Consider the following 1,066,359-nt stretch of genomic DNA (forward strand, 5'->3'; position numbering starts at 1 on the left):
TTTAGCTTTGTGAAGAGACCGTTTTTGCTTAATTAATCTAGGTAATTGTTAATTGCCGAGAGAATTTGATATTTATAATTTCATGTTGAATGGCAGTTTACGCTTTCGATATTATTTAGCCAAAAAATTAAATCGTCATTCAATGGTATGCATGGTCTGTGTTGTATCATGTATGGACGGAAGCACGAAATTTCACGGTTTAGTTTCGTAATACATGTTGTAGGTACATAGTCTTACTAATTAATTATTATTATATAATATAATATGATAAAAAAAGAATTCTCGAAATCGGGCCGCCGCGCCCCTTCACACATGATGCCGCGGCCGTGACAACGCGAAACGGGTTTCATTTTTATATAAATAGATTTAGACCAAAGGCAGGTAAAACTCAGTATTCAGGATTTTTCATTCTTTAACATAATAATTAAAGGAACGTTTGTCGATTACTAATTCAATAAAGGGTCCTGATTCCTAGAAGAGTACTTCTTAGGTTTTAAAGAAACTAGAATGTTCCTAAAGTTGAACCGTTGCTCATCAAGGTTGAAGCCCATTAGGCTTTATACAATTTTCCACAGATAGCGCTAAAGTTAAGTAAAGAAGTATTCATGAAAATCAGATAATCTTTGACGTCAAAAGATGGCGCAACTAGTACCAAATGGAAAAGGTTTACAGTATTCCACGCTTAATTATTAATTATCTACTATCAAACAATTACTTAAAGCAAATTTTATAAAGAGTCATTCCCTAGAAATAAATACCAATAATAAAAATTAGCAAATAGATTTTCAGTATTATTTGCGCGGCTACCTACTTATTATAATTTCATTTTTCTGTGATATACCTACACATTATACTTAGGTACACAATTCTTAGACTAAGAGTTAGACAAATCTTAATCGTGAGAGCTAAGCTAAGAATCTTAACCCTCACGATTTTAGGTAGATACCTACCTACTACTAGAGTCTTAATAGGTATGTATAATGTGTAATTCATACGAAAGTTTTATTATAATGTCCTAAGACGTAAATATTAGTATTGTCGTAACATTACAATCTCTTATAATTATTTTTTGTCTCGTGGAATATCATCATCAGCCCATATACGTTCCCACTGCTGGGACACGGGCCTCCTATGAGGGTACAGGCCATAATCCACCACGCTGGCCAAGTGCGGGTTGGCGGATGACACATGTCGTCGAACTTTTTTAATTCTTCGACATGTCGGTTTCCTCACGATGTTTTCCTTCACCGTTCGAGCAGTGGTGATGTTACAACATGCGCAGATAAATTGAAAAATCAATTTATTTCCTGCGCGCTCGCCTGGTCTCGAACCACGGACTTATCGATTCGAAGTCCGAGGTCTCACCACTGAGCCACCACTGCTCGTGGAATATACAGAATAGTAATAGGTATTTTATTATGACTACCTACTCAAAAATTACTGTATACGTTTATTATTTTTGAGTATATAGTAATTACCACTTACAAATTAATTAAGGCTCAACTCTCTACATACCTAACTCATTTAGGAAGATAATTAAATTAGCCGCATATTTTAATGTCTTATAATAATTAATTCTTTGCATGTTAATTAACTGGTCCAGTAGCATTTGCATTTGCTCGTACAAGAATTTGACAGTGTAAGTTTTCAAATTCTTGTACGACTGTTTTCCAATAAGATGCTTCTCTAATATCGAGTGGGGCTGACGTTTGAGGAATTTAATTTTTTGCCTTTTCCAACCGTCAGAATCGGCTGGGATTGAACTTTTAGAAAGTGTGATTTAAAAAGATAAGGAATGAAACATAGGAGGTGGCATCATGGATTACTAGATACTTACTTAAAAAGAAACGTATATTTTCCTAGGTGAAATAATTGCCGGAGTGTTATAATTCGTTCTGAAGTCTCTAAGCTGCTCCTACAAAAATTATTAACTAAGTATAGGTAATATAATAGAATAAAAATGCATCATATCGCTTTACGTAAATTGGTGCCGGCGCGGCGCCTAAGCCGATAGGATTTAAAAAATGTAGTAAGAAGAAGAAATATTATGGTCTAAGATCCGAATATAAGTCGAAATGCAACGGCGTGATAATAGAATGAGACCAATTTTATAATAAATTTAGTGTAAGTATTAAAAAATGTATTAAAAATGGGTTGACTGGGAAAATCCTGGACAGGACATTTTTAATGAATTAAAAAAAAACATTTTTTTTAACTAATTGCAGTACCAACATAATAAAAAAAAAATTATAATAGACTTAAAAGTATGAAACCCACAGAATTTGCAGCTACTTCATAGTCGTTTTCTTATATTTACTACCGGGACAAACGGCTAGGTTGGCAGGTATAAACAGGTATGTCGATACCAGTTACTTTCACTTGATAGGATGATGAAAAAAAAAATATGTCAGCGCTGTTTTATTACAAAATTGTTTTATTATCTCGAAACTGCAATTAATAAAAAATGAAAATAAAAGATTTTTTAATAATTAATAAAAAATATCCTGTCCAGGATTTTCCCAGCCAACCCATTTTTAATACATTTTTAATACACTAAATTTATTATAAAATTGGTCTCATTCTATTATCACGCCGCGGCCGTTGCATTTCGACTTATATTCGGATCTTAGACCATTAGGTATTATCTCCAATTATTTTGAAACTTTTACTTGTATTTAAGTCATATCACAGGTTAATATATCTATATTTTTTTTTATTTACGTGTATGCACACAGCTGACAGCACACTGTCCTAAATGATTTTAGATTAAATTTATCATGTGATCTCCGCAAATAGTTATTTCACTTTAAAATATGCATCCCTCATAAAAAAACTCAGCTAATCCAATAAAAAATATGATTCCAGTATAATAGGTTGCAAACGTATTTTTGCGAGATCGAAACATATTAGGCGAGCATTTTCGTCACCGCGGGCGGCGCTCAAATTATTTTATACGCATTAAATGTTTTAATAACACGTTAGGGTTCTGAGGAGCACGCCCTGCGGTCTACGCAAGGGTCTATCACATCACAACTGTTCAATTACATCCACGGCGCTGTGGGGTGTCGCGAACATCTACACGTTAAGAAGTGAGGCATGGAGTGCGTTTCACAGCACGGATTACACTAAACGGATAACTGAGTATTATATATATAGCAAGCTTGGTTTACCTGATTCCTAGATCTTGTGTTATCAAGACTTTTGGTCAATGAGTGTGGTACGTAGTGTGGATTATTGAAATCCACACTACCTACCACACATGTGTTAAAATTATTACGAATTTATGAGGCTACAAATAATTATATATTTAAAATACCTGGGATTTTACTAAAGTACAAATAGTGTTGTTCATGAAACTAGTAAATACCTTCTGAAACGATAAAGTTGCGTAGTCTCGACACGTGACGGCAATTCATCGCTACACGTGTGAAGATACCTCAATTCAATATATTATATGAGACTTGATTTCACGGTGGTTTTCGGGCGTGTTAGGCAGAAGTACCCACTGCGGGCTATATTCAAGTGCTTAGGTAATATTTTAGATTATAGTAACTATATTCCTATACCATCTCGTTCGTATTTAAGAAAAATTAACTAGGTAAGTTAATATTCAATAAACTGCATAAAATAGTATGAACATGTGCCCATATAATATGAAATTACCTGTAATTGGATGCTTACAATTTATCGCTGCTCAGTTAATTTTTATGTACAAATAACAACGTAATAAGTAGGTATTGTTTGATGAAAAATCTTTATCTGGTTTAATGAATAAAATTATCAAAAGTAGATGTAGATTGTTGGAACTTGGAAGGTTGTCATAATAATGGTAACCAACTATAAATTGTTATTGTAATTCCAGGATGATAAACGTATTTTTAAATTCAATTTCTCTTAACATTTCAGATTCAATGCCTTCAGAAGATGAGTGAAGGTGTTTGCAGGTGGGTACATACGTCAGTTCAAACTAGGACTAGAAATACAAAGACGAAAAAGATTTTTCAATTGGGGTTTTACATTCGCACTAGGTAACTACTAATAACTAATAAGTACAATCTAAAACTAAAGATTGCCGATGTTCCTCTTATTTTATTTTTATTTTTCATGTGATGGGAGTTAATACCTACATAGGTATTTTTTAAATATATTGCTTCATTTAATTATTATCTACCCTTCAATAATTTTATTGGCTATTAAGAATTTCATTAAATGATGACTTCAAACAATTTTCGAAAAATTTTGAACTGGAAAGGTGTTTCTATTCGAAACACTTCCTTTAAGATAAATGCTGCTCAGTATAAATATGGCACTTGGCATAAATAAATGGAAAAAAAATACAGGACGTAACGTTGACATTCAAATATTATGAGGTCGCTCAAATATTAGGATGCTTCTCATTTTGTATTGTAACTTCAAATTAATGTTTGTAAGTTGCTATTCTACAGATTTCTAGTCAGTCGCAGTCAGGCACTCACTTAGTAATTCTTTGCCCTGAATAAATCATTATTATCACAAAAACCTTTTATTTCGAACTCTTTCATTTAATCGCTTAAATACTAAGTATATAGCCGTAGGTATATAATCGAGTCATCCCAATCATTTAAACGTAACAATACGTATTTCAGTGATCACATAACTAAAGGTACCCATCTGGCATCTTCACTATAATATCACAGAATATATACAGAGTATCTATAATATAACCTAAAATGGTAAAGTAACTGATATTGATTAACTCAAAAGATTGAGATTAAAAACTATTTTTAAATCTCATCAACTTTATACCTACGTAGATAGATTGCATTGTGCCTAACTGCTGACCTTCTCAATATATTACATACCTTTCATTTTCTAGTTTATAAACTTTCTACAAATATTAAAAAATACCGGAACAAAAACATTCGACGCGATGAAATAACAAAACTCTCATTGAACGCCCCACGTAAAATGTTAGTGTATATTTCTGAAACGTTTCGCCAAAAACACGAAACACGCCTAGTCTTATAAGCATAACCTACGACTTGACATCAATCAGAATGCGATACCCAGAGAATATGTATTATTTGAGGCAGAAATTTATGAGTTAGAATTATACGTTCGGGACTCGAACCGCATTCCCTCAGTATATACAACCAACATACAATTACGTACCTATACGAACAGACAGTCGTGCGTTTGTTGTGAATATTTATTAAGATTGGATGATTTTTATATAATTTTCTCTCAATTATCTCCGAAGTTTATAGTTGCTGTTTTTAGCGCGAAATTATAGGGTATGTGCTAAAATGTAATTGTTGCTTTTAAATGTTATTAATGACAGTAAAATCCTGTGAAGATACACGATACTTAATTTAGCTCTCTGCCTGGCTTTATTTCGAGTAGAATGTTCAAATAGAAAGTTCGCAATGTGATGTCCACTCTTGCCGAGGAAAAAAGACACGAATAATAAGTTCAAACTTCAAATGTTGAATGTCTACCAACTTATCTTTTGTGGCAAGATATTTTGGTAGTTTTAAATTCGTTCACGAAATGTAGAACTATCTAAATTCTAATGTAGAACTATATAATGATGATTTTCGATTCGTTTGACCGATCGACAATCGATCAACGATTGAACAATGACATCACATACATACACATGGCATAACTAAGACAGAACTTTGTATTTTAGTAAGTGCAAAAAAAGAGCGTATGCGTAGAGCACATGTGTCAGAAGTTAAACTTTGTTTGCAAGTTTCAAAGGTACGTAAATTGTGCCTAAATCGTCGCCTTATGCCCATGACGTGACGATATTGTCATGCCGCGATCTTGAAATTCTCTCAGCGCACCTAAATAAGTTTCAACTTTCACTCCAAAAAATAGTTAAAAAAGCTTTAAAACTGAAAGGTTCATTAATTAGGTACATGTAAAGCGTTCGCGTTGTGGCTAGTGGTTCCTTATTTCAATCTTACTTAGAGTATGAAGAAAGCTTTAGCATCTTCTGTACAATTTTCAGAAAAAATCATTATTTTATATATACTTAACATTTGAAAAGTTATAGGTAAATTAAATTTAAGTGATTTTATGACATTCCAAGCTTCTGGCGATTGTTTTAGTTCATTACAAAAATTATAAAATATATAAAAGGCAATAAAAGGTAACCTGTCACCAATTGTAAAAGGATTACATGCGTGAAAACTTTAAAAATTCGACCTAATCGGAGTTTCGGGAATGGACAAATTTGATTTTATGGCTTTATTGTCAGACAGCTCACACGCATCGGCTCAACTAAATAAAATCCGGCAGATCGTGTTACCGCGCAAACTATTGCCTTTTTAAAAACATCACCAAGGATTTTTTTTAAAGGAACCCGCTATCACAGAGTCTTCGCGCCACCTGTGGATTATAGTCCAGAGACATTTTTTTTTAACATTGTAAAATACATAATAATAATTTAATAATTTTATTACAAATAAAATTATAAATACTATCAAAATTATTATAACATAAAACAAAATAAAAATTATTATGTTAAAATTCAATAAAACACAACACAAAAACATTCAACTTAATCCCATAACACAGTTAAACTAATATCACACACTAGGTATTTCTACCGCCTACTGTACATAACAATACATTTTATAAACTTAAATAATGTAACAACATTATTTAAGTTTATAAAATGTATTCTATAAGGTGTACAATGAAGTATTTTTTATTCATTCATTCATTATTTCTTTGGTTAAATACGACTACAATATGCCTACAATATTGTAGGAACGCATCCCTACACTTGTCCCCCAGGGCGGAAGGCAGATTCTCACCCATCATCGCCATGCCCAATTTTTGCTCAGTAGCATATCCATTGCTTGCAAAAATTGGGCACGAGTTACAGGTGAGGAACCGTCTCCTCTACTCCGGCTGACATAGACACGAAGGATTCTCCTTCAGCTTGAATCTGTTCAAATAGAAGGCGAATCCGCCGTGACCAGTCAGTACTTGTGTGGTGTGGTGTGTAATGTCTATTTTCTAGACTACCTTGTATGCAGCAGCAGCGCTTGGGAAAAAGAGCTTTGTGACTCCGGTCGTTCCTCCTGCATCGTATGTCCTATCCCATTCGCTGATCGTATCCTGTCTCAAGATACGCTTGACCATCATCAAGGGTATATAAGGGTAGGTATAATACGCACGTTATACGTAGGTATAGACCGAATTCAGATTCATTTTTAACTTCATATTTAAAGTTTAAACGATACTATTATCTCTAATTTATCGTATTTTATAGAAACACAATCATTTTAGGAGCTCCAGTAATTATCTCTGAAGCACGCTCAGTGTGGTGAACTGGTGACCCACGTCAACACTGACTGAGCGTGGAAAAGCCTGGGTCACATACCTATTAAATAATAGATATAATATATATAGGTACCTGCTTGTCATTTGCATGTTCTTTTGAACCAGTGAAATTTACTATAATTTATTTTTTTACATTGACATTATTGCTAAAGCACTAATGAGGCTTTTTAATAGATCGATTTCTCTGCATTAGCATGCGCTTTTGTATTAGTATATTAAAATAAACAATGTAAGCATAATGAAAGCGTACGGGTAGGCGAGCGAGTAGCCCGCAGTCAGTCATTAGAAATTATAAAAATATAACAAATAACCTCTTTCGTGGTCTTAAGCGAGGCAATGCGCTTCAAGTTATGATTATTGTATGGAGCCAGTGAGAGAGTCTAAGAAAATATTTAAACATTATATTATACTTTTCACACATTGCGGCAAAATAATCGTTCAAGCCTTTGTTCGTTGACAATGGCCCAGTGAAAAATATTCTAATTTTTAACCTCAAACATAAATTTCATAAATTCGCGATGTTAGAAAATTCATAATTGAAATGATGGGGTATAAGGGGGGAATAAGGTTTTGTTATCATATTATTTTAATTGTTGCTATTTTTATTTTCTGAAATGTCTTCGATATTCATGTGTAAACATAGAGATATTTACTACGTAGTACATATATCTCGATGTGTGTAAATTATATATTAATTAGTAGCTATCTTTACATAGGTACGTTAGTAAAAAATGTTATTAGTGTATTTTATTAAAAACTGAGATTGTTTAACTATACTATAATATAACATACCTACATTTACACTACCATAGAGCAAACACGTAATTTCAATTCATTCAGTCAACTGAATAAGTAACCTCTGTTCGTAAGTATTAAAAACTAGCTGCGCTTCGCAGTTTCACCCGCAAGGCTCCGCTCCTGTTGGCCTTAGCGTGATTTCATATAGCTTATAGCTCATATAAAGCCTTCCTTCCTCGATAAATGGGCTATCTAACACCGAAAGAATTTTTCAAATCGGACCAGTAGTTACTGAGATTAGTGCGTTCAAACAAACAAACTCTTCAGCTTTATAATATTAAGTATAGATTAAAATTCCCCGCTATAAATACGCCTCCACCTCGCAAGCAAAAGGGATAGCCAATATAGGCTTTTCAAGTGCTACTGTATGAGATTTTTTCTTTGTCTTTTTGCGTTCTGCATTTTACTGATCGGCTAAATGCGGCTTATTTGCATCGAAAATTAATATGTTTCGATATTTTATCAAAAGCTAAAATGCTTTATAATGTAATACCTGTAAGCTGATACTTATGTTGAATAAACTTAATTTGATCTTTCTCATGGTTTTAACTTTTAAACGAATGATTGTTCTCTTGCAAAGTTTTATTGTATTATTAGGTAAATAGGTAGGTAGGTAGTCATTGAAGAAAATGGAAATTGTGGTACCTACAACTAGGTAATTGTAATTTGTATTACATAAATGTATTTCATGATGTTAATAATAAGTATACCTCATTCATAAGTAGGTACTTATGAATTAGGTATACTTAATTATATTTTTAAAAGAAGAACTGTGATTTGCCCTTTGTACTGTTAATATAAAATATTTCATGAATGTCTTTCAATAACTTTTGGGGTTTCAATAAGGAGAAATAATCATCTCTTTTCATTAACCTCACTGAACTGGGAATATTTTTATATCAAATAGAAAGCTTATCGGGTCATATTGAAATTAATTGATTTGTTCTATAAATTATTTTGATTGAGGTTATTTTTTTAGTGACCATTTAATGATTAACACATTGAAATAAATCTTTTATCTCCACCGTAGAACAAACCCCAGGTAGTAGTAGGGTATAAACCACGAAACAATGTTCTGTGGCCAGCGAATCTACATGTAAACCGTCTAATCTAACCGTTTCAAACAAAAACCTGGCTTAATTTTAAGGTAAGGGGAGCTACCGGCTTGCAGCCACTCATTACTGTCTACAATCAAAAGTAATTTCAATAAATATGGACGCCGTGCTCTCCGCTATCCCTTATATTCCTACTAATAAACAGTTCAGAATCACGAGAAAGCTGATCGATGTTCAAATTGATGTATTTATTATGACTTTCTCACGATCTTGAATAGCTACGATTTTTACATTATAGTTGCGAATAAATTAACTTTATGGAATGTTTAATGTTTAGTATCGGCTGCAGCGTGCCTCCCGTATACAAATCTCGTAGAGCAGTAAGTACCTATCAGTTGTGATTTAATCGATTTGCGTTCAATATCTTACCTTGAACCTATTTATTGTTATTGAGTTCGCCATTTTTCACAAGTAAACCAATATTTTGTCGGGATAGGATTATATTACCAAATACCGATCGCAAAGACTTCACTAATCATAAAGGGTCAATGATTGACCGGTCAAGGTTATAGGTATTCCAAACGAATTTCCTCTACAATATAAATAAACATCCCAATATAATACGTATTTATTTAAAAGTAGACAGATGTATAGGTACATACAGTGTTTGTATAATAAAGTACATTTCAATTTCACAGCTTTTTGGCAAATTGTTTTCCAATTTTTTCTGTTGAAATAGAATAATAGATATTTTAAATATTCATAAAAATTATACTGTTTAAAACAACAGCATTAACGAAATAGATTCAATCGATTTCTCTCAACGAATGGCCGAAAATGAATATGTATTTTTTTTTAACATTTCAACTAACATCATAATGCTCGATCACACCACAATTTAGCATGAAAAGCTCACATTAACAAAAGTCCCAAAGACAAACGTACCACGTACGGAAAGCAGGGAAACCACCAACAATTATTCAAAGAAGTCCCATATGGAAACTAGTTAACAAATTGCAAATTATAATACAAACATTGCGGCATATAACGCAGTGTCCGTTGAAAGCAAGCACGGTTGTACAAGGCATAATTAATCACATAGATAAACTCGGCCAATGAAGGAAGGAAGCCAGCCACATTTATATTTTGTGTGACAAAATAGCCCGCCGTTTGATCCGGACGTAAAAACTGAGGCGGAGTAGTGTAGTGCTGTTCGATCTTGTCGATAGCATTTTCCAACCGTAGTCACTATAATTTAATATCTATTTCAATGTGTATATTTGTCTCAGGATGAAGTTAGGTTCAATTACGTATAGGAGTAAAGGGAGTTTGCTGTGGAAGAATTATATCAGAAGAGTTGCAGCTAACATCTTCTTAAATATATTTTTTAAGGTATTCAAGTAAGTATCTTACAGAATAGAATATATTTGACGCACGTACAATTTTAAATGACAATGCATTTTCCAAAAGTGGACCCCAATGAATTTCCCTATCTGTATTACTGAATCTATCAGTCTAAGGTCTAAGCTAACTAAGTAGTAGAGCATACTAGTATACTCTAATAAATTTGAACAGTATATATTATCGATAGTCGATAAAATTCAGCCACCACTACGGTTTAACATTCGAGCCCTTAGCGCTGCCGCTTATCGGGGCGTTTTACATTTTTATTGCTAGCGGATACGGACCGCGCTGCACAGACTTTATTATTTCTCCCTTGCAATTATTGTTTAGAAAACTTCCCCGCTAATGAAACTAACATGAGTTAACAAAAATGCACGATTAATAAGTTGCGCTCGAATACTATCGATCAACAACTGGGTATGTACGAAATATTATCACTATCTCTTAAATCTCTGCTCTTACTTTCTACCAAGTACCTATCGTTAAACAACTGTTAGGAACTCTGAAGCGCAGATTAAACCGTTTCCACAGTTTTTTATATGGCACTTGATACGGATACCCATTATTTCACAAGCTAATTGCCTACCCGTTCCGGCTTTCGAAGATTGTTAAAACTTCATCCAGGAAATTGTTAAACTGGTTTAATCCGTCAATCAAAAATACTGTTGAGTGTGTTGAATATATTAAAAAAATATAAACCCTCTTTTCGAAGAACGTGATCCTCGTTGGGCGGGGCTTACACTATCTCTCATGTTTGAGCCTGTTATAGACTAACAAGCTCCTTCTGTCATTATATAGTCTTTCCCTTTCGACGGAAACGAGAGGCCAGACCGTGATTTCCGCGCGGAAACCTGACCGACTCGTTAACATCTTAGATTACCTGTTCACAGATTTGCCAAGCCAACTTATTCGAATTGGCTTTAACTAAAATGTTTTAAATGCCAGTATAATTTGTTCTAATTTAATTTGCTAATAGATTAGGTATCAAGAAAGAAACTTTGGGTACGTACAATTATTCCAATAGAAATAAGTAAGCAGAAATTGAATGTTGTTTTAAAATGATTGTTGACTGTTGTAAGCCTCTACTTAGAACTTGTATTAATATTGAAAAGGTCAGAGTTTATTTTATTCTTTGACCATTATTTCATGAAGAGAAAAGAAGCAAGTTTTAATACTTTAGCTAGTAAAAATAATGTCAAACATGAACGGTTTTTAGTGGAATAATATTCGGTGAGGGAGCGGCGCGCGGTGCACGGCGCGTCGGAAGATTCAATTGCGTACGCTCGATGTCCCTAAACTGTAAACCCTCAATATATATAATTTATTATTAAACGGCAAGGTGAGAGAAAATTGAATAATGCTCCCCATGAAAATAAATTGCCGTAAGTTTACCGTCTCGGGGATGGTAATATTTGAATTATATCAATTTATAAACGACCAATAGAAGAGATTTTTCTAATCCGAACGCGACACATGCGACCAATCATTTCACCGTATTCGGATTTGAAATTTTACGTTTTGGTAACATTTTAGAGCTATCGCTGAGCCTTGGGGCAAATCAAATCGTTAGTCAATGGGGAGAAACGGCTGTATCGAGCCGTATGCCTCGCTTCTGCTTCTGCGGTATTTCATATTCAAATATTTTGGTTAAATCTGACGTTGTTACATCGCATTCGTCGGGAATCAATTGTTGGCCTGTAAAATCAGCATCTTTCATACAAAGATATCGTTTACGAGTTCCGAGCATGACGGGAACTTACAAGCGAATTCAAGCTTATCATGTTTATATTTCAATAGGTACTAAGAAAATACCTAGTACTTAATTAATTTTCATATGGTTCTGACTTCTGATCTAACATTGTAACTAGAAATATATGTTTAAGTATTTTTAATTCTAAGTAAAGTAGAAGGATCTTATCATCTTGAAGATAAGATATAAGTATTTGTTACATTTCTATCAGAAGTTTACCAACTTTTCAATTTAAAAAAAAAAAACAAATGTTTAAGTTTCCTTAAGTGTAAAAATATATTAACTAATATTCTACTCAAAAATTCAAAATACGATACATTTTCCTAAGATCAAAATTTGTCTTAAACTGATCACTTATGAACTTAAGACTTATCTAGGTAAATTATCTTCGGGATTTGCTACCTACAGATATCGTCTTTATGGACACACCCAACGTCTACCATTGAAGCATGGCGTTTTCGATTTCCTTTGAAATTCTATTATAATATCCTCTTGTCGTTTGCAGTTCCGGCTTAGGCTTTTACAAGATTCAGGCGTTGCTTCAGTCTGTTATTGAACTGTGAACTAAGACGGTAGGTATTTAACATTTAAATAAATCTGGTGGTCTTGTTGTTCAATATTTTACTTTTATTTTATGTGGTGGTCTTGTTGTGGATAGCTGTTCAATATTTTGCTTTTATTTTATGTATGAATACTTTATTTATATCCTGTGGGGACCTAGAGTTGATGGAGGTTAAGAATATGGAAGCTATCTACTGATCTTCAAATACTATTACATATTTGAAGATCAGTAGCTTCCATATTTAAGTGTATAAGTATACTTAAGCGTGTCTATAAGAATCGGTGTTTTGTTTTCAATTACCTACCTAGATAAAAAACTATTGAATATAGAATAGAACAGAATATAAAATGTTAGCCATAACAAGATATTCGTCTCTTTTTAAACTTTATGGTTAAAAATTTGCCACTACTATAGGTATAGATTATAGAATGAACATTATTTTGATAGTACAATAACATTTCATTCACGACGGCTATTAACGTATAGTGCCGGTTAAGAAACGTTATAAATGCTTATAGTTAGTAGTAAATAAAGGTAAAGTTGTATGTTTGTCGATGCCTAATGACCTTAGAGGGTGGTGCCATAATAAAGTTATACTTTATAGTATGTTTGTCAGTCTGTGCGTCATGGGCGCGCCTCTGCTGTGCTTCTCGACACATCGACGTTCGACTTATATGTTAAAAAGTTATTACGTCATTTGTTCGCCACGGTAGTAAATTAACTACACAAATGGTATGTTTGCCTATTTAGCCTATGGTTTATAGGTATGAACTTGGGGACATTTATATACTAATCCACGAGGCCTAAAGCATAAAATTGCTTACAATTGTTGGTAGGTATTTAGAACGGGTAAAAATGTAATAAATACAATCCTTTATTGTATTTAACCAATTATCAACTAACACAATAAAGATATTTCAATAAACTAAATAACTGTTTAAAATACAAGGTAAGTGCATACATAATATTTAAAACTTAAAAGCAATAAACTTCTGAATTAAAATTCAGTACAATTTTTGATCACGCGTTGCTGACGCTGATGCCGTGCTTTCTTTATTCATACATTTTCACTAATAAATGGCATCGTAAATGAAGCTATTGTTTACGAAATGTAAATAATGTAAGTGTAACAATAAATAATTGAATTGCAATGTCGGTTCGGACATCACGCCTGTGAGTCGTGGTCGATGGACATGTTATGTGGGACACTGGAGGGACACGACCATATTACATTACCGGAATTAATAATTAACCGACAATTTAAATAAGAGTTCAATATGACTCCGTAGGTTTTAATTTATAATAATATCTAGTGATTAGGTCCGGTGTGTGGATGGATGTGAAGATGTTTGTTGATCTTGCGTTGAAAAAGAACTGAACTGATTATGATAACATTTCGTATAGTGGTGGATTACTTTATTACAATCTGGTTTACTATATTATACCTACTTATTACATTGTACTACATATTTTTGTGGTACTAAGTAGTAGTGTTCATAAATACTTATTTATTTTCAATATAAATTATTGTAGTCCAGATAGATAAGATAGTCTTGCAATCTAGTAGGTAGCTTTTAACAATTATTATTTGACTAGTGGTCCGCCCCGGCTTCGCCCGTGGTATCTACATATTTCGCAATAAAAGGTAGCCGTTCCCGTGGGATTTCTGGGATAAAACCTATCCTATGTCCTTTCTCGGGTATCAAAATATCTCAATACCAAATTTCATGAAAATTGGTTCAGTATAGTTTAGGCGCGATTGAGTAACAGACAGACAGACAGACAGAGTTACTTTCGCATTTATAATATTAGTATGGATTTGATTAGAACTACTACATCACATTGTTCTAAAAGATCTCGTTCTAATATCTAGACTATCTATAGGTAGATGTAATGAGGAAATTTTATTTTTTCATTATTGCGATATAGGTAGTCCTTCTTCACGTCCATTTGTTCCAATATTTATCCACCTCATAGGTAAGTATCTAATAAACTATCAATGGAAATAACTCTATGCTCCTGTTACCGCCAAATCATAAATCGGGATATACAGAAATTTCTAGTTTTAAAAATGTTTGTTGATTTTTCTTGATAAGATAGAGTAGTAAAAATTAACAGTAGATACATAATAAAATATTCATCATAAAAATCGGGCAGATTTTAATTTTTATTCCTACTGCACAAAAAATTGTAACAGTCATAGTATGAAACTACACAAATAAATAGGTATCTATAGGTAGTTAATAGTTACGTACTATCCCTTGCGCCTGGTTAATAATTAATTCGCGTTAATGTCCATTGACATTGGCCACATTAGCATGAAATTGACTAGACATCACATTAAGATTTATCTAATATAATTAACAAAACATGTATTTCAATTTTCATTATAATTTATTATATTAATTATTACTAATAGATATTTTTGCTCATTATTACAAAATAATAAATATAGTCTTAAACTCCTCGAATGTGGTAGTTATTCAACCAACAATTGAATATGCTAATTTAGTCATTTACCACGCATCAATTGGCTTCATTAGTCACCGTAAATAGGTATTATAATTTCTTTAAATATAAAAAAAAACCATATGAAAGGAAAAAAATAGAAATTCCAGCAAAGACCGAATACAATAATGAGCTGCTACATTGTGGCCGTATGTTCCATCGATAGCCACCCCTGCGAGTCTAGACCGAAGTAGGCCACGCGATGGGGTTCCGATCGGCTAGATTATATGCACGCATTGCAAACGATATTATTACTGTTTCTTTTATCATATTCAACATCTGCTCGGCTCTTACAAATAACTAAACTCAAACTTCGCCAGTATATATTATGTAGCTACTTACTGTTGAGTATGAAGTTAGTAGTATTTTGACCGCCTCCTTGGTACAGAGGGTGGCGCGTAATCGTAAACCGATGGGTCCCGGGTTCGATTCCCGGTGGCGACGAAGAAAAAATGTCTCGGCCTGGCAGGACACAGAAGGCAGATCACCTACTTTTCCCTAAAGAAAATCGATCAGTGAAACATATGTAGGTATGCATAATGCATCTGCCCCTTACCCCTGCACTTGGGGACACGGGACTTCTATTATGAAGTTATTGTTTGGCTAATGAAAGATGAGACTGGCTTTTTATTTCGAAAATTTATACATAGCAACACTAAATTGTCATTAAAACCTGAGTTGTTGATGTGTCATAGTGAAAATTATTTCTGCGTTTTAAGTGATTACCTACTAATTGAAAACATGACGAAAACATTGAAAAGTGACTTACAAAAGGTTCTTTTTACTATGATTAGTAAATTTGAAAAGAAATAATTTGAAATAGATGTAGTTTTCAAGGAAAAACAAGAGTGTTTACGTAAAATATCTCAATACATCGTTAAGTGTGACCGTTGATCGTTGATATTTTGATACTTTTCATATTGATTGCATTGTTTAATATTTATTATTTCCCAGGTAACATGGATTATACTAGTAATCCAAGTTATAAACTATTTAAGCAACAATTACAAAAAAAATGTGTGCGTGTCCAGTGTACACACATAAGAAGTGAAACTTCTTTATTTAATTTCTTCTTTATATAATTTCTTCCTTATTTTTCAAAAAATGATTTACTATATGCAATTATACAGAAATACGTCGAATCACGTGGTAGGGACAAGAAAAAGATGGCGCGTAACGGAAAAATGTCACGCGTAACGAAAAAATGTTACACTAAATTTTTTTTCCAACCCCGATAAAGAAGAAGTTTCACTTTAAAAAAAGATTAATGATCTGTACCGTTCAAAATGTTTAAAGACACAAAATCAGTATCTTAACGAGATTACTTCTATGACCAGACCATGTTATTCATGGTGAAGAGCAGTACAAAAAAGGAGATGGTATAACTGCTAAAATGGAAGAGTCCATTATCTTAATCATCATTCGCGGCTGAATTTTTAGATTTAATATGATATCATTATATTGATTAAACAAAATTTAATTGTAATTTTATTATATTTTTTCTTGCTTTCATTCGGTGTTCTTTTTTATCTGTATCGCTTAACTGCACTGTATTACTTTAAACATAATATTATAAAGAGACTGTTGTTTTTTTTTGCTCGTAAGAGTAAATCATCATCATCATCAATCAATACATATAATAAAATTCTAGAAAAGCGGTGTCTGTACAATGAAAATATGGAAAAAAAAATTAGCAGGTGTTATTACTAAATCGATCCCAAACCCAAAACTGTAGTTAAAAAAATTTTTGTCTGTTTGTCTGTATGTTCGTGCACGCTAATCTCAGAAACGGCTTATCCGATTTAGATGCGGTTTTCACTAATATATTGGAGTAATCTTCATTTAACATTTAGTGTTTATTTCATGTCAATCGGTTCGTAAACAAAAAAGTTATGACCATTTAAGTATTCACGGCGAACATTTGCTAAGGCATTCTATTTATTGTACACTGTACAGTGTACGATATAAGTTATCTGTTACAGTTATTCCTATAAATGTCCAGGTGATCATATCGAAAGTCCCCAAGGGTGGGGAGGAGAGGGGTAAGCTGAAGTAGTAGGGGGGAAGGGGTCAAATTAGAATTATGTTTTTTCTAGGTAAATTTTATACATAAAATGTCCTTTAAATTATGTCGATTGTCGTATTATATTTTTAACTCCCGACGCAAAAAGATGGGTGATGAGTGTTTGACAACTATATGTGTATAATACATGTTTGTGCTACCGTAGCTCGCTAACAGGTAATCCGAATTTGATGCGGTTTTTTTTGTTAGGCAGCATATTTTCAGACGCTGGTTCTTAGATAAAGTGTACTTATCAAAATAGGTTCATCCATTTATTATATCTAGGTATATAGGGGTAAAAGTGAAATGAAAGTGAACGACCAAATGAAAGTAACAATAAGTCAAATTTTATCAAAATGGGTTCATCCATTTATTTGATATAGGTATAAAAGTGGTAATAAAAAAATGAATTTTGTCAAATATACTCAAGTGACATATCAAATGAAAGGGCATGACGTGTAAAGTATAATTAGACATATTTAATCAAAATCGGTTCATCCATTTATTATACCTATATATGGGTATAAGTGGGAATGAAAAAAACGAATATTGTCAAATATGAAAGTGCATAACGGGTGAAGTACAGTTAGTTATATTTTTATCCAATTCGGTTAATCCATTTATTAGATTACAGCGGAAAAAGTGGAAATGAACAATAATCGAATGTGGTCAAATAATATACTCAAGCGGGGCATATGAAAGGGCAAAGTGTGAATTACAATTAGTCATATTTTATCGAAATCGGTTCATCCGTTTATTACATTTAGGGCACTTTAGGGGCGACAGTGGGTATAAATAAACCAAATGGAGCATCAAACGACAGGATATGACGTGTACAATGTACATATAGGTACAATTACGTATAGATATGGTTTAGATCAAAATCGGTTCTGCCATTTACTAGGGGTGGAAAGGAAAGGGTTAAAAATCTGTGAAAGAAGAGGAGATATGGGAGCGAGAGGATAGCCACACCCTGGAAATTTTGAACTCTACTCAAAGCCACATAGGCCTGGCCCTTGGAATTTTTTTTTCCTAAATATACCACTTCTTTTGCCACTGTGGTCCATTACAATTTGGGCACGGTTACGGCCCAAATCAATATGATGTAGGAATGTAATATGGAGGTACATTTGATAGTTCGGTCTCGCTCACTTGAAAATATTACATGAAAATAAGAAACAGAAGTTTAAAAATTTAAAAATTAAAAAAAAATCCCAAAGCAACGAAGATAAAGGAATAAATCATTTTTCAAACTTCCCGACGATCTTAAAAATTAAGTACCATTCTAAAAACAAATATTTATAGAGGTATATATGATATTACTTATATTATGATAATGTTGGCATGGCAGCCCCTACGACTTTGTTTTTTTTATAAATATTTAAAATGGTATTTATTTTTAAAGATCGTCGGGAAGTTTGTGAAATTATTTATTCCTTTTTCTATGCACTTTTCTTCGTTGCGTTGGGTTTTTTTTTTATTTAATTTTTATTGCACGGTCTAAACGGTTTAGTTACTACAGGCGTGAGACAGGAAAGATCTGATTTGGATTTGGTGCTGGATTTGATAAGAACTGAGTATCGATTAAGCTGATCAGTTGCTGCACGATACATCTATCTATACATATAATAAATCTGTAGAAGGGTCAATTCTGTACATTGAAAATATTGAAAAAATAAATAGCAGGGGGTGTTACTGGATCGATACCAAACCCAAATATGTGATTAAAAAAAATTTTGTCTGTCTGTCTGTCTGTCTGTCTGTCTGTCTGTCTGTATGTGAAGGCATCACGTGAAAACTAACGGTTCGATTTCGATGAAACTTGGTATAATTATACCTTATTATCCTGGGCGTAAAATAGGATACTTTTTATCCTGGAAAAATACGTAGAAAAAAATTAATCTTAATTTTTCAGTTTTATCCATAGACGTTGTTCTGTAGAACCGCGAACACACGTTGCGTATTATTATAGGCCTAGCCGTATTTGGGTCCAATAGATATTTTTAAGATGTAATTGTCAGAGTTACTCAAAATGGAGAAATAAACCATCCACGCGAAGACCGACATCAGCGCGGACGCAGTCGCGGGCGGAAGCTAGTTGTTAATAACATCCATACAAGGAAGGAAGAAATTTGCTCGCCTCCCCCCTGGTGCTTAAAAATAATATGACATAATGTAAAAGAAATACATAGAAAATTAAGAAGGCATTTATTTTTTTTATTTTTTAGCACAGCTCGGTAATAAATTTTACTATCAGTTCTTTTAATTATTTATGGTAGTACGTGTTTACTCAATAATTAAGTTAATTAGTAACTACTATGCAGTCACTATTCCACGCGGACGAAGTCGCGGGCACAGCTAGTAATAAATAAAAGTATCAAAACTGTATTTCCATCTATAACCTAAGTTGCCATAATATGTTTTTGAATTTGCCGCCTTTTTCCAGTCTCATTAATTTTCATTAGCCAGACTGTATTTACTGATGTTGCTTTCGAAATCGTATAGTTACGCGAAAAGTCTATGTTGATTGTTGAAAGTAAAAACTTTAAGTTATATAATTGAAATATAATCAACACACAATAGAAATAGAATAATAAATATGTATTGTACTATAGGTACAAAATGTTTAAATCAAAGCATAACGCTGATTCTCTTAAAGTTTTCCGAGCATGCGCCGTTGACGAGATAATAGGTAAACTTTTTCTGGTTATATAAATTAATAAAAAAGTATAACTAAAGCGAAAACACCTATCTTACAATATTTGAAGGAAAAAAAAAACAATCTCGGCAATCGCTAATTGTTGCTTGACCACAAGTTAAACAATTGTATATTGTTCAATATTTTCGAGAACTCGTTTTGAAACTTCTTTGGCACATTTCGCAGGATTCTCCTTAGAAAACAACCAAAGGTTTTCAATGATGAAAACACGTATACACAATGATGAAAATTTACAGGTGAATAGGTACTATACTAAGGCTCAACTTGGTCGTGGTTCTACCCAATCTATTTGTGGCTTCTTGAATGGGTTAGCTTAATTCAACCATATTAGTACTACAAAGAGGTACTTTTAATGGGATTGCTTCATGTACACTGGATTGACAGCATGCCGTCTAAAGGCGTCCATCTTGCTCCATAGACATGGGAATTCGATTAGGCGGAGAATAATTGGAGTGGCCACCTTCCGCCTAGTCCTGATGTCCGCTAGATTTGAGCCTGACGTGACCACAGGCAAACCAGGATATATTGCTATATTATGTCTATTAAAAATACTTTCAATGTACCTATTCACTTGCATATAATATTGGACTCATGAATGGTCAGGGATGGCACTGTAAGTACCTATATGTGTAAATTAGTACGAGTAATATGAGTGCATAATTGAATCGAATTGTGGGCGTACTAGTGCAACTAGTTAACTACCCTCTTTATAAGTAACTGTTGTAATGGTTTGCAAAAAATAAAAACCATTTCAATGAAATATCTTAATCTGAATCATAAAGAATTTATAGGTACAAGTTTTATTGACCTGAGCATGACCTGAGTAATAATCTGAAATAAAATTAAATAAGACGTAGGTATGTAAGTTTCGTCTACAAAGCTTGAAGAAATAATACAATGGTATAGAGTTGCGCTTACAAAGTTACAGAGTAGTTCGGTTATATTCATAACATTAATAGCCTTACACCAATGCACTTGGTTCTAGTAACAGGACAATAATCCAATATTGAAGATCGGAGTGCTAGATCTATAGCGGTTTGGCTAACACAGGACACAGTTAAGTCAATTATTCTGTATATTAAACCTTCACTCTGTCTATTTTTCACATATATTCGGGTGTAAGATACGTCATACATCTGAATTCGAAACTAGAGAGCTAACATCTGAAATATAATGCTGCGATTTATTACACGACGTGGCCGCGGGAAATGATCTAGCAAATTCCATACAGCGCATGCAACGACGATTCTTGCTGGGCGGGAATCAGACCGATGCACAAATATTACACAAACGGCCTATAATTAATTCTGTTCCGTACTCCGTCTCTCGCATTTGAACGAGAGATTTCAGATTGGCCGTCAGTCGTGGCGGCTCATAATTGATGTCATTGATTATACATTTGCATGAGGACGTTACATTCGCCGCTAAATTTGGTGTGTTTTGATGGCAAAAACAGAACACGTAAGGCGCTTGAGATTAGATTACCAGCATGTAGGTAGCTGAAACGAAACATCCTGTATATATATCACAGTAATGCACTACTTACGTAGGCTTCAATTTAAGAACAGACAGACACTTTACAGGTTCATGTTCTGTATAGTGATAGGTTTGTGCGAATATTTTATTTTAAATGAATTAATTATTATTGAAAAGATCAGTCTTGAGGTCAAACGTCGCCCCGGAACGCGGGTTTGAATCCCACCTCCTCAGATCCAATTTTTTCTATCCTGTAAAAAATTAATTTACATTTGTTTATTTCTTATATGTATGCTTAAAACTCTTTGGGTACACCCCTAACTGGCGACCTGCATTTGCCACCTTTGCTTGCTGCAAGATTATATTGTTTTCATAGACATGTTGCCCACATTAGCGTAGCTGATGATCCGGCAGAAAATGATGTGCGAAGCTAGGGATGAAACCTTGAAATTTAAGAAAAACTTTACAAAAAATTTTGATGTCGTTTTGTTGTAATCAGCATATGCAAAAATAAAAGTTATTACGGACTTAGTACACCGACGCGACGGTGGGAGACCTTTTATATATTTATGAATTTCGTTGTTTTAATTTTATAAGGTGTCAGTTGATAAGGGTTTATCCTATGATTCATAATATTTAATAGCTTTCCAATTACCAACGGTCTACGTAACCAATTTTCAGAAGATGTATATTATAGGATGATGAAGTATTCCTTTAAGTATAGACATAACTACCTGAAATGCCTATTAACTGTTATGTAGATCTAATAAGATTCAGTCTTCAATTCATTCTATTCTTGCTATTCTTCAATGAATTGTTTTTATATTTCAAAGGTGTCTATTACAGAGCGTCTTCTATAAAACCTGTGATAAAACCTCTCAGTTGCTTTGACATTTTCCAATACCTTCAATTAAATACTTTTTCCATTTCTATTGTGAAAATAACTGTCTCTATTTGTACACTACAATTCTCTCTCTCAATGCGTCAAGTAAACTGACGGAAATAATATTATAAGCCCAAGTTAGCTTATTATAAGAGGGTCTATCAATAATTAAAGGTAGGAAGGTACACTTTTTTTCAAAAGTAACCTCTTTACGACATTAATACCGTTTCGATTGAATAACAAGTTAATAAACAGAGAATTGTCCGTATCATGTATGAGGCTAATAGTATTAGCCCCTTCGGAAACCTTCCGATATCCTGCCAACATTGATTGTTTGACCATCAAGAGATAGTAACCCATCCTTTGGAATGCTAATTGTAACTTTAAAGCTTGTAATTAATTTAATATTTTGCTATTGATATACATATATTTATATTCATAAAGTTTATAATTAGAGTGTTTTATTTAACACTATACCTATTGTATTGCCAACAAGTCACCAACATAACTAAATGTGACTCCATTTTTTGGGGATTTCAAATAAATATATCGATTATGACTCTGTTACTTCATATTCACAGTTATCATGAAAATGAGTAATAATAATGATTATACATTAAAAATTAATTAGGTGACATATCAAGTTAAATAAGAAGACTGCAATTGAGCGATGTCTGCCTTGTTTTCACTTATCTACATCTGTCAGGAGTAGACCTTCGTAATGCTTCAATATATTCAATGTTCTTACTACGTATACCTAATCATTGAATTAGTGCACATAACCAGTCAACCATACCGTATATTGATAGTTGATGTACATTATCCACGTATTACCATGCATAAACTTTGATAGGAAATTCTAGGAGCTACTCTGTTAATTAGTTTTGACTGATGACTGTTCTGGATGTAATCTATTGTCTAAATGCGGGTACGGCATCACTGTCACATAAAGCAGACACTAAGTTAAACAGCGAGGTCTAAGGAGGAATTACAGGCAGTGGTGCCATAACTAGTGATTACATTTAATTAGCGGAATCGATATTAATACTGGGACTGTTGCTACTTTTAGGGCATTTCGTAGAACATGAGAAAACTTCCCAGTTCATTAGTATAAAGAATGAAAAAGCAGTAGTATTTATTATACACAAATAAAAAAGACATAGAAATACAAAAAAGAGATATGCACAAATGGCGGCCTTATTGCTTTAGTAGCTATCTCTTCCATTCTTAAACTTCTCGAGGTATTTCTTCATTTTTTACGTTGTAGAAATTTTTGTGCGAAGCGTGCGCAAAATGCCCAGATTTTTATTTTACAGAGATAAGCAAAAGAAAACTATGAATATAGACAATAGTTGAATGTCTATAGGAAAAATATAGCCATAGATTCATATACTTTAATTAACGTATCACCATGTATTTAATGCGACATGCTTTGAGCTCAAATATGGTTCAGTTCATCAAACCACATAATAAAAACGTTTCATTACACTTTCATTGAGTTCTTACAAATGATGTCCATCCACACATGAAACCTGTAATCCTTACGTGCGTGCAAACAATGTATGCAATTAGAAATTAATTACAATTCAATTGTTGACCACAATTCTTAATTGCACGTAAACAAGAATACATTTATTACATATTCAATCGATTCTTATAAACTTACATTTTAATTTGCGTTTTAATTTTAAACATATCTCAATTTTCTGAATATAAACGAATCTAAAGCGCCGATATCCGACTAGATTTCTATTAAACGTCAATACGAGAAAAATCAACAACGCCTTACAAAAGTTTAAAATATACAAAGCCTGCAAAATAATTGTTTGTAAAAAGGATCCATCATCGATGATCGAATATACCTTCTTCTGAATAGACAATAACAAATCAGGAGCTGGCACCGCACCGAATATTTCCCAATTTAAAGGTAGGTATCCAATATCCCAAGTGACCTTTGACAAGTCATCAAAACTTCGTATCCGTTGGTTGCACAAAGCATATTCTTGTAATAGACAAGCGCGGGTTTATTGAAGTATGAAACTAATCTCTCGTGACCCATCGATTTGCTGTTTTAAAATTGTTTCACTTTAATAACAAACGGGGAGGGTGGCGGTGTGGGCTGGGAAGTGAAAGCGAAGCAATAGTGGTAGGTGGCGCCCTCAGCGATTTATTGTTTTTAATAATAACGTGAAGCCGTCACAAAGAGAACAAAAGTCTACGTTGGAACGGAGCGCGGATGTCCGGGATTAGGGCCGCGGCCCGTGCCATGGATGCGGCACTGGATAGTCTGTATAGCTGCAGAGGGATGGTAGGACATATCATGTCATACGTGTCCAAGTGTTAGAAATTTGAATGGGATTGCCTGGTATTGTAGAAATTATCCATAAGTTGATTGGATTGGAAAAAGGTTCCAGGCATCAAGCAGTGGCAACCTATTCTCACTTTATAGGAAGATTTTTTGATAACCTAACACTTAACAGTAACAGGGTTAGCTACATAGGAGTAGAATAATGGTTTGCTTTAATATCAAAATTACAGATGATGTGTATGTACATAATCATTGTGTATTCTGGATTTTTTTCTTATGATTAGGAAAAGTGTTTATGATAAAAAATTACATTGCAAAATATTAAATTATATTATACCTTCAAAAATTGTTCTATGGATAGTTATAAGTAAGTAATTATAATAAATTACGTCAAGACTAGCTACTAGTTATTATTCATAGTCAAGATAAAATGGTTGACACTTTCGCATAATACTTATGCTAGGTATATTTAGATATGAAATATTGTAATATGCGCTAACGCTGTTTCCACAATACTTAAAATATAGGTGATGGCTAGAATTTCTATACAGAAGAACCATAACATCTGTTTGCTAATTGCCATATCCAATCAAATATAGCAAGTTCGTAGATCGACGTGGCACCTGCTCGAAGTCCCACTGGAGCGGTCCGTGGTCGCAATATTAACATTTGTACGCCGCACTTTACCACTTTCAAATAACTGAACACCATAGACCCTATGTTCATAGCACAAAAGCCATTTCCGCGTGGCACGGAGGGATGCGTTTCAGAACGATGACGTCACCATTATAATGTCAAAGTTAATTTTGATTGTCTTGATTGAAAAAATTAATACAATATGGACAATAGAATTGAAAGAGTGAAAAATTGTTTTGTATTGGCTGTAAGCCACGGAACGTGACGAAACTTTTTATTTATTTCAAATAATGTTATTATTGCGGTTTACACAATTAATAATTACATATAAACCTCGTCTTATTTGAAATATTAGTTAGGTATATCAGTTGCGGCATTTCTCGTGACGATATTTCTATACTGACATTAACAACAAACAATTTTTTATTATCATAAACAAAGATTTGTAAACAAAAGATGCGTTATTTTCACAGATTATAGCCGAATTGAAAAACTTATTTCCAATACAAATTATAAAGGACTAGCTATAAATAAAAAGCCGAAAAGTTTGCAGCGGTATTTTCGATTCTCTCTTTGCTTATGATGAGGCTTATGATTGTGAAAAATTGAAAAGCGAGAGAGCTTTTTCATTAGAACATTGTTATGTGATGAAAGACTATTCGAACTTTAGCTTACAGAAATATTGATTGATTGCATTTTCAGTAATATAGTTTTTATTTTAATCTATATTTATTATCTATGTTACCGGAAATGTATAAAATCAAGGAATTGTATACAAATCCTAGGAAATATGTACAATTCTGATACCATTTAGGAAATGTATAAAATATTGTTTAATAAACTATTTAATGCATAGATATCCTAGGAAATGTATAATCTTCCTAGGAATTGTATACAATTCCAATATCGTATTATGAAATTTATAAAATAAATGATTAAACACAGTATCGGGTAACAGTCTTACCGTAAAATAATAATAATATGTTCATATTATCTTACTAATTAACATTTCTTAAATCAACTTATATTCAATCAAATCAAATTTTCATTTGGTTAGTAATCAGTCCCCTCGTCCCGCTGTCCTCTTGTACACGTCCCAGTCGGATTGTATAATCCGCCGAAATACAAACGGCCGGCATTTTGTAATATGCCGAAATTCGTCTTTTTCCAAAATTCTACAAAAAGAGGTCGTGAGCCGACGGAGCCCCACTTCGTGGGTCTCCTATTTCTATCTAGTTTTAAAAAACACGAACCTAACGTAACCCACCCCCTTATCCAAACCAAAAATTCTGATTACGAATTTTTGGCCCTCCCCCCATCGACCCTCGTACCTTCTAATATCTTAGATGTTTTACATTTCCGATTGCTATTTAGGAAATGTATAGAGTTCCTAGGCAATGTGTATAAAATAATTTATTTCACACATTTCCGTGTGATTTTAGGAATTACATACATTTCCTAGGAATTGTATACAATGACGGATTACATACATTTCCGGTAACATCTATAGATACTAATATTATAAAGTTTAGAGTTTGTTTGTTTGAACGCGCTAATCTCAGGAACTACTGGTAAGATTTGAAAAATTCTTTCGGTGTTAGATAGCCAATTTATCGAGGAAGGAAGGCTTTATATCATCTTACGTTATATAATAAGGATATATGGATGTTTTATATACAATTGAATGAAGTGCTGTGAGAGCATTAAAATAATTTAAAGGAAGCATGATAAGCTGAATATTGTATTTTTATTTTTACTGTATATTATTACTAGTCATCTTATAATTAGGTACTTATGCGTACCTAGATCTTAAACAATTTTGTTATTCTATCTGGCCTTTTGTATGCAAAAGTAAAAAATTTATGCAATTTTTTTAACATATTATTATAAAAACAATACCACAAAATTGTATCACAATCTAGCATACTCATTAACCTTTTAATATGCATAAAACCGAAATCTAATAAAAATGAAAAAGCGCAAGCGCTCAGCACGATTAGAGAACGCAAAGGAGACAATAATTGACAATCGAAACACATTCATTTTATTTCGTTCAGTTTTTACTTACATCGCTTGGTCAATATATTAATAATAATTGAACTCTTTTGTGTCTCAGAGTGTTTTTTTGACCAATAAAGGTGATCGCATTCCTGCATCTTGAATAAATATGACATTCCCTTTTTAATCTCGCTTTACTCTATGCAGACTTCAATATACGGCTAGATTTTTTATTTTTATTAGCCAGGTTTTTTGCTATGCAGAAAATTAATAACCTGCTTCATTACAACATTAATTATTCAGTTAAATTTTACAAAGTGAAATGGTATTTATTTAATTAGATATTTTTTATAACAGTACAATTAGGTAAATCGGAAAGTGTTCAAACTTCTGATTAGATTTCTAATTGTTAAACACCGCACTTATTTAATAATTATGAAGCGTATTTGCTAAAGTAGCCAAGTAGGTATACAATATTGAAACTAATGTAATATTTATATTTATTATTTTTGATAGCATATCGATAGACTTTCTTTTTTAAGGCGTTAATAGGGGCTAGCGACCTTGGCGACGATTTACTAGGCGGAATCGGGGGACCGGCGCGAATCTATCGTAGTAAAAGTACGTATAAAAATTATTTAAAAAGATATTTGGATATTGAATCAAAATTTAAAACAACCATGCCCTGTGTTTCAATTTCATAAACACACTGTAAAAACACTACAATAATTGACATTATATATTGACTTAGCGTTTTGGTTTAAAGTACAAAAATCGACCTCAGTTCATGATTTTTTTCCAAAAAACCTGATTGTAAAATAAACAAATTAAAACAACCATGCCCTTTATCATATTCGAAACTATAATATACATTTTTTAGATATGTACATAAAGAATATAAGAAGAAAAACGGTTATAACTAGAGTTAATTTTCGGTATCAAAAGGGGATTCTACCCGATTCAGGCCTTAAAGAATCATCATTATATTATATGCATTAGATAAGTACCTACAAATATACCTATTATTTAATATCAAGTAAAATCCAAGGGCCCGGCTTAGTGCAATCGAAAAAAAATATATCACAAGTCTAAAGATATACCGCAAAACAAGATATGAAAATAAAATTTGTCATTTTTTTAGATTTATAGAATTTATTTTTGTCAAAGCACAAGCTTAATTTTAAACATTAATAATTATAATCTCTATTATATAACCAACAACACAAGAACTCTTTCTTGTGTTGTTGGTTACATAAGGCTAATATAATTCTTTTGTACAGTGCAAGTCAAGGTTATTCCAACATATTGGTTATATGGATGCGTCATGCGATAGCCCTCTGGCCTTAACATAACCAAATATTAGGTACTGACCTATTACGTAGCCTACGTGTGCGATATTAGTACGAAACGTTGCTCTGATTACATTTATCTGTTCTGTGGACACATGGCTGTATGTATTTTGAGGTGAATGCAAACACAATTCGCACTTGTAATGATTTCCGTTTAAACTCAAACTGTATTAATATTTACTAATGTGTGTCAAAGCGTCTCTCCCTCTCATATATTTCGGCTTTGAGCATATTTACAATATTATATTAGGCATACTAGTTGTTCCGGGAAACGTTCTACCTAACTCATTATCATTTTAGAGGTATAAATTATAATAGATAGATGATGTACGATTCTCAAAGCTACCCTATATGCACACAAAATTTCATGAAAAACGGTCAAGCCGATTGGGAGGAGTTTAACTTGCATATATAGATTAGAAGATATTTATAGATATATTAAATTTATATATTAGCAGCCTTACTTATAAAAACTGACTGATCTGTTGCTTAAAACTGCAACTCTCAGTTAAATAACTCTCAACGCCTTAAACAATGGTTAAAATAATCATACTTACCTATACTGTATACCTACCTATCTCAACAGTCTCTCAACTGAGTAACGACAAATATCTTTTTCTAGTAACATTATATACCTAGAAGTTTTTGTTAAGTTTTAAAAACCTAATAAAGAATTCTAATTCGACGTACAATTTTTTTCTTAGTATGGGATTACTATGGAAGTTGATCAATCCTCGTGTAAGGGGAAAACGCCCATTCCTTCTCCAATAAACTCGATAAATACATTCGTAGGAAAAGCTAACAACACGAGATAAGATAGATTTTTAGCAATAAGTTCCAATGAATTTATTCCTATTATTAAATTTCTAGACCTGTGATATAGACATAAAAGTGGGTTTATATCAAATCACAAATTTAAACATAATATACATATACCTAGTATGCTCAACATAAGAAAGATACAAAAAATAAGACATACTAAAATCAGACAAACAACAAAAGCTACTGACGCACTAAACCAGTCTCTAAAACTCAAATGGAAGTGGGCGGGACATGTAGCGCGACTTCAAGACCAGAGATGGACAAGGAGAGTAACGACATGGACCGGCCCTCTGGGCAAGCGCTGAAGAGGAAGGCCGCTTACGCGATGGCAAGACGAGATTGTCAGGACGGCTGGCCATGACTGGATTCATAAAGCCCTGAACAGGGAAAAATGCAAAACGTTGGAGGAGGCCTTCACCCGAGGAGGGGTTCTGGAAAACAAACCAAAATACTGAACAAAACATTAAAAACTACAAATATATTTAAATTAATATAATCAAGACAAGTAAAGGTTAAGTTTAGTAAAAAACAAATGTTATTTAAGTTTCTTGTTTCCTGGAAATATAAGGCTTTTTTTTTAATTTTTTTTTTATTTTATTATACATATACCTAGTATTTTAATTTATGGTAGTTAGGAGTTTAACCTATCATAAATTAAAAGAGCATGTGAGGTCTATAAAAGTTATAGATAGGTATATACTACTACTAAATACTATGAAAAAAGAAACGACATGGAAGAAATAATTTATAGAACTTTAAGAGACTTTAACTTTTTGTATTTAGACTAAAAAATATAAAATGCTTTCTATGAATTTATACACATCGCATATGCACTTATAATTGCAGGTTTTAAAGGTTGCGAACTATTAGATATTCATATATTCAAGACTTATATTATGAAAAAGAAAAGTTGTATAAAGAAATTGAAACATAATTATCGTAAGTTATTAAATAGTAAATATCACAGCCAATTAAATATTATAAACGATTAATTACAATAAGTAATTGACATTTAACAAACGTAGGTACAACTATAATTTTATTAGGTATATGTCTAGAATACTTCCCAACGCAACTATCTTCAACTAATCTCTCTTAAAACTTTATAAAAATCTGAAAAAATATTTATTAATATACACAATTAATAATAGCCAATAGGTACATTAACAGTTTCAAAATATGGAGAGTATATACTTATTCCTATTACATATAAATTTAATTTGAGATAGGATACAATAAATGTGTATACTTTTTAAAAAGCACAATCCACATAAAGTAAAAATTTAACCAACTAGCTTTTATTATGAAAATTGTCGTCATCAGCAACAGGTTGGAAGTCCCAGGAGTGGTTTCAACATTTAAAAGTAACGATAGTATCTACCTGTGGAATGGCGATAAGTGCCTACCGATGGAATGGCAGATTGTGGAACTTTCTATCTTAGTGCTTAAGAGTGAATAGTTTTATATCTAATATTTGATGTTGTAATTATTATATGTGTTACAGTCAAAACCCTGAACCAGTCAATAACGTTATTGACCGGTAAAATCAGTTAATAAGGATATTGACTAAGGGCGTCGGTTAATATCCTTATTAACTGATTTTATCTGATTAAACCAGTTAATAACGTTATTGACTAAGGGCATCGGTCAATATCCTTATTAACTGATTTTAAGTCGAGACATCTAGTCAATATAGGTTTTAACCGACGTGCCCAGTCAAAACTCATAAAAAGTTAAGGACGTTAGTGAAATTATACTATAAAATCATTTAAAAAGGTTTATAAAACTTTTTAAAGTGCAATATTTAAGAGTTTTATGTTTTATTAATTAATTCGGGGTATTGTTTGTAAACTGCAACCTCGCGAGAATACGTGCCCCAAAATATTTTTGAAGATGGCAATTGTGTTTTAATAACAACTAGGTTTCCGCCCGCAGCTTCACCCGCGCAGTCAAAGCAAAACCGCATAGTTCCCGTTCCCGTGGGATTTCCAGGATTGCGTTAGTTTCTGATTTGATGTAGTGACCTGCAGGTGTACTTCAAAGACTGCTACTGGAACTAATAGACGAGTAGAGCTAGGTGTGCCGAGTTTGGGCTCGTTTTGTTAGTTATGTTGAGACCTTACCTCCGGACTTGATGGAGTGACCTGCAGGTGTACTTCAAAGACTGCTACTGGAACTAATAGACGAGTAGAGCAAGGTGTGCCGAGTTTTGGATCGTAGGATCGAGATCGATCGTAGTTTACAAACAATACCCCGAATTAATTAATAAAACATAAAACTCTTAAATATTGCACTTTAAAAAGTTTTATGAACCTTTTTAAATGATTTTCTAGTATAATTTCACTAACGTCCTTAACTTTTTATGAGTTTTGACTGGGCACGTCGGTTAAAACCTATATTGACTAGATGTCTCAACTTAAAATCAGTTAATAAGGATATTGACCGATGCCCTTAGTCAATAACGTTATTAACTGGTTTAATCAGATAAAATCAGTTAATAAGGATATTAACCGACGCCCTTAGTCAATATCCTTATTATCTGATTTTACCGGTCAATAACGTTATTGACTGGTTCAGGGTTTTGACTGTAACATATACATTAATCTTTTTAACGATGCAATGTTGCCAGACGATTCAATTCCTGATTTAGTAGAAATTAGTTTTGTGAAGATTATTTGTATTGTTTTATCGTGCATTGATATTTTTTTAAACTATGATGCGCAAAATGTATTTTTGGCTTTTCTGCTGCTACTGCAAGTACCTACACATCAGTCACTAATATTGCGATGATTTTGGTATTGGTTTGGTTATGAATTATACGTTTGTTTACTAATCTATTGCATAAGCCATGAATCAAATTAGTGTCATGAAATGAATATGAATATCGGAACTATTTGACCCACGAATCTGATATGATCAGTAACAAATGCCAAACAATCAAAGTCCAATATCTTCGTAATTCGTCAAAGCTTGCTTCACAATGACTGAAGCTTTGATAGAATTGTTATGAAAATAGCATCATAGTTATAATTTCAGAGTTATTGCCATCGAGGTATGCTTTCAATATAGCATTAGAATTTGTCCATTTATACAGCTATACCTACCAGCTTTTAGACTAATGAAGTAAATTTACTTTAGTATAGAATTATTCGTAACATACCTCTCTGTAAGCGTAATTCGTAGCTTTATTAGTTTAAATACGGTTTAATTAAATAAATAACGTCGACGCCGTACAGAAGGCAATGAAAGGGGATCTAGAAAAAATATCTTCTTACACCAGGAGGTATAATAAAGATGCAATTTTCTTATGTTTATCTAAAACTTTGAAATAAGAGACTATAAGGCACGGCATGGAGTTAAGTTAATATAACGAATCTCTCTGAGAAAGTGGATAATAATAAAATAAATTTTCAATAATAGTTGATAGGTTAGCGTTCTAAGCTATATTGAAAGACTGAGCGCAGCAGATTAATTAATTATCGAGCAAGAACCATTCAAGAAGAAAGATTATTAAAAAGAGATTAAAGTGGTTTAATTACCTTCGCAAGATCAATAAAATTTTCTTAGTAAAAGGCTACAGAAGAATATTAGTTAACCTCTTTAGCAAATGACTCGTTGAAATATGATTACCGTGCTTCTTTATTTCCCAAGAAAACGACATTGTTTTGTGTTTAAAAGAAAAAGGAATGGATTTGTAGCGCTCCCGTGCCGCCAAGTAATTGAATTATATCATCGATTTTCCATTAAAATGCTTTATGGAATGAAATGTTTAAGTCGAGGTGGAGCGACTGCGGATGGTGCAATGCTAGTGACCACGGTGATACAATTAAAATTTCCTTTAATTAATGTTAACAAACAAATGTATTTAAGTAACCATGCATATTTTTATTAATTAACCATGCAAAAGTGAATAAGAAGAAGGGCAGGAATACCTTTGTGTAGGTACCTGTATGTGTGAAACCGTGTTATTAGGAAATCCAAAATTCTTAGTTTTGGAAACGTGCATATTCTTTTGAACTTATGCTTAGTGCTTTCTTTGAAGAATTACTTTTTCGATTAAGAATTTACAGAATTAGAGGGTATAAGTTATTTCGATCCGAGCCAAACTAGGCCGTGACCTAGTAGGTACCTACTTCAAGTTATTCGACATACAAAGAAAATATGGCCATATTTGACAGAAGTTTATAATCGTTAAAAAAATTATTGACCACATCAGATTCTCAACGTTATATTGAGAATCTGATGTGGTCAATATTTTTTTTTAACTTCTGTCAAATATGGCCATATTAAAGAAAAGAAGTTTATATTATTTAAAGAAAATTATTGACCACAATATTTTTTTTTAACTTCTGTCAAATATGGCCATATTTTCTTTGTATGTCGAATAACTTGAAGTACCTACTAGGTCACGGCTTAGTTTGGCTCGGATCGAAAGAGTACAATAATTTGAAATAACTCAATTAAAACGCTCTCAGTGTGGCGGCGCATGCTAGTGTCCAGCGCATGACAAACTGATAGATGGCTAATAGCGTTTATGCCCTAACTTTTAGGTTATCATATTTTTATTAGATACTGTTTTCAATTCGATAGAACTTTAATTAAACTCGCCCCAGACTATATAATTAACTGTTTGCAGAACACCAATTATAGACGGGTATATAAAAGTACAATGCACCTCGTTTAAAGTTTGGAATGAATTTAAAAATGATTTGGTTATTGTTATAGTGATTATATTGTGTTGCAATACCGATTTATGAATTCAAAAATAGTTAGCTAAGTAAGATGATGTTGTTCTGAAGTATTTTAAAGTTATTACGTTTTCTGGGGCATTCAGTGTTAGAGGTCCATGATAATAAATGCCCAGAAATTATTTTTAGAGGTAAAGTATTAATGCCTTGCGGGTGAAGTTAAAGTCGGAGCAGATAAGTAAATTGTAAATTTCGTTCTTGTTTCTTGAATATTTTCTACTCTATATTGAAGAATTTTTTGTTGATGGAGCGCCAAAAGAACAATGCAATGCCTTCGGTAAAGAATTTTCTTAGTATAAACTATAATGGTGAAGAAAATAGAAAGGACGATGACAAAGCATACTTATAATATCAAAAGAAATGCTTTTTCGTTGAAATAATATAATATCTACCAATAAAAATTTATTAGAAATTTTTCTTTTGAAGAAAAGCCAGAGAGACTTGCATTGGGCTTTACCCAATTAATGTTGGTGGACAATTAATGTTGACGAAATCAGATTTTAAAATCAGAAAACGTAAAAAAAAATCCAGGAATAACAACCAATTTTGGCGCCGTCTTACGCAGATAGAAGTGAAAAGTGAATTGACAACATACCACCCACCACTTACTAACAAACGACAATTCTGGCACGTGCAAATTTAGCGTTTCGTCCGCGACTCTAGAGCTCATATTTCCGTCCTCGTTTTTGACCACGATTTATAATGGTTGATGAGTGTATACGTCATCGAGTCTGTCCATCGCCCTTTCCAATTAACTACATGTCAGATCGACACTTGCACAAATCGGTAGGTATGAAATATACAAAGCTCTCTATACAAGCTCAGTTTGTACAGGTTTTGGAAAGAATCCAGTTCTTCTATTTTTGTCTATACTGAATCAAATGCGTGATTGAAAATCAATTTTCAGTATGGTTTCAAATTTAAAAGCGCGCGGTTTCACTATATTGCACATGCATTGCGTATCAAAAATATTCCCGTAACGGGGTAAGGGCCGAGGAAACGGGGGAATATTTTTATATTTTTTGGCAGATGGGTATAAACCGTATAATGTACATTTATATTAAACATGCTTTCAATTACATTACAAAATTATATGAAAATAGAAACTGTGTATTTTTGTAATTTATGATTAATTATTAGAACAGCTATTTACATAATGGCTCATTGGAAGAGTGCACAAATAACACGAATATAATATTAATACCACCGTCTGGCTGCCATTCCACAAATAGAAATAAGATTGTTCCTTCAGGTATATTGGATTGGAATTTTTAATAATTTATAGTTACTTAATCTGTTCTTAAAGAAAAAATTTATTATCTAAACAGTGGGTTAGTTGGTACATTCTCTCACTATGCCAGCTTTAGCAAATTAGTCCATAAAACATTGAGAAATACTCATGTTTCTTAAAAAGTTATCATGAATTCGTGTTAAATAATGAAAAGAAGTAATATAAATAAAATTTAATTCGTACAAGTAAAATAATAGTTAACACAACCGCATCACACAATTATGTATTTAGGACATGCTATTAGGGTTTGGACACACTGTAACGTTAACCGTCTCGCCTATAAAATATCAAACGTTTGCACAATTCCAAACTGTAATATGTAATTGTAACTATCATATTTACATCAGTATTTATTATTATACGTTATGTGTATCGGTGTATGGTAAAAAATGATTCTTTATTTCTAATGAAACTAATGCATTTAGAATATTGGAAACACTATTTCCTTATTACGAGTACATATTATGCTTAAATAGGTGGTTATATAGGTTATTTATGTACACGGTACACAGTTTCTATACTGGTATTGATAGACTAAAACATTATACTAGTTCCAGACTACATTTCAATTTTCTTTTTCTTGCATTGGAGCTTTAACATTTATTTAATAATTCCAGAAATTAAAAGTTATAACATAGTTCGCACAGCGTTCGAGGTTTGCTCGGTTACTATGTTTTTTGTTCAACCCAATGTGGCAATCCCCTTACAGGTGACTCACGAACAATGAACATTATCTGTGTATTTAATTTATTACACGGGGCCGTCATATTTTTGAACTGCAATTTCAAGTTTATGGTACGATAATATGTATTTTTCCTTGTTTTTGTAAGTAATTTCGTTTAGACTAGTTGTTTTGTTAGGTGGAGATTCTAGATGGAATTTCATGTAGGTACTTAGTAAAATTAAGTAATAAGATAAGGTTCTTTATGTATTTTGAAGAATATTTGAAAGCATCTATTCTGATAACCAGTCAGACAAAAAAAAAAGAATACCTCCTTGAGAACTAACATTGTCGATTTGCTAAAGTGTGTGGATCATTAATGTTATTATATTAACAATTATATGACCGTGTGTAAAACACAAGAAAATAAGACGAAGATGGACGAGTGGGTGGTTCTCGCTTCAACAAATACCTATGACAACTTTAAACGGTGTGATTGAAGAACAATTCAATAATATCAATTTGACAATATCAGGCTCATAGCTTCACTAACATTCTTGTTGTGTTGAAACATTTTCATGTTTTTCAAGTATATTCTTTATTTACACACACGATACGTATATATATACGTACTTATAACATTTGTATATTATGTTTCCTTGACACTAGCACGCAGTTTCCGTTTCAGAAACTTAAAAATTCTTTAAATAAGATGATTTCGAAGACAAAGTGGTGGGATGTTTATTTTTCAAAGCGTGTCCGTTAGCGGCACACTTTATGTGGGTATGTACCCGCGATACTAGGAAACAACTCGGCCGAGCAATTAAAAACTCCTTTATGCCCTCCACAAATATTAGTTTTGCATGTTAACTGTACGTATAATTTATAAAAGTTTACTTACTCTATATGAAAATTCCTTTACCTAGAAAAGTTGATTATTATAATTATGTGGTAAGTAAAGGTTATTGCTCTTTGGATGGGTTATTATTGAAAAACTAAGGGCATAGAGTACCTATTTGACTTTTATTTCTAAGTTCAGATGAATAGATTTTTTTTGTGGGTGGGTGTCTAAGAAGTATTTTATGTTATATGAAAATCTGTCTTTGGCAATTGGTACAGGAACGTAACTTGCATGATTAATAACCAACAATTTGGTACTCTCTCTGTTAGAATATTATAACTAAAAAATTAAAACCAAAAAAGAACAAACTTTATAAGCGCGTCAATCGCTAGATGGCGCTGTTAACAAAACTAATCAAGGCAAATTGTGCAGTTTCATAAACACGTTAATTCAGTGACGACTTTTTTATAACTTAATTAATAACGTATGGCGAGTGGGTACAATGTTACGATTTAAAGCTTTTTATAGGTATGCTACAATTTAATTTGATGACCCTCGCGTGAGCTGGCATGTCGTCACATACTTTTATGACTGATGTAAAATAATGAAAAATACCAAACGAACTATTTTATGCGGCGGGTTTGATTTAGGTGTTTATGGTGTTGTGTATGGCATTGTAATCATTGGATTTGTATCTTGCGTGATACACATGTAACATTTGATTAATGAAAATTAGAATGTTTATACTTACTTACTGTTTACATTTGAATCCTGTTGGTAGGTACCACATTAGTTATACGATTTAATTATATATGTCATAGATATAATATTGTCATGCTTAATTGATATACCCACCTTGATATGCCTTGTAGGTAAAGGAGGTAGATGTTACAATAGGTAGGTACCAACTGTAACATCTATCTACACTACGAGTTTATCTTCAACATAATCCCGCCACACTATTTAGGTAGGTAGGTACTACGCCACAGATAAAATAATAGTCACTATTCTACGCCAAGTACCGAAAACAGAGATTCCTCGTAAGATTTCCTCCATTAAAACAACTGCCCATATGAAGAACCTGCATTAAGATCACCTGTCTCGTCTTAATAAAAAACTCGTCAAACCGATTGCATTCAATGTATGAATTGACCCGTTCATTCTAAAACAGGCACTATTATAAGGCACGCGCCTATCGCCGGCTGTTCAGCACCCTTGTGTATTTTATATAACCCTACACAAACACACACAACTGGATACCAAGAAATTTGTTACAAATACAGTCCTCCCCGGCTATGGGATTTTGTTGGAATAATTAAGTTGTATAATGTTACGTTCATAAATTCCGTAGTAACATTACTTATAAATGAGAATGTAATATCTACAGTCAGCCTGTATGTTTGTTTATCCGTCAGCTTGTATGTTTTTTTATTTTATTTTTATTTAACAGTTTTATGTACCATTACAAATTTTACATAATATTAAAAGAAAAGGAAACATTCATAGCACATAAGGCAACCTTATCGCTTATCAGCTATCTCTTCCAGGCTGCCCAAGATGTTCCAGGGAGCCTACACTCAGCAAAAAATTGACTAGAAAATGTCTGGGTTTGGCAAAACACAGAAGACTAATCATCAACCTACGTAAGAAAATCGATCTGAATAACAGATACATTATATGCCTCCGCCCATACCCCACAATGGGTCGTGGGATTCACTTCGAGGCAAACGAGTACCAATCGATACGAAAATAATAAAAATAGCTCAATGTATGAAAACATAAAAATAAACGCAACGAATAACTTTCCGCCTTTAGGGCCTTGACCGCCGCCTGGTACAGTGGTTGATGCGTGAGCGTAGAACCGAGGGGTCCTGAGTTCGATTCCCGGTGGAGACGAAGAAAACAAAATGTCTCGGTCTGGCAAGACACAGAAGGCTGATCACCTACTTGTCCCTAAAGAAAATCGATCAGTGAAACAGATGTATAATGCAACTGCCGCTTACCCCACTTGGGGACATGGGACTTCACTTTTTTAGGGCCTTTTCTCAAAACAAGCAAATCATAACCAACACGTTTCCACAAGATTCTAACAACATAAACACTTAAAAGAAACATCACAATTAAAACACGTGCCGTTGTCAGCGCATAACATAAAAACAGTAAAATTATTCACATATTGCCTGACTCTTATCAAACTTAACTAGGTACTATAATCTGATGTCAGTCATGTTCACAACTCAACAACCATTTCACGTCGTTAATTTGTAGGTACCTATCAAGTTACCAACAGTTTATAAAATTTATTTCTTAACATTATTTTCCTAGCCATTCATTCATGGTAGCATCAACATTGTAAAACACATTTTTCTATAAATATCTAATTTTATAGCGAATGAGATTTCTATTCAAAATGGTGCATGTCTATTCCTTTGAAATTGCAACCCAGTTATACATTGAAGGTATAAAAATAGCTAGGAACTCCTATAGAATACAATGAAGTTATCAACTTTTAACATCGTCACATTTTCTTATGATATAAGATGTCTATTAGCTGGGTCCACACCGGACGATCCACCGCGATCCGATCGCGCGCGGCAGGCGCGCGATCCAAAGATGCGGGCGGTGTGGACGTGCCGCGCGCGATCCATGCACGCGTTTTGCCGCGCGCGATCCCTACCTCGTGCGATCCGTTAGCGGGCGGTTTTTGTACCCGCTTCAAAGGTGCCTCAGTTGCGTGATGCGCGCGGTGTGGACGCTTGTGTTTTGGTTCGCGCGATCCACCTCACCTCAGAAAGTCATGGATATCTCGGGAAGTCGCCGTCTGATATCGTTGTACAAAAAATTTCCATGTTTATGGGATCCCAAGGATTCGAATTAGACAAATAGAGGTGTCAGGGATGATGCATGGCGTCATATTTCTTGCGAAATGGGGAAGTCGGTCGAAAATCTGAAGAAAATATAATTTGTATCATTCTTTCTTAGCTTGTTATCCAATAATGAACACAATATCTCAAATTGATTAGCATTCATTCTTGCAAAATTGTGTTCCACTTCATCTGAAACTAACTCTGCGTACAGCTGAGTCCCAGATTCCAATCGATTTTTGTAAAGTTGTTTCACCCAAAACCGTCGATTTCTTTTTTTTTGATTTTTTTCGCAAACATTTCAGTATAATAAAAGTTTGTGTCGTGTGACTCCATATCGTACAAGAGTTAGACTGGCTGAATCACGGATCGCCTTAGGATCACTTGGAGCGCATATTTTGGATCGCAAGTTTTTAAAGTGGATCGGCCTAACATGATCCACGATCCATGCTCCGCGATCCTGGATCGCGGATCGCGGGATCACTGGATCGTCCGGTGTGGACCCAGCTATTGAAAGTAGCGCACATTTCCTTTAAAAATGTAACCACGTCCATTAAAGGGACAGAAATAGGGACTCCCACCTTAAAAGGTACAAAGGGATGTTTCTGAAAGTAGAAACCAGGTTAAGCTGTATCCAATATCCTTCCTACGCAAATATCTATAATTGTGTGTGCAAACGCCCACTGCATCGGGCTATTTCTGCAGAATTCACAAATTAGGTAATAAAGAAATGAAATGGGGAAAATTTAAAAATCACAATAGGTATTATACGTAACAAAGTCTTGAATTTCTAAATTTTTTATCAGATTTGTGTCTATTTTTAAGATTATCGCAAATTAATTACCTTTACGTAGTGAATTTACTAGCTGACTAATTATTTTTAACCGACTTAATTAAGCCAGGCTTTAACGCAGCTAATACCTACAATGTTGAATGAAATCTTCATTGTGACGATTGTTGATGCGAAATAATTTGTACTAATTGGAAAGTAAACGCAAAAGTTACCGCATAATATAGACATGTGTGTGTAACATTGTATAATAATTGTATCAAACTCTAGTTTAAAAAAGTAAAGAATATCTGTAAATTGTCAATTAGGTACCTACATACTTACATAGATCCTATCCTAATATTATAAATGCGTAAGTTTGTGGGGATGTGTGTGTGTGTGTGTTTGATACTTTTTCACGCAAATTCTACTGAACCGATTACAATGAAAATTAGCACACATATAGAGGGTAACTTGGATTAACACATAGGATAGGTTTTATCCCGGAAATCCCACGGGAACGGGAACAATGCGGGTTTTCCTTTGAAAACGCGGTCGAAGCCGTTGGCGGAAATCTAGAGATATTAAAATAAATACTATAAGTACTAGTACCTACATACTTAACCGTCTATACATTGAAAGATTTTGGTACCAATTAGTGCAAGTAGTAAGCTAATGAAAGATACGTATAATGTAGGTAGGGGGTTGCTTCAAAATGTTTGAAATGAAAACTTTTTATTGCTTTGATTTTCTAGCTACGAGCGCAACGTGTTATTTCATAGTTTTCACATATTGGCAGAAACAAACTTTACTTATGACGATGGGAGAGGCCGCGACCTTCTATTCTTATTTTTCCATTAATCCCTTTTAGAGCCTGCAGACTTTAGCTTATGGCTGGAATTTTTTGCAACACATTCACGACTATTGTGTTTATTCTGTTTGCCATCAGGCATCGCATCCCCCGCATGCCAATCAATAATATAAAAATAACCCGTGACAAATGCGTATATAACTCTATGAAGTCATTTAATTATATCATCAACAAGGTAATATTAATTAATAATGCATGGATCACTCGAAACGAACGGTACAGCAGGCAGCCAGCACTCCTTATTCGTTCGACTCATATGGGGGACGTTTATAAGTAGATTCGCGCTTTGCGAAATTGTCTCGATTCCTAAGAGAGCAATGTTGAAATTTAAAATACTTAATTAAACATGCTAAAATTATAGTTATTAATTAACAGAGTAAAGCTTTGTTCTCTGAGGAATTATGATAACTTATTGCTACTCAATTAAAATTCAATTTATTAACGTCGCGGTCGTCGGACTTCGCTGAGATAGTAGGTAGGTAGGTACTTAGTTTTTAAACCGCTTATTGAATGTTCCGAAGGTTTCTTCCATAAAATATTAATTAAAAGGAACACTTTATTATTACATCATTCTTAGTGCTTAGTTTTAAAGTTTTTATAGAAGTGAATTTATTATTCTTTAAACGTGGCTTATAAAAAGTGATACAATGAGGGTATTATTACAATAATTAAAGTGATTAGGTATATATCTTGTATGTAATTTTTGATGAATCAATAAAAAAACAATAGAAAATAGACACTTATGTACATTGATAATAAACAATTAAATATTATTATGTTAATCAAGGAGTCATTATTTAAACAACGCGGCAACTGGCGTTTTCTGTAGAATTATTATTTAGGTATATGAACATTCTTACACAATCATGTTATCAGCACTCATAACTTGTTGTACCTATAAATAAATAAATATTTCATAAATAATTCTAAATAAATACTTATAATTTATATAGATAATTAACACCCAGACAGAGCAAACATCTGTGTTCATCACACAAATATTTGACCCGGGTGGGAATCGAACCCACGACCGCTGGCTTGGAACTTGGTCAGTCAAAAGAATCTCCAGTTTTGATAGATCCGCTAATTAGATAATAAAAATGTGTGCGTGTACTAGTGCACACACGTAAGAAGTGAAACTTCTTTATGACCTTACCTATTTAAAAAAAATAATTTACTGAGTATATGAAAATTAACAGAAATACGTCGAATCACGCGTGGTAGGGCTAAGAAAAAATGTGATACCTTACCTTCTAAATTTTTTTCCAACCCCGATAAAGAAGTTTCACTTCAAAAAAAATAGATTCTGCACCAGCCGTCAAGTAAGTACCTACTACCTATAACTATCACTATTAACTACCTATGTAGATTTAGGTACCTATATTATGTTTATCAAAGCAATGGGGAACTACTTAAACGCAAATGTAGTACGTATGTAGGTATACCTAGTATGATTTTTTTAACCGACTTCAAAAAAAAGGAGGAGGTTATCAATTCGGCCGGTATATTTTTTTTTTTTTTTTTTTATGTATGTACACCGATTACTCCGAGGTTTCTGAACCGATTTACGTGATTCTTTTTTTGTTCGATGCGGGATGGTGTCGAATTGGTCCCATAAAAATTTTATTCGGCTAGGCCTAGTAGTTTTTATTTTATGAGCATTTTTGTCTGTACTCGATGACTTAATTGGAATGTAGCAAGTAACTTTGATTCACTTCCCGGTAACCGATTGAGCTGAAATTTTGTATAAGTGTGTAAATTGGATAGCGATGAAACATTATCATGACATAGAGCTGATTTGATGATGGAATCGGAAGGTGGCCATAGGAACTCAGTAATATATTGACTCAACTTTATCGAGTTTGGGCTCGTTTGATTCGTGTTGAAAATTACACTAAAAAGTATTAAATAAAATTAACTGCGTTAAAAACAACCGACTTCAAAAACGGAAAAGTAAAAAATAAAAAAGATTTGATATTATTAATTGCTACATATTATTTAGATGTGTTATTTATTAAATAGGTTTGAAGTCGGTGCCAAACACTAAGCACTTAGTATTAAGCCCATGCACCGACATCAAACCTTTTTAGTAAATAGCACATAAAAATAATATGTAGTAATTAATAATATCAAATCTTTTTTATTTTTTACTTTTCCGTTTTTGAAGTCGGTTGTTTTTAACGCAGTTAATTTTATTGTTACAATTACTTCAAGTTAGATATAAAATATATTAATCTAGTTAAAAAACTAAAGCAACACGCTTAAACTTATTAGATAATTTTATTTACCGCCCTTCTATAAGTGTACAAAGTTGGAATTAAATCCAGCTCTTTTAAAGTGGATCAAAAATCAAAATCGAGTTTTAAAATACAAACATGCGAGTTACATATATGTTACCGGAAATGTATGAAATCAAGGAATTGTATACAATTCCTAGGAAATGTGTACAATTCCGATACCATTTAGGAAATGTATAAAATATTGTTTAAAAAACTATTTATTGCATGCATATCCTAGGAAATGTATAATCTTCCTAGGAATTGTATCGTCGTCGTCAGCCATTGGACGTCCACTGTTGGACATAGGCCTCCCCCAAAGACTTCCAGAACGGCCGATCACCAGCGGCCTGCATCCAGCGGCTCCCCGCCACCTTGATCAGGTCGTCTGTCCATCTAGTTTGAGGCCGTCCTACGCTGCGTCGTCCTGTACGTGGTCTCCATTCAAGAACCTTTCTGCCCCAACGGCCATCGGTTCTACGGGCTATGTGCCCAGCCCAGCTCCACTTCAACTTGCTAATCCGGTGGGCTATGTCGGTGACTTTAGTTCTTTTGCGGATCTCCTCATTTCTGATTCGATCACGCAATGAAACCCCGAGCATAGCCCTTTCCATAGCTCGTTGAGCGACGCGGAGCTTGTGCACAATGCTTGCGGTTAGGGACCACGTCTCAGATCCGTAGGTCGACACTGGCAACACACACTGCTCGAAGACTTTTGTCTTCAGGCACTGCGGGATCTTGGACGAAAAGATGTATTAAAAGAATGTATTGATAGAAAAGATTGTATACAATTCCTATATCGTATTAGGAAATGTGTAAAGTAAATGCTTTCTGTAATAAAACACGTTGTTATTTTTTTTTATTATAGCTCTTATTGATTCAATCGGGTAACAGTCATACCGTAAAATTGTAATAATATTATGTCCATATTATTATCTTCGATCGTTCGATCTTCGTCGACGGAGCCCCGCTTCGCGGGGCTCCTATTTCTGTGTAGTTTTTTTTTAAAAAACCTAACCTAACCTAACCTAACGGCTAACCTAACCTAAACCTAACCTAACTTTGAGGGCGAATATCTCGGCTATTTTTGATTTTAGAGAAAAGTTGTTCCTATAAAACATGCTTATATAAGCGTAGGTAATCTTTACGATAAAACAATAATAAATAGGTGTTATAATGACACTAACTCCATCAAAAATTTTTTAAGTCCTGCGCCCCCTTTGCTTTAGTCCAACCCTTGCCTGCGACATAGCAATATGTTAAATGTTTTACATTTCCGATAGCTATTTAGGAAATGTATAGATTTCCTAGGAAATGTGTATAAAATAATTTATTTCTCACATTTCTGTACGATTTTAGGAATTGTATACATTTCCTAGGAATTGTATACAATGACGGATTACATACATTTCCTGTAACATATACATACCTACAGGTGAAGGTAATAGAAGCGTGTTATTTAAAACTAGCTGTTCCCCGCGGTTTCACCCGCCTTGCTCCGCTCCTGTTGGTCTAAGCGTAATGATATAGGTATAGGTATACCTAGGCTTCCTCGATAAATGGGCTTTCTAAAACCGAAATAATTTTTCAAATCGGACCAGTAGTTCCCGATATTAGCGCGTTCAAACAAACAAACAAACTCTTCAGCTTTATAATATTAGTATAAACGAGTCGACGTGGTAGTTGAGGCACCAAATCAATATTTTCTTCCTCAATCGGATTAATAAATATCTATATATCTTCCTACAGCACTTCTTGTGATTTAAGAATCATCCTACTCAGTGATACTTGAAATTAATACTTCGTTTACGCAAATAGTAGGTACCTAGGTAATTTTCGTGATATTAATATCTACCTATCTATTTTCAACGTGGGTAGTTAATTACCTACGCCAACTAAGACTAAAATATTATGTTGTTACACTAAAATCAATACGTTTAATATCTGACGTCAAGCAACATTTCTAATAAAATCTTTCTACCTTCGTTTTATTTTCTTTATCAATCTACAACGAAAGTTTGCAAATACCCTCACTTGGAAAAGTTACAATATAGTGTACCTACTAAATATATTTTATCTGTGCATTCACTCAGTACAACTTGTAAACTCAAGTTGGTTATTATTCTGTGCTCAAGTATGAAAGACAGACAATATCCAGACAATATTTCCCTATTAAGAAAACTTAGTAAGAAAATTTCCTCGAAATTTTATTTTTCTCAGAGCTACTGAGAGCTAATTTGCATGAAATTTGGTATGGATATATTTTGATACCCGAGAAAAGACATAGGCTACTTTTTGTTGTGAAATATCTACCACGGACGAAGCCGGGGCGGACCACTAGTTTATTATACCTAATGTAACACTAATTGACATAAATCTAAACATACCTAAACGTAATTAAGTGTAGACGATCTGTGCAAATATGTTGGCAAAGAATAAGAATAAGAATAAGTTTAAAAGAATTCTTTAAAACAGCTACCAATTAAATTCAATTAGCCAGGTAATAAATAATACAAAGAACTACCTTTTATCACGAATAAATGACTAAACATTCTGTGAGACCTATGTACGCTATGCTTTGCTTTCTAGAAATTTATACCAAATGAAAACAAAAACTGTCGTCTGTCTGTGAAATATATCATAATTATAGAAATTGTAGATAAAAACCTTTTCAGTAAAAACACAAAAAATAATATTAGGTATCTAACATTAGGTACACTCATGACAATAGATGAGTCTTTACTAAATATACCTAAGTATCTAGGTAGGTAGGTATTATAAATAAATAAATAAAGGCCTTTTTGATTGTTTTGAATCAGCTATATCTTTAAATGATTACTTTTGACTAATATTGTTATCTACTCTGTTAGCATTAACAAGAATTCAAAAGTTTTTAAAGTTTTTTTTTATAACTTTGTGAAAAAAAAAATTATCTGTATCTTGATAATTAATAACTTATTTGTCTGAAAATACTTAGAAATAATCTACCCAAATAATACTTACCTACTTACAAAGTAATATAAAAGTTTTGAAATAAAAATTCCCTGTGAAGAAAAATGAAAATCATACCTACCTACCTACTTTTTCCTAATAAACTGAATACCCAATATAAAATAAATCTCTAAATAGATTTTGAATTACCTAGGTATAATTTATAGGTAGGTCGATAACTTAGAAATAAGTTTAGTTTAAATAAGTAATTTGTAACGCTGGAAAGTCAGCATATTTTTTCGAAAATACCTAGATACTAAATAGGTAGAAGAGAATATTCAAGCATATCGACTAGGTTGAACCTACCTACTTTTCGTATTAATGCTAATAATGAGTTTAATTTGCATTGTTACAATCAGAATTATTATTATCCCATTACCTACCTCAATTTTTCTATTAAAAAATGTAAAGGTACAATTCATGGTAAATGAGCGTGAACGCTATTTAAATTATGATATAGAAGTGGTGCAATATGTAGTTTACAATTGGTATATTTTTTAATATTTTCAAGCGCTAGAATAGACGTATGGTAAGTGTAGATGAAATAATAAAAATATGTAATTGGTGAAAGCATAACGCGGTCTTGCGGCGGTCATGCGGCGGTCGCGGCGGTCACGGCGGTCGCAGCGATCGCGGCTGATGCGGCGGTCGTGTTGCGCGGGCGCCTCGCGATCGATGCGGGCGCTCGCGGGGCAGGCGAGCGGGGCGCGGGGGCGTGGCGAGAGGCGGCACGCGGCGGCCATTCGCTTGCCGGCCGCCCCGCCCCCGCCCCCCGCCCGCGCGTCCCGCAAACACGCGCCGCTCAGTGCTTCGCGAGCCGTCGTCGGTGCCGCTTGCGTAGTGCACGTTCTTATCGTTCGCGTTCCGTTGCAGATGCGAGTCTGTTACAACTGAAGCGATGCCGGCCGAGGAAGAACCCGTGGCTATGGACACACGGGACCCACCCGGCTCGCCCCAACAGTTCTGCCTGCGCTGGAACAATTACCAATCGAACTTGACGAGTTGTTTCGACCAGCTGTTCCAAACGGAGACCCTCGTGGACGTCACGCTCGCCTGCGACGGGAGGAAGCTCAAGGCTCACAAGGTGGTGCTGTCGGCGTGCAGCCCGTACTTCCAGAGCCTGTTCATGGACAACCCGAGCGAGCACCCGATCGTGATCCTGCGGGACATAATGTACAGCGACCTGAAGGCTGTGGTCGAGTTCATGTACCGCGGCGAGATCAACGTGTCGCAGGCGCAGATCACGGGGCTGCTGAAGGTGGCCGAGACGCTGAAGGTGCGCGGGCTGACGGACGTGAACGGCGAGCAGGCCGTGCTGCGCGCGGAGAGCGGGCGCGAGGGGCGCGAGAGCCGCGAGGAGCCGGGCCCGCCAAAGCGCGGCTCGGAGGAGGACGGCCCGGCGCCGGCGCCCAAGGTGCGGCGGCGCGGCTCGGACGGCGAGCGCAGCCCGCGCGCCTCGCCCGCCACGCCGGCCGACCTGCTGCCGCCGCCCGACGTCACCGTGCCGCTGCCCATCCACGGCGACGACGCCGACATCCGCCCCGGCATCGCAGAGATGATCCGCGAGGAAGAGAGGGTGAGTGCCGCTTTCCAACTCAACTTTTTCCCGCCGTTTTCGCTCCGCCCCGCCGCGACACACCCCTGAAAACTTTTCCGATTTTTCTTGTTCGCTTCCAATTTTTAATTTTTTTTCGTTGCCCCCGCACGTTTGTCTTTCCCGCTTTTATTTATATCGGTTGGAAATTATTTAAAATAGTTACGCAAAAGATCAGTAATTATGATATTAGTTTATAATTACGCATGTATTGCTTTTTTGCAATAAATAATTTGCTTTCGTAACCGTAACAATGTATTGTTCCCGTTATATTTATTTATAATTAATAAAACAATCATCTGTTATTTTCGTTCGCGTGTAAACGTAATAATACAAATTAAGTTGCAAGTAATAACTTGTTAACTTAGTTTAATTGTTGCAACTGCTACTTCAGTTTGCATATTTATTGTATAACAACTTTATCGCATATTGGTTCTTATGTCACAAGAAATACAGTCCAATTTCGGTTATAAAATCGTGCCGAAGAGTTCAGCTGTTGCAAGACTAGGGATCGTCTCGGCCTGAGTGTCAAGGAACTGTTAAATGAAGTTCGCTCGTATTTTTATGGAGGCGCTGCTGTTTTCAGTAGCGAGTTAATAGTCTACGCAATGTTTACTTCATTCAGTTTCGTCTGAAGCGATAATTTTAGCATTTCAGATAAATACTTTAATCTGACTAAAAATAAAAGAAATATTTGGATATAAAATAAAAATAAAACTCGTAATATGTATTATGTTATATTATAATATTTCCTAAATAATATTATACCCCGGGACGATAACTACCAGAAGAAAACGGTACAAATAAAAGTAAGAAATAAAATTGTACGAATCTAATAATTTTATACTTGTGTCCCCAAACGCGTGTAATTTGTCAGTTTCCGTATAAAAACAGGCGGGCCGTATTAGGTTAACCGCATCCATAACAAGAGCGGCATTCGCAGCTCCGCGGGTCTCAACTTTGTTGCGCTACTTTATGTTAAAGAGCACATTTTTATTTCCACTACATTTTTTATAGATTTCCTTTTTCGAACCAATTACGTTATTTTTTTAAGTTATATTTAAAATTGTCTTAATTATATGTAAATACATGTAAGCAATTATCGTATTCTTTATTACAGATTGATTAATTATTAGTTTTGTTTATTACTTCCAATATTTTTACCTTATATGAAACAATTGATGTTTAATTATGACCAATAAAAGGATATCTAGAGAAAATTTGTAACTAATTACTGGCATGTTTGTTTAATAGGTACTGTTCGGTCCAAAATGGACTGGTAGTTTAGGCAATTGATTGGTTTTACTTTTTTTTGAGGTATAGTAAACTACTTTTATATATGTTTGTAATTATAGGTGTTGCTTGGTGTACATTATCTTAAAACTTCTTACAAATAAAACAATTATATTTATATTAAATAGGTAAATAAATTAAGTTTTATTTAATCTCGGGATATATGAATTCCTCTTCGGCACAGAGATAAAAGCAAGAGACAGAAACCAAATGAGTCGACGTTCTGTTCAAAGGAAAAAAAAAACTAATAAGAATTATTTTTTCTTATACAAATTTTAATTTAGTAAATTTTATTTATTATAAATTACAACTTCAAGTATTTGAAACGTTATATTTTAAATTTTTTAATTAAAAATTAACATAATATGATTTCTATAGATAGGAAGGTAGGTACGAGCTTTTTTAATAGGTATTACATAGGTAGGTATTGTAATATTTTCTATGAAACATTTATGATAATTGACAACACAAGTGTGTGTCTATTGCATATTTGTATTGTATGCATTTGCAAAGTAGGATAATAACGCATGTAAAATAAGTAGAAATAGGTAGGCAATTTCCTTTTAACGATAATTATTAAAAATGTATTCCATTGTTCTAAAAACTTTTAATAAAGATTCGTTTATACTGGCACAAATAAAATAAAGCCAATTTAAATCTATCCGATGTTTATAATTATCATTTAACATTTCTATTTAAAAAAAAGTAACGAAATGCAATATAAATTGGTAGATAATAATTTTAGAATAATTCCGTCGTTTTTAAATAAGTATGCCACGTTTTTATACTATTCAAATATCAATTCAAACAGTATTAAAAAAACTTGAAGAATGCTGCTTGCCTTACACATATTTGCTGTCACTTTTACGCATACCTGGCTACGGCCAGGTGTGACAAAGACACATCTTTGTGTTTGAACGTTTATTTGTTTAGAATCGGCCCTCTGCATTGAATCAACATTTAAGAACTGGGGCTAACGATTCTTTGAAACTTCCTTCGAATTGTTTTAACAGAGTATTGACTTGTGATCTCTATTTTTATCAACTACTGCATTTTGTGAAGCTTGCCGCTTATGAGAAATTAATAATTATCAAATCGTAAGAATTTAATCAAATATTAGTACCTTTTTATTGATGTCAGATTGCAACGGTTCTTTTATAGACATGTATTTGAATAATGCAATAGTACATAGTTGCATTTATGATTTAGGAAATTTCTTTCAATACCTAGTAAAAGGCACGTAAAAATTTAAAGCAGTGTGAGCGAATCCTTAGTAGGTACGCAACTCGCAAGTACATCGAACGCTTACTTATCTATGCTGATTGTATTGCTAATTGTAGCGAACAATGTGCTTTTGTTACACTTAATTTTAGGGCGTTCAATTTATGAAGGTACCCGTTAAATGCATTTGTTTTGTGTACTGATGTCTGATGCATCGAACTATGCTAGTATATTAAAATGATTACACAAGATAATGTCGTCGCGCCAATTAAATAAATTAATTGCATAATTATAACTGGCATTCAAAATGGCGGAAATGTATCAATAATACAACAAACTTTTTAGTGGTGAACATTTTTTATTACCATGCTGTTGGAAGTGCGGGTTTGAGCGTTATGGAATGATGCGAATAGGTTCAGAATGAATGCAAAAATATAATATGAAGACATTATTAAATAATGCATAAATTTAATAATATTGAACTCTAATTTGATATTACATACATATTTGAGCATTTAACAATTATTATTCTAGCTATTTTCGGATATTATTGACTGATTACCCGTCAAAAAAATCATTACATTATTGAATGCAAGCCGGTAATTAATCGATATGCATTATGCATTATTGTATATAAATTCGTAAGTTCAGTAGGCGCTGTTAATCGTTTGAGTTTATTTGAACAGGTGCACAAGGTTGTGTGGTCCCTTACTAATGTTTCGTGTAACAGAATGTAATCCGTAATAGTAAATTTGATACTCGGCTGGAGTGTGATATATGCGTTTATAAGTATATAAGTTTTTCCTTAAAAATATTACTACCCAAAGTAAGGAAAACTTGCTTAATTTGAATTTAATTATGGAAATATACCTATATTATTACACTAGCTGCTCCGCGCGGTTTCACCCCCGTGGCTCCACTCCTGTTGGTCGTAGCGTGATGATATTTGTTGTCTATAGCCTTCCTCGATAAATGAGCTATCTAACACCGAAACAATTTTTCAAATCGGACCAGTAGTTCCCGAGATAAGCGCGTTCAAACAACTAAACTCTTCAGCTTTATAATATTAGTATAAAAGTATAATTTGAAAGATAACGTCATCGGCTAAGGTCCCGGGTTGTACGAACCGAACGCACTGAGACAAATGTAAATATTTTGTATCATTTCATCACGCACGACGCAAATCTATTCGGATTTCATGATAAATTAATTATTAATTAATATTGAATGTTGTTTGCAATAATTAATTTACATTTAAATCACTTAATTGTTCGCGTTTTATAATGTCATGTAAAAACGTCATTGTATTATATAAATATTGGTAAGAATTGTATGTTAATACATATTTGGTGTTGAAAAAAGAAAATCCATACGGAATTCTGATTAGGTGTGTGTAGACATTTTTTGGATTACTTCTAATAGTTAATCGTAAATAATAATTGTGATTTGAAATTAAAATTTATTCGAAAATAAAGTCATAGGTCAGGGTCTGCTACCAAATTATATTTAATTTTTTTTTAATAGTTTGATATTAAATTTTAATTAACTGGGTTAGTGATTACCAGACAAAAGCAGTGAGTAACCCAAATCTATCTGGATTGAACCAGACCATAGTTGTAAGCAAATTCTATGAATTTTTTATACTTATATTATAAACGATATTAATCATAAATAATTAAATAGTGTAATCAGACTATCAGACCTATGCGTAAAAATAATGACGTGATTTTAATATTTTTTTTAAACTGATTAAATGAAAAATAATAGGAAACGAAGAATTACATTTTGAATAAATTTAATATTTAATTCAAGATTATATTTTTAAATTAGTAGGTAAGTACGTGTGTAGAAATGTATTTAGAACAAAAATAATGAATAAATTATAACAGTCTTAATTTAATTGAAATCGATAAAAACTACTGCTGTCGGTAAAAATAACTTGTTACGCACAAATGAGCAATACATACTAAGAAGTTAAGAACTAAATCAATTAAACATTTTTTATAGATTTTCTGTTATTAATTTTATAAGTACATGAAATACAATGTTTTTTATTTAATTGTAATAGTATTTAATATTTTTAACTAATATTTCGAAGAACAATGAGTCACTTATAGAAATTTCCATGTGAAGGTCAAAGATTCGAGAATGGACTAAAATATTTATATTGGATTAAAATATGATTTTTACCAACCAACGAAGAACAGTAGTTAGCTCACTATAATATTACAACGCATTCATTAACTAAATCCAACATTTCAATATTTTCAATAGAATCTATTAAAACGCAACTTGTATTAAAATAAATACAATTGTATTTCCATTACTTCCAATAAAACATAAGAACCTTATCAGTAACGGGTTAACTGAGAGAATTAATCGTACAAGAACGGTATTAAATACTGAGATTGATAAGCATAAATTAATCTAAGCTAATACTTTATTTTACTTACAATTTTAATTAACCGCGTTAATGGAAACGCACGTGTTGCGTCACGGATATAAAATCTTTGCTAATGAACTATTGTTTTTTACTAAAATATTATTTTGAGTGGAGCGATTTACTATGGAAGTTTGATTTGAGAAGGGTGTTGTTTTACCACCGTATTTATATACGTATATATAGCTCCCTAACATCTGTAGGCATTAAAAAATGAGGTTGATTTGTACTGGCATGTGCAGAGTTTCTTGTTTCAATTATTTAATATCAAACTCAAACTTTTATTTATTCAATTAGACTTCTTCTAGAAACACTTTTGAATCGTCATTACATAATATTTATAACATTTACCACTCATTCTTGAGTTAAATCAAGAATCTATAGGTAGGTCTGTCAAGATATTGCTTCACTTGGAAGTACCTAACTATTATTTCGATTTGGAGGCTGAGTTAGGAATAACAAGCGATTGTTATCTTTACGTATTTTCACCATAAGAGCCAAAGTAGCTTAGCTAAAAGAGTCGAAGTTGTAATCCAGTTCGCATCTTGAATGATTCCTTAATATCTCCATAATATTATTATAATACACTAGTATTTTTATAATTATTAGCGTAACTTTTTGAGGGATTGTACATAAATAAATATAAAAAACGTTAACGTTTATTAGCAAGCATATCAAGCATTTGATGGCAGATTATACGGATTTTGCACGTTGAAATTCTCATTAGGTCACTAATCTTACGTTTATGGCATATGTTAGGACTCCATTTACGATATTAAAAGCGGAAACTCTTTTTTACAAAACGTGTTTGATAAAACCTATGAAAGAGTGCGCACGTTATATTAAAGTTCGTAGGTGTTTACTACCTACTTATAGTCATTTATTGAATGATGAAACTCATTTAGAAACAAATATCGTGTGCTTCTTATACGTTCGAATACCTTTATCAATTTTCTATTTCAAGCCATATCGGCTTGAATACATTTATTGTTTTTGGCTAGGATTAAAATTGTATTCTTACCTCTATTCTTTTCTCTATTTGTCTTTGTAGGTAAGTAGGTAAGTCATATTGACTAGGAATAAATAGGGTCTTCAAGCGTAGAGTGAACAGGTACCTTCTAGGGAAGCGCGTACCATCTTAGACCACATCTCAGCTTAACATCAGGCGAGATTGTGGTCAAGCTCTTCCCTATCGACATTAAAAAAAAGGTTCTTTCAAATTATTATATTTAATTTTAATTTAAATACAGACTTAGATCAGACGTAATAAAATTCTTTCATGAATTCATTCACAGAAGAAATTATAAAAGAACTAACAAAGTGGAACTTTCGCTTGCACATTTGGAGTGTGAAAACTTAAAAAGTCAAAAAGATCTCATCATTCCAGCGCTGGCTCTTATATTAAAAGTATTGACGTAAGAAAATAGTGAAATTGTTTAGTGGAATTATGCCCGGTTCCTATATTCAACGGATCGTCATAGTATCAAAGCTACTATCCGTTTTTCTAGAACTAACTACGAGTCGTTATTACCGTTCCACAATTTTATTTCTTGACGTGCTATCGACGGACATCCGTTGGTCATAAAAATACCGAGCCCTCTTCACTCACAGATGTGCGTTTCGTTATAAGCCAAATTGAAATTAAAATAACACAAAATTCAGGACAAAATAAGTTAAATATACAGCCGAATTATAAACTTTAAGAATAAAGTTTCTTATTAATAAAGAACTAATACTAAAGAACTATATATTTGTAGACATCTGCGTGATAATTTTCCTACTAAACAACCTAATGCGTTACACAGAAAGCAAAAACGGAACGTTTTTCTCGCGCACGCGTGCCTTGCTTGTCAGTTGTCAAATTATTGTCATTCATTGTTGATTGATGATTCATTGTCAAGTTTTATAATTAAAGAATAACAATACAACGACCACTGTTTATATATTTATTAAAAATGGATATTACGCCGGTAAGTACGCCTTTATATTTCTTCTTTAAAATCGTCTGCCGCTTACTTTTTGCTTCGGACACTTTTAAAGTCAAACATATATTTCTGTTACAGAAATCGAAGAAGGCTATGAGTAAAGACGAGATTGCTCAATTATTATACCTAACCAGTAAGGAGACTAATGCTTCTACGAATAAATTAAAGGATGAATGTTGGACTTCGTTGACCAACACATTTAATGCAAAAATTGGTCAAATACCTACCAGGAAAACTTTTTATTTTCAGCCAAAAAATTCAAACATAATAAGGATGATGGACAAATATTATGAAGAAATAATTGAAATACTGAACACACAATAATTGAAATACTGAACACACAATAACTAATTAATTTTTGTATATTATTAAGCAATATATCTAGACATACGGTAGAAAAAGAATTTGTTAGGTAGTGCTAAATGTAAATCTTATGTAAAAAATGTATTTAGTTCAGAGAGCCTATTACAGCGTTAAGGAATATAATATAGAAGATGATAATCGATGGAGGGTTGTCGTGTAAGAATCACAGGACAGTTCTTTGGCATATATTATGTAGTTACATATTACTATGTAAAATTAAACTGTAATAAAGAAATAAAACTTTTATTCCATTTTATTATGTACTTTTATTTATTTTTTATTATTTACAATACAATGTTTAAAAAATTGATTTCTACATTGCAAACATAGACATACATATAAATATACTAGTGGTCCGCCCCGGCTTCGCCCTTGAAATACTGAACACACATTAACTAATTAATTTTTGTATATTATTAAGCAATATATCTAGACACACGGTAGAAAAAGAATTTGTTAGTGCTAAATGTAAATCTTATGTAAAAAATGTATTTAGTTCAGAGAGCCTATTACAGCGTTAAGGAATATAATATAGAAGATGATAATCAATGGAGGGTTGTCGCGTAAGAATCACAGGACAGTTCTTTGGCATATATTATGTAGTTACATATTACTATGTAAAATTAAACATAGTTATAAAGAAATAAAACTTTTATTCCATTTTATTATGTACTTTTATTTATTTTTTATTACTTACAATACAATGTTTAAAAAATTGATTTCTACATTGCAAACATAGACACATATATATACTAGTGGTCCGCCCCGGCTTCGCCCTTGGTACATGTTTATGTTTTCTTTCCATAATAACCATCCTCGTACTTCAAGGAACATTATAAAAAAATAATTATCGAAATCGGTCCACCCGTTCACGCGTGATGCCGTGACCAAGGGTCTGCCACTGATATCGATATTGTGCCTAAAGCATAGAACCTCAGCATCAACAGTAATTGATGTTATGGAGATACCCCATGATTCCTGAAATGACAACATAAATTAGGTATGTAATAAGGTTAGACGTGTTTGGTATAATATTAATGCCTCCATTAAACTAACCTGGCTCCTTTTATTCGTACGTCTGGATAAATTTCAAGAAGTAATTGTTCAACAGATTCTTTATCAAGTCGAAATCTCAATTGAAATTCGTGAGAATCCAGGGTCGCAAAAAAATCCACTCCTTCTCTATAATATATACTCTTTCACGCCCACTATCTTCTTCCGAAATTCGATATAATATTAAACACTTCTCTATCACTATCTGAACTCCACATTTCGATATTGAAGCTGAAACAATGAAATAGTAAGAATTTAACCGCCCGAAATCGACGGGTAAACAAAATGCTATACGAATAGTAACTTTGACAGCATAATGACATTAAAAATATTTATAGGAACGCGATAAACTGTCTTCTCCATACAATATGCTTACCGTTCGTTAATAGTAACCCTCCCATCCGTCAGTAGGAAGCCGTCGGTAAGTTGCTTGACGAGACGTTTTTTATAGGAACGATTTTCGCTTACGCTTGGTTAATTATACTACTATTCGTAACTAAAACGGATCGTTTTTCAAATATAGGAACCGGGCATTAGAGCACCTACATTAAGTCTTCCGAACGCATGCGTAATGCGATTGAATAATTCAATTATTCATATCTATACGCGTTGAGATGTTTTTGAATTTTTAGTAACCAATGTCTAATATTTGTATCTATAGACTTACTTTTCTAGAACGTGGTGTAGAAAGATCGAGACATGCCAAAGAATAAATAAAATGCGTTTCAAAATGTCACTACTGCGTCTCCCGAGAAAGCAGTTAGGCATAATTCTGCTACAGAATCATGCAATTCCATGGGAAAAGAAAAACTATATTAGATAGTTAGTACCTACATTAGATAGTTGAACTTAAAAAGTGTCCACCTGAAGATGTAGTTAGTAGTACATAGATATTGAGTTGACACGAGTTTAGCGTTTACGTTTGACGCAGCGTTTAGTCTTAGATTGAGATGGAAATCCTATTCATATGCAATTTAAGTTTTGTTATTTGCGACTTATGATACTCAGAAAACTTTGCCTGAAAACGTTCTCTCGATTTAAACGTGTATGCATAAGTCTTCATTTGAATTAAGGTTCATTCGTTTAGCAATAATACATTGCTACACATTTTAGCTTGTAATGTTAAAGAAATTCGTAATAAATAACATTATACAATGTCTATGAGCTATAAACGGTTTAATTGTAATAATATAAATTTCTTGGAAAACTAAACAAATCCTTGTTGAGATCACAGAGCCCCTTGAGAGTTGTTTTTATTTATGTATCTACTTACTGGCGTTCGCTCTTAGACAGAATCATAGTATTAGATATAATAGTTAGAATATAATAGTTAGCTTGCTTGTGTTTCTACTAACTCATTTGTAGTTTTAAGGGGATGTCTGTTTTAGATGCTTATGTCTTTACGGTCATGGTCATATTAAACTGTTTTTTATTTCCATATACCAAAAATATTAAGAGATAATCCAAATAACCTAATAAAATTTGTATGAACCTCTATAATAACTTCTAGAATATAAATCATAGCTACGTAATTTTCTTGAGATTGTAGGTATCATCTTGTCATATCAAACTAGGTCCGGATGACCTTAAAAACTGTTTAATATAGATCATAGGTCGATATATTATTATTATTAAATCCTGTTCAGTGCACGATAGACGTTGAAACCTCTGAAAGTAATAAATAACAAGATGGGACTGCAGGATACGAAATGAAGTTGGATCTCCGGCAATCTTACAATTTGATGACATTTGTATTGAAAATGCGGCAATATTTTCCGCCACTTTCACTGTATGCTCGTATATTTTAAATTTGAATTTGAAAACACTTCTTGACAATACATATTAAAAAAAAACTCATAATTTGGATTCAACAAGTGAATAATTGAAATTGATTTCGCGCTCGAGTGTAATTTCCAAAATATTAAAATCTTTCAAAAAAGCAATTCTTTTTTAACCTACGTCATCGTCATCAAAAAAGAACACAAAGCTATCAAAAAATATATTGAGGACAAATATTGATTTCATAAATCAATTAACTAATTTTGTGTGGGTACCTACCCACTCCATTTATAAATAAAAATATGACATTGAAAATGATATATAATTAGAAAGGCTCTTTGAAGTGGAGAAGGTTTACCTTATGGACATATGGTTTCATTTCAATCGTTCAATACTCATGTTTGAAACTTGAAAGTAGCAAAAATTGTAATTGAAATTACAGAGGTGAAGCTAGAGCAGTATAAATACAAATACTAATTAGATTCCTAGGCGGCCTGCTTACTGCTATCGGCTGTACAAACAGAAGTTTGTTTTAAACAATAGAATTTCATTGCTCGTAAAGATAACGTTAATAACATTTGTTACGCTGTGATTCATTTTTCGATTTCGTGAATAAGCCCTAATGACCTAACTTATGACGTCATAAATATAAACACTCGATAATTTAAAATAGGTCGGTACATTTTGAGTTGCATGTTTATTTCTTTTAGTTAAGGTAGTGTTAAAACAACGTACCTAATTTCGTTGTGATTTGTAAGTTTTTCTACTAAACAACTTATGGAAGTTTTATGTTAGTTGAAAGAATAATATTATATTATTCTAGGAGGTAGCAACGTTGACAAGTGAGCATTTTAGTATAGTTGGTTCTTTGATATGCTGTTCCTCTTGCTATTTCGGTTACAGTCCGGGCTGTCTGGCTGGTCGCAGTGGTTGCGTTTATTAGTGCGCATCTTATCTGCACAGGAAAATATCCTTAATTTAAAGTCATTTTTTAACGCGTAATTTTTAATCGTTTGCCTTTAGATAGATCCATTAGACATACATTTTTTATTGCAAGACGTTTTTTTCGTTGTTAAATAGGTGCCAGACGCAATTTTTATTTCAAAATAATTAAAATATCATCGAAATAAGTGAAATTCCATCAACATGAGTCCCAGTGAAGGATAAGTAATCACTATGTTACTTATACTACCTATATATAATATTCATTTTACTATTTACAGTTTTTTTGCAACAATCTACCATATCGCCTCCTTTTTCCCAACGAACCTCAAATAGGACGTTAATGTAAACTTGATAAAAACCAAATATCATCAAGAAATTAAAGACTTTTTAACGGATTTTAAACGCGATTTATTCATTGTATTATTTTCCCAAGTCTTTAATTTCAAAATGTATAATACTCGCGTAAAATCAAGCACTAGAAAATACAAATATCATCAAATTTATATTTATACCCAAAAGTGTAATAAATATGAAACCATCTATTAAAAATATTAGTTTACTAATTATTCAATATAAGTATTAAAAAAGGATAATATAATATAAATAATAAAGTTATTACTTACCTTTTAAGCGGACTCATGTTGATGTAATTTCCCTTATTTCGATGACATTTTAGTTATTTTGAAATAAAAATTGCGTATGGCACCTATTTTACAACGAAAGAAACGTCTTGCAATAAAAAAATTATGTCTGATGGATCTATCTAAAGGCAAAAGATTAAAAATTACGCGTTAAAAAATGACTTTAAATTAAGGATATTTTCCTGTGCAGATAAGATGCGCACTAATAAACGCAACCACTGCGGCCAGCCAGACAGCCCGGACTCTAACCGAAATAGCAAGAGAAACAGTATATCAAAAACCCAACTATACTAAAATGACTTTTTTTTTAACGTTGCTAGCTCCCGTACTATATATTATGCTTTCGGCCTTGCCATATATGTATGTAAAGAAAAAGAAGATTAACTGAGAAAGTTTCAAGTAGTCAAGTACAATTCAACCTTTAGATTGTAATTTTAAAGTTGATTGTTGACTCAGTAAAACACCCATGTGTACGCCGTTTTGCATCTGTTTCATAAAATTTATTATATTCGCCAATTAATATTTATTTGCGCATGAAATTAAAAAATATATGTTGGAACGAGGTGTTATTAAATTCACGCTGCTTGAGAAACTTAATTTATGTGGAGATTAATATTGTTCATGCTCGATATATTTACATATTTCTACAACGTATATTAATTATAAACGGTTGGAAAATACATTTTTTATTTAAATCTACGAAACTTGCCTGAATATAATAGACATTTATTTCGGTGTTTGGTAACAAGATTATTGGCTAACTTATTGCTTTCTTTGGATTCAGATGAATGAAAAATATAATGGGAATAATACTTCTTTAAATGCACGCAAATAGTTATTTTGTACGTAGGCATGTGATGAAAGGGGTTTTTATTTCGTTTATTATTTTTCGAAAAAATAACTTATACGGTAGTAAATATTGTTTATTTTCAGTGGTCTGACAGAAAAAGGGTTCCCTCACTATATCGGAGCCCAAAGAGACCATTGGCAAAATGTAATGTAACATGGTCAATATTCTAAACGTCTGGTATATGTCTAGTAATAATAATTATTATAGACACTTATAGTCGTTGCTTTTTCTATACCTAGTATTTTCATTGCTATACTTCAAGAACACAAAAATTTTAACATGAAGTTATCTTATAGATTAGATAAAATATATTCTTATTCCAGACTCTGGATGATCCGATTTTTTAGGCGAGATAAGGAAAAGACTAAGACAGGAACAATGATAAGTAGGTAGGCATAATATAAAAAAGTATTGAGCGGGCGAAAAATGGACGCGTTGGTAGTTTAAAAAAAATCTCCTCCATAATAAAATTAATCCACTTATGATGATAATTAGAAAACAGTCTGATTGGTTTAATTTAATATGATATATTGAGAATGTTTATTACTGCAAGTTTACTAATATAAATAATTGACCTCAATATGCATCACGCTATCTACCAAATCAAATCCAAAACAGAAAATCTGATTGACATCGCGTTTCACTATTTTCAGTTTTCACGAATACAAACGTTTTAACAATTACCTCAGTCATATTTAATGAATTCTAAAGATTCGAGTTGCGGCTCCTGAAATTCTGTCGTTCTGGCTAATTGGAAGAATTGGACGAATGAAGACTTTTAGCGAGCGTCGCATGAATGGGTAAGTAATGCGCTGGATCTGTGTGCTCGAAAATTTAGATCCATAGTGTCACCGTCGGTCAATGATCGCGCGCGCTGCTTCGATCAATATTAATGTATCTAAAGTCTGATGGTGAAATCAAACATGGAACTCTGAATATTACCTGCTCTCAAGTTCAAAGGTATTCGTTCGCGAGACGAAGTAGATCCAGTAGCTATGAGCTATCGCGGTTGCTTCGAATATAATACCGGGTATCTCATCTAATGGATATAAAATGCCGTTAACGGATTGAAAATATATAAATTGTCCACTTATTGAATACGCCATTATAACTGTACCGTAATATTATGCTTCGTTGCACTCGTTCTCAGAATTCTCGCATTTTTCCATGGCAAACTTAGATGAACTGTATTCAAGAAGGAATCCTCAAGATATATGATTATGTGGAGCGCATTAGGTACATGTGTTGAACCGGAACGTCGTATTAGATTCAGTGTGATTTTTCATCTAATCCAGACGTATATTTGCAATTTAGAGGGATATAAAGTGATTGTTATAATATATATGTACGCATGTATTACGCGTATATTAAATAATTATTATTATTAATACTGGAAATGTACCTTTATCTATGGCAATTTTTATATTATTACCGTCAATATCAAGTTGGCACGACACATCACACATTAATACATTAGGTAACGCTAGTAACTTTCAATGTCCGGTATTGTTAAAATAAACCTAGTGACACAATTAAGAAATTAAGAGAAAATAACAAAACGTGTGTGAAATGAAAAAAAAAAAGCTTGAAGCAAAGTCAATATTACACAATACAATGATACGCCCGTTATCTAACGCCTTTCACAATTTGCCCATTACAAACACCGGCTTTTCGTGTTATTAAGCTTATGTACACAAGTTATCTTCTTTATAGTTTTAATTTAAAACAACAGAGATAACAAGATAGTGCTATTTCGTATGAATTAAGGCTGTGTTGTTTGAACGTCAATTCTTGGCCGCTGCAGTGTCAACAATCGGCACTTCATACGGCGTACGTAGGGCCGGTACCAAGTAGCCCGTGTTCCCACACTCAAATGTTAATTCTGTGTGACTGCTCATTAAATTAAGTCCTGCTTCCCCAATGAGGATTTAACATGGACAAATGACAACCAAAATTTTAATTTAAACTTTAAGCTAAACTAAGTTACGAATGAATCTACAAGTATTTTATAAACGTCTCGATTTTATAATGTTAATCTATACATATAATAAAATCGTAGGAAAGTCAAAACTGTACATTGAATATTTTTTTAAAAGAATACATAATCCATGATCTATAATCGATATAGAAGCCAAAAACATAGTTTTTAGAATTTTTGTCTGTTTGTCTGTTTGTCGGTTTGTCTGTTTGTCTGTTTGTCTGTATATTTGTCCGAGCTAATCTCGAAAAGTACCGCATAGATTGACTTCAAATTTTGCATGAATATTACTAACAGGTCGGGTGAGGCTTTTATATACACATTATCATGCTATCACCTCCGGGGGAGGAGCTGTGAACCTTTATTTTTCTAACGTATTCCGTGTATTACACAGCGTACAATCTAAAGACTCATGTTTAAATGTTGTTTTTGGGTAAGCCACGCTATTATCTAGCTTTACACTATAAAAACTACGTCATTTACGTAATTTTGGCTGAGAAACAGTTTAATGAATCTTAGTAGTATAAAGACAAATTTGAAACAGCGCCATCTATGAGACTTCATTAAAATCAAATCAATTTACATGTTTAACGCTTCTTGCAAATTTATAATTAAAAATTAAATAATATGATGTTGGTGGGGTTTTTAATTGTACTTATTTATTTAACTTTTTAACCCATGTCTTCCCAGAGTCCACTTCAGGTGCTTATATTTTATGTGAATATACTAAATAAAATTTTACAAGTGAGGGTAGATGTTTATTATTTGATGTCAAACAAGACACTATTAACAGTTAATTGTGACATTTTAAAAAATACTTCTTGCGTTCCCACAAAAGGTAAGTTGTAGCTTTTATAATTAATTATTACTTTATTAATTAATTATATAGTTAGACTCATGTTTTTAATTAGAATTGAAGTTACGACAAAATAAGAAAATGATGAAATTTTATTTTTATGTATAACTTTTACAAGACTATATTAAACGCCCAAAGAAGGTCACTTTAGTTCTTGATAGAATTTTATTTGTTAGTAGCTTTTTAATAAAATTAGGTAAAGTAATCTTTTCATTTTTTTTATTTACAGATTCAATGTTCATAAAAATTAACGATTTGCATGAGGATGTAGTAGAAATAAGTATCCTGGCGCGTGGTCAATTGTTGACTAAAGTTAATTTCCAACGTATGGTACAATCATTGGAAGAATCTTGGGTAATTTTAGAGGATATTTTTCGGGAATGAGAAAAGGGACAGCCAACCACGTATCAGCGTGCGTGCGTGAGAATCTACCTACGTTTTAGTACCAAAAAAAATGTTATTTTGAAACGTAAATATTGCACTCACAACTACTGTACAAGTATGATTTTTAATCGTGCTTTACTGTCATCTGATTGTTTTATTATCGTTATGGCTATCGCGGTACAGATCGTACTCGGATCAGAGTACATATTATTTATCAATTGGTTGGTACGTACCACACCAAGTAAAATATTTACAATCATACCAAATGGATTAACACGGTATGTACATAAGGCGGTCTTAACGCTTACTAGCGATCTCTTCCAGACTGCCCAAGGTAAGGGATAAAGAATTATACTCATGATCCAGCAATTTTCAACCGAAAAAGAAGTTTATCTGTAATTGGTAGTTGTTTCATTTATTTATTTTAAATACCTAATTTTACTTTTATATTTGCCCATTTGCATTACATTCAGCTTCCATAAAACTTATAAAAATTTTATGTTTATTTCTGTCTAATATAAATACTCTTTTTTAGATATAAATAACAAAAAAAACTTTTTTATTAAAATTTAGTACCTTGGGAAGATATTATCTATGTGTTAATAGAACAATACATAAAGGAAATTATGTTACGATTTTATACAATGAAAATATGTAAAAAAATATTAGCAGGTGTAATTATTAAATTGATCCCGAACCCAAAACTGTAGTTAATTTTTTTTGTCATTTAGTGTTTAATTCATGTCAATTAAAAAAAAAATTTTTTTTTTGTCATTAATAAAAAAAATTATTATGATCATTTAAATAATCACGGCGAACATTTGCTAAGGCGTTCATGTAAAAGGTGTAATCGTTCAGTGTGCACAGGCGATTTTTTGTAAGTATTACAGATAACAAAAAACTTTAAACTGATATCGAAAGTACTTAACCTAATAATGGCCGTAATCATTTTTTTTAAATAAATCGAGAAATATCAAAAAAAATATCTTTAAACCCTCCCATACATTAAGTACAAAATATGAAATATGAATATCCCATATAGGTACATTTAATATGAAAGATTTTAGCTTTCTTTTTCTTTTTTTGGTTGTCTGCTTTAATTACTTCGCAAATTTGAAGTGGCATTTTCGACGCTTTTTCCGGACATTTTCACGCATTTTCCGGATATTTTCCGGGCATTTTCCGGGCAATTCCTCACGCATTTTCCGGGGATTTTCCAGGCATTTTCCACGCCTTTTCCGGACCATTTCACGCATTTTCCGGATATTTTCCAGATATTTTCCAGGCATTTCCCAGGCATTTTCCTGACATTTCCCTGGCATTTTCCGGAGATTTTTCAGGCATTTTCCACGCTTTTCCCGAACATTTTCACGCATTTTCCGGATATTTTCCGGGTATTTCCCGGACATTTTCACACATTTTCCGGGGGATTTTCCAGATATTTTACAGGCATTTTCCGGATATCCCCGGAAAATGCCCCGGATTTCCGGAAAGTACGTAAGTTTTTTAGCTTAGATTAGTAATAAATTCTATTAACAATTCTATGAATTGTTTATGGTAGTACGTGTTTACTAAATAATTTTATGTAAAGTAGTAACTACTATGCAGTCGCTATTCCACGCGGACGAAGTCGCGGGCACAGCTAGTTTAAAATATGAGAATGTTAAACTACATAATTCTCTGTTTATCAAAGGATATGGTATCTAATTGAATGCAGTGCAATTAAATACAGACCAGCAAAGCTTATTACATACTTCTATTACCGACTACAAATAAATGATATCATAATTAACCCGCAACTAAATCAACATTATAATATATTTAACTACGGTTCAGTGAGAATATAATCATTCTTTGCAAGGGATCTGTTTGCATAAACAGTGAAAGAACCGGCAGAATAACATTATTTATTGTTTATTCGAAAGAATAGAAAACATTGCCGAGTTTTATAAGTTTAATATACTTTACAAAGGAAGAATTTTATATTGAAGGGAAGATAGCAAATACTTCTTGTTTAGTTCAAGAGTGTATAGATAAAAGCTTTTTCTATGCAAATAGTTCCATTTATATTTTATGTTTGATGTTTACTCTGAATCGAATCAGCGAAGAACTTTCAATTGATTCAGTTTTTAAACGTGAGAGTTGTACTTTCAGTAGGTACTATTTTTAATTAAGTGTTCAATTTGATTCGAGACAAATTTATGAATTATTGAAAATCTCGACCGGCATTTAAATAAAGTATTAATATATTTTATCGCACCATCATAAATGAATCTTTGTTTTACGTCGCCCAATTTTTTTGGTCTTGTGGAGTTATTTCTGTATCTACGTTTGCGTTTTTCTTGTAACTATTTGGACGGGAAAAATAGCAGTCATATGCTATCTTGTTTGCTTCTAAAATGCTTTTGCTGTTGGTGTGTGGTACCTAGCCTAGCAATCCCAATTCGAGTAGCATGCCGTAGTGCCAAATTAAGTAGATAATAAACTGCTACTCAAGATCTGTTGTACGTATTATTAAAATTACTATAAAGCTTTAATTTCAAATAAATAACCACAGCGGAAACAATTATTTCATTACAACTAAATAATTCTCTGCTGTAACATATAAATAATGTTCCTTTTGAAATTTTCCGTATTGTTTGAATACCAAGGCTAGCGTATTAAGCATAGAATTATCATTGTTAAACATAAGATAATTATCATTTTGGTGTTTAATCTTATCTTAACGCTTTGTGCGCATCGCCGCCTTTAAAAATATAATAAACTAATGAAATGAGATTGTATTATTTACATACATATTGCAGGCAGAAATAAATTAGATCACGCCTTTTTAACGATTTAGATAATCGCCTGCGCAAAACGTTTTTATTTACTTATTTACTGTAGATACGTGTAGTATATTTGTTAAAAAATACTGGAAATTCTGACCATCAAATTGTAAAATATCAAGAGACTATCGTAACAAATTAAATATCTGAAGAAATCTTATACTTAGTGTATGCAGAGTGTAAAAATAAAAAAGTTCATACATGCATTTATCTCAACTTTCAGAGATTCTTAAATTCCTATTTATTTTAGATGTTGTGCTGAATATGTGATAGCGATTTAGGTACCTCCACAGTCTTTAAATTTATAACTTTTAAAGACCTTTTGCTTTCCATAAGAATCTATATAATTTGTCAAAATATATGTATCTATATTAGATAGGTATCATATTTCTACTCCATCGAACCTTACTCAACTAGTCTTTCAAAATGTGTTCATGTTTGTTTATATCCTATTAATGTTCCGAAAACTTGTAAAATAAAAATAAACAAATTTATAATCAATGCATGGGCGTCGATAAAATATTTAGTCTGCTGCCAATTCTTATGAATCGTTAAGAGAACTCCATTAGATTACTGACATTCACTATAAACATTTTAAAATTAATACCTAAATAAATAAATAATAATTTTACTGAAGTCGGTAACAAAAGTCTATACAGTTTATCTAATACGAAACTCACGAAAGCATCTAGTTCACTCAGACATCGATACTCAAAACGGGTCTACACTAACAATTGAATAAATACAACACAATCTAAATCAAGCTCCCGTCCCCACATCTAATTAGGTAACTCAAAGCATCACGTCATTAAAGCGTTGTTTTGTTAAAATAACGTAATACATGATCAGTCATTGAGTGGCACCCATTAACCGATTCCGAATTTGCCTCTAATACGCTAACTCCAATATTCAAATAGCGATACAGCCAACAAAGCGATATAATTGGCTGATCCGCAAAGTTGTTGTTACATCGACCGCAAAGTATTGTAGGTAAGTGCGGCCGATCACAAATAATCATCGCGATCAAATTGAAATGCACTATTCATAATGGCCATACGTGTTTTGAGTGCACAACTTGCCAATCATATCATTTTTGATGCTAGCTAGTGATAGGGCTCATTGTTTGATAGGTGTTACCCGAACTTTATTAGGTCATATTTATCTTAGACTTTCTGTGTTACAGGTTCTAATTGAATGTCTTGTTTCTAAAATTCTTAGAATCTTCTTACAATTGTTATCCAAAATTCTTAGGAAAACATGGTGAGTTGAAGAAAATTTGTCTGTAAACTCGTGTAGAATTGTCGTCCTTCATGTAGAAATTAAATAGGAATCCCTATTACTTTTTCTATCTATAAAGTGAATGAAGATTATTTATTATCTTATTAAGAGTGAATCTTATTTTAAATTTGAGGAATAAAATAAGAAATTCATCAAGTATAGTTCTAATGAATTCTTCATAAACAATTCAGGGATAAACTTACCTAAAACTTGGATGTTGGCTATCCCGATATTTGTAACTTTTATTGTACTAAAAATACACCGTCTTTGTAAATTGAAACTGAGCTGTCAACCAGGAAGGACGATAATTGTTGTATAGGTATATAACGGCATAGCTGGAGAAGCTTACACCAATCTGACTCCACCTGTTGATCTAAGGCACGCCACCCACTATCTCCCCATCTTAAACCATAGGTACTACAAGCAAACACAATACAAAATAACCAAAAAAAAAAACAACAGCTAACAATATAATAAGATCTAAACTCCGATAAACATATCATGGAAAGATCGCATATAAATATATTCAATACAAGAACAATTAATGAGAAAGTTATCAGTTAGAGAACTTAATTAATATATTATGCACATGAAAAGAGAAAAAGGACGAAGGTTGTTGGATTATGTTTCCAATCCAGTTATTGTAATTAAAATATCGCGTATTAATTTATTGTTATTATAGCGAGACTTACAATTTAAGCTTTAGCTTTTATGGTTACGTATCGAATTAACAAAATCCACGTATTTGTTGTTGTAACATTTCTTATTTTATTTTAAAGGGATGATTTAAAACACATTTGTCTCAATGCAAATAGCATAATATGGATAACGTACATTACTTTTATGTACAATCTACATGTTTAGTGAATATTTGATTCACTTTATTCATTTGATTTGATGAAACACCATTTAACGAGTATTAATCAATTGAAATTTAAAATGTACGGAACAATTGTAGCGTGGAAGAGGTTCACCCTTAGCCTTGCCATTTTTATCGAAAATGCATCTTATGTTTAAATGTTAAGTCGACGATAATTTAAGCTATAAAATGCTAAAATTAATTGCGCGGGAATTCTTATTTACATTACTTGCAATGTAAATATTAATTTATTCACAGTCTACATTCATTCGACAATATTTTTCGCTGAGATGCAAATATAAAACGATCACGTTTTCACTGCAGATAATACGTATTATTTTAGGAGCGTTATCACATAATTGTGTGATGACAAGACATCTAATAAAGTTGTTATCACAGATATAAAATCGAATCGAGCCTTCAACGGTTACGCCGCATTAAGGTTTTAATCGGCGTAATACGAGCGTGGCGTCGCTATTAAAGTAAAGTAAGGTAGCGAGTCTGTAAAGCGCTTTACATAAAAAGTTGAGACAAGTTACACGTGTTTTGATAAGATCTACAATAGAATCACGGCTAGAACGCCAGCGCCGCCGGCACGCAACCCGACGCACGAAACGCTCTGCTCGCTCTACGCAACTCGTACGAACTATGAACTTGCAAACGGGAGATTTTTAATCTTTACATTTTTGAATATTTATTGGTAATACTTAATTATGTCATTTATGATAACTAGTCCATAATACAAGTACTAATAAATGAAGATATGATAATATATGTATTACACAGTGTACAGTTGTCAGTTACTTACATATTTTATAAAATTAAATTGTAATACTGAAATGATTTAAAAGAGCAACTATGGAGTTTCTTGCCGATTCTTCTCCATAGATACTGCTTTCCGAATCGGTGGTAAATGTTAAAAATATGTATTGACGTTTCAAAAGTGCTTCTCGGAGAAGTCTAATTGAATAAATAAATGTTTGAGTTTGAGTTTGATAATTATACAGACTATAGCTATCGCTTTAAATGCCCACGTCATATTATACAAACATGATATAAAATGTGAAATTATGATAGAATAGCAGACCATAATAAAGCAGTTATAAAGAAAACAAACAATATTCACTATCAAACTATTGCACCGTAAGTAATAATCATTGTGAAAACTTTCAAACCCTTTTGTATATAAAAGTTGATATTTAAAAGTTTTACCCTATTGGAAAGCAGTAATAAAAACTTGCCCTTTACAAATAAAATTCAATAGTTTACAATGAAAATTATTTCCAATAGTTCGCAAGCAATACATTTTTCTATTCTGTAAAAACTGGATTGTTATAATTGGTTAAATAAAGAGAAACGTGTAGGTACTTCGTTGAGATTGAAAGGAAAGAATACACATCTATTTCAACAGTAAAATGATTTTTAGTTTTCCAATAATTTGCAGTATAGAATCATACCTACAATTATTTCTTAATATATATAAATCTCGTGTCACAATGTTTGTCCTCAATGGACTCCTAAACCACTTAACCGATTATAATAAAATTCGCACACCATGTGCAGTTCGATTCAACTTGAGAGATAGGATAGTTTAAATCTCAAATCGTTTTAGACAAAGCGGGCGAAGCCGCGGGCGGTAAGCTAGTTGTTATTATATATTCAAATGTAAATAGTGTACCGACTACCGATGGAGATGTTTGTTGTTCTATATAATAATAATCAACACTCATTGAATTGTTTTCAATTGTCATTATATTGTTTTAAATCGATATAAATTTGTTGCGATATTTTTCTACGCAACATTTTGCTACTTACCTACTGATTAAATAAGTTTACGGTTCGATTATGAGAAAATTTTTTGTTCAGATGAAAAAAACTCGCAATTATTTTTTATAGAAATCCTTAGGTAAGCAAGTAATAGTTTTATAGTATTCTTCCTGATTCCAAATTGATTGTGAGGATCACAAATGACCGAGAAACATTTTATGAAAATATTGTAAACAGATGTCCACGAAAAACAGTAAAATTCACTGAATTGTTTTTATCTTTGTGTTCTCTACTTTTTCCACGAAACAAAATCAGCTATAAACAAAGCTAGCTAGAAAATATAAATTGTACTTGCATTGTTTTATATGATGAATGATATGTCGAGCCTAACGATCACTGGACCATAACAAACGCAGTACGACCCACCGTGGCCTGTGATTATTGTGACACAAAATAATTAAATGTAATAGAGATCTAGTTATATAGACTAATAGCCTATCCAGGGCTTCGCTTAGTGACATAATTATTGGCCAATTATGTGGGATGCGCCGGTGCGTGACGAACCAACGGATGGAATATAAATATAATTGTTAACTTGCTCTTGCATGTTCTATACTCGCTTTTTATACGTCGCCGCAGTAAAAGATACTATTTGATGGGAAAAAGTGGAACGGATTTATGAAGGAATTACGTAAATGGATTAAATTAACTCTCATTTAAACATCACTTTTATTTCTTATTGTTTTTCTTAATTGGCAGGGTTAAAAAGGTTTATGCCATATACTAATACGTAATTAGTGCTAGACGTATATTTTATCACATCCAACGTATTACTTGCATTTCTATCATCTATACTAGTATTATAAAGCTGAAGAGTTTGTTTGCTAATCTCGGGAACTACTGGATAGCTCATTTATCGAGGAAGGCTATAGGGTATATATCATCACTTTACGACCAACAGGAGTGGAGCCACGGGGGTGAAACCGCGCGGAGCAGCTAGTCATGAATAAAACAATACTTTTCGTATTTGATATTCGGAGAAAATGTAACACCGAATAGTCAGTAATACAAAACAAGTACAATATTTGACTGAATTCACTAGTATATCAAATGGCAGTTCTAGGTGAGGGATTAGTCATTAGCGAGATGTTGTTAGAGTTTTGTATCGTGTTCCTAAAAGCGTAGTACGGAGTACCTGGAACATCGGCGCTTCCCATGCCTCGGGCCTGCAGTCAAAGAGTGTAGCATATACGTTACTAGCACCCAATTAATAGGATATACAGACAAAGCTTATTATCAATAAAAACCAGAAACATTTTCTTGACATCCTCTTCTTATATTATATGTAATAAAATTGTAATGCAAAACCACTGGATGATGATGAGGAACATTGATAATTGGACAAAGAATCAACATTCTGTATATGGTCAGATTGCTTTTATATCACAGCCAATCTCCCAACTCAGTGATAAAATACCGTAAACATGTATAACTTTCGTATAACATTCTCTAATGTAGTTAAGTAGTACACAGACAATAGTTGGTGTATACGGCCGACTATTTATTAATTAACACGCATCCTTGAAAATTTCCGTCGCTTGTTCTTATTGTAATAATAAAATTTCTTTCATCCGACAAGCGGCACAAAGACGTAGTTTCCTGTTATTTCTTCATATTTAAATCCAAAGTTAATTGTTTTTCGTAAGTCTCGACGAATCCAGCCGTTACACCGCCTTAATAGAGCTTTTTGTAAAACTAGAAATTAAGACGTTTTTACGACATTAGCACACGGAGTGCTTCAGCTCTGGAAAGTACACAGTATGGCGAGTTTAATCCGCTCCTTCATTATTATGCCAATGCGGTTCACATGTACCGTTTGAATAATAATTTCATAAAATTACTTGAGTAGCCATAATTGTTTCACTTATATGTAAACCATGAAAAACTTAACATTGTAGTTAGGCAATAACCATTTATTTTTATAGTTTAGTTTATCCCTTTTAGTAATTAAATGTTCCGAGCGAACTTGACTTATAGGTACGGTTGCGTAGTGAAATAATTCCCTACCAAACGTGTCTCGAAGGTATGTATTAAAGTATAAATAATGGCCGCATCCGCCATATATTTTATAACATTAACGGAATAAAATATAGCTTCGAAAACTCTTTTTGTTGTTGTTTCTGTGTATACGTGTATAATTTTGCACCTTTTTAATGACGTTAATGGCACTTTGTTCTTTCGATTGCAACTCGCTCGTTCGTAAGGTGAACTATCGAGTGTATAATTCCAGTTATGAACAAACTTGGTGTTTAATGCTTTACGATATATTAACACGATTATATTTAGTTCGGTGTGAGGAAGGGTGGGTTAGTCGGTTGCTGGTTGGAGCTGTGAGCTGCCTTAAGAATCAGCGGAGGATGTTTAGATAAGCTTTCATTCCTGATGATTTAATTTCTGATGATGATACAGATATCGACCATATAGAAAAGACAAACGTAATAGATGTAATACTTATATACGGTGAAATAAGGTATAAGGACAATAATAAACGCAGTATCATAAGCCCATAATGTTGATTCTATATTTTATGAAGAAAGTCCGAACTCCCGCTATCGAAGCTTAAATCAAACCAAGTAATAGTCGCACGCGCAATTTATTTATTATTTATAATAATATAATTACAATATCGATGTAATTACACTAGAATGTATTCCGCCGGAGCTGAGTGCAGTTAAATTACTGGTTACTTTGCTTATCCATAAATTAAATCGGTCGTTAGTCGCGGGCTTAAGCTAAGTAGGCTAAAAGAATTTAAGTTTAATAGGAAAAACCAACAAAATACAGTCGGAGTAGTGGAAAATGTACATACGATGACGTGGCTCACAAGATGCGGTGCGACGGAGCAACGAGCGGGGCGATGAGCGATTTATGACCGTGACGTATAAATTATACCTTTTAGCCGATTTCACTGCGCGATTTATACTAAATGTATACGACTAACATGGCAACAAATTCGTGTAACGACGTGGAATATTCTCCTTTAAGAATAGTATTGAACGAACAAGGTATCGTTTTGATACGATCCGCTCAGCTTCCCAAAAAGCCCAATCGCGGCGCCGCGGTGAGTCACGCTCGGGAGATGCGCGCGCTCTCATAATGTGCGTTAATTTGATCTAAAAATAACACTATTCTTTGTTTGTTAGATTTTTACGAAATCTGCCTGTATTCATTACGAGAATAATTCTGTATTGTCTGCTCGTTCTAGTTTTTTAATGTAATTATCTTGAAATAAGTTAGTTTACTCTTCATTCAAGCGAAACATTTAAGCGTTTCATCGGGGCTTAATATTCATTTATCTTTTCGCATTATAATTATTTATTGACAATAATTATACTTAGGTATGTCTATAGGTGTTTAATTGTCATACATTTGGTATGAAAATGTTAGTTATTAACGAAGTGGTGTATTTTTTGTTCCAGGTACGTATCTAATTATTTAAATTCTTCAACGTAAGGTAAGTAATTAGAAGGCGAGCGAGGGATATAATATAATGTCCTCCACAATAACGAGGTATTCTGCATATTTATATGAAACTAGCTATGCTCTTGGGTTTTACTCGCAGTGCTCCGCTCCTGTTGGTCTTAGTGTGATGGTTTATAGCATAGCCTTCCTTGATAAAATGGGCTATCGGGGCTAAATGAGAACTTTTCAAATCGGACCGAGTAGTTCCTGAGATTCGCGCGTTCAAACTAACAAACTCTTCAGCTTTATAATATAAAAGTATACATTATTATTTAAATTCCATCTCTCTGTTCAATTCCTAAAGGTGAGTAACATCCGTGTCTAATTGTAACAATTTAGCTTATCGTTTGTAAGTCATGAGCAATAATCATACTAGCTATCTACGCTTATGATGTAACAGCTATAAATAAATAATTTATACATCGCATACATACATAAAAAATTATGTGCCCTTATGGCATCTTTATATGTAACTATGCTATTATAATATAGCTTAGGGTCTAGGATTTACTTTGGAAGAAACTAAAAGCATCTCATGAATCTTCTATTCCAGATTAGTATTATTTTATTCGTATAGCCGGAATATAATTTAGGACCCTTTGATATTTTGCTGTAACAAGAAAACGGTTATAACAATTAAGCATATAAAAGTTAATTTATTGCAAGCCAATTAAAATATATCACTGAAAAATATTTTCTAATAAAACACACACCACTTTACAGGAAATAAAAAGCGATATAAATTTCCTTTTCGATTTGTCATCAATTTCACTACACGCCCAATTCGTTCGATCAATCTATTACTCCCAAATAGGGTACTTCCTTTAAAAATTTCGAATTAAAATAATTTCCTATCGAAATTTTCATATAACTCGTATAAATTTATATCAAACTGATTATGTTATTGAACAGGATAAACGTTTTTGTTTTACTAGCTTTCGCACTGATTATTAATTGAGTGTAAAGAACTAAGGTCAGTGCCTCAATTTCACCCAAAAAAACTAGTTAGTCAAATTTTAAAGCACTATAGATCCTGAAACAAGTTTTTTATCTGTAAATTAACTTATTTATATATTGTTCTAGAAATAACAATATAAGAGTATATAAATTATTTAAATGAACGCTTTTTGCGGTGCACAAAAACTGTGTTCCGCGTCCAACATAATATTATATTCATCTATCATTTTAATTCGGCACGTATGTTCTCTAATTAATATTTATTTTGTTGTTCTCCTTATCTCGTTACAGTGCACACGGCATAAGTTTTCTACTCGAAAATTATTTACGGCAAATTCGCCTCTGCTATTGTATATTGAGCGCCTTAATTGCTAGTCTCATTGAGTAATTACTAAGTTTAATTCACTTACAAGTAATGTAAATTCGGTTTTCCCCAGAACGCCTCGAGAGTTTTATAATAATGTTATATCTACTACTGTTATTTAAAAAATTACATTAAAAATGTATAATCTGATGTTATTATTCATGTATGTGTCGGAACACGGCGAATATCTTGTAATAACTGTTATCTGTGGACGGATCAAACATATTTAACAAAACGGTAACGTCACGGACTTAACTGTTACGGAGGGGACATCGTATTTTTATTGTTTCTTTTTTTATAAATGTAGAAGTAGCCTTTTTAGTATGTATATGTATTATTCATATTTATGTTGATAATGATTTACAATATGTTTTTTGTTTTTTGCGTTCGATTTCAATATTGTTTGATGCACGCAAAATTATACATTTATACAATAAATTAGAATTAGGTACCTACAGACCTGTCACTGTCAGGCCATTTATTTTGAATAATTGATAAAATTATATTTAAAATTATATTTTATTGATTTCTCCTAATGATATACGACGTTATGTTTAGAAAAAAAAAACAAATTTCAGAACTAAGGTCTAACCTATGCTATGCCCTATGGTTCCAGTATTGCTGTGTATCTTGTACCTTCCACGGCAGCGTAGTTCGGTGTCACAGATACAAAAGAGATAGCACTATTGTGTTGTCAGCACATCACTTAAAACAGAAAACATAAAACTTAACGGCCGTCTATACGAATATATTAATTTCGTCTTGTTTATTACGGCCCGAATTAATTATAACAGTTAAATGAGCGTGCGATAATAAAAAATATGGAACGCTCTGTTTCTTAAATAATATGCATTATATTTTTATTGACGTTGTCTGATGTAAATATGAAATAGTTAGTACGTGTAGCTATAAATGTACTGAAATTTAACGCTTCGTCTGCTTCGTGCTGTTTTTGTTAATAAGTTTTGTATGACCGCTAATTCTTAGTCGTATTTCTAAATAACTTTAATTGCACTTTGATTGTAAGTGCCTCGAGTTTCATAGGAAGGTTAAAACACGAATCTTAAAAGGATTAATTAAATAATTGCATATGAAAATTATGATTTACATAAGGTTTAATTTGGGTTTTAATACTTTTTAAAGGACATACATACCTACGAGTAAGTTCCTAGGAGTCCGTTAATACAAAGAAATGAGTTCACTTTCTATTGATTATTGTTTGTAGATACCTATATATTAAAAATAGCAGCAAAGTCTGTTACCTACATACTATATCTATCAAATGAAAAAATCGACGCATTCTATATCTTATACCTACATGGCGTAATACATGTCTTATTCTATTTATTTATTCCTCTATACCTCGAGACCAGCTCATAAATTTCATATTAATAATGTCATACAATATCCCCGTCATATAATATATTACGAGTACACATTGAAGGCATTAAAATGCACTTTCTATGCTATATTATGTCATTCGTATATTATACTCGTGCCCTTTTGTTCAAATGTTACTAAAAATGGTATAATTTAACCTCCTAACATGCATTTATGCATAACTAATTATCTTATGGACAATATAATAACTCTGTTGCGGTTACTTCTAACAAAGGCTTAGACTTTTTATCTTTTTTTGGTAAACAGTTCTTGCTTCAAAGGAAACCTAATTAAATAAAAACCGTGTAACAATGCGCTTTCAAGGGTATTAACTGTACATTTTGTATTATGCCTCAAAATTTCTTACGTTTTAATTTTTGTGATTGTCTCGTATTATCTTTTATTAAATTAAAGCAAAATTAACGTATAAAGGAGTGCAATATTTTGAAGAAAAGTTTCAAAATACGATAGTCGTGTAGAATAGATAGTTATTTGTACCAAAAAAGCAATACTATATCTAACAGGCATGTAAGAATATGAGTGTGTGTAATGTGTATGTATGGTGATAATGCAAACAGTCGGTTTAGTCTACATTGATAAATGATAGGTCTAGTTAAACAGAGTTTGAATTACATGAGATCGCCTCAATCGACTAACTACCGATATCCTCTTTATTTTGATGGACTAATAAGACAAACAATTCAAAGGTATTTATCAGAGTACAATGTTTACGCACATTACTAAGACCGCAGATAATCTAAGACACAGGCATGAATTTTAAATTGAAATTTGCTATAGCAAATCGGATACCTTTCCTCGATCACTTAAAATATATATTTGATATAGTGAAACTAATAAATACTTCTTAGATAAACCATACATTAAAAACATGTACTGAAGTAATTTATAAATTTAAATTTTCGATCTAAAAATTTTAAGTTAACTTAAAAATGAAAAATGGAGTTAAATTATAACCGTTCCAACGTACCAAAAATGTACAAACCCGAAGTAAAGAAGACATAAATTACATTGTTTTCGCAATTCATTACAACAAAAAGTTTTAAATAAGTTTAAAATATTTTGGCAAAGCGTCGCGACCTTCACACCACATTAGATTACAATCCATCAAACAATCGCAGACATCGCTATAAAATAAGAACTATTTCAAAACTACACCCGAGAGATAATTTATTGAATTTCAAGACGTAATTTATTAAATCAGCGACGAGATCGTATTGACTGAAGAGTAAAATCGAGCTACGTTGCAGGGAACTTTAAATTATACTGTAAATGCATTGAATATTAAATTGAGAAATGATACAAATTTTGTTTGCGCACTCGTTCATACATATTTTAAGTATTCTACTAACAATAAATGTATATCTACGTATATAACTGGAATGCTATTTATTTTATTTCTAAACAATTATATGTTTATAATTTGACACGGAACTAAACGAACATAATAAGTTTCATAAAATTTCAATAAATGTTTTGTCTACGAACAATTTGTGCTATGTGTGCTGTTTGACTTTGACCGAACAAAAGAACTTAGGCTTCGTTCGGAATGGCTGATCTTGGAGCTAATAAATAACTGATCACTTTAACGCGACAAATGAACGATTGTAAAGTAATTGAAACCTACATTGAGCAGGCTAGGAATTGCTTTATTATGATCGTTTTATTACTTGGAATAAATTAAAAAGTAACTACGAGATAATTGTTCAATCGTGTTTCCTGTTTATGTCGCGTTTGTTTTGCATCGCATCTGTGTACAAATTTAGACAATTCTTTAAATTTACATTCACACTTTTCGGTTTCATTCTCCCAAAAATATTTTTGTGTACAAGACGTCCATTCAACTTGTGAATTACAGTGGCCGTATTGTTTGTGACATTTTAACATTTCTATGCCGACGTTTTAAAGTAATGTTTTGACGAATTTTCTTTATCGTGTGATGCTTTTTGCCTACGTTATTTGGTAAATTTTCCCCGCAATAACTTATACAAATCGAATCAGACTGTTCTATTCAGTTATCTGCTCGGAGATGATGTTATGGCGTTACAATATTATGGATGAACACTTTATTGTTTACGTTCGCATGTCAAGCTCTCAATCGAAACTGAATTACAGACTCAATAAGTCCTTAATTTAAACTAGCGAGTCGTCGATGTGGATATAATAGCGAATCTGATGCAAGTTGCCCCATAATTTAAGCATAACAGAGGGTGCTGTTAGATCGTGAGGTATAGAATGCCCTTAGTTCATATTTAATTGATGTTTCATCATCTAGGCTATTTATTTTTAGGCCCTGCGGAAAAAAGAGGGCTGTTTTTAATTTCGGTGCCTATGCCTGTCTAGTCTGTCTGTCCGTTATTGCTAATCGTGCAGAATCAAATTAGAAGGGTACTAAGCTTAAAGAGTGGCTAATCGGCTCCTAACTTTGTTTCATTAGTCTTAATAGCATTTTCATTAGCTTTAGTGATTTGTACATATGTATGTGTAAAAGGGGGATTATATGTTGACTTTAATGACTTTTAGGGCCGATTTTTCAATGCCCAGATAAACAGCTAGATAGACTTTATTCTTCAGTTAACAAAATATTCAATTTTTCAATAGACGAATAGGACTTATCTATCGAATAACTACGTTATTTGAGGAATAAATCTATCTGCTGCTCCAACGGCCAGATAGCGTGCTATTCGACGATTAGACGTTTGAGTTGACAACTGACGCGTCAAATTTGGGATATTTTCGTATGTAATAACATAGAGCGTAGAATTTTTACAATAAAGCCTCTTTCTATAAAATAATTATCAATTAAAATCATATTGAAATTGATGTTTTTGATAGTACCTACTGATGATCATGCCATTGAAAATTTGCCGGACGCTGCCTTTATGTCGTTTCCATCGTAAAATATATACATTTTAACACAAATTTAATCAAAACTCTTTACTCGAATCAAAACAATAATCAACAATCATAGAACACAAGATAAACTTAAAATACACTCCTGACGTGAGTCATAATGACGGTTGTTGACATATTGCAAGTTGACTCTATCCCGCTCTAACCTGACTAATTTAATATGTTTGTTTCGCCACTCCAAGAGCAGAGCTGCCAATATGGAAATATTTGGTCAGATAGTTATTCATCAAATAAATCACGATTGAAAAATAGGCGAGCCGTTATGAGTTAGATAAGCAATTGAATAAATCTATTCGAGGGGTAGTTATTAGACTGTTTATCTGGGCATTGAAAAATCGGCCCTTAGTCATCTAGTCATTCGTTGCATTCGTTGAGTACACATTAGCTATGCTACAAAATACAATAACATTGTTTTTGTTAAGTTATACTGCGTAAATTTTTTCCTTGGTCCTTATCTACTGATTTAGTATTATTAAACTGATAAAAAATTAATTGCCTTATAAGTTAGTTTTTAAAGGGTTACTTACATATATTCTATATCTCATGCTAATACTCTATTATCAATCACGTTTTTAAATTTAGTGATGATTAACTAAATCTTATGTATACAAGAACATGCAACTGTTATTATACCGATGAAAGTCTTATGCCCTAGCGGAATCTAAAAGTTAGAAAATTAGCTTTAAAAGTGTTCGACAAACTTCGTCACGAATTGGTTCACGCTCACACCCAAAGTTACCACAAGCGGTAAAGTTATCACGCTCACTGAAGATACAAATTAAGTGCTTATTTCTTACTTTATAGGCACTAAATCGTCTTATACTGTCTATAATGGATATTCTGCAGTTCTTCATATTTATAATTATTTAACTAAACAATCAACAACAATCGTCATTGTTTGAACCTCTAGTAGTCTCTTTTAGTATCTCCTATCTAGTAAAATGAGCACCAAATCCGTCTGCAGTAAGGAAGGATCACGAGTTCGATTCCCAACAATAATAAGAGCAATATTTAACCTTTTGATGCATGTATACCAGTCCATTTTACAAGCTACTTGTTAAATAAAGTTAACAAAAGGTTAGGCATTGAAAAGACCCAGCGGCGTTCTGTCCTTCAATCACGGCGATAAACATATTCTTATGTTTTTTGTTTCGACGGCTAATAGCTGTGTTCGCTCAAACAAAAACATAAATATATATAAAATCTTTTGCTGTTTCGTTGTATGAATAATTCTTGGTTATTTTAATATGCTACAATTTAACCATGAAAAGTTGCGCTCATTTGACTCGATGTTTTATACATTCAATGGCGTTGAAGGCAACATAATTGGAAGAATATTTAAAAATAATTTTAAATATAGAACATTATCTCTCAGTACAAATTGGATTAGTGAAACAGATGCAGGAATGGAATCGCTTCATATTAGATATTGGACCGACTACATATCATATGAACTTTATAACAATGCAAATGCGATGCAGATTACATTTGAATCCACGTGGTAATATCCTAGAGCCGTTTCAGGGTGGCAACAAAAACTAAAAAGGACAGTACTCATAAATTATTACGTGTGTCCAAATATTGGTGTTGGTGTGTTTATTTTTTAAAACCGGACGCATCGAACCTACGGCGTAGTATTTAAATGTATTCACAAACAAAGGGCGAGCAGGACCCGCTCAAGGGAGCTCACTCACTACTATGTACCTAATTGAAACCAACTTTACTTTGAACGCTTCTACTTGATACTTTGTTTCTCCAACTATTTCACCCGTTTCGTGGGTTATTCTTGATATTGTCAAGTTTCCGAGTTTCTTAATCTGCGTTTTAATTCTTATTTATTACAATGGTGTTCGTATTGTTTTATTGAAGGTAAATGTAACAGTTTATTCTTATTTGTTAGTTATTTTCATTCTTATATAGGTATAATAAAAGCGAATCGCTAAATGTTGGTAAGCGCAAAACTCGAGAACAGCGCCTGAACCAATTTCGTTAATACTTTTTTTTTATAATAAACATGTACCACGGGCGAAGCCGGAGCTGACCGCTAGTTTATTTATAGATTTTTAAAATTTTAGTTGATTCCGTGATGAATTTTTTATTTATTTATAGCTGTATAAATAAAAAAAATCACATCATTATTTTCTTTTTATATAAATAAACTAAATAATATTTATTATGTCAAAGTAGTTAAAATAAATAAATAGATTTATTTAATTAAGTATTATCAACTGGTATATGTACCTATATGTGTGTGTGTATGATATAGATAGATGTGAAAGCATCAAAAGTAGTGGATCGCAGTACACGGCGAAGGGCCGGCCAGACTTTAAGTTTACTTATAATATTAAGATAAATATTTCACAGACCCATGTGAAACTGCTTTATGGTTTGAGAATATCACTTTTAAATCGTACTGTGTTCGACGCTCGAATGTTTTCAATGCAATTAGATACGTTTTAACCCTTATTGTATGTATCTTGAGCATTGATGCGCGTCTGTTCCTATTGTGTTACGTTTCGGGTTTACTCGTTAAAAATCTTGGTGGACTACTTTATTTTGGGGGGCAAATAGACTACCTCAAGTTAAGAGGTAATGCTAACACGTTATGCCTGCGGTGGGCAGTCGCGGTGGTCGTGTTTGACACCTAATTTGTTTGTTATTACCGTCCTAAGTCGATGCTGATCAGCCCGGGTGTGAGCAGTGACACCCAAAAGGGCCGCATTAGCGCGGGTTAGAGCACGCTTCTAACTAAGCGCTTTCATTTTGGCTTCCTTTTACGTTCTCGGCTGTTTATTAGCGAGTCGGGCCGTACATAATCGTGTTTGTCCTTATATCAAAAGATACCGAGTGCAAAACCATGGTTCTTCTGGCATTATGAGGCGTTTTATTAAAAACAAAAACAATACTTTAAAAACATTACCCGTAGATGTTTAATATTTCTGTTACGGGGCGAAGTGGAAAGCTCGGGTAAAAAATTAGATGTTGTTTTTAATATGAAAAGTAATATCGAGTTAGCTGTAAGGCGCATCGTAACAAAGCATTAAGTGTAGGGATATTAAATCGAGATCGGAAGTCGACGGCGTATAATAATACCGGCACAACTTTTCTCATTTTAATGTTGTTCCCTGGCAAAGTTTAAATATAAAAATATAATGATGCGACACGCATTAGTGAGTCATTGAGTGCGTGCGTGCGCCCTGCCATACAACTTTCAGCCCTCACATCGCGAATATAGAAGTTAAAACAAATGGAAAATAAACTTTTCGAATAAAATAAAAATAACCCTCTTGGCGGTGAGGGTGGCGGCCCTCCCCAATAAAAAATATAATAACTTTTCTTTTTATTCGACGTAATGGCAACGTTTCGTTTACTAATGTTGCCGTCCCTTTCGCTCGCGGATTATTGTTATGGGGTACGCGGCGAGCGCCGCTCGAGCTCAAAATTTTACATATTAAAAAACACAAAAAATATTTTAAATTCAATTCCAGCAAAACATATAAAGCTAGAAAAATAAACAGAAGAAAACAGTTACAATAAAATATTCCTTAATTAGATGCTATTGATTATAGAAAAACAATTGGAATAAAATTAATTAATTTATAGCGTAACAAAACTTCTTACAACTTATAAATATTTAATAAAAGTATCTTAACAAGTAAGCTGTGCGTAACATAGGAAATATAACTATAACAAAAACATAAGATTTAATTCGAAAAACGAGTCGTGCTTCACTGCACAGGACTTCTGATAGAACTTATTATCTTTGGTATACATGTTTATTATAAAATACCTTTACAGTTATAAAATGTTCTCCTTTTCGATTTGCTTACTTTTTGTTCAATATGTATCGTTAAGGTTTTTGTTTGTGAATATGCGTATAACGTCCTCCCCATAATCCAGGGACTAGGGTCCTATAGTTGTCTGTTTGATTTAGCTAATCAGATAAGTGAAGATGCAACGATTTAAGGGTCGTTATTGAGTGGGTAATGGATCCTATATAATGACAGCGACCGCGACGGAGCTGAGGGCCCTCACGCCCTAATATATGCGCCTTCTTGTAAACGGCAGGGCTCTCGCAGATCACAATATTACCTGTTTTAAGACTGTTTAGCATATTTTAATGCGAGGATGCCACGAAAATGTTCCAGTATGCTACCGTGTCAGGAGACTGCTTTTGCTAAAAACTACTTACTCCGTATTTCGTTTTTTATTTAAGGAAATCACTTGACACTAGAATCTTCCCTTTGTTGTATGGTTCTAATTCCTAAAGAAATTTTAATGATTTCTTAAGTTAAATAAAAAAGTAAACTCTAATGTTTTTTTTTTGTCGTACAAGGGTGTACACTGAACAATAACTGTTATGTTAAAATGCCAAAGTTTTTACACAAACACGTCATCGTACTCATTTCTTGTCATATGTTTTCTTATCTACTCAAGGAATGTTTTCCGTGAGTGTAAAGCTGTAAGATTTTGTAGGTGTATCAAAGACCTTTCCTTTGATACAAGAAAAATAAACACTTTTGTTACGCACTCGTAGTCCGCGCGGAAAGGTCTTAAGTGTTCAGAGAAACGCTAATATACTTTCCGAGTATTGAGTATTAGGGTCATTTTATGGGGCGATTCGAAAAATAAAATGTTGGAAAACGGACACGTTTGAAGAGCCGTACGGGGTCTATAAGAACGATATTCGCGTATACACTCGAAAAGTTTTGCATACAATGCGCTTGTAATAAGCTTACTAATCTTTGTGTATCAATAGTAACATTGTGCTGTAATGGCCTATGTGTTGTGCTCTACAAATTATGTGGGTAGTGTATTGTTTCAAAATGTTACTGACGTAAAGCGATAATACTATATTTCTTATTTGTATTGTATTGAATTATCTTTTGTGCAAGGGAAACATTGTCTTGCTGGATGTTGTTTATTTGATTTAAATCAAACAGGTCGCTGCCAAATAGGTAGGAAAATTGAATTTGTACGCCCTGTAATGGGACGACTAGCAAAACCGAATATCGTGCTCAAATCATTTGAGATTCCTAATTAAATTCGCCTTTGGATTGGTTAGCGTAAATCAGAGGTAGATTATATTCATTTAATTATTTCATCCACGCTGCGTAACGCTGATTGAATGGCTATTTTATAACTGAAATTCAGTAAGTAAATATTAATTAAAATACTCATGCATTCATGTTTTGTATTCATAACGCAAATTACAAAAAAATCACTGTTCTTACTTAAAATTAGGTGTATTATGATGGTGGACGAATAAGTGAATTATGATTAAAATGTATCAATCATATTTCAATGTCACAAATCGCGTAATCAAATATGTCATTTATTACCTTAATAATAGCGGCTATTATGGAATAGCACTGCGCGTACGCATCGGACACAATTGAGGACGAAATGAAAAATCTGTTCAGAATAACATTCTCTTGTTTGAACTGTCCGTATGTTTGTTTAGTTGGGAACTAAAAAATTTACCAGCAGAATGTCTCAGCTAAATTTATACAAACGTACAAACATACATATAAAATGTTTTTGACGTTTCTAGACATTATACAAGCGATGCCAGTTTTTACGAGTATGGCCGGGAGAGAGCCGCGATTGTGTGCTATATTTTTGTGGCCGATATATTTTTATCTCGTGTTTGATAAATGATTATAGTATTGTATGAATATTTAATGATTAAAAATTGTAACGAAAATGTGACGCTGTAAGTATATTTCATAAAAGTGGCCAATAATTGGTACCTACATATATGTATAAATTTAGGTATGTATTTTTTATATTCGTAGTGTGCATCAGCGTTTTGCAGTTTGGTTTCATTTTGTGGTCTCTTGTAATAACAAAAGTGGCCGCGCCGTAACATTATCTTTATCGCCGTAGCATAGTATTTGCTTAGTTAAACGTTTTTGCAGACTGTACTTACATATGCAATTTATCATTTACGACAAATAAATTACACGCCTCACGATGTTATAACTTTATTTGTTGAAAGTATTTTAAAACTACTTCAAAGCGCGCGCCATATGTTTCGTCACAATTCTCTTTGAAATTAAATTATAGTGTTTAAGACTCGCGGTGATCACTAATAGTTTATTACATTGTCCGCCATATTGAATTCACTATGACGTCATTAAAGAAAAAAAATATTAATACCAATCTTTTATTAGAAAAAGAATATTGGTACATGTGTTGATTAAATAAATTAAAATAAACTAGCTATAGATAATAAATAATAACCTTAATTTTCTTAATCACAATTTAAATTAACGTAGGTACCTATCTCAATATTATTCATAGTTACAACACTCGCAAATCAATTCGTGGGATTTCAAATTCCATAACGTATACTTTAAATAATTTAATATTATAATCATATTGTATATAATAATGTGGTATTTTGATTCAGGTAAGTATGAGAAATATCTATAATACCATGGTATCATTTAGAGCAGGGGTTCTCAACTTATTGCTTCAATAATTTTAACTAATTATAATTTGATTTTTAACCTGATTTCTAGAAAACGTATAATGGACTGTATTTAAATAATAGGGTTCACAATAAAAAAAAAATAATAAGAAAACAAATGGTATTTAATTAAATTTTGTTTAAAAATTTATGATCTTAAAAGAAATGTTAGAAATTTTTTAACGAGAGGTAGATATGCTTATATTGTATTATCTGCCTTTGGAAGTAATTACATACCTATGAACTATATCTATATCTATACTTATAATAAATCTGTAGAAGGGTCAATTCTGTACATTGAAAATATTCAAAAAATAAATAGCAAATAGTGTTACTGGATCGATACCAAACCCAAATATGTGATTAAAAAAATTTTTGTCTGTCTGTCCGTCTGTCTGTATATTCAGGCATCACGTGAAAACTAACGGTTCGATTTCGATGAAACTTGGTATAATTATACCTTACTATCCTGGGCATAAAATAGGATACTTTTTATCCTGGAAAAATACGTATAAAAAAATAAATCTTAATTTTTCAGTTTTATCCATAGACGTTGTTCTGTGGAACCGCGAACACACGTTGCGTTAGAAACGTCTTCCCAGTTCAAAATGGAGAAATAAACCATGCGAAGACCGAAGTCCGCGCGGACGGAGACGCGGGTGGAAGCTAGTACAAAATAAAGTACCTAATAATTATTATACTCATATAATGTGAATTAGCAACATATTTCTTTACAATATAAATAATATTTTGCATATGAATACATTACAAACAACGTCTTCTATGATAAATTGGAACACAAAATAATGTTGACAATCCATGATTTAGATATATGTAATTTGGTTGCGTGTATCATGGCTAAATAATATGTTTGTAATGCTCGCAGTCATCGTGTTATTGCTATAACTAACCGTATTATTTCTGTGCTTATTTTTATTTCTTATATTTTTATATAAATAACGTCTGGATAAGGCCGAATGATTATAATGTAGTTTGTAATGCGTTTTGTCTTTTAACTACATAATATGTAGTTATGTATGTTTTTGTGTTTCACACAAAATCCAGATACAGATCTTATACCTATTTAAGAAATAAGAGATTAAGCCAGTTATCTATAATTACCTAAACTACTTAGGTGAGAATGCTCTTGGGTATAAAGTTGAATATCTGGACATATTTTTTAAATGAAATACTCAAAAAGTTTTTACTGTAGTACAATCATACAATCAAATACTTAAATATGGTTTGTAACCTTTGGAACAAGAAATAACAAGAAAAGGAGAGCAATAATAATTTTTCAATATAATTTAAATAATAAAAAACACCGCACCGCATTACGATACGGTCAGTTATAACTTATAAGTATACTTATATCATAATTCAAAATACAATTCTAGTCACGTCCTCAATGATACATTCGTATTGTTATTAAGTTTATTATTTTTTTGTGAGTCCAAAAATATGTTAATAACACCCAAAAAAGGCTTATATCGATCATAATTACAGTATTTCGTCCCCGCTTCGATGGTCTCGGGGTTCATTGAGGGGTATACGTCTGTTGTTTTGATGTCCGTTCGCGCCAAAACTAACCTCACTTTCAATATTTAAAAAATCTTTGTTACAGATAATTAAATATAACTTATATTATTGTTATATTCATTGACACTAACAATACACAAAACCACTTAACCGATTATAATAAAATTCGCACACCATGTGCAGTTCGATCCAACTTGAGAGATAGGATAGTTTTTATGAAAAAAAACGTAAACATGTAGGTACCACGGGCAAAGCCGGGGCGGACCGCTAGTATACTATAAATATATATATTATACATGTTTAAAAATCAGAAGCCCTAATTAGAAATTCGTTGAATCACCTGATGCGCTTGTAGCTATCTGTTATACCTAATATATGTAATTATTTGCAATAAATTCTTCTCATTTATGATTTAGATTGGATTGTTTGTTAGTTGGATTGTTGATACAATAATAATATGTACATTTATTTTATCAAAAGAACATGACCTGACATAGAACAATTAATACTGTGCATTATCATTGTGCATTTTAAGTAGATACTTTTTATTAGTTGTCTTTAATAAATATTCATAAACTGAAGTTATTTTTTTAACTGCAGTAGTTGGCATTATTTGAAGGCTTTCTTTATTATATTTTTTTGTCGTAAAAATAGAAGGAAAATATTTTTTTAAGTTTTTATAATAAGCTCACATACATTTATAAGTTCTTTTACCAGCAAATGTACTCCATTACACAATTCCTAGTAATTATTTGTACAAAGTGCAGATTAGAATTTCATAAATTTCCAAAAACCATATGAAAAATCTTCCTTAAAGCTACCGGAGGGTAAACTCTTCCATCATCCCTTCATTTCTTCGAAACATAATAGTTAATGAAGTTTATTGTAATAAGCTGACAATAAGAAGAAAAATTGTCTAAAGCTCTTGAACGCATTATAACACAATTTGCAACAATTTGTTAATAATATTTTATTTGTTATTGCGTCTGTCGGTCAGTACATTGGCCCTGTGTGGACCAAAGAGTATCATCAATAAATTGTAATGGATACAACTTGTTTTTTTGTTGAATTATCCGTTTTAATAATTTAATCTGAAATGGAATTTCGCTCCTAACTTTTACATTTTTTATCACATCCTGTTACATGCAATTACTTTTGCTTTTGTGGTTTATAATAAACTATTCTGATTCTAAGTTCCTACTTTTTTATTTTTTCCAGATCAAAAAACAGATTTGATCCACGTTTCTTCTATTCCCATACAAGTTTCATTATAAGAAGATTTCCAAGCATTTGTTGTATTCCTTTGTGAGGCACGCGACCAAACAGAACAGAAACCGGTAAAATGTATCGCATCTGCGGTCCTTGTTCTCTGATAATATTATACATGAATCAATTTATTCGAGCAGTGAGCGCGAGCGACTGCATATTTTTCAATTACGTCAATTTAAAATAATACTTAATTCGCTATTGTGACTCATTGAGAGCATTGTGTCAGTCGGCGGACAAATAAAGCGGATTTTACATTGTGAGGTTGTCGAGTACTGACAATGTAGATGAGTTGTCCGCAGAAGGATACACCCGTGCTGGCATTCGAGTGGAATGATTTCGTGCCATTAATGACATATTAGCGCGCGATCCCACATGCGATTGCTGGAATGCTGAAATAGAAATAATTGTTATGTGCCACTAAATTAATATACATAAATTAACTCAACGACGTTCCTATGAACGCTTTTTTAATATTATATGTTTGCAACTTATAGGCAACAAATGCATCTGTCCTACAATATTAACACGCGTATTTGTAAATAAAATTCCTTGCATCGTTTGAAAACATGCACAGGTAAAAAGTAAGGATAGTTTGCTTCTTTTTACTAGTCACTTCGTAAATTTTCTGTTACCGTGTACTAATATGTCAATTATTCGCTTCCAATCGACAATGATGCAATTTATGGTGTTATAAAAATTTTTATATTTATCAGCTGCGACAGCACGTTATGTAAATAATAATATGGGGATATTCGATGAGTACTTACATATGTTTAATAAATACATTTATCATCAATTTGGACATTACATTTCGTTATTTATAGGATCTCTATTCTATTCCTATCATGGAACTCCACTGCGTTGATTGAAATCACGTCAGTGGCTAATTGTAGCGAATGATTATTATTGACGGATTTTTTTAATGTATATTCTGATTTGTATTCATTTTATTGTAAATGCATAACCCTATCGACTTTTCGTGTATTTCTTTACATTGAAGTAGTAATTAAGTATGATAACAAAGTGTGGGCCGGGCGGTGAGTGCGGTCAGCGGTGTTTGTTCGGAAAATTTTGCATATAATGCGTAGATCGAATGACGAAATAGTCTTAAAATTCATTAAGATCGGATTCCTGTTAGAAATACGGCATAAGACATTCTTCCAACCTAACATTAATCTTACAGTCCAATAACGTGAATATTTTTTATAAGAATTTAAATAATATATAAAATCTACTTGGCAATTTAAAGGCTATTCTCGTGATAATGTAATGAGAATGTAATGAATAAATGCTCAATTATAATATAATAACAAAGAAAGAAGGATAAAGTTATTAGTGTAACATAGATTTTTCCTCAAGTAATCCGTATTAGGTACCTTCGCTTCCTCTAACTACGGAAGCGTCAATATCTATCGCAAAAAGAATAAAAAAAATGTTGAAAGTTCTAAGCCTATATTTCGTAATAGTTTTAGTGACTCCGAGATAGAAGGCTGCATGTAGTTCCACTGGTTTCACTCTCAGCTTTCATAAAAGTTTTTAACGTCGGTGTTGTCTTTTTTAGGCTTTTAGGGACCACGAATTTCACTGTGAGACTCAAACGTTTTGGTAAGATTATTATATTTTTATAAAAATGTTCTTTTCACGTTCCCTCAGTTATTATAATTTAAATGCGGCATGTGTATGTTAAAATGAAATAAATATTTGGATGTTGAAGTTACCTATTTTTTTTTATTAAATTATCATAGTTTTTAAATGCATTGTAAGTATATTTATAAATGAGTAGTTGTAGCATTTTTAAACCAAATGTAGAAAAACTAATTTATTTTCGTATAATATTTCAAATTAAATTTATCTAAGCATGCATTAATTAACACAGGTTTTATCAATGTTTTATTTTGTTATAATAATTTAATACTCGCAATGAAATGTAATATAATAATATTATAATGAAATTAGCGTTTCATTATAATATATAATATAAACTAGTTACAATGTTGTTTCCCGCGGCTCTATTTGGTTAATATTCTAGCGTTTAACATTAATTAGTCAATTTATATTCAAGTTGCAGTGAAGAGTCGGTTCTATATAATTTACCGTATGAATTAAGGTCGTGCCAACTGTGTATATAAAACACAAAAACGCTACTGATCATTTATTTAGAAACGCAATTTTATAAAATATAACCGGCCAATCACTATGCCCAAGTATATAATTTTGTAAAATAAATCGAGCCACTATTTATCTTTATTACAACAAACCAGTGTGTAAAACATGTATTATGAATATTCTATAAGTTAAACAGCAAAAAGAAGAATATAATATTCATTTGAGTTCTGATACTTTAATCTTTGTTAAGCACGCATTGCGTAGGCAATGAATAAATTACCACATTATCTGCTATACGTTTAAACTTTTAAGGGGAGACAATATATTATTCGCTTCATTGCAATGGAAATTGTTAGTTTTATAATTGACTTATTCATTATTTTAATTGTATGCCTAATGCCTATTCTAAATCTTAAATACTTATAAGCTTATAAAAAACAAATATTAAAAAGTCATTCTAACATTTATAAGTAGGTATATTATTATATTTATTATAAGTATATTAATTATTATTATTAAACCAATAGTAAGCGATCAGTTGATGAACCGGTCTCACGATAAATCGCAAAACAAGTCTCGCATTTTCTTTCCCATAGTTCCATTCTAAACATGCCTCCCATAGATTTAAAAGCGTCTATTAGCCATGAATCATTTCACATCACTGGTGTTGATTGAAGATTATTACCTTTGTCAATATTTATAATACCTATTGTTACGAACGCGATATGCTCCTTATTGTTATTGGCTTAAGGTTAAAAATATAAAGTTTTTATTCTCAAAATGTCAATGCACTCATACATATTAATATCTATTCGCAGTCGTCTGTTGCACTCAGTTTTATTAAATGTATGAGTTTTCTTCGTGTACTTGGAGCTTCTTTAACGTTTGTATTAAAATGTACTGAGCACAGATTAATTCCAATTTAACGTCGCTTTGAGGAAAGCGTTGATACTTTTATCTGTGAATGGACAAATTAGGAACAAAGCTTTTTATCCGTAGAAAAATGTGAATGACAATGAATGCGTTTCGTTCGCTATTATTATTTATAACTTGTAAGTGTCGTCTTAAAAAGCAAGGAACCTAACTGGTATACCTAAAGTTGGAAATTTTGAAAAAACTTCATTTTGGCGGCAAGAGATGAAACATGTGCCAATCGATAGTACATCAAAATACAAATAGGAAATACTCTTTGGTAAAATGTCGTAATTGATACGGTTTCGGAATAAATAAGGGTTAAAAAAAATATTTTTTTTTTCAGTTTTTTGAATTATTTGTTACTTCTTACACTTAAAGGTTAAAACAAAGCATATAAAACTTCTAATTTGTAAAAAAAGGGTTATAAAATGTTGCATTACTATCTAAACCAAAGTAATAAACCAACTTTGGGCTAGGGATACGCACGTGCGGTGCGTCACTTATTACAAATTAGAAGTTGTATATGCTTTGTATTAACGTTTAAGTGTAAGAAGTAACAAATAATTCAAAAAACTAAAAAGAAAAAATTTTTTTTAAACTCTTATTTATTCCGAAACCGTATCAATTACGACATTTTACCAAAGAGTATTTCCTATTTGTATTTTGATGTACTATCGATTGGCACATGTTTCATCTCTTGCCGCCAAAATGACTTTTTTTTTTATCGCAAATTGGTAGGTATACCAGGCTTCATACTAAAATGTCCCATGCTCTTTAATATTGTTTTCAAAAAGCAATATTGTAGTCTACCTATACAGTATACATCTTTATAGCCTGTAGGTATAGGTACTATTTAAAATTCATAACAATTGTAATAAGAAACGCGATTTCTTGTCTTGTTATATTCAAATAATATCCTACTAATATGCATTCATTACTGAGGATGTGGGGATGTTTATTACTTAATTGAGTAACACTAATTAACCAATGTCTTTGAAATGTAGAAGGGGGATAGCATCGAGCGTGTGTGCAAAAGGGGTCTATGCAATTCAATAAAGAAAAATATATTATTTATCTCACACTTCAATATTTTTATTACAATTTGTTTTTAAATAGATGTATGAAAACAATTTATTCGAATTAAAACTTATAGTTATAATTAGCGTATAAATTTAATAAAAAGCAATCAAAGAAGTACACATAATTAAATCAATAAATAATCGATCGAAGAATCTATGAGAAAGTCTTACAACAGAAGCACCAGACCGTGAAATTTTTTTACTGGCAATATTATCATTTCGCGTATATTTTGTTATCACTATTCATTGCTTCTGACATTGTAACAGTGATATATTTTTCTGGTTAATACAATTATAACATTTATCTCTTTATATAAATCTAATTTTAAACATGAAGTAGGTAGGTTCTGGGATTGTAAAAGCAATACGAATATATAATTTAATATTGAATGTACAATATCTTTTCATAATTTATTGAACACTCGTATTTTCAACGTGAAACCGCATTCGAATCCCGAAATTGTCTTGACGATCTTTTTTAATTAACCGCAACCATTGTCTTACATACTTATATTTTTATTCGTGAAAGTATGAAATTAATTACATTGTTAAACTTAATATATCAAGGGTTATATATTGATTATTATTTATTTGAATAGGTTGTATAAATGAATCTCTTTGTATTTGCATTTGACGAGATCTGTATTGTAGGTTGGTAGAGCTTTTACGTACACTATCACTACATAGTAATCATAGTTTAAAACAAAGTCGCTTTCTCTGTCCCTATGTCCCTTTGTATACTTAAATCTTTAAAACTACGCAATGGATTTTGATGCGGTACTTCTTAATTGATAGAGTGATTCAAGAGGAAGGTTTTAGTATATAATTCATTAGGTTTTAGACAAAGCGGACGGGAAGCTAGTCTAAATACAAACTAAATATATTCTTATTTGACTGGAGAATATAAGTTATTTATTTATATAATATTTTTATCAGGATAATGTAAAATAAAATGAAAATGACCAAATTAATTAAATCAGTTTATTCATTTAACTTTTTCATTTACTCTATACGTTGTCATTTTCTGATAGGCATTTGTATTTGTTCCAAAATAACAAAATTCACTCTAATTCCAATTTATAACAAATGGAAGGTTAACTTTCAATAATTTACCTGTTATAAAAACCCAATTATCACACAAATTTCAAAAAAACATGTTTTGTTGTCACTTTTTATTAGTCCATTGAAATAATTCTTTTTTTTTATCGTTCACGTGCCTCCTTCAGAGGACGCGATTTAATTTGATTGAATAGGGTTTTAGTAGGTTTATTAGACTCAAAGTTTGTGGGGTAACTTGAAAGGTTTCACTTTATCTCTTAAACTGGAAATCGTACAAAAAAAATTTACAAGGCATCATTTATAGCAGATCGAATTGTCTACTACTTTAGAAGACCCTTAAATTTGAATTTAAGCATTTAATATTCCCCCCTACAATCCAACAAAAAAACTGCAATCACAAAGTAACATTCAATGGACTATTGTACCCATATTGTACCTATTGATGACTTGTGACTTTAAACAGATTTAAATACATAATATGAATTTCCCTACATTACGGTAGCAAACGTAATATTATTAAAATATTATGCTGTAAGATATTCTATAATTGATTTAAATTTATTTTCTTTGTTATATTGTATTTTTTTATTCAATCGGTGTCGCAATAGTAGATAATATTTATAAATTTACATATAATTATTAAGTACCTATTTATAAATTTTATATGTCTTAAATTCGTAATTAATTGAGTGAATAGTTTTAAGTTTACACCTTATAAGTTATACACAATATGAAAAAGGAATTGTCAGGAAAAACTGAGCCCCTGCAGTAAAAGCCAAGCAAAGAAAAAACCGACAAAAGGTCTTAATACTTGTGTTTTGTAACATGGTTGCCAATTGCCATACACGGGATTATTAATATTTGCATAACTTTTGTACTTTAAAAGATACGGGGCCCGTATAACGCATACATAATTATTGCAAATTAATTAAATGGAACACGTCTAGAAAACATACAATATGTCGAATTCGTATTATGATGATCGACTAATTCAGCAACTGTTTACTTCACGCTTGACACATTTTCTTACAAATTCGGTTTATGCAAATATAGGTGTAATTTATAAAATCGTATAATAATTAGTAATTACCTCCCGTTAAACAATACAATCGATCGCCGGTCACGTACTTCCGTTACTGCATAAAACTTGTTTCCTATTATTTATTTAAATGATTTCCAAAATAAACAAGTTCACGAATTGATAACGTTAAGAGTAAATAACAATAAAGTTATTGATCCACAAACTTAATCAAGTGTGTCTCTACGCATGATCGGGTGCCGCAATTGCATATCTAACGCGCGATGAATATATTATAAACAAAATGTGAAAAATCATCACACTTCACTTGAGTTTTTTTCCTCGCGAAGCCGGAACGAGACAGACGACTTCGTTAAAATTTTATCACACGTTTTACACGTCTGCTTGTGTGTATGTAGCCGTGAGTAGCAGTGAGTAGCGCCGATATCAATGCGATTGGCGACTCATTTACCACTACATGCTCGTGCACCGCTACGTAGTAATAACTAACTTTTTTATCAAGTATAAATAGTCGCATGCAACATAGTATTGTTTTATTAAGACGAATGCCTGTTATTCTATTTTTTATATGCCTTTTCCTTATCAACATTTAAATAGTTTCCTGTTTTCTTAAGTTGTGGCGCAGCGTCCAGCAACTTAAATAATAAAAGCACTTCGATTTTGATTGCTTTTATATTCATTGCTGGAAATATCGTTTAATAAATTGCCTCGCTCAGGTTATTAACATTGTACAAATGAAAATATTATTAAAGCTTGTTTTCAAGAAAGAAAATTATGCAGTGCATTTGTCAACATTTGATTGAGGTATGAATATTGAATATCTAGAAATTAGTAAGTGAATAATTATATTCCATTTCCTTTATATGTATTATTATATTTATTTAAGAATAAATATATTTATATTTATTATAACATTAAAATTTAAAACCTTAACCTACTGTGCTATAGAGAACGTGCTGTGTTTAATTTACGAATATTGAAGGAGTGAAAATACATTTTCAATTGCATGCTCGTTTGTGATTTGCTTGAAGAAATAAAAATGGTGAGCTGGTTATGAAAGCTTGTTAAATATACATATATATATAAATACCGAATTACCGATATAACCTAATGACGGAATCGGTCCTGAATATATAAATAATATTTTTATGATGTTAAGAAATTGTTTCAATTAGTTAAAAAAAAGTAGTAATAAAATATACCTATGCTATTTTAAGATTAATTACTATTCATTAAAATGTCATATATTTAATACAATCGAATAAATGCTTCTGAAATTACAGACTCCTCTATGTAATATAATATGCAATAATGGACAATGGAAGGCCTGTGTTCAGCTTGCATTGAATAATGTTATTTTTTTCGGAAACCTAAACCAACGGACTTTCTGAAGCTTGATGCGCAATCATAAACTTTAATGAAAAGTTGACGAAGTGTTCCGAGATCATTATTACTTCAAACCTGAAATGTCTCAAGCAATCATAATTATTAAGGTAACATAAACCATATTAGTTAATATAATCACCATTTTTTCATTCACTCAAAAAACGCTAACCGTACGAGGAAAACGCGCAAATAAAATGAACGCGAAAATATATACTTCTAATGAATTCACTTGCATTTTAAATTAATAATTGTTATGTTTTAATATTGAATATATTATCATTATTTTATTTCAAGTACCTATTCATTATTACGGTTGCGGTAGGTCCACAGAGCGTGTGCCAAAATATTATATTTTCCCCAAACATTAGGCTAAGCTAGATGACAACGTGTTATTTCAAGTTGTAAAGCAAACAATGTTTTACCGCTATTATATGGCTAGCACATGAAATGTTAACCATATAGATATATAATATAAAGCAATGTTATTATTTATCATTGTTTTACAAACACAATAGATAGTATCATTTGAATAATTTTATCTGATACAAGTATACCGTGCGGGGATGCGTACGCTCGCAGCCAGTAGACATTTTGAATAATACATTATAATATATTATTATGCTTATTACTTCGATCGCGAAACGTTTTCCTTTCCAACATTTTTCAAATTTAACATATAAAATCTATTATTCCGATGCTAAGTATAAAAATGAGAGCTGATTTATAAGCGACGAAAATATTTTATTTCCTAATTATTGAAGGTATTTCGCCTTTTCTTTTACGTACTCCACCTACCTCGTTAAAGCTAGTCTCTTTGAGCAATTTTGCTACAGATTTTATAGCTATATAATTTAAGTAAACTATTTATTTGAAATTTAATCGAGTTATGAGCAATTTTTACGAACAATTTAGTAGCTTTCCGTTCGTTGATTAATGAAGAACGGTAGCTTGTAAGTCTTTCTAGCGTCCTTTTTAAAAAATACAAATAAAGATCCACAAAAGTTCATTGCAATGTAAGCACTATTGCACTTTTCCAAATTGCATTATAACAAAACGGAATTTTCTTCAAACCTGTACAAGATATCAGAAAATCGCGATTTCCCATTTCGATAACAATTTACAACTCTGTTCCACCGTGAGAGAGATCAGTATTGAATAACATAAAGTCGTTACGATCGTAATGGTCTCAGTCGCCATTTAGTTGAGATGGATTAAAAAATTTAACTGTTACAATAGATGGAGACCTTGAGAACTGTACTCAGGTTTTATTGTGTTTCGCGTGTCCGTTTTGTACCTCGATGTGTGTAAATAATTTATTACTGTTTTATTATAAGACTTACGCATGTGTGTAACAGATCGCAGTTGTGTGGTCATTTGGGCTTTTTTTGGAGTATTAATATGCAAACAGTAGTGTATATTATATCGGAATTAACCGCGAATTCTTTGTATATTTGTGGATATGATAGAGAAAAACAAACAAGAATTCATGTAGTAATGTAAAACATCGAAATGTGAGAAGTTATTTAATATTTTTTAACATATCTTGAGTTTATTGCTTTTGGAAGGCAACTCGGGATTCTTATTAGATTTCTTATATGAATAGCCAATGGAAGTTTATCTGCCAAAGATGACAAACAAAGATTCATACATAGCGAGTTAAACCCAACTCAATTCCAAAGTTCCAAACCACCATAATTTACATCAATTTTACAAATGATGTCAATTAATGCGTCATAAAGCGAATACAGCCGACCTAATTTGACCTACAAAAATGTACTTTAGACATGCTGTGAAATCAAACTGTGACCTTTACAGTCTTCAAGTAGTGAGCCGAATTATTCATACGATATACGATTTTAAATTGAAACAATTTTCTTATCACTCTCCAGTCTCCACCAATACAATAAAGTGAACGGTGATATTTTATATTAAATTATTTAGGTACGAAGTAACATGAATTGTGCGTAATATATTCGTTTTCCTATTCTCGTGTTAACTAATTAGTATAAAATTGTATGTATTGCATAGACATGTGCAAATTGCAATAAATATTACGATACTAAGAAATAGATGTTCAGTGCACGTTGTTTTATTTTGAAAGTGCTCTACTAAATTTGAGTAATAGTTATTGATGGTTAATGAGTAGATTTGCATGTGATTTCGGCGAGTAGAGGGAAGCAAGCCGCGCGCTGGGCGGCCGCGAGGCGAGCGCACGAAAGGTCGCGCGGCGTTGCGCCGGGCGCTGTTAATTTATTAGATGTAATGCGCGGTGGCTGCGAGACGCATGCGTCGCCGCCGCAGCGAACGATCTGGATATATTTTATGTGTTTATATAATCTAATTTTATTGTTTTCTTTATTTGCGTCCCACTTTTGTTCGGTCCGGAGCCCGGCATTGTTCTCCGTCGTAAACGCCGATTTAGATGATATATAAAAGGTTGTAATAATAAAAATTTGCCGTATGAAATTTTTTATTTAGTGTACGTATTTTTTATCACGCTCGTTGCGTACGTTCGCTTGTGTTGTATTAACAAATTACATTTGTTTGTCACGGTTTAGGTGTGGGTGTGCGACGGATGTAATTTGTTTGAAGCGTTCGAATCAGCTGATTAAAAGTCAATTAGTATCGTTTGGTTAATAATCATTAATGATTTTAGCTGTCTTGTTTCATGCGTCGAATGTTTATTGCGCAGCTTAGATTACGCTTTCAAGACGTGAGCTATAAAATAAATTTGGTTTTCAGGTTTTAACGAGCTAATATTTATAAAGATTACATATTATATTAATGTGGTTGCACTGGAGGGCCCCGAGTTTTCCGCTCTCCCTTCTTGTCATGTATTAATTTAATATTTCTTCCTCCTCGGAGTCAAAGATAAATAGATAGCAGAATAGATAAATTGAATAATAAATCCGTGTTTAGATGTAATGCGATTGTATGATATTAGGTCAAGTCTTCAGTTACTTTTAAGCGTACGTATAGTCTATACTACTATAAACTATATATATATGTACTGTTATAAACGCACTCATTCGTTTTGTATGGCATAAAAATGGGTGTGTGGAACGGCCGCATCTGTTATGCCTCATTGTTATTAATTACAAGTTATATTGTCGGAGACATTGCATCGACGTTAAACTTAGTCTGCTTACTCACTGCACGAAGTATGTATTTTCAAATCAATATACTTACAGTATTTTTAAGTGCCGTGCCATGCGCATTTGTCTCATATAAATCACATCTGGACACATAAATAATGGTAAAAATACTGATATAAACGTATTAATTTCGATGTAATAAATGTGAGGTAAACGATAGCTTTATATTTTGCATTGTTTCTTTTGTCTTTAGACTATTCGCTGTCGAAAGTTTCATGAAATTAATAAACTACATTAAATGAATATTAGCTGATTAACAACATAAAGCGAGTGTTCGTATTTTATACTGTGATGTCTATGAAATTCAAGAAAGCATATGATAGTTTAGCAGTGACCTTCTAAGGTTATCGTTTTGGTAGTTATAGATAAAAAGCGTGTTGTAGTATTTGTTCATTGCATACGCAGTATGACATGCATCCTGAGGCTTATATTGTAAAGCAATGCAATTTAAACAGGGTGTGGACTTGGCCAGAACACCAGAGTATTGCCGAAACCTGTTTTTATTTCGTATTAATATTAATAATGAATATTTCAAACGGGCGCGACTACGCTGTTTAGTTGTAATTAAGCACGGCATTTGTAATTACAGACGGACAATGTTTTTGACTTTATGTAATTCTTGGCATTTCAATTCAATGCTGCCGCTTTCGAATGAAATATTATTTTTCTTTAAATTTCACGACTTCTTGTGCTGTGCAGGCGCCCGCTTATATAAAAATTGTTTTAATTGTTTTAATCATAAGGTCGCTTGTTGGACTCAATTGTTAATTTAATTTATGAAATACCGATGGCGACCTTTTAGTTTTAAAATTTAAATACATTGTGCGCTACAAAAACGTACGTTCGTTAAGCACACATAATTAAGACATAATTTGTTTCTAAATGCACTTCTTCGGTGCATCTCAAGAGAGACCGGTAGCGAACATTGTTATAACTGTTTATTTTTCTACAAAAAGTTGCCGTAAAATATGCGCTCCGCTCTTAAAACGCTTTTTGAGAACTTTTCAAATTTTCGGCAAGATTAAATTATTGTGGGGGTATTTTATAAAACACGGGGACACTTTGACATCAATCTAAAAACGGACTTGTGCGCTGTTAATAAGAGTGATAATTGTATAATGACATATGGCGGTGACCATTCGAACCGGTCTGGAGCGTTATGTCAACGTAATGAGGGTGTAATGACATTACAATCGGCTGTCGATTCCGCGACGATTTCTGGGGACACCCTGTAGTGTAAACATATGAACTTACACACGTACCGTTCGATAATTACTGTATCGGTAATTAGATGCAACACTAATAAAAACATAAATATCATATTATATTATGAGCATACGGCGTGCATAATATTTTCCCGTTTTGTATCGCTAATACATTCAAACAAGGCTTATATCTTGAATATTAAAAGTATATATTATGCAAGTTTGCCGGAATGTAGTCAGAACGCGCTCTCACAGAATGGAAAAGCTACTTTTTCATTTGGCAGTATTTCAATACATTTGGAAATATTATGTTTACATAATTTATGCGATAGTCTTAGTTTGGTAAAGTAAATGAGGGAAACGACAATTTTGGATATAATTATGACGCCTGTAATATTACTGATAAAGTTATATAACTCAATACTCATTCAAAGCATTTTCTTGATTGGATAAATAGTCGATGTACCTACCACGGTTGACGGTTACTCAATAGGCAAAGTTATTATGGAACAACAAATATAAAACCTATACCCATAGTCTATATTAGAACGAAAAACCATAGGTACACACAAACGCTCACAAAACTTTTGAATTCGTCAATGTCGTTGAATCGAATAACGACCGTTCCTCATAGACTCGTTAATTTAGAACTAAAACATAAAATATTTATGTAGCGTTCCGCTGGAACAACAAAAGCGGCGCAAACAAATGAATTTTTGTAATTTAATAAATTTATTGCGAGGCGCGTTTACATTCTATTTCCGAAGAATCGCGAAACCGACACGGGCATCAGCTATAATAAATTTCTTGTCTTATAAAAATAAAAGTTTTCTTTTTGCCCGTGCCGCGCGGGGCGACTACAGACTAACTGATAACAGAGCTATCCATTTTTTAACCGACAAATAATAAGTAACGATGCATATCTTGACTTTTATTAACTTAATCGTTTTTGTAGCTCTCTGTTACATCATTAATCGGCAGACTTATCGGTTCAGTAAAAAGTATTATTGTGCAGGAACTAGAGCTTCGAATGCTTCGTGTGACTGTTAATAAATAGGTAAGTCGATTTTTGGGTTGAGTTATAAAAATATACGTGAAAACAGAATGCACGGTTCCCAGTTCCCACATCTGAATCGAGTCGCTCCAAGTTTGAGTAGTCTGTGCAGGGGTAAGCTGGCGGGGGCGGGGGTAGACCCTACCTCGGCAAAGTTGTGAATTGGCCGCGCAGCCCGCTCGCATTATCGTGATTCATGCCGCTTATAATTTTATATTATGTTAAAACTGGGGTGAGCGGGGGGATATTAAAAATACAAGAGGCCAGAGCACTTTGCACCGTCTGCATGGTAACCAAGTTTGTTTGTACCAAAACTATTGATCCGAAAATCCGGCCGAGTTTTAAGCGTTATAATCGCTTCCTGAAGCGTTTACTCGCGATTTGTGGTTTTCGAGTTTTGTATGTACGGTCGATGTTGTGCCATTTTGGGTGATGTTTTTTAAGACTAGTAGATACTTTTGAAATATATTAGAGGTTCGGTAAAGGATACTATAATGTCACTATAGTATGAATTCCGTTCTGAATAAATAGAAATTAAAAAATGACGCATTTTGTAATTTCGTGTTATGAAATTCGAGTAAATAAAAATTTTAACGTATCAATATAGGTAGGTACTTTACCATGGTACAATTTCAATAACATACCAATAATAAATATAATTAACATATTGCCATACATATCGGCTTATTCTCTTTATTTCCATCGTTTCTTTATCCTCAATCCCCTATAAACGATGTAAAGATGCTTAAGCATGCACGCTATACAGGTTGTTTTGCTTCATTTTGTCGAATGAATAGGAAAAACGTGTGCAATTCATTTGCTCTGAGGCCAAGATTACTTTAAACGACAATAGTCAGGTCAGCGGGAGTGTACGCGGAAGGAACCATATTAAATTAGCCAAGCCAACGATTAAACGGTCCGGCGAACCGCGAAGCGTACAACGCACAAACGTATATTTATTATACACAATACAATTTCGTTATTAGACATCTATTTGTGACTAGTTATTTCTATTGTCGCTTTTTCTATTTATTATCGTCTACAATGCGTGATTATAATGTAGCTTATAATAAATGAGTTATGTGGGTGGCGGTCGTTCTACACGGGTGGTTTGCGTTTAGATATTTACTCATTATTATACAGTTCTGGGATCTTTCACAATTTGCTTTTTTTTGTATATAAATATTACAATACTGTAGCACATAATGTCAAAATTATTCTACAGAATAGAGTTTTTCTTCTTTATGAATTTGAATTTTCTTTTAGGTAATTGTCCTATTCGTGGAGTATTTTATATATCTTTGTGTGCCTATGACCTATATTTAATCTAAAAAATAGGAATGAAAATGCTAGATCCAAAAGTATAATATAATGTAGCGATAATTCAACTAGTGTTTAACCGATCGATTTCTTCTAAGTATATTATCTAAGGAGATATGAGATGGTTTTTGCTCAGATTTTCTCGAATTCTATTTTTGGTCCATTGAGTGTGGCTGACCACAGGATTAAATAAGATTAAAGTGAAAATAAACTTGCCAGAGCAAGAAATTCTCGAATAATCCAAATAGCCACCGAATTATTAAGTTGATCCAATAATATTTTAATCACCAGTAATAAATTAACGCCGATAAATTTCCATCATTACGTTATCATAATAATAGTGTAAATTTTCGATCGTAATTACAACACTATTGGTTATAATAATTTGTAATTGGCCGGCGATACTCAGGCAGTATATTCAAATAAAATTGTTTATGTATGAATTTAAATTATTTAATCGGTGTGAATGGAAAACAACATTTGAAACCAATACATACCTCTATAATGCCAGCAACACACATATTCTTTCATATTCTCTTTTTCACTTATTCGTCCAGAGTGCTTTTAAAAAGTATAAAAATATTGCATTCCCATAAAATAATATAAAATACATGCCTAATGTGTCCCGATTCCATTCGAAAATTAACATCCTTAGCACTGCTTCTCATCGAGAAAGGTTAGACCTGCTGAACAAAAGTAACAGATAATGCACTTTCTTGCAAACATTTAAAGTATTTTATTGCCTGCAACCACAGAATCCGTTTAAACACTTTTGAATTTCGTTGTCGATTGCGCGTATCATTGTATGAATAATATCGCGAATTGCACTTCGTTCAAAATTGTACTCTAACCATTTGACATAGGGTTTATTATTGATCAAAGTAGTGGGAACGTATAAATCGCTATAATCATAATCAGCTGAGGAAACTTTTCAAGTCTACGTCTATAGCGACTTTGGTTATGATAATCTAAAATTTACACATTACGTTAAAAGTTACGGAAAAATGTCAACTACTGTAATTATTGCTCTTATTCTTTTTTCTTATTTTTTAATTTAAGGAGTAGAGTTTCTATGTACCACCGTCTATTTCTAATAAGCCGCCATTGCGCATACAATAGTTGTATCACAATATATTTCGATACGTAGGGTGAATAATTTATGAAACAAATCGCTTTTTAATAACATCATTAAGTAATTTATATATATTTATTGTCTGCATTTATTTATAAGTAGATACGATGAATAATTGTACCTTCGCAGTAAGTAGATATATTTATAAACGCAGTATCGCATAGTTAAAGCTCGTCGGACGGAGGGGATTTTTAACGTTAAATTGTTTTCGAATTTTCTCTTTATTAGTTTGGAAAGTTTCACGTTCAACTTCGTAAATAATACGAAAGCTCATTGCGAACATTTTTTTATTCGATGTTTTTTGATTGAACTCGTGCACCTGCTAAATACTATACTTATTTTCATTAAAAGTACATCTATCAGTATCTTTTGTTTCAACGCGAAAACGTCAATGACCCCATTTTTAGTTTTTGTGTACAATTATAATAAGATTATGATTTGTAATAACATAGGCTTAACTTTAAATTTAATTACATATACCTACCTACCTATCTTTTAATAGATGTCTAATTTTCTTTGCGACGCGACGCCCAAATAAATATACCTTTGAACTTAGTATACCTACTTACTATACTAACGCAAATATTTTTTCCCATATTTGTAATTAAAATTATTATTTTTTTGTATTAATCAACAAACCTGTTTAATAAATTAGCCTTCAATATTGTATAGGTATTTAAATATGAAAGGCGAGTAAAGGTATTTTATTTTTAAACAACAATAATTTTGATTTAATCAAAACCTTAATTTAAAACGCAAAAAAATATTTTCATTTGTAATGCTTCTTAGGTCGTGTCATTTAGGGTATTCGGATGCGCGTACCGATGGCAAAAAAAATATTTAATAAAATATGTTTCTGAGTTGTATGCAATGTAACATTATATTTTTATGAATAAAATAACATTCTATGATTGTAGTGGATTAGGTTGACTTTACTATACATATAGCAAGGTCAAAATTTGTAATCAGAACATACTTTATATGACCGGAAGGAAGTTAGCGCGGAAAGTTTTTTTTTTATTATTATTAATATCTCAAAAAATTGCTCCTTAAATGCTCCATCAGAATCTGTAATTGCTCCACTTCTATAATTATTAGTTTATTTATAATTAATTTTTAAAAAAATCCAAATACTGAAAACTTGATTTCCCTATAGAATGAAAAATATTCACTTTTCATAAAAAATTTTTTTGCAAAAAAATTGCTCCCGATTTGCTCTATCAATTACAAAAAAAATTATTAAATTTTGATAATTTTTACAATAATTTACTGAAAAACTATGTTTGCATAGTAAACTACTGCGCTGTGACGTCATCAATTATTGTCGTTGCGACGCATAAGGGCCTTTACATGTATCAGAACTGCAGCGATATGTATAGACCTTAATGTTTGTGTTTTCTTATTTATATTACTCACTAGATTTCCGCCCGCGGCTTCGCCCGCGTTTTCATAGGAAAACCCGCATAGTTCCCGTTCCCGTGGGATTACCGGGATAAAACCTATCCTATGTGTTAATCCAAGTTACGGTCTATATGTGTGCTAAATTTCATTGTAATCGGTTCAGTAGTATTTGCGTGAATGAGTAACAAACACACACACATCCTCACAAACTTTCGCATTTATTATATTACTAGCGGTCCGCCCCGGCTTCGCCCGTGGTACATATTTCGCAATAAAAGGTAGCCTATGTTCTTTCTCAGGGTCTAAAGATTGTCTGTGCCAAATTTCATCAAAATCGGTATAGTAGTTTATGCGTGAAAACCATACATACATACATACAAACCTTTCCTCTTTATAATATTAGTATAGAAGTATAGATTAGATAGTAGGTGGTACTTAAAAGGTTATTAATTATTATCATGTAATTATTTGGTTCTGATCACAGATCACAGAAACTAAAGGGTTCTGATCATAAGAATAATAAGAAATAATTATAATTTTTGTTTTATTGAGTCTTCAAGTTAGGATTGCAGGTTCGAATGATAATAATTTTTGTATACCATCGTATATATTACATACTAGCTTCCGCCCGCGACTCCGTCCGCGCGGATGTCGGTCTTTGCGTGGATGGTTTATTTCTCCATTTTGAGTAACTCGGACAATGACATCTTATAAATATCTATTGGACCCAAATACGGCTAGGTCTATAATAATACGCAACGTGTGTTCGCGGTACCTACTACAGAACAACGTCTATGGATAACTGAAAAATTGAGATTAATTTTTTTTCTACGTATTTTTCCAGGATAAAAAGTATCCTATTTTACGCCCCGGATAATAAGGTATAATTATACCAAGTTTCATCGAAATCGAACCGGTAGTTTTCACGTGATGTCTTCACATACAGACAGACAGACAGACAGACAGACAGACAGACAGACAAAAATTTTTTTAATCACATATTTGGGTTTGGTATCGATCCAGTAACACCCCCTGCTAGTTATTTTTTAAATATTTTCAATGTACAGAATTGACCCTTCTACAGATTTATTATATGTATAGATAACATAATATGGAGACATTTCATCATGTCCACAACAATTTATAGTAATAAATATTTCTACTATCAATTATCATCAAAGTATTAAATCGGTAATAAGTATTTTTATAATTGAATTTGAATTTCTGTTTACTATAAGAAAAATTAATAGGCACTTTTTATTTTAGGGTGTGAAGGGATTCAGTCAAGGAGTTTTAAATTATTGAAGAGTGGTAATTATTTAGAAGTAGGGTTCGCGAAAAAATTGAGCCCTACTTTTATATAATCACCTGAAAATTTTTCACTAGAGTATAAATAATAAAATATGTGCTAATTATAAAGTATTTTATTTTTGACAAAAGGTTTTACATACAAGACATAACTGCGTTAAAAACAACCGACTTCAAACTTGCACTTGCAACATTTACAAATACAGACAAAAATGCTCATAAAATAAAATACTGGGCCTATCCTAATAAAATTTTTATGGGACCAATTCGACACCATCCCGCATCGAACAAAAAAAGAATCACGTAAATGATTTATTAAATAATTCACAAAACACGAAGATTGAATTTGATATTTTTGGTTTTATGACATTCAAATGCTTTATAAATATAAATATATAAATATAAAGAATATAAACATTTGAATTATGAATTTTTTCTATTCTTTATAAATTTATAAAACACGAAGATTTTAAAAATGTAACCAATGAACACAATCAATATTAGATTAATTGTAATGGTGTATAAAAAGTATTATGTCCTATGGAATTCTACTATGGGGCAGGGCAGCAGATATAGAAACTATATTTATCTTACAGAAAAGAGCCATTCGCTCTATATATAATTTACGTGCTCGGGACTCGCTAAGAGATCTCTTTAAGAATACTGGTATCCTTACTGTACCATCACAGTATATATTTAATAATATTTTGCATGTACACAAAAACGCCGACTTACACACAAGAGTAGGAGATAAACACTGTTATGGCACAAGGAACAGAAATAAAATTGAAATGCCATTTTACCGGTTAGCCAAAGTGAAAAAATTCATTTATGGGTCTAGGTATACGCTTTTACAACAGAATTCCACATTGTATTAAAGAGTTTGGTAGTGCTAAATTCAGGTAAAACTCATGTAAAAAATATATTAGTTCAGAGAGCCTATTATAGCATTAAGGAATATATGGAAGATGAAAATGATATATTATGAAGTTAGATATAAGTTACAGATTATGTAATATTGACATGATTTTAAAAGAGCGACTATTTAATATGATTAATTACCTTAAAATGACATTAATAAGTTTTATGCTGGGAATAATAATATTATTATTTAATACTTAGTACTTACCTTATGTTGCTATTAATTATAAGTACTCTATGAATATCTAGGCGCCATATTTTAATTATTGAGTTTTTATCTAGCAAAATTTCAAGGAACAGATATTATTATGTACCTATTTAAATCATTCTTTTTATGGGTTTTTTTATAAACATTTCCCTACCCATCCCTAAACTCGTACGTTTATTCGTATTATTAAAACTTCAAGTAATTATCAATTAATTTGTGTTTCAGTCGTTTGTTTCATCTTTCGGTGTCAAGTTGCTATCGTTTGCGTTAGCGGGAACTACCTATGCGGGTTTTCCTTTGAAAACGCGGGCGAAGCCGCGGGCGGAAATCTAGTGAATAATATAAATAAGAAAACATAAACATTAAGGTCTATACATATCGCTGCAGTGCTGATACATGTAAATATGGCCCTTATGCGTCGCACCGACAATAATTGATGACGTCACAGCGCAGTAGTTTACTATGCAAACATAGTTTTTCAGTTAATTATTGTAAAAATTATCAAAATTAAATATTTTTTTTTTGTAATTGATAGAGCAAATCGGGAGCAATTTTTTTGGAAAAAAATTTTTTATGAAAAGTGAATATTTTTCATTCTATAGGGAAATCAAGTTTTCAGTATTTGGATTTTTTTTTAAATTAATTATAAATAAACTAATAATTATAGAAGTGGAGCAATTACTGATTCTGATGGAGCATTTAAGGAGCAATTTTTTTGCAAAAAAATTTTTTATGAGAAGTGAATATTTTTCATTCTATAGAGAAATCAAGTTTTCAGTATTTGGATTTTTTTTTAAATTAATTATAAATAAACTAATAATTATAGAAGTGGAGCAATTACTGATTCTGATGGAGCATTTAAGGAGCAATTTTTTTGCAAAAAAATTTTTTATGAAAAGTGAATATTTTTCATTCTATAGGGAAATCAAGTTTTCAGTATTTGGATTTTTTTTTAAATTAATTATAAATAAACTAATAATTATAGAAGTGGAGCAATTACTGATTCTGATGGAGCATTTAAGGAGCAAATTTTTTGCAAAAAAATTTTTTATGAAAAGTGAATATTTTTCATTCTATAGGGAAATAAAGTTTTCAGTATTTGGATTTTTTTTAAAATTAATTATAAATAAACTAATAATTATAGAAGTGGAGCAATTACTGATTCTGATAGAGCATTTAAGGAGCAATTTTTTTGCAAAAAAATTTTTTATGAAAAGTGAATATTTTTCATTCTATAGGGAAATCAAGTTTTCAGTATTTGGATTTTTTTTAAAATTAATTATAAATAAACTAATAATTATAGAAGTGGAGCAATTACTGATTCTGATGGAGCATTTAAGGAGCAATTTTTTTGCAAAAAAATTTTTTATGAAAAGTGTATATTTTTCATTCTATAGGGAAATCAAGTTTTCAGTATTTGGATTTTTTTTTAAATTAATTATAAATAAACTAATAATTATAGAAGTGGAGCAATTACTGATTCTGATGGAGCATTTAAGGAGCAATTTTTTTGAGATATTAATAATTAAAAAAAAAAACTTTCCGCGCTAACTTCCTTCCGGTCTTTATATGGCTTTGAATTAATAATAGTTGTAAAAATTATACATAACGTTATAAAAAATCCATAAGCAAACCGCAAATATTTAAAAGTCACTCAGAATGTTTTATACAAATGTAAACATTACATTTTATATAATATTATGCATAATTCCATGGTATAAATTGTGATCAACATTGTTGTAAATATGCAATTTATAAACGCATTCCATTATTTATAGTAATAATAGCTGTAATTAAAATAAAATAACAAATACTCATAATATTACGATAATATTCGTAACATAAATACGTATCGTTGCCGACTGTACTTGTACCATAACACTTATAAATGCAATTTTCCAAAATTGGTTCATTACAGTGGTGATAAATAATTATTTATAAATATGGAAGTGTCAGCGCTGTCAGGTGTCGTAATGAAGAATAACATTTTATTAAACATTGTAAGGTCAATGAAAACAAATTATCCAATATTAATATACTTGATATTTTCTGATAATTATCGATGTACGTATTCGCTTGTAGTTTTTTAACATAATGAACATATTTTAAATTGTTAATTCAGAAACGAGTTTGCCGCGCTGCACCGCGGCCGAGTTCAACTAAAAAACACTATGGCACTTACTTGTAATATTTATATGTTATTTTGAATTATATTGTACCGTAAATAATTTCGCATTTATAAATACTCAGTGGCGCATAAACAGTACAAAATGTGTGTCGTTTTGAACTTAGGAATATTTTTTAATATGATTAACATACTTTAATGTTATAATAAACAACTGGGTGTTATAATGAAATTGAAAACAATATTATGGCAAGCGTATAATCGGTACGATTATAACATAGGCCTCATTTTCCGTATTCGAATAATAGCTCAATACTTTGATATTGTTAACTTATTTCATGAAGTTTTTTGACGTCTATTGGACTGTTTTTTCTTGGAAAATTTGAGGGGAGCGTTCTGTCTTAGACGATGCATTGCCTAAATATACGAACTTGAAATATGAGCTAGTATATTTAACTTAGTACTTTTTTCCTAAACACACATTTTGGTCTAATATTTATAAAAACCGGCCAAGTGCGAGTCGGGCTCGCGCACAAAGGGTTCCGTAGCAGCAAATATAATAAATTACAGTTAAATCAACCTATCTCAAAAACTATAAGAGATACTTTGATCAAACCAAAAATCGTTGAAAGAGTTAATTAGCATGCATCACCTCTATTTTTTTTAGAATTTTATACCCCGTAGTTATAAAAATAGAGGGGGGGGGACATACTTTTTACGACTTTGAGAGCTGATATCTCAAAAACCGTTCACTTTAAGAAAAATGTTTTTTAGAAAACTTTATATCATTTTAAAAGACCTTTCCATTGATACCCCACACGGGTATGTACATCGAAAAAAAAAATTTCATCCCTCAGTTACATGTATGGGGGGCCCCACCCCCAATTCTTTTTTTTACTATTTAGTGTCATATTTTTGTAGCGGTTCATACAACACATATTCCCATCAAATTTCATCACTGTAGTACTTATAGTTTCCGAGTAAATCGGCTGTGACAGACGGACAGACGGACAGACGGACAGACGGACAGACGGACAGACGGACATGACGAAACTATAAGGGTTCCGTTTTTGCCATTTTGGCTACGGAACCCTAAAAACGCATCTATAGCTTTATTAAAGAAAACTCCTCGTAGCAAAATCTGTAGGTAATTTATACTTATTAGTAAGTATAATTATGTATGTCAAGGATTGAAAAAAATTATGAACATAAATTCTAATAAACCAAATCCGATAATTTTAATTATAACTCTCTGATACTTTAAAAACTTTTCTATACCTATGGCTTCGAAACTTCGGGTGTTATTTATCAAAGGCTAAGTCGGGACAATTGTTCCTTGTTTTGCTATCAGTACTCATACTTGTTTCAATACTGGTAATTTAGTATCAATTTTTTCGGAAAATATTGTATTCTATAAGCCGGTTTCACGGGAACAAAGACACGGGCGGTCGCCAGTATATATTAATTATTTATTAAAATGTATGCGTAATTCCTGTAATTATTTAACGTTCCATTCAAATTGAGTTTTTATCACAACATTACCGGTTTTGTTGCAACCCTTTTTGTTCATCTTACCACATTTTGTAATACCTACCTACGCATCATGTTGTATTGTTTTATTGATTAAAATTCCTTTCCAACTAGACACTTATTTTTTATTTGTACTGTTTTTGAATACATAATATATGAAAATGATAACAAGAGAAACATCTGCTTATTCAATAAACAACTAAAATTTATTAATTAATGCTGGGACTACGATATACATCGCTTCATAATTGGACATATCACAAGAGAGTTTCGCTTCATATAGCGCAATGTATACTAATCTTAGAGATGTTGCCGGCATTTTGAGAGCGTGGATGGAGTACCTACCCACTGATTGATATGCAGCTTTTTACATCAGAATACTGACTTCGTACCTTTCGTCTAAGAAGTTTTGTGTACCTAAAGTTACACTACACATTTTATTGTAAAGAGGATGATTTGGTAATTTGTTTGAACAGAATAGGCTCCTGAACTACTAAACCGATTTCAAAATATCTTACACCAGCAGAAATCTACATTATTCCTGGATGACATAAGCTGTATGAAACATAAATCCGGGCAAAGCCGGGACAAGCAGGTAGTTTGATAGTTAAAGATTTGCTTAACAAAACTGTACCTTATACATTGTTAAAATAACAAGATTAGAAATAAACATCCACGAATAATATATTTCATTGTACCAAGTATATTTAATTTATATTATAGTATCAGCTTGTTTCGCTATAATTAGTATCATGATATACAATTTACTGTATATGATCCAATATCTTTTTAACGACGACAATGACTCTGTACATTATATTTTCGACGAAGTGACTACGCATAAATTTTAAGAGCTTTCCTCCATAGATTTCGATAATTAGTTTTTATCATAGTATAATAGATCGTTATTTCGATACAACTTTTTATACAACATTTTAACATTTATCGCATAAATACTTTTCGCTATATTTTCCATTAATAACACCGATACGCAATATTAAAATATCAGCCGCCTCCTATTTTATTTTTACAAGAATTTCGTAAATTCGACACACGAGCTTGGTGTTCACAAAAATTAAAATCGAATTATAACGTTAAAATTCAAGTAATTTAAAGCGGAGCGTGGCTTAATAATTTCAAAGTATCACAACTGCGTATTACGCGAAAAATGATCGATAGATGGTATCCTAATGTACAATAGGGGTCAACGTCCCGCCGAACACCGACCGTTTCTAATTAAAGTATATTTTATTGTTCCCCTCACTTATACCATCGATACGCCGCCAGCTCTCGCCCCCACTAATAAACAATTATTATTATTTTATTTATTCTATATTATTAATAGCGGCACGATACATTGTTTCACCGATACGAGTTTCCCTTATATATACGCAAGACTATGGTCGTTTTTTGTCACGTGTTTTATATTAAAACTCGATATCTATTCATCGCGAACAATAGACTAATTAACATCAAAGGTATCTAATATAGCGTGTTATTATAATTATTTATCTGTATATTTTTATTGTGTTGTAAACTTGAATGCGTCTCGCGCTCTCTAACTTTCTTGTTATGATTTCTTTGATTGTTATAACACGTAATAGGAGCTTTAAGCAGAAGAGATCGTATTATAGAAGCAATATATAATTTATAGAGTTTGAAATAAGTTCTTATTGTATTAATTACTGTTGCATTATAATTTATAAATCATTAGAATAACATTACAAATCAACAAATATGCACTTTGTAATTAAAGGTTTATAGCTTCCGTTTATGGTCATAGTCATTTACAATTTAAATTATTACAAACGGACATTATCGAATTGAAAAATAATAAACTTTTCCAATAAAAGCAAATCAAGACGACCTAAAATATTTATATTAACTGCACCAAAACGGATATACCAGGTGCATTATTTTACATATTATTATTAAGTGATTTTATATTTTCATTAATAAATAACACAACAATAACTTATACTAAGGCCACAATGGTTCACGCTCGATCAGCTTCGTACCACCCGGTACACTCATCAAAACTTACTTTTGCGCGCAGACGATTTTAAAACTTATTACGAAGTTATTAAATGTTATTGTTTTAAATGCTTTTGTAATATAAAGTTATAGCACTATTCGCACCGGATAAGAAATGATGAATTTGAAAACCCATGACTTTTTAATTTTCAACAAACGTACTGTTTTAGGCTTCTATTGCAGGCAGTTTTAAGATGTCAGTTTTTAAACGTATGATCGATGTTCGGGGACTGTACGTGCTGCGCGAACTTGAGCTTTTCAAGATTAAAGATACGAATCAAACTCCTGTACATGGATGGGTTTGTAGTTGTTCCTTCGTTTGAGTATATTTCAGGAATATATCATCGACTACTCTTTATTTAAAACATACGTAACTACAAAATTATATTATTATCTTCAAATAAAGTAAGAATTCAAATGGAAGTTTAGCACTCCAAGGTGCATGTGCAATAAGAAAATTCTTTCAGCTTATTTGCAAAATTTTCCCTTCCTAGTACCTTTAAATCTGACATTGGTTGATGCAAACAAACGAGTATACTTAGCATTTACAATATCAGTGTGGGTTAGTAATCACTAATTACTTTGGATGTCTTAACCGGATTGTTGGCAGAATGGCCAATTTACTAAACAGCCACGACACAGATATGTAAATATTTGTCAGGATGCAGGCCGGTATAATATTATAATGTCTGTTTCTCTGATTTCCCCTGCCGGACTATTTTCTCGGCTCGTTACGGCCGCGGCCGCGGCCGGGGCGTATCGAACGCGTGCCACTTCGCCCGTCTTTCGTATTTAACTGCAACATTTTATTCTCGACTACTTTTTTTAATTATTATAATTAAAGCTTTCACTGTGTGCCGTGTGAATGCCGCGCCGTTAGGGCTCTTATACAATTAAAGCGCAAATAGTTATAGCATTTTTTAACTTTTTGCAGGACCAAAACGTTACATTTAATTGTCGTTGAAAAGCTGGGGCTGTTAATACTCGGTATTGATGTAAAAAATAATTGAAATAACTATTTCTAATAATTAAGTAGGTATAATAAAAGTTTTTTTTTAAAAGCTTGCGTGTCGGTGGTTGGTGTGGGCGCTGTTTCTATATTTTTACTTAAACACTAGTCGGATGTACCCTTAGCGCCATTGAGCCGCCGTGTGTGTGTGTGTGTGTGTGCGTGCATTGTCCTCGTTGCTTATGTTGTGCTGTTGTGATGAAAACGACATCTGTCATCTATTGAGGAACATTTTTGTAGAAATTAATGTATTATTACAGCTACTTTTAAATAACATAGTTATGCTGTTTTATCTGGAAATAATTTGTAACATGTTTTTTCGAATATCTTGACGGAATATTTTTTTTATCCTTTACTAAGCTGTACAGTGATTTAAGAGAAATAAGTAAAACATAGCAAACATAATCTATGGTTGAGCTAGAGACTGCCTTATTTATTCGCCAAAATTAAATCAATAAGTAAGTATTTCTTCCTTCAAAAGGCAGTTTAAGGTAATACACTTTCGCTGGCATAATCTATATGGTCATCCTATGACAAGTCGTTTACAACAAGTTTTTACGAACGCTGTTAGTCTTTACTTTGTAACATATGGACTAATTAAGCTCCATACATAATCTAGATTTTTTATATATTTAAATACTATTTATAACACCTGCTTCGTAGAGAATTTTACATTTCGACGTTTATGTCCATTTCTGTTACAAAATGTTGCTTGTAACTAATTTACGATGACATGTGCATAAATATTTTTAAGAATTTGCACAATTTTACTTTATACTAAATTTGGAGGCGTATTCTTTAAACAATTTGTTCATAATTAAGTTAAATGCAATAATTTACGGCACGAGAAATAAAATTAAAATGGAATATGAAAAATGTCACATTAATTTCATCGTATTCGTATGTGAACACTTTAAATAAACTTCATTCTTCAAAAACATTTACTAGCTCCGTGGGACCGTGTATCAAAGCATTGTTGCAGTATCTACGGATTTTATTTTCAATATAGGAACTTTGTGATGGTGCCTAGGTAGAGGGTGGAGGATAATCTCTCTAGTTTTAGGAAGAACTACAAATACAGATGAAAACGTGTAGATATTTGAATTTTTTCATATTGCACACGTATATTCTGTTAATCCGGGGTTCGGGTTCAAACTGACTTATTTTTTTACGTAATACCTTGCTTACAACAGATTGGTCTTAGTATTTTTTCTGTGTGTTAGCGTTGGTTGCGATTTACGAAAAAGCTCTTTGCGTCCAAGGTCCGACAATTTTTTAAAATACAGCTTAGATTTAAAATTTAAATTTTTTTTTCGTCTACCTTTTATCTGGGCTTTCATATATAATATACTATTTATATAATATAATACTTATCCACTTTTGTTTACACTTCTATAAATAAGGAACGTATTCTTAAGTTACAATAAAAATATTGATATATGTTTTGTGCTGGCGTTACACTTTTTTACGATGAAGTTATTTATTTATTTGAAGCATTTTGAATATAATATAAAAAAACGACACACAAAATATTTTGAGTTTCATAGAGTGACCCATATAACGCAAAGGGTTTAGCAATGTATAGTAGGTAGACATTAGGGGATTCAATCCACCCAGTTTGACCGTGTGATATTGACCTATATCCACAATAAGCGACAATAATACTACCCTACTACGGCGTACCTATAAGCTTAAAGATTTGAAACAGTATTACAATTTACAATGTGTTGACAACTGATGCAGGTTGATGGAATGATGGAATCGGCCGATCAGCTCATTTAATACGCCATAAAAATATGGTGAAAATTATTATATAAATAGTTGATGGGTTTTGAATAACATATAAGTAGGTACATAATAACACACCCGTTGGCCTACAAAGAATGCTGTCCGCAATAACAAAGCAATTAAGAGGATACTATTTTAATACATTGTATGGCGGTATTACTTCGTTCATTTATTACTGTAAAAATAAACTCAATAGCATTTTTATTTTTTCGATTTTAGGGATCCGTATTGAACTATTGAGGTTTGTTATTGTATTATTCTTAGCGGAAAATCGAGAGACGTAAACTGTATTGATTTTACTGTATTTGATAGGTATGTTTGCGATTTAACGCCAAATTAATTAATATTCAAATCATATTCATAACACACGTCGTGACCTATTTTGTCATATATCACAAATTTTACTAATAGTAACTAACCCGTAAATAAATAATTCTAATCGATACAATAGACTTTAATTTTATACACATAAATTATCAATGAGCAAATAATAAATAATGCAAAATATTCAAAAATTCACACCAATTGCATCGAACGGACTCACTTCGCCTATGGATCCTTGGATATTGACATACCTATGGATCCGCATTTATCCGTATTTAACAAAAAAATCCGTTCACTTTTTATGAAAAATAAAATAGTATCGAAAAGTTTACAATAAATAATATTCGTTTGCCGACACTGCGGACATTTACATTATGCGGAATAATCTCATTAATATTTATGACGAAATAAAAATAAATTATCCTCGTGTACCGTCCGTCGTGCAAGTGAACGACACCTGCTTAACTTTCAACCAAAAAAATTCCTTATTTTTATCACGGTTGGTATTATAATCGCATCTCCTAATTTGTCTAATGAATTTTCGTAGTATGCTTTGTTGCGTACATAAACCTCTTGTTTTTATATAAAGATCAATATGCAGGTGTCCTTTATCAATATTGCAAGTAGGTAATTGAACTATCGATGATTTCATATTTAGAATACCTAATTATTTAATTACCGGCCGTACCAATATTAGAGCTTTTTCCATTCGCCGAAAGTGAGATATCGAGTAATAGCTACTAGAAAAGTAGGCCAATATTATTAAACGAGTGCGGAAAATAGAAATTGATTTCATTTCGTATTAGTACTCAATATACGTCTCATACATTATATTACACACAAATACAGCGGTGGTATAAGGATAAGCGGTACATTAAAATGACTAAGTAATGTAATAGAATAATAAATGATAACATCCGTATTAAGAGAACTTACGGGGCATCATTTTATATTGTAGCGACAACAATGGGCCCGGCAAGTACAGAGGCACGTATTATATCACCGTACACTCGCGTGAAAAAGTCTTGAGAACAAAGTATTTTTCGCTCGAGCGTTGTGTGTGCACTCGAGAACGCTTCGGGTTCGCAAAGGCGCCGCTCGTCGAGAGTCAACCGTTCCAAATTCAACGTTCACGAATTTTCGCCAGCCGTTTAATTCTGTTAACTTAATATAATGTTGCGAGTCCATTAGTACTTTTTTACGCGATTGTCTTTTTACAGATTCGTTCCGACGTCGGACAATTAATATTAATTAAGATTTAAATTGGTCTAATTACATAGAGCCCGGCCCATCTTCCAGCAGGCGAGTCTTTGAATATACAAAGTAATACGATATATTTTTAATTTAGTGTGATTATTATTATATTTATAAAATTACTTTTGTTTAGAGTTCGTAACGAAGAAAAAGGTCAGTGACTGGCAGCCCATTATTATCACGCATGATTTATAATAATTGCGGTTTATTTATGTCATTCTAATAAAATGATGCCAGCGAGATTGTATCGCGGTGATCATCTCGGCCGAATATACAAACGTTGATTAAAATTTGAAGCTCGTGCGGATTAAAATGCTTTTTATGGTTTGGGTTTTCTTTATTTTGGAGAAAAATCTAATAGAATACTGAGTGACAAACAAAACGTTTAACCGGGAATGGACGATATTTAAATTAGATATCCCGAGACGTGTGTGATGTGTTTGATTTATAAACTTTGATTCAAGTTTTTAATAAGTTTTTTTTTTCTTTTCAGGTAAGTAATTTTAAATGCTTTTGAGCAAGCCGGGCACGCGCGACGCAGCAAAGGTAAGTAAATTACCTAATGACTGAAATTTCTTGGTACCTTTTACAGATTTTATTTAACTAAAGGTGGATGGTGATTTGTGATATGGCTATGGATAAGGATCAGGTATTCGAATGATCAAGCATTAAAAAAAATATCCAGCTTCAAAATCTTTGGCTATGCTAGGCTATTCTAGGCAGCTAAAATCAACATACTACGTACCTCATACTACGTTTCTCACTGCTGTAAATATAGACGACCGTTTTGAAAATGCAAACACAGACTTTAAAATATGAACGAGAAATTTCCTCCGCACACCGTGGACAGTTCCCTCTTTGAATAAATACATCCCTCCCTTCGCTCGAAGCCTCTCAAATTGTTTCACGACTTAAACCTAACAGCTTCTTTTAGTTTACAGCACTGGCTTTTTTGTGTCCGCAGCCGCAATTACCCCTTTCATTTACATCGTGTGAGAAGGCTTTTATTTTATCCAGCAGCTTCTACGATACTTTTTTTATATTCGCAGTATGTTTAATAGAGGCGGCGTCAACCCTTTCACCGCGCGACAATGTACACTCCGGTACGCGAGCGTAAAAATTACACGCTCACGAAGCAGTGTGAATTGTCCGTTAATTCGTGTTTTCACTATTGCAGCGTCAGTCGCATGTTAGTGGATGATTGAGGGCGGCAAAGCTTTGCGTTTCAATTTTTAACGGATAATGGCCCTTTGAAGATGTGACGCAGACGTGTCGCGGTAGATGTTGATAATTTGTTCGGAAATGTTGCTTTAACGACGCGCTATGATACATCCACAAAGATGTGAACTCCAAACCGATTTTTACATTTGCATACAATTATGTGCGACGTGAAACGCTTTTAAAATCACCAACACTATAAGCTGAAGCTACACGACGTCGCGAAAATGAATAAACAAAAACTAGAAATTGACAAGTATAACAAATTAATCTGGCATGTAGTCATAGTACAGTATTTCCAACGTTAAAACAAATGATAAAGTGAAAAAGGTTCGTAATTTACTAAATTCCCTCATTACATCGCAGTTTAAAAAGGTGACAATAATTAGGCGGTGTTCACAACGGCTTTTCATCGGCAACGATGGCGGCAGGGTGTAGTGCCTTAATTATGACATTTCAGTGTTAAATCTCATTTTAATGCAGTGTATGGTGCTCTCGAGGCGCGGCCCGGTGAAAAGGCCCTCTCATTAAATTAGTCCGGCGGTTGGAGCACTATGAATTTACTTAGTTCACGCACTGATTCACGTAAGTGTGAAACTCGCGCTCTCAACCCCTTCTATGAATTAGCGAAACACTACCTGAATACTTTCTATGGGGGTAATGAAGACTGTTAGTATTTTTTTACAGTGGCTAATTTTTGCCGCTTTCTGCTGGCACACGTGCGTTAAAGTTCAAAAGTGGGGTCATAGATAAATAATGCGTCTATAAAAGAAATGCTAAGAGTGCTAATATTTTCACGGTTGAAAACCTAATTTTACTTTTAACGCTATAAATTCATTTTTAAGCTGATGTGGTACTCACATGATATTGGTTAACAACTTCGTGTAGATGTAGGTATAGATGAGAAGATCTAGTCTCCAGTATATTACCTATGATCGTTTATTGTTTAAATAGATAAGAGGTAGGTTTAGTTTACTGGGATTCGTTCGCGAAAATTACGAATAAATTTAATTTTTTTCTGATACTTTCTGTTTCAAAATAGAATCCATGCAGTAATTTTCTTGAAAAAGCAAAACTACTTCACATCTATACCTACATATAATAAATCTGTAGAAGGGTCAATTCTGTACATTGAAAATATTGAAAAAATAAATAGCAAGGGGTGTTACTGGATCGATACCAAGCCCAAATATGTGATAAAAAAAATTTTTGTCTGTCTGTCTGTCTGTCTGTATGTTCAGGCATCACGTGAAAACTAACGGTTCGAGATCGATGAAACTTGGTATAATTATACCTTATTACCCTGGGCATAAAATAGGATACTTTTTATCCCGGAAAAATACGTAGAAAAAAAATAAATCTTAATTTATTTTCTTAATTTTTCGCGCGGACGGAGTCGCGGGCGGAAGCTAGTAAATAATAAATAAACTCTTTGCTGAAACTTACTGACCAAAGTGAATCATACTTATTTCTACAGAAGATAGATACCAGCATTAAATTAATTAATACCTACTTAATATCCAGAAATTCAACTAAAACGCTCAATTCAAACTGTTTTTATTATACTAAAAATAAACGTCGTTTAATGTGCATTGCAAATATAAATTGCGAATTAGCTTCATCTATGCACTTTAATATAATTTATGAGTCGAACGCTTTCTGATATGAACTTAGTTGTTAATTAATGTTTATAACTCTAACAAATTGACACAGTGCAGTTAAGAACGCCTTAATATTTAACACCGGTCGGAAAACTATGCCATTTTCATGCGACGCTTAAATAAGTTATTAACGGCACTCCAGCTACGTAACCTGTGCACCGACATAGTTTATTCAATATTATTCTGATCAAATTATGTTTTCAACATAAATACCTCCCGTAATACGTCGTACGGCAACATCGTGGCCATTTTATTTTTGTAAATCAAAATGCAGCGAATGCTGAATTCAAATATAGCTGTACTTATAAACATATTGGGCGCATCTGCATATCACTTGTTTTTATCGCGTTCCAAATTATAATAATGGGTGCGAATGAACAATGGGGTGTGGAATGTGAAATATAGTTTTAGGGTCCCTTGGTTAAAAGAGACCCGGGTGCGCAGAGCGTGGGTTTTGTGGCACTGCGCAAGCCTCGACTTCTGCCGATCTGCAACTCACAGCTGACAATTTTGGGGTTATTTTTTTAAGTATCGATTGAGTGGCTTCGCGTGGCAAAGGACGGTTCAATGTGAGAAGTAATTTAACTCAACAATACATCGACTGACCTTGCTATTTGATCTGCGGAATAGAATTAAGAATAGTGTACGCTTCGCTCGTTCGAATGCAATGTATTTTTAAAAATATATACAGAAAATTACGTAAACCTTACAGCGCTTTGCCCATACTTTGCAGAAAACATCGATTGTAAACTATTATATAAATTGTCGTTGTCAATAAATTATCTTACCATAACAAGCACGGCATCAATGCTTCGGTATCGATTGCTGACTAATCGAGTTTTTTAATCTACTTTGTCATTATACTCGGCCAGTTAAGTAAGTCGTCATTTCAAACCCCGGTTATTTTTTAGACGCGGCGATGACAAGTGGAAATGCTGTTTTGTAATTGGTTTGATTTGCTGGATATTTACGTGAATATTTTATGTAATAATCGGTAATCATGTTGAACGTCTTCGGTTCCATAATTATAGCTTTTGAATAAAAATTCTTGATTCAATTATACTTAAATCGTTAAATAATTGTATCGATTAAATAAATTTAAGTTTTCATTGGCGGAAAAGAAAATACACACAAAATTTATATCGTGAAACTGAACAAAATGCAGTCAGGAGTCGGACTATTTTTACTTTACACTTTAAAACCTAATATTTTATTTATGGCTGTCGGTGTCCTGAGTCCAATCCAGTTCTTTAGACAGTTAAAGAGAACTGCATTAAATATAACATTGTTGTCGTTAGAAGCAACTTATTTATTGCTTGAAGTAGTATTTTGTGGCAGAATATGGACAGATAAATGTTGGAATCATTGGTATTATGAACAAAAAATGTATGTAACTTTGCCAATAGTAATTACAGTACTAGAGTAGCCCAATAGGAATATGTCTCATGATAATAGATATTTTGTAACCACCACAATCGACAGTACTAACAGTGTAGCCAATATTCAATTTAATTCAAGACATTATATGATATTTAATATGGGGTATTTTTTATTTCGCGACATTTATCTATACATATAATAAAATCGTAGGAAAGTCAAAACTGTACATTGAATATTTTTTTAAAAGAATACATAATCCATGATCTATAATCGATATAGAAGCCAAAAACATAGTTTTTAGAATTTTTGTCTGTTTGTCTGTTTGTCGGTTTGTCTGTTTGTCTGTTTGTCTGTATGTTTGTCCGAGCTAATCTCGAAAAGTACCGCATAGATTGACTTCAAATTTTTCATGAATATTACTAACAGGTCGGGTGAGGCTTTTATATACACATTATCATGCTATCACCTCCGGGGGAGGAGCTGTGAACCTTTATTTTTCTAACGTATTCCGTGTATTACACAGCGTACAATCTAAAGACTCATGTTTAAATGTTGTTTTTGGGTAAGCCACGCTATTATCTAGCTTTACACTATAAAAACTACGTCATTTACGTAATTTTGGCAGAGAAACAGTTTAATGAATCTTAGTAGTATAAAGACAAATTTGAAACAGCGCCATCTATGAGACTTCATTAAAATCAAATCAATTTACATATTTAACGCTTCTTGCAAATTTATAATTAAGAATTAAATAATATGATGTTGGTGGGGTTTTTAATTGTACTTATTTATTTAACTTTTTAACCCATGTCTTCCCAGAGTCCACTTCAGGTGCTTATATTTTATGTGAATATACTAAATAAAATTTTACAAGTGAGGGTAGATGTTTATTATTTGATGTCAAACAAGACACCATTAACAGTTAATTGTGACATTTTAAAAAATCCTTCTTGCGTTCCCACAAAAGGTAAAATGTGGCTTTTATATTTATTCTTTATACATAATTAATTATATAGTTAGACTCATGTTTTTAATTAGAATTGAAGTTACGACAAAATAAGAAAATGATGAAATTTTATTTTTATGTATAACTTTTACAAGACTATATTATACGCCCAAAGAAGGTCACTTAAGTTCTTGATAGAATTTTATTTGTTAGTAGCTTTTTAATAAAATAAGGTAAAGTAATCTTTTCATTTTTTTTATTTACAGATTCAATGTTCATAAAAAATTAACGATTTGCGTGAGGATGTAGTAGAAATAAGTATCCTGGCGCGTGGTCAATTGTTGACTAAAGTTAATTTCCAACGTATGGTACAATCATTGGAAGAATCTTGGTTAATTTTAGAGGATATTTTTCGGGAATGAGAAAAGGGGCAGCCAACCACGTATCAGCGTGCGTACGTGAGAATCTACGTTTTAGTACCAAAAAAAATGTTATTTTGAAACGTAAATATTGCACTCACAACTACTGTACAAGTATGATTTTTATTCGTGCTTTACTGTTGTTTTATTATCGTTATGGCTTTCGCGGTACAGATAGTACTGGGATCAGAGTACATATTATTTATCAATTTAATATACGTACCACACCAAGTAAAATATTTACAATCATACCAAATGGATTAACACGGTATGTACAGAAGGCGGTCTTATCGCTTACTAGCGATCTCTTCCAGACTGCCCAAGGTAAGAGATAAAGAATTATACTCATGATCCAGCAATTTTCAACCGAAAAAGAAGTTTTTCTGTAATTGGTAGTTGTTTCATTTATTTATTTTAAAAACCTAATTTTACTTTTACATTTGCCCATTTGCATTACATTCAGCTTCCATAAAACTTATAAAAATTTTATGTTTATTTCTGTCTAATATAACTACTCTTTTAGATATAAATAACAAAAACAACTTTTTTATTAAAATTTAGTACCTTGGGAAGATATTATCTATGTGTTAATAGAACAATACATAAAGGAAGATGTTACGATTTTATACAATGAAAATATGTAAAAAAATATTAGCAGGTGTAATTATTAAATTGATCCCGAACCCAAAACTGTAGTTAATTTTTTTGTCATTTAGTGTTTAATTCATGTCAATTGGTTCATTAATAAAAAAAATTATGATCATTATTTACTACTGTACAGTATCTGATCAGTACTTAACCTAATAATGGCCGTAATCATTTTTTTTAAATAAATCGAGAAATATCAAAAAAAATATCTTTAAACCCTTACATTAAGTACATATGAAATATGAATATCCCATATACATATTTTAATATGAAAGATTTTAGCTTTCTTTTTCTTTTTTTGGTTGTCTGCTTTAATTACTTCGCAAATTTGAAGTGGCATTTTCCACGCTTTTCCCGGACATTTTCACGCATTTTCCGGATATTTTCCGGGCATTTTCCGGGCAATTCCTCACGCATTTTCCAGACATTTCCCAGACATTTTCCGGAGATTTTCCAGGCACTTTCCACGCTTTTCCCAGACATTTTTACGCATTTTCCGGATATTTTCTGGACATTTTCATGCATTTTCCGGATATTTTCCATATATTTCTCAGGCATTTCCCAGTCATTTTCCAGACATTTCCCTGACATTCCGGGAATTTTCCAGGCATTTTCCACGCCTTTTCCGGACATTTTCACGCATTTTTTGAATATTTTCCGGGCATTTTCTGGGCATCTCTCAGGCATTTTCCGGGGATTTTCCAGGCATTTTCCACGCTTTTTCCGGATATTTTCCAGACATTTCCCTGGCATTTTCCGGAGATTTTTCAGGCATTTTCCACGCTTTTCCCAAACATTTTCACGCATTTTCCGGATATTTTCCGCATATTTTCCGGGTATTTCCCGGACATTTTCACACATTTTCCGGGGGATTTCCCAGATATTTTACAGGCATTTTCCGGATATCCCCGGAAAATGCCCCAGATTTCCGGAAAGTACGTAAGTTTTTTAGCTTAGATTAGTAATAAATTCTATGAACAATTCTATGAATTGTTTATGGTAGTACGTGTTTACTAAATAATTGTATGTAAAGTAGTAACTACTATGCAGTCGCTATTCCACGCGGACGAAGTCGCGGGCACAGCTAGTACACCATAAAGTTTCAACAAATTTATTGGGAAAATGTATAATGTATGAACCAGCTACATTCATAATGAATGGCTTTGCTTATTCTTTGAAATGTAACCTTGTCATGTTCTTTACACGTATTCCCATTCCTACCCATTCATAGCACAGCATGAGACATTAAACATGTAATTATGAATGAGCAGCAAGAATTATGGCTTGTAGGTTAAAGTCTGGACTGTATACATAAGTAAATGAACAATAATAAAAATAGGAGCATGCTATATGTAATTCATATTTTTCTATCGTAGTTTATCGCGAAGAGGGCGGAACGTGATAAGCGATCGTGCAGTTATAAATAGATGTCCCCGCCTAAACACGCAAATAGTAAAAATTAGCATATTTTAGAACTGTAGCAATAAAAATATAGAAGCGTCGCTACAGAGACACCGATTGTTGACTGACTTTTAATAGATTAACAATTCCGTCGCTACCTACAGCTTTATATTTTTTTCATTCGCATTTGTAGTATAAAACAAAAACTTAAAAATACGGCGCAAGCGAACAATAACTTAACAAAGCAGTGATATTTCAAAATTTACGTCGACTTAATCCTTTGATGTTATATCGGGATCTCTGTTGTGGAAATTTTGGCAAGTAACCGTTTCCTTTCATAGTAAATTTTATTTATTTCCTTGTATGAAACCTAGTTTCACGAACAAGTGCATCGCAGCGATGAAAATAAAGCTCCATATTTTGTTTTCCATATAGTTATTAATGCGAACAGTATATTTAGGAATGACTATATTTTTGAAAGGTTCAAGGTGTAATTTAGTGTATTTTCCGGGTGTCGGTCTAGGGGCTGAAGTATATTTCGGTAGAGTTTAAGTCGGATGTAGCGAAGCATTAAAATTTGAGCCATTCTATTACCATAGAAAATTGAATCGTGGCTTGACCACTCTCTGCAGAGTGTAACAACATAGCGTCGACGTAGTTGAGAGATTGTTGCGAAATTGCTTTAACATTATGTGAAAAGTATAATAATGTTATATTTAATGAAGCTAGTGAGGGATAAAATGCAATTTAGAACTCAAAGGTGGGGGCTTGTGATGTCGTAAATTGTTACTAGTTAAGTACCTAACGTAATATACGTAATGGCTCATTTTTGTATGTTGAATTGCGTTTAAAAGTTATTATTTATGTTTCTTAATGTTCCTCGCCATTTTTTAGTTTTGTTTTGTATAATACGTTTTAAAACTCGCATGTTGTTGAGATATAAGTAGATAGTTATTAGAAGATTAAATTCATTTTCCATGCTCACTTATTTTGTACCACGTTTAGACATTTTACCCAGGTTTAACAAACTTTGTTTCACGGACCTAAAACAAACGCATGTGGCAATTTCGATTATTGCGACGCTATTTACATTATACGATCACCATTGATTTATAACCGGGCGGACTATGAAGTCGCATACGTGATTATCTTTATAAAATTGCCCTTAATAGCCCGCCAAGTTTACCTTAGGCACGGACGTGGGAAGCGTCGATATCGGTGATTTATGAATACTAGTCCGTTTTCGTTATTTATACCGTAATCGTATTGTTGCAATAATAGTGCCATTTCCTATTTTAGCAAATAAACAGCCAATCGCAACGAGCCGTATTGATTTTTAAATACTCGATTCCATTTTTTAAAACGACAACGACAAATTATTGGAACCCCAGATACAAATGCAAACGATCTATTAAAATTCTCGCCTCATTTAAATTCTTATAAGAGCACAAACGAAGCTAATTCGAAAAAACTTCCCGTTTATAAACATATTTTGTGAAATTCTTGACATTCCCATGGGATTAATTTAAACGAATCAATCGGTTCGCATTACAGAAATGAAATGAATCTCGCTCGCCGATTTCATAATTTACTATATTATAATGAATGAATGTTCCATCTGTACTAAAGTGCTCTTTAATAAATAATAAGCTTGCGATATTACTTGTTTTATAACATTGGCGGCTTATCCGATGCTCTTATTTATTTCACTTCATTGGACATTACACTAATAAGAATTTATTTATGATGAGCTGTAAATAATATACCACTGCAATATTTTAAACTATTGTAAAATAGTTATGCTTTTAAATGAAGCATTAATATATTTAAGTGGATTTTGTGGGACAATAGGTACTTTAATAGTAAGGGTAGTTTTTGCTGTGTATAGAATTTGAGTTTAACATTGATTTGTTCTTATGAATTGTTTGTATAAATACAAATTATTAACTAAAAAATATGGATCAGACTAAATAATAACACAGAAGTGAAATTCGGTGTATAAGTGCTTTAATTCTGCTTCACATCTCATTGAAGTGTGTTGTTTTCTACTACAGCTCTTGTGTATGTTGAGCGTTATAAACGGCTCAGTAATGGATCAAGCGAAATGAATGGGGGAATAGGTATAAAATAATTATCGTTTTAAATAATCTAATGATGTCGTATTATTTAATGATAACCTTGATTATTGTAATGGGAACAAAGGTCTTGATTTCACATTCGTGACGGGAAAGAGGATGTAACCATTGACGGCACTTACTTAATTCTTGAATATATAGGTGCGGAACTCGCGATCATTACCTCACTTCACAATTGCTAGATTTCGCAAGCAACATTTACTAATTGAGAAGACATTTAACTTATTAGCTTTTATCGGAAAGTTCACTGCGACCACTACGATACCCTGACATGTGGATATCCAAACCTTTTATTCTATTTTGTTGCTTTCGTCGATAGAAATCAATTTCGAGTAATAAAATTGCCGGTTTAAAATCTTTCACGTGATATTTTCGGATGAATCGCAGAGTAAAAGGTTTTTATAGCGAAGCTAGCCTCCAAAATTAATACCTACTGTAATTGAATGAATGGAGCGCGAATTTTTGAGCGCCGCGACTTTTGAAAAGCTTCGGACCTCTGCTGTCAAAGCAACGCTCAAAGCGGATTATTAATACCTTAAAAGTCTAGTGTCATAATCCAGACACCTAACGTGAGTTAAAAAATGAGTGCAAAATGACGACGTGGAGCGCAACGAGCTGATTGCATAACGCGGCTTCCATTAGAGTCATACGTACTGTGGTACTAAGGTGCCGCTCGCCCCATGCTCCCAAAGAGAGAAACGGAACAGCTCGCCGGTATTGATTTAATACAGGCATACAGTCGCCACGCGCGGGGGGTTCGACAAAATAGAATTAAAAATATGCATAATCAAAATTTGGTCGATGAATCCCTCATGCAGGTCGAGCTAATGCAGTAGGGCGCTCGATCGATTATTTTTTGGGATTACGTCCGTGGAATTACATAGCACGACGATTTACCCCTCCGTGTTGGCTTTGCGTGCTATTAATGACTGTTTTTGAATTAACTTTCGGTTTTGAACTGTTCGCTTTGTAAATATGTTTTACTTACGACACATGGCAGGGTTGTACGCAAGGTTGTACGTTATTTATTTAATATCTAACTTGAAACTAAAAACTATCGAAAAAGCTCCATACAATTTGTTAGAAATAATTTAATAATAGAGCTTTCTGAAGCTATGAAAGTGTAACAATTGGTATCATTGTATGGTATTATTAAGCACTTGAAAGCATTTATATTGAATGTGCTGTGAATTCGCTATAAGCCTGTCGCCTTGCGACGCCGGCCTGGGGTTGCGTGCCTCGCTCGATCACTTGCGATCAACAGCTGATATTATAATTGTTACTCCGCCTTCGTTTAACACTCAATTTTATATGAAGCTTCTTTCTCTTTTTGTCCTTGTTGACAAATCACTCTATCAAGATAAGTGCGCAGAATTATTGGACATGTTTGTTTCGCCTGATTCTTATCTGTTTGATTGAAGTATAACTCACAAATAAAAAAGATAAATATTCACACAACTAACCAAGCTTTTAGCAATCAATAATTAAAACAAACAAATTACGTACTCAACTAACTAAATCTTTAAATAAAAACAGTTTGTACTTAAAACAGAGAATACATCGAAAGCGGTTATACAGAAAATCGTAAATACCCTTTAATTGAAAATCAATCGGAATATCGAATACGATCCTCATTTTGAAGTTCCGATCATGTAACATGGCTCCTTGGTGGACAATCCAGTAACGTGCGCGTATGACGTCAAGTGTCAGCCGGACATGATTTCCGACTTAATGAAATTCCAATTGCGTAACTTAATTCTGATTGACGGTGTTCCTGAGGTGTCGTCTGCTCCAGTGTTCAGAATGTTTAGAGCGGTGCACGACGACGTGGTTATTACTTTACCTGTATATACGAATAGACACATTGCTACTGCTCAAATTTATACCCAAGAACATCGAGTGTCTTGATTTATTCTCATGTCACTGAAGCATTAGTCAGTTAATATTTTAAATGATAAAAAAATATCAATAGCGTGAAGTAAAAAAAGTAACCCCTCTGTTATCCCTACACTGATTTAAATAAATCGCAACAAAATACCGCGAACGCAAATGTTACACTAAACATCAATCAGCCGCTATCGCATGGAAAAATTTGACAGAAACATACAATAGCGGGCTAGTGCAAAATAGGGGTAATATTGACGCGGATCACCCTTTGATGGGGCGCGCAAAGTCGGATCGGTGTTAACAATTCAGTGTGAGGTAGGAATAAAGTTTGTCCGCTAAAGTTGCGGCCGTGGCCGGCCCGTCATCGGCTCGCACTAACAGGTTGCCAAATGCTGCACTATTTTTACGTGTCCCGCGCGATCCAAAGCAGTGATGTGATAGAACACCTGTTGTTTGTCGAATTAAAAAAAGCCTTTTTGATCCATTGCATTGTAGTGTTGTCCTATATGGTCCGCGACGTTACGGGCAGTTTTCGAGTACCTAAGATAGAAGTAAACAGAAGATGTATAATATGAATGTCACTCGGCAGATACGGTCTACGGTCTATTTTAAATTTTCGATATATGAAAAACCTTGGCCTGTATTCGTTGTTTATCCCAATAATAAGCTCAATAACATCGATGACCATGACATTGACGTTAACGTATTTACTCAGTGAGCCATTATCTCTGATTGACACGCTCATCGGAAGCTCATCAGGTACGCATATAGTATAAGAGCATACATTTTAAAATGTAATACGTAATACGTCATCGGAGTCATCGTGAAAGCGTCACAACACTAGCTGTCGAGCGTCAGTGATTGCGATGATCCGTGGTGAGGCAATTAAACGGTTTTTACGCGGCCACACATCTGAATGGCATAATGCGTTCACGCGGCGTGGTTTGCGCGGTCCCACTTTTTAGTTTTGTGTTGTGGTACAGGTGCTCAATTTGCGATAGCTTTTAACTTTCATTAATTAATCGGAAATGATGGATTGCTTTAGGAGAATTGCGCGCTATTATTGCTCGGTTTGCACTGCGATTGGGATTCCTAATCACGTTCTTGTCTTTTATTGATCAGATTGAAAAATGCTGTGTTACTTTTATGCGATGCGATATTGTTATGTTTAGTGTTTAATTACATTTCATGATACTTTATTCAAAATTTAGTTCGTATTTAAAAACCTACAATTTAGCTTTGATTAAAACTTGCCCTAAAAATCATAATTGTTTTTTTTTTAATATCGTAAAATCATGATTTATGATTATGAAATATTGCCAACACATGATACAGTTACATATCATAAGAACACGGGTGGCTTGTCTACAAAGCCTGTCGCAGAATATTCGATTAAGTCGGTTGACCATGTCAATGACTCGAATTTCAATTAGAACAAATTATCAAGGGATGCACCGCAGTAAACTTGATTTGCTCACGCAAGCGCACCGCCTGCGGACGAGACACATATTACTATCTCCGTCTATGGTGGTTCCATTCTAATAATTCCCTATTTATTGCTATCGGAAATCGCGTCGGCTAGTTAATAAAATCAAAATATCGGATATGAGGGTGTAATGGCTTTGCAGAAGACTTTCGCGATATAGATGTGGGGAGATGTACGTTATTTACGGTGTACAGTACGTTGAACTGATGAGGGATATGTTTGCATAAGTTTTTGTTTCTCTTCCGCATGGTTTTCTATAAATTAATTGTATTCATTAAGAGTAACTTCATTCAAATTTTGAATATAATTTTTGTAGTGCCACACTACAAAAACCTCACAATAGTGTGTCCTTATGAATAAAAGACAATCTTAGTGACTCTTGTCGAATATTTGTTACCAATTAAATTTTTAAGTTAAAAAAAATCCTCAATTGAATACAAATAAATGTTCTCATCCCGACTTCACCGTTTAAAATGAATTAAATCATGTACGATTCAAGCTTCAGGCTCAGTCCAATTCCATTATGGCAATACTAGTCCCGCTCTGGATTGATGAAATCGTTGCCAGCTTTTGTATCAGTATCTTAGGGTATCCCGCACGCAGGGACGAATTCGAAAACCATTTCTCTATTTCAGCCTAGCCACTCAGTAATTCCCTACACGATATATCGCTGTAGCATTACATTTCAACTGGCGACTGACTAATCGATTACATACCACATAGAACTCGATTTCGATTTACGTAGAGTCGACGTAAAGCCAACTTCAATAGAGAAACGGTGACCTCAGAGAGACACTAATATATAGAAACGTTCAGGAACCGGCCTTCCTGTTGATTGTGTTCAACTTGTCCCACAAAGGTATTCCGTCTAAATTGTATCTCGCCCTGCAGTAAAACACTATTATTGGTAATTGATTAAATCTATGTGGAACAATCGCAGCGAGCTCCGACTTGTAAGACAATACAGTAGTCGGAAAGTTTTAATCTTACAACTTTCCCCTTATTAGTTCTAATGTCCAGGTTAAAGCTAGTATTGTTATTGGTCTCATTGAGGTAATTCCACTGATTATTACTTTCGTAAAAAGTAATTTTATATAAGATCTTGATATTTTTACTACTAAATATTCTGCTAACCAATAAATATACCTAATTCATATTCAAGACTATAAAGTTTTTAAACATCAATTTGAATGGCCGACTTTAATTATTCTCAAATTTTATCAATAATTACTTATTCTACATTGAAACAATAAACTCAAAACTAACTAAATAATAAAATAATATAGAGTAACTAATGCTTGAACTCTACTATCTATCTAGGTCTGTCTATCTAACTATCTGTCTAGGTCAATCTAATTTCCTGAAGTTGTATAATAATCAATATGCTGAACATTCTTCGTTAATAATATAATTAATTATGTAATATGCAAGCAAGTAATTTGATATTCCCGCCCACGGCACATTCCAATAATTTGTCGGTAATTACACTATGACTTATAAATATAATATTCTTTGACTTAAGTACTTGACAAATAAACAGTTTGGAGGATTTTTTATTCATAATAAATTGTTTGTTTGAGAAATAGGTTTTTAGTATATTCTTATCGATTGTTATGTTTTTCATCGTTTATATATTAACATATTCATGCGAGAAACTTATTTCGCTATAATCATTACCAATCTTCTATTAGTCATAAGATGATACGTGTATATTTAGGACCAAATCTAAAAAATAAAATATGCTTGAACAAAAATATAAAATATTAATATTGACTCGATAAAAAAACTCGAAATTACCTCTAATTTTCACACTTTTACGTTTTCTACTTGACGTCACAATACCTATTATGGTTTTTTTTCAATAAACAATTATAAAACTGTTTATTCCTTCCTTTCAAAGTCCAATGATAATTATGTAATTGGAATTGATTTAATAAAGATATCTAATGCACACGATTATTAAATAAATACATATTTATAAGTTTAATACATTACATTTTATACAATAATATAAATACTTGTATATAATAATGTATGAATGCAATTATAATACGAATATTACAATGTTGCTTATAAACTAGAATTATAATAAGAATTCTTATTGTATTAAATATATTATAAGATACTTAATTGTGATTACCCTTAGCACATAAATATGTCCTGGCCTTCGATATCAACTATATTATTTAATAAGATTAATAATTATAATTTAGATACATTGCTTTATGTTACACGTGTATTAGGTACGAATAAAATGAAAAGCCATTTATTTATACTTTACTAGCTTCCGCCCACGACTTTGTACGTGCATCTCCGTTTTTCCCCGTTCCCGCAAGAATTTCGGGAAATCCTTTCGTAGGGGACGCCTACGTTATGACATCTACCTGCATGCCAATTTTCATACCGATACGTCCAGCAGTTTGGGCTGTGCGTTGATAGATCACTATATCAGTTACCTTTGAGTTTTATATATATAGATTACTTCCAATATTGCTATTGGAAAGAGCTATTTTTTTCTTCTTTCTCAACAGCCAATATACAAACAAGCCTCTTGAGATTATTTCTAAACATATTTGTTTTAAATACCACTTGTGTTGAATTTTTACTTCCTAACGTAAAAAAGTTGAACAGAGATATTACCTTGAACGGGGAGGTATTGCATCCTACTGAGTCTACTGTATTTCTAGGGTTAACATTGGACGAGAAACTACAGTGGGGAGCCCATGTCAACACCGCTGCAGGTAAGCTCAGTTCAGCTGCATATGCAGTCCGAAAAATAAGGCAACTCACCGATGAAGATACGGCTAGACTGGTTTATTTCAGCTACTTTCATAGCATTATGTCCTATGGAATTCTACTGTGGGGCAGGGCTGCAGATATAGAAACTATATTTATCTTACAGAAAAGAGCCATTCGCTCTATATATAATTTACGTGCTCGGGATTCACTAAGAGATCATTTTAAGAATACTGGTATCCTTACTGTACCATCACAGTATATATTTAATAATATTTTGCATGTACACAAAAGCTCCGACTTACACACAAGAGTAGGAGATAGACACGATTATGGCACAAGGAACAGGAATAGAATTGAAATGCCATTTTTCCGATTAGCTAAAGTTAAAAATTCATTTATGGGTCAAGGTATACGCTTTTACAATAGAATTCCTCACAATATTAAAGAGTTTAGTAGTTCTAAATTTAAAACTTATATAAAAAATGTATTAGTTCAGAGAGCGTACTACAATATTCAGGAATATATGGACGATAAAAACCCATGGAGGGTTGTCGCGTAAAACCACAAGACAGTTCATTGGCATATTATGATATATTATGTAGTTAGATATAAGTTTCATATATTGTAATATTTACATGATTTTAAAAGAGCAACTATGGAGTTTCTTGCCGATTCTTCTCCATAGATCACTGCTTTCCGAATCGGTGGTAAATGTTAAAATAATTATGTAATGACGATTCGAAAGTGCTACTAAATAGTAGTCTAATTGAATAAATGAATGTTTGAGTTTGAGTTTGAGTTTGAAGTTTGAATTGGTGGTTTTCAACCTACCTTGGAGACTATTGCATTTATTTAATTTATTAAAGTAAAGAATATCTTATTTGCTTGTAAAAAAATCGATCAGGGAAGCAGTCGCAGATGAGAAACGCACACTATATCTCAAGGCGATTAAGAAAATGTATTTTATAAATAAACTGACACGGTTTTGCATACTGTGCCTTGTTGCGCAGATTTTGGTTATAAAGTTTTTGTATCAAGACCGAATTCTAAGCTATTCAATAAAAGTTTAAATATTATAATTAGGCTTTTATTTTCATACGATGTTCAACAAAAAATATTAAGTGTATTCAGTAACTATAAACTAGAGTTGTGTTAAACTTCTGTACAATATGGAAGTTGTACAAAACTCTGAGCAAAGTGAAGCCGTTCGTTTGTGGTGTACCTAGATTGGTCGCTTCATTTTGTATAACATTGTGTTAAATATATTAATATACATAAGTAAATAACATGAAAGCTAGTAAATTTCAAATACATTTTTCTTTAAGATTTAGGATTCTAAATTAATAACACTTATATAATAACTATAAAATAAATTTATAGCAGGATTATGAATTCCTGGTGCACTTTAATAAATTCTGATGCACACGAGTTTGTGAAAGAATTTCGGAACATTCAAATACGGCATGCAATCATGTTTCTGTTTACTTGATCTGTGAGTTTGATGTTCCGCAGCCAGCAATATTGTAATTAAAACACATATTCAACTGTGCTTGCAATGACGATATTAACCCTCAAATATAAACAAACCTGATGCAGCTTTGCTTTGGCTTGTAATATTACGTCTGTAAAAAGTGATCACAGTCCGTGAAGGGCTGCCGATTAATGTCCTATTTCATATGCCTCTGTTTGTCTGTTTTTGATTCAAGAAAATACATGTATAACTGACGAATTTACACCGCGCTCATCTTGAAAGAAAACACATTATGTGTACATATATACTAATATATAGTATATATACTAATTTATAAAGTTGAAGAGTTTGTTTGTTTGAACGCGCTAATCTTAGGAACTACTTGTCCGATTTGTAAAATTCTTTCGGTGTTTGATAGCCCAATTATCGAGGAAGGCTATAGGCTATATATAATGATATAATATATGCCACGCGGGGGAAACAGCGCGGCGCGGCTAGTGCTTAATATAAAGACGTCACAATACATGGTTTAAACAACCACGAAATTAAATTCAAAATTCACAGAAAACTTTCCGAAACACGTCTTAATTTGTGTTCCATGCATTCTCCATTGCTAATCAAATCGCCGGTATTGTTTCCGTGCAATCTAACACAAAAGCTGTAAATATGCTTCCAATCATGTCATGATTAAGTGCAAAGCGGAGGTCCAACAGATTCTTAATTGGGAGTGTGTACTCTAAATAGGTATGGGGTATTCGTGAAATTCAGTACACGATCAGGCAAGCTTACATCGAAATTTGATTACGCGTTGTCAAGCCTGAACATCAAAATCTACGCTGGAATTAGTAGGTAATATGAAGTATTTAGATTATAGCGTTATGACGTGACACAGGCTTGTGTACGCTGCTTTACTGTGAAGATAGTTTACGCACATTATTGCACATGATATATTGGTACATTTTTTATTTCACGTGGAACAATTAGATGTTACTTATATGTAGGTCTTGTACCTATATACGCTGTATATGTCAGAAATATCAAGATGAGATGTTTTAGCAACAATATTGCAATGCATCGTTTTTATTAATTCTTGGTTTCTCTCAAAAGAGTTTATAAAATATCTAAGTATGGATTCTTGTAGCGAATCGTAGGTTATTTTCTGAAGTATTCATTAAGAACATTATAAAATAAAGTTTGGAAAATCCAAAGTGCACGCCTCATAATCTCATCCTTTACAATAAAATTGATTATTTATAAAGGTGTATATAATATAAGTATGTAGATACACTTGTTCTCATGTGCCAATGCTCTTGTACTGTCTCAAAACAGTTGGAAAAGTAAAGAAAGCGGTACCGTAATAATTGAGCTATTTTTCTTGTGGCCCCACCTAGATGTGAAACTGCGCAGGTTTAAGGGACTGACTACCAACTTATTTTTTTAAACCTTGGCTTATAGTATAAAGAATCGAGTTTATAATGGTGAATTTTGAGTACACTATAAATATTAAAAAAAAAAAGTTGATATTTTTTTTGTATATTTAATAACAATTAAACCACATCGAATCAGACCCTGAAAAATGAAAGGGTTCTATTCCTGAGCATACTCAAGCGTAAAAGAAAAAAAAAGACTCGATTAGTAAAGTATTTCCGTCGCTATCGTGTTAACAAGAAAATCCTCCGCACATACAGATTACAGACACACGGACGTCCAAGACAGAACTTTTTTAAACTGTTTTTTAACTAGTTTAAATATAACAAAAATGACATCAAAAATATCATGAATGTTAAAAATAGTGTTTTTTCTTAATATGTGTGTGTATGTATTATCTTACAAGTGCAATGTATGATACATAAAGACATTTTAAGTTTGAAAAATCAGATGTTTTGCGCGAAGTGACAGTAGTACCCACCTCAACGCTTCGCTTATGAGGCGTGCAATAATAATTAGCTATAAATACGTGTTCAAGGAGAATGTCTTTATTGGCTAATGAATTCAACGGTGTGCTGAATGCATATTGCATACTGTCGAATTCTTATAAATTTCAAATCTTTATAAATTTCTCTAGAAGAAAAAAAAGAATAAGACTTTATGAAAGAAGAATAAATCTTTCAGAATAAGACTTTATGAAAAGAAAATTTAAACATATTTTTTTCAACTCAACCATTATAATGTAATAAATATGAAACCAATACGCAGATAATATACACTAAAGATTCGCCGAAGCATACGCATTACCGAAACACGACACCAAACACGCCTCATTAATCGAGTTAAAACATCACAATAGTCGATAATAAGGAGATAATCGAAATGCAGAAGATGCAACGTGCGCCGCGCCCGCAGCTACATAATGGATCAGAATTGCAAAACGCACCCCGCTTTGTTTACGTGTCCATATACATAATACTTCCTATGTCCGTTGTTTAGAGTGCGCTGGGCCGGTGTCGCATTGACTGGATGCTCGCGAACTTTGTTCTTCACCATACCCTTTTGTAACTCAAAACTCACAGTCAATGCAAGCTGTACTTATTTTTTGTAAAGCGCTAAAGACACCACATGCTATAACGGTAGCAAGATAATTATCTTGGCTCGCGTCATTTCAACCAATATACACGTCATTAGTTATTTATTTTAATAGCAAGTCTATTCATTTTTCACAATAACAATAAGCGGAATCAATTAGTTCTTACACGTGTACTAAAGTAAATAAGACAAATTGTATGTCCATTCTCCATAGCGGCATGTATGACACCGATAGATATACCAAGAAGGTGGAGCAGAGACGGTGTGCCACATATTCACGAATGAAGGTCCCTCTGTTGTGCAATGCCCCCAACACCATTGATCGACGTATGCGTGGATTAGAAATCCCGTGCGAGATATTGTACGCCGACGAAAGTACACATTAGTTACGGCCCGATTTTCGTCCACTTCTCTATGAGTGTGATGCCGTACGTGCGCCAGTGTGTATGCGGCCCTAATTTGAAATTGGTTAATGAAAACGTAACAAGGATTGATTTAATTCAAACGCTTTGTATTCGTATCGCATTAGTCTTGGTCTTGGTAGAAGATAATTGAGGGTGAAAAAAAATTAAAATAAACAAAAAACAATCAACCGAACGTCCATCTTTATTTTTCGCGAAATTAAATAGTAAAAACTAACTAACTACTATATTAACATTTAAAAACAGAAGTATAATATATTTATAATAAGTTATGACATACCCTATAACATATATAATTTGTTTTAAATGTATCTGTATAACATGTTATAATTATTGTCTTTAAACAAACAATCCACTAAAAACGTTTGTAAAAACCTCACGTGTTTCGTATCGATTTGTTTGTAGGGAAATGCTACGAAAACCACTAATAAAAAAAAACATTATAGGTCATATTGAACTATCATAATCACCCATTTATATTAATTTCGCCCGGTCAATTTTCTAAGAAGCGTTTTGCATTTGCAGTTTAAAGCGTGCTTTGGTTCACGTAAACTAAATTCAATTTTATTGCCGCGTTTTTACATTTAGCCGATTTGATTTTGTAAATGAGTGTGGTGGTATTCGGAGGTGGGGGATCCCCCCGGGGCTTTGAGTCACGGTGGTGTGATACCAAGCGATCGAATGTAACGTATTGTCCTGCACTTCATGAAGATCCTACTCTCGATTAGATACACACATTTAACTACCAATTCATACAGTCATCCGATACTAAGGTAAGTCAACTTCAAATCGAATCGATACACCTTCACAAAAGCAACGATACAATTTCTTTATAGAGCAAAGATCTAGAAATTGGTATCGATAGGGCTAAGGCAGTTTCACAAAGCAAGGCTAATCAGCTGCATTTGTTCGACAAACGCGCTCCTCCCACCCGCCTCCCTGACGTCCCGTTGATGCGGATAATTAACAGATACCGCTGTGGCCTCTTGCTAAAGGCTATACTAACTTTAAAGTCTTCTTATTTTGTCCAATATTCGCCCTTTGAAAGCTTTCAAGTCGTACTGCAGGTCGACTCGTCAACACCTATTAAAAATGTTTTTAATTTCTAGACTAACAGTCGCAAATGAGCATCTATAAGGCATATTTGCATTGTTCCTAAACGTTATACTTTTTAAACTCACGTTCACAATTATTCTCCGTCTTAATATCCGAGAAAATAAGAGAGGTGGGAAGTTTTCTAAGAAATGTAAGGCATTATTTGTTTAAGGAGAGCTGACGAGACGTAACATAAAATCCGCATAAATAATTGAGCGGCACCATTACGCATCTCGTTCGGATCGGGTGAGAAACAAGGTGCGCTCCGACACATGCGAGCTCCTCATCTCTTGTTTGATTAATACTAAGACTATTTACTTACCTAATCCTCGTATTCCGAATTAACGTTGAATGGAATTCCAGCGATAAACCCGTAGCTTTGTAATGCTTATTAGGTCTGCACAGGTCTGACACTATAGCGTCAGCATTACCGAATGCCCCGGCCGACGGAACCCGTGTTGTTGATTTATTACAAAAGGCACTTTGAGTTCCAGAAAGCGTGCAAGCATGTTGGCAGTCAGACGCCATATCCTTTGAGATTACACCGGTGCATTTCGTGAGACGAAATTGGACCTGTATTTGCTCGGATGTTAGCAATGGCCGCGACGTGGTAAATGATTTCGCAATCACTTGAGTCTAAATTAATATTGCGTTTGCGGGGATCCCAACCTGGCCGTAAATATTTGATCGTGGGCGTTATATGTATTGTAATTTTCATTAATGATTAACGAATTCAGGTTCGGACAAACTTTCATACATAAGTTACGTCACCGGAGCCTCTACGGCTAATCTGGGGGATGGGGGTTGTCGGTACGTATTGTACACGGCGGGCAGACGTTTATTGGCCTTTTACATTATGTATGATCTTCAAGGATAATACAATAGCAATTTCGCTACAATAAGAAATAAGAAATGTAACATATATCAAGAGTTCTTCCGAGCTTTTCCGATATACGTTTACACATATATATTTGAGGAGCTTACGAGATATGCTGCCAATGCAAACGTGAATTTACTTAGTTCATAAGATCGAACGCTCATATAACTTATAGTTGAAGGGAGGGTGAATTTAATTATATATTCAGTTTCAAACATAAATAACAAAGCGTCTATTTACACACACATTCACATATTTCGGTACAAATTAATGTTACGTTTGAACACAAATTCCTTCTCACTTTATGGTCCTGGAGAATTTATGATGACGTCATAACACGTGTGCCTCACGTTTCGATCACGTTAATGTTTTATTTATGTAGCAAATAGATAAAACTGTCGGATGTGAGAGATTGCATAGGAAATAAAGGTAAAATTTATAATTTCGCAAAACGTTCAATTGACGAATTGCTATGTTGAATAGGTATAGATTCGCAAGCTAAAGTAAAGCTTGTGCGTGTAGACAGGTAGCACGGCAATCTATCACGTGGTCAATCGTTTCGAGGCTCGGCCCGTCTATTAAATACAGTCGTCATAGAGGTCCTTTGAACAAACCTGCCTTTATCAACCTGTCGATACCTCCAACTTTACAAACCACAATGGCGAACTTCGCTTAAATGACTACTTTATTTCACGTGGAACAATTAGATGTTACTTATATGTAGGTCTTGTACCTATATACGCTGTATATGTCAGAAATATCAAGATGAGATGTTTTAGCAACAATATTGCAATGCATCGTTTTTATTAATTCTTGGTTTCTCTCAAAAGAGTTTATAAAATATCTAAGTATGGATTCTTGTAGCGAATCGTAGGTTATTTTCTGAAGTATTCATTAAGAACATTATAAAATAAAGTTTGGAAAATCCAAAGTGCACGCCTCATAATCTCATCCTTTACAATAAAATTGATTATTTATAAAGGTGTATATAATATAAGTATGTAGATACACTTGTTCTCATGTGCCAATGCTCTTGTACTGTCTCAAAACAGTTGGAAAAGTAAAGAAAGCGGTACCGTAATAATTGAGCTATTTTTCTTGTGGCCCCACCTAGATGTGAAACTGCGCAGGTTTAAGGGACTGACTACCAACTTATTTTTTTAAACCTTGGCTTATAGTATAAAGAATCGAGTTTATAATGGTGAATTTTGAGTACACTATAAATATTAAAAAAAAAAAGTTGATATTTTTTTTGTATATTTAATAACAATTAAACCACATCGAATCAGACCCTGAAAAATGAAAGGGTTCTATTCCTGAGCATACTCAAGCGTAAAAGAAAAAAAAAGACTCGATTAGTAAAGTATTTCCGTCGCTATCGTGTTAACAAGAAAATCCTCCGCACATACAGATTACAGACACACGGACGTCCAAGACAGAACTTTTTTAAACTGTTTTTTAACTAGTTTAAATATAACAAAAATGACATCAAAAATATCATGAATGTTAAAAATAGTGTTTTTTCTTAATATGTGTGTGTATGTATTATCTTACAAGTGCAATGTATGATACATAAAGACATTTTAAGTTTGAAAAATCAGATGTTTTGCGCGAAGTGACAGTAGTACCCACCTCAACGCTTCGCTTATGAGGCGTGCAATAATAATTAGCTATAAATACGTGTTCAAGGAGAATGTCTTTATTGGCTAATGAATTCAACGGTGTGCTGAATGCATATTGCATACTGTCGAATTCTTATAAATTTCAAATCTTTATAAATTTCTCTAGAAGAAAAAAAAGAATAAGACTTTATGAAAGAAGAATAAATCTTTCAGAATAAGACTTTATGAAAAGAAAATTTAAACATATTTTTTTCAACTCAACCATTATAATGTAATAAATATGAAACCAATACGCAGATAATATACACTAAAGATTCGCCGAAGCATACGCATTACCGAAACACGACACCAAACACGCCTCATTAATCGAGTTAAAACATCACAATAGTCGATAATAAGGAGATAATCGAAATGCAGAAGATGCAACGTGCGCCGCGCCCGCAGCTACATAATGGATCAGAATTGCAAAACGCACCCCGCTTTGTTTACGTGTCCATATACATAATACTTCCTATGTCCGTTGTTTAGAGTGCGCTGGGCCGGTGTCGCATTGACTGGATGCTCGCGAACTTTGTTCTTCACCATACCCTTTTGTAACTCAAAACTCACAGTCAATGCAAGCTGTACTTATTTTTTGTAAAGCGCTAAAGACACCACATGCTATAACGGTAGCAAGATAATTATCTTGGCTCGCGTCATTTCAACCAATATACACGTCATTAGTTATTTATTTTAATAGCAAGTCTATTCATTTTTCACAATAACAATAAGCGGAATCAATTAGTTCTTACACGTGTACTAAAGTAAATAAGACAAATTGTATGTCCATTCTCCATAGCGGCATGTATGACACCGATAGATATACCAAGAAGGTGGAGCAGAGACGGTGTGCCACATATTCACGAATGAAGGTCCCTCTGTTGTGCAATGCCCCCAACACCATTGATCGACGTATGCGTGGATTAGAAATCCCGTGCGAGATATTGTACGCCGACGAAAGTACACATTAGTTACGGCCCGATTTTCGTCCACTTCTCTATGAGTGTGATGCCGTACGTGCGCCAGTGTGTATGCGGCCCTAATTTGAAATTGGTTAATGAAAACGTAACAAGGATTGATTTAATTCAAACGCTTTGTATTCGTATCGCATTAGTCTTGGTCTTGGTAGAAGATAATTGAGGGTGAAAAAAAATTAAAATAAACAAAAAACAATCAACCGAACGTCCATCTTTATTTTTCGCGAAATTAAATAGTAAAAACTAACTAACTACTATATTAACATTTAAAAACAGAAGTATAATATATTTATAATAAGTTATGACATACCCTATAACATATATAATTTGTTTTAAATGTATCTGTATAACATGTTATAATTATTGTCTTTAAACAAACAATCCACTAAAAACGTTTGTAAAAACCTCACGTGTTTCGTATCGATTTGTTTGTAGGGAAATGCTACGAAAACCACTAATAAAAAAAAACATTATAGGTCATATTGAACTATCATAATCACCCATTTATATTAATTTCGCCCGGTCAATTTTCTAAGAAGCGTTTTGCATTTGCAGTTTAAAGCGTGCTTTGGTTCACGTAAACTAAATTCAATTTTATTGCCGCGTTTTTACATTTAGCCGATTTGATTTTGTAAATGAGTGTGGTGGTATTCGGAGGTGGGGGATCCCCCCGGGGCTTTGAGTCACGGTGGTGTGATACCAAGCGATCGAATGTAACGTATTGTCCTGCACTTCATGAAGATCCTACTCTCGATTAGATACAAACATTCGGTACAAATTAATGTTACGTTTGAACACAAATTCCTTCTCACTTTATGGTCCTGGAGAATTTATGATGACGTCATAACACGTGTGCCTCACGTTTCGATCACGTTAATGTTTTATTTATGTAGCAAATAGATAAAACTGTCGGATGTGAGAGATTGCATAGGAAATAAAGGTAAAATTTATAATTTCGCAAAACGTTCAATTGACGAATTGCTATGTTGAATAGGTATAGATTCGCAAGCTAAAGTAAAGCTTGTGCGTGTAGACAGGTAGCACGGCAATCTATCACGTGGTCAATCGTTTCGAGGCTCGGCCCGTCTATTAAATACAGTCGTCATAGAGGTCCTTTGAACAAACCTGCCTTTATCAACCTGTCGATACCTCCAACTTTACAAACCACAATGGCGAACTTCGCTTAAATGACTACAATGCTCGTTGAGGCTATTGTAAAAAGGCATCTATCTGATGTGTGCCTCAAAACGCTACCTTTGAATGGCCGTTGATGGATAATGATATTGTGCGGAACCACAAGGCTTTTGTTTTAATGAGCGTCTGACCCATCGCTTTGTTCTGTGACTTTTCTAATTCAATGAAAACTCTGTTTGTTATGTGATACATATGTGAATGTGTGTGTAAATAGACGCTTTGTTATTTATGTTTGAAACTGAATATATAATTAAATTCACCCTCCCTTCAACTATAAGTTATATGAGCGTTCGATCTTATGAACTAAGTAAATTCACGTTTGCATTGGCAGCATATCTCGTAAGCTCCTCAAATATATATGTGTAAACGTATATCGGAAAAGCTCGGAAGAACTCTTGATATATGTTACATTTCTTATTTCTTATTGTAGCGAAATTGCTATTGTATTATCCTTGAAGATCATACATAATGTAAAAGGCCAATAAACGTCTGCCCGCCGTGTACAATACGTACCGACAACCCCCATCCCCCAGATTAGCCGTAGAGGCTCCGGTGACGTAACTTATGTATGAAAGTTTGTCCGAACCTGAATTCGTTAATCATTAATGAAAATTACAATACATATAACGCCCACGATCAAATATTTACGGCCAGGTTGGGATCCCCGCAAACGCAATATTAATTTAGACTCAAGTGATTGCGAAATCATTTACCACGTCGCGGCCATTGCTAACATCCGAGCAAATACAGGTCCAATTTCGTCTCACGAAATGCACCGGTGTAATCTCAAAGGATATGGCGTCTGACTGCCAACATGCTTGCACGCTTTCTGGAACTCAAAGTGCCTTTTGTAATAAATCAACAACACGGGTTCCGTCGGCCGGGGCATTCGGTAATGCTGACGCTATAGTGTCAGACCTGTGCAGACCTAATAAGCATTACAAAGCTACGGGTTTATCGCTGGAATTCCATTCAACGTTAATTCGGAATACGAGGATTAGGTAAGTAAATAGTCTTAGTATTAATCAAACAAGAGATGAGGAGCTCGCATGTGTCGGAGCGCACCTTGTTTCTCACCCGATCCGAACGAGATGCGTAATGGTGCCGCTCAATTATTTATGCGGATTTTATGTTACGTCTCGTCAGCTCTCCTTAAACAAATAATGCCTTACATTTCTTAGAAAACTTCCCACCTCTCTTATTTTCTCGGATATTAAGACGGAGAATAATTGTGAACGTGAGTTTAAAAAGTATAACGTTTAGGAACAATGCAAATATGCCTTATAGATGCTCATTTGCGACTGTTAGTCTAGAAATTAAAAACATTTTTAATAGGTGTTGACGAGTCGACCTGCAGTACGACTTGAAAGCTTTCAAAGGGCGAATATTGGACAAAATAAGAAGACTTTAAAGTTAGTATAGCCTTTAGCAAGAGGCCACAGCGGTATCTGTTAATTATCCGCATCAACGGGACGTCAGGGAGGCGGGTGGGAGGAGCGCGTTTGTCGAACAAATGCAGCTGATTAGCCTTGCTTTGTGAAACTGCCTTAGCCCTATCGATACCAATTTCTAGATCTTTGCTCTATAAAGAAATTGTATCGTTGCTTTTGTGAAGGTGTATCGATTCGATTTGAAGTTGACTTACCTTAGTATCGGATGACTGTATGAATTGGTAGTTAAATGTGTTCTAGTGTAACATGAACTTAAATAGTGATATTAAGAAGCAAGTAAAGAAATATAAAAGTGAAGAATGGGGTCGTACAACCTCGTTATCTATGAATTTAAACCCTGATATAAATTCATGATTAGGTACAGAATATTATCTAAAGTTCGGTCGAGTCCAATGCACATGAAAAGCAAGGTCGCCATTAAATAAATCGCACATTAAGTCAGACGAAACCAAAGGCGAGCTATACAAAACCGCTGCATCATTGCTATCGGATGCGGCGCCATTGTTCCCCAGCAGGTGCGGGCAGGCCACCTGACTTGCTCCTAATTCACTTTTAGTCGGCCATACAACGCAATCGCATGTGGGCATCGATATCGATGAGTTCACGATAACGTTCACATCACTGTTTGTTTGCGATATTTCGTCTGTGCTTAGACTCGGTGACCGTTAATTGGAAAGCGCGGGAAATTTTACCAATCACCGCTATAGACTATTGCAGAGCTTTATTTGAATGTTTGAATACTAAAGGGTTTCAATAGTATCATTCGAACGTAATATCTTAGTTACTATAGGTAGCTTTAGGTGGAGCGATGTAGATGTTTATCGATGAATTTTGAAATTTTCATGAATAAATTATAATTTCTGAAATATTGATTGATTTCATTAATTTTTTTAATAAAACCGCTAAATAATATTTGGGAAAACTTATCTAATAAACAATTCATTTTAGGGCGATAAATGATAATATGATTCAATGATGAACTGTGCGTGTGAAAGTGCATGATATTTTCATATAAATATTTAATATAAATTTGCATTTAATAAAATCTTTAAAATTGACACCTTTACCAAATGTTTCATAAACGTCATTCATAAACATCTATATTTTAAAACGTTTTTTATAGAAGAGCATATTTAATTTCGACATATTAATTCGCCTTGAAAATTCTAGCAAGACATATGGTCCATCGCGTCGAGCAATAGCCGGTGGAGTTGATCAATGTTTAATTAACACTAGTAGTTACTCACACTATATTGAATAACCATTTAGGGGACAGTAGCACTAATTTCAATCACATGAACGACGCTCCACTATTACATGCAAGACGTTTAATAAACTTTAAGTGCTATACAAATAGTATATCGGTATTCATAATTGCTTTCAATTTGCGTATTGCATTTTCCATTCTTTTATATCAAAAAAAGTTTAAGTGGAAGCGTATACATCATACAATCGATCGACATTGACCGTTGTTAAAAGAATTGAGCCCCATAATGAGCTTACAGCTGTTATTGATGTGAAATTTCCTAAGGCGAGTTGAGAATATCATTTCAAGGCCGCGTCATGGCAATAACGTCACCTTATGGAGTAAGGTATTTTGGTGTCTTTGGATCTTGCCAAAGAAGTTTCACTTTTGACAGGTGCACTCGACACACCCTTTTTTTTCTTTAGCTATTACTTGGTATTCAAGTTGTGCAAATAAACGCTTATTAATTACACAGGATATATTGCTATGAGCAAACAAACGAATAATTTTGTGTAAACAGGCAGATGAATTAATGTGTATCTAATATAATATTGTTATTTAGATTATTACACAATCATGGTGTGAGCACTAATTTGACGGACGTTTACATCCAACCAATATGTTATGGCTTCACATTTAGTATGAATGCTTTGAATTGAGTCAGGCACATTAATAGTTAGTTAAGAAATTATTTGATGAACTAATATTTCACATATGCGGTTGCAAAATTTAGATACAAATATGCCAGTATAGGGTTCTAGGCAAAGTACTTATTACTTACTTCTTTCACTCCTGCAATTATCATTGACCCTCACTGTGAAGTCAGTTTAAATAATAAATGAATAAGTGGTTTAAACCGTACAATCATAATCTAGTTTTAAAAGTGTTGATGTTTCACGCTCTTTCCAATAGAGTTCGAATACAATGTTTTAATTCTTAATGTATTGTAGCTTATATATTCATAAAGTAGGGAAATTACCGACGTTTCCGACGCGCGGAAAGTTAGAATTAAATTAATCACGAATTCGAGCTGTAAAATATTCGTTTATAATTTATGTTAACGTGATATATTTGTACATATATTTGTTTGCAATAACGGTAATTACAACTAATATAATAATTACATTGAATGATTATTAAACCTAACATATATATATAGAGTTTTAAACACAATTTGAATATAATTCGCTCCCACAATTGTATGCAAACAAACCCATTTATTAAATTAAAAATGTCTCCATTTCAATCATCTATTCCTTTACAATCGAACCACCCATCTGTGACTATTGTATTGTAGTTTTTGTTATATATAACCATACATATAACACCATAGACTGGGTATTGTATCGTCGACCTGTCACTATCAGGTGTCGACAGAGCCCTATTTCATATAGCGACAATTAACTTATAATTAACTAGCGGTCCGCCCCGGCTTCGCCCGTGGTACATATTAACGTTTTCTCTACATAAGAACCATCCTCGTACTTCAAGGAATATAATAAAAAAAGAATTATCGAAATCGGTTCAGCCGTTCTCGAGTTATGGAATTACAACGAAAAGTGGCATTGATTTTTATATATTAGATTAAGTGAATTTCGCTGAATTTACATAACATATAAACTAGTCTGTAATATAAATTTATAAAGAGTAGAAAAAATTCGATCACGTAATGTTCTGGGTTTTACAGAATTATACCTCACTTAAATAGGTTCGAAGGATTGTTTTAACGATTTCGTAATAAAAATTTTCGGTACCAAAGTACATCCTAAATTTAAGTATTATATCATCGTATGTTTAAATTAAATAAGCTGAAATTTAAAAGTAGATACACAGCTGATAGCTAGTAATTTATTTTGCAATAAGTACGCTCAATATAAATGTCCATTAAATTTTATAGACAACACAAAGTTCACACTTTTTTATACAACATATTTACCTATAGTGAAGATCATAGTTCTCGCGAGAGGTTATTTAGTTACTGACATTTATGACATAAATTAGCCGTTGCTCGTTCATTATAATTGGCATAGAAAATAATTATATGAAACCGCTGGCTCAGTTTCTTTCCGCGAAAAGCAACAAAGATTACAGGAACACAATAACCGTGTCGCATATTCGAATCTCGAAATGTAATAAATAGAGAACATCACTCGTATTTTAGACAAAGGGTTGAAGCACCATTTCCAATGATATTGGGACTATTATACATCGACGTTAGTGGACGTTAATATGATTCGCTTAAAACATTTACACGGATTCTCGAAATGATAATTCAGGATTCAAAGCTTTGCGCTTGCCTTTTCAGAACATTATACGATGATTCTTGCAAACAATAATGAATATCATTGAACCATTATTAGAATGGTGGCAAAGCTATAATGCGTTGTTAATAAATTTTAATCACATTTGGAATTATATCAACTATATTTCGTCGTAGCATTTAATCATTGTAAACGGATTAGGTATAAAACAAAATAACAACTAAGCGGTTTATTAAAACTTGCTTATGTTAAGTTGATTTTTCAATTATAATTTATAATTTGAACTTAAAAAGAGTCGTAGCTGCATGCTACGCCGGAGACGGTGGACAATTCCGTAGAGGTACGCGTAGACAAGCCGCTGAGAGAATTAACGATTTCTTTGAACTTCGTTATAAACTTATTCGCTGATACGTTAAAAATGACAATGATTTTACGTAAATTTAAATATACAGATACTAAAAAGAAATAATACTAGAGTTCGATAAACTCATTTAATAATTTTTAGACAGAATGGTGTATCTATAGTTTTTAAAATATTGCAGTGAAGTCTTATTGAAGCTCAGCTTATCTCCAATTGTCATCTTTCCATCTGAATAGGGCTGATAATTGAAAAAGAAACCTTGAATCATTGAATGAACGTCCGAGCATTGAATTAATACATCAGTCGACTTGTACAATTCTACAGAATTTCCTTTTCTTACAATAAAACGTATATACAAATTGGATAGTTAGTTACTTATCGTTTAGTTCCATTATCAAAAATTCCCATTTTGAAATCGGTGAGATTACAGCGCACCATATATGAAATCAATTCATAACGACGTTAATTCCCAGTGATTAGAATAATTATTGTTTCGCTATTGAAAGTACATATTATATTAATTGGATGAACGGTTATTTTAGCTGGAGATGTGAATAATTAACAAATTCACCAGCAATTTACGGCTTAAACTCGTGTTACGTAGGCCCAGGTTAATAACAGACTTCCTACATAATATCCCTAGTATTAGCTTCACATCCGTGAATGCTGTTAAGGTATTTATTCATGATTGCCTGCCAATAACTGTAACACCAAAATCTAAATGTATTCGTAATTTATTTCAGATATTAATCACCAATAATATTAACTGTATCGCATTGAGGGTTTTACTAAATTTCCAATGTTAGGCTTATTGGATTATAACATATAGTTACAGTTGCATTTCATTTGATTATTAGGATAGCTACGTGATTCGTATAAATATCTAAGGTGTCCAGTACTTATATTGAAACTTGAGAATTTCTTTTACGAAGAATAGTTTTCAACATTCACAAACATATTCGAACGTGCATAACAAAAGTTGTACAACTAAATTACCTTAATGAAATAACGATAAACACGTCATAATGAAGTCCATTTAAACATTCGCATTCAAAGCGTTTCGATTTTGTGACAGATGAATAAAGTGTATCCAACGTGTCAGCACAATGTATGCAACTCATGGGCCTATCCTCAGGCCCAAGAGCTTTCAACAATTTCCGCCCGATAGTGGTCGGGACGAAAATTGAATCGCGTTTATTTGTGGTCCAAATACGCGCTCGGAGCGAGGGTCACGGCTTAAGAGATATTATTCCTAAGTACGAATACTCGGATCGCCGTCGTACACGTATTGTAACATGTGTCGATATTCTGTAATACACACCGATACTGTATACGGGTGAGGAACAATGAAAGGGATTTTCGTCTACATGTCTATCATCTGTCTTACTGTATAGAGCGCACCGAGTTACTGTAATCCTCGGTTACAACATTAATGTATAACACTAAATTAATACCACATTTATTAGCTAATAGTTTCCATGTATTTCTATGATTTTATTGCACGACTAGCTTTCCGTCTGCGGTTTCGCCCGCGATTTCAAAGAAAAACCCGCATAGTTCCCGTTCCCGTGGGATTTCCTGGATAAAACCTTCTTTTAACCTTCTTCTAGAATTTTTAAAATCGGTCCAGTAGTTTATGAGCCTATTCATTACAATCAAACAAGTTTTCCTGTTTATAATATTAGTGTAGATAAAATATTTTATGTATTTATTGAAAAGCGAAAGAAAGCTTATTCTCTGGGCTAGATCATAAGTTAGAATTTTAATTTATACGAAGGGCTGCAACCCTTAAATAAACGCGGATTGCGAGTTCATTGACATTTGTACAGTTCATATATTTGGTAAATAATACAAGTAAAATATTGAATTGAGCATTTTGCTTTCTAAAAAATTCGAAAAATCAATTAAATATTTACTATTACCTACGATAATAAATTACAATTCCTCCTTCATCCTTAAAGATACGACTATACAATTTCTACAAAATTTTATTTAAAACGTTAAATAAGTCTTGAAAACTTAACCTTAAACTCTATTATAATCATAAATCGATATGCACTCATCCGCATTTTTTTTCAAACATATTCGTGTCATAGATGTATAAAACTTTGTATGTGGCATTTTACACCGTCTGTATATAAGGTTCCTGAGGGCCTCATGTATTCGGTATAATATAATCACGATCCGCGTTGACTGATATCATGACAGACATACTAAACGATGCGTGTCTGCACGAAAATTTAATAGCATTGTGGTACAAGCACCTTAAAACTGGCGGGAATTTATTGTTTTTGAACGTTAACACTATTCTGTTTATTCATCTATATAGTAGTATAGGTACCTAATTGATTGTAACTACCCTTGTAAGACCTGTGAAGAAAACTCAGGTAGGTATATATTCCTATCCTTCCTTCTTAACCATATAGCTAGTCAAAACTGGGAATTTAAAAAAAATAATAAAATAGTATTTTTAAGCAACAATTATTATTGACCTAAGTTGCTCTAACAAGTGCAATAGATCATACTATAGATTATTCCAAAAATTTTAACATATAGCTTTTCATTAAATACGAGTTTCGTGTAGATTATAAAACTTTTGCCGTAGTACGGAAAGAAATTCAATTTTACATTGTTTAAAGTAAATATGCCCTTAGGTCTGACTACATTTTTATATTTCTAACGCAGTTTTTAATCAAGGAGCATGAGAAATGTTAATTAAATTTGGTTGTAGCTACGAGCTTGTTTTAAAAATATATTCTATTTTATAATTACTCGTGTACCACATTCGTTCATTGCTCAGGTATTGTAACAAATCTAAAAACATTTATAAAAAATCACTAAAAATTCTAGTAATTTCTTTCGATTGTTTGCAATATAAGCCAATGTTATTTAGAGAACATAACTTGCGACTCTGTTGTTTTTAAAATCAAATTGTTTGTTGTAAGATTTCGAAGTTGTATATGTAATGACATTTTCTGATAAAACGTATAAACTCTCTTTGTTCTCTGTTGTTGATTTTCTGTAACGCGAACACAATTGTTTTGTAGCACTCACTTGTTTCTACGTAAATCGTTGTAAAAGTTGTTAATAACTTGCTACAGAGAAAACGTTTGCAAAATAAACATTAAACAGTCACATTTGCGGGCCGTATTCACCAATATTATTGTTTGAATATATTATTCACTTATTACCATTTCATTGAAACGTATTTACACAAATTAAATCATAAATAATTCGTGCGTCGTGAGGACATTTATGCGATTTGACCGACGCCGATGTTATAGCCATTATCTAGCTCATAATAATTCATGCTAATAACATAGAACAGAAGTCAAGCATTGGAAGGAAGTCATTGTGGATTGCTAGTTTAAACGATGTGTTATCGGTTTTTATGCAACGAGCGAGGGTGCCGACTTAACCATATCACACCCTAATTCTTTGATTGGCTCTGGCTATCCACGGCTTATTTGTATGAATTCGTTTGCTACGCTGCGAACTTTCGTGGATGTAAAAAAATCTAAGTGTCGCAAAATGCATTTGTAATATGAATACGCATCAATATACCTACGAGCTTTGTCCAATATTGAAAGAGATCCCGAAAGGTTTTCTCACGGCACAGTTGCAGGACAAACGTGCGCGTGCAAATGCATTAGTTTTAATCCTGCACGTTTCGCACCTCGGACGGATGGATTCAGTTTTTATGCGTAATTGCCCACGGATCGTTTTATGTCGAGCCGTGAGGAAATATTGAGCCTTCACGTCTGATTGGAGTAATTGGAGCTCGCGGTTGGGCTCTTCATTTCGTTATTCTGGCCCTTGGGTTGATCACTTCAAATGAACCGTAAAACTGTTAAACAGCTGTCGTTTTGCGAACGCTGTTTACAGCTGGTCGGTGTGAGCTTGTTTATGTTGCGGTGAATTATGTGTCATTAGATTTTGTTAATTTTTATACATTGCTTCATGTTGGTTGAATCCGGCACTAATTAAGATTTTAGGCGTAACTATAAATATATATTAAAATCTTGCTTAGATTTATAAATAAAAAAATGTGTGCGTGTACTAGTACACACGTAAGAAGTGAAACTTCTTTATGACCTTATTTTTAAAAAATAATTTACTATACTTATGCAACTTCAACATAAATACGTCAATCACGCGTGGTAGGGATAAGAAAAAGATGGGGCGTAACGGAAAAATCTCACGCGTAACGAAAAAATGTTACACTAAATTTTTTTCCGACCCCGATAAAGAAGTATCACTTCAAAAAAAACTTTCTAAAATCCAATCAAATTTAATATCAAATAAGAAAATAGTTACAATAACATCACATATCTAATCAATAGCTACATCGGCGTTAGTCAACACGCAATCAAACGCCCCACTTGAACGCGTTGCCTTATAGCAAAACGTTATCTAAAATACAGTAAATAGTATCACTGGAGCACCGTATCGGTTGATTGGCTGGAGGGCTTCTCTCGCGGGATAGTGTGAAAAAAACCGACGGTACGCGAAATGTTCCATTCATACTGGCGTGCCTCCATTGTCTATAAACTAAAACGGTCCAACACCTCCATACACGGGTCGAATGGCGTGCAGAATTTGAACGCGAATTTCTGCCAAGTTCAAAATGCGCGAATTATATTGTCAATTAGACATCGAACGTTACAGCTCTCATTAATATATTTGCGATATTAAGAGCGGAACGTAATGCACACGAAATTAACGCCATTTATGATATGGGTACGTGCTAGTTATTTACTTATATTAGCGTTAATTAACATAACTTTGTGACATTTGCGGCTTATCATTGCCATTTAAATTAGTACGTAATTATTGTAAACGTTTATAAATAATATTAAATGTACATATCGTTGAATTTTTTTTAGGTGACATTCAAAAAGGTTTTTATATAAGAATAAATAATCTAAGAACGCCTGAAAAGTCCAATAAAAGAACGACCGTTCAAAAACGCATTACCTGTTCAATGAATCAACGCAAACCCAGTCGAAAATAGGACAATTAAAGTCGAACGAAAAAGGAAAACGGGGCATGAACGTGAGGAGCATAGAGTGATAGTGCCCACGGTTAGCACAAATAGCATTAATATAAACTAGAATCGAACGTTGCGCTATCGATTAGGAGCTGGCGTTTACAACAATTAATGACCTCCATGTCCCTCGCTCGACAAAGCTATGGCTAAACAAATAGATGCATGCCGCGCCTCCCCGATATATAGTGTGTTTACGAATTGCTAATTTACGAGTGCTTCGAAAATTTCAAGCGGTTCTTCGAAAATTTTCTATGTCTCTTTCCTTGTTCAACGCAATATAACCATTTATTGTGTACATATTATGCATCTTTTTTATATGGCACTTACCTGATATTGCTGACAAAGCAAAATCTATTTGTTACTTTATGTATGGTTATTTTTGCGTCCTTAAAACTAAGTCCTGATGAAATATGCTTTTCAATTGGCACCATAATAGCACACAAATCGAACCTATGTGCAATTAAATTGCAACCACAACTGTGCTCAAGCTCGGGTACTAAACGTAAATCTTGGGTGTTATACTAGCTTTACCACAGCGCTATGGGATATTGAATAGATGCGCGTTGCATTCGAGAATAAGAAATTATTATCAAATAAAAAACATACCACAGATACAAAATCCTAAACATGTCAACGAAAACAAATTATGCAGTTTCATCTTTTGTCATATTCTTATTTCAAATTAAAAAACATAATAAAATTGGAAAAGAAGAACACGCTGTGTTTACAAGCGATATGGGGTGCAAGTATTGTGTTTTAGTGTGCGTGAGCTCAGTCAATGTGTGCATTAGTTTAGGTAGGGGTGCCGTGCTTAGACAATTTTAGTATCACATATTGCAAAATAATGCACGGGGGTCATATCGCATGAACGGCCTCTGTTACCGCACCTTGTTTATGGCATTTGGCTGGACTCAAAAATATTACCCACATAATTCTATTGGCTATTGAAATGCAAGTCGATTTAATAAATTTTAATCGTCTACATTGACGTTAGCGCTGTACAAGTTTAAAACAAAATATTTTATACGAAAATCATACACGATATGGCTATTTTCAAATATCATTTCAGGGTTTTAGAAGTGTATTCGAAGCACTGTGTGAGACGTATTCACGTTTGTCCTTTATAGGATGAGTCCGTCAACTGAAAGCAAATTCATGAATTGAGCGCATCAAAACGATCCATTTCGTCTGCTTTCTCTGTGACTGAAGATCGTGACAGACACGTTATTTCCGTACAACAGGTCTACATCATCAGCACACTGAAGATACCGCCGCCCTATTGTACAGATATAAAAGCGAACCACTTTTGTTATGGAATATAGGGAAGAATGCAAGTTTTTTTTTGTCCGCTGTTTTTATTCGCGCGTGCGGTATTAATCCATACTTTGATTTCGAGCGCACTTTTATCGACGCCGTTTGCAACGGAATGTCAAATTGTTATTTCTGAACATTTCGCACATGTACATTGTGCGAACACCGCCCACACCTATCGGATTCAGACGGTTAGATTAAGTATGCGCCGTGAAACCGTATCCAAATAAATTGATAACGGACAAGTTGAAAGCGCTCTACAAACGAAATAGTATCGACGTTATGTCAGTTAATGAAGTATCACAAATGATCGCCGACGCTCGCATACCTCGCGCTCGGAGATAACCGACGGAAATTCAAATTCATATTGGCCAGTGGGATTCTTAACAAGGCCTCGGGCTGTCGAGAGCTGTAAAATCTCGAAAATTCCGCCACAGATCGCACGAGAATCGGAATATGCGATGAGGTATTTAGCAAAATGGATCCGTGCGACTCCCCTAAGCGTCGTGCGTTGCCCGATGACATTCCTCGCTTTTGAGCGCGGGAAAAATATCTTTTCACGTTGCATCCATTCACTTTAATTCTTAATTACTTTAACTTTCGTGAAAATGTAAACACGGAAGATCTCATGTTAATTTATTACTTTAATTAAGAGCTTCATTGATTTTGCTTTCCTTAAGTTTTCACAAGTAGTTTATGCAACATTTACTCACGAGATGTTAGCGATGCTTGTTTTAATTTCTCGTTTGATTATTATTAACGATTTTTTTTTTGTTTCAGGTAAGTGTACGTTAAATTAATTTGGAGTTACGCTGGACTACTGCAGGTTACAGGTAAGTTATACACGTTGCTGTGCGCGCCCATTAAAAGGTAAGTTATGTGCCTCTTTTCAAGGCTTTATCTAAATGCAATTTATTCTACTTACATTTAGCATGTCAACAAACATTCATTTCAACTAATATAATAATATTATACAGGTATAAATTATTTGCAACTACATTTATAATCAAAAAGTAATGAGTAAATTGCATTAAATGATTGCAGCAGCTGCTTTCTTCCAAATAGTTCTCATGAAATTAAACACATTTTAATTATATCACAAAGGCTCACAATAAAACACATTGTCAAAGTAAAATACACCTTAATGATTTAGTATTAAATTCTACAATAAAGTTCTATTTTTATGCCGATAATTTATTTTTAATTATTAGGTACATTTGTTGACGCGGTGGATTAATTAAGACTTACGATAACACGGATTTACGAAGTTTTCGTTAATACTGCAAACAATTTTAAATTTAACAAACAAAAAAGCATGTCATAAAGTCTAGAATAAAATAATACTTTTATTTTCAAACCAGCTTCATAAGGTTTAGCATAATTTAGTTCTCATTAAATCAGGAAAAAAGTTGGCAGTTATTATTTAGGCGCGAAAGTCGCTAATGTACATGAGACGAGAGAGGGCACTGCCTTGCGAGTAGCGAGGGAAGCAGGCCTTTGTCGCTCCGAGTGGCAACGTGCGGGATAAATGATTCGCACGTCTAACCCTCTGTCATCTACAGTTCTGTAATTGGAAATGTTTCTACATAAAATTCGTGGCAATTGCTTTTCACACTGCACAGCTAGTGGTTGTTTTGTTAGGAAAGAGCGCGCGCAATGAGTCGAGACGAAATCCGTTGTTGTTGATAAACAAGATACTTATGTATCTCGTGTAAGATTATATACAATAGGTAATGATAGATTATACGTAATGCTGTCTGTGTCTTCTTAGTAAAAAAATTGAAGCTTCAGCGATGTGACAAATTAGTTTAATAAACTGTTTAGGTATGAGGTAATAAATAGGCAGGCATAATAAATACAATTGTCTATTTGTCTTATCAGTTAAAACATAATAATAAAATACTTAAGAACGACATCACGCTTTTATTTACAGTACCTTAAAATACGTTTAAATGGCCGTCGTACGGAACCAGCGGATCGGATTAAGCGAACGTATTGAGACCGATTTGTACGATCAGGCGTTCAGTTGAACAGAATAAAACAAGAAAAAGTGTGGAGAAAATTACTTAGCAAAGGTATCTGAGAGCCGCAATTAATTAACGAGATAAGCCTTACAATATCCAATGCTGGAAATGGTACTTTTGCATTGGTTTTCATTTCGAAATTATGCGAATGGAAAATTAATATGTTGAGTATTAGCGGGAAGATGTTTTATTGTATATTACCGGGAGTCCTTAACGGTGTGAAGCGAAAGGAAACGATGCTGCTGCCAATCGGTATCAGATTAATTGTTAGCACGGACGATCCTTACATGCAAGTGTTTATTTTTTATTTTTTGCGGAGTAGAGAACATTTCATCAATGTCATATATAAGCTTTATATTTGACAGATTAGTTTACTTTATACTGAAAGATTTCAATTCAATACATATGAAATTTAAACATAACAAAAATAAATAAATTTTGCATCGCCATGTTTGTTCAACACTTTCATGAAATATTTCAAAATCCTTTTGGTTTCGATTAGACAGAAGGTTACATCTCGCTCGTAGAAAAACATCAAAAGTTGATAGCGATCGCCATAGCGTTACAAACAAGTTGGTTTTATTCCATTTCAGCTGTATTTTGAAGATTAGCTTCGCGCATTTTTGAACGTGTGATTCGTTGACACATAAACATTTTTGTTTAAGCACTTCCTCCAAAACTTTATAAAAATGGGGATTGTATTTTTAAAGCGCGAGACAATTTGCCATAGTTGTGTGAATTTTTCACTAACTTTCCCGGCTTGAGCTACGTACAAACGAATATATTGTTTGCATGTTTCAAACCTGCGCTTTGTAAAATAACTTTGACAGAAGGTCGGGGGACGGGCCGAGGAAGGGAGGGGTTTCAGCACAAATTATAAATAATAGGCGAACGTTATTTTTCGAATACATTTTTCATTTTATATTGTACGGGGTTGGCGGGTGTCGCGGAGGAGGCGAGGGAGTTAAAATAAAGAGAAGCGCAATTGAATTTTTAATATTTCATGAAGAGGGATGGGCGGTGGGCCCGAAGCTGCTTTAATGGGGTTACGACGTTCTATTCCGTCACACGCTCCCGCGCCCGCGCTCGCTTCCGCGCCCGCTCCCGCTCTGCTTATCAGTCTCATGCTTCTTTTCATCCTTTTATGTTCATCGGAACAGACGTCTGATATAGCACACTACTTGACTTGATTGAATATATTTCTATGGAAAAACTTTAATCACATTGACACGCCACACGATGGTTCGATATTCATGTTATAATAACTCCGTATTGAGGCTTTTTAGTTGTACCTATATCTGTTGATTTATAAATGTTGTAAATTCGAGAAGCGTGTTGAATTGAATATTTAATATTTTATTTAGGTTTGGTGTCACGTTTAACCACGGTCGGTTATTTAATTAACTACGTTAAATTTCATAATAATAACTTATTTTTATATGTGTACTTTAAAATATTTATAAGACTATTTTTATCATCTTACGAAAATAAATACATAAATAACTGTTATTTATCTTGCTTCTCGTTGTTATTTTTATTGTATTGTACCTACGTTTTAACTGTATTTGGCACAATATGACTTGCCCGTATATATTTCGACGGTTAACCTTATGAAACATAAGTGTTTAAATGAATGACCCAGTTGCAGAAGTAAACAAAACATTTGTACGACTAAATATTACAATTTCGATTCAGAACCATTATAGGTTGAACATTTTAATTGCTAAAAACTCACGACTTGAAATTGAAATGAAAATTCAGACTTCAATAAGTCGTTTCAACTTTTTTAATCAACGCTTTTTTATACCTGTGTATGTTTTTCGAGAACACCGTTCTGCAATAGGAAGTTATACTTAGCAATGCGAGAAAACCATTCGTCAAACTTGGGGATATAAAAACTTTATTATATTGGAAAAAAAATTAAACTTGTATCAATAAAATAAATGTTAACCTTTATGTGATTTCTTGCAAAAAAAAAGTTACGATATTATTCGTGGCAGGTATTTTGATACGGAAAATAAAATTTCTTAAAACTTAATTTGTTAGTGGCAAATACATGGCTTAATAAAACACCACAATTACCTAAACTAGAATAAAAAAGCAAACATTATATTTTATTACAGTTAATAAAGTATTAATAATTAAGTTAATTAAGTATTGAAATCGCTCACGTAAGTTGTTGTTGTAAGTTGATACATACAAATATTAATCATATTAAATGTAATTTAAAGATTGTAAACGTCCAGAGGATTTAGGCGTGCATTATGCACTAATTAATTAATATTCTAACTCGATTTCGTACTTCTATTAGAGATATAACAAGGGATTTGTTTATGGCAAGTTGGAGCAGTAGACGATATTGAAGTGTAGTTACAAACTTCACAGCACTATTCCCCGTAAACGTACAATATTTCAGGCAATATATTATCTGTACTGCGGATAAAGTTTATTCATTATACTATCAACAAATTTATTAAATATATTATAATGCGTTAAACCGTGACAAGCCTGTCTTTGATATATTCATTATTCAACCAGTATATAAATGGACCATTAATTGTGCTTCTTTGTTTTCTTACATGTTCTCTACCTTTTAACTGAGAATATTAGAGCTTTTGTTTGGATTTGTGAATCTATGTTAATCAAATACGCATAAACGTAACGTTTTTGAAACTTGAAAGGCTTGAAACCTAAAGAAAAATAGGCTACGTCACAAGTACGTTGACTCTAACTTAATGTTCATGATACAGATGATTGTTGGTAGATAATATTTTACGCTTGTTAATAGAATGTTATATTGATTTGAAACGAAAATCAATAAAATTTTTCTTATGAAATTGTTGCCTAAACGTTGTTTTTTTAAAGGACGTTTTAGGTTATACTGTAATATTAGTAGGTAGTTTAGTTTAGTTAAAGGATTCGTGTGCCAGAAAATCTTTGTTTACTGAGCAACAAGTGTATTTTATTTACATGTTAACTTTGGTTATTTCAGATTAGGTACATAATTTTATAATGATTTGAGCCTCATTCAACAATAATATCCATTTCAATATTTTCTATACCCAATAAATAATAATAAAATAATTAATTGAAACTTCCACTGCCGGGTCTTTTAAACACCCCCAAAACGGACGTGCATTTCGTGAATAAATTTTCATCACAATCACCAGCATGGAATTTGCATGCTATTTACGTCAATTTATATACTTAGTTAGAGTTAGACGATCATGCACGCATGACAGCACAACACACGTCACAAAGCATGACCGCTCCGGTTTGCGTAAGGCGCGGTATGACTATGACGCGGCTTTACAGTAATTTATTTACATTTTTTACGCTAAATAAACATAAATTCATACGACACTTCATTGGTGATCTCAGAACTCAATGTTGCTAAACAATAAGTTCATTTATCGTAGTCGTATCGTTTTTATCATAGAACCTATTTGTTAGAATAATAAACCTATTAGATGAATATTGTTCTGCTACATCTACCTGCCTATGTTCATCACAAAACATATATTGAATTATATTAATTCCGCACAACAAGACAATAACATTTAAAAATATCTGTATCGGCTTATGATACATACATATTTATGTGTTTCATACAATGAACGCATAAGCATAATTTATTTATTCAAATTGTATTGTATCAAACCACGCTTTGCAACATTGTAGAATGTAATGGTTTGCTCAAAACAACATGGTTTGCGCATAAAAAAAAGATCGGTGAAAGGTCAAGTTCTTGTACCATCGCTTTGTTAAACTTAAAATAGTTCAGTCAGGTTCGGAAGCCCAGGTAGTTTCCATGCTCCTTTGACGTCACTCGGTAATAGCGACATCAAAGCAAAACATAAAAACTTCTAAACTAGCAGCGGATTTTACCAACCCGTTACATATTATGTCGTTTTACTATAAAATAACAATATATGCCTACGTTTTCTGTTTATTAATACGGTTAAAAACGTGTTAATTATTTAAAATATTATTTAATTATTTATACATAATTAATCTTTAACACTCACTCACACTTAATTATTCGAGCGCCAACAATAATCCAACGCATAAAATAATTCACAAACAGTTGCTTATATTTTATTGAAACGTAATGTTATGACTTGCACACACGAACTCCAAAAATGGCAGTAGATTAATGAAGACGAGTTTCTTATTAACGTTATAATAAAAATGTGCATTGTTTAATATAAATGGGGTGGCGTTTTTATTGCGTTTTTACGTTTAGAAATATTGTTATCATTTTATGTGCATATTGATTGGAGTGAGGGGAATCAATTAAATTAATTAACAATGCAAGATACTAAGTCATCTACTACCATATTGATGTGTTGAAATTTCATTGCCGTATAATAACTTATTGTAACGATAATATTAATCTCTCGAATACATTATGCATCATAAATATTGTATTTAAAATAAATCAATCTCTATCGATCCGTTTCATAGTGATCTATGGAAAAATTTATTTGTAATACATATAGGTATTGTTAGTGTATGTGATACCACACTATGTGAATCTGAGGCCCAAATTACTTGTTAACAAGAAAGTCAATACAGTTCCATTCATTGGAATTTCGCTAAAATTAAAATTATTATGATTGTCGCGATCGTGATTGCCCGGAACGAAGACAGCTCGAGCAATCTATTGGTCTCACATTGCCTGTCCCATTCACTGCAAATAGTTTTGATACGCGATCGCAATATCCTGGTATTATGTCTTCTTTTAAGTGAAAACACAACATAATGCTACTTGTTCCGTCAATTTGTATGCGATTCAGGGTTAGGTTGCACTTACAATAACATCGGGTACAGTTGAGCTGTGGCATAATGTAAACATTTCTGTAATAATAGCTAATAAACATCTAATTTCATAATAATATTGATCAGTTTCGATCTTTAAATAGGTGTTCTCGATTTTGTGTATATTAACCGTAACTTGAGCGGTGCTTGGAGTGTTGTTTAATATTTATGTGATTTATTTTGAACTACGTATTAGTACGTAAAAAGTTTGTTCGGGCTTCGTTGGTTCTTTATTGGCATATTAGGCACTGGGTATGTAACGTAGCGTTGTGGATGCGCTTTGGTTGACAGATCAATTACCTTCATTATCCCAATTTTGAAGATAAACATCGATTAGGTAGATACTAAACGTTAAAACGTTGAACGTTAAATGTCTGATATCTATATTCTCAATCATCATTACGCTTTGAGCTAGGTACATTAAATTTGTCTTACACACAAATGGGATAGTGAAAGGGCAAGTCTCGGTAGCTTGCAGGAGGCGCTAGTCACACCCGAGTCGAGATGAAGACGTTCATACATTAACTGCCTGACGTTAACGAAGCGGCGCACTAACTTCGTGTTGACAAATGAAGCATAGAATCTATCATATAGCAATTTCCGCGACGTTAACCTTATTACGAAATGGGTCAGTATTTCCACATTCATTAATTGTAACTGTCTGTTAGTGACTATGATGAGCTGCAGGTTGCAAGGTAAGCGGGTCACGCCTGTCGTCTAGGCGTCTGACCCATATAGCCACAATAAGTTTCCGCAAACCACCACGCAATTAAGCGAAACAGCAGACATAAAAAATTACCGAAACAAAAGGGGACCGGGCGGGCCCCACCACCCACCTCAGCTACAATTTATCATAGCAAATAAAAATACGCCGAATTAAAAAGAAAAGGACGAAGAAAGTTAAGCGAGAGGGAGCGACAAACGCTTCACTGCCGAACGTCCAAAATATAAAGTCGTTTATTTTTTTTATGGCCGGCCAGGGCGAGAGCTTCAGAGGGGTGATTTCACAAAATCGATACTTGAACGTGACCAATTAAAACGGTAGCCTTAGTCCGATTAGTGTTTGATATTTTAAAATTGTTTGTTCTCCAAATTATCTCCGAAAATGTTTGTTGCCACGATTACCCACATTCCCATAACAGGCGCAATGGATACGGTCGCACTCACCCTCTCTACCATTACCTTATTATATACACGTTATAATCTTTTATTTTTAATAATTTTAAACAGTTGAGTAGGTACCTAGTATAAAGATTTAATATACAGTGTTTTAATAAGTAGATATCGTAAAAGTGGATAATTAATTAAAAAATAATAATTACGTCTATACCATATTAGGACCACAAATAATTGATGCGTTAAGAATTATCGGTAATTGCATTGATTTATAATTCAATATTATTTCATTGTTATAAAGTACTAGCTGTTGCCCGCAGCTTCGCTTGCGTGGAAAAGATAAATTTTCATAGTATAAGTTTTCATCCCCTATTTTACCCCTTTAGGGGATGAATTTTCTAAAATTCTTTGTTATGACATCTACCTGCATGCCAAATTTCAGCCCGATACGTCTAGTGATTTGGGCTCTGCGTTGATATGTACGTATTTATTCAGTTTAATTTCTTTGTATTTTATCTAAAGGTTTTTGTATTGCAAGCTCGTACGTACTTCTAGATTCCATTTATTCAGACGCAAAGCAATAACAAGGAACAAATCTTGAAGTTCCCTCATAAAAACCCACTCAATACCGCACTACAGTTAATAAATCCACTGAGACTATCATTTGGTATATATGAATACAAAATAGTTTACACGTCACAAGTCAAAAATGAATGGACTACAAGTGTAGTGCTTAATCTCAAAACCAGGATCAATGAGTTTTTTTCTAATGAGTCCCGACTCAATCGCTTCCTCGATTCAGAATTGGTAATCAATTGACGTCAAAGAATCATACTATCGGCTTAGCCAATTAATTTATTTGCTTTAACCGTCTGCTAGCAATTAGCGGGGACGTGCTGTTAGAGATGCAATCTCAAGTTTGTTACGGATTTTAAACTAGTTTAGACGCGTTGATTCGGTCGATAAAAATACGCTTGCCAATGCGCAAAGTGTATGACAATTTGTATTGGATGAACTTTTTATGAGTAAAATTTGCATGTATGCATGTATGCATGTATGCATGTATGCATTTGCATGTATGCATGTGCAAGTATAATGATTAAAAAAAACGTTTGATCGAATATATAGATATACTGGGAAAAACAATGGGAGAGTCGCGTTTTTTTGTGACTTATATAAGACGGTGACATTGTTTTACCTAAAATCTGCAGCAATATGCATTGAAAAACAAAAACTACGACTATTAGAATTAAATTTATCACTCATTTACCAAGAAGATCATCCAAAAAAAAATTTTTTTTTTATCCAAATTTACCCAACAAAGCCACTCAGTCGCAAATCGACAGCGCATATATTTATCTCCTTTACCGGCTTAATAAGTGCTTCAAACGAAATAGTCAATGAGCTAAAGTTAATTATCGCGATCTTGTCTCGAGTGGGAACTAGGGGCAATTGGAAAATGATTTGTAGATTCGCTCCTAATTACCCCAGCCTCGTATTCGTGTATATTACTTTTAGATCATAGTTGGGATTATTTTTTTGGTAGACATCTTCACTTAATAGAATCCGAAACAATTCCTGAACGAATGAACCTTTATTGTACACATACAATAGGTATACATAGAAATAAAGAGATAACTTTTGCTAGAAGTACATTGGACAGCTTTATCGCTTGTGAGCAATTTGCGTGATAACGATACAAAATGAGCAAAAATTACAGTCGGTAGTAGTAAGTAGTACAAGAAAAAAAAAGGAAGAAGATACATAGAAAAGTAGTTTGTTCATGTTCTGGCTTTTGCTCCATACCGACTTGATATTGTGCGTATGTCGTCCAGATCAGGTGGTTGTGTATTCCGTCACACGTCCATATCCTCTCCAATGGACCAATCGTAAAACCGAAGAGAGTTCGATATTGTTAATATACATACAACAACAAATTCTAGCCAACAGAACGCATAGCCAGCATAAACAGAAAATCATTTCCCATATTAAATGCTTGATTTCGTATCATGATGTGATGAGTGCGACTCAGGCACGGGTTTTGTCTCCAAGTGGCAGGGAGCTCAGTATGGGAGGGGAACATAATTCCGTGTAACGTGAACAATACCTTATCACAACTAAGGTACTGATGTATATAGAATCGGGGGTGAAAGCACGCGCCAGTCTACGAATATATAAAAAGGTTATAAACGTTCTATTCAAGCATGCTCTGTGCGCTGCGCTCTGCTTTAACTACCTGTAAAGTTTGATTTGAGTAAGCGTGTAGCGTTGGTTTTAATTGCATAGTCTAGGGACTAAATGAGATGATATAAATATACATAGTTAATAATTGTCGTATAAGTTATTTAGTATAGCATTTGTTCAAATAAGAATACAATTATCATAATAAATGAAGTTATATTTTCCAATCATCGTTACGGAAAAATGCAACATTTTTCTTCCTATATTCTAAAATATAATTTACACAGTTATTTTATTAAAAGAGCATAATTTTTCTCCAATATACAATATTGGTAAATTACATTCACCCTTTTGCAAATCAAATTCATCCTTTTCAATTCAATTTAACTTGCTAAAGGATAAAATTGTATCCTTCATTCCTTGCAAAGGTGTCTGAAAAATATAAGTATCTAAAAATGTCTAATAAGTTCAACTTTTCCGCAGAATTAATATTGCTGCAAAAAAAAAACAAATCTAATTCAACACGATCAATAAAATTAGAATTTTAGAACTATTCAATATACATAAAATAAAAATCATTTAATTATAAATAGCCTAATCACAAAAGTGCATTAAAACAACGCACAGAAACGTTATTTAAAGATTAAAACAAACAGACACGTTACAATATCAAACGAAAGATTACAGTAGCAAAGTTGCGAGCGTGTAAAACGCGCCAGCACCTTTGATCCCTACACGCCGCAAGCCTCTGAGAGGCTACTACCCCCATTAGTGTATGCAGATTATACTTTGTGTCATTTTTGTCTCCACCCTAGCCTCCCTGCACCTAGCGGGGGTTTTTACTTAGCTGATGACTTATTAAGAGCGCATTCTTTAGAGGTGTCTGCCGTCGCGGCGGATTTAATGACGTGGGGCGTTGTTACTTTTCGATTTCGTTCCACACTCAATGGCATACTTTCCGGTACAATGATACGTTCGATCATTCATTATTGCTTTCTTGCAAGGCGCTAGCTTGCGTTTTACAAGGGGTCTGCTGTAATTCAGTTTCATGGCTTATTTGTTTAGGTATTTATAATTGAACTGTTAAATATCGTAAATTCAAATATAAATATTATTTAACAGAAAGTTGCATATAACAGTTTTATGTAAAAATCATACCTATGAACATTTCAAAATTAAAGCTCTCGTAATTCTTTTTTTGGAAAAATGTATGAAGATAAATTGTAAATTTAATAAGAGATGAAATTTACACATCGCTATATAAAATAAATTCATATAAAAACATTAACAATAGCTATTCACACAAACTTTTCATTTATTGAGCTTTAAATAAAATATCACAAGTCTTATTTATTTACAAACTGCTAGCTGAATATAAAATTGCGAAAGTTGGATTAAAATGTTATCTGTTGTTCGCATTCAATATCTTGAAAAGTAATTCAAAGTTGTGCAGCATCCAGTGACACTGGTTATTTTATGACAGACCAATAAGCTGGGAATAAGATTACCTACACTCGTCCCTGTAAGCAATTTGAGCTAAGCGAGTAATGTATGTCACGTGGGTCGTGGCTGGCCGTTGATTTTGTTTGCAGCGGGGGAGATTCACAAAATGTGTTGGTGTGATGTTGAGAACTATGTTCGTGTATTTTAACGTGTATTTCAGGGATTTTACTACACCCCCTAATTGTAATCTAATATCCTACGTCCGCTACGTGCCCGGTAAAAAGTGATGTAACGATGTTTGTGTATTATCGGCTGATACGCTTGCTCGTTTCTGCTATTAACATGTTTTTAAAATAATATCGAAAAATACCTACAATTTTTTTTATCTTAGCTGAATTTATACTAACTGTCTCATGAACTCATAAGAATTTAATAAATAATACATTTCTATATTCACAATAGTTAAATATATCAATTATGTATAGATTTGAGTCAAAAGTAACGATACAATTATTATCGTGAAGTAATAACACAAGTAATTTATTAAAATGCATGATAAGAAAAAGGCTTGCTATTCTTAAATGCAAATAAGGTTATATGTAATTATCTATAACGTTCTGTAATTAAATCAAGTAATGAATATTATAATTGTGTGACCGTTAATATTATTCTGCAAGAAATAATTAAGAGGTATGTTAAAAAACCATCACGTCTTAGCACGATAATTTTAATTACTTATACATCATGTTTTGTCCAACTTTCTCGGCACCCATTCAACGAATATATTACAATCATTAAAATTACTTCAAGATATTTTAACATTTGATATATTTTGATTTTTGACTTAATGAAAGAAATTGTATCAGAGAAACTTGTGAAACTTTTAGTTGTGACACATTTTTAATGTTAGTACGTAGGTACTTAAGTATTACAGTAAATCGCAATACATTTTAAGAAAATAATATACATATCTACTAATATGAATAAAAGTACAACCAAATGTATGTTTTCACCTTTTACAAAAGACAAGTTTGGCCGTCTAAAAGTTTGCTATACAAATCGTGTTCTGTCAGATTGTAATATAAACTATCAAGGACTTTCAATAGAAAAATTAAAAGGGTCGGAGTTTGTACAAGGTTTGAGGGAATCCCGAAACACGCAACGTTGCTCGGCAAATATTAACGAACATACAAATTAACTACTTATTTTATTCAAAATGAAAACAAAACAGGCACGGCGGAAACTTGAACTAAGTTTATTTTTACTTCATGGAATATTATCTGTTACCATAACAACGTATTTTTAATGTATTTACAGGTATATCAACTTCTAAAATCCTGTTACCAACATTTTACATGCTGAAAATATCGGGGAATATTTTCACCAGACTAGTAATTTTGCGCAAAATTGATCCGGCGTAACAGTTTTTTTCCTTCATGGCTAATACGATAGAAGTCATCGAACCAGTCATAAATTGCCTTACGCGATACCAAAAAGGAACGCGACTATTTCGGAATTAACTCAGCCTGCGACCCGCTGGCGTTACGCCATGATATTTAATCACTTTATTAAACCCATAAAACGGGCAACCCATACCGACCAGAACAATGGGCCACATGCGATTGAAGTAAAACAAATCTTAACCCTGATACAATTAATGCGAAGAGACGACTGATTCCGACACACCAAAGCACAATACTTAATTAAAACTTTTATTGAAGTTTAGCGAAGGCTATGTGAACATTAACGTGTTCGGATTCATTTGTGTATTAAATAACTCCTTAGTTGCACTTACGAAATTAATGTTTGCTTCAATCCACGAGTTTGCGTGGATGTATTCACATCGAAAATATTTTCTATTTTCGTACAGATTTATATCTATCGCTGAAAAATAAGTCTTATTGGAAAAAAAAAATGATTGATATTTGTATCCGCTGCATAGAAATATTTTTCGTTTAATTAAAAATACGTAAAAGAGTTTCGCTCAACGATTGCGCTCTGCACTAAAATAATAACTTTATTTGTTTTGTACGAAACGTTGTTGTTTGAAAGACCATCTATTGCGTAACGAGCTATCGCTTGGTCTTTGGAGCTAGCAGACCCAAATAAATTTCGTCCACGACAAACTGTAGCGAGTATGTAGTAAAGAAAAAACTAAAGCTGTATTTTTATCTCGCGTCGTCTCATTCAGTACCCGTACCCTTGTTGAATATTAGAATTGCAATTCTTTTGATGTCCTTTGATGAACGTACATAGATTTAAGCGATATTACTCGCTGTTGAAAATTGAAGCTTGCAATATATGACTGTCCCATATTGTCGGATTTATTCAAACAGCGCCTATCGGATTAATATTCCGTATTTACTTTTAGATTTCTGGATTATTTTAAGCGTTATTTTTTGGAAAGATTGCTTTGGAATTAATGTGTTATCATTAACGATGTGAATAGTGAAAACTTTAAAGGTAAATATGATTTATATTTCACATATTAATCGAAGAAAAGGGATTCGAAAAATACAGTTTAAAAAAATGGAATTGCTCTTAGATCCTTACTAAACTTTAAAAAATAGAAAATATTCAGAAATTTAATAGACTCAACAGCTCTTCAATAATTTCACGGATAGTATTCTTGAATTTAAAAATAACAGATGAAAAGCTTTTTCGTTTCATTCTATAAACGTTTCGATCAGGAATAAATTTAGAAAGAAAGAAGAAAGAAAGAAACATTTATTTATCAAGGACAGCACAACACACACACACACACGTACATCGACATTAAAACAAAAAAACATAAAAATTAAATAAGAAAACACCACAACAAGAAATAGTAACAACAAAAGAGACAAACACTAAAATTAATAACATAAAAACACGAACAAAAACAAATAAAATGATAACTAACTATGTTATTTTATTAAGGTGTGTCATACGACCCTGACAAAAAGGAGACAGCTCAGCATATGCTGCAACGTTAAGGAACATTGGCAGCGCTGTTTTTCAGTGCCCCCTTTATAATTAAGGCTTCTAGTTGAGACGAAAGGAGTGACACAGGACTACATAATATATACATAAATACATAAAAATAAATAAATGAGTTATAATAAACTTATAAGAAATATTATATTAACTTATATATAACTTATTTAGACAAAATTTTGAGTATTTCTATTATAAATTGAAAGAAGAAACTCTATACAAAATAGTGTTTAATCAGCCATTGTTTCCGGAGCCAGATTACCTTTTCACACAATTTTCTGTTGAGCTTTTTCTTACGTATAAGTCTGTTAAAGAGAAAAGGCAATCTTCATGGAAATTACACAACCGGTGAGGAGTATTAAAGGGCGTCGGTGAGACCGTGAAATCCTCGAGCCAACAAGTGTAGGAGTCGCCTGCATTGTGGGCCGTAGCGGGAGCGGAAAATTAACCAAAGTATACCCACGCTTGCTCCTTCGCGCCTTAACAACGCGTTTGTTGTGGCAGCGTAGGAACCTAATGCGCTTAAGGAAATTCCGCTTTGATATCATTTCTCCTTGAGAACTTTATAACATTCATACACGGTACAAGTAGGATGTTCACTTTCGATATGATAATAATTAGGTAATTTTATTTTTAGGTTTGATCATTTTTTTTATTATACTTTTTAGATTAGGTGTTCCTTCATTCTTGTAACGTATTGTGATTGTTTCCATATATAATTGTCTTGAAAATTACATGTGTAAATAAATCGATATTACTTATTGATTCAGCTTCGACTGCAGTCGCTAATTATTATGAGCGTTATTGTCTGAGCACGTCGTCCGTTCACGCTAGCGCGCCCCGCCCCGCCTCTCAGCCGAGCCGAACCCTTAGGTCACAGTGTACTTCCCTCTTCGCGCCTGCCTCACGCGATCCGTGTAGGACAACATTAAGTGCATTAGCGTCGCCGACAGCCTTTTTTAAACCTAACAACCTTAATAGACTTGTTTAGTATAAGCCACGTTAACACTTTTTTAATGTTTTCCATTCTGTCCGCAGTTTCCCTATCAATTTTATCGCTTTATTTATCTGCATTTGAATTACGCCAGCGCCGTTTTTTTGTGTATTGTTATTTTGATCTGTGCTTTCCTTCTATTTGTGGGAATGCATTCGTGTAATTAAGCTTTAGTTAGTTTATTCATAGAAGCGGCCCCACAAATCAAAGAGGTATTGTTTAGAACGGACACACTGATTTTGGCTATTTTTTGACCAAAATACGCCGGTCTTTCAGATTTCTGAAGTCGATTGGTATTTCGATGTTACGAAATTTGAGGCATGCATATGCATATGTAGTGAGCGCTAGTGTTTGCGTTTACTTTGTTCCACTTGTATTGGTTGAAGTTTGATTTATATACAGTCGGGCGTTGAAAAACGGCCGCCGTCGAGTTGTGTTTTTTCTCAGTAGACGTCATTTATGAAACGCTGCCAAAATGACAATGGAAATTGACTATGGCGTTTCTTTACGATGGTGTATAACTTTTTCATTCTTTCGAATATTGGCAAATCTTTTGAGCATGTTGTAGTCGAATAGTGTGAAAATGAATATTTATTCTAAGTTAAAATTTGAATCTTGTTTTAATTTGGAAAATGCCTTTGATTAAACTTAAAACTATTTAGTGAATACAAGTAGGAACTTGCGAGCAGTCATAGTTTCGGTTGCTGAATGTGAATGAATGCCGTGGCGTCTAGTTAAAAATGTGCGAGCGTGGATAAGATCGTCGCATGGAATAGATTTGCGCTAGTTATTAGAGAGGCACCGCAGGATTTGGCTCGGGCGGCTGAGGTGCATCCCGCCGGCCCCTTGCATCCCCACACGCCCCGTTTTTATTTTTGTTGCCTTATTTTTCTATATGAAGGTCCACTCACTTATTCATGCGAGCGGGATTGTAGTTTTTTATACTTTTTGCATGCACCGTATATAGATATTTTTGGCTACCTCCTATTTTTCCCCGGACTATAAAACTCGAGCGGGTCGTGTACTTTTTTCGCGGTGCCCCAACTGGGGCGTTAGGGGGCGCGGGGTGTTAGCAGTTAGAGAATTATTCATTGCCTACCCGCGCCGAACCAACTTCCCGTTATTTCTGTTTGTTATGAATTATGTCCAATGACTTTTCCGACGCCCGGCTTTCTTTCGCTTTCGCTAATTACTTTCTCTACCGACTAACTATAAATCTTTTCGGGCTACAACTTATCGATTTGTTAATTAAATGATTCTGATTACAACTTTGCACTTACAGGTAATTATAGAAGATGTTATGACTACGAATGTGTTAGGTTCATTTTAATTAAAGCTCTTTTATACTGAGTGGATCACCAATCGTTTTGTGGCGTCAGATCTTATTCAAATTCAAATTCAAATTATTTATTTCTTCCTTTTACAATATGTTCTTAACTAATTTGTGATTGGAACACTCCTAGTAAGCAAACAAAATGCTTGTGTCAGGAGGTTCCGCTCTTCCTTAACACTATTCGATACAGAAACAGAAAGAATGAATACAATGCGAATTATTATATTATTATATTTACCTGTTGTTATTATATATTAAAAAATAAGTGTATATTGAATAAAACAATTTCATTAAAACCACCCATGAACCCATCATCTTTTAGTATAGATTCCTGCTATAAATTTACCGGCTTAATTTTGCGTAGAAATTCATAAACAATGCACCTACAATATAGGTATTGTCGAAGTTCAGGCATCCAAAACTGTAGGTATAGTTGACACAAGGTGGTTAGGCTCCGAAACTTAGTAGTGCTAAAATTAGGCAAGGCGTTAAGCTTATATCTACTGAGATCCTATTTCCATCTCCTATGTCTGGGAACAATTACATAATAAGACAGTAATAAATCCTTCATCAATTTGTATATTAATAATAATGATTTGATTTTTAGATTCATTACATATCACTACATAGTATAAAAAATATTAGGTTTTAGACAAAGCGGGCGAATAACCCGCGGCTTCGCCCGCTTTGTCTAAAGCCTAATAAATTATATTATACTAAAACTTTCCTCTTGAATCACTCTATCTATTAAAAAAAAACCGCATCAAAAATATCGGGACATAGGGACATAGAGAGCGACTTTGTTTTATACTATGTAGTGATGAAACTTTACAGGAAACAGTTCTAAATCTAAGTTAAAGTACAACTTCCATTGTATCCCGACACATAACAGCTGACATCGATTTATCAGTATGAACATTTCGTCTATTTCGCTCATAATATGTGAGACAATAGACATCAAATACGCACATAGACAATAACATACATTAAGATCCGATTTAACATTGTTTTCCAACACTGACGCTCTAAATGCTAACAAAAGACTCTAATTCACACTCTGCTGCCTACTAAAATATGGAGAAGAGCTGGCTCCGACCCGCGATACAAATTTGAATTTCATATCAATGTTTCGCCTATTACGGATGCACTCATTAATATCTTAAGTGATGTGTGTAGTGACGAACACCGCGATTTTCTACTTTACGACTCTTACATTAGGGGCGTTAGTGGCGAGCGCTCTCACAAAGCGCAGGTTAAGATGGTTGATGAAAAATGCTGCAAATTGTATGACCCTTCCATGAAAAAACATTATCGTTACATATCCGTGATATCGTTTTGCATGTAAATCTTGAGGACGCTTCGCTCCGGCCCTCAGATACTACGCAATTAACGACTCGCTAGTTTTGTTACACGCTATTCCGTCTAGGAAAGTGCTCTCATAAATAATAATAATTGTTCTGAACGTTAATAGTTAAACGAAATGAATCTATTTGAATATAGAACGTGTTAATTGCAAAGAAAATTTTAATTAATTATTGTTCGGGAGAAATCATTTACATTCACTTGTAACACAAGGAATTTTAATTGTTACCAGCGAATCGATAAAGTATCAAACATATTAATTTTTCTTGTTAAGTATTTTCTCTTCATTCTAAATTGCTTTACAATTTCGTGCTAATATTGATAAAAAGCTGTAAATATTTCGTAATAATTTGCATAGCTATTTTTTTCCTAGACAGGCTACAAAAACGGTGACATATTACTATAAAAAACGATTTGACCTTAAAATCAATCTATTCATAAAAATGGCGCGGTAAATTTGTATAAAACAAGTCGTAGTTACATGAATTAACTCTGTAGGATAAAAAAATGTCTTTGCCAATGACACCGTAATAATTCTAGTGCGTATGAATGAAAGAAAATTGTGTTGGTTTTCATTCAAGAATTATGTTTGCAAAGAAGATTATGAAAATCGGCGTACTTAGTTTAGATTATTTTAAATGTGGTAAAATGTGTTGCTCAGTAGCCAAAAAAGGGAACCTACCTACATAAACTACCTACAATGACCGAATTAACAAAAAAAAAATTCCGCCTACAATCCAAAAAATAACATTAATTCAAAGTTATAGTAATATCCTACGATACAAAAAAAATTGTTTATCTAGAAAAATTTTGTCATAATAGTTGGAGGCTGAGTATAATATTCGCAAGGCGAGAGTGCAAATGTCGCAATATTCGCGATGCTTTGGCTCCGCGAAAGGATCTTAGGTGTGTGTTGGGTCCATTCATTCGTGTCACACAGAAATAGTGACGAGGTGCGCTCGACGCGTTCGCACAGAGCCGAAATTTTAAATAAAAACTTTCTGCAGTTCCTTTTTTATTGCTTAGGTTTTAACTTTCGGTTACGCTTGAGTTTGTTGCCAATTGTGCAAATGTTTGGTCATTGGAGGTTGCAACTTTACAGGATTAGGACGTTAGAGTATTTTTTTATCGTTCGATTTTGCTTATACACATTTATTATGCTGTATATATATATTTCAAACAAAACCCTTATAAATATGAAATAAAATAAAACAAAAACTTGCAGCATCCCCAATTTATATCCGCAAAATATAGGAACAGTGCCCATTCCTGGCTACCAGCAACATATCAAACACAATAAGTGATCTGGCTCAATATGCGCGCCAATTAAATTGTTACCTCTGCATAGATCAGGAATATTTATGATAATGAATTGCACTGGAGGAAAGCTAGTTAATAATAGGCGTGAGTACGTCCCTGCACGTCTTGGAGGCAGGCCTCATATTAATAGAGGTATGGTACAAGCTCCTCTGATGTTCTGACAAAGGGTTGCGCGAGACGACTATTTTTATTAAAACCTACGGCAAAGGCACACTTTTTTTAATAACTTATGTACGTAGGTGCGGGTCGAGCCATTTGAATTGCTCTCGGGGTGCAGTTTGCGCTCGCGCGCGGTTTTTTTTAGAGAAATGTGTAGTACGAGCCTTTGTGAACGAGGACTTTGCCGCCTTGACTTGTGCGTTTGTTAAATGTTTTGCTTTCATATCGCTTCTGTATCTGTTTAGCGCGGACTGGCGCTTTTAGAGAAGTGGTCAATAAATATTCATGACGAGTTCATGAATTGAATTACAGCTAAATAGGTACTTAAGCTATGAGTAATGTTTTTGATAAAAAGAAAATCGTTAACTCTGGTAAAATATTAAAAGAAAAAATAGATCAGCCTCAAAATACATTTAGCGTATACAAAAGAATTGTTAAGCTTATATAATCACAATAGAGAATGAAAATTGTAAAAAATTAAAGGCCTTAATTCACGGCACGTCACGAATGAATAAAACAATAGCTAATAGACAAAGAGCGAAAGGTAGTCGAAATTTAAACTACATAAAAGTCAAAGAGTTTGGAGCATTAACGTATTCATAAGAGCGACGTGCCCTACACGTGTTCGCTAAATGAAACGTCACCAACGAGTACCCAGACGAAAGACGGCTGGAATTAAAAGGAATCAAATATGAATGGTGTATGCATGAAGCATGAATAAGTCGGTTCGCTCCTGGCAGCCCGGCGCGCCGGTACTCCCCAACAACTAAAATAGATACATTAATAATGCGCTTGCTTACAATGCGCTTTAAATGTAGATCCACAGGGCGTCCCTCTCGGGCGCTCTCTCTCGCTCACCGGCGTGGGCTCATACAAAATGCACGCCATCACGACTAACACTCCTTCACTCTCAAGATAATACCCTTGTCGTTATCGGACGTATCGGCCGCAGATCCGCCGAATCTGCGATCGAGCCCGCCCGGATTGAGCCCTGAGAGGAGCCTGCAGCGCTAATTTCTGTCTCTTTGACGCGGCGCTTGCATTATGGAGCGATCTCTAAACGGCCTCCTTTCTGTCCTCCTCCCCTTTGAACTTTGTGAAAATATTATATGGGTGACCACTTTTTACGTGGAACGCTAATCTGAAATGCCTTAGGTGTGTTTTATGAATTTAAAATGGAACGAGGTTACTGCGAGAGGTTAACGCGAATGTTGTACAACTTTTTAGTTTTTATAATGTATAGTTGTATATCATAACAATGTAATTAATTGTTTTTATCAGCGCCATTGTTACATCGTGTAATGAATCCATTATAACGGTAACGTTTAACTGTTTATGTTTTGCTCATATATATATATATGCATTTAGTTAAGTATTATTTTTTATCACAAAGGCACAATAAAGACCTTAAAAATTGAAGCTGGTAGATATATTGAAATACAATTTGTACAGTTCGTTCAATATTTATTACGAAGGAAGTTGCTCGCATCAATAAATTATACGATAACGTAAAGGTCATTCCGTACAATGTACGCAGAACGTGTTCCGTACTGGATTTAAAAACTTAAATTAATATTATAAAAGCTGCCAATTAATATTATATAGGTCTATAATAATCATGTCTGTATAAAAATGTCATGTACCTACTTGAGGATATACTAAAAGAATCGTTTAACTTTGTGGAAAATACCTACAATGTGCAAAGTAATAAATTCGATCGGGAGAGCACTGCATAGTTTTGTATACTCTCAACAAATTTTTAAAGTTAATTATATAAAGATAAAACTGAAGTTTGTAGGTCTTCTTTTGAAAATAATTTTGAATGGTTTGTGTATTGCGTATGTAGGTAATCTCTTCAATTTTGATGTTATCTGAAGGTAAAAATAACTATAAAAAGCGATTGAGTTTAGTTGATCAAATTAAGACTTGGCTAAGCCACTAAATATTGTATATGGAAATCTAAAAAAAAATGTTGTAAAAATTCACACAGATGACTTTTGTAAAGTATTTATAAAATAATTGATAAACATAAAATTATTTTTACGTTTAAATTGATATTAATTAATGTGCACTGGTGTAATTTGCTCCACTTCAATAAACGTCTTTTCTTGTCGTGTCTTTTTGTTCATTGACACCTGTTTATTTTATCAATAATATTATTACCGCAAGCTGCATTGTAAATACCAAGCGATAACAGATTATAAGGCTGGTTGCAGAGCTTGACCGACCGTCAGTGCGTATCGTCGGTCCTGACGATACGCAATAACAATTGTATGACTATGACACTAATACGCATGACAATACGCGTGCGTATTGTAGGTCTAGCTATGAACGGTTTTATGAATTTCCATACATAATTATGACAAGCGCGACTGACGTACGCACTGATGGTCGGTCAAGCTCTGCAACCAGCCTAAGTATTTGATTTTAAATTGAATTCATATTTCATAAAAAAGAAATCCATAAAGATTAAATGTTAATTAAAATTGTAATAACTATGTGACATATGAATGCAATATTTAATTACCATGTGGAAGAATTGTGATTTTTATTGAAATTTAAATATTTTATTGCTACATTGATACGGTAAATCTGTTACTGTTTATTTGGACTTTTAAACCTTGGTCTGAAAATTTTAATTCAATTTTGCCTATAATTTTATCAAAAAATAGCACTTTTTAGGTAGATACTTATGTATGTTATAGTCAAAACTCAAAGCCGGTCAAAATCGCTTTCGACTATAAAATATACATGTAACTCTTAACTCAAAATGGGTCGAAAATTCCAGCTTAGGTATATGAATAGCATAGTGCTAGCTACATGGCCTTATATACATTATGTACACTCAATACCTCTAGCCGAGACTTCGCAATGTAAATCTGAATAAATCATTAGACATGGCGCGTAAACTAAAATATGCATAGGTTTTATGTAACTTGCCCACCTCTAGGCGTCCGCCGACTAAACTAACTATATTTTATATATTACCGCTCGCCCCGTCTTCGTATATTCGGATGTATAATCAAGAGTAGGACTATATGGGTGCCAACGTTTCATGGAAATCTTTAGTTCTTATAGTAGCATAATAAGGTAACAAACTTCTTATCTATACTTAATATTATAAAGAGGAAAGGTTTGTTTTTATGTAAGGTTTTCACGCATAAACTACTGAACCGATTATAATGAAATTTAGAAAACTTAAAGAGGGTAACTTGTGTAACACATAGGATAGGTTTTACCTATCCCGGATCCCACGGGAACGGGAACTATGTAGGTTTTCCATTGAAAACGCGGGCGAAGACGCGGGCGAAAAGCTAGTATCTAATAAAGGTGCGCATCGTTATAACATCAATATAAATTAAATTGAAGAGATATCAACAAAATTGAAGAAATTTACATTTAAAAGTGGTGTTGGGTGCAGTGTAGGTAGTGAATTATCAGAAAACACTTTGTAAAATGGAAATACGAACATACTGACGAAAACAATAATCATTAATCATAATCATTACAATAATCCTTTCTAGTCTAAATATTGTCAAAATAATAAGAAAGTCGATTTTAATTGGGCTTAAAACCCACTTGGAATCTTCACCCTTTGTAACATTCAATAACAATTACCAATATTTATCACTAGCGGTCCGCCCCGGCTTCGCCCGTGATACATATTTACGTTTTCTTTATATAAGAACCATCCTCGTACTTCAAGGAATATAATAAAAAAAGAATTATCGAAATCGGTTCAGCCGCTCACACGTGATGCCAGGACAACGCGAAACGGGTTTAATTTTTATATATATAGATAAAATATAATATTGTAATAAATGGAAAACAATTATTACATGCACACCTACAAAAACTATGAATGTCAAGTATCCACCTTGTTTTGAATTACCTACTTGTTTACTTCGGTGCTTCGAACAATAAAAATTGCTCGATAAATACCTACATACGTAATACCTGTCATAAAAATAATAACCTATATTTAAATGTCGTTTGAGCAGCAAAAAACCTAATAAACTAGATAATTCTTCTTCATCATTCAACCTTGTTAAAAATTTCCCCTACGATAAGAAATTGTCTCTACAATAGGTACACGTTTAATATGTGTAATATGAATTCAATACTTATTTTCGCAAATTAAAACATGCATTTTTAATAAAGTTTCATATTAATTTCCCCTTTTCTTGTTGAATACTGCATTTTCTTTTTACAGGAACAGACTTTAATATAGCTATAACTTTTATATATAAAGTTCAAAGTAAAATTTAATATTGTTCCGCTAACAATTTTGTATTTATAATTTCCGTTAATAATTTTTCAATAAAATTGAAGAACAAACAAAAAACTTTAATAAATTGTTCATATTATACTTTAGTTAATATACCCCTATATTTCTTTGTAAGAAATTTTATTGATGAAGTAATGGCAGAACCTACCTATGTACCTTCGATAGGAACCAGGAACCTCACTTACGCTATACCTCACTTTGCGGTTTCATAAGTCCTAAATGTATTAACTGCAAGGATTTACCAATGTTTATCAGCATAACCCAGATCTTGAAGAAAAACGAACGAACCTTATGCATTATAACTTTATAACACTAGCTTTTTGCCCGCAGCTTCGCCCGCGTAGGCCGTAGTCAAAAGAAAACCCGCATTGTTCCTGTTACAATGTTTTATTGTAATTTAATATCCTATGTGTTAGTGTTTTTATTATACTTATCATAAAATACAATAGATAATAATAACTTAATAGATCATAATAACTTCATCAATCGTAGAAATAAAAACTTTCATTTTCATATTATGATTAAGGAAACGATGATTAGAAATTTTCACAATACAATGCTGCTCTACCAAGCAATATAACACAGAATGTACCGTCAAATGTAGCGATGTAGCTAACATATTTTTTTTAAACTCCACTGATTAGTATCGCATTGGCACGAACAATAATTTAAATACCTTTTCAATTCAGTAAAGAAAACGCTTTTTAACAAGATTTATAGTCTAAAACTATTTTAAAGTTTAATCATAAATTAATCCTCTTAAATGAGTTATTAGAAAAGAGAATCTTTTTTAAAATAAAGTTATAAAAAAATAAAACTTTTTAATGATAATTAATTACAGTTTTAAACAATAAATTTTAACTGTGGCTTTTGTATATCATACCAAAATAAGAATGCGGATTAGAAGAGCATGCAACGGACATTGGATAAATATAAAATTTTAATGAACTTGCAAGTGTTCGTTCGTAGTTTCACACGGATTAATATTATATTGTGTGATATTTATTCGGTTTATCTTCACTTAAAAATTTTATTTATCACATACCAAAAATTTAAATTATCACTATTCTATTTCAAACAACAGTTTTTAACACTAAAGTACATAGGTTACCTTCATACAAAATTAAGTATATAAATTATAATAAACCTTAAAACAAAAACCATAAGACCTGATTTAGATTCCCAACCTTTCAGTTTCATAGGATCAGCTCGTCTTACGTCTAGCCCAGTAAATAATACTTTGATGGGCTTTAAGCCTGCTGCGGCTATAGCAAATACATCCAGGCTTAACTATTACGTGATATTACTCTGAATGTGCTTATAAACTGTAGGCGCTATTCATTATTAGATGTACATATTTCGTAACTAACTATAAATATTATTCTCACACATCATTGTAGTAAAAAATCGACAGAAATAAGATTCGGGGAATAAGGTATAAGGGTAATTAAATAATGTTAGGTAATTAATTAATACGTAACTAGTGATTGATTTATGTAGTACGAGCGCTTTTTTTATGAAACCCGTTTATTTTCATGCGATACCTTCAAAACACACAATAAAAAGATGCTCTGAAGTAGTATTCACAATTTTCCGAAATTCTCCGAATGCGCTTTAGTCTATACACTTAACGTAACCCAAGAAAAGTTGTTTAACCCAATTCGGAACATGATACAACAGCAGCTCGAGTGATGCGATTTCATTTCTATAAATAAAGGTAATTGTAAAGTGAAAATGCATTCGAATATTTGCGCAAAGATAATAATAGACGGCAAAAGAAATGAATCACGTATCTATCAAGTGGTGCACTGTGAGGCAATCAAGGCGACGGTTCCGCTCCGAAATTGGAATCATAGCGACATAGACGTAACAAGTTTCTTTCAATTGAAACGATAACTCGGCGGTAACGAACTTTAGCTTTTAATTTCGTGTCCCGTACGCGTCCGACCTGTTTTAATTGATCTACGACATTTACTCCTGGATTCCGGATACATCTCCTTCCTACATTATATAACACGTTCTACAAAGCGCCGTATTAAAGTACGGTGTTATCGTTATTTGAAATTAAACTTTGCATGTATGCTTATTATTTCTGATGACATGTAAATTAATTAAAGAGTTTTGGTAATAATTGAGGATTAAAATATAGAGCTTTTTTGACCCAGAAATATTTGAGCTATAATATTCACCAAACAAATAACATTCCTAAAATATGTCAACGTAATTACTGCGTGTACCTAATAGGTACTGTAATAAACACATGTCAGTTTAAACGCACAATCCTCTTAACAAGTAAGTATAACGTTTATTATTTACAGAAATTTAGTATCGAAGGCATATCGTTTGGCCTACGGGCATCGAAATAAGCCGATTATCCAATGTCTATCAAAGGAAGGCGAACCACTCGATAGTTGGATTTCAAATTCGTTATTACAAGAGCTGTTATTCACTTTTGACACAGAGATTTTTTCCTAGCGGACGATTTTAAGCCAGTCCTTATATTGCGTTTCGGTTTTCCCGCTCAATGGTATATGGATTTTGCAATAACGGTGCTCACTATTCGGTGCTATTGTTAAACTCGCAATTATCAACTTCACTAAATTTTAGTCTTTAATTCGAGGCCTGTTAAGGTGGTTTTCTTTTGTGCTATTTATATAACTGTGACCGTACTTTATGGAAATTATTATTTAATTATATATTACATTACCAAAGGTATGGGTATTCCTTAATATTCATAAATATAAAATATGTCACATATAATTGAATTATTCGGAATTATTAATAGACTTACCTAATAAGTAGACGCTTCTCATATCTAATTAATATCACGACATGTTTAAATACGTATTAAAATTGAACTTTTTTTTACTTTTCTACAACCTAACGGTATTCAACCGCTAATTGCTTAACAATAAATAGCTAAAACGTTTTATAGTATACATATACAAGTTTGTTTCATACATAAGATATAAAAATGGTACAGAGCGTAGATAGGTACTCCAATCGGCACAGCACGGCGCTCCCAAACGGTAAGTACTTCGGAAAATTTGTCACGTTACAATAGTGCTCGATTCAAACGCACATCGAATACATATAAATTACATAACATGTAGTGCTTGCAGTACAAAACTGTGAAAAATGCAAAAGTCGTACCATAGCAAAGTTACGTCGTTGCAAACGTAAAAAATACACGAGGCTCCATCGGGGGGTAACTGCCTTTTTTTCAACTTGACGTGCATAAATTCAGGCCAAACGCCTATTCACTGGAGTCTAGATTGAGATGTCATACAAGTAGCCGATCGATGTTTATGAAGTGTAATTTATAACGTTTGTAAATTGTACGATTGGTTCACGCTTTCCATAATCATGTTGGGAATATTAATCATCGTAAGTAATGTCGGATGTGTTGATTTGGAATTTATTTTAAATTTGTTTACATCGTATGAGGGATATATCGAATGTTTTTGATATTAGAGGCTGTCGGTTTGTTATTCAAGAATATATTATAGTAATTAACTACGATACACGTCTGCTGTATAAGTTTCTGAGCTCGGGTTGGTGTGGAAACTACAAGTTTATTTAAACTAATTAGAATATGAAAACTTTGTCATATATTTTAATTGCTATATATCGCATTTAAATTTCTTTCACGATCCCTGTATCGTTTGGGCTTGATACACTGTATATTGGGCTGTATAGAAGTACATATAGGACTCTATCCTTATATAGGTACCTATGCATAAGAAAAAGTTAACGATCAAATAAATCACACATTCCACAATAGGAAAAATGTAACGCCAATAACCTTACAAGAAATTCATGAAAACAATTCTTAAAAACGAAAACAAGCTTATCAAAATGTGAATATGAAATATGCTGGAAAGGGAGCCACGTGTGCGGTCAGGAGCGCGGAACACGCAATCGCATTTGTCGGTTATCTAGGATTAGACAGCTAAAGCGTCCTTTAAACGCCTCATTTAATTACGACTACAATTATATTATTATCCACAATATCCGTGTTAAATACACGTGCCATGTATATTTTGTTATCAGATCGTGCGAATCGCTTTGCTTCGTTTGTACAGCCGACCTTAAATTGTAATGTAATTATGAGTCCAATTATATACAATGTGTGCATTATAATTAACATTAATGATGTATGTTTTTTTTTTTAATAAAGGCTCATTCGGATGTACCGGTCGTGTGATACTGTAGCATCATTAATTTGCTAACATGGCCCTCGAGTATATATGATATCTAAAGAAGTGCATCTTATGAATTATTATAATTATAAAATAAGCATGATCATAATCTAATAAGATAATAGCTAATAATAACGTAACTTTATTACATAATTATACGCCTTCGTCAATCTTAAACTAAAAGCATTTCCATTTAAATTAATTAAGTTTTTTCTACACTTATTATTCGTTAAAATACCGATAACTCAAATGTAAGTAACAGTTAAATTATAAAGATAAGTGTACCATCCGAATATTTCCAAAAGTCCATTCATTAATATTATTCGTATAAATGCACTATAAAGGAAACTCGATTCATTTTCCTAATTATTATCGAGTAACAAAAACGGCGTCCTCTGGAAAATATCTGGAATCATATCAAGCGTAAAAGCCGTTAATCTTCGACAATTCCCACTTTATTTTATTGAAACAAATATACGCTGAAAATAAAGTACAATAAATTAAAGTCTCGACGCTGCATAATTTATCGAGAATAATTTCGTATCGATCAAGCTGCGTACCGGACGCAAACGCACCGTTTTTATTACAAATTAAAAAAGGCTACGGCCATTAATAAAAGTTTCGCTACCGATTAGCGGCCGTTTTAATAATACGAATATTGTTCGGGTAAAAAATTCGCGGTGCAAAATAACGCCGCGGGCGATGTCAGTGTTATCTTTAATTTGTAAGGCAATAAATATTAATACATCACGGCGCTCGGCATCGGAATCATTCAATGAAATTTTTGCGCTGCCAAACTAATTTGTGAACTATATTGTCTGCGCTTCGGTCCCGGTTCGACCGGAGCGTAATTATTTTGTTTGTGAATGTTTTTCGCGGTGAAATTCAACGTGTTGAACGCCGGTCAATATTTGGTGCCGATGTTGCCTTGACTCCGGCCCGCTCTCCACCGAACCATTGTTTCAATTTGATTTTGTCACTTACTGTGCAGTGTGCACTGTGCACCGTGTACCAAACATTATCATTGTTTAAACATTTGTTTTCTTGATAAAGACGCTCGAGCGTTAATAGATCATTTGTAAAAAAAAACACGCAGAGTTAAAATTAATCACGAATGTTAACAAAAAACCTATTCAAACATTAGTATTGTATTAAATAAACTTCATATCCTATTAGCTTAATGACTTATAGACAAATGCAATACGCCGAACGGGATCTTCCAATTAAGACAATAGCACGCAAGTATTTATTGTATTATTCGTGGAATATCACATATTATCACGAGTTCTAGCATGTTTCTTTATAATAATAAATTTTAATGGCGATGTTAAATGGTTTATATTAAATACACTTTACTGTACACTATAGATAATTTAGATCAATCGTATTCGAAAGTTACAATTTTTCAAACATAAAAAAAGAAACAGCATCAGTAACAAATTGACGTAAAATGCGAGCAGACGGTATTCACAGCAATACAAAACACCTATATTATATCCAACGAGTTAATGAAATAAGCCGCGCGTGGCCGAAAACAATTTTGTCGGCAGGCGGTGATAATGTAAATTTATTATATCATTTAAATGTCGAAAAGTTAACAGAACGATAGTTGTGATATAAAAGCTATTTATTCAATCGCTCGATCGTTACGTCTGTTGAACGCTTGATCAATGTGTTAATTGTGCGGTCAAACTGCGCTTTTCTTGTCCTGCCTTTTAGAAGTGGCTACGTTGGCGCTTCTTTAAGATAAGTGACATATAATTCACGGCGCTCTATCTCAGTTGTAGGTCCGTTGTGAGTCCGCACACATAGCACAGAACAATAATATGTACTTTACAGAATGAAATGTCTTCAAGGTAATATTAATATAGGTACGTACAATTTTTCAGTGACTCTACAAAAACTAAAGATGTAAGATTATATAGAACGATCGCTTTACTGTTATTCTTCATAATATTATATATACATAATAAATGTATAATTTCAAATATAGCTAATATAATATATTCTTAATATCGCAAATAAAAGGACTGAATATTTTATGTTCAAGTTTTCGGCAATGCCGATATTGCCAAAAATAGCGCCATTACAAGAATTTTTATGCGTATTGTTTGCTATTAAATACATACGAAGTGCCCTGTTTTACTTGCCTTTTTAATGTGAAGTGAGTTATAAAAATATAAGAAAAAATATATTTATGAGCTCAGTTTTATTACTGCGGGAATGGAAATAAATGCTAAGAGAGTCATAACTTATTTAGTTTTCACGTAAAGGATCTCGGAGATATATAACTTTGAATTATATTTTTATTCTTACGTAAATATTAATTTCGTTGTTGGCGTTTAAAATGATAATAGTAGTTTATCGCAACAGTAAATTCGTTATAGTTAAAGGGGGACTTATCTTGTTTTTTTTTTTTTGTTTTTTTTTTAATTTAACCAGTGACGAATATATGTAGTTGTCTTAGCATTACTTCTACACGACCCGTATAATAACTAGTTGTAACTCATAGCTAAATGATAAAGAACGTCTGTCAATGGCCGGCGCTGAGACACGCAAAATAAACCCCATTATCGTCGTCTACAATAATAATATTACAAGGAATTTTATTGCAGACTGTTTAAGCTTTTAAAAGAATTAAGCGAGCACAATACCGCTCAAGAGCCGGAACGGAGCATCTGGAAGCACTCAATTTCACCCGAGATCTTTTCTGAGGCACTTCTTTTTTCCGTAAACTCTTTATACACCGCAATTGAAAATCCAATATTTCTGGACGCGCCGGTCCGGACGTAAACGCTCTGAATTTCGTTTTAATAACTGGATAGATAGATCGAAGGGCAAACATTGGACAGATTTCGGTCGAACCAAAAAAGGCACACGGTTCATAGTAAACTAACAGTGATGCTGGCGTAATAATTGCTCCGAGCAATTAACGCGTGCCTGGTGAGTCGCTTTAATCCGAACCCAGTTTTTAGCCACAATTGTACGATCGCGCGGGATACGTGTCAGCGCCGCTCCCAAACTTGTCCTTTTTGCCATATTCATATCGATCAAATATAACTTGCTTATATTTGAGTAGTGGCCGGCCCATTCGAGGGATCGCTTTAAAACTGCAACAAATTTAAATACGCAGTACCGAAGTCTGAAGATGCGTATTATAAATTAAACTTTAATATGCACATTATTAATATGCGTAACATCTTAACTTACAATGCAATTATCTTAGATTTGTTTCCTATGGAAAAGAAAAAGAAACAACATAAACAATAAAGTATCCATATCGTGTTTAATGAAATAAAAAGTCCACTTACATGACAAGTCGCACTCGCACGCATCAGCCGCTCCGTAGCGCATCGCTACGCGCGTAGATAGCTACACTCGGCGAAAACATGAAACAAATTAGCCCCGTCTACTATAACATGAATGTAGTCATTAAATTAGCAAATTACTTCCAAACTATCGCCCCATCACTCATCACGGCATGTTAACGCATATTTGAAGATGAAAACAAATGGAAAATTGTGCCTCGCTAAAATAATTAGGGGTGTGGACGCGGCGAGCGTCGAATAAAATCGGACACTTAAAATTCGTATTGTTGATAAATGCTTTAATTGTTTTGGCAATTAACCGCGGCCGGGGCGTTGGCGAGCAGCCGTAAATGGAGCATCAACTATCACTTTGATACCTCCCAACTTATATTTTACACGTTCCGATATTGACCAGCATGCCGAATTGCGGTTCGGTTTCATATTTAATAGAGCTTTGGCTCACACATAAGTGAATAATGGCACGGATGGCTATTTACGTCCATCACTGCTTTCCTTCTTCAAGAATTGTATAGCAGTTCTGGCCTAGATGGCCGATATTTATATGTGTTCATTTCTAAGAACAATGATAATCATTACATAGAAGTTAGTTTATAACTAATAATGTATGTTTATACATTTAAAGATGCTTTATAGGTCAATCTAGTTTATTCAAACTTTTCTAAGTACCTATGCCAAAATAAAGCAATTTCATTAAAACTAGAGCATAATTCAAACTATAAATAAAATTTACTGAATAATATAGGAAATAATAAAATTCCAAAACACTACATCAACCTCGTATTTCTCGGCCATGAGCTGATATTTGGAAAATGAATAACACATGAAGAAATTGCTTAACATTGCTCTCTTTGGTAAGAAATCGTGCCAACGTCCTCAATTCCTACGAATAATTATAATGAAGCATTTACGAAGCAGTACAGAATAAATAAAGTCAAATTCAAGTAAACAATTCTAAAGGCAGCGACGATTAGAAGCATATAAGTATGTTTTATAAAACTGATTTAATTCAACGCTAATCTTAGTATATTTTGTATAGACTTCTCCAACCTTTCATGCAAACTATAAACAGCGACTCGCGCATAACACTCAAGTTAAAAAGTATTCATAGGTCGAAATATGAACCCACACAGAGGTTACATTAAAAATGATTTCCCCGCCAATGCGCCAGAACAATACCGAAGATAAATTCACTATTCCATAATGTTATACGGTTTTACTGTAATTAGTTGCGAGATGGTATTAAACAATGCTTGTGGAAATGTATTACAATACAGAATCTCCCGGTAGGCAGACTCGGCACAAACTTTCGACTGAATGGTTACAAAGATCTAACTGATTAAACACGCGTGCATTGTTTTTGCAGCGTCGAAATTCTCGCTTTTTTGTACTAGTCAGTAATTAAGGGTTCACACAGGAAGCTCTTGTGGGGACATTTTATTACCAATTATTTTTTACACTTTACCGCCTTACATGGACTAAGTTCGTTTATAAAAATTAGAATTTTTAAAAGTTAATTTTTAATGAAACTCTATTGAACCATAAAAATCAATATAAAATTTACACCTCGAAGAGAATATTCTTTATTATGTGCTCCAGTCGCTTAGAAAATATTAAATGTCCTGACTACAGAATGTGCGTTCAATATTAATATTTATTCAAATAGAACGATCGTATTAGCCAATATTAAATTTTACACTGCGCATTGAACTGGAGCATCGCTCTATGAATAATTCGAAATTATGTGTATTAGAAGAAATTTAGATTTAATATCTAGGAAATTCATGACGTAATATTAAATTTGAAACATATTATTCACGCACTCTATTGGTGCTCGATTAGTATATTCGAATGGTTAAGAGGAATTTCAGTTGAATCACAAACATGTATTCAATCAATAATTAATAAGCATAGAGCGCACTAAAGGACCACCAAAGTACGCTATAAAATAATTTTGGATTAAATTCGGAATTAGATTCAGAATAAAAACTAGAAGAAACAGAAGTATAATTAAAATGCAAGTATAAAACCACAAAACAAACATCGAACCGATCGCTTTATAACAGATTGAGGAATGTTGTGGCAAGAGTTGTAAAAGTAAATGATTTTTATTCTCAGATGCAAACTACTATTCGTTTAGATCCAATATCAATATGGGTATTTTTTGTTTTTGATTCTTTTGGCGGAATCCCATCACCCACTGCAGATGTTTGCGCGGAGATGAAATTGAGATTGGGCGAAATTTGGGATGTATTTCAATCTGTATATTTATAAAAGGAGGATTATTAAAGTTGTTCATCGGCTGGGAAGTACTCACTTCCTTGGGCTCGTGTCACTTTATATCTAATGGCTGAAATATGAGTAAACGGTGATCCACTTCAATTATAAGTTGGATGAGTTTAGTGGGAGTTTGTAGTGTCGACCAGTCCCTACATAGTTCCATACTAGCATGGGTTTGTCGTGCTTCTTGTTTTATAAGTACTTAATTGTATTTGTGTTATATTTTCAACTATTAATTGTGATTTCAATTTATTACAGGTAAGTTGGCAGTTACAGATGAATTGTTTCAGAAAAAGTTGCTGTTAGAGGAAGGAGTATTCTCAAGTAAGTGGTGGTTGTACTCAATGTTTAGTAAAATCGCGACATTAAAAAGAAAAAAAATGATGTACTTGGCGAATAAAAATAAATAAAAAAAATAAATCACACGACTTGTTATCCATCGGTACGATTACGAATACTTTTTAATTCGATTTCATTTCGCTCACTTTTGTCGATGTTCACGAACACTAATCTCGATATGAGCGCCCGTCCGGGATACACGGGCGGCTCGTCTTCACGTGCAATTCCGCAAATCTCGGTTTTCTTTTCTATTTTCTAATCGAAATGCTAGGGGTGCCCAATTAGCCTACCACGTGTGAAGTAACAGTGCCCGCTCACGCCGGACAGATAAAACTCGCTCCTTCACCGAAACGATCGATCGTGGACATAAAAGGAACAATTCGAAGTGCATCGCCTTTTTTCGAACTCGGTCGGGGTGGCAACCCCTCCCCTTTCCGTTCTAGAGGCGCGCTTGACGCGCCTGAAAGTGCTTTTTGGGTGGGTGACGGAAAGCGTCAACGACGATGTACCTACCCCACGAGAATTAGCTTTGAGAGCAGAACGTTTAACGCAATTGAGATGGCAGACGCTAATCTTATTCTATACGCTACGTTTGCTGAATAGACACAGATTCGCACGCCGCCACTCGCTGCATTCATACCTCGCACTTATCGCAAGCAATTATTTCCCAATCCACTACAGAACAATCTGTTTGATACAGATTTCAACAATAACATCCAAAACGACGTTTTGAAAGATCGATTGCATCCTATTCCCAACGTGATAGGTAGGTACCTATGATAAAGGAAAATGCAAAGTTGTGATTTAAAAAGCCAGTTTCAGAGGGTGGGATTAACCAGAACGAACCGTCTATAAGTCCTGCGGGCGTGTGTGACATAACCCCAGCTGGAATATCATCAGTTAATACAATTTCCATTTTTAACTTAACCAGCTATAATTCCGCAACATTTTGGTCGACGTTTTATTACCTTGATGATGTTAAATATTTAAAAATGTTTTCTACTTTATATCTTAGTAGATGTATGTGTCAGATGACGCTTGAAAACGACAATTAAATTAGATTTATGAATGCTTAATTTCCACCATAATTCGTCAAGATAAATCTAATCATTATCGAAACAATAAACTCTTTGTTTTCATAGTCTGCTCACATACTTTCACATATAACTAACATAAAACAATATAGTAAATATTTCTCACGCGGTGCCTACATAGTTTAGAGTTTGTATGATATTTTATACTCTAAAGTGTAAATTGTGAGCATCACAGTCGCGTGTGTTACTTTAATAATTATATAATAGTTGCGATAGCGGCCATTCATATTATTATATGTGCGAAAATCAAGTCACGCACCATACTATGATATGTTTTTGCTTCGGACCTCTCACTCATCATATCCACGAAAGAAGGAGTTAGAAAACTAATTGGACGATCATTCATGCGATACGATATTTTATCGTATTGTTTATAGTTGCATTAAATCGTGTAGTAGACCGTAAATAATGTTTTTCATAGTAACCACATTAATAAAACTCATGAGTTCATTTATAATTAATTAGTTGCTAACAACAAAACTTTTTAACTAGAGCATAAGAAAATATCAATATATTCCACTGGACGATTTTTAAACGATTTCAGATACTTTACATAATTGCAAGGGAATTTCACATGACAATTAAGTTATATTAACGAGAACATTATTTTAGCGATGCGGGTGATTATTAAGTACAGACAAGATTTATTATCTGAAAAGTCTAAAGTTCAAATAAAAGTTAAAATGAAACGTTTTTATACACTACTATTAAAGACAAGCTTTTTTCAGTAAATTGCGACCTCGCTTTGTCTTCAGCTTAAGCTCTCAGTACACAGATTTGATTTTCTCATTAACTTTTACGGACAATATTGTTTCTTAGATTCAAAGCATTCATTTATTTGCGCGATTCGTAGGTAGTTATAAAGAAAGACATCAAACCACATGAAAGCGATTACGCTCAAGAGCTTATGTTATTTTTATAACGACCTATCATCGTTATAGAAAACCCACATGCAAAGCAGATAATAGAAGCGAGAGAAGAACGATCAAAACAACGTGGTAGGTAGGTATAAAGAATGTGGTATACATTGGGCGGTCAATTAATTTATTCCGAATTTTTCCTCAGATTTTCCATTCGCCCCTGAAGACTTAAGACCCCGTGGGACGTGTAATACCAAAATAACTTTATCGATAACAAGTTAACGTTTTCATGAGATAAATTTCTTATCAATCATTATGTTCTCGATAAGGAAGAAGTGCCGTTGCTATTTGTACCGTAGCGATTACTCAGGCGTTGAAAGCAAATGCCCATTAAAGACAAAGTCGCAGTCAACCATGTTTGCAATGGTTCACTTGCTGATTTAAAAAAAATATGTTGTACACGTATTTTACATAAAGATTAAATAAATAATACTTATTTTATAAAAGCTTTGTACTGCTTTGTAGTCTCAAAGATAATGATCTATCTGATCATTATCTTCATTTATCAATCGTATGACATCTTAATAGTGTCATAAAAATTGTGGTTGTTTGTGAATGATAGCATTATGAAACCAATAATAACACAATACGTTTAAAAACCTAAGGTTTAAGGTTTAAAGACATTTATTCCCATTAAGACATTAAGTCACTTACATGAGAAACTTAAATTTTAAACATAGGTATTTATAAAAAATATCATTCGTTAGTTAAAATTTAGAGTAAGTTACATACTATAAACATAAGTTTAGGTTAGGTACTCATTCATTGCATTCAAAGTTTGAGCGTGTGGTCTTCCAGGATGTGTTTCGCTAATTGTTTTTTGAATACAATGAATGAGTTTACACTTTTTAATTTGCTTGGCAATCCGTTATAGAAACGTGCTCCCTCGTATGTTGCCGTTCGCCTTCCATAATTCGTTCGGATCTTCGGGAGGGCAAGATAGCTAGCTCGTCTATTAGGATAGTGGCGATTTGATGTTGAGAATATTATATTTGTATTTATGTTTTTATGTAGCGCTTTGTGGATGAACATACACGTATTATAAAAGTATAATTGTTTTAAATTCATTATTTTAGTATCGTCGTAGATTTTATTTGTAGAAGTTAAAAAAGGATATTTAAAAATGGTTTTAATAATTTTATTTTGTAAAATTTGTAGTGGCGCTAATTTATTTTTGTAAGCGCTACCCCATACTTCTATTAAATACATTAGGTGAGGTTTGACTAACGTGTTGTAGATGGTGTGGCGTAATTTATGAGGAATGCAAGAAGTGATATTACGCAGAGATCTAAGAAGTGCTGATAATTTATTTTTTAGGTGGTCGATGTGATAATTCCATTTTAGAGAGCTGTCGATTCGCAAACCTAGGTATTTCTCGTGGGTTTTATGTTCTAATACAACACCGTTAATTTTAAGTGGAGCGTGTGGTGGAATAATTTTGTTCTGAGCTTTGAATTTAATATAACACGTTTTAGATATATTTATTGTTAGTAGATTGTATTGAAACCATTTATTTAATTTATTTAAATCGTTTTGTGCTTGCTTTATCATGTCATGTATAGAGGGACCAAAATAAAACAGACAGGTGTCATCCGCATAAAGTGTTAGATGACCATTTAGTTTTAAATCTTGTAAATTATTAATATAAATTAAAAAAAGCAATGGGCCTAAAATCGAACCTTGTGGTATGCCACACGTAATTGGTAAGGGAATGCTATTGTAGTTATCTATTTTAACGATTTGTGATCGATTTTTTAAATATGATTTCAGCATGTCTAGTGCTTTACCAGTAATGTTAATGGATGCTAATTTCTTTATTAAAAGTTCGTGAGAAACGGTATCGAAGGCCTTTTGTAGGTCAATAAATACTCCCAAAACTAAATTTTTTGCGTCAATGTTCTGTTTTATTTTAGTAGTCAGGTCTATAGTCGCTGACAGAGTGTTACTTTTTGGCTTAAAACCGTATTGACGCACTGAAATAAAATTAAATGAGTCTAAATATTTTTCTAATCTCGTGTGTAAAATTTTCTCTAATATTTTTGACAACACTGGCAACACCGAAATTGGCCTATAGTTACCAGGTTCAAATTTTGAACCACTCTTATAGATAGGAGTTACTTTGCTATTTTTAACGAATCCGGAAAACGTCCTTGACTTATAGCTTGGTTGAAACAATCGCTTAAGGTATGATTCAATTTTTCTTTAATGCATTTAATTGCTTTTGTGGTAATACCATCAAGACCTGTACTACAGTTTGAATTAAGGTTATTTATAATTTTTAAAATTTCATTAGGTGTACACGGATCAAAAGTGGATAATTCGTACTTTTTTGATGGTGATTTAGGTAAGGTTGAGGAAGAGTTGGTTTGATATTGTAGGGGTATTAAATTTGCTAGACGAGATCCTATTGTAGAAAAATATTGATTAAATATCTGGCATATTTCATTTGGCTCGGTAATATATTCAGAATTTATAAGTAATTTAGTAGGTAAAGTACATTTTACAGTTTTGTTATTAGCTAATTTATTTACTAAAGTCCATAATTTCTTGGGTTTATTTATATTCCTTGTAAATTCTTGGTAATAGTAAGAATCTTTTGTGTCTTGAATAAATTTTTTTACCTTTATTTTTTGAGTGTTAAATTTTATTTGAAGGTTTTTATTTTTAGGGTTGTTTTTTAGTTGAGACCATAATAAATTTCTTTCGTTAATTTCTGTTAAAATTGCTTTGTTTATCCAGTCTTTTCGGGGCAGATTTAGAAATTTAGTTTTAGTAATCTTACTTTTATCTATAATAGATTTAATTTTATTTTCTAATATTGTATAATCTTTGTTTATTTCAGTATCAACTATGGAGTCAGACAGGGATGATAATCTTTCGTAATTAATTGCTTTATATTGAGTTTTAATACTTTTTGGGGGTAAATATTTTTTTAATTCTACGTATATGTGCTTATGGTCGGAAATACATGAGTTTATTATTGCGAAATGAAAATTATCATTTTGAAGGTTCGAACTTACATGGTCAATGATAGATTTTTTTGAAGAGTCTCTTGTGCTGTATTTTTTAGTTAGTTTATTGAGTAATATATGTCCATTACACTTAAGAGTATATTTGTATAGTTTGGTATTTTTATCTTTTGTTAACAAGTCGATATTAAAATCTCCAAAAATAATAGCTCTGTGCCTTTGTTGTAATTGCGATTCATACATTTCAAGGAATTTTTGACAGTTAGTATAGCCCGGTTTATAGATAACGCCTACATCAATTTTACATCGTTCTAAACTTATCCATAAGTAATTGTTCCCTTCCTCGTATCGTGATTCAATAAGATTGTGTTTTAAATCGTTGTGGATGTATGCTGAGACTCCACCTCCTCTTGCGTCAGTCCGGTAGTTAAAATAATGTGTGTAATTATCAATATTTAATTCTGAAGCTTGCGCATCAGAATTTATCCAAGTTTCAGTAATTAGAATTACGTGGATAGGTTTTAGTAATGAGCTCAGGATACATTTTACTTCATCTAGTTTACCTTTTTTTCTTATGCTTCGCGCATTGAAGTATATAAATCTAAGCCTGGATCGGGAGAGTTGCAAATTTTCATAGCTGTCTAGTATTTCATAGGAGTTGATATTTTGGTTGTTTGTCTTTAAATTTATTTCTAGTTTTTTGACACAATTTTCTTTATAGTAGGCATTCCGTTAACGTATTTTATTGTGAGATCTGTTTCTCCTTCACCAATGCGACGGTTTAGTTCATCCTGTAAACTTTTAAGATATTTTTCCTGAGCTGGCGTTTGATCACTAAAAGCTTTAATATTGTTGGGTAGTTTATTTTTGTTACGTAGGATTATTTTAGCAGATTCAATTGTGTCATAGCAAACCTTTATTCTACGATTTTTCCCCGGTGAATACTTGCCAATTCTATATATCTTTACTGGCTTCGGTAGGTCTGAACTTATTAGCGAGGTAATTTTTAAAATTTCGTAGTTGTCTTTAGATATCCTCTCCTCTGAGTTATAAGATGTCGATTCTGGGAAACCAGCAAAAATTACATTTTTTTCGCGGCTTTTTCTGTCTCGTAGTTCCTTGATTAAGTGTTCATTTATATGTAGTTGATTTTTAGACGTAAAACCCGATGGATTGGATGACTGATTTATTGATTGAAGATTTAACTCCAGTGATTTTATTTTACTCTCACCCTGGTTGATCTGGGATTCTAATTGAGAAATAGTACTCTTCAATATGTTTTGTTCAGTAATTATCATACATGCTGATGACTTAATTTCATTGATTTGATTCGTATTTTGGCGAATTAAATTCAAGGATTGTTCGTTGGACGATTTAATTTCGGTAATTTGTGTTTTTACCTCAGAAATGTTTTCATGAATTTTGTTTATTATGTGTTCGTTTGAGCAAACATATTTTTCAAGTAATGTACTAATACGGCTCAACTCCGAGCGAATATCCTTCATATCATCACTACATCTGCAATCTTGTTCTAGCGGTTGTTTCCGTTTTCTGTAAGTGATTTGAGTATCAGTTGGCGTAGAACTCGTTGAAAACGAACTTAGCTTCGATAGATCGGGATGCGATCCACCGGCAGTACCCACTGCACCATTGCTGGTTAAACGTGTTGGCGATCGGCGTACACTCATATTTACTCCGCAATGGATAATTTGTGCACGAATATGAGTCGTTCTACGGTGCGTGCAGGACAAAAAATTGCAATTGTCTTGCTCCCGCTTGAAACGCTCGCTGTGTTTCGAACGTAAATTGAAATGATATAAATACCAAACACTAATTATGCAACTTGAATTCTTATTATCATGTAAATAATTATTAAAATCGCAAAGCACTTTATAGTAAAAAGTAATACACGTCTATTCTGATTCACTAACGAACGATGACTGAAAAACCTAAATAAATACGATGTTTAAAAAACTCATACATCAAGAAATACATTGAGTTATGAGTACCTACCAACATCCAAAAGTCAGTCTATTAACTCCTATTAAGAACGGGACCTCTTAAGACTCGCACACATTATTATAAGCAATACATTATAAGGATCAGGCAAACTCGTCAGGTCGATTTAAAGGACGGATGCAGATATTATCATGTTAGATAGGACGTCCTACTTGTCAACTTCCCGGCCTTAATCCATACGCGCCGGTCACCACTTTGATGTACCATTTGGGACTTGTAAATGGTCATTTAACACCTACGCCAGAATGAACGAATTTCGCAATTGCCTCGAAAAATAGGAACTCATTTTATTCGGTTAAGGAGGTTGCTAATTTGTTAAGTATTTGGTGATTTGCGGATGACGTAGCGTATTGTTAAACTCTATCTAGCAAGGTCAATTGATAAGACATCTAAGAATATCTCCTTTCCCTGAAAGATCTTAAAAAATGGATAGATAAATAATAATAAAATACAAAATAAAATTTATGTCTTTTACTACAACTTGTAATTAAAGTACAAAGAAATATTGTTAAACAGAATATTTAATTCAACAAGTAACTTGACGAGAAGCCATTTTCGTTTCCGCGAGACCATAAGAGAAACGTAAAATATAAACAGCAAGTGTTTGTATTGACGCCTATTAATGTGACAGACCCAAAACATTGCGAGGGACGGGTTAACCCTACAAATCCAACGCTATACTATCGTACGTCTCAAGGTGAATGCCCTGAGCATGCCTCCCCCCGCGTGACCCGCCCAGCACTTGGGTTAGGTCAGGGTCGAAGCTTCCACGCCACCTTACGAAGAACTCTCCCATCTATTTGTCTAATGTAATTCAAGGGCCATACTTATTGGGCGGATTTAACCTTACGTCAAGCGATTTTTCCGTTCGACTAGTTACCGATCTGTCCGCCTACTACTGATCCTTTAACGAGGTCAAGGTCTGTTTGCGAGAGATTTGACACTTGACAAATATTTAAGCAGAATTGCCGTGCATTGCGTGCATATTTTATTTGTGATACATGCACCGTCATCGCTTTTGAGAGCTCCGTTTCCTTTGCGAAATTGTCTCTTTATTTATTTATTTTACACTCACGGGATTTGCACATACTAGCTTTATGTGTAAAGCAAGTTTATGTATACAATATTTCAAGTGTGAAATTTATTTCTTTGAGTTTTTTATTTTCCTCTTAGTCTGTCTTATTTACATGTATTTCATGCAGACAACAATTATAATTAACAAATGACACTTCATTTGTTAATTATAATTGTTGTCACTACATTGGTCAATAAATTGCTACGAAATCATCCAACTCAATTATGAAAAAAAAAATATATTAAGACTTCACCCCGGCCCCAGGTTTTAAATGATTACCACAGGCTGACCTCAACATCGTGGAAAATTAAAATATCTCTGAATATTTCCCTCATTTCTTTCCAACGCAATTGTTTTCAAAAATTTCAAAGACAAAATAAATAGCATCCGAGCCACTCTTCCGTTCGTTTAAAGCGAGAACAACAAAAAAACTGCCTTTCCAAGCATTTTATCGAGCATTGCTATTGTTGCATTTAATACCGAGCCACCGATCTGTGTGATTAGTTGTAAAAGTGAACGAAACGCAAAAAAAAAGCGTACAAAGATGTGTACGAGGATCATAAGAAATCCAATACAGCTACTTGCTTTACATTCCATATAGTCTTAGCAAATACTTTCTTGTGGAAAATAATTGTTTACGTTAACTCGCATCAAGAAAATTGTAGCACAGATGCTTATATATTGTATGGTCTAATCAATTTGATAATAAGCATTTTGTTTTAATTTAATTGTGTTCTACTTCGGAATATATCGAAATGTACACTTTTACAAAAACAATTTAAAGTTTATTTATTTAAGTCTGGCAGAAGTCTTGAATATTTATGGTCGAATCACTTTTCCATTATGAGACACTGCATCTAATAGAAATTTAATACCCTATTCGCGGAAAAATATTAAGAGGAATTATTTCAGTTAGTTGATAATATTTCTTCGTAATTAATCGACAGCTGTCCAATAAAAGAAACCAGGCAACCGGCAAACAACTTTGCAATTTTCCGCGAACACTTTTACGCGCCCAACAACGTTCTCTCCGTCCTGAGATCTGAGAATAAAAACGATTCCGTTTAAAAGATTGCATTAGATATTATGTTCTCTTTAATATATTTATGAAGAACATTCCGAATCATTTTTAAATTATTCAAAACAAAATGCGCCTCGAGAAAAACCTTATTATCATAGAGATGGCGGCGCGTATCACATGCATGATTTGTGTAACATTATGATTTTATTATTAATTTAAATATCGCGTACGAAGCTACGGAGTGTGCCGTAGCAATTTCATTATTATTTCAATCAACTGAATGTAAATTTATTCAACAATCTCACGAGGTAATTGCGATATTGGCGTCTCGCTTTTGCGTATCTTGGCTCTCTTTCTAACGCGTGGTGTTACCAGCCGAACCCCACATTCTTATGCGTTCAATCAAACATAAGCTCGCTTATGTTATTTTGCGACTCTGCCTGTCTCGGCAGGCATTGTTTGTTCCTTTTGTTCTATTATAAAATTCAAATGTCAACGACCGGTCGCGTAAACACTTGACGCGGGAAATTCAAAATTTTCATCACCCTTCGTGAAACGTATAATATGGCAAAAGAGTAATTTTGTTAGGGCATTACAAAAAGCTAGCAGACTTTACATTAAAATTACCAATATTAAATAAAAAAATTCTGTTATAATATAGTTTCCATAATATACATTAATAGCGGATAATTGTTAATCATAATGCATATGATCATGTTATAATAATTAATATACTAATCATTTAAAGGAATACATTGCTACCGCATTATAAAACATACACAACGTCCGGACTAAAACGTACAATTTCCCCACATAGGTACTCATATTATATTTCCCAAAATAAAGTTGATATCATTAATAATTCCATTTTCCCTTCACTCAGAATGAATGGAATTCGTACAGCTCAAAAGCTTACCTGCATATTTTACTTAAAATAAAATATTTTATAATTCGTCCGAAATACTTAGGGTCGCCATATTAAAAAAAGATATGAATTTTTAACTAGCGACCGGCAAATTAAAATCGTAGATGTTACCGTTTGACAGGCCACTGAGCGTGAACTAGTCTTTTAATATCAACTTATATTAACTTTTGACCATTTTCTCGTTAAAATTTTAGCCGGCTGTCGTCGGTAACTCTGCACGTATTACACTTTTAATTTTGAGTATCCGTAGCGCTCTATACGTTTTATAGGTTGAAACATTTAAGAGGAATGTTTCATATTTTATGAGGCTGTTTCCGACGAGAACAAACCGTATTGCTATTTAAATAGGGGCGTTAATAATATAATATTTGATGCATACGCGCTTATCCGCGACTCGTCTCTCGTTGAATATTCAACAATAATTCGCTTACGGCAAGATATAGCTTTAAATTGTAATGTAATTACTTTTGACTTGTATTTTTACACTTATGAGTGCATAAGTACCTAGGGTTTATTGAGCTGAGTTCTTTGAAATGAGCCATTCTCTTTCTTAATTCAATTTCGTCTGCCATTTCCCATTTATAATTGTTAATTGTACGACAAACATGATGATTTTAGTGCAATGTACAAAAGAAGAGATACACTGAAACAAAATAATTGCTAACAATTGGCTGACAGTCGAAGCTTTTACATTTAGCCTTTCAGTCAATTACCTGGCGTGTCAGCGTAGCCGGTGCGCCTCAAAAATTGAAAACACTTCGAAAACATTCCGCAGCAACATTGAAGATTTTAGAAATTTATGCGTTTTAAATTGACTTCTGACCTAGTAGTTATTGCACGTGGATAAATTTGTTTTTGTAACTTTAATTTTTTTATAATCATATCTATAATTAATAAAATAAGTAGAAGTAGTATAGTTGTTGTAGAGGCCTTCGAATAGCAGTGGACTATCAAAGACAAAATCTACTATTAGATGACTGATGTTGATAATTAATAATGCCTGTCCTTTCCGAATCAAAATTCACAAAGTGCCTTCTTCTTACATTAGAGAAGTAAAATTTACTTATCTAGTAGAATATTTACCTAACGAAATATATTAAACAAAACTAGCTGTCTAAGCTCAAGGAACTAATCGTTCGAGGAGTAGCGAACAAGGGAATATAATATATACCACGAATATTCTACAAATTACTTCTGCTCTATTAAACTTGAGAAAATAACATATTTCCACAGCTACAATTTGATGCTACGAACCCAACTATTGTACGGAGATTATGCGGTGTAAATTTTGAATGTAGCAATATTTATTTTGATAATAATTGTATTACTATGTAGTGGCCGTAGGAGGCAGACGCACAGAGCTCACCTGGCGTCAAACGCCGCCCACTGTGATCCGCCACAATTAGTTGCGGATGTGTCGCCTACCATAAGGAAATTGTGTACAAGATTGCAGGATAGGAACAGGAAGGGTTAGGATAAGCTTCTCCGACCACTCCCTGCCAAACACGATACCAGTCAAACCCTTCCCCTTAAAGACGATCATCTGCCAATCAAACTGACCGCATGCCTCACAACATCGTCAATCAATTATTTACCATTCATTATTCTCACCATACAAATAACGTAGTTACTGATACGAGTATTAATTTATAACTGAACTGGTAAATTCGATTTTTATAAGCATCAAACGGCAGAGTTCACACGGTTGATTTGAGCGCGCGTCATCCATGCTTTGAAAAACGCGTGTACACAATTGCACTGGATGCACTACAATATTCCTAGGGACGAATAAACTGCAATCTATTTTTTAAATATACTTATTTTATTATTGAAATTAAAATTTAACTAAAAAACAGTATTATGCAATTATAGGTAGACAGACATTTTAAAGAAATTTCGTAGGTAAGTAAAAATTATTTAAATTAATAAAAACTTATTATTAAATTATTATAATGTAATATCCAATACATACATTATGCACGAAAATTTCTTGAATATTTCGTACACATATTATGTACAAAATGTTTTGCTTACTTCGCATGATAGGTAATTAATGCTGTTATCTTACAATTTCCAATCGATTATACATATTATATCAATGTTGTGTTATTACAGAAGTTAAATGGAGAATAAACATGTGTTAGTTATTATCGAGACATGTTGTTCACAAAAAATAAGAATCAAAATTAGATATTTTCTTAACGGTCCTTTCTTTTCAGCTTATATTTGGTCGGTGTATTCACTCAGCTCCCTATTTCATCCGACTTCGTCAAATAGAAGCACTTACCTTTAGAGTATTCTTTCCATAAATATAAAGAGCTAGTCCTATTGATGGTGCTCTCTTGATACGCTTGAATTCACAATTGTTAACGATAGACCGATTCTTTCACCCCAATAATTAATAAACGAATGGCTTGCTATTAATTTTCTAATCAAATACGAAAGATAAAAATAATTAATGTTAAGTAAGGCAACATGCACACTGTTAATAAATTTACTTCTGTTTTTATAAAATAAATACTTTACTTCTTTTATTTAACGTGAAAAGTTTACCTTGTCAAAGTTTACCAGAGAGACCGTGGGCATGTAAATATGAAATGAATAAAATATCGGAAGAAGATTTTCAAAGAAATTCGCATTCTACGATTACAGAATTTCAGATATGATTGCAAAGCTCTCGGTCAACGTGAAAGTTATTGGGCGTTTCGTGGAAGGGAAAACTATCCAAGTGACAGTAATATTTTCGTAGGCGGACGAGCAATTTATTAGACTTTCTCCGCGCTTCGCTAGTTCGAAAATCACGAGAAGAAATATTGGACTGGGTCCACTCTTGAACGGAAAATTAAACAGCCACAAAGGTAAATATGAAACAAATCGAACCGTTTTAAGTTTTTGTCAAAGGGACGAGCGGGGACCGAGTTCCTTTTCCATTTGTCTAAAAATGTTGCAATTGAATGCAATTCGGTATGGAATATTGAAACCTCAGAGTGGGTGAGTTTTCCTCATCCGTTCACGCATTGGGGGCGGGCAGGCACAAAGGGGCGAGCCTCCACGGGCGCTCCCCTGCGCCCCCGCGTCTGCTTTCTAAACCTCCACGCAAATAGTACACGTTTGCTTGGCAACATTTCATGCTTAGTGTATACAAATAATGTACGGCACCGCTACAAACTGCGCAAAGGGAATACTAATGCGAGCGAACAGAGGCCTCAACTTAAACATTCGCCCAATAATCGTTCGTATTGTAATGACCGTTTTGACGCCCTCCATTTTAGCGGCTACGTTTTATTGCGCTAATAATTCACGTGACTTCTACCGATATTCTTCGTCACTATCGCTCCATTATTCAATACTGGGAACAAACAAAAACCTTGAATTATCCCGGCATTCGCGGAGACCTCGCAATCTCTAATCTACATACCGTACAGACATCTGAAAATAATTACTCAAGGCGTCCACAAAGGATTGTATGAATAGACTCGCGCCACAGAAAGCTATGATTTCTTAAGAAGTTTTTTCCGGGAAGAATACGAAGAGTATACGCTTAATTGAATATCTAGCCAACTTTAGAGTTGAATCTTATTATCAGCGGGAGATGGCCCAGTTTTTAAAGAATGGTAATTCGATAGAGAAGTGTCTACAACGTTATGGCCATTGCAATTCCCAAGTGCAGAGAGTTGAGCAAAAGGCCGGCACAATCTGCCGGTGAGGGCGTATAAACACGGCTCCCTAGCCGCTGCTCTACAAAGTCCGACTAATTCACAATGCAAAACGCATCGGCCGGCCTACCTATCTAATATTGCCTGATGTATTTTGAATAATTGCCGAGCACGCCGGCGGCTGATTGCGCGTACAAAGAGACCAGTTGGTGCAGCACGGAAAATGTCTTGCCGAGGATTTGTGGACGCTCTTTGTGTGGATTAACCTAGACAAAAGTGGCTCCTTGTCACGAAAGAGCGAAGCGGGCTTACTGCGTTGATTGTCACGAGTATCACGTCATACGCTTTGATCAGCGTATTACTTTTTTAAAGCAGTGATATATTAATTTTTTTCCGATACCGTTCTCGTATTATGAACTGAAAATTGGGAAACTAAGGGTTGTACACATGAGCGTTAAAGCTGCATTGGCAAACTAATACGGTAAACTAATTTATACAAAACGTGATACTGCGTTAACGCGACCACAGCGTAGCGCAATCATTGCCCTGTGTACGCACCCTAATGTATCACGTTTGTTCTAATTTGAACTCGTACGAATTGTATTGATGAACCCTTGGAATATTTTTCAGTTCTCATGCTCTACAATCGGACCCTTTCGTCGTTATCGTAGGCCAATATAAACATATGAACTTTATAATTCCAAGAACTTTGAAAACCATTATGATATTATGTAGGTATTTTATGTAACAAATCACTTTTATTTATATTCTATCGAAACCATCTGCTCCGCGTACATTTACCAACTGGAAACATATCCCACAAACGCATAATTATAATTGTATTAGTTTTTAATACAAATTAACAATGAACAGTTACGAATAATATTACGGATGCGGGTTATAAGTTTCTAATATTGCATGACTGTAATTAAAGTAAAAAAAGAATGAATTAACTATTCAATGTGCTAATGATTACACCAGTTCGCAGAAACAAAAATTTTCTCTGTCTGTTTTTCAATTAATAGCGTCGTTTCAAAAGTAAGCCGCGATCGTTTATTTCTATAATGATGTTACGTTATATTATTTTACACTAATAAAACATATGTTTTTGACTAATGTATAATGTTATGTTTATTAAGGGCCCTTAGTAGGTGAAAACGGCAAAATGGACTGTTTTCTATGAGCTATAATTGAAAATATTGAAGTTTTTTCGCACTGAAATTTCTAATACGTATTACAGAACGTATGTGTGATGGGATGACTGTTTCCAAAACACGATTGGAAAAATTTTGCTCGATAAAAAAAAATCCTGAAGTTACCTCTAAAATATCATATAAATGCTCAATACAACTGTAATTTACGATAATAATTCGTATAAAATCACAAATACATAGGTATTTACCTTCCCGATTTCTTGACTGTTTTAGATTTCGAAAATACTAAATATTTTCATTCACTTTTTGATAAAAATGTGAATGGCGCTTACGATTTTTAGTTTCGAGCACGTTGATTCCATACTAAACGCGGACCCCCTCACCGCTTACCTCAGGCCCGAATAGCTGAATTTTCGCTGACCGCCTAACCCCCCTTAAAGTGAAACTTCTTTATCGGGGTTGGAAAAAAATTTAGTGTAACATTTTTTAGGGTACGCGTGACATTTTTCCGTTACGCGCCATCTTTTTTTTATCCCTACCACGCGTGATTCGACCGACGTATTTCTGTAAAGTTGCATAAAGTAAATTATTTCTTGAAAAATAAGGTCATAAAGAAGTTTCACTTCTTACGTGTCTAAACTAGTCCACGCACACATTTTTTAAATATTATTAAACATTAAAAATATATCAAAATTCTCTGAATTATATAAGGTTTTCGAAACAATCTTTAACATAAGAATTCTTTCAATCAGTTTATATATTTTATTATTGGGTATTTATTTAATATCATACCTACTATTAAACAATTTGAGATACATTACTATATAATTAAATAAAAATTACTTTTAAAAAAATATAATGATTTTACAAGCGCTTCAGGAAGTTTCATAGATAAAAAGAGCATTATACAGCCCTACAGCCTTCAATATGAAACTGAAATCCGTCAGCGTCACGTATTGTGCACCATGTACAGACAATAGACTTCATTTGTAATTAGGTAATGAAACAATGTTCGACTGATTGGTTGAATTTTGCACCTGGCCCGTGTTAATTAGCTGGTCCTCAACAGAGATCATCCTTAAATGACGGCATATCGCGTTTCGTACGTGACAGGACTGAAGCAAAGTCCTAATCTCTTTGTCTTTCTGTGGTAATCCCATACAAGCCTCAATTTTGAGCAGATGTCATAGAATGCTCGGAATTTCAAATCAAAATGTCAAATAGTTTGATCTCTAGAAATTTAGATATATTTGCATAGATATTTCATTATTCGATCGCTCATGAAACAATTCTTATCAATAAAAATCAACTAATATAAATCTATTACATAAGTAGCACTGATAACATTTAAAAATCTATTTTATACCGTTTTGTTTAATAAGTACCTAGGTACCACTATCCTATGCTATGCTGTGAAGCATACATTTCATGAGATAGGTACATAATGCTTTTAAAAAATCACATGAAAGAATAATTAAACGCATAACGTAACTTCAACACGTTTTTATAATATAGGTATTCATTTAGTTTTAAAGAAATATTTCATCGCAAACCAGTTTTATCTTTAATCGGGCGTTTTTATAATTTTCATAATAATTAGCAATTTTAAATAAATTGTAAGTATTCCATTGTTAAACCATTTGATTTATTGTATTAGAATTCATACAGTAAAAAATTATACTTTAATATTTCGTTCGATATTTATTCACGAGAATCAAATAACCATGAAGCCGTTACATTTATATTTTACAAAATGTTATGTAAGCACGCGATTAAAGAATATAAAACAAGTAAAAGAAACAAAATTCAGCGATGGTTTTATAATAATTTATTTTAATTAACAGAAAATCTATTGATAGCTATGAAGCCTTGTCTTTCAATTATTTTTTTTTATTTTAAGAAAAAATAATTGTTCTATGAGGTAGAGAATATTTGTCTTTCAGATAAATCATAACTTTTAAAATTTTATAAGCCATCTTAAACTACATAAGTTAACACATATTAATAACGAAATACGTGAAAAATATTTTATCAATGCGTATTCAAAATCATATTATAATATCCCAAACATTCCTACCTAAATAACGTCCATTTCTCAAATGAACTATGATAAAATCAAATCAACTGACCGTTTATATTAATAATATAAACTTTCAAAGGCTTTGATGTTAAATAGTCGTTTAAACTGTTGACACGCGCGACAGGTTGTTAAGCTTTTCAATCCCTTTTATACGATATCGGTTAATTTTATGTGTAACTTGGTATCGCGGCGTCCGCGCGTCAAAATTTAATTTAACACCCGTATTAGAGCACCAACTACCATACAACCTGATCATTCATATTACGTTAAGTGGCTTATTATGCTTTGGAACATCCCACGACATGAATGGTCAAAAACAGAAGATGACAAATGCCAATTCTTCTGACGAAGTGTCTGCTGGATCGAACAAACGCATTTGCTATAGAAAATTGAGGTCGTGTTACAAATATAATTTCTTATTCATTCAATACAAAAGTCCAGTCCCATGTAGCACTTCTAGAGACAGTCTCTTTGCCAAAAATCATAACCTAATGTCAATACTTTGGTTAAAATCGCGGACGTTCCATCTGTACACAAAATATTATATACTTAATTCATGGTTTAATATCTATTATGAAAAACCCGACGATAACAGGACATTAAATATTTATCCTTTTTAATTCAATTGAGTATATTTGCATAGTTGTCTGTTTGCAGAGCTTAGTTGACAATCTATTTCGTTTATCTTTCACGGACAAATAGGATTACTTATCGTTTTCATTCGCTCGCTTTAAATATAATTGCTAAATAGCGTACAATTCCGCTCTAGAGTAGGAATCACGGCCGAAATTCATTAAATTATAAGTCGAACCAAACGTGGATTTCTAATTACTAGAGAATAATATTAGTGGTAGGAATCGATCTAACAAGCGCCCCCACCCCGAGCGGGCGCAGTGCAAGGCAACGGCGAACAAAATTGTTGATTCATCATTTTGCAACTGCGCCATAACTGATTTTCGGTATCCGTTGGCCCCGGTGTGTGTGTGAGCGCGTGTATTGTCGCTGTACGCGGAATGATTCACACTTAGAATACAAATAGATGTCTGGGGTGCTGCAGTTATAGTGTCGCTTCAAGTTTTTAATACCTCGGGCACTAGTTTAGCACTGTTATCTTCGCATTAAGCTTCTTCAACCGGGATTAGTCAAAGTATAATAATATGCGAAGTAAACTCATTATGAGACGGAAATTCAAATTCAGCACGATTAGGATGTGGTTTAGCTGCTTGATAGTTGTATGCTTATAATCGTCGCTCCGGCATCTGTTGTTACAACCTAATCGAATTATCGAATTACGTGGATGACTACATACGTACCACCGTAATTGATTCGGTTACTTACATTATGTTAACTTGAGTCGGGCTGACGAGATACATTGAGAGGACGACCTATGAATTACTAATGAGATCAAATTATTATTGATTTATAAATCATACATAAACCAACTGAAAATATAAGATAATACATGAACACTTGTTTCCAAAGAGGATTGGTCACCTGATCCTGTGCTGAATTAATGGCGATAATTTGTATTAGCTAAGGTTCGAAAAGCTTCGATGAGTAACAAAATTTGCGAAGGTGCACGGCTGGAGTAATTAAAACCTTTGGGTCAAAAATTACGCTCACACCGTGCGACTTCCATTAGGGGCCTTAGTGCTGCAACCAAAACGACTTCCTCGACCTCCCTTATACGAATTTATGTCCCCTATATTTAGTGACGTACATTTTTGTAAGTAACAGCCTCTATTATTGAAGTGAACTTAAAAATTCTCCGTTCATTTATTCACATTTATACCTACCTTTCCTCTCCTCGATATTTCGTTAACAAAGGCAGCCTCTGTCAGCAACTTCGAACAAGACTTTTTGTCTAAAAATTGGTGTCCATTAAAAATTTTAACACAAATTTTTAAATTTGAAACTGTTGTTAGTTTTTCGTGCAGCTTCACATAAAGACGAAGTGTATAATATTACTACTATACGTGGTCCGTTTTTACTTTTTAGTCTATTATTTGTTATGGAAAGTTTGAAACAAATTTTGCACGTATCCATTGGATAAACCAATGTTTTCTTTTAAAAATTTCGTTGGACTGGCGTTATTTCTGCTTAAAATTTTTAAATTTCACATATATATTAGGTACTTAATTATTGTCACATGCATGCGAACCCTAAAACTAAAGCAAGCATTCAATCGAAATATAAAGCCTCCACAAAGGCACGCGCACTACTTTTATTTCGACTGGCAAGTCGCAGGAGGTACTAAAAGTGTAATACACCTACGTATGCCATTTCAGCATTGCAGTACAAAAGTGCTAAGAAAATGCGTTCACGCGTCAAACATTAACCCGGCCCATTTGACTTTGCAAAAAGCGAAAACAATAAGTATAAGCAAAGTGGCAAGTCGCGTTCACCCTTTCCGAGCGACTTCACACATGGCTTTGTTCGGACTAACGATAGCAGAGCCGGCAAAGAAGTGTACTCCTGTTCGGGACGGCGACGTAAAGTTCATTAAAGGCGGGTGAGCGTGTTGGAGTGGCCACCGGCGCGAAGGGCCGATATCCCCCGCCTCCACAACCACCCGCCTAATATTTTCTATATGAATATTAACGCCGTGACGTCAGCTAAATTCACGCCCGCGACACACGCTGGCGACTTTGACATTTAAAAATGCATGCTTATGCTTAACCCAGCGTTAGTGACTTACCGGCAGAACGCTGCACAAACATGATCGGCAGCGCGGCACAGAGCTCCACTGTTAGCCTTCTATGTGTAACATCGACTGCTTAAAAACCACCAATGTTGCAGCTGCTTTTAGGTTACACCTTTGTGTCTCGTGTGCACATTAACATTTGAAATATTCATCGCAGCCCCCGTTCAATATTTAAATTAAACAAATTAATTATAGATATGAGAATATTTAGCAATTAATGCTATTAGAACTGCCTCATCAGCATTAATTATTATCGATGGCAAAAAAATGGGTTTAATTGAAACATCCTTTCTCAAAAGCATTAATTCGCGTTTGAGAAGGTATTAAACATTCGTCACGGCTCATAATATGTACATCATAGTTTTTTTAATTAACATATTTATATGTCAACGCTCTTTAACAACTTTCAATGAAATGTGCAACTTTGGAATAATTGCTTGATTGCCGTATTAATTACGATGATTAAAAAAAAATGTAATAGTAAACAAGTCAAAGTTAACAGTTTCGTTTTTTGCTATTATCACCTTAGTGGGTAATGGATACTCCATGATCCAGGTTGTCAGACAACATTATTTTGCAAATGTGCCAGTTCCCTGGTTAGGCATTGTTAGCTCAAGGTGCATTCATATTTTTAGAAGAATGTGGGTTTGATCATAACCCTGTTGATTGTGTTTTTATATCATGAGGGTGGACAATGTAGGTAATGTGACGCCACAGAGGTATGCCTATCATCTAATAATAGAACCACCATCGGATCGATACCTATTTAATCTCAAGATTGTTCTTTTTTTATATAGTACACTAAAAATATTTCAGCCAAACAATTGTTTTTCATTATTTTGCATAAGTAAAGTCCTCTATATAGGTAAATAATTAAGTAATTAAAAATTGTCCGTAGCTGATTGGAAACCTTCATATAATTTCCAATTTATTTAATATTGTCATAAATAATGGTGTAAAAACGTTTAACCTTGCATTAAGTCAGATTAATTGTGTTCTAAAACCGTTTAAATAATAATAATTAATTACTAAGTTAATCTTGTTATAGAATTAATTTAAAAACGTAATAGAATACAATACAATGCAGACGTAGATAATAACACCGCGCCCGTTTCTCGATAGCTTTAATTATCGTCGAGTTTATTATAATTCAATGAATAAATCCATTTTATTACAAGAAAGTTTAAGTGAAGTACTAATTATCATAAAGATAAATATACCTACCTCTCACATGAAAACAATGCCAATATCCATACTAATATTATAAATGCGAAAGTAACTCTGTCTGTCTGTCTTTTACTCAATCACGCCTAAACTACTGAACCAATTTTCATGGAATTTGGTATGGAATTATTTTGATACCCGAGAAAGGACGTAGGCTACTTTTTATCCCGGGAAAACGACGCAATCCCGGAAATTCCACGGGAACAGGAACTATGCGGGTTTTTCTTTAACTGCGCGGGCAAAGCCGCGGGCGGAAATCTAGTTATTGATAGATACAGATTTTAGAAGCTAAATATAATAGTAGTTTAAACTCCTTTTATATAACAAACTGAGATATCCACGAACCAATAGGAAACAAAAAGCCTTTTCAGTTGTGCATTCATTTGAAGTACTTAGTACATTAAAGAATTCATTCAAAGCACACGAACCACAGTAATGACAATAAAAATTCCGATACAGTTATTTAAAACACTATTCGCCTGTTAAATGCAAAAAATGTACAATATGAGAAAGCATGCTGTCGACAACGCTTTCATTCTACACGAGGAACCCCGCGGGATTCGCTTTACTCACGTAATAAATACTACACTAAATCGAACCAGACAGGCGACCTTCTACAATGTTATTTAGTCGTCATTGTTATAATATATTGTCGTAGCTTATCCGCCTGACTGCGCCTATAATCTGCCGAGAAAACAAAATGTATAGGTATGTCAATCAAGAATAAATTAATATGTAGTTGTGTAGGGGAAAACGAATTTCAAAGACGATTAAGTAATTGCCAAGATGAGTGTGATGAACCAAACACTTATAATATTCAACAACTAACAATATAAACCAAAATAATATTAAGTGTTCCTATGTAACTAAACTTAAGAGATGCACTGCTTTTTTGTTAAATAAAGAATTTTATTATTTTTTTTTTTTTATTTTTAGCTATCATTAAAGTTAAGGAATGTCAATTAAAATAAAAAATAAAATAAAAATAGTTTATTTACCCTTCTCAATTTCATACAATATGGAGTAGTAGGGCCCTCCTAGTAAGTTTAATATAAAACCTGTGTCAGGAGGACCCGCTCTTCCTTAACTTAAAACTTAAAATAGTAATTAAATCTGAATAACATTTTTATGTAAACAGGATTTAAACGTACCTACCTATATCTCGCCACGCCGCGCCGGTCGGACGCGGACGCCGTAATTGACTGTACCATCTACTTCCTTCGTCACTTGCATTTTCTAAATATAGTTAACGGTATTTTAAAGGATGAATAATAAATCAATACTGTTCATTCGATGTCGTCCCATTGCGAGGAAACGATAAAAGCGTCGAATTTAACAGCATCCTTCAAATATTCGAAGTTCCCGGTTCATTTAGCGCTGACGACCTTCTTATTTTTTGATAAGATCTGCATGACAAAGCTGTGCCGGGAGCACGTAAGCAATTAACCAACAAAAATGGAGCAACAGCCGGCCGGTGCACACGCTCACGGCTCACCCTAGCGCATTCCGCAGCATATTCAGAATCCACCGCCCTACGCTTCGATTCGCTACCAATTTAAAATCCACTTAAAGACAACCACAGACTAATCGAAAAGTTTGCGATGGTACGCGATCCAGTAGGAACCTTTAATTGCCTGTATTAAAATAACTGACTGATGTCAAACATATCTAGGGCGCGCGCCCGTACCTGGCACGGGCCTCACATGTTAATAATCATTATGATAATATCTTCTAGTATGCGATAGCGGCTTTTATTCCCCTCCACAGGGCTGCCCGTTTTCGCTTACACAATCAAATTTATTTGTATAAAAATCGCTCCTCCAGTTCCGTTTTAAACGGTCATTAATCATATAAATATTTTACGATAGCGAGGTACAAGGTTTTTTACGATAAATTTTGGTATAAACACAACGCGATTAGCGCTATTACAACTTAATTGCTCGTGTACAAAATTCTCGTAATTAAAATTTGTTATATTTTATGATTAACACAATTGCGTTGTATAATTAATATACGAATAGAAGTGATTAATATTCATATCTATAACATTAATTATATGTAAGTTAGTAGATAACAATAAAATAAAATATTTTAATATAATTATATTGTAGCGACCTTAATCTGGTTTAATTATTTTAAAACGTATTTTTATCTAGACGTTGCGTGTTGGGATGATTACTCATTGGTTATATTATAGTAATAAAATAAAATACTTTTCTTTACGATTCCAATGCAGATAATGAGGATTAGATGAAGATTAAAATACGTCCTTGCATTACTCGCTGTTTTTACGCTATTAATTAAGATCTGGATATTGAAATGAATTAAAATGTACATAATTGTTTCATTTTCTTCTTTATTATCAATCTAGCTTGATTGATTTATTAACTGAGATTCTCTGTATTTGGATTAATGATTTAGGTAAAATTTCCACGGTTACATAGTTTTTATATTTTATTCATACTTTAGACCATTACAAAGATTTTATTACGGTTAAATAAATATCGTTGAAGCGTCAGCCGTCAAGGTAATGTAAATAAAAGTATCCACTATTCGAATTTCGCCCAATCTTGATGTTACCCGAGCCTCCAGCCGACTTTCATCTCATTCCGAGATAAAACCAATTTAACTTTTTCTATTTCTTTTCTTCACTTAAAGACTCGTGTCTTATCATCGGGATTAAAAAAACAGATAATATATATTTTTAGTTATAAATAGATTATGCGGTTTATTTAAAGAGACGATTAATGCATAATACTTTGAGATAATCATCGTCTCAATATAGAATCTTGAAAGGAAAAATATTCTCGCCAAAAGATTTGAGGAATTAAGCTGAATTGGGGTAGATTATGATGTCAACAATTCTTTATCTATTATTTTATCTATTTGTAACAGAATATATCGCTAGTGTGTTTTTTCATAAAACATAATAAGTATTCATCACAATAAACAATGTGTTCCACTATCAAACGTAAATACATCGTTCCTATCAATTCTTACAACCGTCCAAACTTATTACACATGTCATGCAATACTTTGTTTCCCCCGGCATGTATTTGATTATAACCTGGATAATTCCCGAGCTTTGGACAGCCCTACATGGCAAACAAACGTGGAGAATGTAACCACTTGCGATTAACGTGTTCCAACTATTACGATATTCCTACTAAGAATTCGTTAATAAACACTCCATAAAAACCCCAGGAATTAGCAACATAATACGATCGATGTTTTATCGCGTATACGTTGTTAAATATCTTGTAATTCCTGAATATCTAACGAGGCTAGGTATGTTGCAAACGGCGCCGTCGATGGTGTATGGAATAAGCGATGAAATAAAAATTATTTACTTACAATTATTGTACGAACACTCGACTGCTTAAATACCTTTTTTAAGTTTTCGAAACTACAACAAAATGGGTAATTGAATTCTCTGTTAGAAGAAAAAAGTAGTTATGAAAAATCTATCTCTAAGTATTTTTTAAAAATATATCTAAAAATTTACAGCGGTTAACAATGTACATATTTTTGCGGATAAAATAGACAAATTAAAGAAAAGAAAGAAATAGAGCATCTTAATAAGTTTCCTAATAGTTTCGTAAGAATATAGTGCATGTAAAATGTTCCAGATATTACGCAATAGAGTATCAGTTAAATATCAACAAATGTAAACGTTATGGATACCGGCGTTTAATCACTCCCTAATGTATGCGGCTGATGGATATATTGTATTTACTAATTATTCATTACAGGATGTATAGCCAATACCGACTTCGGCTAATTGATAGTAATATAAGTGATTAGAGAATTATTCGGAGAATATCCAATGTGATACGTGGTGTGCATTCGTAATCGCATGAACAGCATGAACTAGACTGTCCTTATCTTTAGTGATGTAGAGTTGTTTAGTATAGATATTTTTTACAATGTAGATAGTTCCGTATTAAATTTCATTCTACAATTCATTTCATTCATTTTTAGTAAGTATTTAAGTAAGTATTTAGTGTACCTACCAACAACACACCACGTGTATTACACTATTTTCCGAGACCATTTATTTCTATGCAGCAATAACAAAATATAAACAACCTTACAAATTTAAAACAATTATTAACAAATACACGTGTACCGTATTGGATATTTAAAATATGTGAATGAAGGTAATTTCCCTGATTTGGTGAACGTCCGATCCCCGACCGATTCCGACTGCAAACTCGATTTGCTTGCATTTTACTAATAAGCTGACAACGCGTGCAGTATCGAAATTAACTTGTTTACGGTATTCTAAATTCTTTAACAATGGCGAAATGCCATTATTTTGTTTAGGTGATACGTGTTATATTTATTAAGTCTTGTAGTTTATTCTATAGGACAAGATATCTACCTAAATACGATAAGAATCTGTAAATTTTAGGTTTCATCCGAAAAATACAATCATGATGGTACTAAAATTCAAGTGTTCGACTTTAACTTTAATAAGAATACCCAAAAAATGTGTTAATACCGAAAATTTAAACTAATTGTGCAATAAATCTATTACCCACGCCTATAATTATGTAGGTCAAGTATACGTCTTTATTGTACAACTTGTTTTTTTCTTATTCTTCAGTTTTTTGTTCACGCTTACAAAAAAAATGTTTGGTGTTTTTAAAAATATTATGTTCAGTAAAATTTTGCTCATATAAATAAAATATGTCACGAATAATGTTACCGCTAATAGCAATCAACTTTCGTTTTATTTCAATTATCCTAATCTTGGTATATTATCTAGACCGTTCGTATGTAATTAAAGCTAATTAAGTGAGTGAAGTATGCAAAACTGTGCCATAAATATGTAAAAATATTTTCAACGATCCGTTCCCTCGGATTGTTTAACATACCTACAATTTTTTGTATGTGTACAATCGTCGAAACTGTATAATAATTACATTCGAGTGATGTATCTGCTGTCTGTTATTTGACAGGCGTCCGTGTTACCACGTAATAAAATTAAGTGCAGTGGAATTTAATTCGCAGTCCGTGTTATAGATATCATAAATTGTATTGTTCGTATCGCATTCCGTTATTGAATTACGGATACAACGAAGATTATATTGTAATACAATCAAATGCGATTTGTACGCGACATTACCTGCGTTTGGTGGTGAGACCGTTAAAGGCTTTTCGGCTTTGGCTTAATAGTTCTACTACTTTTACGCCTGCAATGTTGCTTGTAGGATGTTAAAATACAGTTCTATTTTTCGAAATTTTCTCGTTTCGCGTTTTGAGCGCATACTGATATGCAACACAAAAATTTCATAGCCTTTAGAATTCCTCTAGGAATCTATGGATCCACGAAATAAAAAGCGCGAACCATCCGGCCTATCTGACCTGCTCCGCCCCACACTACTTTTTCATCTGTTTGCCACTAGGCAGGATATTAATGAATTTCCTCGGCGTAGTGGCGCGGGATTAGTTCGTTAATATGATTAGCTTGCTGCTCCGGAACCTAAAGCGTTATTGTTGCGTAATGCGCGCGCGGCGATGGAACTTGTTCGCTTATTTTGTCACAAGCTTGTTAGTTTCGCGCTCACGGGGTGCGACTAATTAGTATTGCGCTTGAGATAGACAACGGCCAGCTTAAATGTGCTTATTGTGCACGTAAATCAGAAGACGGTTATTAATTTATGTGTATCGCGCACACTCATAATATATTTCCATGTATATTATATTGTTATTAATGAGGCACGTACATGCTAATGGGCACACATTCATTCTCATTTATAATTTTTCTTACGTATGCATCCACGTTTCTTAACAATTTCTAATTGATAAAAGAGTATGATTTATGTATCTTCTGTTTCACATATCATATGCAGCATCAAGATCATTCATCAGTTCATACTATAACATTAGTTATGATTAAACTGTTTTTTCATACTTAAGTATTTAAAAAGGTGTTTAAAACCGAATGTTATTTTATAAACTTTCCCGAATGAAACAAATATTGAATGTGCATTACAGTTTAATTTACTTTTAACGTGGATAAATAAGCAATATTCGATCGACTAACAAAAGAGGTCGCCCATAAAAATAACACATTATAAATTTAAAACACGATGCATATACCAGCACGTTCTTATAAATCGTACTCAATTTAACAGAGCAATAAAATCGCGAATAATAACTGATTTAATACCGATTATGCGTAATGAGTCAAAATCGTTTTTAGCTTTACGGCCTTCTTCCGTCTCAGATTACGCGTTGCGGCGTTACGCAGTGAAATCTCTTGAATTACGCGTTCCTTTACGCCGGTAAGTGACCAATTAAGGAATGGACACCCCGCCACGTAAACGCTGCACCGCGCTCGCGTAATTCTCCTCCCAATTTCGATATAAATACGGTTGTTTTTGCTTATTTCGCATAAATTATATGCGAAGTAAAGTTTCGTACACCGGCTGCTTTTTGGTTGAATTTTTATGGCCCTCCCATGAAGGCAGTAAGCGGACCGTTGAGATATAAATCAACCTCATATTGTGATTTAGCAAGCCTCGTTATTGCAACAATACCTCGTATTTACATATAAAACATTATTTTAGAGTCTTTATTTATCGTTCGCTGTAATTCAATCTGCTCTGATTCGTTGTAAGTCGTGAGCTAATACGCGATCCGATTACTGCTGTAGTATTAATTTATAACGGTTAAGATTCCCTTTTGTTCGCTTGTTAGTTTCCTGTGCTGTTTTTCTTGTGCAATAAGTAGGTAGTAAAAAATCTGCGTATTATTTGAGAAGAGGTACAATGTAGTCACCAAACATATTGTCAAATGCCAGCACTATGCGGAGTACCTATAGTGTTTTTTTAATAGATATTTTTTTTACCTGTTATAACTCAGTTCTCTTTGTATTAAGAAAGCATCTGAGGAAACTTTCTTGAATTACTGACATTTTGTTATAATATTTGCTATCATAACAATTACAGTTTGTGGTATCCACCGAAGAATATTCTTATATATATATTCTTATTTACATAAAAAGTGTTATTCAATTCGTACTTCCTTGTTCCAAATAAAGAACCGACCATAATTATAGCGAGTACCATCGAAAAAGTTTAATTTTAGCTAATAAAGAACATACGACCACCTGCCGTCTTCAACTAATCATTATTTCATTCATTCGATTTTAATGTAATTGAGATATTCCTTACATTATTCATTTTTAATATATTATTAAATTCGATGAAAACAGTAATAATTTATAGCTACAATAGTTACAATAACGTCATTTAGGGTTGTGGACTTTCTTCTATATAATTATCTATCGTAATGTCTTTTTTATATTTTCTGTTTGATTCGATATCATACGAAGTTTCGATAACTGGTAATAAGTAATAACATTGTTATAAATATGGAATTGATATCTATCATTCGTTTCATTTGTTTGAGTTCATTTTTTACGATTGTAATTTGATTGAGTACCTACCTTTAGTTAGAACAATAGATATTGTACTTAGTATCTGCCTTTAGTTTGAACAATACTGAAGATATAAAAGATTTAAACAAATTTGTATTTTTTCTACTTTTCTTTGGACAAAGCCAGGCCAGATGGTCTAGTTATTATTAGCCTTATTTAGTTGGTGCAGTGACTTAATTATTGGATGTTAAGTATTTTTTGTATTTGTCCTCATATTATGCCGGCGACACGAGTCGACCTCTGAGTCTTAAATATAAATAACGGTGATGTGAGTGTGTGCGTGTCCGATTTGTGTGTTTACAATGCACGAATCGCACTAACACTGCTAAGGAACAATACGGACATAATATTAATCTGGGCATTCACTGTAAGCGAACCTTTAACTATTTTTATTAGTGCAGTTTGGTACTATAATTTTACATTTTCAAAGGAGCTTATTACTACAATGGAGTCTCAAGCAGACATCGGAAGCCCGAGAAATTCTCAATATTTAAATTTAATAATATATAAGTGTCTTTGACATTCTGCTGCTGCGCTCACAAAGACTTGCAGCAGATTAGTTTTTAAATTGCTTTGCGGCTACCTATTACCTTTCATAAAAACGTTCATCAAAGAACTAATATAATCAATCGAGAAATTATTAGTTCATAAAATACCTAAACACTATTCACATTCATTTTTTGCAAACACATTTCCATTCGCTTTAATTGATATTTTCTCAGAAATCTAAACTGTATAACGTGAAATTAAATTTAAACGTACCGTTTCAATTTTTGCAAATGCAAGGTACGAATATATTTTCAAAGGAATATTTAACGCTTTACTATTGTGTGACACATACTAATGGCTCGATGCAATGGCGCATCGTGTAAAGCGAAGTGTGATCTATTATTTATTTGATCTATCAGTTATCAAAGAGAGTGCTGTCAGTTTCCCCATACATCGAATATATTTGAAATGTTAAACACTGCAACCAGAACGTCACTGCATCCGTTCCATGCATGATGTGTCCCGATTTTAATTTCAAATTAATGCAATAAATTTCAATAATGTCTAGATATAAATATATTCCAGAGAGTAAATTCTACATCATATAGTTTATACATTCGGTCGATTATACGCTGGCGGAAATGGCTGTAGATCGATACTATTGGTGTAAAGTGGAGCAGACGAGCTTGTGGTGACTGATCTCGTGTCCAGTTGCGTGCGATATTCGTTGTTCTCCAAAGTCCCAACCGCTGATATACTGCGCTCATAGCGCCGCGCTCGCACTGGGTTCGTTCCTTAAACATTAAATGCATAAAATATGCTCTGATTTGAAACAATGGGAAAATATACATATAATAACATCAATGAATAACAATGGAGTATAAATTATCATTTAAACTGTTGTATATTTTATAAAATATTACAGCCCTTGTGTTTGGTACGAAATGTAACGCAACCATATAATTTGTTTCGTTGTAAGCTGTTCGCAAAGCTACGTTTAGCCTGCCTTATTACGAGCGAATGATTTTATTCTTATATGAAAGTTTTATTGCAGTTACAACAATGAAATATTGTGACAAATGCATTTTAAGAGCTACATGTATTGCGATATGGAAATAAGATATTCTAATCTTACAATATAATATTTTACACTTTGAATGGTAACATTTAAAATAATTCTTTATTCCAACAAAGGAAGAAACAAGAGTTTGTTGGTCGTTTATAATGGTTGCATTACGCGAAACAAGAGGTGGTATAAAGTTTTAATGATATCGCACTCACAGATAGGTATTGTCAACTGCGAATTAATAAGCGTTTGAAGCTCGGCTATCAATTGGTTGCCGCGCGTCACTAGAGTTATATAACCGGAAATTTTTGGGAAAAATAGCGAATCATTAAACTACCTGTTGATTCTACGGACAGCCTCCCGTCCCGTGATGGAAGTTTCGCGCTAAATGATTGGTCGGCCAATGATAGCTATATAACGATTTAGTGCACCCAGATAGAACCTATTGCTGATATGGGCGGGTATAACTAACGAGTTTCAGCCGTCTTTGTAAGGTTGCCACTAATATTTATTTTTCAATTCTCGATGCGTACACTTAACTATTCAATAGTTTCGAAAACATTTTCAATGAATTAGTTTAGATACCGATAATTAACCAACACGACTGAATCACGTACATTCTCGTGTGTAACCAATAAGCATCCAATTCTCTGAATTAACTGAAACCTAATTACAAATACAATCACTTGAACAATTAGTGACACGATAGGGCTTTAATGAATAGTCTACTAGAAGAGTATCTGCCTAGACGTGTAATTATGCACTTCATCTTCATTATCCGATCACGTGGTATTTTAGGCTAATATATAAAACGAGAGGTAATCGCTCTAATCCATGTCTAATCACAATTTGGATAGCACCGAAATTGGATCATTTGAGTCAATAGCATTCCGTCTATAAAAACAACGAACAAAATGAGACATTTAAAAAATATAGGTACAAATGGTGCTTTGTACATTTGCCCCATATCATGGAAGCCACATAAAATGAGAGAAATTAACAAGCATTAAGGCAGTTAAAATATAAAGAAAGCCCTTGACATCCCTGATAGCGACACGACTACCGTATTCGTGAAGGAGCGGAGCACGATCAGCTTGTAGATGATTTTTTCGTGATCGGGCCGTTCATTGTTCGGTAGCATTCATTGGATAGAAATTGTTTACAACAACCTCCGTGCGGTCAATGCAGGTTTTCCTCACGTCTCCTCATGATGTATTAGTACAATGATCCGTACGTATCAACGGGCTGTCTTCGTGTACACGAATCTGCTATCTACTTGCAGGATATAGGGGCCACTATAGCCTGTATTATTTTATTCATACAGTCTGTGGTCGGTGTACGTAACATGGTAGACGTGATTCCACTTTCGTGTTTTGGACGATATTTTAATATGTGGTTTATTTGGTACGAATTAGGAGGTCGTTATGAGTCTATTGTTATAGGGTATCGATGCTATGTGGCTTCGATGATTGCTCTTAAAAATACTTCAGCAAAATATATGTAGAGATATTTTTCTTGGTCATAGTCTAAAGTAATTAATTTTGCAATATGCGTTGTATATATCTTTTTGTTGCTAGGTCGTTATTAAAAAATACAGAATTTCCATGGCTCTGATTGATTTTTGAAAGCAATCACATTTTATTAGCGGAAAATTATTTCGATCAGCTTCAAGACTTAACTAATATAACATTTTTCTTCAGAATTGATATATCTTCGAGATGTTTTACTCCTTTACAATTGAATTGATGGAACACATTTAATTTAGTAATATTATAAATCTTCTAGAGTAATTTTAATATAATATCTTCTGTATCATTTTCGTTACAAAGTCATTTGAATACGAGATTTTTCAAAGACATAATATTTTTAATTGGTTAAATTAATTATAAAATGCATTCATCCTTGTAGTTCTGTTCAAGAAAAGTATACATAAAAAAAAGTATACATAATACTCGTAAATAGCAGTTTCATATCATGTAAGCTTTTGCAGGAGCCACTATAATTACAATATTTTGAGTCACTGTCTTGCCTTCTTCGCTCGTAATTCCCCATTATTGTACTACTAGTCACGCCGACGAGGTTGTGATCTAAATTCTATTTAATGAATGCAAACCACTAATATTCTTATTTACATAAAATTTTAACAGTAATTTAAAATGTATAAATTTACTCTATATTCACATAGAGAATTGTTTTAACAAATAAAGTTAAACTGGTGTCAATAAACAAACACAAACATCACGAATCGAATTGAAATAAATTGTTAAACATTCAATCAGTTTACAAAACTACTATTTCTATCTAACGCCACGCCGAAGTGAATACAAGCCGAACTCTGACATTATTTTTATTAACAACTGTGTAACTACCCTCGACAAATGAAAGTTTGTAAAACTGTTCCGTTATTGCCCTAGGTTTGCAAACATACATTTATGAGTGCCGAATTAGATTATTCGATGGATAAAAACGATTAAATTGAAAATAAAACTCCGTATTTGAGGATTATATTGTCCTTACAGAAATACAAATACTTGTTCAGAACTTTTAAAACTACAGCTCGCATTTCCTGTGAATTTAGAATGCTATTCTTGAATAAAAGCAAAAATATGCGCGTGCGAAGTTGATGGCCGCGTCGGTAAAACTAAAAGATAAAAATCAAACGCTCTATAGTCAATTGAAGGTAGGAATAAAAACTCTGGGATCTAAATAAAACACTCATTGCAATGGCCCGAAAACTTTGTGAAGTGCATTAATGTCCAGTCGAATTACAAAGTTTGTGATTGAACAGATTGTGATCAAAACGTAGACTTTTACGTAGTATGCTCAATTGGAAAATTCGTCACACTTTATTATGATTTACAACATAAAATATATTTACTCGGAAAAGTATTGTTTATTTACTTAAACACAATATTTACTGAGTACGCATACATGATTTCTTATTTATGCATATTTCAAGCATATTTCCTTATCCCATTTTTTTTACTTACTAATTATTGAATTAGTAATTTTATTTCACTATCAACTTAACATACAAATGGATCAAACAATTGACTTGCCGGTAAAACGTAAGGCATATAAAAATAGCCAAAGACAAAGAAACTATTGCATCTAAGCGGCGACGATATAAAAATAGAACATAGTTTCTTTTAACTCGAGTTTCAAAGCAGTGGATCCAAACATGCGCGTCGTTAGGCGCCACACTGAAGTATTATTATAAGTGAAAAGCTAATCTGTATTTTACAAGCTCGTCATTGTTGTGGAGAATGCTCGATGCGTCTAGCTCGCGGGCTCGACTCTCTTGGACCGGCGCCCGCCTTTGACGAGGTCCGCTAAAGACGCTCAAGTGGGACTTCTGCCTCTAAGCGCATCTATGCTACATTTACTTTATTACTGTGCCTTTATGCTGTTATATTGCGCTAATTGCGGCGCGAAAAGTGTGAAGGGGTAATTCATGTGAACCCTTAGGGAGACTTACAAGGAATAGAGGTGGTGGTAATTATCCTCTATTATAGTGTGGTAGGCTTTGAAACTTCAAATATTGTTGGATATATTACAACCATACCCATATGTACAAAAATATATAATATGACTATAGGTTTATGTTTAACAAAATTGATTAAAATGTTGTAATATTACGTGAATAAGATTTTAATCAAAAATACTAAGCAAAAGATAAACATGTAACCTAAAATATGTTTAATATACCATACATCAAAACAACAATATTATTATAAAAGTGGCTTTGTGTATCTAATAAATTAAAAGAGGGAAGAAGTAAACAATACTTTTAAATATTTTCTAACCGTAAAAAACGCATTTGTTTCCTTTGAACCTTTTGTTTCAGAAATGACAGTAGGTATTTGTACGTTCATGTTATGAAATGGTATAATTTTCGATAGCCTGTAGGGAAATGCATAATCCCTGAATAAGATCGTTCACGGCAATTTCACACGCAGACTAACAGACACGATATAATGGTGTTCACCACCACGGATGGTAGCTCCATTCAAACGGTTTGAATAAACGAGGAATTTTTAAGCCTTACGTACCTCTAAAAGGCCATGCTTGAAAGCTTCAGCGTGGTTATGACAATAGATTCCGACGTCGATATTTTATGTTATCTCGTCTATACTTGTTTTAATTGGGGATTTAAGAGGATTTTGCAGTTGTTAAACGAAACGGACCACTCTAGTAGCTTGAGTATTAAGGGTGTAAGTGCTTTTCTAACTGCAATTTTATTTTCATACGCATCTAACGGCCTTTGATTGTAACGATGTTCTATTGTTTTATTTGCGTGGCCACGTAGGTATATTGTAACGAAATAAATCACTACATAGTTTTAGAATTGTCCTTTTATCAATAATTCATCTATTAAATCTTCATTCAGAAAATCGATTAATTAGTGATATTCCATTCCTTATCCAAAAAAGATAGAATATGTTTAAATTTTTTATCCGCAGTTTGCGCAATAATAACTTCGAGTGCATAAAAAGTCCAGTAGCGCATAATTTTACAAATCTTATATCGCGAATCAAGTCAGCTGCAATAACTAACATTCAACAGTCCCATACGAGCGTTGCGGAATTTCAAACTATGGAAACAACTGGTGTTCTCATTCTGCGCTTCCTGCCTTTGTTTCAACATTTTTTAATAAAAAAGTAATAACCTAATGCTAATGTTGCTATGTTATCATAAGTCGTTTAGTGTTCCCTTTTCAATAGAGCCAAGTATTTTATCATAGAATTATATCTACCCGCCGACAATAAGATATGCATTTATTTAAATTAGTTTATGTTCGGTTAAACGATACGTAAATAAAGAACACCGCTACGATTACAGGCGGTGAATTTTCTTGATATTACACATCGATTTTTCAATTTCATAGACAAATTGACAGGCTAATAGTTGAATAAGTGAACGTAATCACCTATTATGCTAAATAGTTAAACTTTCGATATTGTTTACACGGAAAAGTAAAAATGTTACAAACATGGTTATACGTATGTGTAATTACCATGTTGTTGCTTCAGCGTACGAAATAAATAATAATGTATTTTATAAAATGGGTCAAGGTTAATTATATTATTTCCATCGCTTGCGTTCAGTACGGTTTCCGAACTTTAAATCCTCCATAACATATTTTCACGTTTAAAATTTCCAATAAAACTTGCCACATCAGCTTCGCAACAATGACCGCACTAATCAACAGATTTATCAAATGTGATAAGAATTTTACAAACTGAACATTCTATATTATAATTAGAAAGCAATATTAAAATAAAATCTTGTTTATATGACGTTAAAAGGATTCGTCCAAGTGGGACGTTCTCAAATTAATTTTCCCGTGTGTTCACATTTTCATTGCGCCGCCTAACAGTAATATGTTAAACAAAATTTATTATTAGCGGACATTAAAGATCCGAGGCGCCACGTCTGACGGCCGCCGACGCATCACGCTATACGTATATTACATTATTCTATTGTTCGCTGTGGCAACACACAACGGCATAAAAGTCCCAGTGACAACGTATTTCAAAGGATTTTCTTAGAAAATGGATTGCACTTTGTGAGTGCTCCCGTGGACGTTAAGTAACACTTTACACTGTTGTCTCTTTAAAAACTGACCATTCAAGGATAAACCTCCCACGTTGTTTGACTAACTTGGTTAGCTCATAGCTGTAGCTTTTTCATATGAAACGAAATGAAAGAAATCTGTTTTAAAGTTGTCATTGAAAATTCCACGTCAAAGTGTAAACTAACTGAATTTTCGTTAATAAGGTTGCAATGTTACGATGAAAGGAATTACAATCGAGTTTGTTTAGTCTATTAAAAGCATCATTAATTAAGAATAACCTTATTTAGTAGGAAAAATACGTCAGGAATTCCTTTATCTGCATCATTGCAACGTTATTTACAAAAATTGAGTTTGTTCGATGTCCATTTTAAAAGCAGAGGGCAAATGAAGTGAGCATCCAAAGTAGTTCATAAGCTTTAAGCCGCTTACGCCTTTGTCAGATTGGCAAAAATGTAGCAAACAGGAATAAATTGGACTATCTCGTTACGTTGTTGTGAGTTTCACGTGTGTTTTAAATTACCTGATCGTTTAGAGTTTTTAGAGCTAAAATAATTTTGTTACAAGAAGCTTTGATAAGTTTATGTTTTTTCAATTATGCCTAGTAATTACTAAAATGATTGTCTTTGATGTAGACTAACATTCTTCTGAATAAAATTTAAAATTAATAATAATTCATATATGTCACACATAAAAGTTCACAGTAAAAAGTTCTTTCTGAACCAATAACTTCTGTAATATTTTATTCAGCACTCAGTTGATGTTTCAGATTTATTTCGAACGTTGTTTTAAATGTAATTGCTTTAATTTCAGCTGCACAATATGTTTATGTCAGGTCAGGCCTGTTCATTACACATTCTTGCGGTGTAAGCTCCTAAAATCTAAATATAGGTAATCGTAACGGTCTCCTTCTGATGCGAATACATTGCTGCATTATATACTCGCACAATACAGTAAAAATTGAATCTTTAAATAAAACCACGCTAAGAAATGTTTATATAAAATTTACTTTAAACCATACGTCCAAACTGACATTGAACCATCATTGGGAGAGCTTTTATCATAGTACATCAATCTAATCAAAATTATTCACAACTATACCTGTATTTTACTCAACATACATTTCCAGCGTAGAAGCGAAATGTTTAAGTAAATATCTCTAAACGTCTACATTCCACGCCGCTCAAACGGTAATGAAATAAGTTTAAATGTAAACAATAAAAAGATAATACAATTGACAAGTCCGGCGTTGCGCGCCGGCGCCGCGGGTACAATCGAGAGTGCGAGATCAAAGCGAGACGTGTTTATCGCTCGTGGACCATCGACTAATCAACCAACTGATTAATTTAATTAAACATTACGAGAAAGTTCTGTTTACTGCACGTTTCCTCGGGCCCACATGCGCGTTCAAAGGAAGTAGGCCGGACTATAAACAAGAGGGTATTGTCGAGACGGTCGCAGTGCTGTGCCGACACTACGGCCGCTTTCATACGGGACTCTACTTTCCTCTTGCTATCTATTTATTTTATTAATTCAATTAAATCAACTCTTTTGATCTACAGTAAAGAAATATTGATTGCGAGCTGCACTTAAGGAAAGCTCTCTCAAAGCTCATGCTTTTTCTAGAAGGGCATCTAATTTAATTTTAAATTATGTTTGGCTGAGGTTAATTGTTTATTGAATAACTAAAATACAATTGAGAGTTGTTTAGAATATTTTATTTTAAAGAATAATTTTCATTTTGACCCGGAGTCAAATATAGCTCATAAACCTCTATAATTTTATTTATATTTGAGACATACAGAGCACATTATTGCTCAATTAATGCTCATGAATAATGATTATTATTTATCATTGGTGTATTTAGTGGTTACTCTTAAACTTACACATGAATTGTATTAAAATAAAAGGAATAATGGGTTCACATAACTCAAGATACGCTCATAAAAACTGCCAGCTGCTCAAATTATAATCAATTAACGGGTATCGATGAAAAAAATTATTACAATGTTATTTTACTTCTATTGTTTTAATTGCAAACTTTTTATTTGTTATACATATTTACTTTGTTATTTCTCAAAGACATTTAAATTATTTCTATTTTTTATTAATTAAGAGCGGTCTTAAGAATTTTAATAGCGTCCATGAGAATGAGCCCTTAGGTCGGCTGAGACGCGAGAGGCGCGATTGTGTACTTTGAAAATAAAGTAACGGACAAAAAGCAAATGTGCATTCTACATTTTTTACAACTAAAACATTAATTTAAAGCGCGCTAAGAAATGGTAGTCTTCTGAGAATATAAAGACGTTCCGATCTCGAGACCTTAAGTGGTACTGTGTTTTATAGAAAATTGTGATATATTTATGTCCACCTGCTGTTAGTTGTTACAAAATATTCGAAGCTTTCACAAAATATTTTTTCATGTAGATGTAGGTACAATTCTACCTCAGATCTTAAATTCTAAATTTTATAACTAACTATAGCTGTTGCCCGCAGCTTCGCTTGCGTGGAAAATATAAATTTTCATGGTATAATTTTACCCCCTATTTTACCCCTTTAGGGGATGAATTTTTTAAAATCCTTTCTTAGGGAACGCCTACGTTATGACATCTACCTGCATGCCAAATTTCAGCCCGATACGTCCAGTGGTTTGGGCTGTACGTTGATAGATCACTATATCAGTCACCTTTGAGTTTTATATATACGTATAGATTATGTTATAGGTAATAAACTTAATTTATTCTCTCTCGTCACTCTGGCCATCAGAATACATGTCGTATTATAGACGTAGCAAATTCAAAGTACCTCATTATAATATAAATAAAAAAATTACAAAGAGCAAGTGTCGTGTTATTATTTCGCGTCGACTTAACGTCCTTTAAAAGCGACATTACGGGGACAAATTTGTAAATAGAACAATATGGCGTCAGCGGGTACACACGAAGGTCCTTAACCCTCATTAGCTGGACGAAAGGGAAAGCGCGCGAAAAAGAACGAGTTAATTCGGGAAAGCCAGTTTCCGCGCGCTCAAGTGAGCCTCTTTTTTTCATTTTGTTTTTAATTAGTTGCCGCTTAAACTTTTTCGCGTTCCGTTGTTCACTTTTAAATCCTATTTTTATTTTTAACCCCTTTCAATTACGTTCTGAAGGACAGCTCGCGTTATAAGCTGACGACGCGAAGTTATAAAACAATTTGATAAGTGTTTAATTAAATATTCTATCCCGTTGTGAACTTTTAAAATATAAATAAAAAACCAACATGTTACGTACACTGCATCGAAATAATCCGTGCCGTATCCGCATTCGAAAACTTTGAGAAGTATTCCCGAACTTTTCCGATAAGCCCCGAGTGAGCTTGCAATAAAAATTATATTTTACTATTTGTAAAATGTTTTTAAAACATTCCAGGTGCTCACATTTTGAACTGCAATTGAAAATTCAATTAAGTGTTAACTGCATTAAAAGTTTTAACGATTTTATTCTAGAGTGAATTTATATTTTTCTTTTTATTGGAATATAGGTTCGTGACGTGAAATTCGAGAACTATTGAAATAAATGTTAAAAACATTTCCCACTATGCTTATTAAAAACAATTACGTTAAACAAATAAAATAATGCTTGGCAATTTGATTAAATATACATTCTAAGATTGTACTTAAATATTTAATTAGGTTTGTGTTATATTCACTTCATCATTTCTTAAGAAAAACAAGAGATGTACGCTGATTTTAGATTAAAACAACATAACACAGCGAGACGCGAGCGCTTTATATGAAAACATAACAATAGACATCCATTTGTACAATACAGAATTAATGTTCTAAATTAATTATAAACAGATGCGGGCGAAAATTTCCTTGTCTGTGTGAATAGAGACCAGATACATCATGAGCAATGGTGAGGCCCGGGGCCCTAATGTCGTATTCTATTTAATGAACTCTTAGAATAAACAAATAATATTTATAATATAAATATAATATTATAATTAATAACGATTAGATATGTAATTCATATAATATTATATAATTCATATTATATATTATATTTCATAATTCATACATTTTATCGTCGTTATTTTTTTATATTAGTTAGGTACGGGGAAGCTTCCACCAACTAAAATATCACCTAAAAGTTTAACACAAAATCTACGTTACAAGTCCCTTTAACACTGACCTTTTCGGATACTTTTTTCCCAGTCATGTCTAAAGTCAACCTGACACTCAACATCATATTTTTAATAAATTATTTGCCTCATTTAATAATACAAAAACGTAGTATAAGTATTAAACTATAACAAATATATATATATATATATATAGTATATACCGGTATATGTGTAGTCAAAGATCACAACTTTTGACTAATGTCATAAAAAAATATCAATTCTCCCTATGAATTATATATAAACTCATACAGAGAGATAAATCCACTTGACCGTTTTCATAAATCACTAATGCCGAGGTCCCAGGGGGATCGTGTATAACCGGTGGTGCGATTTGGTACAACCCTATCTAATGCATTATGAGTTAATGTTGCCGTACGGACTGCAATACTGCACTATGGAGAAGAAATTTTACAGTATAGTTTTACTCTTAGTACGTTTGACGTTTGATAATGTTAAGCACGGGTTGGTTATGAACATTATGAAGCTTGTTTTGGGAGTGTATAGATTTGCTTTAATACTCAAGTATGTACCTATAAGATGAGATTATAAGTATTGAGTAGAATGAAATTAATTAGTTATTGATTTCAATAAGTTTAGCATTCGCGATGTTTTCAAGAACACAAAAAGAAACGATAAGAAAATATTTGACAAGTTTTAATTATTAATATGATTTATACTAATTCTATTCACGGTTCATTTTAATAAATGAAAATATAATAATTTTCCACGAAAATATAGTGCCAATTAAAATATAAAAAAGCTTTATTTTTATCGGCTCGACTTTTCCTCGTAAAGCTCGAATAAGAATAATCTGTTAGATTTCCTGCTAAGTTTAAATTCCACAAAGTTGTGCTTTAATGAGCTGCCGTAAATATTTTTCTGTGAATAATAGGTAGGTATAAATGGTACGAGTAGTAAAATTCAAAATTCTATAGCATAGATATTAAAAATAAAAAAATATATCTTCTATAATATAAAAATGAATCGCTAAATGTGTTGGTAAGCGCATAACTCGAGAACAACTGAACCGATTTCGTTAATTCTTTTTTTATTACATTTCTTGAAGTACGAGGATGGTTCTTATGGAAAGAAAACGTAAAAATGTACCACGGGCGAAGCCGGGGCGGGCCGGTAGTATTATATAAATTCCATTTATAGCTATTTTTAGGAAGTTGGTGATATAATTTCCATGTCCATATTATTTAATATAATTATATTGTGTTGTTTTTTTTTCATTTAATTATAAACAAATCAAACTAAATAATTATATAATTTAATTAAAAACAAAAAATATTTATTAGCAAATTATACATATTCGGTTCACAATAATTTTGCTCTGTCTTCTGAACTAGGTTACCTGTGTCTCAGAAATCAGTGCCTTCCCTTATGAGTTCATACAAATATTATTAAATACGTAAACAGAATAGTAAAGTTTTAGATTAATAACAATTAAAGAATAAAAATTACTAGTTAATTATAAATATATAAACAAATAATTCACAACTTAGCACATACCGAACTGAACTGTTATTGTCTAAATAACAAAGGATTTACTGAAGTTACCAAGTTTAGTGGAAGCGTTAGTAAAATTTAGTTGTATATATTCACAGGACGAAGTACGCAGGAAACGTGGAAAACTTCTTGTTACACTATGAATAAATATAAATAAATTAAACACGAAACTGACGGTTCTCGACGTAAATAATAAATTAAGCGGAGTTTGTTCGTAAGCGCGATGAAATAAGCACGGACGCATTAAATATTTTAACCGATACGTAATACGAAACTATACTCGTATTTTATTCACTGAGGACCATCTACACCAGTTACCTGTTCCGTCCGGCGCTGAATTATATATAAGTGTTATAATTCCAGCGGATGTATAGGTCGCTTTAAATTAAAAACAAATGTTCGTCAAAGTTCGCCCTAAATAATTCAGGCATTGCGCCTTCCCGCTCGCCGTCGTAATTGGGAGCCAGAGGGGTGAGGCGGGCGCGAGGTGACGGGGGGTGGGGGTGGGGTGATAATTAACATGTTTGTCTTGCTTACATCGTCGCCAGCGCCGAAACTACGCCGAAGTCAAATAAAATCTTACTCGTTTTGCATAAGTGCCGACTCACTAATATTTAACTTTACAGATACGACAGTGCCTGTAATTAATGCGATGTATTAAAACTTCCGAATGTGTGCGTTGAACTACAGTTATGAGGACGTTTGCATACTTCTTAATTCACATGAATCATGTGCGACTTTACTGCCGCTTTAATATTTGAAGTGTCTGTAAATTGAAGAAAAGTAAATAGGAGAGTAAACAGAAGAAAATTAATAATATATTATGCAGCATATTCACGACTTGACAGCTTTCATTTGGTTGGCTTTAAATACGTAACTTAGTATTCATGATAGACCGAATATCATACGACCTGAAATTTAAATGTTTACCCACTGCTGTTCTAACGAAGACATTATTAAGGCTGTAACAATATTATAATGTAGGTACGACATAATTCCATACAGTACACTAGTTCACCATATCATTACTGCCACGTTATTAACTCTACCTCAGAATTGGTAAAACAACGTATTTAAACGTAAACTTCATAAACACACACGTTGTGTCGAAATTATTTAATAATATATCCATGAAATAATAGCTCTCGGACAATACGAATGGCAGAAAATTGTATACACAAATGAGACAGTGTAATTGAAGTAACAACGAATAAAAGATTGTAAACGGTACTAACTTCATAAACGGTACGTTGTGAATCGAGTGTGATCTTCCGACTTAAACAGTTCCGCTTATATTTCATTTAAATTCTCTTTCGCTTTGCCATCATCGTCAGATGCGTTTGTGTATTACATTTTATTTTAATTTGCACTGCGGTCAAAGGGTAAAGATGTTGTACATTTGTCGTTTAATTGTGGTTGGAACTATAAAGAACTTTGACACTGACAGCTTAAATCGTTACTTTGATTATGTCCCCAAAAAATAATTATTCAATAAAACCAGCTATACGGAACAACGTAAGTAGCAATTTAATTACCGATCATCAAACTGAAACGAACTTATAAATTTACTGCTACATTTCATTGGATGCTTGAAAACAATAACAAGACTAATAATACGAAGCAAATCACAATTAATCCCAACATTGCAACTCAGTTGCCGACATGATATTTTAATATCGCGGAGCTGTTAAATTACTGCATTGTATGGTGAAGTAGTATACTATTCCCATGGGATGATCAATCCCCGTTGTCTAATCACTCGACTAGTCCGCAATAGAAAATAGAACAATAAATAACATAAATAAAACCGGCCAAGTGCGAGTCGGGCTCGCGCACAAAGGGTTCCGTAGCAGCAAATATAATAAATTACAGTTAAATCAACCTATCTCAAAAACTATAAGAGATACTTTGATCAAACCAAAAATCGTTGAAAGAGTTAATTAGCATGCATCACCTCTATTTTTTTTAGAATTTTATACCCCGTAGTTATAAAAATAGAGGGGGGGGGGACATACTTTTTACGACTTTGAGAGCTGATATCTCAAAAACCGTTCACTTTAAGAAAAATGTTTTTTAGAAAACTTTATATCATTTTAAAAGACCTTTCCATTGATACCCCACACGGGTATGTACATCGAAAAAAAAAATTTCATCCCTCAGTTACATGTATGGGGGGCCCCACCCCCAATTCTTTTTTTTACTATTTAGTGTCATATTTTTGTAGCGGTTCATACAACACATATTCCCATCAAATTTCATCACTGTAGTACTTATAGTTTCCGAGTAAATCGGCTGTGACAGACGGACAGACGGACAGACGGACAGACGGACATGACGAAACTATAAGGGTTCCGTTTTTGCCATTTTGGCTACGGAACCCTAAAAATGAAATAGAGACAAACTCGAATACACGAATAGATCTAGACACAATAACAACAACGGCAGATGCGTGCAATAGACGCAAAGTGCCTATTAAGCCTTCAGACGCTGTAAACATATAAAATGAAGGTTATTGTTCTTCTGAAACAATAAGACCAACATATTCCACAATTGACTGAAGCCATTTCAAGTGAAAGCTCTATAGAAAAAAATAACCATTGGATACCACATCGACGCACGCTTAAACAATCAAACGGGGAACAAAAAGACAGTAATGTGAAAATGGATAATGGTTCGGCCTGAGAGAAGCGCGCACGGCGCGGCAGCGGGCGAGCGTACGTAGCTGCCCGCCTGGTCAGGGCCTCGCTGCCTCGCGAACAATGCCCACAGAGACAATACCACTATCATCTATATCGCAGCCTACATATTTATTAATTAAATTGACAAGTTTTCTTCCTATTCTTTTCTAGTTGCGTGCATTGACTGTATTCAAACGAGATATTAAATAGAAACGTAGTTTTACTGCTTTGTAAGGAGCGGTTCAAAATAAAAATTTGTGAAGATTTTTTGTTAATATTTTATTGGCAGTAATGTAACCGCACCCGTACCGCCGTGGAGAGGATGTGTGATTAGTTATCCTTCGCCTCTCGGCGGATTCCATCCCCATTCTTCGCTAACTCTCCTATCACAAATGAATCATACGTATTTACTGAAACCTAACTCACACACGTGAATCTCGCGACTGCAGTAGGGCGTTCGAGCAGGATATTTTTAAGAAGCCTTTTTCTTTTCAGCGGTAGCATTAGTTCAGGTTAAGTGTAAGATATTTTGATAGAGTTGGATAGAAATACGTTTAGGTGCTCTATAAGAAAATAAAGCTTACATTTTAGGCAGGATTATTTTAATTAAAAAAATTACGCAATTTGATCCAATTAAAAAAAACAAAGATAATTTCGTGTACAATATTAGGTACGCCGGACGATATTGTAGTAAACCAAACAAAGCATACCTATCTTAATCTTAATATCTTATGCGCCGAAGCTATCGTCACGGCTAGATTGTCATGACGAACCTGTGAAAGCATGTAACCGGCGACATTGGGCGGCCGTTGTTTCTGACGCCACTGAATGACGTTATCAAGATTCCATACAGGCGTGACCGGCGGATGGCGGATGTGCAGCCCATCCATCTGACAGGCGGTATGGAGCAGGAACCAATATTATTGTCGTAACGAGGCACACACGTGCGCGCCTCTTCAATCGCTCGCCCTGTCTCGCATTATCCGTCAAAACTCAAAGCTCAAAAGCCGCACAAATTCACTCAGATTCAAACGATCCGACCTTCAATAACAGCTCTTTAATTTTATCATATAACCACTTCCCGCTAGCCGATATTATACAATTCGGAAAACTTTTTCGATCCATTTTGTAGTCGCTCATTAACAAATGGTAGAAAAGTTTTAATTAATTTTTTACATCTCGTAGTTTCGAAACATATAATTTTGAGTTGAGCGTAAACTCGCTTTTAAAGTTAAATAGAAAAATGCAATGTATTAAAACTACGTAACAAAGTTCTGAATTCATAAAAGCAAATTCATGGCTCCTTATTATACCAACGTGTGGCTTTCGAGTGTTATAGTATAAAATAAGAATTTTAAATGCGACATTTTTTTACACAGACCGGCTTTGTTACCGGCGTTTATGGAAATTATATCTTAATGTCGAACAAAGTTTTAAAACACGTCGTATGTTCGTAACGAGCAGGTCTGATTTTTTCATTACAATACACGTACGCGATGTTTCCATATTAAAATACATTTGAAAAAATAATGAAATTGTATTAAATTCTTGTTGTACAATTTTATGCGCTACGGAGCCGCTGAGTTTTTCTCATACAATCGCGAATGTGGGAAAGAGTATTGTACCCATTCGTATATGAATATTATTTTAATAGAATAATGTTAGCGTAATTTAGCTGGCGTAACTTATTATGCACATTCTCCATGATGTGCAGTGTAATTGCGTAATACGGAAGCTTATTATAGTGTTCTTGAGCTATACACCACTATGACCGAATTACGATGAAATAATGACTTATTTTGAAATTATTGAAGTTCATTGTGAAGCATTTCACCACTGCAGGATCGGATCCTGGAGTTAACAAAAAAAGTTTTATGAAAATTGTCAGTGTATGCATACAGAAAAAACTTTTTAAAAATTGTATCATTAACATTGATAAAATATACATTTATAATTTTTAAAATTTATAAAACTAAAAACTTTGATAGACAATGATTTTTTTATGAAAACGTATTAGTTTCATTTCAATGTTTCAATGATAAATTTAACTGTAAAAATGTTTGGAGCTTATTAAACATTCTAATTGATTGTAAGACTTCAAAAAAAGTAATTATAATAACCTTGGTAAGTAGTTATATTTATTTGAACAAACTAAAATACAAAAGGAGTCATTGAACATTTAAATGTCGGTCGAGTGTACGCACAATTTAATGGTAATCAAGGTATATTAATAATTCTAATTGAGATCAATTGAACTAACTCGTCTCACCCTTGACCCTAATAAAAAGTATAAAGAGACCGATCTTCCAGGCTCTGCATATATCTGTGCCATCTTAATGTTGTATTATTATAAATTAAATAAAAAATAATTTTAATGAATGTTTTTATTCTGAAAATTAACATGAAACTATGCGATCCCAAGCGATCTTATTATATTTTTATTAAATAACCGACGTGTAAATTATGATTTTAAAAATGTATTATTCTCGTATAAAATAAAACTATCGCGCTCTACATCGCCTAAGGCTATTTTCTATAAAATCTTGCACGATATTCCTGAGCTTTCTTTTGTAACTAATTACATAATGTTGCACGTTTTATAATACTTAATAGGTAAATGTACCAGTGAGGCTGACAGAGACAAGTGAAGCAATAGATCGCGCTCCACCAAGCAAGAGATCGTTGAAAGCAGTTCAAGACCGGTCAGTTTTCAAGCTCCGGAACCTTCGGCACTAACCTTACTCAATAGCTTTTATTTCACTGCGCGCGTCAATGTCCTGCAATCTATACATATCGCCGCTAACAACCACAAGGATTAAGCCGTTATTCTTATCTTTCCACCCAATCAAACCTTAATTTTTACATTCAGTTTACTTCTAGTAGGTTCTCACATCCGGCTGACGTATAAGAACGTCCAAAATATATTGTTACATTTAACAGTTAGTCCAGTTCAAAGGAATCTCTTCGCTTTTGTTGTAGCTCCTACTGTTTTTCATTTTAATTCACGATAGCAATTGTAACGGTCAGATGAAAAAATCGATTCATGTTTTAATTTACACCTACCGATCTCGAGCAGGAAGTTTACGACCGGTCGCTACGGAGTCGCCCCGTGCGCGTATACTGCACTTTATTTACATTGGGCCAGTAATCGCTCGGGCAAAGAGCGGCATTCTTTGTAGCGAGCTACAAAACTTTATCGAACTTTTAATTGTGAACGCAGACAAAAGCGCCGTGTAATGTTCAGCTGTAAATTAGTAAGAAAGGTTTTTACAAATAAAAATTTTATGAAGCGCGCGACGCCGCACCGCTTCACTAGTCGTATTTACGTTGCGCGCACGTGCCCTAAGTACCGTTTCAAACGTTCCGATGTATTGTTTGTTTATCCAAATAAAACACTAAAATCCAATTCAATAACAAAGAATTAAAGATCCCGAAATAAAATTTATTGCTCGCGTACGATAAAATAGATTTATGAATGCGCCGCGCGAGCGACTTGCCCATAATATTATTAGGTACACTCGGAAAAACAATTTATACATATGTATACGTAGAACACGTGTTTGTTCCAAATCGAAAATATACACGACATAAGTGAATGAAACATTTGATAGAATTCAGTGCTGGGTTTGTTTTATTGAAAAATGTTTCCATTCAAACTGCAACCAGCAGCCTGGTACCTAAATTACCTATTAATTCTAATGATTAGGTAGAGACTGCCTAAAAACAAATGTTATCTATAATGCGTATATTGCTTATTAAGTTCTTTATCAACTCTTTACAACTCGGTACCCGCTCCTTTCATAAAGCAAGTATCTATACTTTTTCTTGTCTCTATATGAGTACTATGAATGAATGAATGAAAAATTCTTTATTGCACACAAAAAAACAGGATTACGAAATACGTGCGATACAAGTTAAAATATGTACAGGGGGCGGTCTTATCGCTGTAAGCGATTTCTGCCAGACAACCCGCAAAACCATAAGGGTTACATAATATTTTATGGTGATGGTGCATTACATTTATGTACATTTTGTTTTAAAAATTGAATAAAATTTCTAAAGAATTACTACATTATGTTATATATATTATGTACTATATTATGTTGATATGATTAGACTGATAGGTGCATAATTCATAACCTATAAAAATTATATAATGTAATCACACATGTATTAATACTACTATATTTTTTTCGTCTTATTTTATATCGAAAGAGTTTGCTCCATTTTGTAAATATTCAATTAAGACCACAATTATGTAAGACACACATTAATATCACAAAGAGATAGCCGAAGTCACATGCAGAAGTGACATGCATCTGCAATAAATGCGACGCCTAGAGCACAACTGTTTATAGACCCACCCCACGTCATGCCGAATATGTCAAACAAAAAAACATTGCGGTATTTTACACGTTGAAAATCACGGTGAAATGGTGAAATACTTTGATTCAAAAAAGTCCACGGGTTTTGTTGTGGACGTGTCTGACGCGGAACGCTCGGGGCGTTTGCTATTGTTTATTACGTATTTTAAAAGTGGTTACATCATTTTTTATCCTCACCTATGTGAATAAAATAACTTATTTTCCGTTTACCGCTCATGGGATTATTGTTCTGGATTATTGCCGTGCTGTGAATCGTTTTTGTTTCGTCGTTTGCTGAATGCACTTTTATGGGACTAAATCTCAGAAGCGAATATTATAAACATACTGCTATAACTTATTGTAATGTACAATTTTGTTGTTAACTTGGGTCTACAATTTCGTTCAGCACCCATACAATTTGCATAAATTATAAATATTGTAATTATATTTCCTGTATGAATATTTGATTAACCTCTATAGATAAACGTAAAATATGTATCGTTGACATGGTAAAAATGCAATATTTGAAATAATAAGAGCTTCCGGTAAAAGCTAAAGTTACCTTTACAAATAAATGTCATTTGTGGTTATTTAAGTAGTACCTGCGCATGATTGAAAACATGTGCAAGCGCAATTGCGCGACGTAATTTGACCAACGACTTTAACATATTGAGCCATATTACAATATTAATTGCGTTTACATTATGTTGTTATAGAATAGACATTTAGTTCTTATATGCATTAAAAACGACGTAACTAACTTTGCTCTATTGTTCACAGGCTAAGATACTTGAAAACTCCCACGCCTGGCTTGGAGCATCCACATCGTCTTTGGCAGGTCAGTCGATGCTTTTAAAATGAATTTTATACTACTTTGTATTCTAAAATTTTGATTTGAGACGCATTCATAAGAAAAATAAGAATTCTGATAAAACATGAATGTATTTAGAACGTCTAGACTAGAAAAACACATTAAAAAGCTTTATAGTTTTCTTTAATATAATGGCATTCCGCCATCCTGACATTGACTGTAAAACAAATAATTAGCTATAACTATTGGAACAATAAAGCTTCTGTTGCCACCTGTCTGTTTATTAATGGATATTTGCAATGTTTTGTAACATAATTATTAGAAGAAAATACTTTGTCGTTTAATCTAATATATCAAACTGTTCTGGAATGTATCATATCCAACCATTTATACATAGCTTTTTTTTAATCTTAGTTTACTGATATATTGAGAAAATACAATCTCTAGGTAATTTACTTTTTTCATTTCTTCAACGCGTCCGAATAAGCCAATGCATTAATACAACAATTTTTTCAATTTCAGTAGATAGCTACCAGTACCAGCTGCAATCCATGTGGCAGAAATGCTGGAACACCAACCAGAGCTTGGTGCATAATCTGCGGTTCCGCGAGCGTGGACCGCTCAAGTCCTGGCGCCCAGAGACCATGGCAGAGGCTATATTCTCCGTGCTCAAAGAGGGCCTGTCTCTGTCGCAAGCTGCACGGAAATACGACATACCATACCCGACGTTTGTTCTCTATGCCAACCGGGTCCACAACATGCTAGGGCCCAGCGCCGACGGTGGTACAGGTATGTGACGAACCTCTGCTAATCTTACTTCCATGAGAGTGGCAAATCAAAAGTTACTACTATTGTGTCAGAACTTCGCGGTTGAAATTGACTTAACGTAGTTGAATCATTGCTTGTATTATAAAAATACAATATACACAAACATCGACCTTCCCATCTAGCGAATCTCATTTGAGTTCTATCGCACGTAGTATACTGTTGTGACATATGTACTATACATATATCGCATTTGATCGCATCAGTAAATTATGTACCAACGCGATACGTGGACGGAACACACTATAATGACCAATAGAAAACTGTTTATTCTGTATATAAATACGTAGATACTATTAGCAAAATTTATAATTGTTCTTCGTTTTTAAAATACGGTCTGGCAGAACACAGAAGGCTAATCACATATGATCACATATTAAATATTTTTAAATACAAATTTAATAATTATGAAAGGCACCTTTGCTTTTAACGAAGAATACCTACTTTTTATTTGCCACTACTATCTACTTTATTATTCATTACTCCATGATAGTGGATGTCGTTTTTTAGTTTTCCAAGTATTATTTATACGTTATAAAACCGCAATATTCTCTAATGAGATGTTGTTAGTTACACAATATTACGTATACACTATATTTGTTATGCGTTGCGAATTGTTTTGTTGCGAATTTTTCTCATGTCAATTTTATTGTCTAGTTGTGTAAGACTCAGAACGACAGTAATACTATTTATTTAAATGATCAATGCGACTGTAATATTTTTTATTCATTAAAAGCATGATGTGTTAGTTACGTATTATTTTAAGGTGTATGTAAGTTTTCTTCTGGAAACTTTCTCTGCACTTGCACCCAAGAGCGAATCTCACCGTAATTTAGATGGTTGTGGGCGCAACATTTGTTCCGCAACATGTTGAGGTATGGGTCGCTAAATGTTGCACAATATATATAGAAAAAATTGTGATCGAATGCTACTCAATGTGTCGGGCAAATGTTGAATCGCCTCGATGACAGAGGCGGTCCACATCTCACTCCCGCGACAGAATGATGTTCGCGGTCGCTCGTGGAAAAGCGCACAGACGTTTTCAAGAAAACTTCGACCGAATCAACAAAAGATATTTACATAATATCATTTGTTGTATCGTCCGCCACCCAGGGAAACAGTAATTGTGCGTTGCCTGTTCACGCTTTACTGTTGTGTGTCGTTGCAGATTTGAGGCCGAAAGGTCGAGGCCGGCCACAGCGCATCTTGCTAGGAGTGTGGCCGGACGACCACATCCGTGGCGTGATCCGGGCGGTCGTGTTCCGCGACTCGCAGGCTTCGCACACCGCCCACCACATCAAGGAGGAGGTGCTCCCGGTCTATCCACAGATCACGGTCAGTATACACACTCCACTAATGAGGGCAATTTCTCTTCATCGATAAAACCCACACATCCGAAAGAAACGGAATTGCACCTTTTATTGTTCATGCGTTTGATTCATTGCTCACAATGACCCTCCCTTTGCTCTGCTAATGCGAATATGCCTTTGCGAACTTCAATTATTGTAATTGGCTGGCGATTACCATCGCGTTAGATTTAATTAAGATTTCTTGGAATTCCGTTCGGCTCTCGACCGTTTGCATGAAATAATTATGTTATTGTGTTTTATTGTTTTATATAATAATACTTTGTACCTACACCGACTGAATGTAAATGTCGATGAGCCCAATGGATTAATGTTAAGTAGTTTCTTACTGTATTATACAAGGGTTTTGGTAAGGAATTGCTTTTTTGTACTGCATCTTGTACATAAAAGTGTATAATACGGTCGGCGTGTGCGTTTTCAGGACGTAATGACGGTGGGGCAAAGTCCATATCCGGTCCCCTGCGGCAACGGGCGTGAGGGCGGCGTGTCACCCAACGCGGCCGCCGCCGCCGCCGTGGCCGCCGTGGCGCACGGCCTGCGCCGCCAGATGTGCAACATGGTGGTGGCCGCCCAGCGGCCGCCCGACCACCCGCCGCACCTGGGCCTGCCGCCGCTGCCGCTGCAGTCGCCGCGCCTGCCGTCACCTATGTCCACCGGCCTGGAGTCGCCACTGTGCTCGCCGCCGCCGCCGGGCCACGCCCTGGAGCCGCCGAAGCCTACCGACCCGTTCCGCCCCTTCGTCTCGCCGCGCCCAGACAGCCGCTACGGCGAGCGCGACGTGGTGGCCGAGATCACCGAGATGGGCCCGCCCAAGACGCCAGTATCGCTTGGCAAGAACGGCAAGGACATGTCGTCGCCGCTGCCCGTGAAGATGGAGGCGGCGCAAGCGGAGGCTCGTGCGGAGAACATCTGAAGCCAGGCCGCGGGCCCGGTGGTGTCGCAGACGCCGGTCGGCCTGCCCCCACCGATGCCCGCTTACCCTTATTTCGTTCCGAACCGCAACTCCATCGGTTTCTTCTAAATGGCTTCTCGTACCGCTAGAGCATACGAACGCTATCTCCATGTTTAACGTTAATTTGTCAGCATTACTTTCATATTTAATTGTTTAAAGTGGACTCACTGTGCAATAAATTGCTCGTTGTTTAGTTACAAATTTTGTATAACTACGGAACTTTATTTTTAGTTTAATTATAATATATAATTATTATTTTACTATACATATTATAGACATTTATGTAAGTATCCCAGTGGGATGATCATATTATTATTATTTGTTAGAAAACGCGGGCGACGGGTGGCCCGCTCGCGACCCGCCCGTCGCCCTGTTTGAATATACCTATCGTGTACGTGTAAGCTTAAGAATATAACCTAGATCCATCTATAAACGTAAGGATATCAAAATTTTAAACATTTGGCCCGATTCAAAAGACTGTTTGGTATACCTAATCATTACCTATATTTCAGCAGAATGCATGCATATGTCTAAGACAAAATTATAAATTAGCTCTAGATATAACCCGTAATTAAATGTATATCACTTGCATGTCGTCGTCAGTCGTCGCCCGTCAGATGGATGTCGATGTCTATAGTAGTAGTGAGTGTTGCTTGCGGCTTCCCCCGAGCCAACTCCTCGTCACTCGTCGTGCAGCCAATCACCCATACATATTTGTAGAATTAGTGATCGCCAAATGTATTATAGATGTATCTTTAGCCAGTAGTGATTGTTCCAAATGTTAGGCTAAATTAGATGTGTGGGGCTCGACCGACCTCTCTGCATTAACTATTTCTCGCTCGGTGTGTCGTACAGCTTTGCATGTTCCCTATTCAATAAAATTGCCATTCCAGTTTGTCCGTATTAGAAGACTCTGCGGATTTGTGTCTATCTACACGTTTAACATTATGTCGAAAGATCACAAATATTATATTACAAAAATTACAAAAAAAAAATTGTATTCGTTGTATAATTCGTTAATGTAAGGAGGAAAATCGGCTTGCCCACGTTAGGTTTAGAAGCACTAAACACTCGCCGAGCGTTTGAATGTCATCTCTCGAACGGCTGTTAATGATCTATCTCGTAGCTAGAATATACATTTTCAATTTCCTTAGAATAGCTGTGTAACTAGGTGTAGCATCGCGCCGGCGACACTGCGCGCCCTCCGCGGCGCCTGGCGTCCACCGCTCGGGGCTCTCACATTCCCTTCAGTGTTGCTAGCGTGAAAATAAATTAAAAACATATAATAAGGTGTATATGTACAAATTTATTTTATCAGCACCTTTCATACACAGATACAAATTTATTTTTATTAATAGTTTCGGCGGGAAAAAAAATATTAGTATACGGACCTTCTTGCCGCAAGGGTATACCATGATTTAGATATTGTTGGCGGGTATTCGTTGGCGTTTACACAATATATATAATGAAAGGAGGGGGGGCGAAGCGCCGGCGCTCATGGGCTTCGGCGCTTCGGCCGCGCGAGTCTCGTCGCAGAATGTTCGAAACGGTGTATAAGTAAGTCTCTAAGTGGCCTTGATATCTCACTATTGTTTGGAATTTGGAGTAACTCATTCGGTTTAAGTTTGAAAATGTTGTAGGTATAAAAAAAGACCAAATTATGAAAAGAATTCATTCACAATCAAATTTAGTGTTGAAACTTTTGGCTATCTTTTGGAAATGGTTAACCTAGGGAAAAATTAAATTAAAAAATGTTATATAAATGGCCTATACGTTTCAGGTGTATTGCGTAAATTTTGGTAAATGTTACTACGCATATTTTCTATTGTATAAGTCTAGGCTAATGTGTTCAAAAACTAAATTAAAATTTTTGAAAAAAGTAGAAAGTGCCTTCCAAATTTTTTGACCACAGTTAGTGTTGGAACGGGTGCGGCGATGATCGGATGGGAGCGGCCCGTGGCAGTGGGCCGGGCCGCGGGTCTCTTTGTGCGGAGCGCGGTGCCCAACGGGCGCACTCGCCTTGCCGAGCGCGTTGCGTGCGCTCAGAGTGCGCTGCGGTAATCACCTCCATCTGCCCATCTGCAACGATCCAAATGAAGATTTTATAAGAATCTCGTAGATGCGGCTCGTCTCACTGCCATTCGACCGTACTGAACGTTACTATAAAATTTTAGAATAATGAAAATTCAAAATTATTATATAAAATTAAATACATATGACTATTATATAGTAAAAAATATACAAAAAATTATATATTTGGCCGATGTGGTTATACCCTGACTGGCAAGCGTTAGATCACTATTCGGCATCAAAATTAATTCTATGTTTATTTTAAATCAGTCTTACAATGCAGACATGCAAAGTGCCATTCGTTTGAACTTGAATTGTTCGTTTAACATCACATTCGGTGTTTTGTAGTTATATTTAATAAAAATTTAACTTATTTATTGTTCTGGGTGAAAAATACGATTCGATTGCATACGATATACCTAAGTGAAATGTGTTAACTTTCGTGATAGTTAAGTGAAAGATTACTTGTAATTGTGTGTACTGAGGCCCTGTGGCCGCCGGTACCGGGAACTCGTATCTGCATCTTATTTATGAGTTTATAGTAGATAATGTTTGACACACGAACGGTGTGCTTGTAGCATGACAACATTCTTATTAAAAATATTATTTCATTATTTTGTGATACTTACTATTAAAAATAGATGAATTGTAAAGAACAAAATCTTACACAATTTATTGTACCTACTGCTATACCTGTTTAATAATGTTATTTATTTTTAGTTAAAAGATTATTCCTACCGCCGTTATGGGCTCAAAGTATTTTGTTGATTGATCTTACATATAGTTTCACCAAAAAATCTTTAATATTATTTCAGTCGATGTATTGTACCTATTTAATGTGACTGTTTAGTTGTAAGTAGTGATGCGCAATGTGTCAATCGATGTCAACTAACGATATGTAATATTTTTTTGTTTCCTTAACATATTCTTTAAATGTCAATATTATTTAATGTGTCACTCCTGTTTGTTGTGTCCATTTGATAAGCATGTTTTGAGGAAGCTATTAATGTTCTACATTTTCAACTAAGTGTGGTTATTTTATATTATCATTTTTGTAGTCATAATGCTTGTTTATGACGTTTATCACTGTTGATATTGCATTACATTCGCGTACGTGTGCTTTTAGGAGACGCAACGGAACAGGAGGCAAAGACATCAATCAGATATAATATAAATGTAACTAGTTATACGTTAAAATCATCGTGTAGCGTATTAGTCATAACAATTATGTTATACTTATTCAACTATTTTTGTTATTATTTTTTTATTTTAATGTGCATACTTGTCTAAATCTAACTAAATGTGACACATTTTCGAGATCAAAGATATTAAGTTACTATAAGTAGGTACGCTGATATATGGATGTTTAGATGTTGTAATCAATGTCCGAATAAAATTAAATGTATTCTTTACTTCAGTATAATACATACTTAATCTACAACTTCAGTCACAATATATTTATGATTTATTATAATTGTGTAAGTTTAAATTAATTTTAATATTTTTACATCCATGATTATAATTAATCAGTTTCTTTTCGGACAATAATATTGTACTAACTTATAAATTGCTATACATTCGTCTGTCATCAAGTACAATCTGAAATTTGATGTAATTCTTGAATGTTTTTAATTTTAATGTGACACCAGTAGTTGACAGTACCCAAATAAATATTTCGTTTAGAAACAGTTCACCTGATAAATTATTATTATTATGTAGTATTGTATAACGGTTCAGTAAATTTAAGTTCGTTATTGTCACAGTGTACCGTTGTCTGAATAAATATATAAAATAGAGCATAATGTCGTTTTATTTGAGTCCTTCAGTCCATTCCCTTATATTATACAGGGTGTCCCACTTTCGATATACTATCGATATAATATAATAAATACTAATAATATTTTTTACGTACTCAGCGTATGCAAAGCTATAACCGAGCTTAGAATACCAACAGTGGGACACCTGTAGATAAATTGTAATTAAGTAGGTACATATATGTTTTTTTATTAAACATATTTGAATCACACTGGATCCTCTACTTGCACATAAATTAAAATTATTGAATTACACACTAATAGTTGCCCTTATTAATAGAGTAAAAGAAATGTAAATATTACTAAAATAAGCCGAGGATTTTGCTGCTGAATACGATCGCCATAACTTCTAGAGTCTAGTGTTTACTTGTGTAGCAAACTGCTAAAAGAGCGATGGTAGTTACTTATGTACTTTAATATTGATGCTTTTTTGAATTTAATTTCTACAACTTGGCAAAAAGAGTTGCGATAAATTGAAAGCTCCACTATGAAGCCAATATACTGAGAACTAATAGGTATTAGCTTAGGGTATTAGGTAGTAACTAGACCAAGAGAGAAAACTTTTTATAAATTATATTAATCTTTAATATGCCTGAAAAAACTACCCACTACGATTAAATATATATTATTACGTCTATAAGACAATAATATTATTATTGTATATGTAGTTATTATGAATATCCATAATATATTTAATATTATAAATGCGAAAGTAACTCTGTCTGTCTGTTACTCAATTACGCCTTAACTACTGAACCAATTTGCATGAAATTTGGTATAGTGATATTTTGATACCCGAGAAAGGACATAGGATAGGTTTTATCCCGGAAATCCCACGGGAACGGGAAGTATGCGAGTTTTTCTTTGACTGCGCGGGCGATGCAGCTAATTATCCATAAAAAGTCGCAAGAAATCAGACACTTCAAAATAATCATGTAGATCTGTTGTGAAACCACAGAACTATCTACTAACCTGTTAGTTTCATGAGTTCGTTAAAGTATTCGTTAATCATAGATGGTGATGTTTTAGAATTATAAGTGACTGAATTTTAGAGCTCTTTTTAGGTTATTATTATTTATAAAGGGAAGTGATTTTATTTATCGCTAGTTGTTAAGATAATGCGATAGTTAAACATGGGTAATGACTAAAAATTAATTCCGAAAGCTCAAAGCAGCAATACATGAATAATAAAAAAAAGATAGCGGTTGATAAATGGCGAATTAAAATGAGATGAGATTTTTCTAGCTGTGGTCTTTTGTTATAGTTCTGCTCTTTCAATTTCATTAGAATATCTCAAGCTTATATTTTTTTTTATAAGCGCCATCTATTGCTACGTTTTGTAACCAATAAGTACCTACCAACTGTGTACCTACTCAAGCTATTGCAAAAATTTAAGCTAGCGCAAGCACGAAAAGTGAAAACTATCGTCAGTTGTATCGTATCAATTAGTTCAAATTCCTCACAGCAGGGGCGCTTTCCAAATTCCCATAGAAATGCTCTCGGCGACGATATGAGAATTTGACTATAATCTTATCTATACTTAATTACTTAATATACTTAGTTTGTTTGTTTGAACGCGCTAATCTCGGGAAATACTGGACCGATTTGAAAAATTCTTTTGGTGTTAGATAGCTCATTTATCGAGGAAGGCAAGGAGGAAGGAAGGAATCATCACGCTAAGATCAACAGGACCGGAGCAATACGAGTGAAACCGCGGGGAACAGCTAGTTTAATATACATATATAAATCTCGTGTCATAATGTTTGTCCTCAATGGACTCCTAAACCACTTAACCGATTATAATAAAATTCGCACACCATATGCAGTTCGCTCCAACTTGAGAGATAGGATAGTTTAAATCTCAAATCGTTTTAGAGAAAGCGGGCGATATAATAATCTATATACATATAATAAAATCGTAGGAAAGTCAAAACTGAACAATGAACATAGAATATTTTTTTTAAAAGAATACATAATCCATGATCTACAATCGATATAGAAGCCAAAAACATAGTTTTTAGAATTTTTGTCTGTTTGTCTGTATTGTTGTCCGGGCTAATCTCAGAAAGTACTGCATAGATTTACTTCAAATTGCATGAATATTACTAAGGTCGGGTGAGGCTTTTATATACATATTATCATGCTATCACCTCCGGGGGAGGAGCTGTGAACCTTTATTATTCTTACGTATTCCGTGTATTACACAGCGTACAATCTAAAGACTCATGTTTAAATGTTGTTTTTGGGTAAGCCACGCCACACATTATCTAGCTTTACACTATAAAAACTACGTCATTTACGTAATTTTGGCAGAGAAACAGTTTAATGAATTTAGTAGTATAAAGACAAATTTGATACAGCGCCATCTATGAAATGTTATAAAAATCAAATCAATTTACACGTTAACTATAAGAAATTAATACTGAAATTTTCCGGGGATTTTCCAGGCATTTTCCACGATTTTTCCGGACATTTTCACGCATTTTCCGGATGTTTTCCGGGAATTCCCCAGACATTTTCCGGTTATTTTCCGGGAATTTCCCAGGCATTTACCGGGGATTTTATAAGCATTTTCCGGATATTTTCCGGACATTTTCCAGGCATTTTCCACGCCTTAACCGGACATTTTCACGCATTTTCCGGATATTTTTCGGGAATTTTCCAGGGCCTTTCCGGTTATTTTCCCAGGCATTTTCCGGATATTTTATGGGCATTTCCCAGACATTTTCCGAACATTTCTTCCCTGGCATTTTCCGGGGATTTTCCGAATATTTTCCAAATATTATCCAGGCATTTTCCAAGCATTTTCCAGGCATTTTCCCGGACATTTTCACGCATTTTCCGGATATTTTTCGGGAATTTTCCCGGGCATTTCCCAGGCATTTTCCGGATATTTTACAGGCATATTTCGGATATCCTCGGAAAATGCCCCGGATAACCCTGGAAAATGCTTGGGAAATACCAGGGAAATGTTCGTAAAATGCCTGGAAAATTCCCGGAAAATATCCGGAAAATGCCTGGGAAATGTCTGGAAAATGCCAGGGAAATGTCCAGAAAATGTCTGGGAAATGCCTGTTAAATATCCGGAAAATGCCTGGGAAATGCTTGGAAAATCCCCGGAAAATAACTGGTAAATTCCCGGAAAATAACCAGAAAATGCCTGGAAAATTCCCGGGAAATATCCGGAAAATGTGTGATAATACAGTGAGGCAAATGCTGAGTAGTTCACCTAATCACGAATACGATATTAAGATATTTGTATGTATTTATTGTATTTTAAGATTTAATTTTTTTTTCCATGTAAAGTGTTTAGTTATAAGTCAAAAATTTGTAAAATCTTTCTTTCTTTCTTTCAAAATGTCCGGGAAAAGCGTGGAAAATGCCACTCCAAATTTGCGAAGTAATTAAAGCAGAAAACCAAAAAAATAAAAATAAAGCTAAAATCTTTCATATTAAATGTATATGGGATATTCATATTTCATACAAGTCATGTATACTTGTATAAATAGTCCATTGAATGAGTCCCTCCAAGGGGGGTCTAGAGTGCGTGAGTTAGTAACGTAAGATGTTTCTTCGGAAACATGTCAAGAGTCCCTAGGTAATAAACATACTAAAACCCCGGGACACTAGGAGGAGCCCCGGAGTGGGGGGAGGGGGGAAAAGGTTCATTTTTTTTTTCATTTTTCGCTTAAATCCTTAAAACGGTACATGTTAGAGAAAAACTTTCAAGGAAAAGTTGAAAGGCCATAAAATTATCTACAAGTTGTACCTAAATCATTTTTTTCTATTCGCAGCCGTTTTCGAGCTACATCCCATGAAATGTGAAAAATTCGAAAGCTTTTTATTTTACCTAACTACTCTAATAAATTCAATACCTCCTAAACGCCTCCATGGTGGAATCTGTTTTTTTTATCAATGATAGACCTAATTATGAGCAATGTATCTGTACCGTACAAGTTGCACTTTTGAGTTTTTTGGAAGATAAAAATAAAAAGATCAAGTTCAGTAACTCAAACTACCCTAATATAATATTTTGACAATCGATTCCTCTTAAAGGCTTCCATGGAGGAATGTGTTTATTTTACCAATTATAGACCTAATTAAGAGCAATCTATCAGTACCGGTCACAAGTTGCACATTTGAGTTTTTTGGAAGAAAAAAAATAAAAAGATCAAGTTCAGTAATTCAAACTACCCTAATATAATATTTTGACAATCAATTCCTCCTAAAGGCTTCCATGGAGGAATGTGTTTATTTTACCAATTACAGACCTAATTAAGAGCAATCTATCAGTAACGGTCACAAGTTGCACATTTGAGTTTTTTGGAAGAAAAAAAATAAAAAGATCAAGTTCAGTAACTCAAACTACCCTAATATAATATTTTGACAATCGATTCCTCCTAAAGGCTTCCATGGAGGAATGTGTTTATTTTACCAATTATAGACCTAATTAAGAGCAATCTATCAGTACCGGTCACAAGTTGCACATTTGAGTTTTTTGGAAGAAAAAAAATAAAAAGTTCAAGTATCGTAACTACCTTAATAAAATTCAATTCCCCGTAAAGGCCTCCGTGGTGGATTCTGGTATTTTTATCAATGATAGACCTAATTATGAGCAATCTATCTGTACCAGTCAAAAGTTGCACTTTTGAGTTTTTTGGAAGATAAAAATAAAAAGATCAAGTTCAGTAACTCAAACTACCCTAATATAATATTTTGACAATCGATTCCTCCTAAAGGCTTCCATGGAGGAATGTGTTTATTTTACCAATTATAGACCTAATTAAGAGCAATCTATCAGTACCGGTCACAAGTTGCACATTTGAGTTTTTTTGGAAGAAAGAAATATTTTTTGATCGTATGGGGAAATTGTTTGAGCCAAAATAATTTTTTTACTGCGTGTAACTCAGAAACTTTAGGATATAGGAAAAAATTTCCTTGAAAGTTTTTGAGATTTAAGCGAAAAATGAAAAAAATGGACCTTTTCCCGCCTCCCCCCACTCCGGGGCTCCCCCTAGTGTTCCGGGGTTTTAGTATGTTTATTACCTAGGGACTCTTGACATGTTTCCGAAGAAACATCTTACGTTACTAACTCACGCACTCTAGAACTTTTTATTCAATGGACTATGTATGGGAGGGTTTAAAGATAATTTTTTTGATATTTCTTGATTTATTTTTAAAAATTTATTACGGCCATTTTACTCATTAGGTTTAGTACTTTCGATATCAGTTTAAAGTTGTTTGTTATCTGTAATACTTACTTACGGAAAAATCGTATGTGCTTAAGAATAAGAATAAGAAGGTAATGTTTATTTTTTACACCATATGAAAGTAGAGATTTCAATGAACAAAAGGCTCCCCAAGTTTTTGAAAAAGCTGATATTTTGACGGGTGAGTTATCGTTTGAAAATTAGGTTGTTTTTTTGGTATTAATTCAAAATAAGGCGATAAAATAAATACTTTAAATCAAATAAATTACAGTGTATTTGGGACATAATAAAGTAAGTTGCCACCAAATTTTAAAATAAAAAAAGACGGGTTGCACTCCGGGAGTGCCGGCAGAAGTGAAAACTTGATTACCTATTAACGTTCAGCATGTTTGATATTTTGGAATGGTATCCGTCTTACGCATGGAATCTAAGTGCTAAAAAAAATCCGTCTTACGCTTTTTCGATCAGGCCACGTGTCCTGGCGCGAGTTTAAGATTTTATACCCAACGCCGCTAAAGAAGTTTTCACTTCAAAAATTTAATAAAAAACTTATTAAAATAAAAAACCAAAAACTTGGTTTTTTTTTCAATTTTTAACCTAAATTTTGAGGTTATGTGAAAAAATTGTAAATTTTATTACCTACAACTTTGCCATTGAACTTTTTTCCGTAGGACTTGTAGTTTTGTCGGAAATCGCGAGAAACCATTTTTTCTCGAGAACTCGGATTGACTGTAATTTATTTTTCCTTTTATTTTTATCATATTCACCTCCTTTTCTAATGATTTAAACTGCGATTTTTTTTTGTTTCAAAAATTATCTACTCTGGTCTAATAGGGTACTTTTTACCGTGGGAAAACTATCCAAAGTCAATTTTCCACGCGGACGAAGTCGCGGGCTCAGCTAGTCATAGTATATTAAAATAATTTTCATGCTCGCGCTTCTTAAAAGTATTGCAAATATTGTGGATTAATATAGATGAAAAATCCATCTAATAAATATACTAAAAGGTGTATTTTTCTAACAGTACATACATATTCTGATTTCCAAAATCGGTCGTGTTTTACAGGAAAATTGTAATGTAAACTTCTAAGAGTAAACTATAGATCTTTTTTTTTCTATATATTAGCACAGATAACATACTAGTCTTAGAACTTTTACTACAGAAACTGTTAATCATAATACACCTGATTTTTATACAGAACATAACTATGTATTTTTTTAGATAAGTATGAGGTTTCAGTCTTGTATGGCCAAAGCGTTTAGCTGCTATGTAATATGTGGCCAAAGTAAATTTTAAAACGTTCTTATACATGTCTTAAATAGAAATGCGTCAATTCAAGATCCAACTATTGATGTAATAAAACAAAACCTTAAAAACAACTGATTTTATTCAAAGGTAATTATTACATAAAAAGCGCAAAGGAAATACAGTTTAGGAAAAGTTTCAACAGGAAGTATCGCCGCGCGTCGATATTTACATGATCATCCAAACATAAACTAAACCCCGTGACGAATAAAATTAAACGAATTATATATAATGACACTTCATGACACTTCAGTTTATACGGCAGTCACATGCGGGACTCGCCGTCGTCATAGATACGCACCTAATGAACACGATAAGATAATCCAATTATTCGCCGTGGCCACACTGGGCCACTCTTACCACCTAAACATTACTTACAAAGAAACTTAGTAACGACAATCGCGTTGCAAACCATTTAAAAATCAAGTAAGAAATGGTTAAAATTAAACAAAGACAGGAGTGGTGGTGGGTAGCGTGGAGTGAACGAGGCCGACTGTTACAACGTGTCGATCGCCAAAAATACTCGTTGGATACATTTTAACAGCCGACATTACTAAATACTATAATTATTACACTATACCTATACCTCAGTCTTCGTTTAAAATATTCAGCCATAGAAATGAGTAACACTATCGGCCGCGTCGCTTGACTTGCAGCCAAAATATCATAACAGATGACGCGCCTCGGCTCACATCTCTGCACTGAATCCCTAACTTTACGTTATCATATTGTTATATACATAATTATTAGAAATTATTAGCTATATTGCTATGTGCACGTTTCGATATATAGCCACTTACACTACAGTTATTCGTTACATTCGGTTTACGCTAAACACCAAATACGTTAAATTTAATTCGGTATTATTCATTATTAAAAGTCTGAAATATTTATAACATATTGATTAGGCATTAATGAAAACTTACACTACAGTGAATATTATAGATAACTTGCTGGCCTTTGAACGATATCGATTATTACACAATATAAAGGGACATCACAATGTGGATTTATAATAAATAACACATTCATTCATATAACTAATTAAAATTTAAGAAGAATTAAAATAATTAAAATGATTTCAAATTAGATTAAATTAACATAAAAAAAATAATGTCAGACAAATTAAAAGCGATAAAACTACAATAAATATTTTGTATTTGGAGAGATCTCAAGGAATAAAAAAATAATTGAATTAAACGTCGGTAGAAAATAATTAAAATGTCGAATATTATCGAATACATATACATTGCAATCGAATTATTATGCAGCTATATATAACATATTATATTGCAATCAAATTATTATGCAGAAACAAAAAACATAAAAAATAACAATACACAATGGAAACTAATGAGACTAAATCATTAAATGTTAACAAATTCGTTTAAACTAATTTTAACCTAAAATTCAACCACATGGCCAGTGAGACAGTATTGCAATAACTCGCTAACATAATATGATAAATGTCGCATTACATTGGACTCACTAATATTATATATAATATATTCACTGGTAAATACGGTTGCATATTGCTTAAACAAATTAATTGACATGTCAAGGTAAATTATTATGCATATAAATTAATAACACTCACAATTATAATATATAACGGGTCATACAAAATTTAAAATTAAATTACGTTTACAATTAAATGACACAATAATATTATTCACTGGACAAATTTCCAAAAATTTATCCAAAATTAAAACGAAACTTTTAAAATTCAAAAATTAAATTAAAATATTAAATAAACGCACACATTGTAATTTCTATATCTCCAATCGTTAAAGTTCACGTGATATGAATAATGCTATAGCATATTATGGAATGAAAAACCAATGTAAAATGAAATGTCGATCAGCTACACTGACCAGTGCGAACATCATTACTCTAAACTAAAGCTAAAATCCGATATCCTCGTACTCTTTGGAACAATGAAGCATACCACTCAGAACCTAAATTTGGTAATGCACGATGGCAGCCATCATTTTAAACCAACTGAAATTCAATTCTTAGGACTAAGTATAATATGTAATGGTATCATATTGGTATTGAATGTATGCAGGTAATCAGATAGTGTGAATTATCGTGCAGAGCACGTCGAGCCCCGCACGGCCCGGGAGGCACTTCGCCGACTACATCTAGCTTTGATATGGACCTAGTGATTACTTAGAACAATATATCAAATGTTACAGTTAAAATTAAACAAAATAATACATAATTATAAATTACAAAAATAAATTAATTGCGTGATCAGATTGATTGTGATACATTATTAGATTTAAATTTTAAAAATGTCATTTCGCCCGTTTGGTACTTTCATATAGTGGCCTAATTAATCACTCAATCGATGCGTTTTTATCGACAATAGCAGTTTTGTCAGTAGGTTCTCACATTGGAAGACGGGGAGTGGACGAATGAAAGCTATGGTCACGTATATAGGGTACGATACAAAACGGTGAGTATTATCGGTATGCCGCGGGACCGTAGGGGTGTGTCCACTCCCGCGCGAGTCGGCTACTAGCAGTGCCAGGGCGCGTACAGGTTGGCGTATCGGCGCATGAGGCGCCGGTTGAGTCTATGCTATTCGTCGCACTTGCGGCAGGCGCCGGGCACGTCGAAGTCGAGCACGAGCAGCTTGGTCTCCTCGGTGCCGTTGCGCGAGCCGACGGCGCAGATGAGCTTGGTGGCGGAGGCCCGGATGCGCCACACGACGCCGCCCGACCCGCCCGAGCTCAGCTCCACGAGGTTGCGGATGAACTCGCCCGTGCGCACGTCCCACAGCTTCACCGTGCCGTCGTCCGACGACGTGATCACGAACCGGTTGCTCGACTGCAGGCACGTCACCGCCGACTGGTGCTTGTTTGGACCTACGGGATTGTAAAACATCAGTAACTAAACATAATATCCAAATTTATATTTTGAGTGAACCGGTATCTACTAAGTACTATATTCTAGGAGGTAGCAACGTTGACAAGTGAGCATTTTAGTATAGTTGGTTCTTTGATATGCTGTTCCTCTTGCTATTTCGGTTACAGTCCGGGCTGTCTGGCTGGCCGCAGTGGTTGCGTTTATTAGTGCGCATCTTATCTGCACAGGAAAATATCCTTAATTTAAAGTCATTTTTTAACGCGTAATTTTTAATCGTTTGCCTTTAGATAGATCCATTAGACATACATTTTTTATTGCAAGACGTTTTTTTCGTTGTTAAATAGGTGCCAGACGCAATTTTTATTTCAAAATAATTAAAATATCATCGAAATAAGTGAAATTCCATCAACATGAGTCCCAGTGAAGGATAAGTAATCACTATGTTACTTATACTATATATAATATTCATTTTACTATTTACAGTTTTATTGCAACAATCTACCATATCGCCTCCTTTTTCCCAACGAACCTCAAATAGGACGTTAATGTAAACTTGATAAAAACCAAATATCATCAAGAAATTAAAGACTTTTTAACGGATTTTAAACGCGATTTATTCATTGTATTATTTTCCCAAGTCTTTAATTTCAAAATGTATAATACTCGCGTAAAATCAAGCACTAGAAAATACAAATATCATCAAATTCATATTTATACCCAAAAGTTTAATAAATATGAAACCATCTATTAAAAATATTAGTTTACTAATTATTCAATATAAGTATTAAAAAAGGATAATATAATATAAATAATAAAGTTATTACTTACCTTTTAAGCGGACTCATGTTGATGTAATTTCACTTATTTCGATGACATTTTAGTTATTTTGAAATAAAAATTGCGTATGGCACCTATTTTACAACGAAAGAAACGTCTTGCAATAAAAAAATTATGTCTGATGGATCTATCTAAAGGCAAAAGATTAAAAATTACGCGTTAAAAAATGACTTTAAATTAAGGATATTTTCCTGTGCAGATAAGATGCGCACTAATAAACGCAACCACTGCGGCCAGCCAGACAGCCCGGACTCTAACCGAAATAGCAAGAGAAACAGTATATCAAAAACCCAACTATACTAAAATGACTTTTTTTTTAACGTTGCTAGCTCCCGTACTACTAGGGCACGGCCACAGAACAGTAAGAACATAATAGAAGTGCTATAATGTCATCATTAGTATGAAAACCAGTGTCGCCAAACCCACACATTTAAACCGATAGTTATACAGTACACTACAAGTAAACTATGCCTTTGATTGGACAGCTTAATTTGAGTAAAAACTGACTTAGGTTATAAATTCAGCATTTCAATATGTACCCTAACGAACCAAGTTACGGTTTATTTTAGTATAACATCCCTAGGTATATTAGCTGTTTTGTTTCTCTTTGCTCAGAAATTCCAAATTCGAAAACATTCAGCTATTCCACAACAGATGGCGTTGGTTTTCAATACATATAACTTTGAACCTCTACACATAAAGATAAGGTTGAAATTTGTGTCACTCTAAATTAATGACATTAACTTGACATTAACCTGATGCTATGCTCTAAGGGATGTCAGCCTTGTTATCGATAATTCACAAATAAATATATTTTTGTGCATTTTTTTTTTCTTTCTATTATATGAGTATAGGATAATGTGTCACATTTTGGAGTATGTTTATTACTACTAAGTACGTCTTTTCATATTATTATATTTAAATAAAAAACGGAATAGAATAGTATAAATCTATATTTACAAAACAAACAGAAAATATGCATTATTTTAAATCTTGGAACTGCCGTAGGTTTGATGTATCGGTGGCCTTTGTTAGACTGCTTATTGCTGTTCGGCATCCAGTTAACTCGTCACGTTGCATTTATTATCCATTTCTCTTTTAAATTAGGCTCTTTCGAAAATCTATAAATAAATAGGACAAATGAAAGCTAAGGAAAAATAGAATAAAATTTAATATTTAAAATGTTTGTCTTTTCTAAAGTATCGATACTGTCGATATGCGCCACATGCATCACTAATCCGACATTCGTTTGTTTATTTCAATAATATTCCAGAAAGTCTTGTTTGCTGTTCAATCTATATTAGTACTTATTTCTTATAGATTAAGGTTCATTTTGACTTAATATTTTTATAAATTTTTGACAAATTACGACAAGCGAAGTTGTAACATAAAATATATTTAAAATAAATTAAAATAAGACTTACCGATGGTATGAAATGCCTTGATTGCTGATATTATTTCGTCTGCTATCATTTTTCCACTCTAATACCGAACAACACGCTCTAAATAATGAATAAATATGGAAATAAGGTTTGACAGTTGACAACCGACTCGAATATTTTTCTGCGCACAACTGAGAGCGAGTTAGGTGATCTTACCTTACTAGTGACACGTGGGCCACGCCCACATCGCACTTCTATTATGTTTTTACTGTTCTGTGGGCACGGCTATTCAAATAAAATCGAAACCAAAACGCACTTACGCACATCAAAACTTATTTACCTCGTAAAAAGTTATGAAGTTACAAAAATACACCAAATTGAGAACCTGCTATTATTTTGAAGTCGGCTCAACATTCTTTTAATGATCTTGATATTTTTGGACACCCTGTGTTTTTTAGGATTTCTGATCTTGTGATAATAGTCTTATTCATTAAAACAAATATACAAACACAATAAGTGTTAAAACTAGCCATAAGTAACTAGCAATATTAAGGGCGGCCGTACACGGATCGCTTCAAGCAGTAGAGACCGACAGCTAGAAGCCGCGACCGCGCGGTGAACTATGGACATTCACTGCCGTGTACGACCGACCGCTGGAGCAGTCTGAGTACGTCGCTCAGCCGATAATTGCTCGAGCCGTCCGTGTACGGCCGCTCTAAATACACATTTGGCTTGCATTAATTACAATTACTTACCAGACAGCGTATGCAAGCAGTGGCCCGTGGTGATGTCCCAGACCTTGACCGTCGAATCAGCGTTCCCAGAGACGAGTATGTTCGAGTGCAGCTCCATACCAGACGTAAGCGACTGGTGGCCCGTGAGCGTGTGCTTCAGCTGGCCAGACTCCACGTCCCACACGCGTATCGAGGTGTCCAGCGAACCGCTTACCACGTGGATACCGTCGAACTGCAATTTAGAGCATTTATGTATAGTTATCACTGTAGTGTATAAAGTCGTGTCTCGCGTCTGTATGCATTTATAAAATCTTTAAAAGTACCCAACGGATTGTGATGCGAGATTTTAATAGACAGTGATTCTCGAGGGAGATAATATGTAATTTAATAGGTAATAGATAAAGCGAGTGAAGCCGCGGGCGGTAATCTGGTAATAACTAAATCCGTTAAATATAAATCCGTTAAAAAGTCTTTAATTTCTAAATGATAATACTCGCGTAAAATCAAACACTAGAAAATACTATGGTAATAACTAAGTTGAAAAGTCAGACGCTTCAATTTTCATATACCCCCACCCACCTCCCATGACTGCCTCCTTAGTACAGTGGTTGGTCCGTAACACCGAGGGGTTCTGGGTTCGATTCCTGGTGGAGACGAAAAAAAAAAATATCTCGGTCTGGTAGGACACAGAAGTCTGATCACCTACTTGTTCCTAAAGAAAATCGATCAGTGAAACGCATCTGCCCCTTACCCCTTACTAGGGGACATGGAACTTTACTTATGAATTAAATAGATATCACTGCATAGTATAAAAAGTCACTTCCTGCATCTGTTCTTACATCTGTATGCATGTATGATTAGAACTTTAAAACTACCCAATGGATTTTGATGCAATTTTTTAAAAGACAGTGATTCTCAAGGAAGGTTTTGGTATATAATTCATTGGGTAATTGTAACAGATAAAGCGAATGAAGCTGCGAGCGGTAATCTGGTAATAACTAAGTTGAAAAGTAGACGCTTTAATTTTCCATATACACTCTTTAACAGTTCCTTCTCAGAACCCAGATATTTAATTCCTATATTAGCGGACCGGTAGATATATATAAAATTTCATAATCGGACAAGCTATTTTTTTTTATATATTTAAGCGGGCAAGCGAGCAGGCGGGTCACCTGATGGAAAGTGAAGCCCGCCGCCCATTAGCATTCGCGTTGTCAGGGGCAACGCGAATGTGTTGCCGGCCTTTAAGATGTTTATATGCCCTTTTTTGAAGATTTTCTTGTCAAAGACGCTTGGAAACACTTCAGATGGTAGTTCGTTCCACAACGATGTTGTTCTTGGCAAAAAATGCCGGGTGAATCGCACTGTACTAGATCGCCATGCATCTAGATGATGAGGATGGTACTTAAGTTTGAGACGGGATGTGCGGTTGTGGAAATCGGCAGCTGGAATCAGATCGAAGAGTTCCTCGGAACATTCCCCATTATAGATTTTATAGAAAACACAGAGAGACGAGATGTCTCTCCGCAGCGACAAAGGATCAAGCGGTTTGGCAATCTCGGTGTCGTCAACATAGGAACAACATAGGCGACGACACACAGCCTTGTGGGACACCAGCGCTAATAGGCATAGATTCAGAGCATGCTCCGTCGACGACGACTTGGATGCTACGTGCCTGGAGAAAGCTAGCTACCCAATTGCATAACCTCTCCGGTAGTCCATACGATGGAAGTTTGGAAAGGAGCCCCCTGTGCCACACCCGATCAAAGGCCTGAAGATTGTAGAAACACCGTATTTTAACGTAATAAGAAAACTGAAGTGTTGTTGAAACATGAAAAGCAGACTTACGGACCAGAAGACTATACCAAACCGAAATAACAACCGAAATATCGTACTAAACAGTCCCTTTTTTGTGTGGTGTCTATCGATTTTAGCCAGAAGGGCTTCTACGCACACGCGTGGGTAAACTGAAGGATGACTCTGGTAGCGACATGCGCAAGGGCATCCCCCCTTGACGGGGATCTCGAACCTCGTCTTGGGCTGTCGCTTGAGTGGAGCAAGCCGGAAGGGCTCTAGTCGGACGGGAAAACAGTCCCAAATCTCACCTGCAAGCTGTACACCCTATTCGTGTGTCCGGCTAGGGTGTGCAGGCACTCCCCGGTCTCGGGATTCCACACTTTCACGAAGTAATCGTACGCGCCGGAGACCACGACCTTGCCGTCGTACTGCACGCACCGTACTGCCGCCAAGTGGCCGACGAGCACGCGTAAGCAACGCCCATCGGGTATGGACCAGACGCGGAGTGTTGCGTCCCGTGAACCAGATACCACCCTGGTGACAAAACATTATATTATGTAGTTTTTCGCCGCTTAAGTCTTCCCTGGACTACCACAAACATTTCAAAATTTCATTTAGCGAGACAAACAAAAAGCAATTGATTTTGATTATTTATATATTTAATTTTGCACAATATTATTTTTCAGAATTCGTTTTGATGCTATCCCGTTTATTTAAATTATTAAAAGAGACATAATAAAGGGCATAACAAAAAACAGCTGATTTAATATTATTATGACCTAACGACACATAAAATATACAACAGAAATAATGCACAACTAAAGAACCTTGATATGTCTCAATGATGTGATGGTATAATCAGAATGTTTGGTTCATAGAAAAGGTTATCAGTTTGCGTGATATTGCATCCGGAGAAAATTGCAGATATTGCATATATTCTTATATTAAATAATAAAAATACACAGCAAAATAGCAAATAATTATTTACAAGTTAATAAAATGTAAAATTTTCATAATTTTTTAAATTGGCAATGCTACATTGAAAACAGCAGAGCTAAATATATAAAATCGCATATTAACATCGCACAGCAGTTTAAAAATATACAGTCTATGATCAAATATATTCTATATTCTACGTTATAACATTTCTATACTTCGCCGTTATGCAATAAATAACAAAATTCTCAAAAACACGTTCAAAATCTGTATTCATACAAAATAAACCGTATGGCAATATTATTAAGATACAATCCACAGATCACTGTAAAAACCTCTTTATTCCCATTCTAGTCTAGTCTGGAGTATCCATTATATTCTAAAAGTTTATTTATTCTGGCGAAACTTCCCTGCAAGAACTAGAAGCAACCTATTCCAGAAAATCCACTACATCAATCAAAATCTACCTAATCTAGATTCCCCATCAACCAACTCCCTACTCTAGAAACCTTCACCAGAATAGGGATTCTGCGGTTTGACACATTTAGTGCACATCACATGCTTCACACTTCAACTTCTTCTTTTTGCATCACACGCTCAAATAGTCAACTGTTGCACTTCTCATACGGTACATTTCGCAACTAATGCCTTTGGTATTACATTCCTACATCGCTGTATTAGCGATAAGGCCGCCGTTTGTTGGTATTATTTTGCAAATAATATATTTTCATTCATTTCTTTCATACCTATTCTGGTGCAAGTGCATACACCGCACGGTGGACGTGTGCCCGGCTAGCACCTTCAGGCACTGGCCGGTCTTCGCGTTCCAAACGCGCAGGGTGCGGTCCGTTGACCCACTGATCACGAGGTCGCCGATCATTTGGGACGACCACACGCCGCCAGAGTGCCCGACCAGTGTGCGGAGGCACTAGAAATAATAAAAATATATAATATAATCGAGGTGTATAATATTGTCTAAACGGTTTTGGTGTACGTCAGACAGAAATACTTATATGAATAGGAGATGAATAAGGAAAATATAAGAAACTTCAATGGAGATGTTTTGCTAGTGAGAAAGTTTTGAAAGTCATAAAAACTTATTGTAGCATATTTAGTAAACAATAAACAATTATTAAAATATATTGTTTAGTTTCATCTGTATGTAACTATGCATAATAACATTAAAATACGCATAAACCAAATACATGAAATGTTTCCATGTTGTAAAACTAAGAAAAAAATTGTTTTGTTTTCACATCAAGGAATATAACCTTACCAAGACATTTATATGAAAAAATCAATTAAAATACATTCTATAGCCTTTAATACTAACCTTCCCCGTAATAGCCGACCACACCTTCAGCGTGGTATCGTCGCTGCCGCTCAATATGCGATTTCCATAGAACTGCAAGCATGTGATCACGTGGTCATCGTGCCCCCTCATCACTATGGGACTGTTCACGGGTTTGTGGAGCCAATTGTCTTGTATCAGTGACTGTCGCATGTACGCCGCCTTCCAAGGGCTGGCACATCTGGGCAGAGATCGCGGCATCTTCTTGAGGGTCGTGAGACCTATGCGCCGACACTGCTCCTTCCATAGTAGGTTATCGTCAGCGAGGAATCTGTAATTTGACCATTTTAATGGTGACTCATAGATGAATGAACACGATTTGCGATAAACAAATTTAAGGTTAAAGTGTATACTTGTTTTGAAATTGTACTTTTGACTGTTGAGATACACAATCGGTGTTCTTTGTGACTTATGTTATTTGCACAACAAAAGATTTTGGTTGGGTTGGTTAAAAATGGAAATAGATATGGTCACATTGTTACAATCACATTAATATAAGCAAAACTTTTAAATAAGAAAAAATAAGACATAATTCTGCTTGTTGTTTCACACAGATAGTGGAAAGTAGGTAACAAGCAAATAAATACATACATATTGTGGAAAGTTCATTTAGTACAAATTTCAAAGTCACGTATTGTCTCTCATGATATTTACATTGACTTATTTAAATAAAATAATTCAACACGTTTATAGAAATACATAATTAACGACTGCTAAAGAACCGTAACATATTGTTTTAAGAGTATATAAAGAAAATACTAAACGCATTGTCTAGTACATATTATATACTCATTTTACACGAACTAAAATCCCTATTTCTTCCTGGAATAAAAATGTAATCTCACCTAATTCTACTTTTAAATGCTACACAAATATACATGTACAACATTTATTTATTATGCGTTTACTTTTTAGCATTGTAGCTGATATCTAAAATGGTCTTATCACACCACCTTTCATAACAACGCATAAAGCAAGATTTTTTTAATGCACATTCTAATCAAAACGGGATTCCCCATTCATATCGTCTAAAGTCCAATACCATTTCACCGACATGACTTACCTCCAATACCGGCAAGTCTGCGCGGCCCTCAGCAGGTCCTTCGGAGACAAGTACCCTAGCACCGTGAGGGCAAGCTCCTTGGGCAGCAGCGATATAAAGTCCCTTTGGAACAGCGGCTCGATCGCCTTCATCATGTGACGCACGTGGCCAGCTGCGCAGCGGCTTATCAAAGCGTCTATCGCTTGGATCTTTTCGCTATTCGACCATGACTGGAATCTAAGAAAATACGGGGTTTAGAAATGGAAAAAGGCCCTAAACGTCCTATTCCTGAAACTAACTTAAAACTACATTCTAAGATAGCTCATCCATACAAACTATTGAAGATAAAAACAATGTTGATAAGATGCAAACAATATGTAGGTATAAAGATGGCCGTTTTTCGATCTGGATTTACATTATTGTCTATTCTCTATTCTGCGTTATATACCGCGCACTATTCGCACGACTCTTATCTATACTAATATTATAAAGCTGAAGAGTTTGTTTGTTTGTATGTTTGTTTGTTTGAACTCGTTTATCTCAGGAGCTTTACAGGACTCTATTGGTCCGATTTGAAAAATTCTTTCGATGTTAGATAGCCCATTTATCGAGGAAGAATATATATTATCATCACGCTAAGACCAACAGGAGCGGAGCACTGCGGGTAAAACCGCAGGGCACAGCTACTTTTTAATATAAGTATCATATTAGCAGAAATGTAACACGAGATCAGATGATTGCTGCGCATATCATACCAACGACTTTTAGCTGTGCGCAGTAATAGGTGGTAATAGAATCTTATGGACATTAAGCGTTATTATTATCTAGTTGCAAAATTACACATGGTGTCATAGTACCTACGCTTAATAGGACATGGATTATAGTATAACCAACTGGAGTACCTAGTCAACAATATAGATTGTCTGTTGCTATGCTAATTTTACGTTTTGGAATGATATAGATTCGAATACGAATAAATGTCTATATGTATTTTATGATATCATAGCTTATTTCTACGCACAAAAAAATCATATAAAAAAGGCCATTCATCCTTTTTAAATGTATTCCTTCAGCGAATCATGCGTAATAACGATCATACGATCAGACTAAGTAAGTTTCTTAGTTTCTTATTGAATTTAAGGACATGATGATCACTTCGTAATGACGAATATAATAAAAAAATGATGCAATGCTTTAATAGCATGTCAAAGGTCATTTTATATAAAATGACTGCATAGAAAAATAATGAGCACAAATAACATGTTTCATCTTAAATGCAGAATTTATTTCACATTAATGAAAGTTAAATACGTGAAATCGTATCATAATTCATGTGAATAAGATGTACACTTTTAAGCAATAAAAATAAAAATCACGGCCTTAAAACCATTATTTAAACCTAAATTCCATTCTATAGTCGAAATGTGGAAAACGGTCCTCTTTTATGTATAATACAAAGAGATCCAAAGCCATTGTGTCTGCACATTTAACTGCTGAACGTTCAAGATTTTGAATGGAGGCGCAATAAATTATACAATTATATAAGTCCAAAGGTGGCCCGATAGAATACAACTGCAAGGAACACAATGTCTTGGGTAAATTCAAAATAATAGATACGTTTTTCAGTCGTGTTCGATATAATGTTTATACGTATAGAGATAGTTGTGAGATATTGATACGTCCGATCCCATAACCAGAAAAATTATTTACAATTCATTTGTGACGAGTCATATATTTGCACAGCGTATCAAATGTATTCGAATACCAAATGCGAAATTTAAACAGATCGATTTAAATAACAAATGCTTCTGGGAAGTTTGCGTTCCATTTTCATTTATAATAAACATATCGTAACAGGGATTTGCCACATACTTTTCCATGTTTGCTGCCCAAGTGTTATATAATTGAAGCACGTCTTTCATAAAATAAAAAACCTATTTTAACTTATCAGAGTTCGAAACAAAAACATTGTTACTGTACATGTATTATTAGCTGTAGGTATTAAATGTATTTTTATCTTCTTTAGCGAAATAAAATTTCAAGGCATTAATTAGTATCTCACTATGAGTAAACACGTGTACATATTAACTAAAAATAAACAAAGCTCGGAGGCGTCTTTATGCGGTCTTAAATATGCAAACATTAAACAATTTGCACACCTGACATTTACGTTTTGTAAGTCGACTTGCGACCCCCCGCGACTATGTCTGCGTCTCTGACAACTTTTATTGGAATTCCAACTATTCGTAACAAGAAAATTACAAGGAGCGTGATACATGATCGATTATTTCCGTCATTGTAATTTACTGGTCATAGAAATTAATTGAAATGTATTGAAATTAATTGGTTCTCAAAATTTAAGAAAATATGCTTTGAACAGATTAAAATAAACCCTGGGGAAAATACTTTAAGCAAATTTGGCGAACTACCTGGAGTGAAATCTGGACCCGCAACTATTATATAATTATACGTGAATAAAACGAATTAATCTAGATTCGCATATTATGACGGGAAAACAGCCTACGCTTATCACTATGTATACATTTTCACAGAAAACATTTGCATACGCGCTGAAAAGAACAATCTAAGTACATTGAAACGTAATAGAATAGATGTATGGATGTATGGATGTTTGTTACTCTTTCACGTAAAAACTACTGAACCGATTACAATGAAATTTAGCACACATATAGAGGGTAACTTGGATTAACACATAGGATCTTTAGTTTTTATCTTCTATTTTCTTAGTTTTTATCCCGGAAATCCCACGGGAACGGGAACTATGCGGGTTTTCCTTTGCAAACGCGGGCGAAGTCGCGGGCGGAAATCTAGTATTAAATAATTATAAAAATGTGTAATTTATCACTCGCTCTAACTTGGTAAAATGTCTGTATGTCTGTACCTACAATGCGGTTTCTTACCGATTGAGCCACTGTTTAAGTTCCGGCGGTCCTTGGAGCATACTGTTCTGCTGCAGACCCTGCAGTCCCGGGCTCCACTCCCCCGTACAGGGCAGCATGCTGCCGTCGGGACAGAACTTCTTAGCTGACTGCGGCGGCGGAGGCTCGAGACGTCTTTTCCTCTGCACAAACAAATACAATAGATACACACACATCGTACAATCTGGTATCAACCTGTCTCATTGGTGGAGTATCGCGAGATGGAAGCCACATGTTATCAATTCTATTAAGGCAATATTTCAATACAAATCTTTACATATATTATCAGTACTCTCGATGAATGCGTGAATATAATTTACAATCGTTTAATTACGTTGCACTCAGAACAGTGTGGAATACAATTGACGGGAGCGAAACGTAGAGTTGAAACGGCCACACTGAATTTGCTAAAGAAAATAATAATAAACATACTAAAGCCCACCCTGGTACTTGAATATAATTCCAAATAGCTTAGTCATAAGATCACTAATACGACACAGATTCGGTTTACACATAGAACACGAAGCTAAAGAAAACATTAAAATATGAGATGCAATTTATTGTATGTTTGACTTACCCATAGTCTGTCATCAGGCTCCGGTTCATCATCATCCTCATCATCCTAAAAATAATCCACATTAGAACATTCACAAAAGAGACTAAGTGATGAGTAAATGAAAAGCGAAGTTAATTTAAATAAAAAAAAAATTATAATACACAAAACTTGCAAATAAAACATGTGAGAAGTATAATTTTGTACAGAAAGGTTACACAATAATGATGATACTATTGAAGGTTTGGAAATAAACAGTTGTTTGTGTAGAAGGCGGTTACCTCATGGGAGCTCAGGCAAGTGCACCATGACTCCTCGTTGATTTCCTCTTCAGAATCATCATCTGGATCGCAGTACTGATAGCTCTAAAATTAACACAGTAAAATAGTTCATTCATACATGAAAACAATTCCCTCTTTACCTTGCATTCAACATATAAAGATATTACATAAACAATTTCATAAAAATGAAACATGAACAAGTACATTTTATCTCGAAACATTAACCCATGAAGGCAATGTATGATCGATCATATCAATTCAATGTTTTATTAACTCTTCATTATTGAAGCAATTGAACCACATCACAACATAATATTATATCGTACCATTTTGCAATATTAATAAGAAAAATAGTTGTGTAGATTAATCTCTGAATATGTATGATAAATAATTGACAATACACATTATTATATAAATAAAATAATAACACTGTTATCTGCAACACAAGTTCAGCAAATGATAGTTATACTTATATATATGAATTGTATATTAACAATATTTAATTAAGTTATATGTAGACCTTCACAATATGATTAATCAGATAATTTAAAGAATTTTATTATATTAATACAACTAGATAGAATCTTAGCTTATTTTTTATGAATCATAATTTTAGAATAATGGGTGATATGTATGCAAAATATCATATTTAACCTTTAATTGTAAAAATTAACACGTAAGGCATAAATACTTTGCATTGCTGTAATCATTTGATGTGGAATATGGAAATTGTCAATTTAAAAAACAATTAATTAACTTACTGAGGATTTGGAACTCCGTTCCCCGTTTTTACTACTATCATCCAGTCCTAATAGTTTTTCAGCATTTGACGTTGAAGGCACTGTGAACTCTTTACTGTCTGGGCTAGTACTTGCAATACTTGAGGCATTTGAATTAGTTCTTCCAGATGGACCACTTATAGCATCAATTTCCATTGTAGTTTCAGTACTATTACCATCTAAATCACCTTTATACAGTTTCCCTTTTGGGAATTCTTTTTTTTCTTGTGTCCCGCTATTCAATAACTTTTGCATAAAGTCTTCTTTTGGCGATGTCTCTTTTGTTGCAGTATATAATGTTGTCCTAGAATGAATCATATTTTTTATTGTTGCATTACTACCCTCACAATCATCTTTACTACATCCAGGTAAGCTGAAGTCATTGGCCATAAGATTTGAGAGAGTTGAAATTGTTTCAGAACTAGAAGCTAGGCTTGAGTTTGCACTAGATAGGGTCCCAGAATAGTGGGCAGTGGCTGCCATTTCTTCATCCACTATCATGCTAGAGCAGTGCTTTAATAGTCTATTTTCTTCTTCAAAATCTTCTCTCTCGATGTCATCAATTTGTTGTCTTCCATTACAGTTGTTTGACTTTTCTACAACAATGGCTTCAGTATCAGTCTTATTCTCTAAATTATTTTCAAAAGAACTTTTCTCGAAGATGTCACATTTGGAATGCGAACATGATGGTTCCATTCTAGAGATTTTCTGTAAAGAACTCGTTTATCAGTACCTAAAAATGGTATTATAAATACTTGACAGATATTTGAGTTTACTTACATTTACTGATTCTGCAATTAGCCCTGCATGTATAAGATGACACCTAAAGACAATCAAACAGGTATATCAGCATATTGCATGAAGCATAGATAATTAAAACAAGTCGCTCAAAATATTTTGCTATTTGACTGACAGGTAAAAGTAAACAAAACCTCACACTTTAATAATACTTATGTGCACAAGTATACTTGTTTTGTTATTAATTTAAAAGAAGGAAATGATTGACAATATAAAAGTGTATGCCATGAGGCATTATTTTAAGCATAAAGTAATTTAATAAAGATTAAAAAAGTTACCTATGAAGTACAAATTGGTCCAACTTTTACAAAATTTGAGACTACACTAACTTCTGAATCATGTGAGTGTTGTTATATTATTATGTCCACCTATTCAAACAAAAGAAATATAATGATATAGGTTAAATATAAATATATAACATACATATAAATAGTTTTTTGAAACTGAATCATATGGTATTTGATATTTTGATATAAATAAGCCAAAATGAAGCAGTATAAGATTCATAAAAATGATTAAAGCAAGCCTATGTAGCATGCTTTCTGTACAATTTATAATAGTTAATTCTTCGTCAAATCATTCTCAAACAAGAACTAAATAGTTAAATTATCAATTACCAAAAGCTATAATACATATACTAATTCATCACAGTATACAAATAATTTTTAATACTCTTTACATATAAATCAAAAAGATATAAATAAACATAATACCATTAAAGCAATAATTTTTTTATTCATTCTTTTTGAATGACTTCAACGTAAATCACTTCTAAAAATATAATAATTAATAAAAAAAAAAAAAAAATTATCTAGCGAGTAAAACCTTATCTTGAAACATTTTCTATGAAAGGAATATGGAAAGTCAACTAGTAGATATACTAACTAGAGCCAAACAATTACAAAAAGTATTTACAATTTACATCATATTGACACTTTTTAATTAGTTCTACTCAGAGAATCAGTTGTGTAGACAATAATTTATATTTTAAGCAAAAAAAACTATATCATGCTATCAATCACATCATACAATGAATACAGAGTACATATCACTATGTGATTGAACATATAAAATTATACATAATAATTGTAATTAATTTGTGGGAATAACCTACAGGATAGTTATGAAAAGCCAAAAGGTAAATGATTATTAGCAAGGTGCAAATGGGTACCACTATAAACAACAAATCATCACGACGACGTAATTGCTTCGCAATCAGAGTCCCACAAGGCCACCACTCAATGCATATTCTACCACTGTCACAATCAAGGCCAATTTAATCATATTATGTTCACTATTCCTGCCCTGTTTATAACACAAACTTATTTTATAATAAAGCACATAACTAAAACAATGCACAAACAACTTCGTTCCATTCTACAATTTCTTAATAGCGTATTTTGCCCATCGCCAATACAGGAAGTCTAACCATGTGTCCTTATTTGAGAAAAAAATGAGTGCGAGATAAAGGACTCCGACCGTGAGAATATTTTTTTAACTGAACACAAAATTCACATGCATCCGTGCTAACAAAAAAAACGTATGGTCGTATGGACAAACAGTCCGTGGCGAAATGTTATAAGTTATGCCTTTAGGTGCAGCCGTTCGATGGAGCCTATAATATAATCTAGGGTTCTTTGCATGCGCAGAAAAGCATTTCCTCCCTAAAAGCTCATAACAAGGATACTAAAGAATATATTGTAAAAACATAAAAAGTGTAATGAGAAACTAACACCACGTCCGCTACAAATACTTCCTTATCACTCACCTGTTCTCAAATTAAACCAAAGTTTACTTCATTTGGAGGATACCGTGTTTGTTATTGCAACATTTTTCTTGTTAAATAAAACCTATAAAATAGGTGCAGTGTGCAGCATTATAGGTAGTATACCTATCAGCTACTTTACGACAAACACCCGTGGTCGGCCATCAGCCATAATAAATAGAAGCATGTGAATTAATTGCCATAACCTAAAATTGCCCGGTTGCTATATTGTCTATTATTCTCTGAGAGGGCAACTTTTTTTTACCATAAACACATTGTTTGTCTATGACGATGGTAAACATTTTATTACCTATTGAATGAAGACAAGAAGAAGACCAATGGTCTAAGATCCGAACGATCCGAATATAAGTCGAAATGCAACGGCGTGATAATAGAATGAGACCAATTTTATAATAAATTTATTGTATTAAAAAATCTTTTATTTTCATTTTTTATTAATTGCACGGGAAAAAAATTAAAAACTTCTCTAAAAAAATGGGTTGTATCTAAGGGTTGTATAGGTTGTATACCGGTGACACAGATAATAAAATAATAGACTGCCTACAACGACCAGTCAACGTGTTCGAATGTGCAGCGACGGTGAATAGACAACTTTATTTACAAGACGCCAAGAACATATGCCAAGAGCTCAAATAGTTTATAACAAGTTAGAAGAATGCTTTAACAAGCTCTTACAATAATATTGGGTAGCAATTTTAAATCCTTTCCAATCTGAATATTGAATTAATGAAAAGGAGCTTTTAAATATAATATATGTATAAAGAATCATCAATCTGCAAAACGGAAAAGGGTTTTTTTTATAATAAAATACCTACCCAAATAAATTCTTTTCTTAGATTTGAAATCTCATTCTCAATTTCATTTCATTTTTTTTTATATCACATACTCGCCCAACGCTGTCGATTTTGGCACCGCGCGCGCACCGTTAGCAAAGACGTTCTAAATTTGAATGCCGCTAGGGACCTAATGACAATATCACATTCAATAGTTAGGTACAAAAAAATATTATTATCAGTTTTGGAACATTTAATGCTGTTGATTTATATTATTTTATGCCTCAAAACATGGATAAACATGGATACTATCTTCAGTATCTTGAATTTTGGCGCCCCATCATGAAACGCTTGGTTATAATATTATTAATAAAGACGTGAAACTTTTATTACATCGTCTCAAACTTTTTGGTCTGTGTAGCGCATGTCGCGTGACGCACGATACGTACGATAATAATTTTTAGTTAAATGTCTATAGTGTGAAAAAAAGTTTCACTTTTACCGTGGTTTCATAAAACCACACAACATTTTTTTGTTTTTTATTGTAGTATCTCGTCTTGCCTTGCCATTTCCTTTTGGCTTTGTATATTTTATTCTTATTAATTTATTAAAGTGAAACTTTTATTACATCGTCTCAACCTTTTTGGTCTGTGTAGCGCATGTCGCGTGACGCACGATACGTACGATAATTATCGTACAAATACGATAATTTTTAGTTAAATGTCTATAGTGTGAAAAAAAGTTTCACTTTTACCGTGGTTTCATAAAACCACACAACATTTTATTATAGGATTATCAAGAAGAGGCAATATCGTAACCAATGAGGTTAATCCGAGGTGCGATTATTGCTAGTTGAAGATCCCTCCCAGAAAGAGTGAGAGAAGCCAAGCGTTCTTCAAAATGTCAAATGAATGTAACAGCTGTTTTTAACCGTTGACGGCCGCGGCGTGGAGTGCGCAAAGTTTGAAATTTCATGTAAGGTAGGTGTAAAAACATTTAATTCAATTTACTACCTAAATACCTATTGGAAGTGCTTTAAGTGGCTATAATAATTACTATATTGCATCATAATGTGATTTTGCGTAGGATGTGATAATGGAGTAGGTACCAGCTTTATCGACCTAATTTATTGCCGTAATTTCAATTTTTAATAATAACACTGGTCTGCAAAAAAAAATTTTTTTCGCGCTCCTTCTTATTTTTGCAAAAGATTATTATAGAAGTGATACTTCTGACCAGAAATTAAGTTTTAAAAAATTTGTATCACGTCTAGATTTTTTGTGGTTTAATTTGAAAGAAACCCATTTTTTGTTCTAAGAATACATCGTTATTTTAAAAATTAGGTTTAAATATTACAAAAAATGGCAAGAAAACGATTAAAAACTATAAGATAATATTACCTATTACACATTATTTACATTGTTTCAATTAGTAGTTTTCTTTTCTTTTAATATTTTATAAGGAGTTTCGTGACGAATCAATCAAGTAAAATCAGCAAGCTTTGCTGCCAACTTATTATCTATATTTTACTATATTTTCAGTTAGCTTTTCCTTATCTCCTATAAAACTTCAGGTGAAATGTTTCATAGTGGTCACCAGATACTCTTTTTACAACTTTAGTCTGCTTAATTTCATAATTTAAGTCTAAGCTAAGCTCCCGCATTTGCAGTCCCTAGAGACCACACTAAAGACTCGCGCTTTCGATGTTGCGTCGTTTAAAAATCCATAACACGTGATTCGATTTTGCTTTGTGGTTGAAATTATATACAAATTTTCATCAATATATCAGTACAATATAAAAATTTTACCAAATTAAAAATAAAATAAATAAACCGTCCCCTTAAAACTTTACTTTGAACTGAGCGCAGCGGAGTCATGATGAGAACTACGGAAGCCCATAAATTCCCTACAAATTAGTGTAAAAATAATGTCTTCAGTAGATACCGTTCTAGTTTTATAAATTTAAGTCGTTTTTGTGATGAAAAATATCATAAAGACCGAATAAAATAGCATTATTGCAAGAGAGACTACCAAACAATACAGAATTTTGAGGTATTTAAAAACGACAATAAAAAAAAATTTAGACGTGATACAAAAAAACTGAAAGCAGATCTAGATTCAGCATGTTAAGATCTACATGTTTATCATATTTTTATTCAAAGGAGGATTTCTTTGCAGACCAGTGTAATTATTGTAAACGACACTAAGTAGTATAATATATTTCAGATAGAAGACTTCAAGTAGAGGACTAACTAACTAGTTACTTACCGACTTTTTTTAGGTTTGTGTAAGTAATTTTTGATGAAGGGAAAGAAATAGGTAAATGAAGATAAAATAATGTTTCGGACGCAAAAAACATTTTTATTATTATGATGTACTTATTTACTTACATTAATATTTCAAGTGTGTGATGTCGATGTGTCATTGATTTTAGAGCGAACAACGTCTATAAAATATATTTGATACAAACTGGGTCCTTCTGCAAACTGCATTTTATAATTTTATTATTATGTCTGCGCTTTATACCTACCTAAGGTACCTATTAATTGGATTGCACAATTGCATAATATTTTCCTTGCAGTCACAATTATATATTCATATTGCAATAACATAAATAATCTTGGCCAAGAAGTCCCTTATACATATTTCATTACTTTACTCGTTATAATTAGTCATATTTCCATGAATGATTAGTGATTTAGTAATAAATTGTTTTGTTCGGGACGCAATCTGCATCTGGCACAAAATCTTTAAGGTGTTTAAGATTGGGGAGATAAACATTTGTAACATTACAAGTTGTTGATGCTACGTCGTAGTGAATGAAATGCCTACCTAACTAGGTGTAGGTAACTACTTAGTAGGTATTGTTTATTTTTTATACTTTTATGTGAAAGTTCGTCATTTCTAATAAAACCATTTTGTTTAATATTTTTAACGCTTCCACAACACTATTTTATTACTCATCAACATCACTTTTTTGCTACAGTTGCTGTTTTTGACATTAGTTTTGCTCTACACAATCACGAGCAGCAGTAGATAATAGGTTTTCTGTGATCACGAGTCTTCAAAAACTTGTTATAGGTACCTACTACCATTGAGAAAGTAAATCGAAGTCCGTTAACCGTTGTAAAACAAATCCTCGCTTTTTAGTTTTTTTCTTATCTTTATCCTTTTCGGATTCTTTTTCTAATTGTTGAACTTTTTCTTTCTTTGTTGGTTTCGTACCACTTTCCGCTTCTTTCATTTTTTTTATCTCACAGTCCAAATCAAATGGACATTCGTCTGCGGAATATATAGGCATCATAATTACAGGTACGTAATTGGATTTACCACCGGAATCTCTCTGCAAGAACAACGATCATTTCCATCACTATGATGCTATGCTATTTCAATTAGGTATGTAGGGGAGGATGCTATCTTACTTGGTTTTCTGAGGCACACTGGCAGCAGTAGCTCTGTGCTGCGGAAATCGCTTTCGATTTCACTAAATGTTGAACAATACTCTTGAGCCGCTCTTCATCGAGGTCCCCTGGCTTACAATTTTCCCATTTGCCATTTGGATTCATCTGCACTAACACTGGTGCAGAAACATCTAAAGCGTCAAAGCCTGGTTGCTTTAGAGGACTGGAAAATGACAATTCAACAATCTCAATCAGCTCAATGTACGTTTCGTGAAAATATATTTCTTTATAGATTACGTAAGTACTTATTAAGTAAACTTACATGTTAGCAACTTTTGACAAAATATTTTTATCATTACCCATTATTTAAGATTTTTAAAGGATTTTGAAATAAATATACAGAAACTTAGAATTTTGTACTTACAAACTTTCACAATGTCGTAGTGACAGCAGTTTTTTTCTTAATAGGTATGCCACTTGTATGCCACCAATGTTTATTTTCACAATTGAGATTTTTTAAAGTTTATATAGGTTACACAGATCTAATAGGTTAGGACCAACGTAGGGACTATGGTAGGGACCGTTAGGTACAAATAGTATTAATCCATAGGTAGGTACTAATATTAGAAATGCGAAAGTAATTCTGTCTGTCTGTTACTCTGCAATCACGCCTTAACTACTGTTACCAATTTGCATGAAATTTGGTATAGAGATAAATATTTTGATACCCGAGAAAGGACATAGGCTACTTTTTATCCCGTAAATCCCCCGGGAACGGGAACTATGCGGGTTTTTCTTTGACTGCGCGGGCGAAGCCGCGCGGAAATACACATATCCCTTATCAATAACATTATCCCCAAGTTATCCCCCATCGACGTCTTGATCGATAATTCATCGTTATTGTAGGCTATACGATACGATACGTTTATCTACAACTTATGTCAATCTCATACATTCATAATCTATTCTATCAAACTTTACGCTATTAAAAAGCCACTTGTCTAGATGGGCTGAAAAAGGCCGCTTTGTTCTACGAATATAGTCGGTGTCCCTCGAATATCAGGAGTCTACGAATGTGGGCGGAGATATTATATTCTTTATTTTATCCTTCGTTTAAACGCTCTTCCCTACTTCAAAAAACACATAGGTTACATGTCTTTTATTAGGTACCTACATTAGTCATTACCATTATTCAGTACAATTTTTCAACTAGGTATACCCAATTACCCAATTAGAATCATGTTCCATACATTTTGATCAAAAAAAAAACACTTCAACCATATGTACCAAGCTAACTTTTGCACAGGTAACCGGTACAAAAAGTTTGGTGGTACAAATGGTTGAATTGTTTTTTTGTAATCAAGGCATTCGCGTCGCCGGAAAAGTATGGCATGACACTACCGCCTACATATTTTTTATGGGCTATCGGTAAATTCTAAAATTTTTGTGTTATAAATCGTTTGACTTTCGCTATTTATCCGACGAGTTCGACTAACGCACCACGCGACTAGTTCTACCATCACTTTTATTTTTGTCATTGCATACTAGTTAACCCCTGTAATTTGTGTCAGTATCTCCCGGCCTAAAATAAACAGACATGAAAGCAATAATATTATGTATAATGGAACTTTCATTCTTAATGTTGTTAGGTAGGTACTGATAGTATATTTTTAAAAGCTCCCAAATATGTATATTTCTTTTATCTAGTTTCTATGGTATTTTAAGGGTTTGCTAAACTTACAACAATTCATCTATAAATCAGATTATTCCTACTAAAATGTATTGTTATCACTTATCTATCTACCAGTCATTAATCTCATTTAAATAAAACATAAGATAAGATTCGATCAACAAATTTATTACATCTTTCCATGCTTGTGCCACGTTCAATTTGATTTCCATATATATAGGTAATTTACCACTGAGATAAAAGATCGAAGTCAGTGTGTCTACTGAGAAGCCACGGCTTTGGTTTGTTGAGTGGTCCACCTCCCCGTTTCAGTTCTGCTGATTTACCCTTTGGTGTCTTCTTACATGAATGCCAAATAAACCTGAATACAAAACAATAATTATTTATTATATTACTAGTTTATAATATTTCTTTTTGCGGTGAGCATGCAGCGTCGTTTTTTTTTAATTTAATACAGTGCCATCTATCGCTTAGTGTTGAAACTATGAACAGATTACAATTACTACAGTATTATAAAAATGATTTATTACAGCGCTACCTAGCGTATTCATAATGTAACATTACTATTCGGTATTTAAACGATATTTCTGTTAATAGATGGCGCCACTCGTCTGTCGTAGGATTGATCAATATATTTTGGACGTTTTATTTTGTACAGCCAAAGATAGGGAGATCGAAAAGTTGATTGCTACATGAAATGCTAAAAGCACTAACCAATAATTATGATAATTAATTAACAATAATTGATTATTAATATGTAACCTATTATATTTGTAATCAAAGTCTTAATTTTTATTTCACGTGTACCTATTTAAGATTTGATTGTTTTTCATAAAATACTATGTATTATAATTTATAATAGAGATTGTATTATAGGAACCACTTTTGACAGGATAGGTACATATTAACCCCTTATTGCATGAATTATTAAGGAGATGAAATAAAAATTATTTTTTTGCAAAAAAGCGTATATTAGACCTTACATTATGAGATCAAATTGAGAAAAAAAAATATTTACTTATATAATAGAAAATATATAACGGCGCCATATATGGACTCGTATGCAGTGTTTGTTGTATTTTTTCTGTCATATATGGCTTCGTATGCAATTAGAAAAAAGTAACTAATTAATAAAATAAAAACATATTCCGGACTAATTTCACACACACGGTTGCTAAGCCCCAAACTAAACTTAGTCTTGTATCCTGAATGCTAAGTCAACTGATATGCTACATATACTTTACATAAATCCTATCCTACTAATATTATAAATGCGAAAGTTTGTGAGGGTGGATGTATGTGTATGTGTTTGTTTGTTACTTTTTCACGCAAATACTACTGAACCGACTTCTATGAAATTTAGCACACATAATATAGAGGGTAACTTGAACTAACACATAGGATAGGTTTTATCCCGAAAATCCCACGGGAACGGGAACTATGCGGGGTTTTCTTTGAAAACGCGGGCGAGGCCGCGGGCGAAATGTTAGCACTTTATGTGGATACCTAAATAACACCCGGGATCACAGCCAACTTAGGTATACTTCGTGAAGTTGCTTAAAACAATTACGTTTGTCATTATAACATAAATACACGTTATATTTTTCACATAACGTGAAGGAACGAAATTGGAACAATATAGGCATAGCTGACGGGCGTTCTTCTTCCAAATTCGGTAATGACTAATCCCATCAGATCGTACAGAATCAAAGTGAAAATCTAGATGTCCTGCAGGAGTTTTTCGTAGCTTTTTTGCGGCAATTGGCGAGTCAGAAATACTGAGGAGACTCCAGAGATGCCGATGTTTCTAAGTTTTTGAGAGACGACCACGACTTTTGGTAATAAAAGCTTTCCCTGACTTTCGCATTTGCTCTGAAACGGCTAATTAAAAATCATACAGTGGCATATAGCATGAGTCTGTATTTATTGATGATGATATGATATTTACATGCTTAGCAGTGAGATAAAAGTGTCCAGGATCGAAACTGGAACAATCAGTGGAAGTATCATTGAATGCATACCAAGCCACATATGACATAATATATTTTGGACGGAATGCATACGAAGCCAAATATGACAGATTTGGAAAAGTACAAAAAAACATGATTAAAGCAAAAAAAACAACCTAACCAAATGTTTTACCTTATTTTAGAAAGACTAAAGAATGAAGTAATATTTTTTTTCATGGCTTTACTCACCTTTTTGATATTGAAATCTTAATTTGAAAATCACGGTTTTTTCCGACCACCCAAACCGTCGCACGCGCTAGACTAAATCTATAATATATCTGATGGATAATATTTACACTGTATAAATTAATTACACTCCAATTCTCGATGAAATGCTGTTTAAGATGTAAGGTAGTTTTTTTAGATATTGTTTATAGTTAGCCTTTAAAAAATTCATAAACTTCGTCGTCCATATATGGCTTTGTATGCGGTAAGGGGTTAAAAAATAATTTTACCTAGGCGTCTTTATGGTCTGATTATGGACTGGACATTTGAACTCCCAATCTGGTAGTTGCAGAATGTAGATGATTTCCTCCTCCTCTTCAGAATCTTTCTTCTTATCTGATTCCGTTTTCGCATATGGCTAAAACACATAATCCATTAATATTTATAACCAATCATTAAAATAAAAAAGTAACTACTTATATATCAACATTTTTATCAGTGCTTATGTCTTCCAATAAACCCTTCAAGTTAGAACCCTAAAAGATTTAAAAATATTAAATAATTATTAATCGAACTATTAAAACAACGACAAAATATGAGGATATATCACAGAGCAGTAAGAACATATTATATCGTTGGTATACATACAACAGTGTAAGTCACTGAAACGTGAAACTGGGCGCATAAAAGCTATAACTAAGTATAGGTATATAAATAAAGAAAAGCATATAGTAAAGTCCTCCAAATTAGTAGATCGCTACATGTCGGATTGTTGCCTATATGAAAAATATCATATTATGGACTAGTCCATCGACCTTTATCTATCCACTGCAAGATGGACTATGGACACTGGATATGTGGGGTTAAATTCAATTTCACATTAAAAAAATACCACCCCATAATGAAACGAAAAGCGTCGTGTTTGTTAAACCACTTATAACTCAATAATGGCTGAATGATTTTTGATGACTTTCGTTTGTTCGCTTAGTATAATACAATAATACGTAATTATTAGAAAATTAGATTTCCGCCCGCGGCTTTGTCCGCCAAATCCCGATAGTTCCCATTCCTGACTCCTGAGGGTTTTATGAAAACCAAATTTCAATGTAATCGGCTCAGTAGTTTTTACGTCAAAGAATAACAAACATCAATCTATCGACACAAACTTTCGCGTTTATAATATTACTAGCGGTCCGCCCCGGCTTCGCCCGTGGTACATATTCACGTTTTCATTACATAAGAACCATCCTCGTACTTCAAGAAATGTAATAAAAAAAGAATTAACGAAATCGGTTCAGTTGTTCTCGAGTTATGCGCTTACCAACACATTTTGCGATTCATTTTTATATGAAAGAGAGAAGAGATAGGTAGATAAATATATTATAATAGATTTCATGCTGACAAAAAGTAATTCATTATAGGCGGATCGGTGGCGTGCAACTAGCTGATAATTTAATAAACTTACAAAGACACTAGGCGCAGAAATAGCCTCGCCGGGATCCAGAAATCCGTCAAGTATCTGCTGGTTGATTTTGTACTTCCTCGCCAAGTTGAAGTGTTTCACATCTTCTTGAGTCATAGGAAAGGTGATCAGAGGTCGTCTGCGAAGCAACAATGAAATTTTTTCCAAATAATTTCGACCAAAAGGAGGTAGGTACTTAGTGAAATAATTCGGAAGAAAATAATTCAAAATAATTGTCACAACTCATGAAACTGCATGTTTGACTTTCTTGCTCTATCAAAATTTGAGTAGGTATATCAGCAGCATATTGTATTTAACTTTTGCAGCGAAAATAAAAGGGGAACAGAAAGGTCCATTATCATATTAATTATTATTGTGATTCATCATTTTGTTTTGTCATACGTTTATTACGAGAGCTAGCCGCGGGCAAATAATATATGTAAGCTATGAGCATAATTTATTAGCATAATACTCGATATATCGAAGAAATATTATTTATAACCAAAGCGCAATTGAATTGAATTAAATGCACTCAAAGCATCCTTCATATCCCAATATCTACGCAATAAACCATTGTTTATTTATTCTGCAAAACCCTTTGTTTGAAGAAAATTTGCAAAATAACGTTGCTTATTATGATTAAGAATTATTAATATTAATAATGGCGTGGTTCTTATGTTTTTCTATGAAACAATTAGCTTTCGGCCTGCAGCTTCCTTTGCGTAGGTTTAAGTTCGTGAATTTTCGTAAATATGATACGAACTCTGCGACATTTTTTACTATTTTATGTGCGTTTATCCCAAGTGTATCCCATCAAGTATTTATTTCTGGAAAACCCTTTATGTAGGTAGAAACCTTTATTTAATTTTTAAAGACCTATAGAGTGACTTTGTCGTTTAATTACATATTCGTGATTTTTACCCTGTTTAGGTCAATTTGATTAAATTCTGTTCCATTTTGATGACTTATCTATACATATAATAAATCTGTAGAAGGGTCAATTCTGTACATTGAAAATATTGAAAAAATAAATAGCAGGGGGTGTTACTGGATCGATACCAAACCCAAATATGTGATTAAAAAAATTTTTGTCTGTCAGCTGTCTGTCTGTCTGTCTGTCTGTCTGTCTGTCTGTCTGTATGTGAAGGCATCACGTGAAAACTAGCGGTTCGATTTCGATGAAACTTGGTATAATTATACCTTATTATCCTGGGCGTAAAATAGGATACTTTTATCCTGGAAAAATACGTAGAAAAAAATTAATCTTAATTTTTCAGTTTTATCCATAGACGTTGTTCCGTAGAACCGCGAACACACGTTGCGTATTATTATAGGCCTAGCCGTATTTGGGAATTGGGTCCAATAGATATTTATAAGATGTTATTGACAGAGGTACTCAAAATGGAGAAATAACCATCCACGCGAAGACCGACATCCGCGCGGACGGAGTCGCGGGCGGAAGCTAGTGGTAAATATATTTCGTTTTGCATCAATAGATCGACTTAGTAATGGGCGATAATATCTCTGGGAACTTTAAATAAATGTTGTTATCGGTTATCATCTACTTTTCTGCATGCCTTTATCAACTCTGCAACATGCAGTGTTTGTTGCTAGAATTTAGAAAACCTTGATAAGTTTGCTGTTTGAAAAATTTATAGATGCCATGAATGTCTCGTCATTATTTACTATGATATGTACCTGAATGGATCTAGATACAGTGCCCGTTGTGGCAGCTTGAAATGTTTCTTGATATAGTCTTCATCTAGAAGCTGGAAGCCCGAGTCGGGCGCGGTGGCTGGGCGGGGTCTCGTCGAGCTCTCGGGGCGCGAGTCGTCGCGTGGCACCAAGCAGATCAGAGGCAGGCCGGACTTGGCCGCGCTGCTCCCGGCAGCGCCAGTGCACGCGCAACAACTGGGCAATGCAGACCTTTATTATAACACTAGCGGTCCGCTACGGCTTCGCCTGAGGTACACATTTACGTTTTCTCTCCATAAGAACCATCCTCGTACCTACTTCAAGGAATATTTAAAAAAAATAATTATCTAAATCGGTCCAGCTGTTCACGCTGAATTTCGTGACCAAGGGAGACAGGAATTCGTACATACGTATATATACAGATTTCAGGAAAAAACTAGTAGTACGTAAACGTTTACGCAGCACATGCAACGGAAGCTTTAAGAAGGATTTTTTTCCGCTTTCACAACGTTTTTTATTAACGCTCCTAGTGATCGTAGCGTGATATTTATACGAGTACATTGCCTATAACCTTCCACAATAAATGTTTTTTCCACGAAAAATTCGAACCAGTAGCTCCTGAGATGAACGTTTTTAACCAAATAAACGAACACAATAAATTGAAAAATTTAACTAAGTATATATTATTATAACTACTATAGATTTATTATTATTAGGAGGTATTTTAATTTTAATACGTAGGTACTCTGCGCTGTTGGGTAGAGATATATTAAATATTAATAAATATCAATAAATTGGTTTATTTAGTAAGATGGATTTGATATATCATAGATATTTAATACAAGTTAGGTATAAAGCTAACAGACTTAAAACTAACTCTATATCCGCCCTATGTAGCTAACTGCTACGTCATTGTGATACATTTTTGACTACCTAACTACTTTAATCTTCACGATTTCTTCGATGCTTTTTTTTCTTTAACATAAGGATGGACTGCTTCTTAACCTAAGGTAAACTTAAATATAATGTATGGTTTCTTACCTGGCCATTTTTGCAGTGTCTTTTTTTTCTATGAAAAAAATTTAAACACTCTAAAGTAATATCATTTTTTAATGTATTTTTAAAAATATTTTGGTCATATTTACATTTTTAATTTTTAACTGACGGACCGATAAAATTCTGGTAATGACACCATGATTAGTTTTTTATGTCATATTTTTTAAATTTAGGTAAACATAAAAAAGGTTCCACATGATTGAAAGAAATTTAGAAAAGGTGATTTTCTGTAATTATTAGTATAGGTAAACCAGAATCTGATGGCAATTGGGGAAATCAAAATTTTGAGTGTGCAACCCTAGGGAAAATGGACTGACCGATCTTGATACTGCTTATTTTTTATTTTGTCCTCAACATCATTAGTCACATTACATAAGTGAACAATACTGTACCAAATAATGAGATATCCACTTAATATTTTGTAGGTACTACTTACTTGTTTAATATACATATTACTTTTATCTATGTAATACATATTTATATATACACATACCTATATTTGTATATTCATTATAATTAAGCCATGTAAAAATATGGATGTAATGATAATGCAGATCAAAACTAGATAATGCTAATATTTTTTTTATAAAATAAAATCAAAATAAAATAAAATAAAACTATGTTTATTTTCGTAAGTATTAACAGATACACAAATAATTATAAAATTGACTTGGACAGCTTGGACTTGACGCATAGCCGTATTGGAAACTCCTGTAATAAGTTTTCATAAAATTATATTGTAATCAAAAAACAATATTATTTATTTATTTATTTTATTTATATTTATATACTCTTTATTGCACACACAAAGTTTGACAAAATCAGGATATTATACTAAGCAATTGGCGGCTTTATTGCTTAACAGCAATTTCTTCCAAGCAACCAAAAAATAAAAGCAGAAAGTTAATACAATTACAAAATTGGGAAGATAGTGTACACAGAAACAAAAAAAAGAAGATCAGCGTAATAGGTTAAAAGGAAAAAAGATAACAATAATTACAAAAAAAAAAACACACATAAATTGAGGCAAAGATAATAAAAACAAAACACACACACACACACACACACACACACACAATTATAAAGGTGAGTGCATTTAAAAGAAAAATAAAAGCAGATAAAAACAAAAACAAAACAAAGAAAAAAAAAAATAATAATAACAGTGAAGATTAGCAGCTTTGCAAATAATGATCCTTTACCAATTTTTTAAAAGACTCCAGCGTTTGTGCTTTCCGAATACTAGTGGGTAAAGCATTCCAAAGTTGCACAGCTTTTACACTGAAAGAGGCGTTGTAAAATTTGGAAGAGTGAATTGGAATAGTTAGCATTAGGTTCTCATTAGATCGCAGGTTCAAACTCCTAGCAGATAAAAATTCAAAGTTATTTTTTAAGTAGCAAGGGATACGGGGATCAAATAGTATCGAGTACAGGAGCGAAAGGACATGGGCATTACGGCGGTGGCGGATGGGTAACCATATTATAGTTAGTTACCTACTTATAATATTTTTAATTTTAAGTATCAAAACGGGTAAGTCCAATTTACCAATAAAATATTCAAAATTGAAAATTGTGATGTGTTTGACCCTTCTTCATCGAATGTTTTTCTATACACATTATAAACAACACCTCTTGCTTGTGATCGCAGCGGCTTTTTCGACATCTTCGAAGATTTTTTAGACAAAATCCTAAAAATTATTCAAGAATTGCAAAGAAGACAAATAATTTGACAACCATTTTGATAGTTGTCAAATAACATTGCCATATGAAAATCTTTTATTTCTTAAATATAAATATGCCATCAGATTCTGGTAGACCTTTATGTACCTGTGGTATACAGTACGTATTTAATATTTATTCGTTTATCCATCGCATATATAACTATGTTTAATATCAACTCATTATTAGGTATTTTCGAATACTATATTAGAAATCAACAGTCATATCCCTCTACATAATGTTGTGCTACGCTCGTAGTACCTACGTAGGCGTAAATAATGTGCACATAAACCTCGTTAGGCATTTAAACATATTTTAAGTTTAGTATACAAAATTTAAGAAATCTCATGTATCTTTATAAAACATAATGTCTGCATGTGGAGACAATCCACAAATTTAATCAACATTAAAGTTGTAACCTATCCGATTCCTATTTAAACAAGTATTAAGCAATTGAGCTCAGTGTTGCGTATTGTTTGATAACTTTCAGTTGACTTAAACGGAGGGAACAAACGTGCAATACTACGTAGTACGTACAATATTACTTTCATCCTACGGACTACGGAGTACAGACGATGAATTTTATCCGCCGCATGAACGCCGCGAGCTGCGAACAAACATCGGAAAGTTTCGCGCGCACGCCGATATTAATACAAGCTAATCTGAAGCCTGATGAAACGTGATTGGGCACCAAATAGCGTACAGAAATAAAGAGAGGTGGCGCGGTACAGGCGGGCGTGCGCTCTGCAAACGATACACTATTTATCGCTCCCGGCTACGACTTTATTGCTGTGTGAGGTTTCCTCTTTCTTACTATTTATTACCGATCTTTTCTGTTTACTGAACGACATTTTATTAACGTTTATTGATATAGATTTTATTGAAACTCGTTTATTAATTCATACAGTGTAGGTCGATTAGAAATGGCCACATAAATGGTTAGAACAATAAAAATAATATAGGTAATTGAACATCGTAGTAAAGTATGAGTTTTCATTTACATACGAAAGTTTTGTAGATTATAATATTAAGTAATATATTTTCATAATTTAATTTTAGATATATATTGAGAAAATAACTTGAGAATAGGTACTTATAGTATAAAGTAACCAGCTTAATGTCTAGATAAGCTAAATTGTCAGCATTTATAAAGCTCTCTAAAACTTGTCGAGCATTTCCCCAAAAAGCGCTCAAAAGCTCGTCACAAACATTACCTATATTTCTCTTGGTGTTTTTCTTCACACCCCTTTTTGTTTGAGTGCCTTTGTCTATTGAAATTCGTTTAATGTTATTTTGAAGAATACTTTGTATCGATTGCTTTACCATTATGATAATGTGATTTTTTATCGTTCTTCTTTAATATAACGCAACAGGCGTTTATTTTTTATGAGATCGAGTAATGATACAAAATAGCTGTTTGCTTCGTGTTATCTTTAAACTTATTTCAGTTTGGTCGACATTCATATAATACATAACGAATACATAACTACATTTATAGAATACATACCGAGTATATTTTCTCATATTTTCAAGAGAAATTTCTTTATACGCGGTAATATTTCAAGGTCGTGTGGAAATACCGTCACGTCATGGAGTAAAGAACGATTTTGGTATCCAAGGTAATCTTGGAACTTGGAACCTAAAAAGTTTCACTTCTAACATCATTGTATCATATAGTTGAGATCGCTTGTGCCAAAGCTACATTTTTTACTCCATTTAAATATAGGTAAGATTTTAAAATCTGTGTAGTTCATTCGTTCGTTCGAATTATTAGCGCTGAATGAAGAATGTGAATGTCACATTCGTGGTAGAGCCAAGGTAGAGCTAACGATCACATTAATAGATAGGTTATATTTGAAGTGGCATCAAAATACGCGGAATAAGTTTCACTTACATCTTGAAATAGACTTTTTGCATTAGTTACCCAATGAATACTGTTATCTACAGTTATATGTTTCTGTAGAAAATTGATACGTTAGCGAAATATATGTTGACAGGACGACAGTTTAATTTGTTTTTCATGTCGTCGAATATTTGTTCAGATCAGAGAGGGTTATTGGACAGCGGTAATGCTGTCGTTTAGATCGTTTGTCGCACGTCCCATGGCGATACTTTTACGGTGTTAGTTAAACTGGTTGTTTATTTTAAAAGATAAATGACTTACCTGTGTGTAACTAATAACATTTGTTTGTTAAATGGCTGTAAAAGTATGTAGTTTTAGTTTAAGAGATTGCGAAATTGCGAACGACAAAAGTTCTTAAAGTCTCATTATAATTAAGTATTCGTAAAATAAATCTTGGAAAATTAGAAGTTAGCTCCATGCTCATATAAGTTAATATTAAATATATTGCATGAAGTTAATATTACTTCTGTTTATTTTGACGAATATATTGCTTACTTAAGTAATACTTATTCATCTAAACCAATTATTTAAATCAGTTAAAGTATGGGCACATATAATATAGTCATTATATATGACTTAAGCAGAATATTAAAATGCGTAGTTCAATACAATGAGAAAAATTAGAAAGGTCGGAAAAATCAATTGGACCGATTTTATCGCGATTATTTCTCGAGTGCTGATAGCTATGATAAATTGCGCTATCTACTCGTTGATACCGAAGCTTCAATATATTCAATTGTACTTACGCAAGTGATACTACACGCTAAACTTATTTTTATTGCATTAGAATAAAGTAGGTTTTGCTATAAATTAAATGAGATATGCGCTTTATGTGTCACCAAGCCTTCAATGATATGGTAAAGCCGAATAAATAGGGATTTCGTTGTTCAGTTTATATCATCAGAAAACTATTGCTTATCTGTGGTTAATTAAAAATGTCGGTGTAGAAAGTTATTGGTAGGTCTATTTATAAAAGTAAAGAAAGGTCTAGACGATTAGTGTACACGGACAAGTTAGGTCTGCTATTAATAAGTTCTGTTCGAGCGTGCAACTCAAATACAGACTGAAAGGGGACATTTGAAACTGTATTAGAGTACCCACGTCAAAGGTTTATTTGAAATTTGTAGTAGGTATCATGAACATGGTAAATGTTTGCTTATTGGAAGACGCAGCGTGCACTCCGTCATACAAAAGCCAGGAATATATTGCGGTACACCACTTCAACGATTTATATTGCTTCTCTATATCTTTATTAAGGCCTCTGTCTTGGTAGAAATGTTCTTAGAATTTAATACCTGGTGAGATACCTTTGAAATTTCATATGCAATATTCGCGATTTAATATCGTTACTGTAAGACAACTTGTCTATAACTTGAATGAAAGTTGTAAAGAAATTTCCAGGTAAAGAAAATTTACAAATTTTCATATGAATTTTCGCTACTCTATGAATAACTATATGTATAAAATTAAACAAAATGAATAACATTATTTTGACTTTACAAAAAAGCAATAGCTAATTAAGGTCTAACTATATAATTAATAACTCGTGTTATTTATTTTTTATAATATTCTATTTGAAGTCTCCTCCTTGGTAAAGTGAATATTCAATATTGCCACATATTGCACAGTCACATTCCAATGACTTGGGCCTAGACTATGTATCTATGAATACTATGAAACAAAATATGGTTTTGGCAGAGCAAGGCTTATCACTAGACATCGGATTATATGCACTAACAAAATGCCAAAATATGCATGCAAATATGCACTAAAAAAGGCCGAAATATGCACTAAAAACGGCCGATATGCCTAAAATATGCACAATACAAAATCAAAAAACAGCGAAGTTTTCTTAAAATTAAGTATAGTTTTTGTGGCAATATACAATTAAGCTTTTTTAGCAAATTTTCGAGCGCAAATTTGTGACGTTTTTCACCCGCGAGCCCAGTGTTGCCACCTTTCGGGGTAAATCTAGGCCTTTTTTGTAATTCAACCCGTGTTTTAAGTTTTTAGCCCCAAAAGGGTAATCTAGCCCTACTTTCAATGGCTCAAAATTTACTTAAATGGAGCCCATTTCGTAATTTTTTGCCATTTTACCATGCCAAAGTAGTGTTTGTTTACTCGCTGAGCGTTCTGATTGGCTAATAAAGGTTTGTCAACCAATTAAAACTCCCGCTACTTAACGAAATATGCACGATTGGAGGAAATAGGCTAAAATATGCACTAACGGCGTAATTAGAGAGTTATATGCATTTGCATATGCAAACATGCAAATGCATATAATCCGATGTCTACTTATCACCATTCACCTACTTGTCAATCGATCAGGGAAACAGATGTGAAATGCATTTATTTCCTACCCTACTAGGGACACTGGATTTCATTTTAATAGAAAATATTTAATCAAAAAATTATTTAGCGAAATTATGATATACTTGCTCCTTTATGTAACAATACTCATAATATGCATTTGAATATTATAGGATAGACGGTATTCAGGATACGGCAGGTATTATGAAATGAAGGAAGGATATGTTAACAAATGAAAGGTCAGTTATCAGGCATATATGTAATTAAAAAAATATTACAAACCTATGAGAATTTTCCATACTATCTTAAGTTTCCTATTGAAATTGCTTTATATTCTGCTTGCTAATTCAATATCTTATATCAGTAAGAGTCAGGTCCTCTATTTTGTGGAGCTGTGGTACAAAGCGAGTTGAGAATATTCTGTCAAATCACGTCAAACACTCAAACTTTTTTTTCTTGATTATAACAATGCAAATACAAACTATCGAATGTAGCCCGTAAAAACGTGTGCCATAAGAACCATTTTCGAGATTCTTCTTTTCTAGGTATCTCCACAATGTTGGTACGCATTGCCAGCAATATGTTGCCGAGGGACGTCGCATCAGAGGACAATACCTAGTCGTAATTTATACGTCTGGAGGGGAACACACGTGTGCTGTGGGTAGCCACACTTCACTCATTTTGTGGACAACTTGGTTTGTATAAATCAATATAAATGTTGAATAAACGAGACTGTAAATATAACTAGACAGAAAATTTTGCTAGTAAGCAGCAAACTTAATTATGTTTTATGTTCCTCGTTATGTTTGTACTTCACACAAGAGCTAATAGTGCTAGAGACTTTAGGTAAAATAGTAGTATAGTATAGTAGGCTCCACTGGGTACATAATACACGTTTTACCCTAGACATGTACGATATCTCGGACAAAAGCTTGTCTATTAGATAAAACGGGAATACAACTTAGTTCTTACTTGTTTGCAAGTTTATTTTCGTATTATGTAATATGTATTTATAAGCCTAGATAGCATTGTGATGTAATATTAATAATATGTAAACTGCTGTGGGACAGTCTTAATATTTTACACGAAAAACAAATTCTTTATCTATTAGAATATAAATTACATATACTCATTTGTCTATGTATTCCAAATTGCCTTTCAAAAATATGAAACAATCTCATGAATTTCTTGTCACCCTATCACCATCCACCTGTCGCCTCTTGTAGTGCCACAGATTCCTAAGGCACAAGGCTATAACTATGTATTAACATTGTTATTGTATTTAGTCTTGGCAATATTAAAATACTTTCTTAATTAAAAAAGTAAAAAGTAGTTAACAATTTCTTCACCTTTCTCGTTGATACAAAGGAACTTTTTAAAGAGGCGGTACTTACAACGTTTTATGGTTATTTTTTGCATAACTTGTCTTATTTGTAGAGGTAGTGACTCCTACACTACTATTCGCGAATTTTTTTTATTGATATTAAAGCGTTCATATATGAATGAAAAATTGTCTTGAATATTATATTCAAGACAATTTATTATATTGATGTGGATGTTTTTGAATCAATTAATCGTTTTTAATTAAACTATATTAGAAACAGTTGCCATGAAAATATAGTTCCGCAGTTTAACCATTAAAATGCGCACTGCGTCATAAATAGCAGCCGAGCGAATAACGCATATCAGCATTCCCGTCTCCTGTGTCCCGAAGCGAGTGCGCGTTGAAAATCGTTTGTCAAGCCGTGATATTGCGTAAAGCGACGCGCCTTGTTAACTGCCCTCCCCACACCATGACCGATCAACCTTGACCAATTGGGAGGCACCGTGACAACTGACGCGAATCAAAGGTAACAAAACATCCAATGTTTGTTTGTTGCAAACAAGTGTCACTTGCAAAGCTGCCAAGTTGACAGTTGACAAGGGCGCGCTTATTGTATTCGATTTTCCAAAATTTCGCGCTTTTTTTTTCTTTCGATGATGCTGCTAAGTCTTGTGCTTGAAGAGTTGATAGATTGAATTTAAATATTGTTCTAACTAGCCTTAATTATTTATTTAAGTCATTTTGTCTCGTATCCTCAGTTTTTGTTTAGCTCAATGAAAAACAAAAACTGTTAACGAAACGTAATATTGACAAAAGGGAATTGGAATTGTTTATACATCAGCTAATTTGAATATGAAAACGGGTACTTAAGACAGTCATATCAATTAATATAGCCTTGGCATTTGTCTACTCTGGCAACACGTGATAAGATAGCATGCCCACTTAATTAAATATGGTCTGCGCATAGTCTGGACTCTGGATTTTAGTATATTTCACCTCTAAATCATATTTATTGGAAACGATGTATATATAATATTATGTCAATTAATTACAAATGTTCAAATATCTGCAAATTGCAATATTAATTTATGACCTCCTCAATTTCATAATATCATGCCTTGTTTAACGGTTACCATAAGGCATAATATAAAGAACTTCGCTGTTCTCAAGTTTAATGCGAAAATACATTGTCACAGGAAATATTTAAATAGGAAATCCGTATTTACTTCTCCCTTACTTCGGCTGATTTCATATTCTCCAAGAAGTTTACGTTCAGGAATAAATTTTACGAACCTGCTTTAAAACTGTTTTTATGATCGTCTTATGTTAAAACTAATACTAAAGTTTTATTAAAACGTACATCTAAATGTAATATCTTGGTATTGAACTAGGAATACAAATACTTTTTTATTTCCTTATCCTATTAAATTGTCCTGAAGACTCTATAACGGAATAAACTCAAACATATACAAAATATATTGCTCTATAGTAAAGCGATATAGAAATGAAGAAACATGTTAACAAAAAAAATCTGTTGAACACTCATAAAGTATAATCATTAACAACAACAATTTCAACCATCATTAGGGATTAAGCCACCTGATAAACAACATTTTTATTGTCATCGATACGGTATTATATAATTATTTTTGTCCCCGCAAAATTGAATTATTATTAGGAATCGCAATATGTTGGGTCGTATTGTTATGCACCCCCAAAGTTCACCCCAGTGCATTCCTCGATCCACGTGTGACGTAAAGTGAGGGTAGTTAGACGCATAATTAATTGTTTATGTTAATGTAAACTAATTATGATAAATATATCACATTCAAAGGTCACGCGCATGAATGGCTTGGTTAGATGTAGATTACGTTTTTATTTAGTTCGTTAGATTATCGGGTATAGGTTGATTTTATTTTAATCTTTTTATCAAATACCATACTAATTGTAAAAAGCGACCGTAAATGTTTGTGAAGATGAATGTATGAAAGTTTGTCTCTTTCACGCAAAAAGTACCTTCAATTTAGCATAGAGACAAATTATATTATAGTCTGGACTGGATTAGCATATACCTACGCTCCACGTTCCAGGCGTCACTAAGTCTTATGAGTGACTAAATAAAAAGTATAGTAACGATAAATAACGCAACGTTGAAGCGGTAAAATAAAAATCGAAGAAGAGTTTAATTAGGTACTATATACTAAATTATCACTTTTTCGTCTCAGCCGTCTCAGCCATTGGACGTCCACTGCTGGAAAATTATCACTTTACCTATGTGACAGAAATTAAATCGTGCCGAAACTTTTAACAGTGAGACGATATTAAACGCCCACTAATCAGAAGCCCTAATATAGATATTTGTATTACATTTATTTTTAAAATTTCAAAATGAATGTTTGTAGTTTCAATACATTGGAAATACAAAGGCATATTCGTGGAACTCCATGCGATCTGCAATTTCTCCTACAACAGCGCGAAATGTACATCATAACCACCATTCCAGAATTCATTTCTGCATTGATGCTTCAAAATTATTTTGAATATTTCATAATACTATGCTTCGCATACCGGCCTCGAACTTTTCGTGAATGCAAGAATAGTGGAATTTTTCGTTGGATCACTGAAAATAATAAGCACCTTTGCTTTGTATTTGCACCTATTGATTTATGACGTATTTCCAATTCGTTGTTTTAGAGGGGAAATATATTATATTGAATTAAATTTTCGATTCAATTAAACCTGTGTTATGTAAAAGTAATAAACTAGTAATCACAAAACAATGTAATATTGTTCATTTGATCGCCCAAATCAAAATACTGAAACTAAATATATTGTGCGTTACTACGGACTTTGAGTAAAGCTACGACGCGCTTACGTAAAAGGCCGCCTTGAAGAAAGGAAAAGTAGAATTTTTTAAGGGGACCCTAAAAAACTAGTGGCACGCCTACCTCTGGAATGATTTTCGGCTACAGGGGTGTGTGGGGGAGGGTGGTCGTATTTCACAATTAAATTTTTCTGGCGCGATCTCGCTATGTATACGTTGAGCAACGCCGCACGCTTGGGGTGAGACGTAGGGATGCTCAAACTGTTCATATTTGTACGTTTCTGAAATTGTTCTTTCAAGAGTTCGTGTTTCTTGTAGAACAAAGAATGAGATAATATTATTATTATACTCGTAGCTCACAGGTGACATTATTATTTGTGACTTTTATATCTAAACTTAATAATTTAACAATCTGTGTTCAGTAAAAGCACGTAAAAGCTACCCAAATGAATTCTGTGTGACAGTGTTAGAAATTTGCCCATGTTTTCTGCGTATAAAGTTTAATGTCTAAGGAGGTAGGTATGTGCTAGCTATACATAAATAAATCTACATAATATATATTCGTGCCTCTGTGATCATACACACATCTAAAACAGGCCTCTCCAAAGTAAATGCCGGAAAATATTGGACAGGGCACGTGAATGTTGACAAGCACTGTCCCTCGGTTTAATATCGCAACGGCGACGACACGGCGGCGTCACGTGCGCTCAAAGATATACTAACACAAGCACACAATTACACAGATGCTTGTCTGTGTGACCTGGATGCCAGCCTGATGAAATCTTCGACATGTTACTTGATAGCCTGAAGAGGATTGTACTAAATTACGTTATATTCTTGAGCTACTATTATTCTCGGAAGTTCCAAGTATTTTTGTTAGATCGTAGGCAGGTACAGGTAATGAGATGTTATGCAGTGTAATTGAATTATTTCCTTTATTATGAAATGTCCTTTGATGAAAATTCCTAATTTGATTTGAAATTAATTCAGGGACGATATAATAAGGAAAATGTAAGTTTATGAAATGTCTTTTGCTTTTGGCGAGTATATTGAAATAAAATTTAATTCATGTTTTTGCTATGCATAATATTACAGTATATTTTTCCGGACACACCTTTTAAATTAAATGACTTTTTGAATTATTTTATAATGGGCAATGAGACTCTTGTCTAATTAAAAAGTTTCTTTAAATTTATCATTTTTAACAGCTTAACATAATCAAACTCAAATTCGATTCGATCCTAATAAAATTATAATACCAACTCAACTAACTCATACTATTTGTTCAACAAACATATTATTACGTCTTACCTTTTAAATCCTTAATCCGATTTTTACAACCGGAACGTAGCGGAGCGATGCAAAAATGAACTTTACTGCAGTTGTTTATAGTGCAGTTTTGTATAGAAGGTTGATAGGATATAATTTATTACATTAAAAGCAAAGGGGAAATCCCGCGGGCTTTGTAACAGGTGCTGGGATGCTGTCCGCAACTGATCGCTAAACGCAGGGGCTGATTTCGAAGATTGCGGCCTTTTGGAGAATAAATGGTGCACTTTTTGGACTGTGAGGAATTAATTTCTTTCAAAGTCATTGAGCAACATATAATTTGACTTTGATATTGATACGCTGTTATGTTTTCACGCGGTAAAATTGTTAAGTTTTTAGTCGTACCTATATTCAATAATTTTCCATGTTTTCAAACTTAAGATATATTTAATGGGTTGAAATATATAAACTATAAATATATCGCTATAAAATAAAAAAAACGCTTCAAGAAATTGATATGCATTCAATCAAAGTACAAAGGTATGTCCTCAATAATATACATAATTAATAGTTCCTTAGTGCTTGTTTGTGTGCACTCAATATTCCAATCCAAAAGGATTATCCATACTTCCTGAAACTTTAGTTTATGATAAAAAAAGAATACAGTATAAAAACAAGAAGCACAAAACATTTTATTTAATTTTTTCCGAAATTTTGTTTCGCGAATGATCCTTCTGAACTTATCAAGCATTTCCTAGTGATAAAATATTTTACTCGAATTAACCAATAACTACGTTAAATTTAAATTGATGCATTTATATGCAAATATTAGGAAAAAAAATAATTGGAGTCAGTATCCCTATTTTCACATCGTTTGGCAATTTAATACATCATAATCTAACTAAGAACACATTGGGAGTAAAGTGATGATTTTTTTTTACATATTTTGAATTTTTACTTTATGAAATCCGCTCTTCAAGTGATTTTAATTAGTCTTCACAAACAGGATAATGCGCCAAGGAATGTCTTTGAAATAGATGCAGTTATGATCTGTTGGACACAACATTTCTTTGTTTTGTATTTGTATTTTTTAACCTTATAATACTGATTTCTGTAGAGCTTTCGCAGAAAATTAAACAGCATAATAAAATATCTAAGTAATATCTAACGTAGGCCCTTAAATATTGATTTTATTTCCTTAAAACTTCCCCAGAACTATATAACTATTACTTATTGTCACGTGGTTCTGATTGAACCATTTTTCGTAGTCGTTCGTAGTCGACATGACAGTAATTTTGTAACAAAAAAATGACTTTGATAGTATTTAATCCTCACAGTCCAAAAAGTGCAACATTTGTTCTCCATATGTATTTCAGGTTTGGTTAAACATTGAATTAGGTCTTTGTTTTAGATATTCCTACACCTCTAATATTCGTCAGCAGTATCGGGATAGCTTCTATTTCCATTTAGCCACCTGTTTCGTAATTTAGTTTGATATCATGAATAACGTTTTTGTCACTCAAAATGAACGAAACCGAGTCCCGAAGCATTTACATTTTAACCTTCTTAAATATATTCGTTTGCTGCAGTGTCCAATACATCAGTTTCGTTGAAACCTTGTCTTACTGGGTTGAACTTCGCATGCTACATTTATAACAAGTGTGACAGCAAATTAATTATCTAACCCTTGCACTGATCAAGTGCACAGAACGTGCCCGCGAATGTGTTACATGTCATCAATTACACCGATGCGTATTACTGTCATGCTCTTTTGTGTGGTACCCTTTTTGACCCGATTACAATGACGCGCCCGGTGTATATGGCAGTATGAAAAAAAAAACAATAATTACTCCCGCTTTAAGATATTGGAGCACGCAATGATTAGTGATTACTCTGCAACTAAAAAGAAAATAAAAGGACTGAAATTTAATACTAACTATAACGAAAGCTTTTACTTCTATGTTATAAACCGTCGTTTAGTCGTAAAAATTATTAATAAATAATACTCACTCTAATATTGAAAAAAGTAAACTAAATAGCCCTTGAATCAACGAAGTAAATGAATGACTCATAAAAGCAAATATTTGTAAAGTTACAACCAACACATATTGAAGTCAGAATTTCATACATATTTAAAATTGGATAACGTTGTAAAAACATCGCTATATTGCTTGCTAAAATGTTTGAATATTTGTAAAAGTGTTTGCCTTTTAATTCCCATCTGATAAATGCAGTTAATGCATTCGGTTTGTAACGGTAAAATTCCGACCATTTATTAACAGCACTTTTAATATTCGGTAAGCTCTTAATCGGGCAGTGCAATACTCACAATATATTAAACCATTATTGATTACGTCGGATTCAATTTGATTACTTCCACTTAGTTACGTTCGGTAATCAAATGTAAATAATATTAGTTTGCTTGTTTCGCAGAATTGAGTTGAGTGGATTTGTTGAGATGGCTTTATTGAGATGTTTTAAAAAATATGTTTTTGTGGGTGCATCGTTTAGCTCTGTAACAAATAACAATCCATTGAATTTTATGCAATTTTATTTGAGATTCAACTACGTATATTTTGAAAAGAACTATGTCCCTATGTTAAAAGTTGAAATCCTATAACCTTTACATGCTTCTTTATATTGAAAATACTATATAATAATATAATAAATGTGTATTTTTTAACTAAAGAATCTGTAACCATTGCGATACGAGTATATGTGCAAAATAAAGTATAAATCAGTGTCATGACTCATGCCTTTGTAGACATGTGTTACGTTATTCGTAGCAAGTTCTACGTTGTAGACATGAAATGTGTTGTTCGTTCATTTCAATTATTATTATAATATTTTCTAGTGAAGTATATTGTAATTCAATTGTATTCTACATAATATTATGTAATTTATAAAGTTGAATTTTCGATGTTTGTATGTTATACTATATACTAAGTATAAGGAAAATATTCAGCATTCACTGTCAACCTTCATGTACGTAGGAACCAATTTTGTGCAATTAAATTGTTTGCATTGTTGTATTAATTAAACTATTTATTATTTATTTATTTATTTATGTATAGAATATGACTAAAAACTTTATAAATAACTCCAGTCTATTTAACATTTCTTAACCCTTGAACTACTTACTACCTTATTTTAGAGGCTTTAATTAAAGTTTAAACCAATCAGCTAAAAACTGATCATCAATTAATAAGTGGAAGCCATATGTCAAATTTGCTTCCAGGCTATGAGATCACGAAAAGGGCATTGAAAATATCAACTTAATTACTATAAGACTATAATTCGTATGCGATGGTAGTATGTGTGTCCCTTTAATCCGATTAGCGACATCTGCCGTCCTTTGGTTCACTCGAGCTATTTTATTATCTTTGTATTGATTTTGAATGTGCATGCATTTTAGATATACTAAAAGACTATAATTTTTATCACCTTTTGTTTCTGACAAGTCTAATAAGTGGTTTCGTTTTACTAATAGGTACCGCTGATAATTTCAATATGTTCTAGTATGTTATAATATTAGTAGGGTATAATATATATTTAACAAATACTTATAATGTTTATGGTAAAATCAAAAAATAAAGATCATCTTCACATTATTATGATTTTTAGGTATTTTAACTCTCAGACTCTATCGATTTTTTTGAGCTATTTAAATAATAATTGATATAAGAAAGGTAAGAAGGCTATTAATTAGTTTTAGACACGTTTTAGATGATTCATTATATATTATAAATAATTCTATCTTATCGTATAATAATGGGATATATCAGGTTTTTAATTTAATATTTCACAAAGTTTTTGTGTAAGTATTTTAACGGATTTTTTGACAAAAAAGACAAACTTAGTACAAATTACACCTTCTACAATCCAATTCCCCGAATCCCAATCTACAACTTAATTAAGAATTAGTTATTATTATTAATGAGTAAAAATTCCACCGTGGCCATTATCATTTCATTATAGCGAAGTCATTTGACTTTATTTCAATAAAATTAACATCTGAGATTAATAAAATGGTAATAAGCCACTTGTTGCAGTGACAGCGGAGTAGTCGGATTATTTCTTTGTCTGCCCTTCGCCGCCGGTGGTCTTCTGTTTATTCGAGCTTTATATTAAACTAGACTTTGCATGCGACTTCGACTATGAGGGGGAAAAATGCATTTTCAACCGTCTTCAATAAAAAGAGGAAGTTCAGTTCGACTGTTCTTCATTGGGTACGTGACCTAAGGACTTACAGAAACACCTCAATTTGGTGAACTTGTGCTTTCCGGTTGGGTCCATCCAAGTCAGTTCCTACCATTTGAAACAGGTTAAGTTTTTTGTTAAGAAATTATTATTTACAACATTGATTCTATAAAGAACAAAGATTTGATTCTGTTGTTATATTTTTTTAGTAAAAAATGTTTATGATGTTTTATTTATTGTTATGTATGTTGTATAGAAAAGCCTAAATCTACTTAACGGATTTTGAATTTCACCATTAAAAACTGCATTATTCCTGAGTGATATAAGCTAGATTTTATTTTTAATTTTATTCGGAGACAACCTAGCCAGAGAGATTAGCGTAGGATGGTAAAGTATGTTAGGGTGCCTTTTTTGTCATTTTACAGACAACGTACCGCCGGCGAAAAGATCAGCTTAACATTATAATTCGGTAGTTTATAGGGATATTTACCACGTTAAATAAAAGGTTTAGAAAACTTGTTCGGTTTTATAATAAATGTTTTATTAGTATCCATAATTAATATACTGTTTAAATGAAATCTCTATGTTATATATCTAGTTATGGTAGCTTATATAAGTGAGTATATTATTACAATTATTATTCAAATTGTGCACTAAATGTTTGCAAAAGTTGCATATAATAATTGTAGAAGCCACCTTGGTGGAAAGCAAATTGCTTTAATAATTTACGTTATATACTAAGCTCTGAAATTATGAAGGAGTTTCATGAATTTCTCCGTAAATTATGGCTTATGTGGAGTGGACTATATTTATCGACTATGGCGAACTGGTAAAATCTTTTAATGTTATCTAATTTCATTTTAATTGAAGTATATACCTATATCACAACATCTATTCTTTGTAAAATAAGCACTGAAATAGCGTACTTTTATTACAATAATAAACGCAGGTCGTGGGAAAATCGTTCCATACAACTAAATTCGTATAAGTCGTTCAATAAAAGTAATGAATATATCATGTGTGCATTACGCGTTTCCCACCAACTACTAACTTCATAAATAATACATAGCCTCCCGCAGTTTGACACAAGTAAGCCAAGGCGACCGCAGATAATCCCGGCACGATATGAAACTATATTTTATATCACTAAATGCTGGTATCGACCCGTATTGGCTTAAAACCTAAAAGCCAACTAAGCCACCCGCTCACTAAAAATTTCTCCATAGTAATATCGCACGATTTTGAACTCTGTGACATCTATTACAGCTCAATTATAAATAATTTTATTAAAATGCTACGCTCGCGCAATCCAGCTTTTATGGTCATCTCATAAAGTTCAATTTCGTGTAAGTTATGTAGGGAATGATGACTTGTAAAGCAGGCGTTAGCCCCGGGTTGTTAAATTACAGTATCCATGAATAAGCTGTACCGTGGAAATAATTTATTAAATGTGAAGCGTATGAAATAAGTTAACTGTAAAATCAATTGATCTTCATTTGTTTAAAAAGGTGCCATTAAAACATCGCAAAAATATTCAAAATTTATTTGATAGGTTACATATTCGTTTTGTGTTTTTCCTTTTTACAGTGAGTATAAACGATCTCGGTTATTATTTCAATCTAGCGGATCTTTTAGTGCTTTAAATAAAGCAAAAGAATTATACCTTATGGATTGATAGCTGTGAAATCGTGCAAAGTCGTCGCAAAGAGCTGAGGTGGGGCGGGCGTACGGCACGTGGCGGCCCGGGGCGCACGCGGCGCTAAGCCGGCGCACGCCGCGCCGTCTAGCGGCAAGTTTAGCCGATTGATAAGCGACTGCCCGGTGTTTGCACACGAACATCCACGCTTTATTGCCTCGTGGGATGTACCCCATTGTTGCCTTCACAATAACACTATAACACTGCCGTGTCACCCGTTACGATGGGAAAAACAATATTTTTTCCCGTTTCGCGATATTTGTACTGTGCTCGCTAAATATTTACAGAATTCAGGCGATAAATTGCGGCGACATTTCGAATGGCACGTGAGAAATGTGATTGGTTACTCGTATTACATTTTTTTCGATATCTATATACCTATTATCTATTTTGATATTGAATTAAAACGACTTAATCGTCAACTGGCGAGCGCGAATCTCGCGAGCGCGCGCGAGTTGGCACTTTTCGATTTTGCCTACTTTTTTTGTCGTCAACTCGCGCGTCTATATAATTTGATGTTTTAATGTATAGTCAGCTACAAAAACGTTATAACAAATTTAATTTAGTTAGGTACTTACCTACTATAAATGTATAAGAAACTTTATGAAATTTGATTTTTAAAATAAAACAAAATATACATCGTTTTGAAATCAGTTTATTATAAATCAACAGGACAAAATATAAATTATTAGTAGTATTTCCCTTACTAATTATCAACAATATCACATTGATTTGAGAATTTGGCTTATTATCTTATTATCTAGTATGTAAATTGTAAAAAACTAAGTAAATAAAATAGAAACAACGAAAACACTCCCCTCACATACTCGTATACTGAATATTGGTAAGTATAAAATAGTAAAACTAAACATAGTAATTGACAACAAACTGACTTATTATTGCTCCCTAATAAAATCAATCTTAGGAACCATAGAAAGAGTCTTAGAAACTATAAAATCACAGATCACATATGGTTGTAAATGATTTTTACAAAAAACGCTAAACACTATCAATAAGTAGATTCATCAATTGGCTAAGTTATTACTGACGACCTACTAATAAAACTAATCACAGACTATACAATCACAGATCATGGTTTGTTATACCTAAATGATTTTTATAGCAAACGTTAAAATAAACAGACTATGCTAAATCATAAGTCAATATTTATAACCCCATGGATAAATTCGTTAACAGTGTTGGTAATGTGCTCGTCAATAGCACAAGTTTCTTTACATTTTGTAGTTATATTAGACTTCTTTAAGTATAAAGTCTGATAATAATTATCTTCTTCTTTTAAGATGGTCAAAAAATGTGCAATACTTTTGGGTTTGCTATTGATTTTTTTATTTACCGTAGAATGCCAGCAAACGTTAAAATAAACAGACTATGCTAAATTAAATCAAAAATCACAAGATCAAAAGTTCGATACATAAGTCAATATTTATAACCCCATGGATAAATTCGTTAACAGTGTTGGTAATGTGCTCGTCAATAGCACAAGTTTCTTTACATTTTGTAGTTATATTAGACTTCTTTCTTTAAGTATAAAGTCTGATAATAATTATCTTCTTCTTTTAAGATGGTCAAAAAATGTGCAATACTTTTGGGTTTGCTATTGATTTTTTTATTTACCGTAGAATGCCAGCTCTCAACCATGTTCGTAGTGCGGTGTTGGCTAAAATTACAATACCATTTGTCTGCGAAAATGGAAGTCTCATTCAACCAAGTTCTTACAAAATAATCATTAAATTTTACAATATTTTTATCATTCGGACATTGAGACATAATATACAACCAACCATTCTCAACAGCTTCTTTGGGCAAATGTGCCAAAACAACGCACCTCTTTATATGTTTTCTAAATAGTACAGATTTTGTTATGCCTATTTCGTCAGCTTTCCGCCACAAACTTCGCGAAAAATGAAAGAAACACCCTCTAACGCTTGTTTCAGGGAATATGTCTTTGACTGCTAACATTGCAGCCTTCTCGACAGGTACTGAGGTACATCGTTTGTAACTAAGTGCATAAGGAGTAGGCACTCAGTTTGCAAAATGAATTAGAAAGAGATAGCGCTATGACAGCTATACTGTTGTGCGCATGCGCGTTAGACGAGATAGTATGTGTCATTGGATGCGTTCCCCAGGCCTTCTCATTTCGGCCCTCTAAATCGTAATCTAAGTCAGTACTTCACAGAATCAGCTAACGCGGTCAATAAATAATTATTAATAGTTTTTGTTTTCAATCTCTTTTTATTTGACTGTACTTTACATAGACGCGCGAGTTGACGACAAAAAAAGTAGGTAAAATCGAAAAGTGCCAACTCGCGCGCGCTCGCGAGATTCGCGCTCGCCAGATGACGATTAAGTCATTAAAACGACTATTAAAACAAGTGAAGCGGCTCGTTTAAACAACATTTTGCATTTATATATGTTATTGAAATATTTAATTAAAGAAGCATATTTTTTAATAAAAGATTTGAAGAAAGAAGAAGAGAATTTATAAATATCGACCTCTCATAATTGCTGAAGCTAGCTCTCAAAATAAGAGTTAATACAAGGAGCTTAATTACCTACACATTTTATCATTGAGATTTGAGACTTCTTGAAGAAAAAAATCAATTATAAGGTCTTTTGACCCGCGGTTTTCATTTCATTTACACTTATTATTCTAACAACATTCACATCAAAAAGTAAAACAGTTATAATAAACGGTAATACAAAAATGCTTCAAAAAAATTATTAACCGGAAGACTGACAACTCACATACAATATGCGATAAAATTGAATCTAAACTAATCAGTTCAATAACTTGTACAACAAGTGAATTTTATCATGACAAGATCTTATGAAAAGGTTACAGTTCCCAATCATATAAAAACACCTGTATAAATAGGTGAATTACACAAACAATAAAACTTGTGCTATAAAACTAATGCACGGTATTTTGGCCAGAATCACGTGTTAATAGAGGTGATTATTGTTTCAACAATTTTGAATAAAAGATTCCATTGCGCACGCGGTACAGTCGTTATCTGCCGCCCTATAGTAAACATGGAAGGTAATTTCGCAGCGAATACAATGATACTCGGCATACAAGATAACGGTTCGGTTACAATTTATCGCCAAATGTCCAGTTCTCACAAATACACGCTCTAGTGCGACACAATTAATTTTATTATTTGTTTACCTAGACTAGATAAAGACAACATCAATGGCATACCTATAAATCTTAATTCATTTATACTTAGTCTACAAAAAAGTTTTCAAGTTACGCTTTTATCGTTAAAATTCACTCAAGTATTTTAATGATAAAAGCGTAACTTCAAAACTGTATGGCTTGAGCCATAGCTTTATATTAGCTATATACCTATGTGATACTTACAGATTTACACGATATAGGTTAACAAATGGCTACCTACAAGGCCCGTGCAATGTGCATACCAAAAACTATTGAACTTTTCCAGAACATCCTTCTGATACCTAATCAAAAGTTTCAGTGCGTGCACAAAGAGCCAGCCAATACAATTGATATGCGCGATGTCCAACACAGATAATCTAGTTCAAGCGCTTGTGAAATAGCCGGCGCGTCTCATTAGGTTCAGTCAAAAGCGTTTAACTTCAGATGTGATCGCATTCAAAGAGACAAGTGCCAATATAGATGTTATCAGCATACGTTCTCACGCGTGCCGGGAGCGTGCCGTACCTGTGTAGACTAAGCTTGCAGATGTGGCAATTTTTTTTTTGTAAATATTTAAATTTTAATCATATTATTTTATAATAATATATAATATTGATCGAGATGATTTATCTTTTGCTTTATCAAACTAAGGAAATATTTTTGGTAGAAATTTAATTTAGAAGCAAAGTACGTATTCAAGGTTCATTCGGAACAATGTTGAAATTAAAATTAGGTATGTAAATATTTTCGTAACCATCAAGGTTAGTCTTCAGAATACCAGGTAATAAAGAGTATTTCAGGTGAATGTAAGTTGTGATTTTTGATAAATACTTACTAAAAAGAAACACCTATTTCATGGAAGTTGGCTATATTATCTATCCATAGGTACTTAAGGTCCTTAAGGACATAAGTATTAAGTATTTTGGAAGAGCTGGTAAAATTAGCAAATTCCGTATAAGAAGTACGTTTTATAGATAGCTCTAAATTTATATTTATTATTTTTTTACATTTTCGACACATAAAATATATTTTTTAGAAGTTCGCCACTGTCCATTTAATGACTGCCATATCTGTGTATCTCACACTACTCTATGACAACCGCGCCCCCCGATTGGCGATATCTGCTACAATTAATCTTTGCATGGGAAAATAGCCCACTTGTGATGGCACCAGCGATTTGCTAGTCATTTGTTGTAACCATTTGATTGACATGTTCAATTTTATTGAATTGTATATTGAATAATATTGAATATTATTTTTACACTCCCAAACAATTGACTGTAACCAAAGTTAATAATATAATACTAAAGCTGAAACGTTTTATACTCATTACTCACGTATATTTTAAATGTGTTATTGGGAATGTTCGCGGAAAAATAATAAAGATTAATATGATATTGTTAAAACAAATTCCGTCAACTACGAAATAATAAAAAGCGTTCTCAATGGAGCATTTTGATAAAAATTATAAATCATAAGTGTTGAAAGGCGTCTCAAAAATGTGGCTGTATCTCTACGGAATAATGCAGATTTCACGAATAAAACAATTATTAAGTTTATTCATTTAAAATATGAAAAAAATTCCTTTCCTTCTTGTTTTATTACTGTAAGTAAATAATATAAATTCTTCCTAACTAGTTAACTAGATGACCGTGACTTTTTTATTTAGTCCATTTATGAGGTATTCCGTATTATGAAAAATGTGATTATAAAACTATTCTCTTATTGCAATATCTTTGTATCCTATACAAAGGTCTAGGAGCGAGCTTTATGAAGTCTCCGAGCGCTCCTTCTGCCGTAGTAATTTATTCCGCTCCAAGTCATTTTATTCTTATTATGGCTTTTTATGATGTAACGTTGTGAAGTGTGATAATATTTTAAAGCAATATTTTCCAACAAACAAATTACTAAAAACTGGTGTTTCACTTTTTGACTTGGCTTTAAAGATGTTTAAAATTCAATGAACTCTTTCAAAATGTAAGGTCTTTATATTGTTTGTATACTAATTAGGTCCTTATGGGGTTTTGAACCATTTTGTGCATAATTATGAATATTTTGTGCATAAATATGCATAATTCATATTTAACTTTGGTTTAAGTATTGATTAATGTTTAATTTTTTAATATAGAGAAAAAAAATAATAAAGCTTTAGAGAAACTTATCTTTGCTAAATTTAAAAAAAAACATATCAATTCAGCCTGTTAGCGGGATATCATACAAGCACACAGACAAACGAGAATTTTTTAAATAGTCAACTGGGTTCCATTTCGATTTTAAAGCTACCGCCTATTTTAAATAATTCGCCCTGACATGACATAACAATAAGAATAACTTTTATTTACGGGTATCGTTATCATCATCCACTCTCCAATAAGGATAACTACTTACATAACATCCTTCCTATAAATAGCACACACAAACACCCAAAATACAATAAAAGAAAACAGTGCGTTGCCTTTTGGCAAGTATGAGTTCTCGAATTTTTAATTTCGGCTCACATGTTTGCGTAGCTGTCATCTCGGCGAAATTGACCATTCGGTCGGTGTTGAGCAGTACTCAAAATAGGACGGTCACTTGGCGCACTAGGCGGTCCTTGGCTGGCCCCTGCTGCGCTCTCAAGGGCCAGTATGAACTATGAACCATAAAAATGGGCTCCACTTTCATTAGGCTAATATTACTGTGATAATTACTATTTATTTCTTTCGGTCTGGAAACTAGGAGGCGTGCAAGTTCCACTACGGACTAATAAGTTGTTTATTAAGCTATTAAATGATAAATGCACAAAATATTATTGAGGTCTAGATAAAGACAAATCTTAAATTCGCGGGACCACTTATTAGGGCGGGCAACAAAATTTACATCTTTCGGTAGACTAATAATAATAATAGAATAATAGATCAGCAGACCGGCTTAAAAATAAAATATATAAAACCATCGTATTTGACATAGTTCTAATAAGAAATGTTCGAGGATTTCCTAGCCCCATGGATAAAAGGTATAATGAGAAAGTTTAGGTTTAACTTTTTATAAATATTGCAAAAACAAAATTTCATAGCTCTGAAGTATATTATTTGAGCATTAGGAAAGGCAAGGGTGATTTGCAATGATACCCGACGGGGTGATCGTTTAATGCCCCAATAAAAAATCTAAGCTCTTTTCAATGAAACTTTTTCATCCCACCGGGAGATATATTAAAAATCTAGTGTTTATTTATATGTTCACTGATACTTTTCGATTGAAATTTAATATTATGCCCACGACGGCCAGGCCTACGTTATTTTATAAAAGTTGAAAGTTTCTCTGTATGTGTCCTACCTATACACTTATACATGTAAGAACATCCAGCGACTATCAAGTTTGGGTTGTGGTTACTTGGGCAGGAAACAGGTAGTAAAGGTGTATAAAATAGTACCTAACTTTCAGTAGGTAAGTATAGTTTAAAAGCTAAATTTTATATTACCTATATAAAATTTAGCTTTTAAACTATACCTACGTACCTACTTGAAGACGTATAAAAAGATGTTACCTCAAGAGCCGGACAGTTTTCATGCTTTTTACATCTTGCCAGACACATTGAAGAAATAACTGACATAATATCATCAAATTCACATTTATTAGTTAAAAGTGTAAAACATTAGTTTACTGTAAGTATTAAAAAATAATGGTAAAATATAAGAAATAAAGGTATTACTTATCTTTTAAGGGGACTCATGGTGATGGAATTCCACGTATGCCGACTTTTTAATTATTTTCGTACTTTTTTATTTAAATCCAATAAATTTCATGTCTTTCAAATTTAGTTATTTCAAATAAAGAGAGCAATTATTAAAAAAAAATCAAGCATCGTTTCCTTACATAATTCGAACCCAAATAATTCTTTATAGGGTATGGTTCGAATTCCGCCTCGTGATCGAATTTTTTCTATTCTTAAAAAATCTCATCTATTTCATGCATATTCGTGCGAATTGAGTGACCGGCCGCAATCGAAAACCACAATCGAATTCTTCAAAAAATGAAAACAAAGGCCGTCCTTTGAAGAGGAAATAAAAATGAATTCGGGATATCCACGGTTTTGCTCATCATCGACAATTCCCTCGATACCAATAAACGCAGTTACTTCCCCAAAGCAGTTAAAGCACAAATCGGCTGGATGAAAATAAAACGGATCGCCATATAAACGATAGGGGTGGGACGCCATCAATTCGTTGATAAATTTAATAATATGCATTCCGGAACGCGCTAAGGATTGCGCGATTTAACTTTTAATTCGGAATTACTGAACGAAAATATTGCCTGTATGATTTTTTCGTGTGTGAATGTATACTGTGTCCAGATATAGTAATCTGGAAACAGTATATAGTTCTATATATTTATACTGTATATAGAAATATTGGAAGTTTGAGAATTACAGATAGGTACAGGACAAAATGTTATTTTTCATAGTATGAACTAAAATAACGACGCAGCGGTATGGTTTCTCATGTCATCAATTGAAATAATATGACTATTGTTTCAAGAATATGAATTTTCAATAAAACGAGTTCAATATTTTTTTTTTTTATATTTCTCGATTCTATGAAATAATATACAATTATACAGGTAAATTTTATGCGAAATACCTGCAATTGTTACATATAAATTAAAATTTAAAATCAATTCGTTCGGAAATATTTAATCATCGTGTGATGAAGATTAACTTTAGGGGTCGCTTTTTCCGTTATAATCCGCGACAGAGGGTCGCAGCATGACTCTTCGTATCTAAAAATCATAAAATGACATGGGGATTAGACACATTTCGAACATTAAAACATTTTTGCATGCAAAGCTTTAAATGAAGAAGCATTTGTATTTTTTGGCTTGTATGGTATTCTCGTATTATTATTATTTATCTACTCATATTGAAGTATGGTATAGGAAATTTATTTATTTCGTAAATTATAGATATATGTATTCTAGTTACATAAAATGTACCTATTATGAGTTTTGATATAAGAAGACTATTACAAAAAGCTCTTTTTAAGCATCTAAACCTTCAATAAACAGGTTATCGTAATAGAATCTTTGTCAAATAATGTGAGAATATGTTGTTCATCAAACATAAAAAGTGAGGGGACAGGAGTTAGTATTAAATGTTAATTTTGTACTAGCTGTTCGCCCCAGTTTCACTTTTATACTCAATTTTTACAATACATAATTAGAAATTATTATCCTTGACTGAGCGACAGAAATAGAGATAAAGAGAGCAAACCCTTCTTATTCCAGAATAAGTGATAAAATATGGGCAAACCTTTATTAATTCGACGTTGAAATACATTTGCTCTACATCATTCAATGAAACTACAAAATCATCCCATCAAAGATTTTATTTACAAACAAATTTGAAAGCTCAAACAATTCAAATCTACACATCAAACAAAAAAGTAGTATCAAATTCGCACCCTTCCCTGGCAGGTGAATCGAAAAATGTATTGACAGGAAGAGTCGTTGAATGTTTTAAATAAAAGCTAATAAATTTTTGGTTAAATCGCAACGCGTGGCAGACACGCGCAAGCCAATAGGCTGCTCGCAAACAGCGATGGCTATTTGAACACCGTCGGCTACTATGGATTTAAACTACCCTGAATGCGAAAGTGCCTCTTTGGCTATTTATGCGCGTTTGCTCCGAAATGTAGCGCGGTCTGCCTGCAGTTGTTCGACGTGATTCGCGATTAGGCGTTGGTCGATACCTATTTAGGTGTTTAGCCGCTTAGTGTCTGCTTATATGTCCATGTCCTAAATGTGTAATCAACATTAAACAAGATATATTATTTGATAATTGAATTATTGCATTTCTAAAACATATTTGATTGAGCCTAAATATATTTAAATCTACCTACTTATTTAAATAATATTTTTTAACGCAACATAAACTAAAATATTTTTCTTCATTATATAGATTTTGATTAATTACTTTCTAGTTAATGACATAGTATCCACGTGTAAATAATCCAAATTTAAACTATATTGACCATGATACACAAAACTAAATCCCTTATAGGTATATCCGGTCCTTCGCTTTTCTCTTTTGATCTGCTACAGAACACGACCCTTTTTATTGTAAACATAGGGGAAAATCGTCCCTTTACGTAATATTTTTCTTTATCCATTGAAAATCAGCTCTATTTTTAGAGGAACAAGCTTCGTTTTTGTCTGGGAAATATCTGGAAGGATTTTCAGTACTAACACGTGTGAGTTCGGCTATTGACGCTATATTTCTTACCCGCCCAGGATACTCATGTAACGTTTCCAGAAAGATCTTTGCCTATAATATTGATTATAACATTTTTAATATTGAAATCAAATTAAGGTTGCTTCATTGATTCAGTTTCATTCGTTTGTAAAAAAATAGAATTGAATTTCATAGACTACTATGTAAATCAATTCTATTTGTGTGGACCTTTACAATTTGAGGCCTAACGAAAAAAATATACGGAGTGCAATTTGTTAGATCAATTTTGTTATCTATTCCAATATTTATGAAAATAAAGTTGGCAAAATCTAACGCTTTGAGAGTTCCGTGATTGGTGTTTCTTTTTAGTTTAATTATTGTTAGATTAAAAGAAAAAAATTGCACTTTATTAATATCTTGTCTTAATCTCTTACTTGTTCGCAATTGTGCTTATTAATTAAAATAAATCATAGTTCAGTAAATATCGATTAACTCAATAGGTACATTCCCATACATAACGATGTTCTTCTATTTCACAATATTTTTTTATATAAACTTTCTAACTCATTAACACGTATTCAAGGATATAAAATATACAAACGTGAAGTTGTTCAGTAATGAAACTTCTTTCACTGTCTCATATCTTCAACGTAACAGTTATGTTACACGTGTTTTATACTCTTGTATTCAGGAAAATAAGTAGAAGTACCTACATCCATACTAATATTATAAGTGCGAAAGTAACTCTGTCTGTCTGTCTGTCTGTTACTCAATCACGCCTAAACTACTGAACCAATTTGCGTGAAATTTGGTATGAAGATATTTTGATACCCGAGAAAGGACATAGGCTACCTTTTATTGCGAAACATATACCACGGGCGAAGCCGGGGCGGACCTCTAGTCTAAAATAAAGTTATATTCTAATATAGTCCGGAATTCTTACTTTCAAACTCCGATTCGGTTTTCAGTTATGTTTCAAAAAATTCGTTTGTTTTTCAACCAATCGCCTGATTGCTGTGCCCGATGGATCCAATTGGATCCAATATTGGCGGAAAAATTCTCGCATTTTTTTAACAATTTTGATAGAAAGATGGTTTTTCAAAGGCACGCCATACCGATGGGCTTTGTTTCACAGAATTCTAGGAAAACTAAAAATTTTAAAGTCATTTTTGATTGGTTTTTGAAAACTATCTATTGACTATGCTATGCAGCAACGATTTTTGTTCATAGTTTTATTTCACAATTTTTTTTAAGTAAAGCGTTACCAGACAAAGGCATGACTTTTTAATCGAATTCGTATGGAATGCTGACACTAGATGTAAAGGCATAAGTAATGGCTGATATAAAAAATAATCACATTATATAGGTACCTACCTAAGTACAAAATTAATCGCCCACTTACAGACACAAAAATGAATTGAATTAAAAACCTATACTTGGTGCAGCTTGTACAAAATTTACAAATACTTAAAGTTAAGGATAATATAAACCGATCAAAGCTACAATATAATAAAAACCTTTTAATTTCAATATTAGTGCAGTCTCTCTTATAAAACTTAGATAAAAGAAAACAAAAACGTTCAATGCTATTTAAAAACGGTATCTCAAACAAATAATAAATATTTTTAAAGAGGCGCATATTAAAATCAAAATATCCAATAAGCTATCGCAGGAATAAGTCATTAACATTAATTCGATGAAATTGTTGCAATTGCTACGAAAAATAAAGCAGTCATTTCGTTCCACGTAAAATATTACTCTCGGAAATTGTAATTGAATGTAATACAGTGCTTTTTCATTTATTCACGATTCGTTTAAGCCACGCGAGTACGTTAATGTACCTATCGAGATAATTTAATTCAATTAAGTGTAAAATTTGTAAACGGTAAGATGAAATTGGCGTAAACATGTTTTTTATATGTTGAGAAAGTACATAATATAGTGCAGTAGAATGGTTTTGATTCAAAGCATTGATTGTGTGGTTTCGATTGTATTTTGCCTTGGTTTTTAAGTGTTTGTTTTCCTTTTAAACCATTTCGCACTTGATAAAAAGAAAAACGCCTCTCATATGGCACGTCGTTTAGCCCGATTGTTGGTCACATGGCACATTCATATTTTCATTTCTATTTGTGATCTTTATGTGTTCATATTAATTCTCTGTGCATAATAACAGCTACATGAAAACATTTAGCGCGATCGAAGTATCGCATTAAGAATTCTGTAGAGTTGTGAACAAGACCGTTTTAAATTCTGATGCTTTGCATTTTATCTGGATTAGAAATAGATAAATAATTGAAATCCGCCATCCGCCAACCCGCACTTGGCCAGCGTGGTGGATTATGGCCTGTACCCTCATAGGAGGCCCGTGTCCCAGCAGTGGGAACGTATATGGGCTGATGATGATGATGATGATGAAATAATTGAAAAACTTTCAAAAATGTCTTCCCAGGCAGAGCATTATTAAATAAAAAATACAACTTTAAGGGAACTTTAGAAATATAACACATAAAATAAAATGATTTCTCCATAAAACATTAAACGTGAAATAAATATAGAAGGGTCCGTTGATATTTATATCTCTGTTCAAACTATGCAAAAGTTACTCGAGCGGCTCAAGCTTTAGGTGCCAAGTTTGTTTACGCGTTTCAGGTTTTAATATTACTTTTATTTTGAATACTATCATTATAACTGAGGGTATTTTTGTATGTTTATTATTCAATCATGCAAATATGGTTGACGTAAATTGGTCACATAGCCATTCAAGCTTAATTTTTTTATCGGTGCGGAAGCGTGGTACGCTTAAAATATGATTTGCCAACAAACAATATTCTTTTTCTTCCGTACAAAAACTATCTTTCAATACGCAATCTACTTGTCATTTTAGAAACGTCCAGAAAAAAACGTATGAACCGTCAATAATCACGGGTAACTGGGCATTGCACAAATTGTAGTCGCATTAAAAACGAGTTGCGGTAACCCGTTTCGTATTTTTCTTGTTCATCCCACCATTGCACTTGAAGTGGTGAGGTGAATTCACAATGGGACCAGCGCACGCAGAGCCATTCATTGCTACTGATAAATGAAAACATAATAATAATTCCATGTAAATTTTATAAAAGTACGAAATGTGGATGTGGCATCTGGTGTACGGTATATGGTCTACACGTAATTGATGACGGTTCAAGAATTTTCGTTAATTTAATAATATCTATGTGTTAAGTTTTGTTATTATTTGAATTGTAAAGTACGTATCAACGATGTTTAGTATAACTTAATAGTCATAGCTTATAATATTTTTTTTTATATATTCATGCTTTTATATTCATGTCAATTAATGATTTCAATATTCTAGTCATATAAGATAAAGTATAGAATTTTATTTTCGCGTTTGACCCGCAGTCAACTTGCAATTTTACCTGTTCCCAATGCCACATCCAACAAATTTCGTAATCCCACGTGTGTTTATAGACGGATGGTGTAAGTAGTTGTTCAATGGCAGAATTGGCCCACTCGAACACAATGCGCATAGTATATATAAGTGCCCTAACCGAGATACCTCTCCAGCTGTTTTTTGGCATAAAAAACTAGGGATTTCTCTTCAATATATTTATAATAAATTCAACCGTCGCGTCGTTACTAAGTATTTAGTATTTACGTCCCTCTGTACGAGGTTGTTCAGATTTGTGGATTGTAGAATAAGTATATGAGCACGATAGGGTAACCGGTAGGTACATAATATTTGCAAGGTTATAAAGATGTTAGTAGAGTTTGGATATTTCTTTTAATCCATTGTTAAATTTCTGGAGTATATTCGTGAATATAGATAATTTTCTAATTTTTATAATAATATAAAGTCATAAAATCAGTGTTTAAGATATAGGTACCTAAAACGATTTTAAGTAAATCCTAAGTTTCATTTTCATGTACGTTCTTCTTTAAACATGGTTGTGTGATAAATGAAGATAATTCTTAACGACGTGTATACAAAATGCGATCACGTAATTTATCTTCTGATATTATGTATATTATGTTATTTTTGTTATTTATATATCACTAGCTTTCCGCCCGCGGCTTCGCCCGCTTTTTCAAAGAAAAACCCGTTCCCGTAGGATTTCCGGGATAAAACCTATCCTATGTCCTTTCTCGGGTATCAAAATATCTCTAGCAAATTTCATGCAAATTGGTTCAGTAGTTAAGGCGTGATTGAGTAACAGACAGACAGACAGACAGATTTACTTTCGCATTTATAATATTAGTATGGATTTATACTACTACTTTTATTTATATTATTTATTTATTCCTTTCTTATTCATTTAGGTACGGCAAACGTGATCACAGATAGTCGAACCAACAAAAATAAAATAGATTCAGAATGAAGTAGGTAATTACGCAGTATATCAACTGCATATGAATGTAAATCATGAACACAAGCACCACATTATGCGTCCTAAATTGTTCCAGAAACTTCTATTTAGATCCAAGCCGAAACCTTGCTCGATCAAACACAAGATGCAAATAGCGCAACTCAAGAATGTTAAACTTAAGCTTAGGTCGTCAAACTTGAAAGCACTGGGACGAAATGTTCTATCTTGTTTGTACTTTGCTCATATAATATTGTTTCCCTCAGCTGTGTCTTATATGACGTCTACGAGGTATACCTTATATAGGCAAGCTTACATATTGTTACGTACCATTTCCATTTTTCGGTACCTACAACAAAAATGAAAAAATGATTTCTACTTATCCCATAGAATCTCAATTACACAATGATTTCTGTTAGCATTGTTAGTTATTTTTAACATCGTTAGTTTCTGAATAACCTTTACAAATTGTATGATGAAGATGTTTCAGATCATATTAAAAGCAGACCTTGACTACGCTTTTAAAATCTAAACTTTTACTTATTCACAATCAATTATTTTCAGCCCAATTCACGATGCAAAATTCAGCTATGAAGAGAATTCCATTCACCATTCCCAATAAAAAGTACCTACAGCAAAATATTTCGAAACGGTGAAAGTTAACTGAACAATTTTAAATGCAAAACTTAAAGGGTTTTTCGTTTGAAGAGTGGATGAGAATAATAATTCAAATGTATCATAATTATGAAAGTGAAGTAACTTTTATTTATACCCAGTTTATCTGTGGCTTAGTTCCTGGTAATCATGCAGTAAACTTGAACTCGAATTTCCACTAGTTTCCTTTCACAGCGCTTTTAAAATACTATTTTACTTAGAAATTAATACGCAACGAAACTAGATAAACTTCCCAACTCTCAGTTTCATCCCTTATGTTATATTAATTTCCTCTGTCTATGAATTTTTCAGTTTTTGTAACATTTGAATGCTGTAATACTAAATTGACCTCTCTTGACTAAAACGGTCAGCCTTTTATAGAAATCAATAAAAAAAAAATCATCTGAAGAGTTTGTTTGTTTGTTTGTTTGAACGCGCTAATCTCGGGAACTACTGGTCCGATTTGAAAAATTCTTTCGGTGTCAAATAGCCTATTTATCGAGGAGGGCTATATATCATCTCGCTAAGACCAACAGGAGCGGAGCACTGCGGGTAAAATCGCGGAGCATCAGCTAGTGTTAAATAAAATACACATCACTTAGCTCATTTGCTGATCAATAGCGTACTAATACATCATTGAACAATCAACAAACTGAATACTGATTACGATAATGTTAAACTTTGTCACCCGTAAATGCCTTTGATCATTATTACACTAGTGACTATTGGGCAGTGTTATAGCTTTACTATTATTATCTATGTAGCTGAACAGCAAATGTTTATACACAGGGCCATAAACAAACATAGACCTGTTAATTAAATTTACATTTGGTGTAGTCTGTTAATAGCGTTGCCTACATTTTGTATTTAGGAAGTAATTATCGAAATTGCAGAACGTTTCTATGAATTTGTCATATTCTCTATTTTTTATATTGTATACATTGAATAGTTTATCTTTAATCTCTTCAGACTGCTCGGTTTACTTTCTACAGAGCCTGACTTCACAGTAACTCTCTTCAAGCTTCCTTTCATCGATAATTGCGTGTAACTATTATTTTAGCAAATTGTAAAATCAATCACAGCGTAGAATCAATAAATGTGTAGACAATGTTAGAATCTCAGAATCAATTGTAGAGTAAACTAATTTTGTCTTACAACGGAAGTCAGCTGAATGCGTCTAGGCTGAGAGGCTGTTTGTTCATTATCTATTTAAACTTAATCAGTTAGACTAATAGATAGGGAGGCGAGGTAGCTAAATGGCGTAATTAAACGGCGCCATCGAGACTTATCAAAATCGATAGATAAAATAATTTCGAAAAGAAAAGCTTCTATGGTAAAAACCATTTTAGCGGTGGGTTTGGCGTGTACGGATTTTCAAAAATGTAAAAAAAAAATAGTTACTTGGGCATTCTCGAGCGCGTCAGATATTCATACTACGTATGCCCCAAGTGCCTCTGATAACAACGGTATACTAATCTGCCGGTTTGCGTGGTGGGGCTAGGCATATTAATTCGTCAAAAATGCACAAAAAAAAAATTTACTCGAGCGCGTCAGATTTTCGGAAGGGGTGTTAAGTAGGCCCCAAGGAAGCTCCCCTTAAAAAAACTGCCGATTTCGGCGTGACAATAAGTTACGATGAATTTTTGAAAATGCAGAAAAAAAAAGTCCTTTTGAAATACTCGAGCGCGTCAGATTTTCATAGGGGAGGTTTATCTCGGTCTCCTGAAAGCATATTTTCTTAATCTGACAAAAATGTTGGTGGGTTCTCTTAATCTGACCGAAAAAGGTTTGAGAGTTTCTTTTTTTTAATCATCGTTATTTCATATCAATTTTTCTTAACACCCTCAGTTTTCGAGATATACTCAAAAAACCGGGAAATTGAGTTTTTATGATGCTTCAAGTAAAAAAAAAATTAAACTTTGGACAAAAATGAAAAGAGACCTTTTTTTGTAAAATAAAATTACCTTTTTTGTTTATTTAAACTTTTTTTTTTTTGAAAAAGTAAAGTCCGCGACTTATATGCTGCAACGCGTTTTTCGGAAGACGAAATGGCTCCTCCAGACTTCCGGTCATGCGGAAACCGGCAGATTTTGTGTTTTTAGTAAGTTTTAGATTATATTCTTCAAAATAAAAATAAAAAAAATCGCGCTCGAGAATGCCGGGTTAACGTTTTTTTTTTACAAGTTCGCGACCCTATAACTCGGCGGCGTCAAGGACTTATGGTCAGATTAATTAAATTTAGTCTTAAAACACTAAAATCAACCCCCAATATCTTAATCTGACGCGCTCGAGTATTTCAGACTATCGATTTTTTTTTACTAATCTGATCGTCTATCCTAGGCGCGCGTCACTACATATAGAGCTAAATAGTGAAAAAGTTTGTTCTATTAGGTCTAAGGTATCTCTCATATCTTAAACTGCCACGCTCGAGTATTGCAGAAAATTCCCCTCTTCGCCTCCCTATCTATAATTACAATGTGGTTGGTAAGGAACAATTTGCCTATTTTGCTTATTGTCTAATTTTGTGACATAGGTCTATATGTCAATTAACTAATATGACAATAACGTAGGACAATAATAATTAATTAATAACCAAATGATGCGTTTATAATCAGATTGAAGCGTTAACATGGAAAAATTAATTAATAACGCAATATTGTTGGCCACTATGGGGTTAGGGAAAGAATGCCCAAATAACACCAGCATTTCAACATACCGGTAGTACCTACAAATATATTATAATAACCACAGTATTATTGTCAAATACACCTTTTTATAGTCGTTATATTTGTGATAATTTGGTTTGTTAACTTACATTTAAGTAATAAAATTTGTATGTCATTTTGTTGAGATGTTTAGCAGATATAAATAGTGCTAAGCATACAAAGATACAAATTCTACACGAGGAAAACCGGGACGATCAACTAGTATTTCATATTGACTTGCAGGTATATTGAAGACAATAGGTTCTATAAATGTATGGGCTAAATTGCTTTAAAGTTTCAATGATTTTCCTTAAGCATTCGTATCTTGTGTTGGAATATAAAACTTTATAACCGATGAAAGTACGAACACAATAGAAGTCAGGTATTGGCAATAAATTTCGCTATTTCCAACCGAACGATCCGAAGGCTAAGGTATAAATAAAATAAGATGCATTGAAATTACGACCAGGTAGAATGAAGAATAAAAAAACTGAAGCGCTTAATGTGTTAGAAAGTAAAAGGACAACATAATTTTTCTTTCATTCAACAGCAGCGCCATTGCTAAAATAAATTGAATACCTACAGAACATTTCCTTTCCTCTTCTTATACAACAATTCATAAGAATATTTGTGTCTCTCATGATATTACCGGAATAAATACGTGGAAACATTTTAAGCATCTGAAAAAGTCTGAATAATTGAAATTGTTAAAACAAACTTTTACTTTCTTATAATATTTTTAAGTGTATGGATATTTTCTTGTACTATCTCTGCAATTCAAAATTATATTAATTATTTTTATTGAACCATGCTAACGTTATGTACAAAAAAGAAGTGAAGTTCCCGCAAGTTCGTTCGCAAATCCTAAATGTAGAGTCTTGATATAATCGGTCGGCCTATAAACCGATTTAATTTAATCTTTAGTCAAACCTGCTATACCTATTAAAAAACCTGTTTCGACACTGATTATTAAAATTTGCTCTTTATTTAAAGAAAAATTTACTAATATTTTGTTATAATTAAAAATCTGTTTCGCTATAAAATGTTCCATAAAATACTAGAGTCGCTCATATCGTGCATCCCCGTTCCGAAATTCGCGGTCGTAATCAGAGCAACACTGCCGAATTTTCCTTTGGTCGAAAAAAAAACATTTAGTCGCCGTATCGCAACGGGAAAATATAATAGCTTTCTGTATAATAGGTAGGTTGGGTTAGAGTATTGGGCGGAGTCGCACGAAGGGGTCCTGATTGGCGGGATAAGAATGGAGCCGAAGCGGCGAGCATGAGGGTGCCGACTGCCGACTGCCGCTCGACGTCACTGTTCGCTCAGCCGGCGCGGAGCGAGTGCTGTGTCACACGACATTTATATGAAAAAAATGTTAGAGTTTTACACGAATATTAATTCGGGATTGATGCAGGAGGGCATGCAGCCGCCGCTCTCCTGTGCAGGGAGGACAGGTCAGTGGAAGTGACTTTTATTTTGATCTTGCGAATTTTTCTTTTATATTGTGTACATGTTATGTTAACTTTCGGACTTTTGTAGAGGTCTTGTTAAGCTCTATAATATTTTTTTGTATCAATACAGCGCAAAATTTGTTTCAAATGTGTTTATTGTGTAAAAGTCTCAGTGTAAAAGTGTCTTAAGAGTCATATTGATTTTTTTATGAGTATATAATTTAATTTTCAAGAATATATTTGAAAAAAAAGTGCCAGCAATATTTTCAGTAGTGAATCTTGAATCAAAAGATTTTAATTTACTTACAGCTTTTGCAACGTAGTTACTATTTAATAATTATAGGGCTAAAAAGCAAAATTAGGCAAGAAAAATTACTGTGTATTTAGCGAAAATTACTGTGTCTTTAATAAGTTAATTTGAACCTTGGACTAAATTAATTACTTAGATTACGTGTGACTTTCCGTCACGTTGCCGACGGTAACTTTCTTTGTTAAAGTTTTTATAGTATTATTAGATGATTGTAGTAAATTGTGTTTGATATAAAAAAAAAACTAAAAAACAATTAAATTACACTTTATTCCAATTTATTTCAAACTTATTTGATGAATCCAAGGATGAATCAAAAGTATTTAAAACTAACACGAAGAAGGTAGAGGCCTTACTATAGGGTAGAGTACAATATTACAGGCTATACTATAATGTTAAAACTTGAATGAAACCGTATTTTATTTGTAAAACCATGTGTAAATAAACGCAATCAAAATAATATCGGTCGGATATTTGAGTTATTTATATAAATCGACGAATGGAACAGTCAACTCGAAATTATTTGCTTTTCAATCGGACAATCTGAATTTCCTTTTGATAGATACTATTAAGGGGAAATTATTTCGGTTGTTTGTTTTTATTTTACAATTATTTTTATTCGGCATTCCAGGATTGTTTTTTTGGGGATAACATAACTAAAAATTCTGTGAATTCCTATAGAATTACTGTTAACAATAATGAATCAGCAATCTTTTATAATTTATATATCTACGTTCACATGATATAGTACCAAAGTATTAATGAGTAATTAAGTGATTTAACCATTATAATTGATAAGATTTAATAATCTTTTTTTACAACTTTCTCTAAAACGCAGTTGCTGAATAATTATTATCTTTTTAGTTTTACAAAGAAAAGTGTGATTGGTACTCTATGTATTCTTTTCCATACTTAACATATTGTTAATTAATTTATTTTTTATTAGTTTCATTCATTCGAACATGTATGTTAAAAGAATTACGAATAGAGTTAATATTTAATACGGGCTGAAATTTTTATACTACGATACCTTTGTGAGTCTTTTCGGTCTTCATATGACGCGGCCGACTGAAAACTTAAAAAAGTTTTTTTAATAGGTAAATATAGGCTGTATAAGTGTATAACGTACTAAGGTAAATAATACGAAAGATACCTAAGAGTACTGAGTATTAAGCATTAGACTTTAAAAATACATCATTCGTAAGTACTCTACTTCTTGCTAATTTAAAATTTTGTTATCGTGGTACCTATCCTGTTATGAAAATAAATTTTCTTCCTTTTCTTTTTCATAGGAACTATCTATGTCTGATGATTCCAGGCACTTAGTTTCAACTAAATAGAAAATGAGGGTAATAAAAAATTTTTTTTTGCATACTTTTGTATTCTTTTATTCGAAACTTTAACATCTTCTGTTATAAGATAAATATATATTGTATAGTTAAATATGTATAAAATGTTTCAGTTTAAAGATTATTATCTAATATCCTTTTGATCTGATTAAAAATTAACTACATTCAAAATATAGTATTAAACATAGGTATAGTACCTTTTAAACTATTAAATTCAAATAAATATGTAAAGTTTGAGCTTAAGCATATAAAAATAAAACACGATTTACTTCAATCTGAGACGTGGGAAGTATAGCTCCCAGCGTTTTAATAAGGGTTAACCGTTTCAAAAAGTCATATTACTTAGCTAAGTTTCTCTCGCTTCACTCAGCTGTTAAAAAAGCACAACAAAAAAAGAAAAACTTAAATGAAAGTAATTTGGTATGTTTTGATTTAAACAAAAAGAAAATCAAAATGTTATAGATAACAAATCATGAAATTTATAAAGAGAAAAACAACAAAAATGAAGTAGATATCAATAACTTTTCAATACATACCTTAATATACTACTTAGTTAATTCGCTATTATTTTGTCACCTTTAATTTTATTGTTAAGTTAATACAAACTAGCTACCGCCCGCGACTCCGTCCGCGCGGAAAAATTAAGATTTTTTTTTTCTACGTATTTTTCCGGGATAAAAAGTATCCTATTTTATGCCCAGGATAATAAGGTATAATTATACCAAGTTTCATCGAAATCGCACCGTTAGTTTTTACGTGTTGCCTTCACATACAGACAGACAGACAGACATACAGACAGACAGACAAAAATTTTTTTAATCACATATTTGGGTTTGGTATCGATCCAGTAACACCCCCTGATATTTATTTTTTCAATATTTTCAATGTACAGAATTGACCCTTCTACAGATTTATTATTCTATTAATTAATTAATACAAATACGCGCAAGTTTTCGTCAAACATAATGGTGATAGATTCATAATGCATATTTAGAATTCAATATAATATTGTTGCAAATTTTAGATATATATACCTAATGAAAACTGAAATGCAAAACAATAAGAAGCTTTGGTTGTTAAGAGTTTGATTTTGTACTGAATGTTCCTTGAATTAAGATTCATATGTTTTTGTTAGACAAGATATTTTTGTATATGTAGTTATACATACCTACTAGCGGTGAGCCCGGCTTTACCCATGGTACATATCATCATCATCATCAGCCCATATACGTTCCCACTGCTGGGACACGGGCCTCCTATGAGGGTACAGGCCATAATCCACCACGCTGGCCAAGTGCGTGTTGGCGGATGACACATGTCGTCGAACTTTTTAATTCATCGATATGTCGGTTTCCTCACGATGTTTTCCTTCACCGTTCGAGCAGTGGTGATGTTACAACATGCGCAGATAAATTGAAAAATCAATTTATTTCCTGCGCGCTCGCCTGGTCTCGAACCACGGACTTATCGATTCGAAGTCTAAGGTCTCACCACTGAGCCACCACTGCTCTTATGGTACATATACAGCCTACAATATTACTCAGGGATCACATACCATCATAATATATCCAATATTGAAAGTATTTTTGAAATGAGTCTAATAATTTCTGAGTAAAACGCGATAAAACAAATAAACTTTATGAATTATTTAAACAAGCTTTGTAGCCTTATATTATTAAAATTATATTTATGTAGAAATTACTAGGTATAGATTTGCAAAATTTTCTACGTTCTTTTTACAAAGAGAATAAGCAGTTTTAAATAAATACCCATTTATAGTACCTACGTAAAATATTTGTCTGATACTATTTTAATCGACGTTATAAATTATAATAACATATTTAAATCAAATAGATCATCAAATAATATTAAATTTGTTTATTCGTTCAATCATCAATTTTAGTACCTAAATATGAATTTGTATCAGTAATATTCGTATTCAAAACCAATATTGTGTAATTGGAAACTGTTTCCATTTCATATCAATTACGCGACATAATTCGCATTTTGAATTACTCTTGATAATTTGTATTGAATCATTCATTTTATTATATAATTTATTGAAATTTGTTTTTGACGTGCTTTATTTTTAACTTGCTTACCGCCCGCGGCTTCGCCCGCTTGGTCTAAAACCTAAGGGTATCATTTAAGCTATCACCAATTTAATTAGTTTTGTGTTTCTTAAATAATAGGGTTTGTCCTCAAAATAGTAGATCTGTCACCAAAATGTAGTCACCAAACAATGCAAAATCAGTTCCACAATAAATCACCTAAAATCCTGAGATATAAGGTCTAGTACCAAATAAATGTTTTTGTATGTATTATAATAGGTGTGTCCTAATAAGTATTTAAGCAAATTAATATAAAGAGATCACCAATAAATCATTTTATGTTACTAGAAAACAATTAAAGTTAAAATAATCAATATTTATTCTTAAAAATAATAACCACTGAATAATCAGCTCTGGTTTAATAGCTGGCTTATGGCTAGCATAATAATTTGTAGATAAAACACTTACCTAATTAAAGTTAAAATAATCAATATTTATTGTTAAAAAACAATAATCACTGAATAATCAGCCAGCTTTAAGCGTATGGCTAATCCAAGGCTAATCCAATAATATGTTTTCACATAAAAAGGAGCCGCAGTCAGGGATCGATAATCGATTTATTTGGTGACAGATCTACCATTCTGAGCACAGAGCTATTATTTAAGTAACAAAACTGTTATTATAAGAACGAAGTTTATATTCATGTAATGCAATATAATTTTATTGGTTATCGATCTCTTATTTTACACACATATTAACATTTATTTGATAATTCATACCTGGGAACAATTTTTGTTTATCTGAGAACGAAAATATTTCGTGGTGATAGATCTATTTATTAGGTGATACAACTTGATGACAAATATAAATTTTGGTGATAGAAAATATAGTTCCCAAAACCTAATAATTTATATACTAAAACCTTCCTCTATCTATTAAAAAAACCGTATTAAAATGGGAACTATATTTTCTATCACCAAAATTTATATTTGTCATCAAGTTGTATCACCTAAAAAATTGATCTATCACCACGAAATATTTTTGTTCTCAGATAAACAAAAATTGTTCCCAGGTATGAATTATCAAATTAATGTTAATATGTGTGTAAAATAAGAGATCGATAACCAATAAAATTATATTGCATTACATGAATATAAACTTCGTTCTTATAATAACAGTTTTGTTACTTAAATAATAGCTCTGTGCTCAGAATGGTAGATCTGTCACCAAATAAATCGATTATCGATCCCTGACTGCGACTCATTTTTATGTGCAAACATATTATTGGATTAGCCTTGGATTAGCCATACGCTTAAAGCTGGCCAACCCCCCACCAGAAGCAAAAAATCCAAACCAGCGCTGATTATTCAGTGATTATTGTTGTTTAACAATAAATATTGATTATTTTAACTTTAATTGAGTGTTTTATCTATAAATTATTATGCTAGCCATAAGCCAGCTATTAAACCAGAGCTGATTATTCAGTGGTTATTATTTTTAAGAATAAATATTGATTATTTTAACTTTAATTGTTTTCTAGTAACATAAAATGATTTATTGGTGATCTCTTTATATTAATTTGCTTAAATACTTATTAGGACACACCTATTATAATACATACAAAAACATTTATTTGGTACTAGACCTTATATCTCAGGATTTTAGGTGATTTATTGTGGAACTGATTTTGCATTGTTTGGTGACTACATTTTGGTGACAGATCTACTATTTTGAGGACAAACCCTATTATTTAAGAAACACAAAACTAATTAAATTAGTGATAGCTTAAATGATACCCTATTAAAATCCGTTGCGTAGTTTTAAAGATTTAAGCATAAGTACAATGGGACATAGGGACAGAGAAAGCGACTTTGTAAATAAGAACTATGTAGGTAGTGATGATGTTACCTATATACATTTTTTTTGCTATTTGTAGATACCTACTTATTTGTTATTGATTTTTTTATAGTTTTAAATTGCATATAAATTTTAATTGATTTTTGATTTTATTTAAATTTTCACTGATTTCTTTGTATCGTGTAACTGTAAATCTTCTGTAAATGGAAGACGCAGGCTCCTTAAAAACAGTTTTTAATATCTTAGGTGCCTGGGTCACTTTAATTTGTAAAAATTTTTATGTGAAATAAATGATTTATGATTTTGATCTTATTTTTGTTATAGGTATCTATTAATTGTTTTATAAAATATTCACATTTTGACGCTACGTAGGCAAATAATAGGTATTAATATTAATCATTTATTATATTAATCATTTATTATCTCCAACTTAGATCTCCAATTTTTACATTATAGATTAAATTTTGCATACCTATATTATCATCACAGATATTCATAAGGGCTGATTTTTCAATCCTTGGTTAAAACTTATTCATCGAATAACGTATTAAACTACCATTCCAAAAATGTATTCTAACTGTCCGTATATATGACAGTTTACACTTTACAGGTGACATTTTAAAATGTTCGTGTAATACTTTATTGGACGAATAGATTTTAACCTAGGATTGAAAAATCGTCCCTAAAAAGAATGAATAATTGTTTAACTGATGTTTTAATTTCAAATAAATCATCCTAATGTTGGTAACTTTTAATAAATTCAAACAAGTTCACGAGATAGTTTCATTCTAAGGTTTCATTTATGAGAAGTTATTTAATTCTCATAAGATCCAGGCGATGTTTCATTCATTTAGTTTTTCTAAAAGAGAAAAGTTCAAATGTTGTTTTATGCACACATTTAATGTTCAGTTAGTAAAGATGCAGTTAGCATCACATTCTATAAAACGAGGCAAGAATTCATCGAAAATTCTTGCAGTGAAATGATAGATATCATATTTTTTTTTTTTATATTATGAAGTAGGTAGGTATGTCAATGTAAAACGCTTAAAAAATTTTGTTTGTTGTCTTTAGACCACAACGAGAGTTCTTTTTTACTGTTTTTTTTTAAACGTCTACTCAGTTACTTTTTCCGAGTTCTTACATGTAAAACCAACTCTTTTCAATCGGCTGGTTGCAGAGCTTGAGTCTTGACCGACCGTCAGTGCGTACCGTCGGTCCTGACGATACGCATCAACAATTGTATGACTATGACACCTGCGCATGACAATACGCGTGCGTATGGTCGGTCTAGCTATGAACGGTTTTATGAATTTCCATACATATGACAAGCGCGACTGACGTAGGTACGCACTGATGGTCGGTCAAACTCTGCAACCAGCCTTAAATTTTGAAAACTCAACTAAGGAAGCAAATAATTTAAGATTTTTAGAACACTTCTCTGCATATATATGTCGGAGACGGTCAATAGCGCGGATGTAAAACGACTCGAAGCACGAGTTCCGGGAGGTGGCAGCACAGTGAAGTTGGCGGTTTACTTCATGCTTGTACCGGGTCGAGCCGGTGAAGGCTCGCCCTCGGGACGGCACTTCACATTCGAACGTAGAAGAGTTCGGACCTTCCACTACTAGGAACTGTTAACCTTTTCTTTGCTAGTGTTTAATTTAAATGTGTAACGTAACGGTTATTAAAAGTGATTGTATTTAAAGTGATTGTATTAAAATGACTGTATTGTAAAACTGACATGATTAAAAAGAGCAACTATGGAGTTTCTTGCCGGTTCTTTTCTGTAGATACTGCTTTCCGAATCGGTGGTAAATAAAGAAATGATTAGTTTGAGGTGTTTCTTTGCTCGATTACCCAACGCAACGCCCACAGCTTGAAAATAGATCCACATTCTACACTTTGCTCCGTCATCAGAATTGGGATCAAATCGAGCAAATGAGAAAACACGTGGCGATAACCTGGATACAATTAATGCGTGCGCTGATTAAAAGACAAAGCGCCGCAACCACGTGGCACTTCGATCCAGTTTCAACGGGAAGAGGCATCCTACTGATCTACGAGCATACGTGTCACTGAGCAGCCGGTGACAAAGGGAGAGCTCGTTATGTGCGGGCAGGGTAGCAACTTCACCTCGCGCTGCGCGGAATCCACTGCCGCTCGCAACACCGCGTCGGACCCCGTATCATCGAGAGCAGCGCCGTGTCATCACGTCTTGCACCATGCCACCGCGTTGAGCGAACGGCTTCGAGCATCGTGCGTCGAGCGTCATGCGTCGCGCCATGTGGTGCATTACGCATCCATAGTGAGCGCCGCAGCACCAAGCTGGGCTCCGCGACACCACGCCAGGCGTTGCGCATCCACGCCAGGCGCCGCAATACCACGCCGGGCGTCGCGCTACCATCACTACCATCAACACGTCGAGCTTGAGATCACCGGAACGAGAGCGACGTGTCGACGTGTCGTGCAACTATCCTTCAATCCTATACCAAACCGGTCAGTAGATAACATTCCACTTTGAGTGTACAGTTAGATAGAGAAAGTAGGTTTTCAAAATGTAGTAACTTATTCGAAAGAAAAAGAAATTTACTGCCAAAAACATTAATTACAAAATTTATCTTAAAATTAATTAAGGAAAATCATCACAGACTCGGCTAAATGCTGCATAAAAACAGCGCTGATTTAAAGGCCGTACAGATTTTGTTAAAAGTTGTAACCTACAAGACCAGTGTTTAGTTAAATCTTATTGCATTACATTTGTTAAAATTTATTTACGCATTATGTTATTATTAGGTCGTGCGATATTGCTTTACGGTTTTGTAGTTAGTTAAAACTTATTCCATTACATTCAGCCCATCTTAGTTATGCAGTGATATATTATCAGTACCTATTTCACTATTCAGGGACGGGTTTACTTTAATTCACGTTATTTTAAAAAATAATCTACGGCGTAAGCACTGCCTTCAAGATAAATTAAGTAACGAATTGCTTTAATGTTTGTTATTTTGTGAGCTACCACTAAAGAAAGAAAGCACATTAATTTATACACTGCATCCAGATTCTTCAATCGAACGTAAATAATAAACATTCACTTGTCCGTGTACCAGAACAAAAACAGTGTGCGAATTACTTTTAAATTAGTTTCTTAACTACCCGCGTTAGTTTCCTGACTACCCGCATTAATTTCTTGAACTACCTGCGTTAGTTTTTATTTAGGCTATACCTTTGACAAATAGCAATTAATAACTACACAAAGACAGCCTTATAGCTATTCGATTAAAAAAAAAACGAAAAGCAATGCGTTAACTAGTGCTTAGAGGTTTAATAAACTTTTCGTAGGTTTTATTTAAGGTGATATTTGAGATAATTTCTTAAAATAAAGTTGTGAACAATTCACAGTATACAGTTTTTACGATGAAGTTTTATGAAATGTTGCAGATTTAGTTTTATCGAATAAAAGGTAAATAGAGGCATTTAGTTTTGAATTTTTAATTGGAGAATTTATTAGGTCCTTATTTTAGGCAGTTCATAATACAATGTCACAGATAATTAGCGTGTTCAAATAAACAGCTGGCCTTAGATAAATGTTAAGATATTAAGACTGTTTATTATAAAAAAAACTAGCTGCAGTTGATATCAATTAGGTAGTTGTACAGCTGTAGTTGTTGAGCAGTACATTCTTATTACGTTGAAACTAAAATTTAGCTCAACCCTTTTGCCATTCGATATTAGATTCACAGATGAGTTTAAGCCTACACTTATTAATTGTTTTAAGTTGAGTTTTCAAAAGTAAACATACCGTTAAGGAATTTAGCCATATGCAAATTTTCCGATAAAATAAAAGTTTTGAAGGGTTTCTCGCGATTTTTTTTTGTAGGCAGATATGTTATCACATGATTACATTAAATTCAAGTTGGTAAATATTCAGTTGAGGATAAGCTTTCACCACTTCTGCGGCTCAGTTACGAATTATTCGTTTTTAAACTTTTTAAGATGTTATTTTTGTGCTGTTGTTACGTTTGTTTGTAACTAAATCATCAAAATAAAACTGCTGTTAACATTTGAGCAAGCTGCACAGGCTATCACTATGATAGACTTGGGAGGTATAGTTCAGTAGAGTTGAGTTGTAGCATACTGATGGTTGTGTTGTCTCGTACGTTGTGAAGTAAATGGTGTTGCGTGAAATAATATTGTGATGGTAATGTAGTTCATCGAAGGATGGTGATGGTGTTCTATCTGGCACGAGGTCCAGGATAGTAGATGTGTGTTCTGACCGGTCAGGAGGACCGGGGCAGTATGGTAACCCTGTAAGGTCAGTGTGGGCCGAGGCAGGATAGTAGTTATTTTGGTATCCCGAGATGAATTACCGTAGTAATGTAGTGTGAGAAATGGCGTACGGGGACGCACGATTGTCAGTATGGCTGTATAGGAGATAACTTGAGTTTTAATATTCTGTTGGATGAGTAATATTCAGTAACATTTAGTCACACATTTAGTCACACATTCAGTCACACATTCAGTCACACATTCAGTCACACATTCAGTCACACATTCAGTCACACATTCAGTCACACATTCAGTCACACATTCAGTCACACATTCAGTCACACATTCAGTCACACATTCAGTCACACATTCAGTCACACATTCAGTCACACATTCAGTCACACATTCAGTCACACATTCAGTCACACATTGGTTCAGATAAGATTTCACATTTTTTTTTAACTGTTGAGCTATTGAATCCTATGATCACCAATAATCACTTTGAAAAGACAGATGTTGTTTATACAATGTTCGGGTAACTTTACCTTGTTAATATATTGAGGATGCCTGAGGGCCAAGTACCACTTGAAGTTGATTAATGTTTGAAACTTGAGTTTGAGTTGAGTGATAGCGGTGAATCTTAGTTCGATTGGTCAGGGTGTGCCAGTAGTCATTTCGTAGCCGTAGTCCGTTGAAGTCGGTGTCTGCTATAAGGGGTTATGGCTGCTTATAGTAAACCGTGGATGCGCGGTATTACCGTAGTCCGTTGAAGCCGGCGTCTGCTATTAGGAGAACAGATAGCTGCTTATAGTAAACCGTGGATGCGCGGTGCGCGGGTGACGCTGGCGGAGGTTGGGTCTTGTAGAGACCATTGGAATATGGGAGTCCGTGGGACTCGGCATTCGGAGGAATGCATGTGGAACAAACATGAGGTTTGTTGTGGGGCTTAGTGAAAAGCCAGAGTTGGCATTCGGTGGAATGCGTGTGTGTTGATGGGCTTAGTGAAAAGCCAAAGGCCTCGGATAAGATTCATGCTCTAGTTTTTTTGTGATACTTTAATAATGATCTGCCGATGACAATAGCAGTGAAAGTGGTATTTGGTTGCTTAAGCGTTATTTTCTTTTAGTAGTTCATAAATTTAATTGAAATGATCAGAATTCAATGTTTCATTATTTTAATCAAAATGGTTAATTTCAAAGGGTTGAAGTTGGAAATTATTTTAGGATATTCAAATTAAGAAAAAAACCTGTTTTCATATGAACTTAAATTTTGTTTTATGAGATTCTTTGCTATAGGACGTTTCTTGTACAAATTTCATGATTCTGTGTTCACAAGAAATATCCTGAAGGTATTGATTCCTTGTGTCCCCTTTTGATCGACTGTTATTTTTTTACTTCTTTTCAAAGCTATGAACTTCAAAGGTTTTGATAAATAGACTGATAGACGTACGGACAACTTAGTGATCTTAAGGGTTTAGTTTTTTTGGTTTTGTGGTTTAAAAGCCTAAAAATTAAATATCAGAGTTTAATTGTAAAAAAAAAATTGTCAGGATTGGCCGAAGAGCATGTACTGTGCGAGATGTTTTCTATGTTACAGCACACGCAAACACGAGGACGTGTTCAGCGCAGGATGGCCGTGTCGGAGACGGTCAATAGCGCGGATGTAAAACGACTCGAAGCACGAGTTCCGGGAGGTGGCAGCACAGTGAAGTTGGCGGTTTACTTCATGCTTGTACCGGGTCGAGCCGGTGAAGGCTCGCCCTCGGGACGGCACTTCACATTCGAACGTAGAAGAGTTCGGACCTTCCACTACTAGGAACTGTTAACCTTTTCTTTGCTAGTGTTTAATTTAAATGTGTAACGTAACGGTTATTAAAAGTGATTGTATTTAAAGTGATTGTATTAAAATGACTGTATTGTAAAACTGACATGATTAAAAAGAGCAACTATGGAGTTTCTTGCCGGTTCTTTTCTGTAGATACTGCTTTCCGAATCGGTGGTAAATAAAGAAATGATTAGTTTGAGGTGTTTCTTTGCTCGATTACCCAACGCAACGCCCACAGCTTGAAAATAGATCCACATTCTACACTTTGCTCCGTCATATATATTTTGTACAATTCATGTTGAGTACAATACTAAACTTTATTGAATAACTTTACGCAGCATTCAGCAAGCTGGTAAAAATCGATACGCGAAGATCTCAGCACGGTTAGGCATTATACGCATGTGTGTTACTGCATACCTACGCATATATAAATGGGATGATAAATTATGCTTTTAGACTTACTTTTATTAGTTTAAAGCAGACTAGAATTAAACGTAGATAGTTCACTCGCTGTAGCCCCGTAAAACAAATGTACAAATAAAAAGGCAATATTATTTTCTAAGTCTCTGTCTGTAAATGGTAGGTATTTTCAAAGTATAAAAAACGTTTTTAGCAGGTAATGTTATTAGTTTAAAACCGGTTTTATTTTCCAAAGACTGCATCTTTACTTACTACACTTGTCTGTGGTAGGCAGTCTGACGTGACAGTGATTTCACAATAAGTTTGAATTAAGCTTAAAGACAATTGAATACAATTGAATTGCATCGACGGCAACATCGCTATTTGCCAATGCTATTCCAAAACAATTAGAATTTTCATCTACGCGTCATGCTGTCTAATACATTTCAGGCACGCACTGCTCATCGATTAACCGGTAGGGATGTTTTACGCCGTCGTTTTGTGCCCCGTTTGATCCGTGACCCGGGTGACCGAGGCCCCTCCCCCTGGGGCGTGTATCCCCACCCCAAGGAATGACTTGAGACGCCGACTATGTCTTACCAACTTAACTATACAGCTAGGTATACACGGTATACCAGCCGTTCATGAAAGAGAAATGATGGCATTCAATTCTCCCGTTCAAACGAGCATAAAAGAATCGCGGTTATTATTACTTGGTTTTTGATCGTCTTATTCTTAAATATTGGGACGTTTCATGTTTAACTACTTAAGTATAGATTCTCTAAAGTTTTATTTTTAAAGAAATGTATAGGTGAAAATCTACTTTGCGCTAAACAAAATCAACGAGTTCTTATTTCAACTTAACGCTGATGTTATTCTTATATTACTCTTAGAACTTTCAGTATCGTTAAAATTAATGATGAAAAATTATTAATATTGAAGATAGGTAATTACGCCTTATAGATAAAAAGAGGTAGAGTCGATGAATACCTAGAGCTATAATTGAATTCTCTTAAAATATAGAGTTAGATATTAATTATGTTTATATTCTTAAATTGGTGCTGAAACTAACTACATAGATGAACGTTATAGGATATTGTGATTTATTGAATGTAGGTACTCTATTTTTCTATTACTTACCATTTTTTGTTGCCATTGCGATTTTAGAAAATGTGTACCTATATTTATGATTTGTATCTACTACATTATGTTGTATTTTGTTTTTATGTGAGCGTATCATTGGCATGGCTAAATTTTCCTTTGTTTCTATAATATAATCTTTCCTAATAACACAACGTGTAAATGGCAAACGTAATTACGTCTTTGTAATTATCAGGTTTCATTATAATTGTTATGTTGCTTTTAAAGTTTCATAGTTGAACTCAAATAAATCTTATAATATAACTCGCCTCTCTTACTGAATGTTACTTAAAATGATATAGTTACAAGTTATAAATATCTTATAAACTGTTCGATGTTGCGAGTTATACATTATCTTTTTATTTATTTGCAAAAATTATTATAGATTTTGGGGTATGGGCCTAGATAGATAAGTTATCACGTTGTGTTTAACACTCAGGATACCTACATCTTTAAATAAAACAAATGTTTCACTGCAAAGACCTAATTACAATTAAAAATAAAAATAGTAGGTAGGTATGTTAACGACGTAGTTAACCACTTTCTATACAACAAGATTTTTTTTTATTCCAGAGCTCAGTGCCAGCATCAAACGGGAGAAAATAGTAGAAATATGTGAAGGGTGCGGTCAGAAGATCCAAGATCGCTACCTGATGCGGGTCGGCGAGCTCTCCTGGCACGAGCACTGCCTCAGCTGCTGCGTGTGCGGCTGCCCGCTCGCGCACACCTGCTACACGCGAAACGCCAAGCTTTACTGCAAACCCGACTATGATAGGTAAATATCACCTAGAGCATTATAATATGCCCCTTGCGAATACCTACCCACTGCTCGCGTACGCTAGCGATGCGCCCAGCGAATTTGCTGTGCGCCTTCTATTTTTGTATATCCATTACTTCTGTTTGTCTCAGGTTATTCGGAGTTAAATGCACCAGATGCGGCGACCGACTCCTCCCCCAAGAAATGGTCATGAGAGCGCAGCAGTACGTGTTCCACATACAATGCTTTGTGTGCGTTATGTGCTGTCAGCCGTTACAAAAGGGGGAGCAATATGTCATCAGGGCAGGCCAGATCTTCTGCAGGCAAGACTTCGAAAAGGAAATGTACCTGATGCAACATGCCGAAGACGACATGATTATTGACGATTCCGAGAGACCTCGCGATGGCCGACGAGGCCCAAAACGTCCGCGGACAATACTTACCTCAGCTCAACGGAGACAGTTCAAAGCTTCCTTCGAAGTCAGTCCGAAACCTTGTCGCAAAGTTCGTGAAGCATTAGCTAAAGACACTGGCTTGAGCGTGCGAGTCGTGCAGGTCTGGTTCCAAAATCAGAGGGCTAAAATGAAAAAGATACAACGCAAAGCCAAACAAGAGGGAGACAAAAACGCGGAAAAGGAAAAGGACAAAGATGAAAAGAGTATTAAACAAGAATCACCATCGAGTGAACACGGAAATTACTTAGGCCTTGATGCGTCTTACTCGGCGTCTAGTCAGCCTCTAAATCCCAACTTACCTTACTCTCCAGATGGTAAGTTATCATATATTCTTATTAGTTTTTATGAGTCAAGCTCGTTTTATTACACAAACAAAAGTTCAATTTCGGCCGATCTAATAAAACTATTTATTCAATAGATTATCCTGCTCACTCCGGAGACAGCTTCTGCAGCTCAGATATATCGCTGGATGGAAGCAACTTCGATCAACTCGATGAGGGCGCATCGGACACAATGAGCTTACAGAACCTAGAAGTAACGCATCACGCACACAACCATTCCAATCACGGAAACCACGAACCCCTTAGCCTCGGCTCCGGTGCTGTTGTCAATCCAATTGATAAGCTTTACCTAATGCAGAATTCTTACTTTAGTACGGAACATTGATTAAGCCAGAACCGCGCAAATCGTAGTAAGGGCGGTTTGCGCATGGGGCCCTATAACGGAGACCTTACTGTTAAGTCCACGGCGACGGCAACTAGTCACACAGTCACCGAAACTAATTCTATAAACTCGTATTTTGATTTGAATGCGTTTTCCATGTCTTAATATGTTGGTAACATTTTATTATATTCCTGTTCAATTTCCGGATTTACGGGTAGCGCGTTTATAAAACAAACCGTGTGTTCGCATTTCCCAGTCATCCTATAGAAAGAACAATTAGCAATCAAAGCCTATAGTAATTTAGAACATACAGATTCGGTTTTGTATTTCAGTTGCCACGTTTATTTAGTTGGTGCGTAAACAGATGGTCGAGTAAAATGTTTTGCGTTTGTTGTTTCAATAATTCGATGTCGAACGTTTTATTTCACTCCCTTTGGTTGGTAGCAACATGGCAGAGTAGGTACTTAATCCATATTGTTTCAAATAGCATAGGTCATAGTTTACTATAACTACTCATAATAATGTAATAGTAATCAGTACTTATTCAAATTTACAATAGATATACTTTACTTCTTGTTAAATAGGTAGGTAAATATACATTTAGAATAGATGTCAAGTCAATGAATTTTCCTTTTTTTGATGTATATAAAAAGGTAGCACGATGCCATTTTTATTTGATTTTCAAATTGGCTTTTTCACCAAGACTGAAAAAACGGGTCATTTTATTAACTTGATTAGTTAATTTCAATAAAACTGCAATTGTTATTAAATAATTCCAAAATATGTAGTTACATCATTTTTAGAATAATTATTATTTGCGCGGTGAAATACACTTTTCCTAGATAATTTATTTACAATACCCACAATACCAAAAGATAATACCAAATAGTTAAATTAGTTATTATCTGTAATGCACGAGTAGTTCGTTGAAGTTATTATAAATAAAGGATAACTGAATCAACTGTGGACTTAACGACTAAAATATGTAAAAGTAATAGGAATATTTGAAATTGCATATAAGTAGAGGTTGTATATGTCTATATTAATCTTGTAAAGATGATCATCATGGTAAAATTATATTCTAGTCATTTGGTTTAAAATTGAAATGTTAAGGTACTTGTGTAAATATTATCTAATGTTTAAGTATTTTCAGAATGTGGCTTCAAAATTATTTATTCGTAGTTTACGAAATAGATTTGTAACCGAGTTTGTAATTGACGTTTAAAATGTTACAAAGCATTGTCCAAGTACATGACTTCATATTTTATAAGTTTAGATAAATCTCAGTGTTTACCAGATACTTAGAAGTATAATATTATAAATCAAATAATTTATGTCTAAATGTCTCTAGTCAAAATTATACGGTTAGACGTAAGTATGTAACAAAATTATCTTATACGACGTTCGGTTATTTTATAATACGATGTACAATATAGTATCAATAAGTTATGTGGCATTTTTATTTATAATGTTAAACGCTTGCTTACGTTTCTTAAAGCCGAAAGCTTCACTATTGGCAATACCTTGGCGATACCGTCACGTCATGGAGTAAGGCGAAGATTTTGGTATCTTTAAATCTTACAAAAGAAGTTTCACTTCTGACTCGTGTGCTTTTTGTATATGTATTTAAAAAAATTAAATATTTTATTAAATTAAATATTTAGTAGTTACCTAATAGTTCAATATAGAGTTAGGTAAATTATATTGCAGAGAGTTGCAAAAAGAGTACATTTTAAACACAGACAATCAATAATATCAATATTTTTTGTAGTACCTACACCTCACCATTATCTCAATAAATAATCACCAGCATACATTCTGTATCCATGCTGTAGATTCTGTGATAAAAATTGTGTCGAAACATATAAGAATTCATCCTTATTACCATTAGTGAATTTCTGAACTGAACTGTTTATAAGTACTTTAAAGTGTATGGATTTAGATTTAGATTAGATAATATAGCACCGTGTATGGATTTATTCTTTTGATCGTTTCATTAATAAGTAGATAAATTTGTAGGAATGATTAGAACAATAAGCACTTTTTATATCTTTTAAAGAGTTATGCAAAAGTGAAAATACTTATGTATACAGTTCCTAATATTTTATGAAATACATATATTATGAAATATCATTAATTATGTGCTCTTTGTATGAAGAATTAGTACCTTATTTAAAAATACCTTATCGGTTATCCGATCACGAGAAAGGTGTAGGTATAATATTATTACCTACTTATTTGGTTATAATTTATAACATAACCTTTTTACTTTGACGGGGAATTTGCAAGCCTAGGGCGGCATATTTTGGGAGAGTAAATTAAAAAAGGTGCATAGTGCATATTCATATTTTTGTGTTTAAGAGAAATAATAACATCCATACATATATATATATCTTAATTTGTAAAAACAATACCGACTCTACGAAATACGAATATTGGGTACCTATATATTAAGTATATCGTTTGCTTCAGCTTCGAGCCTGCGTCTTCGATAACCTTCATTGGAATGAAAATCCGTAAAGTTTAAGATGATCACGCACAGACAAACAGAGAGACAGTATTTAAGTATTTATTTCTGCAATATTTGCATAAACATAGGTACTACAACTATTATTTTATCTGTGATATAACTCTATTAAATATATTAATATATTTTTAATGTGTTCATCGTTTTCATAAGACAGAAAGTTCCAGAATGTGCATAAATCTTTGACATTATAGGTATAAAATATACATATCAACCTTGATATCAACAGTAGAAAACTATAAAATGACTGAATTCTTAATCTCAATATAATTTCAATACCTATTTACCTAAATCTTTTTTTGGTCCAGGAACAATCAGATAATGCAGGTTCACGCAGCGCCAGGTCTTTACCTACTTAAAAATGAAGAAATGCTTCTTAACAAACTTTATATGTGACTAGCTGTTGCCCGCAGCTTCACTTGCGTGGAAAAGATAAATTTTTATGGTATAAGTTTTCATACCCTATTTTACCCCTTTAGGGGATGAATTTTCTAAAATTCTTACGTTATGACATCTACCTGCATGCCAAATTTCAGCCCGAAACGTCCAGTGGTTTGGGCTGTGCGTTGATAGATCACTATATCAGTCACCTTGAATTTTATATGAGGTATAACCTATATAGATTAATCTCCTATAACCCTGAGGGAGGCCTTTGTCCAGCAGTGGACGTACCACGGCTGAAACGACGAATCTCCTATACTACTGCAAAGTTTCATCCTCATCCGTCCAGATTTTTGTTAAAGAGTAACGAACATACATACATCCATCCTCACAAACTTTCACATTTATAATAGGTATTAGATAAAGATTAGGTAGTAACTAGATAGGTTTAGTTTTTTTCTAATTATCCAGATTCTTCAATTAATAGCCGTTTATTCATAACGGGAGTTCAAATCTGCATGTGACACATTATGATAACGTTGGGAAAATAAAACACATAGTTGGGGGAGGGGGACAGTTTAATTGGGACAAATCATACATAACTTTGGAAAGTACAACATATAAAAAATCGCCAAATATTATCGAAACTTTGTTAGTGGTAACATAACATTCCAGAAACTATTGTTAAAAAATACAAAAGAAATTTCGAGTACAGAATTTTACAATTACAAATTTATAGAAGGATTAAATTAACAATGACATTAAGATTTACACATGTTTTGAACGCATTATCTGACTCAATGTGTTAAAGAACTTAACCTTACAAAATACAATGTGACTGAAAATTATATAATAATTGTTATTAATTAACAAAACCCATTCTATATCATACTTATAGATGCCTAAACATTGTATAATTGAATATAGTTTTTAATTTTGCTATGAAATAATAACCTGATCTGAAAACTTTAGTCTTCTTTATAGCTGTTTAACCACGAATAAATCACAGATAATCGAACTATTTTGATGGTATTGAATGGGTATACAAATACAAATAAAGGATAACATTTATGTGAAAACAATAACAAGGAAAATAATGGGTTACAATTAAATGAAAAGATGATTCGGAATTACATAATAATAGAAGAAGAGAAAAATTATTTAAAACACTACAAACGTCAACTGTACAAGCTACTCATACTAACTAATTTAGTAATAATAGTAATCATGTGTATTCATCAAATTGTATGTACATTTAATGCTACGAGTATTATACGCTTATAATTAATATATAAAATAATTAACATTATAAATGTAATAACAACTTACATATTTAGTAATCAACAATCTAATAATCTAGGATCTATAGAGTCGTAACAATTGCATCATGGAACAACCAGTGTTCCAGTCAAACAAAGTCGTCTCGTTTATAGAACCGCTATGCTATCGTAATTCTATTAGCTTTTTGTAAGTACATGGAACGCCCCGATACCGAACATATAGTTCTGGTAATAATTAAAATTAAAAGTTTAAGAAACAATAACCTACGTCTAATATGATGATATGAGATGAGATTTTGAAGTGATTGATGTAAAATCTGCTAGCTAAATTAAGTAAGGATTATTTATTATTATTCAGAATTTTCTGTTGTCACCTCATTTTGGTTCAACTGCTTAAAACCGATTAACGTGATTTTTTTGAAATCAACGTGAACAAAGATTCAATAAGAACAATCTCCACACACGTTTATTGCAAAAAAGTTCATCTTAAATCGATTTTAAATTGAACTAAACGAGTGTAATAGGTTATTATTAAAAAAAAAAGAGATTTACGTCCGGTGCATGTCGTTGAAGAATAGTGAATATGGATTGTACTATAAATAAAATAATCCTGGATCACTTAAAGATGAATATGTTCAAGTGAATTAGTGATATTCTTACCTAGCGAATACTACTAACGATTACATACTAAGTAGATACTTAAAAATATTTATGATAGTATGCGCCATTTATACCATAGTTCAAACCGTCGCTCTACACTTAAGAACCCATCGTGGTATCAACTTCAACGAGAATTGGATAAGAATTCTTCAATTTACATTCCTTCTTTGATATTAATGAACAGGCTGAGTGAAATCAGTATGTCAAAATGATGATTTATTTTAATGTAAGACCCATGAGTGTCGAATGTTCTCAATTTTATTTCTGATTTTCGAATTGCTACAGTTGCAGTAATGACTGGAAGTGCGTTAATGCACAGGTTAATGGCTGATTAAATTAATGACAATTTTGATATTTATATGGAAAGAAAATAATTGATAGGTTTTATAAATGTTTAATGCAATGTAGCCTCTGTCAACAAGGACGCGTCCTTAGCATGTGTGAAGCCGCTAAGTACGCGTTCTATCTGGGAAAGAAGTTTTCAAACAAAGATAAATCGGAAACATAATAATTTCATAACGAAGTAAATTAATTATTAATCAAAGCGCTAAGCTGACGACGGGCTATGACGCTGGTCGTCGAATTGTGTTGTAATAAGCGGTAATGTACCGTCGAATACAGCGACAACGCTTTAGCCAACGCTGTATTACCGCTTAGTACCACATAATTCAGTGTCACTGTGCGCCGTCAGCTTAGCGCTCTGACGCGCGGTAGGTACGCGTTCTATTTGGAAAAAAGTTATTTATAGTTATACTGAATACACTATACACTAATTTCCAGGCATTGTGCACGCAATAGATCTAAATGTAATATTAATGAACTCTTATCCTACTTAGTCGTATGTAAAAATAAATACTACATCTGTTTTTTTTGTATTTTTTATTATTTTATGTTTTTTTTATAACGTATCTAAGTAACTAATTATTTTTATTTTTGTAATTTTTTTGTATTTTTATTATTTTATGTTTTTTTTATAACTTACATAAACATAAACAAGTAACTAGTTACTTAGATCTAAGTAAGTACCTGTTTTTGTTTTTGTAAATTTTTTTGTGTGTTTTTATTATTTTGTGTCATATTTTAAAACTTATCTAGGTGTTTTTTAAAATCTATCTCTATACAACTTATCTTCTTACTTACTAACTAATATCTTTATATTTTTTTTTTTGTAATTTTTGTTTTTATGTTTTTTTTTTGTAATTTTCGTTTTTTTTTTTCTTAATAGTAATAACCTGTATTATCTAGGTCTATTAAAATATAAGAAAATGTAGAGCCAGATCGTGATAATTGGAAAACAGAATGAGGTCGAATTAAGATGGTTGGTTTGTGGGGTATTTAGACAAACATTTATTTATACTTTTCACGGACGATGATAGTCCCGATGCCGTGACTTTGAGGTTGATGATTTATCCGCAATTATAGAATTGAGCCGTTCAGACTTTACAATTCTCTTGTCGCAAGTGAACAAACCGCCACAGTCAGTTTGAGTTTTGTCCGAGAATAATTAACAAGTAACTCGTAAAATAATTGAGTGAGATTGAATAAAATTAGTATAATGTCATTTATTTTAAACGATTTGAAAACTCCAAAATATTCTATAGACAGATCTGTTCTACAGAATAATTAAAAAGAAAACTACCTAGGAATGAATTTGCCAACTTATTCCGCGAATAAGATCAGATCTTCTTAAAAGATGTAAAATTAATAGAAAAAATGTCATGTCAGGCCAATGAGACGAACTAAGTACGTCTCGATAACTAACATACTTACCATAGGTAGTACCCCTGGAATGAAGTATCTGAACGGAGCTACTTCACCCCACGAAGTGGTCATATTGCGTTAAAAGTTATAAAATACACCTATTATATTCGAGCATAGATTTATTTATAACTGATACCAATATGAATGTCAAATCCATTGCATCGTTCACAACTCAAGTTCCGACAAAAATATTTTCGCTTCACTCACTCGAAAATTCTAATTCTAGCATTTACTAACATTCTACTCGAGTGAGTATATGGGCGACAAACAAGATTGTTCTCAAGAACGAATTAAATGGACGATGCGCGTCGTAGAGATTGATTAGGAACCGTGCAGCTTTAAGTTAGCCTTATGGACCTTTAAGGTCCCAGTGCGCCTTGGAGCCATCGCTGCCGGCCACCAAACGGGCCACCCGCTCACGATTCACTCTAATCTAAATCTCTTAGCAATGTGAAGTCTATATGGGAGGTAGTCTCACCTAGACTTGTAGCAAACTGGCAGCAGGTAGGCTTTATCCGCAACCGCGAATACAGCCTCTTGATACTGAAATAACTCTAGCCTCGCCAGTGAGGTACCTAAAGTCGTATCGTAATATATTTCATATCCGTGACTTAATTTTGAAGAGAACATAATATTATTTCGAAATTCGTTCTCATTGGTGCCAATATTTTGTATTCATAGGTATTTCATTTTGCGCGAGTCACTTAGAATGCGATGTGTTGATGTTGTATCGTATCGTTCGGTGACTGCGTCTTGATTCATTTCATAGTGTCGATTGCTCGGTGATGAAATCCTAAATATTAGTAAAATTGAAAAAAACAATCTGAATAAATCTTATAACTCGAGCAGATAGCTCGCATATTTAGAGCTGTGAACACAATCTGTTAAATGGAAATATTTGGGTAAACAATAACAGCAATAGGAAGCAAAAATGAATTTGGATTTTTTTTTATCAATTCGAAGTTAGGTATATCTTGCTGCGTATATAATAAAAGAACACTATAAACGCAGGAATCATCACCGGCATAACGTTTCGCTAGTGCTATCACTTATTACTAGCACGTTTTTAATCGAGTCAGGGTATTTCTTTCTGTGGGCGGTTGTAATCCTAACTATTCTAAACGTTCAGAACTTGCTCCTAAAACAACTAAATAACCCCTTGTACTCTCCTGATAAACTAATATATCTCATGACTATATAGGTAGTCCAAGTAATTTCCAAAGAAACAGAAACAGAAACACAAAGATGAAGAAAGAAATGTATTATAGAAGAGACACAACATCAATATGTACAGGCTACTCAGATTTTATATTGCTACTCGGTTCGCATCGCTCCCTATTCTAATAAACTACTTCTAATAAACTACCTATAATTCTTACAAACTAAATAACGTGTTATAGACTCTTTTATCTGCAAAAGGGATACAAAGGCATTGCCTATTCTGTGTAATTATAAATCCACGGTTTGGTGCTGAAGAGCGAATCATATGTCTGATAAATAAACAAATAAGTATATTTACTGCCGGTTTAAAATTTTAATGATTTTGAAGAAAAATAAATCCAATTTCAAATAAGTAACTACATAGTGAAACTAAAACAACAAAAATGCCAATGCCGATACCAACCAGATTTTAATAAATACTTAAACAGAATCTCTAAAAAAATATAATTTTGCTCTTGTTGCACCGTACCGCAGTTAGTAGCCTATATCTAGTCTTTCGGAAACTGACCTCTATGTGTTAGCTAATTATGGCACTCGACGGCGAAAACTCTGTGAAATCTGATTACACTATTTACCTACTTAATCTACGTTGAGCAATGCAATGTATTTATACCGATTATAAAACGGTGCAAGTAAACCGACTCAAACTAATATGTGCAATATAATAAATAAGCTGAAATAATGTACAAATTCAATCATCAATGCTTCTATAGACTGCTGTGGTTCAGAGGTAGACATTTTGTATTGAAAATTCTGTAGCAGGCTAAAGGTGGTTCACGTACCTAATGCTACTGTGGGATACTTTAGAGGTAGAAACGCCTATCGTTTCTACGTGACTACCAAATGTTGTTAGTAACCACATTCAGGTAACACATAAGAGAGGAGGAAAAGGTGCTCGTCGTCATTGCAGTGACGGAAGCCTGCCAACCTAATGAATACGGATAACTAACCTATCTCATCGATCACTGACGATCGGAATTTTTCCTAACTATTACGGACTTTCCATATTTACCTTGAGAAAACAACCATAAATATTCGCTCAAAAGACTAAACTTAATGCTACAATCTAAAATTCTACGTTATATAAATAATTATAATAATAAAGCGACATTAAAATAATATGTACAGGCTACTCGTGTTTTAGATGTTATGATCGTTCCTTGATTTGAGTTAAACAACTTGCTTGCGCGTAAAATCCAATAATCTCATTAGATGTTATAATGAATGACGATAGTTTACGCCTTACGCGCGGTTTTATGCGTGGATGAGAAGTAAGTATAGTTTAAACCAGTCTGCAAACTTTGATGTTAGATTAAGCTCTGCTATTTTTACTCGTCTGGAAAAATTAATTATTATTATATACGAAAAAGCCAAAACATTGCAAATAAACTAACATATTTTTTATTTTAGATTTTTTTTTTTTACTAAAAATATATGATTTTAATTATAATCCAAAAAAAGATAAGTAATAATTTAAGTGCAATAAAGTAGAATTTATTAAATTAAGTGCTCTAATGTAAAGAAAAACTATTTTTTTTTTCTTTTTTTTCGTTTTTTAACTTTTTTTAATATGTTTTATAATTTTATTAATACAACTAACAAGCCAACTTTTCCTGATGTTAATGCGCTCCTATGTGGTCAGCTAACTGTGTTGTTACGTAAACGTAACAACCCAGTGCTGAACCCACTACCTTCGTGTCAGATGTTATGGACCCGCCCAAACACAAGGGAACTCATTAACAAAAGCAATGTTATACTTTGAAAAACAGTTGGTATTATGTGCGTTTATTTCAAAATGTGGTTGATAAATGTTTAAGGATCGCGTTTTGCCTAACCATGAAATGATAACCCAAACAAACCCACTTCCAAAAAAAAAAACAATAGTTGTAATATCTTTTTTGTGAGCAGATTGAAGCTGAATTGTGATTTTGAGTGTGAACTCAAAATGACTGGAAGTAAGTTTAAAATAAACATAAACCCTGGTACGTGTAATGAGCTTTTATCTGTAACATATGTAACAAAAAAATTAAATCAATCCAATTCATCAACCATAAAGCGTAATTAATTGGGCTACATTTTTTTGTATTTATGTTTTTTGTTTATTTTTTTTTTAATTTTATTTTTTTATAAACTTACATCAATTTTACGATAATTATACTGTTTTATTTATTTTAACAATATAAGTCATCTTTGTCAAATAAATACTTACCAATCTATTTTATATTAATAATTATTAACTACCATCGAGCGGTCGCGTCTACCACGCCGCCCGTTGTCTTAAATTAATTATCAGGTATCTTTAAAGGCAGTATCCGTAAGGATAATTTCTTCGATACGTTAATAATACTCTCAATATCTAATCATCTACTCAAATGCTATATTGGCTACAGACCTTCAAACGCCGCAGTGACAGCTTGAACAAAAACAGCTAAATGCATTAGGTACCTATTGAAGTCGCTACCGAGTAGGGAATTTAACTCTACCCTAGATAAAAAATCATAAAAGAAAACTACCATATAGTTTCTGGAAGACCGTCTGGAATGATCTATGTTGTTATAATACTCATAATTTTATAATGATTTACGATTGAATAAGGCCAATATTAATTAAGATTAGATATGAACCAACCCACCTAGTGGTAGAGTCAGTTAGGTACATGTTTGTTCCAGATACAGAAAACAATCCATCCTCTTAACCTACAGTACAAAAATAAAATTTAAAAATTCAAATTTATATAATTAATAAATGATTTTCGCCAATTACATCTAAGAAGAGATTGAGAAACAGATAATAAAATGCCTGATATTGTAAAATTTTAAATAAGATTTGTAAATGAAAAAGGTTAAAAAAATAATAAAAACATCACAAGAAATATTTTGTGTTTTGGTTGTATTAAATGAAATAGTTAAGTAATTTTCGGAGAGAAAGCAAAAGGCAAGTAATGTTTAAATATAATCTTAAATAAATTAAGTCCTAATCCTATACTTATTTTCTAATACTCGATTGATTAAACTTATAACGAAAATATAACGATCGATAACGGTATTATGATGTTATATACCTACTAGCCTAACATTTTTTTTTTTATATTTTTTGTATTTTTAATTTTTTTTGTGTTTTTATTTTTTTAATATATTAACTGTGCTGCGTTGATATCGATACGCAGCACTTGAGTAACGACTTATAACTTTGCCCTAAAAAAATCAAACTAATTAAAAAAATTTATCTAGCGTTTCGAACAAATCATAAATTAATTTCTTTCCGATTCCAACTATAATATTTCATGATTCCGGAAGACTTCTATGTATCGCACGTACTGCTTCACGTGATGTTAAAATTTTCAGCATTTCGAGCGCAGCACGTTGTTGGGCCGAATTTGACCTACATCTAACACCGATGACGAACTTCTAATAAGAGACACTAGTAACAAAAACAATCGCATACTTTTGTGAACTCAAGGCAACGTCAGATTCAAATTAGCAATGTTATAGGTTATAATATAAAATTATCTTAGCAAAGTAATTAAGTACGAGTCTGTGAAACTCAATAGCACCAATAGAATATATTAAATGATATGTAATCTTGCAGAAGTGGAATATAACGTAATACATATTTGAATTGTACTTTAATATGGAATTTAGAAATTTTGAAAAGGGATTTAATATTACCGAGTGATTAAGTAAATATTGGCAATAAATGCTGAAATTTAATTTTGAAAATAAATAAAAATCGATGCTTTCTTATAGAGTCCAAAAAAATCCGGTAATAAGAACAAAACCGTCCTGAGAACGAACTTTAAAAAATCAGAGCAGTTACTAGTGTCTCGTATTTCCGTATCGGATCTCAAGGCTCCATATTGGCATCAATAACGTTTAACAGACATTTAACAGGACTATAAATATATATTGTAATCATTTCATATCGGTATTCATATCGTTTTGCAGGCACGTTGAACACATCGCGATCCACCACGTAGCTAAACCTTTCACGGCTAAACAATAGCACGTTCCTCCAATGTGTGTGAATAAAGTTGACGTTCGAGAGGCATTCAGCTTGCGGGTGACAATGCATTATAATGAGGTAACTTACTCCACTTCAATTTATTCACACACATCGTATACCTAAAACGATAGCCAATAATATAATAAACGGTACGTTTGTGACTCTGTACTTTAAATCAAATAGAATGTATTTTAAAGAAAAATATAGAATCAACGAATACTGAGGATATTTTAAACTGTTTGAGGGCGAAAGTAATTAAACTGATGAAATGTTTACCCTACGACCTAACTTAATCCGATGTTTGAGCAATTAATGAGTTCAATATAAAAATATACCTCGTAATACAAAGTATATAATAAAAAATTATTTAGGGCACAAGGTGTAACGATGCCCCTATAGCTAGGATTCAAGGCGTGTTAATATTATCTTACCTTTACGATGAGGTAGTCCGAATCCAATCTACAATGATGAGGCCACAGTGGTTTTATTGCTTTTTAAACTTTAAGAGGTATTCGGAACGCGGCTATCAAACTAACGATGTTTACATAAAATTTAACCTATGAGGTAAAGATTTATTTCCATTTCCTTACAACTACGAAGATAGCTTAAAAGAAGAAAGAGGTAAGAAAGAGGATTCGAACTTGCCGACGAAATTTTAAGAAGAGAAGAATGACCTAATAGAAATTTGGAACTACAGGAAAGCTTGACTTGCGCCAGCTCTAGGAGAAGACATGGAATAGCGAAACATTAAAATATCCTACACTTTAAGGCAGTAAAGGTTTTCTATGCAACTTGTAATTATTGCTTACGAACTATTCGAGAACTTGGCAGCTCATGTTAGACGCTGATATATAAAATAGGAGAAAAAAACTATAAACTATGATAACCTAAGTAAAAATACGGAAAAAACTAATGCTTTTTCTCTGTTTTTTTTTTTTTTGTAAATCATCTATAAAAAGAATAATAAAAATAATTTATACTAACGAAATTGGGCCGAATATATCCCGAATTATTTGCACGTTTGGGGAAAAAATAGTTTACGAAATATAAAATTTTCGATTGTATTGCTTATCAATAAATAACGTTAAGTATAAAATACTACCACCTTTAATTCAACAATCTTTTAGCGATGTCTATTTTCAATAAAAACTAATAAAAACCAAACGAAACTGAATAAAATTTTTAACTTATACAAATGAAACAAAAAATAAAAAAGTATTGTCACGTAAGTCGAAAATAATGTCTGTAATAATATCTATAAAAGGAAAATAAAAACAAATAAAATCGGAAACATAATATTTACTTATCTCAACTTAACAATAAAAAACTAATTATATTAATATTGTTGAGTCATAAGATGGATATATCAAAAATACTATCATCTTTACAACATTGTCAATAACGAACCTTGCGAAATAACGAGTAGCGCACGGTCGATTGTAATAATAATAATTGTATATTGTAATATATTCCGAGGAGACCATCGGTTGCCAAAATAACGCTTAACAAACTAAATCTCGACAGATTATACAACTGATTTACACGTAAACATAGAAAATATAATATTATGTATTTTTAATAAACTAAAATCAATCATCCCACTAAATTAACTTAACTCATTTTTGGAATTAAAATAATGAATTGACATAATAATTAAATATCTAAATGAAGTAAATATCAACCGATGATCTCCTCTTTGTAAACAGTTAGCAAATGAAATATATAAAAGCGGTAACATAACGTAACTTAACACTAAGGCCTTTAAGCTTCGTCAAACAGTCATAAAATGATCCTAATAATTGTTTTATTATTAAATCAGTAAATTAATAATAATTTCAAAAAATTATTCATACAAAGCAGTTTTAAAATTAAATTTAATTTAATTCAAAGAAAAGTTAATGTAAGAAAATAATTCCTTAAAATAAATGTCCAGAGATTAACTTAACGATGAATTTTTTTTTTGCTAATAGAACCAAGACGTTAGGAGCAAATCATATATAGTACAGAATTACTTCCCCAATGATAACCGAATAATAATCCAAAAGCAAGGTAAGAAGGCAGTACAAACATCAAACCCAATTAAACAAAAACCGTTGACTATGCAATTTTTTTGAAAAATCTTTGAAGTGAAATTTATAAAAATTAATTAATTTATAATAATTTCAGAGTAATAACACACGTCCTGGCCGTATTAGCAAATAAAAAAGAACCGAACAAACGAAAAAACAAACAAAAAAAACTCGTGAACGCGACCTATGCACCCATCAATCAATCCCTGGCAGTCTGGTGCGTGTATCTGTTTGACGAAGCCCCCCCCCGCGACAACACGGGCGCTACCAATCCACGGCGATCCTACGTGAAGCAAAGCATGTCTCAGGTGGCCACCTCCTCGCTGCCCGCCTCGAACTCCAGCTTAACGTCGTTGCTGAGCCCCTCCACGTCCACCTCGGTCTCAGAGGCGTTTAACATGTTCAGCGTTACCTGCGAGTTGGTAACTGTTAGAACACTTCACTTGATGTATTTTCCTTAGTATGGTACTTTTTTTGTGGGGATATGAATTTATGTAACAAACTTGGTATTTCAAACCATGAAACTAGAAATGTCTTAGAAACAAGACAGTCTTATGTTTAGGCAAATTACTCGAGTGAAATATTTTGCATTTCGGAAAATTTGAAACATGTAAGTAATTTACTTTCAGATTGAGTTTCGTGAACACAATTTTGGGAGTTGTGAACCAAAAATTGGTATTACTGAACATGCAAAAGGATAAATGATATCTTATAATTCATTATATCTAATACTTTTAGGCAATTCGGCCTTATACTAAAAGAGCATAATTTCATATTAATTAGAATTATAATCTTCTTCACACCGTACAACGTCTAACATAGTGGCATGATCATTTCTGTTTTGCTTTCAGCTATTGTTTATACTAATGTTACTCGTTGTACAGTTCAAAGCTTCAAATTTCGAGAAGCGTGATCATTGCATCCCTTTTCTCCAAAATGTCTAACTACTTCTAAAATACTACAAAAAGTATCTTCCAACTTCTCTCATACTCTGTCGAAATACTATAATTCATTCCATGATGTATGAAATTTTTAAATAGTGTTACCAATTTTTTTGCCAACAGTCAAATATAAGAGAAATTGAGCGAAATCTAGCACTTACCACCACCATTCAATATTCTGTTCAAACTTTGAAAAAAATTCCTACTAGAGCAAACCTAATTAGCTTACCGTGATTCGTCAAGCTCAAATCAACATTACCCCTTACAGCGCATGCACCAGCCGTGAGGCTAACAAAAAATTCAAACTTCACTAACTGAAAACTAAAAAAGATCACACAAATAATAATTATAGGAGATACTTTTAAGAAAAAATAAAAAATAAATAAATAAAAAAATCCAAAAAATTTTAACTAAAAAAATCAGCGTGTTCAATTAGTTAGTGAAGGTTTGAACCTCGGCGTTCTTTCCTAATACGTTCGGTTGGAGGAGGCTCAGTGACGAGACTACCTGCTGTGTGGGCGGCGGGGCGGTGTTCAGCGTGCTGTTAACCTGACGGACCGGTATACCTGCGTCTTCGAATGCTTTCTTTTTTAATGTTGTACGAATTTGCGACCTGGAATGGGGGAAACGAGCTTCATTGAATTGGTGCTTGATAAAAAGATTTCTGAGACGGTTTAAAGAATCATAGTAATCATTTATTTTAATACATTTGGAAAATACGTCAAATTAGAACCTAATAGTATTTAATTAACTATTCGTTAATATAAATAACGTTATTGAAAATATGAAAAATCATACTTACACTGTTCGGTTCTTGATGTGCTGGCTAAGCTTGTTCAGGTCGACGGCAAAACGATGGACGCAAGACCTGAGCATTTCAATCTCTTCTTCCGTCCATTTGCCGCTGAAATATATAAGTATTTAAATTAAAAAAAAAAAAAAGAAAAAAAAAACAAATTAAATTTAATGAATCTGCAAGTGTATGCTACTCTATTCGTTCGTCTTCTTTACTGATTAAATATACAATACCCACAAGATACAATAAATTAAATTTAAATGTTTATTAGAAATGAGACTCACCCGGGCTGTGAGTCGCCAACGGGATGTAACAACATGGTCATTTCGGATAGTTTGTTGAAAGCGCTGCCTGCTTCACGAAAGATCTCCCCAACCTGAAAAGAATAGAAATACATGTTATTTTAAATTCTAATTTCAAATAGTTGGTAGAAAAATAATGTAGATAAAATCACATTTAAATATTTGTTTTAAATTTAATATAAAATCTGTAATCATAATAATATCCAATAAATACAACACTCACAGCCTAACAAAAACATAATAATTTAGAATAAAATCTATTAAGTTGTTTGAATGGTCAACATGACGATCGCGCTGCTACGAAAATGATAACTCGGGCGGTCGGATCGGGGGTGTTCGCGCATGCGCCATGGAGATACTCCTAAAGAGCATGTGCAGAATCCCAGACGGCGAGCTCTATCGATCCACTCGACAGAATATAACTCCCACGTGGAAATAAATACATGAATATAACTCCCACATATATATTTTAAGGGAAGAAACGTTGGGAAATTAAAAACGCACGCTGGGTTTCAAAAATATGTGATTTAAAGAACACCACATAGCCAAGTAAGTAGCAAAGTCTTAACAACGTTTAAAGAAATATCTTAATTGCACAACAACCATACTGCGAACGAACAAGCTCTAGTAAACCTGAGTAAAATCTTAACGAGTTGTCCTGGTAAAAGACTAACACAGTAGTTCAACAGTGCACTATGTATCATCATACGTATATGCTATCTTTCCGGATAATTTATTCATTTGAAAAGAAAAAACATTCACAATACTATTTTTACGTGTATGAAATATGATTTAAAACGAAGCCCAGTCAGGACCTTGGCAACACCCTACTTAATCCCAAGAATGCGTATTAAAGATTAGTGCATGTCGATTGCACATCGAACTATATTTTTTGTACCTATAACTATCAAGCACCACTAGCCACTTATATAAAAGCAATATTTTAACGTACTTTATATTCCATGGCATGTCACTAAAAGGCCGTGCGTTCACTTCGACGAAAAAGAAATAACTGCGATCAATCTGTCACACCAGGAAAAAGGTACACCAAATTCGCGCATGCGTACTACCCAACCTCACCTAAGCGCATGTCTGCAGATTCCCACGCTACGTACAAATCTTGACTAGATTTGATAGGTTTATTAAAATTATACTTATCAAATCTAGTCATGATAAGATGATGAAGATGCAATACCTAGGTATTGCACAGGCGCAACAGGCCCTACACATAACCTGGGCAAGCTCGATCGATCGACGAAAAGTTCCAGAAAACAAGAACAATTTCGATAATTTCCCCTATAGCATTTACTAAACCTGTCACTTTTTTAAATATCTCCAATGCAACGCTTTCAAATAAAGAACCATCTATTCAACTATATAACCGACAACAAAAGTAGTGAAAACGGAGTGTGATTAAAACTGCAGAGGGCTTACTCTAATATAGATAAAATCACTATATCCACCTCTTGCACTAAATTTGAATGTACTTTGTATTCCATAATTTCTCACTGAAAGGCCGTGCGTTCACTGCGAAAAAAAAAGAACTATAATCAATATGAAACTGTAGGAAAGGTACAACGAAATAGCGCATGCGTACAACACAACTGCACTAAAGCCTACAGATCCCCAGGTCACAAACATAATATACTCTATCTAATCTAGCTTAGGTAAGGGATGCAAGACCTAGACGTAGCACATGCGCAACAGGTCTTACAATAACCCGGGCAAGCTCGGTCGATCGACGAAAAGTTCCAGAAAATAGGAGCAATTCCGAAATAGATTTTATCGATGGCCTTTACAAATCTTCTTTTACTGCGTTGCTATATCGCCCTCGAATGCAACGCTATCAAAATAATGTTATCTATAGAACCATCTCTCAAACTATACAATAGACTAGAAAAATATTTATTATGAATCACGATTAAAACTTTAAAGGGATAACTATAATCGAAATAGAAATAATCACTGTCCACTTCTGTAAGAAAATTTGAACCTACTTTGCATTTCATAAGTTCCCACTAAAAGGCCGTGCGTTCACTTCGACACAAAATAAACACCTGCAATCAAAATTCCACTGCAGGACAGGTATAATAAATTCGCGCATGCGTAATAGACTACTGCACCTGAGCGCTTGTCTGCATATTTAATAAACCAATCAAATCTAGCTAGAGTAAGGGATGCAAGACAGGCATTGCACATGAGCAACATGACCTACAGTAACCCACCCGGGCAAGCTCGATCGATCGACGAAAACTTCCAGAAAACATAAACCATTCACCTATGGAACTCACGAAATCTGTCAATTTTTTGATAGTACATCACCCTCATATTTAATTCTATCAAAATATTCTTCTTATCTGCCGAACCATCTCTAAAACTGAATTCAATCACTCCCTATTTTAATACACCCAGAATACACCTATCAAATCTAGTTAAGGTAAGGGATGCAAGACCTAGGCATTGCATATGCGCAATAGGTCCTACAGTAACCCGGGCAAGTTCGATCGATCGGCGAAAGCTTACAGAAAACAAGAACTATTCCGAAATAGATTTCATCGATTTGCGACATGCCTTTACAAAACCTTTCAATTACTTAGACGATATATTATCGCCCTCAAATGCAACGCAATCATCTCGAACTATGTAATAGACTAGTAAAATATTCACAATTAAAACTGAAGAGAGTAAAACTATAGTCGATATAGGAATAATCACTGTCCACTTCTGTAAGAAAATTGGAACCTACTTTGTTTCCATAAGTTCTCACTAAAAGGCCGTGCGTTCACTTCCACACAAAATAAACAACTGCAATCAATCTGCCACTGCAGGAGAGGTAGATAAATTCGCGCATGCGTTATAGACTACTGGACCTGAGCACTTGTCTGCAGATTTAAGAAACCAATCAAATCTAGCTAAGGAAAGGGATGCAAGACTTGGGCATTGCACATGCGCAATAAATCCTACAGTAACCCGGACAAGCTCCATCGATCCACAAAAAGCTTCCAAAAAAACAAGAACTAATCCGAAATAGATTTTATCGATTGCCTTTACAAAATCTCTCAATTTCTGAGATAGTATATCAAAATATTTATTATCTGTAAAAACATCTCTCGAACTATGTTAACCATCAAAATGGTGATTATGAATCGCGACCAGAAGTATCGAGAGCTAACTATAATCGAATTATCAAAAAGCACTATATCCACTTTTGTCACAATATAAACGTACCTACTTTGTATTCCATAAATTTGCACTAAAGGGCCGTGCGTTCACTTCGACGAAAAAGAAACAACAGTCAGGAAAGGCGTAAGAAATTCACACATGCGTAATACAAAACTGCACCGAAGCGCATGTCTGCAGATTCCCAGGCTTCATATTCTAATACACCTATCAAATCTAGCTAAGATAAGAGATGCAAGACAAGGCAAGGCAAGACATGGAGGACCTGTTGCGCATGTGCAATGCTAGGCATTGCACATGCGCAACAGGTCCTACTGCCTACAGTAACCCGGACAAGCTCGATCGATGGACGAAATGTTCCAGAAAACATAAACCATTCCGATATTAATTTGACCTATGCCACTAACAAAACTTGTCAATTTTGAGATAGTATATTGCCCTCAAATTAAACTATCAAAATGTTTATTATCTGAAGAACCATGTCTCGAACTATATACAATCAACAACTATCAAATTAGTGATAAAGAATTGTGATCTAAACTTTTGAGATCTAATTATTATCAGACTATCAACCACCTCTGTACACTTCCGTAAGAAAATTTAAACCTACTTTATATTCTATTGCAAGTCACTAAAGGGCCGTGTGTTCACATGGGTGATAAAGAAACAACTGCAATCAATCTGCCACTGCCGGAAAGGTACAACAAAGTCGCGCATGCGTTATGTACAATTGCAACTGAGCGCATGTCTGCAGATTCCCAGGCTCCATATTTTAATACACCTATCAAATCTAGCTAAAGGGATGCTATAGACCTAGGCATTGCACATGCGCAACAGCCAACAGGTCCTACAGTAACCCGGGCAAGCTCGATCGATTGACGAAAAGTTCCAGAAGACCAGAACAAGTCCGTAATTATTTCTTTTTTGTTTGATGGCCTTTACAAAACCGTTCAATTTGTGAAATCGTATATATTGCCCAAAAATACAACCCTATCAAAATATTCTTATCTACAGAATTGCCTCTCGAACAACAAAATAGACCTTCAAAGTACTCAAAGTGAATTTCGATTAAAATTATCGTGAGCGAACTATAATCGAACTATCAATCACCACTGTCCATTTCTGTAAGAAAATGTAAACCTACTTTGTATTCCATAGCATTTCACTGAAAGGCCGTGCGTTCACTACGATGGAAAAGAAACAACTGGCAAATCTAGCTTTGGTAAGGGATGCAAGACCTAGGCATTGCACATGCGCAACAGGTCCTGCTTTAACCCGGGCAAGCTCGATCGATCGACGAAAAGTTCCAGAAAACAAGAACAATTCCGAAATATATTATATCGATGTCCTTAAGAAACCTTTCAATTTCTGAGATGTTATGACCCTAAATACAACGCTATCAAAATATCCTCATCTACAGAGCCATCTCTCGAGTCTGGAATAGTGAATCGCAATTAAAAATATCGAGAGCAAACTATAATTGAACTATCAAGCACCACTGTCCACTTCCGTAAGAAAATGTTAACCTACTTTATATTCCATATCATTTCACCGAAAGGCCGTGCGTTCACTTCGACACAAAAGAAACAACTGCCATAAATCTTGCACTGAAGAAAAGGTACAAGAAATTCGCGCATGCGTAATACACCTAAGCGCATGTCTGTAGATTTTTAGGCACCATATTTTAATATACCTATCAAATCTAGCATAAGTAAGGGCAAGTTGCAATACCTAGGTGTTGCACAGCGCAATAGGGCGTATACCGAAGCGAAGACCTGCAGAAACCTTGGCAAGCCCAATCGATCTATGAAAATAAGCATTCGTAAAATCAGTCTATTGTAGAAGAACCCTGTCAACATATTCTTATCTAGATAAGTGAACATAACTATATGTGTAATAATACAATTATACAATCCACTAAACAAAAATGACATACTTAGCGTTTAAAACTATCGAGAGCTACCTAATCGACCAGTCAAGCACCACTGCCTGCACTACTTCTCTAAGAAAATTTGAACGCACTTTTTATTTAATAGGTCAATAGGATGTCACATAAAGGCCGTACGTTTATTTCGACAAAAAATTAACAACTGCACTGCATTCAGGAAAGGCATAAAAATTCGCACATGCTTAACATACAATTGCACTTAATCGCATGCCTGCAGGCCCCAGGCATTATTTTAATATACCTGTTATATTTATGAGGCGGGTACCTAAATCGTTACAGCTACGTGAAAACGTTCCTAGGAGACAATCCATAAGTCATTAAATATTCTGAAAGGCATTCACAATTTTTGGAAAAAATTGGGTCAGAAAAAAAAAGATAAATTACCGGAAAAAATATTGTTGCCATCGATCCTAATTTATGTAGGGCTCAAAAGACAATAACGGACCATTTTGGGTTTGAATATTAGAAATGACAGAAATTGACAAAAAACTTTTCTCATACATTTCGTACGGAAAAACTATAATCTTTAAAAGTTAAGGTGCTTGCAGCTTGCTCTTATTGACCCGTCTCAAAAAATCACTCTGTATATCATTTAAATATGGTAAGTATATAAGACGTAGGACGCGAACATGCGCAATTGCTTGTTGACCAAAAGGAAGACCTTCTATTCACCGGACTAGCTCAATCGATCGATGAAAAGTTCCAGAAAGCAAAGACGTTACCATTTATTTTTATTGTGGTAACAGGCCACACCAGGTCGACACATGCCGTGGGAAAGCTCAGTACAGATCGCGACAAGCCTACACAGGCGGCGCAGTACCTGGCGCGGCTCGTCGCATAGCGGGCCGTGGGAATCCGCCTTAAGGGATGCCAGACCTAGGCATTGCACATGCGCAACAGGTCCTACAACACCCGGGCAAGCTCGATCGATCGACGAAAAGTTCCGGAAAACAACAACAATTTCGAATTTATTTTACCGATGGCCCTTATAAAACTTGATGATTTGTGAGATATCTGGCAACGCTACGAAGATATTGTTCTATAATAATCGAACTAGCAAGCACCAGTCCACTTCTGTAAGAAAATGTTAACCTACTTTGCATGCGCAACAGCCGACAGGTCCTACAGTAACCCGGGAAAGCTCGAAAAGTTCCAGAAAACCATAACGAGTCCGAAATAATTTGTTTGTTTGATGGCCTTTACAAAACCGTTCAATTTGTGAGATCGTATATATCGCCCAGAAATACAACCCTATCAAAATATTCTTATCTACAGAAATGTCTCTCAAATAACAAAATAGACTTTCAAAATACTAAAAGTGAATCGCGATTAAAACTATCGTGAGCTACCACTGTCCACTTCTGTAATAAAATGTTAACCTACTTTGTATTCCATAGCATGTCACTGAAAGGCCGTGCGTTCACTTCGACGAAAAAGAAACAACTGCCATAAATTTGGCACTGAAGGAAAGGTACAAGAAATTCGCGCATGCGTAATATGTACATAACTGCACCAAGCGCATGTCTGTAGATTTTTAGGCTATTTTAATATACCTATCAATTCTAACTAAGGTTCTTACCTGATGAAGAAAGACCTAAGAACATGCGCAATATTTCGTACAAAAGCGAAGACCTACCCGAACAGGCTAGTTAGTTCGATTCCCGGTCGATGCAAGTAAATTTTCGAAAATTTTTAAATGCATCAATTTCTTTTTAAAAATAAAGGAATGTTTCCTTTCAGCAAAATTTGCTATCTTCAATATTTCAAGTACTTTCCCTCCAGGGCGCATCGAAAATGTCCACAGTGTATTTTGTTATCAGTAAGATGACCCAAAATACGTTAAAAACGCTCCCAGTATTCCTCACTACTACCATAGTATAAAGAGAGAAGTATGTTATCTTCGAACAAAGGTACATCGCGCCGTTTGTGTGTAAGCGGAGCGCTTGGCCACGCTCCCGGTTCATGCACGTACGGATGCACACAACGCCGCTCGGTTCCTACTCTGGGGCCGGCCTCGTGAGGCCCGCGCCATTGCGTTAGCGCTCGGTGTTTGTTTTACAATTAATATTTAAAATATCAATGTGACTAGTGACAACCTTGCGGCTCGCAATTTTTAGGTATAACCCGAGCAGATAGAGAATAGACCTGAAGATGGCGTCCGCTCGCAAGCGTTATCGCTCACTCTATATCGTTGTCTATACTCACACAGTGAAGTTGCAAAAAAATAATCAGGCGGGTTTCGATTTGTAAGTACTTGACGCCCTCCGAGTTATAATTGCTTTTATTGATATTGTTGTTTTGTTGAGTTTGATTGTTATATTGTTTGCGTTACATTTGATTGTTATTTATATTCGTTAAGTTTTTGTTACAAACTTTAAAAGGAAATGGATGAACCAAAAAAACTGTTAGAGAACTTAATTTGCCAACTCTACCATAAGTACCCGTCGCCATTTTCAGATCTATTCTCTATCTGCTCGGGTCTCGCCGTGCACTCGTAAACGCTGGGAGTTGGCCTACTTCCCTCTTTTTACTATGCTACTGCTACGACTGATCTAGCCGAGACCTAATTGAAAAACCGAGACAAATAAAAAAAATGCTTTTCGATAGACCAGATATGATTTGATATATAATATTACTTGAAAGACCCAGAAATCCATCGGAAAGTTTTAACTGCAATGAGACACAGCTTAACTAAAGACAATTAAAAATCTTGCTGTTAACTTAAAAATTCTCTAGCCAAAGACACATTTAAAGATACCATGCGCTACCTATGTAACTTCAATAACGAAAAATGATAACACCAGATTTAGTGTGTCTTTTGTTATAATTTCTATATTTCCAATTCCCATCTTAAAATAAAATAAATCGAAACACATATCAAGTATTAAAGTAAGCCTACGCATAGACATCGCGCATGCGCTTTAGATATTTTACTAAAAAGACGACCAGCTGTAACATCCCGACAAATTCTATCTATCGACGAAATGTTGCAGAAAGCGCAATTTCCCACACTTATCTAGCCGAGTCCATGTCGTTCGCGGAAAGAAGCTTCTTCTAAAGCGTGTAGTTGTGGACTGCCCCGAATCAAATCCCTGCAGTAAAGGTGTGACAGATTCGCGCAAGCGTAATACACAAATTAACAATTGCGCATGTATGGAGATTCGCCCACGCACTGTCTTTATTATCTGCATGGAAAAAAACCGGATACTCAAATCACCAGATATTGTATGTCGAAAATATCGAACCTCGCTCAAAAGTCAATAAGTGGGAATGGGTACAGCCTTCAGAATAATATATGGACATGCGCATTAGGTTATATTGCAGGAGAGATATCTAGAATATCCCAGGCAAATTCGATCGATTGGGAGTTGGGACACGATTAAAAAATTTATCAATATTTATTCCAAACACTAACAAACAAATCAAGGATGCTAAAATACCGCCATCAGAATTCTGAAAGTTGTAAATAATTAAAAGATCTACAACTTTTGCAACATTCAATTTCATTTGAAACATTCAATTACCAAGGTTTTAGTTATTTTTATTTCTAACTAAGTTCTTTTTTCTACAAATTTTGGTGAAAACTTGTCTTTAGTTTACAAACTTTTTTTATTATGACATTTTTTATCGTTATTTTCCCCAAATATCGAAAATCTAGCCTAATATTCAATAAATAAAAAACATGTCACGCCAAAAAATGAGTCACATACTGAAGTAATAACACGACAAATTCGCACCAGCGTCATATCCCTGAATAATCAAACCTTCGCACAGACTAATCCTACTTCTGAATCTTTTTAACCCTAGACAGCCGACCTTCCGAAACGGTGACCGATTAAGCTTACCATCCGTCGAAATGACGAGTATATAAAAATAACTTTATTCTCCATAAATAAAAACATAAACTTCTTGTTTTCAGGTAAATAAAAATGCACATGCTTAATTTTATTTTACTATGGAATACGGAATGCAAAAGAAAAATAGTTTTTTTTATATATTTTATTTATCATTCAAACATATAATTATCAGTTATTATAACATAAAACAATAAAAACTTTTTTGTCGCACTTCCCCATGTCTTCTTTTTAAGGCTTTCTCCTCCCAAGGAAGCTGAGAGGGCCCCTTTTCATATTCTGATCATTGATATTAAGCCTGATTGGTCTTATGTCTGCAGGCCTTGAGTGGTGGACGATTACTCTTAAAGCACGTTCTTGATTTTATTTTTCACCTGGCGAACCAATGGTGTGATTCTGCATTTATCATACTTCTACATGAACTTGTAGGTCATCTAGAAGCACACACGTTATTTATTTCTTGTAGAGATTCTAGTCGAAGGCTTATAATAGCTATCGTCAGCATCCACTTTCACTTCACTTCACTTCACTCTCATTAGTTCAAGTGTTATCAAAACAATATAGGTTTATAAAGTTCGAAACAGCACTGTCATTCAACAAATAAATTATAAGTCTAGAACAAACACATTTCTATTAACAAAAAATATTGTAACAATAATAACGTTTAAGCTAATCACCCGTTGAAACGACGTGCAATGCTGAATAGTTATAGTACTTTCCTGAGCTTGTGCCACTATACCTCCCTGGCGACTTAGTTGGCTAGCCGAGATTAATAAACATTTGGGTGCACTGTTTAAAATAGGCAACTATGTATGGGATTTCCTTTGATTCGTCGGAGGTTAGCTATCTAGGGTTAAATATATTATGATCGTATTATTTATAATTTTACTCGAACTACTGAAGACACATAAATTCCAAGTAATTCGCATTTTTCAAGTTAATTTAAATCGCAAATATGTGATAAATGAATATCATTTTTCTCTTTTGGTATTTTGTCCTTTTAGTTGGAAAAAAACAGCTTTCAATTTTCAATTATTTTTTAAAACATAATTTTAACTAACACATACAACACATCCAAAAAATAAAATTTCGTCATCTGAGAAATATAACTATCTATGTAACTTTTCAATGGATTTATTTTCCCCAATTTGACTAAGACCGGTAATAAATATTCACGCGAAAGGAATACATTGCAATAATATACTTCATATAGGTAGATACGAATTTGCACATGCGTCACACAGTTCTTTTTCATGGAGCATGTCTGCAGATTTTTGGGCAAATATTAATATATAAATAAAATAAAATAACGCGAAATTAAACATAAAATGGAGCCAATTAACATATCACTAGAAACGACGCATGCACATATCTAGCGGTGTTGACATTGTTTAAGCTAACCAACCTAATACATTAACTTAAGATACAATCAAATGCTACGATAACTCAAAATTACAGTAAGGAAATTTAAAAGCCTTCCCAACTAAAACATATATCAAATTTTTTTTTTTTAATTTTTTGATCTGTATAGCAAAGATAAATAAAAAATGTATAAATTTTATGATACAACATACAAAAAAAGGTTTATTTTATCAAAGGCTTAATTTCATTTCATTTCTTTTAATTTCATGTACATAATAAACAAGACCTCCATCGTTCTCTAATAAAGATCTGCGCCCACGGTAAAGCCCGCCTCCTAGTATATTCGAGAACATTACGCATGCTCATTGGCATAGTGCTCCAAGGCGCATGAACCAAATCAATGCAGACAATACTTCCAGGAAAAAACAATTAACCATAATAATTATTTTAAAACAATTTCGGTTGTATCTATTGACGCCTAGTTACATGAAAATTAGGCCATATTTATGAGAGATTTTACTCGAACTAATAATGTTTAGGGAAAAAATTAATGGTTGTTGTAATTTGCGATTTTCTTTATTATAATTTACGACAAAAAACTGTATGATAATTCAAAATTGTCTGTCCCCCATTAGATAAGTTTAATTTTTCTTATGATCATAAAATTTTTCTCGTGCTTGGGTGGGTGCAGATTCTTGGGTAAAACGTTGCCCTCAAAATCCCCTACAATGTGCTTGATACAAATGCAATCACGTCAAAAAACGATACAAAAAGTGAAGTTTTTTGAAGTTATACTTCTTTTGGCGCGATGGAGAAAAATGATGAGAGTGAATTTTTACGATGCGCGCGCACACCGACACCTAAATTTAACAGCATGAAGTTAGTTCTAGGTGGTATGAAAATTGATAACTATGTTCAAGTTGTATAATGTAATATATTCTAGTATTTTTTCCATACGCCAAAGAAGTATAACTTCTAACGCGTGTACATAAGTACACACACTCTTTTTTTTGTACAAAATACCTATATAACAAGAAGGAAATAAATAGCTGATGAATTGAAATTAGACTTACGCGATTTTTCCACCAAGAACGCAGTTTCACAAAAATATAAAAAAATCAACTAATTTTTCTCGAAAAACTCGAAATTTAACAAACTGGGATATGAAGAAAATTTACAAGTACACAAGACTACCGGAAACTCATTTCAAATAAATCATAAAATTATAAAAAAAATGATGATTGGTTAGGGAGGAAACTGCAATCTGTTACCACACCCAGAAAAAATGGCGGACAAAATTCGCGCATGCGCTGTTCAAATTGCTCTATAGAGCATGTCTGCAGATTCCCGGGCAAATAGATAATCAATAAAGCTCAAAAATAGCATATTATCGCGAAAAACCTTTTTTTTTCACATTTTATATCCGTTACTAAAAAAACGAATATTACCTCAAATGTGGAATTCAATTAGAATAAAAAATGGGTTTACAAAACACTCAAAACCTAAAACGAATTTTGAAATATCGTCATCAAAGTATGTCATTTTGTATCGATTGTAATATAATATATTGCAACGCAATTAAAGATGCACAAAGCGCATGCGTCATTTACTGCAGTCAAATTATATTCGCCCGGGGTAAAATTTATAATTCTTTTTTCATTTGTAAAATAAACTTAACCGCTTTAAAACATTATTCTTAAAAAAATTTTCAACACCAAATCTGTTGCACCCACCCAACATTCCATAATTATATAAATCACTGCCTTGATAATCAAATTCGAAACTATGGAACCCGAATCTTAGTCAAATCGCCAATTTGAAGCACAAAGTATAAATTAAAAACTTAATTAGTGCCTACTTACAAGAGGTTATACAGCTCAACAGGTCGTGTTGTCGCCGCCAGCCGGAAAAGACTGAATAATGCATTTTACCGGAGGGGCAGCTAATTCGCGCATGCGCAGTATGACTGTGCACTAAAGAGCATGTCTGCAGTTGCCCGGGCAACTAGCTCTGGAAGATACTAGATAGCATAGATATGCATACTGATATTATAAGGCTGAAGAGTTAGTATGTTTGGTTAAACGTGCTAAACTCAGGAACTAAGGGTCCTACTTCAAAAATTCGTTCACCATTGGATATGCAAGTGCATATCCAGTACCATTGTTTCTCTGAATATTTCAAGCATCTACGTGCTGTCGTTATCAATATCAAACAAAAAAAATCATTTCATTAAATTTTTTTTTTGTTACAGTGGCAACAGAAACAGAAATACATATATTCGAAATTTTCAACAGTTCCATCGCGTGTAGCTGTAGAAATGATAAAATTCATTCTCAATTTTAGGAAATATTATTATGATATTACAAAAATAAGCACAGATAACTATACGACTTTCCGTAGTTATATCTTCGGAAAAAATGGTATCAATGTTGAATTTGACTATCCAAGAACGGCTTTTATTATATTTTGCATGCAGACTGTGCCGTGCAGTTTTCCGAGGAGACTAGATATTATTCTCAACTCTTCGATTCATATTTTCTAGAAAAAAAATAGTGAAGATTTTCATTTCTCACATTAAACGGATTGATAAACAGTTAACGTCAATAATAGCAAGATCTATATTAGATTATTTAAAAAATCCCGTAATATAGAGAGCAAGGCAGTTACCGAAAGCTTTTATTTATGAATCATTTTAGGCATTGAAAGAATTAAATGTGAAAACACTTTATTCAGATTTAAATTATATTAATTCAAAATTAATTAAATTTAATTTATATTTTAAATTATATATATTATTTCTTATTTTACATGTCAATTGTCATATTAATAATAGTTATCTTCTTGATAAGCAAGACCCCTTAGTAGTGAAACCTGAAAAATGCTGAAAAATGTATCTTATTCTTCACTTCTATTCTTCCCTCAGACTGTTTTGATGGACTTTAGAATTGGATTCGGGCAAATCTTTTCATTTGCTCCTAAAATTTTGATGTCCAGGTGAACGCGTGTTGAGAATATACATTTATATTTCACTCGTTGTTTGTTTGATATCCTGTAAAATCACAATTTCTTAGAGTTCAAATAAGAAAATATTTATAGGCCAAAGGGGTTTCCAATAGCAACGGGTAATTGGCACAAGAATATCAATAACAAAATACTTTTTGACAAATATGCCCACATATATATGTCACCCACATGTCGCCATAATCTACCCGCTCTAATTGAAAACACCTTGATATGGTAAATTGGCATAAGTGCTGATTTACACAGGGTCAGTAGACAAGTCAGTCGCGGCGCCGAAAATCGGCGCCGCGACTGACTTTAACTGTTTACTTAGACTTCAAGCCTCTGTACTGACTTCAAATCTGTTTACACAGGGTTTTTTTTCGGGTCAGCACTGATTTGCCTCGAATTTGTAGTCAGTTACTGACCCTGTGTAAATCAGCACTAAGAAGCTAAATAATAAAATATTTTTTTATTGATAAGCCCACATGGAAATGTCGCCCACGTGTCAGAATAATCTACCCGGGCTTTTTAATAAGCGCGGGTAGATTATAGATAGATATAGAGATAAAGCCCATATAACCAAGAAATCAAATTATCGTTAATTATTGTACTTACTTTGCTGTTTACCTCACTGCTGTCTATAATACGTGTTTAAACTTTTTTAATTCATGATATTATACGTAGGTAAAGGTTATCTATTTTCTTTAAACAACAAGAGCTCGGTAATAAAATCAATTTGAACGTGTGTAGGCGTGTTAGAACAGTGGCAAAATGGTAAAGAACAGGGTTGCCACATGTACATTCAGTAGGAAAACACGTGCGAATGTTGACAGTAATGTAGCATCGTAAAGATAGATCAATAGTCGCAACTACTAAATATAGAGTCAATGTTTATAATGCCATTGTTCTTGCCACTTGGTGGTTAACACCTACCATAATCAAGACAATTATTTTATATCATATTTCAAGTACTTTTCAATAGCCAACACTCAACGCGTAACGCATGCGTCCTGATTGTCCGCTACATAAATCGATTATGCTCTATATTAAATGTTTTTTTAAGCAGAAATAATCAAATAAATAAATATATAAAAGTTATATTATAAATTTTGCATATTGTTGCACAAATTTTTGGTATTTTAGAAAGGCATTGCATAAATTAAGAATAAAACAATTGCATCGCACATGATAAAGCACACAATAAATAACTTCGCAAAATAAAATTAACCATTGCATTGACTTATTAAAATAATTGTTATTTGCGCATTTCAAAACATTTATTAACTAATTTAAAATTATAACATATACAGACTGAGAATAAATAAGCCCTAATTAAATTACTTACCATCTCACTCTCATTTAGTCTCAGTTTATTGTAAACTTAAAATACGGGCAAATTATATATTTAAAAAAATAAGCATGGGTGAATTTCACAACACAAGTGGTCACAAATAAAGGCACGGCGTAACTGTCAATTGAATTTGAAACATATACCAAACCGCCTACTATATTTGCTTTGGCACGTGATAAAGAAAATCAATAATGTTGCTATGCAAACACCAATAGGGTGACTCTAAGGCTCCCCCACGTAATATTTTTACTGTTTTTCAGAATTATTTCTGAATATAGCGGCAATTTTGTATAAAACGTATCATATAGTTCTTGATAGGTTTTTTACGTATAACATAGGATAAACAAATATCGAAAAAAAAAAATATTAAATTTACGAATAGTTAATGATAGAAGATATATTGTAATGGGTTCATTTTTCATAAAAAATATCTTTAAAAATGAACATTGTAACTTAAAAAAGCGCCACCTTTCGAACCTTATACGAACCATTCACCTGAAATTACTATGAAACCGTAAAAAAGAAAGATGCCATCAATGGGAACCTCCAATAACTGTTAGAGGTTTCCATAGATGGCACCTTTCTTTGTTCTACTATTTACTATAATCTTAGCAAAACATGTTGATTGTAGGAATAGGTATGTTTTTCAAAAATGAGATACCTAATGAATGAATTGCATTATAGTTGTATAAAATAATTTAATAAAACAAATCAGAGACTATGGGAACAATAATTATAACATTTTATGGATAATAATTGAAGAAAGAAGTTAAGATCCATATTTTTATCTACACTAATATTATAAAGACGAAAACTTTGTTTGTTTGTTTGATTGTAATGAATAGGCTCATAAACTACTGGACCGAGTTTGATGAAATTTGGTACAATCTTTGGACCCTGAGAAAGAAAACAGCGGCGCCATCCTTGGAAATGTTTATGAATTATCAAGTTGTAATAGTTCCTAAATAATTACTGGAAGTTTCCACAGATGGAGTTGGTCTATTTAAGTACATACAAATATTGATTTTTTGTATGAAAATAAGTTTTACGGGAGGATGGCGAGAATACATGCATTTTCGGACACACCGATAGAATAGCATACATCTTCGAAATTTATTAAGAGACTTTGTAGATTATTACCAAGATTAATTATTTAGAAATTTAATAATAACCTACATACCTACTGGAATTGCTCATTTGTAGTTGAATATTATTAATTGTAGTCAGGGTATACGGTATACCTTACCCTGAAGAGCATAGCTCAAATATCAGCAAGTCAATATCCAAAGGAAAAATAAGTTGTCTGGTTTAGTTGGTAGAGTCAGTCCAGTAGCTAGGCAAAGAGTATTCACAAACTTAAAATCAAATGCAATGAAATACTAAATATGATAATAAGTAATAACCTAGAAAACAAAATAAAAAAATAACAAGGCAAATATTACTACTTATTCCACTTGTACGTATTTTGTGTGGCTAAGATATTGATCATTAGTCATTATGTACCATAATTAATACAGCCTTATGTACCTTGATTCCAAGACATTATCAAAAACATACATTATTCTTCCCTTGCAAAATAATCAAACTATTGTTATTGATGTAATTTAAAGAGTGGATGCATTTTTTTTCTTTGTAAGTATTAGTAAATTTAAGTATGTAAATGTTTGATTTGCAGTCAATGTAGGCAAAGATTCATTAAATTTTTTGTATATTCATTGCTGTAGCTGCTATGTATAATATATATATATATACATTATAAAAACTATGAAAATGTTCATCCATCTTACTATCACGGTTACGCAACCACCAGGCTGGCATATAGACCGACAGGTAAACAGGAAGTCAGAGATTTAGCTATTACACAGTATAGAGATAAAATAGTTTATGTAGGCACATCTTTTGTCTTCCTTGCTAATAACAAACCGTTTTTATGTGACTGTGAGCGTTGCCACAAACCTTGTAAAGTTTCGCATTGCAAAATTATGTTTGAAATAAATGTGAAATTTTGTTTTCTAAATAAATAAATAGTAAATGTCTAAACAATGTTGCCGTTGTTACGTTTTAATATTTAAATATTAGTTGGTAATTTTGTAACTTACTAAACTAACTAAATGTGTCAATTCCTAAAAAAAAATCGAGCTGCTAATAACATGGCATATGTACCTTGGATATATTTTGCCTGTGCTCACCTTTTGCCCCTGTATAGTTGATATATCAAAATAAATGTATGGTTTATTAGAATGTGTGGTTGATTGGACTGTGTATTTAATCCCATTTTTACTTTTTGGGTACATAACACTAATGATAGATGGCTATATTGAACAACATTATATCACACAACCAATTCAATGGAGAAATTACTTACTTTTAGCTCATAAACGCTTTATGGCTTATTTTCAGTATACTATGAAGATATACTTAAATATTTAGGAAACCACTTCATAGTAAGAATATACAGTTATATACTGTAAATAAACATGTTAATTCATTTATTAAAGAATATGTCAATATTCAAACAAACAAAATATAGAATAAATCATTACCATCAAAATCGAAAATACAATATAAAAATCAATACCATAGAGTACATACATATTATTGTACCTATCTACTTAAAATTTTTACACTCATTATGTTGCAATTTTATATACATTTTACAGGTAAATTAACAAGAAGCTTACAAACTCTCGGTAGAGAGTAGTATATTCTTTGCTTACAAAGAATGCGTCGCAATGGTCTTTAAGTCATATTCTGTATAAAAATAGCGTTAGAAACTTGTGTCTATTAGGTACCTTTGAAGCGGAGTTGTTCATGTTGGTTGTTTTTTTCAGTCAAGTCCCATTGATCAAGAAACAAAGATTAAATTTTCGATACTAACACTGTAATAAGTTAACAGAAAATAAATAAGGCAACAAAACCAAGAAACTAGCGGGAATCTATGATAAACGTGGATAAACCGAAAACCGAATTACAACAAAATCATAAATGACGTTTGTCAAAATTTTCAAACGGACGCAAACGAAACTTGTATATTCTGTAATCACAGAATACAGATTAAATAGGCACAGTATTTCCGTGAAACAATCCACAAAATAAGTCCCCTCTAAGTGGCTATTGGCACCAAAAAAATGCTGCCAGTATATTTTAATCAAAATGTCTCCAGATTTGGGGTAGACGGATATGAAAAGGGTTGTAGAAAAATTAATATGGATTCATCGTTGGTGATAAAAATAAGAATGTGACATTTTTCCGTAACTGGCCATCTTTTTCTTATCCCTACCACGCGTGATTCGATGTATTTGTAAAGTTGCATATATATAGGTAAACCAGAATCTGATGGCAATTAGGGAAATCAAAATTTTGAGTGTGCAACCCTAGGGAAAATGGACTGAACGATCTTGATAGGTACTGCTTATTTTTTTATTTTGTCCTCAATATCATTAGTCGCATTACATATGTGAACAATACTGTATTTAATATCCACTTAATATTATGTAGTATACTTTACATGTTATATAATATACATATTACTTTATATAGATAATACGTATATTATTTACACATGTGTATATTGGTATAATTCTTATCATTATGCCATGTAAAAATATGGATGTAATGATAAAATAAAACTGTTTATTTTCGTAAGTATTAACAGATACACACATTATAAAATTTACTTGGACAGCTTTATAGACTTGACGAATAGCCGCATTGGAAACTCCTGTAGGTAATAAGTTTTCATAAAATTATATTGTAAACAACAAACAATATTATAGTTACCTACATATAATATTTTTAATTTAAAGTATCAAAACGGGTAAGTCCAATTTACCAATAAAATATTCAAAATTGAAAATTGTGATGTGTTTGACCCTTCTTCATCGAATGTTTTTATATACCTACACATTATAAACAACACCTCTTGCTTGTGATCGCAGCGGCTTTTTCGACATTTTCGAAGATTTTTTAAACAAAATCCTAAAAATTATTCATCAATTGCAAAGAAGACAAATAATTTGACAACCATGAATTTGATAGTTGTCAAATAAAGTTGCCACATGAAAATCTCTAATTTCTTAAATATAAATATGCCATCAGATTCTGGTAGACCTATATTATACTATTTTTTAAAAAATAAGGTCATAAAGAAGTTTCACTTCTTACGTGTGTACACTAGTACACGGATACATTTTTTTTATTAACGATTACCTATAGGTTTTCTTTCAATTATTAATTCACTTCTTGTAGACCTAACTTGTAGTTGTTAAAATTAACTGAGAAGTATGTATTGTCCAGATACATTTCATAAAAGTATTTCAGTGCAAACATTCATTTCACCAGACCAATATTTTAGTATAGGGTTCAAATCGTAATTTGAGGGGGCAACTCCTTACCTTTTTCTAAAAAAAAAAAACTGACGTGTCAAATATAGTTCCTATTTTCTACGTGGAACTTCTTTCGTGGCGATTTCTCTATATCCGATTCGTCCTTAAAATCGATACTTTCTATAATTTTGTGATTGTAATCGATTTTGTATCTATATTCGGGGCGATAAAACGTAATTATTTATTACTTATGTTGCTTAATTATTTTCATAAACATAAAAACCGATTTCAAAGAACTGTTACCAAAATCAAAAGTTTGTAGTATTTATTTTTATAATGTGTCATGTTATAGTTATTACATAATCACTCCAATACTGGGGTGCCTTCGTATCATAGTATTTTTCTCAAACTTTAATCACTCACAAAGCTTAAAGACAACATAAAACGTTTAATAATTGTTAATTTTTTTAATACTTTTTCGTACAAAAAGTGTTATAAAATACATACCTACATAAAAGTTAGAACACTAAATTGCAAGCTTAAAAATGACAAGGAATTAATAATTTTAAAAAGGTTTATTTTCAGAGAATGTATTTTTTATTTTTATTTTATTTACTTTTCGTTTTGTTCAGTTTTTAGAAGGTTTTTAGGATACTGCCATCTACTAAATATATTTGTAATGCGATATTTTTTTTCAATTAATATAGGAACTGCGGCGCTGCTTGTGCTAACTTCACACAGTTTCAGCCAAAATTAATCGGCAATCGTGCGTATCGTACGTCCGCGGGTTGCGTCCCAAATTTAGTCGATTTGTCGTATTGTTTAGATGGTCTGTGCATAGGTTCTAGCCAAGAAGCTTATATCCTCTAATACACTGGAGATTGCACTATGACCATTAACTTGAAACAAGAAACTATGACATTCAATGACGTCAGTCATGTTATTTGTCTCTTTCTGTCGAGTGACCACGCTGGTTTGTAAATTCAGGATTTTTCAAAATAGAAAAAACTAAAAATCATGGTCTATAAATAATAACGACATATATTTTTAACAGTATTTATATTATAATATTATGGTCATACTTTATAGGTAGGTACATACAATTTTAATTGGTATAGAGTGATAGTTATAAATAACTTTTGGCTACAAAGCTTGGATATGAACCGATATATAGCATTAACATCCTTTGTAAATAGAGGAAAGTTGTGTTTTGCATCAGATGCTGTTTACCAAATTGTTAGCTACTCAGATCTTCTTTTTAAACGCGTTGCTTCGTGGGTCAATTTCAAGCCAAAATCATCAAAGAAAAACTGTTTATAGCAGCCTTGCACAAATTTCAGCTAACTTTACAAAGTTTATTTTTCAAAAGGTATGTTTTGCTGGGTCGTAATCCTCATTAACCTTGATGGGCACATATATTTCTTTTTATTTTACTTTTTGGAAAGTTAAAAAAGTACATATAAATTTCAATTTAAAAACGAACAATCATAAAACTACATGTGAGTGCAATACCGATGTCGTGTGTTGTTTCATTACTAGTAACAATCTTTAAAATAGTGTTCTAAATTTTCATCATAATATTGTTATTACAATATTATAATCTCTTCGCTATCCAAAAAAACTTGTCATCATGGTTACCTTACTTGTTAAATTTGTTTATTGAAAACTTGTTGAAAAATGATAAAGTATTAGAGAAATAACAAATTTAACATGACTGCTTACTAAAATGATGCTAAATTAGACAATTTTTGCCTTTGAAATTATTCTAAACAGGTAAATGCATGAGTATTGAGGAATATTGTAAATAACGTAAATATACACTTGCCTGTGAAATTTTATGCCAGAATTTGGTGTCCAAACACTTCTGCAATTTTGCACAATACAATGCATTCTTTATATTCGGAAAATATTCATTAAATAAGCAACAATATTAACTTAAATATTCGAAGCGACGCAATTTTTTTGACACTTATGCCATATTGTCAAAGTGAGAGTTGCTACAATTTTATTATGGTAACTACACATAATCAGGGAGTATCGCTTTTTAATAATTGGTTCAGATACTTATTTCATTTAGCATAAATAATAATTGTCTCATCCAACAATGCTTCTGAATGATGTTGTTGGCAATTTATCAACATACTCATGTACAAAAACTAACCTTTTGCACAGAATATTACAGCATACATAGTAGCCTTGGGAAAACTTCGTATTAACAGTGGCAATACCAAGTTAGGTGTGAAAGTGATAAAAAACATGAACTGGGCAAAATTTTCTTGTTACACGTCAAATGTTCATACCGAAATCTCCAGTGTATTAGATATAAGCTTCTTGGTTCTAGCCTATGTTCATTGCCTCGTTTACTCTTTGGTCATTTAGTGTATTGTCAATTTATATTTTGTCAGCCATGTTATTGCTGTAGAGGTGGTTTTGTGATCGAGTAACAATTCAGTTTCTTGTATAAAAAAAGTTATCAACGCGTTTCAAATGTAGTGAACATATTTACTTAAGTGGTAATATTATTGTGAACATGAGTTAAAACTGAGTTTTGTGATATTCTGCTTTGTTTGAAAGATGCATCTATACTTTTTTGTTGAGACAGTTTTAAAAATAAATTCTGTTTCATTTAGATACCCTTTCGGATTATAATTAATCTCAATCGAGAGTACACTTACGTTACTATGTGTTAATGTTTACTATTTACTTTCTAATTGAATTGTTAAAATGGAAATTTTACTTATTTTGTGTATTATTCCTATTAGTTTGGCTTACGATAAAGGTAAATATCTGTTGAAATGTGAGTGTATTTTTATATGATTGTATATAGTTACTTAATAAATCTCGGTTTTTAGCATCTTTCTTTGGTGCCAGTTATATTTCATACCCACTACAAGAAGCTAAAGGGACAACAGATATAAGTTTTAGGTTTCGAACGCATTTATCAGATGCCCTACTTCTTCTCGCCGCTGGAAAGACAGATTATTGCATGGTAAGTTTATAAAATAATATATTTAATACTTCTAAGATACTTTTTTTACTTTGTTTTTATATATGGCAACTAATCATGATAGTTCAATGTTTTAAAAGAAATGTTAGTTTACTATTGAATATCTAAATTACAATATAAAAGTTTGTTTGTGAACATGCATAGGTTGGTCTACCAAATTCTTGTTAAGATAATATAAAATGTTGGGTATCTTCACCATTATTTGTTTTAAACTCTTAGATTCGCCTTGAAAGTGGGAGATTAAAGTTGCACATAAATTTGGGTGCTGGAGAAAGTGAACTATCATCTCCAAAGGGTTTACATTTAAATGATAGCCAGTGGCATCATGTCAGCATCATAAGAAGGGAAGCCAATCTCACTCTAAAGGTAGGAAATATTAATAACTAAAAATAATATTACTTCATTGCTACATTTTTTTAAGTTGTCCCTATCTTGTTCATTTTATTCTGTTTTTTGCATTAAATAGAAATAGCTTTCAATTTAATTAAGATTGAGTAATGTAATCGTCACTTAAAAATAATTTCTAATGACTTGGAAATCTCAGTGTACAAAATAGTTAAATTATGTTTAAAATTTTATATTTCAATGATTAAAAGTTTTATATAAATTAATTGAATTAAGTTCCTGATCAACTATGTTAAAGTTAGATTTGTGTTTCAAACTAACATTTTATAATATAAACTGTGTGAATTAGATGATAATATTGAAGTTAATCCTATTAATAACTTCTTACAAATTCCTATGGAAATGTACACTTAAATTGACCCGTGCACACAAACAACATAAAACTTGTAAATAAATAAAAACATGTGAACATTTCTCATACAATGTTATTACAATGACATAAACCTCAAAAGCTCATGCTACAGATTTCCACTGCAACAAAAAGCATTATAGAGTTGATTACTTAGATAGATGCTGCAGCATAATGTGGGGCAGGAATTAATTGATTTCATACGCAAAGTATCTATGCACAGTCTTGTCACCTGTCAGAGATTTAATCCCCTCACTTATTACATTAGCTCTGAGAGCGTATGAATAAAATATGTGTTATATCAATAGGGGTTGATATAATGAAATGCAATTAACATATTCTATGACTCATAACTATGAACTATAATCTTATCTCATGATCTGACTTTTAATAGAATCAAATAATAGAAATCACAAACGTATTTCGGCGCCAATTAAATGTTAATGGATTAAAAGAAAAATAAATCGCATGGGTTATAATTTTTTTACCGTATTTGGCGTATTTTACAGAAAAAAACTCATACTCAAAAAAAAAATCACATCATTATCCCGGTATAATATAATAGCTTGCACATTTCGAAAACGGTGTAATAAATACGTATTCCCTCTCTACACTAATAATATAAAGTTAAACTGCTTAAACGAGAATTGATAAATTGAGCGCTTTGTTGAAAGCATAAATTAACTGAGTACAGAAAAATACCTTAGTTGAAAATTAGAATCTGATTAATTGCCGATTTGTAGCCACGCCCGCTTAAATCACAACAATTTAATTATCACCTTTATCGAATTACAATTAATTAGAGTATTTTCCTTAACTTCCTTTTATTTATGAAATAAAAATAGCAAAAGGAAGGAAATAAACGTTTTCTTTAAAAACACCTGATGATATATGTGTATATTTTACTCATGCGACATTTCTATGAAAAATGTAAATAAAACGTTTTGAACATTTTCAATATACCTAGGTACCTATAAAACAAAGAAATCACTTCTCCAAGATTATCATGTTACGAAAACGTGATTGTTCGGAAAACTGATACGATCGATCTCGTATTTTGTTTTTATTCAGGTGTTAGCTGAATGATTTTTTAAGGTATTTTAAACAAACATAAAATTGCAATCAATAAACACACGTTACAACATCAAAGCCATCGAGATCAAAGGCATGGAGCGCGAATTTTCATCGTCCCATAGTTTACGTTTACAGCACTTAGCAAACAACTGCCATAACTAAATGAAATACTTTACTTCATAAAGCGTTTCGTGATTGCAATTAATATTCTTCACATGAAAGCCTCATCCCTTCTCCGAGGACACACGACGGTTCGTTTTAACCGTGGTAAGGCGAACAGATTAATGTAAATGAGGCACAAGGGTTCAGATAATAAGAGTATCGGTTTCTTTCAGTTAAATATGCACATAACTTTTTGTGACTCCGTAAAGTGGGTCTTGTGACAAGTATGGCGTACTTCGTGTGTGCTGCATATCATTACATCATGATAAATCAGTTCCACGTCTATATAAATCGATATGTGTTGCAATCTTCCTTTGATTAAGTAAAACTTGCAATTAACTAACTACATTTCAGATTTCACTCTTTTTGTCGTTACTTCTCTACTAGGTATGTAGTCGATTTTATTAATCAATGGAAGCAAAAATCAAGACACCAATCCTAAATAAAATTCACGATCGATAAACTAGTCACTAAATATTATATTATATTAAATGAATCGCGACAAAACTACGTAGTAGATGCATAAATCTATAAATAAAAAAAATCAAACAAAACTTTACTACCTAACTAATTGATAATCCCCTTTTATATGTAGAAGTCTTTGAATGCGTTGTGGTGGGATTTTTGTTAAGCTTTTGCTAAAATAAAAATAGTTGTACATTATTGAGAAACTAATTCCATGTTGTTTGTACAACATTCGTATTAAATAGGATTATCGGATTATTAAGAGAAACAAGTGAAAGAGAAAAACCTATTTAATTAATGGACTCCTAGAACCTACCTAGCCACTACGAAGCTTCCGCCTCCCGGTTCATATTTAGTTTCCGTTCAATTCATTTTTGCAATGCAATAACTTGATTATAATTTACTATTTTCCCCGGGAAACTCGATCTTTCATTGTGCCTTGTATAAAATAAGGAAAATTTTTCATATAAAATTTAATATAGTCGAGAAAATAGTAAACAAGGAACGACGGAAATACTGAAAACTTATATTAGCAATATCCAGTTTCATCTAGCTGAAATCTATATTGTACTTTGCTGTGAGCTCAAAAAGAACATCGGCAGAGTGTTTTCTACATTATTTACTTGATAAACGTATGTTGAGTCACGCAACTGAAGCGCCTGATTATGCCATTGACATCGTTTATTATTTTTAGGTCGACGACAGTACAGTGAAGAAGAGATTGCCAGGACGATTCTTTGAACTAAATATACATTTTGGTGTATTTCTCGGTGGTCAAGGAGACTTCTCTGAGTTGTTCCTTGGTCACATGGAGAATTTTCGCGGTTGTATGGAAGATGTAGGTTCAGTGAAAGATTTTTATTAAATTTGTACATTATCAATATTTTTGTATCAATCTACCGCAGCTCTTTATCGAGTTTTATTAGTATTGTAATTATTAATTAATTCCGTCAGGTATTTTATAATGGCGTGAAAATATTAGAAAAAGCGCGAAGCCGTAGTGCTTCAGTGCAGCTCGAAGGTGTGACGTGGAACTGTGCGCCAGAGTTTGACGCCGATTTGAACTCTGATATAAGCTTCGTCGACGAAGGAGCATATATGATCCTTCCTAAAATAAACTCTAGAGCGGGAGGCAGGTGAGTTTCGATACATGGGAAGCGGATTACGGGCTCGTTAATATATACGAGTTCGAACATCTGATAGACGATCAAATTGATAACTTTATTAATTGAATGTCTTTACTAGGTGGCAAATCGAGTTCAAGACGATTACGCCGAACGCTATAATCCTGTACAATCCAGGCGGCGGCAGAGGATCTGATTTCTTGGCTGTAGAAATCTTAGAGGGGATCGTTCGCGTGAAAATGTCGCGTGGACAAATAGCGCACACTGTGAGGGTGAACGATGGACAATGGCATAAGCTGCACCTCCTATTCAACCCTTCCTTGATCGAGGTAAGTGGACAAAGGAAAATGCAAATTTTAATCAACATTTTACAGCCTTTTATTTTTTTAAATACACGATTCATTGAACACTTGTGCGATAAAGCTTTTTGACATAATATGCGATGTTAATTTTACTGAAACCATTTACATTTTGTATTTTGTCAACCGTTAAGCTTCAGATCGCCGGTCGACTCTCCTTGTTTACCCGTCATATTCCGTGAAAAGGCTGTGAAACGAGTCTAGGAAACCATTTGCGCACTCAATTACAAAAACAAAAATGACCGGATAATTTTAAATTGTTTCGAACTTTGTTTAATTAACTTTTTCATTGTACACAAAGTAAATATATTTACTTTTCGATCGTGTGAAATCCAGCAATTGTTTTATTTTCATGGTTTGATTTTAATATTTTTGTTATTATTCGTATTTCGTATAGGTTTCGACAAACCTGTTTTAAGTAAACAAGCGAAATGGATTGTAAATAAATAACAGTTGTATAATTTATGTATAGGATCGACTCGTAACGAATTATTTGGAAGGTGCTCAATTCCAACTACTATCTATTCTAGGTATATATATGTAAATATAACGTAGATCAAGATCTACGTTAAAATTGTGTTGTAGACCAAGGTCTACAACACAATTTCACCGTCACAAAACTAATGCCGCTTTGAATGTCAGCTGGATATCCGCATAATGTAAAATGCAATGCAGCATTTGCCTTTAAAATCGGAGGTACGAAGCTATCCCCGGCTTTAGACAGCTATTGTCTACCTATTCTTGAACGTTTGATAACAATCTTTTGTGAGAGGATAGCCGTGCGGCAAAACTGCAACTTTATTATAATGAAAAGCATACCTTTTCGTTTCTATTGACGTATTCGTATCGATCATAATATTTTGACCCCCTTTTTAAATTACATCTGCAAAATTGTGCCCTAATTACGTTGTTTATGTTTAGGTAACGAAAACGTAAATAAAGTTATTAAAATTATACTGATTTTCCAATAGTTGATGAGTATTTAAATTGAATATACTGCTCATGTTTATACAAATACCGGTCTACCGCAATTAATGTAGAAATTAATTTCACAATTTGGCAGGCCCTTTCATATACCAATGAATGCAATTTATGGTCATTATCCGACGCAATTAGCTTTTATGTGCGATTAATTTTTAATTAGCGTACTACAACACACTAACGCGTTTGAAGCACATCTCAGTGTAGACCGTACATGTGGCATCATACTATAATTGCAGCGTTCAAGCTCAAAGGCTGTGTTGCGATCCGTCTTAGAAGCAACGATTAATGTAATATAATTGGTCTCGCTAATAAACAGTCTTATCCTGTGTGAACTAGTCAGTGATTTATCAATTATCTATTAGATTCTCGTTTTGCTCGCAATTAGGTATTTAATTGAGTACGGTACCTAATTAATAACACCTGGAGAGATTCCCGACTTCGAATACAAGTATTATTTATAGAATACTAGCTTACCACCCGCGGCTTCGCCCGCTTTGTCTAAAACGTAATAAATTATATACTTAAACCTTCCTCTTTAATCACTCTATCTATTAAAAAAAAACCACATTCAAATCCGTTGCGTAGTTTTAAAGATTTAAGCATACAAAGGGACATAGGGACAGAGAAAACGACTTTGTTTTACTATGTAGTGATGATTCCACTATTTTATTAAATCTATAGATACTATCTACTCATACTGTTACTAATATCATAAACGTGAAAGTTTGTGAGAATTTTTACTTACCTATGTATGTTCAATTCCTGTGAATTATAACAAACGCAAGTGTTTGTTAGAAAAGTGAGAAAGTTTTACAGAATTTTTTTTGTCTAATAAAAACAATTTAAAAAACACCCAAGCCCTCTGAATTACTGTTCGAGTAAAACAGCTAGAATAGGATAGTTTTCCGCCGCTACCGAGGCACGCTCGCTTCGCTCGCTCGGATCGTGCGTTTTGTATTCAACGTGCAAAAATAATCCATCCCAAATCTAGCCAATGCAAGTAAAACATATTATATTATTTTTCTATGTCAATCGGGTAATAATCATAATTTCGTCCAGACTTCAGTATTGACAGAGTCATCATCATCTTTGGTAACAGTAATTGGGCGTTTTTCCATTACCCGGCCCGGCTCCGGCACGGCAACGGCATGGTCGGGGACCGGTACCGGCACCGGGACTTCGTTTTTCCATTGCGCCGGTGTTGATGCCGGTTTACGCCCGGTCCCTCCGCTCCGCTCCCTCCTACCCGCCCCGCGCAGTTACACACTCACACGGCTACAATTCAAATAAATATGTAATACATATGCAATTTTGCCGGCCGGCACAAGTGGGAAGCTTGCTACCCCGGCGACGGCGACGGCGCCGGCAGGACTCAATGCCGTGCCGGCGCCGGCGCCGGTAAGTGAAAAAGCGAGCCATACATTTTCATACATTTTTGCTTCCGCGGCAACGGCACGGCGCCGGCGCCGGCGCCGGTGCCGGGCCGGGTAATGGAAAAACGCCCAATGGCAAAGAAACGAATTCGCAATGAAAAGGATAAACTGTTATCAACCAAGTACCTTGGTGAATGTTAACACTCCGTTCACAAGGAAATATTAATATAGGTACACTGGCCATTGCATTTCGGTAAACAGGAATCAGACCATTCATGTGCATTAAATATTTAAATAATAAAATCGGTGCGAGCTCTATTAAACATTAAAAACCCATTTTTGTAATTTACATCTTAGGGGGCGTCCATAAATTACGTGAGGCGTATTTTTTAATTTTCTGTGACGCGTAAAATTTGATGAGATTGGACACCCCTCTTGTATATCTCATGTAATTGACGTGGTGTGTGTGTGTACATATTATAGAACCTTATTTCACATACACAACACAAAACAACTTATTTCATATTAAATCTAAATTAAAGTTACGAATTAATAGAGTCCAGTCCACTTGCTTATTCGTTAGGTACCCACAAAATTAGATTACAATTTTATTATGATACTAGCTTCCGCCCGCGACTCCGTCCGCGCGGAAAAATTAAGAAAAATTAAGATTTTTTTCTACGTATTTTCCCGGGATAAAAGGTATCCTATTTTATGCCCAGGATCATAAGGTATAATTTTATTATTGTTTCATCGAAATCGAACCGTTATTTTTCACGTGATGCCTTCACATAAAGATAGACAAACAGACAAAATTTTTTTTAATCACATATTTGGGTTCGGTATCGATCCAGTTACACCCCCTGCTATCTATATTTTCAATGTACAGATTTGACCCTTCTACAGATTTATTATATTATCTATGTATAGATTTACGACTCGGTTTTCTCCTAACTAAAAACTATGTTTAACTTTATATTTTTAAACTATCATCGAGGTAATGTATAGATATATAAATGTTAAATTGGTTTATGCACCTAAAATTGTATATTCCATTATTAATTGGTATGTTAATTATTCAAACCGCTTTTCAATAAACAAACACAAAATGAAAAACTAATACTTTCAAAAAAAAAAAAAAAAACACTGAATATGTATCAATTTTTTCAGTTCTATTTTGTGTTATGACTTACGGACGGTATTCAAAAATCAAACATAAAAATTCGGTTCAGTTAAAATATTCCCTTATAAATGCGTTCAAATTTCCCGGAGCGAAAATAAATCATTGATTCCCGAAACTGTATCAATTAACAGTATCCGCATTTTCCAGTTTTAATTAACCTGCACGTATCTACAAAAAATTATATTTGTAATATCGAACCGCGCTTCATTCCGCGAAACAGCGTTCATTACCTAGTTATTTGACAGAATACGGGAATATAAGGAACCTAGACGCTTTATACCAACATTTTAATGACTTTCAGAAATTCAACATGATATATTTTTATTGCTCTCGCAAAAGAAAAATTCAGTCGCAATTCAAGGAAAATTGTAATATTATAAAATAAACGAAAACAAAAATGATTTTAAAAACAACAAGCTTAACAATATTTGCCGGAACAATAATAATTTTGGGATATAATTTGGTTTAATACCCTGCTGGAAAATTTATCGAATAGGGTACTTATACTTATTAAAGAAATATCCCAGCTTAAACTCTATTTTTACGATATAATTGGCATAATTCTTAGATGGAATATTTCGTCGGAAAATTCTTACACAAAAATATCATACTTCAGATTGTATTGGTAATCCTTTCATAATTGATGTAGGTGTCAAAATGTCTGTTTATAAGTCTGTTTATTTCTTGCTTTAAAATGAAGAACGTCGTTATTGCAATAATGAAGGGTTTTTAATATTAATTATACCTAAGATTTATACTATGTAGTTTTTCATTTCAAAGACGACACTAGCTTATAATTTTATCACACGGAATCGCTCAGCCCATTCGAAGACGTTTCGGAAGGTCAATAATTCAATGGACATCTTTTTCTTTTTTAGTTCCATTTATATATGACATCTTTAACGATGGGCTCGAGACCAGTAATAAAAGGTAGCGACTGAGGCTTTCATGATATTCCTTTATGAATTCGTTTCATATAGAAGTCAGTGAAATTAACAGAAGCTTACATGAACTGGCTCACTGATGCAGCGATCTTTTGTTCCACGCTAACATTGATGTATAGTGTAGACAATAACTACGTACCAAGTCCGTGACTTAGAATGACTACTAAGTAGCCATACAATAGGATTGAGCTCACCCTCCAGTTTAAGGTATAATTTTAGTCGTTAGTCGTTACGTAGCGTAGCCATATTATATCGTATATGCGCCGTAGACGTTAAATGAGTTGAATTCAAACGCAATTTACTTTACGTAAGATTATCTGTTATCAAGTCTACTGTGTATGATATAAACAATAAAAATTCGTATTTGAACGTAAAATACAAACAATTTAAAGCGACTACACGAGTGTAGCATATTGCGCTTGTGAAATGCACTTTACTCGCCCCGATGCACGGGAGTCATATTATGAAAAGACTGTAACGAGCAGATAATATGGTTGTACAGTAGCTTTTATAATGCACCAATGAGTCTTTACCGTCCTTGTCGTTCCTACGGATGTTTTACCAATTATTGCATTTGTTTCGCGCAGGCATGTTCGCATCCATTCGGATGAACATTTTTAATTCAAATATCCTTTTTGCGTGCCGTAGTGAAATTTTAAGCCAATAAATTCGTGTCACATTCTAATAAATTAAATTATTCACAGCGTGTAGTCGTTCGACACTGCATGAATTTAATATGTTCACACGGGTAATTAATACATATTGACATATCCTATTGAAGGTTTTACTATTTCACGAAATGTTGATATTCAAAGCTTTGATGCTGGATACGTAAATTTCTGTGAAAATTTCACATATAGGTACCTAATATTATGATATCGAATGTTACGTCGAGTATTTTAAATTAGGTATGATTTTCGAGAACTTAATAGCTAGTTTGTAAAGTAGGTATTATACTGGGAAATTTACTAAACCTGTTGTTTACTTTGTAGTTTGTATTAATGACGTTCGGGAAAGAGTATGTTTAGCAAATTGCAAATGTTAATTTTTTGTTCATTTTTGGATTCGAAATTAAATGGACATTGTCTCGTCATATTTTACGATGGAGATGAAAAGCGACGCGCGTTATCCGATGGTGTCTGATACATACTATATAAGAAGTATGCATTAAGCTTTGGTATTTTAGTTAATTATCGTGTCCCAGCTTATTTAGATATTGTAGCAAGCGTGGTAACATACCTTGAAGTTGCTATCACTTATTACTATGGTATCGAGCTGTGAGGATGCACACCCGGTATTAGCGCAACTCAATCCGTGCAGGGTCTCATTCCAAAACTAATTATAATTTAACGAGGAATCTACCTAAGGATTAATTAATTAATGCTGTAGTTTAATTCACTACATTCGGAATGTTCTTCGTTTCATAGTAGCAGTACACCACTAATACTCTATTACGTTGATGGGATACGAAGTTTGTATGTTGAATATTCACTTTATAGACAGGTATTACCGTATCCTCTCATGCCCCATTGATAGATTTGTAATAAGGTAGATAAGAGGATCATGCGATAAATTATTGTATTATCGCTCCAAGGTAACTAATATTAAAGTCATATTTCTTTTAAGATTTTTACTTAGATATACATAGGTTTTTTTTTTTACATGTATAATTTTTTTTTAAATGTAAGTATGAGATTTCGATTTTTTAACCGACTTCAAAAAAAAAGGAGGAGGTTATCAATTCGGCCGGTATGTTTTTTTTTATGTATGTACACCGATTACTCCGAGGTTTCTGAACCGATTTACGTGATTCTTATTTGTTCGATGCGGGATGGTGTCGAATTGGTCCCATAAAAATTTTATTCGGATAGGCCCAGTAGTTTTTATTTTATGAGCATTTTTGTCTGTATTTGTAAATGTTGCAAGTGCAAGTTTGAAGTCGGTTGTTTTTACGCAGTTATCTACTTGTGTAACTGTGATTATCACAAATATTTCCTCGACTCTTATTTTTTATGCTATAGTCGGTAAGAGAGGTGGAGTGAGAGGTATAACGGTGATTGGTAGATAGGAGGGTAGTTGGATGGTAAGCGCGTGAAATCGCGATCATTCATGATTCGCCATCATGATCATTTGCAGAGTCAAAAAGTGGATTGCATACTTTAAAAGATACATCCCTTTCTTTTGATAAAAAATATTTGATGATAACAATAAGAGAAAGAATTGGGAAGGGTAAGAGAGAGGACATGGCCATGGGTCTTCTGCTACCTATTCGTTCAATGAAACCCGGACCCCGATCGTCTGTTGGAGTGTTGTTCCCCAGTAACAGTACTAACTGGCCCAATTTGTGCCGAAACTCCCATATTATATGTATTTTAGGGTTTATACAAAGAATATTAATAAACTATCAGACCGCCTCATTGGTATAGTGGTTAACGCGTGAGCCTAGAACCTGGTCCTGGGTTCGATTCCCAGTGGAGATGAAGAAAAAAAAATCTCTGAATGGCAGAACTAACGGCCAGCGCAGATATGACAAAGCGCAACGCATTGTTCATTGTTAAACTATTATTGATATTGTTTTCATTGAAATAAAATTCAAAATCACACAACAGTTTATTTCGGAGGAGCGTTGAAGCGTCACAAGCGAAAAATAGCGCGTTGCGCTTTTTTGAATGTTATTTTAACTAGGACAATGTCGATAATAGTGACTGTAAAATGCGCTGCTCTTCGTCATATCTGCACCGGCCCTTAGTAGACTATAATCACCTACTTGTCCCTAAAGAAAATCGAACAGTGAAACAGATGAATGAATCTGCCCCATGCCGTGAAGTGCCGTGTTCCCTTGTATTATAAATGTAATCATCTTTCTATCTATTAAAATAAGAGTAGATATTTTTTTAGATATTGAATTAGTCTTAAATATAAGAAATTAAAATCTTGTTCAAAAACATTATTTTTATGTTGTTACTGGCTAGCATCTCAACATGGTCTTTCTCTGGTACAGAATATAATCAAACTATTCATGTAGGGCACCTCTATAAAGCACATTTTCGGAATTACCCGCCGCCCACAATGGCCCCAGTGCACCTCACATTGAATTAGTGTAGCTGAAGCAACAATTTCATTTATGTAATGACGAGGTTAGAGGCTTCGTTATATGAACAATATACATATATATAGCTATCATGCGTATTGCATGCTTTTATTTTCTACGCTGTGGGATGCGAAATGTAGCGATCATTTTTTATGATATTCATTATGGTCCCAGAATAATATACATTTATTTTCATTTGTTTTGTGCACGGTCACTCAATTTAGATATTGGAACTAAAAGCCGTATAAAAAGAGTATAACGAAGTGTGTGGCCATCGACTTGATTTTAATACAGCCTTGAACTGAACGCTTGGCTTTGTCACAAAAGTAAACTACAGACCAAACAGTGCTTTATATATAACTTTGAAGCATCGGCCGAGTTCCGTTCAATTATTCAATTAAGTTATATAATGGATTATGTTTTTGCATTTTAATATGGCGATACTGCGCTTTTAAATAAGTTTTTACTTGAGCTTGTAGTTTGCACTTAAGTATTTAAAGCTTAAATGGGACCATTTTATGTGGGACTTTCGGTGTACGAAAAATAGTTTACTGCATGTAATAACTTTCTGATAATTATGCCGTTCTCGACGACACCATTATGCAATTTATTGTTCCATTTCTTTTATTAACACGGCAAATGGCGTAAAAGAACACGCGTGAACAGGTGTAGTAACATTTTTATTAAATTTAATATGGAAATCGTACCATTATATTTAATTAAGGGAAATTTTTTATTCTGTGCAAACGTAAATTTCATTAATAATTAAGTTTCCACAATTAGGTTATACGCAAAATGTCGACTATCATGCTACGAGCCTGAATATTAATATAATAGCAAGTTTCCAACCGATGCTATTCCGATGTAGAGTGTACTGTGTAATCTGTCAATGCTGTATAGTGTATATCAACAATGATGTTTCTCAGATTTCAAAGGACGAGCTTGCTCAAGGTTCCATTTCAAACGTTCAACGTGTCATGATACGAAACGCATCGTGTACAATGTACATGAAGGGTTTCACTCTGTCAATGTGTGTTCACTTCGATATGCAGAACTATGCGATCAATTATGTGTATTATGTGAAATATGTTTTACGTATAATATTATGTGTTATGAACATCTAATGGTATGAGGATGAAATGGTAATAAACGAGATCTGGGTTCGATCCCCAATTGAAAATAATGATAAAAAAAGTCTCGGTTTGGCAAGGCACAGATATCAGTCACCTACTTACATGTAAAGCAAAATGCTCAGTTTAATATGTCTGCCCCATCATAAGGGACGATGGGATTTCATTTTGAAAACATTTCAGCCAAAATGATGTATGTCGATGTCAATGTGAAACCAACGGTTATGTTGAAAATCAAATGTTGCGAAACATAACGTGTAAACTGTTTCCGATAGGTCGCTCACGCAAACTTTGTGTGTCCCGGCGTTTCAACTTGTTTCCGCTATTCAAACTTGTACATGTAGTATGTACTTTGCAGAGATACTTAAACGTATCAAAGCGGATTCGATAATAATTTAACCGATTGCAATGAGTCCATACTAATTCGATCTGTTAACTAGTCTCATAGCGACTTGAAAACTACCGAACCTACAATCCAGGAAAAGATATATGACGTCATAAACCGTAGAAGAAACAGTAGCCCATAGCTACATTTATTACATTGTAAAACTTTATAGCTATGACGAATTCATGCTTGCAGTTTTCAGTGCCTTTTATTGCTGTGCGAATGCATTTTAAAAGTTTCCTTAATTCTTATATAAGTGACGCAAGGCAAATGTTAGAAATAATCTTATGAGACCTTCTAGAATTGTAATAATATTCTTTGTACTTTATTTACTCTGTGCATTTCATGTGAAGCAAAAGCGATAATGATTCAGCACTGTTTGTCGGCATGCGAATTAATTATTTTAACATTGCGAAAGTTGCGATGTTCATTAAAATGTCATGGTTTTGAAATTTAACAGTTTATAATTGATTGAAAATGCAATTTATTCGTAATGATTTAATCTGTAAAATAAATAACGTTTAAATTTGTTATTAAAATTTCTGGTAAAACATTTTAAGCTCGTGATTAAGGATCATTGTTATGGTTAACGGTTTGGTATATTAAAAATTTAATATGCTGAGGATAAAAAATGTCAACGTATGGTTTTTCTTTTCTAGTTGTCAGTGGATAATATAGCGATGAGTACTCGCATAGAGAGTAGTGGCACGAGATATCTAGACCTGTCTGATACTTTCTATCTCGGTGGCATAGAGAGCGATAAGCGTCAAAGGGCTTTCGCTAAAGGAGTCAAAGCAGCTGATTCTAGTATTATGGTATGTCTTCATTTATTTGTATGGCGCATCGATTTATCGCACTTGCATAAAATTATATGCATTTTGTATTGAAGCTCTTTAAATATGTAAATTGTTTTCGTACCGATATCCAATCGATCTGTTGTTCGCTCAAGTATAATGGATGCTTTTCAAAGGTCACGTGTTTTGTTACAACGAGAATTGAATTATTTAAATTTTCCGCCCAAATTTTATTTTGATGTGTCCAAATTTAAACGAATTTAACGAAATGACCAGATTTTGCAGATATAATTTTAAAATAATTGGCATCTTAGCCTTTTCTCGGTTACATAGCCACTTATGTATCGAGAATTTTAAATGGGCGTTAAATATTATACTTTTTTTGTAACTTCTGTACACTGTTTAATAACATGTCAGTCATGTCACGTTGGAAATAAAATTGTTTGGTGCTCAGTGAAATATAAAAGAAATGTCTAGATTTTCTTATCATAAGTATTATGTTAAAGTGTCGCTCGTGACTACGTGAAGCGAGAAGGTCTTACGAGCAACAGTACTTCCTTTTTTTAATAAATGTAGTCTTATTTACTCCTTTTACATTCAGTTATTTTTAATGCACAGTGTATCGAAACATAAGCGAAATATACAATATTTTTTAATAATTACTTTCACTACTACTACCATTAGTGTTATGTTCCCTCGGGCAGTTATAAAAATATTTGAAATTTCAATTCGACTCCAATTTAGTAAATGTTATTACAGTGTACACAATGGAAAAAGTTTCCAGAAATAATTGTCATCGCACCAATTTCAGGGCTGCATAAAACCGATAGAAGTGGAGGACAAAATATTCGGTTTGCCGAACGCGGTGGTGACGTGCGGTGTCACCCCTAAGTGCGTGTGGTGGTACCCGTGCCATTCCAGCCCCAGCCCGCCTTGCTTGCCCAAAGCCATTTGTGGCCAACACGGCGTCGACCATTTCACCTGCAAATGCGATAGTGACCTGTGCATCAACCCGGATTACGCTGAGAAATATAAGGTACTAATTAAATGCGAAAGTTTGTAAGGTTGGATGTATGGATGTTTGTTATTCTGTTTCGCAAATATTACTGAACCGGTTACAGTAAAATTTGGTATGGAGGTAGCTGAAGACCCAAGATAAGACATAGACATTAAGACATACTTTTTATCCCGGAAATCCCACAGGAACGGGTCAGAGCGAGACTTTCTTTCAAAACGCGAGTGAAGCTACGGGTGAAAATCTAGTACTAGTATAAGTGACTAATAATATGTTTGCATCGAGAATCGGAGTTGATAGCGAACGGGAAATCTCGCTCAAATCAAGCAGATAACAACGCGCTCGATTTTGTTCTAGCCGGAATAGACTTAAATCATACGGTTGCGTGAATAATGAATGTGCGAGTACTTACATCGACGTATAAAATGTCTGGGTAAAATGCGCAATTTTACAGCTATTTGTATGGAGTTTTTAAGAGTTTACGAAGTGTTACTGATAAATGATAACAGGAACTTTTTTATTGACAAAAGCACTAAGTGCAAATTTAGTTTAATTCCATAAATGTTGTTATTCCCCAATTTAATGCACGACATTATTAATCTTTTCATTTTTAGCAATTTGTTTATGATTTATTTTTTTAACAATAAACTTAACACAAAACGAAACTGTGCCAGTGATCCGTGAAACTGTGAAAAATATTTACTGAGAAATAGATATTCATTTTTATGTTTAAATAGATATACTTTCTGCATGAACACTCAGTTAGCAAAGTTTCTTAACGCCAGGAATGTTTGCATTTAAAACTTTGCCATGTTTCATTTCAAACGCTTTGAGAAATGTAACTGTTGGACGGAGGAATTAAAAGTGTAATTCTCGGCGCATTACTCTAGTTGGAAGTTTACATTGTTTATAAATTAAACTTGAAGCATTTGCCGTTTTCTCACTTCAATCATAAATGGGAAAGTTTCAAACGCGTACCGAGAATTTGCAAGCGATACTTGGGAAAAATATTATAGATATAGTTCTAGAAGTTTCCTTCCATATTTAGACTGTTTATTTAAAACTATTATATTAATAATGATTAATATTGCGCGGCAGTTCGATGAAATCTATTCAATATTCTACTGTTCAAGGGCTGTCATTTTCCTTACAAGCTAAATTTATAGTTCAGGATATATCGCCCATTTTTGCAAGTGACTACTATCAAGCTGATTTTCCGTTTGTAGCTTTATTTTGATGAGACACCGAATAATTTCGTGTACGAAACTCTCGATTGTGGTAGCTAACAGAGATAACAAGGATAAAATTTTTTGATTTGATGGTTCTCAAATATTTATTACGCAATTTGTAGGACAATATGTCTGTTGAATTATATAAACATTAACTAAGTGAAAACAAAAAAATCAGCTTGTTAGTAATCATTTATGATGACCTCGTTATCGATACACTTTGGAAAGGGGGACTCTTTGAACAAACCATAAATTTTGTAAGACAAATATTTTTTCGAATAATTTAGGTAATTTATCTTGAGATTGAACAAAAAAAAATTCAGTTAGTAATAAATATTTGAGAACCATCAAATCAAAAATTTTTATCCTTGTTATCTCTGTTAGCTACCACAATCGAGACTTTCGTACACGAAATTATTGGGCGTCTCATCAAAATAAAGCTACAAACGGAAAATTAGCTTGATAGTAGTCACTTGCAAAAATGGGCGATGTATCCTGAACTATTACGTAATTTTCGTTAAAAATTTTGACTAAGAATTATTTTTATTTGCCAATTGTGTTACGTTAATTACTTTATTTTTACGTTTACGCTTAAAGTTGGCTCTTATTACCTTGATAACTTATTAAAATATCAATATATCCTGTATATTATAACTCCTATTTTTTTCTAGGTGTTCTCAAAATCGAGCAGTGAATTGGAACTAGTGGCTTTATACCCTTTGACGGTACAAGAGGGAGGTGTGGCGGTTATAACAACCCAGAACATTGACGTTATCCTCGATCACCACAAGTATGGAGTCAGACCGTCTGGTGTTCTGCTCCACGTGGCTCAGAAACCGCAGCACGGAAGGATCGCGGTCGATCTGACGTCACAGAGGAACTCACCGCAGTACACCAATTATATAGATGGCGATAAGTCCAGGCAGTTCTTTTCACTATTGGATCTGTCGAGGGATAAGGTATTTTAGAAGAAAAGGATAAAAAATAAAAATAAAAAACACGTTGATTCTATTATTTCTCCATTGTGTCTTAAAATGAGAAAGAACTAATCGATTTTTATTTCGTTTATGAAAAATGAACTGCCCAATTTTATATTTTGTATTCATTAGTATAGTAATATTTTTACAAACTGAATTAATAGCACGAACATAATAGTTCATTTGTTAAAATTATATATGTATAGCATACTGGGAAATGTGAGAATCATAATTGGATCAAAATCTTGATAAAAGCTTACTTCAAATATATATTTATTTTCCTTTCAATTAACACGAACGATTAAACGGTCAATTGCGCGAATAAAAATGAAAATACAATCTATAAACAGGTGCGCTACGTCCACGACGGTTCCGAGAATCACCAAGATGCTATAGTACTGGAAATGGAACTAATACCGGAGACCAAGTTCACTTTACCGAGTTACCTTCAAGGAAGGAACACTTTCGTTCTACACGTGAACGTTACACCCGTCAACGATCCTCCTGTACTTAATCTTTTACCCGGAAAAGTGCTAAGGTTAACTCAGGTATGACAGCAGTAATAAAAATAAAATAACGCTTCGTGATTTATTTTAGTCATATAGAAATACCTTTTTTTTGGCCTGACCTGTTTTATTCAATCGAATATAACATTCGATTGAGAATTCGAAAACTATTGGAAAATCGTCCCGCAATTGTATCCCAGTTTTATTTAATATACTCATGGAAAAATGGACGAAAGTCGAAATGCTTTTTCGTTTAAAAGTAATATGAATAAAAATTTTATGTTCGTAGAAACAATATTTTTAAACACTCAAAAATATATCGCGTTACATTGTTAAATTTTTTGACATGTTTGCTTTTGTGATAAACCAATGTAAATAAAGTGTACACGCGTTAGAAAAATTAACTCTGAACCCAACTATTTCGCCGAAACATGCCGATATAAATCCATAAAGGATTTATTGCACTTGTTATAAAATAAAACCGTGTTGATTGGTTTACATAAGGGTTTTACTGGCAACACTTTTACAATATTATTGATATTGAATTGGATTAAAACACAAAATTAACTTTGTTTAAAGAACTAACATTATTTAACTGCATACAAATATAGAAATATAATACATGCAGTATCGAGCATGTATGTACATTAAAACGCACCACGCATCGCAAATGCATGAAATAATTTGATAAAAATTATAAAAAAAGCACGAAAAAATTGATGCAGTGGAAACTTTATTAACCATCAATTTAACAAAGCCAATGATGTCACCGATAAAAACGGAATGTTAAAATGTTTTTCATGTATTTCAAACGAGCCGGTATAAAAAGCTCTCGTTTATGCGACGGGCCCTTAGTTTTGTTGCAAGTTTGGAGTTTTATCAAAAATATGTTTGTTATTTTCAGAATGTTCCATGTGCTTCAATTAGTTTGTATCAGTTGCTTTTGAGTAGTTGCATGTTTTATTTTGACACGTGACTCCAATAATAGTGTTATGCAGTGAGTATGATAACTAAAACAATAATTATAATCATTAACTGTAACAATTAAAACTAGAATGTATCATTAGTTGAAGAGTAATTTTTAGTTGTTACTCAGTAGTAGATATAACGCATGAATTTGAAAGTGCTTTGATTAATATATATTTTTTTAATTTCTTATTTTCCTATAGTTTTTATAGTTAATTCGTTTTTGATTATATTTGCATTTTTTATTACTTGATATTATATCGACTTTTTCACTTTATTCCAAAACAAAATAATTATATTGTAGGGCACAAGGAAAGTGATCACTTCGGAAATATTAAAAGCTGAAGATCCGGACACAGCACCCGTAGATTTATTATACACCATTATTCATGGCAAGAATGAAGCCAGCAGGTAAGTTAATACATCATATTATAATATTATGTTTTATAAGCTGAACTGTTTGTTCGTAAAACCGTATTAAAAAAGTTTTCAAAAAGTACGAACTTGTGTGTAGCTTTTTAAGTCTCACATTGTGCCGTAAAGTGGCATCTGAAACTTTAACCGGAAACTATCATAGGTTCTGCATACAATTTAGGAAAATTTTCATAGATCTTTATTTATTATATCTAAAGGAAAAAAAAACTTCTTTATGACCTTATTTTTCAAAAAAATAATTTACTACATGCAACTTTAGAGAAATACGTCGAATCACGCGTGGTAGGGATAAGAAAAAGATGGCGCGTAACGGAAAAATGTCACGCGTAACGAAAAAATGTTATACCAAATTTTTTTCCAACCCGATAAGAAGTTTCACTTCAAAAAGTTTACAAAATTTGTGTGCAGCTTTTTAAGTCTCACATTGTGCCGTTAAGTGGCAGCTGAAACTTAAACCCGAAACTATCATAGGTTCAGGTATCATAAGTTCTGCATACAATTTAGGAAAATTTTCATAGATCTTTATTTATTATGTCTATAGATAAAAATTAAAAAAAAAGTTTAATAACTGTAAAAAAGACCTTGTGTGCCGAGCCTACGTGTCAGATGTGAAACGTCTTTGGTAAGATTCAAAGATACCAAAATCGTTTCCTTACTCCATGATGTGACGGTATTGCCATGACGCAACCTTGAAGTTTAACTCTCAACGCGCATAAAGAAGTTTCACTTCAAAAAAAATTTTAGAAATCGGACTTACGTACATAATTTCGTGCATTTCAATAATACATACTTATTAATTTATCTTCTACAAGTCTATATAACTGCGTTAAAAACAACCGACTTCAAACTTGCACTTGCAACATTTACAAATACAGACAAAAATGCTCATAAAATAAAAACTACTGGGCCTATCCGAATAAAATTTTTATGGGACCAATTCGACACCATCCCGCATCGAACAAAAAAAGAATCACGTAAATCGGTTCGAAAACCTCGGAGTGATCGGTGTACATACATAAAAAAAAACATACCGGCCGAATTGATAACCTCCTCCTTTATTTGAAGTCGGTTAAAAAATATTATTTTGTTTGTTTCAGCGGTCATATCGAAATGTCGGGCCAACCAGTGGATTCGTTCACACAGCAGGACATAGACTCTGGTGTTATTTCATTCGTACACGGAACATCTAGTGACAAGCAACTGAATAAAACTTCGCTAAGACTCACGCTACAAGTAAGTTACTTTTATAACTATTGCATTTGCAATTTTCCGATACTTCCCTTACTATCTTACTGATTTATATTTTATAACCGACGTTACACAAATTAAAGACTATTTTTAAAATATAATACTCCCTTAAAATCAAATAGAAGTAAATACTTCAATTACACGAAAATAAACAAGTAAAAAATTCACTAAATCAAAAATTATAACCTTGATATAACGAAATAAAATATTTCTTAATGAAATACTCCCCTAAAATCAAACATAAGAAAATACTACAAAGGAAAAGAAAGTTAATTAAAATATTAACAAAATCAAAAGTTACGTGTTTTAATATTGGATATTAATTAAGCAATATCCTTCTGAATTAAAAACAGAGAAAACATTTTTAAAACTAATCCTGCCACCTTCATGTACCTCAAGAAGGTTAATAACATCTTGACAGAATTTTTGCCCGTACCCTATTCAATACAATATTATTTTCGTAAAACATATTTAATTTCAATTACAAATCGTAGCTTAATTATAACATTTGAAAGGATTTCGCGTTGTTCGGTCAAATTAAATGGATTTTTATAGTACAATTCTATAAATGATGCGTATTTATATTCGATACGCGTATCATAGAACTTATTTCGCAAATTGAAGAGCAATTGAGACGTCCTTCCGCCTGTAACAAGCGAACACTACTAGCTATTTGCTAGACAAACCTATGCCATTTAGCCATCTGTTGGATCGTTTTGGAAATACAAACATAGCGCGTTACTGAAATATCTCGTATGGTATTGCACTTGATGTCCTGTAAGCTTAATGATAGTACGCACTCCAGGATTACGATAGATGGCAGTCCATTTATTACTAACTTCAATTTGTAAGTCATATTTGTAAATAAGTATTACGAAAATATAATCAGTTATTAAATAATCGTATGTTCAGTATTTTACAATTAAAACGATTATTGTTAAACTACTATTAAAGAAGAAATCGCTTTTAAGCGATAATTGTACATTTATTGTAAGTTCCTTATCATTTCTGTAAATGTTATTTTTGTATGGCTTGTAGAATAAAGTGTTTTCTATTCTATTTTATATTTGCAAATAAATTAAGGAAACAACTAAGAACTAACGCGTCGAATAAAGAGGAATTTAAATTATTTAGTTTCTCCACTATTCAAAGTTTTGAAAAACATATTCATTGATCTTTTTGTTTTCAGGTATCAGATGGCATCGAAACGAGCGGGCCGGGTGTACTTCGTATATCGATAGTGCCGTTGCAAGTGCGACTCGTTAACAACACGGGTCTACAATTGGTGCACAATTCCTATGCGATTATCACGGCTGACAATCTCACGTTCACGACCAACGCTGATGAGACCAACGTACAAGTAAAGTAAGATTCGATTTTTATTGTTTCATTATTTATTTAATTTTATTATGTATCATCTATACATATAATAAAATCGTAGGAAAGTCAAAACTGTACATTGAATATTTTTTTAAAAGAATACCTGGGCCGTGATCTATAATCGATATAGAAGCCAAAAACATAGTTTTTAGAATTTTTGTCTGTTTGTCTGTTTGTCTGTTTGTCTGTTTGTCTGTTTGTCTGTATGTTTGTCCGAGCTAATCTCGAAAAGTACTGCATAGATTGACTTCAAATTTTGCATGAATATTACTAACAGGTCGGGTGAGGCTATAGGATACATATTATCAAGCTATCATCTACGGGGGAGGAGCTGTGAACCTTTATTTTTCTTACGTATTCCGTGTATTACGACAGCGTTCAATCTAAAGACTCATGTTTAAATGTTGGTTTCGAGTAAGCCATGCTATTATCTAGCTTTACAAAATAAAAACTATGTCATTTACGTAATTTGGGCAGAGAAACAGTTTAATGAATTTAGTAGTATAAAGACAAATTAGAAACAGCGCCATCTATTAAATGTTAATTTACACGTTAACTATTGGAAATTAATAATCAAATGACGCATATATAAATGTTGTTTGACAATATCTAGATTGACACTATAAAAATTATGCCATTTAAGTAACTTGGGAAGAGAAACATAGCTTAAAGAATGTAAGTTGTATAATGTTAATTTTGTAACAGCGCCATCTATGAGATTTCGTAAAAATCAAATCAATTTACATGTTAACACTACTGAACACAATGTTAAAAATTAATAATTTAAATATAATTATGTTATTTATTTATTTAACTCTTTAACCCATATCTTCCGTTCCCTATATTATAGGTGCTTATAGGGCCTATAAGATATATTTCGTGTAAATAATAAACTACATTTTTTTTTAAAGTGAGTGTACCTACTTAGATGTTTATTATTTTAAGTAAAAATAGACACCATTATCTACAGTTAATCTAATGATTGTGTTCCAAAGAGTATAATAATATATTGTTGTGTTCATTAGTTACAATTTTTAAAATCTTCGTGTTTTATAAATTTACTAGCTTACCGCCCGCGGCTTCGTCCGCTTTGTCTAAAACCTAATAAATTATGTACTAAAACCTTCCTCTTGAATCAGTCTATCTATTAAAAAAACCGCATCAAAATCTGTTGCGAAGTTTTAAAGATTTAAGCATACAAAGGGACATAGGGACACAGAAAGCGACTTTTTTATACTATGTAGTGATATTTATAAAGCAATTGAATGCCATAAAACCAAAAATATCAAATGCAATCTTCGTGTTTTGTGAATTTTCACCATCATGCGTTCCCACAAAAGGTAAGTTGTTACTTACAGGTATTTATTGAAATGAAATGAAATGAATGATTCTTTTATTATTTTGAGGTGCATTGGGAACAGAAGTTTTTGATAAAATTTTATTTGTAAGTAGCTTTTTTTATAGATTTACAGTTAACTTTTGATTTTTTTATTCAATGCTAATAAAATTATATCGCCTTTGGAAGACGATTTCTGCTGATATTTTTACTACACCACTTGAAAATTAATGATTTGATGATAAAGACAGTAGCAGCGAGGATTAAGTGGAAATTAGTAATCATCCGCTTCGTCAATTTTTGACTGAAGTTAATGTCCAACGTCCAATGGTTCAATCATTGGAAGTATCTCGGGAAATTTTGGAGGATATTTTTCAGGAAGGAGAGGAGGGGCAGCCAACCACATATCAAACTACTACGTTTTAGTACCGAAAAAAATGTTATTGCCAAATGAAACGTAAATTTTGCACTCACAACTTTACAAGTAATGTTTTTATTTTGACTTTGAGGTTATCTGATTATAATATTTATCGTTATGGCTATCGACGTACCGACCGTACTGGGATCAGAGTAGGTACATGATATACAGTTCATCATCCCGGATTGCTTAGAGCATTTTCACACTGAAAAAGATGTTTTCTTTGAATCGTAGTTGCTTCATTTATTTATTTTTAATCATTTTAAATAATATGTTTCATATTTTATAAATATATCATTTTCATTATTTAAGTAGATAAAATAAATTATGTAACGGTTTTATAAGAAAACACATTATATTTGTTAGGCGACGGTGATTTCTTCCAGGCAAAAGAAATCATCTTCAGGATGGAATCATCCTGGATCATCTTCAGAATCATCTTCTGAATCATCTTCAGAATCATCTTCAGGATGGAATCATCATCATGGATCCAGATGGGGGTCAAGTGACGCGGGCCACGTACCTACCACAAACATGCTTAGTTTGTGGTATCGAGCGCGAAAGATAGTCATCGTGTTTTTAGTAAAGTTACTATGTAAACTAACGTAATTTAATACTTAGGTACATATTCTATAATGGTGTGCTCAAACTGTTAATCTACATTTAATTTAGATTATTATTTGATACTAAGTAATGTAGAATTTAAACCACATTCATGTTTTCTTCAGATTTTAAGATTTTATTATCAGAGTGTTCAATTTTAATGTAGTTAAATTTTATAAGAGACAATAATTAAGAAAATTTTAAAATAAAGTGTCACGTATTTTTTTTAAACAACGAATGACGAAAAACGACCTAATCGCGGACGAAGTCGCGGGCAACAGCTAGTTATTTTATAATTTTAAAATGTTAGAAACCCCCAATTTTAATGTACAGAAATCCAAAATTAATAATGCACATGCAAATCTTCGCTAATTGTCGTATTTCCGAAGACACTCGAATCATTGAATCGTAAGAGCCCTAAACAACGAACTTGCATTTTACACCTTGTTCAAAAGAAATAGAAGTCAATTCATGGTCATACACAATCAAAAACAAATCGGGCGGTAGGTGACGGTAGCCTGTCAGTCAAAAAACTAAAAAATCCGTCAGTTGTCTTTAAATATTGGTGGTGACTGCACGTGTTCTCTCTGTGTGGAATTATATAGAGCTGCTATTACGTACCCTTCTTGGTTTTGTTTTTAAAGGTGAATTGAATTAATCGATGAAATGATTTACACAGGTGATGGCAGTAGGGAAAGTGAAAATGAAGAAGAGTTCCGATGTATCTAAAATGTCAGAAATAAAGATAATCCCTGATTTTGATTGTTTTTATTTTTTTTGTAATTGTCATAATATTGAAGAATGATCAGTAGGTACTGTAAATACTTTTGAACTGAGATTTTAATGATAAGATTTACATATATGGTTTAAATATAAACCTGTGTTTGAAAACCATACTTTATCTACACTAATATTATAAAGAGGAAAACTTTGTTTGTTTGTTTGATTGTGATTAATAGGCTCATTAACTACTGGACTGATTTTAAAAATTCTTTCACCATTCGAAAGCTACATTATCCACGAGTAACATAGGCTAGGTTTTATCCCGGAAATCGCACGGGAACGGGAACTATGCGGGTTTTGCTTCGAAAACGCGGGCGAAGCCGCAGGCGGAAAGCTAGTACAATATAAATTTTGTATTATTTTAACCTTCTTTTCTTCCATCATTACACCAGCTTCAGTAAGACACTTTAAAAGTACTATACATTTTCCAAGTAAATCAATCCAACAAAGATAATATATTCGCAATCATGGGGTTATTTACTTACTCGCTATTTCATCATCATCATCATCATCATCAGCCCATATACGTTCCCACTGCTGGGACACGGGCCTCCTATGAGGGTACTCGCTATTTACTTACAAGGAATTATCGAAACAAAATCGTTACTTACCTACAAATACATATTTAATCTCTTTTAGCACAAAACATATAATTTGACTAAATTATGCATGAAGAAAATGCATTTAACCGCTCTATATAGATATCATCTTCGGACTCCGAGAATATGACAGTTGCCGAACAGTGACTAAGATTTCTATGCGCATTATTACTTTTGGATAACTGTACATTTATTATTTATTGATGTCGGTGGTAAATGTTAAAAATATGTATTGACGTTTCAAAAGTGCTTCTCGGTGAAGTCTAATTGAATAAATAAATGTTTGAGTTTGAGTTTATTGTTTTGAAGTTTCTAATTCAATGATCAGTTTTTAATATACAAATGATTTTTATTGCTTCAATTTCGCTCCATAAAAATCCTACTCACATAGTTAAAAGCCATGGACTACATATACATTTTTGAATGTAAAAATAATTATTGTTATTTGTTTTAGGTACGATATAGTAAAACCACCGCAGTTTGGCGTAGTGGAACGGCTAAGGGTTCTAGATGGAACTTGGCAGACTGTGGACTCGTTTACTAGTGAAATGTTGGCGTTTGGTCGTGTCAGATATATGCATTTACTTGGGACTCCGACCCATGACGAATTCAAGGTAAATTCACTGCATTGGTACTTCAATTATGGAATAATTTGGCTTTGCGAAATAATAAAATTAATATGAAGCTCTAAGCTCTATAGTTATAATGTAGAAAACATTTTTTTTGGGCAAATGCAATGTCGTTATGAACTTGTATTGTGTTTTTGTTTTCAGTTTAAAGCTTCTGTTGGAACGATCCGAACGAATACATTATACGATTTTCGATTAACATTTATAAAGTTAGAGTTGTATCAAACGATCAATGAAGAGTTACTTCTAAATAATACTCGAGAAGCGTTCATATCTTCGCAGCATTTAAAGTTTCAGACAAGGCCTTTACAGTTAGCGGGCGATAAAATTACATTTACGATACTTAAAACACCAAAGTATGGAATATTGCATTTATCTTCCGGAAATCATCATTTGCAAGTATACAGCTCATTTACTCAAGAAAACATTGATACTGATCAATTGTGGTATAGACTGCACAGAAGGGCCTATTCTCATATTCAAGATGAGTTCACATTTATGGTAGGGGCAGCCGAGTGTGAGAATATTACTGGGGTTATGACAATACGTCATATTCCCAGCCCTTCGCCCACTGACCATAGTTCTAGTAGATTCCATACGACATTAGAGAGACTGCAAGTTATGGAAGGTGCTAGGATGACGATACCGGCCACACATCTAAACTTCCGTACTGATTCTGTGACTAACTTAGTGTTTAATATCACGCATTTACCCAAACACGGGAAAATTGAAGTGATAGGTGACAATCTGAAGATACAGAGAGATAATACGACTTATTTTACGCTGAAAGAGTTGAATTCGGATAGAGTTTATTATGCTCACGATGATTCCGAAAGTAGACACGATTCCTTCCATTTTATGGCTCTAAGTCCTGAACCAGAGGACTTCCAATATGTCGGCGTGTTTCACATTGACATTATACTAAAGAATGACAATAGCCCAACAAGAACGAGTGAGAGCGTCTTCCATATAGTGCATGGAGGAGCGAGACTAATTACAGCTAGAGATTTGAGCTACACAGACTTAGATCTAGATACCAAACCTTCGGATATAACTTACACTGTCCAAAGATTCACCAAAGACCCGCCTAACGGAGGCATATTCAGAGCCGATAATCCTTCTGAACAGATTGCGCAGTTCACCCAGGACGATATTAATAAGAATCTTGTGTTGTTCAAACATCAAGGAAAAGAGAATGGGAAGTTATCGTTTTGGGTATCTGATGGTTTATTTGATGTGAACGGTAATTTGGAAGTGCAGGCATCTCCTCCGTTTATTAGAATGTTCCCATCAAACGGTTCTATTGTTGAAAATGGTAAAGCAGTTGTAATTACCACTAGGGATATGCAAGTAAGTAAAAATTAAACATGATAAATTCCTGTCTTGGAATGTGACATCTGTATTTTTTAAAGAAACGTTTAGAGCTAGCGCGCAAGAGCAACTTTTGTCTCCGCAACTATTTTGTCTCCCCCATCAACTCTATGGGGAGTTGCGTCACTACGTGCGCGCACTTTCATACTAGCCCTAGAGTTGATGCGAAAGACAAAATAGTTGCGGAGACAAAAGTTGCTCTTGCGCGCTAGCTCTTAATTAAAAAAAATAACATCTTATTATACACTTCTTAATTAAACATTGAATGAATGCAAAGTTAAAATAATATATGAAAGATAAAATTATAAAGAAGTATGAAGTATTTTCTTATCTTCTCAATTCAACCTGTATCTAACATTAAGTCTTTTCACCAGGTGGACACAAACATGAATTGCTTAGAAGAGGATATTCGTTACGAAATAATTCAACAGCCAAAACACGGTTCTATCGAGGTTGGGGAAGGTCAAGGTGTGATCACATTCACGCAATTAGATGTAGCAGCGGGAAGAGTGTCATATAGACACAGGGAACCGAAGATGCTTACTGATGCTTTTAGGTCTGGTGGCAAAATAAAATCATGTTATTGCTGTTGTAAAGTTAATAAAGTTAATAAAATAAATATATTATTGTTAAAATCTCAAAACATATTATTAATATTATATTATTATGTGACATTAATAACAAAATGTGATTTACATTTAGCAGAATACTAATAGCAATTTAAGTAAACACAAAGCTTATGTTCTGTATCTTAAAATGTAATATTAAATTATAAACTACGTGTTTTTAGACCAGATTTCGGTTATCTACACTAATATTATAAAGAGGAAAACTTTGTTTGTTTGATTGTAATGAATAGGCTCATAAATTACTGGTCCGATTTTAAAAATTCTTTCACCATTCGAAAGCTACATTATCCACGATATATATTATCACGCTAAGACCAACAGGAGCGGAGCCACGCGGGTGAAACCGCTCGGCACAGCTAGTGTATTATTAAAATGGAATTATTAATTCCTTGCAGGTTCAAAGTAATGTGCCTAGAAGCGTGGGGCGAAGGAATATATCCTATTCGAATATATCCGTCCAGTTTTTGGGAACCTTTAGTAGTAACGACTAATAAAGCACTTATTGTTGAAGAATCTACTAGTGTCAATATAACTAAGGAAATATTAGAGGTAATTAATCAATTAGTTCAGGATACATCGCCCATTTTTGCAAGTGACTACTATCAAGCTAATTTTCCGTTTGTAGCTTTATTTTGATGAGACGCCCAATAATTTCGTGTATGAAACTCTCGATTGTGGTAGCTAACAGAGATAACAAGGATAAAAATTTTTGATTTGATGGTTCTCAAATATTTATTACTAACTGAATTTTTTTTTGTACAATCTCAAGATAATTACCTAAATTATTCGAAAAAATATTTGTCCTACAAAATCTATGGTTGGTTGAAAGAGTCCCCCTTTCCAAAGTGTATCGATAACGAGGTCATCATAAATGATTACTAACAAGCTGATTTTTTTGTTTTCACTTAGTTAATGTTTATATAATTCAACAGACATATTGTCCTACAAATTGCGTAATAAATATTTGAGAACCATCAAATCAAAAATTTTTATCCTTGTTATCTCTGTTAGCTACCACAATCGAGAGTTTCATACACGAAATTATTCGGTGTCTCATCAAAATAAAGCTACAAACGGAAAATCAGCTTGATAGTAGTCACTTGCAAAAATGGGCGATGTATCCTGAACTAAATCTTGTAATTGGAAAAGATGCGCTTACAGTTAAATATTTTGCATTTACTTTCTTGAAATACTAATGATATTATGTTTTATGTAGGTAATGCATCCACAAATAGAACCTTCAAATATTGTATACAAAGTCGTGGAAGGTCCTTACTATGGTTGGCTCGAAATCTCGACCAATTTAGGCTCATTGGAACTAGAGAACTATAACGAAGAGCCAGTGCATACTAGAATGTTCGATCAGTCGATTATAAACGCAAATCGGCTGGTTTACGTCCAATCCGGAGTTAACAGAACAAGAGACAAGATAAAAATGGATGTCACCAACGGAATAGTTTGGCTCAGGTCTTTGGAACTTATGGTCGTTATAATACCTGAGCATTTTTACATTCAAGCCTCAAATATAACAGCCGTTGAAGGAGATGCCGTGAGTATCAAACAGGATATGTTCAAGACGGTCACAGAGTATTATAGAGGAAAGGTAGTGTCGTACAAAGTTGTGGAAAAGCCGAAGTTTGGAAAAATATCATTGGGTGATCAAGAGTTAGGATTGCTGCCGGTTTTGAAGCTCAATACTGGGAATATTCAGGTAATTATTCTACAGAATATTAATATTTTGTTTACTTTGAAATGTATAGCGTCGCTTTGAATGGATAAATTCGATCATATTATGTTTCATACAATATGTGCAATGTGCATTACGTGTGGTGTTAATATTTTAATTTTATAAAAAAAATGTGTGCGTGTACTAGTGTACACACGTAAGAAGTGAAACTTCTTTGTGACCTTATTAAAAAAAAATAAGTTACTATACATGCAACTTTACAGAAAGAACTTTACAGAAATACGTCGAATCACGCGTGGTAGGGATAAGAAAAAGATGGCGCGTAAGGAAAAAATGTTACACTAAATTTTTTTGCAACCCCGATAAAGAAGTTTCACTTCAAAAAAAAATTTAAATAACACAATTATGTTAAATAAATGATGTTTGAATAAAAACTTATTTATAAAACCATTCATTTACAGTACGTCAACGACGGTTCGGAAGAGTCGTTAGATTCTCTAAAACTCGTGGCCATAACAGAGAACGGTAAAGAGAGTGAACCGTTCCTTGTGATCATCAATATCGTGCCAGTGAACGATGAGACGCCCATAGTAGCTGCTAATACGGGATTGTGCGTGTGGGAGGGGGGCACTTTTACGTTCACTAGGAATGAACTATGTAAGTGAGAAATGAGAGATATGGTAATTATGTACCAAATATTTTCGAGGCTATTGAATGTTACTAGAACTGTTAAACATTTTCTAGTGATATTATTAAAGCGTCGTACTAATTTCAAGTTAATTTTTCCATTGCTAGTCGAAAAGTATCACTGCTTTATTTATAAAATACTTATTTAGATGCATATCTTATAATATTTAAAATTAACTGAGCGTAATTATTGTGAATTTTTAAATATTAAAATATTACATTTTTCTTTGTTTTTTTTTTTCATTTTGACACCTAAAAAATAAAATGAAAAATTGAAAAAATTAATCTGATGAAATCTTTTTATTTCAGATGTGAATGACATAGACACGCCATTAGAAAACGTAACCATACGTGTTGTGGATATTGTTTCTGGATATATTGCAATGCGAGGGGATCTCGAAACTCCTGTGTATCACTTCAGTCAAGCTGATATCGACAAACGAAGAGTGATCTTTGTTCATACAAGTAAGTACAACATAATAAACTTCGTAATATAAATATGCGATATGAAATTTAATAAAAATATAATTCATGTATTTAAGCTGAAATTAGTCATGTTTATTGTCTGTCTGAAATATTTGTTCTTATTTTTATAGATGGTACGAAGGGAAAAATGATATTCAATGTGACGGATGGACTTCACGAACTCTCTAAGATCACATTTTTAATAACAACCAAATCCGTATCTCTGAAACTTGCTCGAAAGCACACATTGCGCGTATTTCCCTTGATGAGGGAACCGCTAAATAATTACCATTTGATGGCGAAATGCTCGGATGCGACGCGAAATATTATATACAAAATAGAAAGAGCACCAACTCTCGGTAGACTTATCATGTTAAATGGTGACAATCATCACAGGTCTATAAAGCAGTTCACTCAACAAGATATAAATAACACTGTAGTGTACTATGAACACACACATCCTTTCTCCGATCTATATACGAACGATTCATTCATCTTTTCCGTCGAATCTGCGTTGGCCAAACCAGTAACTGATCAAGTCTTTAACATCGACATATCTGTTTCGTCCGGTGGTCTGGCCAAGTACGTAAATATTCCGCAGATAAAATGCCAGGAAGGTGGAAACACAGCTATAGTCGTTAATGTTACGAATGTCATAGTTTATTTAGAAACTCAAGCGGGATTAAGACAGCCTCAAGTAGAAGCGCAATGGTCGCAACCCACTTATGGGGAGTTGGAACCTTCTCTGTCTTCTCTTACTCAGCAACAGCTAGAAAGTGGTGTCGTTACTTACAAACATGACGACTCTGATACTTTGCAAGATAAAATCGACATGGCTCTATATTTATTACCGGATTATATGCTCCTCTGTAATGTCACCATTAATATACAAATTTTGCCAGTCAATGACCAGCCTTTCCGACTTTTGAGTGACTCGCCGCAAATACAAGTGGTGCATGGCGAAAATTATACAATCACCAAAAATGATTTGCTTACTGAAGACGCTGATACTAAGCCGTCTGAAATTTTATACGATATTATAAGCGGCCCCACACAAGGCAGAATTGTCATGTTAGACAAGAATCAAACTATTGATGAAGCGCAATCTATTAATAAATTCACTCAAGAAGATATAAATAACGGCAAGATTATATATGAACATTCTGGAATGTTGCAAACTGCTACATTCTATTTTAGAGTATGGGATGGTCAATTTAAACCTACTTATACTGTTTTCACGATAGACGTAATTCCTGTAATATTAAACGCGACATCATCGCATCCTATATATTTGCAACAAGGTTCTAATGTTGCTACCGTTACGACTGATCAAATATACATTGAGACGAATGCAAAACAATCTAAAGTATGGTACAACATCACGAGACAACCTTTGCATGGCATGATTTACGTCGGTCGTAATCCGGTAACATATTTTTCACAAAAAGATTTGATGGACAAAGTTGTTATTTACATGCAAAATGACATGACCGTAGCTAACGATAGTTTTGAATTGATAGCTTACGTTCATAATAGCAATGCAACACCACCATTTAGCATAGAAGTGACAGTTCAGCCTTTGATGATACTAACAGACCTTAAAGTAGACAAAGATAAGACCAAACTCACTATCCATAATTTGGATGCAACTGAACTCGCTAAGTTAACAGCTAGTGATCCAGTGTATACTTTGATAAGGAAGCCCAAGTATGGTGTGCTGAAAAAGATAATTCGCAGTTCTGGTGAGAAAACCAGTGCAAGGGTACGCGAGGTGGCTTACTTCACACATGAAGATGTGAAGGCTGGAGTAATTTATTATGTAACTAAGAAAAAAGCATATGAACTTAATGGCCTTGAGGATGGCTTTAGTTTTCTGCTTGCGGCCACAATATTCCAACCAGCCGCTGGTGATGTCAGAATAATCATTGGTAATGGGTTGAAAAAGAATTTGCCCGGACCTAATGATCCTGAAAGCCACGAAGGTGTTCCGGTAAGTGAATTGAGTATTTTAAATTTAAACCAATATATGCATTTTTAAAGTTTGTATTCAAAGTTACTAATATCTCGGCTATTGAAGTAATTTTTGAAGCAATGTGTCGCAAGTGATTTATGAATTATTAATGATTATTATTTTCAGGTGGCAAATGGCAATAACGGGCCGTACTACATGATGATTTTGATGGCGCTCTTAGGAGTGGTCCTGGCAATCATTGTCATTATTGGTATATTGAAATGTCGTCGATATCTGATGAGAGATCAGAATGCCATGGTCAAGATACATGGACAGAATCAAGGGACAGTCGCTCCTATACCTTTACCGCGACCACCAGACCATTTGATGCCATCACCAACACAAGCTACGCCTTCTATTAAAAGGTAAAATTTAGGAGGTTTTACTGCCAAATTATTATATTATGATGACGTTATTGAAAAACCAGCCATCGTATCTATGGGTTAATAGTATTTTGTTTAGATTACAAACAAATACCATAATGATCTCAATTACGTTTTTACGTACATTTATTTCAAAGACAACGTATTTTCTAGTGTTTGATCTCAGTCTCCCTGTGACCACGTTCGCTGAAAAGTGTGCGAAACGTCAGGAAAATAAAATAATGAATTAATCGCATTTAAAATGTTTAATTTCTAAACATGTCATGTTCTGACGAACTTTCTAGATTAATAAAACTGGACTAAAATAAATAATATGAAATTTTCAGATACGTATCATCCGAGCAATCGGTGACGGGCACGAGCACGCCCTTGCCGTCCGGGGGCAGCGTTGCGTGCAAGGTGACGCCGCTCGCTGACGCAGTACTACCTGACCTGAACGCAAGATACCCGTACGGCACGGACGACCATACTGATGTGAGTATGTTTGTGGTTAGTGTGATATTGATTTTTGGTAAAGATGTTTTTTTAGGGCGATAATTGTAGGTAGAATGTTATAGTGAAACATTTCTGAGGAGTTTTCATTCAAAATGTTTGCTTAGATTTAAATAATATAATTTTATTAGGGGAAGTACCTTGCATTGGTTAGTCAGTGATAAGATTAAACGTATAATGCCAAAAAGGCTTACTCTTATAAGTATCTTTTGAACTATTGAAATACCAAACTAAACAAAAATAAATGAAAACATTGTACCAAAAGGTATTTTGACTACTGCAAAGTAATTTTTTTTGAGTAACCAAGAGCAAATTGACCTTCGTAATGACAAATAATGACTAATAACTAATAAATTATGAACTAAATAACTTGGATTCACCAAATGGCACACATTTTAACAAATTATAAACAGGCGGAAGACTGGAGCAGCTACGAGGCTAGCGAGTCGGCGTACCCGATCCGCACGCCCGGCGTCGCGCCCTCCAACCCGATGTTACGTCGCAACCAGTACTGGGTCTGACCCCGGAACACCCACTCGTTGCCGAGACCAGGTATACCGTCTATACTAATATTATAATCCTGTAGAGTTTGTTTGTTTGAACGCGCTAATCTCAGGAACTACTGGTCCGATTTGAAAAAAAATATTTCGGTGTTAGATAGCCCATTTATCGAAGAAGGCATATATATTATATAATATATTATAACTCTAAGACCAACAGGAACGGAGCAATGGGGGTAAAACCGCGGGGCACAGCTATATAATGAAATCGTAGGAAAGTCAAAACTTTAAATTGATTATTTTTTTAAATAATAGTTGGGGCGTGATCTTCTATAGATACCGAAGCGTAAAATATAGTTTTTAGAATATTAGAGATAAGGAAAAAATAACATGATCAATGATAAAAATAATACAAATATATCAATAACAATGATGAAGGTCTCTGACTAGGAATACTTGTATATGGGTTCTTTGTATTGTTCTTTAGGTAAAAAATATTTGTTGTTACTTTTGTTATTTTGAACTAATTACGCCAAGTGGGCCATTTTTGGACACTTTCTACTACGTATTGGCGACAAAAGTATTAAAAAATCACATTTAATCATATAGATGAATAGCGGAAGTTTATACGACAATAATTATCACTGGCTATTAAAGCCTATGTATGTTCTAAAGTAAGTACTTGAATTAATAATTGTCACTCCAAATATCAATTTCATCCATAGATACAATTGAATCTATATTTTGTAGTACACTTTATGAATAAAACTTATCAAATATTTTATTACATATGTACATGTTTATGAAAGTTCCCTAACACAATTTTGGAAATTTAAAATTTTTTAATTCTTTAAAATAGTGACTCAAGCATTTGAAATGGAGGAGGAGGAAGAGTTTGAATGCGTGACACTGAACCGCAAGACGCAGTCTCGGCGCGGCATAGAATTAGTTCCTACGCCTTTTCTACTCAGCAACTACAAGGTGGACAAGTATCCGAGCTGTGAAATTACTCTCTGAACGGAATCCTTTTAGATCGTAAGATATACATAATATAGTTAATAGGCCCTCTTCACAATGGGCAACTTTGGGCGAGTATAGGCAATCAAGATAGAGGGCCTAGATGTTGATGTTTATTCATAATCACCGTAATGGCGGCAAATATGGACGATCGTTTGTTGGGCCAACGCTCTCAATTGTGAAGAGGGCCCATAACGTTCACTCGTCTATCGAGCGAACCATAGAGAATAATCAATGAATGGAACCAAAGTATCGTTCTGTGCCAAATACAACATATTTTGTTATTTTTTGAATAAACACGGTAGATGTTTTCGGTATGGTTGTTGTGTTTTACGAGGACATGACTTAGTTGCCTTTATTTATATGCATAGATTATAACAGTATTAGTTTTGGACGTATAGTGGATGTTGTTTTTGGTTGGCGCGTCACGCTAGCGGCATTTACATTACCATACTGTAAATTGAATGTAATTAATGTATACAGAAAGTAGACAGTTAATTTATCTTTGTATTTTCAGTACTAACATGATTTTTAAATTGTTTCTACTAATAATTTAAATGTCATTTTTGGATCTGGGATCTGCATTTAACATCATCTTTTTTAATAATAATTAAATTATTATAACATGTATTCTGATTTGCCCATAAAATAACAACATAGAATACAGTGCCAACCGAAAAATGTATTACATTTCAGCCAAAGTACGTTGCCAAATATATATATATATATATATATAAAGAGTGTTAATATTACACAGATGAAATAAATCATTTTATTGTTTTATATATTATGTTTATTTAGTTAATATAGATCGAAATTATTATATCGGCTACTAAAGACTTATAGTGTAGATAAACACTAATTGTATTAATTATTATACACAGGCTACTTAATTTTAAGCGCAGGAAATAGCTGTAGTGTTATTTAATTAGAGAATTTTATTACATAATAATATGTATTTTGAGTAAATATGAGAGTTATATTTGAAGGGATACTGAATTTTATCAATGTTCCACGTCAAATATTATTTAACTTTTTACTTAGCCATTCCCAATCTGATTCAGCAGAAAATGTGTTTGTTAATCAATCATACTTTTGTAAGAAAACTAGCTTTTCGCCCGCGTTTTCAAAGGAAAACCCGCATAGTTCCCGTTCCCGTGGGATTTCCGGGAAAAATCCTATGTGTTAATCCAAGTTACCCTCTATATGTGTGCTAAATTTCATTATAATCGGTTCAGTAGTTTATGCGTGAAAACCATACATACAAACCTTTCCTCTTTATAAGATTACTATAATTTTTATACAGGTTCTTAAAAATCGGTCTACTATTACCACAACTTTTACTCATTATGATTGAATAACAAATTCATTACAGGAATATTTATATACGTTACTCATATAATAGTACTTACATTTTAATGTAGAAAATATCAAATTTTATTCTACAATGTATCAATATTATTTATACAAAATTAGTTAGATTAATATAATTTTATGTACTTACAGTATCTTAGTACTTATTACAAATATTATTTACAAATTACACACAAAACGTAACTAGTAACCCATATTGTTAATTTTAATTATATTTTGAAGTAGTTATATAAATATTGTTAGTTGATTAGTTTTTTACTAATTTTGTAAAACCAAGAACTTGGATAGACATTTATAGATAAAGTTTTTAGACTTTCGTCGTGTAACATATGAATTTATCCAAATAGTTTTAAAGACACCAGATCCATTACCAGTTTTATAAGTAAATAATTATTGTTAAATGTAATGTTAAATATTAGTATCTGCAGAAGTACAAAATTGATTTAAACTTTTGCGTCCTAAAATTAATTATTGTTATTCTTAATAATTGTATTTCATTAAATAATAACTATTAATAATACTAATAAATCAAATTTTAAACTGTTTTTAAAAATTCAAGTGTCAACGGATTTTAGTGGTGGTATATAGACTAAATAATCGACTGATTTACTTTCCAAACCTTCATGAAATTGTGTAAAAATATTATCAATGAAACATACTGTTTGAACTATTCTGTATTTAATAAAATTCCAAGTTCAGATTTAAGAAGCGTAAACTGAAGCTCCGATTTGTATGTTCCTAAAATTTTACATTCACTGAAAGCGCCTAAATAAATAATAATAATATTTTCAATTCCAAATATATACCAAAATTGAATATTTAAAGTTGTGTTCCTCATTTCTAAAGTACACTTGTTAATTAAATCAAGTTTAGTGGTTTTTATGTAATATGAAGATGGAATATCGATATATTTCATTTTAATTGTTAGATATTTTAGGCTGATTGCAGAGCTTGACCGACCATCATTGCGTACGTCAGTCGCGCTTGTCATATATGTATGGAAATTCATAAAACCGTTCATAGCTAGACCGACCATACGCACGCGTATTGTCATGCGTATGTCATAGTCATACACATTGTTGATGCGTATCGTCAGGACCGACGGTACGCACATCAGTGCGTACCGTCGGTCCTGACGATCAAGCTCTGCAACCAGCCTAACGATGCATTTAAATGTTTATGCATGTAACAGTGATATCGTGCCAAAATTATTATTGGTTCAATTGTCAGATGTATCAAATTAAATGTTTGATTCTTTATACTAAAGTTAAATTATCTTTTGTCATTGAATCAAATTGTATTTATGGCATGTTTATTAAACTATTTTGCATAAAACTCTATTTGACGTTACAAGGAGTGACTAGAATAAAGTAACAATTATATTCTAGACGATGTGCAATACACTTGCTGGAACAAGATTTGAAAATGTACCGACAAAAAGTTTATGTCAAACTTTCTATCGAAGACGAGATACTTCTCTTTCAATTGACTCATACGAAATATGTGATTTAATAAATTAATATTGATAGACTACAACACGCCACAATGAATTCAAAAGTAGAATTTTTAATGTGCGTAGAGTACTCTATAGTTTGTAATTGTAAAGCTACACGTACTTGTTTAAGCCCAGTTCACATTGCCAAGATTGTAAAGTAATATTTGTTAACATACACAATAAATAATAATAGTGTACATAACTCAACAGAACTGGTATAATTATGTAACATAGTTTATACGGATAAATTTAGGAATATTGAAATAATTGCGTTTTGTCTGAGAGCTTGGTAAAGTGTGACATTGGTAAAGTAATAAAGAGTTTTCAATAAATAACACAAAATACTTGAAGGTTTTTATTTCTTAGACATTTAAGGATCCTTATTTGTACATATTTTCTTAACAACATACTTATATTTCCTAAGTATACCAAAAATTTTAGGCAAGATGTAATTAAAGGTACATCATCATACGCAATTAAAATATTGCGTATTTCCAATTATACGCATTATAGTAATACTTAAACATAGGGGAGACCGGGTACAAAAGTAACACTTTGTACTTTTGCCTTGATTTCTCACTGGGTGTTACTGTTATCATTAAATTAATATAACCATATATAAATTTATTTTATATTCTTTACACTAGCGACTCAATTTATTACATTATGTAGTGTTTTATATTAATAAACGAAATTTAAAAAAAAAATCGTCAGTTGTTACTTTCGACCCCGTAAGCAGGTCGAAAGTAACACGTCGTGGGTCGAAAGTAACAAGATAAAGGGGTTGGTAATTAATACAATATTATGATGGTAAATCAACAAATTATTTGTTTAAAGACTTTGTATTAATAACACATATCAACTTTTGTATTTTAAATGTAATACTTACAAATATAATATAAAACAAATCGAAAAAAATATTCATAGTTTAAGTAATGAGATTAGGGAATCATTCCTTTATGATTAAAAACTCTACATCCTGCGTCCATCCACTAGCATTCCCAGCTCCAGCACAACCAACATGACCCTCGGCAATACGAAAAAAGCGGGATGTGTTCTCCTAGAGCATTAATGGCAACAGCAACAGTTACTAATTTTTCTGGCTTTGTCAAGGCACCTACTTGTTTAATCCCTTTTTAATCTACAATTTTGTTAGGTTTTTGGATAGTGGTCATATTCATATAATATGTCTCGTCCATATTCCAAATATCTTTTGGCTCACATTGGTATCTTTCCCAATTCAGCAAGGCTATCAAAAAATTATTCACATTATGCTCGTTGATGGAGATAACCGAAAATAAACTGCAGAGCACTTGATTAAATAGTCGCGTAGATTACTTTACTTGTTTTAGTAAATCTCGATCGACAGAAGGTAGCTGCCCTAGTATTACCGGCTTTTTTTTTTATTAAATCTATATAATGTTACATGGGAAATATTAAATTTTTTTGCAAGCCCTCTAATTGTTGCACTATCTTGTCGGTAACTCCTCGATCAGTAGTTCTAATGCGTTGTCGCGGCATTCTGTTGAAGTAAAGAGGTACATAAAACTATACATAATCATAATGGGACAAAAATAACATGTTACTTTTGTACCCATAGGGCTATGTTACTTTTGTACCCGTCCATATTTTTGCTAAGATGTGCAACAAAACTTTAAAAGGGAAAGTGCTACATAAAAATGATTACGAGCAATGTACAATTACTCTAATCAAGAATGGATATGCAAACATTCAGATTTCTATCATCCTTTTAAGACTACATAAACGTTTAATAAAAAAATGTCGAAAATCTTACTTTTGGTTCGTGAAAACACGTTGCGTCCTGTCACACAGCCTAACAGCGCGTGGCGCACGCGGCGAATGAATATAATTAAGGGGGGCGCTCTCGGCTATCGCCTGACAGAGGCTAAGCGGTGTGCGCCCATTGGATAAATCTAGAGAGCATTTGTTACTTTCGACCCACCGTTACTTTTGTACCCGGTCTCCCCTATCTAAAAATACTTAATCTATGGATGTAGTAGTCTTCTTTTCCTTATATTTAATCGACTTCGAGCTTTCTGAAATTGCCCGTGAGTCCTCTCATTGCGTCACCGACTGTGTCTGCGCCCGCACACGTGTTCGCGCCGGCGCGTAATGCGGAGATGGCGCCCTCTCGCGCCGCTTCGCTGTACATTTCTAATCGCACCGCCATCTTGTCGTTTAGCAGGAGGATGTCCCGTTTGCTGGCTAGTTCTTCTTTCCATAGTTCTGAAAAATCATGCAAATATATAGACTTATAGTATAAACATTTCCTTAAAAAAAATACATAGATTGCTACATAAACATAGGTAATTAAAATATGCTCACCAATCATTTCTTTCATGGGCATGGTACCGCCGTATTCCAAAGGCAATAGTTGCTTGTCGATCTCAACATCTTCAACAGCGGTGTATAATTTTACACGCTTCCTTATTTTTTCCGAGATAAGAGCCATTCCGAAATCCAGGGCAAATTTAATTGTAGGATGCACATTTACGCCGTATATTTCTTTGTGTCGCAACGGTATTGTTTTCTGCAATGAATAATTACACGATGAAACCGCTGTTTGAAAGTTTAATGAGGCTGTCTGTGTATCAGATTCAATTAAGTTTTACAATGAAGTGAAAGGCAAATGAGAATCTATTAAATGTCTCAATTAGTTCTGTTGAGACCCGTGAACCAATAAAATTATATAGATCAAAGATAAATATGTACTTGAAGCGTACGTCATAAAATTTTCCTCCACAACAACTAAGTATTGCGTCTTAACCATATTATTGTGGTGACTACATACTAATGACAACAATTCCGCAAATTGCTCTAACAAACGTATAATTTAGAGAACCGGACTAAGTGGCTCGTTAGATTACCTCGCCGTTCTTCACAATCCGAACAGCCTCTTTTGGTGTGAACAGGGTGAGGTGAGGGAAGCTGACCCCAGCTCCATCAGCATAGTGGACAATACCTCGCACTTGGCACTCCTCGTCCTCCATGAGAGTTTCATAGCAAGTTGCCATGACTCTGCACATATCTTGATTCGTATATTTGTAGGGATCGAATACACCTGAGGCAATATTACGGGGTCAGAAAAGGTCTCGCAAATTATACATCTCTTGGCTATTATATTCTAGTGTATTGCCACAGTAATTAGTAAGGTTAACTCTTGTTTAACTATAACACACTAAAATTATAGTTTGAGCTACAGGACATAACATCATAGCAATTTGATTTTCTTTATAAAACAAAAATAAATTCATAATTACCAGGACGATAAATGACGACTCGACGACCACGCTTGTCTTTGAAGGGGCTCACGAAGATGTACCTGTAAAACGTTATTTATTTTAAACTAACGTTTATACTTAATTATATGGTAATGTAAACCAAAAACTACAGAAACAATACATATAGAGGTCCATTGTGTCGTCAATGAAATAAATTGAATTAAATTAAATTATCTCTCACATAATTTCCCGATTTCCTGGAAAACATTGCTGTTTAGGAATAAGCCATGTTTTTGTTAGATTGTTAGATATTTATTACCTGTTTCCTATAATCAAGCATTATAAATTAATGAATAGCATTGTGTGATAGGAACCCGGAATAATTTCTCTTTTGCTCCTAGCCGCAAACGACAACCATTATAATTTATGATTAAAGGCGTAGGTGTGTTATATCACTTCTATTAAAACATACAGCGATTGCCTTTAAAATGAAATTATATTTTTTTTATGTTACCAGCCAATAGGTCACTCATTCAAGGACTAGTTAAAGGGATCCAATTAATTTCTACTAGTCATAGTTATTTTTATAAGCACTGGCATATAACTGTTATTAACCTATAAGTTTAAAGAAATGTCTCTCAAAGTATCACCGTGCTTACCCAAGGTTAATAATTTCCATCATAACTGGTAGCTTGTAGTCCAGCTGGTTGAAGGCAATTCCCCAGGATTGTCTGAGCAGTATGTAGCGTTCAATGGCCTCTTGGACCATCGGTACACTGAATTTCTTCGTACGGAGGAACCGTAACAGGAAGTTTGAATCTGAAAGTATTTTAAAAATAAGTTTTAAAGTACTTTAGGGTCCTTTGAACTACATAATGATATGAAGATAGTATCGATATCTGAATTAATAATGTGATTTAATTAAAGCTCTAGGTATAGAACAGTTTTCCATAAATATCTTCATCTTAAGATTTAACAGTTCTAAGTAAGTATTTAGTTTGTAAATATTAAATATGTAAGTATTTATAAATATACCGCGTTTTCAGCTTTCTAGGAAAGGTAGGCAACCTTACTACCTTTTATGCTTTTAATATGAAACTCCTCAACGAATTTTGACATAATTCTGCATATTATGATGCCATTTATCTTTAACTAAAGTAACTAGGTAGGTAAATATATCCTAGTAGCAAGGTATATCCCACGCTTCGAAATTAGTCAGCACGTAGTAAATTTCGGGGAAAAGATCGATTCATACGGCTTTGACACGTAATTGATATACTCTAGTGGGCAAAGTATATCGTGTTGCTTTCCGATCCTATACGTTGCTAATTGCTATTAAGATCATAGTATGATACCTTAAGAGTTCATATACTAACCCATTCGTACAGCCATGAATTTGGGATGTTGCTCGATCCAGTTCCGCAGAGCTTCCAGGGCTTGAGACCTGGAATTCTCAGTTTCCCGCAGCTCCTCTTCAGCGATCGCCTGGATCTCCTCCGAGAGAGTACATTTGTACTCGTCGGCGGGAGTCAGGTGACGCTTTGTCTGACTGCGCGACATTTTGCTTCTGTAAAGATGAGGACAGCGTGAGTAATTTGTTGAAGTAATTGTATTAAAACTATATGTATATAAGTATGTAATATGTTATTTACCTAGGTAGAGTTGGACTTTTAGTTTTACTTTTTCTAAGGAAACATATTAATCATCTATTACACGAAAACACAATATATTGGAATACTAAATTCTGACCTAACTAAATTTAGAACAAAGAACAACAATTTAACTAAATTTAAAACAAAGTTAAACTAAAAAAAAATCAAAAGTTTGGAACAAAAACCTTGAACCTTACAAGGCAAAGTCACGTATTTCAGCCAGTCATAACCAGCTTTGTCTTAAGAAATAATTATGGCACATTATGATGACCATTTCTGTGGACTGCAGATATTATGTAAAAAGCTCATCCGCTGATAAATGCTCTTCAATTTCATAAGTCACTTGCAAAATTATTTACTCACAATCTGTATGGAGCAAGATCATATTTGCGCCCCGCCCCCCTCACTCTTAGGCAAGCGGCTACATTCGATTCTTAGGCAACGATATAATTTTTCGTGGTTACATAAGCGTTGATATTTAATGTCTAGTGAAGTAGATACAATCTCATGTAAATGCAAATAAGTGTAAGGGCATTTCTTTCGTGTTGGTACTTAAATGATTAATCGTCTTTGTCGTTTGCTATAGTTGTAGTACGTTGCGTTTCGTTTTTTGTCGATTTCTCCTAAACCGGTGGGATGATTTTTACAAATTTGGTATCAAATGAAAAGTCTTTTTGGGCCGCGTCTCTGGACACTAAATTGAATGGGGTGCATAGCCCAGTTCAATAGATATGAGAGGTGGTTTCCAACGTGACTTATACTACGGTTTTTGTATGAACGGCCTAAAAATCTTAAATTTTTTGGAGATAAAGTTATCATGAAACAATATACAAATAAAGTTTTAAATGAAGTAGTAGCCAAATTATAGGAAATAACCTATTATTCCCAATGTCAAATATTTAATCAAAGAACCACCTCCTTTTTTGACGTCGGTTAATAAATTAGAACAGAAAAATTAGTACAAATATCTAAGTTCCTCTATAGGTCCATAATCTCTTTTACCATTGACCTAATTGACGTAATATCTATCAGCTCAGCTGATTCAACGCGATTTACCGGCTGAAATTAAGTAACTATAGGTACCTACTTACTGTTTGACTATACTTCCTCAAATTACCTACTGAGCAAAGATTTCGATCTATAAATCTTTATGAATTACTCATTTATGATCCATTAGTAAAGCAAGAATTCAACCTAAATAATGTAAAGCTCATAAGAAATTGAAAAACTATAAAATTGACTTGCCAGTTTATGATTTTTTAATAAAATACTTGATATATTGTTTAAGATTAGTCATTATGCTTTTATTATACTTTTAGTGCCGATTGCAACCGGGTAGTTTTTAACTTATTGGTTACCGTTCAGAAGCTTTTTCAAACTTTTCTTGTAAAAGCGCTTTTGAATCGTCATAACATATTTTTAACATTTAGGTACCACCGATTCGGAAAGCAGTATAGCTATGGACTATGGAGAAGAACGGGTAGAAACTCTACAGCTGCTCTTTTAAAATCATGACTTTTGGCTTGATTATTATTATTATTTAGCACAACAACTTCGAAATAATACCTATGAATTTGTAACTGTTGGCTAAAAATATATCCATGCATATTTTAATACAAAAATGCTCAAAAATGTATTTAAAAACACAATTTGAAGTATCAAAATATTCAATCAGGACACATAAATTTGAAGTCTTTATCAAATTAAATGAGGAAATAAAATAATATAAGTTAACTAGTTACTTACCAAAAGGTTAGCAAAAATTTAGCTTTAATTTCCAAAAAAAGCTAGTTAACAAAAATTAAGGTTAAATCGGTAAAAATGCATAAAAGAAATAAAATCCTAAAGCCCTTTTGATTTTTTTGTCTCAAAAAAAAAGTGGTAGGTAATTAATTTATTCTCCTCAAGAATATATGACAAAAAATGTTTCAGGTTAAAAAAAATGATAACTGAAAATTAAAATAAATTATTTAACAATGAATAATAAAAATATTTGTCAAAAAGAGATAAAATTTGTATTTTGAGGAAATTTGGAAAAACCAGAAACTCGCACACAAAAATTAGATAAATCGCTTAGCATAAACGCACTGCAATGGAAATGAAACTTACCTAAATTATTATAGGGTATCCACAAATGTTCCAGAAAATGTTGTGATTTTAAATCACGTCCGCTCTCGGCGGGTTTTGGCGGACACTGGCCGTTGCTGCAACCCGGTGCGTTGTTTTGCTTTTTGATGATGAAGTCTTTCTGGTACCGTGAGTTTGTGGTTTGCTAGGGTTGTCAACAAGTATTACGACAAAAGGTTTAATCAATTTTGTTATAGTATTAATTTTTTCAAAACTATTTGGTTCTAAAGTCTGGCTGGCACTGGCTAAGGTCTCAGATTAATTTAAGTAATTAACTGATCGCATCCTTCATCCAAAATGTTATCTCATTTTGTCTATTTTTCCTCATTAAAATTACCTATGTTTTTCAAAACTTTTACTAGACAGTCTTGTATGACACTAGAAAGTTTTGTATTATTTAAAATTAGATAAGTAGGTACCTACTTTATAAATCACTAATCGTAAAAGTATTAGAAGTAATATGTGCCTACGCTATTGTAACATGTTGAGAGTTGAGACAGAATAGAAACACCGAGGTAAGTTTTTAAAATGATCATGAATCTTATTATATTGCGGGGAGGAGCTAAGTACGAATAAGTAATGTAAGTAAGTACCCAGTTAGAAGTTGCACTTATTATTACACTTACTTATCATAAGAAAATATTATACTTGCTCCTAGGTACTCATAACGTTCTTATTACCAACAAGCGGTCCGCCCCGGCTTCGCCCGTGGTACATATTCACGTTTTCTCTACATAAGAACCATCCTCGAACTTGACTGAATATTATAAAAAAAGAATTAACGAAATCGGTTAAGCCGTTCTCAAGTTATGCGCTTACCAACACATTTTGGGATTCATTTTTATATTATAGAAGATTATAGTGACCGAATTATTTCTAGCGTCGGTGGCAGCCCTATTTTCAGTCATTACATTACGTACTTAACTCGGTTATCACGGTATAGAAAATCTATTTTTTATTAGAGCTTTTTTTGAAGTTTTTTTAATAGAGATTAATAATAAAAAAATGGAAACAGTATTTTTATCATAAACGACGAGCCAATTTTAATTTACTGCGGTGGCTTTCCATGCACACTTTCAGGTATAGGTATTTAGGGATTGAAGGTAGGTATAGTAGGTACCTACCTAGTTTTTATTATACTGAAAATATAATCATCATCTTTTGTATCCACTTCGCACTAAAAATTGCATAAAGTAATCTTATAAAGACCAAAAATTGCATGCAAAATCTAAGTTCTCATAGCCAAAATGTTATATAATTGTTTGAAATTATACCGCGGACATTGCGTCGATTAAGGCCATTAGATTTGTTTTGTTGTAGCCACATCTCGGAAAATGAGACATGCAACCTTTAATTACATTGTTGCTTCGTGCTAATAAAAATTTGGTCAGTTTGTGCGTTTGTGCAATATTCTATGGTGTATGTGTAAGATATAATGAGAGTAGTATTGCATTATATACACAGTAGATACATAATATTCGTAATATCGTATATCAATGTTTTTGTAAGTGTGTTACCTATATCACATTACTAAATAATAAATATCCTTATCTCATTCGCAGGCTCGATGAAAATTACATATTTATTAGTCTCATAAAGTACCTATATACATATGTATGTATATACTTCATCAAAATATTGCATAGTGAGCTATTAAGTAAAGATACATTAGTTTCGATTTCCATCTTAGAAGTATGGTTACCAAAATGAACTTGCAAAATGCATTGTGCGAAAGTGACAGCTATCGAAGTTTACTGAAGAGAGAAGGGGATAAATTATACGGCTTTCTTACGTCATTCATTGTGACATAAGCTTGGAGTTACTGACCCACATTGAACCGATGATTTTATAAATAACGTATTAGGTCATTTTAGCGCCTTACTCTTTAGATTTTCTGTCATAACTTGTAATTTTATGAAACTTTGTTTAAGTTGATGGATGTATCTGTAATCACAGTGAATTAGTCTATTTCATCAATGTTGTTAAGATGCCCATAATATGTTTTTATCCATGAAGTAGGTGCCGTTAGCTCTGTTACTTATAAGTCTAAACTAGCTACTAACATATTGTTAATAAGCCTTAATTAGTTATTATGGTTACATATTAACAATGAGCTTCGAACAAAGTATGTATTCTTATGTCATGTTCACATAATAATATTTTCAAATGAAGCATTAGTTATTTAGGTACATAACCATGCACATGCTGACGCTAACTGCCTAAGCTAAAATATGATTTGAGTCCGATTAATTCAATCTAGTTACCAATCTATATACCTAGACTTAATAAATATTTTGTAGTATCTAATTATGAAATGAGCACCCCTTCTCTATAAAAAGTGATTGGTCCCAACTTTCATCATGAGCGATGTAAATCTTATTATCTTTTACCTACAAGGATCTACTGTGAAGTTCCTTGTTTTCCCGCACCAACTAAGTGGGCACAACTTCTCTAACTTCACTATATTATTCTACTCATTAACTTGTAATCCATATATTTCTCATTACAATTAAATAACGAATTGTCATTAGAAGTGTCCCATTATGGTCCCTTAGCTCGTGCTGTCGCAAGTGCGCCAGCGCAATAAGCGAGTCAACGACACAAGATGTGAGCACTGGGCCAAGGTTGGCTGAGAAAGGCCGCATTCTCATAATATTTTGTACCTTTGATTTATGAGCATTTTTATGTATTGACGTTTTTGATAGCACCATGTTTGGCCAGATGAGTGTTTTCTTGCTATTTCTAGTTTTTGCTAAATTAATAAGTACATAGGTACCTAGCAAAAAAAGCGCATAGGTTTGCACAACAACTAAAACTTTATGTCACCTATACCTATCTATTTAAAAATGAATATCACTTGAATTGGTACTGGCTTTCCACCCGCGGCTTCGCTGTCGTACCTAGTCAAATGAAAACTCGCGTAGCTCTAGTTCACCGTGGATGAAAATCCTGTATCCATTTACAGGATTCAAACTATTTTTATACCAAAATTAATCCAAATCAGATTTATTGTTTAGACCTGAAGACAATACAGACAGACTTATACTTTCGAACTATAAAATATATAAGTACCTAAGTGCATAATTCCATAGGTACCAATTATTTTTAAAAAGATCGTACCTACACAGCCAACTGTGAACAGATTCCAAAATCTGGCTACCGATTCTCTGGACAACGTTTTGTTTAAAAAAATGCTATACAACATATCTTGGCGTTTACAACGAAAACGAGTATTCGAGAAAGGTTACATCAGTTATGAAATTTCAAGTGTCAGCTGCTCAATTAAGTTAACCTTCACACAGTGACCGCTATTGCGGGGAGGTGAAAAATAAGAAATCTATCAATACCAAAAGTATAAATATTTAAAAGTCCGTTTGTCACAATTTTATATGAAATAAGAATGGGTCAGAGAAATTGAAGAGCCGAGGTCCAATATGGTCAAAGATTTCTTCAACGACCATATCCGAACGGATGTAAATAATAAATCTTCTATATTCTCCGGTGTGGAGTACTGCTCTCATCTTTGGGCAGGTGCAGCTAAATACCAACTCAACGCTTTGGACTCCATCGAAAAACGAGCTATTAGACTCATTGGAAATGAATCCTTAACCGCATGCAAACTGCAAAGTCTAGAACATCGTCGGAACGTAGCTAGTTTGGCGGTTTTTTACAGAATCTTTCACGGCGAATGTGCTGAAGAACTGCATAACCTGTTGCCAGCTTCTCCTTTTTATCATAGAGCGACTTGACGCCGGGCCGGTCTCCACCCTTATGTCATCGACATTCCACCCATACGCACTAAGCGTTTCGCTTCTTCCTTTTTTATGCGTACTAGTAAGGAGTGGAACAATCTTCCGGCTTCCGTTTTTCCCAGAAACTACAATCTGGATTTATTCAAGAGAAATGTGAATAGACACTTATTAGGCAAACATGCTCCATCCTAGACCACGCTTGTCGCTTTCCATCAGGCGAAGCGATGGTCAAATGCTTGCCTAATCCTAACTTAAAAAAAAACCAAAAAAAAATCTAATATATCTATTATCTAATATTTTTTCCTATAAGAATATTTTTATGTACCATCATTTTAATTCTTCTTGTGTAATTACCGTAAAGTCATACATGTTACTTAATAATAGGTTTGTAGTAAGTACAGTGTAAGAGAAATTGTTCTTGATTATACTAAATAAAAAATAATAGTATTGTCCTTATATTAAATTATTTATAATTAACAACAAGGGTTATTGATTACTTTTAAATCTAAAAAAAACAATTGAACAACTAGAGGTTTATGAAAAGACTTAGTTTTTTCTTAGTTCAACTTCCTTCTTTGGTTTTGAGATGAATATCATGAACATGATAAATAATATCGCAGATTTTAAAATATTCAAATTTATATGTTCACAATCTGTACATGATACACGCAGGCATAGATACCTTCAGACCGGCATTAACTTAAGAGACTGTTTAATTGTTTATATTTCAGTTTATTTATGGTTCATTAAATATATGCCGTATATTTAGTATGCAGTTTAATAATTAATTATTTAGAATTACTGTATGTTATAATCACTATGTAAGTATGTATTCGAATTATTTTACGATAAATCATCAGGCAGGACCCTGCTGAGGGCAAAAAATCTTTTGGTGATATAAGAGATGTAATAAGAGATTAAATAACGTCTCTATAATTATTAACAAAGGAAAAAAAGAAAACCATACATGAATTCAATAAATATTAATTCAACACTGTCAATTGAAGTGAAAGTATTTCTTACAAGTGTCGTTACATGCTATGAACAAAAGGGTGACACAGACTAGAAGAATTAAGAAATATTCCAAATAAGTTCCACCATTCCTCCAGCTGGGCGTCGGAAACTTTTGCATGACATTAATTAATACCTGAAAAAATTGTAAGCACAGTTAATTACAGTCTTTTCATCAATCTGTATGACCCATTTTTCTGTGCGTAGAAAAAAGCTAACAATAGATAACGATTGTCTTGAAAGAAAGCATTTTAGTAGACCGCTGCGGTTACGACACTAGTTGCCAAACAGTTAAAAACGCCTAGTGCCGAGCGGCGATGTTTCTCAATTTGTAAATTGTAACATTATGTAAGGCAGGTACAGCTCGTAATAAAGAATGTAACGCTACCGAAATGTCTTATGTATGATAATGTGTTAACATTAGCGATTTGTGACCGGCCATTAATCATTTCATGTATTCTGTATGTAACTTTTAAGAATATGCAAACGAGTTTCATCCCATTGTAACAACACATGGGCATGGGAAATTCACGAATCACAAATAAAGAAACAGATAGGAGTCAGGACGAAGAGGAAGGATGTATTACGTTATTTCGCATACATAATTTTATGACTCACGATTCACGTTATGCACAATATTATGTTACTATGAAATAATATTACCGAATTGAATGATATATTCAAATAAGAAATATTTAGTGCAGAAAAATGCAATAATTGATTATTTATTAAGACGTTGCTTCATTGCGACGGTTACATCATCAAACGATAAAGTTGATACAGATCTTTATTACGCTTCACTTTGTTAAAACATTGAAGTTGAAGATAACTGGTAACATATATTCAAAAGACTAGTTGTGTATCTTTTATTATCTCATTTACCAAACTCAATATAATGTTTAGGCTCTAGAAATCACTACCATGTCTTAAAAAAGTCGTCCGACGTGTCTGTCCCTTATCCCATGTCTGTATTTTCAGGATAAGCTCGAAAACCACTACAGCGATTTTCATTCTGTGTACACTAGTGCATATTATGGTGGTGCTCGACGAAGATTCAAGTAATATGTTGTAGTAATTGAGTTTTAGAATACTGCAAACTGCAAGGGGTGGGTCGAAAGTTCTTTTAAATTAGTATTCATATATGTAATTCAAGCTTACGTCGTTATGAAGCCGGATGATATAATCCTGCTAGCTTGAGTTAAAACTATGAGAATCAGAGTGAATGCGATGCAAATAAAAACAATTTCTGCCAGTTCGAAGTGAGTGGTGGTCTTCAGAGGGAATTCAGCACCCATTTTGATATCTAGAAACAAAAGTAATTCACAATATATTTTAGTGCAATTTATGGCGCCTGCTCGGAATTATGAGCAAAAAGTTTGTTTATAAAATTTTATTTTTAAAGATTTCACACACCATTCAGTGAATCACGGACAAGCCGGGAAGAGCGGCTAGTTAATTAATAAGTTAATAAAAAAATAAATAATACATGAAAACCAATTAGCTGCAGTCTCATTAAGTAGTAGTAATAAGACGAGTTCCGCTTTAAAATGGTTGGATCGTTGTTCGGCTAAATGATCTTTTTTTTTTTTTTTTTTTTTGTAAGGTGTTTCTCAATGTTAGCCAGAAGGGCTTCTACATTTTAACGCGGACGCGGGGGTGAACTGAAGGTTCACCCTGGTAGCGACATGCACAAGGGCGTCCCCCCTTGACGGGGACCACGAACCTCGGCTTGAGCTGTCGCTTGAGTGGAGGAGGCCAGAAGGGCCCTAATCGGACGGGGGCTAAATGATCTATACGGATGCATCTCATAGGTTGAACAATGGACCAAAAAATAGTGTTTTGGTCCATGGTTGAACGTCAGAAAATGTTCATTATTCTCAGAAAAATTGTCATGTTTTTTTCTTTTATAAAGTCACCTTTCTGAGCGAAGCTTTCCAGATAGCTTTTATTATAATATGGAATATCTGCTAGTTTTGTTATATTTACTATTGAGACTTGCACTCACCTAGTATTGATTTTCAGGCTGTAATTAGTAAAGTAAGTGTTTTAATATACCTACATTCGGCATTGCGTAACTAGGTATTCAAAGCAGTTACTTCTTTTTCCTATCACTGAAATCTGTATAATTGGAATTAGTTGTAATTTTTACTTTAATACATGTTTAAAGCATGTTTATTTCATTAGCAGAGGCTTTCTTTAGTCATAGTTTCTTGCTAGAGACACAGATTTAAATTAAATGAAAGTAAATGATGAACTATTTGCTGTTTAATAAAAATGGTGTTTGTGTGACATTGTCATACCTAGGTATTTTTTAATCCACTTAAATCAGAGAGCACAAGTTGAGCGTTAAAAATGAAACAGTTTTTATATTCTTTAATATAAACTTGGGCTTTAAAATATTACGTTTAGTTGTTTTAAGGTTATGTGGTTATGGGTACTTAATATCTTTAAAGTAAAGGAAGGTAATGACTAATGCTACTAAGGTAAGGTACTGATTTACTGACCATTCTCAGTTCTACTACCTAAACTCTAAAGAAATATGGCAACTGACCGTCAGGAATTTTTTTTCTTCCACTAAATAAATAATTTAAAATAGTTTGGAAAATCCAAAAGTGCACGCCTCATAATCTCATCCTTAACAATCAAATTGATTATTTATAAAGAGTACACTATAAATATAAAAAAGAAATAAAATAAAACAGTTGGAAAAGTAAAGAAAGCGGTACCGTAATAATTGAGCTATTTTTCTTGTGGCCCCACCTAGATGTGAAACTGCGCAGGTTTAAGGGACTGACTACCAACTTATTTTTTTAAACCTTGGCTTATAGTATAAAGAATCGAGTTTATAATGGTGAATTTTGAGTACACTATAAATATAAATAAAAAAAAATAAAGAATATAATTATATAGATATACTAAAATTATGGAGAACAGTCGATATTTTTTTTTGTTTATTTAATAACAATTAAACCACATCGAATCAGACCCTGAAAAATGAAAGGGTTCTATTCCTGAGCATACTCAAGCGTAAGAGAAAAAAAAAGACTGGATTAGTAAAGTATTTCGGTCGCTATCGTGTTAACAAGAAAATCCTCCGCACATACAGACACACGGACGTCCAAGACAGAACTTTTTTAAACTGTTTTTTAACTAGTTTAAATAACAAAAATGACATCAAAAATATCATGAATGTTAAAAGTAGTGTTTTTTCTTAATATGTATGTGTATGTATTATCTTACAAGTGCAATGTATGATACATAAAGACATTTTAAGTTTGAAAAATCATATGTTTTGCGCGAAGTGACAGTAGTACCCACCTCAACGCTTCGCAGAGGCGTGCAATAACAGTTAATTTTTATTCATAAGTTCCTCAAAACGACACCACAGCGACATCTTTACATCTCTTCTAGCATTGCCACAGACACCACTTTGGTACAGTACTGCATTTTTCAAATATGGAAAGTCAAGTCAGTTACGTGTTTATCAGCAAGATGGCGGTGTGAGCAAGAATGGAATTTTATTTTGATTTTTTTTAAATTTAACCGCTGTTGATCAAATAAGATGCATTAAAGATTTGTTATTACACTATGTCAGTCAGGGATTATAAGTATTATTTTTTAAATTCAAAATAATATGTTGTTTATATGACACAAACATTGGCCAGGTTAATTCAGTTCAAATGTAACCTTGGCAGGTAACGGTCGTGTTGACGCGAGCGTTATTCATTTCAACGGATGGTCTAGCGCCGGTTATGAAAATGCTCGCGCAACCGCATCCTTCAAACGATAGTTTTGAAGATGAATTTAATAAACCAGTGGAATCGATAATGCGTTGTGAGGACTTTAAGAGCAATTTTGCGAGGAAACTATCGAATAGATATATCTCCTGGTCACCTGCTGTCAAACCAAAGCGGGATCCTGCGCTGAAGTTATGCCAAACAGACAAACAAGACACCCCAAATATTGTAAGTGAATTTTTATTGTTTATAAATGATGCGAATTTGTTTATTTTTTTGGTGTTGAATTGTTATGTTTACTGCAAATGTGGATGCCAGGGAATTAATCATATATCGATGATATAATGTTTACGAATTTTCCACACTTCACCAATTAACATTTAACGTTGAAATGAAAGTGTTAATTAGAATAAGAATAAGATTGATAAGAAAGTACTGCAGTTATATTATATTTACGGTTGTTAATTTTTCATTTTTTTTTTGTAACCATAACATGTAACAGCTATTGTGTTGTATATTTTGAACAAAAAAGAAAAAGAAAATGCTAGCACAATCCAAAAGTATTATACAATGTTATTTATATAATAATATAAGTTATTACTTAAACGTATTTAATCATGCTTGTAATAATTATTTCATAAGGATATGATGAGAGAAAATGGAAAACATTCTTTTCACAAAAACTCATTTTGAAGACTGACTATTATTATCGTTTCTAGGTCGTTAATTCTTGCAGCGACGATAATACAATGAATAATTAATAAATAGCTACCAGACGACACATTTTAACTTAAATACACTTATTCGAAACTTAGCATTAAATTATACAAAACGGCAAGCAAAACCGCTAAAAGTAATAAATTAATAATCACTTAGCCTACTTTATAGCTCCAAGATAACGGTTTTTCTCTTTTGAGATTTAAATGTTCGCAAAGATGCGTTTTTCATTAGCAAAGAAGGGTTAAAGGTCAGAAAAATTATTAAACCTAAGAAATCAGTTAACTGTGAAAATATCGATTCTTAAAGTATCACTAATCCCAGTTGTATTATTCTTTTTTTTCACTCCATGCAATCATTCAAAAAAAATAAAAGTTATAATGTTACTACTTCTAACAGAATATAACCTACCTACGTAATAAATGTAAAGGAGAATGGCAAACTCCCATAAGATCTGGGCCTGATCGTTACACTGATGATTTATAGAGGATTAAACAGATAAAAATATACAGATTCTATAAATATATTAATTATAGATCTGATCTATGGGATAGCAGAGATATTGGGGTGTGAAGTAACAAAAATAAAAGTTAGTTTGCTTGAGTTAAATGAATAGCATTGCCTTTTTCTAGGTCCAGGTACCTAATTTCGAATCATGAATTCAAATTTCAAAGAGTAAGGTACTTGACTCAAAGCTAAATTTAAAAGCTCTAATAACAGATTATCTTAATTGCATTAAAATTAAAAGCGTATCTTTTTAAAATTTAATAAACAACTGTTTCCATAAAATTTTTGCTAACCCTCTTTTGCCCCGAAAATATGTAAATTATTATAAACTGTCTTAGATCAAATAATTGTAGGAAATGGAAGTATTTAACTTCACTGTTGGTTTCTAAATATGTAACAAAGGCTTATTAATGTCATACTTGTAGCGGATTTCCACATTGCCATCGGTCATCAGTAGAGTACGACAAAAATAAATTACCGTCAATATATTAACTTTGAAGGAAGGAAGCTTACTGAGGTCACTTGAGAGAAAATAATTAATATTTCTGTTGTATTAATGTACCCTATATACACATTGTAGTTGTGCTTTGCTTATGTACCCTATAATACTGTCATATACCTGACTATAGGCCTAGGGTACATGTAGCACAAATGGTGTACAGATAGGGAAGTATAACACCAATAAGTACCTTATATTGTCTCACTATAATAGGTAATTCTAATCTGCAGGATTTTCTGTAAGACTGTACACACAAATTGAAAATCTTTCTGCTCCTCCAACAGAGATGGTAAATCCGGCATTCAACTGGCACATAATTGCTTACTACATGTAGCAAAGTACCCCAAGATCCTGGGTGCAATCAGTGCTCATTCACCGTGATATACAGGGTGTGAATTGAACCAAGCGTTGATTGTGGCGGAAGCGTATAAGTAATCTGCAATACAATTGTTCGTAAGAAACGTTCGCGCGATATGAAAGGAAGATAAGGAGCAGGCATTGTTTCTTGGGCCTCATATCTCCTTGTTAACTTGATGTGGGAATCATAAAATCAATTAAAAAGAACTCTTAGAAATTTTCTTAGACAACTCCGTTCAGTTCCCTATAGATTGTGGATGACAGTGGTATTTAGTTGCTTGAGAAAGAATACAATTTCTTTATTTCAAAAAGTGTTTCTGAATCGGAAAAAACTTAAATAAATGCCATAAAGTGAATAGGTATCTAAAATCGAAATATGAAGCATGGGCCGAGCTTGAAGGACATCCAGCTCTTATAAACTCTTGTTCCTACGTAAGGCGGGTAGAGATACGAGCGATTTAATTTCTATTACCATTCATATATAAATGAATAAGCTTATTTATAAATAAGGATCAAATACGAGTAGAATAAATCATAACACATTTTTATGGTCCACTCGAAAAAACCATCAAAAATTGAAAGTAGGACTGTGCCATAAACAAAAAGGAAGGATGTATCACTGTCTAATAATCGTTAATTAATTTATTAGGTTACTTTAGAATCAAAACTGTTGTCCATTAAAGATATAGAATGAACTATTCTTAACAAAGCGAATGTTACTTGAACTCCAATACCTATTTTTTATAACACAGGTGAACAGTTGGAAAGAGGGGTCGATCGCTCCCACGTTTAGTTGGACGCAGTCATCCGTAGCCTAACATCCGGGAGCAAAATATCAGTTTAACAAAGAACCTCCACGTATCTGATAGATATATAACACACTTGTTATTTATTGAAAAAAAAAACGCTTTCTTTAACTTGCTTAAATAAGCTTATTTTCAGAAAAAGGGAATTCTTAAATATGTAGGTAGGTACCTACCTACCTATAATGACTTCTAGAAACACGAGGTTTAATAATAATTTAAACTAGACTTTTCACCATCGGAACGGTAATACGATAAATGCTACAAAGCAGCGGATAGCCTACATCTCAATAAATATTAAATTGTAACTAGAATAAAATGGAATTTCATCACAGATTCCAAAGCGGACATTCCTGAATGCCGATTAAAAATAAACAGTAAATCTAAAATTGCATTGATTTAACGCATTAACATTACATGTAAGCTAAATATATTCGCCTTATTGCTATAATTTATAAATTGGACAAATTGCGGAAACAAAATACATGGCGTGAGTTGAATTGAATGCATCAGTAAGCAGTAATAGTTGATTTACATATTAAATAAAAGTATGTTGGATCATTTGCGAAGTAATAGTCGTGTAACGAGTAACACATAAATGGCTTTAATTAATTGGCAGACAACACGATCCTGCTAAGTCTATGAATAAAAACTGTACTGTCGAAGTTGCGCTGAGGATTTGAACTGATAAAGAAAGCTTATTTAACAAATATTATGTTTTTTTTTTTTGTAATTATCAAGGGTAAAATATGATTTATTTCTGAATAATTATAAACTTCTCACTAAGTGACCCAGTCACACGATTTAGTTTAAAGCATCTTATTTTTCCATATATACAATGTCGACGATCATGACACACATACTATGCACACACTGTTCACATTAAACCAGGCTTCGTGATTATCATGTACGAAAGATGACTTGCTATTTGCCATATCTTCACAATTTGTGCTTTAAAATAAATGTTTCTTGACAGTTATTTTTTGCTAACAAGTGGTTTAATAGGAATTTTCTTATAAAACCAGTTATGTTCCATTTTTATGAAGAGTCGTTTAGCCATACCGAATTGTAATGTAAAACAGACTGAGCTAAAATTGTTTTAGCGATCGGCCGCCATCGATGAGGCCGTTACTGGATAAAATAATTAGTTTACTTTTTGTTAATAATTACTATAATTATAGCTTCACAATAGTTATATATGAATAGTGATCCTACGCTACTGGAAATTATAGTATTTTTTTTGTATATCTATAATTAGACTAGGTACACGGAACAAAAAATCAAAAACTTGAATACATGAAAAGGAATGACCTGAGAATGGTTCCAGTTATCAAGGCTTTATATTTTTTGCGTGTTTAATGTTTACTCTTCTTTAACACGTACAAGCATTGAGAATTTAAATATGTGCATATAAACTTCGGAATGTATTTATTTTTAACACAAATTCGTATTTATTATTAAAATCGTTCCTGCCTGGTTAAAATAAAAAGTACTAAACATTTATCATTTTTACGTTACAAGGAAATATCTTTCTTTCTTTCTTTCAAATAAAATAAATTAACTATAAATTAATAATTATCTTTTCTAGTAATGAGGTATTTCGTTATAGTTTTTTTAATTGTTTTGTTAAAACAAAATATAAAGATTCTATCAACAGTTAGGATTGATCGAAGATTAAAATGGTGTTTTGTATTATTTGTGGCGTCCAATAAAATAGGTATTGATACAGAAAGCTAGTTATTCCGATGAATGATTTCTACTTTTATTTCTTGGAACTTGTTCTAACTTAACTATTGAACCCGCTGTCCTTGAGAGCTTTAGATCCCAAACTTTTTATTCGCTACATCTTGTTTTTTGTACAAATTATAAAATTGTAGGTATTTCTATTGATTTCGTAGTTACAATCAATTTGTTGCCCTTGCGGGAATTTTTTATAGCTCACAAATCTAAAACATTGAAACCTTTGAAAATAATTGAGTTATTTTGAATTAAATATACTACATATACTTTAATTCAAAATAACTCAATTATTTTGCAGTCATTGCTTGCAATAGAACAAATATTTAATATTGTTAAAAGTATATAAGAACGCTGTACATCGAACAACCATGTTCCAAACTTTATCTCGCTTCTCACGGATGATCCCTGATAAATTTCAAAGTAAATGATAAGTAACTTATGATACTATACACATATCTACTATATCTGACTGTATGTGTATAGATAATTCAAATAGCATTGCATAATATCTCATGGTATTAGGATAAGGCATTTTTGACAAGCACTTCTGTCGGATATATCTCCATGCATTTTTTTAATTCACAATTTGTCTTATAGATTAGATATTAAGATATTAATAACTAGCTTTCCGCCTGCGGCTTCGCCCGCGTTTTCAAAGAAAAACCCGCATAGTTCCCGTTCCAGTGGGATTTCCGGGATAAGACCTAGCCTATGTTACTCGTGGATAATGTAGCTTTCGAATGGTGTAAGAATTTTTAAAATCGGTCCAGTAGTTTATGAGCCTATTCATTACAATCTAACAAACAAACAAAGTTTTTCTCTTTATTATATTAGTGTAGATAAAGTTCTAAATTTAACAAGTGTAAGTAAATTACTATCTAATGTCAAAAATAATATAAATGTATATTACAGTGTTATGATATTTTTGTCTGTTTATCCATAACACATTGTCGTCAACATAACAATAACACATCGACCATTCAAATGAATTAAGTAATCTTTATTACAAACGTAACGCATTCATTGCTTTTCCAATTCAACTATCGGTTTTATTACGATCCAAAGCTCTGGTTGCTATGCAATTAATCGCAATACCTGCATTAGCTAGGTTTCATCACGTTACATGCGCGGTGCACCCTAAACTAGTCTCTAAATCACAAAGGTTAAGTCGCACGATTTCACATATTACCCAACACTGCACTTTCTCTTCAATATAAAGGAGATACATATAATTAATTAAGTTGTTTGCGAATGTTACGAATTTGACAATTCACTAGCATCCTGTAATGCATCAGTACTTCCCGTAGTTATTGATAGGGTAATATTTCCTATTGCCTTGAATTTTATAAGAGGTTGATAATTATGTACTATGCTGTTATCATTAACTTATTATTTAATAATATTTTAACTTATACTTACTTAATACTTAGTTATTTGAGCAATGAACTATCCAAAACTAGTCTCACTTTAAAAGCAGTGATGCTGAGACTTGAGAGGAAAGAGAAAATAAAATTACCCCATATTTTTTCAATAAGATCACAGTTTTATTGTAACGTATCATTCCTCAAATATCTGTATACTAGCTGTTCCCCGCGGTTTCACCCGCATAACTCCGCTCCTGTTGGTCTAAGCGTGATGATATAATATAGCCTTCCTCGATAAATGGGCTATCTAACACCGAAATAATTTTTCAAATCGGACCAGTAGTTCCCGAGATAAGTGCGTTCAAACAAACAAACAAACTCTTCAGCTTTTTAAATTACAGGCTACAGCTTGAAGTAAATATTACGCACCTTATAATTACCCTATTATTGAATAATACAGTAATTACAAACGATTGTTCAGAACTAGGAATATGTGACACGGTCATAGAAGGATTGTTACATGTATGTAAATAACAATAAGACACAATGGTGAGCGGTATCTACCGTTGATAGGTGGGCGTATAAAACTGTTTTACAAACAACCCAGTATTACGGTATATATATGACGTGTTCTAGGTCCATTCTAGCCAGTTTAATTGTTTATTTTATTTAGTGCATGAGTTTGAAAACACTCTCAGCCAGGAATAGCGTGTTTGCGCAATAAGAAACGTACAGTCAATTTAATGATCACTTACCCACATTTGTGAAATAAAGACTCATAATTATAATTTATAGGAGAGTAGGTCAAATGAGTTGTGAGAAGAAATTAACGTTATTCTTAAGAATAAACGCGTTCTTTTGTAGACGTGTACTCGTAACAAAGTACAATTGAACCAGAAAAGTGAGTAAGAGTTAAACCATGGATATGAAATATAGAACATTCAGTCCTCAGGTTCAGTAGGTCAAAAGCGTGAAATAATTTAGAGATCTATTTGAATATTGTATATTATACTAGTTTACTGCCCGCGGCTTCGCCCGCTTTCTCTAAAACGATTTGAAATTTAAACTATCCTATCTCTCAAGTTGGATCGAACTGCACATGGTGTGCGAATTTTATTATAATCGGTTATGTGGTTTAGGAGTCCATTGAAGACAAACATTGTGACACGAGATTTATATATATTAAAAGAATATGTCTTATCTAATGAAATAATGTGACGACGACATGACGAAGGACTACACCTAGGAGCACCCTACTGACCCCGGAAATATAAGCCAGATATTTAATTTTTGTGCAGTGTCACGTAGTGACTTTAATATAGAAAACTGGCGAACATTGTTCAAAAATTTTAAACAAACGAGATCAAACCCACACCCTCCGCGCATCTGGGTCACTAACCTCAGCGCCACTGGGTCGTCAGCTGATTGATATCATATCATGCGAATTAAATCGTACGGCATATGGCACTTAGCATAGTATTCAAATGCCATAAGGCTTCCACTGTAGGTTGACAATCTGGCGGTCTTTATTACTATAAATGTGGAGCTTCGGAAAGGAATTTCTCATGAGAGTTGGTTTAATAGTTGCTTTATATCAGTCCTTTTGCTATTATGGACTTATCACTTAACTGTATTGTGTTGTATAATGTTAACCTGATGTTATAAACACCAAATTCTAATTATATTTTTGAAGAATTTACAGCTGTAAATTCAAAGTAATTGAAAATATGACGTCGATCTTTTGAGATAAGTTACAAAATCAAGGTTGCCTGGAAGAAATCGCTTCAAAGCAATAAGGCCGCCAAAATGTACGGTGTTAATTTCTGTTTTTTTTTCTGTATGTAAATGTATCTGTGCATTTTGCTATAAAGTGTTTTTTTATGTTTTTATAACAATGAGAAAAAAATAAAGAATTGAAAAGGTAAAACTATGTAGCGTCTTCGTAATAATTGTATAAAATTTTGGATTATTGAAGCAACGTGGCTATTTCAAATGTATTATCAGTAGTTGTTATCAATGGAAAGGAATCGTGGCATTGACTCAGTTCACGAAACCGCAAACTTGTGGTTGCAGTGTTAAGTATTATGTTATCGACTTAGTTTTCATTTCACACGGCTTCTGTATTTATTACAAAATTTTGATATCAAAGTTAATTTTATTATTAAACTAGCTTCCGCCCGCGACTCCGTCCGCGCGGATGTCGGTCTTTGCGTGGATGGTTTATTTCTCCATTTTGAGTAACTCGGACAATGACATCTTATAAATATCTATTGGACCCAAATACGGCTAGGTCTATAATAATACGCAACGTGTGTTCGCGGTACCTACTACAGAACAACGTCTATGGATAACTGAAAAATTGAGATTAATTTTTTTTCTACGTATTTTTCCAGGATAAAAAGTATCCTATTTTACGCCCAGGATAATAAGGTATAATTATACCAAGTTTCATCGAAATCGAACCGGTAGTTTTCACGTGATGTCTTCACATACAGACAGACAGACAGACAGACAGACAGACAGACAAAAATTTTTTTAATCACATATTTGGGTTTGGTATCGATTCAGTAACACCCCCTGCTAGTTATTTTTTCAATATTTTCAATGTACAGAATCGACCCTTCTACAGATTTATTATATGTATAGATCAAAACTAGATATACTGCTATGTAAAAAGTAATTTCAGTTTTTTCACGTCTTATTAATAATATCAAACCTTTAAATATAATTCTAGATTACAACACGTTTATATCTCAATTCCTTTACATAGTTAATGAGAAATATTTATTTGTTTATTTATTTTTTGAAGTGAAACTTCTTTATCGCGGTTGGAAAAAAATTTAGTGTAACATTTTTTCGTTACGCGTGACATTTTTCCGTTACGCGACATCTTTTTCTTATACCTACCACGCGTGATTCGACGTATTTCTGTAAAGTTGCATATAATAATATGTAGTAAATTATTTTTTGAAAAATAAGGTCATAAAGAAGTTTCACTTCTTACGTGTGTACTGTGTACACTAGTACACGCACACATTTTTATTTATCTTTATTGTACATAATATACCAAACATATACCTGTATATTGTATAAGCTTTAAATAGCTCAAGATAATTAGATACAATGAAAACACACGGCACATACGTACTAAAAGGCGGCCTTATTGGTCAAAAGCAATCTCTTCCAGGCAACCCTGATTGGTGAGGAATGTATGCTAGAACGCGACTTAGGTTATACGTAATCCATGTTATTTTAGAAATCGAATCTATCTTTATTATAGTGGCAATAAATAGGAGTTAATTTCTTAGTATAATTAGAATATTCCAATATTGATAGGATAGGATACACACTAATTTCCATACGTTTACATAATATGAATAAATTTTCTGTAATTATTATGTAAAGACTGTTATGCTTGTATGATTATTTATCTCTATATGTATCCTTTTAAAATTACTTGTTTTGTTGTTCATTTCCTTATGTATTATTTATTTATTATCATTATGTATACTTGCTGTACTTCGCGGTTTCACTCGCATTTCTCCACTCTTATTGGTCTTAGCGTGATCAGTGTTGACATAAAGCCTATAAGCCTTCATCGATAAATAGGCTATCTAACACCGTAAGAATTTTTCAAATCGGTCCAGCAGTTCCCGAGACATAATATTAGAATAGATTTATAGCCCAGACTAAAAATAACTTAGGTATTTCTACTTAAAACATAAATATTTACCACCTTCATGAGTTTGTTTGTATCTTTGCATACACGTAACACTATGAATTATTCTTGCTTGATTATCTAGATTAGAAATTTAAATGTTTGGAGCTTTGCCATGACTCCAAGGAAATACCACAAGCTCAAGATAATTCAGTTTCGTAACTATATTGCAGATTGATTGAGACAATTAAGTTTACATTTTAGGTTATATTCATAAAAATTGTTTAACGTTGTTTATTTACGTTGTAAATTATTTAGATGATTTCGTAATTATTGAATCAATTAAAGAATAAGGATGAGGTAAATAGGATATCTATCATCCCAAATAGTTGTTGATTTCGTCGATTTTGAGTCATCTTTACATCGGCTTTTCTGAAACGTTTCTCGCTATTATTAAGATTTAAGCCACATGTAGATAAGGAGTTGTTCAGATATTCATATACATAAAATGACACAATGTCTTATACTTAATTAATAAATATATTTCTGTAAGAAGTCGCTAAAATTTAATTCGTGGCCTAACTAATTGCGCCCGTCCTAATTAATCAGGTCGATAGTTAGTTTTTAGATACCTACAATCTACATGTATGAAATGTATGTTATTCGGAAACTTCCTACAAAATGTCGAAATATATAAAAAAACAGCGTAGTAATTTTCTAATAGATAATCGAGGATAGTAAAACAAATATATTTCGCAATCTAAAAATCACAACTCAGGTGTGGATCTAATCATAATAAAACCCATTTTAAGCAAATTTTCTGTCCCCTTCACATTTATTGGCCATTGTATTTAAATATGCTAAACATTGCAAATATTTAAATATACATGATAAAATGTTATCTCGTATTATTAACCAATTTACATGATGATCGCACTTTTATTTAAAGTGTTCTAATTTGCGTAACATAAGGACGTTTTTATACTTTTCACATATGAGAAAGTGGCTGTAGGTAAGTGCCATCTTTAATTTTATTTAATTACTAGCTTCCGCTCGCGACTCCGTCCGCGCGGATGTCGGTCTTCGCGTGGATGGTTTATTTCTTCATTTTGAGACTCTAACAATGACATCTTATAAATATCTATTGGACCCAAACACGGCTAGGTCTATAATAATACGCAACGTGTGTTCGCGGTTCTACAGAACAACGCGTCTATAGATAAATCTGAAAAATTAAGATTAATTTTTTTCTACGTATTTTTCCAGGATAAAAAGTATCCTATTTTACGCCCAGGATAATAAGGTATAATTATACCAAGTTTCATCGAAATCGAACCGCTAGTTTTCACGTGATGTCTTCACATACAGACAGACAGACAGACAGACAGACAGACAAACAGACAAAAATTTTTTTAATCACATATTTGGGTTTGGTATCAATCCAGTAACACCCCCTGCTATTAATTTTTTCAATATTTTCAATGTACAGAATTGACCCTTCTACAGATTTATTATATGTATAGATTAAAAGTTATAGGTAGCATATAGATATATATACATTTTACGTAAGATATGAAAATATAATTTCTAATTTCATTGGTTATAGCGTTAATAATCGATAAACAAAAAATGTACATAGAACAAAATTGATTAGGTATATCATGATTTATGGCATGTAATTAATTTTAATAAGGTATCGAGCATTTTAAATGTATGGTTAACTTTTCATGACTACAATACATAAATGACTAACATTATTTTATTGATAACTGTTGAAAATACAATGAAATATAGTTACGTTAGTTGTCACGGAAATTGGCTTTATAATTAACTAGCTGTTCCCCGCGGTTTCACCCGCATTGCTCCGCTCCTGTTGGTCTTAGCGTGAAGATATATATAGCCTTCCTCGATAAATGGGCTATCTAACACTGAAATAATTTTTCAAATCGGACCGTACTTCCTGAGATTAGCGCGTTCAAAACAAACAAACAAACAAACTCTTCAGCTTTATAATATTAGTAAGTACTTATAGATAATAATATTAAAACACATAACTTCGATATTACAAAATATTGTCGAAAGAAATTAGCAACACATTTTAACCATACATGGTTACCGGTGTTACATGATTGGATGTCGTGTGAACTTTTGAAGAGTGTAATTTTTGTCAGTTATTTCAATTCGCGTAAAGATTCTGCTACCAGTAATTTGGTAAACATTTTACCATGATAATTAAAATTTTTCGGAACCACATAAGTTGAGTTAAGTTAGTAAGTTGTAGATACTGTAATAATGTCTATTATCTTCGAACTAAGAACTAACTAGGTACCTACTAATATTATGAAGGACGTCATGAGCGACGAAAATAGGTACCTAAATGAGAACATTTTAGCATCGGGGTTCAATCGATAATGAAGTAACATTTGATACTGTTGTCAGTGGGTACTGGGCCTAAATTCGTGTATGTTTGTCACGTCTGATGTTCGTGTCGGTCGTTTTATTTACATTGGATCCGGTAACGCATTCGTATTAAAAATGCGTCGCCGACGACGTCACCGCACTGTCGTGAGCATTGGATATTATGCCACCGCGCTTCGTGTGCACGGCTAAAACAATACCCTCATTTTTACGTGACAGTCAATGCTTCGGGTTTGTTTGTATTAGTAGATAGGCCTGTATCGGTCGTATTGCAATAGGCGCAGTATTCAAGGTTTACAATGAAATCTATCCTAATATTATAAAGCTGAAGAGTTTGTTTGTTTATTTGAACGCGCTAATCTCGGGAACTACTGGTCCGATTTGAAAAACTCTTTCGGTGTTAGATAGCTCATTTATCGAGGAAGACTATAAGCTACATATTATCATGCTACGACCAACAGGAGTGGAGCCAGGGGGGTGAACCCGCGTGGAGTATCTAGTAAGTAAATAAAGAAACTTGCTAGGTGCTAAATTATGGCAAAACTGGTCTCAACTGACGTAGAGACGCATTTGTTTGATCAGAATTGTTTTTTCTTATAGGATACCTATAACGAGAATAAAATATACATTTAACTTTACTTCGTACCTAACGTTCGTAACCTATTACCCGTTAAAGTCAATAAATAAATAAATAGGTAGAATAAGTAAAAGTATGAATAGATTTGAAATGCATGAATATTAGTAAATAATTTATTTTCTTTTCTCGTTAAATATACATATTAAAAGTAACATTCAAACTCAACTTCAAACATTTATTTATTCAATTAGACTTCTTCGAGAAGCACTTTTGAAACGTCAATACATATTTTTAACATTTACCACCGATTCGGAAAGCAGTATCTATGGGGAAGAATCGGCAAGAAACTCCATAGTTGCTCTTTTAAATCATTTCAGTATTACAATTTAATTTTACAAAATATGTAAGTAACTGTACGTATATATTATTATAATATGCCAAAGAACTGTCCTGTGGTTTTTACGCGACAACCCTCCATGGGTTTTTATCTTCCATATATTCCTTAATGCTGTAAGTAATAGGCTCTCTGAACTAATACGTTTTTTACATAATTCTTAAATTTAGCATTACTAAACTCTTTAATACTATGAGGAATTTTGTTGTAAAAAGTATACCTTGGCCCATAAATAAATAAATAAATAAATAAATAAATAAATGAATTTTTAACTTTAGCTAACCGGTAAAATGGCATTTCAATTTTATTTCTGTTCCTTGTGCCATAATTAATTTTAAATATATATCAAAATTCGCATATTCGCATATATATTTGTGTTATTTACATAACTTATTTTTAACTAATCCGCTTGTAATATTATTAAAACGTAATATATGCAGTCCATATAATATTATTAATATGATAGTGAAATCTGAAGTGGAAAGTTTGGCAAAAAATTTCATTATTGTTAGTTTTTTAATGAAAATAAAAGTAACCTGGTATTCATAAAAATAAAAGAGCCGTTAGTTCAATGGAGCGTTTGATATCGAATTACAACACAACGGGTGTCGATTTCAACCTGTGATGTCAACTTATTATATATTTTATACATGAAGGTGTATTAGTTAGTTTTATAACGCCACTCTTATTTGTAAAATTTGATTGAGATTTATACGTAAACTATATACCTTTTATTTTTATGAAAATCATATATTTCAAATAACTCTGTTTTCTTGCAAGGATGTTGTAATAATAGCGAAGCCATTTTGTTTACAAGGAATAATATATTCGCATAACCAATTGCTCCACTGCTAAATTTGAGTTAGAGAAAGTTGTATTTTGTTTGTTAAATTAACATATATCTATAAAAGTCAAACACATGCAAAATACTGTGAAATCGTGATATATTGTTACATTTGATTATGCTTGGATCAAGTTGTTATGTAAGGCAACATTGCCATTTTGCGACTGTGTTTTCGGAATTTTACGAGCACCATGGAGGATTGAGATCGACTAATATAAAGAGAAATACACAAAAAAATGGATACATCCGTCAAATACTACTTTCGAATAGTACATTCATTTGAACGGAACTGCAATAGCTATCCACTTTCATTGCAACCAATCTTATAAGGTTTATTTTTTCCTATATTAATATATAATTAAACAGCGGTAATATACCTTTTATTTATCGGTTTTATAACGCGTTTGTATTTATAACTTATTACATTACATAGAAAAACTATGTATTCGGTAGCAATTTTATTTTACGGATGAATATCAAAGACCTTTGGAATAACTAATAAGTAAAAACGGCATGCATACATTTATATTGATATATAAAAAAAACGCAACAATAGAAATACAATGTATGGATAATGAACATAAACTATGAACATAAACTATGCACGAAAGATGGTCATATCACACCAAAGAAGGAAATATTCCCTTAGAGGATGACCGTAGTCCGTGACCTAATCTTAAAAAATTCTATCAAACCTGTAGTATTATAGTAACTACTAACTATAATAGACGTCTTATTTTTTAACTATATGAAGTTGATGAACGGTATTTAATTGTTGATATGTGGTACTTTTTATTGACCCGGAATTTTTGCCCTGGCGAAATAAAAAAATAATTATCGAACTCTTTTGATAGTTGCAAATTGTTTGTGTCCAACGTTTGCAAAACAATGAGATTTCTGAATTACTCTTTTTTCTTTTTCATTGATGATCATATCTTGGAAACATTAAATAATATAGGTAATATTTTGAAAGAAATCTATTATTTTGGAAGGAAATTTATGTGTGAATTAGCGAAAAGTATAAAATAGAGGTGATGTTTTTAAATATTGTTGCAATACTTACTTTTTCCGTGGAGTTCATACACCATTTCAAGCATCATTAACATTTTGACATTAAGTAAAGATAGGTTGAGGTGGAAGTTTTTAATTTATTCACCCTAAAACTATGTTTTTGTGTAATTTCGCCAGTATAGCAAACAATGAGTCATGCCATACAATTGAAGTCAATTTAAGAAAACATTTATGTGGTGCAGCCGAGTGGAACGCGCCGTACGCAGTCTAGGGAATAATGATTAAATAGTACACTAACCTTTGGTTACCATAGTTCACTAATGGTAATGACTAATTAGTACAACGGTATGCCATTAAAATTGTTTTATTTTTAATAGACCATCTTAACAAACACGAGGCGACTTTCATCATCGAGGCGATCATTGAGGTCGCAAGTTTGATTTATTGATTTGCCCTAATCGATCGGAAAATTAAAGCGTAAATTGGAAAAGGTACTCCAGACCGTACTCCACTAATAAACTCAAACTCAAACATTTATTTATTCAATTAGACTTCTTCTAGAAGCACTTTTCAATCATCATTACATATTATTCTTTACATTTACCACCGATTCGGAAAGCAGTAGCTACGGAGAAGAACCGGCAGACTCCTTGCCCTTTTAAATCATGTCAGTATTAGAATTTAATTTTACCTTTTTATTCTTATTTATATAAGAATTTCTAATCAATTTAATAACGTGATGCCATCGAAGCTATTAAGTCGTTTATGTTCCAATCAAACCTTTAAAACCTATTGACGTAATGGTATGTGATTAAATCAGCAGTGCACTTGCCAGGGACGGGACGTGAGGGTTGGGCCTTATTACTTCCGAGGGTCTGCGCCGGATGCCACCGTCACGCGTCGCCGCTTGCGCATGACGAGTTTGCCTCACAGCACTAACCGACCATTTTGTATAATCATTTCCCACCTGACGAATACCAGAGCCAAACGACCACCAAAATACACCGCCTAGCTGGAAACAATGACTCACAGTTGCGTAACAACAGTGAAAATAATTCGGTCTGAACTTACGACTCAATTTCTCGTTATCATTGACCGATTTAATGGCAATGTGCGTAATACAAGGCACCGCGCCAGCCTTCGTGCGTGGTTCCAGCCTGCTGCTTCGGACATGTGAGATGGTTGTAACTGGAGATCGCAACTCGATACACGTAACTGATATCGAATGAAACTAGTTAAATATGCCATTTTCATGCGTTTTCAATTTCATCTCGCGGGTCGTTTCTTCGTTTCTTTTCTACAGTTTTCTATAAATTCATTGACATGCATGGTCTAATGTTACCGATGTCGCATTTTAGAACTAATAAATTATTTTGTTTTATAGCTGTGGTACTATTATATCATCGTCATAGCAATCTTGTACTTTACTAATACTAACTACACAGTACTCACTCGCATGGCTCCCTAGACTAATTACATTAATTTTAATTAAAAAGAAGACTACACAAGTAAATATTATTCAAAAAACGGGTCAGGTCACGAACATAAAACTTTGAAAATTAGATTAATAGCAGAGATTATAGTTGGATACAATTATTTGAAGGGGTCTTTGTACCATTGTGTACGGTTCTTTCGGCACTAATATTCCATACGCAACACATCTGCGGAAATTGGTTGCTTGCTCGAATTTATATAAGGCATGACCGGAACGACCTTTGATACTTTTAAGACCCTCACTCATGTGTTTATTTCTTTATATCTTCACTTTTCTTCACTTTTTATACGTTCTTATTTGTAATGCGTAAAAATAGAAACCTCTCCGCGAAGTATTAAGTACTCACACACGAGAAATACGTGCAGCGAGTAATGCGCTTATTATTCATACGTTAACCTAAATCTCGTCATTTCACTGATGTTCATTATTTGATTCTTCATTGTAACTGTCGGTCTGATAAATGTAACGGGTGTCGGCAGGTTTTTTGCATTGTTCGCATACAGGTCAATAAGCAACCGACTGAAGCAAAAGCGTGGGATTACCATGACACTGCCAATCACAATCGACAATCCATACTTTTTGCCACTCGTTCACAAGGAGCCGCAAGAAGAATTCCGCTACACTGTTTGTTTTTATATAATTTAAACTTATATAAGGCACCTGTTCTATCTCACGACTAATAATGACGCCGACTAGAGGCGTCTCTGTCTCATTACGTAACATTTGTTTTGGCCCATATTTTACCGTTTAAACGCCTGTACCGGTGTTTTCATTTTCTGAATAAATTACATTATTCTATTCAAAAGACGTTCCCATAGTTATTTAAAATAGAAATAAAACTGCAGTAATTTATGTGAAATCACTGTCAGGTTGTGCATGATTTCTCGGAATCTCAGTTCAATTGTAGTGTAATGATCGATGATAGTAAAATGGCACAGTTCCGCAGTGTAATGAAGTCTCACTTGTTACAGGTTCCAGAAAGAATTGAGCAGTGTTCTCAACTTTCGACGACGAGCAATTTAGTCCAAAACGGAGAAGTGGTGAAGCCTCCAGACAAAACTATTTTTAAGAAATCTGACATCCGACACACTGAAGTAAACGCTTTAAACATGGAAGTCGATACATTGAGGTGGCAGCTCGCTCAGGTATAAATCAAAATCTCTAATTTTCATCATTTATCATTGGTGCACCAATAACTGTTTATTTTAAGTGCATTGCGAATGCTGAAATATTGCGAATTTTTTAATTGAATTGTATATTTGACTTGGTTTGTATATTATTTTCTTAATTTTCATATTTGCAAATGTGACTCCGTTACTTTCAGACTGAATCCAACAGGCAAATGCATATAGCTTTACTACAACAAATAGTCACTTTCCTTAACAGAGTTAAGGAGCATATTGAATGCCAGAAAAGTGAGCCGTCGCCTCGAAGCGAGAAGGGGTCCCCGAGAATTGTACAAAGATCTCTCAACATGACTGACTTGCCACGTTCACGTTCCGTTGTACACGTGAATAAGAATATCGAATACTCCATAAGTCCCACCAAGAAAATTAGTACAAGAAAAATCAGCAAATCGATTAGTAATGTTAACGGATATAAAGATTGCAACAACGTTTGGTAAGTTACAATCGTTCTTAAGTGGTAATTAACAAGTTGTGAAATAATATAATCATTACTTTAAAACCATATGATGAAGCATGTTATTTGAAGTTAATAGTTTTATTTAGCGCCCATTAATTATAATTTATACATATGTGATATCTTAATGGCTCTGACCTATATTTACAGTACCGATGCGAAAGTTATTCTGAAGAATATATTGTATTGTGTATTTTCTTCTTTTATAACATTATTTATATTACAATTTGTTTATTATTTAATTTTCAGGAGCCGTTCAAAATTATCTTTAGTTCCCGAAAATGAAACCGCCAACAAGCTCAGTGAGGAGATGACGCGGCTGATCACTCTTGCCAACACTGTACTAAGTACTAAGATACCTGACCTTGCATGTGCATTTACAGACAATGGTACTGAAAATTCCCTGCAAAACTGTGAAGAAAATAAAACTAAAGAATCTGGAAAAACTGAAACACAAGACTCTTTGAACTTTGTTGAACAAAGCGCAGTTGATCCAACGAACTTACCTATTGAGAGTAATGACGTAAAGTACAAAGCCGTAACACATTCTTTAGAAATAGAAAAAGATGCACTCTTAGACGTTCTTAACACTTCCCAAGCATCATTCAATTCCGACTTGAGAAACGATTCCATTGAATTGAAGTGTGACAATGATGACTCGCAGAGTAGGCTCGACGCAACAGACGTAAAAGTATTTCCAATGTACAAGAAAAGTGAATTCAATCCGGTGTCTAATTTTATAGAAGATGAAAGCGGCTTTTCCTCTATGAATTCGTTTCAAGAAATCGGCATACCCATCATAAGCATTATTCCACCGTCGCCCTGTAAAGATTTGACCTATATGGAGGATATCCCAGACATTATCCATGAGACCGAAAAGTGGAAAAACGACTCTATTGAACTAGACAAGCAAAGCGTAAAGGTGTTTTGGGTATAAATTTAAAATGTACAAAGTTATTATACCTTAAAAATTTTAAGTATACACTTAGGAATGTAGATTATCAGTGCGATCTTAACTTTTATATAATATAATTTATATTTTATACTGCCGTAGTGATAATGATAAAATATGTACTAATTCAATGATGCCGTTTTTATTTATGATAAATAAATGTTTAAAATTTAGAAATGTTGTTTGTATTTGGAGGGTTTACGCATTGCATTGTAAAAAAACTTAACCTTGAAATACATGTCGAAAGCAGAGACGGCCTCGTAACAACGTAAAAGGCCTTGAATTTTGTGTTGATTCGCAAAATAAGACAGAGTAAGAGACCATGACAATGACACGGTAAAATATGAAAATGAATACTTTGAACTACTTTGAAAATGAGCTGCATTCCTTAATTTGTGTAAATAAATGGCCTACACTCCTACAGACCTTATTCAAAGACAAACATGCCTACTAAGCTTAAGAGTATTTCTAAATGTAGTTATTTATGTTTTATATAAAACTGTTTTCTTATTCCTATAACTAAATTTTAGTACCACAGTCTTAGTAAGGACGCCTAGGAATCGGTTTGACTAATTTAATAACTGCACATTACTGACAAAATTAAAAATATTGTCAGTAATATGCAGTAATATAAATACTTTTTATTCCCTTTAGACCTACACAGTTTAATTGTGGTTTAATTAAAATTTAAAAAGTAACTTGTCATTCAAAAGCATTTTTCAAAATTATCGTTTTATAAATACATGTAAAAGTTATCAATTTTATAATTTTTTTATACAAACTTTACTAAATTCCTGTAAAAATGGCAGACACTGAGGCAGATGATAAAGCAAGTGGCGATGGGGCATCGGAACAGAAACAGGAAGAGCAACCGGCCTCTGAACCTCAGCCACCGGCCAAAATTCCCGATGTAGAACTTATTGTAGATGGGTTTGGTTTCATGCCTAAAGACTATCCTCGGGCCGCTAAAAGCACATCTTCAAATGTATTCACAAAGTCTTCCAAAATATTGAAAGAAATTAAAGGTCCAGAAGGTGAACATAGTCCTTGTGCGTCGAGTACTAACATTGATATTGTTAGAAGGTACACTTGGAAGACTAAAAATAGAATGACTGTCCAGGTAAACGCATTGGTAGAATACAGCGAATACCCTTTGTGCTTTGTGTGTAATTTTGTAGTATGAAATGGAATTGTTTAAAATATGTCTTAAAATAATCTCTAGATCATCACATATGGCGCTACTATTACAATGATTCAAGTACCGGATCGCAAGGGAGTCCCAGATGATGTTGTTGCAGGGTTTGATACCTTAGAAGGTATTTATGATTTTAATGGTTATTCAGAATGTGATATTGGATTATTTAAACTAGTGAGTCAGTAGAGTTAAATCTTTTCGATTTCTTAGAATACTTCCAGACAAGAAATCCTTACTTTGGTGCGACTATAGGGCGGTATGCAAATTACATTAGAGAAGGTACAATGGTTGTAAAACCATCAGGGCGGATGTACATGCTATCTACGAACAGAGGTCATAATCATTATAATGGTGGCTATATGGGATTCGATAAGGTAAAGAATGCTTAACCAAAAAATTAAATAATTTACTAAACTGTTAAAATGTTGGTTGAACATTACCAGCTTTATGAATTTGTTAAAAAATGAAGAGGTTTATGCGAATGGAGACACCATCAAGAATATTTTTGATCGAACATATTTTGGTTAGCTTAGCATGTAGTAGAGAAATAGACCGGTTAAGCAGTATACTGTAGCTTTAAAAAACGAAACTCTACAATAACAGAACATCTTCCAAATTACAGGTTAACTGGCGTTCATATGTGGTTGGGAACAAAGTGATAATGAGCCATGTATCTGAGAGATTTCACGAAGGTTACCCTGGGACACTGATGGCTCAAGTCGCTTTCGAAGTCACTTGCGAGAACACCCTGAAAATAGAAATGAAGTGCACTACCAGTGAACCTACTATTGTCAACTTGAGCAACGCACCATACTTCAATCTGGCTGGTCACGTATGTTATGTTTCATATTTATTTCTTTACTTCAATAATTTTATAGACAGGAATTATTTGTTTGTGTTTATAGTACCTATTTACTACGCTGACTGAATAGATGTGATAGATTTTTTGATTTATTCCAGTATCTACATCCAGCAACATAAGGATATAAAAAGATTTGCATATCACAAATAATGCTCGGATCGATTTTCTTTATTTTGTCAAGTAGATGGTCATGTTTCTTGTCCTACTAGAGCACAACTTTTTTGTTTTCCCAAGGAAATAAAGCTAGAACATATTTTTTACACTTACGCTCTAAGCATTGCAAGGAGCACAAAAGTCACAAATAGTGCTTATATACATTTTCTGTCACATATAAACTAAATTTCCAGTAAATAGCTATTACGATATACAATAATTCAATTTAAAGTGATTTTGGGTGTGCCAAATACCAGATGGTGTTTGGCACGTCTAAAATAACGATTTCTCTAATGTCTGCTATTCACGTAGAATTTAGTAATTTGCGGGAGCAAAAAATTAAACTCAAACTAACCGTTTTCTATATCGTCAATAGGTTGAAAATTTCGGTTTTATTTTATTAATTTCTTACCTTGAATTGTATCGTTATATATAATAAACGAATCTGATTTCCTATATTATTTTTTAATTGAAAAGTAATAGACATTACGTGATATCACGCTATTGAGTATATCCGGGTTTAAGATTTGAGATTAATGAATCAATTGTTTCTAATGGAAACCAACAAAGTTTAATCTCGGTGGATTAAATACGCCATTATTTTGGTTTCAGCATGCGGGCTGCGAAACAATGTATGACCATATATTTACTATCAATGCGGACAAGTACACAGCTGTAGACGAAGAAGGTCTCGTAACAGGTAAATTAATAATAATGTTATTAAAATTAATGCTCTGTACACGCATAATCGCTCTTGTATGTAAACAGGATTTCTCGCGGAGGTAGGAAACATTAAGTATAGGAAGTTGTTGATGCAACTAGTTGTAAGCTTTGGTGTATTCTTTGAAATATCGGTTCAGTGTACTTTTAAAATAATGGGTTACTATTTTTGAAGTGAAACTTGTTTAGGCGCGTTGAGAATAAAATTTCAAGGTCGCACCATGGCAATATCGTCACATCATGGAGCGACTATTTAGGTATCTTTGAATCTTGCCAAATAAGTTTCACTTCTGACACATGTGCTCGGCATACACGCTCTTTTTTAATTTAGGTATCTTTGAATCTTGCCAAATCAGTTTCACTTCTGACACATGTGCTCGGCATACACGCTCTTTTTTAATTTAGGTATCTTTGAATCTTGCTAAATCAGTTTCACTTCTGACACATGTGCTCGGCATACACGCTCTTTTTTAATTTAGGTATCTCTGAATCTTACCAAATCAGTTTCACTTCTGACACATGTGCTCGGCATACACGCTCTTTTTTAATTTAGGTATCTTTGAATCTTGCCAAATCAGTTTCACTTCTGACACATGTGCTCGGCATACACGCTCTTTTTTAAATAATAACTTTTATTAGAACCTAATAGATCTTACTTTATCTAGAAAGTGTAAAATACCTCTAAATTTAAACAAAAGTAGAGTATTACACTATACACTTAGGAATTATGGAAATGGATCCCAAAACTTGTACTAAAATAAGTTAATAATTTTATCCGTATTAATTTTTTCTTCGGGAACTTTTGGAAGATGATAAAAAACCTTGTATTTCAGGGGAAAAGAAAATAGTTGGCGGTACAGCATACGACTTCAGAGTGCCTCGAGTCCTCAGGACCATGTTACCTCGCATACCCTTGGGAGGCTATGATGTCAACTTTTGCATCTCTCAAGGCACCGAACAGGACCTGACGTTTCAATCTCGGTATGTACTACGTACGGATCACAGTAATTGGTGGCCAGCGACAGCCATTTAACACCTTCTATCATATATTTTGTATAGACGCACCGCGTTGAAGTTGTATCAAGTGTCTGTGGTCGGTGGCCCGTTTGCACCGACCCTTATAGTAAACTAGCTGTGGACCCTAGCTTCGCCTAAGTAGAGTTATCGAATTTTTAACACAGTCAATGTCCAAGTGCTGACAAATTCATTAAACTGAAAATCATTGAAATCCATTCAAACATTTGTTAGTTAGTTGTAACTAAAACGATTTTATTTCATGTTAAGAGATTGCATCAAAATATGGAAGACGTTTTTTGTAGTTGTAGTAATAAATGACATCTGTATGTAATCATTTCATAACGCTAAGTTGCGCATAATATGATGCCAATGTAAAACAATTATTTTAAACTAAATTCGTAGTGTAGAAGCGATTTTAAAATTGAGGATTATAAACACGACGACGATAAAATTTCAGCAAAATAGATATTATTGGAAAATACAAAAGCCATTCATTATTTATATAACTTTATTTATTTGGTTTGAAGTCGCATCACTTATCGACTCAATGTATTGCGAGTTTCTATAGAAGGAAATCTTCTACCCGCCAATACATGGTTCGATTTTTGTATATTATTATCAATTTACTGGTTCATCGAAAGATGCGGCCACCTTTCATGAACCATTGACCAATTCACATAATGGTTGGAAGACGCATCGTCGATGCAGTTACTTACTTGTCTTCTATCTATTTTTAGCGTACTCCACCCTGGGTCCGGGAGAGTATTGGAGGTATATAGCAGTCAACCTGGTATGCAATTTTACACGGGCAATTTGCTTCCTGATCCTGATAAGATCGTTGAGGTACTTACAGTTCAATTTTATAGCAATTGGAGTCACATACAAGTGAATGCAATTTTATGTTCATCTTTTCGACTAGATATAATTCGAAAATTCTTAGATATTTATACCTTATTTACTTATTTTAATAATGGATGGCGTAAAAGGTCCAATTATATTAAGTGGTACGCGCTTTGGTAGCGTAAGACATCATCTGATATATTTTAAAATAAACAATATTTTATTTTTAAATATTTATCATCGTCACCTCAGTGCCCTTGTCCCACATTCAATTGCATGTTTATCAAATTATACATTATACACATGTTATATAATAACTGTAAAATTGGCTAAAAACTATGTTTGTTAGATTCCTTAATGTTCCTATACGGCGTACTTTGTACTTCGCTCAGCAGTTTTTATCATAGGATATTGGGAAATATTTGCATTCTGCAAAAAATGGTGAAAAAAAAATATAATTTTAGATATTGATAAATATTTAGTCACTCATGGTTATTATATTGTCGAAAACATGTTCATTTTTATCCAAACACTGATTCAAATGACCAATTTCCGTGATCTTCCGGAGAAATAAGTATTGCCTTTAAGCCGATGCATTCAGATATCAATTGATCGATTTTTATCGAGCCAGTTATTAATTGTTAGTTAATGTGTGGGTCATCAGTCAAAACGATTTATATATAATTTTTTTGCGATATAGGAAGCTGAGGTGGCCGGTGAGGAACACAAGTCTGAGAGTGAAGCAAGCAGTAAATCGAGTGCGAATGGCGAGGAGGCGAATGAAGAGGAAAGTGAGGTGAATATCTCAGTGTTCTAGAAAATTCTAGTAAAACCTACACCTACACTTCATGTAATCTATTAAGGTTGTGTAAAATTAATACATTCCATAGTAAGAATCATTTTCGAACGTAAATCAAATCCTTCTGGAATTTCTTTGTACTTCTAACATTTATTTTAAGATATTATGTATGCGTAATAAACGTATATTTTTGTTTCAGGGGAAGAAGAGTTTTGGATACGTGCCCCTTATGGGCAAACAGGGCACTCACTACAAAAAGCATGGATTGTTCTGTTTGATGCCCCAAAACTACCCTGATGCAGTCAACAATGTGAGTAGAGAGTCTTGATGATAGTTGATAGTTTAAAATTGATAGTTGAAAATTTGTATTTAAACAGAATAGATTAGTGGACGTGATTAAATTCTGTCCGATTAAAAACTGGTTATCGTCATCATCAGTTGATACATGCTTCCATTGCAAAAATAGATATCCTCTCAGGTTTAAGTAGCTTTAGCTACTAACTATTAAGTGATTTTAGGCCATAATCCAACCCGCTGGCCAAAGTGCGAGTTAACAGACCACTTTCATTCCATAGATTCTGTAAGTGGTAATAATTAACATGGATAATAATGTGCAGATAAATATTTATAATCATTATTTAATTCTTGCTCGTCTGGTTTCGAACCCCGAATTTATGATTTGAGTAATTTTTTGAGGTCTGCACCTGCACTGATCCACCAGTAGTCCAATAAATTAGCTACTTATACGCAACTTTATCATTACTAGTTTATTATACTTTGATCAAACATACAGCTGTGTATATGGATTTATTATTTTAATATCGGTTGGGAAGATGTATTTCACTTCTGTCCGATTTCTATTCTGTGCCAGTTATTTTTTTGTTGGTTTGTCACTTTGAAGCCTCCCCGGTATCAAAACCAGTGCACACACACTGAACACTTGAACAGGCACCTAACGATATTTTCAATTTTACGGTGGCATATAATCATATAAAGCCATATTAAACAGGGTTTCTCACTATTGGTATACTAAGCGCGAAGGGACTTGTAGTTTTGCGTACGTCGATTACGTAAAAAATATTGAAACAACAAAATTACGTCACAAATTTCTTGCTAAATTTTTCCTGAAAATCCATGTTTTCTTCTCTAGCTTCGCGCAGCCAGCAAAACATAATCTTAAACGATAGCTCACGTGCTAGTAGCAAAGTTGGGCGGGTTGCTTGTTATGGGTGTACAACATAGAGTTTTAAGAATTCATCTATTTGAAAAAATATGTGTCTGAAATTTTATAAGTATTTTTTACGTACTCAGCGTATTGAAAACTATAAGCTCCTTTGAGCTTAGTATACCAACAGTGGGACATCCTGTATAAGCCGTGCATATTAAATTATAACGTTGTGATGTAACTACTACAATAAAAACTGTCAAAACACACAATTGTGTACAAGACAGCTGTCATTCAGAAGAGCATGCTTTTAGTGCAATTACGTGAAAACCGTAGATTTTTTTTACTGAAACATCTGTTTCGAAACTGGGAAAGGTAATTTTATGGTAAAATAAATTAAGTAGCTAACTTCATGATTAGCAGTGACTCGATCGAAAGGTTAGAGTTTAGAAATTAGATGAATGTACAAAAATTAAGTTATAGATATTTCAATTTATCTGCAAATATTGATGATAATGAAATGATAATAAAAATCCAAACAAAAAATTCGACAATATTTAATATCTACTAGCATGTACTTGACAACTAGATCTTCGTAGGAGATGCTTATATGTGTATATGCGTATATGTGTCTATATTCTATATTATGTGCATATAGTGGCTGCAGTGGGATCAAATAATAATGCTGATGATGACAATGAATTTATAAAAAAAAAATTGATGATGAAAAGTTTATATTACTGTGTATTTTTTATATTACTATTTATAAATTTTATTTTAAATTTTCAGAAAAACTTTCCGAACTCTGTATTAAATCCCGGAGAAGTCTACGTTCATCGAATACAGTACAAGTTTGGTATATTACTGGGAAAATATATTTAACAAGTAAAAATCGTATATGGTTCAAGGAAATGTTGTGGTGAATAAACAATTGTGAAATCGTTTTTAATTTCTTTCATTTAACCTATTTATTTACTAGCTGCGACCCACCTTTTCAGCCGCGCAAATGATTTTTTCTTTTTCATCCTAATGTTCCTGTGGAGATACCCATATAAATAATAGCTTCAGTGACAGTGAAGGTATCATCAAAATCGGTTTAGCCCTTCCAGAGCTTAACAGACATTAAAAGATTGTAATAAACTTATAATGAATGCATTTATAAAAAAGGTTACCAATTTGCAAATTTATTTTATTTTTACAAACAGACTTTTATTATTTGTAAAGATAACAAGCTGGTCAAATATATGTCTGAATTCGAAATAATCGATGCTAAAACTATATTGTTTGGTGTTGTATGTCTGAATAATTAATAACTTCCTACCGGTGTTACCTGTATTTGTTTTAGCTACATGACTTAAAGGTATAAAAAAATCTGATTTAGCATGTTCGACCTCATCCACCATTATTGACGATGTGTTTAAAAATGTGTGCGTGTACACACGTAAGAAGTGAAAATTCTATAAGACCTTATTTTTCAAAAAATAATTAACTATATGCAACTTTACAGAAAACGTCGAATCACGCGTGGTAGGGATAAGTAAAAGATGACGCGTAACGGAAAAATGTCACGCGTAACGAAAAAATGTTACACTAATTTTTTTTTCAACCCCGATAAAGAAGTTTCACTTCAAAATGTATCTAAGTTAATGTTTGGTGGAAATAAATATCACCGATTATAGACACGATCTTTTCGTGAATTACAAAAATGTAAATAATATAATTCTCAAAAGTAAAATTCAAGAAAGGAAAACCACACCACACCAGCGCAAAACTCGAGAAAGGATGAACCGATTTTGTGAATTCTTTTTTTATATAATATTCCTTGAGGTATGAGTATGGTTATTTTGGAGAGAAAACGTAAACATGTACCACGGGCGAAGCCAGGGCGAAGCGGAACTATACAGATGTTTATAATATTTGACATATTTATTGCATTTATCATATTATTGTAGAGTATGTAAAGAAATAACTCCTTTCAATTTTGTACTAGCAAGTATGAAGAAAGCATAGAGATTGTAACAGAAAGAATCTAATCTTCAGAGCTTAATTTTTAAAAGCCAGTTTTATCGAATAAAGTATTATGTAAATATATATTTTTTATTTAAAACATAGAACACATTTTTGGACGAAAAGTACATTTCAGTTATCACTAAACGCATAGAATAAGCATTACTAGCAATTAATATTAAAATTCAGAACTTTATTCCTAAACTACGATTTTTATCAATGATTACACTTTGTATTAAAATATCAATTTTCCCAGAATGAGGAACCGCCTCTCTGACCGTGACCTATTCTGTACACAGCCATTCTCGATCTACAATAATACGAACTATGCGAATACAAACAAATCAATTATTTGACATCAGACATGTTATACAGTCATGTTTTGCGTGAAAGCCTTTTGTAACGACTAGCATCTCATATCCTATCCATACTTTAATATTATAAATGCGAAAGTAACTCTGTCTGTCTGTCTGTTACTCAATCACGCCTTAACTACTGAAACAATTTGCATGAAATTTGGTAAAGATATATTTTGATACCCGAGAAAGGACATAGGATAGGTTTTATCCCGGAAATCCCACGGGAACGGGAACTATGCGGGTTTTTCTTTGACTGCGCGGGCGATGCCGCGGGCGGAAAGCTAATATTTCTATAAAATGTTTCATGGCAGAGAGGATTGTACTAAGGTGTTTGCTGGACTGCCGTGCAAACTAAATTAAAAGGTGTAGGTACTTAAATTATGTCGAATAAATAAAAATAAAAAGCTTATAGATAATTGATAACTTGATAAGCATATCTTATTTGGTTTAATAAGTGAGTCAAAGTACGTGAAAAGTATCTACTTTATAAAAATGGCACTATAACAGTGTACTGTTATGTCTAGGTATAGTTCTATACACAAATTACATAATTATGTTATTCACTATGCTTGTTTCCTTCGATAATTATATTGGTCCTATTTTTATGCATTACATTAGTGACTCCAAATAAGCATACAAAAATCGACAAAGGTATGGTACATCAGGCCTCAAAGAGCCATAGGCTTTGCGATAAATTTATTTTTACAAGGTCTCGTAATGCAATTTCCGTATTTATTAATTGCCAAAACCACACCATAATGGAAAACACGGATGGTTTACTCTTTGAGTTTAAAATAGACTATAAGTTTCAGTAAATACGGTTACCAGCATTTCCGTAGGTGTGATTGAATAAAAACCTGTGGGTTCAATTCCCTATTGGACTAAAAACGTGTGGTAAGGTACAAAGCGATCAGGTATTTGTATGGGTTTTCAGGTTCATTAAGATCATATTTTAGTGGAAATAAATACTAAATACGCAAAGAAATACGCAATCTTACGTTTTCAACAAAATAGAAGAGTAACATAATTAACATAATTTAGTGACTATTCTTTTAATAATTTATCTATATTAGAGTCCCAAAATAATTGTTATTCTGTTTCTAAATTTATTAATAAGGTAGATAATGATGTGTTAGTGACACGGAATTGTTGTAGTTTCAGCTAGATATCAGTGTGTGATTTTATAACATAATCATTATCATTACAAGCAAATTATAAACAAAACTATCGCGCTTCTTTATTTAAATTATATTTAATACTTAATTATCAACACTGTTTTGAATTTTTATTCAAAATCGCATAAAATTAATTGAACGTAAGTAGTATAAGTACTCCCGTACTATGTGGCTATGCAAAACTGGGTTATCTGCCTTAAAATAGCTCTTAAAAAACCTCTAGGAAACGCAGTGAGGGTGTGTACAAACATTCATTCACATATTTGTTTATTTTCAATGGTTTTGTTCAAAAGGTTTTTGAATCAACGTTACAACGCGGGGTAGCTTAGTGGGAGGAAAAGTGTTTCTTATGTAGATATTTGAACTACATATTGATTGTAATTATTATCATCTCTACACAAGCATACGCTCTGGTTTTCCTCGAGACGAATGTTCAAGAAAATTATGTTTAGTCAAAGTGTGAGAATTTTCATTAAAATTCGTTCATTGTTGATGATAACCGTAAAAAACAATCTCTACTCTCCTATATAAAATTAATGTACGTTATTTTAAGATTTATTATTAATCAAAACACGTCATAAAATATGTGTTTATTGAACTAAAATAAATAATATTATATTTCAAAATCTTTTCTTCAATTAAAGAATAGGATCGCCCACGGAACAGCTTTGGAATCAAGTGGGAACGTGACTACAATATTAGATACCAATTAATTGATACTTAGCATGTTTATTTTTAACGTTGTGTAATGTTGTGGCAATTACTCTCTGAACAAATTTTCCTTTGAGAAAATGTTTCACACCTACTTGCTTGACATGGTATTATATTCATTGGATGTATTATATTTATTTATTTTTTTGCAAGGATATGAGAAAATATACTTTTATTGTACAGAAAACACACAAAATGCCGTGAAAAATTATTTTAAGTTTCAAGACGTTCATAGATTTTTGGGAGGTAAGATTGAAAATAAACATTAATATCGTTAGGTCGGTTGTGTAGTTTATTCTATTTCAAATAAATAAAAGGTATACAACTATACAGGTAGAAACAGATTAAAAAACATATTTAAACATTTCCCCCTATTTTATGATTCAATCAATCATATATTCACAAGACGTGAATAGAATATTCCAGCAATAGCCATTTTATTAAATAAATGTTATTGCTATTAAAACAAAAAGTACCTCCTGCAATACAATGCATTATTTGCGCAACACAAACGTTAGAGAAACGAATATTTGCTATATTTGTATATCCAAACCGCTGTATTATTATTTACTACAAACAATGGGCTTTAATAAGAGCTAGAAATCTCCTGAGTACCTCACTATTGGTATTTCTTTTAAATTACGTTAGTCGGGGTTAAAAACGATTTTTCATTTATTTGTAACTAGCTTCCGCCCGCGACTCCGTCCGCGCGGATGTCGGTCTTCGCGTGGATGGTTATTTCTCCATTTTGAGTACCTCATTCAATAACATCTTATAAATATCTATTGGACCCAATTCCCAAATACGGCTAGGCCTATAATAATACGCAACGTGTGTTCGCGGTTCTACGGAACAACGTCTTTGGATAAAACTGAAAAATTAAGATTAATTTTTTTCTACTTATTTTTCCAGGATAAAAAGTATCCTATTTTACGCCCAGGATAATAAGGTATAATTATACCAAGTTTCATCGAAATCGATCCGCTAGTTTTCACGTGATGCCTTCACATACAGACAGACAGACAGACAGGCAGACAGACAGACAGACAGACAGACAGACAAAAATTTTTTTAATCACATATTTGGGTTTGGTATCGATCCAGTAACACCCCCTGCTATTTATTTTTTCAATATTTTCAATGTACAGAATTGACCCTTCTACAGATTTATTATATGTATAGATGTGTACGTATCTGTTTGGTAAACATGAGCTGGATTACAATCAGTTATTATATATTCGTTTAATTTGAATGCTAGTCGTAAAATATAAAGAAACGATTAAAGTTTACGTGTGAGACTCGTGAGCTATATTGTGGTCAAAACAGTGATGCCACAACACCTTGTGGTTTGTTATCGCTTTTTTAAAGTCTTTAAGAATGTTCCCGCTTAAAAAAGTAAAGTTTTTAAGAATTTATTTAATTAGGTAGTTTAGTTCGGATAATGTCATTCTCTTTGTATGATAATTTATCTTAATTTTTTGCAAGAACCATAAAGAAAAATTACGAGGAATTTAATGACTGTTAGCACTGGCAAGGAATTGGGCGCGACGAGTAGGTAAATAATGTTTATCAACTCTGTGAATCACTAGCGGCCCAAAGCATCAATTGAGATTTTATTAACAAGAAATAAACATCAGTATTGTTAAAACGATAAGCGCATTTGTGTCGTTTCGCTTTTCTGCTAACCGTCTGTGATAAGCGCAGGAGAGAGGTCATGGAACTCTACAGGATTGAGTCTTGAGGGAGGGAAAGAGATGCAACGCTTACCTTACGCCTACCTATATCCTTGCAGCCTACTTGGGTACTTCACATTGGTATGTGGGATTATGCATGCTAAAAATACATTTTAGCTACTCCTTTTTTAACCGGTCTGGAATACCTATTATCAGGGTGAGCCTGATAAAAGATACTGAAGGAAGTCGTAGTTTTGTAGGTCATTTTGTGAGACGAAACGTCGGTCTCCGTTTCAGCGATTTCTTTTTGTTTATATTCGTGAGTCTCTACATAGAGCCCCTGAAGACTGACATTTTTGTTCTATAAATATTTCTTACAATTTGGAATATCTGGGGCAAAGACATCGTTAATAGTATATTAATTTATAAATGTGTCTATAATAATAGCTCTATAATAACGCCCTCGCTTATTATTTAAGATTCGGATTAAAGTTCGTCGAAAGTCGAGAGCGTGTAGAAAAAGAACATAACTTAAGAGAAAAGGGCACGGCGAAATATGAGGCTGTATTAATGGCACACAAGGTTCGATTCGCGCGGGCCGATGCAAGATGTAACCGATGCGTGCAGTTTAAGTTGGTCGAAAAGTTGATACGGGCGCGCGTTGTACATCGCACCATTCGCGGTCTGACGCTAGCGAGGCACGGTCGGTGCCTACGCTGTTGCCGCCTTCGGTCCAAGTTTACACAATACCAGTTCATCAGCCGCAAGGATGAGGGTCCGTCCGCTCTCGGCGGCCCTGCTACTCGTCCTCCTCTCCCTGCTATCCGAGGTGAGTCCTAATCTCTCCAGCCCCTCTGTGAATTTACCGGCGATGTCGGCTTTTCGAGATGCAAACTTTTAAACAACTTCCAACTTTTCAGTGGCAGAATACTGATTTTGTAATTCTATTATGTTATAAATATGTTTTCTAGTCCGTTAACGTAAAGACGATAACTACATAAATTATAAAGTTTAAACTCGTGACGATGAGAGCCGGTTTCTGCAAAAAGAAACAACTAAACTCAGTTTAATGTTTTCTGGTATATTATGGTTTTTTGCGTTATTCTAACGCTTCATTCTTATTAAATTTTGATGTTGTTATTTATGATCGTTTTAAAATGTTATTTTAATATGATTTTGTACTACGACTCTATTTTAATAAAATATAAAAATATGAAACTTCAATTATATATATTTATTAATCATGTTTAAAAATAATATTTATGTTTTAAGTAAGTATTAAATTTTAATTGTATTTGAAGTAAATGTATAATATTTTACAATAATGACAAAAGAAAAAAAAATTGTTTCCGTAAAATTATGAAAACTTCTGAAGTCAATAACTATTTGTCCAATTCATTATTTTATGTTGCAATCCGAAATTAAAGCGTCAGTCAGCTTCGTTGCGAGTAATTTAATATAAATTTGTATTTACTTGAAAAATATTGAAAAATCGGAATGATCATGATTGTTTGTTAAAACAAAGTAATTCAAGAGCAAAATGATCTGTTCATGAAACTCCTCATTTAATTAGAGATCGTATATCGTGACTTCGATGCTAACAGACTATTGGAAATTTCTTAATAAAGTCTATTAGTTGCATAGTTTGCATATAACTAAAGTTCCGATTCTCTGAACTTGGCTAAATATGAAGTACAAATTATGATACTTGAAAAGTTTTAACTGTATTTAACGTAATTGAAAATAGCAGGCGGTTTATTTTGCAAGTTCCTTATTGGAAATAACTTCAAAATTTTTGCGACGACAAATTGTTTATTCTTTTGAAGTTTTAAACAATTAGGAAAATTAATGTAAAAGTTTCCTAGTAATACGTCTAATCATGTTCAAAATGATCCGGGATATTCCTACGCTTACCTTTTTACCTAGTGTGTTATTTACGGTAGTAAACTTATTAAGGCTGTATAAATAAAATTGCTTCAGCTATAAGCGGTGACAAAATTAGTTTATACGCGTAGTTCTATTAAATTACTTTCCAACTTATCGTAGGTATATTTTTACTTGTTCGTTTAAATACTGCTTACAAAAATTGTCGATGCTAGATTTGAATGCAAGTTTCGTGTTACTTTAGTACCTACGTCTATTATGAGAATATTATTTAAATTAGGTACATAATTAATGATCTGAGGATATGCTTTTATATTATCATTTTTGAACTCTAGAGGAAAATATATGTTAAAATGTAATATAAATTAGTGCGCCAGTCTATCACAGATTTGATGACGGAGTAACTTTTTTTGATTGATATTCGTTTCAGAGCGTCACAGGGCTGAAATTTTTTAAATAGTTTTTAGTTAAAATCGCAGGTTTATCTCTTGGAGATATGCAAGCCTAACGAATATCCTTCTGCAATCGGATCATCAATGTCGTATCAGAAGGCGCCGCTCCGGTCCTTATTCAATTTTCTGTCTGGAAAAGGCACATTCTTAAAAGCTTTTCAATTTACACATAAACAAGTATGTGCATTAGCTCCACGTGTAAATAACACATAGTGACGTTGCATTCTTACGGCGGAAGGTATTAAGTAATATGAAATTAATCACGATGAACAAATAAGCGTATTTCTTTTCTTGAAGGTCAATATAAAGTTATGTTACATTTGTGTTTTTTTTTTATAATCGATTCTTATTTAAGTACTAGCGGTCCGCCCCGGCTTCGCCCGTGGTACTTACATGTTTAAACTATCCTATCTCTCAAGTTGGATCGAACTGCACATGGTGTGCGAATTTTATTATAATCGGTTAAGTGGTTTAGGAGTCCATTGAGGACAAACATTGTGACACGAGATTTATATATATATATTATAAGATGACACTAGTTATATATACGAAAAATCGAGGAAGATTTATTATTATTTATATAGACTATATGAAAAAAACACAGCTCAATATCGAATCAGTCGATACAATAATTTAAATGATCAGAGATTATAATAGAGCCGATTTCAAAGAATATTCCATCACTCCATACTTTATGTATAAATAGTACCTATGAACAATTTGGAAAGCTAATAAATTCAAAACGAGAAACATAATTTCATAATCATATACCTATGTCTTAATTTATAACAAATCAATTAGATCGTTCTAAATTAATTGAATGCAAAAACTGAAACTAAAAATTGTTAAATGTCAGGTTATGATATTTTGTTTTCTTCATAATTTTTAAGATAAATAATTTTTGCTAATTAAAAATAAAGGATGTCTGGAAATACTAAAACAATTTTTATTGATGTAGATAAAAACCTAACAATATACTCAAAATTAATTAAATTTATTTACTGTGCAAATCAGTTATACACTAAATCTTGAAAAATGGATAGTGATTCGACGAATAAGGTTTAATATTTTATTTAAAACTAGCGGTCCGCCCCGGCTTCGCCCGTGGTATATATTCACGTTTTCTCTACATAAGAACCATCCTCGAACTTCAAGGAATATAATAAAAAAAGAATTATCGAAATCGGTTCAGCCGTTCTCGAGTTATGCGCTTACCAACACATTTTGGGATTCATTTTTAAATTATAGATATATAATATTCTGCATCTCAACAGTGAAAATGTTGCAGAGTAAAGACAATAAATTTATCGTTGAGTACTTACATCTTTATTGTTAGTTAATAATTTATTATTATAAATTATTATACACAGAGATAATAGTTCTAGATCCGCCAAACTTCGTTCGCGGACCAACTCTATTATTACAGTTTTTTCTGCGAAGATTTGATTACATTTTAAGTTTTGTATAAACAAGCTAATGAGTATTCTATAGCTAACATAAATCAGTGTAGTTAAAAATAGTTTAATTATACTTTAAAGTCTGCCAGTATGCGAAACTAGAGTCTCTTAGCTAACTCTTAGCATACTTTTGACAAAATATTCAAAGACATAAGAGGTCTTAGCGTTTTTGTGCGTCACACATAGTTTTGCTGTGAATTGTATTATTCCAAGCGGAGTTTAATAAAACTATGTCGAACCACGGATTCGTCCTACAGTTCCCCAGTAAAGTTTCCTCGGTGTCATGTAAGCTTGGAATAGAATTACTGGCAAGTTTTAGTTGAACAATACAGCATTGAGCACTGTAAGCCTCCGTGTGGCGACCATCTTCGCAAATCACTGTATTACTTGACTTTGTATTTAGAAATAACTTGGCCGTGTTCTGCAAATTGGCTCGATATAGAATAGAATTCATATCGAGAATATAGAAATTTAGTGGACAGATAAATTGACATTTAACAATGATATACATTTTCTAGAAATAGGCAGATCAAAACGAATATTGAATAACTCAAAAGTTTCTCATTTGAAATTGTTAGATGAAACTTTTCTTTCGTACCACATATTAAACTCCTGTTTTTAATCTCTATTATATATTTTAATCGTGCACGTTAGTGGTGTTTATTTAGCTCCTTCACATCAGCTTACATGTACAGTAACTAGGCTAAAGTTAAAAAGTGCTGCCTAATTAATACTTCAATATTATGTTAAAAATTGACTATTTGTCTTTAATTAAACAGATGGATGAAAATACGGAATATAAGTAAGATACAGTGAAATTTAGAACCTACCAAAGTAAGTACCTTCAAGAAACGTTAAAGACGGCTTCCTATCATTTTCATAACATTACGAAATGTTTAAACAACTAACAGTATACGATATAAATGAAATTTAAATAGATATATGGACCCGAAACGTGTGTTTGACCCTGTCAAATCCGCAACGGGTATCACTATCAGGGGTTATCTTTTGCTTCCTGACAACTAGATACCGCCACGTCTATATTTAAAATCGCGTTCTTACAATATGGTTCTGTGAACGTATTATGTGCGTAAAAAACTGAGTCTAATTCTTTTAAAATACTACTAAAAAAACACTAAGGAGATTAATTAATTTTAGGAAAGTTCTCTCTCTCTGTAAAACGGGTTGTCTGAAGAAATCGCTATTTAACGATAAGGCTGCCGTTTGTAACATTTGTATGTATAATTTGTAATTTATCTTGAGTAACAAACATATCAACGCGAATGTTGTTTTGGTGTGTTGATGTTTGGATCTAATCCCATGTGATATCGTTATAGTGTCCCATATTACGGAACCCCAAAAATGCACACCGACACTTGTGTAAACATTTAATTGATAAAGATTTCTTATAGAGATAATGATTATCTTGAACGTATGTAGGTAATCGTATTACCGCAAAATTTGGCCTCTTTAAACGTAAGGATGATTTGCTATAACTCCTATATACATAATTGGAAGTTTAAATCAATATAAATAGTATGTGAAACTGGATACACTTTTATAAGAGAAACTTTTATAAGTTCTTAAAAATTAATGCTAGAGACGATAATATGATATCATACAATTTTCATGGTAAATTAATCACAAAAAAACAAAAATGTAAAGCACATTTTAGTTTCACCAACAATTTATTATCCACAACAAAAAACTATTTTATTAGTAATCGTTAATTAGTAACGTTGGTATATATAAAATCTGAAAATTGCAATTTTCATCAGAAGTCAGGCTTACAATTTCGATTTGCTATAATATTGCATTCTGCATGGACCTAAATAGCTTGATACGATACTAGGTCGACACGAATTAGTTACAAGTTCCAGGGTATTGATATACTACATTATAAAATATGTCATCATTGTAACTGTCTATTCCATATTCTGATCAACAAGAGACGATTTCAGTACAAGGAAGGCCAGAAGTGTGAAAAGATTGATGTCTCTGTTATCTTTTAATGAGTATTAACCGCATTTAACTTATTTTATGTAGGACACTTCCCGGCGCAAACATCGTTACTTATTGCCTATCAGTAACAGGTCAATATAAAAATAAATGTTTTCTCTTAACCTTATCGTTAATTTGCTTAATAAAACATATATTCATTATTTATATGTTTATGGGTTACTGACTATTCAATCAAAAATGATAAAGCTTTATGCTCGTGTGAACTTTAAACTAATTTTTTTTTTATATAAATATTGGCAATTCTTATAAATTTAAATGAAAGGTACTGAGGTCTGAGCCAGCAGAGACATAGTATTTTTTTGAAAGATAATTATAGTGCCTACATAGTTTAAATACAATTTCATTATTTTTATAATATTATGTTGTTAAGGAAATAAAACAAAAATATTCATAAAAAATTTATACGAATGTAGGCAAAATTAAAAATGACCGTTTGTAAGATTGTCCAGCGGAGGTTATCCTCCATGTTATCGGCGTATTGTGTCAATCTCCCAGTTTCAGTAGCAGCCGATAATTAAACTTAATATATTTTTTTCTGATTTTTGGGCACACTTATCTGGGCAGTTTATCGTAAGTGACCCAACCCGTGACGCCTTGCACAATACACATGATAACGCCAATTTGCTTATTATATGCGATACATCCGTTAATTATGAATTATACTTATTTTTTTGTAGTTATCACTCTTGGCTTAAAAATGTGGTGAAATAATCTTTTGGAGAACGCTCCACTCACTTCTGATCTTATCGTTCGACATACAATTGTAATGTTTAGGTTAAATCTTGTAATGTGTGTTTGCTAGCAATCTCTAACGCGAAGAAGATTAGTTCGTTAGCCCTACCATTTATCAGATAAATAGAGAAATTGTTGTGTTATTTCATACTTAATATTATCTATACTTTCGGAAAAACTTTAAAAGAAAAAAAAAACATCAGCGCAAGCACTATCAATCCGCGATAACTTGCGAGTCTCATGTATTATCTATTTCTATTCGAGAGTTATTTGTCTCACATTTAGTGAATAATTTTACAAAGTACAAAGGAGTTATGTGCATTAAATGGAAGGTGATTAAACTATTATGTGATCGTCACACTGGTGTAGAAGCAAGATAACCGGCGATAATGTGGTGGCCCACTTTATTATCAGCATTGCTTAATCTAGATGCAACGGATGCTTCATGCATGTTGCATTTTATAGACACTTGTTGCGCGATATTAAAAGTTTTTAATCCCAATTTCGTCTCACAGACACGTTTGAGAATCAGTTAAATTCTCAAATACAATGACGTTAGTGAATTACATTTTCATACATATGACGCTTTATTTTCCGCACACATAATCTGAAACGTGCATCATATTCTTTGTTATAATTATCTTGTATCTAGTTTTGCAAACGTAACGTATACTCGTATAAGATTTTTATTAACTAGAATCGCGATAAGACATTCGCAAAACTACACACTCGATGTTTGTATAAACTATAAACCTTCGTGGTGCTTGATAAAGATGTAATGAATTGAAATATTATGATGGTCACTGTAATATGAAACTGTAAGATAGCCATAGTTCAAACACACGCTTATTAAGAATACCCATAATTTATAAATCGGGAAACCCCCAAATATAATATTATGTATGAAGTATGAACGTTGCCTTTAACTTACATCTGTTAACCATGTTAAAATTTCCTTCAACTTGAGTTATTTGTGTAGAAAAAATAACAAACAATATACTTAGGTAAATTTGCTTTATTTATTTCTTATAATGCAGCGAATATACTTGAATAACAGTTCACAATATAAAATAATTGTGTATGTACTTGAGATTAGTGCATCATGTTATCGTTTTATGACATCATAATTCCTGAAATTAATCGTATCATAAATGGAACAGTTTGCTAAATTCACATTTAAAAGTTTAAACAAATATTATATTCTCTAACTTTAAGTGATGATGCGTGAATAATATAGACGACAATCGGTATATTCTTTAAATATTATACTGTGCATTATTGTGCAAGAATCTTCAAAAATAATTTAATTATCCTACAAAACATAAACGGTCTCTGAATGTAGGTTTAATAAATTCTCTGCTTTCGTTCAAATTAATTGAAGCATCACATAAAACTGTTTTGTTACGTAGCATTTAAAACTAAACAATGTACTTCTAAATAGTTCTCCTCGTGTCGCTTGTTACGGAATATTAAAGTAAAAACGTCCAAAATTGTCTGATTTTCAAAGTGATACACGACCTGACGGTCACATCGCGACTAATTGTTTTCAAACTTTGACACTTACGTAAGCATTTTTTATATTTTCGATTAGAGTTTGTGAAGTCACGTGGCCTTGGCGAGCGTAGGATCTATTCAAATAAGAGCCGAGACGCGTCTCGTCAATGAGTCGAACAAATACGTCGATATTATCCATAATTATAATCTATTTTTAAGCATCATAGTAACTGTTCTATGTAAAAACTATCGAATTTAAATGCGGATTATGTTTCTCCAAAATAAAATAAGGATTTTCAGGAAGAAAACATATTATAAAATGAATTTTTACATCTAAATGGAAGCGGATTTAATAAAGCAGATTACAACGTACTTATTTGATCGAAAATTTTAGCGAAAATACGAAATACCTAATGCACTACTTTATCAGTTTTTGTTATGCTTTTGGCGCTATAGTTTAAGTCTTGGCTAACGAATTAGTCTCTTATTTGTATTTATAATAACTTTGTTGTGAATTTTAAAGGTAGAGCTAAAACCTCGTAACAATGAAAAATAGCAAACCTTTATTTTTTATATTTTTCACTGTTTCTGTTCTTTTAGGAAAATACGCGTTAAGGATTTGACTGAATATAAGAATAAATTATTGAAGTGAAACTTCTTTATCGGGGTTGGAAAAAAATGTAGTGTAACATTTTTTCGTTACGCGTGACATTTTTCCGTTACGCGCCATCTTTTTCTTATCCCTACCACGCGTGATTCGACGTATTTCTGTAAAGTTGCATATAGTACCTAATTTTTTGAAAGATAAGGTCATAAAGAAGTTTCACTTCTTACGTGTGTACACTAGTACACGCACATATTTTTTTTTTACATTTATATCTACTTTTATTTTGATGAGTGGATCCGTGGTTTAAAGTCAATTTATTATGTACTTGTAATCATGATTAGGTGTGAACTTCCCTATATCGGTTATTTACTTATTACTCGTATTGTATAAAGCCATAAAATTGGTTATAAAGTATAATAAGCCATACACTTGTAGTAGTACAGGGTAATACTCGTGTTAGTAATACTTCAGTACTGTAAGAGGTCTTTAGTTGCTCATTAAGTGTTATTATGCATTTTTTTTCTTTTATTTCAATCTCTCTTATTTATAAGGGTATAATACCTTGTAAGTGGAACGTGCGAGAAGCTATAAGTATTTATTTATTGAAAAAAGAGATCGTTTAATGTTATTATGCGTTATAAATACGTAAATACGAACCTTTAATGTATTTGTGCGTGTGTGACATATTACGTTCACGCTTTATATCAAAACTTAATTGGTGCTGGCCTGAAATCTCTGTCCGACACGACGTCTGCGTTAAAAGATACAGCGACTGTATGACAATTATTTTATATTATAAAAGCGAAAGTAACTATGTCTGTCTGTCTGTTACTCAATCACGCCTTACCTACTGAACCAATTTGCATGAAATTTGGTATAGAGATATTTTGATACCCGAGAAAAGACATAGGCTACTTTTTACCCCGGTAAATAGGATAGGTTTTATTCCGGAAATCCCACAAGGACGCCAACTATGCGGGTTTTTCTTTGACTGCCCGGGCGAAGCTGCGGGTGGAAAGCTAGTGGGATATAACATATAAGGCCGCACAATAATATAGAAAAAATCAACAATATTAATTATTACGGTACAAGAATAACTCTATTTAAGATAATTCAACATTCTCGTAAACAATGAAGATAATTGTTTTTATATTATCCTTTTCGGTTTTATTTCATTATTATTACCTATTGAAATTACGGAAATTGATTTATTGAAAAGCATAACGAATGTTGATCTTCGAATCTAACTAAATATATTTTTGAAATTCATACCGTTATTTGTTATTTATGTTACTTATATGTATAAGGTTAAATGTTCCCTATGTGCTATAAATACCTAGTCAAATCGTAAATAGTCAAATCCTAGCCATTTCAAGTTCTAGAAAGAAACAAAGCTTTTATAACAAAAAGCAACAAACAAGCAGACATTGTTTAATATGCTTAAAAAGTTTCCAATAAAAGCTCGTATTCATAACATTAATTAGATTTTTATTCAAATAATATGTCTAATCTAGGTCAATTAATCTTTGTTTTTATACGTCCATCTGAATTAATTTGAACGACACAGATTAATCAGGGTATAATATGCGTGGGAGTTCATCTAGGAACCTACATACAGTCACTTTAGACATAGTGTGACATCAAATCTGTATGAACCTCCTCCTTTTTTGTTAAGTCGGTTAACAAAGCTTTTATTTTTTTCAAAAGTTATTCAATGTTTATCTATAGATTAAGGAAATGTTGTGCAAATAAAACCACACACAATCCATTTGGTCCAAGACAAATACAATATTCTCGTTTCAGGATGAGCCTTTGTTAATATGAAGCAAGCCTTAAGTTAATATGCACTTACTTATATGCTAATGTGCACGCACTCTCTTAAAAATAGGCCAAGGATATGCCCCTTAGGGCTTAAAAATAAATCGATTGAACTCACAATGGTCGGTAAAGAATCGTAGATTCACTTAAAAAATAATTATTACATCTGCATCGAAGTTGTAACCGATAATTATATTTTACGATTGAATTAGTTCTTTTTTCCCCCCGGCTTCGCCCGCTTTGTCTAATAAATAAATAAAAACTAACTTAATAAATTATATACTAAAACCTCTTCTCTTGAATCACTCTATCTTTAAAAAAAAACCGTTTCAAAATCCGTTGCTTAGTTTTAAATATTTAAACATGCAAAGGGACATAGGGAAAGAGAAAGCGACTTTGTTTTATAATACGTGATAAATTGTTGAAGCCTTGCTTCTTTAAAATAGTCTGCATTAAATTTCACTCAAAGAATAAGGCATGCACACACAAAATACATGTTAATAATAATACATACCTTTCAACCTTCAGGTTGAAAGGTCATGTGTAATATAAGGCAAGTAAATACACAAAGAGTTGCCAGACGATTATCAGATTGGAATGACGAATGTCTCATTGTTTGCAGACGTCGCATATAATGCAGAGTTCATCACGTTTCTTGGTAACAAAGCCTATATTATACGATCTTAAGCTCGCTTGTGGCTTCAATTTTACCTGTGAAGTGAATAAAGCTTATAATACACAATCTGTAGAAAAAATAGTTGAGGAGTTTTTAATGAAATCTATCGACTAAATACGTTACTTGGTTTTTTTTTGGGATGCAAAGTCTATAAGATCGTGAACTTAATATGATATCAATTGAATGAATAGCTTTGAGCTGTGAGAATTGTAATTATCCATCATATATGCTACACGTCTCAGCTACAAATAAGAATCAATTAATCAGATAGGCATAAAGCAGTCACGTGTAACAATAATTTGACGAATGAATTAAACGCCTACAATGTTTCACATTACAAAAATGAGATATCAATAAAAATAATCACTTTGTCATTTTATAACAATAACAATGTTAATTCGTTCTGTAGTAACTTTAACTTCTGCTTCCTAGGTCAAAGCTGTTATAAAAGTTCCTTAGAAATATGTTTCTGAACTCCTTTTAGCATAAGGTACAGTGACGCTGAATGAAATCTCAGTTACAAACGAATTGTTTTGAAAGTTGAGATTAAAAATAAAGTTTCACTGCATAGATTTTACAACTGTTCTACAAAATTTGAAATGATGCTACATTCTGCTGTAGGAAAATAAAGTGATATAGGTATTTATACTGTATCGTCACCAGTTATCTCTAATTTCGTAGTATTCACGTATAATTGAATGGGTTATATGCGATCTGACTTTGCAGTATAGTTATGGAGACGTATAACGGTTTAAAGCCAGAGCTTTTTAAAGAGCTCTCTTATTATAAAACTCTGTTGCCAAACATATTACACTTAGTCTCCATTTGACAATAAAAACAAATAAATAAACAAAAATACCAAATTAGTTAAACCTCATCAATTATATTGATTATAGGTTTATGTTAATTAAATTTATCGGAATTTAGATTCTAATGATACACCAGATAATTTATAATGCCCAAAACTGAGTCCATTATATTTCTCGGAAGCACAATAAAGACAAAGCGATTCCAAACGTGTTTTGTTTATTCACCCATAGGAAAGAAATCGTGGAGTCGATTCTATTAAAATGCACTTATAGCCATGGAGTAGTCGCAAAGATTAAAACTTAAATTTTAAAGTTTTGTTATGTACCTATTATATATATATATATAATGGTCACAAAAAATTACCTAAAATAAATAAGTATGTAAAGCTTGTGAAAAAAAGTTTTGAAAAATTTTCTTACGTTATGTCTTATATAGTATTTTAGGTAGGCAATTGAAATTATTTAATATAACCTCAGAAATAGTCATGGAAAAATCAGATACATATTACACTTAAAAATAAAATTATGTACATCGTGGAAGAACATTTAACATCATGAAAATGACAATATTTCGTTGTCGCACAGCCAATGTCAATCGAATGTTTAATACAAGTTTGATTGAACTTATTTATTCCGTAGATGACGAATCATCGAGTCATTGCATCGGACATGTGCTAATTTTTTAACGATTTAAATAAGATTTATGAGGCGCCGTCGTTTAACACAACTCATCTGCTGAAGGCCGTAATTGAAAGTTTGAGTTTAACTCAATTGGGATAAGTTAAGAGATATTTAATTCTAATTTAGTTGTTATGATCGATGTACCATGGGACTGGCAGGATCAAATGTCGTCACGTTAAATATAACGTTGAATTAATGAAGCTATTAGGTACAATTAATGTGATTTTAAGACGCCCTTACTATAAATTAAATGTATTATTAGTAAAATTATATTTATAGACCTTCCCACAGGTAATATTTCATATACCTTATATTTTTATATTTTATGTGCCCATATCGAGCAACTTTATATAAAAAAAACAGTTAATTTTTCAAGGAAATTTCTCTAAAGCTTTGCACATTGCGGTATATTAGGGATTGTTAATTGTTAGCATTGGTAATGTCAGACGTCAACAATCTAGGAGCTGAGACGTATAATTATAGTGCTAGTGAAAAATGAGCCCTGTTTATTGCATTCCACGAGATATCGTAGACCTCACAGGCGCAGCTAGAGCAGGCGATGATAGTCGGCTGGCTTCGTAAACAATATCACATTTGCACTCACGTCTACATTGTCTGCCAGACTCACTATTTCACTCTTTGGTGAAGAAAGACATCTTATCGACCTTTAATTTTGTTACACACTAATAAATTATTATACAGATAAATTACGTCTTTCTAACTGTGAAAAATTTTAATACTCTCCTCCTGTCGCATTACACTCGCGCCTCGTTGTTTTTATATTAGTTTTACTATTGTTTTACAGGGCGATTGTTGTCGCCTTCAAAAGGCTTTGCTAATTAGCCGTGCTTAATGACTGACTGTTTCCATGAAACAGGCTTTCCTCACAATTAGATATTTAAACGCTACGATTTCGCCCCTTTAAAGCGCTTAGTATTTAAAATAAAATCAGCAGACGAACAAAAAGTTATTTATGAAAATATACGCTACGCGAAGTTTTATAAAACATATTTTATAACAGTACAAGCACAGAACCGGTCTAATGCGCAGGAAGCCGCGGTGAGACAATAAAAAGTTAGGTCCCAAGTATTTCCAAAACGAAGCGACATTAAGCGCTCGTCCCCATTCGCGCCGAAAAGGCTTCTACTTAACGTTCATTGCGATACTTTGATCGGAGGGCTTACATGAAAAATATGACGTTAATTTGGTATGCGACGAAGTGTCGAGAAGGCATCGTGGAGGGTGCCCGAGACAAAACCCGGTCGGATCGGGGCTAATTGAGCGAGGAATGGCCGCCAGCCTCTTAGTATTCTGTCCGAGCGGGTTCTGGAGCGAGCGTTCGGAACATCAATCTCAATAGGGCGCGATGACGGCGGAGCGGAAAGCGCCCGCGCTGACAAGGAACCCCTCTTAGCGCCTTGACCGCTGCTTTGTTAACACTCGCGACACATTGATTGATCCTGCTAAATGCCGATACGCCTTTTAGTTGCACGTTAATCCTTCCACGTCATAGACAAATAACTGTCAGCTAAGCTGTTAACCAAAATTAAATAAACGTCCATCTATAATGATTTGTTTGAGCAAAAAATTTACATCACTTCCGTAAAAACCGCGAAAAAAATCACGCTCTTATGTCATAACTGTCGATATTATTAGCATGTGATTGTCAAACGAGGGCGAGATAGAAATGAATATCATTATATTTATGGGATCAGTTATAGTGATAAAATATTTGAACCGCGACTGTCCATTGAATAACAATAGAAAAGCAATTCTGGTAAAGATTTCATATGACACGGACAGGCCATTAACGTATGAATTTATGTATTACACGCGACACTCAGCTCTGGTTTGTGATATTCTGACCTTTTTTGTTTTTTTACTTTACTATCGGGCCAAAGATCTAGAATATTGTCAATTATTTGTCGCGCTCTACTTATACCCTTATAATTTATGCTATATAGATTATTCGTCCTGGTCGTATAGCAAGATTAAATGACAGAAGAATGTGTAGATTAAATAATATATTCCATCAAAATTTAAAATTTCGCGCACAATATTTCCAGGAACAATTTTCTATATTTATTTCCGAAAACAATATCCCAGCATTTCCAAATCAGGAGGTCTGTATCAATAATAAGTTTGCTCACAGCTTCGACCATTGTCCTGTGCACAGTAAAGTATTTTTTCCGATATAAAATTCGTAACTTTATAACGTACGCCGATCAACAAGGGATTACCGGCTCGTTACGATGCACGTGCCTGTGCAAAAACAAACGCGCAACCATCGACGCTGCCGTAATGAGGATCTTTTATATTTTAAGGAGATTAAAATGTACACAATAATTACACTGTTCTAGCAGAGACCGTGTTGCGAGTGTGACATTTGGAATTACCTTTGATTCGTGTTTGTTTATATAAGCTTTTTTGAACGCTTCACTTGAACGTGGAAAACAGAGGCAATAAAACATCCATATAATAATCAGTATCATTTCAATGTTCTGCAATGTCTGTATGTTTAAATATCCAGAAGCACTGAAACGTGTTGTTAATTAAATAAAGGGCCGCCCGGCCTTCCCTACGTCAGTATTGAAAACAGCATGTTATGTTTACTTGCATCCAGTTGGAGTAACACGACAGAGATTTACACGTTTAATTACGAAAAACGTAAACAAATCAAGCATCAACATGAAATTTATTTTTAATTCTGTTTTTGTTTACGTTATTGGCGGTATGAGTATTCACGTAAAGATTGAGATGAAGGCGATAGAGAATAAACAATAAACAAACAATTCAAAATAGTTGAATAATGAAAAAACCAGTATCATGTTACGATAACTTTTTTAAAAAACACATGAAAAATTGTAACCAGGTGATATTACATATTGGTTACCTCATATATTCGCTAATGATGAAGGAAACGACATCAAAATGCCTCCTTCCTCTTCAGGAGATTACGGACTATTTAACATAAAAGTCCAAGCGTTGCGAGACAATAGCTTATGTTTATCGAGATGCCTTCCTCTACGAAAAATGACTTGTGTCGCGAGTCAAAAAGGGATTACTGGAGAGTTAACAATGAGTGTCGGGGCTATAGGTATAAGGTTGGTATCTATTTGCCTTCGCCGGTCTCACTCAAGTGGCAGTCTTCGCTTACATATATTTCATGAGCTATTAAACTCAACCCCAGTAACAGATGTAATCAGACACAGAGTTGGAATTTCATTTAACATATTTTTCGGTATATATCTATGCATTTTGTTGTATTTGATCCGCGTCTTGTGGTAATTACTGCACTTTCTAATTAGAAACAACTATAAATAAAATTGAATTGACAAGGTTTTAGTTAAGTTTTATTAAATAAACGAATGCTGGAAAATATTAAATATCTTCGTTTTAATAATAATTGCGAGAGGTGTAGTTATAATAGTTGAGAGTTATTGAACTAAATAATAGGTATATTTATTTTCATATGAGCAACATAATAATTATTGTATACATTGCATTTTCCTAAAGAAAAGACGGAAAATAGGTGAAATCTATATATTTCATTTCTACGTGCAAGCCAGCCTTGACTAACTGTTGAACTGGAGCCATCAAATGATAAGTGTCTCAAGTAGCCCGCATTAGAGAGTGTTAGAGATTTGCTCACACGTCACAAAGGACTGCAGGTACCGCATGTACCGTCTCGCCCCTACATCTACTAGCTCTATGTGAATCTAAGTATTAATATTCACTCTCAACTATTATGAATAACCGTTCGTGGGAAGTATAGATGCCTTATTCACGTGGTGTACAGGTATTTAGGTTGAAACATTTACTTAATTTAATTTTTATTCGACATTGTGCATTGTACTTGTTATTTGTACTGGTTTCAGCATTATAATAAAGTCAATATCATATAACTTTTTTGCTATTAAATGTGATACTTGAACTTCCGTGAATCCATTAATACAATACTAATCGTTCATTAAAACAGACCGGTAACTTTTAACATTTCATCAAAATTAAACAAAATCACCCTTTTAATATTAAATAGATGATGGGTTACTTAGTACGAACCGCGATGCTATCGGTTACAAATATTGAAGTAGAATTTTATCATACCATTAATCAGTGTTAGAAAACACGACAATCATTTGAAGTGCAATGCCGACGCGCTGAAATTTAAGTAATGCTCATTTCGATTCGTCATCGAAACGATACCGCCTCGTCAGACAACCTCTACATAAAATATGCCTTAGAGTGTGCAATATGCATTATAAATATAATACTCGAAGTAGACCAAACAGTCCACGTTGCATAACTTAGACATACATTTGTGTATCTACGTTTTTGTTCGCTTATTGTGCGTTAAACAAATTCCGTGTAACATCTGCAATTTGCATACAAATAAACGAACGCCTTCAATATCTTCAGTGGCAATAAATATTTCAATATATTTCAAGTTTATTTCTCTAAAAAATACGACTATTTTGTGAACTTCATTTCCTGAAAACTGATGCTGCACGTTGCAATAAACAACGATTCGTTGAATACAGCTTTTGAGCGTAAATTACTTTTAACTGAACTGTTTGCATTTACACAAAATTTATTATTAGAATGATTATTATACTGGGTTACGCAAGCAATGCTTGCTGTTATTTTTTTCATGAATTATAAAAAAAATTATACATAATATGTTGTATCTAATAAAATAAGTCATTATTAAAGCCCTTGTAATGCACAAAGAAAGTTGTAAAACATATTCAATTAAAAACGCATAGTTTTAATTGAGTTCTTAGCTTCAAATCGCATGTAGTGGCGTCTTTCAGCTGTGCATGCAAAGAGATGTATGCCGGAGAACATTTAACAATTGCTTGGTGGCTGAGCGCGGTGACAAAGGACTCTCAGGTGATGACGCTACGAGATGCTGAGATACATTTAAAAAATGTTTACGTTTCGCTTTGCTAGCGCGGTCCAAATTCCGAGACGCTTCTCTTGTGCATATGAACTTTGTAGCGGACCGTTTAATTGGATCGAAAATATCTGTGTCTGATAAAGCGGTGATCATTATTATTGCAGATTAGATGAAAATAAATATAATGAAAATAAATTGAGATGCAGTTAGAATATGGTATTTTCTATAGACCAATAGCAATACGGTGTATGAGGGCATAAATAATTTATTCATCAACGGCGATGCAACTATCGTAGGTATCAATAGGTACGCTCAATATTGTTAACTTCCATGTCGAAATGTTTCTGATATTGCACTCTGCTCGTCTGAGCGTATTCTTTTATAAATCGGTAGTAAAATACACGATTAATAAATTGTTACCAATTGTGGCTTTATACAAAGATATTTCCCAAACGATACACTTTACTCCTCATTAAAAACTAGCCGGTTCACGGGAAATTTCATTCTCATTAATAAGTTAAATGTTCAACTGCGTTTTCGTTATTTCGGAAATAATTAATTAACAAATGGGTTTAAAAATATTTCTTCCTTTATTAAAATAACCGACGTATTGTCGGTTAACGCTCTGCTAAAATATATATGTAATGGATGTTCCAATTTAATTTCGGTACTATCATTGTAATATGAGTAGGTAAGTTAATATAGGACGAAGTGAGTACTGTATTTATGATTTGTATACTTTTAGATAAATAAACGTTGCATATTTTTTGATATGTTGACTTTAGATATGACTTCAAGGTCATCACGGTCGGCTGTGTTAGTTTTATGACATCATGACTGAAGATTCACAGAGAAGTCATAGAATTTTCGTGTTTACGTAAACCAGTATAAGCGCATTTGGTAACGATAACCAACAGATAATGTAGTGAACAAAAAACTGTCGGATACTGCTCGTAAATAAATCCACAGTTTACATTTTGATTACGCCGATGATTTTGCATTATATAACGTTCTTGAGGATACTATTAGATTAAGCTTCGTAAATACATTTTTATAATCGTGAATGACGCGATAATCTTCTGCCGTACAATGAAAATGTACAAAGTGTTGCAATTCATTATTGGATTGAGAAAGGATAAACCCAAAATTACAGTAAGCTGTATTAAAATTCCATTCCATTTATCCACTTCCTCCGAAATACAACATTGAAAGAAAGTTGCCTCAACAAGTACTGATGTTACTTACGGTTCAATACTTTTTTAACTCGCGGCACACTTTGCTAAATTTATACGACAAAGGGTGAATGGGCACTAATACATGCATAATAAAGCACGAAATTTTCATTGCAACCTCTTAAACAGTATTGAAGCTTGTAATATGCTTATTAGTTTCTCAACAAGTTTGTGTCAACAACATTTTAACAGTTGAACGAATTCCGATGAAATTGTTAGTATAGATAGGCTGTATATAGTCAGTTAATAAATCTATGAATAGGTATCTCGTTTGAAAAGTACGACGTTGGAATTAATTACACGTAGAAAATAGTACATGATTACAATTATCTACAAAGTATCTACAATTATATTTAAGTTGATTTATTTATCTTGACCAAATTATCATAATGTGTGTTATTATTTTGTCATCAAATACAATATCGTCATACACACATTATGTCATTCGCGTCACTCAGTATATTTTCTCTTTTAATACGAAAGTAACAATGCTTATTGAATTTTCATAAGCTCATTTCCTCCGGTATTGAATCGGGAATCACTAGTCTAGCTGCTACATATTATGTCTAATGCATGCATACGTTTGTAAACGACGTATCTTGATTTGATTCCTGTATAGTATATGTACATATATTATTGAATATCATAACATGGAGAGATTACTTGGAAATTCTAGGAATTGGAACGGATTGACATTTTCTTATAATGTACCAAATAGCCATTTATAGCCATATATTGTCTAAAATTAACTATTCGTGAAAATATGTATATGTTTGTTGTAAAATATATCCACGGGCTCTTCATGAATTCAGAGAATTTGGCGATCGTATTTTTGTCAATTCACTTTAAAAAAATTTAAATACTTTAAATTTTTTAATATATTCGATTTTGTCTAGCGCGCCATTTAATTCGTATAAAACAGTTTTTGGTTGCTAACAAACTTCAGTTCATTTAATAAATCGTTCTAAAGTCTCTCATTGTAATCGAATATTTCCGAGAATATTGCGCAGTGTTTCATCCAAATATTAGATTTTGTTATTTGTTAAAAATTGAACTACAATTTAAATAACTGGTGATTGGTTTCTCCGAACAATACTTTGATTTTAAGTTGAAATATAAACTGAAATTTTATTATTTAGTTAATAAATCAATTTGTAGCTTTGTATCCTATTTGACGTTTTATTTTTTAAGTTTTTCCGCGAAATATCCTTATAGAACAAAATAAATACTTATCCTTGTAGTTTGCAATAAACACTGCGGTTTGCAGTATAAAATAATTTAATGCGACCCATAAATTCACGAGAGACTATCTACATAACGTCATCGCGGACCAATTCTTAGAACGCTGTAAATCGCCTAATCTGTTTAACAAGTAAATATTATTAAGACTACTTTACTATTTGTTGACAGAATTATACGAGGTGCGATCGCATAGAGTCGCTACCCTACTGTGAAATTGTTACTTAGTAAAGTTCCGAATTAGAAATTATTATTTAGTTGGTCAAGTTAGATTAGGTATTGTTATAATAGATAAGCTATTAGTAGCTAATCAATTGGATCTGCCACGTGCTGTCTGTGGCATTGATTAAACCAGTATTAGCGCATAACAGAAGAGATTATTAACTAAGGAGAGCTAACTCAGTAATCCCGAAAGTAAACTAAATTTAATCGCGCTCTATCAGTTTGTGAGATATAATTAAAATCTCATAAATTGTGAAAAGGTATTGAGTATACTAATAAAATTAGTAACAAATTGAATTCTTATGAATCTTTATTATATTTCTGAGTTACTTTGATACAGCTTTAAATATTATCCCGAGAAGAACATTTTCTATGGACCTGGATTCTTTAAATTAATTTTTTATCTAATTCTGAACTGAAAAAATTTCTCGTTATGTCCTAGTTCAGTAAGTAGTAAGAAAGTATATTAATGCTTTCATATATCTATCGTAATAAATGGGTAAATAAGAAAGGATGTTTCGTCCCCTCACGAATGTCAACATTGTATCGAGATCTAAAATGGAAACAATAGTAGGGGTCCACATTGTATAGGAGCAGGCAAATTTAGCAAAGTGCTAAGTGATGCGAGACTTGAACGTTACTCGGAAAATATGATCTTTTGTTCAAACATACTGGAACTCTAGACGTTGGTTTCTCTTTTTGGTATTTAAGTTCTTACAATTAATACCTTGGGGTTTGTCGTTTTTTCATATAGTTTTGTTATAGCTATTAAAGTAACAGGGTTGACTATTAGATTATTTATATGTGTATAAATATTGCTGTTAAATATACAAATATTAAAGCATTGCATAATGCCTGCATACATTTAATTTTAATTGTAATTGATACATATTATATGTCCTATTAAATAGCCTAACATTATTTCGTAAAACTTTAAGTATTTTTAGTTACATGTTTACACATTTTTTTTTTATTTTAACCAAATGTTTTTAATAGAATAAGTCATATGTTTAAAATCCCAGATCGATATCGTGGACGGAAATAAAACCGCCAATCAGTGGAAAAAAGTATAAAAGGTTTGATTGATCTGTTCACTAATTCCTAAAAGTGGCAACCCTATTTTTAGCAAACGTTTCTAACCTAATTGCAAGTCCATTACGGTGGTGGCGTATTCGCAACTCCGTCTATATTTTGCTCCAAGATGTTTCCCGCTAAAATTCAATATGTCAAATATTAATTTTCTCCATTCACAGATATTCGCTATCTATAGGCCAGGCTGTTCATTGTTCAACCCTTATAATTTAGTTTTATTAACATCGTTTTCACAATATATTCCTATACTATATTAAACTTCTAAGCTAATTAACGGACTTTAAAAATTCCCATAGCAGTGGAAAGCTACAGTATTCCTATTTTTGAAACGGATGATCACGGACGAAGCCAATAAATTTCATGTAACTTCAGTGCTATGTAGAGGAAATTGACAGAAATTTAAGGGAATTTCGATGGCGTGGCCTCATTTTAAAAACATCAAACTCATACACTGTTGCACACTTGAGTACCTAATTATTCTTTTAGAATTATTGTGAAGATGAATACTTAAGTGGATTATTAAGCACAGCTTAAAGTTTAATTTATTACGTTGTTATAAATTAATATTAATTTGTAAAAATTGTATTTTTCTTAATAATCCAAGAAAAAAACCAATCAACAGTAAAACCCATCACACATTGCCTTAAAGTGTATTAACAAATTGGTAATTAACCTATCGATTGTCACAAAATCTTCTGAAATTTACAAAATATTTCCTTTCAACAAAATTACGTTTGATTATTTATAGTGAGTTCGATCGAAGTATCGGTTGTTAGCGTAATTATTGTCATGCAACAAGTTTGTTGCCGTAATTGTTCAATCAAAAACGTTATTTACTGTGATATATGTAGCTTTTTATTGTTCAAGGACATTTTGGTATTTACTTGAAAGAAATTTGATTGCAATTTGTTATTTTTGTCTTAAGTATCTAATTGTTAAGATTTTACTTTGATGGAAGATTCAATTCATAAGTAATAATTTAAATAAAATAGGAATTTACTTTAAGTGAATAATATGAAAAAATTACCTTACCACTCTACATTGTTGCAATTACTCGGCCATCAATCGCCCCGTGCCTTATCTATGAAATATATACGATTTTATATACTTTTTTACGTGGCTCTACACACACTGTAAATATTTATTATTTTCTAAATAACATAGATAGCTCCTACTAAGTATTATCTTGAAACAATTCACGAACCATGCATTGATACTCAGAATCTGAGTCACCTTGTTATATCTGAAATTATTCATTGATAATACGATATCGACCTTAATGCTATGAAATATTGAATCTAAATTTAGTTATCTATAGCTTTCAATATAACACGAAAATTAATTGTTATTGAAGTGATGTCTATGTTATTGTCTAGTTATTATTTCAATGGCAAATGCAGTCAATGACAAATGTTCGAGCGAATTAGTATTGGTATCTTTGTATGTAGGTATATCGACTTATACGCTTACAGAGCTTTGTAATGCCGTCTGTCTTTTGTTCAAAATAATTCATCATGCGGTCGTCATCCCACTGAGTGGGATCGGCACAACGTCTCAATACACACCTTTCATATTCGTATTATTTCTCATTCGTACTTTTTCTCGTACTTGTGTAGATGATAAGGGATTATAAAACGGAGTTTCTTGTAATTATATTATTTTAAACTGTATTGTATAAAACTTTGTAATGAGTTTTAGTATGTACATGTTTAATTATTAAATGATAACTGCAACTATCGTTTTATCTTTTATACGCATTAACAAAATAATAATTGTCATTGAGTTAAAAATACGATAAAATACGATTCTTCAGAATATTCTTCTAATTAGTTCTCGATTTCTATTAAAATTCAATGGGGTGATTTTAATTACTCGAAGATCTTCATAGGTACAGCTCGCCTAACTGGCACTTCAGATCTTGATTTCTTTTTGTAAAAGGTGGTTAATTGAGGCTAGTGGCTACGTGTACCTGATTGTTGGATAGGCATCTGCAAGCTTTTAATTAGGAAACGTAACTTGATAATGAACAGAAAAATAAAAAATCTCCGAATGTATTCATATATATGACATTATACATGAATACATTCGGGGATTTTTTATATTGTTAGTTGGTTAGTTTAGTTGGTTGCCTGGAAGAGATTACTCTTAAGTGATAAGGCCGCCTTCTATGCTGTTTTTTTCTTTTAGAATAAGTTTTGTTTGTATTTTTTGTATTTTGGCAGCACAATAAAGGGTTTAAATAAATAAATTAATAATGTGTATATGCAAATACGAGGTAAGACTAAGAAATTTCTGATTTCTATAGTGACCCCTTAAAGCTTTGAAGGAGGCATCAAAGTCAAGTTTTGCCCCAGTTTGAAAAATTGTAGACTAGATACTGCTACGCAATTAATCCTATTAGCATATAGATTCATACATCTATCTTAGAAAAACTTCGTCTATAAGATACCTGTGTAATATAGTGTAATTTAATAAGTAATTTTATGTTTAGTTGGCAATATTTGAAAGATATATAAAGTTAAATTAATTAATATATAGATGAAGGATATTGCAATTCAACTACTTTCAGAAAGTTAGTTCAGTGCAAAGGTTTAAATTTTCATACACTATTTGGATTTAAGACGTTCTAAAATACAAGGAAACTTGTTTATCCTAAGCGATTTTCAGCAAAGTATACTCTAGATATAAAATCACAACGCCGGTGTCTAATTGTTTTCTCAATTAGAGCCGCTCCTTCATTATAGTAGGTAGTAATGAGGTAAGCTATCCTTCCGACCCCTTGCATTTTGATGTAGAATTATAACACAATTTCAACCTTCATACCACTTAATATATGATTTAAATTTATCTGACAAGTTTTACACTGGCCACGTTTCTTATTGTAATCGGAAACTTTAAAGGGTTATTGCTTTTTAATTTTCTTCAGTACAAATTGCAGGACGCATTTTTTCTATTTCGTTCCACCATCATGGCTTAAATTCCTGATTGGGGATTACGTTATTTTTTAACTATGTATATCCTAAATTTTAAGGATTAGTGTTAAATTAAGATAGTATGTTCCCAGAATTGCACAAAAGCATTAAAAAACACAACTGCACCATGGACCCAATACAAACTTGGTGTCGCTCTGACAACATTTGTACTTTAAGAATTATTTTTTAAATATGAGGAAAATATGTGCAATTTCGATATGTATAAAATTGAACTAGAATCTCAATATGTATAATATTAACCCCTGCGAACGGGTTGTATTCATTTGTATCAAATGAATGTTCTTACGGTACCTTTCTAATTGAAGTATGTCTGCATCGGACGCTCACCAAAGGTTGGCCTACATAAAGCTTAGGTCTCGGTTTCGGATCGATAATTAAAATATTTACAGTGGTCAAGAAAATATAATGCACGTTTTAAATATCGTTTTAAATTTTAATGATCTCCCATTTTTTTAATATTTCGTACGTACTACGTATGTAATATTATCAAAAGTCATCAATTATAACTCTAAATTGGGATTGAATAGCGTTAGATTTCGTACATTATAGCAGAGACATTCTAGAAACTAATGTTTACAACAATAAATCACGGTATATTGACGTAATGAATATATTCCGGCTTTGTGATTGACGCATCATTATATTTGTAACCATCCGGCCGCATAGTGCACGAGTAATAAGTAGGATGAATTTATTTAATTAGGTTAGATCAATATTAGTTTCTGATTAAGATGTTGGAGAGGCGGCGTAAACGGGCGGACATCGCAAAGGTTTTACCATGAAAGAAAATTATTATTCCCAATTTGAGATGTTAGAACTCTACAACCTTTCAATGTAGAATAGAGTTGTTCAAAAAAATAACAATACATCTAAACTTGATACAGAAGGATTAGACATGATTAAACTCGAGGGTCATTTTCTTGCCAAAAGTTTAGAGTTGACTGGAAAAAAAACAAAAAAAAAATTATTAAATCCTTGTGAATACGGTATACATTGTGAAAGATTGTGAATAAATTATTAGGTATTTATTTGTCTACGTAATAAAAATAAACAAAGAACGAATCCAAAAAAAAATTTTGTTTTGATGTTCAAACGACCGACGTAGAGACGAAGGAGGTCGTATTTTCCACACAATTTACAAAACAGATCTTTCTACCACGATTACAACGAAAGCCACTCATACTTTGTAGCGATCCAGATTTTTGGGTCATTTTGCACAATATCCTATTCCATCACACACTATAAGGAACTGTTTTAGATCCCGCGACTCAACATCAACAGCTTACTATTTAAACACGTGTATGTATATAATAATCTTAACACGTTCTGCTCATGACCTATTTTTGTTAAGTATTTGTTTTAAAATATATAACATATACATTTGAATGATTTGGTAACAATAAATACAGTGACGTAAGCCCATTATGTTGTTTCAATTAAATTATTGATACACGCGTAAAACGATAGCTTTTATCGGAAAGCAAATTGTAACAGTTTAGGTGTCAAAATTAGGTCTCGGAAGTCGGATATGATCATTAACAGCAAAACAACGAACAAAAAATTTGAGAGCATATTATTAGATGTAGGTACCTATGCTTTCACGTTTATCTACATATTTCATAATATTATGTATTTCTTCTCTTTAGTCGTTCCCTCATTAGTGAGGATCGAGACTCCTATCACCAGGGTTGTTAATTAATTGACACCATCGAGTCCGGTCTGTGGCCAGTAGTCATGTGTGCACAGTGGCCATGTAGCGCCGTATTCATAGGTAGGTTCATGTGTTCCAAAATCTGTTCAGACCACCAATATTATGTATAAATGATTAATAAACATACGAAAAGTTGTATGAAGTACACTATTGATAATGAACAACATACTACTGCTATATCTATACTAATAGGAAAGGTTTGTAATTATGTATGTATGGTTTTCACGCATAAACTACTAGACCGATTTTGATGAAAATTGGCACAGACAATCTTTAGACCCTGAGAAAGAACATATGCTACCTTTTATTGCAAAATATGTACCACGGGCGAAGCCGGGGCGGACCGCTAGTTGCCAACATAAATATTTATAAATATGCTCAAAAATAGATATATTTTAATAATACCTAATTCAAAATTATAAAAAAATTACAATGTCCAAATTATCCAGATATAGAAATTATTAATAAAATGCACGGCAAATAAAATAAATATATACAATCATACCAAATAGTAAATAAACAAATCAAATCCGATTCAATGCAAATCCGTAATACTGTATTCTGCTAATAAATTCAGTTTAATCAATTCCAAAAGCTGTGTGATATATTTCGTTAGCATTAATAACATCCAATTTGTCTTATCCATTTCACTGCATCCGAGAAAGGTTTGGAAACGCGCGCGATAATTTTATTACCATCAATACGCGTCATTGGATATTATGAAAAATCATTGAAAATACACATGATATAATGACCTTCGTTGTAACCGTAAAAATGAAGGCGTGAGTCACTGACCATATGTACACAGTATATAAATGTGTCCTTCTCTATTTTAGTTCGGAAGCAATAAACTCTAAAATTAACTAATTGTTTAGGTAACGCGGTAAACCACGAACGTTACGTGTCGATCAGTTTCCAACAAACATTCCTATACCATGCTATATTTTACCTATTGCCCATAATTTTGTTATGGGCTTAATGCACTTCTCAAGCACTTCCTTAATAGCTTTGCCTTTTCAAAACTTAATAAGATCGATCGATCAAATAGTTTGTGAAAAAATACAATGATACATTTAAGAATCTATACTAATATTATAATGATGAAGAGTTTGTTTGTTTGAACTCTCTAATCTCAAGAACTACTGGTCCTATTTGTAAAATTCTTTCGTTGTTGGATAGCCCATTTATCGATAAAGGCATACCTATCATCACGCTAAGACCAACAGAAGCGGAGCCACGCGCGTGAAACTGCGATGCGCAGCTAGTAAAGAATATACGTAAAAAATGTATTTTATTTAATCCAATATGTTTAATAATAATTAATAACTCCCGGGTGTAAATGAAAGACTTAAATATAAATATATTAATGTTGCAGTTGTAGATAACATACCGATGTTCTCAGAATTTTGTTGTGCCCACCCATTATAATTAAGCAACGCTTGAAAATTCTAAAAAAATTGTTCTCTTATCGAGAACGAAGTATAAAATATTGCTTCCTATATTTATTTTGTAAACAGACTTATGTTTTTAATGTAAACGATAATGATTTGGAAACGCTTTCCCGTTGCATCAGACTCCAATTATGTAACATGTACGTCAGTTCTTATTGAAAATAATGAAAACAACTATGTCCCATTGAAATTTAAACTGTACTTGACCGAGTTTTTTAATCAAAGGGTCTGTTTTAGTTAAATTGAGCCACAGACATCTTCAAATATATTTGTTTTATGAAGCGTCCAATTTGTATGTGATTGGCTTAATAACTGTGTCGCAATCAACAACACTCCTTTTGTAGGTTTACGATCTTATGCTAATGTAAACCGAGTAGGTTTACAGTATTTATTGGATATAATTCAAAACAATAATAAATTGTCTTTTAAACCTCAAGACATTAACAACTTAGAATCATACAACGTGCCTTTTAAATGAGCTTTTCATTGTCCCATTTAATATTTGTACAAGCAACGAACTATATTGATTATAGTTATACGAATTACTATTATGTAGAGTCACTATTATTATCGAAATACTTACTTTTAGTATTAAACTTCTTAAACTAATTCAACCTTCAATATATTATATAATCAATAAGAAGAGTTTTTGTTTTATAGTTTCATATAAAATTCAACACTTAGGGCAATAAACGACACAACCACTTTAAATAGACCACGAACTTCTTAACTCGTAGATGCTATAAATTTTATTTTAGCCTTCTAAGTAGATCTGAACAAGACATTACAGATTTAAACGCAAAGCACACTTCCACATTTTAAATGAAACTAATAATTATTATGAACAGATTATTACCAAGCCCCGTTTTATATGAGTAAATGTAGTCGGTAATTATAATATTAATTTGGTAAATATTGTATCGGAGCTGATACTTCCTCGCAGAAACTTTCGAGATTAGCAAAGCTTGTAAGCTTAAACTTAAAACTTTACAAAACAAACTTACTCGAAAGCTTTAACAAAATTGTTATTTTTGTTTAATATTTTCATCTAACATAATTTGAATTGTGTATGCAACTCTGAGACGTTCCAAATCTGGTCAGATTTATTGACTGAAGAATCTTGCAGTCTAAATTCCTCCATAAAGCTAGAACAAATATCTAAGTATATTTAGGTCCATTATCTTGCAAGTCGCGTTTTCCACACTTGTCTACGGATCATGTTGGACTATATAAAATTGCAAGGGGATCTCTCGATAGCGTGAACGTCCCGCTCTCTAATTGCGGCTTCCAAGTCGATTTATTTGCGAATCGCGGAATGATGTAGGCGGCTAATGATGCATTTAAATACTAAGATTTACACGACCTTGAATCAAACTAAATTTTTCGAATCTTTAAAATAAACATTACGTAAGTAAATGGACTAAGTATATATTTCATTGTAGTATTTCTTTGTAATGCTGAACATCATAATTACATCAATAAGTATGCATTTTAACATTCTTTCATGTAAATTTTAATTTAAAAACGTACTAGATTTATATTATTTTTAACCGACTTCAAAAAAAAGGAGGAGGTTATCAATTCGGCCGGTATATTTTTTTTTTTTTTTTATGTATGTACATCGATTACTCCGAGGTTTCTGAACCGATTTACGTGATTCTTTTTTTGTTCGATGCGGGATGGTGTCGAATTGGTCCCATAAAAATTTTATTCGGATAGGCCCAGTAGTTTTTATTTTAAAAGCATTTTTGTCTGTAGGTATTTGTAAATTTTGCAAGTGCAAGTTTGAAGTCGGTTGTTTTTAACGCAGTTATCACTTGTGTAGGTGTTTGTTTGATCGTTCTTTAAATTAAGTTGTAATAATGGAAGGTGATTAAAATATCCTTTTCATTTTATTTTAAACATTGTATATTACAGGCTTTAATACCTATTAATTTCATAGAAGTAGCTATTAATAACTTTTCGACATAAACATGCACATGCGGTTACGACGCCAACACTTGTAAAAACCATTTAATATTTAAATAATAACTATCCATTAATATTAAAATTACCTATTTATATTTAAATTAAAATTGAATACTTCTTTAGATCCTAAATCTTATCTTACTCAAAATTGATAATTTTTCCGACCATGGGTACCATAAATAATCAATTTAGTCACGCAGAGGTCGCGGTTTCATGCCGAAGATCCCTGTAGGATTAGCATTATTGTTATCTGATTGGGATAAGGTGACAGTAGAAATATTTAGCCACCCAGCGGGCTGCCAAATCGAAATCGTTAGTAGGGCGGGGCGAGTGCGCGCCGACCAATCCAAACTGCGTCGTACTTGCCTATTCTTGGAGACATCCCAGAAGCATCTATATTTTAATTATATTGTACACTGGGTATATACTTTCGTTGTATTTAATTAATGATAATTATGCACAGATCTTGGACAATGTTCATACCGCTGCGCTATGTAGGGTACATAAAATAACAGAGGTTTATAATACTCATTAATAATATACATCTACATAATATATCTTGATTCAAATAGTCGCTTTAGAAACGAAGAAAGTATACAGAATAATTCGGAGATAAAAATAATCCTATAAAAATGAAATATTGGACATTGTATAATAAAGTACCATCAAATTTAGATCTAGATTTTCATACAATTTATTTGATTGCAGGTTTCAAAAGCGGAGGATATATACTGGGAAGGAGAGGATGACGCTTCAAACGAATTTTTGGAAGTAGACGACTCGGACAAAGGTCTCGGCATCGGGGGCCATTTACAGCGGCTTAAACGAGACTTTATGTGTAAGTATATACTTTATTTATACCGCCTCCATGGTACAGTGACGAAGGGAGGGGTCCTGGAGAAGAAAAAGAAATGTCCTGGTCTGGCAGGACACAGAATGCTGATCACTGTCCTTAAAGAATATCGATCAGTGAAACAGATATGAAAAATACATTTGCCCTCGTACCCCACTAAGGGACACGGGGCTTCTGCGTTGTTTAAGCACCCATACTAATATTGCTTTGCCATATTTCTATTTACGTCTAAAGGTTTATGAGGACAAAACACTGTAAGTACAAGTAAATTGTAACTTTTATTTCTATTGGTCCCAGAGAAGCCTTACCAACACCACAACAACATACAACCTTACTCTAAAGAACGCAGCGTGGGGCTTCAAGTAGTTTACACGTGTACCTATTGAAAGCTCGTTTCTGAAGTTAGTTACACGGTCAATTTGTAGTACGTTTAACTTGACTTACATTCTAGTGGTTTATTTTTATAATACATAACGTGAAACCTGTAATTATAAAATAATATATAAGCTACCATAAGCTCCGACAAACTCTTGAAAGCTCCCAAAAAAATGTTTCATATGAATTTTTTATTTGATTTCTAATGACGGACTTTTATAGAATACTAGCTACTCCGCGCGGTTTCACCCCCGTGGCTCATCCCCTGTTGGTCGTACCGTGGTGATATAACCTTCCTCGATAAATGAGCTATCTCATAAAAATATTTTTTTAAATCGGACCAGTAGTTCCCGAGATTAGCGCGTTCAAACAAACAAACTCTTCAGCTTTATAATATTAGTATAGATATGTATGTTATTATAAGGGTTGAATAAGTATATGTTTAGAATAGTTCCATAAAATATAACAGATCAAATTTAACTGCTATTTGTAGAATTAGTTGATCATTTCTAATACATGATTTTTCTAATTTCCAGCTTTTTTCTCATCCACGCCAGTTCCTGAATACGACGAAAATGTCACGGAGGACGACGAAGACATCGGGTAAATTTAAATATTTACCTACTTATTATTTTTTTTATTTACAAAGTTTTTTATCTGGCGGAATTTGACAATATCTACTTTTTATGAAAGTCTATAATCAAATAATAATATTTTTTATTTTTTATATAAATATTTTCTGCTTTGTAAATAAATTCGTCTTCATTATCTATTATTATATTAATTTTTTTTTCTTAAAATTAATTTGTTCATAGAAACTCTAACTTATTATAAAATTTGTTGAATTCTTCTGCTATTTGCTCAAAATTCGAAATACTTTTGTTTACTTGCAGTTGAAACGTATTCTAAATACATCACTAAAATAAAAAATAAAAAACTACTGTTTCTACTACTTCCACTACTACAACTGACTACTTTGCCTAAATATTTATTCCGTTTACTTTCAGAGACAAAAACTTCGATAGTCTTAACGAAGTCGACGGCGGCTCGGGATTCCCCGATCGAGTCGAACCGGAGCTTAAAGAAAGTAAGTTTATTATATCAATAACATAACAAACACAATACAATTTATACTACTGTTAATGTTGCGAACTTTAATTTTATAATATCAAAACATTTTTGTACATATTATAGGTTCTAAATTGATTGTATTAACAATCGGGATATATGTTAGAAAATTACATTTAGAAAACATTATTTCTGGTAGACAACACTCTGGCTCTGGGCGACGCACTCGGCTTACTGAGCGGTGCACTTGAGCAGTGCGCCTGCTCATTTGTCTCCCTATGCCATGAAAATAATGAAAACAGTACAACAAATAATATTTTACAAAACCTAACTTATTTAATTCACGAGTATTACAGAAAAAATTACAGAAGCACCTCACATTACAGAGACGCTCCGTGTAACGTTCGTGGTGATGGAGCCGTACCAAATGAACTACTCGAATCGGGACTCACTGGCCTTCCAGAACTTCTCCAAGTCCCTCGCTGAAGCTGTCAATGCAGTGTTCCGGGATCTTCCTGGAACTCATAGAGCGAACCTTGTGAGAATACAGTAAGTATTTAGACGACTTAATTTTTTATTATTAACAAGCTTGTCCAGCGTGGTGGATTATGGCCTAACCGTTAGGCTCTAATGGAAGGGCCGTGTCCCGGTAGTGGGAACATAATATATGGGCTGATGATGATGATAATTATAATGAACTAGCTTACAGTCCGTCCGTGTATTCAAATGGAATTCCCATAGCAATGAGATATTTCATCCCGGTAAAAAGAAGCCTACGTCACTTTAGAGACACCTGGAGATAGTTATCCAGACACAAAAATCATATCATAAACGATCTGTTAAACGCACTTTCGTAATTTTGTATTAGTAAGGACTAGCCCCGGATTGTAATTATCAAGGTTTTTCCTCGTGAAAATGAGTCGTTTGGAAGATATGCGGGTACAATCATTTCAGAAATCCATTTTTATTTATATAGGTATCTAACCGTTTGAATGGAAGTATGTCAATCACAGTATTACAAGTAATAGAATTAATAGACAAGGTTATTACAATAGGGTTTATAGCTATAATCCGCTAAAAGCTGATCGGAAAACAGTATTGAATTGTGATTTTATTTCATTCTAATATTTTCGAAATTAGCGTCGTAATAAGTCCCTATGTTTCCATAATTCAATTACGTAGTTCAAAATTATTCCTGCCAATACGTGATTCTAAAAAAAATGTGTGTTTTACAAATGTAATATATTATTATAAATTTTTAAACCCATTCCATATGATTCGTGAGTGCGATGAAGGTACATAGCAACATACAAGCTGCCTTTTAATATAATCCCACCCGGATCCAATATCTTTCCGGAAATTTACATTTGAACTTATTTATACGAATGCTGACTCATTGTGAAGCAAATGTGGTGTTTACTTATAATAATAAATCCGTCTCATTTTATAACATGTTTATATTTATGTTTATTTGTAACGGTGTATTTACATAAAACGAGAGAATTCTCAATCTAACCTCACTGTCAAATTCATTCTTTCGTTGTTCTTAGTGCGTTTGAAAAATTTATATGCAATGTTCAAAAACTACGAGTTTTCGTTTACACTAAAAGATCACGAAAGAAAGCTCTTGCTCTAGCTCTAGCTCTCTGTTCGTTTGATGTAAATGCACATTAATATGTTGTTATGTCATATAATAAAGCTGATATAAATTACAATTATTATTAAAAATTTAGACTAGTCACACTGCTCAGTTTCACACAAGAAGGTTTCACATATAATATGACAGATATATCAATATGTTACCATATGCTACTTAATCGTAGATAATAATATCCTAATAGATTCTGTAACGGGACTAGTTATTTCTCAATTTCTTAACTTTTCATTACAATCTTTTCTTAATAATTTATTTTATTTGTTTTCTTCAGATCACGCGCGACCGACGAGTTCTCTTGTAAGGTTACGCTGGAGATAGTCACAATCGGCTACGAAGATACGGACAAAATTGTTGAAATACTTCGCGAGCACATCAGGAAGAAGAGACATCTTGGTGACGTCACGGTTACTGATGAAGATTTTAGTGCTACTGTCATTGATCCAGGTTATTTTTTATATCTATCTTTTTTATACGTACTTTTTTAATAAGAAATATTACTATCCTCTTATAAGTTTTCCTTCGGAATTTGTAAGCAATTAGATGCATATGACTAGATTCATTGACACAGAGTGGAAGGATCGGATTAAAACGTAGCCTGGAAGGAATAAGGAACCTCATAAACAAAATTAACATAACCATCGCAATATATGCCTTACTGGGAACAGATTGAACTAAAACAGAAACTGAAGTATCTTTTAATTAACCACAATTGTAATAGCTTAGCTTAACATTAATGTAACATAACAGACGAATCACTGGAATAAGCTTATTTATCTGACGGTTAATGCGCAAAAAGTAGAACTTATTATCACATACTTTGAAGTAAATTCATGGCATATTAATCCATAGCATACAACACACCCCTTGACACCTGTGCTGCGGACGAATCCAGATGTAACGACGGTCGCTGTATCCCTTCATCCGCCTTGTGCAATGGAAACAGGGATTGCTCTGACGGCTCCGATGAGATTGGTTGCCCATATGGTATTTTATTTTTATTTTATTTTTTATTTCTGTTATTTTTTTGTTTATATTTTTTGATTTTTAATTTTTTACCAAGCCGAAGAAGATCAAAGTATATACGACGACGAGGATCCAAAATACGAGGACAGGAACGTACAGTCCGCTACGCCCGAAAGCTTCCCTGATGCGCAGAATCGGGACAGTGAGAATAACGTAAACAACGGAGTGAACAGCGAAACAACAACATCGTCACCCCCTGAGTCTGACCTTGGCGAGGGATCAGGGGAGTGTGAGAAGATCACGTGTGAAGGGTCGACCCTCACGATATGCGTGTCACAACGCTGCGACGGCATTAGAGACTGTCCGAATGGCTTTGACGAGGATAACTGTGAAATTCCCCCTACACGTATGTAATCCTTATTTCAAAATTTTTGTTCCTTTTTGTTTTTTTTTTTGAAGTGAAACTTCTTTAGGCTCGTGGTGAGTAAAATTTCAAGGCCGCATCATGGCATGGAGTAAGGCGACAATTTTGGTATCTTTGAACCTTGCCAAAGAAGTTTCACTTATAACACGTGTGCTCAACATACACGCTTTTTTTATTAAGTTATTTATTATTTTTGTTTTTCCTAAAGAACGTGGGGATACTCCTGAACAAACGGACGAGGAATATAACCCAGAATCTGTGCAACCTCAACAGCCGGAACAGCCACAATGTTAGTATTGTATGCAGAATTAAATAAATAAAGCAATATTATGTTTAAAGAGTGTAAACGCAAAAGTAATTTATAAGTTTATATGAACTGTGGTTATATGACAGCAAACATGCACTGCGAAGATTTTAAATCTTATCTATACCAATAATAATATCATTAAGCCTTTAAAAAAAATAAAAAAAGCTTGTTTAAGTATCTCAACTTTGTACTTGCGTGGTTTCCTTAATAAAAGCCTTTTTCGATTAAGCAATAGCTTTAAATATAAAGCGTTTTGTGACATTTTATTTTTGTTTTTCCTCTTCAAACTACATAAGCAATTTTAAAATATTATGCATATTATACTTGTTGTATTTAAAGTTTAAATACCCTATATTTTATTTTATATATTATGTAAGTATTTATAATGTTATAACCATTAACATGTAAGTATTATAAAGAAAATTCTGAATTGAGAAGTGCTAAAAGTATCCATAGTAAGTATTCGATGATTACAGATTTGAAGATTTACTAGTGTTTAATTTAATGGTTGTATAGTAATAATACAAATACGGAAATAAATAATATTCTAGCTTTTACAAAACTTTAGGAAATCTTTCTGTAATTTTGTCTATTTTTTGTTTTTTAAACATTTTATAGTTAGTTAGTTAAACATTTTATAATTAGGGAGGTCCACACAGCGAGTACCCTTGTGAAGCAATTGCTGTTTAAAGCCCTGTGTGGATTCACCTATTCATTAAAACAAAACCCATGCCTTACATTAATTAAATATTTATCCTTTAGCATGTCCGGAAGGCGAGATGCGATGCGACGAAACCCGTTGCGTGGCTAACTCCAAGCGTTGTGATGGCTACCACGACTGCGACGACTGGACTGATGAAGAAGGTTGCCCTGAACGTAAGTACACGTTTGCAGGTTTATCGTCATATTACCTTGGTGATTTTAGGGTCCTGTACAGAACACAACAGCCACTAGGTTTATACAAACCTTTAAATCCACTCCAACCACGAGGAACCGCCTACTAGGTACACTAATGTCTAGTGTAATGGAAGAAACGAGAAGAAGTCTTGAGTTAGATACCCGGTGGGAACTTACGAAAATAAATCCCAGGCTAGCAAGACATTGAAAGAAAATCGGTCAGTGAAACAGATGCACAATGCATTGCAAATAAGAACACGGGAATTCACTTATATCAGTGAAAATCAGTTACTTCGTGCAAACGTACTAAGTGCTAAGTAGCAGTACTTTCGTATATACCTAAATAAGTAAAGTGGGATTTATTGGATCATAAATTTGTATATATTTATATGTTAGATATAAATTATTATTCTCATACAAGCAATCCAAGGAGCCAATCAATTAGGTACCTAGGTATAAGGTAATAGCCACCACAATGAGTTCCGTGTTATTATACTAATATTAAACAAACTGTTTTATTTGAATTTAAAACTAAAAAATATCAAAGTTTGTAGGTATGTTTCGTTCTGTAAAAAATATAAATTTAAAGCAGCGAATCTAATACGACTGATAGTCTACGGAATAGTCACACAAAATGTTTATTTCTTTCCGTGATTCCACTGTAATAAAACCGTTTAGTTACAATTGTGTTTTGGTTAGCATTAAATTATTTTATTGCAATTATTTTAATCGATTGGTCACGTTTCAAACGTACTGCGAGCATGGATTGATTTAGTTCAACTAGTTGACGCTAGATGTCGCCCCTAAGCTTATATTAAGAGAGCTAATATTATAGAATATTATATTAAACCAACAATATACAATAACATATAGCATAAAACCTTCACTTATAATATTTTAAACGAATAATTTTACTATAATGAACACTAAGTCGTAATACGCAATAAATTTCATTTTTATTATTGAACTGTGAATTCATGTTTCGGAGATACATTACATAAAATGTTGTTTTTATAAAAATTGTAATACATACTTAAATTTTAGCACGAGTTAATATTTTTTTAACAAATTTAACAAACACATATATATTTAATCCCGTGAACCAGGTCACATTGAAAAATCTTAAATCTGGTTTGTAGGTCCGTTTATTTAATGCATTCGCGACATACTATATGCCATACATATAGCAGCGCAAGTTCAAACGTGGTACAGCTACAATTAGTATCTTAATCATAATTCAAATAGCGATAAAAATAAATTAACCTCTCGAGGAATGAGCGTCATAATTTAAATCAAAATACGGAAATGACCTATATGAAAACGGCAATGTGCAACTCCTTGTATTTACACAGATGGGCTAAATAACGCACGCATGCTGGCAATTAACATTGGCGAAAGAGCTATTGGCTATTAGTAAAAAGGAAAAAAAAAAGTACTTAAAATTGTATATGCTAACATGTAGGTACATTAAATTACGACTAATCAACTTTAAGGATCAAAGCTAAATCAATTAATGTACTGGCCAAAATATATAATATGAACATTTTATTGCATCAAATTATTTTTGTAATTGACCAATAATTTATACTTATTACAAACAAGTGATCAACATGCAATCCGTAAATTTTTATCGTGAGAAGCTTTTTCTTAGTTTAAATTGTTAATTACCTAGTTATTTTTAAACAATAATTCCCATTCTATATATAAGCCAGATGGAGTTTTAATATCAGCAAGTCTAATTTCTCTACGTAGGTAGATGCTTGTTTCATAATTCTTAACAACCAAACGATATTAAACTAAACAGCATAATGCTCTTATTCAAAAGGAATCTCGAGTGCATCTCAAGTATTGAAACATTATATTATTTTATAAGCAGTCTCTGAATATTAAATTTCCCGCTTAATAGCGTGGGATTGAATTTACCAGGTTGATTTTAACCTAATATTTATGTTAAGCATCAACACTTCATAAGTTTTTCGTGGTGCAGCTATAAATAATGTAAATAAGTTTATAAGAACGATTAAGTATTTAGGAGAAATATTTTTTCTTCATATTAACTCTTGTAATTATATTAAAATAAAAAACGAATCGTACATAATCGACTTATTAATATGGCAAAATAATGAGCCTTTTCATAAAGCCCAAGCCAAGTTCAAAGAAGTTAAAATTTTATGTGTAGAATCTTAATATTTTTATTTTTTGTAATTTGTATCGCAGCGCTTTTATAAAATAAAACGAAGAATATTATAGTCAAACTAAAAAAAAAATTATGCGAAATACTTAACAATGGATACACTGCCAGAGATACGAGTACCTTTGAATATTAATCCAGAAAATATATTATCATTAAGGGTGATTCACAATTATGATTTGCAACATGACTGTCGACAACAGTATCAAAAGTACGTGATTGCTAAAACGGCACCGTCTTTATGATGATTACATTTTCAGTTGTTGTCCATATTACTGCTAACGATTTGTAATCGTTAGTTAAACCGCATCTAGACGGACAAATACATCGGCTATTCGTGTGATTGACCGACGTCAATATTACACGTCACGTATTATATTTGAAAATGGACAAATTAACTATATAATATCGACATATTATATAGTTAATTTGTCCATTTTCAAATATAATAATGGTTGTTTTTTTTTAATTTGTTTAGTAAGTAATTATTAAAAATAGTGTTGTTAATCAACAGTTCATTGTGCTTTTCGGCACTTTTACTTTACCCCTTATTAAAGAAAGTATAGAGTATTATAAAAATAAAAGAATAATTCTTTAGAAATTAAATTATAGAGTTTTTTCTAATTATTTTAGGGACTGAACTATTTTACAATAGCACAAACAAACAACATGCTACTGGTATTATTCCAATCGTCCTGTTACACTACACTATTTCATTAACTCTCGTTAAAAACCACACAGATTATTTAAAGAACCGAACACGTAACACTATTTAAGCCACTTTATGCCAATCAACACCAAGGCGCCTGCGTTGTTAGGCCTATCCTTAATTAATCGTACGCAATCATTTATTCATTTGATCACTTAACATACCATAGTCATTTGATTTAAATCTCGAATCATCGTCTATTTTTGGCACTTATTGGATATGTTTTTTTTTACTCATTCGTTTCAATAATTGAAAGAGTAATTTAAGTCTATTATAATGTTTGCCCAAACAAATTGGTCTCGTGTAATTTATTATTCTCTTTTAGCTTTGGTTTTTAATACGCAATACATTGTTAATTAAATCTATACAAATGTATCTCATTTTGTTATTTTTCAAATGAATACCTACTTACTTCCATATAAAGGAAACGAATAAGACTCTACCTAGACTCTACATTTTTCAAAGTTTCAATTTGAATGAATTGTTAATTTGATTTTTGTTTATATTTATTCAGGAATTTCAATTCATTTTAATCTTTATTTAAAGTAAATTTTTATTAAAAATATTATTCTTAATGTAATAATGTAGAGTAACCGGTGAAGATTACCATAACTTAAATAAAAATACGAGTATAAATATATCAGTAGTTTTTAAAGAATATATGGTAACTAAGGAGCAGGGCGAAACGTTTTCTTTTGAGGATCACATGACATTTACGACGACACAAGTCTCTTTGTTAACATGATATTATGTTGAGATTGACTACGATAGACTAGGGCTACCAATCGATACATGCTTTATCTTCACACAAATTCAAGACTTAAGCTATTATTTAAGCTTTTAAATTTACCACTCCGTTTCAACGCATATTATACGAAAAATTATAGTCTTTAGTATGTGCGAATTCAAATAATACACAGAGAATTCACAAGCAAAGTTTAAAGCTAGCCCTAAGTGAAAGCAAGGTCGAGAGATCGCAAGCTTCTCGTATGATGCTTCACAGTTCATACATAAGTGGTGCTGAATTCACCATAAATCGCGGTAAGGGTTGCTGTTGCCCGTTTATTATAAGACTTTGTGGCGCTTAAGCTATTATATAAATAGCTAACACCTACACGGAAATTAGATAATGAATACACGGTTTCACACATTTAAAAACAAATTCGCGTGATGTTATGAATCGATTTTTTAATTCAGAACTATTGATACACATCAAGCCTTCTATATTGTATTAATTATTAATGGTCATATATAATTGCATGTTTTAAAATATTTTAGCTAGACACGTAGTGAATTTAGCGTTCGTGCATCGTAGCGTGGTGACATACAGTGAGCGGCAACAATCAGTAAATTCAATTTTGTACCAATTTTTTGTTTCCATTTAGATATTTTAATCAACACGCGCCGTCTGATTCAATAGACACAAACATTCAAAATTTACAAATCAATGTTTAATCTAAACACGTTATTTAATTATATTCCAACAGCATTGATTTATATATTGAATTTATTAAAAAGTCAAATATTACAAAAAATTTAAATTTTGCGATGTAATTCATCCATTGTATTTTTTAATTTAATAAAATATAAAGAATAATATAAGATTTATTTTTTTGGTACCAAATTTCCCAAAATCGGCATAGCTCAATAAAGTATAAATACTAGAATCCCCATAAATATTACAATTTAACTCGCAACAATCGATATAAAAAGTGAGAATCTGAAACAGACATAGTTCTATGAAAAGTACCGTTGTTCGGCAATGCTAAGTCCCCTCAACTAAGCCGCCCTCGACCAGCAAACGAAAGGATGTTGTGCTCAATCAGTCTGCATTATTTGCCACCATTCTTTTAATCACTACTAGCTTACCGCCCGCGGCTTCCCTAACCTAACCTAATAACCTAATAAATTATATACTAAACCCTTCCTCTTGAATCACTCTATCTATTAAAAAAAACCGCATCAAATCCGTTGCGCAGTTTTAAAGATTTAACCATACAAAGGGACATAAGGACAGAGAAAGCGACTTTGTTTTATATTATGTAGTGATTGCACATAATTATATTATACCTTAACAAATAGAATATAATTCTTACTAATATAATAATATTATAAAGGTATATTATAAATGCGAAATTGGGGTTCTTTGTCTTTTTTCACATCGCAACGGCCCTATTTTATGATGTCTTTTTTGTTTAGATATAGGAGTGCTATTTAGTAACATGTGCTACTTTTTTCCGCAATGAAACATCTTATTCTCACGGGAATTTCCTTGACTACTTGGACGAAGCCGGGGTAGAAATCTAGTATATTATATATTCTGCTGATCAAAATTAGATATGAAAATTTATGGCCTGATAATTTCCTCATAGTCGTGTTCTTACCATAAAAGGGATATGGTAAACAATCATTAACTATTTATTTCTGCTTCTTTATAAAGACTTGGCTTTAATTATCATGGATTATGAAGCTATGTCACAAAGACGCCGAGATCAAATTTATTTGCTATTGAGTATAAATCACTTGCTCTATAAACAATTTAAATTGCAATGTTATAATTCATTTTAGTCAAAAAATAAGTAAGATTCATCCCTAAACGCTTTCAAGACTGCGCTTAGAGTTTAAAAATAAATTAGTTACAATTCTACATTTAAGGGAATTCACAATATACTATAAAGTTTATGATATTCATTAATAATACAAGAACAACAAAGACCCACAACCACAAAAATGTCTTTGAATATTTATGAACTTGTCCTATAAAAATAATAAACTATTACCGAATAAAAAAGTACAACATCGTTGATCAATTGGATGCTATTCGTGAGTAAGTAACCCCAGTAAAATAAGTTTTTCTATGAAATTGAAAATATACCAAGAGCGATCGCGTGCTTACGATCATTTTCCGATACACAGCCGATGTCTTTCTTAGCCCTAATAGCATATATTAAATTGCTCCCCGATTAACGACCCGTAAGTAGCTGAATGAACTCCTTATTTGAAGCTTGAGGCCTTTTAACAGATTGAAATTGATAAAAAAATGTTATGCATATTTTTACAGATACAGTTCAAACGATACAAAACACACATTTAAAAGAATATACCGAGGAGTAAAATACTTTGAAACTCACAAGTATTATTAATATAAACACTCCACACTATTATTATCCGTGTAAAATAATTTTCATTCGCATATTATCATAACAAGCGAATTTTGTTGCGTTATTTATTTTAAACAAAATAATAACTGTTGTCAATATTTTGACAAACCAATAAATATATTCGTAAATCAATAAATGCGTGAATAGAAGAGTAGTTTAAATAATATTATTGTCAACATAATTTTCTCCACGCAAAATTGAAACTACCTACTTGTGTACTTAAATAGTTATAAGCAAAGTTCAATATGTCAAACATAAGTGGATACTATTTGTGATTATGTAATCTACAACATAATATTGATAACCCAAGTTTGGCGGCCGAATATTATTGTGAAATAATCTAAATAGATAGTACTATAATAAATAATAGATATTATTTAATAGGTTTAGGTTAACATCGTTTTCTATACGCGGAAATTAGGTTTTGTTTGTTTGAGATTACAATTAGTCAATTAATGTTAGAAATTAAATTAAACAATTACCTCATCCTAGATTATAAGTATAGTAAGAATCACGATTCCAAAATCTTAAACGAAAGCTTTATCACATACGATACTTAGCTTGAATGCTTGTTGCAAAAAAAATAGCAGCTTTTGCGTTGATAATTCTCTTACTGGACAAACTACTTAGGCGTTGTTATAGAGTGCTTACATGGATTGAGTGTAATTACAGATTTGTTGAGATAAAATATTTATATAACCTTTTGTACTAAAACTCAAATTAACGAGTAACATAAGAATGGATGTCACTCGGTTCTTCTTCCGAGTTTCTAAATTGTAGAACGGAGTAAATCACACGTAACAACCCTGAATGTTTAGTGTAGTGTAGTGTAGTTCTAATGTAGTCCCTAGACGGTAATGCAGCATGGCAAGCGTTAAATGCTGTCATGCATGAATGATCGTGTAGATTGCAGATTAAAATATATTCAAACTATGTGTTGGTATCTGATTGATAAATCTTACTCTTAAATAACCTGCAAGTTAGACTGACAAGCATGCATGACTGTCGATGTAATCGTTCCGTCATGTGCTTAGTGTTTCATGCACTACCTACTACACTAGTACAATCATGAAACAAGGCTGAACGTGAACTGTATAAAAATGAATGAGCTTTTTCACTCATGCTGCATGACACTACACGCTCTCATGCTTGCATCACCGTGTAGTACCTTCTTAAGTGTTGGTGCATAAATCAGGTGCAAGTGACACGCGGCCGATAGTGTCGACAGAATGACGCGGCCGCGACGGAAGGATTGTCGCGGTGCGTCGCCGGCTCCGCTTGAGTGCGGATTGCAACCTCAGATATCTTTAATGAATATTTTGTTAACAAAGTAGGCGCCTAATTTCGTGAATGCATAATAATAATAGTTAGCTTAGTGAATAAGGATCGTCATCTTTAAACAAAACATAAAGATTCACAGTTAATAATCTAAATTAACAAATAAAACTCTTTACGCTGGTATATTATATGTTTCCCCTTATTAGAGATCAATATGTATGTGTAATATTCGCTCGTAATTGGGATAGTGACTTTAATAGTTGTAAATAAACAAATAAACGCAGCGTATGACATAATTATGATTGAGATGTTTATAAATGCATTGATAGCACGAATGCATCGATTGTAAAGTAGGCGTCAATCACGGCAGCTATTACTAAGACTGAGAGACTGATGCGATAAATGAAAACCCTCCACTTATTTTAAAGTATCTTGGCATTCATTTTTAATCGAATCATTTAATTTTTTACGAATTTAATAATAACAAAAATATATATAACGTCAGTGTAAATAAGATCTCTACATTCTGTTATCAAACTAAAATGGCATACATTTTTATCTTTATGATCTTTATCTTGCAACAATCACAATATTATTATATTTCAGGCTATATTTAGTATTCATTCGACATAAATACGGCCTTATAATTAAATCTCACTTGAAGGATGCACGCAGAGAAACATTATATTTTAAATTAAATATTATATTTTAAAAAAATTCCCAATGCACTGGTCTTTCGATTTCGTGTCTAGCGACTGATCACTTACATTTTACTTTACAGTCATGTACTAAGGATTGTGTTCAAAACGCGTCTCTAGCGTTTGACTATTCTGTTGTAAACCTTCCAAATCTGTAACCTACAGGTTGATTTTATTTAACACTGGAAGGCTTTGAAGTTTTTGGGTATTAACGCAATAGCACTAATTTTTTTATTTTTACAATTTATTCAAACAGTGGTTGATATTAATTTTGAACAGGATATAAAAGTTTCAGGGCAAAGTGTCAACAAGCACTATTAGTACATATTGTTTAGAGGCGCTATGCTCGTTCTTGTCACTGATTTATTACACACATCTCATTGTATAGTAATTAGTCTGAATGATACATCAATTACGTAAGTACAATGACATCAACGGCTATATGGGCAGTGTATTCTAATTATTAGATCACATATTTTGCTAAACAAAACTCTGTGGTTATGTTGTGTTCCTTATTGAATATGTGATAAAGAGCTTTTGTTTCCTAGTAAATATAAGAGGTAGAAGGATCCTTATTCTTTAAGGTCACCAGGATTTACTGATTTAAAAATAAACTGTCTCAGCACAAAAAACTTTAGACAGGGTTTATCTTTAAGCGCGGGTTCTCTTTAATCTGGTTTTGTCGTATTTCACATAGACACATAGTTAGACTGTGTCTAAATTGTTTTGTGGCAATACCAAATATGTCTAATTTAAATCACACGTTATCATACATATAAAGCTTTGAGTCATTAGATCAAGTTTAAACCACAAAGCTCAATGACAATCAACGTAAAAGAATATTCCGCATTCGATCAAACTATAAACAACGAAAAAGGCCAAATGCAAAGCGAATGGCTTCGTTTTTGAAGCGAGTCTACACGTGCATTCAGATTATTTTTTTTCCTAGAATTCAACACAACGGATGGTCCGAACAAGGGATTAAATTACCTTTAAATTACAATAGCTTTTTTTCATCTTATTAAGTTTGATGTACTTGTAAAGTTTTCGGGTTGGTGATGTAACATTGTTAGGCTCAAATTTAATCTACTGCAGGCGTTTTATAAATTTATTAGATTGTAGAGCAGATATATGCAAATGAATATACAAAACATGAATAGTAATGAGTATACATACAAATATAATATTTATATTGCCATAATATAGTGATATTTAATATTGCCATAATATAGTGATATTTAATCCTAAATTAAGGCTCTGACATTGATTTTTAAAACGCCTGGAACTTATAGCGTTTGTAAATAAACAGACAAAAAGTTTTTAGTATTTTACTTAAACGTAATATTAAAAGTAATAATGCCTGAATAAATCAGAATTACAGCTTTAGTCTATTTTACAATATTAATGATGAGACAAAATAATATACAGCTTTGACTGAAAAAGTGTGTGAAGTCCCATGTCCCGAAGTGGGGTAAGGGGCAGATGCATTACTTCTGTGTCCTGCCAGACCGAGACATTTTTTTTTCATCGCCTCCACCGGTTATCGAACCCAGGACCCCTCGATTCTACGCTCACGCGTCAACCACTGTACCAAAAAGGCGGACAGCTTTGACTGACATGTACGTTAATTCTATAATTATACTATATCTGTATATTTTCCATGATAGGTTCATGTATTTATATGTATTGCATTTACAATTATTCGCTAACGTAATATCCAATTAGTCATGGATTTATTAAGCGCAAATTATTTTCCAATATTTTTTCATAAACACTTGAGATGAACTGCTTATTATCCGTTATTGTTATTGATATCCAGATCGGATACACCGAAGATATTAGGTACAAAACAATTCTAAAAAAGGCATCGCAATTTGTGCTGGCGAATTCGTTCGCGGAATTTATTAACTACGTCTATATTCAACAGCTGAAATCGTATATTTTGTGTTAATTGTTATGAAACTTTCGTTCCTCTGCTTTCTACATATAACATAATAAAGGTGTCATGTTATTTTTAGCGAATCAGTTGAGGCGGGTTGGTCGCATGCATGGCTCCCATTCAACACATTTTATGACATAGTTCCGAGTCAGTATTTCTCTTTTTGTTTAAACGCCGTATGTCAGACCGTCGGTGATCATATCCTGCAGCAAGAAGCAGCATTGTACATATTCATGCGATGGTAGTTTTAACTGATCGTTTTTGTCAGAACTTTGCGCTCTGAGCCCTGCCGTTTCTAACGAACGTATTATTAAGTCGGCGGACGATAACGCTACGTGTTTGTCTAACTTTTTGCCGCGTCAAATATGTAATTGCCATAAATGGAATCCTTCTGATGCTCGGAGATATTTCGGCTACTCTAGATAAAATACTTTATCAGAGTGCACAGTCGTAAACAATGTCGCGTCACGCTTATAATCTTTTTAATTAGAGCGCGGCTGTTTGGTATGTTCAGGAATGTGCACTGTGTGCGCTATCTTGGATGACGTCACGTGTTGGCTCAGATGAGTAGCGCCGCGGCTTTAACACCATGCCTCCATATCTGGAGCGAGCACTGGGATGTTGGTCATCGTGTCAACAATAAGTATGGACAAAATGCGTGTTTATCTGTACCAAATTAACATTCAGTTTGTACATAAGACCCAAATAGTACTTCAGCTATTCTTTCATTTGTAGACACTAGACGATAAAAAGTCGCGAGCCATTGTTGTGCATTCATTTTCTAAATTGGAAACCACGCAAATTGTATAGGTAACATTCAATATACTAATGCGGTATAAATAAATTCAATACACGCATTAGAATTACAGCATAACCAGTTTAAACCTCAACAACAATGTGTTGATAATGATTGATGGAAAGCCCCATCAGACATTCCAATTTCGCTTTTAATATTTATAATCAAGGCTCAATTTTCATTAGTTGGGTTATGTCATTTAATCAAGCTAACGGGTGGTTATTTGGTAACATCGTTTAAGGCTGACCGAGGGCAAATCCATGTAATACAAAGAAATCGAAAATAAGTCAAATATGAATTTCATTTTTGTACTCTAAACTAACTATTAAATTCTCGTGTGCTTCATAGAAACAATGCCACTTATTATAGTGTTATATTTCGTAGAGTTAAAAAATCATTTTAATAGACGAGCACTTCTGTTAGTGGATATATTTTCGTGTGTAAAATTTCAATATTTGAGTAAAAATACAATACAACGGAAAACTTGTAGCTGAAATAAATTGGGTTTTTCCTATGAAAGTATTCAGTATTCATGTTATAATAATCTGTAACTATTTCGTAGATAATTGTTTTACATAGATTGTGGGGACAATACATGACATACGAACCTACTTATTAATTACTAAAATATCTACTTATTAAAATAACTTATATTTAAGTATATTGTGAGCGAAAATAACCTGCGTTTGAATATTAAAAATATCGAAATAAACGGAAAAGTTGTATTTAAGAACCGGAAAATCGTTATTCGATATTTGCATTAAATCGAAATGATTATTTCCAATCCAAGAAGAGATAACAACAAGCATTTATAAAAGTTATCTATAAAATTGATTGTATCTTAAGATGAGATATATAAGGTGTTTCTTTCTTAAAAGGATGATACGTCGTTTAGCAGCGCTGTAGTGGACGGAGACGATGAAACCCGATTAATGTTACTCAAAGACATCCTTGAGGTTGTCTCCTCAGATAGGTTACACTTTTTGTTACTTAGCCCCATATATTTCACGGGTCTTGTTGAAGGGTGGAAATTTATTTTCATGTAACGCGACGTTTTAAAATTTTCGAGAACGCTAATTGCTGATTTAGCTTGTTATATTTTGAACTTAGGCCGTTTTATGTTGAAGCTTGAAATAATAAAGTAAAGATATTGAAGACTAGCATTAAGCTATTGAATAAAGTTCTCCTGTTCGTATAAAATTGTGGACAATTAAAATTAACTCTTAAATATGAGCACGTTTATTATTTACAAAAATAAAGGCTCGAGCTCGTACATGTTGATAGTTACAACCCTTAAAAATATATTTACTTTAAAATAAATAAAAAATTTGGTAATTTTAAATCTTAAGGCCAATCTACTCTTACATATGCATTGTAAAACTATATAAAAAGTATAATAGTTGGTAAAGCAGGAAAAACTTTGTGCTCCCCTCTTAACTATGTAATACTTTCTTCTCACTTCAGTTCATTGCTAATCCGTTTAAATGTAATAAGTTGTAAGAGGAAGACTCTAAAATATAATGTACAGTGAACGTATAAAATGGCTAAGATTTTTCTCCTACATTTCGATAAATAATAAGAACGAAACAACGTGCTCAATTTTTTCAAGATAGTTAAAATAAGCGTTTTGTCTATCTAAATAGTCTTATGGCATTAAAGAAAAAAAAGAAAGTCCAATAATTATAATAAGGATAGACTAATCATGTATCCACCTATGCACAAAGGGAAAACACGGGATTTTCCTTCGTTTTCGTCCAGTTTGTAAGTTTTTTAATAACCTTACTTCATAACTTACACACTAACTTCCTAGTTATATATAGATTAAGTTTGAGTTGCAGTCACGTCGAGGTATATAACCTTTTCAGGTTCGCATTACGGCACTGAATCTATTTATGCAATATTTGATACGTCGCCACATAATTCGGCTTCAGGCTGGTGGTCACAAGTAGCAGAACTCAGAACTCTCCAACTATTCATAGTACAGTCATCCCCACGACCCAATTGAGGTGCTTAGAATTTACAAAGTGCCACGTCAGTCACACGTTTTCGATGACAAAGTTTTCTGTAGGTTACACTTTACAAGGTAACACTCGGCGGTCGCACTTCCAAGTTTCAAACGACACTAGCCTACATTACTTCGAATGTTACCCTTCTTACAAGTGTTACTCAGTAATGAAACTGGACTTGAGTTACCTCATTAGGCGACTAAGTATTCCCATTGTTTGTATTCAAAGAGGAAAATGAACTGAAAATAATTAGTTACGCTATTTTACTTATTAATTATTATTCTCGCTGATTTTAGAAAGAAGATATATGTCAAGCTCGGATGGGATTATATAATCCAGATGTGAACTAATTTAAAATTTTCACTCCAACTATATTCAGAATTTATGCAACACCCACTGGTTTTAATTCTTTATAATGATTGTATCTTTTTACGCGATGAAAGAGATCTAACCTTGTTCAATTTACGATAAACAAAATAGAGGACGGGGGAGGTACGTTATAGTTACAACTAGTCAATAAATTCAGCCATTACATTTTTGAGAGTACAACAAGTTATAACCGGATTGGGGAGTTGGAAAACAGATTAGCTAAGTTTGTCAATGGGCTGCCGGTTGATGGGCTGATGTATTGAGAGGTTCGACATCCCCTTGCATGCACTCGACGTCACACGGGCGCTTAATGCGTCGCGTGGACCGAGAGCGGAGGCGGCCCGCGGCCGGCGAGCGGCGAGCGCTAGACGCTTCACGCTAGTCGCATACCGCTCACCCGGCCGTCCGGACGCTCCCATAGCGCGCGGTTCGCACCCACTCATCCGTAAGTTTTGTGACAGTATCCCAAACTTGACTCGACACAACTTTTCTGCTCCTTTCCTAGCCACTCACAGATGTGCACCAATTTAAGAGAACCTGCGCCGAAACTTATTCTAACGTTTCCGCACTTGCATTAGAAGTTTGAAAACTTAAAATTGGCGTTCGGCTGATTTGTTGCAAAGTTGAATGGTGAAAAATCGCTTTGGCCCTAAGTTTTAGCGGTTAATTTGTCTCAATTTATCCCATTTGTGCAACACTCAAAAACAGCATCATTTTATGATTTTAAATTAATATTAAAAGGGTCTACTCTATCAACATTCAACACAGTATCATATACTTATTTATCGTGTCAGAAAATATTAATTGAAAATGTTAAAAGGCTTTTTAAAGAATTTAAAAAATAATAAGATTAAAATTCACTCGTGAATATATTGTTACGTTAATAAGAGAGTTTTTTGAAGGCTTCGCGCGTAATCTTGTTATCAATGCAAACAGAAGTCGATGTTATAATTATTGATAGCATCATCATATTATGTGGACGCGTTTTTAAAAAGCGTTAAACATGTAATCTAAATTATTATTATAATTGAAAAACATTTTTAAAGAAAATCCAATTTTAATTATTGTATCAATGTATATAGTATGTTTTCCAAAACAATGAGAGACTTTTCAAGTAATCTGATTGATTTTATATATTATGTCACCACCGTAAGTTTTGAAAACCCGTTAAATTATAATAATTAATTATTTCGTTCATTTGTGAGATCGTATTCTGTCGAATAATTGTAATCGATGCGATTGAACGCATTCTTTTTCGATAGTACATATACAATTTAAATTTGAATACTTCATAGTTAATTTTGTGATAAAATAAATAAACTACCGAAAAATAATACGTTCATTTGAAAATCAGTACTACGATTTTTCGACAGTTTACCCGCTGGCGAAAGATATCCCGCAAGATTGTAATTTAACAGTGTTTAAGATTCTACGGTGACATAATACCTATAATATGTTGAGTTCAGTTTTTTAAAGGAAAAGAGCGAAATTATAAATACACATAACTAAAAACAATTTTTAAGCATAGCATGCATAGTAAGTACAAAGACTCAAATAATTGGAAAATATCGCAAAAACTAATTAAAATAGGTTTCAAACCAAAGAAAATAATCCAATTGATTGCAATCCCATGTTATATTTTTCTCTATCTCCAATCATACCTATTATGAATAGACATCATAATTGGACGAATATTTTATTACATTTATATGTTTACAAACATTCATTCTCAGAACTGCATTTGATTGCAGATATAACTATATCATTTGAAATAACATAATAGCAACTAATTAAGGTCGAACTCGATTCGTTTTTGTTTACTTTAAAATTGTATCTGCTAACATTTGATTTGTTCACAGAACGCAATTATTACGTGCTCGTTTAGTTTTATTCTTACCGTTAGCAAAATGTATATTCCCTTCAACGAATTATTTTCAATGGCATGTACTCAGCAGCGATTCGCTAAAATATCGAACAATCGCATTAACCTATAGACAGAAAGCGCAATTCGCCGCCGTAATCTAATATTATTCGTGCTAAAGTTACATCGCTCACCGGATAAACATATCACTGTAAAAAGCTATGATAATGGAAGGAGCTTTGCTGTTATTTTGTAGTTTTAAGTGACGTGAGAACATGTAGGACAGGTAATTAAATAAATCTATTTTGCACAGTACCCTTTATAGTTCATATTAGCCAACAATACAAATTGTATTTGGATAAATCACGTGACATTTCATACGATTTGAATATACAAAAATATTGCTATTTTTATAGAATTTTATGGAGAAGAAATATGCATTGTTTTCTTTCTTCATTATGTGTGGATGCTAATTTGTTAGTTCTATGGCATGGAATATTAGGATCTAATTTTGATTGTGATAGTTTTGTCTGACTTATTGAGCGAATACAAAATATGTCAAATATAATTCGTACTTTTGCTTTGAATTATCTTTTAGACTAGCATATATTTAGATAATTATTAAACAAGTCTACTCAGAATGTATTATACGAAAGTAATGAGCGTATGTCCCAGAAACATAATGCGTTAGAAACTGCGTTAGCGCTGAAAACTATAGTTTTTTAAGCAACCATAAAACATGAGCGCAAATAAGATTCCTCGAAACAGTTAACCGACGTTAGTTATGAATATACGCTTACCGTCTATTTAGGTTTATGTACTAGCAAGTAAATAATTAACCTATATAATAACGGATATGTTTGATGTGTCCCGTATTGTTCGGTTCAAACAAATCGAACTTATGAAAGCTCCAAAGCTTTGGTTCTAATAAAATCAGTGCTCTCACTTGCGTTGACAGGAAATAAACAAACTACCTTTTAACACGCTCTTAAAGGTTTTGTAATATCAAAAGAAATATTAGTACTTTATACATAGAGTCTATCCCTCTACCATTCCAAATAAAATTATTTTGAATCTTGTTTAGTTTTATATACACGCTTTGAATACATCAAGCAATATATTGTCATTGATATTTCGCTAACCTACAATATAAAGTGGTAGATGTGATATTTAGTTGCGTTATAAATCTAGAACAATGTTGTAAAGGGTAATTCAAATGTGAAGTTATTCAACGTATTAGCTACAGCACTTAGAGTTGATCGTCATACGAGTTACGCGTCTGGTTGCTGCGCGGTTATGGAGGTACTGATGCGAAAGGACCCTAAAACAAATGTCAGTACGCTCAGGCATTCGCGCTGCGGTCGTATCAAGTTTATACAAATCTACTCTTACCTAGAAATATCCACATTGACTCTCAGCCAAAGTATAAACAATAGTAACAGTACTTCAGTTGAATCCGATAACCTTTACAGCGTAAGTTCACGCATAAAGCATATATCTTTTATCAAAAGGTGTAACATACGTGGTTGAGTTTACAGAGTGGCAATTATTTACAAGACGATAATTTTGAGTCCGGTCTCCTTCGTTTCCTGCTAATGTTTTATGTTAACAATTTAGAGAGCGACTGGCAAAGAATGTTTTTACTCGGAACCGAGTTATCGATTTAATAAAAAAGTAATAGAGACATTGCAGTTGTAATTACTTCTGTAGATGCCACTGACAAAATGAAGGTTTTATTAAATTACTTTATTATGGTACAATTATTATGTAAAATTAATTCGGTTCCAAACTGAAAAATGCATGTAAATAAATATGTACATGAGCTGCGAGATAAAACAAATAAATCCTCTTCTTAGAAATGTAAATAGTATAGAATTCAAAGGAAAGAATTGTGCAGTATAGGGTTACCAATATCCCTAGCAAGGAATCGCATAGCGGGAGGAACGAGCTTAAAAGTTAAAAGCAAACATTTTCCGAGCGTTTTTATTATGCATAGACTACCAATAGATCAAAATAAAGTTATTACCTGTCTACTTGATTAATTAAAATATACAGCAGATTAATGAGAATTACTGAGACCTTCTATCTTATAGTGAAGCCTTTTATATGGCGAATGAATTTATATTCTTATGTATTTAAACGACTAGATCAAAGGTTCGCAATCCCGACATTAAAGCATCAAATGCGCGTGAGTTCAGTCCTGTAACGGTATCATGGCGGGTTAACAACCCTGATTCAAACGCCCATTCAATCGCTTCCAGTATGCATAACAACGGCTCTCATTTCATTATACAATGTCTGTGAAGTTAAATGTTCCTGTGGCTGCATGCCCATTACACTCTCGTGTATCATTATAGGTCACACTAATAACGTATAAGGTTTTCGTTCGTTGCGTGTAAATAATCTTTCATTAAATGTTTTCCTCTCAAAAAGTATCTATGTTATTAAAATACCCAGCAGTCCCGAGTAATAATAAACATCTTTAACCCGACCTTTATTTTTAATAATAAAACTGATAATGAAATCATTCGCTCGTGAATGCCTTATGAGTTATGACATAACAAGATTGTATTATTTGTTAGTTTTTAAATATCATTTGATTACATACAAGGCATGTTCGAGTAGCATTCTCTATTTTGTATATTCTGGTCAAGATCTAATTAATTCAGTGAATGCCCCACGCATTTTATGTGCTTTTGTAAGTCGAGCTTTAACAATTACTTGTCAAGTAAATGTAACATTATACCTGTACAATCAACATAGTTAAAATTTAAGACGCGATATGTGAACCCGTAATACAGAACTGTCTAGTTAACATACCTTGTTAGTTGTTACCTATTTTTTCTTCTAGATGAAACATCTATATATCTATATATTGTTTTCGCTATACAATTAAATGAATTGAATTTGTTTATAACTTTAAAAAATGCGTTGATAAGCCATTAACAGCCAACAGATGGACAACAGAGTCTCGATTTAAAATTACAATGTAATGATTTCGCTATATCATTTTAGAAGGAGAAATAATTATAAAAGTTTGTACGATGTTATACATACGTATATATAGAATAAACATATTACCACTGTGAGCGTTTATTTAACAAAACGACATCTTAAGAGCCTCACAAATTGTTATTTTGCTATTTTCGCCATTTAAATACTTACTCTTTGATGTAAGATCGTCGTGTTTGTGATACGATATGTGTACCTACTTGTATTTCACTTGGAATAACACTTATATTGTCTCCAACTTTCCAACCACATAGACGTTTAATAGTTTTCGCATATAACTATTTTTGAAGTGAAACTTCTTTATCGGGGTTGGAAAAAAATATACTGTAACATTTTTTCGTTACGCGTGACATTTTTCCGTTACGCGCCATCTTTTTCTTATCCCTACCACGCGTGATTCGACGTATTTCTGAAGTTGCATATAGTAAATTATTTTTTGAAAAATAAGGTCATAACGAAGTTTCACTTCTTACGTGTGTACGCACACATTTTTTATCTAAATAAAACACCTACAAAGATAAATAATACTTAACCAAGTTTATAATTACAGGATTATATTATTCCGTTATGAATTGCTAGAAAATTCGTGAAAATGAAATTCACCGTAGCTTATTCTAGTAATTTAACATCGCAATAATGGATGTATGTAGTTATCCCGGGAATCGTTTATTTTTAAATGCATGTACATTGAAGGAATGTTCGATTACAAAACAAATTTAAAAAAAATAAACCTCAAAATTTCGAGCCAATTAATCCATACTAATATTATAAATGCGAAAGTAACTCTGTCTGTCTGTTACTCAATCACGCCTTAACTACTGAACTAATTTGCATGAAATTTGGTATAGAGATATTTTGATACCCGAGAAAGGACAAAGGATAGGTTTTATCCCGGAAATCCCACGGGAACGGGAACTATGCGGGTTTTTCTTTGACTGCGCGGGCGATGCCGCGGGTGGAAAGCTAGTTGTTATATAAATAACTACTTATGTATTTTTACATAGCAGGTTATCAGTAATGGCTTATTATTTATTTTATGTTCATAGAGACGTAAGGTCGCATTGGCAATTATTTTTCAAGATCTCTTTACACTTGTGTGGCATATATATAGTTATCGGCTGACATAATAGCCCTACAAGACCCTTAAGATAAACCCAGGTCATACGTTGTGTAAATAACTTATCGAACATATGCCTATTCAATGTATTCCAGTTAATAAATTTGCAGATAAACGTTTATGTTTTAAATTGAAGAAATAATATTCTAACAAGAACAAATTTAGTTCATACTTTATCTTGTTAGAAAACATTCTAATTCATTATTTATTATTATCATTCATTAATATGCAATGATTAAATAACAATTTCATCATTGCATAATAATAAAAACATAATATGTGTGGCCCTCGGGGACTGCCGCGGTAAAGCTATTGCATGCCTTCAAGCCACACCTCCGTGCCCTTCGGAGTGGGGAGCGTGAGGTTTTTCGTTACGCAATTTCTGGATTCGGTCCCTGCGCTCAAGGCCAGCGATAGAAGCTATGCAATAGATTAAAAATAAAATATTAGGGTATGTTCGCAAAATATAAATTTATGTAATATTTGGTGTAGCAATGCAAACAATGGTAGCAGGAAAGTATATACGAGTTATGTATATTCTTTAATTCCATGAAATGATTATCATTATGTGTTTATATTATAGTTCATTGGTTTAAATATAGCGATTACATTACATGTAAGCACTTAAAAGCGGGGAGACGATTTAATAATCTCGTCCAATTTTATGTGGTATTGTAGGTATAATAATAATATTCCTTATAAATATGACTTATTTTATATTAATACATAGCTAACAATATAAGCTCTTTTTTAATTTATATAAATAATTATTTAAGTAATAAAAAAACTCATGACTGAAACATAGCACTGCAACTTATAATACATATATATAAAATTAACTATTAGCTATTTACCTAGCTCAAATGTACACGTATCTTATAAGACGATATCTTTAAAACGTTAAATTGACCGATTTTCAAGAAACCTTTTATCTTGCCTTCCCCACGTACCGAACTCTCGAAAGAATTGTCACGGAATAGATTCTTATCTTAACAGTATTGTAAAGACAGTTTATAATGTAAAACTAGAGCTTTAAAACTTAAATTAAATCATATTTTATGTATCAGAAAAAAAGTTAAATAAAAATAAATAATAAATAAATATTATAGGACATTATTACACAAATCGACCTAGTCCCACAGTAAGCTCAATTAAGGGTTGTGGGTACTAGGCGACGATAAATATAATATTTAATAAATACATATATATAGATAATAACACCGTAAAATAAACGTAAATAAACGAGGAAATTGTAATTTTTGCCACAAAAATAAAATATTACAAAGCAAAAAGTATAACTTAATTTAGATAAAAACAGCCTAATAAAAATGTGCGACTATATACGTTATCTGACATATGTCTCTAGAATGAATATATTTAGTTCAATATCATTGTAAATTATTCTTAAAAGTTGAATGATTTATGGATATCCAATAAATAATAGTTATTTGTTAAGCAGAATTCATAGTAGGTGTACCATAAAATTGATATCTGCGTAGGTCTCTACGGAACGGGCAAGGTAAACAGTAAACTATGCATTTGTAAATAACCTGATTTAGGCAACACAAACCTTCATATTTGCATCGTTTGAAAGTTGAAGTTCAAAAGATAACATAGTGTTTATTATAATAAATTGTTAAAAAACAAAAAATGTTAATAATGTCGCCTAAAATGTATTGTAGACCCACTCTAATCTCATTATTTTTTGTAATGGTAGTCACTATTACTTCGGTTACAATGAACATAATATATAAAACAAAAATCAAAATAAAAAGAGCAGAAACATTTTCTGTGGAAAATTGTCAAGTTACTTATGGTGTAGAATCGGGAGTGCCCCTTATATTAATTCTCTATCGGGAGTTATATTCTCAGGTATCGAAACCTAAAAATTTGTTAACAACAAGTGATAACTGCGTTAAAAACAACCGACTTCAAACTTGCACTTGCAAAATTTACAAATACCTACAGACAAAAATGCTCATAAAATAAAAACTACTGGGCCTATCCGAATAAAATTTTTATGGGACCAATTCGACACCATCCCGCATCGAACAAAAAAAGAATCACGTAAATCGGTTCAGAAACCTCGGAGTAATCGGTGTACATACATAAAAAAAAAAAAAAAAAAAAATATACCGGCCGAATTGATAACCTCCTCCTTTTTTTTGAAGTCGGTTAAAGAAGCAAAGTAATATTTAAAGTGCATACAACATTTTAATTAATCGCTGTCAGTAATGCTTATTGTTTATCAATTTGTCGGTTCGGTTGTATGTGTTAACGTCAAAGACTAAAGAGCCGCTCGTATTAAAAATCTTGACTGGCTAGTAATTACAAATGATCAGTCAATCTTCATATGAATATAGAGACGTGTTTCCACTAATCATGAACGATGTGCTGATAGGCGAGTCTAATTAATAAAGCCATGGACAGATTATATTTATTCCAATTGAACTTTATATTTGTTGAATTGTTCTCGTTAGTGTTTTGTACGATAATATTATTTACGGTACAAGAAGAAACATCGAAACGCGTTGTAGGTAAAAAAATCAGAAAGATATACTACTTGTAAATTTTTGATTTAATGTAACAAAGGCACTTATAACTAACCAGAGGCGGCTCGTGACAAAATTTTATGGGTGTTCACTTGAAATAAAACACTGAAAATACCTACCTACATGGTGTAAAGCAGTACAATTTAATTAAAAAATTACTTATAAAGGAAAATCTATTAACCTTCGTAAAATATGTCTGTTTTCATCGACACGGTCATTGAACTCGCGTATTGACTTTCGGTGCGCGGAATCTAATGATTTACGAATGTCTTGTCGTTCGATAGGCGCCAATTGCAGTTCATTCAACAAATGGTACCTACCGAGATTGTGAATGTTTTTTCATCTTGATTGAAAGATGAGCTAAGTCGTCAACGCCCGTTTCAGTCCAAGCACTCTCACCTCCGCCGGCTCGCCCGCTTCAAATAAAAGACACGGAAAACAAAATATTTTGTTGCTTTCATGTTCATCACAATCACACAACCACGGTATTTTCACATATTGTTCGGATTTAAACACACGCGTATATGTTTTCGTTTCTGTCGTACATTTTTGCGTAAATCAAGTTCAGGCCGTGGCGGTCCCTTAGCTTTCAATTCATGCCGAATTTGTAACGTTTTAACACACTGTTTAATGAACGCCACATTATAATTGTCCCTTTTAACACTCACAAGTAATACTGAAAACTACAGGCTATTTCAACAGTCAACACGTATCTTATGATTTTAATTAGAAAATTCCCGAATATACATTCGCGCGCGTGTAAGTTGACTAGAGTGTTTGTTTATGTACGCGCGACGTTGCCACTCAACGTCGCGCGCAAGCCGCAATCGCTGTCTTGTTTACGGGCGCCCGGGCACGCGGTAAAAACGAACCGGCAACGTTTGCGGGAGCGGCGCTCCGAATTTTGCTATATTTTCATAGAAAATCTTCTGTTTCACGCGCAGGACTCTGACAAAACTATCTCTTTCACTCCTATTGGATTTCGTATTAGAAAATGTACTAAATATTTTTTCATTGGAGCGCAATCGTGAGCGCTCCGCTACGCGCGTTTTATAATACAGTATTATACCTACAGGTGTATGGAATGATGGAATGATGGATATATTCATTGGTATTGCCAGTAGTTTTTTACGATTACGATTGATTTTAAATAGTAATAATTAATATTAATAATGAAATTAAGGAGTATGATTTTATTATAATTATTTATGGGAGTTCACTGCACCAGCGCTCCTTAGGGCGAGCCGCCTCTGTAACTAACGCAATTGACTACAGAAACACGTCTTTTACTTTCAAATTTAAAGCCTTTAAACCTTGAACATTTTGAATTGAAATTCCTGAATTAATTTGAATGACAGATCATTTGATTATATAATATTATCGAGAACGTATGAAGACCATACTGAACGTCAAATTTAATTACATTTTTAATGTAAATCCTGAGTTTCAATCGAATAGAGAGAACAATACTCGTTAATAAGGTCGCGGGTAAGTAAAGTTGGATAGACTTAGTTTTAAAGAATAGATTCTATTGTGAATACTGTGTCATCACTTCTTAAATCTTCATGTATGTGTCAATACGTTCTTCATTGTATAAATTAATTTTAGTTTTACGATAGAATTACGAAATATAGACGTTGTATTTTTAAATAAAATGCAAGTAAAGTTATTTCGATACGTTAAAAGTTTTATTAATTTAAGTTGACCGATTTTCCAGGAGTGTAGAGTTACTATAACTTAAAGATTGCAATCCATGCGTTGCTCCAAACTTTGAGCACGTGCAAAGTGATGTTTAGTTGCGACATTGATACGAAAATAAGTTTAAAAATATAATATTAGGGTTAAACGAGCAAATATAAAAACGTTTTTAGAGCATCTAAAAACTTAATTACATTTTCTGGACTAAGTTACTTAAAATGAATAAATAAAATAACTTCAAAAAAAATTATCCATAAAACTTTTAAATAACGTAAGTAGTCATGATATATGTAAAATAAAGGGCCAACATTAATTCAATTACCTACTGTTCATTTGACCTACGATAAGTCTTAGATAAATATTTTCCTACGAAGCTTCTATATCCCACTTCCTATAATCGCTTCCTACTCATACTATTATGATACAATTTACATTTATTAATTAATTGATACCATTACCAATAATAATAATAAAACAACAAAACAAGTAATTTGAATATTAGTAAGCTATATAAGTACAAAATGTTTCTGCTACATATTAGTATACATTGTAAATAAAAGAGTGTAACTTTTAATCCGTATATATTTACTATCCCTATTTACTTATTGGATTATAATATAAAATAATAAAACAACAACGTTATTTTTGTTTTTGTTCAACTGTTTTAATACAAAATCGATACTATGTTTATGAAACGATAGACTAAAGAAATACTTAGATAATTAAAATCGTTTTTATGCACAACGTTACCCCGCTATTTATAATATACTATTTGCATTATGCAAAATGTATATCTTCACTCAATCAAAATTACCCCGAGAATTGAAGATTACCTTATATAACGTATTAAAACTAAACTATCGATCTATTTGTATGAAGAAATTCAGATTAAAAACAATTGAAATACGTACGTATTTACAAAACAAAAGCTTGTCGTCATGGTAATACATGTATCATGCTACTGATGATGTGTTCGTTTGTTTATCACAACACTATGAGGTCTCAGAGGAGCCACTTGGACAATAAAACGATCTGTACATATTATGGAACGTAACAATTGATAATTCGACGCAATGAATATTGTTCGTATCGTTGATTCGTAATTATATGTAAAGAATTATTTTGTATTTTATGAAATAACTTATTTTTGGGGATAGTTTTAGTTTTAATGGTTAACTTTAGTTATCAGTCAACCAGGTTTCACATCAGTAAAAAAATCAATGAATATCGGACCTATTTATCCTGAAATAATGAAATAAGTTGTCTTGAAATAATCAAAAGTATCTATTCAGTTACAACACTACAGTCCTTCATACTTTTTTGGGTGTAGGGAACTTACTACTTACTTACCTAACTAACTAACTAGTTAATGGCATGAAATAATGTAAACCGAGTATTAAACCAAACATCAAATTACCTAGTTTAAATAGCAAGCCAGCTACTATTTTATGTCCTGATACTATCTTAGTAAATAAATAAAAAATAAGAAGCGCAACCCATAATTCAATACTGCAAATTATAACTGTTCATAAGAATTAAATGCTATAAATTTGGACCAAAAAGGTAGAACAAACAGTTGTCGTGACGACGCACGGATTTGCATAAAGAGCAACTATTTACCGATTACCGCTGACTTTTTATAAGTTATGGGCTCTAGCGTTTATTAATTATTGTAATAGATAGCTAACTTACACGGAAGATAAGATAACATAATAACATAAGTTTCATATAAAATATTTTTTTATATCTTTAGATTTTTATGGTCCTAAAATATAGAGAACTGGAAATAAGAAAAACAATATTTTTCCTATTCGGGTTTTAAACACATAGTTGTATTTTTATTTTTTGTCAAAATTATAGATCTTAATTTTATAAGTAATATTCATTCTCTAGAACAATATTTGCGGTCAGTGTCTAGGTAATAAATAATTGCACCAACCACATATTTTGATATTTAATACCAACTGAACAAAACACAAATAGGCATATAATAATTTTTGTGTACTCAAACGATAAATAAGAATTTTGACTCTGTGAAAGAAATTCATTACCTAGTTACTTAAAAGTTTTATTTAATGGTTACTCACGACTCTAGTCTGAATCTCTAGTCATGCAATTGATAAACTAGATTTAAAGATAAAAAAAGCTCATAATTTTAATAATAAATAAACTAAATAACTCATAGTGATCGCTCGTAAATTGTACCGCACAAGCAATCCCAATGGCATGCGCACGCGATGGTAGCTCTTCGTGAAATTAATATCAGTTTCTAAATAAGTGTCCCACAATAAACATTTTTGTCGAAACAAATTTGATAATGCTTTAGCAATTTGCGAACCGTACCAAATGTCACCGGTTATTTTTTGCCATTCCATGTGATTGGATTGCTAGACGATTATGTTAATCACTGTTATAATACGCTTTTCTGATATATTTTTACACAGACTATTGCCCGTTTTACAAAACTTTGATTGTACTACATTAGACGGATATTTAATTATACATTTTTGTAGATTTTAATTTTTATACGGAAAAAGTAGCAGCTTTTGAAATTCAACAACATAATCTTAGAAAGAATACGCTTTGTGTAACTGAGATTATACTTTTAATTATCCACTCCTTCAAATGATTAAATGTACATAGTGTCTATTTACATAAATTACGAATAATAGGTATATAAACTTTTAACATTAGCTATATTTTGAGTCGTATCATATGACCTAGTGCTCTACAAATTTCTTTTGATTTATTATTTATATAGTACACATCTATATGTTACGAAATATCATGCATGATTCAAAAAAATAGTTCTCATATTCTCATAATAATGTTGCACAAAGTAGCAAACAAGAGACTTGTCTCACCGTGAGTCTGAGAGTTCTCGTTCATTAGGGAGACTCTTTGTCTTATTGACACGGGAACACACTTTTACGTCATTTACATTCCATTCCACGATGGTGTTTTTTAATCATTATCTAGACTAATGTTCTGGAAGTAAATAAGGATACAAGATATAAAAACGTGTTATCAATATGGTAATCTGTTTGCGAAAAACACAAAAACTTCACTGATTTTGCCCACGGCGAAAACAGAAAATATCTGTTTTAGGATGAGTTGCATTAAAATGCAAAAAATAACTGCGTTAAAAACAACCGACTTCAAAAACGGAAAAGTAAGAAATAAAAAAGATTTGATATTATTAATTACTACATATTATTTTTATGTGCTATTTACTAAAAAGGTTTGATGTCGGTGCATGGGCTTAATACTAAGTGCTTAGTGTTTGGCACCGACTTCAAACCTATTTAATAAATAGCACATAAAAATAATATGTAGTAATTAATAATATCAAATCTTTTTTATTTCTTACTTTTCCGTTTTTGAAGTCGGTTGTTTTTAACGCAGTTATTTTTATTTAATACTTTTTAGTGTATTTTTCAACACGAATCAAACGAGCCCAAACTCGATAAAGTTGAGTCAATATATTACTGAGTTCCTATGGCCACCTTCCGATTCCATCATCAGATCAGCTCCATGTCATGATAATGTTTCATCGCTATCCAATTTACATTCGTATACAAAATTTCAGCTCAATCGGTTACCGGGAAGTGAATCAAAGTTACTTGCTACATTGAAATTAAGTCATCGAGTACAGACAAAAATGCTCATAAAATAAAAACTACTAGGCCTAGCCGAATAAAATTTTTATGGGACCAATTCGACACCATTCCGCATCGAACAAAAAAAGAATCACGTAAATCGGTTCAGAATCCTCGGAGTAATCGGTGTACATACATAAAAAAAAAAAAAAAAAAAAAATATACCGGCCGAATTGATAACCTCCTCCTTTTTTTTGAAGTCGGTTAAAAATACAGTAATTTGTTTGGTTTTACCATTATAGTAAAGTCCCTACCTGATTAAGTTTTACTAGAATCGTAATAATCGTTGCGTCGGCAATTTCCTACGACAATTTATATGACATTAGCTAGCCTGTGACTAAACGATAAGCTTCGCTTTTAAGGGTTTTTATCATCATCAAACCTTTTTGTCTGATATAAGGTTTGAATGAAATCACAGCGGGAGTTATAACAACCAAAATATGTTTATGATCACTAGCAATATTATTGTAATTCTCATTTGTCAACCAAATATCAAGATATAGATATGTTTTACCACAACAAGCACTGATTGGTATGAGCTTTTTGTCACCTGCACTGAAAATGGATGGCATACTTTCACTAGGCAAATTCTTGCTAACACAGGCTTATGCAAAAAGTACCTTATGACGTCACGTGTAAATTAAAAATGTTTTTGGCATTCAGACGATAGTCAATTGATTGAGAACCTCGTCATTGAGTTCAATGTCATATTTGAAGTATTGTATGTCATCTTCATCTAATTCATGAGATGTTTACTTCAGTAAAGACTTATAAGTAAATTTGTAGGTAGGTACCTTTTTTACCTAGAACAATTTATACATGTTCCAAATATTTCATATCTACTAAACGATCCACATAACCTTTCTTAAGTGACTTTGATTATAAAAATAGAAATAATATGATATTATATTTCCGTATTTTCACGAGTCAATTAAATTATCGAGATGAGTTCCTTTTACATCGACAGCTCACAACACTAGATAATAACGACATCAATAATAATGTGTGAGCTTGAAAGAAAAAACATTTAACACATGTCCACTGAATGTATTGCGAATTAAATTTTATTTTTATTCCCACGCCGTGAGTAACACGACTCCTGTGATCTTTGTTTTATTTATTTAAGCGTCGGGGACATTTTCTTGTATTTTTTTTTATTTCTCTATAAATCAAAATGACGATAGATTTTTCAGATATGGTCTTGAAAACTAGGTATACTGAGCCAGGTAGGTAGGCGAGGGTAGGTAGTTAGGTAGTGGAATAAGTAGCATAAGATATTTATTTCATTTAGGCCAACAAATATTTGTAAAACGGAAAATACATAATTAAAATTTACATCGGTTCGTGTGTAATACGTTTTTATTTTAATACACTATTTTTATACCTCCATCATTTTTAGTAAACATGTCCATTATGACTTGCGAAATGAACACCAGATGTTACAGATTCAAGGGCTTCGTTTTATTTTAAAACATTATATGTGAATGTCTTATATTTACAGTGTGTTTGATGTTTATCACGTCATCGTCTCATTAGCATAAATATAACATCCTATATAATTTGACTAATATCCTCCAACAGGCACATTATCAAATATTGTAGTCAGATTGTAATAATAAACTAAATTGACTTGTTACTTCAAGTTCTTAAGCTCTATAATATTCATTTAAAACAAAACAATACCAATATCCTGCCAACTACAAGTCTGTCTATAATAATATGATAAAAAATCAAAAACCTCAAAAATACATTTAACTAAGTACTTCTTCAAGCATTCATTTTATGTATAATTGCAACAATGTGTTTAGGAAGTGTTCGCCCCACACCGAAACATCTTGGCTTAGTGGACCACTTGGTTTTTATCTTTTTGATAACACTAAAATGCTCATCAACCTTGACTGAGTGTACTCTAATGATACCTTTATCTAGTATGATTATGACGTGATCGTTTTTCTTAGGTTTAAAATGTGATGCAATAATGTTGCCCTAATACGTCTATTTGATTTGATGTTGTATGGGTAAACATTTGTTTGTCTGCTCTTATTCGACCAAAACCCAAATCATATTAGAATTTCTCATAAATGTAGTAACGTACTTAAAATAAAAATGACTAAGTATAAAATACGATACACTTTTTAAAACAAACAACAAAACGATATCTATACGAACTCTATATCTAAAGCTCTACGTTTGTTGTTTAAAAAACTCCAAAGTTCACCATGATATGTTTTTGAGTGTAGCATCCGTAAGACACGATAAATATTAAAAGGAATTCATTTCACCACCAATTGTCATATTAAAATTGGGATACTTTCATAATTCTCATCAGATTCCGTTATAGTGAAAACTAAATAAATGCGATAACAAGTGTTTAAAATGATTATAAGTAAAGGGGCAATATTGTCCCTCTGCCTGCTAGTTTCGTTCGAGTCACTCCGTGCGCAGAACATCATCAGACGTGAGTATACAATATTATTATTTAACAAAACCTTAACACTACACGAGAAAGTACATATATAGCATATCTAAATGAAAATTGATTCTTAAAATTGTATTTGAGTTTATATTCTAGTGATACTTTTGCCTATCTATGAAGATGCTATATTTTGCGCATACACAAGCTATCAATGTCTTCGCTACCTTTTCAGAGAGATATAACAATCAGTTTTACTATGTATGGGTATAGATAACCTAATACCCAGCTAATACCCACCTACAAAAAGGAACAAATTAACATAGAGTTTTATAAGCTCTACTTTTTTCTACTCTATTTTTAATCAGGTATTACTACGAACACACGTAACTTGCTATCTACCATATGGTATATTTAGTTACTAATGAAAGTATGATTGTAATTCTAGGTATGATATAATAACACAGTCATTGTATCATTTAATAAAATATTTTTATTAAGAAGAGTACAAGGACAAGGTCATATCTATTACGCTTATTGATATCATTTTCATAACATCATCAATTAATTGTTTTAATTCGTGTTGCTACGGACCTGAAACAACCTATTGTATTATTCTCTAGACGTGTTCAGGATGATTCCTGTTAGTGACTAAACAGTGTAATTTATTAGTATTTAGGATATTATTTGATATGACTCAAATATATATAAGTTTCGAATTACAATACGATGGAAATAACCGAATGTAGGTACGTAGGTACATTAAAATTAAAGAGAACAACAGCTATGTGGGTCACTGAATTTACGAACGTGCTGTAAAGTAAGATGTTTAATTTTTATTATCCCAAAACTAAATCTGTTTTATGTGTTAATATTAATATGTGCTAATTTTATTGCTTCGCAGGGCAAAACGTTTGAATCAATCGATTATTATAATTCAATAGCAAACAATGGACAATTTGCGATTATTGTGTAAAAGTTCCAAACTTCTGCACTAATGTCATCATAGTCTAATGAATCGGTAGGTAGGTACCTAGTTGACAAAACATATGATTTGTAAAATTGAGTTCATTATTTAAAAAAGGACTGAGCACTTTAATTAGATTACTTATGATTTATTTCATCCTAACATACAGGACGAAATATATAAAAAAACCTTAAAGCTATTGACTATTTTATTACACACTTTATATCCATGTTTTATATTTTATAATCAAGTCTAACAGCAATTTATTTCTATGGCTGGGACTTGGGGGCGTGGTATAATCAGATTGCGGACCGCATAACAATTCGTCCGCAAAACATAATTGTTTCTACAACTGTTTATTGTGTATCATCTGTTATAGGGGTAAAATTAATAAATACATATATCAAGCGTTGCACTTAAGTAAAATGAAAGAACTCAGCAAAATTTTTAAGAGTACTCAAGAGTAAAGGAACTCTTTGTGATTTTGTAGCCAGGTGGCTATCGAACAATAGGTTTGTCTTCGATTAATGCACTCGGCCTGCAATTCCTTGAATCGTATTGAACTGGTCAGTGGGTGCTAACAAATAAATAAATCATCTAGTGCTGTAAAGAGTGCTGTCGGATGCATGATCGTGACAGTTGATATGAATTGCCTCGCGCCCTCACCCGGCACCCCGTCCACATACAACTTGTATACGAATATACCATCTGTCATTGTATTATCAATATTATCGTCCAACAACGGCTCTTTAATTCAACGGACAAACTTATCTATATAATATAACATAATATCACTTTCCCCGACATGCAGACGAGAACTCGACAATGTACTTAATCTAATTATATTCTGATGTAAATTCCACGCATAAAGTTGTATTATTCAATCAATTTAAAGTGTACTACTTAGTATTTGAGTTAACGATTTTATTCAACTAGGTCTAGGATAGTTTTGAAAATTGACCGATAGTTTGCAGCGCGTTTACGATAGACATTGTAGACAAGGTTTGAGCAATGTAGGGCGGATGTTTAGGGAGATGCTAACGTGAATATTCGGTATTCAATTAAGATCTAAGCATTATAAAACTGACCTTCTTTTATTTGGTATCAAGACTTGGTCACGAGGTAATTGATCTGATGAGACGGAGCTGTTTAATATTCATGGCCCCTTTGTGTCACACTCGTTGTTTGCCACAAAGAGGTAGGTTTTTCAATAAGGCTAACGCTAAGATACTATTATATAGTTAATAGACGGATTATGTTAGCGTCGACGTGTCTACAGCCTGTATCGATTCTAAAGAATTAGATAATGGACGGTCTGAAAACAACAAAACACACGTGTTCTAGACACACGCTTTAGGTACCTAATTCTACAAAAGTCCAATGTCAATACACTTTGACTAAATAATATATTCATGTTGATCACGACCAAAATATATGAGTATCAGCGAAATGGCTAATGCCAGTATTATGATGGTAATAGATGCATTTAAAGGCATTCTATTTTTTGCGAAACGACCCGCCGTAGTCACGAGAGATTAACCACCGATTTACTTGATGTTATTAACATGATAGAAGCGTACTTTTACGATGTGAATGTAAATGCTAAATATACATGACGTAGGCAGGTACATATATAATCAGGTACCTACGTCTAGGCTTTTTAATCTGGTCTATAGATCTATAATAGAGGAAAGTTCTACTTGTTTACGACATGCATGTTCAGGAAATATAACACAGTTCTTGTTTCCCATACAAATTTAACTGTCATCATGTATTGTACGTATTCCAGATGTCCGTCAATCTGTCCGGCACAGCGGCTATTCTTAAACAGAACAACTGCAACAGTTATCGGCAATCATATGCGTTTCAATTAAATTATTTCACTGTAAATTGCGAGTATCAAAGCAAAGTTATATCATATAAAATTAGACTTAATTAGAAGTAAATATATATAAAAGTTCATCGTTCACAAATATACAGAGAATAATGTCAAGCAGATGCCAAACAAAGCGCTTTTAAATCGCAAAACCATAATACGCTTGTTTTGCATATTTTATCAATTACTATTGTGTCGGGTCTTTTCTCTAACGATGTACAAATAGGTTGGTTTTATTATGGACCCGTTATATTTTGGCATCCAGCGACTATGAATATTGAACATAGTTCAATTTAATTAAACTTTGGGAAGTTCTTGGACGTAGATTTTAATAATCTAAATTGTTTTTTTAATATTCATTACATAAATATATTCATTACTGATTAAAGGTATTGTTTAGCATTCACTAACTCCACGCTTCATTTAGCACAACGTTAGGAAATATATCAAACAGTAGGTATCCGATGATAAAACACCTAAATACAAGAAAATTATAATAATTATCGTATTTCATGCCTACTATCCACACTAGCCAATAATCATCCATAATCTAATATTAGTTGTTGTCATTAACTATTAACTCAATTAGTCTATCCATCAGTGATCACAACTTACTGTATTATGTTATAATGTATGTGAAACGACAAGGTCCATTAGTATGGAATCAAGTTAGATGCAATTGAAAAGTGTTAGTTCGTTAACCTAGTCGCATGGTTAGAATATTGAAATGAGATTTTTTGTGAAGGACCGCACAATAGAGTCAGTCAGCGCGGTGGAGAAAAGAATTCATACGTTAAATATATTTAAGACTTAACAACCTGAATGTTTATTCATTTGGTAGGTGTAACTACTAACTAGTGTTTTAGTCTGCGAATTTATTGTGTGGGTATGAAATGAATTTATAATACCTATGTAGATACATATTCACAATTGAACTGCATACCTAATCACTCTCAAGTCTAAGTCACTTTCTCTGTCCCTGTGCCCCTTTGTATGCTTAAATCTTTCCAAATACGCAACGGATTTTGATGCGGCTTTTTTTTAATAGATAGAGTGATTTAAGAGGAAAATTTTAGTATATAAATTATTAGGTTTAAGTCAAAGTGGGCGAAGCTGCGGGCGGTAAGCTAGTAATTCATATAAGAACCGAGAACGTCTCTACATCTCGTAAACAAATTATCTTGAACTATTTCTAGGATCTATTATAATACACGCAATTGCAATATAGTTCAAGAAATGAATCGTAAATCAAGTGGGATTTATACAAATCGTCGTGTTGACTTTTATAGAGGGATGTCAAGAATCTGTGGTACACTACGCATACAAATAAGAAATACAGATATATAAAAAACACTTCCTTTATTTATATTAATTTCAGGTTTAAGTTCAGCTTCGGGAATATTTATACAAATTGTTCAAAACAAATCAATTTTATACGAATTACTAGTTACATAATAAATGTTTTTTATGTGACTAATAATAATGTTATATGTATTTTAATGACGATGGTTTTAATTTGAACCATACCATAAGGTTATTTATTTCAAATACTTATAAAACTAAAATACTGCATTGCCCAAAGTTTAGATCTAATAACTTAGTAGCGATCAGTTCTAGATATTAAGTAATGTTTGCAGCGCATGTTAAGTTGTAATAACTTACGTCCAATAATCAATCCGAAGTTCGCTGTAACTGTCCTAGTTAAAGTACTAAGCGACTAAAGAAGTGGGCTCACGTAAAACGTCGGGGACAATTTGGTAATAAGGGGAAGCCTGTGCCTGGTGCAGGCCGACTACTTATAACACAGTTTAATTTATTTGCGGATTCCGCCTTGTTTGGAAGCCATTTCGTTAGTGCCATTGATGTGATCAAAATTGGATGCGCCTTTTTAATCTTTGCACGTAGTGATATATTTATTTATTTGACGGAACATGTATTATTCGTATTTCGATGAAAATATTATAATCATATTTTAAATACAGACTAGGTAGTATAATTTACATAAATGTTCGATAATACAATATTGAATTCTTATCTTGCATTTGGATAATTGCATAAAGCAATGATTAATTTTCCTTAATTATATCAAACGAATTTGCAAATATGAAATATTTCTGCAAGCGCAGTCAGAAAATTCATTCCAATTTCAGAAATAACTTTCAATTTATGCGCTTTATACACTAATTATTTCAATTAAAGAAGATTCATTTATATGAAATACTTGCGCTTCAGGCTCGTTGCTCGTAATCGTAATATTGACAAATGATTTTACCTACTTACTACTAATTTACTAATAAATCCCTTAAAAACTCCTGTTAAATTATTTCTAATGTTTTAAGTTTCACTTAAATAGTCTTAAACCTGTAAATAGTATATCCAAGCACTATTCAAAGTAAATGAATTACTAATTTTGTTTTGGTTCTGTTTTCGTTACAATGGTAAAAAATAAAACTTTCTGTCAAATAATTTTCACAGACAGCTAAATTATTATTCCATGAATAGTTGGTATAAATAAAAATACGCAAGGATTGAAAACCTCCGCCGATTTTGGTAACGTCGACTAATAAATCTTTCCACCCCTATTTTATAAGAATATTCATATACCGTAGCATATTACCATAATATTGTCTAAACATAAATATATATAATATCGAAAATAGTAGAGGTAATAATATCATGTGCATTACAAAGCTATAAGACCATTTGTAATACAATTGCAGATCAATTAATCAAAGCACATTGAAAATACGTTAACCTTAAATCTTAGAAGCAATACCTATGTCCTAAATTGTTGAATACCTGCGTCATCCAATCCAGCCCAGAGTAGATACTATCTTGAACCTAATGTACGCATAATAGCTACAGGTGCTTAAGTGTTATTTACATATTTACTAGGTTTATTATGCAGGTATCCTTTTGTCATAAATTTACAGTCTTTATAAAATACTTAGAATATCGTAAAAACATAGGCTCATAACCACATTTTCACATATTTGTATATTGGTATATCAAATAATCAAACAAATAAAATTTGACTACGATAGATCTGTATAACAGCTCTTTAGTATTAAAGACATTATTATAATCTCGAGTCTTTAGAGGCTAAAGTCCAACGTCTAAGTTTTTAATGTTGACAGGTATTTTAACTGGAAACTTGGACCTATTTAGAATACGGTGATAAGTATATCACGTAGGCCGACTGCGTCCGCAGAATGTTAACGATACAAAGGTGCTCCTGAAAATGTTATACGGGGAAAAAAATTGGCGAAGAATCTCCGCGTTAAGGCGCGTTTTACTTACATTTTGCCGTAGATTTATGCAAACATGTTTGTATGACTGTTACGTGATCGCGGAGCGTTGACAGCCCGCGGATTTGTGGGTTGTAAATTTCAATCATTTGGCATTTTGTTTGAGCTTCCATGATTCGATATTCGATGTTTGTGATCTTGTTTAGAATCGTATTAGACGGTCATTGATATTAATAAACAGTTACATATGGAATTATTGTACAATTTAAGGCGAAACATAAACTTTATAAGCAGTTATTAAAAGACAAACCAATTAGCTTCAGAAGTACGACGTATAGCTTGAAAGTTTCACACAGTTTGTACAAATATTCGTATCACTAAGCACACTCAAAGCTGTATTTGTGACGGATTCAGCCTCAGTAACGCCATCTAGTCTATTTGAGTAGGATTTAATGCGTATAACTTTTAAAGTATCTCATAGTGCAAATAAGCGCCGAGATACAGTTTCCAGTGAACTTTGAACAGTTTTCTTATGAATAAAAGCATTTTTCCTTACAAATAAGATTATAGTTATAGGTATATATTTTTATAATTAATAATAACAAGTATACACTTGTTATTATCTGTGTCTCTGAATGCGTGTTTTTAACGATCCATTTTCCTATTGTTCACAGAATCATGTGGTAACGACGACTTCCGCTGTGGCAATGGAAAGTGCATTGAAGGAGCCCGCCGTTGTGACCGCGTGGTGGACTGTCCATCTGGAGAAGACGAGTTAGCCTGCGGTAAGTTAACAAAAAGGATCTTTTAGAACTTAATTATATATTCCTGATACACTTTTGACTATTTTTTTCCACACTGTTCGTTCGTCATTTTAACGGAAAAGTAAGCTTATCAGGTATTTTCCGAATTTGTGGAGATGGTCATCATTGTGTACTTATAATAACAACCAGGTGCTTATAATGACAAATATATAATTATTAAGTGATTCATTTCTAATTTTAAACAGGATTATTTCAATATTTTAATGACCTAATTAATAAGTTAATGCCCAGTAAATAAATTCGGTTCTATACAAATATGCAGTTATTTGAGAATAATAACATTCTTATAGTTAGTTGATTTATTGTCTACAGAATGTAGTGAGGATGAATTCCGCTGCCAAGATGACGGCTCCTGCATAGAAAGCAGGAAACGGTGCGACAATGTCAGGCACTGTGCTGATGGCTCTGATGAATACGACTGTGGTGAGTCTACAAATCCGACCAAAAATTACCAGGATTATATCCCTCGAATTATATTTAATAACACACAACTTTCTCGCACGCTGCGCTATGTTTTGGAAACGGTAAGTTCATCGATTGCTAGTCTGGTCCGGTCATCATGTATGCAAGGATAGAGGCAAGTTTCATTGCCACGATGGATCTTGCATATCTATCCTACTTCGCTGTGATGGCTTTAGAGATTGTCGGGACGGCAGCGACGAAATTGACTGTCGTAAGTACCTCTATGCTATCAAGAAATGATACATATATGAATTGTTTACTGAACAATATGCTTATACAAATATTTTAAAGCATGCCGCTCTAATCAATGGCAATGTGACCACGGAAGTTGCATCAAACGCAGTCAGCGTTGTGATGGTCGCGTCGATTGTCCAACAGATAGATCTGATGAGAGGAATTGTGTCGGTAAGCATGAAATGCTTGATTTTAATAAAATATTATTCTATGCTTAAAAGGCACAAAGCACGATAGCACTACTAATAAATTTACTTTTACTACATACATTTTCTGATATTTACATAGTACGACTACAGAGTACCAGTTAATAGAATGATATTTTCACAGCATGTGATAATTAGGAACATTTTCGAAAATTTTATTCACGGGTATAAATTTCCATTTTACATTTTGCGAAATGTTTTTGAAGTATTACGGATAATTGTGCATGTATTAATAACAATCAAAATTTTGAAGGATCATTTGATTAGCTTCGCATGTATTTACAGCAAAGGGATACTTTAGATGCAGAGGTGGCAAGTTAATACCAGAAAAAGGACGATGCAATCGTCGATACGATTGTGATCCTGGAGATTATTCCGATGAACAGAATTGTCGTAAGTGTCGATCATTCGGTAACTTGTACTTTCCGTTTCATCTCTAACTACTCATTGTTTCGATCTCAGTTATCATCAATTTGTTATCCTTCGTCTCTTTTTTCTCCCCATCATTATTTTTGGTTATCTTATTTTACCTGTTCGAAACTCCATCTTCATCGGTACTTCAACTTCCACATACTTGTTCAAACATTATTCGTTTATGTTGTCTGTTTTCAAATTTCCTCTGAAATGGTTAGTTCAGGTTTTGCCTTTTCTTTTACCGGTAGCGTGTGGTGAAGACGACTTCAAATGCGACAATGGCTACTGCATTCCCAGGTCTAAACAGTGTGACAGAACACGTGATTGTCAGGATGGTTCTGATGAACGACACTGTGTTTACGGTTTGCACCTTTTTCAAAATTTGTATCCTGACCGTATATTTTTTTTTTAATATAAATGTTCTAGTAGTTTACCGTTATTTTCAAAGGTAACGGTTATATTGACGTATAGTCCCTTTCATATATTTAGTATGATATTTCATATATTTAGTTAATTTGCTTGATTGCATTTTGTTTACCTATATTACAACTGACATGATGTACCAAACATGCAACTCCCAAACGAATGATCTCTACTCCATTTCGACCTACGATTTCGACAGACAAATTATACCTACCCATTTTTTAAAATTACAATCTTTTGTATTTGCAACATTAATATCTTATTAATTAATTTTCATCGAAATTTAGTCATGTGACCAAATTATTATGAGTTGAAATTTTACACGACATTTAGATTTTTATTTTATTGTTGCGTTTTTGGTAAAATTGATAACACACTTCATATATGTAATATTATTACAAAATGCATACATGACACTTAGAAACTGCAAATAAAAATATCACTGATCCACTCACTGATAATATTTTAAACTGTAGTTATAATTATATTGGTTATGGTTTACGCATTATATTATGACAGGCACAATATGCATGGCTTATCAATATAAATGTTCGAGCGGACAATGCGTTAAGGCTGATTCTTGGTGCAATGGGACTGTGGAATGTGACGATGGTTCAGACGAAAAGAATTGCCCTTGCAAAAGGGACCAATTCCAATGCCGAGATGGCTCTTGTATTAATATTGCTCAGAGGTGTAACGGTCACAAAGATTGTCATCCCCAAGGCGAAGACGAACACAATTGCGGTAAGTAATCGGGAACAAAAGGCTCCGGTTGTGAATAACGTTTGAAGAATTACAACTCTTATAACAACATGCTGCTAAACAATATTTTTGGATACATGTCCAACCTTAACCAACCCACGATTACTTTTTCTATAAACTTTACAACTAAGCATGTGTATGTTTTGATTGTTTGCATGACTGTTTGTAAGTCTCGCACCATAGACATTCTACCAATGTAAGTATACACAGAGTTTTTATTATACGTATTAGTCTAGATTTGTAATCAGTATATAATAAGTGTAGCACTTGATGTGTGTAAACCTTTTGAAATTAATTGTATTTAAAGGTTGTGTGCTTGTACCAAAATTTCAGAGAACGTAACCATGCTTTTTAGCGGGATTCTTTTAACGCAGATGGATCGCATTCTCTGTTCCTTTTCTTTGTATTAGCATCTTAGAGTGTTTGGTTTTTTGAAGTGTGCTTCTAATTTTGTAAGGTGGACCATAAGTGATAGTTGAACAAAATTACAGATGCCGAGTCTTGTCCACCAGCCAGCTTTACATGCGACCCTGGTTCGAGCGTCCGCTGTGCGAAGCGATGCGATCGTAACCCAGAGTGCGACGGCGGGGAAGATGAAGAAGGCTGCTCTGGTAAATAACAATTATTCTAGATATTGTTTGTAGTGTACAATAAAGAGTTCGTTATTATTATATTTGGTGCTGTGCTTGACGATAGTCAAATATTTTAAAATAAGACGTTTTAATTTTTTATGATACTGAATTAATTTTTATTATTCCTAAATATAGGACCATAAAATTATATCTTTTATTTGCCTATAATATGTATGATTTAATATTCTAAATGCAATGTGGATTCTTGAGAATTGAATGCTTTAAAAAAAATCTTTGCAACAACGTTAGTGGTGGCCACCGTGACGAAAAATGAAATTTTATTTAAGTTAGTTTAAAGAAATGTTCAATTTATAATACCTGTATGTATATTGTATAATCTATTGGCGAAAATTATACTATGTAATATATGCACTGCAAATTGTTTAGCAAATGGCGATTTTTTTGAACATACTGTTTTCCAACAATTTTGTTGACGTTATGTTTATTATATAATTTTACGTGTTTCCTTCAAGACTGTCACGAGTGCGACGGACGATGTATCGAGGACTATCGCATCTGCGATAGAGTGCCCGATTGCTCCGACGGCTCTGATGAGTTGGGCTGTAACGATTGCGATGGACCCGACGATTTCAGGTAACTTTACAAAATGACATTATTGTTAACACTTGCGGTGAGTCGCTTGCGAATCTTTACACTTGTGCTGCGAATGTTTGTACTGAAGCGAATGATGATTGCGAACATTTATTGGTTCCATTGTGGTTAAACATAACCTGTATTGTCCACAGATGTACGAACGGCGAATGTATCAAGATTTCCCAACAATGCAACAACGTCGCTGAGTGCTCTGACATGTCTGATGAGTTGCATTGCAATTCAACCATCATAGCCGAATCTCGTAAGTGTCTAGTGTCTTTACTAATCAATGTGATGGTACCAATAAATAAAAAATGCTCGTATGATTTTAAACATTATTTCACCATACGAAATTTATTTTAAACCAAAATGATTTTTAAATTATTTCACCTTATCCTATCGATAGTAGGTAATCCTTTTGATAGGCCTATTCTAATTTGAAGTTCGTTATCTGAACCTTACAATTCTCCAAATGTTTATAGGCGTTGGGAGCCCTTACTATGCGACCCACCAATTCCTTTGCTGAGTGTAACATAAAAAGCTCTACTTTTGGATCATTCAATAGTATTTTTCATGCGGCTATATTTCATGAGAGTTATACCATATTACATATGATTAGGTATTTCCCGTATTTTTAACTATTAAAATATGTCATGAAAACGTTATACATAAGTAATAGAATTCTCGGCGACTAAAGTCGAGCAATACCTTTCTAACTTCACGATACCATACTTGTTTGAGATTTAATTAACGATGTTACTCATATGTTGGCAAATCAATAAAATCCTTTTACGCTAGGAAAGTGAATTTACCTAAATTACAAGACAGATACTTTTACAATTATTTCCAATGCTAAAAAACTATAATACTTAAATACTGCTATTGCAACAGTTTTGCAAATATGTATGTATATTGCAGTAGGTATAATAAACTACTATTTCTTGTTTTGTAGCTGAATGTAGTGACAACCAATTCCGCTGTCGAAATGGTGCGTGCATCGATAACCAGTTCTTCTGCGACAAACACATTGACTGCCTTGACAAATCCGATGAAGAAAATTGTGGTAAGTATTTTAATTAGAATTTTCTAATATGGAATTTCACTAACACAAAATATATTCACTATATAAATCTAGAATAAAAAGAGCACCAATGATTCTGCGTGTCACTGTGTCTATGTGGCACTAAGCACTGATTCGCTTAAGCTCACTTAAAAAAAGCACTATATCACGCCTCTTCGTTGTCTTCTATACTATACGGCACGCATTAGATCTACTCACACTTATTTGAACTTATTTTTAATTTCCGTGTGATTTCTAAAAATTCATAGGACTGTTAGCGTCAGGATGAGGGTGATTTGTTTAGTACAATTGTTTGTTAGCTGAATGTCTAAATGAGACTAATATTTAGCATGGTACATGATGAGGCCGTCCCGCTCACCGATACAGACGACGACGTGCCACGAATCTGAATTTACGTGTTACGATGGCAAGTGCATACCACATATGCGACGATGCGACAATATCTATGATTGTATGGACTTCTCTGACGAACAAAACTGTCACAACTCTGGTATACTCACGTTAAATACCCCCGTTGTTATGGAATGCTCAATTTTTATTTTTATTTTACCGAGCCTTTAGACGGGAGGAGATTTCGTACCTATTTTGTGTTTCTTTGTCTCGCATGTTGTGTCTTAGGTTTTAATTGTTTTACAGCTTATTTCTCGTAGAAATTCAGAACTTGAACCTAAATGCTTACTTATAGATGTAAGTGCATGAAATAGAAAATTATATTTTTAAGAAATGACAGAATACTCGAATTTAGATTGGCTGAAAAATAATAGATTCATTCCATGTCCAAGCTCTTAGTTTGTCATTCGACGTGAATTCATCGTAAAGCCGCGTATCCTATCTCATTAGTGACCTTTTTAACATTAGCCTGATATTTCCATCTTTTAAAATTGATATTAATTTTAGCATGCGACGAGGGCTACTGGCAATGTATATCTGGCCAGTGCATCTTGGAATCGGATCGTTGCAATGGCCTGGTCGACTGCAGCGACGCTTCAGACGAAAACGACTGTCCTACTACGTACAGACCTTTCGTCACCTACCCACCGCTACCTGAGACTACTCAGCGACCATACTACACGACCACCTCAGCACCGTTCATACCACAATATCAACCGAGCAACCGCGGTAATATACTTTTATGTTTCTTTCCTTCTAAATATATATACCAATATTTAGAAACTTATAAAATATTTCTAAATATTGGTTGTAGTCTGTTATTTTAAATTATTAAATTACCATTTCATTGTTTAGATTCGTAGCTATGTGTTAAGTACTTTGAATTATTGAGGATTTCTTGACACGAAAGGAAGATTGATCATTGCCATCTTATCATGTTATTTGTAACCATCAACTCATTCAGTATTTTATAAATCATCTTTACATTTTTTCGTGTTGTATGTATCTTAAACTAGATAATCAATTCAACACGATTATATAACAAATGTAGGGACATGAATCTAAGTTAAGATTAATCAACAGTAGAATGCCAAAGAAATCAATGGCGTTGCGAGAACGGGCCATGTATAGAGTCGTATCAGCGGTGTGACGGTCACGTGGACTGTCCGCGCGACGGCAGCGACGAGTTCGATTGTCCAGCTGGCAGTAAGAATCCAATAAATGACCTAACAACCCGGAGCTTGAGAGAACATCACCATTTAACACCAGTAGACATAGACACTAATGTTCCCGTCTCAACCAATAATCAACGAGGACTTGGGAGGTATAACTGTGTTAAAAATGACCTCCAAGGTACCTCCTATGGATGGGTCTGTAAATAAATCTAAAATGTGTTGGGATTGTTAATAAAATGTAAATCTAATTATTGTATCTAACAGGGTTAAGCGATACTTGTAATTTGTAAATATTTATAATTGACCACTAATAGCATACAGGAAAACGAATGAACAAACAAATTTTGAATGTGCATAAGAAATGGATTATTCAATGTAAATTTTAATTATTTTACTAAAAACATAAATGCTTGTTTCTACATTTATTGAAAATATAAGATTACCTAATGTGAGGAATCCATTTCTGTCTAACATTGGAGGTGACTTAACAGACACTTTAAACATTGTTTTGAATGTCGAGGTAACAATAATAAATAATAATGTAAATAAATGTGTTTGTAAGTGCAAAAGAGAAAATTTTTATAAATTATCAGTACGTTATTTATGAAATAACTTATAACATTAATTTCAAGAAACGATAAATACATAACAACAAATACCTAAAAACAAATATACCTACCTACCTATTTTAAGCCAAAAATAATGTAAATGGTTTCATGTATCTAATTGATAATATAAAAATTTTCACTTTTGATAAGAAAACTAATTCATAAATTTAGCGCTAGCTCGGAACACTTAATAAAAAATTAATCATAGAATTACGTTTAATAATAGTAACTATGTTGCGGTTGCTAATATTCTAAATAGATTATAAGATCGTACAATAATTGTATTTGAGACTAATTGTAAATAACATAGAATAGCTAAAATAACGCAAATGCAAATATTATAGTTTATAATTAACACTTACTGATTTGTACCGGTGTTTGATACTAAATGTACCTAACTATATTTTAAGTAACGTTCAACAAATTCCTATATTTAATTTTTATTTATACCGTATTATTTTTCAAATAGTTATTCTCTTATTGGTAAAGTTTTTAAATAGTCACTCGCCCTCTGTGATTAACCTAACCTAATCGTTGAAAAATTCTTTAGAGCATATAATAATTTAGACTTCTTTACAGGTCCAGTCGCCCTTGATTTGAAGACTTATCCCTCAGAGCAGACTGTGAGAAACGGTAAGATAATTGCTAAAAGTAATTTAAAATTATATAAAATATGTAATAATGATCTTTTATTATGAACAATGTTGAACAGGTCTTTAGCCGAAGATATTTATAAATGAAATATGTCTCCAAAAAGTATATGACTATCTATAAGTGCAGGTTCTGGGAAATTCGAAAACCCGATTCAAATTACTGTTAAGATATCTTAACTGAAAACAAATCACGAAAGTACTTATTTACTTTAACTCATTGTCTTTTTATTATGTGACAATTTGAAACACTTTTTAATATTCGTCTTTTTAATTTATCTCACATTGTGATAGCGGACACGGTGGATTATTAGGTATTATTAATAGATGAGGTTCTATTATTAACTAATTTTAGCGCTTTAATATATATTATTTTAAAAGACAAGATATTAATTTATTTGTTTCTTTCATGGTGGTGGTACAGCCAATTCTGGTGAGTCAGGGTACCTCTAAATATGGGTGCAACTTGGTTTACCTAACGTTTGAAAATAACAGAATAACTCTGGGTTTTATTTGAAGTTTTTTTTAATAGAAATGGTTTTCCAATTATATATTTATTATTTAATTATTTATCTATATACAAATAGTCAGGCGTCGTTGTTCTTGAGCTGAGTTTTGTATATAACTAAAAAGAACGCTACAAAATATGGTGATTTATAACCGAATTTAACAAGAACAATTACGCTGCATGACTATTTTCATTTTTGCACTTTTATTATGTATATAATTAATGGGTTTATATATATTTTAATACAGCACTTGTTTGAGTTTTAGTGTGAACAATTTTTAATCTTATTCATTTTGATTTTAATCGTTTACTCGGGTGGTATTATATCGGTTATCAATTATTATAATTAAATTTATTAATATATATATATATTATATTATATTAAATAAACCAGCATACAACACAGAAAATTCCTAATACCTATATTATGAAATTTAATTGGATTTAATAAAATATTTTATATGGCATGCTGAAACCTTAAATTGTAAAGAAATGTTTCGCAATTTGTATAACAGTTTTTAAAGGGTTTCTCATATTATAATTTACACTGAATACAAAGACTTCTCATTTAACATTTTATATAATAATCTCTTTAATGGGCAGATCATACCAATGTAAGGGACTCATTACCAATGTTAAGGTCATATAAGTAGTTCCTTAACAATACATACACATAAAACATAATCATTTCAAAAGCAACCTTATAACGGAAGAGTAAGTATTTTACTTTATTCTTAATGATTTCTTCATGATTTTTTTAAACAAACCGTCTATTGCTGAAGGAAAGGGGGTGATAGGTATACAGGATAAACTAAGTCAGCATAATTGAAGAACGAGACAAGATAACAAAAATGTTATTTACCTATCATCAATCACGTTGGGACTAAAATAAGCCTGTTTTATAAAATAGTTACCTTCATATCGCACTATTAACATAAGCACACATACCTAGTTATAATTAAAATGTCCTCCTCAATTGACACTTTTCAGCTGAACTTGGAAGATTTCATTGTGGACTTCATACATTTTAGAAAATGTCATTTTTTTCTAATAAACAATGGAATGCTGCAAATGAATGCTGGGATTGGGTGCACGGTACAGCATTTGTGTTAGTACTATACAAACCGGTATATTTTAGGAGGTGATGTGGTATTCTCCTGCCGTGACGAAGGACCAGTAAGAGCGGCTGTGAGATGGGTCAGAGAAGGCGGCAGGCCTTTAAAACCTGGCTCCGTAGACCGGAATGGACGTCTCGAAATGAACCAAGTTACAGTAAGTTTTCTGAGCAGTCAAAATAAATTAGTGCATTTTATTGTATTAATTGTACATGTCACGTGACGCATATATATTAGAAAGAAAAAAAAGAAGAAAGGTACAAAAAATAATTTCATCATTAAAGAACACAAAAACACATTTCAACGTTATATTTATTTTCAACTTCACTCTTAGTAGCTCTTAGTCATAAAATGTATTTATAAATAACGGTCTTAACCACAGTTTCATTAAATGGAAACTGAATTAATGTTTACCTTATCAGACGGGAGACAGCGGTGTCTACATCTGTCAAGCTCCTAGATATTTGGGTACCAGAGGCGCTGAAATCAGGGTTGTCCTGAATGTTGAAAATGCACGTAAGTATAACTTACTTAAGCGATTAATGCATTCCTTTAACATTCTTATTTTTCAATTTAATTATTAGTGATAATTTTATGATAATATACTATTTATTTCACAGCGGCAACCTCTAGCCCACCCTTCGCTGCTTGTCAATCTTACCAAGCCACATGTGGTAACGGACAATGTATTCCTAAGACTGCTGTATGCGATGGCAGACTCGATTGTTCCGATGGATCCGACGAAGACGCTTGCAGTAAGTAAAATTGTTATTTATTAATGTAACTATCAATATCATTACAGCTAATAAAATATAAACAATCGAGTTATAGAATGAACATTATGTAAACTAATATTAATTTTATGCAGACCAAAACGGCATGTGTGAGCCCAACCAATATCAGTGCGCAAACCACAAATGTGTACTCAAAACATGGCTCTGTGACTCTGAAGACGATTGTGGTGACGGTTCCGATGAACAGAACTGTGGCCCCTCAGATCCCTACCAGCAATGTAGCCGAGTGGAGTTCGCATGTGCAACCCAAAACCAATGTATCCCCAGGAGTTTCCACTGCGATGGACAGAGCGATTGCTTTGATAAATCAGATGAACTTGGATGTGGTAAGTTATACATGCCTTTGTTTAGGACTGACTGATTGCAAAATGCAGTTTCAGATCTTTGTTCCTTTCTAGTCACCTGCTTTATAACAGGATATTTTTAGTTATATTCTAATTTCTTTGTAGCTCCCGTCCACGTCACTCGTCCTCCAGCACCGGCTAATGTCAGACTAAACCCTGGTGACACGCTCACCCTTGTATGCGAAGCTGTTGGTGTTCCCACGCCGCTTATTTCTTGGAGATTGAACTGGGGCCATGTTCCCGAAAAGTGTACATCGACAAGTGAAAACGGTATCGGAACCCTTACTTGTCCAGACATGCAGGTGAGATGTTATTTTGGTTGGACTTGGTAATGAGGCTTTAAATAAATACAGATAATATTATAGAATTGAATTATTTATAAATTGTGTTATTTTATTGCTTATTTCAATTTCAGACTGAAAATAGCGGTGCGTACTCATGTGAGGCCATCAACAACAGAGGTACTGTGTTTGCCGCACCTGATTCTATTGTCTACGTGAACAGATCAGAAGCCTTGTGTCCAGCTGGATATTTCAACAGGTACAAACACATATAACACTTTATATCTTTTAAGTAGTTAAGTTTTCCTAACATTTTTCATTAATTTAATATTCACATCATTTTAGCGAGGCGCGTTCACAAAACGAATGCATCCGTTGCTTCTGCTTCGGTGAATCAACAACTTGTAAGAGTGCTGACCTCTTCACATACAATATGCCCACTCCTCTCGGAGAAGGTGGCACTAGACTCGTTGGTGTCAAACAAACATACAACGGTGACGTACAAATCGACAAACAGCAACCCATTTTCGACCAATTTTACTATCAGCCACTCAGAAATGGAGCTACCGTATGTTTTTCAATATTTTTATTTTCGTATGATTATTTTAGGAATATATTAAATTAAAAAAGAATAATCTTCTTTAACAGGTCACACAAGTGTCAAATTTCAATGATGTTTGGTCAAGGAACACTGGCACTCACCCGTACTTAACTTTGCCCGAAACTTATAACGGCAACCAACTGACATCATATGGTGGTCACATTAAATACAGATTACTGCCACATAACCCACAACCTTATGGTAGCGACGACAAAGTTCCCGATATTATAATCATGGTATGTATCTACTATTTAATAAATTTATCACAATAATATTACCAACAACTTTATTCAAATTCCGGTACTAAAAGAATACTTACGTTTCATCATCGTATAACTTATTTTTATTATTTCAGGGTAAATATCAAAACCTGGTGCACCAAAACCGTGGCGACCGCTACTATGTAAACGCACGTTTAACTCCTGACAATTGGCTGAAACCCAGTCCCCGAGGCTTGGTACCAGCTACCAGAGAAGATATTATGATGGCGTAAGTATTATGTACTTAAATGCATTCACATATTTTGATTTTGGGACGGGCATTATCACGTATATAAAATATAAATATTTTTTAAATAATTAGCTTGGACGACGTCGACATGATTCTTCTCCGTGCCGATCTCAACAACGCCGGTGTTAACATTACCGAATTCACAATGGAATCTGCTCAGCATATAAACGTTGGTCTTGGAGCTGCTAGCTTGGTCGAAGAATGTTCTTGCCCACCGGGATATGAAGGCCTTTCTTGCCAGGTAATATAATTATTTTCTAAATACTTCAAACTTATGCAATTCTGTTTCGTCAATATTAAACATAATTTGTTGTTCCTCAAGAAATGCGCATCTGGATACGCCCGTGAAAGCTCTGGACCATGGCTCGGATCGTGTGTTCCCAAGCGATCTTGCCCACCGGGTACATACGGCGACCCCAACAGTGGAGGTGACTGTAGACCGTGCCCTTGCCCACTTACCAACAGGGAGAACCAATTTGCCAGAACTTGCTCACTTGGACCCAGCGGAGTGGTCATCTGCGATTGTAACCCAGGGTATGTAATATTTAATATTTTACTCCTTGAAAATAAATACAAAACAAAACCACATTAGAATATCGTTTATAAATTAATAATTAAATATTGGTAACAGCTACTTACAATTTCCACAAAAACGAATATTTATGATAATTATTTTGATTCACAGTTACGAAGGAAACGACTGCAGCCGTTGCGCTCCCAATTATTATGGCAACCCATTGATACCCGGAGATTCATGCAAGCCCAAACCATCAGACAACTGCAACGCTTTAGGAACAGCGCAAGTACGACTACCTGACGAGTGTGTGTGCAAAGACAACGTACAAGGAAGATACTGTGACCAGTGCAAGTCTGGCACATTCTTCCTTTCTAACGATTTCAGGTATGGTGAAGTTTTTAAAAATATTATTTGCGATGAAATTTCATAAATATAATTTTCTTCTTCGGTATGGTATATTATAATATACCGTAAAACTAATAAAACTTTTTTTCAGATACGGATGTGCCTCATGTTTCTGTTCAGGCGTTTCCCAACAGTGTATGAGCAGCAATTTGCGTAGGAAAACAACCACAGTACGTTTCAATGTGCCACAAATCGTCGGTCAAGTGAAATTATACAAGAGTGCGCCTTTCGGTTCCGGAGGCTCAGTGCGGTATAATGCTCCCATCGAAACCGACATTCAACCAGAATTATACGGAGGGGAAATTACTCTCAACAGCTACGATAGAGCTCAGCCTTCCATTTACTACTGGAGTCTTCCAATCAGGTATAGCTAAAAGATAGTGCATACTTATGAATATTTATGACATACTAGCTTTCCACCCGCAGCTTCGCCCGCGCAGTCAAAGAAAAACCCGCATAGTTCCCGTTCCCGTGGGATTTCCGGGATAAAACATATGCTATTTCCCTGGGTAAAAAGTAGTCTATGTCCTTTCTCGGGTATCAAAATATCTCTATACCAAATTTCATGCAAATTGGTTCAGTAGTTAAGGCGTGATTGAGTAACAGACAGACAGACAGAGTTACATTCGCATTTATAATATTAGTATGGATTTTAGTAATGAATTATATTGCTAATTGTTTTTTCTTTCTATTATAGTTTCGCTGGTGATAAAGTAACAGCGTATGGTGGCTTCCTAAATTACGAACTACACCATGTACCAATTGCCAGTGGACAAAGCTCAAGGAATAATGCCGCTGACGTGCAACTTATCAGCGTAAGTATTAGTGCAGTAATGGAAGAAAATAAAAAGCGTTTGCCATTAAATTGTGAAGATTTTGATTTTCTTTCAAATATTATTATATCTTTAATGTGGACACAAAATATGTTTAGTAACTTTTCTTAAATAAGTTTCATAAATCTTTACAGGATAACAGTTTGACATTCAACTACTTCGGTAACTTTGCACCTGACAGTGAAGGTTACTTGAATGCAAGTGTACAATTCTTGGAGAGAGGTTGGCAAAGGTAGATCATCATTTTTATATTATTAACAAGTCAAAAAACAAAATTTCTTGTAACTTTAAATATTAACTTTAAATATTAAGATATAGTGTCTTCATTTTCATTTTTTTTATTTCCTCAGGCCCGATGGTAAAGAAGTGTCCCGCGAACATTTCCTTCTCGCTTTAGCCGACGTGAAAACAATTTTGATAAAGGCAACATACACAACAGACACAGAGGTCGCTTCTATTGCTAGCGCTAGCATTGAAACCGCAGAAGCTGGTGGCACTGGACCCTTGGCGCAGCATGTAGAACAGTGCGTTTGCCCAGGAGGTTATGTAGGAACATCTTGTGAGGATTGTGCCCCTGGTTATACAAGGTCAGTTGATGTGAACTTTACACTTTCTCTTTGTAAGATATTTCAACGTCTTTCATCGTCGTCGTCAACGTCGCCATTGGATCGCAATTTACTAAACTGGTGATAATATTTTTGTACAAAATATTCGTTTTCATGATCTCAATTTAAAAAATACAAAATATTGGTTTTCAATTTGAAAATGGAAATACTTTAGAAATTTCTGTTGTATTCAATATGTAGTACTTTGTTAAATTAAAAATTAAATTGCCTTTCAGGATCTCAAGTGGACTCTATCTGGAACATTGTGGTCCTTGTGATTGCAATGGACACTCCAACATGTGCCACCCAGAATCTGGTGTCTGTTATGTAAGTAAATTGTTCTCTATCAATATTTTTCTTATAAATAAATAGAACTTCAAATATAAAAATATCTAAAAACAAAACATTCAATTAACATTTCTAAATATTTTCTAGGACTGCGCTCACAACACCGCTGGAGCGAACTGTGAATTGTGTAAGGAAGGATACGAAAGAGACCTTTACAATAACTGTGTCCAACGTTCACCCAGTACACAAACACCTTGCAAGTTAGTATATTTATCTATTATAACGTCCAAAATATACCTCTCTCTTCTTTACTTATAAAAATAACATCAGATTGCAATTATAGAAACTTTGGCTAAAATATTATATTTCTTCACAGCTGCGACCCACGTGGAGAAGAAATTCCGTGTGACTCAAACGGCTACTGCTCATGCAAACAAAACGTTGAGGGCGAATCTTGTGACCGTTGTCGACCTGGAACCTTTGGTCTGGAGGCATCAAACCCTCTTGGATGCTTGAACTGCTATTGCTCTGGAGTAACTAGCAATTGCCATGAGGTAAGTCATCTTTATTCACGTCTATAGGTCACTCATTGAAATTTTTTTGGAGCCCCTCTATTAAATAATTTATTTTTGTCTTATTTGCAGGCCAGCCACTACACACGTATTCCAATTGCTGCACCTATCTTTGGAGAGAACTACGGAGGATACACTCTTACAGATCTGAATGGAGAACAAGTTATCAACGACCACTTCGTACCGGCTCCAGATGAAAGTGAACTGATGTACATCTTCTCGTTCTTACCTGAAGGAGAATTATACTGGTCCTTACCTGTATTCCCAGGTAAATATTTATAAAGATTTTTAAATATAGTAAAACCCATACAAAAATTTTAACACGACGATAGTTCGTATGTTTCGTAGTAATTTTATATATTCACTATTTTTTATTTTTTTTCCCTACAGGTAACAGAGTGTTATCATACGGCGGTGTTCTTTCAATGACACAAAAGTTCCAAACCGGAGGCTACCCCGGTGAATCTTCACCTGGAACTGACGTTGTACTTATTGGTGATCAAATATCAGTTTACTGGATGAATCCAACACCTATTAAATCTGGTGAAGCTTTCGTAAGTCTTTTACTTGGATTTTTGGCTGGAAGTTCCATTGGTGCTCTTTATTTTAATATACTACAATAATAATATTTTTTTAGACCTACCAAGTACCGCTCCGCGAAAATAACTGGTTCGTCCTTAACTCAGCGCAACCTGCAAGTCGCCACGACTTTATGGGGGTTTTGAAGAATCTCCGCAGAGTTTTAGTGCGCGCCACACTCTCGGATAGAATTACCTCAACAGCTATTGCCGACGTTTCTATGGACACTGCTGCGGAAAGCTATGACACCACATCACCAGTCGCTAAAGGCGTCGAGGCAAGTTAACTTTGATTTGAATTAATTACGATTTGATAGTACATACATGTTATTTCTTCTTTTGTATGTTCCTATATGCGTATGCATATTTTTCAGCAATTCATTTTATTTTTAACTTCCAGATGTGCATGTGTCCAGAAGGCTACAGTGGAACAAGTTGTGAGAGTTGCAACACAGGTTATTACAAAGACCAGAATGGTTACTGCAAACAATGCAACTGTAATGGTCACGATTGTCAATTGAACGCCTATGATGAAGTCGTCTGCAACTGTAGACCTCCTTTCACTGGACCAGATTGTTCAACTGTTGGTACGTTAAAAATAGATTTTACGTTAAATCCCACATGCTGACTCCCTAATAATTTCTGAAATTGTTTTGAGTAGGCTGAACAATATCATTATCAGATAAAGTACACAATATAGTATTTTGAAAACTTATTCTACACTAATTCTTTCTCTCAAAACATTTTTCATATTAATGACATTTTATATGCATGCTAAAATGTAATAATGACCTAGGCCTGATTATGGAACTCCATCCAACTATACACGACGACCACCACAACTCTATCCTTGTTGGAGTTACGTTTACGTGCAAATATAGAGCTCCAGAACCATTGACAATTCGATTTTTCCACGACGGAACTGAAGTAGGAACGCCAAAACTATATAACGAATCGACACTTCAGAAAGACGGCTGGCGATCTGAACATAGTTGGCATACTATGTGGAATACAATGCAACAAGGCGATACTTATGAGTGCCGAACGTTTACTAAAGGGGGATTTACTCTCGGGGTTCTTACCACTACCCTCCCCGAGAAAGGTAGACCGAAAGATGTGCCGTGTCTGTCTTGTACAATATGCTTCGATAATGTTCACAAATTATAACTCATTTCCATCAAATAATAACAACAAAATGTTGTCAAAACGTCCAGCCGTGTTTTGTTTTTGTTGCCACGTTCACAATTTTTAATATTTAAATTCATGTTTATGGTTTTATTACTCGAACTGTTGATTCTATAAGTTTTGTTTTGTCTTCATTTGTTAATTACATTTCGCTAGGATAGTTTTGTGTAAAAGTATATTAACATTCGATTCGTCTTTAGATCATATAAAAATAGGTATAAATGATCTAAATGATATATGAGTAATATAAAAACTCATTAGAGTACATGTGTTTTTCAACGATGCAACGGTTTCTTCCACAGAAGGTGATTCAAGCGTAGACCAGACGACACGTCCACCACTTCCACAAAGTACCGTAGTTGTCAGAATTACGAGCCCAACCATTAAGATCCAAGAATTGGGAAGCACAGTCAACTTCACTTGCCAAGCCAGAAGCCGTATGGTTCAGAGACCACTACAAATATCTTGGTCTAAGGCTGATGGATATTTACCTCAGGACAGAATTCAAATAGACCAGACTAATGGAATACTTCTTATTACCAACCTCCAAATCTCCGACAGTGGTAAATACATTTGTCAGACAAGTGATGGAATATCAACTGCCCAAGCCATTGCCACCCTTAAAGTACCTGGTAAGTTTATATAATACTCTCTTCATTAATTTGATCAATAATATAATTTGGTGAATAGTAACAATATTCTGATGATATTAAAATCCCAACATATTATAAAATATTTTGTATTATGCTTTCGTACGGAATAGTTGTCCCGGAAAGAGTTTTCTACGCTAAAGGTAAATTGATATTATTATTATATTGAGATGAAGTCTTTTAAAACTTCAATAAATGTTAAATGCAAACTCTTTGTATTAATTCAATTATTTTATCATCAGGCAACGACATGACCCTTCCGACGGTATCAATAAGCCCATCAATAAAGGAGTACTACGAGGGAGACAGGATTGAACTCGTCTGCAGCACAACTGGTAACCCTGCTCCAAGGATCACTTGGCAGAGGGGAAGCAATCGGCCATTACCGAGATCAACTGAAGTTTATGACGCTCTTCTGGTGATTGAAAGTGCACGACTTGAAGATTCTGGTGAATACAGGTACGACATCATCCATCACGTGTGAATAAAATAAGCGAAAGTATTAATCTTATATTGCTTTCATTATGTTTTATGAAAATATAAGAAAACTCTATCAGTTATGAATGACTTTATAAACAAAAAATATCATTTTTATGATATCATACTTGAAGCTGTGCAATATACAGAAATGTACTATATAAAAAGGAGACGCCTTGAATAAAAATTAACAAACATTTTTAACAATATTATTTTTTCACAAATTAAAATGCGCATAACCTTTTCAGATGTATTGCATCGAACGCTGCTGGTTCAACAGACAGGACGGCAGTAGTCACCGTACGTTCAAGACCTTCATGGCCTTCTACTCAAGACAAATTGACTGTATCATCGGCTTCGCCTACCATCGATGAAGGACAAAGCACCAGAATTGTGTGTACCGGAACAAGTAACGTACCTGCTGGAGCTATTGACTGGGTTAGGTAAGAAATCCCACGTGGTCTTGGTTTCAACCGTAATTTTGTCAACAAGTACATTATACTTACATTCATGTCTTATTTACAGACAAGACGGTACCGCATTCTTGCCGAACGTGCGTTCCGACAATGGTGTTTTGTACGTTGATTACGCTCGTCTGGAGAACGAAGGAGTTTACATCTGTCAAACAACATCGCCAGACGTTAATCCTAAATTAATTGTACTAACTGTCCTTCCTCAATCTACGCCACCGCCATCTGAAATGTCGAACATCACCGTTTCTGTTGACCACCTCAAAATACCAACAGGCGGCAGTGGAACAATAGATTGTACACCCCAAGGATATCCATTACCTCTTATCAAATGGACTAAGGTATGTAACTTCTTATTGAAACAAACGATGATTAAGGAGATATTCATTTTTATGAGCCACTGGTATCAATAGCTTATGATCACTGCTTCATTCCTTTTTCATTTCAATTGTATTTGATTATTCTATGACTTATAAATAACACTTGTATTATTATATTATCAATCGATCGATATCGATCAATTAATATGTATATCCTTAATTTTTAGTACCAAGACTCATTCGGACCAGGAGTAGGCCAACGCGACACAACTCTTATCATAAACAACGCCCAGGACAGTGACCAGGGTTACTATATGTGCGAAGGAACTGTGAACGGAGTACCTGTTGTTAGCAGCTATGTTTATATTGAAATTGAAAGTAGGTAGTACTTATAATGGCCTTTTACACAAACATCATATTATTTTGTTTTTTTTTTTTTCTTAAGACAACATTTAAAATTTTTTTTTTTTAACAGAACGTGAACCACCACGAGTAGAAATCTACCCACCTGGAGAAAACTCAGTTACACTTGGAAGTCAACATGAAATTCACTGCCGTGTAACAGGAGGTATTCCCGCGCCCATCATCACCTGGGACAAGAGCAAAGGACGTGAATTTTCACGACACGTACAAGTGCAAAAGAACAACATACTGAGGTTAGATGCCTTTTTGCTGCAAAAACGTCATATTATCTAATACATAATAATAATTAGTAATCTTAAGAAAGATTAACACTGAAGCGATATGTTACTATGTTTACAGCTTCCAAACTATTGAAGTTAACGACGAAGGAACGTACACATGTACAGCTACCAACGAAGCTGGTACCGCAAGCGCTAGTGCAATCGTTAAAGTTAGATCTCCTCCAGAAATCACTTTGACACCAAGCAATTACGTACCAGCGATAAAGGGAGAGAGAGTAGACATTGAATGCAGAGCGGATGGCTATCCAGAACCCCTTGTTTCTATTAAATGTAAGTGTAACTCTAAATACAATAAAACTCAGATTTTGTTTCAGTCAATTAGTGTTTCAAACATTTTGAACAACCTTGAATAATCAACAAAGATGATATCTGGCATAAATGCTACCAATAAACATGATTTTTTCCAGTCAAACAACATCTCTTAGGACGTTGAACGACGAAATTGCCACACATATTACAGCTTGAATTCGTTATTAAAATAAGTTTTCATTTTTATTTACAGCAAAGAATGACTACCGTGAATTAGTTCCACCGTCCCCAAGGATTGCGGTCTTCTCCATACAGTCCGCCAGCGAAAGGGATGAGGGTGATTACATTTGTACCGCCAGTTCCGTGGCCGGTATTGTATCGGAAGAATTTGCGATCCGAGTAGACAGAGGCGATGGCGGATTTGGCGATGTCGGTAAGAAAAAACATTTTTTTTTTCGCAAAAAAAACTAAATGAGAATGCCCATGAAAGTATGGACCACAGTATAGGGTTGTGTCAATGCCAGAGTGGTTTTGGAGGGTTCTTCGATATTCAAAAGATTTTTACTAATTGATTTTTTTTGTGATAAAAACAGGGGTCTTCAAGATATTGAGAAAAATGTGAAATAACCTCAAAACTTAAATAACCCCGATTTAGTTAGGTTTATGTGTGATTTAGGTAGTATTTTATCGTCCGAAGGTTATTTTTCGATTAACATATTTAATCTATGCGTAGAGCTTATGCTTTCAGACAAAGTCTATCTGTTCATCGGCTAGTGTGGGTACCAGAAATCTTCCGGGACGGATTTCAAGAAAACCTAAATATATATATTTAAAAAATGCCAATGTTGTTGTTGTTGTTTGAATCATTTTTCTTTACAGTTGAGTTCAGAACCTCGTCCATTTTTTTTATGAATTATAATTTTTGAAAAGGAATATAGTTAAGTAACTAATACAAGTTGTCTTCAAAGTTAATAATAATGTTGATGATATTAATTGAAATGTCAACAGAGGGCAGTGGAGAGGAAGAATTTAACCCTGACTACAATCCCGATATTTATGACAACAGTAGGCCTAGCAACATGTTAGCCGTTGAAGGCCAAAGGAGTGTCTTTGGGTAAGAAAACCTAGGTCTTATTAAAATAAAAGGACTATCGATAAGCAATAATTAACAAACCATTAATATAATAAACTATTCAATTTAAGGTGCAATGCATCAAATGAATTCCAAGCCATTTGGGGAAGAGCTGATAGGCGACCTCTTCAATATAACGCAAGACAAGTCGGCTCTGAACTGATTATTTACAATGTAAGTAAATCAATATTCGATATGTTGTAATATAAACATTATAAGATGTTTGTATAAAAAAAATTAAGGATTCCGCTAAAGAACAGATATTTATAAAATGTGTATTTGTAGACCTCAAAGGCTGATTCAGGCAGATACGAATGCACCCTGATCAACCGTCGCACGAATGAAGTCCACCAATCAGTGTACACTAGTCTTCAAGTAATGGCAGCTCCGAGAATTACTCTGAGACCACCAACACAAACTGTCCACCCCGGTCAATCACCCACCGTCGAATGTCTCGTTGAAGGAGACGACATTATAAGCATAACCTGGAGACCAATAGACACCGTGCCTTCTAGGTACTTAAATATTTCAAAGCTCTGTTCTAATCAAAAAGTTACTCCAATTATAAAGTTATAACTGATATATAATAATGTTTCTAACTTTAGCCGCGTCGAGATAAGGAACTCAATGTTAATATTCCGCCAAATAGAAGTGGAGGACGCTGGAAAGTATGAATGCTTTGCCATGAACAGAGTCACGAATGCAACTGCCATCGCTGAAGTCAAAGTTAACGGTAATGTAGTTAAAACTATATAAAGAATTGCCTGACAAACAAAAAGCACGTAGTAACACAAACGTCCTCGCAGAATGAATAAATTTAATGATCTAATCTTTTCTAGCATTAAGAACATTCATTTTAGCAGGTGTACACTTTGGTTTATTTAATACATAACTCGACATTTAACTTTTACTTAACTTAAACTTAACTTGATAGAGAAATAGCATTAATCATTGAATGTACGTCACATATTACCACCTAACCTTTCTATCTACGAGGACCATTGAAAATAATAATCTATATTAGGTACATAATTATGTCAACAAAACACTATTACAACAAAGGTAGTCTATGCACAAATGTACAGCACTCAACGTTAATATTTGAAACGAATTTATTATTTCCCATTATTATTTAATGCCTACCATATTTCATTACAAGTTTCAGTTAAAAGCTTTCACATTTAATTTATCACTGAATGCTTGAATGAGGGTACTTGATTGCATGTTATAAAACTGTTAGAAGAGACGGATCGTGCGCCATCGGAGTCGCATGATAACGAGCAATTCGCGCATGTCGGGGCTGCGGTACATCTCAGCTGCAACGTCACTCAACCCGGACTAAGAATTAGATGGAACAAGGATGGCAGAGCCCTGCCGAGATCTGTGTCCCAGAAGAACGACGGCTCACTCTTTATTAGACTTGCTCAGAAATCAGACAGCGGTCGTTATGTTTGTATCATTTGGGATACATACGGACGACAAACTAGCAATTACATCAACCTCCACATTGAGGGTCAGTGAATGTCCCTAGTTTATACGTAGTAGTTGGGTTTGGTCACCATAGAGTTTTATCTGTCCGCTTCATTGTTCTTAAATTGTAACCTTCGCATGTAGAACTCTTTTCTTATGTTACTCAATCATCTTTAACTCTACCTTCTACTATGTTTAAACTTTACCTCGTTTGTCTCTTAGCTATGCTAGTATAGTTTTTATATGTCTTATGAAACTTAGCAATTAAGAACTACCAAAGCAATTTAAGTTGATAATATTTTTATTTTACGCAAAGGTATCACATGCTTGGTATCGCAGTTTCGTTGTTATGACGAAAGTGGTTGTATAGATGATGAACTTATTTGCGATGGATACAATGATTGTCTGGATGCTAGCGATGAGAGTAACTGCATCTTAAGAGAAAAGCGTCTTTTGAAATCGCACTTGGATCAACGCTCAAAATCTGGTAATTGAGAAACGGTGTAAGGGTCAGATTATGTGTGTTAGGGTTTTTGTGCCTTTGAGGGTTTATATTGTAAAAGTTCGGTTGCTCTTGGTGAATACATTTATTAAAACGAGGGTAACTAAATATTGATTTATTTGTTGTGTTGTCCTTTAGAATCTGTACTTATACAGTAACTATCTATAAAGATACACTAAGGGAGAGTTTGACAGTGCATCGGCTATCGTCACCTGGTTTCCTCTAATATGTATTTATGGGAATGGTTCTCTTTCGCTTTGCATGATTTTTCAATTTTTCATATTGTGTCATGTTCTGCCTTGTTTTGTGCCGTCTAAAAATGAGGTAAGTGTTTGCACGGTGTAAGAATATTTTAACTTAAAAATCTAAATATTTATTATATTATAATGTATAGATCTTGTATGGGACAGTTAATACCAAAATATGGGAATTGGGAACCGTCCACAGAAAATCAAAAAACAGTTTATTGAACGCATTAACCGCTAGGTATTGTGTGTTCTACATATTTGCGCTTAACTTGGTGCATGGTTAGCAGAATTACGCCTAAAAATTCTTATAGTCTGCCTCGTTTGTGACTCTTGTCTTTGACTATGGACCTGGAGAGCACTCTAACATAAAAGGATTGATGGTCATCGAAAATTACCTCACATTTTAGGAAACCGAGACGAAGCACCCGCATTAGTTGGAATAGACCAGCCTCGAAGAGCTTTCAGAGTTGGAGAAAAGGTCGAAGTGCTCTGTAGAGCTAGATCTCGTGATATCAGAGTTTCTTGGGAAAGATTCAGAACCAACCAATTTGTCCAAACAAGAGTAAGTAATTTAACAATAATAATTATTGAAGGTTAATATTTATGTAAACAGTATGTTACATATAAACTAAAATTATGTTTTAATTTTAGATCTACGGAGATGGCGCTCTTTTAGTAATACCCAATGTAGAGCAGTCTGATGCTGGTTTGTATAGATGCAATGGACTTAATCGTTATGGCCAAACATCTTCTGAAGATTTCACATTAGAGGTTATCCCAGGTAAATATATAACAACTACGCAAAATATAAATATTTACGTATTGTAAAGATACGATAAAGATTATTAATCATGTTTAGTTAAATATGTTATCTCAAATATATTGTATAATTACTTTTTAGTATCTGACACACAATCATACCCCATAAACGACGGTGAGACAATGTACACAGCTCGATTGGGCGATACAATTGACCTTCCTTGCACTACCAATCTAGAAGAACCTGTTTCTATTGAATGGAGACGAGAATACTCACCACTACCGCCAAATGTTAGACCATACGAGGTAAATAATGTAAACGTAGCAAATAATTCGTTTACTACATTCTTTTAACATGACAGGATACATTAAGTCCTTTCTTTTTACAGCGCAATCTACATTTGGACAGTGTGACGGAAGCTGACGCCGGAACATACGTCTGCCGTGTTAGGAACAATATTGCTCGCATTGAGACCAAAGCAACTCTTCGCGTAGTAGGAATCGTGCCTAAATTTAACGGCGACGGTTGGCTGACTTTACCAACTCTGAAGGACGCTTACATGCAGTTCGAAATCGAAATCTCCTTCAAACCCGCAGGTACGATAACATCGTTCAAAAGTTACGATTTTGAAATTTTAAAACATTAAGTACCAAAAATCCCTCACTTTATTTGCAGTTATAACAACTTTAATAGAGTAATAATGATATGTTGATGTACATAATAAAAGTAGAAATAATATCTATCATTATATTGGGAAATTTTTTCAGATCCTAATGGTATCATACTCTACAATAGCCAGAAAGAAGACGGTTCAGGCCACTATCTAGTCTTAGAATTAGTCGAAGGTGTGCCACAATTCACACTTAAGTTTGATGCTGCTGATGCTCTTGTCACCAGAGGAGACAGACCTCTGCAACTCAACGCTTGGCACACTGTAAGACTAAGGCGTAGCGGCTCTAAAGGTAAAAGAAATATAAATAATTTTCTGAATAGATATAGAACAATATTTTACAAATAAACTGACTAAACTTTTTGCTTCTCTAGTTACAATGGACGTCGACAACACTGGACCGTTCTCAACCGAATCTTCCGTACAATACCAAATCCTGGACTTGTATGCACCATTGTACATCGGAAATGCTCCTCAGCAAAGGCCCGTGGAATTGGAATTAGCTCCTGGGTAAGTTTTCACCTAAACCAAAAACAATATTAATGCGTTTATTGCTATTAATTTATTTAAATTAATAATCAAGATACGGCTTTGAAAATATTTATATGATTTTCATTTTAGATTTGTGGGATGTGTGAGCATGTTGATACTCGGCAAGGAAGAGAAGAACATAATGGCAGACAGTCTTAACAAGTACAATGTTTACGACTGCGACTCTTGCACACCTAATCTCTGTCTTAATAACGGTGTCTGTCAGGTACGAATTTTCACTTCTCTGTCTACTAAAGTTGTCATAAATTTAATTTAATAAATAAGTTTTTATTTCTATAAGTACGACACGATCAATGTTGATTATTAGTTTCTTTTTTGTTTCACTCTCATGTACATGATGCTGAGAGAGTATATTTCAGTTATCTATTAATATGTAAATCTAAGTAAGTAATAAAATCTAAGAAAATCTTTAAAAATATAGGAAGCCAGAAACGAACGCGGCTACGTTTGCCTGTGCGCGAATGGCTATGCTGGACAGAACTGCGACAGGACTGGTGAAGCTTGCCGACCCGGCTTGTGTGGACCCGGAAAGTGCAGCGACACCGCTGACGGGTACAAATGCGCTTGCCCCGTTACCTTTACCGGCAAAAAGTAAGTTAATATTTCTCTAACAACAAAACTAAAATGGTAGTCCTAGGTCAGTAATTCTACAGCACGCTCTTTACCTTAAATGATATTCTACTAACACAACAATGTCTTTTCAGCTGCGACGTCAGGCAATACATCGAATATCCTGCTTTCACGGGCAGTGCATTCTTAGCTATTAAGCCACCACAGACCTCGCGTTATCTTCGCATGTCAATGAAGATAAAGCCTAAGCCACCTGTCACTGACGGTATCATAATGTACTGTGCTCAGTCACCAAGAGGATACGGTGGATTCACATCTCTGACTGTGAGAGATGCACGATTGGAATTCAGATACGACCTTGGTGACGGTATGTTAAATAATATTTATTTGCTAACATGTAGTTTTATTGAACTTTAAACAAACCCTTTATCATTTGAGCTTGAATACTATTCATTTTATTTGTTTAAACTTTTAGGAAGCGAATCAGTGGTGCTTACAAGCAACAAGACACTGCAACCAAACACATGGACATCGGTGCAAGTTGCTAGAAGCGGCCAATTGGTTTCCCTGAACGTTGACATGATCTACAGCCACAATGCTAAACTTGCATCGCCAAAGGTAAACCTCTAATTAATTTTTAAAATTATAACAATTTACCGAACGGATCCAATGTAGATGCGACTTAGAGATGCGACGACAGTTTTACGACATTTTTCAGTGAGAGAAGAAGTAATATCTACTTAAGATTTTATTTAGCGCTAGTTATGTAAGGAATATAAAAAAAAATATTTATTATTACAGGACTTGAACTTAGAGACACCATTGTTCGTCGGTGGTGTAGATGACTCTATTATCCTCAACAACAACACTGGAGTTTCTGGTGGTTTCAGCGGATGCATCAAGGATGTGAGTGTAATTTTAGTTTACTTCCACTTTAATTTATCTAATGCCATTAAAACACAGAAACATGAAATTCTAAATAATTCTACATTTACAGATTTTAATTAAAAAACATGTTCTAGGTTAAACTGCAAGGAGACGATTTGAACCTCATCAACTCATCCATACAATCAGCGAACGTACAGGAATGTGTAAACTACGACCGCGGTGACATACCCGAGGTAATTTAATTTACACTAACTCCATAGAAATAAGAATGTCTATCGAACCGATTCAATAAGCGATATCGAAATCGATTGATACAACTGTCTTCTATTTCTAGATTGAAAGCATCTGCTCCCAATGTCGTAACGGTGGATACTGCTTGAGCGCCGACTCAACTGCTTGTACTTGCCCATCCGGTTACACTGGCCTGATCTGCGAGAGCCGTGTACCACTCTCCAATCAGCGCCGGCCCTTGGGAGACCCCTGCTCAGCGTTTCCCTGTAAAAATGGGGGCACTTGCAAGACCGACCGATCAACACGAATGAATTATACCTGCGACTGCCCGCTAGGTTATGCGGGTGTGAACTGCCAAATGAGTAAGTAGTAAAGGTTTCTTTTCAAACGTAGAAGACAAATAATACGTAATCTACAAATTGTTCATTATTAGTCCCTACATAATACACTTCATTCATTATACTTAATAAGACTGAACTACAGAATACATAATAGTAGCTAATCGCTAATTGAACTAAACATCATTCATGTATTTACATAATACATTTTAGTTTGTATACCACTACAATTTAGAAACTACAGTAATGTTTGATATTTTTACAGCCTTGGACCTACTGTATAGCGTAGGCTTCAACGGTAATGGCTACATAGAGATACCGGCCAGCTTCTTAAGATACGACCAGCTGGAAATCGAACCGGCTCTGATCGCTTTAGGATTCCACACAACGAACGACGGAGTGCTGTTCTACCAAAGAGAAGCACAAGTTGCCCATGGCGGAGACTTCATACTTATTAAGAGTAAGTTTATAATTTTTTTTAATAATGTCGAATGAAGTATTGATATTAGACTCGTATCCGCAAAACATCAATAATAAGACGTACATTTTCTGATTAACATTGTGATAACTGTTTCAATAATTTTCAGTCGAAAGAGGCATTGTGGTGATGGAATGGGATCTTGGCAGCGGATTGAATAGCGTTGCCATTGAAGAGGTCCATGTCACAGATGGCGAAAGCCATAACGTAAGTAACAATAGCGTTTTAAATTTTAATGATCATTTAGATTCAACGAGAAGGATAACGTTCACTAAACGAGCTATTGATTTTCAGATAATTGCCAAGCTGTTCCATGACAACCACGTGGAGTTGCAAGTAGATAATATATCGAAGACCCAGATGACCAACGGCATCTCCAACGTTATGAATGCTGACTCCAACATTTATATTGGTAAGTTTCAGTAATAAGTCTTTTCATTTAAATTACTGTTGAAATTGTTACCTACAGACTTCAATATGATTAGTGTTGCCCTCGATTTCAAAGTACTTAACAATATTTATTGAAATCTGATTGTTTCTTCAGGAGGAATACCAGACCGGTGGAACGCTGAATTCAACTACTACCCAGGTCTCATTGGATGTATAGACCAGGTTGAATTCACTGATTTAACAAGAGGTCTGAACCTTGGTAAAGAAGCTGTAGCAGGAAGAAATACACAGCGATGCAAGGAGTAAGTTTATATTAATAGTACCTATACTTAATTACAACCCATTTCAATTGCACGTGTAGGTATCGTAATTTAAACATTTTTAACACAATCCAAAGTTAACAATACTTCCAATTTATATAATGTTTAACATAGTAACATGTGTCTTGTGTCTCGTGGTGTTTTTGTAAAAACATTTGTTCCCACAGTTTGTTCCTAATATCTATACCTATTAATACAGACCGCCGTCCGTCAAATACTAATAAACAATGTCGACTTTTACTAACATAACCTCCCTTTTCCATGCTGCATTGGATTAATAGTTCTATGTTCCCCGACGTCTATCCCTTTTTTGAAGAAATTGAAGTTTTTGAATCCCCTCCACCTGGATATCATTTCAATTCCTTGCCAACTATTACTTACAATTACCTTCATTTACTATTTCCGTCCTCAGTATGCGTCTATAACATTTTGTTCAACAGTTTCTAAGAAAGGTATGTATACTAACAATTAATAAGTAGTTACTCCACTTTAGTTATAAAAATATATACATTAATCGTAAGCCAATTTGATAAGGAAGAAACCAATCAATTCTAAGTTTTTCTTACTTATCCATCAGTCACAACTGATTATTTCTTCCTTGTGACTTGTTGAACGCATAGTCACAGTAATTTCAATCTGTAAATAACAAACGAGTTCAAATTTGTTGATTTTACAGGGTTATTAATCGACTACATTTCAGCTCTTTTATACGTCAGACGGTAACTACTAATGATTTTCAGTAATAGAAAAACAGTTTCCATTATCACCAAAAAAAGAACATTTGAATGCCGGTTTATTAAGAATGTATTTTAGTAATAATTAACCTCCAGTAATTTAGCAGACAATAAGTACACAAACGTAAAAATAAATAAGTTTTTTAAATGAAACTTACGTATTATTTCTACTTTCAGATAAATACAACGGACCTGCTTAGTTATACTAGCTGAGGAATGTATTTATGGGACACTATTTAATATCTCTCTATAAAATTTCGAGTTCCAAGCATTATAAATGTCAATTGATAAAGAATAGTGTATAAGTAGTCATAATATTATTGATTAATTTCAAGATTAATTTTCAATCTCGTTATCGTTACTTTCAGAATCAATGACAATTTATGGATTTGAAATTTGTTATGATTTAAGAGATTTTATTGAACTATCCATACCATCTTCTAGTATTAAGATATCACCGCTCTGGATAACATTGCTAACGTATTCTTAGGTAATGTTAAAGGAATGTATATTATCTAAATCTAATAAACATCCCTCATCCTCGGGATCCTCTATAAGAGTCTTTGGTGCCATAAGATTTATAATTGTTATAGTTAGGAAACTATTTTTACTGTATTTCTTAAATAATTTACTCTGGCAGGCATTTTATATTTTTTTATACGATTTGTAACTTATGATATTTTTAATTCCGTGTATTCATCTCATTTTCTGAAAGTATCGACTTTAATTGGGTGATGTGCCAAAAGTAAAAGATCGGTTATTTTAGTTTTGTCAACCACTGCCATTTAATTTGCTTTTATTTTAACTAGTAAATATCGTTTATTTCATACGAGAAGGAAGAAATTTTATTTTTAAGTCTTTACACAGCATTTTAACTTCAAGTTGCGTAACGAGGTTAAAATACAAAACTAAAATATTATAATCTTCCTGTAGTACATTACCAGGAAAGATTAAATTTATAACTTTCCTTACTTGCATTTCTAGTTGTTTAATTAGATACTTACATATAAAATTGCTTCGACTAAGTTATAATATTTGTTTCTCGAAAACTCTGTATGCTATGTGGAAGTATAATTTTAATACGTGAATGCCTACTATTTTATATTTTATTGAAACTGCCTTTATGTAAAATGTTTTCTTCTGTATACTGTAAGTGAATACATACGACTAACAATAAAAAATAAAAATAATGTGAATATGTATATGACGTTGTTTTATTTTAAATCGTCCGTAGTCATAAGGGTTGTGTACTCGAGTATCATAAATATAAAGATAGGTTTATTGTATCGGTATTACTTTCACGAATTAAGTTTACTTTTCCAATAACTAAATTGACATATTTTATTTGAACGGAGATTTGATTTTCTGCAATAGCTTTGCTTTGATACCTTTTGCATTACAGTCGTCTAACCAGTTAACACACTTCTTTTCAATGTTGTAGTAAATATCATTAGGTACTACAGTCACGAAAGGATCCGAAACACGAGCTTTCATTACGAGAAAATCATTTTTTCCCCTCTTCTGTACCACCGGTCTATCCATCAGGGCAGATGATTTGAGGGCCAATGCATTTTTAAGTTCATTCTCTATCAAGCCTTCGAGATCTGTTCGTGGAATTCCAGGAGGTTGATCGTCATCTTGATGACGTAACCATCTCTTCAACTCGCCTGGACCAACTTTACTATTTAAAAGGTCATACAAAAATTGAACTTTCTCCGCACGCTCTTGCATTCTTCTAAAGTTGTGTGTGCGCTCTCTAGACCTCGAAAGCAATTCTAAAACTTTTCGAAAATCTAAGTGATCTACACTGTCGTTCATATCTTCAATTACGTACTTTTTGGCGTCCAATGAAATTATACATTTAAAGAACATAAACTTAATTATAAATACCTAAAAACAAAATATATTTATTTAATTTCAACAGTATCAAATACGTCGCTTAATATTATTACTTAATAAATTCTGTAATATATTTATGCTTATTTGTTTACATCAGAGCTTACTTTAAATTCCATATTCTTTTCATAAAGTAAAAATCACAATAACACAAAAACACTTTGTTGCTACCAAAAGTTTCAAACGTTCAAAGATTAATTAATTTTGAATCAAGTCAAGCACAAAATTGAAAACAGTGTGGAATCGTAGTAAAATTATTTTATTACAAACAACGCATTTATGTTTACATATATTTTTCTGTAAATTATTTGCAAAAGCAGTCGTAATCCTAGTCCTACTATGAAGTTTGGTAATAAAATGAATCATATTTTAAATGATACTTTATTAAAGAATAAGATAATGACGTATACTAAAATGGCAGTTTTTCTTTAGGCTTATAAGTTAAGAAGAAATCTTTATATTGAGGCACGACCACAGGAGTTTGTCCAGGAAGCCCACAATTTGTTAAGGTCTCTCGACATTTTTCTTCATCTATGCCTTTTAATTGACAGAGTTCGGTCAAGAATTCATTCCATTCATCCCAATTCAATTCTGACTTACTGTAAACGATAAGTCTGATAAAGACATTTTTAGTACCTACCAGAAACTAAGCAAGAAAATATTGAGTTAGAAACAAGTTCTAATTTTGATCTTCTATAGACTAAACTAACATTCAAATAAACACTCATACTTAATGATCTTTACAATAACTTTACGATGGTTATAAGCAAGTTCTAACAAGACACAAGAGAGGATAAACTTTACTGAATGCAATACCTGGTGACTAAACCATATTTTGCTTTTTATTTTATCTATCAATCTCATATCAAAATCATCTAAGAAAATCATATTATTACCCTAAGTTATTACCAAAATTTGTTAAATAATATCCCCGTGTCCGTCATAGTCAACTTTCTATCCTCCAATATTTTTGCTTGCCGCATCCAATAGTCTGATCTATATAATGTTATAGTAGTTCCATCTCTTTTGTTATCTAGTAACCTGGAGAATTCATAGAACTGCCCTTCAAGAGTAGCAGCTTCTTCTTCACCCATTGTTTGATTAAATTAAAAAGTCAACCCACAAATGTACCAACGAAACATAAAGTATATAAACAGTCTTTGAAATGGTTGAAGCGGTAACCTTGACAACAAAAACATGACAAAATCATTAGGTATTTACTTTTATGATATTGACACTGTATCGACAATCTAAGGTATCGACATAATCTTTTGTCACTAAGTTTTTTTTTATGTCAGAGCACGCTTTTGCTTGCTTTCAGTTAGTTGGCTTCACTGGCCGCGAAATTTCATCACGACGCCACTAGCCCATAAAAAAGTTCCCAAAACCCTTTCTTAAAGTACTGTCTTTCTGTTAATATATAGAATCTCTAAAAAGCTTAGGAGTCTCAGAAAAAACCTTTATCTGATTCGTAGGTCATGTTTGGTAAAATCACTACATAGTATAAAACAAAGTCGCTTTCTTTGTCCCCTTTTTGCCCCTTTGTATGCTTAAATCTTTAAAACTACGCAACGTATTTTGATGCGGTTTTTTTAATAGTTCATGTTAGGGAGCCAGGTGCAAATTTGGTTAATTATTTCCTCTCAAGAGATAATTCGTCAGACGCATCAGAGTATAGTATTATAAAGCCTCGTGAACGTCAGCTGGCGCTCGGTTGGGGGGGTGAGCGGTTGTAGCCTCCCACGCACGTAGGAAAAAAAAATACATTCATTCATTTCCTCTCAGCTAAAAATTTGTCAAATTGTAGCTAACCCAATATCTCAACGAAAAAAAATAATCAGCTGGTTACAACATGGTGTATTATACGTCAGCTGGTGTCTCGAACATGAAAAAAATAAAATTATTTTCCGTGATTTCCTCTCAAACTAAAATTTACCTGATGATAGCTTATATGTAACTGTGGATATATATATAGGTCAGCTGGCTGTATCTGGGTGGAAAAACCGTCAGCTGATACTTTGAAAGTTATTACATAGGAGTTAGACAGAAGCATCTACTTATTGCCAATTTATATGCATCAACTGACTAGGTTTTCCTCGAATTATTGCTAGCTGATTTTTTTTTTATTTATCGCATCAGTATATTAACAATCAGCTCACAAATTTTCATCTGAGATGAAATGACGTATCTTTAATTATTATCGTTATTTTTAAAAATTCAAGCAACACACGCTAGCATAATATAGACAGTAATAAGGTACTTGGAGGTGGTTAATTGTGCACATGATTACACTACGTACATTCAGCCATATCGGTAAACATGTTTTTACAAATATTATAAACTGCATTTAAAAATAACTATCATATCATCAAATTCACATAACTACATAAAAGTGTAACAAATATGAAATAACCCACTAAAAACATTAGTTAACTATAATTATTAAAAAAATAATAGTATAATATATAATTAATAAAGTTATTACTTATCTTTTACGGGGACTTATGTTGATGGAATTCCACGTATCTCGATGATTTTGTTAATATCTCATTATATTCGAGACACCAGCTGACGCATAATACACCATGCTGTAACCAGCTGATTATTATTTTTCGTTGAGATATTGGGTTAGCTACAATTTGACAAATTTTTAGCTGAGAGGAAATGAATGAATATACTTTTTTTTCTTACGTGCGTGGGAGGCTACAACCGCTCACCCCCCCAACCGAGCTCCAGCTGACGTTCACGAGGCTTCATAATACTATACTTTGATGCATTTTACTAATTACCGCTTGAGAGGAACTTGGTCATAAAATCTGCTTCTGGCTCCCGGACCATTCAAGAGGAAGTTTTTAGTATATAATTTATTAGGATTTAGATAAAGCGGGCGAAGCCGCGGGCGGAAAGCTAGTAATATATACATTATTATCACGGATTCAGAACAAATCTAATATAAAAATGTAGCGTTTAAATGATTGAAAATAAATTTAGTTCTTACGGGCCAAACGGGTTGGTATAAATAAAATAACGCAATATGCAACATCGATTTATTATTAACTTTTTAAAGATAGGTCTTATATATTAACTGTTATTTGCTTTTATGTGAAGTTACACGTAGCATAAAGTAAAAATTTTAAAATGTATAAAAATATATATTTTATAAAACTTACAACTACTTATTTTATTTAAATTTAAATTACTCGAAAGTAAACTTGTAATTCATTTTTTTTTTCATATAAAAAACATAATGTTGGCCTCTTTTATCAATATTGTATACGGTAAAAAAATATAAACAATTTAAACACAAACAAACATTTTAAAATTTCACATCTAATAAATTATATCTGTGAAGTATAAATTAACAGCTAAAGATTTAATTTAATTTATATTATCTATTACATCTATTTCTTGGTTAATACAAACCCGTCTACGATTCCAATAAAAATATGACAATAATATACATTCATATTTTTAAAGTGGTAACAATACCTTACCTAAAGTATATAAGTAACACTTGTTGCTCAAACAATAAATGCAATGTTTCAATTTTTTGTTAAATCGTACAAAATGTCATTCTTCCCCAAAAAAATAAAAATTTACACGCTAAAAATAATTTAATGTAAAACGAATACGTACTAATTCATTTAATTAATTATTTAATTCATTTCGTTAATGTCATATTTTAAATCCGTTGTATAATTTATATAACAATTATCGAAAATAAACATTGAAAAGTATACGAATAAATTGTGCTTGGCTCTTACTAGAGGTGTATATATAATTTTACATGTATCATCCAATTTCCTAACTTATAACAAATAATTTAGAATACAATATTTAATATCAGTTCCTTGAATATAACTAGCCTTAGGACAATGCAATAAAAACATAATTAGAATACATTCGCTTTGCTGTTTTTGAATAAAAAATGCAAATTAATTTATAATTTAAGTATAAATGATAACTAAACAGACGATACATAAAATTTTCAATCTAATTTTCTCGAAAAAATAAATAAATTTGGATGTTAAAACGAAATCTATTTCTTTACAAATCAATCAAATTAGGTCACTTATCTGCTACCCTTTTCGGTTGGGATTTTCCTTTGCTGTAGAAGATATCCAAAAACAAACCTGAAAAAATAAGCAAAGCTTTAAAATGAGATACTTTTTGAAACAAATAGAATAAATAGACAATTGTGTACAAATTAAATAAGCACTACATTCATATTATATAATTAAGAGATTCACATATAAACATAAAAATAATCCTGATACAATTTAATAAAACTAAGAGCTAGCGCGCAAGAGCAACACTTTTGTCTCCGCAACTATTTTGTCTCTCCCATCAACTCTATGGGGAGTTGCGTCGCTACGTGCGCGCACTTTCTTACTAGCGTTGTTAGTAAGTTAACTACTAAAGTTGCTCTTGCGCGCTAGCTCTTAAATATTTATATCATCTTACTAACCAGAAAAAACGAAAATTGCGCCAATCCACTGTCTGAAAATTAGCACATTTCCAAAAATGATGACAGACGCTAAGACTGTAAAGAATTTCCTTGTTGTTGTCACTACAGAGCAGGGCAATGGACCGAACTCAGACACCTGGAAAAGACGAAATTATTTCATGATTACAATGTACATATTTTCCATTTGTCTTTTTTACAATATTATTGTATGGCCAAATCACCATTTTACAAGTTTAAAATTTTTTTTCTAATCTTTTTTTTTTGCTGCGATCTGTCTCCATCATGCTTATAATCAAACGATAGCGGCATGTTGGACATATCATTATTGGCATGCACGGTATGTGACCTGTGTCACATCCTCATTATAACAGTGCAGTGCAGTGTGGTCACTGTGGGCGGACCAAATCTTGAGGTGTTTTTCGTTTCGATCTTCGCCCATAAGTGTCTGGGCGAGAATATTAGGGTGGTGCGCTAAGCGGTCTATATATTATGATTATGTGTAGCGTTGGATCTCTTGTTTCACAGTAGGGATTCTTAGGTCATGGTGGAAGAGCTCGTTGGGTATGTACCACGGAGAGGTTGTCATTATTCTTAGTATCTTGTTTTGAAATCTTTTTAATATCTTTGTAAGTTTAAAATTAAGATATAGCTAATAAAATATACCTATATAACAATGTAAATACATTTCATTAATTGTAATGTAAACACAATACATTTTTGATTTCACAATAGTTGGGTATTGTGAAATCAAAAATGTATTACCCATTATCTATTGTCAACCATCTTGTATTTTAAATCTGATTTTGATGTATCCTTACCTAATTTTCATGAAACATGGCCATGAACACACGACATAAAATCGATGACAGCAAAAACCGGTTTGGGAGTTACAACACCACACACAGATAAACAGACAGACATGTTAGGCTTATAAATCTTTTTGCAACAGGGGTAAAAAAACACACTAAATTCCAAAAAGACCGCGACTATGTAAATTGTATTGCGTTTATCTATGTACCAATTTACACTACCTATATATTCCAAAAAAGAGTTTATTAATGAACGAATATTTTTTATAATAAATACAATTACAATTACTTGATAATTTTGAAATAAATAATTGCCGTACTAAACTATAACTTACAATATTAATACATTATTATAATCGCCAGTCAATAGAGATTGAGCCCACAAAACATTAAGTTTGAGTACCTACTATAGACTTATCACAAGTCATTTTGTAACACATCAGTTAGCAATGTCCGATTAAATTTAATATAACGTACATAACTATTATTATAATAAAATGATAAGATTGGGTCTGGCTGTCACAATATAAATGTTCATACAAGTTGATAACTTTTCTGTTCACTCCCACAGAAAGCTTTCGAATTTTCTCCAAAAAGTAATTTGGTTTGTTCACACTGGATTTAGGGCGACCGTACACGGACCGCTTCGTAGCGACTTCTCGAGCAGTCAACGACCTACCACTCGAGCAGTCGGCCGGGCTTAGATTTAAATTATTATCAGTTTTTTCGATTTTGATGGATTATTATTATCTTAACTTTGTACTAATTAGTGTTGTGTTACACTATCTCTATAGATATGGAGATATGTTATCATGGCCCAAATAATTCACAACAATTTAGAGTTAACCTATCACCTTCGGCTGAGAGCATTCTAAATATATTTGCTTTACGATAAGTTGCAGTTTTCCTCATGGATATTAAAAAAATAAGTAAACTGTACCCATAGGAATAGAATATAAATCATATAAAAAATTGTGTCATGACAACTTCCTATAAAAATACACGAATATTATTAGAAAATGTCCTATAAAAAAAAATATGTCAAAGAGATATCTCTCTCATCAAACAAAAGGATATAGAGCTATGGAATATAGAGTAGATATGAATAGAGCTATGCAATCAGTCTATTAAGTTAAAAATCCATACCATAAAGAATATGAACAGTTGTCCGAGCGCGCCCATCAAAGCAAATGCCGCCAAATACATCAACACCTCGGGGTACTGGTTCACGAAGGCCACAAACTTGAAGCATTCTCCCGTTAATAGCACCCCAATGGACAGAATAATGGAGGACCTAGAATATATATACAATTTAACTGATCATAAATCACTGTAATAATATACACCACATAATTATGTATAGTTTATCTGTTTAATTTTCATTATTATATGAAAATAAAACATATATTAAAAATAATAAACTTAAAATCAGTTCATTTAAAATAACAGGCAATGTTCCCTTAGTTAATCAAAATTTATGTAGCATAATTTCAATTAATCTTGACGCCAGATCAACTACTTTAATAAAATTGTATAATGATTATTGATTAAAATTGTATGTGTATTGATATACTTACCACCAATTTGTATTCAACATCATAGCGTAAGCAGTTGGAGAAGATTCTGTCTTGATACGCTCCTGAAATGCATGTAATTATCATATTATGAAAAGTATCTGAAACTTGGCCAATATGTCTATATTCTAATAATCATCATTGACAATGTATTTGTTAATTTATACCCATAGTCCAGATAGGAAAAAGGACTTCAATAAATAAGATAAATCATAAACGTAGTAAACATTTCTGACCTCTTTGATATGAAGATAGATAACGCAGATATTATAACACAACTAAATTTTAAATTATTGTCTATGATTTCCATTTAACAAAATGAAACGTAACATGATTTAACTTAAATGTTATTATTTATCACATATCATCAATCATATCATGATTTACGCATCCCTATAAGAAGAAAGAAATAGGAAGAAGTCATTGATATTATGCTCAAATAGTATAAAATATTTACCTGAACAGCACCAGTCAAGCCATCCATGGTCAAAGATAGGAACAGCAACAGTTCACCAATACCAAGAGCCTGGGATTCCTCAGTGACCTTCTTGGCTTGATCTTTGAACATGAACAGCACCACACCCATCACAATGAGAAGTACGAAGAAGTATTTCCTGAGAGGATATACTTTCTTGCCAAGAAGCACGCCAAGTATCATGACGGGGATTGGCTTTGCAGCTTTCCCCACCACCTGAAAATTGTAGGTTCATGTTTGAATACTTAATTACTTTAATATGAGTCAGATTTTTATCTACTATTTTTATTTTAATAATTCATATAATATACATGAGAATACAACATAAGCTATAGAAATGCTTGACCGCCTCCTTGGTATAACAATGGTCAATGCAGGAGCGTATAGCCGAAGGATGAAGAAAACAAAAATGTCTTGGTCTATCAGGACACAGAAGGCTCATCACCTACTTGTCCCTAAAGAAAATTGTTCAGTGAAACAGTTCACTGAACAATTTTCTTTAGGGACAAGTATATATGCATAATGCATCTGCCCTTCCCTCTTCTAGCAGACACGGGACTTTATAGTAATGTTTGTGTTCGTCGACAGGTAAAAATGCAGGTACAGCTAGTAACTCAATACAATTGTTATTTACCTGGGTCGGGTAATTAATCCACTGCAAGGCCATGTTAGAACTGACCATGCCTAATAAGTAAGTAACAGCTGAGGAAAAGTAATAAATTTTCCTTGTAGTATCTTTTTCATGTTTCCAGGATAGCTGTAAAGATACAGTAAAAATATTTATGAAATGAGTTAAATAAATAGAATGAGATATCGGTTTGAATGAGGTATAAAATATTGAATAAAACAATAAAAACTACAATCTACTATATTATTGAACATTATTTTTCTAGATGATTAGTTGTAACCTGAGGTTTGATACCACTGATTTTATGGGCAGCAAGCAAGCAAGTGTAGATCTGATGATGTATTTCAAAGAAAAATAAATAAATTATATATGTATATATTAATTTACACTCATCACCATTAATGAAATTATTATATCATCATGCCTGGTGACAAACCTCAGGTTAAAAGAAAATAATATATTATATTGTAAAACAATTACATATCTATCTCATTCAAAAGAACTTCTAGTCTTCATTTTTGACCTTGATAGAGATCTAAATATACAAAAACTATGCAATATATAATGCAATATAGTGTGTTATTTACAAATGTTTTGCTCTTTTAATCTAAGTAACCTTATCAACAAGTATACAGGCTGATTGTACTAATCTAGTAATCAGTCATAAGATTTGATGAGTGTTACTAAATACTGCAAAATAAGTAGAATTTAGTTAGAATATTTCAGAAATACAAATATTAATTTGAGACTATATTATATTACTACTAATGCAATTGCTAACTATTACATCATACATAAAGTTCATTCAGCCAATTCTTGAATGTAGATATAGGCACAAAATAGCTGTAAATTTAGATTAAATTCAAGCCAAGGTTATACTGGATCTGTCTATTCTAAGCCCATATAGTAAAAGCTATGTAAGTTTAGAACTAAGTCTATAATAAATACTAACTTTCCGCCTGTGGCCTCGACAGCATATTCAAAGAAAAACCCGCATGGTTCCCGTTCCCGTGGGATTTTTTATTAGCTATCTTAACTATGTAACAAGATTTACTACTGTGTATGTACAATAAAGAGTATTTCATTCATTCATTCATTCATTCATTTCCAGGATAAAACCTAGCCTATGTTGCTCAGGGAAGATGCAGCTTTCTAATGGTGAAAGAATTTTTGAAATCGGTCCAGTAGTTTATGCGTGAAAACCATACATACATAATTACAAACCTTTCCTCTTTATAATATAAGTATAGATAAATCTAGCTACAGTTATTCGAGTATACATAAGCCATGTTATTCTAACAATAGTTATTTTATGAAACACAACTTTCATTTAATCCACTCAAATTATTTAGTTAAAAGATGACTTATTATATGCATATTTCTATCACCATGTAGACAAGTTCTTGTTGGAGCAGCGATTAACTACATTTTTTTCCACTATTATTGGTGATGTATTTATAAGTATTTGCAGCAGTGAGATATGGAAATGAATCATGGCTGGAGTGTGGAGTAGTGATCCAAACCAACCTAAATATCTAGATTTAAACAAAGTTTCCAATAATATTTATAAACTGCTGCTATTAATATTTATCAAGAGTAGGCTTTAAGTTTTATTATTGTTTATGTTTAAAATGTTTTAACTTCAGGAAGGCACTGTGTGTATTACTGAATCATATTGAATGTAACTAAGATGTTATATTGTACATATATTACTAAACATGGTCCAAGTAGTCTTAGTGCTATACTACATGTATATATTATGGAGAGTTAAAAGAGTAGATTTTGATAAATAGAGCACCTACTCTACTGACTACTTATGACACAGTAATGTATAATCTTTAATGAAAATGGTTACAATAATGAACATATGGAACCCTCTCAAGACTACCATACATCTCTTGTTCAGTGTTCATACTGTTCTTGTATTTTTAAAAACAAAATTATGTTCTTAGTATCTTGGGCCCACTTGACAAGAAGTCAGTTTACTCCAAAAAACATAAATGTCCATATGTCACATAGTTATCGTTGTTAGATTGTATGACTGTGGATTCTATAGGGAATCAACACACACAACACAAGAACAAGAAACAAACAAATTGGAGGCAATCTCCATTAGCAATTAAGATTTATTTATGATGGATTGTTTATAAGATGTTTAAAATTACATGGTTAACATAATATTATTAATTCGTTTTGTTACAAAAGTAGAAATACGTAGGGCTTGTGCTCAAGCTGTTTACAACGTCGGACGGAATACTTCATTCCATTTACAGACGTATCCACCGGAGGTAAAGAACGGCCATGGTATAATACTGAATGTAGACGAGCTGAACAACGGAAACACGAAGCATATCGAATCTGGGCCGATGCTAGAGCACGTAAAGATCCTGACATCACAAGCAAAAAGAGAGAATTCAACAAAGCTGCTAAATCCTTCAAAAAAACGCTTAAAAGATCTCGCGTTGATCGGATCAGGCAAATTGGGGACAAGCTTATTTCCTACCCTTCTGGGTCTAAAGCTTTTTGGTCCCTTGCAAAAGCAGTTGAAGCTAATTTCTGTAAGGCGTCTCTACCACCATTACAAAAACCTGACGGTGCACTTGCTCATACTGCAAAGGAAAAAGCGGATCTCTTTGCGAATCTCTTCGCTAATAATTCCCGTCTGGACCCTAGTAATAAGCTACCACCTTCTCTACCTCACTGCGGTCAAAATATGCCTGAATTTCGCATCATTCAGAGAGAAGTCCTTAAAGCTCTCCAAAGTCTGGACGTGAATAAAGCAAGTGGACCTGACGGTATCCCTGCTGTGGTACTAAAAAGTTGTGCTCCTGAACTTTCACCGATATTAACACGGCTGTATCGTCTCTCATTTGACACTGGTAAAGTTCCCAAGACCTGGAAAATAGCCAATGTCCAGCCAATACCCAAAAAAGGAAGCCGCAGCGACCCAGGTAACTACCGGCCTATCTCAATCACCTCCATTATCTGTAAAGTTATGGAGCGTATCTTAAACAACCGGCTTCTGAGGTATCTAGAAGGTAACGATCTCCTCAGCGATCATCAATACGGATTTCGACGTAAAAGGTCTACTGGGGACCTTCTGGTTCACCTCACTCATATTTTCGGCTCTGCTATCGAGAAGCTCGGGGAGGCAGTAGCCGTATCCCTCGACATTTCAAAGGCATTTGACAGAGTCTGGCATAGTGGTCTTATCAACAAACTTCCAGCATTTGGGATCTGTCCTAGCCTGTGCAACTGGATCTCTGATTTCTTGTGTGAACGTTCACTTCGAGTGGTGATCGATGGTTGTGCGTCCGATCTACTACCCATTAACGCCGGAGTTCCTCAAGGATCAGTACTGTCTGCTACCTTATTTCTGCTCCATATAGATGATCTGTTAGGTCCAAATATTTACAGTTATGCCGATGACAGCACAGTTATTGACAGTTACGCATCCGAGGCGCAGACGGACAATGTTTTGGCGGCCCAAAGAAAGGCTTTAGTTGAGCGACTGAACACTACTTTAAAATCGGTTTCGGAATGGGGCGATGCCAACTTAGTCAGGTTTAACTCCTCGAAAACGCAGGCTTGCCTTTTTACAGCTAAACGTACCGACTTCAGTTTAACACCTACTTTCCAGGATGTGTCCTTAGAATTGTCCAATGAACTGGAGCTTTTAGGCCTAACGCTCTCCTCCAACCTCAACTTCAAGACCTTCATTGAGTCCAAGGTGCAGGTTGCCGCTAAGAAGCTTGGAATACTCTCCAAAGTGGCAGAATTCTTCACACCGGAACAGCTCCTAAACCTTTATAAAGCTCAAGTTCGGTCGGGTGTGGAGTACTGTTCCCACCTTTGGGCTGGTGCAGCAAAATACCAACTTAGCGCCTTGGACTCAATTGAAAAACGTGCGATTAGGCTAATCGGGAATGAAACCCTTACCACCTCGAAACTGTCTAGCTTAGAACATCGTCGAAAAGTGGCTAGTTTGGCAGTGTTCTACAGGATCTACCACGGTGAATGTGCTGAAGAACTGCACAACCTGATACCCGCTTCTCCCTTTTATCACCGGGCGACTCGACGCCGTGCTGGTCTCCACCCCTATGTCATCGACATTCCACCCATACGCACTAAGCGTTACGCCTCATCCTTTCTCGTGCGTACCAGCAAGGAATGGAACAACCTTCCGGCGTCCGTGTTTCCCGATAATTATAATCTGGACTTGTTCAAAAAAAAAGTGAATAGGCACTTATTAGGTCAGCATGCTCCATCCTAGACCTCGCTTATCGCTTTCCATCAGGCGAAGCGATGGGCAAATGCCTGCCTAATCCCAAATAAAAAAAAAAAAAAAAAAAAAAAACGACATATTGATGTCAGCAATCAGAAATTAACTAATAGATAAATATGTTATACTTACCATTAATATCTGGGCAAAAATGTAGTTAACAATACATTGTACTAACACCAGGGACAGGGTGCATGTAAACTTATCGTTATTACCATAATTTCCCCTGGTTATCTTCTCCTGTAGCATTCCATATATGAAGTAACAAAAAAATATTCCACACGCGTATGTAATAAAGCGAATTTCACTGCTACTTTTATTCATTTTTGATATTAAAAATATTGAAAAGTTAAGTATTAGTAAAATTTGCTTGCGGTGCAAATACGTCGACCGCGCTCGAAACTATTCCTTCACAAAAGGTATGATGCAATTATATCGACTTTACAAAATTTTTGGACACGTATCATTATATTTTTTATTCAAAAATTGAAAGTAAACCGATTTGAGGTATCCGAAAATATCAAATGTTATTTGTACACGTACACGGTACCTACGTACCTACCTAGTACGTCAATAGTTTATCATAGACAACATCTAAAACTGACATTTAGACAGACTACTGAGTGAACCACAGACAACATAAACAAAGCTTAGCTATTTGGACATCAAATTGGACACAGCTACATATTGGATAATAAATTACAAAATGCTATTATTTTATCGTAAATGAAAACGAAATACACGCAACGAAATACACCCCGTTTTCCAATTACAGCACTAGAGCGCATTATGCGGCATAATGCTTAACGTTGAATGTTTCAACTACAGCAACGCTTCGCAATCGAGCACTTTTAAAAGTAATGCGCATGAATTGATGCGTGCAATCGATTTATCATTAATTGTTGGAAAAAAATTTAAAGCTTTCGTTTCATTGTAGTTTTTTCGAAATAATCAAAGTTAATTCAAATTGTGTTAAAAAAATAAATATAAGTATGGATGAAGGTACAAACATTGAAAAAAATGATAGTGAAATAATCAAAATCCAAATTATACTTAAAGTAACCGTAAATAGTTTTCAACCAATTATTATGTATACCACTTTATTTACACATTAATGAGGTTATTTCTAACTCTATGAATATTTTTTTTTTCAACACTGAACTTAGCGCAACCTGCTGGTGCATTTCACGTTCCAATTAAGCATCAGCATAATTCGGCATTGTGCGGCACTGAGTCGCATTATGCTCTGTAATTGGAAAACAGGCACAAGCATTATGATACAGTAAAAATATATAAAATTCTTATCACTATGTCAGTCGTTTTATTAAAATCGATATTTGCATTTTTTATAAATCTTTGTTAATTTTCCATGAAAGAAAAATTACTAATTACTTAGAGCGTTTCATTAAAGAAACGAAATGGCAGCTCATAACATTCCCTCTCGCTTACACACAGCTGTACAGTATGCAAAAAAATAGGGTAAAGTATAATCGTATTTGATTTTCCTTACAAAAGTTTTTATCATAAATTTTCATTGACAATTATGTATAGGTACGTATTTGCGACAGTAAATAATATTTTATTGGAAATTGACTATGCTATGAACATGAACTATACCTACTATACTATGAAGTATGAACTATAATATGAAAGTAAGATGAAAGTAATAACTTTCATATTGTCTCCTCCGTTCTCCTGTGCATGGTACTAAATTATCGGGTTCATCGTTTACTGTATCGGGTATCCGTTTATGGAATGCCCTTCCTGAAACGATATCGTGGCGCCCAGATGCAAATATCTTTTAAAAAAATGCCTAAAGATTATCTATCTATATAAATATTGTAGGTATAACGCAGTTCAATAAAGAAACGAATCTTCAATGGCGGCGCTTATCATTCCCTCTCGCTTACACACGGCCGTACGGTATGCAAAAAAAAAAGGGAAAAATAAAATAACTAAAATGTATTTGATTTTCTCTGTAATAGTTTTTATCATAAATTTACAATGACAATATTATTATGCATTTGCGAAAGTAAATAATGTTTTATTGGAATTTGACAAAATATGTTCTTTGGGAAAAGTTATTCAGTTTTATGGACTTATTACAAGTATTAAGGGGATTTTATTACATTCTGTATATGTAAATATGATAATTCATATAAATACACAAATACAATAACAAAAAAGTTTGTCAACAAACAATTTGAAATAATTATTAAAATAATTATCCATTTACGTTATTTTTATTTTCCTTTTTGCTTACTCTACTATACGTCAGTGTCAGCTTTGGCCGCCATTGAAGATTCGTTTCTTTATTAAACTGCGTTATATGTATAATGTATATTGTATATTATAATTAGGGATGTAACGATAGATGATTTTAACCGACATCAAAAAGAAGGAGGAGGTTATCAATTCGGCCGATATGTTTTTTTTTTATGTATGTACACCGATTACTCCGAGGTTTCTGAACCGATTTACGTGATTCTTTTTTTTTGTGCGATGCGGGATGGTGTCGAATTGGTCCCATAAAAATTTTATTCGGATAGGCCCAGTAGTTTTTATTTTATGAGCATTTTTGTCTGTATTTGTATTTACAAACATTTGTTGCAAGTGCAAGTTTGAAGTCGGTTGTTTTTAACGCAGTTATCACTTGTGCCGATACGATACCGATACCGAAATTTGTAGTAATGTATCGGCGATACCGATACCGATACCGATATCGATGGTTTGGTAGAAAAATAAATAGTGAATTATGCATAAAAAGTTACCAACATTTAACAGAGACTCAACTGTTAATCATAATATTCTTTTAAATAAAAATGCCAAATCAAAAAACAACAAAACCATTTATTTTAGTATTATTATTTTACAAAGTCAGTTAAACTTTAAACAATACACATTACACCGCCGCCATTTGTACATTTTGAATGGTTTTGTTGTACTTTTATTTATAATAAGATTATGTACAATAAAGAGTAAATAAATAATAATGTTATTTTACAGTATACACATAAAACTGTGAGTTTTCAGACACATAGGTATAATTGAATATAATATAGATAATATAGGGAGGAAGGGCAGGAACTGGCCTTCAGTCTTCAGTCAGGGTCGGAACACAATGTTGTTTCTTAAAAAATAAATTTGTATTATATTATTTTTATTTTATGTTTTGTGGGAAAAGTTGTTCAGTTTTATGGGTTAATAATTACGAGTATTACTTATGGCGATTTATTGCATTCTATTTACGTAAATATGATAATTTATATAAATACACAAATACCCCAACAAAACAGTTTGTCAACAAACAAGTTAAAATAATTATTATAGGTAAATAGTTATTTTTATATTTTTTTTGCTGACCCTGCCATAATATGTCAATGTCAGCTTATTCATTTCTATATTGAAACACGATAAAGAAAAAATGGTGTTAATGTTGGGCAATTATAGTACATAACAATATTATTGTATAATATCATTAGGTACCTACGTACTTAAATAGTCGAGGGGTATATAGAATTCGCACATATCACCCTTGTAACCAATTTAGTTTAAAACCAACTACATTAATTATAGTGCAAAATAATAAATAACTGAAAGAAAACATTTTAATATAATAATCTTAGACGTAATAATCTCATATTAATTTTCTCTAACTTTTCGTTATTCAAGCGTTAAGTAAATTAAATAACAATTAAGAACTATTTATATTATACACAAGCAATGAAGCGGTATTTGCGGCGCCATAGTCATTTTAATAAATCTCCAAACATTTCTGAGCTAAATGTAGTTATAAGTTTAAGTTTTTTAATTTTATTAATAATAATTTATTTTTAATATAAACTAAAACTTAACTAGAAACTAAACTTTATAAAAGTATTTTCGTGAAATGAAACGTGTTCGTCATCTGGTAACTTTTACAATGTAAATAGAACGATGCATAATAGAAACTCTATCAGTTTGGGATAAAGTATAATTTCCAAAAACATTATTGTCGTGGAAACTAGGGAGTTGTGGCCTTCAAACTCAAAGTTATCGAAATGAGTTAGACATATAGTATGTGAGGTTTAAGGTTATATTTTTGTTTTTTTCAAGTAAATATAGGAGTTTTGACATGTACCTAGTCATTTACTTGGAAGATTTGCAGTTTTCGTTGTTTGTGTTTACTAAGTGACCCCGCGAATCTCAAAGTTAGACGAACTATGGATAACTTGTGAGTAAAATTTGTTGAGTTTCGAAATCTAAAGGTACATAAACTTGATTACTACATAGATAATTACTAGATCATTCATAATTACTTCACCCGAGTTTTAAATAAACAGTTTTAAACAAACTAACATAGGTAATAAAGGTTTACAAAAATGTAACAGAAAAACAAAGTATAGGTAGGTATTAAAACAAATTTCCTATTGGAAAAATAGTTAAGTCAAAGAGTTATTTAAATTACCGCAAACTTTATTTATGTGGTTATGACTCACACCATACTGGTCAGTGTTAGATGCATAATTATTGTACTTTGTAGGTACCATCATTACATCATTACTAACATTACGAAATAAAATACAATAATTACCTAGGTATAGGTACGTAGTATTTCTTCTAATAATACCTATTCGATATGTTCGAGTACTAATTAATAATGTATTAAATATCGTAATCAATTAAGAGATTCATATTTTTATTTAGGTATATGTATCTCTAATTAAGTTTTAATGGATACCTACCTACTTATACATTGTGATATATGTACATGTGTGGATAAAGGCAACTGTTACAGTAAATATTGTACCTACCTATTAGATCTATCTTATATCCGAATATTCCGCGCTTCTCCTTGGAGAGCCTTGGAGTGAATAGGTACCTACCTACTTTGGTAAATTACCTAGGTAACTACCTAATAAAAATTGTCAAAGACCAATGTTCCCTAAAATGACGGAAGGTTCTCAATTTTAAAAATAATATTGTGTGACGCGGACTAGTCCGCGTCACACAATATTATTATAAATAAGTCCTTGCCTTACGTACCTACTTAGTAGGTGCCTACCTTAGGATGCAAAAAATACTGGTAGGTAGGTAGGTACTAGACTACTAGGTAGCGATACAAATTATTAAATTTAAATATACGTAGGTACTACCTATGCAAAACAATCCTTTAAACGAAGTTTAGTTAGACATTATCATCATGTTGTTCGAATGGTAACCTAATAGCATCCTAATAGGTATGATAATGATGAATATGATAACGTAAATCGATAAATTACCGATCTTAAGGAAATATCAAGCGTAGTTTTGTCTTAGAGGAGTGCGAAATAGCGATAGGTACCTAGGTAGTTATATAATTCCTTTTTACATGAGTAGGTACTTGTTCGGTGCAATGACCACCGAACACCCTAGTCAGCAATACTAGGTATCGCGGGCGGCGTTTAACATAAATTTAAGTCAGTCCACAATCAACAGTCCACAAAATAACATATAACCGTCGCGACGCGTAACATTAACATTAAACATATAACATAATTATTATAACATTTATTTAACAGATTAGTATAACAATTAACAATAACAGTAACAATTAAGTAACAAGTGAAAGTGTAATAGCAGTGATTTTAGTAATAAATTAATTAGTGTACATTTTAGTTTGATTTTATAACAAATCCCTCCAACACTAGCCACGCAGCCCACCACTGGGTCTATCGCCCTACATTTTGGTCCTTCGAGCTACCGTAGCGGGATCACGGGATTCGGGAATTTACGCCTCTCGTATCTCGTTGAGAGTCAGCGCCGCCGGGCTGACGCGCTAGTGTTGTGAGTAACAGTGAGTGAACAATAATTAAGTGGGTGTAAGTTGTAAAGCTGTTGAGAGTTCCAGAACAAGTGAGTTCGTTCCATTATTTTTTTAACTAACAACATCATGGAGGGCATTTACAAAACAAATAAACAGGCTGAACAAGGTGCAATTTCTCCCGCACCCGTTTCAAAGTCAAGTAAATTGCAAGAGATGTTGCATAAGCAAGCGGTTAATTTTAAAGCTTTAATGAGAACAGTGAACAGCATTGATTTAGAAAAAATAACAACTAAGTGGAAATTTGAGGATGTACTACAGCAATTGAACTCGCGATGGGGCGTAATAGACTCTCTGCACTGGGAGATTGATAGTATTTTGGATGGGCAAGACCATGAGTATGAAAATGCCTTCACTCATCACGAAGGTATTTTTGACCGCCTCAAAGAAGCAATCAACACCAAGCTGTGGTCTGTATCCCACAGAGAACATATTACACCTCAAGTTGACATACCAATATTCACAGGCAACTATCAGCAATGGGTTTCCTTTAAAAATTTATTTTGTGAAATAGTACACGTTAACCCCACCTTATCTAATGCACAGAAAATGCAATATTTAAAGAGCAAAATCAAGGGCGATGCTGAACGCCTGATTCAGCACCTACAAATAAGTTCGGAGAATTATATAACCTGTTGGGACATTTTGAATCATAGATATGAAAACAAAAAACTAATATTTGCATCACATATGAATATGATTTTAGGCCTGCCAAACATGCAAATTCAATCGCTGGTACAACTTAAGAAAATGTATGATGCTACAAAGGAGAGCTTAAATGCTATTAAAAACCTAGATGTCGACATAAGCTCTTGGGACCCCATTATAGTACATATTTTAGCGCTCAAATTAGACAACCAATCTCATGCCGATTATGTGGAATCATTAAAACAACCGAGAGAGCTACCGGTCCTACAAGATTTTTTGGATTATTTAGAGAGTAAATTTACAATGTTAGAACAATCTAGAAGAAAACAAGAACCTGTCAGTCAAAAACCTTCGTATATAAAGCCCAATTTCTATCCAACATATTCTCAGGAAGTTAATCGTCTGCCAAATTATGTGAGAAATAACAATTATCAAGTCAACCAGCACAACTACTCTGGAAATCGCCACTCTCCAAAACCCATTATGAAAACATATCACTTATCATCTAAGATTAACATAACTTGCCCTCTCTGTAATTTAGAACATGGATTATACAAATGCAAGACATTTTTAGATCAACCGAATGAAATTAAATTTAAAACATTGAATAGATTCAACATTTGTATAAACTGTCTATTTTCTCATAATGGAAAGCCTTGCTCATCATTTCATCGGTGTCGGGTATGCAACCGAGCGCATAATACGATTTTGCATGATGCAATAAGTCAGCGATCGTCGACCTCAGAACGGCCGGTTATGTACAAAACACTAAACAATAATTCTTCGAATAAAAACGGGGCTGGCATGTCACACGTGTCGCAAAATGATGTGTCAGAAATTTTACTTTCAACAGCAATGTTAAGAGTACGGAGCAGCAATGGTACATATATAACTATGCGAGCACTCATAGATCAGGGCTCACAAATATCATTAATAACAGAAAATGGTGCACAACAATTGGGGTTGAAACGGGAAGCATGTCATGGGGTTATATTCGGGGTTGGACAAAACAAAAACAATTGCAAGGGAAAAATTAACATTAAATGCGCGTCGATATACAACAATTTTGAATTCAACACAGAAGCATATATAATGAACAATTTAATCAAAAATTTACCCAGTTTAACATTTGAAAAACCAACATGGAATTATATAAAGAAAATAAACTTAGCAGATCCGGACTTTAATATAAGCAGACCAGTGGACTTATTGCTTGGAGCAGATATTTATTCAACAATTGTCTTAGAAGGGATGATCAGAGGAGACTGCACAACGCAACCACTCGCTCAACAAACACATTTAGGGTGGATTTTATGTGGTAATGTGCATACTTTTCAATGCAACATTGTGTTAACAAACATGAACAACATTAAACAATTTTGGGAAATTGAGGAAATTACGGAAACAGAAGAATTATCAACAGAAGATCAGAAATGTATAGATTTTTACAACAAAACAACGAGAAGATTAGCAGACGGAAGATATGAAGTAAGAATTCCATTTATTGAACAGTATGAACAAGGATTGGGGTCAACAAAGGAATTAGCAATAGCACAATTCAAAAATTTAGAGAAGAAGTTCAATAAACAACCGGAGCTAGCACAACAATACAGTGATTTTATTCACGAATATCAACAATTAAAACATATGCGTCGATCAACAAGTAATTTACCAAGGGAAATATTTTTACCACATCACTCAGTTTTACGACAAGAATCCACCACAACAAAACTTCGGGTGGTATTCAACGCTTCAGCGAAAACAACAACAGGGAAAAGCTTAAATGATATTATGTGTAAGGGGCCAAATTTACAACAAGATTTACAAAAACTAATATTAAAATGGCGTCAATTTCGATACGCATATACTGCTGACATCGAAAAAATGTACCGGCAAATCAAAATTCACGAAGAAGATCAACGGTTTCAAAAAATTATATGGAGAGATTCATCGGAGCAAAGTTTACAAGAACATCAACTAACAACAGTCACATATGGCACAAAATCAGCACCTTTCTTGGCTATGATGACGTTAAGGAGGTTAGCAACGGATGAAAAGTTATCATTTCCAGAAGTAACAGATATAGTTATGGAGTCCTTTTACATGGATGACCTGCTCCATGGGTCACACACTATTGAAGAGGGTCAAAAACAAATTTACCAATTAAATCAATTGTTGAAATCAGGGGGATTTACGTTAAGGAAATGGTCATCGAATGAATCTCAATTATTAAGTAGCCTGAATAACGAACAAAATGCTGACACAAACATTTTTAGTTTTAAAGCTGAAGGGATCACTAAAACGTTAGGATTACAATGGGACTCGTCAGAAGACATGTTTACATTCAATTGCAACATTAAATTCAATAACACAAATAAAATCACGAAGAGAATACTCCTGGCTGAAATTTCAAAAATTTTTGACCCATTAGGCTGGTTAGCTCCAGTAGTCACGAAATTAAAATTATTATTTCAATCTGTATGGCAAGAAAAGCTCAATTGGGATGACGTCATACCAACTTATATACAACGTGAATGGTTTAAGTTAAAAGCAGATATCGAAAACATCAACAATATTAAAATACCACGTTGGATAGGCTGTTCGAAGGGTGGTCTCATCGAATTGCATGGTTTCTGTGACGCATCAATAAAGGCTTACGCAGCAACAATTTATGGAAGGATTCAAAAGGGAACAAATAATTATTCAACTGTTTTAATCGCTTCGAAAACAAAACTTGTACCACACAACAAGTCCGTATCACTACCGCGACTCGAATTATGCGGAGCTCAGCTACTTTCAAAGCTAATGTTAAAAGTTATTTCATGTTATAATGAAAATAATATTAAGATGTATGGATGGTGTGATTCTATGGTTGTTTTAGGATGGATATATGGGGATGAAGCTCGTTGGAATACGTTTGTATCGAATCGTGTAAAGAAAATTAAAGAAGTAATGTTGCCTGAGTGCTGGCGTTATGTGAAAAGCGCAGAGAACCCAGCTGATGCGGCGAGTAGAGGCCTAACAGTTGCACAATTAAAGGATAAATCTCTATGGTGGAAGGGTCCATCGTGGCTATCGCAACATAATTATCTGGAAAATATAGTTAGTAAAAACAATTACGAAACCAACCATGAAACAAAAACATACGTATCGGCACCTATAACAACAATTCAAGAAAGCTTAATTGACAAGTTATTAGAAAAACATAATTCAATTAATAAAATAACAAGAATTTTAGCATGGATACAGAGAGCATTGACACCGAAAAGCAAACATCGACCTACGTGTAAACATATTACATTGCAAGAATGCAAGGCAGCAAAATTACGAATAATACGTCACGTACAACAAACTGAATTCTACAACGACCTACATAATTTACAGATAAATAATCGTTTAAGTTCAACTAGCAAATTATTAAGTTTTAATCCATTTTTAGATAAGGACAATATTTTACGTGTCGGGGGAAGGTTAAGGAATAGCATCATACCTTACGACACAAAACATCCGATAATCATCCCGCATAATCATAGATTAACATATTTATTAATTGATCAAGCTCATCGTCTTACATTCCATGGAGGCGCTAAGTTAACATTATATACGTTAAGAAGAAAATATTGGATTTTGGGTGGATACAAAACAACGAAGAAACAAATAAGAAGCTGTGTAACGTGTCGTAAACAGAATCCGGAGTTAAAAAACCAACTTATGGGAGATCTACCAGATTCACGCTGTAACCCCGCCCCTCCATTCTACCATACAGGGGTGGATTATACAGGATTTGTGGACGTGAAGGCCAGCCAAGGGAGATCTGTACGAACAACAAAGGGCTATATAGTAGTATTTGTATGCATGGTAACAAAGGCCATACATTTAGAAATCGTGTCGGAGCTCACTAGCTCAGCATTTTTATCAGCCCTACGCCGAATGGCTGCTAGAAGAGGAACACCTAAACATATTTACAGCGACAACGGTAGAAATTTCGTAAAAGCTAACCGCATCATGTCAGAGGAATACGAACAGCTTCAATCTATATTCAACAACAATTTTTACAGAGAGATAACCGATATGAAAATTGAGTGGCATTTTAACGCACCAGCCTGGCCTACAGCTGGAGGTTTGTGGGAAAGAGCAGTACGTAGTGTCAAGTATCATTTGAAGAGAGTTATCGGTGATCAAAAATTAACATTTGAGGAGTACAGCACGCTTTTAGCTCGTATAGAATCGTGTTTAAATTCTCGTCCGCTTTGCGCGCTAACTGAGAGTGTGGAAGACATAGATTGCCTTACACCAGCACACTTTCTTCACGGGCGAGCTGGTACTACGGTCATTGAAACAGCAGAAGACGCTAGAACGAGATGGCAACTGGTAACAAAACTTTCTAATGATATCTGGAAAAGATGGAAGTCAGAATACCTCATTCAATTATCGGCAAGAGCAAAGTGGCAAAAACAACAAAATAACATACAAATTGATGATATTGTGATAATTCATGACGATAATTTACCAGCAGGAAAATGGGCTATGGGAAGAGTGGTCGAGTTACATCCAGGTGGCGATGGGTTAGTTAGAGTAGTAACGCTAAAAACAAAAAATGGGTTAATAAAAAGACCCTGCAATAAAATATCACTTTTACCGGTAAGCTCGGAAAAACAAATAACAGAAGACAAAGATCAACATCAACAAATTTAAAAAAGCTCACGAAAAGGTTCACAAAGTTTCTTATCCCTAACAATTTCATTTTTATTATTATAACTACCGCAAGTGCAAATTATACAACATCAGCATTTAAAAATAATAATCAGTCACTATATTTCGATTATGTGGCTGATACGCAAATAATTCAAGATGAGTGGACCATGGTAGCGTATTACAACAGGTCACCCTACTGGGAAGGTGTAGAAGCATCCGAAAGGTTTACAAAATATTTGCAAAAATCATGTGATAGTGTGGACAATAATGCACGATGTCATATGATTCTAACACAATTACATCATGAACAGGTGGAGTTATTATATTACAACGACGTCTTGCTGAATCAGGCACGTGAGCCAGGCACACGCGACAGGCACGCGAGACAGCGGCGCGGCCTTATCAATGGGGTGGGTTATGTTGCAAACACTCTATTCGGCGTATTGGACGAGCGATTCGCGGAACAATATAGAATGGACATAGAATTATTAATACACGCAAACAATAGACATGTACATGAATTATTAAAAAATCAGACATCTTTAATTGAAGCACAATATAACCTTTTGCAACGGACCGAAGACCTTATAGCCAAGCAACATAAAACAATAAACAGACGATGAGACTATTTTGTGAAGAAAGTGTTAGTGATAGTGTTAGTGTGTGCTTAGGGACTCTAAGAATTTAAAATTGCACTTTTAGATTTAATTAACATGCATTTAGGATTTTTAAGTCTTTATATTTGACTCTAAGAATTTAACATTCCATTTTTAGATCTAACTTATATACATTTGGGATTTTAAGATTTCATATTTTACACTTTACTTTAGATTAAGCAAACATGAATAATTAGTAACATATTTAATATCTCTTATCATTGAATCATTTAAACCCCTTGTACCATTTTCTAACATGTTCATCTCACACTCATCTTTGTCGCCCGGGAGCATGTTCGGTGCAATGACCACCGAACACCCTAGTCAGCAATACTAGGTATCGCGGGCGGCGTTTAACATAAATTTAAGTCAGTCCACAATCAACAGTCCACAAAATAACATATAACCGTCGCGACGCGTAACATTAACATTAAACATATAACATAATTATTATAACATTTATTTAACAGATTAGTATAACAATTAACAATAACAGTAACAATTAAGTAACAAGTGAAAGTGTAATAGCAGTGATTTTAGTAATAAATTAATTAGTGTACATTTTAGTTTGATTTTATAACAAATCCCTCCAACACTAGCCACGCAGCCCACCACTGGGTCTATCGCCCTACAGTACTTAATATCAAACAAAAAACAACGATTAAACAACCTCAAATAGAAGATATTTATCGTACCTACGTGAACTTACTACACCCTATGTCATTGCGCCTGTTCGCGTCCACATGCCTATTCGCGTCCATTTTGCGGATATCTTTTAGAAAATTCACGAAAATAAGTATACTTTAAGTAAAATTGTAATAAGAAAAATTTCCGATAATACCTCAATGTATAAGAGACATGCACACATATTCAAAATAAGCCTGCGCACCGCCGATCCTATTAAAAAAAAAATCAATTTTGGCTATTAAACGACAGAGCTAAAACGCGCGGGATTTTGAGAAAAAAATAGTGCGCAGCGTCGCGTTTGACGGTAAGTATTTTATTGTTAAATGTGAATTTTTGAATATGTAACTGTTTCTTTACTTTGCTAACAAAACATGAAATAGTATGGATTATAAATCTTATATAAGCTTATTTCTTTTACAATTAATAGCTAAAATAAGGTGGACGCGAATTGCTACACCGAATTTATACAACTTCCATTTTGCGTCCACGGTGGGCGCAAACTATACCTTTAGTGCATAACAATAGGATAGAACATATTGCGTCCACATTGTTTTTCATTACGTAGCAATGAATTGTTTGTTAAAATATGTAATTTAAAATAGATTGTAAATTTTTTACTAAGACTACAAGTTGATAATTTAAATTTTCATTCAAATTAGCAAATTTTTATGCTATTTTTTCATTTTACAATGGGTATTCTAAAAATGAGACTAGTATCTTTGAGAATGAGAGTCAATAAGTCTGTGGTTAAGAAAATAATATAAACAAAAAAAATTTAATTCATTAGAAACTAAAAAATAGGGTAGGTAGGTAATCTTAATAGAACTGATTATTATTTATTTACATAACGTACCTAGGTAACTTTGTTTTTTGTTAATTTAGTAGAGTAGTCTATGTTGTTGTGGCTGTGTTGGAGTCCCACTCACATTTAGCCGGTTTTTATTGAATAACTATATTCGTAAATAAATAATTTATTAAATTCGAATTTTTATTTGCATTTATCTGATAAAATATCACCCAATACACTCCTAATTCCTTTTCTAAGCTGGTGGACGCGAACTGGTCCACGAGTGAACGCAAACTGGGATTTTTGGACGCGAACTGGGTAAAACGCCTAATTCTGCTATTTGTATAGATAAATAAAAACCACATGATATTTCCAACACAATTGAAAGTAAATCTTAAAATAGACTATGTAATGAACACGTTACATTACGTTACGTTACATTGTTCTGGAATATTTTTATTTTCTCCTTCAAACTTTCCAACTGCACTAAGTGGACGCGAACAGGCGCAATGACCCTAATATATTTTCGTGAAGAAAGGTTGAGATTTATTTTTAGTTTTACAACAAAAGTGTTGATGAGGAAATTCTAGAATTGAAATGCTTTGTTTCTAAATGACATTTAATAGGTGCGGTTTCAAATTTCGTCATTTTAATTCTGGTTTGTGACTCACGAACTAAGAAATAGGGAACATTCATATACCTAGGTACCTACCTAATTCTCAGGTCTCAATTTTTTTAATCTATTTATCTGAATGTCTTCAATATCAACGTTTTATAAAATAAACAACACCATTTAAATCAAACAATGGGTTGTAAAAACATGACGGAAATGGCATATTGTTTTGATAAAAATGTATGGATTAAGACTACTTATTTAGACGAAATAATACGTCATGATTAATCTATATATATATACAGGGTGTCCCGTAAGTAGTGGACCAACGGGTTATGGGGAGTAGTGGAGTGGAGTATATGTATTAGACAATTTCCTTCAAAAAACTAAAGTCGAACAATATCCAAATCACAAGCAAAATCAGTGTCCAATTCAAGCGTACTTAAACAAAGAATAATATCGTAATGACAGGATCAAGCTGAACACTCGTGTAGTTCCGAGCTATAAGCAAGTCACTGAAATAGTTGAAAGTCAAAGAAAATAATAGTGGGTTCAAGTATCGTCTATGATTGGCCAGAAACAATACAAAAGAATTCCAGCGCACGCCCATAAAGGCAATAATTCGCGGAATAACTTAATGAGTTGACTACCTGATAATTTCTAATTTGAATGTTGTACGCCAATTTAACATTTATTTAAATACTTTATACCACACAATTATACCTTTTTGTAATTTGTATGAGATGTAGAAGTTTTTAAAATAAAGTTTCACAGGGTCACCATACATTTTTTTTACACCAGCTTTGTTCAAACTTCAGTCTGTAAATTTTTAAAACGTAAAATTTTACCTATTTTTGCTCTAATTTTGTTGTTGTTGTTAATTATGCTTGAGTATCATTTTAATTAGGAAGACTTATGTATTCTTAACAACCTTGAACAAAAAAATAAGAATAAAATAAAAACAGAAATGGTAAAAGTTCATATTAAGCTTAAATGGATGATATTTTTATCAAATTTTGAAAATAAAGCATAAATCAAAAACTTTATGGTTTAGGACGATAAATTTTAGTATTTTTGTTAGATAATAAGTCCCTCTACTCCCCATAACCCGTTGGTCCACTACTTACGGGACACCCTGTATATGTTAACGGAAATGTATGTAATCCGTCATTGTATACAATTCCTAGGAAATGTATGTAATTCCTAAAATCGCACGGAAATGTGTGAAATAAATTATTTTATACACATTGCCTAGGAAATCTATACATTTCCTAAATAGCAATCGGAAATGTAAAACATCTAAGATATTGGAAGGTACGCGGGTCGATGGGGGGAGGGCCGAAAATTCGTAATCAGAATTTTTGGTTTAGATAAGGGGGTGGGTTAGGTTAGGTTCGTGTTTTTTAAAACTAGATAGAAATAGGAGATGTTAAAAACAAATAGGTAGTTAACTCGAGATAATTTTATAAATGAAAAAAAAGGTATTCTATTAGAAAATTATTAAAATTTAATCTGATACTTACATAAGTAATTAATTAGGTGCTTCTCGTAAAATTTCAAATAATAATTAAAAATAACTTCTATCACTATATTGGATTAATCGTTTACATAATATGTAACCTACCTAGTTAATTAAACTTGCCTGTCAATTAGGGTCAACATACACCTTGTTCGGTGTTGCAACGGTCTAGACTCTAGACTCTAGAAAGTAAGCATAAGGTACCTATTAGATAATATTATAATTGTATTAATCATCTGCTACTACGTAGGTACTTACGTTTTTATCGTATTTTTTTACATTTACATTTACACAATCGAGTTTAATATGTGCCAATCACAATAGTTGCATTTGGTTGTTACAGGTAGTAAACACATTATTTAACATCTTCTCATCATGTCGGAAAGTAGCCGAAAGAAATCCAGTAGTTTTCGAAAAATATTTCCATTTTTTTCTCACAAGTCCAAAGATAAATCGAAGGATGTTCAAACTATTTCGAAATTGACTAATAATAGTCAATCTACTAACCAATATTACAATCCTCAAACCATGATGTCAAATCCGAACGAAAAGCGAAACATTTCTGGTCAAGATGATCAAAGCGATAGAATTTATGAAAATCTCTCCATTACGACTTATTCAAGGAATAACAACCAACGCGAAATAGAGTCGAAAGATTCCTCTAGCAGCACACTTGTGTCAGAGAGTGTTATATTAAGAAAACACAATCACGAATCAGATTTACCAGCTGCTCAGGAAACTAACATGAAAATATACGTGGCCCGACCACAAGTACCGCCTAAACCTCAAAGCGAAACATTTACTATGTATCCGGGGTCCAACAATACACAGAGAGATATACCGCAGTACCCTGACGTTTATTATCATTCTGTAGAACGACTTATTGAAAGAATATCACCAGTTGATGAAATTGAAATTTATAAAGCAGCACAAACAAATCCAGCATCAGTAGGAGCTGAAATCAAACGAGTAAGCACAAAATTTTTAATATCACCTAAAAAAGAAGCCGAAGTACGTACAATACAGCCAATAAGAGCACGCAGCTTATCACTTGATAAGCATAAGCCTTTTGAAAATTATACGAAAAAAAATTATATTGTACATGATAACAAGAAAAAGCCATACCATTATTCTGCGCCCACATCGCCTATTGCAGTGAATCACAGACTTCCTAATATGCCATTGACTGTATCGCCTTATGAACACGTAAGAAAAATAATTATTGAAGGAGAAGAAGGAAGAAATTCAGTTAGTAGATCTAGTACTCGAACAAAATCAACACCTGCAACGTCGCCTTTTAGAGATATTTTAAAGTCGCCTACTCCAAGTACACTTGACAAAGGCAAAACGCGACAAAGAGTTGAAGCGTTTTATTGGAAAAAGATTAAAGAAATGAAAGAAAAAGAAGATGAATACATAATGAGACAAACTATGAACACTACTACGCCGATGTGTAACGCATCCAATTCCATATCTAACTGCAGTTCACCAAATTCATTCGTATTGGAACACAGAATAAATTCCTACCCATCAAGTACTAAAGAAGCTAGAAATTTACGTAATCCGACTAATTACTATTCAGCATCCCCTTTTACAAGAGGTGCTCCTGAACGGCGAACAGATTCATTTATAAGCAATAAGACTTATTATCCAGAATCTGATATCATCTATAGACATCCCCAAAAAGTAACATCTCCTATAAGTTTTGGTCAACATACACCTACGTATCAGAGATGTTCTTTAAATCGGGAAAACCGAGGGTTTGGTAATCAATATTCAAAACGGGTGAGTTTTGATAATCGATCGAAACATGACGATAGTGCGTCGGTTGCTTCCAATAATTCAAAATTGTACAGTGAAAGGAGGTCTAACTCTGTACTGTCTGACTTTAAACCTTTGCCAAGTGATGTGATAATAAAGAACGGTGCGGGACCACCTCAGCCGCCTATTCGGACAACAAGTGTTAGTAGTGGTAGTGCTTCATTGTACCATAAACTGGTAAACAACAGATTTGGACGTGCATCTGGTGGTCAGTCTCTTTATTCAGAATCGGAGAGTGGTTCGGAGGCTGGAGAAATTCAACGAATATTGCTAAACGACGAACGAAAAGGTAATTATTTTCAAATAATTTATTTTGCATATTCTATGCGCAAATTATTATTTATTTGTATTTATTTTAGTCGTTTAATCATTAAACATTTTTTAATATTAGAGTTAAGATACAAATTTTGTTTTGCATTATGGTTAAATTTATAATTTCTCATTTTTATAATAATATTTACGTATATGTTAGGTACAATACGATCACACAATTTTCTTATTTTTATTTAAAGATTGAAGTTAAAATTGCTTTTAACAGAGATTTTACAATGTGAAAATATATCAATGATCTAATTTAGAGAAAATACCTATCTAAAATGATATCGTAAAGATGAGTGAAGGTGACTTCAAACACGAAAAGTATTATCATTTATCAATGAATTGCACTGAAAAATATTTGATAAAGTCAATAAAAGTAGACCATTTTAGTGACATTATCAAAAGTGCACTATGTATTATTGTAATCTTTTCGTGTTATGCTGTAACCTTGACCAACTTGTTCAAACCTTTTAATATCTGAAATATTTTCACCATAAAATATAATATCATCGCGCTAAATAAACTTTACCGACTAATCTCTCGTGAGGTAAGTAGTTAGTAGCTTTCATTGAATAATTATTTAATTTTGAATTATTTTTGGTAAACATTTTGGACTAGTTAATTTTTCATGTGAACGATTATATTATTTTGGTATTAGGATTTGGTATTTTAATTGATTTAATATATAATCTACCTTACTAATTATGACAAACGATATTCATACACTTAAGCTTAACGAAATATAAAAAAAACAGTATCTAATAACTTTAAATTTAACGCTAATAATAAAAGTTCTTAATTTATTTTAATATCTAAATTAACAATATGATTTTTATAATGAAAGCTCAAATGATTCTCAAGGCTCAAAATAATTTTATGAAAAGTATTTCATATCAATCAAGATCAAGGATTAACTTCCACGTCGTTCTACTTATAAACAGAATTTTCATTCATTGGATACAATTTTTATTTCATTCTTTAATAAGTTTAATTTAGGTTCTATGTTCAGGTTATTTTCTATTAGTTACATTCAATCCAACATTCAATTAATAATTATCTGATTTAATGAATTAAATCAGCAACGTCTACAAAGTTTATTTGGCGTTTGCAACAATATCTTTTGTTTTGTCACATTGTACCGCGTAACTCTTATAGCTTTAGTTCCGTATGAAATATTATTTGAATAGAAACAGAGAAAAAATGCGGCGATTATTACGCTATGTTTTTGTTATGTTTTTTTTTTATGTTGCCTTGTAGCTTTTGTTTTTTGCATCGCGAGCGTTTTCATTTTATTAAAACGCGTTGTGGGTCGACGTCGACGTGCTATTTAGAAAATACAATGAGAAAAATTATGATATTTCTTAATCCGAAGCATTGCGAGCGAGTCATGTATACATAATTTTTCATATATTCTTTTCACTGTATTATTTCTACTAAAACAATTGATATAGAACGTTTTCAAAGGAGCCAAGGAGAAAAGTAGTGCCTATCTATCTTAAAGAAACATTAAAACAAAAATATAATTTACAATCAGTAACAAAAAAGCACTTCATCGATCTAGTTTTCAGAATCCAGATGTTTATACCTATTTGGGTTGCGCAGCCGTGACGTCAGCGCTACGTCATTGATTACGTGGCCTCGTAACCTTGTAACTCGGCTGCGTCTGACGTCACGGATTGATAGCGTAGACATAATATTCGATTTGTGTACCAACAACACAATACTATTACTAGCTATCCTTTTCCTTGTTTGGGTTATTACTGCTACGAAGTGCTACGAATGTTTTTTCTCGTGAGAGTTGAGACTGAGGCCCTTTTTGTTAATAATAAGATGCCTATATTTATCTAAAAAACTATTTGTAAAGATCTTTTTTTCCTTTGAATGAGATTATAAAAATGACAATATTAAATATTTTGAATATCGTTTTTACGTAAAATTAGTTATTTATTAATTTGTAATTTCCTTTAATATAAGTATTAGTTATTGATAAATTTGTTTTTTGTTTTGTTTTTTTTTCCACTCTAAACGAAATTACTTTCGCAGTCAACTATGTCAACATAAATACAATGACATATTAGGTATCTGAAATATATTATTTTTCTTCGAATTTACGACCTCTAACGAAATTGGAAACTTATCGTGGTTGGTTTCAATCGAATCGAGAAATTTTTGTGGCGTAAAAAATATATTTTTTTGTTGGGAATTGGTCGACTAGATGGAGAATTGTGAGGCGAGTTAATTACACCTTAAACTTTATTCGTTCAACACCCCACCCGACCGCTATCTTGGATTCAAGCAATTAGATTTAGTTCTTTTTTATATCGAACTCAAAACTTTGAATATTATTTTATTGAGCGACCTACGTTATTCGTACCGTACTTCTTTCTTTATTTTGTATTCAAAAAAAGAAATAATGAATATTAATATTATGTAGTTATTTTTATGATAGAGCAAATAAAACTCGCAGGGGAATTTCGCATAATTTTGAAAAACACGCTTTAGTCCATCATAACATCATTAATAGCCTAACTATAAAAATATATTATTAATCAAATACTATAAATTAACATCAAACAATACTTAAAATGGAAAGGTTTCCATTACACAAGTTTTCTAGAATACTATTAAAATTCAACGCAGACGGATTACACATGAGACCGGCGCGGCGAGTGAGGGTGGAAAACCGCCCGCCCTCGCCCCCGCGTTCACGGTCACCCCTACCCCGCGCTCACGGTCGCCCTTACCCCCGCGCTCACGGTCGCCCCCACCCCCGCCCGGCCCCGCCCTGCGCCAGACAGCGCGCGTCGCTTCACTTCGTACACGTCACGTATTATACCGATAGGCGACTCAGTGGCGCCCTTGCAGTGCTCGCGTCCTAGTGCTACACTCAAGGCATTTAACAATGCAAAACATACATCTATAACGTCATAAAGGTAGAGATACTTACTTACAATGGCTGCTGGAATACATTATTGAGTCCACGTGTGTCTGTAAGGAAGCTTATATCTAATAAATTACAAGATACATTTTCTAAAAACAGTTGTAATTATTGTGTGCCACTTTTATATAACTATAATTAAATTTTACTATTTTCTTACTTGTAAATCAATAAAAAAAATTATAAATATGTATCAAATGTTGCTTACTTTATGCGACAAAAATAATTAAATCAATTTAATTTTTATGATAAACTAAGTTATTAAAATTAATTATCTATTGACATCTGTAAAAAATTTTTAGAAATATATTATTGTAGAAAAAATATACTATATTATTTTTTTAAAGGACAATTTTCTTGATCAATGTTTTGCTTGATATTACCCATGTTATTTTTGCTCCTGGTTCTTCTGTCACATGAATTTATGGATTATTATTCCAAGCACATGGCATCTCTAAAATGTAAAATGGGATTACGATACAAGGAAACGCGTTCTATTTATACGAACCCCGATGCACTATATTTTTCGCGTTGTGTTTTAAGTTTTAACCTAGTTTCCGATGCTATATTTGGAAACTGTCGGTTCTGTTTAATGGAACAAATGGCAATGGATGTGCTCTGATCGGAGCAAGGCAAGGTAATGTTTTCTGGCGCCCAAAAGGAGAGCACTGCGCAAGCGCGTAGCTTGAAATCGTTGGTGTCGTCGGTAAAGTAGGATGCCCACAGCGCAAGGTCGTTGTCCGCATCGATTGTCAGCATCAATATGGCGCGTCTGTGCAAGCCCGCGCATGGGGCGAAATGGACGAACATTCTAACCTCAAATTTTAATAAAAACATGCGTATCAGTTTCAAAGTGGGCGTCCAAGGGCGCAGACGGCGCCCTATGCGTCGCGAATCTTGACAGCAGTGCATAGATATCAACACGCAACAGTTAAAAAACACCAAACAGTTACTGTGATATCAAGCTCCAAATGTTAACGTAAGGTAAGCTCGTAGCCTCATTGGAGCTTGATATCGTATGCGCTTACCTTAGCGTTATGTCTAAACACGGCGAGATGCCGCGATACGATGTTTGTTTTCCGTTTAGAAGCATGGGTGTGGTTCAATGGAATTTACGCTAGCATGGACGTCGGGGGAGTACGGGGGTGAACACGTGATGAATTGCTCAGCAAAGCGACGCCCAGCCCCCGCCAAGGGTGTGACTATGCAATTTCGATTCTGCGCACTGCATCTAAAAGTTTAGCGTATATTTTGATTGGTCTAGGGGGTAAACGTGTGCATAGGAAAAGCAACCATATAGCATTTGCATTACGACGTTATAGTATCAGGAATATATATCGTTTTAACACGTAACCTAGAGAAGTTAGCAAGCACGTGGCAGAAGTTTCGTGTATTCGAAGTCGTTGACGCGATATCGTTTGTTTCCATTTTACCGCGTAAAGCCGGGCTGCTATAAGAATGCATTTAAAAACAAATGAAACATTTCTTATTTTTAAATTTTTAGCTTCTGCCTCTGTGTGAATCATAGTCTGTCTCAAATTGTTTCATGAACTCTTTTGAATGAAAAAGAAATCCTAGCAATGGTGGATGTGTGACTTATAAAGGAATATGTAGGTAAACACTAAAAGCGGGACATTTTTGTATGGGTATGTAAATAGAAAATATTATATCAAATGCCAATACCTACGGCTGCAGCAGACGATGCACATGGTATTACATAATATCCTTGGTAGACTGAAATAAATTACAAGATTAATTATAAACAAATAGACAGTAAATTAGATTGCTTTAGCATAGTATGCGATATTTTTAAGCACTCTTTTCTTTTAAATGACAATAATATTTATATTATATTTAATTTAATTTAAGTACACATTTGAAAGTTATATTATTAAAAATTGGAACCATTGGATGCGAAGCGATTTAATGATACATCTTATTTTTATAAAAAAAAAATTATACGTAATAATAAACAGGTAGGTACTTGGAATATAGGTACCTAGGTATGAATGACGAGCGTACCTAAAACTTTGATTTATTTGTGAAGAAATCTCAAACACATGGTAGGTTCCTCAATATCCTTAGAACTTACAAACTTAAATAAATATTTTACTTATATAAAACAATAACAACGTTAAAAAGACAGGCAATGTGAGATTTTTTATAGTAATAAAAGTACCTATAGTAGTATAGGTACATCAACGGTAGCCATATTGATGATATATAGGATTAGACGTAATGCGAAAATACGAAAAAAATAATTGGATATTTATAAATTATTACTACTTGTAGAAAACAATAATAAAGTCATGCACACATGTATTTTGTTACATGGCATGCGCGACCTTTAGCCCTAACGATTTATGGCAAAACCCAACCATAAAACCTTTGTCGCATTTTCGTAACTACGCCCTTAACTAGACAAGAGTAAATAGATTAAACATAATATCTACCATCTTACCTTTTTTTATTATAAGAAAACGTATGTACAAGTCGTGCATTACGTAATCGTATTCGTAAATTGTAGCCGAATAATAAGAAGAATCGTTTGATAAAACAAATTTTCCAAATTATACTACGACCTTGACAATTTAATATTAGTATGTCGTAATACCTGCGAAGCTTATAGCGTACTACAGCAGAGAATTCACGTGTACAGAGTCCAAGGTCGGCAATACGCTGAAAGTCTGCGTAATACGGGAACAGCTGATTGGCCAGACTGGATTATATTTTGTCCTTTATATGGTTTTTCCCTACCTTCATTCAATCAAAAGCATTCCAATCTTCATGTGGCTTCGTATTCAAATATAAATCCTCTTCGATGTATGATACTGAAAAAGACAAAGTTTATTTTAATGTGTGTTTAAGGTGTGGTGTAATTTTTGACACAGATAATTGACATTAAAAAATATTAATCGCGTGCAATTTAATAATCGATTTGTGAAATTGCAGCAATATATACCTATATTATCTTATAATAACGTCGTGGGTAGGTATGATAATCAAGTATTCAGTAAGTATCAACGAATGCATTGAACAGTCATTTAGTGAAATTTGGAAGTTCAAATGCATACCTACAAACATTGGAATAACATGTAGTTCAGTGAAATAAGGATCTACTTACATTGTGTGTAAAAACGAGATAAATCGAGAGTCTATAGACTGGATAAAGGTAAATACACAAGTTTAGTTATACCTAGTTACTGCTTTTCAGTTAGTTTAAGTACAAGGACCTTTAATATTAAATAGTCTTACTGTCCTAGTCATACATATAAAAATAAAATGAGATTACTGTTGACTATGAAATCATGAATGAACCTAATGTAAAAAGGAAATAAATATATACCTAACTAATTTAAAATTAAATAAAATACATGGTTTAGGGGAGATTATATTAAACCTTGGTTAAAACTTAGTCGATTAGGTAACATATTAAACAACCCTTTCAAAACGGGGTCTAATATCTGATAAGTTTTAACTAAGGATTGAAGAAAAGCATCTTAATAAAATAAACTCATAAAAACATTTTTATATTGCCACCGACCCAAAGGAATCGGTTACGTACAGACATACAGGTGAAGCTAATCAAAGGGTGTTAAAATAATCATGCATATAGGTTTAAAAAACCACGCTAATGATAGAACCTAAAAAAGTATCCACAAACTACAAAGGTCCTTGTAAGTTTTATTTAATTTGAATAATTGAGAAAGATAATGTCATTTAAAAGAAAATATTTAAGCAGCATTTAAACATTTGGATTGAGACGTTCTTAACGTCAAATACTCAACACAGTACTCAATTCACCAACCAGCCGATACAACATACAAACATAAAGGTAAAACTAATAAAAAACAAGTACGCTCTGTAGTAAAATGTATTGGCATTCCATTAAGCTATCAAATAAATATTTGGTGTAGCGAATTTTATTGACATAAAACTTATAAAAATACATAAAATGAAATATCTACTTACATCCATCGGCATATTGACGTTCTTTACGTAATACAAAACCGCAAACAAATAGGGGTAGGTAAGCGATGAAATGAAAACAAAATAAATAAAACAAACATTTTTCGAGGTCCTTATCGCAATCTTACTATTAAACCAACAAAGGGGAACTACATTTACATCTACTTCCATTTATATTACTTTTCAAAATAAATAACTTGAACATTGCTAAATGATTTTTGAATAGATGTACTGTATACATACTTCTTAACATGTCTAATGTCTGTACAGTATTGGGGTGGTGCGCGCAACAATCATTTTAATTAAGTTACTGAATCAATGACCAAACAATAAATTAATCGTTCAATGAAAAATTCAGTCATGGTGTTGGGTATTGCGCTCTTTAAACAAAAACATCCGTGCCTCATTATCCACGCCACTCACGCATTCGTGACACAATATTTTAACTGAATACATCATTATTTTTAATTTTCTGTACTAAAATAAATATAGCCTTATTATGCATGCATACTTACTTCTTTATTCACGGCTTGTTAGTAGCAGGTACTTTAATATTCATCTGAACTTTTATATTTGCTTCGCATTGTCACTTTCTTCTAGATTGCCAACTTTGAAAACTTCCAAACTTCTGAATATTATTAAAGTTTTGCGAGATATGAGTTCTTCGCTGTTTAAAATTCAAAGAATTTTTCCCCATCTCGAAGACGTAAGATGTAACTCTCGATATACACCTGAAATATATTGTAATAAATTAAAATTAAATTGATAATATATATAATATTATCAAAAAGTGACAAATACACACAGTAGCCAATTTCCTTGATATCATGGTAAACATTTTTACTACTTTTCATTCATTTAATCTAAACAAACTCCTTCTTTGAGACAAGATTACAGATAATCCAATAACATGTTTTCTTGCTGCTTGTATATTTTTTTGTGCCCTTCTTACATTCAACACACTATCTAAGTAAAGAATAAAAATGCAAAATATGTATTCTAGCAAATTTCCCTGATCAAATATGCTGTTTACTAATAACTACTTAACTATTAACGTTTTCCCTACTACACTTCTTGGTATAAACTATCAAAAATAACACTACAGTATCAGCATGTTCCAATCTATCCAACAAATAATGCATTGTTGTTGAAAAAAACAAAAGCTTGGAAACTATTATTTTGCATAAAACCGAAGCTTTCACCGCGTGGATATAATAAAAGGCGAATGCTTTTTCTAAGTTTTTGTATTGAGGTCTAGCACAATACACATTTTTTTCGATAAACCGAAAAATGTTACATTTTTATTTCATATCAATTCAAGAAAAATAACAATTCATTTTAAAGTTATTCAAAATAAGATGTAATACTGTCAAACATTCTTACCTCTACCCTGTTATTTGAAGCTTTCAGTCATATACTTCCTTCCAAGCTCGCAAATACCCTGAAACGCAAAACAATTAAATATTAATATTATTACAACTAAATAATATAAACCTATATTTAGATGTGGTTGGCTTACTATTCTCTAGCGAATAATATTGTCTCCTCTATGAATATTTGATGATGTTCCCACAGCGTTTTATAATTTTGGTCAACTGCGCTAAGTATGAATATTTAACTAGTAATTATTATTATATCAGACATCAAGAAGCTTATATTTGGACACTATCTATAGATCTTTATAGACTTATAAAAGTACCTATCATTCTATAGAATGTAAACAGTTAAAGCAAATAGATTTAAATTGTAGACACAAAGCACAATTTCATCCCAACAATATCTCATTTGATCCAGTCTGTCGGGTGGATAATGGAATTCAATTTGTCTATTTGCGTTTCTATCGCGCACATGCTTTGAATGTAATGAGCAATCAGAATACCTATATTAAAAGGGCAATACGCCTGCAGCTTCGGAAATTCAATCTGAGCCTCGACGTATTGACATCCGGAACGTTTGATGCTGGAAATGGTTGATTCTGATCAAATATCGGCTAATGGACTATTTTGGTTCGAATCGCCCAAAGCGCGGAAGTCATTTCCTGCCCACGGAACGTTGAACGTTAAATTTTTAACACTTTTGAAGAACAAATTGGAATGTTTGCTCGGCAAATTTTAGTTTACACCTTTATGCTGTGCCTCTACGAACTTGTGCGTTTCGTAAATTGTATTTACAATAGAGGGATACTGATAAGTATTAAACAATATTTCGATAAGATTTCGATGATATTGCTTTCAGAGGTGGACTATAACTTTAATTTAGCACTTTGTATTAATTGGACTACCAAATAAATTTGAAACTGATGTTCTGAGTTACTTTTATATTTCTTCAATTCCCTGAATTGAAGAAATATAAAATGCAGATGCAATACAGCATAGTTGATCCAAAAATATTTCTAAAACTGTAGTAATTGAAGTTTGTTCAACCGAATAATATCTACTTAACGATGAAAGCACCACACTCGTGTAACAACAATTACGTGTATGCTACGTGCTAATCGCGGTACACCTACACTTAAGTACAAAACCAACCCTAAATTCAACATGCGATTGTAAGCTTAGTGATTATAATTAAATGCGCACTCTGCTGTTTTAACTGAAAACCCGATACATTACATTTCTTTATTTATTAACTAGCTTCCGCCCGCGACTCCGTCCGCGCGGATGTCGGTCTTCGCGTGGATGGTTTATTTCTCCATTTTGAGACCTCTGACAATAACATCTTATAAATATCTATTGGACCCAATTCCCAAATACGGTTAGGCCTATAATAATACGCAACGTGTGTTCGCGGTTCTACGGAACAACGTCTATGGATAAAACTGAAAAATTAAGATTAATTTTTTTCTACGTATTTTTCCAGGATAAAAAGTATCCTATTTTACGCCCAGGATAATAAGGTATAATTATACCAAGTTTCATCGAAATCGAACCGCTAGTTTTCACGTGATGCCTTCACATACAGACAGACAGACAGACAGACAGACAGACAGACAGACAAAAATTTTTTTAATCACATATTTGGGTTTGGTATCGATCCAGTAACACCCCCTGGTATTTATTTTTTCAATATTTTCAATGTACAGAATTGACCCTTCTACAGATTTATTATATGTATAGATTAATTTAATTAAGGGTTCGTTATCGAAAGGGCTAAACGATACACTATTACTGAGATTTCGCTGTTTGTCCTTCCGTCTGTCGCACCAGGCTGTATCTCATGAACCAAGACAGTTAGACAAATAAGTATTTCTGATGCAGCTATTACAACAAATAGGTACTAAAAATATGAGAAAAGAATTTTTAAGGGAGAAAACTCAAATCGAAAACCTTTTTGTGACTCGATAGGCAAACGTAAAGGTAACACGTATGAGACGCTTGAATTATTCACCAAAACTTTGAAATTCACTTAAAAAGGATAAATAATTATTAATATATGGAAAAAGAACAGATATTTAAGACAACAAACGTGAATCATTTGAAATTAGATGTCGTACATATTAGAATTCAAAGGATAGTAACATTTTATAAAAGTTCATACAAACATTCATAGAGGGCAGCTAAGACAAGAATAAATTACATGTATTTTACAATACATAATACCGTTATATCGCAATGAAATAAAACATTTACTACTACGCACTTATTTGAACGGAACCCTGTGCCGTGAGTCCGATTCACACTTAGCTGTTTTTTTTCCTTCTATTTTATATATTGACTCAAATATATAAGTTACATTTAAAACCCACATATTTTATGCAATAAAACTACTTTATTTTTCTTCAATCAATATAATTCAGGACAGGTTCCTACTAGTCATGCTAAGATATTTGTTTGTTTTTAATATTTCAACAAATTTATATTTTCATTCAAAGATTTTAGATTAGTTTTTAATAATTATAATTAGTTCTCAATTTACAACCAACAAATATTCAATCAAAAATCGTGTGAAACTGTAAAATCTAAGCCCCTACAAATGTCCGTATTTTTACATTTTTAAAGCTTTATGTGGTTTAAATCCGATAAAATATCATAAGGATTCCCGGAAAGATGTAAGTATAGAAGTGAATGGCTAACACCCTTTTTATAATCGCTATTTCTACCTTAGTATCGGCTATTTCTATTCCTAGTATGATCAGAAATAAAATGTTCTTGGTCACTTAAAGTATCGTCTTATCCGCGATGCTATTAATTTCAATTGTAGGTAAATTTCTTGTTTTTTACAACAACTACGATAGATTTTCTAAACATTATACGATCATGATTATTAAAAAAATAAAAAGGCATAAGGCATATTCATGTGCATTCATAGTTGTTAGGTACTTTTTACGTTATTGTGTTTTGTCGCATTCTACTCGTATATACCTACCTGATTTTGCATTATATTGATACGAACAATAGAATTTTTAACTTTCTAATTAATAAAAAATAAATATTAGTTGTTTCCTAAAGAACAATTTTAATAAAAACAAACAAATGAAGGCTAAACACAAACAAAGACATTACATTTTTTATGGATTCCTATCGTAATAATCTGCTTAAATACTCATAGTTAAACCAATAGTTAATAGTTGAGCCTTATTTAGCTTTATCTTTATAAATACATATTAATATTAAGTAGCTAAAACACCTGTCTTCGCTCATGTGCAATCGTAATAGCACGACTCTTGTCGTTACATCACAAATTTATTCCCCTTTTCACACCCTTGAGACCTTTTTTCGGCATAAAATGTAGATTACGTCCTCGTATAAGGCTCCTTTACCTTAATATAAAAATTCATTGTATGGTTAAGGAGTAAATACTTCCTTACGTTATAGCGTTACTTACGCTTTGATAATATTCCTGTTTACAATTTTTTCACCATTACAACGTTTGTAAAACATTCACTCTTGGAAAAATAAAGTGAAATTTAGTTATTTATTTGGTACGTCAGTTCAATTTTCGAGCTCTAATTCTGGTAACTCAGTAAATTGCATACAATGTTGTTAGTTACATTTTAATTAATTAAAAACATAACACCTATTAGTTGCCAGAAACTAAATTAAAATACAAAATTCTCTATTTAAAATTACAGACACACTTTTTACTAATTACTAAAATAATATACATTTATAGGTATATGAAAATGGACAGAATAACAGAAAACTACACTAGAAAGTAGAAGAGCAAGGTCAGCATATTATCATACTTAAGCGCACCTTCGCTCACTTCTATTTTTCTGAGAGATTAAAAATTTACACGATTTGACGTTATCTAAATTTATGAGCACGAAATTTATGCAAATCAAAGGCTAAATTTGCATAGAATTATTAAATAAGCATAAAAAGAGAGATGTATATAGTAAAGAACTTATTTCAATGTATACCTACATTGAAACAAGTTCTTCGTAATCCGAGCTTATTGCAATGATTTCATTACTTTGCAAAATCCCGAATTAACTACTTTCTTTCAAATATGCCACTCGCAGTAATTAATGTAGGGTAATTACCCTCTATGGTTCTTATTCTGCTGCTCTAGAAAATTCTAGATAGTAGTGTCCCATGTTCTTTTCATAAATGATCCTCACTTCAGAAACTACAGTTTTCAACATTTTTAAATCAGCTTCCTTATGTTCAAGAGATTAGCAAATGAGAACGCACTTTATGAGGCATCTTTGAGTTTTTGTATACCCGACTTTTTGAGGAACTACAACTATGAAATGCTTGATGTTATGCGGTAATTTCTTTTAGATATTAAAATGTATTTTTGCTCAGTAAGTTTTAAAGCTTTCAATGCAATGTTAAGAAAAGTACTTGATAATTTTGATTAAACTTCTAGAAGAATAATGAATTTAATATTCGTCTTGCAGAAATCGTATTTTCCTAACTCTATTGAATAATACCGACTTTTATTTGAGGAGATGTGAGTACTAATCAGTTATTTTATTTAAATTAGGTACAAACATAGGAGTGCTTTCGTGTAAATGCAGTTGTACAAGGGTTAAAATCATTACGATTGTATAATAATTAGATACTTAGTCGCTTTCATTATTAGTTCGTTGAAAATTTCAATTTATTTTTTTAAAGTTAAATCTGTACATACTTATAAATAATTATAGATGTTAAATAAAACTATAAAACATATTGAATCTTTCTTCTAATATAATTGTAGGTCTTGATTAAGTAGGTACACTTGTGTATTATTTAAGTACCAATTTAATTTTTTTGCAATATACAGAGTAAAACAGTATTTCCATTTCCATATACATTTCCTTTGTAAAGCTTAAATATCCAAATTACACCTGACATTGTAGGTACTGTTATAATGCCAGGCTTACAAACAAACAATCAATCAGCATTAACAACGTATTTTGTCACATACGGATTATGACTGCCACTTTATTATTTTGATGGTTTCCAATTGTTCATGGCTTGATGGAAAATATTTTCCAAATATGATTAAAAGAGATTTTGCTGATAGCTCTTTCCGAATATCACTTTTCAATAAATATAATAGCCTTAACAAAAACGAACAGGTTCATATTTCTCCAACATGTTCATATTTTAAAATGTTTTTTATTTCGACGTCTAAGCAGTAATAAGGTCAGCTAGTTTTTCCCATTTTTCTGTGGGTTTTTTTATTTATATACATTTTTATGCATGAGATTAATTCAAGCGGGAAACAGCCTAGTTTTTCTGGGAATTCAAAATTTTTACCGGTGTGCGGTTCTCTGTAGAATTCTGCGTTTCTGTGTAACCTATATTTTTACTTAATGAAAAAAAAAAATTATAAATGTAAGTGCATGTATAATTTAATCAGAACGTTTAAAAAGAAACGTACGTAAAGTACACAAACACTCGTTTAAATAAACCAGTAAGCAAACCGTTAAAATACCGTACAAACGTGGTTAAAGGTGATTGTCAGGAAAACGAGCTACGTCTATTGAAAGCGTAATAGCATTAAATAGGCGGTGGGCTGAAAACCTACGAAACGAGACCTAGGAAATTGGATTAAAGGTGTTGAAGCGCTGGAGCTACACGCCTACACGGGAAAGGCTTAATTTTAACGTAGTTTCACATGAATATTGAGGAAAATTAAAAGAATGCCTTTACAAGTTTTCAGTTCTACATTTTGTATTACATGAAGTACTATGTCCTTCTTTTATATCGTGGGTTCTACATAATAGAAACGGTGTGTTGAATCAAAATATGTTGCATATTTTTATTATTTATTAAAAAGACCAACTTCAGCATAAGTAAGAGCAAAGTTGTCGGTCTGAGTTTATTGAAGGGTAGAGATATAAATGAATGCAAAGTTTTTCATAACTTTCAAGATAGTTACAGAAGGTACAAGGACTTCAATTCAGAGTCCATTCATTATATAAAATAAGGAATTTTCATTTCTGAGTAAAATGCACCTTCTCAAAATAAAAGAATAAAATGTTTTCAGGTGTCTACGAAGTTTCGTGAAACAACAAATATATATAAAGCATCGTAGCGTTTATTATTTTAACATTAATTGTGTTGTTGGCTTGCAATTAACGAACTTAACAGCTTTCATCCCGGAGTTAATTATCGCGGGATCGAATTTGCAAAATAATATAATTACAGACGTTTTATGAGGGAAAGAAAGATTGCGAGGCAATTCTTTTCAATAAAAAATAATGAATCGTTATTGTATGTTTTTAACTCAAGTTTATTTACCTTCATTCAATTCTTTACTTCGTCCTTTCATACACTTTATTACATCTTAATATTGATTATGGAATATTTCTTGTAATTCTCCAATAATAAGTTACTTACCTAGTTTTAAATGTTGTGGAAAATGCCTTTTATCTCTTTTGTGTTTCTTTATTTGAGTAGTTGTGCTATTACCTAGTTTATTATTGATTGGCATTTGTTAATAAAAACGTTATTCATTATAATTTATAATTACCACTAACTAATTAATTATTTGTGGATGGGACATTTTATCATGATAATTGATGATTGACACTTATTAATTACCACTTAAAGTAGGCCATCCATTGGAGTTTTATTTAATGTAAAATTTATATGGTATTGCAAAATGTAAGATAATATAAAGCTGTTCCAGATTTGGCAACGAACACAAGCAGTTATTATTAATGTCTCCCTGGACATCAGTTCGTGTAGTCCATTTCAATGCAGAATATCTCCATTTACGAAATTATATGCAAACAAGATAATATTTCATTGAAATTAATAGCAATGTAAATGTAGTTTGTATGATAATTGTTGGCCACATTATTTATTTAAACGCGTGTGAGGTAGATACGTATTATAAATTATTATCATTGTTAATTTTTGAACGTATAAAATCTAACTAAACCTATAAAACTTATAAATTAGTGATTTAATTTTGATTGTAATCAGTGTTCTGAACCATTAATTCGCTTCGTCTAAAAAAGAAAGAAACAATAAAAAATAACTAATGTACACATTGTTTCAACAACCTAATAAACTGTACAAATTGCTCAAGCTCCTTCGAATAATTAAGGTCGAGTCTTCTTTTTGCCTTACCTAATTGCCGAGAGTTCTTAGTCTGCGTTTGCTTTCCCAGAATGTAAGTAAGCTAAAGTAAATGAGTGTATCATTACACATCTATTTAAAGAAAAATATATTTTGATATAAAGTTACTTAAAATGAAAATAGGTTAAAATATCTGCAGTGCGATTAACAATACAGCATCAGTGGAAGCCATGCGGATGGCAGAGCCTGCAACAACGAATCGATAGATAAATGCACTGTCACAATGGCATTGGCATACATATGCGCAATTCAGATATTCAGTTGTTTTTTGTGGGTTCTCTAGCTTTGGGAGGACATAGTAATGTCGCACGTGGTTAAAATGAGCACCATTCTTCGTGAGATTACAATACTTTAGAGTCGTCCCTTACTTTATTTGCGAAGATCTTTGGTATTTTATAATTCACTAGACCACCATTCGTTTAACGAATAAATTATTTGTAAAATAAGTAGGATCGCAGACTTTAACAAAAGACGAAACATGATTAAAAATCCAATTAGGGCGTTAACTTTTCTTTTTTAGGATTTAAGATTGAACGCCTGAAACCGCCTCTTTGACAAAACTTTATTTTACATCTAGTTAAGACGGAGAATTCTTTTATAATTAATCTTGGTTAGTACATTGTTTTTATAAGAATAATACGAAATATTTATTAAAGTATATTGATCAATCATTTGGGATATTAAGAACTTTGAGTATGACAAATTGTTCAAGTTGGTTTTTCTTATATAGTTAAGTTAAAACAAAATAATTTTCATCTACCTAATCATAAAAGTTTTTAGGTCATAATAAATTAAATGGCATTTGAGATTGATTTGTTTGTGGTTTTAAATGAATAAAGGGTCATTAGGAAAAAATAATTTTTATAAGATGTACCTAGTTAACCTAGTGGCGCCACAAGCAAAAGCGGACACTCTCTGAACTACGTATGTAACATCCATTAAGTTCAAAGTTTTGAGATTTTAATTATCCTACTAAAATCATATCTAGGTTTACTACTCGCTCTTTATTGTTTTTACTTTTAAATAGTTTTTTAGAAGTTATAGGTAGTCATTTTTAATTTATTGGCCTGTTTATTACATTTTAGAATGTAGGAACAGAAGAAACAGTTTTAAGGTGTAAGTGAAATAAAATGTCTATTAATGAAAATGAATGTTTATTTAATAATTATAAACTATTTAAAACCACCATATATCGATTAGTTTATCGTACCAGCTTTTTTAAGCTTTTAATTATGAATTATTATCTATTTATTAAATCTAAAAAAATCAAGCTACGTTCAAACTTTTTTTACAATACCGTAAACTAACAGCAAAACTAAAAATATTCTGGATATCATCACAATGGCTTTGTTTACGATGTAAAAAATGCAAAATGCATTCGTTATTTTTGTTCGTTAGCCTCTGAGCTAGACAAATAGTAGATTGTACGGTTATGTAACGAGAGTTAGAATTATTCGGATTTTAATTGTGTAACACATATCTACCTACAATCTACATACGGAATCGTTACGTATAGAAGTGATTGTTTTGTCCTTTTTTGTCATTCGAATTATGATTCTGTTCCCGCTTTAGGCTTGGGAACTGGAATTTCTTTAGGGAAACTCAATATTCCTTTTTAAAACAATTTATTTTCGAGACCGACACACCTTTGTACAAGTATTTTAGATAAGTGGAAAAAATACATTCTACCCGGCCAATAAATAATAAATAAAAAATGACAATCTATGTTGTTGAAGCGCATGATTGCTATAATAAGTTTAACAGGCGTAGACATAATCCTCCCCCCGGTGAAAAGCGTAGGTTTTCAAGCTTGAAGGTCTTCAGAAGTGGGCAGAGGACACAGTCGAACCAAAGGTCTTCGAACGCAACCTCTTGTAGTTTTGACGTCCGCAACTCGACAAACGCCATCTGTTCCATGGAATAATCGAAAGATACGTCCCATGCGCCAACAAAGTGGTGGAGAATTATCCTCTTGAAGCAGTACGAGGTCTCCGACGTTTATTTTGATTTGCAAATCTTCCATTTTGTTCGTAGTTGCATTTCTGATATACACTCCTTCTGCCATCTCTTCCAGAAGTGTTGGCGGATTTGTTCAAGTCTGCCATATCTATCCAGGGAGCTCTCTTTAGCGTTATCCAATGAAGGAGCCGGTAGCGCATTCAATGGTCTTCCAATTAAAAAGTGCCCTGGGGACAAGGATAGGAAGTCATTCGGGGAAAATGACATGGGACATAGAGGACGGCTATTGAGAATAGCCTCAACTTGAGCAAACAATGTCGAAAGCTCTTCAAACGTAAGATGGGTATTGCCCATGACTCGCTTTATATGATGTTTAGCGGACTTAACCCCGGCCTCCCATATTCCACCAAAGTGAGGAGCGTAAGCGGGGATAAAAGAAAATTTTATTCCCTCCTGAGCAGCAAACTCAGACAGAGGTTCTTGATTAGCCTTTAGAAAATTATTTAGTTCTTTCGCGGCAGCAACAAAATTTTTACCGTTGTCAGAAAATATTTCGGTTGGCTTTCCACGGCGTGCCACAAATCTGCGAAGTGTCATAATATAAGCGTCTTTTGTCAAATCAGATACGACCTCTAAGTGAATGCATTTGAAGCGCAGACACACAAACAGACATAAGTAGCACTTAACTACTCTAGCACCGCGTCCTTTACGATTTGGAATGAAGAAAGGGCCCGCATAGTCCACTCCAACAGACTTGAAGGGAAAGTCAACGTTGACGCGATTTGCAGGTAAGTCAGCCATTTTTGGATTATAGGTCTGACCACGAAGACGTGTGCAGGTAACGCAGTTTTTGACAACGCGCCTAGCTAGTTTTCTGCCATTGACAGGCCAAACAGACTCGCGGATAATCGACAACAGAAGTTGCGGTCCTGCATGCAGAGATCGAACGTGTTCGCGTTCAAATAGAAGCTTCGTCACATGATGAGTTGAATTTAGAAGAATGGGATGCTTCTTTTCAAATTTATATTCAGATGAACTGAGCCTGCCACCGACTCTTATAAGATTCGCCTGATGATCAAAAAATGGAGATAACGATAAAATATTTGAATTTGGGCTTAAAGGTTTGACATTTGACAACTTATCAAATTCAGAAGTATAAGTTTGTTTTTGAGACAGCATGCAAATAAAATTAAAAGAATTATTTAAGTCAATTGATAAAATGCCGGTGAGTTTATTGTTTTTATTTTGTTTTTTAGAGTTGTGTAAAAATCGTAAAATGTAACTAAAAGTTCTTTGAAGTTTTGTAAATTTAGAATATTTTTTAAAATCAAAATTAATTTCAGATTCGACGGTTGTATGGACATTGATTACCTAATGCAAAATCTTTGGTTGAATTATGCACGGGCTCAAAAGACCTAAGGGATCGAAGATTCGAAATGAACTTGAGAGGATAAGTCTCTTTGTGGTTTTGTCACTATGAAGTGGAATTTCGATGGGAAAATTAAAAGCGTCCTTCGATGGATCCCAACAAAGTCCGAGAGTGCTCGACGACTCACTGATTGTCAAATGTTCTGTATTAATTTCGTGTAAATTTTGAAACAAGTTTTTTGAATTAGTTTTATACTTTCGAAGAGGAAAACAAGCTGAATTTAGAGCGTTTGAAACTGAATTTTGAATGTATTTAAGTTGATCTTCATCATCACAGCCGGTGATTAGATCATCGACATAAAAGTCGTGCTGAATGATATTTTTGATTATTTCGTCCCCACATTCCTGTCCAACCTGCCAAAGACATCTCGTGCTCAAGTAACTGGCACTTGCGGTACCGTAAGTGACAGTACTCAGTCGCAGAGTTTTGATAGGCTGAGACTCATCTTCTCTCCATAATATGAGCTGCAAATTTTGATTTGAACTTTCAATTTGAACCTGACGGTACATTTTGGCGATGTCACCTGTCAAAATGAATTTATGTTGCCGAGCTCTCACTAAAATGGAGAAAAGAGAGTCTTGAATATTTGGGCCTACCATGAGGATGTCATTGACAGAGAAGCCAGAGGTTGTGGGGGCTGAGCCATCGAACACTACTCGGAGTTTGGTAGATTCACTATTCTCCTTTATGACAGCATGGTGACACAAAAAATATGATGGATTTGGAATAAGAGTAGGTGATTCATTTAGATGGCCCATATCAGCGTATTCACGAATGAATTCAACGTATTTCGATTTTAGTTCTTTATTTCGTCTAAATCTTTGCTCAAGATTTAGGAATCGTTTTTTAGCTTGAGAGTATGAATCGCCGAGGCAGTCAGGTGAGTCCTTTAGAGGTAACTTCACACAGAATCTGCCGCTTTCTAAGCGAGTGGTGGTATTTAGAAAGTGTTTTTCGCATGCTATGTCATTTTGACTTCGAACAGTTTTTTGGGGTAGCTCTTCAAGCTCCCAGAATTTTGAGAGCATTTTGTGTATTTCGTCGGAAGTAGGGTTCGCAATTCTGGCATGATTGCAATGAATAATTTCTTTAGTAAAATAATTGTTGATTGGGCCAGCTATTATCCAGCCGAATTTAGAATTTTGCAATTTAGGATTATTAGGACCTAAAGAAAGCTGTTCGCTGTTTAGAATGTCCCAGAAGATGTCTGCTCCAATTAAAACTTCAATCGGAGCTGGCTTGTAGAACTCAGGGTCCGCCAAAGTAAGAGAATTAGGTATTTTGAGAGCTTGAATATCAACTGGGGTCTTAGGTAAGCGGCCCGTCAATTCGTTGAGAACAAGACATGAAAGAGTAACGCTGTAGTTGCTATTTAGAGATTTTATTTGAGTGAGACAGCTTTCGTACACTGTATTAGAAGAATTATTGCCAATCCCAATGACATTTATTGCCTGCAATGGGCAAGTTCTTAGTGACATTCTCCGTTGCAGGGATCTAGTGATAAATGAAGACTGGCTGCCACAATCCAAGAGAGCGCGAACCTTTTCTACTTGCTTATTAATAGGATTGAAAACTTCTATCAATGCTGTAGATAGGAGAACATGCTTGGACATTTGTCTAGAAAAGGCTGCTACAGATTCGTTTGGTTCAACTTGCTCATCTGTGCTTAAGTTGGCAGTGACGTCATCATTAGAGCTATGGAGGAGAGTGTTGTGTTTTTGCTGGCATTGTCGACATGAACCCATGCGGCAGTCACTGACAGGATGCCCTTGTCGGAGGCAATTTCGACATAATTTATATTTATTTACATACGACAGCCTATCTTGAATGTTTTTAGACTTAAATGTAGGACATTCATAAATTCTGTGATTTCCGTTACAAATTATGCAAAGATAAACATTTACTTGATTTTGATTAGATGTAGAAAATGAATTAGTAATTTTCTTTTTATCAGATTGATTATTTTTTTGTGAATTTAGTTGTGAGGGACGTGGTGTGAATAATTGTAATTTAGAATTATTTTGGGATTCATTATTAGTGCCAACCTTATTGCGATTTAAAGATTCTAACACATCTGCACGGTTGATTAAAAATCTTTGAAATTGTTGCAAAGTTGGAATGTCATCAATAGTATTTCGATACTCTTCCCATTTAACCAAAGTACTTTTGTCCAATTTAGAAGACAAAATAAATATTATAAGTACATCCCAATAGTCAGTAGGCTGTCCCAGGCTAGACAGGGCGCGAAGATTTTTTGTAACATGATCGACTAAAAAACGTAGTGAATTGTCGGACTCACGAGTTAAAGATTGAATATTAAGTAAAGAATCTAAGTGATGATCAACAAGAAGCCTTTTGTTATTATACCTGTCGCAAAGTAACGTCCAGGCTGTCTGGTAGTTTGCTGTTGACACTTCGAGATTAGAGACAATCCGTGCCGCATCACCCTCAAGGTAAGAAAGTAAATAGTGAAATTTATGTATATCAGTAATATTTTTGTTTTTATGAACCAAATTTGAAAATGTGTCGCGGAACTCTAGCCAACGGAAGTATGAACCATTAAACTTTGAGATCTCGATTCGTGGTAATCTAATATTTGAGTCTTGATGGAAAGAGTCTTCATTGCCCATCGATTTCCTACGATTTTCGTTGTCATTAAATAAATTATCATATTTTTTAATCATTATTTTAGCAGAAGCAATACTTTGGACGAAATCGTTTTCAATGTCGTCCCTTTCATCAATCTCGGAATCTATATTTTCAGAATTTAGAACCTCAATCTCAGTCTGCAACACATCAAACTTTGTTGACAATGCTTCGAATTTGCTAAGTTTCAATTTAAATTCAGCCATTAATACTTCATCCATTAAAGTAGACTCGCTAGTTCTGTCCAAATAATTTTTAAATTTTGTAATTTGGCCCTTAATAGCAGACCTTTTTGAATATAAATCTCTTAATAACTTTGGATTAGATTCCGTAGACATTTTGTAAAATAGTTTAATTAAATATTGTTATGAAAAGGAAGTATGTAATTATTTTCAAATTATGTAATTATTTTCGATTAATTAATAATTTAAATGCACGTCAACAAGTCTGATAAAGTTATGGAAGAAATAAAATGCTTATCTCACGCTCCTCGCCTGGTGGAACCTGCCGCTGGTAGCCGGGCTGCTGCTTACACGCAGCGCAGAAGATCGTGAGAGCGATATTTAGTCGCCTGAGAAGACGGCTCCTGAAATTATTCGGCGAAGTCGAGTTTTTAAGCGAGAAGGGGCGATGATATTTGAGATTGTTATAAACAAAAAATGAATTCAATTTTGAACAAATTAATTACGATTTACGTAAGGGAATATGGCGTGAGGATGTGAGAATAGGTTAGGTAATAAATCAGTTGTTTTATGGTTAGGAACGGAAGGAATTAAGGATTTGCACTTAACTTTGTATGAATTTTGAGCTGCACTCCGGCACGACACTTTAGATGTGGCGTTGTTCAGACGAGCAGGTTAGGTATCCCTTTCGGCAGGAATCAGTCCCAAAAAGATTGCGTAGATGTGTAGATGACTCATCCGTTTTTGGTCCTGTCACGGTCGCCAAATTGTTCCCGCTTTAGGCTTGGGAACTGGAATTTCTTTAGGGAAACTCAATATTCCTTTTTAAAACAATTTATTTTCGAGACCGACACACCTTTGTACAAGTATTTTAGATAAGTGGAAAAAATACATTCTACCCAGCCAATAAATAATAAATAAAAAATGACAATCTATGTTGTTGAAGCGCATGATTGCTATAATAAGTTTAACAGGCGTAGACAGATTCAAACATTGAATGTTATATTTTCTGATAATTGTTACGAAGTTCTGAAGCTTAGATATATCAGACTTTAAAAATAAATCGAATAAAATATTAAATTAAATTATATAAATAACGAATTATATAATATTAAATAAAATTATATAAAAAATGTCGTTTATTTGACTTTATCTTCCCACGGTATTTCAAATTAATATCAACATTTGAAGAAATGGTAATATTATTTTCTTTGCTTACATGAAAAATACGAGTGGGTGGGTAAATGTTTGAAGATGTACGTACCTACATATTTGTTCGTTCATTTCTTTTCTTAGGTAAAAGCATACCATAATATCCCAATACTACATATTATCAACATAAAATGGTATCTATTAATTTATAATAATAATTAATATGAATTCTTATTATATTGCGTGTTGTTTAAATTAAATTAATAATAACTAACGTTAAATTGATTTGATTGATATGTTATTTTAATATTTTCCATTCTTTTAAACTTTACACGTTCTTAGAAAACTTTAATTTTTTTTCTCGGGATTAAACAAGTATTTGACAATCGCTTCGTCTGATGGAAAGCGACAAGCGGGGTCTAGGATGGAGCATGTTGACCTAATAAATCTCTATTCACTTTTTTAACAAGTCCAGATTGTAATTTTCGGGAAACACGGATTATTAATTAACTAGTTAAGTCGTAATTATGTGAAAAAACAATACCTATACGCAAGACATATTTTTAATACAATAAATATTTGAGAGGTCGATTAATTCATCAATTAAATATCTTTTATATATCTAAGAATATGTTTTATCATGCTTATATTGAAATAAAATACACAATTTTAAAAACCTAATGAGAATTATAAATATGCCATGCAGTTTAAATAAATAAAAACTTCTGCAAGTGTAATAAAAATTAAAAAATTCTAACACTCTACCAATAATAAATTTACATTTGTTTGCCAATTAAGTTGTGTATGTGGGTTAATCTGCCTACTAGCTACGTGCCATAATAACTTCATTTGGATTTGAAAGCGTCAATTACCTACTATGAGAGCCAATATAAAAAAACCATTTATATTGTCCGTTACATTACCTATAACATGACACGCGCGATGATTGTGACATGGCAATGCCCTAATGCGTTGCATTGGATCAATAACGAGGTTGGCAACACTTTACATACATAGTGCCACTTGTTACAGCAAATGCATTCACCCCAACCCCTGAGCCAAAGAGGTAATGGCTCATTTGCATGATAAAGGTGCCAGTATAGCCGTATCCTAAATTAACTTGTATCTATTCTAAAGGGAATTAAAACTGCGCTAGCAAAGTACCTGTAGGGTTAAAGGTAATACGGGCAGAACTTTGCCTGTCACCTCTGCATTGACGGCGATGAATTTTTAATATTGCGTAGGGGCAGGTACACTAAAAGGCTAAAAGGTAATAGGGGAGAAGGAGACGCTTTGAACCTTGCTTTTATTACAGTTTTACGTTCTTTCTCTATTTTTTCAATAAAACATATCCACCTCCCTTTAGTTTAAATTGCTTTGTCAATACTATTTATCTATTAGGTATTGTGACTAATCCATACGATGGTAAACAATGCTTTGTGAATTTGATTGTTCAGTTAAGTTTTAATTGCTTTACACGCTATTTGAATGCATTGTTACTCGTATTTATAAACTTGTTAAGTATTTAATTAATTTGTTCAACATACCACAGTATTAATGGTTTATGTTTGGTATTTAATAACAGGAGGAAGTTTTTTTTTTTTAATTTATAAGTAAAGTACGTAGGTTTGCTTCAATTAAATTTATATTTTTTTACAAACTGAAAAGCTGCGAAGAAAATGCGGAATGAATGCGCGGTATTCAATAATTTCTTGTAAAGAGCACTCGTTCGTTGGCCTTTGACGGCCTCACATAGAGGTGGAATGGCCGTTTCCCTTTGATCATTTCGCCTCGCCGAGGATTACAAGCGCGTGCCAGCGAACTTTTGTTGGCTTTCGTTAAGCCGTTCATACATGCCGAGCGAATCCCCCGCGTGCGTTCGTTATGTTTTATACGCAGCGTAAATACAGTATTGCACTATAATTATTTTTCAACGGCAAAGCCCCTTAATAACAACTTATTACTCTGAACGTCGTAAAAATGTACGGATTTTTCTATAAGAAAAATTTGCTTTACTACTTTGGTTTATTTTCTCTTTACTATTTATACGTAAGTAATCTTTGTTACTAGCCAAGCGAGAACACCTTCAAAATGTCGGAGTAATTCAATATTGAACTTGACTTTATGTAAACAAAGTTCGCGCATTGAAATCTATCCAAGGGTAGCATAGATTAATCGTTGTTGTGCGCCTCTCGACTCCTGTAATAGTTTAACATCAGTTGGTCTGAACGTTAGGCCGGTATCCTGTTACAAATTCATTTTCCTATTAGACTTCCACATTCTGCAGGTATACGGCGTCCATATTAATTCGACACTGCATATTATATAAATTTGCGGTGTTTGCGGTCTCGTGGGGTTTCCTTCCGAAGCCCACATGTGTACATAACGAGTACAATGGCAAAAAATGGTGGTCGAAGTTCCAGCCGTTTCAATATTAATGTGCAAATTCGACATTGTACGCCTATTTTTTGGACTAAATTAAAATATGGTTATAATATAAAGCATGGTTAATACTTCCGTTTTGTTAAAGGCAGAAACATGTTTAGCTATAATAGAATGATTTATTTCCAAATTAACCCCTACATTAATACGTTGCGTTTGGTAGTACGTTAATATTTTTTTCATAACGCAAATTTCGCAATATAAAATGAAAAAATAAAATCCTTTTACATATGACTTTTAATAAAATTGAAAGCTTTTTGAAAGTCCAATACCAATCCAATTAAGTGTAAAAAATGTCGCACTCGAAAATATATAGAAAATTGAAATATGAGAGTAGGTAATAAATATATTTTGTAAAATGTGTAAACAGAAAAAAGAAGATACTTTCTAGGTTGTTAATTCACAACATTAAGAAATGTGAAAAAAGAAAAACATATAATCTGTCGTGTTAGTAAAGTACTGTTAATGCTTTACAAGACTTTTTGTCCTTTGGTGAAATTATTAGGCACTAATGTCGCCATTATCTTGTAAAACTTCATTAGAAAACAGACCGTTGAATGTGTTGGGTGTTGTTTGATGCGGTCCTTATTTACTGTCTTCCCTATAACGTAATCGTAAAGTGAGTATATACCTACCTAGAAAATTTAACAATATCTACGGAAAAAATTGAAAAAATGAAATAACGATGGTGACGCATAGTTAACAGAGGCTTGACCGCAGACAAAAGTGAATCGCTATGTTTGATTGCCATTTATGCAAACCATATAGAAATGAACTCTGACAGTTTTATCGGCTAAAAACTCACACTGACATCTGCATACTTGCACATATTTTGACGAACATAGATCAAGTTGATGAGGAACTGCTACGGGAATTATAGTCAAGGAATATTGACAACAATTTAAAAATAGCAACTACGAAGTTTCTTACCGGTTCTTCTCTATAGAAATTGTTATGACGATTCAAAAGTTCTTCTAGAAGAAGTCTCATTGAATAAATGTTTGACGAAATAGCATTAGGAATACTACATAATACATAGACCGTACATGCATACATAAAGACTTCTCTATATGCATCTTGTAAATTTAAGCAAAGTTCAACTTTAATGTATTCGTAGTTTTATTGGCTACGTCGACCATATATCACGGAGCTACATTTGTAGAATTATGTGCGGTTTCTAAATCCAAACGAATAGCTGGTAAAAAGAAGAGAAAAGAAATGTTGTTCAACTTAAGTTTCCTATTGGTTAAAATAAGAAAATAAGTAAGAAATTTCATGTAACTACAAACAATAGTCTTATAATTTATTTAACGAAGATTTACACATATTTTCAAATACTTGAAAATGTTTTGGATAATATTAAATACTGAATATTATATTGTATGGGGATTATTTTCTCTTTTCCAAGTGAAACATTTTAATGCTACTTTATCAAGCACGAGTTAACATCGGGTCGTAAAGTTTTTGTTTAGAGTTTAATGCTATTGTTGTTGAGCATTATTGTATCCGATTGTACTTAACCGTCGTTCTCAAAACAATACTGTTTTGAAGTATTATTATATTTTAATCTATTAAAAAAGAAAGACATAAGTTTTATCAATTAAAATAATACACAGCACTAGGATCTATTTGTAATGTTCAATTAATCAGGTATTAAAATAAATAACAACTATGTATTTCGAAATTCAAATAAAATTGTTTGAAACGTCCGCTTTGAGTATATATTTTTTTTTGCGTTGCGCGATAGATTCTCTGTTGATATTGCAAACATTGATGCGAAAAATAAAATATTTTATTTATTTTACAGTTGAACCGATCAACATTGGCAAATATTCGTGTTTACTGTGTTACATATCCACACAGATATTTAAACAAAGTCTAGATTTCAATTTTATAATAATTAAATGTTATGAATGAACAGATTGAAATGATCGATTTCATTCGTTCATGTCATGAAGTGTTATATCGTTAGTATATATGGAAACATTAATTAATCTTGCAGTAAAAGTTATTCTCGGATTCATCTGCAGAATTGAACTTTGTTCTATATTTGCAAACGAAGGTTAGATATTTATACTTTTTCACTTTAGTGATTATTAAAAGTACAAGAGGTTAGTATTTGATAAAAATATATTATTGATTTTTTTTGAATATTCTTTAATAGCACTACCTACCTATTATTGATCATCTCAACCATTATTTCGCGTTGCGTAATTTAAAACTATTTTGTTTACTCTTTTAATATTTTTAATTAGAGAATGAATGAAATTCTTGCGACACGAAAAACTTTCGTGAAAACATATAAATAAACATATACGCAGAATTTTACTTACTTATAGCTTCTCTAATCTATCTCTGGATATTAGAATTCCAAAAAAAATATACGTTACTCTCAAAGCTATAATCAATCAATTAATATAAATATTTTGTATGATGTATTGCATCTCTAAGTTTAGTTTTGTTTTGTATGCTATAACGTTAATTTTCCGGAATTTTCCTTTGATAACATTTTCGGTGGAGCTTTAGGTTTAAATACAAATTGAAACTTCAACTTGCGGTTACCATTTAGTGAAGCTCTTTGAGAATGTACTTTGATTAAATTTAGATTTTAACAGCATAATATATTTTGGCAAAATACTGTGTAATTAAAATTATTGTAATTAAATATTTCTCTGTATAATACATTCATTAATTTTAACAGTGTAGCAATATACCAGTACATAATGATAAAGTTGATAAAATTAAGATGATTATAATAATGATGCAAACAAAAACCCTGTGCCTTTTTTAGAATATTATTAATCAAATATAAAGAAGCGGCTTTCTGGTCTGTAATGTTATACTGCACTATAGCTAATAAGCCGGAATAAAATATGTGGTACTTCTTATCCCGGGTCAACCCTAGCGAAGCAAAGAAATGAGTCCGTAAGAAATGTAATAGGAAGAGGGTTAATTCTATTATAACCGGAGTGTCCTGATTTCGAAAGTCCTCTTATCAAAACTAGGGATGTAGACGATCAACGATGCCAGGTTTACATTAGATACAGAGTTCGAATCCTTCCAAAAATGTATGCATCAGACCAAATGTGTTTCCATTCGACTGCTGGGATAAGAATAATGTACACTGGGCATAATATTTTTATTCAGCCATTAGGTACCTCCATGAATTAATAATGAATATTCCCTTTATTTCTTCACGTAATCTATCATACTAATATTTTCGGGCGAGCCTCGTATTAAATAATAAATTGTTATTTGAACTGAATCTTGCGAACTTTATTGTTTGTAACTTTGTGTATTCTTTTTATTTAGATTAACTCAACGTTGTTACTTCTTGTTTTTTGTTTTGTGTATTATATATAGCTAATTGTTATAAGTTGATTTTTATATTGGTTTTAAATAGTTATTTTTTTAAATTAACTTATATTTTTGTCATACCTATATTTATAAACTGTACTTACTGCTATAAAAATATTAATAAAACTAACACAGTATTTAATAACGAGAATATTTTATATCCTCGTTCATTTACGTTAGAAAATAAGTGTTAATAGAAAGGAATTTTCTCTTTATAATAATATTTATTTTCCACACGCCATTATGTTATACAAAGTGCACTATTCAGCTTTAAGAGAATTAATCTGTTAGCCTGATAGAACATTGTTGTTTTATTATACCTTCATTATTCATCTTACAATGTATCTATTTACGTTTCTTTATACCTAATTGGTTTACGAACGGACGTCTAGAAAGCTTTTAACCTTGCGCTTTGTTCAACGTGTCATGATGAAACACATTATGTCAATAGAGTTTTGTACTGAAAAGCCTTTTATTTTACAGTAGGGCTACGACGCGGGATTGTAACTCTTGTAAATACGTCGCCACTCAGTAAATAAATATTAATGGTGCTTGCAGAATCGAAACTAATATTTTCATTGATTAAAAAGTGTGTGTTTAATGTATTCGTAGAAATTGCCATTCATATCTTTTTATTTAATAGATACCTACTTTAAAATGGAACGTCATTAATAAGCATTTAATCAATCCGCTATTATAATTAAGAAGTGGGCTGGTGGTTATTATAATTAAGAAGCTGCATTCAAAGATCGGCTACAACAATCCACCGCTACCGCTAGGTTATGATTTATGAAGTTCATTGAAAGGTAATTGTATGCGGAAGCATGGCTTGCGCAGACAAATATCCGCTTGTACCCATTCCGCTTCTCACTTAGCTAACGCAAATGTAAATTGAAAGCTTTTATCTTCAGTCTGCGGGATTACCTAGAATTCCATTAGCTACATTAGAAGTTTCTGTAAAGCTTTGAAAACTTTATCGTGGAAGCCCTGGAGCTATACAACTCGTAGACGTCACGGCCTCGATTAAGCTCACAGTTCCCGTCGCGTTGTCTGGGTCGCCGGTCGCCCGCCACGACCGAATTTAACTTTTTAGATCACGTAAATAATACTTCGTCTATTGCACAAAATACAACAGTGCAGTGACCTATGCCAGTATTTTAAATTATTTCAGGTAACACGAAATGAACATCGATAAACGATTTACTATAATTTGTCTGTAATCAGTATAGACGTAGAGATTTAGTTTACGCTTGCATTATATTCGATTAAACAATTACACAGGTACCATTAAAATAAAATTGTTTGCACGTACACCATGTTTTCTTTAAACCTTAATGCACTGTTTATATTTATTTAATTAATTATGGTTGAATACTAATCATACAACAATTTTTTTTATAATTATATAATATTTGCATGTTGTTATTAACGGAATAGCAAACGCACGTTTACAACGTTGTCAGCTGATAATACGATGTTTTTCTCGGGCTAGCAAACTGCACTACAACAGCTGGGATTAATAAGTCTCGTAGTTTCCGAGAATTCACCGGCTACTCGAATGCTTTGCGATAACAAACAAGGATTTATTTGGATTTCAATATTAATATTGACATTGCAGTTTCTACATTTAATTTTTTATTATATTTTGAATACGATTGCGAATTATACATTATTTTAAATATGCATGCATGTTTTTTTTAACCGCATAAATTCACTGTTTTTTATTACTAACATAACACCCTAAAATAAGCAACAATTCTTGCGTCAGACATTTTTCAATTGCTTCAGAGCAGCAAGACTACAGCGCTGTCTGTATTACAAAATTCCTACATGAAACGATATACGTAATGTAATACATATCAAAGCAGGTCCACGGATATGTCGGAGAATATTCGGTTTCAATCGTAAATACCAAAACAATTGGCCTATTGTACTGAATATGGAGGTGTAGGCGTAGAGGCTTTTGATAGGCTTATATTGGATAGGTATATTGGATATGCTATTGAGATCAAACTCTGAGATGTAACCCAGCCCATATATTGACCTTGTACCTACAAATAGCTAGGACTTCAATTGAATGTACAGATGGGTTTGTGCTAAAATTAAATACAAATTAACCAACATGAAAGAAGTTAATGACTCAAAAGACCCTTTGATTAAGGAAAATATTAAAAAAGGTTAAGCACTGGGAAGTTAACCTGATTTACCCTGCGACTTATTACTGAACATTTTAACGGTTTTCCGTTGGAAAAATAAAAATGGGTCGAGTGGGTTAGGGTTCCGGGAAAGGCCTATTCAAGCTCTCTTTGGAGATTCCTTTGATTGCTAAATAAATAAGAAAGTCTCGATGTACTTGAGTAACTCCAGACGAATTGAAAATAATTTAATTTGGCTGTTATATAGGAATTGAGAAACTATGTTAATGTTTAAATAATAGGTTTGTTAATAAATGTAAAAGGTACTATATTAAGTCTAGATGAAATTACAACATAACTTAAATAATACAATATTTATCATAGATTTAAAATAATGTAATATTTAATTCATCCATCCATCGTTACCAGTAAATATATTGTGAGGAATATGTAATTTTTCAATATTACTAAAACTAAACTCAACTAAAAGTTACCTAATTACAAAAAAAAAAATGTGAGTAACAAAATAACGTAATGAAAGAGAATAACATTAATAAACGTATACATGTTACAGTGTGTATACGCGTTTTAATATTTAACCCTGAAATTCGACAGTTTATTGAAATATAAAAAACATGGGATTGATATTAATACAAAAGCTTAATATCGACGGTTCAGCCTTTGACTGTTCAAAACAAACATTTTAAAGAATTTTGCACAACATTTTTAGCGAACAAAACATTAAATCACAGCGGAAAAATAAGCGTGAAACGTCATTTTGACATTGACGCATAACGAACATGATATCGTGAAAAATTGCACAGAGTACTCAATTTGTTTAACGACCAATTAGTACCTACTGTAGTTAGTTCCATCCGAGTTTCATATTTGATTCACACGATATTTCACAAGATGCACCCTAAATGACGTGATTTTGTAAAGAATCGTTTACGTATATTGTTTGCAAGATACTCGGTGTGCTCAATACGCGAATGAAATAGCCAGCATGTTTTAAAACTAGATCACGTATATAAATCGTTTAATATCCCGGTCGCAATCCTCTGACGCAGAGTTACGTCATTACACACGAAAGCTTTTAGACTACATACATTTAAGTACGTACCCAACCTAAATTATGGTAGCTTTTCTCTAGCACGCAGTTAATGATTACGAAATGTACATGATAAAATAATGGAAGTAATTTTAATGAATCCGTCAGTTTACTTTAAAGGCTTCCAAAACAATAGGTTAAATTACAGCAGCGTCAGATCGACAAACTTTACGACATCCTCTTAGTTCTTGGTCGGTTTGAAGGAAACTCAATTACCAGGCTCATACATAATATATATACATAAAGTTGTATTATTGCTTTCATATGGAAAGGCTCCTCTAATTACTTTATTGATTGTGTTGATTAATTAACAGCGATGACTTGCTTAATACTAATATACCGAGTATGGAAATTAGGTTTTGCAAATAATAATAATTATGATAGCTATTTGATTTTAAATAAATAAATAAATAATAAATAAAATTGTTTTATTTCAGGGTTACCATATGCCATTTTGTAATGGCATTTCTATAAATTTTATTCCACATATTTATACTTTTAAAATTAGATTTTTAATTTAGATTTGAGTATATATATGCATGTTCTTCATTTTTCGTTGTAAAGACCATACACGTTGGTTAACAAAAAAAAACCATAAATATTAATAAATGAATCACCTAAATAGGGCACTACTGTCTTCGCTTAACGTTTGGGGAACGATGTCTTTTAACTGCGTGTTTATTTAGATTTAGCATTTGTTTATCATTGCCTAAACGTGTTTGACTCTGACATATTTTGGGTTATTGTAAATTTGCCACAAAGTTAATTCGTCACGTTTTTAAAACTCCATACATTGAAAGTAAATTCGTCACATGCCTTAAAAAGTATGTGTAAGTTCGTCACAGGTATATTCGGGTTATTGTAAATTTGCCACAAGTAGTAAAGTACCGCCAGCAAGCAAGGCAAGTGAATTATACCTTTCAGCCTGCGATGAAACCAGCAATATAATGATTTACATTTTAATATTACAGTCATCATTCACATAAGGTAAATTCATCAATAACATAAGGTAAATTCATTATTGAGTCAAATTGATTTGCGCTTTTTAAAAGTTTGAAATGATTTTTTATGTATTAGAATTTTTATTTCTATGGAAAACGAAAGTTGACTTATAAAAATAATTAATGTGATTTTAACTGTGATTTATTAAGTGTCATGATAATGAAACGCGCTAGTCTGTTTGAGTTTTGATTTTTATTTGCTTTGTGTTTTTCTAATATGATAGGATATGATTTAAGTAAAGTAAGAGCAATATCTTTGCTTGTTAAAATAAAAGAATAATATTTTATCCTTATTTTTATAGGATTGTTATAAATATTGTAGAGCCGCTTTTAGTTCACTGTTCATTGCATTTTAAAAATATTTATAGAGAGAACTGTGATTTTTACGATTACCTATGTATATAGATGTTTAGTAATATTTTTTATAACTGTTGTATATTTTTAGAACGTTCAGGGTATAAGTGACAGTCTTTCGAAAACTTTGACCATGGACTCAGGTCATCTTTCTGAGCAACTTTCCCCAAAGAAACCATATTGCGGAAATGAAAAAAAAAAAAATTCGGCTTCCCATACAAAATTTTCGAGTGAGATGCTAATTTTGTATGGGAGGTTGAAATTTTTTTTTTTCATTTCCACAATATGCTTTCTTTGAGAAAGTTGCTCAGAATGATTCCATGGTTAAAGTTTTCGGGAGGCTGTCCCTTACACCCTGTATACAAAATAGGTGAAAAATATTTTATCCTTATTTTTATACGATTGTGATAAATATTATAGAGCCGCTCTCATTTCATTACATTTTAAAAATATTTATAGAGAGAACTGTGATTTTTACCATTACCTATGTAGAATAATGTAGATGTTAAGTAATACTCTTTATAACTGCTGTGAATTTTTAGAACATATACAAAATAGATGTTCCTTGTTTTCCTTATGTTTTTAAAAAGTCCATCGCCATCCAATTTGACTGTGATTTTTTTACATGTAAGGTTGAAAATCTAAAACTGATTAAGAAATAAACATTTTAAATTAATTTATTGTTTAATTTTTTTGCTATCTGTACTTAAATTATCGATGTGACGAATTTACAATACTTGATATTAAATCGTGACGAATTAACTTTAAAAAAATAAAAGTGTGGCAAATTTACACATACTTTTTTAGGTGACGAATTAACTTTGTGGCAAATTTACAATAACCCCATATTTGGTTAATCTCCGAGTTATAGTTTCAGTTTAGCGAAATGAATCTTACGTTTAAGCTTACGTTTTTGCGTTAATTCTCATTATTTTAAACAAAATTATATACTTTCTAAATTAATTCCTCTCGCAATTGTTTCGAGGAACAATGATTTTCTCTATATTCTTCTCGCATATGTGTTTCATCTGCAGGTTTATTGCATTTGAAAGCTCTGCTGATTATTTCTTTTGTCTTAGAATTTTTCATTTCACAAAGAATGTTAATCTTCAAGTGTTGAGAGCTGATAACTACCGCTTTTGTACCAACTGGCGAGAATTTTTTCTAAGATAAAAGACGTGGAAGAAAATGAGTAAAATTAGTGAAAACGTAAGAAATGAGAGGAGTGTGTTTTACTATAATTGTTTAATGGTTTTATTGTTCAACTCTATTAACTAGTATTCAGTCAGCCTTAAATTCTTCATTCTTAAAATAATATATTGAATAATTTTGAAAAGTAAAAATAAAAGTCATGATGAATATTTATGTAACGTAGTTTTTAATAATGTAATTTATTTAATTATGATTTATTAAAAATTATGCAAATATAAAAATAAAACGAATTTGGGTTTTAGTTTAGTTATTTAATTATTTTTTCCTGTACTGTATTTGTAGCGTAGGTACCTACTTACAAAAAAAGACACCTCTACATTTTCAATTCGATTTTTCACTGATGTTAATGTAATTACTAATGTAATGTAAAATGTTTCGCTAGATTAATACATTTTGATGAAAAAGCTATAAAATGTATTTTCATCTAAATACTTATTTCTAGTTAATTTTAGTATTATTTACAAATTATTGTCAATGTAAGCATACAGAGTATTAAAAGTTTGTTTGTTTTACTCGCCAAAGGCATGTTGGACTTTATATAAGCTAAATGCCATGATCCTTTCATATGTTATTTATACAGTACATATTTCTCGACATTTTGTTTTATTTATTAAACGTGTTGAGTCTATTAAAGTACATATTTTAATTTCATCCATTTTGAAACAATTTTAATGAACGTAAGCTTTTATCGCGAAATAATTAATTAATAAATGAAATCAAGTAACGAGGTTATTGCATTAATAATGCTTCCATAATCAATTGATTCAATTTCCGTCGTCGGCAAATTGAATAGTTCCGATTTAATTTTTATTCTATGAAATAATTTTTCAATCCAATATAATAAAAGACATTAATGCATTAAAAAATTATAATTTCATAATGTTATTTTAAACAAAATAAAATACAAAAATATATTTCCACTATCCGTTGTTTCAATTTGCATAGTTTAGCGAACTAATCCCTCTGTTTACACGATGTTTGATTAAATGAAACTTGCTTCTGATTCTGTATTTACAGTCGTCTGTTTTGTTTTCATAGTTCTCTCGTTAGTCTAACTTTTGCATTTGAATTTATAACGATTCGTACGTATTTTGTAGTTCAGTTTATAATATTTTTTCATCGGACAAACGGAAATATTTAAGTAAACATTTCACATGAAAGCGTGAAGACTTTTATTGTATAAGTATTTTCATATATTTAATTTTCACAGCAAAAAGGAGCTTGTATCCCGCACCGTAAGGGTTCCTTAATCCCTTTATCTATATACTGGAATTCATTAAAATTCATTCAGGCGCGAACACATTACGCCATCACAAACACGAGGCATTTTCGCGTTGAAAATTGTGTAATATTTTCACTGTTTCAATTTATTTTTAATTACTATCTTGCGCAGCAATTACAGCCTATAATACTTCAGTAATTTAACGTGTATGTATTTTATTCGTATTTATTGCAAAGGGAAAATGTTAATATTATTGCGAACATCAGTCTCATTCCACGTAATATCTTATAAAGCGTGTCCCAGACAGACGCGGCCTGCGGTGGCGGTGGCGGTGGCGGTCAGTTGGATGACTTGAAAGTTCTAGGAACGACATAGACAGACGCGGCCTGGACGCGGTCACAGCGCGGCTTACCGCGGCCGCAAGCCCCGCCCTCTCCGCCACCGCTTCTGTGTGAATGAGCGCGCGGACATGAGGCGGTCATTACGCGATCAGTTGTAAATTTTTGCAACAGGCCGCGTGTACCGCGTGAAATTATGCCTATAAACACTGAGTTGTTTATTCAAACAGTGCAAAATTACCCAGTTTTGTATGATACATCACATAAAGACTTACTACTCTTACGTACTCTTAAGAAATAGCTCTATATAATTGGCGCATGCTGTGTTAACCTCTAATTATTTGTTACTTTATCGCAAGAACTATATGTTATATAACATAGAATCATTGTAAACAAATGTTGGTTGACCAAATAAATAAATAGTAAATACCTACTAAAAAAACAACAGATAAAAAACAAAATATGGGCAATAAAAGCAATAAAACTTCGTACGATTGGCCATTACTAACGTCCACTTGCAGGTGAGACTCGAGAGCTAATGTGCCGCTGTAGGTTAGAATGACCGCCACCGCGGCCGCGGCAGTATATTGTTATCACGGTCAAGCAAGAAGGCAACAGCAGATCGCCACCGCAGGCCGCGTCTGTCTGGGACAGGCTTAAGTCTGATGGTTTTCATATTTTCCTCACCGTTTCACACATCTCACTCGACATCTTAATTATATTTTCGCTTCTCGATCGTGGAAATAAAATTTTACGAGACAAATGGAAGTGCCAGAAATGCGGATCCATGTAATTTTATTCAAATTTGTACACGTATAATTTAATTTGAAAACATGAATACGTACTAATATTAAATATTGACTATTCAACCGCAATGCGTTTTGATTACGCATGAGTCGACACGTGATTGTGTTATGTGGACCTATTTGAATGGATGATTCGTTAGCTGCATTGTAAAGCAAATTGGAAATTTTCGTTAATTAGAATGGATAGTTACGTGGATTTTAATTAATGGTTTCATTGTAATGTAATCTCTTTTGTTTTCAATTGTTTCAATACGCTTCTCATCGTTTTTGTTAATGTACTAACTACATAATGTGGGATATAAAAAATATACACTATAAAAGCAAAGCATTCGTCGACAAATTTAACGCTCGGTCGAATAAAAAATATAAATCTACTTGGGATCAAAAGAAAGCATGTTTGTGTTTCAAGATGGTTATCTTGTAAGGAAATATTGGCATGTAAATCAAGTCCCAAATGGGATTTCTTTTTGAGATTGAGTGGACATAATATTTTTATTATACTTACTTATTTTAGAATTAGGAACTTCGTAATTAGGTATATATTTATATATAATTCAGTGAACATATTATGTAATAGAAAGAGAAATTAATACAAAAATACGGCTAGTCACGAAGATGTCTGTACTAGAAAATGTAAAAAAGGTTATAGGTAAAAAGATTATTATGAGGAATCATTATAATCATTGATAATATACGAACTAAAATTCCACAAATGAATTTTCTGAAATGTACTACATCTAATTTCCCTCGAGACTGGTGCATATGATGTTTAAAAAATGAGGAAATAAATTTTCTATATGAGTTTATTGCAAAATAATTCCTTTTTTTATAATTCCTTATTTTCCGTCTCATTTTACATTAAATGGCCTGACATTGGATGAAAGGAGAATTAATGGACAAGGAAGGTCCGTATTATGTTTGTAATATTTTTTATTATTCGTTTGAAAGCTTTCCTCTAAGCCTACTGGGTAGATTTTCATCACGGGCCTTCTCGGAAATATGACCCTTTTTATACCCTCGATAGAATCATTTTTAAAAATAATATGAAGTTACGAACTCTATGTAGGTACGTACGTACCTACTCATTTTTATTAGATCTATATTTATAACGTAAAACATAATAATATGTAAGATTTTAATATAATATGTTATAGATATTTATAGATATATAAAATATGTCGTAAATGTCGTAAATTAAGAATAATTAATAATTTCAAATATAATATTCAAGGATTTCCTATCATACATCAATGCGTAGAACCTATAGCAGTAATAAATTCCTCGAGAACTTCCTAATAATCGCTTCAATAATCAACATTATGAACTCTTTATACTCAAATACCCAAAAATACTTTCAATCACATCACAAACCCACACAAACGGTAAAAATGTACAAAAATATTCTGCGGGAAATTTTATTATGTTGTATGGCTTTGTGCATTCTGGCCTTGTATCTACATACCTACTGTATTCAGTTGAAGGTTGTGAACTTGACAACCACGACCTTTGATATTGATAATGTATTGAGATATCAGACGTATATGTTTGGTATTTGCGATATTCAGAGTTGGTTTAATAATCATGTTGTTTAGATGAAGTACCTATGTATTCAGATTAGTATGGAAACTTATTATGTTCATATTATGAAATTGTTATTGATCGATTGTTAGTAACGTTTCAATAGCAATAGAAAATACCTTTTCAATGTATGTCCGTCTATGTTTTGAAAGAAAGAAAGAAAAGAAATTTATTGCAAAAAAAAACAGGCAAACGCATTATAAAATTTATCTTAAAATTAGGCAAACGGATCAGCAAAATGCTGCACAAAAGCAGCGCTAATTTTCAGGCTGTACCGGCGATTGAGGTACGTCTTAATCTTGAAAAAGAATTAAGTCTAGGTACTAGGTTTTCTTGTATAGGTACATTTAACAAGACGCATTTTGTAAAATAATACGTTAAAATGAATCTGTACCTAATATTGTATGGGTTATCCATTATCACTAATTATTATTATTACACCTATAAGCGGCGTTTACAATATTCAGTTTAAATTTTACCTAAATATAATAGCTAATTTTCTAGCGCTTTCGCAAGCTAATATTTTACTAAAACTTCAACAATGCATGCTTCTAATCTAAACTAAACTTAATCTTCTCAACTAAAGCTTGGAATGTGTCACCGTTATTTACTTGTTGAGATTTTCCCAGAATTGGAATTCCTCTGATGGCTTATCCTTTGAGAAGGTTCAGAACATCTTGCAAGTCTGAAGGCATGCCTTTTGATTCAAAGTAACTACAGCAATTCTAGGACTTAGGGATATAACTACTAAACATCATTTGCAGATAACTAGTTTCTATTATGCATTTTAATAGTTCTGTTTTGAAAGCTTTACTCTAGTCTTGGTATTTTCTAAATTAACATCGTTATACGGTAATTGTAAATTTCCACTTTGAGATAAATAATATTATTAGTATGTAATCATTACTATTTTATTTACAAAAAATTAATAGAAGCCACTTACTATTACCATCTGAAGACCAAAATAAAAATATTCTTACATATTATATCTTGGTATTTTTAAGCAAGTAGTTACTAGTTATCGATCGTGACATAGTAATTATTTACCTAATCTTATATATTAATCTTAAGCGTTTTGAAAATATTGGTCATAGATTGAGTATTTTAGGGAAATTAAAAGTATACCTAGTTATTAAAAACATGAAACCTGTAACATTTTGCACGTCCAATTAATCTGTTCATTCTGATTAATATGACAGTAGCGTGAAATCAAGTGTAAACACATTCATAATAATTAATTATTCAGTTCTGTTCAATATTGTTTGCTCATTGAGCAGAAAATTGTACGCTATTATTGATATCAGGAACAACAGACTCGATATCTTATAAAGTGGGCAGTATTTTATTACTCAGGGCTGTTTCTTCATCTAAAAAATAAAACTGATTGGCAAATCATAGAAATGCAAAAGCTGATTAATACAAAAAATAAACATTTCCATTTGAATAGCCGTCTATTGGAATCCTTACTTGAATCGCATCGAATGAATAGGGGAAAAATAGAGCTTAATATTATTTTTGCAGATGTTTTATAAACAAACGTAGGTATTATGTTATGAATCAGAAAACGAAAGAAACATCTTCATATTGAATCGAGTTCTCTCGCTTCCTAGAAAATTTATAAGATCCTTTATAAGTGTTGCTGTTTCCCGGAATAAGAAGAATGTTAAAAGCTGCTCGTTCTTTTGCAATTTTCTTTGACGTTAAAGTGAACAAACAGCTTTGCAGCCCTCGTTACTGAATGCCATGTTTCAATTTAATTTTCATGCCTTAATACCTCAATTTATTACGTCCATCAGATCACCTATAGGCTTTATTCAATCAATCAACATTCGCCCGTTATAATAAACGACGGCATTTCAGCCAACATCTGTAATATGTAATATGTCGGAGATTATTCAACTGCCAATTTTAATTTGAATGAATCATACTTGCCAATTATTATGATACGCATGCTTCGTAAACGAGAGCGAATAAGTATCAACGTTTCTTCAAGATTGAATAGCATTTCATTTTCTATGTTATGAATGAAATAAGATCTCTTTATCTTGGTTAGCTTTAAACAGCAGCAGAGTTAATTAATTCTTAAAAGCATTCTTGAGTTGCGAGCATAATACGGCTTGCGGTAGTTAAGAATTCATAATTAACTATAGGGTATCTATATCACATTACTTTAAAGAAATATCGTATTATATTATTATGAATTAAAAATGCATATCTAATAATTATAGAATATTAAACAATAGGTAGGTATACTTTTATAAAGCGAAGTGTGGTTAACTGAAAGTTCAAATGCTCGATGTTTAATCTCAGGGTCTATTAACATTAAAGTCGTTTCTCCACGAAGGAATTTATAAATCGTGCACAATAGTTAAATTAACTTTGTAAGGCTATTAACTCTTTTATCCTTTGGCTTCGGAATACCTTCACACTAGTGACACTAGTCTTAGAATTTTCAATATAATAGAGCATGCGCAAAGTGGTGACAATCGATTAGAAAGACTTGTTTGAGTACGAAAACTTAGCCAGCCGACTTGATTGCATTTACTTTGCTGACATGTTCAGGTTAAAAAGTTACCTTATCAATTTTTGATAAAAGATTCAAAAAAAAATATCGATTTTGAGTTGGGATAAGCTTTCTATTCGGAAAAGGCGCACATTCGAATCCTGTCTCCACATGCGATTTTTATATTATTTAAAATTGTTTCGTTAATACAGCATTTCAATGCTGAGTAAACTAATATTTTGTTTCAATAAATATGTTTATACAATGTAGTTACTATTGCTACTATGTAGACGTATGTTAAGTGTAGGACATTAACCATGAAACACTGTCACATGTATTGAACTAATTATTATTAATTGCCGTTCATTACGCTGAGTGCTCCTAGTTTAGTGTTGGGTTTCATTGAACTGCTTATTGCTTTGTCGAAATAATACGAACTAATTCTATAGTTAACATTCGTGAAAGCCCCATTAACATTATATTAATTGAAAACAAATGGATTTGCATAATAATAACATACATAAATTGAATATTTAAACGGGAATCTACCACAAACAAAATGCAGTCTTTATTTATTCCGTATGCGTACTCGATACTATTATGATACACGATTAACTGACTTTCACAAACAAGCCTGACGTGAACTCGTAGAAAATAAAAGGTTAAATTGGATGACGTTTTCAGCGACGAAAGCGTTTTACACCCCGACAATCTACGGAATAAGCGGATTTCATCCACACCAGAAAATAGATAAGTCACATACGGATTTTTATCGTAGTGAAGGAATATTGGATATTATTTACTGGTTTCGTGATGCCTTTTAACTTTAATAGAAATTGGATAGTTTTATCAGTTGTCTCTTCTTAAAGTTTTTATTATAGTCAATATAACGAATAAAATTAAATAAATAAAAAGTTCATTTATTGCCCTACACAACTTAAAAACTATAATTACAAACTAACTAAATATATGTAGCATGTACGTTGTGAGGGACTAGTGTCTGAAATAGGTCTGTGAAAGACCAGGGGCCTTAGACAAACGTACGTAACGCCATGGAATAGAAACTGCTAACGCTAATTATTGACATAAGCTCATGACATTTTGGTAATGGTTCGATCACACTACCAACGACGCAGACGACCATGACCAAAGTTCCAATCTTGCCGAAATTTGTTCAAAATCAATATTAAAATCTCCCGTCATTCTGGTACTCAGGAATAAAAAAATTCGAGGTCAATTAATAAAAAGAAATAGGGTTTTTTGCGATTTTCGCCGAGACGGTAAGTTTATCATACAATCACCTGATCCAAAATTGTATATAATCTAATTATCTATAAAAAAGGTTAAATAAATTTTTTTCTAGGAGCCACCGTTTCTATGAAAAACCTGTTTGTTTATCCATTGATCTCAAAATTTTTTTTCCAAACACCAATACGACAGGAAATTCTTAAATTTCATTTTTAATTGTGTTTTGCACAATTTTATTTAATTGCGACTGGATGAAAATTTTGTCCGTGGTCGTCGTTGTCGTTGGTAGGGTGACCGAATCCTTATGGCGTTTTGCCGTTTGGCTAAGGCCCCAGGGGCCTTAGCCAAACGGCAAAACGCCAAGGAATAGAATACGCTATCGATAGAAATTGACATAAGCGTATGATGTTTTGCATAAGGATTCGGTCACCCTACCAACGACAACGACGACCACGAACAAAATTTTCATCCAGTCGCAATTAAATAAAATTGTGCAAAACACAATTAAAAATGAAATTTAAGAATTTCCTGTCGTATTGGTGTTTGGAAAAAAAAATTTTGAGATCAATGGATAAACAAACAGGTTTTTCATAGAAACGGTGGCTCCTAGAAAAAAAAGTATATTTAACCTTTTTTATAGATAATTAGATTCTATACAATTTTGGTTCAGGTGATTGTATGATAAACTTACCGTCTCGGCGAAAATCGCAAAAAACCCTATTTCTTTTTATTAATTGACCTCGAATTTTTTTATTCCTGAGTACCAGAATGACGGGAGATTTTAATATTGATTTTGAACAAATTTCGGCAAGATTGGAACTTTGGTCGTGGTCGTCTGCGTCGTTGGTAGTGTGATCGAACCATTACCAAAATGTCATGAGCTTATGTCAATAATTAGCGTTAGCAGTTTCTATTCCATGGCGTTACGTACGTTTGTCTAAGGCCCCTGTAGTACAGATCACTAGCCCCCCTCGCGGATAACACTACTAAAATAACTAACTAAAAAAACGAGAACAGAAGACAAAACAACAGAAACTTAATACTAAGGTATCTTAAAATTCCTATGCGTGACCAATGTGTAAGTGAATGTAGTGTCTGTGTGTGTGTGTGTGTTTGCATGTATTTGTGCGCGAGTATATGTAAGTTTGTATGTGTGTATGCTAGTGTGTGTCAGCGTGTGTGTTTAAGTGACTGTGTGAATATGTTATCCCCTTATCCCATAAGTTAAATTATTATTTATGACAGTCATTGAATGTTAATTAATAATAATCATCTAATATTAATAAATCAATAAAAACATGTTTTTTTATTGATTCGACGTGAATAGCTAATTGCAGTACCGTCTCAGTTGTGTTAATATTTTAATAATGAGTAGAAACTCATATAAATAAAAGAAACACAAACGATAAAAATAGCTTCACTTAAAGTAATAGAGCAAAAATGTTCTAAGAAAATGATTTCTTATATTTCTACGTGTCAAACTACATAACGTGAAAAGTATTTATGGTTGGACAGTTTGTAAGTAGTATAAATATAAATAAACGGAAAAATGTGTAGGTAGAGGTACGAGTATCTTAATATTATTACTAGCTTTCCACCCGCGGCTTCACCCGCGCAGTCAAAGAAAAACCCGCATAGTTCCCGTTCCCGTGGGATGAGCGTGGGAGTAGCCTATGTCCTTTTTCGGGTATCAAAATATCTCTATACCAAATTTCATGCAAATTGGTTCAGTAGTTAAGGCGTGGTTGAGTAACAGACAGACAGACAGAGTTACCTTCGCATTTATAAATTATAATATTATTCGTATATTCGTATTAGTATATTAGTATGGATTTTTGTTTTTGCGCAAACATTTGATAATATAAATGAGAATGTTTATATGAGTTATAAATGTGAACGTTTTAAGGGCTTAAATGACAAAAATGAAAGAGAGAGTTCTATAATGATTATTAATAAAAGTTGTTACGAATCTAACCACTTTCTAAAGTCTGTACGTAAGTGAAAATGTTATTTGTTGAGCTTTTTACTAAATAACATTTCCGGAAAGCCTCCAATAAATATAAATTAAGCTTTACTTATTTTGTCCTCAAAGTTTAATTTGTCTTTGTTTCAACTTCTTTGCGCCAAGAATCATGAAAGAGAAAAACAAAAAGAGGAAAATTATTACGTAGTTCAATTCCATTGCTATATATTTTAATAAAGTTAATAAATAATGATTAATTATAGTCTAGTGTATTTTTAGATCAATTGTATTCTACACTGACAATCGAATTAGATCCAATAGTCTATTAAAGTTGAGAAAAAAGTAAATCGCCAAAGTCAATTTCAAATGTTCAAGAATACTTGAATAGTTCGTTTCAAAGACAATAGCGGGTTATTTAATTATACTTTCTACTTATTAATTAATAAATTCAAATAAAAAAACTCGTATCTCGTTATAATTGAGAAACAAATCAAAGCAGAGTCATGCTATTGAAGCATTTTTAAGTATCTAGCTCGGATGCTGCCGATCTATTATATTTTTAAATTAAAAGTGCCAGTAAAATAGCCTGAAGAAATAGAAAATTATTTTTTGCATAAGCATAGTGATTGCATTTTAATTGGAAATAAATACTTAAATTTTATTTTGCATAGTCTATGTCGACCGGGCATTTTAATAGGATTATAGTTATTTAATAGGATATAGTTATTTATGCCGCCCTCTTGGTACAGTGGTTGACGCGCGAGCGTAGTACCGAGGGGTCCTGGGTTCGATTCCCGGTGGAGACGAAGAAAAAAAAAATGTCTCGGTCTGGTAAGACACAGAAGGCTGATCACCTACTTGTCCCTAAAAGAAATTCGATCAGTGAAACAGATGTAAAAAGCATCTGCCCCTTACCCCACTTGGGGACATGCGACTTCACTTTTATAGTTATTTATAGACAATGAAAATAATCGCAAGACAGTGAAATGAACTTAACCCTCCGCTCTTAATGAGCTGTCTTGAGGCTCAATATATTTTTCCTCAGAATTATTTATAAAATATCGAAAATTTATCCTCGTTTTCTTTTTTTATAATTCTGTTTTCGTCTGAATTGGACAAAAACAATAATTTAATAATAGCCACTTGACTTCAGTTATTTTGAAGAGCTTTTGATTGGGATCCTTTTCTAGAGGGATTTATTTTTATTCTTTTAACATAGGGAGACAATAAAATCTGTTAATTTTTTTCATGAGCACTTACGTACAAGTTACAGTACTTTTCCTTTCTACTAACTACTGCTGTTGGTAGTCGTTATAGTCTCTTGTTTTATCAATGTATTCACAACAATGCATAATATATACACAAACAAATTATTGTTTGTATTAACTTTTGAGGTTATTCGTAACGCTACGTTAATTAAAAGTTCATCCCTGGAGAGCAATATTTTGACTGAAACTCGAGCTTATACTGAATTGTGAATGAAATACACAAAAGTGTGGTCAAACTTTGTTCCACTATTCATTAACAAGTTAACTGTGTTTCAAATTATGTGTATAACTATGTAACATTGCTTAAAATCATTAGGGATTGCACTTTTTTATGGTAATATTTTTTTTTAAATTCGGTTATTTAGATAAATATGAGAAATTATTAGATCCTTTTTTAAAATTCGGTTATTTGTATAAATGAGACAATTATAATCCCGCGTCTTTCTGCCATTCCGGGGCGACGCCTAGCCTCTCGGCCACACTAGCTACTATTTATGTATTCTGTGGCCACACGCTATAAATATTAAATATTTAGATAAATAATAAAACAATTGTAGAATAAACAACATGAGTAGAAAATTTACATAAATGTTTAGTTTTACAAAACGTAATGTGGTTAAAACTCTAAAACAAACGTTACTTAATTCTATTCCATAATTTTTTTCATCATATCATTCCTTGACCATCATTGACCAAAGTATTCAATACAGCTTATATTACAATATTAAAAGTATATTTAATACGCTTTAAGGCCTTGTGCCTCACTTATTCATGCTCCATAAATTGTAAGCTCGGGATCATAATGGCTGTTGACAATGGCCGATCCATTACTAGATGATGTCTTTGGTCCCACCGAACATAAGCGAGCGACACTCAATTTCCTGTTCTATCTTCTATCTAATCTTGTTGTCTATATACACTACATAGTATAAAACTATATGTCTGTCCGTCCTTATGTTTATTAACTACGCATCGGATTTTGATACGATTTTCTTTAATAGATAGAGTGGTTGTCGAGGAAGGTACTATAACCTATTTTAATTTAGTTTATTAAGTTTTAGACAAAGGTGAAGCCGCGGAAAGCTAGTTTAATTAGAAATAAAGTGTTAGTGGTAGTGCTAAAGAATATTGGTTATTTCCAACTGGAGTAGGATGATATAATGAGTGTTAAAAATTATTAAAAACCTTAAAAAATATATCTGACTAATAAGCAGCGAGCATCTAATTAATATAAAGTACATATAAAAAAAATCACATTGTTTTGTAAAAATTCACAAGAATAGTCAAGCGAGCAGCATGTATCTAGTTATAAAAATAGTTGTTTGTTCAATATAAAACATTATATTTTTCTCTCATACATTTTATGTGGTCTACATCATCAGAGCTTATTAATATCCTTACGCTCATCAAACAAAGAGAATCAAATGCTTTTATGATTTACTCATACTTTGTCACTGAGCTATATCACATGTTCTTAACATCTAGTATGACAATACCTGTGAGTTTACCTATTATCATGTCAATTTTACTATGACTAACCATCAATTTCTAAGAACGCGGTTCAATAACGTTTTCATATAACAATTTTCTGCTTTATGGAGTACCCTCGACACGTTTATGAGAACAATTATGTAGAACTTTAACAGGAAAAGCTATTCCATGGCAACCAAATTTTAATCACTTGCCAAAACAAATTAATTCCCTACCGCGAAAACTCAAAATAACAATCTATACTTCAATATAGTATTATAATAGTTTTCAAATAAATAAATAAATAAATGCTCATTGTAGCTTACCTACTTTATAGTATATGAGTTAAAAATTGTATAATTTAAAAGTAGTTGAAGTGATTATGATAATGATTTAATATCACTCAGACCCGAACCCTCTCTGTTCGGTGATAAACAATATTGTAATTTCGTATTAAAATAAATGACTATTCATTAATCACAAATAATAGCTTGTGACTCCGGAATATTGGAGCGAAACAATTGCGTGAATAAGCAGGTGAAATAATTAATATCGGAAGCTCTTTGAGCAATTACTGATGTGTTACTTCCTACAGATAAACCAATAAATTTATTCATTATGTTACCATTACTAAATAGAATTATACAATTATTTATTAGTTAATTAAATTAATTATTTAATTTATGCTCACAAGCATGTCGACAAATTTTAAAACGTACTATATATATGAATAAATCTTATAGCTTTAGATTAGAGGCTCGCATATGATCGCAGCCGGGCTTTAAAAGCCCGGCTACAATCATATTTTTTAAATTAAATTAACGTCCCATCAGCTATGAAAATTATATTAATATCGGTTTTTAATATTTTTTACTTCTATCCCTCAGGGTTTGAATTTGGTTTTGGTAGTAAACCAAGAGCATATTTAGTAAAATAGTAACAGTTTTGCGTTAATATGGTACGAAATGTAAAACGTTATAAAATAACGTGGAAACGACTAACTGAAATAAATTAGAATATATCATATCTAAATTACGAGAGATATGTATTACATATACACCATCATTCATTTTTTCTTTTAAAATAAATACAAATAAATTGAATAACTTTTAAATTACAGCGAAATCCTAGCTTTACGCAGCACTTTCAGTTTGTGTATATTAAAATGAATTCGCTTTTACGAATATTAATTTATAAAATATACATTAAATAGAACGACGTACAGAATGAAATTATTTCATATAATATTTGAAAAGGCTCCGAAAAATTACAATATGTACATAAATATTAGGTTACATTTACTCAGGCGCAAAGTTAAATTTATCGTAAATTAAATGCCAAGTTGGAAGTTTTATTCATTAAACTAGATCCCACCAAAAACATTTTCATGTAAAATGTTGCCAAGACGAGCCCATATGACTCGCACTGTCAAAAAGTTATCAGATATCATGTAGAGCCAAGCTTCTAACACTACACGCCCTAACTCTACAAGGCCTAACTTCACAAACTCTACACCTTAGTCAAAATATGTGGCTTGGCCATTTCGCTTCATTCACATCGGCGTAAGGTGAAAAATTAATTCACTGTTCATTACTTTTGTGTTATACAATAGTTCTTGTAGTAACGAACGGCCAAGCCACATATTTTGACTAAGGTGTAGAGTTTGTGAAGTTAGGCCTTGTAGAGTTAGGGCGTGTAGTGTTAGAAGCTTGGCTCTACATGATATCTGATAACTTTTTGACAGTGCGAGTCATATGGGCTCGTCTTGGCAACATTTTACATGAAAATGTTTTTGGTGGGATTTCATTTCTTTTTGTAAGTTGTTAGTAACAAAATTTTTTTTTATTTTTTTCTTCTTTTTTTGGGGTGTATTTCTTGCACATCAGAGACGCCTTTTTTATAGCTCACTCTCTTGTCAAGGACAACTTTTTTTTAATTTTAGCTACTGTGTGGTACCGTAAGAGGCAGGAGACGTTTGCAACACTTCTATTCATTCATATTTATATTATCTGATCTGAAGTACTTATGTGTCTCAATATACCTATGTCGAATACATTTTTAATTTTTTTTAACAAGAAGTACCTATACATATATATTATATATCTAGGGGAACCAAGTTTTAGACTATTAGATTAGACCTCTAGCGTCATCAAAATTCAATTTAAAATTACAGGTTTGATACAAACTCCCATCCCCTAGTTTAAGGGGTTGGGGGATGAAAGTTACAAGTTTTATAATTTTTTTGTTGTTTGTGTGCTAATACTAGCTTACATACAAAATTTCAGCTTTCTAGGACATTAGGAAATACCTTAAGAATTTTGATGATCATCAGTGAGTCAGTGACGAAATTAGCGTTTTTTAGATATAAATAAAATCTGAAGTATAAAAGCTAATGTAATTAAAACTTAATATGTTCAATAAGTCCGCTATTGACAATATATCCCGAAAATTTTGTTGATCTAGCATAATCCAAACCCAAGTTATGAGGGTTCAAAAAAACGTCGAAGCGCTTCGAGAAAAGGTAGGTAGTGCCCGTGCGCTTCGCTTTCGCTTGGCTCGTCTTTCGTCTTGGCGGGGGCACTACCGTGCCCCCAGATTTATTATAGAAGATCTTAGAAATCAGGTATTAATTAGAAAGTCGGGATTTAGTCTATAAAAAGAAAAAACTTCGTGGTTGCACTTTTGCCACGATAGCCAGCAAGAAACTCTGCAACTCTTCTTTATCTGTAGAACTTGCTCTTTTCAAATAATTTAATATCTATTCCAATTAAAATTTCTTTAGATATAATTTTCAAATAGAGCTTAGTTGGCTTTACCTTTACATAGGAATTGAAAGAGAGACTAAGTTGATTCAAGCTAAAATATACATACCTAAGTACATATCTTACAGGAATATGGACAGGAATATATATATTTATTCATTCTAAAATATCGTTCATACTCAAACATATTATATAGCTTTCTGCATTTTTATTTTATTCAAATCAACTTAAATATTTATAAATTCAACTAGATTTTTTAAAGAAGCGCTTTTGAAAGGCAGATTCCATAGAGAAGAGCCCGCATGAAACTGTAGTTGCTTTTTTAAAATCATATAAATTTTACATAATTGTATTTATTTAATCCATGTTATAAAGCATACGTTTTGTTAATTGTATGTTATTATAAACATCATACTTATAATATTTAACATTATGCAAGCTATTACGCTATAAATTTCAATTAACATTTGAATGGAGTGCTGGAGTGCGCGTTAGAGAGCTAATCGAGGTAATCACATTTACATCATTTTAATTAACTATTGCGGTTGCTGAATGATGCATTTCTGGTTCATTTTCAGGTCGATGCAATTTCAATTATTCCAATTTAATTAAGGGCTGTTTCTGTATAAGTACATAATCCTGCACTAACGATGTTCGTTGGGAACGAGTCTGATATAATAACCATTCTTAGAGAGGACTTAGTAACCCATAGCAACGATACGTACCACTCTATAAAATATAAAACGAAAACAAGTGTTCTCAGAAAAGATATTACAATAATAATTGGCCTCTTATTGTTAGCGATTAATTCTTAGAATTTGTTAAGCCCACGATTTTCTGTTTACATGTTATTAAAAATATGTTTAATCATTAGACGCGGAACATGCAATTAAAATGTAACAGACCAAAGCTACACGGTAACTAGAACACTATCAATCTGCGCGCATCAGCTTCCCTGTTTCGATAAATGCGATTCAACTGCTGGCACTAAACGGTGGTGTGGTCAGATTAATCCCACAAGCCGATTAGCTTCAGATTTCTCACGTTATACTTCGATTATTCGAAACAGACTGACGTAACCTACATATTTTATATTGTTCTCGATATATGATGGTTTCTCAATAAAAAAAATTAATACCAAGAAATGCGGCGCTCATGGTTTTATATAATACGATTTTTTATTATTCAATTGTGAACGTGGGCGAATGGGAAAAAGTTCGTAAGAAAATGGAAATTCTGAAATTCTGGAAAAATGTTCATATTTTAATTGAATTTCCAAGTGAAGCTCGACTAGCTGGATTTCAATCACAATGTGTGCCAGATAAAATCTATGGAAATAAGATCCAATCTGGAAACCTAATACGATCTATTTAGTTTCATTTAAAAATTAATTTCGTTTTATAAATTCTCTATTCAATTTTATTTAGATAATGAGAGCTCTGTTTATCCCGAAAATATTCAATACTAAAAATAAACAATTTGTTTGAAGGGATTTAACCGGTTCATTTTGCGTGGGAAGATATTATTTTTTATAACATCTAGTTTTCAGGGATCTAATAATCGTGGGCGGCGCGCCCACAGAATCTTAATAAGTTGCTTGTTAATTTGGAGATATGTCTTATTAAATTGAGCTATTGTATAAAAATGATGTTTCCAAATATTCGCCATTAATTTCTATATTACTAAACATTTTGAGGAAAATATTTCAAGTTGATTAATTTCGTGTTTTTCGTTTTATTCTTAAAGAAGAAAGGAATAAATAAAGAAGGTAGCGCTGGTATAAACATTGATCAAAAAGTTTATAAGTAATCATAAAGTTTACGGTAATACTTCAAACGGGCGTATAACAAAACATTAACTACAATTCCACGCGGTTTTCGTTCTGGGTCAAGTGGTATTCGTTAACGTTTTTCCGATTAAAACCATTAACGCTAAGCTATTTTGAGCGTGGAGTGTTTGGTCTTGTGTAAACTACTTATTTGGCTTCGTTAGTCATTCTGTTTTATATGTACATTTTGTTATATATATCATCATGATATATATCATATCATGTTTAGGCTTTATACGTACATGTATTTAGTGCTAGGTATGTATCAATGTTTTTGCATTAAGATTGAGGTTATACAATTTGTACATTAGCTGGTTACAATTATTGATAAGATGGCTCTGCGAAATTGTTAAATTATACCTAAAATACAGTTGTTATTAATTCATAGAATAAACGTCGAAAGTGTCTTTTAAGCATAAGTAAAACAAGTCAACAGTAAATTTCGTAAAGCAATAAAAAATCAATATGAGAATTGAGAACAATTGATTAACCATTTAATTAAATTAAATGAGGAAATACAATTTTAAAGTTATGTACTCATACATTTACATAATTTACCATATGTGTATATAGAATATTTTTTGCTCTACGAAATTAGTTAGTTTTCTTTGACATATATTGATATTTGACATATATAGACTGAATTGATTTAGGGCCGATTTTTCAATCCTTGGATAAAACTTACCCGTCCAATAAAGTATTACACTATAATATTAAAACGTCACGTAAACTGTAAAATACGGGCAATAAGAATACATTTTTGAAATGGTAGTTTAATACGTTATTCGACGAATAAATTTTATCCACGAATTGAAAAATCAGCCCTTAATTCATAAAAGAATGGAGCCACTAAATACAAGTAGTTATTTCGAACTATTTCTACATAATAATCTTTTGTTTAGTTTATAATATATTCATATTTTGTTTTATTATTTAGTGTTTCGAATATATTTTATTTTATTATTTATGTACACAATATATATATATTTGCCAAAGCTATGTGCGAACGTAAACAAAATACATTCATGGGCTTACTTAGAGAGTAGCAAAGAAGGAAAACATTATTATAAAAAGGTCTTTGTGATATTGTATTTTGCGAATTTATTGTGAAAAATATTTCTTTGGTATTTCTCATTAGGTATATATGAAAAGAAAAGAGAAATGTGAAAATCTTATGAAAAATATGGAATATTATTGAATGTGAAACTAGGTACACATATAATAACACAAACAACGTTGTGTTATTTTCAGTACTGGCGTGGCTTCGCGTTACCAATTACCATATTTTCCTTTGAATAAACTTCTACATTGTTAGAGTTCTAGGGAGTAATGAATTTTCGCACGAACTCATTTTTACATCGTTATTTAATGTACGTTTTCCCACTTAAAACTTCTTCTGAATGTTAACATGTTTTTCATAATATTGAAACATTGAAAAACCATTTGATGAAGTATGATTTTCTATATGGGGAGGATGATCATCAATTAATATACAAAATCGGTGGATGTTAATTATGTAAAGGATGCTACACTAGTAGTAATTAATTTTAGCATACTTACAGAGAGGCTGTTACCACTAACGACCTAGCTTAATGATATAGGGTGCGATAAACCCGCATATTCCGCTGTATACAATCTAGACTAGTAACTTCAATTAAAGTCACATATTTCTACGACCTTTTACGTTATCAAAAAAACATAGACTTGTGATTTAAAGTGCTTTTAAATCTTAAAAAAAAGTGGAATATATGGTGTTAGAACGGATATTAGAAAAATGTACCCTCATCTATTAATAAGATTAAAGACTGATTTCAATGTTATGAATTTATGAAAACCACTTTTGCCCAATACACAGTAAACACTACATGTAGCTGTTAATACAATGTACAATTGGTATATTTACATACAATATGTTAATAACGTAATATTTTGTTATAATTGTTGGAATAGAACAGACTTCTAAAAGCTGAATGAATTTGTTCTCACAAACGAAATGGCTTTGAAAGGCAAACTCGTATGCGGTATACGCGCGTAACTGCAACCGCTTAGCGAACTCAAACATAACTTTTACTAACTTTTCAAACCAGACATGTGATTCAATTTGTCCGCAATATTTCGTAGAAAAGTTTAACAAACTATGCAGTAAGCCATTTTAGGATGTTTATTATGTATCTATGTGAATAATGGAATAATAATTTATATGATGAAAATACCATAATATATCTCGGATGATTGGCTTGGAATATCCTATACGTCTCAATTAATAGTTTCCACTTCGTTATTTACTGATAAATAATACCCTATTTGCTTTTGGAAAATCATAGGGAGATTTACGCATGATATTCCCTCTACTCCATTCTCTAATTACGTTTTATTTTATTTATTAGTTATGTTGATTATAAAATAATGGTATATATTAATTAATTCCAAAATTATATATTTTAATATTTTCCTACGTATACAGTTCTAGGTTTTCTTTAATAAGATGTGACGATTTTTTCTTATTTTTTAAAAGCCCTGGAATATTTTTCGATAGAAGGTTTTTATAGAATTTACCAACGCGAAATATTTGCTTTTTTTCGTTGAACGAATGTTTGTTTTTTAAAATGGTAAAACTGACATGTATGCATGGAATGTAGGTTCGGTTAAAATAAAATATTTTTTCTATTTACCCGGTTTGGTATTTATTCCTTTTTATTTCATTCAGAATTTGAAAACAGAATATTAATATGTTTTGTATTTTAAGTATTATTAAACTTTACTATAAATGTTTATTATAATATTATTTAAAAATGGATTGATAAATGATTTTAATTTAGTAATATTTTTCATGACCATTAAAAATATGACTTTTATTTACCACCGCGCCTAGATCAGTCACGAATAACAATAATAATATAGCACCAATCACCATTCACCACTACAACAAACTTTTATGTATTTCTATAATAAAAATATTAAAATAAGTAATCTATACATTTATAGGTATGTGAGGCAAAAACTTTGTAGACGTTCTAAGAAAAGTGCGTGGATGGAGGAGTATGAAGGGACGGAGGGTGATTGGGCATTTTGTTCTAGCATTTGACCATAGCGTACACACACATATTTATGCACAGATATTGCTTAACTATCTCTGCAACACACACACACACATACTGCATACATAATTCATTCTGCTCGATCAAAGTCTTTTATTAGGTATGTTTGTATATAGAATGTTATACTGATACTAAAATAATGTTGACTTTGTGTCTAATTAAAGAGTAAGCAATTTTAAATCTATACTTAATATTTAAAAAGCTGAAGAGTTTGTTTGTTTGAACGCGCTAATGGTCTATATATAACAGGAACTACTGGTCCGATTTGAAAAATTCTTTCGGTGTTAGATAGCTCATATATCGAGTTATAGTATAATCACGCTAAGACCAACAGGAGCGAAGCAATGCGGATGAAACCGCGGAAATCAGCTAGTGTTTAATATATCTATGAAAATAAATACTTTAAAATATGAAGAATGTAAAATAAGGCCGAGTTCAATAAATCAGTAACACATTTGGTTCTTGTATGAAGCCTTTCAAGAACGGGGTCAAATATGTTCAATGACCTTTTGGCTTTGACAAATAAGTGTATTTTAGGATTAGATTTAATATTAACATAAAAAATATATTAAAAGTAATTAAAAACTAAAATTCTTTAGTTTTGGAAAAAAAATTCACTTAGAAAAAAATATGCTCAAAAAAAGGTATTAAACTCTAAGTTAAAACTATACGGTTATTGGAACTAAGTTTGTGAATACACATTTAGTTTTTCGAATTTAAAATAGGTAATTTAATATTAAATTGAACAATATAGTTATTCAATATTGTTACTAATATCTAGGTGTAAGTAATAGTTGTCCACAACTATTAACCACATATGCATTGCAATGCATAAAATATATATTATAAAACCTTATTAAACGGGAAGAAATGACTATAGTAGAAAATAACAAAATATGCCTCAACCGCTATCTCGTCGTAGACAGAGAGCTCCCTCTACGGTTCTCGTAGACAATTCGATGAAGCTTCTACGCGAAAAGCTGTGATAAAGCAGAAATGAGTACATACATTGACAAAATAATAATAACACGTAATCTCTACTTGAAACGAACGACATTTATATACGTACACGTGATGCACCGTTGTATAATAAATATAAATTAAAATTTCTTCAGAGATGCGATGTTGATGCTGGCAACAGGTTGATAGACTAAAGAGATGTTAATGCGAGCGCCATCTATTGGTGGTTGCAAATAACTGGTTGTACTTACGTTAGATTTTCATGGCGCTTCCGTGTGGCGACTGTAGCGCCATAGAGCAGGCTTTTCAGCTGAACCGCTGCAGGCTTTGTAGTTCTGCTATCTGCGTATAGAGAGCAGCACTTTAATTTACCCTCTCCAGTACGCAAATCATAAAATTATTTCGGACCCATTGGTATCATGTGCCATGGTAAATAAAAGATTAGATCACACAATTCCTCGACATGTTATAAAACGTGCATCGCGATATGACAGTCCTATAACTGCCCTATTAGTAGTTATATTTTGCTTAGAAAATAGAATTGAGAAGACATATTACCACTTCTTTAATTGCCTATTTATCAGTTTAGATACACATCTAAAGAAAAACTTTGAAAATTCAAAATCAAATAGGCAATCCTTCAGGGTATAATGCATATGGTCGCGGAAGAATACCAACCAATACCCGCGGCCCCATCATTAAAGCGGCTCGACGGAACACAGTGGGGTTTTAGTCGGTAGGAATCCGACATAACCCACGGCTTCTTCCCCGGGGGCAGTGGGTATCTTTGGAAGATTTCCCCACTATAAAAAAAAGGGTATAATGCATATAAGCTTCTCTACTTAAGTTGACTTGTAGTCTCGTTAAATGGCCTAGCATGTACCTATGAATTTGTTTAGAAACTTTTTTCTACTTTAACTTTTACCAAATATAATGTTAATTCGCGTGTATCGAGGAATTCTATGATTTGACCAATTAATTTGTGAACTAATTATGGCGCAGTCATTATTCTACTCGTTATCATTGTATTGTCTTTAAAGCATAAATTAAATTGACGTACAATAAATAACTAGAATGTGACTGTAGTCTAGTCAAGTTCATCACGCTCAAAAATAAATTGTATGAAGCAAAACTGTATCAGTCTGTCTGTCTAACTGTCTAATGGCATAGTTATAACATGTAAGCATGAGATTTATAAAAATGGACTGTAAACTTTATAATCATGAAATTAGGTACTAATATGAATTTTTTTAAATGCCACTCGAGTATTTTTCGACGAGAAACAGTCTAATTGGTCTAGTTGTTTATAGTTCGTCATCTAGGTATATAAAATCATGCGAAATTCTAATAAACAGTTCAAACAAACAACTTGATTTTGATATAAACTCATGCATACATTTCTACATAATAAATTAAATAAATAATAAGTTTTAAATTGATCTAAGCCAAAATCCATACTAATATTATAAATGCGAAAGTAACTCTGTCTGTCTGTCTGTCTGTTACTCAATCACGCCTAAACTACTGAACCAATTTGCATGAAATTTGGTATGGAGATATTTTGATACCCGAGAAAGGACATAGGCTACCTTTTATTGCGAAATATGTAGATACCACGGGCGAAGCCGGGGCGGACCACTAGTCTTCTATAAAAATGTCTGAGGTGTGTATGGGTTTGAAACGAAGTTCCTGTCGTGAAATAAGTTTTATATATAATTAAATAAATTAACAACATTTATGAGTTAAATGATAAATCAAATAAGTGCTAAGTAATACATTTTTGCTATACCTATAGTGTGTAGCTCGTGCGTGCTCTCCCAGCGCTTCGCACTGTAGCACAAGTGTCGTGAAAATTTTCTATGATTGCCCTTACCGCGCGATGAGGAACTTCGTTCCAAAATTTTCAGGCATAAAACCTTTAATGTTGTTCACTTTTTTATCACTAAATACTAACTCATTTTTTTCGGCTAACATTCTAGGAACTTTCCTAGCGTACATCTCTTCTTGAGCTTCTAATTTTACGAAAACATTATTAAGTCGCACGTCCGTTATTATTTACGATTTTAGTGAAATGTTTGCCATCAATCGTCGTCAAATTTTGAGTACCTAACTTTAAAAAATGTAGCCAGTATTTTTTAAATCTTCACGTTCCTCTTCCTGAATAGCATAAAATATAGTCTGCATATAGTTCGCGATATTGTTTCAATTATTTTTCTGCGAAGCGGTTTTTTAGGTCATTTTAAGTTTTTGTTGTTGCACTGATGTATAACTGATGTATAAAAATAATATGATTTATAAATTCATTTATATCGCCCAAAACTTCATTTTCCAATATCACCCCACTACGATACCACATAATACATAATAGTAGCTAATGACGTTACAGTAACAATTACCTAATACTACTGTTGGGCATTGTTATTGGCAACAAAAAATTGGTTCTCAATTCGTAGCTTAGAGCGTAACGTACGCATTTATCACTTAATTTATTTAATTGTCCCCAAAGTAAAAATAAATAGGTACACGACAAGAGAAATATTGGCAAAAAAGTACATTCACAATGTGTTTGTAATGGCGCAAACGCCATCTATGAGAATTTCTCGTTAACTGTTTACAACGTTGCGCCTGTGTCAAAGTGGTCAAAGCCCAGAACTTGGTGGTTTGAACTTTGAAGTATGTAACGTAGGTGGCGCTGTAACTAGAAAGTATGAAACTGTAAATCTTTAAAAATAAAAACGAGTCGCCAAATGTGCTGCCGAGAATAGCACTACTAATCAGCCAAAACACAAACAAAAACTAAAAAGTAAAAAAAAATTGCAAATTTGTTATCTAAAATTCATAACCATACGTCGCTATTACTACTACTTTATATTGAAAGAACTCGCTACAAGCATAATCAGGCCAAATATCTTACTGCGGGGTAGTAAGATATTGTTTTTATTAAATAAAAAAAAAAAACACTTGAAAACTAGTAAAAACAGAAGATAACAAAGCATCTAAAACAGTTGTAAGTTGTAGTTTTTGCAAACTCTGCTACGAGAAGCCCTATTCCGCTTATAAAACGTTTAAGGCATGCCAAGTAACAAATCAAATATACTTATAAGATTCTACATATTATATAAATATACTTATATTACTAACTAATTCATAAACATATCTGGGCATTTAATCTCCTAAGAAAAAAAAATAGGTGAATCCGCACAGAGCGAGCTGCGAAGCGGCGGCACACGCGCGTTTCCCAGCCGAGTCACGTGCATACTGATTGAGCTGCTTTTCGCGGAAAATGCATCCCGGGGGTCACTCGCTCCGGTTGGCTCTGTCTATAATATCATTTATGGTGCCCGCTCTGTATGCACCCGCCTATACTTTACTGACCATTGATATAGATAAATAACGGCAGATATTGCGTATACGAATACACAATCTCTATTAGTTCAAAAAACCAGATAATAAACTGTTTGGGATATTAATGACAAAAAATAAATCATGATTAAGTATTATGTTTTTCCTACGATAAAAATTAAAAATGTTTTCTAAATAAAATAATACAATCAATTTAAGCTGTTATTTTATTTTGAAATAGAGAATATCGTGATAGATAGGGAGGCGAGGTAGCTAAATGGCGTAATTCAACGGCGTCGTCGAGACTTATCAAAATCGAAAGAGAAAATAATTTCGAAAAGAAAAGCTTCTATGGTAAAAACCATTTTAGCGGTGGGTTTGGCGTGTACGGACTTTCAAAAATGTAAAAAAAAAACAGTTACTTGGGCATTCTCGAGCGCGTCAGATATTCATACTACGTATGCCCCAAGTGCCTCTGATAACAACGGTATACTAATCTGCCGGTTTGCGTGGTGGGGCTAAGCATATAAATTCGTCAAAAATGCACAAAAAAAAATTTACTCGAGCGCGTCAGATTTTCGGAAGGGGTGTTAATTAAGCCCCAAGAAAGCTCCCCTTAAAAAAACTGACAATTACGGCATGACGATAAGTTACGATGAATTTTTGAAAATGCAGAAAAAAAAACTCATTTTGAAATACTCGAGCGCGTCAGATTTTCATAGGGAGGTTTATCTAGGTATCCTGAAAGCATATTTTCTTAATCTGATAAAAATGTTGGTGGGTTCTCTTAATCTGACCGAAAAAGGTTTGTGGGTTTCTTTTTTTTAATCATCGTTATTTCATATCAATTTTTCTTACCACCCTCAGTTTTCGAGATATACTCAAAAAACCGGGAGTTTGAGTTTTTATGATGCTTCAAGTAAAAAAAAAATTAAACTTTGGACAAAAATGAAAAGAGACCTTTTTTTGTAAAATAAAATTACCTTTTTTGTTTACTTAAACTTTTTTTTTGAAAAAGTAAAGTTCGCGACTTATATGCTGCAACGCGTTTTTCGGAAGACGAAATGGCTCTTCCAGACTTCCGGTCATGCGGAAACCGGCAGATTTTGTGTTTTTAGTAAGTTTTAGATTATATTCTTCAAAATAAAAATAAAAAAAATCGCGCTCGAGAATGCCGGGTTAACGTTTTTTTTTTACAAGTTCGCGACCCTATTACTCGGCGGCGTCAAGGACTTAAGATTTAGATTAATTAAATTTAGTCTTAAAACACTAAAATCAACCCCCAATATCTTAATCTGACGCGCTCGAGTATTTCAGACTATCGTTTTTTTTTAACTAATCTGATCGTCTATCCTAGGCGCGCGTCACTACATATAGAGCTAAATAGTGAAAAAGTTTGTTCTATTAGGTCTAAGGTATCTCCCATATCTTAAACTGCCACGCTCGAGTATTGCAGAAAATTCCCCTCTTCGCCTCCCTATCTATGAGTCATATCATTTCACATAACTTATTTTTATATATACATAACTATTTATTTTTTATTCAATTTCAAACATTCTATGCGGTGAGAATTAAAATAAATAGTTATGAATTTGGGCAATAAATGTATTATATTATGATTTTTATTATTGCTGTTTTGCTGACGCTACTTGACGAAAATTTGTTTTTCCAACGTTGCCATGGTGATTATGCTCAACTCGTCGCACAACAATGTATCGTATAATGCTATCTCGTTTCGCAACGGCAACCAAAACAGTGAATTAAAAATTCCTAAGGAAAATTCCATGTGATTTGTTTTTACAAGGCATGTACAAAATAATCCAAGAAATTCTTAGCATCGCATAGTCTCTGTCAGATATTGAATGAACCACGAAGAAGTAGTAAATAATGTTAGACAGATTGCAAATGGGCCAGAAATTTCTCAAGTAAGATAATGCCCCTTCGCATTTCTGCACGACTGGGTCTGGAAGAGATCTTCAAGACCACGATATTCAAGTTTTAGATTAGCTTGCTTCTTTAAATCAAATTCTGTTTGGTAGTACAAGGTATATTATCTGGTTTTTTGAATAGGTATTACATAGCATATATCACAACTCAGAGTTCATGAGATTTTCCGCTAAATTTTAATTTAAAGCGCGAGCGATACCTACTCCTATAAAATGGTTGCAGTATAGTCTGCCCTAATTTTTTAGAAGCCTCGGGAACATACGACCTAGATAGTCCAATCCATACCTAATGTTCAATGTACTAATTGAACACGGAACATTCGGACATGAGCAAATTTTAACCTGTACCTAATACTTATAGTATTAAGTTAAAATGTTTATTGTTTATATTTGAATTAATAACAGCTGCTATATTAAGCATTTCTATTTCACTATGAATATTCAACGATTTCGTAAATATTGTATTTATGAAATTCAGAAACATCGTAATGTTTTATAAACAGTATAGGATTAGAGGAATATTTCCATTCAAAACATAAATATTACTGATTGGGGCTTAAATTTATTACACCCACTTTCTGACCTTACAAATAATGGAAAAATAACTGCCTTTTTTATAATATTCAGTTTATAAAACATTTACTTTTAAAAACAAACGTCAATTAGAACTTAATTAATTAAAAACAAATATATATAACGACTTGGAAACTTTTAATTGGTGGGTAATTAAAGTATCGAATGAAATAGGTAATAAATATGAACTAGAATACGAATTTTTTAAATTTAAATTCATATTATAGAAATGTTAACACATGGAAAAACCGAAATTAAATTTTACCAGTGAAATCTGCATGGTTATATAGCTCTATATAGAAGTATAGACCAAAATACAGAAACACTATATTTCACAAAGGTTTTGAGTTTCATACATTGCAAGGCCTTTTGGTAAAATCCGGGCGTTATACCAAACTCCTCTAAACTATTGTACGCTGAAAGATCGAATATCTCTCTCAGGATTTATCGAACATGTGTTATGATAGAACAAATAGTTCTCGTCAAATATCATCAACAATTTTTTAACAAAAACCTTCAAACGACTTCGAGCATTAATTAACTTCGAGCATAAATTAACTCAAACCGCAATAATGTCTGCAGGACATAATGTGTTTTTTTATTAATATGAATATTTTTCCAACATTTTTCCTATAAAGCAAAAAAGGAGGTTGTTTTTGTGTGTTTTTTTGGATGATCCAAATGAGCTTCCAATCACAAACTACCGACACAGAATACATAATAGTAGCTAAACGCTACAGAACGGACACTCTCCGCCTCCCGCCAAAATTAAACACTTACCTCACCCCGCACGATCAGACATGTTATGGTACCCATTTCCCCGCAAGGACGATACCAACGACGTCTTTAGACGAAACGCAACGAAGATTGACAACATTAATCAAATTGACTTAAAGCAATTTTATTATTTTGGATTTGTGATTATCGTTTTTCGTAGAAAATGGTTAGATATTGTGCTGTTTACGGATGTATTTCATCAGAAAAACGCGAATTTTTTTTTACGCTAGTCACAAATGTGCCAACCATAAAGAGTTTACACACACATTTGCAGTCTCTACAGTGTGACTGTCAAAACTATAATTTTGTATGGAGTGTCCGGGGTGTGCTACCGATTTAGGGAAAGTTAGTTTGACGTTGTCGACTTTGTTGTTTGTTGGAAATAGAAATAGCCTCGTGCAGTACTAAAGCGATTATAAGAGAAGTCTCGTGGAATAAATAAATGTTTGATTTCGAGTATATTGCTCCTTGTCAATTATTAGTAGCGAATATAAATATTTAAGCAAAGCCACTCAGACGTGGGTATCATTACATACCTACACACCTGTGAAAAGATTTCAGTGGCGGTGCCAATTAGTTTATTTTCCATATTATTTGCGAACGTTTTCTCAATAACAAAGAAGTCTGATATTTCTAAAAATACCGTTGTATTGTTATTTTTTTTGTACTGCGTTCTTTCGTTCGTTTGAACTGAATGGCTTTTACATTAAAGTGCTCATTACGATCTTATTAATATTAAAATTACTTATACTCATTACATTACCCGGCTGAAGTAAAATTCAATAATAACTGATGTTATATGCCTAGGATAGATAATTTAAAATTATATGCCTTTGCATTGCTTGAGATAACATTACAAAATTGTATTTACTTTCTTCAAACTACTTCTTTTGTTTTGAAATCTACTCAAAGATGCATTTTATTGATATTATCATTACTGCACACTTGTTGATTAAAGTGTAGGTATTTAAAGTAGGTTTATTATCTCCATAGTAAAGTTTTACAAGTTCAAGATTTTGACATTCACTTGCTAATGTCTTGTTATTGTTATGAGGTTCAGTCGATTTGCGAGTTATTTGAGGCATTTGTTACAAACTTTAGCCGTTTATGTTAAATTTGCATGATTGTATCTATTTCCAACTGTTTTTTGTGTACCTAGCTTTCTTATTATGTTCATTATAAAAATCAATAATTCTTAAGCATGTGGTAAACTACTAGGTTTATAAACAATTAGGTAATAATTTTAAGATAAGTAGGTACATACTTATTTTTGCTAATTTATGATAAAACAAATAATCTTTATCATTATTTTCAATAAACAACAAGCTTGATTTTCATTACATTTTTCTTTGAATACTTCTGATGCATATTATATTACTAAAAACTTTGTACACTTACTTGTTATTATCGTGCAAGGACCTGAATATTTTGTATTCACTTCAAACAAAAAGTATTTATTATTACTTTCATACAGCAATGTAACACTAGTAGGTTCAATATGAAACTGTTTATTTGTAGAACACCACTACGCGGTTTAATTAAAACGGCAACTCGGCAAAATCAATATTTTTGCAATTGTCAATACGACAGGGCATACAGTAAATAATAAATATCGTAAAATCATCAATATGGCTACTATTTTGCAATTTTTAAGCGAAAATTCAATCGTTATGTTCATAGTTTGTTTTCTATATGAAATTTTAGGTCAGGGAAAAAAATGCAGTCTCTAAAATACATTTTGGGACAAATTTGACAAAATTTTAACTAATTTATCTAATTCTGAATCTAGTTTGATGTATAAATAAATGTGTAGGTTATCGCATTGTTTCACTATTATTCTAAATGGTCTTCCGTCTTTGCGTTGCTAACACATTACACGTAAACATGCCATTATGAGTAAATAAACAAACAGATAACAAGAATAAAAACATACCATACATTGCTCCAGCCATTTTCACACTTCAGTCAACTTTAACTTTTCACAAAACCTGAAATACACAAAATGATTGTCAGAATACACTCAAATGATCACGGAGCATAGAGCCTAGAGTGCTCAGTTCAAGCTGTTTCTATTACAAATGGAGGGAAAATGCACAAACAGCAGCTCCTTCCGTACTGACTAAGGGCATAGATTTTCGATTACCTACACTGCGCAGTTTAAGGGCGCGCCTTTGACCCGATATACACGAAACCCAAAATTAAACACTTGTTTCCTTAAAATAATCATTCATATCAACAAAACATGCATCTATGCCTAATTAAAAAAAAAACCTTTGTCGGACTTCAAAACACTAACTTTCAAAAGATATGCCTTATTTAATTAAGTAATCTATAAAAAGGAATCTCAAAACACCATACCTCATCAAGAAATCTTTAAATTGAATATTTTCTATGCAAATTAAAACATCAATACAAAATAAATAGACCTCCATGATAGCTGCGCAACATGTGTCACGCTCACATCCATATTACCCCAAGCGCGAATCAGAAACCTTCATCTTTATGATGATTGCCTTGTTTTGATATATATTTACCTTAACTTTCTCCAGACGACGCGGAAGTAAGATGCGACACGCGAAATTAAGACTTATTCCCAGGGCAATGACAGAGGCCTATCACGTGAACCGTATCGATTGTATTTTTCCTGGGCCCGGGTACCTAGGCGATCTGAATTTATAGCCGCCTGCTGTAAACTGACCCATAGACTCTGTAATCCTGAATACGGTTTTGAGTTAAACGCCATCTGTCAGACGCTTCAGGAAATATATGCGTGCATCTAGAAATTCACGCGGAAATTGTTTTCCTTGCAATTTCGTAGATAGAGTCAGTAGGTCCAAATTTACGCGGACTATGATAAAAAAAAAGCGATGAATACAATGCTTCTACCGTTAAAAATATTATGTTAATTATGAGTATTAGATATATTATATCTCCGAAATACATTTCAACTGTTTTCTCAAATCGTAGGTAATAATATAATAGAACCGTACATATTATTTTAAATATTTGATCAGGGGATAAATCTGTGTCTTTCTAGACTCATATTTATACTCTATATTTAAGTACTATCCCATACTATATTACAGGAATTAATAAAGAAAAGTGGTTAGGATACAGAGAATGTAGTACGTACTGTTACGAGATGCTATTTTCGTTTTATTAGGCCAACACAAAAACTTTGAATATAAATAATTCAAATATATATTATTTTTCACACGTAAAATATGAAAATTAATTGAATAAATAATACGATACCTACCTTCTAATCTCTTCAGTAATTGCATATTTCTTAAGGTAATGCCATTTGCTACTCGACGCTAGATGGAGCTAGTTGTACTAAATAGCAAAAGTTTCGTACGTAAATTTTCCTTAAAAAACTTAGTATGGGAAATAGTATGAGATAAAAATGATATTATCTTTTAACGTCAAAAATCTTACGCATTTCGGCCATTTCTTTTAACTCTGCGCTGTGCGATGATAAACTCTTTTCTCTTTTTATAACGGTACATTCAAACCAGGGATGTAACATGTAACGGAGGTAGTTTTATCGGAACCGAAATCGGAATCGGAGTTTTCAAATTTGGTTTATCGGAATCGGAATCGAAATCGGAATCGAAATCGGAGGCAGGGTCAGTTTGTTTAAGGACAAATAAAACATGATTTATAGTCAATTCTTTTCATTTTTATTTTTTATTATAAAATAAAAAACAACTGTGAAAAAAAATTGGCATAATTCCAAATGAACAAAAGATAAAATTAATGAATTTAAAGTTTAATTAAAATTAAAACCCAAAGTAGCATGTTACATTTGGTGAGATTACAATAAATGAACAATAGCTAAAGCAAATTAAATCAAAATGGACTCCAAAAGTAATGTATTGTACTTTATGAACAAAAGCTTTGATGCTTTGTCCCCATCCAATCTATTTCTTAACGAGTCGTAAGTTAGGCCAGCACCACTAAAAAGTTGTTTCGCTAGCTACCGAGCCCGGTGGACATGACAAATATTGCCGGGCAATTGATTGTAGGGGCTGGAATTTTGTACAACTGGACTTAGGTTTCATTATCCCACACAAAAACAGATCACTTTCATTGATAATAAGCCGCAAAAATCAAAACAATTATCTATAACCTATAAACGTGTCTTGGGCGTAACAAATAATAACAAGTGAAAAAATAATTGATGATAGAGTGCACGTAGTGGGGGTCGGGGGATTCCCAGCGCGACATGTATGAACCTGTTTGGCACAGCCGTCGCGCGCCGCCCGCTTTGTTTCGTTCGACCTCCGATTAACATCCGATACAAAAGTATCGGAACCGAAGTCGGAACCGAAAGTGTAATAATAACCGGAAGTTCCGACTTAACGGAACCGGAATCGAAGCTCCGTTACATCTCTGATTCAAACACCACCACCACCCCCCATTGCATGATATAGGTATGCCTATACAATAAGCATGTGAGACAATTATTAATGAAAATAATTTTATTATATTTTTCAGTTTTTCTATTTTAATCTACTGTAGACTAAACTGGAATTGAATCCACATATACATACATATCTCGATATAACTAATATATAAAATATAAACTTATGAAAAGTGAACGAAATAGGTTAATATTTATAAATGTTTACAAAATAATACACAGTGGAATTGACAGAAGTGATGTAACTTGTATATAAGTGATAGTAAAATGTAAGGGAAATATTGTGCTGTGAAAACATGTGTATAGTGAAAATGTGCGGTAGTTTGTGGGATTGTCTATGAAGTCACGACGATGCTCAGTCGGTGGAAGAGCAAAGACAAGTCGGAGAAATCCGGCAAGTCTTCCAGTGGCAAGAAGAAACGGAAAGGGCGGGAAGCCGGTAAGTTTGTAGTACTTGTGTCTGTGTTGTCTTAGAGATTAGTTCGTATGAGTATCTATAAGTATGTTAAGTTAAAATGCAGACTGAGTAAAAATCACTCAAAAGCGAGTAGTGGTAACTGTAAACGCCACAAAATGCTCGTTAGGTCCGAGAAGAGTATATCCTTGAGCGGTTTTGGCTATCACCGAAAGATCAAGCTGAATTTTTTATATTAACCGGGACAAAACCGGGGGTGCATAGTAAAGCTTGAGATTTAATTTTTGATAAAAAAATTATATGTGTGCTTTCGACTATTTTGCAAAAAGCTGAATTCATATAAACAATTTAATAATAAAACATATTGCAAACTTAAGTTATAGGTACAGTATAAAAAATGCAAAAAGTATCTTGACAAAATGTTGTCTTGGTGTTGTTGTGTTGCCTTGTCCCTTTTAAACCCTTTTTTCAAGATAGCAGAAAGTGCAGAAACCTTTTTATTATTTTAATAAGTATTTAGATATATGTCGGTGTTATTATGTACCTAAAAGTTATTTATCTAATTTGCATAAATAGGGCCGTACAAACATGAAACAAACATATTCCAGAAAACGCATATTAAATATTGTAGGTAAAAATGCATTTTTTAAACACTATTACTGTATGGAATAGCAAGACTAATTGGTCCTAACTACTTTGTGAGAATGGTCATAGCATTATATTGTGTGAAATGCTTTGCAATTCCATTGAAAAGAATTTTGTAATTAAATGTATGTGGGATGAGTTTTACAGTAAAAGTTATTTATATCGGTTGACCTTTTCAAATAGATGCGATGTTGATCGCAAATCATTCGAATAATTGAAAATAAGAGTAACGAGAGTTAATGCTAGACTATTCTGAGATAAATATCTATTGGAGACAGTAACTAGTACCAATTATATAAGTATGTAGTTATAGTAGTAGGTAGGAATGTATGCGAGTAAAGTATAACATGCCAATTGGCAACTGAGTATATAATATAAAATAATTTTGTATTCACAAAATAAGAGCGTGTGTGTTAGAGATGAAAAAAAAGGCCTTTTTATTAACATTTTTTCAAGAGCGTTCAAATTATTTTGAGGTTTAATAAAAAGCTATGATTTTTCAGATATATTCAATAAACTAGCTTTTACCCGCGGCTTCGCTCGCGTTAAGAAGTATTAATATTAATTAGGTATATTTTTTGCGGCTTTGGTACATTTTTTTAGCGTATGTAAAAATTTAGGGCCTACAAAACTACAAAATTTTAATCACATATTTCATCCCCTTAGAGGTGGAATTTGACAAAATCCTTACTTAGGGAATGCCTACGTCATAGTAGCTTTATGCATGCAAAGTCTAAGCCCGATCGGTATAAAATTGACATAGTTTCATACAAACTTTCATCCCTTATTTAATCCCCTTGGGGGTAGAATTGATCCAAATCCTTTCTTAGGTGATACCTACCTGCATGCCAAATTTCAGCCCGATACGTCCAGTGGTTTGGGCTGTGCGTTGATAGATCACTATATCAGTCACCTTTGAGTTTTATATATTATATAGATTACTGACTGAAACCGCAGGGGAAAGCTAGGGTATGAATTTTCGAAAATCTTTTCTTACCGGACGCCTACGTGTCATAAGAATTATCTACATGCCCAATTTTATGCAAATATATCAAAGGAATAAAAAGTTTCCTACAAATGTCTATTGCCTATTTTACACCTTTAGGGGATGAATTAAAAAAAAAATCTTAACAGAACGTCTACGTCATATGATCTATCTACATGCCCAATTTCATGCAAATACATCCAAGGAATAAGAAGTTTCATACAAACTTCTATCCCCTATTTTACCCCTTTAGGGGACGAATTTTCTAAAATCCTTTCTTAGGGGACGCCTACGTTATGACATCTATCTGCATGCCAAATTTCAGCCCGATACGTCCAGTGGTTTGGGCTGTGCGTTGATAGATCACTATATCAGTCACCTTTGAGTTTTATATATTATATAGATTAAACGTTTATTAGTTAATTAATAATTACTTTGAAATTTTTGTAAGCGGAACTTTAATTTTCAAAAATAATTGAATTAATTGTTATTCCCATGTTATTCCGAATCGAATGACATCTCAATCATAATTTTCAAAAAAAGTTATACAAAAAGGCATTTGTTTGCTAGGCTATAATATATTTTTGACGTTATTAACTTTATACCCTTTGTTTCAGAAGAAGACTGGCAAGGAGATGGAAGAATTGATGGTGAGTTGTTACTATAAGATTTAAAGAGAATTTACTTCAGTATACATGTATTTCGTAAAATTTTATAAGCAATCACGGCTGCTAGGAATTAGCGATAAATTATATTTAATTTTAAGTGAATGACTTTTCTTCTTATAGGTATATAAGAATATTATATGTTTAAGTACGAATACTTATAGCCCAAAAGAGTGTAGAAGGCTATCATGAACTTCCTTCCAGGTTCGGGCATCACTGATTTGTATTGGTAATGTGAGGTTTTAATTATTACGCTAATTTAAATATATTCCAGCATAATTCGAGGAAATTATATTTTAATATAATGGTAATATGAGAGGCCACTATCATATTTAAAACAAGGTTAATCGAGAGCAAGTTAATTGAAAATTAATTTATTCAACAAAACTCTGATTGTTTGAAATGTATATTATTCCGGAACTTTGTAATCGTTGTATGTTTTTGTATTAATGTATTAAAAATAATTGTTTTTTTTTTTGTAAAAGCATTGACTTTTACATAAGATTCTGTTTTTTCATTTAATCCCGCCCACTCCTAAGATTATGAGCTCATCAGAAATTTGAATTGCTACATTACATTTCAAACAAATGAAAGAAAAAGAGAGATTAGAAGAGATTAAACCATAGAAACACATAACTTCATAATGAGTACGTGTCTATTGAATTCGTGAGCAGACTGCTCACTAACAAGATATGAAACTATTGCCAAAGCCTATTGAAGTTTGTATATTTTGCACCATTCCCGTTAAATTCTGTTGCACGTGTATTCATTGAGCTCAAAATCTCGAGGTCGGGTGGAATCAAACCCCAGGTATCAGGATATACATTTCGATGTTCTAAACAATATAGATAGGGAGGCGAATAGGGGAATTTTCGGTAATACTCGAGCGTGGCAGTTTACTATTTAGCTCTATATGTAGTGACGCGCGCCTAGGATAGACGATCAGATTAGTAAAAATAAAATCGATAGTCTGAATTACTCGAGCGCGTCAGATTAAGATATTGGGGGTTGATTTTAGTGTTTTAAGACTTAATTTAACTAATCTGACGATAAGTCCTTGACAAAAAAAAAACAAAAAAGGTAATTTTATTTTACAAAAAAAAGTTTCTTTACATTTTTGTCCAAAGTTAAAACTTTTTGACTTGAAGCATCATAATAACTTAAACTCACGGTTTTTTGAGTATATCTTGAAAACAAAGGGTGTTAAAAAAATTGATATGAAATAACGATGATTAAAAAAAAGGAAACCCAAAAACCTTTTTCGGTCAGATTAAGAGAACCCACCAACATTTTTATCAGATTAAGAAAATATGCTTTCAGGATACCGAGTTAAACCTCCCTTATGACAATCTGACGCGCTCAAATATTTCAAAGATACTTATTTTTTTTCATTTTCAAAAATTCATCGTAACATATCGTCACGCCGAAATCGTCAGTTTTTTTAAGGGGGCTTCCTTGGGGCCCACTTCCGAAAACCTGAGTAAATTTTTTTTGTGCATTTTTGAGTAATTTATATGCCTAGCCCCACCTCGCAAACCGGCAGATACCGTTGTTATCAGAGGCACTTGGGGCATACATAGTATGTATATCTGACGCGCTCGAGAATGCCCAAGTAACTGTATTTTTTAACATTTTTGAAAAACCGTACACGCCAAACCCACCGCTAAAATGGTTTTTACCATTCAAGATTTTTTTTGAAATTATTTTATCTTTCGATTTTGATAAGTCTCGACGGCGCCGTCGAATTACGCCATTTAGGTACCTCGCCTCCCTAACTAATACACAGATCGGCCTTTGCGCTAGCTTTTGATACTGACGTGAATGTCAGTGCGGTCGAGAAATCATAGACAGGCTTTGGGAATCACTGTAACATGTGTATGTGTATGTTTGTTTGTGCCATATACAAAGCTTTGATGGACATTGCAGTGCAGTAGATATATGAATAATGGGGTCCAATTAATTAGGAATAGCCGGCCGAGTGGTTCACAAAACGATTAGGTCCTTTATGGCACGACAGCCTGTGTATATGTTTTGGAAACCTGTACTAATTAATCCATTACCAATTAAATGAACGCTATTGTTTGCTCTGCTCTATTCATTTTGTAATACTTAATTTCTGAATATGTTTCTTATGATAAAGGTTCATGTGTTACGTACCAGAAAATAATAATGTGCATCTTAAGACAAGAGCTTGGATATGATTTTAATAAAACTTCTGTAATTTAAATTATGTCTACAATCCTATAAAAGGATTATCCTGTATATTGATTACGTCATCTAACGTACACATACATATCTATCCGAAATCTACCCAAGATTTTCCGTAAGATTTCCTTGACCAAACGTACGTAAACGCCAACAATGAACATACGTTCACTACATTTCTCCTGTTCGGAAATATCTCTGTAGAATTTAAACCGTGTATTGTGCCGTTGCCGATATCGACAGCTTACTTGTTGCACTGACAGGTGAACCGTGGAAATCTGCTATACAACACGACGTGATACTGACAGGATTCTGTTGCAAATTGAAATTCGGTAAAAATTGAATTGGACGTTCCACGCGCGGGGGTTTTTGCCTTGTTTCAATGTATTTAAACGCGGTAAATATACAGGTCGTAGTTTGTTTCATGGAATCTTTTGTCTGAAGATTAATGTTGAGTAGTTTTGTTTTCGGTTTTATAAAGGAATATTAGTATGAAATATACGTGAATAAACTCCATTGCGATCGAAAAGTGGTCTATATACCTGAAGTTTTCGGAATTTATTCAATTTAATGGTCTTCTTCTATAATTGAGTAAAAAGCAAAGCGATCGCGACCCTAATACTTCCATCGTATTGATACAAGATGTACACCTTTATTAATTTAATATTTATTAAATTTTCCAGACATTTCTTGAAATTTCATTCGTATTACGATGGTTTTCAGTGGAAAGTATAAATTAATTTATTTAATTAGACCAATATTGCATCTTAGAAGAGAAGCTTTATACAACGCAATGAAAACATATTTTTAAATATAATTATGATTTTTTCTAATAAGATTAAATTTTTCCTTTTTGAATTCTTAATAATATTTCTGAATGACCATTTCAAGTTCATATTTAAGAAGGATGCTTACTTAAGTGTTTTGTTTTTCTATCATCGATTTTTCTTAAATGTGAGTTTGTAGTATTGGTACTATTTTTATAAGAAAACAATACCTACTTGCCATTATTTACGACTAATTGAGAATATTAAGTACTCTCGAAATGTATTCACTTAAATTGTTTTCAATACCCTAATAGGAGGCCCGTGTCCCAGCAGTGGGGACGTATAGTAATATAGTATAGTTACGCAGCATATGCTGATAATGATGATGATGATGGTTTCAGTAATCAAATTTTACTTCGTTTATCAGTGTGCTTAACTGTTCTTATAGAAAAAAATTAGGAATATACTCCGTGAACACCCCTCCTCCCTCCTTCCACAACGTGAGATTTACTGAGATTTTACTCGAATCCCACCCCCATTGAATGCTTCACATAATCACATAATTAATAAATAATTGATTAAAGGTGATCAAAAATGTTTTTGAATATGCCCATTTACTTCTAATACTTTACGAGGATCGAAAAAAAAATCAACCAAAAAGAAAAATTACATTAGATTAAAAAAATATTTACTTCAATGAAAAACTGCTCTAGAGCAATAACGTAACTTAATTAATTCTAATGTAAGCTATCTCCTATTCAAAAATTTTAACACTCCATCAAACAAATATATATACTAGTGGTCCGCCCCGGCTTCGCCCGTGGTACCTACATGTTTAAACTATCCTATCTCTCAAGTTGGATCGAACTGCACATGGTGTGCGAATTTTATTATAATCGGTTGAGTGGTTTAGGAGTCCATTGAGGACAAACATTGTGACACGAGATTTATATATATTAAGATATATTCGAATACTAAAAGTATTGCGAGTCACATAATCAAAGGTGCAAATTAATTAGTAACATTGTAATAGCATGAAAACCCCCGCGCGGAATGTCTTAATGTATTCTGAAAATGCCTGAAATATTAACAAGTTCAATGAGGCTATCGTAGCGGTGCAAATTTTATAATTTATCAGTTACCAATAAATTCATTGCACCAATGCAACACCAATGTAATATCTTCAATTCAAAATATTCTATGAATTTCATAAAACTTCAAAAAATGGAACAATAAAAAATACAGTCGAATTGACGACGTTATTACACAGTAACTATCACCTCAGCTATCAACAAAAAAAATATAATAGAAAATCACCTAAGACCAATAGCAATAGGTAAAACCGCGGGGCATAATTAGTATTTTTTTAGCAGAAAAAAGAGCCTCTGCCAATAATGGATGCTCAGCGTTTACTGCAATTGATAACGCTAAATTACCAAGAAGCCTATTTATACCGAGGCTAATACCTGTAATCAAGAACCCAGTTCATTTTGTGGGACGGAGATTATGCAGATGACTAAGCCCGGCATTGTCTGTTTAAAACATATTGCACGTTCTATTACAGGGAATTATGTAGCTACTCGGGTCCTAACTTTCTGACACTTCATAATATCTCTAGGAAGGCTATAGGATTCTAGCTTGCCAGAGTTATGAAATTATATTTAACAAGTTGGTCAGTCTTATTTGCATATGCATTATTTGAAGTAGACATGTATAGCTCGATTAACAAATATTCTAAATGTTGAGTTTGGTAAGCAGGAGACAAAAAATTATCCAGATATGCACTCGTAAGATTAACCACCTATAACACTGAGGTATTGCAAAAGACCTATTAGAAAAAGTACAGTTAAAGTGTCATATAAAATACACCAATATAAATTAAAAAATAATAAGAATTGAAAGAAACAGATGAAGAAGAACTAAGTTTATATTTGGTAAGAAATAATAACGCATACTTAATAATTTTAAGTATTATCCTATGAATGCAAACGTTTTCCTACTTTTGGAGATATGAAGGAAGGAATATTAATGAAGTATTAAACATGGTTTTCTTCGAAACATCAAATTAGCAGGACAAAATAACATAAAGCCACTGGACTGTAATCGTCACCGCAGGTTAATATCGATGAGAATAACTGTACAAATAACTAAAATTAACAATATCATAAGCTGATGAAAAGTCAATAAAAGTTTAAGCAGCTTTAAAAACACATTACTCTATAGAGACTTATGCATATTATTGCTTATCATGGAATACACAATGTCGGAATATTTATATAAAACACCAATGAACAATGATGTTGACATTTTGTAAAGCTGAAATTCTTAAAATATAGCATTTCAAAATTTACAAATTTTTTGATTAAACTAGTCATGTTTGACATAAAAAGTCACAAAGTGACGCAAAGGCGACTGCCAATGTAGATAACATATGAACATGAAAGAGGCTTTTGGGAGGACCGAATTTAAAATTCACAATAATACCAGTTGTAAGAAAATTGGATCTTGCCACAGTTAGGAGTTGCCTGAACCTTCTACGTTGAATGAAATGAGGAAAATATTGAACTATAAACATTATTTGTCCACATACATGTATGAAAAATGGTAGTAAAAGGTAGTCGGTAAGTGTTACGTATAAAGCTGATTTCAAACCAACTGTTGCTCGTTTTATTTGTATTACGGGTCGTTCAACTGCGAACGCTCGAACACTTGTTGCGCCTTATATTACGTAAGCTGTTTAAAAGCTCTTACCATTTCGAGATTAGTTCATCTATTATCATTGTATGGAACTATACGACTATCTTTCTCTTTGGTCTTTGGAATTATTATGTGCTTTTTTGTAGTTTATCAATATTTAGTATGTTCTTCAACTATTTCTTTACTTTGATCTGCAAATTTGGCATCTTTTTCAATCAAGTCAATAATATATTTTGCGGTTCGTAGGGATAAAAAGCTAAGCGATGATAACATGATTAAGCTCAATACAATGAAGTAGGCAAAGTATTTTTTTAATATGGTTTCTAAAGCATAATTTATCAATTATTCCGGGATATTGAAATAATATATTGTATTTATTCGTAAGCTTTTCGGTTTAAATTTGTGAAGCGGCTTAATATAGGGAAATAGTTTATTTTTGTTTCACAATATTCACTTATTTGATGCAAAAATCGACAGCTATTTTCATTAACTTGAAGTTCATAAATAACCTTAAAATAACAGTAGGTTGTATAACTGAAGTATATGTATTTCATGATATTTTTAGCAGTAGCTTTTTCACACCGTTCTCTGTAGTTACACGCGCGGGAAAAAACATGGACAATCACTTTCTTTACTTCCTTCTTTTACTATGTATTACCTAGTAGTATTTACGCATTTAATAAATTACTTAATTGAAATAAGCCCGTAGGAAATTTTACTAAGATTGGATAAATGAAAAATACTCCTTACTCATATTTTTTTTTATTACATAATACCATTCATTATTAACTAAAATTACCTCTCAAATATATGATTTTTAATATCATGATGTCATTGTCTTATTTCATTTTTTTATGACAAAATATAGTAACATTTTTAAAAGTAGTTCCAAATTCTTTATGTTCCGAGGATTATAGTGGTTAATTGAACTAATACACACACGAAAATTATCCTGGCGCAATCCTGTTGATACATTTCTACTTTACAAAGAAGTTTTGTAAGTGAATCTTTCCCGCGTCTTGTTTGAATGAGTTCTGAATGTAGTTCTAGGTCAACTCTACATCTATACTTCCCTACCTGTTGCCGTGGGCGTGTGTCAATGTGTGCGCGAATCGGGTCCCTCGGCGCATGTGCGACCTGGTTAACCAATAATATTGCAAATTTCAATGTCAATGTTACCAACGTGAGGAACCAAAATAAACACTCAATACTAGGTTTATGGCAAAATTCAGTAAATATCAAGGGATTGCTGTTGAATTTGCAGTGGAATATGTATAAAAAAATAGAAATATTTTTTTAGAATATTTCTCGTTAAAAAAAGGGCATTTAAAAATTTTTCGGCCCTATTCCGGAAAGAAATTTCTATTCTGTGTTACAAGACTCACACAGGCGCAGCTCACCAAGGTCAACCATTCGGAGGCTTTACCGCTCTGACAATTAAAAGTGCATATATTTGCAGTTCAGCAGTCGAGCCTTCAGCTGTCTTCGGATGAGCTCCATCCAGTCAGGCTTCGACTCACATAGGGTTCACTTGTAAACGCGCTCGACATTTAGAGATTTATCGAATATAATATAATTGGAATCTAATTTGTAATCAGTAATCATGTCGGAGATTTTACAGTATTTAGTTAGTCAGTTTCGGGTAAGATTCGGTCGTAATTAAACTTTTAAAAGTTTATTTCTACAATTGTGCAACTAAAAAAATATATTTTTTCGGGAACGCAGCGAGTGTTTTGCATGGATACTCCGAATGATGAGGTACAGGAAGAGGAAGAAAGAGAATTCCTGTCGGATATATCATCTGAAGGCATGAGGACCGTGGAAAGCTCGCCCGCCAGCTCGTGCTTCAGCTCGCCCGTCAGGGAATTTTCTGCGGCCGGCATCAGGATCTGCATAGAAGATGTGGATTGTGAGTAGGCTATGTCATAATTTAATAAATTAATATTTTTAACAGTATGTATCCTGGCTATTTTTTAACATTGTAGTGCGAAAATAAATTAATAGATTCGAAATACTGTAAAACTTTCTTTGTATGTTATTTATTAGAATTTTGAAGTTTTTTTGATACTTTCAATTGTTAAAACAAAACCAAACAGCGATTGTAAATAATTATGTAATAACTTTCGAAGCAGTTAAATTACTACTGAATAATTTTATAACATATCTCGTAGTAAATACATACCTACATTATGTTTTAATATCATTATATGGCGACAGTGGGAACTTTTGCAGTGCTATTTGATAGATTTGGCATTTTTATTGTTATATTGCGAATATTTTCTTGTTTGTATCCACACATTTTTTTCCGTATTTTTTATTTAAACAAATAAAAAAAAATATTTCTTATTCGGCAATATAAAATCAAGCATAGTAGATAGTAAATTGTACGGCGCCGCATTTTGTATAAGCGTTAGTGATAAGCTTTTAGTGTGTACGTTGTATTTGTAACTGCGCGGAGTGGCTTGAGCTGAGCCCGCCGCCGGCTGAGGCTGGGCGGCGGCGGGCGAGCTTGGCTGCGGCGGCGAGCAAGCTGGCAGAAGCGGCGCCTACACACGATCAACATACGTTTAATATGTTTTATTGCGACTAATTGATGGCAAATCTGTTTCTTTATTTCTTTTTCATTGTTCGATGCGTGGCTTTTAACATTTTGAAATTTTTATAGTGTAAAATACTTAATAAAAAAAACTTTTGAACCAATATTTCTCCCTTTCAGAGACCGATGCGTGGCTGTTCCAAAAAAATACTCAACACAAATAATTTTTGAGTTATTGATTGTCAATATCTAAACTTATTGTTTTACCCATCGATATTTGTTATTTTTAAATTTAAAACCAATATAATGCTATAAATGTAATTAATATAGAAACAAATATTGTATTGTGAAACTGTTATGTAAATGTGTTTTATGTGTAGCTATTAAAAAATGAATAAATAAATAAAAATACAAATATAAATGGCTTGTTATAATCCATGACCCTCAACCCCTTTTATTTAATTAAATCATTTAGGTACCTAATCGATAACTTTTTGAGTATGTAACACTTATGAGTGTAAGAGATAGAGAGATATGAGAAAGATAACTTTATGATAACTTTTTGAGTATAAGAAAAAAGTTAAAGGTAGGTAATAAAATATTAGTCTTAAGCTAAAATAATTAACTTGATTCTAAAATTAGAACTAGTCTCTAAACTAGTTCTCGTAGCTTTATCTAAAGCCTGACGCATGAAACAAGATGTTAAGTTATAGTTTGATTTGACTGTTGTACAAATGAATATCATTAAAGTTTAGTCCTAGCAGCCGTGATATTTGCTTGAATATAAGTAGGTTTGAATGTCACTTCGTGTTCCCGAAAGAATTTTTGTCAAAGTAGCTTTTTTTTAGGAGGGTTATCAGACGGGGAGGCGACGCGCGCGCCTTCTCGTAACCGATCCTCTCGGCGCGACGATCCACGACGACATACCTTGGCCGGAAACCACCTGTTCTTGCACCCCCACCACGCTTTGGAAATTAATCGCGATCTTGAGGTAAGTGACCGAACAAATCAAACCTTTTTAACATTTTCGACGGTTAATTTAGTAATGTGTTTCATTTGTATAGCAGTATCAACCTGCGCAGGCGCCTAATCTTCCAGAATACGCGACCGTCGTTAAAGATTATGACTCGAGACGAAATCGGTCTTTAGATCCGCGTTTTAGAAAGGTAAAAGGTGTTGCCGTAAATTAGGGTGTGCGGTTTGCAGAGTTTAGCCAGTGGATATACTAATTACTAACTAAATATATTTTTATTCTAATACCTAGGTATTTTAGATATTATATGGGAGTTTAAATAGGTGTTAAAACTTCAATAACCTTTAGGTACTTTAGGTAGGTATACGACTAATAGTTGGAGGATCTATTACGTAATGAATTAGTTCTAATCAAGCTTGTTTTTATTTAATCTAAAACACAATTAGTTCCTTGGCTTGGTTTTAACACGTAGCTTTTCTTACTAACAAATAGAACAAGCTTTTCGGATAACATTTATATATTTTATGTTACAGTACTCAATAGAATAAAATTTCTGAAACTAGGTGTCATTGAGTATTAACACGCGAATATCTTGTAGCCTCCACTGCCCCGCGGCTATTTACCGCAAACGTTCTTCTACGACGATGACCCGGGAGTTATGTCTGAGGTGGAAACATCGTCTACAGGGTTCCGGCGAGGAGGCAAGCAACGGTCTTCTCTACCGGTTGTGAGAACACCCAGCAAAACGCTCGAAAGACCTCTAGGTGAGTAATACACCGAGCGACACAAAAATTAATACTTAAATCTTTACTTTCGGTCAATGTCAGTATAAAGATACAATGTTTTTGTCCGCAGGCCTCGTATTCCTACAATACCGAAATGAGACAAAACGCGCTTTGCTCCCAAACGAAATCACTTCTCTCGATACGGTAAAGGCACTCTTCGTTCGTAGCTTCCCCAAGCAGCTCACAATGGACTATCTGGACAGCCCGCTCGTGAAAATTTACATTCATGACGGGTCGAAGGACATGTTTTACGAGCTGGAAGACATGCGGTAAGTAAGGTCGGAGACGGTAAATAAAAACCTATTGGCGTTCCGTTTCAATTAAACGTTTTTCGAAAGACATCATAATAGATAAAAAGTTAGATAAGAATACGGAATAGCAAATTATCCTCACGAAAGTTATCACGTGACTTTCAACTCTATTCGCACTGTGAAATGTTCGCTCGAGCAGCTAATATTAGGAGTCATAGGACAATAGATTGTCGCAAAACTTTAGAACGATTGTTCAGCGCTTCATAAATACTAGTTTTGTTAAGTTTTATTTTGATGGAAGACAGAGAGTGTCACTTAGGGGCGTTACCGGCCTTGCGCGTTAGCTGGTTCGTCCCCGGCACACTATAAACTCAGTACATATCGTGCTACAGCCCCTTCCATACGAATAGGGAGAACGCGGGAAGTGTCGATACAGGCAAGTTCTGACGTTTTTATTCAAATTTTCATGTATTCTATCGTTATACCTAATAATTGTTAGAAATCTTTCGTGTGGTGAGAAAAAAAATATATATTTATAAGTATTTTATATTTGTCATTTGTTAAAATCTCGTTACATTTTAAAGTTATATTTAAATTCGCTTAAAAATAAATTTTTCTAAATAAATTGAATTTTGACCTCAGAACCTGCTTAAAAACGCGAAAATGCGGAAAAACATAATCCACGAACACGATGAACGGTGTCCGTAAGTATCATATTATTATTAAGTATTTATGTAGTATAAAATAACAATTCTGCATCTTAAAGATTGAAAACGTAGCAAGAATTTTCATACGTATCTTTAAAGATGGCAGATATCTCCTAAATAGGTACAAGATTTTGTATGTGACGCCATCATCACTCACCAGGAAAAAATTCATCAAAATTGGTCCAGCAAAAACCCACATAAGTCTAGTCATATGTAAATCTAGTTATACATATGTTTTGAAAATTTTATCAAAATCGGTTCAGCTGAATCTCGTGTAAGTATACCCGCACTGTGGTGGATGAGTTTATTTAATGATTTTATTATTAAATAAAATCATGAAATAAATGCCGTCTTATAACTATAATGTGATGCTAAATAATATAATAAAATTGCATATATGTACAGCTATTATATGCACAATCTAATATCTTCATATACATTTTTAATATATAATGAGTAATGACGTACCAGCATTATACGAATGTAAGATAATATTGATACAAGACAAACCGATCGACCGCTACAAAATATCAAGAATCTCTATATTCCCAAGAAATAAACTTTAAACCCATAAAAAAAACATACAACAATAAAATATTTGCAGCAAACCGGGCTACAGAACTACTACAGGGCTCAAGAACATCTGAAATTATTTCTCATCTAGTTTATATTATCAACAATTAATGCACAATAAGATGGGCATTTGCAACTAAGACGTTTTTGCTTCACAATTTGAAATCGAATATTCAGACCATAAAACGGAGATCTACATTCAATTCCTTAGTATTATCTCGATTAATTTAACTTTACAAAGTAACAACCGTATTTACGGAAAATCACTGGCAGTAATTCATACGTATTGTTAAGGCGAATATCGCAGCGCGCATCCCATGTTTCGGGTATACAATTTTAATATAAAACATTGGATTATACGGGTATGGAAAATTTTCCAATCTTATACACCCACGTGAAGTTATTATTATCCATGAAATTATGGCTCAATTATGTAAACATGTAGGTATGTTTTGATAATAACAGAAGAGAATAAATTAAAGAAATCTCAATTAAATATTCGTAGCTACTTAATATGCGTAACTGTTCACAATCATAACCTGAATTTGTTTCAACGAATGCGTATAATTGAATCCCAAAGATTGGTCGAACAAAATAGTATTTTTTAAAGTACCTAACCCTAATCGTACGAAGTAAGAAAGAAGGAGCTTAAGATAAAAGCATTTGTATGACGTAGTGGGTGCCTTAACGTGGGCGAAGAACAATCTTAAATTGCCGGCATAATACCCGTATCGAAGAGCTTTAAACCCATCGAGAAGGCGGCTATCCTGAGATTCTAGTTTTCCTCCAATCATTTATAATTAAACTTGAAACTTCTACATATTATTTAAACGTAGAAATATAATTTCATTGTATAAGATATTACTCATTGGTTCGATGGATTCTTAATCAGCATATTTCAATAATGTCCTAAAAATATATATAAACTAATAAAAACTCATGTTTACATATATCTATTAATAGATACAATTCCCGCACGGCCTACATTTTCATTGCTCATAATATAGCGGTATTTTGATAGATATAATTATTTATTTGTCAATTATAAATACATGTAAACGTTTATAAACAAGCATATTAATTGCTCTTGACCATATTGGACATATAATTGTTTCTCAAACATATCAGAATGAGCCGCAGGCTGTCACATAATTTAATGAAAACATACATGTTGATTGCCCATTACCGTATTGCCAAACGCATTACTGTGATCAAAGGATAAATGGGTACATTTCCAAAATAGTTCGATTCGCAGTAATTATTATACAATAAAAAACTCACAATGATATTCAAAGGTAATACAATTTTTCTGAAATTTTCTAGGAATATTAAATATTTTGTCTGCGTATTGATAAAATAAAATTTGATTATTTTTCTCGTTTTTCGGAATACTCGTATGCACTAAGTTTATTCAGAATACTAATTAATGGCCATCAGAAATACTGAGAATTGAGTGCGCATAAAAGATTTTTTTCGGATTTAGTTATCTGACATTATTTTTTTAGGTTTTCATTTTACATACATACATATTGTAATTATTGGTAATAAGGATTATATTTTCATGACTTAACGTCATCTTCTATGTTATTAGAGCTTGCTTGTGACGTATTTAATCTGTAGAAGTTAAAGCGTTTAAATCTATGCGCTAGAGTTGGATTCAAACCAAGCTCTACTTTCATAATTTGATGCAAAATATTTGCTCAAAAAAATCACGTTGTATATCCAATCCCAAATATCTATTATCATACTGAAAAATCTATTAATAATAATAAATAAATTTAATTCTTACACGAATCTAAATTCCTCGATTATAGAAGGTATTAGAAGTGGTTACAGAATTAGGTACAAGACTAAATCGCGTTTAGTAAGAAAATGGAACTAGTCCAGTCTGTTGGAAATGCATGTGAATCGAATTAGCAGAATTGTAGATATGTATTATGTGGAGGATTCCTATTTCCTAGAAAAGCTTACGTTCCTATGGTAGACCAAGGTTTCTGATAAGCGTTTTCCGTCATCTTGATCAGAAGATAAAATTTAGTTTTTTTTTTTTAATAGACACAAGAAAATTTTCTATTGCGATACGAAAAACGTAGATGGGATTCTTTCAGTTTCTTTTTTACTCTCAACAATTTGGGTCATATGCATCTATTTTGTCGTAACATTTTTTGCTATTTCGTTTTTTTGTAGGTGCAAAAGCGATACTTGTAGAGTGTGTTCAGACCTACAATTCCGTTTTAGAAATTTCCCTTTGTCAAAAATTTTCGCCTTTGGCGGTTCGCAAAGTTGGTAAGACCGCACTTAGTGTCGATTGAAGCAGTTACAATCTTGCACCATTATATTTTGTACAAGTCAAAACGCATGAAGGTGAAGGTGGTTTAGGGAAATATTTCGACACAAAAAAATTTGATGCAAAATATTTGCTCAAAAAAATCACCGTGTTTTTCAACATTTCATGAATTTGGTTTGAAGTTTATTAATATAAATAAGAGTTACTTAATTACATTTTATTAAAAAAACAAAAAAAAAAAAACTAGTTTGCGTGAAAGTATTCGATGTATTACAAAAATACAATGGAAATATTTTTTTTTATTAAAATACGTTTCTTATTTTTCTCTTTTATTCCTATCTTCAGTAGTGTGTTTATTTGCCCTTTATTGCTTCCGAATACACCCTTGAAACTAGGAAGGCGTAGTTAAACTAAATTTTTCACAGTGTCTTGAGCAATTTGTTCCCACCTAGACTTGAGCACGTTTACGAGCTATATCTTATTAGGCACAGGTGAAGTGTATTCTTAACTCTTCGTTATATCCAATCCCAAATAGCCTCTATTAAATTGAGGTACAGACTGATGGCAGGCACAGACTCATCATCTTATACTTCTCTGGTATTTCGAGCTGAATTATCGCGAGCATTTATTAAGCATCATCATCATCATCAACCCATAAAGGGAACGCGAGACTCCTATGAGGTTACGGGCCTGGATTACGATCCACCACGCTGGACAAGTGTGGTTTGGCTGATGTTAATTGTCGTTGAACTTTTCATTCTTCGACATGTCGGTTCGAGCAGTGGAGATGTTATTCAAGTACGCAGATAAATTGAATAAAGAATTACTTTTTCTCTCTCTTGCTCACTTCGTCAGAAACCCCCAACTATCTTCACCACTAAAGCACCACTGAACTCATTTTCACGCATTCAATTGCATCTTTCATTAAATTTTTGAGCATTAGAAAGTACATAAAATAGTCCTATGATCCTCATTCAGAAGATATGTTGGAGTCTGGAGAGCCGTCATCGTGCGTTCAGAATTAGAATTCGACATAACATTCTTCCTCTATCCTCACCATTTTATTGGCTCTGCCAATTCTTGCCACTTTCGTGAATAAACTCCAATAGGCCGATTATCACAAAAAATTAACCTTATTTTTGGACATGACATTATTTGGAAAATTTGCTATCGTAATAATCGTAATTTCACTATATTACTCAATGGTGTCAACTCCCCCCCCCCTTCTTCTCCATGCCTTTTTTCAATATTTTCTGTTGACATGCATTTCTAAACTGTCCATTCGGACGTAACAATGGAACTAAAAATAAATTTAGGTGGTTTCTTTAGGCTAAAATTCATTTCATAAATTTGGTTTATTTACTTCCCTGTGATTAAACTATTGTTGGATTGTTCAGTGCCCATCTCCGAGACATACGCGACCGATCCGTGCTTCGTCTTTTTGAATCCAAAGATTTAAACGGTGGAGTGTTCCCTGGAGCCCTTGGTGTGGGTTCGGTAAGGCTGCCGGCCCTGGCAGCAACCAGCTCGTCGACTGCCAACCTCGAGGTAAGTTTTAGCATAAGGAGTTAAATAATCCAAATCATTAATCTGTTTAATCTTAATAAATGTTCAAATTGCTCTAATTCCTCCATACATTGCTATATAATTGATACATTTTCAGAAAACCAATATACTATATTTGCGTGTAATTTATATTGAAATTATTAGACGTAGTGAAAAATTCACACAAATTAATTGTTTTAGGACCAAAACACTTACTTTAGTGAACCAGAGATTGACTCTGATCATCTATCACAACATGTTCACAAGAGCAAGGTAGAGTGAAAAACTAAACGATACTTATTTAATACATATAACATTAATAAGCGTTGGGATACATGCTACTAAATGAGACACAAATAATATTTCTTAGTATTTATTCAATGTTAAAGTATCTTAGTTTAATTAATCTACAATTTGAGTAGATAACTAGTAACTACCCATAATAAAAATAAGAATGTACAAAATTAGTCTAGTACTGCAATAAATAATTACAATTGAATACAATGGCAAGTTATCTATCTAGAAAGGTTACTTATATCATATTGATCGTTAAGACTAAATATATTGTTTAGAAAGGAATAGTCATTAATCTACCTGGACAATCACTGATTTCAAACAATTTAGATTTGATATGTTATTCTTATTGTCTAGCAACATAACAAGTATATTATTGTTTTGTACCCAATGTCTCAGCAGTAAGTTTAAAATGCCTTACAAATTGGTAGTCCTTTGTAGTAATGGGCTCCACTGTGTAATTTTTTTGGTGTTGATCTCCAAGAAAGCACTAATACTTTCTTAAATGGTTCAGTAGTGCATCCGCTACAAACTTTCATAACGGCTTTTACTTCAGCTTCTGCTGGCTCCCTATCATCCACCTAGAAAATAATTAATAAAGTGAAATTATTTTTAATTGTCGTTATTACTCCATATGTCCGTATTCCCACGTGTATAATGTATCATGTACTTACAGTCTGCTTTTGTAAGTTTTGCACTGGTAAATTTCCAACGACACCAGCTAATCCGTTTAGTAGTGATTGCTGGAACAGAGCTTCGTCTTCTTTGTTATCGTCGATAAGATCAGTACTAAGTAAGGCTTCATCTACTATCGATCCGTCCGATAGTGCCACAAGTCCACGCTTATCTTTCTTGCCTGAAAAATATTAATTATAAAATATTTGAATTTACCATACCTTGCAATGACTCACAAATATAATACATTATATGTAATACGGTACCTGAACTTCTTTCTTCAACTTCAAGTTCTTTCTCAGGATTGTCACGCTTATCACGTTTATAGGAATCCCTCTTGTACAAATTATGTGATCCGGTATCATCAATGTATTGAACATTTGCCGGGTTCAATAGAGAACTTGATAGTACAACTGATGTTCCTTTATTTGGTCCTAGTGGCCTGTTTGGGTATCGTTGACCAGAGAATGATAGTCCAAGTAATGGTAGTTGAGATGGGGCAACGTTGCCACCGATATGGTTTGATGGAATTTGTTGAACACTATTTAGTAGTTGATCGGACGAGACTGGACGGGCCAGGAGTCCATTGGCATAATCTTGTTGTAATTGTAGGCCGTTGGCTAATGGTAAAGGAACCATATTTTGTTGATCTGGTCTTGCAAGATTAATCTGTGAAGGTTTCTGTAACTGTCCTCCAATAAGGAAGTGTCCGTTACCAATAGGTGTAGGTTGTGGTGGTGGAGGTTCTGTAACAGCTTCCGTAGATACCTCTACTAAAGAACCATCGTGTTTGAAATGATGCGCATGATGGTGTTTATGATCTCTGTGAGCTTTACCAGCAGTCAGTGCTACATGATACAACTGCAGCATCGTAATCTCTCCGATAAGTCCGACTTGATCTATAAAATAAACACAAATTATAGTAGCATATTATATTAACTCTTTAAGTGATTTTATATTTCATATTGTTGTGCTTACTTTTAACTGCATCCAAAGCGTCGTCTTTGTACAGTAATGATTGCTCTTGACCACTTATTACAGTACCTCCTCCCTTTATGACGTGACCGACGAGCTGTTAAAAATAAATTGTATTATTATTTTGGATCAAAAAATATCCCACAATCGTGGACTTTTATTTGAATCTTACCCTATTATGGAATCCTCTGCCAACTCGCTCTGCGTTAATCCATATTTGCCATTCACCAGTCTTTCCGTTCCAAGATTGACAGCTGTGATACCATCTGCAATCATAGTTATGTAAATTAGATTTAAATCCACAAAACAAACAGATGAAAATTATTTGGTCTAAGGATAGCTAAAGGGATTATCGCCATCATTAATTTTATTCAAGATCGGAAATCAAAAAGTTTGAATTATATGAATCCAGCACCATAATTAATTTAGATACTCAAAGGAAGGAATGGATCACGATACTTCGATTCTAGGTAAAAATAACAACCGAAATGACTAATAGAGGTAGTTTAAATTCTTTTAAGATACTTTGTACTCAGGACTCACGCTTTAAATAAACATTAAACATATCGATAACGGTATCCATAGTGAACGTTGGGATATTCCTCCTTTAATGAGATTAATTTAATGGACAAGTAAGAAGTTTTCTTGTATTTTTTTCACGGACTTGTTTTTAATTAGCATCGCTGACTAATCAACGTCACAGGGAAGTTTCTTAAGATGTTTTTTTTATTTAAATTCTCAATTTTTAATTGGAATGTTAGAAGGTAATTTTATCCTTTATCAAAGAGGGTATTGGTTTATTAAATCATTATTAATATTGCCGTTGTTCATCAGAATGTCTTCGTTAATTTTTCTAATCTAATAACAATATTGGAGGAATAAGGATCGCTCTACTTCGAAGTTGCATTAGATGGATCGTTTGCGGTTTATGTGGCGTGTACTGAACGTGCCTTTTATCGTTTGAAATTTGTAATTCTAACGTCCAGACGGGTTGTTTAGAGGAACGCTATTTTGTTTCTTTATCGGTCATCTGTATTATGGTGTATATTGAACAATATTCCTAGCGATATAGTATTTACTTCTATTAAAATATTTCATTAAACAATTCAACATCCTAACCAGATTATTTTAAGAGTATGGAAGTAATTCCACCTGTGTATATGGACTACCAACTGATTTAGGAACTTATAAGAGCAGCATTTATAACGTATGGAAATAATAGATATTGGTGTTATAGTATTGGATGTTCTTGAATGGTTGGATACTTCAAATATGATTTTTTTTTCCTGGTTACATATATGGATAACCTCCTTTAAAAATTATAGTTTTAATATATGTCCTTTTTCCTAAAATGTAGCCTGTAAGTTGAACTTAATATCGGTCTATCAACAAAATTTCCCTGTCTGCCCTGAGATTTTTACTTCATTGACCCACATTCAAACAGGAAAAGCATAGCAATTAAAAGAAATATTCAATGCACAGAAAGGGAATGATTCCTTATTTATTTTTTGTAAAGAATTAGGATAAATAATGTATTTATATTATTTAAGGAATTCCGACTAGTCCGACAGGGTGCTTTCCGCATAAAGCGACCTTATAAGAGGCTCGTTCGGAAACCGGCGATAAGGAGGAAACGGTAAGTGGATCTTGAAAAATAAACGTGCAACTATCAAGATCTCGTCTAGTTCATAATTTACATTTATTATTCATATATTTTGTGAGTGTATATCTAAATATTAATTTACAATTAAGATCCTGTTATGATACAAAGTATCACCCCTTAAGTATTCCCAGTTAAGGTCAGTTCACATTATTACATCTTTTGTATTTATACTGTATAGTTATAGTGTGTTCATATAATAACGATAACCTTATTTTAGGTCACCGGCCAAAAGTTCCACAGTAAATGACCACCCAATGACAAATGATGAACCCAGCGGACAATGATTTAGCAATTTAAAGTAGAATTAGTCATTAGCATAGAGTAGGTTCTAGAGTAGTTATTAGGCGGTTATAAAGTATTATGTTCGTAAAAAACCAATGCATTTAATCAACCGTGAAAATTTTGACCATGATAATTTTATTCCGAATTCTATTGTAGTTGAATGGTAAAGATTTAACATTATATTCAAAATTTAATAACGTTACGAGATTGTACAGTTAATATTGTATTTTTTTTTCAAATTTTAAAAATGTTATAAATTCTATAGATTTACGGCCAGCTGTTCACAATAGTCAAGTAATTTTACGAAGCTTATACCAGAAGCAGTTCATATTCCATCTTCTCTATGCTTTTACTTGGTTATTGCGAAGAGCATTTAGATTAATCATTATAATGTTAATTAAAAGCATATAAAGGCTTAAATTAACAAGGGCTTTTTGAATTTATTAATCCCTTTTTATTTTCATTATTATTTGTTTTTAACAGTTTTTTGTGGGTGATTTAATTTTCAAATAGCCAAAAAAACATCGATAAAAAATCAGGGCATAACATTTCGATTCACAAATTTCTAAATAGTTACATGATGTCACTGAATTTTAATGAAGGCTTAGGAAGAATTTTTATGAAGGAAAGGAAGTTTTTAAACTATATCTTGCGAGATTATAAAGCTTCGAGAAATTGAAGAACGCACACCGTGTACATTTCGTTGCTTATTTTTATTTACTCTTTTTAATATTTATTTTCTATAAACGATCACTATTATTAAAAGTAATAAAACTAAAATTTTTTTTATTAAATTTAGATTATTATTACAATATTGCATAAATGATGTTGATGAAATGGTTTGTTTCACAATTATATGACGTTTTATAGTGCTGCATGGTGTATCATAAAATAACATGGCAATAAAAACAATGTTTGTACAACGCACCTGCTTCAGCGAATATTAATTATTAAAGTTAGTAATTTTTTTTTTAATTTGATATAAATCAATTATATGCTAAATGTTGGCTATAGAGTATAGATATCATTTTGGTTAAAATCGCTTTGACTTTGCTAGCTTGGCGACATCAAACAAGTAAAAGCACTGCGAAATTCTACTTACACGATATAGAGGGGTTATTACGTTATTTACTTTTATTTTATTTTATTACACAAGAAGCCACAGGAAGCTGTAAAATCATAAACAGCCTTACTATTATATTATATATTAGAGATATGATATGTAATGTACAAAAATCTGACATTTTGTAAATCACTTTCCAAAATACTGCTTATTTTCGTAACGTAATAATTAACGTAATTTTCATTTTGGAAGTCACAATTGTTGAAATATATTTGTATAACTCTGAATTTGAATTCAAGTATAAGTAAGGCTGATTATGTTTGAGGTTTCACCGGATTGGAGCTTGCCTTGGCTTTGGAAGCGGTGCAGTAAGTATGTGTAAGAGAGATACGCTTCTGTTGGCGGAACAATAGATAATAGAGAATAAATAGTATAATAGATTTGTGAGTCTAGTTAGAAGCTCAATAGTAACATACAGTTCGTATAATAAAGACGTATAAAATAAGAATAATAATAAGAACGTTTATTTCTTAGTTATTTCTTTCATTAGTCTATTGCAAGACTCAAGAGGCAAAACTTATAAAAGATTGGCATGGGTCATAATAAACAGCATATGAGCAAAAATAATTTGGCAAATTGATCTAACGTTGGATCGAACTTACAATGCATTTAGGGGAAATTACTTACTTAGTGATAGATCTAAAATGGCTTCATGCTTAAAGTAGCCTGAGAATAAATACTGCTTTAAAATAAGGCAAATCGTGAACACTTATAATTAATGATTCACTATTATAGTTGGAATTTTCATCGCTAGATCTCAATTTATTAAATTGTCTAGTAAAATGTTAAAAGAGGATGAATAAAATGAAAAGCAAAACAAACTTAGTACCTTCATAATGATATATGTACATACTTGTTTATAAGAGGCGGTAGTAAACCACAATACATTGCATTTCGAGCCAAGAGCGGAGAAAGAGGATTAAAGTCAATACTCCATAAAGAAATATTCGGTATATTGTTACCGCTTTAGAGCTTTTATTTAAAAACATGAATTCCCTTAACCTTTTAAGATAAGTAGGTAATGTTCACGTGAAAGGAATTATGAACTAACATGTTGTAATAAGTTGCTTTTGAATATGGTATAAAATGATTGCAGTTCATAGATTCCGCTTTAAAGCTTACATTTTGTTATGAAAACATTCACTTTACAGTAGCACGAAGTATAAAGTAAACTCAGAAACGTTAAACGGACTTAGAGGAAACCGCTCAAAAACTATTAGTACGTGCAAATGTGTTTTAAACTGTTCCCTAGACTTGGGATTTTCAGGTTAAAGGGTAAATAAAATCAAATCAACTGTAGGTATATTTTTGTTTTAAAGAACGTGAAAATTACGAAATAATAATTAGTGGTGGATTATGTAAGCAAAAAGTACATGTATTATAAAATGCATTAAAATCAAAATTGAAGCTCATTATAAAATCTGGAGTTTTAATATTACTTGATCTTAATTTTCAATACGCTATATGTCTTGCAAACCGGCCGACTATTATGTAATGTTGTTGCAATTAATTTATATCCTACTAGCGGTCCGCCCCGGTTTCGCCCGTGGTACATATGTCGCAATAAAAAGTAGCCTATGTCCTTTCTCGGGTATCAAAATATATCCATACCAAATTTCATGCTAATTGGTTCAGTAGTTTAGTCGTGATTGAGTAACAGACAGACAGACAGAGTTACTTTCGCATTTATAATATTATTAGTATGAATATTGCAAAATATCCTTGACGTTAATATATTTTTTGCAAAATTTCATATCCTTCCTGTGTTTTTTTATTACTAGTTAACATTAATTTTATAGCAAGATTTTCGAAGGAGTGTGTTCTACTAACATTCTAATAACGTGGAAACAATTCTAAATGATATCTATATCATGAGACAGAACATGCACTTAAAGTAATATAAAAGTATGCTCGATAGAGGCTCGATATTTCTGTTAAATATTGTAAAGTCCTTATCAGAACGAGTTTTCATGAAAATTGTTGGAACCGTTTCCGAGAATCAGATTTTAGGCCGGTTGCAGAGCTTCACCGACCGTCAGTGCGTACCATTGGTCCTGACGATACGCATCAACAAAACAATAATATGACACTAATACGTATCGTATGACAATACGCGTGCGTATGGTCGGTCTTGCTATGAACGGTTTTATGAACTTCCATACATATGACAAGCGCGACTGAGGTACGCACTGATGGTCGGTCAAGCTCTGCAACCGGCCTTATAGGTAACAGTGATCCATAATGAAAAGCTGGAATAATGTTTAATTATTGATGCATATTATGGCTTTAACTAGCAAATTATTATAAAGTATTCATATTATAATTAAAGGTGAGTACGGACATGAAAGTTGTTAAAAGAGAATTAATAGAACATATTTCGTGCATATCGTAAGTAATATACAGGGTGTAATCGTTAACCCGCCATTGGTGACGTGAATTTGACTTACACCGTTGGTGACCCCGGTCTCACGCACCGGGGTTTTTGACTACGAGTTTTTCTGTAATTTACAGTTCATGCTTCTTTTTATTGGGATAGATATAAAATTTGATGTTTTATTGTCAATAAAACATAGGTATTTCATAAATCAAATCTCTTTTATTAGCATAAGACAATATCTTTGAAATAACTAAAATTTTCAAGTATTTTAACAAAGGTTTTTTAAAACACAAAAATAAAACAACAATGTTAATTATTTAACAATAAAATTAGGCTTAGTCAGTCTTATGACATTGAAAACATAAAATGAAGTAACATAAATGGTAATACTTCGACCAAAAAAATAAATATACAATACTAAAATCACTCATCTTTAACAGCCAAACAACTAGAGCAAGTTGGTACCTATTACGTGCGATCTGGTTCGAAATTATCTGGTTCGAAGTCACTTCCAGATTCAATTTCCAATGACGTTTGTAATCTATCCTCATCAGATACTGCTTTTTGCAAAAGAGCCTCGAGACGACGCTGATTTCTTTCGTAAGGCATGCTGAGACAATGTTCACAATTTGAACAAAAAACACAGAATTTCTTGTAAAATATCGATCAAATCTAGCAAAACGTTTACTAATAATAGAATTATATGATTAAACTATAAATTACAACAACAGATTTATCAAAATGAGTAAAATAAAAAAAATACACAATAACCATTTGACTTACTTAGTTGGTGACGCCGGTCTCACGCACCGGGTTGATCCTCAAACTCTGTAACCTGCGCCCGCATCGCTCTCGCGGGATAGACTAGCGGTAGGGGGCGCGAAATTAGGCAGCTACTCGAAACCACAGTGTAATTCGATAAACGGTGACAAAAATATTTGGGTTTCTTTGACTGCCCGGTCTCACAGACATATAAGGTCACCAATGGCGGGTTAAGAGTGCACAGGCGATTATTCCGTATCTATTGCAGATATCAAAAAGCTTTATACTGATTTCGAAAGCCCTTAATACGAAATGAGCGAAATCTTTTACCTAATGTGCGAAATAAAAATAATAACTTTTTAAAAATAAAACGGGAAATATCTAAAAATTTTACACCAAACATTGAATTTTACATACATTTTATAAAAAAAATAGTGTCAGCCTTAAATAAGAATATTTCTCATCAGAGCTAAAAATAATAATAAATTAGGATTTATCTGCTTTTCCATACAACTACTAGTTTATATATTAGGAATCATAGTTTAAATCATATTATTCACGCAACTACAGGAAAGCGATATAGAAAATAAACTTTTTTCTTCAATGGCAACTCTCGATCCTGCTGAGGACGGATTCTGCGTATGTAGCAGTGTGGTAGCAGTGATTCTGCCAATGTCAAATTTTCAACAAAACGTCAAAAAGTGTAAACATTCTGACAGACCAAATAACATTGGGATAATGTTGGGATAGTGATCGATTATTCTCTGTCAGTGCCTTTCGTATTCAATATTTCTGTTATACATGCATACTTTTAAACGCATAATATTTAAAAAAAGGACCAGAAATACATTCGCTCGTTTAGGAACAATATAATATTCTTACATTGTACGGAGGCACATCCACGTAGAATATTCACGTTTAAATTGCATTACTCCATCGAGCGTACATCATATCGATTTCTGTACCTTAGACTGCCAATTAAATTTAAAAGCCCACAAATATTATTAAAGCTAAAGTTATCGGGCTCCGTAGTAAAATATGAGGAAAAAATAATTTAGTTTTGATGAAGGATGTCACTGATATTTTGCGATACAACACGCTAAGTTTTTAAGTCTAGGAATCATTTCCTTTGTTTACAGTTGCAATAAGGTTGTAATACAAGTAATGGTCAGAAATCGGAATAAATAAAATGACACAATCTTTTTATTAGAACGAATGCAAAAAGCTTTAACGCGTTCGAATATTTTCGTCTGATATATTAAATACTAGCGGTCCGCCCCGGCTTCGCCCGTGGTACATATTAACGTTTTCTCTACATAAGAACCATCCTCGTACTTCAAGGAATATAATAAAAAAAGAATTATCGAAATCGGTTCAGCCGTTCTCGAGTTATGGAATTACAACGAAAAGTGGCATTGATTTTTATATATTAGATTTGAAATAAAGCCGTATTATATTTATTGGTTATCATATTATTATACCTAGTAAATCTATTCCGTAAGGTTTGTGTTTCTCTTACCCAATGCCCATCGATATGCAATGCTACAAGTTAAACTTACATAACATCATATGTACTTAACATACATGTATTTGATGTTACCGAATAACTGGTTCGGTATACCAAGTTCAGTATTTACTATGATTAAACTAAGATAGGTACAGAGAACATCACAGGAAATGTATGCAAGTTCTATATTATACCATACATAAATCCAAATCTCTAACTACACTACTGTGTTAGAGTTTAGGAACGCTTCTAAAGCTATTTGATGTTTGTCCAATCGCATGTAGATAGATATATATAATTATGTTATATGTATATCTATAGTAAAATATACATAATAAGGTGTCGTTAAAATAATTATCATTTCATATTATAATAAATAAATAAATAAAAATAAAAATCATTTATTGAATAAGGTTCCTTACATCATAATATAGAAACCAGACATAGAGATAATGAGTTTCTTGTTATATTTTTTTTTTGTAAATAACTTGAAAATCTTATCAAAAATATGGAAATGATTACAATTTTGCTCCTAAAGAACAGTGTCAGATAAAAAAAAAACAAGTATTTTAGAGTCTACAGTAGTTTATTAAAAAAAAATGAAAATGAGTTTACTAGTTCCTTCTCCAGTTAGTTCTACTATTTGTCACTATAAAAGTGTAGAGGAAATTAATATCACTAATAACTAAACCTTTTAGTATTTTCCAGTGTTTGATTTTACGCGAGTATTATACATTTAGAAATTATAGACTTTTTAACGGATTTTAAACGTGATTTATTCATTATACATATTAAACTATTTATTTAGTTATTTGGTCATCTATATAATGGCAACACTATCATGAATGAAATGTCACCGTCACAAAAAGCGGTCTGTCAATAATGCTCCTGCGATTTTAGTTTTTGCCTTGGTTTTTGCTATAATAACTGATAATAATAAATGATCCTGAAGAGCTTAATTATATGAAAATATAATGTACAAAAAGCTTTACATTATGTCGAATTTAAGAAAATTATAAATCTAAATCGATTTCTTTGTAATTTTTAAAAGCCACGCTACAGTTCCTTCTTAACTAATTTTGCGTATAAAATTCCGCCAATAAGCCGCCAATAATTCTTCGCGTGTAATATATATGTATATAGGATAATTATTACAAAATTACATAGGAAGTCTAGCAGTTGAATAACAATTAAAAAGTAAAACTTATTTGATAAACGTAATATAAATGGATGCACCTACTGAATGCCACGGTAGCTAACTTTTGATTATACAAAAATAGTCGTAAAAAAACTAAGTCGCAAAATAACCATTTCTTCAGATGTTTCCAATGACTAAATGCATGATGATAAAGCAATTATTAGGCATACACTCGAAAATAATTACATCAGTAGTCGTCGAGACTAAATAATCCCACCAAAAACATTTTCATGTAAAATGTTGCCAGACTCGCACTGTCAAAAAGTTATCAGATCTCATGTAGAGCCAAGCTTCTAACACTACACGCCCTAACTCTACAAGGCCTAACTTTACAAACTCTACACCTTAGTCAAAATATGTGGATAATCTAAATAAAGGAGGGCTCTTTTTTTAAATCAGCACCTCTAGAAAATTATTAATAGTTATTATTTGTCGTCAATAAATGTCTCTATTAAATCAGCCCAGACGACAGGCGCTACAATAAAGCACGCATACATTTAATTAAACCACAAATAAAACGTCTCTGCCGGCTCTATCGGTACCTACACAGCCGATTATGTAAAAACTTATTGATTAGATTATAAAATAAATCATTATAAAAGTAAGAATAATTTGACAATAAATCTGAATAAATGCCCGCAATGGTTTTAAATCGTTAAAATAAATGTTTAGTGGCTTCAAGAAGCATCTTTGTGATTTTTTCTATCATACCTACCTTTAAAAAAACTAGCATTTAACAAATTAGCATTTACCTTAAATTATTTACAAACATTTTTTTTAATTATAAGTAAAACCACGAAGAGGAAATATACGAAATCCAATAGCAGAGGCTAGTGCAGCGAAAAATGGGATACGAAACGCAATTTTCGTTGAACTAATACTATTTTTTGTTAAAACATACCACTTTGTATCGCTATCCTAGAGTGAAACCATCGATGTTTTACGTCAGAAATCCTTGTCTAATAGAATCGAGTTGAAAAAATATTCATCGTATAATTACATCGAATGCTACAGGCAATTTAAATTTTCAATAGGCGTGCGTAATTTAAATATCGCTCAAAATTATCTTACATAATGTTACTGTAACATGAATCTGAAACGAATAACACGATAGCCTAACTAACATGTTTCAATACACTTATCGCAGTATGGAATTTTATGCGTTACAATTCACAATACGAATATTGATTTTTCGGAGAACACCCACGGCATTTCAAGGCAGATGAATGCAATATTGTAATATTCATAATATTCAAATTTGGCATTAATTCGACACGTCGAGTGGAGCGCACGTGAGATCGTGAATAAACATCGCTGAAAACACTTTTAGTGATATTAAAACATGTTTGTTGTTGAATATCATTCATGGAAAAAGCTTTACTGGAGCGCTGGTTTTGTTTTCCGTACTTAATGAATTCATGTTTTAAAATGCCTTTGTGAATTAATGCAGATTTTCAATAATTATAGGGAGAGAGATATAGAAACAAGTGCCGAGGTCTTTGAAGTTTTTGTTCTAGCTGAAATGAGATAAACAACTCCCTAATGATTCCTAGAAAGCAGGGCCTTTGATTAGTGCTAGTTGGTGACCTCCAGTAATGAACAATTTAAGTTGATAATTGCACGGATTTACGCACTAGTGCACCGATAATTAAATTTCTTTGAGAGCAAACACATCTTTTCCTATAAGAAGTTATTCATCATAAAGAGAGCTTTCATCTTGGAAACTTATTTAATCTGATTAATTTATGTAACTTTATGAGCCCCAATACCAATTAATTGCACCGTATTGAATAGAAGCTGACTTACGTGTTCAATTTAATTGGGTAATTGAGTCGGAAGAACGTTTGCCCGTGCACAGCCATGCTGAAATAACTTGCCTCCTTCGTATTTGAGATCCATGCCGAAATTTCTTTAGGATTGTCGTCAACTAAAATAAAAAAATAGCACCTTATTATATACGTAAAATTAAAATTGTAGTTTTTATTCATTCTTAAATAAAGCTATTTAATTAAGGCAAGGTAACAATGGTAGGGGGGAGGGGGCATCCATAGTTTCACATGTATGTGTCGAACTTTCATGAAATATTTTGTTACTCCGATCTACACTACACGTGTAGTATTGTTCAATTCGAAGTAGTCAAACAATAATTTCGATATATTGCATTTCGATTTTTAGAAAAATTCTTTCCACTGAACCGCGACATATTAGGTATGTATTTAAATTTTCAGCAATCGCAAAGCTAGTACTGAAAAATTTTTCATTCGGATTCTTTAATTGAACAAAGTAAATGGGAAACCTGTTTCAATTTTGGGAATCTAACCTTTTGGATGTTCACAAATAGTGAAATGGAATGGAAACAAACTTGATACGTGATATCGATTTCACGTAAATGCTGTCTATTGTTCATTTTTCGTTTGAAATTTAAAATTGGTAGAATCGCGCAACCAAGTTTTCGGAAACAAATTTGTAATCAGTTTATGAAAGAATTTTTATATCATTATAGATTTTTAATCGACAATCAGGACATATTAGTGAGGCTGGTACTTGCGCACTAATAATACCTACCTACTTATATTTTCCATAAGCAAAAGATTAACATTTAAAAGAATTTTACAAAACATTTTACTTTTATTAAATTTTGAATGAAATATATAATATGCTTTTGTGGTGATTTGTATTATTTTCCACCAAGGCATGAGGTTTACAATTCAATCCCGAGTAATGTTTAATTGCCAATTGCATATAATATATTTTAATAATAAGTGCCATTTACTTGTTCATATATTATGATACTGATTTTGTGTAGTATATATTGTGTCAAGTACAACAATAAAAATAACCTCATATACAATAACATGAGGTTAAAATGTAAAACTTTTGAAACATCACCAAACAGGGAAAAAATTAAATCTTCTTTGATGCTTGAGCAATTTTTGGCTTATAAGTTTTTATTAGCATCGGCAGACTGCTTGTTATATTAAAAAAAAAAAAAAAATTAAAACGTCTATAATATTAAGGGCTGATTTTTCAATCCTTGGTTAAAACTTATTCATCGAATTACGTATTAAACTACTATTTCAAAAATGTTTTCTAATTGTCCTATATGACAGTTTACAGGTGACATTTAAAAATGTTCGTGTAATACTTTATTGGACGGATAAATTTTAACCAAGGATTGAAAAATCGGCCCTAAGACGAGTGGTTGCATTTTGTCTAAGGAAATACGAAATATACTTAAATATTGTTTTACATTCCTTTTTAATGTATAAGTGAAATTCATAAACGATAAACACTATGTCTGCTTTTATAAAGCATTTGAAACAATAATTTGTGAAGAGGTAGCTTTTGTTATTATATCATGGGGCTTAGGCGCACGCCCTCGCATTCATTCCATAAAAGATAGTAAATCTGCTTTATGATATAAATGAAAACAATTCTAACGAATAAACAAACGAAACACCACGAAACACTGTAAAACTAGGTAAAACCACAGAACCTTCACAGAACATACACTGATACAAAAAAGGAAAAATATATAACCGGATGGCGGATATTTTGTTTTTTGTTCTGACAGACAAGCGATGTCGAATGTTAAATCGTTTTAAAATTGTTTATAAGCCGATTTAATAACGATTGTATTTGCCCTTTCAATACAACTGTTATTGACATTAATAAAAAATTCAAAACTGAATTGAAATTTCAATATTCGGTATTTAAATTCGTGTTCCAGGCACATTCTGCAAAGAGTATTTATTACACGTAAGCCGTAGTGATTCTGTCATTCTGCCAATTAATTATTAAAAGTTGATTAAAAGAGTCAAAGGCTTTTTTAATTATGAAAAGAGTCAAAGGGCATATGTATTGGCATTATTTGTTACTTGCAAAATGAAAATTTATTGTAATGAAATCCATTAATACCAGTATATATGATGTACTTTTTTTAAGACTGAACGATTAGAAAACTTCCTCTAAGATGAAGCTTTGACGATTACTTCCAAAAAAACCTGTTAATTAAGCGTTCATACATAAACAGTATTAAGGAAAACCATGCCAATAAATTAAAATAAATCATTTCCATCTTATATTCAGTTTAAAACATACATAGTTTTTAAAAATAAAGTTCAACATTGTATATAGTATCGACATTCAAATATGGGATCATATTAAAATAATTATAATTATTCTGCAAAAGCTTTATAAATATTTTTATTTTAAACGACAGCGCAGTAAGTGAACTGTATCCCCAAATAAGTATTTTAATTCCATAGCATGCAAATCATTAATTCTGCATGTATTGATACTTCTTAATTGCACCTACTACACGCAGAAATTAAAAACAGTTAATAAATTTTAAAAAACAAGCTTATAATTTCCGTTATAGTACCTTATACATGCGAGCAATACTGTACTTTGCCAGATCGTTTAGTTCGAAATACATTGTGTTAATGATTGATAAAATTTACATTTTCAAGTTTCCTATGTTGAATCTTGTTGACCTTAGTAACGGAATGCTTATTTAACCTCAATAATATGTTTTGCGGGGTTGAAAATACCTATTTCAACACAAGAAATTCTGCTATTCAAACCGACATTTCGCTATATTATAATAATCAAAGTAATTTTAAAATATATGAACTAATTATTACAAGTAGATACCTACGTAAATCTTTCATCTTAAAAACCTTTTTCGTAACCTATATATTTCGGACTCGTAACAAAATCTAAAACTATCCAAAAGTTTCCAAATCCTATTTTTACGTATATAATCTTGCTTAGAAAAGTTACATATCTTACCAGCATAGGAAAACAGTGGATGGTCAGCGGAATGATTGTGATATTTGCTCCACATGCACAAAGTAAATTCCTTAAGGTCGGGCAGCTTTGTATCGTATTCCAGATATTGGTAGAACAACTCCTGGTTCATGGACACTTTGTAAACGCTGCAAGAGTCCGTTTCTGTAACCGGCACAGGTTTGAAGAGCCCACTGTATTTGCTAGAGTCGTATGGAGATGACTGGTATGATGGTCTGTTGAGGATTCTTAGCTGGGAACTGAAACAATTATTATTTTTTTATTTTCTTAAAATTTTTTTCGGATATTTTTTTATAAGCATACAGAATTCGTAGGTAATAATAAAAGTAGTGGCGATAATAATTCATAATAAATTATACAACTAATATGTAGTCACTTAGATCCAATAATAAAAAGAAACAAAATTTATGCATGTTGCAAGTACACTCATTCATTTTTGTGGCATAACCTTTTATTGCTCTTAAAGCTTACATAACGTATTTTTTTTTACTTCGGCAAACTTACTTATTACGAATATGTAAGTATACCTTTGTTTGATGTAATTTTTGGAAGTGTCTTTATATCTATTAATTCTCGTAGTTTAAATTAGAAAATCACATTTTCCTCCTTAAAAAACCTTGTATAGATTGTATGTATTACATTGTGCATATAGTCACGTGCCTATGACGCGTATCAGTTACACGGTATATCACAGTCTCCTGTGATTGACATAAGGATACATCACGTTCATACACAGATACCGCTTGAGCCCGAATATCGATTAATACAGCTACTGTTGCACGTTACTTGGTCAGTTTCAATTTGTAACTTCACACCTTGTAATGCTTACATCACACATTATTCCTGGAAGTCCGATATCCAACGCTGATATTATCGAGGTAGATACGGGCCGTTAAGTTCGCAATGATTGGTATTAATGACCAAAAGATAAAGGACAGTTAAAGACGATAACTCGCACGTGTACATACTACATTGCTTTAGTATCTGCATATAAATCAAAGAAATCAGTACCTCCATAACGACAATATTCCGTACTGATAAAATATTTACCTGATACATTGATTAACTTTTATAAGTGAAGTCCCTTGTCCCCTAGTGGGGTAAGGGGCAGATGCAATATATATCTGTTTCACTGATCGGTTTTCTTTAAAGACAAATAGGTGATCAGCCTTGTATGTCCTACTAGACCGAGACATTTTTTTCTTCTTCGGGGAATCGAACCCAGGACCCCTCGGTGCTACGCTCACGCGTCATCCACTGTACTAAGGAGGCGGTCATCGTTCGATTAACTTTTATAGTGGTAATAATTATGATCCTAAAGCACTTAAATGTAAAAACATAATCTGTTAGTTAAATATTTAAAGGTGTCATTTTAACGATCAATCTTAAAAGATCGCTTTCAGATAATTTATGATCGTCAATCTTTTATCATATAGATGTATCTATCCAAAAAACTAATACTTGTTATAAAAAAGACTGACACGTTAGTTAAAGTCTCATCTGGGGGCACGGTAGTGCCCCCGCCAAGACGAGCCAAGCGAACAAGCGAAGCGCACGGGCACTACCTACCTTTTCTCGAAGCGCTTCGACGTTTTTTTTATAATATCACTAAAAAGTTAATGTCAAGCTTATTTGCTAAATTACCTTGAATCAATGGATGGATCAGACTGGGGACTGTAGCTGGGGTAGGCTGCCGTCTTGTGCACAATAGGAAGCCAGTCCTGTTCACTGCACCAGACCGCACCCACTAGATAGCATAGTATAATAATCCGCATTTTCTGGAAAAAATACGAAACACGTGTAACAAGCAATTTTCAATATTGCATCCATATCATAATCTTTGTTATGCTAGAACAACTAATCTGCTTTTTATCTTAACAGAGGTATCTATTGGTATTAATACATTTAATGCATTGTCATTCGCTAAAAGGATATGAACAAATCCAGATTTAGACTTCCGTGGAATAGAGTCAACAAGCGAAGAATTTAATTGATTAGTTGTACACGTGTATCAATCTATGTTATGCGCAATGAAAATTTTTAGATTCTTAGGAGAATATTATTTTAGAACAGATATCATTAAATTTTTAGTATCATTATTAACGCGTTACTAGGGTGGATGTGACTATGGTATTATTCAATTTATAAACGAACTTTATCGTTTTTCATGTAAGTGTACTTTAACAAATAAAATAAAATTAATGAGAATTATTAATTGATGAAATGAAATTCCTGTACTGGAATTCGTGCATGTTGAATATTTAGTATTTTTCACTGATCAAATATGTATGATGATATTATGATCAAACAATTTTGTGTCAATAGGTTTTTGATCGTAATTTTAAATATAGTAAGATTAAAATAAAAGTATGTCGACCAATACGTTATTTATGTGATCTGTATATGTTTTGATGTTTACGTATTTACATTCGAAAAAATGCAATAGCTAATAACGCAACGTGGAAAATGTCTTTCGAAAATAGATGCGTCTCTTTTATGTTGTATGATCCAGCTACCAATGGATTTTAAGTTTTTATATTTAACTGCAACATATCAACGAACATTATCGTTTTGGGTCGTATTGGTACTAGGAATATAGGATCCTTGAAGATATACAAACATTGTAATACTTCAATATTCTAATTACATATTTTCCTTTATTTATTTACCTAATGTTAAGTGTTATTAATGTTAATTAATATAGGTTTACCAAATTCCTAATTAGGCTTAGGTGATGGGTGAAATCTGATTCTCGGAACAATATCAATCGCTTCTACAACAACATGGTTTGCTTTTCTCTCTAACTGAATCTATTATACTGTACCTACATATGTGAGGTTGCAAATTGCAATAATGTATTCTATCGATTTTGTTTAATTGTTCGAATGCGGGGAGGAAATTACAATTAATTACTTCCATGAAGCTTTGGGATGGGGGAGGAAGTATGTGAATTCGATAATAACAACGTCATCACAATCAAATGTAATTGTAATATAGTTATACAATCGGCTTTGCTTTCCTTCAAATATCGCGCTAAGAGATAACAAAAAGTCTCGCCTAGTTGTTTAGATAAAGTGCTTGCTGGGACCTTAATAACTTGTCTTATCTCCTCCAATAGAAATTAACAAATTGAGTTGATTTTATCGATTCCCAATGATATGCTCTTGCCATTTAGAACCGGTTTGTTAAGATATGAATCACGTTGTTGAACTTATTATGCAATGGTACCGATGCTGACGAAACGATTTACATTTGACTACATTAGTAGGCGTGATAGTAGTTGAGTCTTGAACCACTTCACGATTAATCTTACCTACTACTACTAGATTAGCCGCTAACTTACGCCCGTCCTCGTTAACATACGAGTCGGTAACACTGTAACTAACTGTATAGTTTCAAACAGAATTTAGAAAATTTGATAAATCCCATTTCACATATCAGTTCCAACTTTAACTTTGTTGCGAAGAAGTGGAACGTGTAGTTGGATTTCGTGCTCATTTAACAAATTTAAATACCGTGTAAGTCATTCAAATAAAATTGCTCGTAATGCAATAGAAAATCTGCGTGTTTTTTAAATAATTACATCATCGATCTCTTTAAATGTAGGTCCTCATAAACAAGCATAGATTTAGGTAAATTTGTTGCACAATCATGATGACAAATTGGCGTAATTGCACCTTCGATTTACCGAACTGTTACAAGCTTAATTATAAGTATATTGCGTCGGTTCATATGTTATAATGTTGCCTCAAAATATACCGGTTTCTTGAACTAAAAAACCACGCAACTGTACCACTAACTAGTAGGTAGGTTAAAATGTAAACTCTTGTCAAATAAAATATATAATTATTTACCTTACCATATTTTATTACCAATTAGTGCATACATTTTGTGACATACGAATACACAATAATTTTATACGTCAATCACAATTAACTAATGGATATAAAATCTTATATCAGAATGTAAATTAATCTCGATGAACATCATTTATGAGATTATACCTACATTAGAAAGATAAAAGATTTCTTTGTTACCTTTGTATTGTGAAATGAATTAATTTCATATACTTTATTGAAGATTTACAGATTTATCACTAATAAAGTTCATATAACGTTGTTAAGCTTATTACGCGTGACAATTAACGGCAATTCCATGAAACGGTTACAGGATATATTACGTGAAATATTATGTGCCTGGAAAATTGTAGCAAACCGTTTTTAGGGTTCCGTAGCCAAAATGGCAAAAACGGAACCCTTATAGTTTCGTCATGTCCGTCTGTCCGTCTGTCCGTCTGTCCGTCTGTCACAGCCGATTTACTCGGAAACTATAAGTACTACAGTGATGAAATTTGATGGGAATATGTGTTGTATGAACCGCTACAAAAATATGACACTAAATAGTAAAAAAAAGAATTGGGGGTGGGGCCCCCCATACATGTAACTGAGGGATGAAATTTTTTTTTTCGATGTACATACCCGTGTGGGGTATCAATGGAAAGGTCTTTTAAAATGATATAAAGTTTTCTAAAAAACATTTTTCTTAAAGTGAACGGTTTTTGAGATATCAGCTCTCAAAGTCGTAAAAAGTATGTCCCCCCCCCTCTATTTTTATAACTACGGGGTATAAAATTCTAAAAAAAATAGAGGTGATGCATGCTAATTAACTCTTTCAACGATTTTTGGTTTGATCAAAGTATCTCTTATAGTTTTTGAGATAGGTTGATTTAACTGTAATTTATTATATTTGCTGCTACGGAACCCTTTGTGCGCGAGCCCGACTCGCACTTGGCCGGTTTTTTATTTATCATTTTAAACGTAATTGAAAAATATGCAGTAGAAATTATATTAATTCCATTTTGTGGTAATAGTTGGTTTTCTTGTCGTTAATTTTTTAAATATTGACTCTAATGAGAGAAATCTAACGTGGTTGGACATACCTAGTCATTTCGCTTAATGCACTAGAGGCTACTACGATTCTGTTTCTAGGTGAAACAGGTAACTACAAAATGTTATATTACTAGCTAGGTATTTCCACCCGCGGCTTCGCCCGCGCAGTCAAAGAAAAACCCGCATAGTTCCCGTTCCCGTAGGATTTCCGGAATCAGAAATATACTATGTCCCGGGGTAAAAGGTAGCCTATGTTCTTTTTTTGGGGATCAAAGTATCTCTATACCAAATTTCATGTAAATTGGTTCAGTAGTTAGTGTCAAGTGTTATTCTGAGAATGATTCTTACTAAAGTGATTATTTATAAAACTTTGTGAGCCAATTATTTTTGATATGAGATAAAAGTTTCTTTTAAAAAAAACGCAAATAAAATATATGTAATCCGCTTTGAACCATATCTGCGAACCGAGAAGTGATACTCTCTGCATACTAACTAGTAATTCAGTATGTTTTTATATCGAAATAATTTAATCACAATTTTGTAAAGGGTTAAAATCACAAGCTAAAATAGTTTTATCACAAAAACCATACTTTTACGTAATACACTTAGCACGGTAAAGAATCGGTGATTTCTTTGCACGGAATTCCGGTTGATCCAGCGAGTATTGTCCTCTGTAAAGTAAGACGTCACGCTTTCTAACTAGCTCTGATATATAATTTTCAAAGATATTCATATTTGCATAGAAATTATGAAAAACCGAACAAGAGATATTTACTTATCATTTCGACTCATATTCACTCAGCATATAATTTGAAAGCTCATTAAACAGACATAACAAAGGTCAACTAGGATTATACTTTCAACTATTTGACTAATATGCGCATTGAACCGGAGTCTCTGTTAATTTACAATAACTCTAATTGCTCTACAAATGTTACATAATGCACATACAATAACATTTACAAATAATTACTTCAATAAATACACATTTATTTGTATTTGTTACCAGTTAATTTAATAGAAATGTAGTTTTTTCTTTGAACATCATTTTATATTATGAGTAAATAATTTACGGGAAATATTTCTTCGAATATATGAGAGCATTCACTAAAGGCTCCTTCTATCAAACATAAGGTGTCGGATTTTTGTTGTATAGCAATCATATTATGAATCCCACATTAACATCTTAATATTTATAAATCTCGTGTCACAATGTTTGTCCTCAATGTACTCCTAAACCACTTAACCGATTATAATAAAATTCGCACACCATGTGCAGTTCGATCCAACTTGAGAGATAGGATAGTTTAAAATCGTTTTAGAGAAAGCGGGCGAAGTTGCGGGCGGTAAGCTACTTGTATTCTGTCTGTTGTATTCTAAATACGTTGATCAAAGCTATTCAATACAGAGGGTTACGTGACATAGATTATCCTCCCCTGCATAATAGACTATGCCTTTGGCAATATAGCTTTTGCATAATGAAGATACAAGAATATAAGAAGATATTGACCAACAGTTATAATAGCCATCGGTATACCTCGAGGTATTGACGAGCATTCGTAGTAATCCTTATAATAATCTCATAAGCTGATTGTCACCCGCTGCAAGTCAACTTTTTAAATCGGGAAATACATTTTACGCTTCACATATAAGAAACTAGTTCAACGCAACGCAATAAGTTGATTGTTTAGTTTGTTGCAAACTGTATAATATATGACGTTAAAGTCGTCACATTTACCTCACATAATAGTATCCGACTATCTCAATTCTGATATTTAATGCGTATCGTCTACAGGGAATAATAATTACCAATACGATAAGTTCAATGTTGTGTTTTTTTCTGTACGTGTTAGATAAGCGGTATGCAGTCATTAAGTGAAAGTGTTTAGATATATTGTTATAAGTTCACACCTGTTAATTCTTAATACAATGTAATTTTGATACTTAATTAGTACTTAATTACAGCCTGAACGATGTTTGCACGTGTTACGTAAATCAAATAAAACAGGAAATCCATTAGAGAAATACATTTTTAAAACTAAAATAGAATAAAAATAAATAAAGTTAATTCAAGAAACGGGTGAAGAGAAAATAATAATCATGTCTCGCACGTCGTAATATCTTTCTATTCGAAGCAAATGGCAAATAAATATATCAATACCGTTGCATTGAAACCGAATTCAAAAGCAATAATTAACGCGTCTTGTGACTGGTGACGTTAACATCAGGTAACACTTTGCTCAGAGAAAGTGTTCACACGACAGGAGGATTTCGCGCAAATGTTTATTTGAACAAGTATGCATATATTCATGTAATGAGCTGAATTAACGGCCGATTGTTTTATTTACGATAGCGCGTTTATTTACTAAAGTTTCCATTGTGCATATATACATTACTAATTATTAATTATATCATTTCTCAACATCTCAACTAATTTGCCAATTAGTTTGTTCGTCACACCAAGATCTAAATAGCAAATATCATCAATTATCAAAGGATATTTCAGTTCGTCGAAATTGAATTGTTCAGTACCTACGTGCCACAGCACTCCCGTCCAAAAGCTGGGATTCAGATAATTGCATATATCACTGAATGCTCTAACTGTAACCATTGCTGGCAAGTTAGGCCAAAACATTTGGAAATGTTACTAGATGGTATTAAATTCGGAGTAATATATTTATAGCTATTTCATTACAGGAGTTTCGGTTTCCTTGTTGGTTTAATTGAACGAAAGATTTAATGTAACAATGCAAATTTGCTATCAACAGTGAATAAAACGTTTATTAATATCGGACATACGTTTTATTGTACAAGAAAATAATTGAACACTCTTAATTTCTTTTTAATCATCGCGCACGCAGTCTCAATATCCGGAAACGTTACGTAAAGTAAGACGGCAGTTAGAATAATTTCACTCGATTACGACTACATCCCGCATACGAGAGTTTTTTTTATTTGTGTATGGAACATTCCATGAACATATTGTTTTATTTTGTACACGGAATTGTATGAAATTTAAATTTTATATTCATTAAACATAATATTTTTTAATTACAAAAAATTATGCTAGCGTTGCGTTTCACTTTAATTCGACCGAAAAATAATGCAAGTTTGCGTTAGTTTTAATGATAATTGACTAACAATTTCGTCAATTAAAAATATTTTATTTAAGTGGCGTCCCAAATAAAAAAATAAACAATCCGTTAATAAATTATAGCACTTAATTGATTAAATCACTCTTCGTAATGTTACGTAGCGAGGTGGTGATAAAAAAATGATACACTTTACGTGTCACGCATCAAGTCATAACCAGGCCCATATTTACATATACACTGCGATAGAGTGAAAGTGTATACTGTATATTAATATTTTTATTTTATTTATTTATTTAACACTTTTACTTTTTAGTATACATATTTTTATAAAATGGAAAAGAAAAAAAAACAATTCTCATACAGATTTTTATGTATTTAACTAGCTTTCCACCCGCAGCTTCGCCCGCGAAGTCAAAGAAAAAACCCGCATAGTTCCCTTTCCCGTGGGATTTCCGGGATAAAACCTATCCTATTTCTCGGGGTAAAAAGTAGCCTATGTCGGGTATCAAAATATCTCTATACCAAATTTCATGCAAATTGGTTCAGTAAATAAGGCGTGATTGAGTAACAGACAGACAGACAGAGTTACTTTCGCATTTATAATATTAGTATGGAATATGGATGGTGCGGCCTTATCACTTCAGAGTGATCTTTACCAGGCCACACCTTAGGCTAAGGATAAGTATTAACTGTATAAAGGGAGGCATTAAAATCTTTCATATTTATCATTAAGTACTCTCAAATTATTTTTATTTATGCAAAGTAAAGTTCTGTAAAAATAATGGTTCGAGCCTAAAAAGTATCGCATAACAAGATTAACAATCAACAAATGCATTTACTTTTACAAAGTGCTTTTAGCTACACAAAGCTTTTATATCCATATACATCTCCTCCATTCTCGATTAAAAAGTATTGAAACTAAACTCGCAACAAATTTCGTTATCGATATTGAACCAATTCTAGAAAGTATTAATAATAAAATGCATTGACAAATTAAAGGAATTAAATAATCTCAATTAAAAATGAGATACTTTAATTTATACAGTTTTTAGAGGTATTCATTAGATGATGTAAATTCATCACAAAGAACTTTTTTTTAATCTTTTTTTATTTGGGGATTTTTGTCCTAAAGGACGATGACAATCCCATCGTAACTTGTGCTAATATGTAACAGAAAACTATATAAACTATATTTTAAATTTAAAGTTAAATAGGATTCTAGCTGCATCAGAGTGTGGTGCAGCTAGAATGCTATGATATGCACCGACATTCATAAAATTTATTTTAAATTTTGTCATCAAGTCCTTTCTTTTAACATCATTCCGAACACAAAAGTTGCACATTCAAAGATTTAAAGGAAAACTTATTGCAATCAAACAATAAAGTATATTATATTTTTGTTATAAATGCACACTCCCGATGAAAATACAAACAAGGCATTGTTATTTACCTTTAACGAAACATATCGAAACCTACAACATAATGTTATTATAATTTTAATGTAAACTTTAGCTGTTGGAGGCTTTTTCAGAACCGAATCGATTTTTGCGTGGGTTTTATTGCATCCATTTTACGAAAGATTCAATTTAGGTACTCTTGAATGTAGTGAACTCTATGTGTATCGTATGATGTGTGACTTCTAACAAATATGATACTTGGCATTTTTTTTATTAAATTTTAACAAATTTGCACTTTTGTTACGAAGAGAAGTGTGCCTAGTAAATGAGTATAACCCAAGGTATAACCCAATGGTTATACTAATGGTTATACTAATTACTCATTTACATTTATTATCAACTAGAGGTCCGCCCCGGCTTCGCCCGTGCTACATATTTCGCAATAAAAGGTAGCCTATGTCCTTTCTCGGGTATCAAAATATCTCCATACCAAATTTCATGCAAATTGGTTCAGTAGTTTAGGCGTGATTGAGTAACAGACAGACAGACAGAGTTACTTTCGCATTTATAATATTAGTATGGATATAACCATATAACTATACAAAAATGACAAATATTTTAGAATTACATACCGCTAAATTACTTTTCCTAGTTCTGAAATTAAGACGGTTCATATTTTATATTAATGAAACTTTTTTTAACAGTAGTTAATACCACAGATTACTAAATAGTGAATTCGTAAGTAATACTGGCTTACGTTAGCCACAGTCACAATAGGAGATTAGGCTCTTTGATTTTAAAATCCGTAGTTCAAAAGAATATTAAATCAATCTGAATTTAGATATGAATCAAGCCTTAGTGAGAAATCAATATCCTGTTATCCAAATGTACCTCCGAGTATCTAAACTATCTATGTATTTTAATATGTTGTAAAAATATTATATATAAATATTCTTAAACATATTGATTTTTCATACGACTTCTTTTGGTCTGAAATAAGGTATATTCTTTAATATTAAAATTACCTAAGAAGTGAAACCTATCAACCAAGTAACCAACTTTGTTGAAAATTTTATCTTTATATTATAACAATTTCTTACTTTAAACCTTACAAATACCTCTTTCTTTGCTCCTCATCGTTGATGAAATGAATCACTACCTTATAGTACCTATTGACTAGGAATATTATACAATATTGAATAGATAATAGTATCAAAGAAATATCTAAAGGTGCTTCTATAGAATTAATTCGTGTCAAAATTGTGAAATACGGAAGTTAGTTCACGGTCAGTGTGGATTTGGTTCGTTAAGAATTGAATCGAACGAATGCTTTTGAATAGTTTTTCAGCTCTACATAAACCCCTGCTAGGAAGGTCGTGTGACAATTTTCTTAAATCCTTACCTATTTATATCTTGATCTCATTCTTTAACTTTTTGTGATCATTTTTTACATACCGCTTATTTTAAATACCATTTTATGTAAACCGTGTAGGTACTTGTTATTTGGAAATGGATAATAAATTAAATAATTCAATTTTAAAGCAATCCTGAATCAATGGAATTTACAAATATAGTCGCGGATTTCACTGTAACTCGCGACATAAAATTGTATTGACGCATTATTGTGATGTTCTAGCGCTATAAGCTTCCACATTAAATTTTAACATTTTCTGTAAGTAATACAATCTCAAATTGTAAAGGATGGTTTCCATGTTGAGTATTTTACAATAAAATCTTTTGTTTGTCAGCCGCGTATCACAATTGAATTATAGGCAATGGCTTAAAAGTTATTTATTGCTAAAATACTTTCTTGTGTAAATCAAAATGTTAAAGATGATAAGGAAAACTATTTTTTAATCTTTATATAATTGTTTTATCAACCATTGACCGTGTTATCTCCGTAGAAACAGATGACATAATAATTAACTGCAAACACATAATTAATTAATTGTATTATATAATGTAATTGTATTCATAATGAAATGAAAAGCTATAGGATTAGACGCATGTCCAGTGTCCACGCTCTTTCGTAATGAAATATGACTTGCAATGCTTTTAAACTTTTTTATTCACATCAGAGAGCCAAAGTGCTTAGCTTACACATTTCATAGAATATTCAATTTTCAGCGCATCCAGCCCTCTTAGAATTAGTCGTTTATTCATTTAAACAATGCTACGGATTAAAAGAGATGCACTGGACAGCTGGACTGTAAAATATACTATATTGTAGATACTAGGAATTGAAACGAACTTCCTGGAAATTTGGTAGAAAGGTTTTTCACAAACAATATAATATGATCTTGACAGTGTATTTCTGTGAAAAATACTTTGTTATCGTGTAGATATTGTGTGGAGTTCTGAGTATTCGCCATTCGGATAAAGCTTGTTGAAACTGATATATTATAGCGTTAACGATTTTAACAAAATAATATTGTTTCATAATTATTGAATTATTGAAAACTAGCTTTCGCCCGCGACTTCGTCCGCGCGGCAATATTAAGATTTGTTTTTTTTCTACGTATTTTTCTGGGATAAAAAGTATTCTATTTTATGTCCAGGATAATAAGGTATAATTACACCAAGTTTCATAGAAATCAAACCGTTAGTTTTCACGTGATGCCTTCACATACAGACAGACAGACAGACAAAACATTTTTAATCACATATTTGGGTTTGCTATCGATCCAGTAACACCCCCTGCTATTTATTTTTCAATATTTTCAATGTACAGAATTGACACTTCTACAGATTTATTATATGTATAGATAGATAAGTTTCTCTTTTAATTGAATATGTAAATAAAATTTTCGTATTATATTTATGTATAAAATTAACTGCGTTAAAAACAATCGACTTCAAAAACGGAAAAGTAAAAAATAAAAAAGATTTGATATTATTAATTACTACATATTATTTAGATGTGCTATTTATTAAATAAGTTTGATGTCGGTGCACGGGCTTAATACTAAGTGCTTAGTGTTTGGCACCGACTTCAAACCTATTTAATAAATAGCACATCTAAATAATATGTAGTAATTAATAATATCAAATCTTTTTTATTTTTTACTTTTCCGTTTTTGAAGTCGATTGTTTTTAACGCAGTTAATTTTATTTAATACTTTTTAGTGTCATTTTCAACACGAATCAAACGAGCCCAAACTCGATAAAGTTGAGTCAATATTATATTACTGAGTTCCTATGGCCACCTTCCGATTCCATCATCAAATCAGCTCTATGTCATGATAATGTTTCATCGCTATCCAATTTACACACTTATACAAAATTTCAGCTCAATCGGTTACCGGGAAATGAATCAAAGTTACTTGCTACATTCCAATTAAGTCATCGAGTACAGATAAAAATGCTCATAAAATAAAAACTACTGGGCCTAGCCGAATAAAATTTTTATGGGACCAATTCGACACCATCCTGCATCGAACAAAAAAAGAATCACGTAAATCGGTTCAGAAACCTCGGAGTAATCGGTGTACATACATAAAAAAAAAAAAAATATACCGGCCGAATTGATAACCTCCTCCTTTTTTTTGAAGTCGGTTAAAAAAATAGAAATACACACAAAGTCTGTTATAAGGAATTTCATTAACATCAGTATTATTTTGATTTGTAGCGTGGTGGATCAGTATTACATTAGAGTTTCGTCGAAATATGTCAATAGGGTACAAGCATACGAGTCTCATTCACTATTATTGAATGAAAATGTCCTGTTTTAGGGTCACGGCGTGTCGTTGACACAACTAACCTTTCTCAGTGTCAATGCCAACAAAACTTTGTAAGTTATGTTGCTTTTATTAGTTTGAACCTTGTTTGAACTTGATTTTCACAAATGAAAATGAGCAGTTATCATGAATCCAATTAATGATGTTTTTTATGTTTTTGGTGACGATTCGTTTTAGGTCACTGTACCAAAAACTAACATAAAGAACTGTATTTTTTTAATTATCTTAAAAATCTATTTTTAAGTTTATGTATCGATTAAGATAAACAATATCGATAAAATAGCTGTATATTATTGAGGCTCAAATGATATGCAGCAAAAATCTGGGTTGAATGAATTCCAAAAATTCTAAAAACAAGTTTTTTCAATGTTATTGAATAAATTTTAATAATAATACTACTTTATTTTAGGATTTTTTTACTGTGCAGGTTTATTTTAATCTTGCAATATTAGGTTAATGTGTTAATGATTATTTAATTAGACGTGTTTATAAATATTTAAACTTAATTAGATTTAAAATATTATGTACTAGCGGTCCATCCATCCAGATCCAGTCCAAGAACCACCCTCGTACCTACTTCAAAGAATTAATAAAAAAAGAAATATCGAAATCGGTCCACCCGTTCTCGCGTGATGCCGTGACAACGCGAAACGGGTTTCATTTTTATATATATAAATATTAAAATTAGTTACGCATTATTTTAATAATTTTGGTAAAAAAATGGACACAACTTAAACAAAACAAAAAAAAGTAATGAAATTGAAAACACGATACAGCCTAGATTTTAATATACGTGACACTGCATATATAAAATTAACATATACGTGTAAAACGATATCCATCGACGATTAGCACAAGTAACTGAACTACAAAATTCGAATCGATACTTATGAATATGTATGACATGAAAAATCGCATTGCTCTCAAACTGTCGCTTGGCATATAGAAAATAACCGTCAAATGGTATTACGTATAGCGAAAACACTTACGATTTTTGCACGATAGTGACGCGGGCGCACATTCACTAGCGATACAACACTGAGCAGATTTGTCGCCACCTGGCCACCAGACCACCCCACTCGACCGATATGCGTCTTATGACACGAATGTGCTATTTTGTAATCGCGTTACGATAGATGCCTCCGAACAATATGTTTTGCCCAACTTCAGTTTATCTTAATATGCCCATCCTGCGTTGTGCACGCGCACTCCCTGAATTTCATAAGAAACACGTTTATGGATACGATTAGCTCGTAAACCATCTTAATCTACGCGCGGTATGTACAAAAGTATGTGAGTACAATTGTGGATACTTATGGGGTGTTAGGCGGTCAGCGAAAATTCAGCTATTCGGGCCTGAGGTAAGGGGTGAGGGGGTCCGCGTTTAGTATGAAATCAACGTGCTCGAAACTAAAAATCGTAAGCGCTATTCAAATTTTTATCAAAAAGTGAATGAAAATATTTAGTATTTTCTAAATCTACATCTACAGGATTTTTTTTATCGAGCAAAATTTTTCCAATCGTGTTTTGGAAACAGTCATAACAAATATCGAGTGCAAATTCTCAGCATATTAGGTACCTAGACTGAATGGTTTTACGTTTTATTTAGAAAAGTGTTAAAGATAAGAGAGAATATTATGTAATGTACACCCAATGTGACCTAATTATAAACGTAAAATATTTTTTTAAATAAGTAATTGATCCCATATAAACTATGTAAATTAATTTTCTATTCAGAAAACTCGCTATGCAATAAATTGATCCTTACCTAAGTAGCATCAATCAAATACGAAGAGAGCTTAATGAAGTAACTTATTCCTCATCGATTGCATTTTATATTAAAATCTATATTTTAATAAAATATTCCTTCTTGACTAATCTATAGAAAAATTTTAAAGCAGCTTATATACGTCAATAAAATTTTTCCTATAAAATATGTTCCATTTTTACATTAGAGTCCCAAACGAAGCCTGTAAAGAAGAACTGTACTTTGCGAAATTTTGCTAAAACTAGTTATAAAATATAATTTATTGCTAGAGAGACTGCATTTCCTTGCAAGCAATCATTTTCGCAATTAAATTTAAATTGTTTACAAATTTTGTAACGTGGGTTGTACATGTACAATTATAAGTTAATCGGATTATGAGGGTACAAACTGCGAATACCGAATAAATAATTTCAATACTTCTTACTATAAGACTGCAATTAGGTGAAATATTGAACCAGTTTAATGTTTAATGTTTGACGTAACAAATTCAAAAATTATGTATAAAAATCCTGAAATATATTCCAATTAAAAGATATCTCATATACGTGAAGTGAAGAGGTTGGGATTACACACACGTGCCATTTAAAATCACAATACTTACATCCTTCTTTCAACCCACCATCATGCTTTGGATTTTAACAACAAAAGTATCGTGGCATTGGAAATGTGTATTGATCATTTATTTCTGTTACAATAAGGTTACAATATTTTATAAATGGGAAACTGTTATGTATATCCACGTGTATTCCGCAATGCTCAATATGTATAATTGTGTAGGCTTATGTGTAGGTATGTTTGTTTGATCATGTTTTTCTATGTTTTCATATTTTTATAAGTTTTATTTCAAATATTTACATTAAAAAAATATTCCAAATCTATACATATAATAAAATCGTAGGAAAGTCAAAACTGTACATTGAATATTTTTTTAAAAGAATACCTGGGCTCGCTCTGAATCTATAATCGATATAGAAGCCAAAAACATAGTTTTTAGAATTTTTGTCTGTTTGTCTGTTTGTCTGTTTGTCTGTTTGTCTGTTTGTCTGTTTGTCTGTTTGTCTGTTTGTCTGTTTGTCTGTTTGTCTGTTTGTCTGTATGTTTGTCCGAGCTAATCTCGAAAAGTACTGCATAGATTGACTTCAAATTTTGCATGAATATTACTAACAGGTCGGGTGAGGCTATAGGCTACATATTATCAAGCTATCACCTACGGGGGAGGAGCTGTGAACCTTTATTTTTCTTACGTATTCCGTGTATTACGACAGCGTACAATCTAAAGACTCATGTTTAAATGTTGGTTTCGAGTAAGCCATGCTATTATCTAGCTTTACAAAATAAAAACTATGTCATTTACGTAATTTGGGCAGAGAAACAGTTTAATGAATTTAGTAGTATAAAGACAAATTAGAAACAGCGCCATCTATTAAATGTTATAAAAATCAAATCAATTTACACGTTAACTATTGGAAATTAATAATCAAATGACGCATATATAAATGTTGTTTGACAATATCTATATTGACACTATAAAAATTATGCCATTTAAGTAACTTGGGAAGAGAAACATAGCTTAAAGAATGTAAGTTGTTACATAATGTTAATTTTGTAACAGCGCCATCTATGAGATTTCGTAAAAATCAAATCAATTTACATGTTAACACTACTGAACACAATGTTAAAAATTAATAATTTAAATATAATTATGTTATTTATTTATTTAACTCTTTAACCCATATCTTCCGTTCCCTATAAGATATATTTCGTGTAAATAATAAACTACATTTTTTTAAAGTGAGGGTAGATGTTTATTATTTTAAGTAAAAATAGACACCATTATCTACAGTTAATCTAATGATTGTGTTCCAAAGAGTATAATAATATATTGTTGTGTTCATTAGTTACAATTTTAAAAATCTTCGTGTTTTATAAATTTACTAGCTTACCGCCCGCGGCTTCGTCCGCTTTGTCTAAAACCTAATAAATTATGTACTAAAACCTTCCTCTTGAATCAGTCTATCTATTAAAAAAACCGCATCAAAATCTGTTGCGAAGTTTTAAAGATTTAAGCATACAAAGGAACATAGGGACATAGGGACACAGAAAGCGACTTTTTTCATACTATGTAGTGATATTTATAAAGCAATTGAATGCCATAAAACCAAAAATATCAAATGCAATCTTCGTGTTTTGTGAATTTTCACCATCATGCGTTCCCACAAAAGGTAAGTTGTTACTTACAGGTATTTATTGAAATGAAATGAAATGAAATGAAATGAATGATTCTTTTATTATTTTGAGGTGCATTGGGAACAGAAGTTTTTGATAAAATTTTATTTGTAAGTAGCTTTTTTTATAGATTTACAGTTAACTTTTGATTTTTTTATTTACAGATTCAATGCTAATAAAATTATATCGCCTTTGGAAGACGATTTCTGCTGATATTTTTACTACACCACTTGAAAATTGATGATTTGATGATAAAGACAGTAGCAGCGAGGATTAAGTGGAAATTAGTAATCATCCGCTTCGTCAATTTTTGACTGAAGTTAATGTCCAACGTCCAATGGTTCAATCATTGGAAGTATCTCGGGAAATTTTGGAGGATATTTTTCAGGAAGGAGAGGAGGGGCAGCCAACCACATATCAAACTACTACGTTTTAGTACCGAAAAAAATGTTATTGCCAAATGAAAAGTAAATTTTGCACTCACAACTTTACAAGTAATGTTTTTATTTTGACTTTGCGGTTATCTGATTATAATATTTATCGTTATGGCTATCGACGTACCGACCGTACTGGGATCAGAGTAGGTACATGATATACAGTTCATCATCCAGGATTGCTTAGAGCATTTTCACACTGAAAAAGATGTTTTCTTTGAATCGTAGTTGCTTCATTTATTTATTTTTAATCATTTTACATAATATGTTTTATATTTTATAAATATATCATTTTCATTATTTAAGTAGATAAAATAAATTATGTAACGGTTTTATAAGAAAACACATTATATTTGTTAGGCGACGGTGATTTCTTCCAGGCAAAAGATATTCATCAGCTCAATAAAATTGAACAGTATGTTGTTAGTTATTCTTTAGATTCACAATAATTGTAATGAGCATTTCCGCATGCAAGTTGTATCGTAGTTTAGATATATCATAGTTTTTACATATTAAAGTTCCAAAAAAACCCTCAAATTTTTTAGTAGAGTTGAGCAAGATAATTTAAAAAATGTGCCGTGTTAAGTATTATAGAAAAGGTTAGTTCGTTGGTAATTATTATTTCTTCTTCATTTACATGTTGTTAGTAAAAATAAACTTTAACTAACAGTTAAAGTAGTCAAAGTATATTTTAACTAATACTACTTAATATCTATTATACTTATGTTCAGTATTTATCTGTATTATTATTGCTTGACAATTAATATATTTTCATGTCGTATACCAAATTATAAACATAAGTTTAATATGTAATTAGCTGGATTTATTTTTACACACTCACAGACTTATATTTTATGTTAAATGTTAAAAGAGTGTTAATATGTAGTGTAAATCATAATACATTTTTTCACAATTAAAAATAATCCTTTTTTCTGATGGTGTTGGCATTGAATTAAACCGCGCTGTCGTTTCGTTCACAAAAAGTGATGTTATGAGGAGCATATTCGGTCCTCATATCATAAAAAATCTGTGCGAAAACAATAAACACGTGTGAGGCCCTCACGGCAGATCGGGGCGGTCTGACGCGAAGTGGGGACAGCGTTGTCACTGTATCGCTCTAGCCACGCTGGTCAACAGACTTATTCGTTAGTTCAGTTTTGTATTAAGACCGCTGTGACATCCAACCCGTGAGACAACCAAACCCGGTCTCCCCTACTATCCCGTGAGACCGAACCTTCACTGAGAGGGTATAACGTCACACAGCTGATCGCAAACGGCATATTGTACTATCCCGTGAGACCGAAACCCTCACTGAGAGGGAATTTCGTCTCACTACTGATCACGACAGTCATATTTTATCTCGAGAATCTGAAACTTTACTCAATATGAAGACCGTTTGACAAATGATAGGGTGCATCATAATAAGATGAACATGAGCATAAGCAATGACTAGAGTAGGGACGCGAATATTACAATTATATGAGACAAGAACGATTAATAAGTTTGTTTAATGAAAGATTAAGAATTGAAACTATTCGGTTTCTGGAAACGTACGAATAGCGAGAGGCCCGTCTTACTGCAGACAGATTTCGTCATAGTCTTAATGTCTTGAGGTAAACAATCTACGAATTCGGTGGTGTGGTCTGACAAATATAAAAGTGGGTTTGCTTATAACCTCACAATTGATTACAGATCATTTTCTGTATAGGCGATATTAACGTAGTATGTTCTTTTTGTAATGCTTTAAAGTGTAGTAAGGCGAGTCGGCTTTCGTTTGAAGATACACCGGAACCTTTCACAAAATCACTACTTTTAGAGGAACATACTGTGCAATTAGCGTTTAGCTACTATTATGTATTCTGTGGTGCAATGTAAACTGTTATTAGACAATTTTCGCTCTTATAGTAGTGCGTTTCAAATGATCCTTTGGTGCTCAATAATTATCAGAAGATCCGTTCATGCTTACTTTTAAGATACAAGGTCAAGTTTACCATTTGATAGGATCCCTTTTGCCTGAAGGCCAAGCTAAGTTTGTTTAAATATATTTTGTATTCGACTACAACGAATAGTGGAATACAAGAAATCAATATTTCTCAAATTTAAGACTGAACTCATTTCACAATTTTAGAACAGGTTAATTCGTATGTATGCAGTTTTAAATCGACATTAGAAGCTTTTCCTCAAGATGGTGATATTGGCTCTCAGGAACTCCCTGGACGTGTTATAACGCCCAGGCCACAGTATTACAATTTTTCCTACAGTAGGGCGACGAATGTATTTTCGCATAGCAACGGAGGGGAACTCGCGGGGGGTCAAGTGACGCGGGCCACGTATCACAAACATGCTTAGTTTGTGGTACCGAGCGCGAAAGATAGTCATCGTGTTTTTAGTAAAGTAACTATGTAAACTAACGTAATTTAATACTTGGGTACATATTCTATAATGGTGTGCTCAAACTGTTAATCTACATTTAATTTAGATTATTATTTGATACTAAGTAATGTAGAATTTAAATCACATTCATTCATGTTTTCTTCAGATTTTAAGATTTTCTTATCAGAGTGTTCAATTTTAATGTAGTTAAATTTTATAAGAGACAATAATTAAGAACATTTTAAAATAAAGTTACACTTATTTTTTTTAAACGACGAATGACGAAAAACGACCTAATCGCGGACGAAGTCGCGGGCAACAGCTAGTATGTTATAAATGATCTTTACGATATTTGCATACAGTTTTTCAACATTGCTGTATAGTTTCAAATTAAATGATCACACAAAATTAATATGTGAATTACCTCACCTTACCTCATTAATTTAATAATATGTCATTGAAGAATAAGATATGTATTAAAATACCCTGGAATTATTATGTAATCATATTATCACAATAATATATGAAATATTTGAATTTAGTCTTACTGTACGCTCTCAACTTTCTTCTTCTTTTGAACAATTGTGTTGATTTTAAAACATCGTTTTCTCTTCACTATCACGTAGTTATTCAAATTATCAAATAGAATGCGATTAGAATAGACATTAGCTTATTAATATATTTATATATGCTGATGTTCACGTAATAAATATTTTGTAGAGCTGAATGGGATGTAGGTACCACCCTTCCTTCCGGAGGCGATTTGCTTGAAATAATAGCATTTAATTTCTTCCGTGTATTATCCGCTAGAGGGAGTGCCGGGGGTAAAAAAAACTGATCGATACCCGAAATCAATAAACAAATTAAATTATTGTTGATGTGACCTAATTAAACATTTTCTTTTTTTAATTTTAACTAGCTTATTCGAACTTTCGATGACTAACACTAAAGCTTATAAAGTATAGTTTTAAAGATGAAACATATGTTACTTTTAAATCAGTTAAAAATGGGGTTAAATATAATACAATTGCAGTATAACTATTGAGATAAAGTTGAAATACATTCACTTGAAATTATTCCACGAATGTTGTAATTCTGTTAGTGGAATATCGATTGAACATTCATTGTATATAGGAATATTTTGTACTACTTTCGACACAATATACCTTAAATATATACGTTAATATTATTGCAGCTTTAATTCAATAAATATATTTTATTAATTAGTAATTCCTCTACTATTCTGCAATAAAACTATTAGTGACGTATTACTACGTCACACAAACCAATTAATTATTATCAATGCAGTATCGTGTTTTATTAATTCAAAAATATGTAGCAGGAAGATTGTGAACTAGACAAGGCGGATGAACATACCTATTATTGTAACGGATGTGCGATAGTTGCGTTCTATTATTTTTTATATTTGCAATGCTAAGAATGTATTTGCATAACTATACTTCGTATTTATGATACCCTGGTACTTGGTGTGAAACTTGCATGTCCTCTATGTTATCGCTAACTAAATTCTAATTAGCACATTCTAATTGAGAAGATTTCAATCGTGGTCACTGTATTATAACAGAAATATTATTTATTATATTTATTGATATTCACAGTTTATCCGTTACCCGTGTAGTCTTGAAGATTTCTTGAAACCGAAGACTTAAGACTTAGATTTAAATTTATTCAATAGATAAATCTAAGAAGTATTTTCCTATAAAGTACTTACTTTATGCAAAATGCAATGACAGTTTTCTAGGTAAACTTTGTTAGGATTACCGTGAATCTCGATTTATTCCTTTTCAACGAGCAAAGGAAGAGCTAATTCAAATAAAAATATTATTCAATAGATACTTTTAACAATTTTTCTTATCATCGAGATCGTATTTTTACGAACTAGTAAATCGCATATGTCATATTGTTGTTTCTAGAAATAATAATATGTTATTCAATATGAAGATAATTTTATAATGCATATGATATAATGCATTTAAACAATGTATATTAGACATAATATGACATCCACTTTTAAGGTTTTATAAAGGCAATTCGAGTTTATAATATTAAGGTACTACTTAAGACAAGGATATATCCAAACGAGCGTTACAATCGATGACATAAGATGTTTGTTATAAAGTTATATTATTTTCCATGTAGGTATAAAGACTCAATCAGAAATTATGTAATCTTTCGTATCATAATGATGAAATAGCCATTAATAATCTCACTAGGTGTGTGATTAATAAAAAAAAAATTAATATCGCTCTCTCTATGTTACATTGTCAATTTTATTTCACTTTCTAATTCAAAATTAAAATGTGGCATTTAAAAATATTTTAATTAAATAAGTGTAATTATTTTCTTAATTGTATGATGAAAGTAATTCAACAAGAATCAGAATTAGTTGATATGAAACGGATAAGATTTAGGCACTTACAATAATTCTTAACGAAATATGCACCTGTTTATATACCAAATATCCCTGGGTTCTATAAATACCATCCATTCAGACAAAATAATTGAATTTTGAGCTACATTAACAATTGTGTATCTATAGTTCGGTGCTGCATATGCAAATGTTGCATCTGTTTATTGAAATGTTTTAATGAATACCGCCAATCAGCCCCAAAATATCAGATCCAAATTGGAGTTTATGAAATACAATAGTGACAAATATGTGATGCCGCGGACGCGTAGGACGGACCCGTTCAATATTATGATCATGTCCCGATCCGTAGTTTTGTAGAGCGCAAATTACATGGTCATTGTTTAAAAGTCAAACAGAAAATACAATATCAGTAACTAACTTTTATCGAACGTCGGAGAAATTAATTTGAAATGTGTCCTGCCTGCATAGTGTATATTGCTCACATTGTGGTTAATCAGAAGAGCTTGTAACGTATAATAATATTGGTGTGTTTGAATAAATTTGATGTAAAATAAACAGTAATTATACCTAATGGTTCTTAGAAAAAACTGTCGCCTTTCTAAGCATCGTGGTATCTATGATAAATTATTTTATATTAAAACTGGTTCATACAATATTGATGAGCTTTAAACTAGATATAAGAAAAACGTTTAGTACCTGATGTAAATTTACCTCATTATTAATTGTACTTGACTCGAGAACAAATTCCAGAAGCATGTAACTTGAATACCGTGTCGAGTGAAAGGATTTCGTAAGAAGATTCGAATATTGCGTGATAGACCATATCATTACCATTGCCTTCATCATCAGCTTGAATTAAGACATTACCTCTTCGGGAGTTACAAAATAAATTCATAATTTTATGAACGGTTAACACTTGACAGATATTTTACAATAATCTGCGTTAAAAAACTAGCCCATTAAAACCTTTCAATTTCAATTACAACTCTTTATAACGCCATTGTAGCCAAATATCCAGTTAATTAACGAAAAAATGTTCTACTAGGTATAGAATATTATAAGTATCAAACCTAAATAATTGAATATATTCTAATTATTTGTTTACCGTCTAGAACTTCAATAGCTTAAGAAAAGCATCGTTAGCAATGAATATCGTAATGCAAATGTAGACTTATTCTTCAGAAATATGTAACTGAATAGTGAATTTAAAATAAACATGATATAGTCGTATTCATTTAATATGAACTAAGGTTAATTCATATAGCGGGTGGTCCACAGTGAAACTCAAGATTAAATAAGTATAGATCACCCATAATTTATTCAGTTTCTATAACGTTTGATTACTACACTATTTGCATAAAATAAATAAATTGCATTTTTATATCTATTGCATTAGTTTGGTAAACATATAAAAATAAGAAAAAATCAAATGATGTTGCGTTAAAAGAATCCACAAAGATCAGTTGTTTTCCTTGGGTACGCGCCGCCAAACAGCCTTACAGGCGTCTTACTCCAGTCTATGTACAATAGATGATGATTTTCAATGAAAGAATCTTCCAGAGAACATCTTTTGTAATTTTGTAAAATAAATTCGATTGCAATATTCTTTTGCTTAACGGGTGACATTATATGTGTAACATCAATACTTTCATCGGGTTGAATATACAGTAAACGATCAAATAGCTCCAAATTTTTACAAACTTTCGGGCCTAAAGAAGATGGCACCTTAACTCTATCTGAATCAGATGAGTATCTAGTGATATCGGGCATTTTGTCGTTTCTACCCACATAACTTCTATATTTTTGTTCTTCATTTATACCACCGATAACTACGCGTGCATTCAACGGATTATCCAGTTTAACATTGTGATTAAAATTATTTCTATAGGAAAAAGGTTTTTGAGTCGGTCTATAGTCAGGTGGCCCATTTCTACTATATTTATTTTTATTTCTTGAAGTGTGTCCAGGTAAAAAACCATGATTATATTTCAGTATAGACACTGATTCTGAAAAGGGATCCGAATTATTAGATATTTCCAAAGCTAAGTTGCGTCCTTTGAGTATTGCTCCGTCAATATCACTTTTAACAATTTTTTGGTTGTCTGGAACATACTTTAGTCTAACGGATGGTAATTTTTTATTAACGTCAATATTGTTGTTGTTTTGATTATCATGTGTTTCTACAGACTCCATGTTGATACGCCTCGGTGTAAAATCATTACTGTAAGATTTAGCATTATGCCATTTATTAGAGCCTGTTAAACTCCTCGTATAAACATCACTTTTATTTTGTGTTTTGCCCCTTTCTTTTTCAATGTAATATTCATTGGACTTTAGAAAAGGTAATATTGTAATGAAATTATATGTAGTATCTTTGGCTAATGTTGTTTTGTTACGATTTGTATCTGTATTATTCAAAGGAGGTTTAAATATGTCGGATAGAATAATCTGGTCAGATATTTGACTATCAATATTTCTATAAACACGATGTCTCTCGACAGGCTTTTCCGCATTTGCAATTGTAATGTCGATGTTTTTTTGATGTGTATTGGATTTTAACATTGAACCTCTTATGTCGTTGTGGTGCATCTTAAAATTTATCTGTGACTTGTGAATATCTCGTTTCATAATCTTTAGTTGTTTATCTAAAAAAGACCTTCTTTGAAACTTCAGCGGTGTGTAAACTTTAGTAACTTTAAACACCGAAGAATATGGAAAGGTATCCGACAGTTTTATAAGCGGTGTTGTAGGAGGAACCTTTTTGTAATCTGTCTTGCCATTTACGCTATTGCTTTTGATTGGATTTAAAACACTATTTGCAAAATTAGAACTTGTCCACTGTCCGTATAGTCTATGATCATTCTTAATAGAAGGTTCTGTCTCAGAGTTTGCAATGGCGGCTTTATTTAATTTAACTGTTTTGCGTGTATATTGCGTTATATCATTACTCCCGACTTCAAATAGAGGTTTAACAATTGGCCGTTTAATTTTGACATGACTGGATGCATATGGCGAATAATCAAATTCTTGTTTCTTTTCCTTTTCTGATAATATCGGGTTGTTTTTTGTCTTGGGAGATTGTTCAGGGTTCGTAAACGATGTTCCTTTAAACTTGCTTGTGCTTTCATTCTCATTCATGAGATTCCAAAAGTAAATTTTGTCATCGTCTATTGTAAATTGCTTAGGTGCATAAAATTCTGAAATACCTCTTTCGAATTGATTTTGATTTAATCTTTTTGGTATTATATGAGGGCCAGCATCATTTTCGACAGTACTGTGAGGCGTTCTTATATAACTTCTGGTATAACTGGGTGAAGGTAACGTTGTTGTTTCAAAGTCAGGTTGAATTGTACCACTTTTTATATCACCAAGAACAACATATTGAATATTTGTATCGCCCATAATTTTATTTTTTTGGAAATATTTTTGGCGAAATTGAGGATTACGTTTCATAGTGAAATTTCGTTCTATTGTTGATGCAAGAATCATATTGGCTCCAAATATTTCACCTTCCATTCCGCCGGATGCACCTAAAATTTAATATTAAAATAAAGTTAATATGGCATTTAAGAAATCACTATTTAAAAAAAATGCTGCATAATATTAGATTACCACTTTCCGTTGTTCCGTATCCTAGTATAATGCTGCCACTGGGAGGCAAAACAAATCCATTTAGCTGTAAAAAATGATAATCCCATGTATTAAATAATAATAATAGAATAACACTACAATTACAGTCATAATACTTAATAAAGTTTTTATTTAATGCACAAGAATCGGTTCTTCAATCAAATTTCGCATTAATATCCCTTGTATCTAATATAAATTATAACTGTCATGTAAGTTTAAAAATACGTGTGTATTTCGTAGAAAATATACATTAAGCTTTCGACATAGGCGGGTTATATTCTATTTGTTACACAATAATTCACAATTTTGTCACAACACCGACGTGCCCAGGTGGTCATGGTTTCGGCTTTCTTTAATTACATTAAAGTATGACCTTGTGTTAATTTTAGTTTTCGTAATAATTAATAGTAAATATTATGTATCTCTCTAGGTTGACATCTGCATGGCAGATTTGATTTGATTTTAGATATAATATTTGACAGTGGGCGTGTAATGAAGGTCAGAAATCTTACACTTTCTGCTGCTTCACAGGAAACGAGGTGACCGTCGATGTAGAGAGCCCATGCCCCGTAATCTGACTGATAAGACAGACATATATTATGCCATACGTCCTTCACTAACTCGACCGGGTTACTCGACGATATTTTACCATTCAAAGCAACTTTCATATATCGCCCTCCCGAGTCCAACCACAGCCGGACGACGCGGTTATTGCCATGAGCTGTAAATGAGTTCTAGTTATTTACTCGGGTCGCTAGTTAGTACCGCCGCGGCCGATAAGCCTATGTACTTTCTGAAATAATGAATAGCATCATTGACGACGGCGCGGGCGGTGCAATTAACAAACTTCTCAAGCGGTTATCGTATCGCACATGAGCGTGTACCTAATGAAGAAAAACGCGCCAAGTAGATCGTGAAGTCGCAAATCACGCTCATAAATTATTTATGCTACTTAATTAACTATCACATAATATTGAATGTATAATATGTAATTGCTAAATTTTTATTAAACTTAGTTGCATAAGTTACAAAGTCAATTTTTAACTGATACGATGGTATCGATTAATTCTGCAATGTTTGGATAGAGCGAGCGAATATCCGAATTCTAGTTATTCGGAATTGGTTGTGTGATTTAAATTCGAATATTCGTCGAAGCCTGATGGGATCGCTGACTTTCATGGCAATATTGAACCGTATCGAGGGTTGGAGGAAGTAAAAATGTTTGTCAAAAAACAAATATTTCAAAGGCCATTCAATTTCGACAAAAAATCGTAAAATTTTTCTTTAAATAGACTAAAACAGAATAGTTTTGGTTGAATAAAAACGTATATTGTTTAACTAAACACGTAGAAAAATAGTAGATACGCATTGTGATAGCCGACTATAAACGTTAAGCGACAGAATGACTTCTATAAGTCGATTTAAAAGTGTTTGGTAGTGAAACATGTATCCCTATATGTTTCTAGTGCAAGCCCATCGCCCTAATGTGCCAAGTGTAGCATGTAATGAGCCGAGGGACGCCTCAGCGCCCCGGGGGCTCCGCACCCTGAACCTCATCAGTATAGTTGGTGAACTGGGCCTGAAATTCACGCTTTTCTCTTACCGGTGCTTCACAAAATCAATAAGTTATGGGACTAATATTGTTGTTAATGTGATATATTTTATGGTACATTGGAGTTATAGTCTCAAAGACATTAGTGGTACATGCTGCATACTTAAAATGACCCTTTTCTGGAACATCTAAAACAGTAAGTAAAGTACTGAAAAAGCTAGTCAGCTCAAAATCATAAGAATTTTGTGCAACCCCGTTTATATATTAGAACAAAATTGTATGTTCGTATAAATCTTTGTGCAAAAACATAACAGCCTATTTCCTTTAACAAAAACCTTTGTAAATAATTGCATGTATCGATTAGTTAGAATGCTTCAATATACAGGCAGGATGATTATATCCTATTCCGTCTTATTATTTATTCATACAGAAGTTAGATGTGAATCTGTGATTTGATGAATGCATCATTTATATCGTTATATTATAGGTGATCATAATAGATACTTACTGACATAAGAAAATATACTTTGTTCCCGATTAAATTCATATAATTTTAACCAAGTACAGAAAGTAAATTCTCTCATGGGCGGTGTTTCAACATCGTACTGCAAAAACTGTAAACAAATAGATTATTTTTAAGAGGATTATTTCTTGAGCCGCTTAATTAGCCTTTTAATAGGTCAGAAGTCAGGCGTTACGGAATATTTTTTTTGTAACAAAACGATGAAAGCGATAATAATATTGTTGAATATCCAATAACAACATTTTAATTGAGATGAAAACAGACCGATAAAACCTTTCATAAAATATTCACGTATGTAAATATTCTAGAAATAAACCAAATTTCAAAATATAAGTCTCATGGAATATGTAAAATGTTAAAGTATATTAATTGTGAAATATTGTTTGTCAATAAATGAGTAAATAATCTAAATTAAGGCTACCTTGTTCCATATTAAATGCGAATACGAAATTTTTTCGTGCCTGCCTTTATCACACTCCCACATATTTTGACATTCACTTTTTAATTCGTTCGATAATAAGGTCTCATTATATAAAGCGGATGCACATATTAAAAAATTGCGTATTAATGGCGGCCACTCAAGTGTAATCGGAAATACCTACTCTATTTATATAGAGTTACAAACTCGGTCGCATGTGACGGAATTGTCATTATCAAATTTTACTTTAATCTTATTAAACAATAACATCTATAATTGATATCTATACTAATGTTATAAAGCTGAAGATATTGTTTGTTTGAACGCTCTAATCTCAAGAACTAGGTCCGATTTGAAAAGTTCTTTCGGTGTTAGATAGCCCATTTATCGAGGAAGGCTATAGGCTGTATATCATTACGCTTAGATTAACAGGAGCGGAGCCACGCGGGTGAAACCGCGAAGCGCAGCTAGTCTTATATAATTTAAAATTTTCTGTTACCTGTGCGAATCCCTTTTGCGTCAAAATTATTTTGTACACCGGTCGATTTATTGCGCTCACCGTCAGAATTGTGAAGAAAGTAAAATAGATCCACATTTTATCTGAAAATTAGATAATGAAATATTACGCAATAGGTAAAATAATTCTGGAATCTGGCAAAATTTTAAAAGAAAATAATATGTACTGCAGTAACCTATACGTCTAAAGTTTTTATTTTTCTTGAAGAAAGTAGTGCATTCTAAGGATCGTTTACAATTGTTGAAATCTATCCTTATCTACATTTATGCAGATATCTCTTATGCTGTTTTCAACTTAGATCGCTCGTTATTTATAGAATGTTTATTTTAAACATAATTTATTCGCCTTTCTTAACAACATTTGGTTGATAAAGTAATAAAACAAGTACTGTTGAGAGTAGATGTATTATAAAACCAAAACACAATTAAGAAATATCCAGTTCAGGAACTAGTTTTGAGATTGTTGCATATATTATGTAACGCAGCTGATTGCTGTGTACTGCCTCCCAGCGGCCAGCACAATAATGATGGCCCTTCTATAACAATACTGAGAAAGTTATCTAGATAGACTGCAATTTAATGCCTCCGTTCATTATTACGTCTTTCCTAGACTTTATAATCTATACATATAATAAAATCGTAGGAAAGTCAAAACTGTACATTGAATATTTTTTTAAAAGAATACCTGGGCCGTGATCTATAATCGATATAGAAGCCAAAAACATAGTTTTTAGAATTTTTGTCTGTTTGTCTGTTTGTCTGTTTGTCTGTTTGTCTGTATGTTTGTCCGAGCTAATCTCGAAAAGTACTGCATAGATTGACTTCAAATTTTGCATGAATATTACTAACAGGTCGGGTGAGGCTATAGGCTACATATTATCAAGCTATCACCTACGGGGGAGGAGCTGTGAACCTTTATTTTTCTTACATATTCCGTGTACTACGACAGCGTACAATCTAAAGACTCATGTTTAAATGTTGGTTTCGAGTAAGCCATGCTATTATCTAGCTTTACAAAATAAAAACTATGTCATTTACGTAATTTGGGCAGAGAAACAGTTTAATGAATTTAGTAGTTTAAAGACAAATTAGAAACAGCGCCATCTATTAAACGTTCTAAAAATCAAATCAATTTACACGTTATCTATTGGAAATTAATAATCAAATGACGCATATATAAATGTTGTTTGGCAATATCTAGATTGACACTATAAAAATTATGCCATTTAAGTAACTTGGGAAGAGAAACATAGCTTAAAGAATGTAAGTTGTATAATGTTAATTTTGTAACAGCGCCATCTATGAGATTTCGTAAAAATCAAATCAATTTACATGTTAACATTACTGAACACAATGTTAAAAATTAATAATTTAAATATAATTATGTTATTTATTTATTTAACTCTTTAACCCATATCTTCCGTTCCCTATAAGATATATTTCGTGTAAATAATAAACTACATTTTTTTTAAAGTGAGGGTACTTGGATGTTTATTATTTTAAGTAAAAATAGACACCATTATCTACAGTTAATCTAATGATTGTGTTCCAAAGAGTATAATAATATATTGTTGTGTTCATTAGTTACAATTTTTAAAATCTTCGTGTTTTATAAATTTACTAGCTTACCGCCCGCGGCTTCATCCGCTTTGTCTAAAACCTAATAAATTAAGTACTAAAACCTTCCTCTTGAATCAGTCTATCTATTAAAAAAACCGCATCAAAATCTGTTGCGAAGTTTTAAAGATTTAAGCATACAAAGGGACATAGGGACATAGGGACACAGAAAGCGACTTTTTTCATACTATGTAGTGATATTTATAAAGCAATTGAATGCCATAAAACCAAAAATATCAAATGCAATCTTCGTGTTTTGTGAATTTTCACCATCATGCGTTCCCACAAAAGGTAAGTTGTTACTTACAGGTATTTATTGAAATGAATGATTCTTTTATTATTTTGAGGTGCTTTGGGAACAGAAGTTTTTGATAAAATTTTATTTGTAAGTAGCTTTTTTTATAGATTTACAGTTAACTTTTGATTTTTTTATTCAATGCTAATAAAATTATATCGCCTTTGGAAGACGATTTCTGCTGATATTTTTACTACACCACTTGAAAATTGATGATTTGATGATAAAGACAGTAGCAGCGAGGATTAAGTGGAAATTAGTAATCATCCGCTTCGTCAATTTTTGACTGAAGTTAATGTCCAACGTCCAATGGTTCAATCATTGGAAGTATCTCGGGAAATTTTGGAGGATATTTTTCAGGAAGGAGAGGAGGGGCAGCCAACCACATATCAAACTACTACGTTTTAGTACCGAAAAAAATGTAATTGCCAAATGAAACGTAAATTTTGCACTCACAACTTTACAAGTAATGTTTTCATTTTGACTTTGCGGTTATCTGATTATAATATTTATCGTTATGGCTATCGACGTACCGACCGTACTGGGATCAGAGTAGGTACATGATATACAGTTCATCATCCAGGATTGCTTAGAGCATTTTCACACTGAAAAAGATGTTTTCTTTGAATCGTAGTTGCTTCATTTATTTATTTTTAATCATTTTAAATAATATGTTTTATATTTTATAAATATATCATTTTCATTATTTAAGTAGATAAAATAAATTATGTAACGGTTTTATAAGAAAACACATTATATTTGTTAGGCGACGGTGATTTCTTCCAGGCAAAAGAAATCATCTTCAGGATGGAATCATCCTGGATCATCTTCTGAATCATCTTCTGAATCATCTTCAGAATAATCTTCTGAATCATCTTCAGGATGGAATCGTCATCATGGATCCAGATGGGGGTCAAGTGACGCGGGCCACGTACCACAAACATGCTTAGTTTGTGGTATCGAGCGCGAAAGATAGTCATCGTGTTTTTAGTAAAGTTACTATGTAAACTAACGTAATTTAATACTTAGGTACATATTCTATAATGGTGTGCTCAAACTGTTAATCTACATTTAATTTAGATTATTATTTGATACTAAGTAATGTAGAATTTAAACCACATTCATGTTTTCTTCAGATTTTAAGATTTACTTATCAGAGTGTTCAATTTTAATGTAGTTAAATTTTATAAGAGACAATAATTAAGAAAATTTTAAAATAAAGTGTCACGTATTTTTTTTTAAACAACGAATGACGAAAAACGACCTAATCGCGGACGAAGTCGCGGGCAACAGCTAGTAAATTTAATATATTTGAGCAAAATGAAGAATATTATTATAATTAAATAAGTTACTAGGATTGATTATATTTTCATCGCGTACCTGCTATTGCGATTAAAACACTTTCATATGATTAATTTTCTTTAGTTGTATCGTTTTCCAATTTGTCACTAAACTGTGCTTTCACCATACAAACAAATCGTAAACTGACTCTCTCCGCGGCAGGAGGACTGTTATTGCTTTGGAATTGTATTTATAAACCGCGAATACTTTACAACACATTGTTGTGTACGGTGTGTCATTCATCTTCATCATATGAAAATTATTTAATTGCAAATATTATAGCAGTTACTAGTCTGTGTGTACAGATTGACACATATATTTTAGTAACATGTATCCCAAACGTATGAATAATTCGCTTATTATTTTATGACGTTAGAATTATAATCTAATCATAAGTAGGTATAGTGTACGAACCTTAGTATAGAAATTGCATTAATTGAATTATATCAACATTGGTTATTTTAGTTGTGGTATTAAATATTGTCATTTTGAGAGAATACACGGCTAACAAAGTTTATATGAATGATTTAGAGCAAACCACCTGCTTACTACATGGGTCCTCCCGCGCCGAGCACGCTGCCTCGGGGCGGCAGCGTCCTGCGGGCCTTCTCCCCCGCGGCGCCTCCGGTGCCGGCGGACCGCGTGAAGACCATTCCACCACCAGGTAGAACGAAATACCCCAATGTTTTAACAATAACCATAAAACAAAGTTCATTTATCTCATTTTCTTTAAACACGGCTTACCCCGATTGAACTTTAAATATGGTATATTTGTGTACGTTTCTGGCATTGGGTACACAGCGGTGTGTGTGTAGGTGCTCCCCCGGTCAAGCCAGTGCGGTCATACGTGCCGGGGACGGGCTCTGAGAGGTGTTTCCCATTCTCCGCCGGCGATTGTCCCCGGGGTACCGATCAACTTTACACCATCCCCGGTAACCCCAACGTCGCCCTGTGAACGCATTACTTTCGCTTCAGATACTAATTTGCTTCTCGCTTATTTTAGACATTATTTTTTCAGCGATCTCAATATTGCCTGTTACCTGAAAACTTTGTTAGTCTTTTATCCTACAGCGACGCATATTGCTATTTTCTTTTTGTCCAAAACGATTTAGCGAGTGTGGTGAATCGTTAACCGACCGTGTAGAGATATTATTCAAATTATAGGTAGGTACGCAGTGTAGTATGTTCTGTTCTATAATTTATAAGAACTATAAATATAGATGGAGGAGTAGTTAGTTTTGAGTGGTTAGGCATGTCATCACGAATTCCGAGTTTTCTTACAACTATGCAAAATAGAAGAAAGCACCAGTTTTACCTTAGGTAATCTTAATACGAAAGTTAAAATAGGTCACCTAGAACAATATGTTTTTTTAAGGGTTTATGTGGCTTTCTTGAGTATAAATAAATAAGGCTTTAAATTTCATAAGTGAGAAAGATTAATTTAAATAAATAGTTTAGAGTGGCACATTACGAAACGATTTATATTTATAGCCGTCTTACTTCTTCTTTATCGTACTATTTCAATTCTATGTACTATTTAACTTTTACTTTGTTAGTTATAGTTTAATAACCTCAATGACAAATTTGTATCTTATTGTCCATTACATACGTCGGTACATGGTTGGTACCCAATCGCGTCAGAAATAGTTGATCAAAATTTATAACTACGCATTTGTGTGAATAAATTATGTTTTGAAACTTTTTGGTGTTTAGAATCTATTTTGGGCTTTATTACTTATTCTCAATAAAGGCTTTACTTAAATGCAAAATTGCAGCTTTTTTATAATATTTCCAAGCAAATCTAGAGGTGTTGAGTGTGTTTACACTTCGCATGCTTCCGTGATATTTAAGTACTTTTCCAAAGAAGCTTTTGTGTCTCCACCATCAAACTGTATTTAATATGACATGTATGGAAAGTCAAGATTTTTATTGGAAATCATTGTTTGTACTTTGTTGTATCTCTAATTTAACTTAGATCTAGAGGGATCTTAAATAAATAAAGAAATATCCTGACTCTCCATTCTGTTCATATTGCCTATAACATTCATAGAATGTAGATACCAATAGTTTTTAATGGTCGTCAGCTCACTCCAGCGAGGGCTACATGTCGTCCCCAGAGCGAGGCTCCGCTAGAGTGCCTTACGAAGACCCGTACTATACGCAATTCCTGGGCCCCGCGGCGCCCAGGCCTGCCATCAATCCCGTTATTGATGAGGAAGCTGGGTAATTACTTATATAATAAACTCATTAATTAATGCTAGCCATTGCATCTAAATTATGCCTACATTAATGTTTCAGTGATGCTGTCATCATAGACGACGCCTACCAAATGTACGGGGTGAACGCCATTACAACTGCGCCTCGACCAATGCCTCGACCCCCATATGATGCTAGGTAACAAAATTCAAAATAGTGCTCCCGACTGTTATATAATGTTTTGCTGTTACTAAAATTGTGAAACTTATGAAAAATCTATTGGAATAGTTACAAGCTGGGCGTTATTGTGGCCACAATATATTAGGGCAAAGCGAAGAAATGCTATAGGCGAATATACTGTAGAACTTTTTCCCGGTGAACGTTTGCTAAATGAAAATATTTTAGGCTGGGTCCTCCCGTGGATGATATGCAGCGTCTTCGCGTTGAGAAAATGGAGCGGCAGCTGGCCAACCTCACTGGGCTGGTCCAGAAAGCCCTTCAGGTACCGGGAGGGCCGGCTCCTCCCGCCGTCGCTCCCCGGCAGGACTTCCAGCAACCATCTACGAGCCGAGTGACCACCCAAGGTGAGATACTCGTTCCTTTACTAAACTGTGGTCTACTTTAACAGCCACAATTAAACGTGTCGTTTACTTAAAAATAAAATTATTTGAAATACAATTAATTTATCATTGCCAATCGTATAATTCTCTAACGTGTATCCTGCTTTCATTTATTTGAAATATTATGATGAAATCGTTTTTATATGTACTGTACGCGTTGTGTAATCTACTTAGAGAAATAAGTTTAATGATATATATTTTAGCAAATTTTATCAAACCATTTTGGCTATATTATGTAATTTATGTAACGCTATTTATAGGTACTTTTTATATAGTTGTTTCACAGGACTTCCTTCCGTTTCATTCTTTATTGGTAAATGATAAATTAAATTGCTCATGATAAATTGAAGTGGTAATATTAATTGGCTCAAATAAAGACACGTTAACATGGCTTGCGTTTTCCTGCACTCAGATGCCGCACGTTTTGCCAGCAGCGAGAGACCTCCCAAATTGGGGAGGGACAGATTTCGTAAGTCCAATTGAACGCGGGCCAAAACTCTGCGCCGGTGCATTGCTAATGTTAGTGACAGATTCTTGTAAAATTTTCAATTTTTCTGAAAATTTTAATGCTTATTAAACTTTTCATAGTTTTTACTCTTCTTGGTTAATAGAAATTAATAAAGTACCACTCAGTACAAAACCACAAATTGGCTTCACCATATTCAATTTGAATGAGCTTCATCCACACCTCATGGTATGTGGAGAGGGAAAGCGAAACTTTCACTTCCAACTAAAGACGTCGTGCGAGAACACCATGTTTCGGGAATTTTCTACTCAATATAACATTCGCAATGCATTACGCACAATTCGTACATTATCACGCCAATCGCTTGCTTGCTCAATCGTGTGATTTTATTTCCTTATTTTCATCTTATCAAACAATTGTATTGGGTCTCTAATTATTATCATCATCACGACACTTTCATTGACCTGAACGACGTCCCAGATACAATCGTTTTTGATTACTTTAATGAATTGTGGAAGTGTTAATTTATGCAACGGTTGCTGTATGCTGAGTTAACGTAAGATTTAGTATTCAGTAGGATCTTCATTATAATGAGGCTCATAATAAGTGCATTGTATACTGCTGAGTAATTTATAAGGTTAGGTTCATCGTAGTTAGGGAAGATACCATGAAGCATCTTGCTAATTTTCTGAGAGTTAATCAGAGCATCTTGGTAAAGGTAACGTAGACAGGCTTTGTATCAGGAAGAAGCAACTTCATTTAACATAACGAGTAGTTCCTATGTTTGGATCGTGCATAAAATATTATGGTTAACAAGTAATTATGATTATTTTATTATTGTTTGGTTTTTGTATTTGATGAATGACGAATGATTTACAAGTATGTTGATGAGACGCAATGAGTCAAGTATTTCTTGCATGCCTGTTTTGTTTGTACGAATCCTATTAGGGAGGACATGTTTAAACATCATTGAACGTAACCTGTTTCAACTTTGTCAAGATTGTGCCATTATATCAAACTTTATTCAAACTCTCTACCTCACCCAAATTGGTTGATTGTCACACCTCATGATTCCAAAATTCACAGCTCAATATTTAATAATTTATAAAATAAAAATTTTACGCACTCTATTTTCGGCAATTTTCACTTAAACCAGCTACAATCAATTTTCTATACGACACTGCGTTTCCTTTGATATTCGTATAGTTCACCTATCGAACATGTTACTAATTTTCTTTTGGTTGACGAATATCATTTATAATTTCAGAGAAGTCAGTCTCTTTTGAGAAATCGGTATCGTTTAGCGATGACCCACCAGACATGAACTCTCCCAAACAACACTCGCCTCAACACTCAGGTATGCATGCAATCTATCTTAAATTGTTAACCTCATATACTAACTAGAGTGAACGTGATATCTAGCCTATATATTTTAAGTAAATATAAATTAATAATTATACATACATTTTAAGCGTCTATGTGTTCTCAGTGTTTAGTTAATTTTGCAGATATATGTTATAGACATGGATCATAATAATTATATTACACAAATAATTTGTGTAAAACTTTTTATTTATACCACTCATGATGATGATTGTCACTTCCCTTTCGTCACTATTCATTTGATAATTTGGCATATTATATTCATCGATTTTACACCTACATTATATTAAAATCATACAATACTTGAATTAAATTATGTTCGAGAACAATTTCGTCAAATTTATAACGGCATTTGAAATTTATAGTACCCATTTTCGTGGACAAAATTTCTATCTTATTCCCTCTTCTATCGTAGTTATATCATAACCATATTCATAATTCTTGTATTTGATTTCTTTCCGCTTACTTCTTTGCCATAACAAGCTGATACAAAACCAACAAAACCGGCAATCAAGTCATCCACTTTGCCGAGGACTTCATCACAAGGTAACTGCTACATATAAATTGTTTCCATTATTTACTTCTGGAAGTGTAATTTAATAGTATATATGAGTAATATTTTTATTTATTATTGATAATTTTATGATTAATATCAATAGAAACGAGCATCACGCTTTGATCATCAAACAGTTCATCGCTACTTTTCTGTCGTTGTTAAAGTAACTCTCAACTGTCAGAAGTAAGATAGTTCCGGATGCTTAATTTAGAGCAGATAATCGTTAAGTATATTATAATGGCTTTCTCAATTGTTTTATTTCCAGAGAGAGACCGCTTGAAGCCAGCTCCGCCGCCGAAGCCAGCCGGGCTCGTGGGCCAGCCGCTCGCGCTAGTTCCACAAAAAACTTACACTGTGACAGTGACACCCGATTTCTTCAATCAACTACATATGCTCCAAAAGGAGAGCCGTGATCTCAGGATTGAGGTATGATATTAAGTGTTTCGACATGAGCTCTAGCGAAAGTTGTTTGCGGTTTGCGAATTATTACAGCCAATGCAATGTCACGTACGTTGATATTAAATGGAGTATCATTTGTAAGGGTTATTCAATTCACAGACTCGTAATCTCCGCCGTACTACCTTATCCCATGCAATGCAGATGAGGCAAATGATGGCCGATACTATTGTGAAGATCGGCACTTTGGCTGCCAGATTCTGCGAGGAAGATCCGGAATCGGTGAGTGTGGAAAAAAACAGGACTTATAATATTGCTTAATATCCGCATTTTTCATAATTTTGGTTCTCATATTTTCAGCAACTCACTCGCGAGGAAGAAATTTATCGCCAGGACATGCTGTTGCTGGAAAATGACCTGTACGAGCTGGAGGCAACTGTGGAGCGCCTTCGCGGCCAAGCTGCTAATAGATTGTACGTATCTATTTTTTAAATATTTATTTGAGATAATATAATTTAGACGGCATCAACAAACAAGTTGTTTGATACTTGCAACGCCATCTAGTGTCGAATAGCGCGAATCATATTCTTTACGAACATAGCACATAGTAGGGATCTTTTGACACTCGCACTCGCATGACTGACATGAGGAGTGGTTTTTTTAAACAGGGTTGCCAATTCAAAAAGTCTCCTCAGTTTCAGGGAATTTAGGAACGAAGCAATTAAGCTGGTCTTAATCTTTTTAGTAAACTTTACCTAATCTTCTCCAAATAGTTTAGTACGTGAGTGAGTTAATTTAAAACTGCAGGTAGTCTGAGTCATTGTAATAAGAAAAGTAAAATTACAATTGTAAGGGAACGATCTGTCATTAAATGGTGTTTTACGAGATGGCGACATTAGTTCCGGTTCACCAATCACCAAAACATTCTTGCGGTACCAATCAATTAGACTTGTTTGCTTGTAATTTATGCAATATTTGACTTCGATTCGTTATTTTTGAATATTAGACCCGTGTTAGCCCGTTTTCAATCACAAAAAATTATAGTAGAACAAAGCGAAATGTAAAAAAAGCAAATATAACAAAAATTTATATTTATAAAGCTTTTGAATGCCATAAAACCTCTCAAATGTCTATTTTACCTTCGGTAAAACTATGTATTATAGTATTATCGTTATGAGACATCGTAAGTAAAGGGATATATTTATTTTGTTAATAATTATCACCAAACTTTTCAGGGAAACCCGCGTTAACATGGCGGACATCGAACGCATCGCCATGGTGTTGTCCAAGAGCAGCAAGACCGTTGCTGACTGGAAGCTCAAGTTCCCTGTGCTCCAGGAGACCATGAAGGTCAAACTTGCTGCTGAAATGGAAAAGGTAGAGACTAGAATTTTGCATTCTTCAGTTAGTTTAATAGGTTAGGTATTCCGATTTAAGTTTTTCTTTTTGCACGCAGTATTTGAAATTGAATTGTTAAAAATTATAGGTTGTCCGCAAGGAAAAGATGCTGGAAGAGGAGCCGGAACGCCTCGAACTCGCTCTGCGCCGTTGCAAAAAATTGACTGGCACGCTTGTGACTCTGAAGAGGTATTGTATTCTTGAAAGATGGCTCCAACCCTGACTGCCCAATGGACACAATGTGCTAAAGTTTGTATCGAATATAGATTGGCTTGCGTGCAAGAACAGCGCTTGCCGCTGAACGACGGGCGCGTGTCGCCCTCGTCCTCGCAGAGCTCCACGGCCACGGCTGGACCGTCCTCCGAGGAGTACCACTCGGAGACCCCTTGTCATGTCACTCAACCCAACAAGGTAACATTTATCGGAAATAACCTACTAACGAATACAATATTATAGCCAAACTTTTTCAGTAATATAAACTCTCAAGTATTATGTAGGCGGTGCATTTAAAAGTTCTAACTTAGTAGTCCTGATCTGTTTAAAATGCACAATAACTTGATAACCTTTTAGATTTTGACAATGATAATTTGTTAGACAAATGTTCTTTGCAATGAATGATGGAGTTCTGTAGACTATAATATCTATTTTCATGATAATTTGATTGCAGATGTTAATAATTACTAACGATTCGCTTAACAATTGCAGGTTTGCCAAAAGTTTAAAATTTGCATTTTTTTCCGACACTTCCTATATTTTGCGGAATGTTTTAGTTTTTATTTATTTATTTTGCTTCCTTTTAGAGATTTATCCTAGAGGCTTATAGCAATAAATATTCCGCCACCCTAAAGTTACTCCTAATATCTTATCTATGTATACCTACTATATACTTTATTTTGTAATCTAAGACTATATAATTATGCACGCAACTTTTGTTTACTTTTAATTCAATTTAGAACTCAATAGCATTCCTTATCTGTCTACTTAACCTTTTTACATTTAAACTTTGCTTAAATACTTTAGCCCTTAGAAGCTTATTATTATTTTATTACTATAAATCTAAGATATCCTTTTAATTTTTTTGACGATAATAAGTTTAAGGAATGTGAACTTGTATCTTTCTTCCCGTGTATTCTGGATGTTACCGATTCGGCTCCAAAATTTAAGTACAGTCATGAGATTGAATAACCATTTCGTCATTATACTGTGACGATTTGAAAGAAATTGGCATATCTAAATTATTCTAAAACAAATTCTTAACATCACACTCTGTTTTGTAGAATGTACGTAATGTTTTGTTCGACAAGATCTTTTAAATACGATTTCATCTTTTATTGCACGTTGTAGCGTCTTTAATTTAACACTAAATTATGAATGGCATCTTACAATAAAATATTGTAACGGTACAATTATAACGTATCTTTTGCAAACTGAAGAAATACGTATAAAATGTTTAATAAATATTAATAATCTTAATTCCAGCATTTTGAAACGAAGACTCTTAATAGAAACTATAGCATTGTTAATATTAAAATATTATTTGGGTTATCATGGTAAGCTATAATAAATATATTGCATTTGTAAATAATATGTTCTAGGTTTTATACTAAGTATAAAATATGATATACAGAGTGTGATGGAGACGGAAAACAGAATACAAATATTCTTTTGCACTCACCCTGCAACCAATGCACATCCACAAAAGTTGTACTTATATCCTCGCTTCAGGAAAACAATGCCAATTTTAATAAATTCATCTTACCGTTGAATTAGTCGACGAACCTATCTAGACGTGCCGTCAGCCGAAGCACGGTCCAGATTCGTTCATACTTAATATAAGTTTACGATAGTAATTATTTAAGGTATCTTTGCCGCAAGACTGTAATATCAGTAAATGAGGCCTTGAAATGACATATTATAATCGAGTTGTATTATTTCTGCTCTCTTTACTTTTTCTATTAGAGATAAATTGTATGATTTTGTTTTGTTTTTCGATAAACACATCAAATCTTGTTCTAAACATGTTTCACTTGAGATCGGACACCAACAATGCGATGATACCTAAGTACTCATTTTTTTATCAAGAGTTGAAGTAAAATATTTTTATATGTATATTTAACAGTTATCATAAACATAGGTATGATTCATGTTACTTAATTCTCATCCAAAAGTAATAGTTACTTTTAAGTACTGATGCAATAAGATAAGAAAGGGGAAGCATCATCGCTTTGTGGGTTGAAAATCATTGATTCTATACAATTTATCTCTTATTTTATATCTAAAGCTTGTCGAGCAATCAGAAACGAATCCACGATTCAAAATGACAATAATTGCTAATATTTATTGGAAACTATTGGAGATCATGTGCGACTTACCCCAATGATGCTCAGAATGATGTTTTATTATATGTTTATAGTATTATTTAATGATGAATTTCGTCGTCTTTTTTCCGTATCCCGTCAGTTCGCGTGGAGACAGAGCCAATACTTCAGAGAAGCTATAGTTATTAACGAGTAATAAAGCTCTTCGTAATTTATATCCATTATTATTATATTTATTATTCATGAACTGCGTTTTAATAATTTATTTCTATACTTTCCACATCCGTATTTTTACTTTTCTTATTATAAGTTTTTATCTCATCTATTTTTATGTGAATCGACACATATTCGCTATTTTGTGTAGGCATGTTGTTGCACACGACGCTTTAGCGATATTGTAAGATAATTCGCTTCAAATAACAATACTGATGACTCATAGAAAATAACATATTTTTTCCAGTTCAGACACTATTGAAAAATATCAATCGGTACGCATGCTTACAGACATTCTCAAATTATTCATTTACCTCTTTGTATCGCATAGCAATGAACGTAAAGCGGCGTGAACTCGAATGCGAGCAACCTCACGGTCTTACCTCAGCTGCAGTCCCACCCCCACGATTCCACTGCGTCATCGACATCGGGTTCATGCCGTCTTCACGCTGATTGCTGCTCTATATCATATTCAGCTTATGCAAACCGCTTAAGGCCACCGAATTGAACAACTTTCAGCCTGACGAAAGTATTATAATTATTTTATTTCCATTTATCTAAGTATTTCTTTGTTCGAGTTATGCTTCATTAAACTCCATATATTCATTTTGTGATGTAAGTAGATATTATTGAAATTATCGGCTTGTGTTAAATTCACTTAAAGATAAACTTACCATGTTCTTTTATTTAGTTTTGGTCGGTATTAAATCCTTGAAAACAAAATTAATATGTGGTTATGGAATTAATTAGGTTGAAAGTTGATACGGTCCAATAATTTTAGTATTTTATTATATTTATCAATATAATATATGAAAATAGGCCATTAATACATGATATAATATAATATAGTCATTTCATTCTTATCAGCATGATATCGCATGACGGTTGCATGTCGCTATTTATACCATATTTGTTATATTTATACTTAATAATGGTACGAGTCATGTTGGTATACATAACATATATCCTGTTGTATATTGATATTAATTTTGTATATTACATAAACGAACATATAACGTAACGAGATTTTTTCTCTAGAAAACTTCAAAAATAGATTAGCCCTGAATGAGTAAGCCGCTGGAGTACCAGTCCGTCAATACAAATTTTATAATCTATTTAATTAATGGACATAATATTAGTTATACATATTATAAGTAGAGCATCGTATCTGCAATCAGGATGTTATAGTAAATAAAACAAGTGAGCCAATAGGTATTTGTCATTAAAACGAAATAAAATGACTGTATGTAAATATATTGTAAAGTTCGTTTTGATAATAATTATTATAATTATAACATTGATGTATGTGCTAAAACATATTGTGCCAAACAAAGTCCTATAATTAAGTATATTAAAACAAAACATTATTAGAAGTGAAAATACATTCAGTTCTTAATCTTTTTTGACAAATTTTCAATCTATCTTAATATGCATGAGATTTTTTTTTTTAGATTTCGCTTCGTTTATAGATTGTGCATCTTGGCGTTTTTGTTTTTGTTGCAGCCCGTTCTCAAAACCAGAAGCAGCACAAATTTCCTTGGAATCTAATACAATCCACTCCCTATTCCTGTCCGCTCCCCGCAGTCTTTACTCTCCTTATATTGATGTAACTAACTTGCACGAAAGCGTGTGGTATCGCCGTGTAGTTATTTTCCTAATACTTAAAACTCTTCAACTTAAATAGACGTGTAGATTATTTAATACAATTTAGTTTCCTATGACACATAATATTTACGATTATAAAGCCCCATCCTTACTGCCTGTTCTCGTATTCAAAGCTATGAAAAGAGAAATGAAAATTAACCCCGCATCCGGAGCCCAGGTAATATACACTTTTCTTTGTATCTACGCTTCTTACATTTTTAAATTACTTGTAATTAGGCATATTTTGAATTAATAAAACAAAAGAGTAGTTTGCGACACAAGCTTGTTGATTTCAGATAATAATCGATATCACTCTGATTGAGCTTCTGTAAAATAGTAGTAGGAATTTGATTACTTCACCATTAACACCTATTAAATTTTGACTAATGGCAAAATCGTCACAATTGTTAAGAGTGAAATTTATTTTCTAAATATTTCATGTATTGAATACTAAATATACAAAACACTAAAGAAATATAACCTTTCTATCACAATAAATGTAATATATAATAAATATATATTTTTGTATCAATTTCTCACCCTTGATATATCCAGATATTATAACCACCGTGTCGTCTACTTACCTCAAACTTAGACTGAACACTTTCTTAATTTTCTATGTTGTCGTAGGATAAAACTTTTCTTTTTCCCACCCGCATACAAATATTTGTCAACAAAAGTCTTCTTCTACGACCCCAATGGCAATCGCCTTTTGTTTCTGTTATTTTCTCTTTGAATGATTGTGGTGGCCATTAAGACATTTAGCTCTATACATATTGTGAATACTGAGTGTTCTTAATGGATTTTTCTATTATTGAATGGTTGTTTCTAAATGTTTATGTCAATCAGTGTTTCAATGTTAGTGCCACATGGTTTCATCTCTCGTACACTGGCGTTTTGCGATTCGCTCGTCCCCCGACTGGCGAACCAGTGACGTGCAGCATTTCGATGTGACGCTGCAGTTAAAATCGGGGAGTTGAAACCATGTCTAAGTGTGTCCATTTTGATTTAAAAATTGCTAAACTAAAGTAGCACGGAATGGTACGTAGGCAGCCGGCGCCGGGCGAGTGTGTACGTCCCGGGGAACGACGGACGTGCGGCCAGAGAACGCCCTCGATGCGCTACTAGACGAGCTGCAAACGTTCGCCAAGCCTGCGGCGCGCGGCGATGGGCCGCTGCGGCGCCTGCACTCGTACCCCAGCGGCAGCGACACGGACGCGTCGCCGCCCGTGCGCGCTCGCGGCCAGCACCCGCCGAAGCCGCCCGTGCCCGAGCGCCACCCCGAGCTGCTGGCCATCGCCGCGCGCCGCGCGCCGCCGCCTCCGCCGCCGCGCACCACGTCGCGCTCCCCGCTCGCCTCCCCCACCTCGCCCGCCTCCCCTCCCTGCTCCGACCCCGCCGACCCCGACGACGCCCAGGCCGCGTCCCGGCAAGCCCTCCTCGAACAGCGTCACCAAGAATTACTCAAAAAACAAAAAGCTCTCCAAGAACAGTATGCTCGCTTGCAAATGATACAGCGGAGCGGTCCCACGCTCCCGATGAACGCCCAACCGGACTTAAAAAAAACGGGCAGCGAATCCAATCTCTTGACGAAAATGAATTTAAATTTAGCTCCGGCTAGCATATCCGGTAGTATGACGCATCTAGCCGGAGACTCTGAAAGAAAAAGAGGCGAAATTTCATCTGAAATGCCTCCTCAGATCAAAGCTTGTGACGCAGTAGCGACGACTAACAAAGTTTATGAGACTGACATACTGTGACCGTGTAATTGTTCCGATATATCAGTTTAAATTGTAGTTATTTAGTGTAATATGTACTTATTTGTTACATCACACAGCACTTCCTTCGTATGTAAGACATTTTACAATCGAGAACTGACCCATTCATCCTTGCTAGTGATGACGCCCTCACCCCTCCCCGCTTCACTCCCGCACATTACCAAAACGACATGGCAAGATAACTGGAATTCGATACATTAATTTAAATAAAGCATAATAAAAAAAACATAAAAATAACGTAAATCATAACGTGGCTGTTAATCGGTGTTTAATCCATAGAGTAAGATCAAGTAGAGATAAAATGGTGTTTCAAAATGTACATTACATATTTTCTTATTTTCCTTTTCTTGCCCATACCTTTAATTATTATAAAGTAATTTATCAAACGAGTATCGTACTTAAATTTCTTCTCGTACTCATATCGGGAGTCCTTATATTAATCATTATGACCTGCACATTTTTTGTAACATTAGAGAACTTTAGGCCTAAAATATACATATTACTTATTCGAAATAAATCGATTTGCATTTCTATTTCACCTCTGAATTTTGATGCGCCATCATACTTCAACTCATTAAAATGTGTTTAATATGTAGAACACGTGATCATATTGATGTTGTAGAAAAAATAATACCTAATAAATAAAATTCATTATTCACTAACTTACAAGTAACCTATACCAATCGCCTGACTATTGTTATATAAAATTTGAGATGTTGTGTACTTCCTTTACCTATTTGTATTCTTTACAATAATTTACACTGTATATAGTATTTTAGGTATAGATTTAACCCTAGCCATAAAATTTCTACCTTAACCTGTGTTGGGTAGACCTTCATACTTATAAAATGTGCCAAATTGATTTTTTCTTTGGAAACTTTTTCAATAATTTAATTATTTGGATATCATTTTCTACTTACAGCCGCTTTAAAAAAAATATTTAATACTTTTATGACGCATAACTGATTACCTATGCAATCATTTGATAGGTACCTATACATATTAAGCATCCATAAGTACCTAGAAATATTTTATATCCAACGATTAGTTATATTTTTAACACGCTTTTATTACCTTCACCTGTACCTTTGTAAGTTTGTATGTTTGTTTGTAACCGCTTCCTTAAAACTCGAGTTTAATCCACTTTAAACAGACAGATTTAATTCAAAATTTTTACACTTTTCAAGGATCGGTGAGAATTCAATAATAATTTCACGAGATTATCTTATTATTCCGAATCAACGGCAAAAAATAAGCGTGTTTTTTTAAGTACATAAGATATTTAATTAAAGATATGTTTAAATCTTAAATGTTTGTGTATTTGAGATTTATTGAATTTGGATAATAGTATTGGAAAAAAATGGACGATATCTTATAAAAACAAAAAACCGATTGCAATAGAATAACAGAAAAATCATAGTTAAAAAAAATACTACCTACCTAAAAATATCATTAATTTTTGTGTCAAATTTATATTATTTGATGGGTAAGTTAACAATATTTTGTCTATTGGAATATGCGTGTTTCAATCACAACGAAAATTAAATATTGAAATCCAAATCTTTATAACTATTTAATATTTTTGACGGTTCAATCGGTTACCTATTTACTCTGTAAAAATAAAATGACCTATATACGTAAATTTAACATTACGCACTATACACTTTATTTATATTAAAATATATATATGGATTTTTGGTTTGCATATTTGGCAATATTTATTACACATTAAATATGTATAAATATTTATTTATCATTGTTATTTTGGCATGTGCCCGTTTATGTTATGAATTATCTGTGATAAATGGAAAGTTACCTAAAATGCATCATAGTTAAACGTTCTGATTAGTTTTTTTAAAAGTATTATCTTCTTTCCTAGTAACTATTATAATCAATACGTAAGAAATATAACGGACATCGATTTTCAACTAAATATGCATACTCGCTCTTGAAATCCGTCAATGATAATAAATAGCATAGTCGAAAAGGTCATTAAACGTTACTCTCGACATGCCAATAAATGATAATGTTGTATTAAGCTATGTGTTAATATATTCTTATTTTTAGACTTGAAATATTTCAGCATTAGCATTGTATAGCGTCAGGTTACACTATACTAGGGATAGGGATATATTTAAACGATGAGAATTGGCGCTTCTTGATGTTCGTTGGCGAGGCACGATAGCGCTCTAGACAAATTCTCTTTGGTATATTTATCGAGCACAAAACTTATGAAGCACTTAGAATTAATTTATGGAATATAAAACAATGAAACTAAATGAATGTATCTTATATTGTTTTTAGGCACGTCGTGTAACAAAATGTGTTCAATGTTTTAAATATCTAGTTTATCGTGAAGCTTTGGAAGCAACTCTCGGTGCTTTTATATAAATATTTTCACGTACACCTTAGTATTTTCTGTTGATACGATTGTTTGTGATTACTGATTTATCATACATTGTTTCACGTTATTTTGTAGAGTCAATGGTGGGATAGAATAATCAAGCAAACATATTCTTTGGATGTTTCTCATAGCGTACTACTTTATCTACGGAAGTGCCTTTTGTTGCTCACGTTGTCGAACCTTCTGCACTAGTGATGAGTTTCATATATATTTTACAATGTATGATTTATCGTAATATAATTATAATACTAGCGCAAATGTTAAGATATTATTTTTTATTTGTCATGTTTATAATCGATTATACTTAGTAATTGCATAATCAGGGTAATTGTCGTTTTTGTTAAGCGCCTTGATGAAGTTATCTTATTTGTGTGTACCTACTTAATGAATAGGTATACACCTGATGTCACAAATATGCCTCAATGCATACTTATTTTGAGCGAGTTATAGGTGTATTAAATACAGTATTTAAACCTTATTAATTAATAATTTCATACGTGTGTAAGTACCTATACCATAGTTTATACATTTAATTAGTAATTTCTATGAATTTGTTTTTAATATGTTATATTTACAATCAATGGTCGTGTTAAACATTGTGTATTCTAGAATTTTTTTATATATAATGTGCAAGGGCGTCCAAAATATCAATGTTATTGTCGCTTAACTAATAGTTAGTTAATTATTATTGGTATTTTATTATTTGATTGATTGATTTATTAAGAGAATTTTGTGGTTTTGTTCGATGGTCACTATATTATATATTATGTACATTGTAAACCTAAAAATTAAACGAGGTTGTCCGAGAGCTTAGTTCTGATTAATGTATAAAGATAAACTGAATATGGATAGAGCAATTATAGTTAAAAGGTTTTTCATTCTGATTATAAAAGAAATCATTTCAATCATCTGTATTACATTTGTGACGTGCCAAATTACCATAATAGGTACCTATAATAAAAGAAGGTACTTTGTGTACCCAAGCTTTTTAGCTACAAGCTTATTCCATGCAAAAATTAAAATAATTTCATTGATTGTTAAAAAATACGTTATTATTGTGACTTATTTATTTTGTAACATTTCATGTTAATAAATAGGTTTACTAATAGCTTGAAATGTTTTAAAATGAAAATAATAAATATATACACATCAATTTTGTTTCATTTTTATAAAAACCTGTAGATAAACTACCTATCACAAGGCAGCTCTCTATTCCCGTAGGCCGTAGCCTATATAAATAATACTTACAAAACTATCATAATAAAAAACAAATATAAATTAAAAATTTCGTAGACACCAGCTGACGTATTATTCAATACACCATGTTGTAACCAGCTGATTATTTTTTTTCGTTGAGATATTGGGTTAGCTACAATTTGACAAATTTTTAGCTGAGAGGAAATGAATGAATGTATTATTTATTTACGAATATAGTTATTTAATAAAAACTGGCCAAATGCGAGTGGAACTCGTACACCGAGGGTTCCTTATTAACCTGTTCTTTTTCATATGTTTTAACTGTAAATGATTCTTTTTTCAATGTTTCCCTTATTTGTGCTATATAAGAAGTTGCTTCATATCAAACTTCAAGTGTCTGTGTTCACGTAGAGTACCCTGTAGGTTTTGATTCCCTTGCAAATGTCGAAATTTGCGAAAATTTGCAGCATAAACGGCTGTATCTTTTGATTGCTTTGGCTTATAAGTTTGATTTTTTGACTGCTTCAAGGCACCGAAGACTTGAGTATTCAATATAAATTTCAGCTTTATACCTCCACGCGTTACTGAGAAAAAGGGTCTTGACAGAAAGACAGACCGGCAGACGGACATACATATACGGACGGATATCAAAGTGGATCACTTTACAAGGATTCCGGTTTTTTCTTTGAGGTTCGGAACTAAAATCAACATAATTATTAATATAATTCACTGTAAGGAAACTGGAAAAACTTTTTTATATTTATCTTCTCATCATTAATAGAACTAAAAATTAACAAAAAACAAAGACTCTCATTCTCAAAGATACTCATTCTTAGAATACCCATTTTAAAATGAAAAAATAGCATACAATTTTACTAATTTGAATGAAAATTCAAATTATCAACATGAACTCTTCATCAAAAATTTACAATCTATTTTAAATTACATATTATTTTAACAAACAATTCATTGCTACATAATGAAAAACAATGTGGACGCAATATGTTCTATTGTTATGCCCTATAGGTCTAGTTTGCGACCACCGTGGACGCAAAATGGAAGTTGTACAAATTCGGTGTAGTAATTCGCGTCCACCTTATTTTAGCTATTAATTGTAAAATAAATAAGCTTAATTATAATCCATACTATTCCATGTTTTGTTAACAAATTAAAGAAACAGTTACATATTCAAAAAATCACATTTAACAATAAGATACTTACCGTCAAACGCAACGCTGCGCACTATTTTTTTCTCAAAATCCCGCGCGCTTTAGCTCTCTCGTTTTATAGCCAAAATTAAATATTTTTTTTTTTAAATAGGATAGGCGGTGCACAGGCATATTTTTAATATGTGTGCATATCTCTTATACATTGAGGTATTATCGGTAATTTTTCTTATTACAATTTTACATAAATTATACTTATTTTCGTGAATTTTCTAAAAGATATCCGCAAAATGGACGCGAATAGGCACATGGACGCGAACAGGCGCAATATTGCGAAATCGTTTGCATATTTTTTTTTATTAAGGATTTTAAAATGATCAGGTTAATTGTATTTTATTCAATGTATTAGAGTGGAAGGCCCATGACCAATAAGGAACTTAAACTTCATGGTTTCTAATATAATACTTACTTGTACTTACTATTAACTATTCTGTTGTATATAAGTATTTCTCTTCGTCCTCCTTAATTCTGACATTTATAAAGGATAACTACTTCAATCATGACTAGGTATAGGTAGGTACTATCCTTAATAGTGTTTAAATAGTGGACGTGATGCTTGCTATCGAATTAACACAATAAAATTAAAACCAACATTGAAATGTACCTAATTACCTATATTTTATATAGTTAACACACAAATAGTTAATATTGTAAATGTAGGTAGGTTACTATAATATTGTGTTTATTATATCCACATTCGCTGAGCTTTAGGTTTAAAAATTGCATAAGCATACACAATCAGACATTCGTATTAATCACAACAAAGACACAAATGTAAAAGTAAAAAGTAGCCACATAATATTTTAATTAGATTATTTCGCATAACAAAAATAAGCCTGTCTAATAATTGTCAAAAGTATACTTACCTACGTGCCTACAGCAGTTGGCACTTGGATGAGACTGTCAGAGCATTGGTGTGAAAAAAGGCATAATAATTATATGCCGATGTAAAAAATCTCCTTGGTTTCACTTTTCAGGGAATTTTCGAATTTATGAAACTTTACCTAATTTTCTTCAGTTAATGTAGCGTATGAACAATGAAATTATGATTGCGTAGGTAACTATTAATTGATGTTGGTAGATAGAGTGTTTGAAATGGACAAATAAAATTTTTTGATACAGGGATCCAAACATCAAATACACTAGAATCTGTCATCAAATGACGGCATTAGTTCCGAATTTCGCTAGTGTATATGGATATTATTCCATCCAAGGAAACATTTAACTACCATTTCATAACTGATTTGATTTAGGTTTAACATTTTAGTATTTATATCATAAATTTTATGGCATAATAAGTATGCATAAAAAAATTTGATCAATTTGTTTTAATTTGGGATACATTTTAGAGTGACGGAGTATAAAAATATTCACGATACTACTTTATTAATACTTTAATAATCATTACAATGTCATGTTTACAATGTCATTCAACTACTGACATCCTGGTACATTTATATGTACGTAAACGACAAATTACAATGAATTGTAAAAGAGGAATAAATAACATCTTAATTCTATATGTCGCTTTGGTAGACTCCTTCGCTTAGGCCTGAGGTTCCCCATCCTGTAAAAATAAAAATGTTGCAAATAAAATACCTATGTTATAGCGAAGTAACAGACTATTCCAAACTAATTGTTCGTCATTTGTTTTAATGATTTCATGAAAAGCTATTAAAGTCAACATTCGCAGACAAGCTTGTAAACAAATTAATAATCATAATATGTAGGTATGTAAGTATTGTGAATAAGGTACATAGTAGTCTTACAAGTTCCGATCCTCCACCCTCTATGAACCGTATTTTGCGCTCATTACTAATGTTCAACTGAGTGAAGGCTTTCAGAACATAGTGTATGTATCTGTATTGAGCCAGGTTTTGCACCATGGCAGCGCGCTGCAAGCGGAGTGTCTTCACAGCATCGAATACGTATAACTCATTAGTGAACCCTAAAACAAAAACATTGCAGTCTTGTAAAACTAGGTGAACGAACATATTATATAGAAGACATTGCATAATAACACGTTATTCACCTTAGATAACTACGTAAGTACCGAAGATTATTACACCAGAAGTCTTATTAATTAATTGCATAAATTGAAAAATATTGATATTACCCATAGAATCGGTCTATTGGTCGTATATGAATGCAAGTTTTTCTAGCTACTGTGATATAACTATTAACTTTAACAATTTATGTAAATTTGTCAAAGCGTACGTTCCGAGTTAATAATAAAAAAAAACTATACTAAAAAAGTAAAGTACACTCATGTGCATTTTTTTGTATGTAAGTACCTAAGTATGTAACAGTTAAAGCCACAACATAAATAACATCAAAGTACATAAATAACAACGTTAAATAAATCAGAATTATAGTAAAATCGCAAGTAAGAGTTCAGAGAAGAAATAAAAATGAAAAGCACTTACAAAAGCAATGCTACAATAAGTGAACAATCGCAAAGCAGAAGTTCCTTTTTTATCAGAATCTAGCAATAGAATCACAACTCTTTAATTCAATATAAAAGTATATAATAAATCAATAGGTAATAATAGGCCTTGCCAGGTTGTTGGGTAATTGAAAGATAGGAAAAATAATAGACAGTCAATCTAGTTAACTATTTTTGGTGTCCATTGACACATGAGTATAATAAAAACACACGCATGAGTGGAATAAACGATTGCAATGCTAAGAACATCTGAAAATAATACATATAATTAGCATAACTTACCATGTTCTTTGGATCTATTGACGATCATATCGATGGCAATAAAAGTGCCAGTTCTTCCGACCCCGGCCGAGCAATGAACGCACAGAACGCTCTGGAAAAGTACCGTAAACGTTTTAAAAATATTTGTCAGATAAACATTTTCGAAATACTAGATAAGTATTAAAAAGCATTGAAATAAAGCAATATCAAAACTATCATAATTCTATGAGTTAAATGATTTTACCCTCTCGGGAGCATTTTTCTGCTGCGAGATGTAATGCATCTTTCTGTTTACATCATCGACGAAGTTCAGAATACCTTCGGCTTCTCTTGGTATTCCATGGTCTGGCCAATCCTAGATCAATCAAAATAAATAAATTATTTTATAGGCTGTTAAGTAAAAGTACCTATACAAAATAAAAATATGTAAATCCAATAAAATACTGTGTACTTACAGTGAATTGATATTGGTAAATCCTCTTGGATTTGTTCCTCAGACTCACTTCCATCTCCCTCACGTGATAGTCTTCGAAGAAGCTCTCCGAAAGGGATCTTATTAAAATACCACCGAATCTCACTTCCTGGCCAAGGCTTGGCCAGTAGCGCTCGCATTTGCGCTAAAAAGTTATCATAATAATGAATGTTGTGTTGATTTTCTATGTGTGGATATTTAATCTTGGGTGAAATATAATATTAAAGTTAATTTTAAATAAAATAAGAAAAAAACGCCTCTGGTACCAAAAAATAATTTAGACTGAGTGTAAATTGTTTATATTATTTTGACGATTGTATTTTGATTGTAATCATCAACGAGAATCGCGCACTAACTTGAATAACAGTCACAAAGGATTGAACTAAATATTGCCCTAAATAAAATTAATTCATGAAAATAAATTAGAAATAATACCTAATATGATCAGAATGTACCTTACCTTTCCCTTCTCTATCTCCTTAGTGATCATGGCAATGACGCGCACATCTTCTTGCCATATCATACGCCAAAAATCATCAATAGTGTTCGGGAGGCAACCCTGAGTCGCTATGTAGTATTTATCCCTGACTGCAAAGTTAGTTGCCAAATAATCAATTAAAGATTCGGACGTACAATTAATAACAAATTATAATCTCAATATTAGTTTAAATAATTTAAAAACATCCTTACTCAAGTTTGTGCACTTGTTGGGGTCCAACTTGGTGTAACCCTGGCCCTCCCTACAAACGCGAGCGTTCCTGTAGGTTGCGATCAACGGCACATCAGGGTTGTTAGGATTGGGCAGGAAAACAGCTAAAAGTGTATTGCATTATTTAATACATTATCAGACTCAAATGCTTATTAAGGAAGGACAAGGAGAAGAAGAACACAACACACAATCAAAACTTTTATTTAACATTTAATTATTCTAGTGAAGGTTTTTTTAAATGCACATTATTCAAATGCACATTTAAAATCTGTGACCTATTTTATATAAAATTAGTTGGATTTGATATTTTATTAATCGAGAAGAATTTAAATCTGTAGCTTAATGCTTAACAATCTGTCTATGATAGTGTTAAATCGTTAACCAAAGAAAATTGCATCAATTTTCCAATTGACAACGACCGCGACGGTCAACATCATAATATGTTGATGTTGCCAATGCACGGTCAATTATTGCTATATTCACTACTTTACTATTAACTGTATTCACTATTTTAACCTCATCAGTACTTAGGTATGTTATTAACGAGTGTAGAAAAACTATTTTCCTCGTATTTTGTACGTTTTTATTTAACTAAAGTATTTGGTGTAATCGTGAATAATATATATAATGATACTTTACTACAATCCTTGAGTTTAAATTTTTTTGTTTTGGTATTTTTTTAAACAAACTTATGCAGTCACAACATGTGTATCTAAATATGTAGATATATGTATTGTGTATTTAAATCAAAATTAAAAATTTCCTTACGACGATAAATTATCCCGTTTTTGTGCGGTAAGTAGGAGCGTATGAAGGTAGCATTTATATAGTCCGAAGCATCAGGACGACCGAGCGGCTTGCGCAATACTATGCGCGTTTGATCATCTGCAAATTATACAAATTTATTATGATAGAAATTCGTGATACGTTACACAACTTATAATTCAAGGTAAATTGAATTTTAAGAATTTTTGGTTTCTTGGATTCGCGCTGGAATAAAATTTTGTAAAACAAAAAAAAAATTAAAACTATTGTTAGGTAATTATAGAGAGGTATGTAGGTACTTAGTAACTTAACCAATGGAAATTGCACAAAAAAAATGCATTGCAGGTGATTCAGTTTTAATGTAGGTAGGTATATAATATAAAAATATATGTGGATTAATTCAAATATTATAAAAGAACGTTTGAATTAGTAGTAAGTAGGATAAAAGATATCAATGCTAAAGTAAATCAAAAGACAGACAGACGGAAAAAAGGAATTGCGCTCAAGCATTCGTCTATAAAGCCCCCTAGGGAAATTGGAGCTGTAGGGGATGGTTCATTTTATTTTCAAAGCATTAAAAAAACATTTATCCTTTTCAAACACTCCCGTCGCTCTTGGTTTTCAGTCTCGTCGACCAGACCTCTTACCTGCATTTTTTCGGCAATTAAAATAAATTCTTATGCATAATATCTTTAATAATTTAAAATAATGAAAATGATATCTATATAAATAAAAATGAACTCACAAGGTATTATGTTTCGGTATCTGTTTTTCTTGTTATTTTCACACTTGGCCGCTTCAACATAGGTGAATGTGTTAAGTTTATCTATCGCTAACGCGGTGCGGTACTCGCTATCGTAGTCCTGCATTCTATATTCTAGTTTTCCCAATATATCCATTTCCTATAAATTTAGAAACTGCTAAGTATTTGCAATAAGAGAAGTAAAAATAATCCGTCATGCGTCTCATCCTAGACAAACGAGGCCATCGAATTAAAATTTCAATAGCCGCGGTGAGCAAGCGAGCTCTAGCCGCTGTTTAAAAACATTTAAGAACGTACCTGAACTTCCCGATCGATATCCTGCGATTTGAGACAAGTTCCGGACACGGGCTGCAGCAAGCGGAGCACGTCGCCGGAGCTCTCTATGATAGGGTAGGATCGGAAGTGCTCAATCAATCCGACCAGATCGTCGAACTGCTCTCCGCTTCCTACGTCGTACTTGTTTTGCTATGAGAGAAATGGCGGCTTTTAATATCTTAATCCATTTTGGAATCCTATACCTTTCCGCCTCTTTTGATAATACGGATTTATTGGGGTTTCACTAGCACATCTAATTTATTATGCACTACCGCCCGCGGCTAAATTATCACAATCAAAGCCAATAGCACAGCACTCTTTAGCCTCCTAAATATCTCCTGATACCAAACTCAAATTATTATATCGCATCGACCGAAACGTTCATTAAATAAAGACAAACTCGGGCCACTTATTTAATATTAGTAACACTAAACAGGAAAGTCCCTTGAAAAGACAAGTAATCGTTACAGCAACACATGGCTAATTACCAATCAAACGAAGATATCGATTAAGATTGTTGAATGGCGGCCAACTTGTTTCCTCCTATGTTTCATGATACGAAATGATACATATTTTAAACTGCTTATTTTTTCGGATAAACATCACTACATTAAAAAAAACTAATAGCTTACCGCTTTGTACTTTTTTTAATAGATAAAGTGGTTCAAAAGAAAGGTTTCAGGATACAATTTGTTAATTTATATATAACGTGGGCGGAACCGTGGGCGGAAAGCTATTTCCTTATAAATCAATAAAATACGATTAAGTTTGACTAAGTAGGTATGATTCGGTGAAATAAAACCATGTAGGTACCTATTATTCACGCAATAACCATCGCTGGGGTGATCATGGCATGGCCATTAAAGTTGCGTCTTTACACCTTTTATTAGAGACAAGAGCAGAATCTATAGTAAATTTAATGGACCATAAACCTGTTGCGTTCCTTCACTTCGCCAACATTACGTGACGACTTTTCAAAATGTCGGAATTTTCCTAAGAGCTTTGCGTTTTATACGTTTTATCAGATATCGGATAGATACTCAAAACATATCACAAATGAATTAATTGTTCGGTTAAAATGCAAAATATTAAAAAAACGCTGTAATTATAATCAATTTGCTTAATATTCATTTAGAATTCGTAATGAAAGCCATCATCTAGGTAACGCATCCTTTAACGACGCAATGGCTGACTCTATCATGGGAGCTTTATCTAAAACCGTGAAGCGAACTACTTAATATGATTCGTATTGGTTAAGATAATCAATCAATTTTACCTTTCACGATGGCACGAGCAAACGACACTCAAAATGATCACTTTTAAAATGATAACGATATTTGTTCCGGGTCTAGGTACAGCGGACGAGCTAGACTGGAATCAATACGGCCGGTGCGAGTGAAGCTGTATTGATTGAACGAACTGTTGCATTCCATATCACTTGATGGAGATGCAAGTTTAGATGAATGTTCAAACGTTCAAAATTTTACATATTTTATCTGTGAAGCGATATCGTATGCAAATTATTTTTAAATATTTCTAAATCCAAACCGAGATAAATTTAATTTTTCTTCCCGATAAAATTTCGTGAGAAAAGTGCAATAAATTTTTCAGTGCAGTAAACTATGGCAACACATGTCAAGCTCATATATTTTATTCGAAAGCCATCAGTGCTGTCCAATCTTATAATCAACTTTTAGCGATACGTCGAATACCACTAAAAAGATTATCAAGCTCCAGCTTTTGTTAGTAAACAACCTGCAGCATATAACAACAGATAAAAAACAACGTATGTGTGTTTAAAACGTATCTAAATGTACGTAAACATATTCGGTTTAACCTCACAAATTATGAAAATTAAGGTATTTCAAGGGGGAAATTTAAGAAAAACCTTTGTTATTTTATAACTTTCTGATCATCGTCAGACTGAGCGATCATCATCTTATATATTGTCCTGTTTATGTGTAAAATTTATATTTTGTGTATGATAAAGAATATATAAATAATGAAATTTTTAGCAAATATTAATCGGACGCTCCATCAAAACTATATAAACTGTCATATTTCTTGTGTTTTGTAATATCGTATCGAAACTCAATTTGGTGGATAAAGTTTAATTTTATTTTCGGTTAAATAAAACTTTTAGGAGTTTTCTTTATTTTATGACTATTTTACCTTTTCAATAACGAATAAAAATATGTGCTAATAAGTTAATAACTTGTCTGAAACTAAAACCAACTTTAAACGTCGCTATTTACAAATTCAAATGATATGAGGATATGAATTTATTGAATGTTGAGTGACGTTTACGAGATGTTTACGAGATGAAAACGTCTAGACGTTATTTCTATAACATAAATTTGGGCCATTAGTATTTTTCCAATACTTTAACAAAATAATTACATTGTGAGTACAGCCGCTCCTTTCAAACTGCCTCAATTGAACACAATCAGAACACCAGATACACTATAAACACCTTGACTTTTATTCGCGTTACACCGACAATATAAATCTAAAACGTTTTAAGGAATATTCACTGGGAACACCAATGCCGAATGCACCACAAAAATGAGTCTCCTATTGCGCAGATGCACGATGCAATTCTAACGCCTGCAAGTATTGCCCGCCAAACTTCTTTTATGTCATGTTATCCTGGTACTCTAAATGCAATATTATGCATCTCGTATGTTGTTGGATACAAACTTCACGTTATACGAGACTAGACTGAAGTTAGGTCATGTAGGATGCACTAGAAGTCCATTGTGCAATCTAGATATACCGCGCATGCCCTGTTTTCATCTCTTGTTGATTTTTCTCTCCTAGTATTTCAGAAGCATTATACAGACATGTATGTAGCGTTCCTGTTTGTATTTATTTGAGGGCATAACTAATATACTAATAATTATTGATACTCCGACGTTAGTCTTCCTCATTCATCATCACGCATTCTCTATCTCTAACATTTTGATATAGGTACATTTTGAACAACAACAATCAACATTTTGAAATAGATATTCCCAAGAATTCATAATATTTAAATACGTTTAATTTTGCCTCATTAAAAACTATTATAAATTAGAATATAGATATTAAATTGGGTAATATATATAATATAGATATTAAACTTCTGTAATTTATAATACTTCCAGTACCTAATTGCTAATTTAGTAACAACTCATTTTATTAAATAATTTTATTTCAAATAAGTATTTTAAGTAGTTTTATCTAATGTATCATTTTCATACGAAACTCTTTAATACTTTTCACTTGCATATTGATCCACAGTTAATTTTATTAGTTACCCATATTATGTAGATTATAATTTTAAAAATGCAGAATTTTGTAAAATTATCTCGACATAGAGTAATAATGATCTGTTAATAATTAAAACATGAAGGAGTGTATTTTTAAAATATCGCACACATAGTGATATATTAATTATGTACGTATTGTATTTAGGTAAATATTCTACAATAACAAATTTGGGGCAAAGTTTTGTAAAATAAATACCTACTGACCTAAAACGTGCATTATCGCACAACTAAGGGATTTTAATCCTTATATTAAAGGGAAAACTGTCTGTTTCGGCATGCAATACTTCCGATGCACCTGCGAGCATGCACATTTTAACATTCCGAAGCCTCATGATTTCCTGGTAAGCATGGTGCGAATATTTTACACTAAAGCGGTGTTGAGCCATGTTTCGCCATATCGACACAGGAAGCACTTTGATAGTAAGATAATCTCCATATAGGTATTATGTCAACTTTCAACTTTGTTGGTTCGTGAAAATGCGTCGCTTTTAACGCCGCCTTGTTCGTGGGAAAAATAAGTATTTATTTTAAAGTATGGTTTTAAACTTATGGTCCTTTTAATATAAAGTGTGATCTACTATACTGCCATTATACTGTGTGAAAACTTATGTTAGATATAGGTGGGTATTTATGTATAATTTCGAATAGTGCTGATTTTTTATTACCAGTAATGGGTAATATAAATAAACTAATAATTTATATGTGATAAATAGAAATACTTAAGTAAATAAAAAAAAATGTAAACAATATTTTGGATGCATAAAAACACTTTCAATTACGATCTTGGCTAAGGATAACTTAATAAGGCCGCTATACGCCGTTATTCCAAAGATCCTCTGAATCAACATATTCAAAGGCTACTTCCAAGAATATCAAGGTAAACATGACTCATTTTGCAAATCACATCAAAAATATGAATAACTTTGCGATCAACAAACGCCTACTTACAAATCATAGTGTAAGACTTAATTCCTTTCTTAATAAATATTCTCAAAACACTTAGATATATATCTATACATATAATAAATCTGTAGAAGGGTCAATTCTGTACATTGAAAATATTGAAAAAATAACTAGCAGGGGGTGTTACTGGATCGATACCAAACCCAAATATGTGATTAAAAAAATTTTTGTCTGTCTGTCTGTCTGTCTGTCTGTCTGTATGTGAAGACATCACGTGAACACTACCGGTTCGATTTCGATGAAACTTGGTATAATTATACCTTATTATCCTGGGCGTAAAATAGGATACTTTTTATCCTGAAAAAATACGTAGAAAAAAAATTAATCTCAATTTTTCCGTTATCCATAGACGTTGTTCTGTAGTAGGTACCGCGAACACACGTTGCGTATTATTATAGACCTAGCCGTATTTGGGTCCAATAGATATTTATAAGATGTCATTGTCCGAGTTACTCAAAATGGAGAAATAAACCATCCACGCAAAGACCGACATCCGCGCGGACGGAGTCGCGGGCGGAAGCTAGTTGAATAAATAAAGTATATCCCATAGAAAGAGTGGTAGATCAGTGGTAAGGACTTCGGTGTTAAAAGCGAAACTTCGGGAGTTCGAGACCGGACGAGCGTACAAGAATTAAATAGATTTTCAATTTACTTGCACATTATTCACATGGCTACTGCATGAAATTGTGAGGAAAAAAATTGTGAGGCATCGAGAGTTAAAAATTCGACGGCATGAATCTGCCAACCCGCTCTTGGCTAGCGTGGTAGAAGGCGCTGTCCCTGCATTGGGAAGTGGGAACTTAATGTACCTACTTAGGCTAAATGTGATGAGACCAAAGGGTAAGTGAAGTTTGAACAAGGCTGTCCCATCATATGAATACAATTTCAAGGCAATTAAAAAGTTATAATATTATGATGCGAGACACATTGTTAACATACCTACTATCTACCTAAGAGTCTTGATTAATTTTAATTTATTTAAATATAATTAATTAGCTATGTAAATACCGTCGCCAAGTTTCTCGAAAAATGTATAACTACAGAGAATTGTTTACCTAGTACCTACTTACAATCGGACTGACTGACGCCACCTCTAATTCTTATTGCACACACGTTCAGTTTCTGATTGTTTATAAAGTCGTATTAAACTTGATTATGCCTGTATAACTTTACTTAAGTATTTACTAATAGTTAACTTGGAGAAGAAGTACCTATATTTTCTTAAATTATATTAAATAGACTAAATTTGTAGTATCTACATTCATCCTGTTAGTGCACTTTTATCATCACTTGAATTTTATGCTGTCTTAGTAGGTAAATGCAGTTTTCCTATAGGTAGCTGTGTGTTTTGTGCAACTTTAAAGTACTGTTCGTCCCATATTTCTCTCTCGTTTTTACGCCTTCATTTGTTTATATGGCTATCTTGCTTTGTTCATTTAAGACTACCCGCTTACCGCCGATTCACTTTCAAATGAGCTTTATTTTATGTATTTTACATTGGCACTTGTAACCAGCAATTTTGTTCATGAATCAGTAAAAAGAGAGAATGTTAAAAAAACTATGCGTTGTTTAAATTTGCCAAAATGAAAATATAGGCGCTTTTCGAACTTAATAAATTTACAAAGCGTGACGAACTACCGAACATTTTAAAATTTCTACTAGTAAAGTTTTTCAGTGTATATGTGTTAGTTTATGTATATGAATGCAGGCTTTAGTGAGGAGGAGTCCTATCTCTTTCAAACATGCAGTTACAGCGAATATGTGTGCGATAGATACTGTGACACAGTTCTGCTGGAAATGCAACCTTTGATTTCCCTCACCCCCCACGAGCTACGATCAATGATTATTGTAGTCACCTCCTCTACACTATGCGTTCCTGTTAACTAGGTTTCGTAATAGTACTGTATCGACTATTATAACCTAAATTTAACTATCTACTATGTAGATACTCTTGAATTTTTGAGAAATCTCTACATTTATTACTTATTTAAAAATGCAAACTGAAACTACGTATAGGTATATAGGTTTTAATTAATGAGATATTTGATATAATATAATAAATAGTCTCAGAGCAATGACCACCGTGTTAAATTAACCCATCTCAAGCAAGCAAAATAATATCCGTAATGATTGACAGAATGTCGCCCACAGTCCACACATAATGCTATTATATTTTTGACAGTAAATTATTACAAAAAGACTTCAAAAATAATATTTTCTGTGATTTTTTATTTAAATTAAACAATTGATAAAGATTATTTTCTATAGTGTGTGAACAGCAAAACTATATTTTTTATAAAATATGATATAAGAAATAAACAATGTTTTTCAATAAGTTGAAAACACAGATATTTTACTTTAATTACCTATCGACATATTTGAAAATATATGTATCTATTGCTTTTCTCTAATTTGGAAAAATATAAAGATATAATATCATATTTATATCTAGGCATTAGAGTTGTGTCGAAGACTAAAAATTCAATGATAGGTATTCCAAATTACCTAGGTACGTCCATGTACAATTTATTGCTTCATTTATCCCATTTAAGCGAAACAAAAGAGTTCGTGTGTTGAGTATAAGTGTGGTATAAGTTGCCTAAAACAAAGTGGCAATGAATGATTTATTATAGAATTCAAACGCATGTGGGTGTCAATAATAGAACACATTTGACGAAAAAAACTCTTCACAAACTCTGTAATTTATCAAACTTACTTGGTACAGAGGTAAAAAATAATATTAGACAACGCGAACATTATTCCTTAACAATTTTGGACACTTAGTTTGGACATATTTCCTTGTGTTTTGTTTTAAGCGGAATCACAAACAATAATTTTGCGCACGCAACTCACATACTTAAAATACATTTGGAGTTTACACCTGACCAAATACATGATCGCATTTTAAATTAGCTAAGCTTACGTACTACAACAACGTAGATGGGTAGGTACTATAAATAGGAATATGCTTGATTCCAAGGTTTATATTTAGCCTACGTTTATGTAGCTCATTATTAGATACTTTATAAATACAACCCTGAATTGTAATCAATTTCACTAAAAAATAAGATTAGCCTTAACTGTAACATGGCATAACAATCGGGCCTTATTTTGCAAAAAATTATAGCACCCACACCTTAGATTACAAAATAAAAGAAGACCCACACTAAGTTCGTTCTATAATAATTACAAGATCACTTTTTGTGTTACACAAAACGTATATGGTATGGTTGAGCTTATAAATTAATAAAAGCTTGTAGTATTATTTTAAAATAATAGCTTTGATCAAATAATTATTGAAGTATGTTTTACACGTTGTATTATTATTAATACCTATGTATAGGTACATATAACCAATAAAATTGTATTTTGTAAAGAAAAGATCTTACTTGTTTCCGGATCATCACATGGCTGACCCTGCCCCGCACTCTGACGGACAGCACGTATTCCCCCGGGTGCGTCTGCGACTCCCGCACTAGAAACGACCCGTTTTTGCCCTTTTCCATGATGAGACTTTCAGCTTCTTTAGCTGACATAACGCCATGGAACCATCTGGAAATTTTTCGTCTTATAGTAAAAATACACACAATTTTGGCGCGTTAAGTTATACTTAGCTGCCAATATACCTAGCATGATTATGAAATATGTGCCTAAACTCTAGGGACAATTTAATAGATGTTCCCTAAAATGCAGTAAAGAAGGAAATAAATCTGTTAAGATAAAATCTTAAGAAAGATCGTCCAATACCAGCTTGAATTTAATCTAATAATGTATTGCGTTCATAACATTAACCATAAAGTGCACATCATAATCAAACTTTCTGTATATCATGCGATAAAATTGTTATGATTATACAGCATTATCTTCTATTACCGAGGTATTTTCTTTACGCTCCCTTAACAGTGATGCTGATGCCGTTCGTGTCAGCTAATTCATGTTATAATCACGTGACAATGCTAATCATGAGAACATATTCTAATGAAAATGACAGCCAATTAGCATCGCTACACTAATGGTACTAAGCGAGCATTAGCAATCCTTATAATAATTTCTAAGTTATAACCGAAGCCGAGTCTACAATAATTAATTGCTGTACTTATAATTTAATACGTCTACATGATATGTGTGATACATACCGTGGCAATTACCATTTTAATTTAATTCCTAACGATATATTATTAACTTTATAATATGATGTTGATGATTACAGCACACCTACATTTATTTGCATAATTATGAAATATGTATCAATCTATAAATATATTGAAATAGAACATTGGATCTCGGTTGGAGCACAGAATATTATGTAGGTACTTTTTATTTACTGTTAGCACCCTCTGCCCAATTACAATTAAGGTTTTGGGTATTCCCCTATAAGATTGGAATAAAATTGCCATTGACTTCTTGGTAAATTCGACTGCGAACGCCGCGCACTTTTTACTGGGACTTTTTCTTTAGATAACATTACTTCCACTACATACAGTGGAAATTTTTGTTCAAATAAACAAGTAATATGATAATTATGACGCCGATATTTAAAGTGGGATTTTCATTTCAAATTTCAATTAGTTACTTTGAAGTGTTCATAAACAATTGGGGTACCTTACCTATATTGGCCGGCAGAATGAGATATACACTTACAAACAGAGAGGAAGTCGTAAGTAAGTTTACCGATTACCTACATAAAACATAGTCGTTGGAATTATGAGTAAAGGAAGGGCAATGAAGATATAATTCACTTGGTTTATGGTACCTTTGTTATAACAAAATAATGAAATATATTTCAGGACGTACGCAAATTATGTAACAATGAGTATTTAAAAGGAAAATTATCTAGATAATAAACGAGGTTGTTCAAAAACAAACCTATAAAGCAAGCAATAAGGTTTCCACGATATTATTTACAACATGTTTATTGTTTACAGCAAATATAACAATACGTAATTAATAAATTAGAGCAATTAAGGTTCTTCCATGCGGATTGACGATGTACCTAATCATATCGAAACTCTAAATAATAATTAAGATACCTAATAATAATATGTGTTATTAATTAATTCAATTATGCATTGCATGATCCATCCTCATTTATATTTTTTTTTCATTAGCTATTAACTTATAGGTACCTAGGTACTTCATTCGACTGTGTAGCAAAATTATCACATCGATTCGATATTCCATGTAATATAGATATTCATACATATAATTAAATCGACGATTAAATATAATTAACTGAGGCAATTCAAAATAAAACAAATAAAAAATATAACTGAGCAACTGGCGTATTTTACATACAGAGGAACCGCCACCGCCAGTACCTACCTAGGTACCTACCTTACTTATATTACTTAAGTCAACATCGTGATTTATAACGCGTTTTTTTCATTATTATTACTGATGTTAAGTTTAGTGGCAGACTAACATAATATACGTCTAGTTGTTATGTTTGGTATGAAGAATATTTCTGTGCCTCCAGTGAATAAGGGAATAACTCAAAAACAGCACTTTTCAGGAGAGACAAAAAACTATATATCAACACTAAATCTTTATAACTTCAAATTTTTAAGCTTGTATGGGTAAGATATGATGTTAGACTTTAGTTTTACATATGAACAGATATTGTAACAACCCCATAAATATACTTTTTTCGTGTTTTTTTGTAGTTGTGGCCTTATGAACGAGTACTTCATGGAATAACTCAATGTATTCACATAATTTTTTTTTGCTCTTTGCAATATAACGACTTATGCCCTAATGCACTATGTTCATAGTCGCATAACACGACTTATATTATTGCCAGTTTTGGTTTTATAGAAATGATGCGACTTATTATGCTTGAAATTTGTGTACTTTATGACTCAATTGAGGCCTTTTAGTGGAACAACCATGCACGTAGTTTGAAAAACGAATAAAATCAACGGATTTTTTATCGTTATTAGATATAATAAAAACAAAACAACATTTAGGTGTTTATGCATTTAACCCTAGAAGTCCAATCTACGTAAATTTAATGTACACCGCGGCGAAATAACTTTGTCTTTTCTATATTTACCATCGAATCGCTTCGAAATCCAGAAACAACTCATTAGCCGTCGAGACCTAGCAGTACATAGTTGGCTCATCCCGGTAAATTCCGCCATTTTGTAGTAAAGAGGATGTTGTACGTCATTTTGACGTATAATTGAGCTTTTCGTAACTTTTACGATTGTTTAAAAAATTATTTTGTGTTGATTTATTTGAATATTTTTTTTCCAAGTCACGTTTTACATGATATAGTATTATATACTATATATTGAGTATAAAATAGGATCCAGAAAACTTTAACACTAGGACGAAAAACCTTCAATTTTAGTAAATGACGATTATTGTCCTTCGCTGGATTTGGACTACAAGCAAGAGGATTGGGTGGCTGAAGATGTTGTCTGGAGAAAAACCGAATATGTCATGGTGGTTATACATTGAGGATACAAGCACTATTAAGAGATAAGAGAAGCTCGAAAACCATATTCCTGTAGGTATGTTCAGTTACCTTACAGGGAAAGTTATAGGTGGTCAGTGGCAATATTTTACGGCATGATATGGAATTTAAAAAATTTCTATATCTTATAATATCAAAATAATATAGATAAATAAAGAAAAAACAATGAGCCGCAAAGATTTTATGAAAAAATTAAGCACAGATTTGAAGGTGCCTTGGATGCAAATACGACTTGAAGAGACTCTACGTGACAATATCCAAATTTTTTCAAAATATATGGTACCAGTATCCATAATATGTTTACTATAATGCAGGACCAAAATAGTTTCGATATTGCGGATTTTTTTCCTATATAAAGGCAAATTACAGTGGCTAAAACGCTAATATGAGAGAGAACACAATATTCATAATTGTCAAGACTGATTATAATTTTTTTTTCTATGCGTCTATAATTATAGTATTATTGTAGTTAGATTAAATAAATAAAAAATATTAAAAACTAGTTATTTTTTATAAAACTTACCCAAATATAAGAAGAAAATATAAGTTTAACATTTTTGTTGGCTTTTTTTAGATGATTCAATTATCGTTCTGTATTTATATAAACATGGAATATAATATTAGCACTTAATGTGTTAATTAAAACTGTATTTTTAATATCTATTGCAAAAAATAGTTAATTTCCATAGAAATATTATTAGTATCCCAAGTTAACTGATAAATAAAAAAAGATTGAAAAATATTATTAAGCAAAAAGGAATAGTGTCCGTTGTTTTCGTGCAGTATTCAAATGGACCAATAGTAACACGGCATTAACGCAAAACTGTCTCATGTCGTCACTTGAACCAATGACACTAAGAGTTGTTCCTTTATGCTCATGTTAGAAAAATGACACAACTGCGTTTATACTAAAATAGTGTTAGCACGGATGGAACAAAATGAATTAAGTCTTTATTCAAAAAGTATAACTACACATATGTCTTTGTGTTCGTGGGTTATTTTGACTCGAGACGAATAGTTCCTTTGCGATTGCCTAAAATGATGGATAAGGTAACTTATACCGTTTATCACACCCTACTTATACCGTTTGGGTCATTCGAAAAACTGGGTTAGGATGTAGCTAGAGATATGACCTTTTGATATGTTGTGTATTTTGACGAGCTGAATCCAATGGTGCAATAAAAACCAAAGGGAATAACTCGTCTTACTCCCTTATTCACTGGAGGCACAGATTTTTCCGCTTGACTAATAAACATACTGAAGCAAAGATTAGAAATCCTATTCATAAATGTTAATACTTTAAAAATCACAAATGAAAATGCAACCTTCAATAGAAATAACTATGCAAAGAACAGTAATTAGCTTTAGGAATGTTTAACACCCGCACTAGTGCTTCATCGTTATGGAAGAATTTTAAGGTTTTTATGTATCTAGTAGGTATCGAAAAGGCTTAGATGCGAAATTATGGCAGGAAGATATTTTCAGGTAGTACTATAACAGTAGATATATTATTAGATAGATTACCTAAATTATGTAGATTGTAAGTACTTACTAAGCGTACTATTTATTTTTATCAAAAAATAGTTATTTTGGATATTAAATAGATCAGTTTATAAAAAAAAAAAATCAATAAAGACATGTTAATTAAACAAAACTTTATAAGTAACCAAATAGTACGGGAGCTAGCAACGTTTAAAAAAAAGTCATTTTAGTATAGTTGGGTTTTTGATATACTGTTTCTCTTGCTATTTCGGTTAGAGTCCGGGCTGTCTGGCTGGCCGCAGTGGTTGCGTTTATTAGTGCGCATCTTATCTGCACAGGAAAATATCCCTAATTTAAAGTCATTTTTTAACGCGTAATTTTTAATCTTTTGCCTTTAGATAGATCCATCAGACATAATTTTTTTATTGCAAGACGTTTTTTTCGTTGTAAAATAGGTGCCATACGCAATTTTTATTTCAAAATAACTAAAATGTCATCGAAATAAGTGAAATTACATCAACATGAGTCTGCTTAAAAGGTAAGTAATAACTTTATTATTTATATTATATTATCCTTTTTTAATACTTATATTGAATAATTAGTAAACTAATATTTTTAATAGATGGTTTCATATTTATTACACTTTTGGGTATAAATATGAATTTGATGATATTTGTATTTTCTAGTGTTTGATTTTACGCGAGTATTATACATTTTGAAATTAAAGACTTGGGAAAATAATACAATGAATAAATCGCGTTTAAAATCCGTTAAAAAGTCTTTAATTTCTTGATGATATTTGGTTTTTATCAAGTTTACATTAACGTCCTATTTGAGGTTCGTTGGGAAAAGGAGGCGATATGGTAGATTGTTGCAAAAAAACTGTAAATAGTAAAATGAATATTATATATAGTATAAGTAACACAGTGATTACTTATCCTTCACTGGGACTCATGTTGATGGAATTTCACTTATCTCGATGATATTTTAATTATTTTGAAATAAAAATTGCGTCTGGCACCTATTTAACAACGAAAAACACGTCTTGCAATAAAAAATGTAAGTCTAATGGATCTATCTAAAGGCAAACGATTAAAAATTACGCGTTAAAAAATGACTTTAAATTAAGGATATTTTCCTGTGCAGATAAGATGCGCACTAATAAACGCAACCACTGCGGCCAGCCAGACAGCCCGGACTGTAACCGAAATAGCAAGAGGAACAGCATATCAAAGAACCAACTATACTAAAATGCTCACTTGTCAACGTTGCTACCTCCTAGAATAAAATAATCGTGCATTATAACATAAAGAAAATATATGATAAAATACATAAATAGATTAGAATAACAAACTTGAGAGGTCACCTGTACCAATATTATGTAAGTCGAGTGGACAATAATAAAAAATGTCCATATCTATGAGATGTTTGGGATGAATGACAGCAGAACGGCCTTAGTACTGTGACCGCCTGGCCGACCTCATATTTCGTCACGATCTCAGCCCACTGCCGCCCGATTAGGAAGTTCTTACATCGATATTTTGTCATCGTCACAGTTTGTCGTTTTGATATTTACAACCATAACAAAGACCGCAAGCTTGGAAGGTTGGCGGATATAAAAAAGTATCAAATCAATGTGATAATTGTAAATGCATAAGGACGAGAATTTTTTTATCGTACAATTTTGCGGAAATTTATGCAGGTTTATGAAGTTAATACATTGGGAACATTGATTAAAAACTTTAACGTTCATATTTTTACGTACCTGCAGCTCAAGCTCAACGTGCAAGCTGTAGCAGTAGGTAGGTACTGCCCGACCTGGTAATCTAATTAGAAATAGCAATGCTGCAAAAAGGAAAGTCAGAGAGGTTACCTATCCAGTCTATGTCTTATTATACAAAGACACATCATGTCATCATATCATAAATGCAAAATATGTTCCTTATATTATGATGTCTTAGTAAAGAGCTTTACAAGTTTACTTCATCTCATTCATTCTTAAACATGGGTATATCATTTTTGATCATGAGATACGTTTAAAAATTACGATATTTTTACAGCATTTTTATTGGTTATCTCTTAATCACGTGCATGAGCACGGCTTTCCCTCGATATTAACGATGATAGTATGCCGGTAAATAATAATTACGTTAACATTTACCTACTGACCATAAATAAACAAACAATTTTACATTTTACGTATTGTTTTTACTTGTAACAGCTCTAATAAATCTATACTAATATTATAAAGCCGAAGAGTTTGTTTGTTTGAACGCGCTAATCTCGGAAACTACTGGTCCGATTTGAAAACAGAAAAATTCTTTCGGTGTTAAATAGCTCATTTATCGAATCATCACGGTACGACCAACAGGAGAGGAGCCACGGGGGTGAAACCGCGCGGAGCAGCTAGTGGGTCATAAAAGTAGAGACAGGGCTTTGTTATCAAATCAAATCTAAGCACAAATGTAACAGACATAGTTAACATGGTGTTAAAAATAAACAAACTTAGGTATTTATATAAGCTTATTATTAAGCTTATTAATCTAAACAAAAGGAGAATATTGCAAATATGCCTCGCGTTCTTATTTATTTTTGCTAATGTTGATAGTCAAGAATGAATTTTTAAGTCAACCAGATAATATTCGTGCACATATTTGGCCGTCATTACATTTATGATTTAACTAAACTACTTCCGTTAACTTCATATGGTTAATGGTTATAAACATAGTATTAATGTACAGTGTATACATACCCACAGACCGGCTGTGTTATATTTTACTACGTTAGCATAATAATTGAAGAAAATTTGTAAAGTATAAAATATTTAAACTAAATACCTATGTTTTTTTTATGAAATTAGAAGGCAAACGAGCAGACGCCTTGCCTGGTGGTAAGCTAAGTGCGCCGCCCATAGACTACCGCAACTGATGTTACGGGTGTTGCCTACTAGAAGAGGGAAATGGACAAGATATACGGTAGAATAGGATATGCCATCGGTGGATTAGGGAATAACGTAGTTAAACTATGTTTACATTTTATGACATTATTAATCGAATTGGCACAGCTTCTGTAGCTGTTTTTAATTTTTATTAATCATTGATGGCTTAATTACGACATAGTATTTCTAAATCAGAACGTATGAATCACTACAAATAAAACCTTCACAATATTTGTATCGTTAAATATTTGTTACCTAATACTTTTAAATTGATTTAAAATTGTATATAAAACAAACAGGTCCTACTCAAATATCCGTGTGGGTAAAGGAAGTTAATTATTGTATATAGCGTCTTATTTATAAGTTAGTCTCTCAGTATATCATTACAGATCATGAAAGTTGAACTTTCTTGCGACGACGAAAGGCAATTAATAACAGATATTACGAAAGTACGGTTATATGTATGAGGAAAATTACAATGCCAATACACGCGTAAATCCGATGCAATAAAAAAATATGACGTCGTGGATTTGCACCAATTACCTATGTAGAGATGCGTCAAGGATGTAAGTCATTAATGATTACATAGGGCTTTCTCAATAAATAGGGAATCACTATATATAATGTTTCACAGGGAAAATGGGAAATCTTTCTTTTGCTTGGTTTAGTAATAGAAATAGTAACTAACATATAGAATTAATTAATCGAGATGTAATAAATAATTATATATTATCAATATTAATTTGAACTAAATATGTTTACATATTTTTAACTTTGCATACTTATAAGGAATTTTGAGATATTTCAATGAACGGAGTCCTTATAAAAGTAACGGAGGTTTGTACCTATATATATAACTTTTTCTTACGAGCATAATATGTAAAAATATCTAAAAAATTAAAGTCATCCAACTTAACATAAGATAAGTTTATTTATTATTTGTGAAATCCACCAAATTTGGGAATGCTGGAGATAGAGCTTTAACCCAAAAAAAAGCTTCAATTGCCCAGCACAAACTAGGCAGTACAAAACAAGTTCCCGATGTTTCCATTTGCCCTGTGAAGTCATGTCCCTCCCTTCCCCTTTGATATTATAATATATTTTATAAATTTCCGGAAAAGTCTTTGAAAACATAGTTCCGGAAAAAATATGGAGATATTAATATAATATTATGGTAGCATATATAACTGCTCAGTTCTAATAAATTAAAAGAAAAATCTAAAAACATACTTTCAATAAAATATGAAACAGAAATATTAGATAGTTTCATAGGAAATGTCTCAATTAGGTATTATTTACGAAAATTTGCGAGAAAAATAAAGTAAATGGCGTAATTAAAGTAAAGCTGTTGTGGTATAAATTATGACGAATTTTGTTTTCACGTCCCTTAAAGTTATTTTTAAAGTTGACAATGTTATTAACTATATTATTGTATTTTTTCGGACCTTATTTATTTACACCGACAGAAATAATCTAAATTAAAAGGTGCGTAGGATGCATAGTAAGTAACAGATATTAAGTCAAAACTAATTGAATTTTAAATCTAAATTCCAGCATTTCCAGTTTTGGTGAGGTTTTCGAGTTCATGTTTACTGCTCTATTGCAGTTCACCTATTTATTATATGGAATGCGCAAATCGAATACTTACTTTTTTAACATGAAAGCCTTGCTTAGTTCCTTAAGGACTGTGGATACGATGGCGCTAGCGGCCGGCACGGCCAGGACAGACGCGTCCATACATGCCGACAGGGCGGCGGGAGCGAGCACCCCCAGCCGACTCAGACGAGGAGCATCCTTCGACATCTCCTTATATATTTGTAAAATATAAACACTAAGTACAACACAAACGCACGACCGAAACCGCAAGACGATCTGCTTCGCGCGCGGTTCGAACCCGAATGCGCGGGCGCAACAGCTTTCTGCGTTTCTGCGCGACTTGTCATGCGTAGAGATTACTCGTTCTCGTAAAAAGGTTGTACTAATCTGTGATTAATGACTTTATAATGTGTTGTATCGCTGTTTGTTAGTATAGATCTCTACATGATTTGGCAATGGAAGATTTTATGTAACAATAATATTAGCATAAAAATAATTATTTTCCTCAATTACCTAAAGACCTATGACATTCCTCTATTGATCTCAATTCAGATTTTTTATGTTTTACTAACATGTTGTCAATGTTGCTCTACCAGGGCTCTATATTTCAATATAAGCTTAGAGAAGCTTAGGTATTTGTCTGCAGTTTGTTTGTTAAACAGGTATAAAATAAGAAAATATTTACTTTATATATATTTTTAGAATCTTAGACATAAAGGAGCTCTATTCAAAGGTAAAGTTACTAATTTATTGATAGAGACATATAATTTATTGAACTGAATGTGAAGTTGTTGTCTTATTTTTTTGTAACAATTATTTAAATAACGTTCATATCCACATTGAAAAAATATAGATATCACTTATTGTATATCCATAAAAATTACTAAATACCTAACAATTTAACTAACGACATTTTAGGCCATAGCTCTAAATGGGACAGCGCCTTATGAGCAAACAAAAGAGCCGTTTTTCCATACAGACGTAGTCCCCTGTTTCCTCCATGGATTGTGTCACAAGAGCAATTTATTTTTTACTATTAAACTATGGTAACTTTAGCTATGTTCCTACGTTTTCCTTTTTGTCATATATAGGACAGATTTTCTGTTATGTTTCGTCTTCCATAAAACTAATTTTTGAAGATTAAATAAAAAATGCAAAACGTAGGAAAAAAAAGCCTATACTTTTCTCTATTAAATAACGAAAAAAGTAATTAAATCGGTCCAGTATTGGAGGAGGACCTACGTTTAGGGCTTTCTTAACATAATTCATTTCTTTTCTTTCCTGTACCTGTACAATGTCCAAGCCTGTACGGTTTCCTCGTCATAAGAGGACTTATATCATTAGGTACTATATTATGATAATACCACAACAAACAACAAAACTCGATGGAACGCTAAGTATTGCGTTTAATAAGAAGATGAATACTAATAATGAAAGAGAGAAGTTGCCTATGAGAATTAATATTCCCCTGCTATAGCTGTTCGGTTCATCATCAATCACAATGTTTGTAAGTGGGTCCTATACCTACCCACTAACCCAGCATAAGCTACCGATTACCAAAGTAAAACAATAAGTTTACAAACATATCCAGCTATCATTATGTAAATGTGCGCCGCGGCAAAATATAATGAGCAATTATATTTCTCGACATGCTTTCGGTGCAGCGTGTGACGCATATGCGATACGGCCAGAATACATTATATCGGTCAATCTCGTATCAACAAAGCATAGGCTAAACCGTATAAGGTAGCACAGTCATCTTCCTAAAGGAAGGTCACAGATACAAGAGTCACGTAGCCCCGCTAGAGGAGGCCGCTCTGATTCACTTCCTGGTCAAATTGTGGCGCTGTGAAAAGTTTGCTAAGGTTGCTTTAGGGAAAATACACATTGCGAAGGGCATTGCTCATTTAGGAAATTCACGCAGTGTCCGATGTTTTTTAACAGTTGAATAAATTATTTTCTTCAAACAATATAATATATGAAACATTAAGTATTAGATTTTTGTTTGTTATTTACCTCGCTTGGTGGTTTAACTTATCATATCGCATACGATTTAAAATGCTCTAGGATTTCATTAAAACAACATCAACATCATTCTATTATAACTTTAATCAAACTAACTTAGAATTTAGATAGTAAATTATGAGGTACTTAAAACATTCACTAAAACTAATAGTCGTGACTAGACATTCACAATATTTAAATTAAATATAGTAGCAATCTTTAATGTCCTTTAAGTATTGGAGACGGGGATATTCTCAACGGTAACATAAGAATCACTGGGAGTAGTATCGCAACTCGGTGTATTATCATACTTCTTGTATCCTCCATTGGGTACTATGTGCGGGATCGCCCAGTCTAAAGACTTCGATCGCCTTTTGTTGGGATAGTGAATGTCAAACATTTCTGACAGATAATCCTTTCTATAACTATACAACCAATCGTCCGAGTTGGATCGTCGTTTCACTTCAACCGATGTGCCACTGCTGACTTCTTGTAATTTAGAAATACTTAAGATACTCGATGTTCCCGAAAACTGCCCCAACTGCCTCCTGCGATACCGAGACCTGGGCCCTTGGTAATCCAGCTGTTCCCGCCTCGCTAGCCAATAATAGTGAGCTATGGGATCTCTTGGACCCCAATGCCGCGAGGGTCTAAATGATGATTTTAACTTCTGCAATAAATAAATTATTCAAGATAATATTTTCCCGTTTTTTCTGTGTTGAAAATTGCACATAAATGCCATAGAAATAATAATTACATTTAATATTTGTTTTATTAACAGTTAAAGTTGCAAGGCCTTTTCCTTTGTTAAACAGTTGCGGAATTGCGGAAAATCGAATAAATTCGCTCGAGCAGTAGGATATAAACAGATATTTCGCAAATCATATAATTATAACGATACAAATGTGAATATAATTACCCCAATAATATCGTACTGCACTTGTCTGGCAACGGAAAATGTGGCAAATATTATTAAAACAAGGCCAAATATTGAAGTCGCGACGATAAGGGCAGTGGAGTCCCAAGGCGGCTCGTTCCACAGGGGATCGTCTAGAAACCTGACGATGTACCACCAAATTAGAAATGGAATAAGAATTCCAGGTGCAGCCCACCAACCCCACACCCAATACTTCATCAATTGTCTGCCAGCCAAAAATTCTACGTCTTCTGAAAGTACCTTCCAACCTAGAAGTGAATAATACGTTCAATTAAATCTTATTTCACAATATTGATAATTTATTTTAATTTATATTTTACTGAGACGTACCGTATATGAAAACAAAAACCAATATTTCAATAGCAGTTGTAAAGTTAATGAGGAACGGGAGTATAGTGTCTTCCAACATAGTTAGCATGGAGTTGTCAATGAGTGCTGCGGCGGCTATCCCGGAACCAACTAGAGAACTGCATACTGAAATGTAGCGCCACCTGTATCCACCGATACGACGGAAACGATCATAGATGGGATATAGCAAAGATATCTGAAATAAGTAACCAAAAGAATACAATATGTTTTGGAAATCAGTAATACTATGTAGAGAGTACACACATAGAGAGTACATACAGCGATTAGTGCTGGTTATGGTTTCTGACTTACTTAAATTGAAGAGGCAAATGCAAAACTACAAAAAAAAGTTAAGTAAGTCGAACTACTTAAAAAAGGAGAGTTTGATTACTTGAGAAATCTGGCATTTGGTTAGTGTGGAGGACATAATAATATAAGACTCATGAAGACGTTTTAAGTAAGAAAATAAAAATTTATATTTTATTTCAACTTACCATGCTAATTATTCCAGATAAAAACAAAGTCGCAAATATAAGTAGGGGCCAAATTGCGCTAAGATTTTTATTTACAGTAATATTATATGTTTGTGCGAGTACAGAAAAATTTGAAGTATCATTTTCATTACTTCCGAGAGCAAACCAAATAGTAAGACCAAACCAAATTGTCACAATATTTATACCGACGAATGAAATTGGTGTCCTGAAAAAAATCATGAACGTTAATTTTTTTTCTGCGTAAATAGAAAAATATTTGTTTGTCTTCCAATAACAACAATACTGAAACATGTAATTAATTTTGTAGGTTTAGTCAGGGCCGTCTTAGACTATGCCGGGGCCTTTGGGCACACAAGAATTGGGGGCCCTTTGAAACCAAACTAGTTATACAAATTTTTTCCCATAAATATATTATGTGTTTTTGCCCTAAATTGAAACTTATAGAAGTAACTAATAAGAAATGAGAAAATTTTTGCTCCATTTTTTTATACATTTTACAAAAAAGTTACTTCTGACCAATTTTGTATTAGGTATATGGTCTTTTGATGAAACTTTTTTTCCTTATTTTTTGCTGCTGCTGTAATGGCGCTCCAAAGTTGACTTAAATTAAATTTAATTAAGAAATATTTTAAGAATTACTTTTTCAAATTACCTTTCTCTTTTTCAAATTTATCTTTTTAATATTAGCATCTGGATTTTTTGAAGTGAAACTTCTTTATCGGGGTTGGAAAAAAATTTAGTGTAACATTTTTTCGTTACGCGCCATTTTTTTCTTATCCCTACCACGCGTGATTCGATGTCTTCGACGACGTTTCTGTAAAGTTGCATATATGTATATAATTTTTGGAAAAATAAGATTATAAAGAAGTTTCACTTCTTACGTGTGTACACAAGTACACGCACACATTATTCTTTCGTAGCCGTTTCTTATTAAAATGGTAGGAAGCTACATCTACAAATAATGTATTGATTCTTTTGTATAAATAATTTTATGATCTACAAGTACTAGTAATTCGCGTTCGCGTTCGCGTTCGAATTCGAATTGGTGTTGGAGTATGAGTTTGTGTTCGCGCTCGCGTTCACGTTCGCTTTCGCGCTCGCGTTCGCGTTCGCTTTCGAGCTCGCGTTCGCGTTCGCGTTCGCGCTCGCGTTCGCGTTCGCTTTCGCGCTCGAACTCGCGTGCGCGCTCGCGTTCGCGTTTGCGTTCGCGTTCGCTTTCGAGCTCGCGCTCGCGTGCGCGCTCGCGTTCGCGTTCGCTTTCGCGCTCGAACTCGCGTGCGCGCTCGCGTGCGCGCTCGCGTGCGCGCTCGCGTTCGCGTTCGCTTTCGCGCTCGAACTCGCGTGCGCGCTCGCGTTCGCGTTTGCGTTCGCTTTCGCGCTTGCGTTCGCGTTCGCGTTCGCGCTCGCGTTCGCGTTCGCGCTCGCATGCGCGCTCACGTGCGCGCTCGCGTTCGCGTTCGTTTTCGCGTGCGCGCTCGCGTTCGCGTGCGCGCTCGCGTTCGCGTTTGCGTTCGCGTTCGCTTTCGAGCTCGCGCTCGCGCTCGCGTTCGCGTTCGCGTTCGCTTTCGCGTGCGCGCTCGCGTTCGCGTTCACGTTCGCTTTCGCGCTTGCGTTCGCGTTCGCGTTCGCGTTCGCGCTCGCGTTCGCGTTCGCGCTCGCATGCGCGCTCGCGTTCGCGCTCGCGTGCGCGCTCGCGTTCGCGTTCGTTTTCGCGTGCGCGCTCGCGTTCGCGTTCGCGCTCGCATGCGCGCTCGCGTTCGCGCTCGCGTTCGCGCTCGCGTTCACGTTCGCTTTCGCGCTTGCGTTCGCGTTCGCGTTCGCGTTCGCGCTCGCGTTCGCGTTCGCGCTCGCATGCGCGCTCGCGTTCGCGCTCGCGTGCGCGCTCGCGTTCGCGTTCGTTTTCGCGTGCGCGCTCGCGTTCGCGTTCGCGCTCGCGTTCGCGTTCGCTTTCGCGCTCGAACTCGCGTGCGCGCTCGCGTTCGCGTTTGCGTTCGCGTTCGCTTTCGAGCTCGCGCTCGCGTGCGCGCTCGCGTTCGCGTTCGCGTTCGCTTTCGCGTGCGCGCTCGCGTTTGCGTTCGCGCTCGCGTTCGCATTCGCGCTCGCATGCGCGCTCGCGTTCACGCTCGCGTGCGCGCTCGCGTTCGCGTTCGTTTTCGCGTGCGCGCTCGCGTTCGCGTTCGCGCTCGCGTTCGCGCTCGCGTTCGCGCTCGCGTTCGCGCTCGCGTTCGCGCTCGCGTTCGCGCTCGCTTTCGCGCTCGCGTTCGCGCTCGCGTTCGCGTTCGCGTTCGCGCTCGCGTTTGCGTTTGCGTTAGCGTTCGCGTTCGCGTTCGCGTTCGCGTTCGCGTTCGCGTTCGCGTTCGCGTTCGTGTTCGTGTTCGTAGTTTAGTTTTACCTAATTTCAGTGTAATGAAAGAAGGCTTCGTCGAAGGTCGAAATGATTTAATTTACGTAATATTAATATAAGTGAAACATCTTTAGGCGCGTTTAGAGTAAAATTTCAAGATCGCGTCATGGCAATACCGTCACGTCATGGAGTAAGGCGACCACGGCGACGATTCTTCTACAACGATCTTTGCATCTTGGTAATAGTGTGTGTACAAATTCACGCTGGATGTTTAGAAAATCATGTAATTTTTTAAACAGAAAACGTGTTTAAAAAATTGCAGATAATTTTTTGCACAGGGCAATGTGCGCTGACATTCAAAACATACAAGAAAATATAGAAAATAATACTAAACAAACCATACAGAGAAACCGCAACAAAAAAAAAATCGTATATAAAGAGTATTATATTCTTGAAGTAAATCAAATTTGCAGAGTAATTTTCTGTCCAAAAAGTAATGATATCCCACCAAAAACATGAATGTAAAAACTGAACTCGGCTCCAATTTTTACATTTATGTTTTTGGTGGGATATCAATTATTAGTATCAATAGCGGATTCTATTCTCTAGCGTTTCTGCCACTTGTCTACAGGCCCAGAGATTAAAGTTTTGTCACAACGCCCATATTAAAAGCTAGGTATTCTGTAAACTTATACTTGTTATTATTTTCATAATTCCGAAAATAATTCAAGTAAATGTCTGATAAGTTAATTATAATGGTGTTCGAATCACTCGAATTATTTCTATACATAGATGTTTTGATTCGAATAAATCTGAAAATGATCTGACGTTCTGGCAACGAGAAAAGTGTATTGCTTTTAATAAAATATTTTGAGATATATGTGAGAAAAATTGTCTCCAAAAATCTCCTCCAGGGGGCCCCCAGACGATGGGGGGCCCTGGGCACTGGCCCCCTGTGCCCCTATGGTAAAGACGGCAATGGGTTTAGAGCTAGCGCGCAAGAGCAACTTTTGTCTCCGCAACTATTTTATCTCCTCCATCAACTCTATGGGCTAGTAAGAAAGTGCGCGCACATAGCGACGCAAATTCCCATAGAATTGATGGGAGAAACAAAATAGTTGCGAAGACAAAAGTTGCTCTTGCGCGCTATCTCTTAAATTACTTACTGTATACTACTGCTATAATACATACCATTCCACATCCGAATTTGCATAAATTGAATCCCCAGCGGATATTAAGTAGCCACCAGCTACTTGAGCCGCCAACAATGCGCGAGAAATGGCAATATTCCATATCTCAGGCTTTAAGAAATTCGCCCAATCCTCTCTCTTGCTTAACCAAGCTAATCCAGTCTTATCTCCGATACAACATACTATGATAATCCACAATACTTGTAAAGCTGGCCCCAATGTGTAGAAAATTCTCTTCATAGATTTAACTGGACTATATAGTCTGAAAATAAAACAGGTTATTAAATAAATATATAGAGGAAAGTCATCAAATATGGAATAGTATTCTAATATGGAATTCCTTCATTTCTCTAAGACTATAAGTATGAATTGCAATATTCGACCATCTTCTGTTTCATTCGGTGTACTAATTATCGCACTAACACCATCGAGTTAGTTGCGCGAACGGTTTACGTGTGGCAGGCGTGTTTTGTTTTGTTCCCGTGCAGAAAATTTTTAAGGTAAGTAATAAATGAGTAATTACCGGCTATTATGTTTGTTTACATAAGTGTTATACTATTTAGTATATGGGTATTCTGTTTATTTCACCATTTTGTGATCTTTTGTCTTTAAATAATTGTGAATTGAAAAATATTTAGAAGAGTTTGAACTAGTATAGAAATCCAAATATATACAGTCGTCGGGGTCTAATTATGGAATATTATAAACTTGCTATTATTTCTTTAAAAACTGTATGTAATGTTTGTTTTTAGAATGTCCGGTTTACAATCAACCTAACGAAAAATCTGGGATGAAGAAAAAACGGCACAATCTATAAAATTCGTCCGGGAAAAGAAAATGGGGTATTTGAAAACGGCACAGGATTTCCAAGTCTCTGGGACAACTTTATTTCATCTTTATATTTCTATTTCTTCTTTCAACGTTATTAATTTTATTAAGAGAAACAAACAAACGAAGAAAAAATAAGGATGATAGTGAAGAAGAAAGACTCTGAGGAACTAGACGTTATCCAGTTTGATGAAGGAAGTGGACATGATGAGTTGATGGACCAAGTGCCTTCTGACTCTGCAGATGCAGAACGTAACATACATGCATCAGCAGAGTCAGGAGGTTCTGTTCCATGGATGAAAGTGGAGAAAGTTGAGTTAAATACTTGATGTACGGCTCTGAACACATTATGATGTGCTGGTCCAAATGGATCTGGATTTGTGACTTTTGCAAGTAATTACGTAACTTCTTTCATTTATCACAATATGTTATATTCATTTAATTGATCTCAAAGATATTCATTACATTTTTGTTATTGTTATGTTGATTTATGCTTATATTCCATATAATTATGGGTACCTATTCGATAGCCATATATTTGGTTACTCATTTGTGATTTTGTTTTTTGTGTAAGATTTTAATTTGATTACTGATATATTTGGTTAAAGGCTGTTAATTACTACTTATGGATGTATGACTGATCAGTAAAAACAATAAACTGATTTAATTTATGTGAAGTTTTATTTTTATATCCCAAAAACAAAATGGTATTCCATATTTGGTGACTTTCCTCTACCAACGAATAATAGTTTCATTAACACATTATATTTTGTGCAACTGATTATCCACCTCACATGAATCAGAATACCGTGCATTAATATCTATAAGTAAGTCATATTGTATTCTTAGGCATTAATATTTAATACGCTAGTGGTTTATAACAATTTTCTGTAGAAAGTAGCAGATTCCTGTTGCCAACTTACGCGCTCTTTCCTCATTCTGAGAACATTCGCAGTTGCAGTGTAAATGGTTCGAAATAGAGCGTTTTGAAATGAATGAATTTGTAGTGTTTAATCAGTTCTATGTTCTATAGCTATAATAAATTTGTGCTGTATCATCTTTCAACAATACGTTTATTTTACGCGACAATTTTGGCACGGCCAGTAACCACTATGGCGGCTGGGCATGCATATTAAAATAAGCACTAACCACTTACATTTACATATGCAGAATAATAGGTAAGTAATTTAATAAACTGTTAACGTACTACAAGAATACGTACAAAGCTTTGTATTATAAATTACATACTTACAGGAAAGGAAAGAGAATCCAAAGGAAAACAATTACCAATACTAATGCGGTGTAATATTCTGGTTTTTCACTAATCGGGGCCAAGATTGTTTGACTGTAAAGTAAAGAACAGTAATTATTGAGGATCGTTTATTAAAAAGTACATACAGGTCGTTTATTGACACACGGTTTTTTTAATGAACTCATTTTTTTATGACTTACTTGAAGCACAATGTAGCATTTTGGATAACTTCCAAGTCTTGACCCTGTAAATATTAGTTTTGTAAAAAACTTAATGGGTGGGAAAGGATTAAAAAGTTTTCAATGAGTTCGTACGTTCTCGAGATTTGCACTTAGCCAAATTTAGGGTTTAATTTTTAAATATAAATATACAATTCGTGTTTAACATAGAAATGGTAAACAAGAATGTATGAAAATGATACGGGATGCAATCCTGAAAAAAGGCTTAGGTATTCCGGACACATTTTTGAAAACTCTCAAGGAACAGATTTCAAATAAGTGTAAATTAACATCCATTGTATAATAAACTCACGCCATCATCCACAACCTCTATACAATCACTAAATGGTATTGTATTGTTTAGTGTGAACATAAAAATCATAGCCGACACCGCCAAGTAAATAATTGCGCACACAGCGCCGATGTAAGATATTAGGAGTCTGATGTATCCAATACCTAAAAATAGACATATTTTCTTTAACATTTTTAAAAATATTCTCATGAGGTAGGTAGAGATATAATATTGAATTGACATTACTAAGAATCATAAGAAATTACCTTTAAAGAAAGGCACTGCTCGCCATACACCAACAGCGTCTTGCTGGCTCAATTGTCCAGTGGCCAATTGTAGAATGACGGCTGGTAAAGCCACTATGAGCATTGCCAACGTCAACACAAGACCATAAGCCACTCCGCCATAACGGAAGCCATCTCGAGGAATGCGCCACGTGCTGTTCAAACTGTATGCAACGGCCAGAGTGCAGAGATGGGCACGCATTTGCGGCCACATTAACCATACCTATTTCAACATTATTGAATTATCTTGAACCATCGAGTAATTAATTATCAGCTACTAAGAGGAAGTATAGTTTTCAAGTATATTAATCAATCTTGATGGTACTTAAACTTGACACATAAACTTTCCACGCTATTTTCATCAATTATTTTAATTGATGATTTTTATTAATGGATTTTGTCAAATAATAATTGTCGATTCAATATTTGTACTCCCAGTACATAATCCAATATAGATGTTTCTTCATCATATTAATAATGCGCTTATAAACAAACTATTAGCCTATATTTATATAAATAGCAAAAAGCACCACTCTTTTATTTACACATTACAAAAAAAAACAGACATTACCTTTAATTTATAGAAGTCAATCATTATAAAAACCAACACAAATCACATAATAACAATCCTCCGAACTGATGTGCAAGAAATGTGTGACTTTCGGTGCCTGTTCTAGATATAGTTAAGATAAAGATATCGACTACAACGGACGAATCTTTCGACGTTTTGATATGAAAGTGAAGTGTCTCTCTTGCTTGTTTACACAAAGATAATAAACTACGATTGCTAATCTAATGCACCAGCACTGACCAATTCACACATACCATGCTAATTGTAAATAATAACTACTTTGTTTCATTGATCAACGAAGATATTATATTTTATAATTAATTATTATGACCGTAATTGTTTACTCTCACACACAATTATTGCTCTCAATAATTTGCGATGAATATATAAGCAGTATACTGCACCCGAGTCAATTTACAAGTGCTTTACGTGTGTTGTTACATTTTTAATTTTTTAAGATCAAGCGATTAATAATTTAATGATATTAACTATATCTTGTGTAATAAGCATTATCGGGTCTCATTGTTCGTAACTTTTTCATTCAACTTTGCTTGCTCATCAAAATGTTGAAATTTTAATAAGTAACTAGTTAGTTAGTTAGTTAGTATGAAAATAAAAGAAAATATATTTCTAAGACTTTATTTCAAAACTTCTTAGCCTATTCTGTTACATTAAAATAATTTTATAGATAGAGAGATCTAAAGTGCATCATGATGTGCGAATTTTACATAATGAAACGACATGGGAATGGTACAATGGTGAATTTTGATAAAAGTGATTTCTTTATATTATGCCGTTTTGTTCAAAAGGTTTAAACAAAATATATTTTTTTACAATTTATTACTTGCGTCCCAAAGAGTTATGAAGTGTAACAAATTTTGCAGGAAAAGAATGTCGTTATCTGCCTTCGCAATCGACTGAGTTTTATTTATGAAGATAGAGCATTAAATACAATTATATGTTATTAGTATAGAAGGTAATTAACCACACGACGACAATCGAGCAAAAATAGATCTTTCCTTTAATTGCTTACGCCTAGATATAATGCGCAATCAGCTCAATCCTCCCCACTTTGCAATGATTTTTGCTCGACGTCCATTTTTAATCTAACATTTAGTCACATTGAACATTAAGATTGAACTTCAACTAACTGCACATCGATTCTACTGTTAAATTGTAATACATAAAATGTTACACGGTTAGATTTACGACATCGATTGGAAACAACACCGTCGAATATTCTTATAGTTTCGCAAGCAAATAATAATACAATATGGGATGAACGCAATATCCAAGTGATACTCAATAAATGTTTACACAAATAAGACTAAATAAATAACTTAACTTAAATAAATATATCCACAGAAATTGTCTAAATTTATAAATGCGAAGTTTTTAGCGATATGAGATGTTTGTTATTTATCAAGCTAAAATTTAGAATATTAAATGGAAATAACCAAAATTATGATTATGAAAATATTCACCTTCGACCTTTTCTTTGTGAACAAAAGAAGTTCCAGAAAACTTACGCATTTATATTATAATCACTTAATTTAACTTAGGTACAGGAGAATATAAACAATATTATACAAATTGGGGAAATAATAAGCAGTGGTACTATGCTAGAATTTCTCTGATTTTGCTGTTCTATAATTACTTTTTATTAGATCTTTGGGATTAATTTCCCGTTTTCATTCAAAATGACTTCATATAACCTTTACATTCATTTTTAATTAACAATGTAGGTATGAATTTATTTCAGGGAAATTCTAACATTTTTACACAGAATACTGACACAGATAACATATAATTAATATATTTCACGATATTATTATATTAGACACAGATAATAATGAATACACAACATTGATTTTACATTTAAAACATCTATATATTACGATTATACATCAATACTACGATGAATATATAGTTGAAGAATCGAAAACAAATTTTATCATAATTACGAATAACAAAAATATAGGTGTATTAAAGCAATAAGAGGAACATTAGCAATAATGTATGAAACTTAATTAGTAACTCGCAGATTCAAATAATCGCAGAACCTATATGAAAAAGAGAACCAATGATAAATTTACAACTAAGTACAAAGTAAATATTCGATGCTCAATTTTCCGCATTAGGAACTCTACCCTCTACAACGTACTATGACCGTAAGAGGCGTATTAGGATCGGAAAGCTGGTGTTCATCAGTGATGGAACGATCAAGTGGGCATAGTCTCATAGGTACCTTTCAATACAAAGAACCATTTTGTTGCCTGATACCTTCTTGTTACGGACGCAGTAGTTGTCGTGGGTAGTATCCTTAAATATTATTCATTCAAGTTTCATTCGAAAATTTAGAAAACACCAAAATTTAATAATAACGCGAATTATCTGTCGTAAATTTTGTAGAAAATATTTATTGTAATTAAAATAAAGTTCTTGATTGGAAATAATGCAATAAAATGCCGCTCCTGTGAGAAATATTTGAAGGTAATGTTTTCAATTTTGAATTTTATTATAGACAATTAATTTAGGCGAGCATCACAAAACTAAACATGTTCCAAGTTAACTTCGTGTTTAAAATACGCAATGAATATGCCGAGTCCATAGTAGCGCCTATCGTTATAATGTAATAGATCGGAACCATAGCCAAGTATTTTCTCATTGTCTTATTTAATAATGCCAATTTCGAAGCTTTACGATAGTCCTCGTGAAAACGGCATATTATTAAAATCTCATAAGTATTTAAATATAAGTTGTTCACTGAGATAGGGAACATAAATTATGTCATTTTTTCTTTACAATTCTAAGTTGTGTATATTATAGGAAATTTATGACGCCTCGTGAAAGATCCGAGCTATAATGATTAGCGAACATAAATTTGTGACATTTTTTATTATAGTTCATATTATTATGATGAAATTTTGGTTTTACTAAATTAAAATATTACTAACTGCAAAGGTTCCATAACCTAGCCTTATTGATTCTATAAATTATGATCACAATTACGAGCACTATGTAATGGACGTTGTGTAGTTTCAAATGTGCGATTGTAGTTAAATTTGAGTTAATATTTACAAGCGACTTACGATTGTAAGATGAGCTTGTTATTAATTGTGTCTTTTTTACAATTTAATTTTGATTCAATTTTAATTATGACTTTAATAACTCAGGCCCCGGAACCACAGACACAATAAAAAATCTATTGTGTCTTGGACCGATCGGACCGCTTGGGGCTCAATGGGATAAGATGTAACCTTTATAGTACATAAAATTACGAATTATTGTTTCGTCGTTCATTACAACCACATCGAATTCCCGTTTTATTTATATCCATTACAAACTTTCAGAATATCTATATAAAAAGCGTATGAAAGTAAATAACAATTGTAGATTAGTCGAAGTTGCTAATTAATATTCTCAAACGTTACAATATAAGAAAGTAAAATATGGAGGGATAACCAGTCGATAGTTATAATAGTACATATTTATTTATAAAATTATAAATCGTGCTGTTTTTAGATCATCAGTTTTTGTATAACAAATGTTTATTAATTTAGAAGACTTAAATAAGGAAGTAACAATTTTCTCTTCTTTTTTATTATTTGTTTTATTTGCAAAAGTAGAGCCAGGGAAAGGAATTTTGCCCTCGATTATAATAAAGTGAAAGAGTAAACAGATTTCGAAAAAGGTAACTGATACTCTCAAATGATGTAATATAAAAGGGAATAATGGAAGGGCGCTCTCGGGCGCTTTGGGAAGAAGCGAACGAAACACAGAAGCATTCTGATCCTACTAAACTTCCTTCTGAGAGCGGGTGAGCAGTTCGAGCCGGAACTAGGAGTTAGGTACAATGTGGCTCGGCTGTCACGTATTTTACGTAAAACCTTACATACTAAGCACCATACCGTCTCGCCCTACCCTGCGCAACTTTATATACAGTCTGTCCTTAACAATCGATACTATTCCTACATACGTGATCTAGGGCCGTTTAATTCACATAATAAACTTCACGCAGCTTTTTACATTTCAGTTTCGAAAAATGTTCCTAGCATTGGGTTGACATAATTATTGGCAATAATTTGAAAAAAGACGTGTGTGCTGAACTGCTGAGCACACGTGTCCGAAGTGAAACTTTTTTGGCAAGATTCAAAGGTGCCAAAATCCATGACGAGAAGGTATTGCCATGACACGAGCTTGAAATTACTTTTTTATTTAGTCTCAACGCGGCAAAAGAAGTTTCACTTCAACAATGGAACTTAACTGTAACTGTATAGCCGTTTGCTGCGTGTACGTCGTTGGGTGTACGTTTAGAACGCGTGCGCGTTGCGGCAGACCCCGCAGCCGAGCGCAAACTCCTCGCCGGTGGGCGGGTGCTGCACGTGCAGCGGGCACTCGTCTGTCGTGCCTGGCAGCTGCTCGCCTTTGGGCCCTGGAACGTGAGGTAGTGGAAAATTGCGTTTGAAAATGTATCTCATTCGTTTGGAAGTAATAAACGCTGGCCCTGGAACAGCAGCGGAAGCATGTGCATTAAAATGCTCTTAATTCATTCTCAGAAATAATTTATCATAAAAAATGAGAATATTTTTTGCATGGGAATTGTACTCTCATGCAAAAAAATGTTCATTAGACACTTGAATAGTTAATTAAAAAGAATGATATCTAGTGTTAGATATGTTTGAAATAATATTGATAACATTATATTATGAGTAATACAAAGTATACAATAAGGCTATTTTTTTACCTGCTGGGCATTGTGGTAGAAGGTGACGTGGGATGTTAGTCACGCGTTGGAAGTCGTCATGGCACGCATTGCAGAAGTGGGAAGTACCAAAACAGAAGAATACAGCAACCTGTAACATGGATTTTAAATACATATTATTAATTATTATACGAATTTTAAAAACATATTATTATAGTCGAGCCAATTTAATAGGCAACATTTGACGTCTATCAATTTTATCTTCGAAGAGAGGTAACCTGCTTAAAAACGTCGATTAAAGTGAATTAATCGATACGGATTTGAAACATTTGTCAATCGAATTTATTAATTTATGATGATTTTTATTCACAAGTAATCAATGCATTCGATTCTAGATGTCAGATTTCGATTTTTAGAGTAACGTCTCTGCTATTTAAAAAGAAAAAAGGTTTATTGACACAAAATTGTAGCGACGTCAGTTCTTCAATTCAGAAATTGTTTATTATGTTTAGTATGGTTTATCAGTAGAATGAAATCTTAAAATTACTTGTATCGGTCATTATTATTATAAATATGTAATCATAATTGAAAAAAGTTAAGCAAATGTGCAGTTCTAACAAAACGAAATATCATGTTATTCTATATGTCGTCGTTACTAGGTTACGTTGTTGAATTTTGTTGAACTGTCAAATGTTGCCTATTAAAATGGCTCTACTATAATTATTATTAATAATGTATTTGCAATTACAAATACACTATTAAATCTGTGATTATTAGAATTAATAGTCGCTTATTAGATTCTGTGATTTGTAAACAATGCTTTGTACAATTATCGATATTTAAATTCAGATATTTGAGTAATTCTCTATAGCAACATCGGATATCTAAGCGAATATATTGTTATGCAAAATCAAAGAAGAAAATTTGGATTCTTAACTCTTTTAAATGAGACGGTTTCCCCTGTATATAATATAAATCCAAGCTAAAGAAATTCCTTACCGAGCAGCAGTATCGGCACTTGTATTCAAGGAAGTCAGAGCCATGCTTGGAGCAGATCCTAGCTCCAGCCACATCACTGCAGGCGCCGCAGACCAGCTCCTTGGGGTCCCAGGAGCTGTTCGACTCTGCTTCACAACGGGCTAGACCGCCGAAGTAGGCCTGTGGACGAATAAAATTTCTATTATTGGTCGAAAAGGTCGTTTTTCTAAGAAATAATGGGTTTAAAGGTTTATTCTATTCGATATTGGATTAGAAATTTTAAATTTCTTAATTATTTAAGAATTTATTACTTTTAATTAGGAGTCTAAAAATCAAAAGGATGTATACAGTTTAAGAAGTAGAAAATAGTAAATTTATATAAATTTAAGACATAACACTTGAACATCAGCGTTATGAGCCTTATTTATTTTTATTACTCCTATAATATTTTAATGTTATTTTATTTTTACAATAAACTCACATTAAAATATTTAGTGAGCTCACTTGAAACATAACAGTTATTCAATTATCGTACCTTATCGCACTTATGGCAGACATAGTACGCATATCTCTCCATGGCGTACCCAGAGGGGTCCACCAACGTCTTGCCTTTGGAGCTGCTGGCCAGGCCCTCATACTCCAGTCTCATCAGGGCCTTCCGGCGTACTTCCTCTCGGAGCTTGCGTATTGGCCCGAGGTGGTCTTCGAGAGTCCAGTGTACTATGTCCTCCTGGATACGAAATTTAAGAGGAAGTTGTAAAGAATGTATTTTGTATGTTTTCGCCTAGATACCGTTAAAAAAGGTAGAAATTTCATGATTCTAATAGATTAACAATACCAATAAAATCAGTATTCCAGATTCTTAATGTCATGTAATTTTCATACTAAAAAAATCCATTCAAATCGCTCATAAAATATATTTTAAAAGCAAAAGTAAAAAGCTCGAAAGATAAATGCTACTTACTTTGCATATGGGGCATTTCGAAAACGAGAAGGTGATTCGAGGCCCATTCCACTTATTTTGGAGTACTTTTCTGCAGCAGTGTAGATGGAATACGTGGCCGCATGATAGCTGTTATAAAAATATGATTAGATGAAATTAGACGTCTTTCATATACTTACATTTAAAAAAATCAACTCTTGGTCAATATACCAAGAATCAAAAATTATGAACGAAATGAAAGACTTGCACCCTTATGTTTTGGATATACTAAAACATAATGCTTTTATACTACGAGTAAGTACAATTAAACATCTTCTTAAAGACTTCTAACCACATATTACGACGGGCACTTTACCAGCAGTTACAGCAAAATTCTTAACCCAACCGAAAACTCCATCACATACCTGAATAGCAGGGGCAGCTTGCAATGGATCAGTGAAGCAGATCATGCACATATCGTCCGCGTCCTGTCGTAACGTATGTGATCCAGCACACCCGAACAGGCACGGCAGGCACGTCCGCTCGCCGCGAACGCCGCCGCAGATGTGACCGCACGGCAGGATGCGCGCGCACGCCTCGCGACCGTACTCCTGTTGTGGGGTAGTTAGAAGTTTAAAAGATATTCTAAGTAAAGTTGTTGAAATATGTAGCGCTAAATAAGTATTACAAAGAAAATTGAAATTGTGAAAAAAAATATATATAAATATTAAAAAAAATCACATTATTTATTGAAATAACAATATTTTAAGGAACTATCAAATGGCATGGAAACTAGTGGCTCAAGAATTACATGTATTTATTAAATTAGCCAAGACAACAAAAATATCACAATGACGTAAATATTCGCTTATTAACCCATTGACATTCCCGAGCGGCCCGATCGGACCACGACACAATAGATTTTCTATTGTGTCTGTGATTCCGGGGCCTGAGTTATTAAAAGAAAAAAAACATAAAAAATACACTTACATAGAACGTATCCTATTCTTTCGTTAAATACAGTACACTTATAAGTCGCAATAAGTCTACATTTTTGTCATACCTGGCATTGTGCGTCAGCGCACACGTTGCCAATAGCGAGCAATCCGGAATTGCCGCGAGTGCCGCAGAAGCGACAAACACCAGCCAAGCTCTTGGTACTGCACACCACCTCTCCAGGTTCGCACACCACCACGGAACGGAACTCAGCCAAGCCCTTGAGGGTTCGCCGGTCCACGAGAAGCAGGAGCCAGAAGAGCTTGGCTCGACCGCAACCCTCGTGAATGTCAACGCGGATCGCGCTTTCTTCTTCTTTGCAAATCTGCAGAACAAATTATTAATATTTTTTGTGCAAATCAGAATATGCGTCATTTTTACAACTAATTAAAGCTGTTCAAACTTTATACCTGTCTATGGTGAGTTCTTGCCGCTCTGTTAAGATGCAAGAATCGGTCGCACTCCGAGCACAGAGGGCCACAAGTGCGGCAATCGATAACTGCAGGGGTGATACCATCGTCGTGGTTCACGCAGAACTGGCGGGAGTCCGCTATCGAGTCGCGGTTACGGGAGTCGCGACCAGAGTTGTTTATCCTGAAATATGAAGCATATGTATTGCGAGAACAAATTCAATTTATTGTTTAACTAGTTGCGTTCCGCGCTTTGACCCGCGTAAATGAGTTTTTCCTATTAATTCTTCAGCTATGTATCAGTGAAAGTTCCGTCCAGATAAAAAGCTATATAGAATGGACAAATTTTACTAACAGTGAGAAAAAAAGGTTAGTTGTACAATATCATATACAAAAGAATGTGCATTAAATATATAAAAAATAATATTTGAAATTTCTCGCTTAAAAGTTTAAATCAACTTACAAATCCATGTATTCTTGTTCGCAAATGCACAATGCAGCTAAAGCCAACCAAATGGTTGGTTGAACGATGCACCTCTGAGGGCGACGATCCATTTCACCCATATCAGCCACCGCCTTTACGTATTCAGCGAGAGCCATGCGCGTGGCTGTGCCCCAAGCAGGCGATACTCTATCCTGAAATTATAATAACAGCGAAAAGAATACATATAATATTATTAAAGTAATCTTTTTATTTATGCTGTGGATGGTAATTTTCTAGACTATGACAAATGTTTCATATAATATGTAGTTCAAATAAGATGTATTTTCACTACTCAACAATAAAATAGTATTGCATAAAATGCGATACTTTTATTAATTACTGCAAGTTAAATAAATAATATATATAGTGTATACAGATGCAATGGAATAGGGATCATACCTCAGCCATATCAGTAAGAAGTCTGACAACAATCTGAGCATGGTTCCTTGTGGTTTCTCCCCTCATGAACCAGGCGGCAGGTGGGGCTGGAGTCACGGTGCTGCCCATCGTCACCGTGTTGGAAGATGCCCCACTTGCTCCTTTGACTTTCACTTGCACTGTCACCGCTTTGCCCACGTAGCACACCAGGTGATCCAGTAATGTCACACTAAATATTGGCAAAATATACATGAGCAAGAAATTCATACTTTTTGTCAAACAATTCACTTCAAAGTTAGTTTAAAAGCAATAGTGACAGAATCTCAAGTTTGTTAACAACTTAATTTTTTATTTGACTTACGTTGACTCATATCCGGCACCTAAATCTGCGCCATAGTTGAGAGCAGCCAACATCTTCTGTGGTGGTACTTCGAATATCATTCTTCGCAAGAGCGATAGTACCTAGAAATAGAAAAATATATTATATCATGGTTCATATTAAACGAAAAAGAAGGAATTAATATTGAAATAAAGTTTTATTACCTGGCGTTGTACACGTTCACTGCCTGTGTGAAGTAGAGCCAACAGGTCAGCCAATAATTCTGTACGCTGTGCGAGATGGGAACGCCCGGCCACGCTGCCGCTAAGTGCCAAGAGCTAAAACGATTTCATTTTAGTAATTATTTGTATGTGGAAGAGTAGGGAAAAAATCAATTATCCCTGTGTAAAAAAATGAGTGGTAAAGATGAATGGCATTATAAATTATGAAGAACAATCATACCAATGAAAGCATTTCAAAGCAGTAATTGTCCTGTTGATGTGTCAGTCTGGGCTGAGCTTCATCATCAGTTCTATCGATTGCTTCAGCGCAAAGTAAAGCTGTCTCCCAGTCGTCTCGTACGCGCGAAGCTTCGCAACCGATCGCACATACAATATGCGCCATAACCTAGTAAACATTTCATATAAAATTTTACAATTCAAAGGCAAAACTTTATGGCCTAATGTACAATTTTTCCTATTGATTATTTCTAACGTCCTTTTGATAGTATCTGAATTATTTTATTAAAACATAAAACATAGAGAATTGCATAAAAGAACTTGCCTGTTTTTGAAGCGACGTCAATTTATGTCCTGCGAACAGTATACCGACGACGTGTTCACGCAGGTCACTGTCATCTCCTGTACCTTCTCCGACCACTATACCGTCTGCATCTCCAGTGTGCTCCCATTCCAGAAGCTTTCCGAATACCTAGTAACAAAATAGTTATTTAGGAGAAAAAATCAAACGTATTTAAGGCTAATTTTGTTTGACATTACGTGTACAAAACGTACATAATCAATCAAATATTTTAGAGACAAAATATTCATTCCCTATACTTAATAGATATTAATTTATAAATTAAAGATTGAAAATTGCTCTCCTATTTGTTTCTCGGTTCCTCAATATATCCGTATATTTTTACACGTATCAAACGTTTAATAGTGGTGTATGTCAGCTGAGCGTCAATTTCAATCCCTATCTTTACCTGACCAAGTAATACTTACTTGTGAGGTAAGCAAGCGGAACACACGCAGCGTATCCTTCTCAGTAAGCGAGTGCAGGGGGTGTGTTTGCACGCTCTGCGACGGGTTCAACTGCGGCCCGCTGAGTACACGCACTTGTCGAACACGCACTGCAGGGTCCGGCCCGCGGAGCTCACAGCGTACACGCACGGAAGTACTTGATGAACCTATATACAACGATATTCCTATATACCTATATACATCATAATAAATAATTTATTAAAAATTTTGTGAACTAGAACAGCCTGTATTTTGCGATCCACCTTATTTAAATGACACAATAATATCAGAAATACAGTGCAATCTTATATTTTATAATGACTTATTTATTAGTTATTTTAATTATCAAATTGTGAAACCCATCTTTAAAATTAATCATTCCAAAAACAAATTTCTTAGGAAACAATACTAACTGCACGATTATTTAGATGGTGTACTTACGGGGTAGTATGTAGCAAACCCAATGAGCGTTCTTAGTGTCCACATCAACATCCATCATTTGAAGCAGATCAGTTGATCCTGTGCTGTACCAGAACGTTACCATCTGAGTTTTGGTCTAAAAAATAAGTATTTTAATGTGAATACAATTACATCGTAGTCAATAACAACATAAAAAATAACTCTCAAAAATTAGATTTGTACAAAAAAAAATAACAAATATATTACGGGACCAGTGTATTAAACAATTTCTATAAACTTGTGTACTTACAGCAGGATCTCTAGTATTGTCTATGTGAATGCAGATAATATGGGGTTTGTCTTCAGCAGAACCGCCAGTATAAGTGATCTGGATCCATTTGGTTTTATTCTTGTCTTCATCGCCGGATTCCCAAAATGTCTCAGTGGAATTGTCTGTTAGAGCACCGGCCATTCCTTGTCGTGAAGAAACGGTAATCGTGCACCAACCGGTCACGTCTGGGCAACTCCATACATAATTTTGTGGCTTTAAATAGAAAAGAAATTTTATGGAATAAAATTTTGATTGCATGTTTATACTAGATGTATACCAGAATTTCTAAATTTGAATGTTGGTTGTAATTTCATGATTTGTAAAAGTGATACCTTGTTGTAGTAGCTTTGATAGCTTTCATGTAAAGCTCCCAGAAGACCGTCTTCGTAAGCGCCGTCTTCAGTGTGAGAAAGAATCTTGCTGATAACGCTAAATACTTGCGATCTAATTCCAGCAGCAGCATTAAAATACAGGAAATATTTTTTTATAAAACATCGTATAACGCATTATCACACACCATTACTATGTAAGACCTTAAGACCTTATGTAAAACCTTATTAACGCTCTGTCTTTTAATCACCAGATTACTTGATTCAACTTCAAAAGCCTTATATGATGAACACTTGTTACTGTTATGTGTAATATAATCGTGTAAATTGTAGTGTGTTCGTGTAATTGTGAAAATTGAATTGTGTGTACATTTAAATAATTAGATTAACCAACTTTCTTTTTTTATATTTGCACACCCAATCGATGGGTAGAATGTATTAGCCACATAATTTTGTAATTAAAAAATCTATAATTTGTAACAACATTCTTGCAAATAACTATAATTTGAATTGAACATCACGAAAGCTCCCGAGTTACCCACCTGTGCAAGAAGGCGCGGTCATGTTGCGAGTACTGCAGCTCCCAGCAGCGCACCGCCTGCAGGTTGGCAGCACTGCCCGGCGGCAGCGAGGGTGCTAGCGCGCTGATCGAGCCGAGGAACGCGTGGAATGCGGCACGGGCGCCGCGTGCAGCTCGCCCGCCGGGACACAGCGCGGACGTCGCCGCGGTGGGGATGATGCCGCGGCTTGCGTCGTGCAGTACGTTCTGGAACAATATGATATTGTATGTAACAACAAATTTGCGAGGGTTGTATTGTAATGTTCAATGAGTTATTTAATTTAACATAAATATATTGACACCTGTCATAATTTACTAAGCAAATTTTACAGTATTAGTATTATGTCTTCGTGTACAGTATCAGTACGTGATATGATTAAAATGTAAATGTATCGTTAAGTGTCCATAAAAATATAGAGCTCGAATAAGAATTATGGGTGCCCACAAAAGATTGCTTTAAGCAATCTTTTGCTGCCTATTGTACACTTACCATGTTCATGTTTTCCATTTATTTATCTGTTGCTACTTTTTATTTACTTACAATGAAGTGTAAAATGTAATAAATAAATTATGAAATAACTAAGTGTCAATTATTATTATTGTAATAGTAATGATTAAGCCAGCATGTGAAATGACCCAAAATATCTTAAACTTATAAAACAAACCTCCTTATTATCATCAGCAGGGTGAGGCGGCTGTACGATGCGCGCATACGAGTCTAGCGCATTGCAGAACCACCACATGACGTCATGCACACATGTCGGTTGGCTGGTAGAACGCAGTAACCAGTTCAATGCCTAAAAATAAAAAGAATATAAATGTAACTGGTGATTCCAGAAATTTTAATTAATATACTAGAAATCAGAACTTCAATATTATCTTTACAGTAACATTATTTCGCTTAAAGAGATCGTACCTCAAAAGCATATTGTCGAATTGTGTTAATTCTGACAATAGCGTCAAGCTTTTGTTTATGGCTTTGTAAGTCTCGTTTGGCCAGGATAAACGAAAGTACTGGTGTCCTGACTAAGCTCTCAGGGTCCACGTGTGGGGTTGAAAACGCAGAAACTCCACCACCTTCAGTGGTCCAGTCGCAACCGACCAACTTCTGAAGAGCAGCACTTGGCTGTGACAGGAGAGAAGATCCAGCTCCTTAAATGAAGTAAAAAACATTATGAATGATGCTTTTCTGTTCGTGTTTCTTAAAATCAATTGATATTGAACCTGGCGATTAATTTTACATTGTGCCACATGGGTACAATAATTAAATACCGATATTATAACACAAGACTCCAAACTTACCGGAGAGCGTCTCTTGAGAATCAGGCTCAAATCTAGCGAGTGGTGGTCTTGCAGCATGGGCCAGGTCGCGGCCGCCCGCTTGGCCCATAGACACCGAGCGATGCACTCGAGGATATTGGGAACTCGATATCTCGTTTGGAACAAACGGATTATTCTGAAAAATATTTTTAATTTCAAATCCCGATTCCTTTCGTTATAGTTCTCGGTGTTAAGCGCTTCAATGATCTGGGTTACTCACCACATTGACAGCAGGCATTGGTCGGCCAAGAGAATGATATCTTGCTGCATCAGCCGCACTACTTTTAGGGGCAACACCCAGTGCAGGCAAGCATTGGAATGGTGGAGCCGGTTGCCACAGACTGCCTGGTGGCGTTGGAGGACTGCGACATGATACGTCTTGCCATGGAGAAACATTTGGGGCTTCTGAAAATGTACGCACATAACATAATTAAAAGTGACTGTAGACTTATTATAAATAAATTTCATAATTTCAATTAAATCAAAAGAAATTCATTTCGTAATAAGAATAAAACATCTAAGTGTACCTGAATTATTCAATGGACTTAGATCCAGGAGGAAAATAGCATTGTCCTTCATTGTGTAGTGGTCGATCTCAGGTTCGACTCTCTCGGGACGGCTGACCTCCGCTATAGTGACGGTCTTCTTTGGCCTCACGATGCTGGTCTTCAGCGCCTTGTCCCGGCATTTCTCGCAGAATAAGTACCAAAGTTGGTATGCTGCTAACGTAGCGCGTATTTTCACACCGATAAGGTCTAAAATGGTCAACGAAATCGCAAAACGCATAAAAATTAATGAAACGGAAATTATAGAAAATCAATTAACACGTGCACAAGACATGCAAAATTATGAAACATACTTTATTATTATAAGGAAAATTAATGGACTTGAAAAAATGTGCTGCAATAGTGAATACAAAATAAGAAATTAAGGTATAAAATTAATATAAATATATATAGTATTACAGAATGGTCTTATAAAACTAGGGGATTATTTATTTATATAATGTGACTTATATAATAATGAAGCATCACTAGACTAACTAATAAAACTATAGTTCGGTAGCTATGAGGTGTAGTCATTTCAGTATAAAAATCTTTCTCGCAAATTAGTATTGCTCTGTCTATGTGGATTATTAGTAAAAACATGAGATGAATATATAGTATAGATTTTTCGTTGAAATGTGCAGATTGCTCGTTTAAAAGTGCAATTGGGCCGGTACATTCTACACTCCCTTACACGCACGTGTATCCATGCTCGTACGCACCTTGTGCGAGTTGTCCGCACGTGGACGCGGGCGAGTCGGCCGTGGAGGGTATCGGCTCGGTGTGCTTGTACACGCCCGCGCGGTCGTAGCCGCGGGTGGTGGGCTTGCGGCAGCCGGGGTGCGCGGTCCGCATGTGCGCTGCCAGCGGTGGGGTCACGTTTGCGCCGCCACACAGCTCGCATCGTACTGAGACATAATAATAATAAATTATATATTGAACACCAAGAAAATAAAAGAAGAGACATATATACGAATATTTTTTGATTCTTTTTAATCAATTGAGTTGAAAAATATAAGCCGGATATAATAATGCTGGAAATCTTACCCGTGTATGGCAATTTCATGGAAGGTCCATATTTCCAATTGCGATTTTTTCGCAATCCGGGACCAAGCGGACCAATTTCGTCGTTATCGTTATTTTCGTCCCTCCTCAGCCTGTATCGAATTCACATGTTTAAGATAATTTAATTATCCTCTATAAGTATATTATATATTATAATATTATTTACATCCTTGCACTTACTTGTCAGTAGCCGCATTCAATTGATCAGCGTCACACAGAGAATCCCACAGAGCAACAAGTGCACGTAACGCTGGCGGCAGCACATTTACTATGGATGTAGTAGTCGCTGATGTTGACGGACCTTTTAACAAAAAGTTCAATAATTAATCTCTTCGCTTTTATATATTAAATTCGATTCGCCTGAAATTTTGTGTACCTAATAGGCATCAGCCAACATCTATTTTTCATACCTCTAAGTGATAAGAGTAAGGCAAAACAACGTATGAAGGGACAGCTAGTAATAATATAAAAAGCTGATCATAGTATCTGATCTAATTAAACACCATCTTGCTCTGTCCTCACCTAATAGTTCTAGAACTGGTAAAGTAAACTATCAATACATATTATAATAAAATTCTAGAAAAGTGGTGTCTGTACAATGAAAATATGTAAAAAAAAATTAGCAGGGGTTATTACTAAATCGATCCCAAACCCAAAACTGTCGTTAAAATTTTTTTTGTCTGTTTGTCTGTTTGTCTGTTTGTCCGTTTGTCTGTTTGTCTGTATGTTTGAACACGCTAATCTCAGAAACGGCTTATCCGATTTAAATGCGGTTTTCATTAATATATTGTGGTAATCTTCATTTAACATTTAGTGTTTATTTCATGTCAATCGGTTTATAAATAAAAAAGTTATGACCATTTAAGTATTCACGGCGAACATTTGCTAAGTCATTCTATGGTACACTATTATAATACAGTGTACGTTAAAACGTAAGTTATTTCTATAAAATGTCCATGTGATCATATCGAAAGTCCCCAAGGGTGGGGTGGGGGTGGGGGGTAAGCTGATGTAGTAGGGGGGGAGGGGTCAAATTAAAATTATGCTTATTTTTAGGTAAATTTTATACATAAAATGTCCTTTAAATTATATCGTATTATAATATTTTTAACCCCCGACGCAAAAAGATGGGTGATAAGTGTTTGACCGCTATGTGTGTCTGTGTGTGTATCTGTTTGTGCCACCGTAGCTCGCTAGCAGGTAATTAGATGCGGTTTTTTTGTTAGGCAGCATATTTTCCGACGCTGGTTCTTAGATAAACTATATCAAAATAGGTTAATCCATTTATTATACCTAGGTATACATATAGAGGTAAAAGTAAGAATGAAAATAACTAAAGTTATCGAATATACTTTAGTGATATATTATATGAAAGCGAACGACCTATCAGTAACAATAAATCAAATTTTATCAAAATCGGTTCATCCATTTATTTGATATACGATATAAAAGTTTTAGGTAATAAAAAAATGAATTTTGACTCAAGTGACATATGAAATGAAAGTGCATGACGTGTAAAGTATAATTGGACATATTTAATCAAAATCGGTTCATCCATTTACTATACATATATCCAATATAATATGTAAATGGATAAAAGATGGAATGAAAGAAACGATTGTTGTCAAGTATACCTAAGTGACATATCAAATGAAAGTGCATAACGGGTGAAGTACAGTTATAGTTCTATTTTTATCCAAATCGGTTTTTCCATTTATTAGATTACAGCACAGATTACAGCGGTAAAAGTGGGAATGAACAATAATCGAATGTGGTCAAATAATATCTCAAGCGGCATATCAAAATATGAAAGAGCAACGTGTGAATTACAATTAGTAATGTTTTATCGAAATCGGTTCATCCGTTTATTACACTTTAGGGGTGACAGTGGTTAGGTAAATAAACCAAATGGAGCATCAAACGACAGGATATGTCGTGTACATATAGGTGCAATTAGATAATAATTATGGTTTACATCAAAATCGGTTCTGCCATTTACTACACTAGGGATGGAAAGGTTGAAAGTCTGTGAAAGAAGAGGGGGATATGGAAGCGAGAGGATAGCCACACCCTGGAAATTTTGAATTCTACTCAAAGCCACATAGGCCTGGCGCGGCGCTTGGCAATTTTTTTCTTAAATATACCACTTCTTTTGCCACTGTGGTCCATTACAATTTGTGCACGGTTACGGCACAACTTAAAAGGTGTCAAGGAGCAACAAACTTATAGATATCAATATGATTTAGGAATGTATTATGGAGGTAAAGGTAGGTCTCGCTCACTTGAAAATATTACATGAAAATAAGAAACCGAAGTTTAAAAATTAAAAAAAAAACCCAACGCAATGAAGGAAAAGGAATAAATAATTTTACAAACTTCCCGACGATCTTTAAAATTATGATAATATGATAATGATGGTATGGCAGCCCCGACAACTTTGTTTTTTTTATTTTTATAAATATTTAAAATGGTATTTATTTTTAAAGATCTTCGGGAAGTTTGTGAAATTATTTATTCCTTTTTCTATGCACTTTTCTTCGTTGCGTTGGGTTTTTTTTTTAATTAAATTTTTATTGCACAGTCTAAACGGTTTAGTTACTACAGGCGCGAGACAGGAAAGATGAGCCCTGAGACAAACGTCAAAACGCAAAGGAATAGAAGGAATCCGATAAGATAATAATTGTCATTAGCGTATGATGTGCTTTGCACAATTTTATTAAATTGCGACTGGATGAAAATTTTGTTCGTGATCGTCGTCGTCGTTGGTAGGGTGAACAAATCTTTAGTAAAACATCATCAGTTCGCTTATGTCAATTAGTATCGATATCGGATTCTATTCCTTTGCGTTTTGACGTTTGTCTCGGCACTCATTTGCTGCACAATATATTGTCAAAAACATCCATACAAAGAAGGAAGGAAAATAAATTTGCTCCTTTCCCTCCTGCTGCCTAAAAATAATATGACATAATTTAAAATAAATTTTACGTAAAAAATTAATTAGTTAGGCATTTATCTTTTTAGCTAAGTTTAGTAATAAATTTTACTAAAAGTTTTTTTAATTATTTATGGTAGTACGTGTTTATTCAATAAAAGTTAAGTAGTAACTACTCTATGCAGTCACTATTCCACGCGGACGAAGTCGCGGGCACAGCTAGTACATAATAATTGCCATTGAATAGAAGTTAGAACAAACCCGCTTCTCCACTGTGTGAATGTGAGTCCTCTTCACGTATGGTTCCGTTGAAGTCACTTCTACGAGCTCTACTTGAACTGGCTTCCGTACCTGAACGAGTGAGCGTTTCCAAAGTAGAAGGATTAATGCGGAGATATTGACCTACAACAAAGAGCGGAACTTTATAACTAATACCAGGTTTTATTAAAGTGCACACGGTTTTTAACATTCCCTTAAAAATTAATATGTATCAATAATATTCACTTATACTTACCAGCATTAGAAACCTCCACGGAATGTCGCTGAGGCTTAGGTATTGGTGTATCATGAGGAGCTCCGCGCGTCACAACAGGAGCACCAGCCTTTGGCAACTGCGGGTGGAATTTCAGGAATGCTGCGCACGCTATCGCGTCGTGTACGATGCCTAAACATTACCGTCAATAATAGTAAATACCGCGAAAATATAACAGTAAAAAACAATATATGATTAATGCATACCAGAGCTAAAAAATTGAGTAAAAACGCTGAATAAATAACACATTCTATAAATTTTTATGAAGCTTCGTTAGCATTTGAAATTAAGTGTTTAAAGCAAGCACGAGTAAATGGTAACTATGGATATAGTTTTAGACGAATTCCACAAACCCCAGGTTCTTACATTGAGTCCTGCGGTCACAACAGGAATATCCAAGGAATTCAGATTAGTAAAATCACCATAAAGAACATGTTCAGCCCGCCACAAACGGCATCTTAATTAGCAATTTGGAAGCAACGTTATGCATACGAATATAAACGGTGTAAATTATGCTGTACCTTCATGCCACAATAGCGCAGCAAAAATAGACCGTAAGCATTCAGCTTGAGCCGGACTTTGCGCTTGTTTCTTCACCGGTGCGGGCTTGCTGCGCGCGGGCAACGGCGGCGGTGAAGATGGCCGTTTGAAACTCGACACGCTCGACACTCTTTCTCGGGGCGTGGTAAACTTTTCATCCTGCTTTTTATATATTACATTCTATCTTTCTATTTTAGTTTATCAAAATAAATCGTATTAAAAAAATGAACGCATTGAAGGCAAAATAGCGTTGTCGACGTCATTAGCCAAAATTGGCTACTTGTTAAAAAATATAATTATCTTTTAAAAACATACAATCAAATTCAGAACCCAAAAAAGTACAAGGGAGTACCGATTGTCTTTCTGTATTTTTTATAATAAGACTAAAGAAACGTAGTGTAACAAATTAGTACTATGAGTAAAACTCAGAATATTTTATTGCCTCAAAAGTATATTAATTTGTATTAGACATTCCCAGACAATTTGACATCACTTTACCTTAGATGTGCCAGGAGTAGGTTGATCATTTCTTTGAACCTGAACACTCGTTTCGGGTGAAGTCTGAGTAGCGGCTTGGGTGACAATCTTCTCTTCTTCTATTTTATCGGGCTATAAATAATTCCATTTTACTGATGGGCAGATCATAATGTTAAAATTTGTGAGAAATTTGTATGTATAAATTACTTACCAGAATTTGGCCTGCATTATTTTTAGCCTCCACTGGATTTTCAATATGAGCTTCTATGGCATTCCTTATTTTGACGGCCACAATTACATTTTTAACATCAGCCACATTTACAAAAGGACCTTTAAGGGCATTGGCTTCGTTGTTATCCGCGATATCTTCTACACTGACCACTGGTTTTGGTATTGCTTGTGCCTTTTGAATTGAATCATCTTGAACGTTTGCATCATTTTCCATTTTCTTCAAACTTTCATCAACTAGCTCCACGACTTCAGCAAATTTAACATTATTTGCATCGTTAGCATCTGCAATAGCTTTGGCAACATCTTGTTCGTTGTTTGCAAGTTTTTGAACCGCCTGCGCGGGGTCCTCGTCTTCGCCGTCACCGTTACCATTGTTTCTACGAGCTTCTCCCCTAAATAAAACATATTTTAAAGCTTCTAACTACGTTGGTTGAACAAATAAAAATTCATTACGAAGTTATTTAATTTTTTAATAGAATAGAATTAAAATTATTATTTCAAATAATCATCTTAAATAATTTACATACAGAGGTAGTCTAGCCGGTTGATTAATCACTGCAGCAGCAGCTTCCTTCCTCATTTTTCTATCAATTTTACTCGGCTCAGCCATTAGTAGAGGATTCCGCCTATCATTCTCCTAAAATCATGTTATCCGATTACGTAACTAATCGATATTACATAATTATGATTGTAGTGAATGAAACAAGAACAGTACAGTTAAATATGAAAAGCTTACGTCTGGGAGGTCACATTGAATGGAAAACGGAAAAGGCCTCTCTTCGGCATCTGTAAATTTAATTTTTTTTAATAAATTTTATGCAGTAACTTCATATAAATATTATAATCAATAAAATCAATTACTGTTTTGTTAAAAATAAAAGAGAAAGTACTGACCACTAGCCTCTACGTCGTCATCTAAGGGCCACATCGGAAGTTCTGACTGGGCTTCTAACCTGTTCCATCCAGAAGGATCTTCTTCCTAAAAGGCATTTATTTGTGTAAAACAAGCATAAAACAGCATAAAAATGAACGCAATCTTCAACTATAAGGTATTCATTTAGAGTGACGCGGATAATGACGTAAGTGTCTGCTACGTTTATTCTCGCTGACAACATCCCTACGCTATTAGTCTATTATAATTTACGGGCAGTTTACATCCGGTTATGTTCGTTGATTTCCTTACAAGACGAAATCAATACTACTACAAGATGTACAATAATGTACATGTTTTATTAATAATTTGATTTTTAAGAAACTCTTGTACATAAAATTTAACACATTTTTATACAATAACACATATAACACTGATAACTCCTTACGGGAGGGGTTACTGGCATATCTTCAACTGGGCCTAACAGGGCGCAGTCTAGTTGCCGATGATATTGCATACACCATGCTACATCCACGTTGCCCTCTACATACGCTTGAACCGAGTCACCAGTCAAACGAACCCAGGCGCCATCTTTATTTACAACCTAGGACAAGAATTATTAATAAGTAAAATATTATAAACTTTATTAATACAATCCAAGTTTGGGTGATGATAAATAACTTGACTCCAAACTAAAATTAAAAATTAAAATTAAAATTTTATTTTCCAATAATACGTAATAGTTACAATTATCACATTTTTTATCAGCCCATATTTACAAGTTCAGCCGAATCAGTGTATAATTTTTTTTATCACCACCCGATACATGACTGATTGGGTTATCGTGACTTGGGGTTCTTCTTTAAGCCTCCGTGTCAGTGCTCTCAATTGTATAAAAAACATATACCTTATTTTTTCTTCGTCTAATTCTATAATGAATAATATTTATATTGGAAAGTCTTCTCTTCCTCCAGAGAGCAATCCACATCACTACAATATGTCAACGTACTTCTTCCAAGTATGCCACATAGGCACCCGGCGGTATCCTGCCAAGTTCTTCAGCTTGAAGACTGGGACTGGCTCGCACGCGCAAGCCCGCGCTACTCTGAGTCACGAAACGCTTCAGTTTTGTGGTGGTTCCCTCTGCCGGTAAAGAAGTATCTTCTTCCTCCAAATTTTCGTTTTCAGGTACTTCTATTACTATTTCCTGGTAAAATTATTATAAACTATGAATCGAGAACAGCTTAAGAATTTCAAATATTCTCAGGCATTGAGGCAATGTTAAGTGTAAAATTTAAATTAAGATTAACTTTTTTAAACATTCTGCAAGTCCAACAATCATTGCCACAACATCTTAAACCAATCGCTTTGCTAGCAATGCGTCAATCATCACAATGGCGTATAAGCACACAAACCTGCGGAGAAGGCTGATCATCCAGCGTGCATCTGAAAAGATATTTTCCTGGAGCGCGTGGAATCCACAGAGCAGAGTACGAACCGTCCGTTTGAGGACGCACTGTGATACGTTCTGTAGGGACTTTTAACATGCCCAGACCTTTCAACCTCGCCTCCCCCCATAATCCACTCGCGAATCGCAGCTCTTCCAATGAATAGTCTTGATAGGGCTACAAACATTTCAATAATTGCATTTTTAATTACATCATTTTAACACGCTCGTCATCTAATTAAGCTTTGAGAAGATCTAAACCAATTGAGCCAAAATATTTTTACACGAATATAGAATCACCTTCATCATGGTAATAGTCTGGAAACGCATAGTTTCTCTTATCGTAGTTGCGAAGCGCACGGTAGGGATCCCACTCGCCTGCTCGGCTTCTGTCGGCCGATTCATGCTGAGGGACATCGCCAAATTCTGTACTATAACCTGGAATAAAACGCGAATTGAGAATTTGTACAAATTTAATGATCACAGAATTAATGAATGGTGTTTCTTACCTTCATACAGAAAACCAATGCACTGTGCAATTAATTTAAAACTAAGAACCTTTACGTCATTCATGCTCGTGAAAGATTCATTGATATAATAATCGATAGAGTGTTAACGAAATTTTCCTATCACGAAGGCCAAATTGTTGTCAATTAAGTTAATTATCGTTTGATAGAAGTAAGGAATAATTATTGAGTCTATTTAAAAATGGCCATTTGCAGTGAAATCTACTTCTTAACATTGGATGTATACAATGAATATTAATTATTCGTACATTTCCAGTGTCAAAACCATTTGAATTTAATTTTAACTAGCTTTCCGCCCGCAGCTTTGCCCGCGTTGTCTAAAACTTCACAATCTTTACACAAACAAAATCCTCTTGATCTACTCTGTCTATAAAAAAACCTTTTCCTGTCGATCCCAGAGTTAAACTGTAGATTATTACATCGCTTCGGTAATTGCCTGAAATTTGGTGTTTTTCCATTGATTTTCATCAAGCCTGAAGATTCCCCCTATGAATATGGTCCTTGTTGTTGGATTCGGTAGGTAAATACTTTGCGACAATATTTACCGCCCGTCTTAATTAACATTTTTGTCGAGCGGTGATCTCTCGGATAGTCAGTTCGATCTGTCAACTCTAGTTGAACATCCTCTCCATCTATATACGTGACATTGCGTTCGAAGCTTTTCTGAAAGCGCAACTAACAGATTAAACGACGCTTTGCCTATAAGTCTTGATACTGTTAAAAAATTTAAATACCTGAGGAACGATAAAAGAAGGCCTTGTTTATCATAATATGCTTACTTATCTTCGTAGGATCGTGGACGTTTATATTCCGATCTGATTTATCTGCTATATGACGAAAGTTAGGCAGCAGCACCGAAGAAAAATGAGCTGTAGTATTCTTTAAGTAAGTTTTAGGTCTCCGATTCAATAGAATTTGTAATATTATGATGATGATGCGTGTAAATGTTTTGAATTTGTTAGTTAGTCGTGTGGCAGATCTTGATAATACATATATTATATTGCGGTGAGTCAGTACCTACGTGAAACGGCTCTCTAGATTTCCCATCAGTAGTTACTGCTGTTTTGAAATATATCTGCTTGACAAAGCGATCTTAATTACGCTTTGGTATTTGCCACCAAGAAGGTTTTATTGGTAAAGATCCTCAAATGCTCTGCTTCGACCCCCCCATCTCCCAATACAGTTTCTAATGACGATTTCCTCTCCGTTAACAAAAAAAAATCCTTCCTATGCGTGTGACTGCAAAAGAAAACCTCACCGACGGTTCTGTACTTACCTTTTTTGTATGTTTTAACCTTAGATTACAAAATAAAAGACAGATGGAGCGTTGCCGAACTAAACCGAATGATTTATCGTCATTTTCAATAAAGCTATGTGTGCTGTCATTTCGCCGCTGCACTGTACGTACACGGTGCTTCTGTGTGCGTGTAATGTTACCGGATATTGAAAAATTTCCCAAATTTTTCCCCGACTACGGAAAAAAGAGGGTTATGTTTTTCGAGTTTATGTATGTATGTATTTGTTTGTGTATGTATGTATATGTATGTATTTCTTTGACACGCCCTGCAGTATAAACCGTTGGACCGATTTTGAGATGTGAGGTTTCATTGCAATCATCTGAATTATTATGTTAGTTGCGGTAGTGACGTAAGGTGACGTAGGCATAAATTAGCAGTCAAGTTTTAATTTTTATTTTAAAATAATTTCGGGTTTATGATATTTTTTTTTATAATAATATTGTAAAAATTCTTTTATTAATAAAGTACCTGCCTACTAAAGTTATATATGAACAAAATAATTATTTTTAAATTATGTAAATAAATCACATAAAAAAGAGTTTCAATATTAACTATAATAATTATATTATTTTTTATTTTTCAAAATACGTATATGAATGCGAATAGCGGTAGTTTTTAGTCGAGAATACGGGAAATTTTATTTTCATCGTGGAGTTCACATAAATTAAATCGCTGGCGAAAACGACTATGACGTTTTTAAGCTTTATAAAAGTAACAAAATAATGTATTATGCTTATTAAAATAATCTAATAATGATCATGAACCTTTCGTGCACTATAAAAATAATCACATTCACGATCGAAAAATCCAACAGTATTACCCTGAAGATCTTATAACCAATTCACCGTTTTACCAATAAAAATGGCAAATTCATTTTCAAAATACTGGCAACATACGTTGAAGTTTTGTATTCCTTCATATCTGTAAAATTATTATTCGTATAAAGAAATAAATCAGCCAAATAATCTACAGAAAACCTGTGAAACGATGTTTCATCTTTTTTTTGTTTTCGGGAACAAATTTTACAGCGTTTTATTATCACAAGACAGCATTTTTTTACTAAAATTGCAAACCCTTTTTGACGTATTGCATGAGTCATGACACTACCTATATGCGCTATAGCACTGGTGCAGCGACGTATTTGTTTTTGATTTCGTATTTTCTTTGACAAGGGCGACGGGCGGTTGTCATGCTCCATCTGTACTTTATTTTGTAATCTAAGGTTTTAACATTAAATTTATGCTTCACACAAATTTTCCTTTGTTGCTTAATACGTATGTTTTAAATGTCAATATGTAAATAAATGTCTTAAGTTTTATCTAAAAAGGAACAGGCGGAAGCGAACAGACATACAGACAGACGGACAACAAAGTGATACTATAAGGGTTCAGTTTTTTCTTTCGTGTTTGCGAACCTTAAAAAAACAGTGTTGCCTTTTTGCGAATAATTTCACTCTCTGTTTTTTTTACACAATATTACATAAATAACATGTTGTTCATGGAAATTGATGACATGACGCAAAAGGTATGTGTTTGACAGTTTCTCCACTTGTATCTTCGTTACCTCTCCTAGTACAGACAGGTCTACACTTTACATATCCGTCTCTACCGATCGCGATGACAACAAAACTTTAGATTTTACTGTTTAGATAAAAAATTATATTTTTTATACAATTTGAATAAGTACCTAAATATAGTAAATATAATTTTGCATACCTTTATAGAACCAAGTACTCAATATTGCGATAAATTAATAATACTGTAAATGGTATTTTGCAGAGTTATTTTATAATTATTTAGATTTTGGAAGGTTATTAAAAAGACGTTTACAATATGTATCTAAGGACTTCCCCGTATATTTATTACTAGCTTTCCACCCGCGGCATCGCCCCCGCATTAAAAGAATAAAAACCGAACAAGTGCGAGTCGGACTCGCGCACCGAGGGTTCGGTACAAACCTGCAAGGTTTACAATTAAAAAAATATATATATTATGTGATGTAACTAAAAATTTATGGTTTTCGTAATTTTTCCTTTATCTATGCTATAAGACGTTGCTTCGCACCAAATTTCAAGATTCTGAGTTCACGGGAAGCACCCTGTAGGTTTTGAATCCCTTGCAAGTGTCGAAAATTTGCGGCATAAACGGCTGTATCTTTTGATTGCGTTGGCTTAGAAGTTTGATTTTTTCACAGCTTCAAGGGACAGTAGACCTAAGTTATTGATATAAATTCAGCTTCATACCTCCACGCGTTCCTGAGAAAAAGGGTCTTGACAGACGGACGGACGGACGGACAGACGGACAACAAAGTGATCCTATAAGGGTTCCGTTTTTTCCTTTTGAGGTACGGAACCCTAAAAACCCGCATAGTTCCCGTTCCCGTGGGATTTCCAGGATAAAACCTATCCTATGTCCTTTCTCGGGTATCAAAATATCTCTATACCAAATTTCATGCAAATTGGTTCAGTAGTTAAGGCGTGATTGAGTAACAGACAGACAGACAGAGTTACTTTCGCATTTATAATATTAGTATGGATAATTTCATCATTAAATGACAATGTCGAATTAGACATTTCATAAGAGAGCTATATTTATATTTTTTAAAAAATCTACTTGCCACAAAATAAGTAGAAACAGGTGATGAATAAGTGAATTCATCATTGCTCATAGTATAGAGGTAACGAAAGAAACGAATGGAGAAACCAAGTAGCAAAGTTGATAATTACCTCAACGTTTAAAGCTGAAGAAGTCACGACGTCGCCGTATTGATCTCTAACGATGACCGGCATGTTGACGTGAGTCGACGGGAGGACTGGGGAGCTCGGCGCTTTAAGTTCACACTTGGAGGGCTCCACACGAGGAGTCGGAGCCAGCCACCGGGCGAGCCTGCCGCCAGCCGTGCTCTCGGCGCCCGCCACAAAATCCGACAAGAATTGGCGCTCAGTTGATGTGCACCTATCAAGAATAAAGACAACTTTTATCTTTCCAAATAGTACATTGGATTTATTTTAATGTAATGCATCGCATGCAACAATTCAAAACAATTCATACAGCTAGAATATTGACGCGAGTTCAAAACTCATTTCAGAATGAAATCGACGGGATGACCCAATAACTCGACGTAAGCTATGTTAAAGATTTAGGGCATACTCATCATAGCTTTCTCGTTACAATGTTAGCAGCGCTTGTGTATTAAAGTCTGAGCTACGCTTAATGGGGTAGTTAACAACATATATATTCAGTTCGTCATGTCTTTTAAAGACAATGCAAAAAATAAAATAACAACAGACTGATTTATGTACTGTGATATCACTATAATTTAATTACTCAGACATATTTTAACAATTACTACAATAGGTATGTTATCTTTTAATATTCAAAATCAAATTCAAATATTAAGAGTTAAGACGTATTCTAAAGAAATACTGAAAATGTAATACATTTATTTAGAACTATAATCAAATGTAAAAGATAAATAGAAAGACGCGAAAATACCTAATTAAGTTTAGATAAAACGGACCAGAGTATTTTAATTTTTTTTTAACTTTCACGTAAATTTGAAATGCATTACGAATCTTGGTTGAGTCAATAAAGTAATTAATTAATCATATTTTGAGCCGGTTGTAAAGTCCTTAACTTCTAAAAGCTTTAAAAGGGTTGGAAAACGTTTCTTTCCAAAGCTGTTGCAGGAATTTGAAAATAAAAGGTACTTAGAAGCGCAATATCGGACAATACGATTACTGTACTGGATGAGTCCACGGTACACTATTTTACGGCAAAATGGAAAATGTTCGACATGCATTCGATACAATTATAGACTTTGTAGTTTTTTCTGTCCACTAAATGACTACAGGACGTACCTACCTACCTAGTATGAGTGGACAATATTTTAGTAATAGACAAATAAAAATGTTTACTGTTTATACAGATAATCTCAACTGGTTCCATAGATCCTTGATAAATATAATGAACAAGTATTCTAGTAGTGATTAATCTTAATAAGAAGAAAATATGTATTGGTAATTAAGTATTCTTATATATTACTAGCTTTCCACCCGTGGCTTCGCCCGCTTTGTCTAAAAGTCATCAAAATAATTATATTCTAAAACCTTAATTACATAGATAGACTTGTTCTGAAAGTATATCTATATAAAAAAAACTACAATCTCCTTGAATACCTACTTGCTTTATTTTCTCATGATGGTATTTTTTTTTAATCCAATACTGATAAACAAATATTAATTTAAACATAACGATTGGATGATACGTATATTTTTAATTGAAGTTCCCCCTATATTTGTTTATAAAATGTTTTAAATTGCAGTTTACATAAAACAGATTGTGTTTATCTTATATAAATCGTTATTGGGAGTAATCTTAAAAAGCAGAAAAATATTTTGGTTGTGTTCAGATACGCAGAGTTTAATACTATAGTTAGGTAATTCATGGAAAAAAGAATTTAATAAAATATATCGATAACAAACAATCTAGGTAGAGAAATAGTTAAACGCGATAAATGCCTAATACTTGACAAATACTTACTTAAGTGCATCAGAACAGATAGGTCGCGGCGCGGAGTGCAGTGGCTGTCCGACCTTATGGGCTAAGTTACTCACAACAAATGGAGTGATGTCAACATGTCGATTCGATACACGATTGTTCATAATGCCGTAGTAATCTTTCAATTCTTTTTCGTTTTTAACAGTCACACTTTAAGTCATAAAAGTAGGTAATTACATATACATATATAGAATTCGTCAAAAATATACCATACTCCGTTACCATTAAATAATTTTTACAAATTATCATAGGTAATCAGTCAACTCAATAGGAAATCGGTTTCGTAGGAGTAGGGACTGTGGAGCTCTATTATTATTATATTATTACCTATCTATAATAAATATAATCAAAACAATATAATTTATATAAATTTAAAATATTTATTTGAATGTCTCATTTTATGTTGCTTCCTTCTAATAGTAAAAATAAAACTGAATCAACTCAGTTAAAATTATTTAACGTTTAATATTATTTATTTAACAAGTCCGAAGTAAACCGGCTATTTTAACTCGCAAATCACGACCGAAACCAATTACTATATAATAAACGCTAATTAAATCTGATCATCGACATCGATAATAAAGCGAGTTAATAAATGGCATCACTAGTGTTAGATACAGCACAGGGCGCGATCTGCGGCCAGCAGTGGCGGCAGTCGGTGCATGACGGTCGTAGCGCGCGGTTGGTCGCGCTCGAGCGCGGCAACATGTCGCGCCCCCCTGTGTTACTAGTGTTTTCGTTGCTCCTCGCATTCACCACTGCTTCAGCCGATCACCAGCCGAGCTTGTGCGAGAGAGAATTCTGTAATTGTACCCCCGCGAGACACCCCAACTGGATGGTCGTGAACTGCACTGTGCCGAATACTCAGGTATAATATACAAAGTGAATGTGTATTAATAAACAACCGGACGTCAGCGAGTAGATAGATACATGCTGTCATTTTTCTTAGGCTGGTTGCAGAGCTTGACCGACCGTCAGTGCGTACCGTCGGTCCTGACGATACGCATCAACAATTGTATGACTATGACACTAATGCGCATGACAATACGCGTGCGTATGGTCGGTCTAGCTATGAACGGTTTTATGAATTTCCATAGATATGACAAGCGCGACTGACGTACGCACTGATGGTCGGTCAAGCTCTGCAACCAGCCTTAGGACAACGTTGGTTACAGAAGTCGGGAGTAGGACAGATATCTCTAAGATAAGTATCGTTTCTTAGTTATGGGAATAAAGCCACCCGGAGGTTATACCTCAGGAATCACTAATTGTTTACATTGCTTACAACACAAATATATTTTTGATAATATGTATACTGATAATAATTAACCACTGTCCATGTAAACAATATTAATTAAAGAGTAACAAAGAAATAGAGAGAATTTTAATTTATCTATAAGTTAGCTACTTATAGTGACCCTAAGTTACTTTTAAATCTTCTAATTGAAACCTAATATAATTATGTATAATAAAACATTGCGTGTTTTAAAAACAGTAATTTCAATGACCACTTTTATAGTCACGTTAAAAAACGCTTCTACGTCTACGCTTCACAGTTTGTAGAGTCTAATAATTAATTAATAAAAAAGGACGAAGTAAAAAATAGAGACTACCTGCCCTCAAATGTTCATTGTGTGTCATCTCGGCAGATCGTATAAACAAGCTGTTATTCCAATCTCGACAGAGACATCGCCTCGCGAACTCGAGCCACAAGTTATTTTAACCGAGCTTGGGCCTACTTTAAAGTTCAAAGTTATATTTTAGGATTAATATAAATAGAAAGAAGTGTGTTAAGTTAATATTTGCGAGTGTAGCAATCATAGTAAATGCGGTTTATAAATGTAGGCACAGATAATGATAAGATCGTTAATGTTATATGAATCTCTACAAAGCGATATTAATTTGAAATGTACAATAGTTTGCGACGCCTGCCGCGGCCGCGACGTTTACACTTTACTCGGAAGTTGTCCGATCGCATCTACTACGGAAATGGTTCATTGTCTCTACATGCTATGAATTAATAATCTTAAACATGCTTAATGGAAATGCTATTACATTATACTTTATACATTAACCTATATAACTTTCTAGAATATTTGTATAAATTGGATAGTCATTATTTACAGAAATACAATATAAATGTTTGGCCTTTATTTGATATAATGCAATTTACCTACATCATCATTGTGCCCTTCCTTCCAAGTTCGAAATGTACAAAACCCGTAATTCCGACGACTTTATTGCCTTCTCAATGCGTAGCGTTCTAAATATTCTATATACATAATTACACAAACTGTCTCTATCTCGCTCATACGAGCCATAAATTAGAAAAAGACAACAGTATGTCGAGCCGTTTAGTATACAGGGCACTCTATTTACAGCTTTAGCGCTTGCGAATTCGTTTAGTTTTTGGCAACAATTAAAAAAAACTACTATTTAAAATATATGAATATACATAATATCTTACAAAAATACATAGTTCAATTCAATATTCGCTTCATATTTTTTTGCCTATTATTATAACAAGATTCTATTGCCAAGACCGCTCATTTTATAGCGTTATCTGTTTTTCGAGGTATGACGCTAGGTAATGGAAAAAATTCACTGTAATTTCGCTGTCTAATGACATACTCGTACTACAAATAACGAGAAAATGTGGTCTCCTTCAATAACAATGATATCCCTCTAACCATATTAGCGAAACGGTAGAGATAACAATTTAATAATAGATATTTATGTGCGCAGGAGTTTAAATGACTTCTACGAACTGAAACGTTAAAACCGCAGATTTTTGCATATGACACTATTTTTATTAATGACTCAACGACGATAAGACATCCACGTAACAATTTAACTCATTAAACATAAAGGATTACTCAGCTGTGAGTTTACAAATGAGGGCTGTAAGTACTTATAATGCTAATTAATTTTAAATAATAGCAATGAAATTAAAGTTATGCACGTAAAAAAGGAAATATTCATATTCGTTCCACGAATTACCCACAAAAATTAATTAACCAGAAACTCCAAACAGAGCATATTAGTTTTTAATAATAAAACCACCTCTATTTTTAAAAGTCCACAACAGTACTAAAATCAAACATTTCATTTCATGCGTTGGTTTGTTTCGAATAATAAAAGTCCGCGTTAGCGAATTATAAGACAAGTCCTAGAACTCAATGCCGGAAGCTTTGTCCCTATAGTTGTCGTATTCCCCTAGAGGATTGCATTGTTTTGCGTCACGTTGACATTAAACATGTGTGTCCAACATTCCTTTATACCCGCTCGACGCACGTCTTATAGCTCATCTTATTACACAGTCATTTATATTGGATCAATTCAACAAACCGATGCCCGATGAAGTAATGAAAAAGAGTGGCTTATGAATAGGTGCTCGTATGGTCAAAGCTCAAATAAGTCACGCGTTAATAAAGAGCTCGCTTTGCACCTGTTGCGTATGTAAGCGTAGAGCAGTGTTTTTTTTTTTTTTATAGTGGAGAATGCATTTAGGCATACCCAGGGTAGAGCAGTGTTTAGTTTAAATCGTTCGAGACTCGTGTAAAATAACAAAATCACAATATACACTGTACATATAACAAAACAATTTATATTCAACACGTTGCCATTTCGATTGGCTCTAAGATAGGATATGTATCTTTGTATATCTGATCAATACTTTACAAGACTCTATATGTAGTTAGAAAGATTAAAAAGGTCGTAAACAGAATGAGTATTTAAAAACTAGAGTGCAGCGGGAGCAACGAACAAACCACAAAAAAAACATCATGAGATATCACTTCCTGCGTCGGGCGAACCATGCACGCCATAGATTAACAGAAACTTTTTGTAGTTACTTTCATTGGATTATAACGCGATACAGTAGGTACTTGTATAATAAGTAAATTTGATAATAAAGAAAAGATTTCATACTGTGCTAAAAACATTTTGCGAAGATAAGATATCAATAAATATTTAATACTTACAAGAAATTGATAAAAGAATATTTTTACTTTATTTAATCTATTATTATCTATTGTATTATAGTACTACTCAATTTTCCAAACCTAACTTAAATTAAATTTAAGATATACTAACTGAATAAGATATTACACGTAAGGAAAATATTGAATTGGTTCATATGATTAAAATCGTAAGGCAGCTAGCTATACATAACTATTTTTAATCATGCCTCGCTCATTCATTTCTATTTGTTACGAGTCGAATACATTCGTTTTCCCGGAATTTAGTCTGATATTAAAATAAGCTTAATATCCCTATAGACGTAAACTATGGAAACTTAGGGCGGCCGTACACGGACCGCTCGAGCAGTTAACGGCTGAGCGACGTACACGGACGGCTCGAGCGGTCGGTCGTTGACGGCTCGAGCCGTCGGTTCTTGACTGCTCGAGCCGTCGCTACCAACCGCTCGAGCCGTTGATTTTTTGACTAGTCGCGTCATTGATTTTCAGGGGGAGAGGAAGCCGTCGACGGCTCTAGCGCAGTCAACGGCTCGAGCAGTCAGTGTATGCCTCACGACCGCTCGCGAGCCGTCAACGGCACGGTGGAATTTCGTCATGCAGTTGACGGCTTGAAGCGGTCGCGACGGCTCGTGCCGTCACGTGTACGGCGGTGAATGAATGCCTATAGTTCACCGCGCGGTCGCGGCTTCAAGCGGTCGGTCTCAACTGCTTGAAGCGGTCCGTGTACGGCCGCCCTTAGATCAATGATGTTCAACAGAATAGGATGACATTAATTCAGTTTTTTTTTTGTTAAATATATACTTATAGTATACTTGGGTACATACATAATATATACATACTTTATAATGAAATATAGTATGAGTTTATATCTAGTGCATACAGTGCTCAGTTATTTGAAAACTATGCGCAGCTGGTATTTGGCTTAATAAGTTGCAGAACTGGGATGTTCCCGAAACCTTACCGATACTGGCCAACCTAGATTATTTCTGTGGAAGCCACGCTATGCCAAGTTATTTATTAGTGTCGAGTAAACAAAACTTCCTCGAATTCAATTATTTTGTGTTAGTAGATATTAAATTATATTCAGTGTTGTTGAAAATATACAAAGAGAATACTTTTTTAAATTGTGTTAACTCTGCTCCAGTGAACAATATTAACTCATAACAGGCAGCAGCCCATGCAGTTAATGGAAGTAGCACGATGGTGTTCCATACATGCTTTTTATTCAAATTTGAGCGTTATGACGACGCACTGAAAGTATTCAATACATTTACTAGCTGTATAAATAACAATGTTATGAACCTGTTGCGTATTAAGGTTTACACCTATAACGCGAGAACGACAAAGAACACACTGACCAGCCGCATCATTCTAAATATATTTTGTATTAAAAAGTTGAATACTGTTAAAATGAGTTAACCTAATTTCTGATTATCTTTTCTAATGCAATATTTTTTAGACATCATTGAATATAACAGAAAACGCATATTTAAGGTAGATTCATAAATATTGTTAACAAATAAAATACTAGCAGACCTCGAATTTATCTTTAAATTGCACTCACACCCATCTATTGTTCTAAGACACTTATTACAGTGGCGTATAAAATAACAAAGTACCTATTGGATGTATTTTCTTATGCTCTACTTGAAATATAGATCAAGGTCTGTCCTGATTAAAGCTCGGAAATGTTACTAATGTATATTATTTGTCCTCAAATAACCCAAGCCTTACACATTTTGAACGACAATAATAAATAATATCTAGTATTAAATTGCACATTGAATCCCTAGAAAATTTGGACAATATTGTATCTCTCGATATATTATTACATTGCGGTCATCTGTTATATTCCTTAAAAGGCAATCACAGCTCTACTGTATGCAGTTGCAAAACAAAACTCGATTCTGAGTCAGAAAGATTGTATTTAAACGCAAGGCAGTATTTAAGCCACCCTTGAAAATTTGAAATACAGTAAATGTTAATAAATCAGTAAAAAAATGTGACCTGTCATCAAATAGGTTCTTACGTCTCTTGCAAAATATAACTAAGTATATGAAACATAACTTATACGGTCCCTAAAGGTCTTATATTTGATGTACTTTTAAAAAAAGTAAACGAAAAAGGTAATATAACGTTAGAGACGAAAAATTAGACCAATTACCGAGAACACAACGCTCCTTACAAACGTACATATTAGTGAGTCACGGTCGTTATCTGTGGCAATATGAATGTGAGCGGCTCGATAACAGCTACCGAACGTATACAAGAAACCAATATTTATTGAAACTCTACATACCAAAAAGATAACATTCATCCTATAACGGCACATAATCAAAAACTATTGTTCTAAAGTTGAATAGTTTTTAAAATGATAGCATGAAAGTACGGATGTCAGCTGGACGGAGCAAGTACGAAAGTGCGGATGTCAGGCTTAGCACTAACAATAGTCTATAGGCAATTGGCGGACCACTCTCACTTTTTGTGTTGCTCTCGAAACGCAAGTGGACGCAGGTGTAGGAGGAATTCATATTGTTATGTTTATTGATCATATGCCCAAAACTGAACTCTATTCATATATTTGAATGGTATCAATCATATACTTTAATTGTATCGATTATATAAAAATGTAGAGGTATATACTCTCACTTTCATAAAGACGTACCTGCATATGAATATTTTGGTAAATATTAACTCTACATTATTTAAAACATAACATTCTGAACGCCTTAATGAAACATAGGAAAAAACTCTGAAAGTTGTAGTATACAAAAAATAGACAAATAACTTGATGAATAGTACTATCATGCAGATGAAGCTAAAGTAGTAGTCCGGTAATTCGCTTTCCCCGCATTAATTCAATCAGCAGCCCGTATCCTTTTATAGACCCCTTTTTGACTGGACCACCGGTTCCGTGCACCCTATTATGTGACATCATAATGTAAACTCAATAATGCGTTTACATTTTTATTAATTGTTTTATAATAAACCAAAATTAACCATTATCCGATACATAAAGGTACAGAAAATATTCGATTTCGATGAAACTTGGTATAATTATACCTTATTATCCTGGGCGTAAAATAGGATACTTTTTATCCCGGAAAAATACGTAGAAAAAAAATAAATCTTAATTCTTCTTAATTTTTCTAGCTAGTCTATAATATAAAAATGAATCGCAAAATGAGTTGGTAAGCGCATAACTCGAGAAAAACTGAACCGATTTCGTTAATTCTTTTTTTATTAAATTCCTTGAAGTACGAGGATGGTTTTTATGTAGAGAAAACGTAAATAAGAACCACGGGCGAAGCCGGGGCGGACGGCTAGTTAGTTATAAGTTTTAACATATTGAAATAATTTCAGAAACTGGACATATACGAGGGAGACCTCCCCGAGACCACAACAGATCTGATAGTGACTGGAGCGGAGGCAGTAATGATCAACGCGAATGCTTTATCTCGCCTTAGCGACGCAAGGCTCGTCCATATCTCAGACACAAAAGCTGTCGTTCTGAGGAAGTTTTCTGCTATGCAAATGAATATCGTCAACCTGTATCTCGACATAAGCAAGTGCAACGTCCTGCGCATTGAAGAGCGAAGTTTTGTCAATATAAAAGGTAAGATTCATTTTATTATATATATTATGTTTTAATTGTAATTCACTCTGCAAAGCAATGGTTTTTCAGTTTATTATCTAAGTATTTATTGTTCAATGCGATGTGAAATGTATTTCATGTGCCAGCTATATTGTCCGTTTTTCACACCTAGTGAGCTAAGCGATTTCATGAATTTATTATGTCTTTGTGGATTTTTTACTTGTTTGCTCGTATGTTTTATAATAATATCGGTGAATGATGCATTTAATATTATTTATTGTATTTTTCATGTATAGTATAACTAATGTGTGCTAGTATTTTTTATAATTATAACAAGAAACAAACAACTTTTTAAGATCGATAACTAAGGTTGAAAGAATACGACTTATGTACTTTTGCACATTGCCCATAAGAATATAAAACGATAGAAACCAATGGAAAAAGTATTATTTTGTGATAGTAAACCGGTCTAGATAGCGAGAAGTCGCCTGCCGTTTCGCCGGATGAGCTCGATTATCGGGTCGTTGTCATTCAATTTTAACTAAATCTAGAGTATTTGTTAACCTTTGTCTTATTGTCCATTGTCTATTAACAAATACATAAATGAGATATAATCGGTCATCATTTTTCATTATCATTTTGTTGGGTAAACAGAACTTATATTGTTCGCATCACATTATAAATACATTACCGACTAGTTGCCGTTTTAAACAAGCCCTTATTTAATTTTTTTAACGATTTAAAGGAGGCATTAAATATAAAACGAAATTTAATACGTCTAACCGAGTCCATTAGCAGATTGTAATATGGGGTCAGATGTAATGACCACGAACGAGTGCACGCCTACTCGGGCCACACTGTCAAGCTTTATTCAAATTTCAACCTATAGCATAACTATATCTCAATCGATATTTTATATGATGCAACAGCCGAACGAATGCTAATAGCCAATAAATTTTGTGATTACCACGCGTCCTGTCAATACCACGTTAAATTTTTGGGTTACACGTAAAAGCTAATTCGGATTGTTCGTAAATAGAAATGTTAATATTATACTAGGTATGATCTGATTCTTTTAACTAGGACAATAATTATTTAAAAGTAATGATATAGGTATAATGTATTTGAACCGGCCATATTCGGCTGGTAATTTATTAATTGAAATTAAGGTCTTTGAGATAACCTATAGTAAGTGTTAAAAAAATAGTGTGGAATTTATCTTAGCATACGTGATACGATGTAATAAGTAATAACGACCCGACCAGTCACCATATGGAGAGAAGCTGTGCAGTGACGCACACAGACAACTTTCGAATAAAAAACAAAGTTTGTTTAACTTGCGACTTACCAAAAGCTTAATATCATACCGTTCTGGTAGCTACTTTTCAAAATGTTCTGTAGCGTTGGGTAGATGTATTACAATCCACTCCAACGACATATTGAAATAATTCTCACGAAGGTCACATTATTGGTATTGTATAATAATGTTCAACCTTCTAGTGTAAACATTAGTCATGTTTTTCCTTTATATAATTTAATATTAAAATAGCATAAATAATAATATTATATAACGATAAATTCAAGAAGAGTTTGTAGTAATATTCCTTCACAAAATACGATAATTGAAGAGTTAAGTAGCTAATATCATAAATGTACAAAATATATGGAAAAATATTAAAACGCTACCACTAATAAAATACTACGTTATGACAAGCATCGTTCGAAGGAGAGTTTAGTGAGCGACTGGCACCAGTATAAACACTGCTATGAAACAAGTCTGTTCATTAATTCAATTAATAATCAATTCTATCTTTAAGAAAACGTGAATAAAGTGTACCTACCTAAACATAAAACGCAAAGATAATTGACTTATTTACAGAATACTAAACTCTATTACTTTAACAAAACCATCGCGAGAATACTATGTATATATTTATGATTAGAAAGTGCATAACATTTCTATGTGCATAACAATAATAATATTCTATCACAATCTTACCAATAAATCAAATTTATAAAAAATAATTTTATATTATAATATAATTTTATGTAAGTCATACCAGTATCGTTTATTTAATAAATGTTCAATAAAAGAAAAAATCAAGACCAAATATTAAAAACAAGCATCGTAATCACATTAGATTATATAAATATCAAGATATGGCTAATGTGTGCAGGTCTGACGCTTGGTGACTAATTCTAAACTATTTCTGAGCTCTGGCTGCTCGTGCGCGTTATTGTCTCATATTCAATGAGTTCTAATGACTAATGAATCAATTATCGAAAATTCATAATATTCATTAAGTAACTAAAGTATGAATATAACATGTAAACAAACAATATTTATAGTAAAACTTTGTTCACGCCTCATCATTGTAATTTAATAATATTAAGGTAAATCACGTAAAATGTGATGAAATTGACATATATGCTTTAGAAGTCTTATTGAAACCTGTTTGTAAACGTTTATTGCTGTTCTCGTTCGGCATTAAGTAGTCTCCGTTTATGGAAGACCCGTTTTAACTTATTAACCGCCTGCTTTATTATCCGCAAGTACGCGATGTGAGAGGTCTGTATAACTGGACACAATCTCAGTTAACAAGAGTTGCGTGCTCATTGGAACTTACACCGTTATGAAATTGTAGCCCCGGGAATTTATTTTAAAATCGTACTTGGATATTTCATTAATAATTTACTCAAATTAAGAGCGCCTTATAGGACACGGTTAACCGGCAGCGAGAGACGTATGCGGATTGCTACCTATCTAAAAATATCGTTTCCCCGAGTCGGTATTCGTGTTTTACAGGATAATGACTCACGAAGCAAACCAAAGTTTATACAAAAGCGTGAATGTAGACAATAGGGATGTATTCGGAGAGCGGTATACATGAAATATCGCTATTGAAGTAACAACACAACACGTGTTCAATAACAATCAAACACAAAGCGATGAAAACACTTTCCGATGTTTTCAACTTACGTTTTGTATGAGTTTTAATATATTGAAGTAATGTTTGACTCAATTTAAACATTTCAGGTCCGTTATCAGTTACGCTAAAAGACTGCCAACACGTTTCGATCGAGAGCGAAGCTTTCTCTTGGCTACTGTCAATAAACATTGATAACGTGGGCCAGCTACAATTGGGAAGTGGATCTTTCATGCTAGATCCCACTGCGGCTAATGTTGGAGAACATGGCCCCGGAATGACGGTTAGTGTTAATTATTTAATTAGCAAAGCGAAGCGCATTGCATACAAATAAGAAGTGAAGCGCCTATCAATAACTTGGATCAGCTTTATTTAATATTGATATTATTTCAGATCAAGATGAAGGACTTGGTTGTGCCCGAATTTCCTGGACAAACTTTTGGTTCCTCGGCCGCATTAATATCTATGGAAGGAGTGCAAGTCAGAGCCATCCGCCCTGAAGCATTTTCTGCGAACACCTACAATATTGTATTGGCCATGAATTGTTCATTTCACCTGATCGAAGGAGACTCGTTCACACAAAAGTCGCTCATAAACAATCTTCACTTCCATGGCTGTACAATTCATCAACTAGCATCTGGAGCCCTACAATCTGCTGTCGCGAAGCTTAACATATCACATACAAAGTAAGTTTACTTTATATAAACCTGATGGCAAAAGGTCTATTTAAAAGCTAAGAGATGAATAACATTTAAACCAAGATTCTTAATCTGAGAAAAATTATGTAGTCATTTAGTAATATTTTAAAACTATTCTAAAAATAACTTAATGAATCATCCACAATTCAATATTATAATCACAAATTCTGTTATTGACTGTGCAACTTTTTTTATTTCAGAATTGATAAAGTAGAGACAGGCGCTATAAATTCAACTGTAGTATCAGTTGATATTTCGTACTGTACTTTTCACACATTTAAAGAACGAGGATTTGAACTATCATCGTGGAATAAACTATATATGATTGGAAACTCTTTTGACGAGTTAGCCCCTAATGCTATCGTCGGCCCAAGTGGAAGTATCCACGAAGTAGCATTTAAAGATAACGAAATAGAAGCAATGAATCCTGGAAGTCTAGACTTTTTAGGTAAAGCTTTTACAAAATACGGAATGTATATAGATTATAAAAATAATTTTTATGGGCAACCGTGTTTCTGCAATATGTCATCATGGTTTGCAAGTGGTCTTGGGTCGGAATCTGGTGAGCCATTTATAGATGAAAGTTATTGTACTGTTGATGAATTTTTCGCTAGGTGTTTTAATGTTTTTGATCAGAATATGCCATTTAGCAAGTTTTCACGACATGTTTGTAACGATAAAATGAGTATTAAATGTGAATCTCATAATGCTCATGGTGAAGGTGCAGCGACCGAGATTAAAAATCCAAGATTTCCACATAAAAAGGAGGAAGATGATGAAGATGGAATAAGTGATCGTAACAAAAAAGTTATTGGTATAGTTATAGTTACTACTATTGGATGTATACTTATTGCACTATTTATAAGTTTCATTAAGTGGATGCGACGCAGAGGACATTGTTTAAATTTGAAAGATCTCTTTAGAAATTCGCATTCCTCGTGTGGTTTCTGTGACAGATTATGTGTATGTGGGAATAATGGTCTCGATAATGCAGCATCGATATCACAATTATCCGTCAATGAGTACTCTGAACGACATCGTTTAAATGAGCCACGTGTCCAAGACATGATTCAAGAAACAACAATACCGGCAGCACAGAATGTAGACGATATCGTACCTTGTGAAGATAAAACCACGCAAACCCTTCCAGAAGAATTAACTAAGGAACTTTTAGAAAATCTAAAGGAAAAATTGGAAGATCCCGAGAATTATGTAGAGGCTCGTGAAATGATTGAACATCTCTACGAACTGATTAAAGTGGAAGAAAGCTGCAATACTAACAGCCCCACTGCAACCAAACTTGAAGAAAATATATATGAATTACCCTTCCAAAATACCTCACCACGTGTGGGTAAGAATAAAAAACAAATGATAAGTGTTGGTACTCGAGCTCCATCTCTAGATAAACTCACACCTTTATCTCCATATAATAGGCATCCAGCACTGTCCCATGAATACTTCGAGCCCAAAGACTTAGCTGTGCATTTGTATGCTGAGATAGTGAACAATGATAAAGAAAAGAAAAGCTTGCTGGGCTCTATGCCCGATGTTATTGCAGAACAAGCAATACCTCGTGGACCATATTTACGTGCTGTTCGCGAAAAAATGTCTTCGAGTGTGCCAACTTCCCCGCAAAAACCATTTAACACGTCCTTCGGCAGCCCTCAACAAACTTCAACGATGAAATCCAACAAATCGACTAATTCTAATAATTCAGGCAAGATGATAAACAGGCCTCTACCAGAAAAACCAGCTACCATCAATGACCCGGGCGAGGGCACGTCTTTTCGAACCGGATGAGATACGGCCAAATTTGAGATAGAATCTGGACCTGATAAAGGAAAACGACAGAAACGTTCCAAAAAGCGCAAAGGTCTGACTTTAGTACCGGATACTGAGGATATGGACTTCTATTTATCTCTTGATCCTTGCGTCACGGGATAACTTGAAACTGAGTAGGTACCAGAAGATATGCGCCATAGTCGCTTACACGTTTCTTTGCTGTGATATTAATTTTTTGTTTGTTTTTATTATTATTTTATTTCAATACAAGAGATTTGTACTATGCCAGATGTGAATGTATTTGTAAATAATTGTTCATGTGTAATAATTAAGCTTTAAGTTTAAAGTAATATATCGTGCCACATTATTTAAACTTTTAGAAAGGAGATGCTTGTATAAATTCTAAGAATGCCGCTTATCGCACAATTAGAGAAATGATCTTCTATGTACTGTATATATTTATTTGATGTTAGATGTGTTTTAAATTTAGACAAAAAAATATACGTGTTATGTGTACCAAATAACAGTTACCCACTGACTTGTATTAAAAGTTAAATTTAAAAGACAATAAATACATTGAGTGTGAAAGCATTTAAACAAATTGATAAGTAGTGAGGTAGCGCTGTTTAGTAATTAAGTAAGTAGCATATCTGCCCACTTACATTACGGTTCTATCTTTATCGTCCAAAGGTTAGTGAGAGGTTTTAACAAAGTTTCTTACTTAAGACAATTGTTTAACATTAAACCCTAATCATACTGTTATTATTACTACATTATAATTCTATTTTCTATAAACATATATATATAAATCTTTCGTAACTAAATGAGCTTCTATATACCTATTTATGTATATTTTAAAAAGTATATCTATACATTGTGCTCAAATTCCTTTAAAACATATTTTAATAACGTTTACATGTTTAAAATTTCGTCTATCAAATCTATATATTTGAAAATAGGAGAAAAATCTCAATGTAGTACTTTTACTCGTATTTAATGTTTTATAATATTTATATCTATAATTAGTAAGATTGTTATTTATGAGTAAATAGCGAGTAGATGTCTATTATTATATATACATTGGCTGTTAGAAATTGTAACTGTTCCTCGAATTACCTATAAGGTAAATCAATTTGTAGAGTGGTGTAGAGGTGTTGCTATGTTGAAATGTTAGTATGTAATAATATTCTAATTTATTTGCATTTAAATATTTTACAAATTGTAGTAAATATGAACACCGCGAGTCAATTCGCCCCTTGTGTTCATTTTAAATCGTGTTGCATCTTGATTTTCATTTAATACTTATAGATGTATAGTTTGGTCTTTGTAATATAGTAAATTGACTGTCTACATGTTATTCCAATTCAAATAAATACGAAATAAATGTTGAATGTGCCAAATGTGTATTATTTATATTTTATATGTTTAAGTGTAAAACAGTTAACACAGCCATAATAATACATCTGAAACATTTTACATGATATTGAATATTTTGATTCCGAACTCCGACCATGTCTAATGAAAGTACAACTAGGAAGAAAATGTAAAGAATGTAGTATTGAGTTTTGTAATTCTTTATTTTGTTCAACACAACTCTGTGAATCTTAAAACAAATATGAAAAGATAAAAAAAAAACATCGTACAAAGCGCGTTCCTTCAAAATCGGTGCATTTTTTCTGTGAACACTTTTTCTGATTATACACTTTTCTTCAATAGTCTCTTACGGAACTCTGCTATTTTAATATGAATAAAAAATACGTTACCTACTATTGAATTTGCATTGACTTCAAAATCATTTAATAACATTAACAAATAATAAAGAGAAACGGAAAAAGATTGCTTTACATCAAAACTGGTACTACTATTATTTTAGTCACTCTCGTTGGGTGTCCGCTGTCCAAAGCACAAAAAGTGTATGTTACATCCAAAGTGTCAATGATATGCAACGCATAATTAATTCAAAAGTTAGCACTGAGCACTAAGCAGACAAAAAACAAGCACAGTTATATTGGACAGTACAGCGAGCATTTGAGTGCGTTAATAAGCGTGTGTATGTAATTCGGCCGACGCGTCACGTCGAAAATATACAGCATCCGGTGACTTACGTCCAGCCGTTCATACCACTGTAAATCTCAATCGGTACGAGAGCGCATTTTAGATTCAAGAGGTGATATCAATGCTCTTAGTTTACGTTTAGTCGGTTGCTCTATGAGAAATATAAAGTCATAGGGAATTAAGTGCAATATTTTCGAATCTATACCAACAGGTTTTTTAAATTTTAATTATGTAGTATGGATTAAATTTATTAAAAACACTGTAAGAAACTGTCATTTTTTAAAATAGTCTACTTTGTAGCAAAGTCAAAGTTAAGCATCAGTTTTAATAATAATTTGTAGTTAAGAGAAGTTAGCAAACAAATTAAATATTTTATAACGGGACAGAAATCTATTATGAGAACTAATAGAACTAATAATTTTCTCACGATTTAATAAATAATAATACCAACAGTATTAAAATAAAATATTTACTAAATATTAATAACCCGAAGGTGAGAACAATATCTGAAAAAATATTGAAAAAACGACAAAGCTTTGAAACGTGAACCAATCAAGAACACCGTCACACATGGTATCATTATTCATTACCACCGGACTCGTATACAAACGCGAATCAATTCATTCATTAGTGTAGATCGGACTGTGCGTTTACACTACACGCTGCTAGTGATGAAATCCATGAAACAGTGCACTGGGCTTCAATGTAGCAATTACTTTGCCGGGGACCTGCTCTGTGTCTGCTCTGCCTATCAAACGGAGCACGCATGCATGATCCAAATTGAAGGACGGATCGTATTATTGAATACCTTTAGTTCGTACAATTGAAAATAAATGAATACCTCTTTGTAGCTTGCCTTTTTAACACTTATAAAGGAATGAAAAGAAAAATATCATTGCATTCTCACATTAAAAAGGTTTTACTTCAATGACACAGAACACAAATTAAGCCCTTTGTCGAAACAAAATACTTTAAATACGTAAAGCTTTAGCTTATTACCTTTACATTTAATACCTTCACCTCTATATGGAGTGTTTTTAAATAAAGGTAAGCACATATTATGATATATCTCAAATAGGATTAACTATGCACTAATCTGCGATTATTAGAGCAAACAGGTATGAGGCACTGTATCATCCATAATTCCATATCACATGACGTAGGTATATACTAAGGACATAATAAATTTAGAGCAAAATTGCAATTACTCCTTTGCCTCTCGCACTAAGGTCGAAAATGGACAAAGAATATTCAAATCCCATAAATGATGGAAAACTATATTGTACCAAATAACGACGTAGAAATAAAAATAATAATAATTGTATATATACCTGCTTGAACGAGACGAAGGCTAGATTTATATTTCCTTTGGGAAATTTTATTTCATCGTACCTATAGGGAATTTATACTGGATTGCAGCTGATAAGGATTGATACTAAGAAAACTTCAGAAAACCCTGATTCTCAGAAGTAAAATGTATATCTAATGAGTTTAGAAAAAAGCTTAATTTATGTTTTGGTAAGGATTATCTATAGATAGTTCATTAAAGAAGCCTGTAACAATAAATTAAGAATAAATTCTAATACAAACAGCGATGACATCATCATGAAACAAGTTTATATCAGCCCGTCACGAATCATGATCTACTTGATTTTACACAAATCTATCTCTACATGAAATTTTGAGTTAATATGTATTTAATGAACTAGATATAGATTCATTAAACTGCATAAGTATATACAAAAGAATGGTCAAAGAGCTAAATCATATTATCTAGTGCCTCCTGCTCATGTCTGGTGAAGGCCGATAGGAGCGCGCGCGCACCTCGGCAAGCCGCGCGCCGCCGGCGCCGGAGCAACTCACGAGCAAGACTCAGTCGTCAGGAGATCGCGTGTGGATCAACGTGCTGCTCTGTGCATATTATTTACTCGCAAACGCGCAACGCCGGTCAATGCGATCGAAATTAATGTGAAAACTACACCGTTCACAACCTTTGGATTAAAATCATGTGTGTTGAGAAATAATAGTTCTCCGTGGAAGATGTTTGCGACGTCCGACCATCGCAAGAAAACAAATCAATGAATTTGGTGGGTATTTACTATTTACATTTCCTTGTTTTACGGTATATGCAAGTCGCTGGATGAAGTTGGCGTGAGATCAACATTCTAGAGTTAAACACGTGCCCTTTGAAAATATTAGAATATAATACTAGTATCGTGCTTCAAGGTTTGTTAGAACACGGAGAATTCGAGTGCGTGTGAAGTAAATTATACGTCTTGCACTAACGTTGCCGGCAATGACAGGCGTTATTATTTTGCGACACATAATTTATCACAATTTAATTGCAATATACACCTTCCAGCCATAACATAATAACATCTACACTTGTTTCTATTTTATAATAATGTAGTCAAATATTTCCAAATGACGCGGCCTTAAATTTAATAATTCATAGCTCTATCATTACGTAATGCAAGGTGAGTTTATTTATTTACTTTAAGATCAAAGGTGGATCCTAATTTACTTTAGGAAGATACTACTTTAAACAAACTAAAATAATTCACTTTTTTACCATTATTATAGAGTATATAACGATTACCGTTAGTTCTTAATGAAATAATAAAACTACGTATTACATGCAAATAGCAAGGTTTTAGAGACATAAATAATTAACTCATTTCATCTACGATCGTAAAGCACGCCTTGTAAAACTGTTTATCTCGTCATCTCAAATCTCAATACGCCAGTAACGAGGAGATATATCTTCAATGCATGATGCACGTGTTTCAAAAGAGTAAATATTACCAAGAGCCGCCTAGTTACAGTTAAACACACACAGGTGGAACGCTCTATTTGCCCCTCGACCACCTCAACAGATAATGAAAACAAAAATAAACCAGCTATTTAATTAATTGCAAAATGAATCTAGTTGCATGAAATATAATTGCTAAGAATATAAGCAGCTATTTTAAAAATACGTCCTTTTGTAAATTTATTTCTGTACGGATTAAGTTATTTAATCCAAGTTCTCTGAAGCAGAATATTGTATAAACAACTTAATAACTGTGCGAAAACTAATTTCAGTATACATAAGAATTCTAATATTGTTATTAATAGGGAACTGGAAATTGTAGTAAAGCATCGTTCTCTCTACAAATTCAACGCTATGCTTTGATATCTAAAAGCACAGTAATAACCTAGGTATAAATGCTAAAAAGACCGAAGTAAATGCATGCTACAAAGAACGTCTATATTGCACTGTAAAGAATGTTAGGATTAATTTTTTCCGCGAACATAACAAATTGTATTTATGAAAGCCTTAATTAAAAATACTTTAAAAAAATAACAAATTCGTTTGTCCGTTTTATTCTCGACAAGGACATTCCTCGACGTTATTATTACGGAATAACATTTTATATAAAAGCGACCTTCTAGATTGAATAAAAAAGAACATTATAAAATAAATAGCTTCTAATGCAAAATAAAGATGTTTTTACGTCATTTTATATTATAATGTATAATGTATTTACATAACCAGTAGTGATGTTTCACGATTACAATGCGATAGCACCAGAGATTTTATACACCAGTAATCTGATCAGTCTCTACATCGGAACTCTTGATACTTAATAGCCATACAAAATATTTTCCTCTAATTTATAATATAAATAATATTAATGTACACATATATACTTCATGCTATTTATACAGAAATATATTGTTTACCTGCTTTGTCATACTACCCATAATAGCTTATGCTCGAACATAAAAGGTGAACTGTTTCAACAAACGCTTTGAGTGGATGTAGAGTAAACATAACTGATCTAGCGGGAACTTGAAGCCAAATCTGAGAAGTAGTTTTAATAATCATGATTATTATAAACATGGCCTGTAATACGAAACAATGTATAAATATTTCTGCCGACACTTAAGGCTGACTTCATCAGTTTCAAGAAGCCACTCATAAGTATAGAATAAATACATGCAACATAGAAATAATATTTGTGTAAACTAAATAATATTTTATTATGTAATTTTATCGTTTTAATTAAATTTAATCATTAAATTAAATCAGAGTGTACCGATACGCTAAATCGAACACTCTACATCGTTGTAGCCGGTGCCTCAGGCATCTCTACATGAAGTAATCAAGTCACCGCTTATTTAAATTTCAGATATGATATTATTTTATCACACAAAATACTACAAACTTTGCTCCGCATACAAATTTCAAATTAATTTTACAGTAGGAACCTAGGAACAAGAACTAATTACTCTATTTGCTCAAATATGAAGAAAACCTAGAAAAGTAATTTATGAAATGTAAACAACGACACTCTCGGTAAATTACGATTGAATCATAAAAACTATTAGCATATCCATTATCACTGACATAATGATACATGCTGTGGATACATGCATACTATATACCTATATTAATCGCACGTAGTTATTAGATATCGAAAAATGTTTCATTAGTCTGACGTATTGATTTTTTTGTACGGCGAGTAAATAGTAAAGTCTACAACAAAAAAAATTGGTTACTTTGATAAAATTAATTGAAGCTACAATATAAGATAAATAAAGTTTAGCAAATCCAATATCATACTAAAGCTACAAAACAATGGTATCAAAATCTTTCATATACAAGTACATTTCTCTTCGAAATGTACCCTTTCATTCAACTTATAAAACTGTCTTTAAAAGTATAATGTCCTTTGGCCAGGATTGCATTTGAATTACACTTTGACGTTGGAGGCGGGAAGTGGTGAATTACCGGTTAATTCAATTATTGCGACGATCGTCAATCGTCTGCTTCAAAATATACACAACTTCAGTGAGTTTTTATATAAAGATAAAACTGGATAAAAAAATGCATAGGGACCATAGAAAAGCTATTTCAGGGCCGGGAATACGTCAATGAATAACATTTACAATACTCAAGTACTCTAATGTTTCCTTGACTAAACAAATCCTAACCAAATCACCGGAAATTCGCATCACATTACATTAACAATGTTACACGTCTTTATAATATTATTGCAAAATTGAAAAAAATGAGGGATAAAAAAGATATTGAATGCTTTATCAACTTATATTTTGGTATCAGCTTAGATAAACTGAGCTTCAGTTTAAATGTGTCGCGCGATGAATAAAAATATAATAATAGTGCGAATCAGAGTGTAACTGGAAAGGTTTATCCGTTTTATGGTCATTAAACATTCCAAAAAGACACATCTCGGCCAACGGGACGATAAAGTTACTGTTACTCAAATGCAATAAAACTCTGGTGGTCGCCAGTAACAATGAAAACTATATTTGCTAATTTTAAACATTCTAATTAATTGTCATGATAAATCATCTCTTAAAGCGTTTAGAATGTATACTTTGCAATGTACCTGTTATACTGAACCTTTATAAATACAAGTTTATTGGAATACGATAAACAATAGAATTTAATATCTTTCTGAATATCATCTTAACTGAGAGGCAAATCCTCGAGATGATAAAATCTCTGCAAAGTAATCTGCGATTTGAAGTATCAGTATCGGTAAAATTTCTAGGAATCATTGTATTGAATTTTAGTGAAGTACAAGGTCAATAAATATTTAGCATTGCTATGAAAACGGATCACTTAATTGTGATGAATAATAAATAAGACCTACATAGGGAAGTTGAAAGTAAAAGAAGGCACATTTTTCGGTTCTGACTAAGGCTCGATTTGGTTGAGTCATCATTGATCTCATATAGGTACATTATTACATTAACGAAACGAATTCCAAACCCCACACATAAACCGGGTGTAGTATAAACATATAATCTCAAATAATTATAAAATGACCAAGCACTGAAAGCGAATTCATGAAAAATCTCATTTCATATCAAATCAAATTTAAGTTTGTCGGAAAGTGCACATTGCATTTAAATACGAGAAAGGAAACCTGATCTTTTTGGAAATTTTAAATTTACTAATATGCATAATATGTAAAAAAAGTAAAAGGGTCATGTCCCTTGTAACGATATCACAAATCTCGCCTCAACAACGTTTCTGTGAAAACAACGTGAACCGGTTTTAAAGTTTTGGAGTGAGTTAATTGCTTTTACGCTGTGAATTTCACAAAGAAATTAAATCAGTTGCTATTCCATTCGAATTTTTAAACTAGTAAACGCTTTATAAAATCATAATTGTAAAAACAACGGACCCAAATTAATTAAAATTTATATGATATCAATTTGATATAAAACCACATTAATTACAAATGACTAAGCAAATTTTTAACACAATATTATAAAGAAGTCGGTTAAAAGCACATCACACACTATGCCTTAAGCATTTACCTTTCCCTATAAATATCTACAGGCTACAGCTTAGTTTTTCATATCAATTGTTCAACTTAATTTCATTTCCAAAGGATTCAATTCGTGTTAATAAAATTGTAATAAAACACACATGCCAGTAAAATATAGGTAAAACGTTTTCTTTAATATAGTTATTCATATGAAAAAGTACTAAAGTAAATAATACGAACATTATACGAATACGATTTCACGTAAAAAAAGCAGCCCTATTATTGTTCGCAATTGAACCTAAGAGTACGTGCTTCGACGAATACGTTCCGCATTTTATTGTAACTTTACTATTCCATAGTTTAACCATTTACATAATCGAGTACCTATTCTCTTTATTTTTATTTGATTCAATAAAACACTTTACTGAGATCAAATACGAGTTGGATCTAGTTCTAGTGAATTGATAAAGCTTATATTTGTAATCTCTTCCGTGAAACTAATATTATTCTATATGTAACAATGGTTCGTAACTGCAAAAAACGGGTTTTTCTTCCGCCCTATTAACTTGTTCTCACACCTTTTGGCTTCTTTTCAAAGCGCTTTAATTATTTTTATATTTAATGAATATTTTATCTACATAATCGTACTTATATTATGAAGGCGTAATCCATTACACAAATTTACGGCGAATTGCAAGAATCAACACAAATGATATTTTCTACAGATGTTTTGTATTATTTTATCTTATACCAATTTCAACAAATACATATTTCTTGTTTAGATCAATTTGATTGAAATGGAATTGCAGCTATTTCGTTAAATATCATTTCCAAATATATCAGCGAACCTTATGCCTGTTTATTTATTTTCATGTCAATCATATTCATACACAAACATCGAAATAGTTTTATAAACATAGCTAAATATGACCTTATTAACTGGAAATAGAGTTTACTTCATAGTATGATGTAATCACTCTTGTATTGTTACCTTCAACATCTAACATAATACGCTAATAGTGGCAATAAATACTTAAAGATCGTGAATATTACTTTATTCGCCATCTACGGTAACCTTGGCGGATACAAAAATAAATTATTTTTTTATTATTGTTCCAAGTTCTTTTTTTTTTTTTTTTGATAGAAAATAAGCACGAACCGCTTTCTAGACATATAGATTTAATTTTTAAACCGAAATAATAACGTGTTTTAATCATGTCAACGAAAAACATGCTATAGTACTATATTATATTCAAAGAAATCAAGAGCCGGCTCTTGTTTTCTTCATCATCATAATATAATATTTCACCACACAGCACGCTGGGTCAAATTACGGACGTTAAACACCTCGCTTGAATTTAAAAGGCTTTAGTATTAATGAACATAGGCTAAAGTCTCTATTGTAAATGCAATGTGACATTAAATAATGTAACTTTGTTATATGAGACGAATATTACTTCTACCTACTTATATAATTCTGCAGCCGCGTTGCCCTTTGTAATAAATACTACGCAATTTAGACTGGTATATAATGATAAACACGCGTATAATAACATTATAATAATTGTGCACGATTATTACCCTAAGGTTAATACAACAACGATAACTAGTCCTGTTTAAATAACTCTCTTTTATTTATTTCTCATTGTAGTTATGTTCCATCGATTTAAATATAAATATCACAATGTAAAAATAGACGATAATGCGAATTCCGCGACTGAAATCTCTCGGTGTACAAACATAAATACAATAACATCTTCAAAACGCGAAAATAACTTGAGCCACGGGTAATAATTAGCATAGCTAGCAGACGGGTTAGGGATAAACTCCTCTTATTGAGATACATCCTCGAACGTCAGCTAGGCTCCAGCACGAGACGAGGGTTGCTAGAGAACAATGTTTATTTTATGTTGTTATTATTTTTAAAGTGAACTCTTATCATAGGCTTATCTCACCTATACACGTTTTGTTATGAAACGTTTGTAAAATTTAATTGCTTATTTTTAAATGTGTTATGAACCCAACGCTATCTCCACACCGATAGCCTTGCTAAAATCACACAAATGTTTCTTTAGCACCATTCGTTAACCGCACCGCATATCTGATAACAGCCCGATAACGATACCTAGTTGACTCACATTCACATACCTACTTGTACAGAGCGCAATCGACTCTATGACACCGTTTTCAAATTATTTCATAAGAAAACTATTCTAGTGAGTGTTTTGTTTTTTTTGTTCTAGTAAAATGTCGTTTGACCGTTAAATAATCCCTGAAAATGTAAAGTGTTTTACAAACAATAATATGTATTCCCGTAAGTAGTTATTTATAAATGATTCATGCGCCATGTTTGATTAATTTGTGTAATCATCATATTACTGTTTCAGGATGGAGAAAAATTTGCGATGGTGACATGATTCGGTGAGCATGCGTTGGTTGAGCTGGTGGCATATTTTGTTGGCGCTGCAAGCGCAAAGCTTGGCAAATGGACAGACCATCACACCCACCATTTGCGAAGATGGAGCGTGCCGTTGTGACTCATTCACGAGGGTCATATGTAGCTGCACAAATGATTCCAAAGTATGTATATCATTTTACTTTATGCACATTTTAATATACTTACGCATCTATATCAAAACTATTTATCTAAAAATGTTTTTCGCATTGCAGGAGGTAACTCTGAGACCTGACGGCGCATACAGAGTACCAGCAATGGCTACCGGCATCGTCGTAGATGGTTGTGCGAGTGTTATATTTCTTCAAGATACCGTTCAAAATCTTATTCAACTCAGGAGCGTTGAATTAAGGAACGTCGGTCACATAGTGATAAGTGAACGTGCTTTGAATTGGTCTCCTTTTAGTAGGGATAGTGAAATGAATCCTGGTATCAGAATCACCATTCAAAATAGTACAATAAGTGAAATAGCGTCACATGCCATTCAAGGAAGAGTGAACGAAGTACTCATTAGTGACAGCCGAATAGACAATCTAAGACCTTTCGCATTCTCTAGTCTCGTTGGTGTTAAAAATATTGAACTTAAAAATAATGTATTTAATAATATAGACATACAGACTTTTAAAAAATTCACTACGTCTAATTTTATGATACGTGGTGGATCAATTCATGCGTTACCGAGTAGATTTTTATCAGATGTAGAAGTTACTAATTTATTTCGATTAGATGGAGTAAATATTAAATATTTGTCCAGTTTGACGTTTCTCGTCCATTCACCAAAGAGAATTATAATAGAAAATAACGTGATAGATTTAATAGAGGGCGACGGTTTCCATATGATATCCAGAGGGCCTATAACTTTTAGGAATAATACGGTGTCCACATTGAGAAAAGGCGCTTTCTTAGGTTTAACCGTAGACAGTGAAACGTTTGCAGTGATGGCACGTCAGGAATTATTAATCGACAACAACACTATTACAAACTTGTCGCCGTCTTCGTTGCTGTTCAACCACACGACACTTACATTGCGCGTTGATGGCCTGAATTTAAACGCTACGTGCACATGTGAGCTCGCAGAGGAGTGGCGCGAAGTTTACAACACACAAGGTAGCATTATAAACTGCTGGTATGATCTCGAGGGATACTTTACGTCCTTGCCCACGTTCGTCAGCATCCGATGCGGACGTTTCAAGCAAAACTTTTGGATATTTGTATTAGTTGGTATCCTTGTTGTTCTGTTGGCATCCGCTATTGCAATATTTTTTATAGTCAAGAGAGATAATGAAAAGAAAAAGAAGTTACAAATTGTATTGCCTGATGGCAAAACGTATAGAGAAACAGAATTTCATGTTATTGTTGAAAGAGCTGAGCTTTTAACCACAGATTTATAAGCATAACATATATTTGGAAAACTTTATTGTAATTTTAAACATTCCTATAGGTAAAAAAATCCTCGTTCTACCTCAATGTTTTTGTCAAACTACAGAGTGCCAAGTATAACATTAATTCTGAACAGTATTAGTACATTAGATTGAAATTATTTCGTATATGTTTAGATTCTAAATATAATAATATTAGTCGAACGTAATTAATAAGTACAAAGGTGTAGAGACTATATCTTTAATTCAGAACATTAAAGTGAGTAGAGCGATGGTGTAGAGAATTTTGAAGTGCATTACAGTGGAGTACGTATTTTTACTAAATTAAATATTACAAAATGACGTACCCACCAAAAGACAATATGTATAAAGAAGTAATGTCTCATAAGAAAATAAAATGATGATGGGACTTGTGCGTTTTATTTACTAACAAACTAACATATTTATATAATTAATCAAAGCGTTAAAATAAGCTAATCATTAAGATAATACATATTATAATATAATATATATTGTTTAAATATAATTGTTGAACTAAATGTTATTAAAACGAATATGATAAGATTTGTAACACATTTGCTTGCGAATTGCAAAGGAATGAATAGCGAACAACTATGTTACTGCTTTTCTATTATTCATTTAGAGCACATGCACCAGCGAAATGAATTAAATTCAATGTTACTACAATGTTGTTTGACGCTTTATGAAGCACTGAATTTCCCTGGAGAACGCAGGGTGCAGAAACGTTTGCGTTTCTATAGTTTACGACCAAATACATTATTTATTCTATATCATTTTACTCTTACCTGTAATCATTTTACATTATTTTTAAGAATTTACTGCTTTAATTTGCTTGCTCTGCGAAATAAATCACACTTCTGCATATTCTTTAACATTGTGTCTACATCCTCAATTACAGAAGATAATGGTATGATCTCGAAGTGGATCAATAATTTGTAGAATAGAATTTGTTTCTGTATATGATAATGTTGGCTCTCTATTTCACACTTTGTATAAATGTTTTCATGTATAGATGTAGATAGCAAATGATATTATCGGACACTTCACCGGACATGCACTTTTTAGATAATATTATGTTGATATTATATTACAGATCTTATATACTATAAAAATTCACTGAGAGAGATAGTCGCTGCTATATTTGCCTTTAAATTAATATTCGACGTTTAACATACCTACACATGGGAAAATCCAAATACACATATCTACTCATGAATTTCTTTAATACATTTGCATTGCGTAAACTTTTATACAGATTTCCATAGTTAGTACTTACCAAAGTTGTATTGTTAACCTTTAAGCAACAAGTTTTTGAAGCGAATTGTCGCCCATACATAATTTGTTCTAAACATATCATACATTACCTTTGTACATAATTTTCTGCTGAACACCAGATATGAAGGTCACTATATTCACATTAAACTTTAGCGAAAGTGCCTAGGTATTAGTAGCGTAAATAAAATAAAGGTGAAACATCTTCAATTCTCCGACCCAAATACAAAACATTATACAATATACACAATTGTGCTAGAGTTTTCATACTCTTATTATATTTGTAGCCAATTTGATGTTAAAGTTTCACCGATTGTAGTCGTCGTTGATGCTCTGAAATGATGCTTTAAATTTTCAATCTTTTTTTCATCCTTTCATCCGTTTTGTAGAAAATCTTGCATAGATACCCACAGTCCCGGGCCAGGAGCCGTGGATTATGTCGGAATCTTACAAACTAAAACCCCACTGTTCCATAAAGCTTCGAAGACGCGGCTATTGCATATATTATGTGTCCTGTATGTAATAATTCATACTCACCGCAGTAGAGGTTGGCCGTCCAACACGTTGTGCACGCTGGGCGGAGAAGGCAGGTCCAGGCCACGGTATAGGAACATGGCCTCGCTTTCATCGCTTTCGTCACCGCTCGGAGTGGCACCATTTGTAGCCAGCGTTTGGAGCTCCACTACAGTCACTTGGGGACAAGGAGAATTACATTGGAAACAGAATAAAACTCATTTTTTAGGTACACGTTACGGTGAATTTAAATCAAACGAGCGAATGCTCATTCTAATCCCACTATGTCAAATCCATTTAGTGTAAGACGTAGAGCATTCTTTCGTTGTTTTTAATGCGTTCAAAAATATTATATGCAATATTTAATACTGAACAATATTAATTAGGAGATTTCCTTTATACTAAAAGATCACGAAAGAATTCTCTTGCTCTAGCTCTATGTTCGTTTGATGTAAATGCACCGTAATATGATAAAAAATCTGATCTCAAATCTATGTCGTTCTATAATAACTACCAACAAACGTAAACGTACCAACTACTGTTATGATTAATACCATGTCGAAATGATGAATACATTTGTATGTTCATAAAAACTTAATCAACCTATTTATTAATGTTATTTCATTACTAGCTTTAGCCTGCGGCGCCGCATGAATTGTAATAATATGTAGACAAATTTAACTTTCATAGACGTGTACAATTTCAATATGAAATCAATTCAATCCGTTCCTCATATAGACATAATATTATACACATTTACACATAAAATAAGTATTATACTTTCATATTAATAGCTATTGTTATGTATGAGTGTCTCTATGTCTGCGTGGTGTTTTATGATACTCAAGACAATTACGACTCTCCTAATCAAACGCTGTTCTTTCTTTTTTTAAACCTCAATCAATTAAATTCGCGTAACGAATCCAGGAAGCACGTTCGAAAGTGACAATGCTTCAAATTCGAATCAAGTCGCAATAAGATTACAATGGATCCCAACACCTGCACGTAAGTATTCAGCTCACGACACGCCGCGGTGCATCATAATGATGAATCGAGAGTAAATATTAGCTAGCTGTTACGCCGCCTCACTGTTATACGAGTGACCTAGAAAATTATTAATATACTTTGATAATACTGCAGAATAGGTGTGTTGTTTGCAAAAGGTACTTCAGTCTGCATTAAAATATATTGGATGATTGCCAATACTAATAACGATCAATCGAGCAAAGGAAATACGAGATCTAATGAAACACGCGAGTATTCGTCATTATTAATTATTAATTTAAGAAAGTTTAAAGTACATACGGAATTTATGAATCGATTGAAAAAATTTATTGCATATTTCGTTAGTCACACGAACGTGATTCAGTAAATATAAACAGAACGTGAACAGTTACCGAGAGAAAATATCTCACGGCAGTAGTAATTGAATATCCTTTGCCAAGAATTAATAGACTTAACGTTTTTCTTTTTACTTCGTTGAGAAATCAGACGAAAAAGAATTAGACCATACATTTTTTTCTACTGCCCTGGTTCTCTAAAGAATTTATTATTTTGATTGCTTAAATACTTACTTAAAATCAAAAGAGCAGTGATGCAGCTGATGCTTCTAAATCCCCATCGTTACAATGTTCCAATTTATCTAGCTCACCTCTCATTTGATAACTAGATTAGGTAGAGGTACGTTTACAACGAATTGAATTCAATATTTAATATACCAATCAACATTTTTCATATTCTTCTTCTTTTCTGTCGTAATTCTACAGGCGAATATATTTTCACATAGAACAGTAAATAAGAAGCCGAAGTTCTTAATATCTGGAGCCAGAAGATTAGCATCACAGTTCAAACGCCGCCACAATCTAACCGTTGTGCATCCAGTTCCATCTCCAATAATTATACTAGGACCTGATGATGCCAGACAAAATCTCAGACAAAAGACCTACACTAACAGTACCTAACTCAATGGTAAGAATACACGTATATCGACAACAGGAGAAAGAAGGGGATCATCACACACCGCTACAGTGTATACCACCATCTCCACTGTTACCAAGCCCTGGTAAAACGTAGCCACACGTAAAGACCTATACTTACAGTCAGTGGTGATATCGGGAGACAGAAGGGGATCAAAACACACTTCTATACCCGGCGCGGCCTAAGATGATCCCTATGACACTGACAGTTATTCTCAAGAGACAAACTTGTAATGGCGTCACCATTAAATTAGAAACGTATTGGAGGCGTCTAAAAATGGCATTTATTAATTTTTACCTAGTTTTATGCCATTACAATGATATTCCGTTGGAATTATAACAATTCTTAACATTTACGAGAAATTATATCAATCTGATTTTACGTTTACGTCCTTCAAAACTTACATCGTTGGCATTTATCGACTAGTGCGGAAAGTATCGATAAACAAATTTCGATAATGGAAACGAGTTCACATTTTTTCCATGCTTAAGCTATAGTTCATTCACTATTGAATGGAACAGAAGATCGCAGCATAATTAATTAATTAATTACCGTTCGCGTTAATTTACTTACCTAATATGATAATATAAGTTTTTTAGAAAAATTAAATGGAGGATTCCATTTTCATGATAAAATAATATACACTGTGTTAAACGGGTTAAAAATTACGAGAAAATGATAAGGTGCATTTTTATGTTTTGGAAAACTTTCGTTTTACTTACCGTTTCGTTTACATAATAGACGTTAAAAATTCATTTTATAATATTTGTAAAAGCATGTTTACCGACGTGGCTGAATGCAAACCACGCCTTTGCCTATAAAATAGTAAAGTATCGACACGATCCATCATACGAGCAATCACTAAGACGAACTGTCATAGGGATCATCTTACGCCGCGCCGGGTATACAGAGTATACCAGTTCCATCTCCACTGTTAGCAAACCCTGGTAAAACGTACCCGCAGTTACTTACAGTCAGGGGTGATATCAGGAGACAGAAGGGGACCAGCACACATTGCTACAGCGTATAACAGTTCCATCTCCACTGTTACCAAGCCCTGGTAAAACGAAGCTGCAGGTAAAGACCTATACTTATAGTCAGGGGTTTTATTTAGGAGACAGAAGGGGATCAGCACATACTGCAATAGCATACACCATTTCTATCTCCAATATACGAAACGTCCTGTTGATAGCAGACAAAACCCCAATCAAAAACTTATACTTACAGTAACTCAGGGGTGATATATCGATATCTGGAGCCAGGAGGCGAGCAGCACAAGCCGATCCAGCGTATACCAGCTCCATCTCCAGGTTCACCAGGCCTTGGCGCTGAGAAGTCAGTGGACGGTCTTCGTATCCCGAGCATAGGCAACGGAAACCATATCTGCTTTCATCAGCCCTGTTGGTCGAATTCATTTTAAAAATTAAAATATCACACATTTTTACTGGTTAATAAAATTATCCATTTATTCCTTATGTCTAAAAGTTCCATAAAAGAATATGTATAATTTTTATTAAAAAAAAAAAATGCTTACTCTTCATCATTCTTGTACTCATTCAAATAATCTGAAGCAGTCTCCAGTGAAAATATAACTTCGTTCCCGGGAACCAATAGTCCCTTGTGAGGCCAATCAGCAGACCTATCAAAGCAAAATAATATGATTAATACATGGAATTAAAAATACCAATACCTAAGATATGCGATAATAGTATTCATGATTAAAAATGAGAAAATTGTTGGTACTTACGTGTTGGAAAGTCTAGGCGTAACGCTCACATAAGTACAATTGTATTGCATGCACGGTGCTTCAAAGCATCCCTCGTCAAGCTCCTCTACGTCACCCGTATCCGATGTTAACTGGATTAACCTCTGCAATAACTCCCGTGTTAATGTCTATTTACAACCGTCACTTTAAATAAATTATTAATAAAAATAGAAAAGATATTGTAAAAGTCTGTAAGTTGAAAATTATCTCATGCGAAGCCACGCGACACACGACACACGTCGAAACCCGAAGACTGTCTAAATAATTATATTTATTTCTAATTTTCAAGCTCAAAACCAAGCAGAAACCGAAACGCGATATTGTGTTCATAAGCCAAACGCGTAACCGTGTTGTTGAAAGCCTAAAGTTTCATCCAAGCGTAGTTAAGTTCAAGCGGTACTAGAAAGCTTAGGTCCTGCTTGCCACTATACCGCAATCTTACACTATAATAAATAAGTATACTATTGTAATTTTATCCATAGCCTATACTTTAACCCATACGTTTTTTATGAATAACAACAATGTTGAAAAATGTATACTTTTTTGACCTGTTGAAAATTTTGTTTTAAAAAAGTTTTCTTATACGTTACTAGGTTTGTTAAATATAGAACATATAACGTAATAATTAACAGTACCAATATACTACTAAATTCCTAGCAGACTAGTATCTATCATCACCATACATCATCTTTCTATATTGTCTACATATTCTAAATCCCATTCCTTGCACTTTGTTATATAGCATAGAGCTTGAAAGGCGTATCACCTGAGGTCCGCCCGCTATGACCCATTGAAAAAACAAAGTAGAAAGAAAGGAAAAAGATTAGCCATAGACCCACTAGTGGGTCATAGCGGGGAGACCATGGGTAATACGCTGTCTAAATGAAGTACCTACTTAACTATACTAAATATAAGTCATAAATTAAATAATTAAATAACTATAACTATAATAAAGATAATGCAGAATTACTAGTTATGATATGCTAAAATAGTAATATAATTATAATTATAAGCTAAAATATTCTAATACTCAAAAGGATATGAGGTTAAAATATATACAGAATAAAAATTCTGGTGAAATATTAAAAATTAATATAGAAGGTATATTCAATAATAAAAATAGTAGGTAGGTGTCAAGCAGGTCCTAATTTGAATAATGTCAAAATTCAAACCATTCCAAAGATACTTTACTCACGTAATCTCCCGTTTGTTTGTGTATGAAGAGTGAATGAAAGTGAGTGTTGGGAAATATACAAATGCGTGGATGATGGACGATGCACTACCTTATATACCTTACGGAATGGTGGATCTGAAACACGGAAGTCGCTCGAGCAGTGGCATCTGTGCCGCGGCGACCCCGCCACCGCATAGATCGTCAGATTGTCTTCTTGTTGCGCGGTTATACTTCGGGTATCCATGTGTAGAACGATCCACGATACTTGCGGCGGGAATAGCACTCTGAAAAGGATGCGATTAGAATATGATCGATATCAATCAAACAAATTATTTATTAATATATATAGGATAATTATTTATTTCCTGTTTCAATACATTTTTCTGTTTATTTTTACCTCATGTTAGAAACAGTGGCCTGTTTATAGGGATGGTCACTTTCGATCCAAGTGTAATATTGCGTTGTAGTAGTGGTGTTTATCTCTTCCGAAATTGGTATAAGCAAATTCATAGCAGATACGTGTGGAAGTAATTTGTGTATGATTTCGAGAAGATGTATAACACTCTGAAAGGAAACATTATACTTGACAAAACTGTCTTAAAATAAAAAATAAATAATAATACATATTATGTATGTATTTCTGTGTGTACAAAAAAAATTGTATGCTTTGTTGAATTTTCACCTTTGAGTCATCTAACCCTTCGAGGTTAGCCAATACATATGGCATCAATGTATTAAGAACAGGTGACTCTTGCAATACAGATGCATTTCGCTTCAGATCTTCTGTTGTCAGCTCATTTCGGAGTGCACAAAACAGCTCTGCGCCGCGGTCTATCACCATAGAGGCAACTCTTAAAGTTATTGCACGAAGCGCGGCCATCAATGTGTCCGGATTGTCGTTATAATTCAATGGTTTTGTTGTACTAAAACCATAAAAATATTAGTAATATTTTATACCTTTAAATTGTGATACTTTAACACATTTAAAATAATAATAATAGTTAAAAAAAACTAAAAAACACGCTTTTTATAGAAAACCGAACTAAAAAATAGAAAATTTTATCAAATTAGTGTATTGTCATCGGTCCTCAATAAATCTACAAAGTTTGAACGAAATCTGGCCGTTTAAAGTGGGTCAAAATGGCGCCCAAAGAAGTCGGTTACAAACATACAGGTGAAGCTAATATAAAGCGTGTAAAAAAGCTAATCACGGAACTTACCCATAATATATGAGGCATGGTAATTGGCCTCTCACCAAAGTTGTACCATTAAAACTGAGAGAGCAGGATGAAAACTGGAATGTGGTACCGTCAGGTCCCTTTACTGACGCCAAACCACTGTCGCCATTGGCCGTTCTGCCTCCGTTATTGCACAGTCTCAGTGCATATCGTAAGTCTTCCTATAATAAAAACATTACAATCTCAGTACATAAGTCTTCCGTTAATAACAAAACTTTAATGTTTATCTTAAAACAAGTTAATAGAATTGAATTTAAGAAAATTAGAAAATTGAAAATACCTTTAATGGTACGGGTTTATCGAACTTGATTTGCACCATATCATGTTGGCAGTCACCTGCAGAGAAGGTACCGTGTACGACCTCCACACTCATCCAGCAATGCGACGCTCGCGCTTCCTCAGTCCCTGAGCGTAACTATAAACCATTCATAAAATTAAATTCAAACCCTTTGGAAGCGCCAAATCAACTTTACATAATTATAGAGAAAACAGAAGGATAAATGAATAGCAAAAATATAAATTCGTTAGCTCCAATTACCCGCACGTCATGCAAAAGTTCCAGGGTGTAATCAAAAGATCCCGGGCCACCATAAACGCATGCTCCGACCAGCATTATACCAGATCTGTCTACGGTGAAGCAAATGGCATCGGGACTGCCGCTGCTTGTGTTCCAAGAGCGGCTGGTATTCACGCGGATAAAACGCGATGGGGTTATGAGATGTTTTATTGACGCTGTATCTGTGTCTTCCTGTGTGATTGAAAAGTAGTCGTGAGTCAAGTTAATTAAAAGGAAAAATTCTAAAATAATTATAATTTATATTTATTTGAAAACGATGTTTCTAACTCATTTTATTAAAGTTACCTTGATATTCTTTGAACTGAAAGCTAACTCAGCTATTATGCGCACGATAAACTTGCAACAAAATTCCGTGAGTTTCTCATTCTGTTGAATCTCTCCGTGTTCATGTGGTTGGCCACAATGTCGAGTCATCATCTGTTCTTTAATCGGTGAAATTACCATGTCCAATAACTTGGGTATTATATCCAATAGATGCCAATCACTATGATTTGCCTTTGATGTAGAAGGCAGTTGCTAAAACATAAAATGTTTTCATTAACATAATACATATTACGTATCACGTCCTATAATTTTGTATTTCATACGACGACATTTAAATTGTCCTATTTTCAGCTCATTATATAAGTAAGGGCCGATCTTTCAATCCTTGGTTAAAATTTATCCGTCCAATAAAGTATTACACGAACATTTTTAAATGTCACCTGTAAACTGTCACATACGGACAATTAGAATACATTTTTGAAATGGTAGTTTAATACGTTATTCGATGAATAAGTTTTAACCAAGGATTGAAAAATCAGCCCTTAATATTATAAGATATTTTTGGTTCATTATAATAAATATTCACCCTAGCGTCTCTATTAGCCCTTGGTGGGATCGGTGGTGGTTTTGGAGAATGCTGTGAATGCGCTGAGCGCGGAACTGTCGCTGACTTACTGGGTACTTCTTTGACGACCTGTTCAAACCACACAAACATTTTATTAATTACAATTAAGTCATGCATTATTCCTAAACTTTATTAAATATTTTGGGTTAAATTCATAAACAGACATAAATATCGTACTTTGTTATCATTTTTTCTCGTTTCATTTAACATGATGCAGCTTTGAGTCACGGGTACGATGTATTGCAGCACATCGCGTAAGCTTCGGAAGCCACACATAGCAGCGCATGTAGCTGTTAAATCTCGGATTTGAGAGGCAGGCACTATTCCATCCTAGAACGTAAATAGTTAATTAATATACAGTTACTTATATGGAAAAAATATTAATATACAAAGTCACTTTAAATGATAACGCACCGAAACATTATACAGCAGTGCACACAAGTGATGCCACTTTAAAATGGGAGTCGGATAGAAGGCGTGGAAACAAGCTGTTACTGTTTCGTGAGCTTCTTTAATTATGCTATTAAACATCTCCAGAGCGAATTGTACGTAGCACGCTTTGTGTGCTTTGCTTCTACCCGGCTTACGCGGCAACATGCTGCATGAAGGAACTTGATCTGCCATTATAGCTTGAATAAGATTTCGAATGTCCGCTATAATGTCAACATAGGCCAAATATTCTTGTGAATTCCTCTTCCTGTTGTTTTGAGGATATATCTCATTGATGTATGATTTCACAATTCGTAAACAAGCACGAATAATATATACAAGTCTTTTCTGATTTTTTATGACATTTAGCTTGTGATAAGTTATCGGAATTTGGCTATTTGTGTCTAGTAATATTTCCTTCAAACTTGTCCAACCCCATTGAAGCAAAGTTATAAGAGACTTGAAACAAGCCACGGTAACTTTCCTTGATATATTTTTCGTAAGAACGTTGATTGGTTCACCGAGATCTTTTCGTCGTTTCGGTACTTGATCATGACTTATAACATTATACAGCAGACACGGTATTTGCCCAGCATTAACGTCGGTTCCATTGTTGGATTTTTTCGAGGTTTTAAAATGAAAGCCTACATCTTCGTTAATAACGATGGCTTGGCCTGTGGAACCGCAGTCTGAAGAAGGTCCATTTATGCATGCCCATGCCACATACCACCTTTGTGCCTACAAAAATAAAGGTTTTATAAATTTTATTAATTACGACGTTAAATCAATTTTTCAAGTTAGTTGGTTATGTATTCTTACAGTGAGGGGTATTGGATTCTCAAAGAGCATTGGAAATCTATCTCTAGGCGCACACTCGTACGGAATGTCCCCAGTTTCAGCTAATACGTCGCCATCGCCTTCTTGATCCCCTCCTTCGGTACCAATATCGATTAGTTTAATCTTTGCTGTGTACTCTCCACGTCCTCCAAAAAGTCCATATCCACCTATAGTTTTAATAGAAGCACAGATTAATTTAAAATTATCAATTACTTAAAATAATGATGGTATAGAAAAAAGATAACTTGCCCAAAAGTATATCCGTGTCACTCATAAATCGAATTGCTTCAATGGAATGTCCAGAATAGCCCCAACCACCGCCGTGGCTCTCAAAGCGGTTCACTGTTAAGAAGTCTTCGCGCAATGGTGACGCGGGCAAAGCCAGACTATCTCTTTTACATTCCACTTGAGTGAGTCTAAGAAAGAACATAAAATAAATATTTTATTAAAATATTAAAAAAAATGGAATAAAAAGTAATAAACTTTTTAGTGTTATTTTATTTACCTATTATCATGAACGTACAGCAACGAATCTATACAACCAAGCAAGTGCAATGCAGCATGTATCCTGGTCACCGAGCAGTTCTTAGCGATCGGCAAAGCGAGATCCTGATTCAGTATCGTTACGTTTGCAAGAGCGACTCCATCTGTTGGTTTCTCGTCACTATTGCTGATCCATTCAAAGTTCTCAATATTTCTAAACTCTTCGAGACGTCGCATAATTCCGTAATGTGGGTATTCAAAGTCAATGTCATTGACGAAACCCTCTGGATCATTTTTGCAGCACCTCTGTAACTTGTGTGCATCGAACGCTAGGATGTTGTAGGACTTTATTACTCTCATCTGTGGTTGGTAACACCATAATACGTCATAGAGAGGATCGAGGCAAGCGAGCGTGTTAATGAAATCGACCTGCTCTGGTCCAGACCATGGGTAGCAAGATCCATCAGCTTTACAAATTGTTACACATTTGAATGTATGTTCCGGTCTATTGGGTAGTACAACTGAAATAAATTGAAATTTTTAAAAACAATTCTGTTATCAATTACAATTTATTAATCATTTCTAATTTATATATAGTTTACACATACTTATTGTATTATTATTCGCCGTTATGGTAGAACTGAAAAGCGTATCAGTTTTTAGGAGTGCTTGTGAAACCTGAAAACAATTACACAAATAAAAAATCATACAATTAGCTTTAAAGATAACTCAAAAATTATAAACTGTCATGATTAATTTTATTTACCTGGACGAATGTTTGATCTCCTGATGCGGATATGGAAATGGCCTTACAGTTGTATTTAGGGCCTAATCGTGGTACTCTGCCAGGAGTTGCATACCATATTGGGCATCTATCTGACCGTGGCTCATCCATGCGGGGACGACCTAGTGACCCTTTCTGTATATAGCATACAAAATATTATAGTCTGTTCTTCACCACTTTACGTGAATTTTTATTATGATGACATGTTCAGCAAAAATGGAAAATTACAAACCTGATAGTTGCCAAATGTATATAATTCGCCTTCATTTGTCAGGACAACTGTATGATTGCTTCCAGCAGCAATAGCAGAGGCTCTAGGAATTCTAACACGTATGATCCTATGATGTGCGGATATGTCTCCCGCTCCCAAAGCGCCGTATTGGTTTGAGCCAAATGTTAGGACATCGCCTGTATAATTAGTAATTTTTTACTTACCAATCATCATTTATATTAAATCTTACTAACAGTTTTAAAAAATATGGTAAATACAAAATCCATTGTATCATAAAAATAAAGGTTACTTACCAAGATGTGTCATTAAAACGGTATGATGCAGGCCACAAGCGATGGCCTCTACTTTATGTCCACCAGGCAGAGGGATCCGGGCTGGTGGTAGACTGCTGCCTTTGAAGCTAGGATCCTTGTCCACGTCGTCTTTGGAGCAATGCGCCTCATATTGTAGATATTTCATTTCCTCTTCTGCAGCTTGCTCAGATGCTATAAAGATAACAAGGTAGCCAGATCTCTTTGAAATAAAATGTACAAAGGTAAAATAGCAAATTTAATTGGTAGGTTGATTAGCTGTTTTTTAAGCTTAGCTTAGCTCTATTTTAACTTTGATATCCATAATTATTTTTTTAATTAGTCTTAAAATAAGTTTAATTAATGAAATATGAGTTAAAAAAACTATATAAAAAACGTTGAGGTTGAAAGTGGAGGCTGTAACGGATAATTTTTTATAGCAATACTATTTTCCATTTTTAGGTAGCAATTTCTACACACTGAAAGCGGGATATTCACGGGAAGCGTCACAGATACAAAACTTACTACTAGCGATATCATAAACAGACACATCGTCCTCACTGTCCGGCACGCGGGAGGCGGACTCCACTTCGGCGCAGCGCCGGCAAATGCCGCACGTACTGCAACCGCTCTCACCTTCGCCGCAACCGCATTTCCTATTCCATAAATAAATATAAATTAAGAAATATATATTGATAGATAAATATAGATACTAGATAGGTTCTGCTTGTATATGAACGTTAACTGCCCTATAGGTAGAGCTAGTTTTGAGTAAATTATTCTCACATCGAATACGGATTACTTTTCTAACAAAAACATTTCGATTTATTATAATATCCTTAAATAAAGTCAACGTAAAATATTGGTAGAATTAAATATACTCCACTTGTGAGCGATTAAAACTATGTAGCGTCGACAAGCCAATTTATGAGTTATCGAATTTCAAGTGTAACGCTAAGAAAGTTCACACGGTAACTCATATATAAACAGTTCGTGCGCTATGCACAGACAGTCACGGGCTTGTCGGGACGCGGGTGGGTCGCATTAGGTCGAATATTAATTACATACGAATAAATATATGTAGTTAACGAAATATAACCTTTTGCGTAGTTATTCATCTTTTATTACACCCGCACATAACAAGCCCCTCCATTGGTGACTCCCGACGTTTAGTGAACATATAGTGAATTGCATAGATATCGTTTGTTAACAATAAAAATGAATCCGGCAGTTCCAGTTTCGTCGGTACAGTTAACCCTTCTCGAGCAGTTAACACAATTAAAGCAGCGGGTAAGCCAGCTGGAATGTGCAGGCTCGAGAGGCAAGTCGTTTAGCGGTCGAAGGTATGGAAATAGCACGCATCGTTCCGCATCTCAAAATCACGATCGTGCAGGAATATCAAAACAGAGAAGACCAAATTGGTTATGTTATTACCATTACCGCTATAAGAACAATGCCAGCAAGTGCTTTCAACCTTGTGTGTGGCGGAAGCAGCATCTATTAAGTTTTTAGTGGACACCGGCGCAATCAGAAATGTTTTAATTTTACCAGTGTCGAAAAATAACCGATCCGCGAGTGAGTGTACTGTGTAGTGATTATTACGATAAAAAATCGAGTTTTGAAATAGATAGCAGTCTTGAGTATGTAAGTAAATTACGAGATACTATTAGGAAATATCAGTCAGTAGCTATTAGGCAGAATGTAAGACGGAACATATTTATTCACCCCGATTTAGAAAAATGCGATTATGTTTTTGTAAGAAACGACGCAGTGCGTAAGCCTCTACAACCAACATACGACGGTCCTTATCGTGTGTTGAGTCGAGAGGAAAAGGTATTTTACATTCAAATGACTGGCAGGAAAGTTAGAATATCTGTAGACCGTCTAAAACCTGCATATTATTTGAATGATGATAGTGATACGACATCTGGGGCAGATACTGAGGTTCCATTACAAATTCCAAGTAGCGAATTGCCTAATACACATACCACGCGTAGTGGAAGAGCTATACGATTACCAGTACGATTTAGGTAATAGTATTGTATTTGTAATTGTTTCAACTATTTTAAATTTATTAGAATTACGATGATTATAAGTATTCATATAAGACTTCATAGAAATGTATAATAAATACTTAGTAATCAACACATCGTATTTAATAAATAATAGCACTTGTGAAATTTGAAACGAGTTCATTGTTAATGGTTTAACGTTTTAAGTACGGTATTTCAAATTTATGTTTGTGTTAAGTTTTTATTGAAATGTTTACTACTTAGAAATTTAAGTACTTTTGATTTATGGCTTTTGAGTGTTTAGTAATATTAAACGATACAAGTGTAAAGAATGTATTGAGATTTGAAATGTTGATGTTACTAAGTGTTAAATGACGTGTAACAATTATCGCACGCAACTTAGAAGACCCAACCGAGTTTTTGTGATAACATAAATAGTTTAACGAAATTAGGTGTTAACTGTTAACCACTTGTATACGTTATGATTGATTTATATTGTGAACATTTTTTATACTTTATATTGTAAACATTTTGTAACCTTATATAGCGACACTTTATATACACCCATCTGTTTATTATTTAGTTTAATTGTAAGTTTTTTTACTTGTATACCCTTTTTATTTTTTAAGGGGGGAATGATGTAGCGTCGACAAGCCAATTTATGAGTTATCGAATTTCAAGTGTAAACAGTTCGTGCGCTATGCACAGACAGTCACGGGCTTGTCGGGACGCGGGTGGGTCGCATTAGGTCGAATATTAATTACATACGAATAAATATATGTAGTTAACGAAATATAACCTTTTGCGTAGTTATTCATCTTTTATTACACCCGCACATAACAAGCCCCTACATTGGTGACCCCAACAACTATATTACAATAATTGTGTCCTTATATAGAAAAGTTTATAATAGTTTATGCATGTATATTATTATGCGGCTTTCCCTTATTACTTTTCCTGGTGTACGTTTCGATAAATATTTAAAAAAGTAACTTTCGTTTTTCGTGACGATCCCAAAGCATTCCCTACAGTCTACACGATACGAAATAATGAATGAGCATTTTCGAAGTATAAATTGTATCCTAGCGCCATCTAGTGCGCGTAAGGTTACTAAATGCTTTGTCTGGCTAGTATTGATTTGTGAATTTAGGTACTAATTGGCGCTAATTATAGCAATGTACTTCAGTATCTTGTACCGAATTTGTGTTTCTAGACTGGAAACGCAATTAGGTATCGGTTTTGGTCGCACTGCTATCTACTTTATAGTAAATTATTTTGAACACATTATGTTTAACATATTATAAGTATTTAGATGGAGTAAAAGGATAATTATTCTAAGGTTTTGAACGCGTAACTGTCACTTTTGCAAAATAAATCAAAGACTTTGCGAAACGTGTAACATAGCGCAGTATATTCGCCAAATAAATACAGTTTTATACTTCCAGTTTTTATCATAAATTTTTAATTTAGCTCGCTCTCTTATTTTATAAATTTAAAGAGTATGTAGAATGTACATTGTACAGGGTAAAAAATCTTAGTAAGCTTTCTTTATGAGGTACATTTCTAGTTTTGATGTTAGAATATAATTATTTTAGGCTTTAAACAATCCATTATAATATTCCATGGCAAGAGAAAGGAATATATTGTTCAGATATAATGATATGCCCTATGATATATAAAAAAGCTGTTATAAATATTAACAAAATAATAACAACAATATAATATTATTGGACGTTCTTTTTATATTTTAATCGGCAGTTGTTATTACGAAGTACATGAGTGAGACATGTATTATGTCTCGTGCGTGAGAGTGAAAGAGAGAACAACTGTATTGGTGATAATGCGTTAGTAAGTAGGTATGTATTAATTACGCTGTTTTTTAGTGCAATGATGTTGGCGTATGCCGCGTCTACTAGTATAATAGGTCATTGGATATGCCCAATTTCGAGTTAAGATGGATACCAATGAAACTCTATCATTACTAAGTAATATTTTTAGGCTTATACTTACTCTCTAGGTATCCGATTAGGTAAAGCAGCGCAACTGCAATTGCCAGCAAATCCGGTACATTCTCTGCAGTTGACGCAGATACGGCAATAATCGGTTAGCCAGGTGTGTTGATCTGACATACATATGACCGGATCTTCCTTGGAAGATGTTCTTCCAAGAGGGTAAGGTTCTAAAAAACAATATAATATTATTGGACAAACTCATATTAATATATAATTAATGCATTAAAAGTGAAATAAAACTTACTTTCTTTAGTATATCCGAATTCTCGTCCACATTGACCTTTGTTATTGATACCGAAGCTGTAAACTTGTCCCAGATTTGTTAATGCCACGGCATGAGCTTTACCTAAAGCAACCTGTACAAAAGAAAAACAGTTGAAATCAACAAAAAAAAATGAAAATGAATAAAGGAAAATAATAAAATAACATTGTTTTATTTCACACTTGCACTTCTATTTCACAACTTTTACAAGATAACATAAGGGACAATTCAAACGTCAGATCAAAACAAATGTATCACCTGGACAATTCTTTCATGTTTCAAGCCGGTGACGATGCCAGCGGGGTCACAATGCTGCGTATCTTTGCCGAACATCAACACAAGGCCTTGTCGTGTCACTAGCGCTGTTGATCCGTAGTTGCAAGCAGCGTATACAACGTAGAAATTTTCCGCCTGAATAAAAACATTATTAATTAGCATAGAAAAGAATTTTAGCAAATAAGGGATATTTTAAACTCGATAACATTCTGACCTTTGCGATTTTCTTTGGGCGGCTAGGTTTTGGTGATCGTCGCTTATTACCATCACCATCTTCACCGCGACGGGCAATCCCAGTAAAGAGAGCTGACCCGTTGTCAAGAACCAATATAGCGTGAACTCCTTCATGACCAACTGCAACCTGTAAATATAAAATAATAAGTATTATGTTGCAACCAAGTAAAATAAATTATATTATGGTTAATTAGGACGATATTTAGCAGTATGAGTTATAATGAAGCGCAAAATATAATAAAAATCTTCCCACCTGTATGACCCTTGTTTTTCTTATTTTTGGCTGTTCATTTCTAATAAAACAAGTTTCTTTCATTAGTGTCCATCGTCCAGTGTAACTTGATGACATCTTGTATCCCAAACTAGTTGCTTTTCCTGTATAATACACCTGAAAACGAAAGAAAATTAAAATAGGAAACGTGTTATGCTCGTGAGATAATATAAGAAAGAAAAATCCTTGTATATTATTAGAACATACTTTTCCGGACGCAGTAGTGAGTAGGCCAAAGTCTTGTCCAGCACTGATCGCGATTAGTGGGTCCTCTTCATTGTCATCCAGTTGCACAGCTACTGGTGAGTCCAAGTCGGTGATTCGTCTATTTACACCATCCTCGAATGGCGCTCGACCGAGTGCTAGTGTTGATCGTCTAAGAAGGTGCACTTGCAATTCTTTACAAGACTTGATCACATGTATGCCGCCTTCTGCACGATTGGCTGCCGTTGCGGCCACATCGTAAAATTTGATTGTTAAATGATCCTGGAATAAAGATAATAATATATTATGTGTCAATTGGAATAAACATAAGTAGTTATAGAAAATAAAACAAATATTATTTAGATACTTACATAGTTAGAGAGTACAACTAGTCCGAGTTTGTTACCATCACTGAATACAGCTGATTTTGGTTCAATAGGAGCTGGCGATCCTGCATCTAAACGCACTGTACTTCTTAATTCAAATGTTTCCTTGTCTATTTCATAAATATCAGTCTTCTTTCTACCAATTCTTACATATAATTTATCCTAAAAAGAATAATAAAAAATTGATATACAACATTTTGGTTAGGAAATAATAACTAAAAAAAAACATTCTAATGTTATTTTAGAATGTCAAAATTTATATGTTTTCTACAAATAAATATATTACCTTAACGTAGCCCAACCATCCATGACGGTCACTGGCATAAAAGTCTGCTTTGTACAAATATACATGTTGGCGAACGGAATTGCCATATCCGGATCCAATTTTAAATAGGCCTTTGGAAGTAAAGACATAGAGGAAACAACCATCAGACACGAGTGATCGGACGACTAGTTCTTGGTTAGAATTATTGGATGCTGACTGAAGATCTAATGGAAAACTGTTGACTAAGCACTGATGTGGAACCCCAAAGTCTAGCCACAGGTTGCGAGATGGAGATCCTAAGATTATGGATTGTACACTTCGTTGTAACATGTTCAAATTCATTGGCACCTGAAACAGAAGTTGCAAAATTTTAAATAGGGCTGGACAAGAAAGCAACAGCAACTTTGTTATATACTAATTATGTACTTTACCTGAACAAGCTGTTCGGATAGACTTGGTGAAACCATAAGTAGCGATGTGATAGTATTCAGAATAAGTTCAGATTCACCCTTTGCAACTGACAGAGCAATCAAGCAAGAGCTGCTGATGGAAGTAAGTGTAGAAGGAACATCCGGTCGGCTTTGGCCCCCAATTCCACTTGTAATCTCCACAAGTATATCATGTAGATTTGTGATGATCTGAAAGAAATATACATATTAATAATATGCAGTTTATATTACAAAATATTCATGATAAAATAAATTGTTAAAACTGACTTCTGTGTTTTCATGGGACAAATCCTCAGGTGCGTGAGCTTGTAATACATCAAGCAAAGCATTCAGAGCAGACTCACAGAGACTTGCATCTTTAAACCTCGCTTGATCAATCAGACTGAAAACTGTGCGCAGACCAATTCCTGTAATCTATGAGAAAACCATTTTATACAAGCACAAAACTATAATCATTTGAAATAATAATTTAAAAAAATATACTTACTTTAGGAAGTTTTATAGTAGGAACTTGGTTCTGGTCATCATTATCGCTATCATCTGATAAATCTGCTATTGATCCTTGTAGGTGTCGCCATCGAGAGAGGATAGATTTACGGACGGTAGCGTATACAGCAAACTGTGATGGATTTCCTAAAAGAGCTGGTGCAAAACATATTGCAAATGCATTTGGGCCTTTTGATCTTCGGGACCTATCTTTCCTGAGGGCTCTTTTACCAGTTCTTCTATCCAATTTTCTGAATGTTACAAATTAGAAGTAGATTTTAATTATCTGGTTGTTAATTTGTTATTATAAAAATAGTCTAGTGAGATTGTTTATTTTTTTTTAATGCTTACCTGTTACCGCTCCAACAAAGAGAACGGAAATACTTCCTGTAGTTCTCTGGCTCCAAACACCTTATCTCAGGCATTTGGTTGCGATTAGCCATTTTTATGGTTTAACGCTGAAACATACACACAGTCCATTTTTTTGTAAATTAAGACAATATCAAGAGCAGAATAAAATATAAAAAAGAGAAATTCGCTTAATGCAATCATAATATAAAAATACAAAGAAACAAATATTAAATTACATGAGGCTAAGAAGTTATTTTTTAATTTCTATTTAGAACTATTTACACCAAAAATTATAATACTAATAAATTACAGACAATTAATCATCATCATCATCATCATCATTATGTATAGGTCAATAATTCGCATAGGTAATAAAATTATCTTCGCAAAAGCAATCAAATAAATATTCTTTTTTTTTCTCTGCTGAATTTTTATCTTATTAGTACATAATATATATCTATATATTTAATAATTATTGCCCATAAATAAAACACACTATATGATAAATACAAATGTAATAAAAAGAACAATACTTTTTTTGTATTTTACCTGACTTGTTATCACCATAATTATGTAAATTTTCTTTAATAGAAAAATCAAACTCCAAACACGTCTTGCAAATTCTGAGCTCCCATTCCAGGGCACTAATTTTCAAAAATCAATATGCACCGATACCGACTAGTCATGCTCCGCAACGGATGAATCGTAAATATCGGTATTCCGGTTTTAAACTTTCAAATAATATAATTAAACTCTCTAATCTGAATATAAACGCTTTAAAAAGTTTAAATTATATAAATGTTCTCAATAATATTTCATGTTATTTTATACAAATTTATTTACTTATTTCATTTAACAAATTAGTTTAGAAGAATAAAATTCGATTCTAAGATAACAAACTCATTTTGGTATTTATTATAATTTTCACAACTATCAGTGTAACATAAATTCCAAGAATCAAGATACCTAACATGGGCCCCTTGCTGAAAGCTAGACCTAGTTAGCACCACGGTTAGCACTAATAATATAATATTCTAATCACATTAATTTGTCGAACTTCCTCAATAAAGTGCCAAAATATGTAAAAAAAAAAATTAGAATGAAATCATTAATTATTTGTGTTTGTTAACACAAATACGAGAATCGTGAGGCTAATATCGAATACAATATAAACTGCCCCCCTAGCCAAGTGGCTTTACATACATTCGGTGTCTATTCTATTGAACGCTACGCTAACAGAAAACCACTTGGCTAGGGGGGCAGATTACCTAATACTAAGCGTATTCGTTATTCGCTTCGCTATTCGCACGAATGTGTGGTATCACCTTAGGGTATCACAGTGTGGTATAAATGTCGTGGCCATATCGTAGATTTGCTCATTTCATGATATGATCGATCATTTCGTGAAATGGTCGCATTTCATGAAATGGTCGAATGTCTATTGGCCACATCATGATGTGGTTTGAGCAAATCAATGATAAGAAATATCGAGAAACGATTTCTAGCGGCCAACTAAACACGCGGTTTTTTCATGAAATGATCAAAATTATTTGATCATATCGTAAAATAGTTACATTATTTATTATTGTTAGAGGCGCTACAAGCGCTGCGTTTATGTGATAAGATGGCGGCCGCTGGCAAAAATTTAATTATTCGCAGTTCGCAAAACTTCATAGTTCGTTTTATTACAATATGAAGAAAGTCATAGCAAATAATTTACGACGAAGAGGTTCGAGTACCTACTATGGAAAATGCGGATATCTTATATTGAGGAAAAAATGCGTCTAAAATCCTTTACATAAATATTTTTATATATTCTATGTTATTATACCTAATTATTCCTGTTTAAAAAGCGATTCGCTTCTGGCGTTCTTTATTAAAGTCTAACCTAACCTAACCTAAATGTTTTCTATTGGAAAAACCATTCGCTTCTGGCATTCGCCGGCCACTGCCGCGGCCGTGGCACTAACTTAAATGACAATAAACAAGTTCTAAAAATACATATTATTCAGAATTTTTTAATGTTTTACAGACTTTATATATTATTTTATACGATCTGGCCAAATGTGGATGACCATATTGTGAAACGTTGACAATTTAACGATCTGATCAAACCATGTTGGCCATTTCATGAAATGCGACCATTTCGTGAAATGATCGATCATATCATGAAATGAGCAAATCTACGATATGGCCACGACATAAATATAAACGTTACGACGCGGACGTATTAGATGTAGTATTAAAATATAATAGCTGCTCAGTTATAATGAATAATAAATAATAATGGCAAATTATGGATTTTCTATCAAAGTTTTAGTACTATTTCTTTGTATGGCATCATAATGTTAAGTAATAAAAATATAAACATTATTAAAAAAATATTATTCTGCACATATCCTGGATATTAATAATTAAGCCATCATCATTAACTGAATAACGACGAGATCTCAATTTTTCATGAATAGGTTTAAAAACAGTGGATTTCTTATAATTTATCAATTCATATTAACGCAAGATTTATATATTAAAAGCTCTGTTGAGATACCACCGTTTTACAGCCCACACACTGCCTCGAACATGGAAGAGAAAAGTAAGCATACCCACCACCAAGACTCATTTTGCAAAACGGCAACTAAATTGCATTGTTCCACGGTTATATTATAACAGTATCTCGACTAAGGCCCCGTTTCCACCTGCAAGTAAACTTCTGCAAGAACTGTCCGACAGTCTGTCTGACAGCAGCTTGCATGTGTAAACTCGGCGTTTCCACCTACAAGTAGACTTGCAAGTTGCTGTCAGACAGACTGTCGGACACTTCTCGCGGAAGTTTTCTTGCAGGTGGAAACGCGGCCTAATGACATCAACAAAATTATAAATTTACCTACCAATCGTTTTAAAAAATACATCGTCAATTGGCTCCAAAATCTTGACTAAATACAAACTGAAAATCTTTTCATAACTATTAAATAAATGCTTGAAATACAATCACTCACTCATGCACACTCACGCAAACATAGGTACACACAAGCACACACACACCCAACACACACACACAACACACACACACAATATCCATCGGCCAAATCGTTTATTTTATTTTTATTTTTATTTTCTTAATTATTTAAGTACTTTGTATTCTTTCATCATTAGTCACTAAAATTTATTTTGTTAACTTGCCAAATATAATGTAATATGGAATTTGTAAGGGAAGGCACTGCCTTCTGAGATACAGGTAATTACCTAGTTCAGAAGGCAGAGCAATATTGTAATGTTATATTTGAAGTTGCTAATAAATTTTATTTTCTTTTTTTATTTTTTATTATTGAAATAAAATAAGAATTATACATAGATTATTATCTCGCTTGAGTCATTTATTTTATTTTACCGGTTTTTAAGATTATAGACCTTTGTCGCGCCATTGTGCAGTGGTTGATTAGTGTTACTCAGTGTGTCATTATGACCAGCTTGTGTGTTTTTATTGAGTTTTAGGGCACAAATGAATATATTTTTTACATATATTTTAGTGAGATTAATAACTGTGACAATAATGCGTGCCGAACCTTTTATACCCGACTAAATAACATCTTGGAATCATCACGGTTAGTTCAAATTGATTACCTTCTAAGGTTATTTGTTGTGACATGTAGTTATACATTCTGAATTATTTGTCATCGGCGTTGAATAAAAGTTATTGCATTGAAAAGCATAAAAAGCAATTTAATCTGATTTTTTTTGTGTATTTATTTCATTTTTAATATTTTCAGTTAACAATAGTTATTATGTGCATAATATACATCCCTATCCTGACTTGGCGTTGGTCTTACGCTTTGTGAAATCATGAAAGAATTACGATCGGTTTATTCAGTGTATGTTAATCTCCCCAAAAAGTCGCTTTTCATTACAAACAGACAGTAATTTTTAAATGTATTCTTATACATGAATAGCACAATATTTCATAAACATGAAATATTTCATTTAATACTCTTTGTGTATAAGTTATATATATCGAATAATTGGATTTAATCAATTTTTGTGCCACTAGAATATAATATAATGTAAAATGTGCATCAAATATTTAGTAGAATTACAGAACTTGAAATGAAGGGCTTGCTAATAACTATATTTTATTTCATTAAAATTTATTTTGCTATACACCAAATTTTTTAATTATAATACATATCAGTATTAATAATATTCCCAAATTCCTATACTAAGGTGTTTCAGTAATGTTCTAACAATATAATAAAATTATACAAAAATTTCACTATTGCATCAAACATAAATAAATGGAGGAAAGAAATATAAAGGAAGTTTTGTGTTGATTGATATGATGATTGTATTCTTTCATATGACTACATAAATATTCATAAAGGATGTTTATAAACACTAACTCTATCATATAATTATTGTATAATTCACTATTCAATTCATTAATTTGGAAAAAAATCCACTAATTGTTTATATTCTTATTTTTATGAACTGCATGTAAAGTAGTAATTCTTAAATAATAATTATTAAATTACACCTCTTAAATCACTTTTGAAACATAAAACATACTTTTCAAATTCAATTCATTTTGATGCAGTAAGCATTGATTCATCATTGATCTAGGTAGCTTGCTTGTACATTAAAAGAATTAATTGATACTGTGTATACCTAATTATTAAATTGATAATCAGGCTTCTTCAAACACCTCTCTGATTGAAACCCACCATGGAGGTTGGGGCACGTGCTTTGGACGTGTTACCTCTCCTACAAGAGCGGGTGGCGGCTCTCACTGGGGGCCGCGACAGACGTGGTGGGCCGATAGTATGGTTTCCAGCAAATTCAAGACGAGACCGTGTAGCTCCAGATGACTATAGGCGATTGTTGCATTATTTAATCAGCATTCCTAGGTATGTTTTCAATAAAAGTTTCATTTATATTTCTGAACATACACTAATTTAAAGTATATACAACAAAAAATTATAATTATTAAACATTTCAGTGATTCTGTGAGGACACATGGCTTTACTATCTTAATTGATATGAGAGGTTCTGCATGGGCTGCAATAAAACCAATACTGAAAGTTCTACAAGAACATTTCTCTTCATCCGTCCATCAGGCACTTGTAGTTAAGCCTGATAATTTCTGGCAAAAACAGCGCACAACGATAGGATCCCATAAGTACAAGTTTGAGGTAATCCATCAGTCTTAATGTTTGTGTATGGTAACAATAAGTATTGATATTATCATTGAATAATAATTAGTGTGTAATCTTCTTTGCATGATTCAAATTAAATATGTTTATATGTTGATATGTTGTTGCACTACTTAGATAAATTGTATTAACAAATAACAAGTTGATATTATTTTAGTATTTGATGAAACCAATTATTTAAGCTTTTTTCTATAAAGCATCGGGAAAAGTAATCTAATATTTATCAGAAAATGAAATTATTTCCAGACGACGATGATTAGCCTAGAAGCACTGCCTAAAGTAATAGATAGTACTCAATTGACACCAGATTTAGATGGTACACTACAATATGATCATGCACAATGGATAGATCTTAGACTGGTAAGTAGCTATTATATTATAGTCTGAATTTTATTAAAAACAGTAGAATTAATTATACGAAAAGTGGCTCTATCTTATAAATGTTCTGATAATGTAGGCACTGGAAGACCTAATGTGGCAAGCGGGAGAGTTGTTAGATCGCCTGGACGATCTGCAGGAAGACGTCGCACGTGCTGATTTTGCTGATGACGTCACTGGAGCGAGGCGCGCCATTGACGCTCACGCCGATATTAGCAAACGGCTATCTAAAGTGCCCGTTGATGAACTAGAGTCACAAGGTATGTTGTTTTAATTGTTATTAATTTTGAACATGATAATATATTATGTACATACATACACATCTTTTACTTTGTTATGCTATTCAGCAAATATTACAATGTAAGGTTGTCACGTTGTTCATATGAAAATATTATTTTAAAACATCAGGGAATATGACCACCAGGAGTGGCTGAGGGAGATAACCAAAGATAAACAATGGCCATATGTTGAGGTGATTGTCTTTATGACTCAACAATGAAATGAGGTTAACCGAAAATTTTGCACCAACTTGTTATTGACAGATGCCAAATTCTGTTGTTTTATCTGTATTATAGCACGAATATAAATTTCGAAGATATTTAATGATATATTTTTTACTTAAATACTAAAAGTTTTTATTGTACTTAGTTTGTGGATTGGCTTAAATTTTATGAAAAACATTTATTTATTTATACTTAAAACAAATACAATAATTATTGCTTATAAAAAAATATATTTACTGTATGCGCAACTAAATGAAAAATACACTCCAGTTATAAAATTGAAAGACTTAATAATTTATGAACAATAAAGACACGGTACATGCATCATGTTTGATTGAAATAATTGGAAACGATTATAAGCCTTGTATAGTTGCAATGCACTCTATTGTAGCTTAAATAAATTTTCGCGTCGTTGCGTTCAGTAGCCGTCTGCTATATTTCAGTGAATATTGCTCACAATTGTTTCATAATACGATAAAGTATGTCGGCATGCTAACATGTGCTTTGATTGCTTACTATCCAACATTGGGCACGGTATGATTGTTTGTTTTTGTGTTAATTTCATCAATTAAATATCAATGACGAATTGTACCTCTATTTTACATGGACGAATTTTTTATTATCTAATGGTGAATAGGTAATTCTTTTTTTTTTCCAATGTATTAACATTCACAAACCTTCCGGCCATTGCTCTTTCTTATATTTCAAAGTGATTTATTGCAATAGTTTTAGTGTTATAATAGTTCATACATTAATTTGACCATATGTTTTTAATTGCTTTACATAATATTATATAAAAAAGTTTTAATGCGTACTTGTGTTCGCGCACCACTAACGAGTGGCAAATTGCAACTGGTTTTTAAATTATGAAAGCACGAAGTTTGCCCCAGAATCGCGGTTGTTAAAATTACTATTACTTGCTTTTTCACTCAGAACAGTTTAATTTTTAACATCATTATGAAATATAAAAGTAGTGTTATATGTAAACATTGAACCAGTGAGATGTTAAGTGAGTCTTTATGATTGCGTCTTATGTTAATTATTTTTTTTGTGTCAGTGAATTTGTTTTAATGATATTATAAATGTAACATCCGCCAATCGCACTCGGCTAGCGTGCTGGATTACAGCGTGAATCCGGATAAGGAGCTCGTGTGGTTGCAGTGGAATTGAAATTCGGTTGAAAGATAGTCGATAATGTTAAATCCAGGCGAGCGAGTCCTGCAACGGCTGGAGGCAGCAGAGGCCGCGTGCTCGGAGGCGAGCGGCAGCGGCGGCGAGTCGGCGTTCCACTGCGGCTCGCCGAGCGCCGTGCGCGCGCAGCTGTCGGCGGTGCGCTCGGCGCACGCGCACGCGCACAAGCTGTGGCAGCACAAGAAGATGCAGCTCGACCAGTGCTTCCAGCTGCGACTCTTTGAACAGGACTGTGAGAAGGTCGGACCTTTAATGCTACATGTTATATCTTCACTTCGTTCATTTTCTTTTTCTGTCTTGTGATCTAATTCTTCCCCATAGCTATAAATATTTATGCATATATATGCCTTAACCAAATTTTTATCCTTTCATAACACTCCTAAGCTATCTGTAATTATCACTTTAAGTGTTTCAGTGAAATAACATAAGCTTTATTTATTAATTTAGATGCTCGAATGGATTGTCAACCACCGCACAGCTTTCTTGTCGACATACGTTGAAATCGGTCGATCGTGTGCTGCAGCGAAACGTCTCCAAGAAGAACACGCTAGGTGAGTGAATTCGGATCTTTACATTATCCAATGATAATTCTATTCAGTAGATAACGATAACGATGGTGGGAAGTGGATAGTTTGCGGTGAAATCATGACGTTACGCTCAATTAACTTCCATTGATAATGTATCCTGTGAAGATGTTGTATGCTGAAATTATAGAACATCCTGTTCCTATATTGATTTTAGTATTGGCGTATTGATTGCTATCGTGATTTGTACGCCTACTTTTACTATTGCAGATCATACATACACTCGTAAAACATTACCTACTTCATATTCAGAAGTAATGTCTTTTTCTAATATACGATTGAATATTTAATTCTTTAGCATATAGAGAGCATTAATGTATATTATTTTGTTAACAATGTTATTATATTATAATACATAAAAAGTATTACAATGCATTCATTACATTGTTCACGCTTCAATAAATATTGAGTCTATGGATTTAACTAAAATACATATTATCGAGTTTCCTCAACGGTGATCGTGAAACGGTGAAATGTAATGCTACTTGACATTAATTTATGCAAGACCTTACATAACCAAGGACAAATGTACAGTGGGTGGATGTCTTATGGTTATGAAGTGCCCGACTGTAAACAGTGAATTCCAACTGACAGAAACACGCAACATTCCACGTTCGTAGAATTAAACCATCAACCGTGGGACTTAATAAGTCTCGTATATTTCTTAGACTAAATAAGTCTTTACAAGTTATACAATTATAATTGCAAAAGATTGATGCGTGAGGATACGAATACAACTCATTATCAGAATCAGTATGCGTGTTCCATGTTAAGAGATCTTTCCTGTTTTAAAAATGTTCTGCATATTGATAGCTAGTGATAATTACGATGATGGTAATATTAATAATGTTTGCGTATTATACACATTTACAATAGATAATATAATTCAAGCTGACACGAATGTCCGATATTTTTTTTTTCGAATTCGCATTGGTGTTTACATTATAATGATTTCGATATGAAGCATTATTTATCAAATCATTGGATTGCATACATTCATACGACGGCGAGGACAATGGTTACCTGATAACATCTTGATGAAGAACAATTGCGAAGTTGAATTTAAAATTATGTATATTCTTTATAGATCGATCTTTTAAAACATTATTTGTTTGTTTGTTAAGAACTTCGTCATCATCAGCCCATTATGTTCCCACTGCTGGATTGTGGACCTATATCGGGTCGATTTATTTTACTCAATTTATGGTATATATGTATATTTTATCGAAATGATCTTTTTAAAGAACTTCATACTTGAGACAAATCACTTCTTCTATTTGTTAATTTAATTATTAAGTAAGATTGTGTATTTTTGTTAGGTTCGCTGCAGCTTGCACGGGCGGTGGTCGGCCGAGTGTGGCCCGTGTGACGGCGGCTGCACGGAGACTTGCAGACAAACGACACTATGCAGAGACTCAGATTACTTCGCTGGCTCATAGACTCGAACGGGCTTATAAACAACTGTCTGCAGGTATGTTGATAACAATTCAATGAAAAAGATCTCTAATATTAACAGCATTGAGCATTCTATTCGGGCAATGACCACGGCGTACAGAAATAGATGGCAAATTGTATTGTTAACTATATCTGAAATAGAATGATTAACGGATGAAAAGAATGCAATGAAAAATTCAATCTTATAGATTGCCTTCTTGTGATACTAAAAAGCATGCAAAATGTAGACAGTTCGTACGAAGTATTTCCACATCAATAATTAATCTATGACAACGTATAGTCATTCGACTTTGCTTATTGAAAAGGACATAAAAAACTTATAATATCCTGGTTAATAATATATGTACATACTTATATTTTAGCCAAGATGTCATCATGTATATTTTAACAAGAATATGTAATCCTGTAAAATGATTTGATTTCATACATGACTTTCTATGACATAATAGTATGTACCAACTAACTTACTACTTAACAGTTATTCAAGCCATATATTACTTCGCTAGGATTATTTACATTTACACAAGCATATCTAACGCCGCTATTTATACACTAATAGTTATTTTTTTATCTTCACTTGTATGATAGTAAATTTGTATGTTTTGTATGTAACCAACTCCTTTAGACTCCATTTAAACGGACAGATTTCATTCAAACGTATTACGTGCATCCTTGATCTGTGACAATGCTACAATTTCGTGGCTATTTATATCTATAAACAAGATAAATAACAAGATAAAAAAAAACAACATTCAATATAAATACTATTTGAAACAAGATAAATTACAAGATCTAACATGAGATCCTCTACAGTACACTGAAACCTCATTATAACACAAATTCGTTTTGCTTGCTCAAAAACTTGCTAAAACAAACCAGAAAAATCCTCCACTAGAATATCAATTCATACAAATTATTTTCAATAAGCAAAACTGTTCATATCACCAGGTCTAGAAGAGCGTTCAGCGGTGCTCTCCCTATCCGTGGTGTTCCATCACAAGGCGGAGGCCTACGCATCAGCTGTTGGTGGTTGGGGAGCACAGTGTGCGGTTGCGTTGCAACTGGCTACTGGACAGGGAGGTGCTCCGTGCAGTGATCCGCGTGCGTTGGAACAGCATGCACAACGGCACAGACAGCTGTACGAGCACATGTGCCAGGCGTACACTGAGGTAAGTGTCCATTTATTTATATCGACCTATGCAATGTTCTTTGTACTCTTACAGTGGAAAGTTTAACTAATATACTACGTAATATCATCACTTTACCACCTGCACAACCAATAGGAGCGGAGCAGCAATGAACAATGTTTCAAAAGAGGGAAAATAATTTATATATGTTAATAATAACATAATATTAAATTATCCAGTGATATATGTTTTAAGCTTGATGTTTTTTGTTTCAGGTTCACTCGACCAGCAAAAAACTGTTGTACCAACTTGACCATTTAGTTCAAGTTTGCCATCAGACAGATCCTGCTGATATGGTAATGTACTTGTATTACATAAAAAACTTCACTATTAAATAAGATTATCTCAATCTTTTCGTAGCTATATTTAAAGAACACATTTATCTTCATTCAATTGAACAGTTTAATGTACATTTTCTACTACTTTCAGCAGAAGGATGGTTCAGTAAGTTCAGCGGTCAGCAGTGGAGGCGATCCGGCCGCTGACTACAGTTCGGGCGCTAACCACGTGCTCGCCGTGATACATCAGATCCTGGGCCATCATAGAGCGCTCGAAGCCAGGTACCACCAGGCGAGGCTGAAGCTGCACCAGCGACTGGCGTTATTGCTGTATAAGGAGGATTGTAGACAGGTTAATTCAATTATTATTAGAATTGTTAATATTTGCATGTATTCAGTATATTTCTCTTCTCTCAAATATGTCTCTTCTCTCGCGAACTGGAAAAACCCCCGAGGAGATATGTAAATTGTTTTCTTTATTTTTCCAGTCGGTTTATGAGCCGTCCTCTTTTATACCACATGAGTGGCACCCGCCTGATATATTATCTGATAATTGTGACATTATTAATAACATCACTATCACAAACTCAAAAGTTAAAAAAGCCCTAATGCAGCTTCATGTGTCTAAAGGACCTGGTCCCGATAAACTGCCAGCTGTTTTCTTCAAAAAAACAGCTAATACATTATGCCACCCCCTTACCATTCTATTCAATAAATGCATAAAAGAGGGCTCGTTTCCCGATGTCTGGAAACGCGCTTATATTATCCCTATTCATAAGAGTGGTGCTAAAGATGAAATAAGTAATTATAGGCCAATCTCCATACTATGTACACTGTCGAAGCTTTTTGAAAGAATAGTCCATGATGAATTGTATCCGCAGGTAAGCAAACTCATTATACAAGAACAACACGGATTTGTAAAACGCCGCTCTACTATCACGAATATGGCTACATATACTGGATACTTATTCGAGAACATGGACAGACGCATTCAAGTGGATGCTGTTTACACGGATTTCCAAAAAGCCTTCGATAGAGTTGATCATAATATTTTATTAAAGAAGTTAGCTTATAATGGTATTCGTGGGAACTTACTGAGATGGTTCTCTTCTTATGTTACCAACAGGTCACAAAGAGTTGTTATCAATGGATACTTTTCGGACTATATTACCATTACATCGGGAGTACCGCAAGGCTCAATTCTTGGACCCCTTCTATTTATTTTATATATTAACGACATTAACACCTGTTTTCTCAATTCAAAATTCTTGCTCTATGCCGATGATCTAAAGGTATATAAAGCTATAAAAACTACAAATGACTGCATAGAATTACAAGACGATTTAGACCGACTTAATACCTACTGTTCTTATAACAAATTAAATCTTTTTTAATTTTTCCCAAATGTCACACTATTACTTTTACAAAGAATAAGAATCGTATCCTATTTGACTACAATCTTTGTAATGTAACATTAGATAAGGTTACGTATTTGCGAGATCTTGGAATCACTCTCGACGAAAATCTTCACATGAATTTACATATCGCTAACATCACCAGTAAAGCTTATAGAATGTACGGTTTTATAATGCGCGCATCGTTAGAATTCAAAAAGCCTTCTACGTTTATACACTTATTTACGTCGTTGGTCCGTCCGCAATTAGAGTATGGCTCGTTCGTGTGGGACCCATTTTACAACAAGTACGCTGATATTATTGAAAAAGTTCAAAAAAGGTTTTTCAATACCATGAACTACAGATGTCATAAAATTTTTGACTCTTAAAAATAGGCGTTTGCTCCTTCAGACCATGTTCCTGTACGGACTTTGTAATAACAAATTTGACTGTCAGTATCTTGTGAGTAAATTATTTTACACCGTGCCACGAACTGCATACCGGCGAAAGCTACGCACTTATCATCTATTCGCTACTGAGGCATGTCGTTCGAATGCTGGCTTGCGCTCCCCTTTACGTCATGTTGTTGACAATTTTAATAAAAATTTCTCTGACCTTGACATCTTTTCGAATTCAAAATTTAAGTTTCGAAGAAGTTTAGTTGATCTGCTCCTAAACATGCAATAACCTAGGTATCTTATTTTGCGTCCCTCTACCTTTATCTCTAATTTTTGATTTATTTTATTTTTATTGCCATGGCTAAGTGCACATTTATATTTATTTTTTCTTATTCGCATTTGTTGCACGTATAAAAATGTATGTATCCAAACTGTGGATAATGTTGTTGGTTGGACAGTTATACCTGTATTTAGACTAAGTTTTATTGTACAATTAACCACTGTTCTGCTGTTCCCTAATAAAGAAAAATAAAATAAAATAAAAATAAAAATAAAATATTTTATCTCTGCGACATTCATAGACAAGTAAATATGAAAATGAGTATATAGCATTAAACAGTAAAGTTATGAATTATGTATAAGAGTAGCTCATTAATAGTAATTGTGTATTTTAAATCAGGTCCTTGACTGGCTCACGAACCACGGCGAAGTATTCCTGCAGAAAAACACGGGCATCGGAAGAAATCTGCATAAAGCGAGAGTGTATCAGAAATCGCATGAACATTTCGAAAACGTTGCGCAAGTGAGTTTAATATCATAACCATTTATAATGCTGATATACTTTATGAAGTACTCATAAAAAAAGATAATCCTACGACAAAATTCATAAGGCTTTCTCAATGGATTATCTTCTACTTCGTATAATTTGCTGTACATTCTATGTTGGAATGTGTGTTTGTTATATGTTGAAATACTGATATAACATATGCATACATAGGTTTAGAGACACACATTTATTTTCAAAAGTATTTGCAATTCATACATATTATATCTTACACTAAAATCTCCCCCTCAGAACACGTACACAAACGCCGAGAAGCTTCTATCAGCGGCGGAGGAACTGGCGCGCTCTGGTGAATGCGATCCCGAGGAAGTGTTGGGCGTGGCTCGGGAACTAGAAGCGCACGTGGCTGCGTTCGCGGCGCGGGTTGATAGACGTCGCCGTAGACTGGATCTTGCTGTGCTGTTGTATACGCATGAGAAGGAGGTACGGAGTATTTGACTTAATTGTTTGGGGTTGTATGGAAAATCGAGTGTTAGATTTTGTACTCTATTTTTTATAATTTTTAGAAGATTCAGATTATTCATAAATGTATTCTCAATCTCATTTCACCGATTTGACTTATTTGGGCTTTGTTATTCAGTCTCTCGGTGTGTGATTATTTTTGTGTTTGATGGGATTTATTTTTATTTCGTCTCATTATTCAATCTTGGAGGCTTCCTTCTCCTCAATACAGACCTTTTTTTGGAAAAGATTAGTTTTTTGCCTTTCTCTATTTCTATAATGTCAGTAACAATGTATACGTTTACCAGTTACTGCAATGGCTGGAGACGCTGCGCGGCGGCGGCGGCGTGTGCCCCGCGGACGACAGCCCCGAAGCAGCGCGGCGTGCGCTCGAGCAGTGCGCGCAGCACCGCGCCGCGAGCCTCGACGCGTGCGCAGCTACCATCGCGCAGGGGGAGGCGCTGTTGCAGGACCTCAGGTACTTACATCATATATCTATACTTTCTTACTGGTGCTATCTGCTCGCCCCTGCTCCGCATTATAGATGCTTCGCCCGATCTATGACGTATTTTGTAAGTTTGTCATAATTCGCGCTGAGAGCCTCGACGCGTGCGCTACATCGCGCAGGGCAAGGCGCTGCTGCAGGACCTCAGGTACTTATTTTATTCGATACTAATACTAGCTGCTGCGCCTAAGCAGACGTATGTATTTAATGTTTTTTGGTCAAATCGCGCTGTAGGGTATTTTTTGTTAGACTATCGGGTGTTTTACGCTTTTTCAATTACCATTATAACAGAACAGAGTAGCTGTTAGTTATTCTAATGGAAATAATTTTTTTATCAACCAGAAATCCAGAGCCAACACACTCTTCACTCTAATGTAGTAATTTATTTTTATGTGCATAAAATAATGTAAGTATTAAACATTGAGCTATTATTACTACGTATAGAGAAGACATCACGAACAAAATCTGTGCTGCAAGCGCGGCGGTGCGGGGCTGCTAGTGAGTCATAGATTAAGCGATGTCATCGACACACCGCTATAGAGGCGATACTGTAAATATTCTGCCTATTACTTATCAATCAATGTAACAAAAAAAACTATAATTTAGCTTTATCTATCTATTATTTTTAATAATATCCACATTAAATTATTTTCTAAATGTGTAAAAATGTTATTTTCCACTATAAAAATTTACGTCATCTAATATAACTTTCTAAACTTCTTAATCATATCCAATGTCATTTCTTAAATTTTTTGACTTTGACAAATGACGCGAAATGGCGCCAATGATATTAAATAAGAAACTATTACTGCATTTGAACGTTCTTTCAAAAGTACAAACAGATTTACTTGGTATATGTAAAATACATTTTTTCGGGATGAGAAAGGCGTGTTCGACTAGCTTATGAATAAATGAAAGGGGAAATTTTATTTTTATACATACATGTGTATTGATTGTATACAACACGCTACGTCAAACTAAACATCTTTACTTGTTTAAATTCTACAGTATTTCTGATATTAAGAATATAAATAAATAAAATAAAAAAATATTTAAATATATCTATAATATTAATCTAAGTATTGTTTAGACACTAACAATAATAGTCACGTATCGTTGTTTCAAAATATTTAGAATAATTTCATATTACGTTTGGTAATGCAAAAGTATTAAATGCTTCCCTTTTAGAGCAGTTGTATTATGTTATGTAAATGTCAGCTGTTCCCATTATAGTTTCGCTCTATTGAAGCAACGTATGCAGATCTCATAATACTTATCAAATTACGTATTGACAAGACATGCTTTAGAGTTTAGAGTGTAAAGTTCTTAATTTATCTGTAGTTGCACAAATAAATTTAACATTCACATTAAATATAATATCATGTTCTTACTAATTATATAAAATTTAACTCATTTTAATTTCAAAGTTATTTCGTTAATTCGGAAAATTGTATTTTTTCTTATTTGATAAAAAATAAGTTCAAGCAGTTGGACAACCACTTTTTAGAAGTATAAAATTATGCAGTTTGTCTTTAAAGGCTATGTCATGCAGTCTTGAGTTTACTTATATATTAGACATTTACTCTAATCTTTAGAAAATAAAAATATTCCAAGACCTGTTTGAAAAGCCCTGAATACCAAATCTTTCTAACCAACGTCAGCAATAATTATAATCGGGCTTATGTTTAAACTTAATATTCAATCGCGATATAAATGTAATACCATCTCATAAGAGTGAAAATAAAAGTAAACAGCAAAGTGCAGTTACGTATTTAAAAAAAAATGTAAATCCATTCCCAGTTTACACTATCTAAATATGTACTTGTATTAAGATAATGTGAACTGGGAATGGATTGGTCTTTAAATTGAATTCAATATACATTGTAATATAAAGACTGAGTGATATATTATTTAGGAAGTGATATGAGAAAGTCGTATGTCGTATGAATTATTGTAATTTCAACGGTAATATGTTACAAAATATTCAGCAAACATCACATCCATAAGACAAACATATAATAAGTTATATTATAATGCAAACAATAGCTATGTTGTCATTGCCCACGGGACATTACACAATGGTATGCGACCCAATTTCTAAGTCCACATAGCAGATGCGCTACTCGGTTTTCACTGAAAATGTATCGGTACACGCGATCCTCGCTGTTCCAATATTTATTCACGCATTTCTAGAGTCATTGTTAAATTTGAATTATTCTTCTCCAATGTGATATTTTATTTGATGTTCAATGTTTGTTTTCATGTGTTTTTCCACACTGTCCTCCAATTCAGAAGTATTTTTATTTGAGTACCCCAAAAGGAAATAGGTCGTTATTGGAAAACGGACCTTCGAACGCAATAGGAATGCCATTGTTGTTGCATATACTTATTAACTAAAGAACTACGTTTACAGTTTTGCAAATCATAATTATGTTTAATTAACGCGTTGTATTACGGCCTGATTTCGTTTGTGGTCGCCTATCTACTTAGTAAAAATACAGTCACATGCCATTTAAGGTAGAGGAACTCGCCACGTTCCGGCGCATACGCAGAGCTTACTCGAACGCGTAAAAAACTGGATGTTTCGTTTGGAGTATTTATCACTTAGATCTCTAACAGCTTCTCAGATACCGGTGATTTGCTTGTGATTTCACTACCTGTCACGTAGGATTTAATGAAGGAAATTGTAGTTCAATAGACTGATTAATTAGTAGGCTAATTAATTTTTAGAAATTGTCTTATTTTTGTCGTCTTATTCTTTTGAATATGATGTGATGTTAATTTTTATTTATAACTTAAACTATCGAGAAAGCATTCATGGAATTTGGATTATAGTTTTACTTCTTATACACAATTAAATTTTTACTTTTCCTTGTTATTTGACCCTGTTCATCTAGGTACCACTTATAAACAAAATACTTAGTAGAGAAATGATTCAGTCCTGGGTGATTCGTTTACCGTAACAGGAAAAGTAGTTGTGGTAACACTGGCGCCAGCCTCCATAGGGATGACTGGGAACATCTTTCCCTTTTATGTAGTAAAGCACGATTTGATTAGCTTATTTTTAGACCAGGTACTAGTTTCAACCGGTTTTACTATTGTAACCAGTGTACATAATTATAAAACCTTTGAGCATATTAAAACATGCAGTGTATTTTGTGAAAATTATATATTATCTTCCAAATTTGTAGTCGAATATTCAAATAATTAATGTAAAGTTAATAATATAGAGTACGTATTGCGACCACTGTACACTGAATTACGTAATGTAGCATTTAATACCTTAGTAATCAAGTCACGCTGTCTACTTACACATTTAGAATCTACAATGCTATGAAATACACCGCCGAAACTATACTTTCCTTTCTATTTGTCATGTAAAAAAGCTATTATTGCGTGCGTGAATGAAACAATAAAATAACAGTTAAACGTATGAAGACGTTTTATTAGTTGCTACTTACTAATTGAATGATCGTCGTGAAAATAATAAATAGTAGGCATTATGTTTATGGCTCAATTTGAATTGCAGGTAAGACCCACAAATCGTAAAAATCGTCTCAGGAAAATATGGATCAATATTAATTCTTTACTGTTTATGTAAATCAACATAATTTTTGAATCATGTCTCTTCTGACCTTCCTCTAATCAGCAACCTAATTTGCACATTCTAGTTATAATATGAGGTGGTAATTTTGTGGAATCCTGCAAACAGCATATGCTAAGATTTAACCTAACCTTACTAGCAAACGTTTATGACATTTTTTTGGAGCGTCTCTTAACCAACTCTATAAAACTAAAATAATGTAAATTATAAGTCATACATACTGGTAAATAAACAAGTAGGTATGTATTACATTATGTATAGGTACGTATTACGATGAACGAATAATATTATAAATTGCTCTCAACTTATAAGATGCCTCAATTTACTGATGATTTCGTCAAATATTATCTTATTGTGTGACGATGAAGTAACGAGAAGTCGCAAGTATATTTATTGGTATACTAGCTTTCCGCCCGCGGCTTCGCCCGCGTTTTCGAAGAAAAACCTGTTCCCGTAGGATTTCCGGGATAAAACCTATCCTATGTCCTTTCTCGGGTATCATAATATCTCTATACCAAATTTCATGCAAATTGGTTCAGTAGTTAAGGCGTGATTGAGTAACAGACAGACAGACAGACAGAGTTACTTTCGCATTTATAATATTAGTATGGATTAGCAACTACCTGTGCCAAAATGAATGCGCGGGATAAATCAAATATTTATATGCTCGTGTGCTATTCTAATTTATTATCTATATTAGTGTAAAGTTTCATTCTAATACGACCAGCATTTCTTTCGTGAAAACTGAAAAGTAACAAACATACATGCATCCATCCATACTCACAAACTGTTATCTTAGTAGGATGTGACGCATGATTTAGCAATTATACTATATTTTCAATTTTTCATCCCATATAAAAGTTTGCGTTTGAAGTACCGCCACGTCGTACGTAACAGAAAAAGCTCTCATTTATCATTATGGTATTTGTAATAAGAAGTTCAATTGTTTCGCCCTTCAACAAATCAAACGCTCTATTATACATCGTTCTATTAAATGGGGTTCGCATAGTGCGCGATTTATTGTATTTACCGACAATGGTATTTCGATTCTTTATAAGGGCGAAGTTGTAATTAAAAAACGTATGAAACATATGGCCTGTAAATAAACGTATGTATGGAATCAAATGATATGTTTTCTAGTGCTAGGGTTTAGAGCAACTAATCACTAGCACTAGGAAACGAAATGGGTCTTGGTAGGACTATAATACAACAAGGCTCTTGTTAGTAAGATAATTAATTAAATGTGGTTGTTTCTGTTATCGTTTGTAATAAATTAAATTGTATAAAATAGTGATCGTATCGGTATAGTAGGACTGGTCCCAAAATAAATTGAACAACAAATCCGTCATAAAAATTACACTGTGCACGTTTACATATTTATAGTCGTGTAGCTGTTTGCTAACCTCAACACTGAATTTGTTAATATATATACAGTAGCTGCTAGCAACTGGTTGAGACACTTGAAATGCAGCACTTAAGTACGTTTTGAAGCGCGGAGTCCATACAACGCTTCCCCTCGTTTCATACATCAACATAGATGCGTCTGCCGACATAATAATATACATTGGGTTTCTGTTATTATCGAATGAAGACCGTTTACCAATGATGATATTTACATTTAACAGACGTCAAGCCTGTGTTAAAGCATTTTATTTTACTCAATAATTTTTTTTTTACCTACCAATTTTTATTAAAATCAGGCCAGTATTAATCGGTAACTGACCTTGCGAATAGCTTCCTTTCTGAAAATATTAATTAAGTTTTTATTTATTTTTAAGTACGTCAAAATGCTAATTTTATGCAAAGTTTAAAAGTTGTTGAATATCAACAAATAATAAAAAGAACATTGCGGGGCGCGCAGTCAAATTTCAATAATAAAAAAAAAGCTAGCTGGATTCAAAAGGCATTACCCCTCGACCAGTTTTTGAGTGGTCGCTTTTCCATGAAGGCAATTAATTTTCTTTCGTAAACGATTGTAAGATCGACGAGACGCCGGCCAAAGCACGGCGGGCCGTGCATCCCGCGCAGTCCGCTGCCGGGAAACAGCGCGGAGCGACGTCCACTCTGCGACTTGTGCACGCGTTTTCGGTTTCGCGCCTATACGATATTTCGAACGTACTATTCTTTTTTTGTCGTTTTTAATTATACAGCGTGTTATTGTTTGGCTCAAATATTATAGTATGGTGATGTGCAAGACGGTTTTAAAATTTTTCTTCAATAAGTTAAATTTCAATCGTATATTATCTTTGAAGTTTTTTTCTATTGTTTACGGAAATAATGTAATAATGGATATAAAAGATTTTTTTTTCATGTTTGAAGTTCAGATTTATTAGATAATGAGAGATCACTCTCACTCAGATTTATTAGATATTAGATATGAAGATGTTTAGAGAAATTAGCTCTACAAAACAATATGCGTATAATATTTTTAATTTTTTTTATTACAGTTAAATAGTTCAATAAAAAAATAACATAAATAACAATTTATTAAGAGTGTCCACGGACTCATAAATGTTATTTCCTTTTTTATCTAAGAACTGCAAATAAAATATTTATTTACAAAAGAAACTTCGACCTTCAATAGAGATTAGGGAAAGGACCCCTCTGATGATATACTGCCGTAGGTATGATTGAATTTCCGCCGACTGGCACCCCAAAACATCAACACATAATTATAACGAGGGTCTTTTAGTATAATACGATACGATTCTATCCGAACCCAAAAATTACTGATGCATCTCAGCATTCTCAGGGTATGGGCATTATACGTACCTACCTATATGATAATTTTAAAAATGTATGTACATGAGTAGTATACTCGTAGGAGATTATGTATTTGTACATGTTATAAACATGTACAAATATAGAAATTGCTAACTTTATATTTTGTATGTTAATACAGGGTTAATCTTCAGAGTTACTAATCTGATCATGAAACTTATTTAACTTACAGAGAACTTCCCATTCAGGAGCAATTTTTTGTACATATAATTTTTTTATCTTAGATGAATACGGGCGATACCGGGGCAAGTGGGTAGTGTTAGATATATCGTTAATCTAAGATAAAGCCTTAACTTTAAATATTAAAGCGTTACTTAAAGAGTAACCATAACAAGTAAATTTCTTAAATGTTCATATCAAATTTATATGTACTCCAATATTGGCAATTGTCTGTTATTAGTCTCTGATATCGCTTTTATTGAACCCCTCTTGGCTAGCCTTGGTCAATATTTGCAATGCGAAAGTCTGCTCTTGCTACATTGCTCTCCCTCGGGAGGCTTATTGTTATAATAGGAAGCTGGCTCGGTGTTTTATTCTTTGAGCTTTTTTTTTCAATATTCTGACAATTTTCCTATACCTTATGAACAATAGCCCTCCCATACAAATATCGAACTGAAATAAAAAAATTGCAATGGGACCAACGTTTCAACATGAGTAATGTAGAGATCTATAGAAAATAGACGATAGAGAGTGCTCTATGTAAAGGTGTATGTCAGTTGAACAGATCGATTTTTCTTTCAGACTGATCTTTTCAAAGACAGCCTTTCCATGCCCTTAAAGTAATTGAAGTTTGACTCAGTCATATAAAGAATAGTTATATTTTTGTTTGAGAAAGTAATGTAGGTTTAAATGTACACGTATACGTATGTCGCCTACGTATACCGTAGCAGTTTCGGGCAGCTATTATATCGGGTCTACTTGCACAGTTGTCGGGAAGTCGACAACAATGGCTGATGGGTCGCGAGTGATTTAAATTGTCTCACAATCGTTGTTTCCGGCTCGCTCCTACGGTTAAGGACAGACGCATTCGGCGGGACTTCGCCGCGTCTCCCTCCGCCCCGTGGGACCCTAATCCTCCCACACCCCGTAATTGTTCTCATATTCATAAATACCTATACACAAAAAATTGTCTACAGCACAAAGAAGATATCGATAAATTGTCAAACCAAACTTCTTCTATCTAATCAGTCTAGTGTGACCTTTGTATTCTTGAATAGCGGATCGCTGTGAAATCCGAACTCTCTCACGGCTACTTTGTTTCGGTTTTATAATAATTGTATTGCCCACAGATTAAGCCAATGCTTACATAATTTTTTAGCTTCTTCACGGTGTTTCTCAAAATCGTCTCGTATTTAATTTGTTGCAAAATTTCTTATTTTAATACTGCGTATTAATTTTAAATTGCTATTATTGTTGCTTACTTATCCTTTGTTTTCAGATCTTTTTTTAATGTATAACTATAATTAGTTTAGGTTTTATGGCAATTACGGAATTAATAATTGCATAGTAGCTGCATATGCTGTACTTAGCTTTCTAAGTGAAGAGTCCTCGGTTCTCCGCCAACCCTGCATAATTTAACATTTTAAAGCGACCCTATACACTCTCTTCAACTTTTAATAACGTCACTTAACTCTTTCCTATATTGAACCTGTCTCTGAACTCGACATCGCTCTGCAATATTAAATTCTTTAAACTTAGTTCCCAATAAAAAAGTTTTATACGGTATCAGCTCTTCCAGTTATTTTTCCTCTGTAATAAATACAAAGATCCCTTCATTTACCCCTTCATGTTGTATTAAATGTTCTGGTACAATTAAAAAGTAGCTGTGATTGAGCATCTAGTGAAATCATTTGAAACGCTAATGTAAATATTTCAACAATGTGGCGTGTCTCTTTCTTACGTGTTCCTTGTTTTCAACAGTTGCGATTAATAATATTTTATTCACTATTACTAGTATGCTTACATGTAATAATTAACCGTGCATGTTGTTTAACGTGACCATGTTTGAATGTTTGACCATGTTGCAACTATCTGTATGATTGTAATAAGATACTTTGCTTGTATGTATTTCAATTTTAAAAATAAATCAGAATTCAGAAGATACAATCTATACATATAATAAAATCGTAGGAAAGTCAAAACTGTACATTAAATATTTTTTTAAAAGAATACATAATCCATGATCTATAATCGATATAGAAGCCAAAAATATAGTTTTTAGAATTTTTGTCTGTTTGTCTGTTTGTCGGTTTGTCTGTTTGTCGGTTTGTCTGTTTGTCTGTATGTATTTCCGAGCTAATCTCAGAAAGTACTGCATAGATTAACTTCAAATTTTGCATTAATGTTCCTGAGAGGTCGGGTGAGGATAGTTTAAACATATTATCATGATATCACCTTCGGGGGAGGAGCTGTGGACCTTTATTTTTCTTACATATTCCGTGTACTACGACAGCGTACAATCTAAAGACTCATGTTTAAATGTTGGTTTCGAGTAAGCCATGCTATTATCTAGCTTTACAAAATAAAAACTATGTCATCTACGTAATTTGGGTAGAGAAACAGTTTAATGAATTAAATAGTATAAAGACAAATTTGAAACAGCGCCATCTATTGAGATTTCATTAAAATCAAATCAATTTACATAATATTAACGCTTCTTGCAAATTTATAATTTAAATATTATGATGTTGGTGGGGTTTTTTATTTGTATCTTTTTAACCCATGTCTTCCCAGAGTCCACTTCAGGTGCTTATATTTTATGTGAAGTGAGGGTAGATGTTTATTATTTGATGTCAAACAAGACACCATTTAACAGTTAATGATGAAATTCTATTTTTATGTATAACACGCCCAAAGAAGGTCACTTTACTTCTTGATAAAATTTTATTTGTTAGTAGCTTTTTAATAAAATTAGGTAAAGATATCTTTTGATTTTTTTATTTACAGATTCATAAAAATTGATGATTTGCGTGAGGATGTAGTAGAAATTAGTATCCTTGCGCGTGGTCAATTGTTGACTAAAGTTAATGTACAATCATTGGAAGAATCTTGGGTAGTTTTAGAGTATATTTTTCGGGAATGAGAGAAGGGGCAGCCAACCACGTATCAGCGTGCGTGCGTGAGAATCTACCTACGTTTTAGTACCATAAAATAATGTAATTTTGAAACGTAAATATTGCACTCACAACTACTGTACAAGTATGATTTTAATTCGTGCTTTAATGTTATCTGATTGTTTTATATATTATATTATCGTTATGGCTATCGCGGTACAGATCGTACTGGGATAGTACATATTATTTATCAATTTAATATACGTACCACACCAAGTAAAATATTTACAATCATACCAAATGGATTAACGCGGTATGTACATAAGGCGGTCTTATCGCTTACTAGCGATCTCTTCCAGACTGCCCAAGGTAAGAGATAAAGAATTATACTCATGATTCAGCAATTTTCAACCGAAAAAGAAGTTTTTCTGTAATTAGTACATAGGTAGTTGTTTCATTTATTTATTTTAAATACCTAATTTTACTTTTAATATTTGCCCATTTGCATTACATTCAGCGTCCATAAAACTTATAAAAATTTAATGTTTATTTCTGTCTATTAAAAAAGCTCCTTTTTAGATATAAATAACAAAAACAACTTTTTTATTAAAATTTAGTACCTTGGGAAGATATTATTATCTATGTGTTAATAGAACAATACACATAGGAAATTATGTTACGATTTTATACAATGAAAATAGGTAAAAAATAATTAGCAGGTGTTATTATTAAATTGATCCCGAACCCAAAATTGCAGTTAATATTTTTTTTGTCATTTAGTGTTTATAATTTCATGTCAATTGGTTCATTAATAAAAAAAATTATGATCATTTAAATAATCACGGCGAACATTTGCTAAGGCATTCATATACAGGGTGTAATCGTTAATCGTTAAGTGTGCTTTTGTGCTTTTTGATATTTCTCGATTTTTTTTAATAAATTAATTTAAATAAATCGAGAAATATAAAAAAAAATATCTTTAAACCCTCCCATACATTAAGTACATATGAAAATTGAAATATGAATAATGAATATCCCATATACATTTAATATGAAAGATTTTAGCTTTCTTTTTCTTTTTTTGGTTGTCTGCTTTAATTACTTCGCAAATTTGAAGTGGCATTTTCCACGCTTTTTCGGGACATTTTTACGCATTTTCCGGATATTTTCCGGACATTTCCCAGGCATTTTCCAGGCATTTTCCGGACATTTTCACGCATTTTCCGGATATTTTCCAGGCATTTCCCAGGCATTTCCCAGACATTTTCCACGCTTTATCCGGACATTTTCACGCATTTTCCGGATATTTTCCGGGAATTTTCTGGGTATTTCACAGAAATTTTCCGGGAATTTTCCAGACATCTCCCAGGCATTTTCCGGGGATTTTCCAGGCATTTTCCACGCTTTTCCCGGACATTTTCACGCATTTTCCGGATATTTTCCAGATATTTTCCAGGCATTTCCCCGGCATTTTCCGGACATTTCCCTGACATTTTCCGGCGATTATCCAGGCATTTTCTACGCTTTTTTCCGGACATGTTCACGCATTTTCCTGGCATTTTTGGAGATTTTCCAGACTTTTCCCGGACATTTTTACGCATTTTCCGGATATTTTCCGGACATTTTTCGGGTATTTCCCGGACATTATCACACATTTTCCGGTTATTTTCCGGGATTTTCCCAGGCATTTTCCGGGGATTTTCCAGGCATTTCCCACGCTTTTCCCGGACATTTTCACGCATTTTCCGGATATTTTCCAGATATTTTCCAGGCATTTCCCCGGTATTTTCCGGACATTTCCCTGACATTTTCCGGGGATTATCCAAGCATTTTCTACGCTTTTTTCCGGACATGTTCACGCATTTTCCGGGGATTTTCCAGGCATTTTCCACGCTTTTTCCGGACATTTTCACGCATTTTCCGGATATTTTCCGGGAATTTTCTGGGTATTTCCCAGATATTTTCCGGGGATTTTCCACGCATTTTCCGGATATTTTCCAGATATTTTCCAGGCATTTCCCCGGCATTTTCCGGACATTTCCCTGACATTTTCCGGGGATTATCCAGGCATTTTCTACGCTTTTTTCCGGACATGTTCACGCATTTTCCGGGGATTTTCCAGGCATTTTCCAGGCTTTTCCCGGATATTTTCCAGACATTTCCCAGTCATTTTCCTGGCATTTTTGGAGATTTTCCAGGCTTTTCCCGGACATTTTTACGCATTTTCCGGATATTTTCCGGACATTTTCCGGTTATTTTCCGGGATTTTCCCAGGCATTTTCCGGGGATTTTCCAGGCATTTTCCACGCTTTTCCCGGACATTTTCACGCATTATCCGGATATTTTCCAGATATTTTCCAGGCATTTCCCCGGCATTTTCCGGACATTTCCCTGACATTTTCCAGATATTTTACAGGCATTTTCCGGATATCCCCGGAGAATGCCCTGGATTTCCGGAAAGTACGTAAGTTTTTTAGCTTAGATTAGTAATAAATTCTATTAACAATTCTTTGAATTGTTTATTGTAGTACGTGTTTACTAAATAATTGTATGTAAAGTAGTAACTACTATGCAGTCGCTATTCCACGCGGACGAAGTCGCGGGCACAGCTAGTTAATGACTAAACTTCAACATTGGATAAAAATATTACCTACATGACATATACAAAAGAGCAATTATGATAAACTAGCTTTCTATCCGCGGCATCGCCCGCGCAGTCAAAGAAAAACCCGCATAGTTCCCCCGTGGGATTTCCGGGATAAAACCTATCCTATGTCCTTTCTCGTGTATCAAAATATCTCCATACCAAATTTCATGAAAATTGGTTCACTAGTTTAGGCGTGATTGAGTAACAGACAGACAGACAGAGTTACTTTCGCATTTATAATATTAGTATGGATGCTGTAACTTGATTTAAAATTATCATTTTTTATACCAGATACAGTAAATGATTATTTTGTTAAAATAACACTCTACAGCACTGTAACTTGTCTCTTTTGAATCCGCATAAAAGCGATTAGAGTTGTCGTCTTTATAGAAAGTTATCGGATGAGCTGCGCAAACTACGCACGCTTTATAAATAATAATTATTATATATGACTTTATGCATTTTTTAGATACATGAATTGTATATCGCAGAATTGTTTTTAAATGGAGGGGATGCTATGATGCATACGGGAGACTTTTTTTAAAGTTTCATAAACAAGCATAAAATTAAAAATAAAGATTCCCACAAATAGTTTATTTTTCTAAACTCGTAGGCACTAGTGAGAGTGTTCTCGGTGTCGCGTTTCTACAACACTTCCATGTACAAATTATTTATATGGTATTAGCCTTCGGAACTTGTTCAATATAATTGATACTTACGTCTAAACACACCTGCTTATTTAATTGCCAGTTTTATTAGCTAAATTGATTTTTGGCGTGCATATTGTTGCAATATCTCATGTCCTTGCAGGCTGACGTAACAGACAATGTAAGTTTGTAGTATCGGAATGTATGTATTGAAAAAGTTGTTCGACGTGGTGCCAGCACGCACAATGCTGACGCCGGTCCAGTGTCTCCGTTATCATAACATGAACATTTGCCCTTTTATACGACAGACTTTTATATAATGACATGCTCTACCTTAAAAATTAAGCAGTATTAGTATTTTTTTTACAGTGAATAGCAATTCATGGGGTATATTAAATATCAGTTGAATTGTTAATATGTATTAGTGTTTGTATTCAATGATTGCTTTCGCGATAGTATCACTTTCTCTGTTGGTTCGTGCCCTGTACGATGCGAATTTATCTATGCACATTATGACCCTTCCACGGCATACGCTTTCTATGTTGTTTATACAATAAAATTAACTGCGTTAAAAACAACCGACTTCAAAAACGGAAAAGTAAAAAATAAAAAAGATTTGATATTATTAATTACTACATATTATTTAGATGTGCTATTTATTAAATAGGTTTGATGTCGGTGCACGGGCTTAATACTAAGTGCTTAGTCACATAGTGTTTGGCACCGACTTCAAACCTATTTAATAAATAGCACATCTAAATAATATGTAGTAATTAATAATATCAAATCTTTTTTATTTTTTACTTTTCCGTTTTTGAAGTCGGTTGTTTTTAACGCAGTTAATTTTATTTAATACTTTTTAGTGCAATTTTCAACACAAATCAAACGAGCCCAAACTCGATAAAGTTGACTCAATATATTACTGAGTTCCTATGGCCACCTTCCGATTCCATCATCAAATCAGCTCTATGTCATGATAATGTTTCATCGCTATCCAATTTACACACTTATACAAAATTTCAGCTCAATCGGTTACCGGGAAGTGAATCAAAGTTACTTGCTACATTCCAATTAAGTCATCGAGTACAGACAAAAATGCTCATAAAATAAAAACTACTGGGCCTAGCCGAATAAAATTTTTATGGGACCAATTCGACACCATCCTGCATCGAACAAAAAAAGAATCACGTAAATCGGTTCAGAAACCTCGGAGTAATCGGTGTACATACATAAAAAAAAAAAAAAAAAAAAAAAAATATACCGGCCGAATTGATAACCTCCTCCTTTTTTTTGAAGTCGGTTAAAAAAGAACAAAACAATTCATCGTTGTTTCCTCTTTTTTCACTTTCATTTGAATTTTTTTTGTTTATGTTCTCGTTCATTGTAATATCTCAAATATATTTAAACATAATGTTTTAAGAGTTGTGTATTTTATAAGCCAAAGTTTAATGCAAGGCGCCGCAAGGCCTTCATAAAAACGGTTATAAATTGAATAAATTTTAACGTACCGTAAACTATCACTGAGCCCTAATTGTTTTAGTATCCCTTCCTTGAGGATTGGTGTGCGCTACGAGCTGAATATTTACGAGCTAAATACTCATAAAGTTTAACGCACTGTTAATATATACTTTTAACGTTCCCTACATGCGCCCGACGGAGCTTTAAAAGGCGATAGGGCCATCATTGACGATACGTAAACGTCTTTATTTATCGCTTATCATGTGCTAGCAATTCTGACTACTGTTAATATCCTTCACTTAATTCTAATTCCTTATCGTAAATCGTACTTTATGCATGAATAAATATTTACATCATTCAATGATCTGCGAGTTGTAACGTCTTCGTACGGCATAAATGTTGTAGTCTAATCTTGAATAAGTAATATATTCATGGCGACACAGAGACGATGCGTTTCATCTCGACACTGGCTACTTTGTGTGTTATCTAGGGATTCTTCGGGTTTGTCTACTGAACAACGATCCTCTGTGTTGTCGAGTGTTACAACTGCGCCTAGTATCCAACCATGCGATGGCATAACATTTGAGTTTCGTTTTATTTTTATACGTTCAGTTTTGTCTTTACATCTTTCAAAAACTTTACTTAGGTTTAATTTAAATATGATTTTTGCGCTTTATAAATATATTTTATGCGGTTAAAAAAAGTACGTGTATGAATTTATAACGAAATGGTTTATAGCGCATAAATAAAATGATTTTTGTTATGATTATACATATATTTTTTTGGATAATCTCTTACATATTTTTTTCACTCTCATAGTCAATGGCTCTTATAGTTAATTTTGGAGGACGCGTATCATTTTTTGCATGTCCTTTATGCGATGAAAGGTCGTTCAAGTGCCACTTGCTTATAGCCTATGAAAGTGCTCTCATCACTCTCCACAGGCTCATCTCGTCATCACTTTGATGACAGTAAAGTCACGCTGGATCTTTTAACGCGATAAATATATTGATTCTTTGTTCGCCTCCGATTTGAGACACTTTAGGAATATCAATATATGTAGTTCCTAGTATTTGCGAGTGTGAAGTTAGCCGCGCAGTTCTCAGGGTACAATGGATATCTTTGGTTCCGATTGGTCGCCGACGCGTGAGGAATGCCGCGCTCTGGCGACAGTAGAAAACGTCCTCACGGAATATTCATCTTAACACGAAACATCACTGCGGTATCGCACCATCGCGGTTATTTATTATGAGATACGGGATGCTCTCACAAAGCTTTCATTTTTCAACTTAAATAACAAGTTTTTAACCACCAACTGATTATATAATTTAAAATTTAATTCAATGTGATAGAATTTTCACTCCATAAGCATACTTTTGAAACTTTCCTAAATTTTTGAAATACTTCACCTATTTTCTTTTCAATGCACATTGATACCTATGTAAATTTATAATAATCTGATATATTACTGTAATAAGATTGAGAACGCGATTTCACCGAAATTGTACTGTTATTTAAATATACTACCGTTAACATTACGCAAAAATTGTTTACGACCATTTTATTAACCCATAATAATAAAGCGAGGTTATTACTATAGATTACGAGACCGAACAATAGTAGGATATTGCGGATCTGTCAAGTCTATCTACCTAGGGTACAACATTGCTGACAAAACGGCTTAGTTTAGTATAATAGTTAGCTAAAATATATCCTATAACCTATTGAATGTCAAATTGTATGCCTTATAGGTATTTCATATGTGTTGGTTGTGAAAAATTGAAAATAAGAATAAAGTATTGTATTTCAGCCAAACTAGATAATTTTAAAACGAAAATATGTACAACGCCATTTATATTAAAACATAATGCATTAAGACGTTATGTTTACCCTTTTAAATACCTCTCGCATGCTTACTGTGAAACTGACGTAATTTATTTATCAATAAAATCAACACTCCAAACAATCGAGTCTGTTTTGAATAATAAAGAATAATAAATGGCAACGATGCAAGCGCAGACCACTGACTGGTCGCTCGGAAGTGGCCTGGCGTAAGAGATTCGCTAACCAACCGTAACATAACAGTAGGCGCTGAGAATTGTAGGTCACTGTCGGTCTTATAATTATAATCACCATACGTATGTAATTGTTTTTAAACTTTGAACGTGCTCGTAATATTATTTTTTCTCAGTGTTAAGTTTATACGACTAACGAGACATTTGTGTGAGTTAATGTGTTGAAACAGACGGTGAAATGAACATTTTAGTGTAAAAAATGCTCAAATATCACCGGCGTTCCCACAGGCACAAGTCACCTGTACGATGTTTAAGATGGAGGTTTGTATGCGTTATGTAATAAGGAGAAAGAGAGAAAAGGTTGCATTTTTGCCCAATTAAACAAATCAGCAAATAATTTTGCCTAATCGTTATATCAACAGACTTATTTGATGATCTTTTAACTCAGTGCGATTTTTTAAAGTTCTATCTCTTCCTTTATAGGTCATCTGGGGATTCGGATACAGCGAGCACGTCAGCTGTGGAAACCACCCTGGAACGTTTGCGGGGAACTCGGAGTGCCCTCGAGGAACTGTGGTCAGATCGCGAGAGGCGTCTTGAGCTTACTCTACAATTGCGACATTTCGAGAGGGATGCACTAGAGGTGAGGACTGTATACTAATACGCAGTGAGTTTAAGTCTTACATAGTTTAAAGTGTAGCTTACACGTGTCACGATAATCCATACGGGGCAACGTTTTGAAATATGCTCAGAGAGAAATATAATTTGTAGGTACTATCGCCATCGTTGTGGTTATGAGACGATTACTAGTATGACGTTTGTAGTTATCAATATCAGATTTACAACGTTGCTTGTTCTGCTTTTCATGAATAGTACAATAGACGTTGGAAATTTATGATTCACAGCATTGATAAGGGAGAATTTTCTTCCATTGTCAAGAAAGTAATTCAATTTAAATACATTATTTGGTTTATTACTTTACAGATTTAACTTTTAACTTTCATAAAAGTGAAGAGGAACTGTACCCTTTATTAACCCATTGAGCCCCAAGCGGACCGATCGGTCCCAGACACAATAGATTTTCTATTGTAGATAGGGAGGCGAGGTAGCTAAATGAGGTAATTCAACGGCGTCGTCGAGACTTATCAAAATCGAAAGAGAAAATAATTTCGAAAAGAAAAGCTTCTATGGTAAAAACCATTTTAGCGGTGGGTTTGGCGTGTACGGATTTTCAAAAATGTAAAAAAAAACAGTTACTTGGGCATTCTCGAGCGCGTCAGATATTCATACTACGTATGCCCCAAGTCCCTCTGATAACAACGGTATACTAATCTGCCGGTTTGCGTGGTGGGGCTAGGCATATAAATTCGTCAAAAATGCACAAAAAAAAAATTTACTCGAGCGCGTCAGATTTTCGGAAGGGGTGTTAAGTAGGCCCCAAGGAAGCTCCCCTTAAAAAACTGACGATTACGACATGACGATAAGTTATGATGAATTTTTGAAAATGCAGAAAAAAAGAGTCCTTTTGAAATACTCGAGCGCGTCAGATTTTCATAGGGGAGGTTTATCTCGGTATCCTGAAAGCATATTTTCTTAATCTGACAAAAATGTTGGTGGGTTCTCTTAATCTGACCGAAAAAGGTTTGTGGGTTTCTTTTTTTTAATCATCGTTATTTCATATCAATTTTTCTTAACTCCCTCAGTTTTCGAGATATACACAAAAAACCGGGAGTTTGACTTTTTACGATGCTTCAAGTAAAAAAAGTTTTAACTTTGGACAAAAATGAAAAGAGACCTTTTTTTGTAAAATAAAATTACCTTTTTTGTTTATTTAAACTTTTTTTTTGGAAAAAGTAAAGTTCGCGACTTATATGCTGCAACGCGTTTTTCGGAAGATGAAATGGCTCCTCCAGACTTCCGGTCATGCGGAAACCGGCAGATTTTGTATTTTTAGTAAGTTTTAGATTATATTCTTCAAAATAAAAATAAAAACAATCGCGCTCGAGAATGCCGGATTAACGTTTTTTTTTTACGTTTGTGTGTTGTTGTGTGTTTGCGACCCTATAACTCGGCGGCGTCAAGGACTTATGGTCAGATTAGTTAAATTTAGTCTTAAAACACTAAAATCAACCCCCAATATCTTAATCTGACGCGCTCGAGTATTTCAGACTATCGATTTTTTTTTACTAATCTGATCGTCTATCCTAGACGCGCGTCACTACATATAGAGCTAAATAGTTAACAAGGTTGTTCTATTAGGTCTAAGGTATCTCTCATATCTTAAACTGCCACGCTCGAGTATTACAGAAAATTCCCCTCTTCGCCTCCCTATCTATTGTGTCTGTGGTTCCGGGGCCTGAGTTATCGAAACCACGAAATGAGGCGTGCTTAAGAAATAATGCGTACAAATAAAACTTTATTTATATCACTAGACTGATGCTCCGTATTTATATTTAATATCAATAAAATATAATATCGTTTGAACAAGCGCGAAAATAGGCAGCCTTCATGACCTTCAACAAAGGAAACGGGAAAATCGTGTCAGACAAAAACATGACTTGTCTAAATGTGTAGTTATAATTATGAATATCGTTAACTCTGTTAGCGAACGGGTTTCTTGCACTGTCGAGTACTAAATTGCATCCAAGTGCATATAATTACGCTTGTCTAAAGCCTAAACGTTTAACTTCTCATATTTTCTAGGCGTGATTCAAGGCGAATGGCTTATAATATTTATAAATATGAATTTAATAAAATATTAAATTATGTTTTCGTTGTCTTTTGTAAAGATATAGATACATCAAGATAGAGTTTGTAAAACGATTTCAAACGATGCCAAATTTGTCGGCTTTGAAATTTGCTTTCCAATTTGGGATTTAACTTACACAGCCAATTTAGGTTGGAGTCTCAACAAGTTTCACCCTATATTTTATATAAGAAATAGCTGTACATTTGTTATGAATAATGTGTCACATCAGGTGTCGTCTCGGCTTGAGTTATGGGGCGACGAGTTGCAGCGCAGTGAGCCTCCGCGCGACCCGCAACAGGCGGAACAAGCTCTCGCGGCTCACAACGAGAGCGTGGCTAGGATGCAACATGCTACCTTCCAGGTCATACATTACTTTGTATTCATTATAATTATTCTGTTTTATTACCTTGTACTTATTGGAAAGTTTGAGATCGCGAGAGATTTAATAAACTGTACAGGAGAACAAAAATTGACCAATAACGGTCTAATGAAATAATTGTAAAATTTCTATTGTTATTTTTTTTACCTTTTGATAAATTATTTCGCTAATTTCAACACATTATATACAATTACACTTCAGATTTATTCTAATTCAATATAATATAAAGTGAAGAAAAATACATGTTATAACATAGCAACTGTACCCACAGGTAGTCCAACAAGGCCAAGAGTTGGCCGCTGCAATCGCGGAAGCGTCAGACGTGATGGCGTCCAGCTCTGACAGCTCCGAGGGTGCACCACTAGACGCGCAGGCCCGTGTTCAACTGCTGCTGGAGTTCCTGCATGACAGGCAGCTGGACCTGGAGGAGCTGGCTGAGGAGAGACGGGCGAGGTTCGAGCAGTGCGTGCAATTGGGTAAGTGGATTTAACGTGGTATTTGGTCTACTTGCTTTTGTTATTACATTTCAAAAGTGGGAATATGAAGGCTAAGATGAAATTTGTTTTGGAAAATATTTCGGTATTATAATGTAATTACCGTATGATTTATTATGGATGGAGGAGATTAAAGAACATCACGTTGTCCACATGTTTCTTTTCTTATTCAACCGTAAAAAGAAGAGTTTATAAGTAGATTTATACAAGTATTTCATAATCAATAAGATAAATATGATATTATATATTTAATACAGTTATTAATTATAACTTTTTTATAGGACAATTCCAAAAAGACGCAGCACAAGTTGTGAGCTGGATACGCAACGGCGAAGCGATGTTGGCCGCGTCCTTCTCCATACCGGGAACGTTGTCTGAAGCCGAACAATTGAAGCGCGAACACGATCAGTTTCAAGTGGCTGTAGAGAAAACCCACGCTAGCGCTGTGCAAGTCAAATACAGGGCGGACGCCCTACGTGCTGCTAATCATTACGACCCGCATACTATAAGGTAATTAATAAAAACATAAATACCCTGTAAAAAATCTACATTGAATAAGTATTCTCTTCATGCATATTTAAAATGCATATGATAGTGTTGAAATTGATATTCTGAGTTAGTGAATATATCTTTTAAATAATCTATTGTATCCAATAATTATTTATATACGTGTTATAACATGTAAATACACATTTTCAGAGAGATATCTGAAGAGGTGACTGAGCGATGGCAGCGTCTGGTGACGTGCGCCGAGGAACGTCACAAGCTCGTGACCGCATCGCTCAACTTCTACAAAACGGCGGAACAAGTCTGCTCCGTACTCGATTCGCTTGAGCGGGAATACAGAAGGGATGAAGACTGGTGTGGCTCTGGTGCCGCTATTTCGACCACTACACCTAATTCTGATGATACGCAAACGCTACAACAGAGCTTGGATAAAGCTGCTCAGGTAACAGTTTTGATACATTATGAGTTAAAATTGTATGATTACGTTGATTGGATCATAAGTAATATCTTTTATAATATTGATACTAAATCGAATTGTATTTTATGAACCCGCCTTTCTCTTATGAAAGTAATTCACCGCGAAGGGGAATGCTCCCACCTGTTTAATTTATTCTTGATGTTGCAGCATAAGATGTAACCTCATGACTCACTATATTTTCATATTAACAGGTCGCAGCGCTTATAGTAAAGCACGGGGAGCAGAAGGAGGCGTTCCTCAAAGCGTGCACGCTGGCCCGACGCACCGCTGAGACGTTCCTCAAGTACGCGGCGAGATCTGCTCAAGTGCACGGTCAAACTGCGGCGGCTAGTAAGGCGCACCATGAACAGACACGCGCTATACTTGACACGCTATTGGCACAGGAGAATAAGGTATGTAGCGGCGGTAATGCGTCTCTTTAAGTTTGAGGCTTGAGCCTAGTACGTTGGGAAGTCCGTAAGTGCACGGACAAACTGCGAGTGCGAGTACAGCACATCATAAATTGATACGCTATTGGAAAAGGAGAATAAGGCACGTTTGCTGTCGTAAGCAGTCGATTTGTCTTGGGAAAGTTTTAACTCAAAATACCTTAAAAAAAGTGCATATTAAATCATGAAATGGAAATGTTTCACACGTTTTTAATTATCACGTTTTTATATTTCATAAATTATAAAAACAGCACAGTACCTTATCAAATAAATAGATTAAGTAGTCGAATGACTTATTATTAATGTTATTGCTAAAATTAATGAACTAATCGTCCTTGTCAAATGAAATTTATTATGAACAAAACCATACGGGAATAGAGTAATAGCAATATATCATAACATGCTATTTATGCTAAGTGTTTCAAAAGATAATTATTTTGTAATGCATGCTCCGCGTTACAAATACTGCAATTTGTTTATTGCTAGACGATATTTACTGTATGCACTCATGCATAAATCAAAGTCTAATATAAGTACTTCAAATAAGATTTAGAGGAATATATGTATTTGGAATTTGCTTTCCACTGAAAAAGTATAAATCTGGGGGCACGGCAGTGCCCCCGCCAAGACGAGCCAAGCGAACAAGCACGGGCACTACCTACCTTTTCTCGAAGCGCTTCGACGTTTTTTTGAACCCTCATAACTTGGGTTTGGATTATGATAGATCAACAAAATTTTCGGGATATATTGTCAATAGCGGACTTATTGAACATATTAAGTTTTAATTACATTAGCTTCTATACTTCAGATTTTATTTATATCTAAAAAACGCTAATTTCGTCACTGACTCACTGATGATCATCAAAATTCTTAAGGTATTTCCTAATGTCCTAGAAAGCTGAAATTTTGTATGTAAGCTAGTATTAGCAGACAAACAACAAAAAAATTATAAAACTTGTAACTTTCATCCCCCAACCCCTTAAACTAGGGGATGGGAGTTTGTATGAGACCTATAATTTTAAATTAAATTTTGATGACGCTAGAGGTCTAATCTAATAATCTAAAACTTGGTTCCCCTAGATATATATATGTATAGGTACTCCTTGTTAAAAAAAAAATTACTTAAAACTTTAATCGACATACTTATAAAATTTTGTTACAAACAACTTACAAAAAGAAATGAAATCCCACCAAAAACATTTTCATGTAAAATGTTGCCAAGACGAGCCCATATGACTCGCACTGTCAAAAAGTTATCAGATCTCATGTAGAGCGAAGCTTCTAACACTACACGCCCTAACTCTACAAGGCCTAACTTCACAAACTCTACACCTTAGTCAAAATATGTGGCTTGGCCGTTCGTTACTACAAGAACTATTGTATAACACAAAAGTAATGCACAGTGAATTAATTTTTCACCTTACGCCGATGTGAATGTAGCGAAATGGCCAAGCCACATATTTTGACTAAGGTGTAGAGTTTGTGAAGTTAGGCCTTGTAGAGTTAGGGCGTGTAGTGTTAGAAGCTTCGCTCTACATGAGATCTGATAACTTTTTGACAGTGCGAGTCATATGGGCTCGTCTTGGCAACATTTTACATGAAAATGTTTTTGGTGGGATTAGATATTCTTTAGTAAAATCATTATCATATTTGATCTTTTGTTCAATACAGTTTGTATGTGTGGGAGTAATAAATGGAAAATACTCTTGTATTTATCATCCTGCAATTTTACTGCATTAACAAGATCGATATTATTATTATTTTGTAAGTAGTTGGATTGTACATAACAATTAAATCGTTATTCTAGTAGTGGTATATTATAGTGATAAAAGCTCGCCTGAGCTAGACCACTAGACTGCCTGGCTCCGTTCTGATGCAATTAATTCTATTTTTATCACTATCGTGTGGTACTAATTGTTTTCCGGGTGCATGCAAAACGACAACTAGATTGTTTGTGTGGATTCGAAGCGGTGCTGTAAACAAACAAATACCTATGAATTCCGATCGTGATCGGACGCGGCTCCGTTTATCATCCTTCCGATGATATGTTTTGATTTTTATACTGTTCGAGTGACATACAATTACATGTTTGGAAATAAATCTGTGTAGCATATATAATCGCGTGTCATTGTCAGTGTCATTGCTGTTACGGTTCGCTATACAATAAAGCTTTTGTTATTTCGCGATGCTATCAGGCGGGCCTCGTGCTGGCAGATAATGGTCTGTGCTCAAGCATTCGTGTCGCGTTAAATGTTGAGGACGTTTGTTATGATTTTGATACAACCGGTAATTTTTCGTTTGGCATTTGTAACATTAGCTCTATATGTTTGAGTTGAGTAAGATAAAAATGTCGTTCTCAGGTCCTGGAGCACTGGACGGTGCGCAAGAAGCGTCTCGAGCAGTGCCAGCAGTTCGCGCTGTTCGAGCGGTCAGCGCGCGCAGCGGTGGAATGGATCCGCGAGACGCAAGAGCGGTGCGGTGCGGCGGCTGCGGCCGCGGCGGCGGGCGTGGCGCGCGAAAGCAGAGAGCGCGTGCGCTTGCTGGCCCAGCTCGCGGACGGGCTGGTGGAGAAGGGACACCCGCATGCCGTGCAGATCAAGGAGTGGGTGGCCGCTGTGGATGCTAGGTGCGTATAGTACTACTTAATTGCAGGCATTGTAGTATGGCTGTAATATCTGGTTAGAGGAGAGATATTAGAAGGTAGAAATGGCTGTGATTTTTGTTTGTCCAGAGTTAATTTTGAAGTGGACTTAATCATCAGTTTTTACACGAATATAATGTGTTATTGGTAACTTAAATAACACAATCATACAAAATCCATTAAGGAGATTGGGAACAGTGTTTGGGCGATAAATTCAACCAAAACTGGGTCCATTTTTCATCTTTCGCCTGCTTATCAATATACAAAGCACTACACATAATACACATTTAAAAGTCTATCGTGAACAGGTATGCCGAGTTCAGCGGTTCCATGGAAGGCGGTGAAGCGGAAGTGGAGAGCGACTCCGGTGTGGCTCCGTCGCTAGCGTCAACTCAATCGGAGAGCGAGGTGCGTGTGGAGCCGCAACCGCCCGCCGCGGGCGATGAAAAGAGACGCAGCGCTAGGAGGAAGGAGTGAGTATAATATGTTGGAACAGCTTCAATAACTGTAACATTGCTTTATTTAATATGACTGAAATAGAAAAACCTTGTAAAAAGGTCACGTGATACTTAGCAGTATTCATAAACAGTTAAATTTGATGTTTTTCAGTGATAAAAGTTTTGAATATGTACATATTTTTAAAAACTTTATGGTTAGTTATCAAGTGAAAAGTAAATTATTTATTTATCTCTCTTTATCATGTGTTTTGATATCAATGTGTGTGCCAATTTATATTGCAATAGTATTTACAATATAACTACAGTTAATTTAATGAATAGAAATAAACAATATGACTTTTTGAACAGATTCATCATGGCCGAGCTGCTGCAAACGGAGCGAGCGTACGTCAAAGATCTGGAAACTTGTATCACTGGATACTTGCGTGAGATGCGCACTGATCCCGCTTCTGTACCGGTAGCGCTACAGGGCAAGGTAAAGCTGCTCTTTGCCAGTTTTAACAAAAAAATAATGTGTGCGTGTACTATACCCGGCGCGGCGTAAGATGATCCCTATGACACTGACATTTATTCTCAAGAGACAAACTTGTAATGGCGTCACCATTAAATTAGAAACGTATTGGAGGCGTCTAAAAATGGCATTTATTAATTTTTACGTAGCTTTATGCCATTACAATGATATTCCGTTGGAATTATAACAATTCTTAACATTTACGAGAAATTATATCAATCTGACTTTACGTCTACGTTCTTCAAAACTTACATCGTTGGCATTTATCGACTAGTGCGGAAAGTATCGATAAACAAATTTCGATAATGGAAACGAGTTCACATTTTTTCCATGCTTTAAGCTATAGTTCTTCACTATTGAATGGAACAGAAGATCGCAGCATAATTAATTAATAATGACCGTTCGCGTTAATTTACTTACCTATGATAATATAAGTTTTTTAGAAAAATTAAATGGGGGATTCCATTTTCATGATAAAATAATATACACTGTGTTAAACGGGTTAAAAATTACGAGAAAATGATAAGGTGCATTTTTATGTTTTGGAAAACTTTCGTTTTACTTACCGTTTCGTTTACATAATAGACGTTAAAAATTCATTTTATAATATTTGTAAAAACATTTTTACTGACGTGGCTGAATGCAAACCATGCCTTTGCAAAATAGTAAAGTATCGACACGATCCATCATACGAGCAATCACTAAGACGAACTGTCATAGGGATCATCTTAGGCCGCGCCGGGTATAGTGTACACACTACACGTAAGAAGTGAAACTTCTTTATGACCTTATTTTTAAAAAAATAATTTACTTTATGCAACTTTACAGAAATATGTCGAATCACACGTGGTAGAGATAAGAAAAAGATGGCGCGTAACGGAAAAATGTCACGCGTAATGAAAAAATACTATAATAATACCACACCCCGGACACTCCATACAAAATTATAGTTTTGACAGTCACACTGTAGAAACTGCAAATGTGTGTGTAAACTCTTTATGGTTGGCACATTTGTGACTAGCGTAAAAAAAAATTCGCGTTTTTCTGATGAAATACATCCGTAAACAGCACAATATCTAACCATTTTCTACGAAAAACGATAATCACAAATCCAAAATAATAAAATTGCTTTAAGTCAATTTGATTAATGTTGTCAATCTTCGTTGCGTTTCGTCTAAAGACGTCGTTGGTATCGTCCTTGCGGGGAAATGGGTACCATAACATGTCTGATCGTGCGGGGTGAGGTAAGTGTTTAATTTTGGCGGGAGGCGGAGAGTGTCCGTTCTGTAGCGTTTAGCTACTATTATGTATTCTGTGATAATACACTAAATTTTTTTTCTAACCCCGATAAAGAACTTTCACTTCAAAAAGTGTTTTATGACTATTTTTGTGAATACTACATAGATAATTATTATTAGAATTCATGGTTATTTGTTGTCGAATACAAGAGAATTGTGGAACACAATTATTCAAAGTATTTATTTTAACGGTGTTATTGTTAAAAAAAAAACTATTTTCATATATTTCCTTACACAGGAGGAGCTGATATTCGGCAACATAGAGGAGATCCACCGTTTCCACGAGCGCATATTCCTGCGCGAGCTTGACAAGTACGAGGCGTGGCCCGAGGACGTGGGCCACTGCTTCGTGACATGGGCGCGCCAGTTCGACATGTACGTGTCGTACTGCCGCAACAAGCCGGACAGTAATGCGGCGGTCGTGCAACATGCGGGCGATTACTTTGAGAGGTATGAGTGAATATCGAACTATCCAAAATAGTATAGATAAAAAAATTGATCGGCTTACTGACGATAGTTGAACGTGACAACGTCATAAGGCCGATTGTGCTTCTTTGTCGCTCGTTCGTGTATTATTACCGATCCCTGATAAGTAAGTATAAAAGACAAGCTGACGCAACAGACGTCTCAACTTCTAACAAATAAACTCAAACTCGAAATAGGAATTTATTTTAAATATAGAGATAACTTATTTTGAATTAAATCAGCCCATTAATCGAGTCTAAAGGAGACAGTTATATACAAACACGCAGGTGAAACTAATAAAAGCATTTTCATTAACAAAGTAATCTGAAAATTTCTTCAAGTGTCTTCAAATGGCCTCTAGAAGCGATTTTGAATAATCATAATACATAGTTTCAGTTTACATACTACACAATTATTATGTATTATAAATATACTTATGTAATTACAGTTTACATATCAGGCTAACCGGAAAAAAAAAATTAAAAACTCCCTGTCTCCCTGTACCACACTCGTTGTAATGTTTTCTAAGCAACGGGTTAATGATAAAATCGCCTTTAAAAAAATAAAATAGCTTTTGTGTCACATGCCATCTATTGGACGTCAGAGGATGTTTGCCGTGAGGCGAACATTGTAGGTTTATACCACAGAACAGTAAGAACATAATAGAAGTGCTATAATGTCATCATTAGTATGAAAACCAGTGTCGCCAAACCCACACATTTAAACTATGCCTTTGATTGGACAGCTTAATTTGAGTAAAAACTGACTTAGGTTATAAATTCAGCATTTCAATATGTACCCTAACGAACCAAGTTACGGTTTATTTTAGTATAACATCCCTAGTTATATTAGCTGTTTTGTTTCTCTTTGCTCAGAAATTCCAAATTCGAAAACATTCAGCTATTCCACAACAGATGGCGTTGGTTTTCAATACATATAACTTTGAACCTCTACACATTAAGATAAGGTTGAAATTTGTGTCACTCTAAATTAATGACATTAACTTGACATTAACCTGATGCTATGCTCTAAGGGATGTCAGCCTTGTTATCGATAATTCACAAATAAATATATTTTTGTGCATTTTTTTTTCTTTCTATTATATGAGTATAGGATAATGTGTCACATTTTGGAGTATGTTTATTACTACTAAGTACGTCTTTTCATATTATTATATTTAAATAAAAAACGGAATAGAATAGTATAAATCTATATTTACAAAACAAACAGAAAATATGCATTATTTTAAATCTTGGAACTGCCGTAGCTTTGATGTATCGGTGGCCTTTGTTAGACTGCTTATTGCTGTTCGGCATCCAGTTAACTCGTCACGTTGCATTTATTATCAATTTCTCTTTTAAATTAGGCTCTTTCGAAAATCTATAAATAAATAGGACAAATGAAAGCTAAGGAAAAATAGAATAAAATTTAATATTTAAAATGTTTGTCTTTTCTAAAGTATCGATACTGTCGATATGCGCCACATGCATCACTAATCCGACATTCGTTTGTTTATTTCAATAATATTCCAGAAAGTCTTGTTTGCTGTTCAATCTATATTAGTACTTATTTCTTATGGATTAAGGTTCATTTTGACTTAATATTTTTATAAATTTTTGACAAATTACGACAAGCGAAGTTGTAAAATAAAATATATTTAAAATAAATTAAAATAAGACTTACCGATGGTATGAAATGCCTCGATTGCTGATATTATTTCGTCTGCTATCATTTTTCCACTCTAATACCGAACAACACGCTCTAAATAATGAATAAATATGGAAATAAGGTTTGACAGTTGACAACCGACTCGAATATTTTTCTGCGCACAACTGAGAGCGAGTTAGGTGATCTTACCTTACTAGTGACACGTGGGCCACGCCCACATCGCACTTCTATTATGTTCTTACTGTTCTGTGGTTTATACATATTTTCGACGTTGCTCGCAAGATGGCATTATTTTGGTAAATTTCCTTGTTATTCTGGAGCGATGACATAATGTAAACAATAAACATTTTAAAAGATGTCGTTTAGGCAATTAATGCATAGATGTTTGTCTAAGTAACGCAAGTGCAAGTCGGTTTCAAATGTAGTTGATTGATTTGTTATATTTTGTCATAGAGTGCAACGTCGTAAGAAATTAGAGCATCCCTTGGCAGCATACCTGATCAAGCCGGTGCAGAGAATTACCAAATATCAACTGCTTCTGAAAGACCTGCAAGCTTGTTGTGCTGAGGGCCAAGGAGAAATCAAGGTATGTTATTTGTTTTGTCATAAAAATGTATAATATTGTGCGAATTTATGGAGCAGCAACCTTGACATAGATGAAATCCACTATGCTATGTACCAAAACTGTACCAAGAATCACGACTCTAATCTTTTAAAGACGCGTCAATTATGATCAGTGATAAGATAAATCCGTAAGAGTCCAGCATACCTTGTGCAGTTGTGCTTATATTCTAATTGTCACTACTAACAATCGGCTATGTTGATTTTATTGTGAACCTAGATTGTTGTTAACTATTTGGCGTGTAAGTCGCTGTTGTGTATTTTTTTTTTTAATTTAATAATATATTGTGTTATAAAAGACGTAAGTGTACATTATTTTCATACAATTTAATTTTCCTTACTATCCTTAGTAATTAAATGAATGTGAATGTGCGTCTGTTTATTTTTTTTAACGTCGTTACGGAGCGCTTTTATTGTATTATTTTTGTCTCTATAGACAGAAGGCGAGAGAGCTATATACTTCTTTAAGATAATATATCTCTTGTCTCGGTAAATAATTTTAATCCCAAGAAAATTTTCTTTATAAACGCGCGTGAAACCGTTAGTAATAGATAGTAAGCTATAAGTAATACCTTATAATCGGAAAGATGTAGGGTAAGCTCATAATCAACAGACTAATATTTCGTTTATCAGAGTTGCTAACGACCTTTTGTATTCTGTAATGGCGTAAACCCATTACGCCTATCGGATGAGATGTTTGTATTTCATTTCCAGTTAAATACGACAAACGTTGGATATATTTAAGATTAAACAAACTAGTTCGTTGTAATTAACCGTAGGTTTAAACCAATATTTCCTTATGATTCATGGCCAACTTGCACATCAATCGGGGACTCGATGTGGAGTGGTTTATTCCACACGGAGTTCGTTTGTAAAATTTAATCCTTACTTAAATACCAATGGAATGGTTCTCATAAGTGTCGATAGTGTCTTACTGATAATGTTAAAGTATATAAACAGTCATCGGCAAAATCGGATTGGACCTGCACGGAAAAATGTTGTATGTATTAATCCACACTATGTAATATATAATATTATGAATGCGAAAGTAACTCTGTCTGTCTGTTACTCAATCACGCCTAAACTACTGAACCAATTTCCATGAAATTTGGTATGGAGATATTTTGATACCCGAGAAAGGACATAGGGCTACTTTTTATACCAGGAAAATGAGGCAATCCCGGAAATCCCACGGTAACGGGAACTATGCGGACTATGCTTTTCTTTGACTGCGCGAGCGAAGCCGCGGGGGGAAACCTATTTATGAATATATCATGTCAATGTGAATAGTTACAAACTAATAATAATAATATAATAGATACCAGCTTTTAAGTAACCAATTTCAATGTCAATTTTGGTTAGATTAGGGTCCTGTAAACGTAATAAAATATAGATGTCAAGATAATAAAGTAATGATATAATAGCGGATTAATGAAGAAATTGCAGTCTCAATAATCCTAATCGCTAAATGGATCTACTTAAAGTTAATTTTCGTGGGATGGGCGGCCCTTCGAAGAATAATAGTCCGCCGTAATCTCACAATTTACTACGTCAATAAATTACTATGCACTTTGAAATGTGGTAAACAATATTTAAAGCGGTTTTCCTGATGTTGGGTTCAGTCAATTAATTATTAAAGATCGAATAACGAAAAAAAGAGTTTAACCTCTCGGTTCTACATTTTATATTACTATGTAATGGTAATAAACTTTAAGTACTTTTGTAATTCAACAATCGATTTTTTTATTAGGACTTCCGCACGTCTGGCCACTTCGGAACTCTATACTCTAATCGCAACTGACGGTTGTTCCTTCTTTTCAACTCATCGTAATATTATGCACCATGAATTATTTTTATTGACGCCGTTGATCGTTGAGAAAAAATACGTTTTCTAGGAACTAACAAGATAACCGAAATATGTCTTAATAATGTGAAAAAAATATAAGCTCGGTATTCCGAAGAACATTGAACCACACACTTTTTTAAAGTCGGTGAAAAATAAAATACCGCCTCCGTTCCTAATTTTGCAATCTTCAAACACGAACGTTTTACTCCTTAACTAGGACGGGTTGGATGTTATGCTGTCGGTGCCCAAGAAGGCGAACGATGCGATGCACCTGTCGAACCTCGAGGGCTGTGATGTTCCAACGGACAGTCTCGGCGAAGTTGTCCTCCAAGACTCGTTCCAAGTGTGGGACCTGCGGCAGATCATCAAGAAGTGCCGCGAGCGGAGAGTGTTCCTGTTCGATCTCCATCTCCTCCTCGCCAAGGAGGTCAAAGACACGCACGGAAAGGCGAAATACATTTACAAGACGAAGTTTATGGTGAGCTATTTTGCATTTCAATCTTGAGCGAAATTCTTACTCGATTTGAATAAGGTGTATGCAATATTTATGAAAAATTCCATAATGATCCTCTGAAACACGGATAGAGTACACTGAACTCCAGATTAAATTTAAATTCCTTTTCATAATTTTTCTAAAGATTTTCCAAATATGTGGGAATGCATGAGAGTATTAAGCTAGGAGCTCATTTATTTTATCTTATTAAGATACAATATTAATTTATGTTGCTTTATAAAACATAAAATTCCTCCTGGTATAAAAAATATATTCTTGGAAAAATTTAATAAGGAATTTTTTTCATAGTTTGTTATTTTTTCCTTGACTGTCTCTAATCTTCCTGTATCTTGATAATGAATAAATTGAAAAAAATATTTCGTAGATACATTGTACCATTATCAAATTGTAAGTACGTTTTTTTGTTTTTACAGGATCATTTCTTAAGTGTTTTTCTGAAACGCAAAAAAAGTGGTGTAATTGTCATTCTAAAACATAATCGACGTGTTACATTTAAACTGGTTTATTTAATTCTATAATGCAAAAATAACTCACATTAATTATTTGTTTTTCTTCATAACATTATTAAAATAGTGTGTAACGTATTAATTCTTATCTTGTTTATTTGATTTTCCAATTTTTTTCCTTTTCTGTGATTCATGGCTAAAGCTGATATTATAGTATTAAAGAAAATCCCCGGTGATCTGTCATATTTCAACTGTATTATCTCTTATCAACAATAACACTAATCACAAACACAAAAAGTAAACATTCGAATAGGGAATTCTGCCCAAAGAATCATAATTAGATAAATCATTTATTTGCACACAATCGACGAACAAATTTAAAGTCTTCCCAGGATATCAATATAGTAAAAACTGTTATCCAGGATAATGTCTCTAAATAGTTCATATAGGTAAAATTTTTCATAATTTTACCCTCAACGCGCCTAAAGAAGTTTCACTTAAAACATTCTAACCAAGTACACCGTTTCTCAGACATCCGAGTTAGGTGTCACCGAGCACATAGAAGGTGACGAGTGCAAGTTCTCCGTGTGGACGGGGCGGGAGCCGATGGCGAGTGACTGCCGCATCATGCTCAAAGCTCCCTCGCTGGAGGTCAAGCAGACGTGGGTCAGGCGGCTTCGGGAGGTCATACAGGTACGTGTTACGGGATGGTGGGGGGTTTGCGTAGAAAAAATCATGGCTATGAGTATTTTTACGTGTATTATTGTGTGTACAAATGTCACCAACTCTGTTTGATTTAAACTATGTATTTCTATGATCTTCTGTCATAATTAGAAAGGAACACGAATTCTTCATTTTATTTGAAAGCCAGTGCCTTCAGACTGGTCCCATTAAAATATTTGTCTAATTGTGAAAATTTTAAGTCGGTGTAGTTATTGTAAAAAAATATATTATATTCGCATATCTTTAGTAGACAATTGTAACTATAAGTGAACTTTTAGTATTATTGTGATATTATGAAAATATTGACGAATACACGAAAAAATTGTGGAGTTGACGTCAACTCTATAGCAATCCAGGTTTACGCGTGCCTTGTGCAAATATAAGTCTACGACACAACCTTTACTAACGTTATTGCTGTGGAATTGTTTATATATTCACAAAGAACTATGGCTCATATTAGCAAGTACTCGAAAATGGAATTGTACATTTCATTATTCGTAGCTATTAGGTGATTGTGGCAATTATTATTTCAACGATAGTAATGAGTACACTCGTTATAATACAGAATAAGTAAGTTCAGAGATATTTATGCGAGAATTCATAACATGCGTTGAGTATTTATTGAGCACTTAACGTAGGTAATAATTTTAAGTGTTATATATTTTTCTGGAAGTTGTAGAATGCATTTGACGTTCGTTTCTAACTACATGTATTGTTTCAGTCTCTATTGTCGTTAATATTTAATAATAAGAAATATTCTATAAAATAACGTTTTTATATAGGAAACTTACTTCAGTGGAGCGCTTCATCAACCGCCTCGCAGTCCCGCGCGAGTTCGGCCAACGAGCTCTCAGAGGTCCAGCCGGTATGTATTAAATATTAATATTAAATGCGCGTATCGAATATAATATTGATTGAAAATTATAAATAAAGGTATATATAAAAATTATGTATAAATGTTGTATTTGTGTCTTAAATGGATAGATAAAATATAATTTAATATCTTAATGAATTCCTTATCAAAACTATAATAATGGATAGATACGTACTGAATACAACACCAATAAGTAATAAATAGTAAATGATGAAACTAAAAGAACAACCAAAGCAGAAATAACTTTACAACTGTAACAAAACTTAACAAGAACTTAGTTATGTAGCACATTAAATAGAATCTCATTCAAGTATTTTTATACAGCGACTTCGAAGACACGGACACTGAAAATCTCGATCGCAATTCACTGGCTTCCTTCGGCAGCGGGAACACCACGGACTCAGACAAGGTAAATCTATTTATTTTCTTACCGCTGCTCTTTGATTGAACTGTGACTTGATTTATAAATAAGTTTCAATCTCTCGATGGTATTGAATAATGTTCATGTTACAGTCAAAACCCTTAACCAGTCAAAAACCGTATTGACCGGTAAAATCAGTCAAATCAGAACCGACTCGCTATTGTTTTACTTGCCCATTACAGAAAGATTTAAGTGTTAAAGTCTATTCAGTGGGTTAGGTTAGGTTCGTGCTGCGACCCCCCTGGTAGGATTTCGCTTTTCTAGATATCTTTTATTTGAATTTCAAAAATATGGACATCGTTTTGTCTGGATGTTAATTAACTGTATTTCAAAAATTTGTGTTTAAAAAATCTGGCTTTTGTGCATATGGATTATGGTCATCTGGATTTTGTGCATTTAGATTCCGTGTGTATGGAACTCATTCGTCTGGATTTTAAAACGTCGTACAAATGAAGAAATGGGCAAATGAAATTCGGAGTTGCGATTACATGGCAAACAAAACTTAACGCCCTTAGTCAATAACCTTATTGACTAATTTTACCGGTCAATAAGGTTATTGACTGGTTAAGGGTTTTGACTGTAACATTTACATCAACGTTTGTGTGTATACAATTATTAAGATTGAATGACGAATTCGTTAGCGTTATTGTTCTACGCGTCCATACAACGTTAAACAATAACAGTACCGTTCAAAACATTGGAAAACAAGAGCTGAAAATGTGTTAATCATTTTCGGGTGCACGGGAAAAATGCGTTATATTTTCGTTCGTAGTTTTCAGCCCGTCAAAATTGCTTCGAGAACTTAGATTTCGGATTGTCAGTGCCGGTGCGACGAGGTATTTTTTAGTCGAGTGAACGTTGGAGCGCATTTGATTGTTGTACAGAGCCGCGGAACACTTATCGTTTTGCATCGCGCCGGGCGCCGCGTGATTCCCGCCTCCACGATGAACCGCGACGAAATGAATAGAGTGGAAAGCTTCGCTCTATTCCAAACGTTTCCAGTTTCATAAAATAAGCCCGGTTTTTGTAGACGAAGACAGCCGGGTAAAAATTCATTCCATTCTCTCATTGCTTCGCATAAGAAATGAGAATGCAAATCGTTCCACGGACACGGGGTGACTTATTAAGTTAATGTCGCTTTATATATAAGACAAAGTTTGCGCAAAATCTCTTTCTCCTCATTGCTATGCAGATTTTTAAAAGTTGGATTGTTCTCTTTGAATTATTCAACTATCTTATGATTTATTTAATAAGAGAGCATTTATTTTTGAATAAAATATTGAGTGAGTTCGATTGAAACATTTGTAATTTTCACGTTTACATTACATTGTAATAAAGGAACAAAGTTAATGAATACATATGTCCACTTCCATTACTGGCCGTAAACGTACGGCATCAATCAATAAATTGCCCTATACGATACTAACATACAAAAGGTAACATGCACTTGTTAGATTAAAAATTTTACGGCTTATATTAATATAAAATAAAAAAATATAATGCGAAGCATCAATAGATAGCCCATTGAGCCCCAAGCGGCCCGATCGGTCCCAGACACAATAGATTTTCTATTGTGTCTGTGGTTCCGGGGCCTGAGTTACTACTACCTAGTACTTTATCTTTACTATGTATGGTACATCTATTTGTGTGAGCTGGGTATAATATCACATATTGTAGGTACTTGATATATTAAATTACTATAAATCATAGAATTAAAAAATAATTTACTATCTTGAGTGTATAAATCGAAAGAATTAATACGAATACACGATACGAAACGAAAAGTTTGTCTTTCCTTCGGTTGTCACCAAAGAGTTATTTAACACAAAAATTAATTGACCTGGATTGTTTCTGATCGTGGCCGAAGGGATAACAAAGACTTTCAGTCTCAATCGAGTTCAAGTAGTTTAATCGCTATATAAGCTAAAAGAATATCTCAGTCCCAAGCCAATTAAGAAAGATCTAGATAATTTTGCATATTCTGCCGATAAGAAAATGATATTTTAAAAGTTTCTGAGATATTCAGTTTTTCGTGAGTACATTGAAAATACTAGAGATTTCTAAAATATATGCCAAATTTTAGCCACGGATTGAAAAATATCGCTTTCAAATATCACCAGTTAAGTAAAAGAGTTTTATAGAACACTTCCTTACGTTTGCTTTTAGAATAAGAACCCCATTTCAGAGAGGCACTTACGTTGTGAATGTCGGTATTCGTCATATTAGCAAGAGGGGTGAGAAATTCTTTGAAAGCGTAGGTGGGTAAAATGTTTGCGTTCTATGATTACCGTTAATTTATATGCCGAATCGAATTGATTTATAAACGATATGAGGCTTTGTTTTATAGCATTTAATAGATTTTAATATAATTAATATTATATACTTAAATGTAAATTCTTTAAAAAAATTTTAAGGCTAATACCATCAGGACTTATAGGTAAAAATGTTTTTAATTTATATGGCATACGCATTGATTTTTTTTTATTTATTGTTAACAGAATCTCGTTACAGAAAATGAATAAATCGTTCTAAAGAGATACGATGGCAACAAGCCATCTAGATTTTCCTTTGTCAGGAAATTCTTCACTATGAGTAAAAATGTATATCTAATTGGGCTACATGCTGTCGCAATTGCAAGTACTCTAGATTATTCGACAATTCAGAGAGATTCATGAGTTTGGTTGAATCAATAATATGGGCTCGATAGTGGTATTTTCGGGGGGCAGATAGGGGCGGCATACCGAAACAAACGTAGGCTGATTATTCATAGAATTTCAAAAATTCCATATTAAAAATATTTTGGACATTCTATAATAATTAGCAATGGATTGCTGCCGAATAATTATTATTATACCGAAATAATTAAATATGCGGTGAAACAATGCATACGCTGTTATTAATTATAATTAAGCCTATATGCTGTATTGGGTGAAACCATGGTTTACTAGTAAATATAATATATTGGAAATAAAAATGTATAAGTAATATTATTACGGTGAAAAGATAAATCATTTATTATTTTATTAATATATAAATAAATTAAAATGGAAACTATAATGTTGCTTTAATAATTCTAAGTCTCAATATGTGAACATATACTCAACGTATTGAATCCTTTCAAACCCCTGCACCATCTGGACGGACGAGACAAACTCACAATGAAGGAGACGTTAATTCTCTCGATGCAGTTCGGATATTAAACACGTTACATACACTCCAACTGAATTCTGTGGACATGTCAAGTCTACATATATCCTGAATTTCAATCGCAATAACGCTGGGGATGGCCATCGATTCCCAATATCATTTCAATGTGCGAACGTATTCAGAGGTATATTAGCTATCCGCTATATCCATAATAGACCGTGAATTCAAATTAAACGTTTGATTGAATGGTTCGCCGTACGCTATCTGATGAATGGTTTTAATTTGCGAGCTCTCGTTATAATTGTATTCTTGAATATAAAATTGCTACAGTACAACATCAAGAAACCAATTTTCCATTCTTACTACATTTTATAATTGAATTGTTGTGCAATAAGTTTTTATAGTTTATTCTTATTTATCTTCAAAGTGCGGGCGAAAGTCTCCTACAATGTACAATATTGAACGTTCCATAAGTATTTTTATTTTATTCTTATAATAAGCACTATAAAAGTGCTTAAGACCCCATTCTTTATATATCGTTGCGTCTTCGTTACGTTTCCTCCTTGCGACGCTCACGTAGCTTAAAGACTGTGTGAAACTTTTGAAATTCCAATAAAGTGGCGATATTACATTTAAAGAAGTTATAATTGGATTACGTAAAATGTCTTAATTATGTCAGAAGCCTCAGTGTTAAGAGATGAAATAATAAATAAAGTTCTTAGAAAGTTTTATTTGTCTTTATGCAAAGAAGACAAGTTTAGACACATATTAATTCATTTAGTTGTAACACAACAAAAATATTTTATATCATACAGTACGTTTGTTTAAAAATATAGACGTTATTTTTCCACCGTATAAATACAGCTGGTGATTAGAATTCTTTTTCATTTGCACATGCAGACCGCATGAACTTTACTTTTTTGTGTTTGAAGCTTACGATGCTTCGTCTCTCCCAAAATAACTGAAAATTTCCCTGAAAACATGACTAGTTTTGCAGGGAAACTTTGTAAGTTTCTGCAACACAATCAATTCGGGAACAAGTTTTAATTAGTTCGTAAACCTGGCTCAGCGTGTTTGCATCTACCTTAAAAAAGAAGATTATTAGAGGAGCAACATGGTGGTGTCTGAACAGACTTTCATCAGTTTGCGCTTCATTATAATAGACCCCGTGAGAGCTCTCGAGCTTATTGTCGCTTGACCTTAATATTAACTATAAAATTTTTTATGATAAAATAAGTTTTTTTTTATATGTGTACACATGTGATAGTGTCAATTGTGCATTCGACAAATAATTTCAAACAAAAACTTATGTATCAAAGCGAATCTATTCTTGATTATTTTAGCTTAGTAACGTTCAAATTAGGTGGATGACGTTGCTCTTTGACCTTTATAGCAATGTTGTGGTCGTAAAATGAAGCAATTGCTCTCTTTATTTATAACAAGACAAACTGTAACGGGATATAATTAATGCAATGAATGAATACACAAAGTTAACTCAATAATTCACTTTATTCAGAAACGTTTTTATTTGGTATTTTCTGAAAATTCATTTCGGGATTGTTCATGTTCGGATAAAAAAAAACTATGAACGAAAATCGTACCTGTAAAGAATTGGCGTTGATTAAAATATGAAACAGGAGTATTCGACAACGCCTCATATTGCAACTATAACGAGTGAAACTAATGGCTTGATACTTGATCGCAGTGAAAAGTTTGTTTTTGTTTGTTCTAAATGAAATAAAAAATATGTGTATATCCTGGTAACTCAATATAAACAATACACACAGCTTTTCAGTATATTTTTGATCTTATTTGAGTTTTACATTTTTAATACGACAGAAAAATTATGATGGTAGGTATCATATATGTATATATAATTAATATAACATTCTGAGAAGGACCTCCTTTAAAGTTCACGATAATTAAGCCGTTATATGTAGTAAAGTTTATTTTCGAGACTGTGATTCCCACCCACCTTCTCTTACCTCTCTCCCACCTTCTCCCACCTTAAGGCTTTGTCAGACAGGACGCGTATTTTAGCGCTGCGTAGTAGCGTTATAGCGTCCTGTTTTAACGTCGTGCGAGGCTTCATCAAACAGATCGCTTTAGCGCGCGTTATTTCGCCATTCGCCAAAACGTAGTGCAGATCGATAGCAGTGTGAAAAGTTTATTCGTTATGGAGATGTCGAGTGATTCGGATGTGGAAGAATTATTACTTTTATATGCTTTATCACAGTCACAGAGAAAAAGAGTATGGGTGCACGACATCAATCAAAACAGAAAGGATTTAGGAGAGTATCATCGTTTGTGTCGTGAGCTTGCATCACATGAAGGTCGAGTTTTTACATACTTTCTTATGTCTCAAGATTTATTCGAAGAACTACATGAACTGCTCATCCCAAAAATTTGTACATTGAAATATCTTTATACGAACTATCCTTCGTATTATATTAGCATGGATATTTTCTAACCAATTCTATCGAATTTTCGGTCATTATGCAGTATTTTATAATTATTTTACGCCTATTAACTCCGACGCTAAAATAAAATTTGTAAAAAAAATAAAACACCCGACGTTAAAGCGTCCTAACGCCGCGACAGAGCGTTGCGCACTGCTAGCGCCGGCGTTCTGTTTGAGGGTATTCTACGATGGTAGTACAACACATCTTTAAGGTGGACTTCCGACCACCGCGGCTCCGTCGTCACTAACGCAGCGACAGTGACGCGGCGACAGAGCGATAGTATTATACAGTACGGAAATGTATGATGGAATGTTCGAGCGCAGCGTCAGTGTCGCGCGGCCGTAGCGGCCGTGCTATGCTCGCGCAAGCACTGTCGCGTGGCAGGCTGCAAAAGCACGTTGTTAACCGACTTCAAAAAAAAGGAGGAGGTTATCAATTCGGCCGGTATATTATTATTTTTTTTTTTTTTTTATGTATGTACACCGATTACTCCGAGGTTTCTGAACCGATTTACGTGATTCTTTTTTTGTTCGATGCGGGATAGTGTCGAATTGGTCCCATAAAAATTTTATTCGAATAGACCCAGTAGTTTTTATTTTATGAGCATTTTTGTCTGTAGGTATTTGTAAATTTTGCAAGTGCAAGTTTGAAGTCGGTTGTTTTTAACGCAGTTATCACTTGTTTTTAGGTTATTATCGAAAGAATATCTAAAAAATGGACGTTAGTAACATATTTACGCACATTACGCACATTACATGCAATTTTGTACGATTTAAGTGAAACGGGCTACAAAAACCAGCCTAAAAAGGATTCTATATTATTTATTTCTATATATCTATATTATTTATTCTATCTATATGATTCTAATAATATTTTTTTAATTTTTCGGTTTATTCCTACTGTACCGCACAACCGTCAGGTATGGACTAATAACTGTGACTGACGCCGGAGTCGCGCTGCTCGGAAGCCAATCTGCGTCTAAGCGGCTTAGACGCTGCGGCCGTTGCGATAGAGCCGCGCTGGTCGGAAGTCCACCTTTAGCGTCATAGCGCGGCGTCAAGTTAACGCTCTGACGCGCGCTAAGTACGCGTCCTGTCTGACAAAGCCTTTAACGTTTAACTTTGCTATCCAATTATAAGCTTCAAAGAGAATAAAGAAAATGTGCAAATGGTCATAGGAAATAAATGCATAAATCGCAAAACTTGTTAAGTTACTAGAAAGCGGTTTGTAGTACATAGTAAAAAGGTGACCAAGTTCGAGCGGCATGAATCATTTCGTAGAAAATTTTCTCTAAATCAACAAGAATGGCTATAGTCGATTGCGTTTAGTGTAACGATGTGATGAGCGCGTGCCTCGTGATTACCCCGAAGGTATTGGAAATGATTCGCTCCATGGCCTTCGATTTTAAGTTACTTGTATTATGTTATGAAACTTTATTTAATTTTAATAATAATCTTTATGTTGTATATTTATGCGATCGTCAAGTCGACTAATATTTGCGCTATGGGGATTCGAGCTTTCTTTAGAACGGGGTCAAGGGTGAATGTTGTACAATGTACATATGACATACATTTTCACCATAAGGTAATTGTCCACAATACTGAATTTTATAAACTGAAAAACATTGAAAACCTTTTTTTATAAACTGTAGCTAGTGATACCTTTAACACTATTGAGCTACTTCTCTATTTAAATTCGAAATACTCTCGTATAAAAGCAATTCAATGAATATACAAAAGACTCTTCCTATAAAGGATCCACCTGTGATTAAAACATGTCCAACGTGCTTTGAAATTTTGTAAAATGAAATGTTACGAAATTGTATGAAACGTTGGAAGCAAATATGCTGATCCGAAATTCGTAACTCCAATTCATATGTCCATTACGGTGACGGTCGGCTCGTGCTGTAGAATTTATTGATTCATGAACGGAATGTAGCTAACCATTCTAAGCTAGAAACAATGCGACGAGCTCTACGTCGTTTTACAAGTTGGCTCAGAAAGTATTGTCGACACGTTTGTATGTCCCTGTCTCCGTTGTATTTAAAGTTTCATGCTTGAGCGTGGCAATAATTCCACCGATCCTTTCCTGTTGTGGTGTTAAGGCTTATCCTGAATATTTAGAGGTTTTAGGGATGAAAATACCCTATATACTATACACAGCACACTTTGACCTTCCTATAACTGCACTTAAGACATGGGTTTAGCCGTTTCAGAAGAGCTTTTGAAAATAGTTCTGATACGGGAGTTTAATAAACTATTGCATAATTATAGATTAAATACATTTCAAATAAATCTGTGAAACTACGCCGCTACAATTTGTGCTAGAGCTACGAATTATTGATGTATACTTACTGCACAAATATTTGTGATTAAAGTTGTAAGTTTTTGCTTGAGCTTATTCGTTTTTGTTATAATGTGAGTGTATGTATTTATAAGTAATGTATTGACGTTGATTAACCGTTTATCATAGAACTTATATTTCTTATAATAGTGTTCCTTGATCTGTTGTAATTATGAAATTCTAGCAAAAGTTAAGTTTAAATTGAACGCTTTCGTGAACTTTGGCTGCTGAGTTTTGCAGTACTAAACAACTTTTAACTAATTGCTTGGTCTTAATGAACTTTGTGCGCTTTAAATAATTGGTATACGTTATACATACTCGTATGCGCACATCTATAGTTATTAACTTATTGTTTCTGTGTTGTTTAATTTTTATTTTGGAAGTACATATACATACATTAATTATTTACGCTTATTGTGCAATGAATACCTACAGTTTGCGCGGTAAACTTGCTTTGTAACTTATACTCTTTATGAATACATTTTTTCTCTCAATTTGAAATTTCCTCGTCAAAGAAACAAAAATGTAAAGCGAGCGTAACGCATTTCGGAGTCGACATTGTCATTGAACATAGACGGATTAAGCGTGTCCTTCGGTAAGGACTCGAGTAGAATGAATTCGTTAAGATAGCTCGATACGGAGGCTGCGTAGTGAGTGAGCGGAGCGAGCGATAGCGGCGGGCGGCGAGGAGCGCGGCAGTGGCATCAGCGCCGCGCGCCGCACCGGACGAGGCGGGCCGCACCGCCCCCGCGCGCCACGTGCCGCGATGACGACCACCCCGCCCCCCCCGCCGCTCGCCAAACAACACAAGAGCCGCCGCAAGATCTCGCTGCCGTGGTTCCGCCAGAGCTCCGTGAGCGCGCCGCACGCGGCCCTCGCGCGGCAGCACACCATCGACACGCCGAGCTCCTTCAATGCGCGCCTGCTCAAGGGCGGCCGCCAGCGCCAGGTGACTGCGACTTAATGCGCCAAAATTATGCCATCGCCTCTCCGACATTGTTCTGCGAAAAAAATACACCGACAAACTTTATATTATGCTCTTTTTGCAGGTCGACGCACTTAAATTACGAACATCGTAACTCGTAAAAGGGCTGCATAAAATATTTACCGTTTGTTTGCATAGCTTTCAATTTTTCAATTCGGCTGAAAGAGTAAATGTAAACAAAACTTTATGCGGAAAATTGTGTACGAACTATTTCGAAATCACCATAAAATGTGAATCGTTAATACTACATGTTGTACAATGTTTCCGTTATTCGATTGCTCTGTTTATGTTGTACACGATTTTCCTTAAAGTTGCTATCCCAATACTGTTTTAATTACCTAGTAATAAAAATTGTTATTTATCTAATTAAAATAAAGAGAACCCCACACAAAACTATGTCTTCATCGTCATTTTAATAAAATCGGGACAATGTTACGAATACCACATTCTGTTCAATTTTGTATTCAACGTTCAAAATATTTAAATCAAAAGCCAACTTATGTTCAAACAATGTATTGGCATGCGATCGCTATTTTTGTTATCAATCACAACTAAAGATGTACAAGCCACTGACGCTTTCTACTCTTTGCGATGGAAATATATCTGTTCAAGGTCCGCGAGTGGCCGAGGATCTGCTAGATAATTATAGTCTGTTCAACGATCCATCTAACGTAATGGATTTGATATTGAAATTATTGAAGGTTTTCAGTTTACAATTTTACCGGAATATCGATTCATATGAAACAATATAGAAACGTTCCTGCGTTGGTTCCTGGACTACTATAATAATAATATTCAAATGCCACTTATACAAAAATAATTATATTATGCTGTAGTACAAATAATAAACAGCAGTTGTCAAAGCATTGCGATATCATTGACGCCGTTAGTACACCTACGCATTTGCGAGCGGCAGCGAAACAACGAAAAAACTGTCAGTAGTATGGCAGGTTTTCGCATATTATGATATGTCTCACTCTAGCACATAGATAGATGAAATAGTTGCGTCGTTGTCAGTATTGTTGCGAAATGGCCATTACACAGACGCATAAGTTTCTCTAGTGATGTTTCGCATCGCAAAGCGTCAGATCGTGTTATGTAGGTGAGGACAGATTTTCGCGCCATGGATGCCGAAAGTACTGAATTATTTTTGCATCATATTCGAGATTATCCCGTATTATACGCAATTGGACACGAAGATTATAAAAATACGTACAAAAAAGAGGTAGCATGGAGAAAACTTCAAACATGGAGAAAATTACAATGGCATATCATTGCGAAAAAGTTGCGAAAACATTGCTGTGTACTAACGTTGTACATGACAGTGTGTACAGTAGTTCCGCAGAGATTCGCAGCCGCAAACGAATGCGTAGGTGTACTAAAGGCGTAAAGGCGTTAAGGAAAATATAAATATTCAATAACATATGAAAAGGAAAACAATAAATTTAAAATCGTATTGTACGTAGGAACGTCAGCTCCGCTTAATTAAAATGGCTTTTCTGTTTACAGAAGATATTTAAACAGAATATCTGCAAAACAATGGGGGCTCGAAAGCAAACTCATCGATGTGGATAAAATATTGGAAAATCTGAAATTTTATGCCTATCGAATATAACTGACCAAATTGAATTTTACTAGCGGATGGCGATTACGATAATAATTAATGGTTGCGTTGGCAATTAATGTGTGCTATGAACATGAGTCGGATGTCTAATGACTTATTACCTATATTCTCGCATATTATGTAATTTAATACACGAATACATTTGGTAGCGACTACCATTACTTTATTAGAAATTATGCAAAATACTTTGAACCGTAGCGATTCTGTTAGCGCATTTATAACGAAATAAACGAATTGGATGGATAGTGGATACAGCCATTATATCAATTGTTTTCGATTTCGGAATATTGGAAACTTTTTAGCGATAACTTTATGTGTTATTTTGAATGATATTTATGTAGATAGCATCTAGTGATAAACTATCATCTATATACATATAATAAATCTGTAGAACAGTCAATTCTGTACATTGAAAATATTGAAAAAATAAATAGCAGGGGGTTTTACTGGATCGATGCCAAACCCAAATATGTGATTAAAAAAAATTTTGTCTGTCTGTCTATATGTGCAAGCATCACGTGAAAAGTAACGGTTCGATTTCGATTAAACTTGGTATAATTATACCTCATGGAGGTTCATCCCCGTCAAGGGGGGGGGACGCCCTTGCGCATGTCGCTACCAGGGTGAACCTTCAGTTCACCCACGCGTCCGTGTTAAAATGTAAAGATACTCCATGTATCGAGGAAGGCTATATGCAATATATCATCACGCTAAGACTAACAGGAACGGATCACTGCGGGTAACATCGCAGAGCACAGCTACTTATACCTACATATAAAATGCTCCTCCACCCTTTGCCCACTGGCCCTATATTATGAAACAATATGCTATATGTATATATATGTTTGAGAGACAGCTTATCATTGCTGTTATCTTATTAGTTGATTTGCTTATCAATAAGCTCATAGAGTTGACATCGATCCTACAGCCTACTGCTCTTGACCGTCTATTATGGTAAATTGATACATATAATATGAAAATTTACTCATGTGTTTGTTTCATTTTGATGCATATTAAATGTAAACCACCTAGTAGCGTTGTTTTAAACTTGACAGTATAAACTCAAATAACGCTTTTATAATATTATAATGCCTTCATGTCGCTCCGTAACATAAATATTTACCGTGAATAAATTCGTGTTTATGTTATACTTCACGCAGGAGAGATTACAGTCAAAACCTATCGCCATTGCTCTCAAGTCTTAACAGTTCGTTTACTTCAGGAACAACGTCGTTTCACAAAATATACCGTCTATTATGCACGCTGAATGTACACTCCAGAAAATTGTGTGAAATCTCTTGAATACATTTTTATCTTGACCCGTAATTTACCTAACATGCCGCTTAAGAGTGAAAAGCTAAGGCGTTTGTGAACTTGTTGTTTCATTAAAATTTTAAGATTATTTTTAGTATTTAATTATTTTTATACATAATTGAAAGTACATTTATATTATTTTAAGTGTTCGTTTTTTTTTTCAATGATAAGGCAAGTTTTTATTATTATACCTACGTATCCCTACTTCCTTCCTACTAATATTATAAATGCGAAAGTTTGTGAGGACGTGTGTGTGTTTGTTACTCTTTCACGCAAATACTACTGAACCGATTAAAATGAAATTTAGCACACGTATAGACGGTAACTTGGATTAACACAGGATAGGTTTTATCCCGGAAATCCCACAACAGGAACTATGCGGGTTTTCCTTTGAATACGCGGGCGAAGCCGCCGGCGGAAATCTAGTAATGTATATACTTCAGAATAAAGTTTTTCAAAAGAAATAAAAAACGCGTTTTCGCTCGGCCGTACGAGAGAAAACGGTACTGTAAAATCGATTTATCAGTCTACGTGTCAATAGACGTCTTTCGCAGATACCGGAAATTAGGTTTCAGATAGGTACATTTTATTTATGAGAAACGTCTTGCAGGCTGGACCGGAAATGACATGGGTGGTCGCGGAGCACACGTCCGGCGGCGCCGGCGAGCTGACAGTGTCGAAGGGGCAGCAAGTGGAGGTGCTGGAGTCGTGGCAGGCGCGCCCCGACTGGTGGCTGGTGCGCATCCACGGCGACCCGCCGCAGGAGGGCGCCGTGCCCGCGCTCGTGCTCAAGCCACAGCCCCACCACAAGACCTCGCCCTCGCGCCAACCGCTGCCCACCACCGACGACGGAATAGGTTAGTAATGCTTTTCATATACATTTCTATTTTCGTGTGTCCCGTGGCCCTTATCTAATCAGCGAAATTTTAATTAACAGCAGTAAGTCTCGTACTCTTATCTAGTAATGCCATTTGAGGCAAACGCTCACTCTGTCTGCTCGGACGGGACAGGGTTGCGAGCGGTTTTAAACCACAATTAAGCATTTGTAAAGCGACTCATTTAATATGGCAGTAAAATTTTTCTAACACCGTAAATAATTTAATACCTAATATACTACAACACAGAAACATGAGCAATAAGACATCGAGAACGTATGTCCCTATCGCAGAAGTAACATTATACACGGGCTAACGAGACGATTTCGTTACGGCCATCGTAATGGGTGCAGGAGGGCGACCGTTGACAACATAATATCAACTCGTACACAGCCGTGATCCGACACAGCGATACACTTACAACGTACACGGTTATTTACAACGTTGGATAAAGAAATGATTCATTCATCTGTGAAGTGAATGAAGTCACTTTTTATCGATAAGAACGATTTATGCTCAACAATTCCTTCTATACCTCGACTTTGAGTAAATTATTTAAGCTCCAAAGCTGGGAATTCAAATTATTCTTCGTCTAAAAGGCTTAAATTACTTATTTACATTGTAATATATTTCAATTATTAAAGTTTTCATTAAGTAACTTAATATTTTGCATTTTAGCTCTCTCATTTCTTGTTCTTCAATACCAAATATAGTTAAAAAACCACACATTTTTATACTTCATTGAATGCTAAAAGAAAAGATATTTTCTGTTTTACGCATAAATATTTTTCCTTCATAAAATGTAGTCAGTGAATAAAACGATAGAGTGTGTTTCTGAAATTGTTATCTGAGGCACATGTTATTTTTCAATAAGTTTCCTCTCGAAATACCGCGGAGACGTACTGTGCTTCTTTGAAGTTGTCAACTGAATATCCTCGATATTTGTTCCAAGTATTTAACCTGAACTGTTTCTAGCATAAATTGCACTTGTGTGTATTGCAACAAAGTCGGTGGAGAGTCATGTCAAGTATACCGAGCGATTTAAGCTTTGAATGCATTTATATAATAGTTGAATCAATAGCCGAGTAAATAAGATCTTGTCAGTGAATAACAATTTATTAAAATAAAAGTCTACCAGTCTTTCGACGAGCTTAAAAGTTTCTGCATTCAAGTGCAATTGAAAGAATTTTATTACATTGAATTCAGTTCTAATGTGATAGTTTGTTTCGTGTTTCGCAAATCAGAAAGGTATATTATTCTTATTGTTAGTTGTTCTGATCGTCGCGGGTCGCAATAGTAACGATGCAACATTATCGCACGTGTCGTCGCTACAAGCAATTGAAATTGAATCTCCCACAAACTGCTCAGACTTTTGCACAGAAATATATCAACTTTAGTAATATAAAAATTTCCAAGTTTCGCTCAGCCGGTGTTGGGCTAGATTGAATACGAGGCAATCTATTGAAATATATTTCACATTATGCTCCAGTAAACTTGCATGACCGGAACGCTTTATTATCTTTTCCCTAGAGGAATTATATTGACTTCGATAATAATTAATATTATTCAATAATAAAACTTATCACGAAACATTGTTTTTAATAAACAAAGAGATTGTATACAAAGTTGTCAGGCTACATTTCGAGGTTGATATTTAAATATATCCGAGTATATTATGTTCATGAAATATAGGTAGTAGCATTTGTGTAATATTTTAATAATAATTTTAATGAACTGTCGACTGGCTGGAAATGAAATGGCGATAATTTTAATGAACAAACTTCCGCATGATGTTTGTGTACTCATCACTTAAATTTATGCTTTTAGTGGCTCTCACTAAAGTAAGTGCAATCGAATTGCCAACTCTTCCTTCCTTTAATTGCGACTGTCCAGTCGGTTTAGCTCTTTGGAATTGCAAATACTCACATCAGCAATTTAATTGCCTCTAACTTTTAGAGGGGTCACAGGAAATCTAAATTCAAAATGGGGTACAGATACAACCGTTCCGAATGCGGTATAAATATAAAATGGAATTGTTTTGACTAAATAACATTGTGAAATGATTATAAAGGCATTGTAAGGGGAAGTATTTAAAGAATGTTTATGAGTCATAAACTACGTAGAGCTAGCTATATAGGAATATTATTATTGTAGATAATAATTGATAAATAATGTATTATTTTCTCAAACGCCGGTAGCCATAGAACTAAATATTTATTTTCAAACTTTAAAAACCCCCATAGTTCCCGTTCCCGTTTGATTTCCGAGATTAAACCTATCCTATGTCCTTCCTCAGGTCTCAAGGTATTACTGTACCAAATTTGAAGCAAATTCATGCAGTACTTATTGAGTTTAGCCAGGACATACAGACAAAAATTCTAAATACTATATTTTTTGGTAACGATTAGATCACGCCCCAAGTATTATTTTCAAAAATATTCAATTTACAGTTTGACTTTCCTGTGATTTTATTCTAAGAATCGATAGATGTATTTATGATATACATTTTTGTGTTTTTGAATTAAAGTGGTAGAGGACTTATCGATTTCGTCGTAGCCGTCAACTTTAATACTTCTTCACAACCTCTCGCATTAATCATAATTTGACATTAATATGCACTGATAAAGTAAACGCACAACAGTAATGATAATATATTGATAACATTAAAATAAAAAAACATTTTTACGTCGCGTCGCGGTTCAATTAAATATTAACTTCCCTTTGTGGCACGTTTGAACTCTGCATTCGTGCGATTAAATTTTCTCGTAACGCTTTTGAAATTCGGCATCCAGTGATTGCGTGAAGTTTTAAGTATTTTTGTATTAAGCCCACCACGCGCCGCGCTTGCTCACCGTACACCGTAGTCCGTACTTTAACTTTGCTTTATAGATAGGGAGGCGAGGTAGCTAAATGGCGTAATTTTGTAACGGCCGCGGCGTCGTCGAGACTTATCAAAATCGAAAGATAAAATAATTTCGAAAAGAAAAGCTTCTATGGTAAAAACTATTTTAGCGGTGGGTTTGGCGCGTACTTATTTTCGAAAATGTAAAAAAAAAAAAACAGTTACTTGGGCATTCTCGAGCGCGTCAGATATTAATACTACGTATGCCCCAAGTGCCTCTAATAACAACGGTATACTAATCTGCCGGTTTGCGTGGTGGGGCTAGGCATATAAACTCGTCAAAAATGCACAAAAAAAAATTACTCGAGCGCGTCAGATTTTCGGAAGGGGTGTTAAGTAGGCCCCAAGGAAGCTCCCCTTAAAAAAACTGACAATTACGGCGTGACGATAAGTTACGATGAATTTTTGAAAATGCAGAAAAAAAAAGTCCTTTTGAAATACTCGAGCGCGTCAGATTTTCATAGGGGAGGTTTATTTCGGTATCCTGAAAGCATATTTTCTTAATCTGACAAAAATGTTGGTGGGTTCTCTTAATCTGACCGAAAAAGGTTTGTGGGTTTCTTTTTTTTAATCATCGTTATTTCATATCAATTTTTCTTAACACCCTCAGTTTTCGAGATATATTAAAAAACCGGGAGTTTTTATGATGCTTCAAGTAAAAAAAAAATTAACTTTGGACAAAAATGAAAAGAGACTTTTTTTGTAAAATAAAATTATCTTTTTTGTTTATTTAAACTTTTTTTTTGGAAAAAGTAAAGTTCGCGACTTATATGCTGCAACTGCTGCTTATATGTTTTTCGGAAAACGAAATGGCTCCTCCAGACTACCGGCCATGCGGAAACCGGCAGATTTTCTATTTTTAGTAAGTTTTAGATTATATTCTTCAAAATAAAAATAAAAAAAAATCGCGCTCGAGAATGCCGGATTAACGTTTTTTTTACAAGTTCGCGACCCTATAACTCGGCGGCGTCAAGGACTTATGGTCAGATTAATTAAATTTAGTCCTAAAACACTAAAATCAACCCCCAATATCTTAATCTGACGCGCTCGAGTATTTCAGACTATCGATTTTTTTTTACTAATCTGATCGTCTATCCTAGGCGCGCGTCACTACATATAGAGCTAAATAGTTAACAAGGTTGTTCTATTAGGTCTAAGGTATCTCTCATATCTTAAACTGCCACACTCGAGTATTACAGAAAATTCCCCTATTCGCCTCCCTATCTCTATTAGTTAAGTATCAATTTGCATCGCCAGCAAACTGAATTTTACGTTTTTCGCAAACATCTCGTACAGACGCCGACTGACTGACTTTCTTCTGTTAAATAGAGTGCATTTAGCTTCTGTCGTTTGACTTCATGGTCTAAAGGCCCGTGGGAGATCGTCCTTCACCGATCTAACCAGATGAGACGTACTTTTTTTTAATATTTTTTATAAACAAATATGCCTATAATTGCTTGCCTATCGAAAAGTGGTCATGGCTATTTTTAGGGTTCCGTAGCCAAAATGGCAAAAACGGAACCCTTATAGTTTCGTCATGTCCGTCTGTCCGTCTGTCCGTCTGTCCGTCTGTCACAGCCGATTTACTCGGAAACTATAAGTACTACATTGATGAAATTTGATGGGAATATGTGTTGTATGAACCGCTACAAAAATATGACACTAAATAGTAAAAAAAAGAATTGGGGGTGGGGCCCCCCATACATGTAACTGAGGGATGAAATTTTTTTTTTCGATGTACATACCCGTGTGGGGTATCAATGGAAAGGTCTTTTAAAATGATATAAAGTTTTCTAAAAAACATTTTTCTTAAAGTGAACGGTTTTTGAGATATCAGCTCTCAAAGTCGTAAAAAGTATGTCCCCCCCCCTCTATTTTTATAACTACGGGGTATAAAATTCTAAAAAAAATAGAGGTGATGCATGCTAATTAACTCTTTCAACGATTTTTGGTTTGATCAAAGTATCTCTTATAGTTTTTGAGATAGGTTGATTTAACTGTAATTTATTATATTTGCTGCTACGGAACCCTTTGTGCGCGAGCCCGACTCGCACTTGGCCGGTTTTTTTTTTTTACAGTACTTTAAGTACGATTTTTCGCAGGCAAGTATTTATGACAGATTTTGAAAATAAAATAATCTAAAATTTGAGATAACTTTCGACTTACCTGTTTACACCTGCTTGCCAGGTAGTTATACACTGAAATGAGTAGGCAAGCATACTAGGCATATTCTGTGTACCAAAAACTATCTGTAAAATAAATTTCATTGGGTTATCCAAAGTATGAAAGTGATGAAAAAAAAATCGATAAAAGGTAATTGAATAAAAAATAGCCATTAGGCAAGCATTTATAGGCATATATTTTGAACTTAAAAATATTTAATAAAAAATACGTCTCATCTGGTTATCAGATCGGTGAAGGACGATCTCCCACGGGCTCTCCTACCTGCACTAGATTTGATTTAAATAAACTTGTGTTGACAGCACTAAATTAAGCACAGTTAATCATTGTAATTTTTCTATGTAACTGTCCACACCCTCGATACAACGTCGTCCGATTTACTTAATTTTTTAACCGACTTCAAAAAAAGGAGGAGGTTATCAATTCGGCCGGTATGTCTTTTTTATGTATGTACACCGATTACTCCGAGGTTTCTGAACCGATTTACGTGATTCTTTTTTTGTTCGATGCGGGATGGTGTCGAATTGGTCCCATAAAAATTTTATTCGGATAGGCCCAGTAGTTTTTATTTTATGGGCATTTTTGCAAGTGCAAGTTTGAAGTCGGTTATTTTTAACGCAGTAATCACTTGTTAAATGATTACCTATTCGATATAAACAGTCGCATACTGTACGAATAATTATCTATCCAAAATAAAAGTTACCAAACTTCTTCTAATTTAGCTACAATTTTAATGATAATCGCTTTCAAATCCTCAGCTGTCTCAAATAAAAATTAAGTTGAAATCTTGAAGAACCGCATTCACATTATACGTTAAAATATAATGAGCTAATTTTGAAAAATAAAAACAGACACTCAATTTCATTTGTACAGCTTTGTAGCCGTCTACGCTTTTATCGTCCTTTGTGAAACGGACGTTTCAATTGAAATCATTCATTGCAAATATTACAATATAAATATGACTGCTCTCGGAAAAGTACAATAATCTCAGCGTAATTTATTGTGAAGCTACAGAAAGCGGTGCTGTAAAATGCACAGGAACTGTTGAAGCGCCACCTTTTTGCCGGTACAAATAGTAATTATTATAACGGTGTCGTACTTGTGAAGGAGGGTTGTTATAAGTTTGAAGCCTTTTTCCTGTCTGTCTGCTCCTGCCACTGCCCTTTGTAATTAAGTATAAATTGAAAGCTTTTCATACCAACTGCAACAGTCTGTTAAAGACTTTTCTCTATACTCACACTATTTTTAACTTTTACTCGGAACTCGTCTGCTTCCCGAGTGCTCCTTAGTGCAAATAGTATTAAAATAACTATTAAGTAATAGTATATTTATTATTATTAATTAAAATGTGAGCGTTTTTGATAAAACTAGTCTATTGTTGTGTAGTTTTTAGTTAAATATCATAATTTTGCACATAGCATACTTATCTAAAGTTTAAATGCTCAGAAATATTACGTAGTAGGTATAATGTAAACAATAAACATTACAAATATTATTTGTACACGGACTTATCCGTCTATTCAGTGATTTAACAGTACTCAGTAGGTATCGTTCCAGTCCACAAAATATTAATGTTCTTACTTATAAAATATTCTGTGACACCTTTTACAAAATGAAATATTATTTAGTTTAATCTTATTATAACACACGAGCGTGTTGTAAACAAGTTGTTATATTTGTTGCTTGGTATATAATTTTAATTGTGTTACCAACGTGAACAAAATTATCAGGGCAGGTATTATACTGCGGTACATAAACTAACACATACCAAATATGTTTGTTTTCGGCTCTTATTTCGAGACTGCGGGGATGATTAATCTCAGCTAGGTATATAGATGAGTTGACTCCTATTTCATCCTGCTCACAAAGGCTCTGTTTCCCCGAGCCTGATCAATCGACGTAATAGGGACTTATTCCATAATAATGGTCCAAGCCTTTGGCGCCAGCCTTTGTTCTACGGCTTCTTAAGCCATAGGCATAGCACGTTGGATGTAATAATACCTTTGCCATCAGACTTTCCGTTTTAACGTTTACAAAGAAATATTCAAGTACTTTATTTATGCTGATGTCGACTGGCATTGTGCGGAGTGTGTTCTATTTGGGATTATTATAAGAAGACAATGAAGTCGATATTATTACGCTCTAATAAGGAACGTATTTTAGATTAAGGAGTCTTACTTCAAGAGTTCTTGTTAAGAGTGAAAAAATAATGAAACGGAGGATAATAAGACAGATTCGTGTTTGTTTTGATTCAAGTACCTAGTTATTTTTTTATTATTAGCATTGGAGCCTACCTATTTGTGTTTCAAATTAGTAATTAGTTTTAGGGAAATCTACTAAAATTATATATTTATTTAAATAATTGAATCATTAGACTGCTCCGAAATCATTATCCCATTTGTTATCATGGTCGTTATATAAATATCTATTGCCTCTAATTACTTACAGCTTATGATTTAGTTTCTACTTGCAGAGTAATTGTCATAAATATGAAATAATGAAAAATCATAGGATATTTCCTTAACAAAGTTCTTAGTTTGTCGAGTTTAGTTCTTAGTTTTTATTTTATTTATTTTTTTATTAAAATTATTTTATTTTATAGGTACAATATCAAAAACTATTTATTGATGATGCTTTAAGCGTAAATATATAGATAAAAAATAGTCAACTGTTTAAAATCAATTTCATATAAAGTAAACAATGGTTAGACAAATGGCCGGTTGTTTATTGGAACGTTAATTTTTACGAGCAATCGTTAAACGAAGTATGAACGTGGAAGGTAAACCAGAAAATATTTGACATAATGTAACGCATTATATTTTAAACTATGCTTAACACTATGGATACACTTAGCACTATGGATACACTCGCACTAATGGAATGTAACAAAAAAAAACCTATTAAACGTGAAATAATGATACTGCTTATTATGTACTGTGTGTATTTCTAATATTCATAAATATTAGAATAGATTCAATAGAGATTACGAAAAAGCTCAGAAAGAAAACAATACATTATTTTCGGAGTTATAATACTGAAGAGGGATAATAAATAAATATAATATTCCTTCTTATTATAATATTATATTGTTGAAATAGAATATAAGCAATGTTCCGTAATTTATGAGGTTAGTTAAAATACGTTTAGGTATCTATTTACAAAACTGTTATCTCTTAGTTTTATTTTTTAACAATTACAAAGTTAAGTCAGTAAATTTAGTTCTGTTATTATAGTTTTATAGATTTGTTGTCGTATCAGACATAAAACACACACATACGAAGTATTTATTTAAATATAGTGTGCGCTGTAGGTATAGCGTGAGCGTGGCGGTGACGAGTGTTTCGGGCTCTCGGCTAGCGGCTAGCGGGTCGCGAGACGTGTCGCAAGCGGCGCGGCGGGCCCGGCGCGTTGTCGGCGGCGGTGGGCGTGCGATGGGCAGTCGGGCGGGCGGCCGGGGCGCGCGCACCCGCCCGCTGCCCCCTCCGCGCCTCCCGCGGCCCCGGTGCAGCACGCACCCCCATGCACTGGGCACGCCTTCTGACCCGGAACCCGACGGTCGTCGACGCCGCTTGATGCGTTCACAGCGAGCCCTACTTCCGGTCCGCCTGCTCGCTTGCACGCTCGCCCTGCTCGGTACATTCACTGTGCGATCGCGATAAGTTACGCTTTCACCGCCATCGCGTTCGGGAATTAACTTCATTTAACCCGTTGAGTGTTTTGTGTTGTGGTGCTTCGTGGTTATGGCGGCCTGTGCGGATTCTACCCCGTCGAGCGATACGGAGGGCTTTACCGAGATAGACTCTTCTGGGTCTTCGAGCGCGGTATCTTCGAGCACCACCTCGAGTGGTTCCTCAAACGGAAATAACTCCCGAATTTCTTTGCGATCGGCCTATCACAAGGTGTCTAAAATGATTTCTCATTCTAAGGCAAACGGCAACGGCAATCTCGGTGAGATTATAATTTTTTAAAGTGAAACTTTTTAATTGTTTAAGACATTATACATAAATTCAAAATAATTAAGTATGTACTCTCGATATCAGTAAAAATAAAACTTAAGGCTGCAAGCAATCTCATATAAAAGTTTCCTATTAGCGGGCAAATTTCAATAATTCATCTCATCTGAAGTCAGCGCGGTGGTAGATTGATCAGCTATCAAAGTCTGCAAACTGATTAAGGCCGCTCGTGCGAACGAGTTAAATTGCCTTCATCAAAATTAAGCTCCACATAGTGATTATCACGTATCATAATTATGATGCATACCTAGATGATTTGCATAACGATATTAAGAATTTCCTCTAAAATTTCATATTTAAAATAAATTTGCATACAAATATAAATCGAGCGAGTTGTTCAAAAAGCAGGAATATTAGTTAGCTAAATCGGTTAGCATGCGGCTCACTCAACGAAATGAAAAATATTAGATGTCTATCTCAACAAGTTTTGCGTTGGCTTTTATTTGTTGTGTACAGCATACAATGTATGTACCTACACTGTGTAAAATGTAATGAACTATTAACAGTGCATTCAGGAAATACATTTTGGACATGCTGGGAATTGATTAATTAACGTTTCAATAATATTTTCGCTCTGCTATAAATAACAATGTAATTGTTAAATTCTATTATAATTTAAATTTGCCCGTTACAACTCATTGTAATAATATTATGAACGTATGATTGTAATTTGTGATTGGTAAGCGAAAGGCCTTTCAAAGTTATTATTTATTAGAATCAACAATTGGTTCCGCCGGCCGCGTACCCGAGCTTGCATTAATTATGCGGTATTTACTCATTTCTTCTGTTTAATGTGTCTTGTACAGAATGCCTCGGTTGTTTATTTCCATCGGGCAATCGGTCAGTAGGTCGCTATAAATGTCGTCGTTGTTAAAACTTCCTTACCGGTCCAAGTTATTGTTCATCTTGGTACGCGCTCTTTCGGTGGTCAGTTACAGGAGAATATAAAATTGTTATCTGTTCAAAACAGATGCGTGACTCACACTCTTATGTACGCACGCTCTGTATTACCCACAATAAACTAAACCCGTGGTATTACGACCTTGCATAAAACTTGAACTCTATTCTTATCGTTAATCATCGATACCCCGTTTTCTTAACGAGCAATTTTTTCGCACGATTATTTTAAGAATGAAAGTTATTTCTATTTTAATTTAAAAATCGCCTTCGTTTTTTACTTTGGACGTTTACGTCTATAATACTTGAGGTTTAAAGGATATAATATTGTAGCCTTCAGCCTTGAGTTAAGATTTTCTATCTTACCGGGTAGCGACGTTTTATAATTAAAGTATGAAATTTATTTTCAATACTTATAAAAAAAGTAAATAGGTATTTATTATATTAAGTAAAATATTTAATGTGTTAAAGTCGTTCTCATAGAAGAATATATTTATCAAAATCTTTAAACAGTCAATAAATATGAATTTACTGGCGAAACTCCTTTGCATTAACATGTTTTACGTATGGACAAAATTATTATCAAAATATTTGCGTGAAGATTGAAGCCGTGTCGGATCCGTGATGTACAAAGAAAATATTCGCGACCGTTTAGTTTGGATTCGGTTACTGGCCAATGGGACGTGCGTGCGCGACTGCTACCATATACGAAATTGAATAGGAGCTCGGACGGGTCTTGCACAATAATGTATGGCTAGTGGGCCCGAGGCTCGCGAGACTCACGCTACGTTTCGGTACGCTTATCGTTTTCATGGTGAAACTAGTGTTGATGGACAAACACCATGGTAAGACTAATTGCACTTTCATTCATGCCTCGTTAAACCCCGCCGTCCGATTTGAAGTTCCACAATTTTAGGGACTTTTTTTATTAAACGTACGTAGTACTTACCCAAATTAATATAGTTACGATCTAAATTTATACTTTTAATTCGATATGACGTAAGGAATTTTATGCGAACCTTACCAGCTATGCTTGCAGTAATGTCTTAGTGTAATTAGTTATCTATTTAATTATGTTAACTAACGCAAGGCGACTCTCTATAATAATAATATTTTAATCTACTGACTATATTACCTTTTGTGAGATATTATTTATTATACCTTGACTAATTAGTGCATAGATAATAAAACTGCTCGAGCTCATTATCTTTTGTTAAAGTACTTACGTAGTAGGTTTTCATAATCCATCAATAAATTTGCGTACTAAATCTCCCTTTTTTCATAACCACTTCTGGTGAGTATATTGACAATCACTTATAAGAAGTTATTTTAAATTGATGTTTTTAAAAACAATAATAGTGTGAGGGTAATGTTATCCCACACAGACGACGTCTTTTAATAGTTTTGATTTGTGATTACATTCTCATATAAATATTAGCATTAATTATTAACATAAAATAGTTATGTATAAATCGATATTAATTTATCTTAAAATGCTTAAAACTGAGAGTTTCTATATACGTATATACTATAAAGAATAAACATTAATTAAAAACACATTTTAATCCATAATTTCTTTTAAATATTTTCAAGAAAGACTTTCGGACGTAAATATGAGCATAAAAGCGGGTGATTAAGTTCCGCTTGATGAATTACATTTCTCTAGCATTAAATGAGATTCGCACAAACAGAAAATGGCTCTCGTTGATTTAGCCGGGAACACGGTGCCTCACTAACAATCTACATACCTAGTTGCGAACCGCGTAACACCCCGGCTAAATAGACGTTCATTCATAAATGGAGCTATTGCGGTGAAACCCGTTGAAACGTGACTCGACACTGCATGTTTGGAATATGTGCTGTCACTGTTTACCATGTGCAACGGTGCAGATACGAAGCATTCTCACGTTCAAATGCTACAGAGATCACGACAAAACCTGTCCCACGTTACTGTAGCTATACAATGTCGGTCGGTAGAAATTTAAGCCGGGCCCGGAGTGGCTTGTGTGAGACGTAGCTCGTCGTAGCGTTTGATGGCCACTTGCCTCATTTTATGCTAACCTGCAAATAATTATTTTGACATACGATAATTTATAACTAGATCACTTAAATTATTTATGTCAATTTTCCTTTATGTTTAATTTGTTAAATGTTTAAGATCAACTAATGAGTAGATTAAGAAAATGTTGCATTTGGTTGGGGATAATGATGATGAGTTAAAAGTAGATTCTCATTAAATTTTGTTTTAAACGTGTCCACCATGTAAAATGATATCGATTGAGTTTCATAATATAAACAATCCAGACGAGTGAGTACGACCGGATTCAAGATGGCATCGGCGCCGGCGCCACATATTTTATTTTAGATTTTAAATTATTTTAATCCGCAACGAAGTGTGTCATAATATTTTTATGTGACACAATTTTTGAGGACTCCCATCTTGTGAAACTGCTTTGTGTACCTGCGTATTTTCTATTTTCACGCCGTTTACGAATGTTTTATGAAACAATAGACTGGTTGTAATCCGTTTATACCGTTCTTGTATTGTTTGGGATGTTTTTGAAGTAGGTATGCATTTGTTCGGTAAGCTGAAGCATTAAATCATCTTTGAATTGTTTTAGTGCACAGTAAATATTGTATTTCTCTCTATAAATAACTAAATAATAGGTCATTGAAAAGGCCATACTGAACTATCCAAATATGTAGTGATAACAAATTTAAGACCACTCTTGCGAATTAAGTAAATTAATAATTTGCAGTCTTAAAAGGTATGTCAAGTACTATTTAACAATATAGGAATTTAGAATAAGCTAGTTATTGCGGTGTTGTTCGCCGCAATTTTATTTTTGGCATTATTCCATCATTGAGAAAACTTTCCTGCCTAGTTTTACTCCGTTTTGTCTATTAAAAATCTGTTTAATAATAATTGATTCCGGATTTTAAGTTTTATCAGAATTCACTTAAACAAAAGAGTTGTAAATTGAATTTTAAATGGAATTAATAATTAATGATTTCTAACGTACAGATAGTTTTATTAGCATACGTTTAATTCAAGATGAATCTGGACTGCCAAAAATATACAAAGCAGACTGATGGACATGGTTGTATTCATGCCAATTATTGCATTATTTCATTATAATATAAGATTAATGATTTTTCCTATTAATCTATTTTACGTAAAATAATTTATATATATACCTGCTCGATTATTATAAATGCATTAATAATCTTAGTAATTTTGAAAATATAGGACTTGTCTCGTAGTACGTAAGGTTAACAGTATCTTAATCACTATGACGATGGCAATGTGACGCGCATGTTCCGGAATTAAACCTTAACATTGCTATAGAGTATAGATAATAAATGTAATAGACGCGCTGATTTAAATATAACCACATATAACTTTGCAAGAGTACGCGATGCGGTCGTTCTCGTCAGCTTTGATGAGATATTGTCTTCTTCCCGTTATGGCTACTATGTACATCCACAACATCCTCCAATTCTTGTATCTCGTAAAAATTCGGTGAAAGTCGGAATTGCAAAAAGATCCGTTTGATTTGAAGCAGCTCATTCGAGTGTGACAAGATAAAAAGAGCAACCGTGTGCACGATGTTAAGGGTCAAGTTCCGACTAGGCGGTGTCGTCAGTGATCTGAAAGGAGAGAGAGACCTTCCGTTTGAGAATATATACGTTTATATGGATTTATCTTTTATTGCTACGATTTGAAATATATTTACATTGGTATAAGCATATGAATAGTATTCATATCGAGATATTGGATACGTTTCCATTTTATCCCCCTATAAAACATAAATTAGATCCCAAAATAGGAATCAATTTAAAAGGAGTAGTAAGAACCTTGACAGTTATTTTATTAACTGTTTGTTATCCTATATTGATTAGTATGCACTATGAAGTTTATTTGACTGCCAGTGCATATTGTAGAGATGTGAGAAAATAACAATTGGGACGAAAGCCAACCGGCTTCGCTCGTTTCTTCGTGTCGATTCGTTACAAATAGAATATTGAATCTGACAATAATTATTACGCTTTTACCGTCCAGTGTGCTATTGATGGGACTCGATACTAAAATATCTTTTCTCTCACACTTTATTTATTGCTTGGAAGGCGGTTTATTTATTAAACCTGGTAATATGTTGCCATACTAAAACTGAAACTGCTATTTAATCTGAAACTATTCCCAAATGTATATATCAGTGACAGGTCAACGACGCCGAACGCATTATTATGTCATCGTTATCTGTAGTTTCCACGTCGAGTGTAGTCAATGAACAGATACGTGCACGGTTAGAGACAGATTATTGTTCGCAGCTACATTCGCATAGCTTAATGTCCGCGTTCTTAATATCAAATCTTCAATTATTTCATTTTAATAAAAGCTACCTTCAGTCATATTCCACTTTTTTTCATCGGCGAGGACTTTTTAACTTTTTATAAGCTCCTGTCGATGCCTACTGGGTATGTTTCACGAATCACGATAAATTATTAATCGGTGCATCCACTTTAAAATGGATTGAACTAAATAATATTGCAGTATAAAAAGAGTTAACAAATCCGCTTTTTTAAAGATTGCCCTGGTAATCCACGATCGATGTTAATTTAGAATATTATCTGTAAAACAAATAAGAGTTGATGGGTTTTAATGGTTGATGGATATAATTTACATTTAATAATAATAAAAACTTACTTATTTCAATTATTCAAGAACCTAGTTGACTTTTTTTTAACTTTAATATATCTACTTAGTTCAATTAGCTGCAGACAAATTAACACATTCTGACAAAGATTGAAATTATGCACCATTCCCATATTATGTTCAGGGGTTGTTCAGGATTTTCAGAAGTGAAACGTATGTTACTTATTTATAAATGGGAGCCTCGGTAATGGTGCCACAAAATTATTTTTGTCATTGTTTTATCCTTCGCATCGATACTAATAGAATTGCTTCGGAGCACGCACACTCCACTATGTTCTAATTAACGGACCACTCGTGTCTATCCCATGATAGTGACGTGGTATATACTTATCAGTAAACGTCGGAGATTGGCGCTTGTCACACCGCACCGAAAAACTGCAGTATCGCGGTATTGAACGCATCATTTGTGTTGTATTTTTAGCTCGGCCTGTCCTGGTGTCGGTCAATGGGTAATCAAATATTAAAAGTTCCATTCGACCTACTTTTCGATGTTTGATTCAGCATTTATATTCCGCATACATGATGAAGTCGAATGCAATATTTTGACGTCATAATGTTTGTACAATGGTGCAGTCACGAGGTGATCAGCTCTGTTAAATCACCCCAAATTCTTATGATTTAACTTCGTTCATTCTTCTTTGTAATACTTGCTCCATTTCTAGTTTAGAGTGGAGGTACATCGCGTAATTCACTCGACCAAATAGCATGGGGCAGTAATTGTATCAAGTGATCCCTCTTGTGTTCTTGTCTAAGTGTTGTGATATTTTAATGTACACCATGCAAAACATATGTGTATCCGAAGATGAGTAATCATAAATTGCTTAGATTCTTAGAATAATTTGATATGCTAGTGTTTTAATTTAGAATTAAAATAAAAAATTTCTATAAAATATTACAAAAGTTAGTTAAGTTACTATGTTTTAATTACTAAGCTGACATCAAATCATCAAACTATCAAATTGACATCCTTGAATACTATAAACCAGCAAATTCATTGTATTATCAGGGTATACGGTGTAAAATACCTCTTCAGTTACCTACTGGGATTGGTCATTTGGGAACATGGGAACCACTGAAAATCAGTGCTGCAGCTCTTAAGCTGCAGAATTCCTGAGTGGTGTCCCTGTTCAGCACACAGAATCACACCTAATTAATGTTAATGTTTTATATTTCACTGTGTTTTTCTATTTAATTTTCTGTTTTTTTTATTTTTATTTTTAAGTCTTTCATGTGTGTTGAATTAAATGTCTTTTCTTTCTTTCTTTCTTTCTTTCTTTACTGTACATTATTTGTGTCGTGTCATGTGTCGATTTTGATTGTCATTTAGATCCTATATCCGGACAAGGGTTCATAGGCTTAGCATTTAACAATAAGCCTTCTGCTGACTGCCCGATGCCAATTATCTCGAACGTTGATGTCCTTTGGTGTATGGATATGTTTTGTGACATAGCCTGGATAATTGACCTCGTTACCCGCTCTATACCCATACATCAGCTATATTCTATACAATTAGTATACTACTACTAATTAATTGACTTCAGAGCCAAATATGATTAACGTTACATTAATGACAATAAATAAGGCTTAGAATGTTTAATTTGAACACTTACTTAAACAGTTACATTCATAAACTAATTGGGTTTTAATAACCATGCCCATTTATATTATTTTAGTTAGAGTTACTATATATATCGAACGTGTCGTTTAATAAGTTTATTTGTGTGCAGAGGCGTCGTCGTCGGATCCCGGAGGGGCGGTGAGCGTGGCCAGTCCTGGAAAACATCGGAAGGGGATAATACCGTGAGTAATTTGTTGTATGAGTACACGCCTTACACTGACACCTTTAATCTAAGATTTTAAATTGTATTTACTACACTACGTTTCTGATAAATAAAGCAATTTTATTTTATTTTACTATGCAATAGTATTCACGTTAACCAAAAGTAGTGTACATTTAATTCAAATACATATCACTGACATTTTGCCTCAAATAAAAGCTTATCTGAATGTCATCAGCTATGTTCATTTCATACACCTGTTTAATAACTTACATACCCATGTAGTACATACTTCTAATCCCGATGCGATGTCAGAGCGAGTGACTAGTCTTATATTTTCGCGACTCAGAAATAAAATGTCGATGAAATTGCCGCGTGAAACTGACACATTAAAAGCGAACCCTTACTTATTTCGTGACGAGATCTTGCGTAGAATTTTATTTACTCAAATATGTTCTCGCATCACTACGAAATCTTGTGTCAAACTTAAGTTGTTATCTAGTTGTATCGCGTATGATCGTTATTTCCCATTAGTCACCTCGTATCTTTCGCGTTCGCTATCTAATTTCTTAGCAGATAGTATGTGCAGTTACTTTGTTTCGAGCCAGCGTGTGTAGCTACTAGCTAGTCGTGAAATGTATGAAGATCGATCGAACGCCAACCGTAATCGCTTAACGGAATGTTGCTGCCATATAATCAGGTGCTATTATCGTCTAGATTTATAAATAATGTCTTCATTTGGACCAAATTATATACATTGTTCTGATTCAAAAGAATCGCCCACTTCTTAGACTAAAATTGGATTCAATTTCATAAATTAGTTAGGCCGGTGAAGAACATTTTATGGAATTACTATGAATAATCGGATAAATGCTTGTGGCTTATTAGTTATTTATATAAATACTTATTATAAATAAGTATCAATAAAGTAAGTACCTAATTGGTTGAAAATTATTAATTAAATTCTATGAATAGATACAGAAATTTATTAATTACTTGAATTCATTCAATGAAATGGAATTTGAGGTTAAAATAATTGTAATATTTATTAAATATATTGGATAATTAGTATTCTTCGCAGGGTATGTACGTGTTATCACGCGTTTGTATTATTAATTAGCAGGTGTCTTAAATGCGGTATGCTAATAACGAATACAACTAAATCGGATCTATATTTTTGTTGAACAATTTATCACAGTACCTTTTTCAAGTTTAATCTTATCGTTATTTTCCTTCACGCTATCTAATCTATTGTCGTATGTTAACAACACTCAATTAAATACAAGTTATGCATAAACATTTTAAGACACAATAAAATTGAATAGAATCGTGTCACCGTCGAGCAGTAAGCATTGGGCACTGAGCATTGAGCACGGGCAGCAAGGTGGCAGCAAGGCGCAGTGGTGATGCTCGGCGGTCGGCATCGCATGCGTGACGCGAGCAGTGAACGGCATTTCGGCGATTGGCCCGGTGACAAGGGACACGAGCTTAATTGATGTGCAATATTATTATAGGGAGCTAGTCTGTTTAGTGGCGGTCGGCTCGCTGGCCGCGGCCGCGCGCCCAGTCGCGTCCGCTCGAAGCGCGAACGCGCCGAATGCCAATGTTTTGCGCGGCCCTTCCTGTCGTCGACCGTCCAATAGATTACAAAATTATTATCGTAATCTTGACGGTTGATAGTGCGGCCCTCGTATTTGCCCGACGCGATCGTAGGCTCCTTGGACTCGATAAGGATATTTGCGCCGATACAGTGACGAGATTATAATATGTGGAATAATTATTTGAGTGTGTACAATAAGTGGTGAAACTGTGATGTGCAACATCGTATTTGGATTTCGTTATGTGGAGCCAAATAGCTTTAGCGAAGTGAGTGTTTATTGTTACTGTCATTTCTTATCTCGCTCTCTGTACTACATTTACAAGCGCAGAACAATATGCATTCTGCTCCTAGTAAGTAGTAATAAATACGCACTTGTTATATGTGCACACTCGTTACACTAACATCTACGCCTGTTCACATTTTACTTACAGTAGTAGGTATTAAAATAATATGTAGTTTGGTAAAATCACGTGATTATTACATAATAAAATAAATTAGGTAATTGCCGTTAATACTCAATGCTTATCATTCATAAGTTCTCTATATTTATAAGCGTGAGCTATTTATTTTAAACGTGGAAATGTCCTTTGTAACCTTGTGCATGTATCAGTAACTTTATACTTAGGTAAACATTTATATCTTTCTAAACTTAGTTGATTTTAAAGTCCCACAAGACGACAATTTATGAAATAACAAAACCAACGAAACAACATCTTTATCGATAAAAGTATTTGAATGTACGGTATCGTACAATATTGTGTTCAAAGACTTTCTGTAATCCCTTTTTGGTTCAGTTCTTTAAATATCTACAGGCATGTGTTTAACGATGCGAATTCTCGAAATATGTATTAGCGCAATTCAACCTTATATCATAGTGAATACTTGAATTTGCTGAGATTCCAAATAAATAAGAATCACGTAAACGTAAGCATCTGAAAGGATTTATTTCAAAGCGCTTAATCAAAAAATAAAATTTCGTGAACATTTTACTGGGTTGTATTTAAACATAGGTGACGACAATGTAATCATTATATTAATTAAACAATTTAGGCATGTAATAGCCTAATAACCCAAGTAATTAATTAGACATTCAGGATGATTCCTGTAAACCCAATCCTAAACCATGCTAAGCTGATTGGGCCGGGCTTGTCATAACAAACACGATTGCGATATTCATTGAATAGTAAACGGCATTGACTATTAAAGACAAACCTGGTCAGACGTTAATTAAAGGGTCTGTCGTCTACCTGAGCTCTGCGGCGAGATTGGAATCGACCATTGACCGAAGCACCAAAGGAAGCGACTCTGAATGACACGAGAAAATTGACGCGACTTTGTTAGCTTTGACTAAAGTCTACAATGGCTTTTCCAATAAGCTTTCCTCTAGTAATATAAATTTATCAAAAATCAGTAGAACATTTCGAATTTTACATGTCATATTTGTATAGTATTATTTAACGAGCGTTCGTTGTTTCTCATTGAATATAGAGCATTGATATTTATTTATTCGCAATGCTAGGTAAAACAATGAAGGATCGAAGTGCGGTGCAAACATATCCACGGTATTTGTTATCATTGTTCGACCGCATTGCGGCGAGCGGTCCTTGAAGTTCGGATACATTGCTTGCCTTTTCTCTGATAACATGTTAATTTCACACCTTTTGTAATTATTACATTCCTTTTCATACAATGTATGCTATTTACAGTATTTCCAATATATACACATATTTTGTCTTATACAGTTAGTTAAAAAATTACAATCCGATGCATGTCTCTTCAGAATCATTTAAAATAATCACGAAATAACGCCTCTGAAAGTAATTGTAGATTAAAATGGAAATTTGATATTTCCTAATGGAAGCATTTGAGAGAATACTCAGATGTGTAAGATATTTCATTGTTAAATTTAATACACTTTCAGCAAGAAAATTCCATTTACCGTCGCGGTGAAAATCTGCTTTATACGTACAGGATTGTTGTGTAGTCCATTATTTTGTCATTTTGAGTATTAAGTTAAACCTAATTTGTTTTTCTTGTATTTTAGATTAACGAACATTGAACAGTTTAAATAATCTCTAATACAAAGTGAGACTTCAGATTTTGTCCTTCTGTAAAATAATTATAATTGGCTCTGGCTTGTATCTGAGTTAACCAAAAAATTCAATTCAGAGATGAATTTTCTTCCGGACGTGTTTAAAAATTTGGTGCACAGTTATTTATTTAATGAACATTTTATATTTTAATGTTTCAACATTGAATATGCTTTATGATAAAGTACTTAACATTATTCAACATTTATCTTCTAGAATATGACGTGTAAAATTCTCGAGTCACGGTGTTTGAAGTAAAAGACAGACTATATAAAAGTATTGAATGCATAGTGTGTGTATTGCCTAATGCAATATGATTCGACATGTATTGAATGCTGCGGTTTTACTTTATAAATTATATTCATATTAATAACATCGATTATGTAGAATTACCTGTAAAACCAACCTAATTCCAAAATAATGACCACTAATAAGTAGTAAAATGGCAATTAACAAACAATTAATTGGATAAATTAATTTAACATTCAATTTGTGGATAATTAATATTTTCAACTCTATAAATATTAGACTCATTAGTTGGCAATTTATTCAGGAGGCGGTGGATTCCGCGTCCGAGCAAGTCGCAAGGAAAAGCTGAAAAAGCGCTAGCCGGAGCCAAGTCGCCCGCGGAAAAACCGGCTCTGAAGAAAGTGTTGTCTGAAAAGAAACTGAAGGTATATTTCAATTTATTCTATTGAGTGAAATTTTCTTCCTTTTTATTATAGGTACACTTATCATCTTTGCATGACTTAATTGAAAATAATAATAAACATGATACACATCCAAAGATAAAAACATTAAATATTGATAATTCGAGCATTGCGCTTAACAATAATTATGTATATCCTCTATCCGATTTGTTATACATCACACAAATTATGTCTCTTGTCTACAATTCTCGTGATTGTTAACTATTAATAATAATCGTTCATAAATTTTTTGTATTGTATGTTTAATGTTCCAAGTAAACAATTTTGAATTTTTGAATTGCGAGATGGTTAATTTACGTTTAGTGTAAAAAGACTAGTTATTTAAAAAGTGAACATATATGTGTAACGTAAGTCCGGTGGTATAGAATCTGGTTGTGCAGTTGCCGTACACGGACAACGGGCGCGCCGAGGAGGCCGGCGAAGGGAGTGTGGCCGCCGCGCTCGACGAGGGGGAGGACGACGCGCCCGACGTCGAGCTGCCGCCGCCGATGAAGCCGCTACAGGTAACACCACAACACAACACGACACACCACAATAGTACGCGACAGAACAACAATACACCACCACGATACAAGATTAGTACGCCACGCTAAAACCACACCGAACAAGACCGAACCTCAATATACAACGCTATATTACAGATATAAGGCCGCAAAACATCACATCTTATAAAGTAGCGTAACATTGAAAAATGGTCCTTCGAGTCTAACAGAAATCTACCCAAAATAACAGCAGTGTAAACATAAAATCATAATACGTAAAATGTATGCCGTAAATTCTTAGCAACATCGTTGAAAGGCGTCGGCGAGTGTTTAAAATTAACTTCATTCACAACAACCGCTATCTATCGCTATGATAGACAATTTTTGGGTCAAGCGTACGATGATGTCATTATGCATTTAATAGATACGTAGAGAACAGAATTAACCTTAAAGTGAAGTTATAAAAGACTCTGAATTAAGTGGCTCTCTATATCAATTAAGACCCAAAATAACCGGTGCCTAAAATAAAATCTATAAATATTCCGCCGTTCATACAAAATGTCGTGTCGGCTGTTCCCTTTTACACACCGTATTTCTTTTTTAAACACCGATACGGATAGAACACTAAAGATTTGAACTCTTCAATTTGACTTTAATAATTTATTATTATGATATCGGTTTAGCTGACACCGTTAAAGCGTCGCACTTTACCGATTGGGTGTTTTTCGCAAATCAATATATAAATAATGCATATCTGAATCTAGTCGGGTATTATAATACACGTAAATGTGACACTTACTATACAATAGGTTTGTAAACAAAGTGACTATGTATGAGTACGAGTGTAATCTGTATTAAGTTACCGAGAATCGCTTAACGACTTCCAAACAGACGCCGTCAAGTCGTTATGTGCAAGCCATTAACAGAAAGGGGAAACGATTAAAATCATGTGTTATATTTTCTTTATAAACCCTTACGCATTTAAAAAAATAATTTTTCAATTTAAAGTTTTTTTGCCCGGGGTGCTTTCATTACAAAGCTTTTAAATGAAAATCCCAGTCGCATTACCCTTTACAATGAAATTAATAAAACAAATTGTTGTTGACACATTCACTGTTCGGTTAAATCGATTATAGCCTTTACCGGGTGGATAATCGATCGGGACTCGTGGTAAAAACAAACTACGCATCGGAGCATTTTAAATGTTCCATGATGTTTAAATCTTAGTGTTCATCTCGCTCTTAAAGTCTCAATATCAAACGGACTATTAATAAATGATAGTTGAAGTAATTTACAATGTACTAGAAATAAATGTACAATTATAACTAATAACATTAATAGCGTCCTTATCACCGCGCTCTAGGAATGCCATGAGCTTACGATACTCTGGAGCGGCGGTCGATGACCGTCAGCTGCGAGTAGATAAACAAACTCTACCTCGCTGTGCTTTCAGCGAATATTTGCAACAACTCTATAAAACATACCGACACTCCATCCAATTTATAATTTTTTACACGTTCAATAAATAAACGCAAAAGATATTTCTCGTTTAGCATTTAATAATTGTGGGCTTTTAAAAAAGTACGTTTTTTTCTGGGTGTTCGTTAACACATTATATGCATAGGTATTTTCACCTTGTGTATTTCCTCGGTGCGGAGCGCAACTCAATTTGTCCGGTCGAAGGGGACCGCACTGATTGCCAATCACCGAACGCTCCGTATCGTTTCATGTGTTGTTTGTATGAAACTCCCAATGATGACGTCATAACAATTTTTACAATTTTTATTCATACCAATTTACATGAAAATAACACAATAATTTATCTGTGGTATTTATGGGGAATTTTTGTCCGTACTGAACGTTACTATTAAGTATTACTACGCCGATCGTCCTTATGTAATTTTTTTGCCGAGTTCCGTTTTCACATATTTATTGCAATTATCGTTCAGACTTTAGACTTAATTAAGCGAGATAAAGCCAGCGATTTTAATGAGCGTTGCCATAACCAAAGAAGAGCTTTACACGCCATGTAATGGATACATTTTCACTTTATTACATCACTGGCCCTTTATGTATAAATGAATAGCTCACGTCGGCCTTCCTCGCGTTATCGAATTAACGTGAATATGTGATGCAGTTGTGAATATATGAATATGTGCATTGTGCAACCTACTGGGAAACAAGGGAGTGGAATTGTCAAACGGATAATCTTGTTTAGGCCTCAAGCCGAATTTCATTTTCTAAATTATTTAGCTATACTACGTAATCACTTTTGGAAATCAAAAGGGGTAAACTTATATACTAGTTAAAACCCATATATAATAAAAATGATGAAATGTTTATTAAACAGAATTTCTTCATTTAATGAATGATAAATGTATTGAAGCCATTTCTTGAAATAATTCGCTCATCGATAGCCCTGACCTTCGTAACGCATCGCTCTCTCCTTCCAATAAAATTCCAATCGAGTGCGCTATACGATAATGGAATGTGTACCTTGAAATGCATTCGTCGTTGTTTTTAAACTTAAATGCTAAACTGAATTTAAAAAAGAAGTGAAACTTCAGACACCTCCAAGATCGGTATTGCCATGATGTGACCTTGAAATTATACTCTCAACGCGCCTTAAGAAGTTTCACTTCAAAATTTTAGTAGAAACTAGTACTCGTTATGTTGATAAAATATGACAAACGTTTTGCATACCACTAATTAATTACCATACAATTGCTGATATAAATAAGGAATTCACAATGTATGGAGCTGGGTAAATGTAACGCTCTGTGTGTCCTGTAGAACCCGCCGGTGCTGCAGCAGCCGCCCACGCCCGCGGCGGCCGCGGCGGCGCCCACTACGCGCGTGAGTACCACACGCTTCACCCACTGCCCCCACATCCCTAACATTCTATACCATATCCAATGATTAACTTTCGAGCTCCGTGTCTAACTTGTAACTAACCGAGGTGCGCGTAGGTGCTTCACACTAAGGGTGTTGTTGGTGACATTTTCAGAACTCGTTGGCAATGGACGCGCTGGAAACTAACGGTGGTCCCGCGGATATCGCCGAGATAGAACAAATTGTCAAGGAAAAAATGGTTCGAATCACATCAATGCATGTAGTGTGCATGATTTTTTGTCAGTTTTGTTTTCACTCTTTGTTTTCGTCCTTCTAATTAATATTGTGACTTTCGCATTCGTTTTTATAGTGACGCTTCTCTATGTGTTATTTTTACAGTGCTAATTCTCTAGTACGAAAACTTTGTCAAAGAGAATGCATACATTTTTTTAAAGTCTACGCTCACGTTTCACTGCATAAATTTAATATTACTAAAAGCACTCGGTTGAATTCTTTAATTAAAAGAATGTCCGCACGGTCTTGTTTGAGAATTGCCTTAAAAATGTATGTGCAGAAACAATAATTAATCTAACGAGGCATGAAAGATATGAGTGGATATATTAATTCTAGATGAGCGAACAAAGAGTGAAAATGAGTCTAGCAAGTGTGTGTTTTATAGATGACTTTGTGGTTTTAAAATTGAATTTGGCGCAAACCTTTGTTGAGCCCGTTATTACGTTCGGCGAGTATTATTTGGGCTCTCATCGTCGGAATAATAAATGTCTCATCAGCTTGTGGTTGCAATGTGTTCGGTAAATACATGTTTGTGCTATTTGCTTTGCACATTTGATGCATTTATGTATAAATGTTATATACATTATACGAAAAATGTAAGCCGAGTTATATATTTTTAATATTTTAAGACGTCTGGTCGCTTCGCTTGAACAGCTCGCTTTAAGTGCTTCTCTACTTAAGCATGCATCATATTTATGTTGTGTTTGTTTTTACATATTCATAATATTGCTAGTTTAAATCATAATAGTTTGAAATAACGCAAAACTGATAAAATATGTTAAAATAAATATTACTTATTTTTTTACAAAAAATGTTATCACCGTATGGAATTAAAAAACAAATACTCGTCACATTTATTAACTTTAATTTAAATACTCTGTATATTTGGCGATAGCATAAATACAGAATTTACATTTTTACCTTTGTACAACTTCAATAACCTTATCATGAATTCACTGTACCGATAACATCGCGGCTGACTGAAAACGGAAACTTATCGTGATTAAAAAACTCACAAAGACCCAGTTTAATTGTTAATGTCGCAACTGGTTCGGTAACATCGGGCTTAATTTCCCGAGAGTGAGCCTAAAACTTCATTTGCCAGAATAAAAACAATAAACATTACCTTGCCTCATAATTTTACGGCTTAACGGTGCGCCTTTGTGTGAAAATGTTTGGTAAAAATATTAAATCGTACCCGCTTTTTGTGTTCGTATGCGTCCCTGCCTGCCACGGAAAGTAATAATGTGTTTGAGTGAATTAGATAGTTGTACGTATGTACTTGTCAGTTATATCGACTCGGTGACTTGAGAGCTTTGGTGAAATATTTGTATGTGTAAATAGGAACAGCATGGTGGAGCGGCTACCACTTCAGGCCGCTCGGAAGGCGATGAAGAGCCGAGTTCCGCAACGCCGGGCGGCGAGAGCAGCGAGAGCACTCTGAAGAAGCGGGAATACGTTCTTCGAGAGCTGTACGAAACCGAAGAGGTTTACGTCTCCGATCTCAGACTCGTCTGCGAGGGATATATGAAGCACATGATGGTACGTATTATTCTATTGGAGGGTTTGTGAAATGTATGTGTTTATTTAGCTATTTTTTTATTTTGTAAAAATTATCATAAACTATGACACTTGAACGCTACTAGCATTTGAAGATTCTCTGACCACAACTTTTGCACAGGATCCCAACGCTGACCCACCCATCCCAGAAGGTCTCCGCGACCGTCGGTTACGCATGATCTTTGGCAATATCGAGGCTATTTACGAATGGCATCGCGAGTAAGTAGCTGGCAACTATTTGCTAAATAGTCATAAGTGCAAAACTATTATAACGATATTTCATCGGAATTCGGTGTTATTTCGAGGTACTTATGCATAATAAACGTTGTGGAAGATAACCTGGCAACCGGTGGCCATAGAGACGTCGACGATCTCATTATTGATACGAGTTTTCGTTACGTAGTTTAACGAGCACGTTCGCTGATATATAGACGCACTTATGTCACCTGCGATACCATATTAATTGCTCGCGTGCTTAAACGCCGTGCGATTGTTTTATTTTATTTTTTGTGCTATTTTTTATTATTGGCGTTCGCTGGCGAATGATGTGGTTTAAACGGGATCGTATGTGACGAATGAATAATATGTGCAGTAAGTTCCTCCGTGAGCTGGAGGGATGTATCGAGTCCCCGGAGTTGTTGGGGCCGCTGTTCCGCCGGTTCCTGGAGAAGAAGATGTTCCTGTATGAAGCTTACTGCCGCAACAAGCCGGTGTCTGAGTACATCGTGTCGGAACACGAACATTACTTCCAGGAGCTTAGGCACAAACTGGGACACAAATTGCAGGTACGTGTATTGCGGTATCGCCGTCATGCCCAATTACTAGACCACACTGTTTCATTTTGCGTACGTATACTTTGTTTTAGTGTACATACCTACATGAAATTGTTTACATTTCATCAGACAATCGCCAGGGATAAACCCTTTTTGGAAAAATATTTAAGATATTCTTACTTTATGAGCTTTTATTTAAAATACATTTGGTAGGCTTATTTGAATAGTTAATTTATTGGAATTATACATTGTCTCGTTTGAGAAGCCACCCCGCACCGGCACTTAATTTGATATAGAAGTGCGAAGATTAATATGAATATGATTTACGCGTGCGAGCTCAATTTGCATCAAGTTAAAGCGTGAACAGTTAACGTGTATAATATACCCCACGGTTGACTAGTCGACTGATAAATCTGACAACACGCCGTGTATGGCGCAAAACAGACGCTTTCGCGCGCTTCAATTAATATTTATGATGAGTTGCACAATAAATCCGAATTGTTTATTCTTAATGGCCTTGTACGATGAAATTTTTTTGTGAAAGTACCTACCTAGCTCATTAAACGCGTCGGTGATAATAGTATTTTTTGATCTCTCTGAAACTAAACTAAACTTCTACATTTCATACTTTAAAATATAATATGAATATACTATAATATTATATCCGGTCGTACTGGAAATCCTTGAGGCAGACCTTTGTCCAGCAGTGGAAGTCCCACGGCTAAAACGACGACATATTATCATATAATTTATATATAATCTTTTTGTTGGTACATAATATTATCTCCTGTACATAATATGTACCAACAAAAAGATTATATTTAAAAAAAATCATACATTTCGAGACTTCATTTTTACAAAAAAGTTGATCTTATATTATTATTATTGCAATGACAAACTTTCGCAATAAAGTTGTTCGCACAGCAAATAGGTTTATTATTGTTCATATTGTACACAAACAATATGGCCAATATGAAACCCGTCGTTCACAACTAAATAAATAAAAGTGTATTTCCGTATGAATGATATTTTATTTACTCGACTCCGTGATGTCGAGTGAGCAAATTGCCGATACTTGTAGGATGCGCCTTTTGAAATCTACTGAATATCTGACGGCTGAATAAAATATTGCATCTACATTTTCCGTTTTAAATTTAGTCTGGCGCAACGTTGTTATTTTTAAAATTACAGATTTACAAATTGAACTTTACTCCTAGTATTGAATCTTATAGACAGTAGCAAATATTATATTATTTTCACTTTTTAAAAATATTTCTAGAACAGTTCGATCATGCTTTTAGCAACTAACATCAAAACGATTTGGTGTTAGTTAATCTATGTACATTAAATGGAACTCGGCCGCGTTTCAGCTCGGCGATCTGCTGATCAAGCCGATCCAGCGCATACAGAAGTACCACCTGCTGGTGAAGAAGATCCTCAGCTACTCGGAGGTGGCCAACGAGCCGCCCAACGTGATCGACTCGCTGCGTGACGCCGTGCAGTGCACCTCCATCATACCCAAGAACGCCAACGACATGATGGACGTGGGCCGCCTGCAAGGCTTCACGGTAAGCATTCTTAAATAATTCAAAGCAAATTGGCGCTCAAACAACCGCCAGCAAATAGATTTCACAAAGGTAAGCCACCCGAGCTTGTAATTCTCCGAGGTGGTAATTCTCGACTGCAATTTTCCACGAGAGCCCGGAAAACATTTCTCCCCATTATTATAGTTGCTTCATTGTATCGTGGTAATGGAGTTATGTTCGATGCAGTCACTTTAATGATAGTGTATGCTCGCGGTCTACATATGGGGTTATTATGACGTATTTCAGAACATAATTTTCCTTTTGTGCACCACATTTGTAGATATAATATTGTTGTTTGCGAATTGTTATTGAATTTGACGCTACCGCAACTGTGATTAACTGTTGTATGTAATTATGCAGCGAATGCTCTCGAGTGGAATTTCACAATGAGCTTAATCAAATGTTACTGATTTTGATTGGATACAGTTAATATTAGCACAAATAGATATCCGCTATCAATTTGGCTATAATTATTCCGATGCACCTCACATTTACAAAATGTCAAATTAAATTATTCAGCTACGCGTTGACATCATAATTAATGAATAAGTTTATCAAAAATATAAATTAATTAGGGAATCTGGTGTCCGAGTTGCTTTAGTTATCTTTTATGTTTGTCTTGTGTTTTAAATTTGACTTAAAATTGCTACAGCGAATTCCTATTTTATTTTGACTTTTCTGTTGAGTGTTTAATTTGTACTCTTTTTGAACTGCACTTTAAATGACACGTCAAATTTTTTCTCAAAGTTGCTTAAAGTTTGTTCTTAAAGCTTGCGATTTATTTGTATTTTAGTACTAAGTTCTTTTGGCTTGCGATATTTTCAATGCACAGCGAATCATTCTATAATAATTTATTATGCGAATCATGTATTTCAATACTTATGAACCGATTTAAAACGGGATGACTTAATTGTTGAACATCAACTTTATACCTATTACATACAGAGAATGTCTTACAAAAATATTTTTTCCAAGCAAAGGGGGCGGAGTTTATTTAAAAAGATCTCGAGAAATGTACCCCCTTTCTTTATCGTACACGGGGGGTTAAAGTAACAAAAAATAATTGTATTGAATAGAAATTATATTAGTGTAACACTAAGCAGATCTACTAGTGGCACCGTTCCGCAGGGCAACATAGCGGCGCAGGGCAAGCTGCTGTTCCAGGAGCCGCTGATCGTGTCGGAGGGCACGAGCGACAAGGGCAAGGAGCTGCACGTGTTCCTGTTCCAGCAGTGCATGATATTCACCGAGCCGGTCGGCAAGCGCACGCAGTTCACGAGCCCCACCTATCACTACAAGGCGCACGTGCAGGTGATTAGCTGTGTGTGTGTGTGCGTGCGTGTGAGAGAGACGTGTTCTAATTTTAAATCAAAGAAAACCCTTATTGTTCCCGTTCCCGTGGGATTTCCGGGATAGAACCTATACTGTGTGTTAATCCAAGTTACCCTCTATATGTGTGCCAAATTTCATTGTAATCGGTTCAGTAGTGTTTGCGTGAAATAGTAATAAACATACACACACACATTCATCCTCACAAACTTTCACATTTGTAATTGTAGTATGGTAGGACGGTATGATTGAGTTACGTTTTTTGGTTAAAAGTACACTTACGTAGGTACTAAGTACGTTCGTTTTTGATTGGTTTTAAGTAATGTAAGCGTACATTGGTATCATTACCACCCTTAATTATTTTTTTGAGATTGTGTTTGTTTGTTTGCCCGTCTTTCACTCCGCAATGAATAAATTATATATTTTTTGTGACTGGAAATAATAAGGAAGCTAGAGAGTGCTATAGCCCATAGGTAACTATTTACCGTAGTGAAACTCTCTCGTAGGAATTTCCTTTGACTACGCGAGCGAAGCCGCGGCTGGTAAGCTAGTTATTATACAATCATGCAAAATTAAATCGTGTGGAATATTAAAAAAAAATATCAAGGGTGTAGTGTTAGTAATTTAAAAGTTCTACTTTAAATGTTTCTTTTAAAAGTGAGCAAGTTGTAAACTTTATTTTTATGTCTATTTACTGGTCATAATCAACTAAGACTATCCAAAGACATGCCTACTGATTTAAAATCATAAGAAATATCACTGTGTAGATAAATAACGTTAAAGTATATAATATATCACCCAGTACTGAGAAAATATATAAGAAACGCGTTTCTGCGTTAGTTTCACCGATTTCACGTAAGGGCAAATGGTGTTTGGCCATTTATGTGCTGACTAGCATTTATAAAACTTGTCACTTTCTGATTATTTCACCGATAACGTTTGAAATGGCTATTACATACTAATGTGTTGAATCTAGTTCGTATGTATATGTATAGAATTATAACGTTAAAATATGTTGAAGGAAAATATTAACCAAGTATATTATTATTTACTATACGTAACAGGAGAATATGTAATGCATCAAAATATTTACGATCATAGCATATTATCGTTATATGCTATTTATTTATATTAATTGAATAGTTTATTGTAGTTTCTGTATTCAACTTAGTAAAACGATGATGAGTAATGTTCAGACCTTGGTATTTATCGGTGCTATGAACTAAACACTGAATAATGTGATTTTACTACGATTACAGGCGGATTGATTTCGATCACAGCTTGTTTTCTGTTTTTTCATACAGTGGTGGTCACATAATTAAAGACACCCCCGAATTGACCATAAAAGATTTACATTAGGAAGTACAATTATCTGAAAAAGGTATTTAATCTAGTATTATTTTTATTAAACCATACAAGACAATATGTTCTTTAAACTGAGGGACAAAAAATAGTTATATTCCTTGTTAGTTTCGACACTTGCTCTCTGTGGGAATGTAACACAAACTTTGTTAATGTACATATAGCTGGCCACTTAATTAAAGACAACAAGAAATGAGTTACAATTTTTTATAAATAAAAAGAAACAGCATTGTGCTTTACTTCATTTGTCGCGTAATTTCATAAATCATTGACACTATAATTTTTTTGGTTATTTTTAACTTTTAAAATTAAATTTCATACGTTTAATAGTTTTAATATCAATTACTATGGTTAAAAACAAGAGTTGTGACTCCTCCGCAAGAAAAAATATTTCTAACTTCCATGATAATTAAACTGTTTCAAGGATATGGTTATGAATGCTATAAAATATGTCAAGATGTTCCACACGACCGAAAACGTACTCAGAAAAGCAAAACCAAGTGAAACTACTCGGCCGAAAGATTCAAAAATGGTGTTGTTGGCTAAAAAGATCCATTTAAAGGGTCGGAACTGATACAGTTGAGAATTGTATGGTACAGCAGGCTTGAAGGGGGGTCTGCAAGCACAATTCGACGGAGACTGTGTGAGGAAAACTTGCTATCTCGGAAAGTACCACTTTTGAAAAAACAAAATGTGAAGGCAAGATTTCACTTTGCTACAAAATACGAACACTGGACTGAACGAGAGTGGAAACATGTGCTGTTTCTGCATGAAACTAAGATTAATATGATTAATTCTGTCAGAAAACAATATGTAAGACGCCATCTCAATAAGGAAATGGATCCAAGATACTCTAAAAAGTAGTCATACATGGGGGTGGAAATATCAAAGTGAGGCGCTGTTTTTCTGGACTTGGTGTTGGACCTGTCAAAAAGACAGAAGGCAACATGGATAAATTCCAGTAAAAGTATATTTTAGAGCAATCCATGCTGCCCTATGCAGAGGAAAATTTACCTGTTGTTTGGACTTTTCAACACGATAATGATCCCAAGCACACAGCAAAAGTAGTGAAGTGCTTGTTAAGGAACCAATCTGTAACTGTTTTGGATTGGCCCCCTCACAGTCCGGATTCAAATCCGATTGAAAACTTATGAAATCAAGAAAGAAAGAAGTCGTGGCAAAGCGATCATCAAACGTCGACTAACTTTGCAAAACATTTTCGAAGAATGGAACCAATTTAGTGATGCAACTTGAATAAAATTAGTTGCTTCCATGCCCAAGAGATGTGATCCGTCATTACTGCCAAAGGACATGCAACCAAATATTGAAAAGTGTACAAATGTTTTGTAAATACGTCAGGTATTTTGTGTTGTAAAAATAATCTCATTAAAATAATATTTTTTTATATTTCTTATAAGCGAATCTAATGTCTTTAATTATATGGCCAGACCTTTGCTAGGTTAAAACTGCTAGTAGTAAGGATGAACCGATTAAAATCTAACAAACCGACAAGTTCTGTTGATAAAATTTAGTTTAGCATTAGACAACACATATCTGAATATTTTAAAATTATTTAACAAGTTCCAATGGTAGTGTAAAAAAAAATGTTGAGAGAAGTGTCTTGGGTAGTATAAAATGCTCTTAGTGTCTTTAATTATGTGACCACCACTGTATATATAATATTCTTGTAATAATTTGTTCATTACAAAATGTTATATTTAAATAAAAAAAAGTTGTTGTTGTAGGAATAAGATCTAAGTGATCTCTGCAAACTTACGTGGAACGTTTTTAAGGGGCGGGATGCCCTACGTTCTAATGAGCGATGTAATCCAAACGACATTATAGAAATGCATAAAGTTTTACGTAATGTTGTGATATAAGAATCTAAAGCCATATCAAATCGCACGTTTTATTTCTTTTGTACGCCCTTTTTTTATCATAATTTTTCACAAAACTTCAATTTTATCTTCTTGTTTTATCTTACATCACAATGATACTGAGCTTTATGAGCAAACACGTAAAGCTCTATATTCTGTTTAGCATTGAATTAAATAAATATTATAGAACAGAGAAAAATTCGATACTCACACGTTCAGAAATTAGCAATGAAATTGAAACTCGAAGTTTTTGCCATAAACTAATTTGCTTTTAAAACTAAAAGTAACACTACTCTAACATACCCTTGCAACGATTTATTTTTTTTAATTGTGCAAATTTATATGAAAATTCATTTTTCAAAAACTATCACCGATTCGGAATATTATTTCAACCGAGAAGAATCGGCGACGCTCTCTTGTAACATGAGAAACGTTGCGTCAGTGTCTTTGGTCGACACGAAGACGCCGTAGTATTAGCAAGATGCACAGTTGCAGGTGAACAAGATGCGGCTGGAGCACGAGGAGGGCAGCGGCGCGTTCGTTGTGCACTCGGTGAGCGGCAAGGAGCGGCCGCGCTCGTTCGTGTGCCGCGCGCCCGAGGCCCGCCGCCACCACTGGATCTCGACGCTCTCCAGCATCCTCGAGTCGCAGCTCATCTTCGGCTTCCGCCTCGAGAACCCGAGCGCGTTCATGAACGACGAGCCCGCCACGCAGCCCGCCGCGTAAGTGCGCGCTTAACCTATACCCCACCACACGCCTTCGTAGGGCCGTGCAACGCGCCACTCGTCTAGTCTGAGCGAGTTTCTAGCGAACGACGGTAAATCATACTTGTAATTTGATTTCGAATTAATTTGTATTTGGTACAAATTCGTATATATAAAACACGTTTTACTAAAATGTTTACTCGGATTAGAATATAATAGCAGGAAAAATTATATGCACAAAACACGGTGCAAACACTTCAGCTAGACTAGATGATTGGCGTGATACATTACTATCTAACTAACTAGTGTAGCTTTCACTGTAGTGGCGCGGAAACACGTTGAAATGGCATTACGCTTTCCATTAGTTGATCAATTTGGATCGTTGATTTATTATTCGTTTCCTGTGGTTCTAACTTAGTTTAATTTTAAAGGTCGTATGCTGTATTTGGAGAACTTAACTGTTTATAATATTTAAACTTCCGTTTCATTTGTCACCTCTTCTTAACTCTATTCTTTCTTTCAAACTAATCTCTTTATACAACCTTTAAAATTTCCTAACATTTCGGCTTTATATTTGTCTTCACTTTTAGACTGAATTTTTGCTTAGGCAATTCGGAAAATAACTATCGATTTGATGTATATTATTTTAAATAAATTGTATTTTTAAATATCGATGATAAGGCACAAAGTTTTAGCATGTATTAAAATTATAATAAGGTTTATTACGCCTCTAGTCACCGTCGAACGTAGATTAAGTTTCTAATTTCATATGTATATAAGTGTATCCATAGTATTAAGTTCATTTTGTAATTATTCAATCACCATTTCCTTTAACAGTGTATTCTAAAATGCATGGTTATATTTATTTACACGTACAGTTTGTAGTTCGAATCATGTGTACTTTATATTTATAAAGCTTTGTATTAACTGTGAAGGAATGTGCATGTAAACCAAATATTTTAGTATGTATCTTTAATTGTATAGTGGTCATAACCATCATTTTATTATTCAACATTTTACAAGTTAATCCCTTGAACATATATTATAAATATTTTAGCGGTTTTTGTATTTTATATAATGTGTCTACGAAAATAAATACCAAAATTATACAAGCATGAATTCAATTTACATTGAATGTTTTTATTTTACCCTGACCAAATTTTATTGACATAATTTATTTTTTTATTAAAAATCCTTCTACATTTAAAGTACTCGTAAGAGGATAAATATTATTTAATAGTTATATTTCCTTAAATAATATAATAGATACATATAGATACATGCCTTTTGTTCTATGTGAATGTTCATAATATATTTTATACGATAATTATTGTAATATTGCATGCATTTAACTCGATATAATATAAATTTTTAAGCATGCGTGATATATACGTAGATAGTGTAAAAATGACTAATATACACAACATTATAATTTATGTATTTGTAATTATTCCATTAACAAAGTACTAGAAATCCATTCTGAATTAGCACTTTCATTACATTCTTTTTCTTTCAATATGAAAATTAAGTTTTTTTACTGATAATAAAATGGATATCGATTAATTAGCTATTATTATATTTTTTATAGCCCGAAAATGTAAGGAGCGTGAACCCACCTAGGCGTTCCTGAACGAACCTTGAAACGGAATCGCAATAGAATACTGCCATTATGTTATCAAATATAATAATTTTGTTCAATTAGTACCCGTAGGGGTAGGAGCTATTTGGAATTGATCTAGTGTTAGAGTTTAGATAAACCTATCCACGTATAGTGGCCGACATCGATATCATCATTTTAGCTGATTGCTAGGAAACATTCATACGCTCTCTGATATTGCATATTATATTGTAATTGTTATTCTGGTCCAAATAAAGTGATTGTTACGACGGTATTAGTTTATAAGTTTTGTGTGATGTTATGTGATATACGATTGTGTTCCGCGGTTTGTATTACGATGGACTGTGTCAGTGCGCTCATTACTAGTTTCGATCTCAATGCTGTTAATCTTCACTTTAAATAGATATTGTTATACATATTACATGTCTAATTTAGGTTTATGAGAGCAATATGCAAATCGATTAAGTCATCTAAATAGTTTTGATTCCCCTAAGGAGAAAATTAACGATACTTCAGTCCTTTAAATGTAGCAATCTTCTGTGCAATATCTACATCGCATTAGTACACATCATTTGTGTGTAAACTAATTCAAGCAAATCTTAATTTACCTTATTTACAGTAATATACTATATTATAATCTATTAAAAACATAGAAAGCGATTATTTAGTTAAATTTATTAAAACAATAGTTTTCATTGACTATATTTATTGAATTTATCTCAAAATAATATATTCATCTAAGTGAGCAATGAGCATCCCTGTTTAGCTTTTCTAACCCTTAGTGAGCATTAACGGCAGCATTTGAAAAAAATAACAATTATTAATCCAATGAAGTTTGTAATTGATATATACATATCGAATGATATTTATAAACTTAGTATGTAAGTCGTTTACGTATATACGATGCGCTGATCGTGGTGTTGACATGTAACTTGCACGTAATTGATACTCGATTCCATTAGTATGCGTTTAGATAGTTCACACGCGTGTAGCTGTTAGAAATAATATATACAACTTACTACCATCGTTCTCTTTAGCTATAATATAATAGACCACGCTTCGAAAACCAGCCTCGTAAGACTGGGATTTAATATAGAGTATAGAGTAATTTGCATTTGTTTATCGATTGCTGTCCCCGCGTCGTAATAAAAATTTTGTAACGTCCATTTAATAACGAATTTAAATAATTGATTCAGGCTGTTGTTTTCCAAGATCGGGGCCAAATTGCTTTACAATCTTCTTTTGAAATTAATATTGAATTTCACATTGACGTATTCGTTATGTTTCAAGCAATCGTGTGATTAGTACCTATTTCATTTGCTCTGTTAACAAACAAATTGGTTGTATTTATTAACATGTATTTGTCTATCAAAACTAGCTATAGTCTGTTTATTCTATAACTTTCAAACGAAACGCATAATATGTAATTTAGTTAAATATTATAATAAATACTCTAGTATATTTATCCTACTCAATAGTATTTCGCTGCTGCTACTTTCGACGGAAGAGATGCAGTTTGGGTAAAGCTAAATGTATAGAATATATTTTTGTGTAAGGAATTAGGTACCAGTATGTACCAGTGTTTCCAAAGTAAAATCGAGCACAGTGTGCATTAGCAATGTGTAAATCTGGTCTTATTAAGAGTTAAAACGTTGTCTTCCATCTGGTGAAGGAAAGTTTTTATACAAAATATAAGGGAAATGACATTCAAACACGTAAGCTAATGACTTTCCAGTGTCATAGATATTAAAGTTAGGAGCAGCGGAGCGACGCTGTAGGTAGTGACATACGCTAAGGGTTTGTGACTTGCTGCGAAGACATGGTGTTGTGTAACTTTTGTAAGATATAGCTATGTGATAAAATCGAAACTGTTATTGGATGGAATGGAATGGAATGTAAAAAGTAAAGCTGCGTCTTCTGTATGTCCTCTATAACCTCTTAATATTATTTACTCTATCCTGTAACATTCGTTATATTTATTAGTATATAAATTGCACGAGCTATCGATACTAGTGGATATTATATTGTATTTGTCTAAAAACTAATTCTTGTAACACTAATGGTATCTATAATTTTGGACCTTAGTCTGTATATATTTTATCGATTCTTAATTTGTATATATATCTAGCGCTAACTTCTATAAATCACTGTAATAGTAACAATGAATATTTTACATGACTAACCAATAAATGTGAATAAAATATTGCTTATGGTTTTATGCTTTTAGTCCCGCATGCTTTTTTCAAGTTTTGTTGGTTTTGATTTGTTTATTTTTGTTTATGGGGCCAGCTTAGAGCTAACACACGATACAAATGCTAAGCCATAGTAAGAATTTCTCGCAAACTAAATCCTATATACATATATGCATTCTCATATTTTAATGCAAGAGCAGAAAATATAAAGCCATTACTCGATATAATCACAGTTCTTATCAATCGAGTCGTAGAGTGAAATAATTATTATCAAACTGATTTTTTATTGGACTGAGCGAATGGAATTTGTAGATATAAATAATAATAACATCAAACCTAAAATAAAATAATTATTAGTTTTTTAATAGTTACAAACGTGTACACGTTAGCCGATCGGGCAACGTACGATAGCGTATCGAGAGCATAAAGCATAGAGGAGCGAGCTGGCGTGCCCACTTTTGTTTTTGTTTGGTTAACCCGTCCTCTCCCGGCCCTAGTGATTGTTGGTGGGGGCTCCGCAAGACGGAGAGCGTGCCGCCGTCGCTGGGCGAGCGGCTGGCGGGCGAGGGGGGGCGCACGCAGCGGCCGCACGCCAAGGCCAACACCATCAACCTGCCCACCAGCGCGCGCGACGACCACAAGAAGGCGTCGCCCAGCTCGCCCACCGCGCCCGCCGCCGCCAGCCCCACCTCGCCGCCGCACGCCAACGTGAGTACACACGTAACGCACTGTACTACAGTACCCTTACCCTTACCCTTAGTTACCCTTGCCAAAAATATATGAACCACCAGGTGACGTATATAGGACGATATAAGAGCGTAAAATAATACGCTTCAGCACATTGCCGTCACCTGTATTGCCAACTGCAGTGGAATGGATTAGAAGCTGTATTAAAACAGTATGAAACTGATGTCGTACAGAATGATGTTACCAAATTCCCTGGAAATTGTTAGAAAATCAAAACTAAAAAACATACCGAATATGTGGCGCACCATTTTTTACGGCACTGCGCACTTTGTTATTATTTTTAATAATTCTATCGATGATAAAAATGCCGTACAAAATAAATGACCAAAATGTACTGTACCTGCACTTTTGAATTCTCACCTACACTCAGTTGGACGGCTTACAGGTGACGGCATAGTGCTGAACCTTGTTATTTTATGCTCTTATATCATCCTATATACGTCATCTGGTAGTTCATACGAAACATCTATTTTTAGCATGGGTATCTTTATACTCTAGTCAGATACTTAAATATTAATTAAATAACAAGGCATATAGAACAGTTAAGTTGGATCTGTTTTAGAAAGATCACGAAGTAATTCTAATCATAATTATTGGGGTACTTATGTAATCACGTATTATGAATGCACAAAATATTGTGAAAAGTTGTTCTAATACACATGGGATATTTATTAATTAAAATCACAAGTATTACTGGTTGCACCTGTTTAATGATATAAGCAATATATTTATTGCGCTTGAACTAGCACCAAATATTATATTATTTCAACTGGGCTTCTTATGTATTTATTTCGAAATCTGCTTTATTTAAATCCGTAACCTTCATATGTCAATATTTATCTTAATTGCAAGCATATTATCACTTCTTCTCTGTTGCATGTTCTTTAACGCTTTTCTTTATTTCTTTTGTTGTAGGTATGATATACACGGGAATGCATTTTTAACATAGACTGTGATAGCGGATCGATAAGACGACTGCGATATGTGTTAAGTGTTAAATGCCGCCAAAACGTTAAATTAAGCTATATCTATTTATTGCATTAGTATAAGAAGTATCTAGCGAGCGGGAGACGTCGGGGAATACGAGAAAACGGTGAGCTTGCATGAAACGCTTGAAGTCGGCCAGCGGACGGGGATGATATCGATGTGTGTGTGGCAGGGCTTGTCGAAGCGGGCGTGGGGGCTGAAGCTGCGGCGCGGCGGCGGCGGCGAGCCCAGCGACGGCGTCGTCACCGAGCTGCGGCCGCCCGAGCTGCTGGAGCCGGCCGCCGACGTGACGGTGGCGCCCGGCGCGTCCGCCGTGCTCTCGTGCCGCGCCAACGCCACGCGCGCCACCGCCTCCTGGCGCAAGACGGCGCCCGAGACGCGCGCGCTGCGCCACGGCGGCCGCTTCGCCATCACGCTCGCGCCCGACGGGCTCGCCTCGCTCACCATCCACGCGTGCCGCGCCTCCGACGCCGGCGTCTACTGCTGCCTCGTGGGCAACGAGCTGGGCGGCGTGCAGACCTCCGCAAGGCTCACCGTGGGCTCCGGGGGCACGCCCGGCATACCTGCGGTCCGGGCACACCCTGGCGGTGGCCTAGTCGTGCATTGGGACGAGCCGGAGGCGGCTCATCTAGATTACTGTCGCGTCGGAGAAGGAGAGTGGAGACGTGCCACAGAGACTCCGGCTGCGGCCAATACCTTAGCGTTAGAAGAATTACCCGCCGGCCAATACAGCTTTCGATTGATTTGTGTGCGGAGTGGGGCGGCCGGTTCCGCATCAGAACCTGCAGCCTGCGGGGGAGGTGGAGGCTGGCAGCGGGAACAGTTTTCTCGACGATATTCTATTGAAGAAGAGATCGGAAGAGGCCGGACCGCGCGGGTACTCGCAGCCCGCGATACCGGTACAGGACAACGTGTCGCTTTAAAACAGGTTAGTCTACTGTATTTTTATATAACATTGTGTATATTATAAACATTAACATATTTTTTCTGAAATTGACGTAACATTGCCTAAAAAATCTAAAGAATTTTGTTAATTCAATATATATTCCTATTATATAATAATTTACAAAACTGTAAATTGGCTACACACACTACACACCATACGTACCCCCAGGTGGTGGCGGGTCGCGGCGCGGACGCGATGCGCGAGTACCGCATCCTGTCGCGCGGCGCGCACGGCGCGGTGGTGCGCGCGCTGGCGCTGTTCGCGGAGGTGCCGCGGCCCGGCGCCAACACCATCGTGCTGGAGCTGGTGGCGGGCGGCGCGCTGCTCGACTGGGCGGCCGCCAACCCGCACACGTACACGCAGCGCACCGTGGCCACGCACACGAGGCAGCTGCTCTCCGCGCTCGACTGGCTGCACTCGAACAATGTCGCTCATTTGGATGTCAGGGTGAGTTCATCAGTTTTAATAGCTTTTTGCCGTATATTTTCGACCGACAAGACGTCTAGTAGTTGTGAAACTGGCTATAAAGTAAATAAAATAGTTAAGACAAAAGCCTTTCTTACGAATGTTGCGAGAACTTGTGGGATATTACATATTAGCAAAAAATAATAATCTTTGGAACAAGTATCAGATAATAGTGTCATCACAAAATAAAAATATCATTCAACGTGGTTCTTGAGATATCAACATTTCTTTATTTTTAAGAAATTCGTATTTGGTGTGTAATGATTGTTAGAATTGTGAATTATTGTTGTAGCCGGAGAACATCCTAGTGGAGCTGGGTGGTACGCAAGCGCAACTGAAGCTAGTGGACTTCGGGTCGGCGGTGGAGACGGGCGGCGAGGCGGAGGCGACGCGCGGCGCGACAGTGCTGCCGCCGGCGCCCGCGCAGCTCGAGTTCGCGCCGCCCGAGTGCGTGCTGGGCCGCCCGCCCGCGCCCGCCTGGGATGCGTGGGCGGCCGGCGTGTTCCTATACGTGTTCCTTACTGGGGTGAGTGCAATCACTAGTCCTAGTACTTACTGATTTAAGCCCGCGTGGAACGCATGTACCTCCTGCGGGCGTATTCTTGGTGGGGTGAGCGCACTCGACATGACTGAGGTGAGATTTTGTTTATTGAAGTGTATCTAATAAATAACGCAAAGGGGATTGATTTAATTTGGATAAATTTTAAGGATTTTTTTTAATAACAGACACTAAAATAGAATAATATTAATCTAAGTATAATCCGGACGAAGACGGGGTATACGATAAGAAGACCGTAAAATCCACTTCTGTTTTATTTAAGATAGCAAAAGCTAAGTCAAGTTAAAGGCCGTAAGTCGGTTTGAATAACTTTGACATTTACAATGGAACGATAAAAATAAGGAAGATAAAACATTTGATTACTGTAAAATTGTAAATATCCAATACGATAAAAAATATAATAACTATGCATATTTAAAAATATGGTAAAATGATAATATGTTCAATTATTGTGAATATTCAAAATATATCAAAAAGATAAGATATTTAATAGCTGAGATTAGACGTGACCAGTTTAATATCGAAACCTTCCTGTTAGGTATCTATGTCGACTGAAGCACAATAACCATTTTATTATTTTTAAGTTATTTAGTTTTCTAAGTTTGTAATGAAATATTTGTTGTTGTTTTACTCATGGCTGTTAATCCTTATTCGGACACGCATTTGTTTAGGTAAACTAAAGAAAAAGTAGCCAAGATTGAGTAAAAAGAGAGATGTAGAACAACTCCCAGCATTTAGGAGCACACGCTACCTAAACTTGCGAGGCGCAGGGTTTTCACTTGTCACATTGATATTTTAAATGATTGTATAAACAAACAGCTTCCGCTCACAGCAATGGCGTGGCCGCACGAGGCTGGTACCCGAGCGGGACCTTTGTTCGAAGATAAGATATTTTTCTTTTTTTTACTATGTTTTACCTGACAATTTAAATAAGCCCTTTTCTGTTTTCAGTTGTCGCCGTTCCTGGACGAGTCGATAGAAGAGACGACGGCGAACATAATAAAGTGCGACTACTGCTTCCCGCCGGAGCACTGGGCGGGCGTGGAGGAGCGCGCGCAGCTGCTCATCCGCGCGCTGCTGGACGCCGCGCCCGCGCGCCGCCGCACGCCGCGCGACGCGCTCGCCGACACGTGGTTCGATGAGGTGCGTGCTACTGCACTGACGACATACAAATGCGAATAAACAGTACCATATAACCTTTTCATACCACTACAAAACCTATTAATCTAATTCTATTTTACATAGGCCTATATGTGTGATTGTTGCAGGCGCCCAACACGAGTTTGTCGGCGACGCAGCTGAAGACGTTCCTGGATCGGCGGCGGCCGTCGGGGCACGGCAACGCGCTGCACTCGCTGCGCTCGCCCAACGACACCTGACGGAGCGGCGCCCCCGCGCCCGGCGCCCCCGCCCCCGCTGCCCCCGCGCTCTCGAGCCCGTGACGCACGTACCGCACGCCCGCACGATGAGCCCGTCTCCTCTCACTCACACGTGGCCTCTTCTCCACTCTATCGACAGAACGCAAAGGCATTCTCGTAGCCCCAATGTTGTGACGACATATTTCTAAGACTTAATTTGCAAAGAGCTTAGCTGAATGAACGCGCAGACGTTCGCCCGTTCCGACGCCCGGCCGCCGCGCCGAGCCGCTTCGAAGGCTCGTCTCTAGGTGTATCGAATAGTCATTTGTGCCCACCTCTCGGTTTCGTTGTATGAGCGAAATCCCTGCGATGTATTTTCACGGTTTATTTAGTCGATTATATTGTATTATGCCAAATAAAATTCGCTTTTTACCGAGTGTAGATTATAATGGACCAGTGGCACGCCGCGATCAGACATGTAGTCTCGACTGAAATCTTCACAGATTTTATGTATTCCGATGGCCTAACTTAGACAGTTAATTAAGGTAACATTACGTAAAACTGGCCGTATTAAGGAAAGTGTCTGTGATTTTTGCTAATTAATATTTCATGCTTATTCCTAATTTTTACCTGTGTACTAAATACTTTTAATTGTATATAGCACTAAGTTTTAGCGATTATAATATTATAGTTCTTATTTTAGTTTTTGACCAAATTGCAAATTTTATCCTAAATGAAATTTAAAATGGATCACTTTGTATTGGTGACATATTACTAATAAGACAATAGTGGTCAGTACACTCGATGAATTATTGTTGCGATGACTTTTTTCGATTTCAGTATTATATTATTGTGTCACGCTAATTTTTAGTCTTTAGTCAAATGAATATTAATTATATAAATGTATTTTATTACAATTTAATTTTACCTTACGGGGAAATGTTATTTTCTAAGCCTATTCCGCTTTTGACATATTATTGTTCGTAAATGTAGTTCCAATTAATTTTAAATAAGAAATCAGAAATCCAATTTTAAAATTTTATTTTTGCATGTTAGTTTCGTTTTTTAGATTGAAATCATGAACAAAAAATATTGTACGCTTATTTTATTCACATTGTGATCATTGTAATGAATTAAAATGAATTCAATTTTAATAAAATGTATTTATTGTGACAAACACGTGTGTACGGAAAGGTTTTGTAGTGATATTCATTTCAATCCATTTTTCTCAATTGCATAACTTTTTTTCTGTCTGATGTTAAAAATAATCAAAGCTTGAACCGAAACTCATGAAAATCCCGGAGAATAAAGATATGCTTTAAAGTTAATCGATAGTTTAATTACTTCGTGTATACGATATAATGGTTATAGATTATAATTAGACCTCTAAAGTAATTATTACCTTTAGCACTGTTATAAAACTGGCTTCTACACCATATTTATTGTGTTAAATCTTCAATTTATGATATTTACTTTTTCAATACGTTTCAAAATGCCTTATCGCGACACTATATAATCTATATATAATATGGAACCGTAGTTCATCTCAAAATAACGGCCATGTTAAAGAAACAGCAAAAATGATGGCGTATAAAATACCTGAAATCTGGTTTTATACAAGCTCAAGGTTAGAGTGGTATAAAGGAACACTCATAAAATGGGTCTTTACACCCTTTAGTTTTAATTACGTCTGTGTTATAACGATTATTATACTGCGCCTATATACCTAGCTATAGTGGTAAGAAACTAAGAAATCCGCACACAAGTCGCGTAGTTTCGCCGTATTCCCACACGACGATCATCGCATTATCAGTGTACCTAACATTACGACTCGTTGTAGTACTGATGTATCTATATGAATTACGGTATAATAAAATTCAATATATAATTTTATGAAAATCTTGTTTTATTTTTACCAAACCCATTAAAATATGATTTAGTAGGCAAGAGGACGAAGAATTAATTTTTAAGCACCTTCGGAACACAACAATTTTGGATTTGGCTTAAAAAAATAAAACAAAAAAATAATATCTGAAACATATTTTATTAAATTTAAAAAATGCATTTAAATATTGGAGTGCATGTTTACATTAGTTAATAAAATACAAAAATACTTTCAGGGCATTAAAAATTTATAAAAACCAGTCAATATTCGATTTATGGCAGTTTCCTTAATTAATACTAAATAAAATAATAATCTAAAAATAATCATGATAGGAAATCGAATATGATAAATATTTATTTTTTTCTAGCTTATCTATGTCACTGCGACTAATGCACCCACAAATGTTAAAAGCATAGAGACACGATCACAATAAAAGGTTCGTCCTACTAGCATTTTATATTTTATAGTTAAATTTATAAAATTTCATCATCATCACACATCACTATCAGCCTTCATTTGTCCACTGCTGGACATAGGCCTCAGTCATGGCACGCCACTGAGCCCGGTCGTTCGCTCGTTGCCGCCAGTTATGCCCAGCAACCCTGCGGATGTCGTCATTCCACCTTGTAGCAGGGCGTCCTACGCTGCGTTTGCCGAGCCGCGGTCTCCACTCTAAAACATGTGTGCCCCAGCGGTTGTCCGTTCTGCGGCACATATGACCGGCCCACTGCCACTTCAGCTTGCTAATCCGGTGAGCTATGTCGGTAACTTTCGTTCTCTGGCGAATAATTTCGTTCCGGACCTGGTCCCTCAGAGAAATACCGAGCATAGCTCTCTCCTTAGCTCGCTGAGCGACTTTAAGTTGGTGGACCAGTCGTATTGTCAGTGTCCACGTCTCGGCTCCGTAGGTCATAACTGGTAGGACGCACTGATTGAAAACCTTTGTCTTAAGGCACTGTGGTAATGACGATGAGAAGACTCGCCGGAGTTTACCAAATGCCGCCCAACCCAGCTATATCCGCCTGTTGATCTCACCATCGAAATTGTTCTAACCTAGTTGGAGCATTTGCCCTAGGTGTACATATTCTTGAACAATTTTTAGGCGGACTCCGTTTATTACAATCGGCTCCGGTAAAATACGGTCGTTAATCATGATCTTTGTTTTGTCTGTGTTCATGCGGAGACCGATTCGTAAGGAGGACACAGCTAGGTCGTTCAACATCTGTTTTAGTTCCTGCAGCGATTCAGCCATAATGACAATGTCATCAGCAAATCGTAAGTGTGAGATGTACTGCCCGTTGATATTGATGCCTCGCCCATTCCAATTCAGCGCCCCAAACATATCCTCTAACGCGTTGGTGAACAATTTCGGTGAAATAACGTCGCCTTGTCTCACCCCTAGCCGTAGTTGGATACGCTTGGTACGCTGGTTTTGGATGTGGACGGACATGGTTGCGGCATCGTACAGAGATCTCAACACTTCGATATATCTCCAGTCAACCTGGCAGCGCTGCAAGGAATCCAGAACAGACCAAGTCTCGATGCAGTCGAAGGCTTTCTCATAGTCCACAAAAGCAATGCACAGGGGCTGATTGTACTCCTCTGTTTTCTGTACAATCTGCCGCACAGTGTGGATGTGGTCTATGGTACTATAACCGCTGCGAAACCCAGCCTGTTCCGGAGGTTGAAACTCGTCGAGTCTTCGCGCAAGACGGTTAGTGATGACCCTTAAGAACAACTTGTAGATGTGGCTCAAAAGCGATATGGGCCTGTAGTTCTTTAAAAGGGTTTTATCCCCTTTTTTAAAGAACAGCACCACGACGCTTTCGCTCCACACCCTCGGAGTTCTCCCAGTAAAGAGAACAGAGTTAAACAGATCCCGTAGTTCTTTTAGGACAGGAGCTCCCCCTGCTTTTATACGCTCCGTGGTTAATCCGTCCTCTCCCGGGGCTTTTCCATTTTTAAGTTGCCTTAGGGCCAACTCCAACTCGTCTAGACCTCCGCGAGAATCTCCGGTCTTGATGTCAGGACGCTCCCAGTGGATGTGGTCAGCTTTGTCAGATAGGACCTATCAAGGTTTTGCGCGAACACTTTCGATCCACGATTTTGCTCAATTGCATTTTCAACTGCAAGAGTGTTGTAGGATCTAAGGTCGCGCCGAACCATCTTAAATATTTTCTTATTTAGTGTCCTTTGAGATGACAAAGCTGATTGTGGGTTATCGCGTCGCTCGTTCATCAAGGTTAGAGTCTCCCGCGAAAGATTTTACTTTTTGCCGGTGGGTTTTATTTTGAAGAAGCCCTTGCCCTCGTCCCTTAGAATTTCAGTAACTTGTTGAAGTTTCTGATCAACGTTGTTCGTGGGTTCCAAGGAAGCGAATCTATTGCTCAGTTTAAGCTGAAAAACTTCAGGTTCAGCAAGAGTTTGGTTTATACCTTGGTTTATACAATAATATAAAATATGATGTAAATTGTGACGTAAATTGTGACGTAAATTTAACAAAATTTGGTGGTAGATACACCTTCGCTTAACCTTCCTAATAAAATTAAAATGGCTCAAGTACTTGCCAGCTCACTGAGAGTTATTTCATAAATTTTTATAACTTAAATTATCTCTTTAAGTAATATAATAATATAAATTAAATAATTATATTTAAGCACTTATTTAAAAATAGGTATAAGCGTTATAATAATAATTGTATGCCTAAATTCTCATAATTCTCAAAATTTACCTAATTACACTGACTTAACATTTAGAAGCAAACATTATGAGGAAAAATCTTTGGACTAATAAACATCTAAAACTTGATGCCGGCCTGCACCTGAGCCATCAGCTGTGCGGACTTGCGCAGTTGGCTGAGCTCGTTTTCGGTGAGAGGCTGGCGGATGACGTCCGATACTCCCGAGGATCCCAATACACAGGGCAAAGATAAGAATACGTCCTCTTCGATACCATGCTCGCCCTGCGAAATAAATAAATAAGAATACTGTTATGAATAAATAGTTAGTTATATCTGAATAGTTTAGAATATATTCTCCAGTTTTTTTATTGATTATGATACATTCAGAAAGATGGAAACATTACCGATCTTTCAACTTTTGAAGTAGATAATGAGGAATCTAGAAACTAATATAATATATTATATCAACTTTCGAAAAAGACAAATGAACCATAGAAATTATTTAATAATTACCTTTAAGTACGTGGAAACTGGGTGTACACTGTTTGCGTTGGTGAGAATGGCCCGGGAGAGCTGTGCGAGCGAGAGGCCGATAGCCCATGAAGTGTAACCCTTTAGTTTGATAACCTCATATGCGCTCTTCACGACCATTTCATGCAACTCCTTCCAGTTTTCAGGGTCATTGTCGGTACCGATTTTTGGGTTAATTTCACTCAGTCTTACACCAGCGACGTTCACTCCAGACCATACTGGAACTGCAAAAGAAATCAATTAATAATGACTAATCCATTACCGCCAATTTAGGTCAAATCTCACTACCACTCATCTGTTTTGAATTCATTAAATAATTTGTATATTAGTCATCTGTGTCAATACTTTGCCTTACGATAAGAACTGTATACCAATCGTATGAGGAAACATTTACTATGCCAATTTAACCATAAATTGCAATTTATAATAGTAACAAAATTTAGACTTACCACTGCTGTCTCCATGTTCTCCAATAATGTATCCGTGGCAGGAAGTAGCCGCTACTGACAGTTTGTCGGAAAGAAGGTAGCGGAATCTTGCGGAGTCAAGGTTTGTACCAGACCCGATGACGCGGTGCTTCGGCAGACCACTGATTTTCCAAGTGACGTAAGTGAGAATGTCCACTGGGTTGCTGGCTATGATCAGGACTGCGTCCGGACTGTATTTTACTAGCTGGAAAGTATCGATCATTTATTTCAGGACAGAATATTGTCTTATTCAATTTGGTAACAATTGTTGCTGATCGTAAAAATATTTTTATTGAAAATGAACTTCCAGAATCCAGATCATTAATTTATTCGTTTCTTTTGCAGCAGTTAAAAGTGGCCACCGCACGGTTAGATATTTAGCTAAACGTGTTTAAAATTAATATTAAATTTAATACATAAATGAATATCTTAATTATTTCATTAAAGTAACTATATCCTAATAAAATTGTTGATGATTACAGTGTGATTATATCAATATAAAATTTATTACCCAATTAAATGTCAACTGTAACACTGATAATAATTTATAATATTATCATTTTACAAACATTTTTTTTTTGTGATTATTACCAATTCAAATTAGTAAAGGTCACAATGTCAATAAGTCAAACCTAGGTTATTTTTTACCTATTTCTAACCTTCGTATCACGTCGTGAAAGCGTTTTGGACTTAGTCTACAGTCTACACCAACTACATTTTTTTCCGACCAATCTTTCATCAGTATTAGCAACATTTGTCGTCAATATTATTTTTTAACTCTCTTTTAATATAGTTAATCCAAATGTAGAATACCCACTTGCGGAATGATGATCTTGAGAACATCTGTGTTCCTTTGGACGAGGTCAAGGCGGGATTCTCCTTCGCGCTGGCGCACGCCGGCCGTGACTACGCAGATTTTGGACCCAGCGGAAATTGAGTAATCTGTAATGAATAATGTTCGTTATCAATCAATTTTCATTGTCATTATCTTTATCTTTTTTTTAAATATCATTGCACCGCACGTGCTTGTCTCGTGTTAACGTTTGTCAGATTTTAGCGTTTTTTATGTGTGTTAGGTAGCTATGAGAGTGGATAAGATTCACAAATTATTGTCTCCGCTAACCTAGCGCTTTTAACGTTTGCTTGAAAATAAACCTAGAAGTTAGTTCAATAAATAAGTGTAATTGCCTAGATGCATTTTTTTTTATTTATTTATCTCGTAAGCCACTACGGCTTAGGTAATCTCACAAGTCACAGACCCCAAATTTAAAAATTCCGCAAAAATGTTGACTCTTACCTGTGCTCGCTTGAATTCTGGCGTTCCTCATGAAGGCAGAACCGTGTTGTAAGTCCATCATTTCTCCTTTTAATTTGTCCTCCATCACGTCGACAAGGGCAATGTTATTCGTTACTCCCTGTTAATATTTTAAATATTTATTTCTTTCAGTATTCATGACATGTAGGTATCTACCTAGTGATCTAACCTTGATCTAACAAACAGAGTGTTTATGAAGCGTTAGCTACTAGTTATTATACCTACTGAGCATAGGTCCTGTATTATGTTAAATAAGGAAAATAACATTGCATATCAATTGAATCACGTAGAATCATATTGTTAGATTTTTGTGCTTATCCACAAAAGAATAAGAGAAGTGCGTTCAGCGTTATTTTGAGTCCGCATTGTAGTCACAACACAATACAATTTACACCAAATGGGCTCGACAGCAAGAAGCATTGTGCACCAAGGATAATGTTACGTTCTTACACGAATTATTATGTACTGATGCGCAATCTTTTGTAATATTGCGAAATAAAGTACACAACTTTAAAAAAAACATTTAGGTACTTAATGGAATCTCAATTTGAATAGGTAGGTACTACATAGTTTAAGGTAAGCTAGCTATGTCCTATACGTATATTTAGATTAATTGAATTGAGTGACTGTTATGTGGTGCAGCTGTTTGTTATTTAAAGACGAATTAAACGACTAAACGAAATTAAGAATTTATGTGCCATTGCACTTCTCATAATGTTGAACACAGTCTGAATACCTACAATCGAGGTAGGCATGCGGCTATTTTTACATTGTATTTGTATCATAATGACTGTTTGATAATGCGTGCGAGACTTCCCAAATAAAAGCTAATCTAAAGTGCAACACAGGCACATAATATTAATTATTATAGGTACATAGGTATGTAAAAGAATAGCCATCAAAAAATGATTAAATTAACATAAATATAGATGTTTATTGTTTATATAGAATAGCATTTTTTTAAATAGGATTTACTGGGGAATATGTTCTATAAGATTTAACTTTATAACATAAAAATGTGGGCAAAAATTGTATCATCATAATGTACTTACAAATTACAATTTTAAAGTGGTTTGTATTACTGTATTGTACTACTATTTACCGTACAAGGGCTGCATAGTGCATACCTATGTCAGATTTTACATGACTGACGAATCTTTTACCTGCCTTGCTACATGTAGATGTAGTAAGTTCACATTAAGTAAGCATAGTATAGCATAGGTAATAATTTAATCTAATTGGATGGTTTTTATCAATTAGTGATGAATATTGTTGAATGAATCATAAAGGTAAAAGTATAATCCTTCTAAGTGTTAAGGATTCACAATCTTCTAATTTCTTATCTTTTCAGGAGTGGTGCAAGCTTAATGTCGATTGTGAAACTGACTTATCTTTTTTAAAACGCTTGTTTTAGCTTCATCAGCTGTATCCTTCATAATATTATGACCCAGATTAAATGCACAGATTTAATTCTAACTTTGTACTCCTCGTTGCCAATTATTTCATGAGTTTAATGCGTTTTTTAATATGTTACCTAATTGAATTTATATTTTTTTGGTTTTTATGGCATTCAAATGCTTTATAAATATATGTTACCTAATTATTAATTTTTATATTAAATTAAGATTAGGTAACTTTTTAAATATTATAATATGTTCCTTTATTCTTAGCGTATTTATCAACGTACCTGTGTAAGCATCGAGAAGACAGCGGCCATGCCAACTTGTCCCGTCCCGACGACCGTGATCTTGCTCCCGGTGTCCTCGCTCTTGGGCTGGATGGGCTGGAACAGCTTCTCGATTGTCGCCATCTTGGCTGAATTAAAAATGATTTTAAGAATAATTAAATTATAAAAAAGAAGCATCTGTTGTGTGTTAATTAATATGTTTAAATTTTATAAATAATTACAATATAATTCGCTTTAAGGTAGGTACCTACATAAAATAATAATCAACTTGTACGTAGGTTTGATGTAGATTCATTATATATTTTTTTCTTTTTAATTTATTAGATGAATTTGAATAAGAAATTAATAGAAGAAGAAAATTAAATTAATTATATGGGGTCGTCTCTAATAAGGTACCAAGGCTATGGTGCTTAAATAATTTTAGCAAAAGTAACATGGAAAATAATTAATTTACCTAAGTAGTTAAGTAACTACCAAGACTTTTTAAAATAAAAAATCACAAATCATTCAGTTAGTAGCTACAGAGTAAAGAAAAAAATCTAATTTATTAATCGATGATAAACATATTTTATCTCTTGATTTTAATTTTATAAATTATTGTTATTGAATTTTAAAAAGTTAATGTGAATTGGATAACAAAAATTATATGTTAAAGGATAATTGCATTGCATTGTTATTAATAAATAAGTTTTTTCTCAATTTATAAAAAAATATCAAGTAAAAAAAAAGATTTTCGCAGACAGGTTAAAAAACAATCGCCAAAATCCTTAAAATATAACTCACGGTCAAATCCGTTCATATGGTTCCTGTGCATTTTTACTTCAATTAAGGATAATCCGAATGAGATGAACAACGCGCGGACTAGCTACTGGCTAGTGTCTACTGTCTACTGACTAGTAACCAAACGGGAGTACTATATTTAAATACTACCAAGAGAGCGAGTGTGGCGGACCCCGCGCGAGTGCAGGGAACCGTCGCGTCGTGGTGGGGATGAATCAATTTCACGGCTTCACGCGCTGTCTTCATTTGCCGAAGCTGTGATTCTCATGACAGAACGCACGTTGTCGAAAAAGCCCATGTAATCTCACAGCATCCGCAACATGTTTATACAAATTGACCGTGTGATCGTACGCCCACCCCGCCCCCAAATATGGCTATATGGAAGTTGTGTATATTTCGATAAAAAGCTGTACGTACCCACATTGTGAGCGATAAAAATAAAAACGAGATTTTATCAAAATGGTTTCGATAACACTATTGATAAAGTTTTGTTGCATACAAAGAGGCACCATAATATTCTATATTATAGATTGGCGTTATTTGAGTAAATCCTTAGGTGGTTAATTTAAATATAGGTAAATTACTACCTATCTAACGATACGATGTTGATTATCGAATATAGTAGGCAATAATTAAATTTCTTCAGTAAAAATCATGTAAAAATTAAAATTTATATAGTTAAGAACTTGGAATTAATTATTATTGGTCCTTGAAATTAAGTAAGTAAAGTATATAGGTAGGTACGTAGGAGTTATCTGAATTCTTTAACAAAAATTACATCGTGATTTTCTGGTATTGTGAAATAATCACCTAATTGTGACCTTTTTAAAAATATTCCGATGATACTTTTTATTCCGGTAAAATAATTATAATTATCCAAGATAATGTATTTGAGTAAGAAGTCATAAAATAAAAATTTCGTACCTATTTTTGTTAGTAGATAACATACTTAATTACTTAGGTAGGTACTCATATTATTTAAAAAGTTAAGGATATGAGATTTTTATAGTAATTTTATTGTATCCTATACTTAACAAAAAACTAAAAAGTAAATAACTACCGAACTGCTTTTTAGTTGAAATAATTTATACATTATATAAAATAATTTATAGTGCACAACTAGGCGCAAAGTACAGCCGACAGCGTACAGCGCTCGCCTGACGGCTAGACTGCATGATGTAATTAAAACTTTTTAAGTGAAATAAGGCAAAAAAATGAAGTAATAAATTGATTGTTTGATGATTATTTTCAGATGACTTACTGAGGCAGATAATCTTATAAAACGAAATAAATGAAAGTACGAACGGTAATAAGTTTTGATAAAAACAGCGGTCATTCGTTTTTGTAATCGTAATAAATTTAATAATTCGTTTATAATGAAAAATATGGTTGACAGCCAAATGCTCCAATTCGAATATACTTAAACAATTCCGTTTATTAATGTTAATTCCTAAATAAAGAGTGGATTTTTTGCCAAAATACATTACCTACGTGACGGCAGATGGAATTTATCGAAGTTCTTCAGAGTTCCGAGAACGTTACAAATAAAGATTTAAAAATAACTCTTTTTATTAATTCACTGTAGGTAGGTATGATATGAAACTGATCGCACTTATAGCAAAATCTCTGCCCTGCCAACTTTGGGTACTTTTATTTATGGTGTTACTTTTAGAAATCATATTAATTATAGTTAGCACTCAAAATAATATTTATTTTGACGAATTTAGTATAAAATTTGATATTAACATTAACACCTAAGTAGGAGGATAACAGTTTCACATAAAAAACTTTATCTATAGGTACCTCTATATCTCTGAAGTTATCTACCTCTTTATAAGTAAGTATCTCAATTCTCATTTTACTCATCGTACTACGCAAGGAGAAACCAAGGTCGAAACTCGAAGGACACCTTAGAAAATACTCTGGGGCGTACTATATTATGTACAATTGTACATAGTACTCTAAGTCACTGCCCACAAAGGTCATTCATAAATTCAAGAATTATTTTATTAAATTTAAAATAGGTTTACTGTTTATGGAGCATTCTAAATAATATTTATTATTAGTCTCTTAATCAGTCTCAATTAGTTAAATTAAAAATGAAAGTTTATAATTAAAGAAGCAGAGACAGCACAGACAAAAAATAGCACGCGTCATGTCGAAAGGTCATGATCAAGATCAGTGATAATATTGCTAGTGCTATCAAAGCTATAGTAGGTACGTGGCTATCAAAGATGCGTGGGCGGCTAATGAAACTTTTTTATAGTAACTAGGTACTTAATATATTTACGAATAGGTCCCTCAGTATTGAGTACCTAGGTATGTACTAATAAAATTTTAAATTAGTTTATTAGATTTTACTCACATTAGATTACTAAATTCTAATAAGTATCTAAGTAAGTACAATCAATTATAATATAAAAATATATTTTTATCCTAACTATTATTATGTAAAATTAAAATTCAAATAGGTAGTTACCTCCTCCCTTTATAAAATAAAATAATGTAAGTACCTAGGTAGGTACCTATTTATTTATTATAAATCCTAGTTAATAAGTTAATCTCAAATAAATAATAAAAAGTAGGTTGAGTGCATAAAGACGTACCTAGCCTACCTAGGTACATTATAATAACAAAAATCGATGATACCTACAATAATTTTAATTTAAAATGTAGAAAAATAATAATGCATGACTTAGGTATATATAGCCAAAGCCGAATTAATATTTGTTCCAGGATAATAAATCAATAATATAAACTTCCATCACTTTTGCGGTTAATGACCTCGTGAAGGTCGCATTATAAAAACAAATAGCGAGTTAAAAAAAGTTTTCAAATACCTATATTCCTTATTAAACTTTACATCTCTGTATTATCCTGCATTATTTATTTAGACCGTCGCGTAGGTACACAAATAATTAATCAGAACTTTTAGAAGAGTCGATTTAAAGTTTTGTAAAGTCACGCGGCACAAAACTACATATTATGTTTTTGGCTAAAGTATACGTGTGCACTTACAGGTAAATGTTGCAGTTCCGTGCGGCAGGTCACGTAGGGGCGGCAGCTGGAGGTGTTGTAGAGTAGAGCCGACTCGTTGCCGGCGAGTTTACTCAAGGTGACCTTCAACAATTCGTTTTAGAATCCACGCCATCGCGCATGCCCGAATTAACAATACGGTATTTCGTAAAGTCCACCTAAATACCAGAACGACTCGGCTGATTTTCCTCTACAACTGCGCGTTTGATACAGGACACTACTTATGAAATGTTTCGTCCACGCTGTACTAGTGAAAATAAAACGCATCGGTTTAACTGTTCGTGGTACACCAATTAAAGATAAAGCCTATCGAGTGGTTGTGCAAACTCATTCATATCTTGGAAATGTATATTTAAAGATAATAAAATCAATTTTTTACGGCATTGCTATTATTAGTAATTGATAACAATAGAATTTATGACGTTTTATTTTATACAATGCATGTGCATTATAATCTTAGACAAGACGTACTTAACTACCTATGCCTTGGTTGGTAGATATACCTAGGTATTTAAAAGAACACAATATGTACAATTTTCAGGAAAATGTAAATACAAGATCACTGAATGTATTATGTCCTTGTTATTACGAAATATAAAGAAACTGTTCTGTAAAGCTTAACATTAAATCCCAATGGGCTCCCTACGACTAAGATAAAAAATTAAAAAGCAATTATTGTTATTAAGTATCATATTATTAAAATGACAAAAATGCATTATTTTATGTTCTTCTATCTATCTATCAAATGTGTTGCTAAGCAAAAAACGGATTGACTGGATTTCGGCTAATTATTTTATGACGTTAGGAAGGTCCTTATGGAGAGAAAACACGAAAGAGGATAAATAGGGCAGAATACGTCTGCCAGGGCAACTAGTCATAATATAATATCACTAGACTGTTGAAGAGGAATGACATGTTTCGCCGCATAAAAAGTAGCAGTAAAAAGTAGCATTCCGTTGCGTAAACCATGCTTGCTATCCTAGCTTAAAAAACTAGCCTGGTGTATCCCTGCCATAATAGCCTCGTATGTCCCGGGCATTATTTAAGATTAATAACACCTGAATTTCACAACGGTTTCATCATAACAATATGATGCATGCATCGAATTTCACTATTTCATAACTACATATTTACTTAGTAGTTAGCTTCTGACTTTACGTAGTGATATTATTATTTAAAAATTTGATTCGTAATTTCATAATAATATGTACGTAGCAATTCAGTCTACACTATTATTAGCCATGGACCCATGGTACATACAACTTTGATCGAATTTGATACTTATAAATTTGCGTAATAAAAATAATTAATGTAGGTATGAAAAGAATTAAATAGGTAGGTATTTAGTTAATGTAAATTGTACATAATATAATACCTATAATTTACTCCTAAATTATTTTGTGTCAAAGGAACAATGTGACATCCTATATATTTGTAGAAGCACACATAATGACAGACCTAGAAGTACCTACCTATGTGCTATGGCTATGACTTGGCTATGACTCATAATTATCATGAAATGATGATGTCAGAATGTAAATGTCTGTACCAAGTGTACGCAAGTTTATTCCCATTAGCTAACCTGATTTGAGATTTACTACATTGTGGTAGAGTTGCAATTGCAATGATTTAGATAATTTCACAACGATTTCTACTGAAACCTAAAACATTATATTTTCATCCCTCACGGTAAATATCTAATTATCTATTATTGTCTATCTTTATCTTTAAAAATAAGTTAATTAATTTTGTACACAATAGGTATGTATGCAAAATAATTTTAATGTTGGGATATCTAAGTATATTCTGTGGTTTGGGTTTAAAAATTTATTACTCAAGTCTTTTCATATCAAGTACCTACTTATAGGTAATTTTTTTGCGTTATGTAGGTACCTACATGTACACAGGCATACATTATAGTAAAAGTTATGTTTGAATCACAAAAAATGTATTGTGCAACATGATTAATTCATGAAATCCTGATTGAATTATTATGTGAGTTACATAATTGAAAGTGAAATTAAAATATAGAAAAACCTATAGCTGACCACTCACAATGATTAAGCAGGCCATTTTTGTACTGAAACTACGTGTAACAGTAAACACCGAAACACGTCTAAAGTTATCATCATAACCTGTCATAATATTATTTATTTATTGTCTGTGAGTTATTAGTTACATATTTACTTCATAGGCCTCGGATCAACCCGAAATTGAATTTCCATTTATTTCTAGACATTATTTTCAATTGTTTTATGCTTTCTATAGATAGATATAATCACTTCTTCATCTCTATCTCTCTCTTTCTTCCTTATAAATATGTATTAAATTCTCGTATCACAATGTTAGTTCACAGCATAGTAGCTAGCCAGTATTTACGATGTTATTTGCGAAGGCATTTGCAATGGCATTTGCGATGGCATTTGCAATAGCATTTGCGATTCCATTGCGGTGGCATTTGCGATGGCATTTGCGATGGCATTTGCGATTGCGTTTGCGATTGCATTTGCGATTGCATTTGCGATGGCATTTGCGATTGCATTTGCGATGGCATTTGCGATTGCGTTTGCGATGGCATTTGCGATTGCATTTGCGAATTGCGATGGCATTTGCGATAGCATTTGCGATGGCATTTCCGATGACATTTGCGATTGCATTTCCGATGGCATTTGCGATGGCATTTGCTATGGCATTTGTAATTGCATTTGCGATGGCTTTCGAGATGGCATTTGCGATGGCATTTCCGATGGCATTTGCGATAGCATTTGCAATTGCATTTGCGATGGCTTTCGAGATGGCATTTGCGATGGCATTTCCGATGGCATTTGCGATAGCATTTGCGATGGCTTTCGAGATGGCATTTGCGATGGCATTACGGGGTATATACAAAATGTATGGAAAGGCTACCTTCCGAATTTCTAATCAAAAAAATTCTGTCGTCCGATCGTTTGCATCCGGCACCCATCAGAAGCGCACATCAGAAACGTCAGAATTCTGATAGTATGCGGATTGCGGGGTCCCTAACAAAATGAATACGAAAATTAAGAAGAATGCGTCCGGCGGGCATTAGAAATTTTCTGACACATAAATTCTGACTATGTGCGGTCGGCCTTATGGACCCTTATTTTTCCATTTGCAATACATCCCACAAGACGATATCGATGATATTACATTATACGAATATGGGTGATACAGGACTTAATAAGCGTGATGACGGGTATACGTATACCTTTTTTGCTTTCCGGGATAAAACCTATCCTGTGTGTTAATCCAAGTTACCCTCTATATGTGTCTTGTGTGCTAAATTTCATTGTAATCGGTTCAGTAGTATTTGCGTGAAAGAGTAACAAACACACACACATCCTCACAAGTCACAAACTTTCGCATTTATAATATTAGTAGGATAGGATAGGATTATTCGGTAGCGTATGCAAAATAATTAAATAAGCATGCTAAGTTACACGAATGATCAGCATGCACAATATGATAACATCAATTTATGATCAAAATAAATGTCCATTAAACCGAACGCTTTGTGTTCATTTCACATGGTAGAGTCGTATTGAAATCGGTTAACTTTGTTTAAATAATAAGCCTTCGCCGTAACGGCCTGGCTGTTAACGCCTGCCGCCGAAGGTGATCGGTGGCCACCGTTGGGTTTTAGTGGGTATGGCATATATACCTAGTATTTCGCGAGTCCCAAATACCCCCTCCCACAGAAAAACTGCAGAGTAGGATGCGTAAATGCATTTCCCAACGTTGAAAAAATATATAAATAGAACGTATTGATATACATAATATATTATTTTTTAATAATTTTATGTAATATTATCATCATTGGCAATAAGGAATGACACAATACCAATAGCAAAAATACGATGATAATTTTTTTATGGAGAACTTGACCCACAACACTGTAATATAAACGATAGCTGGCTATCAAAAAAAACCGTATCAAAATTTATTTAATGTACATTAAAACGTGTAGACTACAAGTGACTTAAGATTAGATAATAGTACCTACAATGCAGAGTTAGAATTCGAAAATAATATACGGGACATAGTTAGTTAATTACATATTAATATTTATATAGGTACGTATGAGGTAGGTAACTGTAAAGATTTATTATGCCGTCTATACCCGACCAAAACCTCGCAAAATAGGTACTTATGTTTTTTTTAAATAATAAAACGTAGACAAGGATCACTTTCAGTATTACCCCGTAGTTACTTGAAAACTTATACTCAGGTAATTTTTTCATGTTATGTTATTGCTGTCAAGTCCTGTTTAAATTAATATCTAGTCTTTGGAACACAATTTTACATCAAAGATTAAATAATCAAACAACTAGAACCGTACCCATATTAGAATTTCATTAACGGTACCCAGGGGTACAAGTGTCCACTTACAAAAAAAAGGGGTACTTAAGTGTACCCCGATGAAAAAAACAAGATTACAAAAAGATTATTAACTTTTATTAAATGTTGACTTATTAAGGTCTTCTTAATATTCATTGGAGTCTTATTAATTTAATTTATAATTTATAATGTAATCATTTTTATATTTTTCTACAATTTACACACACTTAACGTTGTTGAAAAAATTTATAAAATATTTTCACTTGGTGAACTGTAATGCGTGACTGACGGACTTTAGACGTGGATAACTGGATAGGTATTCACGTGTTTATAACCAATAGCAATAGGTATGCGGAGTTTTTATGATAGGTACATTTTAGTTTTTTAGTCCGTACAAACTATAATTGCCTACATAAAATCGTTGCATAAAATAGTGTTCAATAAACAAAAATGCCAGAGATGTAGGTAGGTATACACGAGACTAGGTAGTACCTAATTCAATAATTTTAAATTTATGTTATCCAAGCAGAGAAAATGAAGATTTATATGAGCACTTTTTTACATGTATGTACATACTTACAATACTGTTTACAATGATAATTATTCAAGAATACTTACTCTATGAGAATACCTTAGTAAAAATAACTAAGTACTTATTACAACCTCTTTCATAGTATTTTAGGTAAAGCGTTATTAAACTTTTCCTTTGTTGAAATACCTGTCACGTTTTACGTTGGTCATGATCAATTATAATAATTTTACAGGGTATTTAAAGGCTTTAAGCAATTTTTCCAAAAATGAGCACTTGGCGAATGGCTGGATTAAAGTAAGTGTAAGACGTAAGTAGGTACCTAACTACCTAGGTATTAGATAAGTTTGCAATGCAATATCTTAATATTAACTAGGTACAATGTTTTTAAAAAATTTAAACAAAATACCTAGGTATAGTTTGAGGTCTATAATTTAAATCAGATAACTATATAATTAGTAACTACTTAGGTTATTATGTAACTGTATAAAAAAGTAACATGATATAATGGCTCTGGCTTCTTGCACATTTGTTTAACAAGATGCGTATACCGTCTACGAATTCATAAAATAAATAATAATGAACCTGTTTAATGAGCTAATAAAGTTAATTATTATTTGAATAAGATTAAATTATCAAAATTAAATTAATGACTAGGATACTGGCTTCGATAAAAGCACAATACCTAATTAGTGCTTTTCATTGTTATCTACTAACTAGGTATTTCATCCCAAATAATATGTATGCAATTGGCAAATTATTACGTATCTGGTACCTACTAATACATATTTGCTAATAGGTAACCATCTACTGATAGAGTATCGGCACACCCCGGAGTCCGGACACTCCATACAAAAATATCGTTTTGACAGTCACACTGTAGAGACTGCAAAATGTGTGTGCGCTGTGCGCTATGGTTGGCACATTTGTGACTACCGTAAAAAAAATTTCGCGTTTTTCTGATGAAATACATCCGTAAACAGCACAATATCTAACCATTTTCTACGAAAAACGATAATCACAAATCCAAAATAATAAAATTTATTTGAGTCAATTTGATTTTATGTTGTCAATCTTCGTTTTCGTTGCATATCGTCCTTGCAGAAAAATGCGGACCATTGCATGATCGTGCGGGGTGAGGTAATTTTTTAATTTTGGCGGGAGGCGGAGAGTGTCCGTTCTGTAGCGTTTAGCTACTATTATGTATTCTGTGTTATCGGGTTATCCGTAGAAAGGTTAACTACAAAACTTTTCAGTTATCAGTTATAACCGGTTGAGTATTTCTGTTTCTTTTTTAGTTACGTGAACTACTCCAATATTGCGGCGAAAACATTGCGTAAGTCCCTCAAATCGAACTTAAAGGAAGAAGCGGCTAAGCGGGACGTATCGGGAATCAGGTTCTTCTATTGGGAGAATGGAGCTGTCCTCCGTATGCTATTTATTATAATATTTTAAATTTAGCATTGTAAGAATAGTCCAGTTAAAGTAGCTAGTTTAACGAAGGTTCTAAAATTGTTACGTAATCTGGTCATTCAAATAACCGAAGCAGCGAACTGATATTCGAATAGAGCACGTCAAAATCTAGCAAATCATCCTGTTTAAAAATTCACAGATAATTTTCTAGGTCAACTCCTCAGCTCATTATTTGAACTAATAACAACAACATATAGATTTTCTTGAAAATTATTAGGTATAGGTAATTTACTAGGTGCCAAGGAAGAAGGAATAAGTTAGGTACCTACGTTTTAAGTTTTGCTGGTTGGCGATGCAAGCCAAAAATGTTAGACACTATAGGTAGGTACCTAACTATTACTTGCTCTGTGGACACTACATAAAACTTAAAAGCTCTTAACACATAATATTATAATATAGATAAGCAATTAAAGGACTGTTGATGTTTATTGGTCATCTAACAATAACTTTAAATAACATTATTTATTATTATCTACACGTGATTTTCTTCAGTTTTTACTTGAGGTAAAAAGTAAAAGAAATAAGTCAAAAACTACGTCGGTAGGTAGGTATTATAACGCGACAAAGACCAGAGTTAGGAGTACTGATTTGTAGGCTTGTAGCTAAAGCAGTTTTTATTCTTCTTCCTAAGTACCTACCTAATGTTAATCTTAATTTATTATTCTAATTTCATTTAATATCCGAAGTGTACCCAATATTAGTAGACGATTGATTGTTTCGACAAAGAATTGATTTAAAGTAAATATAATATTTTAATTGTTACAGCTGCTGGTGAGAAGCCAAAAATAAATTATATAGATAATGCAGTATAATAAAGATTATTATTTCATTTAATTGTACGTGTTTCTCTTTTTACCCTTTTTGTCCTCAAGTGGACGACTAGACACTTCTATTCATTTAACAAATTATTAAACGAATTCTTGTATTACCAGTCCTATGCCAAATCATCTCCAATCTTGAATTATTTGCGTAGAATATTATATAGTTTAATATGTTACCGTAAGATTAACACTGTTAGCTTATAAGTCGCGGATATCGATTTGTGAACTGTACCGAACCGATTATGATTTAACGCATTAATTTTTGTTTTAAAACTTTACTGAAAGCTGTAGGTTGTAACTGTGCAATTCACTGTAGGCTGTAGACTGGAGCAAAAACTTTATTTTTAATTCATTCTTTAAGATGCAACTATAATCTTATATGTATATAAAAATGAATCGCAAAATTTGTTGATAAGCGCATAACTCGAGAACGGCTGAACCGATTTCGATAATTCTTTTTTTAATAGATTCCTTGAAGTACGAGGATGGTTTTTATGTAGAGAAAACGTAAATATGTACCACGGGCGAAGCCGGGGCGGACCGCTAGTGTATTATAAAACTTAAAATAAGCGTCGCGCAAAAAGATCAATTAAGTTGTACTCAAATTGGAATAAATTTAGAATGGAATATGGGCACATTTTCATGAGGTAAAAAGGAGATATATAGTAAAAAGGAGAGGATTAATTTCATATTCCATTTATTTTATTTAATCATTTTCAACTGATAATTACAAGGTACTATGACTTACATTTTAAACATTTGAAGGATAATCACAGTTGAATTAAAATTGTTCTACTAAATACTACAATAATATTTTGTACATAACTAATACGCACCATTACTTCTAAACGTATAGTATAATCACTTTTCACTGGTCAGTGTAAGTGAGTTTTAATATAAAAATATTGAGATTTAACAACAATATCAAAGTTTGTAAATATCTATCTGTACAAAATACAAAATTAAAAAAGGAAAAAGTAAGATATCAATAGACTCCAACATTAAAATGTAAGAGCTAGCGCGCACGAGCAACTTTTGTCTCCGCAACTATTTTGTCTCTCCCACCTATGGGCTAGTATGAAAGTGCGCGCACGTAGCGACGCAACTCCCCATAGAGTTGATGGGAGAGACAAAATAGTTGCGGAGACAAAAGTTGCTCTTGCGCGCTAGCTCCAATAAGAGAAACTTCGCGCCAGGAATAATTGCATCTTAATATATGAGCATAGCACTTAATTAATACTTATAAAACTTTTTTTACAAATGGTGCATACAAAATTTGCAATAAAATTTTATAAATATAATGTATAACTCCTTTATGATATAAATCTTTGCTATTTTCCTAGTATGATATGAAAATAATTTCAGTAATACTAAATTCACATTTATAGCTTAACTAGTCGCGATAGATATAATGCTTAAAAAATATATTTTTAATCTTGAGCAAACAATTAAGCAACAGACGTTTTATATCAGGTCATCTAGTCCCTCACGAAAGAGATTATTCTATGGAAAAAAAAAACTAATCTTTAAATAAAAAAAATGTTGAAGATATATTATTTAAATGAACACCCAGGTACTAAAAATGTTCAACACAATTTTTTCAAAATATTGGACCTCAAACCTTGGTTTTACAAAGAATCATATTGGTATTTTATTTGTTTGACCAACAGAGAGACAAGTCAAAGCGCGATCATAAACAGGGATCGGGTTAATGGGACTCAACCACATTGTATACATAATACCCATTCTCCGGTTGCCAATAAGTCATGTGTGCAGAGCACATAAATTTTTTTTTGAAGTCAAACTTTTTTAAGCGCTTTGATAGTAAAATTTCAAGGTAGCGTCATGGTAATGCCACCACGTTATGACGCCGTTACGATTTTGGTACCTTTGAATCTTGACAAAGAAGTTTCATTTCTGACTCTTGTGCTCGGCACACACGTACTTTTTTTTCAAAGAATGCTTTTAGGCTTCTTCAAGCCTATCTGCCTCAGTATTGACCACCCTATCCTGGTCTTCTGGGGCTCTTCTGAAGGAGCAGCGAGGCAATATGCCGTTGTATTCGCACATCCCTGCGATGAGAATAGCAAAGCCTATGATGTGCTGCCAGTGGAACACTTGCCACTTCACGGCAAGTGACACCACCCAGATCACCAGCGTCCTGAAATACGAACATATAATAATAATCAGATTTTAACAAAGACGAACTGTCACACAGAAAAAAACTTTTTTAAAACAAACACAATTCCACACTACTAGATACAATTACAAATTAACGAATAAAAAAACTTCAAATCGATAAGTCGAAAAAAGAAGTTTGACGATATGTGACTTCGGCCAACCCGTACTTGGCCAGCGTGGTGGATAAAGGCAAACGGTTACGGAAAGCAGTGGGACATAATGGGCTGACGATGATATGTAATACTCTAATAATGAAATTATGCTGACTGAAACTTAAAAAAGAGTATCTGGTGCCCACTGTCAAAGATCACTGTCTGTCACCAGAGGTTGAATTTCTTGCAGACCAGTATAATTGTTTTGCAGTGCAGTGCAATTTCAAAAGCTATTTATGTACGTAAGATGAGACGTTTACCTGATGGAGTCCAATATCATCCGATGAGTGGCTGACATCTCTTTGGTGACGCTGATCCCGGCAAAGTTGAAGAACGCTATGGACACGATTGTGCCCATCACAGCAAACAGCAATAATGGACTGTTTCCTGAAAGAAAATACATCTCTATAAAATATGTATATAAAATCTCATGGCACAATGTTAATTTACGGAGAATCGGCCAACATCTATTTATATTGCCTGAAGTGTCAAGAGAAAGGCAGAAGAATGTTGCCGGGATAACTAGTAGATCGCCTATATTACAAAGTAAGATGTAACTTTTCAGGAAATAATTAAAATCGATCGAGTCAATTTTTAGTTTCATCCTAACAAATAATCTCCTCTTTTAATATGAGCATAGAGAGAAAAATTGTTTACTCAGATAATATTCCTTACCAATTTGTATGAGACCGTCTATAGCATCTTCCACAGTTCCTCTCGGGTTGTGGCCGAAGTGGGGAGGAGCTGGCACCCAGTAGAATATCACCAACAGAACAGACAGTACTGAGAATCCGAATACCCCTTCCCATCCCACGGCTTGAAGAGGGGGTATGTTCAACCCTGGGAAAGACAATCATGATCAAGTATTCTGTTTTATAAATTGTGTCATTTTATAAGCAACTAGCGGTCCGCCCCGGATCCGCCCGTGGTACATATATCGCAATAAAAAGTAGCCTATGTCCTTTCTCGGGTAGGTATCAAAATATCTCCATACCAAATTTCATGCAAATTGGTTCAGTAGTTTAGGCGTGATTGAGTAACCGACAGACAGATAGTTAGTTTCGCATTTATAATAATAGGTTCATAAAATAATACAGAAGGAAATGGAATACAACTCTCTTCTCTTGTCACTATGATTTATTTCAAATTTAGTTACTTATTTATATTTAAATTTATTTTTTACTTGTTGACTATGAATACAAAGCAATAATACATTATGATAATACCTAAATACTCTTGATTTAAGCTATTTTGATTTACATAATGCTAATTTACATAAGGCTGATAATATAACTTACCCGGTCAATATATACATTTGAAGTTACATTAATTACCATCAAGCTGATAGTTAGAAAAATTATTGTTTAAAACATAATAAAAAGGAAAATTTGAGAGTAAAAATTGTACATCGCTATTTTCTCGTAAACGGTAAGTTTTATCAAAAAAATTACTACAGACCTCAAATTGTAGATCTCAAAATTCTCTACAAAAAAGGTATCAATACTTTTTTTCTAAGAGCTAGTTTTTGAGAAATAACGAGCCTTTAAAAAAAATAACTTCTCTTTGTTGGCTTAATTTGACCGGGTTAAACCTATTTTATAGAATTAGATTATTTATATAAACATAACAAGTAAGAAAAAATACTAGAAATTTATGATGAGTTTTGAAATAGTCCATTCCACATCTATCCTGCAGAATCTTACCAGAAACATATTTTTCTTCATACACCATTTGACAAGCAGACACGACTTGTGCGACGATAATCAGCAAGTCACCAGTTATCAGACTGTTCCTCCCTTTAGTCTCCCCGGGAGATTGGTACAGAGCATCGGTAAGACCCACAATAACAAGGCCTATTGTTACATTTGCTGTGGAATATAAAACATTTGGAATCCTCTCTAACAGATTGAACTTACTTTATTGATATAAAAGGTTTCGTGTTAAGTCTTATTCGTGGGATATGTGCATGAAATACATACTTTGATAACTTAGTTTGATAATATCAATGACAATTACATTTTGGTAGCAGCTGTTTGTAGTGATTCATTTTAAATATTTATTTGATCTAGAATAGTAACAAATGATTCAATAGCAGCTGGTTTATATCCATAGTACAGAACTATTGAGGTTATTGGTTGTTAATGTTATAAACATAATATAGTTTAAATGAATCATTTGGATTAAGGATTGACAGTAGAAAATATTTTTAATCAAATATTCATAAATATTTCGTTCATTTTGATACATCTGCTTATTGAATGCTCAAACTCAATTAAACAAATGTTATCAATGATACAAAGGACAGATAATAATATGTATTCATTTGCACACATATAAACCTTGATTTGTCCGTACAAATGAGAAATGTTATCATAACATGATATGTTTACAGTTGGACTGTATGTTTTGAATTACTGCTGATTCAGAAATAAGGATGCAAACATGTATCACATTATTAATTAGCATGAAATAACAATTTGATTGTGCAAAGCGATGAATAAACATGTAAAAAAAAGTGCAAATAAACAAATTATACTGTATAAAAAAGAGGGATTGAACATAAATGTTAGTTTTTAGATTATTATTGCATACCTTTCTTACTTAGCAATATTGTTAAATCAAAATTGCAAGGAAAATTTTGAAAAATAACATACATAATTATTTTTGTAACGGGACTTGTTTAGTCAAATAGAGTAAGTAGTACCTTACTTAAAACTTTTAATGAATTTAATGAAAATGTCAATTGATAACAAGCTACCTAAACTTTATTGTTAGGCATTTATTTTTTAAGTGAAGACTCAAGTAAGTATGCAGTGATTCTATAAAGTTAAGTTAAACTGCACCACCACTTTACACATTGCGTCATAAACTTTCACAAATAACAATGATTAGAATTAGAATAATAATACAAGACATTACCTATTCCAACCCATTCACGTCTTATGATATATCTATCTAAGAATGTTGTCGAGAGGACTGCTACAAATATAATTATAGATCCTCTAAACATCTGAAAGCTGCTGGGGTATGTCAAGTTGAGACCAATGTACATTATTGATGTTCCAATCTGGAATTTATTTGAGTAATTTAAATTTAGCTAATATAAATTGTATATTAACTCTCAAAGTCCTCCCTTTAATTCAAAGTGCAAAATCTGATAAATAATAAAAATTGATACAAATTACAAATTGTAAGACTTCGTAATTTTGAGTTTGTACTCGGAAACAATGAGCTCAAATGTAATTACAAAATTCAATAGGAACTCACACTTGATGATTATTTATGTATCCTATATCTTTACTAGGTTCAGAAATTAGTTATTCAGTAGTGATTTTGATTTTATTTTTTATTAAACCTACGCATTTTAATAGGTATTATTTATTAACATTCATTGGAAGGGTCAAAAGAAAAGAGCGTGTGTGCCAGGCACACGTGTCAGAAGTGAAACTTCATTGGCAAGATTCAAAGATACCAAAATCGTCGCCTTACTTCATGATGAGACAGTATTCTCATGACGCGACCTTGAAATTTTACTCTCAAAGTTTCACTTCAAAAAGATATAAAATTAGCAAATAATACTTTCAACAAAATTAAAGGACTTACATACCAAATCAAACATAGCAGCAGGCATAAGTATAAAGGGATTAAAGTTCTGACTTCCTTGAGTAAGAGAATGTCCACCAGTATTTCTTGTTTTAAAATAAATCAATTTAAATGTCAATAAACATAATATTTCACCAAGAAACATTGCAGATGCCTAAAAAAAGAAACCTTTTTGTGAACAAATGATATAAGTTGAATAAGTTTTAAATTGATCAGGGTAGTACTTGTATTTTATTTAAGAAAAAAAAAAATATATAACATAACCAAGTAATATAAACACAAACACTACCTGTAAAAATGGATGATTAAATAGTCTCTCTTGTCCATCAGAACCTTTGGAATGTATTTGATCGGCCCAATTTGTACTCAAAGTGTTGATGGAGCCAGTGACAACCATCATTAGGGCTAAAAACTTCTGATATCCCGTCCAAGCCATCTTAAAGAAAAATGTATGTTTAAATTTATAATCAAATACACAGCAACATTTTTTTATAATGTTTTCTTGGAACACCCCAGGTTTTTAGAGAATTGTTTTTTTTAAAGTTACTATTACTTCATTGTAAAAATATTGCTTTACTTTTACTTTATTATAAAAGAGGATACCTATACTGTCTAATTATGTATTTGTAGTTTCAGATTACTGTTGGCACCATAAATTGGACATTGATAATAATCTGTGGTACACACAGCGTCATCTGGCAACACTGTTATTCGGGAAGACATCTTTGATTTTACATTTATACACGGCATTTTAAACAATCCTTTTCTGTTAATTACTATTTACAATTGTTACATGAAATAAAGGACATACTTGAGATTAATTGCTTTCTATTATTATACAACCCAACATACATAACAATTACAATGTGTATTTTTTGGCAAAATCAATAAAAATATTATTAGTGCTGACATTTTAAGCACAATTAGGTGCAAAACTCAGAAAAGTTGTAGAGAATTAAATTCTCTCCAATATTGATAATAAAAACAAAAAGCGTAAAAAGATTGGTATCAATCTTCGCAAAGCTCTATTTATTAAGTACTAGCGGTCCGCCCCGGCTTCGCCCTTGGTACATATTTCGCAATAAAAAGTAGCCTTTGTTCTTTCTCAGGGTCTAAAGATTATCTGTGCCAAATTTCATCAAAATTGGTCCAGTATGAGCCTATTCATTACAATCAATCAAACAAACAAAGTTTTCCTCTATATAATATTAGTGTAGATGTTTTAATCTAAGTAGGTATAGTAATATAGTTTTTATATTAAATACATAAACTTCTGATTCTTTTGTCTTTGTTTATTAAGTGTTTAGTAAATAAGTAAGTACGTTTATTAGAAGTAGCCAGCCTAAAAATTATATTTAAAAATGATTTGCTTAACAAAAAATACCTATTTATTAAGCCTCTCACAATAAATAAAAAGCATATTTGCGTATAATTAAACTTTTCCACGTCATCATAGAATTGCACCAATGTTTTATTTTCAACAATATTTGACGTTACACATACACTAATCTACACTAATATTATAAAGAGGAAAACTTTGTTTGTTTGTTTGATTGTAATGAATAGGCTCATAAACTACTGGAACGATTTAAAAAATTCTTTCACCATTCGAAAGCTACATTATCCACGAGTAACATAGGCTAGGTTTTATCCCGGAAATCCCACGGGAACGGGAACTATGCGGGTTTTTCTTTGAAAACGCGGGTGAAGCCGCAGGCGGAAAGCTAGTAAGTAATAAATAACAAGAAAGAGCAACTAACCTTCACTTAATTGATGTTTCCCTTGTGACAAACAGTCAGATCGGCTTCGCTGTTATACTTATAAATTGATGCTCGGCAAGATTGTAACAATGAAGTTATTTACACTTGAAAATATTAATTATGCGACGTCATGATTAGTGTCACGTTTATAATGCAAAGTATATATATGATACACAGTATACTACGTGAATTCATATATGTACGAATTTCTATTCATTAATAATTTTACAAAATACAAATCATTGTACTACTGTATGTACTGCCGCCTGCAGGGTGCACCACAGAACTATATCGAGATCTGTGATCGAGATAGAAGGAAATAGTACGTCGATTTATATGAGAACCTCAGAGCGTTTTCACATTGTCCGGTCCGATATCGGCTATCGGGCGCCGATAGCCGATATCCGATATCGGAGGCTAAGTAAAATGTATGATTTAGGTACCTGTCTTTCACATTGTCCGGTCCGATATCGGATATCGGAGCCAACACCGATATTCCCGTGAACTATCGGACGATAATGTTCAGTGTTACCAACTCAATTTTCGAAAAGGTAGTATACCAACAGCAAAAAAAGCACTAGTTTGTGTATTTTCAGTCATTTCTAGGCGCTAAATGTAAAAAAAAATCCTTTCATTTACTTTAAACCTTTTTATTAAGAAAACATTCATTTAAGTATTTAAAGGCATTAAAAATACTATTTTTACGGGAGCTATTTTAATACCGTCCTATATTATACGGCAATTGGCTGAACTGAAGTAAACAAAAATATCTATATCTTTTTTTACGTCTCAAATATAATAAATACAACAAATAAAGTTTTTTATTATAGTTTGCCATGATGACCAGTGTTGCTAGACCTTATGATTTTTCGGGTGATCTACTGATTTTTCAAATAGGTACTAGCTTGGAAAGAAAGAGGTAGTTATAATATTTGTTAAATACTACCCAGAATATTTTAAGAAAGGAAAAGTAAATTTGCATATTATGTTATCGAGGTATCAAAATGTACAATAAATCCACTTTCCAACATGTACAATAAATCAACAAAAATAGTATGACATATTTTAGAAGAAACTGACGAAATAGTTAATGGAGAAACAATTTTATGACATTCAAGAATTTATTACATTGCGGAATCTGTGACAACGAAGAATTAGTTTAGTTTAATTTATTTCGTTTAATATTTGCACACCCAGATAATAGGTAGAATGATGTACATTCTACCTATTATTTATAGGTATAATATACAGGGTTACAGGTAAAGTCGATGTAGATCCGTTAAGGGCATGTAGTACATATCATTTCTGAATGATTTCACTAAATAACCTCCCATCCTAAACTTAACCGTTTTCGAGATATTCGAGTTTTAATTTTTTTATGAAAATGCCCAATTTTTCGGCTATTCAATTGAATATTTTGAATTTTTTTGACTCTTATGATTATTTTTTTGGTTGTTTACATGAAGAATGAGATGCTTAATTACCTCAATGACTAAAATTGCACGTAAGTTAACTAAATAGGTCATAGTAGACGATCGAAACTTAAGAAAATAAGTACAAATTATAAAAATATATTTTTCTTTTCTGGATATCTCAAAAAATTATTATGGCACTTGCTCTGCAGATATGCTTAAAAACATCTGCACGTGCACGTGCAATTTTAGTCATTGAGGTAATTAAGCATCTCATTCTTCATGTAAAAAACCAAAAAAATAATCATAAGAGTCAAAAAAATTCAAAATATTCAATTGAATAGCCGAAAAATTGGGCATTTTCATAAAAAAAATTAAAACTCGAATATCTCGAAAACGGTTAAGTTTAGGATGGGAGGTTATTTAGTGAAATCATTCAGAAATGATGTGTACTACATGCCCTTAACGGATCTACATCGACTTTTCCTGTAACCCTGTATATATTATTATTAGCACTATAAAATTGTAATAACAGCACCTACATTTGTAAATGTAATTTGAATTTATATTTGCCAGTTTCGTCGCTTTAATACTGAGTTGAATTTTATTTTATTTTATTTGTTTATGAACATAACAGTCGTACATGATTTAATATAAAAAAGTTCTAAAATTCACTACGACCACACAACATGTTCTATTATTAAAAAAAGAAAAACAGCATATAAAAAAAACAAGCCTCACAATGAAATTGAATATTGAAACTAGATTCTGACTCTGCAGAGGGTACAAATCCAAACTCCGCAGTCAGCAGATTAAACCGGTTTGAAAAACATAGTTTATTTATTACTATTTATTTTATTTAAAATAAAGTTTATTTTTTGTAACATAAATGCATCCACTGTTTTTTTTTAATTCTCCATATATCTACTTTTCCAGTTTCTGGCAACACTCATGATATCGGGACGATATTATCGGATAATGTGAAAGGGCAAATTGTGTCCGATATCGGATATCGGCTATCGGCTTCCGATATCCGATATCGGACCGGACAATGTGAAAACGCTCTATAATAATGTACCTACTCTGTTGATGAGAACCAAGCGTGTAAGCCGTGTAAGTGTAGTGTGTACTGTCATACTGTGTAACATTTTGCGTAGGTACTTTGAAGTTTGACGTCACGCGAATCTTTTAGTGAATAGTGATGTTCACAACGTCAAAATAATTGTCTCCTATAATAATAAATCGAAACTAAGTAAGTAGGTAGTTAAAACATTTTATGGAATCGAATTGGGAATCGATTTTGACCTTGACAGAAGAATGAGAATAAAAATGTATGTTAATTTTTACAAGCTTTTTATTAACTTAAACTGTATGTATATGCATGTGTATATGAATGTATGTATGTATGTTCGGGTCAAATCTTGCAATTGAATATTAAAGTAGTTTTACTCAACTTATTGAGCTGAAATTTTACATACATGTGCAAGTCAGGTGACAATATAAAATTCTAGTATCATGGTGCTGAGCTAATGATGGAGACGGAAGGAACTCCTCATAGTTCAGGATACATCGCCCATTTTTGCAAGTGACTACTATCAAGCTGATTTTCCGTTTGTAGCTTTATTTTGATGAGACACCGAATAATTTCGTGTACGAAACTCTCGATTGTGGTAGCTAACAGAGATAACAAGGATAAAAATTTTTGATTTGATGGTTCTCAAATATTTATTACGCAATTTGTAGGACAATATGTCTGTTGAATTATATAAACATTAACTAAGAGAAAACAAAAAAATCAGCTTGTTAGTAATCATTTATGATGACCTCGTTATCGATACACTTTGGAAAGGGGGACTCTTTGAACCAACCATAGATTTTGTAGGACAAATATTTTTTCGAATAATTTAGGTAATTATCTTGAGATTGAACCGAAAAAAAAATTCAGTTAGTAATAAATATTTGAGAACCATCAAATCAAAAATTTTTATCCTTGTTATCTCTGTTAGCTACCACAATCGAGACTTTCGTACACGAAATTATTGGGCGTCTCATCAAAATAAAGCTACAAACGGAAAATTAGCTTGATAGTAGTCACTTGCAAAAATGGGCGATGTATCCTGAACTATCAACCACTTAACATTATTCGCCGAAACTTTGATGGGCCAGTAAACGAATCTTCGTGAAAAATGAAAATGTATGGAACAAATCAGACTGTGTTTCGTAGGAAACAAGTTTTTACGACCCTTTGCTTCCTTCCAATTATTTTTCACAAGAGAATCTTTCGGAAAACTGAAACAAATTTGCATTAAGTATATAGTAAATATGTTTTAAACCATCGATATACCTAACAATAATATTAAAGGATTAAAAAATAATTATCATTTTTCTGTTTTCAATAGGTATCGATTTGAATCGACTAAGAAATCGGCATTGAAAATCGTGGCGTACTACTCTATATCCTTACTTTTGACAGAAAAATGAGAAATCAACCTTTACCGCGTTTCGACAGTTTGGAATGTTTTATTTTCATTGCTGGTTTTCAATGCATGTCCAGTCTGGCGTGTTAAATTAAAGCTGTAATGGAAAAGTAGCATCATTCCGTTACCGTTTGGCGTTTACATTAAATTAATACGGAGCACAAAAATAAATAATTTGTTTTATAAGTAATTACAGATATTTTAGGGCAAAAAGTACTTACCGGTGAAAGGAAATATTTTCATTGACACCTTCAAATTTTTTGGTGGTGTTTGCACAGTTAATTATCGAGCACGGGGCCATTTTCTGTTTGCATTAGTACGTCACACACGGTGAGCGGTCGAGAGCGGACTGAGCATCGTGGCGAGCAAAGACGATGATTAATCGTCTTTTCGCCACGCGAGGTACGTACACTCTTTCCTTCTATCTCGATATAGTTCTGTGGGGTGCACCACAGACACTGGCAAATGGTTATCTTCTTGCCATAACAGAAAAAAAAACCAATGATTGACGTAATATACGAAAATCAAAATTTTGGGGAAATATTTATTCGTCTAGTTTTTGTTGTTTTTATGATTTATTCTGCTATTCTGGACGGAGACAAATCCAACAAATCTAAAACCATGAAAATTGGTTCAGCAGATCTCGAGTTATAAGTGTTGGAATATACACGACTTTCTTTTATCTAAATAAATAGATAACGTAAATCTTAGATTACAAAATAAAGTACAGATGGAGCATGACAACCGCCCGTCGCGTCGCCCTTGTCAAAGAAAATACGAAATCAAAAGCAAATACGTCGCTGCACCAGTGCTATAGCGCATAGTGTCATGCAATACGTCAAAAAGGGTTTGCAATTTTATAGTCGAGCCAATTTAATAGGCAACATTTGACGTCTATCAATTTTATCTTCGAAGAGAGGTAACCTGCTTAAAAACATCGATTAAAGTGAATTAATCGATACGTATTTGAAACATTTGTCAATCGAATTTATTAATTTATGATGATTTTTATTCACAAGTAATCAATGCATTCGATTCTAGATGTCAGATTTCGATTTTTAGAGTAACGTCTCTGCTATTTAAAAAGAAAAAAGGTTTATTGACACAAAATTGTAGCGACGTCAGTTCTTCGATTCAGAAATTGTTTATTATGTTTAGTATGGTTTATCAGTAAAATAAAATCTTAAAATTACTTGTATCGGTCATTATTATTATAAATATGTAATCATAATTGAAAAAAGTTAAGCAAATGTGCAGTTCAAACAAAACGAAATATCATGTTATTCTATGTCGTCGTTACTAGGTTACGTTGTTGAATTTTGTTGAACTGTCAAATGTTGCCTATTAAAATGGCTCTAATAAAGTAAAATAATGCTGTCTTGTGATAATAAAACGCTGTAAAATTTGTTCCCGAAAAAAAAAAGATGAAACATCGTTTAACAGGTTTTCTGTAGATTATATTTTGGCTGATTTATTTCTTTATACGAATAATAATTTTACAGATATGAAGGAATACAAAACTTCAACGTATGCTGCCAGTATTTTGAAAATGAATTTGCCATTTTTATTGGTAAAACGGTAAAATGGCTAAAAGATCTTCAGGGTAATGCTGGTTGATTTTTCGATCGTGAATGTGATTATTTGTATACCTAGTGCACTAAAGGTTCATGATCATTATTAGATTATTTTAATAAGCATAATACATTATTTTGTTACTTTTATAAAGCTTAAAAACGTCATAGTCGTTTTCGCTAGCGATTTAATTTATGTGAACTCCATGATGAAAATAAAATGTCCCGTATTCTCGACTAAAAACTACCGCTATTCGCATTCATATATTTTGAATAATAAAAAATAATATAATTATTATAGTTAATATTGAAACTTTTTTATGTGATTTATTTAAGTAATTAAAAATTGAATATAATCACAAATTATTTTGTCCATATACATATAACTTTAGTAGGCAGGTACTTTATATAATAAAAGAATTTTTACAATATTATAAAAAAAATATCATAAACCTGAAATTATATTAAAATAAAAATTAAAACTTGACTGCTAATTTATGTACCTATATAGCCTACGTCACTACCGCCACTAACATAATAATTCAGATGATTGCAATGAAACCTCACATCTCAAAATCGGTCCAATGTTTTATACTGCAGGGCGTGTCAAAGAAATATTATACATACATACATAAACTCGAAAAACATAACCCTCTTTTTTCCGTAGTCGGGGAAAAATTTGGGAAATTTTTCAATATCCGGTAACATTACACGCACACAGAAGCACCGTGTACGTACAGTGCAGCGGCGAAATGATAGCACACATAGCTTTATTGAAAATGACGATAAATCATTCGGTTTAGTTCGGCAACGCTCCATCTGTCTTTTATTTTGTAATCTTAAGACGTAAATATACACTTGCCTGTGAAATTATATGCCAGAATTTGGTGTCCCAACACTTCTGCAATTTTGTACAATACAATACATTCTTTATATTCGGAAAATATTAAGTGCCCTTACGCACTAGCGGTTAACCGCGGGGGCGGCTAACCGCGCGGTTAGCCGCTTTCCCATTTTAATATGCAACCGCTTTTATGATTAAGTAGTGCGTACAATAAAGGTATTAAAAAAGCAACAATATTAACTTAAATATTCGAAGCGACGCAATTTTTTTTTGACATACATGCCATATTGACAAAGTGAATGTTGCTACAATTTTATTATGGTGACTACCTGTAATCAGGGAGTATCGCTTTTTAATAATTGGTTCAAATACTTATTTTATTTAGCATAAAATAATAATAATTGTCTCATCCAACAATGCTTCTGAATGACGTTGTTGGCAATTTATCAACAAACTCATGTACAAAAACTAACCTTTTGCACAGAATATTACCTACAGCATACATAGTAGCCTTGGGAAAACTTCGTATTAACAGTGGCAATACCAAGTTAGGTGTCCCGTGTAGTTTAAAGCGCCGGTTATCAGCGGCGGTTTGACGCTGCATGCGGCGGTCGAATTTTCCCCTCTGTGAACCGCGACGGGAAACCGCGCAGTGTAGTATGCAGCATACAAATTTCATATTAAATTGTGACTAGTGCGGTTCGGAAGCGGATTCCCGCGGCGGGAAAACCGCTCGTATAGTATCACCCTAATGTATGAAGGGTGGTGGCACCAATTATCGGCCATGTCAACTTTTTTTGAACTTTGACTGGATGTAATTTTTATTTTGATAGCTTTTTCTTTCTTACAGTGCCTTTTTTAGGTAGATAGATATTGAAACTCCATTACTACATTTTCAAAATTACGAATCCATTGTTACTTTATTATATAATATATAGAATTTTTATTTCGAGTATGCCGATTTCCCTCGATATCGGCCACTAATAGCAATATAACACCAAGACGGATGTTTTTTCTTTTTTTTAGCCCTTTTATTCCATGCGTAAGACGGATACCATTCCAAAATATCAAACATGCTGAACGTTAATAATCAAGTTTTCACTTCTGCCGGCACTCCCGGAGTGCAACCCGTCTCTTTTTTATTATTTTTTATTATTGTAACCTTTATTTATAAGTATTTTGTTTCTTGCACAATAAAGTGTTAAATAAATAAATTAATAAATTCAAACTTTTGACAGAATACTGAGTTTATATATTTACCAAACAGTACCTATACCACTACGATGTTTACTGTTGGACAGACGAAACCACGACGAAACACAAGTGAAGTGGCGGCCAGCCAAGTGTGCGATTTTAAAATCGCAATGCGCGCGGTACCATACAATTTCATATTCTGCATTTCATTTTCGCAACAATAGCGTCACGAGCAGTCGCAGCAAAATGTAACAAATCACAATTTTAAAATCGCTGCGATTATTTAATCGCATGTGCGTGCATTCTCATAGTAACTCATACGTTGAATTTCTGCGATTAAATAATCACGCTGCATAAAATCGTGGTGCGCGCTAGCTCTTTGGCCCTAAATATCGGCATATCTTTTCTAAGGTGAAGTTAGATCAATAAAACGTAAAACTGGTAACATTTTTTATTATCAATTGAGATACAAATAATTTTTTTTAACTCACCTATCATGATTGGTATTTTGAATTTTCGATACATTGTCTTAAAAATTAAAAGTAATGTAACTAATTCAGTATTCTTAAGACAATTAATAAAGATACGGGGTTAAATGTGAGACGTCTTGTGTCCATCAACTAGAAAAAGAATTGGCTTTGAAATGTTATCAGAAATCACCCAATCGTTATAGCCATATTTTGCAACATATTCATAGAATACTACATATACATATAGGTACACTTCTTATCCACCCAATAGGTATTTGATATACTGAGAAACCAGAAGGATGGTGCTATAAACGATTACTTTAGTGGTCTATGGATATATAAGGAAATCATCCATCGGAGGCAAAGATTCTCCTGCTGCAGATATGACTAGCAAAACAGTTATTTTTTCACTACCCTTAGCAACTTCATAAATTTTCTTCCATACCTTAGGCTCTATTACTTCACCTGTCTTCGGACAAATACTAAAGCTCGTCTCATCCCTATTTAATATTCTCCGTGGATCTTGTAATAATTATGTCTTCCGTGCCCGATTGATTTTATATGTTCTTGTAAGTCATTAAACCACTTTCTTCTGTAACTACAGCCCTGGATTCTGGAGCCCTTTCATTAAGAATTGAGTGTCTTTTTAAAAACAAGGAATACCACTTTTTCTTTGGTTGTCCATTTTAAACGGATTGGATCTTTTATCTTCTTTTATCATATTTTTAACGCTATTTATCACATTGCTACGTGATCTAGGAAAACCGCAAATAGCCATCCGTATCATCCATTGAACAATTTCATCTTCTTCGACGGTATCTCTACCAACTGTGTAATCTGTGTCTATTCTTCCATGAAGTCTACCTTGTAAAGTGGTCGTCGGAATGTTGTATTGTCAAATTGCGTCTCTGATGCTCATACTTTGATTTTTGACGGCATTCACTGCCTCTATTATTTTTAGATTGTGCCGGCATGATTATCAAAAATTAAAATACATCTTGTATCACTAGCCCTGTTTATTGTAAAGTCCGACGGTAGTAGAAAAGGTTTTACTAAGGTGGCCGTTATTACGCATCGATTCGCTCTATATCGGCCGCAGCTAAAAAAAATCTTTTTAGGTGGCCGACTTTAGGATCGAGTGATCAAACGGAGCTGCAGTTTCATTTCTAACCTTATTAATATCACTGCTAACACATAAAATAGCTAAACATGTTATTTGAAGTTTTCATACATTACCCCAATATCGACCACCCGGCCGATGTTGAGACACAGAATACATAATAGTAGCTAAACGCTTGAGATTTATCAATAAATACAGATGCCTAATCTCGGCCCCGCAATTATTTCATTAAAAAGACAAATAAATGTAAAAACACACTATTTTATCGATAATTTGACTGTTTTTCTATAAGAACATATAAATTTAAATACTATAGGTTTGTTTAATTCCATTAAAATACTTAGGTATCCACGTAAAGCGTCGACTCAGGGATTTGACTCCGCAATGCCGCCAAACTACGCATATTCGTATCTGCGCGTGCTCTATGGCCAACTGAATCTTCAACAGTGTGGGTAACACCGAAATTTGGGAGGTTTTGCTTATGTATATAGAGTCTCTTTTTGCATAAAAAATTTTATGATTTAAGATCGATATTTAGTTATAGGTATTCCATTTCCTCGAAAAGGCCGATATTAGGAGCAGGCCGATAATAGGAGACTCCACCCAATACCGAAATCTCCAGTGTATTAGATATATTAAGCTTCTTGGTGATATGAGTACTTATAGTCAAGAAGCTTATATCACACTGGAGATTTCGGTATAAACATTGACATGTAATGTCGCCTCTACACATAGGCCAGCGCATTCGCCACCGCGCTGGCGCAGCGGTGCGCTTGCAAACGCGCTTGTGAGTAATCCACACATTGGAAGGTCGTTCAGTAGGTACCTATGGTTTGGTTCGAGCCAATGTGCGGACGGATTAAAAATGGATGTAACAGACAAATAAATAAACACACTTTCATATTTATTATAAAGTAGGATGCTCTTTGTGAAGTAAAACATTGTGAGGAAAACGGCATGTCCAAGAACCTTATTTATTTGGCACTTTTAATACATACAACATTTTTATTTTTATGGTACCTACTTATTTTTTGGGTTCCACAGGCAGTTTTTACTCTGATAGAGTTCAATAAATTTAAATATTTCCTCGTTACTCATATTGTTCGCCATTTTGTCAAGTTAGGTGTTAATTGTCATTTCATTTCATTTCATTCATTTCATTTCATTTCATTTCAATTCGCCGCAAGAAAAAAACGTGCACTCCTGATAGCTGCTACAGTCAAACTGATCGCGCGGCCAATGTGTGGATGGTGCGCCAAGCTTGCGACAAGTGTCCTTTGAAGTTGCCGACACCGCACGGCATGAAGCTCGCAAGCGCGCCGGCCAACGTTCAAATACCTACCGCCAGTGCGCATTTCGCCCGTTCTACACATAGACAAGTGCATGTGCCAACGCGCTTGCCAACAATTGCCAACAAATGCCAGCTGGCATTACAAGAAAATATTGCCCAGTTGTTAGTTAATTGCTCCGAGAGGGAACGAGGGTAAAACAAAAATTTAATTATTGATAGGTAGGTTCAATTCTTAATATTGTTGTACAGTAGGTACTAGGTATGTGCGCCGATCGGCGTGGCGCACGCCGCCGGCCGTTTTACTCACGCCGACGCGGACGCCGCCGATTTTTTTTCCGGCGTCATCGGTATATATAATTAAGGGCTGATTTTTCAATCCTTGGTCTTATCTTACTTATCCGTCCAATAAATTATTACACGATAATATTAAAATGTCACATGTAAACTGTCAAATGCAGGTAATTAGAATACATTTTTAACCTAAATTTTAACCTAGGATTGAAAAATCAGCCCTAAAAATAAAGCACTCTATCTTAAACTTCTACTTACTTATAGTCCTTTCCACCTAAGATGATTTCTGTGACACATCGATTTTTGACACGTGTAGAGATATCTTTACTGAAATCGTATCAATTGTTTCCGATAATCGATAATATTTTATATATGGAAATGAAATCGATTTGAATAAAGTACCAAAATTAGTTTTTTCGGATTTCGCCAACAATTACTTAACTAAGGAAACTTAGCAAACAACAGCAAAAAAAAGTCAACAATAACAATTAGTAACAATAATAGAATACCACGTAAAGTATCAATATAAAAATGCAACTTGTTTAAAATGCTGACGTACTCGTACAGACGATTGACTCGATTGACAAACGATCACAAGATGGGCGCCGATTATATTATGTTTTCCAACTCTATGATTTTTCAACGATCCATTTCATGTACACAAATTGCGTAGGTATTATATTTTTGTGTTATTTTATTTTATTTTTCATTATATTCAACTAAACAATACTGTTTTTGATTTATAAGCTTAAGATTTTTTTATTTTTATATTTTTGGTAATAATGCCGCCATAAAATAAAAATATTATGCACTAAAATTATTTTTGCGTTTTAAACATAAAATACGTAATTCGGAACACGACGAAGTGTCACAGGAATCATCCTACGTGAAAAAGACTTTAGTATTTTAAAATATAATAATAATAAATTAACAGGACAAGACTATTCTAGCGAATAGAGCTGATATTGTGGTGGTGGACCGAGCAACTTCTAGTATTTTCTTAGTAGACATCACTATTCCACATGACGACAATCTTGTTGAGGCCGAGTTAGATAAACGGCTCAAATATCTGGATCTGGCGCACGAGGTTGTCGAGATGTGGGACGGTGTGTCTGCCGAGAGTTGCCCCATAGTTGTGTCCACCAATGGGCTGGTTCCTACCTCCTTAAAACAATATTTAATGAGGTTGGATTGACCGGTGAAGCCCATGACAGTGGGGATACAGCGGGCAGTCCTGCTGGACAACGCTCGGATAGTCCGTAGGTACCTCACTCAGTCGCCCTAGACTCCGGCCGTCTGGAGTTTTTTTCTTCAGCACCGCCGCGAGGCGAGATACTTGCCCCCCTCCAATAAATTAATAATAAATTGACAATCGCGGCTGCTCTTCTTGATTGCCGTTTCCAAGGAATGTCGGTTGACAAAGACCTTGAGGAAAAAGGGGAAACGAGAGTTTCCTTTATATCTGCTTTGTGCGAGAAACCGTCAGGGAGTCTGATATACAAGAAAAGAAGGCGAATGGGCACAGTGAGATAGTTTCTTTCGCTCTAGAGCAAAATATAAATGACAAGATTATTAACCGACTTCAAAAAAAAGGAGGAGGTTATCAATTCGGCCGGTATATTTTTTTTTTTTTTTTTTTTTTATGTATGTACACCGATTACTCCGAGGTTTCTGAACCGATTTACGTGATTCTTTTTTTGTTCGATGCGGGATGGTGTCGAATTGGTCCCATAAAAATTTTATTTGGCTAGGCCTAGTAGTTTTTATTTTATGAGCATTTTTGTCTGTACTCGATGACTTAATTTCAATGTAGCAAGTAACTTTGATTCACTTCCCGGTAACCGATTGAGCTGAAATTTTGTATACGAATGTAAATTGGATAGCGATGAAACATTATCATGACATGGAGCTGATCTGATGATGGAATCGGAAGGTGGCCATAGGAACTCAGTAATATATTGACTCAACTTTATCGAGTTTGGGCTCGTTTGATTCGTGTTGATTCTTTTCTCTAAGGCAATTTATGAGAGCAGGAGAAAACCATACGGGATGATTACTTTTAGAGATAGAAGTAAGGGGGGTATACTTTTTAATTACCTCAAGCAAAGTGTTGTAAAATTTTTCCACTGCTACATCAACATTCACAGATTTTGATAATTCTGCAACCCAGTCTATTTGGTGAAGGTGCGATTTTATTTTCTGGTAGTCACATTTATTATAGTTCAGTCGCTTGGTTATTGATCGCTTGAGTCTTTTAGGACATTGATGGTCAACATTTAATTTTATGCATAAGGATGGATGGTATAGATCCAGACGAGATATGGGGTTAGTTTCTGTAACACTTACGGCGTCGAATGTTCCTAGTACTAGATCAAGCAGTCTATCTGATTTATTAAGAACATGATTGAACTGGTTCATATTGCAGAGAGAGATATGTTCAGTTAGCAATTTCGATTTCAGGTCAGTAGGCAAAGAAGGTGTTAAGATGTGGGATCGACTAGGTGAGTGGGACCAGGTAAGACTGGGAGTATTGAAGTCTCCTACAACCAAAACGTGATCGTTATTTATTTTATTTAGCGTTATTAATTGAATATGGTCGTAAAACGCACTCAAGTCCTCACAAGTAAGGTGTGGGGGAAGGTAACAGACACATAAATAGAATTTTAATTTTGATGTTTTATTAACCGACTTCAAAAAAAAGGAGGAGGTTATCAATTCGGCCGGTATATTTTTTTTTTTTTTTTTTTTTATGTATGTACACCGATTACTCCGAGGTTTCTGAACCGATTTACGTGATTCTTTTTTTGTTCGATGCGGGATGGTGTCGAATTGGTCCCATAAAAATTTTATTTGGCTAGGCCTAGTAGTTTTTATTTTATGAGCATTTTTGTCTGTACTCGATGACTTAATTTCAATGTAGCAAGTAACTTTGATTCACTTCCCGGTAACCGATTGAGCTGAAATTTTGTATACGAATGTAAATTGGATAGCGATGAAACATTATCATGACATGGAGCTGATCTGATGATGGAATCGGAAGGTGGCCATAGGAACTCAGTAATATATTGACTCAACTTTATCGAGATTGGGCTCGTTTGATTCGTGTTGAAAAATACACTAAAAAGTATTAAATAAAAATAACTGCGTTAAAAACAACCGACTTCAAAAACGGAAAAGTAAGAAATAAAAAAGATTTGATATTATTAATTACTACATATTATTTTTATGTGCTATTTATTAAATAGGTTTGAAGTCGGTGCCAAACACTAAGCACTTAGTATTAAGCCCATGCACCGACATCAAACCTTTTTAGTAAATAGCACATAAAAATAATATGTAGTAATTAATAATATCAAATCTTTTTTATTTCTTACTTTTCCGTTTTTGAAGTCGGTTGTTTTTAACGCAGTTATTTTTATTTTACCTTTTGTACTTGTTTCTTGCACATGTCATAATTGGCATGTATAAATATTATTCTGTCGACTGAAGTAGGACTTAACCGTGACCTTTTAGCCGTAATGGTTAATCCTGCGACTGAAAAAACTCGGTCGCTTGGTGTGCTCGTGGCGGGAACGCTCAATATCGCCCTAACGCAGTTAAACAGCCAAGGATAACTCATAGCAGACTATCCTTCTTTTCCATCCAATAACGAAGTATGTTTCCGTCGAGCATATCCTTGGGGTCACATCCACTAAAATATTTCCAGCATTCGGCCACTATACGATCATCGTTTCTAATACCAGTAGGTACCAGTTGTATACTTCTGGGACAAAGCCAAAAGAAAGTTTGATGAAGATGATGTGGACGGTTGAGTGAGTACTTCCCTATTTTATAATTCCTTGTTTTTTTTTCTGATTTTGATTGTCGCCATAAAGATTTTTTTTGTTATTAATATAATTTAGATTTTATACAATGTGTGATCTCAAATAAACGCCATATTGATGTTATATGGAAATAAATAAGAAATTTAATGGAGATTTAGGCGTATTTTACTCATTTTCCCCATCCACGCCGATTACGCCGATGACGCCGCCGCCGCCGGCAAATTAGATGCTAGACGCCGCCGCCGATCAAATGAGCATCGGCGCACATGTCTAGTAGGTACTCCAAAATTAATAATGCGCATGCAGATCTTCGCTAATTAATTATCGTATTTCCAGAAACACCCGAATCACCCCGAATCATTGAATCGTAAGTGCCCTAAACAATGTACTTGCATGTTGCACCTGGTTCGAAAGAAATAGGAGTCAATTCAGAGTCATCGATTATTTCGATTACACAATCGAAAACAATTCGGGCGATAGGTGACGGTAGCCTGTTAGTAAAAAAATTCAAAAATCCGTCAGTCGTCTATATTTATTGGTGGTGGTGCGGTCACCACCAATAAATATAGACGACTGACGGATTTTTGAGTTTTATCTCTGTATGGAATTATATAGAGCTGCTGTTACATACCCTTCTTAGTTTTGTTTCAAAGTTGAATATTCCGGTAAAATGATTATTTACACAGGTAGCAGATAGCAATGGGGAAAGTGAAAATTAATAAGAGCATAATATAATGAAAGTTCTGATCATTCTACGATAACAGAAATAGAGATAATCCCTGATTCTGTAAATCCTTTGGACTGAGATTTTAATGATTAGATTTCACAATTTAAATGTAAACCAGTGTTTGAAAATCATTTTTTTATATATATACACTTTGTCTTATTTTAACCTTCCATACATCCATCACTACGCCAGCTTCAGTAAGACACGTTAATAGTTCTAAGTATAGAAGTAAATCAATACATCTAATATATATTCGCAATTGAGTATTTGAATAAAAATTTTTTTTGTGCTAAATGGAAAGATTATATATTAGTTTTAAACCAAAACTATATTTTTAATTTTTTTTTTGCAATAATTCAAAAGGTATTTCAAAATAAAAATTAGTCTTTGAATCCAGTACCGAAAACACACCGACAACTCCCGAAGCGTCACCCGGACGCGTGTGACGTCATAATGTTAGTTTTCACCTTGGTTTTCACACATTGCAGTTGATACAAAAACGTATACAACTAAAACATTTTGACGTCACATCTATGGTGACCAGTCATGGCGCGTTTATAGTCACGTGATTTTAATTTAAATTTCATAAATTTTTAATTGCTTATAATTAATAGAAACATTTTTTTTGGAGTTTTTTTGCATTAAATATCAATATTATTAATAATAAGGTTTTAAAATACATTTAAAAAAAAACAATATTTTTTTTTATTCAAATACTCAATCGTGTGGCTTATCCTCGCTATTAACTTACATTGAATTATCGAAACAAATTTCGTTACTTATCTCTTTTACCATAACATCACAATAAAACTCATAATTCTAATAAACTATGCATGAAGAAAATTAATTTTAACCACTCTATGTCGTGGCCATATCGTGGATTTGCTCATTTCATGATATGATCGATCATTTCGTGAAATGGTCGCATTTCATGAAATGCTCGAATGTCTATTGGCCACATCATGATGTGGTTTGGGCAGATCAATGATAAGAAATCGTTTCTCGATATGGCCAACTAAACGCGCGGTTTTTTCATGAAATGATCAAAATTATTTGATCATATCGTAAAATAGTTATGTATATTAATTATTGGTAGAGGCGCTGCAAGCTATGTGTTTATGTGATAAGATGGCGGCCGCTGGCGAAAATTTTATTATTCGCAGTTTAAAACTTCATAGTTCGTTTTATTACAATATGAAGAAAGTCATAGCAAATAATTTACGACGAAGAGGTTCGAGTACTATGGATAATGCGGATATCTTTGAGGAAAAAATGCGTCTAAAATTCTTTACATAAATATATTTATATATCCTATGATATTATAAATGTTCCTTTTTTAAAAAGCGATTCGCTTCTGACGTTCTTTATTAAAGTCTAACCTAACCTCTAACCTTACCTAAATGTTTTCTATTGCAAAAACCATTCGCTTCTGGCATTCGCCGGCCACTGCCGTGGCACTAACTTAAATGACAATAAACAAGTTCTAAAAATATTCAGAATTTTTTAATGTTTTATGGACTTTATATATTTTTTACGATCTGGCCAAATGTGGATGACCATATCGTGAAACGTTGACGATTTAATGATCTGATCAAACCATGTTGGCCATTTCATGAAATGCGACCATTTCGTGAAATGATCGATCATATCATGAAATGAGCAAATCTACGATATGGCCACGACATATACGAGGGCAGTCCCAAAAGTAGCCGACCTAACCAAGAAAAAACAAAAAAGACGGGTTGCACTCCGGGAGTGCCGGCAGAAGTGAAAACTTGATTACTAACGTTCAGCATGTTTGATATTTTGGAATGGTATCCGTCTTACGCATGGAATATAAGGGCTAAAAAAAAAAAACATTCGTCTTACGCTTTTTCGATCAGGCCACGTGTCCTGACGCGAGTTTAAGATTTTATACCCAAAACGCCGCTATAGAAGTTTTCACTTCAAAAATATGGAATAAATTATATTTATTTCTCTACATAGCTTCCTTGTAGTCCTTTACACTTTTCCCAGCGGTGCTCTATAGCTTCAATGCCGCGTCTGTAGTAGGAACTTTCAAAATAGGCATTAACCGTAGACTCAACATCTTCATTGCTTGCAAATCTTTTCCCATATCAAATTTCATACTCCTTTCATCTTAGAGGCGCATCTAGTCATGTGGGTATCTGGCAGAATTATTATCAGCGTTGTGGAGTTTGCCTCTGCAACATTATGCTGAGCCAGGGCCTTTTTGCAGCCACAAGGCAAGCCTGATTTAATATTTGTCAGAAGTGTTGTAATTCGATTGTGATCCTATTAGTATTCTGTGATCCTACGCTATTTTATTTTTGTATTTTTTGTATATTTTACTGTGTCTTATAGCGTATAATCATATCACTGTGTTGTTTTGTTGCAATAAATCTTTTTTGTATTGTATTGTATTGTAGCCAAGAACCTTATGTCTAGTAGCAAATCGGATGTCAACACCAGCAAGATTTGATATTTTACCGTGTCATGAGACTAAATGCATGTGTGAACGCATTCATTGAAATACTGATACCACTAATATAAACCTAATATGTACTAAAAAATACGATTCGGAAGAGAAATACTAGGCACCATGTGAGCGTACCCTTACGTTAAACTGAATGTTTACCTGTCAATAGGTAACATCCAAGTTGTCTGGATCGAAGCTGTGATGGACGCAAGCGCTCTAACGTCCAGGCCCACGCAAAGTCTGATGATTTGATTTATGACATATTGGAAATATTGCGTCGCTTCATTTGCATTCGTGAGGCTGCAGACTACGCGCGTGCATCTTGACCTTTGGAGTTCAGGTAAGAAAAGTGGTTATTTAGGGCATTCTAAACTTAAAATACGATTAATTTAGACGATTTACCAAAAAGTCGAGTACGTCAGTAATTTTTTTTTAAATTTAGGTGATATTATTTTCACGGTCCTTATATTAAATTTTTACGTGGTATTAGTGTAGGGATGTGTGCATTGTACAGTAGGCCATAGTGTGGTGTTGTACATTTCTCAAATGTTTTTTGGTGGTATTTGGTGGTGTAATACCTAATTTTTAGTGAAATTTTGGTGTTATAATATAGCAGTGTCGATTACTGGGAAAGGGGTGCGGGTTATTAACCAATTGTATATTTCTTTATAATATCAGCGTTGTGTAAAGTGTTATTAGAAGTCTCTTTTACCAAATTATCGAATTTTGACAGAATAAAATGAACATGGAAGTTGGTTCTGGAAAATCAATACAATACACACTTAGATTTGCGCACGTTATTGCGCAAGTCTAGAAACTAGATTTTTCCATCGGTGATTCTGCGGAGTAGGCGGGGGTTGCTAGGGTCGTCTTGTGTGCTGTCGTCTTTATTTCGTAACTGTTGCGCCAAATTTCATTTGCTATCAACTAATAACTTATTTGAAAATTTATAATGGTGCTGTATCTTGAAAATATTAGTCCAAAGTGAGTTCTTTAATAATATTTTTTCAGTATAAATTGCATACCTTTTTGCAACGTTATTTTTTTATTGTGTTTAATTGAATGCTTGCGATTTATACAGTGCGATGTATTTTTTAATACAATTATTATTAAGAATTTTAAAGCTGTTTCCAAAAATTTTAATACCTTATTCCGTTAAATTTATTTCTTTTTAAATATTTTTAATGCAGTACCGATAGTAAATTATTATAAGCACGTCCAGTAGAATATATTTAACGGTAAAATATTTAAACAAAGGCGCGTGTTAAGTGTTATGGCGATTATTTACTATGAAAAACCTACGTATTTTATTGCGTCAGACTGGACATTGTGCAATAGGGTGGGGAAATGGGGAAGGAGATGTAGCAACGGCACAATTAAATACATATTCATATTGGTAATTTAAAAATCTACAACGCACTCGATACCAGCTGTTGATACTGAAAGGTTACCATTATACTTAGTTTAAAAATTGCATTTGGTAAAATTAGGTACAATTTTCAGTCGTGTAGGTAATGATGATTCGAAAAGCAGAGACTCATTTAATTTTTGATCATGTGCTATAAAACACGCATGCGCACTTGGATAGTTGGATACCTTTCGTAGATTTAGCTCGATCGATCGGGCGGCCATTACATGAGACTGGACATTGTTCAAAATGGCGGGTGGGTAGGTAGGGGAACCATACATTTTTGTATATAGTAACGATGCAGTTAATTCCTTGCTCGACTCTCTAGGGCTATCTTATATTTTTCAGATTTCTGAAACTAACGAAAAAGGATGGCTTTTTCTAAGCCCATCGAGTTTGAGGACGAGTTGGATAAGCCGGCTTTTAATTTAGGTGTGAAGACCTGCCGCCTAATCGTCGACGGTAATTATCCTTTTTGCTTTTTTAAAAGTGATTTGCTCCTATAGCTTTATTTATGACTCTTTTGATTAATAAACAAAAATGCCAAGCGATGTTATTATACTTATTGATACAGCAAAGTATAGGCTGAATAAGCAATTAATAAATTTCTTTGCTTTAATTAATAGGAACCTTGCGATCGCTTTTAACTTGATTTCGCGAATATTTTTTTTGTGGATTTATATGAAACTAGCTTTTACCCGCGGCATAGCCCGCGCAGTCAAAGAAAAACCCGCATAGATCCCGTTCCCGAGGGATTTCCGGGAAAAAACCTATCCTATGTCCTTTCTCGGGTATCAAAATGTCTCTTAACCAAATTTCATGCAAATTGGTTCAGTAGTTAAGGCGTGATTGAGTAACAGACATACAGAGTTACTTTCACATTTATAATATTAAGTAAGGATGTCAACAATAAAAACGAGACTCATAGTTAGAATTAATTAAATATATGGCGACTTATTTTTTGATGTAAATAAATAAATATATTTACATTTATATAAATAAGTATATTACGCACATAATATGCGAAATATTTTTCAACTTATAATGCAATTTTCAATTAAAGGTTTGCCCCCGTATGCAACCAACGCCCATTCGTTAGCACTAAGGGAGAGATTCTTAGTGTTCGGCGACTTGAGGGTTGAGGGGATCGCCCAGGGTAATGCTTTGCTCAACTTTTATACTGCCGAAGGAGCTCAGCGAGCGTTGCAAGCCTCCGGTAACATTTGCTTCGCAGGGCATATTCTCACTCTTTGTGAGCAAGAGATCATCGGAAAGCCTCCTCCACAAAGGAGAAACCCTAACAGAGGTGAGTTTTCTAATGGATAATATAAAGGATTAAGGGTTATTATATCGACATAATATTTCCGTAAAGGGCATTGAGTAAAAAAAAAAACAATTTTTATTTAAGAGATCAATTAAATATTGTTTCTTTTAGTAGATGTTTCACTATTTTACATCCTGCAGAAATTATATATTTTTTTTATTTATGTGGAAATTGAATATCTATTATTGTTATTGAATATATTATTATAAAGAAATAAAACATTTTAAACACCTAATACAGACCAGCTCGAATTGGCGCATAAGTACCTCTCCATCTCTAATTTTTTTATATTTAGGATCCAAATACCAAGTAGTCTCTTGAAATGGTCTTACTAATGATATAAATGCATACACCTTTATTTTTAAAATATAAGTAGGCGTGGAATTTTTATTTTTTTAACTTAAAGTCTAGATCCACGCTATGCGCCGCATATAATATTATACGGTCTTATACGGTCATACGGTTACAAAACATATAAAGTATAGGAGGTAGCAATGTTTTCGAGAGATAATTTTAGAACAGGTGGTGTGCGATTGTATTATCAATGTAGTCGTCATTAAAGTATCATACAAGCAAGACGTATCTAGACACGCGGCAGCGTGTCAAGCCGAGTTCAAGCGAAGAGAACTGGCGAGCAGCAGCCGTGTGTATATTTACACGAACCATTTCGAGCCACTTTTCACCCCCTCATGACTCGAAAACTATTTAAGTTAAATAAACCAAATTTGGTACATATCAAGAGGACCTCAAGATAAACAAGAACCTTAAATTTCATAAATACAGATTAAACAGTTGCGTAGATATTATATCGCAATTTTTAAGACTGACTGACTCATAGATTTATACAAAACCCAACCCACTTCCAGATGACCTATTAATTTCAGTGTAATGGAAGAAGGCTTCGTCGAAGGTTGAAATGATTTAATTTGCGTAATATTAATATAAGTGAAACATCTTTAGGCGCGTTTAGAGTAAAATTTCCAGATCGCATCATGGCAATACCGTAACGTCATGGAGTAAGGCGACGATTCTTCTACAACGATCTTTGCATCTTGGTAATAGTGTGTGTACAAATTCACGCTGGATGTTTAGAAAATCATGTAATCTTTTAAACAGAAAACGAGTTTAAAAAATTGCAGATAATAACGGGGTAATGTGCGCTGACATTCAAAACATACAAGAAAATAGAGAAAATAATACTAAACAAACCATACAGAGAAACCGTAAGAAAAAAAAATCGTATATAAAAAGTATTATATTATGTATTCATAAAGTAAATCAAATTTGCAGAGTAATTTTCTGTACAAAAAGTAATGATATCCCACCAAAAACAGAAATGTAAAAATTGGAGCCGAGTTCAATCTTTGACTTAATTTGCCAAAAAAAGAAATGAGATCTAAATGTGTGCCAAGTTCTGCAGACAGTCCAGAAATTTATTTACAAAGATGTATTATGTTCTTAGGTTGACTGAAAACTCAATTGTTTTATTTTCCCTTAGAGAACAATGTTTATTCCAAAACTAGCTGTGCCCGCGACTTCGTCCGCGTGGAATAGTGACTGCATAGTAGTTACTAATTAACTTAATTATTGAGTAAACACGTACTACCATAAATAATTAAAAGAACTGATAGTAAAATTTATTACCGGACTGAGCTAAAAAATAAAAAAAATAAATGACTAATTAATTTTCTATGTATTTCTTTTAAATTATGTCATATTATTTTTAAGCACCATGGGGGAGGCGAGCAAATTTCTTCCTTCCTTGTATGGATGTTATTAACAATGTTTCGTGCAGCAACTGATCAGCTTACTCGATACTCAGTTTTTATCAAATCCAGCACCAAATCCAAATCAGATCTTTCCTGTCTCACGCCTGTGGTAACTAAACCGTTTAGACCGTGCAATAAAAATTAAATAAAAAAAAACCCAACGCAACGAAGAAAAGTGCATAGAAAAAGGAATAAATAATTTCACAAACTTCCCGACGATCTTTAAAAATAAATACCATTTTAAATAATATTTATAAAAAAAAACAAAGTCGTCGGGGCTGCCATGCCAACATTATCATAATAATTAATATATCATATACCTCTATATAAATATTTTTTTTTATAATGGTACATAATTTTTAAGATCGTCGGGAAGTTTGTAAAATGATTTATTCCTCTTCGTTGCTTTGGGATTTTTTTTTAATTTTTAAATTTTTAAACTTCGGTTTCTTATTTTAATGTAATATTTTCAAGTGAGCGAGACTGAACTATCAAAATATATACCTCCATATTACATTCCTACATAATATTGATATAAGTTTGTTGCTCCTTGACATCTTTTACGTTGGGCCGTAACCGTGCAAAAATTGTAATGGACCACAGTGGCAAAAGAAGTGGTATATTTAGGAAAAAAAAAATTCCAAGGGCCAGGCCTATATGGCTTTAAGTAGAGTTCAAAATTTCCAGGGTGTGGCTATCCTCTCGCTCCCATATCTCCTCTTCTTTCACAGACTTTCAACCCTTCCCTTTCCACCCCTAGTAAATGGCAGAACCGATTTTGATGTAAACCATATCTATTTGTACCTATATGTACATTGTACACGTCATATCCTGTCGTTTGATGCTCCATTTGGTTTATTTATACCCACTGTCGCCCCTAAAGTGCCCTAAATGTAATAAACGGATGAACCGATTTCGATAAAATATGACTAATTGTAATTCACACTTTGCCCATTCATATGCCCCGCTTGAGTTTCGATTATTGTTCATTCCCACTTTTACCCACATATAGGTATAATGAATTAATGGATGAACCGATTTTCATTAAATATGTCTAATTATACTTTACACGTCATGCCCTTTCATTTGATATGTCACTTGAGTATATTTGACAAATTTCATTTTTTTATTACCACTTTTATACCTATATCAAATAAATGGATGAACCGATTTTGATTAAATTTGACTTATTGTTACTGATAGGTCATTCACTTTCATTTCACTTTTACCCCTATATACCTAGATATAATAAATGGATGAACCGATTTTGATACACTTTATCTAAGAACCAGCGTCGGAAAATATGCTGCCTAACAAAAAAACCGCATCTAATTCGGATTACCTGTTAGCGAGCTACGGTGGCACAAACAGACACACACACACACACACACAGATAAACATAGCGATCAAAAACTTATCACCCAACTTTTTGCGTCGGGAGTTAAAAATATAATACGACATAATTTAAAGGACATTTTATGTATAAAATTTACCTAGAAAAAAACATAATTCTAATTTGACCCTTGGGGACTTTCGATATGATCACCTGGACATTTATAGGAATAACTGTAACAGATAACTTATATCGTACACTGTAGGTACAGTGTACAATAAATAGAACGCCTTAGCAAATGTTCGCCGTGAATACTTAAATGGTCATAACTTTTTTGTTAACGAACCGATTGACATGAAATAAACACTAAATGTTAAATGAAGATTACTCCAATATATTAGTGAAAACCGCATCTAAATCGGATAAGCCGTTTCTGAGATTAGCGTGCACGAACATACAGACAAACAGACAAACAGACAAACAGACAAACAGACAAAAAATTTTTTAACTACAGTTTTGGGTTTGGGATCGATTTAATAATAACACCTGCTAATTTTTTTTTTTCATATTTCCATTGTACAGACACCGCTTTTCTACAATTTTATTATATGTATTGATGATATAACTTTTTTAATTTGAATAATATAATTATTTTCACAAAGCAAACAACTAATGACCTATTGAACCCCATAATTTGATGAGGCTAGTTTTTAGAACCTCACAAAATATAAACAGTATGTAAAACTAAAAAAAAAAAACTAAAAACTAAAAAGAGTCACAGCGCATTAATCAAGCCAAGCACAATCTAGTAGAAGGGTTCTACTTGCTACGGCGATTAAAAGCAAGTCAGGTGAACTTCATCGTTTTCGTGCACTTGTAGACCAGGGATCAGAAGCGTCTTTCATCACGTCAAGAGTTGTCGATTTATTAAATCTACAGAAGAAAAGAGTACATGGTACAGTATCGGGTATAGGTGAAGAAAAACAAGATTTGAAGTATAAGGTCCAATTGTCATTACACACTAAATCGTCGCCTATTGAAATGGAAGCTTATGTGATGAAAACAATTTCATCGATTCTGCCTGCCAAGAAGATTTCATTGCAGATGGAAATGGAAATTATCGATTTAGCTGACCCTACTTACGGAACACCTGGCAGCATTGACCTTCTACTAGGTGTAGAAGTTTTTACGAGAATTATTGAAGACGGCATCATACGCCTACACAACGGTTTAGTAGCCCAAAAGACTAGTCTGGGATGGATCTTATCTAGCCAGATTACACATGCTGATCGTGACAACATGAAAACACTAAGAAGTATATTCATCAGAGAAGACAATGACTTACTTAAATATTTTTGGGAAATAGACACGTTCATATACAACAAGAAGAATATATTTACAAAAGAAGAAGAAGAAGAATGTGAAGATATATATATATATGTACAAAAACAACTCAAAGAGATCACGAAGGAAGATATATAGTAACTACCTTTAAAGCAAAGTTTAGAAGAAACAATTGAACAAATAGGAAATACTAAGGATACTGCAATAAAGAGGTTCAAACAATTAGAAAGAAAATTTGCTAAAGACAAATCACTAAAAGAAGAATACGCAAAGGTTATAAAAGAATATTATAAGTATGGGTCACATGAAGAAGTTAGAAGATGATGATGACAAGAGCACTATATACTTACCTCATCATGCTGTCATTCGACAAGACAAGGAGACTACAAAGGTCCGTGTAGTCTTCGATGCTTCAGCTAAGGGCTCCAACGGTTTATCACTGGATGATTTAATGCGAGTAGGTCCTGTTCTACAAAGAGATCTTCGCAGTCTTATTACTTTATGGAGAGTTATTAAGATTTGCTTCATTGGAGACATAACAAAGATGTACAGAATGGTTAAGATGTCTGAAAACCACTCAAAATTACAATGCATTGTTTGGAGAGACAATCCAGACGAGGTATTAAGAAGTTATAAACATTTAACAGTTAAGTTCGGAACGGCCGCTGCACCATTCCTCGCCGTCAGAACACTGAAACAATTAGCAAACGATGAAATGCTAGAATATCCTGAAGCTGCTAATCCGATTCAAACATCATTTTATGTTGATGATCTAATGGGGGGTCATGAAGATGTAGAAAAGGCAAAGAAGCTCTGTGAAGAAATAAAGATTGTATTGAAAAGGGGAGGATTTAACATGCAAAAGTGGTCCAGTAATGCTGAAGAAGTCATACAATACATAAAAGAAGATGATAATACAATAAGGGAAAATTTAAATATCAAACTAGATAAAATAATAAAAAATAAAAATATTAGGCTTAACATGGGATAGAAGAAACATTTAAAATAACTATAGACTTACCTGAATTAATACTTCCTGTGACAAAAAGGTCTATTCTTTCCGATGTTGCACGTTTGTTTGACCCTTTTGGGTGGTTATCTCCTGTTGTAATAGTAGCAAAGGTCATAATGCAAAAACTTTGGCTTCGTAATAAGGGATGGGATGATGAGTTACCCTGCGACATAATAGAAGAATGGAAATGCTATAGAGATGACTTACTTGAACTACAATCGCTTGAAGTCCCACGATATAAGGGGCTGCAGGACGTCGGCGGGCCTCGGTTTGCTGGTCGCGGATATAAACTATACCAACTTACACCCTTTCACACCGGAAATAGGTCGACTTACCCTACGTTCACACTGTCATACGATTTGCCGAATCTTATTTTCATCGGATCTGGAAAAACCGAATGTTGTATCCACACAGCACATCTAGCATTGTCGTATCCAACGGCCTCGTATCGCGATCCTGTGTTAACTGTATTTAAGCAAGAGCGCGTATGTGAACCTTTGAACGCACGTATGAATCACTGCACCGGATCTGAAATATGGCAGTACGGACGGATCGGTATGTAGTCGCAAAATCGAGTCTCAACTTCAGTCAGATACGATTTTTTGCCGTGTCTTGAAATCGAATGCATGTGTGAACTCATTCATTGAAATACCACTAAACTGAATCCTGCAAAAAATCGATAGGTACGGTAGAGAAAACGGCGACACCGTGTGGACGTTGGGTCCCTTTGTAATCCAGAACCCCGCACATAATATTGTACTTATTTCTTATGAAAGAATAACAGTATTTGTATTTTTCCAGTATTCACCATTAGCCCAGCTCACTTAAACTACGAAGGGAATATCGTTCATCAAATGTTGAGACTCAGGAATACCATCAGTTACAGCAACGAGGATCTCATAGCTTTCCTTAAGATTGCAGTTGATGTGGAAAATGTCATGCGGATTGGCTGGCCAGGTTGTAGAATCTCAATATGTATCAATAAATGTAAGCCTTCTGTGTCTGAAACTGTTTCGATATTGCATAGTGATAAATACCTCAGTTGTTTATGGAAATAGAGTTAATAAATAGTTTCAGTATTATCGCTTTTTTATAAGAGGATGCCGTATGATTTATGACTTATTGAACGTTTAGTCTAAAACTGGTGCATGAACACTATCATAATATTTACAAAATTCCGACAATATAATTATTATGTCGGTAATATTATATTGTCGGATTGCTTATTATGTAATACAAGGTTGCCCCCTTGCCTCATATCCCCTTTTTTCTGTTTTTTCTCAAGTAGAATTCTTTACGCTAAGCGCATTTGGCAATTCAGTTTTATTATATAGAGCTTAGAATTTAGATACATAGTTCTTCGTTCATACTGGCTGGATGGATTGCATGTTTGCTTTATTTTAAATTGTATGCCTAATAAAAAAATTCGTAATGAACAATGTTTAATAAATGTATTTTTTTTCTAGGTACCTTTTATTTTGCATTTTTGACCCTATCTCTTCTTTCATGTGACGTCGTAAACCTAATTCAGGCTTTTACCTATGTAAAATATTGATTTGTTTGTTGTCGTGATTTAATTAAAATAAGGTAAGAATTTGTGTTTGTTTAATACCTACTATCAAATATAAATCATAACAGCTTATGATGAAAGAATAATCTACTTATTCATAGTAATAAATGAGTATAAATAACTTCCTATATTATAAAGTACGTTCGTAAGGTACGTACGTTTATTTATTGTGGTTCCCTCATTTTTTTCAGAATGCCGAGCTATTCTGCATGGTTCCTTGATAACTGGCATTTCAACCAAACCGAGCGAAGCCGATTGCTTCGTGTATGTCCCTACGTATAATTATATCACATCGAAATTTTGCGTTGGCAGAGCGATGCAAATTATACTTAAAAAAAAGGACATGTTTGAACTCTGGTATACGTGTGACAATATAAAAAAACCATCATTTCGTATATACCACATTCAAACGGGTATGTATTGTACGGTGCACTTTAAAAGTTATCTGTATGTGTATACTAGTCGCCTGCAAAAGTTTTTTCTGAGCCTGAATGAAAGTTTCACGCCGATGTGTTTGATTATTAAATATTGGGCTCAAGTAAATGGCTTGCTGGGAACTTGTCAACTAAATACCTATTCGCTTATGCTTCTTATCCTATTTTTCCTTCAACAACCTCCTCGTTATATACCATCTGTACAATATCTACAGAAGAAGATGCACGCAGAAACAATAGTCGATAATTGGAATGTGAATTTTTTTGATAAAATTAATTTGATGCGACAGCATACCAGCAAATCACTTGGGATCCTTGCTCTCATGGGAGAGTTCTTTGCATTTTATGCAACCTTTAATTTCAGAGATTTTGTGGTATGCCCGTATTTGGGGAAACTTATTTTGAAAAGCGATTTTAGTAATATCGGTACCTTGAGCGACAATTTTGAAAAATACAAACAAAACGTAAACTTTTTTCGGGAACCTCCACTTCGACATAACACCCCCATGGTGGTACAAGATACATTTCAACTCAATAATAATTTAACCAGTTCACTAACTCTTGAAATCATTGATGAATTTCAAGCTTACTGCCAATTTGCTTTCGAAGCATATAAAGACGGAAGAAAAAATAATTACAAATATTTTCTGCGAACCATTCTAGTCGGAATACCACTACATCTTCGAAGGTTTAAATTTAAAATATTCACAGTCAAATTAAAAGTATATCAAAATTTTGAATGTGATGTCCAAAGCTGGAGAGTCATTGTGAAAGAAAATCTTTTTACGATACTGAAACATATTTGTAAAATATCATTATTTGATGTCGGGGAAACTCGAACTGATTCACAAGTGGAGACCGTTTGGTTAGGTATTGTTCATCACAGAATTTGGGAGAGGGATATAAACACTACTTACCCCGCTGACTTCTTGGTAAAGGAAAGAAATGTGACTAACGCCATTCGCTGGGATGAATCTCGTTCTACACATTTCTCCTTCAATTTAAAAATATGGTATATTGATGGCACAAAGTTTGTTCATTTTGTTATCACTCATTTAAATGGGTCCCGTCATGATTACTTAAAATTTGGCAACTTCGTTCAAGAAGAAATTTTCAAATGGTTGTTTATTTGCACCGGACCACGTTCGTCTGAGGGGTTTTTATCAGTGCTCGCCCGTGCCCTCCGCTAAAACCTTATTTTATTTTAATACTTAAGTACTTTTTTTTTGTATCATCTTATTCAAATTTATGTACAAGCAATCAATTTTATTACTCATTTTAATTATTTAAGAAATAAGAAAATATTTGAATATTAATAGCTACCTATTTAAAAAATATTAATTAATTAACTATTAATATAAAAAACACGCTTAATCGAGTCTAAAGGAGTAGATTACATACAAATATGTCAATTATGTATTTAATTATTTATGTCAATTACCTTGAAAAATCTTGGGAAAAACTTATAATAACTAATAATTTGGCAATAGCATTGGTGAGAAAGAAATATACTCATCAAGAATAATTAAATTGAAAATTCAAATTATTTTAACCTTTTTTCCATAATATTATGTATGGAAACGGATTCTATCCTAATATTGAAATAGGGTTATTTATCTTTGGGCCAGCGATGACCGTTATAAAAGACGAGGATTCAGTACAAGCAAAAAATTCAAAAGCATAAGCCAAGAGTCTGGTGGTCTGTAATGATTTTCTTTTAGACTTGATCTTAAATACAGAGTTTCTATTATCCTTACTTAGGTATTATAAAAATATAAGAAATGAAGTACATAATAACATATTTCTGTCACAATAATTTATCAAATCTTCTTCAAAATATAAATAAAGATATAAATAATAATTTAAAGATAAATAATTGTCATCAAAGATTATATCTATGTACATTTTAAAAGATGTGACATAAAAATAAATGTTAATTTTACAGACAATCAGGCCGCTTGATTTATTACTCGTACTTGTCTAGTATTCCATTTATAAAGTCCCTTTTTTCATTTTGTTTTAATTGCTATCAAGAAAGTTATGGTATCCTGTCCATATTTTTAGTGATTGCCACTTACACTATAAGGTTTAAAATATTTTGAATTTGCCAAGCAGGATCAACAACCGGCGACGAGAGTTTCTATCTCAGATTTATAAAATTATTGTGTACGTACGTAGATATTTTTTTTTGTATTTTCCCGTGTGGTGCCGGATTAGAATAGCACCACCCCATCTCTACCCTTGGGTGTCGTAAAAGGCGACTAAGGGTTTCTACATGCAAACAGAGTGACAGCAGCGTTATGCATGATCTCCCGCACCAATAACTGTGCTCGCCAATCCGCCTGGCAATCGTGGCGACTTTTCCCATCATTTACCTGCTCTAAGCTATCGGCTGAATTTGGAAGTTATCGTCATTCGATCCGGATGTTTGGTGAATGTAGCTCTATGACATTTTGTGCTTTTTATTATCTGGTTTAAGTTGATTATCGGTACATACACGGTACATATTTTTTTATTAGTTGTTATCAGACTCTTTTTTTGTATTGTTTTTATATTTGAACCAGATTTTAAAAAGACGCGGGCACACCTTATGAAACAATTAGGTACAGTAAACTTATACTAATATTTGAAACTGCTACTTTATGAACAACGACAGTAAGCATTTAATTTATCAGTTAAACGATATTTCCTAAGGTATTCATTTAATAAAACATGTTTAGAATAATATGGATTAAGTAATACCGTTTTTGTGAAAATTCCAATTACCGGCTTATGATTGCCCGTTTTTTAACGTAGGCATTAAATCGGTTATCCTAAAGAGATAGACATGAACAATATAAAATATGAATATGAATTATGAAATAGTAAGTATGTGTGTAAATACACATACCTACTTACTATTTCATAATTCATATAAACAAAAACATTTTCTGTTTATAAAAGTTGTGAAGAAACAACCCGTATACCTACCCACCGCTATAGTTTCTATAGTAAGAAATAAAATTATATTTCTCTGCCATTGTCGCGATGCATTTAACTACTAAACACTAAAGCATTTCGCTACTAAAAGTAGAAGATTCCAATTTAATACACATAAATAGGGGGAGTAAGAATAAAATAAAATGGTGGTGTGGCACAATGAATGGATAATAACATGGTAACTCTTCCTGGTGGCAAGACTCCAATATTTTTCTTCGGATATTTTTCAATCTGTTTTTAGGCAAAGTATCCCAAGAGAGATGCTATCCAATACTAAATCATGATTTTAAAGATCGCATGCATAGTTTAACACAAATTAAACGTTTTCCTTATTTGTCTTTCCTACGTTTACTGGAATATGGGTAAAAAATATAAAGTATAAGTCATCAAAAAAATAATCGCCCTACCGTTGTGCTCATATTTATGAAATCAAATGTAATTTTAGGCGGGACGGTGGGGTGCACAGATAATCTAAAATCATGAAGTTAAAAATAAGCATTTCTTCTTTCATTTAATTAATACTGCTATTATAAATATACACGAAATATTACATGTCTATTTACAAATGAATAAAATAATGTGGTGAGTGAGAATGTACCTAACTAGATAATTATTGTAGGTATAAAACGAAGATACCTGTGGATAGGAAATTGATTAGGATCTTTTCTTAAAGTTTTATTTTCTATTATATTATCTTGTTGTTTATTTTTAATTAAATTAATTGTTACTTAAAATTACTAATGCTTAAATCGACAATATATTTTGTTATTATTCTTAAGTAGGTAGGTAAGTAGGAAAAATAGTTAATAGTAGGAGCTGTGGTAGGAGTAAGAAAAAAAAGGAATAAAAAAAATGTCAATAATTATATTATATTATTTAAAAAATTAAAATTAAAGCTTTTCTTCTCAATTAACCAACTTTAACAACCCAAAGAAATAAAAAGAGGAAGAGGAAAACGCACAATTTCCTAACTTCAGTTAGATGATACATAATTGATATGACGACTTTTTTATTTTCGGAAAGAATAATTAATGTTAAAATGAACGAGGCATTAACTGCGATATAGATCATCAGAACAAAACACGTAATTGTTTCTTCCTTCTTTTTTTTGACATAAAATAAGGAAATAAATAAAAATGGAAATAAAAAAAGATGGTTCATATCCGTTTTGATAAATAAAAAAGAAACTCTTTAAATCTACTCTATTACATAATTCAATTAAAACATCACATAAAATTAAAAAGGCCAAGAATAAAAAAAATAAAAAATACCTAACCGGAGTCACTAATTATTATAAAACATGTTGAGTCGGATTAGAAAACTAAAATAGATTGAAATGATTCCATCTATTCATTTCTGGTTTTATTTCCAGAAAGAGGGTGTAATTTTTTTAAGTTTCTCAAAAGTTTTAACACAAAATACTTATACATATTTTTCTGAATCGCCACAACATGCTCCACCCGCAGCTACCATAGTATCCATTCATTACGCCACATATTACTCTGGTGTTTATTCAACATAATTTTCATAAAATTTTGTTGTTTATCTCATTGGACCCGGAATAATGTCTTGACGATTATTCTAGGCTATGTACAGCGTTAAAATTAAATTAGATATAAGTAACGGAGGTAACAGTTGGATTTTTTTTCTACAAAATGTGCTTACATAATGATTTTTTTTTTCAAATTAGTAAAAATTATTATAATTTACGAACAGTAGGTAACCTACGAACCAGGGCCGGATCTACCCATGGGCTTTATGGGCTGCAGCCCAGGGCCCCGAGGTTAAAAGGGCCCCCATACCCCGATAAAAACAATGGGCGATAATTTGAAAAAAAATCTGTAGTCGGTTTTCGAAAAAAAAATTGATGAAAATCGCATAACTACCTACTTCAATAACTTTTGCTAACATGTACCTAAAAGGATGTTTGCATGTTGATTTTCAACTTATAGAAAATAAATCTCATTGAAACTATTTGGTTATTTTATATAGGTAGTTATACATAATAATAACTAGCTGCGCCCCGCGATTTCACTCACGTGGCTCAGATCCTGTTGGTCTTAGCCTGATGATATAATAGCCTTCCACTATAAATGGGCTATCTAACACCGAAATAATTTTTTTATAACTATCAACGTACAATTAAAAATTTATATACTTATAAACATTTGTCATTTTTTAACGAAATGCGTTATTGAATGCGTTTTAACTCTTATGTACGAGCCCGAACGAGTTATGGCCAAGTCATGTAAGGTTAAATTAGGTAAGAATCTCGGAATTCGAGATACCCGACAGACAGACTTACAGCTGTCTGTAAATACTTATACAGGGTGTAATCGTTAAGTGTGCACAGGCGATTTTTCCGTAAGTATTACAGATAACAAAAAACTTTAAACTGATATCGAAAGTACTTAACCTTATGAGTAAAATGGCCGTAATAAATTTTTAAAAATAAATCGAGAAATATCAAAAAAATTATCTTTAAACCCTCCCATACATTAAGTATGAAATATGAATATCCCATATACATTTAATATGAAAGATTTTAGCTTTCTTTTTCTTTTTTTGGTTTTCTGCTTTAATTACTTCGCAAATTTGAAGTGGCATTTTCCACGCTTTTTCCAGACATTTTCACGCATTTTCCGGGACTTTTACAGGCATTTTCCGGGAATTATCCAGGCATTGCCAGGCATTTTCCGGATGTCCCCGGAAAATGCCTGCGTGGAAATGTCCGGGGAAAAAGTGGAACATACCTGGAAGAACCCCGGAAAATGCCTGGGAATTTCCCGGAAAATGCCTGGGAAATGCCCGGAAAATTCCCGGAAAATATCCGGAAAATGCGTGAAAATGTCCGGGAAAAGTGTGGAAAACGCCTGGAAAATCCTCGGAAAATGCCTGGAAAATCCTCGAAAAATGCCAGGGAAAAGCCTGGAAAATATCCGAAAAATGCCTGGGAAATATCCGGAAAATGCCTGCCTGGCTTTTCCCTGGCATTTTCCGAGGATTTTCCAGGCATTTTCCGGGAAATTCCCAGGCATTTTCCGGATATTTCCCAGGAATTTTCCGGATATTTTCCAGGCTTTTCCCTGGCATTTCCCTGGCATTTTCCGAGGATTTTCCAGGCCTTTTCCGAGGATTTTCCACGCATTTTCCGAGGATTTTCCAGGCGTTTTCCACACTTTTCCCGGACATTTTCACGCATTTCCCAGACATTTTCCGGTTATTTTCCAGGCTTTTCCCTGGCATTTTCCGAGGATTTTCCAGGCGTTTTCCACACTTTTCCCGGACATTTTCACGCATTTTCCGGAATTTTCCGGGCATTTCCCAGGCATTCCACACTTTTCCCGGACATTTTAACACATTTTCCGGATATTTTCCGGGCATTTTCCGGGCATTTCCCAGGCATTTTCCGGATATTTCCCAGGCATTTTCCGGATATTTTCCAGGCATTTTCCGGATATTTCCCAGGAATTTTCCGGGCATTTCCCAAGCATTTTCCGGATATTTCCCAGGCATTTTCCGGATATTTTCCAGGCTTTTCCCTGGCATTTTCCGAGGATTTTCCAGGCCTTTTCCGAGGATTTTCCAGGCGTTTTCCACAGTTTTCCCGGACATTTTCACGCATTTTCCAGATATTTTCCGGGCATTTCCCAGGCATTTTCCGGATATTTTCCAGGCTTTTCCCTGGCATTTTCCGAGGATTTTCCAGGCGTTTTCCACACTTTTCCCGGACATTTTCACGCATTTTCCGGATATTTTCCGGGCATTTTCCGGGAATTTCCCAGGCATTTTCCGGATATTTCCCAGGCATTTTCCGGATATTTTCCAGACATTTTCCGGGAATTTTCATTTTGAATTTTCATTTGACCTTGAAATTAAATAATTGCTTAGACCCTACCATATGTAGGTTTTGAGACAACTTTTAGGGTGTCAATATATAACTATTTACGTTTTACTACTATTTACATATATTTTATTTACATTGTGATCTAACAAAAGACTTGCAATGTGATGACCAATAAAAGAATTTGCAGCACAAAAATGGAGAAAGGTTAATTTCTAAATTATTATTTAAATAACATAACTGTCAGATTCTTTTACTAGTTTATAATAAACAAGTGGTCTGCCCCGGCTTCGCCCGTGGTACATATTTTGCAATAAAAGGTAGCCTTTGTCCTTTCTCGGGTATCAAAATATCTCTATACCAAATTTCATGCAAATTGGTTCTGTAGTTTAGGCGTGATTGAGTAACAGACAGACAGACAGAGTTACTTTCGCATTTATAATATTAGTATGGATGAATAACATTATTTTATTATTTTTTTAATATCTAAATATGTATAAAAAAATTACGTGTTAGGTACTTTGTTTGTCCGCAATAGAGTCCTGAATTAATAAAACGATTTAAAATCAAATTTGATTAAGTTAAAATAACAAAATTGCGAAAGTAAGTATTAAGAAAATATAAACATTTCCAAAAAAAAGGCCCCTGGGTAGTTTCAGCCCAGGGCCCCACAAGTTCACGGTCCGGCCCTGCTACGAACCAAACACTTAAAGGTGTTTAAGTATTATTTATAACTTTTGGATTTTTTTTTATGGCTTGTGCAATTATTTGGCACGATGATCTGGACATTATTCCGGATCGAATTATCTAAACCACATAATTTAACTCAAACTCAAACTAATTTATTTTAATATTAATTATATTATTGTTCCCTAAATTAAAAAAGGTGACAATTTCCAAACCAGTTATGATATTGTGCATTGTTTCAGTCTTTTTTTATTACCTAGGTACTTTTGGTTGTTGTTTATGTTGCTTAATTGGGAAGGAAAAGATTCAATTTTAAATTTTTTAAATATATTTATTGAGTTTTTTTGTTTTTCTTTCTTACAGTTCTTACTCTTCCTATTTATGTTTTAATTATGCTTACTTAAAAATAATAACAAAACATATTATTGTCGATTGAAGCATTAGTAGTTTTAAGTCACAAGTAATTTAATTAAAAATAAAAAACTAAAATATAGTATAGGTAGTACAAATAAAAATTAAAGAAAGGCGCCTCATAAGTTTCCTAACCAAAAAGGATCTTTGTTTTGTAATATAATAATTATTCTCACTCACCACATTTTATTGTGCGCCTTTAGCTAATATTTTTTTTACTATTGTGCCTTTTTATTTTATTTGTAAAAAGAGTGCAATATTTCTTTTATTTTGGTTATAAGAATATTATGTAGTAATAATTAAATGAAAGAAGAAATGTCTTATTTTTAACTTCATGATTTTAGAATATGTGTACACCCCACCGTTTCGCCTAAAATTACATTTGATTTCATGGTGAGCACAGCGGTGGGGTGTTTTATATATTTGAGATATATTATATAGTATTATATATGTACATATCTCTTAAATCAAAAAATACTTTCGAGATTCCATTTTCACGTGCTTGTTTCTCCATGTACTTCGTGTACGGAGCAAAAGTCAATTCAGTCATTCACCTGTATCATGTTATCTATATTTTTGTGGACATAGGTGATAACCTATTAGTTCTATCCTAAATACGGCTTGATTAACTATTTCTCTCTGTTCTTGAATTTATGTATGACCTTCTTGAAGAGTTCCATATTCATGATTTGAATAGCTGGATTTGGATTTGGATAACTTTCCCTTTCCATTAGGACTTCTGACTCGGTTACCCACCCCGAATATTTCATTCTCAAAAAATTAAAGATTGAGCCCTAACATTGGTCTGTGTAAATATACAATTTTGTGTGGCTATTTTTACTCTATTAATTTGGTCTGGTTATTTGCTGTTTTATTTTATGCCAGCAGTGTCGCCCGCGTTGACAAAATAAACTTTCATGGTAAAAACTTACATCCCCCATTGTATCCCTTTGGTGTAGAATTTATCAAAATTCTTTCTTAGTCGCTAGTCCTGCATCACTTTCAGCCCGATCGGTTCAGGTCTTTCAATCTTTGGTCAGTCAGTCACCATTTAATATACCTATCTATTATTAGGTCCATGTCTTAATCAAATTTGCCGACGTATAATACATGAAGTAGGTTGTAATTGTATTATTCACGTCTATCTCTATGTACTTAAATTAAAAAAAAATAAAAGTTTTAATTCCTAAAAGCAATTTCTTCCATGCAACCCTGTTGGCACGGAATGTTGAACGTGAACGCGATGGCACAAAATAAATAACAAGAATATAAATAAGTAATACATACTTACTTAGTAATATACTAGTGCTGTAACAATATAAAATTTATTAATTACTTTAAATAATGAGGTTAGTTCTTTTGTGACGTACTTAGTTTTCACTTATAAAGTAATTTTTATACTACAAGGATATTTTTTCTTCTTTCCATTCACGCCACTGTGCCAATGATTTATCTTATGTACTTTTTATTGAAAACAATATAAGTGTGATCCGGGGGACTTGTAGATATGGTTGAAGTCCACGTTGGCTAGCGGGGCGGAGCTGCCAAACTTATAGCAGTACAATCTCAGTGTGAGAAAGTGATGGCACTAGACGGGTTTTCTAACTTCCGCGCCGTCACCTTCCCACACTGGATTTAATATTGCTATAAGGGATCACAGTACACCGTAGGAGATTGACTTTAATGTCAAATTATGTCACGGTTGACCGTTCGTGCGAAAATTTTGCATAATACAGAAATGGGACACAAATAATGAGCAAAGATTTTGCATAATACAGAAATGGGACACAAATAATGAGCAATGATTTTAAATGATGCGGAAAATCTAACTACCTACGATAAGATTTACACACATACACACACACACTACATTCAATTTCCATGTATCTAATATTTTTTTTGGAAGATAAAGTTATTGTTTATTATTGTATTTTATGATTGTGGTATGTAAATTGTGTTTTGTTGACTATGGTATTTACATTGATAACTTTTTTTATACTACAGCTCATTTTCATCTTTATAAGACTAAAGTAGACCAACTACGATAGTTTTTAGCTCTTTTGAAGTCAGTTAAAAATAAGTTCAGATTGCCTGATGCCTTTGCTTATATTAGGCTTATATTTTAGTATAAATTAATTTATTTACACCTTGGGTACTTAACAATTTTACACCGTTTCGTGTGCGTTGCTGAATAAATCGCATTTAAAATCTCTCAAAAAGTCACCTAAATGGAGTTTCGCCTTAAAGCTGGAGCCCCAACTCTCCGCTCCGAATCGTAAACTCCAGCCAAAGCGCTAGTCTTCCGTCTATTTTTGGTCTATCATGCATCAAAAACAAACTACGATCGAAATATTTTTGTTCATTTTTAATTTAGTTTATTGTGAAGATTTTATTTTTTTATTATAAAACTTCAATAGCAAAAAAAGAGTAGCTCCAAAATTTAACCAGCCGCAAAAAACACCGATATAATTCTAAAACCCCTCTTATAATTACTAATACTAAGGTTATAAATATTACTCAGATTCAGTACCTATTCTTTATCTAAATAAAGATAATTATACTGACTCTAATTAATATTTTATATTTCACCATCTTCATGACCTGGGCATTGTTAAACACTAGTTTATTTCTACTTATTTGTAAATACTTATTATTAACTTGACATTATCTCACTGTGCTAGAAAGCTAAGGTAGATTAGAAAATTAGGATATTAATATTAATTAGGATATTCCTTGGCCAATTTAGATGAAATTTGGCAAAGAACTGGAAATATCATATAAGTCTCTTAAACTAGAAGCCTAACACTAAAATAGGATGGTATAGACCGTGAGCTCAAGCAGTACTATTACCAGTGTGGAAAAATGATAGCGCTATAAGGTTGTCTAGCGCCATCACATTACACACTGAAATAATACTGCTATAAGACGTAACGGTACCACCCAGGTCATGAAATTGGTTTAGAAGTCCCCCGGAAATTTTGGCGAATATTTGATATAACATTTATCCTTTACTCCTAAAAAGACAATTGTTCTCTTATTAATTATTTAACTATTCATAAATTAAAAAGGAAAACAGACCTAATATAATATAAATATTAAATATACTGAGCAGATATTGAACCAATAGTGTATTTTTTTTATGTATGTACACCGATTTTGCCTAGGTTTCGGAATCGATTTACCATGTGATTCTTACTTTGTTTGATGGGGAATAGTTTCAAATTGGTCCCATAAAAATTTGATCCGGGTCTAGTAGTTTCTATTTTATGAGCATGGATGGAATCGCAAGGTGATCATAGGAACTCAGTTATCAATTGACTCAACTTTATCGAGATTGGGCTCATTTGATTCGTGTTGACGAGCACTATAGTGCGGGTGGGTAAAAACAAGACCAAAATGAAGATAAAAACACGGACTCATGTAAAAATGAATTCATTTAGCACTCCTTTTTTATACTTATGTGTTTCAGTCTGTCTTTAGGAATTAAAACGTGCTAGAACAGGACGACTTGATGTCCACATGATGTACGTTGTTAGTTTGCAAAAAATTCGATAGTAAGTCCAAAAAAAGAGCGGAGGAGCGTCCACCCCGCTCCCCATATTAATGAAGTCCCTCTAATAACGTTCACAGATGCTATATCTCAATGCTAATTTACATCCCATCTATCAATATCTACCTGCAAAATATGTACCCAAATTCGTGTATATTGTACCTTATGTCAGGCATTTATAATAATTAAACTAGGAACAGCATGATGACCTATTAATAAGAATTTATCCTTAACCTTTGTGATAACAGTAAAAGCTACTACACACATGCCGGCAATTGAATAATAATAATAATAAAAAGAAATCAAACACGAAGAATGAAGAAAAAATATCCTTTTAATCTACATAGGTAATTATTAATTAATATAAATATATAAAATAACTAAGCAAGCGCGTAGGCAAAAGCAATTCATATTCAAGTCATATTAAAATATCTGTGCACATTCTACAAGAGCAACTACATATTCATTTAATTGTATGTAATATCACAATATAATAACGCTTATTATCAATATTTATACAATTGAATATAGAGTGTTCCGTAATGATTGGATAATTCTACACTAGCGGGTAGAGGACGTTGTGGCGGTTCAGAAAAACATATTTCATGTTAAGTGTCAAAGGGTTGTATTGGTTTGAATCTTCGAAAACGACCAATATCTCGAAAACTGCTGTAGGTACTTTTACGTAACTTATAATATATTTATCTAAACCGCGACAACGCGCTCTATCCGTAGCTGCCCTACCATCCATTCAATACGCTACACCCTGTGTTTGAGTCCTCCCAATGAAATGATTTCGCCATCCACACAAAAAAATTAAAATTAAAAGAAAAATAAGTAATATTCTTACGTGATAATGATATTTACATAGCTTGTTGTTAAAACTATGCGGTATTCGATTTAACATTGACGTGTTATGATCGTGAATGATTAAAATAAAAATTTAATGAATTTAAGTATGCGAGTGTCCGAACCTAACTGCAGCCTGTTGGGTAATAATAACTGTTCTATATCTCAATTCTCAATATAATTCTTACCGCTATTTTATAACAACATATTACTTATAACGTTAGTTTTAGCATAGGAACTGAAATTATAATTCACCAGAAGGATTAGTTTATCTACGTTTAGTACTTCCTCTTGCATTGGAGATAAAATCGATTCGTAAATTTTTGAGCGTCTATGTCTCACTGTTATAAATCTTTATGTTTGCTCTGTCGAGAAACTACCATCTATTTTCGTCATAGTTAATTAATTCCAACACAAAATGCAAATTGGTAAAATCATAAGCCATTCAGGAGACTTTTTTAAAAGAAAAACAAAATATTAATCTTTTAAGTAGCCGAAGTAATAGTTACGTTATAGAAATCTAATTCTACGCAATACAATGTACCTACAATACTACGTTGGTTTACAAGGAAATTACTTCTCAATGAAAATTGTAATTTGTACAAGCCCGGCTCCAACTTGTACAAATTCAATGAACACGAGAAATCATTTTTAACACTCTTTCCATGAACCAGACTTGAATTTTAGGTTAAAAGTTTTATTTATTTATGATTGTCAGGTGTTATAAGGATGGGAGCGTATCGTATCCTTGAATTGATGACCTAATACATTTTTCATTTTTAAAGATTACTAGAGGGATATTATGTTAGCTATTTTTCACGGAATTAGTTTCACAGCTTGACCCTTTCTATTCAGACCGTAATAAAATTGTAATATTGTCTAGAAGCGTGAAATGTTTCATGAGGATTTTAGACTCGCAAAATAAAATTCCTATCCATACCTAGTCAGTTTGACACCTTACATCATTATGTAAATATTGTGAATAATCTAGGTTTTTTTAAATTCTTTTTTATTTTTATATTAATATAAATTAATAATAATAATAGGGCGTAGGCATGTGACGACCCCATCGCCCACGGTTGGAATATCTATTGTCTATGTGACAATAGATATTCCATCCGTGCAGTCAGTCAACCCGCAGGACACCTTGTGGCGGGGTGTCGGGAAGTAGCGACCCCGCGGGAACCGAGTGCTCCCGGGGGAGGCCCCTGTCTTCATCTCCGGCTTGCCTTCACCGGCCGGTCGGAGTGAAGCCTGACGAGGACAGGACCCCCACCTCTTGCTTGCCTTAACCGGCCGGCCAGAGTGGAGTCGCGAGAGCTTTTAGCTCGAAGGGTGGATGCGAATCGTAAGTGGCGAGTGGGCACGTGATGCTGGACCCTCAGGGAGCACGTGATCGTCGTTTAAAGTCCAGGGACGCCTCTCCACCCTTAGCTGCTTACAATATGTTGCCCCCTTGTCGCATCACTGCAGTGACTTATTTCGGGGGCCCATACAGTGAGAGGGCGAGTCACCACCTGCCAACATATTTTTACTTTCATTTAGTAGAAAGGCAGGTGCCATAGTTCCCAATAGACTCCAATTACCGACCCATTTAAGACCCCGACCCAAAAATGGGGTTGTATATAAGTTTGACGTAGATAACTGACCGTGTGTGTGTCTTCCTGTGGCTCTCAAAAGGATGGAACGAATGCAGTTCTTTTTTCATGAGAAAGTTTCCATTTATGCATATGTGCCAATAATTTATCTTATACAGTATACTAGCTTACCGTCCGTAGCTTCACCCGCTTTGTCCAAAACCTATTTAATAAGAAGCTAAAACCTTCCTCTTGATTTACTCTATCTATTAAAAAAAAACCGCACCAAAATCCATTGCGTAGTTTTAAAGATGTTTTATACTGTGTAGTTATACTCTTTATTTTTAACAGTATAGGTAAGCGTGATCCGGGGGACTTGTAGATATGGTTGAAGTCCACGTTGGCTAGCGGGGCGGAGCTGCCAAACTTATAGCAGTACAATCTCAGTGTGAGAAAGTGATGGCACTAGACGGGTTTTCTAACTTCCGCGCCGTCACCTTCCCACACTGGATTTAATATTGCTTTAAGGGATCACAGTACCCCGTAGGAGATTGACTTTAATGTCAAATTTTGTCACGGTTGACCGTTCGTGCGAAAATTTTGCATAATACAGAAATGGGACACAAATAATGAGCAATGATTTTAAATGATGCGGAAAATCTAACTACCTACGATACGATTTACACACATACACACACACTACATTCAATTTACATGTATCTAATATTTTTTTTGGAAGATAAAGTTATTTTTTATTATTGTTATTATTTTTATGATTGTGGTATGTAAATTGTGTTTTGTTGACTATGGTATTTACATTGATAACTTTTTTTATACTACAGCTCATTTTCATCTTTATAAGACTAAAGTAGACCAATCATACGATAGTTTTAAGCTCTTTTGAAGTCAGTTAAAAATAAGTTCAGATTGCCTAATGCCTTTGCTTATATTAGGCTTATATTTTAGTATAAATTAAATTATTTACACCTTGGGTACTTAACAATTTTACACCGTTTCGTGTGCGTTGCTGAATAAATCGCATTTAAAATATCTCAAAAAGTCACCTAAGTGGAGTTTCGCCTTAAAGCTGGAGCCCCAACTCTCCGCTCCGAATCGTGAACTCCAGCCAAACCGCTAGTCTTCCGTCTATTTTTGGTCTATCATGCATCAAAAACAAACTACGATCGAAATATTTTTGTTCATTTTTAATTTAGTTTATTGTGAAGATTTTATTTTTTTATTATAAAACTTCAATAGCAATAATATAAAGTGAAAAAACTAAAACCCAACTACGACAGTAACCGGCGCTGAAAAAGTATAAAACAAGATTTCAGAATACTGAACTGAACAAAGTTGCTAATGTAGTTGCAAGTAAATGGACACAGTAGACTCTACCAAGATGCCTTCGTTGTAAATTGACAATAATGTCATACAATACTATTCTGAAGTATGCAATATTCCACTATGTAAAGATAAATTTTCATGTTTGGAAAGGCGTAGTCACACGTTGTTGAAGTGCTACGGTAGATAGGTATATTATGTAACGTGTGACTACGCCTTTCCAAACATGAAAATTTATCTTTACATAGTGGAATATTGCATACTTCAGAATAGTATTGTATGACATTATTGTCAATTTACAACGAAGGCATCTTGGTAGAGTCTACTGTGTCCATTTACTTGCAACTACATTAGCAACTTTGTTCAGTTCAGTATTCTGAAATCTTGTTTTATACTTTTTCAGCGCCGGTTACTGTCGTAGTTGGGTTTTAGTTTTTTCACTTTATATTATTTGTACTATTTTGGTGTTAAAGTGTATTTGGGGGCATAATATTAACAAAAGTTAAACTGATGAACTAATAAAGAAGCTATGGACGAAAAGATGTGAATTATATGCAATCAGCCCATGAATACAGGTAAAGTCACGAGCAAATGCTAGTAATATATATATATTCAAAATGTACAAGGAAAGCGCTTTCAAATGATACCAAACACGGGATATTTATCTTAACTTTATTTTTTTACTCTGTATGTTTTGTCCGATAGAGGACGCCACATTAGATTTTGTGAAACCCCATATAGCCTATAACCAGCGGACAATTAAGACGCTTCTAATGATATGTCATTTGTCAAATTCTGATAAGTAGTTTAGACGTTACGAGGGAACAGATGAACATACATACATACATACATACATACATACATAGCCTGTCAAAATCATAACCCTCCTTTTGCTTTGCCGTAGTCGGGTAAAAAAAGAGTAGCTCCAAAATTTAACCAGCCGCAAAAAACACCGATATAATTCTAAAACCCCTCTTATAATTACTAATACTAAGGTTATAAATATTACTCAGATTCAGTACCTATTCTTTATCTAAATAAAGATAATTATACTGACTCTAATTAATATTTTATATTTCACCATCTTCATGACCTGGGCATTGTTAAACACTAGTTTATTTCTACTTATTTGTAAATACTTATTATTAACTTGACATTATCTCATTGTGCTAGAAAGCTAAGGTAGATTAGAAAATTAGGATATTAATATTAATTAGGATATTCCTTGGCCAATTTAGATGAAATTTGGCAAAGAACTGGAAATATCATATAAGTCTCTTAAACTAGAAGCCTAACACTAAAATAGGATGGTATAGACCGTGAGCTCAAGCAGTACTATTACCAGTGTGGAAAAATGATAGCGCTATAAGGTTGTCTAGCGCCATCACATTACACACTGAAATAATACTGCTATAAGACGTAACGGTACCACCCAGGTCATGAAATTGGTTTAGAAGTCCCCCGGAAATTTTGGCGAATATTTGATATAACATTTATCCTTTACTCCTAAAAAGACAATTGTTCTCTTATTAATTATTTAACTATTCATAAATTAAAAAGGAAAACAGACCTAATATAATATAAATATTAAATATACTGAGCAGATATTGAACCAATAGTGTATTTTTTTATGTATGTACACCGATTTTGCCTAGGTTTCGGAATCGATTTACCATGTGATTCTTACTTTGTTTGATGGGGAATAGTTTCAAATTGGTCCCATAAAAATTTGATCCGGGTCTAGTAGTTTCTATTTTATGAGCATGGATGGAATCGCAAGGTGATCATAGGAACTCAGTTATCAATTGACTCAACTTTATCGAGATTGGGCTCATTTGATTCGTGTTGACGAGCACTATAGTGCGGGTGGGTAAAAACAAGACCAAAATGAAGATAAAAACACGGACTCATGTAAAAATGAATTCATTTAGCACTCCTTTTTTATACTTATGTGTTTCAGTCTGTCTTTAGGAATTAAAACGTGCTAGAACAGGACGACTTGATGTCCACATGATGTACGTTGTTAGTTTGCAAAAAATTCGATAGTAAGTCCAAAAAAAGAGCGGAGGAGCGTCCACCCCGCTCCCCATATTAATGAAGTCCCTCTAATAACGTTCACAGATGCTATATCTCAATGCTAATTTACATCCCATCTATCAATATCTACCTGCAAAATATGTACCCAAATTCGTGTATATTGTACCTTATGTCAGGCATTTATAATAATTAAACTAGGAACAGCATGATGACCTATTTATAAGAATTTATCCTTAACCTTTGTGATAACAGTAAAAGCTACTACACACATGCCGGCAATTGAATAATAATAATAATAAAAAAAAAATCAAACACGAAGAATGAAGAAAAAATATCCTTTTAATCTACATAGGTAATTATTAATTAATATAAAAATATAAAATAACTAAGCAAGCGCGTAGGCAAAAGCAATTCATATTCAAGTCATATTAAAATATCTGTGCACATTCTACAAGAGCAACTACATATTCATTTAATTGTATGTAATATCACAATATAATAACGCTTATTATCAATATTTATACAATTGAATATAGAGTGTTCCGTAATGATTGGATAATTCTACACTAGCGGGTAGAGGACGTTGTGGCGGTTCAGAAAAACATATTTCATGTTAAGTGTCAAAGGGTTGTATTGGTTTGAATCTTCGAAAACGACCAATATCTCGAAAACTGCTGTAGGTACTTTTACGTAACTTATAATATATTTATCTAACCGCGACAACGCGCTCTATCCGTAGCTGCCCTACCATCCATTCAATACGCTACACCCTGTGTTTGAGTCCTCCCAATGAAATGATTTCGCCATCCACACAAAAAAATTAAAATTAAAAGAAAAATAAGTAATATTCTTACGTGATAATGATATTTACATAGCTTGTTGTTAAAACTATGCGGTATTCGATTTAACATTGACGTGTTATGATCGTGAATGATTAAAATAAAAATTTAATGAATTTAAGTATGCGAGTGTCCGAACCTAACTGCAGCCTGTTGGGTAATAATAACTGTTCTATATCTCAATTCTCAATATAATTCTTACCGCTATTTTATAACAACATATTACTTATAACGTTAGTTTTAGCATAGGAACTGAAATTATAATTCACCAGAAGGATTAGTTTATCTACGTTTAGTACTTCCTCTTGCACTGGAGATAAAATCGATTCGTGAATTTTTGAGCGTCTATGTCTCACTGTTATAAATCTTTATGTTTGCTCTGTCGAGAAACTACCATCTATTTTCGTCATAGTTAATTAATTCCAACACAAAATGCAAATTGGTAAAATCATAAGCCATTCAGGAGACTTTTTTAAAAGAAAAACAAAATATTAATCTTTTAAGTAGCCGAAGTAATAGTTACGTTATAGAAATCTAATTCTACGCAATACAATGTACCTACAATACTACGTTGGTTTACAAGGAAATTACTTCTCAATGAAAATTGTAATTTGTACAAGCCCGGCTCCAACTTGTACAAATTCAATGAACACGAGAAATCATTTTTAACACTCTTTCCATGAACCAGACTTGAATTTTAGGTTAAAAGTTTTATTTATTTATGATTGTCAGGTGTTATAAGGATGGGAGCGTATCGTTTCCTTGAATTGATGACCTAATACATTTTTCATTTTTAAAGATTACTAGAGGGATATTATGTTAGCTATTTTTCACGGAATTAGTTTCACAGCTTGACCCTTTCTATTCAGACCGTAATAAAATTGTAATATTGTCTAGAAGCGTGAAATGTTTCATGAGGATTTTAGACTCGCAAAATAAAATTCCTATCCATACCTAGTCAGTTTGACACCTTACATCATTATGTAAATATTGTGAATAATCTAGGTTTTTTTTAAATTCTTTTTTATTTTTATATTAATATAAATTAATAATAATAATAGGGCGTAGGCATGTGACGACCCCATCGCCCACGGTTGGAATATCTATTGTCTATGTGACAATAGATATTCCATCCGTGCAGTCAGTCAACCCGCAGGACACCTTGTGGCGGGGTGTCGGGGAGTAGCGACCCCGCGGGAACCGAGTGCTCCCGGGGGAGGCCCCTGTCTTCATCTTCGGCTTGCCTTCACCGGCTGGTCGGAGTGAAGCCTGACGAGGACAGGACCCCCACCTCTGGCTTGCCTTAACCGGCCGGCCAGAGTGGAGTCGCGAGAGCTTTTAGCTCGAAGGGTGGATGCGAATCGTAAGTGGCGAGTGGGCACGTGATGCTGGACCCTCAGGGAGCACGTGATCGTCGTTTAAAGTCCAGGGACGCCTCTCCACCCTTAGCTGCTTACAATATGTTGCCCCCTTGTCGCATCACTGCAGTGACTTATTTCGGGGGCCCATGCAGTGAGAGGGCAAGACACCACCTGCCAACATATTTTTACTTTCATTTAGTAGAAAGGCAGGTGCCATAGTTCCCAATAGACCCCAATTTCCGGCCCATTTAACACCCCCGACCCAAAAATGGGGTTGTATATAAGTTTGACGTAGATAACTGACCGTGTGTGTGTGTCTTCCTGGGGCTCTCAAAAGGATGGAATGAATGCAATTCTTTTTTCATGAGAAAGTTTCCATTCATGCATATGTGCCAATGATTTATCTCATAGTTATTATACTAGCTTACCGTCCGTGGCTTCGCCCGCTTTGTCCAAAACCTATTTAATAAGAAGCTAAAACCTTCCTCTTGAATTACTCTATCTATTAAAAAAAACCGCATCAAAATCCATTGCGTAGTTTTAAAGTTGTTTTATACTGTGTAGTTATACTTTTTATTTTTAACAATATAAGCGTGATCCGGGGGACTTGTAGATATGGTTGAAGTCCACGTTGGCTAGCGGGGCGGAGCTGCCAAACTTATAGCAGTACAATCTCAGTGTGAGAAAGTGATGGCACTAGACGGGTTTTGTAACTTCCGCGCCGTCACCTTCCCACACTGGATTTAATATTGCTATAAGGGATCACAGTACCCCGTAGGAGATTGAATTTAATGTCAAATTTTGTCACGGTTGACCGTTCGTGTGAAAATTTTGCATAATACAGAAATGGGACACAAATAATGAGCAATGATTTTAAATGATGCGGAAAATCTAACTACCTACGATAAGATTTACACACATACACACACACTACATTCAATTTACATGTATCTAATATTTTTTTTGGAAGATAAAGTTATTTTTTATTATTGTTATTATTTTTATGATTGTGGTATGTAAATTGTGTTTTGTTGACTATGGTATTTACATTGATAACTTTTTTTATACTACAGCTCATTTTCATCTTTATAAGACTAAAGTAGACCAATCATACGATAGTTTTTAGCTCTTTTGAAGTCAGTTAAAAATAAGTTCAGATTGCCTAATGCCTTTGCTTATATTAGGCTTATATTTTAGTATAAATTAAATTATTTACACCTTGGGTACTTAACAATTTTACACCGTTTCGTGTGCGTTGCTGAATAAATCGCATTTAAAATATCTCAAAAAGTCACCTAAGTGGAGTTTCGCCTTAAAGCTGGAGCCCCAACTCTCCGCTCCGAATCGTGAACACCAGCCAAACCGCTAGTCTTCCGTCTATTTTTAGTCTATCATGCATCAAAAACAAACTACGATCGAAATATTTTTGTTCATTTTTAATTTAGTTTATTGTGAAGATTTTAATTTTTTATTATAAAACTCCAATAGCAAAAAAAGAGTAGCTCCAAAATTTAACCAGCCGCATAAAACACCGATATAATTCTAAAACCCCTCTTATAATTACTAATACTAAGGTTATAAATATTACTCAGATTCAGTACCTATTCTTTATCTAAATAAAGATAATTATACTGACTCTAATTAATATTTTATATTTCACCATCTTCATGACCTGGGCATTGTTAAACACTAGTTTATTTCTACTTATTTGTAAATACTTATTATTAACTTGACATTATCTCACTGTGCTAGAAAGCTAAGGTAGATTAGAAAATTAGGATATTAATATTAATTAGGATATTCCTTGGCCAATTTAGATGAAATTTGGCAAAGAACTGGAAATATCATGCAAGTCTCTTAAACTAGAAGTCTAACACTAAAATAGGATGGAATAGACCGTGAGCTCAAGCAGTACTATTACCAGTGTGGAAAAATGATAGCGCTATAAGGTTGTCTAGCGCCATCACATCACACTGAAATAATACTGCTATAAGACGTCACGGTACCACCCAGGTCATGAAATTGGTTTGGAAGTCCCCCGGAAATTTTGGCAAATATTTGATATAACATTTAACCTTTACTCCTAAAAAGACAATTGTTCTCTTATAAATTATTTAACTATTCATAAATTAAAAAGGAAAACAGACCTAATATAATATAAATATTAAATATACTGAGCAGATATTGAACCAATAGTGTATTTTTTTTATGTATGTACACCGATTTTGCCTAGGTTTCGGAATCGATTTACCATGTGATTCTTACTTTGTTTGATGGGGAATAGTTTCAAATTGGTCCCATAAAAATTTGATCCGGGTCTAGTAGTTTCTATTTTATGAGCATGGATGGAATCGCAAGGTGATCATAGGAACTCAGTTATCAATTGACTCAACTTTATCGAGATTGGGCTCATTTGATTCGTGTTGACGAGCACTATAGTGCGGGTGGGTCAAAATAAGTATTAACAAGACCGAAATGAAGATAAAAACACGGACTCATGTAAAAATGAATTCATTTAGCACTCTTTTTTTTTGGACTTACCATCATCCTTTATAAAACGTTATCTTATACTTAATGTGTTTCAGTCTTTAGGAATTAAAACGTGCTAGAACAGGACGACATGATGACCATATGATGTAGGTACGTTGTTAGTTTGCGAAAAATTCGATAGTTAGTCCAAAAAGAGCGGAGGAGCGCCCACCCCGCTCCTCATATGGATGTCCCTCCTTATTAATGAAGTCCCTCTAATAACCATCACAGATGCTATATCTCAATGCTAATTTACATCCCATCTATCAATATCTATCTGCAAAATATGTACCCAAATTCGTGTATATTGTACCTTATGTCAGGCATTTATAATAATTAAACTAGGAACAGCATGATGACCTATTTATAATAATTATTTATCCTTAACCTTTGTGATAACAGTAAAAGCTACTACACACATGCCGGCAATTGAATAATAATAATAATAAAAAGAAACCAAACACAAAGAATGAAGAAAAAATATCCTTTTAATCTACATAGGTAATTATTAATTAATATAAAAATATAAAATAACTAAGCAAGCGCGTAGGCAAAAGCAATTCATATTCAAGTCATATTAAAATATCTGTGCACATTCTACAAGAGCAACTACATATTCATTTAATTGTATGTAATATCACAATATAATAACGCTTATTATCAATATTTATACAATTGAATATAGAGTGTTCCGTAATGATTGGATAATTCTACACTAGCGGGTAGAGGATGTTGTGGCGGTTCAGAAAAACATATTTCATGTTAAGTGTCAAAGGGTTGTATTGGTTTGAATCTTCGAAAACGACCAACATCTCGAAAACTGCTGTAGGTACTTTAACGTGACTTATAATATATTTTTCTAAACCGCGACTACCCAACAATCCATTCAATACGCTACTCCCTGTGTTTGAGTCCTCCCAATGAAATGATTTCGCCATCCACACAAAAAAAATTAAAATTAAAAGAAAAATAAGTAATATTCTAACGTGATAATGATATTTACATTGCTTGTTGTTAAAACTATGCGATATTCGATTTAACAGTGACGTGTTATGATCGTGAATGATGAAAATAAAAATGATTAAAATAAAAATTTAATGAATTTAAGTATGCGAGTGTCCGAACCTAACTGCAGCCTGTTGGGTAATAATAACTGTTCTATATCTCAATATAATAATTCTTACCGCTATTTTATAACAACATATTACTTAAAACGTTAGTTTTAGCATAGGAACTGAAATTATAATTCACCAGAAGGATTAGTTTATCTACGTTTAGTACTTCCTCTTGCACTGAAGATAAAATCGATTCGTTAATTTTTGAGCGTCTATGTCTCACTGTTATAAATCTTTATGTTTGCTCTGTCGAGAAACTACCATCTATTTTCGTTATAGTTAGTTCAGGATACATCGCCCATTTTTGCAAGTGACTACTATCAAGCTAATTTTCCGTTTGTAGCTTTATTTTGATGAGACGCCCAATAATTTCGTGTACGAAAGTCTCGATTGTGGTAGCTAACAGAGATAACAAGGATATTTTTTTTTGATTTGATGGTTCTCAAATATTTATTACTAACTGAATGAATTTTTTTTGTTCAATCTCAAGATAATTACCTAAATTATTCGAAAAAATATTTGTCCTACAAAATCTATGGTTTGTTCAAAGAGTCCCCCTTTCCAAAGTGTATCGATAACGAGGTCATCATAAATGATTACTAACAAGCTGATTTTTTTGTTTTCACTTAGTTAATGTTTATATAATTCAACAGGCATATAGTCCTACAAATTGCGTAATAAATATTTGAGAACCATCAAATCAAAAATTTTTAACCTTGTTATCTCTGTTAGCTACCACAATCGAGAGTTTCGTACACGAAATTATTCGGTGTCTCATCAAAAAGAAGCTACAAACGGAAAATCAGCTTGATAGTAGTCACTTGCAAAAATGGGCGATGTATCCTGAACTATTCTCAATGAAAATTGTAATTTGTACAAGCCCGGCTCCAACTTGTACAAATTCAATGAACACGAGAAATCATTTTTAACACTCTTTCCGTGAACCAGACTTGAATTTTAGGTTAAAAGTTTTATTTATTTATGATTGTCAGATGTTATAAGGATGGGAGCGTATCGTATCCTTGAATTGATGACCTAATACATTATTCATTTTTAAAGATTACTAGAGGGATATTGTGTTAGCTATTTTTCACGGAATTAGTTTCACAGCTTGACCCTTTCTATTCAGACCGCAATAAAATTGTAATATTGTCTAGAAGCGTGAAATGTTTCATGAGGATTTTAGACTCGCAAAATAAAATTCCTATCCATACCTAGTCAGTTTGACACCTTACATCATTATGTAAATATTGTGAATAATCTAGGTTTTTTTAAATTCTTTTTTATTTTTATATTAATATAAATTAATAATAATAATAGGGCGTAGGCATGTGACGACCCCATCGCCCACGGTTGGAATATCTATTGTCTATGTGACAATAGATATTCCATCCGTGCAGTCAGTCAACCCGCAGGGCACCTTGTGGCGGGGTGTCGGGAAGTAGCGACCCCGCGGGAACCGAGTGCTCCCGGGGGAGGCCCCTGTCTTCATCTCCGGCTTGCCTTCACCGGCCGGTCGGAGTGAAGCCTGACGAGGACAGGACCCCCACCTCTTGCTTGCCTTAACCGGCCGGCCAGAGTGGAGTCGCGAGAGCTTTTAGCTCGAAGGGTGGATGCGAATCGTAAGTGGCGAGTGGGCACGTGATGCTGGACCCTCAGGGAGCACGTGATCGTCGTTTAAAGTCCAGGGACGCCTCTCCACCCTTAGCTGCTTACAATATGTTGCCCCCTTGTCGCATCACTGCAGTGACTTATTTCGGGGGCCCATACAGTGAGAGGGCGAGTCACCACCTGCCAACATATTTTTACTTTCATTTAGTAGAAAGGCAGGTGCCATAGTTCCCAATAGACTCCAATTACCGACCCATTTAAGACCCCGACCCAAAAATGGGGTTGTATATAAGTTTGACGTAGATAACTGACCGTGTGTGTGTCTTCCTGTGGCTCTCAAAAGGATGGAACGAATGCAGTTCTTTTTTCATGAGAAAGTTTCCATTTATGCATATGTGCCAATAATTTATCTTATACAGTATACTAGCTTACCGTCCGTAGCTTCACCCGCTTTGTCCAAAACCTATTTAATAAGAAGCTAAAACCTTCCTCTTGAATTACTCTATCTATTAAAAAAAAACCGCACCAAAATCCATTGCGTAGTTTTAAAGATGTTTTATACTGTGTAGTTATACTCTTTATTTTTAACAGTATAGGTAAGCGTGATCCGGGGGACTTGTAGATATGGTTGAAGTCCACGTTGGCTAGCGGGGCGGAGCTGCCAAACTTATAGCAGTACAATCTCAGTGTGAGAAAGTGATGGCACTAGACGGGTTTTCTAACTTCCGCGCCGTCACCTTCCCACACTGGATTTAATATTGCTATAAGGGATCACAGTACCCCGTAGGAGATTGAATTTAATGTCAAATTTTGTCACGGTTGACCGTTCGTGTGAAAATTTTGCATAATACAGAAATGGGACACAAATAATGAGCAATGATTTTAAATGATGCGGAAAATCTAACTACCTACGATAAGATTTACACACATACACACACACTACATTCAATTTACATGTATCTAATATTTTTTTTGGAAGATAAAGTTATTTTTTATTATTGTTATTATTTTTATGATTGTGGTATGTAAATTGTGTTTTGTTGACTATGGTATTTACATTGATAACTTTTTTTATACTATATAAGACTAAAGTAGACCAATCATACGATAGTTTTTAGCTCTTTTGAAGTCAGTTAAAAATAAGTTCAGATTGCCTAATGCCTTTGCTTATATTAGGCTTATATTTTAGTATAAATTAAATTATTTACACCTTGGGTACTTAACAATTTTACACCGTTTCGTGTGCGTTGCTGAATAAATCGCATTTAAAATCTCTCAAAAAGTCACCTAAATGGAGTTTCGCCTTAAAGCTGGAGCCCCAACTCTCCGCTCCTAATCGTGAACTCCAGCCAAAGCGCTAGTCTTCCGTCTATTTTTGGTCTATCATGCATCAAAAATAAACTACGATCGAAATATTTTTGTTCATTTTTAATTTAGTTTATTGTGAAGATTTTATTTTTTTATTATAAAACTTCAATAGCAAAAAAAGAGTAGCTCCAAAATTTAACCAGCCGCAAAAAACACCGATATAATTCTAAAACCCCTCTTATAATTACTAATACTAAGGTAATAAATATTACTCAGATTCAGTACCTATTCTTTATCTAAATAAAGATATACTGACTCTAATTAATATTTTATATTTCACCATCTTCATGACCTGGGCATTGTTAAACACTAGTTTATTTCTACTTATTTGTAAATACTTATTATTAACTTGACATTATCTCACTGTGCTAGAAAGCTAAGGTAGATTAGAAAATTAGGATATTAATATTAATTAGGATATTCCTTGGCCAATTTAGATGAAATTTGGCAAAGAACTGGAAATATCATATAAGTCTCTTAAACTAGAAGCCTAACACTAAAATAGGATGGAATAGACCGTGAGCTCAAGCAGTACTATTACCAGTGTGGAAAAATGATAGCGCTATAAGGTTGTCTAGCGCCATCACATTACACACTGAAATAATACTGCTATAAGACGTCACGGTACCACCCAGGTCATGAAATTGGTTTAGAAGTCCCCCGGAAATTTTGGCGAATATTTGATATAACATTTATCCTTTACTCCTAAAAAGACAATTGTTCTCTTATAAATTATTTAACTATTCATAAATTAAAAAGGAAAACAGACCTAAAATAAATGTTAAATATACTGAGCAGATATTGAACCAATAGTGTATATTTTTTTATGTATGTACACCGATTTTGCCTAGGTTTCGGAATCGATTTACCATGTGATTCTTACTTTGTTTGATGGGAAATAGTTTCAAATTGGTCCCGTAAAAATTTTATCCGGGCCTAGCAGTTTTTATTTTATGAGCATGGATGGAATCGCAAGGTGATCATAGGAACTCAGTTATCAATTGACTCAACTTTATCGAGATTGGGCTCATTTGATTCGTGTTGACGAGAACTATAGTGCGGGTGGGTAAAGATAAATATTAACAAGGCCAAAATGAAGATAAAAACACGGACTCATGTAAAAATGAATTCATTTAGCACTCTTTTTTTGGACTAACCATCATCATCCTTTATAAAACGTTATATTATACTTAATGTGTTTCAGTCTTTAGGAATTAAAACGTGCTAGAACAGGACGACATGATGACCATATGATGTACGTTGTTAGTTTGCGAAAAATTCGATAGTTAGTCCAAAAAAAGAGGGGAGGAGCGCCCACCCCGCTCCTCATATGGATGTCCCTCCTTATTAATGAAGTCCCTCTAATAACCATCACAGATGCTATATCTCAATGCTAATTTACATCCCAGCTATCAATATCTACCTGCAAAATATGTACCCAAATTCGTGTATATTGTACCTTATGTCAGTCATTTATAATAATTAAACTAGGAACAGCATGATGACCTATTTATAAGAATTATCCTTAACCTTTGTGTAAACAGTAAAAGCTACTACACACGTGCCGGCAATTGAATAATAATAATAATAGGCGTAGGGATGTGACGACCCCATCGCCCACGGTTGAAATATCTATGGTCTACGTGACAATAGATATTTCACCCGTGCAGTCAGTCAACCCGCAGGACACCTTGTGGCGGGGTGTCGGGGAGTAGCGACCCCGCGGGAACCGAGTGCTCCCGGGGGAGGCCCCTGTCTTCATCTCCGGCTTGCCTTCACCGGTCGGTCGGAGTGAAGCCTGACGAGGACAAGACCCCCACCTCTGGCTTGCCTTAACCGGCCGGCCAGAGTGGAGTCGCGAGAGCTTTTAGCTCGAAGGGTGGATGCGAATCGTAAGTGGCGAGTGGGCACGTGATGCTGGACCCTCAGGGAGCGCGTGATCGTCGTTTAAAGTCTAGGGACGCCTCTCCACCCTTAGCTGCTTACAATATGTTGCCCCCTTGTCGCATCACTGCAGTGACTTATTTCGGGGGCCCATACAGTGAGAGGGCGAGTCACCACCTGCCAACATATTTTTACTTTCATTTAGTAGAAAGGCAGGTGCCATAGTTCCCAATAGACAACAATTACCGACCCATTTAAAACCCCGACCCAAAAATGGGGTTGTATATTAGTTTGACGTAGATAACTGACCGTGTGTGTGTCTTCCTGTGGCTCTCAAAAGGATGGAACGAATGCAGTTCTTTTTTCATGAGAAAGTTTCCATTCATGCATATGTGCCAATGATTTATCTTATACAGTATACTAGCTTACCGTCCGTAGCTTCACCCGCTTTGTCCAAAACCTATTTAATAAGAAGCTAAAACCTTCCTCTTGAATTACTCTATCTATTAAAAAAAAACCGCACCAAAATCCATTGCGTAGTTTTAAAGATGTTTTATACTGTGTAGTTATACTCTTTATTTTTAACAGTATAGGTAAGCGTGATCCGGGGGACTTGTAGATATGGTTGAAGTCCACGTTGGCTAGCGGGGCGGAGCTGCCAAACTTATAGCAGTACAATCTCAGTGTGAGAAAGTGATGGCACTAGACGGGTTTTCTAACTTCCGCGCCGTCACCTTCCCACACTGGATTTAATATTGCTATAAGGGATCACAGTACCCCGTAGGAGATTGACTTTAATGTCAAATTATGTCACGGTTGACCGTTCGTGCGAAAATTTTGCATAATACAGAAATGGGACACAAATAATGAGCAATGATTTTGAATGATGCGGAAAATATAACTACGATAAGATTTACACACATACACACACACTACATTCAATTTTTTTTTTGGAAGATAAAGTTATTGTTTATTATAGTTATTATTTTTATGATTGTGGTATCTACATTATGTTTTATTGGCTATGGTATTTACATTGATAACTTTTTTTTATACTACAGCTCATTTTCATCTTTATAAGACTAAAGTAGACCAATCATACGATAGTTTTTAACTCTTTTGAAGTCAGTTAAAAATAAGTTCAGATTGCCTAATGCCTTTGCTTATATTAGGCTTATATTTTAGTATAAATTAAATTATTTACACCTTGGGTACTTAACAATTTTACACCGTTTCGTGTGCGTTGCTGAATAAATCGCATTTAAAATCTCTCAAAAAGTCACCTAAATGGAGTTTCGCCTTAAAGCTGGAGCCCCAACTCTCCGCTCCGAATCGTGAACTCCAGCCAAAGCGCTAGTCTTCCGTCTATTTTTGGTCTATCATGCATCAAAAACAAACTACGATCGAAATATTTTTGTTCATTTTTAATTTAGTTTATTGTGAAGATTTTATTTTTTTATATTAAAACTTCAATAGCAAAAAAAGAGTAGCTCCAAAATTTAACCAGCCGCAAAAAACACCGATATAATTCTAAAACCCCTCTTATGATTACTAATACTAAGGTAATAAATATTACTCAGATTCAGTACCTATTCTTTATCTAAATAAAGATATACTGACTCTAATTAATATTTTATATTTCACCATCTTCATGACCTGGGCATTGTTAAACACTAGTTTATTTCTACTTATTTGTAAATACTTATTATTAACTTGACATTATCTCACTGTGCTAGAAAGCTAAGGTAGATTAGAAAATTAGGATATTAATATTAATTAGGATATTCCTTGGCCAATTTAGATGAAATTTGGCAAAGAACTGGAAATATCATATAAGTCTCTTAAACTAGAAGCCTAACACTAAAATAGGATGGAATAGACCGTGAGCTCAAGCAGTACTATTACCAGTGTGGAAAAATGATAGCGCTATAAGGTTGTCTAGCGCCATCACATTACACACTGAAATAATACTGCTATAAGACGTCACGGTACCACCCAGGTCATGAAATTGGTTTAGAAGTCCCCCGGAAATTTTGGCGAATATTTGATATAACATTTGACCTTTACTCCTAAAAAGACAATTGTTCTCTTATAAATTATTTAACTATTCATAAATTAAAAAGGAAAACAGACCTAAAATAAATATTAAATATACTGAGCAGATATTGAACCAATAGTGTATATTTTTTTATGTATGTACACCGATTTTGCCTAGGTTTCGGAATCGATTTACCATGTGATTCTTACTTTGTTTGATGGGAAATAGTTTCAAATTAGTCCCATAAAAATTTGATCCGGGCCTAGCAGTTTTTATTTTATGAGCATGGATGGAATCGCAAGGTGATCATAGGAACTCAGTTATCAATTGACTCAACTTTATCGAGATTGGGCTCATTTGATTCGTGTTGACGAGAACTATAGTGCGGGTGGGTAAAGATAAATATTAACAAGGCCAAAATGAAGATAAAAACACGGACTCATGTAAAAATGAATTCATTTAGCACTCTTTTTTTGGACTAACCATCATCATCCTTTATAAAACGTTATATTATACTTAATGTGTTTCAGTCTTTAGGAATTAAAACGTGCTAGAACAGGACGACATGATGACCATATGATGTACGTTGTTAGTTTGCGAAAAATTCGATAGTTAGTCCAAAAAAAGAGGGGAGGAGCGCCCACCCCGCTCCTCATATGGATGTCCCTCCTTATTAATGAAGTCCCTCTAATAACCATCACAGATGCTATATCTCAATGCTAATTTACATCCCAGCTATCAATATCTACCTGCAAAATATGTACCCAAATTCGTGTATATTGTACCTTATGTCAGTCATTTATAATAATTAAACTAGGAACAGCATGATGACCTATTTATAAGAATTATCCTTAACCTTTGTGTAAACAGTAAAAGCTACTACACACATGCCGGCAATTGAATAATAATAATAATAAAAAGAAACCAAACTGCACGAAGAATGAAGAAATAATATCCTTTTAATCTACATAGGTAATTATTAATTAATATAAAAATATAAAATAACTAAGCAAGCGCGTAGGCAAAAGCAATTCATATTCAAGTCATATTAAAATATCTGTGCACATTCTACAAGAGCAACTATATATTCATTTAATTAATTGTATGTAATATCACAATACAATAACGCTCATTATCAATATTTATACAATTTAATATAGAGTGTTTCGTAATGATTGGATAATTCTACACTAGCGGGTAGAGGACGTTGTGGCGGTTCAGAAAAACATATTTCATGTTAAGGCGCTGCCCTGAGCAAGCATTTCATTCCACTCACACACACACGCCGCGCCACAGCTGCAGCCCGACGCCATACGCGAATCATTACGAACGGGCCTCGGCCGGTAGTGTCGGTACACAGGCGTTCACGCACACATGCGTACGTTTTTGGTTTGGGAATAAGAATTTGCGATTTACACGAAATCTATTGATTGGACTAAAAAAATAACACAGTATTATATTAGCATGTTGCTTATAGAATTATTTGCCGAAAAAACAGAATGATTGCATGTAGTTTAGTATGGTTTTTAAGCATCAAAAGATTTTTTTAGAGGTACCTTTGAGATTTTTTTCTATCGAGTAAAATAAGTTGTATTGTGTTTTCAACACACTATCTAACTTGTTTATCTCCTGAAGAATATCATATATTTATCTGAGATTTTTTACTGCAGTTAATCATATACTTTAAAGCATTATAATTTAGCAGCAAACTCGCGTTTTGCTCTACTAGTCACCTTAAGTGTCAAAGGGTTGTATTGGTTTGAATCTTCGAAAACGACCAATATCTCGAAAACTGCTGCTTTTACGTAACTTATAATATATTTATCTAAACCGCGACAACGCGCTCTATCCGTAGCTGCCCTACAATCCATTCAATACGCTACACCCTGTGTTTGAGTCCTCCCAATGAAATGATTTCGCCATCCACACAAAAAAAAAAAAATAAAAAAAAAAAAATAAGTTATATTCTTACGTGATAATGATATTTACAATGCTTGTTGTTAAACCTATGCGGTATTTGATTTAACAGTGACGTGATATGATCGTGAATAATTGAAATAAAAATTTAATGAATTTAAGTATGCGAGTGTCCTAACCTAACTGCAGCCTGTTGGGTAATAATAACTGTTCTATATCTCAATATAATTCTTACCGCTATTTTATAACAACATATTACTTATAACGTTAGTTTTAGCATAGGAACTGAAATTATAATTCACCAGAAGGATTAGTTTATCTACGTTTAGTACTTCCTCTTGCACTGGAGATAAAATCGATTCGTAAATTTTTGACCGTCTATGTCTCACTGTTATAAATCTTTATGTTTGCTCTGTCGAGAAACTACCATCTATTTTCGTCATAGTTAATTAATTCCAACACAAAATGCAAATTGGTAAAATCATAAGCCATTCAGGAGACTTTTTTAAAAGAAAAACAAAATATTAATCTTTTAAGTAGCCGAAGTAATAGTTACGTTATAGAAATCTAATTCTACGCAATACAATGTACCTACAATACTACGTTGGTTTACAAGGAAATTACTTCTCAATGAAAATTGTAATTTGTACAAGCCCGGCTCCAACTTGTACAAATTCAATGAACACGAGAAATCATTTTTAACACTCTTTCCATGAACCAGACTTGAATTTTAGGTTAAAAGTTTTATTTATTTATGATTGTCAGGTGTTATAAGGATGGGAGCGTATCGTATCCTTGAATTGATGACCTAATACATTTTTCATTTTTAAAGATTACTAGAGGGATATTATGTTAGCTATTTTTCACGGAATTAGTTTCAAAGCTTGACCCTTTCTATTCAGACCGCAATAAAATTGTAATATTGTCTAGAAGCGTGAAATGTTTCATGAGGATTTTAGACTCGCAAAATAAAATTCCTATCCATACCTAGTCAGTTTGACACCTTACATCATTATGTAAATATTGTGAATAATCTAGGTTTTTTTTAAATTCTTTTTTATTTTATATTAATATAAATTAATAATAATAATAGGGCGTAGGCATGTGACGAACCCATCGCCCACGGTTGGAATATCAATTGTCTATGTGACAATAGATATTCCATCCGTGCAGTCAGTCAACCCGCAGGGCACCTTGTGGCGGGGTGTCGGGAAGTAGCGACCCCGCGGGAACCGAGTGCTCCCGGGGGAGGCCCCTGTCTTCATCTCCGGCTTGCCTTCACCGGCTGGTCGGAGTGAAGCCTGACGAGGACAGGACCCCCACCTCTGGCTTGCCTTAACCGGCCGGCCAGAGTGGAGTCGCGAGAGCTTTTAGCTCAAAGGGTGGATGCGAATCGTAAGTGGCGAGTGGGCACGTGATGCTGGACCCTCAGGGAGCGCGTGATCGTCGTTTAAAGTCTAGGGACGCCTCTCCACCCTTAGCTGCTTACAATATGTTGCCCCCTTGTCGCATCACTGCAGTGACTTATTTTGGGGGCCCATTCAGTGAGAGGGCGAGTCACCACCTGCCACCATATTTTTATTTTCATTTAGTAGAAAGGCAGGTGCCATAGTTCCCAATAGACCCCAATTACCGGCCCATTTAACACCCCCGACACAAAAATAGGGTTGTATATAAGTTTGACGTAGATAACTGACCGTGTGTGTGTCTTCCTGTGGCTCTCAAAAGAATGGAATGAATGCAGTTCTTTTTTAATGAGAAAGTTTCCATTCCTGCATATGTGCCAATGATTTATCTTATACTAGCTTATCGCCCGTGGCTTCGCCCGCTTTGTCCAAAACCTATTTAATTAGAAGCTAAAACCTTCCTCTTGAATTACTCTATCTATTAAAAAAACCGCACCAAAATCCGTTGCGTAGTTTTAAAGATGTTTTATACTGTGTAGTTATACTTTTTATTTTTAACAATATAGGTAAGCGTGATCCGAGGGACTTGTAGATATGGTTGAAGTCCACGTTGGCTAGCGGGGCGGAGCTGCCAAACTTATAGCAGTACAATCTCAGTGTGAGAAAGTGATGGCACTAGACGGGTTTTCTAATGCCGCGCCGTCACCTTCCCACACTGGATTTAATATTGCTATAAGGGATCACAGTAACAAATCTACCTAGGATATTCCTTGACCAATTTTGATGAAATTTGGCAATAAACTGGAAAGATCATCAGATTCATCAAGAATATTTGATATAAAATTTGACCTTTACTCCTAAAAAAGAGACTTGTTCTCTTATAAATTATTTTACTATTCATTAATTGAAAAGAAAAACACTCCTAATATAAATGTTAAACATACTAAGCAGATATTGAACCAATAGTGTATATTTTTGAATCTAAATTACTATTTTACTGTTTTATCATTTTGAAATCGTATTGATGTGAAAAGGACGCTTACCATTATTATCAATATATCTACGGATTTTTATTGATTTGTTTATTTAAATATATATAAAAAAAATATTGTGTCGACGTTTTATGAGGCATTCAGACAAATGTTGATAGAAATTCAGGTATAATTTATGTCTACTTATCTAATTAGTAATTACCTATACGCACTAGAACCGGTTTTTCAACCTGCATTATTATTTTATAGTAAATGAAACAAAATAACCGAGTAAGCTGTTGTAAAAAAGAATCTTTTCTTCTTTAGAACGTTTTTTTTTCTTACACGCTCCTAGAAGTAATATTCAGGGGTAGCTTATTAAAATAGGTACTTTAATAAGTTTTAAAAATGAGGAGCTCCATCCCCGCTCCACACAATGAACTCCAATGAATGTTCATTAACGAGTCCTTGCCATGAAGCCTTGTATCCATTGTAAATGTTACAAGATGCTCTTGATAATGTGTGTTGGCATCTTCGGTTGAAAGGAAAATAGTTTAAACAAAGTTATGGCAACATTGTTTAAGTAATTACCATACCATGAGTACAAGGCTCAATCTCACAATTACAAACTTTTTAACCGACTTCAAAAAAAGGAGGAGGTTTTCATTTCGGCTGGTTTATATATCTATACATATATATTTTATGTATGTACTTACACCGATTTCGCCGTGAACCGATAGATGTGATTCTTATTTTGTTTGATGCGGAATAGTTTCGAATTGGTTCCATAAAAATTTGATTCGGATCTATGATTAGGATAGGCCTAGTACCTAGTCTTTATTTTACGAGCATTTTTGTCAGATCTCGATGACAAGCACTGAGCACTTAGTATTAAGACCGTGTAAACCGGGAATTATGTAATCAAAACTACTACATACTACCTACGTATTTAGTATTTTCGTAAGTTTTACATTGGCTTGGTACAGATATCAAGCCTATTTAGTAAATTGCACATCTAAATTAATTAATAATAATATCAAATACATTACATTACATTAATTAATAATATCAAATATATATTTTTTACTTTTCCGTTTGTAGTTAAGTCGTTTTTTAAGCAGTTTTTTTTATACGACAATGAGTATGTTTACTAATTTTCGGCTTTCTATTTTAAAAAATGTATTCTACGGAAACAATAATATAAGCAAGGTTTCTAATAATAACCAAAAACAAAATATAATAATAAATTCCATCAGCTACATTCACCGAAATATCTGGATTGAACGACGATAGTTGATAGTTCGTATTGCCGTTTGAAAATGTGTCGCTATCATAGCGGTAACTAACTACATTTATTATGTTTATCATCACAATTCTTTGTGGTATAACTTCTATAATAGTATAATATTTTATTATCTGTGGTATAACTAAGTCGGTATGTAACATTTTAAAGTTTAATATTATATTATCTGTGGTATAACTAAGTCGGTATGTAACATTTAAAGTTTAATATTATAGTATCTGTGGTATAGCTAAGTCGGTATGTAACTTTTTAAAGTTTAGTATTATATTATCTGTGGTATAACTAAGTCGGTATGTAACATTTTGAAGTTTTGTGACAAATGGCTTTATATAATTATTATTATTGTAAAAATTACTTTTTGATATTAATGTATTTGTATTTGTTATTTAATTTCATAAATTCACGTTTCTTCACATACTCTGTTATTGTCAGGATATAGCATGAATGTAAATATCTGAAACTTCTGCATAGGCACTATAAAAGTAATGTGCTATTAAGATTCAGATGTTTTTATTTGTAGAATTGTAAGGCCTAGGTATAAGTTATATTATCTATGTATTACTTAGTCTAAGAATAAATGTGGTGCATGTAACAAATTTCCGTCTATGTATCTGTACTCTTAAGAAATAAATACAAATTGATAAGTATGTATCTGATCTTATTTGCTAAAAATTTCAAACATATTTTTCTCTTATAAGAAATGAAGATCCTTATCATCTAATAGTTCCACAAGTTTCCACTTTGGTGAGAAAAATTATCTAACATTTAAAATGGAAATAAAAAAATCATCGTTAAATTTTTTTATTAAAAAAAACATCATTAAATGTTTCTATTTTTATTTTTATTAAAGACCTTAAAATGACCTTTAATAATTATTCCATTTACAATATCACCAAATTCTTTATAGATTTTTAGATATTTGATGCAATACCTACCTACCAAATATCCCTAGACTTTGTTGGTGTGTGTAGATATTATTATAAAATATATATTAAATATTTAAACAAATATACCTACTAAATACTAAATATAGATAGGGAAACATAACCATCAAACAATGAGAGGTAGAGGTTGTTTTAAGCAATTCAAAACATTGACATAAGCCCATAAAAAATTGTTTCGTCTAATTTTATTAACCTACTACTTAATTAAAATATTCCTTATTTTTATAATCACGGATTTTAGTTACTATATTATTTTGCATCTTTGAATGTCTAGATTGACCGGCATAGCGAACTAAAATAGTATTATATCAATGTTAGTCATTATATAAGCGCTATCTAGGTAAAAATGCTGCAACAATTTGAAGTAGGTATACCACAGAGGTATACCTACTTAATATTTCTTTAAAATAATATTGTTTACTAGATGACCTGGTGAACTTCGTGTCACCCGATACTTATTTTTTTTATGTTTCTCGACGTTCCTTACTTGGACTAGGTACGATAGGTACCTAAATATTTCAAAACAAAAATGACCTTATCTGGCAAACGTTCTCGAGTTAATTAAGCGAGATTTAGGCCCGGATTCCTCTGTCGCTGATGTCGGTCGCGCGTACGAATATACGTTGTGTTCTATGAAGCACCATACTGTAACGCCGACATCAGCGGCGCGTGAGTTGGCGCGTGAGATGGCGCGCGTCGGTCTCGCGCATCAGCGCAGCGTACGTCGGTCGACTGACGCGCTATAGAACGCTATGAGCGTCCACGCTCTGTTCCCGATCATCGGCATGCGCGCGTACAGTCACCCGCCACCAATGATATTATATTATACAAAGTGGTGCTGACAATACGACAATAAATGAAAACACGGTCAATGCTATTTGATAGGAATAATTGTAAACGAAAAAAAAATCCTAACATCAAAAATTAAAAATTTCTAACAAACTACCTAATTAATAGATAGCATAAAATTAGAAAAGGAATAGAACACCATTTGTAAACATTAGTTCACTGACCTGTGATAAGAGCGGCAACAGCGCGGTCCTGTAGCGACTTGCTTTCTTGGCGCCATTATTATTAAAATTTAGTAAAAACAATTAAGTACACTGAATCACAAATGTATTAACTTAACAAGTTAACAATCAGGTAACTCGCACCAGCATATTATTTATTAATCAAATCAGGATCGATGTTCAATCACGTACAAGTCACTAAAGTTTTCGTTTTTCAATGTGGTCGCCATGAATTTGAATACACAAACTACACCGTCTTATAAGGTTATTTCTAACGTTTAACAAGAGGTCCCCATTCGCAGCCATGTGTTTTAATTTATTAAAAGATAATCTTCTCTTAATATATATAAATCTCGTGTCACAATGTTTGTCCTCAATGGACTCCTAAACCACTTAACCGATTATAATAAAATTCGCACACCATGTGCAGTTCGATCCAACTTGAGAGATAGGATAGTTTTTATCCCGGAAATCCCTCGGGAACGGGAACTATGCGGGTTTTTCTTTGAAAACGCGGGCTAAGCCGCGGGCGGAAAGCTAGTATTACTCTATTTTTTAAATGATCAATCGTATTAACAGCTGACTGACCGGTTGGCTTGGTTGGTAGTGGCCCTGCCTTCCAAGCAAGAGGTCGTGGGTTCGATTCCCACCCGAGGCAAATATTTGTGTGATGAACATTTTGTTGAACAGTTTGCTCTGTGTCTGGGTGTTATTTATCTATGTAAGTATATATTTAAAATTATATATGTATGTTTATCAGCCATCTGGTTTCCATAACACAAGCGAAAGCTTAGTATGGGATCAGATCGTGCCGTGTGTGAAAATTGTCCTGAAATATTTAGGTATTATTATTATTATTAGCTGTTGAGTAAACTTTTTTAATATGACCCCAAGAAAAAATCCAGTGGTGTTATACCGTTGATACCTAACAAACACGAGCTGCGGGCGGTGGTACGTCAAATGCGAGGCGGCACGGCGGCGGCTAAGCGCGCTAAGAATGTACCTACCTAAGTCCTGCAGCACTCGTGCGCACAGAGCAATGACGCGTGAATCGTCACAGGATTCCACCGACACACTGACCTACATTTGAAATCGCAAGTTTCGACAAGAAAACAAAGTAATAAACGACACTAGATTTATCTCTTTCGCACAAAGCAATTGGTACACGCTTTATGACTCTTATTGCTTAGACTTAAGGTATAATTTGCGATGAATCAAATGTAAAAATAAATTTGGCGAAAGTTTTCAAGTAGCGTAGTAGTTGGCAACGTGTCTTTTATGTGTTATCTTTTTATGTTTATACCGATGCGGCGGTCGACGGTCGTCAACCTGTAAGTATATGTCGTGGTCATATCGTAGATTTGATCATTTCATGATATGAGTGGCCATTTCACGAAATGGTCGCATATCGTGAAATGGCCAATTTAGTTTGGCCACATCATGATGTGGTTTGGGCAGATCAATGATAAGAAATCGTTTCACGATATGGCCAATTAACGCACGGTTTTTTCATGAAATGATCAAAATTATTTGATCATATCGTAAAATAGTTACATTAATCGTTGGTAGAGGCGCTGCAAGCTCTGTGTTTATGTGATAAGATGGCGGCCGCTGGCGAAAATTAAATTATTCGCAGTTAAAAACTTCATAATTCGTTTAAGAACAATATTATGAAGAAAGTCATAGCAAAGAATTTACGACGAAGAGGTACGAGTACTATGGAAAATGTGGATATCTTATATGTATTTAAGAAAAAATGCGACTTAAATAAAATAATTTAAGAAACTACTACTATATTATTATAATTGTTTGTTTTTTAAAAAGCGATCCGCTTCTGGCGTTGTTTATCAAAGTCTAACCTAACCTAACCAAACTGTTTTCTATTGCAAAAACGATTCGCTTCTGGCATTTGCCGGCCGCTGCCGCGGCACTAACTTAAATGACATTAAACAAGTTTTTAGAATATAGTTATTCTGAATTTTTTTAATATTTTATGGACTCTTTATATTTTATACGATCTGGCCAAATGTGGATGACCAAATCGTGAAACGTTGACGATTTAACGATCTGATCAAACTATGTTGGCCATTTCACGATATGCGACCATTTCGTGAAATGGCCAGTCATATCATGAAATGATCAAATCTACGATATGACCACGACATATACATCATGTTGCAAATTTAAAAAATGAAAAATAATTCCCTGTGACTAAACTACTGCGTATATTCAAATGATTTTTATACAGTAGACTGAGAATGTGTTGAGGTATGCGCAGTTTAATTTATTGTCGTATTGTCAGCACCACTTTGTATACAAACAAGAGATCGATACGCCATCAGTATATTATCATAGAGCAGTGTTTCAGGTGATTTTCTAACTTTGATAACAGTTCATCAAAAGTTTTTTACTTTCATTCTAAAATAATTAAAAAAAAATTCCTCGTCCGCTTTTCAAATAAAGTAGAAAATTCACCATTCGTCACCTTATCAGCAACAATAATTGGATAAATGTGATATCTTTTTTTTCTATATTGACGCCGTCTCCGCTTGCGTAAGTATGCTGCAGCAACTAAACAATTTATAAACGGGTTCTGAATAATAATAATATCCGAAATTCTAACTCTGTTTCACAAATCTACACGACTGTACCGTGGAGCAGTCAGTATCGCACTACGGATGTTTTCATTGGCGCTGATGATCAGCGCACTACGCGACTGACGGTACGCGAGTCGCGACCGACATCAGCGACAAAGAAATCCGGGCTTTATATATAAAATTTTAATTTTGTGACATCTCTTGGCTTACGAAATGTTTTTGCAATGTCTAATTACTTATACTTCAGTCACTTCAGTGTTGCTTCTGTGCCTTAAAGTTCTCGTAGTTACTAGAGATGTCGCTTGATGCATATTATATTAAGGGGAATAATAAAACAAGCAACTACAAAATAACTGAGCGACTGATGATGAGATAATGTTTTATTAACTTGAGCAGTATGAATTTGACGACAAAATTGGTTTATAATGAAATACAGATTAAAGTGGATTGTTATCAATCCATTTGAGATTTTAAAATTCTATCGGAACGACCCTTGAATTTTTCATTTATTTACATTTTCATTAATTTTGTTACTCAAAACTATAATTTACAGTTATTACTAGGTACCCTTATTTTAAACAGTTCCTACCATACATTCTGTCTTTCTGATTTTGATGCCGTGTTTTAATGGTTCAAGAGGAAAATTTTAGTTTAAAATTTGTTGGTATAGGTGGAAAATTAGTAAGTATTTTAAATAAAATTTGAGAATTCAAAATAACTGATTTTTCGTGGTATTAATGACATGACAGTTCAACATGAAGAGCAGTTTACAAAAAAATAATAATATATAGACTTATGTATATAATTTTTAAATCCATCAGTTTGGACCTTCACTCAATTGGTATCTAGAAGTTTGTAGTTCAACATTTTTTAGCCGCTCATATGCTTCAGAAACAAAAAAAGTCCCCTTGCTTTGTTCCGTGCATCCACAGTTGCAATAACACGATCGCAAATCTTGTTTCGTGCAACTGTGGTTGCAAAGCGACTTTCTTATTTCAATTGATTATAAACCTTATTTCAAACTCTCAGAGTCTAATTTTTACGTATTTAAACCAAAGACAACTAATTGATTCATCTATTTCTACCCAATACTACCAACCTTTCAAACAGAATTTTGAGTATATCTTAGTTTGTATCTTACGTGTCTTAGAAGGAAGTGTTAAAATATGCCGTAATTGTTGTATTTTATTGATTTCTACTCGTGTTTACTTACCAAATTGCTTCCATCTAACATGTATTTTATTGTTATAAAGTAATATTTTAGTGACCGTTGTAATAAATATGTAATTAAGACGACTTTAAAAGTTAGTGGACTTTAGACGATTTCATAACTTTTAAAGGTATACGGTAATCATATATTGTTAAAATAACACAGATTTGTATTGTATTATTTCAATAGCAATCGATTACAATCAATATATTTGAAGTACTCCTCACGCGGAACTCATAAATTAAGTTTTAATAGCGGTGGGTCGAACGCGCGGCGCACGTTCCAGAGCACTAGCAAAGTAGGCTACCTTTATTTTTTTCGGAAGCAATTTAGCGTATTTCATTTTTGCAACTGTGGTTGCACAAAGCATATGAGCGGATAGGTGAATCTATCGCATAGGTATTTCATAATAGGTATGCCCAAGAAACACTTACACAAGATTGCCACAGAATTTCCTTGTTTTAAACTTATCTTGAAATATTGTGAAGGCCGAAGCTATGATATAGATGCAATTATTTATTCAGCAAAAAAGGAATTAAAAATAAATATAAATAATAAGAAAGAGTTTATTCACACATACGTGATTAAACCTTATTAATACACTTTTAAAATACAAACTAAGATATTTTACAATGGTCGAATAAACAAATACAATGTACGTGAAATGAAACTAAATAAATAGGTAAATATGTAATAGAACTAAAGCTTTTTATATTACAACACATTCATGCGGGAACACTAAGCCCCGAATTGGCTCTGTTGGACACGCTGAAACAAAACAAAAAATAAGAGTTTTAATTTGTAGATTAACGATACCTACGAATTAATAATTTAAACGATTTTGAAAAACCTCTCTATCGTAGAGGAACCCCAGAGGAAGGAGATTTTTGAATTGACTCGAGCGTTTTAGATAAATATGCCTGAGGAGAAGTTACCTTACCTATATTGATAAGTATACCAGCCAGTATGAGCATTTAATGTATGAGGATGCGCTCAGGGGATTCGTTAAATTCATCGACTTACGTTAAGTTGTCGTTATCAATTTAGCGTAATTGGGACTTCTTTCTAGATTACTTTACTCTTGTAGATTATGAGTATAATGTAGGACGTAAAACGCCTTGTGAAGTAACACAGTGATTCTGTTTCAATTGGAGAGATGGCGCTACTTAGGAAACGAAATACTTAGCTGTCCCATATTGAGAACCATCACATAATGGGGCCCGCTCCCCTAATTAATCACCATAAAATATGTAGGTATCTGACGCGCTCGAGTAAACCAAAATCCTTCTTCCTCATCTTCCTAATTATCAAAAATAAACACGGAAATAGTCAGATATATCAGTGATCCTTTTTATAGGTCTCCTAAATATGAGTTTTTTTTATTTTAGAAGACGGGTAGACGCTACCCTCCACTTCAATGAGTGGAAATATTACAATGAATTTATAATTCATACTAGTTACCAGCTCACAGTTTTTAAGAATAAAGTAAACTAACATAAGAATAATATGATGCTTATCTTGAATTTTATAAATTACAATTATTATTATTACAAAATTTCTTTTCCTATCATTAATTGAATCTACCTACTCCAAGAGAATTCCGCGACGCGGACGTTACAAATCTTACGCAGGATTTTTTTTCCAATGTTACCTATATATTGTACTTGTATTTAACTACGACAATACCTACTTCTGCCCACACTAATGGATGAATATGGATTTTGGACACATCCATCTCGGATAAAATTGTAATAAGCATGCTTTAATTCATATGTACGTACTAAGACATTACGTACGGTAGGTAACCATCGCACTACTCTATTTATTTTTAACTTTTTTTTACGATAAGTACTTCAAGTGAATTTTTTCTTTTGTGCATTTGGATTCAAAATTACTTTTATAAGCACAAAGGAACGGCATGAGAAATAAAGATTGAAAAAAAAACAGATTCTCAAAAATCTAAATAAAATTTGTAGGTTTAACACTTTATAGCTGACTATAGCTAGGATCTATTAATTTCTTGCCGTTTTTATGATATTTTAAACACAGGTGATTTGTAACTCATAAAAAACTAAAACACTTTATTTTTTTATTCTGGAATCAAGTACTGAAAATTAGTGCTGCAGCTCTCAAGCCGCAGAATTCCTAAGTGGTGTCCCTGTTCAGCACACAAAATCACACTTTATTAATATTAATTTTTCTATTTTATATCGCAATTTCAATGTGTTTTTCTTTTTAATTTCTTTATTTATTATTAAGTGTTTCATGTGTGTTGAATTAAATGTCTTTTCTTTCTGTCTTTTCAAATATACTTAATTGACTCTTTGTATAAATTGTTGTGTTGGTAACGTAGTTGATTACTAACTACCTGTGCTGTGAGCATAGTATATAGGTATTGTATAAAAATGCTATGTAAAATGTAAAAATCCGTGTATTTGAAAATATTTTGCTTTATGATATTACTACACAAGCTCATAAAGTTAGGTGCACATTTACTCGATAGGATTTAAATTCGTTAGTGTGTAAGACGGTAAAAGTGGCTGGCAAAATCTGTTTCACAACTCGATATCACAATTTTTTAGCTGATAATTAATTTGATTAAATCCCGAACTCGATAGGAACTGATGAGACTAAAGAAGTCTAAATTAAGCCCAACTAGGGCTAGTACAAAGATTTTGTATTCTGATAATATGAAACCATATCCAATACATGAGAACAAGATGAAAAAAGTTACGCTACTAAATTTACCAAATACAAGAATGTAATAAAATAACATTAAAAAAAACATATGCTAGGCTAGAATATCAAAAATGACATTGTCAACTTTACCTTTTTCGCATCTCTGACCATAAAATCCGGTGCCTTCACATTTGCAAGTGAATCCTGGGTCCTGAACGGTCTGAATGCAATTTCCCCGGACGCAAGGCATGCGGGCGCAAACGTTTAAACTTCTCTCTGTTTGGGAAATCAAACACTTTACATGGTATGTTTTATAATGTCGATGAAAATGACAACAATGATATTAAACTTGTATTTTTAAATTATGTTGTACAGAATTTTACAAATTTTCAGCTGCATGGAAATTTATGTAGGTATCCTCACTTTTAGATATTATTTGTTTAATATGACCAAGCTAAGCATACGTAATAAATTAAATTATATACCTAGATATAATAATAATTAAGAGTACCTAGGCCTTAATAATTTCCTGTAGTTTTGATAGATTTTACAATTATTAATAATGTAGTAAATCTGTAATATGATAAATTTATAAATACAAGCTTTCGTAGTACAGCAAATACTTATTATTCTATCTCAAAAGTTCTTGTTTAAAGTATTATATTACTAGTTACTACTAGTCTAGTATTCAATTATCTGTTATATATACCAACACTTGAATACTTCGTAAATTCGCATGACCTAAGAATTTTTACGCTTAAGTACATCTACTTTTATAAACCTTATAAAAATAGACTTATTGAGCGAAATTCAAGCCTATTGATAGCTATTATCTTCCGGATACTCTAAACGTATATGTGCACTAGCACTGTGGTATTGGATAACGAGCTTCAATTGACCTAGGCAAAATATGCCAAACGCGTGTCAAGGGCCTCTGTGCAGTATTGTGATCATAAGTGCAACTAGTACCATCGGATATTGAACACGACAGAAACGAAACAGGTCAATCGCGCAGATTATTTATTTAGTAACTAGGTCACATTTATACCACATCCGCCGATTTACACCTCGCCGCTGTGAAATGCAATGTGCAATGTGGACGCATTAGGCAATTATTCTATCAGATATATCGTTAAGAAGCTCTGTAAATCGATTAAATCAATCAAATGGGTGGTTTAGTTGCCATGCCAGTCTGTCTCTTCTTCACGCCAAAACCACTGAACCGAAATCGAACCGATGAAAGTTTATACATAAAAAGTGAGACCTGAGAAAGGCCATTGGATAGATTTTATCCCGGAAATACCACAGGATTATGTTTTTCTGAAGTGAATAAGTGATTTTTTTTATTGCAGTTGCTCCTTATTAGAAGGTACCTACGCAATACGGTACCAGTTGCTCCTCTGGCTTATTAGTGTCGCGAGTCCGAATCGCATTTTTCGATTCTCTTTCCAGGTAATAAGTATTGTATTTTTATCATCATCACTCCGTTATGTTCTCACTGCAGAGAAACAAAGAGGAGCATGCGGAGAGGATCTCGCTAGCTTTATTCCAATTACGTAGTCCGCAACAACTTAAGCGTGTTTAATATGATCTATTGCTTTAAAACTCTTCCTTGGTACAGTGGTTGACGCGTGAGCGTAGTACCGAGGGGTCCTGGGTTCGATTCCCGGTGGAGACGAAGAAAAAAAACGTCTCAGTCCGGCAGGACACAGAAGGCGGATCACCTACTTGTCCCTAAAGAAAATCCATCAGTGAAACAGATGTATAATGCATCTGCCCCTTACCCCACTAGGGGATATGTGACTTCACTTTGCTTTAAAACTATTGATGGCAATATTTACCTCTAAGAGCATTCATGCAGACCTTCCGTGTTCTGTAAATGTACTCGGTTTTACACCCATAGCCGCATGTGCAAGTTGTACCGTATATCTTGCAGCCCCGCTGCGTCTGATCCGGTTCGCATGCTTGCACGCTCCCTGTAACAATATGCGCTTTAGTTAAATATATTATTAATCTGAACCTAAATATACAAGTACCTACTAGCTTTCCGCCCGTGACTTCGCCCGCGTTTTCAAATAAAAACCCACATACTTCCTGTTCCTGTGCGATTTCCGAGATAAAACCTATCCCATGTGTTAATCCAAGTTACTATATATGTAGTATTTGCGTGAAAGAGTAACAGACACACACACATACACATCATCACAAACTTTCGCATTTATAATATTAGTAGGATAGGATAGTAGGATAAATACCTCAAAGGTGACTGAATACTGATATGACTGACATAGTGATCTATCAAGGCACAGCCCAACCCACGGATCGGGCTGATAAGTGCTTGAAACTCGCTCTGTAGTTGTGGGGTTCGATCCCCGTAGATTTTAATAAAAATCACATCTCGGTAATAAATGCATTCCAATTAAAAAGGATACTCGGAAAATTATTTATTCGATTAACATTTATGTCGTCGTCGTCAGCCATTGGACGTCCAATGTTGGACATAGGCCTCCCCCAAAGACTATATTGCGATGTACAGTTATTTATTTAAGTACTTTCTATGATTGTGAATCGTCTGCAGAAAAATAAATACCATGGACTCGGGTGCTGATTTCCCTACAGTTAAAACCGCAAGAAATTCAGAATATAATATATTCTAATAGTAACATAATATACATATATTAAAACACAAGTAACCTAATTTTACACTGGTTATAAATAATATATTTGCCAATAGATATGCAGTGCGATATTTTATAACATTCACCAAAAATAGAAGATACTTGTTTCATATTGCACTGAAAGTACATCTAAGGCTTTAATAACTAAATACACGGTTTTATAAGTCCTGAAGACATATCCACGTCTTAGGTCAACGTAGGTCAACGGGAATTCAATTCATAAATAAGTAGAACATTATTTATTAAATCATGCATTTATAACATTCGCTTTAGGATGTTTTATCTCGGATACTTCCGCTTAAATGCTTTTTACATCCTTTATATTAAATTACCATAGATTATGCTATTATCAATAATATTATTGTACATGATGTTTGAAATTAGTACTTACCTAACTACACACAACAACAGCAAAATTATTTTTTATATTATCATATTATTTTAAATAACATACCTAGGAATATGATTAGACGAAACGATGCCAATAATTGGTTTCAATTATTTTATTTATACCGGTATAAGTAGGTAAGTGTAGAATAGAGCAATGACTCTCTACTATCTATCTATTCTCAGTTAGTCTTTTGATTATTTTACACTGATAATATAAAAAAGTTATATTTTATATTTAAATGCGCTTGTTTTACGCATAGTAGAAAACTCTTGATACATACGAGCTTTATAATAATTCCACAACTTGTGCTGGCTTAAAGGGCATAAGAGTTCATAAAAACAATAATTATTCTAACTCGTTTGTTACCGTATTTTCTTTAATTGAATAATTTAGTACGAGAATGCATTTGAGCTTATTTCGTATTCTCGCCGTTCGCCCGTGTCAAAGTTGTAAATTTGTTATAGTTAAACACTGTAATGGAACAACTGTAACAGCACTATATTAAAACTTTTACTTTATAAACAAAAACAATTAGTTGTTAAGGTTTGTTGACCTATCTACATAGTTACATTGCCTACTGCTTCGAAGAAGTAAAATAAATATTGTTTTATTTGAAGAAACAGCTATGTTTAATCGTTAAGTGCTAGTGTTTTCACTATCTATTACCAAATTATTTTGCCTGTTAAAGCACACTATTAAAAGAACTTTTGATTATTAAAATAAATAATTAATATCAATGGGTAAGTTCTAGAAGCTATTCGTTGTGTATCAAAGGATGTAATTTTTTTTTTAAATAAAATCTCATAAATTAACAATAAATGCAATTAAAAAGATTGTGAAGAAGATTTAACATATTACAGATTTGATATGTAACAGGACCTTGGCATACCAAAATTATAATAGAACTGATGCTTTAAAGATTGTCCGAAATCAAAATCACCAAAAAAGAATGGTCAAGCAATGCATTAGCAATTCGCGTATCAGCGTTAACAATTAGAACATTTCTAGATCTAGAAACGGCCCATTTACGAAACGAGTGCGGTAATAAAAAGTGTTCGCGAATCGCTTACTTACATTGTAAATACACGATCAGGGTGATAAGGAGCGCTAGCCTCAGATGCATTTTAGTGTGCTATTCAAACGGCTGCTGGGTTCCTACTGATACCATACTTCCTCTGTAAGTGTGAACGGCCGTCATATCACCCCGTATCTATAGTAAACTACGACCTCCAGATCTCAATGCTCGCTCTGTGTGGATAAACAATAACCCTTTTTTATAATCTTCCAATAAATATATAGGCCACTGATAATGAACATCTACGTAAGATGTTAGACGCTGGAAGCTGTTTTGTGAGAGCTCATTTCATAGAAATTTGTTTATCTGTCTTGCGCCTCGCTGATTAAAAACGTTACACCAACATGGAGTTTATTATTTTATTATTGTTTTGTCTAGTCTTATCGTTTTGGCTTGGTTTAAGTGTTTATTTATTTATTTACGGCATACGCCAAACCATACAATATACATAAAACTTAATTGTAAACTTATCACTATGATCATTTATAATTGCCTTTAGGTCTGCTCCGAGTACCTAAGTATTCGCTTCTACACAAGTCGATATTGTCTTGACACATCCATAATGCAGAACATTATTTGATCTTGTTATAGGAAATATAATATTATCATCTCAGTCTTTTCAAATGAAAATTCTTTATCTTATATTTATGTACACTCATTTTACTGTTATCAGGTAAAAGCACAGTATTACAATATAATTTGTAAAAGTATGTAAAAGGAATGCGAAAGTTAAGTAGTACCTACGAAGAAGCTCCTATAGGTAGGTATTCCATATTTTAAAACTCTTTTAAAACTTATAAGTTGGAAATATACTTTCTATATAAAGAATACCAGAAAATATAGTTACAATGAAAATGATTTGTAAACATAATATTTATTCTCTTATCAAATTAGAGTCCAGTGACACTTTTTTCCGAATAACTTTTTATCGGATAAAATGTGGCAATGAAATTGTTCTTCAAACTTAAGGTCAATGTCCTTAATAATTGCACTATAATTATTATTAAGGAGGAATTAATAACTGCCCACTTCATACTTAACATTGTATTACGCTTAAGATTGTGATAGTCTTTATAAGATTCTTCCAGTGGAGATCGTCTCTAGGTAAGTCTCTAGGTATATGTAACAATCTTTATACATATATGTATGTATATAAATCTCTATCTCCCTTCCCATTCCCATCACGCGTGAACGGGTAGACCGATTTCGATGATTCTTTTTGAAGTGAAATTTCTTTAGGCGCGTTGAAAGTAAATTTTCAAGGTTATTTACGTCAAGGAGTAACGTGACGATTTTGGTATCTTTCAATTTTGCTTGCACTTCTGACACGTGTGCTCGGCTTTTTGATGTGTTTGTTGGGAGAAGGATCTTATGAAAAAAAAATTCAAGAAATTGGTTAAAAATTCAGAAAATGCTAAAACCTAACGGCCTTAACTATCATGGGTTTGATAATGTCACGAGGGCATGACAACGTTTTTTTGGTCAGCTAGTTTATTTCAGAAAATACTTAATTGATGTCTCATATTGGTTCCAAAAACCGAATGAATAATCATTCCTATACAAAACTACATACTTAATATTTCCTATTCTACAGTACAAGATAGAAGAAGGTATTATTTATTAATTAACGCCTTACCGGTCGGCGTTCCATTCAAAGACATTCCTGATGTATGGCAGCAGGGAGGATTGCCGGGAATTATGGATGTCAGCTCGAGATGAAGATGAGTATTAATTCAACAGACAATAAGGTGCCATCCAAATTGAACCGATCAGAAACTATTATGGGTCATGAACTTGTAGGGGCTTGTTATGTGCGGGTGTAATAAAAGATGAATAACTACGCAAAAGGTTATATTTCGTTAACTACATATATTTATCCGTATGTAATTAATATTCGACCTAATGCGACCCACCCGCGTCCCGACAAGCCCGTAACTGTCTGTGCATAGCGCACAAACTGTTTATATATGAGTTACCGTGTGAACTTTCTTAGCGTTACACTTGAAATTCGATAACTCATAAATTGGCTTGTCGACGCTACATCATTCCCCCCTTAAAAAATAAAAAGGGTATACAAGTAAAAAAAACTTACAATTAAACTAAACAATAAACAGATGGGTGTATATAAAGTGTCGCTATATAAGGTTACAAAATGTTTACAATATAAAGTATAAAAAAATGTTCACAATATAAATCAATCATAACGTATACAAGTGGTTAACAGTTAACACCTAATTTCGTTAAACTATTTATGTTATCACAAAAACTCGGTTGGGTCTTCTAAGTGGCGTGCGATAATTGTTACACGTCATCTAACACTTAGTAACATTAACATTTCAAATCCCAATACGTTTTTCTTAAACTTGTATCGTTTAATATTACAAAGGCTATTACTATACACTCATAAGCCATAAATCAAAAGTACTTAAATTTCTAAGTAGAATTTTCATTCATTTTTCACATTTCATTTCAATAAAAACTCACAAACATAAATTTGAAATACCATACTTAAAACGTTAAACCATTAACAATGAACTCGTTTCAAATTTCATAAGTGCTATTATTTATTAAATACGATGTGTTGATTACTAAGTATTTATTATACATTTCTCTTATATGAATACTTATAATTATCGTAATTCTAATAAATTTAAAATAGTTGAAACAATTACAAATACAATACTATTACCTAAATCGTACTGGTAATCGTATAGCTCTTCCACTACGCGTGGTATGTGTATTAGGCAATTCGCTACTTGGAATTTGTAATGGAACCTCAGTATCTGCCCCAGATGTCGTATCACTATCATCATTCAAATAATATGCAGGTTTTAGACGGTCTACAGATATTCTAACTTTCCTGCCAGTCATTTGAATGTAAAATACCTTTTCCTCTCGACTCAGCACACGATAAGGACCGTCGTATGTTGGTTGTAGAGGCTTACGCACTGCGTCGTTTCTTACAAAAACATAATCGCATTTTTCTAAATCGGGGTGAATAAATATGTTCCGTCTTACATTCTGCCTAATAGCTACTGACTGATATTTCCTAATAGTATCTCGTAATTTACTTACATACTCAAGACTGCTATCTATTTCAAAACTACACTCACTCGCGGATCGGTTATTTTTCGACACTGGTAAAATTAAAACATTTCTGATTGCGCCGGTGTCCACTAAAAACTTAATAGATGCTGCTTCCGCCACACACAAGGTTGAAAGCACTTGCTGGCATTGTTCTTATAGCGGTAATGGTAATAACATAACCAATTTGGTCTTCTCTGTTTTGATATTCCTGCACGATCGTGATTTTGAGATGCGGAACGATGCGTGCTATTTCCATACCTTCGACCGCTAAACGATTTGCCTCTCGAGCCTGCACATTCCAGCTGGTTTACCCGCTGCTTTAGTTGTGCTAACTGCTCGAGAAGGGTATACTGTACCGACGAAACTGCTCTTACTGGAACTGCCGGATTCATTTTATTGTTAACAAACGATATCTATGCAATTCACTATAATAATGTTCACTTTTCGCCGGGAGTCACCAATGTAGGGTCTTGTTATGTGCGGGTGTAATAAAAGATGAAATTACTACGCAAAAGGTTATATTTCGTTAAATTACATATATTTATTCGTATGTAATTAATATTCGACCTAATGCGACCCACCCGCGTCCCGACAAGCCCGTGACTGTCTGTGCATAGCGCACAAACTGTTTATATATGAGTTACCGTGTGAACTTTCTTAGCGTTACACTTGAAATTCGATAACTCATAAATTGGCTTGTCGACGCTACAAACTATTAACAAAGGTGCTAAAGGTCCAAACTATTGTTCATCTTGTAATAAAATTCGTCTTGTTTACCAATACTTTAAAAAAATCGATGAAAAAATTTCTAGACAATAATTAAAATAGTCCATAAATAATTAGATGTACAGTACAGTTTTGTTTATAATAGTTTGCTAAAAAAAGATGGGGTACCTAATAAGTGAATATAATAAATGGCCATCTATCATCCGTATTACTAGCAGATCGATCAATCACATTCCTTTGTGAGGATTTCAGCTGTAGAGTGCAGAGTGGCTCGACACGAGTTGTACATTCAAACTCGTTTATTCTAAAACTCACACCAAGAATCAAGATAGAAAAGCCACGTAAAGCAGCGAAAACAATAAAACGAAGCTAAATAGCGTAATATATTACCCAACACTTGACAGTTTCAGTATTACTTACATTATTGCAAGCATTATAACCTGGATAAAGCAAGGAATTTTTTTATATACTTCAAGTATAATTATGTTTTTATTCAATATTTTCTTTGTTAAACGACCTTTGTGAAATTTTCTTCTGAAAGGTAGCTTGTTGTTGGGATAAAAGGTGAGCAAACGCTGAGCCTGCAGCATCTTTCATTCTTGGAGAAATTCAAGCGAAATGCTTCAACTTATGTTTTAAATTTTTTTCATAGCTAGAGGCCCTTTATTATGCAATCTTAAATTATTACCTTTGAAATATTATTTTGTAAGAAGTTTTCAAGAAGAAAATTGCGTATATTTATGTCCGTAGATTTATAGGAATACCTAACATTCTTCAACTTTCAACGTTCTTTCTCAACGTTTCTCTTTACTTCCACGATTGAATTATTATTTAATAAGGTCACTCTGCAGCGGGAGTAATCCAGGTAAAATGGAAATAAAAAACCAAGATTATGATAACTTTTATTTTTTTTTAAATCACATTGCACATCGCTATTAGCGATATATCACATCATTATTGAGAAATTAATGTATAATATTTGCTAAATAAAAAAATAATATGCCTCAGTTTTATCAAAGGCATTCTTTATAAAAAATGTAGGTATCGCATATTTCAAAGTAGGAGGTGTTTTGGTAACATAAAACTCTGACTATGATTTATCATTTTTTCCTAAATAGGCTGTAGTTTGTCTGCATAGAAATACTTCACATATCTACAAAGTTACAGTCCCATCTTTGAGAGGATGATGTATTTTTAATACTAATTAATTAATACGCAAATTAAACTAGACAGTTAAAAATAGCTTATTTTATGTAAGTAAACTTAGCCTTGTTTCTATACTTTTCTTGAACAATAATTTAATTCGGCGTTGAGACATACGATTCGAAGAACGATTGAATGTAAACGTCTTAGTTAAAAAACATTATTAATTAATATTTACACTAAACACTATAACTATCCTAATCTTCTTCGGCCAAATAAAATCAAAGACAGAATAAAAGTTTTCCTCAGCCAATTTGCGATTCGTTTCTTTTTAATTTTTATTTGCATTACTAAACTAACATATGGTTATCAGCCTTTATAAGGAAAAATATTTGCATTTACATGAAACATATTATATTTGGTGCTGCGGTCACGATGGTACTAAGCCATTTGAGATGTTGTGTAGATATTAAAGAATGGAGCATCTTTGCCTTCCTGCAGCCAATTTTCAGGAGAGAAGTTGTTATCTTTCTTCTCGACGATGTGGAATGTATAAGCGTGTCGGCTCTTGTCAGACTTATTGTGTGCACTCTTGTGTACAACGTTGCCGTGCAATAAGATGCAGGTACCTATAAAGAAGAGTCATAGATAATATAATAATATGTTAGATTATTAGGTAAAATTCAATTGAAGCGTTTACATGAAACAATACCTAAGGAAGATTAGATTCGATACAAATGTGAAAAAGAAAGTTTTCTAGCAGAGCAAATAACAAATACCTAACTTTGCTTTTCAGGAAATATCGATTAGTGGTTTCTGATTGAAATCCATGCCCCATAGGTACTCTAAAAAATATGAAACTCAGACAAACAAACAAACAATCAAAACTAATATAAGTAAAAAGTGGTGTTATGCTTTTCCTTGTGATAATCATGTTTCAAACGGATAATTATACCTTTAGTAACTGCCACTGGTATAAAGCTTGACTGCGGGTATACTGGAGCCGGTTTATCGTACTCGAGGGTGTTGTTCTGCGTTTTAATTAATCGTCGATGCACTCCAGATTTGTGGGAGCCAGGTGCTATCCACAGGCAACCGTTCTGGACGGTGGCATCTTGCAAGGCAATCCAGAAACCCAGGGGAGGCACCGGCTCCGTGTGTAGGTAGGTTATGTCTTGATGTGCTATTACTGAAATAGTGTGAAATAAACCATTAATTTTGACCAAGTATCAATTGAAACGTAGGTAAGGAAGGATGCGATTAAATTTTTATACAAAAACTCTGTAGATGGTAGAAGCGAAAACATTCGGTTCTTTTTCATGTTAAATATTTAATAATATGAAAATTTGCACCTTTTGATATATATCAGGGATAGGTAGAAGATAAGGATCATTGATGTACCATTTCATGTGTAAGGATCGTTCATGAAGAATTGCGAATCACAATTGCAGATGAAATTGCACGAACTAAATAAGTAGTTAGATGTGGATTTCCAGCCCACACACTAATCATAGAAATTACTGTACAATTCTGCAAAAGGTTAGTAGGCAATTTGTGTGGGAGCTGAATAGTTTTAGTCGATTTAACTTGAGACGATGATTACCTACTTCGAAAGAACTGGGGTATGTAATAGTGCACCATCAATTGGCGATCTGATGAATACCTATATAATAATAATCTTACATCTTATAAATCTGGATTCTTTTAAACCTATAAGATTAATAAATTGGTTACGCACCTTCGCCGCCCACACCAGGGTTCTTATAGATGTACATGCTTTGCACCACTGCTGGTTCCTTGAAGCCCAGTTCGCGACATACGGCCTTAACACGATCGCTATAGGTGTAGCATCTGAAGATTGGGTGCTGAAGATGGAGAGCATGGCCGACCTAAAATTTAACATTACGTTATCCCTTAAAATGTGTTTTTTTTTTGGTAGGTATAGTCTTAAACTACAATACATTATAAAAGGTGGACGAAGACAAAGGAGACGTTTCTGAACCAATATGATTTCATAAATAAAAAAAGGAACGAGTGTTTTTTACACATTTCAATTGCTAGACCTCACTTCTACTTTAATCCCACGCTTTAGAACTTGAAGGAGCAAATTAAGCAGTTTTTCGCAGTGATTTGCCGTCGTAAAGTACCAAGATTTAGAACAGTCGCAACAAAAAAAAAGTTAGATATTTAGGTCTTTTTACTTTGAAGAATGTCAAACACACCGCCGCGGTGTGAGGTGACTATCTTTATGATGAAAGATAAGCTAAATTATATTTATATATTTTCTAGCGAAATTATAGTGAAGAGCATTATAATTTCGCTTCATATGATTATAATAAGAACCACTCCTATCAGATTTCCTACACATACATCTGTGTTATATTATTAAATTAAACACGAGGTATGCACCTGCAGCAAGCGCGGATTTTCCTGTATATTCTCTGTACCTATATTATTTGAAAAATGACATCGCAGTTAATTTGTTGGTTATTGCTAAAATTTAATGCAGGAGTCGTGTAATACAAGTAGGCAAAATTATTTTTATCTACATCATAATAACGAATTTATGGAAATTTAGTATTATATTCAACTCCATTTGTACCTACTAAAATCTTAATAAAAAAAAAACAACTGTAGGCTTCCTTCTTACGTAATTTCTACATAGGAATGTGTATGATAGATAACTATACAATGCAAACATTGGTTTGCTGTTACAACTTACACAATAATACCCTATTTCGTTCTTACCTTATTAAGAGAAATACTGGGATCAACTTTAAATTCCCCATTTTCTCCGAGAGCGTCGCTTTCGAAGAAGTACCTTATTTTATCGTTACTTTCCAAGAAATACGTGTCCTTATGTTCCTGAAAAGAGAAATTATTTGTCAAAAATTATGCGAAAGTGTTTTAATATATCTGGATATTATAATATGTAGGTAATATAATATTATATGGGTAATAACATAAGCACAGTTGTTCTATTTTCATAGAGTCTATTGTATTCCAAAAGATTATACAATTTTTCAGTAGTACATAGCAAATACTTATTTTTTCTAGGTATAATTTATTTTTAATATCCAAAGCAAAAACAAAACCCACGGATAGACCCTCCAGACTCCAGTTAGAATTAGTTGGATAAAGTCCAATCGTAGTTATAAGGGCTTCTATGAAGACTTTCACATCGATGATAACCAAGATATGGAATCATGCAACATACAAATAAATATAAATTATTAATTATTTCAAAGATTCCGTAATAAAACTATAATTCGCATATTCACCCATATACTTTAAGAACAATTAAATAATTTATTTGCTTTAAATATCAATACGATTCAACAAATAACGACGAACAATAAGGAACGAATAAACGATGGAACCAATAATCATAAATTATTAGTCATTTCATATTATATTAAAAAGATTCCGTAAAAAAATCTATATTTCGCATATTCACCGATATACTTTAAGGACAATTAAATAATTTCTTTACTTTAAATATCAAAATGATTCACCTATTGCCCAATAATACCAAGGTCCAAGGTTTTATTAAAGTACCTAATTGAATAACATATTTGTAATTCTGCTCAAACTAAAAACTACGTTTAGGTTTCTGTGAAAATTAGGTTTTATAATCAGGTATTACATAGTACATTTTACTACAGAATTGAAATTAATTTATTCTGTGTTATTATATTTATTAATTATTTACATTTCATTGCATTTTAATTATTAAGCGGCGTCTTTCAGTAATGTTATATTACTAACCGTGTACACATGTGTGTATTTCATATAATTTTAATATACCTAGTTACATCATCCATTTTAAACGCTGCAATTATCGACTATGAAAGCTTTTAAAACTTAATTGATGTTGGCGGAATATTAATAAAAGCATGTTAATGAATCTGTTTTCATATGTATCCGTAAAATTTAACCTAATTAGATTATCTTCCAATTAAATTTGATATCGATGGCGATTTCAGGCGAAATCATTTCGTATAAATCATGATAGAAACAACGTTTTAAAAAGCCTTACTAATTGAATTATTTTGAATGATTTATTAATAAGCCCATTAATTAAATACTAAATAAAAATGTTGAATTTTAATCTACATTAAATAGATTAGAGCTCATTAATATGAGATTTTATATTATGAAATTAAATTACAATTTGTATCGTGTAATCCACTTAGTATACTCCTAAGACGATGGAAATAAGATAAAATATGTAACAAAAAATGTTTATGTGAGGTCCCCGCTGAATTTTCTTATTTTATTATTTACACGAACTGTGTTAATATTACTATAGTTTTCTATATGTAGCCATAACAAATAACATGGACATAGCTGGCTATAAATAGGCATTATGGGTCAAATGAATTTGTTATAGGTAAAAAAATGTTTTTTTCAGAAATATGTATCATATAAGTGCTATTATAAGTGCTATATACAATAGACGGTGAAGTAACTATAATAATTAATAATAATATATGTCTATTAACAAAATGAAAATTATATTTTCCGAATCCTATTTTGGTAATGCATATTCTACAAAATACGTAAAATTGCAACTAAGTAATACCAGAGATTACAACATTTAAGAACATTTTTTATACCAAGTGCATCGATTCAGCATAATATGTTGATTGTTGAGTCTTACCTACCTATATTACAAGTCTGTCTTATACATTTATGATGACGATTTTCAATAGTGGGGATAGTATATCAGATTCCGTTAACAACAGATAAGTTGAAAATTAATAGTACCTGGTTATTGACTGTGGAGAAGACCGATTTGCGAGAACTTTCATCAATTTGTTGTGTTATTTCCAGGCCCGCCGCTACCAGCTCGTCGCATTCGGCCGGCTTCAGGAAATCCTCGAGCACGACGTACCCGTCTTGTTCTAACTGTAATAAACAGAAATTTCTTTTAGGAAATATGCGAGTAGTTATGTTACACGTATATAGCAATAGAGCTTGATGGTATCTTGTCGAATATTTGGAAACACGAACAATTTTATCGAGTGTATACTTTTAATATCTTTAACAAACGTACATAATATAATAACCACAAACAAAGTGTAAACCATACCTATTAATATAAAATCGTTTCATATTATATCTATTTAAAGATTTCTACCAAAACTATTATGCGTCCATACGATGTATGTATGTTAAAAAATTGGGAGCCGCACTGAAACTGTTTACACATGGTCTAAGTTTAACTACCGCCCCCACGTGGTGACTATTTCTTTCGTCGTTATTTTTGTGCTTGTGTTCAATTGACGACGCGGGGACTTCAATTAATAGTTGGGCAATCACACTGCAGTGGAATTTCATAAGCCAAATAGCTCATTACTTTATTGCTGACTAGTATACGTTGATATGGAAACCTATCCATACAATGCTCTCTTAAAAAGGGGTTAGTTCATGCAAAGCAAATTGCATGTTAATTGAGGATTATGCATCGTATACGATGCGTTTTCACGATATTGCGTTTTTAATAAGACCGTTCCGTTTCAATGTTTTGCAATAAATTAATTTACGCTAGCACGAACTTCGCTTATAAAGTGCGGTGTTAACAGGAATAGCTTGTTGACCGCCGCTCCAGAGAGCACGTTTGTTTAACGAAAAATATTGTACCGTGACATCGGTGATAGCCTTCACACTGTCAAATGCAAACACTGCATATTGAAGTTGAAAATAGCCTGGGTTTGTACAAACAAGCAGACATCAGCAGTATTCAATACATGTTGCAATCATTGCACGGTTGCACCTAAAGATAGATAAACGATAAAGTAGAGCAAATGGGCCAAACTCGATTGTTACATATAGCATTTAATTAATTATTATTACATATAATATCATGTAGACAAACAGCCAACGAAAACAATATGTTTTTGTTTTATTTACATTTTTCTTTGTGTTTTATATAAAGAAGGACTCACCAAAATTAACGGGTAAGTAGGGAACTAGTAAAGATGTAGGAACAATACAATAAAAATAACTGATATACTATCTAATATAATAAATCTAGCAAAATCTCAACCAGTTGACCTAAACAAATTGTTGTTTCATTACCAAGGTAAATTAAATTATAGGAATTTTTTTAACTAGCTGTTCTCCGCGGTTTGACCCACATTGTTCAGCTCCTGTTGGTCTTAGCGTGATGCTTAGATTAAGGATTGGTCTCCGGCGCTACGACGCGCGCGCGCGGAGACCAATCCTTAATCTAAGGCGTGATGATATAAAGCCTAGCTTTCCTTGCTAAATGGGCTATCTAACAACGAAAGAATTTTTCAAATCGGACCAGAAGTTCCTGACTTTAGCGCGTTCAAACAGACTCTTCAGCTTTATAATATTAGACATTATGAAATTTGATCTAATTATACACTATTTTATAATAAGTATAATCGGTATCGTTGTATAACTCGGTCAACGTATGAGATTTAAATTGGTTTTATTAAAATTCAACTGAGTGGTTTCTAGGAACATACAATGATTTGAGGTAATTAATAATTATGCGCGACTACCTATTTGTGAAAAAGTAAATATTGTAGGTCCTCTTTCGTTTGATTGTTGATGTATCTACATACCGGATCTAAAGTCCGGGGGTGTAAATTGTAATTTTTTTGCAGATAATATAAGATACGTAAGGATTATGTAATGGTATCTAAAATTGATTTAGATAATTTGGACATTATAAATAGTCATATTATTAGTCATATTGACAATCATCTCTATCCTGCTTCCTACCTAGGTAGCTTATACCTAGGTAATTAGGTATAATCTCATAAAGTAAACATTAACTCAGAACAGTATGAATAGACCTCGCCTACAGTTTTGGCGGCAATTTCAGTTTCCTTTTCAACATAAAATTTTTGGCAGACCTTTCAAAATAATAATATGTTTATCGAGCTCTTGGAAATTCTATATAACTCTAGAAGATCTACAAAATAAGAGGAGAATAAAATAATGTTATTTAGTATAATTGGTTACGAAGGTCGGGACCGCTTAACGATAGAAAAAGTATTTTTAAAACTATGCATATTCTTTCTTACAAGACTTTGTTTGATTTTTAGATACTTACATCATTATAATGATAAACAAATATAAACGAATAATTATTAACGTTTATTGTAAAGATT

General features: G+C 33.4%; 28 protein-coding genes, 2 long non-coding RNA genes, 1 other non-coding gene and 1 pseudogene across 66 annotated transcripts in view; 13 read left to right on the top strand and 19 right to left on the bottom strand.

The window, feature by feature from the left end:
- Positions 1 to 47,789: 47,789 nt before the first annotated feature.
- On the top strand, positions 47,790 to 246,830 carry LOC123705510 (protein bric-a-brac 1-like). 2 transcript variants are annotated; one of them, XM_045654308.1, is made up of 5 exons: positions 47,790 to 48,556; positions 239,787 to 239,844; positions 240,340 to 240,606; positions 241,811 to 241,977; positions 242,431 to 246,830. In XM_045654308.1, exons 1-5 carry the CDS (start codon positions 47,879 to 47,881, stop codon positions 242,920 to 242,922), a joined length of 1,662 nt encoding a protein of 553 aa, XP_045510264.1. In that variant the 5' UTR covers positions 47,790 to 47,878; the 3' UTR covers positions 242,923 to 246,830. The 2 variants fall into 2 exon arrangements, with proteins under 2 accessions (XP_045510264.1, XP_045510265.1); XM_045654309.1 differs by having other exon boundaries at positions 240,343 to 240,606.
- A 6,595-nt stretch (positions 246,831 to 253,425) lies between these two features.
- Positions 253,426 to 271,601, bottom strand: LOC123705138 (F-box/WD repeat-containing protein 7). 2 transcript variants are annotated; one of them, XM_045653781.1, is made up of 13 exons: positions 271,433 to 271,601; positions 269,943 to 270,032; positions 269,647 to 269,689; positions 268,849 to 269,574; positions 268,088 to 268,171; positions 267,831 to 267,875; positions 267,236 to 267,396; positions 264,336 to 264,551; positions 263,255 to 263,543; positions 262,668 to 262,849; positions 261,294 to 261,519; positions 259,210 to 259,420; positions 253,426 to 256,234 (listed from the first exon to the last, which is right to left on the bottom strand). In XM_045653781.1, the coding sequence occupies exons 4-13, from the start codon at positions 269,560 to 269,562 to the stop codon at positions 255,948 to 255,950; spliced, it is 2,415 nt and encodes an 804-aa protein (XP_045509737.1). In that variant the 5' UTR covers positions 269,563 to 269,574; positions 269,647 to 269,689; positions 269,943 to 270,032; positions 271,433 to 271,601; the 3' UTR covers positions 253,426 to 255,947. The 2 variants fall into 2 exon arrangements, with proteins under 2 accessions (XP_045509737.1, XP_045509738.1); XM_045653782.1 differs by lacking the exon at positions 269,943 to 270,032.
- A 1,413-nt stretch (positions 271,602 to 273,014) lies between these two features.
- On the top strand, positions 273,015 to 273,205 carry LOC123705624. Its single transcript, XR_006753321.1, has one exon. It is a non-coding gene; the product is annotated as a U4 spliceosomal RNA (small nuclear RNA).
- Positions 273,206 to 275,084: 1,879 nt separating this feature from the next.
- On the bottom strand, positions 275,085 to 275,989 carry LOC123705305. Its single transcript, XM_045654040.1, has 3 exons — positions 275,947 to 275,989; positions 275,646 to 275,847; positions 275,085 to 275,566 (listed from the first exon to the last, which is right to left on the bottom strand). Exons 1-3 carry the CDS (start codon positions 275,985 to 275,987, stop codon positions 275,312 to 275,314), a joined length of 498 nt encoding a protein of 165 aa, XP_045509996.1. The 5' UTR covers positions 275,988 to 275,989; the 3' UTR covers positions 275,085 to 275,311.
- A 1,472-nt stretch (positions 275,990 to 277,461) lies between these two features.
- Positions 277,462 to 283,821, bottom strand: LOC123705550. Its single transcript, XM_045654383.1, has 5 exons — positions 283,687 to 283,821; positions 282,649 to 282,861; positions 280,954 to 281,089; positions 279,779 to 279,906; positions 277,462 to 277,675 (listed from the first exon to the last, which is right to left on the bottom strand). Exons 1-5 carry the CDS (start codon positions 283,692 to 283,694, stop codon positions 277,540 to 277,542), a joined length of 621 nt encoding a protein of 206 aa, XP_045510339.1. The 5' UTR covers positions 283,695 to 283,821; the 3' UTR covers positions 277,462 to 277,539.
- Positions 283,822 to 319,427: 35,606 nt separating this feature from the next.
- LOC123705319 (LIM homeobox transcription factor 1-beta) lies at positions 319,428 to 334,577 on the top strand. The gene is made up of 4 exons (XM_045654055.1): positions 319,428 to 319,509; positions 333,273 to 333,474; positions 333,609 to 334,225; positions 334,330 to 334,577. Exons 1-4 carry the CDS (start codon positions 319,428 to 319,430, stop codon positions 334,575 to 334,577), a joined length of 1,149 nt encoding a protein of 382 aa, XP_045510011.1.
- Positions 334,578 to 347,690: 13,113 nt separating this feature from the next.
- On the bottom strand, positions 347,691 to 368,208 carry LOC123705072 (chromatin complexes subunit BAP18-like). 8 transcript variants are annotated; one of them, XM_045653660.1, is made up of 5 exons: positions 368,005 to 368,208; positions 350,497 to 350,588; positions 350,219 to 350,320; positions 349,870 to 350,029; positions 347,691 to 348,887 (listed from the first exon to the last, which is right to left on the bottom strand). In XM_045653660.1, the coding sequence occupies exons 1-5, from the start codon at positions 368,023 to 368,025 to the stop codon at positions 348,780 to 348,782; spliced, it is 483 nt and encodes a 160-aa protein (XP_045509616.1). In that variant the 5' UTR covers positions 368,026 to 368,208; the 3' UTR covers positions 347,691 to 348,779. The 8 variants fall into 8 exon arrangements, with proteins under 8 accessions (XP_045509616.1, XP_045509621.1, XP_045509620.1 ...); XM_045653665.1 differs by having other exon boundaries at positions 349,924 to 350,029; positions 368,005 to 368,207; XM_045653664.1 differs by lacking the exon at positions 368,005 to 368,208 and adding an exon at positions 365,207 to 365,312.
- Positions 368,209 to 371,942: 3,734 nt separating this feature from the next.
- On the top strand, positions 371,943 to 410,083 carry LOC123705240 (chondroitin sulfate proteoglycan 4). Its single transcript, XM_045653937.1, has 25 exons — positions 371,943 to 372,316; positions 372,390 to 372,526; positions 372,764 to 372,910; positions 375,694 to 375,837; positions 375,954 to 376,135; positions 376,245 to 376,452; positions 386,232 to 386,387; positions 387,178 to 387,402; positions 389,282 to 389,569; positions 389,938 to 390,135; positions 391,364 to 391,470; positions 392,592 to 392,727; positions 393,932 to 394,107; positions 398,316 to 398,475; positions 398,635 to 399,840; positions 400,236 to 400,417; positions 400,886 to 401,039; positions 401,707 to 402,201; positions 402,639 to 402,834; positions 403,174 to 403,329; positions 403,461 to 405,319; positions 405,467 to 405,705; positions 406,050 to 406,197; positions 406,629 to 406,767; positions 407,575 to 410,083. Exons 1-24 carry the CDS (start codon positions 372,262 to 372,264, stop codon positions 406,734 to 406,736), a joined length of 7,062 nt encoding a protein of 2,353 aa, XP_045509893.1. The 5' UTR covers positions 371,943 to 372,261; the 3' UTR covers positions 406,737 to 406,767; positions 407,575 to 410,083.
- Positions 410,084 to 410,943: 860 nt separating this feature from the next.
- On the bottom strand, positions 410,944 to 415,406 carry LOC123705396 (alpha-tocopherol transfer protein-like). Its single transcript, XM_045654142.1, has 7 exons — positions 415,220 to 415,406; positions 414,503 to 414,662; positions 413,883 to 413,944; positions 413,490 to 413,683; positions 412,948 to 413,152; positions 412,592 to 412,848; positions 410,944 to 411,129 (listed from the first exon to the last, which is right to left on the bottom strand). Exons 1-6 carry the CDS (start codon positions 415,401 to 415,403, stop codon positions 412,640 to 412,642), a joined length of 1,014 nt encoding a protein of 337 aa, XP_045510098.1. The 5' UTR covers positions 415,404 to 415,406; the 3' UTR covers positions 410,944 to 411,129; positions 412,592 to 412,639.
- Positions 415,407 to 422,342: 6,936 nt separating this feature from the next.
- LOC123705370 lies at positions 422,343 to 424,617 on the bottom strand. Its single transcript, XR_006753300.1, has 3 exons — positions 424,391 to 424,617; positions 423,544 to 423,688; positions 422,343 to 422,521 (listed from the first exon to the last, which is right to left on the bottom strand). It is a non-coding gene; the product is annotated as an uncharacterized LOC123705370 (long non-coding RNA).
- A 1,429-nt stretch (positions 424,618 to 426,046) lies between these two features.
- On the top strand, positions 426,047 to 445,233 carry LOC123705286. Its single transcript, XM_045654008.1, has 4 exons — positions 426,047 to 426,350; positions 443,478 to 443,651; positions 443,831 to 444,126; positions 444,397 to 445,233. Exons 1-4 carry the CDS (start codon positions 426,138 to 426,140, stop codon positions 445,082 to 445,084), a joined length of 1,371 nt encoding a protein of 456 aa, XP_045509964.1. The 5' UTR covers positions 426,047 to 426,137; the 3' UTR covers positions 445,085 to 445,233.
- Positions 445,234 to 445,349: 116 nt separating this feature from the next.
- On the top strand, positions 445,350 to 452,794 carry LOC123705284 (galactose mutarotase-like). 2 transcript variants are annotated; one of them, XM_045654006.1, is made up of 10 exons: positions 445,350 to 446,219; positions 446,322 to 446,415; positions 446,505 to 446,668; positions 446,917 to 447,126; positions 447,922 to 448,009; positions 448,863 to 449,010; positions 449,784 to 449,889; positions 450,587 to 450,682; positions 450,885 to 450,995; positions 452,640 to 452,794. In XM_045654006.1, the coding sequence occupies exons 1-10, from the start codon at positions 445,902 to 445,904 to the stop codon at positions 452,730 to 452,732; spliced, it is 1,428 nt and encodes a 475-aa protein (XP_045509962.1). In that variant the 5' UTR covers positions 445,350 to 445,901; the 3' UTR covers positions 452,733 to 452,794. The 2 variants fall into 2 exon arrangements, with proteins under 2 accessions (XP_045509962.1, XP_045509963.1); XM_045654007.1 differs by lacking the exon at positions 450,587 to 450,682.
- Positions 452,795 to 458,467: 5,673 nt separating this feature from the next.
- On the top strand, positions 458,468 to 560,254 carry LOC123705287 (basement membrane-specific heparan sulfate proteoglycan core protein). 11 transcript variants are annotated; one of them, XM_045654009.1, is made up of 80 exons: positions 458,468 to 458,603; positions 487,923 to 488,052; positions 488,979 to 489,045; positions 489,450 to 489,529; positions 489,897 to 490,059; positions 491,439 to 491,611; positions 492,017 to 492,151; positions 492,228 to 492,536; positions 492,763 to 492,843; positions 493,624 to 493,737; positions 529,983 to 530,093; positions 530,445 to 530,555; positions 530,662 to 530,805; positions 530,886 to 530,999; positions 531,320 to 531,427; positions 531,697 to 531,810; positions 532,391 to 532,615; positions 533,125 to 533,244; positions 533,739 to 533,859; positions 534,012 to 534,121; positions 534,812 to 534,922; positions 535,838 to 536,059; positions 536,414 to 536,536; positions 537,693 to 537,746; positions 538,188 to 538,196; positions 539,410 to 539,543; positions 539,809 to 539,902; positions 540,007 to 540,141; positions 540,255 to 540,506; positions 540,630 to 540,826; positions 540,940 to 541,064; positions 541,151 to 541,373; positions 541,454 to 541,642; positions 541,762 to 541,895; positions 541,989 to 542,157; positions 542,239 to 542,450; positions 542,602 to 542,817; positions 542,930 to 543,202; positions 543,536 to 543,653; positions 543,806 to 543,903; positions 544,022 to 544,258; positions 544,513 to 544,603; positions 544,712 to 544,824; positions 544,941 to 545,118; positions 545,209 to 545,404; positions 545,527 to 545,690; positions 545,774 to 545,992; positions 546,115 to 546,301; positions 547,202 to 547,531; positions 547,792 to 548,008; positions 548,275 to 548,469; positions 548,552 to 548,837; positions 549,044 to 549,194; positions 549,292 to 549,472; positions 549,579 to 549,790; positions 550,023 to 550,202; positions 550,778 to 550,883; positions 550,973 to 551,075; positions 551,187 to 551,416; positions 551,507 to 551,634; positions 552,142 to 552,414; positions 552,688 to 552,858; positions 553,529 to 553,683; positions 553,773 to 553,902; positions 554,023 to 554,186; positions 554,270 to 554,477; positions 554,649 to 554,843; positions 554,926 to 555,061; positions 555,173 to 555,308; positions 555,525 to 555,694; positions 555,808 to 556,040; positions 556,149 to 556,291; positions 556,475 to 556,579; positions 556,696 to 556,794; positions 556,896 to 557,154; positions 557,396 to 557,590; positions 557,718 to 557,815; positions 557,903 to 558,020; positions 558,153 to 558,300; positions 559,230 to 560,254. In XM_045654009.1, exons 1-80 carry the CDS (start codon positions 458,544 to 458,546, stop codon positions 559,231 to 559,233), a joined length of 12,522 nt encoding a protein of 4,173 aa, XP_045509965.1. In that variant the 5' UTR covers positions 458,468 to 458,543; the 3' UTR covers positions 559,234 to 560,254. The 11 variants fall into 11 exon arrangements, with proteins under 11 accessions (XP_045509965.1, XP_045509966.1, XP_045509970.1 ...); XM_045654010.1 differs by having other exon boundaries at positions 536,417 to 536,536; XM_045654014.1 differs by lacking the exon at positions 552,688 to 552,858.
- Positions 560,255 to 561,357: 1,103 nt separating this feature from the next.
- LOC123705548 (tubulin polymerization-promoting protein homolog) lies at positions 561,358 to 562,049 on the bottom strand. Its single transcript, XM_045654380.1, has 2 exons — positions 561,858 to 562,049; positions 561,358 to 561,547 (listed from the first exon to the last, which is right to left on the bottom strand). The coding sequence occupies exons 1-2, from the start codon at positions 562,040 to 562,042 to the stop codon at positions 561,358 to 561,360; spliced, it is 375 nt and encodes a 124-aa protein (XP_045510336.1). The 5' UTR covers positions 562,043 to 562,049.
- A 2,737-nt stretch (positions 562,050 to 564,786) lies between these two features.
- On the bottom strand, positions 564,787 to 573,749 carry LOC123705162 (solute carrier family 35 member B1 homolog). Its single transcript, XM_045653825.1, has 7 exons — positions 573,317 to 573,749; positions 568,909 to 569,031; positions 568,257 to 568,490; positions 567,803 to 567,864; positions 567,372 to 567,519; positions 565,417 to 565,552; positions 564,787 to 565,081 (listed from the first exon to the last, which is right to left on the bottom strand). The coding sequence occupies exons 1-7, from the start codon at positions 573,506 to 573,508 to the stop codon at positions 565,017 to 565,019; spliced, it is 960 nt and encodes a 319-aa protein (XP_045509781.1). The 5' UTR covers positions 573,509 to 573,749; the 3' UTR covers positions 564,787 to 565,016.
- Positions 573,750 to 577,137: 3,388 nt separating this feature from the next.
- LOC123705159 (coiled-coil domain-containing protein AGAP005037) lies at positions 577,138 to 739,722 on the top strand. 2 transcript variants are annotated; one of them, XM_045653821.1, is made up of 24 exons: positions 577,139 to 577,431; positions 588,975 to 590,741; positions 659,953 to 659,985; positions 669,054 to 669,196; positions 669,270 to 669,371; positions 669,777 to 669,942; positions 670,034 to 670,232; positions 675,179 to 675,329; positions 675,528 to 675,599; positions 723,729 to 723,861; positions 724,013 to 724,129; positions 725,282 to 725,420; positions 725,496 to 725,591; positions 725,799 to 725,977; positions 726,426 to 726,482; positions 727,747 to 727,836; positions 728,346 to 728,408; positions 728,684 to 728,844; positions 728,977 to 729,096; positions 729,175 to 729,287; positions 730,050 to 730,191; positions 730,301 to 730,401; positions 730,479 to 730,623; positions 735,437 to 739,722. In XM_045653821.1, the coding sequence occupies exons 2-24, from the start codon at positions 589,007 to 589,009 to the stop codon at positions 736,145 to 736,147; spliced, it is 4,968 nt and encodes a 1,655-aa protein (XP_045509777.1). In that variant the 5' UTR covers positions 577,139 to 577,431; positions 588,975 to 589,006; the 3' UTR covers positions 736,148 to 739,722. The 2 variants fall into 2 exon arrangements, with proteins under 2 accessions (XP_045509778.1, XP_045509777.1); XM_045653822.1 differs by lacking the exon at positions 724,013 to 724,129 and having other exon boundaries at positions 577,138 to 577,431; positions 670,013 to 670,232.
- Positions 596,316 to 654,333, bottom strand: LOC123705164. The gene is made up of 5 exons (XR_006753265.1): positions 654,263 to 654,333; positions 646,478 to 646,568; positions 599,061 to 599,118; positions 598,193 to 598,408; positions 596,316 to 596,539 (listed from the first exon to the last, which is right to left on the bottom strand). It is a non-coding gene; the product is annotated as an uncharacterized LOC123705164 (long non-coding RNA).
- LOC123705163 lies at positions 607,770 to 608,698 on the bottom strand (annotated as a pseudogene).
- LOC123705161 lies at positions 675,687 to 705,232 on the bottom strand. Its single transcript, XM_045653824.1, has 9 exons — positions 705,102 to 705,232; positions 692,639 to 692,772; positions 690,977 to 691,233; positions 687,989 to 688,109; positions 677,443 to 677,536; positions 677,274 to 677,367; positions 676,562 to 677,194; positions 676,295 to 676,476; positions 675,687 to 676,201 (listed from the first exon to the last, which is right to left on the bottom strand). The coding sequence occupies exons 2-9, from the start codon at positions 692,767 to 692,769 to the stop codon at positions 676,028 to 676,030; spliced, it is 1,686 nt and encodes a 561-aa protein (XP_045509780.1). The 5' UTR covers positions 692,770 to 692,772; positions 705,102 to 705,232; the 3' UTR covers positions 675,687 to 676,027.
- On the bottom strand, positions 714,621 to 723,325 carry LOC123705160. Its single transcript, XM_045653823.1, has 6 exons — positions 723,237 to 723,325; positions 719,928 to 720,028; positions 718,996 to 719,101; positions 717,448 to 717,656; positions 716,918 to 716,981; positions 714,621 to 716,835 (listed from the first exon to the last, which is right to left on the bottom strand). Exons 2-6 carry the CDS (start codon positions 720,021 to 720,023, stop codon positions 714,746 to 714,748), a joined length of 2,565 nt encoding a protein of 854 aa, XP_045509779.1. The 5' UTR covers positions 720,024 to 720,028; positions 723,237 to 723,325; the 3' UTR covers positions 714,621 to 714,745.
- Positions 739,723 to 742,371: 2,649 nt separating the features above from the next.
- On the bottom strand, positions 742,372 to 763,786 carry LOC123705393 (tyrosine-protein phosphatase corkscrew-like). Its single transcript, XM_045654138.1, has 12 exons — positions 763,544 to 763,786; positions 754,387 to 754,549; positions 746,706 to 746,873; positions 746,391 to 746,547; positions 745,649 to 745,765; positions 744,862 to 744,984; positions 744,632 to 744,759; positions 744,155 to 744,316; positions 743,944 to 744,054; positions 743,721 to 743,811; positions 742,762 to 742,940; positions 742,372 to 742,559 (listed from the first exon to the last, which is right to left on the bottom strand). The coding sequence occupies exons 1-12, from the start codon at positions 763,696 to 763,698 to the stop codon at positions 742,539 to 742,541; spliced, it is 1,575 nt and encodes a 524-aa protein (XP_045510094.1). The 5' UTR covers positions 763,699 to 763,786; the 3' UTR covers positions 742,372 to 742,538.
- A 1,795-nt stretch (positions 763,787 to 765,581) lies between these two features.
- On the bottom strand, positions 765,582 to 774,370 carry LOC123705542 (sodium- and chloride-dependent glycine transporter 1-like). Its single transcript, XM_045654371.1, has 10 exons — positions 774,254 to 774,370; positions 773,665 to 773,905; positions 773,420 to 773,562; positions 773,089 to 773,132; positions 772,889 to 772,981; positions 770,810 to 771,070; positions 767,275 to 767,479; positions 766,763 to 766,976; positions 766,415 to 766,680; positions 765,582 to 766,165 (listed from the first exon to the last, which is right to left on the bottom strand). Exons 1-10 carry the CDS (start codon positions 774,275 to 774,277, stop codon positions 765,725 to 765,727), a joined length of 1,932 nt encoding a protein of 643 aa, XP_045510327.1. The 5' UTR covers positions 774,278 to 774,370; the 3' UTR covers positions 765,582 to 765,724.
- Positions 774,371 to 778,430: 4,060 nt separating this feature from the next.
- LOC123705557 (E3 ubiquitin-protein ligase MYCBP2) lies at positions 778,431 to 847,593 on the bottom strand. The gene is made up of 74 exons (XM_045654394.1): positions 847,502 to 847,593; positions 847,152 to 847,401; positions 846,932 to 847,078; positions 846,647 to 846,853; positions 846,237 to 846,563; positions 845,936 to 846,112; positions 845,568 to 845,846; positions 845,343 to 845,477; positions 845,070 to 845,216; positions 844,838 to 844,990; positions 844,562 to 844,673; positions 844,316 to 844,484; positions 840,819 to 840,949; positions 840,297 to 840,488; positions 840,004 to 840,179; positions 839,754 to 839,906; positions 839,596 to 839,665; positions 839,010 to 839,508; positions 838,754 to 838,920; positions 838,487 to 838,671; positions 837,653 to 838,405; positions 837,416 to 837,568; positions 837,200 to 837,307; positions 836,635 to 836,865; positions 836,311 to 836,520; positions 836,053 to 836,187; positions 835,755 to 835,933; positions 835,217 to 835,457; positions 834,932 to 835,098; positions 834,653 to 834,818; positions 833,343 to 833,464; positions 833,130 to 833,234; positions 832,821 to 832,993; positions 829,643 to 829,796; positions 800,818 to 801,046; positions 796,568 to 796,705; positions 796,236 to 796,445; positions 795,830 to 796,027; positions 795,269 to 795,424; positions 794,844 to 794,928; positions 794,686 to 794,735; positions 794,477 to 794,586; positions 793,930 to 794,341; positions 793,740 to 793,850; positions 793,223 to 793,403; positions 792,684 to 792,833; positions 792,431 to 792,571; positions 789,418 to 789,538; positions 789,220 to 789,329; positions 788,895 to 789,080; positions 788,155 to 788,382; positions 787,848 to 788,032; positions 787,610 to 787,763; positions 787,224 to 787,459; positions 786,973 to 787,104; positions 786,291 to 786,514; positions 785,752 to 785,863; positions 785,399 to 785,632; positions 785,131 to 785,245; positions 784,672 to 784,856; positions 784,229 to 784,375; positions 783,908 to 784,072; positions 783,670 to 783,783; positions 783,488 to 783,588; positions 783,148 to 783,355; positions 782,728 to 782,900; positions 782,265 to 782,448; positions 781,922 to 782,179; positions 781,284 to 781,469; positions 780,901 to 781,008; positions 780,472 to 780,666; positions 779,958 to 780,116; positions 779,001 to 779,109; positions 778,431 to 778,688 (listed from the first exon to the last, which is right to left on the bottom strand). Exons 1-74 carry the CDS (start codon positions 847,591 to 847,593, stop codon positions 778,567 to 778,569), a joined length of 13,287 nt encoding a protein of 4,428 aa, XP_045510350.1. The 3' UTR covers positions 778,431 to 778,566.
- On the top strand, positions 803,291 to 817,029 carry LOC123705555. The gene is made up of 5 exons (XM_045654389.1): positions 803,291 to 803,519; positions 809,995 to 810,247; positions 813,264 to 813,436; positions 813,547 to 813,839; positions 814,052 to 817,029. Exons 1-5 carry the CDS (start codon positions 803,358 to 803,360, stop codon positions 815,649 to 815,651), a joined length of 2,481 nt encoding a protein of 826 aa, XP_045510345.1. The 5' UTR covers positions 803,291 to 803,357; the 3' UTR covers positions 815,652 to 817,029.
- Positions 819,544 to 828,221, top strand: LOC123705556. 3 transcript variants are annotated; one of them, XM_045654391.1, is made up of 3 exons: positions 819,544 to 819,775; positions 826,366 to 826,558; positions 826,649 to 828,221. In XM_045654391.1, exons 2-3 carry the CDS (start codon positions 826,406 to 826,408, stop codon positions 827,822 to 827,824), a joined length of 1,329 nt encoding a protein of 442 aa, XP_045510347.1. In that variant the 5' UTR covers positions 819,544 to 819,775; positions 826,366 to 826,405; the 3' UTR covers positions 827,825 to 828,221. The 3 variants fall into 3 exon arrangements, with proteins under 3 accessions (XP_045510347.1, XP_045510348.1, XP_045510349.1); XM_045654392.1 differs by lacking the exon at positions 819,544 to 819,775 and adding an exon at positions 826,114 to 826,194; XM_045654393.1 differs by lacking the exon at positions 819,544 to 819,775 and adding an exon at positions 826,235 to 826,292.
- A 3,344-nt stretch (positions 847,594 to 850,937) lies between the features above and the next one.
- Positions 850,938 to 952,797, top strand: LOC123705411 (triple functional domain protein). 10 transcript variants are annotated; one of them, XM_045654158.1, is made up of 47 exons: positions 850,938 to 851,103; positions 852,184 to 852,399; positions 852,492 to 852,684; positions 852,952 to 853,065; positions 853,163 to 853,343; positions 854,794 to 855,017; positions 855,225 to 855,328; positions 856,681 to 856,832; positions 857,765 to 857,985; positions 858,219 to 858,299; positions 858,433 to 858,633; positions 860,753 to 860,875; positions 861,149 to 861,340; positions 861,667 to 861,836; positions 878,552 to 878,711; positions 881,047 to 881,178; positions 881,468 to 881,672; positions 881,972 to 882,200; positions 882,390 to 882,639; positions 882,867 to 883,067; positions 885,464 to 885,729; positions 886,053 to 886,217; positions 886,551 to 886,677; positions 888,250 to 888,461; positions 890,598 to 890,730; positions 892,829 to 893,089; positions 894,103 to 894,264; positions 895,077 to 895,159; positions 895,493 to 895,577; positions 908,075 to 908,321; positions 924,777 to 924,849; positions 929,071 to 929,191; positions 929,593 to 929,730; positions 932,503 to 932,565; positions 932,717 to 932,800; positions 934,180 to 934,377; positions 934,517 to 934,614; positions 934,988 to 935,180; positions 936,539 to 936,736; positions 937,883 to 938,065; positions 941,812 to 942,044; positions 946,334 to 946,544; positions 947,743 to 948,498; positions 948,685 to 948,963; positions 949,274 to 949,507; positions 950,492 to 950,683; positions 950,809 to 952,797. In XM_045654158.1, the coding sequence occupies exons 2-47, from the start codon at positions 852,218 to 852,220 to the stop codon at positions 950,917 to 950,919; spliced, it is 8,421 nt and encodes a 2,806-aa protein (XP_045510114.1). In that variant the 5' UTR covers positions 850,938 to 851,103; positions 852,184 to 852,217; the 3' UTR covers positions 950,920 to 952,797. The 10 variants fall into 10 exon arrangements, 9 of the variants coding, with proteins under 9 accessions (XP_045510114.1, XP_045510118.1, XP_045510119.1 ...); XM_045654162.1 differs by having other exon boundaries at positions 941,818 to 942,044; XM_045654163.1 differs by having other exon boundaries at positions 929,608 to 929,730.
- A 1,713-nt stretch (positions 952,798 to 954,510) lies between these two features.
- Positions 954,511 to 963,511, bottom strand: LOC123705198 (L-lactate dehydrogenase). Of its 2 annotated transcripts, none has more exons than XM_045653888.1 (7): positions 963,262 to 963,511; positions 959,464 to 959,591; positions 957,759 to 957,876; positions 957,279 to 957,403; positions 956,444 to 956,666; positions 955,977 to 956,218; positions 954,511 to 955,745 (listed from the first exon to the last, which is right to left on the bottom strand). In XM_045653888.1, the coding sequence occupies exons 2-7, from the start codon at positions 959,584 to 959,586 to the stop codon at positions 955,581 to 955,583; spliced, it is 996 nt and encodes a 331-aa protein (XP_045509844.1). In that variant the 5' UTR covers positions 959,587 to 959,591; positions 963,262 to 963,511; the 3' UTR covers positions 954,511 to 955,580. The 2 variants fall into 2 exon arrangements, with proteins under 2 accessions (XP_045509844.1, XP_045509843.1); XM_045653887.1 differs by lacking the exon at positions 963,262 to 963,511 and adding an exon at positions 960,247 to 960,373.
- A 7,630-nt stretch (positions 963,512 to 971,141) lies between these two features.
- Positions 971,142 to 980,685, bottom strand: LOC123705243 (solute carrier family 35 member F6). Of its 3 annotated transcripts, none has more exons than XM_045653940.1 (9): positions 980,652 to 980,685; positions 978,158 to 978,240; positions 976,687 to 976,833; positions 976,402 to 976,551; positions 975,714 to 975,861; positions 974,498 to 974,662; positions 973,470 to 973,634; positions 973,055 to 973,181; positions 971,142 to 972,622 (listed from the first exon to the last, which is right to left on the bottom strand). In XM_045653940.1, the coding sequence occupies exons 3-9, from the start codon at positions 976,831 to 976,833 to the stop codon at positions 972,427 to 972,429; spliced, it is 1,098 nt and encodes a 365-aa protein (XP_045509896.1). In that variant the 5' UTR covers positions 978,158 to 978,240; positions 980,652 to 980,685; the 3' UTR covers positions 971,142 to 972,426. The 3 variants fall into 3 exon arrangements, with proteins under 3 accessions (XP_045509896.1, XP_045509898.1, XP_045509897.1); XM_045653942.1 differs by having other exon boundaries at positions 980,648 to 980,666; XM_045653941.1 differs by lacking the exon at positions 980,652 to 980,685 and adding an exon at positions 978,406 to 978,447.
- A 15,378-nt stretch (positions 980,686 to 996,063) lies between these two features.
- On the top strand, positions 996,064 to 1,007,241 carry LOC123705523 (terminal uridylyltransferase Tailor-like). Its single transcript, XM_045654338.1, has 6 exons — positions 996,064 to 996,197; positions 997,614 to 997,727; positions 998,329 to 998,571; positions 1,004,849 to 1,005,034; positions 1,005,514 to 1,005,634; positions 1,005,809 to 1,007,241. Exon 6 carries the CDS (start codon positions 1,005,934 to 1,005,936, stop codon positions 1,007,239 to 1,007,241), a length of 1,308 nt encoding a protein of 435 aa, XP_045510294.1. The 5' UTR covers positions 996,064 to 996,197; positions 997,614 to 997,727; positions 998,329 to 998,571; positions 1,004,849 to 1,005,034; positions 1,005,514 to 1,005,634; positions 1,005,809 to 1,005,933.
- Positions 1,003,331 to 1,004,875, top strand: LOC123705522. The gene is made up of 2 exons (XM_045654337.1): positions 1,003,331 to 1,003,867; positions 1,004,849 to 1,004,875. Exons 1-2 carry the CDS (start codon positions 1,003,331 to 1,003,333, stop codon positions 1,004,873 to 1,004,875), a joined length of 564 nt encoding a protein of 187 aa, XP_045510293.1.
- A 40,736-nt stretch (positions 1,007,242 to 1,047,977) lies between the features above and the next one.
- LOC123705478 (cubilin-like) lies at positions 1,047,978 to 1,054,376 on the bottom strand. The gene is made up of 4 exons (XM_045654261.1): positions 1,054,252 to 1,054,376; positions 1,051,950 to 1,052,084; positions 1,050,259 to 1,050,384; positions 1,047,978 to 1,048,197 (listed from the first exon to the last, which is right to left on the bottom strand). The coding sequence occupies exons 1-4, from the start codon at positions 1,054,298 to 1,054,300 to the stop codon at positions 1,048,139 to 1,048,141; spliced, it is 369 nt and encodes a 122-aa protein (XP_045510217.1). The 5' UTR covers positions 1,054,301 to 1,054,376; the 3' UTR covers positions 1,047,978 to 1,048,138.
- Positions 1,054,377 to 1,058,954: 4,578 nt separating this feature from the next.
- Positions 1,058,955 to 1,066,359, bottom strand: part of LOC123705328 (phytanoyl-CoA dioxygenase domain-containing protein 1) — a 9,002-nt gene continuing 1,597 nt past the window's right edge. The window contains exons 2-6 of the mRNA XM_045654070.1: positions 1,063,979 to 1,064,119; positions 1,061,957 to 1,062,073; positions 1,060,947 to 1,061,097; positions 1,060,164 to 1,060,397; positions 1,058,955 to 1,059,837 (exon numbers count right to left, since the gene is read on the bottom strand). Of these exons, the coding sequence (XP_045510026.1) occupies positions 1,059,650 to 1,059,837; positions 1,060,164 to 1,060,397; positions 1,060,947 to 1,061,097; positions 1,061,957 to 1,062,073; positions 1,063,979 to 1,064,119 (831 nt within the window). The 3' untranslated portion in view covers positions 1,058,955 to 1,059,649. The remainder of the gene's footprint in view (positions 1,059,838 to 1,060,163; positions 1,060,398 to 1,060,946; positions 1,061,098 to 1,061,956; positions 1,062,074 to 1,063,978; positions 1,064,120 to 1,066,359) is intronic.

Source organism: Colias croceus, chromosome Z (assembly GCF_905220415.1).
Source record: "Colias croceus chromosome Z, ilColCroc2.1".
In the NCBI taxonomy this organism is placed as follows: Eukaryota; Metazoa; Arthropoda; class Insecta; order Lepidoptera; family Pieridae; genus Colias; species Colias croceus.

What these genes read in the sequence shown, in the direction of transcription:
- LOC123705284 (XM_045654006.1), top strand. Translation starts at nt 445,902, where the DNA reads ATGGCAGACACTGAGGCAGATGATAAAGCAAGTGGCGATGGGGCATCG. An exon ending in CGAAGAAGGTCTCGTAACAG is followed by an intron (nt 448,010 to 448,862) that starts GTAAATTAATAA and finishes CTTGTATTTCAG; the next exon opens with GGGAAAAGAAAATAGTTGGC. An exon ending in GACCTGACGTTTCAATCTCG is followed by an intron (nt 449,011 to 449,783) that starts GTATGTACTACG and finishes ATCTATTTTTAG; the next exon opens with CGTACTCCACCCTGGGTCCG.
- LOC123705550 (XM_045654383.1), bottom strand. An exon ending in TTTCTGCGCCTAGTGTCTTT is followed by an intron (nt 279,907 to 280,953) that starts GTAAGTTTATTA and finishes TATGTGTTTTAG; the next exon opens with CCATATGCGAAAACGGAATC. An exon ending in CAGACCATAAAGACGCCTAG is followed by an intron (nt 277,676 to 279,778) that starts GTAAAATTATTT and finishes TTTTGTATTCAG; the next exon opens with GTTTATTTGGCATTCATGTA.
- LOC123705522 (XM_045654337.1), top strand. Translation starts at nt 1,003,331, where the DNA reads ATGGGTCACATGAAGAAGTTAGAAGATGATGATGACAAGAGCACTATA. An exon ending in TCTGTGAAGAAATAAAGATT is followed by an intron (nt 1,003,868 to 1,004,848) that starts GTATTGAAAAGG and finishes GTATTTTTCCAG; the next exon opens with TATTCACCATTAGCCCAGCT.
- LOC123705556 (XM_045654391.1), top strand. Translation starts at nt 826,406, where the DNA reads ATGCGTTGGTTGAGCTGGTGGCATATTTTGTTGGCGCTGCAAGCGCAA. An exon ending in GCTGCACAAATGATTCCAAA is followed by an intron (nt 826,559 to 826,648) that starts GTATGTATATCA and finishes TTCGCATTGCAG; the next exon opens with GAGGTAACTCTGAGACCTGA.
- LOC123705072 (XM_045653660.1), bottom strand. Translation starts at nt 368,025, where the DNA reads ATGAACAACTCCGCTTCAAAG. An exon ending in TGAACAACTCCGCTTCAAAG is followed by an intron (nt 350,589 to 368,004) that starts GTACCTAATAGA and finishes TATTCTTTTCAG; the next exon opens with GTTGGGGAGATCTTTCGTGA. An exon ending in GTTGGCGACTCACAGCCCGG is followed by an intron (nt 350,321 to 350,496) that starts GTGAGTCTCATT and finishes TATATATTTCAG; the next exon opens with CGGCAAATGGACGGAAGAAG.
- LOC123705523 (XM_045654338.1), top strand. Translation starts at nt 1,005,934, where the DNA reads ATGCAAATTATACTTAAAAAAAAGGACATGTTTGAACTCTGGTATACG.
- LOC123705557 (XM_045654394.1), bottom strand. Translation starts at nt 847,593, where the DNA reads ATGGCTAATCGCAACCAAATGCCTGAGATAAGGTGTTTGGAGCCAGAG. An exon ending in TAGTTGTACTCTCTAACTAT is followed by an intron (nt 845,847 to 845,935) that starts GTAAGTATCTAA and finishes TCTTTATTCCAG; the next exon opens with GATCATTTAACAATCAAATT. An exon ending in ATATGCCAGTAACCCCTCCC is followed by an intron (nt 794,929 to 795,268) that starts GTAAGGAGTTAT and finishes AATGCCTTTTAG; the next exon opens with GAAGAAGATCCTTCTGGATG.
- LOC123705240 (XM_045653937.1), top strand. Translation starts at nt 372,262, where the DNA reads ATGGAAATTTTACTTATTTTGTGTATTATTCCTATTAGTTTGGCTTAC. An exon ending in AAGCCAATCTCACTCTAAAG is followed by an intron (nt 372,911 to 375,693) that starts GTAGGAAATATT and finishes TATTATTTTTAG; the next exon opens with GTCGACGACAGTACAGTGAA. An exon ending in TTCGCGGTTGTATGGAAGAT is followed by an intron (nt 375,838 to 375,953) that starts GTAGGTTCAGTG and finishes TAATTCCGTCAG; the next exon opens with GTATTTTATAATGGCGTGAA.
- LOC123705160 (XM_045653823.1), bottom strand. Translation starts at nt 720,023, where the DNA reads ATGTGGATCTATTTTACTTTCTTCACAATTCTGACGGTGAGCGCAATA. An exon ending in AAGTATATTTTCTTATGTCA is followed by an intron (nt 717,657 to 718,995) that starts GTAAGTATCTAT and finishes ACTCATTTACAG; the next exon opens with CTCATGGCAATAACCGCGTC. An exon ending in CCTGTGAAGCAGCAGAAAGT is followed by an intron (nt 716,982 to 717,447) that starts GTAAGATTTCTG and finishes CATTTTTTACAG; the next exon opens with CTAAATGGATTTGTTTTGCC.
- LOC123705548 (XM_045654380.1), bottom strand. Translation starts at nt 562,042, where the DNA reads ATGGGTGAAGAAGAAGCTGCTACTCTTGAAGGGCAGTTCTATGAATTC. An exon ending in ATATTATTTAACAAATTTTG is followed by an intron (nt 561,548 to 561,857) that starts GTAATAACTTAG and finishes TATCGTTTACAG; the next exon opens with TAAGTCAGAATTGAATTGGG.
- LOC123705305 (XM_045654040.1), bottom strand. Translation starts at nt 275,987, where the DNA reads ATGGGTAATGATAAAAATATTTTGTCAAAAGTTGCTAACAT. An exon ending in TTGTCAAAAGTTGCTAACAT is followed by an intron (nt 275,848 to 275,946) that starts GTAAGTTTACTT and finishes GTCATTTTCCAG; the next exon opens with TCCTCTAAAGCAACCAGGCT. An exon ending in AGTGTGCCTCAGAAAACCAA is followed by an intron (nt 275,567 to 275,645) that starts GTAAGATAGCAT and finishes TTGTTCTTGCAG; the next exon opens with AGAGATTCCGGTGGTAAATC.
- LOC123705162 (XM_045653825.1), bottom strand. Translation starts at nt 573,508, where the DNA reads ATGAATAAAAGTAGCAGTGAAATTCGCTTTATTACATACGCGTGTGGA. An exon ending in TTTTTGCCCAGATATTAATG is followed by an intron (nt 569,032 to 573,316) that starts GTAAGTATAACA and finishes GTATCTTTACAG; the next exon opens with CTATCCTGGAAACATGAAAA. An exon ending in ATGTTGAATACAAATTGGTG is followed by an intron (nt 567,520 to 567,802) that starts GTAAGTATATCA and finishes TATATATTCTAG; the next exon opens with GTCCTCCATTATTCTGTCCA.
- LOC123705159 (XM_045653821.1), top strand. Translation starts at nt 589,007, where the DNA reads ATGTCGGAAAGTAGCCGAAAGAAATCCAGTAGTTTTCGAAAAATATTT. An exon ending in CGACCCCCATATGATGCTAG is followed by an intron (nt 725,592 to 725,798) that starts GTAACAAAATTC and finishes AAAATATTTTAG; the next exon opens with GCTGGGTCCTCCCGTGGATG. An exon ending in ATTGGGGAGGGACAGATTTC is followed by an intron (nt 726,483 to 727,746) that starts GTAAGTCCAATT and finishes TTATAATTTCAG; the next exon opens with AGAAGTCAGTCTCTTTTGAG.
- LOC123705542 (XM_045654371.1), bottom strand. Translation starts at nt 774,277, where the DNA reads ATGATTGACTTCTATAAATTAAAG. An exon ending in AATGCTACATTGTGCTTCAA is followed by an intron (nt 772,982 to 773,088) that starts GTAAGTCATAAA and finishes TTTACTTTACAG; the next exon opens with TCAAACAATCTTGGCCCCGA. An exon ending in TGGATTCTCTTTCCTTTCCT is followed by an intron (nt 771,071 to 772,888) that starts GTAAGTATGTAA and finishes TTTTATTTTCAG; the next exon opens with ACTATATAGTCCAGTTAAAT.
- LOC123705555 (XM_045654389.1), top strand. Translation starts at nt 803,358, where the DNA reads ATGTCGCGCCCCCCTGTGTTACTAGTGTTTTCGTTGCTCCTCGCATTC. An exon ending in GCACTGTGCCGAATACTCAG is followed by an intron (nt 803,520 to 809,994) that starts GTATAATATACA and finishes AAATAATTTCAG; the next exon opens with AAACTGGACATATACGAGGG. An exon ending in AAGTTTTGTCAATATAAAAG is followed by an intron (nt 810,248 to 813,263) that starts GTAAGATTCATT and finishes TAAACATTTCAG; the next exon opens with GTCCGTTATCAGTTACGCTA.
- LOC123705161 (XM_045653824.1), bottom strand. Translation starts at nt 692,769, where the DNA reads ATGCGGATTATTATACTATGCTATCTAGTGGGTGCGGTCTGGTGCAGT. An exon ending in TACCCAATTAAATTGAACAC is followed by an intron (nt 677,537 to 687,988) that starts GTAAGTCAGCTT and finishes CTATGATTGCAG; the next exon opens with ATGGTATCACAGCTGTCAAT. An exon ending in AAAACTTACAAAAGCAGACT is followed by an intron (nt 676,202 to 676,294) that starts GTAAGTACATGA and finishes ATTATTTTCTAG; the next exon opens with GTGGATGATAGGGAGCCAGC.
- LOC123705138 (XM_045653782.1), bottom strand. Translation starts at nt 269,562, where the DNA reads ATGGAACCATCATGTTCGCATTCCAAATGTGACATCTTCGAGAAAAGT. An exon ending in CAGACTTGCCGGTATTGGAG is followed by an intron (nt 263,544 to 264,335) that starts GTAAGTCATGTC and finishes GTCAAATTACAG; the next exon opens with ATTCCTCGCTGACGATAACC. An exon ending in ATGCACTTGCACCAGAATAG is followed by an intron (nt 261,520 to 262,667) that starts GTATGAAAGAAA and finishes TTTTGTCACCAG; the next exon opens with GGTGGTATCTGGTTCACGGG.
- LOC123705198 (XM_045653887.1), bottom strand. Translation starts at nt 960,277, where the DNA reads ATGCACAGGAACCATATGAACGGATTTGACC. An exon ending in TCTTCTCGATGCTTACACAG is followed by an intron (nt 957,877 to 959,463) that starts GTACGTTGATAA and finishes AAATATTAACAG; the next exon opens with GGAGTAACGAATAACATTGC. An exon ending in CAGTTTCCACGTACTTAAAG is followed by an intron (nt 955,746 to 955,976) that starts GTAATTATTAAA and finishes TTTATTTCGCAG; the next exon opens with GGCGAGCATGGTATCGAAGA.
- LOC123705319 (XM_045654055.1), top strand. Translation starts at nt 319,428, where the DNA reads ATGTTAGAGTTTTACACGAATATTAATTCGGGATTGATGCAGGAGGGC. An exon ending in CTCCTGTGCAGGGAGGACAG is followed by an intron (nt 319,510 to 333,272) that starts GTCAGTGGAAGT and finishes TTTTTATTCCAG; the next exon opens with AGCTCAGTGCCAGCATCAAA. An exon ending in TGCAAACCCGACTATGATAG is followed by an intron (nt 333,475 to 333,608) that starts GTAAATATCACC and finishes TGTTTGTCTCAG; the next exon opens with GTTATTCGGAGTTAAATGCA.
- LOC123705286 (XM_045654008.1), top strand. Translation starts at nt 426,138, where the DNA reads ATGAAAATGCTCGCGCAACCGCATCCTTCAAACGATAGTTTTGAAGAT. An exon ending in AACAAGACACCCCAAATATT is followed by an intron (nt 426,351 to 443,477) that starts GTAAGTGAATTT and finishes CACTTGTTACAG; the next exon opens with GTTCCAGAAAGAATTGAGCA. An exon ending in AAAGATTGCAACAACGTTTG is followed by an intron (nt 444,127 to 444,396) that starts GTAAGTTACAAT and finishes TTTAATTTTCAG; the next exon opens with GAGCCGTTCAAAATTATCTT.
- LOC123705287 (XM_045654009.1), top strand. Translation starts at nt 458,544, where the DNA reads ATGAGGGTCCGTCCGCTCTCGGCGGCCCTGCTACTCGTCCTCCTCTCC. An exon ending in CAGCGACGAAATTGACTGTC is followed by an intron (nt 530,806 to 530,885) that starts GTAAGTACCTCT and finishes AATATTTTAAAG; the next exon opens with CATGCCGCTCTAATCAATGG. An exon ending in GGAGCTATTGACTGGGTTAG is followed by an intron (nt 548,470 to 548,551) that starts GTAAGAAATCCC and finishes TCTTATTTACAG; the next exon opens with ACAAGACGGTACCGCATTCT.
- LOC123705478 (XM_045654261.1), bottom strand. Translation starts at nt 1,054,300, where the DNA reads ATGCATCTGAGGCTAGCGCTCCTTATCACCCTGATCGTGTATTTACAA. An exon ending in CCTGATCGTGTATTTACAAT is followed by an intron (nt 1,052,085 to 1,054,251) that starts GTAAGTAAGCGA and finishes ATATTGTTACAG; the next exon opens with GGAGCGTGCAAGCATGCGAA. An exon ending in TGGTCAGAGATGCGAAAAAG is followed by an intron (nt 1,048,198 to 1,050,258) that starts GTAAAGTTGACA and finishes GTTTTGTTTCAG; the next exon opens with CGTGTCCAACAGAGCCAATT.
- LOC123705510 (XM_045654308.1), top strand. Translation starts at nt 47,879, where the DNA reads ATGCCGGCCGAGGAAGAACCCGTGGCTATGGACACACGGGACCCACCC. An exon ending in ATCCACATCGTCTTTGGCAG is followed by an intron (nt 239,845 to 240,339) that starts GTCAGTCGATGC and finishes TTTCAATTTCAG; the next exon opens with TAGATAGCTACCAGTACCAG. An exon ending in CGGTCTATCCACAGATCACG is followed by an intron (nt 241,978 to 242,430) that starts GTCAGTATACAC and finishes GTGCGTTTTCAG; the next exon opens with GACGTAATGACGGTGGGGCA.
- LOC123705243 (XM_045653940.1), bottom strand. Translation starts at nt 976,833, where the DNA reads ATGGCTTGGACGGGATATCAGAAGTTTTTAGCCCTAATGATGGTTGTC. An exon ending in TTAATCATCCATTTTTACAG is followed by an intron (nt 976,552 to 976,686) that starts GTAGTGTTTGTG and finishes TTCTTTTTTTAG; the next exon opens with GCATCTGCAATGTTTCTTGG. An exon ending in ATGATATTGGACTCCATCAG is followed by an intron (nt 972,623 to 973,054) that starts GTAAACGTCTCA and finishes TTCGTATTTCAG; the next exon opens with GACGCTGGTGATCTGGGTGG.
- LOC123705411 (XM_045654158.1), top strand. Translation starts at nt 852,218, where the DNA reads ATGGAGGTTGGGGCACGTGCTTTGGACGTGTTACCTCTCCTACAAGAG. An exon ending in TGATGAACTAGAGTCACAAG is followed by an intron (nt 853,344 to 854,793) that starts GTATGTTGTTTT and finishes TGTTAAATCCAG; the next exon opens with GCGAGCGAGTCCTGCAACGG. An exon ending in ATTTCGAAAACGTTGCGCAA is followed by an intron (nt 860,876 to 861,148) that starts GTGAGTTTAATA and finishes TCTCCCCCTCAG; the next exon opens with AACACGTACACAAACGCCGA.
- LOC123705393 (XM_045654138.1), bottom strand. Translation starts at nt 763,698, where the DNA reads ATGTCGAAGGATGCTCCTCGTCTGAGTCGGCTGGGGGTGCTCGCTCCC. An exon ending in AAGGCTTTCATGTTAAAAAA is followed by an intron (nt 754,550 to 763,543) that starts GTAAGTATTCGA and finishes AAAAATTTCCAG; the next exon opens with ATGGTTCCATGGCGTTATGT. An exon ending in AGGAGATAGAGAAGGGAAAG is followed by an intron (nt 744,317 to 744,631) that starts GTAAGGTACATT and finishes ATAACTTTTTAG; the next exon opens with CGCAAATGCGAGCGCTACTG.
- LOC123705396 (XM_045654142.1), bottom strand. Translation starts at nt 415,403, where the DNA reads ATGTCGCGCAGTCAGACAAAGCGTCACCTGACTCCCGCCGACGAGTAC. An exon ending in ATTCATGGCTGTACGAATGG is followed by an intron (nt 414,663 to 415,219) that starts GTTAGTATATGA and finishes AAATACTTTCAG; the next exon opens with ATTCAAACTTCCTGTTACGG. An exon ending in GGATTGTGAAGAACGGCGAG is followed by an intron (nt 413,153 to 413,489) that starts GTAATCTAACGA and finishes TATTCATTGCAG; the next exon opens with AAAACAATACCGTTGCGACA.